Raw genomic sequence first — 1,114,143 nt, 5'->3', positions numbered from 1 at the left:
ATTTCCTTGTTTTAATTCCAGTGTAGTTCCACAGGATAATCCACAGAATCAGAGGTTATTCTGATAACCTCTGGGGGCGTGACTTTATTTATAATGAAACAAAAGTATATAATAAATTTCCTCTGTATTCATAGTTGCCATAAGTGCAAATCTTTCTGAAGTATGTTTTTTTTTTTAAAATTGTAGATAGACACAGTGCCTTTATTTATTTTTATGTGGTGCTGAGGTTTGAACCCAGTGCCTCACACATGCAAGGCAAGCACTCTACCACTGAACTACAACTCCAGTCCTGATGTATGTTTTTTTTTTTTTTAAGAATTTTAAAAAATGTTATTTAGTTGTAGATGGACATAATATCTTTATGTGGTTCCGGGGACCAAACCCAGTGCCTCACGCATGCTAGGCAAGCACCATACCACTGAGTCACAGTCCTGGCCCCTCTGAAGTATGTTTTCAAATTATTGTTGTTATCAGTTGAATTTCTGTATTCATACCACAGTGCTTTTTCTAGAAAAATGTAACATTATTATGGTGAAAAACTTTAAGGAGTTCTGTGAGATAAGTGTTTGAAGAGTTATAAATGTAGAAAAAAACCAAACCCAGTCTTTCCTATGCTCTTCCAGCATGCTTCTGACACCAGATGTGTGAACTCCCTGTTCTCCCATCCTCGCTGCAACAGCAGATGCCATCTGAGCATCCTGTGATTCAGTTCAGTTCTGACACTGCCTACCTGGAGATAGCGTGGGCTCCCACAGGTTGAAAGAAGGTTCTGTCCCTGAGACTGCCTTCCCCTCCTCAGGTTCCAGATTCACGTCCCAGGTTTTGTTTTACCTTTGCTTCTGACATACAAGGTATATATTAGAGTTCCCACAGCTCCCTCCTTATGTTTAATTAATTTGCTAGAGCTGCTCATAGAACTCAGGGTAGCACTTACATTTTCCAGTTTATTATAAAGGATATCACAAAGGATATAGATGAAGAAATGCATAGGATGAGGTATGGAGAAAGGGAAGCGGAGCTTTATACCCTCTCTAGGCACAGCATCCTTCAGGAACCTCCATGTGCTCAGTTATCCAAAAACTCTCTGAACCCTGTTCTTTGGGTTTTTTTGGATGCTTCATTTTGTAGGCACAGTTGATGAATCATTGATCACTGGTGATCAACTTAACCTTCATCTCTTCTCTAGAGCCCCCCCCCCTTTCAGATTAGAACCTTCTGATTCTGTCATGGTCTTTCCAATATTGACTAGTTCCCATCCTGAAGCTATCTAGAGGCTGCTAGCCATCAGTCAGCTCATTAATAAATACACATACCATTTTGAAGATTCCAAGGATTTTAGGAGCTGTATGCCAGGAAAATGTGGATTAAGGCCAAATTATATTGCACAATATCACAAGTTAGCAATGCCCAGAATAGATATCAGTATCTTTAGGCAAAAAATAGAAGTTTTATAACGTGGCTGATGATTATCCTGTCAAAGACTATTTTCTGGTTAACATACTCATATTGTTAGAATATTGTCTTCAATTTTGGTTTTTGGTCAGATTTTCCTTCAAATTGTTAAATTTCAAATATTATCAATTACACAGTGCCTCTTATGGTCTAGATATGAGGCGTTCCTCGAAGCTCAAGTGTTAGACAATACTAGAACAATTCAGAGGTGAAATGATTAGGTTATGAGAGCTTTAACCCAGTCAGTGCATTAATCCAATTGACTGCATTAACTAGGTGGGGACTATGGGTAAGTAGATCATTGGGGGCATGCCTTTTGGGTATATATTTTGTCCTTCTTGAGCAGAGTCCTGTGTCTGTCTTGCTCTCTGTTTCCTGGTATATCCTCAGCTGCTTTTCTCCACTATACTCTTCCGTCCCGATATTCTGCCTCATCTTTGGTCCCAAGGAATGGAGCCAACAGTCTGTTGACCGAGGCCTTTGAAACAATAAACTTTTCCACTTATAAATTGTTCTTTTCAGTTCTCTTGGTCAGATTAGTGAAAAAAATGTGTAAAATAATGCTTTAAATATTTCTATAAAAGGGAATGCTACATGTTAGTAATCTCACGACTGTAAGGAAGAATGCTTTGCATTGTTGCTGGGATGCTTTTATTAGAGTATATTCAGGAGACCCCAACTTGAGCAGTTAACAATCCATAAAAACTCTTCCTGATGAGAGCATAACTTGTATAGAACTGTATAGCATTTTGGCAGCGTTTGCTTTTTAGATGTGTATAATCTTTGATTTGTTAATTTTATTCCTGTTATGTCCTAAGAAAAAAATTGGTAAAAAATAAAGGTTCCTAACAAAAGATGTTTTTGACAGTGTGTGCAGACTTCCCCGAACTGGAAACAAAGGAATGGGTAAGTAATTTTGATAGATTTGTGTGATGAAGTAGCATATGCCTGTTAAAGTGATATTTTATGGAGTTTTTAATGACACTAGGATATGCTTATGAAAAGAAGTATTTCAAATTCTATAGAATATATCTGGGTAAAAGTTGTGAGGAAATACATGGAGATATTAGGACTTACCTCTGGAGACTAGGGTAAGTCTAGTTTATTTATAGCTTAGTTTATTAGTTTATTTATAGCTCTGTAGTTTATAGATTATTTTTCCCCGCTATGGTAGATTGAACCCAAGGGGGCAGGCTAACACTGAGACATACCCTTTAACCCTTTTTATTTTTTATTTTGAGACAAGGTCTTGCTAAGTTGCTGAGGCTGACTTTGAACTTGCCAGTCCTCTTGCTTCCTGAGTCACTGGGATTACAGATGTACACCACCACACCCGACTGGTTTACAGATTCTTAAGAAAAAAATCTGAAGAATAAAACTATTCATGCAGAAAAATCAGAGGCCATATCTCTATTTTGGAAAGTTGGCTCTCTTAAAGGAAGAAGGGTAGAATGGGAAAGGGGGATATTGCATAAGAGAAGATGACAAAGGATGGTACTTGGACTGCTCCAGGCAGAGGGAATGGACAAGGGATACACCACAAGGGAAGCAGCCTTGTGATTTAGGGGTTAGATGTTTAAGGAGTGATGTGGGAATGCTCTGTGATGTTCACCTTGATTGATAGGTATGGTTCCATAAGAGATAAATGGCCAGTCTTAATCAGTCATTTTTATCTGTCTTTGTCTATTTGTATTTACTTTCCTTTTTTGAATCTGGATCATAAGCATACTTTGGTAAATTGCCAGTAGACATTAGTGATAATGACAACTTAGAGTAATGGTGCATAATCATGGGTGTGTATCAGTAATCTGTTGACGTGTGCCCAGGCCACATACCAGACAGACCTGGGTCAGGATCTCCTGCTTTAGTTTCTGTATTTGGGGGTTGGGGTGGTGGTGGATTATGGTGTATAGTTCTCTTTAGAAACTGTTGTGTTATAGTGGCCAAAATTGTAGATTTAATTTTGTATTGCATTTTATTTTCTCCCAGATAAATTCCAAATTCTTCATTTAATGGTGTCAAACTATGGTTTCAACCTTTCTAGAATTTTTTCCAATATTATTCTTCGGGTTCCTTGAACAGCAGCAAAAAATAACAAGCCCTCTTCTTTTGCCATACCTCTGTTCATACATTGCCTCCTGCCAGGATTTGGCACCTACTTCTGTTGACACCTTTTTCTTCTTTGTATGTCTCTTTAATTCTTTCTCCTTTCTCAGAGCATTCCTAGAGATTCTGTCATCCAGAGAACATTTCTCCCTTCTTGAAATACTTTATTTTTGGTGTTGTATCTCCTGGACCTTAATACAGCACAGGAAACTTTATGCCTTGAGTATGTATTGAATTAATTAAATAAGTTATGTTATCAAGACATTTTCTGCCTTATTTTGTATTGTTATTTGTATACTTGTTTTATTGTTTGTATATGGTATGTTCCCCAAAAGCTCATGTGTGAAACAATGCAAGAAGGCTTAGAGGTGAAATGATTGGGTTATGAGAGCCTTTACCCAATCAGTGAATTCATCCCCTGATAAAATTAACTGAATGGTAACTCTGTTAAACGCCAATACGCATCTAGGTTGGTTTCATAGTGTGTAGCTAGGGTATGGGTAGAGGAGGTGGGTCAAAGGTGTGTGCCTTTTGGGGTATCTATTTTTTTTTTCTGGCCAGTGGAGTCTCTTTCTCTGCTTTCTGATCATCATATGATCTGCTTCCCTTCATCATACTCTTCCACCTTGATGTTCTGCCTCACCTTGAGCCCCAAGGAATGGATCTTCCACTGAGACCTCTGAAACTGTGAGCCCCTTTCTTCCTCTGAAATTGTTCTTGTCAAGTCTTTCAGTCACAGCAGCTAAAAAGCTGCCTTGTCTGATCTAATCTGTCAGGCGAATCCTGACTCTGAGAGAAGACTCATGTTGTACTCATTTTAGCAATAAAATAGTTTTATAAATATTGCATGAAGAAATAAATGAGAGATCTTCTCTACACTTTGGGTTATCAAGCAGAATTTGGAATGGTAAGAAAGAATCCCAAGATTCATGACATAAGGGAAAGAGAAGAATAGTTCTGAGATGATAGTTTCTGAGTTCTCATTGGTCATGTTCGTGGGATGCCCTGACTGGAGGGGCTTTGGTCCCGCACTGTCAATTGAATGCAGTTGATAGTTTTCAGTTGTTACACTCACATTGACATGGAACCATATCTTCTATGAATGCAAGGGAGAGAGATTTATAGTGCTTGGTTTCATGGGTGCCAGTCTCAGTACCACCTTATGTTTTGAATTTCTGTTCCATCTTAGGTAAGTTTCTTTTTAAGTTTAACTTTAAATCTTTTATTTTCTCATTATATACTGCTCTTGCAAGTTAATGAATGGTTTAAAATTAGGCAGTGAAAGTCAGGGCTGAGTTTCCCATGTGTTAATGTCAATGGCTGTGAGGGGTTTACAGGATTTTAAAGTATTGGCGTTTAACCAGTAAGAGTGTGATGGGAACATGTGTTATGATCAGCTTACAGTGAAGAATTTGCTCATGGTTATGGTGACCTTTTTTTTGGGGGGGTGGGGAGGAGTTGCATAGAATGTAAATTCATCAGTTTTAGGTGTACTATTCAATGAGTTGTGATAAATATACAAATATATGGTGAGGAAACATTTCAACACCCAGAGTTCCTTGAGCCCTTTTACAGTCAGTAAGCTCCCCTGCTCCCACTCCCTGGCTCTCAGCAACCCTGGATCTCCTTTCCCCTTGCTTTGAATTTTTAAAATGGCATCTTGGGTTCATGCTTTTGTAATCCCAGCGGCTAGAGAGGCTGAGGCCAGAAGAGTTCAAAACTTAGTGAGGCCCTAGGTAACATGGCAAGACCCTATCTCAAAATAAAAAGGTAAAAGGACTTGGGATGTGCCTCAGTTCAGTCCCTGATACCAAAACTAAACAAACAAACAAACAAACACAATGGCATCATATACCATGTGGTTATTTAATATTGACTTCTTTTGCTTAGCACAGTGCGTTTGAGTTCAAGTTGTTCTTTTTTTTTTTTGCTCATTGTGTGGTTCTTGCTGATTAATATTCCTTTAGTCACAATTTATCCTTTCTAGAGTGATTTCTTTTTTCTTTTAAAGGAGGAAATGTTTATTTTGGCCCATTGCTCTGGGCCCTGAGGTGAAGCAGCACATCTCAGTGATAAATATGTCTGAGGAAAGTTGCTCAGCTTGTGGCATCTGGGAAGCAGAGCAAGAGCCCTTTTTTGAGTGATTTTTTTTTCTAATTTGTTATATATAACAGCAGAGTGCATTACGATTCATATTATACATATAGAGCACAATTTTTCATATCTCTGGTTGTATATGAAGTATATTCACATCATGCCTGTCATCATACTTGTACTCATAGTAATGATATCATTTCATTCCACCATCTTTTTTCTCCCATGCCCTCTCCCACCCCTTTGCCCTATCTAGAGTTCGTCTAATACTCCCATATTCCTTCTCCCAACCCCACTATGAATCAGCCTCCTTATATCAGAGAAAGCATTTGGCATTTGTTTTTTTGGCATTGTCTGACTTCACTTAGCATTATCTTCTCCAACTTTATCTATTTACCTGCAAATGCCTTGATTTTGTTGTCTTTTACAGCTGAGTAATATTCCACATTTTTTAAATTTATTCATCTACTGAAACATCTAGGTTGATTTCATAGTTTAGCTACTGTGAATTGTGCTACTATAAACATTGATGTGGCTGTGTCCCTAGTATGCTGTTTTTATTTAAGTCCTTTAGGTATAGGCTGAGGAGTGGGATAGCTGAGTCAAATGGTAGTTACATTCCCAGCTTTCCAAGGAATCTCCATACTGTTTTCTATATTGGCTGCACCAATTTGAAGTCCAACCAGCAATGTATGAGTGTGCCTTTTCCCCCACATCCTTGCCAACACTTATTGTTGTTTGTGTTCTTAATAGCTGCCATTCTGACTGGAGTGAGGTGAAATCTTAGAGTAGTTTTGATTTGCATTTCTCTAATTGCTAGAGATGATCAACAATTTTTCACACATTTATTGATCGATTGTATAACATCTTCTGAGATGTCTGTTCAGTTCTTTGGCCCATTTATTGATTGGGATATTTGATTTTTGTTTTTTTTTTTTCTTCGTGGTGTTTAGCTTTTTGAGTTCTATGTACCCTAGAGATTAGTGCTGTATCTGATGTGCGTGTTGTAAAAATTCGCTCCCATTCTGTAGGCTCTCTTGTCACCTTACTGATTGTTTATTCTTTTGAGAAGCTTTTAGTTTGAATCCATCCCATTTATTGATTCTTGATTTTAATTCTTGTGCTATAGGAATCTGATTAAGGAAGTTGGGGTCTATTTGGCCTACTTTTTCTTCCAATAGGTGCAGTGTCTTTGAATTCCTAAGTCTTTGAACCACGTTGAGTTTTGTGCATGGTGAGGGATAGGGGTTTAATTTTTTTTTATTTTTTTGTTACATATGGATATCCAGTTTTCCCAGTACCATTTGTTGAAGAGGCTGCCTTTTCTATAGTGTATGTTTTGGTCGCCTTTGTCTAATGTAAGATAACTGTAATTGTGTGGTTAGTTTCTGTGTTCTCTATTCTGTACCATTTGTTTACCAGTCTATTTTGGTGCCAATACCATGCTGTTTTTGTTACTATTGCTCTGTAGTATGGTTTAAGGTCTGGTATAGTGATGCCTCCTGCTTCACTCTTCCTGCTAAGGATTGCTTTAGCTATTCTGGGTCTCTTCTTTTTCTAGATGATTTTCATGACTGCTTTTTCTATTTCTATGAGGAATGTCATTGGGATTTTGATCAGAATTGCATTAAATCTGTATAGTGCTTTTGGTAGTATGGTCATTTTGACAAGGGAAATCTTTCCATCTTCTAAGGTCTTCTTTAATTTCTTTCTTTAGTGTTCTGTAGTTTCTGTTGTAGATAGAGGTCTTTCAAATCTTTCGTTAGGTCGATTGCCCAGTAATTTATATTTTTTGAGGCTGTTGTAAATTGGGTAGTTTCTCTCTTTTCCTTTTCAGTGGGTTTGTCACTGATATGCAGAAATGCCTTTGATTTATGAGTGTTGATTTTGTAGAGTGATTTTCTTTGAAGATCTCAACACTGGCATGTTATATTTGATTAGTGATTTATTTGACCCCTAATGTCCAAGCTGAACACACAAATTTTTTAAGTGGGGGGAACCCTGCATTAAAGTAAAAAATTAGACTGAGGGCCTTGAATATAATAGTTATGATGGTAGCATATGTGGGTGATGACCTTTCTTATTGTGGCCCCTGAACCATCTGCATCAATATCTTCTGGTATGCCTATCAGATATGCAATTGTGCAGGCCTTCTCTTAGATTTAGTGATTAGGGATGTCCAAATGCCTGAAGTGGATGTCAGTACTAATGCTGGCTAATCTCATGGAAGTGAATGTGCTTCCTAAATGTTTCCTGTTCAGACTGTAGACATAGAAGCATTAAATTGAAAAAGTATGGAAGAAGTATTAACATCTTGAAAAGTAAAGCTTATTTACTTTTTTGTTAGTCACTGAATTGTTATTCCTGGTGTGATCCATTATTGTCTTGTTTCTTGTTGCTTCATCTAGTCATCTTGCTTTTTTTTTTTTTTTTTTTTTTTTTTTTAATGTGTGTGTGTGTGTGGTGCTGGGTTTTGAACCCAGGGACTTGTACATGCAAGACAAGCACTCTACCAACTGAGCTATATCTCCAGCCCTGAGTCATCTTGTTAATACACGGCACATGCTTTATATGTCTGTGTAAAATAAATGATACATGCCATCCACAATGCTCTGCACTTTTTCATTCATCTACAGCCTTTCCTTCATAATAGCACATATAGAACTACCACATTATTTTTGTATAATAGCTTTAAGAGATTATTCCCGTATCATGAAATCTACCCACTTAAAGTATACTATTCTGGGGTTTTTTTCAGTACACTGAGAGTTTTGCAACCATCATCCTGCCTATTTTAGGAGATTTTCGCCCCATCCCCCAAAGCCATATACTTCAACAGTCATCTTCTCCGTTTTCTCCACTATCCTATCTTCTGTTTTCACAAATCTCTCCATTTTAGACACTTATTATAAATGGAATCAAATATTGTTTTCAGTGACTGGCGTTTTTGATGGACCATATGTTTTTAAGGGTCATCCATGTGTTAGCATTTTTTAATACTTAATTTCTTTCTTTTCTTTTCTTTTCTTTTTTTTTTTTTTTTGGTCAAGTGATATTCTGTTGTATGGTTTTGCCATCCTTTTATTTATTCATTGGTTAGGTGACATTTTGGTCATTTCCTCTTTGGAGTGTTTGGAAAATTTTTTGAGTGACAATTTTCCAAAGTAGTTTCACCAGTTTCCACTTTGCTCAGCAGTGAGGATTCTGAATTTTGTACAACCTTGACATCATAGGATTACCTTTAAAAAAAATCACTGTTCTCATAGGTGTGAAGTAGTATCTCTTTGTGGTTTTGGTTTTTATTTTTCTCTTGGTGAAGGGTGTTGATCATATTTCCTAGTAGTTTTATAGTTTTAGCTTCTGTGTTTAAAACTTTTGATTCATTATGAACTAATTGCTTTTGTTTTGTTTTGTACTGGGGATTGAACTCAGGGGCACACTATCACTGAGCTATATCCCCAGCCCTATTTTATTTTATTTTGAGAATGGGGTCTTGTTAAATTGTTGTGGCTGGCCTCAAACTTGTTGGGATTGCAGGTGTGTGCCACTGTACTTGGCATGAATGAGTTTGTTGTATATGGTGGGGGTAGGAGTCCAACTTTATTTTTTTGCATGTGAATATTAAGTTGTTCCATCACCATTTATTTGTTGAATAGAGTGTTCTTTCCTGATTAAGTGTTCTTAGCATATTTGTTGAAAATCAGTTTATTGTAAATGTGAGGGCTTGTTTCTGGATGTGCAGTTCTATTCCATTGATTTATATGTCCTTATTTTAGTATCACACTCTCTTCATTACTGAAGCTTTGTAAGAAATTTTGAAATTGCAAAGTGTGAATCCTCCATTTTTGTTCTTCATTTTCAAGAAGAACTGTTGTCTATCCTGGAACTGTTTTTTTTTTTTTTTTTTCTTATGAATTCTGGGAATGACTGGGCAATTTCTGCAAAGAAAGCAGCTGGGATTTTGATGGAATTTGCATTGAATTTATAGATAATTGGGTCATTGCCATCTTAATTTTTTTTATAATATGAGATGGGCTCTTTCTGTTTGTTTAGGTCTTCTTTAATTTGTTTTAGCACTGTTATATAGTTTTATAATATGTTTTGGACATCTTTTATTATAATTATTTCTGAGTATTTTATTTGTTTTGATGTCCTTATGAATAGTGTTGTTACCTTAATTTCATTTGCCTCATTCTTTTTGGCAGTTACATTGTATAAATGTGCGATAATCTATCATAATGTTATTAATAAGTTTCTATTGAAGGACATTTAGATCCCAGTATGTTGCAATTTTCAGACATTGCCACATTGAATATATCATTAGGGTAAATGCCAGTAATAAAATGTGCTAAAGGTATTCAGACACTGGAATTCTCTCTCTAATTTAAAATGGTTATATTCTTTCTATTTATCTTTTTACTGCTTATTTTAAAACTTCCCATAAATCCTCTAAGTTCTATAGAAAAATGTTCTAAATTCATTTTAGCTCATCTTATTGTTAAAAATAATGATACACTGGAAGAGGGTTTGTTATTTAAAAATTTCCAAAATAACTGCTGTTAGTAAAACTTCTGTGGGGCTGGGTTGTGGCCCAGTGGTAGAGTGCTCATCTCACATGTGTGAAGCACTAGGTTTAATTCTCAGCACCACATAAAAATAAATAAATAAAAGTTGTAAAAAGAAAGAAAGAAACAAAGAAAACTTTCTCTGAGCATGAAAAATGTTCTATATTTGTACTGCCCATGCTTATCTGTCTGCTCTAGTGATATGTGACTTTAGCATTTGAAATAAGGGTAGAATGAGTGAAGATTTTTAAACTTTATTCAGTTCTAATTAATGTATAACACATGCCTAGGGATTTAATTTCTTTTCTGTTTGTGTTCTAAATTACCTTAGAGGATAGAGAGTTATCTATACTTGAATTTTGTTGATTCATTTCATATTAGTAATTGTAGATGTCTTTAGACTTGAAGCTTTCAAGTTTGCAGAAGTTTTGTTCACAGTGGTATATTTGCATAATTTCCTGAGTAGCGTGAGGCAATTGTTAGTGGTTACAGCAAATTTCACCAGTACAGGTCTTTTATTTATTTATTTTTTTTTGACTACAAGGATACTCTTTATTTCCACTTCTTTTTTTTAATTGGTTGTTCACAACATTACAAAGCTCTTGACATATCATATTTCATACATTAGATTCAAGTGGGTTATGAACTCCCATTTTTACCCCAAATACAGATTGCAGAATCACATCGGTTACACATCCACATTTTTACATAATGCCCTATTAGTAACTGTTGTATTCTGCTACCTTTCCTATCCTCTACTATCCCCCCTCCCCTCCCCTCCCATCTTCTCTCTCTACCCCATCTACTGTAATTCATTTCTCTCCTTGTTTATTTTCCCATTCCCCTCACAACCTCTTATATGTAATTTTGTATAACAGTGAGGGTCTCCCTCCATTTCCATGCAATTTCCCTTTTCTCTCCCTTTCCCCTCCCACCTCATGTCTCTGTTTAATGTTAATCTTCTCTTCCTGCTCTTCCTCCCTGCTCTGTTCTTAGTTGCTCTCATTATATCAAAGAAGACATTTGGTATTTGTTTTTTAGGGACTGGCTAGCTTCACTAAGCATAATCTGCTCTAGTGCCATCATTTCCCTGCAAATTCCATGATTTTGTCATTTTTTAGTGCTACGTAATACTCCATGGTGTATAAATGCCACATTTTTTTTTTTATCCATTCATCTATTTAAGGGCATCGGGGTTGGTTCCACAGTCTAGCTATTGTGAATTGTGCTGCTATGAACATCGATGTGGTAGTGTCCCTGTAGTACACTCTTTTAAGGTCTTCAGGGAATAGTCCAAGAAGGGCAATAGCTGGGTCAAATGGTGGTTCCATTCCCAGCTTTCCCAGGAATCTCCATACTGCTTTCCAAATTGGCCGCACCAATTTGCAGTCCCACCAGCAATGTACAAGAGTACCCCTTTCCCCACATCCTCGCCAGCACTTGTTGTTTGACTTCATAATGGCTGCCAATCTTACTGGAGTGAGATGGTATCTTAGGGTGGTTTTGATTTGCATTTCTCTGACTGCTAGCGATGGTGAGCATTTTTTCATGTACTTGTTGATTGATTGTATGTCCTCCTCTGAGAAGTGTCTGTTCAGGTCCTTGGCCCATTTGTTGATTGGGTTATTTGTTTTCTTATAATTTTTTGAGTTCTTTGTATATTCTGGATATTAGGGCTCTATCTGAAGTGTGAGGAGTAAAAATTTGTTCCCATGATGTAGGCTCCCTGCTTACCTCTCTTATTGTTTCTTTTGCTGAGAAAAAACTTTTTAGTTTGAGTAAGTCCCATTTGTTGATTCTAGTTATTAACTCTTGTGCTATGGGTGTCCTATTAAGGAATTTGGAGCCCGACCCCACAATCTGTAGATCGGAGCCAACTTTTTCTTCTATCAGACGCAGAGTCTCTGATTTGATATCAAGCTCCTTGATCCATTTTGAGTTAACTTTTGTGCATGGCGAGAGGAGGGGATTCAGTTTCGTTTGGTTGCATATGGATTTCCAGTTTTCCCAGCACCATTTGTTGAAGGTGCTATCCTTCCTCCATTGCATGCTTTTAGCCCCTTTATCAAATATAAGATAGTTGTAACTTTGTGGATTAGTCTCTGTGTCCTCTGTTTTGTACCATTGGTCCACCCGCCTGTTTTGGTACCAGTACCATGCTGTTTTTGTTACTATTGCTCTGTAATATATTTTGAAATATGGTATCGCTATACTGCCTGATTCACACTTCCTGCTTAGAATTGCTTTTGCTATTCTGGGTCTTTTATTTTTCCATATGAATTTCATGATTGCTTTATCTATTTCTACAAGAAATCCTCAATAAAATTCTAGCGAATCGGATACAAAGGCACATCAAAAAAATTGTGCACCACGATCAAGTAGGATTCATCCCTGGGATGCAAGGATGGTTCAATATACGGAAATCAATAAATGTTATTCACCACATCAATAGACTTAAAGATAAGAACCATATGATCATCTTGATAGACGCAGAAAAAGCATTCGACAAAGTACAGCATCCCTTTATGTTCAAAACATTAGAAAAACTAGGGATAACAGGAACTTACCTCGACATTGTAAAAGCTATCTATGCTAAGCCTCAGGCTAGCATCATTCTGAATGGAGAAAAATTGAAGGCATTCCCTCTAAAATCTGGAACAAGACAGGGATGCCCTATATCATCACTTCTATTCAATATGGTTCTCGAAACACTGGCCAGAGCAATTAGACAGACGAAAGAAATTAAAGGCATAAAAATAGGAAAAGAAGAACTTAAATTATCACTATTTGCGGATGACATGATTCTATACCTAGAAGACCCAAAAGGGTCTACAAAGAAACTACTAGAACTAATAAATGAATTCAGCAAAGTGGCAGGATATAAAATCAACATGCATAAATAAAAGGCATTTCTGTATATCAGCGACAAAACTTCTGAAATGGAAATGAGGAAAACCACCCCATTCACAATATCCTCAAAAAAAAAAAAATACTTGGGAATCAACCTAACAAAAGAGGTGAAAGATTTATACAATGAAAACTACAGAACCCTAAAGAGAGAAGTAGAAGAAGATCTTAGAAGATGGAAAAATATATCCTGTTCATGGATAAGCAGAACTAACATCATCAAAATGGCGATATTACCAAAAGTTCTCCATAGGTTTAATGCAATGCCAATCAAAATCCCAATGGCATTTCTACCAGTACAGGTCTTAACAGTTCATTTTAGTAGTGGTGTACCCTGAACATCACTGGCTTCTGGTTCCCTCCAAACAGAGCTTTTAGATAAAAAAGGAAATGGGCCCTTAGTTTGCTAGTTCCTAATATATGTACATATACATATATGTATGTATATATATCTTGATATAATGTAAAAACTGGTTTTTAAAAACTGCATTTTCATTATGATCCTGTATGGAGTCATGATTAGGATGTGTTTTATGTAGGGTACAATGTAGTTCTTTGTGAACAATTCAAGTGGCCAGTTAGAAGTTGGCTTTTTAAATTTTTTGGTCTTGTCACTGAAATATGGTGTATTTCTTATGTGAAAGTATGTTCTTAAATTAGCACTTTGTATAAATGTGGTTTGTGATACATGTGTTTTGCTGAGTAAAAGGTAGGCTTACTTGTACTTTGTACTTGTCTGTTTCTCTAAACTCTGTTTTATTTTGTTGCTGAGGATTGAACCAAGGGCCTCATGCATGCTTCGGCATGCCCTCTACCACTGAGCTATGCTCCCAGCTCTTTAAATCTGTATTTGAAACTTAAAAACTTAGATTGGTGCTGATGAGAGCTGGGAATTTGGCTCATTGATAGAGTGCTTACCTATCATGTGCAAGGCCCCTGGTTCAATCCTCAGCACTGCCCCACCTCCCAAAAATGTAGAAGAGGAAGATGGTGATGATACGGGTCATTAACTACAGATCATAGACCAGGAATCTAGACTTTGTGGCTTGATCCTGTGTTCTTTGCTCTAAACTGGGTTTTGTTAATCCTTAACCTGGCACTTTCACATGCTTGGAAAGCCTTCAGCTACCAGCTACATGCTCATGACATCTGCTTCTATTTGCAGCTAACACGTTATTTTTTTTTAGTTATCAATTCTGTGTCAAGCAGTCCTTACTGTATTCTGTGTTGATGGGTATTTCACTTGCCCCTAAAACTCAAATGGACTCAAACAGAAGTTATTTTTCTCTGAAACCCCCTTTGCCTCCTCCTCTTTAGTGTGTATATACATGAATGGAGCACTATTTTACTACCAGAAATGTAGGAGGCACATACCCCTAACAAATTAATTCTAAGTTCTGGTGTTTATTGTCTCTTCCTTGGATCACCAGTTACAATATTTGCTCACTAATTTCCTTCTTGCTTTCATTCTTTTTACCCTTTCTACACACTGATTCTTCAGCAAAAGCAATTCTCTAATGCTCATTCTCCTCACTGTTTGAATCCTGAGTGAGGTAAGAAAGTGCATGTATTGGTTGGTTTTTGTCTCTGCTTAGAAATACTATTTGGATATTTCTCAAGCTAACAGTTTATCACAGAGAGGGAGAATATGGAGGAGGGAGGGAGAAGAGTGAGTTTTAGATCTGGAGATGGATATGGGGAGGAAGGAAACTATTTTATGTGAACTTTCCTGAGGGAATTCTCCTAGAACACCTTTTGTGTGTTGATTAAAGATTAATTGGACAGCATTTCTCAAATTGTGTCCACTTAAACTGGTGACAAAGATTTTTTTTCTCTCTACCAATTGTATAGTTTGCTTGTTCTTTAGTTTGCTTTGTTCTTTAGTCTGTGTAAAAGAACAGCTGGAAGGAAATCCCACTCCCATCTAGTTGCCTTGGCAGTTTAGGGCAGATGATACATGTGTTTTTCTGGGATTGTTCAGTTTTTCCTTCCTTTTCTTATAAAGCAATTGGACATGCAAGATATACTATGAAGTTGATAAACATAGTAAGATAATTTTAGTATAATATTGAAAGAACAGATTTTGTTGATTTTTTTAAAACTGCATTTTTATTATGCTCCTGTATGGAGTCATGATTAGGATGTGTTTTATGTTGGACACAATGTAGTTCTTTGTGAACAATTCAAGTGGCCAGTTGGAAGTTGGCCTTTTAAATTTTTTGCTCTTGTCACTGAAATATGATGTATTTCTTATGTGAGAATATGTTCTTAAATTAGCACTTTGTATAAACTTCAGACTCTCTTGGCTTTTTTTTTTTTTTTAAATATTGGAGATTGAACCTAGAGGTGCTTTATCACTGAATTACAGCCCCATTTGTTTGTTTATTTTGAGACAGGGTTTCACTAGGTTCCTGAGGCTGACTTCAAACTTTGGATCCTCCTGTTTCAGCCTGCCAGTTTGCTGGGGTTACAGGCATTTGCCATTGCGCCCATCAGCCTGCTTTTTAAAGAAGTACATTATCCTTTCCACCCTGAATTTATGTGTTCATTTGTAAAAGAGACCATGCACACAGAGTACTGAAATCTGAATGTGGATATTTCTAATTTTTCTTGAAAGTATATACTTTATGAAGGCATAATTTTGCTCCAAAATATAACATAGCTGTATAGATTTTCTTTTGTATTATTAAAATAGCTTTTTGAGTTTTTATTCACATACTAAGCAGTTTACCCATTTAAATATTTAAAACATAACATATGTGTTTGCTGAATCATATAACCATAACCACATTAGAAAATTGTAGCATATACGAACACTTTTGTTACTTTTTATTATTGAATAATATTTCTTTATAAGGTTATATCACATTTTGTTTTTCCGTTTATCAGCTGATGGAGATTTGGGTTCTTTCTGCTTTTATTTATTATGAATAATAATAATACTGGGAACACTTGTGGACAAGATTTTGTGTGGAGATATATTTCGATTTCTCTTGAATATGATCTAGGATAGATATGTTGTGTCATATGTTGACTCCATATCAACTTTAAGAAGACCCTCCAGACTGTTTTTGTAAATGTGCCATTTACATTTTCAACAACACTGTATGAGAATTCTCATTTCTTCATCTTTCTTTTAACATTTATTATTGTATGGTTTTTTTATACTAATCTGGTGGTTGTGAGGTGGTATCTTAATGTGATTTTGATTTCCTTTTCCCTAATGACTAAGGATGATGAGCATTCTTTAATGTTTTAGTCATTTCGTATATCATCTTTCGAGAAATATCCATTATAATCCCCCACCCTGCAGTGGTGCTGTGAGTCAAACCCACAGCCATGTGTATGATAGGCAAGTTGCAAGTTGCTCCACCACTAAGCTACTCCCTGTCCTTTACTCATTTTTTAAAAATTTAATTCATTTTAACTTTTTTTTCCCTTAAATTTTTGGTGCTGGGAATTTCACTCAGGGTCTGTGCATGATAGGGAAGGGTCCTACCACCGATGTACGCTCCAGCCTCCTAAATTGTTGTCTTTAAAAAATATATTTTAGTTGTAGTGGACACAGTACCTTTATTTTATTTATTGATTTTTATGTGGTGCTGAGGATCGAACCCAGGTCCTCACACATGGTAGGCGAGCGCTTTACCCCTGAGCCACAACCCCTGCCCTTGTTTCGTCTTTTTATTGTTTAGTTTTATATTCTAGATACCAGCCCATTTTAATTATATGATTTGCAAATACTTTCTTTCCATTCAGGGGGCATGTTTTATTTTCTTGGTAATACCGTTTGAAGCATAAAGGTCTGAGTTGTAATGAAGTTCAGCTTATGTGTTTTTCCCCCCCTGCTATAAATGCTTATGCTTTTGGTGTTGTATGTAAGAAACATTGCATAACCCCCAAGATCATGAAAATTAACTCCTGTTTGCTCAACTGCTCCAGAGTTACATAGTCCTGGGTATGTAGGTATCTATTTGTCCAGTACTATCTGTTGGAAGGACTATTGTGTTTCATCATTTAATTGTCTTCATACCCTTGTTGAAATATTTCTGGATCCTCCCCAATCCCATGGCTATTTGTATGTGCTTCTAGTAACTCTCGTATAAAATAAATTCTTGAGGGGTTTCATTAGGATTAATGGGAGTTGTTTCTTTTCTGACCTTCGTGAGAATGTACTTGGTTAATCTGTCACCTCAATTTTTTTTTTTTTGAGATTTAACCAGCTTTTGCATTATTCTAGAAACCTCTTTTAGAGGTTTAGAAGGTGACTTGAAGATGGTGTGGCATGGCTTCTTTGTGTCTGCCTGAGGGAAACTTACCTATGTAAGTTTCTCCTGTATCGTAGGCAGTAGCAGGATGAATGGGTTGAAGAAGAATCAGTGATTGGAGCTACAGCATTTGGCTATTGAACCAGTACTTACTATTATGAGTTGAACGATTTGAGAGTCTGTGCTAATTGCTACATAGTAGGTCAGTAAGAGAAGCTTTTGAAAAAAGAATTACTGATATGAACAGGCATCTGTGAGCAGAGCTGCCACTGTGGTACAGGTTGAATCCAGAGTCTAGAATAGTACCATCCAGTAGAAATACATTTTGTGCCTTCCTGTAATATGAGATTCCAGTGGCCACATTAAAAAAAAGTAAAAGAATTAAGTGAAATTAATAATATACTTTAACTAATGTACAAAAATGATAACATGTAACAATTACTAATATAATATTTTACTTTTTTGTACAAAGTCTTAGAAATTTAGTGTGTATTTTATATTTACAGCAAATTTAATTTTGAACTAGACACATTTCAAATGCCTGTTATCCACCTGTGACCAGTGACTAATGTATTGGGTGTCCAGTTCTAGATATTTTGATAATACAGCCAGTTGAGCTGTTACATCAACATTACTCAGTGTTCTCTCTACTTCATGATATCCTGACTTCAGACTTTTAACTTAACTTAGTAGCACTGGCCTTTGAGGAGCATTCTCACTGGCAGAATGTAAAATGACTGCTCACTTAGACCAGAGGGTCTGAGAATTTTGTTAAGCTATTTTGGCAGCTCAGCATTTTCGTAAATGAGACACACTTTATGATGAATGTGCCTGAGTTTCTGATGTGAGAGGAAATGGACAATGAAAATTTTATTCTGTTCTCCCAGATACAGTCTGTTCCACTGAAGAAAATAGAAAATATCACTAGTGCAGTGGTTCTCAGTTGGAATGATCCCCCCACCTTCTAACACACTTGGGCATTTTTTTATATTTGGACATATTTTTGGTGGTCACAGTAGGGTGTGTGTATGTGCGCTACTGACATGTAGGGGCTAAAGGCCTGGAATAGTAATAGTAATAAGTATTCTACAATGCACCAAACAGTTCCCACAACAATTAATTACTTGGCCCAGGTGTGAATAGTGCTGAGCATAGTGGTGTGCTGCACTAGAACTCGATCTTTCTTTTGTTGTTAAATCATTTCTACAGTGAATACAATGTGCTTTACATTTAGAGAATCAACCCACTTTGTTTTCATATAAAATTTCTAAGTTAGGAAAAAGTAGCTTTCAAAATACATCTGATTGAGCCAATTTGTTAGGTAGATTTTGCCTATACCCCTGAAGCATGGGTCTGGAAGCAGCTTTCTGTCAAGCAGGGAACAGCAGTGTCCCTCGAAATTGTTTCTCATTCTTCCCTTAGTGGAAGTGGTAAGACTGTTGCAGTCCCTGCCTGCTTCCCCTTCTTTAGAACTCCCCTATGCCTAGGACTACTTTGAGCTCGGCTATATCTGTTAAAAAGAAAATGAGCTTTTATAAGACTGCCAGAAAGATGATTACACTTCCCTAACACCTATTAGAATTTCTGGATATATTGTGAAAGTCATGTGTGTGTATGTGTGACTGTTTCCTTTTAGTGCCCCATCATGACTGACAGGTAACTCAGAATGTTGTCACTGCCACACTTTTAATATCTATTACCTAGGGAGCTGTAACTTTAGGAGTCTTCATAAGATTAAGCAAGCAGAAATCAGTGCAGTCACATTTTACTTTCTCTAGCTGACCTGCCAAAGGTAATTCTACTTGCTAGCAAGTATGTGCTTCACTTTACCTGTTGTATATGATCCCTTCTCTTTCCTCATGATATTTGATGTTTCTGCTGCCTCTCATCCTTGTCCCTTTGTCTCAGTTGTGGCAGTTTGAGCTTTTGATGGCAAGCCACATGCATTAATAGCTATTGTTAGCTTGGGCAATGTAGTAGAGGAAGTGTGAGGACTTTCAGATTGGGGAAGGACATAACCCCAGCCCAGGGCAATGACTTTTTTAAAGAAAGAAAGAAAGAAAGATAGGGGCAGTGGTTAGGGCACTCCTGTATTTCTGATTTTTTAAATCAGCAGTTAAGGATGACCTTGGCTCCTGTGACACATCACCTTGTCAAGATCCAGTGCTGGAGAGTGAGCCTTGGCTTTATTAGGCTCTACTAAAGTGAGGAGGGAAAAGATCTGGAATCATCTTTCAGTCAGCAGCCCCAAAGAAAATCCAGGTGCCATTTTGATGCTACTGAGATTCCTCTTATTCCCCATAACTAGGGAAACCCCTCCCCCCATCATCCTACTGATAATGCCTCTGGGGAATACCCTCATTAGCCCAAGCTCTTGCACCTGCCACAAATATCTGCTCCCACCCTACTTTTCACCCACATCTCCAAGACTAGTTCAGGAGAGCAGTGGTGGCTCTATTAGGAGGGCAGCTTAAGAGACAGATGGGCTTCTGGCATCCAAGTAGAGACATTAGTGTTTTCCACATTGAGACATGATTAGAAATAGCAATTAACTTTCATATCAAGTACAAGTTTGATTTTATAGAATCCCATTATGAATGTTTTGCTTTAAGAAAATGTAATTAATATGTGTGTGTCTTTCTAGATTTTTCAAATTTTGCATTTTTAAGACCACAGACTTTTCTTGTTTTATAGGTTTTTGTATTCTTTGTAAAAGAGTATATTAAATATCATTGAACCTTTTTGGGACAATTACAAATGGCCTTTGCAAATCTTGTACCTCTAGGAACTGTATTTGTGTTTGACCAAGAGTAGATCTATTTTTTATTTTAGTTATTTAATTAATTATTTTTGGATCTGAAGATTGAACCCAGGGGCATTTACCACTGAGCTCTATCCCCAGCTTTTAAAATTCTTATTTTGAGACAGGGTCTTGCTAAGTTGTTTCAGACCGCACTAAGTTGCTGAATCTGGCCTCGAACTTATTAGATCCTCCTGCCTCAGCCTCCTGAGTTGCTGGAGATTTATTTATTTATTTATTTTTTATTGTTGGTCGTTCAAAACATTACATAGTTCTTGATATATCATATTTCACAGTTTGATTCAAGTGGGTTATGAACTCCCATTTTTACCCCGTATACAGATTGCTGAATCACATCATTTACACTTCCATTGATTTACACATTGCCATTCTAGTGTCTGTTGTATTCTGCTGCCTTTCCTATCCTCTACTATCCCCCTCCCCTCCCCTCCCCTCTTCTCTCTCTACCCCCTCTACTGTAAATCATTTCTTCCACTTGTATTATTCTTCCCTTACCCCTCACTTCCTCTTGTATGTAATTTTGTATAACCCTGAGGATCACCTTCCATTTCCATGCAATTTCCCTTCTCTCTCCCTTTCCCTCCCACCTCTCATCCCTGTTTAATGTTAATCTTCTTCTCATGCTCTTCGTCCCTACTCTGTCCTTAGTTACTCCCCTTATATCAAAGAAGACATTTGGCATTTGTTTTTTAGGGATTGGCTGGCTTCACTAAGCATAATCTGCTCTAATGCCATCCATTTCCCTCCAAATTCTATGATTTTGTCATTTTTTAATGCAGAGTAATACTCCATTGTGTATAAATGCCACATTTTTTTTTATCCATTCATCTATTGAAGGGCATCTAGGTTGGTTCCACAATCTTGCTATCGTGAATTGTGCTGCTATGAACATCGATGTAGCAGTGTCCCTGTAGCATGCTCTTATTAGGTCTTTAGGGAATAGACCGAGAAGGGGGAATAGGTGGGTCAAATGGTGGTTCCATTCCCAGCTTTCCAAGAAATCTCCATACTGCTTTCCAAATTGGCTGCACCAATTTGCAGTCCCACCAACAATGAACAAGTGTACCCTTTTCCCCACATCCTCGCCAGCACTTGTTGTTGTTTGACTTCATAATGGCTGCCAGTCTTACTGGAGTGAGATGGTATCTTAGGGTGGTTTTGATTTGCATTTCTCTGACTGCTAGCGATGGTGAGCATTTTTTCATGTACTTTTTGATTGATTGTATATCCTCCTCTGAGAAGTGTCTGTTCAGGTCCTTGGCCCATTTGTTGATTGGGTTATTTGTTATCTTATTGTCTAATTTTTGAGTTCTTTGTATATTCTGGATATTAGAGCTCTATCTGAAGTATGAGGAGTAACGATTTGTTCCCAGGATGTAGGCTCCCTATTTACCTCTCTTATTGTTTCTTTTGCTGAGAAAAAACTTTTTAGTTTGAGTAAGTCCCATTTGTTGATTCTAGTTATTAACTCTTGTGCTATGGGTGTCCTATTGAGGAATTTGGAGCCCGACCCCACAGTATGTAGATCATAGCCAACTTTTTCTTCTATCAGACGCCGTGTCTCTGATTTAATGGAGATTTATTTTTTAATTTCCAATTTGGGCCAATGTTCTTGATAAGTAAAGTTGATAGATAACTAAATTCTTAAGTGAAAATAACTGTAACTGTACTTTAGGTACAGTATGTGTTAATTACCTTTTATGAGTTATTCTAGAAACATAATTTCCTTCTACTTCTATGGGAAGGAAATTCTGATTTTCAAACAGGAGAAAACAAACTCCTTTATAAACTAGTGCTGCTTGCACCTCTTTTTATAGTTGCTGTGGCATGTTTTCTAACTAACTAAAGCTGTGTAGCATGGGATGCTCTTTCATTTCAATCAATTTCACAGCATTGTCAAGAAATATTGAAGTTCTGAGTGAAAAGATGCCTATAAAAATGCTCTTTAGTTAATATGAGTAGTCCCCCCCCATTTATATATTGAAATACTACTTGAATTCAATCAAAATGGATGAAGTGACATAAATCAGCATTTCTTCTTAGCATGTGACAAGTTTTCTTTTCCTATATTAAGAAACTCCCATATGTATCCATAATGCAAGATTTACTTCTGAGTAAATAGTTGTTTTCTTTCCACTGTTTCAGGCCGGAGCCTCAACAGAAAGCTCCTTTAGTTCCTCCTCCACCACCACCGCCACCTCCACCACCACCGCTGCCAGACCCCACACCCCCAGAGCCAGAGGAGGAGATCCTGGGATCAGATGATGAGGAACAAGAGGACCCTGCAGATTACTGCAAAGGTGATGTGTGGGCATGGCTGTGCAGACACAGCAGCCGGGCCTGTTTCCCCCACTCAGTCACCCAGTAACTTGGGGAGTGGATGTGGAGAGGCATACTGCTTGGGCTTAATTAAAATTAGCCTCCTTGTTCATTGACAGTAGAATGATACCAGATTAGAAAGCAAATTGTAAGTTATGAGAATATGTACATACATACTTTAGGTACTTTGGAAAGTTTTTAATTTGATACAATTAAAGAATGTAGTAAACCATCTAAGGATGAGCATATGGAGTTGAAGATAACCAGGCTCCTGAGATGAGATGATTATAATTTTTGAATTTGACTTTCAGTTTTCTGGCTGTTGGACTGAAAAGGGACCATTCCCTTCTCTATGGAGCATTGAATTACATAATATTCATTAGGTCTGCAGAAAGAAAGCATACACATTTGTTTACAGAGAGAGATTTTTTCCTGGCATTGTACTTAACGAAAAAGACATTTTGTGGAGTCTGCTATTGTGTGACACAGTAGATTTTGTTTTCAGCTATCATTTCACAGAAGACATAGAAACCATTCAAGTCAATCAATTGATGGTTTGTTAAGACCAAAAATATAAAATTGGATTCCCGAGGGCAAGCATGTTGTATGAGGAATACTGAAGACAGTGTGACCTAGACACCGTTCTTCACGGACTAGACTCTGAGAATCTAGGAGAAATGGAAGTTGCTGTGTCCATTCATCTGCTACTGTTTCTTAATTTACTCATTTGGATTTTAATTCCCTGGAATTCTGAGCTTCTGAGCAGTTCCTACTATGATAGTTTAGTTGCTGTAGATTTTTAAAAATTTAAATCAGATTCCATGTAACATAGTAGATGACAGAAGATGTACAAATGAACAGACCTTTAAAACATTAAGGAATTATAGGGACTGTAGTTTCTTAGTAATTTATGATATGATATTTCTGTGTTAGTTAAGAAACAATATACTTTTAGTTAATCTGCTAAGAAGAGGACAACATTTTTCTGCTATGAAAATATAAGAACTAAATTTCTACTGTAAACCTAATTCTTCCACAGGTGTAGGCATCTACACACAGAATCACTATTTCCTTTAGAAAAGAGAATGAGGATCTTACCATTTTATCTAAATATGGTCATGACCCCAAAGGTCTAGGTCCATGCTGTCTAATAAAAGAAAATAAATAGTTTGGAAAGGTGAGAAGTAGAAATTCCCTAACCTGTCTCTTAATCTGCATTTCTTGGCTTGGAAATTAGGTTGCTAAAAGAGGAAATGTGGACTACAAATTTTTAGTTTTACTGCTGAGGTAAAAGCCTTAGGCTTGTCCAATGGAACTATCCTTCAGGAGCTGTTCTCTTCAGTAATAGGCTCTACCATGCTGGAAAGAAAACTGCCTCTCTACACCTGACTGTCCTGTCTGTTGGTCAGGAGGTGGAGCCAGTATTCTCATTGCCCTCCATCTCTGAGGACCAGCACAGGGATATCCTGTCCTCAAATACAGAGCCAAGGATTAGAAAGTTCAGCAGTCAGGGATGATTTTAAGTAACACTCACTGAACTCTAAATATCTTAAAGAGTTTAGTCAGTCTCAACAAGGCCTGTTAGAGATGGCTAGATGTTCTCCCTATGTGCATGCATGCACATGCATTCCTATACACATGTACTGTTTTCCATTCTTAAATTTTGTAACTAGTGCCTCTAGTTTGCATTATATGTGCCAGATGCCATCCATACTCTGAATTTTGTGGTATAGATCATAACAATTTGTGTTAGATAACTGACATAAATATATTTAAGGAGTCTGTGTTAGATGTTTGTTGCTGTGGCAAAATACCTATAATCAAAAGGAGGAAAAGGCTCATTTTGTCCCAGTTTCACTTTTCAGTTCATGGTCCTATGAACCTGTGGTGAGGCAGAACATCTTGGCTTGAGGCCATAATAGAGAAAACTGCTCACCTCAAGAGGGCTGTAAAGCAAAGAGAGAACGGGATAGGAGGAAGGTGCAGGGTCCGAATGTCCCTCCCCTTCAAGGGCACAACCCCAGAGACCTAACTTTTTTCTACTAGGCCTTACTTCCTGAAGGTACCATTACTTCCCAGTAGAACCACAGGCTGGTGACCAAAGCCTTCAGTACATGACTTTTGGAAGACATGTTGAGTCCAAAGGAATAACAGAGTCCAAGGGATTGGAATGGAATGTCTAGTATAAGAACTGTGGACTTCAAATTTCTTTCTATATTATACTAGAACTGATTTAGGTCTCTTAAGTTAATAAAGATGCTTTATCGCCTCTAAGTATTTAGTGTATTAGCCTGCTATCAAGTACATTCTCCTATGAGCCACACTACAATGATCAGGATTAGGGAGTTAACATGTTAATATTATTTAACCATCAGGCACCATTTAGCATCTGACAGTTGCCCAGTATAAAGTAGTTCCATGGCAGAATCATACATTACATTTTGTTGTCTTGTTCCTTTCATCTCCTTTATTTGGAACAGTTTCTGAGTATTTTCTTGGCTTTCATGACCTTGACATTTGAAGATTGTAGGCCAATTATTTTATAACATTTCTCAATTTGGAATACCCCACAAGTGATGCTGTAAGGTCTCTTCAGTGCGTCCTATCCAGGTGGTAAACATTTTGATTCAGTGTCTTAGAGGTGGTGCCATCAATTTAGATTGTGACTATTAGATATCTCTACTGTACAGTTAATCTTTCCCCCCAATTAATAATTATTTTGTTGAGAGCTATTTTGAGACCATATCAATATCTCAGTCAACATATCCACCCCCTGTCCCAACTGTCTGAATTTCTGTTTCAGAAATGATGTTAATAGATTAACTCATCATAGACGTCTGTTTTATTCAGTGGGTTATAATCAGCTACCCTCAATTTATTATGATGGTTGGATTTACCCAGAATCCTTGGAGCCCAGAGGATTTTGCTCAGTTTTCTCCTCTTTGATCTGATTTATAAGAGGCCAGGCTCTCATTGTCGCATTACATTTACTTAGCTGATTTATTTCCTTGTGTGTGATGAGTCACCTGTTGCTATCATTGACATTTTGGTCACCTCTCCCTTCCCTCCTTACCTGGCATGGGCACTGACACCCTTTATGCCTTTCCCTGACTAATGGCTTTGGGACTAAATTGTTCAGGAAGGGTTAAGGGGAGGGCTTGCTCTCAAGAGTGGGAGGATATTTTACTTAGGCTGAGGTGTCTTGTTTGGATCCTGTCACTGTATTTGTTCCTCTTGTTGTCATTGCCTTCATTCCTAAAGCACTTCTGCTCTGTCAGCCACTTTTCATTTCTCCCCAATTACAACGAAGCATCAACAACAAAATATACCACATATCTTTTCTCTTCACAAAGGAATATTTATTCATCACAGGAAATACTACACTTTTAGTGGATGTCTCTTGGAACCTGTCACTTAGCAGCTGCTACCATGAGCCTTTGAATCCTTGCTGTTCTTAGTCTGGCCACATTGCACAACTGGCCACATTGCATTTGATCTTTAACTCCTTACTGCAGCATTTCTTCCCATATTCAAAACTTGTGAGTCCACTATCACTTACCAAAAGGCACTCTTTATAGTTCTGATGTTTCTAACCTATTATTCATTACTTCTGTCGTCTTGCATTGCCATCGTCTTTGGAGTGGGACTTTCTTTTTCCTTTCTTGGTAGCCAGCTTGTTTAATTTTAACTCCACAGGAGGATTGTGGACTGGTGCCCAAGAGATCTGGGTTCTGAATCTGACTCTGCTGCTCTCTGGCTCTGTATCCTTGCCTTTTTTTTTTTTTTTTAAATCTATGATGTAGAAATATATAATAATGTCTTCCTTGCTAAGATTTTTATGGGGATGAAAATGAGATAACATGTGAAGTGTGTGGCATAGTACATGATACTAGAAGATTTCTTAAGAAGTATGAATTTTATTTTCTATTTTGTGGTATTTGTTCCACAGTTCTTCCCTTGAGTGCATCCCCCTCTGTATTTTCCTGCTACTCCCATTGGTACTGGTTCCTTTAGTGCCCTGCCTGAGCTTTCTAGTGAGAGAGTGTTTTGTTAGCCTCTGGAGAGAGAGAGAGAGCTGTCAGTGCTGCCTGTCTTTTTCATGTGTCACCTGTTGTCAGTGGCATGGGCAGGAAAAGACCAGCAGGTTATGAAGTTTATTCAGATCCCACTTCCAGGGTAGTCTATAAAACAAGCACTGTGGGAGGCCTTGCGCAATATGTGCTCACTTCCTGTATGTCACAGGATTTTAGAGTCATTAGTGTACCTGGTAAGTATTCCTGGGCTTCACTGCAAGCTCCCAAATTGGAATCCTGGGGATTGGGTCTAGAACTTCTTCAGATGATTTTTCTACATGTTGAAAGTTGAAGTCTACTCATCTAAGACTTGTACCACACTTCTAAAACTCCAAAGCTTCAGCAGAGTGAAGTAACCCTTCACTCCACCCCATACTAACTCACAGAATAAGGGAGACAGTGCTTTGACCTACTTTATATTTCTTTTGGGGGGAACCCTCTGTACATACCTGCTGCAAGGACCTGATAAATGATGACAACAGCAACATTGCTTTCTTCTGTCAGGCTGCCTGCTCTGACAGACTTCTCAGGGATTCCATTTTGTAGCTCTCTTAAAGCATTCTTAGATCTAAGTTGGGGTCATTGTATTGTTTTATCACATTATCTCTGGAGACATTGATTTCAATGCAGTTGTGGTCTGACTGTGTATGAAAACATGTTATTTACTTGGAAATGCCTTCCTTTAACCCCTATTTAGATCTTAGGTCCCCATCCTCATTGCTCACAGTAGTTCCCTCTTGCATAGTACTTTTCACAGTATGTAATTACACATTTATTTTTGTGTTTGTTTATAATCTTCTTTCACTATTCTGAAAGTTCCTTGCAGTTAAGGACTCTATATTTTGTTACCCCTATGGCATTTGAGCCATCCATGACACATTTTTTTTTTTTTTTTTTTTTTTTTTTGTTCAGATGAGACGATTCCTTCTCTTATTAGACTACAAGAGACCTGATGCTGGCTGTGTGTCTGAGATGTATCAGCACAAACAGGATAACATGCCCTGCAGAACCCACAAATTGTAGTCCAGGGCCTTCATGTCTGCTGTCAATCTTAAATTCATCCACAATTCTCCAGATTCTTGTATATTACACACATCTGAGTGGTATACAGATTGTGTATGTAGAAACTTAGGGAAAGTGTCTTCTCCAAAACATAAGTAATATCAGTATTTACATAATTAGAAACATGTCTGATGACTTCCTTTCTATGTACAAGTTTTTATCCTTGTGTGTTTACTATCCATCTCTGGAAAGTTCAGTCTAGCCAAAATTTAATTAACTTTCATAAGTTAACTATGAAATTTAAGTTTTCAGTGACATTTTACTCTCCTTCTTTTCCCCCCTCTCCACAGTTCATGACTTAAAACACTTTTGTAGCTTCAATTTTATTTTTCCTTAAAAAAAAAAGCAATATACCTTTTATAACGTTGGCTTAGAAATGATATTGTATAAATCACATAACAGTAGCTGTCTCATCTTAGTGGTTCTTCAGTGGAGACAGTTTTGCCCCTAGAAGCATACTTGTGAATGGTGGGAGATGTTTTTGGTTCTATAACTGAGGTTGCTGCTATCATCTAGTGGGTACAACATCCTACAATGCATAGATAATTACCTGTAATAAAAATTATCCAGGTTCTAATGTTAGTAGTGTTAAGATCAGAAAATGCTCTACAAAATACCCGTTTTTCTTTATTTAAAATGGTGTCATACACCTCGACTATATTGTGGAGATGTAATCTTTTGTTTCTGTTCTTTTTGATATAAATAAGAATAACCTTTATTCATACGAAATTCTTTTAGTTAAAACACTAATGCTACACACAAACTTAATAGAGCTTTTGAACTTGTTACATAAGGGCTTATTACATTTTCTTTTATGGAGACTAAGGAGATTCTGACTCCTGGTAGACCTGTTGGTGCCAAGTAGACATGACAATGGAGTACTTACTTGTCAGATAGCAGGGAATTATACACTAGGTCTATGGCATTCATGATATGTAAATTTTACTTCAATTAATTAGCTATTAGCAAATAGCTAATTACAACTGGATTGTAGGATTTCTATTTTTATTTCTTTAACTTCTTTCTTTTGTTTTTCTTTTTCTGCATTTCTTTGTAAATTAGAAAAAAGACAAGTGAATTGGGCATGGTAGTGCTCTCCTGAAATCCCAGCAGCTCCGGAGACTAAGGCAGGAGGATTGCGAGTTCAAAGCCAGTCTCAGAAATTTAGTGAGGCACTTAGCAACTGAGGAGATCCTGTCTTTAATAAAATGTAAAAGAGGCTGGGGATGTTGCTCAGTGGTTAAACACCCCTGAGTTCAACTGACAGTACCAAAGAAAAGAAAAAATAAAAAGGATAAGTATTTAAAAAAGAAAAATTTAACAGTGAGGGACAAGAGGAAATTTTGTGTATGGAAGTCTTGTTGTAAGTAAGGAAGATTAATTTGAAATTTTGTGTTATTGATATTGGAGACAAAAGTTGTGTGTGTTAGTGTGTATTTATGATTATATATACACATTTGAAAAAATTAAGGAAAGGACTAAAGCAAACAAGTGCACTGAAATAGCATCTTTAGTTTGACAGGCTGTTGAACATGGAGGGCAATGGTGAAAAAACTACCAAGTTTTGCTGGGCTTGGTGGCCTATGTCTGTAATCCCAGTGACTCGGGAGGCTGAGGCAGAAGGATTAAAAGTTCGAGGTCATCCTCAGCAACTTAGTGAGAACTTGTCTCAAAATAAAAAGGGTTGAGCATGTGGCTCAGGGGTAAAGCACCCCTGGGTTCAATCCCTGGTACGGTCTTATGGACTGTTCCTAAATCTTAAACAGGTATTACAGATGTAATAGGTAAAAAGATCACATAAAGATGATCAATGGCCTCTGAGAAATTTCATGGAATCTAAGAAGAGAAAGAATTAGCAAAAGAAATAGACATTAGTAATTAGGAAGGTAAGAGAGCTACCTGGATTTGTGCTCAGCTTGGCATGGAGCAGACTGAGCAACTAAAGGTGGCAGCCATATAATTCTGAAGGAAAATTTTGTTCAGAACACATTGAATTGTGTAATTTAGATTTTCTGTTTTTTTGTTTTTTTAAATAGCAATCATTCTAAATGTCACTGGTTCTTGTCCCCACTACTGAGTCCCTGCAATCCCCAGAAAGGAACCACAGGATCTGGGTTGAAGTCACCATGTACAGTTTGTTGTGATCTTCCTGCTCCTCACTCCTACCATATTGCCAGTCTCCACTGTTCTCAGTGCCACAGCAGGGTTGCATGGCATAAGTAAGGGACCAGCCCAAGTGCCTCCCCAGCACCCCCTCTGTCACCCACCACATCTCAGCCTGCCTGCTGCCCTCGTCTGCACTGGCCTCTACTGCTGCTCCCTGGAGTTTGGTATTAGAGGTCCACAGTCAACACAGCAGCTACTGCTTTACTCATTCTGTCCTTTTCTCCTTTCACATCCACTGAAACATAATATTCCATCCTTGATCCTCCTGGCATTAAAACACTCTCAAAAATCACTTGTTGTATTTTGGGGCTATCTACTTTTTCTCTTGAAAGTTTCGGCCCTAGTTTATTTTTTTGGGTCCCAGGATTTCAAAAACTTTTTTTTTTTTTTGAGTTGACCCTCTCTTTTTAAATATCTTTATTTTTATGTGCTGCTGAAGACTTAACCCAGTTCCTCACACATGGTAGGCAAGCGGTCTACCACTGAGCCACAACCTCCAGCCTAGATTTTAAAAACATTTGTAAATAGAACCTAGTATGGGGTAAGTTTAAGAGTTATGTATTTTCTGTTTCCCACTTGGACTAATAGAAAAATGGACTATATCCTTAGAGTCTATCCAGATTTCTCTTCATGGATATTTTGCATTGGGTAGAATTGTGATGATTTTTCTCTGTACTACATCCTGTTTCAACCTGCAATTGGAAAAAGTTAAATGAAGAAAAGTTTCAGGGGGCCTGGGATTTGTAGCTCACTGGTAAAGCACTTGCCTAGCATTAGTGAGGCCCTGAGCCTCACTACTTTTTAATGATTAATTAATTTATTATTATTAATTTATTATATTATTTATTCATTATAATTATTAATTAATTTTATTATTATTTAATGTATTTGGTCCCCAGGACCACATAAAAAGAAATAAATTAAATAAGATAATTTGTCCATCTGCAACTTAAAAAAAGAAAAGTTTCGAATTTTTTTCTTGTGCTGGAGATTGAACTCAATCACTGAGCCACACCCCCAGCTCTATTTTATATTTTATTTAGAGACAGGGTCTCACTGAGTTGTTTTAGTGCCTTGCTTTTGCTGAGACTGGCTTTGACCTCTAGATCCTCCCTCCTCAGCCTCCTGAGCAACTGGGATCATAGGCATCCGCCACCGTACCCAGCTGATGTTTTTTTGTTTCTTGGTCTGTTTTATGTTGACTAGGAATCAGTAATTTTAAACTTGCTATTTTTTCCCCTCACACACTTTTTTTTTTTGAGATACAATCCATACATATAACATCCGCCACCCTTATTAAAAGCAAACAGTTTAGCTGTTTTCAATATATCCACAGAATTGTGTAACTATCTTCACTAGTTCTAGAATGTTTTTAGCACTCCCCAATGAACTTTGTTGTTAGAGGGGAGGGAAGAGAACTGCAGGTTAACAGTTACTTTCCTTGTGTCCCTTGACTTATCTACTCAGGATATTTCATACAAACAGAATTTTATAATGTGTATTCTATTGTGTCTGGCTTCTTTCACTTAACATAATATTTTCAAATTTAATCCATGTAGTATTATATAGGAAACTTCATTTTATGCTGAATAATGTTTCATTGTCTGAGTGTCACATTTTATTGATAGATATTTGAGTTGTTTTCACTTTTTGGCTGTTAGGAATATGCCGTGGCCTCTAGTAACTCCTGTTACAGTGGATATTGTTGCATTGCTTTTGCTGTATATCTAGAGATAGATCCTAGGCCATATAGTACCTCCATGTTCAGCTTTTCAAGGATCTGCTATATGGTTTCTCCAAGAAGCTGTCTCAATCTACATTCCCATCAGCGATTGTATCTTGATTATTATACATTACTCTCCTTCATCCTGTTATGTATTTTTTTCTTGTGATTTATTTGGTTATCTAATTCAATTCTAATTAGAATTTTACCTATTTTTTTTAACCTTTGAGCTTACACATAACCTCCTGACTTCTATTTACTGTTTCACCCACGCACACCATGAATCTTTAAACCTGAATATCTTTTTTTTTTTAATTTTTATTGGTTGTTCACAACATTACAAAGCTCTTGACATATCATACTTCATACATTAGATTGAAGTGGGTTATGAACCCCCAATTTTACCCCAAATGCAGATTGCAGAATCACGTCAGTTACACATCCACAATTTTACATAATGCCCTATTAGTAATTGTTGTATTCTGCTACCTTACCTATCCCCTACTATCCCCCCTCCCCTCCCCTCCCTTCTTCTCTCTCTACCCCATCTACTGTAATTCATTTCTCTCCTTGTTTATTTTCCCATTCCCCTCACAACCTCTTATATGTAATTTTGTATAGCAATGAGGGTCTCCCTTCATTTCCATGCAATTTTCCTCATCTCTCCCTTTCCCTCCCATCTCATGTCACTTATTAATGTTAATCTTTTCTTCCTGCTCTTCCTCCCTGCTCTGTTCATATTTGCTCTCATTATATCAAAGAAGACATTTGGTATTTGTTTTTTAGGGATTGGCTAGCTTCACTAAGCATAATCTGCTCTAGTGCCATCCATTTCCCTGAAAATTCTATGATTTTGTCATTTTTTATTGCTGCATAGTACTCCATTGTGTATAGATGCCACATTTTTTTTATCCATTCATCTATTGAGGGGCATCTGGGTTGGTTCCACAGTCTAGCAATTGTGAATTGTGCTGCTATGAACATCGATGTGGCAGTATCCCTGTAGCATGCTCTTTTAAACCTGAATATCTTATCAGATGCACCAAATTCTTTCTTGTTATGATAGTAATTTCACCTGTATTGGAGCACACTGAGATGGTGATGTTTTCTCCAAGATGGTCTGGAGTCATAAAGGGAGAGTTTTTAAGAAGGAAGGATTTAATAATAGCAGCATTCAGTTAATCCACAGTTTGATGGGGTGTAGGCTATGAGGCCAGTGGACTGCCTGTTGGGAGGATCTCTAGTGACCCTTTCTTTGGGGTTCGTGATGGATTGTGCAGATGTCAAGGTGAGGACATGCTAGAAGAGAGCATAGCAGATTCTTCAGTGAAATTTAGTAGTGAACTAATTGGAGTTTATAGGGAGTGGAGTCAAAGAGGGGCAAAGAAAAGTTGTTTTCAGGATGTAATATCTGAGTGTATTTCTAAGCAGAACAGAAGAAATCTCAGAAAAGATGGAAAGGCTAGCAAGAAGAGATTAAATGAATGATTTCTAAAGATAGTGGTTTAGTCTTTTAAAGATTAAGGGCACATTTCTTGCACATTTCTCTCTCTCTTTTAATTTAGTTGTACACAATGCCTTTATTTATTTATTTAGAATTTTAATATTTATTGATTTTTTTCTTAGTTCTCGGCGGACACAACATCTTTGTATGTGGTGCTGAGGATCGAACCCGGGCCGCACACACACTAGGCAAGCGCGCTACCGCTTGAGCCACATCCCCAGCCCTTTTATTTTTATTTATTTGTTTTTATGTGGTGCTGAGAATCGAACCCAGAGCCTTGCACGCACCAGGCGAGCGCTCTACCACTGAGCCACAACCCCAGCCCCAAGGGCACATCTTTATTAAAGATCAGTTGTGGAGGTTTTGCCCAGCTGTTATGGTGAACAGAGTAAGGGGACTATTCTGTTTGTTATTGTTGCTTAACAAATCCCTAAGCTTAGCTGCCTTAAACCTTCTTTTTTTATTTTGTTCATGATTGTATGTATCAGGGATTTAGAAAAAGCAAAGCTGAGATGGTTTGTTTTTCCTTCATAATAACTGAGACCTCAGCTGAGTATCTCAGTGGCTTGAGATGACTCAGTGACTTGGGACCAGAATCATCAAAGCTCCCATGTCTGGTCCCTGGGCTAAAGGGATGAAAAACCAACGCTGCCAAATGGTGTACCTATGTTTGTCTTCTGTATGTGGCTTGGGTTTCTAACAGCATGGCAGCTCCGGAGGAGTCAGATTTCTTAACCTGGGTACTCCAAGTTCCAGAAGCAAATTGCACACTTGCAAGGTGGAAACTATCTTCTTTTTATAACCTATCCATGGAAATTAATTACTCCTCTACATTCTGTTGCTTAGAAGCACATCAGAACCCTATTCAGGTTCACGCAGAGGGGACCTAGAGTCCATTTCTTGACAGAATGTCAGGGGTCAATGAAAAACAGGTAGTTTGGCAGTTACTATTTGGTCTTCTTTGGAGAAGAGAGTCTGTCAGAATGTAGCCACAAGAAATCAATGATGTGGAGTAGGAAACAATAATTTAACCACTTTTCCTAGGACATCAGTTCATGTAACACTGTATTCATCTGGTATAGATTATGAGCCCTAAGCCTAAAATCTATTAAGTATGACTAAATTCCTACATTGGGTGCCAAACACAAGAGTATGTACAAGTTGTTGCATGAGTTAGACTTTCTGATGATTATTAAACTGGAAAGCATTATTAATCTTAGATTATAAAACCAGGTAGGGACTTAGAATGAGGCACAAAGATCAGTTTTATTTTCTACATGTAGGTAGGTCATTTCTTTCTATGAACTAGATTCTTTTTCTCATTTTTAGAACAATTGATAATTTCTTTAGAATTAGTCACTATGTAGATTGAATTGTGTTTATATGTATTTTTTTTCCTTTTTTTTTCTTTTGTACAAGAGAATGTAACATATGCTCTGGAATATGTCTTCCATTGTATGTTTGAGTCAGACATTACTATGTGCTGTGATCCACTTAAAAACAGTAGGAGCCTTGAAAATAACAGTAAACCTTGACTTCTTGAAATAATTATTTGGTTACATTTTGATGTCTGGATGTGTGTAATTGTGGCTTTTAGTTTCAAATAGCCAAGGAGCTGTTTTCTGAGATCCTTTCATTTTAAAAGTGTTTAGTTACTGAAAGAATATTTTTTTAGTTGTAAAGAAAACCTTATTATTTCTCATGTAGATTCTGATTTCTGAAGTCTAGTTATTACCCACCTAAGACTTTCTTATTCTAAGATCAATATGTTTCCTCAGTTCATAATTCAATATATTATACTTTTATTTATCCAGAATATAGTGAAGAACCAAGAAATGTGCTGAAAGTCTTAAACTAGACCATTGTCCAAGATTGTCCAGAAATAACCTTATTGACTACAGTTAACACTTGCCTTGTATGGTCATGTTCTGGCAGCTTTCAGCCTCAGATTGGCTGAGACTTAGTTGCTTGGTTACAAGGATGTACTCTTATTTAGATTGCAGTTTATTTGCACATGATCTATTTTTTAACCTTTTTAAAATATGTATTCTTTTAGTTGTAGTTGGACACAATTCCTTTGTTTTATTTATTTTTATGTGGTGCTGAGGATCAAACCCTGTGCCTTACAACCTCAGCCTCTGCATATGTTCTTTATTATGGAGATTTTCATATAGTTAATTATATGATGATTAATGATCTCATATAATGCCTGTTAACGACTCCTTTGCCCATAGTGCAAGTAAGGAGAAGGGTCAGAACAAAATATAAAAACCACAAAGTGCCAGTAAACATTGCAACCTGCTGCTAGAGGCAGTGATAAAACTCTTAGGCAGAAAGACTGCACAATTTGCCAGGGAAGAATCAGATGTTTCTATGTTTTATTATACAGTAAAGCTTTAGCCCCCCCCCCCAATAATATATATAATAAACTCAAGGAAAAAAATTCGAACCCAAAATTTTACATCTAGCCAAAACTGACCTTCAGTTATCTGTTTTGTTTTGTTTTGTTTACTTGGAATTAAACCCAAAGGTACTTAACCACTGAACCCCATTCCCAGCCTTTTTTTGGTACTTTATTCAGAGACAGGGTCTCACTGAATTGCTTAGGGCCTTGCTTAGTTGCCAAGGCTGGCTTTGAACTCAGGATCCTTCTGTCTGTGCCTCCAATCCGCTGGAAATATCTTTATATATGTGTAAGCACTGTGAGAATCAGCACTCTGGAGAATGTCTTTTAAAAAACAAAACTGAGCTTATATGAAAGTAATCAGAATCAGAGAATCTGTATTTGGTTCTTATAGTCTGGGTTTTTGTTTTTTGTTTTTGTATCAGGAATTGAACCCAGGAGTACTTTACTACTGAGCTACATCCCCAGCCTTTTTATTTTTTATTTTGAGACAGAGCCTCACTAAGTTGCTTAGAGCCTCGCTGAGTTGCTAAAACTGGCCTTGAACTTGTGATCCTCCTATGTCAGCCTCCCTATTTGTGGAATTATAGGCATGCACCATTGTACCTGGTTACTGTTTTTTATTGTAAGGATAATTTTTTTCCATTTAAAAAAAAAAAAGCTTTTTTGGAGTTGTAGATGGACAGAATGCCTTTATTTTATTTGTTTATTTTTATGTGGTGCTGAGGATCGAACCCAGTGCCTCATGCATGCTAGGCAAGCGCTCTGCCAGTGAGCTACAGCCCCAGCCCCATTTTAAGGATAATTTTGTAACGACATATTTCATAGAGCAATGTTTTGGATTCTTCTGTCAAAGATACCCTGAACAGGGACTGGGATTGTGGTTCAGTGGTAGAGTGCTCGCCTAGCCCGGGCGCAGACCTGGGTTCGATCCTCAGCACCACATAAAAATAAAACGCATTGTGTTGTGTCCATCTACACCTAAAAAGTAAATATTAAAAAAAAAAGATACTCTGAACAGAGAAATCTGGCTTTATATAATTTAATAAATAATGGATAAATGTCAGGAATGGAAACAAAATATGCCATTAACTCTTTATCCTTGGTTAATATGAGATTTAGAGATATTAATATATTTATGGTGTGTTCAGTGAAGTTGGACACTTAATTGTGCATACGTGAGAATAAGCTTATGATACAAACTTCAGTGTTGAGAGAAAAAACTGAGCAGTTATATTTACAAAGTTTAATTGAGCAAGAGAAAGGTTCTAGAACCCAGCAGCATTGTAGACAAAAGATGGTTCAGAATGGCCCACCCTACAACACATCCAGGTTATATTTATAGCAAGAAAAAAAACAGAAATGACATACAGAAACAACCTTATTGACTGCAGTTAGCCCTTGCTTTGTATGATCATGTTTTGGCAGCTTTCAGCCTCTGATTGGCTGAGACTTAGTTGCTTGATTACAAGGATATACTCTTAGATTAGATTACACTTTATTTGCGCTACAAGCTAGGTTACATTTCACTCTATATGGAATCTTTTGGGGAATTATGGAGAGGCTGATTTAGTCCAAATTTATTTTGGTTAAATAAATCTCTAGGCATAGTATCTTAAAAACAACTACCAGCTGTTTATAATCTAACTATTTTATTTACAATTCCTATCTATACCCATGGTACATTTAAAATGTGTTCTAAAACACTCATGAGCTTGGGAAAAAGATATTGTCATGTTCTAGATTCTAGAGTGCAGATGAGGATTTTTGACACTGGCTTGCCTCAGAATGTGACTTGCATTTCCATTTTGGGCTCTTAATGTTTTTTTAGAATCTTCTCTAGAAAAATAGAAATGTTATTAGTATATATTAGAACAGTTTGCAGCTACAAAATTATAGCACTATAATGACAAGTAAGGTAGATTGTTGATCATAAAAGCAGAAGAAATTCTTATTTATTGTCTAGAATCTGATCCCAACTTTTATAAGTATAGAGAGCTAGTAGAGAACTTGAACCTTAAATGTCAGGGGTACCATGACAGTTTTGCTGAGGATATCATCAATATTGTCACAGCTTAGTATCTTTCTTACCTATTTCCCTAAGTACTATACATTTTAATTTTGTAGAATAATAATAAATGTAGTATTTCTACTATGTAATTTTCTTTACAGTATTATTATATGATATTACCTGTGATACATTTAGATTCTTGGTTTACTCCCTGCCCGCCCACACACCCAAAGCTGGTCATAAGATGAATAAAGGATATACTTTATTAATCCCTCTGCCCCCCTGACCCGGCCCCAATAGTAAAATCAACACTTTTTCACAACTCTAGGACTCAAATCTGATCCTAGTATACTATTTTTGTTTTCTTTCTTAACATCAAATAGAACTATTTATTTCACAGTGCATGTGTTTTCGTCTTTGTTTCTCAGGACTGTCCTCTTATTATAGTATAATATTATTTAAAATTGAATTTCAAACCAGGGGAGCCTGTTTCACTTTTCTTTTATGTCATGCCAGGGAACAAAATAACTCATGTTCCTCCCATCCATATCTGTCTTGTACTTCGGTTCTCATATATTGAGTATTTATTATGATGATGTGCTAGGTGCTGAGGATACTATCTCCAAAGAAAGCTCTCCCCAGAGTTTATAATCTCCTAGGGAAGATAAGTGAGGCAATAACTGAAATATCTGTTAGTTATTTTGTGTAACAGAATCTAAGGAGGCATTTTGGAGGTGAATAAGAGAAGGGCAGAACAGGGGCCCTTCTTGAGCAAGAAAAATCAGGAAATGCTTCCTAGGAGTGGGCTTTACTTGAGTTTATCCTGAAGGATAAGTGGCTGTTGTTTGTATCCTAATACTTCACATACAACTTGAGAAATTTTACAAATAGGTATGTGTACATAATACATTAGGCAAATAGATGAAGAAATTATACAGTGGAGAAATAATATAAAGTCAGGTTATAGTTATTATAAAGACTTATTAATCGAGATCTGTACAATTTGAAAATGTTACAAATTTGTCTTTGAGTTTCTTAGTTATCAAAGAAAGACTATGGTTCTAAGACTGACAGTTTTCATAAGATGAAAAACTAGTTAGCAATTTTTATAGGACAAAGAAAAAGAAATTTTTTTTCTGGTGCCAAAGATAAATTTATCAAGAAGTTTTATCCTATTTGCAAGTTAACAAGTTAACTTGCCACAGTTTGATGGGGTTTTGCAGAAGCCATGAGATTTCCTGGGTCAGAGACAAAGGACTTAATTATTCATAGCACTGCAAGCAGCTTGAACTTTACGTTGATATTTATTCCCATTGCATCCCAAATCTAACCAAGATGATGTGTACTCAGGCCCAGTTGGATACTGTGTGCCTTATGGGTTTGTTGTCCCATCTGAGGACTCCAATCTTAGGAAATCCCAGTGTTTTATAAGGGCCTACAACAATACCTGCCTGGGAGGACATGCTTATTTTTCTGGATAACAAATCATCCTTCCCTCTTCTTCATAGGAAGATAGTGTCTAGTGTCTCTATTTTACAAAGTTAACAGTATGATCCTTTGAAAGGTAGCCTAGATCAAAGGCCATCAAAATTTCTGTCCAATTAAATTAAATACAGAAGTACAATTATACTCTTGATATGTTTTTATTTATTTTCTGATTATACTAGCTAAAGCTAGTATAAAACTGCCAGTATAATGTTGAATACAATGGAGAGAGTAGGAATTCTTATTATGTTTCTAATCATAGGCGGGATGTCCGATGTTTTCTGTATTGTTTTCCTAGACATCCTTCTACTTCTGCTTTGTTCAGAATTGTGATCAGGAATGTTTAGTATTGTCACTTTTTTTCCTATGTCTGGTGAGCTAGTCATGAATTTCCTATTTTAGTTATGGTGAAGTATTTAAGTGAGTTTTGAGTGTTAAGTCATTTGTATTCCTGAAATAAACCCTATTTGATCATAACGTACATTGTCCTTTTTATATATTGCTTAATTTGATTTGTTGAAATTTTGTCTAAAATTTTTATATTTACATCATGGCCTGTGGTTTTCTTAATATGGCTTTGGAATCAAATAATGCTGGTTTCATAGGATGATACTGGGACTATTTTCCTCTATTTTCAGGAAGAATTTTTCTAGAATTGGTTGTATTTCTTTAGTAATGTTTGGGAGGACACTTTTTAAAAAAATTTTCAATGGACCTTTATTTTATGTGTGTATTTATATGCGGTGCTGATAATCGAACTCAGTACCATACACATTCTAGGCAAGTGCTCTACCACTTAAGCTATAACCCTAGCCCATTTTTTATGGGAAGGTTTTTAACAATAAATTCCATTTTTCAAATAAATACAAATTATTCAGGTATGTATTTCTTTTGTTGAAATTCATGTGGTGTGTATCTTTCAAGGTATTCATTCATTTCATGTATTTTTAAAATATGTATAGGTATAAATTGTAATCCTTGTTATCCTTTCAATGTCTGTAAAATATGTTCTGATGTCAGTTTTATTATTCTTCATGTTAGTAATTTGTTTCTTTCATTTCTTTCACCTGATAGCCTAGCCAGAAATTTATTATTTTTTTTTCTTTTGTCTCAACCAACTTTTGGTTTTACTGATTTTTTTTCCTATTGTTTTTATTTTTTTTCTTTCATTGATTCTGGCTTATATCATTATTTTCTTCAGGTTATATTTGCTCTTCTTTTTCTAGTTTCTCTTTCCTTTTCCCCTCCCTTCCTCCTCCCAGTGATTGAATCCAGCTGCACTCTACCACTGACCTACATCCCCAGCCCTTTTTATTTTTGAGACAAAATCTTGTGAAGTTTCTGAGGCTGACCTCAAACTTGTGACCCTCCTGCCTTAGCCTCCGGGGTCACTGGAATTACAGGTGTGTACCACCATGCCTGGCTTTTCTTTTCTGTTGTAGGCATTTAATGCTATAATTTTCCCTCTGAGTACTGCCTTAGCAGTGTTTCGCAGATTGACATATGTTGAGTTTTTATTGTCATTTTGTGAAAAAAATATTTTATGATTTTTTTCTTTAGCCCATGAATTATTTTGAATAAGTTTCCAAATTTTGGTTAATTTTCTCATTGCTTTCTAACTTAGTTCTATATGGACTGAGAACACTGTTTTTGTGAATTGTTTCATGGCCCAGTATGTTATCTGAATATTCTGTACGCACTCGAGAGAAGTGTTTGTTATTGAGTATAGTGTTCTATAAATGTCAGTTAGGTTCTGTAAATTTCAAGTTGGTTGGTAGTGTGTTCAAATCTTTCATATCCCTAATGGTTTTTTTGTATACTTTTGAGGAGGAATATTAAAATCTTAAGTGACACAGAATATGTCCATTACCTTACTATAAGCAAGTTTTTTTTCACCATCCCTTTTTAATAAGACTTGTGTGTTAGGGTTGATGTTTTTTTTTTTTTTTTAAAGAGAGAGAGAGAGAGAATTTTTTTAATATTTAATTTTTAGTTCTCGGCAGACACAACATCTTTGTATGTGGTGCTGAGGATCGAACCCGGGCCACACGCATGCCAAGTGAGTGCGCTACCGCTTGAGCCACATCCCTAGCCCCATAGGGTTGATTTTTGAAATCCTTCCTTAGCCCTTAGAAAGTTTTCAGTGGTTATATAAAGACACCCTACAATTGGAAGGCTGAGAAACTGTGTCAGCATAAAAATAAATAATATTTTTAGTAGAAAAATAGACTTCTGAAAATCCTTCCATACTACTGTCTATTATGGAATTCTAAACTTCTGATTTACTATTATAAATAGAATATATTTTTTTTGCAAGGAAAAGGGAGTTGTCTTTATCTTTGGCCAGCATGTCTCCCAAAATAGCTAAGAAGGTAAGTTTTAGAATTGTCGTCTTTGGAGTCTTATTACTATGTATATATAGGTAGAGCTTTAGTTATAGTTTTCTTGGGTGCACTGGAGGGATTAGATTAGAAAAAAACAAGAGCAATGAAATTAATGATACTTTTAACAGTGTATTTTGTTTTCTTTGTATTTATAATTCAAACTAAGATTTGTTTTTAAGAAGAGAAAAACGTGATAAATGTCACATTAAACAGTACAATAATGTAATACAGATGAATCAATCAAATCTTTGAGTCATGTAATCATCAAGTATTTGAGCATTTCTGGTACTCTGCTTCATGCCATTAGCAGGGTCTGTGTGTAGCACTGTTGTTTTCCTATATTCCTTTTCTGTCAGTTGATGAAACAGCAAAAGGAACCAAAGAGTGATTGGGGTCTTTGTCCAGTTTGACTGTTAAGATTCCTTATATGCTAGACAATGCAGTAGGCAATGACATGGCTGCTGGTGGCTGTTATAACACAGGGAACTGGAGGAGTTTCTGATGGAATTACTGGAGTGTCCATTTTCTTGAATTCCCCAGGTGTTGGTTGGGTTGGTGTGGGTCTGCTGGTGGGGACATACTTCCTCCCTTCTCATAGCATAGTTTTTGTTAGGTAGAATAGATGCCCTGTTGGCAAGATTATCATTCTGTGGGCTGGGGATGTGGCTCAAGCGGTAGCGAGCTCGCCTGGCATGCGTGCGGCCCGGGTTCGATCCTCAGCACCACATACAAACAAAGATGTTGTGTCCGCCGAGAACTAAAAAATAAATATTTTTTAAAAGTTCTCTCTCTCTCTCTCTCTCTCTCTCTCTCTCTCTCTCTCTATCTATCTATCTATCTATCTTTAAAAAAAAGATTATCATTCTGTGACAAGGGAGTGACAGTTGAATGGTCATGAGAGAGTCTTGATTTCTATAGAAATCAAGGAGTTGGATATGAGAATATATAATATATAGATCTGATAATATATATGTCATATTTTCAAAATTAAAAGTCAACTAAATGTTTTTGTACTTTCATTCATTTTTTATCTTTGTGTTTAAGAATTACTTTTGTGTTCTTCTTGTTTGGTTGGCCTATTTTTAGAGAGAGTATTTTAGCTGCCTGTGGGCTCCAGAAATACTGGACTGAACTAGTAATTTGTTTTTGTTCAACTTTGAGATCCCATAGAGAAAAGGAGCTGCTGCACTTCTGCAGTGATTACAGTGGACATGGTGCCTTTTCTGGGTTTTGTTTTTTTTTTCCTCACAAGAACACACTGGCTATTTGAGAACTTGAATCTGAAACATACTAGTGACGGAGCTTTCTTCTCTTTATGCACAATTAACTTATAAATTATATTTCATACATTTGATTCAGGTGGGTTATGAACTCCCATTTTTACCCCGTATACAGATTGCTGTATCACATCAGTTACACATCCACGTTTTTACATACTGCCATACTAGTGTCTGTTGTATTCTGTTGCCTTTCCTATCCTCTACTATATGTAATGTTTTGAACAACTAATAATAAAAATTAAAATAAATAAATAAAAGCCAGCATCAAAAAATAAATAAATAAATTACATTTGCATTGCTTTTAACTACTCAGTTCTGCTCAGCTCTACTACATAGAATTTATGTAATAAATTTAATTTGTGTCCAGAAAAAAATTATAAAATATAAATTATAAAATAATTAACTTATTTTCAAGTCTCGAGATGTTAATGTTAGCACTGTGTAGTTTTTTTATATTTATTTTTTTAGTTGGACACAATACCTTTACTTATTTATTTATTTTTAATGTGATGCTGAGGATCAAACTCAGGGCTCACACGTGCTAGATGAGTGCTCTACTGCTGAGCCACAACCCCAACCCATTACTGTGTGGTTTTTTAAGTAAGCCATTCAGTGTTCCCTGTGTATCAGGTCTAGAAAACAGTCATCCAGTTATTAAAACATGGAGTGCCTTTCTTACTAGGGGCAAAAAAAACCATGGGCTTTGGAATTGCCTTTTTTCCCTCCTTGTGTCCAACTTAGTGCTTAATATCTCTGACATTTGGTGCCTTCTGCAGCAATGTGGAAAGAATACCATCTAGTTTGCAGGGTGGATGTAAGGATTGAGTAAGATAGACATCACTGTTTCCTGCAATACTATGTTCCAAAAAGCTTGTTAACTGGAAGTCATTTCCTGAGCAAATATGTATGGGACATGTAGCATGTGCAATATGTGCCCTGTGCTCTTAGAGGTTCACAAAGTATGTTAAGACATTAGGCCTGTGGTGAAAAAAATCTGCTTTGCTTTGTTTAACTTTTCATTTCTCAACTCCTTCCTTCCTTCCTTTCCTTCCTTCCCTCCCTCCCCACCCCAGTCCTGTGTGGAATAGTTGTATATATCATAAATCACTTTTGTTTCTTGGAACACAGATTTCAAAATAAAGTGCCTAGTACAATGTTCCTTTTCTAATTGATACTTGATAAGCATTAACTTTCTTTTCTCCTTTTGAGTTGTTAATTTTAATGGTTTAAAAACTGTACTAGAAATCCAGAGACCATATCTTTCAATTACTTAGAGAATTAAACAAAAATTAAGTAATAAGCTATTTGATAATTTGCTCTATTTTATTCCTGACTTAATATCATAATTCATAGTTCTAGTTTACAGTGTTGTTACAGATTTTGATGTTAAAATCCAGGAAAAGCAAATACAATATTCATAGCAGTAAGAATCTTAGAAATTCAGTGTCTGTTCAAATTCCTGCTTGATTAATTTGCTACTTTTTAAATATTGATAGTATTTATTGAATTGTAACTCAGCCCTCTAGGAGTTCACAAATATTTATTGAAAAATGTGGTTTGCATACTTGCTGCACCTGTTTCGGCCTCTCAGCACTAGGTACGAACCATTCATATCTTTCTTGAGTGATTTGGGAATTCTGCATATTAAAAAAAAAAAATCACTGCCGGGGGTGTAGGTCAGTGATGGAATGCGTGCCTAGCATGCATAGGGCCCTGGGTTCTATCCCTAACACTGCCAAAAATAAAAGAAGAAAAGGTGTGGGAGAGAGGGAGGAGAGAATATGAATATGAGAACACTAATGTTTTCATAGTAAAAATCAAATTTAAGACTAAAAGAGCATTGTTTGTTTTAGAAACAAGATGATTAAACTGTAGATAAAGAGAATAAAATTAATTTTATATCAAGGGGGTAATGTTATAACAGGGGGTAATGTTAACATCCTCTTATATTGTTCTTTATATGTTTCGTGGAATTGATGCCATATTATAATTCGGTTTTATAGTCTACTTCCTATACTTCACAATTCAGAGTGAAGGACTTTCTATGCCAGATGTCAGTGAGGCACCCTTCCCTCCCCAAAAAGTTCACTGAAAATAGGGTACCAGTCTTGCTTTGCCAATTGATTTCCTCACTTCTAAAGAATGTTTTTCCATGCAAAAGTTTCAGGTTGGAGGAAAAGTGATAAGAGGAACAAGCCATTTGGAGGGTAAATTAAAATGTATGTTATACCATTACTTATTGGATATAGGAAAACGGTTGGTGTATACAAATTTATGCAGAGTAAACATCCTTTAATTTCCTGAACTTTGTACAGATGCAAAAATAATTGAGTGTGATTTATAACTTAGAAGAAAAGTCATTTATAAATGTCAAGAATTGGTGTGTACATGTACATACGTTGACTTAAAAACAAAACCTCAATAATTATTATTAGGGAGTACTGGATGATTTGTTGCCCTTCAAAATTCTTATTAAAATTAGCTAAAAGCCTAATGGGAATTCACAGGATACTTTTCTGATGATGGAAGATAATCCTGAAAAAAATGTATTTTAAACATTTTAATGATGCTGTTATTTCAGACCTGTCATTCTTGACATCCAGAATTGATGAAGAAATGAAAATAGTACTATTTTCCTGGAATTCTGAATTTTCTTTTCTTTTCTTTTCTTTTTTAAGGTGGCTATCATCCGGTGAAAATTGGAGACCTCTTCAATGGTCGGTATCATGTTATTAGAAAGCTAGGATGGGGGCACTTCTCCACTGTCTGGCTGTGCTGGGATATGCAGTAAGTGCTCTTTGTCATTTTTGCACTTGATTCCTGGTCTAGTTCAATATCCCTTTCCTAAGAAGATGTAGCTGACGTTATTCTTACTATGTTATAGCATGTAGCAGGCATGTAACTTCAGCTAGCTAGATTTTTTTTCTTATTATGAAGTTAAGTATTTGAAAATACCAGCTTTCTTCTCTATTTTTAAAGCTTTTTCCACAGAATTGCTTTTCACCAGGGGCATGTTACTTTTCTAGTAAATTATCCATATCAGAAAGCATTCAGATGTAAAATCAATAATGTAGGCTTTTCAAATTAGTTTTTGTGACATTGTTTAAAAGCCATGATCCAGCTGGGTGCTGTAGTACATACCCGTAATCCCAGCAACTCTGGAAGCTGAGGCAGGAGGATTTCAAGTTCAAGGCCAGTCTAGGCATCTTAGCAAAACCCTTTCTCAAAATAAAAATTAAAATGTTTGGGCACATAGCTTAGTGGTAAAGTGCCTCTGGATTCAATCCACAGTACGAGAGAGAGAGAATGAATGAATGAATGAATGAATGAATATGAATGCGTGCACGCCAGCCATGATCAATAGTAAGAAACTTAATTGCTGCTCAGGTCATATACACATGTATTTGTGTGTGTATATGAACTGAAACAAGAGTCACAGAAATAACTTTTCCTTATTGTGTGATAGATAACTCTGACGTTTTCCTAGTCTATTCAATTTTAGTTAAGAAAAAAACAACAAAAGCATGAAAGAAATTGTCTTTAATGCATGGATGCCCTATTAATTGTGGCCCCCAAATTTGCAAAATACCATTTTAGAAGAAAACTTATCAGAAGCCTCTCTATTGGATAGATCTTGTTGTAATCATCACCTTTTATGCTGATAATATAAATTACTATGCTTTTTTTTTTTTTTTAAGGGGGAAAAGATTTGTTGCAATGAAAGTTGTGAAAAGTGCCCAGCATTATACAGAGACAGCCTTGGATGAAATAAAATTGCTCAAATGTGTAAGTACTGGAAAACTGTGAATAATGTAAGAAAAATAAATGACAAATTTTCCATAAGGGATTCTTCTTGTTGATACTAAATTGAAGTAGAATCTGGTTTTTTTTTTTTTTTTGTTCCAATACCAAATCTTTTATTTGAAAAATATCACTTTGTTGGGTGGCCTAATGGAAAAAATTCTCCACTTCAAACTCCTGTTTTTGTGTCCATTTTTCTTTACATAGGTTCGAGAAAGTGATCCTAGTGACCCAAACAAAGACATGGTGGTCCAGCTCATTGATGACTTCAAGATATCAGGCATGAATGGGATACGTATCCTTTGCTTTTTCTGGGTGCGGGGATTGAACTCAGGAGCACTTGACCACTGAGTCACATCCACAACCCTATTTTGTTTTTTTATTTAGAGACAGGGTCTCACTGAATTGCTCAGCGCCTCACTTTTATACAGAGGCTAGATTTGAACTTGCAATCCTCCTGCCTTGGCCTCCTGAGCCACTGGGATTACAGGCATGTGCCACTGCTCCCAGCTCTATGCTTTGCTCCCCCCTCCACCCCCCAGTTGTAAAGAGACCTTTATTTTATTTATATGTGGTGCTGAGACTCAAACCCAGGGCCTCACACATGTTAGGCAACCGCTCTACCACTGAGCCACAACCCCAGCCCTATCCTATCCTTTTTTTTTTTTTTTAAATATTGTTTAGTTGTCAATGGATCTTTATTTTATTTATTTATATGTGGTTCTGAGAATCAAACCCAGTACCTCATACATGCTAGGCAATGCTCTACCACTGAGCCACAACCCCAACCCCCTATCCTTTGCTTTTTGTAGACTGAATTATAATGTACTTTTTTTCTTCTTACTTTAAAAAAAAAAAAGATTATTTCAAGTTTTTAGACTTTGTTTGTGCTGCAACCTTCCACATTAGGCCTCTAAAATTATTGCGAAGTCTAATAAGTAGTACATCTAGTGTGGTCTGTTAGTGGTTTTGGTATAGTAGTGTCTTTGGCAGTGAAAAAAAGAAATAGCAAAACTTGGCCTGGTTTTTTAACAGAATTTGTTTTGTTTTATTTCTTCTTCAGTAATTGTGTGAACTTTATTTTTGCAGTGGTTGGTGGAAGTGTGTGCCAGCACTTCTTTGTGCTTTAAACCTTTTAAAATCAGTGTACAGGGGCATGTATGTGTGCTCCAATAGCTACAAAGTACTGAATGAGGCTGAAATGTATTTGCTTACGCAGTAAGAGGAAAAATGCTATTTTAATGCTGATATCCCAAAGTTGCATTCAAGTGATATTGATATTGTATAGTCCTAATAACTCTGAATTCTGTTTCTAGAATGATACAGCTGAGACTTTCAGTTAGTTCTTCCTGCAGAGTATAATCTTCCTGCTGGTGAATGTGGAAGGTCTGATATTTTTTATTTTTGATGTGTGTATTTGGTTTTCAAGTTCTGGGGATTGAACTTTGGGCTTCCTGCATAGTAGGCAAGCACTCTAGCACTGAGCTACATCCTGAGCCCCTGATTTTCTTTCTTTTCCCTCCAGTTTGTCTGCTTTACAAAAGCCTGGTAAATGGAAAGTGATAACATTTTCTGTAGTAATTAGTAAATGGACTAGATCTCCAGTGTTTTTCTATTAAAGCTTTAATTATGAAGAGTTTTAAACATACATAAAAGCAGAGAGAGTAGTACAGTGAATTTCTGAAAATCCATTACACAGATTCAGTGTTTGTTAAGGTCTGGCCCTAATTTCTACATCTAGCCTTTCTCTCTTGTTGAATTATTTTAAAACAAATCCTAGAAGTCATGTTTTTTTTTTTTAACCTACATAAATGTCAGTGTGCAGTTTGTAAAAATATGTGGATTGGTTTTTTAAACATGACCATAAAACTCACTGAATAAAATTCATTCAAATTTTCTTGGTATGGCAAAAATTACTTTCTTTTTTTTTTTATACCTAGAGTTGAACCCAGGGGTGCTTACCCACTGAGCCACATCTTCAGCCTTTTTATTTTGAGACACAGTCTCTTTGAGTTGCTTAAATTCTCACTAAATTGCTATAGCTGACCTCAAACCTGCCATCCTTCTGCTTCTGTCTCCCGAGTTGCTAGGATTATAGGCATGCACCACCATGTGCAAAAATGACTTTTTTTTTTTAAGGTACCTGGGATTGAACTCAGGGGCACTCCACCATTGAGCCCCATGTCCAACTATATATTGCATTTTATCTAGAGACAGGTTCTCACTGAATTTGCTTAGTGCCTCACTTTTGCAGAGTCTGGCTTTGAATTCGTGATCCTCCTGCCTCAGCCTCAGCCTCAGCTTCCTGAGCCACTGGGATTACAGGCATGTGCCTGAAATGACTTTTTTTTTTCCTTAAACATCTATTTTTTAATTATAGGTGGACACAGTACCTTTATTTTATTTTTATGTGGTGCTGAGGATCGAATCCAGTGCTTCACGCATGCTAGGCAAATGCTCTACCTCTGAGTCACAACCCCAGCCCTCAAAAATGACTTTTTAAAAGACCTTCACTAGACCACACATAAAGTAAATACATTTTAAATTAAACATAGCAGTAGCAGGGGCTGGGGCTATAGTTCAGTTGGTAAGAGTGCTTGCCTAGCACATGTAAGTTCAATCCTCAGCACCATATAAATATAAAATAAAGGTATTGTGTCCATCTGCTACAAAAAAAATTTGTTTTTAAAGAGAGAGGAGAGAGAGAGAGAGAGAGGAGAGAGAGAGAGAGAGAGAGAGAGAGAAACTTTTGATATTTATTTTTCAGTTTTTGGTGGTCACAACATCTTTGTTTGTATGTGGTGCTGAGGATTGAACCCGGGCCGCACGCATGCCAGGCGAGTGCGCTACCGCTTGAGCCACATCCCCAGCCCCTACAAAAAATATTTTTTAAAAAAAGACTTGAATCACACTTCCAGAGACCAGGTTATTTTATCCTAAGTTATTGTTCTTTTAAGTTTTCACCCACTTACTTGAGTTGTGTAATTTAAGATTAACTTGTTTAATTTATAGTTCTTCTCTCTTTCTTGGAAAATACTACAAGAATATCTGCTTTCTCCAAAAGAAATTATCCTGGTAGAAAGTATTGTTCTTGAAAGATGAAATAGTTTCTTCTTTACCTCCTGATTAGATGTTCCTGTTGCCTTTTAGAAAGGATGGCCTTCATTCTCATTCTAGATCCTGTTAGAAAATAAATGTGTACATCCAGAAGACATAGCTAAGCCAAGCATGATTTCTCTTTCTCTTGTGAGAATGGCAGTTGTTCAAGTACCTGTTGGTTTTGAGGGATCTAGGATTAAGTGATTGGGATTGTGGAAAGGAGATGCTGGTTTATCTTCCCTCTCCCTTTGCCTGGTAATTTGGGAAAAAGGCAGCCCTGCGGGCAAATGACACAGAGCAAAGTTTCCCAAAGCATGTAGCTCAAAGATGAAGAGCACAATGGAGAGGAGATAATTCCTGTTGTTTCCAGAAGACTTAGTCCTTATTTTCATGTTGGATCCTCTGAGATGCCCTTTGCGTAATTGTGGTGGGTGATGCTTTCATTTCCTGATATTCAATTAGAGTACCAGCTGATGAGTCCTATAGGGTACATCAGAGCTAAGGTCTTCTCATGTCAGATCTTTTGCTCTTTCATTTACATTGTATTTGAACAGATCCGGTAATTGTTACTTGACCTTCTGAAGCTCCAGAAGTTTCAGGCACAGGTCATCTCCCTGCTTAAATCCCAGAATGACATTGGTGTCTGCATTTACTTAGTCATGATCCTGTAGGGAAGTACTTTGTCACTCTATATGCTGGAGTAAACCTTTGTTTATTTATAGAAACTGTATTCAGATACTGGAAAGTAGAAAAAACTGCTAGTAGCTCAGCCTTTGCCTCAAGACCATTTCTCCTAAATACTGAGCTTCTTTTTTTTCTAGTAAATAGGTGGGTAAGTAGTGCTGGATTTCTCTGTCCCTGCTGTAGCCTGTTTGTTTAAGGGCACGATAGCAGCTTACTCTGTGCCAGACCCATAAGGTTATTCCTGAGACCACAAACAGGGAGAGGGTTTCTTTGGAGAAACTACCTGATTTGTAGGTAAATAGAATTTTCCTTAAGAAAGGAAAATTGGCTATGTTTAGTGTAAATAAAATGCTAAGAAATCATTATGTATTACCAGTGCTTTGAGAAGACTTGGGTCATATGTCTGCTACTAACTTTAATTCTTAGTTTGTCATTTTTGTAATAAGACTGGGAACTAGTAAGAAATGCTGGCTTTAGATCATCTTTGCATATGTCTGTAGTGCATAAGTTCTTCAAGAGAAGAAAACATTTTTTCTTCTTTTCACTGAAAATAATTAATAGCTATTATGATCATGTGGTTGATCGTATAAAATATTAAATCAGCTTATCTTTTTTTTTTTTGTACCAGGGATTGAACTCAACTATTGAGCCACATCCCCAGCCCCATTTTGTATTTTATTTAGAGACAAGGTCTCACTTAGTGCCTCGCTTTTGCCTTGAACTTGGAATCCTCCTATCTTAGCCTTCTGAGCCTCTGGGATGACAGCGTATGCCTCCGTGCCCAGCTAACTTATTTTATTTTTTAAATAATGAAGCCTACTGTAAGCCTCCAATGATGATCAAAATATTCTCAAAGGGTTTTAGGGCAGTTTAAAACCTTCTCATGGAATGGCATAAAGATACTCTATGGGAAATTGGTGGGTGATAGTTTTGGAGGGTCAGTGGTTAGTAGAAACTCCTGATTTTCAAAATCCACTTGTTGGAGTGGTTGAGGAATGTTATGTTGTATGTGCCCTATCTTCTTTATCCAGTCATCCGTCATTGGACATGTAGGCTGTTCCATATCTTGGCTGTTGTGAGTGGTGCTGCAGTAGTCATAGGACTGCAGGTACCTGTGTGAGATCTTGATTTCATTACCTTTGTATACCTTTATTATCTTAGTGGTCATGTTTTCCTAGGTGTATACTGATGTGTAATCACATTAAGATGTGCATATTAAATATATACAACTTTTTATATGTCAGTCCTATCTCTGTTAAGTGGTTTTTAAAAAATTTGAAGGGCTTCTGATTTCTGAGTTTTCATTATTGCAGAATGGTCCTAATACTCTATCTTAAATTGTAATCATACATTCTTAACAGCTACCTATAGTTTTTAAATGGATCTGGTTATGCAATGAAAGATATTTTTGAAGAAAAATATTAAATAGCTCTCTCTCTCTCTCTCTCTTTGTTTTTAAATACTAGTGATTAAACCCAGGGGCACTTAACCACTGAACCACATCCCAGTCCCTTTTTTAGTATTTTATTTTGAGCCAGGGTCTCGCTATGTTGCTAAGGCTGGCTTTGAACTTTTCATCCTCCTGCCTCAGCCTCCCAAGCTCTGGTATTACAGGCATGTGCACTGCACCTGGTGTTTAGTAAATTTCTATTTGATAATGTATTATTTGTGGCCTCCTTCATTAGAGGTTTAGGCAGGCAATTAGGACTCTTAGGGCCCTGCAATTCTGTTTTTTCCACATCAGTTCTTGTGAGGTTTCAGTCTGACCCATTTTCTTCTTCCTCTGTACGTGCTGAGAGAATAGTGTGGGGACAGGAGAGTACCGTGAAGGTTGGGCTAGAATCTGCTTTGGCCACCTTTGTACTGAGACACATATCTTCATTTCCACAGTGGGGACAATTATATATTTCCTGAGGTGGTGTAAAGTACATATTGAATAATGTATGGCACATAATAAATATTACCATTTGTCTTTATTTAGGTAAGAAACCTCAACTGACCACTTTTGGTATTACAGATACTATTATTGTGTTTTATGAGCAAATAACTGTGTTGTAAATGACAGAATGCTGTTGCTTCTGCTTTTGCTTTTCACTAATTGCCATATTCCAGGAAATGCATCCACAAACAATCCTTAACCATGTCCCAGATGTCTGCATGGTCTTTGAAGTGCTTGGTCACCACCTCCTCAAGTGGATCATCAAGTCCAACTATCAAGGCCTCCCAGTGCGTTGTGTGAAGAGTATCATTCGACAGGTGAGGCCTCTGAGGATGCCTCCATCTCTAATCCCCACTTGTTTATCTGTTCCACACAGATTTTTGTTTTGAAAGAGTGAATGAATGAATAACATTTTGAAAACACTTGTGAAATCAGTTTTATATTTATTTAATGATATTTCATGCTGTGTTATAAAGAAAGCAGTATAAAAATATTGGGCACACATTTCTTATATATCAGTCCTCTTTTGAGGTAAGTGATACAATATAATCAGAGATTATTGTATGCAGTATACTTACTCAAAACATTCCATTTAAGTCCTTTCAAAATAATTTAGAACAAGTAATTTATTGGGTTCATGTACTATTTCTAACTATCCTTGGATGGAGTGAAAAATCAAAAATTAACTTGAGTAGTTTTCAGACTCAGAGTTATAAGGGGAATAAGTTTTGGGGATCTGATTTATAGTGGTGACTGTAATTAGCAATACTGTATTGTATACATGAAATTTATGTAAAGAATTTATGCTAAGTATTTTCTCCACACAGAAAGATAACTGAGAATAATGGATAAATAAGTTTATTAACTCATGTATAATTATTTATAACACAATATATACATGTGTGAAAACATGTATTACACAGCAAATGTATTCAATTTTCATTGTTAATTGTACCTCAACAGGAGTTCAAAAAGTTAGGGAAAAGAATATGTGGGTCATGAGAAGAGGGCCTGGAGAAAGGCTTTGCATTAACTTATTTCAGTTGTATTGAGATACTTTAATCCAACTGGGTTTAAGTCATATAGGAAATACAGCATAATGAAAGTGTGTAATAATCAGATGTCCTAATTAGCAGTGTTTACCTGATTCACTTTTTTGCATAGAATGTATAAGTCTGCTTTCTATTCATTGACCATACCTTATAAATTAGGAAAATTGCAGATGAGACTTATCCTGGATTAGCTGTTATGATGTAATGGAAATTTACCGTGAATGATTCTGCAGAGTAATATGTCAAGGAGATGCTTGTTTACTTGAGAAGGGGGCTATGTGTCTATCACCAGGCCCAGAGCTTGAGCTAGGCCTACCCATGGGTTCCAGACATAAAATACTTGCCTCAGTCCCAAATTCCTAAATAGGAAAAGAGTCATAATTATTCAGAAAGTTTTGTGAATTCAAGAGATGGGTACCTAAAACAGAACCTTCCTTAGATAGTTCATGTTTGCATTTAGGCTCATGAGTAGGTTTCTAAGCCTATTGTATAAAAATTTTGAAGCTTAAATTTGTATGTTAAAAACATCCTAGAGTTTGCTCTTGAATTGTGTGAAACATTTTGTTTACCCTGCCTCTGTATTTATCTCCCCACTTATCTTTAACTTTTGTGCTGAAGATTGGCAAGTTATTTTCTAGCATTACAGGTGTTATTTGAGAGGAGGAGGGGTTGGAGAGGGAAAGGTTTTTTGCATTAGCTTGTCTCAGTTGGGCTAAGATACTTCTACATAATATGCTAGGGGTATATGCATGGCTTTGTAAATTTTGTGACTTTTATTAAATAATATATCTATTCCCTTTTAGATTCCAGGTAGTATCATTTCATTCATTTAACATAGGCTAATATCTCAAATGAATGAATAATGTGGAGGAGGCTGTACAGTGAGAGTGAAATTAATGTTAATTAGAGTCATTCTATCCCTAAATGACACTCAGGCATTCATAACTTTTAGTGGCAATTCTTTTATTAAAAATTTACATTAAATCTTGGTAAGACTTTTTAAATTATTTCTGATTAAATCATTAAAGGTTAAAGGATTTACATATTCTAATAAACAATAAATAATTCCAGAAATGGCTTTCTGCATACATATCACACAGGTTCCATCATCTCCCAGAACCCTATACTTTCAAAAATGTTTGATACTACCATAGTGGTTGATCCCATCACCTCCAGCAGGCTTGGCAGTGTAGGAAGGGGAATCTGCAGGTGAATCATTCGTGTTCATTTTATATACCAGAATGGGAAAGCAAACCTGGTCATTCTTAGCAAGTGAAGAAGTCTGTAAGTCTATAGATGAAGTTCTGTGAGTTTCATGGAACTTTTGTGTATAATTGCTGTATAAACAGTTGATTTAATGACTGTTATCCTCACCAATCTCACATGTCCTTATCTTTGTAGCAACTGAGGAAGAGCTATTGTGGTGTTTGTCATTGATCCAGAAAAATTTTGATTTTGTCACATAGATTTCACTTTGTTTTATATGCCTTATTAATGGAATTCATCTGTTTTGGGGTGTGTGTGAACCCATCTTTATTTAAGAAAAATATTATGGAATCTGGATTTTTTTTTCTTAAAGCTTACTTAGAATTTTCAGTGTAATAAATTGTTACATCTCTTTGTTAGTACTCTGAATATCTGTGTTTCCCTTCGTTACCCCAATTCAGCTTCTGTTTTCAGTATTTCTGACTCCTGGTAGTAGTAGAAAGATCCTTTATTGATGAACCTCAAGAGTTTTTTTTTTTTTTTTAATTTCTCAGAAAAAGGCAAGTTAGGGCAATTTCTTAATATTCTTTCACTATTAACCTTTTTTACCTTAGAAGTCAGGTGTTTCTGACTATCTTTCAGTCACCCTTGTTGCTCTGTCAATTGGCATTGCATCACCAGGTACACAGCCATTGAACTCTGCTGTGCTCATGCCTTTTACTTTTGATGTTCTTTGTATTTTCAGTGCCATCATCATCAGTGAAAATTTATCACCTCCTGCCAATACCTTTTGTAGGCCTCTGCTCTCCCAGCATACAGCCCATCTTGTTCTAGATTGTTTTCCTTTCCATTGCCAGGACCTTCTGAAAAACAAGCCTTGCTTTAATAGTGTATATTCCCCAATTGTAAACCTTTCGTGGCTTCATTGCCTAAAGTTTGTTCAAACTTATGAAGCAGTATATAGTGATTAATAGCTTGGATTTGGAGTCAGATATATCTCACTTGAGCCAAAGAACTTTGTCCACAATGCTCCTCAAGCTGAAATTTGATGAATAAAGTGGGAATAATTCAGAAATAATGATACCTTCTTCCTTAGATTATTGTGAAGATGTAAAGAGACTCTACTATTAATATTAGCAAATATTTATTCATTTCTTAGTATGTGCTAGGCATAGTTGTGAGTACTTGATGTGATTTAATTTACTAAATCCTCACAATAGTGCTCAAAATATGTGTTATTTTCCTGATTTTATGGACGAGTAAACAAGTATAGAAAGGCAAAGTAATTTGTCCCTAGTTGGGATGTTATTTAAAAAGTAGCAGGTAGCAGAAATGGAAACCCAGAGAGTCCGGCACCAGAGCTCAAGTGTTCACCATTTTTTGCCAAGCAGTATATTATATGTTTGGAATTTTACCAGGCCTGTGTTGAATAGAAGTTGAACCATTTTTTCCAGAGAACCTGTTTAAAGGTTCTCTGCCATCTGGTGTCATCTCATATTTTCTCTCACAAACAGTAATTTATATCTTTCAGGTACACACTTTCCTTCCTGGAGCTTATGAATATTCAAAGATGTCCCAACAGAATTTTTATTCATAAGTTTTTGCTTGTTTCATTTTGTAGTTAGTTTATGAAAAGTACTTAATGATGATCATCTTGACCCCTTAATATATCTTGCTTTTTTTTTTTTTTTTTTTACTGGGGATTGAACTCGGGGCACTCAACCACTGATCTACATCCCCAGCCCTATTTTGTAGGGTCTCACTTGCTTAGGCCCTCGCTAATTTGCGGAGGCTAGCTTTGAATTCGGGATCTTCCTGCCTCACCTCAGCCTCTCAAGCTGCTGGGATTCAGGCATGAGCCCCCACACTGGGCACATGTTGCTATTTATTATCTCTGTATTTTTATTTCTCTTGTTCTAAGCTGCTTAAAGTACCATCCTTTTTGTTTTCTACACACATTCCTAAGGCTTAACCAAAATCCTCTGTGACAAACGCCTCTTACCACCCCAGGTAACAGTGTTATTTCTTCCCTCCCTGGGACACCTACAGCCCACACTGAGTCTTTTACCTTATTTCCAAGTCTTCTCAATCCTGGCACTATTGACATTTTGGACTGTATAATTCTTAGCTGGGTAGGCCTTTCCTGTACATTGCAGGGTATATAGCAGCGTCCTTGATGTCTATACCCTATATACCTCTGAATTTTGTCAAATCTTCCCTGGGGAGCTAAATTCCCTCTCATTGAGAATCATTTGGGTAGGGTAAAATACAAGGTGTAAATGCTGTAGCAACAAGATTTGATTTCAAATTCTAGCTTTGATATTCCTATTTTGTGACCCTGACCAAGTTATTTATCCTATATGAGTCTAGTTCATCATTTTTAAACTTTGGATAATAATGAACAGGTTGTAGCTTTAATGTGGAGATTAATAATAAAAGACTATTTATGAAGTATCCACCACAGTGAGCAGTACAAACTAGTCATTGTGTCTCCCCAGCTCCTCTGTGGTTGCCTTGAAATGAAGGATTGTATATTGTGAGTCACACATCTCTTGTTATCTTTTTTCATACATTGGAGTATCCAGAAGTATTGTGGGTAGGTTGTTTCACCTAAATGATGGAAGAAATATATACCCCCCTCCTTTTTTTAGTGGTTGACCTTTCTATGATTTAAAGGGCTCATTTGTTTACTTTCTAAAAGTAAGGACAAAATTGATTCAACTGTTCTTTTAGGATTTCCTGTGTTTTATAGTCAATCCTTTGATCAGTTCTTAGCTGTCCCTCTTTAGCCACGGTGTCCCTGTGCTGATACAAAAAAAGCACTATCCTGATGAATTGTGGGTATGGATGTGGGGGACACACTGTGCATCCCCATCCCCGGTCTTCTCAATTGATGATTCTATGGCCTCAAGCATGATGGAATCTTGTGCTGTTTGCCTCCAGTCTTTCATTTTTTTTTCATGTTAAATCAATTTATTAAATCAATCTACTATGTCTACCCACCCTTTTAAATTTATTTGGTTTTTTTTTTTTTTAGTTCTATATGACAGTGTAATGTATTCTGACATTATACGTACATGGAGTATGACTTCTCATTTTTGTGGTTGTACAAGATGTGGAGTTACACTGGTTGTGTATTCCCATACAAACATAGGAAAGTTATATCTGATTCATTATACTGTCTATCCTATTCCCATCCTCCCCTTTTCCCCATTTTTAAACTGAATAGAAAGGAACTTGTTTGGCATTAAAGGAACTTGTTTCTGGTACATTAAAAGATGTACCTTAGGTGACAATTTCTTTAAAATCCTTTGGTCCCATTAAAAATGGTTTTGACTTTCTTATGTAATTCAAATGAAGTTGGCCTTTTACTTTTCAGAGTTTTATAGTTTAACTCAGTGCTTTTTATAGAAATCCTTTAAGAAGGTGACTACTTGCCATTAGTTAAATGTGGTGTGCCCTTCTATAAAGGGCGAGACTGTGGTTTTGGTGACTTTATTGTAATGTTGTAACAACAAGCAGTTACAGTTTATAGCCCTGGAATTTTAAATTATTAGTAATCTATGATCATAATCCTGTGCTCAGTTTTCATGTTCCTTAAGGCATCTTTGCTTTATATGCTTTATTTATAGTATGCCAGCTATACACCAGTGAGAATAGTGGTGTTATTTATGCTCTATGTTCCACAGAAGATGCTGCACAGAGAGGACAAAATCTTCCCCAGCATTCCACAGTTACCCTGGTGGATTGGATACTTGATCCATGCATTAAACTGTGGGATAGTGTGAAGTATGTGTTTTCTCAGTCTCACTCTTTGTGGCAGACCCTGTGGCAGATTGTTTTTTTCTTTTTTCTTATCACTATCTAATTTTTTTTAATATACTTTTCATTCATTTACCATTTAAATTATTTCCCTTGTCCCAGTTATCAGTAAATTCATTGTGATTAAACTAGTATTGTTCAATTTTAGTACAGAAGCTTGATTTTAAATTATCAGACATTTCAGTATTAGATTTGTTTGGTGTGGTGTAGTCCTTGTGATTCTGCATAAACTTGCAATTCTCAGAATCCTGGGTCCTCAGCTCACAGTTTAGTTAGTGGCTCCCTTTGAATAGAAGTAAGCCTCCTTTGGACTCCCTGCAGGCTGAGTGCTGGGTGCAGCAGCAGCATCTTCCTTCTTCCTTTCAGCAGTATAGCTGCTGGATTTTCTTATTCATTCTCACAATTTAGAGATTTCAGAGCAAATACAGTGTCCATAGAATTTTTCTGTCTGAGCATGTGTCTCATTCTTGTACTCTCTTATTATAATAAGTATTTCCCATACTTATTCATTCAGGTTAACATGATGGTTTTCACAACCATTTTGCAGGATTTGCCTTATGTCTGTCTTATTGAGGAAGAGCTTTGCTAGTATGAAATTTTCTGGGCTTGTGGAAAGCCCTCTGGTGTTTTCCTGTACACCCACAAGTAATTAATATCTAAATTAACCTGCTTGGGGCCAGCCTCCTCTCCTCTGCCAGCCCATCTGGCTGCCTGTTGGGATTCCCTTGGAGCTTCATTAGCTTGTTACCAACAGGGTAGGAGCCAGGCAGTCTCATCTCCCAACGTCCTATGTTTAGGTGTGGTAGGAAGAAAGTTCTCACATTGTTACCAGAGTTGGAACACAGTTTGGAAAGGTGCTCTCATTCTTTACTCTTCACAGTTTACAGTTTGGAGGGAGGGGCGCTTCATTCTCTGGACACTGATGGGTCAGGAAGATAGCCTTCTAACATAGGCTCCACACTTGTTCCTCCTTTTATCTGCAAGATTACAGGACTTGTTTCAAGCAAGTCATGTTGGAGAGGGGTAGATTATGTTGTTAAAACCTGTGGCAATGGGCTGGGGATGTGGCTCAAGCGGTAGCGCGCTCGCCTGGCATGCGTGCGGCCTGGGTTCGATCCTCAGCACCACATACCAACAAAGATGTTGTGTCCGCCGAGAACTAAAAAATAAATATTAAAAATTCTCTCTCTCTCTCTCTCTCTCTCTCTCTCTCTCTCTCTCTCTTTAAAAAAAAAAAAAAAAAAACCTGTGGCAAATGATATCTAGAATGGCTGTTGGTGTATAGAAAGAAATCTAGTAGACCACCTTGTCCATGTTCCAGATTTTACAGGTGAATTTGAAGTTTAGGGACAGGAAGGGACTTTCTCTGAGCTTACAAGCTAGTTAATTCTGACATCGGAAACTGGATTTTTTTCCTGCCTTGGATTCTGCACTACTTCACATGGAGAAACCTGGCACCTACTCTTGAAGTATGTGATCTGGCTCCTTTCAATGGATGATTGATGACTGACCCTTCCCCTGGCCTATTTGTGGTTGGTTTGATCTTGGCTTTTCCAGCAAAGGGATCTCTACAGTTTTCTGCTGCCTCCTGCTGATGATACGCCAAATATGTTTTTTAGGCAATTGAGAAAAACATACATTAATTAGAAAAATGAAGAAAACAGAAAAATTAATAAATTAGGCATAGTGACACACACCTGTTATCTCAGGTACTCAGAAGGCTGAGGTAGGAGACTCACAAGTTCTAAATCAGCCAGGCAACTTAGGGAGATCCTGACTCTTAAAATAAAAAGGGGCAGGGAAAAAATACTAAAGGTTCTTGAATTTTAATCAGATTTTTCAGGGGGAGATCCATCCTTTGGCATGAAGCTTGATTCATTATTTTTATTTCTCCTCCGTCATGGTTATTCTGTGTAAATGGTTGTATTTCTCATCAATGTTGGTCTAGGATACTTTATTACTTTAAACACCACTGTTTACAAACAAAATGCTGCTTTTGAAAATTAAATTGTTGTTCTTAGCTATAACAAAATATTGGGTTTTTTAAGAAAAAGATAAATGTTCAGAATTTTAAAAAATTAAGGAATCAAATTTTTATTCATGGAATGTTACTTTAAAAAAAATCAACAAAGCTCTTTTAATATATTAGAGATCGAAATAGCTGAGACCAGAGAAGTTTAGTAAGTGACTTGGGAAATTATGGTTATGTAGTCAGTATAAATACAAGTCATCTAACTTAGTTCAGTTTTACCATTTGTTCCTAGTTCCTGTTTTGTAGACTATGTTTTTATGTCTGATTCTTACTATGTTTGTGTATGATTCATGTGTTTTTACCCTTTTGAGACATGAAAATGGAAGCTCACAGAGGTTAACCACCTGCCCTGGGTAAAGAATGTATGTGTAGCAGTTTAAGAGCAGGTCATATTTTAACACTGCTACACCTCCTAAATGATCTGCATTTATTAATCAACTTACTTATTTTGTCCCAGTGGTAGAGTCTTTCCCTGTGTAGCCTCCCACACAGTGAAACATCTTTAAAATGGAAAGAAACCAAGGTGGATAGATAAGGGCAACTTGTTCATGAAAGATGGTTAAAAAATATTTTAGGAAAGCAAAATATTAACTCCAAGTAAATTTGTAAATATTTCTACTTTGAGTTAATTTTTTTAAAAATATTTTATTTATTTATTTTTTTAGTTCTCAGCAGACACAACATCTTTGTTTGTATGTGGTGCTGAGGATTGAACCCGGGCCGCACGTATGCCAGGCGAGCGCGCTACCGCTTGAGGCACATCCCCAGCCCCTTGAGTTAATTTTTGATAACTGAAATTTAAGTTAAAATAAATATCAGCTGTTTAAAATTTTTCCAAAATTTTGTTCCTTGTGCCTGTTCATTAATATCTTGTAATTCTCAGAATCTCTCTTGTTTGGATTAAAAATTCCACATTATTACTCAGTTTGCACAAGGAAGATACATGAAATGTCAGTGAACCACATATAGATCCATTGGATTATGTTCCCTTCAGGTGTATACCCTGTACTTTTTGTATATACATAATGATGTCTGTCTGACTTTTGGTTTTTTGACATTCTAAACATAATTAAACATTTTAATTGAGGTATTATTTTAAACAGTAAGTATTCTAAATTTAAAAATCAGAAGCATTTCTTTAGGCTTTTTTAATTCCCCCATTTTACTGGTACTAACAACTTGTCAGTATTTTGGTATTGTGCCGTGATTCATCTTTTTTTTTTTTTTAATTAATCCCATTACTCCCAGCCACTACCAAGAATGTGTAAGCTCTATGAGGACAGGAGAACTGTTAAGGGCTTTGAAGTTACGGAACTCTGTTTACTGTTGTATTTAAAACACCTCAAATAGTTCATAGCCTGCGATCAGAGTTCAGATGATATCGTTTCAGTGAATTCATGTGAAAATGCTTCCTATGAAAAGTTATTTTAAGTGATCATAGATGGTTTAATACCTGTGTAATCCCTGTTCAAGAGACAGATAAACTGATTTTCTTTCAAAAAATTTGGTTCCTTCTCACTTTGTAATGTTTCATCCTTGAAGGTTATTTAGCCAGCTATTCATGGTAGGCAGACACACTGTGTGTTACCTAGTTTTGGATGATGCAGTGTATCTTTTGCTTATCTGTTTTACATTTCCAGTTTCTTGTGGACAAGATGCCCAAATGACTTAATATTTAAATGGTGATATTTGTATTTCTAATGTATGGAAAAGTATATTCTAAAAATTAATTTTTTATGTGGAAATAATTGCAGAGAAACATTGCCCTTGCATTGAGGTTGCTGGGACTCTGTAAGGTTTTGTTTGGTTTGAGGTGATATGCATGTATGTTTTGGTTTAATGTTTTCTTTTAATTTAAGGCTGTAGTGCTATTAGATATCAGAGCTATTTTTTGGTTAAATTATATCCTTCTTAGGGCTGGGGATATAGCTCAGTTGGTAGAGTGCTTGCCCAGCATGCACAAGGCCTGGGTTCAGTCCCCAGAACCACCAAACGGGAAAAAAAAAATTATGTCTTCCTTTTACTGAAATATTAAAAATGTATGTGCATCATTAACCACTAGCAATATAAAAATCAAAACAGAAAATGTAAGCTGGGGGCTGGGGTGGTGGCTCAGTGGTAGAGCGCTCGCCTAGCATGCATGAGGCACTGGGTTCGATCCTCGGCACCACATAAAAACAAACTAATGTATCCACCTAAAAAAACTAAAAGATAAATAAATAAATAAATATTAAAAAAAAAAAAAAAGAAAAATGCAAGTTGGGTTTGATGACATTCCTGGAGCCCTAGCTATTTGGCATGGTGACGCATGAGGATTGCTTGAGTCCAGGAAGTTAAGACCTGCCTGAGAAAGAGTGAGACCCTGTCTCAAAACAACAGCAGCTAAAATGAGATACCACTTCATACCCACTAGTGTTACTACAATAAAAAGATAGTTAATGTTGGTCAGGATGAAGAAATTGGAACTCTCATATGTTGCTGGTAAGAATGTAAAAGGAATAAGCACTATAGAAATCAGTGTGGGTACTTCATCAAATGGCTAAATGTATACTTGTCATATGTCCCAACATTTCCCTCTAAGTCAAGAAAATACAAAGTTAGGTCCCTACGAAAACTTGTACATGAATATACATAGCAGTATTATTTTCAATAGCCTAAAATGTGGACACAATCCAGATGTCTATCTAATGAATAGATAAACACAATGTTGTATTCCACACAGCAGAATATCATTTGGCAATGAAAGGAAATGAAATATGGATATACTTTACACAAGAGTGAGCCTTGAACATTATGCCAGTTGAAAAATCCCTCTGTATGATTCATTTTAAATATCATGTCCAGAATCAGCAAGCACATTAGTGATTGGTCAGGGCTGGTGGTGGTGGAGGGAGATAGGGAGTGACTACTAATGGTATGATGGATGTTTCTGGGGTGATGAAAACGTTCTAAATTAGGAAGGGGGGGTGATGGTTGCACATCTAAACAACATTGTGCTCTTAAAGTGATGAATTATACACGTGAATTCTTTTTCAGTAAAGTTGTTATTACAGGTGTATATATAGAAATTTGCTTCCACGAGCATAAATTATCTATGCAGTGTTACACATTGGTTGCTTATGGAAGGGAGAGCTGGATTGGGGGCAAAGGTGGGGAGGGTTTTGTTTTGTTTTGTTAACTAAATGCCCTTTTGTGTCTGTCAAATTTTGTGCTGTGTGATTGCATCACCTATCTTGCAAATGCATAAAAATTAAATAATAAAAGTATTGATAGCTCCTTTCCTCTTTCGATTTTACTATAACTAGGTTCTTCAAGGGTTAGATTATCTACACAGTAAGTGCAAGATTATTCATACTGACATAAAGCCGGAAAACATCTTGATGTGTGTGGATGATGCATATGTGAGAAGAATGGCAGCCGAAGCCACTGAGTGGCAGAAAGCAGGTGCTCCTCCTCCTTCAGGGTCTGCAGGTGAGAGAGCTGATTGAGCTGATCTTTCTTCATTTCAGTTGACTCGAGGGCATTTTGAACTTGCAGAGTTGTACACTGAAGGCAGTTGAGTCAAATATGTATATGCAAATTAGGAACTTTTTGTAAGAGCTTGGTTGCTGGAAATAACTGGAACATTTTCTTTAGACGATTTTCCAATTGCATTTTATTTTAATATTTGAATTATTTATCTTTGTGTCCTCCATTAAAAGACCACCTAAATTCTTAACTGTTGCTTCATCTGTCTGTATCTGCATTTTCTTGTGTTACCCACTTCTGTAGGGAGGAACATAGTCATGGGAATTTTTTTCTAGCTTAATTTGTTAGAATGCTTCCCTCTCTTCAGTTAACATACCTCTATCAGTCTGAATTTAATTAGAGACTTTGGAATTAGATATGAAAGACCTAAGGGTATAGAGGAAAGATGACCACATGACTTGAGCGTTGGCATATAAAGGTGGCTTCCCCCCACCCCCTCGAATTTCACAGAATTCAGTAATGGTAGTGTTGGCATGCTCTTTTTACATTATCTGTGCCCTGGTGTGTGGTCAGGCAGTTGTACAGGGCTAACACTCCTGTGACTAGGGCTCTGGGGCTCTTACTCCTTCTACTATGTACTCTAAGGGTGTTTCTTTAGATCATGGAACCAGCCTGTCAAGTTTTTGCTTCTGGTTAAGGGTCTAATGTGATTTGGAATAATTGTCGCAAATTACTGTGTAGTTACTAATAAAAAGTCTGTACTATTGAGCTCAGTTTTTTTTTGTATGAGATTTGCCAAGTGGATTTCAAAAATAAAATGTACATTTTCTCATCTAAATTGTTCATTATCTATAAACAAATTTGGTCTGATGACTATATGATTTGTGAACTCTTCTTCATTTTCTTAAACTGATAGTGGATGCTTGAGATTATTGACTCTCTTTGAAACTGATTGTCATTTAATTTTAAATAAATAATAGAAATGACTTAGTATGAACAGCTTTTACTCTGCCCTTTAAGGGTCAGTCATTTGAGTTGAATACATTTTCTTTAGATCCTTACAATAAAGAAGTTCTTGATTTTTAACAGTTTTTGAAGTTGGATAGCCATTAGAAGATTGTAATTAATTCATTTTGCCAGTTTGAATTACCCAAATGTATGTGTCAGTTTTCGTCTAACATCCATTTTGTTTTATATTGTTTTAGTGAGTACGGCTCCACAGCAAAAACCCGTAAGTATTTAAATATATACTTATATTCAGCATGTTAAAAGGAACTATTCACTAAGCTTTTCAAATGATAACAAATGTTCTAATATATATTAACTAAGAAGGTAGACATGTTTATAAATGCTCTGTATCCTTAAATATGTAAAATTCTTTAAGTGGAAGTGATTTTTGCATAGTTAGAGTCATCAAAGCTGTTGTAAGAGCTTCTTCCTAGGTACTGTTGGCAGAATCTCCTGAATTGTGAGGTGATGCTTAAGAGTTTGAAGTGTGATTATTCCAAAATCAGTTTATATTACTTTTCATTGGCTTCTCGGTTACTTATTTTTCCGACACTGATATTCTAATTTTTTTTTCTTAGACAGTTGTATAAGTACGAGAGAGTATTATCCATTTTGTGGTCCTGTCAGAAACACTGTGTTCAATGAAGCAGCCTTCCTTTTAGAAGGAAGTTTCAGTGTAAGGAGGAGCTGTGAGAATTTGGCTTCCTGGCCAGTTGGGGAGCCTGAGTCATTTCCACAGTGTTCTCTTGGTTTGCTGGCTTGAGTTCACTAATCCTGTGAAATATTGGAGGTTCTTAATGCCTGTGCTTTCCAAGTCAGGTGGCCAGAGCTGAAAGCAGGCAAAAACTTAGGGTTTTTGATTTTTCACCCTTTTACTTCATAGGCTCATTTCTTAAAGTTCATGTTGTTTTGTTTGCTGATAACAACTCAGTGTGAGGCAGACTCAGTCAGTGCTATTGTCTACCTGTTCCCCACCCCTGCACTCCATGGTGCGCATGCAAGGCAAAAGCACTCTATCAACTGAGCTATTTCCCCAGCACTGTTTTTTTTTTTTTTTTTTTTTGAGGTTTATTCTTTAGTTGTGGCCGGACTTATGTATTTATTTATTTATTTATTTATTTAGCCCAGGATCGAACCGAATGCTTTGCACATTCTAGGCGAGCGCTCTACCACTGAGCCACAACCCCAGCCCTTGTCTCCCTATTTTGGCATACATTTCTTTTTTGTCAATAAGGAGGTGAGAAGGATGTAACTTTGTATAAGGCAGCAACAAATAAAACTTTCAAGAGGAGCTTCCAAGTGTTTCAGTGATTCAATTCTCTTAGAATTGAAATGATGAGGAGGTATACTGCTCTGAGGGTAAGACCTGATATTAGCCAGCACTGATATTAGCCAGACTGTTTCTCTTTCACCATAATGCTTCTCTCTGGGTTTGTGAACTTAATTGAATATGACGTGAAAAAAATGGTTAGTGTTTGCCATACTGCTAGCACTTGCGCTATTATATGGTGCTTTAAAAAGGAGCCGACTGATCTATGGTATTTTCTTAACATGTTGTAGATAGGAAAAATATCTAAAAACAAGAAGAAAAAGCTGAAAAAGAAACAGAAGAGGCAGGCTGAGTTATTAGAAAAACGCCTTCAGGAGATAGAGGAATTGGAGCGAGAAGCCGAAAGAAAAATAATAGAGGAAAACATCACCTCCGCTGTACCTTCCAATGAGCAAGATGATGAGTACTGCCCAGAGGTGAAACTAAAAGCGGCAGGATTAGAGGAGGCAACCGAGGAAGAGACTGCGAAAGACGATGGTCAGTGGCACCCGGAGTCAGGGTTGATGGGGTCTTGGGAGCATCACAGAGGTGGGCTTTATGCTGCTGCTTTGGATACTAAGGAAGAGTTTCTCTGTCTTCTTAATGGACAGTACGGGAAGCAACCTGTTTAATCTGTAGTTCATTAATAAAAATGTATGACAGACATTAGTTAACACCGCAGAGTAGTTTTTAAAAATGGAAAACACCATGTTTCTATCCATGCTAATAATGGCCCCTTCTTTTTATTTTATGATTAAATTTTTGCCGATCTAACACATCACAGACCTTTTTCTGAAGGTTCGGGAGAGGGTAGAAATAGAAATCCAACTTTACTTATAAAATTATTTTCCCTCAATGCTAACTTCCTCTAAGGAGACTCGACTAATAAACAAATAAGTTAAATGAAAAATAAGATTTAGAAAGCTTACAGGGTTTACCCTGAAAGCCAAGAGGTGTTGACTGTGTGGTACATAAATTAAGCACATTAAGAAGTATATCTTGTCAAAGGACATAAGTACCTCATGCCACTGTGTCAAAGAGAGTACCAAGACCTAATTCTTAACCCCTGAACTTTTTAAGGTGAAGCTGAGGACCAAGAAGAGAAAGAAGACACTGAGAAAGAAAACATTGAGAAAGATGAAGATGATGTTGAACAGGAGCTTGCGAATATAGACCCTACATGGATTGAGTCACCCAAAACCAATGGCCACATTGAGAATGGTCCATTCTTACTGGAACAGCAGCTGGAGGATGAAGAGGATGATGAAGATGACTGCCCAAATCCTGAGGAATATAACCTTGATGAGCCCAATGCAGAAAGTGATTACACATATAGCAGCTCCTACGAACAATTCAATGGTGAATTGCCAAATGGACAACATAAGATTCCGGAGTCGCAGTTTCCAGAGTTTTCCACTTCATTGTTCTCTGGGCCCTTAGAACCTGTGGCCTGTGGCTCTGTGCTCTCTGAGGGATCTCCACTTACTGAGCAAGAGGAAAGCAGTCCATCGCATGACAGAAGCAGGACAGTTTCAGCCTCTAGTACTGGGGATTTGCCAAAAAGTAAGTGTCCTTTCCCATCCATTGTCTGCTTTCACTGGCTCCAGGGTCATGTCTTTGACAATCACTGTGAAAGGAGCTGATTGGTGGTGGTAAAGCCATGTCCATGTTTTAACCATTTTTGTTTTATTGCTTTTATACTCATGAACAAGAAATGTGCTTTAAAAATTTGTTCTGTGCCACTGGGCTTTCTCTTACTCTCTGCTTATGCAATCCCATTTCTGAGCTTTTCTTATTCTTTCTATATTTAGTCAGTGACACCTAACATTTGCAAAAACCTTGGGAGTTTAGCACCCTTATAGGTTCCTACAACACATTAATTTAGCTTATAATTTGTAACCTCTTTCATCTGATGGTGTTATATTTAGTTTTTTGGCTTGTTTCTATCTGAGAGAACATCTGCCTGCTCTTTTGCTATGTTGAGAAAGAAGTATCTTGACTTATTTTGATAGTTGTCCCTAATTATAGGACCCTGCTATCAATAACAGTCCCAAGATTATAATTTTGTAATTTTAAAGGAAGTGACATGATTTAAACATGAAAATAGATTGTAGGTATGTCTATGCAGGGCCCTGTCTTATTTCAAACCCTTATTTTGGGAGCAAATGCCATGTGACATATTGCTGAGTGACTTCAGTAAGTGAAAACTGGGCTCTCATTTGGTTTCCATTCTGGCTCACAGTGAAAAGCTCAGAAACCTCCTCTGCTCCCTCTGCTGATAGGACTGCTTAACACATGGTAGGTTATTGATGAACCAGCCCTACAGACAGCCCCAGAGATTCTGCAGCCCCTTTCACTCTAGCAGGCTGACAACTTATTCTCTGAGAAAGCCAGCCACCCTTGTTACTCAGCTGTAACTGATCATTCTAGCATGTGTTTTCTTAACTTGGTGGGACATGGTTAGCTCCTGGTCACCTTTTTCCTGGCCAGGGAGTATTCAAAAGCTTCACATGTAGATTCATTTCTAGGAAAAGGCAGCCATGGAAATATACCTTCTCTGCTTTTATTGTTGCTGTTGCTCAATTTTAACTTACAGATGCATATAGAAAGTAAATTTACAGAGTAGCTTTGTATTATTGTGCAAGCAACAGTTTGGGGCAGTGGCTTCAAATATATGAGATTAAGCTGGGTGTGTTAGTTCACACCTGAAATCCCAGCAACTCAGGCTGAGACAGGAGGATCCCAAGTTTGAGACCGGCCTCACCAACTTCGTGAGACCCCTCAAATAAAAACGGTCTGGCTGGGTATGTTGGCACGTGCCTGTAATCCTAGTGACTTGGGAGGTGAGGAGGGAGGATCACAAATTCAAGGCCAGCCTCAGCAACTTAGTGAGGTTCTAAGCAATTTAGTGAGATCCTGTCTCAAAATAAAAAGTAAAAAGGACTGGGAATGTGGCTCAGTGGTTAAGTGCCCCTGGCTTTAATCCCTGATACTAATAAGTAAAGCAAATAAAAATTAAAAAATTCTGGGGAATAGCTCAGTAGTAAAAGGCCACTGGGTTCAATCCCTAGTGCAACAAAACAAAACAAAAACCAAGATTAAATCCCAGCTCAAAACTTAATAGCTATGGAACTTTGATTTCTAAATCTCCCTGAGTCTCAGTTTCTTCCTCTATCAAAGGAAATCAGTGGCCACATCTAGTTTAGTTATTAGCATTGAATCAAATGCTACCTGTAAATGGTTTAGGTATATAAATAGTGCAGGTAAACAAATGATATATGATATATAATGACAATAATGTATAGAATATTTCTTAGTGAATGTACCTTCTTGTCACGAACCTGGTAGGTGCCAGGCTTGCTACTGCTATTGCCATGTTGTCAGTGTCTTTGAGACCCAAGTGAGTTGTAAGGCTCAGGACAGTTTCTCTTGCTAGTAACCAGTAGATTCTGAATGCAGGCCTCCTGTTTCCTGGTCCAGTTTTGTCCACCACATTATAATTCACATTCATAATAGGCAGATATATGTTTAGGCTTAAAAGAAAAACTTCCTATGAAAAAACAGAAGTAGAGGGAAATTCAAAATTGTGGTGAATGCATGAGTGAATGGGTGAGGAGAGGGAAACATCTGATTTAGACAAAATGTAAAATCCAGTTGGAGATATTATTTAACTCAGAGCACGTTGCTTGAATTTAAGGAATACTTGGGCACTCTATCAGAGAACTACGTCCATACATTTCGTGATTGACATCAGGTTGTGCTGCTCTCCCAGCCTGTGTTTAACAGTGGGGTGGGGGGTATATGACTCATACCTGAGCTGCACTCCACAGACCCTGCTGCCTGGCTCACCTAAGTCCTCTTCCTGCTTTGTGGGCTGCACTTTGTCCTGCTATTTCCTAGGGTAGTTCCCTAATCTTTTTCAGCAATCTTAAGCATGGGCGTTACCCTGATCTCTATTCTCAGCCCATTTTACTGACACTCCAGTCTGTCCCTAATTGACCCAAGCCTGTCCATGTAACCATGTAATCCATGATTACAGCTGCTGTCAATGTGGTGTTGCTGACCAAATCCCTGTTTATTCACTCAACTGTTGAGTCCCAGCAGTATGTTAGTTAGTCCCTGTTGTGGGTACTGAGGATAGTGGTCAACAAAACCAAGGATGTACCTGCCTTTCTTCTTGGATTACCATGGGGGTAGGTAACCAGTGAAAACCAGTTAGTGTTGTGAACTGCTGTGGGTAAATTAGGCAGTGGTGTGGAGGGCTGCTCTAGATCTTACTGAGAGAGATCACACCTCCCTGACAGGATAACCTTTGGTTAGAGACCTGAGGGAGTGACGAAGCAAGTGCAGGATCCAGGGACTTCTGGCATAAGAATCTCTTCCTCTACTTTCCTATGCTGGAGAGCCACTTATTCAACAGTGTTCAAGACAGCTTGATCTCTATGTCACAAGGGGACTTCAGACATGTAGAAACCAGAGCACAGTTTGCTCTCTCAATTGGCTAAACCTCCTGTATTCCCTTGATGGTCCTTGACATTCCCCGTTTTTTCTCTCATACCCAGTAGGTCACTTTGTCCTACCAGTCATACCTCCTTAAATGGGGGTCCTCCTTGCCTTGGCCCTAAAGAGCATGGATACTATCACAGAGGCTACCTTTTGATCTGGCTTTTTGTTCTTTCTTGTTGCCATCCCCACCTGTCTTTAAGTCATTGCTAGAGTGTTTTAGTGGGTTGTATGATCCATGAGTAACCAGCCCCATCCTCTGAGTTGCAGGAATTACTAGAACACCTACTCCTCCCTCCCTTCCTCCCCGCCTCCCCCCTCCCTCTTTCTGGTACTGAGGATTGAACTCTGGGATGCTTTACCACTGGGCTCTATCCCCAGCCCTTTTCATTTTTTTTTTTTTTTTTTTTTTGAGACAGGGTGTTGCCAAATTGCTGAAGCTGGCCTCAAACTTGAGATCCTCCTGCCTCAGCCTCCTGAGTTGCTCAGATTACATGTGTATACACCATACCTAGCACATCTCTGTATTTTAAAAAAAATGTATTTTGAAAGAATAGTACAATAACAATTGTATACCTTCAATATAAATTCATACTTAACATTTTGCCACAGTAGGTATATTTACATATATGTAAATAAAAACTGTGTTGTAGATATTAGGATTCTTCTAAATACTTAAGTATCGGGCTGGGGATATAGCTCAGTTGGTACAGTGCTTGCCTGGCATGGGTTCAGTCCTCAGCACCACCCAAAATAAAAAAGAAAACCAAACAAACTTCAGTATTTATCTCCTGAGAGATGAAAGGACATCTTTGTCATAATAATAATACCATTATCATAGTAAGAATATGAGTGATTTTATAATATCTATTATTCATTATATACTTGATTTCCTCAGTAGTTCTAAAATTTTCTTTTTTTAGTTTCCATGATCCAAAATATGACAAAATCCTCCTGGGTGGTTGCTTCTCTATTCCCTAGCAGGCCTCTGCAATCTTTCTTCTTGTCCTACTGATTGTACTTTACTTAATTGTATGGTCATTGCTCATTTGAATTATCTTCTCTTCAATGGAATGTAAACTCTTTGAGAGCATGGTATGTTTCTACCTTTGTATCCTTAGCACCTGAATGCTAAGGTAAATACTTTAATAAATGAAAAAATGAGTGCTTTCTAGTTATATTTTATTCTTTACTTTTTCCTTTTGCAATAAAAATTTTATTCTCTCCAACACACTACCATCCCTAGAAGCTCTGTCAGATAAAAATTGGTGGTCTTTTTTTCATTGTCCCTTTCTTCTTACAAGCAGAACTTTTCAGTGTTGTTAAATTCAGGGGAGGTTCCAGGCAGGATCTCCTGATGCAGTCATCGTGTAGAGGCACTCCATTTTGGTTTCCTGCTTCGTCATTTGATAGCCTCCCCATGGAGGGGGTGTTTTGTTTCCCAATGGTCTAGGGGCTTACAGTTGGGAACCAGTTACTATATGAACAAGAGGCAAAAGAAGCAGGCTTTGTTGAGAATTTGCACAGATCCTTCCCATTAGAGCACAGTACATGTACATGAGGAAGTAGTGTAAGAAAGGTTGGGGGCCAGATTGAGATGTTTAAAGAACATAAATACCAGGCTAAAGGATATGATATTTTTCCAGAGTAACTTGACAGCCATTCAAGGTTGTGAAAGGGGGAAGGGTTCCTCTTAGGTTATTAGCTGCCAGAACTACAACATAGATCTTGGCTCATGTTGTCTGAAGTACAAAGGCCATGGGGGTGGGGGCGTCATTGTTTGTGCATGTAGGGTCTACATGGAGTCCTTACACGTGTTCTAGTCACTGTCAGCTTTTGTCTAGACTGCTGCTGGACAGCCTCCACCTCTTGTTCCCCAGGCCATTCTTATCTAGTCCACAGACACCTTTTAAAAGTATATGTCCTTATCTTTTCTCCACATCCAAAATGACCTAGCATGCGTTTCCCACATAGAGCCATACCCTGAGGTACCTTTGGAAGTTGATGTCCCCTGCAGTGGTCTGACGTCACGTGCTTTGCACCACTCCTGCTGGCTTCTTCCTAAAGTATCTCAGAACTGTGAACTTCTTTCTGCTTCTGGCCTTTGCATTTCCACTGTCTTCTGCCTAGAACTTCTTCCTTCAGTTCAGTCCTCTTCTTGAATATCACCTTCCCAGGAATGACCTCTGCTAAACATTATCCTCCTTCTCTTTGATTAATAGCATATGTAGTTATCTGACATGCTGTGTGAATTACTTACTTTATTGTCTACATTTTAGGTAGTATGTGAATTTTCTAATTTGGGGTGTGTCTTCTTCATGCTGTGACCCTAGAGCCAAGATGGCACCTGGCACACAGAAGGGGCTTGGTAACCATTTTTTGAGTAAATGGGTTAGGTGTTTCAGTAAGTCTCCTAGTTCTACTGCTTCCTGTTCTGACCCATCTCCATATAGAGAGGATATTTATGTCTCCCTTGTAGAATGTTCTAAAATATGAAGAGGGAGTATCTGCCCACACGGTGCCTTGCCCAGGTGTGATGGCAGCTGAGGCACTGCTAACTACCTTCTTGCTAGGTTATTGGATAGACTTACCAGTGTTACCCAGAGATTGACTTATCAGAAGGTGACCTAAAGGACCCAGCCCTTCCTGAAGTGAAATCTTCTCCCTTATTCTCTATTTGGTGGAAGCAGAGAGCAATTGTAGCTTTTCAGTTTGTCATTTGGTTTAGCATTATCATTGAAAAGGAAGAGCTCTGACAGGTTGTCACAGTGGCCACTTAATCAGAGGGGGTGATCTGATTGCTTGCAACACAAAATTGTAATGATTATGCAGCAAGTGTGAGCGTCCCTGTATTATTTATGAGGCCTTTTGGAGTGTTGCATTCAGGTACCTTGACACAGGAGCTGTCACACTGAGAGAGGAAATGAGAAACACAAACAGAATCTCCTGTTGTGTTCTTAACACAATTAAATTTTTTCGATAAATTACCAAGTATCATTTAGCTCACATTCAACTCTTACTGTGAGCTGAATAACTATTTACAAACCTGAACCTGGAGAATACTAGCATGTACCCAAAGAGATTTTGTTTAGTGAACATAAAGGAGGAATAGTAAGTATAAAGAAATGGTATTTAGAGATGTGGCGATGGTATCTTCAAAGTGTATTTCTCTAGCGTATCTGAATTGTGCAGCTCCCGGGAAGTATCTTTAAAAACAAGAACTAGGAGTGGGTGGCAGATTACAAGTTGCCTCCTTCCATTTGAGCACCCTCAAATAAAAGCCAGCTCAATTACCTGTTCTTATGGAGAAAAGAAATCAAATATTCTGGGAAGTCACAGAATGTCAAACGAAGCTGCATCCTCTTCCCTCAGTAAACCTTGGGTCTTAATGTTTGGAAGTTGTTTAGAAAAGGGAGCTCACTCTTGGGCTCCACACACCTGCCTGCTCATTCTTCTTTCACTGACCCAAGAGGATGGCTCAGCTGGTTACAGCAGAATGAAGCTTCAGGATCTGTACATTCAGCCTAATGCTCTCCTGCATTTTTGTCTTTGGGAGGAAGTGATCTCTTCCATTTCCTCTTTTCCTGAAAACTGAGTCACAAAGAGTTTGACATATGCCAGTTTTAAAACTTGTAGGTGTTGAAAACTAAATTTGAATCCATTTCTGCAAACTTTAAAAATTCCTGTTGATTCTCCTTGATTAGATGATAGGAGGGATTCATCTGGTAGTTTCTAGTGTTGTCCATTTATCTGTTGGGTCAGCATTTTATGTTTATCACTCTTCTTACCCCTTTTACATTTTGCCTTCCCTTGTGGGTCTCTGCTGCTTGCTTTCTCATCATTTTCTGAGTTCCTGTGTTTCTTTTCCTCACTTCCTACTTGGTCTTTGGTATGCTCCATCATGGATAGCTTCCTTATAAAGTGGGGTGCAGAGCTGGGTGCAGTGGTGCACACCTGTAATCCCAGCAGCTGTGGAGGCTGAGGCAGGAGGATTGTGAGTTCAAAGCCAGCCTCAGCAATGGCAAGGCACTAAGCAACTCAGTGAGACCCTGTCTCTAAATAAAATAACAAAAAATAGGGCTGGGGATATGGCTTAGTCGTTGAGTGCCCCTGGGTTCAATCCCTGTAACCAAAAAAAGGGAGGGGGAGGGGTTGCAGGAGTAGGTTATATGCACCAGGAGAACCTCTGTGCCTGACTGGCCTGGGTTGATCCAAGAGCTGAGAATAGGTCTTGAGAGCTCAAACACTGGCCAGAATTCTCTCAGCATCATGTGGAACCCTCCTTGGGAGTCCTGTGGATGCTGTGAATCCTGGGGACCTTGCTATAGTCTACCCTGCTCACTATTAGCAAAGCTGGCCTTCTTCTCTTTCTCTGGTATTTGTCAAGGAATTGAACCTCCTTAAGCACCAAGGTTCCATAGTTCAGTGTAACCAAAAACTGATGTAGTTTATGTTAGCAGTGCCTACCTTGTGAGTGAGCAAAAAGACACTCTGGGGTGGGTGTTAAATGCCCTGCTTTGAGCAGACTTTAGATACTATTTCAAAATTATTTTATAATAAGTGAAAGCCCCAGTTACATTTTATTCTTACCAGAAATCTGAGCTTATAGGGCAGTTTGAGATTTGATGATGAAGATGCCGACTTACTTCAAGGTTTTCTCTCTGGGCCTCACCAAGTTCTTTTTCTATGTCACCTGCCCCTTGGTTGATGGTGCTTGACATATAGGCATGGTTTGGAATGATCTGAGAAACTGTTTTGGCCCCAGAACCACTGGCCTTGTGCCTGATGTGAAGGAAACCTCAGCATCACCCTGGAGTTGAGAGTGACCTAAGTGTGTGACAGGTTCATGTGTTGCCTTTATGGCCCAGGCCATATCAGGAGATATCTGTTTTGGAGTCTTCCTTGTCCATAATTAAACCAGAATAAAGTAGTTCCTCCTTTTAATCTATATTGTTAATTAACTACCAATCTAGTCCTATGTGTGTTCAGCCCAGGCAGCAGGAACTGTAGGAGACGCTGTGGGTGTTAAGGTAGAGGTACCAGGGGCCTGGTAGTCATTCCATGTCTGATGAACAGTGTGTCAGTAGGAAGTGACTGACTGCCATGGCAATATTCTGTTTACCTTTATGTTCCTTGTGGTAATGTACCAATGAGTTAGATATGGCCCATGAGGCAATAGCCTCTGATCAGATGAGAAGCAGCCACAGAAAAACAGGCAGGGAATGGAGCAAGGCCAGCATGTTCTAGGGCTGAGACAAAGGAATTAGGGATAAAGAAGTATCCTTGGGGGTCCTCTGTGTAGCTAAGTTTAATCGCCTTTGTGTAATATTTTCCAGAGATGGAAACAAAAATTTTTAATTCTCTTTAGTCCACCTAAATGATCACCATCTCCTTGTCCTTCTAAAACAGGAGGTGGTCTGTCTGGCCAACACTGTGTTCACACATGCAAACCCCTTGTCCCAGTCACTAACCTTGCTACTGTTTGCCCATGCCAGCAAAAACTCGGGCGGCTGACTTGTTGGTGAACCCCCTGGATCCACGGAATGCAGATAAAATTAGAGTAAAAATTGCTGACCTGGGAAATGCTTGTTGGGTGGTAAGTAGTTTTCTTTCTAAAATATTTTGGTCATGATTCTGAGAAGACACTTTTTATTTTTCCTTTTTCTGTCTCTGTTCCTCTGTGGTAATGCATCTGTTCCTTTCCAGCATAAACACTTCACAGAGGACATCCAAACACGTCAGTATAGATCCATAGAGGTTTTAATAGGAGCCGGCTACAGTACACCTGCAGACATTTGGAGTACAGCATGCATGGTAAGGATAGCCTTTGCCATTTTCTTCTTGTAAATTAATTTTTCCCTTTACTGCTTTTGATGGGGCAGTCTCCATGGGGCACAGATCTCAGTTTTTCTAAAAGTGAAAATTGTCAACCATGGGATGGATGAGAGCTAGGAGATTGCTGCCGTGGGTGTCTTAAGAATTGGAAGACGTTTACCTGGGTGTGGTAGCACACACTGTAATCCGAGTAACTCAGGAGCCTAGGGCAGGACGATTGCAAGTTTAAGGCCAGCTTCCCCAGTTTAGCAAGGTCCTAAACAATTTAGTGAACCCTATCTCAAAATAAAAAGGACTAGGGAATGTCGCTTAGTGCTGAAGCACCTGAGTTTAATCCCTAGTTACTACCCTGCCCCCCAAAATCTCCTCAGATCCTCAGATGTGTCTAAGATTTTTGTTCTGTTCTATAAGAGATGGTCTCTTCTTCAGGTCCTGTGCAGTCCATCGCCCCAAATATCATACTCATTTGGGGTGACACGGGGCTTTCAGTGTTGTGCAGAGCTCCCACTTCGCTCATGATGGATGGGGAGGTGGTGAGAATAGGCATCCCTCAGGGTAGGGGTGCTTGGGGCTGGAAGGTTGGAGCCCTGCCAGGTGCAGGGATGGAATATGTCAGCAGCTGCTTTTATGCCCCTGCTGGCAAGGGAAGGGATCTCTTCATATACTAGTGCATAATGTCTTTCTTCATAGAGCAAAGTCTAGAGACTGTTCTGACTTTTCTGGCTTATTGCTCTGGGGAGTACAGTCACTTCTGAGACAGCAGTAGTGGCATATACTCCCTTGGTCCAGGTCTTTTGCCTTGGAGAATATGGTGATGCTTTCCTGGGGCACTGGAGGTCATTCTTTTCACTTAGTGTCATGACATTAGTTGGGTCTAAACCTTCAAGCTCCACCAGTGTATTTTTTTTTTTTTTGTGTGTGTGTGTGTTTTTTTTTTTTGGGGGGGGTCATTTGCACCAATGACCTTCATCCATGAGCCAGTTTTAGTTCAGCATCTTCCAGTGGGTTTTATTTTGTCATTTCTCTGCTGAAAAGGTGGGATGTATGGAATGTCATGCTTGTCTTGTCTCATTATTTTTTATCCAAATTCTTCTCTGATTTAATTTTCAGTTATTTGAGGTTAATTTAATAATTCTTTTGTGTTTACTATATTTTATGCCCACTAATGCCAAGTAAAAGCAGTGTGTTAAGCAGATAGGACCAGAGAATGAGAAAAAGTACTTACTTTGTGTCTTTCAAGTTGGGATCATCTGAGGCCACATATATGGCAAGATACCTCTAAAACACCATGCATTTCTATTTCCTTGTTGCTCTGATAGATAATACCAAATAATAATTTTAATGTAACTAAAAATTTTAGTTTTTAGTGAGTTTCAAAAACCCAAGTCCTGTCTTAGTAAATTTTGGACCGGAATGGTTGAAAGAACTGGCAGTCATGTGGTGGTTGCTTTGAATTTAGAGCCTGCTGTGTGGAGAGGCCTTTGCCCGCTCTGTGTGACTGGAAGGCAGAACAAGGTGGAGGCTAGAAGCTGCAGGAGGCAGTCCAGGTCAGCGGGAAGGGAGTGCTTGGAACAGTTGGGCTGCAGGGAAGCAATGACCCATTTCAGGAGGTGGCGAACCAAGCTGCACTTGTCCCTAGCAACAGAAGGCCATGTATCAAGGCTGCCCTGAATTAGGCTCTGAGAACACTTTCAACTCTGAAGTCCTATGCTTCTAATTTGGGATATTAAAGTTTTGTGATATAACCAGAAAAATAGGACAAAAATCCCAGATACAGGGATAATGGTGGGCAATCTTATGCCAGTTTGTTTGACTTGCATCCTGTTCAAATTTGTCTCTGCACACCATACCCCTGTCCACTGTGTGAACTGTGTTCACATGTAGTAAACAAATCACAGGATCCTAACCCAAAACAGGCTGTGTCTCCTCTCACCTGCTTCCTTCCCAGGGACTGCATGTGGCTCCCACAGTGCTGCTAGGGCTGCTTCCAGGGGTTCTTTCTCACCAGGTGGTTGTCAGAGGATAGTTTTTCTGGGGCCAAGCCTTCATTCACTGCCTGAGGGATGCAGCTGAGAGATCCTTTTGTTTTTCCTAGAGAATGTGACCTGACAGAGGAGGCAGTGTTTCCTCACCTCTACACTTTCTCTGAAGCTTAGAAATACTGCTGCAGCATATGAAATTTGACCTCATAATACTAAGCATTACCACAGTTTATTCTTGGTGGTAAAGCCTATAGTCCTTCCAGTTCTATAAATAGTATCAACTATGGCAGGAGCTCCATCAGAACTAAGAGCTGGCAGATAGTGGCTGGTGCCCATGCTGTTGTCAGGGAAGAGAGTTTTGGGCTCGAAACTGGAGAAGCATAATCAAATGAGGCAGGCTAGCTGGAATGTCAGTTGCTGGATTTATTTTCCTTTCCTTGAACTTCAGGGCCCTTCCAGATTTAATTGTGTAGTGTATGACCTAAAAATTTGGTTTGGGCAGAGGTGCTGTTTTCTGCACTTGTGGGTCATAGTCCTGAGTAGGTAACTTTTGTGGGCTCTATGGTGAGTCTTGGTCAATGCCATGCAATAAAGAAAGGCGACTCTGAAAACCTCAAGTTTCCTCAGCACCGGGCACATCATGGAACAAAGAGGTGAGCTTCTTATTCAGAACTGTCACTTTGACACAGGAAGTCATGAGATGAGAGGCTATTCTGAAGAAAGCCCTCTGAGAAGACGAGGCCAAGACAGAAGGAAGAATCCAAAGTTCCCACGTGTTAAGAAGTAAAAATGATAATAATATGGTTTATATTGGGAGTAGCTTAGTGAGTTGGAAGTAGTACTGTTTCATATTTTCATAGTTGCCAACATGAAAGGCTTTTGTGAATCACAAAGGCTGATGTTTTATTGTAATGTATGTTTATCCTGTTGTGCTTATTGAATTTGTTTCAAAAACATAGTCAACGTCCAGAGAATCAGAACTAGACATCATTACTGGAGCACTGTCATCTTAAATCAAGAGTAAACCCAAGATTATGGAGGGGTAAAAGCAGAGCCAGAGTCCTGCTGGAGCTGCCATCCAGGCAGCTTCTCAGGCCCTCCTCCAATTAGGGAGTTCCCGTCTTCCTCCTGGCTTATAAAGTATTGAATTAATTGTTTGGCAGGCTACAGAGACTGTTTGGGCCTTATGTGATCTATATGTTCCACTCGAAATTGGAGACAAAAGGGAGGTGTTCCTTTCCTGATTGGGGATTGGCCCTGCTGTTATTCTTATTAGTGGAGAAGAGAGGCCCTGGGTGGGGACCTCCATGGACCCTTTCATACCTTAGTCCATCTGCAACTACTGAGATGGTTGGCTCTCCCTTTCCTGAGACTGACATGACTGTGTGCTGCTCAGACCCAGATCTCGTTGAAGGCAGGGATCCTGAGTTATGAACTGGTGCTCATCACAGGGTAAATGGCAACAGTCTTTTCAACCCTGTTTCTCTCCTGCAACTGATGCATAGGTCTTTTATTCTTTTAATAATTAAAAAATAAAAGGTGTGTGTTGGGAGGGTGGGATATAGTCCCATGCTTATTTTGCCCACTCTTAAGGACAGAGCTGTTATGATGGACCCTTACCCAGGTAGATGAGCCCTCCTTTGAGGGGCCGTCTACTCTGGTCATTGGTTGGCTAATGTCCTGCACACCTGGCTATGTTGGGGTCTCAGCAGGAGACTGGAGGGCCTCCTTGAGGAGGGCGTGGCCATTGATCCCCAGGCACCAGTGAAGAGGGGAGCTCTTTCAGAGTGGCAATAAGTATGGGAGATATTTGAAAGGGGATTTAATGTATTCTTGAATTTAAAAACATGGTATTTGGTCAGCAGAGTAATAGCAGTTGCTGTCTTTGTATATTGTTACCAGATTAAACCCATGATCCTGAGTTTTTTCTTTGATCAAGGAAAATGGAAACAAATGACCTGCTCCACACACTGACATGCTGAGGGGTAGCAGGTGGCAACCTGGGGAGCAGCTCTCCTGCATAACCTCAGCAGGGCTTGTAAGGTGATATGCTTCATTTGGTTCCAGGAACAGAGGAAGGTTTTTCTTGGTTCTAGGTTTTCTTTACCTTGAATCAGAGATGAAGGAAATGATGACAAGATGCTGGCAGATAATCATTAATTACTCATGTGTAAAGGTCTTTGCCTAAAGAAAGCAGCAACATCTGCTGTATAGGGACCACAGGTTAGCCTGATGGTGAGGAAAGGCCTTGGACTAGCCTGATTGAATCCTGGGTTGAGCCCTCTTTCTGCCATTTACAGAATTTGTGGCATGCTGCCACTGGGCCTGCACACAGGTGCTGCTGACTCATAAGTTTGTTTCTGCTTCCTACAACGAAGAGAATTCATGGCTTTTAAATCTTCCATTGGAAGAGCTGTAAAAATGTTCCTGAAGTTTCTTTGAACTTTCTGGAAGAAAGAAACAGAGATTTGAATAGTTTTAGGAGGTTCTTTTGTTTGATCGAGATCCTAATAAAATGTAGGTCTCTTCTGTAAGGAGAGAACTTAGAGCTGCTGGTGTCGGGGCCAGTCTCTGAAGTGCTCAGCATGTCGTCTGTTGTGTCCTAGGCATTTGAGCTGGCAACAGGAGATTATTTGTTCGAACCACATTCTGGAGAAGACTATTCCAGAGATGAAGGTGAGTGTTGCCTTCTGAAGACCTCAGTCTGGGTCTACCTCATCTACCTGTCCTGAACTTCTAGAAAGTATTGTGTTTTTACTAAAATAGAGCCATGTTTTGGTTTTCAAACACCAAATTCAGATGCTTTTCTTTGGGTTTACAGTCCCTCAGTTTCAGTGAATGGGCAGTGCCTGCCTGGCACAGGCAGCACTCTGCAGAGCCCTCGGGCCTCAGGATGCTCTGCTCCTGGCCTTCCTCAGTGCAGGCACCTTGTTGGTGGGAGAGGGCAGACTGAACAATCGCAGAGCCTCTCCGGAATCCTTTTGTCCACTGATCTGCTGCCCATCTTACTGTCCTGTTTGAGCGCTTGAGTTGAAAACCAGGGAATTCTGGCTTGAATTCCATCTGTAAGCCTGACCATCTCCATGCTTACTTGCTTGCAGTGCTGGGGTGGCCTGGGGTGAGCTGGCATCAGTCACTATGGACACTCCGGAGGGTGCCTGAGGCCTGCTAGTCCCACGAGCCTCTGCATGGATGTGCTGCAGACATTGTTGATTTGAGTCTATTTCTGATTTTTTACTAATTTTCGCTTTTTTCCCTCTTCTTTTATCCCATCCTTCCCCTTGCCCCTCCCATTCCCATATCCTTTTTTTCTCTCCTCCATAGACCACATAGCCCACATCATAGAGCTGCTAGGCAGTATCCCAAGGCACTTTGCTCTATCTGGAAAATATTCTCGGGAATTCTTCAATCGCAGAGGTAGTACCTCTTCTTTTTGAAAAGCGCCACGATGCAGACAGAAACGGAATAGCAGCTGCTGATTGCAGTGTTATGGTGACAAAGGCATTTCTTCTAAATTCCAAATGCAACCCAACAGAATTCCTGTGCTGATTTAAAAGTCAATGGGAAGACCGTGTTTGGCCTGTGCTGCGGTCGCCCTGTGTACTGGCCCCTCCTTGGGGCCCGGGACAGTTGGGTGCCCTCTAGTTCTGGGTCCTGAATCCAGCTGCATGGGGAAAGCCTATGCTTTTGATCATTCAGGTCGCGCTCTGTTTCTGTCTGCGCGGGCGGTGGTAGTGTCTGCATGCAGTGTACTGATTAAACTGTCGTGTGTTTCTGTTTTGCTGGCAATGTTTCCCAATGCAGATCACATAGCATTGATCATTGAACTGCTGGGGAAAGTCCCTCGAAAATACGCTATGTTGGGGAAATATTCCAAGGAGTTTTTCACCAGAAAAGGTAACGGTATTTATGCAACACTAATTTCCAGCATAATCTTCTCCTAAGAGGAGAAATTGTGCGTTCATGTTTGGGCAATGGAGAAAGACCTGGACTTTTACAGCTGGGGAATTCTGCTGAAGAAAGTTCTCAAGAAATAATCTGAACCATCTGATTCTGTGGAATAAGGATTTTGTAAGAAAACAACCTTCCTAAAATCCTTTCTCTGCTCCACTTCTTACCTCTCCTACCACAGGCACCAAAACTGTGTATTCAGATATTTATAAAAAGGATTTTAATGATTTTTAGGAAACAACCAGACTTATCTTTCCATTTCCTTTTTTCATAGACACTCTTTACTGCAACAGAGGCAGCCTAGAGTCTGGACTCAGTGAATGTCTGTGTGTGCTTTGTTGATCTGAGTTGTTTACAGAGGGGTCCAGAAATCCCATGTATATAAAATCTCATTTTCCTCAAGTGTTATGGCATGCTACCTTATAGATGATTTGTTTTAATGTTGTAGTTCTTGCTGACCTTCCCTTGGTGTGACTCTGAAACAGTTCTTTTTTGCCCTTTGTATTCTGCAGTTAGTGATCAGTTTTATAAAATACTATAAACCCCCTCTGCCCTGGGAATTTTGTTTCATTTTGGTACTGGGGATTGAACTCAGGGTGTGATGCATTCCAGACAAGCCTCTGCTATTGAGCTAGAACCCCAGCCCGGGGAATTTTTTTTTTAAACCCCTCCCAAGTGCTATATCATTTTGTGATGGACATAATCAGTGCTCTTATGTCTTCTTTTTGTGTCTTCAATTTGTTTTTGGTTGTAATATTCTTTAATAAAGATTTTTTGGAGGAGGGGGGTTGAGAGTACTGGGAATTGAACCCAGGGGCACTTAACCCCTAAGCCACATCCTGAGCCCTATTTTATATTTTATTTAGAGATAGGGTCTCATTGAGGTTTTGAACTTGTGATCCTCCTGCCTGAGCCCTCTGAGCCGCTGGGATTACAGGTTTGCACCACCATGCCTGGCTTCTAGCCCTTTTTATATTTTATTTAGAGGCAGGGTCTTACTGAGTTGCTTAGGGCCTCACTGAATTACTGAGACTGTTTTTGAAGCTTTAAACTCACAATTCTCTTGCCTAAGCCTTTCGAGCCACTGAGATATCAGGCGTATGTCACCTTGCTCGGCTTAATAAAAGAACTTTTAAAGTTGATTGAGTAGAACGTGGAGGTTCTAGAAATTTCTGAAATTCTCAGATACTTACCTTTTCTTTTTTAGCCAAATTTGAGGAACCAGCTTGACTTTTTATTTTTCTATGAAGAAAATTCTTACTGAGTAAAAAGTTCCCCTCCCTGATGCAGATAAAGTAGCTTTGCTATTAAACTGTTCAGTGACAGATTGTGAGACTGGGGCATGTCATGGACTCTTTTGATCTTAGGTTTCCTCATCTTTCAATGGTGGATTGTTTCATGTTACAGTGTTGTTGCAAGAAGGTGTAAAAGGATGCCTGTGTGACACATGGCACAGCCAGTAGCTGTTATTGATTAGCAGTAGTACTTAGAAAGTGAATGCAATTTTCAAAATGATTGAACCTAGGAAAAGCTCTGGGTTACTGTGGCCTGGGATTCAGTGTGACTTGGGGAATTGTGTTTATTTTACTGAAGGCAGACTCCTCCTTCCACAATTCAGAATGTTTGCAAGGCTGGTGGGATTTGGCCTGCCCCCAGACAGTGTGGCTGACTAGATTTCTCAATGGTCTCTCTCTCTGGTCAGATGGGAGCTGCATGAGAGAGTGGCTTACAACACATCATCCTGGTCTGCTGCAGTATTAGAGAGTGTTACAGCCCTGATAAGTCTCCAGAGAAGAAGGAGGAGACAGGACACTAGACTTAGCACCTGTTCCTCCCAACAGGCGGATGCGTGGGTTTTAGCACCAGGTCTTAGAAGCCACCTTGACCACCACAGGCATCTGGCACTGGTGTGGATTGATAGTGAAGGCATGCAGGGATTATTCTTTTGCAAGCAACAGGGATTGACTTGTTTGTTGTCAGGGGACAGTGTAGGAACCACATACTGTGTATAGGAGGGAAAGAGGGACAATAGAAAGGGACATAAATGATGAGAGAATGAAGTCTCATGAATTAAAGGGTCTCTCCTTGTAGCTGATGGTCATGGAATTGCTCATCAGGTGGCTGCTCTTAGGCTTTCATACTGTTAAATTCTGCCCTGGCCTGGAGCTATGAGTTCCAAGGGTCAGACCTGCTGAATGCCAGCACAGAACCAGCAGCAACAATCACACCATTTGGCAGGAGCCCTCTTCAGAGTGATACCTGGTAAATGGAGATCTGGTGGGTTGTAGGTTTCAAAGAGATCTGCCTGTCTGTGGCCCTTCATGTATGGAAGGCAGCGTTCACATTGGACTTTCCATTAGCACCCTTGTTCCTGTGCCTCCTTGTGAATGTGTAGTTATAGGTTACCATCATTGTCACATGTGCTTTTGGACTTGTATGCTTTGGTTCTTTTTGAGCAGTTTGTGTCAAGGTTACCTGCAGAGTTAAAATGGATTTGTCATCCTTTGATGACAGTCCAAAAACATTTGGACTTGCTGTTGACTGGTAATCAGAGTGAGTTTTCCTACCTTTGGATGTAAGGGAGAATTTCTCTGTAGGCCAGAAATCCCTGAAATGACTGGATTTGGGGCTTATGTTCTTTCCTGATAATTGTTTGTTTATAATGGCTGTGTAATGAGAAGGAATTTAGATTTTTGAAGTCACAGGAATAATATTATGATAAATGAGGAGTTATCATGGAAATAGATTTCACCACATCCCTGAGGATTAAGGAAATGGTTTATTGAAAGACATGTTTTGGCAAGTAGTGTGTGAATATATATTTTGGAAATAATGGGACCTGAATATATATCCATTTAAAATGTTTTCTAAAAAATAACTATTGTGTTAGAACTGATAAAAGACAAAAGCAAAATTTAAAGACTCCAAAGAAGTAATAGTACTCTTCCTTAGCCAGGAAATTAAAAATTGAACTGGATTTTTGAACAGGAAACATAATTAATGCTATCTTCCTATTATGGTACTGCTGATTCCTTTAGGTGTAAACATTGGTCACCAAAGATGGTTAAGAAATGAGGGTGTTGAGGTGTGGCCCATTAGAAATCAGCAGCTCTGTAGATTTTGTTCCTGTTCTGTCTCCAAGAAGTAGGTGGTCCCTAGAAGTGTCTCAGCCCCTAAGTGACAGTTTTGGAAAGTCAGTGCAGGTAAGTGCAGCCCTCTCTGGGCAATATTCTTCTGACCCATTAATAGATACTATTTTAGTAAACATTAGGGTGTTGAGAATGGAACAGTTTAGGTGGTATAATCTCAGCAATTTAGGAGGCCGAGGCAGGAGGATTACAAGTTTTAGACAAGCCTCAGCAACTTATCGAGGCCCTAAGCAACTTAGATCCTGTCTCAAAATAAAAAACAAAAAGGTACAGGGATGTGGCTTTGTGGTTAAGCATCCCTAGGTTCAATCCCTGGTACCCTTCCCTCCAAAATTTTTTTTAAAAAAAGAGAAGTGCAGAGTGGGAAGAAAGTAGTATGTTCTATTTAATATTTGAGCTAAAACTTGTTTGGAATGTTTTCCTTTTATTTGTTTAATTTATGTTGGTTCTGGAAATTGAAACCCCGGCCTTGGGCATGCTAGGCCAATGCCACTGAGCTATATCCCCAGCACCAGTTTGTTTTAGTTTATTTCCAGAATTACCTAAAAAGTAACAGATTCTCTTATTATTAGCTGTGAGGATCAGAGCTCCGTATGGGTGTTACCCACACAGGCTAGACAGACATTGTCAATTGCTCTAAAAGATTTTCACATCATCTCACTTTTATAGCTTCCATAGATAGATGCCAAGGGTGTGCATTAGAGCAATTCATGATTGTGTGGATATCCTGTGAGGACTTTGTTGCCTTTGGAAACCCTGCAAAAGACAGACATGACCTCTCTTGAGGCCTTTTGGGCTCTAGAAGGCTCATTTTAGGATTCTTTGTTTTCAGTGTGAGCTTGACTATAGAAATAGCTAAGAAAAAAGTTTCCTTACACTAGTTATTGTCTTAAAGTTTTCATTTCATGTACAAACTCCTTTTCACTACAATTTCATCTTAAAAACATCATTCTAAGTTTAGAAAAGCATTTTTTTCCTTGGCTGTAAAAAGACCTTAGCAAAAAATTAAAAAGAAGAAAAAGAATGCCGGGGGCGATGGCGCACGCCTGCAATCCCAGCAGCTCGTGAGGATTAGACAGGAGGATTGCAAGTTCACAGCCAACCTCAGCAACTGCGAGACACTAAGCAACTTAGTGAGACCCTGTCTCTAAATAAAATACAAAACAGGGCTAGGGATGTGGCTCAGTGGTTGAGTGCCCCTGAGTTCAATCCCTGGTACCAACAAAAAAAAAAAAAAAAAAGAGAGAAAAGAAAGAAAAGACATTAGAAGATAAGCTCTCTGAGAACTAAGATGCAGGAGCTTGCTCTGGTGTACAGCTGGATCTCTAGCCAAATTTAATGCCTGCAACAGAGTAGGTTCAGTAAATATTTGTTGATTAAATGTAAGCACCTTAACCTGTATGCATTCTTTGTTTTGGATAGAAACAGAGTGAGCATATGTTCCACTTTGCCTGGGCTAGTGCTAGCGTAAAGCCTGCTGTCCTGGCATAACTACTTACCCTTGCTCACACCAGGACCTGTGCGGAGAATGCATGATAAAGGCCCCCTTGACTGGAATTGTGATGAAAGACAGGGATGCCATGTCCACAATTCTGTGCCCTGGAGGCAGAATGCTGATAGAGAACATATAGCAAATCTATATGCGGTCCTGAGAATCAAACGCAGTGCCTCACACATGGTAGGCATGTGCTCTACTACTGAGCCACAACCCCAGCCCTTGAAGGTAGTTTTAATGCAGTAATTTTAGCATACACGTGTTTTGACCACAATTTATCATATGTGGGCAGATGTAGAATTTTCCACTTATGGTAGAAAATAAGTTTCAGATTTTTGGATTAAGGATGCTCAACCTATAATTCATCCCATTTAGTCACTCTAGTCTCTCCACCCTCAGCCTTCAGATTTGCCTGCTCTGCATATGTCATAGAATTAGAACCACATACTATGTGGTCTTTTGTATCTTGCTTTTTTCACTTAGCATAATATCTTTGGAGGCTTAGCCATGTGGTAGCATGAACTCCATAGGAATGTAGCACCTTTTGTTTATCCACCCACCACTGGATAGACATTTGTTTTGTTTCTCCATTTTGGCTATTGTGAATAATGCTGATATTATTAATTTTCAAGTTTTTGTTTGGACATATGTTTTCATTTCCCTTGAATGCACATGTGTGATGGTTGAAGTACAAAGGTTTTTAAAAATTTTTTTATTTGTTCTTTTTAGATATACATGACAGTAGATACATACATAGAGTATAACTTAATTCTAATTAGGTTCCCATTGTTGTGGTTGAATATGATGTGGAGTTACACGGGTCGTGTATTCATATATGAACATAGTAAAGTTATGTCTGATTAATTCTACTGTCTTTCCTATCTCCTGTCCCTTCTCTTCATTCCCCTTTGTCTACTCCAGTGAATGAAGTACAGAGGTCTTCATTTTGATGATTAGTTTATATACTTTTGCTTTATCTTTTTACTTGTGCTGTAGATAGCTTACTTAAGAAATCATTACCTACTTGAAGGCCATGAAGATTTACTTTTCTTTTCTAAAAATGTTCTAGTTTTATAGTTAGGTGTCTGATCCATTTTTAGTTAATTTTTTCTATGTGACATGAGGATTTTTTGAACTCAACTATTTGTGTTTTGTATACCTATGAAGGAATTTGTTCAGATTTCTTAAATTTTGTTTCTTGCTTCGTATCACTATATATTGGTAAATTTCCTTTCTATGTATAGAATACTGAAATTTAGCATAATCATTTTATAATTACCAATATTCACTGACATATAGTGTCATGGATTTGCCTTTTTACTCCTCCCATGTGGTATGAAACTTCATGCATCTGTTTAATTTTGGAATATTATAATTTTATGGACAAAGTAACATTTTCCTTGATAGCTCATTTAACATTCAAGAGAGATGTAAGTAATCTGGCACTGGCAAATACAGTTGCTGTCTCAAAGCCTCTGTTAGAGAAGGAACCCTGCTGCTTACTGTGGTTTTTTTTTTTTTTTTTTTTTTTTGGCTCTGTTAAGACATTTCTCAGCAAATTCAGAAGCCCGAGGGGCTCTAAATTATAGCACCTGATGGCAGTCGGTGCCACCTGGCTTATGGAGCTCTTATGTGCATGTGTATATGGAAGAGTGGGTATTGAGCTGATAACTTATAGTCACAGGAAAGGTTATGATGCTGAGTATTATTTTCCAGCACTAGGGATTGAACCCCCAGGTATGTTTTACCACTGAGCAACATACCCCTGCCTTAAAAATTTTTTTGGTCCCAGGGATTGAACCCCAGGGTGCTTAATCACTGAGCCACATTCCAAGCCCTTTTTATTTTGAGACAGGTTCTTGCTAAGTTGCTGGGGCTGGCCTCAAACTTGTGATCCTTCTGCCTCAGCCTCCTGAATTTCTGGGATTACAGGTTTGTTCCTCTGTGCCCAGCTGATGCTCAGTATTTTAAGAAGCAAAGGCTGAGTGCATAACGTAGTGACAAAGTGCTTGCCTACCATACATGTGTTTAATCATAGGTATACCTATATTTAATCCTTGGTACCACAAAAAAGGAGGAAAAAAAAAAAACTAGAAACCTGGATTTAAAAAGTAAAAGTCATCACAATTAAGCATCTAATTATCTCCAGATTTGTTTCAGTGACATCTTTGTATATATTCTTAAGAAAAAAATAAGGTAGAAGTTCTTTTTCTAAATTTTTATTATACTTTTACTAATTTACTTTTATGTGGTGCTGAGGATAGAATCCAGTGCCTCACATTTGGTAGGCAAGCGCTCCACCCCTGAGCAAAAACTCCAGCCCAAGGTAAAAATTCTTTAATTTGCTAGGGAGCTGATTGGACAGTTGGGAGAAAATAGGAACCTCATCCATGACTGATAGATAGCATTTCTTCGTATTATATCAAACATAATGATTTGTACATATACTCATAAGGCATCTATATTATCCATGTTTTTTAATTTTAGAAACAGTCCTGTGTTCTCTTAGGTTAGTAATCCTGTATATTCAGTGCTTGTAGGAGTTTAGGATTTTTTTTTTTTTGAGTATTGCATACTTTGCTGTTTTAAGTCATGTTTTTATATACAGTTTATTATATGAGATTACCTAGCCAAAAGTATGTTAGCTATTTTAGGCTGCTCTTAGCATATTTATTTTTTTTTGGGGGGGGGACAGGAGATTGAAGCAAGGGGTGCTTTGCTGATCTACCTCTCCCACACTTTTGTTTTTTATTTTGAGAAAGCGTCTCACTAAGTTGCTGAGACTGGCCTCAAACTTGTAATCCTTCTGCCTTAGCTACTCAAGTTGCTGGGATTACAGGTGTGCACCACCATGCTTAGCTGCTTTGAAAATATACATCAGTTTTTAGTATGGCTAGTTATGTGATTAAATACTTTTTCATAGCCTGTGTTCCTAGCACAGATATTGTGTACTGTGCAGTTGTTAAGGAATCTGTAGAGATACAACTTATCTTTTCATGGAAGATTGTATAGTCGATCCTTTGTATCCATGGATTCCATATTATATTTCAACCAACCACACTTCAGAAATATATTTTAGAATAGCTGTGTCTCTACTCAACACATATAGACCTTTGTTCTTGTTATTATCCACTAAGCAATATAACAACTGCAATAGAACATTTACATTGTATTAGGTGTATTCTAGAGATGATTTACAGTATACTGGAGAATGTGTAATATATATTGGTTAATGCAAATACTTTTTCTTCTCAGTGGTGTTTGTGTTGGGGAGGTGTTCTGCAACCAGTCCCTGTAGATACACAGAGATGATTATGCTTAGTTTGATATCCATTGAAGGATTTTAGTTTAGAAACTGGCACCCTCAAAAGCAGGTTCTTTTCCTATTCTGAGCAGAATGTTTCTCAGCATTTGTATTCACCTACAAACTTGTGGAGTATGTGTTCCAAGAAAGTTCTCCCCTTCCAGAAAACTTGTTTTTGCATATCATGTGTGAGCTGTCTTAGTTTTCTTTAGTATTTTCTGATGGGATCAATAGTCACTCTAAGCTAGTCACATTACTGAAAATAGGAAGATTCAGGGAAACAACCTGACAACTAAGAAAACTGACATTTTGGTGCATTTGCTTTCCATGTTCCTGGGTATTTAAAAATCAGTCTTGTGATTATCTGCAGAACATAGTTTTGAGCATGTTCTGTTACTACCTACATTGTCCCATATGATTTCCCCCTGTGTTATTTTTCAAGTGGATGTACCTTGGTGTTTTTTAAACCACCATTCTCCCATTATTGAGCATTTATGACTTTACAATTTTGTGGAGCATATTTGGGGGCAAAAGGTATGCTAGGGTTTTATCTTCTTAAGTTGGATTCCGAGAACTGGATTTTCTGGGTTAGAGGGATAAAAACCTTTAGTGATTCCTCAGACTTTTTTCTGAGACTGTTTCCTTCACAAGCAACCCCTTCCACCACTGAAATTACAGGTCTTCCTCATTAAACATAGACCTGACCTCCAGTTTAGAAGCAATGCTTAAATCAATCCCAGGGCTCACGTTGGAACCAGAATATTATTTGTCACCTCACCCTCTTCAATAAGAAACCCTCTTGAAAGTTTCCTTATACCAAATTCTGTGTCTAACATGATCACAAATCAGTAGACAAACCGGTCCAAAAGAGAGTGCAGCCAAAAGGAAGAGCTACTGGGAGGTAGGATTTAGGTGATTTCTGCTTTTGTTTTTTGTAATGTTCTTTTATTTTTGTTATGCTTTTAAAGGGGGGAGGGTGTTTCTAAATTGAGTTGAATAAGTGGATAAAACAAAACAGCCCAGGCCTCCTGAGAAGAGTTTCATGAGCGTAGTAGTGACTCTGTGGATACATGAGAAGAATTTACCTTGTAGGTTAGATTACAGCAGGTGAAAGGAAAGAGAAGACTCAGCCCTTACATGAGGTGCTGGGTGCTTGAATCCCTCTGTCTGCCCCACTGAGACCTGGCTGTGTGGCTGCAGGCCCTGTGGCTGGCTCTGGGGCGTGGGCACGGCACGGTGCGGTACTTCCTCTGTCTGCAGGAGCTGCTCAGGGGCCCACTCTGAGGGGCACCCAGGAGGCCTCTATATGGGCAGGGGTGGGGTGTCCTGTGAAATTTTTGAACAAAGAAAATGAGTTATTCATAATGCAATTTACCCTGACCTTTTGGCAGTTTGATTTAAAAATAACTTTTTTTTTTTTTATATATTACGAAAAAGACCATTTACTAGCTTGTTAGTCATCTGTTAGATCAGTCAGAGTCGTTTGCAACCCAGCTTTTTTGAGTAGCACTTTTTCTATTACTCCTAGCACATTTTGACAATTATAGGTTAAAGTTTATGAAGAGATGTCCTTGGACTCAGATTTTATAACAAATGAACTATTTGGTTTAGTCTCTAAAGCTGTGTTGCCCATTCCAATAGCCACTAGCTGTGTGTGGCTGGTCAAATTTAGACAAATTAAAATGTTATTTCTTCATTGCACTAGTCACATTTCATATGTTTATTAGCCACATGTGGCCAGAGGCTTTCAAATTGGATAGCACAGATAAAAAGTACATCTCTACCATCACAAAAAGTTCTCTTTGTGCTACTCTACAAGAAAAGACTCCTTTTTCTTTGCATGATAACATGAAGAGATAATTGTGCAAGGACTTCAAATGGTGTACATCTACAGCTTTTTCTAGGCAAGCTTGCAAATTACCAAAGATCCCAACTTGGAGGAAAGTGGCTTTGTCAGCTTTTGGAAATGAAAACATTCTGAGCATTATCAGTGTACCTATTTAACCTAGAACTGAGGTGAATGAACTATTAATTAATCCTTATTTACATCCACCAGACTTATTTGGTATATGACATGGTCACAATGATAATTGCTTAGGGTGGGAAGCCTAGTGTTCCTTGTTGTTGCCATAAAGTGTGGAGCAGGTAGGTTGTCTGCTTCAGTGAAAAGAACCCGGATGAACCAACTATGGGAAATGCAAATTTGGAGCTTTCTTGATATTGGTGTGGTTTTTTTCCTTCTTCCTCCCTGCAGGAGAACTGCGGCACATCACCAAGCTGAAGCCCTGGAGCCTCTTTGATGTACTTGTAGAAAAGTATGGCTGGCCCCATGAAGATGCTGCACAGTTTACAGATTTCCTGATCCCGATGTTAGAAATGGTTCCTGAAAAACGAGCCTCAGCTGGCGAATGCCTTCGACATCCTTGGTTGAATTCTTAGCAAATTCTACAAATATAGCATTCTGAGCTAGCAAATGTTTTCCAGTACATTGGACCCAAACGGTGACTCTCATTCTTTAACAGGATTACAAGTGAGCTGGCTTCATCCTCAGACCTTTATTTTGCTTTGAGGTACTGTTGTTTGACATTTTGCTTTTTGTGCACTGTGATCCTAGGGAAGGGTAGTCTTTGTCTTCAGCTAAGTAGTTTACTGACCATTTTCTTCTGGAAACAATAACATGTCTCTAAGCATTGTTTCTCGTGTTGTGTGACATTCAAATGTCATTTTTTTGAACGAAAAATACTTTCCCCTTTGTGTTTTGGCAGGTTTTGTAACTATTTATGAAGAAATATTTTAGCTGAGTACTATATAATTTACAATCTTAAGAAATTATCAAGTTGGAACCAAGAAATAGCAAGGAAATGTACAATTTTATCTTCTGGCAAAGGGACATCATTCCTGTATTATAGTGTATGTAAATGCACCCTTGTAAATGTTACTTTCCATTAAGTATGGGATGGGGACTCAATTTTTCAGAAAAGCTACCAAGTCCTTAGTGCTTTGTAGCCCAAGTTGCATGTAGCAGACTCACTGCTTCAAGGAGTTGTGCAAATTTTTCATTCCATAACAGTCCATTTACATTAGATTTTTAAATAAAATGGCTCTGGGTAACAAGATGTCATTCCCTATATGGCACTTTAAAAGAAGAAAAGACATGCTTCTCATTCTAAAATATACCTTATAATTGGGCAGTTCCATTTGTATTTTTGCATATTTTTTAAAGTACTTTAAAAGAAAAAAAGCGATTTCTCTTTGAAAATGTGATAGCCTGGTACCACGTTGTGTTGCCTTCTCCAAACACTGTAAGTTAAATACATGAAATTGGACAAGAGAAACATGTTCAGTGTGTGGAATGAAAAAATATATATATTTTTTGGAAAAGCATGATCGTGTTTGTCTAAACACAAGGTATGGTATATACAGTTTGCAGTGCGGTGGGAAGAATACTTTTCACAGCTCAAAGGTAACAATGATCACGTTCATTCCATAGGCAGCTTTATGTGTGGCTACCACAGCTTATTATACTAGCTTTTTCTTTGTCTTTCCATGAATGAGAAAATGATTTTCCCTTTGCAGGTTGCACACAGTTTTTGTTTATGCATTTCCTTAAAATTAATTGTAGAATCCAGGACACAAAATCCATTAGTAGGCAATACAATTTTAGAACGTTAATATATAGAGGTATATTTAGCCTCTTTTAGATGTCAGTGAAATGAATGTCTTTTATTTTAAATTTTACATTCATTAAGGTGCCTCTTTTTTCTTGACTTTGTCCATTAACATTTATTCATATGCCTTTGCAATAACTAGATTGTGAAAAGCTAACAAGTGTTGTAACAATAATCCATTGTTTGAGGTGCTTGCAGTTGTCTTAAAAATTAAAGTGTTTGGTTTTTTTCCAGACATTGCCTTGGTCATTGCCCTATATTTGAAGTGACAGGATCAACAAACATTTGCTTTCAGTGTCTTCCAAACTAAAAAGAATACCAACATTCCTGCTGCAGCATATGTAGTTGTAGAACATGCATTAAAGCTTATTATAAGGAAATCATTTATTTTTTGAGGGCAGAAAGTATTTAGGAAAGATGATAACAGTGTAGATTCATTACCTTCAACTTGTCATCTTTTTTATCCATGTTTCATCAAAAACATACTAACTGCATTTTAAACTTCTCAAATTTTCCTTAACAGCATTCACTCTGAGGGAGCAAGAGAGACAATCCTCTTAGGAACTGGCATTGTATCTTATGTTGCTGTGAGGTAGAATGAACCATTCATTGACGAAATCTTCATGCTAAGTTTTTCTAGTGAGGCTATAGGTTTCCATGTAGATTCTATGACCAGTGATGCTATTATTCACGAATTGCACTGGAAACATTTTTACAGGAGCCACAGAGTACATATGTGTCCTCTGGGTAAGAATTTTCTGGAAGGTTAGAGTATACTTGAATGAAATTTGTCTAATGCAGTTTTAGTTCATGTTAGGAAGGAAACTAATTTTAAGGTGGTATCCTTATGATAAAATAGCCTAAATACTAACTTGTTTTCTATGTAGAAACAGTTGTTCTAGAAGGAATTACATTTTATTAGGAACTATATGGTTTTAACAGATTCTTGGTGGCTTGTTGATAAAGAATGCATACAAGGCAAAGGAGAACCAATAGTTGTGCTAAATATTATAGCCTGTTTAGTGAACTTCATTGAATATCCTATCTTTTTTCCTGTGGTCCATGTGAAGTCTTCATGGAAAGTTGCAAGCAGTGGATCACATAGGGGATTATAGCCAGTTCAGAACCTGGCTGTCTGCACATTGGCCAACAGTACTGCTCAAGGGCCAAGAACAAATGGATATTAAGAACTTCAAAGGGGCATATACTTTCAGGTGAAAACTGATGTACTACTTGCTTCTTCCTGTACTTGGACCATACATAACTTATTAATGGGATAAAGTATGGGAACTTTCCATGGGCATAGAGAAACTGTTTATTTCTGTATATTATTTCCTAAAATTTCATATTTTTTCTCTTTTTTAAAATGAAAGTTTGGTAGAGGACAATGTTTGAAGAATGTGTGTGTCCATCAAAGAGTCAAAGAATTTATTTACTGTTTCACGGTTTTACACAGAAGCTTATGTATATATTAGTTTTGTAGTAGGCCAAAGTAGGAATAAAAATGCTTTAGGTGGGGGCCTTCTAAAGAGATGAATATTGATATTTCACATGCCAGTTAACTTTGCTGTGTTTGAAACTATCAAGAGGGACAGATGATGTAAACTCATTTCTTCTCAAATGTTTTTTTAGTCATTAACATAAGCAGCATTTTGTTTGAAGATCAATGATGGCAAAGTTGACCTTTGTTCTTAAAGCTCATTAGGATTGAACTCTAGATAAGCTGTATTGATGCACCATTGTCAGCTAATTTTCAAAGGAAATGGAAATTAAAATCATAAAACATGACTTAAATTACTACCAAATCTCATTCATTTTTTAAGTCTATTTACTTTTTTTCTCCTAATGCACAAAATATGTATAGTATATAGTGCCCAAATTATGTCAAAGTATTTGGATGATGAAAAATATGTTGATAAAAACAGTGTCATTGCTATTGTATACACTTAATTAGTGTATACCTAAGAGGTAGAAGGCAAAGGCTGGGAATTTTTATTTTCAAAATTGAACTAGCATTTTATATTTAGGCAATAAAAAATTCACTTGAGAGGCCATTTATTTATCTTAAATGATGCCATTTCCCTTTAGTTTTGTATACCCAAGCCAAATTTAAAGACACTTATCAATATTTCAGTCGTGTTCTAAAATGTGCAAATTAGATATTGCTGTTTTTTAGGCAGACTAATTTTTTTTTTAAATAACTTGTAAATTGCAGTCTGTAACTCTTTATCATGTGTAATTCTGTAGTGGTCTGGATTCATTGTGATGTCACATACTTAAGTAGACTTACACAGCATGACTATTTAATTTCCTGTGATTCTTGCTCCTGCAAAAATGGCAAGTAGAAACCATGATGGGACCAACCTCTTACTCCCTCTAGCTCTCCTCCTGAGGTAGTAGTCACTAAAGAAAATTTAAGTTTCTTTACAAATTGTATTTGAAAACTGTAACTCTCATAAAATCAGTCAAGCAGACCCCCATCTTAGAAGTTGTACAGGACAATTTGGTAAAACTGACATAATTGTGATTTATTAACATGAATTAAAATGCCCAACCAGTGCTTCAATGTGACAGTATATTTAAAATAAAAAAGAAATGAAAGGTCATATACTGTACTACTTTCACAAAGATCACACAGTTTTGCAAAAGACTTGTCATATGTACAATGCTATATATCAAATGAAAAAAGCTGTAAGCAATTATGTACGCAAAAGAAATGCAGTATTTACAGTTTGTCAGGAGACACTAGAAATCATCTATACATTAAATTACATTCTGCTTGCAAATAACTGATAAAACAAAATGAGCCATGTCCACACCAAACTATAAAAATCTGTATTGCATTTTATACCTAAGTTGCACTCACAGAACTGCTGACCAAAAAAAAAAAAAAAAACTTCATAGTGCCATTACTTAGCTGTGTACTTAATGCATATGTAGAAAATAATATAGAAAACATTCACTAAATGAATTCAACTGCAACAATAAAATTTAAAGATCATGTAGCATCAAATCTATTGCCAGAAAACAGCTGGAATGTTCACTTATAAAATAAAGATACCTAATACTGGCTTAGCACATTTTTTTTTTTAAGGAATTTTAAAAAGCAAAAATGGGAAAAATACAATGAAAGAGCACTGGTTTTTGTTTTTGTTTTTTTTTATACAAAGTTTCATGTACAAGCTTTAAAAAGTACCTTAATAGGTACATATGAAATATACAGTTTATCTTACAGAACATTTTAAAAAATGTTTTTGGAGTCCATTTTAATGCCACCCTGAACCATGGTAATTGTTCTGAAACGTTGGTGGCACCTGTGCTCTGTGAATTGGAATCTGTCCAGGCACTGGCGATGCCTGCTGAGGTCCTTGCACCCCATGTGGCAGGGCCACAGAGCCAGGATGAGGACAGAACCCTGAAGCAGTAGGTGTTGGAATACTGTTTGGTCCTTGGGGCTGGAGATGAGGACCTGCAACAGGTAATGGACAATGTGGCCCTGTTCCAGAAGGCTGGTGTTGGGGTCCCGGTCCCAAAGTGGTATGATGTGTAGCTTGTGAGGGATACGGTGGTACAGCTGGATGAGCACTTGAAGGAAAAAGTGGAGGTCCTTGATGAGGTGGGTGGTGTAAAGCTTGGCCTGATGTCGTATGATGCCCAGAAGCCAAAACACTGGACGGAGGAGGGGGAGGAGGAGGCGGGGGTGCTGAATTTACATGCTGGTGTTGTGCTTGTAGACCTTGGAGTCCTGTGGAAGGATGGGGTGGTGGATGGTGATGAGGGGCAGGACCAGGGGGTGGAGGGGGTGGTGGTAAATGGTGTCCAGCAGTTTGAGAATGCATATGTGACCCAGGAGTGACAGCATGAACTGCCCCTACTACATGTGCTACAGAGTGTTGCTGATGGGAATTCGGCTGTTGTACAAGGTGTGGTCCTGGAGCAGGTGGTGGAGGAGGAGGGGGTGGGACGACAGCAGCAGAAGTTTGATGGTGAATGGTGGGGTTCTGAGAGGACAAAAAATGCCCTGGAGTAACATGGTGTCCTGGAACTGATTGCTGGCTTGTGGTGCCAGGAAGTGCTTGATTTGGTCCTGATGTAAACACAGTTTGTTGGGCAAGACTACCTTTGAGCTGATTATAATTCTGAAAGTTTGCAGGGGGCTGCTGGTTTTGATAATAAGACGAAGAAGGAGGCGGTGGGGGTGGGGGTGGAGGTGCCGTGCTGTTCACACTTTGTTGGTTAAACTGACTGTATGTTGCTGAAGATTGTCCTGAGGGTGTCTGTGTAAATAATGCTCCAGAAGTTGCCTGCTGAGTATTGGCTTGAAGGTTCTGTGCTGCTGGATAAAAATTTCTCTGAGGCTCTCGCTGAGGGGTTCCAACTTGAGGTGACTGTGAATGATGAGGCCTGTAGGGAGATCCTAACTGTTGTGCTGGAGGCTTTGGTGAGAGATAACCATGCTGTACAGGTGTGTGAGGCGTAGATGGCTTAGGAGGGTTTTCTATGTGGGGTGATGGAGGACAGTGCAACTTCGTTGGTGCAGAAGGCAGCTTTTGTGAAAGTTGCTCAGATGAACTGCGAACATGTGGCTGAGGAGGATGGTTCTTTGAAAGTGCTTGGGTGTTATTTGATAGCTGTTTTTGTTGGAGCTCTGTTTTTAGGTGAACACTGTTCTCAGCTTCTGATACAATAACTGTTGTCTCCCAATGGGGATCTGGTTTTGTGAGTATTTTCCCATGTGGTTGAGCAGGAATTACAGGTCCCGGTGAACCAGGCTATGAAGAGAAAACAAATAAACTTGATATATTATATAAACTTAAGAAACATTTTATGAACCTTGAGTTTTATTCTTGTTGGTTTAATATGTTAAATTTTTAAAAGGGGGAAGGAAATGTAGGGTTGAGAAGTCAACAACAGAGGCTTGAGATGTTGCAAGGCCAGTTTCTGTGAGTGGTTTCAACAAATTCCAGTGAGTGTATAGTGAATTTTACTGAAGACAAGTTGAGGAAATTAGTCTGCATTTTTCTGTAAGGAGAAAGACGCATTTTGGAGTCTTACTTTAACCAACACTCTTCAGGATTAAGTTCCATAACTGAATACTCAATCCAGGGCATAGATTGGTTTGGGTAAATAAACTTGCTTTCTTGGACCATTTTGATTTTTAATACCTTTTCATTTTCCTTGTAAACTGTTCACACGTAAATAATCCAAAAGATCTTTTTGTTGTTAAGATACGAAAACCAATCTTAAGATTCCATATCATCTGTTCCCAGTGATTTACCTGACGCATCAGATTATCATTCCTCTACATGAATTTGTCACCTGACCTTTTGTTTTTAGAGAATTGACTAGGTATGTATTTCATGAAGTTATGAGTTTCCTAGATACCACTAGAATAGAGGTGAACTTTTTTAAAAATGTAAGTTTTAAAAGTTTGCCTAGAAAACTTGAGTGTTTGATCCAAATTGTCTGTCAATCTCAGTGACAGACCAAATAAAATATTAAACACAACTGAGTACGTTCAGAAGGAAGAATCCAGAAATCATAAACTGATACTTAACGCAGTAGAAAAAAAATTGCCTGCATATTACCATCAACTTTTCTGAATGGCCATGTTCAAAGTCTTTATTATTACCTTGCTCATTTTTGAAGGGCTTTTACAAGTGTTTTGAGAAGTATCTGGGGATGGACATTCATTTGTAGTTGTGGGTTCTGGATTTTCAGAGTCAGGGTCTGTAAAACAGAAGAAACTATGGTAAATGTAACATTATACGAAAAATACTGACTTTTATTGACACCACAAAACGATGTACCTTCTATTACTCAAAGCAACTTTTTTTCTGATTCAAAAAGGTGTTTAAAACAATATAGCCATGATAGGTCATCTGCTTACTGACCTTCCATGAGTTCACTGAAAGAAGGGGCTAGGCCTTTAGCTTGCAACTGGGAAATGTGATTTGAATGAGATGAAGGTGAAGACTGAACATGACTTGGTGAACATGAGACACAAGGTGATTCTCCCCCTAGAGATGAAGCAGAGCAGTAACCAAAGAGAATATTAGAGCTTACAAAGAACAAGGGTGCAGGGTGACTAGCTGTCTCCACTTTTTGGTGAAAGAACAAGCTTACTTACCACTGTCTTTATCTTTTCGGTGATCACTAAGAAGTAAAGCTCTCTGGTAACTCCTTTCTCTCACTTGTTCCACTGAAGTGGAGGCAGTCCTTTAAAATAAAATTAGTTCATCCTTAATTCAAAGAAGCTACCGCCAGTTAGATTATTCTTTGTCCCTTGAAGGTCCACATGTCCTCTCAGTTCAAGGATTTTGCTCTATTGGGAAAATACTTCCATGTTAAAGCTTTAAAAATAGCTAATCTTCTCTTATTTTGCTAATTGCTCCCCAAACTGAGACTTATTTGAATAACTAAGACTTAAATTTGAATAACTAAGACTTAATTCTTTTTGCCTCCACCAATTTGTTGATGAAAAGAAGAAGGGGGAAACTTTAATGTAGGAATATTCAGAAAGTCACTTTAGGTTACCAAAGGTACCAAAATATGCTTCAACCAAAAAAACAAACAAAAAACCGCCTTACACACTTTCAGGATTTGGAAAGGAACAAGAAGCAGAGTAACTGTGTCCTCTTGCCACTTTGCCAAGACCTCACCTTAAAAACAGCTGCTGCTAACACTCCTACCAAAGAAAACTCTAAACCTGTTTTTCTTTCAAGGTAATGGTAGGGGTTTTAAAGAAATGGTTGACTGTGACAAAAATTCTTTCAAGAGGAAAATTTGAATGAAAAATGTGGATAAATAAAGGAATGATTACAATACACCTTTAACAACTCGGGCAAATAAACAAACAGCTAGTTTAAAACACTATCAGCAAAGATGTTTCAAGTCACCATCCACTTAGCCTTGGGAGAACCACAGCAGGAATCTTTTTCTTGCCAGAGTAGCATATTTCAAAACAGGCTTACCACTGAACTTCAGGTTCATTCTTCTCACTGGCAGCTTCTTTAGCAGGACAATTATTGCTGGTTTCTTCAGAAGTAGCATCATAAACTGCAGCTGGTGTTGGTAAAGGCAGGCTAGCTGTGTTTTCTGCCTGTTCTCTGGTTTCATTACTTTGGACACACCCATCACTATTGTTGCTCAGGTTTCCACTTGCATGAGGTGATATACTAACCAGAGGAAAGTTTTCTGTCTTAGAGCCACTTTTCCTAGCTTCACGTTGTCTCTTACGGTATTCTAATAGAGAAACCTTAAGCAAGAAAGAAAAGGCAGATCTTTTATTCTTGTCTTTCATAACAGAATCAATTCATTCTTTTTCTAAAGAAAATTATTTTATTTATATTAAGAAAATTACATAAAAAAATTTGATTCTCAAGAAATAATTAACTATCAAATGCCCACTATATATTAGGCATTGTACTTAGATGATTCATATACATTATCTCATTTAATCCTCACAACAATCCTATGAAATAGGTATATTATCATCCCCATTTTACAGATGAGGAAATTGAGTAACTCACTCACTCAAGGTCACACAGCTGGTGAGTGTTGGAGCCGGGATTCGAACCTAGGTCTTACTTGAAAGCCCGTGCTCTTTCCACTATACTACATTGCTTCCCACAAAGTTGCCAACTGGACTCTGTTATAAAAATTAAAAGCACACATCACTAAAATTCTTTGACTTATAAAGCAATAAGCCTATTAACAAATTAAATAAGTGTTGTATGTAGTTTCTCCCATTCTTCTGAAATAAGGCATTCTAAATCGTCTCAACATGTCTGCCAAATAATGGTGGTAAATCATGGAACTTGCGTATCACAGTATAATATTATTAGTATCATACTTTACAAAATACTTATGTCCATGGTGTAAATAGTATTGGTATTATGGGATGCTGACAGGAACATGTATTCAATTACAAGAATGCTTGCTTAATATAAGGTTAAAAAGAATAAAATTATTCATCTCTTTTGAATGAGGGGGGTTACTTCTAAGTTACTCATATATTGAGATTTCTCTCAAACCCATATATCTTAACAAGGACAATTCATAGCACTAGAATTTTTCACTTTTCTGTAAACATTTGAATATTTACAAAGTGTTTTAAAATGTACAGATAATCTGGGGGGAAATGTACACATAAAAATTTTAACTCATTTAACTGAATTAGGAATGCCTTACATAATACATCTATCAATTACCCTCAATATTACTACTAAGAAACACTATGAAAGGACTATAAATTGTTAAATTTGTAACCTTTTTCTTTTGTGGTGGATTCTGGGGTGTGCAACTCCCGTCGATCAAATTGTCATTAACGGTCCGTCCAAAACCAGAGACAAGCCCATCTTCGGAAGTACAAAACAGAGCTGTTTCCATAAACATGCCTCTAGTATCATCCTGCATCAGGCACTTTGACTCACTTATTCGGAAGCCTCCTCCAACCTCCAATTGGTGTGAGGGTGTCAAGTCCCTCAGGTTGGAGTTCACTGAGAAGTTAACTCCTGTTCTGTCAGGACTCTTTACCCAGGAAGAATATATTGTGCCCCGTCCAGAGTGAGTTGAATCCAGTTGACTGTTAGGCTCAGTCCTGTCATGTGCAGGTGTTTCCACTGTTTTATGTAAAGCGCTTGACTCAACTGCATCTAGTCCCAGTTGAAGGTCTGACACAGGTTCCTTTTCTCCAGGGCACTGCCTGTTGACTTCAGTCCTACTCCTAGGGCTGGTATAACCAATGGTCTTTATTTCTTGCAGACCCAACTCAGTTAAACTGGAATTTCTAAAAGGCCCCAAAGTTAAGATGGTTGAAGATCTCTCATATCCCTGTTTACAGAATTTAAAAAAAAAAAAGTCATATAATGATATTGAGACTGTTTACTTCAAAATCTACCAGTAATTTAGGCAAAACAATGATATTACCCAAACAATCAGCAACTTTTTTTTTTTTTAAATAACAGCTCACCTCTTGGCTGTAAGTGCGTCTCTTTATTTCTGGAGAACTTTCTGGGGAAGAAATATTCTATATAAAAGGAATAATGGGAATTGAAAATTAAAATACATGAACTAAATATATGATGTTTTTATAAATGAAAACTTAAAATTAGAAACATTTTGGTTTTAGACTTTATTATTTTATTTCCATTCCTCAAGATATTTGCTTTCAGGTCAATTTGATACATTTAGTCTACTGTATATATTAAGAGGAAAGTTAAACATTGAATAAAAATGTTTAAATTCATATGAATATATGTTCCCAAATTTTATTTTATATTCTCAGCACACTAATTGTTAGAGGAAGTGTGGGGCAACTTCTTAATGAAACTCAAAACCAAGAGTTGAAAATTTTTTTTCATTGAAATTTCTCACCTCAAAGTGCATGGTATTTCCTGGTGTACCAGGAGTTACTGGAGTAACTGGTGAATATATAGGTTTATATCCATTTCTACAAGTTTCATCATCTGATTTTATCCGTGGAGGAGTGGCAAATGATGGGTCCATAGGAGTAATATCCGTATGAGTTGGTGTAGCATATGGTGAAGGAGTAGGTGTGGAGGTTTCTGAGTAAACAGAATTTAGCAACTGATAAAGTCTTCGTTTTTTTAGTGGTGTAGTTAAATCTGTTGGTGAGATAATAATCTGTTAGAATTACTATAAGTCTGTAATATATAATGTATTACATTCTGGGAAAGAAAATCTCATCAACAGTTAGTATGATGACTTTCACCACAAAACTAAACATTTATATAAAAAAAAAACAAATATGAAGTATTCCCCACCCCCAAATAAGTGAATTTCACTATTAGCAAGCATTGTCCTGCTGAATGCTTATAGGACTAGAAGTTTCAAAGAAATCATGTAAGTACTGATAGGTTTTTCTAAGAGTCCTTTTGAATCTGTTTGAAATCACCCAGCCCCAAAGCCATTAGAAATTCAACCGTAAACCCAAACACACACCATATTACATAGCAAGGTTTTTGTATCTATCTTCCTCTAAAAGGCTAGGAGAACAGAAATGAGAAAGGAGAACAGAAATGAGAAAGTTTATCAGAATGTGTTTCTCTGCTAAAGTACACAACAGTAAAGAGACTATGCCTGTTAGAAAGGTGTATATCCTGACACATTTCTCATGTTAAAATAATACTAAAAAGAAATTCTACCTGGAAGGGAACAGCTATCATTTAATAGTAGTGGACTTTTATTTTCACCATTGACTGTAGGACTTCTGGATCTTTCTTGAAAGGGTGAATTAAATCTGTGTAAAATTGCTGAATTTTCTTCTTCTAGAGCTTGTTTCAACCATCGCTGAATAAAATGGAGAGTAAAATGGAGAGATGGAGAAATAAATGAATAGGATTTGTACCTGTTCATATAGCCTATAAACGCAGAGCCAATTCCAAAAAATCATTTCACTACCAGGAATGGTAGCAAGGAATGAGAATAACATTTGGCTCATTCTAGATTTTTATATTGAAAGAAAAGTTTACCTTTTTGCACGAGCCAGAAATGTTTTCAGTAGGTTCTTTCCTTCTCCTTTTTTCTGAAAGGAATGGTGAAGTAAATCTAATATAATGCTTAGGTGTAGAGTATACATGGGGACTATAAGTGAGGCCTGGTAAAGAATTGAGCTGTGTAGCTAACACTTCTGGATCTGTAGTTATACGCAGAGGCCTTTCTGAAAGGCTGTCTGAAGGCTTTCCTGTCTTCTCATTCTTCTCACTTAACCATTCATTGACCAAGTGCTAGAGAAAAGGAAAATTGGGGTCACTATATATTTAATTGCACAGATTTTCCCGTAGAATATTCTAAGGCAAAGTAGAAACTGATATATACATGCAATGACCAAAAATCAGTATATCATTCTACATTTCATTTTATTCTTGAAATGTTTTACACAATTTTTTTGTGTGGTGCTGGAGATTGAATGCAGGGCATCTATCTGTATGTTCTACCACTGAGCTACCTGTAACACTGTTTTTTAATACTGTAAAATTTAGGAGACATCAGTACCACCAACACTAAGTTTAGGTTTGTTGCTGCCTTTATTATATGCTTAAAATGTTAAGTAGCATTTTTCTACCCAAGACGCTCCTCACAGTCTCCTAGAGATGAGGTCAGTTTATGTACTCAAGAACAAAACTCTTTTAATAGTACTTTGAGGTTGCATCCAGGGGCACTTTAGTGCTGAGCTACATTTTCAGCCCTTTTTATTTTGAGACAGGGTCTAAGTTGCCAGGCTGGCCTCCAAACTTTGAATCCTCCTGCCTCAGTCTCCTGAGTAGCTGGGATTATATGTGTGTGTTACTACCCCTGGCTTACCTAGTCCTTTTCTTAATTCTTGGTAATTTCTTTTTTTGCTTTCTGGGTATTCGTGTTTATCTGGTTATCAAATAAAATCCTTTGAATTTCATATTACAAATGTAGATTATAGAAAAGGCATGATGTGCATATATACATTTACACATACAATTATATAAACATACAGAAATATGCACATTTTAAAAAAATCTGTCATTGGTATATACCTATAGTACCAACAACTCAGAAGATTAAGACCAGAGGACCACAAGTTCAAGGCCAACGGCAGCAATTTAGCATGGCCCTAAGCAACTCAGTGGGACCCTGTCTTAAAAAGGGCTGGGGATGCCAGGTGCGCCAGCATATGCCTATAATCCCAAAGGCTGGGGATGTAGCTTAGTGCCCCTAAGTTCAATCTTGGGTACCCCCTGCCCCCAAAAAAAGGGCTGGGGATGTGGCTCAGTGGTAATGTTCCCCTGGGTTCAATCCCTAGTACATAGCTCCTATCTTTCAGAAGTATCCCTCTTTTTTGTGTGTGTATATAGCTCCTTTGTAGGACAAACAACAGAACATAGTGCTAAAACATATGAAGTCTAGAACCAGACTGCTAGGGAATGATCCTGTCTTTGCCACTTATACTGTGACTATGAGCAAGTTATGTAACTTTTCCACATTTCCAGATGTGTCTGTAAAAAAAGGGTCATAACAGAACTTAGCTCTACAAAAGTGTTGTGACAACTAAATGAGTTTTTAAGAAACACATATAAAGCTCTCAGAATGCTATGTGGCAAAGAATTATGTATTATTAAGTTGAAGAAGGTGTTTATGGGGAGTCATAATTTGGCACTGTTTGACAGATTTTTGAAGAGAATCATACAGGATTTAGAAGCTTACATTTCACACCAGAGAGATACAGTTAACTTCTGCTCTTAGACCAGAACAATTTAGTCATTTACTAATTAAAAGGCAGGGTTTATGTCATTTATAGTCTAGAAGGTAGTTTCACATGTTTTAAATCCCGAGTTGTTTTTTTATTTTCCTATTCTCATTACAAATAAGTTGAAATTATTTTTTGTCCTTCCAAGGTGGGCAAAAGTAACACTATTAAAGACAAGATTGGCTTACTGCCTTAGGTAGGTGTGCAATAAGGAAAGCACTGACTCTGAATCAGAAACACTTTGATCTCAAACCTTTGACTCTCTGGCAAGTAAATTAACATCTGTTATTGAAGTATAATCCCTGGTTCACAGTAGAATAAACTTTTCTTCATTTAGCAGCCTGCCTACAAACTCTACTGAATTATATAAAAACAAAACTAAATAAATGAAGTTTCAAAATATTTGGTGAAAGGAAGATGTATTTATGATCTATTCCCTCCCCAAAGAGCCTAAAAAATGACCACTTTGGTACCAGTGTTTTGTCCTTTAATCTCAGTGGGATAAAACAGCAGCTTCATTAAAGCTGTTCTGTTACGTTTCTGGCTGAAAAGCCCAGGTTGGTTTAATTTAGTGATTAGTTTCAAAATAATTAGTTTGTTAACTCTGACAGTGCATTTCCAAAGATTTTTATTAATAATTTGATATAAAACTACTTTCTTACTAAATTCTTACTACATTCACATTCTTACATTCTATTGAAATCAATAATTTCATCACATTTATTTCTTGTAATCTAAGCAATGGAATTTATAAAAAATACCATAAAAGATAGGGACTGGGGATGTAGCTCAGTGGTAGACTACTTGCTTACCAAATAGCCCTGGATTCAGTCCCCAGCACCAGGTAGGGCTGTACTGTAACACATCTAAAACTAGTTAGAGAAATATAAATTTTGTACATAGGGCAATGTAAAAGTCTTGATATAGTTTATCATCTTTACAATAATGCAAACATAGTATTTGATTTTACACTTCATTTTTCATTCTTACTCAAAAAGATCTGCATAAAAATGATGCTGCCTCTTGTGCAGTTCATTATGAGATAAGTTATAGACTGATTTCTAAACACCAATATAACCATTTAATAGCACAAACAGTTGGAAACAGTTCTTAAATTCATTAAGAGTCATACCTTCTTTGTTTTGGGGTACTTTGTAGGACATTTATTAAGTGCTGGGACTTCAGTTTCAGTAATTATTTCTGCTACTGCAGTTTCAGTTTCTGGTTCTATGGCCAGTACAGTATTTTCGATATCATTTTGTTGTGATGTAACTTCTATATCAGGAGAAGAGGGTTGGATATCTGAACACATGCTGACAGTTCTGTGTCTCCGACGCTGCTGTCCAATGTGAGTCCTACTTCGAGAAAAACTTTTTCTCTGTTTTGTTCTATTCACTTTGGCAGGGGTTGGCTTGTTAGCAGTTTCTTCCTTTGCTTGTTCCTAATTCAAAATACAATACAATGGAATTTTATGTTTATAGATACTTCTACTTCAGAAGCTAACTTGACAAAATTTATGAATTCACATAATAAATTCACATAATTAAAAATGTTATTACTCAAAAACAAAGTAGTATAGTGTTAAATTCCAAGTCTTAAGTTTCCCATCAGACCTAAAAACTGCACAATTAAAAATTTATTACAGATTTAACTCAATTGTGTATGTAAATTTGTTGGTTTGTATACCCAGGGGTACTGTGCTACTAAGCAACACTCCCTTTTTATTTTGAGACAGAGTCTCACGTTTAAAGCTGACCTTCAACGTGAGCTCCTCCTGCCTCAGCCTCCCAAGTCACTGGGATTATAGGCCTGTTCCACCATGCCCAAATGGAAATTTTATTTGAAATAGTTTAAATGGGAACATAAAACTAAACCTGAATAATACCTGAATAACTTCAGCATCACTGACAAGCTGTGCATCTTTACATTCAGTTTTAACTTCAGTTTTGGCTGTGCTGATCCGTTCCAAAGCTTGTTCTCGTCTTTTCTCTCTCTTTTCAAGTCTGGCAAAAGCTTGCAAAATTGCTTCCATTTTCCTTTCTTCTCTAGTCTACAAGATTTCAATTTTATTAGTCATTGCTCTGAAGTAAATATTCTAAAGTCCAGATCAGATGTACAGGCAAATTATAAAATTTTTTACTATGATACTGTTAGCAAACCAAGTCTGTTGTTATTAGATATGGGGGAAAAACAATTTATATTCATTCAAAATCTAAAAATCCCAAACATCATCTCAGTAAGCCTTATTATTACAAATATATTTCATGAAAAGAACACTTGATTGAGTGCTAATGATAAGGATAAAACAAAACAAAAAGTCTCAAAAATGACCATGCTTTACACTAACTTGAAAAAAATTTTTAAATACAGAAGCCAACCTTTAAAAAAATTCAAAATTCCTAAAGTAATGGTATGTGAAAAAGCAAAATTCCTATGCACTTAAGAAATCAGTCAATATATTTTTGCTATGTTTTAGCAGGATGTTGTGGGGGTACATTTAGTAAACATCTCCATAATTCTAAGCAAGTTAGTTAACCTTTCTGAGGCTATAAAATGTGGATAATAATACTTACACTTCACTGGATTATTATTTAGTTCAAACTGAAAATGTGAGGTTTTAAACAGTACTTAGAAATTGATAGGCATTCCATAAATATTTTTATTTCTACTTTAGCCCTCTTGCCCTCCATTTTAACTCTTGTAAGGCATTCCTCTACCTTCTGCTCTTCCTTTCTTAAACTGACACTTCAAGACAGGGACTGAGGGAACAGCAAGAGTTCCTTTGAGCATCAGTTCTCTTTGGATAGAGAACATTAAAACCAAGACCCAGAGCCTTGACCAGAGGGCCTGGCAAATGCTTCAGCTCTCAACCAGAACCAGGAAGCACGTCCATCAACTGTCCAGTTCTCCAAATGAAAGAACCAGGTCCTGAGGCTCAGATCCATTTGTCTTTCCTCCTTCATTGTCATCGATGTGGGGAAGAAAGAAAGAAAGATCAGAAACTCAAGATCTGGCTGCCAAAGTCTTGTCAATATTGGCGCTTCAGTAATCAGCAGAGATTCAAGCATTAAGACACCTACACTCTGAAAATTACTGCTTTTTCTGTGTTTTTTCTTTTTTGTTACACTTAGTAAGAAAACGAAAGTAGAATGTGTCAAACAAATCATCTGAGGATACTTTTACAGCGAATAGCCATACTGCAAATGTGACACAAAATATTTTGTCCTCAACTTTTTTTTTTTTCCTACAGGCAAGGAAATGGTCCAAAGAGGTAAGATTATTTGTTTATGGATAAATTTCTGCAACTCTCCATCTCATTAGCTCTTCTGGTCCAGGGTGGTAATCAAACACTCAAAAAACTATACAGGCAAAAGATGATTAATTTATTAGGTAATGGGGAATTCAACCCAGGGGTGCTTAACCACTGAGCCACATCCCCAGCCCTTTTTATTTTTTGAGATGGGGGTCTCACTAAGTTGCTTAGAGCCTTGCTAAATTACTGGCCTTGAACTTGCAATCATCCTACCTCAGCCTCCCAAGTGGCTGGGATTACAGGCCACCACCATGCTCAGCTCAAAAGATGACATTATGTGCTCATTGGAACTGCAAGTTTTAAAGCCAAATTCTTGCCTGAGGGAATTAATTTCAGGTTTCTGGTCCTTTAAATTAACTTACCTAACCTCTTTTTATATGGCTTTCTATAAAAATGCTGACTCTGTATATCAGGGCTTTTCCAAAACTCTAAATAGCTTCCACTTGTTGAACTGGAGGTTAATTACTATGGTTTCCTCTCTCAAAAATGTTTTAATATGTGCAAAAAGTATATTTTCCTAGAAAAAGAAACTTGTCTTAATAAATATTATATTTGTCAAAGAAAAAAATTATCAAAAGGGAGGCACCAAAGAAGATACTTTTTTTTCTTTTTTGTTGTACTGAGGATTGAACCCAGAGGCACTCTGCCACTGAGCTTCCCCAGCCCTTTTTTAATTTTTGAGATAGGATCTTGCTAAGTTGCCCAATCAGGCTTTAAAGTTGTGGTCTTGCTTTACCCTTCTCAGTAAGTGAATAGATGAATAACATGTATCATCATACCTGGCATGATAGTTGTGAATTTACACTATGGTTCTTTGACTTAGTTCAACATTCCCCTATAAGAGTGAGGGTCAGGGATGAAATTATGTAAAAGAAAACTGACCCAAACTTGTTCAAATAAATATGTAATTTCCATTTATACAGGTACAACTATTTGATCATTAAAGCAAAATCCCTGAGAGATGGTTTAATCTTTTAGAGCTGGACAGGATCTTTAAAAATGTAGTATTGTACTACAGAAGAAACCCAAATCCCTCTAGATTAAGTGACCCTGTCAAAGGTGGGACCTTTGCATAATTATTACGCAACTTTCCTAGCTTCTAATTTAACCTTTTGTTTTTCCAATTAACAACCACTTACATACTATGTAATGTAAAACAAAATACAGCATAAGTTTTCCTGCATTACAACAATTGCTGCGTTTGTAGAAATAAAGCTGAAAACACTAAACATTTCTTAATAACATTAACCTAGCTTTATCTTAAAATATTTACAAATATTGGGAGTGTAAACATGACTGGTTTTCTACATTGATAAAATTATTAGTACATGGATCTACTTTTAAATTCCTTAAGGTTCATATGTCATTCATCATTGCATCTAATATATTCTTTGACATAAAACTGGGTGTACTTAAAAATAAATAACTGGAAATTTGTCACCCATTTAAAAATCTGATTGAAAAATAACTTAAAAATAAGTTGTAAGTAATAAGCTGAGGTAGTTATAGGTGACTATAGATACTAGTCAACTGCCCATAGCTCCTAAAACCTGTGATAGATACAGTTCAGATTATATTAACCACATAGGGTTACTACTGTGATGCTATATTCTGTAACCATAATTCATTTCAAGCCATGGGAACTGATAGATCCTGAAACAGAATTAGATAGGGTTACTTTCGAAAAAAGAGGTGAGGGGTTACTTTCAGGAAACTGCTAACTTTTGACATATTGTTAATGCCAAGTGTTAGGTGTTACTGCTTAAAGTACATGGAATCTCCATGTGTTTCATCTGATCATGGTTTTTATTCATAACAGTAAATACGAGTATTATAATTTCTTATAAACAGAACAAAAAAGTCTGCTTCATAATATCCCTATTAGTTGAGGTGTGGGTATTGGGACTTTTTATTTCAATTATATACACTTTAAAGTATAAGCACATTGGAGTAAAAATGGAATGTAATTAATTTTTGTAACAGACATAATTTTTTTTTAGACATTGATGAACCTTTATTCATTTATTTGTGTATGGTGCTGAGAATTGAACCTAGTGCCTCACACATGCCAGCCAAGTGCTCCACCACTGAGCCACAACCCCAGCCCATGACGTATAATTCTTAATCTGAGTTTCCTGCTCAGTAGATAGGGAATGCCTAAAGTCCACATGACTGAAGACTATATAATAAAAAACAAGAATTAAAATGTACAGTATAGCAACTAAAAAAATTAACTTTACTGAATAAAGTATTATAATTAATTTTAAACACTTGTGAATGCTATTAAGTAGCCTTAGAGGGTAGTTGGGTCTAAGAACTAAGGAAAAAAAAAAAAAAAAAAGGAAGAAAGCCACCTAGGAACTCCTGATTGTTTTCTGAACTGCTAGTAAGAGGAAGTGGCTTTTCTTTAAAATAAAAAATTAAAACAGATGCTGGGCACTGAAAATAGTTCTCTGGGTTGGTGGCATCCAGAATGTAAGGCATGAGACCTGACCCTAGAGAAACTGCGTGGTGGAGTCTTCACAGTGGCTAGAAAGCAGTCTTACCATACCTCTGGTTTTGCTTTACTTAGTTTTTAGTATCCTTAGTCCACAGTGAAATGGAAAATTTCGAAATAAACAAGTTTTAAGTTAAAAGAAAAATGAAAGAAAAAAAAAGCTTTTCAAAGAAATGGAAAGACAGAGCCAACCTACCAAATTAACCTACTATGTGGTATTAAAATGAGACTCTTTACTCAGAAAAAAAACTCCCTACTTTCAAACAGCAACTGAGAGATTATGGCTTGTGTGGTATCTCCATTTGTTCTATCATGTGACAATTTACACTTGGTGCTGTTTCCTCTTTTGACAGTCATGATTAGTTGCACCCCATCCTCCATGAAAGCTTCTCCAGAGCAGTAACCTTGTCATTTTTGCTCAGCTAGTACCTTAAATGACACTTGGTGTATATAGCAATCAATTCACATTTTTATTAAACCACTAAGAAATGGGCATGTATATTCTATAAAATGTGTCACTTATGTGAAAACATAACTGGAAGCATTCAAAGGATTTTGAGAATTAAATTTATTATAAAGCAGCTAAAGCAAAAAACCCTCATTTTGTTTGTACAGAATACCTATAAAACAAATTGATCCTCTCTTACTATTTATTACTCATCTTGAGAAATACAATTCCTAATCGCTATGATGAGAAACTTAGAAAATTATTAATCAACATCACTTTATGCATGCTCTAAGAAGAAAACAGTGATTTAGATGATACCCACCACAGTGCTGTCATGAGATGACTTTTCTTGCAACAAATTACCTTCCTCTCACTATGTTTTACAAAGGCATTAGTAGTAAGAGCATACATTCTGAATAACAGTGTTTTCCCAGTGTGTGTGTGTGTGTGTATGTGTATTTATAAAAATCTGTGGGATGTCAGGTATCACCCACAAAAAATTCCAAGAGTATACAAGGAGAGTTTTGGAAAATACTATATATACTGGGAATCTTAAAGGTTAGACATAAGGTTTACTAAACCCAACTAGCTAAAAGCACTCTTTAACAAATTAGACTTTTATGGAATACTTTCTCCAGTGAAGGACAAGAGCTGAGAAAATTGTGGGGAATCCTTGACAAATCTTACAGGGCATCACCTAGGCTATAAGCTTCATGTAATTCACATTCATGAACCTATCTCTCTCTCCGTAAATGGCTGTCATGAACTTTTAGTTGGCCCATTTACTGAGCATCTATTTTTTAAAAAGCTAGGTACTTTTCCCTGTCTAGGAGTCAGGGCTATGACAATGAATAAAAGTACAAATTCTTTCCCTTGGGGTACACATGTTCTAGTGAAATACAATTAAATCTAGATGATCCTAGCTATATGATTATCCTTTAATAGTCTTACACTGTTTCTCAAATTTCTGTCCTTTTAATGTGAAGACCACCCTGAATAACTTCCATGAACTCCAGTTGAGGCAATCTCATTATAATAATCAAGTACTACCAAGACTAAACTCCAAAACATATTAAGAAGGTGCTTACAGAAAATTATTTCAGAAATATGTTTTATTGATATAATTAGAAATGAGGAAAAGCATCTTTGTTGTTTAAATTTTTCAAAAGGTTTGCCACTTTAAAAATGATTGCTTGGAATTAAAGGCATGTTTTCCTTCCCCTTTTACCTGCTCTCTCCATCTAATTATGGCCCCCTAATCCTACCTTAACATGTACCAAAAAGAGAGCCTACTCTGTAGTACTTCAGCTTTGGAATCAAGTGAGTGTTCTACTGTATTTTCCAGGGCCACAGCTTAAATGGGCTCAAAATTTCCCAAGCCATTTCAAACTCCCCATCAAAGAAGTCTCTGTCAAGGGCTGGTGATCTGGTTCAGTGGCAGAGCAAGCCTAGAATGTACTACCTCCTCCCAATATCTCTTGCCAGATATGAGGAAATGGACACTAACCATCCATTCAGTTCCATACAATTTAGGCACAAGTTTGCTTTGTTCAAAGGGGAAACACACAATGTAATGGATGAAAAAAGAAAAATGTTAATAAAAGAACATTACAAAATATCAAAGGAGATGTGAGGGGAAACAGAACTGAGAATGAAAAGGGTCATGTATCCTAACCACATAATGAAACCTTCATTGAACATTTTGTACCGTTTAGCCAACCCTATCTCCCTATAGCCCACTCCCAAAATTCAGCCTATGTTGATTCACCCAAACAGAATTATATAACTCTTCAGTTCCAACTACTAGTTGTAATCTAACCTTATAAATGTCAAAGACTAAAAAGGTTAGGTTGAATCATACCAAAATTTTCAAAACTAAATACACCCTGTAAGGAAAAACCATATTAATTGCTTGAGAACCTTAGAATGTGTGGTTCTATGTTATTTGATTAAATCCAAAAATTTATAATTCAAACAAATTTGAATTATACAGTAAGAAATAAGAGTGAATGACTTTGAGGACTGAAGATCCAAAGAAAAAAATTTAAGTTTTGTTTTATGTCCTTTTAGTTATAAACATACTTTTCAAGTTTTCTATCTTCACAGTCACCTTAAAGGCAGATGAATATGCTAACTCAAATTAATATAAAACCTTTGAAAAATTATTCTATATTAATTCAGCATGCTAATAAGCTAAATCAGAACCAAAAGGTAATCATGATTAAGCATATATTTTTTTCTCATTGAAGTTTAACATCAAAAGAATATCCAATTTTTTTCTGGGATCTGGAAATGTTCTAAGTTCCACTATTATTCTCAGCACTGATGGATAAGTTAACTTTTTAAAAATAGCTCCATAGTCAAATATTTCAGAGAATGTTATCTGAATAAAAATACTGTATGAACATAGAAAATTCAGATATTTTTCAAAATTATTAAGGCATTTGTAAAAAACGCTCTCTCTATGAAACACATGCCCTTTTAAGAAAATCATTGATACTCTAAATTGGTCTCCTAAAAGTTCCTACATGACTAATAGAAATACAAGCAATTGGGGAATGGACAAAACAATACTAAAAATCAATAGTCAAGAAAGGGCTTTAGAGAATTTGTGGCTCAGCAGTAGAGCACTCGCCTAGCACATGCCAGGCGCTGAGTTCAATCCTCAGTGCCACATAAAAATAAAGGTATTGTGTCCAACTACAACTAAAAAATATTTTTATTTTTAAAAGATTCAAAATAACCTTAGATATAGGAACTCCTCCTTTATAACCAGCCTCCAAATTTTCACCTGTATTTTTTTTCTATCTCTAATACTACCCAGTCTCAACAGACAAGTGATTCTAAAATTCCAAGGCTAGAAAACAGTTCTGTGTTGCTTTTACAATAGAAAGCACAGAATTAACACAGCATAGAAAGATGGCCACTGTGGTGACAGAATGCATGTGCAGTAAGCAAGTCTACAAAGACCTCATCCCAACATGTGACACCTGAGATTACGTGGAGAACAGTATTGAAAACCCCTAGAGCATTAAACAAGACAAGTAAATGGAATGGGGAAGATCATTAGTTGGTGTGTATAATTTCAAATCTTAAAAAGTATACAATGATAGAGTTAACTATTTACCACTAAAATTTTAGGATATTTCTTGTCCTAGTTTTTATGCTGACAAAATAACTGCAAATAAATAGTACAAAGGATATAAATCCTAAACTGATTTTAATGAAGACCTTATTTATGTTATTTTATAACAGTATAAAACAGAAATAGCTACCAAACCAGTGGTGGGTTTTTGTTTTAGCTCTGCATAAGCCATTTATTTGGTACTATTAAAAAGCTTAAAGATCTATTGTTAAACATCAAATCATTAAGATAAAGGATACATTAATGAAAGAAATTTTGGACAGTAATTGCAATATTAAAATTTATTAATAGTTATCAGACTCAAAAATATTAATGATTTCTAAAACATACAATTTCTAAAAGGCCATACATTTTAAAATGTCTAAGGAGCACCAGTAAAAATACAAAGAATTAGTGAAATTTACTTAAATGGTAATGACAAAGCCAAATAAAAATGCTCAATGGCATATCATGTGCCCCAAATTTGCTAACTTCAAAGAAAAGTGTGAGAGCCCCATGGAAAGGCAACAACAGAAAGAGTAGCTGTCACTAAGCCAATACCATAACATTAAGCAACTAATGGCTTCCCAACTTACCATCTTTCTTTTCCTTTCTGCAATCTGCTCCTCCGATTCCATTTCTACTTCATTGCTAATAGGAGTTTTTTCTTCTATATCATCAATAAAATCTGGTTCCTGGAAAGATGGAAATGACTTCTTATATAAAGAAACTGTTACTCCATCTATAAACTCTTGACATCAAACTGTTTAAAAGTCTTTTAACCACAACTAAATATAAAAATTATAAGCCATCTTAAAATTGCTTTCTTGAATGCCATCAAATAATTTTGCTTTCTAAAGTTCTATTCATAAATTCAACAGCATGGACTTTTGTTTATATTCTTCCCAAAACAAAATTTTCATAAAACCTGCAAATATGAAGCACTAGGTAAATTTTCGATTTAAAACTTAAGGGAAATTATTAGAATACAGGGCCCCTTAATGAGCAAAACATTTCTTAACCTAATCTCTATTTTGAGAGCCAATAACACATATTTCCTGATGGGGAAAAAGTATAAGCCCAAATTCTCATAAAGCACTAGCTGGATTCGCTTATTTTTTAGTCTGGGAAAAATCTTATCTTCAATTCTGCAGTGATTTGTTGGCTATTTCTTTTTTTAGTACCAGGGATTGAACCCAGGGGTGCTTAATCACTAAGCCACATCCCCAGTCCTTTTTATGTTTTAAGACAAGTTGTTCCGCCTGCCCTTGGTTCCTCCTGCATCATCCTCCTGAACGGCTGGGATCACATGACCAGCTCTTAATAATTTTTAACAAATGTTACATATATAGTAACAGAACTTGTATTTACACTTCACTAAACATCAAAATGGACTAAAAATTGTTAAGAAACTTTACATTTAAAAAGGGCAAAAATATGACAAATTAACTTCATTAAGAATCAGTAGAAAAAAAAAGAAATATATGAATAAAAAATAAACATTTGTAATTGGAAAAGGGAAAAAAAAAAAAGAATCAGTAGAGTTTGATACCTGATTATTTGATACTGATAATCTCAGGGGAGAAAGCTTTCTCTGTTTTGTTTCTGGACTCTTTATTTTGTTGACTGTTCCATCACAATCCAAAGTAATATTCTGATTTTGTGTATCTTTTTCTTTTGAAATATCTTTGTCTTTTTTTCCTTTTTTCCTTCTGGTCTCATAACCACTGTTGATATTTTCCGTAGATTCAGAACTACGTTTCAGAACAGGGCACTCTAGATTGTCTTTGAGGCAGGCACAATCCACCTTGTACTTACTGAAATGATATCCAAATAAATATTTATTCAAGATATTAAACAAAATTGGGAAATTTCCTATTCATTTTAAGATGCAACTTCACAAAATTATACATAATCATTGACTTTAATCTTAAACTTTTCAACTAATTTGTATTTCTGACTACTATCACAAAAGAAATATTATTTGCTCATAACAAATGTTGAATTTGGACTACCAACTGGGTCTTATAATATATAAAATGAAAAAAAAACCCCAATAAATTAAAATTCTTGAGTCTTTTAAAGTAAAATGATACTGTTAATTATACAAATTAACATTAAAGTAAAACCCATAATTTCTTCAGTAATCCCAGAGTGTTATAAAATACTGACTTGAAATTTGACCTAAATAAAAAACATGCCAGGTATAAAAACACTAAAACTTAACTAGTTTGTATATTCTAAAGAATTATTTCAATAACCAGGTTTCTTTAATGACAGCAACAGCTTTTATTTACTTATTTACATATGTATGTATATTTTTTTCCTATGGTACTGGGGATTGAATCCAGGGGTACTCTGTCACTACTAAGCTATATCCTCAGCCTGGGTTTTTGTTTTGGTTTTTTAATTTTGAGACATAGTCTTGCTAAATTGCTGCGGCTGATTTTGAACTTGAGATCCTCATGCCTCAAATTCCTAAATTATGGGGATTATAACATGCCCAACCAGATATGTTAATCAAGCAGTTACTTTGTGCCAGAAACTGTTGTTTACATGTGTTAGCTCATTAAATCTTCAAACATTCCTGTTAGGAGAGAATTATTATTCTCATACTTGAGATAATGGTGCACAGAGAGCTGAACACACTGGTCTAAGATCATAAATAACTGGGCTAGGATTTGAAAACAGATTTGGAAAATTTATATTCTTAATCTCAATGAGATGTACAATCTCCCAAATTGATATGGAAAGAGTCTTTATGTTAAATTTTCCACCTTCTAGGGGTAGAAAGGACTTAAAAAAGAAAAGCTGAAATTATTATGATAAGTCTGTTTCCAATAATTATTAGAGATGAATACTGAAGGAAAAGGAATTTCACATTGAGAGAAAACATAATGGACACTGTTTAAAAATCTGCATTTAAAAAGCACATAACACAGTTTTTTAAAAATACAGAAAAATGAACTGAGATGCTTATAACCCAAAAGGCTACAGAATAATATAAAGAACACAGAAAAAGTCTGCACAGCAGAGAAAGGGTCACATGATATGATTAGGCAATTAGCAAGAGGAAGTCCAAATGGTAACACATAAGAAGATAGTTGGGAGCTGGGTAGAGCTCGGTAGAAGAGTATGTGCTTAGTATGCACAAGACACGGAGTTAAATCCCCAGCAACACCAAAACAGAAAAGTGAAAGAAAAAAAAAAAAGAATGAAAGAAAAAGATATTTGGTCACAAATAATCAAAGAAAATGGTAAATAAAAATGTAAAGATACCATTTCACATGGATTAGTAAAAATTTTTAAAGTCCTAATACTAAAGAATTAGAAAGGAACTAAACTGCTTAGGAAAGTATTAAAAAAAAAAGTTTCTTTGGAAAGCAATTCACTAATTCACTTTTGGTTAAAAACTGCACATTCTAAAACATTCTATGCATTCTCCCTACCACAGAGAGAACATGTACAAATACATACATGTTCAAAAAGCCACAGAAACATATTGTGATAAATAAAAAGATCCATCAGTAATGGAAGAGAGAAAAGCCATTAGCAGTAAAAATAAATGAATTAGAGCCTACATACAACACTGTAGTTTTATCTCATGTAATAAAAGAGAAAAGATAGAATGCAGAAGTAGTAGGTTACAATGAACATAAAATTTAAAGATAACACAAAATTCTAAATACTATTTGATGACATAAAAATCACAAAATGTTAAAGAAATGTAAAGAAGGGTGATACAATCTGCTAAATCTAAGAGGCTTCAATGGATAGTGTTCTATTAGTCTGTGAAGTACATGGATTTGTATTCATATTTGTATATTAAAATTTTTAAATTTAAAGTTTTTATATTCAGAGCACGTTTCTTAGTGTTTCAGAACATGCTTCTTAGAGGTTCTTCTACAAATCCTTTCAATTTACCCCACAAAGAAAATTTGATGCATTTTTTTTTTTGTCTTGAGAGGCAAATTAGAAATTATTTATCTGCTTAACCAAGTAAATTGTAAAACTAAAATCGTACCCCCTAAAATACAAGAAAGTGAAGAAAAAAATTCTAACCTAATAAAGTCAATAGCATATTGCTGAAATTAGCATTAGTAATTATACATTGTAAATGTTTAAACAGCAATAATGTAAGCTAATACCAAAATGCTTATTTTCAAGTACTTTTTAACTGCCTCATGAGAAATAAGTTGTAAAAGCAATAATAATACCTAAATTATTACATGAACATTAAAGAACTACTTTGAAGCAACAGATGATTTATTTACCAACTTGAACTTACCAATTCCCATAATCAAAATCAAAGGCGATAGTAATTTCAGTACCCTTTGGAATACTTTGTATAGAATAAATGTAAAGATGTATGGTTCCATCTTCAATTTCATGCCTCACCTGTTAAAAGAATAATTTAACACATCTGTAAACAATTTTCTATCTTTAAAAGCACCTTCTCCTGCAAGTTACAAAGCTATTAGTAAAAGTACATTATAATCACAACTTGGGAAAGTACCATTAATTATTAAGACTTATTGATCATTGGTTACCAACTGCGAAGATTTTTCAAAAGTATATCAATGCCTTCAACCAATCCGCCCACCCCACAGACTACCATGTGGCATCCAAAACAAAAAATAAAACTATAACTATTTTCTAATGCATATTTTTTTCTCTTTTTAGCATGTCTGAAATTGGTAGTCTTACAAGTGATAGCATTTTAGTTTTGAGGAATTGCAATAATGGTACAGCTAACACTGTGTGACACACACTGTTCTAGATAATTTGTACAATAATTTTATTCCTTAATAATACATTTTGATAGATAAATATAAGGCATGGATAAAGTTGCAAAACTAATAAGCCACAGAGAAGGCAAGACTGGCTCCAAAACTTATAATGCTCCAGCTAAAAAAGTAATTATAAAATTAAAAATGTGTATTTTGGCATATAGAAAACAAAAGTATTTTATATTCCACCCTAAAATAGAGCATTAAAAATTTTATAGTAACATACAATCTGTTTTAGCTTTATCATCTAACGTGATAAAATCATAGCATATTTACCCATTAAATAGACTTTCTAGGATTTAAAAAGTCCAATATTCCCTCTTATAAGAAACATCACAATTTCTTCAATGTATAATTTGTTATCACCTAAATTTTTACAACAGGAAGACGCTGAGCAAAATACATCAAGAATTGAAGTATTCTAAGAACAGAACAGGAAGGAAGAGCATGAGGAAAAGACTGCAGTAAACAAAGACGAATGGGGGGAGAGAAACGGAGAGAGAAGGGAAAGCATCTGGAAATGGTAGGAGACCTTCAATGATACATAAAATTATAAGAGGTCATGAGGGGCAAGGGGGAGGGAAAAAAAAGGGAGAGAATTGAATAACAGCAGGGGAGGTAGAGAGGGAAGATGGGAGGGGAGGGGAGGGGAGGGGAGGGGGGATAGTAGGGGATAGGAAAGGTAGCAGAATACAACAGTCACTAATATGGCATTATGTAAAAATGTGAATATGTAACAGATGTGATTCTGCAATCTGTATTTGGGGTGAAAATGGGAGTTCAAAACACAATTTGAGTCAAATGTATGAAAGATGAGCTATGTAATGCTTTAAATAATCAATTAAAAAAAAAGAATTGAAGTATTCTAAACTATTAGACTTTTGTACTTAATGCTCAAATTCCACACAACACTTCCCAAAAGATTTCAGTAAGCTTACTTCTGCATTGGGTGTACAAGAACGCCTGATGAATCGAGCCTCATTCCCAAAAGTTCTTGCGTCAACACACATTTCTAGCCCATGAAATTTTGAGTAGAATAAAACAAAAGGGTATGGTCTACAAAGAAAGAAAATTTGTAAGGAATTAACATTTTTGTATATAACAATCTGAAGTTGCTACTCAGAGAAGAATGGATTTTTAGACAATAAGTATTATATTTTTATTTTAGTATTGAGGATAGAATCCAGGGATGCTCCATACTGAGTGACATCCCCAGCCCTTTTTGAGACAGGGTCTTGCTAAATTACTTAAGGCCTTGCTAAATTGCTGAGATTGGCCTTGATCTTGTGATCCTCCTGCCTCAGTCTTACAAGTCTCTGGGATTACAGGTGTGTGCCAAGGTACCTAGCTTAGTGAAAATTTTAAATAATTAGTCTTGACTACAGAACTTCCCTCCCCTTGTTACTTTATACTAATGAGATTTTCACCTGTCCCTATAACCTTACCTAAGTCAAAAGGCAATTAATTTGAGGTAGAAATTATTTACAAAGATAGAGTGACCACTGCCTTTACAGAAAGATTCTAATTCCATGCTTTTGTGGGGTTGGTACTGGTGACTGAACCCAGGGCCTTGAACACTCTACTACTGAGCCCCATCCTCACCTCCTAATTCCATGCTTTTAAAGTCCATATTTAAGTCCATATTTCTTGGTATATTTAAAACTATTCGAATTTCAGATAAAATCTGATATAATAGGGAAAGATTCTTAGGCTTCTTTTAAAACTCAAGTTCCAAACAAAAAATGAAGATTGTAAGACATGTATTGGCAATGTTATCCCCCTAAAGATAGGAACATACTTCTAAACTTCAAGGAAACGATGACTATTAAAAGATATTAATTCCACAAGAATCCCAAATGACATAAGAGGCCTCCAAAACCATTCCAATGCCACCAAAGCTAAAGTGGTGGCAAAAATATAGGAATCAAATCTAACACTGTCTAAAAAAAGGGGAAGGAGATTTGCCTGTGGTCACCATGGTATTTTCAGGTGCTAGTAATTATGTTACAAGGAATTAGCACAGGTCTACTATAGAAAGGATTCCTGGTACTATCAGGTAATCGATCCAAACTATTTTGGTCTTATCTTTTTAAAAAAAATATTTGTAGTTGTACATGAACACAATACCCTTTTTATTCATTTATTTTTATGTGGTGCTGAGGATAGAATCCAGCCCCTCTCATGCTAGGCAAGCACTCGACCACAGAGCTACAATCCCAGCCCCTTGATTTTTCTTTCAAGTGAACTATTTTAAAATTTTCAACAAGGCAAAGATTGGTAAGAAACTGAGAAACATCTTTGTGTTTTTCTTTGGTGAATGTTATCACAGTTCAAAAGTTATATTAGTCACACTAGTCAACCACACTACACTTTAATACTGAAATGATCATGTCAGGAAACAAAAAGTACATATAATCAGAGCATCTAAATATCCATAAATACAATATTTAACTACAAAAAAAGGAACAGGTGAGGAAAAAATAAAGATACCTTTTAAAGAAATATCCATTTGCTTCAAACTGTTCTCTCAACATAAACTTCCCTCTGTATTCAATGATAAGTGCATCAGGAGGCAAATCTTTGGCAGATTTCAGAATTTTTTTATTCTTTTGTATATGGCTCTAAAATCAGAGTATATGTTGACATGAATTACACTTGGTTGCTTTCAGTCTAACTGAAGATATATAGCATAAAAAGGGTTTTTATAATTTTTTGACAATATATTTACCTCTACAGGAGGTTTGAAGAGTAAATTGTTGGTGTTCAATTCTGATTTATTCATGTCTTTTTTATCATTTCCACTGCCTAATCTAAGAGCTATTCTTTGTGCCTCCCTCTGGACACCCTCACTATATTGGTTATTGTTTGCCTCTTCATATCGATCCATCCATGCTTTGATTTTTGTCTCCCATCCAAAATTTGAACCATCAGATGAAGGATCAATTTCTGGAGCTGAACCCTAAAATCACAGCAAAGTAAGTATTACTGTTTGAACTTAAGTAGTTACATACACAAACATACACAGAATTAATGGCAATATACATTAAAAATTAATATAAACTGGACTGGAAAATGTTTAGCTTTCTAAGTTGATCCAAGCAAAAAGACCAGAAATTATCCTACCACATTTGAACTTTATATATCTTGAACTTTATAAAGTTTACTACAGAATTATTTATTTGAATTGTAATGACTTTCAAACATGATCTTCAAGTTAAAATATATTTTCTAATATTCACAAAGAATTTGAAAAATTTTTGCATTCCTAACTCATCTCTTTATGTACTAAAGGAAAGTATTTCAGTAAAATAAAAAATGTTCCTTCCTCATGAAGCCTAGTACTGAGGTAATAAGATTTGCCAGTAACTAATCAAAAAACTTTTCAGATCTCTTTATTCTGTCAGAGAAAATTCCTAAAGTTCAAGTTAATAGAATAAAATATAAATCTTCAACTTTATCATATAAAGAATATTTTATGAAATGTGGGACTTGCATATGCTGAATGACACCATGTTGTAATATTCTTGAGATAAAAATTATAGTTTCATGATGTGTTTTCTAGAAACGTGACATAACGAATAATTATTATGCTTTATACCATGGAACAAAAAATATACTATAACAAACTCCCCACATCCTACTTAATGTTCAACTACTTAAGACACTTGTTATCCTGGGGCTGGGGTTGTGGCTCAGCGGTAGAGCACTCGTCTCGCATGCATGGGACTCTGTGTTCAATCCTCAGCACCACATAAAAATAAATAAGTGAAATAAAGGTATTGTGACCAACTACAACTAAAAAATAAATATTTTTTTAAAAAAGAAACTTGTTATCCTTTACTACCTAACCCAGAAAGCTTTAATAACACTATATAGTTACCTCTGTGACCTAACAAAAATCTAGATATCAGAAGCCAAAAGAAGAGAGTTTTGCTCTCAACAAGGGGACTGTGTTCTAATTAATTTAAGGTACATGTGACTAGTTTGTATTTACATAGTGAGACTCATGCTTTTATGGTACAGCTGACTTGTCTACCTTAAGAATCAAACTATGCAAAAGTAAAATCTCAATTTCCCAAATGTAATTCTGTATTCATGTGTATAGAAAACGAATATAAAGTACTATGGGAGACATAAAATGCAGTGATAAATAAAATTCTAATTACTCCAATTTTACTATTAGAAATTATGAATATACACTTGGAGGGGGTACTGAGGATCAAAACCACTAAGCTGCATCCTCAGTCTTTCTTCTTCTTATTTTGAAACAGGGTCTTACTAAGCTACCACAGTTGGCCTCCAATTTGCAATTCTCCTGCCTCAGCTTCCAGAGTTGCTGAAATTATAGGCTTGTACCACCCTACCCTGCCACCACCCCCTTTGATTCATGTTTCCATAGTATTAATAAACAACAACAGTGATTTATTAATTCAATTAGAATTCTAAGGTCCCACTTCTTGTAAGATAAGCGATGAAATGGTGCACAATGAAGAGAGCAAAAAGACAAGCAGCCACTTAAATAAACTCCTTAAATGTAATGTATTTACCTTAACTCTTGATGACTTTCTAGATCCTTCACGAAAGGCCTAAAATAAGCATGGAATTCTGGGTTAGTTGTTTTAAAAGCTGGATATAATTAAGAATCAACTGGTTCACTGAAGTATTATAGTTAAGGGAAAAAAACTGATAACCAGTAAAACTTGGAGAATTTGAAATAAATAAATGTACTAGAATGTTATTCTATCACAAATATAATGCAGAGTATTTAGAATATAAAAGTATGTATATATGATGATCAGATAAAACTTTCCAAATATTCTATGTTCTCAATATTATAACCATAACTCTTGCATAGTATGGTAACCACAGACTCAATTATTTAATGTACATTTCAAAAAGCTTGAAGAAGAGGTTTTGAAAGTTTTCACCACAAAGAAATGACAAATGTTGATTTAAACTTTACCATTACATGGTATACCATGAATATGTACGACTCTTATGTTTTTGTGTGGAAACTAAAAACTCAAAAAAAAATATGCTGGGTGCAGTAGCACATACTTGTAATTTCTAATTAAAAATAAATATTACAGGGGTTGGGGTTGTGGTTCAATGGTAGAGCACATGCCTCTTACGTGTGGGACCCTGGGTTCGATCCTCAGCACCACATAAAAATAAATAAAGATATTGTGCCCATGTATAACTAAAAAAATTTTTTTAATAAATAAATAAATATTACAGGGCTGGGGTTGTGGCTCAGTGGCAGAGTGCCTTCCTAGCATGTGTGAGGCACTTGGTTTGATTCTCAGCACCGAGTATCAATAAATAAAATAAAGGTCCAATGGCAACTATAAATACATAAATAAGTATTACAATTGTAAAGAAATTTTTGTGAAAAAATTGGTAAGATATTAGAAATGCTGTAATAATTTGGTTAAAATGATGAGATGTTTGGGAGGGAAATGTTATAATTTTAATTCTCTAAGGCAACTAGCTAGCAAGAAATATTTGAACCCTTAATTCGGCTTAAATAATAAGCTCTGTGGTAAACAGAAGTGCATTTATTCAATAAATATTTACTGAGGCCACACTAATTGCAAGATCTTGAGTTACTTAAGACTTAATTACTATCTTGTTAATTCTTCATCCCAAAGTGTAAAGTCTATCTAGAGAGACTAACAAAAATATACCTAGAGATAGCTAGATAAATCTAAACATAAATTTAAGTGTTAAATCTGTACGTAGGCAATATATTAGAAAAGAGCAACCTTGAAAAAGTTAGGTGGACTTTGAGAATGCATATATCCAGACAGATGAACAAATGAAAGAAATACAATCCTGGGAGTACAAAAAAACTAAGAATGCATGAAATAGGAAGAAATTGCCAAGTTCAAGGAAAAATTAATATACTATCACTCTTACCTATTGAAAAGTAGTGTGATAAAGGATTGGCTAAAATAATATCAAAGCAGGTCATGGAAGGCTTATTGAAAAAGACTTTATGATTCTGACTTAAATACTATATTTGCTCTTTACTATTAATGAAAATCCTTATTTCTGAGCATAGAAAGGATACAAAAGTGATATTTATAGGGAATCTGATATCCAAGTGCATAATGGATTGAAGGGGTAAAGATAAAAAAATTTTTAAAAATAAAAAGATAAAAAATTTAAAAAGATAATTATTGTACTACTATGAGATAATAGTAGCTTAGACTGGGTTTGTAGAAGTGAAAAGAGGAAAAAATACACCAAAGAGACATTTATACAGCTTTTGAAGATAAATCTGTATATCAAGACTAAAGGTGACTTAAAAGATTTTAGAGCTTGTGTATTTCGCTGTGCTGATACCAAAAAAAAAAAAAAAATGTAAACAAGGAGTAAGGAAGAGTCAACTTTGGTGTACAGAGGAAACAGTGAAAGAAAATGGTATAGGTTGAGTATCCCTTACTCAAAGTACTTAAGACCAGAAGATTTTCAGACTGGAATTTTGAAAAACATTTGCATTTATGTAATCTGAAAATTAGGCATCCCTAACCTGAAAATCTAAAACCTGAAATTTTTAAGTTCCATTTCAGATTTTGTAGCATTTCAAATTTCTAGATTTGGGATGCTCAATCTATAAGAGAAGTAAAAGCAGTGAATTGCTAAAATACCAAAAATATCTTACTAGGATTTTGTGAATATAAAATAAATCTGTCCAGAATATTTTTTGCTAAATCTATTCTTACTTTGAACAATTTGCCTTCAGAGTATGCTGAATGTAAAGCAAAATTATATCCTTTGCTATATACTTTATATTACATACTGCCCCCAAACTATAATTAAATCTTAGCAGAATAATAAACTAGTTAACTTTAGTGGCCAGTTCCTGGATTCTTTTTTTTTTTTAACACCCTGTTACTAACTTAAATGCCAGAGAAAAATCTCTTCCCTTTTAAATATACCACAATGTTTTAAAAGTAAATGAGACATAATCAAGACTCAGAGTTTACTTTTTTCAAATACCCAAGGCATTCCAGCCAGAGAAAATACAGAATCTATGCTGTATTAAACCAAAGATGTAGAACAGAAACATAAGAAATTTCCAAGTTAACTTTTATAAAATAAACAAAAAAGAAATCATAAGATTTGAAAGTAGTAGACAAAAAGGTGTGTTAACATCTTAACGTCTAGTGAATTGCTAAATGTTTAAAGATTGAAGTGGAATAGAAATTTTGCAAAGTGTTTGAAATTGTCACTCTAATGAGTAGTGATAAAGTACTGACCCTAAAATGCTAATTGCTAATAGGACTCTAAACTACAAAAACACCTAACAATCTCTCTTTGTATAAATTACAATCTAAGAGATGAGGAACATCGTAATGAAATAAGGGAAAATGTGGTTAAGTTCAAGAATAAAAGGTCCAAGTGCCATGACAGAATGCAAAGAAAGATTATATTTGATAGTAGAAGAGCAAATTTCATGGAAATAATAGTACTTGAGATGGGCCTTACTATATATAGTAGAATAAAAAGATCAAGATGGAGAGAAGAATATTCCAAATGGTGAAGCATGTTCAGCAAGTGTGGGTAGAATGTGCCAAAAATGAATTGTCCAGACTGGATAAAATATAAAAGAATAACAGAAAATGAGGGAGATATGTACATGAAAACTGCTAAGATAATCAAGCTGATTTTAAACAGGGAGAGGAAATTTGAAAATGAAAAATGTATTTAAAAGTACATGCTGCCTATTAAATAAGTGTATCATAAAATATTACTTAAGGAAACAAAAACCTTTATTTTGAAGTCCTGATTTCATAAAATTTCACTCTGTAACAAGATAGTCATTAGGAAAAATATTTTTTACAGTGTATGACAAAAACCTTTACTAGCAATTACAGTCACATATTGCTTAATGACAGGGATACATTCTGAGAAACGCATCACTGAGCTATTTTGTCCTTATTGCAAACACCACACAGTATACTTGCACAAACCTACAAAGAAGAGCAGAGCAGAGCCTACTTATTGATCATAGACTGCAATGTGTACAGCATGTTACTGTAGGCAACTGCAATATAATGAAGTATTTTTGTATTTAAACATAGAAAACATACAATGAAAATACTAGATGATGGAAGTTTTCCCTTTATAATCTTTTGGGATCATAATCATATATGTGATCTGTCACTAATAAAATTTTATTAACAAATTTAACGAAAACTTAGCTAATAGATACTCTTTTGCCTTCAGATCTTAGAATATTAAGTGGAAAAAAAACCTAAGTGGTAAGAAATTCAAACAGGAAGCCTTATTAAAATAATCAGATAGTATTCAAATAGAGAAGAGTAGGTATAAACAACCATCACATGCTTCCTTAACAGTTACAAGTTATTACAAATTTAAGACTGTAATTTGTTTTCTAAAATAGCAATCTTGTATTTTATGCTCAGACTTTATCAGAGTGACAATTTCAAGCAGTTTGCAAAATTTCTATTCCACTTCAATCTTCAAAACACACTAAATATATTAAATGTTTGTTTAGATTTTGCTATATCTGTTTAGCTATAATTCATTACTCTCCCTTTACTATAAAACTCATTCCCCTATATACTATTTTATCTACTCATTTTAAAAAGAAGCAAACGTACTTTTTTACATTTTGAAATGTTTTGTTCTTTCTCCCCACTTTTTTTCCTTCTTTTATCATTGACCTTGGAAACTCTTGAAGCAGTTAAAGTAATTGAAGTTGGAGTATGTTGAAATGCAGTGTATAATTCCACAGGAACTTCATCACCACTCTCAGTTGCACTGGTATCACCATCTTCAAATGCAAAATGAAATTATTGGACATTTAATACTTCTATTTCAAAGAGTAAAACATCATTCCACATGACACAGTATTATCTCTGTTTTTCTAAAGAATAAACATACTTTTTAATTTCTTTATTCACCTCACTCATAAGAAGATGGTACATTTAAATACAAACTACAAATGTCATTTCTTACACATTAACCTACAAAGGATCCAAAAGTCTGACAACAAAACTCTGGTTGTGTGAATGAGGAAAGAAACAGGCAATACCATACATTAGCAGTGGCAATTCAAAATTCCCTATGGAGAGGAATTTAGCCACACCTTGAAAAACTAAATACACTTATTCTTTGATCAGGACTTCTATTTCTAGGGATCTAGCCAAAAAAAGGGGGGTTTAAAAACAAAAATAATGAAAAAGAACCAAAATGTCCATCAAGGAGGAACTGCAAAATAAACTGTGAATATTCAAAACCAGTTGTACTGGTTTTAACCCAAACATATTTTAAACCAAAATGAAAGCATGGCAAATCTTATATAGAATTTAGGAAATTGTCTTTAAAAATGAAGGAGGGGCTGGGGATATAGCTTATTTGGTAGAATGCTTGTCTTGCATGCACAAAGCCCTGGGTTCAATTCCCCACAACACACACACACACACACACACACACACACACGCACATGCACACGCGCACACACACACACACACACACATGCGCACATGCGCGTGCGCAAAGAGATTCTATCTCACATGATAAACTAATGGATCGCCATCTCTCTGAAGAACAAATATGTTTCCTTAAATCAATATACAAAATCTATGAGCCATAAAAAGAATATTTAAAATCTATACCTGAGGTTGTAAATAATATATACAACCAAAATTCATCAATAGGGTATTTATATCTAACTAAAACCATACAAGTCATTTATTTTCTCTATCACACTAAAATTTTTTACGCACCTGACATATTTTCCCTTTTCCGGCGTTGTAGTAGCACCGCCCTCTCTTTATCCAAATTCCTACATTAAAATTTTAACATAATTATTGATCAGATTTTCATAAACCTACATATGCAGAATTTTTTAAATGTTTTTAGTAAAAGATCAACAATAAAAATACATGCAACTTCTCTTGCCTTTCAGTTTAGATATGATCTAATATTAAAGCAGTAGAGGCCAATTAACTGACTATTTCATTCTATTTAGAAAATACTATTTTACCTAAGAAAGGAGCACAATTTATTTCAAATTCAATATTCAGTGCAATAAAAAAAAAACTGAAAAAACACCCATAATGTTAACAATGTAATTAAAATCACAAATTAAACTTCTTAAGTTATGATACTGAATTAGTATCTACTGCATATTACCATATGCCTTAAATTATCTGCACTCTTGAAATAACAAACACTAAACGTTTTACAAAACACGTCATAAACTTTAAACAGCTTCTGTCCTTGACCTATATCATCCATGGAAATTAGTATTTTTCCCCAACTTTTTCACTGTATATACTTATTAGTGTAGAGACCAAATAATACAAGATTATTTTAAATGAAAGAATAAGGGCTGTGGACTGAAATGTCTATAACTCAGTAACAGACTTGCCTTTATGTCTACCAGGACACATAATTATTAGCATTACACATAACAATTCTACTTATCATAGAATGATAAGCAGATCTCTTTCAACTGCTTATCAGTTGCCCTCTTATTAGTCAGTTTTTAACCTACTCTTACTGAATTCATCAACAGACACTTATTCCATCAAAAGCTAGTAACTATCATAAAATAAAACAAAAACATAGAAAAGTCTCACTCACAATGAGAGAAATACAGCTATACTGAGATTACAATTTCTCAACTGTGAAAAAATCCAAGTCTGTCAAATACTCTATTGTAGACTTGAGAAAACAGGCATTACTGAGGGAATTCAAAACTGCATAGCTCTCACCAGAGGGGAATTTGGCAACAGCTGGCAAAATTTTATATACATTTACTCTTTTAAAAGTACAATCCCACTTTGATTTGCAATAACAAAAGCCTGAAAATAAATGTCTTCCCAGAAGGAGCTGGTTGAATAAATCATAGTACTTAAGTCTGTCCAGAAGCTAGGTAGTAGTATAGAAAAATACACTATATGAAGTGATCTTTTAGCACATTTTTTTGGTACTGGGGATTGAACCCAGAGGTGCTTAACCACTGAGCAACATCCCCAGCCCTTCAGCATATTTTTTTTAAGAGGAAAAAAAAAAAAAAAGAAATGTAAGGACTTTGTGTAATATGCTTCTGTTTATGTAAGGGGGAAAAATGCAAATATATAGGTACATATCTACATGTAAGAAAACAAGTAATGGGGGCTGGGGATGTGGCTCAAGTGGTAGCGCGCTCGCCTGGCATGTGTGCGGCCCGGGTTCGATCCTCAGCACCACATACAAAGATGTTGTGTCTGCCAAAAACTAAAAAAAATAAATATTAAAAAATTCTCTCTCTCTCTAAAAAAAAAAAAAAAAAAAGAAAAAAAAAAAGAAAACAAGTAATGGAGGAAAAAATCAATTTTTAAAAATAGTTACTTCTGGTGTAGAAGGAGCAAGGATAGAAATTAGACTTACTGGAATATATCTTGTTTTATATATTTGACTTTAGAATGATAGAAGCACATCTTACATAATTATAAAGTATATAATTATAAGAGTAAATAAAAATTTAAAAACAAGTTTAAAAAAATAACTGGATTACTCATACATTTCTGGTAAGACGTAAAATTAGATAGCCATTATGAAAAACAGTGTGACAAGTTCTTATAAAACTAAACATGTAAACTATTGTGTATGTGTAAACAAACAACTGTGTACACACATACACACACACCCCACATACATCCCACACACTAAAAAGGAATGAAACAGTAACACATGTAACAAATTGGATAGCTCTTCAGGGAATTCGGCTGAATGAAAAAGCCAATTCTAAGAGGTCACAAACTATATTATTTCATTTTTGGAACGTTCTTAAAATGACAAAAATTATAGAAATGGAGGTTATATATTATTATAGATTAGTGTGTGCAAAGGTCAGAGTTGGGACGGGTGGAGTAGAAATGGTTATAAAGCAGCATAAGGGAACCTTGAAGTGATGGAAATGCTCTGTACTTGACTCCATGACTGTATCAATGTCAAAATACTAATTATAATTTTCAATTAACAGTTTCACAAGATATTACCAATAGGGAAACTATGTAAGTAAACACAAGATTTCTGCATTATTTTCCAACTATATGTGATATCACCAATAACTGAAAACTAAACAGAAAAATAGAACTAATAATCTAAACTTAAGTATGCATAAATTGGGTTGTAATAACACACTGAAATTCTTTCAAAGGATTTTAAATACAATAAATGGACCCTACCTTCTTTAAGAACTATGCCCTATGAGGAAAAAAGTTTTATGTAATCTCACTAATGGTGCTAGTGTTGGTATTACTTTTGAGATTGTTCTATTCTTTTGTAGGACATTAAACAATTAAGTAATCATGTGATATTCTAATTATATTATTCCTGTGTTGTTGAAAACTATGATAAAAGGACATATGTCTAAACAATATAAAACATTAAATAAAAAATTGTATTCCTAAATTTAAACTGTAATTTTAACTATAAACTCTTGTATTTTATCTTTAAAGTAAAAATAACAGGCAAAACATAATTGTTGATAATTACTGAAGCAAGGTGGGGGAAATGAGCTCATTATACTACTTAAGTTTTATATAGGTCTAAATATCCATAAAATAAGAAATAAATGGGGTTAAGAAGAAAACCATATACTACAAACAGGAGTCATAACAGACCTATTAAATTCTGTATGTAATCAAGGAAGTGGTATTTCAGTGACTCTTGTATTTCAGTGAAAAAAGAAACCAACACGATAAAGTAAAATCCCTATAGAGTAAACTATACATCATATAGTAAATGACAAGATTCTTCCTCATTTTAGAGATTTGGGGATATAAAAATAATAATAAACAGAAAAAATGAAAATGTTCTCAAAAATCAGTAAAATACAATTATTAATTCTTTAATGTAGAATTCATAAATAAATTTGTTATTTTGCTCAGTGAAATTACTGGTAATCTTACCATGTATGTGCAACTTACCTAGGCTGACAACGTTCACATAGATAGGTATCAGGAATATGCTGTCTATCAATCCCCATGCAATCAATATGTTGCCAAACACTTAAAAAAAGGAAAACATATAAAATGTTAAAACCATCCTTAAATTAAGATTTTATATTCTATTTAAACCACCACTTAAGCAGGCCTACTTTGAGTATAGCATTCTAAAAGGTGCTAGGAGGAATTCACAGAAGTGTATCCTCACAGAAAATTTTGAGATGCAAAACAAGAGGGCAAAATAGGATATAAAAAATAAATTTCTAAAGCAAATACAATTTTAAAATGCTAAAAGTAAAGATTATGTATGTTATTAGAAATTACAATATGGAGATGTCCACACTAATTGAAGTTCATGGGGAAAGCACTATAGAGGATAATGGGTGTGAAAATAATCTCATTTTGGCAAATAGGAAGAAAAGGTGTCATTGTTGTATTTATCAATAAACAGATACAAGGAGAAGGTGGCCAGATGGTAGCCAATATAAATGAAGAGAATTATCATTTTGTGAAATCAGAGGAGGGGTTAAAAGTGAATTAATGAAGTACAGTCAGATTATATAGGACTTGGAATACTGGGATGTATGCAATTTTCTTCTGTCAACATTTAACAATTTCAGTGGCATATAGTATTAGTACAAAGTAGCTAAGAAAATGGAAGTAAAAAGACAAACTAGAGGCTTTCCCAACATTTCAGATTTAAGCTTTAAAAGGACAGAATTAGAATAATGACAAAGAAAAAGAAATCAAAGAACCCAAGAGGCATTCATTGGGGAGAGAAATTAAACCTAATTATTTTCAATGATGTATGGACCAGCCTGCAGCAAACTTCTCAATTTGTTATTATTATTTTATTGCCAAATTTTCAATTATCTGAAATAATGTGTATGTTTGTTTGCAAAAATAGTCTTAGCTATTCTTTACATAATAATTAACCACTTCTAATATAAAAGTAATAAACTAACTGCTTATTTTGTTGTTCTTAACTAAGAATCTTAAGACAAGAACTAGTAGATTTTGGAGGTATGTAATAGAATATATGTTTATAAAAGAAGTAAAAAAGAAACACAGGGCAAGACAGGTATAGTGCTGTACACCTGTAATCCCAGCAACCAGGAGGCTAAGGCAGGAAGATTACAAATTCCAGGCTAGCCTCAGCAATTTAGCAAAAACTTCAGCAACTTAATGAGACCCTGTCTCAAAAAATAAAAAGGGCTGGGAATGTAGCTTCATAGCAAAGCACCGTTGGGTTCAATCCACTGTACCCAAAGAAAGAAAAAGGAAAACAAAAGCAGTCAAATGATAATGAAGGTTAGAAAAATAGATTACATTAAATTTGAGGGTTAAATAATGATGCTATCCAGACAACAGAAGAAACAAAGACAGAAAATGAATAAATGAACAGAGTTCTAGATGTCAGGGTTGAAAGCAATGATAATGGGTAGCAGGAATATTGAAAAAATATAAAGAGGCAACATAAAAAAAGAATAAAGGGAAAAGATATAAAAAGATTAAGCCTTGGGATAGGGTTGTAGCTCAGTGGTAGAGAGCTCTTGCCTAGCATGTGTGAGGCACTGTGTTTGATCCTTAGCACCATATGAAAATAAAACAAAATAAAGATATTGTGTCTATCTACAACTAAAAAAAATTAAATAAAAAAGATTTGGGGTATAATCTGTAGGACATCAAAAAAGAAAAAAAAGAGTGAGAGAGATATTAAGATGTATGGTACATTACAGATTGAGCAATAAAGAGCAAAGAGAGAGAAGAAAAATAGAGAGCTGTCACTGAGAAGCAAATACCTTGAATAATCCAAACACTATAAAGTGGTCCTTCAAGAACATGTAGATGAGGCTGGGGTTGTGGCTCAATGGTAGAGCACTTGCCTAGCACATGTGAGGCACTGAGTTCAATCCCCAGCACCACATAAAAAGCTAAAGGTATTGTGTCCATCTACAACTAAAAATATTTTAAGAAAAGAATGTGTAGATGGATATAAAAAAAATTCTAAGAACAATTTCACCACTCTCTAATAGACATAACTGCATATCATACATAGATCACTGTAACTGGATCAAAAGAAAAACACTGCTGAGATTATACATTAATATAAAAACAATGCCACATGGTGGTACGTAATTTATCACAGTGGGTCAGTTAAGAGAAAACTTGTATGACTGGCTACAATAAGAATTGACAATAATATAAGAAAAACAATATGTCATTTTTTATATTTTCAATTTACCTCCTGAATAAATTTACCACATTTTTATTACTAAAAAGTATTCATATTACAACCTTTCAGAAATACAATACCAATTTCACATTCTACATATTAATTTACCATTTGGGGACAAAAATAAATTGAGCTTTTTAAAATATTACCTTTAACTGCAAGTTTATATTAATAATATGCAACTCTGAATCACTTAACTTACTGGGTGGGAACATTTTATAAATAATGCAGACTAATTTGTATTAGGGTCTAGGATGCATCTTTTAATGGGTATTACATTCAAATATGGATATAAGCCATGCTACTTCAAATCAAGTAAGCCATAAGGAGCAAACTCAGGAAATCCTATAAAGCTACCAAACTTTCTTGCCTTCTATTGCCTAAATTCTCTCTACTCCCCACCCTAAGTAGGGGATGGACTCAATAACTTTTAAGGCTGAAATCCTACTGTTCCCTCTCCATCCTCCCAAAGTCCCTCCCACAAAAAATAAATAAATAAATAACCCAAGTGAAACAAAACCCCACTTTCTGTCCCAATCACACCTTCTCTAGGGGAGGAGGCCTTTCTTGGTGGTTGAATCAGGGTTGGGGGAGGGGAGACTGTGGTTCTGGTACAAGAAGACTCCAGAGTGCTGCAAGGTTCAAGTCAAAAGGAGGTGAGAGAGTCAGGTCAAATAAACATCAATCAAAATGTTTAATTCCCCCAAAATGGAAAATCACAGTTGACTACACAGCACAAATAATTGCAAAGGAAACTCAAAGGACATAATTTCCCTCTCTGTCTTATCTACTCCTCTAAGTACTTATATTGCTACTGAACTAAGTGAAAAGAGATGATCCTATATAAATATAATTCAGAACTGATTATCTATTACTCAATTTACAATAGGGATTTCTCATAGATTGGGAGACAGCTTTTGTTGACATGAGCTTTTTCTAAAAACAAAATGAACTGCATCAATAATAGAAGTCCAACTTTAAAAAATGTAATCATAAATTCCTTCAAAAGTGGCTCTAGTCATCTCTTCCAAATTGGCAAAGGTTAGGAGCATTCAAAAAATAATAATGTTGTGAAATACTTTACCTGCATTTGTCACAACAGATCATGTATCCATCATCATGTGTAAAACCACATATGCACCTGGTTACATCAGTACCATAACTTCCATCCTCAGATGTGCTGATTGTAGTAGCACTGGAAGTTTCATCAAAATTAGGAGTGGTAAATATGCCTACTTCATTTTTGCTAATAAGAACTGATGGAGGAGGGGAAGCTGGAGGTGTTGGAGGAGGACGAGCACCATAATTATGGTCCTGGATAATGGAACACAAAAATAAAATGATATTATTTAATTTCAACAATATGCCCTAAGAAATTTAAACAAAATTTAACCCTTAATTTTATAACTCAAAAGAGATGTGAAACTGGCTCAACTCTTCCTGAATACCATTAAAAAAAAATAACTTGATTAAGCAATATATTAAAACAATGGTAAGTGAATATAGCTATCTACAAGGTTGGGGAGATCATCTTCACATCAATGTCACCCTGACCCCCAAATCAAAAGACATCATAATAGTCCTCTGGTCACACAGCTTTACCTTCAAGATGAAAGCAGGTGCAGGACATGAGAATAAAGGTGAAAAAAAATTAAAATTTCCAAGAATACAGAAACTAAGAATAATAGAAACAACAACAGAAGATATACTATCTCTAATTATATAACATAGGGTTTTTAAAAATTTGGTAATCTTTACTTTGGTTCAAGTAATAAAATTTCTCACAATTGTACCTTCATAATACCACAAATACTTCCAGTTCTGAAACTAGATCTAATCTCTGGCTCTTATTAGGTATGCAATACTGAATAAATTAACTTAGAGAAGGTTTCACTTTCTCAGATAAAAAATAGGGATGCAAACCAGATATCAAGAGGTTCTTTCTGAGGATTAAATGAGACACTGTATATACAAATGCTTAGCATAAAGCCTGGCACATAACAAGTGCTCAACAAATGAAAACTACATTTCATAAACATGTAAATTACTATATAATTTAGAATTAACAGCAAATAACACAATGTAACCTGACTCATGGGAAAGAAATGTAACATAAAGTACTATTAGCATAATTGCAAAATAATAATATTAAAATCTTTAGGAAGATTCCTCTTATAAAACTACATAGTATATATCTATATTCTTTAGATTATATGAAACAAATGTGCATTTAAAATATTCCATTTTAAGGGGCTGAGGATGTGGCTCAAGCAGTAGCGAGCCCCTGGCATGCGCAGGGCACTGGGTTCAATCCTCAACATCACATAAAAATAAAAAATAAAGACATTGTGTCCACCTAAAACTAAAAAAATAAATATTAAAAAAATAAATAAAATATTCCATTTTAAGCATAAGACCAGACCATTTTGTTTCAACCTCTAAATTTTAGAAATTCTTCCAGAGAAATGTTTGACACTTACCGCATAGGGCAAACCAATGTAACTGTGTGAATGATGTGAGCTGCTGGTATATAACTGGTGGGGATAACTGTTGGATTTCTCAACTACCACAGGGCTAGCTTCTACGGATTCTGGTCTGGGGGGAAAAAAAAAGTTTCATTAATGAGAATCCCATTCTTTTTCCCCCTTCTTTGAATTAATTTTATATGACAAATACTACTTAAACATTGGCAATACAAATAAAATGTCTATAAAGTAAGTAGATATCTTGTGGATAAGATACATCGTATGTATATTCCGTGTCATAGCAGAACTTTTATTTAAGTAAAATAAATTTCCTACTTCAAGTTCAAATATGCTTTTCCTATCATTAAAAAAGTTTACTACAGTCAGGCATAATGGCACATGCCTCTAATCACAGCTACTCAGGAGGATTACAAATTCAAAGCCAGCCTCAGCAACTCAGGAAACCCTATCTCAAAATTTTGGCCAGGCAGGCCTGGTTTCTCACATCCGTAATCTCAGCGACTCAGGAAGCTGAGGCAGGAGGATTGAAGTTCAAGGCCAGCCTCAGCTACTTAATGAGGCCAAAGGAAGATAGAAAGATAGTAATTTCTATAAAAAGAGCTGGGGATGTGAGTTAGTGGTAAAGCACTCCTGAGTTACATTACATCCCTGGTACCAAAAGAGAAATAAATTTTTAAAAATTGGAAAAATAAAGGTGGATGGGTGTAGGGCTGGCTCAGTGGTAAGCACACTTGAATTTAACCCCCAGCATCCTCCCCACCAAAAAAAATTACTAAAAACCAAATATTATTATTACTATATCCACTGGCAGTTAGGTGTAGTGGTACACACCTATATCCCAGCTATTCAGGCGTCTGAGGCAAACAGATCTCAAGTTCAAGGCCAGCTTGGGTGACTTACTGACTTCTCTCAAAATAAAAAATAAAAAGGGCTGGGGATATAGCTGAGTGGTAAAGTGACCCTGGGTAGCAAAACACATACACATAGAGTGACAGTGGGAACAACTAAGCATATGGGTGGAGAGGAGTGGTGGGAATAATTTAAGCATTACTAAGCACATGTTAAATCTATACAGACCTTGACCTGAATGTGAAGTAAGTGTTTCAATATGCTAAAAACTATGTATATTTTCAGTGTACTGAGACATAACTGAGAACATCAGGCCATATTAGGAAGTTAGGAAACCTCACAATGAACCAGGATTTATAGAAGAAAAAACATGAGCAGCAGCCTGCATCAGATGATCTGTAGTTTTAGCCTGGTAACAGTTTAGTGATAGTGACTTATCAACTAATGATAAAACTGGGAATAACAACTCCCAACTGTTGTTTACTTGTAAGGTCCCTGCCTTAGTATTTTACATACATCCCTTTCCTGTCTTCATTACTCATGCAAAATCTCCTAAGCCCTTCTTTGGCTAATTTTTGCTGATGAATGTGGGAGTTAATCTATGTCTTAAATTAATCTCTCCTCATATATACAAACTGTTTATGTGCCCATATTTTATAATACTATATCTGCTATAAACTGTTTCTGTGTCCATATTTTATAATACTTTGTCTACTACTTGACATGATTTTTTTCATGACAATCCTTATACTACTACTTATTCACAACTGTTCCTTAGAATTCAGTACTATTTGCACTATTTATAGTAACTTAATGGTCACAAGATCAACAGCATAAAAAAGAATATGTATAATCGACTGTTTAATATACTGTTCCTGTTTTAAAAAGTTTCGCTTTTGATCTAAGTAGCTGCTGTTGTGAGACCCAATGTGCCAGAAAGAGGCACAAACTGAGGTTATTCAATGGTACAGAAGATTACAAAAAGAAGAGTCTCCAATATTTTCTGAATACTTTTTTAGACTAATTCTACTCTAATATATATACTGTTAAATCTCTTAGTTTCAAAATGAATACCTGCTAATCAATATACGTGTGTGTGTGTGTGTGTGTGTGTGTGTGTGTGTGTACTGGGATTGAACCCAGGGAGGCTTTACAGCACACCTACATCCCCAGCCCTTTAAATTTTTATTTTGAGACTGAGTCTCAGTTAAATGGCTTAAGGCCTCATATTGCTAAGGCTGGTCTGGAACTTGACATCCTACTGCCTCAGCCTCCCCAGTTGCTAGGATTACTGTTATGGGACATCACACTCAATTACTACTATAAAATTTAAATACAGAAGTACATAAGAAAAGACTACCTGATCCCCAAACATTTCCACATTGATACTGCCATGTATCCCCCTCTAAATATTTCTATCCATAAATACCTATGTAATTTTTGTTTTTGAAAACTAGGACTATATGAACAAATTGCTTTAAATGACAATATGCATCTACCTACCTTATTCTTGGTAATAATTGCTTATTTCATGATATGAATGAACTACAACTTAACAACTATCCTAACAAATTATTTCCATTTCTTACAGTTAAAACTATCACTGCACTTGTACACCTCCTTCATATATCTTTTCTGCATATATAGTATTTAAACAACATAAATCCCTGGAGGCACAATGCTGAACAAAAAAGGGTAAATGCACATAAAACTGATACACATTGCCAAGCTGCCTTTGATTATTTCAATTGTGTCCTTTAAAAACTATACAGAAGTTGGGCATGGTGATGCTTGCCTACAGCTATGCAGAAGGTTCAGGCAAGAGGATCCCAAGTTCAAAGCCAGCCTGGCAATTTATTGAGATCTTATCTCAAAATAAAATAAAAAGGGCTGGGAAGTTTGGCACGGTGGTGCACACCTGTAATCCTAGTAACTCAGGAGGCTGAAGAAGAAGGCTCAAAAGTTCAAACCCAGCCTCAGGGGGCTAGGGTTGTGACTCAGTGGTAGAGCACTTGCCTAGCATGTGTGAGACACTGGGTTCGATTCTCAACACCACATAAAAATAAATAAATAAATGAAGGCTCATCCACAACTAAAAATATATATATTAAAAAAAATAAAGCCTCAGCAACTTGAGGCCCTAAAATAAATAAGTAAGTAAGTAAGTAAGTAAGTAAGTAAGGGCTGGGGATACAGCTCATTGATGGAGAGCATGCCTAGCATGTATGGAAGTCCTTGGTTCAACTCCTAGCAAAAAAATTAGAGAAATAAGTGGAGTTTAGCAATGATGCTTACCATGTATATAAGGTAAGCTTTTAGACCACAGTCACACACACACACACACACACCTGTGGAGGTGGGGGCGGGGGAGCAGTGGTTTGCCAGGAATTGAACCTAGGTACACTTACTGAGCCACATCCTCAGTCCATTTTTTTTGTTTGTTTTTCTTTTAATTTTTTGAGAGAGGATCTCACTAAGTTGTTGAGACTGGCTTTGAACTCATGATCCTCCTGCATCAGCCTCCCCAGTAGCAAGAATTATAGGCATGCACCATTCACACCTGGTTAGACCACAGATATTATAAAGAAAGACATATTCTCATAGAGTTTCTGACCTTGAGAGTAGAATCAGGAGCAGCAGAAATAAAGAGGTATACAAAAATTATCATACAATGCAAAAGCAGGGTAAAATACCACAAAATAGATATGGGTAAATATTTAACAAAACTCCTTCCTCTTCTATATGAGTTTTTGATCGTAATTTAACTTTCTATTTCTGTTCCCCATAAAACCTGATTCATTATTTTACAATACACCTGTTAGGCATTTGATTGGTAAATTGTTTCTGGACTAAAAGAACTATTCCTACTTAATATGAGGATGTTATGGATTTGAACTTCTCTTTCTTGTACCTGACCTGTCACCTGAGAAACCAAAGAAAATGGGTCCTGGATGGCTGACAATACTCCTACGTGAACTGCTGCATGCTTCTACACTGAAGAAAAACACTGATGCTAAACTCTGACAAGCTGTCATTCCTCTCCAATATATCATGCAGACAGGCATCAAGTAAATTTCAATGTTTGGTTTAAACCTAATAAAACTTCACTGGAGTTGCAAAAGATCAAATTTCTAGGGTATAGACTCTAAGGAGTTCAAGAGAAGAATAAGGCTACTTGAACAATAAGAAGAATAAAGAACATCATGAAGTTTCACTGAGATGGGAACATTTCTGAAAGATACACAGGGTTTTGACCAGATATATGTTCTATTGAAAAAAATCCTATAAAAACTGTAGTAACAATGGAGAAAGGCAATACCCCATGCATATGCAAGGAGATAGGAAAACAACTCTTCAAGGAGTATGGAGAGGTCAGTTAGACTTCAGAGTAGTGTTTATTCATTTAGCAGTTTCTCAAAATTAGGTAATATACAAACCTCCTATAATAGAGGGGAGCTGGGATGTGGCTCAGTGGCAGAACATTTGCCTGGGATGCATGAGGCCCTGGGTTTGATACCCAGCATCGCAGGGGGAAAATGGGGGATGGGCTCTAGCAGTCAGAGAAATGCAAATCAAAACCACCCTAAGATACCATCTCACTCCAGTAAGACTGGCAGCCATTACGAAGTCAAACAACAAGTGCTGGCGAGGATGTGGGGAAAAGGGTACTCTTGTACATTGCTGGTGGGACTGCAAATTGGTGCAGCCAATATGGAAAGCAGTATGGAGATTCCTGGGAAAGCTGGGAATGGAACCACCATTTGACCCAGCTATTGCCCTTCTCGGACTATTCCCTGAAGACCTTAAAAGAGCGTACTATGGGGATACTGCCACATCGATGTTCATAGCAGCACAATTCACAATAGCTAGACTGTGGAACCAACCCCGATGCCCCTCAATAGATGAATGGATAAAAAAAATGTGGCATTTATACACCATGGAGTACTACGTAGCACTAAAAAAATGACAAAATCATAGAATTTGCAGGGAAATGGATGGCATTAGAGCAGATTATGCTAAGTGAAGCTAGCCAATCCCTAAAAAACAAATGCCAAATGTCTTCTTTGATATAATGAGAGCAACCAAGAACAGAGCAGGGAGGAAGAGCAGGAGGAAAAGATTAACATTATATAGAGTCATGAGGTGGGAGGGAAAGGGAGAGAAAAGGGAAATTGCATGGAAATGGAAGGAGACCCTCATTGTTATACAAAATTACATAAGAGGTTGTGAGGGGAATGGGATAAACAAAATAAGGAGAGAAATGGATTACAGTAGATGGGTTAGAGAGAGAAGATGGGAGGGGAGGGGAGGGAGGATAGCAGAGGATAGGAAAGGTAGCAGAATACAACAGTTACTATTATGGCATTATGTAAAAATGTGAATGTGTAACCAATGTGATTCTGCAATCTTTGTAATGTTTTGAATAACCAATAAAAAAATAATAAATTTAAAAAAAAAGAAAATGGGGGATGGGGTTTCTTTGGAGACTCGGATTTTTAAAAAATTACTATGCTATTAGATGATCTGTGTATTATCCACATAGAACACAAATTTAAACACATGCACTAAAATATCACAGCAGTATTAGGTATGAAGTGGTTTTCATTGAGAATGATTACAAATTTTCCAAACTTGAAATTAAAAAACCACATTTTTAAAACCTCAGAGAGTTCACCAAGCCACTAGGAGACAGTATTCATAAAACCCAGTTTGATACGGCATGGATTAAATGAACATTGAAGGTCTAATGTTCACAATGAACTGCCATAGATACAAAGATAAGACACTCTGCCTTCAAGAAATTTTTTTGTGGTGGCAGAGGGAATGGGGATTGAATTCAGGGCCACTAGACCACTGAGCCACATCCCCAGCCCTATTTTGTACTTTATTTAGAGACAAGGTTTCACTGAGTTGTTAATTGCCTTTCTGTTGCTGAAGCTGGCTTTGAACTCACGATCCTCCTGCCTCTACCTCCCAAGCTGCTGGGATTATAGTCGAGCACCACAACACCCAGTTAGAGATTTAAAAAAAAAAAAAATGACTTATTCATGGACCTTTATTTATTTATTTGTTTATATGTGGTGCTGAGAAACCCAATGCCTCATACATGCTAGACAAACACTCTACCACTGAGCCACAACCCTAACCCCTAGGAATTTTTAATAATATATTTTTCATCCATTCAATAAACATTTGAGCACACAGTAAGTACCAAGCAGTAGGATACTATATCAAATGCCGGAAATCAAAAAAGAAATGGTCCTTCTTCTCAAGAAATTGATTTATAGTACAAATACACAAATGATTTCAGTGTTATCATCAAATGTATACATAGGGGCCTTCATGAGAGTAATTACATATAATTAAGTGTTAAAGAATGAGGACTAGTGGTAGAGTGCCTGCCTACCATGTGCAAGGCCCTGGGTTTGATCCCCAGCACTGCTACAGAGGGTGGGGGGGGAGTTTTAAAGAATGACGAAACAGAGAAGTAAAAATAATGGAGCAAGTATTCCAGACAGAAGGCACACATGCAATCAGAGACAGCAGGAGGATTCATTTAAGCATGTTTACTTTAAGCATGATCATCTCTTCAGTAGCACAATTACCTATAGTACAAGTTATAACTTTTTTACAGTTCTACTTAAAACTTAATGAATCAAAAGTTTTAAAGATCAGGCTCAGAAATCTCCTTTTTTGGGGGGGCGGGGGATAAGGTTACCAGGAATTGACCACTGAGCCACACAGATAGCCCTATTTTGTATTTTTATTTAGAGACAGGGTCTCACTGAGTTGCTTAGCACCTTGCTTTTGCTGAGGCTGGCTTTGAACTCTCAATCCTTCTGCCTCAGCCTCCTGAGCTGCTAGGATTACAGTTGAGCACCACTGCGCCTAGCAGAAATTTCCATTTTAATAAGTACTTTAAGTTTTATGTTCATTGAAGTTTATGAAACACAAAACCTACAAGATAAAACTCAGAGCAGATGAAGTTGGAAGTGTGCTGGAGGAGCTATAGATAAGAGCCAATCGGTCAAAGACTCTTCTATTTAACTACATAAATATCTTATATTTAATTATATAAATATTTTCCAGATAACTGTGTCTGGAAAAGTACTTCACCACTGAAAGACATTGTGATTTAAAAATTTCCTAGTAAAAGTACCATCACTTTAAAAACAAAAATCAGTTAATAAAACTTTTTTTAAAGAGAGAGTGAGAGAGAAAGAGAATTTTTTAATATTTATTTTTTAGTTATTGGCAGACACACATCTTTGTTTGTATATGGTGCTGAGGATCAAACCCGGGCCACACGCATGCCAGGCGAGTGCTCTACCGCCTGAACCACATCCCCAGCCCTATAAAACTTTTTTTTTAATAGAGGTGCTGAGGATTAAACTCAGTGCCTCAGGCATGCTACATTCACAGCCCCCATCCTTTTTTTAAAAAATCCCCAATTTTATACTGAAACAGAGCCTTGATAAATTGCCTAGGCTAGCCTTGAATTTCTGCTCCTCCTGTCTCAGTTTTCCAAGTAATCCCAAGTAATTATAGGTGTGTGACACCATACACAAGGTTAAAACTATACAGGAGAATTTGATATCCTTCCTCCTTCTATCTTCTAATGTATCCTATCATGGTCAGAACACAGTCACTCAGATAAGTATGCAGTCAATTTCAATCTCACTCTAGTGACTATTTTAATTCTGCTAGTTTCTTAACTCTGTTAAATATTTTCCAGCTTCCCAAAATAGGTACTGAGGAGAACTGCTACTTTTAGCAAGCTGTAGCATCCAGTATGTTGAAATCACCAGGTTATAAAATATTTCCAGCTTTAATTTTTCTCTTTTTTTTTGGGGGGGGGGGGGTACTGGGGATTGAACCCAGGTATGCTTACCCACTGAGCCACATCTCCAACCCTTTTTTATTTGAGATAGGGTTTTAGAGCTCGATAAATTGCTGAGGCTGCCTCTGAACTTGCAATTCTCCTGCATCCGCTCCCAACTCATGGGATTATAGGCATATGCAACCACACCCACTAGTTCTTTCTCAATAAGTAAAACAGAATTAGGCAGAACATGAATATCCAACAATCATTCTTTCTAGGGATGTATCTCAGTGGTGAAACATTTGCCTAGCATGAGCGAAACCCTGGATTCAAACTTCAGTACTGAAAACAAATAACAAAAAAGTAATGAACTTTAGGGTTAATCATGAGACCTTCAAGCAATATGATTCATGACTCAGTTACTATACGTTGATAGTCATGAAGCTTTTATTTTAGTAAACAGATAAAAGAAGCTATGAAGTAAGATTATTTTGGAGAAGTATTTCAGATACTACTTCCTATAACAATGAAGAATGACCTCACAGGAGGTAATACAGAAGTTTCATTAAAACTGTGAAAAGAACAAAAGAGGAATGATCCAGGCAAAGGGAATAGCAACTACAAAGGACCTGAGGTAGAAGCGAATTTATAATGATCAAAAGAACAAGGAAGGGGCTGGGGATGTGGCTCAAGCGGTAGCGTGCCCGTCTGGCATGCGTGCAACCCGGGTTTGATCCTCAGCACCACATACAAACAAGGATGTTGTGTCTGCCGAAAACTAAAAAATAAAATATTAAAATTCTCTCCAAAAAAAAAAAAAAATCAACATGGTAGTAAACTAGTCCAAGAGAAAAACTGGGAAGAAAAAGTAAGAATTTATGGGCAGCTAAAATTTCAAATGAAATAAAGTCTCGGGAAGGTTTTTAAATGTAAGAATTGTATCATCTGATTTATACTTCAGAAGAATCAAAGGAGCTTCAACATAGAGAATTAATTACAGAAACACAAAGACTACTGTACCCCAGTGTCTAGTCAAGAAATGAATGACAAATAGCCGGACTCAGTGCCACATGCCTGTAGTCTCAGCTACATAGAAGGCTGAAGCAGGAGGATTGTTTGAGCCAAGGAGTTTAGGGGCAACATAGTGAGAGGTCAGGGAAGAAGAGAGACAAAAGCTCATATTTAGACAAATGGAGAAACAGAAGTGTAAGGATTCAAAATGTACTTTGGAGGGGGACACAGGACTGACCAATGAATTAGATGTGGAAAATGAGGGGAAAAGACTAATCAGGAGTGACACCTGAGAGAGGGTAGAGAGGGAGCCATTTAAAAAATTAGGTTAAGCCTAAATAACAACAAAAAGGAGACTTGGAGGCAGAAGATCATCGGGAATTCCAAATGAAGGTGTCAATTTTAACAGTGAATAGAGTATGAGAGCCGAGCATGGGGATGACATGCCTTGTAATCCCAGTGGTTAGGGAGGCTGAGGCAGAAGGATCATGAGTTCAAAGCCAGCAATGGCGAGGCATTAAGCAACTCAGTGAGATTATTTCTCTAAATAAAATACAAAACAGGGCTGGGGATATAGCTCAGTGATTCCCTAGTACCCCCCCCCCAAAAAAAAAAGTCTGACAGGAAATAAAATACCAGCATAAAGATGTCATTTAAAGCAAGGCAATAACTTAACAAATAAGTTTTAAAAACAGGGAGAGGGTTGAAATTTTCACTCAAACATTTAGAAACTGCTGGGCGCAGTGGTGTACGCCTGTAATTCCAGAGGCTCGGGAGGTTGAGACAGAAGAATATGAGTTCAAAGCCAGCCTCAGCAATTATGAGGTACTAAGCAACTCAGTGAGATTCTGTCTCTAAATAAAATACAAAATAGGGCTGGGAATGTAGCTTAGTGGTCAAATACCCCTGAGATCAATCCCGAGTACTAAAAAAAAAAAAAAATTTAGAGACTTTCATTTTGACTGCCATGTCAGTGCTCAGAAGGTTTATGGTTTTGGGTTGGGATGCTCAATTAGAACAGTCTATGCAAATATTCCAAATGTGCTGCCCACCAAAAATAAAATGAAATCTGAAACATTTATGGGCTCAAGTATTTTTGATAAGGGACACTAAACTAATACTTAAGGCAGTGAAGTCAGAGAAAAATGGTATTACTTATTAGAAACCTTATGAAGATACTTTCTTTGAATAAGAAGTTGGCAAGTGGCTAGAGTTGTAGCTCAGTAGTAGGGTGCTTGCCTAGTATGTACGAGGCATTGGGATGGATCCTCAGTACCATATAAAAATAAATAAAGGTATTATGTCCATCTACAACTAAAAATACTTAAAAAAAATTAGGCAAATCTAAGATTCCTGAATCCAATCCAGTCTGTTGCTTGATTCTGTAAATAAAGTTTTTACTGGAACATAGCCATGTTCATTCCTTTTCACCCATTGTCTACTCTCCAGATCTGAGTAATTATGATGGAAACTCTGTCACTGCAAGTCTTAAATATTTACTTTCTGGCCCTTTACCAAAAATTTTTGCTGACTTCTACTCTAAGAGTAGTTAAAACTTAATTAAAACTTAATTAAGTTTAAAGTAGTTAAAACTTTAATTTTTAAAATAATTTGGGAAGTAAAAAAGAATTTCCTAGAACTTATACTTTTTTAAAAAGTATTTTTTAAGAAAAAAAATCACACACCAAATTAAGTTTAAAAATAAGAATGCATGGAGAGCTGGGGCTATGGCTCAGTGGTAGAGCACTTGACTAGTATGTGTGAGGCCCTGGGTTCAATCCTCAGCACCACATAAAAAATAAATTAATAAAGTAAGGTATTGTGTCCATCTACAACTAAAAGCAATTTTTAAAAAAATCACTCCTGATGATACCTTGATTTGGACTGAAGCCTTTAGAAATAAGAAAAAAATACATGTGTTATTAAAATTAAAAAAAAAGAAGAAGAATGCATGGAGAAGCTGGGCACAATGGCACACACCTATAATTCCAGCAACCTGGGAGGCTTAGGTGGGAGGATCACAAGTTTAAGGCCAACCTCAGCAATTTAGCAAGTCTCTAAGCAGCCTACTGAGATCTGGTTTCAAAGAAATCTAAAAGGGGCTGAGGATACAGCTTATGGAAAAGAACCCCAGGTTCAATCCCAAGTACAAAGAAAAGAAAGAATGCAGAGAGGAAGGAAATCAACTACCTATAAAATTCAGTATTAAATGTCATGTTGAGCCAGGTATGGTGATACACACCTGTAATCATAGTAATTTGGACTAACACAGGAAGATAGTAAGTTCAAGATCAGCTTGGATGATTTAGCAAGACCCTGTCTCAATATAAAAAATAAAAAGGGCTGAGGGAGATAGCTCAGTGGTAAAGTGCCCCTGAGGTCAATCCCTAGTACTAGGCAGGAGGTGGAGGAAGTCATATGCTGACCTAGGTTAAATTTTAAAAATTCTACTCTGTTAATTAATCAAGTTTAAGTATCACAATGAGGGTTTAAAAAAAACACTATTTAATACTATATTTAGCTAAATAAAATATCATGGAACTTTTGGGCATTAAAAAAGAGACTTTTATACAAATGCCTACTATAGCTTCCAAAACAGTATTTACATTTCATTTTCCTCTTCATGAGAGAACAGTGATTTTCAAAGTACCTATGGTGAGAAAAGGGGGAAAAGTGCTCTAAGTCCCTCACTTCCACATCCATCACTCTGATAAGTACAGACAGTAAATTAACCCACAATTGATATTCGGCATTGGTACAGTGAAAAAATGCATAATATTGATCTAAAATAGACACGTGGGACATTACATTGTTCTGATACTTTATAATCCATGACTTTAGGGGAATTACTTAACCTTTCTTACCATTTATTTTCACATCTGTACAATGAAATAATATTTGAATCATGCTACAAAATGAAATGCAACAAATGTAAAACAACTTACCTTGCACAGAGGCGTTCAACAAATTTTAATTCTTTCTTCCCTTACTATTAAGTTGAACAATATAAAATTACTATGGATATTAGACCAATTTTGATTTATAAAAATGGCATTCATGGCTGGGCGGTGTGGCACATGTCTGTAATCCCAGTGACTCAGAAGTCTGAAGCAGGAGAATCTCAAGTTCAAGGCCAGCCTCAGCAACTTAGCGAGACCCTGTCTCAAAATAAAATAAAAAAGGGCTGGGGGTGTAGCTCAGTGGTAGAGCACCCTTGGTTTCAATCCACAATATCACCAAAAAGGGGAGTGTGATAATTCATACAATTCAACTTAATACTGCAAGAATCAACAGTGTAGAAAAGAGTTATCACAGAAAGGCCTGCTTCCAAGGCTGGTCCTTTGCTGCTATTTGGGAACTTCTCTGGTAAACAGTTCCTTACACTGGAGGGGAGTGAGCGAGACAAAAAATAAACTTTCCTTAAATGATAAGGGTGTGATTCATTTCTCTCCTTGTTTATTTTCCCATTCCGGAACAACCAATAAAAAAAAAATGATAAGGGTGTGGTATTACTGTGTCTAAATGTTTGTATAAACTATATGATTTATGCTGAATACCTGCTTTCCTTCTGGGAGTGGAAATTTGGTACATGCTAGGCTGATGGAGACTATATGCCAATCTCCAGTGGACATTTCACATGTGTTGTCAAAATTCACTGCTATGGAATTAAGTGCATCCAATGTAAATCAACAGGGAAAGGTCTGCTTTTCTGCATTTCATCTCATATGCTTTTCTTCCTTTGATGACTTGTAGTCTTTTGCTGTAATAAATCTTAGCTATGAGTAAAACACATGCTGAGTTTTGTAAATCTCTGTAGCAAATTACTGAACATTGGTCTTAGAAACACCTAATAAATCAACTTTTTAAATGTAACTATTTTCTAAGACAATTTTGTTTAACTGCATTATTTATGACCTTGATGTCTCACAATACATTATATAAAATTTTGAACATTTTACATAAAATCATAATGTAATACCCTCAAGACTTAAATTCTAAAAATCTTTCTTCTACAGTGAATGTCCCAAACTGCCACTACATTTCTTTCTTCTGAATAGACACAAACTTTCAGGAATGCAATCTAGCAACATGTATCAGTAGACTTAAGATCATCTTGTACTCCATTTGACCTAGGAATTCAAGATCACATTTACTCTAAGGAAATCATTCAAGATATACATTAAAATTTTTATCCTGAATTGTTATTTTACTCTAACTTATATATTCTATAAAGGATTCATCAAGTTTTGATGTATACTATACTGGACTATGAAGAACTCATTCAAACAAGAGTCTGAACATTAGTATGAAAAACCTATTCAAGCCCAGCACAGTGGTGCATGCCCATAATCCCAGCAACTCAGGAGGCTGAAGCAGGAGTATTGCAAATTCAAGGCGAACCTCAGCAACTTAGCAAGACCAGTCTCTCAAAATTTTAAAAAATTGAGGTGGATTGCAGGGTGTAGCTCAGAGGTAAAATGTTCCTGGGTTCATCTCCCAGTAAAAAACAAAACAAAATAAAAAACACTCAAGACAACAACAAAAAAATCCAACACATTCTAATTTACTGTTAAAGGCAAATTATACTATAATATAGTCAATATGATACCACTTTGATTACCCTGTACTGTGTACTTGAATATACAGAGAAGGAAAAAAAATTCTAGTGGGTATATACCAAAATATCATTAGTGATTATCATTTCTGTATAGACAGATTAAGATGTTTACTTCCTTTAGGCAATGTTTTCAGAAATATGCACAATAACTACATTCTATTCATATTTTTAAAAGGTTAAGGGCTGGGAATGTAATTCAGTAAGTGCAGGTGCCTAGTAAGCATGAAGTCCTGGGTTCAATACCCAGTTTCATAAATAAATACTTTCTGTAAGCTTTTGAAAAATATATCAATCATTGACACAAGACAGTTAAGGAAAAACTCAGTTGTTGCATATAAAAGACTTCTAGCCCTCAAGTCCTTTAAAGCAGAAAAGGATAATATTCTTTCCATAGAAGGTGCATTAGGAATATAGACATAAATTAAGTAAAGTTCCTGCTGTATAGAAGCTCATAGTCTAGTGGGGAGTAAGAGAAAGTTAAACACTTTACACTGAGAGAAAAGAAATCCAATTTTGAAAAGAAAAATAGGAGGGAATAGAAATCAAGCTAGATCAATTGGCATGAATGAAGAGGGAGACCTGCAAAAAGGTTTATTAGAGTAATGATATGCATTTTGAAATACCTTGAGCATAAAATGAACCTATGCATGCCAACATACACATACATACAGAAGTGAGAGGCTGAAAAGAGTAATTACAATATATACAAAAAAATCTTTATACACAATTAGGAAGAATTTGAATTTACATTTAAAGGCAATAGAGAAATCAGTGATGGAAAAGAAAGAAAACTAAATGACTTATTTGCTTTTAGAAAGATCATGATTTGTACATGTTGTTGCCACTGGGTGAAAAATAATACAAGAGGGCTTTTTTGGTGTTCATTTTTTGAAGAGGGCAAAAAGGGAAAGAAGACACTAATAATGAGGATACTAATGATTTTACTGAGTTTGAACTTTTGAGGTGTTTAACTTAAAAGGTCTAGTAATACAGAGGGCTAGATGGGCAGAGCTCAAGAGACAGATGAGATTAAGAGTGATACAGACACCATGAGCATGTGAAAACAGTGAAAGTTACAGAAGTGAATGAAATCTCCAGAATAGTTTACAAAGAAAATTAAGTACACAAATACTTATGAAATAAGAAAAGAACAATTTTAAAAAGTCATAAAAAGAGAGCAAATGAAAAAGTTTGGCATTTCCTCAAAATGTTAAATATGGAATTACCTTATGACCCAGTAATTCCACTCCTATGTAAATGGAAGGTCTCTGACTTACGATGATTCAACTTATGATATTCAACATTATGATAGTGGGGAAAGCAAAATATATATCCAGTAGAAACTATACTTGGAACTCTGAATTTTGATATTTTTCCAGGCTACCTTGACTGGGCAACAGCAGCAAGCCCACAGTATTCAGTCAGTCTTGTAATCACATGGGTACATATTCTACAGTGTATTGTGGGCTAAGCTATCATAAAGATTAGATGTATCAAATGCATTTGACTTGAAATATTTTCAAATTGAAATTTTTCAACTTAATATGGGCTGACTGGAATTTAACCCAATTGCAAGTCATAAAACATCTGTATGCTCCCAAAGAAGTGAAACAGGAAGTTAAGGAGATAATTGCACACGAATGTTAATGTTAAAAAAGTATTATTCACAATAGTCAAAAGATGGGAACAACCCAAACATCCACCAACAAATAAATGAATAAACAAAATACAGTACATTTATACAAAATATTGTATAATTTATATTTATACAATAGAGTTATTATATAATAGAGCCATAAAAAAAGTTATCAAAAGGGCTGGGGCTCAGTGGTAGAGTGCTTGCCTGGCATGTGTGAGGCCCTGGGTTCGACCCTCAGCACTGTATATAAACAAATAAATAGATAAATAAATAAAAGGTCCATTGACAATTTTTTTTTTTTAGAAAAGGAATCAAATTCTGATACATGATATTACATGGATCAACTCTGAAAACATGCTAAGTGAAATAAGCTCAGCACACAAGAATAAGTATTTTCTTTTGTTTTAATTGTAGTTGGACACAATACCTTTATTTTATTTTTATGTGGTGCTGAGGATTAAACCCAGGGCCCTGCATGCACTAGAAGAGCACTCTACCACTGAGCCACATCCCCAGCCCCAAGAATAAATATTTTATGGTTCTATTTATAAGAGATACCCAGAATAGGCAAAGAGAAATCAGAAGAGGCTACAAAGTGCTGAAGGTAGAGGGAAGGAGGTACTATTTAATGAACAAAAAGGTTCTTTTTAGGGGGATTCAAGTGTAAAAACAAATGGGAGGCTATACAACATTGTGAATGTAATTTAATGCCACAGAACTGACACTTAAAAATGAATAACAAGGGCTGGGGATATAGCTCATTTGGTAGAGTGCTTGCCTAGCATGCACAAGACCCTGGGTTCAATCCCCAGCACTACAGGGAAAAAAAACAAGGCAAATATTATACATATATGTATCTTCCACAATCAAAGAAAAAAAAAAGAATATTTTCACTAATGCCAAAGGTATAGAAAGTTTTTATTTTAATTTTTTTTTTTTTAGTTGTCAATGGATCTTTATTTTACTTACTTATATGTGGTGCTAAGAATCGAACCCAGGGCTTCACTCATGCTAAGCAACCACTCTATCACTGAGCTACACCCCAAGCCGTAGAAAGTTAATAGAATCAAATCTTGCTGCAAGACTAGGCAATACAGGGCTGCAGGTGTAATAGTAGTAAAGCATGTGCTTATCATGTGCAAGGCCCTGCGCCAAACACACACACACACACACACACAGACCAAAAAAAAAAAAAAAAACAACAACAACAACAAGCAATACAATGCCTAAAAAAAAATATGTATTATGTGAAAACACAATTGTATGCAAGAGGTCAGAGAATAAAGGAAGAGCCAGCCAGTACACTGGCGCACACCTATGATCCCAGTAACTAGGGAGGGAAGCTGAGGCAGGAGTATCACAAATTCAAGACCAGCTTCAGCAACTTATTGAGATCCTGTCTGAAAATAAAAAAATTAAAAGGGCTGGGAATGCAGCTCAGTGGTAACAGAACCCATGGGTTTAATCCCTAGTACCATCCCAAAAGAGGACGATGCAAGGATTCTTCAAGTTATCTGAAAACAATTACAGAAATGAGAGGCACAGATAAAACAGAGAGGGTCAAGATTTAATCCAAACTAGCCAGACAGGACCTACTCCTGACCCTTTAAGGTGGTGTTTGTGAGCTGTAAAATGCTATTGCTAAGCCTTAAATAATTACAACAGGTACTAGTTTGCATCTGGCCCTAAGGGAGTTTCAGGGTGTGGTTTCCTTTCTCTCTGAAACATTAGAGACTGAGAGTAGCATTGTCCTGGACTAAAACTGGTGGTGGAGGCCACCATTCCCAAACACGCCACCTTGAAGCTATTCATGGAGGAAGTGGGTTAGGAATTGCTCAGGGTAATAGGGTCTCTTCTGATCCAAAGTAACATTCAGGTACTATCCTAGGAGGCATGTATAAAGATCATGCTGTCCAACTTTTGGTTTTACAGATCAGGAGATGACTAAGAGCCACACATTTGAGATTCAAGCCCTAATCCTACCACGAAAGTCACTGTGCTTCCTTCCTTGTGACATGCCACATAACCACTCTGGTTTCAATTTTCACATTTGTAAAATGAATTCTTAAGTAACAAGATATTTTAATAGAAAAGTGAATGTGCAAGCCCAGATCTCTTAAAGAGATCTAGCACTTTTCCCCATCAAACTGTACTGCCCAACTATTCCTGTGAAATTTTCTACAGTGATATTTATGCCTGTGGACTAGTGACTTAATTAAGTAGCCTGTATAACAAAATGATACTAAGCCTTAGAGTTACAAATTCTGATAATTTTGAATTTATACCACCTTAATTTTCATTACTTCACTAAAATTACAAATACGGAGAACACATTTGGTCATCAAAAGTAAAATTTTTAATGTAATATTCTTGAAAACGAGCTATTTTGAAATGTTATAGTTCTAAATTAACAACAAAAACTTTGAAGAACTACCACCTTTCTGTTTGCAGTAATCTATGTGATGTCTCCACATTTTCCCAAACCACTCTACAAATCTAAATTCTTTGTTTATAATAAAATGTCCTCATTCTTTTAAAGATATCACAAATTATCATCCAAGCCACATTATATATTCTTAGCATAGACATTTTAAAAAATTAGGTGAATTGAAAATCTAAGAGGAAAAAAAGCCAATCATTAAACCGAGAAGCAATTAGAAAAAACAAAACAAAAAAAAAGCCCCAGATAATGAATTTTTATGATTTTCTTCTACTTCAACAAAAATTTAATTTCCTCCTTATAGTCCTTTAAAATATAGGTAAATTCTGATGAAAAGTTAAAACCAGTGTTTTAGGTAAAACCTCTAATTCTCCCCCTTAATATTAAAACTTTCAATCACACACACTGGGTATCACTAATGGATAGAGTGTACTAATTGTCCTATATGCTGTATAGAAGATCTCCAGGAGTTCTCAATAGCTTCTACCAATCTGTAACCAAAATCTGTCCATTTCTTTCATCCCTCTGACATTTCTACTATTTAAAAATAGACATTAAAATTATAAGAAATTCTAAAATGGGAAGCAGGTTTGGTATGAAAATTGGTCTCAGTTTATCACATGTAGCATTTTACTTTAACTCTTCTATTAAGAAAAACTGGCTCTCCTGTCTTACGTGGTAGCACGGATCTGGAGCCATGCAACCTGGGTTCAAACTTAAGCCTCCATTTTATTAATTTTGTGGTCATGGGTAGGTCTGTTAATCTCCTTGAGTGTTGAGTGGTATTGCTTCCTAAAATGGGAATAAAGCCTGCCTGACTTTTTTGCTGGGATAATTAGGAGATCCTATATTAAAAAAAAAAAAAAAAGTTGCTCAAAGTTGGAGAGCTTCTTAACACCACATTATAGACAGTCGTATGGATTCAACTGAAAAAAACTATCAGAAAAATCTGCTTTTGATTAATATAAAACACATGAAAAACTCAGCATCATTCTAAGAACAGTTGTCCCCAGCTTCTGTCAGTACTGAGGATGAACCCAGTAGGGCTCCACCCTGAGCTACATTCCCAGGCCTTTTTATTTTTTTTGAGACAGACTAAGTTGCCCAGACTGGCCTCAAACTTACAATCCTCCTGCTTCAACCTCCCAAGGATTCTAGTATTCTATGTTAGAATAGAATTTTAAAACAGGGCTTTTAAATATTAAAGCCACATTTAAATGAAAGCACTTCCAAATAAAGATCTAAGCAAATTAATATCCACTTTTAGTTTCTTAATGGTGATTAAAGGTAAAGAAATAATAAGCAAAAAGCTAAGCACTACGGCTAAGGATTCAGTTCAGTGGTAAAGCACTTGCCCTAGCATCACAAGGATGGGGGTCAGTCTCTAACACACACAAAAAAACACTAGTGAAAATAGACAAATAAAAAGATATGAGAACATTTCAATATACATAATACATTTATCATCTTTGAGTACTAAAAGTACTCAAACACCAACAAATTAATGAATTCTGACAGTAGGTTGCTCTAGTGACAATGACATGACAATATCATATACTATAGCAAAATATGAGGTAAAAAATGTGTTGATTCTCAGAAATGTGGAGTAAAAAAATGTCATATCAATACTTCAATCCCAACCTCTTCCTTCAAATGAAGATACCCAAGTCTAGAATAATTAAGTGTCTTAAGGGCTCACTAGCATGTTCATGACAGAACAAAAGTGAAAGAATCTAGATATCTCTATTTGGTCCTCTCAATCCCCAGGCATAGTATAAGGAGTCTTCCTCCAAATAATTCATTTCTACTTACATGTAACATCTATTAATCTGTTCACTTTATCCAAAAAACATATAATGATTTCTAATGGTACTAAGGAAACTTAGTAACAATAATTCAAGCTTCCAATGCCAAGAAGGATTGGATTTTTTTCCCATTTATGCTTCTTTCTACTTTCCAGCTCCTCGGGAGTAGGTGGGGAGGGGGTATAACTAATTTAGAATTGAAATGTTAGAGCAGAAGAGGTAAAAAGTAAAAGAAGTTCTATTGTGATTAAAAACACATAATTCTAATAAACAGCTGAATTCTGGCTCAACTTTCCTAGTCATCAAGTGATAATGGGTTCTAGGCTCTTTACTTTCACAATTCCTTACTCTTAGCAAAACCTGGGGATTACATTTGTTGTATGCAGTCATATATTCCTGCTAGAACTGAAGCTACTACTATATGTCAAATCAAAGTAGTTCTTTGAAATAATATTACCAAAAGTGCTACAATAGAAAAAAACTAAATTCAACACATCATTAAGTTCTGCTTCTGCTGCTTATTTGCCGTGATCTCAGTTTCCTCAATCTATAAAATGAAAATGACAACAGCTAATTTATATCCTTATCCTTCTTGGTCAGAAAGAGCCTGTTATGTCTCACTTTCACAATTTTCGTAACAAACCTGTTCTTTTCTCCTCTGACATCCTTCTACCTTGTTATTTAGTCTCAGAGTTGCTTTATTCAATACAGTAGTCACTATATACATAGTCTAATGATTACTTGAAATGTGACTAGTTGGAACAGATAGGTGTGGAAGTGTAACACATAAACAGGATTTCAAGGACTAAGTGTGAAAAAAGGACATAAAACATCTCCATATTTTATCCTGATAATATGCTAAGATAATGCTTTAGGTATATTCACTTAAGTAAAATACATAACAACATTGATCTCATCTCTTTAAAAACATTTAATATGGCAACTAGAAAATTTTAATTACATATGTGACTCATTACATTTCTAAACTCTCTGGTCTTAAGAGTTTTGACTTTCCAACTGATTATAATTTCCTTAGGAATAGGGATAAAATTTTAAACTTTACTTTTTTAACCCCTACTCTCTAGCAAAACACTTTTTACATAGTAGGTGCTTATAAATGATGGTCCAAACTGTGCTTCCTCTTGACTTGCTAGTTTTCAAAATTATGCCATAACAAGAAGTCTATTTCTAACATTAGCCTACATTTATGGACATGGAGCTAATCAAAGGACTCCACAGACATAGTTTCCTGGTTTAAAAAATTTGTTAACCAGTTTTTTTCAAAATTATATTAATACCTTGCTCATTTTCCCTTTAATATTATTTTTCCATGTTCTTTTATTGTACCAATAATTATACCAGTCAGTTATCATGTTAACCTGTATGCTGTCATTGCTATTTTTCAAATCTAGGAACAAATGACTATGCTAAGATTCAAGAGTGGCTAGAAGGCAATTTCTTAGGGTTTTATACAAGAGTCTCCACTATAAGTAGCTTTTTTCAATTCCATTTTTATTCACTAGATGTACGTATTGGTTTTTGATTTTATGCATAAAGTTATTTTTAAATAAAGCACTTTTAGTTGAATTGGACTGTGGAAAGTTTACAATTGCTTTACGAAGAAATATAAGCCATGAAACAAAATTTTATTCTTCTTACAGAGCAGATATCCCTAATTCACAGTCTATCAATTCTTAGTAACCAGTTATTCCAAAAGTACTTTAAAATTATTCTTTTTAGTTCAAGGGTTTAGGAAGGTCCAACTCTAGTCAAGGCAATGGTTAAATATAAATAGAAAATATAAGGTCTCTATCCTCAAGGAAAGACAAAATGAAATCAAAATTGAAATTGCCAAAACTTACTGATGAGTGGAAAACAATTATATAATAAAGAAAATGGAGCTAGTGGGAATGAGTTTTATTTTAGAGATACAATTATCCCAAAATAAATGTTATTAGGAACTAAAACACTAGCATTTAGCAGACCCTTTCTTCATAGATCTTGAAGTAAACTTTCAATTTTCTACCCATAAAATACTAGTCTACTAGGGTAGACCAGATGAGCATAAGTGATCTAATAAGTTTTCTTTCATAGCCTTAGAAGTGAGTATAAATTTTGATCCAATACATTAACTTATTCAATATAAAAACATTGAGTACCTTCCAAATTTTAAATTAGTTTATTAGTGATACACTGTATTAGTACAATCTTTTTAAAAAATATGCAATAAAAACTATACGCCCATAATACAATAAAATATAATCCTTTTTAAAAACACTTTATTTTGAAATAATTATATATTCATAAAGAGGTTACAAAGGGAACATACAAGGGAATTCCATGCATCCTTTCCCCAATCTCTTGCTTTCAGTGTTTTTTTGCTTGTTTTTGTAGATAAGGTCTCACTATGTAGTCCAGGGTCACCTCAAATTCCTAGGTTCAAGTAATCCTCCTGCCTCGGCCTCCCAAGTACTGAGTACCTGGGACTATAAGCATGTGCCACCACACCCAACAAGCTCTTCCATCTTATATAACTTTAGTATCTTTTCATGATATATTGAAAGTAAAAAGAAAGACATATGATAGTTATATAAAATTTTCTCATGAAAACATTTCCAAAGTTTATATTTTCATGGAAAAGGGGGAAATGTGACTTAAGGGTCTTTCTGAGCTTACAGGTCTTACATAAAAAAGGAGAATTTAAAAATACAAAAATTCTGATGGTTGGTCTCATAACAAAATTTGGCACTCTGCCTTCTGAATTATGTCTGAGGGACATACACCTTTGCAAGAAACAAAAAAACTTTTCCAGAATCAGAAGTATTTAAGGATTTGACTCCATAATATAAGTCACAGTTATCCTATAATTATATATGTATCCTATGAATATATTTAACAAAAAAACAGGCAGCTATTTATTTACCCCCTCTACTACTCTCTTCCAGCAAGTTATTCATTCCTTTGTAACTGTATAATTAACACAAGGCTTTGTATATTGCCTCTGTAAATTGCCTTTTAGACACATAATAGTCACATGAACAAAGCAAAGATCTCTCTCTCACACATTGTATACTAGACTAATTATACATAAATATATTTATATAAATAAATAAATAAGGAATGTAGAGGTTAATATTTCTAGAGAGCAAATAATTTTTTATTATTACCCAAATGCCTATAACTCATTAGATTTGGATATGTATCTATTGGATACTTTTTTTTTTTAGGTTTTTTTTTAAAAGAGAGAGTGAGAGAGGGGAGAGAGAGAGAGAGAGAGAGAGAGAGAATTTTCATATGTATTTTTTAGTTATTGGCGGACACAACATCTTTGTTTGTATTTGGTGCTGAGGATCGAACCCAGGCCGCACGCATGCCAGGCGAGCGTGCTACTGCTTGAGCCACATCCCCAGCCCCATCTATTGGATACTTTATGTTTTTTTTTTAAAGTCCAGGGACTGGGCAATATTAATTCAGTGGTAAAGTACTACTTGCCTAGAATGCACAAGGCCTTGTGTTTAATCCTAAAACTGCAAATTAAAACACAACAAAAAAAGAAACAAAGGGGCTGGGGATGTGGCTCAAGCGGTAGCGCACTCGCCTGGCATGCGTGCGGCCCGGGTTCGATCCTCAGCACCACATACCAACAAAGATGTTGTGTCCGCCAAGAACTAAAAAATAAATATTAAAAAAATTCTCTCTCTCTCTCTCCCCCCCCCTCACAATCTCTCTTTAAAAAAAAAATTTAAAAAAAAAAAAAGAAACAAAGACTAAAATTTAATACTTTCAACCTGGTGCCTCTCAATTCTTGCTTCTGGATTTCCTTCCTTCATAGTATCCGTTTTGGCACAATGAGTGACAGTTAATTTTCCTAATAGGGCCTTGTTTGGGAATGTTTTTATTTACCAAAACCAAAACCAAAAGCAACTTATATGTAGTGCAGACAGAGAATCTATTTCATTTATTTTCATTGGAATTAAATTGTGTAATTTATAATGGTTTTTAAAAACCATGTAATAATCATACAGTTAAATGTACTGTGTAGCATAAGAGTACTAGAGAGCATCTATGTGTCTTTCCCAATGGCAGAACCAGGAGTAGTAAAAACAAAATGCTTCTAGACCACTAGAAATGCCAGCAAAAGGAGGAACAGTAAGTCTATTTTCTTGCGTTCCATGTGACAATTTCTGGAGTCCTAAAATAAAGAAAATTTTTCCTTTTTTTAAAATTTAAATTACATTTTATCTAGTATCCTGCAGTCAGTCCCATTAAGTAAGATACATCTATACACTCAACTAGATAATAAACATTTGAGCTTTCCATCCCTCAGCTCAATACTCACTTGAACTTAACAACTTTCATAGCAATAACTTAGAATTTAAGTAGCAAGTCACTCAAAACCAAAAAAGACATTTAAGTCTATGCAGACAAGTACCTATTTCCAAATAGTCTAGAGGCAAGGTAAGAATCTTTCATCGAATCCTTCAGAAATGGCGCCCATAAAAACAAAAGTTGTCAAAACAATAATCTAGCAGGAAGCACTCCCTTTATTCTATTTAAAAATGACTTAAGTTTATTTTTCAACTCAACTTTCTTTTTAAAAAATGAAAATCCTAAACTTAAATGGATAGCATAATATATGGATGTATTGTTAGTTAGGATTAAAATATAAAGCTTATGGCTGGGGTTATAGCTCAGAGATAGAATGCTTGCCTACTGTGTGAGGCCATGGGTTTATATCCCCAATATCTCAAGGTGAAAAAAGATTAAAATTTAAAAGCAAATTACTTTCCAATATATATATAAATAAAAAATCTTAACATTAAAACAACCTATTATCTTCTTTTTGGGGAAGAGTGAAAGTACTAAAGATTGAGTCCAAGGACACTTTACCAGTGAGCTATATTCCCAGCCCTTTTAAAATTTTTTATTTGGATACAGGGTCTCATTAAGTTGCCCAGGCTGGCCTTGAACTTGTGATCCTCCTGCTTCAGCCTACCGAGTAGCTGGGATTACAGGCATGTGCCACCACACCCATCTATCTTGAAGCTTGATGCTAACAATCAGTAAATGAAAAAGACAAAAAATAATTCTTAAAAAACACAGCATTTTGGCTCAAAAGTTATTAGCAGAAGTAATCTTAGCTAAAGAAATTTTGGCCCTTAAGCTTCTGATATTTCAGCTAAAAATACAAAAAGACAAAAAATATAAATACAGATTAAGCACTGGTTGGTTATACTAAAATGATTGTATAAAATATTTTCCCCTTCTCAATCCAAAAATACCTTGACTTAAATACTTACTCTGAGCCTGCAGCCATTTCCAAGTATGACGTTTCTGCTGTATCAACCCCCAATGGGATCACTATGCTCATGACGTTCGCCTCTGGTAAATTCGATTACTATGGAGTCCTATGCATTGGTATCCAAAACACTGGGGCATGCCAGCCACAGTGCTCATTGCAAACATCTAAGTGCATCCACAAACCCTGTTTAAAAGAAATGGGAACAAAACAGTTAAGAACTATCTTAACTAGCTACAATCACACTGTATAATAATAGTAAATAACAGGTAAAGAAAGCATTCTTTATTAAGATCTCAAATGGCAATATGCTCAGTGAAGTATCTATTTCATTTATTTCTCTGGAATTAAGTTGTGTAATCATGATCAAAATAAAAGCTTCTGGGGGTATATTTCAGTGGCAGGGCCCATGTTTAACATGTGCAAGGTTCCCAAAACAACAACAAAAGAAAACAAGTTTCTGAATCATAATCTTCCTTAGGGAATGAATTTAGGATGCTACAAAAAGGATTACTGCCAGGTGCATGCAGGGATGCAGGCCTGTAATCCCAGCAACTCTGGAGGGCTGAAGCAAGAGGATAGAAAAATCAAGGCCAGCTTCAGCAACTCAGTGAGACTCTCTCTCAAAAAGAGTTGGGGATTTAGCTAAGTGGTAGAGCACCCCTGGGTTCAATTCCTAGTACCAAAACAAAACAAGAAAAAAAAAAAAAAAAAGATTACCTAAGACATATTCTAAGGGATATTGTTCAGTAAACAGCCAACAAATATTATTCATTTTAAAAGATAAAATTGGAACTTATTAGTATTCAAAAACAAGTCTTCTTGGTTCAGTGAGTAATCTAACAATATATTAACAACTTATCTAAGCACCATACTAAGCCCTTTTGCATGAATTGTCTATTGAAGCCTCACAGTCCTGAGGTAGGTATATCCATTTTACCACCTAGGAACACATAAAAAAAGGCTAAATAATTGAACTAAGGTTGCTCAGCTTGAGATGATACCAGAATTTGAATCAATGCTATTATACTATTTATACATGTATACAAAGAAAACTATTTAAAGTAAAAATCAATTTATTTTCCATAATATATAAATCTATGAATATCAAGAAAGAACTCTAGAGTTCTCTAGAGTCATTAACTGCACAGTTACTAACTCTGATTAATACCAGTTAGTAGAGAAAACTAATAAACTTGGTGTCTTTTAAACAAACTTATGACAGTAACTAAAAGACATTCAGTTTCAACATCAAGTTTCCTAATCTAAATTCACTCTATAACACTTGCTAAATATGTTGTTTTTAAAATATCTACTCAAAGTCTTTTCAATAATGACATAATACAACTTGGGAACAAAATCAACAATTCCATAAACTAGAAAACAACAGTCAATATAGTCCCTATCTGTTAATGCTATACCTGAAGTAAAGAAGAACAGTATTTCTTCAAATAGCAGTCCTTGCATTTATATTTAATTTTTACATTTAAACTTGACAATACCTGTAAAGGTCAATTTCTATTTCACAAATGGTATAAATTATAAGTTCAGACCTTCTGAGGAAAAAAATTAACAAAATGGGAAAATGAGATGTTAAAAATGGTTTTAATTCTATAAGAAAACCAGTCTTTACTTTTAAACAACGTGTAACTAGAAGAACACTACTAGATTATAAATTATTATAGTATAAAAATATACAATAAGCTAGACACGGTAGCACATGTATGTAGTAGTTCCAGTTATTCTGGAGGCTGAGGCAGGAGGATGGCTTATGCCCAGGAGTTAAGACCAGCTTGGGAAACAGCAAGACCCCACCTCAGAACAAAACAAAAATCTCCACACACACATAAAATCCTTTTCAAAATACAATAAATAGAGATAGGAGGGTAGCTCAGCAGCACTTACTTAGCATGTGCAAGACCCTGGGTTCAATCCCCAGCATGTTTTTAACAAAAAAACACAACTATTACCAGGTTCCATATTTACAAAATGGGGATTTACCCTTATAGGATTTCTATGAAAAAAATGAAATTAATGTAAAGCAGAAAGAATGTTTCACATATATTTAAGGAATTGATATACAGTACAGTTTGCACACCCCCAATGTGAAATTCAAAATACTCTGAAATCCATTCATTCAGATTTCAGACTTTTGGACTGGGGATGCTCAACTTGGAAAGTTAATGCAAATATCCCAAAATCACACTTCCAGTCCCGAGCATTTCAGACAAGGGATACTCAACCTGTAGTCACCTAACAAGAATTCTTATTTCATAACAAAACAACGTGTAACTAGAAAAACTCTGTAGTTCTCATTTAAAGAGAATCTTCTAATAGCTTTTGAAAGTAAAATAATTAAGGTTCTTTACTTGCCTTTTTTTTTTTTTTTTTTTTGGAGGGGTGGTGCTGGGGATTGAACCCAGGGCCCTGTGCATGCAAGGCAAGCACTCCACCAACTGAACTATATCCCCAGCCCTACTTGCCATATTTTTATCTTCACTCCACAAATTAAAAGTCTCTTCCCAAAATAACTGAAGCAAAGTGAACAAAAGGAAATGTCTTACCTTCTTTTCTGTCGCCATAACCATAGAAGAATTACTTCATAAATCCCATATTTATTAACTAGCACAAGGCTATAAAATTATAAAATTTCTATGTGACAAATGCACACAATGTATAAAACTACAAGTTTGTTCTATCCAGACGTTATATTATTTTGTATTTCCTTAAGATGCTAAAGACTTGGACCTAATAACAGGTACCAACTGCAATTAAAAAAAAAATCTTGTTAATAGCATCTGGTTGGTAGAGGTTTTCTTCAACTTTTCATCTTTATATAATACTTATGAGAAGTCTTGTATTTTTAGGTATATGTACGTTCAGTTGTGCATTTGTTTACCAGAGGTAGGAACTAGAAAGTAAAAAGCATGTTCTTATGTATTTTTAAGTAAACCAATAATATGTTTAATCTAAAATGATTTACTAGCATACCTATATAATGGTGTTTTCATTCTTAGATATACAATCCTCAATAAACACTATTTTGAGCTATTTTTAAATAGCAGTGAAGAACTTGCTACAACTTGGACAGTGGCTTTTATCTGTGTTATTTTTGCCTCTCCCCCTAATCTTTATTGTGCCTGGAACACAACATTACAAAGGATTGGAAAATGAATTATAGCTTCTAGGACAAATCACACCTCTGGCCTCACTAACTAAATGAACTGCCAATCTATATATCAAATGCTCTAAAAACAACTAGATGACATCCCCAGAACTTCATCTCTCTATAAACACAAATGCTCATCCTCAGGATAAAGACACATCATCACATCTGAAACAGAACGTTACACTCTTGAGTTTGACCCAATAGAAAAGGATACCAGTAACTACTCAAAACTGATCAGAAGAGGTCCTATCTACTGAGACCATAAAATGGCAAATATTTCATTATTTCCAATAATATCAAAAGCACTATTGCCAAAAAAACCTCATATTGCTTAAAAATCTAGTTAATAATAAAATCCTATAGAGGTTCATGCTTGTAATTCCAACTACTTGGGAGGTTGAGGTAGGAGGTTTGCAACCTTGAGGCTAGCCTGGGCCAGAGAGAGAGAGAGACCCTGTCTCAAAATAAAAATTTAAAAGGGGCAGGAAATATAGCTTACAGATAGGGCACTTGCTAACATCAGGAGGCCTTGGGTTCAATTAACAATACTGCCCCCCACACACACACACAAAAATTGACTCTTAAAAATTTTTTAATGGTAAAGTCAATGTAGTAAGCAGAAAAAAAAGTGAGCTCATAACACAGGCATAAGGAGGGAAAATTAAAATAATCCAAACAATTATCACAAACTTTGATATATGTGAAGAATAAAAAAACTGTTCATCCAACTGTCAAATAAGATATATACAAAATATACTAAGAATAAATGGCAGCCATTAATGAAATAATATAAAAGGAAATACCATGAGATGTCTGGGAAATCTGAGGTCCAAGAAAGAATAAATGTCTTCACAAAACCTGCTATCCAGAATAGACCTAGAAACCAAGTGAACATAGGAGCATTGAGCTATTTTTAAATGGCACAGAATTCTAGGTACTTCTGATTAACATGGTACCTAAAACCAAAGGGACTCACACAAAAATAGCAGCAAATTCCTAAAGTGATATATTTAATCTTCAACTCTTTACACAAATGAACATAAACACAACAGAGGCAACAATTAAGTTAAATACCAAATCAAACTGAAGATACTGGAAAAATACAATATTAAAAAGACTTAACAAGCCAATGATAAAAATAATAAAAACAAAAGGTAAAAAAAGCAATTAAAGATGGAAAAAGCAATATCAGACAGAAAACAGTCTATCTGAAAAGCTAAAGACTGAAGCTAAAAAAGAAAACTGAAAAGATCACCCGAAGGACAAAAAAGAATGAAAATGGGAGGAAATTTTTTTTTCCTAAAATTACAATAAAATGCCTAATCTAACAATCTCTTTGAGGAAAGGGTCATCCATTATCTTTCTTTTCTTTATAAGACCTCACACCATGTTCAATAAATATTGACTATTTAATATTTATTGGATGTATGCCACTAAGAGGTGAATTTTTGGCCTAATTACTAATGGAAATTAATAAACTAGAAAAGAAATGGTGAGGGACCATGTATCTAAGATTTCCTATAATCAGAAATTAAAATCGGTCATCAATTTAATATTTTATTATTTATAGTAGCTAATACATAATAAAAAATGCTCAATCAAGATCCACTCCCCACCCCTCCCCCAAAAAAAACACCGGATCCATTCCAAGTTAATACCTATGAAACCTTAGGCAAGTCCTTTCAGTGCTCTTTGTTTCAAGTAAATATGGAGGTTGGTTGTGTCGATGATCTTATAGTTTACATCTTATAATCACAAATTTATTAGATTATTTCTGATAATCAAAACAACAGAATAAATGTAAGATTTTGAAAAGCTATAAATTACATACCTGATAAGACAATGAGTATGTATTTCTTTAGCTGGGCTTATCTTAGTACCTGATAGTACTCTGCAAGTTCTTATCTGATATTCAAACCTCCCCAACTAGTGGTTATAATAATGAACAAATACCAAGTATTTATAATGCTTAATCCTCACAACAAGCCTAAGGTACAGGTATAATTATTATCTTCATTTTACAGATGAGGCAGAGAGGATAAAATTGTCCAACGTTAATAGTCAATAAATAGTCAAATTAGGATTTGAAGTCAAGTGGTTTGCTTTTAGCCTATAGTTTGCCTGAAATTAACATTTGTCACATGACTGATAAAATTTTTTTTAAAAAACCCTATCATTTAAACAGGAAAAACTGACAGCTGTTTCTCCCTAAAAGAAAAATTAATTCTAGAAATATCTCACTCCAGAATACTGGTCTGCATTTACTCTGGTACATTAAACAAAATGGAAAAAAATTCATCTTATTCTTCTACCAAACCTGATCTAGTTAGCAAACTTACATTCATTCCACATAATGCATTAGAATAACAGAAAAGTGGAAAAGTACAGGCTCCAAGTCTAAAATCAGCATGAAATGTTTCAGGAAAAGTGCAAAGCATGTAATCAAAGGACAAAGATGAAATTGCCCATTATTTTCAGAAATAAGCACGTCTCACTAAAAAGCTGAAAGTAACTCTTAAGAATTAAGGGACCTAAAAGTCGAGGCAGAGCACACTCGGGTGGCTGAGGCAAGAGGATCTGAAGTTCAAAGGCAGCCTCAGCAACTTAGTGAGATGCTAAGCAATTCAATAAGACCTTGTCTCTTGAAGATCCCAAGTTCAAGGCCAGCCTCAGCAGTTTAGAGTGGCCCTAAGCAACTGAGTAAGACCCTGTCTCAAAATAAAAAGAGCAAGGGATGTGGCTCAGTGGTAAAGTACCCCTGGGTTAAATCCCCAGTACACATAAACAAATACACACACACACACACACACACACACACACACACACACACACAAAACAGTTTTCAGAGACAGGATTTCACCAATTCAACTTACACTATACTCCTGAGGCAAATAACATTCTATCTTTCTATTGAGAAATATCAGTCTTTAGTCATGGTTTTTGTTGGTGATTTACTTGAAAAACTAAAACACGTACACATAATTCAATGTTCAAAACACATTTTCTGAATAAGAGTTTTAGAGTTTCACTGTATCCCATTTAGTACAATTCCAATCATTACTATTAAACTCAATATCAGAGTAGCAATGCTTTCGCTTTCACGTCATGCCATTTAATAATGGTTATGTACTCTCCTTAAGGCTTAGTTTCCTCACATGTAGAGAGCAACCATAGAATATGTTTCTGAATTGTTTAAGGATTTGTATGGGGTACTCAGTAGTTATAATTAGGTAACATTTCCTGGAATTAAATACTTAAAGCTCTTTATAAATGAGTACTGAAGCGGACATGGTGGTGCACAGCTGTATTTCCAGCAGCCTCGGATGCTTAGACAGGAGGATCGCAAGTTCAAAGCCAGCCTTGGCAATTGTGAGGTTCTAAGCAACTCATTGAGACCCTGTCCCTAAATAAAATACAAAATAGGGCTGGGGATGTGGCTCAGTGGTTGAGTGTCCCCAGTATCTCCCAAACAAACGAACAAAAAAAATGAGTGCTAGAGAACAATTTCTGGGTATTATAAAAATTTAATAAGCTCTTATGAGATTCTCATCTGTTCCAGAACCCATTCTTTTCAGGAAAGAAGAAAGGATGCTTCTGTATTGTACTACAAATTTAGAGACTATGTTACAAGTAGTTTCATTTAAAAAAACCAACAGCCACACCACTTTATTATACACTCCAAACATACAGTTCCAATTATTTTCTTAAAGTGAAATTTTTAAATTTTTTGTAGCTACAGACAGACAAAATGCCTTCATTTTGTTTATTTTTATGTGGCACTAAGGATCGAACCCAGTGCATCACACATGCTAGGCAAATACTCTGACACTGGGCCACAAGCCCTAGCCCCTTAAACTAAAATTCTTTACACAGAGAAATGGCAAAATAAATAGGTTATCTGGACCCCCAAAGTACTTTTTATAGAATTTTTGCCAAAACAAGATTGGCTCTGATTAAGATTAGTATCTTAAAGAAAGAACCAATGGCAACACTCAGATTACTCAATGAGTAAAACCATCCCTATAAAGCCAAAGCAGAGACAAATAAGCCAGGTCTTTGGGGAACTCCATATAGCTTACCTAGCAATCCAATTTATTATATCATTAGCCCATTAGAGATGTGAATCAAAGTAAGCTAGAGAATCAAGAACAACTTTTTAAACTTTAAAAAGTTTAAAATATGTGTTTTAAAATAATACATGAACACAAAGAGTGAACCCTAATGTAAATTATGGACTTTGATAATGATGTGCTGGTTCATGAAATGTAACGAACCTACCACACTGATGAAAGATGTTGATGTATAGAGAGGCTGTGCCTGAGTTGGGGTAGACACACATGAGAATTGTTCTTTCTGTTCAATTTTGCTGTGAACCTAAGACTTCTCTAAAAAATAAAGTCTATTGATTTTTGTAAAAAAAAAATACATGTATGAATAAGACATAACAAAATATTTTGATGGGGGTGGTGTGGTGGATACTGAGGATCAAACCCAGAGGCACTTTAACATGGAACTACATCCCCACAGTTTTTTTTATTATGAGACAGAGTCTCACTAAGATGCTTAGGACCTCACAAAGTTGCTGAGGCTGCCCTTGCACTTGTGATCCTCCTTCCTCCACCTCCTGAGTCGCTGGGGTTACAGGCATGTGCCACTACATCCGGCCTAAACAGGCTTTTGGGAAGTTGTTCTCAACACCAATTTTGTAACCAGCTCAACTATTGTATATTTCTACATTCCAAACCCCCTCAACTTAGAATAAATTAAATTTTATCCAGTTTTTAAATTCCCCACTCTATTATTTTAAAATAATATTTGTTATTCCCAAAGTGCTGGAGATCCCTGAACTATAAAGTAAAAAGTAGTCAAATGTGACCTTCTATGCAAATTGCAACTCAGATATTGTTAGTATCTGATTAGGTTTGGGTTTCCAGGTATAAATATGTATGATTTCTATTTCTTACACACACAAAAAAAAGTGTGTGAGTGGTACACACCTTAATTCCAGAAACTGGGGAGGCTGAAGCAGGAGGATCACAAATTTGAGCCAGCCTGGGCAACTTATGAAACCCTGTCATGTTTGTTTTTTTTTTTTTTTCCCCTCAGAATTAAGCTTAACCTTGGTTTATTTTTTTTATTTTTTTTAAAGAAAACTCTTGTAAGTTATTTTATTATTTTTAAGAGAGAGAGAGAGAGAGAGAGAGAGAGAGAGAGAGAGAGAATTTCTTAATATTTATTTTTTAGTTCTCGGCGGACACAACATCTTTGTTGGTATGTGGTGCTGAGGATCGAACCCGGGCCGCACGCATGCCAGGCGAGCGCGCTACCGCTTGAGCCACATCCCCAGCCCTTAACCTTGGTTTATATTCTTCATAACTTTTAGGATGAAATGACCAAGTCATTTCATCCTAAAAAGTTATCTATGCCTGCTTTCTACTCACCATGTGTCCTGTAACTTTAGAATGCACGGTTCAATACACAAATACAGAAAAGAATTTTTACTTAAGAATAATCACCTCCCACCTATCACAGTAAAAGAAGCAAAAAGAATAATCACCTTCCCAAATTTCTTAAAACCTCATTCTTATGTACAGAAGTATTAAGTGAGTACTGCATAGCACAACACCATATAGCTCAATGAGTTATAAAATTTCTTCCATTTATAGAAAAGTAATTATTATCTACATAAGTCAATTTCCCCTCAGGGCTGGGGATCAATACTCAGGGCATCACACATCCTGGACAAATGCCCTATTGCTGGGTTATAGCCCAAGTCCTACATGAACACTTTTTTTTTTTTTTTTTTGGTGGTAGTACTGGGAATTGAACCCGGGGGCTGAGCATGTGCTCTACCCCTGAGCTATATCACCAGCCCCACATGAGTAATTTTTAAAACATGCTCCCTACAGTTTTATGGGACTTAGGGATTTGTGACAGTAGGAAAGCAGAAAAGCTAACAAAGGAAATATGAGGAACAACATTAAAATTCTGTAAATTTAAAAAGTTTAAAGTTGTATGTTCTATGTGTTAGCTAACCAACGTGAAAATAACATTAAATGGGACACTCTTAGCAAAGACTATTGATACATGCAACAATTTGGATTAATTTTAAAGGAATCATGCTGACTTTTTAAAAAGACAATCCCCAAAGTTACATACTGTAAAATTCTATTTACATAATATTCGTAAAATGATAAATTACAGAAATGAAAAACAGATTCACAGGGAGAAGAGAAAAGTGAATACAACTATATAAAGGGCAATACCAAGGATTTTTGCAATGATGGAACTGTTCTGTATCAATTGTGGTGGTGGACACAGGTAATCATGCATAGAACAAAATGTAAACAAGGAAGTACAAGTAAAACTGGGAAAAATCTGAATAAAATGGATGGATTGTATCAATGTCAATTTTTTGTTGTGACATTGTACTACAATTCTGCAAGATGTTACCATTCAAGGAAGCTGGTAAAGGACACACTGACTCTTTCTATTATTTCATAATATTGCACATGAATCTACAATTACCTCAAAAATTAAACTAAAAAAAATGACTTTGCAATTGTGGCCTTTAAGCTTTTTTAAACATTGGTAACAACTTTCCTAAAAATGAAATCTCACACAAAAATCTAAGCATCTATTTTGATTTTAAGATGAATAATGCTTTACTCTCCTATACTTTTCCCAAAGATGGATAGTATCAATGTGAAATATGGTGTTAAGGCTACTGCCAGATATAACAGAAAAAGCTACAAGTGATAGTAATATCTGCCAATAAGTACAGTAGGCATTTGTACCTCATATTTTTTATGTTCATGGTTAAAAAAAATGGTGGGAGAAATGTACAAGCCTGCATGTACTCAACTACCAGTTAAGCTACAGGAAAAGCCTAGGGCTTTCTGGAAAGCATTTTGAAAATCATTGGCTAAAAGAAATTATTACTGACTCAAAATGTGACATAAAAAACTTGTTTTACTGGTCTACTTTACTTGTCCTTGAAAAGAAATATTCTTTCAAAAAGTAGTGTCTATGCCATTCTTATAATTAGAAACCAAATTAATAGGCGGGGGTATAACTCAAATGGTAAAGTATGTGTTTAGCATGCATGAGGACCTGGGTTTGATCCCAGTACCACTAAATAAGTAAATAAATAAAATTTAAAGACAAAAAGTTCTGCAAACAGGGCTGGGGATGTGGCTCAAGCGGTAGCGCGCTCGCCTGGCATGCGTGCGGCCCGGGTTCGATCCTCAGCACCACATACCAACAAAGATGTTGTGTCTGCCGAGAACTAAAAAATAAATATTAAAAAAAAATTCTCTCTCTCTCACTCTCTCCTCTCTCACTCTCTCTTTAAAAAAAAAAAAAGTTCTGCAAACATATTTATCTTTTATTCATTTTACCTGTATAGATTATGAAATTTGTTTATTGTAACTCTACTAGCCTTTAAATAAGACCACCAGAGAAGGGCGAAATATTTTATTCTCTCATTCCTTAATCTCAAGTGGAATAATGTCTTCACTTTTCAGGGCTAAGTATGGCACCTATCTGTATTCTAATCTATTTTTTTCATACTAGAGAACTTGAATAAAAAAATGCACATTAAATCTAATTAATTGGATTTCGATGAATCTTTCTGATTCTACTGTCTTTAATAACAGAACTGTACAAGAATAATTTTCTAAGTGGTTTTTCTCCATGTTCTAACATGATGTTTGAATTAGTAGCTCCCAAATACAGATCCACAAACTACTAATTTTCATATAGTAGGTAAAAGTAGAAAATGACAGATTCCTAGACTTCACAATAGAGATTCTGATTTATTAAGTGTGGGACATGGCCTGGATAAGGCTGTGCAAACAATTGACTTCAGAGCTCCATTTTGTAACTAATGCTTACAACATTAGTCTATGTATCATACTTCAAAGGCTACTAGTTTCTTATCTTTGCCCTTTGCAAAAAAGTATAGTTCACAGTAATTAACAATCAAATTAAGTTCCTAATGCTGACATTTTATCAAGTTACCCTGTTCTATACCAACAACATTCCAATATAAAAATCCTTCAACTACGCAATTTTTTGGTACTGTTCTCACATCCCTAATTCTGAAAATTTTCTAAGTCATTCTCTTTATACTTTTTTTCCTTTCCCATTCAATAAAACCTTATCAAACTGTCAGACATTTAAGTACCATGCTTCCTTTAAGCCGTCCCAATTTTTCAACTTTATTATCTGTGCCACAACACTAGTTCTGGGATACCTAGAAGATCACCCAAAACACAATTTCGACTCTTGTTTCAAAACACTGTTCCAACTTTAAAACCTGTTCTACACCATCTTTTCCCTTCTTAGCTTCCCAAGAAGTAATACAAGATTGTATTACCTTTTTAAAGAATCCACTGGTTTATATTTTGACATATATTATTTTGAAGTGGCGATTAGAAGTACAGTTTCCACAATAAGACCATTAACCTCAAAGCAAGAACAGAGATATTTATATGTTAGCTCTCATAGTCTAGAATTCAGCAGCTAAGATACCCACCCAAGATTAAACTACAATTTCCCTGACACATTTAATTTTTCCTGCTCCTTTTAGATGAACATGAACTTTTTTTTAACTTTGTCTTAATTTTTATATCCATTAATATCACCAATTGTATTGAGCATGTAATGAAGTGCTTAAAAAGATAACCTAAGTCATTTGGGGCAAAATTTAGATAGGTTCAGAAGTAACAATAACAATTTCTTAGTTTATAAAAGATAATACAGAACTGAGCTGGCCCCTCCTTGCCTAAACCTCAAGCAAAACAGAGCTGGTTTAAAATACAGCAAGATGAGTTAGGAGCAAGGAAGAAAGAGCCTTTAAAAAAAGAGCTGTAAAATGACAGCTAAAGTGAACACAGCAGAAGAGAGGAATAAACTTAGAGAAACCCAGACACCTACTGCCACACATTCCTCCTTAACTGAAAGCCATGCCTTCAGACACCTTGTAGTGGACCATCTGATGAACATGAACTTTAAAAAAAAAAAAAAAAAAAGGCAAAATCTGCCACTAAATGTTACCAATATAGTTATATCCTAAGGCTCAGCCCTCCCCATTATTAGTCAAGCATCGATCCAACAATTCATTTGTTTTTCTGTTCCCAGCCATTTACAGAGTATATATCTACTCATTATCTACCATCATTTCAAAAATCAAACCTTCAAACAGAAACTTTTTCACATACCTTCTTTCAGTGCATTTTTTAATTAGTTATCTCATTCTTTCAATTCTATTTAAAACTTTTTTTTCTTCAGTCTCCTATTGTATTCACTCAATCTTTTGTGCCTCCCCAATGTTTAAAATTCATTCTTTTGGGGGGAGTAGGGGAGCGGGTAGCAGGGATTGAACTCAGTCCTATTTTGTATTTTATTTAGAGACAGGGTCTCAATGAATTACTTAGAGCCTCACCATTGCTGAGGCTAGCTTTGAACTCATGATCCTCCTGTCTCAGCCTCCTGAACCACTGGGATTACAGGCATGTGCCACCACGCCCTGCTAAAATTCATTCTTGAACTAGGAGTGTAGTTCAGTGGCAGAACACTTACCTAGCATACTCAAGGTCCTGGGTTCAATCTCCAGCACCACAAATAAAATTTATTCTTCCTCAGTCTCCATGGCCTCCACCACCATCTTCATCATTTGAGTAACTTTTAACAACCAACAATTCTTTCAGCTTGCTACCATCAAGGTCTAAGTATCTTGTCTCTAATAATGAGAGAAATCCTTAATGTTGTACAACTATTGCCCCCCTCCCACCAGATTACAGAAATTATTTTATCATTTCAAAATATAATAAAATCAATCACATTCATTCAATGTATTCACTGAACACATACTATGTTATGAATACTGCTCTAAGTGCTTGGGAATCAACAATGAACAAAATTAAGTTGTTATTAAGGAACTTGCAATGAGTTTGGGTAATTCAGTATAACTAAGGGTACCTCAAAAAGTAGTTCTCTCAAGTAACTACCTCTTTTTTTAAAACATCTCATTATTAGAGCAATGCTTTATTTTTTTATATTTAGTTGTAGATGGACAAATAAATAAATTTTATTTATTTATTTTTATGTGGTGCTGAGGATTGAACCCAGAGCCTCACATGTGCTAGGCAAGCACTCTACCACTGAGCTACAGCCCTAGCCCATCAAGTAACTATCTTCATTTTGATAAATCATTTATTAAAATCAAAGTTTTTTATTAATTTTTATTTATTCTCATTATCTGATCAAGAATTAGTATATTATGCTCAGATTAATAGAAAGCTATGAAGATTTTTAAATGATTAATTTGAATTTATCATTAGTCACTTTAGCTATGTAGCCCTCAGAAATATGTCTTGACAAGACTCTCATGAAACATGGGCAAAATATCTACCTTGAAAAGTTGCTGTGCAGAGCAAATAAGATATATAATACACTGTAGATACTTATGTTAATTGTCTTGCCTCTTAGTAGAAAATATGAAGATACTAATCAATCCAATGATACTCAAATGCCAAAAGGACAGCAACTCTATTACTATCAGAAAAGCTACCGTGACATTCAAAATGTATTTAAAATCTTAAGACTAAAGGGGCTAGAGATATATGGTTTAGTGGTAGCACACTAGCATGTTTGAGGTCCTGGGTTTAATCCCTAGCAACATAAAAGAAAAAAATCTTGCTGGGTGGGGTGGCACACACCTATAATCTCAGTGCTTAGAGAGGCTGAGGCAGAGGAATCAAAAGTGCAAGGCCAGCCTCCTCAACAGGGTGAAGCCCTCAGGAACTTAGAGACCCTGTTTCAAACTTTTTAAAAAAGAGTCTGGGATTGGGAATGTAGCTCAGTGGTAAAGCATCCCTGGGTTCAATTCTCAGTACCAAATTAAAAAAAAAAAACAAAAACCTGAGACTACAGTTTAATTTCTAAGTATTTAGCAACCTATAAAATCAGCAAAGGACAAATTAATTTTTAAAAAACCTACATGTAAATACTTATGTTTTAATAGTTGACTTTTATTGCATTTCTATTAGTTCTTTAATTCCAAGACTTATGGCATTCAAAGATCAACTTCTTCCTCTTCTATATTACTAGAAAAACAAAAACCTAGAAATGTAAAGACTAGCATATCGCAACTAGAAAGCTGAAGCTTGAGGGAAAATGTCTATGGACCTCACTCTCAAACATGAATTAAGAGCCAGGCACAGAGCTGGGATTGTGGCTCAGCAGTAGAGCACTCACCTAGCACGGGTGGGACCCGGGTTCGATCCTCAGCACCACATAAAAATAAAGGCATTATGTTGTGTCCATCTATGCCTAAAAAATAAATATTAAAAAAAAAAGAGCCAGGCACAGTGGTGCACATCTGTAATCTCAGTGACTCATGAGGTTGAGGCAGGACAGCCAGCTCAAAGCCAGCCTCAGCAAAAGTGAGGCCCTAAGCAATTCAGTGAGACCCTGTCTCTAAATAAAATACAAAATAGGGCTGGGGGTGTGGCTCAGTGGTTGAGTGCCCCAGATTTCAATCCCCTGTACCAAAAAAATAAAAATTAAAAAAATTGTTCATATTTTAAATTAAAAATTTACAGGCATGTGCCACTGTACTGGCCATGAACATCGATTTTTGGTGTCAAGTCCAAACATATTCTTTCTATATGGTTTCCTGACTGGAATTTTGGGTTCTCATCTCTTCATAAAACATAGACAGTCAATAATGTACTGTCAGTAGTTTTTGGTTTTAATTTACTTAAAGATAAGAAGAAATCACTTAGACTCTTGTCAAGTAATCTACATATGAACTTCCTTCTAGATTTTTATTATTTTTTTCCCTTTTAGTAATTTTAGTAAATTAACTTGACAAGTTTTTCTTCAGCAATTAACTTGCCTTTATCAAATTTCCAAAGCATTTGTTTTCATTTAAACAAAAATTCTCCTTACATCCATATATTTATCATTTATTTATGTAACATATGTAATATTTAATAAAATAACACAATGCTGGGATGGAAGTGTAGCTCAGTGGTAGAGCCCTTGCCTAGCATACATGAAGCACTGGGTTTGATCCCCAGCACCAAATACACACACACACAAAATAAAGTAACACAATCCAAGTACACTGAAATTAGCCAATCTGGAAATAAACTCAAGTGGCAGAAGCAACACAGAGTAGTTTATATTCATTCAACATGCATGGACATTAATATTTTTGAAAGAAGGAATATGAATCCTGCAAGTTGATTAAAAGAACACTAAGGAAACTCCTATAGTATCTATATAAAGCACTTTATGAAGCCAGGCACAGAAGTACACACCTATAGTTCCAGCACTTGGGAGACTGAGGCAGGAGGGTGGCCTGAGCCCAAGAGTTCAAGGCCAGCCTGGACAACATAGCAAACCCCATGTCAAAAAAATAAAAAATAAACACTTTAAGAAAAATAAACTATAGATAGTGACCGCCCTCAGCATGAGAGACCTTTGAGATGAGAATCAAAGGCTTTTTTTCCAAAAACTAAACTTGAAACAGTTAGAGCCTACAGAGGATTTTACCCATATTACCTTACTGAACTCTCAAAAAATGACCCTATGATCGACTCTTAATATCATCTGCTTTTTGCAGATTCAGAAAATACAGCACTAAAAGGTAAATAATTTGTCCAAATTATCGGTTGTACTGTTCACAACAGTACAATATGATTAGAGCGCAATCAAACCAAAGTGGTATGACTCTACAGTCTCTACTCTTAAGTTCTATGCAATATTGCCTCTAAAGAAGTGCTGTTGTAGGTTATTTAATGATTATATATATATAGTGATTATATATATATATATATAAATGATTATATACATAAATATAATATTATATTTTCACAATCTTAAAAATTGGAGGATATATATAAGCATGTAACATTATGTCATTTCCCAAAGAGAAACTTTCTGTAGCATTCCCACAAGAACACATACTTTTATCCTGACATTCAAGATTCACTACAACTTGATCCCAGTTTATTTTTATTTTTGGTACCAGGGATAGAACTCAGGGGCGAGCCACATCCCCAACCCTTTTTTTGTATTTTACTTAGAGACAGAGTCTCACTGAGTTGCTTAGCACCTTGCTAAGTTGCTGAGGCTGACTTTGAACTCATGATCCTCTTGCCTCAGCCTCCTAAACCGCTAGGATTACAGGCATGTGCCATCGATCCCAATTCATAATGATATAATTTTAATCCAAGATCTTTACTCAAATAAAACATGTTCTGGAAATCAATAAATCATCTTAAATTGGGATGTGAACACAGAGTTGGTCACATGACACTGCACAAAGACTAGCATTTCCTCTTTCAGTGACTCCAAAAATAGGGCCTGCCTACTGAAAAGGAAGGTGTCCAACACAATTTCTTGGAAAAGTATAAAGTACCAAGCATCAGAACCTATATTTTAATCCCCAATCAACCACAATCTAAACTGTATTATTTTAGGAAAATTATTTAACCTCTCTGGGGCTCATTCATCTTGTAAAATAAAAGCAAAGAGCTAGGATAATTGTTTGTTTTAATCAGCTAGAAAGTAATAAAATGCAGATGGCAGATGTATATGTCTAAAGACACGATTATGCAGCTCTGGAATGGGGCCCAGGAATGTTCACTTTTAGAAGCACTCCATGTAATTGATAGGAGATATCAGTGAGAAATACTTAATTGAAAGACCTCACACATATAACTAGTTTCTGCATTTCAGTCAATAGGATGTTACTTTACATGTTCAAGATGAAAGCTCTGGCATAAAAGAAAACCCTCTAGACTTGCTTCTGCACCTTTGACCATATGCTTTATATCAATACTGGGATAACATTTGGTAGTACTGAAAGCTATACTTTCATTCATTTCTTCAGACATATTTGGGTATAGTAGATTCAAATACATTTTTAAAAGCACCTACAAAATGCAAATTATCCCCTGTATAATTTCCTTACTCACTGTTGTGAAATATTATCTTAATTTTCTTGAAAGAATTTTAAGTTTTAGAGAATATAATCTATACTCTTAAGTATTTACAACTCTTAAATTTTTCCTTCTCCCACTATTTCAAAAGAAATTAATAATTTTCTTTTAATAAATTACCCAATGACTGAATCAATATAATATTCAAATTATCCCTCAAATTCACCACCAACATTTTGCTATCACCAAAAGGTAATATGCCAAATTGATGAGTATCATTATAACATAATGAAAAATCTAAGTGCTTTCCTGTTTCTTTTCCTTTGTCATCCTTCTACTCCTAACTTATTTCCATGAGCAGTACTTCATAAAATACAATGTTCAAAAAAGGATGTGCTGTTTTGTCCTACAATGACAGATGTTTTGTGCTCTGCTGTATTAAATGTACCATGTCACCAAATTCCTTTTTTTTGGCGGGGGGAGGGTACTGGGGATTGAATTTGGACACTCAGCCATTGAGCCTCATTCCCAGCCCTATTTTGTATTTTATTTAGAGACAGGGTCTCACTGAGTTGCTTACTGCCTCCCTGTTGCTGAGGCTGGCTTTGAACTCACTATCCTCTTGCCTCAGCCTCCAGAGTCGCTGGGATTACAGGCATGTGCCACCGTGCCTGGCACCAAACTCCTTTTAAAAAGTATTTTTAAAATGTGATTTCAGAAAATTTTTCTTTACTTCACAAAAAAACTTGTTTGAATGACTTTTTAATAGAAAATAGATGTTTTCGGCCCTGTATTTAAAAAAATTAAACTGTTAGGCCAGGCATGGTGGCTCACATCTGCAATCCCAATGACTTGGGAGGCTGAGGCAGGAGAATTCCAAGTTTGAGACCATCCTCAGCAAATTAGTGAGAATCTGTCTCAAAATAAAAAAAAGGCTGAGGATATAGCTCAGTGGTTAAACTCTCCTGGGTTAATTCCACAGTTAAAAAAAAAAAAAACTGATAGCACTAAAGCAAATCATAAACCTAAGCAATAAAACCTAAGACACATTTAACAATAATTCTGAATATTAAATGAGGAACTGGAATCACATAATTTTTAAATAAATTCTAAATATTTAATTTATGTGTTTTGGATTTTAAATTAAACAAACATCCAGGAAATTAAATCTCATTTATTTGGAAAACTGTGCAGGAATATTATCTTTATACTATCTAAATTATCTACACTTTGCTTCCCTAAAATATATTTATTGTGATTACATAAACAACCCATTTGCACTACAAAAATACTGGAAAAGCAAGAAAATGAAACTCCCATACATTTTCCCCATTACAGAAAAACAAATCACTATTAAAACTTTGATATATCTGCAATCAACATAGTAAAAATTTACTCAGGCAAGAATCAATAAATATTAAATCTAGAAGAGAGAAATCTGATAAGAGCAGGACATTATATAATCTCTGATGACGAACAGGATATTTATACACTCTCAATTGCTATAGATTAACTGATAATAGCAAAATGAAAAGCAGTAAGTATACATAGAGAAACAATTCAACACCCTAAACAAGTAATCAAAATGAAAAACATACTGGTAAAGGACAAATAAATATCATGTTTCTCCAGATGACTTCCAGTCAAAAACATGCAAAAGCTGAATCATGAAGAAACCTTGGACAAATCTAAATTAAGGGGCATTGTATAATAATTAGTCTGTTAATGTCATGAAAAAAAAAAAAAAGACTGAGTAACTGCTCCAGATAAAGGAGATTTAAGAAAGATACAAAATAACTAAATGCAATCTGTGATTTGGCTATTTGGGTGGAGGGGGTGCTAGTAAAGAACATAATTGGAATAATCAATGAAACTCTGAAGTATAGACTATTTAAAATTTAAAAGTCAGTGCTAAATTTCCAAATTTACTACTCTGGTTACATAGGAAAACATGCTTGTCTTTAGAAAATGAATATATACATATTAAAGGCTATAAAGGGACAGGATACACACAATCAAATGTTTCAGGAAAGTAATGTATATGTATGTAGAAAATAATAAAGCAAATATGGTAAATCTGTGTGAGCTGGGTATAAAAAATGTGAAGATGATACAAAGAAACCCACTATTTTCCCCAGTATCACCAAAAAAAAAAAAAAAAAAAGGCACACTCTCTATTTTGCAAAAATTATAAGTTGACTTGGGAGACCAAGGAAGGAGGATCACAAATTCAAAGCCAGCCTCGGAAACTTAGACCTTTGTCTCAAAATAAAAAGGGATAGGGATGTTGCTCAGTGGCAGAATACTTGCCCAGCACGTGTGAGACCCTGGGTTCAATCCTCAGCACAGGCTGGGGGTGGTGGGTAGTGGGATACAAGACAAGTTTGGGTGTCATTACCATACTTCTTTAACAAAATTCATTTAATTTCTTTTTAGAAGAGTATATGAAGTTCTATGTATAAGTTACATAAACATTTTGTAACTTCAAAATTATTTCAAAAATAAAAAGTTAAATGCCTTTTTAAAAACATTCCTCAACGTTTGATTTTAAGCTAAAAAATGAAGTCTTCAGTTTGATATAGCAATTATTTAGCTTTAGAGGCCCTCTTCTAAAGATTATAAACCAAAGAAAATTGCTTTTAGGTAAATGATAGGTATCTTTCTGTTGTTCATCCAAGGAAACGCCCCTCCACACACCATAAATACCTTCCCCACAAGCATCTCCTTAACCAGTAACAGCTAATTAGAGGGATCAAGATGGAGAATAGTTCTCTGACACCTTGCTAATTTCTGAGGCCTATTTGTACTTTCTTCAAATAAATTATGTGAGATTTCCCTAAAGCCTATGACAAATTATTTACTTAAGCTAGCTAGAGTTGATGTCTGTTCCTTGCATCAATACAAACCCTAAAATAGCAGACTTTTGAGAGGTGAAAATAAACTATGAGCTCCCTTAAGGCAGAAACAGTCTCATCACTCTCCATATCCTTAGTGCCAGGAAAATAGTAGCCACCCAAAATTCATTTTTTTGTCTAGCTTTTAAAAATATTGTTTCAGTAAAGACTTAACAATTTAAGGCTGTATCAATTCAACTAATGAAGCAGTTTCACTTGAAGAGAAGCAGCACAAAAGCAGATAATTTCAAATACAGCAATATTATTTTCTGGATGAGCTTTATAATATAGTAGACTAATGTCAGATTCCTATCAATTTATGGCTACTAGGACACAGTCCTAACAATTCAAATTGGTCACAGTCTCTTCTGATCTACCACTTCATTAAAGAAGACATAAGTTTCCAAATTCTTGAATCTTGTCTTTAAGTGATATATGAAGCAAAAAGATAAAAAGAAATCCAAGATGTGTTTCTGTAAACTCAGAATTTTTTTACATTTATTAATGTGTGAAATAAGAACACAAAAATATCAGGAGAGTGTTTTTCTCATATACATTCTCCTTATGTATAAGTTACATAAACTTTTTGTAACTTCAAAATCATTTTAAAATAAAAAGTTAAATGCCTTTTTAAAACATTCCTCAACATGGATGTGTGTTTGATTTTCTTAAACTAAAAAATGGAGTCCTCAGTTTGATACAGCAATTATTTAGCTTTGGAGGCCCTCTTCTAAAGATTAGAAACCAAAGAAAATTGCTTTTAGGTAAATGATAGGTATCTTTCTGTTGTTCTCTGTGAACATTTAAAAAAACCAAAGCTAATTTTCCATAATGTCTAAGTAGTAACCATTTTTCACCACAAACCTCCTTTTATTCTCCCCTGAAAACCACTGACACTTGTTCTTAGCCCAAACATAGGAAAACATTTAATCTTTCAACTTCATAATTTAATGATGCACAGCCAGGTGCAGTGGCGCATGCCTGTAATCCTACCAATTTGGGACGCTGAAGCAGGGGGATCTCAAGTTCAAAGATAGCTTCAGCAACTTAACAAGGACCTAAACAATTTAGTGAGATCCTGTCTCAAAATTTTTTAAAAAAGGGCTGGGGGTATAGCTCAGTTGTAAAGCACCCTGTATTAAATTCCCAGTACCTAAAATAAAATAATGGATAAGCAGTTGATTACCTACTCATTAAATTGCAGTAGGTTATTATTTACTCATTAAAAGACATAATGTCTGTTTCAATGACTTTTGGGGGGGGGGGGTGTACAGAGGACTGAACCTGAGGTCTCTGCATGCTAGGCAAGCACTCTTATTTCTAAGCTATATTCCCCAGCCCTTTATGTCACCTTAATGCAAAACATGAAAATACAATTCTTTGTCAGCTAATGCATTGCAAATGTCCAACATCTCAAAGAACTTAGTTTTGACAAAAACTAAATGAGATTTGCAATAAGCTTTAAAATTCACTTAATAATATAAAAATGATTTCTTAAACTAAAACTAAGATTTGATTAATGAACTGTTCAAGAGGGGAAAAAATAATTGATTTCATAAAATGATAATGTATTTCAAGTGAAATATAACAACTGTTTTCCAGACTTTAAGTAAAAAGCATCCTACTTGTAAAGATGAAACACTTTTCATATCCTTAAAGACAAAAATAAGATCTAATTAACTTAAGAGTGGGTCACCATCACTTGATTTTTATTGGGGCACTTTGCACAGATATTCACCATAATAAGTTTCGTTGCTAATCCTTAACTCTTTATAAAATACTCATTGTTTAGCAGCAATAGTTCTATTTTTAGTTAAATTCTATCTACCTCAAATTTAGTAGAAAGCAATTTTCAACCATAAATACCGCTCTTCTGTATTTAGTAAAATTTTAGCTAATAAAAAAGTAATCAGCTTAATATTAAGAAAAATAAAAAGCTCCTCCTAGCATTCCTATATTATAAAGCAGTCAATAAGTTTAAGCCACTCCAATTTTAAACTCGGTCCAAAAGCTAGAAACACTCATACATCAATATTTTAAATAGATCCCTCTTATTATTTGGCCAGTAACCCAAACAGAAATTTTATCATAAAGCAAAAAGAATATTATACTCAGTAGTAAAAAGTCTCAGAGACAAAGTATTCAGCAATTTATTCTAACACATAACAAGGTACAGACCCTGATCATTCAGAATATTTGAGATGGAAATATATTCATTTAAACAAAAGCTTTAAATTCACAAATAATTGAGCACCTATCATCTGTTAAGAATAAATCCTTTAGCAAGAAAATCTATTAAATTTTTTTCAAGTAACAAACGTAACATCTTCTAAGAAAATTACATACTAATATTCCCAAAGCAAGTTTTTTTTATGAAGGTTGAACCCAGGGGTGCTCAACCACTGAGTCACATCCCAGCTCTTTTTATTAATTTTTTTTATTTTGAGACAGGGCCTTACTAAATTAAATTGCTGAGGCTGGCCCCAAACTTGTGATCCTCCTACCTCAGCCTCCTAAGTTGTTGAAATTATAAGTGCGTACCACTATGCTCTGCTCCTCTAAGCGGTTTTGGTGGCTTTTCAATGTTCTGTTAGTTTTATACATTTTCAGCCCTTTTTTTAGTTTTTTTATTTTGAGACGGGTAAAGTTGCCAAGGCTGGCCTCAAACTCTCCAGCCTCACCCTCCCAATTTGCTAAAATTCTCAGTGTGCACCATACAACCACTCTGTTTTATACATTTAAATATAACTATGGCAGTATATACACATGTATGTCTCAGCAGTAACGTGCAGAAAGGCAGAGCTGTTAGGATTTACATAACACACCTATAAAAATAAACCTACAGGTTTATTTATGCATGAGCCAGGAGTGTTAGTGCAGGCCTGTAATCCCAGTGATTCAGGAGGCTGAGCAGGATCACAAGTTCAAGGCCAGCCTCAGCAACTTAGCAAGGTCTTGTCTAAAAAGAGGGAGCATGGGGGCAGGAAAGATGGTAGAATGAGATGGACATCATTACCCTAGGTACATGTATGACTGCACATATCGTGCGATGCTATACATGTACAGCCAGAGAAATGAAAAGTTGTGCTACCACTTGGTACAATGAATCAAAATGCATTCTGCTGTCATATATACCTAATTTTAAAAAGTAAATTGATTTTTAAAAATTAAAAATAAAAAGGTCTGGAGATGTTGCTCAGTGGTTAGAACACCCCTGGGCATAATCTTCAATAACCACTTACTATAACCGTTTCAGTAACTTAAAAATCCAATTTAATAACAGTTATAATTTTCCTGAAACTACTAAAATGTGTATTGAGGGGAGGAATTTCTCCTAATATTTTAAGCAGGTTTTCTCTCTACTTCCTTATTTTTAGATCCAAAAGTCCTAGAGTTTAATGTGGTATATATGTAGAAGATTCTCTGACTAGAAGCTATGAGAAGTCAGAAAAGCCAAAATTGTAGGAGAGTTATCAGAGTCCTATAGGGTTGAAATGTTGACCTGTAAAGGTTCTAAACTTAAGGATCAAAGAGATCCTTTACACTGACAACAAAAGCCAAGTATGATCAAAATGTAGTCTCTAAAAATAAAATTAACTCTCCAATTACATTATGGTTTTCTACAAATCCACTTAAACAGATAAGCAAATAATCCCTCAAACTCAGCTATCCTTAGCTATCCTAAGAACAAAAGCCATTATCCCCCTAGGGAACAAATGTTTCAAAACTTTCTGGGAACAAAAATTATACATAACCTTTTAATAAATTTACCTCCACAACCTTTATTATGTACAATCAATTGATTAAAATATTACTTATAAAGTATTTTAAATAAGGCACAATACTTTTTTTTTAAAAGTCTATTTTATAGGAGCAAAACAAAACTCAAAGCAATGAAGCAAGCAAGTATGAAGCTAGTAGATTTCAGGAGGCAGAAGATTTTATCATTTCTAACTATCATATTTTTAAAGCCAAGTGATTCAAGCTTCTTTGTATATCAAAGACCTGACCAAGTTCACTATCAAGAAAACCCTGGGCATAGGCAGTGTTACCTCCTTTGGCTACATAAATGTATAAGAATACATTGATTCTTACATTGGATAGTAAGTTTCAAGTACCAATCTTCTTCTGAATCATAGTTCTTAACTACAAAGCCCATAAAATAATTGTATAGCATTTAATATAGTAGTGAAGGATCTTACATACTCAAACAAGAGCATAATACAAATGAGTATTGATCCCAAATCACTATGCAAACTCTCCCATTACTGACCTACATTTCATTACATAATAAAATATTTCAAAGATTCAAAGTAAGGTTGTGTGCTCAACCTTCAAGGATGAAACTCGCTGGTATGCAGAAAATCCCTAAGCCAGTTATTTCAATAATTATTCTGTAGAATAGAACCTCATTATCAACCTCGTTCTCATATTCACCATGAAGTAAATTCTACTCTAAAATATTAAAAATGGATCAGAAAATCATTAAAAGGGTGTATATACTCCAGTCTTTTTAAGTACTATCATATTGAAAAGCACTCACTCATCTTTTAGTTGCTCCACAATCTGAATGGTCATTAAAAGCCATTAATGGCCCACTGATAACCTCCCGCTATGGAAATGACTCTAATTACTCACATTTTTAAAAATACAGATAAATGACACCTGACAGCATTTAATTTTCAGTCTCAGTCCATAAGATTCTGCATATGACAAAAAATGGATTCTGGACCCTATTATGGTAACACTTTTACTTAAGGTTTATTAGAGTGGACAATCTCTTAATGGGTAAATGATAATGTTTGGGGGGTGAAGGACCAAGAACCAAACCAAAGCCTTACTGTTTTTACTTACATAATGATGATAAGTATGCTACAAGACAAATTTAAAAGCAAGCAAAATATGGAGCTTCACTTCATCAAATATACAATTAACTTTGAAAATTCTTAAGGAAAGCTTCAAATACATGGGAAAAAACAGATGCAAAATATAACAGCATCTGAACACCTAGTGAAGTAACAGGTTTAGGCTTGTTTGTACAGCTCCCTAAAATTTACTCTGAAACAGAATACAAAACCCAAAATGTACAAAATTTGTCAAGAGTTGAATGGAAATGTTTTACTATAGATTAAAATGTCCAATCATATGAAAGAGATTACACTTACACACTTAGCAGAATATTTTAATATACTCTGACATATTGAATAAAAGATGGTTGAATTAAACCCAACATAAACTATTACTGGTACCTAAATAATATTTTTAATATTTAACTGCATCCATCCTGACCACTGAAATTTCCAAGACTACCTGAGTGTTTTTATTATTTTAGAAGTGGTATCAATTAATTTGCCTCTCAGGAAAAAAACAATAAAATTAATCTACTAAAATACAAGGATTGTAATTTGCAGTAAAATCAACACCTTTTTGTAAATGACTGGGGGGGGGGGGATCACAGTCTTTTCATGTAAACATAATAAGCCTGTAATATGCTGCAGACAAACGCACTGCATGGGGTGTGGAGGACCCGAGCTGATTAGATTACCACAACATCAGCCTGGGGCCGCCATTTTTAGAATCTGTAAAGGACAAAAGAGGGAAATTACAGTTTTTACTCCCCATCTCGAAAATTAAAGGGAAAAAAGGACTATTTTCCAACTAGGTATTGATGTTTCCTGTCTACAGCTGAATGCACCTCACCTAATTCTCTCCAAGGTCTTCAGAACTCCAAACACCTTAGTTATTCACATCTCTAAAAGGTGGAATAAAATAGGTAGCACGGGGTTTACTCTAGAGCTAAGATTTCTCTTTGACCTTAAATTGTATCATTCTCAAGAGACAGCTCAGCTAGGACGTATCTACACGGAACTAATGCTAGTGGAAGAGAGCACTCCGGATTGTTTTTTCTCTCCCTCCTCCCCCGTTTAGCACAGGGAACCGTTTGTTTCTCATCTGAGTCTGCTGCCACAGTGTTTGTGCCAATCCCTTGGTCAAAGTAAGCTTTTCTGAAATAAGCCATATTGTGGATTCTAAGGCTCCGGCACAGTAAAGGACGGCAGTAATGCAAGAGGGGTGGGGGGAGGAGACTGAGAAGGCTGGGTACTGGGGTGACCACCTCAGGGGCGGGTTTATCCTCTCCCAGAGAGGATGAGGAGCGGTCTCGTTTTCCCACAAAGAGGGATGCCCAGGGCGTTCTTTTAACCCCTTCATATTTACGAGAGCACTATGCCCGAGACTGCCAATCAAGAGATGGAAAAAGAAGAAAATGGGGCCTACACAGCTTTTCAACACCTGAACTAGACGCAGCTGAGAAAAGCGAGAGCCGGTAGCTCCTGGGACCTCTTGGACACAAACCCTACCAACAGTCACAAGCGTCCTCCTCACCCAAGCGGCCTTAACCCGCTGCCAGGGAGGAGTGTGCCCCCTCCCTAACTCCCACTCTCAAGGGGGTTTAACTGCCAGTTTCCCCTTCCACTACCCTAAAACCCGCCATAATGCTCCATTTCTAGGGACAAGCAAGAGAAAGGATACATTCGATTAAAATGAGCAAAGTCTTGCCCCAGCAAAGACACCTGAGAGTCAATGTCGACTGCCCCCTCCCGAAGGAAAAAGATGAGAAGCCCCCACAGCCTCGAAACACAGTGCCCCCACCCTGCAAACCCCACGAACTCCCACGGAGACGACAGGCACTGACCTGTGATGTTCACACACCAGACACCCGAACCCCGTTATTTGCTCGACCCCCAAGGAGTCTCTCCACACCTTCGTAATCAGACGAACCCCCGACAGCAGCCACTGCGGACACAGGACCGGGCTCCACACACCCCCTCCCCAAACAGCAGCGCGCAGCCTCTTCGCCAGGAGCCAAGGAGTAGGGGAGGGGGCACCCAGGCAGTCTACAAGAACGCAGAGGCGGCGGCGAGGTTGTTCGGTGTGTCTATGCCCCCTCTGTTGCCGCTCCCGAACTCAGGCACCGTCTCCGACTCGGCCCCCTGCGCCCGCTCAGTGTCACTGCTTCTCGCTCTGGGAAAATGGCGGCGACGGCGGCGGCGGCCGCGGCGGCGGCGGCGGCGGCGGCGGCGGCGGCAAGTGCACGGGGCCCGCCCGCCCCGCTCCGCAGGGGCAGGGGGGAGGGGACGAAGCTGTCTGCCGCCATTTTGCTTATGGGCTGCCGCCAGCCGTTGCCCCTCCACAGAGGCGCGAACGTAACTGAAGACAGTAAGATGGATAGAGTCTCAGTCTTTTTCACAACAGAGGCATTCAACAGTTCACCAAAGGTTTGGGGGAAGTTTCGGTATTTGACGGAATCGGTTCTTTACCCGTTTTCCCTGAGTAGCCCTCATGTCTTGTTATAAGTGAGCTTGGGCATGTCACTGTGGGGAAGGATGATGCCCGTAGGGCCTGGATAGACCCCTGTCTCCATTGCCCTCCTAGAGCGATGCACTTTCTTCCACCCGCAAAACAACCTCGGCCCCAGTCTCCCCCTCCCCCGCCCCAGTCTGGCCACCAGCGCTGGGCGAACCCGGCTGGGGTGTCACTCGACGCCCACTAGGGGCCGAGGAACTTCCAGTGCGCAGGCTCCGGGCACCGGATAAAAGCGGAGCTGGCGGGTCCAGCGCCGTCTCGATGGAGGAGCGAAACTGAAGAGTTCGGGGGGAGAAGCAACAGAAAACATGCAGTCACTGCCAGCGCCGCCTCCCTGCCACCGTGTATCGGGGTAAAAGCTGCCGTTGCCATCGGTGCAGTTGCCGTCGCTGCCTCCTATACTTCTTTTGGCCCCGGGAAAGGATTTCCCTGCCGCGGGACAATATGCGGGGAGGGGAGCGGTGATTCCTTTAAGTGGCGGTGATTAAACGAGGAAGGGGCAGAGAGACTGCTATATCTAAGACAAAAAGGGGAGGCCAAATAATAAAACAAGGATTCCCCCACTAAAGTGACACGGCAATTCCGGCTCTCCTTTTGGGGGGGTCTCTCCCCGAAATGGCGGTTTCCGTCTTCTTGCCCCACAGCGACCCGGAGCTCTCGGTAAGCTGAGTGGGGAGAGGCAGAGGCGGTCTCAGCAGCCAATCGGTGCCCGATGTGTTCTGTCGGGCGCGTTGTGATTGGGTAGCGATGACCTCATGCTGCAGCAGCGGGTGGGGCCAAGGCCGCCGGGGGAGGCTGTTGCAAAGGCAGAGAGGGAGAAGTGACGATGGTGATCGTTGCTGCCGCGGCCGATATGGAACCCAAGCAGTGGCGAAGGGAATCGCAAGGCTCCTCCCTGACCATTTTCTCCTGTCCCTGCGCGAGGTGAGGGCGCTGGCTCGGCCTCTGCGAGACTTTGGGGCGATGGCGCGGACGTGGAGACACGATTGCTCCTGTGACTTTTTAACTGCGTCAGGGCAAGATGGCGCTGGGTCTCCTTGGGGCGCGGGGGGAGAGGCACGTCCACCGCCGCCGCAGCGCATGTGACCGGCCGCATTCCTGTGGGGTTTGGCGCAGACCCAGGCTGGGGCGGGGGAGGGGACAGGGCTTGGGCGGAGGAGACTTTGGTGCGGTCGGCGTTGGCGGCCTGAAGAGGAAGAGATGACTTTCAAAGCTTCCCCTCCCCCACATCGCAGAGCAGCTGCGCCTCGCGGGAAAGCCCCGGGAGGGACACTCCTTTCGGGTGTGACTGCTGTTGGTGGAGGAGGTTTGGCGCCCTAATTTCTTATCAGCCTTTCTCCTTGCAAATAGTACTTACGTAAGGTGGCAAGTCCCTCCTCTGAAAATGGGAATCGATTATGAGTCTCTGAGGGCCACTTGGGTGGGTAGCCAGAGGCGAGGCTATCTCCTGGGTTCGGAGAGTGGGAACACAATGACAAGGAGTATCGACTGTTTTCTGGGAAAACGTGAAGTTTCTCAGATCTGAATAGAAAAATAGAGTAATACCAAAATTTAGAAACAGGTGTAAAACAGCCAAAGACTGTCATCTGAATTGTAGGGCACTTTTCAAATTCTCCTTCCATTTGTACCTTCTGTTCTTCCTTCCACTACCCTCCCTTGTCTGTAAATCCTGTAAGACTGTGTAATCGTATTGATGGGATTTGCCTTTCTATTTAAATATAGGCAGAATAAAAGCTGCCGGTGTCTGTATGAACTTATAAGGTGGTTTTCAATACTTTTAGTATGTTGCCTTTCGTCTTTCCTCTTGCGTTTAAAAATAAAAGATGGACTTGTAAGCACTTCTGATAAATAATATTCAATAAGGTCCCTGAATCATAAATATTAAAGCCTACCTCTTTAAATCAATTTTGTAGTCGTATGAACTAAGTTTTTGAAACCTTGAATAGGTGAAGATGTCCAGAAGCTCAAGACTTTTTAAAGACTATGCATTTATATATTTTTGTTATTGCCACTTGACCATTCTAGTTAATAGTAGCCAAAAACAAGAGAAGATTTAAAGGCGTTCTCTTCCTTTGGATGGTGTTGAGCGGGGGAATTGTTCAACAAAGATACTTGGAACTAAAATCTTGACGTCTTATTGACAATATGTGTATTAGATGTTAGGAGGAAGTGCTTCCTGGACATAAAAGGATGACTTTAACAGGGGTCAAGATTGTAAAGTTTCTTTAGTTGTAGGTTTTCTGTTGTTCGTAAACAAGATTGTGTTTTTAATTAATTTGCTTATTATTAAATTCTTACTAGTTTATGGGGATTTCTTTTTCAGTTATTAAGCATCCTAATGTGAGTGAACTGAAAAGCCAGTACTTAAAATGTAAATAGTTACTTAGTACAAAGATTTTAAAGTTCAAAGCTTTTTTTTTTTCTTTTGCCTACTCATGCTGTTAAAACAGGCATTTTGTATGAGAACCCTTGAATAAGTATTACTTTGTCTTGTGTAAATTCCTGGCTCCCTTTCTTTCCTCATAGGAACTTTTCAGAAAATCTGATACTAAATATGAAGCTAGTAGATTACATAAAATAATTTTCAGAATGTTCTCAGCTTCATTCTGCCTAAAAAAGAAAAAGAAGTCATTTTCTAAGCTAATAGAAACAAGTCTTTTGTAGTTTTGATCAATGTGTTCCTCATGTTTCCTAACTGCCAAATCCATTAAGCTCTTGATTTTTCTTGATTATTCTGTGATTTTTAAATGCTGGTTGGGATTACTTTCCTTTGACTGCTTTCTTGAATAACGTTCTCCCTGGACAAAATCATTTGTGCCTATTCTATGAACTTAGCAGTGTTCACCTCCATCTTAGTTCTAGCTTCAAATGCAAATCTTAAGGTTTAAAGGGGGCCACAGGCTTTCTGAGCCCATCAAATACTAGCTTGGTACTTGATTCTTAAGAACTTTCTTCACTTATCTCTTCAAAAACATTATTTTTATTCAAATCATTGTCTCTTATACAATTGCTGTAATCTTACTGGTTTCATGCATCACATTTTCTGATGTTCTAAAATGGCATTCCATCTCAAGAGGTTTGTACTTTATTATACTTTGTGCCTTTGCCCTCCAGTCTTGAGTGCTTCTTCCCACTTCTGGGTAAAACAGCTTTAGCCTTTTTCCTTATATTTCAAAAATCTTCCAAATACATCTCTTCTCCCAAATACTTTAAGCTGTTCTTAACATTGATGATCCACCAACCCAGCAATTGACATTTGGTTGGCATTTGGGTGTGCATGTTTCTTTAGAGATTGTTAAGATTAAACACTTTGCTTATAGACTGTATGGTCTTAAGCTAAAATAATTGGCTTTCAAACGTTTTCAGAAGAGCTCTTTACAGCACTATTGTTTGAATAAGAGGAAAAGATTACCCAAGGGAGAGTGAGGCAGAGAGCAGCTGATAGGCCATAGATAGTTCTGCAGAAAGGAAGAAGAAATAAAACTGCTGAGTATTTTTGGATATTCTTGTTTTTTAAGTCTAGAGGATGGTTTTCCTTACAAACTTCAACAGTATTAAACACTAGCAATTAAGTGGGTTTATGAAACCATGATGTGTTTGAGATTTATCAGGGTATGTGGCACTGCTTTCTCTGACATTAGAGGACCTAATTTGCTGTTACCTCAAGTTTAGTTTGTGTCACTGTATGAATCTCTAGAGGCTACATATTTTTTATATCAGGAGATTGGCATTCCAATAACAGGACTTATTAACATTGTATATTATATAAAGCCCTGAGATGACTCTTTGTGAGTAAAATTTAAACATTGATTACTATTGTCTGCTCTTAGACCTTTTTGGTATATTTTTGAATAGTCACTCATACTACTTTACCATTTTACATAACTACTGAAACTTATGTTCAACATAAGAAAACATTCTGATTCAACATGTTACTGGGTTTTGTTTTATATAATACAAATTTTCATCTGTGGCCTGCTACTACCCCAGGCATTTTAGTGACCTGTAAACATAGAAAAATGAAAAGTTCATATCTGAAAAAGGTTTGAACTGAAATAAGTAGATATACATAAAAAAAATGTGATTAAACATAACACAGCCCAACTAGTTTAACTTTTTGGTACAGGGATCGCTTAACCACTAAACCACATCCCCAGTCCTTTTTTTATGTTTATTCAGAAACAGGGTCTACCTAAGTTGCTTAGGACCTTGCCAAGTTGCTGGGCTGGCTTTGAACTCTCTACCCTCCTGCCTCAGCCTCCCGAACTGCTGGGATTACAGGTGTGCCTGGCTTTGAACCATTTAACTTGAAAAATGGATTCAGTGTTGTTATGTTAACACTAATTCTCAAGTCCATATTTGCAAATCGGGCTCTAAAACATTCAAGGGTTGTGGATACCTTGAATCGGCTTGATTGTTTTTCTTAAAGAGGTAATAAATTTATTTCTAGCTAGGCAGAGGTAATTCCAGCTACTTAGGGGGCTGAAGCAGAAGGATCACAAGTTAGAAGACAAATGTGGACAACTTAAACTCCATCTCAAATAAAATAAAAAGGCTGGGGATGTAGCTCAGTGATAGAGCACTTGCTTAGCAATTGCAAGACCCTGAGTTCAAACCCAAGTACCATATTGAAAATAAATTTAAAAAACAAAATTTATTCCTAAGTATCTAAAAAAAATTGAAAAGTTTTTTGCTCTCTACCAGCTAGTGTGATCCATAATCCCCTCTATGTTGTTTAATTCAAATTTGAAACATCTTTTATTATGGAATTTCATCTGGAAATGAAAAAAAACTAACAGTGTATTTTGTCTGCCTATGTGTTGCAAAAACTTAGATTCCAGAGCTCTTTGGGGTGGTTTTGAGGTGAACCGAACTATGCCTTTCCATATAGCATGTATTAACCATAGATATAGGAAAAAGGTGTTCTTTAATATTCACTGTAAACTTTTAATATACAGTGAAAAAAACAAGTTGTAAAATCTATTGGGGGCCCTTTGCTTGGAGAAGTGAATGAATTTGTTAAATCAAAATTTGTAAATGTCACCTGTTCCTTATTTAGAGCTTGGGATTGTGGTGTTGTTTTGTTTTCTAGGAAAAAGATGGCATTTTTTCCTTCAATGCTTATGTTTAATGTCATAAGCATTGAGGTATGCAGAGTTTATCTCTGTTTGTATTTCTTATTTTAAAAATGGAGTTTGGAGGGTTGTTTTTTTTTTCTCTCCTTTAGTGTAAGTACAATAAAAAGTTGTTTGAAGCATAGGATGCACCTTTAACAAACAACTCTCTTTTCTATATAACAGTTTTTTTGTATAATAAACTAAATTGGTTATCAATTACAATAAATGGTATTTCATATAACTCAGCCTTACTTGTGTTAAATGACCTGGAAACTTATCCCTGGAGATAATATCACTTAAAAGAGACTCTCTCACCCCCATATTAAGAATTGGACCCAGCTATGCTCCACCACTGAGCTGCATTCCTGTCCTTTTTATTTTGTCTTAATTTTTTTATTTTGTCTTAATTTGCTCAGGCTTGCCTCATACTTGTGATCTTCCTGCCTTAGTTTCCCCAGTTGCTGGGACTAAGGCGCCCCTTCTAAAGTATTGATTGATGTTTGTGTTGGTTTCCTCTGTCCGGTGCTTTGTTCCTGGGACAAATTAGAACTTTGGATCTAATCAGTATTCAATCGTATTTAAGACACACAACCTAATTCTTAGCCTTTACATTTTTAGTTAGGTCAATAAGGTGATTACTTGGTAATTAGAACTTACAAGCCTATCTAAATGTTTTATTGATATTTTTTTCCCATTCTTTATTCTACCTGTTTAAATTTAGCTCAATTTTCATGCCACTTCCATTTCCTTGTATGTAACGAAGTCTTAATTTTAAGCCAGACAAGAAATCCTTAATTACTAGTGTGACTCCTCCTACCATCAACACCAGATGTTAGGAGTACCCAGAACCATTTCATGCTATTGTATATATTTTATCCCATTTAAGTGATTATCTTACCTAAGGTGGCAGACCAGTCATTTCAATACCTGTCTCCCTCATTTCACCAAAGTTAATTATTTTGTCCTAGAGTATATCGTCTGAACAAAGACCTAATTTTTTCTTTTTTGGGTGTGTGTATTGGTTTCTGGGAATTCACACCAGGTCTTATGTATGCTGGCCAAGTTCTAAACAAAGTGCTAAACCCTTGGCCAAAGACTTAATTTGGAGATGTAGGGTGGAACAGGGAAGGACATGTTTTAAAATTTATCTACCTTTAACTTGGAAAGGATGGAACAGGAAAGAACATGTTTTAAAACTTACCTACCTTTAACTTGGGAAGTACTGATACTTAGAGCCCTCGTGGTAGTAGAATAAAGGAAGTATGTAACACATTATAAAAAACATCCATACTTGTTGCCTAGGTATGTAGAGAAAACAAATGGCTTTTAAGGAAAGTACTTGAGATTTGATAAGAAGTCTACAGAGATGAAAGTCAAAAGTAAATAGATGTGGGGCTGGGGTTGTGGCTTTGTGGCACAGCACTTGTCCAGCATGTGTGAGACACTGGGTTCAATTTCTCAGCACCACATGTAAATAAATGAATAGATGTGATCTAAATAGTAGACAGATCTATCAAGAAAGCCAACATCTTGGGTCTACAATTTAGTTCAAGGAAAGGAAACTGAGTTTATTTAGGTTTTGTTTGTTTTGGTACTGGGGATTGAACCCAGAGGTGCTTTACTACTAAGCCACATCCCCAGCCCTTTTTATTTTTTTATTTTAGATAGAGTCTCTAAGTTGTTGAAGCTGTCCCCAAACTTGCAATCCTGTCTAAGCCTTCTTAGTAGCTGAAATTACAAGCAGGCACCATGGCACCCAGCCCATTTAGTTTTTTAAATAGCTAAATCATATCCTGGTACATTCATCCTTACCAGAGTCTGATTCACTGTAGTAAAGATAAAAGTAAATTTGGTTTATAACTATCCCTAGCAGTACCTTTTGCTGTTAGTTTGTTCTATAATGCTTCAAAAATGATAGGCAGCTTTTTAAACGATTTAAAACAAATTATATGATTCTGAGTAGAAATTTGAAGCTTACCCTTTTATTTTAGAGAGTTTTTAAATTTTTTGTAAGTTTGTTTTAAAACCTACATTTTTAGTTATTTGTCTGCCCTAGTTTCCTTAAAAAATTAAAACAGTATAAATCAATTCTGTAAGTAGTGAAAACTATAGTTTAACTCTCAAGCCAAAGTGTGTTTCTACTACTACTACCACTACCACCACCACCACTACTGATGACTTCATTCCTAAGGGACAAAGTAACATGATTGGTGAATACATAGGGCATAGTTTTAGCAATATGTCAAACTCTGAATTGCTGAAAATTCTGATTTATTGAACATTTGAATTCTTGTATGCAGGGTCAGAAATTAGCAAACTAATCTTCTAGTAGAAATTGATGAACTTCTCCCTTTTGCATTTAAAATGAGTGGATTCCTTCTATAGCCTATTTGTATCTCTCCATCACACATAATTACCTATTTTGCTCATGCCTGGCCCCTGTTGTATTTCTGACTCTAGGGTGTAGCTCCATAGTTGAGCGCTTGCCTAGCATACAGAAGGCCCTGGTTCAATCCCTAGTACCACACAGAAAAAAAGAGAAAATCTGTTTCCCAAGATATTCTTATTTCTAGTACTTTTAAATTTTTCAAGAATTAGGACTATGCTAAGGTTAACACATCATTCCTAAGAAAAATGTACTTTGAATTAGGAAGAAACATCAATTCTTTTTTAGTTATAGGCGGACACAATATTTTTACATGGTGCTGAGGATTGAACCCAGTGCCCCATGCATGCTAGGCGAGTGCTCCACCTCTGAGCCACAATCCCACCAGCCCATCAGTTTTTTTATTCTATAACTGAAACATGAAAAGACAGCAGGAATTTTATTCTCAGGTTTGTATGGTGGCAAGAGTGTGGAAATCTAGGCATCTCTCTCATATCCTAGAAACAATTTGTATAACCATACTAAGCGCAATACACATTTTGTGGCAACCTTTTTTCACATGCTCCCATTTATGCCCAGTTAGAATGGCATTTCTCTGGGATCAAACCCAGGACCTTGCAAATGCTAGGATTGTGCTCTACCATTTAGCTACACATCCGTTCCCCAACGTTGAATTTTAGCTGGAAATGCTGTCATTGGCTTTTTCTTCTGATTCTTCTTTTAATATACAGAAACTTGTACTGGGTCAGTATGTGGTTTACCCTGGGCAAATTTCCATATTATATATTCTGGTTACTTTACCTCTGTTGCCCTTGAGGAATTTCAAAAATAACTGATTTAATTCTTGGGTAACTTTTTTTTTTTTTTGTACTGGAAATTGAGCCAAGGGGCACCTGGAGCTACATCAGCTCAGTCCCCCGCTTTTGAGACACAGAGTCTTGCTAAATTGATGGGGCTTCATAGAGTAAGCACCTAATTTTTAGTCCCCATTCTTTCCTACTCCCCCCACCTGTTTTGTACCCCTACATTCTACAGACTTCCTCAAGATTATGTGGTTTCTGCATGTTAACAGTGTATACTCATTTGCAAAGACGTGTGTATCAAAGTGCTCCTAATTTGTTGTCCTTAATTCTGCAGGCAAGAATGATCTTTGTTTCTAACACAAATCAAACTGGTACTGTAGGAATCCCTCAGCCACTGTAAAGTTGACTGGAGGTTAATAAAGACAAATTGAGGGAGAAATCCAGGTTTTCTTAAACCTTCCTCATATTAGGTTACAAAGTGAACCGACCTTAAGTTGTACTTTGGTAGTATACGTTGGTTTTTGTTTTTGTTTTTAAGTGTCGGTGGACCTTTTGATTTATTTATTTATATGTAGTGCTGAGAATCAAACCCAGTGCCTTACACATGCTAGGCAAGCATTCTACCACTGAGCCACAACCCCAGTCCAGTAGTATACTTGTTAATGCATAGCTTTTCATCCAAATAGCCTGATAAAATTAAAGTAGAAAGCATATTGAAGAAGATCTAAGAGTGAGGTTTTATGCAGTGGAAATTGTGATCACAGAGACCTTAATAACTGTGATATACAGATATTTCTGCATATCTCTACATTTTAGACAACCAAATGCAGACTTGAAATGGTTGTTATCTGCTAAATAGGAAAATTATGTTCCAAGGATAAGGATTAAACTCAGTAGTTTAATCAGAGGCCTAGGTCAATATTGGAGACATGCATTTTTTTTAAGATGAATGATTAAGTTGATTCTCTAGATGCTCAGTAAAATAAGTCATTTGTAGAAAAGAAGCAGCTACTTGGTTTTTGCATAAGCTGAAGATGTGTCTTTTTGGGGCTGGGGTTATATAGTTCAGCGGTAGAGCACTTGCTTCACACTTACGAGGTACTGGGTTCGATCATCAGCACCACATAAAAAATAAATAAGAAAGATATTGTGTCCATCTTAAAAAAAAAAAGTCTTTTCTCTGTCAGCCCTTGTCATAACATGTTCCTAGATAAATAAATCGATAGGACTTAGTTGCGCCTTCCATTTGTAAAATAATGAAATAAGTCAGGTGTTCATGGAATAAATTTGACATTAATAAATTGAAAGTTTCTCCTTGCCATGCATTTTTAATGAATAACTATAAATGATCGTTAAAGACTGCAGAAAGCATGGTGATGATAACCAAATTAAATTAAGTATCCAACCAGCACTTACTAAATTACTGTGATCATACATGTATGAACAAGGATGATTGTTGGCCCTTTTTCCTATTAAGGACTAGAAAAGGAATATGCCAATTACAGCAAGCACAGCCTGTGTTTTTTATAACCTGGAAATGAAAATTATTTGAAGGACTCATAAAAGGAAGAGGGAGACTTTGGGCTGCAAAGCCTAAGATATTTCCTTTGTAACCCTAAACAGGAAAAGGTTGTGAATTTAGGACAGGTGCAATTGAAAGAACTATTCTGAAAAGACATGTAAATAAATCATGCTCAAATAGCAACTAGTAAGCCATAGAAGAGGAAAGCCAGCTTACCCAGGAATAAGAATATAACTGTTCAGAGCTACTTAATGAATGGGCAAAAATTTATATATACCATGTCGCACCTGGTAGGTAAAATAATATTCTTAAAATAGTAAATATGCTTAAAATAATATTCTTAAAATAAACTTAGGTCTAGGGTGTAGCTCCCTGGTAGAGTGGTTGCTTGAGTAAAAACTGTGGTATATTTAAAGTTGATACAGGGCCTTACCCCCATATCTTAGTGATATATAGGGAAAAAATGTAATTAAAATACAGCATCACAGCAACCAGAATATAGAAGCATATCAACTTTGATTTAGTACATCTCTTTTTTTAAAAAAATATTTATTTATTTTTTTGTTTTCGGCGGACACAACATCTTTGTTTGTATGTGGTGCTGAGGATCGAACCTGGGCCGCACGCATGCCAGGCGAGCGCGCTACCGCTTGAGCCACATCCCCAGCCCCGATTTAGTACATCTCTAGTAGGAATCTTTAATTTTTTTTTGTTCTAAGTTATACATTTATGCAAACTAAAAATTTGTTAATAATTAGTAATAATACAAAGTGTATTATTTAGTTACATTTATGTAAACTCTTACCTAGTATTTTTAGGTGGTTGGTGAAGTGGTAACATTTTCTGAAGTATCCCATTGTCAATGTAATTTGAAAAACATAAGTTAATGAGTTAAGTAAATTGTGAAACAAGGCCTATGTTGTATTCACTATTTGCCTTCTTACTGGGAAAAGTTAACCTTCAAAGATGGTACTAAAAATTTAAAGTTTTAGTGCAGTATAGTCATTACTATGGATACTTTTTTGTTACTTGTAAGGTTTTCTTGTAAGATGATGGACTCTTCAGTGAGGTATGACCATTTTATAAAACAATTGTCAAAGCTGTATTGGATTTTAAAGTTGGTCATGTGTATGTATACATGCTAGCCCTTATTTAACTCCTATGCCAAAATTTTAAATGCAAGCTGGGTGTGTTGGTACACACTTAAAATTCCAGCAATTTGCGAGGCTAAGGCAGGATTGCAAATTCCGGGCCAGCCTGGGCAGCAACTTAGCTTGGCCCTGTCCTGTAAGATAAAATAAAAAGGGCTAGGGATGGAGCTCTGAGGTAGAGTGCTACTGGGTTCAATCCCCAGTACCACAAAACTAAAGTAAATAAAAAATACAGGCTGTGTATTTGTAACTACATTATCCAAAATGAGAATTTACTTCATTAGTATGAGTTTCATTTATTTTACTTATTTCACAGGAGACACTGAGGGAGGCCATAAGTTTAAATTATGGAAATACCTCATTTTCCTTCAAGTCTCTTAGCAGTTGTCTCCTAAGCTGCCTGCTTGTCTATGGGAGGAGAGTGGTTATTTTAAAAAAAAGAAAGAAAAAAAGAAAACATTTTTTGCAGTGCCAGGGATTAAATATAGGGCTTCCTATGTGCTAAGCAAGCACTCTACCACTGAGCCACATCCCAAGCTTCTAACATCTACTTTCTCAATTTTTTAGCATATAGTATAGTGTCCTTTCTCTTCAGCTACCCAGTCTTTCCTAAAAATTTCCTTCAAGTCTGATGCAGAACAATTTAGCAGTTGAGCACAGTGTAAAAATTTAGCAAGGGGGGAATGGTAACAGGAAAGATGGTAGAATGAATCAGACATAAGTTTCCTATGTTCATATATGAATACATGACCAGTGTAACTCCACATCATTCACAAGAACGGGACATTATACACCATGTATGTATAATATGTCAAAATACACTCTCTACCATCAAATATATCTAAAAAGAACAAATAAAAATGCACACTCCAAGGATGAAAAAATTATCAAGTTTGCTCTTATAGATGCTTAGGAAGTAGCAACTCTGATCAGGTTCTCTGTTTACCCATGTAGCATTGATTTGCAAGGTCTCACTGGGTACAGAACTGAAGTGGAATATCAGCCTCAAATCTTTAGGGAGTATCTCACTAGGTTTAGTCAACTAATTCTAATAGATATTTAGCAAGCTGTAACTGCAATACAGGGTCTTAGTCTTACATCTTGATTCCAGCCCTGCCTGAACCTGCTAACTTTAGTGCTTGCCCTCAACCTAAGGCCCTCTGGTCAACTTATCAAGGTAATAATTGTAAATTTTAATTGTCAATAGGTGGAGAACTTAAAGTGGTTTGATAAATTTGAAATACATTATTTTAGAGCCTCAGTGTCCTAACAACAAAGCATTTGTGAAGTAGGTAAGAATTCCAAAGCAAATTGTACTTTTGCATAAATTGTTCATTCTGAGCGTTATCATGCCACCATAGATCTCTTCCAGCTAATTCTGCAAAATCATTAAGTTACAGAATAACCTGGAACAAGCCAAAGAAATGGTTCCAAGCAAGCCTGATGTGGTTACTTTAAAAAAAAAAAAATGGCTTGGCTTTTTTTGTGATGATCTTAGGGATTGAACCCTAGGCCTCATGCATGCTAGGCAAATGCTCTCACATCGAGCTATATCCCAAGCTCTTTTTTTTTTTTAACTCATTTTTGTCAAAGTCAGTCTAAATTGCCCAGAATGGCCTCAAAACTTGTGATCCCCTCCCTTGGCCTCTGCAATAGTTAGGATTACAGGTATGTGCCACCACACCCAGCTGCTAGTGGTTCTGGGTCAGCCTACATCAGAATTACTGATTAAAGTGCATGTTGACAAACCTTACCAAATCAAGATGAAATCAGGCTCATTTTGGAAAAGGTAACTAAATGTTTCACTTTTGAAATTGAAACTACAGTGAAGAGGTTGTCTCCATTTCTAATAAAGAGGAGAAATGATACTGTAACATTAGGCTTCTCATTTATAGAATATTTTATGAAACAGGTCAGTATTTTAACATACCCTTCAGGAATGCAGATAATATAGTGTATAACATACATGGTAAAAGATAAGGGAAAAAAAAAAAACATTTGCTAGCCATGATTGATTTTTAGAGAGCTATTTATTTTTACTGCAGTCCAGCCAGGAGAGGGAAAAAAAGAACAGCACTATTTTGAGCTGCTGCATACAGAATTACATCACAACTGAGATTTGATAGTCCCTCTCTTCCCTATTCCTCTTGAACAGGAAAACTACATAAAGGTAACTTGATATTTTTTAAAATAGATAATATTAAATACCACCTCCAAAAATTAGTTGGCAATCACAAAAATTATATCTTAAAAAGGGGGGTACTTCTGCATAGTGAGGTCCAGTGTAAACTGACACTGCTTTAAAAAAAAAAAAAAAAGAAAAAGGTTTAGGACTGAGGATGTAGCTCTGTGGTAAAGCACTTGCCTAGCATGAAGAAGGCCCTGGATTTGGTCCCATCCCTGCAAAAAAAAAAAAAAAAAAGTACATGTTTCGGGGCTGGGCTAGGGTTTATTTCAGCAGTGGAGATTGTGCTTAGCCTGAATAAGACCCTGGGTTTGATCCTTAATATCAAACGCCCCCAAAAAAATGAAAGAAAGAAAAAAGTTTAAATAAATTTCATTAATATCTTGTGAACCCGGCCATAACTGGAAAATAATTTTGATTAAAAATTTAAAAAAATGGAAATAGAGAGGCCGGGCCGGTGGTGCAGGCCGATAATCCCAGCGCCCCAGGAGGCTGTGGCAGGAGGAACTCAAGTTCAAAGTCAGCCTCAGCAACTGCAAGGCACTAAACTCAGTGAGGCCCTGTCTCTAAATAAAATACAAAATAGGGCTGGGAATGTGGCTCAGTGGTCAAGTGCCCCTGAATTCAATCCCCAGAACCCACCCCCACCCCCCATGGGGGAATTCAGAATCAGATCAGATTCTTTGTACCTAAGAAATACATCCTCATGACATAGCCAAAATATGGATTAAAATAGTGATCAAAGTCTTTCCTTTTCTCATGTTTTCATAAAACTAAATTATTTGACTTGACAAACCAAACATCTGACTACCAGCAGGAGAGTATTTGTTCTTCCTGACCAAGACAATAATGTTGGTTCCAGATTTCCAAAAATGAGCTCAAGTGACCAGAGATGCTTCCCACTTTTCCCAAATTCGCTTGGATTCTATCTGCGAGCTTCTGTTAGGGATCCCTTGCAAGGTGTTAAGAAAATGAGAGACGCTGACAGTTAATGAGGCTTGGAAGTTATTTCTGCACCCTCTTCATATGGAGCGTTTGTTTAGTATAATTCCAGCTTCTAGCGTTATTTTAGTTTACAGCTAGAATGACTCCTCCCCTCAACTGATCTTGGAGAAATTAGCCTAAAGTGAGAGATTTTTCTTTTGTAGGATTCACTAAGGGGAAGAATTTCAGCCCTCTTGAAACAAGTCTGATGTGAGTTTCATAATCCCAGTTTTGACCTTTTGTGGAAACAGTTTTTACTGCATGTGGTCTAACTCCAGTATCCTAACTATGGACACTCCCAGGAGCCCCAGCAGGGCCTGCTAACCACTTTGCCCGAGTGAGGGGAAACCTTCAGTTGGTTCCCATCTCTAGTGGGATGGTATTCTGCCCCGTGAACCCAATTAAGCAGTCCAAACCTTCACTCCCTTGCGGAAGGGCGAGTTGTGGGTGGCTGTGCCGCTGAGGCAAACAAATGGCTTGGCAGCTGGCCCAAGCGAGTGGGAGCAACTCGCACAGACAGGGCGTAGCCCAGGCGGCCGCACCGGAAGCTGGGTCCCAGGGGAGCGCCGTGTGAGCCGCACCAGAGTCCAGAATATCCTAGGGTTTAGCCCTGGGGCGGCCAGAAGTAAACTGTAATCCGATCCTATCCTTGGGGTCGGAGGAAAGGAAAGCTGGTCTGGCCTGGCAGCTTTGTGGCAGGAGCTCCCCTACCACCTTCATTTTCTCTGAGGAATGCCAGAAACGCACTTCCGCAGCGCAGGGCTTCCTCATGGTGGTGCTTCCGCTTTCAGACCCAGGGCTTTATTTAGCCTTCGCGTTCCTAATTCCCTTTCTTCGTTTAACCCTTTCTGCACCTAGTACCCGCCCCCCCCCCCCGCCAAAAAAAATAGGCAATACAGTATCATTTCGAACATTCCCTGATCTTGAAGCAGTTGATTCACTCTCTTTAATACCCTGCCACAGCCACCATCTTCGGGACCTAGTGGTGTCCAGTCTGTGCTCATTGTCCATTGCTGAAGGGAAGTAGTCATTTACCAGGGCGAGGTGGCCTACATCTGTAATCCTAGCAACTCAGGAGGCTGACGCAGGGGGATCACAAGTTTGAGGCCTGCCTCAGTAATCTAGCAAGACCCTAAGCAATTTAGACCATCTCAATTAAAAAGGGGGAAGGGCTGAGCCTGTAATTCAATGGCAAGGCAGCCTTGGTTTCAATCCCCAGTACACTCCCCCCCTTCCGCCCCGTGGGCAACAGGAAAAAAAAGTTTTATGCTGCTTGGCTAAGAGAGGTAGAAGCAATAAGCTCTCCTATGGGAGTGACCGAAATACTTGAAATCCAGCTCCTCACCACTCCTTAACAGCTATGTACAAATTTGAAAAAGTTACTTTTCTGAGTTTCATTGTTCATTTTGTTAGATTTGTTGGATGGATTAAATGAATGTATGCAGAGTCTTTAGAAACTATATACCCAGTATCTGACCAAGTAAAAAGCTTAGATAAAATAAAGGGTCTAGGGGTGTAGCTTAGTGGTAAAGCATAAGTTTAACTTGCCGGATGCCCTGGGTTCAATCCCTAGCACCACAAAGAAAGAAAATGAAAAACTGTGGCAATATGTTCAAGTTTTTCTCGAATATATTAGGTATGAAAAGTGCTTTTGATTCACCGTGTCCATGGAAGAGAGCATGGGTGTGGTCTAATACTGGTAATTCAGGAGCAGGTGTTTTTTTCCACAGCTCTTTAGTATGTTTGGCAGCTCCCAGTTCCTAAGGAAATTTCCCTTTTTATTCAACTTATCCCTTTTTGCAGGGCTTTGTTTCTGAATGAATATCATCTGGGGGTGATGGAGAAGCCATAGTTTGGTAACATTCTCGTGGAGGTTTTTTGTTTTGTTTTGCTTTTTCCACAAGGAAAACAGATGAAGAGGTCTGTCCTCTTCCCACCTGCATTTTAGGCTTTTGCCTGGTAGCAAGCCATAATGTTTCCCAACTCTTACTATGCTGCAACCACCCTCTCCCCTTTTAATTTTTTGTTCATTGCTTCCTGAACAGCGAGCTGGGTTTAGCTAGGTACAGATTAGGGGATATTTTCTTTCTTTCTTTCTTTCTTTCTTTCTTTCTTTCTTTCTTTCTTTCTTTCTTTCTTTCTCTCTCTCTCTCTCTCTCTCTCTCTCTCTCTCTCTCTCTCTCTCTCTGTCTCCCCCCCCCCCCCTCTCTCTCTTTAAAGAGCAAACTGGGCATGGTGGCTCAGGCCTGTAATGCAGGCCACTCAGAAGCATGTGGCAGGAAGATCATTAGAGGCCTGCCTCAGAAATTTAGTGAGGCCCTAAGCAACTTAGTGTGAGACTCTGTTTTAAAATGCATAAAAGGACTGGGGGTATAGCTCAAAGATAAGTATCTTGGGGTTCAATCCCTAGTCCCCCCAAAATAAGAGAAATTCTAGTTTTAAGTTCCTTTCATGACAGTAGCTGTCTGTGCTTGTGATAATTTATAGAGCAGTGATAAAAAGTTAAACATATAAGATATTATTTCCCATGAGAAAGAAAAAACTACAAATTTGTGACTCCATGATCCACTGAGTCTTGAAATATTGAGGGATAGTTAGAACTTTTCCCTTCCCATTGTTTATTTTGTTTTCAGTTGCTTTCTACAAAACCCTGCAGGGCTCCAAATCCATGTTCCTTCAGACAATATTCTCAGTGACCCATAACTGAGTCTAAATGATACTATCAGTAACCACAATTTACATTAGGAGGTAGAATTATTGGATTTCCACACCAGCTACCTTTTTCTTTAACTCATCTTTTTGAGGTTGAATGGAAAAGTTTATATGAAATTTAGAAATATTATCTAAATATAATCTGTGATGATAAAGGTTAGAAGAGCATTTAGGTTTGAGGCTGCAGTGATTGAGAAAGGCATATGGAGTTACACATTTCTTGTAATATAAAAATTCTTAAGTTATATATCCCAATAAAAATGTTAAAGAATAATGAAATGACGGCTGGGAGTATGGTTCAGTGGTAGAGCACTTGCCTGGCATTTGAGAGGCCATGGGTTCACTCCCTAGCCCTGAACAAGGAAAAAAAAAATTAGTGATGTAGAAAGATGGACAAATAATATATACAAGATAATCCTGTTTTGCCAAAAAAAAGTTATTGTATGTACATAAAATAATTTCCTCTGGCAGGCTTGGTGCTACACACCTATAATCCCAGCAGTTCAGGAGGATCACAAGCTCAAGGCCAGCCTCAGCAACTTAGCAAGACCCTGAGCAACTTAGTGAGACCCTGTCTCAAAGTGGGCTGGAAATGTAGCTCAATGGTAAAACAGCCCTGGGTTAAATCCTCAATGCCAAAAAATATAAATAAATAATAATTTCCTCTGGATATTGAGAGCTATTGGAATAATGAATATTTTGTCATTGTTTTTCTATTTAGATGGGGACAGGAGTCTGGCTTTGTTTTCCCAGGCTGGCCTCTACTCACAATCCTCAACTTCTGTCTCCCAGCAACTGGCATTACAAACATGCCACCACACCCTAATGATAAATAAGAATTTTATTACTTTTTATTTTTAATACATTCTGGAGTAATAATGTATTACTTTGAAATAATGGAAACAATAAAAGTTACTTTGTAAATCTTTGTTACAAGAAATGAGTATTTTGTTAACTTCTCAATTTTTGTAGAGGAAAATAATGTAATTTTGTTAAATGAATAAATAGAAATCTTTAAAAACTGGAGTTACCTCTAAAAGATGTTGTCTTTGGAGTTTGAGGACAAGATATTGTTTCTTTCATTTTATTCTCTTGCATTGCATGTTTTACTTTGCTAAAATAAAAGATGAAACAAAATGTGTCTCAGTGTAGTATTTTAAAATTTATTTTCATCCTGGTTATCCTACCCTTTCCCTTTGCCACTCAGCAGGCAGATCAAAGAAAACACCTAGTGAAAGACAATTTGAATAACAGTCATATCAAGTAGAGACAAATTGTGAATTGCTCTATATAAAGCATGATGTTTTGTTTTTCTTCCCTTTCCTCTTTTTTTTTTTTTTTAATTGAGGAGTGGGTATATAGCTTCTCAGTTCATATAAACGACATTATACTCTTTACTCTTTTGAGGGCCTTTTAAATCAAAACAGTTGTCACAGTTTGTATATTCAGCGCCCTCTAGTGCATTATTTTTTGAATTACAAAAGCATAATTTATCCTTGCTAAGCTGGTAGGAAAAAATGTAAACTTCAGTCCATCTTTCCACTGTGATTTATTTTCCTAAGATACCTATCTACACCTACATGCCTTTTCTTAGCCAAGAGATGCAGTAGGCTGCAGTTTTTCTCAACTGTAAAGTAAGCATGATAATCCTAAGTACCAGAGTTCCTCTGAAGACTAAATGAGTAAATACATGAAATGAGGTTGCCTGGCACATAGTAGGGGCTCGATAAATGCAAACTTTTTTCGGGGGGGGGTGTAGTGCTGATAATGGAAACCAGGGTCTTGGTTATGCTAGGCAAATGCTCTAATCCCAAGACCCTGATTGTTTTTCCAAATATAAATTCAGTCAATTCTATGCATGATTGAAGCCAAATAAACTCATCTTGGTTCAGGTGTCCTAATTATAATCTAGTTGGGGAGTGTAAGGAACATTAAAGAGTAATCAGAAAGTAAAGAATAAAAGCCTAGAAATAGGGGCTGGGGTTATGATTCAGTGATAGAGCGCTCGCCTAGCATGTGTGAGGCACTGGGTTCGGTCCTCAGCACCACATAAACAAAATAAAGGTATTGTGTCCATCTACAACTAAAAAAGATTTATTTTTTAATTATTTTTGTTTAGGTGTAGATGGACACAACACAATGCCTTTATTATTTTTATGTGGTGCTGAGGATCGAACCTGGGTCCTGCCTGTGCTAGGCAAGCGCTCTACCACTGAGCCACAATCCCAGCCCCAAAAAAGAAATCTTTAGAATTATCTCTAGACTTTTTTTTTTTTTTTAAATCTAGTCCCATCTTACTGAGTCACTTCATGCCAATTCTGAAGTCAGGGATCATGTTAAATTTCTGTGTATTCTTCCTGGTGCATATAATTGTGCAACCTCAACAATATTTCTTGTTTTAATATTCAAGATCTAACTTTAGTCCAGAGGATTTTGCAATAGAGTAACTTCTGAACAGGATCTGTGTTATCAATGTGCAAGAATAAAAGAAATGTAAACCAAATTAATTTTCTCATAAACAGCTACCAATCTTTTATTGAGCTTTTATTAAGGTCTAGACACTACCAAGCAATTTGCATACGTGACTTCTTACTTTCACAAACATTCAATAAAAGAAAGGGACTATCCCTGTTTTTCCAAGGAGAAAGCTGTGCTGACACTGATAAAAGGAAGAACTTTTTAAGTTAAGCAGTTTTCAGAAGTGTATTCAGGAGAATCTTGGCACTCCTCAAGCACCACACCAACAGTTTTAAGCCTGCTTTTTCAAGAAAGCCCTCCTATCCATCCTTGCCATAATGATAATTATCACATTTATTTGGTATCTCAGTTTTCAAAGGTGGTATCTTATGTTTTCTAGAAACCCTTTGCATTTGTCATTACCTGAACCTCCAAGCTGGGAGCAAGTTCTTTTCTGGCAGAAGACTACAGCTGCTATTATTTACCCTTCAGGGGATAAAAAGCAAATCCCAAGCCTTAGAGCTGGGAACATGGAGCTCTGGCTGTGCAAGTATATAAAGAAATTTAGACAAAGGGGGAGGGGAGGCTCACATTCTGGCCATCCTGGTTGCATAGGGCCATAAGCTTTCCTGCTGGAAGCTGTACCACAGACCCAAAAGCTCCATCTGGGTTGGCAAAACTACGTTCACCAGTCCTTGAATCAGCCGTTCCTATCTATGTGCTCATTGCCTGTTCCAAATGTCATCTCCTTTCATTGCTTTTCCTCCAACTTTCCTTCCTGACCCCCATCCTCAACCCTAATCAGTTTTCCTCTTTAAAAGCTTCCTCCTGGTTTACACCTTAACCTCTTTGAAGGATTGCAGAACCAAAGCTTGTGTGGGCTGAAGGTTATAAATCAAAGGCATAGACAGGCAGTGTGGGGGAGGAGATTCCCAAGGAGTGGAGAGGCAGCAACCTCAAAACAAATGGACTTCTTTCATCCCATTACGATTTTGATTTTTAAGGTCTACTGTTGTGGAAGAGCATGTCACCATAAGCTAGGGTTTCTGGAACTTTGGAGAAAAGCAAAGCAGAAGTAGAGAGTTGCCCATATGTCTTCTGTAACAGTTTCAGCAAAACTGGCCTAAAGAAGCCTCAGTTTCTTCTTCAGCAGAATAGGTATCACATTTCAAAAGTGGCTTTAAAGCATAGTGGCATCAACCATCGATAGTTTATCCATAAATAGAAATTTCACCAAAGGACAGAAGAGGTCAGATTTTGAAAGAGCTGACTGAATGTCATTTAAGAAAAGTTGAAGTCTCCAGTTTTCCATTAACTGTGTTAATGGGGGAGATCCAAAAACAGAATTACACTGGGACTTTAATTTTCATTTGCATTTGGCATTATGAGGCATTTGAGTAATGGTGCCCCATGGTTCTGGAAATTTACAACTGTTTACAGCCAATAACAAAGCTACTCATTGAAGATGTTGACAAGCCTGGAATTCTGTCAAATGATTTTTCCAGCCTCCGGACCAACTCTGCTTATTGAGGCCTGGAAACAAAATGGGTTTTGGCTTTAGATAGAGGGAGGTTTAAATCCTGATACTGCTTTGCAAATTTTTAGATTTCTCACTTGAAAAATAAAATAAAATCTTATTTTGTTGTATTTATTTTTTTTAATTATTTGGGGTTTGTGTGTGTGTGTGTGTGTGTGTGTGTGTAGTCCTAGGGATTAAACCCCAGAGGTGCTCTGCTACTGAGCTAAATCCCCAGTCCTTTTCATTTTTTGTTTAGAGACAAGGTCTCACTAGTATCGGCCCAGGCTGGCCTCCAACTTGTGACCCTCCTGTTTCAGCCTCTGGAGTTACTGGTATTACAGGTGTGGAAAAATAGGGAAAATGAAATAATATCAAGTACCTTGACCATGGAATTAGAGAATGACCTCAGAAGTTGTGAGGGTATGCCCAAAGCCATGAAATATACGTAGAATTCAATCACCTAGTTCAACTTTCCCCCCACCCCAGTGATTGAACCTGGGGTGCTTAGCCACTGAGCCATCTCCTCAGCCCATTTTATATTTTGAGACAGGATCTCAGTCACTGAAGCTGGCTTTGAACTTGTGATCCTCAGTCTCCCAAGCCATATTATTTTAACTTCTAAGTAACTTGGATTGAGAACTTCTGTGAGTGGACCAGAGTTGCTAATTACTTGGGTTGGGAAAGCTATAGATCATAAAGGGGGCCCCAAAAGATCCAGGAAGATCACACCAGAATCACCTGCTAAAATCTCTGGCTGATGAGCAACCTCAACTCACATGGTAAACATACTTTGTGTTCCAAAGACCCATCCAAAAAAAAATAAAAAATAAGTTGCTACTTAGTAGAGGATCCATGGCTACATGAATGGACACTGAAGTTTCTTAATAGATCTAGTCTAACACCTTGATTACAACCTGGTAAGAGGGAGGCCCTGAATTACAGGCACCAGCAAACTATACCCCAGATTCGTGACTCAGAAACTGTGAGGTAAGTGTTTTAAGCTGGTTTACAAGAAGTTGCTGCTGTACGGTTTAGCCTTAGTTATTTTAACCTACCTTATGTGGTAATATATGAACAATTCTCGATTCTTTTATATTTATACCATATGGCAGATGTGGCCTTGAGTTTTCTACATTGCCTGAGAGGCCAGATGACAAGAAGACTCATTTGGGTAGTCTTCCTACATGAAACTATTTACACCACATGCACAAATTCTGAATTGTGGCTGTAGGAGAAGGGGTAATTAGAATCAGGCAGAAAGAACTGAACACTGCCCGAGCATCCATGATCTGAAAACACAAGCTGAAGTTCTACATTTTCCTTACCATCCCTGTGATAGCACTTGTCCTGAATTAAAGAGTCATTCTTGATCACTGAGTAGATTTGGGTTTTAAGACCATAAACAGAAAGTTTGGTTAACTAATCGTACATTCTTTCCAAAGAGCATGTTTGTTTTCAAGTCAGGGAAGTCTGAGCAATATTCTGCTAAATGTTTAGCTCTGGTATTATTTAGGATACAGATTCAACCATTGTAACAAACAGATGCCAACACAGGGGCCCAGTTCCTTCTCTTGTGCTACCATCCTCAACACATGATTTCCATGTCACATGCTCCCACTCTCAACTCTGCGCCCCAGCAGAAAGGGGGAAGGTAAAGACACACTCCTTTAAGAACAACAGTCTAGATGTTGCATACATTGCTTATCTTGTCTATGGCCTAGCTAGCTGGCTGGGAAACCCATAGTAATGTGTTGGGCTAACTTTCTATCTCTAGAAGGGACCAGGTGTAACAGTGCCCACCTGTAGTTCCAGCTGCTTAGGAGGTTGAAGCAGAAAGATCACTTGAGCCCAGAAGTTTAGAAGTTCAAGAAGTTGCTGCTTTATGGTTTATCCTTTCATTTTAATTTGTGCTATGTGCTAATGCATGAACAATTATAATTATCAATACTTCATTTGAATTCATACTATGGCTTGGCACAGTGGCACATGCCTGTAATCCCAGCAATTTAGGATGCTGAGGCAGGGCCTCAATAATTTAGCAAGGCCCTAAGCAACTTAGCAAGACCCATCTCAAAATAAAAATGGCTGGGGTTGTAGCTCAGTGGTAAAGTGCTCCTGAGTTTAAATTCCCTTTATCAAAATGGGTACCATGTGGCACATGTGGCCTCAAGTTCTCTACATTGTCTGAGAGATCAGATGGGCAATATAGCAATGCCCCATCATGAAAAGTGCATATTGAAGAATAACAGTTTCTGCCATGGTTCGGAAGGGAAGGCATGGTTTTGACTCCACACATACCTAATTAATAATTCAAAGTACTGAGCTAGAAGCCTACTGAGTTTATTATGTAAAGAAAATGTTAGCCAGGCCCATTGATACATACCTATAATCCCAGCTACTCAGGAGGCAGGAGGATTGCGCGTTTGAAGCTAACCTGCCCAACTTAATGAAAACCTGTCTCAAATTTTTAAAAAGGTTGGAGTTGTATCTCAGTAGTAGAGCACTTGCTTAGCATGTGGAAGGTCCTGGATTCAATCCCCACTACTGCAAAAAAGGAAAGAAGGAAGAAAAGAAAATGATAAAAACTAGAGACATGTTTATACTATTCATTATTGTTGGTTAGCAGAAAATATGAATCACTAAGAATTTAAGAATTACCATCATGAGACTCCATCACCCACTGATAATGATTTATGATTCTGATGCCTTTTCTAATAAAAATGTATACATCCATAACACAGAATCTCCTGCTGGTGATTCACATTAAATGACAAATGGCCTATAGTATTGCGTGTTGGATAGGGTGGGGAAAAGATTTTAACCTGTCATAACAATTAAAAGAATATAGAAATTGAGAGATTTTGGGCTGGGATCGTGGCTCAGCGGTAGAGCGCTCACCTAGCACGGGAGGGACCTGGGTTCGATCCTTAGAACCTCATAAAAATAAAGGCATTGTGTTGTATTCATCTACACCTAAAAAATAAATGTTAAAAAAAAAGAAAGAAATTGAGAGATCTGTTTGGATTTTAGTTCCACATTCTAAATGACTATAATGTGACCCTGAACAAATAACTAAAATTCTTTTTAAATTATTTTTATTTTTATTTTAATTTAACATTTACAGAACTGGAGATTGAACCCAGGGGAACTTTACCACTTGGCTACATCCCCAGCCCTTTTTATTTTGAGAAAGGGAGGGTCTCACTAAGTTTCTGAGGCTGGCTTCAAATTTGTGGTCCTCCTGCCTCAGCCTCTGGCATGCACCATGGCAACAGGCCAGTAACTAAAATTCTTAACGTTTCCATTTCCCATCTGTAAAATGGAAATTATTGTATTTGTCATAGGGGGCTAGACTACTGCAGTGTGCCACCATGCCCAGCTGAAAAATTATTTATATTTGGTGTTTCCAATCAAAATCCCCACTTTTAGATAATTATGAAAATCAATTATTCCTTCCTCTATCCCTTCAGGTATTCTTGGGCACCCACCATGTGGCCAGAATTGAGAAGGAAGGGCACACCAAAATATTCTGAGAAATGTCAGCTGCAATACATTCATGAAGAGCTACTAGCAAGGGGTAGGTGCCAGCTGGTTGCCGTGCACACCTGTAATGCCAGCGACTCTGGAGGCCGAGGCAAGAGGATCATGTTTGAAGCCAGCCCTGGCAACTTAGACCCTGTCTCAAAAAATAAAAAGGACTGGGAATGTTACTCAGAGGTAAAATAACCTTGGTTCAAGCCTCAGTACTGAAAAAGAAACGGAAAAATAAAGAAGAGACTGCCAACTGCCCAAGCATTCTTTTGCGGGGCAGAAGCAGTGGATATTGGGGAATGGACCTAGGGCCTCCTGCAGGTGCTCTACCTCTGAGCTATATTCCCAGCTCAAGATCTCCCTTCGTACCTCTTCCCCAGGGCCAAGAGGAGTCAAAGCAGTCTGCTGGAGGATGCTGCCATTTTACCCTGCACCAGCTCCTCAGCCCTATCAACCCGAACTCTACTAATGTACCAATCAGAATTTCCTGGTTTTATCTAATCTCTTCAATTTGCTCCACCCTCTGAGAAGGAAATAGGAAAACAGATTTGCAGAAGTTGGTAAAATCTAGTGTCAGAAGGCAGGGTTCCATTTCTAGATCCAAGAAAAACTTCCTGTTTTGTTAAGACTTTTCTTAAGAGCGGAAACTAGCTCTCTCAAATGAAAACCACAATTAATAATTCGCTAATGTGTACTGTGTATTTAGCAAGCCTAAAATACAAGAGGGGATTGGTGAAGAGAAACCATCAGCTGAACGCCCCCAACTGAGCAGAGTTCCTCCTCACTTCCCCACCACCACTGCCTGAAGGAACAGGGACAACTAGGGGAGTAGAAAAGCATTTGGGACAACCTGACAAAGTAACCCAGCAAAGCCTCAGTGGTCATTCAAGGACTATGTTACTCAGATTGCTCATCCTTTATCCAGATGGAATTAAATTTTTACAAAACAAAACAGAAAAGCTGCTGTGTTGGCCTACAAATTAACCCCAGGATTGGTTCAACACATGAAGTTTATGTCTTGCTTTCCTTATGTAACCAATACAGCTGGTGGTGGAGTAGGAAGTAGAGACAAGAGGATTCTATTCAAGAGCCCTGGATGACAGACATTTGGAGCTGTATTACTAGAGCTTAAGACCTCCACCATCCTGGCAATAGAAGAAGAAAATACATGGAGAATTCACACCTGCACTTCTGTGCTTCAGCCTGGAAGTGACAGTTTCTCAGTGGTTATAAAAACAAACAGGGGGCTGGATAGATGGGAAAGCATATAAATATTTGGTAAGTAATAAATACCTCTTCCCTAGCATCCTTTGGGTGTTGGGGAAAGTGCATACTGGGAACTGAACCCAGGAGCTTTCTACCACTAGGCTATAGCTCCAGCCCTTTTTGAGACAGGGTCTCACTAGGTTGCCTAGCCTGTCCCCAAATTTGTGATCCTCCTGCTTCAGCCTCTGGAGTTGCTGGAGTTTCAGGTGTGCACCAGTATGCCTGACTTCCTAGCAGCCTTTTAACGCTTCAAGCGTGCTACAACATGTTGTAGCAGCTCAGAATCCTAAAAGGATCACTTGTCTCATCTAAGGTTCTTTCTTATTTATTGAGCATCTTAACGTCTCTGGTCAAAAATAGCCTGCCCCGGGGCTGGGGATGTGGCTCAAGCGGTACCGCGCTGGCCTGGCATGCGTGCGGCCCGGGTTCGATCCTCAGCACCACATACCAACAAAGATGTTGTGTCCGCCGAGAACTAAAAAATAAATATTAAAAAAAAAATAGCCTGCCCCATTTAAGGGTGGATTCTACATAAGGACTTCACTCTCAAAAGTTTCTCTCTCTCTCTCAGTTCTCTCTCTCTCTCTCTCTCATTTTTTTTTTTTACCTAATTAACTAGTCCACAGGAACTAGCAGTTCAGCATGATCTCACAGAATGTTGTTGGGAGACTGACACAGCTTAGTATCCCTGGAAGCATGGATTGATCAGTCACTGGAATCAAAGCTAGTTTTTTTTTTTTTTAAATCATGGAATTGTAAGCCATCCACATGTAATTCAACTTAAATGACAACATAAAACTGAAGAATTGTTCTCTGAAGGATAGTTGACCAAAATTGTTTCAAATACATTATGATTCAAGCCTCCTCTTGCCAGAGTTGACTCATGTTTGACTCTAGGCCAGTGTCTTCATGCCCAGGGAGGATTCTCTGTACTCATAATAATTACTAATTAGTTATATACACAGTCATATACCTATGATGAAGTTCTCATGAACAAACTTGTATGCCCTTACCAGGAAGCAAAAAGATTCACTTTCTGTGTGTTAGCTCATCCAGTTCTTAAATTTATCTGCCTTCCCCTCTTGCTCCTTGCTTTGGGAACATTTTGTCATTCACCAAAAAGGCAGGAGAGAGCAAAGGAAATACAGATGAGTAGGAAGCTCACTGACTTCACAGGGCGGTTCTCAGTCATTTTGTTTTACTTGGCCTGCTTCAGAGCTGTTTGGGGACACATGAGGTTCTCCAACCATGAGGCCCTTTCCAGACCTGGTTTCTCCTTGGAATGACACATTACTTCCCTTCAAATGTGGCAATTGTAAATTCCTGCATGGGGAGCAGCAACTGCTTTGAATTACACACTATTTGAATAACCCAGTATGGAATTAACAAGGACTCATTGTTCTTCAGTACTTTATTGAAATCTGCTATAGTAATTTCTAGTGACATTATATTCCCCTGCCTTGCATTTGACTATGCAAAGGAACAGGTTTTTTTCCTCCATATTGTAATTGGTTATTTTTAATTTTATATGTAATAAAACTTCTTTTTACCATTTTATCAACACTGAACAGGAAGAAATAATAGTATCGGGGTTTTTCATTTCACTTTGTTCTTTCCATTTCCCTCTCTTTGGCATCTCTGATATGATCCCTCACCTTAAAAGTTTCTCAAATTTGGGGTGTCCAAAATAGTACTTCATGACTGCTATATACACACAGTATATCCACACAATTTAGGATTCTCCCCCCTTACAATTTGAGTATATGCTCTTTCTTAAATAGACCTCAGGAGCACCAAATCAATCAATAATCATCCCTGGCTCGTGACACACTACTCATCATTGGTCTAGAATGCTATCTTAAATGTGTTTTTATGACAACTCAAGGCAAACAATCTAGATTTACTCTTCAAATTAAAAACAATTATTTGGGTGAAGTGACACATGGCTAGTTACAGCGACTCCTGAGGCTGAAGCAGGAAAATCATTTGAGCCCCAAAATTGAGGAAGCCTGGGCAACAGTAAAATGCTATTTTTGTTTGTTTTGTTTTCTTTCTCCTAGTACTATGGATTGAACCCAGAGGCCCTCTACCACTGAGCTACATCCCCAAGTCCTTTTTAATTCTCTTTTTAATTTTGAGACAGGGTCTCAAAAATTTGCTAAGACTGGCCTCAAACTTGCAATCTGGCCACGCATGGTGGCACACACCTGTAATCTCAGCAGCTGGGGACAGGAAGATCGAAAATTCAAAGCCAGATGCAGTAATGGTGAGGCACTAATCAACTCAGTGAGACCCTGTCCCTAAATAAAATACAAAATAGGACTGGGGATGTGGCTCAGTAGTTGAGTGCCCCTAAATTCAATCCCGGGTACCCGCCCCCCCCAAAAAAGCAAAAAACTGGCAATCTTCCTGCCCTTCCCTCCCAAATCACTGGGATCATAGGCATACTACTATGCTCAACTAAGACCCCATTTCTTTAAATTAAAATTTTTTCAAAAAGTTTCTCACTTGTAAATTTTTTAATCATCTGCAGATAAAACTTAACAACCAATATTAAATCTATCGATATTTACTTCCTAACTAAAATTATTTGTAACAGAATCAAAATTGAATCTGTCTATAATGACAAAGTCTAAAAGTAAGATCAATAAAAATGTTGAAATCAAGATGTAACAAGACTTTAAGTAATCACATTTTGATTAGACTTTTATAAAGGTTAGAATAGACCCTTATAAAGGTTTCTGATTGAGAGAATGTGAATCAGTGTATTAGGGCCATCATGGAATCTTGTAGCCCAGTGAAGTCTGATAAAGGTCATGAAGATAAAAGCCAACTTGCAGCCAAAATAACTACTGAGAAAATTTCATACCCCATTAATGAAGTAATGAAGTAAAATCTATACACCACTGAATAAAAATATAAATTCTGCTTAATAATATAAAATTTTAGGCCTACATTGCTTTTACTCCCCCAGAAAATGTTTTTCAAATCTGAAAAGGAATAATCTTAACTCACTTGTCCCCAATAACTTCTCAGATCTTGTGCCTAGGTTGAAACTTTAGTGTCAGGAGAATTGGAAGATATTTTTGATACAGTTATACTATCAGAAGTATAATGATTTTTTTTTAATTTACTGAACCCAGAGGTGCTTTACTATTGAGACAACCTCAGCCCTTTTTTGTTTTTTACTTTGAAATAAGGTCTTACTAAGTTGCCTAGTGTAGCTTCCAACTTATGATCTTCCTGCTTCTACCTTCCATGTAGCTGGGAGTATAGGGATGTTCTCCTGTGCCTGCCTAATAATTTTTTTTTTTTTTAAATCTTGAGATGGTGGAAGATGGCTGTGCCGGGAAGAGTGGAATAAAGGTTATATCTTAAGCCCTAGCATGTTAGAGGAAGAACTGGGGAGAGGCACAGCTGTTGAGAAGAGAGTAATAGGGTCAAGATAGAAAACTATAAACCACATGATACTATCAAGGAAAATTCAGTTTTTGATATGATAGCCAGAAAAATTGAACAACTACTAGAAGCAGAAAGGAATCTACTTGAACATGGATCCACATACGTTGGACTTAATGCTGCTTTCTGTGGCCTAATAGCAAACAGTCCTTTCCAGCGCATCTTACACATAACACAGGCCGGAATAGCTGCTGGCTTACCAATAGCAGTTCTCCCATTTTGACAGTGAATGCATCTTTCAAAGGTTTTATAAGTTTACCTTCAAATACAGGTGATTTGAATTGTGAAAACTGTACCGTGACACAAGGTGGACTTGTTGGTTTTGTTTTAGGAGGTCTGTACCCTGTGTTCTTAGCTATGACTATAAATGGTGGCCTAGCAGCCAGGTATCAATCAGCCCTGCTACCAGACAAAGGAAACACCTTAATTTACTGGATTAAAATTTCTAAGCCTATCTTCAAAAAGATGTTATTTCCCATTTTACTTCAGACTATGTTGGCAGCATAGTCTAGGGTCTAGACCATATAAAGTACTTATAAAGGCCCTTCAGTTACCTCAACCTGGCCTAGAAATTCACTGATTTCAAGCAAATGTGTATACAAAAATAAAATTGTAAAGATAGCCTGTCTCCTAATGTTAAAAATAAACATAAACTTGTAATTTATCTTAAGAGTTATGATTCTGGGGCTGTGGCTGTGACTCAGTGGCAGAGCACTTGCCTAGCATGTATGAGGCACTGAGTTCAATCCTCAGCACCACATATAAATAAATAAAAAATAAAGGTACATCAACAACTAAAATATTAAAAAAAAGAGAGGTATAATTCTGGGACCTACAACAAAAGGCTACACACAGAGCAACAAAGGCTGGACTCCAGATGCCCACTTAATACATTAAGCATTGAATTTGGACTAACAAGAGAAAAAATACAGAAATTTTCCATGAAGACTTTACAAAGTCAAACAGTAAAATTAAAACAAAAATTGATATAGTAAAAAAAAAAATCTTTAGATGGTGACCATGAATGCTTAAAAAAAAAAAAGTCTGTAATCTGTACTGAAAGGATTTTATCCTATACAGTTGCATGCCAGCTTCTCCCATTTCCAAACCAGAGGCTTTCTTTGAAGAATTTTTTCCTATTAGAAAAAAATAAAAAGAAGTGGTCATGGCTGCTGTCAATAATTTCATTAGCAAGGAGATAGATTGAAACAAGTTCCCTAAAGGAATTAGCTCTAAATTGAGGTGTAGATGAAATCTAGTGGCACACAAATGAAGCTGGATGAGCCTTTTATAGACCCTTGATTCAAGGGTAACATAAACAAAAAACCCAGTAAGATTTAAAAACAACAACAACAAAAATAAATAAAAACCCAAGTCCAAAATCATGTAGTAATTTATAGGGGAGCAATACATATTTTAAATTATACCCCCAAAAGCTGTTAAATTAAAATCTTGGGAACAGGTAGAAGAATCACTACAAAATTTAGGAAAACTGCCATACCTCCCAGGTGTTGATTGATTTATTTTTTCTCATATGAGTGGTGCATGTCTCCAAACCAATGAGTGAGAAAAACATGATGAGAAATTTGAAACATAAACTTTCAGACCACTGCTGATGACGAATTTTAACAAATATTCAGAGCTGTATCTAAATTAAAAGAAGCAAGGGGGGTAAAAGTCCCAATTTGAGCCCAAAGTATTTCATATTTCATAAACTATTTGGGGAAATTCCACAAAATCTACAGGCCAAGTAACTTATTTACTCTAACACTCCAACCTTTCTATTTCATTTTGCTTCTGGAGTTCTCTTTTCCAAGAACAAACTACATATGTATCCTAGGCAGATAAGAAAAGTCTTTTTCTTCCAAGTGCAGGCTCTTGTCACTGTTGAGAAATGCTCTCCATGTACCTGTCTGCCTCAGATTGCCTTGTACTGACCAACCTCACCAGATTATCACGTTGTTAGGAGCTGTGCTTTGGCACAGGACAGCGCACGCTCTGAGTCATCCAGTGACCCTGACTGCTTATTTAAGACTTAGGAGGCTCAGCCCCACCAGGCTGGTGATTATCTACTGGGCACAGCAAAGCTCTGAGAAACTGAGGTCTCCCTCATCACAGCTTTTACTCCCTTTCCTTCCATTCCACCTTCCATCCTTCAGTGACCTAGTTAATCAGATGGCCTTTGTGCCTAAGTTTTCCCAATGAGGACTGGAGCCTTGCCCCTGACCTGGGGTTCAATTACATTGTCTTGCTCTTCGCCAGCTCCACACATTTCTCTCTGTTCTTCCACAGACCCAGTGCCTGGGGGTCTGATGAGAGTCAGTCAGTTGCTAAAGAGCCACTTCAGGACTTTAGTCCAGCATCTGGACTCCTACAGTCATCATTCCTGCTGCTTAATTTGCTCCCTGAAAATACTGATCCTAAACTAGATCCTATCTGGCCTTATCTACTCAACCCACTTGGTTATCTTTCCCAGAGCCAGTCTAGCCTGCTGGGTTAGTCTCCTTGCTCTCACTCACCCACCTGATCCTGTATCCTCTCTTCCCATCAGCAAATGCTGCTAGAATGTTGATGATAGCAGTAATTGATGTTAATTAAGAGCCTAGTCTGGTTCAGTGAGGTGGCACATGCCCAATCCCAGGGACTCAGGAGACTGTGGCAGGAGGATTGTAAATTTGAGGCCAGCCTCTCAGCACCTTAGCAAGATCCTGTCCCAAAATAAAAAAATAAAAAGGGATGGGGATATAGCTCAGTGGTAAGTAGCCCAGGGTTCAATCCCAAGGACTGTTGAGAAACAAAAGATAAAAAATGACTTAGTCTTTTGGAACTGTTCTGGGGGCTTGATGGACTTAAATTCATTTAATTATGACTACAATGGGTGGAGAAACTGAGGCTGGGAATATCACGGATTTGTTCAATGTCACCCAAAGAGTAAGTAGCACAGCTATAATTTGAAACTAGATTTTTCTGATACCAAGTAAATACTGATAACCACTAGGCCAAGCGTTCTCAGTATTCATTTTGTCTCCACATTTCCCCCCAATATGGTATGTTTGTTAAAGAACTAGGAATATGGATGCCTGAGATAACTGACCTTGACCCTCAGAGACTGTGCAGAATCTCAGCTATGCTGCCTCTCAGCAGGCCTTGGCTTTAGGTTCAGGCTTTGGACACAAACAATTAGAAAACGGATTCATGCTTCTATACTCCAGCTGACTTCACTCTCAGGTGTGTGCAGATTTCCCTGGGATCTAGGAAGCCTCAAACCACAAGGTTCTGGCTCAAGCCTTCGGTTTTACTGATTAGAATTAAAGCTCAGAGAAGATTAGAGACTTGTCCCATATCACACAGCTAGTTAATGGAAGGCCAGGACTCAGCCTCCTGAATCTAATCTTTGATGTGGACCAGTAAAGGAGTCCTAACTGCAAGGATAATAAATGTTTCCTATGAGGAACAAATTATTGCTACCACCCATCTTTGCCAGGGACCAGGGCCTTCTGAATGCATTTACCAGTTTAGAATCCAAAAAGGTGTTTGTAAATATATTCACATAATTGTGATCTAATTTACTCCACAAGACAAAATCAATTTCATGATAAGAAGCCGGGCACAATAGCACACACCTATAATCCCAGCAGTTTGGGAGGCTGAGGCAGGAGAATCACAGGTTCAAAGCCAGCCTCAGCAACTTGGTGAGGTTCTGAGCAACTTAGGAAGACTCTTTCTCAAAATAAAATATTAAAAAGGGCTGGAGTGTGGCTCAGCACCTGATACAAAAAAGAAAAAAAAAAGAAGAGGAGGAGCAACTTTAATCAAGTATTTACTACATACCAGAGACTGCTCTATGTATTAAATTTATTCAGTACACATAAACCCTAGGAAGTAGTGCTTTATAATTCCCATTTTACAGATAAGGAAACTGAGCTCAAGAGAGGTTAAGAAACTTGCCCTAGATTATGCAGCTGGGAAGAAGCAGACCAGGATCTGGATGAGAGAGTCTACCTCAAAGGTCCACATCCCTAACTCTTGTAACAGACTGACTTTCCTGGGGAAGAGGGAATGGAAGGGGTTTTGTTGCTGTTTGGTTGGTTGGGTTATTTTGTTGTTAATTTTGTTTTGCTTTCTTTTGTTTTTTGTTCTGGTACCGGGGATTGAATCCAGGGTCTTTACCATGAGCTACTGTCCTGTTCTTTCTTTTTCTATTTTAAGACAGGGTCCCACTACATTGCTGAGGCTGGCCTTAAACCTGTAATCCTCCTGCCTCAGCCTCCCAAGACACTGGGATTACAAGTACGTGAAGCCGAGTGCAGCAGGAATGAAAGTTTTTGAAGATGCTCAGAAAGACAAGGACCTGAAACTTTTTGTCTCAGATGAAGAGGAAACAACCGGTTATCTCAGGCATCCATATTCCTAGTTCTAAAGCTTACTTACCCATGGAGAGGGGGGACCATGTAGGACCTTGGTGGACTTTCCAGAGTTATCACTTTACTCTAGCAAACTGTTACCCTGACCCATGTGGTTTCTAGGCCACTCTCAGAGTGCTTTATAATTACTTCAGTTCCTAAGTTTAAAGCTTAAGCAGATAAGGTGCATGGAAACATAGAAAAGGAACAAAATAAAACTAACAATAAAACAAATTTTGGCAATTTTCAAATCTTATTGCACAACTCCTTGCTTGGGAAGAAATGCTCAAAAATCAACAAAAGAAGAGAAAAAACACAGGATGTTAAGAAGCATTTTTATTATTGTTTTTAGAAGTTTACTGCAAGACTCAGACTATTTCTGCCAAAAATAACATATCTCTTCCCTACAGCCTACACAATTTTGGGTTTGCTGGGAATTTGGTGGGATTTTTCAGGGTGAAACCATAAATTCCCACCAAGCACATTTTAAAAAAGAATGTCCCAGACATGAACAGACCTGCCCAAACAAAAGGAGCTATTGGTTCTGGAGTCCATTGACCATGAGCGATGTGTCCCACAAGGTTTTGGCTTGGAGACTGACATTTAACATGGGGTCTCTTCAGTGCACCCAGTTACTGTTTATCCATCTGAAGGTTTCTGTCCTGTGAGCAGGGAAGCAAACTAAAATGACACCAGATCGTTATGTGGGAAGGGCTTGGGACTGACAACAAAGCTGAGCTTCAATCCTGAATTTACCAATTCCTAGTGGTGTGAGCACCCCAACCTTCCGTTACCTCACTGCAAAATGAGAACTACAGTGCTACTCTGCAGGACTGTCACGGAGATTAAATGAAGTATTATTATATGTACATTACTCAGTCTAGTGTCTGAAAGTAGTAGCTTAAACTCCTCCACTTGGGAGAGACTGGATGTATGCAGATGACTGACAATTAAGAACAGAGAGAGGCCTAAGCAACTTACTGAGATCCTATCTAAAAATTAAAAAAATATAAAGGGCTTGGGGGGTGGCTCAGTGGTTAAACACTCCTGGATTCAATCTGCAGAAATTAATTAACTAATTAATTAATTAAAAACAGAGGGGAAGACACAAGACTGAGGAGCAGGCGTTTAGGACAGAAGGTTAAAATTTGAAAACCATTAGTCTTGGTTCTTAGTGTGCTGGAGGAGAGTATTGATTAGGTAAAAGATTTAGGTAAAAATATCAAAAGTAAAAGCAAAGCTCACTACCTAGGTTAGAAAAATATTCTCTGGGCTGAGGGCTAAGGGAAGAAAGAGTGGAAGTGATGAGGCAAAGAGGTGATGGGGATAAGAGAAAAGGGCTAGATTTGAGTGCCAGCCTATATCTGAGTAAACTCTAGACACCCTGTGCCAAGGGGCAATGCTAGTTGCCTCCTGGCAGGTGTCTGGTAAAGACTTACACTTGACAGCAGCCGGGACTTTATTGTCTGATGGGCAGAAGAAACTGTGGATTCTGAGTTTCCCTATTCAATATGAACAATCCTTCCGTGCAACATCAGCCCTTGAGATAGAAGGTGGGGTCCATAGTGCAGTGGGGAGGAGAGAGAGAATAAGCCCTCCCATTGATCCTGGATGGAGCTGATCAGACCACCACAAGATTACTCCTGAGCCAGCACAAGGATAACAATTATGATTGTCACTTGTGTTGGAAATGGGCTCGCACTCAGCATCCATTTCTACCTCTTCCTAGGGTACCCATCTGTGCTGCAGAGGTTGGAGAGTTTAAAACTACATTTCCCAGACTCTCTTGCAGTTGCAGATGTGCAGCTCACCCAACTGCATGAATTTCAGGAGGTAGTAGTAAGGCAGAGGTCACTGGCCATCTTTTCTTGGCTTGCTTAGTCAAGCTTTATGTCAGTGGCAATAAGTGGTGGCCCCAGATCAACTTGCACTTTTCTGTAGTATAGCAAATGTAGTGTGTTTATGAGCTGAATAGTTTCAGTGATAGCCTGATCCCCTACCTTCTATTCTTTGGCAGCAGAGGGATCAGTTCTATGGTATTAAGGTAGTCACTCCAGAAAATCCAAGTTTACATGCCTGCTCTTTCTGTACTTCAACTATTTTGTAGGCATTGGCTTTCCTATATTAATTCCTTTGTGCTTCAAAATCTAGTCTAGGTCCGGGGGCTGTAGCTCAGTGGGAAAGCACTTGCCTAGCATTTTGTAAGGCCCTGGATTCAATCCTTAACCTCAAAACAAACTAAAAAAACTTAGTTTGTTCTGTCTTCTTACATTAAGGATGTAGTACTTCAGAAGAAAAAGTTTGCCTTGAAATGTAACTGGAACATCAGGACAGTTGCACAGAAATGCTTACAATTTCAGAAAATCACGCAATGTGCCAGAGGAACAATGTGGACAGAACATGTGTCAGAGGCTCAAGGGTGATTGCACTCACCACCCTGGTTTTGGTTGGGCCCTGGGACAGGGTGGGACTGGAAGGAAATGTCGTCAAAAACCAAGCAGTGTGTTTTCTGAATAACTTTCCTGTTTCAGCTGACCCTGGCCTTTGCCTTGCTCCCTGCTTCCTCATTTGCACTGCCATATCATAAAACCCTGTTCACAGAGAGCTCCCATCCTTTCCTCCTAAGAAGTGAGAAAGCCCCCTTCGCCTCTCTTTTACCAGAGAGCTGGTCGGCCCTACCAGCCCAAGCACATGTCCAGACTGAAACTCTTATTTCAGAATATGCATGTCTATACTTTTCAAAGTATTTCATAGTTTGCAGTGAAAATGACCATGTGGGTATTATTTTTTATTTCATAAAGTGAGCCCTATTGACTGCCAAGCATCATCCTGTGTGTCTGAGGATTCTCAAGAATTATGTTCGCCAAGCATGGCAGTACATGCCTAAAATTCCAGGGATTTGGGAGGCTGAGTCAGGAGGATCACAAGTTCAAGGCTAGCCTCAGCAACTTAGCAGGACCCTGTCTCAAAATAAAAAAAATATAAAAGTGCCAGAGATGTAGCTCAGTGGTAAAGTGCCAAAAAAATAAGGTAAAATGAAATAGAATAATTATGATGTTATGTGTTAGGGGAGATTCAAGAACCAGCTTCCATTCATTGCTTAAGAAGCTAGATATGGAGGTGTCTGTTGGTGCCCTGCCTAAAGAGTGTTTGATTAGCTATCCACAATGGCCAGACATTTGATATGACCCTGCCTAGAAAGCTAACCTGGGTCTGACCCTCCTTGGAAAAAGCATTATCTACATTAACCTCAGACATGGCAGGACTTGGTCTATTCTTTTAGGAAACCCATGTTTCTCCAAGCCATCCCAGTCATGGACCTAACTGAGAAATATGGGTGTTTCTGTCCCCCTTTTCTAACACTACTCTCTTATCAGCTCTGGGTCCTGAATCACTGCACTGAGACCTCAGCTTCTGTCCCTGGATAACTTCTCTTCTGGTCTCCTTTTCCTGAGGTCAGAGCTCCCAGGCACAGTCCTCAGGAAGGTGAAATACAGCCTCTGTTCTTCAGAGAAACAGGACCAATAGGAAGTGTGTTTATATAGAGATATTGAGGAATTGGCTCACACTACTGTAGAGATTTGACAAGTCCAAAATCTGACGTGGGTAGGACAGGAGGCTGGAGACCCTGGAAGGAGTTATAGTTCAAGCCCAGAGGCAGTCTGCCAGGAAGAGCCGATGTTGCAGATGAAGTCCTAAGGTGATCTGCCGCCGAAGTCACTCTTGTGGGGTAGGAGTGGGATGTCAGCCTTTTGTTCTATTCAGGTCTTCAATCCACCAAATGAGGCCAGAACAACTGACCAAATGTCTGGGCACTGTGACCTAGCTGGGTTAATTTTGTGTTAACCCAGGGTTAACACAAAATTTACCATCACAGGCCCTTGTTACTGTGACAGGGGAGAATTGTCTCATGTTCTGGTGTACTTGGCCTCACCCCTTCTCCCATGTAGTCACTTCATCACAGGTCCCCCTCCAATATCCCCTCCCCTGACTTTAAGGGCCTGGTGTGCTTTGAGAATCAAGGGTGGGGAAGTGCCAAGTAGAAGGAGGTTGCCGAACTGGACACTAATTAGGGAAATGCTGGGCTCAAAACTGGCTCTCTTCACAAATTCCCAGCTGGTATCCATCTCCTGGCCAAGCCAGAGAACACTCTTTTCCCTCAGGGTTACTTCCACAGCAATGTTCCACCCCACAGTTCTGGGGAAGATATTTTCCTAGCCTTCACCAACATCTTAAGAGCCCTGGAGCTTAAGTTTAGCCAACCACCCTCTCTCCAGCTGGTCGGCCCTACCAGCTCAAGCACATGTCCAGAGCTTCCTGAGTCCACGTGTGTGGTTGAATTGAGCCATAGTGACATTAGTCATGTTTACTGTTGATTGAAAACAAGGGCAAGCTGTAACCAAGGCCTCAGTGTGGCTTTTGACTTAACAGTTGCTCACAAACTATAACAAGACTGTAAAAAGGACCAAAATAGAAACTGTGGATATGGGAAGAGTAGATAGGAGACCAGACTCTTCCCATTCAGTAGCACAAAGGAGGCTTTGTTACTGGAGCAAAGCCATGTATGTGTACTCCTCAATGTCGCTTGGTATTTCTTCTTCTTTTTCTTCTTTTTTAATAATACATTTTTTAAGAGAGAGAGAGAGAGAGAGAGAGAGAGAGAGAGAGAGAGAGAGACTTTTAATGTTTATTTTTAAGTTTTCGGTGGACACATCTTTGTTGGTATGTGGTGCTGAGGATCGAACCAGGGCCGCACGCATGCCAGGCCAGCGCGGTACCGCTTGAGCCACAACCCCAGCCCTAATAATACATTTTTATTGAGATACAGTTCACATTCCATCCAAATCATTCACTTAAAATGTAAAATTCAATGGGTTTAGCATGGTCACAGAGTTGTGCAACCATCATCACCAACAATTTTAGGACACTTTCATTACCCCCCAAGGAAACCCTATACCCAAAGCCATCACTCTCATTTCCCTCTAAACTCCCCAGGCCCTAGGCAACCACAGATTTATCCATTCCAGACATTGCATATGAATGGAATCACATAATATACGGTTCTGACAGATTTTCATAATGGTAAAATTAGATTTTGCCGCGACAGCAAGAAAATCAAATGAAACACTTCCCTGGGATAGTTGGTCACATTGTCATCTTCATGGAAAAGGCAGAAAAGCTTCTACGCATTAACAAATGGAGAAAATCTGGATTTACAGCAACACTCACAGGTAGAAATTGTGGATGCCATGTAAATTTGACTCACTATCAAAGAAAGTCCTAAGAGGATTTTAGTGACCAAAGCATTTGCAATCACATAAAGAGACCATTAAGGGGCTGGAGTTGTAGCTCAGCGGTAGAGCACTTGCCTTGTACGTGTGAGGCGCTGTGTTTGATTCCCAGCACCACATATAAATAAACAAATAAAATAAAGTTCCATCAACAACTAAAAAAATATTGAGAGAGAGAAAGAGAGAGAGAGAGAGAGAGAGAGAGAGAGAGAGACCATTAAACGGTTCAGTGTGGCAATCCAGATGGCAAATTTCCTGATGCCAACTGTATTTTTTTTTTTAAACTAGAGATTGAACCCAGGGGTGCTTAACAACCAAGGCACATCTCTAGCCCTTTTTATTTTTTATTTTGAGACAGGGTCTTACTAAGTTTCTTAGGTCCTTGCTAAGTTGCTGAGACTGTGAACTCCAAGAAGGGAGTATGCTTTGGAAGTCACTATGCTGCCCAGGCTGATCTGGAACTGTGGGCTCAAGCAATCCTCTTGCATCACTCTCCTGAGTAGCTGGGACTACCTGTGTGGGCCACCACCCCTGACTATCTATATTAGGTATACTCTTTTAAAATTGCAGTGCTGAAGGTTGAACCCAGGCCCTCACATTTGTTGGGCAACACTCTACCACTGAGCTGTAACCCCAGTCCTGTAGATTTTGAAACACAAAATTAGAACAGTAAAGTACCTCCCTTGCACATATCATCCTACTTAAAAAATAATCAACCCATGACCAACTTGTTGCATCTGTATCTCTCCAACTCTCTATCCACTCCTGTTCATCATTACAAAAACACATGAATTATTTAGACAAGAAACCCATACATTAAATATTTTCAGCCACATTCTTCAGCAATTATCTTTTTAAGATAAAGACTATAGCTGGGTGTGGTGGCACACACCTCTACTCCCAGCTACTTGGGTTGCTGAGGTAAGAGGATAGCAAGTTCAAGGACAGCCTCTGCAAGTAGCTCTTGAATCTCAAAAATTTTATGAAGGGTGTTAAGATTTTTGAATTCTTTATGTATCCTAGAGATTAATGCTCTATCTGATGTGTGTGTAGTGAAAATTCACTCCCATTCTGTAGGCTCTCTACTCACTGATTGTTTCTTTTACTGAGAAGAAGCTTTTTAGTTTGAATCCATCTTATTATCGATCCTTGATTTTATTTCTTGCACTATAGGAGTCTTGTTAAGGAAGTTGGTGCCTAATCTGACATGATGAAGATTTGGGCAAGGAACTGAACAAAACTTCCCAGAAGATGATATACAGTCAATTAACAAATGTATGAAAAAAATGCTCAACATCTCTAGAAATTAGAGAAATGCAAATCAAAACTACTCTTAAGATTTCATCTCACTCCAGTCAGAATGGCAACTATTAAGAATGCAAGCAACAATAAGTGTTGGTGAGGATGTGGGGGAAAAGGCACACTCATACATTGCTGGTGGGACTACAAATTGGTGCAACCAATCTGGAAAGCAGTATGGAGATTCCTTGGAAAACTTGGAATGGAACTACCATTTGACCCAGTTATCCTTCTCCTCAGCCTACACCCAAAGGACTTAAAAACAGCATACTACAGGGACACAGCCACATCAGTGTTTATAGCAACACAATTCACAATAGCTAAAATGTGGAACCAACCTAAATGCCCTTCATTAGATGAATGGATAGAGAAACTTTGGTATATATACACAATAGAATATTACTCAGCATTAAAAGAGAATAAAATCATGGCATTTACAGGTAAATGGATGGAAATGGAGAATATTTTGCTCAGTGAAATAAGCCAATCCCAAAAAACCAAATGCTGAATATTTTTTTCTGATATGTGGATGCTGATCCATAATGGGTATGGTGGGGGGAACACGGGAGGATGGAGGAACTTTAGATAAGGAAGGGAAGGGAGGGGACATGGGGGTAAGAATGACAGTGGAATGAGATGGACATGATTACCCTAAGTACATGTATGAAGACATGAATGCTGTGACTCTACTTTGTGTACAACCAGAGATATGAAAAATTGTGCTCTATATATGTACTTTGAATTGACATGCATTCTGCTGTCATGTATAACAAATTAGAATAAATAAATTTAAAAAAATAAAAAACAGCAATAAAACAAAAAAAAATTTTAAAGGGCTGGTGATATAGCTCAGTGGTAGGGCACTTGCCTAGCACATTCCAGGGCCTGAACTCAATCCCCAGCATGTGTGCACACGCACGCACACAAGTAAGGACTCTTTTTAAACAAATATAACCACAATAACATCCAACCTAGAAAGATTAGTCACAATTTTAATACCAGTAAATGTCCAGTCAGTGTTTAGATTTTCCCATCATAAACATTTTTGTTTTCATTTTTCTGAATCAGAATCCAAATAAAGCCTATGTATCATATTGACATTTGGTTATGTCTCTCAAGTCTATTTAACCTAAAAAGTTCCATTCTTTTTTCTTCTGGCAACTTTTACCGTTGTTATTGTGGTTAATGAAAAGGCTCAATCCTTTGTCCTGCAGAGATTTCCACATTCTGGAAATTGTTCTGATATTTTTTTTTCTGATTTTTATGTGGTATCAAGGTCCCCTAACATGTTCCCTAATCCTTCAAACTGGTAGTTAGAATTACATATAGAAGCAGATCCCCCTTTTTTTTTTTTTTTTTGGTGGGGGGTAGGGACAAAAATACTTCTGTCCTGGTTACTGTTCTTGCATAACTATTTATCCCAAAACTCAGCAGCTTAAGCAACTCTTATTTTGCTCTAAAAGTTATGGGTCAGGAATTTGAGAAGGGAGTCAGAGATGGTTGATCTCTGCTTTATGATGTCTAAGGCCTTAGCTGGAGCTAAAACTCAAACTGTACACATTAATATCAACATTATAACTATAACAAAATTAATTTCAGATTTCTTCAGAGAGTTTTGGGATGAATGGTGCTTCCTCCCCCAAATTGATTATGCTAAAGTATCTCAGAATGTGATTGTATTTGAAGATAGGGTCTTTCTTTCTTTTAATTTGAAGATAGGATCTTTACAGAGTCAAGTTAAATGAGATCATTAGGATGGGCCTATTCTAGTAGGACTGATGTCTTTGTGGGAAGAGGAGATAAACAGACAAGCGCAGAGGAAAGACCATATGAAGACACAGGGAGAAGATGGCCCTGTACGTGCCAGGGAGAGAGGCCTCGAAAGAAACCAACCCTGCCAACACCTTGATTTTGGATTTCCAGCTTCCAGAACTGTGAGGAAATAAATGTCTGGTTAAGCCTCCAAGTCTGTGGTCCTTTTTTTTAGGGCAGTCCTAGCAAACAAATCCAGTGTTCCTTTTCATCTTTAGGATGTGCTACAGAGGCTTATCGAGTCAGTTTATTGAAATTTACTCGAAATAATTCCTCTGTATATAACTAAATGATTAATTCACAGTGAGATTCATTTGCTTTCAACTTTTCAGAACTTTTTGCCCCTGCTGTTATTAAATTTTGTTTTATAGTTATGTAAAGCATATATTTCATTCCAAAGTCAAATATAGGAAATAAGGCAGATTCAGAGAGTCAAGCCTTAACTTCTATTTCTCTCCCCTCACCCTATTCCTCCATTCCTCCATCTTCTTAGATATAACCATTTTTCCGGGTGCGGTGGTCCACTCTTGTAATCCCAGCAGCTCAGGAGGCTGAGGCAGGAGGATAGCAAGTTCAAAGCCAACCTCAGCAATGTGGCAAGGCCCTAAGCAACTCAGTGAGACCTTGTCTCAAAATAAAACATAAAAAGGGCTGGAATTGTAGCTGGTTAAGCACCCCTAGGTTCAATTTCTGGTATCCAACAACAACAACAACAAAAAGATTCTTCCTCATCCTTGATGATTCCTCCTATATGGAAGAAGCTCCTCAGGCATATGATTTCTGATCTCTCTGTACTCTCTGACTCATTCCTCCCTAGGAGAGACAGTGGTGGTGAAGAGGGTGGGAGAAGATAGGAGAAGATGGTGATTTGGGGGTAGTAATGGAAATACAGAGCTTAGTCTCCCCATCCAGCAGCCTCCTCCTGAGCAAGTCTGGGCTCTGTTCTCCCATTGTCTGCTATTCACAAAGATAATTTCCAATTGCAAGGCTGGCCTGAGCCAGTGTGGATATCCTACTCTCAGGGCTTACTTACCCACAAATATAAATACCCACCGAGTCCAATGCAGAGTTTTATCAGTGAAAAAGTTGATATTTTGGCCCCAAATTTATTTTTATTTCTTCTTGCCCATTCCTAATTTTTCAGAACTTGGGAGGGAAAGGATATAGACTTTTGAATCTCAAAACTATTAACTCGTTTGATCCTACCAAGAATTCCATCAGAAAAATACTCTTATTTTCTTCCCAGAAGAGGAGGCTGAGCAGTCCTCATTTGACCTTTCTGTTAAAGAACTGTAAATATTTGCTCACAGCATCAGATGAAATTAAAACACATAAGAGTGTTTGCAAACTGTTAAAGCTATACATAGAGAAGACCAGAAGGGTGGTGATTCCGGCTTTGACGCCCACTGCAGTAGGACTCTGATCCTTTCCGGATTTCCAGTTCCTGCATCAGTAAACCAAGGGGTTGAACTGGCTGACCTTTGTAGATCTTTCCTGCTCTAATGTTCTGACTGCAAATCAATGATGACTAGCCATTGACTGTTTCCTCCGGGCTTCCTGTGCCTCACTGAGGGTTTCGGATGCTGACTTCTTCTCTGAGTGAGCTCTGCTCAGTCCCTGGGGACACAAACCCCTTAGAAACTCCCCGGTTGAATGGGCTCTGCTTGGCCTTCTGAAGTTTGGTTGCGTGGTTGCTTTTTGTTACACAACATAACACAATCCCACACTTCCGTTTCTGAGTACTGATGAATACCGATCCACCCAAGACTATTGTCGTAGGGGCTCTCCCAGGCCCAGCCGCTCTGTGGGTTATCACAAGGGCCAGATGAGGGGAAAGGAAACCCGCCAGTCAGTTGTAGGGAGTTGTGGGGACTGAAGCTAATACTCTCCCATCTCTATCAGGTCAGCCTTGGGCATAAGAAATCTCAGATTCAGGCTCAGTACTAAGAGACTGATTCAAAACCATGAGTTCATGGTTATTTGGGAACAGACATCGCTGCTGCTTGCTGATTCAGTTGGAAAAAACCTGTCCTTTGAAAATTACTGGCATCAGGAAGTTTAATTTAATTACCAGGTTATGGGGTTGACAAAGACCTAGGAGCGGGCCTTTGGCAAGTTTCAGCTGATTCTGAAACTGAGTGGTTTCACACCGGAACACAGCAAAATAGACAAGAACAGGAAGTGGAAAAAACATTTTGACCTAGTGGAAACTACCTTTTGTTCACCTGCATTCCTCCAAAACAGCAGTCAAATTAGCCCAGAAACCTACCCTTCTAGGGAGTCTCCCCAGATGGTGTGTCCCCCAAAGGGACTTTGTCGATGAATTTTATGCTCCAGTTACTCAGAAGAGAGTTCTAAAGGCACTGGTAGGGGAACTTGAGGTTGTTTCCCTGTCTTCACAACAAAATAGCTCACTCTTTCTTGCATGCCCTGAAAGAAAGAAACTGCATGGGGGTGGGGAAACAAGTCCAGACCCAGGGCAAAGTTCTGAACCAGTGCAAGAAAAATCTTCAAATGCAATTGCTGGAATAGCTTCTCCATATGGAGGGACAGAGAGGTGAGTTGGCTCTGGCCAAGGAGGGTCAGAGAGATAAATACATGTTTTGAAAGTGCAAAAGGGGGTGTGTGTGGCAGAGTGTACCAGAGGGGAAAGACAAGCAGCCAGGATAAGAACTCCTCTAGACTTATAACCCTTTGCCCTCACAGGACCTGCCCCACCAGCACCCACAGACACTTCCTCACTTAAGTGGGGGAGGGCTGCTATGCCCCTTGGTGGCTTTGTTCCCAGAATGGAAAATGTGGGTGTTGACAACCATATCAAAGGCCCTTTAGAAACCTTTACACCTCTGATCATCAGACCACAGAGTCCAAGGGCTGTTTCAGGCCGGTGGAAACTTAGGAACAAAATACTTGCCCGCCACCACACACACCCACCATTTGCCTGGCTTTCCTGAAGGAAAGCTATGTTATGCTTGAGACCAATCATCAATCTAAAAGTCTTCTTCAAGAGGTTCTCACACCTTAATGTCGATGCTGATGCCCCCACCAGTTAGAGATGGGAGCTGAAATTGCTGTACTCTGCTCTTTGGATACTAAGAGTAGAATAAGGTACAGGGTATTCAGTACTCAGTACTCAGTACTCAGAGCACAAGGTTTAAGACTCAGTAACCATGATAAATAATATTTTAATTCAATCGTTTTTAAAAGTAAAAAATCATGCAAAGTAATCTATGAGGAACCCAATATCAAAACTTTTTAAAGATTGCATTAAGCTATTATTTATCTTTCCTAAGTTTTGTTCCCCGATTACATTCTACACTCAGGGTAAGTACCTCATGGACTCACCCCCTATTGGTATGTTATGAAATGGTGTCAATCACAAATACTCAGAAATGACATGGAAAAGCCCGCGATGATTCACCAGAAGGTAAGGGGCCTCCAAAAGGGAAGTGTGGCCCAGATGACCTAGGGCTTGTTTCTTAGCTAGATGCTGAAGGAAAGCCACCTCCAGGAACCTCAGTACAGCCTTCATAAAACCTTCTGCAGGGGACTGGGCAGATATTAGGAGGAGTGGTTGCCCATATGTCAGGATTGAAAGAAAGGGCTCCTTTTCCCTTTGGGTTTCTTCCACATACGCCATCAGTAGATTAATCAATCCTTTGGCTCTAGTAGTTGTGTTGGTTTTAAAGAATCTTCCATTAAAAGATTTAACTACTATTGGTAGAAATCTTAGCAGGGACACACTTTTTCATTAATTCCACAAACACTGACAGACCATCACACATCAGGACTGTGGAACAGTAGCACCTACCCTGCCCAATTTGGTGGGGGTAACAGATGGAAATGTCAGCTTAGTATACTAAGGGCAGGATGGCAGAAGAGCTCCTCATTCATTTCAGACCTCCTTCAAACTATGACTGCAACTGAGGAAGAGCAGGATCAAAGCAAGATCCTGCCTGGGGTTACTTGAAAGAGAAGCAGGAAGAGATGGAGAGAGCTCTGAGAAGACTCTTCCCTCATTTCTCAGATCAGCCTGGCACCATAGGTCTAGAGGAGGCAGCCGCAATTGGTTTGGATTCACAGAGGTCTTATTGTACAACTCCAAGGGACGCCATTTTCACAGAATGCAATGCACCACTCAGAGGCATTGGACAGGATCAGGAAAGTTCTGTCTTGGTGAAGACAATCTCTGGGGGTAAAAGGGACCAGAGGGGAGCGTGGAGGTGTTTGTCCTTGAGGGTATGCAGCTGAGCACTTGGGGGTCTGTGGGTGGGACCCTGTCCCTTGCAGGGTGGGAAGGGAAGCCCAGTTGGATCTCACTTATGGACCTCTGCCCAGGGAAGGCCTGACATTAATAGAGTTGATTGAGTTTTGTAACCCCAGCCTAGCCTGTTCAATGACAGAAGCACTGTGACCCAAGAGAAGCAGCCTTCCTGGGAGAGATGAGCCATCCCGCTCAGTCTATCTTTGATCTGTTTACTAGGGGAGTTGGCCTGAGAGGTAATCATTAATTTAGTTCCTGGGAAATGAAAAAGAGAAGGAAGGACAAGAATGTTTCTAGATCCTGATACTTCTCCTTTTAAACAACTAAACATCTATGTAGCACTTCTATAAAATTATCCTATTTCCTTTTTCATTACAAATCTTTCTTTTTTCTTTTCTTTCTTTCTTTTTTTTTTTTTTTTTTTTTTGTACTGGGGATTAAATTCAGAGGCATTCAACCACTGAGCCACATCCCCAGCCCTTTTTATATTTTATTTAGAGACAAGGTCTCCCTGAGTTGCTTAGTGCCTCCCTAAGTTGCTGAGGCTGGCTTTGAACTCGAGATCCTCCCACCTCAGCCTCCCAAGTCGCTGGATTACAGGCATGCACCACCACGCCCAGCTTTCATTACAACTCTTTTATGAGAGTTTCCTGCTTTTCAGCTGAGGAAACTGAGTCCCAGCAGGTGACATAACTTCCAGTTCCACACTCAGAAAATGGAAAAGCTAGGATGGCACATCACATCTGTGCCCCTTTTCTGTGCTCCTAAGGTTCTGAGCACAGAATACACTGCACCTATGCCTCCTTCCAGACCCCCAGATTCACCCTTTCTTCCTCTTCCTCATGGTTCCTAACATACCAGAAGGAGAGCGCTTCTACCAGTGTGAGTCAGTTTTCCGTCTGGAATAAAATACCTGAGATAAATCAACTTATAAAGAAGAAAGTAATTTCCTGGCTCACAGTCTTAGAGGTTTTAGTCCACAGTTGCTTGAGTCTGTTTTGGGGCCTGTGGTGGCAAAGCACATCATGGCAAGGAGTGGGTGGTAGAGCCAAGCTGTTCACCTCATGGTGACAGGGAAGCAGAGAGAGAAAGCGGGAGGGGCCCTCTCATATCCCCTTCAAGGCTCCACTCCCAGTGACCCAACTTCCTTCTACTAGGCACCCCCTCTCCCACTAGCACCACAACCAAACCTTTGGCAACCAAGTTGTCAACCAAGCCTGTAACACCTGGACTTTTGGAGATCACTCAATATCCAAACCCCCTCACCACCTAAAAATAGATCTCAAATCTCTTCCTTTTACTCTTTTTTTGAGGGGGTGGGGGGTTACCAGGTATTGAACTCAGGGACACTTGACCACTGAGCCACATTCCCAGCCCTATTTTGTATTTTATTTAGAAACAGGATCTCACTGAGTTGCTTAGCTCCTTGCTTTTGCTGAGGTTGGCTTTGAACTTGAGACCCTCCTGTCTCAGCCTGTCAAGCCACTAGGATTATAGGCATGTAACACCTATGGTACATGCCTATAGTCCTTCCTTTTTGCCCGGCCATCTCTTCCTTTTTCTCTGTCTACAGCCATCATTCTATCCTCATCACTCACTTCCATGCAGATTTCTCTGTTATCACTTTTGCATCCTCTTGGATTTCTTCTTTTCTTTTTTACCTTGGGCAAATTTCTTAACTTCTCAGGGCCTGAGCGTATAATAGACAGGAGAAGAGCATCATTCCTCAGGTTGTATCAAGGGTTAGGATGCTGTGCCTAGAGCAGGGCCTCCCTAAACTGATCTAGAATAAACCACTGTGGCATAATAATAATTCTGAGCCAAAGACCTTTGAGTTCCTGAAATCCTTTAACTGCCTAGAAGCAGAGCCTCACAAAATAATTCAATTGTCATAAATCCCTCCCCTTAATCTCTGCTAGACAAAGAAGGAAGTTGGCACCACATCCAAACAGATATTGTCACAGAACTATCAGATCTCTTATCTGTTCTCCTGAGGGCCCATTTATCTTTCCAACAAGTAATTTTTTCCCATAAGTACCCCCCTCCCCATCTTCTAAGAAGTAATTTATTTTCCCAGAAATGCTCCCTACCCCTCCTTGCTTCATTAGGATAGTGTATAAGCCCTGAATTCTAACTGCATCTTTTTTTTTTTTTTTTTTTTTTTTTTTTTTTTTTTTTTTTTGCAATCCTGGGGATTGAACCCAGGGCTTCTCACATATTTACATACTATGCAAGGGCTTTGCCACTGAACTACACTGCCAACACTAACTGCCTCCTTGTGTGTTTTGTGCATGCACGGGTGTGTGTGGTGCTAGGGATTAAACCTAGGGGCACTCCACCAAAGAGCTACATTCCCAGTTTCTTTTCTTTCTTTCTTTCTTTTTTTTTTTTTTTTTTTTTTTTTTTTTTTTTTGAGACAGGATCTCACTGAGTTGTTGAGGTTGGCCTAGAACTTGTGTTCCTCCTGCCTCAGCCTTCCTAGTGGCTGGGATTAAAGCTGTGTTCCTTCAGCATGCCAGGCCTTAACTGCCTCCTTGAATCATTTTCTTTGTGAACTTCCATAAATAAGTAATTAAATCTGGGGTGGCTTTTTCCTTCCTCTTTCTAATCTGCCTATTGTTAGTTTAATTTGTACTTTGTCCCAAAAATACACAAAAGGCAAAACTTTCCTCACCTCAACAGTCTGAGAAACAAATTTGAAACACATATCATTTAAAATTTTCTAGGGAGGATGTGGCTCAGTGTTAGAGTGTTTGCCTGGCATGGGAGAGGTCCTGGGTTCAATCACCAGTACTGCAAAAAATACATAATTTTTTTAGGGCTGGGGTGTAGCTCAGTGATAGAGCACTTGCCTAGCATGGGTGAGGCCCTGGGTTCAATTCCAAAATATAAAGGAAGAAAATATAAATTTCTAGCAGCCATATTTAAAAACACAAGGAGGGCTGGGGATGTGGCTCAAGCGGTAGCGCGCTTGCCTGGCATGCATGTGGCCCGGGTTCGATCCTCAGCACCACATACCAACAAAGATGTTGTGTTTGCCGATAACTAAAAAAATAAATATTAAAAAATTCTCTCTCTCCTCTCTCACTCTCTCTTTAAAAAAAAAAAAACCTTTTAAAAAAAACACAAGGAGAGAAAGAAGTGAAGTTAATTTTCATACTCTAATCTACTTAACACAATGTAAATATTCAGTTAATATGCAATCAATATTTGAAAACTATTAATAAAAGGCTGGTGTGGGCAAGGTCGTGGATTTAATCCCTTGCTCCCTTTGCCATTAAAATTAATGAGATACTTTAGAGTTCTTTTTTTCATACTAAGTTTTCAAAATATGGTCTGTATTTTACACTTACACATCAACACATATCTCAATTTGTACTAGCCACATTTCAAATGTTCAAAAACCATTTTGGTCAGTGGTGACTGTACTGAGCAGCACAGGTTTAAAGTAAAGGTCTGACTCCCCATCCTATAGTGTGGGGGTTGTGGTTAGACCCTGGCCCTTCAGCCCCAGGCTGGTGGTTTCTCTTGAGCTCATTACCAATTTACACTCCTGCTTTTGCTCCTGTTGCCCTGTTTGCCTACGACCTTCACTATAAGAGGCCTAACACTGAATGAAGCCTTGGCTTCAAGTTCCTGCTAGCAGGCTGCCTTAACATAAAACCTGTCAAGCATTAGTTTTCCTGTCTCTACTGGGGACCCTTTACACTTAGCCAACCTATCAAATCAATCCTCCTAATATAATTTTCATATGTGTTGGGTCCTGGGGTGGGTAGACACATGGGTAAATAGGATTCAGGAAATGCTCCTTTGAGTCCAGAAGAGGATGTTCATTGAGGAGATGTTAGGTCCCAGGAGCTTCAGTGGAAAGTGATATTTAGGGAAGAGTTTCCAGGGTAGAGCTCCACAACTTTGCAAGCTTGATGACATCCTTCCATTTAATTAATTTTATTTATTTGTTTTTATGGTACAAGCTGCTAAGACTCGTCAGGAACTCGTGATCCTCCATGCTCAGCCTCCAGAGTTGCTGGGATTGCAGGAATGCACACTCCAACAGGCTACCCTCCATTAAAGAGTTTACTTGGAAGCACTTGGGGCCTGGAAGGAGGGTATAAACTTCAGCAGGGTTCCCTGACCTATCCCTTCTTCACCTCCCCCTGCCCAAATGCAGAAACAAAATTCCCTCTTCAAAGCATTATGTTGGGTGGTCAAAGACAGGCCCACAACCCTCAGGGGTGACCAGTCATTTCCATTCAGCTGTTGACTTTGTTAGTGGACAGATGTGAATGGGGGAAACATGAAGTTAAGAGAATAATTCTATAAAATGGGCACACTGTGCTGACCCTCACATGCTTTCTTTTCCAAGAAGCAGTTGACCCGCAGCTCTGACTGGCCTAAGTCGACAGGATATGTCACATTCCTCAGCAAACTATCTATTAACTGTAGGAGAAATGCAGGTCTGAGATAATGTCCATGGAAGGAACCCATGAGACTTTTGTGATCAGATCCTGAGACTCTTGGAGATAAGGATAGTTCCTTCTAACCATTTCTAACCATAAAATCTGTAAGAACCAGTCAGTATGAGCCAAGGTAAGCTAGATTTGCCATGACAGTGAAGACTTGAAAGTCTGATGTCATTTGTTGTCAGTCAGAAGTCAAATGGTGGACCTGGGTAGGACTCTCTGCAAACTTCTCTGCGATCCCCAATAAAACTGGAGTATAGGGGCTGGGGTTATGGCTGAGCGGTAGGGCGCTTGCCTAGCAGTATGAGAGATGCTGCGTTCGATCCTCAGCACCACATAAAAATAAATAAAATAAAGATATTGTGTCCAACCACAACTAAAAAAGTATTTTTAAAAAACTGAGTATAGGAGAGGCACATTGTCCCTCTCCTTTCTGAGGACACCCACTCTCTCCCTTAGGGTGTCCCCTTTTCCCTTTTCTATCCCTTCAATAAGCTCATTACCATTACTCTAAGCAACATGTTTGAAATCTTTCTGACTTGGTCCCAAGAATCAGGGTATGAAGGAGGAGGTCTCTAACAACCTGAGCTATTTGCAGCCTGGGGGCTGCTGCTACTCTTCTTCTCAGGGTATCCCCAGGACATTCTCATGCCCTCCCAAGGCCTTGGCCTCCGCCTTGAAACAGGCCTCACTTTGGAGGCCTGCATGTTTCTCAGGATTTCAGCTGTTGTGGTTTGCTGGGGCTGCCTGAAGCAAGTATCACAAGTTGGGATGGTGGTGTGGCCCCCGTTACTGAGGAGGCTAAGGCAAGAGGATCATTTGAGTCCAGGAGTTCAGGGCCTGCCTGAGCAATATAGTTAGATTCTGTCTCTTAAAAATAAAAGGAGGGGTGAGGAGCTGAGGAAGTGCCTCAGTGGTAGAGGGCTTGCCTAGCAGGCATGAAGGAGGCTCTGGGTTCAATCCCTCATGTTGCCAAAAACACAAAACAAACAAAAAAACACCAACCAAAGAGTTGGCAGGATTGATCCCTTATGAGAGCTATGATAATCTGTTCCTAACCTCTTTTTCAGTCAGCTATTTTGCTGCTATGGCTAAAAGACGTGAACAGAACAACTGCAGAGGAGGAAAAGTTTGAGGGCTCAGGGTTTCAGAGGTCTTAGTCCATAGAAGGGCAGCTCCATTCCTCAGGGCTTGAGGTGAGGCAGAACATCACGGCAGAAGAGTGCGGCGGAGGAAAGCAGCTGACACGGTGATCAGAAAGCAGAGAGAGAGGCTTCACTTGCCAGATACAAATATATACCCCAAAGCCACGCCCCCAATGCCCACCTCCTCCAGCTACACCCCATCTGCCTCAGTTACCACTCTATTAATCCCACCAGGTGATTATTAATTCATAGATTGGGTTAAGGCTCTCATAACCCAATCATTTCCCCGATGAGCTCTCTTGTATTGTCTCACATATGAGTTTTTTTGGGGACCCTCACTTCCAAACCATAACACCTTTCTTCTAGCTTCCGGTGGCCTCCTGCGCTCCTCTGCTTCTAGATGGCACCTAATGTGTGTGTTTTTATGTATACCTAGTTGTAAGTCCAAATGTCCCCTTTTTATATATATGCCAGTCAAATTGGATTTAGGATACACCATAATGACCTCAATTACTTTGGTATAGACCCTGTTTCCAAATAAGATCACATTTTGAGGTAATAGGGGTTAGGATTTCAACATAAGAATTTTCAAGGGAACGCAATTTGACCCATCACAACAACCTAAACTCCTATAGCACTTGTAGGTTTCTGTTCTCAGGCCTGGGAAACCAGGAGGTGTGTAAGCCTCTGAGCTTCCAGGGACCTGTCTTCAAGTATGTATCAGATTGAACTGCCAGAGTAATTATCAGGTAATTACGCAGCCGAGAGCTCCCATGAACTCAGAATTTCCTGGGGCTGCAGGCAGGACAATGACCAAGAAAACAGCCTCTGCCCTTCAGGAACTGTAATCCTGTAGGAGAGATAAGACATTAACCTTTATTAAAGATAATAATGTATAGGGCACTGAAAGGTGCAAAGAATAAAGTTAAAGAAGATAAAGTACTTTCTGGTTGGGAGATAAGCGACATATTGAAGGAAATTTGCTTTGAACAGTCTTTCTGGTTCTAAAGGTAAAAGTTAGAAAGGCTGGGCACCTCAGGGGTGAAATTCCAGGGAAAGCAGTGGGGGAAGGTTGGATCTCTTGGCGTGTTTGGGATGTGGACAGAAGCAGCTTAAGGTGAGAAAGGGGAGAGCAGGACAATGCCTAATTGTGGCAGGATTTTCTAAAGAAATTGGGCTTTATTCCATAGGCAAATGGAATTCCTTGGGACTTTTCTAGCAGGAAGGTAACATTATGCCACATCTCTTAGGGTCATAAATGGAGTAGGTGTTGGTAAGAATGGGCTAGGCGCAGTTAAGGAGGGTGGGGAAGTGAAACCAAATAGGAGGCACGGTTGTTCAACTGTGAGGGGGAAAGGCCTGAGTTAGGGACGTTGCTATGGAAATGCAGGGGGAGGGCTGGGAGTGGGAAAGCTTTGGGGAAGAAAGAGCTCGAAGAGCTTCACAACAGAGTAGTTGTTTAGGAGTGAGAGAAAAAGAAGACAAAGGAGGCTGCAGATTTTGAAGTCTGGGTGATTTGCTGAGGATGGGTACCCTTAAAAAAAGGGAACAGGGAAAGCCAGGATGTGGTTCACTCACTCCCTGCAGGGGAGCAGAAACCGGACCCTCCCCTACCTCCTGCCTCCCTTTAATTGCCAAGATCAGGAGTGGTCTCATCGCTTCCTCTCCCACTTCCCCTGGGGTCCTTTTTTCCTCTATCTGAATCATTTAAGGCACACTGTTGTCTCAAGAGTGTTCTTGATATCACACCGAGGAAATGAGAAAAAGGGAAGGACCTTAAAGTAATATCATTATTGTGAAAACTGGGGAAAATGAGGCAGTGGGAAAGGGAGCCCAAATTCTCATTTGGGGCCGGGAGTGTAGCTCAGCAGTAGATTGTTCACCTAGCATTCTCCATGCCCTGGCTTCCCTGGCTCCCATCCCCAGCACCACTCCCCACGCCCCACCCCCACCCTCCCAAAATGTTGTATCCAACAACTTAACCTCAGTCTCAAGCTGGCTCAGCACTCTCAGAACTCCCCTGACACTGGCATGTAGTGTCAAATAGTGTAAACCGATACTTGTATTCAGTCAATAGGTCCTAGCTTTTTTTTTTTCCCCTCTAGAATGCAGGAGATACAACTTTTGTCTCCTTATGAACGCTTTTCATCTCCCACCAGCATAGGCTCTGGTAAACTATAAGATAATGGAAAAAAGCTCTAGCCGGGAGCCACTTGTTTGACTTCAGCTATGATCTGTTACTTCCCAGGACTAAGAGGAGAAGCCCAACTAAGAGATGATGTTGTGGCCCCCTAACCAATGTTTACAGACAGAGCTCACACAAGAAGACAATTGGAAATTCCTGAGGTTGAGTGTAAGGGAATATGATATACAGAAATGTCGAGTAACCCGATTGGAGTTCTCAATCTGGTGGGTGGGTGAATGGATAGGGATAACAGAATTGAGGTCTATTAAATAGGCTGGGATATTATCTCCACTGGCCTCTGTTTGCTATTCATAAACAATTTAAATTTCCTCACAAGCTATGTAAATGCATAGCAATAGGGAACTGGCTTGAACCATTTTTTTTTTTATGCGTGTGGTGAAATACACAGTAGCCATTAAGAAGGGTGTGGATAGAATGGGTCTATTGACATGGAGAGATGTTTATGGTCTATAGTGGAGAATATGTATAATTTCCTCCCCACCTCTGGTACTGGGGATTGAACCCAGTAATGCTTTACCACTGAGACACAGCCCTAGCCCTTTTTAAAATTTTGAGACAGGTTCTCACTAAGTTGCCCAGGCTGGTCTCAAACTTGCCAGGTAAGAATATGGATAGTCTTCACTTGTTTTCTGGTGTGAAACTAGTATGTATATTGCTAGGCACAGTGGCACACACCTGTGATTCCAGCCATATGGGAGACTGAAGCCAGTTTGCACCATTTAGCAAGACCTTGTCACAAAATACAAAGGGTTGGGGGTGTAGGTCAGTGTTAGAGCATCCCTGGGTTCAATCCCCAGTACTGGGGTGGGGGTATGTATATGAAATGTTGAAAGTGATTAGGCCCTAGTTATAGGTGAGTTTTACTTATAAAATTTAAAAAGAATAAAATTATTTAATAATAACATATGTCCTCACAAATGTTTCTTTGGTGTTTAATTGGAGAGTGGAATTAGAGGAAGCTGTACTCTTGGCTGCCCTCGCCTGCTTTGTCCTCCTCGGCTTTCCCCTCCTTATTGCTTTCCATCTCAAAGCTCCTGTCAGCGGGGTTGCCCTTCTGAGCCCTGCAGGGAAGGGGGGTGGTAGTGGAGGAGATGTGATAAGCATGGCTGCCTTCATTAGGAGAGGGGCCTAGGGGGTTTTAGGCAGGTTGAGTGACTGGCTCTGAAATCCCCAGTTAATCAGGTCCTGTAGGAGGTAGAAACTGGCCTTCCTTTCTCTTGCCTTCTGTTTTTCAGCTGCCAGCTGCTTCTCTCATGAATAGGTTTTCTTCTGGTTTCAGTCCCATGACTTTGCTTTCCAAGTGCTATTGTGCCCAGGCCAGCTGGTTAGCAGGACTGGTTTTTAGGGTTATAGAGTCCTCAGGTCACACAGGGGTTAAGTGCCATGGGAAAGGCAAAGGCAAAGTCTGAAGGTCAGCAGGAAATCAGGGGCCAGGGCAAAGGTGAAATGAGGGTGCCTCCCTGCATGCACTCTGAGTAGGTGTCCAGTCAGTGGACAGCATTGGTAGGGAGGGACTGGGCTGTCAGGTTCCTGCAGCAACACTTTCAGAGGCTGGCGAGGAGTCAGGAGAGTGTCCAGGTGTTCCTCGGAAAGCTGTGCAGACTTTGGCCACTGCTTTGAAAGGTTAAAGTGGGTCATACTCTTGTGCTCAGTCCGGCTATGCCTCATGACTGCAGAAGAGGCCTCTTGAGTTCCCATAGTTTTCACCATTTAGTTTCATCTAGTTGCAGGACTGCTTGTCATTTGTGAGTTTTTACGACTTAGCACACTCTCCGCGTCTTCATCTTACCTAGAGAAAAAGGGGTCACCAAGCACACCCAGATGGCCCAGAACCCTGGGCCGCAGCCTCTGAACTCTTCACTGTATGGCTTTCTCCTCTCCTGGAGATAAAGGGATTCTGACCTAGCAATTCCAGGGGGTGAGGTGGAAAATAGTAGCAGTGATTAAAAACTTTGCTCCTTCCCAGTACTTGATCTTGGGCAAATGACTTTCTCTAAATCTCATTTCTTCCTAGGTAGTTTATGTTGTAGAGCTGCAGTGAGATAATGTGTCATAAAGACACATTATAATATTGTGTCATAAAGACACAGCCATGCAGGGAACACAGTAAGCAGGGAAGAATGTGAAAAGTATGCAACAACCAGTAAGGGCAGAGACCATGTCCCTCTTTTCAGAGTGGAGGTCAAGACTGTGCTGCAGCAGGTTCTGGAGGATTCTTGGGTTTCAGGCATTAACCAGTTAGCTGCTGGACTTGTGGGAGTTACCAGAGAAGGTCTAGGTGATGAGGAGGGGTGGTATTTTTCAACAATTCTGAAGTTATTTGAATATTTTAATAACTGAATATGGCTGCATACCACCTGAACCTTAATTTTATTTCTAAGTATTAGAAAATAATCATTGTCAGTTAGCATAAAGATGAACTTCAGGGCTGGGGTTGTGGCTCAGTGGTAGAGCGCTTGCCTGGCATGTGTGAGGCACTGGTTTTGATTCTCAGCACCACATAAAAATGAATAAAATAAAGGTCCATTGACAACTAAATTAAAAAAAAAGATTAACTTCAGGCTTTTATGGTTAGATTTCCTTCTCTCTCTCTCTCTCTCTCTCTCTCACACACACACACACACACACACACACACACACCTTATTAACCTTTTTTAAAAATAGTTTTTTTTAGTTGTGGATGGACACAATGCCTTTATTTTATTTATTTATTTTTATGCGGTGCTGAGGATTGAACCCAGGGCCTCACCTGTGCCAGGCAAGTGCTCTGCCATTGAACCCCAGCCCCACCACTTCCTTATTAACTTTTAATAAAGAAAAAAAAAAACAGAAAAGTAATTAAGAAGGGTAAAGGATCAACATGTGTCCAGACTTGAATTCCAGATGTTCAGACATGCAGTGTTCTGGGACCCAGGGGTGTGGTCCTGTTGGTGTGCCACAACCTGCTCGAGCAACTGTGTCAGATGAGCCGGATCTCTGTGTCCCAGGTTGGCTGGGCCTTGCAGGCATGTTCTACCCAGTGTGGACTCTGCAGTTACCAGACTGCAGTTTCTGGGGGACACAGCTGGGTGAGAGTATGGGGAAAGACCCCTGGGCTTTTTTGTGGCAAATCAAAAGGAATTCTGTATTAATTCACTAGCTATGGTCTGAAGGTTTGTGTTACTCGATTGCCTCTGTACACTAACCCCCGCCCCACCCCGCCAAGTCATAGGCTGGAACCTAATATCCAATATGACAGTATTTAATTATGCTTTTTTATTGTGCATTATAATTATACATAATAGTGGGGTTCATTGTGACATATTCATACATGCACATAACATAATTTACTCCATTTCATTCCTTGTGCTTCCTTTCCCCCTCCTCTCCTCCCTTTCCCTGATCTGCTTCCTCTACTGGTCTCCCTTCTATTTAATTTAATTTTTAATTGTTACATTATAATTATACATAAAATGGGGATTCATTGTGACACATTCACACATGCACACAGCATAGTTTGGTTAATTTCATTCCTAAGTATCTCTCCTTTCCCTCCTCTCCTCCCTCCCAATTCATTCCCTTCCCCACTGTTCTTCTTTCTATTTTTTGGTACCTGAGATTGAATCCAGGTATGCTTAACCATCAAGTTTTTTTTTTTTTTGTTTTTTTTTTTTTAGACAGGTCTTGCTAAGTTGCTTAGGCTGGCCTGGAACTTGTGATCCTCCCAGGTCACTGGCATTACAGGCATGTGCTACCACCTCCAGCTAGCTACATTATAAAGATCCTCTCTTCAAGCTGGGTGTAACGGCACATGCCTGCAGTCCCATCTATTTGGGAGACAGGGATAGAGGATCACTTGAACCCATGATACAAGGCTAGCGTGGGCAGCATATGGAGATCCCATCCAAAAGCAAAACAAAACAACCCTATTACTACATATGGTTACATTCTGAGGTTCTCAGAGTACTACAACATATGAATTTTGGGGAGCCACAGTTCATCCCATAACAAGTTAATTTCTCTCAGCCTGGTGTACTTGGGGTAATTTTGGGGCTTTTCTCTGGTACACATAAAGTACATATTCCTCTGAGAGTTTTTCCTAGTGTCTTCTTTTTCTAAGTACTTATTATAAAAATATTCAAACATACAATAGAATATATACCTGTCTGTGCAACTACCCTCACCTTAATTTTATACTCATTAATATTTGTCAAGTATCATTCATTTGTACATGTAAATGTAATTTTGGAACCATTTCAGAATTATCCCTACATACTTCAGGATGCAGCTTCAAAATTAATTAATAAATAAAAGGACATTCTTTTAAACATCTAAAAGACCACTATTACAGCCAATAATATTTCCCTAGTTTATCTAATAATTACCCATATTTGAATTTCTTATACTATCACAAAATGTCTTATAATGTTTTTTCTTCAGACCAAGAGCCAATCTAGATTCATGTATTACAACTGGCTATGTATTCACAATGTCTCTAGTATCTTTTAATCTTAAACACCTTTCCCCTTTTATTTTCATGAAATTATATCCCCTCCCCCCCATCTCAGATGGAGCTTTTACTGTGTTGCCCAGGCTGGCCTTGAACTAAAGATTCTCCTACTTCAACTTCCAGAGTAGCTGGGATCACAGATGTGCACCAGGATGCCCAGCTCCACTTGCTAGTTCTTAAGGTGATCCTGGCTCCCAGAGTACCTTTGCTACTTCCACATGTGCCTGCCACATCTATTGTTCATCAAACACTGTACCAGGAATGGTGAGAAATCCAAAGAAGCAGTTATGCCTTCTAACCTATAAGGATTGGGATGTTCAGATCTCTTCTTTATTTTCTTGAGGTCTGGACACTTCTAAAACATACCCCTCTAAGGAGGCTATTCATCTAAGTGGATAAATAGCCAGAAACACCTTGAGGTCTGATTTTTTTTTTTTTTTTTTTTTTTTTTTTTGCTCTGCAGTCTCTTTTATTTGCTAAAGTCAATCAAGGAAAACTGGTAATCAGTTTTACTATTATTACTATTATTACCATTATCATTATAAGAGAATCAATGCTAGTTTTTCCCTTCTTGGGTAGAAAATAAAGTAACATTGTATGAGCCATCCCTCATAGATTTTAAATGATTCAATCAGTATATTTCTAACTGTAATGTATTTAATTTTTTTTTTAATAGTGGGGATTGAACCTACGGGTGTTCTACCATTGAGCTAAATCCCTAGCCCTTTTTATTCTTTATTTTGAGACATGGTCTTGCTAAGTTGCTGGCTTTGAACCTGTGATCTCTTGCCTTAGTCTCCAGAGTCACTGGAATTAATCACCGTCGTGCTTAGTCTTTTTTTTTTTTTTCCCATGGGATCAAACATGATAGGTGCACAATAGGCAAGCACTTGACCAATGAGCTACACCCCCAGCCCTAATTTTTATTAAGTATTTATGTGTTAGGAACTAGTTATATTATCTTATTTAATCCTCACAATAATTTTGCAATATAAGCATAAATGTCCGCGTTTTCTAGGGCAGAAATCAGAGGTTAAGAGATATTAAGAGGGCTGGGGATGTGGCTCAAGCGGTAGCGCGCTCGCCTGGCAAGCGTGCGGCCCGGGTTCGATCCTCAGCACCACATACCAACAAAGATGTTGTGTCCGCCGAGAACTAAAAAATAAATATTAAAAATTCTCTCTCTCTCTCTCTCTCTCTCTCTCTCTCTCTCTCTCTCTCTCTCTCTCCCCCCTCTCTTTAAAAAAAAAAAAAAAGAGATATTAAGAAACTTGCCCACATTTTCCGAGTTAATAAATGGTGAAGCTAGGATTGAATTTATGTCTGGCTCCTAAACTTGTGTCTTAATATTATGCTTTATTACCTATGTGTTTTGTTCTTTGCTTAGCAGAAAATTAGAGAGGAGAAAAACATTGCTGCTAAATTCAGAATGAGGGGAAAGAAAACTATTGTGCTTTTGACATCTCCTAGTATACATGGGCCAGACTGTTTGGAGATAGGACTTGGGTTAGGCTAATTGCACGGTGTGTGTGTGTGTGTGTGTGTGTGTGTGTGTGTGTGTGTGTTTCCTTGGCCCCTAGGCTGGAAGTGACTTTTCAGCATCCCAGTGGCACCTGACTTTATGTGGTGCAGCAGCAACACCAGCTGGCCAGAGAGCCTTCCTCCAGAAGGTCCACCCACAGCTGGATCCTACTCAACTGGCAGAACAAATGAATCTGCATGCCCAGACCACGTGGCTCTGAAAGACTCAAAGCTTATTCAATGAAATATATATAGGCTTATGGGTAGAGCAGTTTCTGCACCAATACCTATCTGTGCTAATGGGGTGGGGATGAAGTGGGGGTCCTGGCTATAATCCCCAGGGTATTTGTACTAGAGGTGCCTTATCTGGCTCTGGAAATTGTGAGGTCAACAACTGATAACTTAGCAGGGTAGGGTAAAACTTGCCTGTAATCCCAGCTACTTGGAAGGCTGAGGCAGGAGGATCACAATTTTGAGGCCAGCTGGACAACTTAGAGATTCTGCCTCGAAACAAAAAATAAAAAGGGCTGTGGATGTAACCCAGTGGTAGAGTACCCCTCAATTCAATCCTCAATACCAAAAGACAAAGATACAAGCACAAACCTTGATAGACAATTATTATATAACTCAGTTATTTGGAAGGATGAGACAGAAGGTCATAAGTCTGAGGCCAACCTAGGCAAAAGTGGTAACTTGGAGCTTGGGGCATATAGCTCAGTGGTAGAGTGCTGCCTAGCACGCCCTAGGCTGAGTTTTATTTCCAGGAAATTCCTGCACTTCTATGCATGGTTATATTTGTGTGTATATGTACATCTTTCCAGGGAGAGGGACCCTAATTGTTATCAGATTTTCAAAGAGGAGAGTGACTCTTAAAGGTTAAGAATTGTTACTTTGGGATTTATTCAGTTAATGTTCTGTTAACTTCATATTAACTTTTAGTTTCAATTAGTTTACCTTTCCTAGGAGATTTCTGTTCAAGTGACTTGAGATTTGGTTAAATTGTGGGAAAATGTTAGTAGAGTGAAAAATGTGTTACTAATTAACCAGTGAAGTTTAATACAGCAGTTAAGAGCTCAGAGCCTAGAGCAAGAATGCTGGGGTTCAAGGCCCAGCTTTGCTGGTCACTAGCTACATGATCTTGGGCAATTTTTTAAAGCTCTCTGAACTTTGGTTTCCTCCTCTGTAGAATGGGTATGATAAGTAGAGCACTACTTTACAATGTTGTAAGGATGAAATGAGCTAATAAACATACAGCTTTGCCAGGTGTAGTAGGGCTCACCTGTAACCCCAGCTACCCAGGAGGCTGAGGCAGGAGGATCTCAAGCTGGCAACCAGCATGGGCAATATAGCAAGACCCTGTCTCAAAATAAAAAGTAAAATTAAAGAAGAGCTGGGGATATAGCTCAGAGGTAGAGTTCTCATGGGTGCAATCACCAGTACTACTAAAAAACAAACAAACCAAAAAACCGTAAAGTTTTCAGTGGAATATTGCCCACAGAGCACTGGTCTGTAGCTCCTACTACTCAGGCTGCTGAGCAGGTAGGGTCAACCACTGAGAAGTCTTAAACTATTCTTTTATAGACACTTAAGCAAAATGGAAATAAGTCTGATAGAAAATAAACACCATTTTCTAAAAAAAAAAAAAAAAAACAAAAGTCTTTAGCAATACATAAGGTGAGTCATTATTATTTGTTCTATCATTTCTTACTTAAGAGGGAGGAATTTTTATTGGCAACAGTACCTTTGAGGTAGGAAGATGGCAAGACTGTCCTTCTAATGCCCCAGGATATCAGAATAGGCTGGGTCTACCCATCTCAACCATTCATTGTCCTCCCAGACCATTGATGTTTTTGGAGGAGGGTGGATGGAACCTAGATCCTAGGCATTCTTAGGTGGCTGAGCCAGATGGCTAGCCTCCTCCTTTTTTTTTTTTTTTTTAGATAGGGGTTTTGGCTGTTTCCCAAGCTGGTCTTGAGTGTCTGAGGTCAAGTGAATTGTCGCCTCAGCCTCTAAAAAGCTGGATGTGTGCTACCATGCCTGATTGGCTTGGTTTTAAGTATGATTCAAGAACTACTTGAATCATACTACTTCTATACGCCAGTCCAGTTTTTCTATTACTTCTCAATAACCTATAACTTCCACATAAGCAAATACCTACACAAATCATATATATTAGAAGTGGAGGACTGGGGTTGTAGCTCAGTGGTAGAGTACTTATCTTGCATGTGTGAGGCACTGGGGTTGATCCTCAGCACTACATAACAATAAATTTAAAAAAAGCATTGTGTCCATCTACAATTAAAAAAAGAAAAAGAAATGGAGTGCTCTTCCTATATTAGGTACTATATATGTGTATATAAAATCATTTGGTTCTTATAACAACACTTTGAGGCATACCTTATCAAATTACACCTTATTAGACCAATTTTACAAGTATGGAAATTGAGGCACAGATAGGTTAGTGATTATGTCTAATCAACAAAGCTAGTAAACAGCAGATTTGAGATTCAGATCCACAATTATTCAGCTTGGTTTTTTTTTTTTTTTGTACCAGGATTGAAACAAGGGTACTTAACCAGTGAGCAATATACCCATCTCTTTTTATTTTATTTTTAAAAATTTGAGGCAGGGTCTCACTAAGCTGCTTAGGGCCTTGCTAAATTGCTGAGGCTGGCTTTGAACTTGTGATCCTCCTGCCTCAGCCTCCCAAGTTTCTGGGATTACAGGCATGTACTACTGTGACCTGTTTTGCTATTGAGTCATTTCCTTCTTTGCAACTTCACTTTTAGTATTGTAATATTTAGGTTTTTATGTTATTTTACCTGAAGGTCCATAAACTCTTTGAATACAGAGATGATTCCTTGGGCTAGTTTTCATACTTTATGGTATCTAGAATAATATCTTGGGGACATGGGGTATCCAATAAATAGTCTTTGGATTATTGACTGACTATATGTGTATGGTAGGAATATGTTCAGCATGTTTGTTTAATATATGTATATATATATTTTTGGTAGTGGGGATTGAACCCAGTGATGCTTTTTCACTAAGCTATATTCCCAGTTCTTTTGATTTTTTTAATTTGAGACAGGATCTCACCAAGTTTTCTGCGACTGGCCTTGAACTTGCAATCCTCCAGAGTTGCTGGGTTATAGGCGAATGGTACTACATCCAGCTATGTTTGTATAATAATTGAACTGCTTGCTTTTACAATAAAGTGCTATAGAAGTGCTATGAACTATCATACCTGTATAACAAAATTTAAACCTATATTTAAATCTAATATTCTACTATTAATGTTATAATCTTTCTAATGTGTTTGCTTATAGAAAGAATAAAAGTATAGCTGGAGGGGCCAGGATTGTGGCTCAGTGGTAGAGTACTTGCCTTGCAGTGTGAGGCACTGGGTTCCATCCCCGGCACCACATAAAAATAAAAATAAAAGTGTTGTGTTCATCTACAACTTAAAAAAATATTTAAAAAAAGATTTTAAAAAATTTGAATTCTGAATTTTTTTTAAAAGACAGAGTGAGAGAGGAGAGTGAGAGAGAGAGAGAGAGAATTTTTAATATTTATTTTTTAGTTCTCGGCGGACACAACATCTTTGTTGGTATGTGGTGCTGAGGATCGAACCCGGGCTGCACGCATGCCAGGCGAGCGCGCTACCACTTGAGCCACATCCCCAGCCCCCTTGAATTCTGAATTTAAAAAAAAAAGACTTGATATATTCAGGAAGAACTGAATGCAAACCAGGTATTAGATCTTTTTAAGAAGTTATTTTTAATTTTGTTGGTTGTGGTGATGATTTGTAGTCATACATTTTTTTCTAAAAAAAGAAATCTTTGTCTAAAAGAGATATTTACTAAAATATTTGAATGAAATAAATATATGATATTTGATATTTTTTAAATAGCAAAATGAACAAAAAGGAAGAAGAAGAATGGAACAGAATGGCAGAGCACTGTCAGTTATATCCAAGCTGGTTGATACTACATGGAGAATCACTACCCTAATTCGCTCTAAATTGGTACATATTGAAATTTTCCATAACAGTTTTTTATTTCATGTTGGCATCCATCCCGAAAGCATAATGTCAGGCCAAATCAACAGTCCATAAGCTGAATTAGGTCTCTGCAATGACTATTTGCCATTGTACAAAGAGAAGTTTAGGCTGGAGATAATCTAAACTCATCCTCTAGAAGTTAATTGCAAGGTTTTTTGTATTTTGGAAAACCCTTCTCTTTGTTCTCTTTGTGTGTGTGGCGGGGGGTGTCTCTTTCTCTTAAAACTGTAATGTCAAAATAAATTCTAATCAACTCTTTAAAAAAAAGTATAGCTGGAGTAAGAGTGGAGGAAGTTAGTACCTGAAATATAAGTATTTGGCACATTCTCTGATGTGTAATAAGAAATGAATACATCAGGGGCCAAATCTTTTCTTTGATAAAAGGATGTTAATCCATACGGTGGGGAGCATGGAATAGGTAGAGGAACTTTGGATGGGGCACAGTGGACAGGGGATGGGGCAAAGGGGCAGGAAAGATGGTGGAATGAGACGGATATCATTACCTTAGCTACATATATGATAGTCAAATGGTGTGACTCCACTTTGTGCACAACCAGAGAAATGAAAAATTCTGCTCCATTTTTTGTACAATGAATTGAAGAGCTTTCTACTGTCACGTATAACTGATTAGAATAAATAAATAAATAAATAAATAAATAGAAATGAGTAAATGTTGACTACATTATTATAATCATTACAGTGCAGGTTATGCAATTATTATTTTTATCAACAGAGCAAGTATGGAATTCTTAACCCCAGCTTTAAAATATTGAGAAGGAAGAAGAGAACTATTATCTATTCTCACCTCTTTCCTTTGAACCTCACAACCTTGACCCATTCATTCCCACTTTTACTTCTGAAGAAGGCATGCCTCAGAGAAGCCATGCAATCTACCCAGGGAGTGGTAGGATCCAGATTTAAACACAGTGCTTGTCTTCAAACCCTAGTTCTTCCATTCTTTCTACCACACTGGTAATTATTATTATTTTGGGAGCAACAAAACAAAACAAAACCCAATCCAATGATGAGCTACTTTGAGGGCTAGGAAACTGGGCGTGGCTTAGCTTAGTGGGTGGACGTGACAGTGTCTCTCCAGGTTGCAGTTAGGCCCTGCACTGCAGCTGGTCATCTCAAGGCTTCCCTGGGCTGGATAATCCACTTTTAAGCTCACTTATGGGTGTTGGAGGCCTCCCTTCCTTGCTGACTGTTGGCTAGAGGTCTCAGTTCCTTGCTGTGTAGGGTTTTCCACATGCTTCCTCAGTGTTTTCCCAATATAGTGGCTGGCTTCCCTTGTGAGCCATGAGAGGGAGAGGTAACCCATGAGAAAAGCCACAGTATTTTAAAACAAATATTGGAAGTGACATACCATCATTTATGCCATTTGCTGTTGGTCCTGTAAATCAGCCCTCGTGGAATGTGGGAGGAGTCACACAGAATGTGAATACCAGGAGGTGGGGAACATTGGAGGCCTCCTTGGAGGTTGGCTGCACCAAAATGTCAGACAGATTTTAGGGCCAACTGTACAATCTCCAAATGGTTTCAACTCCCGGCACCAAGTGCACCTGCCATTTTGTGGGGACTTGGGTTTATTCTTTTTAGTCTGGGTTGTGTGTACTTGGTCCTGTCCAGGCTAATATGATAGTTTTAGGTAGTTTGCTCCTGAAGCTTCCAACCTGCATAAAGGAGGAGCAGAGCAGCCAATGCTCCTATAATAAGAAATTATTTAAAGCTAATAATATCTATCTCATAGGGTTTTTAATTTTTTTAAATAGTTATGGGGTGAGAGTTAACTGAGATAAAGCAGAATTTGGCAAATTGTTCCATACCAAAATGGCTGAGCCAACATGTATATGTACACAATATCTTTTTTCTTCTCCTTCTCCTCCTCCTTTTTTTTTTTTTTTTTTTGCGAGGGGTTAGTGTGGGATATCAGGGATTGAACCCAGGGGTACATAACCACTGAGCCACATCCCCAGTCCTTTTATTTTTTGTTTAGAGACAGGGTCTTGCTAAGTTGCTTAGGGCCTTGCTAAATTGTGAAGCTGGCTTTGGACTTGTAATCTTCCTGCCTCAGGCTTCTGAGTTGCTGGGATTACAGATAGGTGCCACCATGCCTGGCTACATGACTTCTCATTGTGTCACTAGACACGGGATCTATGTTCCCTCTTCTTGGAAGACATTTAGGCAGATCTTTGAGCTTTACTAAGCAATAGAATATTGCATGATATTCGGGGGGGGGGGGGGTCATGACAGGCAATGTTTTTCACTTTGGTTGGGATGTCTGCCTTTTTATCCTAACCACCATCTTGTGAGGAAGCCCAGACCACATAGAGAAGCCACATGTGGGTGTTCCAACTAGCTAGCCCTTAGTTAAATAGCCAGTGCCAGCTGTCAGGCAAGTGATTAAACAGGCTTCAGATGATTTAAGATTCCATCCTTTAAGTTTTCCAGCTGAGGTCCCAGACATCCTGGAGCAGAGAGAGGTAAACCGTCCTCACTGTGCCCTCTTTGAATTCCTGGCCCACAGAAAATATGACTGATAATAAATGATAATTATCATTTTAAGTCAGGGAGCTTTGGGGTGACTTGCTATGTAGCAATAAGTATTATATACAATATTTCCCCCAGTATAGTATCTGAATATAGATGATCAATAAATTCTGGGTTATACATTTTTAAAAATGAATGCTTGGTTTTAAGATTTTTTTTTAAAAAGCTGGGATAATAATTTTTTCCAAGGTGACTATTTTCTGGTAGGTTTTGGGGGAAAGTACTTTTTCCCTGGCTTTTTTTTTTTTCCTTTTAACACATAAGATTACTTACTGTGGGTATTGAGCATGTAACAACAGGCTTTTGGTTCTCCATCTGCTGAGTTGTCTCATGGATTTTCAGTCCATTGCTGGAGGTTAGAGCCACAGCTGTTTTTGGATCTGGCTTATTTTTGGTCCACTGGTTCATTTAAAGCTGTTTCTTAGCATTAATCAATAGGCATTGAGAGTGTCCACATTCAGTCCTTGCTCTGCACACAAATGTAAATTAGAGTCATCTGTACTTTTCTGATATTTTCCTTCTTTTCAAAGCACAACCTTGATTTACCAGACCAAGACCGCCATAGGGGGAATTAAAGGCTCAGGTTGGAATCAAAGCACAATAGTTGTACAAGTCCTGACAGTTTTCCTGGATTCTAGGGCGTTGTCTCTTTCTGCTCCCTCTAACTTGTCAGAAGGTAATTCAAAAAAGGTCCCTGCATATGTGTGTGTGTGTGTGTGTGTGTGTGTGTGTGTGGTGTGTGCCCTTGTGTGCTCCCACGTGCCTGTATGGGGGCAAGAAGCTCAGAAGGCTGAGGAACTTCTCTAAGTTCCTTGTCCATCTTGGGTACTATCCCTGTCCCCTGGAGACACCCCTGTGCTACCCAGCCAGTACATGCATGTAACGAGAGTGAGGAAGAGTGGAGGAGGAATGTGTGTCCAGTGTATAGCTCAGTGGCAGAAAGTACATTACATTATCGCTTAACCATCATCCCTGTCCATTTCCAGAACTCTTCCCCTGTGCCAAATGGAAACTCCATGCACATTAAGTACTAACTCCCCATTTCCCCCTTTAATTACCCCTGGTAATGAATGTGTTTATGAATCTATTTTAGATGCCTCAGATTAGTATAATCATACAATAGTTGTTCTTTTGTATTGGGCTTACTTAGCCCAACACAATATTTCCAAGGTTCATCCATGTTGTAACATGTATCAGAATTTTGTCCCTTATTTTATTTTTTGGATACTGGGGGTTCAATCCAGGGGCATTCTACTACTGAGCTACATCCCAGCCCTTAAAATATATATATATATATATATATATATATATATATATATATATATATATATATGTGTGTGTGTGTGTGTGCGCGCGCGTGTGTGTGTGAGAGAGAGAGAGAGAGAGAGTGTGTGTGTGTATTAGTTGTAGCTGGATACAATATCTTTATTTTATTTTTTTTTATGTGGTGCTGAGGATTGAACCCAATGCCTCACGGCATGTGAGGCAAGTGCTCAACCACTGAGCTACAACCCCAGCCCCACATCTCAGCCCTTTTTATTTTGAGACAGGGTCTTGCTAAGTTGCTGAGGCTAGCCTTGAACTTGTGATCCCTCTGCTTCAGCCACTGGAGTAGCTTGAATTACAGGTGTGCACTACCTTGCCAGACCTCCTTTTAAAGACTTAATAGTATCTCATTGTATATATTTCACTTTGTTTTTTCATTCTCCTGTCAATGACTATTTGGATTGTTTCCACCTTTTAGCTATCATAAATAATACTACTATGAATATTGGTGTGTGAATATTTATTTGAGTTGTTTTCTATTCTTTTGGGTTTATATCTAGAAATGGAATTTCTGGGTCATAGGGTAATTTCAGTGTCCAGAGACCTGACCTTGGTTCTCATTGTGTCCAAGGATTTATTTGCCAGTGGAATGGGACACAGAGCTTCCTTGATATCCCAGCGTCCCAGAGGGTTATGCAAATTAGGTTTAGTGTGAACTATCTATATAATGGTACCTTGTGTTTCTATTTAACATTTACTTTGTGGTAGTCTCTGTGGTAAGAGTGTTTCTTTTAAATTATTTTGTGAGATAGGTTTGTTATCAACCTGGTTTTACAGATTAGCAAACTGAGGCATGGGGGTGTCACATAAGTAGCTTAAGGGCCAACAGATTGAATGCTCTGAGCTAGACCTTAAACCCACAGAACAACATGCTAGTTTCCATATATTTACACAATTCTCCCTTTCCAAACCATTAAATTCATCAGCCAGGATTGGATTTATTTATGTAGAACAAATAAGCTATTCGTGTGGGATAGTGAAGGCCAAAGATTTAAGTAAAGGACCTAATGTAAAAAGCAATGGTCCCTGTGGTTTATGAGGATCTCTGTTGGGAACCCCCTTCCATATTTATATTAAAAGTCTTTTTTCTTAGTCTATGAAATATATGAGGGACCTAGTCCTTTCTCTATATTTGCAAATATAAGCTATTTAAAATGTGATACTACATTGCTCTTATAGGTAACACAGTGGACCTTAAATATAAATGTAGTGTTGAAATTTTCAATGAAATTTATCACTAGATGGCAGTACAAATCAATTTTTTAAAATATTCAGTTGTTTTTGAAATTTATAGTAAATAAACTCTAGGAAAGAAACTTTGTCATTGTGTGTGTGTGTGTGTGTGTGTGTGTGTGTGTACTGGGGGATTGAACTCAGAGATGCTTTACCACTGACTTATATCCTCAACCGCCCTTTTTCTTTGTGATACTGGGGTTTGAATCCTTTGTCTTTTTTATTGTGACCCAAAGTCTCACTAAGCTGAAGCTGGCCTTCATCATTTTTTGATACAATAAAGGCAACTATATTTAATTCAGAATGGCTTTTAATGACCTAGAAGAATATTTTCAAATTTCACTAGGCAAAAGAACAGTAAATCGTAAAGGCTTTTGTAAGGAAAGCTGCTTCTAAGATTTCAGGAATTCCTGCTTTGGAGGAAGATGAAGTTTTAAGTAAACATATTGACTTGGGAAATTTTGCATCAGCAACATAACATCCTCATTTTAAAACCAGCTTGGGGCCAGGGTTGTGACTCAGTGGTAGAGTGCTTACCTAGCATGCATGAGGCACTGGGTTTGTTTCCTGGCATAAAAATAAAAACAAAATAAATGTATTGTTTCTATCTACAACTAACACACACACACACACACACACACACACACACAGAGAGAGCTTGGTTTAGCAAAGAGTCAGTCTTTAGTTTGAAATCACAAATATGGCTGCCAGTTTAGTCCTCAGGGGAAGTTTCTTTCAGTTAACACCGGAGAAAAATCTAATGCTTAAGTAATTTGTGAAGTTAGGATTGATTTTCAGGTTATTTTGACATCTGAATCCCTGGGCCTATTCACTTATGGTTGAGATAATGAAACAGATCCCACTTATTATAAGGGAACTTTTCTTTGAGAGGTTGGTTAGCAGGCAGTGAGAAGTGAGGTAAATTCATTTACTTATTTCAAGGTTTGACTTTCATAGGATGAATTGTAGTGGAATCCTGACTAGCTGAAATAATATTTCATTTCAGAGATGGTCATATACTTATACCTGGATGCTAAATGATTTCAAAGTGGAAAACTTAAAAACTGATTATTTTTGCTCTGGTTGTCATATGTAAATTATTAGTCTCTTGTAGAAGGATTGCAGGGGACAATTACAACTAATAAAAAAGTGGAAATCAGCCAATCCTGCCAAGAAGCTGAAGAGTGAGGACATTATTCCTGAAAGCAAAACATGGGCCAGCTCCTTTTCACATTGAATGCCAAGAGCCAAAATTATATCTGAATGCCATTGTCAAAGCAAAGAGTGAGAATGTTTGAGGTCAAGATCATTCCCTGTGACCTCTGGGCTCACGGAGATTCTCTGAGCCTGGGAGCCTTATTTGTAAAAAGGGCATAAAAGTCTCTCACAGGGTTTTTTGGTGGAGGAAGGGCAAGGAAGATAATGGTCATAAAAAGTACTTGTAGGCTATATGGTGCTACCCAAATATTGACTACTACCGTTTTTATCATGTGGGCCCACCCAACACTCTTGTCTCTTACCACTCTAGTAAATGTCTGCCCACCTGTACCAACTGCCTTCTAACCATGTGGACTGGAAACACAATCGTCATCCTTGTTCTCTCTAGCATCCCCCATAACCACTCAGTCTTCACCTTTTTTTTTTTCCTTTTGGTACAGTGGATTGAACCGACACTTAACCACTGAGCCACATCTCCAACCTTTTATTTTTGTACTTTATTTAGAGACAGTTGCTTAGGGCCTCCCTAAGTTGCTGAGGCTGGCTTTGAACTCATGATCCTCCTGTGTCAGTCTCCTGAGCTCCTAGGATTACAGGAATGTGCCACCATGCCCAGCTTCTATCTCTACTTTTTAGTCTCCACTTCCATTACTGGAAGAGTCTCCTATTTGTTTCTGTTTAACCTTGGTTGACTCCATCCTGCTTACCGTAAAAGAAATAATCCTCTTAAAATCACACTTGGATTATACCTGGTTCAAAAACATTCAATGTTTCCCAATGCCTGCAGAATAAAATCTAAATTTCCAAGTAGCTGGAATTAAGAACTACTAACTGAAACTGGGAAACCCTTCTTTGAGTTTTCTAAAGTTTTTTCTTCCTGTTTTATCACTGGTTTCAGTCATTTTAGAAGAAGTTTATTTTATTTAAAAATATTTTCCATTGCATCAGAACTTAGTCACAGCTGGTTAGAAACACACACACACACACACACACACACACACACACACACACGCACACATGTGTATGTGTGTGTGTGTGTGTCTGTGTGTGTGGTCTTTTTTTTTATTGCCCAAGGACTCCAGATCAGAGTGCAAGAAAACCAGTTCAAGAATATTGAATATTCCCATTTTTTTAAGTACTTGCAAGTTGAGGCACTGTAATCATCAAACATAAAACCAGCTGCTGTGCCCAATGGGGTTTTCCTCCAAACACTATCTCCTCCCTTGACTCTCTTTCCCATTTTAGTGGAGGTGCATCTTCTTCCAAAATTGCAACTTTCCCAACTAACTGGTGGACTTGTGACTTGTGATTTTAGACTAAAAGGGTCCCCAGGTTCAGTGGCACAGGCCAGTGATCTCAGTTACTTGGGAGGCTAAAACAGGAGGCTGGCAAGTTCGAGGATGGCCTGGGTAACTAAGTGAGACCCTGTCTCCAAATTAGGGGGGAAAAAAGGTTGGGGATATAGCTCAGTGGTAGAGTGTCCCTGGGGTCACTCCCCAGTACAGGGGGGCAAAAATCTTCAGAGCAACTAGAAAATCCAGCAGACATGATCTCTCAGATTTGAACTGCAACGATTGTCTTACAAAAGTTGTCTCGACCTCCTCAATCTCAACTCTCCTTCCCAAATCACTGCTTGTATTTCTATTTCTGTCAGACTGCTCTTGCCACCAGTAACCTCCACAGATTTTCTTTTTTTAATATATATATTTTTTTAGTTTTGGGTAGACACAATAACTTTATTTTGCATCTATGTGGTGCTGAGGATAGAACCCAGTACCTCATGCATGGTAGGCAAGTGTTCTACCACTGAGCCACAATCCCAGCCCTCTCCACAGATTTTCAAATCCAGTGGTCACTTCTCTGTTTTTCTTTTTTTAAAGAAAGAGAGAGAGAGAATTTTTAAATATTTATTGTTTAGTTTTCGGCGGACACAACATCTTTATTTTTTATTTGTATGTGGTGCTGAGGATCGAACCCAGCGCCCTGCACGCATGCCAGGCGAGCGTGCTACAACTTGAGCCACATCCCCAGCCCTACTCTGTTTTTGTCTTGACTTTTCAGCAGCATTTGACAATCACTGCACTTGAATTTTTTTCCCCACTCTGGTATTTCATGATATCCCAGTTTCCAGTCCTTCTTGATCTTCTGTCCTGTGTGTCACCTTGAAAAAGTGTTCTGGACTTGGTCTGGGTCCTAGTCTTTATTTGCATATTCTCCCTAAATAATTACATTCAGTTTCAAATATTTAAAAAAAGCCACCTATTTGCTGTGACTACTGAATGTGTGTTTCTATGCTCGACTTTTTCCTAGAACACAACACTTTTTTTTTTTTTTTGGCCGTGTTGGGGATCAACCCCTGGGTCTTGTGCATACTAGTAAGTGATCTACACTGAGCAACACCCCCAGCCCTTTACAGCTTTTTCTTTTTTTTCTTTTTAATTGGAGACAGGGTCTTGGTGAGTTGGCCTCAAACCTTCATCCTCTTGCCTCAGTTTGATGAATAACTGGGAACACAAGTGGGTGCCATCATGCCCAGCAGAATATGACATTTCTACATCTCAAACTTATCATGTCAGCCCATCCAATGTCACAAAAGAAATTTTGGATTTTATCTCTCAGATCAGCTCCTCCTTTCTCAGTCAATGTACCACCATCCAAAAAAAAAAAAAAAAGAAAAAAAGAAAAAAAATTAGGAGCTCTGTCTCATCTACCACATTCAATCCATCATCAATTTTATATTCCCAAAACACACATACCTGTAGCACATATTGTTTTGTGCTACCCAGGGCCCACTTGAGGACCTGAGTGGCTGGGAGTCCAACCGAACAGCCTCTGACCTTGCTGGAAATTGCCTTGAGCTGAAAAGAGCCTCACTCAAGGTCATACCCCCTTCCTGGGGGCAAGCAGCCCACATACAGTGACTGGGAAATGCTAACGTGTACAAGATGTAACCCTCACCACAAAGCAGGACAACTCTGAAAGGCTCCTCAGCTTCTGTGGCTGCCTGTGGGATCAGCCGAGGCCTGAGGCCCTCCCTGAGATTCCCTTTCTGTCTCTCTTATTTTCTCCGGTTCCCTATCTCAGGTGTTGGTCCTGAGAGCCCTGCATAATAAACATTCTGCACCAGTGTTAATTTCCTATCTTCCTATCATTGTGACAAAATACCTGAGATAATCAAATTAAAGAAGGAAAGATTGGCTTGTGGTTTCAGAGGTTTTATTCCATGGTTACTTAGCATGATGGCACTGTTCACCTAATGGAGTCTGGAAAAAGGAGGGAATGAGGGAAGCAGAGGGGTCCCAGATTCTCCTTTAAGGACATGCCCTCAATGATGTAACTTTTGTTCTTTAGGTTCCTAAAGGATTAATATTTTGGTGATACTGGAGATTGAATTCAGGGCCTCACACATGCCAGACAAGTGTTCTACCACTGAGCGAAATTCCCAGCACTTTCTTTCCTTATTTATTTATTTATTTTTAATTTTTTAATGTTTTGTTTTTAGGTGGACACAATATTTTTATTTTACATTTATGTGGTGCTGAGGATTGAACCCAGTGCCTCACACGTTCTAGGCAACTACACTACCACTGAGTCATAACCCCAGCCCCTCCTCTTTATTTTTTAAATCTTTCAGTACTGGGAATTGAGTCCGGGGTGCTTTACCACTGAGCTCCATCCCTAGCCCTTTTTATTTTTTTTAATTTTGAGACAGGGTTTCACTAAATTACCCACGTTGGCCTTGAACTTGTGTCAGCCTCCTTGCTGAGATTACAGGTGTGCACCATTGTGCCCAGCTCCTTCTTAAGATCTTCCAATGACTTCTCCTTACACTGAAATAATAATAATGCAAACTATCCTGGGCTATGAAGCCCAGAGATCCTTCCTGGCTCAGGACACATTGCTGTCTACCTGGCACCTTGCCTCAAGCATACTGAGTTCAGTCCTGGCTTTAAAACAGTGGCTCCCTGTCTCGAATACCTTCCCCACTATTTTTTTTCCCCACATGACTGACTCCTTCTTATCATTGGGGTTTCGCTTTAAATGTTACCTTCTCATAGAGGCCTATCCCTGTCCAGCCTCCCCATTTCTTTATAACATTATACTTCTCTCTAGGGACCTACTTTTAGCTGACATTAGCCTGTTTGTTGTCGGAATTCCCTACTACCATAAAAAATGACCAAGGACTCAGACCAAGGACTGAGTCTGTGCACCACTATCCTCTCATGGTTTAAAGCAGCTCTTGGCACATAGTAGGGATCAGTATATATTTGTTGAATGATTAGAACTTAGTGTTGGCTATTTACTTCCTTTATATAGGATCCAGTTCTTCAGTGCTTCATAGTTCTACCACTTCCTATTATCTCAGTCCAGCTTGCTTTGTTCATTTACTTATCTACATGGCTCTGTGTGCATTTGAATTTTCAATCCCTATTCATAAACGTCTCTGCAATTATCTTCAGCATTTTGAGAGAAGAGGCTTTTTTTTTTCTTCCTTCAATGTCATACAAAGGTAGGGAAAGGATTAGGAATTAACATTCATCGAATATCTCCAACCTGTCAAGCACAAAACTATAATCTATTTCCTCACAACAATGCTGTGTGGCTGGGTATTGTTATTTATAACCATTTTACAGATGAAGATGTTGAGGTTTAGAGTTACAATAAACAGAACATCTGGGATTGAAAATCATCTGGACAACCTATACTCAGTATGAATTATTGCACAAGAGTTACTCATGTCTGAGGAACAAGTGGCTATTTTCAATCTGTGGCACGGAGATTGAGCAGTTGGATACTTCAGGTCAAGTTTTGCTTGAACAGTCCAGCTATTTTCTTAGTTTTCAATTTCATTCTACTCAGTGTATAAAGAATTGGCTGGAGGTATGTCTATATTTGGCTAGAAGAGGCTTTGAAATGTTGGGCATGCCCTCTACATGAGGGTTCTGCATAGCTAATACATTAAATGTCTGTTGTTGGCAACTATTATGGAATGTAGCAGCAAGAAGATTTTCTGAAGATAGTTATGTGAATCAAGCCATTAGTTCACACTGGGCAAAGACAGAAACCAAATGTACCAAAACGTGTACCACATCACCAGGCATTCCTTTAAGTAACAAAATCTTATTTTTATTTTTTACAGAAATTCAGATATTCCAACAAATTTCTTTACATTTCCTGGACCTTAAAAAAATTACACACAACTTTTGGACATAATACAACAGAACAGAATGAGAAAGGGAGTCACTTTTCTTTTAAAAGATAAAAACATACTTCTTATACTTAATTAACATCTAGTGATTTACATGTGTATTATCTATGTACAATGGTACATCATCAATGACCCATCTTCATAGCACTGTGTGATGTTAAATTACACTTAGGTTTTATGGCAAAGATTTTTTAAAAAAACATTTGTATGTGGATAGGAAGTACTTTTTCATTTTTGTTAACACCACTATTGGTGATGTAGGACTCCTGATGGGATCTGTAATTTACATAGATTAGAGAAGGCGAATACCTTCTGCTTTTATTGTAGATAAAGTAGAGAGATATCTCCCTTTAAATAAAAGATGAATTCTTGAAAAGTTGTGTGTAATTAAATTTAGTAAGTAAGGTGTTCTGAATGCAACAGGACAGCTAATACTTAACGCAACAAATAACCCCCAGAATGACTAACACTTTAGTTACAGACACTAGTATTCCCTTAATTTGGTTCTTTAGGAAAACCATATCTCTGTGAATTGGGTTTCACCTACTTCAGTGTACCTATAATATACTTTTAGCCATTTGAGAGATGATCCTGTTTGTGGTGAAAAGATGACCAGTACCAGAGACATCTGGCTAAAATATGAATGTGGTCCTAGAGAGAGGGTAAGGAGGTCAATCCTGATCCACGTCAGTTCTGATGTTCCAGCAATGTATGCTGACTGGATCTTAGTTCTGAGCCCATGAGTGAAGGCATTCTATACATCTGTGTTTTCTGCTTAGGTATAGAACATTAGTTGGCTTCCACTGGGTAACCCTGCATGTGCTTGTGCTCTTTCTCAGGTAATTGGCTATTCCATTATTAAATATTTCTCTGTTGTTGAATAGTGGCAGGGTATGTCATGAGGGCAGTACGTTATGGTGGGGGGAACCTGGGATCAAAAGATTGTTGAAGACAACTGGTTAGCTATAACTACTTCCAAATCCCAGCCAACTAAAGAAAATTTGAGGATTTTTGAAGTCAACATTAATAAAAAGGTAACTTATTCCTACCAAGTTTCTTTGACCTGTGTAAGTATATAGTCATTTATTTCTAAGGCTATTAAATTATTATTTATTTTGTTAGTACCACTTACTATCATTTAGAAATAGATTTAATGAAATAATTAAAAGAAACAAAAATGAATACCTGTCAATAAAGGAAATAAAGGATATGGATTTCTGATGACATGAAGGGCAAAGAAATAGAAAAAAAATCAGATATTTTAGATATCTATTTATAAAGTATATTAAATTCCTATGCATATACTAGGGAGAATTAGAAAAAAGTGTTTATTTGATAGCAGCCTATATATTACACGTGAGCATCTAAGGTGAAAATGAGCTTTCTATGTTTTTCAGAGTTCCTTGATGCCATTTCCTGACAGTTTGGGAAACCTATGTTGCTTGGGAAACTATGATGTAAAGATGTACTTCCTGTAATATACAGCTCGACAGAGTAATAGTATATGTCAGAAACACTTTCTCAGTAATAACTTGTACAGACACATTAAACTGAACACAGACTTGGTAAAAAGTTTGAAGCGTTAAATCTCTTAGTAACTGAGTGGTTGTAACTAATTACACAGTGAAATAAAGGAAAAGTAGGGATGGAAAAACCAAAGGTCAGAGGCATTTCCTAAGATGCTTCCTCAATAAATGACACTTGATCAGCCTCGTGGCTATTGAGATAGGAATAATCTAGAACTAACTGCCCTTTTTTTATGGTATTGAAAGATTAAAGCTTTTTGTTTTCAGTTTGATTAAAAAAGGACAGTTTACAAACCTCAGTACATATGTATTTTACATGTTAATTCTAGCACATTTATATTCCTCCTCCTTAAAATATTTCCTGAATATGATTTTTCATGAATGTTATCTGATCTTATTCAATGACAGTTTTCCAATGAGCTGGTGTTTAATCCATGATCACGTCTCTCTCCAGAAAATCACTTCCATCTCTGCAGATCTAGATCCATATTCATCACTGGACTCTGATCTCTCCCAAGAGTCTTCCTTCTTGATGTTGATGTACAAAAGCTGTTATTCGATTTGTTTAGCTGTTATTTGATTTGTTTTGTGCTCATTCTAGAGAATATTGGCTTAGCAGAACTGCAGAAAGGGGAGGGAAAAGAGAGAAAGGATTAGAAGGAGAGAAAAGAAAATGTACCATTCTCTGTCAGCAAGATTTTTTTGCACAACATTCGTCATGAAAAAACACTAACAAATGGTTCAATGCACTTTAGAACTGTTACCAAAGAAGCTTTAAGTTTGAGAATTCTGTTCCATTAAATACACCGCACATCTGGGCCTGATGGTGTATGCCTATAATCCCAGAGGCTTGGGAAGCTGAGGAAGGAGGAGAGAGTTCAAAGCCAGCCTCAGCAAAAGCGAGGCGCTAAGCACCTCAATGAGACCCTGTCTCTAAAATATAAAATAGGGCTGTGAATGTGGTTCAGTGGTTGAGTGTCCCTGAGTTCAATCCCCAGTACCTCCAAAACAAAACAAAACAAAACAAAACCCCACTGCACAGTCTTTCCAACAAGGAATCTTCCCAAAAACCTACATATTACCTGTATTGGGTCAAAAGTCTGGCTGCTTTGAATGAGCAAAGAATGTAGAATGATCTGAAGCATCAAGATCCTCCTAATATGGAAGGTGTCTCATACATAACTTTATGTCCAAGTTATGTATGTGTGTATTTATTTTTGGTATCTGGGACTGAACCCAAGGGTATTTTACCACTGAGCTACAGCCCCAGTTCTTTTTATTGTATTTTGAGACCAAATTGCCTTCTGAGGTTGGCCTTGAACTTTGTTTTTCTTTTTTCAACCTATTTATTTATTTATTTATTTTTATGTGATGCTGAGGATTTAACCCAGTGCCCTACATGTGCTAGGTGAGCGCTCTACCGCTGAGCTACAACCCCAGTCCCTGGCCTTGGACTTTTGAACCTCCCAAATCACTGGAATTACAGGTGTGTGTCACTGTGTCCAGCCCAAATTTTATTTTATACTCAACATTTATAATAGCTACAAAAGAAATTATCGGGAGATCACAGTAATCATGACCTGGGCACAGTGGTGTAATCCTGTAATCCCAGAATCTTAGGGAATTGAGGCAGGAGTATCACAAGTTCCAGACCAGCATTAGCAGCTTAGTGAGATCTTGTGCAAAAATTTAAAAAAGGGACTGGGAAGGTGGCTCAGTGGTAAAGTACCCCTGGGTTCAATTCTTAGCACCAAAAGAAAAAGAGAAAGAAGAAAAGAAAAAGAAAATCACCCACAAGTCCAATCACCTAGACATATCAACTGTTTTCTTCCCATGTTTGTTTCTATTCCATATGTAAATGCAAACCTATTTTATCTAGTTGGAATCTTAGTATAGATGACATTTCTTTTTTTTTTTTTTAAAGAGAGAGAGAGAGAGAATTTTTAATATTTATTTTTTAGTTCTCGGCGGACACAACATCTTTGTTGGTATGTGGTGCTGAGGATCGAACCCGGGCCGCACGCATGCCAGGCGAGCGCGCTACCGCTTGAGCCACATCCCCAGCCCTAGATGACATTTCTTATGTGTGTGGTGCTAGGGATTGAATCTAGGGCCTCACACATACTAGGGAAGCACTCTACAACTGAGCTACACCCCAATCCCTACAGATTACACTTTAAACATTTTAATATTATATTTAAAATAATTTTATATACTTCCACTGTCTACATCATCAGCCTCAATTTCTAATGGCTGTATAATAATCCATCCTATTATCATTTCTTTCCATTCCATACTCAATATTCCGTTCTCAACTCTTTCACCCTTGTCAGATAGATGTAGGTTTTGATTGCTTCATTATTATAAATAATGAATATCTTTATTCTTTCTTTAAAAAAGTTTTTAGTTTATAGGTGGACACAATGTCTTTATTTTACTTTATGTGGTGCTGAGGATTGAACCCAGTGCCTCATGCATGCTAGGTGAGCGCTCTACCTCTGAGCCACAACCCCAGCCTAATCTATTCTTTTTTTTTTTGCTTTTAATATCTTTATTTGTTTTGTTTTAGAATTTTTTATTAGTTTTAATTAGCTACACATGACAGTACAATGATCTTGACAAATACACTAATCTGGGGCTGGGGATGTGGCTCAAGCGGTAGCGCGCTCGCCTGGCGTGCGTGCGGCCCGGGTTCGATCCTCAGCACCACATACAAACAAAGATGTTGTGTCCGCCGATAACTGAAAAATAAATATTAAAATTCTCTCTCTCTCCTCTCTCTCTCACTCTCTCTCTCTTAAAAAAAAAAAACAAATACACTAATCTATTCTTTTAATTTTTTTCTTTAGAACAAATTCTCAGGGGATTGTTGCTTTTCTGTTCTTTTTTTTCCCTCAACAGATTAGGGACTATGTCTGGGTCCACATGTCTAGATCATACCTATTCTTGGATGATTTTTAAAAAAATTTTATTTATATTTGACAACAGAATGCATTACAATTCTTATTACATATATAAAGCACAATTTTCTCATATCTCTGGTTGTATACACAGTATCTTGGATGATTTTTGTAGACTTCGGCGGTACTGATCTGGGCTTATGGCTATCTTATATATTTTGAGGATGGGCAAATGCATCTAGTTGGCCATGGTGTGGCAGATTTGGGCTGACAAGAAATAGGCTGTCTGGTTTGTATCATATAGCACTTTGAAATACAAGATAAAATTATGTTTTCTGAATGTGTGCTAGAGAAACCTCTGAAAGATTGTGTTGTTTTCAATATTCCCCCCAACCCCCGTTTTCCATCACACTTTAAAATATCTTATACACATTATGATCTTAATGAATTTGTCTCAGCAGGAGGACTCACAGTCACTTTAATGTACCCTGACTACACAGGGGATAATTGAGATATGATCATGTCATAATGATGATTGGTCTATAATGATTCTCTGAAATTGAGTCATGCTGGCAGAGGCCCTGTGGAAGGGAATGCTTCCTTCAGACAATATTAAAAGCAACATAAGCAATTCATGGATTTTACACAGTGCTATGGACAGTTCTCAACCTTGAGTGGTCTGTTCTGCTCTCATGGAGATGCTCCTGCCAGATGGAATCCAAAGTCAGATTTGTGGGTCCATGACACCTCCACTCTGAGTATTTTTCCACTGAAAACCTATACAGCTGAATGTCTGGATTTTCCAATAAGCTATTGAAAGTGCTAGCTAAGGATGGAGAAGAGGGAAGAATAGGAGGGGGTCATAAACACATGAACTAGAATATGAAATGGATATTGAATGTTGCTAGGAGATGGTGCTTATGGAAGTGCTCAGGGCTATGTATGTGTGTGATGAAGGGGAGAAGCCGGTAAGAGGGTAGTCTCCATTTTCTTGAGGTTCATACACTCCAGATTTCATGATAGAAAACCTTGCTTTGATGTGAATAATTGGTTGGCAACCATGAAACAGAGACTCCTGTTTCTCTTTACTCAGCTCTCAGCTGCCTGGGTTTGCTTTATGACATCACACAGTGAAGGGAAAGTACGAGACTGCCAGAAAAAAAAATTGTGTCTAATGCTGCACCCCAGATAGGGTGAGACCAGTCTTAGTGGGCTGGAGTGGGAGCAGCAGATGTTGGAAGGGCTTCACTGCCCCAAGAGCAGTGATGTCCATACCCGGGAGGAAAAGGGATTTTCCTGACGAGTAGCTGCCTCCTTGGAAAGATCCTGAGCCTGGGACTATACTCCCCTGTATCAGTGGTGGACAGGGAGCTGAGGAGCAAATATTTTTGAGAGCATGAAGCCAGAGAGCAGGGACTCGACTAGGGGGAAGCAGGGGAGGTGCCAAGGGCTTAAAGTTCAAGGAGGGTTACTCATATGGTCATGCAGGTACAGGTTGAGTGCTTCCTTACATTTTGCAGAATAGGCACCTGGCTTACCTCAGCCTGGCACTGGCCCTGGCCCTGGCCCTGCCCCTGAGAGCAGGCTGCTCATTGTGAGGTGTGCTGGGAATGTTTGCTTGAATTGAGTTACTTAGATACTGCTACCACTGGGTATTTTTTCTTCCTAGTGCACGACACCACCATGCAACAAGAACCCCAGGGCATGTGAGAGTTCTGCAGACTGCTAGGCTAAAAATAATCAGGATATTAGTTCCAGTGGTGCTCAGAACACAAACACTCCCCATATAATATCAGGAAGATACTTTACTGGGAGAGCAAAATTAGAATGCCATTACCATTATGGATGGCATGCGCAGTAGAAAGTTTTCCATCGGAAGGCTTGGCAAGGGCTAGCTCTTCCAACAGATTTGTGGAATGGGTGGAAGGAAACAAAAGGCAGGATTTTCCCCTCCAGATGTGGCCATCCCTCCTTTCGTCTTAAGGCCGTGAGACATCAGGGCAGTTTGCAGAACTGGGTGGAAGTCTCAGGGTGGCTGCCCTGTAACCACTGCCTTGTAAAGTAGTCTGTTCCTTTCAGAACTTTTGCTAACATTTTCCATGCACCACGGACATTGCTTATCAGGGGAGGCAATTTAAAAGATGTCACATTCTCTCAGGTTCATACAGAGCAGGGCTGAATAAATAAGTAATTCAGTGCTGCTTTGGATCTTTGTTCAGTTGAGTTTGACCTTGTAACATGTCATGGGCTCTCGGTTGCCCATGTTCCATTTCCAAGGGGCTCTCTGCAAATCCTTTTCGAAGCTGTCATTTGAATCACTGCTCCTGAAAGCAGCATTTATAATGGCCGCATTGTCCAGACTATCTAAGTGCTACTTTGTTGAATTTTCTATGTGTTTACTGATGTTGAAAGGTCTCCTGTGGTTGGTTTCTGCTGAATATTCCTATCTGACCTATCCAATTAGGGTCTGGAGCCCCCACGGGGAGGATAGCTGAGGGACCAGGCACTATTGAATGAGGAAAATGGCTTGATAAGGGCGGTCAGGCTTTTGGTAGAATGGCCAGGGAATCTTTGTTGTGAAAATAAGTAGGGGAGGAGTTTGGGCCATTTGTTCCTCATTGGCTACACTAGCTTCCCCATTTTCCTTGCTCGGCTGTGTCCAGCACCCACCTACAACAGGGGCTCTTGATATCCTTCATTTCTGGGAGATGGAACATAGTCCCCTGGAAAGAATCTTGCTGTCTAGGTCCTCAGGTGCTGCAGACATGATGTACCCCACCATGATGCAACAGATTAAAGATGGCTGAAGATTCTTTGTCATTCGTTTTTGTTTACTTATTATTATTATTGTTATTACTATTTTTTTTTTGTACTGGGGATGGAACGCAGGGGTGCTTAACCCCTGAGCTATATATCCCCAGATCCCCTTTAAAATTTTTTTTTTTTTAAATTTTGAGACAGGGTCTAAGTTGCTGAGGCTGGCCTTAAACTTGCATTTCTCCTGCCTCAGCCTTCCAAGTTGCTGGGATTGCAGGCAGGCATTACTGCAAGCAGCATGAATGGGCTCTTTGTCGTTCTTATTGACAGATAAAATTTATGTTCCCTTCCCCTTGAATCTGGGCTTTAAAAGTCCAGCAGTTGTGTGTGTGTGTGTGTATGTGTGTGTGTGTGTGTGGTTAAAAACCTCAAAACATAAAGCTTATCATCTTACCCATTTTTTTCTTTTTAAAATTTTTATTAGTTATTGACAGACCTCTATTTATTTAATTGCTTATATATGGTGCTGAGAATAGAACCCAGTGCCTCACACATGCTGGGCAAGTGCTCCACCACTGAGCCACAACCCCAGCCCCCATCTTGTCCATTTTTAAGTGTAGTACTACTATTCAATGGCATTCAGTATATTCACTATGCAATGGATTTCCTTATAAAACTGAAAATTTTGCCCATTGAACAACTCTGCATTCCCCTTTCTTCTAGCCCCTCATGGCCACTATTTTACCTTCCAAATCCTTATGAATTTAACCATTTTAGGTACCTCGTATTACTGCAATAACATAGTATTTATGTTTTTCTGATTGGTTTATTCATGCAGCCTAATGTCTTCAAGGCTCATTCATGTTGTAGTATATTATAGAATTTCCTTCTTTTTAAAAGCTATAGTATTCTATTGTATGTCTATAATGTATTTTGTTTATTCATTCATCTGTTGATGGAACTTTGGGTGGCTTCTATCCCTTGGCTATTATGGATGGTGCTGCTGCCCTGAACATAGGTTTGCAAATATAATAGACCCTGTTTTCAGTTCTCTGGGATATGTACTCAGAAGTGGGATCATTATATCCCATGGTAGTTTTTTTGAGGAATCTCCACACCATTTCCTATGGTGGGTGCAGAATTTTACAATCCCACCAACTGTGTACAGTGGTTCTTGGTTTCTTCTAATTTCACTAATACTTGTCATTTTATGTGTTTTAAGAAATAGTACCATAGTATCTGTGAGGGTATAAAGTGATATCTCATAATGGTCTTGATTTGCATTTCTCTGATGTTTAGTGATGTGGAGCATCTTTTGAGTATTGTGATACCTGATTGCCCTTCTGGAGTGACCACATGGAGAGGCCCTGGTGCTCTGTGGAGCAGGAGACAGACCCAGCTGAGTGAAGCTTTCCAGCTGTCCCCGCCAAGGAGCCTTCATGTCAGTGAAACCATCTCGACCTTCCAGTACCACCCAGCCACCAACCAAATGACACCAGATGATTCTAGTTGATGCTACATGGAGTAGAAGAATCGTCCAGCTGAACCCTTTCCAAATTGCTGACCCAAACAATTGTGAAATAAAATAAAAATGGTTATTGTTTTAAACTGCTAAGTTTTGGGGTACTTTGTTATACAGTTACAGACACTTGGAATAGTGGACAAATGCCCTCTTTGACAGTGTTTTAGGTTTGTTGTATTAAATAGATTGTAATGCCATATGTGGTTGGCACACTTCTCATAGGTCAGAAAGTGAGCTACTGCTCTTAACTCATTTTTCTTCCTGACATACAACTTCTAGAGGAGCAGTAGCTCAACCTGCAACCTCCACTTCTTGGTCTATCTACAGTCTCTCCTTGGGCCATCATTTGTCCCACAAGCAGACTAACTGCTCACAATATCCTGTTGGTATGCATTAAGGTATAATGCAGACTCTGATTTCAGATTGATCCACATTAGCTTTATAGATGGTTAGAGGTTCTGAATTTGTTGTAGTTGTTTGTCTTTCTGTAATTGATCAGTGGATTGGTGAAGACCTGGGTCCATTGTCATTGCTGGTCTTTACTTGCATGCCATGCCCACAGTCCCTCACTGCAATGAAGTCAGGAGGTAGCTGGAGAGGAAGCCATACTCCAATTACCAGCCTTTCTATATTTTCTAACACCTCTTACCTTAACCAAAGGGCCACACAGTATTTTTATTTTGAGACAGGGTCTCACTGGCTTAATCTTTCCATCTTTAGCCAAGCAGCTGGGATTCCAGGTGGGTGCCACCATGCCTGGCTTTTATCACTTGGTTTTAAAAGTAACTTTTTCCAGCATGAAATGGGTGAAAAGGTCCCACCTGAGACAGCTGGGGGACACTTTCTTTCCTCCTTTCTTCCCAAGGGGGTTCTTCTCCTTCTCTTTGTGTTTTCTACCTTTCTCACTGTGTCTCTTTTTTTCTTTCTCTGTCTCCTTCTAATGACTTTCTGATCTGATGGACTGATTTCAACACAGGAAGGATGGAGGATAAGTGGATAAGTGCTAAGACTGTTCTGACCACTTAGGTAGAGCTTCTTTGCTGGGAAGAAGCAAAAAATAGCCTGAGCACCAGGCCTCCACTATTTCATGCTCTTCCTGTAGGCAATGGAGTTTGACAACATACACGCTTCTTTGAAGTCATTCATGAGAAGGAATATTGATTAATTCATGAATATCTCTTCTTCCCCCTCTATTCCCCATGAAGGAATACTGTGGAACCTATGAAAAGCAAGAATACGTGGTAGGCCTCACCCATGCACTGTGAATAGGGTGTTGCTGCTGGTTTATGAATCCTAATAATTTTCACTGACATTCTTTACTTAAAGCCATTCCATTTTTTTCTATTGGCCAAAAGGTGTTCATTGCTGAAATCCAAGAGACAGGTGGAAGGCAGGGTGAGTATAGTATCCTCAGTGCAGGTCACAAGAACTAATAGACCAGGGGATCTGAAAGTGCCTTTCCTATCTCAGCAACTTCTGTGACCTCTCCTGAATTTTTCATTCCATAAAATAGATCATGCTCTGACACTTCACCACGTGGTCATAACAATCCATTAAAAACAGAAATAAAAGGAAAACTAAATGGGGTATTACTACACATGGAATTGTACATCACGAAATCCAAATATGAATTGGCTTCTCATATCAAAAATTCATCTGTTAGCAGAATACAACAATTACTAATAGGGCATTATGTAAAATTGTGGATGTGTAACCGACGTGATTCTGCAATCTGCATTTGGGGTAAAATTGGGGGTTCATAACCCACTTCAATCTAATGTATGAAATATGATATATCAAGAGCTTTGTAATGTTGTGAACAACCAATAAAAAAAAAAGAAAAAAAATTCATCTGTTGCCATTGAATATTCAGCCTCACACATTTTCCTCTTGAAATGTAAAAGAACCAGAGTAATGCCATTTTGTTCTGATCTGACTCCATTTTTGCTTGCTTAAAAGGTTTTCTTTACAGCCTCCTGTCAGCTGTATCTATGTTGACAGTACAGTAGGTCCTTCCTGAGTCCCTGACTGTGGCCCTGATGTATAACAAAAATGACTGTAAAATGTATACTCAAAATTCTCTCATGTAATCAAAATGTATAATCTCAACAAGGTCTTTTCTGACCTATACTCTTGTGGTTTTTGCTTTTATAAACTCTGTATTTCCAAAATTCAGGTGCTGAGAGTTCTTTGAGGCGCTAGCCCACTCCCAGTCACTTGCTCGGCTTGCTCATTAAAGGATCTTTTTCCCTCCCAATTTGGCTCATTATGCATTGTGGTGTGTAATTCTCCACTAACTCCATTAACACTCTCAGCTCCTCTCCTTTCTATGTGGGAGACCACCAACATTGAATTAGTTGGTTGTTCTGTATTCTGTCCCTCTCTCTCTTCCTGCCTGAGCTACTCTCTCTCAACAAGGTCTGTCTATCAGCTTTCTTCCCCTTTCCAACACCATCTTTTTTCTTTTTTAATATACATTTTTTAGTTGTAGATGGACACAAATTATTTTATTTGTTTATTTTTATGTGGTGCTGAGGATCAAATCCAGTGCCTCACATGGTAGGCAATCGCTGTACCACCGAACCACAACCCTAGCTCCCAACACCATCTTGAGAGTCAATCAGTCTCCTTGATGATAGGTTTTACACAGTTAATAGTTATGTGTGGATATTTGGAGCCATTCTCCCTTAAAACCCTAACTTTACCATTTATTGGCTGGGTAACTGCAGAGAATTTTTTTAAAAAATCTGTATGTCAATTTCCCTATTCAAAAGATAGGGAAGCCCCTTCTGAAGATTGATCAAAATTGATACTTATATTTGTGACTTTGTGTGCAAACCTGGCACATAGAAAGAGTGCAGTAAATGCTGGCAGTATTTTTTTTTAAATGCATACTGGTTTAAGCATCACTAACTCATTCTAGAAATGCTATACATATATGTTATCCAGCAAATCATGTATTTACTTTTTCCTGTGACAGGATGGCCCAATGGTTCAGATATGGAACAGTGGAGCCGGACTGTCTGGTTGTGGCTAGCTTGATTGCTCACCAGCTCTGTGTCCTTTGGCTCATACCTGGCCCAGTTTCTTCAATGCAGCTGTGTCTCACCTCCTGCATAGTGCTGCTGTGAGCATTATGTACGTTACTGCACATAGCAAGTCCATGATATATTAACTATGCCTGTCATTTGTGTGATTATTATCATTTGGAGTGGAATTTTTACCTTGATGTTGCAAAGACAAATAAAAATTTAAAACAAGAGGCTTAATTCTCCCTGTTGAAAGTAAAGGAAGAGAGGGCTGGGGTTGTGGCTCAGAGGTAGAGTGCTCGCCTACCATGCATGAGGCACTGGGTTTGGTCCTCAGCACCACATAAAAATAAAATAAAGATTTTGCATCCACCTATAACTAAAAGATATTTTTAAAAAAAGAAAATAAGGGAAGAGAGTTATGTTCCTTTTCTTAGAGCATTTACTTTAGAAAACTTGCAAGTTATTTCTCTGATTCTTAGAAATAAGTATAAATCTTCAGTGGAGTTTTATTCAGCCGTAAAGAAGAATGAAATTATGCCATTTTTCAGGAAAATGGATAAAGGTAGTAATGTTTTGAGAACATTGTGTTAAGCAAAATAAACCAGGAGTCCCATGTTTTCTCTCATATATGGAAGCTAGAGAGGAAAAAGGAAAAGAAAGGTGGTGGTAGGGATCTCATGGAAATTAAAGAGAGATTAGTAGAGTGGAGAAAGGGATCAGGGGAGTGAGGAGGGGAGGAAAAGGAGAAATGGAATTGGTCAAATTATACTGTCATATCATGTACATGTACGAATATGTCATAATGAATCCTACCATTATATATAGTTGTAATGCAAACAGGGGAAAAAACCACTTTGACAAGAAAAAAAAAGAAATAAAAGAAGAAGAAATAAAAACAAATATGTGAATCATTTAAGAAACTAAGACTGTTACCAGCTTTTTTTCCTTAAATATTTCTTTTTAAGTTTTAGGTGGACACAATATCTTTATTTTACATTTATGTGGTGCTGAGGATTGAACCCAGCACCTTGCACATGCTAGGTGAGCACTCTAACACTGAGCCACAACTCCAGCCCCCTTCTTGCCAGCTTTTGGATCCAGGAATGTCTGTCTTTCCTTTTGTGCAGTGCTGGAGATTAAACCCAGGGCATCACACTTGGTAGGCAAGCCCTCTCCCACTGAGCTACATCTCCAGCCCCAGGAATGTCTTTCTGAAGGAACCTGGAGACATCTCTTTTAACTGTAAACATCAAGGGAGCGAGTATTCCTGTTTCCCAGTGGAAAACCTTCCTAGTTACCCAGTGGCATCTTTTTGATACCCCTGGGATTAAAGCTAGGGGTGCTTTACCACTGAGCCATATCCCCAGCCCTTTCTATTTTCTATTTTGAGACAGGGTCTCGATAAATTGCTTAGGGCCTTCCCTAAAATGCTGAGGCTGACCTTGAACTTGTGATCCTCTTGCAGCAGCCTCCCCAGTCACTAGGATTACAGACAGGCATGTATCACTATGCCCAGCTAATTTTTTTTAATTTTGAGACAAGGTCTCTCTAAGTCGCTTAAGGTCTCTATAAGTTACCAAAGCTGGCCTCAAACTTTTGGTCCTGCTGCCTCAGGCTCCCAAGTCACTGGGATTATAGGTGTGTATCATCACACCTGAACTGGTTGAATTTTTATTCAATAATCAAATTATTTTCTTTGTTTACTATCTTTATGGATAATTTTTTTTTCTGGTTTGAGAGATTTTAATTATATTACCTGGAGAGTGTATATAGACATTTCTGTATTTGCACATTTAGTTGCTTTTTTAAATAGTTATCCTCTTTAAGCATAGAATTTATAATAGGAAAAGGACTACCTTTTGAAAATTTCTCAGAGAGAACTAGAATCAGCTCTATTAATAAGCAGATTACTAATAATTGCTTGTAAAGACCCAACTGATGTTTCCCTTTCTCCTTTCTAACTACTCCACAAGCCTCAGCAAGACACAACTCTTTAAAACAGAATCTCATTCTCTCCTCCAGGAAGCTGTGAGGCTTTTGTTCCTTAGTACACAGACCTATGGTTTTGAATGAGTCTTTAGTAGGAAGGGAGCTCTGGATCCGAAGGCTTACATGTCTTTATTATCACACATTCAATAGTCCTTGTCCTAATCACTGGAATGGGAGTCTGTTGTGATAAAATATGACATTCGAGTATGATGTATGCTTTTTCTCCAGACCAAAGAAAAGTGGACCACAGATTGCAGAAGGCAGTTTATAATCAAGATCTAGTGAGGCCTGCCCTCCCACCAGAGAAGTAACCAAGAATTAGAGCATTTAGTAGCTGTGTAAACCCATCACGAACATTGGAGAGCCACAGATTTGAGAAGTGGAAAGACAGAGATAGCCTGAACTGCAGAATTTTAGGACTTTCTAAAATCAGAAGTACACAGATATTTTAGAAGAGCCTCGTTATTAGTCAGTACTTCTGGTTGCTTTGCATAGTAGCCCATGAGGCCACCTATGGCTTTTTTTTTTTTTTTTTTTTTGGTGGTGCTAGGGATTAAATCCAGGATCTCGTGCATGTGAGGCAAACACTCTACCAACTGAGCTATATCCCCAGCCCTCCTGTGGCCTTCTTCTCTTTCTCTGCCAGCCCCTCAGACTGTTCTCTGGCCTCTGATTATAAATAGGCTGGGTGCAACTCTGGGCCTTTGCTCCTCCTGTGGGAAATACCCTTCCTCTAGTTTTCCAATGGACGAAGCCTGCTCAAAGTTTCACATCCCATCCTGATTTGCTTCCTGGGGAGATATTTCCTGAACTTCTCCCTTCCCTGTTTTTGGTTTCCATTTTGCCCTTTCACCCCTTATCAGACTGAATTTTGTCTCCCCCAATTCACATGTTGGATCCTGACTCCAATGTGACTGTATGTGGAAGTAGGGCCTTGAAGGAAGCAAATAAAGTTAAGTGAGGTCTTAAGCTGGGACCTTGATTCTATAGGACTGGTCTGTGTACAGGAAAAGGAAGAGACTCCTGGGGTGTGTGTGCACAGAGAAAAGGCCATGTGAGGACATAGCAAGAGGACCACCACCTGTAAGCCAAGAAAAGGCCTCAGTAGAATCCAACCCTGCCATTCCTCCATCTTGGACTTCCAGCCTCCAGAACTGTGAGAAAATAAATTTATGCTGTTTAAGTTACTCATTCTGTGGCATTTTGTTATGGTGATCCTAGCTTACTAAAACAAGCATTGACTATACTTACCTGATTTTTGCAAGTAAGTATCCTGAGACACAGAGAGATGAAACAATTTGCCCAAAGTCACCCAGTTAGTTAGCTGAAGAGCTGGGGTTAGGATCTAGTTCTTCTGACCTAGATTGGTGTTCAGTCCCTACTGGTTTTCAGGTTGTGTCTCCTTGTCCCCCACTAAAAACTTTTTCAAGTGAATCTTTTGGGAATCCCAGTTCTGAATGCAAAACAGACTTGGGTACATTGACTCCAACTAGGGGCTCAGATCTCCACCCTTCCAGGCCTTTCCCTCTGCCCCTCATCTGTGTTTCACCACCATAGCGAAACATTAGTTTGAAAACTACTCTTTATCCCTCTGCTTCCTCAATACAGTATCACAAATACAACATCACAAATCTTGCCAATTTGCCAGTTCTCTCACACTGACTGAAAGCATTAGAAACCTGTGGTGAGGTAGGAAGGCTAACTGCCACAGTTGAGGATAAGATCAGCTGGCCTGGGGGAGAGATGATTAGGATTTCAGAGAAGGAAAGGTCAACACCATGGAGTTGGCTCTATCCTGGGGTGATAATAAAGAAAGACTTCAACATTTACAGTGAATCTTCCAGAATCCAGGTGTTTCCCAACCCTGGCCTGGGATGTATTTTGTATGTTAGAACTATCCAAAATATGCAAATAGCTTCATCCTGAGGTGCATGAAAGTTTTTAGTAGGGTATCTTGGTGATAACCAGAAGCAAATCCTATGGCTTTAGGGAATCCTGCTTCAGAAACTGGACTTCATAAATGTTGTATGGCCAAGGACAATGTTTTTTATAATTGTTTTTCTCTTCTTTTTTTTTTTTTCATATAAGGGATTGAACAAACCCACAGGCACTTTATCACTAAGCTACAATCTTACTTTTTTATTTTTTATTTTGAGACAGGATCTCGCTAAGTTGCCTAGGACCTCACTAAGGTTGCTGAGGCTGGCTTTGAACTTGCAATCCTCCTGCCTTACCTTTCCAAATTGCTGGGCTTACAGGCCTGAGCCTCCATGCCTGGCTTCTAATTGTTTTTCTAATTGTGCCTTCTTGGATCTCAATTACCTGGGTATTTGGGAATGTGCAGACTTTAGGGTCCCTATGGAATCTGCAATATTTTTTTTTCATTCATATATATATATATATATATATATATAATATATATTTTACTAGAGACAGGGTCTTGCTGAGTTATTAAGTGCCTCACCAATTTGCTAAGACTGGCTTTGAACTCATGATTCTCCTGCCTCAGCCTCCCAAGCTGCTCAATCTTGATAGCACCTGAACTTTAGAAGCAGAGAAAAGCTTTAATCCTGGGTGGGCTACTTTCTAGCTATGGCTAATATATTTCACTTGCTCTGGCTTTGTTTCTCTCATCTGTAAAGTGGACATAACACATGTTTTACAAGGTGATATTGAGGAATGACACTCACCCTCCATGGGAAGGGGTAGGAAATGAAATAGAGTAGAAATGAGAAAAAAAAATGTTTCTAAGACCTTCCTATGAATTTTTGTTCTTATTTTAACAAAGAGTAAAACAAAATTTCCATGTAATTTCTTAGTGATTATTTGTAAGGATGCACTTGAGAATTTTACAAGTGCCAAAGACAATGTCCGAGTGCTGAACCTACAACTGTGTTTGGGATAAATCCCCTGGAGGATCATTTTCTGTTTGGTGGATGTTATCATACCCTGAGTTAAATCATGTCCCTGATAAGGACATCTTCCTTAGAAATCAGCTGTGTTCGTGTTCACTGAGAGATCTTTGGGACTTTAAGGATTCTCTAAGAGGACAAGAGCTACCCCTTTACTGAGCCCTAATTGGCAGCCAGGTACTGTGCTAAGTACTTAATGTACATTTGGCTATTCAATCTCTATAAATACCTCTAAGTGGCAAGTGATATAATTATTTCCATTTTATTTATTTGTGGTGCTGGAAATTGAACCCAAGGCTTTGCATACATGGTAGGCAAGTGCTCTGCCACTGAGCTGTAATCCTAGTCTATTAATTCCATTTCACCAATGAGAAAATGAATTCAATGATCATGACTCTGAGTAACAACCACATCATGGTAAGGATAAAAAGAGGCAGAGGCAGACAAGATTTAGCTCTGCTGGTTTCTTGAGCATTCTACTTTTGAGTCCTCCCCCAGACAATTCTGAGTCCTGAGATGGACTTGTCTACATTCTCTTTCTCTGTTCTGCACAGAGAGAGACTGGGGTCTTAATTAATATTGGGTTGTGAACTTGAAGTCCAAAGAATAGCATTTAATAAATATTTATAAAAATGCTCTGAATACACTATGATAACAATATGAAAAAGTTGTATGCATGAGATTGTTTATCACAGGAAAAAAAGTTATAAGTAACTTTAATGTCCTAATAAGAGACTGGTTAAATTAGTTGTGGCACTTTTATATTGCCATTTAAAATGAGTGCATAGATCTGTATTAAAGAGTGACATCTATGACATTAACAAAAAAAGCAGAATAAGAAATAGTGTGTATAATCTGATTCCATTTTTAAAAATCACATAATGGTAGTTCAGCTTTGAATGGTAGATTTAGGAGGTTTCTCACTTTTTGAAGAACATTCAGATATTCAGAAAAAAAAATCTGAATTTTCTTCTTTTTCTTTATGTAGTAAGCTGGCAAGTGTTACTTTTATAACTAGGGGGAAATGTGCTATTATTTTGAAAATTAAATGCGTTGGAAAGAAACTAAAGTGAAACATTCTACCATTTTCAGTGTCTTCATGGATTTGTACTTGCTTCCCTAAATGAGTGATTAGGAGATGGTCTGAACACTCTGAGCCTAACAAAGGGAAAACCAAACCATGTCTTCCTTCCTTCCTCCCTCCCTCCCTTCTTCCTACTTTTATATTTTTTATTTTCATATAAGGTCCTAAGCTGCAGAGGCTGTCCTCATACTTGCAATCTTCTTGCTTCAGCCTCCTGAGTCATAGGAGTGTACCATTGCACCCAGCAAACATTCTTTTTTTTTTTAAATTAATTATTAGTACTTTTGATTATACAAATTAATTGGTTTTACTGGGACATTTTCATATATGCATACAATGTCCTTTTCACAATGCATTCTTGTTGAATGAATGAATGGATACTGAAAAGAAAATCTTCCATCAATCTGCAGAGTATTATAAAATAACTCTTTCATAAGGACCGGAAGAAGTCATAACTTAGAAAAGTCATAACTTAGAAAAGAGTAACTTCTAATTTCTTTTTTCTCAAGACTCCTGGAAGCAGGATTAACTTGTGTTCAGTGATTCTATGAGTGTAATGAGATCCCAGGATCAAGGCAGAGCAGGGGCAGAGTTAAGTTACTGTAAGAGTTGTCCCCCACAGACATTTCCCATCAACCTGTCTACACCATATCTCTTTTCTTCATTATTCTTGCCTTTGGTGCCTGTCACAGATAGGGCTGAATAATGCTCCTGGCAGCACATACCATTTCTCTTTTTGTCCATTGCTTGTTCACTGTAATAGGACATTCTTCTTACACAGACAGGGAACAGATTTCTGGTTCTCAGGAAGGCTTCCAACTCAACCAATCCTTGATTTTATTTGTGTTTCAAGGGAATGACTCTGGGCCAGTGCACGTGAATATTAACTAAGATGGCACATGCCTGTAATCCTGGCTACTCAGGAGGGTGAGGCAGAAAGTTCAAGGCTAGCTTGAGCAATTTGATGAGACCCTGTCTCAAAATAAAAAATAAAAAGGGGCTGGGGATGTGGCTCAGTGATAGAGTACCCCTGGATTCAATCCCCAGTGCCATTACTAAAAACAAAAACAAAAACAAAAACAAAAAAACACAAGCATCATTCAAATTAGACCTGAATTTAGTAAGTAGATGACTCTTAGAGGATAGCTGAGGGCACATAGGCGAGGCACCCAGGTCGGCAGAGTGGCTCAGCAGCTTTCTCTTTATCCTACGATAGATGTGTCAGTAGCCATGGTAGAAATACTACTGTGGAAGAATAAAAAATCCAACCTTCAGTAACCACCTATTTTGTAGCAGGCCTGGGGCAAGGGACATGGGGACACAGCTGGTGGGCTTCCTGGTGCCTTGGTCCTGTCCTCCTTAGCCTGAGCAGGAGAGAACAAGCAATACTCACTGGATTTCCTCCCTTGACAGCACCTTCCCAGGAGCTGCATTCAGTCTATTTCAGGTAAAACGAATGCACAAAGCACAAGGGTGGTTCTCTCTGTGCTCCTAGACCTGGCCTCAGCGCAGCCCCCAGCAGGCCGGCTGTCAGATGAAGGCGGTTTCAGAAGAGCTTTCCTCCCATGATCTCTGGCCAGGAATCATTCCCTCCATGTTAGCAGTTTATCTTAGCTCTGGGCACTGAGGGTTTCCCAAGACAATTGTTCAGAATCCACAGAGGGCAAGACTCACTATTCTAAAGGGACACACACACAGCCACTTGGTCTCTGATGTAAACAGATGTAAACAGAGCCAGGTGTTCTGGGGCACGACTATTGTTCAAGGCAGTAACTGGGCATTTCCCTCCCTGAGCTGTACAGAGTTATAATGTGGGAGATGGAGATGGACCAAGGATTAGGACACCAGGGCTGGTGACTGATGACTCTAGCCTCTAGCCTGCTCTGCAGGGGTGGGACAGGGGAAGACTTCTCTTAGGTATTGCTTCATTCCAAGGCTAAATGAGAAGAGGGAAGAACACTTCTAGGAAATGCAATTAGGGTAACTTGCTAATAACTATTTGAACGTAATTTTTGAAATGGTGCAATTTATCAGGGAGTGTGTACCAGCTTGATTTAAAATTTTTTTTTTTAAACCAGGGATTGAACCCCAGGGAACTTAAACCACCGAGCCACACTCCCAGCTCTTTATTATTTTTAAAATTGGAGACAGGATCTTGCTCAGTTGCTGAGTCTGGCTTTTAACTTACTAAACTCCTACCTGCCTCAGCCTTCAGAGTTGCTGAAGTGCACCACTGAGCCCAGGACCAGCTTAAATTTTTAAATTTCTACTTTGTAAATTACAATTACTCTGTAATTTATACGTATAGTATTAAAAACCCAAACAGTACAAGTGCTCTTGTGATAAAGAGTCACTCCATTTCATTCCTTCTCATACCCAGTTCTATTTCCTTAGATGATCTTTTTCAACAGTTTCTAGTTTTATTATAGTAGTTACTTCGATAGTCTAGGTAATATCTTAATATTCCCCTATTTAATCATTAATCAATTTTAGATAATATCTGTTGAGTCTCCTCTAGAAAAGTAAGGATTTGCCTATTCCTCCTTGCCATTTTTCTCTTTCCATTTTATGATGTCAATGACCTGCATACCTGTACCTCTCTGGTTTCCTCTATGAATTTAGTCGGATGGGACTCAACTTGTCTCTATTTGAGGTGAAGACATCACATGACTGTTCCTTTATTTTCCACCTTTACCATTACAATTTGACATAAGCTTGACTTTTTAAAAGTCAAGATGGAGGGGGGAGGGGTTGGGTATGTAGTTCCATGGTGCCGCAGTCTGGCTGGGCAAAATAATGGGGAGGTGACAAACAACTTGAAGGTTGAAGCGGGAACTACTTTATTGCGAGTGAACTCAGCAGGAACTGAGCGAGAACTCAAAGTAGCGGGCACCTGAGGTAGCAGGAGCCACTTCTCTGCTGGACAGCAGAGGTATATATACTTAACTAATTACACACAGCTTGACTCAATTAACATCATCTAGATACAGCAGTCAGCCAATAAGGAATCCTCATCATCTTAACGGCTCGCTGGCGTTGCTTCACAAACCATTCCTCCTGGCAAAGTGCCAGGCACCATCTTGACTTGATTTGCATCCCCAACACCATGGTAGAGTGTTTGCTTTGCATGCATGAAGCCTTGGGTTCAATACCCAGTACCACAAATGCAAAAAAAAAAAAAAAAAAAAAAAAGAGTCAATACGGGACCTGGCATGGTGGTGCATACCTGTAATGCCAATGACTCAGCAGACTGAGGCAGGAGAATGACTTCAAGGCCAGCCTCAGCAACTAAATGAGACCATGTCTTAAAAAATTAAAAGGCTGGAGATGTGGGCTGGGGTTGTGGCTCAGTGGTAGAGCGCTTGCTTGCCTAGTACTCATGAGGCACTGGGTTTGATCCACAGTACCACATTAAAAAAACTAAATAAACAAAATAAAGGTATTGTGTCCATCTACTTAAAAAATAAACGAACAAACAAACAAATAAAAAGGCTGGAGATACATCCCAGTGGTAAAGTGCCCCAGGGTTTAATGCTCAGTATAGGAGGGGGAAAAAAAGTTAATATGGGTACTTACAGCAGATTAATCAATGAAAATAAGTTAGAAGGAAACCTCCCAACCTCCCTCTTCCTTTTCCTAGAAGACTTAGACAGTGGCTCTCTCTGAGTGCTTTCCAAACATTACAAAGGATAGTTTAAGTTCTCTGCCTTCTACACCCTACACATGATTGTTCATGCAATTCATATACGTAGCAATGACTCCAATGTTTTATAATGTATCTGCTTTCAAGATATCTTCCTTACTGACACTGGGCATGCCTCCATGACAAGCACTGGGCTCTTCATCTCTGTATCTCCATGACTTAGTAGAATGCCTTGCACACAGTGGGCCCTGTTTGCTGTGGAATATGTATACTTCTCTGTTTTTTTGGTGGGAGGTAACTGGGGATTAAACTCAGGCGCACTCAACCAGTGAGCCACATCCCCAGCCCTATTCTGTATTTTATTTATAGACAGGGTCTCACTGAGTTGCTTAGAGACTCACTAAGTTGCCGAGTCTAGCTTTGAACTTGTTATCCTCCTGCCTCTGAGCTGCTGGGATTACAGATGTGCACCACTGCACCTGGCTATATGTATACTTATCTATTATACATTTTTACTACTATTCGAGGGGGAGAGCTGTCTTAAAGATATGCCTGAACATGAAAACAACTAAATCAATGCTATGTCTCTAATGTCATGGTTCCCCAAGTGAACAAGTATGTATGTGTACATATATCCAAGGTGTTTGGTCTCAGAAAGAGTGGACAGAGTAGTTCTATGAAGAAGGGCTCTCCCACAGCAGATAGCTGTCCTTCTGATGGCAGCCACAGAGGAAGTGTCAGCTCCCAGGGTTGGTTTCTCCAGTCAGGGGTACTGGATCTGCTTTTCTTTTTTTTTCTTTTTTTCTTTTTTTTTAAAGAGAGAGAGAATTTTAATATTTATTTATTTTTAGTTATCGGCGGGCACAACATCTTTGTTTGTATGTGGTGCTGAGGATTGAACCCGGGCCCCACGCATGCCAGGCGAGCGCGCTACCGCTTGAGCCACATCCCCAGCCCCAATGATGCTTTTCTTTATAAGTTGTTGGACTCTCAAGCTGTTGAGAGTGTTATAAATAAAACGCAAAACCACTTTGAAATCATCAGTAGGTCCAGTCCACTCTGCCTGAACCAAGATGACCTGCTTCTGACATTTCAGTTCTCATAGAAATCTTTCCACAGTTGTCCCATTAAGTTTTGTTTATACACAAGACGACTTTATGGGAGAACACCCATGTTGAGGAAATGTTTTTTGGAAAAGGCAATGTTCACAGCAGAGGCTGTTGGCTCTCTGTTGTTTTCCCTCTGGGCTTTACCATTTCAGTGCCCACTGGGCCAATGTCTGACTGTCAGTCTCTTTGTTCATCTATTTGCAAGGCCACCAGACTTCTCTCTGTTTACCCATGGGGCAGACTGCAAGTGATGGGAAATCAACGTTCCTACCCCCAGCAGTCCTCAGGCTTCGACTGATGAGAATTAATGTATAATATCATTTCCTTTACTGACTTCCCCAGTGGGATTAAGTGTTCAAGTAATGACTTGCTTGATAACAGCAGTGGCTTTAATGTGTCCCCCAAAGTTTATATGTTGGAAACTTAATTTCCAAATTCAGATGTTAATGATATCTGGAGCCTTTGGGACTAGCTAGAATTAGATAACCATGAGGGTAGGTACTCCATGATGGCATTGGTGGCTTGGTAAGACAGTGAAGAGAGAGACCCAAGCTAGCATGCTAGCTCTGTCTCACCATATGGAGCCCTCCATAATGTTATGGTAAGAGCCAGAAGTTTCTTGCCAGATGCCAGTGCCATGTTCTTGGACTTTCCAGTGAGTTACATAAACCTCTACTCTTTATAAATCACACAGTCTCAAGTATTTTGTTATAGCAACAGAAAACAGACCAAGGGAATAACACACCCTTTGTTGACAGCCCTTCCATTCCCAGCTTAGTCTCTTACTCCCTCTCTTTGTTTTCTGGGTTCTCTTCCTAAACAAACTACTGACACTTGAGCCCTTGTTTTAAAGGTGGTGACAGGGAAACTCACACTCAGATAATGTTCTTACAAAACGAGTTATATAAGTCATCTGCCCTTCCCTGCAATTATTTCCTACAAGGGAGCCATTTTGCCTCTTGCTGTGTGCCATGGAGGTAATGCTGATGACCACTGGTGAAACTCAATGCTTATACTTGTGGGTAACATTTATGAGGAACTGACTGCCAACATGACAAACTTGGCATTAAAAGAGAAAACACTACGGACTTCTTTAAGACACAGGAAGAAAGTCACAAAGCAGATTCTCCCACATCCTCAGCTAAATGTAGATAGTAAGTGAGTTGCTTTGTAAAGCTACATCAGTCTTTCCCTTCTTTGACCTCAGAGACCCACGGAGGACTGAAAGAGTTTTAATGTGATTTCTGGTATGTGCTTAACTTTCAGAGAGAGCAGCTTAGCCCTTGGGAGACTCCATTAATATAATTTTTGCAATGGAAAAGCTTCCTATTGCCTAATCTCATTAGCTGTGTTTTATGTTCAGTAAATGGGTAAAAGCCAAGTTCGTGATTTGGTAATTGTGAATGCATAATTTTTGAGCACTTAGCATGTGGAATAAAGAAGAGTTTTTTTCCTATGTGTGCAAAAAGGAGGTCCAGAACTCCAGAAATGACCATTAATTGGAACAAAATAGGAGCATGGCTTTTCTTGGAGGAGCCCATAAAAAACACAAGGAGGTAAAAGAAAGGAACCAGTAACTTCATTCCTTCTTCTAGCTCCCCTAATAAGTAAGACTTAGATGCAAACTTTACAGTCAGGAACCATCCTTACTCACACGGCTGCTTTTTCTTAGATTTGTTCCATTTGTTCAACAAGTTGAGCAAGTCTCAAGACGATGTGTTGGCATGGAGATTCAGTGGTGGACAAAAGAGAATAGGTGGCAGCATTCATAAAGCTCATATTCAAATGGGCAGAAAGAGACTTTACAAATGTATCAGGTCGTTTTAAGTACTATGAAGAAAAGCAAATTGGAGAGAGGAGGACAGCTGATATTTAGGAGTAGGTGGTCAGGGAAGATTCTCCTGAATGAAGTGAGGAAGCAGGAGATCTAGGGGCTGTCCACCTTCCAGGTGGAAGCAGCAGCAAAGGCCAGGGCAGGAGGAAGGCAGGGAAGCCAGGGTGGCTGGGGATCAGAGATGGAGCCACTGTGGATGGTGCAATTTCTGTAGGACTCTTGGGCCATGGGAGGGCATTTTGTACTTACTCATAATGCCAAGGGTGGGACCCAGGGGAGGGAGGGGACAAGAATTATGATGCAGAATTATGATTGCAGTGTGGCAATCAGAGGTAAGGGGTAAGAGTGGAGGCAGAGAGGACAGTTAGGAGGCAATGAAGTGGTGTGGGTGAGAGGTGATGCTGGCTTGGATCAGAACAGTCCTGGTGGAGACAGAGGGAGGGGGGTCAGATTCAAGATGCATTTCTTTAATGTCAGGTAATTGATTACAGTGTTCAAGATGCAATTTTAAGGCATAGCCAGTAGGATTTGGTGATAGGTTAAGGAGCTCATTCATGTGTTTGTATGTTGTGTGCGGGGGAGGGGTATGTGTGTGGGGGGTGGAGGGAGGTTTACGATGATCCTCAAGTTTTTGGTTCTTTTGGGTGAGTGGGGTGTGATTTACTGAAATGGAAAACATTGGGGGAGAGACATTTTTTTGGGGGGGAAAAGTGAGATGTTCAAGCATGTATATAAATAGGCTATTAGACAAAGATCTGGAACTGAAGGGAGACCTGGAACTAGAAATAGATATTTGAGGATCATCAGTTGTAGAGATAGTATTTAAAACTACAAGATTGGAAGAATTCATGGAGAGGCTGTAGAATGAATCCACCTTCTGAGGGAGGAGAAATGGTCTGGGAACCGCAAGAAAGAGCAAAGGGATACTCTCCCTCCTCCACTCACTGGGCAGCTTCATATTAAAACTAATCCAAATAACAAATAAAATCAAAGTCTCAGTTGTGATCTTCTCAGGGGGAGAGTGAAAATGACCGCAGCCTGGACCTTTGTTCATCAGTCTGTGCTACATTTATACAAGCGATTACCACTGATGAGGAGCTGGGGACATTTGAGACGGTTTTCCTTCCTCTTCCCTCTCCCCTTTGCTGTCTTGTAACCTTTGCTGAATATCCCATTCTTCCTCATTTGTTTTCCATTCCATGCTTTCTTCTCCTGTTCACTACTCAGAATTCTTGGGGGGGGGATATCAGGTGGTTTTAGAGCAGGAGGAATGGCCTGCTAAGCTGAGGATCCCTTGCTTTTAACATGCATATAAAGGTTTCCCCTGAATCTTGGAGCACAGATTAGGTAGTTTTTCTTTAAATATCCATCCTACACATTTCACTAATTGGAAATTCATTAAGGCTTGCAAAATGTCAGCATGCAAATTTTCCTGAAAGGGGAGTTTATTTGTTCACAGTTCAGTGTGAATCACTTTAATCAGATAATCAGCTAATTTCCCTCCTAAACATCTGGTTGAGATCAGTCTCCACTATATTCTATTTAAAAAAAAAATTCTTACTAAGAATATATCAGATTTTCAAACTATATCAGATTTGCTTAGAAAATGCATTAAAATGCTGATTCCTAAGTCCTGTCCCCAGAAACTCCAACTTGGAAGGTTCAGGAGATTCTAATGTAGGCGAATTGTGAGCTGCACTGGAAAGCATTGAGGCTGAGAGGATTGGACAGCCCTGTGTGTGTGTGGGGGGGGGGTCACAGGGCATTCTTGAGGACATGCTGGCAAGCTGCCAAAATGAAGACTTTTGAACTAACAGAGATGGTCTCAGGGTGTCCTCAATGGAAGGAGAAAGAAAGGGGGAAGAGAGCCCAGAATAGAAGTGAATGGAAGCTAATGCCTTCTCTGTGGTGTTGTCAGCACCTGACCCACCACAACTCCAGGCTTGCGGGCTGTACTAAGGAACTGAGCACTTGTCATACACCAGATGTGGTATGAGGTTTAAAAAAAATATTGCAGGCACTAGCTCATTTAATGCTAACCACCTCCCTCCAAGGGAGGTCCTATTCTTGTTTGAATACTAAAGAGATCAGTCCTCTACTCAACCCAGTGTGGCAACAAAGTCAAGATAATGAAGCTGGGAGGGAAGGCTGTGTCTGGTCACCCAGGAGATGAGGGGTGGATTTCAATGACTCCAGCAGGCTCAGCTTCCCTCTGAGATGGACTGTTTGGGTGCCCCCAGGTGGCCACTCGTAGGATATGCAGGGAAGTCATGGAGAGAACAATGAACTGAGTCACAGCTCAAATTTCCCCAGGAGGGAAATATGAAAGATTCTTAGAATACCACGTTTTCCACCTGATCAAACAGGTAGATTTCATTCCCAGTATCTGAGCAATTGAGAAAACTCCGGTGACAGTGTGTCCCTCAGCTTCCTTTTGGATGACACATCATACAGTAATTTCGGAACCAATCACAGAGGCACACACCTCTTCCCTCCAAACTGTTGGAGGATCTGGTGAATCTGCTACATTTTCATTAATCAGTAGGGAAAAGCTCCAGGGCTTCTGAACTCTAGTACTAGGCCTGCTTCTGTTTTTAACAGCCAGTCGGCCAATGTACTAATGGTCTAAAAATATGATTACTTATAATACAATTCATCATCTACTCAGCTGCAGGGGGAGGCTTAATTTAAGCTTCATCCAGAAACAAATGATTTCATGTGACTATTGATATCAATTTTTAAAGAGTCCTCCTATATGAGCTCTTTGATGTATACCTTGGAAATGGAAGAACATTAGTTAGAATGTTGTGAAAAGAGATCTGGCCCAAACTGCCCAGTTACCATCTTGGATGAGTTTGGAAAATGCATGGGGAGTGCTTTTGCCTGACTTCAGACTTCCTTGGTCCCTCTTATCTTATCTTTAGTATTTTGTAACACTAAAGTATGTCTTTATCTGTAAGTACTTAGTACTAGATCATAGTGGTGATTAGTAAATATTTGAAATAAAGACTGAACTAGTATGTGACGGCATGGAACACTGCCTCTTTTTGTGGGTGTTATTTTGTCATGTAATTTAAAGAATTATAAAGGGCTGTTGAAGTCTGTAAAATCTTCTCTCTGCTTGTAGCAACTAATATTTTCCTCACCATTAAACATGTCTTAAGACTTGGAAGTTCTTGGTTAAGATGGAGCTGTACTGTCTGGGATTATCTGGGGGGAATGTAACAAGAGGCTATCAGTCAGCCAACATTTTACTGTGAATTAATTCACTCAGATGGATCTGCCAGATGGATCATCTTTTACCAAAGCCATCAAACTGCTGAGCTTGAATGTGTGGGGTTGGGATGATGAATGAACCAGGATGAAGAGGGACGTGTGGTGACCCTGACATCTTCTTGACACCCAACTCACTGAACGACCTTCATAGGAAAGGCTTCCTTAAGGCACAAAGCACTATCAGCAGAAAGACTTTCTTGAAAATCTCTCCCATCTCTTTTTATGTAAGTCAACTATTAATTAAAGCAAATAAATTAAATTGCAATTATATGCAATTGTGAATTGTATTATTAAGAGGAAATGTTCTTCAGACAGTTAATGGGCATCAATTATGATTTGCCCAAATTTAATTTAATATCCAGAGTGAGGTTAATATATTGAGCATTCTAATAACAAGGAGGATATAGGGAGTAAGATCAGAGCAGCTGGCAGGGTTTTTTTTTTTTTGTTTGTTTGTTTTGGTACCAGCTATTAAACCCACTGAGCTTAACCATGGAGCCACAAACCCAGCCTTTTTTATATTTTATTTAGAGTCAGGGCCTTGCTGAGTTGCTTAGTGCCTCCCTAAGTTGCTGAGGCTGGCTTTGAACTCGAGATTCTCCCGCCTCAGCCTCCCAAGTCACTGAATTACAGGCATGTACCACCGTGCCCAGCTTTCATTACAACCCTTTTATGAGAGTTTCCTGCTTTTCAGCTGGGGAAACTGAGTCCCGGGAGGTGACATAATTTCCAGATATGCACTCAGGAAATGGAAAAGCTAGGATGGCACATCACATCTGTGCCCCTTTTCTGTGCTGCTAAGGTTCCAAGTACAGAATCAACTGTGCCTATGCCTCCTGCCAGACCCCCAGATTCATCCTTTCTTCCTCTTCCTCACGGCTCCTCACAGACTAGAAAGAGATCACTTCTACCAGTGTGAGTCAGTTTTCCATCGCTGGAATAAAATACCTGAGATAAATCAACTTATAAAGAAGAAAGTCATTTCCTGGCTCACAATCTTAGAGGTTTTAGTCCACAGTTGCTTGAGTCTGTTTTGGGGCCTGTGATGACACAGTACATCATGGCAAGGAGTGGATGGTAGAGCCAAGCTGTTTACCTCGTGGTGGCAGGGAAGGAGAGAGAGAGAGAGAGAGAGAGAGAGAGAGAGAGAGAGAGAGAGAGAGAGAGAGAGAGAGAGAGAGACCCTCTCACACCCCCTTCAAGGTTCCACTCCCAGTGACCCAACTTCTACTAGGCACCCCCTCTCCTGCTAGCACCACAACCAAGCCTGTAACACCTGGACTTTTGGAGGACTCTCAAGATACAAACCCCCATACCACCTAAAAATAGATCTCAAATCTCTTCCTTTCTCTCTCTCTCTCTCTCTTTTTTTTTATTTTTTGTTGTTGAGCTCAGGGACCCTCGGCCACTAACAGTTACATGGTGCTAACTTTGTGCCAGGCAGTGTTCTAGGTACTTGAACATACATATCACGCAGATTCCAAGAGGAAGGTGCATAACTGCCCCTACTTTACAGGTGAAGAAGTGAAGGCATGAAGAAGTTATGGAGCCTACCTGAGCTCATACAGCCAGCAGCTGGTGAACCTGGGATTTAATCAAAGGCAGTTTGGCAGCTCCAAAGTTGTGATCCTGGCACTACACACACTACCTTTCTCGAATGAATGGAAACATATCCCAAATGTACCAATGAGACTTTTGCTTGTTTATAGACTTTATAGACTTTTGCTTGTTGGTATAAGGCGGGGGCTATTATGAATGAGGAAACCATTCTTGAGCACTTCCCTGACCTGTGAAGGCCTGGTTAGCTACTTTTCTCTCTTCATTCCAGGAATAATTTAAAGTTTCAAGATTGGTTTTCTTGTCTATCTCTCCTTGGCATGTGGTAGATACTTCATGTTAGGAGATTAGTTAGCTAAATTGAATGCTTCATCTTCTTTGACTAGGCAAAAAAATCATCCATAAGGGAAAAAGGGAAACTGAGAAATGATTTTAAAGATGCAGAGGATAAAGAATGAGAAGGATACAGAATGATAAAGGATGGGAGGAAAAATGGAGATGGGATTGTGGGAACAAGAAGAGTATGGCTAAAACTGAGAGTAAAACTAAGTTTAAAAAATGAACTAGATTTTCTTTTCGTGGGAAAATACATCTGCATCAGGATCAGACCTTCCCACCAAAATCTGAGAGAGAACTTCTCCAGGGCTGCTTGCTTTAGCCTACAGAGAATGACTAATCCCAATTTTATGGAGTTCAGTGCCTGATTCTTCCAGGGGTGAAAAATGGAGTGAGAAACATGAAGAAAAGAAGGAAAAATAGGCTGATTGAGTGCAAATGTCGGCTCAGCCAGTGGCTCTCTGGGTGAGCCTGATCCAGTGACTCTATGCCTTTGAGCCTGTGATGAGGGCGACTCATCCTGCTTGTAGGGTTATGTGCGAACTCAAGATGATACCCTGTGGGGGAATGCCTGGCACAGGGTAGGTATTGAATAAGTGGGAGTTGCCTTTTGGCTGCATCCCAGCATCCTGGTTACAGGCTGTTCCGAAGCAGCTCCTAAGTGAGCAGACGAGACCCCCCAAACACATCACTTGTATATTGGTTAGTCACTTGTGCTTTGGTTGATGTCTTGGTAAATGACACTGGAAGAAGCAGAGAACACAAGAGTTTTAACTGTGCTGCCATTTTCAATTGGTGGGTGACCACACCGGTCAGCAGATGTTCTTTAAAAATGGACAATAAGGGGCTGGGGTTGTGGCTCAGTGGCAGAGCACTTGCCTCAAACATCTGAGGCACTGGGTTTGATCCTCAGCACCATGTGAAAATAAATAAACAAAATAAAGATATTGTGTCCATGTGTAACTAAAAATAAATTAAAAGAAAATGGACAATAGGTACCAAAACACAGACAGAAGTTCTAGTGTTCTGCAGCATAATTCATAATAACCTATTGTATATTTTATGAAGAATTAGAAGAGAGGACCTTAAAGGTTCCATAAACAAAGTTAATAATAAGGAGATGGAAATATTAATTGCCTTGATTTGATCAGTATGTATTGTATATATGTGTTGAAATATCACATTGTACCTCATAAAAGTGTTTAATTATTACATGTTAATAAAAATTTTGAAAAAGTTTAAGGATGTGAAAACATTAACCTCCTTGATTCTATCATCATAAACTTGGATATATAAATTAAATTATCCATACTATACTCTTTAAATTTATAAAATTAAAATAATTAATAAAAAACCAACCAACAAACACAAATGGAAACAGATGAGTCAATTTTGTTTGTCCAGAATGAAATTCAAGATACACTTAAGTCTAAAATGTCTCCTTCAAAAGATCAACGCCCACTCATCACTTTAGCACAGTTCATTTTATAGGATTTTGAGATGAAGAGTGATAAGTCAAATGGAGATCAAGGAAAACAATAAAAAAAATGCTCTGGAATCAATACCACAAAGCCCCTGCTATTCTTAATTTGTGTGTGTGTGTGTGTGTGTGTGTGTGTGTTTGGAGGTTCAGCTCTATCACTAATTAGAAAATGTCCACTCTCCTAAACATGAAGGGCAGTAACCATCACTCCAGCTCTGCGTGACTGGACTCCGCTGTCCATATCCGAGGTAATGTAAGGTTGTTTACAGATGCAGCTTTGCAGTTACAAAGTCTCTTCCTACATATGCTGCGCTGGACTGTGTTGAACCACAGGACTGGAAAGTCCAGCTGGGCTCTTCTCCTATTTCTGACATGAACAGTTGGGGAGTATAGAGAACCATAGCTTTACCTCTTTGACTCTCCTAGAAAAGGAGTGCTAATTATCTGCTCTATTTTTCTGGTTATCTTCCCACCCCAACCCCCATTACTAGGGATTGAACTCTGGGGAGATTTACCGCTGAGCTACATCCCAGCCTTTATTTTCTTTTCCTTCTATTATTATTATTAATTAATTTATTTATTTTTTAAATTTTGAGACAGGGTCTTTCTAAGTTGCCAGGGTCCTTGCTAACTTGCTGAGCCTGGCCTTGAACCTGGGATCCTCCTGCCTCATCTGGGATTACAGAATTGCACCAGAGCACCAGGCCTTCTCTGGTTTTTATAAGGGCCAGGGAGTGGCGGAGAGGGATGGATGAAGCTGAAAAGCTGGTCCCAGGATCCAGCAGGTCCAGATCGATCTGTGTTTAGCATTGAGCTTTGCAGTGGTGAGGGGAAGTTGGATCCATATCCAGACAGGTCCTGCTTGGGGCCCAGCAGGCCCAGTAGCAGCCTCATTCACAGCCTGTCCCAGATCTACACTTCTCAAATCAGAAACCATCAGCAAGACTTCCTTTGCCTTAAGGGGCCTGGTGCTTGAGGTCAGAGAACTTGGAGTTGAAAGGGGACTTTATCAATGTGTCCCTGGGCCACTATTTATCATCTCAGAACCTCATTTTCTTATCTGAAAAATATAAAGGAGATAATACCACCTACCCAGAAGGTGAGTAGTGAAGATTAGAGGTACTGTTTTGAAAAGCCTGGAGGTAGCAAAGCTCCAGAGATTAGTTCCTTTCCAGTCTAGACTGAAGTGCATTTGTATCCCATTTCCCTTCATTATAATTCAGAGGATCTGGGAATCTAACTAGCCCTGGTATGTAGCTCCCGGCAAAAGGCCCGATTTTCCTTGCTGACAGGCGACTGCATTACCATGGCATTTTGGGGAAACTGTGTTTGAGGTACAGGCTCAACGGAGGGGACAGGTGGGGAGTGTTTTCTGACTCTGAATCAGTTTGTTTCCTTTAATTCTTCTATACCTGAAAATGTATCTCTGGAAATGTGGGAGAGAGGCACAGCGGTGACACTTGCTAGAAGGAGCTCTAACCTGGGTCCCTAGGGGTGAGCAGAGCAGTGGAGATGCTTTACTGCAGGCAGGTAACACAGCCCTGCCACACGTGGCTTGCCTTGGCCAGGTCCAAAGGATGGAGACATCGCTCCATCCATCAGTCATGTGGGACACTCACTCCAGACCTCGAAGGAGACAGTAATTTCCAGTGTCCATGCCAACCAAGAGCCAGCATGAATGCTGTTCAGGAATGATCCTGTAAGGGAAGGAGTCCTCCTCTTCCCTTGGTTGTTTTTTAATTTTTTTTCAAAAAATTTTAAAAATTTATTCTTTTTGGTTATATATGACAGTAGAAGATATTTTAATATCTTCATATTATACACACACGGAGTATAACTTCCCATTTTTGTGGTTGAACACGATGTGGAGTTACATTGGTCATGTATTCATAAATGAACGCAGGAAAGTTATGTCCAATTCATTTGACCGTCTTTCCTATTCCCATCTCCCCTCGCTTCCCTTAATTCCCCTTTGTCTAATCCAAAGTACTTCTATTCTCCCCTGCCTCCCATTATGTGTCAGCATCCACATATCAGAGAGAACATTCGGCCTTTGGTTTTTTGGGATTGCCTTATTTCACTTAGTCTCCAGTTCTATCCATTTACTGGCTAATGCCATAATTTCATTCTTCTTTATGGTTTAGTAATGTTCCTTTGTGTATATACACACCACATTTTCTTTATCCATTCATCTGTTTGAAGGGCACCTAGGTTGGCACCATAGCTTGTTCCTTGGGTTCTTGAAGGTCCTCCTTTGCCCCTTAGCTTCTCCCAGAATCACCTTCACTGAGATGTATGTACTTGCACATTAGCCCTGATTTCCAGAATTAGCCACAGAACAACATTTCTTTTTCTTAGTTATAAAACAGTTGTTAAGGACACTGTCCATTGTGTCACTCAATGTTCTATGTAAAGAGGAAGGCTTCACCATAAGATGTTTATTTTAGGAACATTTCTCTCATTTTTCCTTGATAAAATAGTACATTGCTTCTTTTCTGATAATGAGAATTGTGTAACTTACTAATGCCAAGAAGCTCAGAATCAAATTGGATGCTGCAGCGCTAGAGTAACTTTTATGATTAGTGCATTTGAAGTGTGTTCCATTCCTTGGTTTTGATTTTTCTGTTTCTTTTATTAACCATACATTTACCTTTTGTTGTCTTTAAGTGATATGTATGTAATCACTGAAGCACATATAACTATACATACACATCCTTGTTATCCCTGGAATCAGTCCTTTTTTGGAAGTGTAGTTTTCTATCTGCTGAAGGTATGTGGATGGTGATGATGTTTAAGATCCATTAGTTTCCTCAAAAGTTTCACCTTCAAAATAAGGTTTTCCAGCTTCCGTATCTCTGGAACATCTCATAAATCTGATGAATATGGGTTATGGTTTGAATCCTCTGTGGTCATTATAAAGTCATTTTATCTCTTAAGCCTCAGTATAATAATATACTTGCCCTATTTACCTAATAAAGGGCTATGGGATCAAATAAGATAACAAATGCCCTTTGAATCAAGACGTTTTTGAAAAGATATGCGTGGCAAAATAATTTCCAAATTATATAGATCAGCACTGCTTGATGAGGGAGATGCTGATGAGGAAGTTAACTAAAATTTATTACACACTTTGCTTGGTGTTTCTGATGACATTTGTGGATCCATTCTCTACCTTTTTCCACCTGGCTCTCTGCCTGAGAGGCTGGCGTCTTTAGACTGTGTCAGTTGGGCTCCTTTGCCCTTGGTTTTCAGTCAATAGGAAAACCACCAAGAGAATAGAGAATGGAAGGGAAAAGAGGCATGGGTATTTTCTCTCCTCAGGACCACAGACAAGTGATTGCATCTTTTGATGGAAAGTCCTGGCTCCTGTCAGATGATCTCTCTTGAAGTCAGAGTTAGAAAGAGAGTTTCAGCTTTCCTTCTTTCCAGTTTTGGTAACCACTCCCTTTAGGTAATGGCTCCCTGTTGTTGCTAACCCGGGACGTCTCATCATCCCTCAAGGGTCTCCTTTGTAGACAGCTGCTTCACTAAGCTCTTCTGGATTACCCTCTCTGAGGATGTCATCTGTTTCCTGCTGTGGTCTGACAGATACAGGTACAGTGCTCACAAAACCTCCTTGAGGTAGATACGATTGCTCAGTTTATACATAACAAATGTATATTAGAAATGTATCTGATTAATTTCCCCCCAGGTTGTATAAATTGTAAGCCAAAGAGCTAAATATCAGCTCTAGGTATGTCTTGTGCTCTTCTGACCTGTCTTTTTTGCTCTTACTTGGTGAAATGTTTTGGGTCCTATATCTGGTTACTCCTTTCTTTCTTGCTGAAACACAATCTAATACGACTGATATAAATTTAAAATATATAGTTTATATTATATTGAAATAAAGATTTTATCAACAATGTGATGTAGGACTCTCCTACTGTGCCCTGTTATCTTCCTTATGTCATACTTTTTAAAAAAATCGATAACAATAACAACAAAACTATAAATTGAACCTAATTACATGTGACAGTGGCAAGCATAAGATTGTCAGAGTAAAGTCAGAGATGGCATCACCTCTGGTAGTTGTGTTGATAAACATTGTCCAGAAAATGAAAAATGAAAATGAAGATTACATTTTCTAGATAGGGCAGAGGGGTGGGAGGGGAAGGGAGGGGGCAGGGGGTTAGCAGGATGGGGAAATGTGACAGACATCATTATCCAAAATACACGAATGAAGACATGAATTGGTGTCAACATACTTTATTATACAACCAGAGATATGAAAAGTTGTGCTGTATATGTGTAATAAGAATTGTAATGCATTCCACTGTCATTTATTTTTAAAAAATCAATTTAAAAAATTTAAAAAGATTACATTTTCTGTCTACTTCAGTCTGTGTTCTTAACATTGTTTATGTGCCTCTGTCAAAATTGGAGACAGAAGGAGATATAAATGTATTTAAATATTTGATTTAATTTTTCCAGATCTTAGCAAGAACAGAGAGGTGCCAGAAGACTGAGGCATTCACTGGCAGAGCTTGGAATTTCTTCTACAAATAATTTACATTCTAGGCATCAAGCATGCATCTTACTGCTGGTAGTTGTGGCTAGAATGAGCTCTTATTGCTAACTTCAAAGTGTGTGATCAAAAAACTCTGATGCTTTTTGCCAACAGGTTGCAAGAAGAGGGTGGTGAAGTGGAAGGCATGGGGTAGACCTTTCAGTTCCATCCCCAGGGCTGCCTTTAGGGAACCATCCTCGGGAACCTATAGGTCTTTTTAACTCTTTGCAATACTCTTTTATTAGTAGTAAAATTCTTGATTAGCTTCATATAAAAGGGGATTTAGCAAATCATTGGTTAGTACTCAATTATAACACATAGATAACTATGAGTAACCACATCTCACGGTCTACTCATTATTCAGCACTAGACTTTAAAAATCAGCCCTCCCTGCATTAGGTAAAAGTCTTATGTGTCCTGAAGTCCCCAAGTTTGAGTATCTTATTGGCCTTAGATTTCCTCTTGGGTAAATTTTTAAAATTTTTTTATACATTTTTTCTTTTTTAGTTGTAGATAAACACAACACCTTTATTTATTTTATTTGGTGCTGAGGATTGAACCTAGTGCCTCACACATGTGAGGCAAGCACTCCACCACTGAGCCACAACTCCAGCTCCTCTTTGGTGAATTTTCTATTCATTTTTATATTAATTTAAAAAAATTTATGAAAGTTATTTATATAAAGTCTGGGTACAATCCTTAGCTGATTAAATATCTTGAAAATATCTTCTCCAAGACTCTGGACTCTCTTTTAAGTCAGTTATGATATCTTTGGCTATGTAGAAATTTAAACTTTTAATGTGGTTAAATTTATCATGATTTCCTTTATGGTTTTCGGTTTTGTTGAGGGAAAAATATATACATATAAATACACACAGACCAAATATATTTACCATTATGGATATAACAATATCCATATTTCTGTATTTCTTCTAGGTTTACAGTTTTGCTCTTTACATATGCATATTTCATATTCAGATATTTGAATATGAAAGATGCATATGCATATAAATTTATGAAGTAGGTATATAATTTAACCTTCCTTATTTCATTTGGATAATAATTATTCATCAGGGATAATTAAGAAGGCATGGGGGTGGGGAAGATGGACATTATTACCCTATTACATGTATGATTGCATGAACGGTATGACTCTGTGTCACATACAACCAGAGATATGAGAAGTTGTGCTCCACTTGTGTACGATGAGTAGAAATGTATCCTGCTGTCATGTATAATTAATTAGAACAAATTAAAAAAAAGAATAAGTAAGAAGTTCACTTTTTTTAAACACAAATTTCTAATGCCATTTATGTCATATACCACATCACTAAATATGTATGATTTGGGATTGTGGTCTATTGGTCTATTCAAGTGCAAAAAAATGTTTTGGTTACTCTTGGTTCTGCATTCCTATTCATCAATTGTTTTTGTCAAGTTCTGAGAAAACCCTATAGAGATTTTGATTAGAATAGATTTTTCTCAACAGACTCATAATTTAGAGAGAATTGACACATTTAAGATTTGGAATCTTTTCACACATGAACATTTACTTAGATCTTTAATGCCCTTCAGGTTAGTAATTTTTCTAACAAACTCAGAGCATATTTAGCTACTTTGTAGTTTTTGTTGCTACTATGAATAGAATATTTAAAAAGTTCATTGTTAAAAAAATCCAATTTAAAAATGGGCAAATAATCTGAACAGATACTTCTCAAAGGAAGAAATGCAAATGCCCAGTAACTGTATCAAAGATGCTCTGTATCACTAACTATTAGGGAAATACAAATTAAAACTAGAATGAGATTCCATCTCACCCTAGTGAGAATTAATGTTATCAAAAAGACAAAAAAAAAATTTAAAAATGTGGGGAAAGATGTGATGCAAAAGGAATCTTATGCATTGTTGGTGGGAATGTACCTTAGGACAGTCACTATGGAAAACAGTATGGTGGTTTCTCAAAAACTAAAAATAGAACTATCTATGATCCAGCTATACAACTCATGGTTATACATCCAAAGGAAATGAAATCAGCATTCAAAAGAGATACCTGACAAGAGGAAGTGAGGGGAAAATAATACAAGGGGGAGAAATGAATTACAGTAGAGGGGGTAGAGAGAGAAGAGGGGAGAGGAGGGGAGGGGAGGGGGGATAGTAGAGGATAGGAAAGGCAGCAGAATACAACAGACACTAGTATGGCAATATGTAAATCAATGGAAGTGTGACTGATGTGATTCTGCAATCTGTATACGGGGTAAAAATGGGAGTTCATAACCCACTTGAATCAAAGTGTGAAATATGATATGTCAAGAACTATGTAAAAAAACAAAAAAAAATACTAAAATAGTAACTGCTAAATATATTAAAAAAAAGAGATACCTGCATGCCCATGTTTATTATGACACTATTCACAATAGCTAGGATATGAAATCAGCCTAGGTGTCTGTCAATAGATGAATTGATAAAGAAAATATGATATATATATATATATATATACACACACACACACACACAACAGAGTGTTTTCACCTAAAGAAGAATGAAATTCTGCCATTCACTGCAAAATGGATGGCAATGGAGAAAATCATGTTAAAGAAATAAGCCAGACAAAGAAAGACAAGTACAGTACTTTCTCTCAAATGTGGAAACTAAAGGAAGAAAAAAAAAGTGGTTGCAGTAGTGCAGGCACTAGTACGCTCGTACCCCAGTACCAAAAGAAAAAACTTCCTGTCTGCCAATGTTGTTTAGTGGGTTCCTTATAAAAGGTCAAGGAAGTTTTTCATTTCAAGTATGCTTAATTTAAAAATTCTTCTCTGAATGCTTTTTGTCTGTGGCTATAAGAATGAACATGGGTTTTTCATTTTTAAAGTCTTATATGGTGCATTCAGATTGGGGCATACATACATATAAGCAAGGATCTCAGTGATAGAAGAAGAGATTCAAAGAGAGGAAGCTGGAATTTCCTTCTCCATCTCCATTGACCATGGAAACCTTCCTCAGTTATCGGCCACCTCCCCAAATAGTACTTTCCACTTTCTGCTGCACAGATTTGAACAGTTCCTTTTTGGTCTGTGTTAGAGCCTGCTACTGGTGCTGTATAACATAGAGCCACAAAGAGCCTGTCTAATCTCTCTCTTTCTGATTGTATTGTTGGGTATTTACTTTTTTTGTGGTGCTGGGGATTGAACCAGAGTCTTATGTATTTCAGGTAATGCTTTACCACTGAGCTACATCCCCTGTCCTTTTAATTTAATTTTGAGTCAGGATCTCATTAAGTTGTTCAGGTTGCCCTTGAACTTGTGATCCTCCTGCCTCAGCCTTCCAAGTAGCTGGGATTACAGGTGTTCACCACCATACTTACAGGTGTTGACCATCATGGTCAGTTACTTATATTGATCTTTGATAAATCTCATCCTGTTAGATTCAACCTGCCAAAATATTTTCGATCCATATTCTGATATCCAATTATACAATTTTGACACAATTTTGTCCTTCACAAATTTGGTAAGCCCATATCTCCAATGGAGTCATTGTTGAGAATGTCAAAAAGAGCAGAATGTCAAATAAAGCCCTGAGGTTGGCCAATTTGAGGTGCTGGTAGGACAGCTTCATCTTTCTAGGATGAAGAAAAACAGATTTGGGGATGGAGCTTGGGTGTAGAATACTAGCTGAAGATTCAGATTTGGAGTCATTGAGATTTGGGAGTCAATGAAGGTAACAATAGAAATGGATATAATATGGGGAAGAGAGATAACAGGAGACAAAGTTCAGAAATAGAAGGGAGAAAAGAGTTAGAGAAAGTAGAGAAGAGGGAATCGTAAGATGTAGGATGAGAATGAGAAGAGTTCAGTGGCATAGTAACTAAGAAAGGAGATGGTTCTAAGGAAAAGAGTCAAGGAAAGTTGCAAAGAAGTCTGAGAAAAAAGCTTTTGTGTGTGTAGTTCTTGTGGAAGGATTAGGAAAAGAGTAAATCCCAATTCAACTCTGAGGCTATATTTCTTAAACCAAGTGGTGAGTAAACAGGTCACATCACTATTTATATTTAAAAATATTTATTTGGGCTGGGGATGTGGCTCAAGCGGTAGCGCGCTCGCCTGGCATGCGTGCGGCCCGGGTTCGATCCTCAGCACCACATACCAACAAAGATGTTGTGTCCGTCGAGAACTAAAAAATAAATATTAAAAATTCTCTCTCTCTCTCTCTCTCTCTCTCTCTCTCTCTCTCTCTCCTCCCTCTCTCACTCTCTCTTTAAAAAAAAATATTTATTTTAAGGCAATTTGAGTTGCACATAAAAATTGAGTAGAAAGTACAGAGAGTACCCATAAACCCTTTGTTGTTCCACCCCAGCTTTCTCCAGTATCTCTTACCAGTGATACATTTTTTTACAAAAGATGAACCTACATTGTCACATTTATTATCACCCTATGTCCATGTTTATATTAGAGTTCACTTTTTTTTAAAAAAAATTTTTGTAGTTGCAGATGGACACAATACTTTTATTTTATTTATTTATTTTTTAATGTGGTATGAAGGATCGAACCCAGTGCCTTACACATGCTAGGCAAGCACTCTACCACTGAGCCAAAACCCCAGCCCCTAGAGTTCACCTTTAGCAATGCAGATTTTATAGGTTTGGATACATTTATAATGACTTATTTCCACTATTGTACTATACTAAGTACCTTCACTGTACTAAAAATCTTCTGTGCTCTGCCTACGTCCCTCATTAACTATTTTGAATGTAGAAAATACAATATTTTCTTTCAAAAAGAATATATAGGTAGTTTGGAAATAATGATTTTTTTAAGAAGAAAAACTGGTAGTGAAAATGTGGGAAAAGAAAGAAAAGCTTAAGGTGTGGAAGGTGCATTTCTAGGGCGAGCGAACATGCCAATGAAGAGAAATCTCTTTGGTGTGGGGGAAAAGCAAGCAATGGAGGAACTCCAATCTCTGGAAGGTCTGGACTAAGAACTCAGGAGGAAGAGTGGGCCCTGTAATAGAAACAGGATAGAGATAGAGACGAAGGGGGAAAAGGTGAAACTAAAAAGATGGGAGATGAGAGAAGGAATTTGGAGAAGTTGCGAGTGAATGAGTTTTATACTGACAGAGCTGCTGGTGGGGTTCACAGAGGGTCAAAGTGTGTTGCAGGTTTGGGCGAAGAGAAGTTTGGAGCCATTTCTGGAAGGGACATGGGGGAGGGGAGGCAAGAAGGAGGGAGTGAAAGAAATGCCAAGTGACAGGGGGTGTACACGGAGGTTAGACTGTGAAGGGGTAGCAGATGTGTCACCGTGTTTAGAGTCTATCTCCAGAAATGCTCCACTGCACAGGAATGAAAGTGGAAAGCCCATAGGTTGGTGGTGGTGCTGGACTGAGGGCTTTCAAGATGGCAGGACACACCTTGAGGTGCTGACACAGTCCAAGCAGGGCAGGGCAGGGCAAGACACTGTCTCTATTAGTGTTTTTTGGGGGGATCTCCAGGGGAATCTCTGTTCTTGGGGACCAAAGAGTGAGGATTGGGGAGGCCTGAAAATTTTAGTTTGCTGTCAATCTGGGCCTGTGGTAGGTCCCACAGCCAGGAAGTGAGCCCCTAAAGCTGTATCGCCCCTAGGAAGTCCCTATCACTCCTGGAACACCTTTAATGTTCAAGGGATTGGGGAGAATTCTTACTTATTGATTGGTTTGGAGTCAAAGAAGTCTTCATTGCTGGCTTTCATCATGGAGAAACTCAAAGGGTCTTCAGAATAATTTTACACAGCTTTCATACGGACAGTGAGTATATTCTGGTATGGATTTAGCCTTCATGGCAGGAAGTGGCCTGGGACACAGCTGGAATTTGCCAGCTTTATTTCAACTTGACTTTGCTGCAGAAGCAGCTGTGTCGTGATGATTACAAACAACACACTCCATTTCTCTCCTGTGGAATTTTTCACTAGGAAGCACCCTGCTGCCTTTGTGCAGTGTTTCCCTCTTTATTTATTACAGATTATATTGAGGGTGGTGCCAGTTTTGGTAGCTCAGTAAATTTTACCAAAATTTTAAATTTTAAAATTTAAATTTTACCAGCATCCAGAAAAGAGGAAAAAGGCGCATTGGAAGGAGTTTAAAAATTATAATCCTCCAGATGTCGTGACAAAGGGGATTCAGTTCCAAATTCACTTCCCCCAGGAGAGGTTTTGCTTGAATAAAAACAGTGAGACTGACATCACAATAATGCAATGAAAAATTATCTTGGCAGTTTAAAAAAAACTTTTTTAAAGGAGGGTAAGCAGGCAGCTAACTAGCCTCAAAACAGGTAAGGAAGTTAGGAGGTCTGAGTTCAACTTCTGGACTACATGACCAAAGATCTTAGTAATTGGGAGCTTTTTGAGGTATAATTTGCTCATCTTGTATCCCCAGAGCCTGGCACAAGGCCTGGCGAGTATTATGTACTATATGGATTTAATATCAAATAGATTGCCATTGGAATAGAATTAGGAGGTTCCATGATACTACAAAATATTTAAATTTGATAGTTTCACCTTCTGATGCTGCCTTATTAGGAAAAGGAAAACTTCTGTGATAAGTTGGAATAGTGGTGAACAAGAGCCTGCACTGTGGAAGCAGACTTCCAGGAGGGAGGCCCTGCCCCATGTCTGACTAGTCAAATAGCCTCACTGAGCTATGGCATCTTCATCTGTAAATTGGGGACAATGTACCTGCACCCACTTCATAGGTTATTGTGAGGGTAAAATAAGAGACTATAGGAAAAGACTAGCATCTGTCAAAACCATAACAACACAAGGGAATTGGGAGTCTCCTAACTGCCATTATTACCTTGCTTCCTAATCCTCTCCAAGATTGACTTTGTATCACTTCAAAGCAGTGTGAGGTTTTCCAATGTATACCAAGCACATAGGGCCTCAATGTTCATAGAGAAGCTCTGAAGACTAATTCACAGAACTTATCACAGTGCCCTGGTCATACTGTATCCTCAATCCATGCTAACTGGAAAGAGGAATGTGAAAGACATTTGCTATCAACTTCTGGGAATTATAAGGCATACAAATTAGCCTTACTAAGGAAGTGATTTAAAGATTCTTACTTGTGCAATAAAATTTTTGGATCCTTAGATTAAGCAAATATAATAATTCACTGAAATTAATGAAAGTTCCAGGAGGTTTGTGGTTTTCGATTTGTGTTACGTAAGTGCCTCCTATTTATCTCAAAAATTCCTCAAGAGTCAGGATCAGAAGATCTGGGAAGGGATGTCAACATTTAAAACAATTCCCTAGATGGTTCTGATCCCATACTTTAGTAGCCTCCAGGCCTCTTTTGAGAAAGGTTAGAAGTTGCCTAAAAATGTGATGGGCATTCATCTAAATGTAAGAATCTTTTTGTTCTTTTACTTTTAGTTTTTCTTTTTTTTTTTTCCTCCCATGGGTGAAAGAATAAGAGGATAGAAATTACCTTTATCTATAAATAGGGCTGGGAGATTCTGGGCCCAGGCAAGTTCTAGTGTTGTACAAGCATGGTGCACTCAAAGGATTTGCCACAAAGATATGGAATTATTTGGACACCCATCCGACTGAAAACCATCCAGAAGGGCTGTTCTTGTGGATTGTTAAGCTAGGAGCCTATCTGGTTCTCATCTGACATTTCAGGGGGACTGTATTTTCTCCTTCAGGATTAAAGGAAGAAATATTCTGCAACGCCATCATAAATAATTCAAAATCCAAGAAAGCTTAACATGAACTGTAAGAATGTGACCTGAAGTCACACTCTAAGTACAAGAAGAATGCAACTAAGTCAGTGTAAAAGTATATTACTAGGAAATAAGTGGTAGGCCCACCAGTCTGTAGGAGAGCTGTTTCTGTGCATTTTTATAAAGGCTTTTTCTAAGGATTTAAGCTTCCCCAGAGTCTGGACTCTGTGCATTTAACCTCCAGTTGAGGTCATCAGTCTGTTCCATCATGACAGTGCTGCATGATACCACTCTCTTCTCCCCACTAATCTGTCGTAAATGTTGTCTTGAAAGGGTCTTAAGATTCAATTATTAATCAGAACCAATTTAACAGGCTGTTGATGCCTGGAATAAAATTTTTTCAATTTGCAAAGCTGGGATAAGCTGATCAAGGAGAATGGTACAATTTCACGGGAAATACATTAAGCCTCCCACGCCTGCCTAAAGAGCTTACTGAGGTTCACCAGAGTGCTGAGAAAGGTGTGTTTGGGTGGATACATTATGAGTCCATGGAGAGTAATTATGAGAAATTTATAAACCATAGCACACCTCACTTTATTATTATTTTTATTATTATTTCATTATAATTTTTTGCAGTATTGGGAATTGAACCTAGTGCCTCACACATGTTATGTAAGTACTCTACCACTGGGCTAGATTCCCTGCCCTTTCAATTTTATTTTAATAGAAGGTCTCAGTAAGTTGCCAAGGCTGGCTTTGAACTCTCAATCCTCCTGTCTCAGCCTTCTGAGTAGCTGGGATGACAGGTGTGTACCACTGTGCCTGGTGCCCACTTTATTATAAATTAAATTTTCTTGACTGGAAGGAAGAACCAAATTGCTTTCTCTTTTCAAAATCGAATTTAGAATGTAGCCCTAAACATTTTACTTAGATGAATGATGCTATGGAAATGGTATTTTCTGCACTTAATTCTGTTTTATTCCCTTTTTCCATATTCAAGTTATGAGACACCGTTAAGCTTATTAATTCTCTTTAAAAGGCGCCAGTCTTCAGACAGGAGGGTGTCTGCATTTCCAGCATATTGCAAATGACCTAAATCATTTGCAATATGCTGGAAATACAATCTATGTTGAGTGTAAGAATCCGTGTTGTTGAAAAGGTCTTCCATAGTTGATGAACTGATTTCCTCTGTACCCCCCCATGGATCTCTCACTGCCCTGGGCATAAGTGAGGTGACCCTAAAAATGTGATGGGTGCTATGGAAAACCAGAGTATGCCACTCCAAAATGTATCTCTTCAGCAGAAGGTAGGGTACCAGCTGATTATTTTGAGACACTGCAGACACTGGAGAAGCTCTAAAGAGTAGAAGTTACCCTTTTGTAAGGGAAATTTACATCTATAAAATAAATCTCCACTCATAGTATGTCTCTCTCCTCTCTGTAACAGGAAGAAATGGCTTTAAAGCACTAGAGACTTCTCAATGGAGACAATACTGATATAACTCTGCATAGCAAACTTACCCTTATTTACTGTATTTTTCTTTCCTATGACTCCACCACCCCAACACCTTTCTTTGTTTCATCTTAAAATGGTATTTAAGACTGAACTCACATCTACCTCTCTGAGATTTGCTCATATCTCTGGGTATCTCTCACATATGCATAAGGCATATGCATTAATAAATCCCTATTTATTTATTTTTTACTTGTCTATCTCTCTGTTTTTAAGGGGTCTATCCCAGCTAAGAACTTAGAGGGGTAAAGGGAAAATTATTTTTCTTCCCCTACAGTGATCCCAGGTGCAAGCACCTCTCAGTTTTTTAAATTTTATGTTTCCATCTTTTTGTCTTCTGTAGGTAAGACTGAAATTACCTACAGCTATAGACTTGGAAATGTTTTCCCTCTCTAAGTTAGAATCTCATCTCTAGCACTGCATAAGGACAAATGTGATCATCTCCCAGTCAAGGGCAACTGGGGTGCAGGCAGGCCCAGCTACACCATTTGCAGACTCAGTGCTAAATGAAAACTTCAAAAAGCAGAAAAATATGCCACTAAATGTACTGACATAGAAAACTTTTCCCATTTTATTGTCCTGTGGCTTTTCTCTCAAAAAATTTTAAAGTTCGCCATTTAATGTCATTCTAAGTAAATAAAAGATCTAAATTATCAGCACTAGTGTTACTGTTCCTTTTTACATTGCACAATGCCAGCTCTAAAAAATATAAAATGCCAGGCATCTAACTCCTTTGTGCAATCACAGACGTTGCACAACCTGTCTTTTGTCCCTAGAGGGTGCCTTGAGCTGGCCAGAAAAGACAAACACAGCCTCAGGAGGACTGGAAGAAGGAAGAGAGATTCCCCAGGCATTGAGCAGGCTGAGCAAGCTGGCATGGAGTACTTCCTCTGGCACAGGACCCTCAGGACCCTCAGGAGCTATTCACTCTGGTCTGATGTCTTCTCAGATCTCCCCTCCCACCAGCTGATGGACCAACACGTTAGCTCCTGACTTGGGGCAGGCCCTGGAAAATCTCCCTTTCCCACTGGTAGTGTCCCCAGTCCATGGCATGCAGGTACCCCCAAGGGCATTGCAACCTCCATACTAGGTAATGGACCAGGTGAGCCCCTCACTGTGTCGTGGCCTCCTGTCCACTATCCACTAGACACATTGCAACTGCCACACTTTGCCCTGAGATGCTGTAGGATGGGGTACCCAACTATGATCCTCCCCTCCTATGTCCAGACCCCTGCTTGTGCGGAGAGGATGGCAGTGATTACTGGGCTTACAAGGGAAGGAGGCCAGGTAGGACTGAGAGATCCATGGCGGGGGAGTAGGCTGTGAACCCACCCCCAGGGAGGTGGGGATGTGGGGAGGGGAGTGGGAAGATGGAGAGGGAAGAAGGCCACATGTATCCTCTTGAGGTGTCTTGGACCCCCATCCTCCAATGCCCCATTGTCTCCTCTGACTTCACTTATAAAACAAATGCAGATTCACTTGTCAGTAATTCCAAGACTGAGACTGCAGAACATTAAACCACAATTGTGGGCTCCCCCAACCCCGCTTGGTGCTCTGTGGACTACACTGGTGATGTGACCCTGGGTGCAAGAGCAAAGGACAAGCAAGGAGATGAAAGGGAGAACTTTCAACAGTACAGCCAGCTCTGCCAAGTTTTGACTCCTGAACAGGCTCTTTGGGAACCAGGGACAACTATGTGAACAGTAGGCCTGCTTGCTTTCTCTTCTATCCCTTTGCCCTACTTTCTCCATGACGATTTTTTAAAAATTTATTTTTTAGTTGTAGTTGGACACAACACCTTTATTTCACTTGTTTATTTTTGTATGTGGTGCTGAGGATCAAACCCAGGGTCTCGCATGTGCAAGGCGAGCGCTCTACCGCTGAGCCACAACCCCAGCCCTCCATGATGATTTTTTCTTCCTCCTCCACCCTTTCTTGCTGACTGATTTGAAGCACAGTGCCTGACCTCCGGTGCTGGGGGCAGCAGGGGACAGCTGTGGGCTGCTGTGGGCTTCCGTGGGCAGCAGGCTGCTCCTGTGCTTTTTCTGGACACAGAGTAAGTTTAAAATTTGACATTTTACATTCCATATTCTATGTTTGTGGCTTCGTTTGGGGGTTTCTTTTTCTGCTTTTCTCCTGTCTAGTTCCCCTTCTCTCTCCCTTTGTCTGAGTGAGGGGAGATCTGTCTCTTAATTATGTTTTACAGCTAATTAGGTGGCTTTCCCTGCTGACAGGATGCATGAACTTCCACGGTGAGTGCCGGCCAGGATCAAGGAGCTCCTGGTGTGTGGAGAGGGAGCACCTGCTTTTCAGCGTGGTGGGGACCCGACAGGAAGAAAGAAGAGAAAGGGAGGGAAAAGTCACAGAAACATGGAACAGGTGGAAAAGGGAGCGTGGGGAAATGGACCAGGGGAAGAAGAAGTAAGGCAGGAGGGAGGGAATGAAGTGTGGAAAGAAGAAAGGGAGAAGAAGGAAGAGGAGGGGAAGAAGGAAGGGCGAGGAAAGTAGGAAGGACAGACAGAAGGAAGGAAGCTAGAATTTTTTTTTTTGTTCTATTTATATAATTTGAAAAGAATGGAGGCTTGTGCCTACTGAAGCTTCTGCCCAGGCCGACAAAATCTTTGCAGTGCTGGTCTGGGGCAGAGTGTGAGCTTCCAGGTGGCAGGTGACAAGGAAGATCAGGGCCAAGTTTCTGATATCAGAGTATTTTTTTTAAGGTACTGGGGATTGAACTCAGGGGCACTCAACCACTGAGTCCCTATTTTGTATTTTATTTAGAGACAGGGTCTCACTGAGTTGAGTCTCCTTGATTTTGCTCAGGTTGGCTTTGAACTCCGACCCTCCTGCCTCAAGCTCCTGAGCCACTGGGATTATAGGTGTGCTGGAATTATAAACTGCTCCTGTCAGATTCTTGAAACTGTGATTCTGCATCTCAGTCCTCTTGGATACCTCCCAACAAATTAGTGCTCGGAGAAAGTGCAGTTGCCCTGGGCAGGAAGGGGGGTTCAGTGGTGGAGTGCATGGGGGGAAGAACAACAATGGCAGATCTCTTCTGGAGTTCCCAGAGCCCCAGGGTTGCATTGAGGAGGGTTGTAACTTTACATTCACAAGAATTCTCACAAATATGAACTTAAAAATTTCCAGGGTGACTAATGTACTGGCTGTAAAAGCCAAGTGTGCTTATAACTTCAAATTTTGAAAACCACGTTTTTCCCCCCTATCAGTATTACCATCAACTTGTTTTCTTGAGTCCTGCAGATAAACTACCACTTTGCCTCTAATCGTCTGAGGAGGGTGAAGACAGGGCAACTTGCTATCTGATGGACCCACAGCCTAAAGATGACTCACTGCTTCTTGGGGAAGCCCAGCTCACTAGTCCAGAGATCCAGACCCACAGAGAGTCTCATCACCATGCTCAGAAAACTCCCAGACTCAGGTTTCCTGATCTTTCCATTTTCTCAGTAATGCATATCTTTTTCAGAGAAATATTGCGTTTTGGGATTATGATGCCGACTTCACTGAGATTTTCCTTATAGGGACAGCAAAACCTAATTTGTCAAAAGAATAATACGATCCCACCCAAAGATCTAGAGAACCTGAGATATTATTGACTGAGATCTCTTTCAAGACTGGTGAGGTATGAGAACAATATTTATCTCTAACTCTCTCCTCCGTCTTGAGCAGGATTTGTTGGAATGGAGGCCCCTTATCAGAATTACACAGAATGATGGTAATAAAGCAGATTTCTGCACCCCAGTGCAGAATTACCGAATCTCTGCGTGCCTTGGGTCAGAAACTACATTTTAAATAAGTCAAGAATTATGATCTTATATTTACTGATTTTTAGGAATCAATGTTTGGAGCAGTGGTTCTCAAAACATAGGAGGCTTCAAAATCACCCAGAGGGCTTATAAAGCATAGAGCCTGGGCCTCACTCTCAAGAGTGCCTAATTCCTAAGTCTGGAGCCCAATACTTTGCATTTCTAACAAGCTCCTGGCTAGGCTGCTGCTGGTTTGGGGGCCACTTTTTGAGAACCACTGGTTTAGAACAATTAAATCAATTTATTTTCAGGTCAGTCAGGCATAACCCACTTAGTGTTTCGGGGAAGCCCTCAGGAACAGACTACTGGAGGTAGTAGTGGTGGTGGGTTTGTTTTCTGTATGTTTGGGAGAGGAAGGACAGGGGAAGCCTGCATCTCCCTTTTACACCCAGGAACCTGGCTGGCCTCCAAGTCTCCAGGGAGCCCATGGGATGGGTGTGAGCCTCTGTTGATGACCAGAATCTGTTGCTGGCTCTTCTAATCCTTGGGCACTCGGTCTGGCTTCAAGTCTCCTCTAGGGAAAATACATGATGGATTGTCCAAATCTAGAGCTTCCAGAAGATGCCAGTACTATGCTGGAAAATCACAGATACAAAAGGCAGAATCCTCATCATCATTGCTAACCAGGAAGAAATCATCTCTGAAATGACAGCTGGGCATATTCGTATGGCAACAGGTCACCAAGCCAATGGCTGATATTTCAGGGGTTTCAGGCCTCAGTGTTTGCATTCTTTGATCTAGGAAGAATTTCAGGTCTCCACAGACCATGGAGGTGCCTGGCTGTGGTTTAGAGGCTGGTTCCCACAGCTTCCTTTCATCCTTAGACACCTGCAGTTTCCAAGTTGGTCACTAGAGGTCTCAGCAGGCCAACAGTTATCTTAGGCCTTAAGGGACCAGGGCCCACCAGGAAGCCTGAAAAAACCATCCACCACTCCCAGCTGGTTGATTTGATCAGGGAGCTCTCTGACACAGGGAGAAGTAAGGTGAGGTGCTCTTGCCTCCACCTGCCTGCTCAGCATCCTCAGTGGGCCAACTGATTGGTCTTGCATGGTGGCGCATGGATGCCATTTTCTTCCCCAAACAGTGGTACAGCTGTCATGGGAGAAGGACTAGTAACACCAAAACAATGACAGTTGCCAACAAGGGGTCCACAGTCCCTTTCCATAATTTCCAATAGCTGATTCCTCCAGAGGCCATGGTGGATTGGCATTTCTCAATTTTAAGTCAAGTGTCATGCCCTTGCATAGTATTTCCCTGTTAGATTTGCCACTTCTAAGCCCCTTTTATGACAAAATTCCGGAACTGAAATTCTATCCTGGTAATACTGTCAGAGATAATGGCTCTTTGCAGTGCTAAATTTTGTCCAGCAGAACCTGAAAAGTACACACGAAATTATCCACCTCTGTGATGTTCCTCATCCTGTCACATCCTGTCCTGCTTCTCCCACTCAACTTTGAATCAGTGTCAGATCCAATATCCTGCTGCATACTAGGTGTGTGTGTGTGTGTGTGTGTGTGTGTGTGTGTGTGTGGTATTTTGGAAAAAGTTGCATTTTAAGCCAAAGGATATATGGAAAACTCAAATGGGCCAAAATATTAAATCCAGTGATGATTCTTTGCCCTATAAAGAAGATGTATCACAAAGATGTCATGCATGTCATAGGGGAAAAAGCTCTGCTAAAATGACATTGTATATTTGTTTAATATTGGTGTTTCCATAATTTTATGTAAAAAAGGGGGTTGATCTCAAAATGTTGCTGAAAACTTGCATGTGTGGGTTTCTATTCTTGCCTTATTGTTTTTCAAGTTAGTCTCTGACTGCTTTGGAGACTTCCCTAGCCTTGTTAATTTGGTTAGCAACACACTGAAAAAGAGAAAATGTACCCTTATTCACCTACTGAATCACCTTAAGTTTCAGAACTCTAATGAGTGGGCTCTTGGGGAGGAGAGAAGCAGATCCCATTCAGATACCACCAAACTGCAAAAACCACATATTTGAGATGACAAAACCTGGAGTTTGCCACCTCTACTGAGTTTGATGGGCTCATGTAAAGGGGACAGGCCACTTGCTTCTCATTTGCATCTTCTCCTTCCTGCCCTTGCTCTTCTTCAGTTAGTAACGCAGACTCACAGTGTTCTCGCTTCTGTAGGCTGTCTCTGTTTGCACAGACTGACTAGAACTTTTTCCATAATCTTACAGAAGAAAATGAATACTGGTGGGAGGAAAATGCAAGAAAAACAGCTCAAGGTTAGCAAGCAAATGTGGCAGGATGTACCTTTTGAAGCTGACTGTTCTGAAACTCATTTTACAAATGAGAAAACCATAGTCCAGAGAGGCACACTGACTTTCTCCAGCTCACCCTGGCAGACCCAGTGAATGGGACCTGGGATCCTTTCTTGGGATGTAGACTACTTCCCTTTCTTTCATTTATAAAAAGCTCTCCTGATGGTATGTGAAGGGTTCTATTTCAGAGAGAAAGAAGCTGGGATACAACTCCAGTAAATTGCTTTGATACAAAGAAGAGGATTGAGTTTTAATCCAGACAAGTTACTTTCTCTCTTGAGATCTTAGTTTTCTTCCATAAATTATGGGATTTGGAGTGAAGGATCCAAGCATAAGGACTTTGGGGCTCCAGAATTCCATGCATCTCTGAACAGCCGTTTGGGATCTTAATACAATAAGGCTTGGACAGGGCTCAGTCACATCTCATGAGAGTCCCTTCAATTTTAAATTTTTGTCATCTCTGACAGCTAACTTGGAACATTTCCTCCTAATTCCCATTCAACACACATTCAAAACCTCAGTGAGAGTGAGAACACAAGTCAGTTCCAACCCTCAAATCACAGCCAGGTGGAAGAAGGCTGTAGTGAGACAGGATGGCATTTTAAATGATCCAGGTATGCCCTAGGCACAAATATCTTTTCCCGAACTTTTTTGTTCAGTAGATCTAGTTTATCACATATTAAATTCGCTCATAGTGGAAATAGTTTGTGTAGAATCCAGGAATACCAAAAAGAAATTGTGTGTGTGTGTGTGTGTATGTGTCTGTGTGTATACAGTGAAAGGTCAAAATAGTCCATACCTGGCCTAAGGCCCATTATTATCCTTTCTTCTTCATAATACTGTTTTTTCCCCATATATGTTTGTATTTCCATCACATACATATGTACAGAGAGAAAATAATAAATGAGAAGATTACCACTTCTCTTCATGGCTCCTTTTAACCCTGTCCCTTGGCACAATGGTGTTTATATTCATAGCATCCAATTCTATGGAGAATGACAGAGCAGTAATCCATTTAGGACCGCAGCGGCAGAGAACACTAGCTAGGCGGTGGAGCCCACCCTGGCCCCCCGAGGAGAAGCCCACACGCGTGGTTCCCCACGTTGGAGTGTGCGCTGCAGTGAGAGCAGGGGCACGTGCCTGGAATGCTAAGAGCTGACAATCTGAGGGTGCATTGTCAGAGAACAATCACCAAACGCATCCCCCAGGACTCCCCAACTCCTTCCCGCGGAGCTGCCAGGCTTACAGCTGCACGTGCTCTGGCTCGTACCCCTGTGTTGGGGATTGCGTGGGTGAGAGAAGCACAAATAGAAAACCAGGAGCAAAGACATAGGATCTACAGCTTAAAAGTGAAGGTTCATGCGGCCCAAGCGCCAACTGCGGAAAGCGGGAGTCGGAGGAGAAGAGCAGAGAAGACATGCGGGAACGCAAGGCGGAAGCGCACAAAACACAGCTGAACCCACAAGGAGCCATGCTCACACTTACATGGTGTGGTCTCACACTACCTTAGTTTGCCTTAAGCATTTCCATCATCTGAGAGTGTCGGAGGGAAAAACAGAAGGGTTAAAGATAAATGAGAGCTCAGACTTTATTTTCAAAGATTAAAAATAACAATGTCATTTTCTAGCCATCCCATTCAGCATGTGATTGATTCACAGTGACAAAGAGACTCTTTTCGGAGCCAGACTGGCTGCGTTCAGACCTGGGTTCTGCCACCTACTAGCTGCAGGATCCTGGGCCAATGTCTTATCTTTGTGTGCCTCTGTTTCCTTACCTGTAAAATAGGTCTAATAGTAGCACTTACCTCATAAGGTTGCGGTGAGGATGGTATAAATTAATACATGCAAATATGTGGAACAAGCCTACTCAATACTCAGCATTATCCAGCAGTAGAGTTATATCCTTGTTATTTTTTTAATCTTTGTTTTCCTCAAGCAATACCCTTCAGACTAGAAGGAATAAAGATGTATAGAAACCCAAGAACTCAGAGAGACTTTTAACTATTCAGTAAGAAAAATTATTCAGAAGGAAACGACAAAGTAAGAAATGCATGGGTTGAGCATGCGCTCCATGTGTCACTGTAATTCTTTGAAGGCTTCATTTCAAATTCTGGATTATCCCAAAGCAATTCAGGGTAGCTTTTGAAGAAAGATAAGTAAAAATCAATTGTACACACACAGATCAATTATAACCCTTAAAGCCTGGTTCACATTGTGCAATTCAAGGCCATGCACACATCCTCAGGTATTGCCCTCTGGATGGATGTCATCTCGCATCTTCTCAATTGCTTCCATCTGGTGTCTCTCAGAATTGCTGAAAGGTGCCAGTGCAAGGGCAGGAGTGGGTGTGGGTACCTACTGGTTTGTCAAGCTACAAAGGAGGACAGCTTTCTTTCCTCCACTTTTTCCAGAACCACTTAATTAGTTTTGACCTCATTTGGCAGCATATTATGCCTCAACAATAAAGAATGGTACTTAGGAGGCCGAGGCAGGAGGATCATAAGTTTGAGGCTGGCCTCATCAACTTAGTGAGATCCTGTTCAAAAAATAAAAAATAAAAAGGGCTGGGATGTAGCTCAGTGGTAGAGCACTCCTGGGTTCAATCTCTAGTATGGAGAAAGAAAGCAAGGAAGGGAGGGAGGGAGGACATTTGGTGGGGGTATGACATCTTAGCCTAAAAGAAATCTGCAAGTGAAATTCCCCATGGATGACCTGGATATAAGTGTGCCTTTGATGACCACACTCTGTGCAGTATCAGTGCCTAGTTCCTCACTTTCCCTCAACACAGCTGCTGCTCTCTCTACCTCCTTGTGGTGCATTTGCATATGCAGAACAACCTCATTTAAAAACATGTGGTCTTAATTAAAAACATGTGATATTGCATGAATCTCAAAGTAATTAGCTGTCTTCTTCTTTGGCTCCATGGACACCCAATTCCTTCCTCCCCAATAATTCTAATCTGATTTTATAGCTTCTCATTTCCTGCTTCCCATTTGGTCCTCTTCTTGCTGATCTATTTTTGTTGTTACCTAGGTTGCTTCTTATATATCACTGGCCTGAGGAAGTTTTCAAGGTAGAGGATCTAGGCCTTTCCTCCATGTTTCTTGTCAAAGGCATGAACAACCACGTTGGCTTTTTTCAGGACATGACCAAATTTGCATAAAGCAACTTGATTATTTTAAGTTGGGTACCAGAAGTATCATTTCGAATGAAAAGTGAAAGGCAACATTGGAAGTTTTCAGCTAGTAGACTATAGAAGGGAAAAATTGTGAAGAACATGTCAGAGTTTGGTTAGTAACTCAAACTCCCTTTGGAGCACAGGCTGCCTCTGCAGGGAGTCCCTCTGCAGGGAGTGTATGTTCGATCCCTGGCTCCCTGAAATAGACATGGCAATGAAAGTGCATTCTTCCACAAAGCAGAGTACGTGTGAGTGTAAGCACATCCCGGTGACATTGTCATACTCTGAGAAGACCTCTGCTTTGAGCAGGCTTTTAACCAGGATCATTTTCTTACATGTGAACTCCTGAGTTGAGTTCCCTAGCTGAGAAGCTGCTAATTGGGCTGCAGGTTCATCAAGTCTGGGTTTGGGTTTTGCTCTCTCATGCAGCCTCTCACTATATAAAATGCAGTGTGCCCCACACTACGGGAAGGCGTTAGGGCTGCCAGTGATCACAGTTTCGTTTGGCAGGAAAGCTGGCTTTTAAAGACACAGTCTTAGATCTTTCCAATCACAGGTACTGTTTCAAGGACATAGATCACATCTCTCAGGCTCTGGAACACAGAGAAACACCTTGATCTGCTCAACACTTTTTTGAAGGGATGCTATTTATGTCATTAGAATGTTGTTCAGGCAAAAGTGCAAATGGGAGAAAGAGACAGAGGATACTGAGGAAAGCAAAGGGATTTCAACCAGAAAAAGTAGGTCTAATGAATTGATGTTTGCAGAAATGGTGACATTTAAACAAAATTATTAAGCAATTAGCCAAATTATAGCTAGGATGGGAAATACAAGATGATTTCAAAGGGAATCATTTCAAATAAGTCATTCTCTTGGTTTGGAGTTATTATCTTGCATTATCATCTTGCATTTGGTTCCACATCAAATGAAGAAGGTCATTATTTTGACAAGAGATAGAGGCAGCTATGCTTTTTTCATTGATGGGACAGGCAGTGCCACATCTCCTGGAGAGTCAATGAGCTCATCAGCCTGCAGGACCACATATGGACGGCTAGAACCCTGGGTGCAGTGAAGATGGCTGTGGCGCCATTATCCTGCACAGGATGACTTTGAGTTAAGAATTCAATGACAGTCACTTCCAAGTCCTGCTCTGGGTGCTAATCCTCTCTCTAGCCAGGTCAGTTATATCCCTAGGTTTCAATGGGTAGCCCATGGAGGAAAGGGCTGAAAGAATAGGTTCTGCCATCACAGGTGCTTGGATGCCTTGAGAGTATTTTGGTGCCCTGTTCTCAACTCATTAAACTGACTGACTTTTTAAGGAGTAGAAATGAGTGTATGGTGTGTGTGTGTGTGCGCACGTATGTGTTTGTGTAGTGTGATCAGAGCAGACTAATGGTTATTGTTAGTTGGAAACAGCTAAGGAAATAATTCCAATTCTTTGTAAGAGTGCACTCCAGGAGAGATGGAATGTTCATAGTGAGGGAAGGGAGGAGGAGAGAACGGGAGGAGGAGAGAAAGGGAGGATGAGGTTGGGAAGGGCAGGACAGGCAGTGGCTCCCTTCAGATATGCAGAATGATGGACGAAGCCTTGCCTGCAGTCTTTAACTTTCCTCTTGCTTTCTCAGGGATGGTGAAACTCTTTTCCATGTGATCTAATGATATCATGGGGGTGGAGGGATGAGGATCTCATTAACAAAGTCTAATTCTTTTGAAATGGTATAAAATACCCTCCTCACTTCCTTCTTGAATTAGAGGGAACATGAAACTTGAGTTAATTATTGCAAAAATTATGTTGAAGCTCCTTCCAATTCTATATTATAGCTAGTAAAAAGAGGCAGTTGAGAGAAGAGAGGTAGAGAGAGGGCCAACAGGCAGTGAGTTTCACGGAAGAGGCAAAGAAGAGATAAAATGAAAGATCTACACACAGAAAGACCCATGTGGGAAAGGAGACTAATGATAGCTTAGGGACAGCAATATGAAGTATCCCAGTACATACATACACACACACACACACACACACACACACACACACACACACACACACCATGCAACACATATTAGACTTCAATGAATCAGTATCATTGTTTGGTCTCATTCCATTTTCCACTCTTTCCTTTAAAATTCTCTGTTGCATATTTAGAAGAACGGGCCCAAAAAAGGATGCACTCTCTTCATTCATGTCCCTAGAATGGAGAGAGAGAGTTGAATAGAAGATAGGCTTTATGCAGAATGTGGACTGCAGGCCACCGAGGAAGTTTCTGTCTTAGCTATGTAGTCAGATCTCAAGACATACCTCTTCTAGTGCACTCCTGACACCTGAGAGTGGTCCTCAGACCACAGGTATCATACTCCAATCAAGGCTGAGGCAATGAGAGGATTTTTTAGGGAAATGGAATAGGATTACTTTTACCAAAGTTAGATGAGTCCTGCTGGTTCTATGTACATATACAAACAGCATATTTCTTCTTTGCTATGAGCCCACAGACAGGCCTTCTACCATCACTTCTTGAATTAGAGAACTTTATTCTGAGGACTTACTAAATGTAAGAATCACTCTTTCTGTAGTGGCTCAATCAACAGATTGAAGTTTCATTCATTAAGGAACATTATTTATAGTATTTAAAACATCAAAAAAGAGACGGTTGTTACATTTTTATCGATTTACTCAAACTTGAGTGAACAGCTGTCTCATTTATTTGAAACTTTAGAAAAACCACCAAACGTCCCTCTGAATAAGTATTTCTTTTATATCTGGGTGGTTTGCACTAAGGCCTGGGAGTTTGGGTTCTGTAGTTTAATTTCCCACTTCCTAGGTGGTAGTGTATAATAGGTGGGATGCTGAGTGTTGACAGGTTTTTCATTCAAAAAATTCATACAGTGCTCGGTGGTGGAGGGTAGCAATGAAAAGAACAGACAGGAAATAAAGTCCCAGTGAAAATGATTTTCAGTTAGAGGTCTTCAGGGAAGAAATACAAGATGGTACTGTGATTCACTGTTAGAATCAGAGAGACCTAGAGTTGGATGACATGACCTTGGTAACTAATTGTCCAATCAACTTGCCTCATTTTATAGATTAGGATACAAAAACTCTATAGAGAGGACAAGTGACATAGTCTGTCACCATCATTGTGTTTTGAGATGGTGTAAAATACTCTCCTCGCTTCATTCTTTTTTTTTTTTAAAGAGAGAGTAAGAGAGGAGAGAGAGAGAGAGAGAGAGAGAGAGAGAGAGAGAGAGAGAGAGAGAGAGGGAATTTTTTTAATATTTATTTTTTAGTTATTGGCAGACACAACATCTTTGTTTGTATGTGGTGCTGAGGACCGAACCCGGGCCGCACGCATGCCAGGCGAGCACGCTACCACTTGAGCCATATCCCCAGCCCCTCGCTTCATTCTTAAATCAGAGAGAACATGAAACTTGAGTTAATCGTTGCTTCCCATATTCTAGAGAAGAACAACATTTTTTAAAGCAGTGATATGCATTAGGCAACACAGGTTAAATATCCCTTATCATGAATGCTTGGAACCAGAAGGGTTTTGGATTTCAGACTTTTGTTTGGATATTACATATGTTTGCATTAATTTTATAAATGAGCTATCATCTTGAGGATGGGATCTAAGTCTAAACATGAAATACATTTATGTTTTGTATAACCCAGAGATAATTTTATACAGTATTTTTAGTTTGTCAGTATTGGTTGTAACTCCACATGAGGTCAGGGGTGGAATTTTCAATGTGTGGTAACATGTTAGCACTTAAAAAGTGTCAGATTTTGGAACATTTTGGGTTTTAGGTCTGCAAATTAAGGATGCTCAACCTGTATAATATGAATAATATGCGCAACCTGCCCTTTCAGTTTAGAGAGCTTTAATCTCTTCCTAAGTGGGCTGAGGGCAAAGTTAGGGGACCACTTTGACTCCTCTATTAGAATAAAACTCAAATGGCACTGTGTGGCCTACCTCCACCTAGGTTGCTAATCTTCCAATTTGAATAAACTATGGACACTTTTAGAGTATTCTAAGACTTTTTTTTTTTTTTAACCTATGTTGGAGAAGCTTTACTTCAGAAAGTTAAAATTTTATTCTTTGAACATGACTTTCAAATTGAGAATTCTCACTGAAAAAAAAAAAGACAAAATTTTATTTTTGTAATTGGGTAAAGTGAAAACACAAAATATTCTTATGAAACCTTCAAATTCCCCAAGAGTATGTCCTTGAAATCGAATTTTAGAAACATTGTCCTAGCTCAGAATTCAACCCTGTACTCTTCTCTGGGTCCATTAATCAATTTCTTCCTTAGTTTATGTCCCTATCCACCCTCGCCTCTTTACTTGCTACCTCTTTTGTATGGAATGGATTTTTTATTTTTTAAAGTACATGTTTTTGCAAAGAAGCCTGTTTCCTGCACTTCTGTTACCCCATGCCCCTCCATCCTGGAAACCTGGGTCACTTTGTGCTTTCCAGTACATTTTCTTTACATGAAAATTTGGCATGATCCTGCTTTGGGGAAATGGTATTTTTAATTAAAGTGTTAGTTTCATGAAATGAAAAAGATTCAGTTTTTTTTTTTTTTTTTTTTTTTGCCTGTCCTATAGCAGAGTCAGCCACCCTCTGGATTTTGGGAATGTTCTGTCAGCTGAAATGCACTTTAAACAGCTCACCTGGCCTTGTAGGTTAGTTAAGTTCCCTGTTTTACCATCTCACCAATTTAACACTGCCATCGTCCTCCCTCTGGGGTGACAGGTGGCTAAAAAACACATTTAGATTTTCCTCTGAGGGGGAATTTCTCTGTCCTTGTCCGTCTTGCTCTGTTATGTGTCTCACAGGTGGGGAGGAATTTGCCGAGGAGCTCCCTTAGGAGTGTCTCTTCCCTGCCTACCTGCTTTCATGTCCTCCTGGGTCAGAGTCTTCTTTTGCTTTAAGAATTCACTCCCTGGTGGCAATATTAAGTGTGCTAGAATTTCTTTTGGGCTTTTACAGAATTGTTGTTGTTTTTGTTTTTGGACCTCATGGAAAGTGATTTTTTAAAAATGGAATGGATCCTAGTGCTGTATGATTTTGGTTAAAGAACATGAAGGAATGGTTCTGTGTACCTGCACTTCCTGATATGGCAGGCAGTAGCCATGTGTGACTATTAAAATTTATTTAAAATTTAATTAAAATGAAAATCAACTCAGTCTCACTAGAAATATCATTTGCTTAAGATCTACTTGTGTCTAGACCCCCAACAGCAGACAGAGCAAATAAAGAACCTTTTCCTCGCTGTTCTGCAGGACAGTGCTGTCCTGTAATACTTATTGGACTTTAATAAAATTCGAATGCAGACTATCTACTGTTTCCTGCAAGTTGGAGTCCAAAAAGATACAAAGAAACACTAAATATGTCATTGAGGTTCAGACATAACCCATCTGGAAAACACAGAGGACAATTATTTTATAAACAGTGCAGTTGGAATTCTGGGTGTCTTTATGTTCAAGTTGGTCACATGGAGCCTTGCCACTTAATTTAGATTCTAAGAGATCAGGCTTTGTATAAATAAAAATAATTGATTTATACTAAAGCAGTGATTCCTCTTAAGGGAGATGTGTATTGTGGAAACATCTGAGAACTTGTGCCAACTATAGATCCTCCCCTACCCAGATAGGACTGGAATCCATTAGGAAAACAGGTGTTGCATGGGGAACGTCTGTAGCTTGTAAACAGCTCCTCTGGTGATTCCCATGTGTCTTCCCCACTCCCATCCTTCAGCTGAGAACTATAAAGATGACTAATTGCAGAATGAAAAGGACTATTTATGTAGGTTAAATACTTAAGTCCTTAAATAGGTTAAGCTCCGATTATTGAGGCTGGAGATAGAAGCTATTCTGTATCATATCCAAGCAGAATGGATAAGATTTTTGGTTAGCAAAGGTGTATTACTTCCCCAAAGCAACATGGGTAAATATTGATGGCAAGTTAGCATTAAATGTTCATTCATTCAATAACCACTTATTTAGTATTAAATAATGTCTGTTAAATACTGTGATACCCATTACAGAGTATGGTAGTTAAATTCCTGTAAGGGCTTCCTAGTTAGCCTGAATTTAAATTTGATACTTTCTATCTGTGTGTCCTTAGCCAAATTACTTACTATCTCCAAGATTTGATTTCCTGCATTAAATTGGGGATAATGTTAGTACTTACTTCATGAGATTATGAGTATTGAATGATAAAAGGTACATAGTAAAATTTAGTGACTGTAGTATTCTTGAAGGGTATATTAGGGACTGGGGATGTAGCTCAGTGATACAGTGTTTGTCTAGCATGAGCAAGGCTCTGGGTTCAATCCCCAGCAATGGTGAATAAAAAAGGAACATATAGTTTAGGAAGGAAGAGAAATCCCCTTAAGCTGTATAACTCCTCATTGCAGAGAGGGCTGGTTCAATTGATAATGAGACGGTACTACAGAAATCAAAAGCATAGGTGTGATCCCTGTGTGGTCCAATCAGCTCTGGGGTAGATCAGATGTCTCTGCCTTTAGCTCTGCTATCGATGAATGTGGGCCATGAGGAAATCAGGGTATTTGGATAATCAAATATGAGAGCTGATCAAGATCCAAGAAAAAGTCATCCAAGTTCTTTCCTTTAGAGACGAGCAGAACAAGCTGCAGAGCTGAGGTGCTTTGCCAAACTTTAAACACAACCTGTTGGTGGCAGAGCTGGGGCCAGAGCCTGGGGTTTCTGATTACCAACTTAGTGTCCATGGTGTACACGCTGAATGTTTCTTAATTGAACAGAAATCTTCATCCCTATGAAATATTAGGAAAGATGCTGATTATCACTGGGCTATGGAACTATCTCTAAACACATTTTCAGAACCCAAATACCAGACTGGGTGCAATTTTTGTTTGTTGTTAAAGGTAAATTGACATCCCAGAAGACATGGCTCCTGACAGGGACTCTATGCTGACTAACCAACTATCAGAGCCAGAATTCAGTTTGTTGTACATTCCAAAGATTAGCCTGTCTCATTACACTCAGCAGGGTAAATCCACTAACTCATCTTGTAATAGCAGGATGAACTAGGAACACAGTGAACTCATGATAGACTGAGTTCCGAATGTGGACACCCCCTTCATCAGTCTTGATACTGTTGTGCTTGGTCTCTAATTCTCTGGGTAGATGATCAACTCTTGTTTCTATCACTGCTTATACCCTGTCAGCTCTTAAAAGCATGAATAGGGGCTGGGATTGTGGCTCAGGGGTAGAGTGCTCATCTAGCACATGTCAGACACTGGGTTCGATCCTCAGTACTACATAAAAATGAAATGAAGGTATTGTGTCCACCTACAAGTAAATAATACATATAGTTTAAAAAAGCATGAATAGGGGCTGGGGTTGTGGCTCTGAGGTAGAATGCTTGCCTCACACATTTGAAGCACTGGGTTCAATTCTCAGCACCACATAAAAATAAACAAAATAAAGGGTATTGTGTTCATCTACAACTAAAAAAAAAATTTTATAAAAAAGCACGATAGTGGAAGAACGGTAGGTTTCACATTAGCATGTGAGTGCTTCTTGGATTTTTGATCACTTCTTTGTGTGTGGCTGTGTGGGACTGCCTGCTTCTAACGACAGTAAATACCTCAGCATATGGGGCTTGCCTGCTTAGTGCCAGCACAGACAGGGGCTAGACAGCCGGGGAATGCCTCTATAAACTTAGATCAGATGATCACTCCCTGTCCACAGACTTCTAATGGCTCCCAGCACGGGTAAAATCCAGACTCCTTTCCCAGGGTACACAGCCTACAGCATCTGGCCCTTGTCTGTCTCCAGCTGTACTTCCTACAGCTCTCCCTCCCCCTCACTTCCAGCCCCACTCAAACTCGCCTTCTTCCTGGTCTTCATCCCTGTCTAGGATCTTTGTACTTGCTCTTACCTGTGCTTGGAATTCCCCCTCTCTTGTTGCCAGGCCAATTTCTCCACATTTCAGCTGAATTTCAGGTCCTCAGAGGCTTTCCCTGAACATAACCTTGGGCAGTTACTTGGTCACTGTCTAGCATATTACCTGGTTTAAATTCTCTGCAGAGCATGGTTCACTCTCCGATGTTTTATTTTATTGAAATTTATGTCTTAATGGTGTGACTCTACTTTGTGTACAACCAGAGATATGAAAGATTGTGCTCTCTATGTGTAATATGAATTGTAATGCATTCTGCTGTCATATGTAACAAATTAGAATAAAAAATAAAAAAATGATTTCTTGTCTGCCTCTCCTTGTTAGAAAGCAAGTTTCAGAAAAAGAATTTCATCTACTTGGTTCACTAATTTATTCCTATTTCTTAAAATTGGCTTAAAACATTGTAGGTGCTCAATAAGTATTGACTTAAATGAATGAGTGAGTGACTGCCAGGGCAGGATCATAGCTCATCAATGTTTACCTTTGCTGGCTGTTTACTGATTTCCTAGGCTCTGAATGTTGCTGGCCTAGAGCAAAGTGTGGGGCACTATGGAGAGCAGACCTCATGGTCACTTTTTAAAAATTAAATGTTTATTTTTTAGTTGCAGTTGGATACAATACCTTTATTTTATTTATTTTTATGTGGTGCTGAGAATTGAACCCTGGTTGTTGAACGTGCTAGGTGAGCGCTCTATCGCTGAGCCACAACCTCAGCCCCCTAATAGTCACTTTTACTAGCAGAACACACAGGAAATATTGATTAATTAAGCAATACTTAATGAGTATTGTTTAATTACTCTGTGACTGATCATAAAGTCTTTTTGAGGATTAATTCACTGAATTTCAACAAGCCAATTGAGCAGGAACTAGTCTTATTCTCATTAGAGAGGATCAGTAAACTGAGGTCTAAGCGTTTAAATGTCTCACCCAAGGCTCACACAGCTGATGAGCTGAAAAGTCAGGATTTGAATCCAGCGCATCTGACTCCAGAGTCCTCACTGTTACCCACAATAGGAAATACTCATGGAACCTAAGCTAGTAAAGAGAATGCAAAGTAGGAAGAATGATAAAATAAAAATGCAGAAGAATGTGAAACTATAATTATTCAAGCTACAAGAATCTCCCATTTGGGGCTGGGGATGTGGCTCAAGCGGTAGCGTGCTCGCCTGGCATGCGTGTGGCCCAGGTTCGATCCTCAGCACCACATACAAAAAACGGTGTTGTGTCTGCTGAAAACTAGAAAATAAATATTAAAAAAGAATCTCCCATTTAATCAAAATAAAAGGTGTCTATCTCTATCTCTCTGAGGCTAAAATGGCCCTCAATGACTTGATAACATTAATGGAGATGAACAAACTTCTCAACATTATGAATTCTAGCACAGGAATTCTGTGGGTATGTTCCATCCAAACCATCATGATGACGTCAGAGCTGTCCTTTCTCCCTGTAAGGCCTGAGCTGAATGGCTTGTGCACGTGACTTGATTGACAGGTCCACGGAATGGTGGAAGCCTGTCACTGACTTTTGCTCCTAAGTCTTCCTTCTGCCCACCTCCCATTTGTGCAAGTATTTGTCTCCACTTGACAGTAGCAACTGCCACGCCTTATCTGGCAGCTGGACTTGCTATCTTGATCTCTTCTGCTCAGTTAGACTTTAGTGACATCTAATAGGCTCAAACAGATGATTTTATCAAGTAAATGGTGCTAGAGAAAATTGTCAGCAGGCAAAGGCACTGGTGATATCCAGTGAGTAGCCAGCAGACACAGAAGAGAAAAAAGTGGTGGTGATTTAGAAGGAGCTTGAGCCTGGTCTCTGATGGAATCCAGAAAAAGGAAAAGCCCTTTTGATTGAGTTATTCTAACTTTCTGGTTTGACCTTTTCATCAAGTTGAAATACTGAACAGAAAGATCCTAAGACAAGACGGTGAGCCATGGCAGGGAAAGAGCTTTGTGAGGTGGATGAAAGAGTACTCTAAATGAGAAATAACAGAATAAAAGAAATGCTTTAGGTCTCAATTGGCTAGGTTAAATAGGCTTTACAGGAGTGTTACACTGTGACACATTGGGACAGAATGAACATTGGTTATGAAGCAAACTCTCTCCTCTGATGTATGCACTCACGATCTGTAAATTAAAGTCACCGAGTGTGTATCTGTGAGCAAAATTTGGTCTTTCATCACCTGCTTTCTTTATGTTCAATGGAGGGTGTAATGCTATGGGTATTAATACAGTCTGATAGAATGATGGACAATACCACCAACATTATATTTTCCACAATGAAGAGCCAATGACAGTTATCTAGCCCATCTAAATCCCCCAGTATTCCAAATATTAACGTCTATCTTCTGCATCAAGCCCTTATACCAGTGCAGAAAATGACAAAGAGCAATGTTGATTTTGGTGACTTTTATTCCATTTCAAAGTTTTCTCACTGTTCCAGCTTGGCTTCACTAACACAAATTGAAATGGCAAAAGACAGGGAAACAGGAGCAAGGGGGCCAGAAAAATTTACAGGATGCTTATATCATTAGTCTCCATAAAACAGAAAGGTTAATCAGGGAGGGGGAGTGCAGAGTGACTACTGTATGCCAGGTATTTTCCTGACATTCTAGAAGGCAGGTATCATTAATCCTCCTTTGATAGATGAAAACATGAGACCAAAGGGTGTCAGCAATTAACCAAGGTCACCTGACTCAGAAGTAGCCATGCAGGTTTGATGGGAATTCAAATTCAGACCTACCCATTCCAGAGTCTAACTAGAATCCCACCTGTGTCATGCATTATTCCCTTTTTTAAAAAAAAGTTTTTATTTGTTCTTTTTAGTTATACATGACAGTAGAATGTATTTTGGCATATTATACATATATGAATTATAGTTTCCCATCCTGTGGTGGTACATGATGTGGAGTTACACTGGTGGCGTGTTCATATATGAACATAGGGAAGTTATGTTTGATTCATTCTACTGTCTTTCCTATTCCCAGCCCTTTCCCTTCCCTTCATTCCTTTGTCTAATCCAAAGTACTTCTATTCTTCCCACTCCCATCCTCTATTGTGTTAGCATCCACATATCAGAGAGAACATTTGGCTTTTGTTTTTTTTTGGGATTGGCTTATTTCACTTAGCATGATAGTCTCCAGTTCCATCCATTTACTGGCTAATGCCATAATTTCATTCTTCTTTATGGCTGAGTAATATTCCATTGTGTATACATACATTTTCTTTATCCATTCATCTGTTGAAGGGCATTTAGGTTGGTTCCACAGCTTAGCTATTGTATCACACAGTATTCTGAAGCATCTTTTTCTGATGTATTTAAGGTATTCTATGAGACATTACTCCATTAGTCTTCACAATCCATTTGTGAAGAAGGAAAATCTTCCCTGAGTCTGCTGCAAGGAGGCTTTTAGAGAATTTGGAAATTTATTGGGTGCCCAGTGATTTGGTATAATGAAGGTAGGTGTGGGGACTGTAAGTAAGGAAGGGGTTATCAGAGGTGTAAGGAGTGGGGGCTGCAGACCCCCCATGGACATGAATTACCTATTTTCTCTCCTGACACAGGATGTGGCTATGCCCAAGTTTTATAGTAGGTTCTAAATGTTGTTCATTGCTTGGTCTATTAAAATCTTTTGTTTTTCTTCAATAAAACAAGTTCTGTGTCCTCTATTCTGTATCATTGGTTTACAAGTCTATTTTGGTGCCAATACCATCTCATTTTTGCTACTCTAGCTCTGTAGTATAGTTTAAGGTCTGGTATTGTGATGCCTCCTGCTTCACTTTTCTTGCAAAGGATTGCTTTAGCTATTCTGGGTCTCTTGTTTTTCCAAATAAATTTCATGATTGCCTTTTCTATTTCTATGAAGAATGTCTTTGGGATTTTAATAGGAATTGCATTAAATCTGTATAACACTTTTGGTAGTATGGCCATTTTGATAATTTTCATTCTGCCTATCCAGGAGCATGGGAGATCTTTCCATCTTCTGAGGTTTTCTTCAGTTTCTTTCTTTAGTGTTCTGTAGTTTTCATTGTAGAGGTCTTTCATCTCTTTGTTAGATTGATTCCCAGGTTTTTTTTTTTTTTTGAGGCTATTGTGAATGGAGTAGTTTTCCTAATTCTTCTTTCAGTGGATTCATCACTGATGTATAGGAATGCATTTGATTTATGGGTGTTGATTTTATATCCTGCTACTTTGCTGAATTCATTTGCTAGTTCTAGAAGTTTTCTGGTGGAATATTTTGGATCCTCTAAATATAGAATCATGTCATAAGCAAATAGTGATATTTTGAGTTCTTTTTTTTACCTATTTGTATCCCTTTACTTTCTTTCTTTTGTCTAATTGCTCTGGCTAGAGTTTCAAGGATGATGTTCAGGGGCTGGGGATGTGGCTCAAGCAGTAGCGCGCTCGCCTGGCATGCGTGCGGCCCAGGTTCAATCCTCAGCACCACATACTAATAGGGATGTTGTGTCCGCTGAAAAACTAAAAAATAAATAAAATTCTCTCTCTCTCTCTCTCTCTTAAAAAAAAAGAAGGAAAAAAGGAAAAAAAACCTATTGACTGTAGACTTAAAAAAAAGGATGATGTTCAATAGAAGTGGTGAAAGAGAACATCCTTGTCTTGTTCCAGTTTTTAGTGGAAATGCTTTCAATTTTTCTCCATTTAGAATGATGCTGGTCTTAGGTTTAGCACATATAGCGTTTATAATGTTGAGGTATGTTCCTACTATCCCTCGTTTTTCTAGTGTTTTGAACATGAAGGTGTGCTGTACTTTGTCAAATGCTTTTTCTGTATCTATTGAGATGATCATATGATTCTTGTTTTTAAGTCTATTAATATGATGAATTATGTTTACTGATTTCTGTATGTTGAATCAACCTCATATCCCTGGGATAAATCACACTTGATCATGGTGCACTGTCTTTTTAATATGTTTTTGTATGTAATCTGCCAGAATTTTATGAGAATTTTTTCGTCTATGTTCATCAGGGATATTGGCCTGAAGTTTTCTTTCCTTGGTGTGTCTTTGTCTGGTTTTGGTATCAGGATGATATTAGCCTCATAGAACGAGTTTGGAAGGGTTCCCTCCTTTTTCTATTTCATGGAATACTTTGAGGAATATTGGTGTTAATTCTTCTTTGAAAGTCTCTCCTGTCATGTATAACTATTTAAAACAAATAAAGAAATTTTTTCAAAAAGCAAACAAGCTTAGTTTTTCTTAAGGAAAAAAATACTTTCAGGCACAGGGAAGTCTTGAGATCCTAACTGCTTTCTTTCCAAAGCTCTCTATATAAAAATTGGAACGCCTGAATTGAATTTTCCAGCAATCAGGGGGATGAAGAACTGCAAAGGCTGCATTTTCATCAAAAGCATCTCCGGTTAATTTCAGTATCACATTATGCATGGATAATATATATTTTTTTATTAAAAATAAAAGTATAACTTGATGACATACTACTTTGACTAAGACAGCTTGGATAAGAATATAATTTTAATTTATATTACAAGTTATAGAAGAAAAGATTTCAAAAACATTTTCATTCTTTGTAGTCCTTTTCCACGATAGAATTGCCATATCATTTATTGTTCAGTCAAGTCAATTTTGAGAGCGAAAGTGGGTGCTATTAATAATATATATATTTTTGCTACTAGGTATTGAACCCATGGATATTCTATAACTGGGTTATATCTCTATCCCTTTTTTAATTTTTTATTTTGATGCAGGGTCTTGCTAAACTGCTAAGGTTAGTCTTGAACTTGTAATCTTCCTGCCTCACCCTCCCCAGTTGCTATTAATGATCATAGCAGGTCATCAGATGTAAACTGGGACTGTCCCATGTGAACTAGGATGAAGACCCTAACTATCCAAAGGAAAACTACTTTTCCTTTTATATATTCCACAAGAAGCCCTGTAACCTACGACTTAAAAAGCACTGGGGCCTCTAACACTCTTCCCTGCAGAAATGGCTCCTTCTACTTTTTCTCTACTCTATTTTTCTATTTCCCCATTTCTGCCTGGATGGTGGGCAAGCCAGACTGTGGACCATTGGTGAGAATGGCACCCCTTGATAGGTTCTTTTTTTAAAAAATATTTTTTTAGTTGTAAATGGATCTTTTATTTTATTTATTTATTTATAGGCAGTGCTGAGGATTGAACCCAGGGCTTCATACATGCCAGGCAAGTGTTCTATCACTGAGCTAAAATTCCAGTCCCCTTTGAGAGGGTCTTTGTAAATTTTTTTTCCATTTAAAAAATTTGTTCTATTTAGTCATACATGCCATCAGAATGCATTTCAATTCATTTTACACAAATAGAGGACAATATTTCAATTCTTTGGTTGTACATGATGTAGAGTCACACCATTTGTGCAATCATATAATCATATAAGTCTGTCTCATTCCACCATCTTTCCTGCCCCTATTCCCCTCCCCTCCCCATTCTCCCCCTTTTCCCCCTTTTCCTAATTCTCCATTCCCCACCCCCCTGCCCTTATGGATCAGCATCTACTAATCAGAGAAAACATTTGGCCTTTGGATTTTGGGGATTGGCTTACTTTACTAAGCGTGATATGCTCCAACTCCATCCATTTACCTGCAAATGCCATAATTTTGTTCTCTTTTAATGCTGAGTAATATTCCATTGTGTATATATACCACAGTTTCTTTATCCATCCTTGAGAGGTTCTTGATAGTGATGTGCTATCTGCCTTGAGAGTAAGGTCTGGGTCCAATCCTGGGACGAGGATTGAGCCAAACCGCAGTGTGAACCTCGTATGTGTGGGCTTCGGGAGCCTGAACATTGTAAGTGTGGGTGTGTTTTGGGAACTCCTTCTTTCCTCTTACCTTTCCACTTATGTCATTTGTCTAGCTGACTTCTTCAGCTGCTCTGGACTGGGGAGGGGGAGTCTTCACCCAACACCCCTCTGATTAGAGAAGAGAAATGCCAGCTGTCTATTGAGGAACCCCGGTTGCCTCCCTTCTAGGAAGGGCTGTCAGGACAGTGTTTCCTGGGTACAAGTCCTGTACCCTTGAAAAGTGTTTCCTGCTCCTTTGCTGGAAGACTTTTGGACATCTTCATCTCTTGATTTCAGAGAAGGGCGGCGGGGGGGGGGGGGGCTAGATTGGAGTTTCTGAGTTCTCTGCTTGCTGGAGCAGGGCACTCCCCTTCCCGTCCTGTGAGCCTGTCCCATTGACTCTCCACCTGCTAATTCAGTGAGCAGATGGTACTCTCCTGCTGGTCTGGGAGAGTTTGAGGGTGGTAGGGACAGTGGCTCAGGAGACCTGCGTCTCTTTCCTGGGGGCACCGGAGTCCAAGAAGATCAACTAGGTCTTATAGACTGTAGAGGGAGCTGTGGGCCTGGCTTGGAGCCTTTGCTGTAAGAGTTCCCCAGGGCTGACTTTATGAAGCAGCTATGACTGGAGTGAACTGCAAGGACAGAGCCTGAAACTAGGGAACTGATGGGTCTTCTCTGTTTCTTCTAGGTCCTCATATCTGGACCGTTACGAACATTTTGGGAACCACAGCTGAAGAAGAATCTAGCCCAGAGAAGAATGTTCAGGACTTGTGACAATAGTGGACCTGTGGCCAATCTGTGGGGGCTGAGATGGTTTATAAGCACAGGGCAGCTGCTTTCAAATCTGCAAAGGACTGTTGACCTCCTTTGTGAGGTCTCCAAAAGTGGAGGCCTCTCATCTTTGCATGAGATGGGCCAGATATTTCCAAAACAGCTTTAAGAATAAATTAAATCACAACAGTTATTATTAAGTACCTTCTACTTTCTAGGTGCTTACATTATTGAAGAGACTGATAATTAATTACCCCATATTCATCCTCCCCTTTTGTATTAATCTTCTGTAGTGTTGGGTAGCAACACATCCAGCTAGAATCCTAACTTTTTAGCTTTCCTTGAGGATAGGTGTCCAGTGGGTTATAAATAAGTGTTGTTGGGTGGGGCATCTAGAAAAATACTTTAAAGGGTGCTCGCTCAACTAGAAGAATACTTCTTTTTTTCTTTCCCTCTTTGTCTTTCTGTTTGAAATGCAAATGTGATAGTTGGATCTGCTGCAACTATTTTATGATTATAAAATAATCTTGAAAGGGGGAGCCACACATTAAAGATAATATAGCAAAATAAAGAAGAAAACTCAGACATTCTGATGTTGTTGATCTTCCTTGCTATCCCTGAACTGTCACCATTAGATCTTATACTATATGACTGAAAATCAAGGTTTTGTTATTTGGATTTTTTTTTTGGTTATACACAGCTGACTCAATTACGAAATACACACATTGTTTCATTTAATATGATAATTCTGAATGGTAAGTCTTATTATACTCACTTTACAGATCAAGAAATGGGGCCTCCAATAGGTTAAATAACTTGTCCAAGGTCAAAGAACTAGAAAGTAATAAAGCTAATAAAGCTAAGCTTTGATCCCAGATCAGTCTGACCCTAAGTCCATGATCTTTCACAATGCCTTTTTTTTGTTTTGTTTTTTCAAGAGTAGATAATGTCTGTGGCACATTCTGTCCGAATCTATCGTAGACTATGTTTGCTGTCCAAACATGCTTTAGTCCATCTGCCCATATTGCCTTGCTGGGCCATCCTGAAGTGGAGTGATCATTTGCATCCTCTGACCTCAGCACCAGTTCCTTCTGTGGTTACTTCTTTCTCTCCCTCTCTTCATCTCCCTTTCTCTCTTTCTCCCTGTGTGACTCATTTATTCACTTTTATATGCCTCCTTCGGATGGATAATCTAGATGCCACCTAAGTCACATGAGCCTGAATATTTCAAAGGAGGCAAGTCACAAGCTAGGGCCCTGTGCTTTCCACACTCCTAGATCTTGTGTGAATAGTTTACCGATGCATGCTCTTTCTCTGTCTCCCTGTTTTTTATTTTTCCCTTCAGCTTAGTGGACACATCAGCAAATGTGGAGGTTGATTTACAGTTTGTACTTGTGTACTCTTTGAAATGGAGTGAAAAATTAAAAGGCTTATGTCAAGCCCATTCCCTTGCAGACACAGTCAAGATCAAATTAATTTTAAAGCACTTATGGGCTCTGTAATGTTTCTGAGTTCTGCTTTATAAATCTATAGTGATCTTTATGGCATAATATCTATTTCAAGCTAAAGCTATTACAAACTTGGAAACACATTTTTTTTTTAATATAAAACATTCTGGGATTAAATGTTATGGGATGATAAATGAAGCTCAGAATGGAGAGATGCTAAATTGATTGACACATTAAATGCAATCATCTCTAGGGAGCCTACATCCTGGGAACAAATTTTTACTCCTCACACTTCAGATAGAGCCCTAATATCCAGAGTATACAAAGAACTCAAAAAATTAGACAATAAGATAACAAATAACCCAATCAACAAATGGGCCAAGGACCTGAACAGACACTTCTCAGAGGAGGATATACAATCAATCAACAAGTACATGAAAAAATGCTCTCCATCTCTAGCAGTCAGAGAAATGCAAATCAAAACCACCCTAAGATACCATCTCACTCCAGTAAGATTGGCAGCCATTATGAAGTCAAACAACAACAAGTGCTGGCGAGGATGTGGAGAAAAGGGTACACTTGTACATTGCTGGTGGGACTGCAAATTGGTGCGGCCAATTTGGAAAGCAGTTTGGAGATTCCTGGGAAAGATGGGAATGGAAGCACCATTTGACCCTGCTATTGCCCTTCTCGGACTATTCCCTGAAGACTTTAAAAGAGCATGCTACAGGGATACTGCCACATCGATGTTCATAGCAGCACAATTCACAATAGCTAGACTGTGGAACCAACCCAGATGCCCTTCAATAGATGAATGGATAAAAAAATGTGGCATCTATACACAATGGAGTACTATGCAGCAATAAAAATGACAAAATCATGGAATTTGCAGGGAAATGGATGGCACTAGAGCAGATTATGCTTAGTGAAGCTAGCCAATCCCTAAAAAACAAATACCAAATGTCTTCTTTGATATAATGAGAGCAACTATGAACAGAGCAGGGAGGAAGAGTAGGAAGAAAAGATTAACATTAAACAGAGACATGAGATGGGAGGGAAAGGGAGAGAAAAGGGAAATTGCATGGAAATGAAGGGAGACCCTCATTGCTATACAAAATTACACATAAGAGGTTGTGAGGGGAATGGGAAAATAAACAAGGAGAGAAATGAATTACAGTAGATGGGGTAGAGAGAGAAGTTGGGAGGGGAGGGAAGGGGGGATAGTAGGGGATAGGAAAGGTAGCAGAATACAACAATTACTAATAGGGCATTATGTAAAATTGTGGATGTGTAACCGACGTGATTCTGCAATCTGCATTTGGGGTAAAATTGGGGGTTCATAACCCACTTCAATCTAATGTATGAAATATGATATGTCAAGAGCTTTGTAATGTTGTGAACAACCAATAAAAAAAATAAAAAAAAATAAATGCAATCATCTGGAGGCAATTCATCAAAAGACTCAGTCACAGAATGTTGCAGGTGGAAAGGCCTTAAGAGAGCACCTGATCTAGGTCTCTCATCATAGAGATGGAGAAACTGAGGCCTTCAGCAGTTAAGTGGCAATTATGGATCACACAACTGACGAGGACAGGACTGGGCCTAGATCCTGGGCCTTCCAAACTCTCAATCAGAAAAAAAAGGAACTTATAAAATTAAACATTTTATAATTAAACATTAAAAAAGTTTTGGGATGAACTCATTTTTTCTTTATCTGAAATTATTTATTAATCTTGGGAGTCATTTATTACAATCTCCATACTGTGCTGTAGGGCCTTCCCATGTCCCATAGAGTATATTATCATGCACCACTATCTCTGTGTATCACTTATTGCTATGGACTGACATTATACTGCTAGACATGTCTATGATCACTGCCTCATGTAGACTACATGGTTCTGGAGGCCTGGAACTCCATGTAACTTTGGTTTTTGCATTTTCTACAGAGTGTAGCCCAAGCCCATCACATGGTAGATGCTCAACAAACTCTTGTTGGTAGAATGAACATTGAAAATGAAGCAATCTATGGGTGTAAACCCATTTTTTTTTCTGATGACTGCCTTTAAATTTTGCTTCTAATCCTTCAACCCATGCCTTTTCTCTTTGTGTTAACTCTTTGCTGAAGATAATAGTTATTTTGAACCACTGATCCGCCTAGGGTTCCTCTAAGCTGATGTGGCTGATATCAGTGCATGGGCACCTTTGTGTGAATTAGAAAAACAAATTCCTTCCTTTGAGCTATAGTGGTTTTCAAATAGGGGTTTTAGCTCTCAGGAACGCTAGGCAATTACCAGATACATTTGAATTGTTACAACTGAGCCTTGAACTACTGACTTTTAGTGAGTAGAAGACCTGGGATGTTGGAAAACATCTTACAGTGCATAGGAAAGCCCCCTCCCCTGAAGAATTAGATGTGCCAAAATGTCCTTAGTTTTGAGGTTGAGAAACCCTGCTACAGATGGAAAACCTTCAGATTTAGGCTAGAATGAAATTTCAGGGGCTCTGTTAATACCTGAACATGTTAATACCGTTAGAAAGTTAGCATTTCCTGCATCAAATATCTACTTGGACCAAGAATAAATACTTCTAGATATCTGTAGTTAGAGATATCATGACTCACTAGAGTTGTCAATAGCTTTGTTTTCCACCTTTGAGAAAGACCCTTCAGACAAAATCACTCTGAAACACAGCGTGAGACCTGGGCTATTGAAATGAAGTTCAATCACTTAGTCTCACAGGAAATTGGCTTTTTTAAAGAGACAAAGCTCACTACACACTCTTTAGAATGTGAATCATTGAAGGACCCTAACCTTTACCCCTTTCCCTTCCTCTTTCTTTTCCTCCCCGTCTCCTCGTCCTTCTCCTCCTCCTCCTTTTTTACAATTTAGTTATTCTTTTTAGATATACATGACAGTGGACTGTATTTTGACATATGATGCATACTTGGAGTATAACTGTTTCTAATTAGGATCCTATTCTTGTGGTTGTACATGATGAGGAGTTTCACTGGTTGTGTATTCATATGTGAACACAGGAAAGTTATGTCCCACTCATCCCATGGTCTTTCCTATTCCCATTCCCTCCCTTCCCTTCATTCCCCTTTGTCTAACCCCCTGAACTTCTATTCTTCCCCTCCCCCCACTTACTGTGTGTTAGCATCCACATATCAGAGAGAACATTTGGCATTTAAAAAAAATATATTTGTAATTGTAGATGGACATGATAACTTTAATTAATTAATTAATTAATTTAATGTGGTGCTGAGGATCGAACCCAGTGCCTCACACGTGTTAGGCAAGTGCTCTACCCCTGAGCCATGACCCTAGCTCTGGCCTTTGCTTTTTGTACCCCTTTCTCCTTTCAGGTGAGCTGTCACCAAACTCCAGGTTGCAGCTTCACTAAATAACTCTTAGTTATTTAGTGTTGATGCTTCTTAATATACGCAGGCTGTAGATGTCTATCAACAAATGAATGGAAAAAGAAAATGTGGGGTATACATACACAATGGAGTTTCATTCAGTCATAAAGAAAAATGAAATGATATCATTTTCAGGAAAATGAGTGGAACTTGAGACCATTATGTTAAACAAAATAAGCCAAACTCAAAAAGTCAAGGGTTGTATGTTTTCTCTCATACGTGGAGGCTAGAGAGGAAAAAGGAAAATAGAAGTGGGGTGTGGGGTGTGGATCTCATAAAAATCAAAGAGAAATCAGTAGAGGAAAGGGACCAGGGGGTGCGAGGAGAGGAGGGAAGGGGAAGTGCTGGGGAGGGATATTGGCCAAATTATATTGTTATATTGTGTGCATGTACAAATATGTAATAACAAATCATTGTGTACACCTATAATGCACCAATAAAATGTGAAAAGAGAAGAAAAAGAAATAAAGAATATATATGTGTGTGTATATATATATATATATACTGTTATCATCTCTGCCCTACAATTGGGGCAGCCAAGTACTCTCTAAAACTCTTGGTAAACTTACCAATTTTTGATTACAGTACTTAATCTGTGTTTGCAGAAATGCTTCACCTATATTCCTATTTGTTCAGTTTATAGTATATAAATGAGGTTTCACTTGGAACTGGGTGATTTCATTTCTCTGTGAACTTCTGTTTTTTATTTTTTTAACCTCTAGAAACTCTGGCTCTGTTTCTTTGGGCCTTTAAAGATGGCAAAACCCCTTAGAAAGCAATATCTTGAGATGGTTAACTGTTGTTAAGTCAAATTTCCCCAATTCAGCATCCTAGCTTATATTGGGGTGCCTTTAAAAGGGTCCAATGTTTGCATTCCAGAACCTTTAGGCCCACTCAGTTCTATCTTCTGAGACTCAAAGATTTTGATTCTCTCTGAGGAGTAGGGGCAGGTAAATGTACTTGAGGGATAAATTAGGATTTCACTTCAGAATCAAGAGAATATTCCACACCTCAGCCTTCCCTTCAGAGTGAATCTCCATTAAATTGTCTCCTGCCCACAGCTGCAAGTGCTTCCGAATTGGAACTCTTCAAGGCTCTGCCTATTCTCCCCAGCAGAGGTGAAGGTTTTCAGTGGGGGTTTCTGTGCTGTTCCAGTGATCCACAGAGCCCCTACCCAGCCTCACTTTACCCATGTCCTCACCCCTTAGAGACTCACAGATTGGATTTTCTCCAGTCACATTTATGACAAAATTGAATACCACATGTCAGTATTTTTTTTTTTTTAAGGTAGAAAACATGCAATAAAGATTCATCTCATAGTGGAGATGCTTTGAAAAGTAAGTTAGCAGAACAGAGACAACAGAGAGAAGTAGGCACCTGGTAGGCATTTGAAGTTCCTAGGGGAAGGAAACATGTAGTACAAGTTTAATGGGGAACCCTTGGGGGTGTATTTCTAGGCTCCTGTCTGGGACCAGATCCTGGAGAAGCTTAAAATCAATGGAAGTTAGCTGTATTTGCTTTCCTTGGCTTATTACAAAGGAGAGCATTTCCCTTCTCTGGAGAGTATGCAGCCATGATCTTATAATCTGGAGTGTCTGCTTCTTCGCCCTGGGGGAGGAGTTAAGATGTCTCCCCTAGGTCTGTGCTTACCAAGGCAGTGAGGGTCAGACTTGCCGAGAGTGAGAGGAGCAGCTTGACCCGAAGGAGAAACGACTCTACCTACTACAGGGAGGACACCTGCTTGCAGGTTCACATGGGGTGGGCCTTTGGGCTCTGCTCAGAAACTGAACAAAGCCGGGCATGAAGTGAGCTGCTTGAGAGCCTTGGAAAGATCCCTGGATACACCGATATTCATCTGCATCCTGATTTTGCCAAGGCCTTCAGCCTGGCCTGCAACTCCTGCCAACATGATCTCTGTTCTGGTTTGACAAGGTGTGGTCGGCATATGAAACTGCATCCTGGGCATGCAGCTCACATCTCTTTGAGTATCTTCTTTTTCCTAATCAAAACCTGGAGGAGTATTTCAGCTGCTCAGAGGCTGAGCAGAAGCACTGACACTTTAATGTGGAGCCATGGTCCATTATTAGCACTCCGCTCACCCTTTCATTCATTTGCTTTTCTTGCAGAAGAAGCTGCCTGTACGATTTTTTTTTTCACTGAGAATGATAAATGGGCTTGGCTTTTTCGGCTCTCAGTTTTTGCATGGTCTGTGAATGCACTTTCATTTTCCAATTTTCAGATATATCATGTCCAGATGTGTATGAGTGAGAAGGTGCAAACGTCCTGATGAGCTCAATTTTCCTGGAGAGAATTGTACAATAATGTAAGTGTGGAGTCTAAATTGTGCAACATACAGGAAATAGAGCAGATACTGAGCCTTCCCTATCATTAAAAATAAGTCACAATCAGCTCATTTTGCACATTGCTTGCATCCTAGTTCCCCTTCTATCAGGGACCTGGTGACAATAGGAACTATTATGGCAGTCAAAGCTTCTCAATAACCATGTGTGTGTCTCTATAATTTTAAAAACTGTTTGTTCCTTGAGGAACTGTCTGTATGCTTTCAAAACTATGGCTGAGGTGATGGATTTGTAAACATGGCATGGAATCCCTATTAAAGTATGCAAATATCAGCAAGTGCCAATATAAGTCACTGGAACTCTGAATGGTTGTGGTTACTTTCCAGTGAAGGGCTTCCCTGTGAAGAGTATTTAAAGTGATCAGTCTGGCTGCTGTGATTTGGGGTATTAGTGATGATGAACATATATTATAAGAATAATATGACTGCCTTTTTTTTTTTAATAGGAGAGAAGGAAAGGCACAGACGTCCCTTCTGCAAAGACTTTTGTGTTGGGATATGGAGAAATCATTCAGAAGCCAGGGTGTGCAATTGCACAGGAGGATCCCATGCAAGGCTGAGTATACATGGTTGAGAGAGCAGTGTTTTCTTTTCCAGATCTAAATAGATAGTAGTATTCTTTTGGAGATGGATGAAGGGCAACAGAAGATGTTTGCATGAAACTGGACTGTGGTGAGCTTGGGTGATTCCTAGTGATGATATGTTAATTATGATGGTTGTAAATAGGGACCGTCTGTTTTAGAATTATTATTAGAAATGCAAGCACATTCCCTATCATTCATGTGATTTACTATTTTCTTAGCAGGATCAAGATGAAAGATTTTCAGTTGCCTTTATGGGATCAAATTAAGCCGATATTAAATCCATTTAGTAACGCTAGGAATGGTTTGGGGCTTTGCCTAATGCTTGAAGTCATGCAAAATAAACATTATGATTGTTGACAGGGGGGCTGTGTTATATTTTCTCTCCAAGTTCTATATAACTATAAATTGTACAGGCAGTTTTTTTCTGTGCAGCAGACGTGTGATGAGAGAAAAGAATTTTAGGTGGTGATGGCATTACCAGAGATTGAAAAAGAGCAGGAAGCCTAAAAATGAGCAGTTAAAGATGACACTCAAAAAACTTGAGTTTGCATAGGAGCGCCTTTCTTTTTTTAGCATTCGTGTATGTGTGTGTGCCTGTGTATGCACACATGAAAGGGGGGGAGAGGGAGGATGTACTACAACAAGCAAGCCAACACATTCTCTCAAACTTAACACTAACACACACACACACACACGCACACACACACACACACACACACACACATAAAGGAACCACATTATAGGAAAAGTAAAACATCTTCACATCTCTATTTTTATGGCTTTTCTCTACTTTTCCCTCTCTGAGTACTTTGAACATCTGAAATTTAGGTTATTGATTATTTTACTTATAAACTTGAGTCCATAATGATATGCTCACTTCAGGCTCAAGTACGAAAGCATTTCAGTGGAGTAATGCATAAATGGAAACTGTGATAACTGGCATGAAAAGATAAGATATTTAAAGATGCAAAGATCTTGGGGTACCCAGGTTAGCTAAGGAATTAGGTAAGGAATTCCATGACAAGTTAGATTTTAGGAACAACATCCTTCCCACATCAGTAGTGACAGTTGTGATAGGTTCCAGAGAATGGAGAAAAATCTCTTCTTGAAATTGGTACAAAACAAAATAGAACAGGAAAATGAGCCACTATGTTTTCCAGAGGACTTCAGCACATTCCTAAGAGCTGTGAAATGAATCATGTGGCCTCTGTTCGGTCAGTGAAACTTTCTGTTTCTCCTCATTTCCCTTGTTTCTGTATATTAGCACTGTTCAAGAACTTTCTGCGATGCTGGAAATGTTTTATATCTTTTAAAATTTAAAAAAATGTAATTGACCTGTAATAATTCCATGCTGTTAGTAAACATTAGCCACAGGTGTCTATGGAGAACCTGAAATGGGGTGAATGTGACTCTATTGGAAATTAATTATACTTTATTTTGATAAATTTAAAATCAAGTAACCAATTCCAGGGCTAAGTGCATTGGTGTTGGAATATAAAGACTTTATAATGAGTTGGCAATGGGAAGATTTCAAGGGACAGTGGATACCAGGGAGGGACTGTGTGGAAGGTGTAGTGATGTGGCCAAGGAGGTTCACATGGGATTGCAATGAGCAAAATGGTTCTGTCTGAGGTAGGAGGCTTCTGTGACTGTACCTAGTGAATAGGAAAGGCTCTTGAATTCCATGGGATGTAAGGGCCTTAGGGCTGTATAAGAAGGCACAGACGTTATTTTCATCCTCAGGGATCACCCAGTCTAATGAGGGAGATGAACAAGACAGTGAAGAGTGGATAACTCAACTGAACATAAGCACATACATACTGTAGAATATTGGGAAGAGCATGGATTCCAGAAATTGTATTGGCAGGCAAGGCTGTCAAGAAGGATGGTGTTCAATAAGGCCTGCTTATTTCTGATTTGTGGTAGGGCAGGGTCAAGGCAGCATTCAGAGAAGGTGAATCAGGTGAGGAGAAAAGGGGAGGCCCTGTGCTCTGTACAAAAATTATGGACCAAGATTGAAAAACAACAAAAACAACAAACAAATCTAGAGTTTTTGCTGAACTCATAAATATTAAGTGCCTTGCACTGTATAGACACTGTTCACACAAAGTCCTCAACCAGCCCCAGATAAGCCAGGATAAACAGCAATCTAGTAAAGGACTTGGAGAGACAGAGATGGAGATTTCCAACTTCAGAGCAGGGAGAGATTCTTGTGGATTGGGGTGGACAGGGTGCCATGGGGCTTGGGCTGGGCCTTGAAGGATTTGTTTGAGTGGAAAATGGAGGGGGGAGAAGAGAAAAGAGAATTCCAGAATGATTAGAGGAGCCAGCGGTTGGGTGATCATGGTCAAAAATGTGTGCCTGACTGAGGATGACAAGAAGGCAGGTGACACTCCTTGACTGTTTAAGAATTTTTTTTTTTTGTGTGTATGTATGTGTGTGTGTGAAGGAAGCAGGCTAGGAAAATGCATTTTCTTGACCAATAAACGGTGTTAAAACAATAAGCTGGTGGGCCAGCAGGGAGGAGACACCTGCAGCAAGGTGAAGTGTTTCCACACCTGGGCAAAGGCTCTTTGAGCATGAGTTGTCACATTGTCCTGAAAATGAAACTGCTCAGCTCTGATAACCGCTGTGCCTTTGAAAGCAGGCTCTGAGGTTCATTTTATAAGTGAGTTGCCACCCAGACTGTGCAGAAATTTCAGATGGGACTTAAGAGGTTAAATCCAACATCTTCTTTATGTAATCACACATAGTAATTGAAAGAAGGATTCTGAAACCATGGTTACCATACAGCACTAAAATTAAGACCAAAGGTCATGATTTCAAATCCAAGGAAACAGAATGGGTTTGAACTAGAGCTCACATTTATGCTTTGTGTAGATTATCTGCTTATCTTTGGCAAATGCATCCTTTCGTGGGGCAATCTCAGGAGACAGCATCGTGGTTCATGCAGTTCTGAAGCTTAGGGCAGAGCCCCCAAATCCTGGGTAGCAGGACAGATCCTGCTAGGTTGAAAAGAAACTAGGTTTGTAATAAGTGAGAGATTTTTAGATTTGATTCTCACCCAGGTTGGTGATTCTTATTGCTTCTGATGGGCTCTGTTGGTCGGGGGGCATCTTGGAATCTACTCTGCAAATGTAGTTGTATTTTTTTTCCCAAGAGGCTTAAGAATAAAGATTTCCATTTGAATCCATCCCATTTATTGATTATTGATTTTATTTCTTGTGTTATAGGAGTCTCATTAAAGAAGTTGGGGCCTAATCCAGCATGGTGAAGATTTGGGCCTACTTTTTCTCTTGGTTTAATTCCTAGGTTCTTGATCCACTTTGAGTTTTGTCTATGATGAGAGAGGCTTAATTTCATTTTGCTGCATATAGATTTCCAGTTTTCCCAGCACCATTTGTTGAAGAGGCTATCTTTTCTCCAATATATGTTTTTGGTACCTTTGTCTAGTATGAGATAACTGTATTTTGTGGGTTTGTCTTTGTGTCCTCTATTCTGTACCATTGGTCTATGAGTCTATTTTGGTACCAATACCATGGTGTTTTTGTTTCTATTGCTCTGTAGGATAGTTTAAGATCTGGTACAGTGATATCACCTGCTTTACTCTTCTTGCTAAGGATTGCTTTGGTTCTTCTGGGTCTCTTATTTTTCCAGATGAATTTCATGATTGCTTTTTCTATTTCTATGAGGAATGTCATTGGTATTTTGATTGGAATTGCATTAAATCTGTATAGTTCTTTTGGTAGTATGGTCATTTTGACAATATTAATTCTGCCTATCCAAGAACAAGGGAGATATTTCCATCTTCTAAAGTGGAAGGACCTAGGAATTAAACCAGAGACTCTGTGTCTAATAAAAGAAAAAGTAGGCCCAAATCTTCATCATGTTGGCTTAGGCCTCAACTTCCTTAATGAGACTCCTCTAGCACAAGAAATAGAATCAAGAATCAATAAATGGTATGGATTCAAACTGAACATCTTCTCAGTAAAAGAAACAATCAGTGAGGTGAATAGAGAGCCTAGAGAATGGGAACAAATCTTTACCACACACACATCAGATAGAGCACCAATCTCTAGGATATATAAAGAACTCAAAAAACTTAACACCAAAAAACCAAACAACTCAATCAGGGTCAAGGAACTGAACAGACACTTCTCAGAAGAGGATATAAATCAAACAACAAATATATGAAAAAAAAATGTTCAACATCTCTAGCAATTAGAGAAATGCAAATCAAAACTACTCTAAGATTTCATCTCATTCCAGTCAGAATGACAGCTATCAAGAATACAAACAACAATAACTGTTGGTGAGGATGTGAGGAAAAAGGCATACTCATACATTGCTGGTGGGACTGCAAATTGGTGCAGCCAATCTGGAAAGCGGTATGGAGATTCCTTAGAAAACTTGGAATGGCACCACCTTTTGACCCAGCTATCCCACTCCTTGGTCTAAACCCAAAGGAGTTAAAAACAGCATACTACAGTGATGTGACCACATCAATGTTTATAGAAGCACAATTCACAATAGCTAAACTGTGGAACCAATCTAGATGCCATCAAGTAGATGAATGGATAAAGAAAATGTGGTACATATCCACAATGGGATATTACTCAGCATTAAAAGAGAATAAAATCATGGCATTTGCAGGTAAATGGATGGAGTTGGAGAATATTATGCTCAGTGAAGTAAGCCAATCCCCAAATTCAAAGGCCAAATGTTTTCTCTGATATGTGAATGCTGATCCATAATGCGGATGGGGTGGGGAGCATGGGAGGATGGAGGAACTTTAGATAGGGCAAAGGGGAGGGAGGGGAAGGGAGGGGATATTACTATTAGTACATGTATGAAGGCATGAATGGTGTGGCGCTACTTTGTGAACAATGAGAGACGTGAAAAATTGTGCTCTATTTGTGTAATATGAATTGAAATGCATTCTGCTGTCATGTATAACAAATTAGAGTAAATAAAATTTTTTAAAAAATTTCCTACAATATCCGGTTCTTTAAGTTGCTCTTATGGGCAGAGATCTCTATTTTGTACTCACAATGAGGGCCAAGACTTATTAAGTGTCCTAGAATAGGTGATAGGAAGTAGGCAGGGGGCTAGTTCTCCTTGTGCATGGTGGTGTGGCCCTGGAAGGAATGTTGTGGTCAGTTACAGGAAGAAGGGGTTGGTATTTCCCTTCTGAAAGAGCAAAGCAGGTGCATGCAAGCAAGTCTTTGCTTTGTGGAGTGATGGAGGAGGAGATACATTGAAAATTCCCACCATTGAGCCTCTTTCCTGGATTCTGAGGCAGTGCCAGCTTTTCTATGCTCCCCTGCTAGCCAGTCCTGCAGCTTGCCATAGGGTGACCTCTCCTTGTGTAAGAAACCAGATCCAGGAGAGAAGGCAGGATTTGAAACTATGGTGGGTGAGCTGGGTTGGGTTCAGGAGTGAGCTGAGCTGAATTAAAAGGAAGAACCCTCTGAAAGGGAAGTGACATTGGAAAGGCTTTCAGAGAATATCTGAACATTAGGAGGAAAGGTAGAATGGGAAGAATTCTTTGTCTCCTTCAGATAAATCATTGTAATTAGGACTTTAAAATGTACACATTTAGTTTCTTCCATATCATTCTTCATGAGGTCTCCTTAGCTTTTAAAAATGTGTGTGTGTGTGTGTGTGTGTGTGTGTGTGTGTAGCACGCATGCTGAAAAGTGCAGAAAACACAAATGCACAGTCTAACAACTAGTTATAAAGTAAACACCTGTGTAACCATCAGCCAGATCAGAAATCAGGACATTGTCAGCTCCTAGAAACCCTGTGTCTCTTTCAGTCACAGGCCCTCTCTTCCCCTACTGGCAGGGTAGGAGGCAGACACTACCCTGTCTTTCATGATAATTACTCCATTTCCTTATGGGATTTCTAGCTATGTGTGCATCCCAACCATATGCTAAGGCCAATTTTGATCTTAGAATCATGCTGTATGTATTCTTTTATGTTTTCCTTCTTTCTCTTGACATTGTACATTATAAGGTTCATCCACGTTGATGTGAACAGCTGTGATTCTTCTATTTCCATTGCTGTATTTATGTCTTTACATGAATAGGCCATAGTTTTTTCACCTATCCTACAAGGTATGGCCTTTAGGGTTGCTTCTCTTTCCTTTTAAGATCATTGCTTTCTCAGCAGCTGCTGGCTGGCTGTCAGCAGTGGTCATGCCAACAAATTAATGAATTGCAGTTCAGATGGAGACTTTCTAGACTGTCACAGAGGTCAGTCAACGAGAAAGTGTTATCAACCACTCTCCAAGTAAGACAGCATATACAACAAACAGAAGGGCTCACGGTGGCTGAGACATGAAGAGCCGCCTGAGCAGTTCTGCTGGCCACTCTCGAATTCCACTTGTTGAAGTTCTATTGAGAAACATTTCTTTGCATTATTTCATTCAGGCTAACAAATTCCTGATCAGTAATTCAAACCTTTCCTGTTGGCGGGACATGTGAATTCTACACACTCACTGTACAAATCCTTCATTGTTGTATTTGTTCTCTGAAATAGCTTTCTCTCCTGGTGATATAATCAGCTAGGAGGTGACAGCAATAAATGTCTCCATGTTATTTCAGGTTTAGCTTTCAAAATGAGAATGAACTAAAAGTGGAAAGAACTTTAATATATGCATTCATTTATGCTAGCATTGACAAAGACTGATGCTGAGCATCAGTGTGGCATCTGTCACAATAATAATGATAATTGCTAATGATCATAACACCACAGCAACAGCGTGCTGTCATCTGGGTATAAAATGATGCCACTAATCCAGTCAGTAGACTCTCTTTTGAACTGTTTTCTGTTCAGGATTGGGGATACACATGTGCTTCTCAATCATTTCTCTAGTAGGCAAGCTGCCTTGGACCCGATTTATTCTGACTCTAACTTTGAGATGAAGATAGTTCTCTGGGGCACAACGAGGGGTATTCCTGGGCCACCTGGTATGAGACATGCTGTAAGGAAAGGATAGCTGTAATGAAATGGCTGCTGTCCATTTCAGCAAACTATAGTGAAAACAGTCACAAAATGTGACTTAATTAAACATCATAAAGCAATTGGAAAGGAACAATTTCCTTAGATGTTTTCCTGGTGGAAAGCACCTCAGTCAATAAATTCTCTCCAAGCTCAGACCCATATGTCCACCACCTACTTGTTATTTTCACTTGAATATATTATTAGTCCCTCCAGTTTCAATATACCTCCCCACTAGAATGACCACATGTCTGGTTTGCCAGGTACAGGCACAGTTTATGTTTTCCCCATAATACAAATAGTACCTCCTTTTATTTCTGATTGTGTGCCAGTTTTAGGGGGGGGTAGAACAAGAGAGAGAGTCACCCTCCATTCCTCTAAGGAACTTATGCCCTTCCTCCCTCAACTTCCTTCCACATCCCAAACTTACTACTCCACTGATGTTCTCTTTCTTGTTTAATGGCATCATTGTCTTTCCAGTGGCTGAAGGTAGAGCAGAAGAATGTCCTTCTCTCAGCAAGTCTTGAGGATTCGACCTCATATTCCTCTCTCCAGCCAGGTTCTTCTCTCCATTTCCTTGCCACTATCCTTCTCCATCCACCATCCTCTCTTGCCTGTTATGCAGCCTCTCACTGGTCATTTTGCCTCTAGTCTTGCTTCTCTGGAGCTTGATTTCCACCTTTCTGAGTCACAGTCTGATCATGCTGTCCCTGCCGAAATCCCTGCAGCAGCCTCTTATTGCCCCTGAATGGAGCCTTCTCCCACAGGGCCTGTCATGGCTAGCCTCTGGCTACTCCCTCATTTATGTTATGCTTTCCCTTCCGGGCATTCAGGACCTCAGGAAGCACTGTGCCCACTCTCTCTCTGAGTCACTGCACATAAAATTCCCCTCGTGTGACCCACTTCTCCCTTGAACTGGCTTGCTCCTTCCAACTTCAGCTTAATTGCTGTTTCCTCCAAAAGCTTCCTATGACTCTTCTAGATGAGATTCAGGTTCCTGCCAGCGACAGCCTGCACCTTCTTCTTCTCTTGTGGAGTGCTGACCACAATTCATTCTAATTCTCGTTGCTTTCTACTGGGCTGTATGTTGAGTGGGGAGGATTTATGTCCATCTGTTCATCACTGTACCCCCAGCACCTGGCTCAGGGCACAGCACATTGTTAGTGCTCAGAAAAGAATCATCACCTAGATAGCTTACACCCATCCAGGGTGTCTAGCCACAGGATAATGAGCTTCCTCTTGCTGTTTGGGTTGGATGCTTCTCTTGCCTTCCATAATCAATTCTCTAAGCTACTCATTTGGGATTATGTCATAAAATCTCATATGTTACATCAGATTATTTATAGTCAATACTGTTTGTTAATAATCTAGTGTTAAAGGCATTATTCTGAGAGTGCTATTAATATATTTTAAGAATAAAGATTAATCATGAATTTGAAAACTCAGTTGTCTGTGGATCAGGAGTTTCAGGATTTTTCTGAATGGAAAATAATTTCTGTATCCAGGCTCAGCCCTTCAAAGGCTTTAATCACAATGGTCCCTCTAATACCCATGGCACATGAACTAATCTGCTGCCCCAAGTAGAAGTTGGAAAGACCTTTTCACATTTTGTTCACTCTCCTCAGCACATTTACTAGGAAAAGAATCTCAAGGCATATGCACCTTTTCTGCCTGTCTCAGGGATCTGACATTGAGGAAAGGGGTATTAAATGATTTGTAAGCTTCTGGACATCTCAAGGTTGAATGGCTTATACTTTGTAATTGCTCTTCAACTCTTGCCAAGATGACCCAAGATCCATGAGGTTTGTATGAGAAGGCAGCAAATGACTAAATGGTGATTAATGAAAAAGTGCTTTGTAGGGATTAACCTAATATCGAGAGATATTCTTAATTATAATAATCTTTGTTTTATTATTTACCTGTTTTTGAGACTCACTGACCTTATGGGACCTAATAAACATTGCCTTGCATGGTGTATGGTTACCGCAAGTTGGTAGAATGAGTCATACATAGAATAAAAGGAATGAAAATTAATCTCTTAACATCTAGGCCCCTGCTACCCAGAGCTTTGGCCTCAAGTTTCTATCTTTATCTTTTCTCTTTCAGTTTCAGAGAATTTCTACCATGTAGTTGGAAGACTAGGGGCTTTGGAGTCATTCAGGTCACAAAATACTTATTGAGCACTTACTATGCACCAAGTCCCATCTAGGTGCTGAACTAGAAGCAGCCAGTCACAGGAATATATCCTAGCTTTCTCTGTTCCTCTCTAGCTGGATGACCTTGGGCAATCCAATCTCTCCAGTCACCCATGAGATGCATAGTGATTTTTGAAATGGTAATAGTAATAATAGCACTTCTTTCATAATGGGAGTGGGAGTTGGTGGGATCAACTGGAGAAATGAATACAAAGTAAGAGTCTGACAGTGTTTTGACACATCTAGCAGGTGCTTGATAAATGGTACCTTTAAAAATAGCCCAGGATCTCTGGTTCCTGCAGGTGGGAGACATAGTTGGCTGTTGTGTGCCTCCTCATCTTTACAGAGGAAGACTGTGGTTGAGTGGGAGGAAAGTTGCTGAGAGTCTGAACACATGGCCTTATATGAACATGTCCAACACCCTTTTCCTCTTTGTCTTGGTTGGAGTACAGTTCTGGCTAACAAGGCAGAGTGTGTGAATGCTTCACTGTAAATAAATTATTCTACTGAATACACAAAGGGGCCAGCAACTATGATTTTCTCTCGAGGGTGTCCATTTGTGATTAAATCCCAGTTGTCTACCATCGTGTTCTAGACAAACATTCAAAAGATTAAATAATGAGTCTGCATCAGACTTTCAGTGAGTGGGTGGGTGAAGGAAATGCAAAGACAGAAAAGACATCTAGCTTGCTGAGACTGTTTACATCTTTTGTATTTCATAGAGGGAAGCCAGGCCCAGTTAATTCATTCTCTTCTCCCTTTTGATTCTTTCGCTGCTCTCCCTCCCCTTTCTCCTGCTACTTCATAACCATCAGCATCGTTTTCATCATCATCAGAAGCAGCAGGAGCACCATTAAATTTTTTTCGCCCTCTTTGGTAGTGGAGATTGAATCCAGGGGCACTCTACCACTGAACTATCCCACAGGCCTTTTTAATTTATTTTTAGACAGGGTCTCACTAAATTGCCCAGGCTGGCCCTGAACTTGCCATTCTCTTGCCTCAGCCTCCAGAGTCTCTGGGATTACAGGTGTGCAGCCCTGAACCCTGGAAGCACCATGAACTCTCACTGAGAACATGTTATGGGCCAGGTATTGGGCTAAATAAAACCTTTACATGAGTTTAAAAAGCCAGTGTGCCTCTTGTCATTCAAGCAGTTTGGAAGATAATTTTGAACTGGAAATAATACTTTGAGCACTGGGGTCTGTAGTTTTTAAGGGCTGCCATAACAGAGAACTATATACCAAGAGGCTTAAATAACAGAAATTTATTGTCTCTGAGTAAAGAGAGGCTGGAAGTCCAGGAAAATGTTGGCAGGGCCAAGGTCTTCTGAGGACTGTGAGGAAGAGTCAGTTCTGGGCCTCCCCATGCAGTTTGTAGGCAATGGCTGACAATCTTTGTCTTCTAGAAGCATCATCCTTATCTCTCCCTTCAGCTTCACTTAGTGCTCTTCCCGTGTATGTTTGTCCCTCACTTTTTGGAACTACAGTCATATTAGATTAGAGCCAACCCTAATGGCCTCATTTTAGTTTGATCACCTTTGTAAAGACCTTGTTTGGAAACAAGGTCACATTCAAAGGAACTGGGAGTTAGGACCCCAACATGTCTTTTTCATGCAAGGCACAGTTTGATCCACAATGGGGTCATAGAATCAAATGAAATTATTAGGAGAAGGAGAGGATTGGACATGAGAAAAGGACATGATTTCCAGAAGTGCTGTTTAATGCCTGAGACATATTACGAGTAAAATGAGACCTGGTTCTGGCAGTTAGGGGAGTAGGAGCAAGTGCTTGATCTCAGGTGTGGTCCACAGCAACACGTTGCTAGGTGCCCTTTCAAGATTCCCTGGTCTAGCCCTAGAGGAACCTTGTGAATATTTTGTTCATAACTGGATGAAGGCAAATAGTCTTTCTTGCATTAACAAATAATGAATCTTCATTCTAGAAGTGTCAACAGAACTTAATCAACTTGGTTATTTCTTTTTCTTGTTGAAAACATTCAGATGATATTCAGATTTAAGAACACACTGGACATTCATCCTAAAAAGTTCTTAGGGCTCTTTAGTAGACACTCAATAGAAAATGTTCAGAGCCACTAAGAGAGCACATGTCATTACTATAAAGAGAAATAAAGAGAACTTGACTCTTTGTTTTTCAGAATCTCAATCTGTATTTTATATAACAAACACAACTTGGGGATCAATGCAGTTCTTTTATTGCTTTAGGAATCCATAGAGATCAAGAACACTTTGAGGATTCTTGGGATAAACTGGTAAAAGATTTTCCCCTAACAGAAGGAGTTTTACCTGGAATTAGTTATTCAAAAGATGTAATGCATCTCTAAACAGTCTATGAATAACTTAGCCCTGAACTGATTGAAACTTAAGTGTGAGCGAAATCATTATGCTTTGTGGCATATAGGTATCCAAAATGATCTAAATGTCAACTGGAAAAAAGTCAGTGAGCTTCCTCACAATCTTGTTCTCTGTCTCAAAGCTTGCAGGAGCAACAGCCACGTGACAGGCAGAGCTGTCTCTTCACCAAGGACTGCTGTAATTCCTGCACTGTCAGTCTTATGCATCTTAACACAGCCTACAGCAGGCTTTAATTACCCATAAATGTACCACCTGTCTCCTTTTTAGTGCTTAATCACGAAACACATCATGGTTTACTGTGCAATGTGATTGAAATACTACACCGAGTTGCAGAATCACAGAATCCGCAGAGGAAGACAGCCCAGGTTTCAGATAAAGCGATGGGACTAAGGTGAATCTGGTAAAGCCTATTCCCCGAGGGTTCTGTTGGAGGGATCCATTCTGAAAACTGGATTGGGCCAGAGGGCATGTGGGTGTAAGAAGAGGGGGTTTGGGGTTTGGATAGAAAACCCCAAAGGAATGAGAATATATAACTCTCATGTAGGGTTATTTGCTAAGAGCTGGAGCCTTGGAGGCTGACTGAGGGAAAGGCTCTGTGCTTTGGTGGCTGGAAGCCTCCTTCAGGGCAGCTGCAGCCTGGGCTCTGTGTGTCTGCAGCTGTGCATTCCTGGATGTAGTGAAACCAGCAGGGAAGAGGAAGGAACTGAAGACAGGAAGAAGGCTGGTGTGGGAACATGTAGGTTCACTCTGGTCATTCGTGGTGACTTTCAGATAGGAGACAACTTCAAAAAGAGTAACAGATGACAACCATCTACCTCAACACAGACAACTGTAACCTGACATTAAGAAGTGCTACATTTCCATAGGAGTCATTTCTCTGTCGAGGAGCAATTTACCCTTCAGCTCTGCCCCCTCATATTATGTGATCTGGCACGATGTATGTGAATTTAAGGGATGCCAGAAGGGGCCCAGATATCATCAGTGAAATAATGAGACCAAAGCCCTTTTCTTTGGGTTAAGACCCGAGGAATCTGTGCTAATCAGCCCAGATAGATGCTGTCTCTAAATGATAAACCTAGGTCAGCACATAGAGGAGTGAGGGGGAACACGTGGGAAGCAGGAGCGCTAGGCCTTATAAGTCTACTCAGGACCCTAAGGAGAACCTTCTGGTCATTTGATATTTGCACTAGGTGCTAGATGTGGGGGGGTGAAAGGAGGAGAGCATATTTGGGAGGGATTCTGAATGGGATGTAGGAGGGGAAAAGGAAGTGCTTTAGTTATTTATTACTGCATAGATTTATGAGGTTTACCATAAACCTAATACCTTATAACAGCACACATTTATTATCAGTTTCTTGGGTTTTGTCACGGTTTTCTTGGGTTCATTGTCTCAGGATGTCTTCCACAAAACTGCCATCAGTTATTGGCCAGGGCTGATTTCTCATCTGAAAACTCAACTGTCAAAAAAAAAAAAAAATCCCTTTCCAAGCTCATGTGCTTGTTAGCAAAATTCATTACTTTGAGGGCTAGTGGACAGAAGGCCTCAGTTCCTAGCCAGATGCCAGTCTCAGTTTCTCACCATACAAGCCTCTCCAACATGACAGTTGTTTTCATCAAACTTGCAAGTCAAGAAGTCTATGGTCTGTTAGCAGTAAAACTCACAATCTTAGGTAACCTCATCATGGAAGTTACATCCTATCATTTTTGCCATATTCTCTTGGCTAGAAGCAAGTCATAAGTCTCATCCATACTCCAAGGGGAGGACATTACAAAAGGGCAGAAAAACCAGGAGATGGGGATCACTGGGGATCACTTAGAGGCTGCTTGTCACAGGGAACTGAGAGGCATAGCAGATATCTATTGTTTTTGTCTGGTTGGAATCTGTTCATCCTTTCTGGCAATTAGACGTAGATTCTCCTTAGGGTGGTAGCCCCCTCCACCATTCCTAAAGTGTTTCTGGCAGTCCCAGCTCCAAAGGCAGAAATGTGACTCAATGGGCCAATCAGCGTATCACATGCCTGAGTTTATGGTGATTAGCTTAGAGATGAACACATGACCCAACAGAAGCCATCAAAAAATAATGAAAATTTTTAGGAGTCCTGTGAGGTTATGATCCCTTTTTCAGAACGACAGAATAAACAAACAACTAGAGAGAACCCAGGGCCTTGGAGCTGCTGCCTCTATCTGCTAGGATGGGAAGTCCAAGACTGAGGTAACAGGAGGAGAAACAAGAACAGATACTGAATCCTTATGTTGTTACTGAACAAATCCTGAATCCATCTGTGTTTTAAGTGAATTTTCACAAAGTTCTCAACACAGTTTAGGTTCAAGTTTCCTGCGATATGCCACAAAACAAAAAGGGTCCTAATTTAACAAAGAAAGAAACTAATATTTACTTGACATATTTTAGGATCACGAACACCCCATATCTCTTCTCATATGGGATCCTCCAAAAATTTGCATCCTCCAAAATTTAACTTAGTGTTGACTTAAATTATTTTACCTAGAGGGATAGACAACATATTTAACTCACAAAGAGTCTTTCTAAAATGAGGTATGTAAGGTCTGAGATACATTATCAAGCCTTACTTCAGTGGGGGACATTGCTTCTGTAATTGTCAGTTTCGTTTCATCTCTGACTTTATTTTTAGTAGCCTAGAGAAACACAGGGCCCCAAGATACCAAAACTTTAGTCATTCTCATAACCCACAGAGAAGTTGATAGCTTCTTTTAGAGCACATTTCTGACTAATACACTTAAAACAAGTTATATAATGCCTTCACTGATGTCCATTGTGTCCTTGGTAGATCCTAAATGCCTTGTGTACTTTCACTCTAGAAAGGAAGGGGCATATATTAACATTTCAACTTGTTTCAACTTTCACCAATATTTTGTTGACGTGGCTTGTGTTCTGTTAGTTTGGAGTCTGAATCTGTGAATAGGCCATGTGATGTGTGGCAGAACACACCAACTGGTTTGAGCATTAAACCTATTAGCAAGAAACAGATGTGGACTTTAATAAGTCACAGATCTTCTGTTAATGCTCAGGATATTGTTATTTTTATGACATAATTGGTATCTAAAATCTAATGTTTGAGTATAGTTTATTTATTTTTATTTATTTTTTAAAAATTTGTTTTTTAGTTGTATTTTATTTTATTTCTTTATTTTTATGTGGTGCTGAGGATCACACCAGGGCCTCACACGTGACAGATAAGCACTCTATTGCTCAGCTACAACCCCAGCCCCTAGTTTACTTATTTTTAAAGATGAGGGGAGATAATGGTTATACTGTAATTATTAAATGGATTGCAATACTATTTTAAATATTAATGTTCATTTTATGTAATAAACATGTATTGGGTACCTATGCTGAGTAATCTACAAAATGCTAAATAATTTTTTTATTGATGCTGCCAATATTATTGAATAGTAAGTTTCTGTGGCTTAACCTGACAGTAATTTATGAATAGAATGCTGAAGGACACTTCATGGCTATTGCATGTAACTGAACAGTTTGTGTACTGCATAAAGGCACCTACCCCAGAAGAGTCGGCCAACCCTTTGTCCCGATGTGTGAGTGGCAATGGTCTAGATGTTCTCCCGTTAAGCTGAACAGGCTAGAAGGAGTGAGCAGGACAGAAACATGTGGCTATAAGTAGGAATACAAGCATGAACTTTGTCCTTTAGGGGTTTAATTCTAGTGTGGGGATATATATGTAGACTAAAGATCAAGATAAAATGTAACAAGAGCTAATAATGACATTAGGACATATGGCCATGGACTGGAACTATAAGTTGAGTAATTTTGAGTAAGTCTACAAAATTTTCCTTTCTAATTTGTGAATATAATATTTGAAGCTGGTACTTGTGAATTTCTGGTTGCAAATAGGTTTATATGTAATATATAGGGAATAAAGGATTTGGTGATGAATATGACTTGGGAAATGGAGTTATAAAAGATGTCAAAGAAGAGGTATATTTGATCTTGAGTAGAAAAAGTAAGTGCAAAGTTTAGTGAAGTGGTTTCAGTAATCCACAGACTTGATCCATGATAGAAATGGTAAACTGTTGCTATGGATTGAGCTTGGAATGTGTGAGAGATGGCAGGGGAGAAGAAGGACTGAGGCTACAGTTGGACTAGATTAGGAAGAAGCTTGAAGGACAAACTTTGGACTTTGAACGTTACCTTTTATTCACAGAGAGTCAGCCAAGACTTTAAAGCCAGGGAAAAAACATATTTTAGAAAGATCCAGAAATGTGAATGAAGTTGGTTTAGAATGGAGCTGAAGGATGGAACACCACTCAGGGATATACCATCCAGGTAGAAATAGCCAGGATCCTACATTTCAGCATTAGCAGTGGGGATGAAAAGACTGGAATGTAGATGTGAAACAGTTCAGAGATATAGTCTAAAGACTAGTTTATTGTTAGATGAAGGTTGTCTTAATCCATAGGGCATGCTGTAACAAAGTACCTTAGACCAGGTAATTCATAAACAACAGAAAAAAAGTTCTCATAGTTCTGGAGGCTGACAAATCCAAGATCAAGGTACTGGCAGGTTCAGAGCCATTCCTCAGAAATAGCACATTCTCTGTGTCCTCACATGTTAGAAGGGGAGAATAGTTCCTTTCATGTCTTTTATAAGCATACTCATTCCATTCATAAAGGCAGAGCCTCATGGCTTAATCACCTCCCAGAGGTTCTACTTCTTAATACTGTTACATGGGAGATTAGGTTCCAACATGTACATTTTGGGGGAACACCAACATTCAGACCCTAGCAGGGGTAGACAAAGGAGCAGGGAAGAGAGGTTAACAATGATTTTTTTTTGGTATAGTATTGTCAAAAACTTATGACTGTGGGGCTGGGGATGTGGCTCAAGCGGTAGCGCGCTCGCCTGGCATGCGTGCGGCCTGGGTTCGATCCTCAGCACCACATACGAATAAAGATGTTGTGTCCGCCGAAAACTAAAAAATAAATATTAAAATTTCTCTCTCTCTCTTTAAAAAAAGTGACTGCAACTCAAACTGTAAGCAACAACAACAATAAAAACAAATCAATCATAGTTTTTTGTTGACTGTTCTTAATCATTTTGGATAGCTTTCAACCCAATGATAACAGAGAAGAAACATGATCTACAGAAAAACCGGAGCACCAACTAGAGAAACTGAATTCAAATCTTCTGAGTTAAAATAGTTCATCTCAGGTTAACTCAGCTGCTTCTGGTTACATTCATGTTTTCATGATCTTTCCTATTTACCTCAACCTCCCCTGGTGTGAGTGTAGAGGAAACTTATCTGTCCTCACAGTAATGGGGAGGGGTCTTTCAGGGTCTTGGCTGGTCCCCACTGTGGAAGCTCCAACTAGCTGGGCTGATCTTGGCCTGGGTGCTTTGTAATATGTCCTTGCAGTGTGCCCAGTCATGTCTCGTCCTTGAGGTTACTCTGCTTACATTCATCATTTTAGCCACATTCTTCCAGCTCAAAGTCCTCACATCCTGCCTCCTCTTTCTCCAAGGCTCTTCTGGACTGTGGGTATTCTGAGGACCTCTCTGTCCCCTCTTGGATCAGCAGAATATTCTGAAACTGTCTTATGCCTCTGAAGCCCTTGCAAAACTGGAAACATATTAGGCCCATTTGTCTAGTCACCTCTCTCAGCTATTTCTAATCTGTGGCTCAAGTGCCAGGTGGATGTGAGTTTCTCTGTGAGGCTAGTCATCTCAGAAAGGGAGCCAGGCCAAGGTCCTGTTTGCTTTTAGGGCTTCCAGAACTTATCTGGATATTCTGTTGCAGTCTGCCTTTAGTTTCCTCCTTGGTTTTGGCTCCAGAGTTGTATAGAAACTCCAGTATCTCAACTCCTGCCACTTTCTCCAGTCCAACGCTGTCTCTACAGTTAGCAAGGAAAGATTATATCACAAAGGAATACTCAGGGTGTTTGGGTTGTGGGTGAATGATGGTAGGAGAAGGCAAAGGTTTGGGTAGGAAAATAAAGGGGCAATTAGTTTAGACTGAGGCATTTGAAATATAATAGTCCTCCTGCATGTGTGAGGGATACATTCCAAGGACCCCTGTGGATGCTTAAAACTGAACCCTGGATAATACTGAACCCTGTAATTTATTCCCTTTTAACTAAGCACTTATCACACACTGTGGTCATAACTTTTGCAGTTTGAAGTGTGATGCAAAAACTAGCATGAACTTCTTTTTTCTTCCTCCCAATTTCAGAGAAGACTTGTTTATACCCTAAGTCTTAGTGACCTCAAACTACAATTTTTTTCTTCCTTGCTAAGTCAAGAATTTTCACTTTTTCATTGAAAGAAAACTTATGACAGCTTATTTTTGGAAGGTCCAAACGGCCAGCATCACTACTCTTGCACCTTGGGGCCATTACTAAGAACGTAAGGGTTTCTTGAACACAAGCACTGTGATATCATGGCAGTTAACCTGATAACCAAGAAGAGTACTAAGTGACTAATGGTGGGTATAGAAAATAATGAGGATATGCTGGGCAAGGGATTATCCATGTCCTGGACAGAGCAGAGAGAGGCAGAATGTACTCAGGTACAAATTTAGAATTTATGAATTGTTTATTTCTGGAGTTTTTCATTAATATTTTTGGACCTGGTTGGCAAAAAGTGGGGTTTTCAGATTGTGGAATTCCTGCCACCCCAGGCAGGGCCTGTAGGTCAGGGGAACTACTGTATTCCTGTTTGGCAGTTGGAAATAGAGTTTAGAGATCAAGATTGGCTATGGCCAGAGTTGCTTGCTTCTTGGAGATGCTTAAAACAATGGGAATGAATGAGTGTAATGAAGGCCCATGGGACAAGGAGAGAGAAGAGAGGCTAGAGGAAGAGGAGCTGGAAGAAGCCTGGTTTGGAGTGGCTAGAGAGATAGAAGGAGAACCACCTCCCAGGAATGAAACCTGAGTCTCAGTCATATGCAGACCCCACAGAGCTCAAGGTTTCCTGGAAAACTCACTTGAACAGAAATCCTTAAAGTTTATATTGCCTTTCAAACAAGAGAGAACTATATTAGGCAAGCCGAGATATAATTTCAGTTGTTGATGGAGTAGATTTTCAAAGGGAAAGCAATATTGCCCTTAGGTTTAAGGAAATCTTTGGTTTGGGGACAGCAAATCCTTCCATGATCTGCCCTTGTAACTATTTTAAGTTTCAGCTCACATAACAGCATCAAAGGACAGAGCCCAGCCCTAGCATCTTAGACTTGCAGAAAGGAAGGTCATCTGGAAGAGCAAAACAGGAGTCTCCAGTGCCCGATCACTTTGGTCAGAAGGAATAAGACTGCCAACACAGTTGCTGAGAAGGAGGATGGAAAACAACTCGCAGAGATCACACTGGGTGAATGCCTGAGCAGAGACTGCAGGATGAAGTTGTGAGAAGGCAAACTTATGAAGGACACTGGTCAAGGTAAAAGAAAAGGAAAATGAAGTGCTCCAGGGTGCAGTGTGTGGGAGGCAGCAGCAAGGTGGGAGTCATTAGGAGAGGTGCCCACCACAGGCCTGTACAGCAGGCCCTTTTGTCAGCAGGGTCTCTGCTTCCAGCTCCTCAGGGGAGCTCGGGTGACCCTGGAAAGTCTTCCCTTCCCTAACTGTCATGAGGTAGAAGGAGGTCAGGGTCGGGGACCTTTGGGATATTTTATCCCTGTGCTGACTGCCAGGAGAGGATTATGCAGAGCATAATTATGCACACGTAAATTATGTGGAATTTCTTGGTACAACTGAGATTGTGTTGATCAGACCCAGGAGGGTCATTTGTCAAAAGAAAGGGAATCTCTTCCTGATGTGAGGCAGATGGGGGTGCTCAGAGATAAATGTGCTGTCCCTTTCCCATTAGCAAGTATCTGAGACTCTACTCCTGTCTAGATGTCACTGGCCTAAGCATTCACCTGCCAGGACCGGAACCCAAAGCCCAGGTTTCCTGACTCTTCCTAAGTGCCTTTTCATAAGCCAGCACTCAACCTAGTAACAATTTATGTGCCTTTGTATTTTCATCTCTGAAAGGAGGATAGTTTTAAAATAGCACCCAAGTAGGGAATTATGATTGCATTGGAGAACAGGGCAAAAAAAAAAAAAAAAAACCTGAAAACTGAGCATCCTATCACCAAGCAATCATAACATGTTTTGAAGATTATGACCTAATCAAAATTATCCAGGTATTCTAGTTTGGAAGCACTCAACAACCAGATAGGATGTTTTTGAACACACTAGTAAAAATTATCTGTAGGAGAAAAACTCACTGAATTTTCAGCATTACTTGGGAGAGGGGGATCAACAGAATCAAGGACCAAAGCCTTATGATCCTTTCGATATATGCAGAAAAGCATTCCATAAGATTCAACATTCTTTCATGATAAAAACTCCCAACAAATTAGGTATAGAAAGAATATACCTGAAAATACTACAGTTTATATATGAAAAGCCCACAGCTGATATCATGCTGAATGGGAAATGCTGAAAGCACTTCCTTTAAGATGTCTACTTTTACTGCTCTCATTTAATATCGTACTGGAAGTCTTAGCAAAAGCAATTAGGAAATAGAAAGGAAGAAAGGACTTCCAAATTGGAGAGGATGAAGTTATATTGCCCATGGTTGCAGATGATATGATTCTATCATATAGAACAATTTAAATAATCCATCAAAAATTGTTAGAATTTATAAATAAATTCAGTAAAGTTGCAGATTACAAAACCAATGTATAAAAGCCAACATTTTATGCACCAGTAATTAACTTGCCCAAAACCAAAAAATAAATTAAGAAAGCAATCCCATTTACAATAGCTACAAATAATAAAATATTTAGGAATAAAGTTAACCAAGAAAGTGAAAGATATATACAATGCAAATTATAAGACACTGCTAGGGATGTAGCACAGTGGTAGAGTGCTTGCCTAGCAGGTACAAGGTAATGGGTTCAATCCCTAGTCCTGAAAAACAAAACAAAAGAAAAAGAAAAAGAAAATTATAAAACACTGATGGAAGCACACACATAAAATGGAATGTTATCCCATGTTCATGGATTGAATATTGTTAAAATGACCATATTACCCATAGTGATTTATAGATTCAGGGCAATTACCATCAAAATATTAATGACCTTCTTTACTAAAAAAAAGCAATCCTAAAATTCATATTGACCACAAAAGACCCAGAATAGTCAAAGCACTCCTGAGCAAGAAACAAAAACCAAAAACAAACAAAATCCCCCAAACAACAAAAGCAACAACAACAAAACAATACTGGAGGTATCACAATATTTGACTTCAAAACATACTACAGTTGGGCACAGTGGTGCTTGCCTAGTGCTTGACTTGGGAGATTGAGGAAATAGGATTACAAGTTTTGAGGTCAATCTCAGCAATTTAGCAAGGATCTAAGAGAGACACTGTCTCAAAATAAAAAATAAGAAGGGCTGGGATGTAGCTCCGTGGTAAAGTGCCCCTAGGTTCCATCTAGTACCAACAAGCAAACAAACAGACACCCCCCCCCACCCCAAATAATACAAAGCTTCAGTAACTAAAACAGCACAGTACTAGCATAAAAACAGGCACAGACAAATAGAACAGAATAGAGAACCCAGAAACTTCATGTTTGTACAGCCAACTGATTTTTTGACAAAAGTACCAAGAACACAGAGTAAAGACAATTTTTCTCAGTAAATGGTGCAGGCAAAACTGAATATACATATAATGAAACTAGATCCCTCCCTTTCACCATACACAAATGTAAATGCAAAACAGGTCAAAAACCCAAATGTTAAACCTTAAACTATAAAATTATTATAAGAAAACATAAGGGAAGCACTTCAAAACATTGGTGAGGGAATGATTTTTTGGATAGGACCTCAAAGACACAGACAACAAAAATAAAAATAGAAAAATAGGATTACATCAAACCAAGAAGCTTCTGCACAGCAAAAGAAGTAACAGAATTAAGAGACAACTTAAAGAATGGGGGAAAAAACCCGATTAATCAGTCAAGAGTTTGAATCTAGAATATAAAAGGAACTAAAAAGCTGATATCACTATCCCTACTACCACCAGACCAATCCAATTTAAAAATGGGCTAAAAGAACTAAATAGATACTAAACGAACTAAGCAGATAAGACATACAAATGGACAACAAGTACATGAGAAAATGCTCAATTTCACTATTCAGCTGAGAAATGCAAATTAAAACAACATGAGCTATCATCTCACCTCAGTTGAAATGGATATCATCAAAAAGATAACAAATGACAAGTATGTTGAGGATATGGAGAGAGGGACCTTTTATATATTGTTAGTAGGAATGTAAATTAGTATAGTTGTTGTGGAAAACAGTGTGGAGATCCCTCAAAAAACTAAAAGAGGATCCAGCAATTCCAGGACTGGGTATATCCAAAGGAGATAAAATCCTTATACCAGAAGATGCTTGCATTCTCATTTTTGTTATAGCACTATTCACAATAACAAAAATATGGAATCAATCCACAAGCTCTTCAGGAGGTGAATGGATGAAGAAAATGTGGTACACTTACACAATTGAATATCGTTCAGCAAACAAAAGAATGAAATCCTGTCATTTGTATCAATATTAATGGAACTGGAGGTCATTATGTAAATGAAATAAGCCAGACACATAAAGACAAATACAACACCTTCTCACCTATTTTGCAAACTAAACAATCTGTGTGTGTGTGTGTTTACTGGGATTGAACCCAGGGCCACACACATGCTAGACAAATGGTCTACCACTGAGCTACACCCTGAGTTCATAAGTCAACCTTACCAAAGAACAGAATAGAAGAGTGGTCACTAGAGGCTAGGAAGGGCAGAGGGGAAGGGGACTGGGAAGTTCAATGGGATACCAAAATACAGAGTGGAGAAATTATTTCTGGTTCTTCTTGGGAAACTATCAGTTAAAACAATCTACAATATATTTTAAAATGACTAGAAGAGTACAAAATTCCCAGCACATAAAAATGATTAGTGGCTGAAGAGATAAAAATACTTATCACTCTGATTTTATTATTGCACATTGTATACATGTGTACACATTGAATTGCCATAATGTATTCCATAGAGATATACAAATATGTCTCAACATTTTTTTTTTGTCTTTTACTTTTGGGTTATTTTTTTCTGTGGGTGCTTTTCTGTTCTTAAACAAGTTTTACATGAATTGAAATATTTTTTTGGGGTACCAGAAATTGAACTCAGAGGCCCTCAGCCACTGAGTCACTGCCCCAGCCCTATTTTGTATTTTATTTAGAGACAGAGTCTCACTGCGTTGCTTAGTGCATCATTTTTGCTGAGTCTGGCTTTGAACTTATGATCTTCCTGCCTCAGCCTCCTGAGTTGCTGGGATAATAGGCATGTGCTACTGCATCTGGCTCAAATATTCTTGATCTAGGTAAACCCCCCCCACACACAAATTTCTTGAGTAATTCGTTTAATTAAAACATTTAATAGAAAGTAGATTTCTTTTCATTTCTTTTCTTTTTGGGGGGTTGGGGTACTAAGGATTGAACTCAGGGGACTCAACTGCTGAGCCACATCATTTTATTTTATTTAGAGACAGGGTCTCACTGAGTTACTTAGCACCTTGCTTTTGCTGAGGCTGGCTTTGAACTCACAGTCCTCCTGCCTCAGCCTTCCAAGCTGCTGGGATTACAAGTGTATGCCACCAAGCCCAGCCTTTTTATTTCTTATATACCAGGAATGTGCCCTTATATCCATTAAATTATTAAAAAGGGACAATTTTAAGAATAATATTTTTCATTTGTTTCTCTTGAGGAAAAGAACTGTAGATGGTTCTGTCTGTCAGTGGGAATGCTCAGAAAAACTGGTCTTAGTATATGCTTGCTCGGGGGTGACACCTTATACCTAACCAGGTCACAAAGCATTTGCCACTGGTATCTACCTCACATAACTTCTTACCCAAGTCAAGATGCCAAGTGCTGACATCAGCTTCTGCCATGGATGTTATAGTTGGACTAAGGATTGACTAAGGTATGTTGGAGTAAAAAAAAAAAAAATCTCAAGTAGATGTTTAACAGCAAAAGTTTATTTTTTGCTCATATCTTCCATGGGTTGGCTCGGGGATCTGCTCCATGATTTCTAGTTCAGGATTCATACTGAAGGCACAGTTAACATCTTGAACATTAACTTATCTCCAAAGTAGAACTAAATACAGCTATTTGGAGGCCTCACATTGGCCAATGAAGTTTCTGGCCTGGTAGTAGCATGTATCCTTTCTTCTCACTACTCATTGGCTGCAACAAGTCCCACTTACTCCTTAGGAACCAGGAAGTATATCATGTGCCAGGAAGGTGGGCCAGAAACACTTGCTGAATAGCACCAATGATTGACAGTTCCCCATATACTACACAGCTCCTCTTTCTTCTTCCCAGGAGATTTTTTAAAAAATTTATCTAGTTATGTATTTCTCCCTCATGTTGTCCATCTATTTAGGAAAAACTGACCCCATTTTCTATTCCAGGAATGGACTTTGATGCATTTAAGAAAATAAAAGTAATCTTGGCCTGGTTGGGATTGGTTTATAAAGGGATATGAGGTTCAATTCAGACTAATGACATGCTATGAGAGATTTGCAAGGTTTTGGGGAAGGTTTCTATTCATTATTTTAGGACATCTTCTAGGAGTAACTCCCATGTATTCTGTGGATGCAAGTAAGAAAGCATGTCAATCTGATTGCTATGGGGCAGACATTTTCTGATTAAAGGAAACCAGTCACAGGATGGAGCTGACACCATGATAGTAGAGCAGCAGAAGAAAGAGACCTAGGTCCTTGATGAAATGATTGCCAACTGGACCAGTCAAACCTGAGACTGCCCACCTTTGGACTTCCAGTTCTCCTGAGCAAAAAAAGAAAAAAAAATGCCCTTACTGTTTCAGTCACTTTGAACTGGTTACCTGTTACTTGCAGCCCAAAGCATCCACATTGATATGCCCTTTTAACTAGATTTCCTGTCATGTCCTTCCTGCTTGATTTGTAGCTTCTACCTCTGCTTGGCCTCATTTTTCATACCTTACTGATGACCCTTTCTTCTTGTTAACAGTTCACTCAGATATAGGATGAGGATTTACTGCAGAGGGCCAGTCTCATATGAATTCTCCTTTACTTACTGATAATCATTTACTCTCTGACATGTTCTTCCTGGTCTGCTTTGATTGGCAAAAAGGAAGAGGGCTTCTTTAGGATATTTTTGCTTCTTGAAAACATGCCTTTTGTCTCACTGAGTTGAACCTTGCGTACACACTGGTTGAAACGAAAGCAGCCCATGTGGTCAAATGCTATAATGCTATAAAAAAGGTCAGTGGAGCAGACCCCTCAACTATGTTGGCTGTACATATTGTCACTGGAGTATGTGTGTTCTGATTTAATGAGATGCTTGCTTGAGTCCTAACTTGGATCTGTGCTACTGAGGCCTCAGAAAGCTGATTGAAAGCTGCCATTGAAACATCCCATCACATCCCATGCATGACCTGAAGGGTGACAGGTTAAGTCAATTTCTATGGCACTTGTCATAGCAAAAGGCAGAAGTCCTAGCACTAATGTGGCCAGGGGTGTGCTTTTTTAGATCCAGATTTTAATGGGTTTATCTTAGATGAATTCTAATAGGTATGAAGTTAACACATTTTTTTCTATGTCTCCCAGTCCAGCTCATTTACCATCATAAGTGTAAGAAGCTCTGCCAAGTTAACTTATCTCAAGTTGTTTGGAGGGAAGTCAGGGACAAGGCAGAATTATGAGTAATCTAGGAAAAAGAAATACGCTAGGAGCTATGTGGGGGTAGAAGGAGTGATGTTATTGATGTGACTGAATGCGTGGAGTTTGAACTGACCTTTTCTGAATTATTAATACTTTCTAAATCATACCATGGAAGACCTGGACCTTTAGATTTACTGTCCTTGTATCCAACAGGGATGACTCCAGAGAGATTTCTGGCAGCTTCTATGAAAATATTTTGAGATAGACAGTTGCTTTGGGGAATAAAAAGACAGCATGCATCTGCTTTTTTTCTTTCTTTCTCCTTTTCCTTTTCTTTAGCTCAGTTTATCAAGGCATGCAAAGCTTTCACTAACACAATCAAGGCTTACAAACTGTTAGAAGAATTGCTGTATCAATGAACATCATTTGAGGAAAAGAGGAAGACAGAAAGAGGTGAGGGATGGGGAGTGAGAACAGAGGGCTGTTATCTTCCTGGTTTGGCTTCCTCTCAGCCAGAAGGCTGACTTTCCGGCAATGGGAAGGAGGATGGGTCAAATTATGGTAATTAGGATCTTATGTGGCAGCTCATGATTTGCATTTCCTTCATTTCATTGTATCCCTTCATGTTTGCTGGAAGACTAAATAATACACTTCTATGTTTGTACCAAAGGATTATTCTTGGGGTTCAGAAGAGGTACTGCCTAGCTTTCACCAGAATCGTTTTCAGTGGAATGAAGGCAGGTGGCTGAGTGAGAATCAGGTGATTTGTTTCCGGGGGACTTTAGAGACTTCAGAAAAAGATCATATGATTTTTAAGAATTTCCTATGGAGCTATTATCCAGGTGCTAACTACCTAGTTTGTGCAGAGGATTACCAAAATCATTTATTTTCCCTTCTGTATCCTGTTAAACTTATTTTACCTTCCAAGAGACTCAGATTGTAGGGAAAACACACAGGGAGATAGATATAGCTCGTTTTCTTTTCAAATGGAGTTCATGATAATTTCTTCTACCACTCCTGCAAATACCCTGCAGCCCAGGCTCTGTTTTTTTCTTATTTATTGTGAGATGTGACTGGCAACTTCTCATTGATGATAGAGATGCTGATTTTCCTTAGCTGCCAATCTGTCACTATGCAGGTCACCTTTAAATTCACTTTATATTAAACAAGAAAGGAAAAGAACTGCTTGAAATACTAAACTATAGGATTGGTTGAAAGTTCTTACAGCCTGTTTTTAAGAGAAACATAATTCCCAGCAGCTATTTTTGAGAAGAAACTATTAGAGAAACATTGGCTCTTGAATTTAACACAATCGCACACATCACTAGCCGTGTGATGAACATCTGCTTTTAAAGTGGAGCCCACACTGACAGCCACCTTAATTCTACTTCTTTGCTATCAACATGAACCCTGCAGTTCCAATTATTCAATATCATTCCCTGTGTGGCAAATTTATACTGCCTTCAGTTCATTACCTTTTCTTGAAGTCCTCTGGCAACGTTGCCCCTGTTCTGATTATTATTCAAGTCTCTAATAGCAGGAATATCAATGCTATTCATCATGTGCCCATGAAGATAGCACTGAGAAGTTTCTGGACTGAGGTCATCTGGCCTATCTTCTCATTTGGTAAAAGAAATTAAGACTCAAGTGAATACCCCTAAATCTGTTGGCTACTTAGAGCAGATTTGACAGGAGAATGCAATGGCTTTATAATAGAAATGTTTTGTTGAAGTGCATTACATTTCTGTGGTGTACATGGAAGAGTTTGCAAATCATATATGTAAGCTCAATGAATTCACAAAATGGGAACACCTGTCTTGCAGCATCTAGCTCAAGAAACAGAGTTAGTAGCTTTGTGCTTCCTTCTCCTCTGCACCAAACCCCTCTAAGGGTGACCTCATGTTGACTTCTAATACTTTAGACTAATTTTGCCTGGGTTTGGACTTTTATATTAAGGAGTCCAAAAATCAAATGAATAAGTGGTCTTTCCACCACTACGGTTTCTTTAGGCTTCACATTTTCCTAACTGAAATAACAGAAAAATGTTGAGAAGTTTAAAAAAATAAGACTGGGGAGGAGAACCAAATTCAATCTTGAAGTCAGATTTTTATCATTTTCAAGGTGGCAGTTTTATAGTTTTCCACAGTTAGAGACAAGGCCACTTCACTAGAGTTAAGTTGCTAAAAAAAAAAAAAAATCAGAACTAAACCAAACCCAGCTCCTATCTGGTCAGCTGTGAGTGGGGGGTCTGCCTAGTTGCTGCTTTGTCAGTCTGATGGCAGTTATAATTCTATAAATGTGAGATCAAATCATTCTTTAGAGAAATGTATTGCCTTTTCATGCCTGCTATTGATTTTCACTCTGACATAGTACTATTCTTGACAATATTGCTTTTTCATCACTGACATCTTAGTAGATCCAGAGACAGAAATATCACTGGATTGCTTTCAAAATTTCTCCACAATGAATAGCCAGTATTCTGCATCTCATTCCCGAAGATGCAAAGCTGGTCCTTCTGTTTGTTTGCTTTCATTTTGATTTAATTATCTAATTTTCTATTACAAATATTTCTCACCTCTCTTCTGTCCCTCCCTTTCTCCAGTAGGTAATACAAATCTACATGCTTTATTTACCAGCCAGTTGTGCACTGGTTCTGCCTGTGTCTTATAAATGCTGCAAATAGCAGGGTCAGAGGCAGACCAATGGTCAGCTCACAGGATATCTGTCAGATTCACATCTTTTGGTTACATGTCTGTCTGCCAGTAAGATACTTCCAAAAGCAATTTTTTTCACTTATGTATTTAAATTATTTATTGGTTTATTTAACAATATTTTTGTTTCAAAAGATGGAGTCAAGCGAAACAACACAGGATGTTAATTTCAACAACAGAGTTTCCAAGGATTTTTCCTCTATATAATGTCCTCTGTGTTCCCATACATGCTGAACTCCCATTGATGGAGTCAAGGTTATACACAATTACCTGCATCCTAAGAATAACTGTACCTTCTTTGTACTCAAGAAAGCATATCACTCTTGCAAAAGAGAGGGAATAACATTATATGGACAACCTTGAGTTCCTCCTAATATTAAAAAACAAAGGAAATACTTTACCATTTTGAGTAATATGAACCATTATTTCAACTATTCATATTTATTTATATGTCATAGCTGATAATCAGAAGACTAGTGTGGCCCGCAGGGAAACAGAGATGATCTATTCAAATAGTAGAAGTTTCATTTTACTTTTTTGAATGTGAGCTGGAGCTGCTTTAAGATTTTTCTTTCAGGTTTTTCTAGTGCTTTTTAATTATATTATACTGAAGCAGTTTTTTTTTAAATGTGCTAAAAGTTACATGGTTTCAGGATTGATTTTACAAGCTGTTCAAACTGTTATGGCATATCTGAGGATCATCTCATTGTTCTGGTCCATAAATTACTGAACATGGGGAAACAGAATAAATCTTCCATGTCTAGTAAGTGAAGGGGTAAAGTTACAGTAGTAAAAACAAGGTACAGGAACAAAGTGCCTGAAGACTCTCCAGGGGACATTTTACATGGCCATGTACTTTCTTCCCCAGAGGCAGCAGGATTGGAGCTTTGAGGAGATTTAAGAGCCAATAGTGAAAAAGCTATTTAGTCATGGACGGTCCCATGTCAAAGTGAACTAAAATAAGTAGCTGTGACGGGGGTAATTAATTCATCTGTAATAGGGTTTGAACTCACAGAGAATTGTAGCAGTTTTTGGATTCCAGTGGAGAGAGACATGTTGTAGAGTGTCGAGTTCAGAAAGTGGCTAAAAAGGCATATTTACTTAGAATGTTGATTTTTATAGGCGATCAGCATTCTAGTGAGTGAGGAGACCAGAGGTATTTCTTTCTTTCTATTTTCCTCCTCAGGACAACTTCCTGAATGTCTTTCTATCCAGGGATGGTCATAGGCAGCAAGCCTCTGCCTTGAGGGTGAGGGAAAGAAAAAAATTGGGAAAGACATCAGGAGTGAGACTGATGGGGAAAGTCTACCTTCTGGACTTAGAAAGAGGAATATGATGTTTTCTTCCCATACTTGGTAATGAAATTTTAATATTTTGCACTTCGTAAAATCTTGTCTCTCTCCATCTCCCATGGTAATATTAGGAGCAGGAAATCTCTCAGGTATGTGGGAGCAAGGTACTTCAAGAAGGAACCACCTGACATCATCTTGCAGCCACGACTAAGAACTGTCAGTTGTATGCAGTTGTCCTGGTTTGACAGGCCACGTGAATCCAGACACAGTCCACCTTGGAATCTATGACTACAAAGACCCAGCACTGTTGGTGAATATGATTTGCAATTAGGAACTATATCCCTTAGGGCTTCTGAAAATTGGAATCTATCTTCTCAGATCAGTGGAAAGGGCAGTAACCCAAAAAATGCCAGCAATAACCCATAGTTCCAGTTACTCTTTCAGAGATTCAGAGAATAGGCTGGTAAAAAGACCCCTGGTCTGAAGACATCACATGGTTAGAGGCTAAAAATATCAAGAAGACTGCAATGCTAAAAGAGAATCAGCTTCTGATAGGGGACAAAGAATCTTAGCCTAAGAATGTAAGGCTGCCAGGAACCCTTTCTCTATACTTAACTCCCTGATTAATTAAACTCTTTTTAATTATGCCAGAATTAGCTCTGTCAATAGAAATGTTGCCCACAGGCTTGGTTCCCAGCCATTTGAATTTTCTTTTGTACTTTTGTGTTTGTTTTGTGAGCAATCAGAAAGTTTCTCCAAATCCAAGGAAGTCTGAGTCAATGACAACCCCCAACCTCTGTCCCCCATCCCCAGACCAGAGCACACAATGGTGACTGCTTGGTTATTGGAGTAAAATCAACATAGAAAAACAGTTCCAATTACACCAACAAGAAGCATGAAGGAAAAGGGAACAGGTTACAGAAATAATAGAATATTAACCATAAAAAATGGTAAAGTCTAAAATTTGTGGAAGATCTCCCACAAAGTTCAAGACTACTCATACTTTTTACTTATGGTAACAATGAGGAAAAAGACCAAACGACTTAATAATGTAAGCATACATTTGAATAGTATTTATAGCTATAAATTGCTTTTGCTTGTTCTAGCTTGTTTGATGTCCCTACTCAAAACTGGGAAATAGAAAGCTATATGATACATGTGTTTTTTTTTTTTTTTATTTATTTATTTATTTATTTATTTTTTATTGGTTGTTCATAACATTACAAAGCTCTTGACATATGATATTTCATACATTAGATTGAAGTGGGTTATGAACCCCCAATTTTACCCCAAATGCAGATAGCAGAATCACGTCGGTTACACATCCACAATTTTACATAATGCCCTAATAGTAATTGTTGTATTCTGCTACCTTTCCTATCCCCTACTATCCCCCCTCCCCTCCCCTCCCAACTTCTCTCTCTATCCCATCTACTGTAATTCATTTCTCTCTTTGTTTATTTTCCCATTCCCCTCACAACCTCTTATGTGTAATTTTGTTTAGCAATGAGGGTCTCCCTTCATTTCCATGCAATTTCCCTTTTCTCTCCCTTTCCCTCCCATCTCAAGTCTCTGTTTAATGTTAATTTTTTCTTCCTACTCTTCCTCACTGCTCTGTTCTTAGTTGCTCTCATTATATCAAAGAAGACATTTGGTATTTGTTTTTTAGGGTTTGGCTAGCTTCACTAAGCATAATCTGCTCTAGTACCAACCATTTCCCTGAAAATTCTATGATTTTGTCATTTTTTATTGCTGCATAGTACTCCATTGTGTATAGATGCCACATTTTTTTTATCCATTCATCTATTGAAGGGCATCTGGTTTGGTTCCACAGTCTAGCTATTGTGAATTGTGCTGCTATGAACATTGATGTGGCAGTATATGGAGCTCGAAAAGCTTATGTGACTAGAAAATTGGTCTTAGCTATTGGTCAGGTATAAATTTCAGTGCACTAAAATGCCCAAGTCTTTTCTATTTAACATATCATAGGAGGGTTGATTCTTGAAGATGGGCTTGGCATCCTGACATAAATCAAATAATTATTGAGAGTACCATTGCATGTTTTAGGCCCCACTGGTTTTAAAAAGAAAATTTGATGCTGTTGAAGGTGATATGCAATTTGGTTGGGGAGAGTGGTTGTGAACCAAGTTAATACAAAATTGGATGATGAAAGAAAAGGAGGAAGACAGAGAAGGAGGGAGAGAGGGAGGGAGGGAGAGAAAGAGGGAGGGAAGGAGGGAGGGGAGGGAGAGAGAGAGAGAGAGAGAGAGAGAGAGAGAGAGAGAGAGAGAGAGAGAGAGAGAGAGAGAACCCAAGGTAAATCACAAGAAAAATCCAAAAAGAGGCATAAGGATGGCCAAACAATACTGGGGGGAAATTTTCAGACAGGAGGAAGGCCCTGCATGCACTAGAAGAAGATTCTGTCCATGGGAAAAACAATGGAATGCATGAATTTTTCTTGGGGAGCAAAAAGGAAACTCCGGAAACATACATCTTGATGTTAGTTATCTATAAGGAGAATTTGGAATTAGTGGGAATTGTTTTGTGTGGTTAACAGAAGGACAGGCTATAAGGCCCCAAATCACTTGAATTTCAACACTTGGGATTGGATTTGGAAGCAACTAGTAGCCAGGCTAGAGGGTGGGGCCCTAGTGAATGACAAGGCTCAGCTGGTTTACATCATGCAGCAATGTGCCATTGCTGGCTTTCTTTTGTCTTGTAAGGCAGTTTTGCATATTTACTTAGCAGAAGCAATCAGAAAATCCAGAAACCCAGAGACAGATTTATTTGGCTGGCAAATTCTATAATTTCCATGTCAATTTATGCCTTCACTATTGAGTAACAGGCAAAAAATTTCTAGAAAACATTATGGTCCAAAAGCAATTAGTATTGAGAAGAGTCTTGTAAAATGAACTACCCACCCCTCCACTGAGATGGGAAGTCCAACCTAATTAATGATGGTGCCTTGGCATTTCTTGCAATTCCAAGAGTCTGTTGGAGTTATGAGTCCTTACAACTTACTTATTCTCTGATTTCTGTCCCCAGGTCTGGGTTAGGTTTTCTTCATGTACTTACCAAGAACACCAGGGAGAGAGAGAGACAGTGGGAGAGAGAAGGTAAGCTATTAGTGAGCATGTGATAGGAGCTAAGAATTCCACTTTTCACCCGGTTCTTCTTAGTTCTGCCATGCTTTCCAGAGTATGACTATCTTGCTGTGATATATGTTTTGGAGTTTAAAGGTATTTGTTTAATTAATTAAATTAATAGAAAACATAGTCCATAAATGCTAGAAGAATGTTCACTCAAGAAGCAGCAAGAAAAGTGTTGGACTTAGACAATGGTGGTGTCTTCTTAAAGAGACTTTCACATGTCATTGCAGCCATCTGCAATATTTGCCTTGCCTACTGATTTGAGACTCCTGCATACACACAGTCTTGTTGAAGAGTGAGAGAGGGAATGCTTGAAAGTACAGAGAAAGACTGAGCAAGTAGCCAGTTGGACTGCCACACCTTTCTTCCTGACACTCAGTGGTGACTGCAGCAGCATCCAGACTTCAGCAATTCACACAAGGAAAGCGGGGAGAAGACAGCTTTATCCTCATTAAAAAAGGCAGCCTTGGTACCGACTGGCCTGAGTTAGTGAGAGAACATGAGACTTTGAACTCCAGACACCTTTTGTCTTCTCACACATACAATTTAAGTATGATGTAGGCTGCTGCATACTTTCTCAAGAGTGAGAGAACAAAAGTAACAGAAAATACCATTTGACCAGCTATCCCACTCCTCAGTGAATACCCAAAGGACTTAAAATTAGCATACTATAGGGATGCAGCCACATTAATGTATATAGCAGCTTAATTCACAATAGCTTAGCTAATGGAACCAACCTCGGTACCCTTCAACAGATGAATGGATAAAGAAAATGTGGTATGGAATATTACTCAACCACAAAGAAGAATGAAATTATGGCATTTGCCAGTAAGTTGATGGAACTGGAGGCTATCATACTAAGTAAAATAAGCCAATCTCTTATTTGTAGAGACTAACACACAATAAGGGTGGGGGTTAGGGAGGAGTAGAAGTTCATTAGATTAGACAAAGGGGAAAGAAGGGAAAGGAGGGGGAATGGGAATAGGAAAGACAACAGATTGAATCAGACATAACCTTCCTATGCTCACATATGAATACACCATTGGTGAAACCCACACCATGTACAACCACAAGAATGGGTTAAAATTAAGTTATACTTCATGTATGTGTAATATGTCAAAATATACTCTACTGTCATGTTTATCCAAAAAGAACAAAGAAAAATAACAAAAAAGTTCATGGTTCTATTGGATGAAGCACCCCCACTAGAAGATATTGAGAAGATAAATATCTGAATATGAAATGGTGTATAAAGACAATGAGGTAAGTTAACAGAGGCATTAGTCTGAGAGGTTGTAGCTGGCAGGAGTCGGCATGGTACATCACTGATGGAGAACAGTCTATAATAGCTCACTCAGGTCCCTTGATACACGTGTGCTGTGCTCTCTAGTATTTACACTGTAGGTGATTCTGTTCTGCTTATTAAACTATAAATTAGTGGATCTATATTACATATCAGAGATATTAAAAAAAACCCAGAAATCTGCTGAGAATACTTTTCAGGAAGGAATTACATCCCCCTTCCCCCCATTGCATGTGTGAGCAGAAAGAAATGGTTCCTGCTCTTCCTATGGCACTATACACAATTGGTAGAAGCAAAACTAAGGAGAGGTTGTATTCACAGGCTTAAAAAAGTAATGAGAAAGAATTCGAGGAAGATAAATGCGATAGATTGAATATTTATTCCCCCCCAAATTTATTGGTTGAAATTCTAACCCCCAAGGTGATGATACTAGGAGGTGGAGACTTTGGGGGTGATGAGGTCAGGAGGAAAGAACCCTCATGGTTAGGATTAATGTTCTTATAAACTCCTTAGGGTTCTCTCACCCCTTCGGCTATGGAAGGATATCATGAGAAACTGGAAAGTGGGTCTTCAGCAGATACTTACTTTGTTGGCACCTCCATCTTCCCAGATTCCAGAATTGTGAGAAATAAATTTCTGTGTTTTATAAGCCACTCAGTCTGGTGTTCTATTATATCATCCCGAACTAAGACAATCACCACCCCAAATCTGTTGTTTTTGTACTTTCTATGGTCTTAGAACACCTGACTGCATTGGGAATGAGCTAACATTAATTTCCTGCCTCACAGCTGCTGTGTTTCCACAAGTCACCCAAATTATACTGAAAGCAATCGCAAGACTTTCCTATACTTGATGTGCAGAGAACATTAGCTGAATAGCATAGGGCTTCAGTGAGGATGCTGTTTTTCTGAGAGTTTTCCAATGCAACTGTGAGAACAGTTCATTTTAGAAGTAGAATAGCTGCTGCAATGCCCAGGGATGAAAACATTTTAAAACAACAAAACAGCACAAAACATCAAAGTAAGTGGCTTGCAATAGCAAAGACACGCCATAATAATTTCAGATTGCAAATAAGGCTAGTTATATACTAGTAAGAGAATTTCCTAGAACTGTCTTGTTGGTTCTAAACAATGCTGAGCTTTCAGTAAATATATCACTTTGTTTCTTTAAAAGTCATTTTCTCAGTAATGCAAATCCATTCCTATGGCTTAGGTAATTAAACTTAATTGTGTCATTTGAAAAATTTAGCAGAATTAGATTGCACTAACTATATTTAACTGCTATTAGTTATATATATATTTTTTCAAGTATTATATGAAACACACACACACACAAGAAACATGGTTCAGTCTTAAAACCATGACACTTTTATCTTATTGGGTTTAAGATGGCACCTATTATTTCCATCTCCAGTGGCACTGGAGATGCTAATGAGGCCTATTAGCGAGGAGAAATGCCTAAGTAGAAGACTGAGAAGGCTGATTCTATGTAATAGCAATATTTAATACCATTCATAAGCCATTACATTATGCTAGGTACTGAGTTAATTATGTCACATATCATCTCATCCAAAGTTTGACAACTCTGTGAGGTAGGTATTATTCTTCATTAGACAGATGTAGAAGCTGAGAAAATAGCCAACCCACCTACAGGTGCTTGAAAAGCTCTGGATGCTGGCCATTATGCTACTTTGATCCAATTGACTATTATACCTACTGCCAGTTAAAACCTCCACGTTCCATGTTTCATCTTTTTTTGTGGATAGCTAAATTTTGAGTGAATATTTCTGTCTACAACCAGTTGGTTATAGCTAAGCTGGTTGGAACACTTGCTGAGGAGGGAAATTTTCAAGATGAAATTGTTTCTGTCCTAGTTGTATGGCTTCTTGGTAAGTGTTTACTCAGCACTCATGAGAAACGGGTTGTTTCGAGGAAGAGAGGGTTGGGGGTGGTGGAGAGTCTGTTCACATAGAGGGTGTGTCATGGACCCAGTGTACAGGGAGTTACAGAAGGGCCTAGTGGAAGAGGGGAAATGTGTCTTTAAGGTGGGGGATTTGAGGGCAGAGAGGAAGGCCTGGAAGAACAAGTTGGGTTCAGAATATAGGGGCTTTGTAGGCCCTAACACATGTGGAATTAGCACTGTAAGAGACAGGAGCCTGGGGTGTTGCTAGTAGAGTAATGTAGCTACAAAATGAGATTTATCCTTTAGAAAGAAACACCTAGAAAAAGAGGATGATCTCCCTTTTTCCATATTTTTTTATTGGTGAAGTATAGTTGTATAGGATTTGTTACATATTCATATATGCATATAACAATATAATTTAGCCAATATCATTCCCCAGCATTTCCCCTTTCTCCCTCCCCTCTACTGATCTCCCTTCCGAGGATGAACTCCTTGGAGGAGCAAAAAGCAATAGGGAGAAAGTGACTGCAAATGTCTAAATGAGAAATGATGAGTCCTAGAGGAAGGAAGAAAGCGGTCAGATTCCCCAGACATTTCTAAGTTAAATAGGGTTTAGACAACTGGTCAAAACAGGTTGGGAGAATGATGAGGATAATATTAACTAAGACCAAGACCAGGAACTTTTTAATTTCCCCCAAGATAAGCTAAATAAATTAAGTTTTGGACCTGTTGAATTTGAGGGGCTATGGGATAACTGGTTGGAGGTATTCAGAAAGTAGTTGGATATATGGTTACAACTACTGGAGCTTGAATTGGGTAGGGGATAGAGATCTAGGTACTCATTTACTTAGCAGATATGCAGACTCTATTTTAGATTTGTGGTAGAACAGTCATAACAGTCACTTGCATGTAAATGGTTGGCAAAGCTGGAGAAATGGCTGAAATCCTTGGGGATGTGAGAGCATGAAGAAAGGATGGGCTAGTACAGGGGTGCACGCCTGTAATCCCAGACGCTCTGGAGGTGAGGCAGGAGGATCTCAAGTTCAAAGCCAGCCTTAGCAAAAGCAAGGCACTAAGCAACTCAGTGAGACCCTGTCTCTAAATAAAATACAAAACAGGGCTGTGGGTGTGGCTCAGTAGCTGAATGCCTCTGAGTTCAATGTCTGGTACTAAAACAAACAAACAAGCAACAACAACAAAAAAGAAGAACCAAGGGAACCTCAACAATCCAATGGTAGGTGGGAGGGTTAAAAGGTGGGAGCTAAGGGGGTTGAGACAAGAGTATCAAGGAAGGCAGGAGCACGTGGTATTAGAGGGAGCAAAGGGAATGAATTGGTCAACGTTTTTTTTTTTTTCAATTAAAAATTTTTCTTTGAATCATACTCAAATAAACCACATTTCCCCAAATTCACCATCTTACTCAATTTTAAAAAGTGAACAATTGAAGCTGGGTGTGATGGTGCATGTCTGTAATTCCCAGCAACTTGGAGGATCACAGGATTGCAAGTTTGAGGCCAGCCTCAGCGACTGAGCGAGACCCTACGCAACTTAATGAGACTCTGTCTCAAAGTAAAAAAATTAAGGACTGGGATATGGCTCAGTGGTAAAGTGCCCTAAGTTCAATTTCCAGTATAAAACAAAACAAAACAAAACAAAAAACAGTTCAGTAGTGTTAAGTATATTTACATTATGGTGCAATGGATTTTCAGAACTTTTTCAATCTTGTGAAACTGAAACTCTGTATCCATTAAACAACAGCTCCTCCTCCTCCTCCTCCTCCTCCTCCTCCTCTTCCACGGTAACTGCCATTCTACTCTCTGCTTCTGTGAATTTGATAGTTTTAGATACCTCATGTAAGTGATGCAGCATCTGTCTTGTTGTGACTGGCTTATTTCACTCAGAAAATAACCTTAAGTTTCATCCATGATGAATCATATGACCCTATTTCTTTTTTAAAAGGCTGAATAATATTCTGTTGTACATATATACCACATTTTATTTATCCATTCATCTGTTGATGGACATTTGGGCTACTTTTAGGTAAAAGTAGCTAAGTTGGCTATTGTGAATAATGCTGTGGGCAACATTGTATGCAAATATTTCTTCAAGATACTACTTTGAATTCCTCTGATTTACACTCAGGATTGCTGAATCAAATGGCAATTCTATTTTTCAATTGTTTACGGAACTACCATACTGTTTTCTATAGTCCATTTGGTTTCTGATGTCACTAATTCTGCCTGGGAAGAATAGAAAGGAGAACTATTAGCTGTGTGCAGATTAGCATATATGCAGTATCTTATTTAATTCTCAAAACAATATTCTGGAGGGGTATTATTACCCTATTTTAGAGTCAAGGTCCAGAAATGTTAAGTAGGCCACAATAATAGGTAAAATCTGGGACTTGAATACAGGTTTCTCCTGATTTTGAGATGTAGCCATTTTTACATTTTATCCCTACACAAGGAGTCATTCCCCTCACTGCCACCCCTGAGTTCCACAGCAATTAATGAGATGTTTTCCATAATTTGGAGAGTATTTTGTGAATAATAAAGTTATATTTAAAAGCATTGAGGGTCAGTAATTATATTGCCACTCTTGATAACTCTAGTTCCAAATACTTAAATAGTCATGTCTTTCTAAGCAGAAAATAGAAGCAATTCATTCCTATGTACCACTAACCCAACTTTGGGTTAGCACTATACTGAGCCTCTCATCTTTAGCTTGGTTTCTGCATTGTACCCAGTTGCTGTTATTGTGCAGATTAATGAATAGTTTGCAAACTAGTATCACTTCTGTGAAAGCTGATGGGCATGTTAATTATACCTTATTCAGATTTCACAGTTGCATGACCCAGATTCTTCTTTTCTGCCAAATTTCTAAAGATTCAGTGGCATTTTAGAAACTCCAGTAAACATAGTTAGTGTATTAAAATGCAAGCAATGGAGGAACTGGTCATGCAGAAATGGGAATATGAATAGCTTGGTTTATCTCACTTCAGGGCTAGGGTCAGGTGGTTCATTTTCAGGGCTTTAACTAGATTCAACAGTGCATATCTTTTCCCTCTTTAGTAGTTAGATATTTTGTACATACACAGTGTCTCCTTTCTCTTATGCAAAGGTTAATAAAATAAAATAAATAGTAACACCCCCCCAAAAAAAGACCCCTGAAATCTAAACCCAGCTGCTAATTACAATTATCCCCAGTGAATGAAATCTCTGTGGTGTTTGTATTGTACCTTTGTAAAAGTTTGGTATGTGCACTTTCAGTTTGACTCTTGACTTTACAACTTCTTAACTAACTACTACTGTGGTGTTCATGATACAGAGAGTGGGGACACATCAGTAAACAAGATAGAGTCCTATTTATGGGAGCTCAGGAAGATAACACTGAGTTCAATAAGAAGGCAATTCTACTACTCTATGATAAGGGCTAAGATCAGGTTAAGGATGGAGGACTGTGGACATGCACAAGAGATCTCTATCCCCTGTTGGATGAAGAGTTAGGTTGGAGAAAGCTACCCAGAAGAAGAGTTAGCTAGCCAGTGATTCTTAGACTTTAGAGTGCACTAGAATTGGAGTATGTGCACTATCTTATGGATCCTCTATACAGCATTCTGAAGAGATATCATTGTCATGTTTATAGTCATGGTCCAGAAATGTTAAGTAAGGGGAATGTTAAAATGGTGATTTCTAGAACCCATCTGTAAAGTTTCTCACTCAGTAAGTCTAGAATCAGGCCTGAGAATTTACATTTCCAACAAGTTCCTAGGTGATGCTGATGCTGCCTGGTTGGAGACCACACAAGTGTTTTGAGAATAACTTGTCCATGCCAAGATCTGAAGGATGTTGATAGTGACAAAGAATGTGATGATCATTATTATCCAAAGTACAGATATGAAGACACGAATTGGTTTGAATACACTTTGTATACAACCAGAGATATGAAAACTTGTGCTCTATATGTGTAATAAGAATTGCAATGCATTCTGCTGTCATATATAAATAAACAAAGGGATAGTGTATGTGTGTGTGTGTGTGTGTGTGTGTGTGTGTAAGAGGGAGGGAGGGAGGGAGAGAGAGAGAGAGAGAGAGAGAGAGAGAGAGAGAGAGAGAACACACTAACACACTTGTCCATGTGCACTGGGTCCTGGAGTGCTGGGTAGGATAATATTCCCAAGCGTACAAAACATACATAGGCTTGGAGAAGAAGAAAGCGCATGGTGTGTGTGGAAATATCAATACTGCAGAGTACTGAGAATAAAGAAGAATAAAGCAGGAGGTGAAGGTAGAGGTCTCAGCAGTGACAAATCACAAAGGGTCTCATTGATTGTGCTGTGATATTTGGGCTTCTCCCTAAGGGCAATGGGAAGCTGTTGAAGTGCTTCAAGCAGGAGAGTGCTATGATGCAATATGCATTACAGAGAGGCTTCTCTGGCTTCCTTGTGGTCATGGGATGGAAGGGGCAGCATGGCCAGGGAGGGAGGTCAGTAAGGAAGGCAGTGCAGTGGTCCAGGAGAGGGAGGACAGTGATGGTGCAGACTGGTCCTTTCCCTCCCTCCCTTCCTCCCTCCATTCCTTCCTTTCTTTCCAGAAGGTGGCTGTGGTGGTTTACAGATGGCTGCAGCCCCCACCTGCCTGCCATTGATGATCTCTCTCCTCCCCTTGAATCTGGAAAGGCTCATCACTAGTTGGCCAGCAGAATAATGCAGGGGTAAAGCAGCACCAGATTCCAGGCTCTGGCAGCCTCCTCTTTCTATCTCTTGGATGACTTGTTCTTGGCTCCTTGAATTGCTTTTTGAGAACACTGGCAATCTTGCTGGAGAGACCACATGGAGAAGTTAGACAGGAGTAGATTCCCAACTTTTTGGTCATGCCTGCCAAAGTGCCAGGCATGTGATGAACATTCTTAGACCCTCCAGCCTAGCCCAGCCACTAGCTGAATTTATGTATGAGTCTAGTGATGCCACATAGAACAGAAGAATTGCCCCACAGAACCCTGCCTAAATTCCTGGTCCTTGATATTTTGAGCATTATAAGCTAATATTACTTTAAGTTGCTAAGTTTGAGGGTAGTTTGTTCTATGATAATAAGTAGCTGGAAGGAATTTCAATAACTGAATCAAAATAAACATTAATATTTAAGTGGCAGACAGAGGAAGCAAGGCCTTCAAAGCAGAGTAAGTGGTAAGGAAGGAGGAAAACAAGGAGAATATGGTGTCATGGAAGCCAAAAGAAGAGAGTACTTCCAAGTAGGGAGGAGTAGTTATCAATGTCGAATTCTGCAGGAAAGAAGAAAAGATAAAGACTGAATAGTGTCTTTTGAATTCAATGGTACAGCTCTCACTGGAGATACTGGCAAAAGTATGGTAATTTCAGAGAGAGATTTCAGTAAGGAAGTGGAAGAGAATGTGAAAATCATCTCATCAAGAAACTTCATGACAGGTGCAGTGGTGCATGCCTATAGTCCCAGGTACTTGGGAGGCTGAGGCAGCAGGATCCCAAGTTGGAGGCCAGCCTGGGCAACATACAAGATCCTGTCCCAAAATAAAATACTGATGTAGCTCAGTGGTAGTGTATCCCTGAGTTCAATACCTATTACTGCAAAAAAAAAAATTACTTTTGTTTTTAGGCAAGCATATTTCATTGCTGATGGGGAAAGTACAAATTGCAGGAAAGGGTCAGAAGAGGTACAAATATTATAAGATTTAATATTATAAGATTCTGCAGAAGTCAGAGGGCACATATGTTAGTGGGCAAGCAGAGGGATTTGGCTGATGCAGAAGGAAGGATTCCTCCTCCCTTGTGATAGGAGAGAGAGGGAAACTGATGATGTAGAAGAGATAAATGTGCAGATGTGTAGCGGCTGGAAGGAGAGGAGATACTTTATCTGATGTTGCCTATTTCTCTTGTGAAGCAGGAAGAAAAAAGGCTGTGTGCTGAGACTGCTGGGAGAGTCGTTAAGATAGGACTTTTAGAAGAATGAAGAAAACTTGAAATATCCAGGGGATAGCTGGGGACCAAGCAGAGGGACAGAATTTCATCATTGGAAATAGTACTGATGTTTTACCCCTTTAGAATTCCTTAACGTCCAGATGTAGAAATGCAGAAGGCAGAAAGTCGGATGAATTTGACCAAGGCAATCGGTGAAGAAATAAAGGATTTCCAGCAAGAAAATGGTTGAGGTGAAGGTGCATTGGTCAGAAAGCAAGTAATGACAGGGAAAGAAAGTCTAGTTTGAGGGATCGAGGTCTTGATCAGTTTGAAGGACCAAGAATGGATATCTAGTTTTGGTGTTTTGGAGGTTCTAGGGAATGGCAGAGTCCAAAGGCTAGAGGAGGTGTCTGTAGTGGAGAGGGATGCATTGACACAAGGAAATGAAAGAACTGAGAGTTTATATTCATGTGGATGGCTGCTGATGTGAATAAAAGAGATGCATGGGAAGATGGCAGAGTTTGAAGATAGAGGAAGACTAGGGACCAGCTGCCAGTATGTTCAGGAAGCCAGCAGGGCTGGGAGACTGACACAAATCTCCAAGAAGGTATATTTTTTTTCTTGTTTGTTTTTAAAGTGCCAGGAATGACCTGGAAGAAGCATTGGAGGACAAAAGCATACTCTCATCACTGCCTTACAAAGCTATAGCAGAATGAGTCACTTTCTTTGCACAGGGGTACAAAAGGGAATTCTCCAGGGCAGGGCTGGATTTTAGTTGAGACAGGGAAGTACTGGGAACATTCAGGAAGGAGAGAAGACCATAGAAGGGGGTTGCCAGGGACTTGCCAAAGATGCAAATGGGTCCCCTGCCTGAGTTTTTGCTCTGGTTCTTTTCCTTCTAGGGATTCTCGGTTCCCATGAAGGAAAATGAGCTTTCACATCAGCACTTACTCAAGAGTGGGTATTGCCACCAGTGTGTGGCATGGGGCCCCGTCCTTATGAATGAGGGAGCTCTGACCATGATGGCACCTCATCTATATAGATTTGCACCAGAGAGGGTCAACTGGCAAGCTAGGGGCTGGTTTTCAGGAAGCCTGTGGAAGGAGAGATAGTAAGTTGTTGACTATCTTGTCATGTACTTATAAAATTCAAAATTCTTCCCTTCACTTATGGCACAATTATGAGCTATGCCATAGAATGAAGGTTACTTTAAAAAAAAATTAAGCTGTTTGGAAGAGTTCCAGTTAACGGTTTTAGGCATGGGGTGTTGCAGGGATGGCTTCCTAGAGATCAGCCCCAGTTGTGACAAGAAGGCTGTAGGGTTTGCGTTCTACATCATGAAGCCACCATGTAATGATAATATATGTGTTAATAGCTACAGAAGGCTCATGTTCAGGGAACAAAAGTGGGAGGGAAGAGATCCGAGAGTGCATGGTGGCATTTGAACCTAGTCTCGAAGAGTAATAATAGCCAGGCATTATGGCAAGAATCCTACATAATATAATTTTGTTTAATTGAACCCTTCTAGTGTTTCTCTGATATTAACTCTGTTATCATCATTCCCATTTTAGAAAAGTGCATGCCGAAACACAGAAGTTCAGCACATTCCAAATATGACTGGGGGTGTAAGTATTTGAGCATGGATTTAAACCATGGCAGCTTGTTTCAGAGCTAGACCATCCACTCCTCGGCCTAGGAGTTCTAGGGATGGAGAGGTGGCAAGTGATGGTGGGAGGAGAAAGGGGTCCTTGAGACAGAGGGATACATGTGGTCAAGACAGGAGGAGGTCATGTGGGGATGAAGTAGACGTTAGTAGGCTCACGAAGTTTCTGTGTGCACATAATTGCTGGAAAACCAGCAATTATGTGCACACAGAATGAAGGGTTTTAATCCCTCTTGGGAATCAGGTAATTATTCCTTCCATGAGAGCAGGTGTTGCACAGGCTGTTTCTAGGTAAATGTGTGGAATGGTCAAGTCTGTGGTTAGTGGGTTCCTGCTTCTCCTCTCCCCATGCCAGGCACATACCCCAAACTCCACACTGCTCACTCATTCCAAGAGTCAGTGGTTCTGGATGAGTGAGACAAGGACTGATCAAAGCACTCAAGACTGAGGTGGATATAGTCATTTCTGCATGAAGTTGTGGGAGAATGAGCCAGTTCATAGTAGAGATGGGCTTTCATTGACTTAAGGAGGTTGGGGACCATTGGGAGCCCATGACAATGACAAATCTAAATCTCAACTGAACCTTCTTGTTCCAAAACCATATAAAGGATACCATGAGGAATATTTGGAACGGAGGTTCTCTCTGGTTGTAGAACCTACAGGTCCCCCCGGATAGAGCCAACTTCTCTCATCTTTCTCCTTCCTTCAAAGCAGGGCTCTAGTTCCAGGACTGTCATGGGAAGAGCTTGGGTTTGCACTCTTTTGGGGAGGAGAACAGATTAAAGACATCCCAGATATCTCTTCTAAATATCAAATCCTGCACATAGCAATAAGCAGCTGGTGGAAGTAGAGGCCAAAATGATGTACTTAAATTATAAGGGATCCCTATTCTTCCTTTGCCCTTCACTTGGAGGAATTTCTCAAAAGGACATATTTTTGCTGTGCTTCCATTTCAGTTCTGTCTTTGGGTCAGGACAAGAGAGAGGGTGAAATGGTCTCCCTTGTTTTTGTCAGAGTAATTAAATAAGAAGTGATTTTCTCTGAAGTGCTGGCAATCAGGAAGGGTTTTCTGGGAAGGATGCCTTGGAGGTTTTGGATCAGGCCGAGGGAATATTAGTTGCAAAGGGAAAAGAGAAACTGCAGACACAGCAACCAAAAGCTATTCTCGGGAAACAGCTGCATGGCTGTTTATTCCCATCAGACTCCAGGCAGGCAGCACTGCCCGCTGCTGGGTACCCCAGCAGCATCAGAGTCAGGGCTAATAGGGCACCAGAGGGGCCCCTGCCAAATGTCTTCAGAGATTATTAAAGTGCCATTCCCTGCTAACTTCTTAAACCCCGTTTTCTAGTAGCCTTGGGAAATTAAAAGCCAGTGTTCAAACCTGAGGGCTCATCTTTAAACCTATCAAAGAATGTGCAGGTACCCATTAAAACCTGTACAGAGGATACCATCCTCTGAGAAATTGTTGGAGGGCTAAGAAAATAGCAGAAAACGAAGACAATGGAGGTGACTTCTTTCTCTAAGGCCACATGATGGTTCATGAGATGATATTCTAGCTCCCTGAATTTCTTTCCTATGACCCAGACTTCCTGAGATTCCCAGAAGTCACAATACCCCCAAACAGAAGACTGTGCGCTCCAGATGACACTGAATGAAACATAATGTTTCTTTTGAGTGAGCAAGTCTCAGGAGAGGGTTCACTAAATTGAGCACGATTTTCACTGTTGAATCAAAGGTGATGGGTTTTCAGCCATAAGTAGGTATGTTTGTTCTTCTCTTTGTAAAAGCCTGTCAATGTTTTTTTTAACAATATGGAAATGGTTACCCATCAGTATAGCAGTCTGGCCATCCAATCTGGATCTTCATAGTCCTATGTGTGTAAGGTAGGAGTTCAAATACAGGAGAAAAATGGCACAAAATAAACTATCTAAGTAATTATTTTGGTTATTAAAATGGCATATTTTTGTTTGTTGAAGACCAAAGTTTCTAAGTGTGATCTAGAGACCAGCAGGTTCACATCAGCTAGGAATTTATTAGAAATGCACATTCTTGGGCCCCACCCCAGACCTGAAGAATTAGAAACATTGGGAGGGCACTCAGTTGAGGTGGGGACTTCCCAGCTCCAGTGATTCTGATGCACAGGAATGTGTGGAAACCACGGGTTTAGACAGACCTGAGAGAAGAAGGAGCAGTCAAGTGGCCTTGCACCTAATTAGGGTTTTAGTGTGTTACAGATATAGGGTACCTTCTACAGAGATCAAGAGCATGGCATCTGGATTTTTGGTGTGATTTTTAAAAAAGGTTCTATTTGGCATTATAATCATGCAATGGGCTGGAGCATAATATTTCCAAATATACTTTTCTATCAGTATGAGCATATAATTTTAGTTATAGCCTAGATAACTGTGGATTCTCCGTTATTTGCTTCCTAGTCCTTTCTATCTAGATTAAAACCTGCTGGATGTATACCCCTCATTTAAAAACTTTATTTTTATTTGGGCTTTTTTATTTGTTCTTTTTTTTTTTTTTTTTAGAAATACATGATAGTAGAGTGTATTTTGACATATTATACACACACGGAGTATAACTTATAATTAGCATCTCATTCTTGTGGTTGTACGTGATGTGGAGTTATACTGGTTGTATGTTCATATATGAACATAGGAAAGTGAGGTCTGATTCATTCTACTGTCTTTCTGGTTCCCATCCTTGCTCCCTTCCCTTTACACCCCTCTTTTGCTTTGGTCTGGTACCAACCACTTTACATGTTATACCCAAACTAGAAAATATGGACATAAGACTATTTTTGGAATTAGAGTCTTCTTTTCTAAACAATGCATTTCAAGATTCTAATTTAAATCAGATGCATTTTCGAGTACACATGGAAAATCATGATTAAAGAAGAATGTGAGAATGCATTTTTAATGTTCTGATAGACTAAGGGGGAAAAAAAGATGTAAAATTTCAGAGAATCTAGAATAAGGAAATTTGAAGGATAAACCTTTTAACCGGAAGAAAGATTGTTATATTCAGAAGATTTACATTTTTAAATTTAGCGACTAATGTAACAGAAGGTTTCAGTTAAATTATTACAGTGGTTGCTTGCTTCAGGGCAAGAAAAAAATCTTTGAGGTTTTAAATCACATTCTTCAGCCTGGCATGAGAGGGTATTTTAAGTTCCTGCAACCTTTTTTCTATATTCTGTATAACTTTCTTCTATCTGTCCTTTAATTCTTATACACCTAGAAGGAAAAAAATTGGGGGGGGTGTTACAAAATAAAGTTAATATTTAGGCATAAATGGGTGACATTAAGGGAGTGCTGAGGCTTCTTTGGAAATATTATTTGGCTAACAGCCTACCTAAAATTAATAATTAAATTGCCTAGAATATACAATATCATGGTTACCCTATTTTTGAGCATTGCTGTGATTCAGACTCTGGTATGTGCATTGGCAATGGGGCAGGACCCTTGAAATCAAACCTGCCCAGAAAAGCCAGTGACTGTGTAACCATATCACCAGTGCTGGAGGCTCAGCATGTCTCGCATTAAAGGGGAGGCCAAGTGGAAATTTTACGGAATGGATCTGCTCTAATGTATAAAGATGCTAAGGCTCATATATTTTGCTTCCTGAATGAAGCCTTTAATCCAGCCTGCTCCTTATACTGCAAACAGAAATCCTCAGAGCAAAGCTTCATAAAAGGAACACGATCAGAAAGAACCAAATATATAAAAGTACTTGAATAAAATGGACCATATCTTGATGCCCAGAATATAAGTAATCAAAGTACTCTTTTTCTAAAAAGCTCACATTCTGGAGAAACACTGGGACACAGTGATAAGCATTTCTTTAGAGGCTTTACTGGGGTTTAACTATTGGACAAGTTGAGTGGCTTTATTTGACCTCCCATTGCAAAGACTTTTTTCTGTCTGCATTACCTGAGTGAAAGCCCAGAGGTAGAGAGCAAAGTAGTTAGAATTGGCAGTATCTAACTTGCTGTTAGGGTTAGATGCCATGTGTAAAATGCTTAAAACTGTGCTGGTCACATAGCAAGCACTCAAATTTAGCTATCATTACCAGTATAACTTTCACTTTCATTACTGAGGGCCCTGTAAGTAAAAAAAGAGAAGCAGGAGTATTATTTTCTGTTCTGCTTTTCTTCTCTCTTCCCATTCGATTTCTTTGCCACAGGCCATAGGACCTGAAGCACTGGAATGAACACGGAGCATGTTCCGTGTGCTGTGCTGGATGGAACAGTTTCCCCAGACCAGGAGGCCTGCATTCTCTCTCTGGCTTTCCCATTAATTATCTGTGTGACTGCAGGGAAATTGTCCTATGTTCTAGTGTTCTAGGGCCGTTGGAACAAAGTGCCACAAACCCCAGTGGCTTAAGCAAATAACAGGAACTAATGATCACAAAGTTCTGGAGTTTAGAAGTCTAAGGTATCTGGGGCTGGACTGGATCCTTCTGAAGGCTGCCTTGGAGAATCTATTCTGTACTGATCCCTTAGCCTCTGGTAGTTTGCTGGCAATCTTTGGAGTTCCTCAGCTTGTAGAAGTATCACTCTGATCTCTGCCTTCAGGTTTACAGAGTGTTTTCCCTGTGCGGATACCTCTGTCCATATGTTCCATTTTTATGAAGACTGGATTAAAAGCCCACCCAATTTCAATGCAATCTCATCTTAAATTAATTTCATATTCAGCAGCCCTATTTCAGATAAGGTCAGGCTCTGAGATACTAGGGATTTGGACTTCAACATTTGAGTTTTGCAGGGAGATACAATTGAACCCTCAATACCAAGGGACAGAATCTTTTGGATTCTGAGATGTTAGGCTTTTGGATGTTGCCATGCTTTGCAATTCCCCAAGGGGAGGGGGCATAAAGCATTCATGGTGTTTTTTAAATTCATCTAATTAAAGAACACATATGCTCAACTTTGGAGAATCATGAGGGTCTCATGGTAAAATTATGTTCTTTTGGGGAATGCTGATGGGACCAATTCTTCCCCATCATAATAAGGACAATCAGGCTGACTGTAACCTGGCACCAGAAGTCCTTCTTCCATCTCAGGGCAGAAGCTGTCATTGGTTAGTGACAAGATGGTGGGTGAAGTCAAGCCAGTGGGCTCTCACTGGTCTGTCAGTTCCTGGGTGGGTGATAAGACCTGTAGGGGGTTTCTCTGGCTCAGAGGCAGCTGGTGTGGATGACAGGGAGGCTGGGCCATTGCATTTATATGCAAACAGCTGTGATTCCATACAAACTACAAGGGAAAGCCCACAAGGGAGAAAATGACTTACTCATACAATTTTAATAAATAGGCTAAAAGAAAAACCTGCCTCAGCTTCTCTTTGTTTTGCTGTCAGCAAGCACATCTCTTGTAGCAAGCTGACATTCTTGTCGACAGTGCTGTTAACAGCCCTCTGAAAGAGGTAATTACCTAATAAAGTTAATGTTAGCCCAATTGCACAGAACTTGGATTAAAAACATATCCCGTTGCAAGATTGAAGCCTGAGTCATGTGTGTGACCCACTGACTGTGTGGTTTGTCTGCCTGAAGAATGGGAAACATCATGGGAAGGATGCTGCCATTTATATTCTAGAGATGAGCCCGCTCTCAGATGGAGGAGCCCCAAGGATGCTTTCTTCTCTTCCTGAGGCAGCAGTGGAATGAGATTTCTGCTTTCTTCTTTATCTCTGTGTGATGTTTCCATTCACTTTGTAGGGCAGCTGCACAGTCTGGGACAGTCTGCCCTTTCCTGATGGAAAGTGAGCTGATGACGCGTTGGAATGAGAAAGCGCTTTGCAGTGTAGGACCCAGTGTCCTTGCGGGGGTTGGTGTGAGGAGCTCATTGTCTGAGCAGGCCCCGAGGGCTCTGTGGCTAGAAGACAGCTCACACACAGCCCATTAGTTTTGAGCAGAAAGAATGCAGGATCCCGGGTCAAGAGAACTGGGTTCTGATAGTCACTGCATCATTAACTAATTGAATGATTTTGGGCAAGTCAGTTCCCTATTTGATGCCTCATGGTTTTTTTTTTTTTTTTTTTTTTTTTTTTTTTTTTTTACATTTTCAAATGTAGGTAACAAAATTTGCTCCATCCCCCTGAGTACAGGTAATCAGAATAATAATAGATAGAGGAAGTGCTGTAAAAATTATATTCCCATACCTAAATGAAGCCAGGATTGGCCAACAGGGATATTAAAAAACACAGACAAAACAAAAACTAATAAATATTGAAAATAAAACCAGGGGTAAATTCTGGGCTCCTGGGGAAAGAATTCACAATCATGCAGGATGAGTGCTATGAGTGGTATGAATAGTATTAATTAGTAACTATAAAATAGGGCCCAAAATCATAATTAGTGGGCTGAAAAACTAAAGTTTTTTTTTTTAAAAAGCTCTGTTTTAAAAACCATCTAGTGAAATACTCAAAATGTAACTTACATTAAAATTTGAAAGTATAATAAAGCTACTAGAATAAAAAATATAAAATGTGTAACTTATAACTATAAAACAAGTATATTATTTCTAAAACCCATAGAATTAAAGAATATGATGTATTCTCAATTGAGGCAAATAATACATCAAATGGCAGCATTATCTAGTGAAAAGAGCATGGTGCCCTGAGCAGATGATGGTTGCCTTTGCCATTAGCAAAGCATGAGAAGATTGCTTCTGCACCTTTGTTCTCTTGCCTATAAAATTGAGGTGATAATCCCTATCTAACTCATATCAGAAAAAGTGAAAGTGCCGCACACTTGTGAGGCACTGTTATTTCAGCTTTTTGATCAGATCTCTGTTCTTATTTTAAGTCCATTTAACAAACACTGATTGAGGTAGAGCATGGTAAGTTGGGTAAAAAAGTTACCCACACTGTGTGGCTACTGAAGCAAGAAGAGAAAGAGGGGCCTTCTGATAGGAAGGTCTGGGAAAGGTTCAGTACACAGGGAATGAGCCAGCTGCCCCTGAAAAATCTGTACAACTAAAATACTGAAAACAATACTGCATAAAAATATTTTTTAATTCCATAAATATTTGTTGAGCTCTAACCTTGTGCCAAGCACTGTTTTATAACTGTTGGTGAATTAAGAATAATTTGAAATAGGCTAAAAGAAAAACCTGCCTCAGCTGAACTTAAGATGCATATGTGCTAGTGGTGGTGGTGGGGGGGGGGATGAAAGCAAGGTGGGGCAGAAGACATAGGTTGCAGGGGCAGGGGAGAGATCACTGAGGAGGAGATAGAAGTGCTAACACAGACATACACAGGGAGCTCATAAGCAGCTATGGAAAATAGGCATCATCTCTGGTTTCATTTCAGATTTCTTGAAATTAGCTGGAATCTGTATTGAAGATGATGCTGAGACTTCCTTCTGGTTCAGGTGGAAGGCTGCTAGGATTGATGAATGTTGTCTGCAGTGGATGTGGGAGAGGAAAATTGGAGGGTGTGCTAGATATTTTCCATTCCTATGGAGGTCCAATGTGACTGGATTATATCTGTGCCATTATGGTCTATTCTCTTCTAGTTTTCTGAGACTGTTTTGAAGCTCAGTAAGCAAGTATTTATTAAGTCTAGCATTTATGTGTACATAAAGTCTTATTTGGGTATTCTAAGTGCCAGTGTTATTGACCTATTTATTCAATCTTTTATTTTCTCTATTTTAACTACAAGTAATCAAGTAACTGAGCTATGTTTTAAGAGCCCGTTTCTTTCTGATTTGTGGCTCTACTTCTTTTCTGGATGGCAAACTTAAAGTCAGTACCAGCCTCCGAGATTTTGCAGTTGCTTGTCTGCTGTTCTTGTTTTCTTTCTGGAGTCATCTAATACCCCCCACCTCCAGCATTCTAGAAAGACAGTTATTAACCCTTTTCCTTTAAGTCTCCTGAGGGACTATGCAGCTTTCCTCGTGAACTCATCTTCTTTGCCTCATGTCTTCTACAGTATAGTAAAGTTCTAGATTATCTCATACAAGGATGACTCCAGATTTTTGCCTGAGCCTTAAAGACAGACGGCTGGCCGGCAGGGAGGTTGAGAGAAGCCATTTTATTTATCTCTTGATATAGCTAATGAATAAGTTTAGAAAAGTCCTTCTTTGTTAAGATAGTTTTGTTTTCAAGCCATTGTCTTGGTGCAAAATTACTTTTGTACATCAAAAATAAAATATTATTATTTTTTCTATCAGACCAAACCACATGAAATTGCCATTTATTGAGGTCAGTAAAGGTTGACTGTTGGTCATTTCCTGTGGTTCAACGTAATATTTGGATACCTTCTTTAGCATTCCTAATCTTGAAGATTTGGGATTTAGGCTGCTTAAGGAGAATATCTTGTTAGAAAGGCAAAAGAGAAATGAACATTCTTGTGTCCTAATTAGTCCTTCTATCTTCAAAGCTTGACCTTTCTGGTCCCTCCTTAATGACAGTAAAGATAGCTGCTTATGGACTTCTCTTTCCAAACTTGAAGAGCACTCTTGGATACTCTTCAACTTGGCTTTTATAGGTAACATAAAACCAGAAAGTGACTTGTCCCATATTGTATTCACTTTTTGGGTAGAAAAATGAGCATTTAATGAGAACCTCCTGGGATGTTTGAAAAGATATCCACATCTCTATTTCTTTCCCAAATGACTGAGGCAATCTGGTTTCCAGATTAACTCTTGAATAGCAGTTGCACTTAATAGTTGGTGGAAACTTTTCTGAAGAGTAGGTTAGGGTTAGAGAAGTTTTGTCCAGGGCACTCCATTTTATTTCCCTCCTGGACTTCAATTGCTGTGGGTGCATGTGGGTATTGAAGCACCAAAATGTTCTGATTAACATTTATATGAAGGACAGCAGTCTGAACTAAAGAATGCAACAGACTGGAGTATTTGGAGAGAGGACTATTTCAGATTGATAGAAGTTGGCAAACCAACTTATCTTCTAAAAAGAGGGTGCTGGGAGTGGTGTTCTGTTCCTGGAAATGAAAAAAGTGAAACTCAAACTAATCTCTTTGTGTCAGGGACTTTGCCCACTGGGCTTATTTCTCATTGTCTGAAAACTGTCAGTCATAAAAATAATGCAACCAGCTGGCTAATTAACAAAGATTCTGCTGCCAGGAAGAGAGCATATATAGATGACTCAGGGACACTAAAGGTCACTAGGAATTCCCTGTATTGTCATCTCATACTGCTTAGTTCCACAGAACTTCTAGCTGTGTGAATGAAGAAGGCACAAGTCCCACTGCCCTGATTCCCCTAATGAAATGAGAGATGCTGAGACTGATTTTCACTCTCCAGAGACTGGAGTGTGAAGTTCACAAAAGGTCAATGAGATGTTGCTCTCTGGTGTCAGCTTTTCTCACAGAGCCAAGAAAAGTGTTCCCAGCAACTTCTAAGAGTGTCTCAGCCCACTAACCAGGTCTCTGCACTTAATGACGATAGAGAAAATGAAGATCAAAAGTGGAAATCTGAGATATTTCTGGTGAGAAGAAGGAAGGGAGAGGCAATAAGTTTTTCCTTTTTATTTCACTAGAGGATCATAGGGTGTTTTGATGTTCACTTCAGGTTTCCATGAGTAGTTTCCTTGGAAGCTGATGGGGGGAGAAGTTGGTAGCTTCTTTTTCTTTACTGAAAGAGTCATTATCTTGGAGATGTAGGGATTAGAAAATGGAATGCTACCTAGTGAGGATGAGAGGACAGAAAACAATCTGGGAGCATCTTCCTACAGGCACAGCCAAAATCACCAGGCTGACTTCATTTACTTGTTCTACTGTTTCTTTAAAGGTCCAGTTACATGATGGTAATGTACATAAGAATTATTTGAGGGGAGGGAGAAAGGAAAAGGAATCAAGTGTGATGGTGTGATTGTTAGGTGAGGGAGTTGGGGGCCATCAAACACCTCAGTTTCATTTTGAAGTCAACCCCTGGATTTGGCAGGATACTTTTGTCATTCTCTTCAATTTCTATGTCTTTTTCAACAACAACACTCCACACTTCAAGAGGAAGTTGCAGGGTTGGTGGAATTAGTGCTTGTATTTTGAGAGGCTCAAAGGAAAGTATTCAGAAATACGAGCTCGTATAGCAAAGTAAGCTGAGAACATTTTATAAAACAAGATAAAAAAAATATACATGGGGTACCCAAAACTCATTTTGGAGAAGCTGAAACACACACTTTATCCAAAGACTACATAAATACCATCCAAAGAGAATCAGATCAGTGTCCCCAGATCTTATAATGTCAGAGAGTGGGTGATTCTGTTAATCCTGTGTCTCTGGGTATTATCTGAATTTTCAGACCTTCTCTCTAGGTACTTTCCAAGATGGAAGCAATCTGCCAGAAGTACCTCTGGGTTTTCAGATCCTCCTGCATCCACACTTTGTCTTTCAGAGTTCACTCCCTGACTGCAGGGCCAAATGACCTGCCTCAGCTCCATCTCACTTCCAGCTGCTCCAGTTCTGACAGTTTCTATTTGACCTCTGCTAGTCTCCTCACTGAGGGCCCTAAATAGAAGACTGCAGAATCTGTACAGGATGGTTACCTTGACAAATATCATCTTCATCTCACCCCATTTGATCAAAACTTTAACCTGTATTGTCAGTTTGTGATTATAGCTTCACACAAAATTTGGAGATGCTCATTTTAGCTTTATTTTAAAAGCTAGGTTTCTTAAGATAAAGACAGTGCTTCTTGTGATTATAAACTCCGCTAAATGCAAACAACAATGGAAATAAAATGAATAATCTTGGTGGGCAAACCAGGGCTAATCAGATGCTAACCAGAGATATTGACTAAAAACATTTGAAGTGGGTTTTCTTTCCTAAAATTTCATCTTATGCATCTGAGTATGATTTTCTAAGACCTCGGGTATGGTTTCCAAACCCTCATTTTGAATTTTGCCATAGTCTGGTAGAGTAATAGAAGAGTAAAATTGAGGAACAAAGGAAATTAGAAGGAAAAATGGGAGTAAGAGGTATAGGAGAAAATGCAAGCAAAAAGCAACATTTCATCGCCTTTGCATCCATTGTCAAGATTTTGCTCAGATTTTGAGGGGGTCAGAATTGAAAAGTCATCCTAAATCTCAGGTAATAATGCCAAGAGTTAATAAATGAGATGACATCAAATTAAAAAGCTTCTGCACAGTAAAGAAAGCAAATGGGAATGTGAAGAGATGACCTACAGAATGGGTCAAATCTTTGTTAGCTACTCTTTTGACAGAGGATTAATATCCAGAATTTAAAACAAAATTTAAAAACTTTACACAAAAAATCAAATAACCCAATTAATAAATGGGCAAATGAATGAAACAGACACTTCTCAAAATAAGAAATATAGATGTCCAGTAAATATATGAGAAAATGTTTGACATTATTAGCAATTAGGGAAATGCAAATTAAAACTACAGAGATTTAATCTCATACCAGTCAGAATGGCAGTTATCAAGAATATAAATAATAATAATAAATGGAGAGGATGTGAAGAAAAAGTAACACTTTTACAATGTTGGTAGGATTGTAAATTAGTACAACTGCTATGGAAATCAGTATTGAGGTTCCTCAAAAGGCTAGGCATGGTAACGTCATCATAGTACAGTGATAAATACATACCCATGTTTTTAGTAGCACCATTCACAATGGCCAAACTATGGAACCAGTTTAGGTTGTCTATCACTGGATGAATGGATAAAGGAAATGTGGCATATACACACAATGGAGTTTTATTCCACCATAAAGAAAAATGAAAATTTGTCATTTGTAGGAAAATTGATGTAACTTGAGACTAATTTTTTCCTATGAGGCAGGTACTAATATTTATTTATTATTTTGATTTGTTACATATGACAGCAGAATGCATTACAATTCATATTACACATATAGAGCACAATTTTTCATATCTCTGGTTGTACACAAAGTAGAGTCATATCCTTCTTGTCATCTTACATGTACTTAGGGTAATGATGACCATCACATTACACCATCTTTCCTAACCCTATGCCCCTCCCTTCCCTTTACCCCTTTGCCCTACCTAGAGTTTGTTTAATCCTCCCATCCCCCTCCCCCCAGCATATTATGGATCAGTATCTTTAAATCAGAGAAATCATTTGGCATTTGTTTTTTTTTGGGATTGGTTAATTTCACTTAGCATTATCTTTTCCAGCTTCATTCATTCATGTACCAGCAAATGCTATGATTTTATCCTCTTTTAATGCTGAATAATATTCCTATATATATATCCTTTTCTTTATCCATTCATCTACTGAAGGGCATCCAGGTTGGTTCCACAGTTTAGCTATTGTGAATTGTGCTGCTAGAAACATTGATGTGGCTATATTCCTGTAGTATACTATTTTTAAGTCCTTTGGGTATAGGCTGAGGAGTGGGATAGCTGGGTCAATGATGGTGCCATTCCAAATTTTCCAAGGAGTCTCTATACTGCTTTCCAGATTGGGTGCACAAATTTGCAGTCCCACCAGCAATGTATGAGTGTGCCTATATCTTCACATCTTCACCAACATTTATTGTTGTTTGTATTTTTGATAGCTGCCATCCTGACTGGAGTGAGATGAAATCTTAGAGTAGTTTTGATTTACATTTCTCTAATTGCTAGAGGTGTTGAACATTTTTTCATATATTTGTTGATTGATTGTATATCCTTTTCTGAGAAGTATCTATTCAGTTCCTTGGCCAATTTATTGACTGGGTTATTTGTTTATGGTATTAAGGTTTTTGAGTGCTTTACTTATCCTAGAGATTAGTGGTCTATCTGATGTGCTTGTGGTAAAGATTTGTTCCCATTCTGTAGGCTCTCTATTCACTTCACTGATTGTTTCTTTCACTGAGAAGAAACTTTTTAGTTTGGATCCATCACATTTATTGATTCTTGGTTTTAATTCTTGTGCTATAGGAGTCTGATTAAAGAAGTTGTGGCCTAAACTGACAGGATGGAGATTTGGGCCTACTTTTTCTTCCATTAGGTACAAGATCTCTGGTTTAATTCCTAGGTACTTGATTCATTTTGAGTTGAGTTTTGTGCATGGTTCTCACATGGTTCTCTCATAGGGGCTTAATTTCATTTTGTTGCACATAGATTTCCAATTTTCCTAGCACCATTTGTTGAAGAGGCCATCTTTTCTCCAATGTACGTTTTTGGTACCTTTGTCAACTGGCAAGTTAGTCTCTGTGTCCTCTATTTTGTACCATCGATCTACAAGTCTATTTTGATGCCAATACCATGCTGTTTTTGTTATTATTGCTCTGTAGTACAGTTTAAGGTCTGGTATAGTGATGCCGCCTGCTTCACTTTTCTTACTAAGGGTTGCTTTAGCTATTCTGGGTCTCTTATTTTTCCAGGAATGTCATTGGTATTTTGATTGGAATTGCATTAAATCTGTATAGTGCTTTTGGTGGTGTGGTCATTTTGACAATATTAATTCTGCCTATCCAAGAGCAAGGTAGATCTTTCCATCTTCTAAGGTCTTCTTTAATTTCTTTCTTTCGTGGTCTGTGGTTTTCATTGTAGAGGACTTTCACCTCTTTCGTTAAGTTGATTCCCAAGTATTTTATTTTTTTCTTTGAGGCTATTGTAAATGGGGTAGTTTTCCTAGTTTCTCTTTCAGAGGATTTGTCAGATATACAGGAATGCCTTTGATTTATGGGTGTTGATTTTGTATCCTGCTACTTTGTTGAATTAACTTACTAGTTCTAGAAGTTTTCTGGTGGAACTTTTTGGGTCTTCTAGGTATAGAATCATATTATCAGCAAATAGTGCTAATTTGAGTTCTTCTTTATCTATCAGTATCCCTTTAATTTCTTTCATCTAATTGCTCTGGCTAGAGTTTCAAGAACTATGTTAAATAGAAGTGGTAAAAGAGGACATCCCTGTCTTGTTCCAGTTTTTAGATGAAATGCTTTCAATTTTTCTCCATTTAGAATGATGTTGGTCTGGGCTTAGCATAGAGAGCTTTTACGGTGTTGAGATATGTTCCTGTTATCCCTAGTTTTTCTAGTGTTTTGAACATGTTGGGGTGCTGTATTTTGTTGAATGCTTTTTCTGCATCTATTGAGATGATCACATGATTCTTATGTTTAAATCTATTGATGTGATGAATTATATTTATTGATTTCCATATGTTGAACCAACCTTCCATCCCTGGAATGAACCCCACTTGATTGGGGTGTACTATCTTTTTGATATGTTTTTGTATTTGACTTGCCAGAATTTTATTGAGAATTTTGCATCTATGTTCATTAGATATATTGGTCTGAAGTTTTCTTTTTTTGATGTGTCTTTGTCTGGTTTTGGAATCGGGGTGGCCTCATAGAATGAGTTTGGAAGTGCTCCCTCTTTTTCTATTTCCTGAAATAAATTGAAGAGTATTGGTATTAGTTCTTCTTTAAAGGTCTTGTAGAATTTGGCTGTGTATCCATCCAGTCCTGGGCTTTTCTTGGTTGGTAGGCTTCTGATGGCATCTTCTATTTCGTCACTTGAAATTGATCTATTAAAATTGTGTATATCATCCTAATTCAATTTGGGCAAATCATATGACTATAAAAATTTTTCTATGCCTTCAATATTTTCTATTTTACTGGAGTATAAGTTTTCAAAATAATTTCTAATTATCTTCTGTATTTCTGTAGTGTCTGTTGTGATATTTCCTTTTTCATCATGTATGTTAGTATTTTGAGTTTTCTCTGTCCTCTTCATTAGCATGGCTAAGAGTGTCAATTTTATTTATTTTTTCAAAGAACCAACTTTTTGTTTTGTCAATTTTTTCAGTTGTTTCTTTTGTTTCAATTTTATTGATCTCAGCTCTGATTTTATTTATTTCCTGTCTTCTACTGCTTTTGGTGTAGATTTGTTCTTTTTCTAGGGCTTTGAGACGTAATGTTAAGTCATTTATTTGTTTGCTTTTTCTTCTTTTAAGGAATGAACTCCATGTAATGAACTTTCCTCTTAGAATTGCTTTCATAGTTTCCCAGAGATTTCAATATGTTGTATCAGTGTTCTCATTTGCCTCTAAAATTTTTTTAATCTCCTCCTTGATGTCTTCAGGTGTTGGAGTAGCTTTTATTTCTTATTTTATCATTGATTTCTAATTTCATTCCATTATGATTTGATAGAATGCAGGGTAGTATCTCTACTTTTTTATATTTCTAAGAGTTACTTTATGGCATAAAATATGGTCTATTTTAGAGAAAGATCCATGTACTGCTGAGAAGAAAGTGTATTCGATCACTGAAGAATAAAATATTCTATATATGTCAGTTAAGTCTAAGTTATTGATTGTGTTTTTGAGTTCTATATTTTCTTTGTTCAGCTTTTGTTTGAAGATCTATCTAGTGATGAAAGAGGTGTGTTAAAGTCACCCAAAATTATTGTGTTGTGGTCTATTTGGCTATTGACCTTGAGAGTTTGTTTGATGAATGTAGATGCTCTATTGTTTGGGGCATATATATTTATAATTGTTAAGTCTTGATGGTGTATGGTTCCCTTGAGCAGTATGTAGTGTCCTTCTTTATCCCTTTTGATTAGCTTTAAGTTAAAGTCTACTTTATTTGATATGAGGATGGAACCCCCTGCTTGCTTCCACAGTCCATGTGAGTGGTATGATTTTTCCCAACCTTTTACCTTCAGTCTGTGGATGTCTTTTTCTATGAGATGATTCTCTTGGAGGCAGCATATTGTTGGGTTTTTTCTTTTTTTAATCCAATCTGCTAGTATATGTCTTTTGATTAGTGAGTTTAGGCCATTAAATTCAGGGTTATTATTAAGACTTGATTTGTATTCCCAGCCATTTTTGTTTATATTTGGTATTTGACTTGGTTTCTCCACTGATTATTTTTTCCTTTAGTGTTACACCTCCCTCTGCTGGTTTTCATCATTGTTTTTCATTTCCTCTTCTTGGAATATTTTTGCCAAGGATGTTCTGTAGTGCAGGCTTTTTAGTTGTAAATTCATTTAACTTTTGTTTATCAGGAAAGGTTTTTATTTCATCATCAAATCTAAAACTTAATTTTGCTGGGTGTAAGATTCTTGGTTGGTGTCCATTTTCTTTCAGAGCTTGGTATATGTTGTTCCATGATCTACTGGTTTTGAAGGTCTGGGTTGAAAAATCTGCTGAGATACAAATTAGTCTCCCTCTATACATAATCTGTTTCCTCTCTCTTTTGGCTTTTAAGATTCTATCTTTATTCTGTATGCTAGGTATTTTCATTATAATGTGCCTTGGTGTAGATCTGTTGTGATTTTGTACATTTGGTGTCCTGTAAGCCTCTGGTATTTGGTTTTCCAATTTGTTCTTCATGCTTGGGAAATTTTCTGATATTATCTAATTGAAGAGATTGTGCGTGCCTTCCTCTATCCCAAAAACTCTTAGATATGGTCTTTTAATGCTGTCCCATAATTCTTGAATGTTCTGTTCATGGTTTCTTACTGTCTTCACTGTGTGGTCAACTTTTTTTTTTCCAGATTGTATACTTTGTCTTTCTTTGACATTTTTTCTTCCAAGTGATCTGGTCTGTTGGTTATGCTTTCTATTGAGTTTTTTATTTGGTTTATTGTTTCTTTCATTTCAAGGATTTCTGACTGTTTTTGAAAATTCAGTCTGTATCTCTTCCTTAAAGTAATCTTTTGCTACTTGTGTTTGCTCTCTTATCTCTTTGTTGGAGTGATCAATTTTTTTTGCTTGTATTTGCTCACTTAGGTCATTCTTTAATTCACAGATCATTTTAATTATGAACCTTCTGGACTCCTTCTCTTGTTAGAGTCTGTAAACAAGTCAGGATGGCACCTGGCATTTTGCCAGAGGGAGTGGTTTGTGAAGTAATGCCAGTGAGCCATTAGGTGTGGAGATTCCTTATTGGTTGACTGCTGTATCTAGTTTATGTTAATTAAGATAAGTTGTGTGGAATGTATAAATACCTCTGTGGTCCTATAATAAACAGCTCCTACTCCTGCTGTATCAATGTACACAAGTTGTTTGTCACCCACCGGTTATTTTGCTGCAGCCAGACTGTGGCATTTGGCGGCCCGTGCGGGGAACGTCTGAGGTAAGTGAAATTTCTTGCCCCTGAGGGAAGGCGAGAGAATGGGTGACCATTTCAAAAAACAATGTGTTCTTGTTTTGATTTATTTTGTTTTTGTTTCAAGCTGCCTATCCCTAGAACTTTCTCAGGCAAACTGGGAAAAATGGTTGGCTCAAGGTTTGAAGTTTGTTGGCCCTGAGGAAGAGAAAATTGATACAGCGATTTTTTATTCCGTTTTTGTTTCATTCAGTTTCGGTTTTGTTTTGTGTTATCTTATTGGGTTGCGTTATCTTTATAGTAGATTAGAAATTAGTAAAAAACAAACCGAAAGAGTGTTAAGTAAATTGTTAGAGGTTCAGACCATGGAGAAAGACATTTTAGATCAAGCAAAAGAGAAGGTCTCTCGAGCTAGTCAGACAGAGGAAGAAAATTTAAAGGAAAAGGGGCTATTAGGAAAAAGGCTACAACAGAAGGCTGCTACTAACTCCGTTCTATCACCAGAGGGTGTAATTCAACCAACAGCTCCACCTATGGAGACAGCTGAGTGGCCCTCAACCCCCGTAGTTGATAAATGGGATCCTGAGACAGGACCTCAAAGATTAGCATGCCCTGTACTTGAGCAGGCAGGAGGGCAGCGAATTCACCATGCTTTAGATTTCAAAACAGTGAAGCAGTTAAAGGAGGCTGTAACAACCTATGGTCCCCAAGCACCCTTCACGGTAAGCATGGTCGAATCCATTACCAACTTGGACATGACGCCAGCAGATTGGGCTAGCATGTGTAAATCTGTGCTAAATGGAGGACAATATTTGTTATGGAAGGTTGCCAATGAGGAATTTTGCACGGAGACAGCTAGGTGAAATGCAGCAGCCGGTTACCCTCAAAGAAATCTAGATATGTTGTTAGGAAAAGGACCTTATGAGGGTCAACGGCAACAAATTGAATATGATCCTGCTGTATATGCACAAATTGCTGCAGACGCAGTTAGGGCATGGAAGACTTTACAAGGACATGGAGATTTACAAGGTCAGCTATCTAAGGTAATACAGAGAGCTAATGAGCCTTTCGCTAAATTTGTAGATAGGCTTATTCAAACAGCTTCCAGAATTTTTGGGGATACAGAACAAGCAATGCCATTAATAAAACAACTGGCTTATGACCAAGCAAATCGTTGCTGCAGAGAGGTTATTAGACCATGGAAACATGAAGATTTAAACACATATATTAAATTATGTAGAGACATTAATGACCAAGGGCATGTCTTGGCAGCTGCAGTACAACAGGCTTTAGATGCCAGGCCAAAAACATGCTACAATTGTGAACAAACAGGACATTTTAAAAGGAATTGCGCCATAGGAAAAGGGTTTAACAAAACTAGGTATCAAAGGAATAGAATACCGGGTATTTGTCCACGATGCCATAGAGGAAGACATTGGGCTAATGAATGCCATTCTCAAACCACCATAGAGGGTACTCCCTTATCAAAAAACGGACAAGGACCAGGTATTTACCCACAATATCATGGAGAAAGGCATCAGGCCCCATTGCCAAAAAACGGACTGGGGGGCCCAATGCTCTGGGGCCCACAACCACAAATATACAGGGCAGTGGAGGAACCCAGCAACACCATCAGGGTACTGCCCAGGACACATTGTCCACTAAATCCCTCATCAGACAAACCAGAGGGAGTGCAGGGTTGGACATCTGCACCTCTGCCCGAGCAGTACTAACTCCAGAGATGGGAGTTCAAATCATTCTCACAGGAGTAAAAGGACCTCTTCCCCAAGGAACAGTAGGCTTATTATTGGGACACAGTTCTTCTACACTAAAAGGACTTATGATAAGTCCTGGGGTAATTGATCCCAATTATGTAGGTGAAATAAAAATTATAGCTAGTTCTCCAAGAGGTATATCAGTAATTTCACCAGGAGATAGAATAGCACAGTTGTTAATAATACCCAGCCTACATGATAAATTTTCTAGTCATAGTGTAGAAAGAGGTTCCAGGGGATTAGGCTCCACAGGTATAGATTGGGCTATGCTGTCTTTAAATTTAGATTCTCGCCCAATGCTAAAACTAAATATTCAAGGATATGAATTTAATGGGCTACTGGACACAGGTGCTGACCTTAGCATCATATCTCATCAAGAATGGCCAAAACATTGGCCATTACAACAAGCCACTCAAACGCTTCGAGGCCTAGGAGTGGCGACTAATCCCCATAGAAGTGCAATGGTATTAGATTGGAAGGATCCTGAAGGATGTGAAGGAACTATACAGCCATATGTATTGGATCATCTTCCTATAAATTTATGGGACAAGATGTCCTAGATCAATTAGGTTTGACGTTAACAAATAACATCAATCCTAATGCACCCACTACTAGGGATAGACAAGGTTTTAGGAAAGAAAAAAGATTAGGAGAACAAAAACAAGGTATAGCAGCACCAATTCAAATAGATCAAGGAATAAATAGACATGGATTGGGTTTTCAGAAGGGGCCACTGAGACAATCAAAATTACTTGGAAATCAGAAAGACCAGTATGGGTTCCTCAGTGGCCCCAGACTAAAGAAAAGATACAAGTAGCCCATGACCTGGTCAAACAACAATTAGCGGAAGGACATATACAACCTTCCGTATCTCCCCATAATACTCCCATTTTTGTCATCAAAAAGAAATCTGGTAAATGGATATTATTGCAAGATTTAAGAGCCATTAATAATGAGATGGTTATTATGGGACCTGCTCAATCAGGGATTCCTCAATTGTCTGCTTTGCCAAAAACCTGGCATGTTTTAGCTATAGATATTAAATATTGTTTTTTTCAATTCCAATTCATCCCGAGGATAGTCCACGTTTTGCATTTACTATCCCTGCATTAAATCATGAAGGTCCTGATCAGAGATATGAATGGAAAGTACTCCCTCAAGGGATGGCTAACAGTCCAACTATGTGTCAAATTTATGTTAACAAAGCAATCCAGCCACTTAGAAATCAAAATCCTGAACTACAAATATTTCACTATATGGATGATGTATTATTAGCACATAAAGATAAAAACACATTGCTGGAATGTTATGCCACACTTACAAACTTATTAAAAAATTATAATCTAGAGATAGCAATAGATAAAGTACAATTAAATTTTCCAATTAATTATTTAGGAGTTCTATTATCCTCAACCATGGTCCGTCCACCAAAAATTCAAATACGAGTAGATGAACTCAAATCACTTAACGACTTTCAAAAGTTATTGGGAGACATAAATTGGATAAGGCCTTATCTAGGCATACCAACAGGAGAGTTGGGACCTTTATTTGATATCCTAAAAGGTCCATCAGATCCAAATTCACCCCGCATGTTAACTCCTAAAGCAAGAAAGGCATTAAAAATTATTGAAACATATGAAAAATACACATTTGGATAGAATTGATATAAGTTTGCCTTTATTATTTATTGTACTACCAACAAAAAATATTCCTACAGGAGTATTTTGGAAAGAAGGTCCATTATTGTGGATACATTTATCTTATTCTCCTAACACTATTCTTACTAGGTATCCTGAGGCTGTAGGACAATTAATACTCAAAGGAATAAAAGCAGCGAAGGGAGTGTTTGGAATTTCTCCCAATAAAATTATTACTCCATATACTATGAATCAGATTGATGAATTAGCTAATGAGTTAAATACTTGGGCAATAATCATGTGTAAATCTAATGTTTCATTTGATAATCACTTACCATCTAATCCTTTGTTGTCTTTTTGGTCTAAGCATCCTGTAGTTTTTCCAAAAATGACAAGAAAAACCCCTATCATGAATGCTTCAAATATATTCACTGATGGGTCAAATAATGGTACAACAGCAATAGTTACACCTGATCAAACTTTTACATTTTTAGTACCCAAACAATCAGCTCAAAAGGTAGAGCTTAATGCAGTATTACAAGCTTTTGTGATGTTTAAAGATTCTGTATTTAATTTATTTTCTGATAGTCAGTATGTAGTTAATGCTATAGTATCCCTTGAAGATACTGGTAGGATTTTCCCTTCCTCTACTGTTTTCTCTTTGTTTTCCATTATACAAAGTCTAATCTGGGACAGAAAAGATCCATTCTTTGTAGGACATATCAGGGCACATACAGGATTGCCTGGAGCCCTTAGTTTGGGCAATGATTTAGCAGCTAAAACTACACATGACATACATATTTTCTCTACACTAGAAGAAGCTACAAATTTTCATAAAAGGTTTCATGTCAATGCTAATACTTTACAAAAGCGGTTTAAAATAACTAAGGAACAAGCCAGACATATAATAAAACAATGTCAAAATTGTGTGACCTTTTTACCACAAGTTAATCTTGGAGTCAATCCTAGAGGACTGATACCTAACCATATTTGGCAGATGGATGTCACATACTTGCCAGAATTTGGAAAATTAAAATATTTGCATGTTACAGTTGATACTTCTTCCGGATTTTTGATGGGCTCCCTTCATGCTGGAGAAAAAACTAAAGATGTTATAGCTTATTGTTTACAAAATTTTGCCAGTGTGGGCGTTCCAAAACAGTTAAAAACAGATAATGGTCCTGGCTATACCTCTACCTCTTTTAAACAATTTTGCTCATCATTTGGCATTACTTATATAACAGGAATCCCATACAATCCACAGGGACAAGGCATAGTTGAAAGAGCTCCTCAAACTATTAAAACGTACTTATTAAAGCAAAAAGAGGGAATTGGAAAGGGGTATATATCCCCCAAAGATAAACTTAAAATAACCCTTTTTACTCTAAACTTTTAAAATTTGGATTCATCAGGGCTTAGTACTGCGGAAAGACATATGTATCCAAAAAATGTACATAAGCCCAAGGTACTTTGGAAAGATATTCTAACAGGACAATGGAAAGGTCCTGACCCAGTGATTGTCTGGAGTCGGGGTTCTGTTTGTGTGTTTCCACAGGGAGAATAGCAGCTGATTTGGATTCCAGAGAGACTAACCATAGCAATTTCTACAGACCAAAAAGAAGGTGATTTGACTCAAATCCATAACAGCTAATATCCAGAGCTCCAGCTTAGCTATTCTTACATCTGTGACAGTGATTAACCAGGATGCTTTTTTCAATATCTATTTTATTATTGCCTTTTCCCACATCATAAAGTTCTATTTTGTTTTTGAGCTAATATAGACCTAAGTTAATGTTTTTCTGATCAGTTTTATTTTTTGACTGTGGAGTTTTTAAACATTGCAATGGAGATTTCACCTGTGTATAGCTACAAGGCCTTTACTATTGTCTTATGTGTTGTACATTTGTGTGCACTCTTGTGTTTTGTGTTGTATGTCTGTATGTGCGTATGTCCATATTTCATATATGAGGAGCGCTCATGAAAAAATGGATCCGAATTTTTTTTTATTCACATGATTTAAATGGTTTAATTTAAATTAGGTAAACAGCTGTTAAGGATTGTTTTTAAAGGTGGTTAACAGATCTGTTTGTTTACTAATTTAAATTAGGTAAACAGCTGTTAAGGATTGTTTTTAAAGGAGGTTAACAGATCTGTTTGTTTACTTTCACCTTTCCTTTTCATTATATTTAATAATTCTGTTCAGGATAATGTAAATTGTTCAGAAAATTGTTTTCTTAGTACCTGTTTGAATGTTACATAATTTCTTTTTAGCATCATTGCCAGAATTCCTATCTTCATCCCAGTGCTGGTGAAGACAAAGATAAAACCAAACTACAGCTTCTATGATAGCTATCACAGTAAACTGTATAAACTGATACATCAATGAATAATAACTCAACAAGTTATGCTCAGTCAAGGAGTCGATTTACTTTGGGAGGAAATGGACATATTGATAGATTCCTCTGCTTTGAACTGCTTGCAGAACTTGCCTGGACTATGTATCACTTGTATGCATTGTGAACTATCTGTTGGTGCAGCCAATTGTGGTAGTGCTGGCATATTTTTGCTGATGGTGTCACCGGTGATATAATTTTTCCAAAAGAGCCGTCAATTGGCTTGGTGTCATGGCATTTCTGTATCCTCCTCCCTTCTGCTAGTGATGGTCTAAAATTTGGGGGCCAACAGAGGTGAGGCAAAGAACCTCACCCCCCAACTGGCACCAAGGCCAAATTTGGGGGCCAACAGAGGTGAGGCAAGAACCTCACCCCCCCCCCCCCCCGACTGGTGCATAGGCCTATCCACAAGTATGGCTGTATGCTGGACCGGTAGTCAGTGACGGGTATGATCCAATTGCAGTGGTACCAACATAAGACAGGAGGCTGACGCCTAGAAGTCAGTTCATCCGATGATGGGTAAGGACCGTATGTTGAATTGGACAACCTAACAGGCACGGTCCCTAAGCCACATTGCTTGTTGTTTAATTAATCAGAAGGGGGGAGATGCTGAGAGCCATAGCCAAGTAGTAATGACGCATGGCAATTTCCTTGTTAGCCTACCCAATGTTGCTTAGAGGGAGGACTTGGACCCAGGTCATTTGCAGTGACATTGCATGAATATTTGAGAGTTATGGTTTGAAAGGTGACCTTGCTCAGGGATTAGGGTGGCTCCGGGTTTAGGGTGGATCCTGCTGGATTAGGGTGGCTCCACGTTTAGGGTGGATCCTGCTGGGAATAGGGCATATCCTGCTGCCTCAGGCGCCGGCTCCTTGAGTTCCCGTTGAGTTCCCGCGGGATTCAGAGGGTATTTGGTCCGCAGAGCCCGGTGGAGGGTGTATTTTTCCCCAGAACGTGCAGGTAGAGTGCCGGTGAGAGTTTGGGAATAAAGAGTTGCTGTTGGAATCTACAAGTTTTTGTGGTGGCTCGGTTATTTTGTGCCCAGCCAGACTGCATTTTATCAACTTTGCTGTCCATGGGTTATGTTATTATAGTGTCCTGGTTTGTTTGGGGGTACTTTTCTCCCTTGTATTTTCATGTTGTCTATGTGTCTTCCTTTCTTGCAGAGTGGATCTGAGATATTACAGTTTCTACCCTATATTCTTGTAGTATCCATGCATATTGTCTGTACCTCACTTTGATATTGGGCTTGCAGACCCTGCTGGTGTCCCTCAATGTATGGTACTGCAACTAAAGATCATGGTGGCAATAGCCAAGGTAACTCGAGATAATAGTGGAGGTGCCCCAAGATGGATGCAGTGTCTTACAGAGATGGGGCTGAAAGTTTGGGCCTTACACAGTCTTTGGGATGCCTGCTCAGAGATGCAGCTGCTTCTAGGCTCTGTCTGTTGTCAAAAAAGTAGGGGCTACTGTGAGGGAAAGGCTATGGGGATGTTTGCTGTGTCCTAAGATGGAAGTGGGTTGGGCTTGGGTTCAGGTTGGGTGGGGAAGTGGCAAACTCAGACCTACCCTGGGCCTGGGTCCTGCGTATGTTGGTGTGGGCAGATCTGGGCCAGGCTTGGGCTCCCGTGGTGGTCTGCTGGCCTGAGGAGGCAGTCCTGTACCAGAGTCTGAGCTCTGGTGGGTGTCTGCCAGTGGCAGGGTTGACCCGGGCCTACCGTGAGCCTGGGTCCCTGCACAGGTTGGTGTGGGTGGATCTGGGTCAGGCATGGGCTACCGTGGTGGTCTGATAGCCTGAAGAGGGTGTCCCTGTTCCAGAGCCTGAGCTCTGGCAGGTGTCTGCCTGTGGTGGGATGGACCCAAGCCTACTGTTCAAGACTATTATGTTAAGAGAAAACAGTCAAACTCAGAAGTTTAAGGGTCATATGTTTTCTCTCATATGTGGAAACTAGAGAGGAAAAAGGACCTTGGCAGATCTCATGAAGATCAAAGGGAGATCAATAGAGGAAAGGGGCCAAGGAGTGGGAAGTAGGGATAGAGAGGGTTGGGGAGTACTGGGGTGTGATATTGGACAAATTGTATTGTTATATTGTATGCATGTATGGATATGTAACAAGAATCCCACCATTATGTACAACTATAATGCTCCGACAAAATGTGGAGAAATAAAAGAATTGTTGTCACATATAACTAAAAAGAACAATTAAAAAAAAGAATTGAAAACAGTGTTTTCTGCATCAAAGATGATGCAGAGAACAGTGGAATCCTAGATGTTCTTTCCTTATAGATGGGGACGAGGGCAAAATGGAATCACAATGAGAGAACAAATGATAGTTTTTCAGGTGAAATTTAATCCATTTAGCATTTTAAGTTTAAAGTTAAGATTATATAAAATGCAGAAGGCAGAGAAAGTCAGCATAGGTCAGAAATAATCCTCTAGTGACTGGACCTTATGAGAGGATCTAAGGGTCTTGTCAGAGAGGGAGCTCCTCACATCAGCCTCTGCCAAGGCCTTGGTCCTGTGACATTCAGACTGTCAAGTCAGTACAGTTTAGATTTTGATTATACCACTCCCACTCTGCAAATTGTCTCCCATATCTCCTAAGTTTCTTTTATCCTTTCAAAAGTCAAGATAGCAACAAAACTTAAGTTCTACCATTCACAGAAATTATTTGAGAGTCATTCCAGAGAATCATTATGGATTTTGTGTCAACTCAACAACAAAGAATTTTGTTATACAATGATGATACAGCAGAAAAGGTATTGAAACAAGCCACAGAGTGGGTTGAGTGATTGTAAGAGCTGATTAAAAAATAGGGAAGAACAAGCTGGCATTTCAAAACAATGCCCTAGTAATGATCAGGGTGCAGTGGTTGATGGGTTTGATGATGACCATGAAGGGGCTTCCAGAACTTGTTCAGGAGATAGGCAGGACGACTGTATAAGATTTGAAGCCTGGACTTCCTTCATTGTGCCAAAGAGTAATCATACATCTGTGTTGCACATAAACAATGGGGAGTGGAAATACCTGCTGAAAATCCTCCTGGGTCAGAATTAGAATAAGAGAGCCTTCCATCACAGAGCTCTGCCCTCTGCTGCCACAAGGTCATCAGTTTGTGAGAAGTTAGAGGCATTTGATCTTTTGCACAGTTGGTATTGTGCTTTGTACATGATAACAGTTCAATAGCTGTTAGTTAAAGATGATGCAGAAAATACCTTTGCAATTTCTCTAGGGAAATGGCTTTCTTTGCAAAAGTTAGGTTGAAGGGGAAAGCATAACTACTTCTAAAACATGGAAACAAGAGGCAAGGATGAGTCCTTCATGCTAATGCTATCCCTATCCAACCGAAGTAATTCCAAAGAATACTAAAATTGGGAGATCATCTTGGTATCTGTAGATTAACAAGACTCTATTGCATAGTCTTTGGCCAAATACTGAGCCCAACAGAGTTGTGCAGTCTACATTGGCCTTTAAATGCTAAAGGAAGTAATGTAGTTCCTATTTCAGATGTGTTTTATCAGCTTCTGAGAGTCATCCTTGTCTCTAGGGAGGTGCTCTCTCACTACCATGCATTTATCAGAATTTAAGTGTCCAACAGAATTTTTGCCAACAACTTCATCAAAACCAGCACAAAACCAAACCAGAATGTCACCTGCTGTTTGCTTCTCTTAGAAACATTATAAGAATTGATAATCATTATAAGAAATGATATCCTATCATTTTTATATTGTGTGCTATCCTGATATTTAGCTTCATTTACATTTTGGCTTCCCCAACTCTCACCCCAACAAGAATTCCTCTAAGACCTAGAAGTTGGAGATTTGGACCTTAGCATGAGCTCTAATGGACTATATGACCTCAACAAGTCATCTAACTTCTGTGAACATCAAATTTCTTATCTGTAAATAGATATAAAAATAATAATGGGACTGTTGGAAGGATCAAATGAGACAGAGGATATAAAAACACATTGTAAATTATAAAGTGTTCAAAAGATATAAAATTATAAATACTAAAAAGGCATGATGATATAATGAAATGAGTATTGAATTTGAGGTCAGAAGACAGGGGTATAAATCCTGAATTGTCTGCTTAAATAGTTGTCTGGTTTAAGAAAAGTCATGTAAACTGTATAAAACCTAGTTTCCTTAATTATAAATGTGGATTATTAAGCTACTAAAAACTTCACAGGTTTTTATAATTTAAGTGATTTATAATTTTTATAACTTTATAATTAAAATAATAGACAATTGACCCAGAGTTGACACCTAGCTCAAACTATGCCAATCAGATCCTTTTCTTTTGGGAATTTTGAATTAGGACTAAAGGACTATATGTGTATCATCTCAGGGCAAGTGTATGTCAGGGAGTAAGAGGATTAAAAATTCATTGTATAAAGGACCAGTTGGTGGAAAAAGCAGGTGTTCCTTCTCAGAAGGAAGAATAAAATAGGTTAAAGGTACACACACACACACACACACACACACACACACACACAGAATAAGAAATGCACTAATTTATTTATTTATTATTCCACTTTTAGGTGATATTCCCATGGATCCTTATTGAAAATTCCTTTTGAATTAATCAGGGTTCAGTTGCAGAATCCACTGCAGCTAGGTTAGGCAGAAAGGTATTTAATGCAGGAATGAGGTACTTACCAAGTCCTTGCTAGGGAGAGGAGAAGGCTTGAGGTCAAGCTTTTGGGTAACTACCCTAACAACTAAACAGCTCCACGGAAATGGCCCAATGAGGGAGTTACTGCCCTTTCCAGGAAGCTGGAGAGCCAAGAAGCTGCTCCATCAGCTTTAGAATCACACTGCCTTTGAGAAACTCCACACTAAAGGGCTGATTTCCTGTGACCACTGGGCCTTCTGCTACTACTACCCTCACCTTGCCGTATCCTCATCAACTACTGGGTATGGCCTCCACCTCCTGCAGTGCAAGGAGTCTGAGTATTGTGGTTTCTTGGGTTGCAGCCTGCAGCAGGCAGTAAGCTGAGTATGAAGTCCAGTAAGGTAATCTGCATATTCCTGCCATATCTAACTTACTTGCTTTATTCTTAAACCAAATATGGGCAATTTTTGTTCATTGCAAATGGAGTACACCCTAACACACCCATGGCAGTCTCTGGATATACTGTAATGGAGCCATTATGTTACTTAGAATGAAATGTCCACCTTAGAGACCAACACAAAGAAATAAGCACAAGTTATGAATAAGGTTGGGATGTTATGATGTTGCAATGTCTCTTCTGCTCTCTTTAACTTTTTTTTGTGCCAATTATATGTTGATAAGGTATGGGCATAGGGTATGGGAAATTCCTATACAAAATGAACTAGCTATAGAATAGCTAACACAGAGACTGGGTTATTTTTGTCATAATCACAATTCTGGATTGTAGCTTTTTAAAAAAATTATTTATTTATTCGAATTTGTTATACATGACAGCAGAATGCATTTCAATTCATAGTACACCTATAGAGAACAATTTTTCGTGTCTCTGGTTGTACACAAAGTAGAGTCATATCATTTGTGTCTTCATACACGTTCTTAGGTAACAATGTTCATTTCATTCCACCATCTTTCCTACCCCCTCTCTTCCCTCCTTCCACTTTGCCCTATCTAAAGTTCCTCCATTCCTCCCATGCCTGCCCCCCATTATGGATCAGCATCCACATATCAAAGAAAACATTTGGCCTTTGGTTTTCTAGGCTTGGCTTACTTCACTTAGCATAATATTCTCCAACTCCATCCATTTACCTGCAAGTGCCATGATTTTATTCTCTTTTAATGCTGAGTAATATTCCATTGTGTGTGTGTGTGTGTGTGTGTGTGTGTGTGTGTGTGTGTATAGTTTCTTTATCCATTCATCTACTAAAGGGCATCTAGGTTAGTTCCACAATTTAGTTATTGTCAATTGTGCTGCTATAAATATTGAAGTGGCTACGTCATTATAGTATGCTGTTTTTAAGTTCTTTTGGTATAAACCCAAGAGTGGGACAGCTGGGTCAAATGGTGGTTCCATTCCAAGTTTTCCAAGAAATCTCCATACTGCTTTCCTGATTGGTTGCACAAATTTGCAATCCCACCAGCAATGTATGAATGTACCTTTTCCCTCACATCCTCGCCAACACATATTGTTGTTTGTATTCTTAATAGCTACTATTCTGACTGCAGTGAGATAAAATCTTAGAGTAGTTTTGATTTGCATTTCTCTAATGGCTAGAGATATTGAACATTTTTTCATATATTTGTTGATTGATTGTATATTTTCTTCTGAGAAGTGTCTGCTCATTTCCTTGGCCCATTTATTGATTGGGTTATTTGTTTTTTTGGTGTTAAGGTTTTTGAGTTCTTTATATATCCTAGGGATCAGTGCAGAGCAATTAGATGAAAAAAATTGAAGGGATACAGAGAGGAAAAGAAGAACTCAAACTATCACTATTTGCCAATGACATGATTCTATACCTAGAGGATTCAAAAAATTCCACCAGAAAACTTCTAGAACTAATAAATAAATTCAGCAAAGTAGCAGGACATAAAATTAACACTCATAAATCAAAGGCATTTCTGTACCTCAGTGACAAATCCTCTGAAAGAGAAACTAGGAAAACTACCCCATTTATAATAGCCTCAAAAAAATAAAATATATGGGAATCAACTTAACAAAAGAGGTGAAAGACCTCTAAAATGAAAACTACAGAACACCAAAGAAAGAAGTTAAAGAAGATCTTAGAAGATGGAAAGATCTCCCTTGTCCTTGGATAGGCAGAATTAATATTGTCAAAATGGCCACACTATCAAAAGCAGCAGATTTAATGCAATTCCAATCAAAATACCAATAACATTCCTAATAGAAATAGAAAAAGCAATCATGAAATTCATCTGGAAAAATAAGCAACCCAGAAGAGCCAAAGCAATCCTTAGCAAGAAGAGTGCAGCAGGTGGCATCACCATACCAGACCTTAAACTATACTACAGAGCAATAGTAACAAAAACAGCATAGTTTTGGCACCAAAATAGACTTGTAGAACAATGGTACAGAATAGAGGACACAGAGACAAACAGAAACAAACTCATAAATACAGTTATCTCATACTTGACAAAGGTGCCAAAAACATATATTGGAGAAAAAAATAGCCTCTTTAACAAATGGTGCTGGAAAACTTGAAATCTATATGCAGCAAAATGAAATTAAGCCCCTATCTCTCACCATGCACAAAACTCAACTCAAAGTAAATCAAATCAAGGACCTAGGAATTAGACTAGAGACCCTGCGCCAAACAGAAAAAAAAAAAAACGTAGGTCCAAATCTTCATCATGTTGGATTAGGCCCCACTTCCTTAACAAGACTCCTATAGTGCAAGAAATAAAATCAAGAATCAATAAATGAGGTGAATTCAAACTGAAAAGCTTCTCTCAGCAAAAGAAACAGTGAGTTGATGAGAGAGCCTACAGATGGGAGCAAATTTTTACCATACACACATCAGATAGAATACTAACCTCTTGGATTTTAGCTTTAGTAAACAGCTGGTCTTTACCATGTCACACAATGCCAGGCACCCTTCCCTTCCTGCCCACTTTCATCTTCAGTTCAGACCTTTTGTGCCATTGAAGGTTCACCCCCTTGCTTGGTTCTGGTGCAGATTGCAGGAGCCCTGGGCTAAGGTCTAGGTAACTCCATCCATGTGCTCTTAGACCTTCCTGGGGTTGTGAAGAGAGTATACAATATGGACCATTTGTTTTGCTACTTATTAGTGAGGGACTTTAGGCTAAATATAAAATCTTTCTAAACCTCAGATATTTCTTTAAAATGGAATAATAATGACTGACATATAAATTTGGAGAATTAGGTGAGATAATGAATATAAACAGTACTTGGCAGGACAGATCATACATATTGAATGTGAGCTTCTTTAGGGATGAGTTTCCATATCTCTGGGCTCAACCATGTTTCTGAAGCCTCACTTTTGGTAAGTAAATTGTTATCTGATTGCCCTTGGTTTGAATGTGTGCCTCAGTACTCCACCATTGTCTTGTTCTCACCAGGATCCGTATCTCCTTTCCCTCTCTTCTCCTTCTATTCTTGGTCTTCTCTTTTGCATTCAGTTCTATGGTTAGGTAACCATGACGCAGAGGCAGAGTTCCCAGCTGCCTGCTGGCACAGCAATATAATTTTTGAGATTCCCTTTCAGTGACTACAGTGTCCTAATTTCTACTGCTTTCCAAGGCCACCACCCGATATTTGTCACATTATTCTGCAGATGCTGAGTTCTGCTGCTTTACCCTTGTCACCTGTGTTTGGATCCTAACTTTTCCTTCCTGTTATCTGCAGCCCCCATCTTCTCCCACTGTAGTGACTGTATCAAGTCTCAGGCCCTGAATCCTAACCCTCTCATACCAGGTAGTGTTTTCAGATAAGAAACAAAATCCTCCAGGTCCTTGCTACTTAAAGTATGATGTGCTGGCACCCCTGGGAGTTTATTAGACATGAAGACTCTACTGAATCAGAATCTGCATTTTAATAAGATTTCAAGGTGATTAACAGGCACATGAAATTTTGAGAAACACTTCACAGCAAGCAAGGAGATTTGGCAAGGTCAGAAAGTAGTTTGGTGGTGTTTGGCAAAATTTCTTGACCTTTCTCTTGTGATGCTATAGAGACAAATGGCTGCTTTCTAATATGGATCGCTGGTACTTCCATCCAGAGGCATGGGTATTCTGTGTCTTTTCATCTGGGGGATGGGTTTTGTGCTCTAAGGATTAAATCCACGTTTGTGTCAAGATGAAATTGAATTAAAATTCTGATAGGCTAGGTATTTGAGGAAATATACTCTATGACTCTTCTACCTGGTGGCATTTTTTAAAATCAAATGATAGTCATTGCACATTCATCACAGTTTAGAAAGATCCTGCCTCACATCAAATGAAGGGATTCTGTATTTATGAATTGCACAACAGAGGAAAAGCTCCTGAAGTTCATTTTTAAAAAAATCTATAGTGTTTCCCTTTTCCTACTACAGCCTTCCCAAACCCTCCTTCCTCCAGTTCCTCTGGAACTAGCACCTGAGTACAGAGACTAGCATGGTGGTGATGGGGAATGTCATGGAGAGAAGCTTTGAGAAATGACATAAATTTTGGGGAACATGACTGAGTTTGTGACCCTTTCTCCTAATATTTAAAAATAATTTTTTGTAGTTGTAAATGGATAGAATGCCTTTGTCTATTTTTATGTGGTCCTGAGGATCAAACCCAGTGCCCCCCACATGCTAGGCAAGTGCTCTACCACTGAGCTACAGCCCAAACCCCTAATATTTTTACTCAAATCATATCTTTGTAATATAAGGGTACTGTGATTCTTATTTTGTTTTATTTATTTAAATACACTCAAAACATGCTCTTCTGTTCTTAAAAGCCATGGGTGCTTTAAGAATTAATTATTGTGAAAATGTTAATCCCCCTTCATACAAATCAATCAATCAACATGCACACAAAGAAACAGGTTTAGAGCATCTGTTATGAATGGCAGACCCAGAGCTGAGTGAGGCTGAAAGGCCAAGGTGGCCCCTGTAGCCTACCTGCCCACACCACTGCACTTTCATTCATCTTGCCATTAAATGACTGAGGAAAAACCCGAAAGGCACAGGCTGCCTCTCTTTCCAGCTTCAAACACACAGATGTTCCTCATATTTCTGATGGAGCATCTAATGAAGATGACTTCTATTCTGTGTGTGGATATCAGTTTGAACTGATGCCATCCCAGCAGCACACCTGGGACTGCTGTCATCTCATGAAAGTGATGAGCTCCCTGATATGCACAAGGTAATCTGCTGTTTTTCTTCAGATATGACAGGGCTTGGGAGTTGGGGTAGAAAAAAGGGCTTAAAGGCATTAAAAATAAATACGAGGAATGGAAAGAGTTCTCTCTTGCAAAAATGAAAAGGGATAGAGGTCAATGACTAGGAAGATTGAAAGTGTCCCCAAGCCACTTAATAAATCAAGAGGTGGTAGAATTTACAGTTAGGTAGAAAGGTAGGTAATTTCTTGCTTCTTGGACAGTAGTGGTGGTTAAAATACAAAAAGTTAAAATTCAGAGTGAGGCAGGATCTTTCTAAACTGTGATGAATGTGCAATGACTATCATTTGATTTTAAAAAATGTCACCAGGAAATGTGACCACTCCCTAAAAAAATGCAATGTGCAAATTTCAAAAGTAAACAGTGTACTTTGGAAAAGACTACCCTTGTTTACATGATATAAGACGTCCACATGTATCATTTCTTCTTCTCTGCAGAAACTGAGGGAAGGGGTGAATGCTTCCCTATTGCAACGAAGTACTTATATTCTATAGTTAATTGAATATAATGGGTGGACCTATCTCAGGACTAGTATGCAGCAGCCAACTTTAGCTGACTAAGGGAACAACAATTGGACAAATTCACAGATCAAAGTATAGTTTATGGAAGAATAGGTAATTATCATTATTAGCTAAAGACAGTTTCCTATGAAAGGCATCAAATCCAGTCTATACAGCAAAAATTCTCAAAGTGTGGTCCCTGGCCTATTAGCATCCGCTTCTCCTGGGAACTTGTTATAAATGCAAAATTTTCTGCTCCCTCTCCCCTGACTTGCTAAATCAGAAACTGGGACCAGTGCTTCATTAATAATTTAATAATAATCTCTTCCAGTAATTAGGATGTCTACTAGTTTGAGGACCACAGCTACCAGAGTTGTCTGAGGAGGGAACATTATACAATGGAAAGCACCTAGCCTCTGGAGGCAGGCCCGAGTTCCTTCCCAGCTTTGCCATCATTAGTTGTGTGATGATGGCAAGTGCATGGCTTCCCTGAACTTTAATTTCTCATTCTGCCTAGATCTGTTGTGGGTCAAGTGAGAAGATCTGTAGATCTGTTGTGGGTCAAGTGAGAAAGATGATGTAAGTTCTTTTTTTTACACACCAGGACACATTGGTGCTTTCCCTCTTCCCTGGAGCTGGATTCCTGCTGAAAAAAATCTAGGAGATAAGAGTCGCCAATATTTGTAGAAAATTAAGAGTACTTTCAGATATTCATGGACATGACTCCATGAAAATCAGATGTCTTATATTAGGTGGGCTGACTGTAGCTCCTTCCTGGGCTGTCCTTTACTAGAGTCACTGGCCACATCTGAATTGAGATGAACCCAAGTATAAAATACACATTGGATTTTTAAGACAATATAAACATGGCCATTACAATTTGAAATAAAATTTTGGATATAGTGGGTTAAATATATTACTGAAATTAATTTCACCTTCATGTAACTTTAAAAAAATGTTACAGGAAATGTTAAGGCACATATGTGGCTCACAGATGTTCCTGTTGGACAGCCCTGGTCTAAGCATCCTTGGGGTCACTGCATTTTTCTAAAAGCCTACTGATAAAAATTTCTAGTTTCTTGGCTACAATTTTTATACTCTCTGTGGAGTTCCTCATTATCATCTTTGTAGTTGCAAAGGATTCCACAATCTTTTCATCAGTTCTTCACAACACAGTCTGTGAGGCAGGTCACTGCTGAATTATGAGGCTCATTAAAGTGATTGTCATCATTCAAAGGCCAGTGAATGCCTCCATATACATGTATACCTTCAAAAGCAGGGAATTTAGATCACAAGGGGGATAAAAATATCTATGAAAAGGAACTACAAAGCAGAGGCTGGGTAGGGAGCAAATGCAAACATGGCAGTAACCTTGAGTACCTAGGGCTTGCTAATAGTGTCCACTCCTAAGTAAAGTTCACCAAGTGACAAACTTCCAATACATCTTGCATCACTCTTTCTCCCTCCCAATGGTGTTTTCTTACAGTCAGAATCTAGAGACTTGATTAACCCCTCAGACATTTAGAAAAGTCAGTTTTCAGGAGATAAGAGTTCTTTAAGCACCACCACCCCATTCTATCTTTTCTTGCTTAACAAAAGACAAGTGAAAGGCTACTCCCTCAGATGTCTATTTGTCCTAGACTTGACTTAAAAATTGGCTCTTGGAATCATCTGTCAATCAAATGTATTACTGAGAGAAACATTTATGGAATTACCTGAGATGAGATGTTTCAGATGACAATTTCTTATTTGCACTTCTTTTAAATTATTCAAGACAACACAAACCTGCTCTGATCTTTAAAAAGATTTTAGCACTATGGGAACTTGCACTCTGTGTTTTAAATACTTAGTCTTATTTAAAAAAAAAAACAACTCTTATGGGAGACTCAGAGAGCATTCTAATAACAGAAAGAAGCCCCTCAACCTGAGGGTGTGGGACTGATCACATGCTCTAATCTCATAGCTTGCTTGGGTGATGCTGCCCTGTGAAAAAGCAACCAGCTACATGAGCTGGGGGCCAGATGGTAAAGACAGATGACTCCATGCCTGGAAAAGTGCATGAGAAATATCTTACCACTCTTTTATTTCAGTTTTTTTGGGGTGTAGAAAGATCCCAGTTAGTTAAGTTCAAATAAATATAGGGCACCTGCTTGATGCCAGGCACTAGGCCAAGCACAGTGGGTACAGGACTGAAAGAGACACAGCCCAATTCCAGCTTGGTCTAAAATAGAAATAAATGTCAGTCCTTTCTACACGGCCATGATTATGACTTTATTGATTTTCACGTATAGGGCTCACTGCTTTCTTCTTTCCTATTTGCAGGGCACCATTCTAAATACCAGGCCCTGGAGACAACAATGCCACATTTTGGGAGTATAAAAGGCATATTTAAATTACATTTTAGCTGCAGAGATATGTTACATACAGTAGAGAACAAAAAGTCATTAGAATCTGGACTTGGCATTCGAACCAAGGACGACATACATAAAATATAAACACAAATTGTCAACTACTAGTGAGATGAGTGAGACCTGCTTAAATAATCTGAACATATTTCAGACTATTTAAGAAGGTTGTCCCCTACCCTGAGACAAAAGATTCTTTTTTTTTTCTGAAAGAGATTTTTGAATACTCATTCAATTCACTGCAAGTTTTATATTTTATATATGCCAGACTGTAGCTGTTGATATTGGTGTGAACATCAACATCAGGCCATGAGAGTAAGGCTATCAAAGGTTCAGAGTAAGGTGTGAGTTAGTTAAAGGTTAGGTACAAACTTCATGAATACTTGTAACCTCACCTTAGCCCTGAGTTCATTTCTCCACATGTGTTTTGGAGTCCAGATTTTTTTTTTTGGTTCTTGTTGTTTCTTTTCTTTCTATCTTCTAAAATAGCACTATTCGCCTAGTTGTCTACTTCTTTAAGCAGCGATCTCCATCCCCACCCCAACCCTTGGCCACACAGCAAGACTTATCTGTCTTTAGTTACCAACTGTCTTATCAAGGCTGATACTACACTAATCACAGGGGCTGCTGTCATAATCTTTCTCTTTTGTATTTTGTAATGTCTGACTCTCAAAGAATCTTCCTATTTCCCACCTGGGCTGTCCCCCCTTTCTCTCGTTACTTCTAAGAAGGAGGCAGCTCCCTGTGTGGACTGCTTGAATGGTCCCAGTTCTACACCCTTCCCTGTGCCTATATCCTCTGCTATGTCATTTTGTGGGCCCTTGCCCCCCTGAGGGAGGAGTGCAGGGACATATGACTTACTTCGACCAATGGGATGTCTGTAGATGCGACACAACAGAGACTTTACCAGTCCGTGTGCTATTGTGCTTAATTATCCTGTGTTGTCTCCAGGAGGGCACTCTAACCCATGAGTTCCAGGAAGAAGATGAGACACACATGGGCAGAACCACCCCCAGAGAAGTCTAGCCCAGATGCTTCAAACCCCAGGTGAAGACTTGTGAGGAACAACAAGTGGTTGTCTTCATAAGCCACTAGTGTCAGGATGGTTCATACCCAGCAGTAGCCAGCTGATGCTCTCTTCCCCAAATCACCACAGATTCCAGGTTCTCCCCTCCTCGACTTCTTAGATTTCTTTCTCATCTAACTTCATTCGGCCCTAGCACCTGGTGGCAAAAAGTGAGACCTTCTGTAGCTCTAGGGAATTGAAAATAAGGGGAGGAAGTCAGGGCAAAGGAGGGAAGACCATGCTGATGCCAACTAGGCCATCTCCCTAGAGATCACCGATGTCCACCCTCTCCTGTCCTTTCTCTCCCCAGCTCTTACTTCTTACCCTTAATTCTTTATGTTCCAACTATCTCTCTGCACAGTAAGGCTGGGGTTCTATTATAACTATTGCTAATATTTATTGAATGCTAAGCACGGAGTTAAGTGTTTTACTTGGTAAAACATTATCTTTTCACCCTTACTCTGATGCCTGTTTGTCCTAGACTTGGTCATATGATCTACATCTTGCACATGAAGAAGCTTGAGACATCAAGCAATTTGCCCAAGATCTGCTGCTAGGAAGTGCCCAAGTCAAGGTTCTAATCCAGGAAATCTGATGTCGAAGCCTGTGCTTTCTAACCCAGGCCACACTGCCCCTTCTTGTTAATTCCTCTTCATCCTACTTTCCACTGTCATTCTTCTCCCCTTCCACAGGCAGGGGAAGAAAAAAAAATATATTTTTATTTGAATATATTTTTGTAAAATGTGGACAGTTTGATATAAGTTACTTTCAATTTATCTGAATTATATTTTATTTCCTATCTTATTCTGTTAATTTTTTCACTAAGTGTTTTTAAGAACATTCTATGTTACTATGTGTTCATCTAATGTGTTGTCCCTTCACTGTTACATCATTTCCACTCACCCCAAATTTCCTGTGCCTTCTTCAGTAATGAACAACCTGTACACTCCAACTTCTGACCACAAGTAACGCCTGCATGAAAATCCTCAGACGTGGTTCCTTATGGCCCTGGTGAGAAATTGCTGAACACAAGGAGCAGAATCACTGGGCCATAGGGAATGTTTTATCCACTGGACTAAATTGCTTTCCACCATGGTTTACGCTATTCCAGCAGGACTCGAAGGCACAGCTCTACCTATTGTCCTGTCTCAATTCTGCCAGCCCAATAAGTGCAAATTGATGACTCGTTTTAATTTGCATTTCTCTAATTATGAATGATTTGGGATGTTTCTCCATTTGCTGGTTTCTGTTTTCGAGTTTCCTCTTTTATAAATTACCCCTTCATAACCTGCTCATTTTTAAAAGTTATTTATCTATTCTAATTTGTTATATATGATGGCAGAATGCAATTCATTTCATATTACACATATAGAGTACAATTTTTCAAGTCACTGGTTGTACACAAAGTATTTTCACACCACTCGTGTCTTTATACAGATACTTAGGGTAATGATGTCTAACTCATTCCATCATTTTTCCTACCCCCATGCCCCCTACCTTTCTCTCCCTCCACTTTGCCCTAACCCTCTGTACTTTCTGCTCAAACTTGCTGGACACCTAAAACGAATCTAAAAAATAAATCTTATTAATTAAAAAAAAGATTCCAGAATTGTTCCTTGGACCTACTGAAGCCAGAATAGACCTACTGAAGCCAGAATTTGCATTTTAAAGTAGGTAGTCTAGTAAATGTTATGCTTATAAAAGTTTGATAACTACTACTTGAAATCTATAATAGTAATAATAATAATAGTAATAATAATAATAATTTGCTGTAGTTGTTACCAGTGCATATAAATTGCTGGTGAGGGGAGGAATCACTTTACATTGTATCCCAAGTGACAGCCAGAGAGATATAGGTTTCAAATGGGGAAGAGCCCCCCAGGATTTATTTTAACTTCTAATAAAAATTTTATTACTTATATTTGTTTTATGTGGCTTTTATTTGCTATGTTTATGGTGAGGAAAATAAAGATGTGTTCTGACCAAAATCACAGAGACCTACTAGCCTAGTAGGCACTAAATTTTTATCACCCTGTGGATGAACTAAAGTGATTGTATTCTCCTACATACTCGGGATTCTTGACTTTATTGCTTCTTCTGCCTGGACAGAATCTCTTCCATCTATTACGTAAGAAGGACACCTCTCATGATATTTTTAAGGCTTGAATTTGTTCCTCATCTGTCTAGCAATACAGTGAAGAAATTCTCAGCCATGTAAAAAATGGGTAACTCCTGGCTAAAGAGCCACATCTCCATCAGGGGAACAAGCCCCTCTTTGGTGACTGTCATTGAACTTGTAGAAATAGGTGTACAGTTTGAGCTCTGTGGATGGAAAATACTATAGAGGAATAAATATTATAAAGAAATACCTTTTAATCCTTCCCCTTAAGATATAGGCATACATGAGAAGATTCTAACAAAACAAAACCCCTAACCAATGAAAAAAACACACCCTCATCAGTCTTAATTTTAAAAAGATCCACAAAGCTACCGGAAGAAAGTAAAAAGCATCTTTAAGCATGTGGAGAAAGGCATCTCCAGTTCTTAATGAGGACTCCATTATGATTGAGTGTAGCTGGGAACAAAGAGAAACAGCAGGTCAAGGTAGTTAGAGACATGGGCTCTGCCCCACATGAATCAAGCACTGCACAAGTGTTTGCAAAATACAATCGAAATTCAAAAAATAACATCAGTAACTACGTGTCAGTCATTGTGACAGACAGTGTACATGCATTATCTCATTTTGTTTTCACAATATCTCCATGAAGCAGGTTCTGCTAATGTCCTTACAGAGGAGGACAGTTAGGTCTGTTCAAGTTCACAGAGCTACTGGGTGGCACAAATCAGTTTCCCAGGGCTGGCAGAGAGCTCTGTTTTTCCAAAAGACAGCAATGGAACTATATCAGAGCTGAACATTTTGCCTATTATTAAAGGAAACTTAACTAGATGTCAAAGATCACCTATGATTCTCTAATTAAAATAATTCATACTGGTGAGCTGTTCTGTCTTTCCTCTCTCTATGCCTCAGCATCTTCATCTATAAAGCGAGGGAGTGGGATGAACTCACTGGTCTTCAACCCAGGCTGCACATTAGCCTCTCCTGGGGAGTTTTAATATCTTCATCTACTTGTATGTATGCCAGCTGAATTAGAATCTGTGGGTCCCAGCACTGGTATATTTTTTAAAGCTCAGGTGATTGTAAAGAACCCCAAGGGCTTCCTGCCCTTAAATGTCCTCACTTTGTCATCAGATTTCAATATTCCTTTAACTTGATCCATAATAGAGATGAGAGGAGAGGGTTGGATTTACCACACCACATCTGAAGGGCTATTAAACCTACCATGGAGACTCCCTGCTAGGCTGACCAAAAGAATTACAGCTTTTCATGCTTTTAGAACATTCTCCTAAAAAAGGGAAAAAAAGACAGCTTCATTTGCTAAATGTGTCAGTCTACATAGTATCTTTGAGTCCCACTAACTAAGCTCAGGAAAGATTGTCAACCTAATCTCTCCTATCTGGGTAGTCAGAGAACACTGGTTTGTTTTGTACATTGGAACCCAAAGGTCAGCTGTTGGTGAGAACCATCAGGCCAGCAGATAGACTGTGTTTATGTAACTTCTTCTGGGCTTGCCACTTTCTCAAGGACAAGGGGCAGTTGTTTTAGGCTTTCTTTGGACAAGATTCCCCCTTAGGAGGGCTCTGGGCCATGGCCCTCCTTTCAGCAAGTACCCATCTGGGCTTCTTTACAGTGACCTGCCTGTCTAGTGGCTCTGTCAGGACATACATTGGGACAGCTGACACATACACCACAGCTTTTTTTTTTTTTTTTTTTTTTTTTTGCCCAGGCCCCTGGCTGAATTCTACTCTCCAGATCTCCTGACAATGTTGTCACTCTCGCCTTTGTGGGCTTTGACAGCACATCAACTTACAGACGGTATCACATGGTAGTTACCAGAATTCTCATTTCACCTCCTGATTATCCCAGGCACATCACTGACGGTGATATGGTCAAGTTAGGGACAGGATAGCTACTCAGACCAAACTGATTTGTCTCCCCACCAAATGTGAGGCCCTGACTGCGTGTACAGTGAAGCAGGAAGAAAGTCAGTGAAATGCATGAGTAGAGCGTCTGCCAGGTATCAGCTGCCAACTGTCTGCAAAGTCCTGGTCAAGAGTGATCATTTTGGTAGTTACAAGTGATTTTTATCCAGTGAAGTTTCTGGAGTTTACATTTTGAGTAGACTGCTCTGAAATGAAAGCTTTAAATGATAAGAGACCATTCCTCATCTTCCCTATCATTCTTACTTGTCTCTACTTGTCCCTGTTTCATGACACATCTATCACATTTTTCATTTCTTCATAGCTGTGTCCTCCTTTGTTTTATTTAATACTAATAGACTCCCTGATATTTTTCCATAAGCTGACTTTTTAAAGCCTCCCAGCAGATGAAAGCTTATGTGTCCAATTGTCCTTGAGAAGCAGTCTCTGCTTATTATAGCATCATCTTTCACTGGTGCTGGAGTAAGTCAGCTGTCAGGGACGGGTGTTCACTCATTTTCTACAGAGATGACACCAACGAGGTGCCCTTGTGGAGCCATGGATGTCATAGCAAGATTGGAGCTCAGAAAAACAACCTAGTACCTATAACACTAAAGATACTTAGGGTAAGCCCTGTCTTGCTCAATTTTGAAGCCCCAGTCTCTATCACTAGATGTGTATTAACCCACAAGAAATATTTGGCAAGTTCAACTGAATGCTGTGATTCTGCACAGTGCTCAAGGCACAGGAGATGCATAGTGCATTTTTTGGAACAGTTGAAATGGGGTTTTCAGAGGTGAGGTGACTTCCCCAAAGTGGCAGAGTTACAGTTTATTGTTCTAATATACCACTCCTGGATTCCTTTAATATATGCATCTTTTAAAATGTGTGCAGTGTGCAGGCAAATTTGTTTCCTCTGCAATCAATGAAGTAAGGGAAAAACTGCTTAATGTATAGAAGAAACATTAAGTGAAGATAGTAACTATTTCCACAATGTTTTTCATTAAACTTATTTAATAAAAACACTTATTTAATACAAACTCTAACACGGGAGATTACAGATAAACAAGACATAGAGGTCCTAAGCAACTTCGTGAGACCCTGTCTCAAAATGAAAAATAAAAAAAGGGCTGGAGTCAGACATTATTACCCTATGTACGTGTATGATTGCACGGCTGGTGTGATTCTGCATTGTATACAGCCAGAGGAATGAGAAGTTGTACTCCATTTGTGTTCAAGATGTCAAAATGCATTCTGCCAGCATGTATAACTAATTAGAACAACAACAACAACAAAGGGTGGGGAGGTGGGTGCTGGAGATGTGGCTCAGTGATTGGGTGCCGCTGGGTTCAATCCCTGGTACCCAAAAAAAAAAAAAAAAAAGCCTAAGACTGAAAAGTGAAATTTTCAGATTTTTTTTGAGAGTCATATTTTGTGAAGTATTATTGGACACAACACATGTTTATAGAAATAGCCTCAACATTTATTTATCTCAGTATTCTTCTGCTTGACACTATGTCCTTAGCCACCTACCAGATGAGAAGAATAACTATGTTCTTCCCTTGCAGGGAGAAGTGACAAGTTATACTTCCACTGTATTCTTTGACCTCACAGTGGAATCAATGAACATGTAAGCAAGAATGGATAAATACCTCTTCTGCCAAAAGAGTTTTCTGTACCTTAAAAATAAAATTTAAGTAAGGAGGCTGAGGCCCCAGGAGAGCTGACTAGCATTAAACTCAAGAGGACTAACATTACACATCCTATCTGTTCTTCTCTTCACAGGACACTTGGGGATAAAACCAGACTCCAGGATGGGTGACAGAAGCTAGCATGAGAAATCAACTAGTTCAAACAGCAAGAAAATAAACTTCCACATACGTCTGGGATATTTATGGGGCAGAAAAAAATTTAAGTGGTATATTTGTGGTCTAGAATGATTCTGTAATTCTGAAAGATTAGAAGTAATTATGTCTTGACATAAAAGCAACTCCTTTAATGAAAGAGTTTGTATTACATGTTAAAAATCAAAACAGAAAATAGAGAAAGAAAAGTGACCACATACCAAAGTTATGCAGAACTTTATCTTATAAGAGAAAAAAGAATTGGCTACAGATCTGTAATGTAAAAATAAATATAATTTATGCACCTCGGTTATGTCTCATGAGGGTCAGTGATAGTCACTGTTTTCACCTTTCACGACCATACTGCCAAATGGAAGCTGGTAAGTTTCAACCTAATTGAAAGATTTCATTTAAAAGTTATAATGGAAAGCTGATTGTACATTCAGTGGTAGGGCTACCTCCTGTATATCCTGTTCATTTCTCTCTGTCCCTCTCTTTCTCTTGACTCCCCCTTTTTTTTTTTCTAGCTGGTTTGATATTTACCTAGAGATCCTTGACTCTGCAGTCTTTATCTCAGGGACTAAAAAGATCATTGAAATGTCAAATTATTTTGCCTATGGAAGTAGAGTGGATAATGATGGAGCATATAACAGCCACCCAGCCATCCAAAGCCAGCTCTCCGCTTACAGTCATATTCCTCAATTGCTTCTCACTGGAAGCCAACTAGTTAGGGAAGCCTGGAAGAAAAATTATCCCTGCTTTGGGGGAACAGTTGGAGTCCACCTCCCAAATTCATATGTCTTCCAAGTTACCTATAAGAATGGACAAGTGTGGAGGTAATTGGGGGAGACAATCTCCAGTGGCACACCTTCGAGTGGCTCCTGTGAAGTTCTCTTCCTCTCATGACCAGTGGTGATGCTCTCCCTGGCTCCTTGCGTGGGGTGGGGGTCAAGTGGGGATTAGACAGTACTGACAACAGGATGCCCCCAAAGCCATGGAAACCACTTGGTGAATGTGTAGTCGTAATTGTAACCATAACGAACACAAAAACGATTCCTAAAAAAAGCCAACAGCTTAAAATAGAAGGAGTAGCAATGGGTGGATATTACAAAGAGGCACATTATAACTTAACCAAAACAAACACTTTCTAAGATTAAGATCTGCACAACAGAAAAGACACATTTCTTCATTCAATAATTCATTCACTCAACACACAATTATTGAGTGCCTACATATGGCAGATGTTATTAAAGTAGTGGGGATACGGTAGTGAGCAAAAGAGACAAAAAATTTCTGCTCCTGTCTTCCCTGGGGAGACAGACAACTAATAAGAAAAATAGGTGAAATATGTAGTGCATTTCTCAAAGAGAAGGTAAAACCCAAGAGAGGGAGTGAGTGAGCCATGTGGTTTTGGGGGAGACTATTTCAGGCAGCAGAAAGAACAAATGCAAAGATCCTGAAATGGGACTGTCCCTCATGTGTTTGGGGAACAATAAGGAAAACAGGTTATCTAAAGTAGAAGGAGTGATGGGGCAAATAACTGATGGAAGGTCCAAGTGGCAAAGATGGAGGCATGTTTGCATGGCCTCGTTAACCATGGTAGGTGACTTTGACTTTTCCTCTGAGTGAGATCATCTGAAGCCATTGGAGTGTCTTGAGCTGAGGGATGACATGATCTGACTTACCTTTTAGCAGGATCACACTGCTGCAGAGATTAGACTGAAAGGGCTCAAGGGCAGAGCTAGTAGAACCAAGCAGGAGTCTCTTGCAATAATGACAGGGGCAGAGGCTGATGACCTGGACCAGGATAACAGCAATAATGGGAGAAATGAGAAGATTATGGGCATGTTTTGATGGTAGAACTAACAAGATTTCCTTTTAAATTGTTAAATGTAAGTTATGAGTGGAAGAGAAAAGACTGAAGTTTTGGCCTGAAAATTGGAGAGATCTTGTTGACATTAACTGGGACAAGGAAGAATGTAGGAGGAGGAGGCTTTGTGGAAGTGTTTCAGTTTTGTAAGTGTTAAAGTTTGAGATGTTGATCACACGCTCAAGTAAGAAGCGGATCTATGAAATCAGACTTACTGGAGAGGAGGGAGGGGGTCAAACCTGGGAGTTGTCATGATAATAGATGTTATTTAAAGTGATGGTGCCAAATGAGATAACCAGGAAGTTGAGTATAGCTAGAAACGATACTCCAGTTAAAAAGAAGAGTGGAGAGATGGGGGAAAATCAGAAAAAGAGACTAAATGAGCAGGAAGAGTGCCAGAGAGGCAGAAGGAAAATTAGGTAAGTTCAGCTACAGGAAGCCAGCTGAAGAAAGAGTTTCAAGATGGGACCAGTAGAGTCCACTAGGAAAAGGCTGCTGATGGATCAATATAAATATAAAAACTGAAACTTGACCATGAAATTTAGCAATTAGGAAGTTGGAGTAAACTTGACAGGATAATGTCTGTGAAATGCTAGTTGTAAAATCATGAATAGAGTGAGTTCATGAAAGAGTGAGGGAGAGGAATTAGAAGCAGCAAGGATATAAAACAATGCTATGAGAATCTCTAAGGTCTGCTCCAACTCTCAAAAAAAAAAAGTCCCAGGATGTGTGCAGTTTTTTTTTTTGGAGGCACATTCCAAGATTCTTTGAAGACCATAGCACTTTGTTCAACACAAATCCCATTGGGAAACAGACAATTCACTACGGCTTGATTAAAGTTTTAATTCAAAGCACTTGAAGATGCTTTCTTCTGGGCTTCCTGATCTTACTTCACTGGATATTTTTATAAAATTTTATAGCTAAGTAAGCGCGTGGGTTTTAGAGGCTATTCTCAAGTGTATCAAAGTTTTGCTTAAATAACATCTAAAGGCTACCAAATGAAAGCAAGACTAAACTCTATGTTTACAGGGTTGACTGGTCAGGTTGAACCAATGACAGCAACATCTCTTAAGAATTGATTAAAAGTATTGTGCAAAAGAAAGAACTTATAATTTTGAGTAAAATGATTGGTGTTTGAATGGCAGTCCATTCCTTCCTAGCTTTGAAAACTCAGACAAAATATTGAAGTTATTTGCACCTTAGTTTCTGATGTGTAGAACTAGGATGATGATAAATATCTCACAGTGTTATTTCAAAGACCAAATAAAATTTTATATGGGGAAGGTGCTTAGTAATAAATAAAAGTCTGTGTAGATATTGGGGATTATAAATTGCTTCCATCCACATGCTTTTGGTGAAGTCTCCCAATCCATAGAGGAGGTGTGACTGGGTATAGGTGTTCCCATATTTAAAAGGTACAGCCAAGACTCTGAGATGTTCAGGGGGTGTCCAAGGCCTGCTGGAATTCAGATCAGCAACTAGTATTCTGTCTCTGTCCACACAGACACCACATGGCTTTAGAACCTAGTTAGGCAAGGACGTTCCTCTTTCATGAGTCCAAATTTCTAAATCTAATTCATTCCACTCTGGGTGGTATGAGGGCTCGGTCTGCATCAGTGCGTGTCAGCAGGTGGTGTACAATAAGGAGGAAACAGCAGTACGCTAGAATCTCTTCTCCTTGACCTTTATATTTCCCTCCTCTCCATCACCCTTACATGCTATTGAGCCCCTAGAAGTATTTAATGTGTTCACTGCTCTGAGTGCAAGAGTTCTCAGCACCCTCAGATCCTCTGTTTAAAGGACACCTCTGAAGGTGTACCCTGAATTGGAATATTTTCGAGTTGGAAGGAACCTCAGTTGCCGTTTGAACAAACCCTGCATTTTATAGACCAGAAAACTTAATTCTTGAACTTTTAAGATGTTGGTGTCAGCTAGTATCAGGGACAGTACTAGCAATGGGCAGCTTGAATTCAAGTGTGTCCTCTTTCCACTACCCCACACTGCCACTCACAATGTGGCCATAGCATGGTGTGATCGCTAAAATCAAAATTTCAAAAGAGTTCTCAATTAGTTAAGCAAAATGAATTTATTCTAACTCCACCTATTATAGCATTAAAAAATGTTTAAGCCACTTAATAAATAAATGGTAGCTTGGGTCACCTCTTGATGGATCAATCATGTTTTCTCATTTGCAGTTTAAGTGCTAGAAGACAAAGTGACTTTAAAACTGCTCACCCAATTATCTGATAAGCAATTCCAAAGACTATACACACAAATGTAGAAACAGACCTCTTTATAAATGATGTCTGACAAGGAAAGAGATATTTGTGGCATAGGAGCTCTGGCAAATGTAATTATTTATCCTTTCACAATTAATGAAAGAAATGGAAATTGAAGCTTTCATTTCAAATCCTTTTTATCTGGATGAAACTTTAATTTTACATAATTAAATTGACTTCACAGTTCAGTGTGTTAAAATATGCAATTAAACAGCATATCAAGGTTAAATGCCTACTGTTGTTGGCTCATTTAGAAATCATGCTGCTGAACTCCTAAACAAGAAGGAACACCTGCCCATCCACTATTGTCCCCAGAGCCAGGGGCACACAGCCTGCAGGATTGGCTTCCCAGTTCATAGCAGAGGGCTGAGTTTTCTTGCATGTGCCAAATCCTGTATAAAGTCAATTGGATTCCATACAGTGGGGTATTTTTTTTTTTGCATGAAAAAAAAAATCCTGGCACTTTGATGGAACTCCATAGATGATTAACCTTATCTTTAGAGAGATTTTCTCTAAGATAACACTTGCATCTTCAATGTCACTTTCAGTTTACTGAAAACACGTTAAATGTCCCTCCTTTCAATTTTTCCATTTCATACTTTATGATAGATTCAGCTAAGACTTTTTAAAAATGACCTTTGCACTCTTGGGAAAGGAGAGGCTTAAGAAGCATTGGGGAGGTGTAGAGAGGCTGCTGAAATGAGATTGTGGTGAGTTCACGGGAAATATATCTTGAGGTGGAGCCTTTTATTTGTGTACCTCCTCCTTGTTTTCTCTTTGAATAGCATCTCTTTGTGATGATTGATTTATGGCTCAGGAGCATTTTAAATTCCCTTTCATCTTGGCTCTGTGAGTGAAGCATAGTTCAACAATTAGAATTGAGTTCCCTTCCCTTCCCTGATATATGCTAGAATTCATGAAACAATCATTTTAGTTTATCCACAGGGGTAGTTGTTGAGAAGCACTCATGGATCTAAGCAATATCTTTACTATAAAAATACATGGAAAACGTGACTCTATATAGTGGCTTTTCCAGATAAATGAGGAGGCATGTTGTTGGATTAATTATAAAAACTAAAAAAAGAATATGTGCCCATACTAGGTGATTTACTCCTTTAGGCAGAACTTCTTCAATCTGGGGGTGTATGGTACAATTGCAAGATTATTCCCTCTATGATACTCCTACTACTTATAGAAGTAGGTTGATATGGTGATTGGTAGAGCACAGAACTGGAAGACGATGGTGGAAGATAATGCAGTGTGTATGGTGATGTAACTGATAGAGGAATGTATGAAGGATTTATTCTCTGGAGCCAAGGTCTGAGATATGGCATTGCTGCTTCTATGACATCAGAGGGCACCACGGGCTAACAAATTCTTCTAAAACTCTGAGCTAGAACTGGATTTGCCTTTGACTCATGGCATCACTCTGGAACCAACACAAGGCCTTGGCTACCAAGGGATATCTTAGTAGCTTTATCAGAAAAAACTAATAGTGAAAAAAATGTTTTTAATAATGAAAAAGTTATGTTAATACATTCATACAAATTGCAAATTTATCCATTTATACATAATAAATTTCATAATAAGAAGTTATTCTAATATTTTAATTTAACCCAATCTGTCTTTCCTTAGGATACTGATGACACTTAGTTTTGGTTATTGCATCTGCTTAAAAGCTATCAAACTATTAAACTGCTACTAATAAACTACTATTTAGTGAAACTATGCTCCCACACACAATATAAAAAAAAATCACTGATTGGATCATTGATTGGTCTTTTGTCAAACAAGCTGACTTTGGAAGTTTCAACATTGAACAAATGTTTAAATGATAAACAATAAAGTCTGCTTTGTAAAGCAACTGTAGACCTTGTACCATTTCTTAGAAACAGGCAGGTTTGATTAGATTTTGTGTGAGGCTTAGAAATCTTGGTCTGATTTTATACAGACCGTATAGCATGAGGGCCTGACATGCCTTCATAAGAGAGCTATTTGCATCTTACATCTTACATAATGTAAGAGTCTTACATTAAGGACTGTGGATTGAGAAATGAAAAGGCAGTGTCATTGAAAATGTTTCATCAGCATGGCCTGATGCTCTCTGTTGCTTTATTGGTTCTATTTGATCTAATGTGGATGAACTGCTACTGATTTTAGACCTTCAGAACACACTGGAAGAAATATGCAAAATGGAGGAGATGGAGAAAATAGAAAAATCATACAGTGATAATCCCTAAATCTTACATCAGTCTCTTTTTTCTTTCCCAACCAAACATTTACCCACATGTTCCCTCCTAATGATAGTTTCCTTAATGAAGATTCAGATGGGATCAGACATCAATATTTAACTGAATCAACCAGGAGAACAGACCCATTTTGAAAACTGTAGAGTATGTATTCTATAATCCTGGCTGCTCCTTTCTGAAGCATGAATTGGAATTCTTAATGACCAAGTAAAAATGTTCCTGCTTTTGTTATTTCTCCCTCTTTTTCTGAATTTTCTTGTATTTGTGGCCAAGGATATCTAGGTCATTAAAGGTTCTCAATATAACTTTGAACTTAGGGAACAAATGCACTCTGGTCCATTACTGGGTGGCAATGGAAACCAAGTATTTGCAGAACATGATGGTCTTTTATTTAATTCATTGTGTCAGGAAACGTGATTTGTTGTAAGTTTGAGGTCTCCTTGCCATTAAATCTGAAGTAAACTAGACAGAGAACTGTATACATTCAACAAGCCACAAAGACAACAAGAAAACCACATTAGTGAGTGCGTGTGAATGTGCTAAATGCATAACATAAATTAAAGTGTAATGATTATCTTCATATTGTCTTTTTTTTTAATATACAAAGGGCAACTCTGAGAGGGAGGTAGTTTTGTTTATAGGAAGTTGTAGAATGACTCCCCTGTGAAGAAGTTGCTTTTGTGTTTGGAATATTTTTGATAGGACTAAGTAAACTCACACACGTTCTGTCTGTACCCCAGGTTTGTGGATGCTGCTGTTCTCCTGAACTGCTCCATTTTACCTCTTCACACTTTACAAGCATAAAACAGTGATGGTCTGAATATGAAGCCTGCCACGCCATCATTACATGTGACATTTATGTAGAAATTAATATTGGCTTACATTGGTGACCTGTTAAAGCGATTTTTGAAATTAGCAACTTCTTGAAAAATAAACAAAATTTCACAATTCAAGGATGGATTTAGTTTCCAGTTAGGAAAAATGCTAGTAGAAGGAGCCACTCAGTTGAAGGTGCTGATATAAGTTCAAAGTTTTAAAGTTTAGAGATAACATAAAGAAAACAGGCACATGGACTTAAGTCTGTAACAAAACCTTGACATAAAAATTCTGTTCTAAAAACTGGAAAATCAAGAGTCATCTTGAATAATGACTTGCTACCTCTTATTCACCCACTGTAACATATTTATGCATTTACTCACCAGTCTTGCTCTTGTGCTAGTTTCTTTGTGTTTCAATGGGCAATTCCTTTTGAAAAGATATCTGAGGACATTTGATTATCCAGATAACAAGTTTAAAATCCAGCTAACTTAACTACTGTAAACTCTAACTGCAACTATTTGTCACTGCTTGTCTCTGAGATGATGAGTTTGAATTCAAATAAAGTGATTGTGATGACTTCAGAGATTTCCCAGACATTCATTGCACCCTGGAAAATAACTGAACACACCGAAACACTTCCCATTCAACTAAATGGACTCCCCCACAATGTTTCATCTTAGTCATTAACTGATGGCAAACCTGAACTCAGAGAACAAGAGAACAAGAAACTGGAAAAATGCATTTAAATAATAACAGACTTAGGCAGCCACAGAGAGATGCCTCAGAAAGTTAAGTGCTTGTGCAAATTTCTATAGTTAAGTCTGAGGGAAAGTCTGGTAATTAGACAGTATTAACAGAACAGCAAATGAGAACCAGAGGGAAGCACTAGTAACTTTATGGGAAAGAATGAGAGTACCATATTTTTTTTTGTGTGTGTGCATACAGTGAGAGCTCCCTAACGCCATCTTACCTTTGTTTTCTGCCTTCAGTTCCTCTGCCATCAAGCTGTCTTGTCGGTTACCAAGCACAAATGCTAGAAACGAGAGGATCAGCGCATCCAAAATTCCAATAATAGCCAGGATGTATGCCCAGCGGACTGAACAAGCCCCAAGAGTGTACTTGTCTGTTTTGTCTCCACACATCCGCTTTACTTCATCTGAATCCCAGCCATCAGGGAAAATCATACAGCCGAGCACAAGGCAGGCAGCTTGAAGAGAGAGAGAGAGAGGGGAAAAAACAAACAACAAAAAGTTAGCATTTTATTTTAGCAAATATTTCCATTGTTGGTCAAACCATTATTTAAAATCCATCTGGAGGTAGACAGCAACAAACCTCATCACTGTTCCACTCTGAGCCCTTGGGGGCACATGTGTGTGTATGTGTGTGTGTGTGTGTGTGTGTGTGTGTGTGTGTGTGTGTATGTGTGTGTGTGTGTGTGTGTGTGTGTGTGTGTGTATGTGTGTCTTCCTGGTAAACTTGAAAGCAGCCCAGCCTCTGCAGCAGAGAGGACTCTGGGAATGTACTTTAGGGTAAGTCCATGCATTCTGAGAGGCTAAGATAGATTGATATATGAGAAAATATTAAGAAATTGGATTTTCGGGTACATTTTTGGGGAGGCTTCTATTGCAAATAGACCATTAGGAATTCTAACACTGCAGAACGGCAATTCAAGGCTGGCTTTGAAGAGCTATGACAGTAGCCAGATAAGGGATTAGGATAACATGGAAAGTACCAGGGTGTGTATTGACTTTGAATCACTGTGAAAAGTACATTGACTTGTGATCTGCCCCTACTCCTACAGAAAAGTTTCTTGAAACTATTCTGAACTTGTGCAATACACGCTGATACTTTCTATTCTACTCGCCATTCTAGTTAATTTTTTTTGAGAGCCGAAAAACACTGTAACTTGATGTGGCACCACAGAGCTTTTACGGAAATTAAGAAACTCAAAAGAATATTTACATTCTATTTCCCAAACATCACTGCTGGAAACATGATTTTTTTTATAGAAATATGTTACTTTGAAAATTAAAGAAGATTAGTAGTTATTGTTGCTTCTTTTTATATTTAATTGAATTATTTAGGGGCATATGACTGTATATTTAGATTAGAGCTTTCTGAAGAGGGTGTTTCTTCATTCATTCACTCATCCATTCATTAGCATCTCCTATGGAGTACTAGGCACTGTTCTTGGAACTAGAGATACAGTGATCAAGAAAAGAGACGTGGTTTATCTTTTCATAGAGCTCATGTGATATCAGAAAAACAATCAAATGAAAGACTAAGCATGAAAATAAAATAATTGCAAGTTGTAGTAAGTACTAAGTAGGAAAGACACTAAGAGCTCAGAGAGAAATAAAGGGTAGAAACTTCTTTAGAAAAGGTGGTCAGGTAAGGCCTCTCAAGGGGATGACTTACTGTGTTTGAAAGGCTATAAGGAAATCAGTTACTGCACTGGGCAAAGGATCATGTTGGGGTTACAAGGCAGGTGGGTCTATACATCATGGCTGGTTATTGTTTCCAAGGTATGTAACTTAAATGCTACACCATGTTGGAGCTCTGTGACTATAAGGGACAAACAATTTCTGAAGCTAGCAAGAGGGGTTGCCACATTACTGTTGCCTTACTGCAACTTAATGAAGAAGACAAACATGGACCCTCCTTTTCTTTTTAAAAACAGGCACATGGACCTACAGGGCAGAGCTGGAGGAAACGGAGACAAGAAGCATGGAAAGTAGAAAGACTTCCTGGGGAAACTGCTTCAGTGTTCCACGCTATCTTACAGTGGGTAGTCCAAAACTTCGAGTCACACTCGATTCCTCTCTTTTGCCACACATCCCAAGTGTCACCAAGCTTCCCATCTCTACCTGTGCAGTATCTGTGCATAGACAGGCACTAATGACACTTTCCTACTTCAACCTTCCTTCCCCCTCCTAGCAAACCCTAACTGCTCCCTGCTTGGAGTTCACCATCATGCTAATCCAGATTCCAAGGGACTGATTAGACTGTTAGACTCAAAACGTTTTGCTGCTGTCCCTTGGGCATTGAAAAATATCCAGGTATTTTAGGAGTTCAAAAGCTCCACAACCCAGCCCCCACTTACTTTTCCAACCTCCCCTTTAGACTCTCCACTTCACTGGGGTTGAACCACACATAACCCCAAGTTTTTGGATTTCTCCGTTTTCTCTTTTGCCTGGGGTGTTTACTAGGATTGTCCCTAAAATTCCACTCTTAAATATTTTTTTTAATACTCAAGCCAAACACACCATTCTCTGCAAAGCAAACCCTCTCAAATTCTTCTTGACCTATAAAACTGTTTCTTCCCTGAGAGCTAGATCTTACCTAGAGTATTTGTTGCTTTTCATATTTTTGTAGTTTTTAAATTTATAATGAATAGTCTTTAAGCTTTCTGAGGAAAGACTCTTTGGTCAGTTACCATATCATAGCATCTAAAACAGTTTCCTGCACAAAGTAGGCATTAAAATGGGAAAATGAATAAATAAGTAAATGAGTTGCAATACTTAGACAATACACTCTAAAATATAGTTCATGGAAGTTAATACTATAGTTACCCAAGGTCACCAATCTGATTAAAGATGGATTCATATTTAGGTGACATTTAACAGAAACAACTTGGTAATGACCAGACAACAGATTAAAAATACTTGAGATGATTTAAATAAATAATTTAAATGAAGTGAAATTGGTGATTTTAAAATATTTTTAAAAATTTCAGCACTGAGAACCCAACATGCTCTCCAAGGCATTGCCTAAGGAAAATGACCTGTGTATTTTGAAAGCATGTGATTTCCACAAGCAAGATTCACTTTATTTGGGGCAGTGCAGAAGATCTTTGAATCTAAACTATACTTTGGAGAAACACTTCTAAATTAGTTTCAGTATTTTAAATGTTTTTTTTTTACATAGTAAATACTTTTTGTTTTTGATGATACTGGACATCAAACATAGGGTTTCTTGTATGCTAGCAAGTGCACTACCACTGAGCCACATCCTCAGTCCTTTTTATTTTTTGAGATAGGGTCTCACTAAGTTGCTGAGGCTGGGCTGGAATTTGTGATCATCTTGCCTCAGCTATTGCTGGGATTACAGGTGTGTAATCCACACCCAGCTAGTAAATACATTTTTATCTGCAAGACAATACTTTCTTATATATATAAAAAATGGGGATTACCTGAAGAATAACGTAGGTCACAGTAGAGCTAAAATTAATAGAAATCAAGAAATGACCCAAGCTCAGAAAGGTTATTGGGCCTAATAGGACAACTTCACCACAGCAGGGTGTTTGTAGAATGGTGACATTAATGAAGACACCTTTGCTCAAGGTCTTTCTGTCCTCAGGGTAGACTATCTTAAAATTTCCATTCCTGGGAACTCTGAGTTTTAAACTGAAATGAAAAGAGCTGAGGTAGAATTAACACTCAGAAACTAAAACCAGAGGAAAATATGAATGACAATCCATGGTTCCCTATTTTCAAAGTATATGGCTTGTTCAATAAAATTTTAAGTGAAGAATATGGGAAGATAGATAAAATAATTTCTAACTATATCTTATGCAAAAGGTATTTTGCTGAAAGTTGTAAATACAGGGATTGAACCCAGGGGCACTCAACTACTAAGCCATATACCCTGCTGGTTTTTGATATTTTATTTAGAGACAGGGTCTTGCTGAGTTGCTTAGGATCTCACTAAATTGCTGAGGCTGGCTTTGAACTTGCGATCCTCCTGCCTCAGCCTCCCAAGCCACTGGGATTACAGATATATGCCACCTTGCCTGGCTAAACACAGACTTTTTGAAACACAATATTTATTTTTCACAATCTAAGGAAACTGGATGTTTAAAGACATCTTAAAACTTCACTAACAATGCCAGGATTTTGGGTTCCTGCAGAAAAATATTTAGGTCCATTTAGCAAGGGTAGCCCAAGTCTCCTTTAGGCTACAGGACACTGTAAAATGTCCAGGTTGTCCATGTGTTTCTTGTCAACTTTTCCTTATCATGAGGGATTTGAGCCCTAATTTATCTGATTAGAAAATCTACATAGTTATCTCGTAGGATCAAAACATCCTCACAAATGCATGAAAAACTTCAAAAATGTTATGGCTCTGGCATGAGTTTTCTCTTTTTGATGATGTTCATCAAACATACATTTTCTTCTCCCGATCCTTCTACTGGACTGTTTTGTTTTGTCTTTGAAAGCAAGTCTCCCAAACTTTAGTATGTTTGACTTAAGCCATTAAAATAGTTCAGACTCTGTTGCTTTCTTCAGAATGGCATGACTAGTATCTTCTGCATTAATGCTTGAGTGCTATAATAATTCTGTTTTCTGGCATTCTATTAACCAGCACCTTTTTTAACCTGCATGATTTGCATAGCCACTAGAATCTAACAGCTGCTCCCAATCCTGAGAAGTACCTGCAAGATTCCTAGGCTGTCTTAGTCAATGAAAGATTAAATAATATTCCTTTTGGCCTCATAATTATTTCAATTCTTTACAAATTGATCCACTCTCAGAGTTAGCACCAACACTGAACAGTAGAGTAATATGTTTTAGTCAGTCTTTTCACTGCTGTGACTAAAGGATCTGACCAGAACAATTTTAGGGGAGAAAAGTTTACTTGAAGGCTCAAGGTTTCAGAGCTCTTAGTCCATAGAAGGCCTGCTCCATTCTGGGATCAAGGTGAGGCAGAACATCATGGCGGAAGAGTGTGGCAAAGCAGATCACATGATGATCAGAGAGCAGAGACTCTATTTTCCAGATACCAAATATATACCCCCAAAGGTATGCCCCCAATGCTCCACCTCCTCCAGCCATACCCTACCAGCCTTCAATTACCACTCAGTTAATCCTTATCAGGGGATTAATTCACTGATTGGGTTAAGGCTCTCAAAACCCAATCATTTCTCCTCTGAACCTCCTTGCGTTGTCTCGAAGGTGAGCTTTTGGGGGACACCTCACATCCAAACCATAACAGTATACAAGGCACCAGAACATTTGATTAATTCACACAGGCTATTTCTTGACCACAAGGGATAATGGAAAATTAGTTCCAATTGAGCTATTATCCCCAAATGGGTTTCTTATTATAATGCCACCTAGGAAATGACTATCTTCCTTGCAGTTATATATATTCCTTCATCTTGGCAGCAGGTTTCCTGAAAGTATATCAGAGAACATTCTTGAATGCTGAGGAGACATGATCCCTCACAAGCTGGAGGTGAACAGAGAGTGATGAACAGATGGGCTTCCTGTATGCTGCCATGATATCTTCTAATCTAGAATATATAACAAAGGTGTCCTTGTGAGGGTGTCACTGTTGATTTTCATTTCAAGCATGTTCCAAATGGTTAAGAAGCGTTCACTTTCTAAAAGGAAGCCCTGTGCAGAGCCTGCCCATCCCACAATGGGCTCTTCTGAAAGAGTGCACAAATGGCTAATGGTTCCCCAGAGCCACTAATTGCCCTGGCATTTTTCTTGCTAAAGAGCTGAATGTAATCTCTGTGGAAAAATCCGCAAACCTTGGTAATTGGGTCTTTCTCCAAAAGAAAATGAAGTAAGATGAAAAAAAGCAACAGGGGGTCTATGACTTGAGTTACTTGGGCCAGCTAATATTGCTGGTCCAACTATCCCAATCAGGGCTTTTAGTGTCGTGAACCTGAGAACTGCTTATTTTTTTGAACAGGAAGAGAAAGTCTAAATTTGTTCTTTATAAAGTCTATGCACTGTTGCACAAAAAGCATGATAAATTGCCTCATGTTGCTGAAGCACTCAAGGGGAACTTGGTGAAAAAAGGAACCTGCATTCACTTGACTCTATCAATTATTCAAGCATACAGTAGTTGAAGAAATTGATGCCAGCAAACGCTGCCAGGCTATGGAGGGGGAACTTTCACACAAGGATTGTTACTCTAAACACCTGGTAAAAGAGATAGACAACTCATCCTCCAGCTTCTTCATCAGCTCATGGCTGACAAAATGGAGCAATACATGTTTTCTGGAAAAAGGTACAATATTTTTGCCTTAGTTTACTTCTAGAAAAATGGAGTCCCTAGATAATCTGGGACATGACCTTCTATCCGTTAGTGTGTGGTAGAGGAAAATTGTGTCTTGAAAAATTTTGGTTTTAAAACCAATATAATTTTATGGGCATTTAACTTGGGGTCATATCATGAAATATATAACATCCCTTAGATTGATGGGGGCGGGTATTAAGAGAAAATATAAATAAACACTGAACTCTCCAAAGAGTTAGAAAGTTGTGTTTGGTGATGAGAAAGTCTCTCTATTCTGCCAAGCTACTCATTTGCCTAAAGAAGCACAGAATGCTGAGTTAGCTGTGAAAACCTGGATCATGGTGGTAAGCAGATGATTAAAAGTCCATCCAGACATGCATGGATGAGCCACATAGTAAGTGAAGAAATATATTTTACGGAATATGATACCAAACAAGTGGGAAAATGCTTACTTGCATAATATCACTTGCTAATCTGCCCAAGTTTGAGGGTTAATAGCCAAATATAACGAAAATCAGAATTTAGGATGTAAAAAGTTAAATGTAGCTCTGGTCTCTAAGCACTGCTAGATGACCTTTGATATAGACTAGGGTCCAAATTCCTTGAAATACTGACAGTCTGGGGTCAGGCTCTGCCTTTTAAATGACTTACTTTTGGGAAGACTCACTCTAGGAGACCAGTACTCCCTTTCTAGGGCAGGTCCCCCACTAACCCTAGGCCTTTCCCTAGGCCCCATCTCTTAAAAAGTTCTACTCTGACATCACCACACTGGGGGCCAAGCTTCCTCTAGCACTGACCAAGACTAGGAAGATAAGCATGCCTAATTCTGAGATACAGATGAGGAAGTTCTTTTGGACAAAGGATTTTATAATCTAGCCTTTCTTATAATAAAGGAACTAGTTTGATTTCCATCTGCCAGCTCCTCACTATCTCTCAGCTGGCTCATACCTCAGGAAGAGGGATAGAGGATTGGCCATTCTTTGTTTCTTTGCCAACATTGATTTTATTTATTACTATTATTTTTACATATGAATAAACGAAGATGCAGAAATTTTAAATAGCTTACTCAATACAAAGCCCCCTTGTTGTAGAACCAGGATTTGAACTTGACTATGCTATAATCCTCCACATGTACACAATAACGGTGCATGTGAAGTCACTTTAGACTGTTGATTTTGGTACTCAGAACAGATAGAATCTTGGCAGGCTTAACATTGCTTTGGATATTTATAATTAGAAATTTATTTGAGTGTGACAACTACTAAAATGAAAGTGACACTTAAAAGCTGTTAGTTTTTAATGTATAAATATTTCTTTTGTTTGCACTAGTATTTCACCTAGTCAGAATTTCATCTTATATGTAATGCTGAGAACATTAAATTCATTATAAATTCTAAACATATGAACTGGGAATTAAAGAGTTTTTGTTATATAAATGTATAAATAGAGTGTATTTGGTTTTGTACACATTTTACAAGAAAACACATCTCTTTTTTTTTTTGGCTTGATTTTTTGGCTTGATATTTTAAGTTGGCTATGCATAAGCCAAATATTTTTTTTCCACCTACCATAGGCATGTTTTTATTTTACTTCTAAAAAATTGGTTCTTCTTACTTATATGTGTCAGTAGAATCCATTTTGATAAAATTATACAAGCATGGAACATATATTATTTTAATTAGGCCCTCACTCTTGTAGGGGGGCATGATGGTGGGGTTTACTTAGGTATTTTCATATGTGTAAGAGGTATATATTCCTGTTAAGATTGCACATGCTTGTCTGTCTATGTGTGCATGTGTGTACTTTATTAACATATATATATATATATATATAATATGTGTATATATATATATATACATATATATGCTTACTTGAATGTGTGTGCGTATATATATTTATACACACACACTTACTTGAAAGTAGAATAATTTCTGCTTTGGATAAAAATAGACACAAATCAATAAGGTTCTTGTTTTGTTTTAATGAAGCTATTTCTTTGAACTATTCTTTTAACTAGTTTCTTTGGATGATAATTAACATAGTTTTAATGAAAATTTCAATAATTACAATACTGAACATATTGGCAGGTCACAAACGTGTCTGAAATTTGTAGGAGAGGTCTTGGCCTAGGTGTATTTCCATGTGCTTAAATCTGTACTGCATCCCAGACATAATATTTTTTAAAAATAAATATCATTATGTATATTTAAGGCATACAACATGATACTTTAAGATACATGCATATGGTAAAGTTGTTGCTACAGTGGAATAAATGAACAGATCCATCATCTCACTTCTATAGTTATTTTTCCTCTTTGTGGCAAGAACAGCAGGGGCAGAAATCACTCATTTAGCAAAAATCCCCCAAATGGTATTATTAACTATAATCCTAGTGTCTCTTGACTTGTTTATCCTACATATTTTCTATTTTGTATACTTTCACCTGCATATTCCCATTTTTCTCCTTCCTTCCACCCCCAATTCAGGTAAATACTGTTTTATTCTCTAGATTCCACATAAAAGTGAGATTATGCAATATTTTTCTTTCTGTGTCTGGATTATTTCACTTAGCATAATATCCTTTGGCTCCATCTGTGTTGCACTCAATGGCAGGATTCCTTTCTTTTTAAGAAGCTGAGTAATATTCCACTGTTTAACACACTACGGTTTCTTCATCCATTCATCCACTAATGGACAACTAGGTTGTTTCTCCATCTTGGTTACTGTGACTAATGCTGCATTTAACATGGGAATTCAGGGGTCTTTACAATGTGGTGATTTCATTTCTTTTGAGTGTATACCCAGAAAAGGGGTTACTGTGCCACAAGGAAGTTCTGCTTTTAATTTCTTTAGGAACCTCCATGGTGTTTTCCATATGGCTGCACCAAGCTACATTCCCACTAATACTGTACAAGGGTTCTTTTTTTTCTCCACACTCTCACCAACACTTGTTATCTCTGGTGTTTCTGATAATCGCTATCCTCAAAGGTGTAAGGCAGGATGTCATGATGGTTTTGATTTTCATTTCCCTGATAATTAATGATGTTGAGCACCTTTTCATGTATCTGTTGGCCATTTTTATGTCATCTTTGAAAAAATGTCTATTTAAATCTTTTGCCTATTTTTAAATTGGGTTACCCGTTTTCTGGCTATTGAGTTGCATGAGTTCTTCATAAATCATAGATATCAACTCTGTATTTGATGTTTTTTGCAAATATTTTTTCCCACTCTGTGAATTTGCCTTTTCATTTTGTTGATTGTTTCCATTACTCTACAGAAGCTTTTGATGTAATTCTATTTTTAAACTTACTTTGGTTATATAAGCTTTTGGTATGACATCCAAGAAATCATTGCCAAAGCCAATGTCAGGCTTTTCCTTCTAAGAGTTTTATGGTTTCAGATCTTACATTTAGGTCTTTTATCTATTTTGAGTTGGTTTTTTTTTTTTTGTGTGTGTGTGTGAGATAAAGATCCAATTTCGTGCTTTTGCATGTGGAAATCCAGTTTTCCCAGCATCATTTATTAAAGAGACTAGCCTTTCCCCTTTGTGTTCTTTTGATGCTCCTGGTGAAAATTAATTGACCATCTATGTTTAGTTTTATTTCTGGGCTCTCTATTCTGTTCTACTGGGCTTATGAGGACACAGGATGTCAAGAGAAGAAAAGACCATTTTCCTCCAAGGCCATACATACAGGACCCTGGGTGGTGCACCTGTCACCATTCTCCTAACAATATCTGCTTCAGCCAGGATAATACCCAAAGTAAAGGAGTTCTTCATGAGCCTCTAGACCACCCCTGTGTGCCATAACCATAACTTTATTTGTAAACCGGGGAGCCCAGTTCCAGACTATTGAGTGGATACCCCTAATTTACCTTATGTTATTCATATTTAGTAGTAAATTTGATTTCAATTGATGTTCCATACACATGTTATGAGAAAATAATTGCACTTATAAAAATAATTCATGAGCTAACTAAATGTTTTTCTGCACGGGAGGTACAAAAAGAGTGGCAAATTCACTCTCTGCCTTGACTAACCACAGGACATAAGGAAAGTCACTGTAGGATGAAGTTAGGTAAGGTCAAAAATCTTGTACCAATCTGGCTACCAGCATTTCAATTCTTAGTATGGGTGCTGACCACAGGAGAAATATAATTCCTTCTCTCAAGCCCCAAAGAATCCCTGAAAACAGCATACCCATATCTAGTCACTTTCCTAAAATAGAATGTGATCCTTAATACAGCATTTTCCACCTTAATTCTATTTTGTTGTGGTGAGAACATTTAACATTAGATCTACACCCTAAACAAAATTAAAAAAAAATTTTAGTTGTAAATGGACACAATACCTTTTCATTTATTTATTTGTTTTTATGCAGTGCTAAGGATCCAACCTAATGCCTCACATGTACTAGGCAAGCGCTGTACCACTGAGTTACAACCCAGCCCTAAACTAATTTTTAAATGGTTAACTAAGCACAATATTGTTCTGTGGATCTCTGAATTTTCCCTCTTGTGTAAATGGAATTTTATGCCCATTGGTTAGTAATTTCCTCATTTCTCCTCCCCGCTCGGCCCCTGGCAGTTATCATTGCCCTCTAATCTTATGAGTTTGACTAGTTTAGACGTCTCAGGTAAGTGGGATTATGCAGTATTTGTCATTGTTTGACTGGATTATTTCACTTAGTGTAATGTCCTCAAATTTCACACATATGGTAAATTGTAGAATTTTCTTTTTTTAAGGATAGATAATATTCCATGGTATGTATATATTACATTTTCTTTATCCACTCATCAGTCCATGGGAATTTAGGTTGTTTTTATATCTTGGTTATTGTGAATAGTGCTGTGCTGAACATAGGAGTGCTAATATCTCTTTGGGATCTTCATTTCAATTATTTTGGATAAATCCAAGGAATGGGATTGCTAGATCATATGATAATTCTTGTTTTCATATTTTGAGAAACCTCCATACTGTTTTCCACAGTGGATGCACCATTTTACAATCCTCACTAACACCTTTCCCCCTCTTTTTTTTTTTTTTTTTGGTACTGGGGATTGAACTCAGGGATACTCAACCACTGAGTCACATTTCCAGCCCTTTTTGTATTCTTATTTAGAGACAGGGTCTCACTAAGTTGCCTAGTGCCTTGCTTTTGCTCAGTCTAGCTTTGAACTTGTGATCCTCTTGCCTTAACCTCCTGAGCCTCTGTGATCACACATGTGTACCACCACACCCTGCACCCCCTCTTTTTTAACAGTAGCTATTCTAATGTATATGAGGTAGCATCTTATTGTAGTTTTGATTTGCATTTTCATGATGATTAGTAACATTCAGAATATTTTCATATACCTATTGGTTAGCTGCATGTCTTCCTTTGAGAAATGTATATTTAATGTTTTTAGCCCATTTTAAAATCAGTTTGTTTTTGTTTTTGTTTTGTTTTTGCTATCAGGTAGTAGGAGATTCTTAGACTTTTTGGAAATTAACCTAGTGTTAGATATATGCTTGGAAAATATTTTCTGCTATTATATAGGTTGCCTTTTCATTCTGTTGATTGTTTTTCTTTACTGTGCAGAAGCTCTTTAGTTTGATTTGTCTCTTTTGTCTATTTTGAGTTTTATTTTTGCCTATGTTTTTGGTGTTTTTAATTGACCATAGAGGTATAGATTTATTTGGGGGCTCTCTATTCTCTTGCATTGGCCTATATGTCTAGTACTATTATTTTTTAAGTTATTTGGTTTTGTAATATGTTTTGAAATCAGGAAGTATGATGCATTAATTTCTTTCTTCAGACTGATTTGGCTATTTGGGGTCCTTTGTGATTCCATATGAATTGTTTCACCCTCTTCTATTTCTGTAAAAAATGCCATTGGGATTTTGATAGGAATGGCATTGAATCTGCAGCTTACTTTGGATAGTGTGAACTTTCTTACAATATGAAGTCTTCTAATTCATGAACATGGGCTATCTTTCCATTTGTTTTTATTTTTCTTAATTTCATCAATAATTTATGGTATTTAATGTAAGTCTTTTACCTCCTTAGTTAAGTTTATTCCTAAGAATAACCTTTTTGGTGCTATTATAAATAAGGTGGTTTTCCTTATCTTCTTTCCAAACAGTTCATTGTTAGTGTACATAAACATAATTGATTTTTGTATGTTGATTTAGTATCCTATAACTTTACTGAATTTAATAGTTTTAACAATTTTTTTTTTGTTTTGGTGGAGTCATTAGGATTTTCTATCTATAAGAGAATGTCATCTGCAAAAAGGACAATTTTACTGTTTCCTTTCTAATTCAGATACATTTTTATTTTTTCTTCTTTCCTAACTGCTTGGGCTAGGACTTCCAGTACACTGGTGAATTTTAGCAAACATTTAAAGAAAATTAATGTCTAATCCTTCTCAACTTATTTTAAAAATCAAAGAAGAGGGGATACTTCCAAACTCATTTTGTAAGAACAGTGTTACCTTGATGTTAAAGCCAAACAAAAACACTACAAAAAATAGAAATTTGAAGCCAATATCCCTGATGAATATAGATGAAAAAATCCTCAACAAAATTCTGACAAACTAAATTCAAAAGCATATTAAAGGGACTATATACATTGCCACATAGGATTTATCTGTGAGGCAAGGATGATTCAACACAAAAAAAATCAATTAATGTGGGCTGGGGCTATATAGCTCAGTGGCAAATGTAAAAATAGCACCATGTAAAAATAAATAAAGGCATTCTGTTCATCTATATGTACAAAAATTTTTAAAAAATTAAAAAATCAATTAACATGAAATACTACAATAACAAATAATGTTTAAAATGGCATGATGAAAGAAAATATATTTGAAGAAAATATATTTGAAGAAATATATGAAGAAAATATATGAAGAAATATATGAAGAAAATATATTTGACAAAATTAAACACCCTTTAATGATAAAAGTATATATATATATATATATATATATATACATAAATATATATACTTATATATATATATATATATATGAATATAGATGCAAAAATTCTCAACAATTGAGAAATAGAGCAAGATTGCCCCAACATGATAAAGGTCACAGGTGAAAAGTTCACGGCAGACATCACACTCAATGCAGTAAAGCTGAAAGCTTTACTTCCAAGATCAGGAACAAGGTGAGGATACCCATTCTTGCTTTAAATTCCACATATACTTAAAAGTAATATTAATATTAAAAGTAATATTTTAATGCTTTCAAAACTTCAAATGGCAAAAACTGTTTAAGAAAAACACAGAGCAAAATAAATGTTGCATACTATAGACATTGGAAGTGGAACTAAGCTTCAGGAAAATGAATCCTTGCTTACAATACACTCATAAAGGAAAGACTTCTCAAGAGAACCCCAGACTCACACATTTACACATTTTAACAGGCACCTAAGTTTCCACACAATTTAGTCTCTCTCTTTGTCTCCTCCTGTGTGTGTATGCCCCCATTCTGATCCTCATACAGTTTTAAGAACAGTTGTATAAGCAATGGAGTTGCAGTTGCAATTTTTTTTGCAGAGGAGGGTTGTAGTATCACTCAGGGCAGCCATGATCTAGCCTAGGCACTGAATTTTATTTATTTTTTTACTTGGTTGTTTGTTTTACAATATTGAAAGTGCAGAACAGCGGCTTTGGTTTAGGATTACAAAATCTCGAAGCTGAAAGTTCTTATGTTTGTTCCTTTCCTCTTTGGTGTCATTTCCTCTCTCCAATCTCCTCACCTCTTAGATGTTTCAGATCAAGGTTATAAGGACCCCCATGTGACTTAGTTATTGCATACAAAACAACTGCTAAAGGAAAAGATTGCCAAGGAAAATTATTTGATTTTTTAAAAAAAATTGTTGCTCCCTTTTCTCATCAGACGTGTCTTACAATTGTTTAAGGCCTCCACGCTTTTTGCTGCTCCTTAAAAAAATTATCCAGACTTTAAAAATTTGAGATGGACTATGGCTGATCTATGGTAAGATCTTCCAGTAACATGTGTTTGTTGAGAATGCTGGTGTATTAGCATGAGGCACTAGTTCAATTCAGAGAAACTGAATTGGAAGAGGCAATAGGTTTTTAAAAAAGGTTTGGACAAAAATCACATCAAGAGAGGGTAAAAGGAGTCAGCATGCTAAATGTTCTGTCAAAAGATTTTCACACATCTTTCAACTTCAAATTCTAACAGCAGTAGCCCAAAGTTTATAGATAAAGCCTCGACCAGTATGACATTCAAAGAACAATGCCTCAGTCGGTACAATGTGTTCCTTTGACTAAAACGAAATTCCATCCAGTCTTAACAAGCCAGTGAAATGTCCAGAAGGTGATTTTGCTTTGAAAATGGGACCCAGAGTTGTCTCAGCCTGACAGGACTGACAGAGGCTTTGGAAACTAAGCAGGGAGCTCGAATTTGTCTTCTGTGTGTGGTGGGCTTTCCTTCTCTTGGGGCTCTATGTTTTCATCCTTTTAACTATGGGCCCAGGTTCCTTCTTGGCATTTATAAGTCTATTGTGATTCATTCACCACTTTACAACAGAGACTGGGGTATGTTGATGGAAAGATAGACTGGGATGATCTAAAGCATTTTAAATTCCAAGATGTTGCTCATTTGAATTACTGATAAATTCAGAGGATCTTAATTCTTGTTGGAGAGCAATGTATAACAATGAGCAGAGCTTAGAGTTTCTAAATGGAAATCGAGGGCATCTAGAGCAGCCATGATCTGGGCTTTGGTCTGGATTACTTAACTTGGCCACAGCTCTGGGGAATAAAAAGAATATGATATTCATTGTTCATCCTCCAACCTGCCTGCTCCCCCTCTCTGACAAGTTGGTTTTTACATACAAAAGAACTATCATTTGTGAAAACTGTGGTTTTGTTGATTTTAAAAAGTCAAACACAATCTAGATTAAAATTTTCCTCAATTGTTCACAACAACTGTGGAAGCAACCTAGATGACCTTCAATAGATAATGGATAAAGAAACTGTGGTATATATACAAAATGGAATATTACTCAGTATTAAAAGAGAATAAAATTTTGGCATTTGCAGGTAAACGGATGGAGTTGGAGAATGTCATGCTAAGTAAAATAAGCCAATCCCAAAAAACCAAAGGCCAAATGTTTTCTCTGATAAGTGGATGCTGATCCATAATGGGACGGAGTGGGAGGGGAATGGGAAAAATGGAGGAACTTTGATTGGGCAAAGGGAAGGGAGGGGTGGAGAAGGGGCATGGTGGCAGGAAAGACAGTGGAACAAAATGGATATCATTACCCCAGGTACATGTATGACTACACATATGGTGTGACGCTATTGTGTACAACCAGAGAAATGAAAAGTTGTGCTGCAATTATGTACAATGAATCAAAATGTATTCTGCTGTCATATATACCTAATTGAAATCAATAAATTAATTAATAAAAAAATTCCCAGAATGGAGGTTTCAGATACAGATATGATGAAGAAGGAAAATGGAAATACACATGCAAATGTAAAGATACATTGATGATGTAAAAGAATGGCTCATTAGTGATGCTATTTTTTAAAAAAATTTTTTAGATGTTTATGAACCTTTCTTTTATTCATTTATTTATATGTGATACTGAGACTTGAACCCAGTGTCTCACACATGCTAGGCAAGCGCTCTACCACTGAGCCACCACCCCAGCCCTGATGCTATTTTTTAAAAAAAATAAAACTAAAGAATAAACAAACAAAAGAATTTTTTCCTCAATTGTAATGTGTATTCATTTTTTATTACTGCTGAAAAAAATCACCACAAATTTAGTAGCTTTAAACAAACATGTAATATCTTATTGTTCTGTAGATTGGAACTATAACATGGGTCTCAGGCAGCTAAAAATCAAGGTGCTGGCAGGACTACTTTCTGGAAGCTCAAGGGAACAATCTATTTTCTTGTCTTTCCTGAGTTTTAGAGGCTGCTTGTATTCCTTACATGGCTCCTTTCTATCTTCAAAGCTAGAGATGGTGGATATTATGGGCTGAATGTTTTTATCTCTCCAAAATCCATACATTGAAATCTAACCCCAGTGTTTTGGTATTTGGGATGCAAAATTTGGCAGGCAGTTAGGTCCGAGGGTAAAGCCCTTATGAATGGGATTAATGCCTTTGTAAAAAGAAGCCAGAAAGTAAGTTTCTGTTCTCTGTCATACAATGAGAAGACAGCCATCCTCAAACCAGGAAGTGGACCCTCAACAGACACTGGACCTTCTGACAAGGTGATTTCAGACTTTCCAGCCTCCAGAAATATGAGAAATAAATGTATGTAGGTTAAGTACCCAACCTAAGGTACTGTTATAGAAGCCCAGTTGGACTAAGATAATGAGTAGAGTTCTCTTCACATATCCTCTCTATTCTCTCTTCTGTCTCTGTGCCTTTCAGGTATTTCTGCTGGGTCTTCTCAGCTTGCATCATAATTCTTTCCTAATTTCCTGATTAGCTGCATGGTTTATTATTGGGACCAACATTTGATCTTATTTGGAGCCTGCTTGTTATGTGTCTTGATATTTTGCCTCTGGTTGTGTTATGGGAGCCTTAACCCAATCAGTGAATTAATCCCCTGATAGGGATTAATTGAGTGACTAAGGGTTGGTAGGGTGTGGCTAGTAGTGTCTCTGCTTTCTGATCATCATGTGAGATGCTTCCTTCTACTACACTCTTCCACCATGATGTTCTGCCTCACCTCAAGCCACAAGGAATGGAAGTGGCTGTCTTGAGCCCAGAAATAAACGTTTTCCATCTCTAAAATTGTTCTGGTGAGTCTTTTAGTCACAGCAGTGGAAAAGCTAATACAGCCTCATTCTGGCTGTGTAAATTGCTTTTGCTAAACTCTTAAAGGCATGTTTGAGTCATGTTTCAAGAGAATGGGTCACTTTGATGGAAAGTAAGTGATATGAGGAAAGTAAGTGGCTGGGGCCTTCTTTTTGCAGACTTAATCCACTGCTTGGCCACCACTCTCCCTTGGTATTGCTTTCAGCTGGAATCCAGATTAATTTTGGAATCCTTTGGGCTACTGACTATTCCCATTAGTGACTCTGTTTAAGTTCAGTCTTGCTGGACCCAGCATTTTCCCTTTTGACATCCATCTGAGTTGCAGCTCACAGCTCCAGTCCTATAGAGAATATCACCAAAGACTATTTGGATCCAGTCTCTCTTGAAATATGGGTGATCACAACATGAATCCTCCGATGTTTGTAGAGCACTGATGCTAAATCCATTTTCTGACCCTTGCCATTTGATTAGTTTGGAACTTTGAACAAGGGTATGTATGGGTCCTCTGTCCTTATCTCTAGGAACTAACGCACTCAACCTGTGGTCCAACTTTTGCACTTCTAAATATACCATAATGAAGACAAGCAATGTATTGGGAGGTCCAGATGTACATGCTTTATGTTAGCTATGGGTCTAGTATGTAGGATGAACTCAATATCTTGTTCTTACTATTTTCATATTATCCATGCTCATGCCTAGACAATAATGACCTTGTCATTTTATATAAAGTTAGACTCATCATTTAGGTGTCCTAGAGTCTGGAAACCCTAGTGAGATTATTAGTTTGAACAAATGTTGAAGAAAACAAAAAATATTGTGATGGAAATTAATAAAACTAGTAGTACCTTCATTTTCCTAAAATATATTAATAATGCAAAGCTAATAGCAAACATTTATTGAGAATTTACTATGTGCTAGGCACTCTTCTAAATGTCTTATATGAATCAACTGGTTTAAACCTCATTACAACCTTATAAGATGGATATTATTATTATTATTATTACCCTATTTTATAGAAAATGAAATAAGTACCCTGCTTGTTAGTAGGTAAGTTGCTATGGATAGTCACTGCTCTCCCTTCTGTTAACCATTATATAATTATATAAAATAATTTTTACTATCTAAGAACCAATGAGACTGATGTAGATAATCTGAGGCAAAGGACTGGTTTATGATTTTATTAACCATGGTCAATAATTAAGATCAAAAAAGGCTGGAAAAATGCAAAAACTAGTCTCACCAACAAATATTTGTATTACAGGACATGGCTAGAAGCCTATTACTGAGAAATAGTCTTGTGAATACTGGAGTTCCCACAAACTTTAAGAAATGGGCCAACTTATCTTAAAGTATTGGCATTCTGAGTTGTCAAAATGACACCTCTAGAAATAACTGGCAGCAAAATCCCAGTAAACTGAAATGCAGAAACTTCATCGATTTCTGTTGTTGTTGTTGAACTTTAGAGTTATATATTCCCAGTTAAGGGAATTCTTGTCAGCGACTGATGAGAGTCTTAAGAGGTGCATTGTTTTTGAATGGTCAGATATAAAATGATTTTACATATCTTTGGAAAATAGCCTCTTCAGGCAGGCAACTATTATTTATGCCCAGGTCCTGGGGTGATAGTGATTAAGACAAATCTAATTCCTTCTCTCAAGGGTCTTATAGTCTGAAAAGGTACCCAGAATAACTGCTGCAATGAATAACAACATGGGGAAAACAGGGAGAAAAAGGCAATTGTGTGCAAGTGAACATATAATCTTAAATGTCCAATCTATGCTGCAGAACCCAACATTTTACTCCAAGGGAATATTTAACCTTTTCAGCCCCAGAACATTATTCTTTCAACCAGATCCAAGAACTGGAAGAGATCTGGGGCTGACAGTTGGATAATAGAAGTAAATAAATAGTATGTATGTTTGTATGGGTATGATTATTTATTTATAGTACATACATAATAAAATATAAGTGTGACTCTGTTAAGAATAGGAAGGTAACTGGTATCAACAAAAAACATGGAGTAGAACTTAAAACTGCTGTGAAGAACCAAAGGTATTTCTTTTTAAAGCTAAAAATTCATTGGAGCTTGGTTTATAGTCTCAAACTGAAGAGGTCTGGGGATGTCTCTTTTATCTTAATAGGATTCAAACTCAAGCCCTCTACATCATCAATAGTGTTTAATTCATCTCTTCTATTGGACGTACAGTAAATATCAGGATTGAATGTTTCCAGTCACAGTGAAAGATATTTTTACTTTATAGGGACCTCTGTATAACAGGAAGAATGATTTATCATTCCCATATTTTGAATGAGGATACATATATTTTTCCAATGCCAGATCCTAGAAGGCTGCCTAGAACCCTGAAGTGAGCTATAGATTGCAAAAAGCGTCACTGAGCTTGGGCCTTTCTATATGGTGGTGGGTGTCTGGTTTTTTTTTTTAAACCAGTTCTCAAGGATTGACCTTTAGAGCAAGGGGGAAAAGCGTCTAGGCAATCAGACTCCTGCTCTCTCCTCACCTTTGCTACTTCTGACATATTCTAAGTCTTTGGCCTTTGTTATCATCTCTGGATTTCTCTCTTAGCATTTTGTAATGAAGCTCTGCTTTGTGGGTTAGAGTACTCTTTCTTCTCAGCCTTGACTAGACCTGTCTGGGTTTGTAATATCATGGTGAACACTGGGATCTGACCTCCTTTATGCCTACTTCTTCCTCCAGTGGGTAGGGAATCATATGGATTCTTCACATTCTGCAGGAAATAGTCTTACTCCTTTAGATATACAATCAGTGCAGAACTGAACATGGCTTTTGTAACCCAGAATGGAGCCAAAATATAGGGGGGAACTGCTAGAGAAAATGGAAAAGCTTCTCACGTGTCAGAGGGAGAAAAGAAACATCCACCCTCCTTGTGGTGAGGTCAGGGGTGTCCCAGCAGGGTTTCTATCAGAAACAGTTGAACTCTTTAATATAACCAAGACTCCTTGAGGTTTCAGTTGAAATATGGCCATTGTAGACTGGTCATTTCAGGACACAAGGTGCTGCAATATTACAAATTATTCTCATCAGGTTTATAGCCAGTGCATTCTGATGGTTCCTAAAAGATTTCAATTTTGCAGGTCAAACTTGACCAGGGGTTTCTAAACCCAATTTAGGATGCGGATATTTATTGCATTCATCCTCACCTGATGGTCCTAAATTTGACAAAATATTTATTTCAGTGAACTGTCTGAAACTTAAGCTTCTGGACTCTCCCCTGTGTGAACACTATGTGCTCTGGGAAATGATGAGTCCTGGAGTGAAGTAAGCCTAATGGAGTGTGAACCTAGGTCTCCATTTATTTGATATCAGGCACATTCATATATTGGGTTTGACTTGAGGTGGTGCTTTAGATGTGGTTGAGTGATAATGCAACTGCTCTTTTGGATGTTGGTTGGCAGCATGCACTATTCTAGCTGGGCATCAGATCTTGTTGACATCATCTCCCCACTCCAACCTGGAGTGTCAAAATTGTAGCTACTCATGTTTACAACTAGAAAAGTTGCCAAGAATGAGAAATGTGGCTGGGCTGCTTCATCTGCAATGATATTAACATTAGTGCTGACCACTAAAATGCAATCACAGAGACAGATCTCACCCACACAGCTGATCAGTGAAGACTTTTTCCCCATTGATGGCTGATAACATCACTGATGATGACACCATGGGGTATATTGTAAAATATGCTCCCTCAACCTGAAAACTGTCTTCTAGGGAATAGTTCATACCTGTAACTTTTACCAACCTAATCCAGTAAATTCTGATATCTGAGGGAAGAGGAATAGGACAAGCATCTTCAAAAAATGTGATTCTGGGATGTGATCTTTTTTCCCCATATTTTTAATTGGTACACTATAGGTTTTACATGATGGTGGGATTTGTTGTTATACATTCCTACATGAACACAATGTAACAATATAATTTGGCCAATATCATTTTCCAGTAATTCCTCTTTCCCTTCACTCTTCCCTCCCTGTTTCCTTTTGTCTACTCTAATGATATCCATTCAATTTTCATAAGACTCCTCCAACTTTCTTTTTCCTTGCTAGCTTCCACATGTGAGAGAAAACTTATGACTCTTGACCCTCTGAGTTTGTCTTATTTCACTTAACATAATATTCACAAGTTCCCTGGGATAAAATATTTTCTGACTTAAATTTTGGCTTTGTGGCAACTGGGATATATTATGGTTTGGATATAAGATGTCCCCCCAGAGGCTCACATTAGGGAATGCAGGAAAGTTTAGAGGTAAAATGGTTAGTTTCTGAGAGCTGTAGCCTAATCAGTGGATGGATTAATAATCAGAATGGATTACTTGATGCTCTATGTAGGAAGGTAGGGTGTGGCTGGAAGAAGTAGGGAATTGGGAGTGTCCCCTTGAGGATTATATTTTGTCCTTGGCTTGTAGTATGCTCTTTCTGTTTCCTGGCTGCCATGAACCTCGCAGCTTTCCTCTGCCATGCCCATCTTCCATGATATTCTGTCTCACATCAGACCCAGAGAAATGGATTTGGATGACCATGGACTGAGACCTTTGAAATCATGAACCCAAAATAAAGTTTGCCTCCTCTAAGATGCTTTTGTCAGGTATTTTGATTACAAAGACAAAAAGCTGACAATACAGCATGAAATCTACATCATGGATGATTACTGTCTTGCATAGGAGACCTCGATAGCCAGGAAGTTGAGAATACTCCTCCTTTGGCCAGACTTTTCCAGCTCTGACAACCTATGGAAGTGCTGGTGATTCTCTTGCCCTGTGTTCTCCTGAGATGCTGACTACCTGGCCGGAGCTAGTCATCATAGAGTCAGTGTCCTTGTCAGAGGCCTGTTTGTGAGTGATTTATCTATCTGGTTCACCTGTCATTGGTATTGCTGGCCAGCAGCAGGTGACGCCCTGAAGTTTTTGAGGTGATGGTAATTTCCATGCCTGTCATTGCTTTGGTCTGAAGACATTGTGTGGCCACCATAACCATAGAACAGCACCAGACTGTGGGAGCCTGACATAATCAATTGCTTTTCCATAAAAACTTTGGGTTAGAAGAGGGAGGCCTGAGTACTCATTCCTCTAGTTTCCTACTCTGAAAACACAATGAAAAAATGATGCTCTTGGCAGAGCCCGAAGGGCATGTGCAACCTGCGAGTAAGGTCTTTTCTCTCTGTGGTTTAGGGAAGAGTGGACAGGACTAAGGGTGGAGACTCCAAATTTCCTGTTCCTTGAGGGGGCCAGACAGGCAGAGGTAGATTTGCAAGTGGGGTATATGCTCATGGGAGTGGCTGCCAGACTTCATTGGCCTGGAGGAGAGATACTTTGGCAGGCTAACCTGTTTCCTGTTACCAACCTAATCCAGTAAATTCTGTAGTCAGAGACGAGTGCAACTTGTTCCCAGACAGGTCCCCCCCTTCTGTATTGGCATAGGCATTGCCAGCTCAGTTACTCACAAATTGATATAAACAGAAAGTATCATGATAATATCATGGCCTGGGGGACCAAAGTCCTATCTCAACTGGGACCGAAGGTAACAGAACTCTGAGGAAGCAAAGAAATGACAACTCCTTTAGAGAATTATAGGAATCAAGAGCCCAAGGGAAGAAGGAAAGATGTACTGAGCCTGGAAGCTCTTGATGCAGTAGAACTGAGAAATAAAAAGGGGAGAAAACTCTAACAAAGCATCGCATTTTCTCAAGACGATGCAGTTAGAATGCACAAAACATCTAGAGCAAACATCTAGAGCAAAGCATCATCTTTAATTAAAAAAATCTTTAAGACGGCTGCCGCAGAGAACTGAAATAATAGTTTGGAAGACATGATAGAACAAATGCAAAAAGGAATAAAATCCCAAGGATATGAGGGAAGAGACAAGAAGTTTGGAGGTTAGAGACTTAGAATGTAAACATAAGAGCTCTGGGAAGAGAAAAAGAAACAAGTGGAGAAATGATTTTTTTTTAAAGAAAATTTCTCTAGAGACAGACTTAAATTTTTGTATTCATAATAGTTACCAAGACCCAGATGGTATTAATGAAAAAAAATTGTATGCCTAGTAATATCTTGATTAAAATGTGTAAATTCTGGGCTGGGGATGTGGCTCAAGCGGTAGCACGCTCGCCTGGCATGTGTGCGGCCCGGGTTCGATCCTCAGCACCACATACCAACAAAGATGTTGTGTCCGCCGAGAACTAAAAAATAAATATTAAAAATTCTCTCTCTCTCTCTCTCTCCCTCCTCTCTTACTCTCTCTTTAAAAAAAAATGTGTAAATTCCTTGGATGAAGAAAGACGTCCTCTAAATTCCCACATAGAAAATGACAACCACCACCACCACAATAAAACAAATTAAAGGAGAAGAAATGTGATCAACCTCAGCCCATGCATTTGTGATGTTCAAAAGGAGAAGAAACAACATTATCAATAAATTGTAGAGAGGGGATTTTAAGAAGCCTGGCTAAAGAGTCATTGCATAGGTCATTTGTGTTAAAATATGTCCCAAATAGCTGATGTTGTCAATTAAAGCAAATGAAAATATATGTATTCATTTTCTTCACCACTCACAACCAAAACTATAATTAGGAATGTTTGTCAGTCCAAAAAGAGATGCAACTGAAAAAGCATTTATTAAACTGCAATAGAACGTCATGTTGCAATAAAGGGGGAAGAAAAGGAAAGTCTTTATGTCCTGATATGGGCAGAGTGTTGAGTTCCACAGTTATGTGAGAAAGCCAGAGGTGGAGCAGTGTATTGTGCTTCCTCTTGCGCAGAATGGAGAGGCATGAGACTGTCTATTTGATGTGCATGAAGCATGATGGTCATTTACCTGCAAGCACCTGGAGGAGTGAAGCATGGGACCTGGTCAAAGAGCAGTGGAGGTTGTAAGGAGATTTCCCATCGTGTGCCTATTTTCATTTTTATGTTTTACTTTTCAAACACTATGAATATATTTCCTATTCAAAATATTAGATTATAAAAAGACATTTATTTAATTAAAAAAAGAATTCTGGCTAAAATACCTACTTACCAGCGCAAGGAAGATATTTTTGCATATGTAAGGATCATTCTTGTATTATTTATGAAGGAAACACTAAAATGTACTGTATTCTAATAAAAATGGAATAAAAAGAGATATTAAAGTACAGAAAAACAATGGTATAATTAATTTGTCATGAATACTAAATCTTTTAACATTTATGGTCAGGAGGATGTGAATAAGTTATATGCAAATACTATGTCATTTTATGTAATGGAGTTCAGCATCTGTGGATTTTGGTATCCATGGGGGTGCTAGAACCAATCCCCATGGATACTAAGGCCCAATTATATTCTTTCATATACTTATGCCATCAAAAGGCTCTTGATTCTGAATGTTAGGACATGACGGTCTATCTTCATGCAGTTGGTACCATTAGTTGGACATTATTGCTTCTAACATGTTTCTTCCTGATCATATTGCTGCCCTGAGCTGTACTTTACATTCTATCCAAATGAAGTCCTTATCTTCACCAAACCCGCCTTTGCTTATGCATTTCCCTTGGCCTGAAACGACCTTACCTAATCACATTAAACAGTTTATTTCTGACTTGAAACTAAACACTGACACCTGTGAAGAAAATATAAAACTCAAAATATTCATGAAATAACTTATCAACAATATGCTAGTAAAGTCAATTCAAACAGTATTTAAAATTATCTACTTCAGCTAAAAAAACATTGAAGTGCCCTGAAATCCTGTAGCATATTATTGAAGAAACTGGCAGAGGTTTTACAAAATTTGACAATCCCCAAAATGTATATGATATTATCAATGAGTTATGAAGTTAAAAAACTTTTCTCAATTAAAAGTAATACAAATAAATTTCAATCAACTATGCTAGAGGAAAAAAAGAATGATTTTTCTATTCTCTATGGAAATCATAATGTAAAGTCATTATAAAATCTAGAGCCAATCAGAGTAGAAAGCCAAAAAATTTAGAAAAAAGCGTTAAAATTATTTGTAAATACTATTTTATTTTGTGAACTCTGTGGTATGTGTCAGCTTTGTTATATCTATAATTTGTTTTATTTTATATAAATATTTACTTTCATAAAAAATAAAATTTATAGTTAAATCTGAATGGGTCCTTGTGACTAGGAAAAACTAATATTTATAGGGTTTTGAAAAACCTTTTAAAACGAATATAATAGTTTGGAACTGAAATTTTTAAGAAGTCTAGAAAAACCCACAAATTCCAGTGGAAGTAGAAAACTTGCCAGTAAATGATTATAACTGACTTTATGGAAAAAACAATTTTAAAATCCCTACTTTTAGTGTTTGCTGATTTCCATTCCTACCATGGTCAATTTCAAGCTACCAAGATGTTATAACTGAACACAGAATTGGGAAAAGATGAATTAATATAAACCAGTTGCACCTCACTGCTGTAGAGAGGGATAATGTAGATAAGAGTTATAATAGCCTAAAAATGTCCCATAGGTAGAATGGTGGATGAGTAGATAAATACAATATTTTGATGGGAGGACACTGCTAGTGTTTATACATTGTTAGAGAAACAGAGGATCATCTGTAAGGGCAAAAAAGTAAACTTTGAAAAAACTGAAAGCAATTAATTAGAGCTTGCAATTATGCCATAAAAAGAGAGCTGACCATGCCACAAAAGAAAGGGAAGTAGCAGCCAGACCCCCACCTGTGCCAGACCAGGAGCCAGATCCTGCCTTGTCCCCGCAGAGCCTGATGCAGGCAGGCTCCCCATCAACCAATGCGGTGCTCCCCTGGCTGCCTCCATCTTGGGGCACTGCTACTACAGTCATAGTCCTCTCCACGTGGTAACCTGCACCTGGGGACACTGAACAGGGTCTGGAGGTAGTCGCCCACTGAATGCTACAGCGCTGCATCTCTGAAAGCACCACACAATGCCACCACACCACCCACCTTTGAGGCCCCATCTCCAAAAGTGATTGCTTCCATCGATACCTTCATCACCATCCACTGCTGACATCACCATCTTTAGTTGGGTCAACTTACATCTTGTGACACTGGCTGGGGCCTATAAGCAATATCAAGGTACCCCCATAACCCCCCCCCCCCCCACTGCCCCACTCCCAGCCACTAACCCGGCAGAGTGCCTGTAGTTATGTGGCCTGTCTGTAGCTCTAAAAGCCTGGTCTTGATCTGCCTGATACAGAACAGCTTTTGCAACAGGTATACAGGCCCCAGAGTTCAGCCCACAGGACCTCCAGAGAGAGAGATTCCTGAATGGGAAGTAGAAAGGGAGGGGTGTGTGAGAGATACAGTTTAGAGACTAAATTATAGACCAGGAATTGTGGGGTCTACAGGCAATCAAAGGGGCTAAGGCCAGGTGCTCATATCTCATGAGTGGGCCCCAAAAGAGATCCTTGGGATACAGTCTTCCAATGGGGGCAGGAAGTGCTATACCCCTCCTTCAGGAGCTCCATCTCCAAGACTAACCTTCCCAGGCTAATAACCTTCACCACTGGGTGGGTGGAAGCACCAGCAAACAACAACCTCGCCTACTGGATGAGAAGGTCCAACAGAAACAATCATTGAATTTTCCTTCAAGATTTTTTTCTTTTTTTTCCTCTTTCTTCCTCCCTCTTTTCCTGCCCTCACATCCCCAACATTTGTGAAACCAAGTACTTTCCGTGCAATCAGCTACTAAGGACTGGGATGTCTGAATAGTATATAGTACAGTTTTGTCACATATTCTTTTATCTTTTTTGTTACATTTTTTCTTTTCTAACTGATTTTTTTTTGTTTTTATGGGTTTTTTTTGTACTCTCTCTATTCTCTTCCCACTTTTCTCTTACTGGAGAACCTCTTTCTCTCTTTTCTCCTGCTACTAGCCAACTTCTTCTGATCACTCATACACACTTCTCAAGATCTAATACCTCTAAAGCCTCACCTCCTACCTCCTTAACATCTCATCCCTCCCCCCCCCCATTCCCTTTGTCCACCACTAGAAACTGTAGACCCTTTCACAAACATATTGTTTATATTGTAGATAATAATTGAGCACATCATTTCTGTCTATTGCAACAGAACTGTAAATGTCTTAATAGGACCTATTTGGTTTAAGGCTGCATACTGTTTGCATTGATTCCTCTTAATATTGATCTCCCCCTTAAAGGAGAAGTATTGGAAACCTGCAGGGACACTATAAGTCTATAGGGTAGAAACTGTAAAACTTTCAGTCCAGGGGGCTGGGGATGTGGCTCAAGTGGTAGCGCGCTCGCCTGGCATGCGTGCGGCCCGGGTTCGATCCTCAGCACCACATACCAACAAAGATGCTGTGTCCGCCGAGAACTAAAAAATAAATATTAAAAAAACAAACAAACAAAAAACCTTTCAGTCCACACTGCTAGAAGGGAAAATTCAGGAACAACATGGAAAAACAAGGAAGGAAAGTACCCCAAAGAAGCCAAGATAATACAATACTAGAATTCATGACCAGCACAGTAGAAGAAATTTCAGAGAAGGAGTTCAGGATGTACATGATTAAAATGTTCTGCAAACTAAAGGGTGATATAAGAAAGAAAACACAGGAAACACAAGATCACTTCGATAATGAGATAGAGGTTCTGAAAAAAAAGGGAGGGGGAGCATGGGTGGAACAGATAAACTCTAGATAGGGCAGAGGGGTAGGAGAAGGGAGGGGGCAGGGGGTTAGCAATGATGGTGAAATGTGATGGACATCATTATCCAAAGTACATGTATGAAGACATGAATTGGTGTGAACGTACTTTATATACAAAGAGATATGAAAATTTGTGCTTTATATGTGTAATAAGAATTATAATGCAAAAAAGAAATAAGGCAGTAATAATATTATAAGTATAGCAATTAACATTTATTAAGGTTATGTGTTAATTACTGTGCCAAACACTTTTTTAGCATTTCCTGATTTAAATACTGTCAGACTCTACAAAGGATAGTATTCTTTTCCTCTGTTCAAATAAAATGAAAAAGGAACAACAACAACAACAACAACAAAAAAAAACACCAAAAACAAAACCAAAAACAAAACACAAACAAACAAACAAAAAAACAAATGGAAATCCTTGAAATGAAGGAAACAATAAACCAAATTAAAAACTCAATAGCCAGCATCAACAACAGACTAGATTGCCTGGAAGACAGAACCTCAGACAATGAAGATATATAAGCTTGAAAATAAAGTTGACCAATCATTAAAGATGATAAGAAACCATGAATAGAATATCTAAGAATTATGGAAAAACTTAGAAAGACCAAATTTAAGAATTATTAGGATAGAGGAAGGCATAGATATACAAACCAAAGGAATGAACAATGTATTCAATGAAATAATTACAGAAAATTTCCCAAACCTAAAGAATGAGTTGGACAATCAAATACAAGAGACTTACAGGACACCAAATGTACAATTCACAACAGACCTATACCAAGGCACATTATAATGAAAATGCTTAGCATTCAGAATAAGGAGAGAATTTTAAAGGCCACAGAGAAAGAAATCAGATTACAAATGGGGGAGACCAATTAGGATCTAAATGGATTTTTCAACCAGACCCTCAAAGTCAGGAGATTGTGGAACAACATATACTAAGCTCTGAAAGAAAATGGATGCCAACCAAGAATCTTATATCCAGCAAAATTAAGCTTTAGATTTGATGATGAAATAAAAACCTTCCATGATAAGCAAAAGATAAACCTTTGGCCATGCTAATGAAGAAAAGGAGAGAAAAAACTCAAATTACTAAAATTCATGATAAAAAGGAAATATCACAATGGACACTATTGAAATACAGAAGATAATTAGAAACTACTTTGAAAATTTATAGTCTAATAAAATAGAAAATCTGGTGGAAGACATTGACAAATTTCTGGAGTCTTATGATCTACCCAAACTGAATCAGGAGGATATACACAAATTAAACAGAACAAATTCAAGCAATGAAACAGAAGATGCCATCAAAAGCCTACCAACAAAGAAAAGTCCAGTACCAGATGGATTCACAGCTGAATTCTACAAGACCTTCAAAGAAGAGCTAATACCAATACTCTTCAAATTATTCCATGAAATTGAAATGAGGGAACCCTTCCAAATTCATTCTATGAGGCCAATATCACCCTGATACCAAAGCCAGACAAAGACACATCAAGGAAAAAAACCCTTCAGAACAATCTCTCTAAAGAACATAGATGCAAAAATTCTTAATAAAATTCTGGCAAAGGGCTGGGGTTGTGGCTCAGCAGTAGAGTGCTTGTCTAGCATGTGCGAGGCCCTAGGTTCAATCCTCAGCACCACATAAAAATAAATATTAAAATAAAGGTATTGTGTACAACCAAAAAAGTTGATATTTAAAAAAATTTTTGGCAAATCAAATACAAAAAGCATATTAAAAATATAGTATACCACAATCAAGTGGTGTTCATCCCAGGGATGCAAGGTTGGTTTAACATAGACTTAAAGAATCACATGATCATCTCAATAGATGCAGAAAAAGCACTCAACAAAATACAGCACCCTTCATGTTTAAAACACTAGAAAAACTAGAGATAACAGGAACATATCTCAACATTGTAAAAGCTCTCTATGCTAAGCCTAAGGCCAACATCATTTTAAATGGAGAAAAATTGAAAGCATTCCCTCTAAAAACTGGAACAAGACAGGGATGCCCTCTTTCACCACTTCTATTCAACATAGTCCTGGAAACTCTATCCAGCACAGTTAGACAACTGAAAGAAATTAAAGGGATATGAATACGAAAAGAAGAACTCAAAATATCACTATTTGCTGATGACATGATTGTATACTTAGAGGATCCAAAAAATTCCACCAGAAAACTTATAGAACTAATAAATGAATTTAACAAAGTAACAGGTTATAAAATCAACACCCATAAATCAAATGCATTTCTGTACAACATTGAATAATCTTCCAAAAGGGAAATTAGGAAATCTACCCCATTTACAATATCCAAAAACAAAACAAAACTTGAGAATTAACCTAATAAAAGAGGTGAAAACTTCTACAATGAAAAGTACAGAACAGGGCTGGGGATGTGGCTCAAGCGGTAGTGCGCTCGCCTGGCATGCGTGTGGCCCGGGTTCGATCCTCAGCACCACATACAAAGATGTTGTGTCCGCTGATAACTAAAAAATAAAATATTAAAAAATTCTCTCTCTCTATCTCTCTCTATCTCTCTCACTCTCTCTTTAAAAAAAAAGAAAACTACAGAACAATAAAGAAAAAAATTGAAGAAGACCTTAGAAGATGGAAAGGTATCCCTTGTACTTGGATAGGCAGAATTAATATTGTCAAAATGGTCATACTAGAAAAGCATTATACAAATTTAATGCAATCCCAATCAAAATACCAATGACATTCCTCACATAAAAAGAAAAAGCAATCATGAAATTCATCTGGAAAAATAAGAGGCCCAGAGGAGCCAAAGCAATCTTAGCAAGAAGAGTGAAGCAGGAGGCATCACATTACCAGAGCTTGAACTTTTTACTACAGAGTTATAGTAATAAAAACAGCATTGTATTGGCACCAAAATAGACATGTAGACCAATGGTATAGAATAGAGGACACAGAGACAAACTCACATAATTACAGTTATCTCATAGTAGACAAAGATGCAAAAACAACATTGGAGAAAAGATAGTCTCTTCAATAAATGGTGCTTGGAAAACTGGAAATACATATGCAGCAAAATGAAATTGAACCTCTATCTCTCACCATGCACAAAACTCAACTTAAAGTGGATTAAGAATTTAGGAAATCGGCCAGAGACTTTGCACCCCAATAGAAAAGAAAGCAGGCCCAAATCTTCATCATGTTGGATTAGGACCTGACTTCCTTAACAAGACCCCTAAAGCACAAGAAGTAAAATAAAGAATCAATAAATGGGGTCTGGGGTTGTGGCTCAGCGGTAGAGCACTTGTCTCCCACGTGCGAGACCTGGGTTCCATCCTCAGCACCACATAAAAATAAATGAATACAATAAAGGTTAAAAAAAGGTCATTGCTTTAAAAATACAGAATCAATAAATGGGATGGATTCAAACTTAAAAGCTTTTTCTCAGCAAAGGAAACAATGAAGTGAAGAGAGAGCCTATAGAATGGGAGCATATTTCTACCACACACACACATCAGATAGAGCACTAATCTCCAGGATATATAAAGAACTCAAAAAGCTTAACACCAAAACCCCCAAATAATCCGATCAATAAATGGGCTAAGAAAATGAGCAGACACTTCACAGAAGAAGATATACAATTCATCAACAAATATATGAAAAAATGTTCAACATCTCTAGCAATTAGAGAAATGCAAATCAGAACTATTCTAAGATTTCATCTCAGCAACAATAAGTACTGGTGAGGGTGTGGGGAAAAATTGATTCATTGCTGGTGGGATGGCAATGGTACAACCACTTTAAAAAGGAGTATGGAGATACTTTAGAAAACCTGGAATGGAACCACCATTTGATCCAACTATTCCATTCCAAGGGCTATACACAAAGGATTTGAAAGCAGCACACTACATCGATGCAGCTACTTCAATGTTTATAGCAGCTCAATTCACAAGAGCTAAACTGTGGAAAATGCCTAGATGCCCTTCAACAGATAAAGAAACTGTGGTATATATACAGAATGGAATATTACTCAGCCTTTAAGAAGAATGAAATCATGGCATTTACAGGTAAATGGACAGAGTTGGAGAATATCATGCTAAGCGAAGTAAGCCAATCCCAAAATACCAAAGGCCAACCTCTTATATGTAATTTTGTATAGCAATGAGGGTCTCCCTTCATTTCCATGCAATTTCCCTTTTCTCTCCCTTTCCCTCCCATCTCATGTCTCTGTTTAATGTTAATCTTTTCTTCCTGCTCTTCCTCCCTGCTCTGTTCATAGTTGCTCTCATTATATCAAAGAAGACATTAGAGGTTGTGAGGGGAATGGGAAAATAAACAAGGAGAGAAATGAATTACAGTAGATGGGGTAGAGAGAGAAGATGGGAGGGGAGGGGAGGGGGGATAGTAGGGGATAGGAAAGGTAGCAGAATACAACAATTACTAATAGGGCATTATGTAAAATTGTGGATGTGTAACCGACGTGATTCTGCAATCTGCATTTGGGGTAAAATTGGGGGTTCATAACCCACTTCAATCTAATGTATGAAATATGATATGTCAAGAGCTTTGTAATGTTGTGGCCAAATGGTTTCTCTGATAAGTGGATGTTAATCTGTAAGGGGTAGGGAATGGGAAGGTGTGGGGGAGGAAAAATGGAGCAGAGGGGAGGGTTAGGGATAGGGAGCAGAGGGGGGAGATGGTGGAATGCGATGGACATTATTACCCTTATGCATGGGTATGATTGCATGAATGGTGTGACTCTACATCATGTCCAACCAGAAAAATGAAAAGTGGTGCTCCATTTGTGTAAAAAAATAAATCAAAAAAATAGGAAGAGTTAATTTATAAAACATTCCATATGTAAAATCACAAGTTTATTTGTAGAATTGATTCTACATAAAAAAGCCATGTTGAATTTTAAGAAAAAGAAAAGAGAAGTAAAAAGAAAAAAATAAAGTATGTTAAAAGCAAACCTAAAATAAATGGAAGACATAACAATCCACCTATATGTTAAATAAGAAAGTGACAAAGTAAGATGGAAAATGAGGGCACAGCAAAGATAAACTTACTAATGCAAACAAAGGAAGCAAGCGTGGCAGAATTCAGAGTCAACAGCATCAATGGGATGAAGCAGTGTAGGTACTGACAAAAGATGATATCCAGGAGAGAAATAGACAACAAACTTTTAGGCAAGAGATGATGATGCACAAACATGGCAGATGAACACATAAGGTAAAAGTGGCTAAAAATTTGAGGAGAAACTGCTAAAATCACAGTAGGAAATTTTAATAAACTTTTTCAGAATTTTCGTGATAGTCTAAAAATAAACATGTCAAGGATTTGAATAGCATAGTCAATAAGGTCAAATTAATTTACACTTATAGAATTGGTATCCTACAAACCAAATAGATGATCTGAGTCCAGAGAACACTCACAAACATCAATTTGTTGATAAATAGCCTAAATAAATTCATCACAGTTGGGATTTAAAAAGCTATATTTTGATTTGAAAAGATTAGAAACCAACAATAAAAAGATGACCAAAAACTGGCTTGGAAATTAAATAGATACTTGAAGTTAAAACGAAATAGAAGAAATGGAAATGTTTTATTTCAATGTTCTTCTGAGACTAATTGAATTGACAATACCAGAAAAAAAGATAGACTCTCACAATAAACGTGACAGTAGATGAGAGAGGAGGGTTGTTATTGGCAGCTGAGACCTTCCAGAATTTTCTGAAAGCATGGAAGCAGATGTAGTAGTGGTGAGTGATAGAACCATGAAGAAGAGACCACAGCTTTGAATATGAGATGGAGATCCAGGGATGAGGAGAGACCCTATGTGAGGGCATCAGTAGAAAATAGGGCTTAATGAAAGATTCTATGTAGAGAATTGGCCCTATTCCCTTACTGCGTACATAATCCCAATGGGTCAGGTAAAATCATTAGAGAACTTCCACTTAGGAAACTGAACAAAACATTTGGGAAGGACAAAGGTGACCAGTGGGGACACTGACCTTGAAGAGAAAAGGGTCTTCCTGTTCTGGCATTTTTGTTTCTTAGTCTGAACATAAACATATTTCTATATATGAATATCCAGTTTCCCCAGCAACATTTGTTAAAAGTCTTTTTTTTCCCCCAATGTGTCTCTGCCTGCTCATCCAAAAGTGAAGGCCATCAATTAATAATGATATTCTGATAGGCAGGGTTCACCGTGAACTTATTTTTGACTGATTCTGAATTGTGAATGGAAAAATTAAGAATTAGTACATTTTTGAGGGAAGCTTAAGACATGAGCAAGAATAAGAAAAATAAGCAGAAAAAATGACACTGAAATAGTTAGAAATAATGCAAGGAATAGAAGAAAATCGAAAAACAAATCATAATCCTACCTATCCATCATGAAACCCAGAAATTCCCTATTAATATCCACCAAAGAGCCAAAGATATCATAATAAGAGAGCAAAAAGGAACTTCTAGAAATACAGAATTTCCCAAAGCTGAAAGATATGAATATATGGGAATCATAAAATTCAGGAGATGCTGAACAAGTTGAGTAGAAATGGCAACACATAATATGTCATTATAAAAATTATAGAACGCTAATGGTAAGAAGGTAATGTCAACATCGACAGGCTTATCATGCTTGGTACCCATGCAGCCATTCCTTAAAAGTTCTAAGGAAAAGCTATTTTCATTAAAAAATTTTATACCCAGACAAATTATTCATCAAGTGGGAGGCAGAGTAAAGACACAGGCATACAAGACTCTTAGGACATACTGTAGAGAAATGGTACTGTAGGTAAAGAAAGAGGAAAGCATGAAATCTGAGACTGTAGATCCTAACTGGAGAGATGAAGGGAGGTCCCTGCTTACAGAATTAGCAACAGGCCTGGAGACACTGACACAGGCTGGACAGGAGAATGAAAGGTTCTAGGGGAAAAAAAAGGAACTGGACAGAATAGATAACTGATGGCTATTTGGAAAAATGAACAACATAACACATTAAATAATGTAAGCCCAACAGGCCATTAAAACTAGAAGAATCAAAACTGCAAACTAAAAATACGGCACAAATTCAAACAACTGATGGAATAAGAGAAAAGTGAATCCATTAACCCCAATGCTAAGAATACTCTTCTTTGAGTCACCCATACAGAAGGAAATATAATCAAATATACTATGTGACCCAACACAAAATCACACTTACAAGTCCTAGTAATGTAAAGGCAGTTCAGACATTTTCAACTTTTAGTTCAACCAAATAAATAAACAAACAAATAAATAAATAAATAAAATAGTATAGATGACTTGATTTTGCTTGCAGGACACATTTTATAGGAAGTCACATACTTCTTGCCTTCTAGGGAAAGAGTGGAGGGCCTTTCATGGTGGTGGAATTAGGAGAGGGAGAGATCCTGGCAATGAATGAAGAAGAGTGAAGACCCTGACCCGGACCCTCGGATTGGCTCCACCAGTCTGGATCTTGGCCTTGGTGGTTGGGTGAGTGGACAGAATGTGAAAACTCAGGCTGAGCCAAAAGCACAAAGCACAGGATCAGTGCTCTGCTTTCCAGTCACCTTTAAGGTAACACCTGGAAGGGGCAGGAGAAAAGGAAACAGTGGTATGACATGCTGATTGAAGAGGGGGCTTGAGGCAGCTAGTAACTTACATCCTATAGATCCCGCTCGGTTCTCACACATGAAGGATTGTGGAAGATGCCTAAAGATACTGATTGGTGGGCTTCCCAGAGGGCTCCCTGCAGCAAGGACTGAAATGACCTTATAACCAAGGACTGAAGGGTAGACTCCTAGACTAGGGAAGGAATAGAGAATGCAGCTGACCCCAGGGGATCTGCAAGGCCTGATGGTGGCTGTGGGGGCTGACTCATCAGAGGCACAAGGCAAGCTCCCTGGGAGCAATCCCCAAAAGAATGGATTAAGAGGTTGTAATGCTGGAGGCGCTGTGGACGAAAGTTGCTGAGGTCAAGATGCTCCAACCAAAGCTAGACTGAGGGTCTGGCATCGGTGCTATGAGGACACGCAAGTGCTCTCCTGCAAGGGGTTGCTAGGGAGAAGAATCAGAGGAGAGGTCCAAAAAGAGGGAAAAACTTCTTTTATAGAGTTGTTTCTGAGGTAAAAATGGACATACTAAAATTTAGCTTTTAAACCATTTTCAGTATTCAGTTCTGTAGCAAGAAGTACATTCACGTTATTGTGTAGTCATCACTACCATTCACTCCAGATCCGTCTCATCTTTCCCAATGAAATTCTATACCTATTAAACACTAACTTCTATTTACCTTCCTCCCCAGCCCTTGACGACCACCATTTTACTTTCTGTTTCTATGAATCTGACCACTCTAGGAACCTAATATTACAGGTATTATTTAGTAAGTGCCCTTTTGTGACTAGTTTATTTCACTTAGCATAAAACCTTCAAGGTTATGGTTCATACCAAAGCATGTTTCCTTCCTTTTTGAGGCTGAATAATATTCCACTGTGTGTGTGTGTGTGTGTGTGTGTGTGTGTGTGTATCACATTTGTTTACTCATCCATCAGTGGATATTTGGGTTGCTTCTACCTTTTGGGTATTATGGATAATGCTGCTGTAAACACGGGTGTTTAAGTCCCTGATTTCACTTCTTTTGACTATGTGGCCAGAAGTTAGATTGCCTAATCATATGGTAATTCTGCTTACTTTCATGAGGAGTCTCCATCCTTTTTCAGAGTGGATGCACCATTTTACAATTCTACCAGTAATGCACAGAGTTATAATTTCTGTATATCATTGCCGGCACTTGTTATTTTTCTGTTTTGATAACAGCCATCCTACTGAATAAGAAGTGGCATCTTATTATAGTTTTGATTTGTAATTTTCTAATGAGTAGTGATGTTGAGTATCTTTTTATGTGCTTATTGGGCAAGTGCATGCTTTGGACAAATATCTATTCAAATCCTTTCCCATTTAAAAAAAAAGCAGGTTTTTTGAATCGTAAGAATTATTACACATTCTGGACACGAATCCCTTATCAGATATAGTCGTAAGCATTAAGTTTCCTGAATGTCTTTTCATGGCTTCATAAAGCTCATTTCTTTTTAGTGCTGAATAATATTCCATTGTCTGGATGTACTAGAGTATATTTATACATGAACCTATTAGGGAACATCTTAGATGCTTCTAAATTTTGGTAATTATGAGTAAAACCACTGTAAAAGCCACATGCAGGTTTTTGTACAGACATAAGTTTTCAAATCCCTTATTATATACATGGTTTGCAAATATACCCTCCCATCCCATGGTTTGCTTTTTCAGACTGTTCATAGTGTCTTTGATGCACAAAAGTTTTTAATTTTGATGTTGTCTAACTTACCTAGTTTTTTTTTTTTTTTTTTTTTTTTTTTTTTTTTTTTTTTTTTTGCTGCCTGTGCTTTTGGTCCTTACAGGCCTTAAACTTTGGATTGACTAGACAGACCCAAAGACGTTCAGGACAAATCCTCTACAGCTTAATAAAGAGAAAGACACATGTTGAACTTTAACTGGTAAGTTGATGACTTGTTTTTGTTTTTTGCTAAGTGGGAATAGGAGGTCTAACGTAAGATGAGATTAGTTATAGAAAATAAAAGCTATCATTTTGTTGTTTTTGCATGGTTGAATTTTAATGTACATGTTTTGGCTTTTACTCAAAAGGATGTCAAAAGATTCAAAAGGAAAATGTAAAAAAAAAAACAACAAAACAAAACAGAAAAGCTTTTCTGGGACCCTGCTGCCCACTAAGGACTTGCCCGGAACGAGGCCTGACCAGTGAGCACAGGCCCCAGCCTGTTAGATAGAGAGACGAAGGCCCTGTGATGTTGGGTGAGGATTTGGGACTTATTTAGGTTAGTTGAAACCCGTAATGCAATCATAGTAAAGAAGGGAATTTAAATTGAAAGTCCTAAAAGGCCAGAGTTTCAGAAGGAATAAACGTGCTATTGAATCAGTTGCTTTCCCACCAGATCCCTTGGAGGCTAGTTCATTAACTGAGTGTTTTCTAAGAAGCTGATATTCCTTGAGACCATGCTAAAGCAAACTGGCAAACTGGCTTTCCCCTCCTTGTATTTAAGAGTGTAAATATTACATCAGTACTAGGGTAAAACTCAATTATAAAGACAAGTTAGATGGAAAGCTCAAAATAAAAACTTTGCCCTATGGTTTTGTCATGCTTCTGAAATCAAATATGGAACAGCTGTTCCAATCTCCAAAGCATTGTACTTTTTATTTTTGAAAAGTCAAATGAATTATTATACTTACATTTTTTGACCCAATATATAGTAAATATGATTTCTGTTCTATTGGTGCATCTAAGAAGGCTATAAACTTCCTTTGGCAGGAAATGTCACTCTATATTTTACTTATTTTTAAATCATGTACTATTAATACACTCAGACAGCATATTGCTCAATCCTTGTTTGTGAGAGCTTGTGACACATACATTTTGTGATGCTCCTTACATATCTGTCAATTTAGAATAGATTGTAGGCTCTTGCAAAGATTCTTAAAGCACTCACATTGTTTAATAAGTCTTTGCTCAGAAGCTGCCTCTTATAATTTGCTAATTCTTGTTTTTATTTTTAGAGAGGGGCTATAGGCTGAATGTTTGTGCTCTCCAAATTCAAATGTTGGAATCCCTAATGTGATAGTATTAGGAGCTGAGACTTTTGGTAGGCTCTGTCCTCATGGTTGGGATTAGTGTCCTTGCAAAAAAGACCCCAGAGACTCCCTCACCTCTTTTAACATAGAAGGACACCCTTAAAAGACGGCTGTGGGCCCTCACCAGCCACCAAATCTGCTGATGCATTGATCCTGAACTTTCCAGCCTTAAGAACTATAATAAATAAATTATTATTGTTTATAAATAATAATAAATAGTAGCCCAGGCAAAGATATATAATAGTTTACATTCATTTATTTATTTTTTAAATAAAGCAGTTCAAATATATGAACTTCCAAAAGAAATTCCTGGTTTAGAACTGTGTAGGGACACTTATTTTCCAGGTGCTAAAAGTATCCTCAGAACTCTGGGTTCCTTTCATCTCTTCTAGTGTGATCTTGAAAAATATTTTTAAGTTTTTGCTGGAAGTTGTCTTGTTTAGTGATGGTCAGGTAGGATCTTATTTCTTTCTTTATATCTGACACAGTTTCTCCCCATCTCCTTAGCTAAGTTCACCTGTATTTCCTATAATCTTTATAAGGTGAACTGTGATTAAAATAAACACACACACACACACACACACACACACACACACAATCTCTAGTGATATTTTATCTTTATCTGCTTCATCCTCTTAAACTTTCCCCCATCTGTTTATTTAAATCTACATTTGTCAAGCTCACATATTGGATGCTGGTTCTTTGCAGTTCACTTATTCTTATTTAATTCTCAAAACAAGCTTGCAAGTAGTGAGTAATCCTGGCTTACAATGAGAGACCTGAAGCTCAGAATTCCAATTGTCTGGCAAAGGGAATACACATTTAGAAATGGGGGGTGGGTGCAAGGATATACACCCAAGTCTACTTTCTTTATCTACTAAGGCCCATTGCTTTTGGATCTGGTGTTTGGTACAGTTTCCAGACCTTCTACTAAGGCTCCTTGTCCTTGTTTATCTAAGCTAGGTACATGCTATATTTAGTAAATTTATTGCTATTGCTTGTAGGTCCCTTGGGTATGTGGTAATTTTCCTCTGGATACTTTCCATTTCTCCTTGTCACCTTATTTCATCTGCATGGACCTCACCCAGCAGCAATAATGTATAAATCTTCCTGGTCTGAAACACTCAGATGCAAAGCCCTTGGTTTTCTTAGTCTTAGCAGCTTCATGGTCTTGTTTACAAATTAGAATGCTTGTTCCTGCTCATCAGCATCTCTCACCTGTTCTTACTAGAATATTGAGATTCCAAAAAACTAGGAGACCCAGCAAATCAGGTTATGCCCTCTTGATAAGTGTCTCATCTGTCTTCCTGCTTTTTTATTGCTTTGCATCTTATTATAGCACTCTTAGTTCTGGTTCTAGTTTTGGCTTATTTGCAGCAATTTATATTGAGTTAACATAGTTCATTTACTTATTTGAGTAAAAACCTGTCTTTTTGTTTTTGGAAAGTGGTGGTATTGGTAGCATCCTACAACTCTGAATTTTTCTCTCTGTTTTGACATCATGTCCACAAACCTTTGTATAGAATTCTATTACCACTCCTTCCAGTTCCAGAAAAGAGAAAATAAAAAGCTGTGGGGGGGTGATGTTTTAAGTGAATTAATTATGTTAATTATATGTAATTGCCATAGTCCCTTTAATAATTGGTCTTTTTTGAGTATTTTAAGGTTAATACTACTAAACTAGGTTCCCAAGGCCTCCTCTGAATAAACCCAGCATTTCTCAACCTTTGTTCATTATTTCTCTCCAGGAGCATTTTTAGATATTTTTCCTAATTGTCCCCCTAAAATTTTTCATATTCAATTTACTGTGCCTTTCTTGGTGAGGGTCATAAACCACTGTGAATTGATGCTGCACTCACTGACAACACTTGTATAGACCATCAATGTGAATTCTTTGACACTCTGGTTAGATTTTGAAAAACTCTGGGCTCTTGATCCTTATACTTTCTATACAGGAAAGGAGAGGTAAACACTCATTATTTCTCTTTGCATTCCAAGACCCTATGAGGATACCTAACTACATCCTAGCTTATGTAGAAAATAAACTAATTTCCTAGTTTCATGTGGAAACTAAACTAATTTCCTAGTTTATTAGGAATCTAAGACATTAATTCAGACCTAATTTTCTGCATTTTCTATAATGGAACATTATTTCTAACTCTTATTCTGCTGGATGATAGAAATTTAGTATCACACAGTTAATGGTTCTCATTGCCCTTTCCTCTAGAGATTTGCTTAAACTTCAGGCAGGACTGTAGAGCTTCTGGTCCTTTGAATTTCCTATCAATATCATGTCTGTGGAGATGTCCTAGCTTCCAGCTACTGATTCACTGTCATATTCTCCTTACACCCAACCTATGATAATGTGAAATATATATTTGGTTTTCAGCAACATACTGGTTTATAGAAACTAAAATCTTTAGACTCTCCTGTTTTTTTTTTTTTTTTTTTTGTTTGTTTATTGTACTGGGGATTGAACCTAGGGGCACTATACCACTGAGCTACATCCACAGTTCTTTTCATTTTATTTAAGACAGTGTCTCAGTTGCTGAGACTGACCTTGAAGCTGTAATCCTGCCTTAGGCTCCTAAATTACTGGATTGCAGGTGTGTGCCATCATGCCTAGCCTGAGTGTCTTTTGTATGCTGGTGAGGTGAATGGTGGCTGGGGGCCTCTAGATAGCTGTAGATTGGGGGTCAGTCACTAGAAAGACTAAGGCATGATGAGAGGGTTGGAACTTTCAGCCCCACCTCCCAACCTCAGTGAGGGGAGAAGGTTGAAGGTTAAGTTTGATCATCAATGGCCAATGATTTCACTAGCCACGTCTATATAACGAAGCCTCTGTAAAAATAGAAAAGAATTCAGTTAAATTTTGAGGACTCACAATTTTGAGGACTCACAAAAAAGACAGCTGGGCACGTGAAGGTAAATGGAGGGTAGTATGCCAGAGAGGGCACAATGCTCTACACTCCTTCCTCTGACTTTACCCTATGCATCTCTGCCATCTGTTTGTATCCTTTGCCATATCCTTTATAATGAATGGATAAGTGTAAACTGACATTATGTTTGAAAGAAATGATATCAAATACCCTTTGCTCAGTAATTTCATTTTTGGGGCATCAGTACTAAGAAATCAACAACTGTGGACAAAGACTTATAAAGAAGGTTCATCATAACATGATTTAAAAAGCAAACAAAATTAGAAACTGTATATTTTTTCAATTGGAGATGGTTAAATTTTGAGGACTCACAAAAAAGAATAATAGACATTCGTCTAATTATCTTCAAATTACAGAATGTGGGAAAGTGATCAGACAAGTAAAAAAGTCAAGTTAACAAGATTCACCACTATAATTTCACTTTTGCTTGAAAAAAGACTAGTGAGAAATATACCAATGTTAACAGCAGTAGTTCATATTTTCTAACTTGTCTATAATAAGCATGTATTACTTTCATAGTCAGATACAAATAAGCATCATACAAAGAAAATAATCCATCTGAATCAAATATAGACTTGAATCCAAACTGTTGCATATTAAAACTAATGTCAAAACACATGGCACAATCGAATCCTAACAATGGCTCAGCCGTTGAAAGGATAAAAATAAACTTGAAATTACACAGTAGAGCAGGCGAAGGGGCCACATTTTTCTCTGAAGTTGTTATTCCAGTTGGCACAGTCCCATTCCCGAGCCCTCCAAGGCTAGACCCTGGAGCTGGTTGTGTAGCACCAGAACGCTCTGTTCTTCCCCAGAGGACTAGAGGGGATGGGAGGAGGCATAAAAAGCAATGCTTTGCTGATCCTCCTCAGGTACTATGTTGGGCATCAGAGAAGGCAGTTGAGGCTTAGAGCTGTGCTTCTCAAAATTCAATATGTCTGTGAGTCTCCTGGGCTTCTTAAAATGCAGGTTCAAATCAGTGGGTCTGGGGTGGGTCTCGGGTTCTGCATTTCTAACAAGCTCCCAGGTGAAGCCTGTGCTGCTGGTTCACAGATGACATTTTGAATAGCAAGAGCTTACAGAGGGAAGGTCTCTTGTCCAAAGGCACACAGCTTATAGAAATAAATGGGCGTGGAAGTTGCTAGGTTTTTTTTTTAACTGTTGTTAAATAAAACAAAACGACTTAGAAAGAGGTAAATGAGAGACATTAGCTCTCCCAGGATGCCTACATGAAGCATTTTCCACAACTAGTTAAGCTGCTAATAACAATGCTTGGCAATTATGTAGTTCATTATACATTCAAGGCTTTTTTGTAACTATTAATTTGCTAATCTACAAATTTCTCTGGAAGAGGGGTTACTATTATCATCTGTGCATTATGGTACTGATAATTTTACACAGTATCTCCAAATCTTTTACAACATGTTGGGGGAAGAATCTGGATTTAACTTGAAGTGTCTGAGTATCATGCACAAGTCACATAGACATGTATCAGAATCCAAACCAGGACCCTGTGTCTCAAATCTGGCCCATACACACCCGAATGTTGTCTCTTCAAGGTTAGGAGAATAATGCTTGCTGAATAAGTATATGTCTTTTGTTAGCTATGTGGGTTAGGCAGTTACCTAACCTCTCTAAGCCTTAATATCCTTATTTATTCACCCTCTATGCTGTCCTCTTTTACTTTCCTTTATATTGTCCCTGATTTTGTGTCAAGTTCACTATGCTCATCTCATTGTTTTTCTTCTTTCCACGACTAGAGGCAATATTCTGCCTTGGACATGTTAGGTTAGAGAAGCCAATTAATCATCCTAGTGGACATGGTGAGCAGGCATCATACAAGTCTGAGGATTTGAACCTCCTTGAACTACACAAGATCACTCAGTGAAAGACTGCAGACAGGGAAAGCAGAGCAGCCAGGAGTTAGTCCATGCAGAATGCTTTTATTTGTTAGAGCAAAGAAGCAGAGCACCCCCTATTACACTTTTCTGACTCTTTCCTTCAGAGTTGAGAGACGTGAATATTCTTGAGCTCTTCTCTCACTAAGAATCTAGTAAAATCTTGGAATACAAAGGATAGCATGAATTTTTTGACTTTTAATTTCATAAAGGCACATTATTATTAGTGGGAGAAAAAAGAGTCAGATGCCTAATTACAATTATGGTCTAAAGAATTCCAAGAAACATGAAAAAAAGTGTGTCTTCAATGTGATACTTGCCTTGAATCTTGGAATGTAAGTTCTATTCAAGTCCTAATTATGACTTGGCCCTTGTCAGTTTGATTGCAGTATAATAAACACTGACCCATCAAGATAGTTTAAAGCCATTTCATGTGCTATGTGCATTTTGGTTTAAAGCAAGTACATGTGCTTTAATACAACCCTTAAGAAATGGAGTCTAATTCTTTACCTACAATACATACTAGACTAGTGATTCCCTGTTAATAATAGCATAGAACAGAAGTATAGTGGGTATAGTGGGTTTTCTTTGTTTTTGCAGTATAGGAGATAAACCCAAGGCTTTGCATATGCTAGGCAAGTGCTCTACTACTAAGTTACATCCCTAGCCCTTAAAAAAATATTTTGAGACAGGTCTTGCTATGTTGTCCAAGCTGGTATCAAACTTTCCCTCCTACAGCCTCAGCCTCACAATAGCTGGGATTATAGGTGTGTGCCGCCACGTCTGGCATTATGTGTGTTTTATAACAAGATTGGGTCAGAGAAAACACTGAGGCTTCAGGTTCTTTGTTGGTTTACAAACTCTGAGGTAAGCCAACTGCCATGAAGTGAGCCAAGAAGCCCTGTGGAGAGGCCCATGGATGGAGATCTGTTTCTGCCAACAGCTAGTAGGAATAGTCTTCTTGCCAACAGCTACATTTGAAGTGGATCCTCCACTTGGGGACTGAAGGTGAGTCTTCCATGATAGTGGCTCTGGCTGATGGCCTGACACAACCTCATGAGAGACCCTGAGACCCATGAGAGGCCCACTAAACTGTCCCAACATTCCTTACCTTCAGAAACTATGTGGCCACTGACTCAAGCAATGAAGTTTTGGATTTATCTGTCACACAGCAATAGGTCATTAATACAATGGACAATTAAGAGTTACAATGATTTGAAGAACACTTCTTTTAAAAAAATGTTTTGTTCATCTTTTAGAAAACACTGAGATTTTAATTTAATTTTCTAGGTGCCTTCTCAGGCTACAGTGAACAAAAGGAAAAAATAATTTCATGTTATTTTTAAAAAGAAAGAAACAAATAAAACCTATGGAGGATTCCAACATGGCGGCGGGCGCGGAGAGATCAAGTCTCTGACCTCTTCAGCTGTGCAGGCATAGGGAGTCGTAAACAACCTAAATCTGTTTGCTCAGGATCACTAGGCAATGCTGAGCTGACGTGGATCTGGGGCGAACAGTCTGGGCCTCTCAGAACACACACTGAGGCCGGATCGGCTGAATTCAAGCTCCCGTTCGCCTGCTTCCCGCAGACAAACAGCTGTGACTCAGCACTAATCCATCCGGCTGAAACAACTGGTCAGCCCTTCTGATCCTACGGAGGTAAATGCCAACTGAGCCTTCATAGGTAGTGGCCACAGGTTTGAAACAGGGCTTGGGAGAGACAGTAAGGACCCACCCGTTGCATTGGTCACCCGGCAAAGGGAAACAAACTGTCGCCATTTGCAAGAGACACCACCATGGCAGAGAACTGACGTCATCAGACTGCGGCGGAGGAGATAACTTCATTGAAACCTGCGCCTACAGGTGTGTAATTCCCTAGCCTTCCCTCTCCACACATTGGGGAAACCTTAAGGGCCCATCCCAGCTCTCCCGTAAGGGCCCCTCCCAGCTGTCCCGTGAGCGCGATAGCCAGCCCGAGGGAATCAGACGTGGCGCAGAACTACCGCTCCCACCAGTGCTGACTGCTGAGGTCTCTTGCACCAGCTACCGGGGGCGTGGCTACCGGAGGGCAAGTAAAATTCGCTGAGGATTCTCAGCCCCAAGCTCTACAAACTTAGGGTCTGAGGAAATGGCAAACTGGAAGAGTGTGCCCAGTCGTTCATGAAAACAGGGCTCCCGGGAGCAGCAGACCTGGCGTGTAGCCAGTATTGTGGTGAGCGGCACCCGTGAGAGGGGCCTGGCTAGAGGAAAAGTGGGAAGTGACTAGACACAAGAGGAGGCCCTAGGCACTCAGGATTGGAGACTCGCCCAGTCTGAGAGGAGCTGCTGCACAGTGATTGGTTCCCGTTATTGACAGGAGAAACTTGGCCTGGTGGGCACAGCGCCACCTACTGGAAGAGAGGATAATCAAACTCTAAGACTGCATTTATTAGTTTTTTTTTCTTTTTTCTTTTCTCTTTTTTTTTTGATTTGGGTTTTTCTTTCATTTTCATTTTTCTTTCTTGCTGTTTTTTAAATTTTTTTTTACAATTTTTTTTAAATTTTTTTTCTTCTAATTTTAATTTAATTTTATTTTTATTTTTAATTTTTTAAATTTTTTTTTCTTTTTTTATTTCCTACTTTTTTTCTTCTTTTGTCTTTTCATTTCTTTTCAATTTTCTTATCCCCCCTTCCTTAAATTCTACCTGCTTACTCTCATTCTCTTTAGTGACTTCTTCCCTTCCCTTCTAATACCTTTCCTCCCAAGCATCAAATAAATTTATAGGAGTAAACAGTAACTCATCAGTCAAACAGAACAAGAAGTAACATGAGCAGCTTCAAAAAGCAAGGAAGAAAAGGAGTACAAACAATGCAGGACAGCCTAAATATTCAGGAGGACCTAGAGTCATCAGAAAAATGGTCATATAAAGAACTCAAGGAACACCTTAGACAGATGGAATGGAACCTTAAAGAGGATACAAGACAGCAAATTCAAGCAGCGAAAGAACACATTGAGAATGAATTACATAAACAGATAAAAGAAGAAGTTAAGCATCTTTATAAGGAGATAGAGATTATAAAAAATAATCAAACAATAATTCTAGAAATGAAGGCAACGATAAACCAAATTAAAAACTCAATTGAGAGTATCACTAACAGAGTGGAGCAAGTAGAAGCCAGAACGTCAGATAATGAAGACAAAATATATCATCTTGAAAAGAGTCTAGCCAACTCAGAAAGGCTGGTAAAAAATCACGAGAAAAACATCGAGAGTTATGGGATAACATAAAAAAACCAAACTTACGAGTCATCGGGATAGAAGAAGGTACAGAGATTCAAACCAAGGGAATGAGTAACCTGCTGAATGAAATAATTACAGAAAACTTTCCAGAAATAAAAAAGGAAACAGATATACAAATTGAAGATGCATACAGGACACCGAGCACACAAAATCACAGTAGACCAATGCCAAGACACATTGTTATGAAGATATCCAATATACAGAACAAAGAGAAAATATTAAAAGCTACAAGAGAAAGGAGACAGATTACATTCAGAGGTAAACCAATAAGGTTAACAACGGATTTTTCATCACAGACACTGAAAGCAAGAAGGTCATGGAACAATGTATTTCAAACACTGAAAGACAATGGATGCCAACCAAGAATTCTGTATCCAGCAAAACTAAGCTTCAGGTATGACAACGAAATAAAAATCTTTCATGATAAACAAAAGTTAAAAGAATTTGCAGCCAGAAAACCAGCATTGCAAAGCATTTTGAGCAAAACACTACACGAGGAAGAAATGAAAAACAATAACCAAAACCATCAGTGGGAAGTGCCTTGGTAAAGACAGAGGGCGAGGGGAAAGATAATCATGGAGAAACAAACTAAATTTTTTTAAAAAAGGATAAATAATCAAACATGGATGGAAGTACAAACCATATATCAATAGTAACTCTGAATGTGAATGGCTTAAACTCTCCAATAAAGCGACATAGGCTGGTATCATGGATTAAAAAAACAAATCCAACAATATGCTGCCTCCAGGAGACACATCTGATTGGAAAAGACATACACAGGCTGAAGGTGAAAGGATGGGAAAAAATATACCACGCCCACAGTCCTCATAAGCAAGCAGGGGTGGCCATCCTCATATCGAATAAAATCGACTTCAAGACTAAGTTAATCAAAAGGGATAAAGAAGGACATTATGTACTGTTAAAAGGAACCATTCACCAACAAGACATAACAATTATCAATATTTATGCACCAAATAATGGTGCTGCGACATTTATAAAACAAATTCTCCTCAAGTTCAAGAATCAAATAGACCACAACACAATAATTATGGGTGACTTCAACACACCTCTCTCACCATTGGACAGATCCTCGAAACAAAAGTTGAATAAAGAAACTATAGAACTCAATATCACAATCAATAACCTAGACTTAACTGACATATATAGAATATATCAACCATCATCAAATGGATATACTTTTTTCTCAGCAGCACATGGATCCTTCTCAAAAATAGACCATATATTATGCCATAGGACAACCCTCAGTAAATATAAAGGGGTGGAGATAATACCATGCATTTTATCTGATCATAATGGAATGAAACTGGAAATCACTGATAAAAGAAGGAAGGAAAAATCCTACATCACATGGAAAATGAACAATATGTTACTGAATGATCAATGGGTTACAGAAGACATAAAGGAGAAAATAAAAAAATTCTTAGAGATAAATGAAAATACAGACACAACATATCGGAATCTATGGGACACAATGAAAGCAGTTTTAAGAGGAAAATTCATTGCCTGGTGGTCATTCCTCAAAAAAAGAAAAAACCAACAAATAAATGAGCTCACACTTCATCTCAAAGCCCTATAAAAGGAAGAGCAAAACAACAGCAAATGTAGCAGAAGGCAAGAAATAATTAAAATCAGAGTGGAAATCAATGAAATTGAAACAAAAGAAACTATTGAAAAAATTAACAAAACTAAAAGTTGGTTCTTCGAAAAAATAAATATCACAACACCATGCTACAGAAATACAGAAGACAATTAGAAATTATTTTGAAAACCTATATTCCAATAAAATAGAAGATAGTGAAGACATCGATAAATTTCTTAAGTCATATGATTTGCCCAGACTGAGTCAGGAGGATACACACAACTTGAACAGACCAATATCAATGGGTGTAATTGAAGAAGCAATCAAAGACTACCAACCAAGAAAAGCCCAGGACCGGATGGGTATACAGCGGAGTTTTACAAAATCTTTAAAGAAGAATTAATACCAATACTTTTCAAGCTATTTCAGGAAATAGAAAAAGAGGGAGCTCTTCCAAATTCATTCTATGAGGCCAACATCACCCTGATTCCGAAACCAGACAAAGACACCTCAAAGAAAGAAAACTACAGACCAATATCTCTAATGAACCTAGATGCAAAAATCCTCAATAAAATTCTGGCGAATCGAATACAAAAACACATCAAAAAAATTGTGCACCATGATCAAGTAGGATTCATCCCTGGGATGCAAGGATGGTTCAATATACGGAAATCAATAAATGTTATTCACCACATCAATAGACTTAAAGATAAGAACCATATGATCATCTCGATAGACACCGAGAAAGCATTCGACAAAGTACAGCATCCCTTTATGTTCAAAACATTAGAAAAACTAGGGATAACAGGAACTTACCTTGACATTGTAAAAGCTATCTATGCTAAGCCTCAGGCTAGCATCATTCTGAATGGACAAGAGTTAAAGGCATTCCCTCTAAAATCTGGAACAAGACAGGGATGCCCTCTATCACCACTTCTATTCAATATAGTTCTCGAAACACTGGCCAGAGCAATTAGACAGACGAAAGAAATTAAAGGCATAAAAATAGGAAAAGAAGAACTTAAATTATCACTATTTGCAGATGACATGATTCTATACCTAGAAGACCCAAAAGAGTCTACAAAGAAACTACTAGAACTAATAAATGAATTCAGCAAAGTGGCAGGATATAAAATCAACACGCATAAATCAAAGGCATTTCTGTATATCAGCGACAAAACTTCTGAAACGGAAATGAGGAAAAACACTCCATTCACAATATCCCCCCCAAAAATAAAATACTTGGGAATCAACCTAACAAAAGAGGTGAAAGATTTATACAACAAATTTTTACTCCTCACACTTCAGATAGAGCCCTAATATCCAGAGTATACAAAGAACTCAAAAAATTAGACAATAAGATAACAAATAACCCAATCAACAAATGGGCCAAGGACCTGAACAGACACTTCTCAGAGGAGGATATACAATCAATCAACAAGTACATGAAAAAATGCTCACCATCTCTAGCAGTCAGAGAAATGCAAATCAAAACCACCCTAAGATACCATCTCACTCCAGTAAGATTGGCAGCCACTATGAAGTCAAACAACAATAAGTGTTGGCGGGGATGTGGAGAAAAGGGTACACTTGTACATTGCTGGTGGGACTGCAAATTGGTGCGGCCAATTTGGAAAGCAGTTTGGAGATTCCTGGGAAAGCTGGGAATGGAACCACCATTTGACCCTGCTATTGCCCTTCTCGGACTATTCCCTGAAGACCTTAAAAGAGCATGCTACAGGGATACTGCCACATCGATGTTCATAGCAGCACAATTCACAATAGCTAGACTGTGGAACCAACCCAGATGCCCTTCAATAGATGAATGGATAAAAAAATGTGGCATCTATACACAATGGAGTACTATGCAGCAATAAAAAATGACAAAATCATAGAATTTGCAGGGAAATGGATGGCACTAGAGCAGATTATGCTTAGTGAAGCTAGCCAATCCCTAAAAAACAAATACCAAATGTCTTCTTTGATATAATGAGAGCATCTATGAACAGAGCAGGGAGGAAGAGCAGGAAGAAAAGATTAACATTAAACAGAGACATGAGATGGGAGGGAAAGGGAGAGAAAAGGGAAATTGCATGGAAATGAAGGGAGACCCTCATTGCTATACAAAATTACACATAAGAGGTTGTGAGGGGAATGGGAAAATAAACAAGGAGAGAAATGAATTACAGTACATGGGGTAGATAGAGAAGATGGGAGGGGAGGGGAGAGGGGATAGTAGGGGATAGGAAAGGTAGCAGAATACAACAATTACTAATAGGGCATTATGTAAAATTGTGGATGTGTAACCGACGTGATTCTGCAATCTGCATTTGGGGTAAAATTGGGAGTTCATAACCCACTTCAATCTAATGTATGAAATATGATATGTCAAGAGCTTTGTAATGTTGTGAACAACCAATAAAAAAATAAAATTAAAAAAAGGATAAAAAAATAAAAATAAAACCTATGGCTACACTAATGTTAGTATTCCAATGCAGAGTTAATTGGAATGTAATGAAAGCCTAATTGAAAATTTTATTATGGCCATATAATTATATCTAAATGCTTCTGCCATAATTTCATTATTTTAAAAACATTATTCTCCCATTAGAGTATAATAGTTACATTACCTTAAGTGCTATAAAATTTAATAATCCTGGTTAAGAAAAATTAAGAATTGTGCCTTTTTCTTCTAGTAAAGAAAAGATAGCAAGTTCTTTTTGAAGCTTTTAAACATGTTACATTTGACCTGGAAAAAATAGCTCTTAAAACATTAGTCACAAAACAGGGTACCAGGAAAGAAGGAGCATTTTTCTTTCCTCCTATTTAAGGGGTTATGCTAGCGTAGCTCTTCACATGTAACTAATGATCAGCACATGCAGACAGAAAAGAACTATTTAAAAAGCAACTTTAGATAAGGGTGCTGGTCATCTACACAGTGCATCAGAACCTTGCTTTCTCATATTCAAATAACAGAATTCTCTTCTTATCAGGACTTGGAAGAATTCTTTAACTATAAAATTTATGAAAATAATCAAATATATATATATATATATATATATATATATATATATATATATATATATATATCAAGAAAAAAATGCACACCACAAAATCAAAACTCTATATAGTTCATTTCATTGTTAATCTTTACTGGAGTTTGGAAATAAACTTTCAGCTTCTGCTAAGGATCCTAAATGCAGTGGGGTTTGTAGTCTCAGATCTTGTTTAATCCAGAATTCTAATATTAAACAATATCTGTTGATGCTTTCCTCTAGACTCCAGGCCAATCCTACCACAGTATGGCAATGTCCAATAGAGCTGCTATTTTCTTCATGTAGTTCTAAGAATTTAACTCAATGAAAATTAAAAGACTTTTTCTATAAAGCAAGAACAATATTCATTACAGTTCTTTTATGTAACAGGCATGGGAGTCCACATTAATCTTCAGAAATAAAGGGAGTTTTTGTGCTTGCTTATAAAAATTCAATTTCTCGGTTGAACTAACTAGATTTCAAGTGCTCACTAGCCACATGCAGGTAGTGTCAATGGCACCCGACAATACAGATAGAACATTTCCATTATTTCATAGCATTCTAGTGGGAATGGCTACCCTAAAATATTGCTTCTATGTTGCCTTTGTAAAAAAATCCTGGTCTCTTCTGTAATTGCTCCATGTGCCAATGTAATTAGTAAATATATGGTCAAAAATTTGAAACAGTTAAATATAATAAAATTAAAACCAGCGACCTCCTACTATCCAGAGATGAGTATAACATTTGGTTTATTTTCTTCCAATTTACATTCTAGGCAGATGTAAGCAAAAATAAGTCATATACTTTCAGTATACTGAGAACATTTTTCTGTCATTACTTCTATAACATTGTTTTAATTGCTGTATATTATTCTTTCACACAGGCATGCTACAGTTATAGTCATTTTTTTTTTTAATTTTTTATTGATTATTTAAAGCATTACATAGCTCATGATATATCATCTTTCATACATTAGACTCAAATTGTGTTTTGAACTCCCATTTTCACCCCAAATATAGATTGCAGAATCACATCTGTTACATATTCACATTTTTACATAATGCCATATTCGTGTCTGTTGTATTCTGCTACCTTTCCTAACCCCTACTATCACCCCTCCCCTCCCCTCCCCTCCCATCTTCCCTCTCTATCTCCCCTGCTGTTGTTCAATTCTCTCCCTTTTTTTCCCTCCCCCTTGCCCCTCATAGCCTCTTGTAATTTTATGTATCCTTGAAGGTCTCCTACCATTTCCATATGCTTTCCCTTCTCTCTCCGTTTCTCTCCCCCCATTCGTCTTTGTTATCTGTAGTCTTTTCCACATGCTCTTCCTTCCTGTTCTGTTCTTAGTTGTTCTCTTTATATCAAAGCAGACATTTGGCATTTGTTTTTTAGGGCTTGGCTAGCTTCACTTAGCATAATCTGCTCTAATGCCATCCATTTCCCTGCAAATTCTATGATTTTGTCATTTCTTAGTGCTGCATAATATTCCATTGTGTATAGATGCCACATTTTCTTTATCCATTCATCTATTGAAGGGCATCTAGGTTGGTTCCACAGTCTAGCTATTGTGAATTGTGCCGCTATAATCATTGATGCAGCCGTATCCCTATAGTGCGCTCTTTTAAGGTCCTCAGGGAATAGTCCGAGAAGTGCAATAGCTGGGTCAAATGGTGGTTCCATTCCCAGCTTTCCCAGGAATCTCCATACTGCTTTCCAAATTGGCCTCACCATTTTGCAGCCCCACCAGCAGTGTACAAGTGTACCTTTTTCCCCACATCCCCGCCAACACTTGTTGTTGTTTGACTTCATAATGGCTGCCAATCTTACTGGAGTGAGATGGTATCTTAGGGTGGTTTTGATTTGCATTTCTCTGATTGCTAGAGATGGTGAGCATTTTTTCATGAACTTGTTGATTGATTGTATGTCCTCCTCTGAGAAGTGTCTGTTGAGGTCCTTGGCCCATTTGTTAATTGGGTTATTTGTTATCTTATTATTTAATTTTTTGAGTTCTTTGTACATTCTGGATATTAGGGCTCTATCAGAGGTGTGGGGGGTAAAGATTTGTTCCCAGGATGTAGGCTCTCTATTTACCTCTTTTATTGTTTCTCTTGCTGAGAAAAAACTTTTTAGTTTAAGTAAGTCCCATTTGTTTATTCTGGTTGTTAACTCTTGGGCTATGGGTGTCCTATTAAGGAATTTGGAGCCCGACCCCACAATTTGTAGATCGTAGCCAACTTTTTCTTCTATCAGACGCAGTGTCTCTGATTTGATATCTAGCTCCCTGATCCATTTTGAGTTAATTTTTGTGGATGGCGAGAGAAAGGGATTCAATTTCATTTTGTTGCATATGGATTTCCAATTTTCCCAGCACCATTTGTTGAAGATGCTATCCTTCCTCCATTGCATGCTTTTAGCCCCTTTATCAAATATAAGATAGTTGTAACTTTGTGGATTAGTCTCTGTGTCTTCTATTCTGTACCATTGGTCCACCCGCCTGTTTTGGTACCAGTACCATGCTGTTTTTGTTACTATTGCTTTGTAGTACAGTTTGACCTCTGGTATCGCTATACCTCCAGATTCACACTTCCTGCTTAGAATTGCTTTTGCTATTCTGGGTCTTTTGTTTTTCCATATGAATTTCATGATTGCTTTGTCTATTTCTACAAGAAATGCCGTTGGTATTTTGATTGGCATCACATTAAACCTATAGAGAACTTTGGGTAATATCGCCATTTTGATGATGTTAGTTCTGCCTATCCATGAACAGGGTACATTTTTCCATCTTCTGAGATCTTCTTCTATCTCTCTCTTTAGGGTTCTGTAGTTTTCATTGTATAAATCTTTCACCTCTTTTGTTAGGTTGATACCCAAGTATCTTATTTTCTTTGAGGATATTGTGAATGGAGTGGTTTTCCTTATTTCCATTTCAGAAGTTTTGTTGCTGATATATAGGAATGCCTTTGATTTATGCGTGTTGATTTTATAACCTGCCACTTTGCTGAATTCATTTATTAACTCTAGCAGCTTCTTTGTAGACTCTTTTGGGTCTGTTAAGTATATTATCATGTCATCCGCAAATAGCGATAGTTTAATTTCTTCTTTTCCTATTTTTATGCCTTTAATTTCTTTTGTCTGTCTAATTGCTCTGGCTAGTACTTCGAGAACTAAATTGAATAGAAGTGGTGATAGAGGGCATCCCTGTCTTGTTCCAGATTTTAGAGGGAATGCCTTCAATTTTTCTCCATTCAGAATGATGCTAGCCTGAGGCTTAGCATAGATAGCTTTTACAATGTTGAGGTAAGTTCCTGTTATCCCTAGTTTTTCTAGTGTTTTGAACATAAAGGGATGCTGTACTTTGTCAAATGCTTTTTCTGCATCCATCGAGATGATCATGTGGTTCTTGTCTTTAAGTCTATTGATGTGGTGGATAGCATTTATTGATTTCCGTATATTGAACCATCCTTGCATCCCAGGAATGAATCCTACTTGATCATGGTGCACAAGTTTTCTGATATGTTTTTGTATTCGATTCGCCAGAATTTTATTGAGACTTTTTGCATCCAAGTTCATTAGGGATATTGGTCTGTAGTTTTCTTTCTTTGAAGTATCTTTGTCTGGTTTTGGGATCAAAGTGATGTTGGCCTCATAGAATGAATTTGGAAGAGCTCCTTCTTTTTCTATTTCTTGAAATAGCTTGAAAAGTATTGGTATTAATTCTTCTTTGAAGGTTTTGTAGAACTCCGCTGTATACCCATCTGGTCCAGGGCTTTTCTTAGTTGGTAGTCTTTTGATGGCTTCTTCTATTTCTTCTTTTGTTATTGGTCTGTTTAAATTGTGTGTGTCTTCCTGTCTCAATCTGGGCAATTCATATGCCTTAAGAAATTTATCGATATCTTCGTTATCTTCTATTTTATTAGAATATAGGGTTTCAAAATACTTTCTAATTATCTTCTGTATTTCTGTAGTGTCTGTTGTGATATTGCCTTTTTCATCCCGTATGTTAGTAATTTGAGTTCTCTCTCTTCTTCTTTTCGTTAGCGTGGCTAAGGGCTTGTCTATCTTATTTATTTTTTCAAAGAACCAACTTTTAGTTTTATCTATTTTTTCAATGGTTTCTTTTGTTTCAATTTCATTGATTTCTGCTCTAATTTTAATTATTTCTTGTCTTCTACTACATTTACTGTTGTCTTGCTCTTCCTTTTCTAGATTTTTGAGGTGTTGTGTGAGTTCATTTATTTGTTGGTTTTTTCTTTTTTTGAGGTAAGAACTCCAAGAAATGAATTTCCCTCTTAAAACTGCTTTCATTGTGTCCCATAAATTCCGGTATGTTGTGTCTGTGTTATCATTTGACTCTAAGAATTTTTTCATCTCCTCCTTTATGTCTTCTATAACCCATTGATCATTCAATAACATATTGTTCATTTTCCATGTGATGTAGGATTTTTCCTTCCTTCTCTTATCATTGATTTCCAATTTCATTCCATTATGGTCAGATATGGTGCATGGTATTATCTCCACGCCTTTATATTTACTAAGAGTTGTCTTATGGCATAATATATGGTCTATCTTTGAGTAGGATCCATGTGCTGCTGAGAAGAACGTGTATCCACTTGATGATGGTTGATATATTCTATATATGTCGGTTAAGTCTAGATTATTGATTGTGCTGTTGAGTTTTATAGTTTCTTTATTCAGTTTTTGTCTAGAGGATCTGTCTAATGGCGAGAGCGGTGTGTTGAAGTCACCCATAATTATTGTGTTGTGGTCTATTTGACTCTTGAACTTGAGGAGAGTTTGTTTTATGAACGTTGCAGCTCCATTGTTGGGTGCATACAAATTGATGATTGTTATGTCTTGTTGGTGGATGGTTCCTTTTAACAGTATATAGTGACCTTCTTTGTCCTTCTTGATTAACTTAGGTTTGAAGTTGATTTTATTCGATATGAGTATGGCCACTCCTGCTTGCTTCCGAGGGCCATGTGAGTGGTATGATTTTTCCCAACCTTTTACCTTCAGCCTGTGTATGTCTTTTCCTATCATATGAGTCTCTTGAAGGCAGCATATTGTTGGATTTGTTTTTTTGATCCAGTTTACTAGCCTATGTCTCTTGATTGGTGAGTTTAGGCCATTAACATTTAAGGTTACAATTGAGATATGATTTGTATTTCCAGTCATGCTTCTTTATTTATTTATTTTAGTTTGGTTAGTTTTGCTTTTTGGTTATTTTCCTCCCCCTTTACTGAGATACTTCCTGCTGTTAGTTTTGGGCACTATTTTTCACATCCTCTTCTTGTAGTGTTTTGTTCAAAATGCTTTGCAGAGCTGGTTTTCTTGCTGCAAATTCTTTTAGCTTTTGTTTATCGTGAAAGATTTTAATTTCATTGTCAAATTTGAAGCTCAATTTTGCTGGATATAGTATTCTTGGTTGGAATCCATTATTTTTCAGCGTTTGAAATACGTTATTCCAGGATCTTCTCGCTTTCAAAGTTTGTGATGAGAAATCTGTCGTTAACCTAATTGGTTTACCCCTGAAAGTAATCTGCCTCTTTTCTCTCGTAGCTTTTAATATTCTCTCCTTGTTCTGTACGTTGGCTATCTTCATAATTATATGTCTTGGGGTTGGTCTATTATGGTTTTGAATGTTTGGGGTCCTGTAGGCTTCCAGGATTTGGCAATCCATTCCATCTTTCATCTCTGGGAAGTTTTCTAGAATTATTTCATTTAATATGCTGTCCATTCCTTTGGTTTGAATCTCTGTGCCTTCTTCTATCCCTATGACTCTCAGATTTGGTTTTTTTATGACATCCCATATCTCTTGAATAGATTGCTCGTGGGAATTAAGCATCTTTTCTGTGTTGACTATATTCTTTTCAAGTTGATAAACTTTGTCTTCATTATCTGATGTTCTGACTTCTACTTGATCAAGTCTATTTGTAATATTCTCGTTTGAGTTTTTAATTTGGTTTATAGTTTCCTGGAATTCTAGGATTATTGTTTGATTTTTTTTTAATATCTCTATCTCCTGGTAGAGCTCGTTCTTTGCCATTTGAATTTGTTTGTTTAATTCATTTTCAAAATATATTTTTATTTCTTGGACTTGCTGTCTCATGTCTTCTCTAATATTCCTTTCCATTCGAGTTAGGTATGCCTTGAGTTCTTTCCCTATACCTGTTTCTGAAGTTTCTATGTCCTCCTGTAGAATTGAGTAGTCTTGCATTGTTTGTAATCCTTTTTTCCCTTGTTTTCTCATGTTGTCCACGTTACTTTCCAGCTCTTTTTGATTGTCGTGTTTCTGCTCTCCTCTATAGATTTGTTTTGTTTCTGTATTACTCTGATGTCTCTCCTTTGTGTTGTTGAAGTATGACTGCTAACGTGGATTCCGCTGGGAAGGAATTCCGACGTTCGAGCTCCAGTGACGACACTACTCTGCTATGACGGGCCCCAGTCTCCTTGCTGGGGTGCCCTAATGGGGGGGTGTGACTGGACTGTCTCTGTGTGGTTTCAGCTCCCGGTCGTGGCAGGCGGGTAGACTCCAGCCGCCCAGTATCACAGGCCGCGGGCAGGTGATCCGTCACCAACGGGAGGGCGTTCTCCTACCGCCAAGTTACGCGGGCAGTGGGTGAACTGTCGCCGGTGGGCCTGCAGTTTACAGCTGCCCAGTCGCGAGGGCCTTGCCTCTAGGCTCCTGGTTTCTCCTGCTAGCCTTGGTTTCTCCTGCTAGACCAGATTTCCCCTCAGTGATGATTCTCGGCAGTTCAAACTGTACTCTGTGCCTGTTTTGTTGTTGCAATCTGTCGGACAGTGGCGGTGGATACTTCAGCTGTCCAAGATGGTGGCCGCTGGTTACCTTAGTGGAGTGTCCCTTGTGGGGGGTGGGGCTGTACCGCTTCCGTCCCCGCCAACAATCCCGAACTCAGCCCGGGGGTCAGAGCGGGCTTGGGCTTAGCTGGTGGGATACCACCGTGTCTCAGCCACTTAATTCCCTGCTGACTCGTTAACCCCTTCTCTGGGGCGCCACGCCTTCTGTAGCCTCGGGGCAGGCCGCGCGAATCAGACAGCCTGGATCTCCGGGGTCACACCGTTGGCTTTTGGGATCCCCAGCACTCTATGGTTTTGATTTTTTCTGCTTGCCCCTCCCCAGCGCTGGCTAGACAGGTTTTCTTTTGGCCGCTGATGGGAGGGGGGGGGGTTGAGGGTCAGGTGCCTCTAGCTCTCCTTTAGTCTTTATGCAGGCTCACTCTGATAGTCCCTCCCCCTGAAAGTCTAGGAGAGATTTTAAGCGAAATCCCCCTATGTATGGGGGCTGAGCTGGGTGATACACACCTGTTTGTTGTTGCAATCTGTCGGCGAGTGGCGGTGGTTACTTCCGCTGTCCAAGATGGTGGCCGCTGGTTACCTTAGTGGAGTGTCCCTTGTGGGGGGTGGGGCTGTACCGCTTCCGTCCCCGCCAACAATCCCGAACTCAGCCCGGGGGTCAGTGCGGGCTTGGGCTTGGCTGGTGGGATACCACCGTGTCGCAGTCACTTAATTCCCTGCTGACTATTTAACCCCTTCTCTGGGGCGCCACGCCTTCTGTAGCCTCGGGGCAGGCCGCGCGAATCAGACAGCCTGGATCTCCGGGGTCACACCGTTGGCTTTTGGGATCCCCAGCACTCTATGGTTTTGATTTTTTCTGCTTGCCCCTCCCCAGCGCTGGCTAGACAGGTTTTGTTTTGGCCGCTGATGGGAGGGGGGCGGGTTGAGGGTCAGGTGCCTCTAGCTCTCCTTTAGTCTTTATGCAGGCTCACTCTGATAGTCCCTCCCCCTGAAAGTCTAGGAGAGATTTTAAGCGAAATCCCCCTATGTATGGGGGCTGAGCTGGGTGACACACACCTGTTTGTTGTTGCAATCTGTCGGCGAGTGGCGGTGTTTACTTCCGCTGTCCAAGATGGTGGCCGCTGGTTACCTTAGTGGAGTGTCCCTTGTGGGGGGTGGGGCTGTACCGCTTCCGTCCCCGCCAACGCAGTTATAGTCATTCAGTTATCATTTTGTTGTTCCAAAATTGTCACCATTACCATCCACCATGGCTGTTTATGAACATCTTTGTAGGTAAAACTTGTCCTCATACATGATTGTTTTCTTTGGATATGCTGCAAGAATCAGAATTTCTAATCAAGTCAGAATTTGACTGTTAAGTCAAAGAACATGCCAGACTTCAGGTTTCTCATGAAAATCCACATATTTACCCAGAAAATGATGCCAATTTTCATAATCACTAGGGCTGTTTTAGAAAGGCCATTTCTACATTTTGTAGCCAACTCTGGAATTTTTCTCTTTTTTGTCATTTTGAGATGAATTTATTTATTAATGAGGCTAAAGATTTCCAAGTCTTTATCAGTGATATTTCTAGGATGGTTTGCTTCATCCAAAATGGTTTCCAGGTCACTTAAAAATGCTTTTATTAGTGCATTATAGTTATACTGGTGTTCATTTTGACATCATCATACATGCATGGAATTTAATTTGCTCCATTTTAGTCTCCAATACTTCCTCTTTCCTTTTCCTTGCCTCTCCTGCTATTCTCCTTCCTTCACTCTACTGGTCTTTTTTTCTATTTATTTATTTATTTTTAAATTGATGCTTTATAGATACACATAAAAGTGGAATTCATTGTGGCATATTCATGTATATACATAGTGTAATTTTGTCAAATTCATTCCACATTTCCTCTCTTTTCCCTTACCTCCTCTGCCCTCCCTCAATCTTCTTCCTCCACTCCACTAATCTTTCCTCTATTTTTGTGATGTCTGGTGATTTTGAAAACAAACAAAACAAAACATATATGTGTGCATCATAGAGGAAGGTTACTGGTGAGATTTTCATTACATCTTTGCTTTTACATTTGATTAAGCATTTTAAAAGCATGTGTTTTTAAGTACCAACTATTCTGGTACTTCCTGCTTTGAAAATACTAAGTATGCTCTGCCTCAAAGCATTTGCTCTTCCTTCTAGAAAACTCTTCTCTTTGCTATGTACCTGGCAAGTATCATTTCTTCCTTCTGCTCAAATGTCATTTCTTAGATAAGTACACAACTTCCTAACCCTGGGCTTCCTGCTTTGCTTTATTTTCCTCCAAACTATCACCATCTGACACTATATATATATATATATATATATATATATATATATATATATATATATAAAATTTTCTCGTTGCCTGTCTTTTCATATCCAAATATCTTTCCCACGGAGGGAGGAATGAGTCTTCTCTTGACTGAAGTATACCATGACCTCGAGCATTTCCTTGCAGCACAGTCAGAGTTTGCCTAATGAATACTTCTGTATATCTTCTGTGAATTGCTCAGATCTTCCTTATATTTTTCTTTTGAGTTTGTAGTATTTCTCTTATTGATAAATAGGAGTGATTTATATTTTGAATTAATTGATTCTATGTTGGAACTCTTTGTTGGCTAACTCTTTGTTTGGAAGTTTTAGTTTAGATTTTAAATGTCCACCAAAGATCCAAGTATTAAAAAGCCTTGGTTCCCAAGGTGGCACTATCAAGAGGCAGAATTTTAAGGGGTTGGTCCTAGTAGGGGGTCTTTAGGTCTTGAGGGCATGCCCCCAAGGGACCTGAGGTACCCTGGCCTCTTCCTTGCTCTTTCACTTTTTGCTTTTTGGCTCCTGATGTGAGTAGACCATTTGCTCCTGCCGTGATACACTGCCTTGCCATAAGCCCAAAGCAAGGAGGCCAGCCAGTTATGGACTAGAACTTCCAAAACTGTGAGCCAAAGTAAAATGTTTTTCTTTATAAGTTTCTCATTTCATTTTTTAAATATAGTGATGGAAAGAAAATTAGCACATAAATATTTTCTCCTAATTTTGATTTTCACTCAAATCTTATTTTCCATGTTCTCTGAAGTATGAAATATTAAAATTTTATGTGGCTAAGTGGGTCAGCCATACTCCCCATAATTTATTCCATGACTTTTATGCCTTACAAAGTCCTTTTCTTATTTCAAATTTAATTAATTGAATAATTACATATAAACTTGGGGGGTGTTTTTAAATTTTTGAACTTTTTAATCTATTTGGGATCTCTTTTGCTATATGGTGTGATTGGAAGTAAGACCGTGGTATATGAGAATTGACCACAGTAGGATGGAGAAGTCAGATCTTCTAGAACATATGATTGGTTCTGAAATTACATTCAGCATGTATCCTGAGCTTTTCCTAATCATGAACAAGGCAAAAGCTGTCCTTAGTCTCTGCTCTCAGGGTTCTTCTGCCTCTAAAGAGATCCTGGAAAAGCCTGAGTATGGCCCAAAAGGCCCTGCTAGAAAACCAAGTGTGTCCAGTGGTCTTTTCTCACCAGGGATCTGGCAGTCCGGAAGAGGGCCTCTTCAGAAGTCCAGTTTCTTCTTAAATGGGTTGAATAGTATTGTTTGATGAATTACACAGACCAGCAAGAAGCACATAGATACAGTTCTAACACAGATCGGCAAAAGGCGCTGTGCTTTTGTTTCATTTCCTGGTCCAACTGAAGCTCTAACTTGAAAATAAAAATATTTGTCTTTATTATTATCATTCAGCTCTGAGCTCTTGCTACTAATTATGCCAGCACTGGCTTCAACCCAGAAGACCAATAGCTTTTTGTGGGAAATGTCTTCTAGACTCATGTGGCACTCAGTCTGTGGCAGGTACACATGAGTCTAGAAGACATTTCTCACAAAAAGCTATTTTTGGACTAGTGTTCCATTGTTCCACATGAACATGCCTGTTTCCCTAAAGAAAAGCAGAAGTTTACCCATGCCCCTGTAATCTAATGCATGCTGCTTTGGGAAAACATCAGAAAGTATCACATCTGGCTCAATTTGAGCTTGGATTTCATGTAGAGGATGTGGCAAAGGTGCAAACATGGGTAGTAATTACTAGCCAGAAGGTTTCCTGTGTGTTACCTTTGATTACAAAGATCTCTGATCATACACTAGCCATTCTGATCACAAGATCACATAAAATCAATACCCCTTCAAAAAGTGTTAGGTGAGAATACATGGTATAGATAAAAGCAAATTATTTTATATTTAACATTCTATCTTGTGAACTTAAGCCAAATAAAACCATGCTAATTTTGGGTTCCCAAGAACTTTATACAATGTGTGAAGTCACTTGGACTTGTGTAAAAAATTTTGTGAGAGTTTAAAAAAATTAAATTCTAATTTACTTTGCAGTTCCAGGCGTTCCCAGCTCTTTAAAATATATAGCCTACATGGAGGGCAGGCTATGAACTTTCAGAGTGTGTCTGGGATGTCATAATGGGATTTATACATAAATGGAAATTAATTACTAAGTGAGCTGTAGCTGCAAAGAACAAACATCAAAGGTTAAGTGAAGGGTGGGATGACATTATTTCATTCAGATTAGAAGTAAAGAACAGTCTTGGGAGAGACATGCTGAGAAATGACCATATTTTTTCTCTTATTGATTGGGTAGAGAAAAATGCGGGAATCCTGGGTGCCTGGTTGCTCTCAAGAGCATTGCAGCAATACGCATCCATTCCCGGGATCAAGATGATGGAAGACGGAGAAAGATGTAGGTGAAAGAAAACTGCAGGAACCAGAGTGTTCAGGATGAAGTGGCAAGGTGTCCACAAATGCCAAGGCTAGATTAAGTTGTGATTTAAAAATAAAGGTTCAGGACCGAGGTGCCTAACTACACTTGGGAAGAGAAGGAGAAGAAACAAACTTTTGAGTTCCCATCATGTGCTAGGCATAGTCATGATTTTATGATGCTAATTCCATTACCAACTGTAGAAGAGGCAGGAGAGAGCCTGGGGTGGCTTTGAAGAGATTATTCATTTCTAGAAGGTAACTTTAAAAAGATCATTTATTTTTCTGAGTTTTATTTATTTCACTCACTCTTTCATCACTTATTCATTCATTTCATTTATTTATGAAACATTCCCTGTGCTAGGAGTGGGGAATACCAAAATGAAGTAGGATATGAACTCTGGCCCTAAGAACTCTCCAGTCTAGTCACAGACTACCTGGTGGATTGATTATAAAACAAGATGGCTAGTGTAACCAACACAAGAGGGACTGTGTGAGACCAGATCATTTATCCTGGGATGATATTAAATATATCTGACACCTCAGACAGCATGGTACTAGTGAGTCAGAGAGATGCAGCCATAAAAAGCCAAACTGTCCACCTACCCATTTGGCACTTCCTTTGCTACTTGCATGGCTGAATGTCAGTCCTGCATAAGTCCTATGATGGGAAATTCACAGAAGCAACTATTGTACCTTGTCCCCAATAACAACAGTTGGACATTAAAAAAGGGAAAATAAAAGATATTTTAAAAAGGTTCCCACTTTCTTGCACTAACAGTTCTTTGGTATTCCTATAATAATCTATACAAGTAATGGAAGGAAAAAATAATTCTTTCAAATGAAATAGGACATTGACACTTATAGAGAAAAATAAATTCAAACACCAATTTTCCAACTAAATTATAAAATGAGTATAATCATATCTTTCTGGGTTGTTAGAAAAAAATTCAATAGTGAATGGAGAGAAGCTACTTCAGAGCTTAGCTCCTAGAAGGTTCTCAATAAATAGGGAATATTAATGTCTTTGTTAGATGAGAAAGAAGAGGTTAAATAATTTGTTCAAGTTTTCACAACTAGTTAGTGTTAGAGTCAGATTTTAAAATCACTATATGATCATATAGTGAAACAACATATAATTTCATATAGTGGAACAATACATAATTTCATGTAGTGGAACAATACATAATAGATAATATATTTCTTTAAGTACTACTATAAATTGTAAATTGTGAATATAATGGCATGTTAACCTTAGTTACTATTTACCCTTGGCTGTTTTGACAAGTTCAGTGTTGTTCCCTAAATTGATAACAAATATCAGTTATGCCAACAGTTGACCCAATTATGGAGGCTTTACAGGAGGACCACCTATCCTGACCACAAGTTCATCACCCAGATGACATTGATCCTGCTGGGGCAGCTAATCTAAATTACAGGCATAAACACCCAGGAGAATGAAAGCAGCCACTGGGATATGAGCCTTGAAAAGTCAAATCTATAAAGTGACAGCAATGGCCCATAGCATGTGATGCTTAATGCAGTCAGGGAGCGTGAAAGTGATTTGTGATGACAAAAACGTGGGCATAGCCACCATAAAACACCTTTATGCACTCATTTGTAACAGGTGCCATGCAGGCCAATTAAGAAAATTTTCCCCTGTGAAATGGATAATTATTAAAAGGGATCTATGATTGGGAATTTTCACCTTTGAGCAAGTTTCATCAGAAATTATTTAAAAGCTTTTAATAAGATTTGTAAAGGTAAAGCAAGGAACACTTGCAATGAATTTGGAGTCTGCAGTTTTACGCCTGCGGGAGTCTGAGTCAGAGACAGAAGACATGAGCAGCAGGAAAAATCACCATCTCACAATGTCTGAGTAAGGTAGTCTTTGCTGCTGGTTAAAGGAATATGAAGACACCTGTCAACCCAGGCACTGGAAAAAGTAGGAAAGAGCAGATAATTTTTTTCTCATCCACAAGTCCATGAGAGATAGGTCATTATTTTCTCATGCATCTGAAATAACTCATATTTGAGTAGAAATAAAACACATGCAAATTTCACTGAAAGATCACATTTTCTTTCAAACAAGTTATGAACAAGGGAGACATGTGAATTAGGGTGTCTGTAATTATAGCTGTTGCTGCCTTGTCTTGATGTAGTGCTTTATAGCCATGCAAAGCAGGATTTACTCACAGTAACTCAAAGTTACGGTGGAAACTACAGCTTACAAATACAAGATATTTTTAACAGTAAAAAGACAAAAAAATAAAAATAAAATAAAATAAAAAACTTAATAAGGGGGTATTTTTAGTTGAATGGATTATTATTAGAATCTGATGTTAAACATCTCTGAATCACATCTCCTTTCAAAGAAAGCACTTCAATCAAGGAAGTCATTTGATGTATGATCTTCATGGATGGAGCCAACTGCTGAATGTTCTGGTAAAAACTACACAGGAAAGCCAGCAAGAAATTACAGATACACAATCCACTACTTTCCATTAGATGCTACATTTCTAGATAACAACGGTGTTTCAATAAAATCATGACCTACTATTTCCAACATGAAATAATAGTTGTTTTACATGTCTTGGCCAAGAACTTCAAAACCAGTAGAATAGTAATTAAGTGCTAAAATTTATGCCTTTGAATATGGTTTAGCTGTTAATAAATCTGAAATTCAATGTGCATTCCTTTTACAGGATCAGCAGGATTGTTGCTAGGTATGAGATATGCCTATGGCTGAGATGGCCAAATGTCTTTCAAGGACTTGGGTTTCTCTTCTCTGATGCAGAGTTGTTGCTGGGAGGTGGCTTTCCATCCAGGGACTACGTATCCTGGACACCAGTGCATCTGGGTGAAGCCATGAGGCCATTGTACACCAATGGAAGCCACATGAGGCACTTTCAGGGCAAGGTGGTTCAGAAGATAGCATATGTCCTCTATCCTCTCTTCTCATGTCAGGCAGAAGACTCAGAGACATAAGAACAGGGATCGGCAAACGACAGCCCGAGGGACAAATCTCTATCACTACTGTTGTTGTAAATAAAATTTTATTGGAACACAGCTATGCTTAGTCATTGTCTACGGCTGTTTCTGGACTAAAAGTATAAGAATTGGGGCTGGGGATGTGGCTCAAGCAGTAGCACGCTTGCCTGGCATGTGCAGGGCACTGGGTTCTATCCTCAGCACCACATAAAAATAAAATAAACATGTTGTGTCCACCGAAAACTAAAAAAAAATAAATATTAAAAATTCCCCCCGCCTCTCTCTTAAAACAAATATAAGAATTGAGAAGTTGCAATGAAACATATGGCCTGCAGAGCCTAAAATATTTACTCTCTGGACCTTTAAAGAAACAGATAGCAACCCCCGCCTAAGGGATAGTGGGACAGAGTAGAGGAGCCAAATGTAGGAACCTATAGGAGTCTAGTGTCCTTGAATCCTCGTGTTGCAGAAAGGTGCCTGACCAGGAACCCAGATTTTGGACCTAAAAAGGGGGAAAGAAATTCCTACTGTATTTGAGACATCTTAAAAGTTTTTTATTTTAAAAATTTGTATTGTTTTTAGTATGTATTCAAAGAGAATTGGAGGCTCAAAGTTTTTTTAGTGGCAGAAAGAAAGAATGCTTTAATAAAATTACTGTTGGTATAAAACTAGTTACTGCCTCCAGGACAATAAAAATGTGACCTTTGGTTTACATTTTCTATGGGACAGAAATTATTGCCATCTCTATTGGATAAAATCCATTGCAATGTTATATTAGACGAGAATCATTTTTGTCACAATCGGTTTTCTAGATGCCATTATCTGTCTGCTAATCAACAGTAAATAGCAGGTCAAACAAAGGAGTATAAAGAGAAGGAGATAATTCCCTGAGGACATTTGCCAGCTATTACTATTGCCAAACACTGAAAACATATGCAATAAAGTCTTTTATCTAATTCAAAGTTCTGATGATCTCATGGATAAGATGAACAAAAATGGTATAAGTGACCAAATATTGAGCCCCCAACTCCAAAGACCTGTTTACATGGGCCTGATTCTAGAATCATGGGGATTCTGTGATACTAAATGTAATTTGTCTTCATAATATACTATAGAGTCCCAAATCTTGAAGTTTTCAGGTTTTCCTTTTTCCATGAGATATGCAGGGAGAATGAAAGATTTTGGATATTTTCACCATAAAGAGATGATAATGGTTTGAGGAGACAGGTATGTTTAAACTGATTTAAACATTATACCTTGTAAACATGTGAAGTATCAACATGGCATCCCATTAATATATATATAATTTCTATCTATCAGTTAAAAATTACTTTATATAAAAATAAATACATGCATTATGTTGTTTCTTAAACTTACTTTCCCACATGGTAATCTGGAAAATTCTGGCATGAACTTTAACTCTATTTGGCTTGCCAATGACAGTAAGGCTGCTAGCAGGACATATTCCTCTTCATAGCTCTGCATGTAGCATATGAAGTCTTCAACCAGCTGGTACAGCTCATCTGTCATTAGTGGCCTGGATCAATGCCTAATGGAGGGTGAGTGAAGCATGGTTCCTTCTGGATGTGGCATTCCACTCAGAACTGGGCGGTCTTCACCTGCATCCCTCAAGAGCAAAGCTCAGTTCTTCCTGGGTTGCATTGCTAACACTGCTTGCTCAAGACATTGAGGAAGAAGGAGAAGTCCACACTGATTCTCTTTAATATGTTGGCTATTTGTTATTTCTGATGTTTGCATTTTATTTGTGTATGAGTGGGTCTTTCATATAGCACATGGTGAAACTGATTACTTTAAAACAATTCATAAAGCATTTCAGATTCCAGTTCACATGTACTCTAACCAAGTTCACAAAGAAACTCATGAGGATGAAGTAGAAAACTTTTAAGTTCTTGAGTTCATGGTCAAGGTTATTATTTTATTTTATACCCTGAAATTAACATTGGCAGAATAAGCATTCATATTAACACTATTTTTTAAAAAGTGCAAATGATGGTTAAATTTGAGATGAGAGACTGCTTGAGGAGTTCAGTCTTAAGTAAACCACGGAAAAGAGGAAAGTATTTTTAAACACAGACAGTCAAGGCATTTGAGACAACTTGTGAGAATACCATCAGTTCCATATGTCTTGAGTGTTTCTGGAAAATGACACATTTTAATTTAAAAATTAGTGATCTAATAGAAACCATACAGATATTTTTGCCTTTCATAAATTAATTTGAGCCAACATTTGGGAAGATTCTGTTTCCCAAATTCGGGAGGTGTGAATTAAAAGACGCCAAGGAGCAAACATAGGTCTATCATCAACAATGACCCCAAACATTCCTTTTCATTTTCTGCAAATTGGTTCACTGTTCAATCATTTGTATGTTCGCTGTTTGTATCATACATCCAACAAACATTCTATCAAGCCTAGACATTGCTCTGGGTGCCAAGTAGAGTCCACCACATCTCGTGAGTCACATAGCTCAGAGAGAGTTGGCTTGAAAGCCAAGATATCTGAATTTGACTCTAGGCACTTCCATTTATTAGCTGTGTAACCCCAGAAAAGTTATCAAGGGTCAGTGTGCTCAGTATCCTCACTGGAAAAGTGGAAATTAATGAGAGAACCTACATCACTGAATCTTCTGGAAGAGTAATTGAGAGAATTTTTGAAAAATTCCTGAACAGTGAAGGCATGCCGTAAGTCCTAATGTACTTCTTCCACAACTATTATCTGCAAGATGATTGATTGGCCAGGACTGAACCATACAGAACAACCAAAAGTTGCTTCCAGAGTTATGTGCCTTTATGTTATGAAGGAAAAACATTTGGAATTATCAATTATTATTCCTTGTCTTCATCTCAAAATAACAGAAATATCTTTTCCTCTCTTTTCAACCAAAGAACTAGGACAAGAGTCAGGACATAGGTAGTTTTACTTCTTGATTTAATTGCTTGTGATTCAGAGCAGCAGTACATGTAAGGACAGTCTATCTTTCTGCCTAAGGACAGATCCTCCCTCAAGTGCTGGTATAATGAGTCAGGACTATTTGTTAGCAATATGGCCATGGATGTTGTAACTATTTGGGGAAATGACTCCAGGAAAGAGGATGCATGGATGGAATGTGTAGGGCAGGTGCATTCCTACCCCTCAGCCAGTGAATGACACCCCAGAGACTGTGTTTCTCTGTGTAATTTACATTCATATCTCTAGCTGCCATCACCACCTCACTGGAAGCTGACATCCTCCTCCCTTGGCATCATATTTACGCTCACTGTACCATGGGTCTAGGAACCTCATGGACCATCACCACATTGTATCTCTAAGCCTTTCTGATATTAGTGCTCAAGCACTCCAGGTACTGAGACATCCATCCTATTAAGAAAGTTAGCTGTGCCTCGAATAGAAATGTGATATATACACAATCACATTGCCAACAAGCAGTAGCAGTTTTAAGATTTAAGCCATCTGAGTTTATATTCTTTGGTGTACTAGGAAGATGTGTGACACCCACTTTTAGGGAAAGTGGTCTAAATGTGATAAAAAGAGAGCCAGACACAATGGTATACAATGGAGTCTGTAACTGGGAAAATCATTTGCCTTCTGTGCTTCATGCAAAATGAGATGAATATGGATGCCTAAAGGGCTACGTTGTGAGGCTGAATGTGGAAGTTTTTGAAAAAAGAAAAAAAAAAGCTATGCAAATGTGGCTATAAATATAACCTGAAAGGCAAAGAGGAAAGTCTTCAAGGATGATTTAATTGACACTGACTAGAGAGTAACCTATTTCCTTTTGCTTCACCTACAACAGAAGTTCACACTGGGTTGTTTATATAGCAACTTTCTAACCCACTCTGACACACAAATCATGTACCTTCTGCTAAATTTGCATCCAGTAGATGGAAACAGACAACTTGGCATAGTACAAACAGGCAGCATGGCATGACTAATATTCTCCCTCACACTGACAGAGGGAAATAAATCCATTATTTGTTTAAGCCAAGATTGATTGGGAAGAGATCTTAGCCTGGAATTAGAGATGGGCAAAACCTAGGCTGATTGTGCTGACGAAGCAGATGGTGACCTGATCACTTGCTGTATATCAGTTTCAATTAAACAAAAAGGATAGGAAACTAGAAGGCTAGAATGGAATCAATTTGAAGCATCTTGTAATGATCAGGAAGAAAGTGACAATGAGGTCCTACTTTAAGGGTAGGTGCCAGCAGGCACATTAGGGCACAGCTTCTAAACCTTTCCTTCTAACATTCGTGTTAATTGGTTCAGAAAGGGAGGGTTTGTGGCCAAGCCAGATCAAAGCAAGATAGCTTTCTATCAGCCCAGCTTTCTCCCTGATTGCACCACCTCATGTTTTCAGAAGCAGCCAATATGAAGGGCTTCCACCATTCATTTCAGTTGCATATTTAGAGCATTACACTAGGTTAATGGTTTTAATTTTTGTGTTGAGAAGTAGGCTCTTCGGTCTGTTTTGGCACCTCAAATCATTGCCCCAATCCTACTACTGTGTGTGTAGGTCACCAGAGCATATAGAAGAAGCATGTGGCTACACAGTGTGTCAGAGTCTTACTGTCAGGCATCTAAAACTTCATGCCTTGCTGGGGCAGCCTGGAATTTTCTGATGTGAAGGAAGGAACACCAGATGACTGAAAAGATGATGGTCATCCAGATCCTGGCTCTACAACCTGTGAGACATATGTTTGAGGTACATCCTAAGTTCTAGGGCCTTCTGGGGAGACACAGGGTATGTGAGATACAGCCTGCCACACAAGAGCCAATGTGGTCTGTGTGGGCACAAACATGGGTAGAACATGCCCTCTCTTTCATGTGGCATATGCCAAGTATCAGAGCAATCTAAGGTGGTTTGAGTGAGAAGAGGATGGTGTGCTCTGCCTACCCTGAGCTGGCCCTGAGGATGTGTATGGGGTTCCATCAGGCAGAAAAGAGGAGAAGGGGGTTCCAGACATAGGAGGGCCATGTGCAAAGGCAAAGAACTATGGGAAAGCATGGAGTGCTCAGGGAACTCGATGGTGTAGGAAGTGGGACTTCACTGGATCTCAGTAAATCTGTACCTCATGTACCTGACTTGATCCAATAAGGTATATCTTTAGTGATCGCTCTTTCACCTCTTCCAGCTTTTTTGAAAGTAGATTTTATAATGGTACAAAACAGAAGATAGAGAGACAAACCCACATAAATACAGTTATCTCATACTAGACAAAGGCGCTAAACACATACATTGGAGAAAAAAATAGCCTCTTCAACAAATGGTGCTGGAAAAACTGGAAATCCATATGTAGCAAAATGAAATTAAACTTCTATCTCTCACCTTGCATAAAACTCAGCTCAAAGTAGATCGAGGACTTAGGCACTGGAACAGAGACCCTGCATCTAACAGAAGAAAAAGTAGGTACAAATCTTCACAATGATGGCTTAGGAACTGACTTCCTTAACAAGACTCCTAAAGCCTAAGAAGTAAAATCAAGAATCAATAAATGGGATGGAATCAAACTAAAAAGCTTCTTCACACATTCTTCACAATAAAGAATGTGAAGAGAGAGCCTACAGAATGGGAGAAAAATTATCACACACACATCAGATACAGCACTAATCTCCAGAATATATAAAGAACTCAAAACACTTAATACCCAAAACAAAACAAAACAAAACAAAAAAAACCAAAAACCCCTAAAACACTCAATCAATAAATGGGCTAAGGAACTGAACAGTTACTTCACAAAAGAAGAATACAATCGATCAACTATAAAAAAATGTTCATATCAAAAATCTCTAACCATTAGAGAAATGAAAGTCAAAACTACACTGAGATTCCATCTCACTCTAGTCAGAATGACAATTATCAAAAATACAAGTAACAATAAATGTAAGTGAGGATGTGGGGGGAAAGGTTTTTTTTATACATTGCTTGTGGGAATGCAAATTGGTGCAACCACTCTGGAAAGCAGTATAGAGATTCCTCAGAAAACTTGGAATGGAAGCACTATTTGACCCAGCTATCCCATTCCTCATTTATACCCAGAGTGCTTAAAATCAACATACTGCAATGACATAGCCACATCAATTTTTATAGCAGTTCAATTCACAATAGCTAAGCTATGGAACCAACCTAGATGCCTTTCAATATATGAATGGATAAAGAAATTATAGTATATATACACAATGGAATATTACTCAGCCTTAAAGAAGAAGAAAATTATGGCATTTGCTGGTAAATGGATGGAGCTGGAGAATATCATGTAAAGCAAAATAAGCCAATCCAAAAGAACAACAGGCCAAATGTTTTCTCTGATATGTGGATGCTAATTCACAATAAGTTGGGTGGGGCTAGGGAAGAATAGAGATACTTAAGATTAGTAAGAGGGGAGTGAAGAGAGAGAAGGGTGTCTGGGGGTAGGAATGATAGTAGAATGAACCAGACATTATTACCCTATATGCATATATGATTACATGACCAGTGTAACTCTACATCATGCACAAACAGAAGAATGAGAAGTTATACTCCATTTATGTACGATGTATCAAAATGCATTCTACTGACATGTATGACTAATTAGAACCAAAAAAAAAAGATAGTAGGGTCTGGGGATCACCTGTGTCAAAATTATCTGGGGTACTTATCAAAACTCCAGATTCATGGACTTTAACTTGGACACCTTGAATTTGAATCTGGGAGAGATTCAAGGAGATGAATTTAAAATGGGTACTCCAGGTGTTGAAGATGAACGACCAATGAGGCCATCCATCCTGATTCTGGGCAATTCAGAGATGCGCTAAACTGATTTAAAGATTTACTGTGTAAGTCTTGAGAGGACTTGTAAAGGACTGGGTCAGCATGTTTTCAAAGTTGTGCTAGAGTAAAAAAAAATACTGAAAGATGTATGTGTATAATATTGGGAAAAGATATTTCCCCTGAGTCCTTCTTCTTGGTCTATCTAAAAACGCACTTTATATTTAAAAGAAGACAGAACTCTCTCTATATACATGTACATATATTTAATGGTGCATAAAATATAATATGAATATTATTTGACCAAGTCAGCATTAAATACCAAGGAGTTCTAACTGCAAGGCAGTAAGAAATTTGAAAGCTCTCCATAATTTTACTGAAATCATCTATTATTTTCTTCCAATGAGCACTTTATGATTTAATATTATGGCCTCATTTTTTTTTCCTGCTGAAGTCTTAGCATTGAAAATAACTGTACTAGTATCTCTGCAAAAATACTTGATTAAGTGGGCCCACATATCACCATAATTGCTTTCTACTTGCAAGTTAGTAGCCAAATAAAATGGAATATTATTCAATTGTTGAAACTGAGGATTTACTATTGTAAGAACATTCAATTTGAACGTGATTATGGAAGTTTTCAACACAGTAGGAAGAGAGAGTTTTAAAGCTATGACCTCTGAGCTGAGCCAGGAAAGGAGATTTGTAGCAGGTTGGAGAGGAAGCTTCAGAGTAGGAAAGAGAAGGACAGGGTGGACAGGAATTAAATGGGGGAGGGATATATATATATATATATATATATATATATATATATATATATATATCTCCCAGTTTTACCCTCAATGACTGTCACTTCAACCTGAATACCATATATATATATATAATATATGTATACATACATATATTCCATATATCCCTCCCCCATTTAACTGCATTGGAAAGACTTATATGTAATAAATTTTCAATATGTACATTTACAAATAATGTACTTTATCTTATCTATATTATACCTAAATAAAAATATTTGAAGAGCCTCCCCAAAACATGATTGCAGATGGTCTTATAATCACAGGATATTTTTGGTCAACTCAGGGAGTCCAAGAGAGGCCTGGGGAGGTGAGAGGAGAATGCTATGGGGAGGGCGATCCCAGTAACCTTGTGGTCACTGTGGTCACTATAGATTCCTTGGATTCCTTGCAGCAGGGCCTTTGTGGGCTGATTAATATCCACAGGGCCACCCTTTTAGATCCTTTTCAGAAAGCACCGAGGAAAAGGATGCTCATGTATGTCGCTCATCCCCCCACTCCCTCAGAGTCATACATCAGTCTCTGTTGGGAGGTCTGGTCAGCAGGTTTCAGGTACATTGAGGGAAACTGAGAAGCTGGGGCGGAGAGTAGTGAGTTGGCAGTGTGCAGTGTCACACCTCTAAAAGCAGTCCCCCAACACCAAAGAATTTATTTCCCAGCAAGAGCCATTCCAGTTCCTGTTTCCCTACTCTCTGGCCCACACCAGGACTCAAGAGGCTAATAGATTCACTTGGGTTAAGCTCATTTAAACTCACTGTTGCGTACAACAGTATTTAGAAATCATGCAAGAGTAAACTGCCTCTGAGGAGCAAGGTTTTCATCTTCCCTCCCTCATTCCCATCTTACCTATTTTCCCTGGAATCATATAAAGCACATTTAGCCCATTCAGGGATATTGGATGAAACCAAATAAAAAATTAGCTGCCGTAATCTTGTTTGTTTTATTGAGGCAGAGAAGCTCAAATTATTTTTTGAATGACCAGATTGATTATATATAGTTTTAAATCAAATGTCAAAATTCTGAAATCAGCAACAAGAGAAACAAAACCTCTCCAGTAAAGAAAACCCCTAAGTCTTTTTCTCTTCTTTTGTTACTGGAGTAATTTTATTGGAAAAACAAAATGCGGTGCTTTTCTGGAGACAAAAGCACAATCACTAGTACCAACCTTTATCAATGCCACACAAAAGCAGAGGTATTTTGTTTAACACCAGAAACCTACAAATGAAAAACTGAAAGTCATTGGTAACCAAGGAAACTAACAGTGAATGGTTGAGTGTAGCTGGAATTCGTTCAAAGGGAGATAAGAAGAGGCAGGAGAAAGATAATGCAACATAGGTTAAAATCCCACTGCAGGAAAAGCTGCACTGTGGCGAAATACTTTGTATGTGTCACCACTATCAGCAGTGCCCTAATTTTGTAACAAAATTCCCTGCTACAAAAAATTCAACCCAAGGAATATGTATTTTAACTTTAGTCCCCAGAGGAGTTAGTTATGTTTTATAATAAGGGCAATTTGATATTTCATTTTGTTTGTGACCCTTTATGCATCCTCAGTTTTGCCCTCAATGACTGTCACTTCAACCTGAATACCAAATGCTACTTTCTGCCAAAATATTTATATGCTTCTCTGATGACCAAATCATCATTCCTAGAATAGAACATCGTCAGTCCCAGCTAGTCATGATGCAAACCCAGATACCTGTCTACCCAATTACCGTTCTCCATTTTTAATCACCAGCCCAAAGCATTCACAAATGCCTGCTGAATGCTGAGTGGAAAGACAGAGGAAGCAATATGTGGAACCCTAGGGCAAGAAAAAGAGAACCTCAGAGATAGAACAAACATGGAGTAAAAAAATCAAAGACATCCAATGGGAAAAAAAGAGCAAGAGAAAACAGGAATGGTACTTAGCTATACAGTACTGTACCTAAGGGTGGACAGATGGAGTGAGCAGAACAAGGGTTGACATCACTTAGGGAACTCTTCCTGGACTAGCTCAAGGAGGAAGGGAAGAAAGCATGAGGAGAAGGACCCATAAGAAGTTCCTGAGCTAGTATTATGTCACAGTGTGAATGCTCAGAGGCAGGACTGAACAATATGTACTTGGATAAGGGAATGAGTGTGCAAGTGTGCACAGAGATAGGTGTGTATGTGTGTGTGTGTGTGAGAGAGAGAAAGGTTTGCTTAGTCTTCACATGTCATATAACCTGCACTATTGGAAAGCGGGTAAAGAAAAGTATGTGATTAGGAATTTGGAGATGGTAGGATCAGAACTTGAAAGAGACTAAAAAATCACACTGTTCAGCCCGTCATTTTCAGGCACATGAATATTCAAACCATTGGGTGTATATAGCACCTCATTTCTTTTTATGGTTTCTGAAATGAGACTCAATGACCTTACAAATATTATCATTACAACCATTTACTGAGTGCTTTCTGCATGCCAGATGCCTCACTCAGAAGACTATGCATAGTATGTCTAATCTTCCTACTGTTCTTACAAGGTAAGTACAATTATCCTTATCTAACAGATGAGAAATCAGTGGTACAGAGAAGTTAGGTAGCGTGCCCAAGGTCACACAGGGAGGAATCTGGACTGCAGATCCAAGTCTGATTGCCAAGTTGGAACATTTGCAGCATAACATCCTGCTTCAGAGGGTACTGGATCCAGGAAATTGTTTACTTCTGACAGTCCATCTACATCCATTTGATCCTAGAACATGTCTGAATATGCAACACAAATAAAACTTTCAGACATCATCATAATCTGAAGGGAACTGATTCCTCTGGTCAGTCCTTAGAGTTTCTGCCAGGGATACAGGGCAGAAAAGCAGTCTGATGCTGTGGACAGATATCACGTCTGCTTTCCTGCCTCTGTTCTTAGATGAATGCAGCTGACTCAGAAACCCATTAATTATACTGCGTGTGGAGTTGCAATCCGAGGGGACCTACTTGTGGTTTTTCTTTGGATGAGAGTCAGGATTCCTTGGCATGAAATGAATGGGCAAACCTTAGGTGCCATCCGAAGATATTTTTAATGTGAGCGTTGTCATGCAGGAAGTTGCTCCCAATTAAGCTTAAGTAGTGGGCAAAAAAATGCTGTCTCTAGGGAAGCAACATCACCTGGCTCTGAATGGAGGCTGCTGGCACGCGGCTTGACAGAATGAGTCGGGCATGTGGATTTGGGGGTATGCCAAACAACAAATTAGTCCTGCATCTAGTAGATGAGGCTGTAATTTCTTTTCCTGGCTGGGAGGAGGGGTGAACTTTTGCAGGTGAACACTCTGAGAAATCCCCATAGGCAGGTGGAATATCACAGCCTTCCGGGCAAATCTGAAGGATGGAAAGGGTGAGCCCCACATGGATGTGGACTGAACCAGTTTAGAAAAGGGATTCACCAATGGTGGATGTTAAATACAGCTTGTGGTCTGTTATGGTATGACCCATGAGGAAGAATGACTTTTATATTTTCAAAGGGCTAGAAAAAGAAGAAAAATATATGACAAGAGACTAAATATGGACTACAAAGCCTAAAACACTTGCTATCTGGCCTTCTACAGAGAAACCTGGCTGACCCTGACTTTGGACATTGTCTTTCTGGGGTCCCTCATGGTTCTACTCTGGATATCTGATCACCTGTGCACTTGTGTTTTTTAACCCGACCTCAATTTTGGATTCAATCTTTCTTTTCTCCTGGATCTTTCCACTTGGCTTAAAAATACATTTGCATTTCCATAACCCTGACCACTGTGACACAGACTCTCTCTTTGACCAAATTCAAGCTCCTCTGAGCCCTCTTCTCCACCAGGCCTGACCCTGGGCCCTTCAGGACCACAGACTCTCAGCACAAATGACTTCATTCACCACTCTCTATGGTAACTTTGGAACTCTACCATGGTTTAATGGTGTAAGGCAGGGTCCCTGGAATGACCCAGCCCCCTAAGTTCATGTATGGGAAAGCTGCAGGCTCAAAAAGAAGTTATGATTTGGTCCAGTCAAAACCTGAAGACAGGAGCCTGTTCCCCTGGCTCTGTGGGAGGTAGGAACCTAACTCTGGGAAGCCCCTGCTCATTCCTGACACCGGCTTCCTCATTCTCCTTTTCAAATGCTCAGTCATCTCTGTACAGATTGAAACTGAGCTCACTTTTTGCTGGACTGCCTATATACTTAGTGAAATCTGTCATTAGTGCCGTAACCAGGGTGGCTTCGTTTCTCACTGACTCAACACTTGCAGCTTTGGTCCCTCGTTCAACACCTCCAAGTGCTTTCCTCCACTCACTCTTCGCTTTCCAGCAATCAGTGCTGTCTCCAGAAAGTGTGATCTCCTGCAGCAGAGGTGTGGGAGGCATTTGGCCCCATGCTCAGACCTTTTCTAAAATTCCCCCCAAGTGTCCAGGACAGTGCCGTCAGCTCGTTTGACTCCTATCTCTCTGAGGAATTTGCTCTCTTTCCTCCAATCCACCCTTCAACCTTGGTGCTGTCTGCTTGGTTCTGCTTTCCCATGCCCCCTTCTCCACCCTCTCCACACCCTCACTGATGGCCTCAACCAACACCACCTACTGCCTCAGGCTAAAACTCAATGTTTCAAGTGGCTTTGGACTTCTCATCCTCTCAGATTCAGATGTGCCAAACCAAACACCCTCTTGTCCCACAATCTACGCCTCTTGTCTCTCCCTTCTTCATTGAAAGCATCTCCATTAACCTAGTGGCCAAGCTTGGACACTCAGACACCTGTCTTTCCCTCCTCAGATGATTTGTGCACTTCATCACAAAACCTCTGGATTCTCTGGGGGACATAAGTAACTAACATTTATTGATCATCTGTTATATAATCAGGAAAACATGCAAAACACCCCACATAGGTGATATCATTTAAATCCTCACAATAATTTGTGTGTTTGGAATTATTGAGGCTCAGAAAGGCTACTAATTTTCCCATAGTCTCACCACTAATGAGATGCAGAGACTGAGTCCACAGCACATGTTCCCATGTGCTTCAAGGGCAAGATCAAAGCAGTGACATATGCTGGAGGCATAGAAGAAATCAGAAACCTATCACTGTAACACTTACTCAGAGACAGATGTGAAAATACTAGGCTCAAGTCATTTTTGCTTCTTTTGTATGCTTCTATGAAATAATCATGATGTTGGATCCCTTGTATCCAAGTCAGTCCTGCCTGCATGAGAAACAAAGGGAGGTACACTGCCTCCCTTGTCTACATACTACAAGGCTGAGGGCATATGCTAGGGTGAGCATTTGATCCAGTGCCAGGCATAGAGGCACCACGGAGCAGGTGCCAAGGCCCCGGGGCACCAGGCTGCACACAGTCGTGTTTCCCCAGAGATAGTTAATCCTTTGAACATCTTGGGTTCACACAGCTCACAATGCCTTCCAGCCAGTTATCCTAGGCTTTCAAATCTTCATTTCAGAATACTGGCAATAAGCAGTACAGACAATCTAGCCTTTGTTCAAATTTCTACCAGTGTTAGAGCTTGAGGAGGTTTGGATTTTTTAGGTCATGGCAGAGAAACTGTACTGCTAGGGAAAGTGCTTCTCGGTGTGGTCCATTAAACGGTAGCCTGGTTCCTACTTATTCAAAGATCTGATAAACTTCCCTGGGTGGCTTGGCTCAAATTCACTTGCTGCACACCCCCTGCAGTGCTATGTAGTCTGACTGATTCTTGTGGTGGCTGCTCCTTCACCCCATGGCGGCACTCAGAGGTGACCCTGCTGACACATGAAGATGGTTAGTTAGACTCTTAAAAGTCCTTTGAGATGAAGACAGATTCATGCTGAAGCAAGACACTGATGAGCCTGATTTTTTTTTAACCAAACTCTCTGACAACATGAATCATTCATTTGATAAGTTCCACTGTGATGCTCCACAGGAATTTTGAATCATGTTAAGTGGTTGTCCACTTTGCTTTCTACAGTGCTGTCCCCTTGTCCTGCCATTAACTTCTTTTCTACCTCCCTCTGTGCCTAGCACAACATCCCTTCTTACACACTGTGGACTGTCTGCCCACCACACTGCGTCTTTGATCCAAGCAAAGGGTAGCCAGCAGCTCGTAGCAGGAAGACGCTCAACTTCCTGAAGCCGAAAAGCTTTCTGGAGGTCACAGACTCTAAGGCTGAGGTGTAATGAAAACAATGCCTTCAGGAAGGAATTTACCAATCTGAATGGGCTGATTTAATTTTGCTCATGTGCAGCTACGCACTGTTATTGTGAGCTTTGTATGAAACGTTTCCCTCATATTCCCTACTCACTAAGGAGGGGGAGCAGCAGGGAGAAACGATTTCTACCATCGCCCCTATTTCGTGGGAATTGTCTACCAAAGCGCCTCCTCCCTGCCCCACGTTGTGGGTTCTCCAGCATCTTCTAAGGCTCTTGGGGATGTGCGCATCCCTCCCGCGAGCCCTGCTCAGTCTGTCCCTGGGGAAACATCCTCATTTATGGTGGCCTAATAGTAGCCTCTTGCTATATACCACTTCTACAGTTCACCTCACCAGAGCATGGGGCATCCAGCTGGCTGATGTCTTTCCACTGTGTAAGTCACTATGGATCTTACTACAAGGGGATTTAAAACAGGCCCCTGGAGACACTTGTGCCATTAGAAACTAAATGTTGTGTATGTTTGTAACAACTTTGCTAATGTTTCTGAAGTCTTAAATCGTCTCCACTCACAAATTAATGGCATTTGGGACCCCATGATAAACTTTAAAAAAAAATTTTTAGTTGTAGATGGACTCAATACCTTTACTTTATTTATTTATGTGATGCTGAGGATTGAACCCAGTGCCCCATACATGCTAGGTAAGTGCTCTACCACTGAGCCACAACCCCAGCCCCACTGTAAGCTTTTTTTTTTTTTGATTGATTTCATTTTTTTAAATACACAACAGTGGAATGCATTACAATTCTTATTACAATATAGAGCACAATTTTTCATATCTTTGTATATAAGTATGTTCGCCAATTCATGTCTTTATACATGTACCTTTTTTTTTTCCCACCATAAGCTTTAATGAGTTACCATCTTCATGGTTTTCAGAGACTGGCTGAAATACTAATGGCTTTTGTGCCAATTGTTTACAAAAAAAATAATGCTTTGCTGTTGTGTTTATTGTTGTCCTAGAATGAGCTGCCCTGTGTATGCCTGGTCCGGTCACCTGATGACTGCCACCATGGACCTCTGGACTGCCCTGATGCTGAATATCCTTAATGGTTCACGTCCCACCTGACAGAGAACAAGGACATGGAGTCACTTCCCCTAGCTTTGCCTTCTCTCAGCAGGAAGCAGCTTGGAGATGTCATTGCCTGTTTTCCCATAGAAATGAAATGTAAAAATTGACAGTGGGGAAATATCACATTGGTCCACTTTGTGCTTTGAAGGTAGCCCTTGCTGCTCTGCCAATAAAACCCCCCAAACCAAAGACCAAACCAAACCAAAACAACAGAAAATGGGTTCTTTGATAAGGTTTCCTGTTGTCTGTATCCTAGAGTAGTGCTTCTCAAACTTATTGAAGTTAGTGAAAGATTCTTGGTCAACGGATCATAGAAGAGATTTGAGATATGACAAGCACCTAGGTGCTGGCCATGTGCACTGCTGCCCCCATTTCTTTGGATGTATGGTCCTGGATTCAATGGTTCTGTGACAGCATATTTAGTGGACCACTCCAAGAAAGCCCATGTTCCAGTTTGGGACACAGAGTTACTTTCCCTGCTCCTGCTGCTCCCCTTAACCTATCTAAATTTACATGACAGTGCAGTGGCCTTGTAACAGGAGGCTGTATCCAGTTTGTCAAAAATCCAAATGCAATAAATGCTATAGTTTGGTCCCCTCCACATTTTTGGACTCATCTTCTGCCCTCCTTCCTCATCTCATTCACCTTCCCAGAACTCATATTTGCTGAAAGGTCACTATGGGCCAGGTTCTATCACTTGATCCCTAAAAATTTCCTATGCTCTTTCATTCCTCAGGGCTTCCTCAAACACCACCCCTTCACCAGGAGTCCCCTCTGCTCTCCCCTCTGCTGTTGAGTGGTAAGAGCCACTTCTTCTACTGGGAAGTGTTCCTGCACCTTCCCAGGTGGGTTGGTTAAACCCTTCTCTTTCCTGGACAGATGTTTTATTTTGTTAATTTTCCTGTCTCTTTCCATTACATGTACTGTGCAGGCTATGAGTTCTTTAGGGACCTTAAAAGTGTCTTGTCATTCATTACTAGTGTCCATCCCAGTACCTTTTGTGATCTTAGAATTAATGCAATAAAGTGAATTCTGCTTGTAAATGTATTTACTCTTCAGAGCAGTCAAACCCTCTCTCAACTCCTTGGCTGTGAGGTTGGGAAAGTAGTATACAAATGATACGGTCCATCAACCCAATTTACTGGAAGACACAGTGAGGAAAAATGGGAAGGAGAAGGAACTTGAAAAGACTGAGGCCAGGTAGGATGTGTCTACAGAGCTTCCATGGTTTATGTTGGACAATCAGCAAGACTTGCTGAACACAGCAGAATTAAATATCCCTGTGTGGTACTCTGAGAGGCAGAATCTGGTGAAGAGCATGGTGCCCTGGATCAGATGACCTGCCCTTAATCTGAGCAAGCAATGTTCCTTTTAGAGCCCTGTTTTCCTGATAGGACCAGAACTCACTGCATAGGCAGAAGTTATAGGATATGAATGGGTTTATCCATTACCAGTACTTATCTCAGTGCCTGGCACAAAACAAGCACCATCTGCATACATCATAGTTACCATGTTACATATTATCACATTTATCTGAGGGAAACTAAAAATATAAGCTTGGTCCCCAGCTGGGTGACACTGGGCAAGTTACCAAATCTTACCTAATTTTTACAAACTTCCAAATATTCAAGTGGAAATAATGCTATAATGGTCTTGATTCTGTGATTAACACCCATGGAAAGCCATTTCATTGGTTTAATGACAGATTTTTTTTTTGTAGGAGTCTGGAGAAAGAAAACATTAATGTACATATAATCAGAGAGTTTCATCCTAGAATTGAGGAAATGTGACTGGTTGGAGGGCTTGGAGAGAATCTCTGGGAACTCCTGAGCACAGTGCTTGGCGGGAAGCTCCCAGTACACACATCTATTATTGTCAACATTATGAATAGAAGCAGACCATGAATTGCAACAGCAATTACTTCAGGACTTGTGCTCTTGTCTATAGCTTCTTACACAGGAGAGGTTCTTCAAGAATAATTTTCTCCATGCTTTGATTATGAGATGGAAATGGCCCAACCCCATCAGTAAAGAAGCTCAGAACATATATCTAAATATCTTACAGAAATTAATCTCCAATCAGTTCACTAGAAGCCTTCTTCAGAAGACAGATATCACTGCTGAGGTGAGTCAATATATTTTAATTAGCAAGCATATGAGGCCAATTATCCACTTATTTCAATGCCATCTATTGCACCCGTGGAGTACAGCAGACTCTGGTGGTTGGCTGACCAAGCTTCTTCCTGACTCCCTTCCTCCTGCCACTTTTCCAAGGGATGGTCAGTGGGGGTCTGCTATAGGCTTTCTAGGGAACTTCTGCTTTCCTGATAAAATGCTATCTATTCCTCTCCTTCCTTTTTCCTAAAGGAACACACAAAAGATGGTAGGAACTTCAGCAATCATTGAACAATGCAAGGAAAAGAAGAGAACCATGGAGATTTCTGCACTAGGTTTTTAGAGTTGTTGAATAAATTCTAGGGATTTTATATGAGAAAAATAGAATTCCATTTATTTTAGTCACTCTAATTGAATATGTGCTACTTGGAGCTGAATTCATTCTTAATTAATAGTATATAGCACAAAAATGAATATTTGTTTTGATGAAACACTGTAAATGGTGCTAAGAACCAATGCAACAACAGGAAGAGAGACAGGTTACTAACAACTCTTTATAGATAATTCTAGATGTAGAACTAAAATCAATAATTCCAGTCCCATTCTTTACATTTTCTTAGAGACTGGATGAATATTTTCCTCAGGAAGGAATCACTAGCTCAAGGCAAATTCAGCTACCAGAGATCCAGAGGCACCCTGAGTTGGAATATGTGGGCCTGCATTAGTTCAGATTATTTCACGTGGGGTACTGAATGCCATGAACCTTTCTTTCCCTTCCTTCCTTCCTTCCTTCCTTCCTTCCTTCCGAATGCCATGAGCCTACCTACCTTTCTCTTCTCTCTCTCTTTCTCTCTCTCTTTCTTCACCACTGAGCCACATCCTTAGTCCTTTTTAGGTTTTATTTTGAGACAGATTCTCACTAAGCTGCTTAGGGCTTCACTAGATTGATGAAGCTGGCTTTGAACTTGTGATCCTCTTGCCTCAGCCTCCCAGCTTGCTGGGATTACAGGCTTGTGTCACTGTGCCTGGCTAATGCCATGAAACTTTCTGAACAAAAGACTTCTAGAATTGGTCAATTTATTGAAAAACAGAGGTCAAAAATCCATATGCATCAGCTAGAATGGTGCTTTTATTAGGTTAAATGAAAATGAGTAATTAAGAATGCCTTGATGGGATGCAAGGATGGTTCAACATACGGAAATCAATAAATGTTATTCACCACATCAATAGACTTAAAGATAAGAACCATATGATCATCTCGATAGACGCAGAGAAAGCATTCGACAAACTACAGCATCCCTTTATGTTCAAAACATTAGAAAAACTAGGGATAACAGGAACTTACCTTGACATTGTAAAAGCTATCTATGCTAAGCCTCAGGCTAGCATCATTCTGAATGGACAAAAGTTGAAGGCATTCCCTCTAAAATCCGGAACAAGACAGGGATGCCCTCTATCTCCACTTCTATTCAATATAGTTCTCGAAACACTGGCCAGAGCAATTAGACAGATGAAAGAAATTAAAGGCATAAAAATTGGAAAAGAAGAACTTAAATTATCACTATTTGCAGATGACATGATTCTATACCTAGAAGACCCAAAAGGGTCTACAAAGAAATACTAGAACTAATAAATGAATTCAGCAAAGTGGCAGGATATAAAATCAACACGCATAAATGAAAGGCATTTCTGTATATCAGCGACAAAACTTCTGAAATGGAAATGAGGAAAAACACTCCATTCACAATATCCTCAAAAAAAATAAAATACTTGGGATTCAACCTAACAAAAGAGGTGAAAGATTTATACAATGAAAACTACAGAACCCTAAAGAGAGAAGTAGAAGAAGATCTTAGAAGATGGAAAAATATACCCTGTTCATGGATAGGCAGAACTAACATCATCAAAATGGCGATATTACCAAAAGTTCTCTATAGATTTAATGCAATGCCAATCAAAATCCCAACGGCATTTCTTGTAGAAATAGAGAAAGCAATCATGAAATTCATATGGAAAAATAAAAGACCCAGAATAGCAAAAGCAACTCTAAGCAGAAAGGGTGAATCAGGCGGTATAGCGATACCAGATTTCAAACTATATTACAGAGCAATAGTGACAAAAACTGCATGGTACTGGTACCAAAACAGGCAGGTGGACCAATGGTATAGAATAGAGGACACAGAGACTAATCCACAAAGTTACAACTATCTTATATTTGATAAGGGGGCTATAAGCATGCAATGGAGGAAGAATAGCATCTTCAACAAATGGTGCTGGGAAAACTGGAAATCCATATGCAACAAAATGAAACTGAATCCCTTTCTCTCGCCATGCACAAAAGTTAACTCAAAATGGATCAAGGAGCTTGATATCAAATCAGAAACTCTGCGTCTGATAGAAGAAAAAGTTGGCTCCGATCTACAGATTGTGGGGTCGGGCTCCAAATTCCTTAATAGGACACCCATAGCACAAGAGTTAACAACTAGAATCAACAAATGGGACTTAATTAAGCTTAAAAGTTTTTTCTCAGCAAAAGAAACAATAAGAGAGGTAAATAGGGAGCCTACATCCTGGGAACAAATTTTTACTCCTCACACTTCAGATAGAGCCCTAATATCCAGAGTATACAAAGAACTCAAAAAATTAGACAATAAGATAACAAATAACCCAATCGACAAATGGGCCAAGGACCTGAACAGACACTTCTCAGAGGAGGATATACAATCAATCAACAAGTACATGAAAAAATGCTCTCCATCTCTAGCAGTCAGAGAAATGCAAATCAAAACCACTCTAAGATACCATCTCACTCCAGTAAGATTGGCAGCCACTATGAAGTCAAACAACAAGTGCTGGCGAGGATGTGGAGAAAAGGGTACACTTGTACATTGCTGGTGGGACTGCAAATTGGTGCGGCCAATTTGGAAAGCAGTTTGGAGATTCCTGGGAAAGCTGGGAATGGAACCACCATTTGACCCTGCTATTGCCCTTCTCGGACTATTCCCTGAAGACCTTAAAAGAGCATGCTACAGGGATACTGCCACATCGATGTTCATAGCAGCACAATTCACAATAGCTAGACTGTGGAACCAACCCAGATGCCCTTCAATAGATGAATGGATAAAAAAATGTGGCATCTATACACAATGGAGTACTATGCAGCAATAAAAAATGACAAAATCATAGAATTTGCAGGGAAATGGATGGCACTAGAGCAGATTATGCTTAGTGAAGCTAGCCAATCCCTAAAAAACAAATACCAAATGTCTTCTTTGATATAATGAGAGCAACTATGAACAGAGCAGGGAGGAAGAGTAGGAAGAAAAGATTAACATTAAACAGAGACATGAGATGGGAGGGAAAGGGAGAGAAAAGGGAAATTGCATGGAAATGAAGGGAGACCCTCATTGCTAAACAAAATTACATGTAAGAGGTTGTGAGGGGAATGGGAAAATAAACAAAGAGAGAAATGAACTACAGTAGATGGGGTAGAGAGAGAAGTTGGGAGGGGAGGGGAGGGGGGATAGTAGGGGTTAGGAAAGGTAGCAGAATAGAACAATTACTAATAGCGCATTATGTAAAATTGTGGATGTGTAACCGACATGATTCTGCAATCTGCATTTGGGGTAAAATTGGGGGTTCATAACCCACTTCAATCTAATGTATGAAATATGATATGTCAAGAGCTTTGTAATGTTGTGAACAACCAATAAAAAAATTAAAAAAAAAAGAATGCCTTGAAATTTTAATACTGTACAGGGGTAACGAAGGTATTTCTGACACCTTTCATTGGACATAGGACAAGAGCCATGATTCTGGGATAAAATATATTTATAACAGTACTCTGGAGACAAAATTGAGATACTCATTTTGATGGCTCCCTGAGAGCCCAGCGGTGAAGGATGGGCCAGGCACTGTGCTTATCCATCTTTGTATTCTAGCACCTACACACAGAATCTGGTATTCAACAGAAGTTTGCTAAATAATGAATAAATGAAACCATTTCTATTAATAGTGAGTTGGTAATTCAAGTTTCATTGCTGTACTCTAAGTACATTACATTTGTGGAAAACCAACTTAGTGACTAATGATTTAGGTTATATAAACATTTAATAGCATAGTCCCCTATAATTATGTTTGTATTTGATTAGGACAACTATAATTTGTGCCTTCCCATTTAATTTGTTTTAGTATAACTCACTTTACAAGTTTAACTGGGATAGTCTTGCCAGTTAAAACAATTTTCTAATTGAGTTTAGAATCTATTTTCCCACTGAAAATCAGGTAATGCAACCAGAAAAGTTTCAGATCTCTCTTCCCTCCACTTGCCAATTCTTATATTCTATTTTATAGAAATAAAACTCTGAGTCATATTTCCTCTTTGTGGCTGGGTTTGGTGGCACATGCCTGTAATTCCAGTGACTCAGGAGGCTGAGGCAGGAGGATTAAAGGTTCAAAGCCAGTCTCAGCCAGTTTTCGTGAGGCTCTAAGCAACTTAGTGAGACCTTGTCTCAAAGACTAAAAATGGGCTGGGATCTGGCTCAGTGGTTAAGTACCGCTGGGTTCGATTCCTAGTACCAAAAAGAAGAAAAAAAAGGCCTCATTATTCATACTTATAGTGCTATTTTTCTTTACTTATAATGATGTTAGTGAAAAAAAAAAACGTTAATATGGTGCACTATAGAAAAGAAAACTTGGAGTCCTTGGTGAGCAGCTGGTGATCCAAGTGGAAGTGAAGAAATTGTTTAAAATATATGTTTGTAACCCGATTTACTGACCCACTTACAATATAACTGGCATTTGGGTTGTTGCTGTACATAATTTACTTAATCTTTATGTAACCAGGAAATGAGGATCAGAGAGGGTGAGTATCTTATCCTTGGTTACTCACCAAGTATCTTATACTTGGTGCCTAGAGTCAAACCCAAGTGTGCCTGAGAGTAAAGCTTCATGTGCTTCTCACTAGGCCCACTGCCTGGAGAGGTATGGGGAGGTCTCTCCATAAAGATTAAAATCCTGATTCCAAAGAGCATCACTATAGGTATATTCTACCTTAAGAAAACTTCCGGTTTTAGCTTATTTTTGCTGCTGTGACTAAAAGACCTGATCAGAACAATTGTAGAGGAGGAAAAGTTTATTTAGGGGTTCATGGTTTCAGAGGTCTCAGTCCATAGACAGCTGGCTCCAATCCTCCGGGGCTCCAGGTAAGGTAGAAGGAGGGAAGCAGCTCACATGATGATCAGGAAGCATTAAGACTCCACTTGTGAGATACAAAATGTACACCCCAATAGCACACCCCCAGGGACCCACCTCCTCCAGCCACACCCTACCCAACTCCAGTCACCACCCAGTTAATCCAATCAGGGGGTTGATTCACTGCTTGGGTTAAGACTCTCACAACCCAATAATTTCTTCTCTAAACCTTCTTGCATTGTCTCACACACGAGCTTCTGGAGGACACCTAATATCGAAACCATAACACTTCTCACCAGGATATAGGTACGTACCTGAAGGAACATTTTGCTGTATTTCTAAGTGATATCTTTCACAGAATTATTTTGCATTCTCTTTTTATCAGGAAAACAACTATTGTGAGGCATTCTTAAGGGACACAGTATTCATCAAGGAATTTTTTAAAAGTTCTTTTCAATTATGTTCCTTATGATAAGGCCAGATGTCACTCACTCTAATTTCTTAATTTTAAATATAATCAAGTGAAAGATGAATTTATTTGAAAAGATTCTAAAGAGGACTGGGGCTGGGGAGGGCTTACATTGTCCAAAGGTGTCAAAGCCACTACTATTAAATTAAAAAAAACAAAACAAAACAACAAAGTAAAATAACTTCAGCTTTATTTTAAAAATTTGGACAAATTTTGTGTTTTAGGTCAAAATATGGTCATTTTGTTATTTTTAAAATTTTTTTTAACATTTATTTTTTAGTTGTAGTTGGATACAATATCTTTAATTAATTTATTTATTTGTATTTGGTGCTGAGGATCGAACCTAGGGCCTTGCCTGTGCTAGGCGAGCACTCTACTGCTGAGCCACAACCCCAGCCCTGGTTATTTTGTTCTTTAGAAACAAAAGATGCATTGAAAGTTTTGAGTAGGTTATGATATATTTGTATGGCCCAGAAATAAAAAAAGCCTGAAAAGGTTAATATGAATGTCTCCTCCACCACTCTCCTCCACTCTCCATTGATTTTCCTCTCATTAATTAGGTATAGCAATTTTGGATCAGCCTTTCAAAGATGTTTTAGAGCAAAACTAAGTAAACACAAATGCATGCACACATATACATTCTGTAACTCAATTTAAAAAATAAATATTAACATACAATAAACTCTCTTTTGCACTTTACTTTTTTGTACAATTGCACTTTAATCTACTATATAGGTGCACCATAATTTAACTGCCCCTCATTTGATGAAAATAAAGTTTCTAATGTTTTTACTGTAAGTGACTAACCTTGTACACACATGTTCAGGTGTTAGAGTCTGTAAACAAGTCAAGATGGCACCTGGCATTTTGCAGAGGGAGTGGTTTGTGAAGTAACGCCAGCGAGCCATTAAGTGTGGAGATTCCTTATTGGTTGACTGCTGTATCTAGCTTATGTTAATTAAGATAAGCTGTGTGGAATGTATAAATATCCCTCCGGTCCTACAATAAACGGCTCCCACTCCTGCTGTATCAATCTACACTAGTTGCTCGTCACCCCCGCCCCCCCCCCGCCCCCGTTATTTTGCTGCAGCCGGACTGCGGCATTCAGGTATATCTGTAGGAAAAATCCTAGAACACCAATTGCTTGGCCAAAGCATGTGTGCATTTACAATCTGATAGATAACACCATATCATCCATTGGAATTGAGCCAAGTTATTCTGCACAAGCTATATATGGAAATATGTTTCTTCATGGCTCCACCAACACAATGAGTTATCAAGTTTTTGAAGTTTTGCTAATCTGAGAGATGAAAATGTTATCTCAGTAAAATTTGAATTTATACTTTTCTTACTATGAGTTAAAATGAATATTTTTCACATGTTTGAGCCATTTGCAATCCCTTTTTTGTGACCTGTTTTTCATATATAGTACTTTGCTTGTTTTTCTCCTACTTCATGTTTTTATTACTGATTTCCAGGAGCTCTTTATATAATTGATAAGTTCACGACTTTGTGATATGAGTTTCACAGTCTGCATTCCCATCTTCGATTTCTCTTAAATATCTTTGTTGTCTCTATGATAATTCAAGCAGCTCCAGTGAGCTGGGGTTGATTTTTGATTCTGCAATCAAAAGTGAATTAATATAGGCAATTAATGCTTCCTTGGAAGTGCTTTATATTAATTCTATAATATGGGAGAAAGAAACTGAAAAAAAGTTTACGAATTTAGAAATGCTCTAGGATACTTAGCAATAACAATATCGAACACTTATTGTATGTTTACCAAGTACTTCGTTGAAGCACTGAACATACACTTTCATTCAATCCCTACAAGAAGTCAGTTTTATTTTATAGCACAGGTAGATTAAATAAATTGCCTGCTCATCCTGCTTATTGCTTTAAGAAATTCAAGATTCAGACCCAGAGTTTGAGGTATGGCCTGGGAGCTACACTCTCTGACACTGACTTTACCTCACAAGAAGGAAAGGTTAGGCAACTAACTGCCGAGGCTGGCCCAGGCTTTCCTAGATGGGGGCTACCAGGCCTGGCTGGGCAGGTCTCAGTGCTATCTCTGCTCTGATGGAAGTGTTGAGGGCAGAGAAGTGGGCCTGGCTACAACTAACATGTGGTTCCAGAGGATGGAGGATGTAAGAGACATTCTACTTTTCCTTTTGTGTAGATGAGAAGTCCAGATTAGAAATGTGCCCTGAACCTGGATAGGAAGTACCAAGTTTCATGGGAGATCCACCTATTAGAAATTGGTTTAAGTCCTGAGAGATGGAGCCATATGAAAGAAAAAAAAAAATTCTAGACTTAAATTAAATATGGACTTAAATTTAAATATAAATTTAATTTATAGCATGGGTATAACTGTTAAAATTATGAAGAGAGTTTTTGGGGATCTATTCTCCATTCAAATAAGTATCTGATTCAATTTTTCAGATGTACACACAAGATTTAGCATAAAATAAAATAGAATTAATATCTAAAACATATGTAAATTCTTTTGAAAAATAAGGATTTTTGGAAGAGGATATTTTGCTGCATCTTTGGGACATCTCAGCCATAGAGCTCTCTGACACATTGCCTCTACTGAGTACCTCTAGTTGAGGGGTGTTTCTGTTCCATTATTCTTGTTTCAGATGCTAATTCCATCCACTAAGGTCTGGATTATATACACACTATACACCTTTGCCTGAGTTTTGTTCATAATCACTTTTGTTCTACTTTCCCTCTTGAAAACAATAAAAAGTAGGGGAACAGTGAACTAATCAAGAGATTGATTGCTGAGCAAAATTAATCCTTATAAATCAAAATAAAGCAGTGTAGAAAAACAAGAGTTGGACCAATGAATCAGGATGGAGAGCTGTTCCCTGTTGCCAGCTTGTCAGGAAGACCTGGGCTCAGCTGATGAGGAGCACCTGGGCTGCTCTGCAGCTGTAGAGTGGACAAAGCCTAGGCCGTGTCTCCCAGGGAAAGCAATATGGAGAATCTAGATAATCATGCATATAAGTCAATTAAAAAAAAAACTGTGTGGCTGCCTCTTTGGTATGGTGGAAATATCACATTCAAGCAGAGACAAGGTTTGAGAACTTTAGATGGCACGTGGTATGGGGTTTTGGAGAAGAAACCCATGTTAGTGATCCTCAACACTATTTTTCAAAACCACATGGGAGCTTTTTAAGAAAATGCCAATAGCAGGAGTTTTTATTTTTCACTCGATTGCTTTGGCATGAAGCTTGGCTTCCTGTAGTTTAAAAGCTCCTCCAGGTGATGCTTATGTTCGGCTGGTGCCAGGAAACCACTGGGATAGATGATAGACACACTAGTGGCAGGAAGTGGGTGAAGAAGTGTCCCAAGAGGAAACAGCAGGCACTGACAGGGTCTGCCCCAGGCCTCCCTGACAGCTCTTAGCAGGACTCCAAAAGCTATTACTCCTGATGTATATCACATACTGCTAGATATTGGGTCTTTCTACCAAGGAAATTCAGCCTTGGTTATCACAAAGTGCTCAGCTTGGCACATGAAAAAGTTACTAACCTAGTGTATTAGGACAAATTCTAGACATTGCTTTCCCAAGTGTGGGCATGAATGCTGTCAATTAATCCTTGCTTTTTTCTGTGTCAGCTTTCTTATATTAACCATCCAATATCACGTATGTGACTGTTACTGGCAATGTGCAAAACTGGACTCTCTTTGACAACTGTTGAGTTGAAGAAAGCTAGCGAAGAACTTTCACAGTGGTTTGCACTTGGGTTAGTCTGGGTGAGAGGATGTGGAAAGAACATAAGCTTTTGTACCCATAGCCACAGGACTGATCTTTCTCAGAGTCTGTTAGAAAGACTCAGGAACTGCAATTGTAATTTATGACTGCACCAGTGAAATATTTGTCTGGTGGTGAAGGAGAAACTTGATAATTAGTATTTTGACTAATGTGTGAATCAATGACAAGCTATTTTGACTACTGTCAATTCAGAAATGGGAAATGTTTTATCAGTGGCTACAGGTAACACTCAGCAAAGAACTAGTAGATGACATCCACTAATGATGCTTGGATTTGAACTAAGTTAGCTTTTCAGATCACCAACAGATTTCTCAGGATTTCTTATGGATAAGATTATGATTCAATAGTTACACAAGAAAACTCTGCAACATTTACCACAAAGGAGAAGGGATTCCTCTGTGAACTCATTGTGCAGTGGTATTTTTAGAACTTAACTCCATTTTTAGAACTTGTACACTAAAGACAGAGCCCCTTGCTGGATTTTGCTCAGGTGGCCTGAATCTAAATTTAATTGGAAACAGCAGTTTTCAGCTGTGGTATCATCTGAAGAGCTTTCAAAAGGCCCAGGCTGCATCCCAGACTGAATAATTCAACACCTCTGGGGGTGGAGTCCAGATGTCAATAACTTGTCACATTCTCCAGGAGATGCAACGTGCAGCCAGGGTGTTAAGCTTTGGATCTGAGGTGTCCCCCAAAAGTTCATGTGTGAGAAATGTGAGAGGATTTAGAGGGGAAAGGATTGGGTTGTGAGAGCCTTAACCAAATCAGTGAATTAATCACCTGATGGGATTGAGGGGTAATTTAGGCAGGTAGGATATGGCTGGAGGAGGTAAAGCACTGGGGTCATAGCTTTGGGGTATATATTTTGTATCTGGCAAGTGGAGCTCTCTCTCTCTCTCTCCCTCTCTCTGCTGCCTGATCGTCATGTGAATTGCTTCCTTATGCCACACTCTTCCACCATGATGTACTGCCTCACCTTGAGCCCTGAGAAACAGTGGATTGAGACCTCTGAAAGTGTGAGCCCCCTAAATAAACTTTTCCTCCTCTATAGTTGTTCTCATTGGGTCCTTTCATCATAGCGGAGAAGAAGCTGGCTAAAACACAGTTAAGCTATACTGACCTACAGCCCCCTGTGGAGTACTCAATATCTTTACTGCTCTAGTTTTACTCATGAGGTTACAAGATAAATGTAGAAATTTCAAGGAACTCTTTAAGAAAATCTATATGAAAAAAATCATAATGCAGTTGTCTATGTATAACGATACTACTATATTAACAGTAGAAGTAATAGTCAAAAGCAGCAAAAAATAATAACTAGCATTATAGATTATTTTATTCATGATAAAAAATAAGAAGTAGGCATTATTATTATCCTCTGTTTAATAAATGAAAAAACTGAATTGGATGCTACAGGATTCTATGGTAAGGCTCAAAGAAGTCTCTCTACCATATTCCTTTTAAAATTCCTACATCAGAGAAGGGCAGAAGAAGACAAGACCAGAAAGGCTGCCCTTCTGCAGAGATTCAAAGGAACAAGTTAGATTTACCAACAAAAGAGATTTAGAGAGATTTGGTGGGTCAGTGCCTTCTTTTCTCACTCAGAAAATTTTAATCCAAAGTTTAGACTTTAGATTTTTGCAGGCATTCACACCTCCTCTGTAGAATAGAAAAAAAAAATTGAAGCTATTTGAAAAATTTTAAACAAAGGAACTACTAAGTAAATGAACAAAATGCTCCTTTACTAAATATCACTGAAGTTAGACTCACAATGAGGTAAACTTCATAAAACTTGAGAAAAATAAGAAAAGTCTGTAAATTGCAAGATTAAAAATCAACAACTAAACAACAGCTCCAGAAGCAGGTGTGGGGTTATAGTTCCATAATCTTTTAGTATTCAGAATGCCAGCTGGTAAAGGGGAGTCCTTGAGGGACTAAGACTTCTAGCAGATGTCTTATCATCAGATCTGTAGCAGATGGAGGCAGGGTGCTCTCCAATCCTCTCTTACCATGCCTTGTATGGGAGTGGGAGCCCAGGCTATTGGAAGGAATGGGAGGGAAGTGTTCTTAGTGTACTTTATTTCTACATTGAAGGAAAAAAAAATCCTCTACCTTTTATTAAGGAGAAGAAAGAAGAAAGAAATTGCAAGTGAGAGGCATGATTTTGTACACATGAGATATAATGGGCTCTGGAAGTTGAAGGGGGTAGTAAAACAAAAATTTTTGATTGGAAACATTTTTACTTATATTTATTCTCTGTCATATTTGTTTCAGAACAGCTAGAATACTGTAAGGAAGGAATAGAAAATAGACCAGTTTATGAAACTTGGAAGTTATGGGCCAGAAAATCTCAGTGCAAAGCATTTTTTAAATATTGCTCTCAAGAACTCTTGAAGAGTCACAGCCAAAAGAATTATTATTTTTAGCATCTATTTTCTTTATGTCTGGGTATAAAATTTGGGTTGATTTTTGTCACTTATGTATTACTTCAAAAACACTGGCTAATGTAATGAGGGGTGGAGAATAGACACCCATCAAATTCACAAGGATGTCTTTTTTTGTTTGTTTCCAAAATATAAAAGAAAGTTCTGATAAAACCTAATCTTCAGAGGATGGGAATGTGTAGTCTGTTAAACATTTTAACATAGAACTTTACAATCTCTACCATTTATTTCTCCTTTTATTCCAGGCTTTCCCCACTCAATTGAAGAAGGAATTGGCCAGAGGCCAGAGGACATCAGCAAAGAATGATTAGCTACCAGGGAAACCCTCTTATTTCTCACTTAAAGGAACTTGCCCAGAAAGAGAAGCATCTACTCAGATATTACCCTTTCTCCAGGAGAAATAATTTCTTCTTCTTGTTTACCTCAAATGATAATGGAACAAGTGAAAATCTCTCAAACTTATTGAGAAATAATTTTTCCAAAAGCAATTGGTTATATCCTTTTTAATAATCAACTCAGCTCATTCATATAGCATTCATATTTATTGAATGTTGTGTTTTTCATGGTGCATTTAAGCCAAGGGATGGAGGTGCCTAGTCCTGTTGAGAAGCTACTCATGATTCTAACATGACTCAGGTTAAATTTGACTTTAGTTAATGGTTAAGTTTGAACTTGGTCAGCTTTCTATATCAAATGTGTTGCTGGTGATGCAAAAGTAATGCCTGATCTATTTGGACATTCAAACTTTAATTACATTTGATTGTTCACAAGTTATTTGGCATACCACTTGGAAAGAAGATGGACTGTCTAGGGAATACTGTGGAACCAAAACACCTAGACACATACTTACACCCTGCGATACTTCCAACCTAGCCTGCGCCACTCGCCACTCATGCCCTTTCACCTATGGGGCATGTTCACTTTGGAAATGAAAATTTGTCTTTAATATGAGTCAACCTAAGGAAACATCATATATCAGATCATTTTTTTAAGGATTAAAGTACCATCATGTCAGGGGCAAATATACTTCCAAAATTATGTAATATGGCCCCAAACCGAATATAAATATTTTTCATTCAGTGTTTCAGATTATCTTTGTAAATATCTCCTTTATCAGAGTGAATCAAGAGTTAACTGTCAAATGCCTAAGATGATTGCTTAAATTATTCTTATTTAGGGGATAAGGACATACTTTTCTCTGGAACTAATGTAAAAATCCTAAAAATCACAGTTCTTAAGAACTTTGATTCCATAGAAAGCCCTATGTCATTTATAAATGTCAGGCTTCCATCTGTGCTGGAGAAAAAGAATGCTCTGTACAACAGGTACTGGGACTAGGTATTCTGAAGGAGCATCATTTTGCCATCAGTCTGATTATAATATAAAATATTTCCCCCAACACCTTAAAACTGCAAACATGATCATAATTAAGTAGTTCTGATATACAGAAAATTCAAGTATATTTCCAAATGTACAGTTTAGAGTAATCATTTCACATCAGTGGTTTTACATAAGTTAATTTAAGTGATTCAACCCACACAAATATGGCATACACATAGGTAAATATTAATCACTGATGTATGTGGCTTTTGGTATAGGTGGCTTTTGGAAATAATCAGCATTTCATTGCTTTTGAAACATTCCTATATCTGCCCCCACCAAAAAAAAAAAACTTTCCTGAAAATAAAATAAGGATTCTATCCACATATTTTTTTAAAAAATCAAGTGTCACTTAAAAGCATTACATAGACAAATAGTTAAGAGAGCAAATAGTCCTAAAAGTCTTACAATAAAAAATAATAGTCTCTTCTTGTTTCCTGCCTCATCTTTCTCCACCCCCCATAAATAGTAACCCCTTCTAACTCTTTGAATGGCTCTTTCTGGTATTAGTTTCCATATTTCTATGTAACATACACAACTGCTTCCTTTGGATGTATCTGATTTAGACAATGATTATTTAAAAAGGCTTGAAACTGTCTTTACAGTAGGAGAGTATGTTTTCCCTCCGCCCAATATAATTATGCTTTAACTTATGGTTAAGTCCATACATATTCAGTGTTTTCATTATAATGACTATGTAAAGATTGTTCACTGCTGAACTAGAAAGTTAATAGAATTCCATTTCCTGTCTTGAATTACATTTCATTGTTCCTAGAGTTAATTGCCTTTTTTTATTTACTCAATTTTTTTGAATATCTGATTAAGTCTTTCTAACAACCTCCAATACTTTAGAGAATGTTCTCAGTATGATTTCTACATGGTCAAATCTGTCATTTAATTTATTGGTCTGCTTTGCCCCTGAAGATAGCCATCCCAGAGTCTTCTAGTTTTTCTGCTATAACTTGGGCAGGCTATTCTTAGCCAGGGGCTGAGCTATCCTTTGGAACTCTCTTTCTGGAAGTTTTTCTATCCCACTCCTGAGTTTGGTCCCCATTTGTCTTCCTCTTTTTTGGTTCACTCCCTTTGGTTTTGTAGAACACATTCTTCAGTAACTTCTTGAGAAATGGTACACACAGGTACATTTGTTGACTATGTATGTCTGAAAATGTCTTTTAAAAAAAAATCTTCATGTTTGCATAATAGTCTAGGTTAAAGGTCATTTTCTTTTAGTATCTGAAAGACATAGTCCTTCAAGAGTTGTCTTCCCACCATATGACCCACCGATACCATTCCTCAGTATTTATCCTAAAGAATAATAGCATATTATACTGATATATGCATACCTATGTTTATAGTAGGACAATTCAAATAACCAAATTATAGAACCACCCAAGGTGACGGTCTACAAATGGATTAAGAAAGTGTGGTATACTTACACAATGGAGTTTTATTCAGCCATAAAGAAAGAAATTATGTCATTTGCAGGAAAACAGATGGAACTCCAGAGCATTATGTTAAGCAAATTAACCAGAAAGTCAAGGATCATATTTTTCTATGTGGAAGCTAGAGAGAAAAAAATGGCAGGTGGGGGGGATCTCATGAAAATAGATGGGAGACCAGTGGAATAGGTAAGGGGACCACAGGGAGGAAAGGGGGGAAGGAAAGAGGAGATACCAGGGAACAAAACTGACCAAATTATACCTTTATATTGTGTGCATGCATGAGTATGTAATAATGAACCCTACTGTTATAAATCAATAAAATTTTTTAAAGAAGGGGCTAAGGTTGTGGCTCAGTGGTAGAGTATTTGCCTGGCATGTGTGAGGCCCTGGGTTCAATTCTCAGCCCCACATACAAATAAATAAATTAAATAAAGGTCCGTGAATGACTAAAAACATTTAAAAAATTTTTAAAGAAGATTTATCTTCTAGTTTCCAGTGTTTCTGTTGACAAGTCCAATATTATTTTTATTCCTTTTTATGTACATTTTGCCCATCTGTTTTTTACAGAAGCTCTGAGATTCTTCTCTTTCTAGCATTAATATTTCATAGTGATGTGCTCGGGAGTAGACCTTTTTATATTCCTTGTGCTGATGACTTGGAAGCCTTCTCAAAATGGAAATTTATGTCATCCAGTTCTAGGAATTCTCTTTTATTTCTTTAAAAATTTCTTCCTCGCTGTCTTTAAATTTCTTTTTTTTTCTATTACACCTATTAGTTGTGATGTTGGGCATTCTGAATTGATACTCTTTTCTTACATTTTCCCCCTATATTATCTATTTCCTTTTTATTCTACATTCCAGGAGATCCTCCTATTAAAAAAATATTTGGCTATAGCAGTTTAAATGTTTGAGTGCTCTAACTTATTCTTTAATTGGTATACACACACACACCCACACACTATCTTATTTCACATTTCTTCTCTTTGCTTTCTGAGCATTTTAATTATAGCCTCTTTGATATTTGATTTTCTTCCATGTACTATTTCTGTTTCCCCTTGGCTATGTTTTTTTTTTCTGTTTGTGTTAGTTTCTGTATTTCACATGGGAGTCTTATCATATGATCCATTTTTGTTCATTTATATTTATTAGGCTCCCAAAAGATGATTGGAACTTCTTTGGGTCTAGGTAGGGCTGTCATACTAAAGGGCATCACTGTAGGGCAATTGGATGGTCAGTTGGAGCTCTAATGGGAATACCCAAATTTTAGTATCTGTAGTTCTTTGGTGTGGCTCATTTTTTTTTTCTCAGCGAAGAACCCTACAGGGAGATATGAGTCTGAATACTAGCCTACTAGAGCTGGAGGAGGGAGGAAAACTGAAAGAGTCTCACTGTTTATTCTGTAGAATTTGACTTAATCCCCCATTTTAACTCTAACACTCTTTTCACTTTGGTGCCTAGTGTCCTTGAGCCCCCAAATCCATATATTTCAGGCAAAACACTTGATGTGACTGCATTTGGAGATAGGGCCTTTGAGGAAGTAATTCAAGTTTGATCATGAGGTCCTAAGAATGGAGTCCTAATCCAATAGTATTGGTACCTCTAGAAGAAAAGGAAAGTCACCAGAAGTCTATTTCTGCCATGTGAGGATACAGTAAGAAGGGGCTGCCTACAAGCCAGGAAGAAAGCCCTCACCAGGAACAAAAGCCATGATGCTCACCCCTGAGTTTAGACTTCTAGCCTCCAGAAATGTGAGAAAACAAATTTCTGTTTTTTAAATCACCCAGCCTATGCTATGTGTTATGATAGTCTGAACTAGCTAATATAAATAGTAACCTTATATTTTATGAATAAATGTTCATTAGTTATTGGATTTTACACACTTATAAGATGAAGAAGACTTTAGTGAGAAATAGATATGATTTTAAAAGTTAAGGATAATAGTGGCTTATAACCACTACACCATTAAAATTACTGAAATATGTAGAGGAATAGAGAGGGGTAATTGACACTGCCAAAATAGTCTTCATAACCAAGACCAGCTGCTGGGTGTCATAAGCAGGATGGACCCACAAGGTTGGGGCTAGAGAAACAGGATAGAGAATAGGTAGGAAGAAAAAGTAGATACTCCACTAATGTATTTATGTAACATAACAACAAGTTGCACATACCCAAGAATAACTCCTCACTGTCATAAAATAATGAACAAGTAGACATTCCATCCAATATCAAGGGATATTGGAAGGGATCTGGAAAAGATGACAAAACTTTAGGTGGTTCCTAACCTCACAGGAATGAAGTTATTCCTGGGTTCATTATGGCTATTAACATACAGCTAAACTGGTGGGGATCAAAGTACACTTAGCCATTGACTATAGAAAACCTCCAAGTAGACTTGTTGAATGCTAAGTTATGGTTACATGTAGTTTATCAGCAATTTTTCTAGCCACTTGAGTAGAAACAGTCAAACAAAATATCTGTCATCAGGTAGGTGCTCAATTACTGGTTGTGGCCAGGATGAATGTTCTCTTCCTAGAAAGTTATATTTACTGAATATAATCTAGGAACTCAGAATGAAAGATAAATCACTAAATTATGCTTTCAAATGTTTAACTGGCACTCAGGATTGACTGATGTTTTCCAGAGGGTATCTGACATTGAGAAATTGAATAACATAGTGACAACAAAAATAGAAGTCTTAGCTAGGATTGGGAAGGTTTCAGAAGTCTCTCATAGCACGAGAAATTACTTCTAGACTTCCTTATCACCATTGTCATTATCATCATCATTCTTTTTTACTTATTAGAAAAAATATTTATTCTGTGGTCCTCAAAGTATTATTGAGGTTAACCAATTACTCCCATAGTATTCATAGTTTTCATATCTGTACCCTTCTCATTTAGCATTGAATTGGGTGCTCTGAACTATATATAGCTGTGACTCATTTTAAAAGGGTTATCTGTATGGAAAAGTAGAGGGAGCAAATTACGTTTCTTAGGAAACATTTAAAATAGTCATTGTTCACCTTTTAAAATGTAATCAGGTTATTTCATAAGAGTTACGTATTAGAAGTTGCTTCACATTATAGGACTAAAATAGTCTTTAGGCTAAAAATTCACATAATAGTTTAAAATGAACCATCGAATCTACTCCTTTTATTATAATAAAATATCTATACCCTGAAGGGCATATTCAAATAGTGGCATTAGTAATGGTCCTATGCAATTTAATTATGTGCTAGAATTTAATTATTTGGATCTCTGGAACAGGGATGATTGCAAGTATTGTTGCTGCCTAAATACAAATGCTGATTTTGAAGGTCTCTTCATTATTTTCTTCCTAAAAGGGATGTGGCTTGCCAGGCACAAATAATATAGAAGACAGGTTAAATATGAGGTTTGAGCCTTGTCTCTTTGCAGTAATATTGAGATAAGCAGGACTACCTTGGCCTGTTCATAGAATCTCATAGAGGACCAGAGAAAGAAGAAAACTTAAGGTAATTTGTCCCACCTCTATTCAAGAGAGGTGACTTACTGCCTCCCCAAGAAGTCCTTGATGTTTCCAGCCCTGCTGAAGTTGAAAACCTCCTTCTTAGTTTTGATTTCAGTTTTCTTTCCCATAACTTATTCCTGATGATTCCTTATTTACCTTCTAAGGTGATAAGGAGTATGTTAAAATTATCTGCCAATATTAAATGCAGAAGTTGTAACCATGTCTTGCCTATCCCTTCTTTTGCTTAGGCGAATACTGTCAGGTTCTTTCAATGTTCTCAGCCTTTTCATCATGCTGTTTTGGAAGTGCTACAGTTCTTCATTGTCTTTCATTACAAGAAGGAGCCTAGAATTGAATGCAAGGTTTAGGACACAGCAAAAGTTCTGCAGATAAAAACTAGGCCAACATCTCTTATTATGAGCCCCACAAGAAGATCTCATTTGCTTTTTTAAGAGCCACACCAAATTGTGAGCTCATAGTTGACTCAGACAAAATTCACTGCCACCATCTCCAACTCAATCTTTTTCATAAACACTGACAAATACATTCTTCTACTGTCCTTTGTATGTAGAGATGATCAATAGTCTTAAAGACTGTAATCATGTTAGTTTAGACCACCAATTCTCAATCATGAGTCACACTCCTTCCAAAGGCCAATCAGGATTTCTGGAGGGGGTGAAGTTGGGTGGGTGGAACAAAGCTGAGTAGTTTAAAAAACATCATATTCAATATGGTTTTACACTTGAAAATGAAAGAGGACATTGGTAAACTTAGGAAAAGAGAGGGCAAGCTATGAATTTATTACCTCAGCAGCAAATTTATACTTCATTGCCCATTCTGCAAAAATTTATCTGGGCTCTTTAAATACTTTCCCTTTGTCAGCTAGTATGATAGTAAGCTTTGTCAAGGGTATTGCAGAGACATTGCAGAAGATGATATGCTTCCTTGTTAACAGCTTTTCTTGGCACTGGGGGAAGATTTCCAGCAAACCTGGAGGGCAGATTTCTAGCAAGTTCCACCAGTATTGTACCACATGCTTTTCAATAAATCATGGCTTCTTCCTCTTCAACAAGGTCTGGATCTCAGTCCTGGGAGGTGGAGCCTCTTCCTTGGATATGTGAAGCTCTATAGGAGAGGCTATTCCTTATTTCTGATATTCTTATATTCTTCAGAACTTTTAAATTTTTTACTAGTCTCTTTTTGTTCCAATTACCTTATAATACATGTAATAATATATGCATATTATATAGGCATATATTATACATATATATGTACATATGTGTGTGTGTGTGTATATATATATATATATATATATATATATATATTTTTTTTTTTTTTTTTTTTTGTGATGGATATCGAACCCAGGGCTTTGCATATTCTAGGCAAGTTCTCTACCACTAGCTACACCCCCAGCCCTAATAATAATCCTTTATATGAAACTTTCCCTGTACAAGTGATTGTGGTTTTTCATATCTACTTGGACCTTGAAATAATATATACAGGCCATGAGAAAGAGCTGGTATAGATTGTAAAAAGCAGGCAAGTAAATATCTCCATGATAATAGAAAAACAAAACAATGGAGATATTCCCTGCCTTGGACCATCTGGTGCTATTACTAGTCAATTCCTGTGCCTGATATTCTAGGACTACCATCAAAATGGGCTCCATGTTGCTATACCATCTCCATTATTGTATTTTTTCCTGCCAGCATTTTTATTCTAACCAAATCTGCATGCTACACTCCATAAAGTGACCTATATCCTCACATATACTATTCATTCATTTTTTTGTGTACATTTTTCTCTCTTAATTGACTGCTTGTTTCCTCTTCTGAACAAATTCTATCTCCTTATAAACCAAGGCTCTCCACTCAATTTCTCTAAAAAAAAAAACAAAAACTCTCCAGATGGAACCTTATCATACACAATTTTCTCACTCGCCCTGTATGTTTGGCCGGCACTTCTATGGCCTAAATGGACACATGTGTGATGGTTAATTTTGGTTGTCACCTTGACTAGGTTGAGGGTTACCTAGATAATTGGTAAAGCTATACTTCTGGGTATGTCTGTGAGAGTGTTTCCAGGGAAGACTGGTGTGTGGGTCATTGAGCAGCGCAGACCTGCCCTGAATGTGGGTGGCACCATCTAAAAGTCTAGGGGCATAGATGGAACAAAAAGTGAGAAGGGGAGAAGCTAGCTCCTGCTCCTGCTTTCCTTCCCGAGTGTGTGTGCTTCTCTGTTGCTGTTGTCATGGACATGACACGCCACATTCTTTACCCTCTGAATGCAGACTTGAACCAGTGACTCTCCAGGGGGCTTGTAGGTCTTTAGACTGAAAGGGGTTGCATCATTGGCCTCTTTTCTTCTTCTGAGGCTTTTAGTTCCTTGGACTGAGCAGCTACCAGTTTTCTTGGCTCTCCAGCCTGCAAACAACCATGTGAACCAACCTAATAAATTCCCTCTTATAATTATATATTCTATTGGTTCCATTTCTTTGGAGAATCCTGACTAATACAATATGCAATATAACCAATTCATATACGCTTTTACACATGTTTTATACATCTATTGAGACTGCCAGGAATTTACAAACTTTACAAAAGCAGGGACTTTGTCTTTTATTTCTCCTATAGCTCTTCCTTGAAGGAGCTGGTGCTATGGTCAGTCACTGGAGATTTCTTGCTGAATTGGAGCTAAATAAATGACTAAAGCTGGAACCTTTATTTCTTTGTCAGTTCTTTCACAAATGATGTGCTGACAATTGCTGCAGGAGAAGGAAAATGTACAAAGTATCCATCCCTTGAGGCATATGTGACATTAAAACACATTCATGGTCCATTTGATGAATTTCCTACTTAAGTGTAATATACTGGTTAGAAGGGAAACTTATTCAATGTGTAATCGACATGTGTCAAGCTGAGGAGTCAACTAAAGGTTGATGGTATAGGGGCCATTTTTAAGGGCAAATATGGCTGGGAAATACACTGGCCAAAGTTAACTGTAAGCAGATTTTTAAATAGTTTTTTTAAACACCTTTTATGCATCAGTCGGCAAGTCTGAGTCATGAGCAGTGAGCTGGAACACAGCCACTCCATCAGCACTGAAGCCAGAATTGGGGTTGCATTAGCTCTGCAGGGTTGGAAATGTATAAATGACAGATAGCAGAAGGTCTGCTAACCAGCTTGCATGTGGGGGTGGAAAGGGTGGGCAAGAGAAATGTGGTGAAGACTTCTTAAAGAAGGTGCTGCTATCTATAAATACTGCAAGCTGATCAACACTGGATTGTAGCCTTCAGAAATGATGTAAATAATTTTGAACCATAGGACCACAAAATCTGGAGATTAAAGAAATAGAATTATGAACGGTGAACCAGCCAGAAGCTAGCTGTCTATAGATGCAATGAACAAAGAGCCACTCATTCCTCACCAGGCTTTCCACAATGCCAAAACATGTGAACATCAGTGATAACAGCAGTAGCTTTCTATGAACACAAAGGGCAATGAGGGAGAGGGGTCAGTATGTCAGAAGAAATAAGGAAGAACACTGAAACTGAAAGGAAGAGGAGGACTTTTCCAGTCACCATCTCATAACACATATAAGATATTTTTGGTTACTTAAGTGGCTGTATTACACTTATACAAAAGGAATAAAACCAAACAAAAGGCAAGACGGTATTTTTAGAGCGACAGTTTTCAGACACTTAGGTAAAGAATGCTTCAGATTATCTTCAGTTAATGTTTGATATGACCAAGGCTAAGAATAATCATTGAGCTCTTGGATTTGAGAAGCCTAGTTCATATCTAATATCAGAAAACATTCCTGCTTAAGGTATGGCTTCCAAAAATTATGACCTAAATGTTCAAAAGTAACATTACTAATCAATGAGAATAGAATTAGAGTCAGTGCTTGGTTTCTTTCAAAAGAAAATTAACCTTTAGTTAAAATTACATAGAAAAACCTATGGAAATGGCTCTGGAAAAGCCTAAGGTTAGCTCTAGGAATCTCAAATCAATCCTCCCCCCTCCCCCATATAGGATTGTTGCTTACTTGCATTGCTCAGAAAATACTGCTACAGGTTGCAAATAATCTAGCATTTCTGTGCATACAATGAGCTCCTTGACAAATTTACCTGATGGGACTAAAGGGGAAGATTTTTTAACCAAATTTAGAATTCAAACAACACAGGCTCAAGGTAATATTATTTATGTCATCACTGGTATCTCCCCAAGAGATATTTGATAAATACTGCAGGATCCTTGTTACATCACCATACTAAAATCATTGAACATTTGATTTTTGTCACTTGTCAAATTCTACAACTTGATTTGCCAGTATCCAAGGATTATATATGCCACAACAGTGCTGTGTTTTTATTCCTGGTACTTTATCTTAGCTGAAAAAGACAGTGATTTAGGGAAGGCTTAGTCTAGGGTAGTATCTGCAGCAATATAATACTGTTCTACTTAAGGCTCACTTTGTAATGTTCTGAATACAATATTGTGCCCTATGAGATTCCATATTCACACACACAATTCTCAACACTGATGTGGAGCAGGAATGGGTCATGTGTATCTGACTTTAAGTGAACCTGAGAAAAGCTATCCATGTCATACTTCTGAAACTTATATTTCCCTTCTGCCTGCTTTCCAAGCCCTTCCATTGAAGGCACTCGGGAGTTACCAATGGGCACAGCTTCCATGATCTCAGAGGAATGTTAGATACCCCACCTTCCTTGGGGCTTTCAGATGAGAAGGGCCATACATTTACCACCTTAAATGAATTGTAGGTAACTTGTTTGAAAAATTCAGTTATAGTTATTTCATCATTTCCTGTAGTGTTAGCACCTCAATGGCAGAATGAGACTGTTAGATTTTAATAGCTCTCTATTTTTTGCTACAGCATCACACAATATGAACAAAGTGCTTTCTTTGGATTCTACCTTAGAGGAAGTATAACCTGGCAATTGGATCACAGAAAAACTTTAGAAAGTATGAGTTATAATCTCACATTCTTAGCACAGAGCAGCCCTGCAGGTGTGCAAAGAACTGTCCCAGGTGCTGAACTCTTCCTAGTTATTTGGATGATTGTTGAGGATGGTAACTTCACGAGAACATTAAAATTAGGAAGACTGTTGAGTTGGATGAACATCTTAGTAGGACACCTAGTTTTCATTTCTAACTAAGAATTATTTTTAGTGGTTGTGAGCAGAGAGATATGCATTGAACTAGTAATCAATTAGAAATTGTATTATTTTCCCTGAGGTAAGACTTATTACCATAACTGATAAAACCTCTGAGAGTTAAGGTAATAGTTAAAAATAAACATCAGTTCATTTAAAAGGACAACAGATAATTTCAATAGGCAAGATATGGGATGAATTTAAGTGTCCATCAATGGATGAATTAATAAATAAAATGTGGTATACACAGGCAGGAACACTACTTAACCTAAAATAAAAAGGAATTCTGTCATTTAGAGTGCAACACGGACTTGGAAGACATCAAGTAAAATGAAATAAGCCAGAAACAGAAGAACAAATACTCCATGATCTTACTTACATGTGCTATCTAAAAAAGATGAAGTCTTAGAAGCAAAGAGTAGAAAGGTGGTTACTAGGGGCTAAGAGATTTTCTCAAAGGATACAAAACCTAATAGACTTACGTTGAAACAATACATTCAAGAGATCTGTTTTAAACATGGTTACTGTAGTTACTAATCATGTGTTTCACACTTTAAATTCCTAAGAGAGTAGATTTGAAGTGTTTTAACCTTTAGAAAATGATAAATAAGATAATGGATATATTAATTAGCTTCATTTAGCCATCCCATAATATATACATATATTAAAACACTGTGAAAATAAAATATATTCATTTTTTTATTTGTCAGAATAAAAGAATAAAAAGAATGTGTCTTGATTTCAAGATACATACCAACAGAATGTGGGAGTACAATAGGCCCTTGTCTAAATTGATTCAAGTAAGGAAATTTCCACACAAATTTTGTGGGTGAGCCTAATCACCACAACTCTGCACAATATTACTACATCTTCTACTTCTCCCTGAAGATGTTCCATCTATAACAACCCACACCCCATATCTTGGTTACCAAAGCAGATGGAATGGTTCTCCATCAATTGAGTAATCTGGCTTCTGGATGTCCCCAACCAAGGCATCCAAGTACCTCACCGTATCTGAAATTCTTTTATGTTTCCATGAAGTCCAGATGTCAAAAATCCCAAATTATATAGATTTGTGTACTGGATTGGGGACTCCAGCTTATTATGAAGAGTGAGGACCACAAAAGTGAAGAATGAGAAAAGGTAAGTATTCTAAAGGGCTTAAGGGAGAGAAAAATAGTAAAATGAAAGACATGCCAATGAGAGCAATACAGCTTATTTGTAGACTTCTATTTGAGAAACGAAAAATATAGAAAGCAAGCTTGAAACCTTCTTTCTCTGATTTACACTTGTAACTGTGAACAGCTGGACTCTAGAGGCAGGAAGTCTGATGCTCAGAGCCCTGCCACTGAGTATCTTTGGGGTTGACAATGAGTCACACACATCACCCTATCTGGTATGGAATCTTGTAAGAAAGAAGGCACTTATGTCCAAAATGTTAAGCCCTGGAGCTAATACATATTTTCAATAAAATGAAAAAATTACATGGGCACAGTAGATGTTTTCTCCACAATATTACTGTCTTATTTATATGAAAGAAATGACTGCAGTATATTGTGCTGTTTATTCCTTTTGAACATATGCCAAGTGTGACAGTGGAGCCTATTAAAGCCTGTTGGGCAAATTGGCCCTGTCAGGGCCATGAGAGGGAAGATGACAGCTGTCTGGAGGGGGTGTTGTTTTGGAACTTTGAAGAAGTTTCACCATGTGAGTACCATGTGAACACTGCCATCTTTGTGTGGGTAACTCGATTGTATTTGGTTGATGAGTCACATTCAGTAAATGAAAAGCCCCAGGGAAAAACTGAAAAATTGGTACAGATTTATCCTTGAACTTCCAACTTGACCCGATAGTGATTTGGAGGTGGAAGATAGCCAGTGAGAAAAGGGGGCTGGCATTGGCTTCACAAGTGACTGGTGATGTTAGTCTCAACAAAGAGACGAGTGATACAAAGAATAATGTGGTTTTATCAGGGCTAAAATATAAAGGTAAAAAACTAAAGGAAAGTTTGAAAGACACTTTGAAGATAGAAATTCCAACTTTCAACTCCTTCCTCTATTCTGTGCCATGCTTATTATTCCTGCTGGGTCTGTGCCCACAAATGGGAGGATTTTTTAAAAACTCAAATTCATTATATATGACAGCAGAATGCATTATAATTCATATTACACACGTACAGCATAATGTTTCATATCTCTGGTTGTACACAAAGTAGAGTCACACCATTGTGTTTTCATACATGTATTTAGGGTAATGATGTCCGTCTCATTCCACCGTCTCTTCTACCCAAATGGGAGGAGTTTTGTCTCCAGTACTGTGGAACTGAGACATGTAGTATTTTACATGGAAAAAAAAAAGCAAAACTGTTTGTTGCTTAATTAAGCTGGCTGTTTTCTGTGATAGGCCCCCCCAAATGCCAAATGTAATTACAGTCATTGTTTTCAAGTGAATGTCATAATTAATTCAGAATGAAAGGACACCTTCTTTTTACACATTCTGCTCCATGAATGAGGACAAAGTATTCAGTGTAATTAATGTCTTTTCAATAAATGCATGACACTTAAAACTATCCAGGTGAAGACTTAATGAATGGATAATGTTAGTGAAGAGTTCAGTTTTTTTTAAAATAATGAGAAGGATGAATGGGTGGGTGTATGGATAGATGAATGGAGGAAGGAAGTCTAATTTTCTTTGGGGGATCATTTAGGGGTTATATAGGCTTTGCAAAGATGTTTTAATAAATTAAAGTGGGAAGGACCCTCTATGGATAATCTATAAGGTCATATTCTTTAAAAAGGTGAAAAGATAATATTTATTATTCATAAACTAGCTCAGTGATTAATATCCACATGACCAGAAAATTCATCTTAAAACCTGAACTTAGATTTACTCTCCTTTTGCTCTTTGATGAATTCTCTGAATGTAAATATATCTTATACACAATAAGTGAAAGGCACATCCCAGGTTTTCTACTAGGGAAAGAAAGAAGAAAAGGTCATTCTTCATAAATCTCACCCTGCCACTTTCTATAGTACCTTGTTCTTTTTAAAATTGAAAGCATACCACTAAATGATCCCTCAAAGAGAATTAGTCTTCCTCCTTCCCTATTCATATACCCACCCATCCATCCTTCTCTTAATTCAAAATGATTATTCAAAATAATGATCTCTTTTTTCCTAATACACAAATTGTAAGGGAGCAAAGCATCTATGGCTGCAGGGGTGGTGGTGAGGAGGCCCACTACTGGCTTCCTCCTTTTTTCCCAACCTTAATCCTCCCTGGAGGTGTAGCTGAAGCACCTCCGAACTCCCTTGAGTCTTTGTGGAGCTCAGGAAGAAAAGGAATTCTAAGGAGAGGAAATGACTTGTCCCTGAGTGACAAATTATTAGAATAGCTAAAATTGTATAAGAATTTCCTAATTCTCAACAGGTCCTCTTATATTAAAGCACAAAGGAATTAGAGAAAACTTCTGATTCTCAATACTTGTAAATCATATCCCTGATTTGTATTTACAACATAAAAAGAATTCTGAAAACTCAATAAAAAAACAAATGAAACATTTTAAAAGGAAGAAGGAAATTAATTAGGTATTTATCCAAAGAAGATAGATAAATGATCAATAAATGCATGAAAAGATGATAACCTTTATTACACAATAGGGAAAGACAAAACAAAACCACAAGGAGATAACCTTTCATATCCTCCAGGAAGGTTATAATAATAATAATAATAATAATAATAATAATAAAAACATGTTGGTGGAGATGTGAAGAAACTGGAATTTTCATTCATTCACTGCCTATGGAAATGTGAAATGGTACAGTTGCTGTGGAAAATGGTCTAGCCGTTCTTCAAAAGTTTAAACAGAAGAGTTACCATAAATGTGATTACTCAACAATTGTAATCCTAGATATATACCTAAGAGAAAACAAATATCCACACAAAAACTTGTTCACAGTAGCATTACTCCTAATATCTCCAAAGAGGAAACAACCTAAATGTCCATCAGCTGATGAGTGGATAAACAAAATATGCTACATCTGTATGATGGGATCTTCTTTGGAAATAAAAATGAACAAAATATTGATAATGCTATAATGTGGATGATCCTTGAAAATATACTATATCCATCACTTTAAACACTTATCATTTCTTGGTATAAGAACATTCAAAATCTTCTCTTCTAATGGTTTTTAAATATACAATAAATTATTGTTAACTTTAATTATTCTGCTGTGGTTAATGTTAGAACTCATTCTTCCTAACTTTAATTTTGTCCTTATTAGCCAATGTCTCCAAATCCCCCCACCCCGCCATGTGTTGGTGAAGATGTGAAGAAACTGGAATCTTCATTCATTCACTGCATTTTCCATAGCAACTGCACCACTTTACATTTCCATAGGCAGTAAATGAATGAAGATTCCAGTTTCTTCACATCTTCACCAATGCCTGGGTGAAGGGTACTTCTCAACCACTTACCTTTTACTTCTGTAAGATCAACTTTTTTAGCTTCCACATTTGAGTGAGATCATGCAGTACTGTGACTGGCTTTATTTCACTTAATGTAATCTCTTCCAGATTCATCCATTTTGGTGAAAATAATAGGACTTCATTCTTTTTATAGATAAATGATATTCCATTGTGGGTATATATCCATTCATCCATCAATGAACTCTTAGGTTGATTATCTTAGCTGTTGTGAATAGTACTTCAATGAACACCAGAGTGCAGACAAACAAACAACAATAAAACAGAAGAAAGAAAATATCATGCTAAGTAAAAGAAGACAGACACAAAAGACTACATATTTTATTATTCAATTAACATGAAATGTTCAGAATAGAGAAATCTATAGAGACATAAAGTGGATCAGTGGTTTCCGAGGCTTGTGGGGTGAGGAGGATGGAGGGGAAAGGTAGAATGACTGCTAATGGATATGAGGATTTTTTGGGGGTAGGGCAGGTGATAAAAATGTTCCAAATGAAAACCAATGTGGTGGTGACTGTACAACCTATGAATAGATTAAAGACCATCGAACTACATACTTCAAAAAGGTGCATCTTGTGGTATGTGAATTATAGCTCAATAAAGCTGTTATTTAAGAAACAGAAAAGGTGGGGTGGGAAATATCATTACAACCACATCTGGAAAATAAACCTACTATATATACTCAAAGAGATTGGAATGAATATGACATAATTTTCCCATGTGCATATATGAAAACGTCACCGTGAATTCCATTATCATGTACATCCATAAGAATGGGATCCTAACTAGAATTAGATATATTCCATGCTTGTAGAATTATATCAAAATGAATTCTGCTGTCATGTGTAACTAAAAAGAACCAATCAAAAAATCTTTTAAAAAAATTCATGTTTTGAGCATGCTAAGTAGAAATTCAGGGACTTAGTGACAAACACGTCTGCTCTGTCTTTGGAGAGGGAAAAGAGTATCTTTTGGTGGTTGGAAGAGGTTTGTTTCTGTGTCAGTGTGAGTTACTAAAAGGTGAGAAGACAGGGCACGAGAGGTCTATTTTTCACTTCTTTGAGGACTTTAAGATCAAAGTTGCTACAAAGTTAGGATTGTGTGACATCTATTTATCAGTGAAGGAGTCATTTTTTGCTGCCCCTCTTCCTTTTAACAATGATGTGATAAAATAAAAGGACTGAAGTTGTAGTGTGCAACCTGCCAACTCCTTTAGTAGTTCCAGTACAACTAAAAAGCCAACTACAACCCCCTTGTGAGACAGATAACAATTCCCTAGTATGTTATTATCTCCACAGATGGCAATAAGATTAAGTGATCTGCCAACTCCCTGGAGGGAGAGGTGTCAATGTCAGCAGCTCTGTTTGGAAGCTCTGGTGGAAGTTCTGAACTCTCCACCTGCCCAGCAAACTCTTTAGTGATCTTTGTCAGTTATTCCAGTACCAGCTGCTTCTTTCATTGTAAGTCCAGTCAAGTGGGCAGCAATTCAGTTTGCAAGTGTGTTAACTCTGGGATATCACATATTAGCATTGTGCATTTAGGAAAGGGCATGCTGGCAACACCATGGGCATGCTTGCTTCTAGAGTGGCAAACTCATTGAAACTTCTCTCATAGAATGTTTAGTTTTCCACTAATCCATAAAGGACAGCAACCCTCAAGAGCCACATTGTTAATTATCAGGACAAGATATCATTCAGCTTTTGGATTGGCAACAGAGATTTCAAAGGATGATGGGTAGGACTGGAGACTGAAAATTGGGACATCTGAGAATAGGTGCACAGAGTTGGGAGACAAAGAAACTCAAGTCCTTGTTTTTCCCCATAAGTTGCCAGAGAATAAGGAGACGGGTAAGAAAAAAAAATGCCTCAAAGAAGCCAACTTCTGTGAGTAGAACAGAAGTGGGTGGTTTTCCTAAAGCTGGTAGAGATTTATATTGTATAGGTATAAAAAATGGGCTGTCTTGACAAGGATGGAAACAAGACAGATTCGTGGCATCACAGGCCAGCCTTAGTCATGGTCTCATGACATCTGTGTCTGCAGTACCACCGGCTATCAATACAGTGGCCAAAAAAGAATCTGGGTACTTCCTTTAGCCTTCTGTTTGAATGTTAATTCCCTGAACTGGGCCCCTACACTAGGAATTATCACTATTTCAAGATTCTCAAAAATGAATTAGAGAGTTCTGGGCCATTATGTACCTAATCGTGGGAATCACTGGAGGGAAAAAGTGCTCAGTAAAACATTTGAAACAATTTCTACTTGGCTATAGGTGCTGTTGTAACCAAGGACCAAGTTGGAGGCTAGACAAGGCCATGAAGCAGGTCAAAACTGATAAGAAGTACTTGCAAGAATGAAATGAACATTGATTTATGGAAGTACTTAAAGAAACACAGACTTGAAGGGAGAAAGAGGAGACTGTCATGCATTGATAAATGGTCAGAATAGAAGCAAAAGCACAATTTGACAATGAAGCAAGAGGTAAGGTAGAAGCAAAAAATATGTAACACAATCTATATAGACAAAAGGGTTTATTCATCATTGTGCCATCTAAAACTCTTAAAAACCTTTATAAATCTACAGCAAACAATTTCTAATGACAAGTCTACAGTACTATTAGACCTCCAAGTGCCCCCTGAATTGTCCAATATCAAATTATACATAGCAAGACTTGCCTGTTTCTCTGATGTCCCAAGAAGGGGGTCAAAGCTTATCAGCAGGTACCCTAAGTGCTGTATTCTCCCTCTTATCACATGAGCATTGCATGTTGTATAATTTTTTTCTAAGTACCCAAGTACACCATAAACTCCTTATGAATGCCAAGTATATGTCAACATTATTCCCCATCATCTAGGACATTGCCCGAGTTAGCTAATAAATAATTTCTGATTAAAGGAATAAATTAAAGAGCATTAAATGATGAATATATTAAATTTATTTGAATTATTTATAAATTGATACCTTAGTGTACTGATTTAATACATATGTTGTTTAATATTTAATACATATTCTGTTTTGTAGAAAACAGAATAAATATGGTACTATTCTATTGACCAGAATATTGTTCACTGCCATCATTCTGGACAATAAGAACTTTAACTGAATTTCATAAAAGAAATATGATAAGCACTGGAAAAGATCATTGCAAGCCAATATGTAACATCAAAGTACCAGTGACATTATATTAGAAGGAATATGTGAAAAATAACAAATACAGAGATGGGATTAAAAATCAAAGAAATTAATGAGAAAATAATTTTTACACTGTGGCCTAAAAATGGTATCATAAGTAAATGTAATTAACTGCAAATAAATGAGACTGGGACTGTAAGTTGTGATTATGGAATTATATATAAATAGGCAAAACAGCATATTATTCTCACTACAGTCATTCACATCTTTAAAAAAGTCCATTTGCACCATCTTAAAAAACCTCACCAGCTCCCCACTCTTCAGAGTACAGGCAGCATGCTGTCTCATTTCTCATGGAGCCCAAAGGGAAGGTGCTAAGCCTGAGCAATGTTCCTGATATAATTACAACTAATGGTTTTATTTGATCACTGAGTAAAAAGTTATTAGGTGGAGAAGAAACTGAGAAGCTACCAATAGATCTGTTCTTCAGCTGTCCTGTATTTGAGCGTTTGACTCTATCCATGCAGAGGGTATTACACATCATTTTCAATTTGCTAAAATATATGGCAGCATATGTGAATCCTAGTTCCTGTGGTACCATTAAGGAACTGGGGGGGGGGCATCTTCGCTAAGTCACGTGACCTTTCTGGATCTTATACTTTCCTCATTTGAATGAAACAATTTGAATCTAATGGATCCTACATTACCTTTCCTTTTCAGAATTCTAGCACAGGGCTTCTCGCTCTGAAAATAAGAACTGGTGTTTTTAAAGGACCAATATATTTTTCAGATTATTTAGGTCTATATAACAGCCCAAGTAAGTTTTATTTTATCAAGAAATGGAAAGAAACATAAAGTTGACATGATCAAACAATGAATAATGTGTTGTAAGACATAAAGCTTTAAAACTGAGCTAACTGCAGTCAGCAAAACATGGTGTTTAGGAACTGGACTCCAGAGCCAGACCACCTGGTCTTGAATCTTGGTTCTGGCACTTACCAGGCATGAAACTTTGGGCAAGGCTTCCTATGTCCCAAGCTACTCATCTATTAAAGGAGGACAATAAAATTGGTACGTTCCCTATAGGGTTGTGCTAAGCACTGCATAAGTCACCATGTGAGGTGCAGGTAATGCCCATGTAAGGTGGTGGTCAAACAAGCAACTGTGAGTTAAGCTTTGACAAAATGATTTGTTATAGAATCTCTCTATTATGCATTTTCCCATGGTTATAAAATATATTCTTTACCAAAGTATAGCAATGGGTATTGTATATTGAGTTAGAGTGAAAAATGTCATTTCTTTTGTGTTGTATTGACACACAAAATCAGAGCTGGTCACTAATTTTTGGTCCTGAGGACAAAGCAGACATCTGGAAGACTACAGAATGGGAATAGTGGGTGGTGAGGATATCTCGAGGAGCCATACTCAACTTTGCCAGTAAGTTCTTGTGCAGTGTGACAATTAGACTCCTTATGGTTTAAACTTATGATTTAAGTTATTTTGAGTTTGTTTTCTACTACTTGACAACCACAATCACCATAATTGGTATAGCATGTATAGATTAAATTTTTCCTCTAGATATACTGACATTGGCTCAGATTTTGTCTTTAACAAATTAAAGAATACTATTGTCATGAATATGTTAAGGAAAACCTTAAAAATCGAAAATCCTGCTATTAAAGTAACAGGGTAGTGAGCTTTAAAGCTACAGGTAGCTAGTACATTTGGATGAAAGGGAGGCCATTCATCTAACTTTTTGTTGACAATTGCATGTCTCTGTGATCAGGCATCTGGACAGATCTGAACATGAAGGCTATTGATTAGGTTTTCCTTTTTGTATCCAGATTTTTTTTTAATCATCATGTAGGTCTGAATTATATCTAGGAAAGACAAAAGAAAAGTAAGATGCCGTTATTAGAACTCTTCCAATTCTGGACAAATTGAATACAGAAAGGGCAATGTTGCCTTTACTGTATGAACACAGGCTGGTCCTGGCAGATATGAAGACTATGTTGTGTTTAAGAGCATTGTTCCACACCATATACAAAAAGCCTTGCATGATTCTTGGTGGCTAGAAGAAGCTTAAATATGGTTGATAAGGTCTATTTCCCTGGACTTCACATTCATTTCTATTTTACTTTAAAGGTGGCTGAATCACTGAATTTAGGAAAATTGTCTTTATTGAAGTGCTTGTGTTCCAGGTTCTGCAAATATTTTAATTCTTAGAACTATTTTTCTTATCGAAGGGTAGACTTGAGTGATTTAAAATGTTCATAGAAATCAATAACTATTTCTGAAAAACAATGATCAACAGAGTGATTGTTAACACTTTTACTTGGTATGGGAAAGTATTTTTTGAAAGGAAAAAATGACATTAGTACAAATATTTCCAAATAACTTTTTAATGAGATATATTTCATTCATTTCTCCTAAATCATCTCTGTAAATTTGGGAAGGGTGTGCTAAGGTTTTTCACTTTGGTTAGAGCTAATATATCAGTTTGAATCAGCTCATGTATATGAAAAAATGTTTTCTACATATTGTGCACAGACTTTTGGTATATTGCATTTACTTGACCTATCAAGGGGAAAAACTATGTGAAAGACATGCTACTTGACAGGATAGAGTAAGTTTATAGTATAAATATTTATTCAGTGATGGATGAAGTCCTTCATTTTCCCAATAGCCTCATGAATCTTTAACTCTCTAATTCCAAAGAAAGAGGGAAGGAATTCTTAAGAAATTGAGTTCTTTCAAAACTGTCTTCTCATTCCACAGATACTTAAGGAGTGCCTACCATGTGCCAGGTACTCTGTATAGACTCTGTACTAAGGACACAGTGAATAAAATAAAGATATTCTCACTGCCCACATGGATAGATGTCCATCCAACAAATCAGTTACAATGCTCAATACGGACATCTCTGACACTCTAACCAAACCTCTTCTTGGGATTGTAAATTCATAAACCCAAACAAATAATTACACAGTTGGAATACAGCCAGATGCTCCCCCTCAACCTGACTAAACTTGAGATGGGTTTCTTAGAGACCTCCCTTTTCTTACATGATTTACTTTAGGAAACTTTTAAGTTCTTTCTCCACTGCTTTGAGATATGAACCTCCCAGCATCTTGCTAGTTTTACAACACAGCAATGTCTTTCTCAAGAACTTGGGGGCCATCCCTTTGAAATCATCAAGAAAGATAGGGCTCCTATGCCAGTTAGAAAACACAGATGGCCTTATCACATTGGCCAACCTCTCCAATGATGTCCTCCTGTATTTTTCTACTAGCTCAATCCACTGATTAAAAACTCTCCTGCCTTTTGTTTCAATGGAGTTGAGTTCAGTCTCCTTGCTTTATCACAATAGACCTGAATAAAGTCTTCCTCATCCATTTAACTTCTCTGGTGCAGTTTTTTCCTTGACAATCTTCATCTACTGAGTAGGGCCATGGTAGGGCAGGATGGTTGGAGATACTTCACAGAGAAAGTGAGGATTAAACAAGGTCTGAAAGATGAAGTTATTTAGACAAATTCTGATTGGGAATAAGTGGGTAGTATTGTGTTGGGGATGGAATGAGGTTGCAAAACAAGAAGGGATAAACCAGATAATTCTTTTTCATCTTTCATCATTCATTTTAGCTTTCCTAGTGATTCTGAGGAGGTAATTTCAATAGACCTATCATTTTCTAAGCCTTGGGTCTCTTTTCTTGTGGAAGCTATGAAAAGTTATTGAGGGCTCTTTGCACAGGAAAGGAATTCTAGGATTCAAGGCAATGAAGTTCTGGGTAGTCTTAAAATTCTTAAATAGCTCAAGTTGCTTTTAAACCAGATATGCCCTAAACTTAACTGTAGTTTCCATCTGGGCATTGAGCTTTAAAAAAGTTCTAAGGCTCTGATATCATTTAAAACTGATTCCTTTAAAGCAGCCAGGATGTTATCTTTGAAGGTGCCACCAAAGGAGCAGGCAATGCTTTGGCAGTAAATGCCTTTGCTGATCACTTTTGCTTCCCAAGAAAAAGTAAGAACATCCTTTTGAAGATGCTAAAAACATACCCAATACACAAAAGTTAATTTATCTAGCCCTACTTGCATTCAAGAGGAACTTTCATTCCAAGTGCTGTGATTTTTAAATAGAATTCTTTGCATATCTATTTCCAAACGAATTACTCCAATTCTAACGTTCAGTCACAAATGTGAGAACTGAGTATAGGATGGGAAAACCCTGATATGAAAAGTTCTAGAATAAGCAAACTATGATTAATGCCACAGGTTAATTCATAGCTTTTGGATTCTCAAAAATAGTCTATGTAGGAAGAGAAAAAGAATCATTTGGCAAAATAGGTAGCAAAATAAAATGTCAATGTCCCTCTAGGCTAAGCAGTGTCATTTTCCTTCACAGCCATCCACTTCCTTATATTGGACCACAATTATACAACTAATCATTTGAGACATGTGAGAGTTTTAAATATCAGAACAGATGCCCACCGAGTTTTCCTTGAGAGCTCTTTGAAGCTTTTTAATTCAGAAGAAGCCAAACAAATCACGTGGACATTCAAATACTTCTAAAACCACTAGCAGCTATCACAAAGGAGGTGGTAGCCTCTAAAAATTCACGTGACATCTATTTATTCCCACATTGGGTGTTCCTAAATCCATTCACTTCTCTTTGAGGGGTTTGTTTTCCACCCATCCATATGTACATTTACATGAGGAATCAGGATAATAACTGACTCATTTCATTCAATTCTCACTCCAGTCTAGAAGGTGGCTATAAAAAGGACTAGTTTACAGATATGGAAACTGAGGTTCAGAGAATTTGAAAAACATGTTCAAAGTTCTAGAGCTAGTATGGGAAGGAGCTGGGATTAAAGACCAGAGAGTATGGTTTGACTCCCTACCCTCCATATTCCTAAACTCTTTTCTTGAATTTCCATGCACACTTAAGTATCAAATCCTTGAGTGTTCTCATACTATGTAACTCTGAAAGAAGAAAAATGAAACTCTGGGTTAGTAATAGAAGAGTAGTTGTGATAATCATTCAATTTAATGTTGAATAATGACATTTTATCAAGCACTCATTTAATAGGCAAATGCTGGGTCTGAATGGGTTTCACAGAAGTATATGTCCACAGAGCCTACATGTCAGCCTTGTGTGTGAGGAAGCTTGGGGTGGTGTCATTTATTATCCAAAGTGAAGCATTTCTGTGTTCTTTCTTTCAAATTAACTAAACTGGAATTTAATTCATACAATTGTAACTACTCTAATTCTGTTATTATCCCTACATGGAAACCCATCTAATTTTTTTTCTGTTATCATTTTCTGCCTTTTAATTAGCTGTCTTATTTTTTGATGCTATGTTTCTTTTTTTCCTCCTCTATAATTAATTACAACAGTGGGAATAAGAAGATTGAACAAAAAGGATTTATTTCTCTTTTGCCATTTCCCTTTTCTTCATTTGCTGCATCAACTGTCCTTACTGCCAACTGTTCTGAGTTGAACTGAACACTGGGGACTAGTCTCCCTTGTTTGCCCTTTGATTCTGACACTTTCAAGTGTTCTAACAAACAAATCTTGCCTCTAATTAGCTAAGGCAAAGTTGTGCAGCACATGAGGTGTTTCCTGCCTGGATTCTTCCCCTTGCAGCCTGGGCCACATGGTATGGCTGTTCCCTTCCAGGAATATCACAGAGCAGACTGGAAATTCATCTGTGTAACTGATCAATACTGTGTGACTTTGGATATGACTTACACAAGTCTCATTTTTATTATATGGAAACTGGGGATAATAATATTGTATGCTTCAAATGGTTGCTCTGATGATTAAAGGTAGCGTTATTGCCATGCCTGCCTAACTCCTTATGACCATTTTATAAATTTTATTGGCTCTCACCACCACTACCACTAAGCATTTATCATCATCATCTTCAGGGTTTACTCTGACTCCTTTGTCAGTGTAGTCCTGCCATTCCTGATCCAGACATCTCAGAGATGCTTAATTTTCTTACCTTACCTGTGTCACCATGTTTTAAAATTACCAGCATCTGATGGCTTCAAAGGACTCAGCTGATTCATGCTACTGTGCAAATGAAAAGTAGGTTGCTCCAGACAACCTGACAAGCTGAGTATTTCAACTGAGCTTGTCTTCAAGAAAGCCACTCTACTTTTTCCTATCTACCCTTTGACAGTTTTATGTCAATTTTACTGGTCATAGGAAGCCCAGATATTATTTCTGGGTGTGTCTTGAAAGTGTTGATGGATGAGATTACTCAGTCTGGATCAGTGGATTGAGTAACGCATATTGCTTTCCTCAATGAGCATAGACCTCATCTAATTCATCCAAGGCCTGAAGGAATAAGAAACTAAGGAAAAATTCTCTCCTTTGTCTGACTGTCCTTGAGCACAGACATCAGACTTCTTCTGCCTTCAGACTTGGGCTTGGACTGGAACTGATCACTGGCTCTCCTGGTTCTAAGGCCTTTGGACACAGACTGGAACTATACCATTGGTTCTCTTGGGGGCTCTGGCTCACCAACTACACATTTTGGATTTCTCTGCTTCCACAACTGTGCAAAGCCAGTCCCTTATAGTAAGTTAATCTCTCTCCCTCTCCCCACCCCCAATTTCTCTGAAGAACCCAGACTCATATAAGCCCCACAGGAGTGAGTTGTGATTAAAATTCTAGTTAATGGGGAAGATATTATTGAATAAATAGGTCTCTAAGGTGCTTTAAATCACAACACCTAACTAAAGGGTTGATTTTGTCAATTAAAGAAAAACTGACTAATTAAATCAAAGATGCCTAGATACTTAGTGAGTCTCTTAGAAAATTCAGGCTACAGAGGTGATTTTCCAAATTTACAGCACAGAATCCATTTTCTTTCAACTTTTCATTTATTGTATTGGATCATCATTTACAGAAAAATAGTTATACAACAACTGGAATTAATACTAACACGACCATTGAATATAATTTGGCTTTTAGTAATAACTGTGAATAAAGCAAAATATCTATGTCTACTTAATCATTTTATCTTATTCTAATTAGGATCCCAGTCTTGTAGTTGTACATGATGTGGAGACTTACTGTTGCTAAATTCACATATGTACATAGGAAGTTATGTCAGATTCATTCCGCTGTCTATTTAATCTTAGTGGTGGGAAAAAGATGTCATGTTATTTTTGGTACTTTTTCTAGTTTGAATAGTTTTTATTTAAAAATTAAATAAGAAATAATTATGCTTTCCCTTATAAGACTCCAATGTCTCCCCTGGAATTGTCTGAGATTGCAATATTGTGTCTTCCCCCAAATAGTTGCTTCCTTTTATCCCCTCAGAATTGCATTATTTAATTACTGTACTTTTTAACCAAAATATTTTTAAACTAATTAGACACTGTTTTGTTTTAACTATTTTTTTCCAGATGCCATCCTTGCTTACCAGCCAAATTTAGGAAGCGATGGCAAACAAGCTTGGCAGGAGCTGTATGTGTGGCTGTTTTATGGGCACTGTGTGATACTCACATTGCCATTTTAAATGTGCTTTACTGTGCTCCTGGGTTTTACATTCTCAGCACCATTTTCATTCCTGGGGAAGCCTGTTTTTTCCTCCTCATTGATGCAGAGGCTTCACAGTGTCCAGTCTTTTAAACCAGAAAGAATGCTCCTCATGATCATTATTTGCTTGAAAACAAATATTTACATATATCTCAAAATCAAGCTGAGATACAGAAAAAAAAATTTCTCCCATTCCAGGAAGTGGATTGTAAGTTACATTTTTATTATAGATGGGCAAATAGAGGTATAGTTGTTTAAGATAATAAAAGATAATAAAAATTAAACTAATTATAGCTAACATTTACTGAGTGCTTACTCACAGGGCAAGCATTTTTTCATGTTTTATTATGGCACTTAATCCTTTTAACAACCCCATTAGATGTGAGTCATTACTACTCCACATTTACAGATAAGACCTAGGCACAGAGAGGTTATCTAACTTGTCCACACAGGTGGATGAAGTGGGACCAAGACTTTAAGCTCGGTACTCTACTGACTTAATCACCAACATCATTTACTCCTGCTTCTCATCTCAAGGAAACAAAGGTGTGCAGCTAATTGCCAGGTGCAGCACCTGGGGTCTCAGGCATGGCACCAGTGGATTGTTGCTCTGTGAACCTTATGTCCTCACTCTGTGTTGAACTTAGCCAGGGTGATGTTTTATAGAGGGAATATCATACAGGGAGTTTTACAAAATCTTTGGCAGACGTATATGTGACTCTGATCTGAACACATGGCCCTGCCTGGAGTTAGGGTTTCAGGATTTCTTGATGTGTCCTTAGGCAGACAACTTTTCTGAGACCATCTGAATGAAACTGCACATTTGTGCAGTGCTTTGTGGTTTTCAAAGCCCCTCATCATATAGGATCTCACTTGACCTTCTTCAAAATCCTTTGAGGCAGGCAGAAATGACATTATCATTATCTCCACTTTTTACATTTTTATAGAAACCTAAGGTTCAAGGAGTAATTTCCAATCTCACAAGAGATGAAGTATTTCAAATAGAGTCAGCCCTGGACCCCTGGCAGTTTTTTCAAAACAACAAAGCTAGTTGTTGTTTGTAGACATGACCAAATGATGAACTTCCAGAAAAATGACAAGAGTAATAATGCCTTTTGATATCTCAGTTCGTTTTTTGACTTCTAAATCTCACTCACAGTTGTCTGGCAAATACAGGTGGATAACATTGACAGGGTGTGGCTGATGCTTTAAGACTTTATCAGCTTCCAAATTCTGCCATCTGAATAGGTCTCCTTAGTCGGTGCTAACCAGTGCTTTCATATTGAATGACAAATGCCTGTCAAAATCTGCAATAGCTTTTCAATATAGTTGTTTCTTCTTTTAAAAATTGTTATTTTCATTTTTTCTAACTTCACTTAGGACTTGAATTTTCTGGTGTCTTAATGTGAGAGTAAATGTGGTAGTTTTTTTCTCCCTGTAGTTACATCAACAGTAGTAAATTTTGCTTTAGACTGTTTTTAAAGTTATTTGTAAACTAAACTACCCCCAAATGTGATTCAAGGCTCATAAACAATGAATGTTTTTATTAGAAATTATCACTTGCCCATCTTTATGGGTTTATAATTTTATAGTTAGATTTATCAAACCAGAGTATGCCTTGGAATTTTTGTGTGTATGTGAGTATGTGTGTGCACATGTGTGGGTGTGATTTGTAAGAACATATTAAAAAATATTTCACTCATTACTCTGTGGCTGTCATTCTTAAGTTATTGTACTACTATAGAAGTTATAATAACTGAGTATGATTCTGAAACACTTAACCAAAGACAGCTATTCAAAACTATTTTTTTGTTTTCTTTTTTTTTATTGGTTGTTCACAACATTACAAAGCTCTTGACATATCATATTTCAAACATTAGATTGAAGTGGGTTATAAACCCCCAATTTTACCCCAAATGCAGATTGCAGAATCACGTCGGTTACACATCCACAATTTTACGTAATGCCCTATTAGTAATTGTTGTATTCTGCTACTATTAAGAAAATTAATCCACATGGCTATCGCTGTGACTGGAGAGCAGAGGAAATGACCATTTTCTTCACCTGCTTTAATATAAGAAAACTTTTCATTTCTTTCTATTCTACTAGTAAAAAGATAATTCTTTAAAAAATCAAACTATTGGAAAAAAGAGGCCATTATAGGACCATCCTTATTGAAAGAGTGTGATCCATTATTTTGACTGAGAACTATCAGTCAAAGACTTAAGACCCTTATTTGATAATGTAGATTTTTTTTTAAAGATGTATGTTGGGTTTACACTGCTCAAACCTAGGTTATTTGAGTATTTAGTTACAGATATCTGGTATAATGTGTTGAAAATAACAGATTTGTGTTTATTAAATGTCATTTCAGAAACTTGAAGGCAGAAGGATATGGCTGGCAAATCCCAGTAGACAAATGATTATTTTCCCTCAATGAAATACATTTAATTCTGATGGCCCTTGGTGGCCACTTAGAAACAATTCCCAGACCAATTCCCAGAGAATGACAGCCTGATAGCTTCATCTAGCAGTGAAGCAATCCTGAAACCTGCATGGTCTGCATGGTCTAACAGCTTCGACAGTTGAATAATTGAGTGGAAAATCCATTATTGGAGTAATTTGATCTTCCTGCTATTTGTTTTCCCCCAAAGTTGAAAAAATAATAATATCATAGTGAAAGACACAGTTTATTCTGTTATCCTGGAAGACCTAATTTCAGAGTTTCTGCCAACTTGGGTAGATTTAAATGAGAGAGTCAAATATTTTAAGTCATAGAAGCCTCAAAATCAAATCATAAGATGGATAAAGAAACTGTGCTATAGATACACAACAGAATATTACTTGGCATTAAAAGGATTAAAATTATGGCATTTGCAGGTAAATGGATGGAGTTGGAGACTATCATGCTAAGCGAAGTAAGCCAATCCCCCAAATCCAAAGGCTAAATATTCTCTGCTGATCTATAATGGAGTGGGGTTGCATGGGAAAAATGGAGGAACTTTGATTGGGCTAAGGGGAGAGAAGCGGGGGAGTCCTGCCCTGGGAACAGGAAAGATGGTAAAATGAGATGGACATCATTATCCCAGGTACATTTATGATTGCATATATGGTGTGACTCTATATCATGTACAACCAGAGAAATGAAAAGTTGTTCTCCATTTGTGTACAATGAATCAAAATGTGTTCTGCTGTCATGTTTTAACTAATTAGAACAAATTAAAAAAAATAAATGCCAAAAAATCAAATCATCAGGACTTACATGGATTTCAAAAGTAGTAACTGTTAGTTTTTAAACATGCATTTAAAATTTATAATATGTAATCTAATCAATATACTTACATGCTAATGCATACTTGCTGAAGCAATGAATAAACTGACTGATAGTCCAGCTTCTACCAGAGAAGCTTATCTAAAGAAATTCAGAATTTTGTCATTATTGCAAAAAAATAGTAAATATCTATAGGCCTGAAAACTGCACAGTTTTATGCAATCATTGCAAAAAAAATAGGAAATATCTATAGGTCTGAAAACTGCACAGTTTTATGCAATCTTGATATCAGCCAGATAGTTTTCTTTTTTTCCATATTCTTAGATGTTTATTACAGAGGAATAATTAATATATATTTTTATAAAATGCAAATGAAATATTTGCAAGTGAATATTCATAGTAGCTTTACTTTTTTTGTTTTGTTTTTATTTTTTTATTGGTTGTTCACAACATTACAAAGCTCTTGACATATTATATTTCATACATTAGATTGAAGTAGGTTATGAACTCCCAATTTTTACCCCAAATGCAGATTGCAGAATCACATTGGTTACACATCCACAATTTTACATAATGCCCTATTAGTAACTGTTGTATTCTGCTACCTTTCCTATCCCCTACTATCCCCCCTCCCCTTCCCTCACATCTTCTCTCTCTACCCCATCTACTGTAATTCATTTCTCTCCTTTTTTATTTTCCCATTCCCCTCATAACCTCTTATATGTAATTTTGTATAGCAATGAGGGTCTCCCTTCATTTCCATGCAATTTCCCTTTTCTCTCCCTTTCCCTCCCATCTCATGTCTCTGTTTAATGTTAATCTTTTCTTCCTGCTCTTCCTCCCTGCTCTGTTCATAGTTGCTCTCATTATATCAAAGAAGACATTTGGTATTTGTTTTGTAGGGATTGACTAGCTTCACTAAGCATAATCTGCTCTAGTGCCATCCATTTCCCTGCAAATTCCATGATTTTGTCATTTTTTAGTGCTGCGTAACACTTCATGGTGTATAAATGCCACATTTTTTAATCCATTCATCTATTGAAGGGCATCTGGGTTGGTTCCACAGTCTAGCTATTGTGAATTGTGCTGCTATGAACATCGATGTGGCAGTATCCCTGTAGTGTGCTCTTTTAAGGTCTTCAGGGAATAGTCCGAGAAGGGCAATAGCTGGGTCAAATGGTGGTTCCATTCCCAGCTTTCCCAGGAATCTCCATATAAATTATAGTTTTATTTAGAATTTGACTTTGTGAAAAACTAGTGAAAAACAGGATCTAAAACTCTCTTCCAGTAGATTAAAGAATTTTCTTTCTGCTCCATCATAGACCATGAGTAGCAGAGCTGACTATAATGACTTTTGTCAAAGGGGTTATATCCTCAGGGTAGTTATCATAGTATTTTACAGGGAGAGAACGGAATGTTAATTTAAAAAATCTCCCAGGGGCCATATGGCTCCTTTCCCCTATCAATGATCTTTGGAAGAGTGTTTGAAGTTTATTTTTTTACTTTTATAGAAACACAAACTTGGTTCCCATTCCCTGTAAGTTCCAGACAGAGGCTATTTCAGTGATTGGTTTGTATGTAACACTTCTACTGACACAATACTGAAGCACCATTGATTCTGTGTCCTTGAGGTTTAATTATGGGGAACTTTACCATGTAGTCTCTTTTTGTAATCAATACTGAATAGAAACCTGGTTGCCAGTCACATTATATGCAAAAGTTACTAGGACATGGGGCATACACACACCAAGTAAGGAATATCGAACCAAGCTACTTTCTGGAATCTTCTAGTTCCCATCCTCTCTACAAACTGCCTTATCTCCTGCTTATGTTTTATGTTCTACTTTAAGAGGACGGAGAAAGAAAAGGATCTGGGTCCCTAACAAAGAATTTTTTATAAAAAAATAAATCTGTAATGAAGTGTTTATTTTGAAAAAAAACCTGACATTTTGAAAGTCAATGTGTGTGTGTGTGTGTGTGTGTGTGTGTGTGTGTGTGTGTGAAATAGAGGGGAAGACAGAGAGTGTCAGAGGCTATCTCAGAGTAGGACCTACCATTGCTGAAGGTGTAGTGAGTATATTTGAAGATTTGAAGAGCTTAGGATCAAAGCCTAGGTAGAACTGGCTTATACTTCCAGGTCACATGGATCAGAGCCAGCTCCGGGCTTTGGCATAAAATGGATTGGTGAGGACCAGACCTGGCTGGTACTTTCATCATTGAACCAAGCACCTAAGGTGGGAGTTGAGCAAGTTGAGTTCATGTGGATACCTCTGTAGAGCAAGGAAGAACAGGTCCAGAGACAGCTGTGGCCAAAAAGATGTCCAAGACCTGATTCCAACTCTCTGCATGGCTTGCTGCTCTTGCCCTCTAGGTCTTGACCCCAATGCATTCCTCAGGGAGAGCTTCTCTGACTACCCTGTCTGGCAGCCACCCTCCTCTATGTCTGTCTCATCTTAAATGAGCATTTATCACTACCTAGATTGTATGCTTCATAAATGTAGAGACCTCACAAATTCCATTCACTGTTATGTCTCTAGTACCTAGAACATACTTGGCTCATGTAGGTACTCAACAAATTTTGTTTAAAGAATAAAGGAGATATAAAGTTGCATCCTCCCTAAAAGAGTTAGATGATTCATTTCAGTCAATAAAGGGAAAGGAGAAGGGAAAAGAGTGTTAATTTAAATTACCTTTTCTCTTCAGAACCCTTTTCTCATTCCCATTCCTTTCTCTCTCAGAAGACTCTGATGTACCTTCTGAAGGAACAAACCCTTTCTGAAGCATCTTGGAGGTGTGAAGAGAGAATGAATTGGAGGAAAAAAAGGCTGAAAACCTCCAACTTAATGGAATAACATTAGAAAGGAATTTAAGAACTGACTCCACTGCTATTAAATAGACACCATGGTCAATTAACTGGTTTACTCTTCCATCAAATAGGGATAATGGTACCTCACTCACAGACTGTTAAGAGATTAAATGAAACATTATGCATGAACATACTCAGCCCAGTGGCTGGTCCAAAGTAGCTGCTTATAACACCTTATGAAGATGTGACTATTCAAGACCATGGGTAGCTATACTACCTCTGTGAACTTCTGTCTCCTTATCTGTAAAAAGTGGTCATTCCAACTCCAAGAGGGGGACACTGTGAAGAGCAAATGAGAAAACATGGTACATCCTCCTATGGACTATATGGTGCTAGTCAAGCATGAGGATTTCTATTCCTGATTTTGCCATGAGCTAAGGGACTCAGTCAGTCTGTGGTACCTCTATATTTTTGCCAGTTAAAAGAGGATTTATCTGCATTATCTACTTCTTCACTCTGAGGAAAGAATGAGATAATAGTTCAGAAAATGTTTTTTAAAAATGAAAAGCATTATAAAACACGAGACTTCTTGTCATCAGCATCACCAGCTTCAAAATGAGGGCTCTGGTGACAGCTCAGTTGAGCAGTGAATATCCTAGGAGAACCTGCATGATAATAATCTTCCAGTCACAGAGATTAGCTTAGTGATATGGAAAGTCTATAGAATTAATGCCAGCTCCTTTTGCTCCTGAAGGTTTGCTTCTCTGCAGAGCAGAGCTCGGGTATCTCAATACATGTTTACAGAATGGAAAAGATGAAAGATTAACTCTTCAAAAAGTAGCCAGCTCAGAAAGTATCCAATAAAGTCTACTTAGAAAGTCTACTGCAGGTATATGAAAGTCTACTCATATACTATCTCCATCCCTCACATGCCAATGTGAAGGTGGAGTTTCCCAGGTTACACTTCCAAAGCTTAAACAGGGGGGAAAAAGTGTGTTAAGGAAGACTGGATAGTTAGTATACACTATCAGGTCTAGGGCAATTATTCTTCTAAGGCTCTGGTATAAGATGGAGTGTCTACAAGGCAGGCATAGAAACTGCAATGTTAGACACCCTCTGTGGTGTCTAGGGCTCTTGTAAAGTTTTATACTAGTGCAGTTCAGTATGGTCTGCCTTTCAGGTTCTTAGTTATCAAGAAGATTCACATTAGCCATTGCTGATGTTCACCTGGTATAGGTACTCTGATTGACTGGACGAGAAGACAAGGGAGACAAGGTCCTTGGTCCCTTTGTGCCACTAAGGCCAGGAAGAGAAGCCTGGTTGAGGTCACTCAGTGATATTTCCTTAACACTTGCTATATATCTGTATCATAGACCTTCCCCATTGCATTGAAGTATGAAATTTCTGATGTCGGCCCCTTCAGATGGTGATTCATGACCAGTGCTATGCAGTCTCTGGCATGTCAAAGCAGCTCAGCAAATGCTGGCTGAATAAAGTAGGAAGGAATGGACAAGTGTGTGAATTTTTTCCACTGTCAAAGTGTAATATTACCCTATTTATAAAGAGAAGACAAAAGGTTCCCTGACTAATTGAGGACCATTTAACATTACTATTATTTTACATTACTTCTACCTCAATTAAAGCCAGTCTAAGAACCTCAACTACACTTAAGAGAAAAACTGTTTCTAAAATGGGACTTGAAAGGCAAATTAAATTACAACTACAATGAAAATGAAAAGAAACTATAAAACAGAGTATCAATGATGATAATAGTTATTTGACATGTTTATGTTTATAAATCACAAAAAGTAGTAATAATAATTACTAGTTTTCAGGTCACTAATCCTTAACTTGTGATCATTCAGATGAGAGCCAGAGTAAAGTTTTCTTTTCTCTTACTGTAAATAACAAGTTGACATAGTTAGGAGAATGTTTACCTATTTAAGAAAAGCCCAACTTTCATTTCTTTGTAAGGATTCACATATATGAAAGGGGGGTAATTACAGTGTTAGTGGAAGCCAATTTCCTATATAAGGAAACTTCAATGTTGATGGAAACAGGATAAATCTAGTCAGAATTCTAGTGAGAATTCTGGCAATAATAGTTCAAGCTCCTTAAAAATACATTCTATTTTAGAGATTAATTATTAAGATTATATTTTCCTTATTACGCTAAATGAAGTAAGCCAATCTCTAAAAACTAAAGGCCAAATGTTTTCTCTGATTAGTGGATGCTGATCTATGATTGTGGGGTGGGGCATGAGAAGAATGGAAGAACTTTGGATTGGGTATAGGGGAAGGTGGGGAGGGGTTATAGAAGTAGGAAAGATGGTAGAATGAGATGGACATCATTACCCTAGATGCACATATAATTGCACGAATGGTGCGTCTCTACATCATATACAACTAGAGAATTGAAATGTTGTGCTCCACTTGTGTACGATAAATTGAAATGCCTTCTGCTGTAATGTTCAATTAAGTAGAACAAATAAAAATAATAATAAAAATTATATTTTGTTGGAATGAATGAGAGTAAGTAACCATGTTTCCCTAGACCCTATATCTCAACATAGACAGGCTCCACTTGTCTATTTGGTGTGGTACAGCTGAGTATTCTAATAAGAACAACAAGCATTTAGTTCTTCCTGGTCTCACTACATTATCAGAAGCCTATAAACTACTTTTAATCAAGGGGAATCAATTTAAAGACACATCTGCTAGTCTTAACTAACACACTTAACAATTCAGTTGTATCAAAGCCTGAAATGTAAACAGTGAACACAGAAACTTTATTTTGTAGTTAACTCTAAAGGCAGCTTTAAATTAAATATTAACAAAAAAGAATGAGTGGCACAAAAGTAGAATACAAAAGGCAAAAATAAAGAACATATTCCCAAAAGAACTCTGTATGGAAAGAAATGCTTTAACAAGCTACATATACAATCGAATAGAATAACGTTACCCCATTCAGTAAATTATTATTGTTGTTATATCTTTTTTTTTAAAGAGAGAGGGAGAGAAAGAGAGAGAGAGAGAGAGAGAGAGAGAGAGAGAGAGAGAGAGAGAGAGAGAATTTTAATATTTATTTATTTTTTTTAGTTATCGGCAGACACAACATCTTTGTTTTGTATGTGGTGCTGAGGATCGAACCCGGGCCGCACGCATGCCAGGTGAGCGCGCTACCGCTTGAGCCACATCCCCAGCCCTGTTGTTATATCTTATACATCCATTTATTGTGCTAAAGTATATGACTCAGAAATGGACACAACATAAATTCATCTGAAGGAGAGACTATTACAGCTGTTACAGTGGAAAAGAACAGAAGTGAGAGTGTTTGTGAGTTCCTGTAGCTCAAAAACACTTAATCACCACCCAGATACATGTCAGATGTTGGAATTGATGTTTGAGATAAAATAAATGAACTTGGGGAGAATGGGCAAGTAAACAGATAATGATGTCGAGCTCATTAGTCACTGCCACAAGAGTGCAAAGGCCTAGCCACATATCATCTGGCAAAGAACATGGGATGCTAGTAGGAAGAAAGCTGGCCATGCCTAGAAGTGTAAATCTTAAGTTGTAATTTTAGGTATTTCAATATAACTTCCACTCTACATCAGTAGATCTTATGACTACTAAGGCAGGTATGAAGTATATGGAAGAGTCTTCTGTCACTAGCTACGTTTTGTTATTCATGTGTTTTAATCTGTTTTAAAGCAAACAGATTAATGTGACATGAAAAGAGTGGTTTTAATTTCCTAGCCACATAGATAAGACCCAACAAGATGCAGGAATGCAATTCATATCTATTTCATTTGGATGCGGAGAGCTGTATGGGGGCTCATTTATATTTGTAGCCATCCATACATCATAGTGAAATATTTAAATCTCAAATGGAGGAACATACTTCATGAAGATGTTGCTGTTTCTGGAAGAACTTGTGTGATCTGTCTCAATGAAATACTTCTACTTATCCAATGTATCTTGGGCTTGCCTTAGAATTGCAGTTCATGGTGACATTCTTCATTGGCACCTCTTCACTAAACACACCTATACGGGCCATGAAAAGGTCTGAGGCAGGGGACTGCAGCCCATGCGACAAACATTAAAGGAATGTTGTAAAGTATAGGCCCTTCCACCATGGCTGGATGGAGAATTCTTGCCTGCAGCCACGGGGAAACTAGGAGAGACTTGCTCTGGACCATCTGTGGAGCTATCAGATAAACAGTCCTTTTCTTGGTTTGAAGTTATCTTCACATGGGTTTGAAAGGGTTTGAGGTAGATTCCACAAGAGGAAGGGGTACTTGGAGTGCATATTTTATTCAAAAGCTATTAGAAAATGTCAACTTTTGACCCAAAAGTTCATATTACCTGGCATTCAAGGATTTTGTTTACATGTTTGAGAGTTTGTATGACATAACTCAGAAGACTCTGGTGCTTATCACAATATTACACATGTACTATGTTACTTGCACAATAAAGTTCTGTCTTCACTTTTTACATTTCATTATTACTGCTCGTATCCGAACAGGTTCTGTACTGGTAACTATAAAAAGAGACAAATGATCCTGATCAATACAAAGCTTACAGCCTGGTGGGGAAGACAGACTTTACTCTTTCAAATTAGAGTAATAATTAGGAAATGTTACTTGGGCTAAATGTTTTAAGGGGAGGTGAAGAGGGTTAGGACAGCACCTGTCAGGGAACTGACTCTGGTTTGAGAGGATCCAGGGATGTCTGCCTTCGGGTTTAGGTATGGACCTGAAGAATGATGAGGTGGGGTGCGGTGATGAGAGTGTCAAGCACAGAAAACAGCACATGGAATAGAGCCTGCCACATACAAGGCTCTCAGTAAACATTTGTTCAGTTAATGATGCAACTGCACATGCTGCTTGGCCCTCTGCTAAAGTCAACAAGGTTGCCATGCAGCCTTCAAGATTACCATTACAATGATTTTGTTGCTGGAAGCTCTGCTGTGAGCTCTATGGTATCTTCAAAGTGATGGTTCCACTTATTATAAGGGGCAGCATGGAAGCCTTTTAGAATTGCTTCACACTGCTAAGAATCAATGTCTAAGGGACCGCACACAAGCACAATTCAACCTCAGGAAGATGGCATAAGATTTATGAAGGTGTTCTCCAGAAACTGAGAGCTTACAAGGAGAATTTAATCATATCTAATGCAGAAAACAGGTCCCCAGCAGCCAAAGGCTGTGGTCAACGTTCCATATTGAATGTAACTCCAAATGCAAGCCCCCTTTCTCCACGCAGATATCACATCTTCCTTTCTAGCTTAATTTATAAAAAGTGATTATGAAATATTTGTCAGAAAGTCATGGGACTTCTGCACTAGTTTTCTATATTACATACAATAAGTCTTGAAATAGAAGAGCATGATAAAATAACATTTATTGGGGTTAAATGACTCTCTTACCTTCAAACTCTACAAATTTTATCTTTCCTGAATAGTAAGTGAGGCAGTAGTTTGTTAAGAAAGTCTGTGCTCTGAGGTATGCTTGAAAGGGCAGTTTTTCAAATTATAAAAATGATGGTCAACACGTTAACCTAAGAGTTCATGTTGGCATTTGAAGGTTTTGATTCCTTGAGTGACAGTCTAATATATAGAACCTTTTACCAATTTATACAGCAAACTTGTGAAAAGCAAAGTCACCTTCTTAAACTTTTTAAATTGACATATGATGTGATGACTCACTAGCAGACCATCAGGGGTCCTTTTACCAACCCTCTCACTTCCCCATCCTAGCAACTCTCAAAAACGGAACTGATGCTGTTGCTAGGCCTAGTGTTATCTCCTGACCCTCCAAACTACACACAATTGTGATGAGTGGCTCCAGTGAGATATCCGGGGATGACTCTGGGGAACACTTTGAGGGCAGGGACCATGAATTATTTACTTAAAATTTTTGTTTTATAGTTGTAGATGGACAGCATGCCTTTATTTATTTATTTATTTCCATGGTGATGAGGATGAAACCCAGTGCCTCACCTGCTAGGCAAGTGCTCTGCCACTGAGCTATAGCCCCAACCCCATGATTTATTTTTTATCTCACTGTCTCTGGGACCCAGGATAGCACAGGGCACATGGGCACCCACTGAAAAAAGGAAGACATCTGTTGGGCAGGGATGTGGAGAAGCATCAGGAGCTCAAGGGAAAGGTGGCCCAATCGGCAGGAAAAAGTATCTGTTCCTAGTGTTGGTATAACTGCCACCCATGTCACCCAGATGACTTTCTGGATGATGATTGCTAAATGTTTAATTTCTGGTAAAGGTAAAGTATGTTTAGAGACTTTAACTTTCGAGTCCTCCTGCTATCAGGCCTGTTTTTATTTATCCTCTGATCAATACCTGTAGGAATTCCAAATGCTCACTGGATAAGGTACTCCTTGATAGTAAGAGAGCTCCCATAATCCAGACCCCAGCTCTCCAACTTGTCATTCTTCCAGTGGCTTGGCTCTTCACCTACACTTAGCCCCTTGCAGTATCCATATTAAACCATTTCTTATGCCCTAGGATGCCTTTGTACCTGTCTCCTCTGCCTTTTTCCCTTTGCCCACCAGTTGAACATTCACTTTTGTTGTAAGACTCTGAAATGTCTACAGTCTACAGTCTCATCTTTTTTGTACATTCTTCTTACATAGCACCCATAACACATCAATGCATTTGTTGGTTTACAAAAATACCTTTTTTTTTTTTTTCTGGTGGTACTACATATTGAACCCAGGGCCTCATATGTGGTAGGCAAGTGCTCTACCACTGAGCTACATCTTCAGTCCTTTTTTTTTTCTTTTTCTTTCTTTCTTTCTTTCTTTTTTATTTTTTTGAGACAGGATATTGCTAACTTGCCCAGACTAGCCTCAAACTTGCAATCTTCCTGCCTCAGCCTCAGGGATTATAGGCAAACACTACCATGCCCAGTAAATATCTCTGCTTTCCAGAGAGGGCCTCTCTGACAGCAGGAATCACAGCTTTACATTCATTTCTGTATCCTGAACTTCTATCACAGTACCTGTAATACTGTAAACATGCAATAAAAACAGGCTAAATTAATGAATGAATAACTTGATGAACATTCACCTCTTGATTATATTCGGTATCACAACATGGGCAATTTCTATCTCTGTTTTTTCACATGCACACATGCAAAACTTTTAATTTCATGTCTCTAAAATACAGAATAATGACACACAATTTTCAATTGATTCCTCTGAAAGGAGGGCCTTTTCAACACTTCACATGTTCTCAGAAATGCCTATGCTTTCCCCCTACAGTTCTCAAGTAGTTGATTTGCTGGAGGCCTATAGTTACATTAATGTGCTTGGATAAAAAGGGGTTTTATAAAACACTTGCCTGGCATATCACACAGGAGACACACATCTGTTTATTGAGCCAATTGGTTTTTAAAAAGTTACTACACCATGGTTGTGGCGCTTTCTATAAAAATGCAGTGAATAGGCAATGCTGCTTCTGAAATATGAAAGTTGTTTTCATCCACTGGGAATCTTAAAAGAATAGATATTTAAAAAAACCATGTCTTTATAACTTTAAGGGAAACTGAATAAAGTGAGAGATAATAGAAAAAAATGTATTTTACTTTAAGTAACTTCAACTTTTTATTTTATATTGTTTTGTAGAATTATTTTTTGAGCAAGAGAAGTAATTTATAGATTATATTATTTCTTCTTTCAAAAATACTTGGGAAAAAATTAAAGGTGTGCATACAGATAACATCAGAGAGAAGAAACTTGTGGGTGGAAGCAGTAGGCGAATTATAATGGGTGCTTTCAGCTCCCAAAAAACTGAGAAGCAAAAGTAAGAAGAAACATGCTATCCTCTCTAATTTGCTTTCCCAACCACCCTTATCTCCTCTTCTCTTTTTCTACTACAATTGTTCAATCCTAAATTTTTCTGAGGCTCAAATTCCAATACACTTTCTATCACTTCCTCCTTCTGAATGAACATAAATGAATTTTATTTTCATGGTTCACTTTCCTCCATGCATATTCTGATATCTTAATTCAGATTTTCATTCTATTTACTTTTCACATTAATTCTCGACTGACTGACCCTCTTCATCTTTAATTATTACCATGAAAGTTCTGAATATCATTAAACTCTTCTCACCAACCACACCAACTTTAAGGTGATTTGATTAACTCTGCAAAATACTGGTAGATGCCGATTAACTCTGTGAAGAAATCAGTGCATTGTCAGTATTTTATAGCAACTTGATGTAAAAGATGTATGAAACCCTTGGGGATGAGATTTTTTTTTTAAGAGCCTGGTTGTTTCTCTGTAAGATTTTTAAGTAATTTTGTTAAATTTCAAAAGTGCATCTAAATTGTTTTCCCTAGAAGTACACACAGAGAATTCCTCTGCATTTCCTTGCAGTGTTGACTTAATAAGAGGAGCAGGTATATTTCCAAGGCTGAGCCTTCTTCATTTGGAAAAACACAATGACTTAGAGGTAGGAAGTTATCAATTGATAAATTGTAGAACAATAGAGACTGCCCAAACTCTCAGCATGCAAAGCTTCTGTTCTTTTCATCACTTATTAGGAACAAAGCCATATTGGGGAGGGAGAGGGAGGGGGAGGGGAGAAAAGAGGAGGGGAGAGGAGAGGGAGTTGGTTCAGTTCCTTATTCCACATCATTGTTAGTTGCATCATATTCAAATAAAGTGGATGTCAATAAAAATGATGGGGGTGATGATGGGCTATTCTGAGTATCCCTGTGCAGATCTTTACAAAAATAACACTTGCCTTTGGTAGACAAGGTTTTCATTTGGAGGATCAAATTGATGAGGATGTGGGGGAAAAGGTACACTCATACATTGCTGGTGGGACTGCAAATTGGTACAAACAATATGCAGTATGGAGATTCCTCAGAAAACTTGGAATGGAACCACTATTTGACCTAGTTGTCCCACTCCTAGGTTTATATCCAAAGGACTTAAAATCAGCATACTACAGTGACACAGCCATATCAATGTTTATAGCGGCTCCATTCACAATAGCTAAACTATGGAACCAACCTAGGTGTCCTTCAACAGATGAATGGATAAAGACACTGTGGCATATATACACAATGGAATATTACTCAGCCTTAAAGAAGAATTATGGCATTTGCTGGTAAATGGATAGAACTGGAGAATATTATGATAAGCAAAATAAGCTAATCCCAAAGAATCAAAGGTTGAACGTTTTCTCTGATATGCAGATGCTAATTCACAATAAGGGGGTGGATGAGGAATAGAGGTATTTTGTAATAGATAGAAGGGGGTGAAGGGAGGGAAGGGGGCATGGGGTAGGAATGATGATAGAATGAATATATATGATTACATGACCTGTGTAACTCTACATCATGTACAAGCAGATGAACAAGAAGTTACACTCCTTTTATGTATGCTGTGTCAAAATGCATTCTACTGTTATGTAATAACTAATTAGAACAAATAAAAAATAATTGGTTAAAAAGAGATTTTAATGGATATACTTCTTTTAGCATGGCTTACTTCCAAGGTAAGTGGACCCTGTGGGAGTCACCAGATACCACAAAAATCTGTGAGAGGCCAAGCACAGGGAATAGAGGGCATATAATAGAAGGAGAAAAGGAAGGAAAGAAGCAGAAGACAAGTGAAAGATAAAAATACTAATTATATTAGCGAACCTGAGGCTCAGGTGCACTGAGGGACCACAGTGTAGTAGAAGAGTTACCTGTCATGTATGTGTGTGAGGATTTTAAACATAAAACATAATCATATATAAAGCAAAATATCCAACAGATGCCACATGTCTTGGTAAATGTACTCAACACTTCTTATTTGATGGACATTCTTGATACAACTAAGTTACTTAGACAAATGACTGACTATATCTACTGATGTGACCATCTATCAATTCTCTTTTCAGGGCCACACCTAGAGTACAGAGTGAGAAAGGTGTAGAGTGGTCATTGATTGGGGTAGGTGGTTACTATCGCAGCAGCCATTATCCCTAGGTGGTCAGGCTCCTCCAGTGCTGAGGAATAGGTACCAGAAAAGCTGAAGCAGGTCAGGAGTAAAACAGAAGATCAGAATATTACATGTGCGAATATAACATGATATACTAAAATATAAAATCAAACATTTTCATGCTTGAAGATATTTTCTGATGCCTTATTTGATCCTCAGGATACTCTTGCCTGGTTTCTTCATGGCCTGGATCCTATAGGTGAAGGCAGGAGCTCTGACTGAGGAGTGGAATATAGGTGTGACAGCCAAGTGCAGAATCTGCTCTGCTGACTAGGAAATTCCAAACAGTGTTCAAAGCCTCATGAGGAGGGATGGAGAGTGACAAGGATCATAAATGAATCAGGCCTGTCATAGGGCAGCTAGGCAGGGAGCTCACTAGGAGCTACCTGTGCCTGCAGGAAGCCTTTTCAGAACAAGTCTATAATACTGTGAATCCTAAAACATAAATCACAGTGACTCCTTCTGAAACTTCTTTCCTGGGAAATCTAACTGCCTATAACTTTTTCCTGACACATGAAACAAAACCAGCCAATATAAGTAACTTAGAAAAATGCCTTAAATGATTGTCCTCTGTTGCATTTCTTTATCCGCCATGCCATTCTCCCTGACACTCTATATATGCTGCAATAAAAGTTGATAAATCTGCAGAATTTATTTCTGGAATTTCTCTTTGCTCTTCCGCCAATAGAGAGATTCAAATATATTTTTACCATTTCCATGTGGTCGAGGGGGAAAGGAGGGTGTGTATTATTGTGTAAATGATTTAAGCATTTATTTAAGATGTCAGAATGCATTAGCAGCCTTGGGCAGAATGGGCACAATAATGGTTTTCTAGAAATACAAGATGGTAATGAAAGTGACCACTTATAGAAACCACAACTCAATATGAACCACATTACGGAGAATAAACTCCATCTTCTATTTCACCGTTAGCATTTACATATAGAAGGCATAGTTTGTGAAACCAGAGGAGAATTTCTGGTAGAACAGTAAATATCCCAGGAATCCTAGGGTAAACCATTTACAGGTTTAAAAACCCTTATAGGAAATAAGTATTCATTCTGTTCAGGGGAACACACACACATATGCACAGGTGCACACACACCACATACACATATACATATATAAATACTATATATGCATTTATATATAAAATATATTTAATCTACTTACACTTACATTTACATATTGCTAAACTGAATCCTCCCAAGTGTGGAATATTTTCTGTTTAGAAGCAGAAACTCTAATTGACTAGATCTAAAGAATTACCCCAACCTAAATAAAATCTTGAGCAATTTTTTTTGGGGGGTGGGTAACTGGGGATTGAACTCAGGGGCACCCCACCATTAAGCCACATCCCCAGCCCTATTTTTTTTATTTTTTTGAGACAGGGTCTCACTGAGTTGTTTTGTGTCTCACTCTTGCTGAGGCTGGTTTTAAACTTGAGATCCTCCTGCCTCAGCCTACGGAGCCACTGGGATTACAGATAAGAAAACACACAGATTTAAATAGGATGGAAACCTATTTAACTGATGACCCAGGAAGAACTCTGCCTGTGTTCTACCTACTATCCCAAAATACTTCTCTGGAATTATGGTGTGATTACTGATGTAATGTGTATCTTTGGGGGGCACTTACATTATTTTCACCTTAGGCTCTGTCATGTCAGCTATCATTTCTATTTTCTACCTTCACAAAATATGTTCAAATCTCTCATCAATGGAACTAGGTCTCTTTATTTTTTGAGGGGACAGGTGAGTGATTTGTAGTAGTTTGGATATAAGGGGTCTCCCCAAAGCTCCTGTTACCACAGGAGTGTTCAGAGGTGGAATGATTGAATTGTGAAAGCTATAACCTAAACAGTCCATCCTAGGTGGAAAGGACTAACTAGGTAATGGTAACTCTAGGCAGGTGAGGTATGGCTGGAGGAGGTGGGTCACTGGGGGTGTGTTCTGGAAGGGTGCATCTCCCCAGGGCCCATACCCTCACCTCTCTCTGCTTCCCAGCCATTATGAGGTGAGTAGCCTCCTCCACGGCTGCCTCTCTGCCCTGGTGTTCTGCCTCACTTTGGGCCCAAAGTGATGAAGTTGACCAGCCATGGACTGAGCCCCAAATAATTGCTTCCTCCTCTAAATTGTTCTTGTTAAGTATTTTGGTCAATGACAAAAAGCAGACCAACACAGAATCATACTATTTTATTTCTTCATTATAACTTTATTGGGGTTTCAGGAGGGAATTCCATATCTAACTGGCTTTCTAAGTAAGTTTTTATAGGAAACCCAGAGTTAATTTTGATTTCCATTATAGTGTGAACCTAAGTTTTTTTTGTTTGGTTTTATTTTTTACTTTTAGTTATTTTGTACCTGTTTTTACAAAGTATTATTATATTTATCCTAATGTATTTAATGAAATTTAAGAGTATAAGATTATAAAACAACATTACCTTCTAAACTACTAAGGAAGAAAAAGCTACTACCAATTAACCTATGCTAAGATCTGTTGGTTTTAAGAAGCATATTGATTTCAAAGAGATAAAAACTAGAAAAATATGTATTCTTAGAATTGTTGAAATTTGAAATATAATATCTGTCTTATAGGGTTTGCTCTTCAGATCCTACTTGGAGACAGGTGGAACATTTATAATAAACAAGTGAATGAACCTTTACAGTGATTACAGATGTAGCAAATGATTAATTTCTAAGGAATTTCAATGATAAGCTTATAGAAGAAATGCTTGTTGCAAACTTTCATTTGCTATCTTTTAAAGATGGCGAGTTAAACCATCAATTAAATTTAAGGTATGTCCTGATATTATTTAATGAGATGTGGAATTAGTAGTAGAAATTTTTATTATAAACCTCTCAGCTAATCACCATTCTGTGTGTACCTCTACATGACCAGGATACCAGCACCTGTGCCAGAGGTGAAGTTACCTGATCTTTTTGTCAACAGCACATCCACCAAAGTAGAAAGCTCACATTGTGGAGGCTCACAGTGGACCATGGGGATGAAGAGGGCACCTTTCACATGAGGGTCTTTTGATCTGCTTCATGGGAAGGTCAGAGAGTCCTTCCTGAACTTTCCTGTTTCTCAAATTCAACTTAAAACATTTGATGTGTCAAGATGCCATATTTTGGGGATATGTGTTCTGAATCCCATCGAATGTTATTTAACTAATAATAAGAATTGGGTTTAAAGTCAAACAACATCATGTGATTGGTGGCATTACATAACCACACATCTGACCTCTGAATCTCCCTAATGGAACTTTTCAGCAGTTTGCAGATAAGTAAAGCTGTTGTTTCTCTGATATGACAGCCTGTTTTCCATTCCTTTAAACACTTCATATGGATACATTCATGTGGAAAATACCTGAATTGCCTATTACTAACCACAATATATTAAGAGCAGAAAGTAGATTTTCACTAATAAAGCAATATAGTTTAAAAATGTGAAAATAAATTTCTCTGACACAGCCAAAGGCGAGTAAAATCCCTTAATTTAAATTTCTGATAATTTACCATCCAACAGGAGCTTAATGTCACACTGGAAAGTACTAGTTTATAAGGCAGGAGGGTCTGGATAGTTTAATTTGCAGTTATTGAACACAGAGAGAGAATCCTTAGAAAAGGTTAAAATATTTGAGAGCATGGGTAGAAAACAAATCACATGTGGTCTTATAATGAAATGCAATGGCCAAAATTTAAGACTCTATAAACAAAATGGTTAAAGTACACAGCAGAAGGAAATGATCATTTTCCTCGCATACAACAGATTGACTCTAAGTAGAAGATGGAGATTTCAATGTCAATAGGAGGTTAAAAACAAAAAACAAACAACTTGGTGTGAATTCAAAGCACTGCAGCATCAGGTGATGAATTCAAGGAGGCTGAGTTATGAGACAAGATTCAGGGGATTTGGATGTGTAGGCAGGCCCATGTCACTTGCCACAGAGGAGACAGGCAGGGAGAGGATGCAATCTGGGATGCGAAAGGGGCAGTACTACTGTTGCTTCATATTTATATGTTAGAGAAACTGAGGCATGTGAAGATTACAGGACTGACCCGAGAAAGTCAATCAATGGTGTGCTAAAAATAAAATTGTTTCCAGATTATCTGAGTAGTCTATAAGTTGAAGCAATCCAAGAAAATCTAGTTCATATAAGCAGTTCTCTCACTAAATTGCAAGGCATCTTGGAATCTTGAACTTGTTTTTGTTGCTGTTTCCGGACTGCAGGCAATGCTAAATTGTGCCTGGAGAGTTATGAGCCAAGTGTTGAGTCTTGCTCCTGAACTGTGTAAACCCCAACCAAGCATGAATGAACTTTCTGAAACAGAATGCTGAGGGTGGCACTGTCACCTCTTTCCCTTGCCACCTAGTCTGATTCACGTGAAATCCTCTGATAGCTGGTACCACACAGAGGTGCAGGGCTGGGGCACATTCGGTTTCTGGCTCAGTTTTGTATCCCTTGCCTCCAGCACACAGTTGGACACATGCTAGGTGCTCATAAGAGTTTGTGGGATGATAAAACCCACAGTCTTTTCAAAGAGTGTATCTGAAGGAGTTTACCTACTTAACTGAAGGAAATACAGTCTGAATGTATGTGTTCCAAAAGTGAAACTCCCTCCCAAGGTCTTTGATGGAATCCCATTCTTTTATTTCCAGAAGTTTATAATGGTGAGCAGTCCTGGACAGAGCCAAGATAGCCAAGAAAACATTTTAACTCTGACTTAAAGAAACCTTCTCTGCAGGAATCTGTCCTTGATCCTTACAAGTGGAAAACTACAGACTCAACAGGACTGGCAGTTCTAGATTCTTGAAATATTCTTGGAAAGATAAATGTTTAAACCAAATGGCCTTACTCATTCCTTCTATGCTGGAACCAGATCCACTAAGTTAAAAGGGTCTCTTCCCTTTGTCTCTGACACCCTAGATTTTGAATGGTGAAAAATAAGGCCATTTCACACAGGAGGAAAGTCCTGTGTTGCTGCTCCAAGTCAGCAGCCAACTGCAGACGTACACCAGAGTCTTCACTATTAGAGCTAATAGATAATTTTTTGATAACAAATATTCTTCTTTAGCAGCAGTGAAAATACAATTGGAATTAGAACAACAACAACAACAAACTTAAACTCTTATTTTCCCATCACTGAAAATTAATAATCACAGAACAAATCTATAACTCAAAGCAGGGGACTCATGAGAAGCTTGGAAAAGTTGGGGTCTGAATTCAGAGACAAACAAGGGATTCAAATATCAGACTCCACTGCTGGCTCTTCACAGATACAGGCACACACAAACCAGTGACCACTCAGAGCAGGGCTTTGAAAACATCAATATGAACATACATCTAACTTGCTCACTGCCAGTTTGAACCAAATTATCCTCTCTTGGGATAACCTTCCTTTCAGAGAAAAGGGCAGAGAGACTGTGTCTTTCCTTCTTTGCCTCTGCACCTCATCCCCTCCCGACAAAGCCACTCTGCTCTCACACCTGCTGAGACAACCTGAGGAGTGCTTCCCATCAGTCCCTTCTGCAGTCTTTGGTCAGCTCTGTCCCTTTCCCCTCAATGGAGTCTCAGCCTCACTTCACAGGGGACACTAGACACAATCTCATGCAACTTGCTGCTTCTGGCCTCCCTATCTCCCCGCAAATGTACTTATATTCAACCCATCTTCATATACATCCTCCAATTTCAGAGAATTCAATGGGTCAAGTCCACTACTCCACCTGTGCCCTTGGCCATACCTTCTCCACTAAACTGTATTTTATCTGCCATTACCAACTGCCTGTATCTTAAATCATTACTACTTCTGTGACTCTTTCCTCTCCATTGGCTCTGTTCAGCTCAGGTATGATTCATCTTTTCTCTTTTCATCCACACCCTCAAACGCACCCTTACCTCTCTCTTCCGTCCACTTCTGCAGATTCTGTGGATTGCAATCTGGCTTTTACCTGTTCCTCCTTCCCCATTCTACAAAAGCACTTCTGCATTGCCTTGAAAAGTCTAATGGACATCCTTCCATCCTGAAAATACTGAACACCCCTGTCGAACTTCAAACTGGTAATGATGCTTTTCTTCCTGAAACTCTTTATTTCCTTGGCTTGCTTACTCCCATGGCCTCCTGGTTCTCCTGCCCTACTCTAAACATTCCTTTTTCCCTCCCCCTCCCTCCCTCCCTCCTTCCTCCCTCTCCCTTCCCTTTCTTCCTTCCTTCCTTTTCTTTATATCTCTCTCTCCCCTCTCTCTTTCCTGGATCTTTTCCTTTTGCCTGTTCTTAAAATGTGTATTTCCCCAGAGTTTCATTCTCATGTTACTCTTTATTTTGTAAAATCTCACTGGGACCTCATCCAGTCAAATGTTTTCAACTAGTACTAGTACACTAGTACTTGTGTATTTCTAATTCTGTGTTTCACTTCCACATTTGAACATCCCCCTTTAAAGTCAGACCCTCACAGTCAAAACCAAACTCATTACCTTTCCTCTAAATCTGCTTTCCCTCCCTTAAAGTCTGCTTCAGTCAGAGATGTCACCATCTACCTAGTCCTCACACTCGAAGCCTAGTCCTAATTTGACTCCTGCCTGTCTCACATACTTGAAGGCCTGTTGATCACATAGTCTCATTTATTTTGATTTTATGTAGTGCTCAAATTTCTTTTCGCCTTGGTCTAGTTCAGACCTCTGAAAAATCTTTTAAATTATTTATATTTTTAGATTATAGCTTCTTCACATCTCCTTTTTTTGGGGGGAGGAGGGTACCAAGGATTGAATTCAGGGGCACTTAACCACTGAGATAGATATATCCCTAACACTTTTTATGTTTTATTTTGAGATGGGGCCTCACTAAGTTGCTGAGGCTGGCTTTGAACTTGTAATTTTCCTGCCTCAGCCTCCTGAGTCCCTGGGGTTACAGGCATGTGCCACCATGCCTGACTCACATCTCCTTACCTTTAGCTTTCCATGTTTCCATTCTTTGGGTAGAGCAATTTTTCAAGACCATATGTCTATTGTTACTTCCATGCTTAAAACTCTTCAGTTCCTATTTAGCCATTCACTTCTTCCTAACACTTTATGCCCCAAACACAGAGCTATTTGAAATTCCCTATATACCCAATGCTGATTCTTACACCCAGGCCTTTATTAATGCTGCTCCTTCTACCTGGATACCATTCTCCAAAATCACTGTTTCATATCTACTTATTATTTAAGAGTGGGAGTGACTTTGTCAGGAAGCTTCCACTGACATTCCCCCTTGCTCTCACCTGCTTCTCTCCACACATCCATATCCAAGAATTATATCTTTCCTTGAACACCTTGGCTTTAATTACCTATTTAAAATGGCTAGCTTTCCCATCTGTTTATTCCCTCCACCCCCAATATACTCATATCTTTATTTCCTTAGAATTACAGTACCTGGTTCTGTAAAAGTGTATTAAATAAACAAATAAATAGAATGCTGGATGCTTCTCATGGAATATAAAAAAGTTGAGGCTACTTGGATTCTATTGGTTTCAAAGTACTTCATAATGGTGAGAGACATTAGAAAGTAATTGATGAAACAGAGGAATAGCCCAAGACCCAAAGGAAGGTAAGAACAGAACCCCTGAGCACAGACTCTTTGTGGATAAGGACCCCATGAGAGACTGTCAGGAAGACAGTCACATCAGGAAGTGATGGCAGATAAAACTGATGGCTTTTGGAATTTGGGCATTAGTCCCTCTCCTTTTAAACCATAGCCAGGGTTTGTTAATAGCTATATTTTGTTTGGTTTCCCCACAGATCTGGAGGTCAACGTATCAGACCACTGAATGAAGGGCATGGGGGTGGGGGACTCCATAATCCATGAAACAGAGGAAATTATGGCAAAAAGGATCACTCTTTCCAAAAGGACAGTGGATCAGTAGGTCTTCCCTGGAGGATAAGGCCTGCATTCACCATGTTACTGGGGTAGGAAAATCTATACTTTCTTTGGATAAGAAGGCTAAGAACTAATAGCAATGCTAAGCAGTGCCCTGGAGGGGTATTAAAGATACTCAGGTTCACCTATAGTCACCATCAGTTCCTTCTCTCAAACCAGTCAAATGAACCTACAGTAATATAAACAGTGTTTGCAATCTTAGCTGTAAGATAAATTCCTTAAATACCATTTCCAAAAAGATTGCCTCCCTCAGTCCTTACTACACAGAAATTCTGGAGACACTGCTTTCAAGAACACCAGTTGGGGTGGGAGGAAAGCAGGTTTCCTATTTGCATTTGAAGGGTAAAGAAAGAAGCCCACTGTGAGAACTCTCTGGTAAGGCTGTTGACTTTTCTATTTTTTGGAGCCATGTATATGACAGCATGTATTAAATGTAAACATAATATAATCTATCTGTATATTTTTGCAATTTAAAATTATATGTAAATATAAATTTAAAATAAAAAAATAAAATTATTTTAAAAAAGGATTAGGAATTCTGAAAACTGCTATTTGCTTTGAGCAGTCTTTCATAGATTTAGCTTTTGCCAAAAATCTAACTTCAAAAATGTAAAGGGGCTTTAAGGGGCTCTCTGAATAAAAAGATGCTGGTTCTATTTTCAGTATAATTTTATGTTGAGTGCATTTTTCTCTAATTTTATAAAAAAATCATAATCCATTAATGATGTCAAAGGACTTTTATATTCCTTATCCAGTACAGCTTGTTCTTTTCCTTGTTCCTGCTCCTTAATGGAACTTACTGCATGAGGGTGAGCGCTGGTGGACTGACATGAGGTGTTTATTCTCAGTTGGAGCTGAAGTAGTGGCATTCCAAAGAGACAAGTAAACCATCTCTCTTAGTTGGACTTTTTTTAGTGACAATTTTGAGTGGAGAATATAATTAGAAAACTCACTCTTTGGGGCACTTGGAATATTGCGAATCTCCATAATTTCATTTTACTGGGATTTTTTCATAGTCACCTATTTCTTGAGCCACTTGAATTGCTTAGAGACAATGAAGAGATTTGATTTACCAGTAAATATTTTCAAGTGGCTGCACAATAATTTTTCATTCCAAATGTCAATCATTCCACTTTCTGTCTCTTCCAATACATGTTCTTTTGTGGACATATGTCATCTACACTGACACCAAGATTAAAGTCTTTTTTAAAAAGATAAAGGAGAAAACTTGGATGGGAAACTCATAAAGGGAAGAGAACATATACAGCATGCAGTTGTGCAAAGCAAAGCACAACTTAAGAGGAGACCGTCTGCCCAAATCCACCCTCTTATCAGAAAGAGTCACTACTGAGGCCGAGGTTGTTAAAGAAAGGCCAACACAGTAACAGACTTTTCTCAGTCTTTGCTCTGACCCTTGTTGTTGGGAGGAAGGGGCATTTTAGCACTGAGATAGTTGAAAATGTAACTGTAAACAAGAAGGACAAAAATATTCCAGAGAGTGAACACCTAAATCGGAAAATGGTCTCCTCCTAGATGGTATTTCATTTATATATCAGTATCCTAAATCCATTTATAAACTATTTTTTAAAAAAATATTTCTTAGTTGTAGGTGGATACAATACATTTATTTTATTTATATGTGGTGCTGAGGATCAAACCCAGTGTCTCACATGTGCTAGGCAAGCGGCCCACCACTGAGTACAAACCCAGCCCCCCATTCATATACCATTGAATGGCTGTTCAATCATTCCCTATGGATTTATCTATTTAACGTTTTTTTTTTTTCTTTAAATCACTTCAGTTTTATCCTCCAAATGAATTGCTTTAAAGGAAAATTCTTACTGGGCATGATGTTGCATGCCTATAATCTCAGCTGCTGGGGAAGCTGACGCAGGAGGATCATGAGTTCAAAGCCAGCCTCAGTAACTTAGCTAGGACCTAAGCAACTTAGCAAGACCCTGTCTTAAATTAAAATATAAAAAAGGGCTGGGGATATGGCTCAGTGGTTAAGCATCCCTGGTTCAATCCCAGTACCCAAAACAAATAAACTTCTACCATGTTTAATGGAAAGTGATTTTCAAATTCCATGACTATAAGAAGATTGTTCATGTAAATGTAATAAAAATTAAACAATTCCAACTAAATCATATGACTTGCTAAAAGTTGTGCTTGAATAGATCTGATCTTTCTGTTTATAAGAGAATTGGTTAGAGATGTTTTTAAGACATAAATATGGGGCTATTTTTAATAACAGAACTTAAAGAAAATTGAAGAGGTAGTACCTTTCTCACTAAGGATTCCATGTTAGTCAATGTAGGTCATAAAATGCCTATTCAGTGGTGAAGTTCCAGACTTAGGAAAACACTGATCTACTTTAATCCCTATAGAAGATTAAGCCTGAAAAGCAGAGCACCACTAGGAAACATGTGCAATTAGGAGATAACTAATTAATAGAGGAGAACTCTTTTTTTCTCCTTTTCAAAATCATCAAGCAGGTATATAACACAGTAGATCACATTTTTCAGAAAAATAGAAAATGTAATTTTATGAAATTAGGTTATATAAAATTGGGGGGCATTATTATGAATGTTCCTAATGTTTGAAGACAAGAAAATCTCCCCAAATGGCTTGATTTTAGTACACTCAATTCTATGATTTGGAAGAATCTCCTAAAGGTCTATGTGTTAAAGGCTTGGTCACCAGCTTGTGGAACTACTAGGGAGATGTGCAACCTTTAGGAGATGAGGCCTATTAGAGGAAGTTAGGCCATTGGGGGCTACCCTTGAAGCAGATATTAGGACCTTGGTCCTTTTGTCTCTTTGTTTCCTGGCCACTATGAGGTGAGTGAGTTGAGACCTTCTCTGACATGTGCTCCTGCCATGATGTTCTGTGAGGCTACAGGTCCAAAACAACAAGGCTAAGTGAGCATAAACCAAAGCCTTTGAAACCATGAACCAAAATAAACCTCTTATGTTGATTATCTCAGCTATTTCATTGCAATAATAGGAAGTTGACTAATACATCCAATTAAGTTCATTTACCTATAAAATTCTTCCTCTTCTAAAACAGAATATTATTTTGGACTAAAACATACTTGATAATTTGCCTAACCTAAATTGATACTTACATTTTTGCTCCAAAAGCCACATTTTCAAAAAGCTGACCATAGATGAGCTTAAAATTATAATCCATGTTATTTTAAAAAATTTAAGCACTACCACACTTTTTGATCTGGAAAATTTGTTTTTTTTTTCAAAATAAGTGTCACATATTTTGAAGGAAATAGAATTATTCACTTAAAATCTGCACTTTAAGACAGACTAATAGCCAGAAAAATATCAATCAAATTTCTCAGAATGGTTTATTATGGAGTGAGGAGTAGTATGATTTTAAAAGTTTTTATTTTCTATTTTGCATGTTGAAAAATGAGAAAAAGTATGTGTGTATACATACATAAGTTAAAAAAAGTTTTTTGAGGGGGGGCAAAGTTGAGTACATCCAGAAAATCATCAGGATGATAAATATTCTAAATATCATTCTTCTGTCTTCTGATGGATGTCTGCAAATGTGAGTTAGAGTATGTTTAACCTTGAGAAGACTTAGTTGTCTACAAATACCTACCCTCAAATGTGCTGAGTCAGTTGTTCCAGTGGACCCTGAATTTGAAAAAATTGAAAATTCTTCCAGGTCGGGGGTGAGGGGAAGAGATGAAATATATATGGCATTTCTTCTGAGGGCAGAGTTCATATTACTTGGACATAATGGGGAAGAAGATTTTTGTCTCCATTCAAAGAGTATCTCTCTTATAACCTAAGCCACCCATCAGTGAATTTGGCTTCCTTCAACAGGAATGGAGCTCCTTTTCACTAATGTGCTCATGAAAAGGCTTGGGAACCACTTGCCAGGGGCTTCAGGGATGAGATGGCTGCATGGTAGGGAAAAGAAGGATGGAGAAAGGTGAAGCTGTAGGGCTCCTTCCTAATGGAAGATTCTCTGAAATGGGCTGAAAAACAGAACTTCATTCCATACCACATCCTTTGCCACTGACTGAAGATTGAAAAAACACAGGAAAGAGTTTGGGTAATAGAAGAATCATTTATGAGTCTCTTGACTGGATGAAATAAGAAATTAAAATTTTTTTCATGCCCTTTTTATTATATAATCTGAAGTAGACACTTCAGGGCATCATATAAAAATGAGAAGGATTGAGAAGTCTGAATTACTGACATCATAAACCATTTAGGGTGAAGTTGCTAAAAAGGTTCATAAGAGCTTTTTAACATTGAGGCAAGAGGAATTTAAGCAGAGTGTGAAACATAATCAAATTAACATTTTAATTTGGATGCTACTCTTACTTACATTTTCTGGGTTCTCCAAAAGAGCTCTTTTTACCAGGTGAACACTAAGGACAGGATGTCTGCCTGATGTGAAAATGTCTGAATCTTTATAAGATAAGAACAACCAATGTTCCAGAATGATTATTAGATGGAAAAGCAGCATAATTTAGGTGTGGTGTGGATTCATGTATATGAATGTATAAGAAGGCAACATGGAGCTTATTAGGAATACAGCAATTGGTAGAGAAAACTGATAGGCATTTGTTCTGAGATAGACAAGGATAGGTACTAAAAATACATTTCAGATAGAGCATCTGCCAATTTCTCAGGAAGACTGAAATTCAAGAAAACTACTCCCCTCTTTATTTATTATAAAGGAAAATATAAATTATACCATTAAGTCCAAATTCTGATTGAATCTAGGTCTACCTGTTGGCTTAGTGAACCATGGTGTCACTGAGAACATACCTAGCTGATTTCCTTAAATTCCACTATAGAAAGTTGTTCATAAGTACCAAGATTCAAGTAATCTTCAAGAACCTCACTGTTTTGTGAGGAAGATGAGCAAAATGTAAGTGCAAGAAGAAAAGTGGGACATGATATTAGATGCTTAACAGGGCCTGCACATCAGAACCACCTTGGGAGTTCTACCTTCAAATGTGCCAAGTCAGTTGTTCCCAATGGAGACTGAATTTGAAAAATTTGAAGAATCTTCCAGGTAATTCTCAAGTACATACCTGTTAAGAATCCTGTTAGATTTCCAGGGCCCTCAAGTGACTTCTGGGAAGGGAATCAGAATGAAGCTGCAGGCCCAGGTCAAAGACTTCTCCACATCTATCCGTTTTAGTAATATGAGATGTCTCTGGCTTTTACCTGCAAGCCCATCACTTCTCCTTCTTAATATTAAAAAAAAAATCCAGAAAGCTCTTGTATAAACATTTATTTTTCACAACTCGATTTCTAAACATGAATAAAGTGATTTGTCTTGAGAAGTCAGAGTATTTTTATTCCCACACATGGACAACAAGGATAAGTGGAAAGTATTGGAGAAGCTGAGATCCGAATTACAAAATATTAGGAGCTATCCTACTAATTCCTACCTGCAAGCTGAAAACACCATTTCCCTCTGGTGAATGGGTGGCTGTGGGCCTTAATAGTGTACTGTGCTCACTGGCTCTGTCATATGTAGTCACAAACTGTCATCCCTCAACAATGGTTGCTCTAGTATGGGATCCCAGAATGTTTGTTGACTGAAACTATAAAGGTTACTAAACAAGAAGAGTTTCAAAAGTTCTCTGTACCTGTACAGACACAGTCTTTGTATAAAATCCTCTGATTATCATATTTTCTGATTATATTTTCAGCCAAAGTGCAGCATGGGATATACCTGTGATTACACTTGCCCTAGACTTGATCCTTTGGATAGACAGGTCATATGGCAAGATTATTTAGAAATCTATAGAGATAGTTAGGAAGATAAAGTGTGGAACAAGTTATGCAAATGGAAGGAAACTTGAAAAATAAAAGTAAAGTAACTGTTATCCAGTTAGATGAAGTGCCTGTATATGTTGAATGGCTTTCATTAAAGTGCCAAGCCACAAGTAATCTCTATTTCCAATCAATATTTTCCTAGGATTTAAACCTTTAGGTAGCTTTCATTTCCTATGAATTCTTCCTCTTTCTCTCAATACAACTTCCACTCATGTCTACTGAAAAAAAAAAACACCCTGTTTTGGACAAGTTGAACCAGTTTAACTAATAGTACAGTTTGGTCCTGCTTCTTAAACAGTGTTCTTTTAGAGAGTACTCAATAAACAGCAACATTTTTATCTTATGCATCAATCTTTTAAATGTATTATTTAAAGCACAGAACCTTCTTAATAGGAGGTAGACTCAAATTTGTGATTTTTCTGGAGGGCTTTGATTTCTTTAAAAATAACTATGACCCACAGCACTGAATAAATTGTCTCCACAGGACTTAATGCTTTTCAATACATCTGTCATCTCATCTGTTTGAAAGCTTAAGTGATTTCAAACACTTGTACTTTTCTAAAGACTACTGGTCAACTATAATTTTAACTCATTAATAGCATTTTTTGTTGATGATAAATTAAGCCATTTGCATAATGACTTTGTATATCAATGCAGACCACAGCAGTTAGTTAATTTTCCAGATTCCCAAGACTCCATCGCTGACTTCTTTCACCTTTTATTTCATTACCAGAGTGGAGAGTCATTGCAAATGGGAGCAGTGAGCATGGGGAATTCAATTCACACAGCCGACATCTGAGCTTCTACTCCAGTTCCATAAAGAAGATTGCACCCTCTATAGTCTTCTCCTCCACATGGGATCCTGGCACACATTCTCCCACACATCACCAAGGCAAGTATCCTGGAGTAGCACTCCTGGGCTTCAGAAGCAGGGAGCCCAGAAGTGGTTATTTCAAGATTAACCTTTCCATCCTCAATTCTTTCCTCCTGCCTTCAAAGCTGACCGGATGCATTCTCATTTCCAGTTGCCTGGGTCATAAGGCATGAGTAGCTAAGAGAGCCTGAGAACATGGTTCCCTACATCCAAATTTGCTTGTTTTGCTTCTTTCCTATCATTATTCAAAATACATGTATGAAGATGTGAATTTGGTGTCAACATACCTTATATAAAAACAGAGATATGATAAATTGTGGTATAAAGGTATATTAAGAATTGTAATGAAAAAAATAAGAGAGCTCATGTATAATGGCATAATTTGCCGTGAACATACTTTATATACAGAGCTATGAAAAATTGTGCTGTGAATGGATAATTATGACTGTAATGCATTCCACTATTGTCATGTATGTAAGAAATAAAAATTAAAAAAGAAAAAACAGAAAAAACTTTAATATATTGAAAATTTAATTTTGTATATTATTCAGATATCTTCATGTTATAACTGAAATAACCACTTTTAGATCTTACTCACCAAAGACCCTCAATAAATAGTTGTTGAACTGAATGAAATAAGAGTTAAATGTCACCATTTTTGATTGTTGGCTGTTTTACTTATGAGAGTGACACATTTTATTACTCAGGAGGGGATTTTTCTAAAAGTGGTACCAGTACAACAAGAATTATTAAATCTATAATATGACAGGTAAAACTGTGGTCCTAGCTCAGCCCTCTGCATCCATCAGTAGAAGTAGTGGCAATATAACCTACAACATGAGGTTATGGACATAGGTTTTAAGTCAGACAAATTTAGATTCTATCAGGTATGTGATCTTGGATAGGTTACTTAATCTCCATTCTTCAGTTTTTTCTTTTATTAAATAATTGTAGCCATATTATAGGGTTGTTTAGAAAATCAAATAAGATATTATATATTAAGTGTTTAGCATAATGCCTGGCACCTAATAAACACACAGGAAATGGTAGCTATTGCTATTGCTATTGCTATTGGGTATTCTACTGCAGAATACAACTCTATTTGCCTAACACTCAATTATTAAGTCCTTGACTGAATGCCAATTTTAATAATTTTGTTTATTCAGCTGTCCTAGTCTGTTCAGTCTGCTAAAACAGAACACTACAGACAGGGTCACTTATATAAATAACAGACATTTATTTCTCAGAGTTCTGGAATCTGGGTAGTCTAAGATCAAGGTGCTGGAAGATTTGGTGTTTGGTAAGGACATACTTCCTGATTCATAGATAGGAGGAAACAACAAGAAGATTCCTATGATAGAAGGCCATAGGAACTCTGTGGGGGATCTTTTATAAGGCCACTAATACTATTCATGACAGCTTCACTGATAACCCAGTCACATTCTGGGGTAGTCAACTTTTAGGTGTCAATTTGACTGGATAGTTTATAAGCACACTGGGTGTGCTTATGAACATATTTCCGGAGGAGCTAGAGTGTGAATTGATAGACTGAATGGGGAACATCTGTCCTCAAAGGTAGCCATGTACCATCATCTCAGCCAAAGTCCTGGTTAGAACAAAAAGAAAGGTGAATTTTCTCCTCCTCCAGAGCTGGAAAACCCTTACTCTCTTTCCCCCAAACATTAGAACTATAGGTTCTCTGGACTTTGGTTTCTGAATCTTGTACCAGCAATACCCTGGATTCTCAGGTTTTTGGCTTCAGACTGCATCACACCATCTGCTTCCCTAGTTCTGAGAACTTTAGTACCAAATTTCCTGGTTCTCCATCTTGTAGACAGCCTGCTGTGGGACTTCTCTGCCTCCACAGTCCCCTAATAAATCCCTCTCATCCATCTATCTATCTATCTATCTATCTATCTATCTATCTATCTATCTACCTACCTATCTACATTTATACATACATCCTGTTGGTTCTATCTCTGTGAAGATCCCTAAAACCATCATATTAGGGGTTAAGATTTTAACATATGAGTTTAGGGGCACACAAACATTCAGTCTCCAACACCAGCTGATAAATTCATTTATATTTATTTGGTTTTTTATATACAATGCTATATTTGAAGGGGATAAAATATATCCCAAGGATCTTCCAATTAGGTTGTTGGCTAGACATCTGGTTGGTTTACTTGCAAGATGGGGAATTCAATAGCAAATAAGCTTTGTAAATCATCCAGAATGCATGAAAAGAAAAATAAATATTAATAAAAATAATTACATTATTGTTATAATCTCTTTCCTAGATGAAGTAAGAATGCCAAATCAACTGAGATGACAGGAGCATGACAAAAACAAACAAAAAAGTGGACAAAACAAACAAAATCAGCCCTGTCTCCAAGAATTTTGATCTATTCATTAAAATAAATGGGACAAGGATGAGTCACTGTAAGATTGATAAGCAATATAGAGCAACATGAAAGAGATCAGAAATTTGTTACTTGCAAATTGTCATTAGTCAGAAAAAGTCACATCATGAGGAATCTTGAATATCATCTGGAAAAAGCTTAGAGACAGAAGCATCATGAGTGAACACCAAAAGAGAGAGAAATAACAAGAATTAATGCACAATCCACAATAATTCACACCAACACACCAACACCTGAGCCTCTAACCTGTAGTCTAACCAGATAACAGTTGCTAAGACAGGAGGATTCCTCTAGGCCCCGATTAATTAAGTTCTGGTGTTTACTTCTCAACACTGAATTGTCAATAACAGCTGGATGGTGGTATGGTAACTGAGAGGGACTTGCTTACTTGTAGGGTGTGAAGTGGTCTCAATATTCTGTGGTTTTAATTTGTAAATTGACTTAAGGCTCCTGCAGGGTATAATGTAAATTAGTAGGGTACAGCAAATGAAAAGTTCAACTAAAAACAGAAATGAGAACTAGGTGAGTTTAAACTGATAGCATTTTAGGTTCTTAATCCTAAACTCAGTGACCCTAAAGGCAGTTTCATATCCAACCAAAAGAGTTGGAGTTACATGATTTTCTGAAGGAGTGCTTAGAGATTATGGAGGTGGCAAGCAGTCTTGATGTTAGGGGACAAAAGAATGACCTAATTTGATCTAGGTAAGATGTTTGATATATTATGCTTTTAATCAGAATAGAACGGTGGCAAAGCAGCAAAGAAGAGTGTATTTTTGTGTCTTATAGCGATTTCTGTGAGCTGTCTTTTGCCTTGAGTTTATTAATCTGAAGGCCAAACTCTGGCTTTAATGCAAAGGCTGTGAACTCTAAGACTGTGAAATGTTGTTTCTCTTGGGCAAGGATATTGAAAAACATCCATAAAACAAGATCTGGATACTTATTGTAGATTCAGTATAAAAATAACAAGGTAGAAAGCTGCAGTGTACTGAGCCGGAGGAGTACAGAGGTACCTTCCAACAAAGAAACATCTAAATAATCATAGTCATAATGCAGATTAACATTTAATGAGGCAGCAGTCTAAGCTCTATGAATATTAACCCATCTCATCCAGTCGTCAAAGTAACACTATAAAACAGATACCATTCACATCTCCATTTACAGAGGGAAAGCTGAGACATGAAGTTAAGTACCATGGCAGTCACACAGTGATAAAAGGCAAAGTGAGGAACTGAACCCAGGAGCTTGATCCCTGCTTTATATTTCCAGATTATAAAAGTCCCAATTGACCAGGTGTGGTGGCACACACCTATAATCTCAGCAGTTTGGGAGGCTGAGGCAGGAAGATCACAGGTTTGAAGCCAGCCTCAGCAGTTTAGCAAGGCTCTAAGCAACTTAGTGAGGCCCTGTCTCAAAATTTAAAATAAAAAGGGTTGGGATGTGGCTCCTGGGTTCAATCCTCGGTACAAAAAAAAAAAAAAGTCCCAATTAAAAAAGAGGAAAATTAGAGCCAGGCATGGTGGTGTATACCGATAATCCCAGCCGCTTGGGAGGCAGAAGAAGGAGGATTGCAAGTTCAAAGATAGCCTCAGCAAAAGTGAGGAGCTAGGCAACTTCTTCTGAGACCCTGTCTCTAAATAAAAAAAGAAGAAAAAACCCAGTATGCAGTATGACTGGGGATGTGGCTCAGTGATTGAGTGTCCCTGAGTTCAATCCTTAATACCAAAAAAAAAAAAAAAAAAAAAAGGAAAATTAGGAGTAGGGTTTTTTTTGGTAATTTTTGTTATTTTTAGATATACATGACAGTGACAGTAGGGTGTAATTTGACATATTATGCATAAATGGGGTGCAACCCATTACAATTTTGATCATATTCTTGTGGTTGAACATAATATGGAGTTACACTGGTTGTGTATTCAGATTTAAGTATAAGAAAGTTATGTCTGTCTGACTCATGCTACTGTCTTTCTATTCCATCCCCTCTCTTCCCTTCATCCCTCTTGTCTAATCCAATGAACTTCTATACTTTCCCTCCCTACATTCCCTTGTTATGGGTTAACATCCACATATCAGGAATTTTCTTCATTGTGTTTATTGCAATTGGCAAGTTTACAAATATGCTGCACCTAAAATATTTCAATTATAAAATCTACTATAAAATCTACAACTTTCACAATGGGCTAATTACAGGTAGCATATGCACTTAGAAATGACCAAAAATTGAATTTGTTTCCTTTAAGTTTCCAACCTTAACAGGTTCAGACTCTATTCCTTAATTTAAAAGAAACGTGAATCCCAAAGATGATTATTCTTAGTGGAGGAAAGAGAGGCTTCCCCATTTCTAGGAATCCTAAACCTTCCTCCCAGGACCCTCAGTGATGTCTCTGTCAGGTTAGAAGATCTCAAACAGACCAACCACTCACAGGGTGACACTGGTCCTTTTAAAAATCCAATGAGTCCTAGGGGATTCCCAGGAAAACTGCTACAGTAGCAGGAGGTCTACCACCAGGCTTGTATGGAGCTGTCCATGGTTCTGACCTTTGTATGAACCTGGCCCCTGGGGCAGCGTTTATTCTCATGCATCTTGATTACTGGGTTAAAACTTGTTCGCTGGTTGCTGCCTGATGCCTCTTTCATGCTGCTGTGGAGTACCTTAAGCCCTGTGGCACTTATAATCTAGGGCTCTGATCTAGATAGTTTTACAAATTAGGAAATTGAGGCACAGGGAGATTATATAACTTGCCCAAGGCTTAGAGCTAGTAAGTTCTGAAGTGGAGATTCTTACCCACCCATGCCACCTCCCTGAACCAGTGAGGTTTAAGGTAGTACTCCACAGAAGCAAGCAGGAGGCACCAAGCAATAAAATTGAGCAGTTCTGGGGAGCAGAAGGTGGCTGATAAGCAGAGTGCATCATGAGAGAAGCAAGTGGCCTGCTGGATAAATCACTGAAAAGAATCTCTTCTTGGAGATCAATATAATTCAAAGGAAACTGCCAGTTCTCATACTTCTCCCCTGGGGGAACTACCTAGCATTTTTCCTGATTATTCAGTTTTCCTTTATTTCTACTTCTGAGAATCACTTTCAATTTAAATAGGATTGCTGTGATTGGGTTAGTATTTTTGAGTGATGGAGTTGCCAAGGGCTGGGAGACTAAGCCTAATTTCCCCATCATCAACAAGGTAACTAGTATTACTATTATCACTATGATAAATAATATAGTAGACTCTGCATTAAAAGTACTTCAACAGCACAACTGAAGCTTCCCTAAGCGAAATAAATCCACAAGATCAGGTGCAGGTGAGTGGGAGGCAAAAAGAGGAGAGGGTCCATGTTCCTAAGAAGAGCAGGTCCATCTTTGTACACAAATACTGCTGAGAACCAAGCCACATCTGAGAAAGACCCATAGAGAGCTACTCAAGGTTGGATTTACGGCAACTGGAAGCAGGCCAATGCTGTGCAAATAGAAAGAAAAATTTCCGAAGAAAGGAGGAAATGCAAATTAATGCTTTCCCTAAACTCAAAGAATTAAAATCTCTTTAAAACTCATTTTGTTTGCAAAATTGCAAAACATCTCTCTTCCTCTGGACTAACTAAATAGTTGTTTTCCAAAATGTTCTCCAACAGGAGTGTGTGTGTGTGTGTGTGTGTGTGTGTGTAAGGCCAGGGTCAGGGCCACTAACCTCATTCAAGTCTATTAAGAAATGTTCCGATTAGTGCATCATGTCGTGCAGTCTATTGAAAAGGTCAAGGTCTATAGCTGAGCTAAATATAACCCAGTGAGGGAGACAGCAAGGAGAGCTCTGGAAAATTTTGAGAGGCTTTCATACCATTTGGAAGATAAGAACATTTTTTGAAGGGATTTTATTCTTCTTTATGAAGTGTGACTGAAAAAAAGAGGTATCAAGGACAACTATAACTTCTAATACAAATGGCTTTACAGGGAAATCTAGAATAATTTTTCAGTGTTTAAAAAAATCATAAAACTGATGCTGTGTTTCTTCCTTCTCTCTTTTCTGTAAGAAACTCAAATAATTTTCACAGGTTTCAATAGAGCTGGCAATTTTCTGCTGTTTTGTGAGAACAGAGGTCAGCATGACCTTCCTAATACACACATCTGACCATGGATATTTGCTGTTGAAAACCCCAATGACTCATTGTGGTCTTTGGGAGAAAGTCCAAAACCCCTTTATTGCGCAATCAAGTCTCTTCATTTTCTGTCTGATGATTATGTTTCCAGCTCGTCTTCCACCATTTTCCTCACACTTATTCTAGGTCCTTCAAGTGACCCGTGATGTAACTATGTCTTTGGACACAGTGTCCTTTCCTACATTGCCTGTAGACTCTTTCTCAACCTTGAGCTCTTTTCTTTTCTAATCACACCATCACCTGGAAGCCCTCTCCCACCTTTTGTTCCTCTTGATAGGGCAAAAATAATTGCTGTGATGGTTAATTTTAATGTGTCAACTTACTGGGCTATGGTCCTCAGATATTTGGTAAACATGATTCTCAACGTTTCAGTGAGGGTCTTTTTTTGGATGAAATTAAGATTTAGCTCAATGGACTTTGAGAAAGGAGATTGTTCTTCATAATGTGGGTAGCCTCATCTAGCCAGCTGAAGGCTTCAATAGAATAAAAACTAGCCTCCTCTGAGCAGGAAAGAATTCTGCTGGCAGGCTGCATTTGGACTCAAACTGCAATGCTCTTCCTTGGGGTTCTAGCCTGCCAGTGTATCCCGCAGAGTTTGGACTAGCCAAAACCACAGGGACCAATACCTTAAGATAAATCAATCTATTTATGCACATCCTATTTGTTTTGTTTCTCTGAAATATTAATACAATTGTGCCTTTCCTTTGGTACCTTTTATAGGTCTATAACATAATACCTGGTATATTTATCCATATTTCTTGGTTAAATCCTCTTTTGTAAGCTCCAGGAAAACAGGATTCATGTCACTTATAAATACATCCCCCATGTACACCCAGTATAGTGCCCAAACTATATAGAAAGTTGAATTACAAAGACTTAAGGACCACAGATAGATACAGGAATACAGAAGTCAAGCAAACCTTTCCCATCTTCACAAGATAACTCAAAGCTGTTAAAATTTTTGTTCTCTAATTTCATCTCTTCTTTCCCATTATTTGCCAATTACAAATATAAAACACTGGGAGCAATGCTCCTTGTGGATTCCCACCACCCCAACACATATTTGGGGAGAAGAAGTGCACAGTGAATTATATTGCATTGTATATGTAAGTATAAGTAAAAGTACTCTCTGGAACTGACTGCCTAGGTTTAAATCCTAACTCCATTGCATGTTAGCTGTTCAAATCAGGGCAGTTAACTTCTCTGTGTTTGAATGTTTTCATCTGTAAAATGGGGAACATCACAGTACCCACTTCATAGGACTATAGTAAGTAATAAATAAAATATTTATGTAAAGCATATGCCCAAAAGGGTGTACTTTGAAAAAAAAAGTGCTAGGCTGGTGATTCCACTAGCCCTATTTTAATCAATTATTTGTGCCAAGCAATAATATTTACCATGTACTTAGCACTGATGAATGTTAAAACCATATTCAGCTATGTTTTACGTGGCAGGAGACTCATTTGCACAAAATCATTCTTATCAAGAATGCTCCTCAGGTCTCCTGTACCGATTTTCTACTCATTCCCCTACACCAAGCTGAATACATTTAATGTTCCTTATAGCACTTTCTTTCAAGAGCTCTATAACATAGTTGTTAAAAGTACTCTCTGGAACTGACTGCCTAGGTTTCAATCCTCGCTCCATCACATGTTAGCTGTACAAACCTGGGAAGTTTCCTTAAACTTCTCTGTTTGAATGTCTTCATCTGTGAAATGGGGAAGGAACATCATAGTATCCACCTCATAGGATTATAGTAAGGAATAAATGAGACATTTATTTATATCTATCTATCTCTAGAGAAGAACAAGGACTAAAAAGTGTGTGCTATTAGTTTCTCTTTATCCAAAATCTTCAGCAGTCCACCTGGATTACTGTACCAAGTATGGATTTTCTTATTACTTTTTTTCTTTTTTTAGTACCAGGGATTGAACCCATGGATGCTTAACCACTGAACTATATCCCCAGCCCATTTAATTTTTTTGTTAAATTTTGAGCCAGGTTCTATGTGGCTTAGCCTAAGTTGCTGAGGCTGACCTCAAACTTGCAATCCTCCTGCCTCAGTCTCCTGAGCTACTGGGATTACAACCACTGCACCCAGCTTCACATTACTTTTACAGTCGTATTTTCTATTTCTTTCTCTACCAATGTAACAGGTTCCCTCACTTCCTTATTAATATCTTATTAATTACCATCTCAACCTACAATGGTCCCTTCTCACAAGTCCAAATACTGAATTTTTCAAAGGTGAAGTACAACTCTCTCAAATGTTTCTTGACTAAAATTCTGCTCTAAGAATCCCTTAAGCACTGCACAATTCCATCAGACATGTAAAATGAAGGTACTGAGTTGTGGCCTCATTGTTTTGTGTAGGCAGCCAGAGAGTCCTTCCTGGCAGCTCCCTTAACTACTCTCTGGGCTGGGTCACAGTTGGCTCTTAGCCCTGTGTGCTGATTGACCAAGAACTGTGGTTTTTGAGTCTCTCTCATGGAAGGACACATAAAAGCAAGTGTGTGCTTTCTTCACCCTGCTTCTCACCTATGCAGACTTGGCCCAACAATCTCACCTGCCAGGAATTTCTATTGGAGCACTTAAAGAAGGAATTTTTCTCTAGCAAAGAGTTACGGATGGAATACTAAAATAGAATTTTCCTTAATTTTAAAAATCACAAGTTTGTTTATTTTTATACTTAAAAATGATTTGGTATGTATGTGGATTAACATGCTGCTTTTACTTGAACCCTCTGCTGCTTTTCCTTTCTTTCATTTTATTTAACACAGCAATTTATGTGCTCACACATGCAACTGGAGAATAAATGTTTAAAATAAAGCAAGAAGTCAAGTCTGAGGAAAACTGCTTTAATTATCTGAAAGAAAACATTTTATGGTTAAAGAATGTTGGTATCAGACATTTTGCTTCATATTTAAATAAAATAACATTTTAAAGTTGTGTTGAGATTTTAATCTTTAAGCATTAATTGTATATGTTGTTATACACCTTAAAATCATGTTATATCATCTTTTCCAGACATGGAATAGCTGAGATTTAATTTGTACTCCCTAATATTTTCTGTGAGAACAAATGCAAAGATTATTTTTTTTAAAAATTGAAAGTATAGCTGGTTGTCACATTACTATTTGTTAGACACATTTTATATACATAAAGGCTGAAGAGGGCTGGCCCAAATATTCCTTTTGGAAACTTCTCTGGCCCATGGAGGTTGGAAGGGTATAAATTTCTATTTTACTCTTGTACTTTTTCTCATGTTTTGTGCTATGAGAAAGTGCCAAAGGAATCCGGTTGATGTGCTTGCTGTCTGGAGGTTTTCTGAACATGCAGATGGTGTGTAGAAATATGGCCCTTTGAACAGCTGGAAAACCCTGTTTACCTTTATCATCATCAGAAATCATGATTTAAATACACAGGATTCACATGCATGAAAGCTGCTTTTAAATTAAAGAGATAACCTTGAAGAATCACCCCAGAATCACATTGCTATTGATTATTCATACTCTACAATTCTCATGCTCTAAAGCCCAGATTCCAACCACTAAAACTAACTATTGCAGAGAATATGCATTATATCCCTTGAGTATACTGAAGTACCAAAGGACATTTCTATACTGAAAGGTGAATAAATAAATTCCACCTGGATGCAAAGAGATTAACTAGTATAGATACTATATATTCAAAACCACCTTTCTTGAACTCTTGTTAACATATGTGCCAGAAACCTTACAGTTTCTCATCAAACCCCCTCAATAACTGAGAGAGGTACAGATTATCACTGTAATCCTAAAGAAGACAAAACTAAGACTGAGTAATGACCAAGTCACACAGACACCTGAGAGCAAGCCACGGAGAGGACATCTGAACCCAGGTCTCCAATACTCAAATAGAACTCTCCTAACTCAGTTGTGCAATCTCTGTAACTCTGTAGGATCCAAAAATTTATTGCAGGTGATGATCTCTCTATATGATTAGCTACAGTGACTCTTTAATTCAATGTGTGGTTACAAACATTATCCTAGTAACAATTTGTACTACAATGAAGGAAATTGTCATTACAGTGAGGACATTTTGGGTAACAATAATCCTTCATATCAATTATTGGTTTCATTATCTGATTTTCTCTTGAGTGCTTTTGGTCTCCCCTGCCAAAGTTACTTTTATTATCTAGTGCCTTAATAGGAAACCAGTAATCAGTCCTGGCTATCTATCAAGGGAATTTCAAAGATAAATTAGTTTATGATCTAAAGGTGCTAGATTAAATATTTTGTTAAGGATTCATGTATTTTCATTAGAATATGCAATTAAATACAAACAGCAAATGAGGTGTTAAATCAAATTCTATGGTTGGTTCCTTGGGATATTTCTTTCAAAGTCAGGCTGCAAACTGTGTGCATCCATAAAAGATCCATTAAATATATTCCTGTCAGAAAGTTAGTTCAAAGATTTATGTCATTACATCACGTGGATCAATGGCTCAGAACTAGCTTCTGAAACTAAAATGCTAATATCAGGCCAAAATTTTCTCCTTTTTTAAAAAACTATTCTTTGTAAATTTTTTAGCTCACTATGGCTTGTAGGCAGCCAATAATGATTCCAATGTTAGTGTCTGAAGTTTTTCACACAGGCTAAGAAAGAAAGCAAAAATACTTCTCTGTCTCATGCAGAAGGAAGATTCTTGGTTGATGGGCACTTTTCAGTTTGCCATGCCCTGTCTGGGAAGCAGGCTTTGTGGAGACATGAAGCTGATCCATGAAGACTGATGGAACAATTTTCTTGCTTTTCAACTTTTCAAATAGATTTGCTGAAGCAGCAAGCTCCAATTATAGGGGCCTCTGAAGGGTGCTATGAAGGAGCTGCTGGTTGGAAGGATGCAAACGGCTAAATCAAGTCCCTGTCCTCAGCACAGGAGCATCTCAAAGAACTGCCCACAGCAACCTGGGGGGAGGGGGGTGGGTTGCACAGTATACTACAGAGACAACAAGGAAAACTCACCTTGGGGAAAGCCTGCAGGGGATCAGAACCCCCATTCATAATCTGCTTAGAGCTGGCAGCAAAAAAGCAGATGAGCTGACTGCTAACAAGATTTTGACATTCCCTGGAGGACAGTACTAGTTGAATCCAAGAATCTGGGAGCGATTCTAGGGGATGGAGTTGGCAGCGATGAACATTAGAGAGCAAGTTCAGAGCAGGCCATGCAGAGGCAATAAACCTGGAAGCTGCCCTGGGCTGATGCCATTTGGGAAGACTCATTTGGTATTCAGTCTTCTCTATTCTGTGGCAAATAAAGCCAGAGCAAAATGAGGATAAAAAGGTAATGATTACAGAGAAGGATTTTTTTTTACAGGAATAATGTAAGTAGGAATGATTTTCATATTACTCACTGCCTCTAATCAACTAAAGAAAGAATTGGACAACTTTCAAAGGTAAAAATGATTGGAGAGCTTATTAAGGGAGACAAAGACACAAAGCCTTGAATTCAAGAGATGAGATGAGGCAGTATCCATTTTGGTCTAAATCCCGATGGACAAACTGTCAGGTTTTATTTAATGCACCTAATCTAGAAATCCTAAATTTGGGACTCACATGATGATGTCCTCTATTAATCGAGATACCTTTCCAAAGAAGCAAAGAGATATTTCTTTGTTTCTGTAGTCTTCTTCTTAACAGCTCCCCTTTTGGAGAAGGGCAGGAAGAGGACTTGTGATTTTAAAGAAGTCTACAGTTAATTGCATCTCTCCTTTCTCACAAATCACTTTTCACTTTTTGTATAAAAATGCATCACATTTCTTTAGAACTTATTTTTTTTTCCAGATGCACTGGGAAGAACTGAGTGGAGGGGAACCAATCTATGATGGACTACCTCTGTCTTTGTCAATATTCCCCATCACTGATGCTAAGTGGTGCTCACCCATCACTTCTCAGCTGAAAGTCCTCGTTGTCCTAGAAAGAACTGAGAGAAAAATGACTTCAGGGCTTGAGGTTAATGGGAAAAGAAAATGTTACATTTCTGAGGGAGAGGACAACAGATGTCCCATCAAAATGTATGTGACCCTGAATGCTCTGAATTTTTGTCTTTGTGAAGGCAAATGATAATCTTATGGTCGTTTGCTTAATCACCATCGGTTACACGAAGTGTCAAGTGCGACATGGCTAGCTGATATCCTGAGATGGCCATGGGACCATACAAATTTCACCTCAATACTAATTTAAATTAACTTTCATTCTCTAAAAATAGGGTCTAAATTTCACTGGAATAATTACTGAAAGGGACAGAAACTTCAGTCATTAGTGATGTTATATGACCATAAACACTTGAATTATATTACATTGATTTCCATTTTTTCCAAATGGCACCTAGCTAGTTTTACTAGAAGAATTAAAACCAGGCACTTAGTTTTGTGAGCTTAATGAACTTCAAACTGTTAATACCAGGTAATTTTTAAAGGGCCCTTACACTGGGCAAAGTAAATGGAAAAGGAAGCAACATCAATTGTTTTCTCACTGTGCCCATGCCCATGCACCAGGTGGACCCAACAGCCTTCCTGGGAGGGGCATGTCTGAGGAAGGGATAATTCCCTTAGAAATAGGGTGATTCCTCATGGAGAACCTTGGTCTCCTAGGCAAGATTACGTTTGGGAAAGATGAGAAATAGACTCAGGTATCCCAATATGTTCTGTAGAGGACTAATTTGGCAAGTCTCAAAGAGCAGCCCCAGTCTGTAATGGGCTCTCAGGTTTTCCTAGCAGATCCTTACATGCTTATTATTGTCTGAAGATGGGGCCATTCCTCACTGGCCTTTAAGGTTGTTAGCTAAACCATTATCTGGCTCTTTAAGACCACTCAGACAAGTGGAGGACTTCAAACTTCAATAGTTGTATTGCCTTACCTTGCTTAGGGAAACAAAGTCAAAGTGATAGAAGGAATGGGAACCATGACCAGGTCTTGGAACTGAAGACGAAAGAAAGGAAGGAAGGAAGGAAGGAAGGAAGGAAGGAAGGAAGGAAGGAAGGAAGGAAGGAAGGAAGGAAGGAAGGAAAGAAAAACAACAACAAAAAGACGAAGCTTCCTACTGCTTTAGCAGTCACCTCTGCCTCTCTCCTGGTACTTCTGTTTGCCAGACAGAAAAGCTCTGGATCCTTCTCTGCCCTCATCTTGCTCAGTCTCTCAGTAGCATGACACTGAGACACCCACTTCTTCATGCTTCCAATAGTCTCTTCTCCTGGTTTTCATAGCCCTCACTTTTCTGGTTTTCCTTTGTCCCCTTCCCTGGCTCTCTCCCTCCTCTTTTAATGTCCTATACTTGTTGGTGTTCCCTGGGTTGGGTCTTGGGCTCCTTTCTGTTCCTTGCTAGGCTTTTCCCCTAGGGGATCCAGTTAATTCCTATGGTTTTAAATATTATCCATGTTTTATTTAGATGAATCAAATTTACAAAAATACCATTCAAATTTATTCATTCAACATTTTCTGAGAATTTGCAGTACTGAAGCATTCTTCTTTATTATCATTTATGACAACCTTAGCATCTTGGTTCTAACACTTATTCACCTAAGGATCCCTTTTAGTATTCGTGTTCCATCCTCTAATATTGTCAGTCTTTCCAAGTCTATAGAGTCCTATAGACTTGTTTCTGCAGTACATTTCACATTTTCTATTTATTTCTCCATGGTCAAAACCCTACTCATAATCATCATTCCTTGTGCCTCAAAGAGAAATAGCCTTAAACTTGGCTCCCCTGTCGCTGCAGAATACTGAATCCAACTCATTGATCAGACAGACAAAAGTGGTATTTACTCAACACATATCATTTGGTGCCTACCATGTGCCTAATGCTGAGAAAATAGATTGGAACCAACTTGCTCTCAAATTGTTGATATTTATTTCCATGGAAGAGACAAACAAGTAAGTGAACCAATGACGCAATGAGAGGGAAAGGCAATGATGCCTGGGTGCCACAGGAGCACCCGGGAGGGGGACTAACTCAGCCTGGGCATCAGAGAAGCTCTCCCTCTGGAAGAAGGTCTGATGGAGATGGAGGGGTTAGCCAGAAGTGTGTGTGTGTGTGTGTGTGTGTGTGTGTGTGTGTGTGTGTGTAGACCTACATATGTGAAAACTAGCACATACATAATGAAGTAGGAAAACTACCAGTGCATCACCTGGATTGCCCTGGACTTAAAGCATAAGTGACAGGGCAGTAGCACTCTTTGGAATGCTCCTTGTAAGCAGTCTTGGGTTCAGCAACTGAGGCAACAGACAATGGTGCTTTGGACCTCAGAGGGCAGCAGTGGGGATGGACAGAAGTGGAGTGATCTGTAATTGTTCTTGGAGAGTGACGAAATGGAACAGGGTTAAGTTCAAATCTGGTCTTGGTCCTAATTTCAGGACAATCACAACCTTCCCTAGTCTCAGTTTGCTCATTTGTAAGAGAGAGAGAACAATAACCAATGCTAAGGACTGTTGTGATAGGAATTTCTGGAAGTGAGAATAATGCTTGACATAGAAAATTGTTACAAATGTTATTTTTAAGTACCATATTGATCTTCACAGTTCTCTACCTCAGAGCACACAGAAATTACCTTTTGTTTTGTTATATTAAAACTTCCTGTTGACCAGTATTTATCCACTGTGACATTAATGACATTTGAGGCCAGTCAATTCTCTGGAACGGAGAGTTGATCTTTCATTGTGGGCCTCTACTCACTAGATACTGGTAGCACTCCCAGCCCCAGTCATGATAACCACATGTCTTCAGTCATTGTCAAATGTCCCTGTAACTTGGGGGGCAAAATCAGCCTGGCTTAAGAATCATTTTTCTAGGGCTGGGGATGTGGCTCAAGCGGTAGCACATATCCATGCGTGCGGCCCGGGTTCGATCCTCAGCACCACATACAAACAAAGATGTTGTGTCCGCCGAAAACTAAAAAATAAATATTAAAATTCTCTCTCTCTCTCTCTCTCTCTGTCTGTCTCTCTCTCTCTTAAAAAAGAAGCATTTTTCTAGACTTTTCTATCCCTCTGCCAGCCACACTTTCAATACTACCTTTCATCCTCAAAAATACAGTTTTTTATTACTTTTCTCCATAGACTCTAGCCAAGGAAGGGTTTTTTTTTTTTTTTTTACAATCTTACTATCCTATTACACCACATAATTTCCCTATATTTTACACAATGCTTAGAACACATCACTAAGAGGCACTGAATACCACTAAATGAATTTTCAAATGTATTCATCGACTCTTTAATGTTAAGAAATTAAAGCTCAAATTCCTAGTAAGGCAGTCAACACTGCATAAATTTATCCCCCTTTACATTCAAGCTGGATCTCATTATATCCTATTACGCCTCCTTAATTTGTCCTTTGCTATAATACTCTGACTTCCAGACTTCTACATTTTTCTGAATCAGGGAACACCTACACCACCACAACTGTGCAAAGATTCCCAACACAGAGTTGCCATTATTTCTTTTTGCCAGACAAGAATGTTCCAACAATAATAGCAACTCCACACACCATCATTTTGTTAATCAAAGAGAATTTTAATACCAAAAAGTAGAAAAAAAACCTCCCATAATCTCAGTATAAAAGAAAGCAATTTAAATGGAACAAATTTGGCTTTTTTTTCTTTATTTCTGAGAAAGTAGCCATAAAGGCTTCATTATGGACCAGCATTTGAGATCTACTGATCCTATTTTCCACTCAACCAGACCTGGCAAGGTTATTTTCTTCCTTGACCTGAACCTCTTGGCCCTGCATACTCACCCTGAACACCCTCTTCCTACTACCTGTCTTCTACTCCTTCAAAGTCAGCATTTAAAAACAAGTTGTGCATCCCAAACCAAAAACAATCCCTTTTCCCACTAAACTTACCTCTTATTCTATCTATTGGTATCGTTTTGTTTGTTGATGTTGTTTTTCAGGCCACAACAAGTAGCATCTCCCACCTTTGTAGAAAGGGGCCTTGTAAGTAAATAGTCAGCACCCAATAAAGGTTTGCTGAATTACATGGTTGAATTGACTATGATTTTGGGTTTTCTACTCCCTTGTTTTGAAATATCTATCTACTTTCTTAGTTTTCTATTGCTGTCATAGAAAATTACCAGACATATAGTTGCTTAAAACAACACAAACTGATCATTACGCAGTTCTGTAGGTCAGATATCTGACACAGGCCTCACTGGGCTAAAATCAAAGTGTTGGTAGGTCTGTTTTGCTTTTTGGATGCTCTAGGGGAAAATCTGTTTCTTTGCTTTTCCAGCTTGCAGAAGCCATCTGAATTCCTTGGCTTATGGCCCATTCCCTTCATTGTAAAATCCAGTGATGTAGCATTTCTCTGACCATCTTTCCTTAGTCATCTCTCTTTGGATATGAACTCAGGAAAGTTCAGTGATTTTAAGAACCCACAATATTAGATTGAGTCCACTTCAATAATTCAGGATAATCATCTCTCCATCTTAAATTCCCCAAGTTAATCATACCTGCAAAGTTACTTTTGCCATGTAAGGCAACATCACAGCTGTGGGGATCAGACTCTGGACATGTTTGAGGACCATTGTGCTGCCTACCATACCCTCTCACTTTCTTCATCAACATCATATACATCCCTCAGCTCCATCAACATCCCTTTATTCACTATCTGAAACTTGCTCAAGATCACAAAAATAGTAAGTGAAAAAGTCAGAATTTGAAGCACATCTAATACAGGCACAAAACTACCACCAGCAACTTTGTGGTAAAGAAAACAGTGGTGAACCAGGTAAATCAGAAGTTCAAGGCTAGTCTCAGCAACTTGGCAAGACCCTGTCTCCAAAACATAAAACAAGGCAGATGGAGGAGGAAGGAGACTGGGGATATAGCTCAGAGGTAGAGGGTTCAGTCTTCAGTATGAGAGAGAGAGAGAGAGAGAGAGAGAGAGAGAGAGAGAGAGAGAGGAAGAAGGAGGAGGAGGAGGAGGGAAAAGGAGGAGGAGGGAAGAGGAGGAAGAAGAAGGAGGAAAAGGAAGAGGAAGATGAAGGAGGAGGGGGAGGAGGAGGAGGAGGAGGAGGAGGAGGAGGAGGAGGAGGAGAAAGAAGACAAAGAAAAAAATAGTAGCAAAACTTTTGCCCTGTGCAGTGGATGGCCATCATGTAGCAGGAATAATGAGGCAGTGAAACATTTTACTCTGAGATACTTTTCAGATGGAATTTGAAAAGGCACTGATGCTTTCCCAAACACACAGTGTATATAGGGTTGGTTGTGTGTTCACAGGCAAACGTTCATGGGTGCATAAGACATCTGAAAGGCAGAATATGCTAAATTGGGCTCTGGCTTTTTATAAATCAGCTCTGCAAAGTTGGGCAATGCTCATCCCTAAGTGTCAGAGTATATTTAGCACCTTGGGACCTTCACAGTCAGGCTTCCTATGCTATGATCTAAGTACACATTTCTCACAACTTCTCCTTTAGCGATCACACTTCAGATTTGTAAAGTCAATGTGGATTAGAGAGGACTATTTTTGTTTAAAATTTCAGCACTGATGATACAGTGGTGCCTCGTGGCTTGGGTACTTCAAGGCTTACTACACTTTCCACACAGTCATGGTTGCAGACCCTTCCACAACAATTGGAAAGTAAGATATTTGTGGCAGAATTCATCACTAGTTACCACTGAACTGAAACCTGAAGTTTGGAGTTCTACTTTTTCTAGCAGGGTTCAGAAGAAACTCTTTCATGCAGAAGAAATTTTGCTTTGACTTCTTCTCACTATGTTCTAGTCTGTTGAGGTGGTTAGACAATGCCTGAAACTTGCCCTGGTTTCAGAAAACCTTTATCTACCCAAGGAGGACCTTGAAGGAAGGGAATATCAAGGAATCATTTGTCTATAGGCAGAACTGGGTATAAATTCTCCTAGATGAGTCTTTCCCTTCATCCATTTGCACTGGAGGCCGCTAGAGAAAATGCTCTCCCTGATGTAAGTTAGCATATGTACAATTGCAGATGAAAAGCCTTCATCTACATGACCATCTGAGCTACACAGTGTTTACAAGCATGAAGCAGAGAATATCACAATTTTATTCATGTTAGTCAAAGTTGATAGGTACATCATAGATTTACATGCACTACTCTTCATCAATCACCAGGCATATAAAACATGGAGAGAAGTTGCGTCATGAGTCAGACTCAGACTTAGGGAGCTCACCTCAGCTTTATCACACGTGCTTCAGATTGGGGCAGTATTCATCAGAATATAAAACATTTGGGGCAGGAACCCACAACAATTGAGTAGGAGAGATAAAATTAACACACCGGCAAACATACCAAAATCAGGATTGCCGAAACCAAGGAATTTTAGCAAAAGAACATCTTACTTAATATAAATTGTCTAAAGATTCTACCAATAACTTCATTTTCTAAAAGTCTTCTGTGGGAAATAGAAGTGTCAGAAGGAGGAGGAAATGTGAAATAAGCTGAGAGCTTTTAGAAATAATTACTGTTAACTGGAAATGTCACTCTCCCCCACATCCCCAAGTCTCTTTTTAGATTACTGAGCAGCAGTGACCAGATGGAGGCTGTGTGTTGAAATGCCTTTTATGACGAGAGCCAACCATTTGCAGGAGTCAAGCTCCTCTTGAACAGATGGGCCACCGATTTCTTGGGTTAAAGATCATCCAGGCTCATTAGAGAAGCTGCAAAGGTTCAACAGTTAAAATTCCTTTTTATCTTTACATCCTGAGTGACAGAAGCATCTTCTGCTACCTTCAAAAAGGTTAACCTGGAGTGTGGGGAGGTATTGAATAGTCCGATATTGCTATATAAGGACAGCAGGAAAGAACAGAGGAGGAGGAGCAGAAGGATGAAATCAGTGGTCATTTAAGCCTTATGCTATTACCTGTCATCGACATTATTTGGTACTTTTTGTTGTGTTCTGCTATAGAGGTATTGGCTTGAAAGCAGTTGTGGGAGAATTTTTGTGTAGATAGGAAATATAAGCTTAATTTGTTACTGTTCTGAAATAAAGAGTATAGGCTGTAAAGAGGAAGTAAACAGCAGGAGAATCTTATCATCATTGTAAAAGGATTAAATTAAAGTAGAAAATGTGAGGCTGGCACTTTAGGAGAAATGTGGGGAGCCAGAAGTCAAAAGATGTATTTCCTGTTGCCTAAGCAAGATCAAGTCACAGAAAACTGGGTCAATAGCTTCCCCTAACAGAATTATAACTTTAATTGATATTGAGAAAGAGTCAATCACTATTCCTATTTTAAAGGAAGATTTGATATAATGGCTTGAGAAAACTATACTTGGGAAAAATTTTTTAATTGGCTTGGATATAAAATAACAGGTATTAAAATAGAGGCAAGATATTCCGGACATGTGGGCTGAGTTAAACATTAAAAAAATTATATGAAAGAATCCTCTCACATGCATCTATTTCCCATTTTCAGTACTTTTTTTTGTAGCTTGGGTTGCATCAGAGGCTTTGTGTGTTTCTATTTTCCTTGTTAAGAGTCTATCTAAATCACAAATTTGTGAAGTGTAACATACATTTCCATGTCTTCTTCAACAGAGAAAATGTCAGGCCATCTTATCATGATGGAGTCAGGCCCCTCATATAATTATGAAAGATTTACTACACTTTCCACACAGTCATGGTTGCAGACCCACATGGAGATGACAAGGGCCACTGGCAGATGATGTAGCTTCTTTTGGTCCTGTGGCATAGCTGAACTAAATGTGCTAATGGGCACTCACAGTTGTCTCCAAGGATGGTTGGGGTATGTGCTGTTACCATTTGTTGCCCACTTTTCCATGACATAGCTATTCTCTTCTTTCATAGCTCCCATCCTATCCATGCCAAGCTTTTGAATTCCTATGGTTTGTTTTCCCTGTTCATTTTCATATTCACCATTCTCTTATCTCCACTTTCCCTTCTTGTCTCTCCCGGTGTCCATGTTTCTCCCATGTTCTTTGGCTCTCAAATGATAGAGCCTGGTCTTTACATACATCCTCCAGTGGCACAAGGCCTTTTTTTCCCCTAGTATGCTAAACAACTAATCACAGTTTTGTGTCTGAAATTTAGGAGTTCTGTGACTTTTAATGTTGCTGGACTCAAGGATTACTCCCTTGCTGACAAAAACTCCTTTTTCACTTACACCTGGTTTTAGAAGAGAATTGGCTGCTAGTGGGGGTTGACAGAGGAGGGGAGGATATGAAATATCAAGGGATTTATTGAAGTGGGTCCTGGGTTTTTCATTTGATTATAGTAACTGAATGAATATTATTTTCCAGCTTCTACATGGGCATGCAACAGAATCAAATGAAAGGCACAGTTCTGAATGCCTTGGAAATTGCATTTTGATACATTTCATTGGATTGTAGCCAAATACCACTTCTTGTAATAGAGATCCAGAATGGCATCTTACATGGCTTGATAGAAGTATCATTTGAATTTTTAAATTTCTTTTGGCCATTTCTCATCAAATTATATGATGCGGGCAAACCTTTTCTGGAGATATAAAAACAATACAAAGTATTCCATTTCTTCCTAAGTTTTTTTCCTTAATGCATATTAAATAAGCTTATTTGCAGTTCAATCAGAAAAATATAAATACCTAAAACACCTGGCATATCAGTAAGGAACACCTTAAACATGGATTAACAGAATGAGGTGGGGTGAAGGAGTGAGTACTTACAGTCCCTACATCTTCTAGGTAAGCACAATTTTCCTCCCCTTGCCCAGGTCTATGTCAAGCATGGTAGAGGTAGCAGTAAAGCCAAAGTCATAATTGCCAATTAAAACTGTTATCTTCAAAAGGTTTACAATCTATTATTTGCAGCAGAAAAAAACACAAATTGAGAACTATAAAAGGAATGAAATAATTTAGGAGAAGTTATCACCTTATGAAAGTATGAATTTCTAAAGTAATAGCGTAGAAATTCATACTGCTTAGTTAAGTGATGACTAAGTGAGAATATAAAGGCAATCTATAAATACTTTAAAGGTGTAAATACCAAGTATGGTGAGGAATTATTTTGTCTAGTACTTTACAGAAATAGCACTGAACAGGAAATTAAGGAAAGGAATACTTTGAATTAAAGCATGAACATTTTCAAAGGAATTCTTTAAACTACAGCTTCAGGGTCCTTAAGGACCTCAAAAACATCTTTGGCTCTTTGATAACACTTGTGTCATCCTGCAGTTGTCCATTCATGTCAATGAACATCAAGCCCTGTAATAGGCCCAAAGGATATAGAAAGGTAATGATAGCCTCCAGCTGTCTTGCAGCAGGAGATGAGATAGAAATTTGGGTAGAGGAAGGCCATGATAGAACTGGGGGCTGTGCTAGGTAAGCTGAATGTCAGTTATAAGGTGCTCTTTCACACAATGATGCCATATCCCTATCTCAGAGCCACTAAGTTGCCATCTCTGGGTTAAAATAAAAATCTATGTCTTTAAACACTTCATGGATTTTGCTTCCTGATATCAGTAAGCAAACCCATATTTGCCAATGGGTTTTAAGCAAAATAATGATCAGTACTATGTTTTAGAATAACCATTCTGGCCCCATATAGAACAAAATAGGAGACTAGAGACCATTTGGAAGCTGTTTAAATAATCTAGGGAAGAGAAAATGAAGGTTCAACTAAGGTTATGTACAGGGGTGTAAAGAAGAATGCAGGACAGGTTCAATGTGGCTCAGCTGTTAACTTGATGTGAGAAGGTAAAGGAAATTGAGGAGTCAAGCTGTCTGGAAGTTGGCAGTCTATCTCAATTGTCATCAGAGGGAGCAACCTAGAAATCCCAGGTGGTCAAGAACATTTTATTCCAAATTTTATGAGAACATACAATCAGAGATAGGACAGAGTCAAGTACTGAAAATAAAGTTGAAGTCCAAGAAGTGAAAAGTGAGACCAATGATTGACAAACTGGCAGGATCATAAATGATCTGTGCAGTCAAATCTGGATTTTCAGAGACAGTTGGATTAAGGCAATAACAAAAGGCATAGTGTAAATCTGGAGCAGATATAGCAACTACTTAGAATAGGTATCGATTTTGTGTGCCTAAATGGGTTGGCAAAAATTTAAGAAGGAGGAATGGGAATTACACCTATGTGGCTGATAAAAGGAACCAAAAGGAGGGGTACAGGTTAGTGGCATAGAAATTAAGGCTTTCTTCTTTGGGGATGTTAAGTTTGAGTTGTTATGGAACATTCAAATGGAGGTGTTCAACATGTTTTTGGATATAAAGATACAAACTTCAGGAGCTGGGAAAGGATGAGTCATGAACACATTGTTGGTGGTTAAAACTCCCAGAGTAGGTGAGATCATCCCAGAGGACACAGAATCAAAGCCTGGAATTGCACATGGATGAATATTCATATGTGGATAAAGGAAAAAATCCTCATGAGGAATTTCAAGGAGGAAAGATCAGGAAGGCAGGAGAACTATGTAAGAGAGCTTCTGTGGAATCTAGGAGAGAAGAGAGTTTCAAAAAGAGTGGCCCCTCATGTCTTAATGAAGACAGAAGTCAAAATAACATTTGTTAGTTCTGTGATTTCTGTTAATAAATATGGGTCTATACAAAAGCAATATAATGCAGAAGGTTGGCTAATGTTAAGGGATAAAAGATGACTACAAAAATCCTATAATCATATATGTAAGGTACAATTTGGGAATAGAAGTATGATGGTTATAGAGTCCTTGAATGATTTCTGGGAAACTGATCTCCTCTTCACTCTCTCTCCTTAACATATTAAAGTAAACTTCATACAGTTTTTTTTTATTTTGGACACAGGACAAATTAATAAATTGCTCAGTGCATAAGATGTGCTGGTCCTTTGGTCTAGTGTTATTTTTCCCCAGTGAAAAAATGAACCAAGCAGCCATCTGGCTTTCAGAATGTATGTATATGTCTATGCAAGGATATTTGTTGAAATAGTGATTTATGATTTTTAACCTATATTATCTATTTTCTTTTCCGCTTCAGAGAAAGGAAAGAGAGATTACTTAAAGAAACTGCCCTTCTTGGCTTTTGTTTACAGTAGAAAATCCCATAGAGCAATGGCATATAAGAAGATAAAAGTACTTATGAGGAAAACATGGAGAGGAAAAGGATTTCCCCAAGATAAAAATAGATTCCCCAGGGTAGAGGAAGAAAGAGAAGTCTATGTACATTTTTTTAATGATGGGAATAAAGAGAAAAGGAAAAGATTTGCAAGGTTGAAAACAGATTATCTAAGCAGGGCAGGAGAGAGAGAGGTGGTTCTTGAGCATTAGAATCTATGAATTAGTCACTGGAAGCACCACCTAGGAGTAGCAGAACCTAGGAGGAATGAAGGCCCAGGACCTCCAGCCTTGACATAGTTTCTAGTGTGTCCAGTGGTTTTTAAACCAAAGCCAACAATCTGTGCATGATGACATGGGATGGGATGATATAGGAAGAGATACCTGAGGGCCAGGGGAGCCCCTGCTGACTCCCACAACTTTGGAAAAACCCATAGGAAGAGCACTAGTGGGTGTGGAGGTTACACTCACCAAAATGTCATTCAGTTCAAAGCCAGAATGAAATTGTTCGTAGAAAAATAAATAAATGTTTTCTGCATGCTTAAGTTTGTGGTCTCCTACTTGCATCCACTACATAAATGTTTTCCTACATGGATTCCTTTGTCATACACCTAGATATAACCCTTAGGGAAATCCTTATAAAGGACCTGGTTGCAGACAACAAGTGGGCCAGGCTGTCTTTGTGGGGGTCTCAGGTTTCAGGAGAAGTTAAATAATGGCCTTTTAAGGTATCTCTGACCAGAACTGTCCCATTTCACAGCCAATGACATAATTATGTAAATAGCAAACCAGTATCCTGAGTGTGTTAATTAGCATAAGTTTAACCCTCCCAGTAGGAAAATAATCGGTTCAGGCCCAGTGACACTTGTCAACTGGTATTTTTTTTTTCCAGTGGTGACAGAAGTTGAGGTTGTTATCTCGTGACAGCAGCTATGCCTTCACTGGAGTCCTACTCCTCCCTGAAGTTCTTAGCTGACCAAGTGAGCTAATCTGTCTGGACACCTTTGGGGAGAGGAAAGAGTTGTGGAGGACAAAAAAGAACACTCATTACTGATAGAAATAAAATCAAATGAAAAGAGATACAATAATTATCATAAATATGTACATCAGTGGCATTTAGCACAAATGTTAAGTGGGCATCCTTTGGTGATAACTTAGACTTTGTAACTCAGACCTATTCCAATTCCTCTTCCAACTTTCAGAACTTTATTTATTTTTTAAATACAGGCAATATTTTTTGTTTCAGACATGAGATAATTGTAAAGCACTTTCCACAAGAACAACCAAAGACCATTAAATACTCCTGCCATTGAGAGAAAGTATAAATGTAAATCGATATCCTGTGTCATAAATTACTGTTTATTACCAGACAAGTAAATGAATGCTTCTGAAAGTGAACTTGCTTGCATGGTGAAGGATTAAAAGAATGTTTATTGTTGCAATCTAAACCTTTAAAATAAACCCCTTGGAGGTGGAAAGACAGATTTTAGTGCTTCTATTACTACTACACAATCCGCTGTTAAATCAGTCCTGTTTCTTAAAGCAGCTAGTGATTTATTGCTTAAAATATGTTGCAGTTGTCATCTGTGAATTCAGAGTCACCCGACTGTTAAATTTAACGAACTATGGTTAAGAAATGAATGAATAGTTATGAGCTTCACAAATCAAATTCTCTAATCTATGCTTTGCTTTTCTTGAATTCTAAATGTGTTGACAACAGGCACAGCTCCACCCCTCATTGGCTTGTCACGCTCAATTTTACAAGGACAAGCAAACTACCAGTTGCAGCTGTGGCTGTGCCAGTCCTGGGTGTACTGGGAATATAACTGCTGGGAGGCAAGCACTCTTAGGCATTATGCTTGTTGTTCATGGTCATAAAGAGCCACCCAGCCTCCAGTGCAAAGTGACTCCAGCTGTATTCAAGTCACTGGAGAGTAGAACCCATATCTCATCTTCTGGAAGTCTATAGGAATTACCTTGCTTTTCTTTCGGTGGAATGTACAAGGACATAGATCTAGAATTAAGACCCCAAGTTTAAATCTCTGAGTTGCAATCATATTGATGATTACTCAATTATATCATCTTTTATTTCCAAAATATCTCAGAGTCCCCTTCAGACATTACACTGCTGTTAGCACCCCACCAGAAGCTGTGCCAAGGACTGTTTAGGAGATAAAAACACAACATAGGCACATTCTTGGGTGAAAGCAGTTAAAGTGATCCGCTTTGTTTGTCTAGTTTTATCTGGGCCTTGGTACCTGCATCTCCATATCCTCTATCATGGTCACACTCCATTCAGAACCTGACTCAGTTTACCTGAGTCTCATTCTCAAGACTTTCTCTGGTTAGTTCATCCAAGCCCAGCCTGTTTGTCTCTGCACTTGAATCCACTTCTCCACTCTCTGTGCTGATTCAACCTTTTCTGTCATAGTTTGATAGCCAGACTAATTGGGGAGTGGAAGGCAAGGGTCAAGCCTAGAGAGGGGCATGAACAAGTCAGATCATAAGTGGGCAGTACTCATGAGCAAAAAGGAGAACCACTCCTGGACTGGTTATATAAGCTAAAGAATTTCCTATTCTGCTCAGGCTGGTTTGAATTGGGTTTCCTACGTCTTCCATGGGGTTGGGGTGGGCAGAGGGGAAGGCTGTAGCTATGCATCTTGGATGTCAAGTGTTTGGACTTAATTCTCTAGAAAATAAAAAGATGTGGTTTGGAGACATAGGATCTACATAATTATGCCTATTTTAATTACAACTAAAGCCATATTGACTTTTGATAGGCCTGAAAGAGGTCTTCTGTTTTCAGGGAATAGTACATAATTCTACATGGTTGGAACATTCTTTAACAATTCTGTTGCACATGGTTTTAACGCTTAGTTGTATCTTACTCTGGGTTGTTTATTAATGAGTCTCAAGTGCTTCTCTTTCTCACTCAACTGGCTATTCCCTTGATGATACTAGGGTCCACCATTCTGTATGCACCACACAACCCTGACATACAGGAGGTATTTTAACTGTGAATCTGCCTGAGCATGAGAATGAGAAAGGGAAGGAAAAATCCTTTTACTGGAGTCTATAACTACTTCTTATCAAATTTAATGTCAATCTCTTTATTACAACATTGCTTATACTCCAAGAAGCTAAATGACTCTATTTACATAACTCCAGAATGCTCTAGCTCATGTATGTCTCTTCCAGTCATGACAACTCACCCAATTACTTTGAAATATGTTGATAAAACCCCTGGTGACTGCTGTACCCAAAGAAAAACAGAAACCCATTCAAAACAATCAAAACAAGAGAACTTCAGATGCAAAACAACCTACTTCTGTTTCCTTTGTGAGAAATGGATCACAGAGCCTAAGAAGCTATTAATTGAATTATCCTCCTTCTATATGAATGCTGTGCTCTCATAAGAGTTTAATTAATTTGGAACCGCCATTTTTAAGAAATGGAGAAGACTAGAGATCAATGTTCCTAATGAAAGCCATGCATAAACTTTGATTTGTGATTTACATTTAAATAAACGCAGACACACTCTTTGAATATTAAAAGTTCAGTATCTGCCCTGGTTAAAATCTTTTGACCCCTATCCTGTATCAGGTGGGGATGTGGTAGTACATGAATATTCCTGAAAGAAGAGAAGCAATTCTCCCTCTGTATTCAGACCAATCACTGAAGGCCAAGTGGACTGCATGGCCACCCTGAGGCCAGGACCTTCAATGGGGTGGTATTGGGTCTGTTGCCTGACTTTCCCCACTACCCACTCCCTTCTGCTCCTCTCATGTCCAGCTTCCTTCTCAACAGTCTGCCTTCACCTTTCTCAAAGATAATGCTGATATTCTTTCTATTTAAAAGAGTAAAAACTGACCAACTGACTAATTCAAGGACTTCTCCTCTGTCCTGACTCTTCCTATTCTGGCGGATTAACATTAGTCCCTACCTTCTTCATATTGAAACTTTAGAACTGATCTCATCACAGTCACCTACCAGATCTGCCAGTGGCTTCTCACCACATTTAGAATATAGCTCCAACAACTGCCCATGGACTGTAAGGTCCAATATTATCTGGTCCATGCCCACCTCTATAGTGTTGTCACCAGCACCTACTGCTGCAGCCACAGTGCTATGAACAGGCTCTGCCTTTGTGCTTGTCTCCCACACTCCCTCTATGTGGCTGCTATTTCCCCTTTTATTGCAGAATCTATCCTTGGAATGTCCTTCCCTGATCTTTCATCCACAGAGCACCTCCTTTTTACTCCTTTTACCCAGCTTCATTATCCTCATTGCACTGTGGCTATTTGACATTTCACTGTGTAGGTACATGTTTATTTATCATCTGCCTCCCCACTAGAGTGAAGGCCCCATGAGGGCAGGGACTTTAATCCTCCTCACTACTGGAATGGTGCCTTTCATTTCATAGGTACCTCATACCATTGCTGGGTACCTATGAGTGGCTCTCCATCTTCATTGATAATAATTTCATGTTATTAATACTGGGACCACAGTACTAAACTCATTTCTGAGACACTAAAATCACTTTCTCTGCTGTTACTGTACTAAAAAGAGTCCTAATTGCAATTTTAACAAGAGTCTGAATAACATTTCTCAAGTAGGTCAATATAATTGTTCATCATTGTTTTGAGGAAATGCCTAAGCAATGTCATAGAGGGGTGTGTTTCTCCAATTGAGATTGTTGTGGACTTTTAAAAATTCATTTTCAAGTTGACACTGTCCATTATTTACCTATGTAGACAAGGCATAAGGCACTTAAGTAGTTAATGAATTTGTCATTTGTAACTAGACAGCTAAGGATTGCTGTGATATTTTCCTACAAAATGCTTCATCTTCTCTCTCTCTCTCTCTCTCTCTCTCTCTCTCTCTCTCTCTCCACACACACACACACACACACACACACACGTGTGTGTGTGTGTGTGTGTGTGTGTGTGTGTAATAGCAGTGATGCTTATGGAAGTACAAATCCTAAATGAAATAAAATATGGACTCATTTTTTGTTTGGCTAATGTCTCTTTGTTTTGGAATATCATATTATCCCCATTCCATATGCTTTTCCTAACTAACAAATTAGAATTTATGGTAGTGGTACCTAGGAATCAGAGTTTTCAAAAGCACTAGAGGTACTTTGTCGCCTTTTTTGTTTTTGAATTTTTTTTATTGTTAATAAAATTTTTAAAAAATGTTGATGAACTTTTATACAGTGCTGAGAATCGAACCTAGTGCTCACACATGCTAGGCAAGTGCTCTACCACTGAGCGACAACCCTAGCCCTAGAGGTACTTACGCACAGTGAGGTCTGAAAAACTCTGATGGAAGGGATGGGGATATGGCTCAAGTGGGACCAATCCAAGTCTTTTTTTCCTAGATTGATATATGGGAAAATAGGCTTTCTTCTACTGAGGTTGCCAAGTAGAAATAGTGTGAATCTGGGTTTTCCAGCAACACTGTTCTCCTATAAGTGGAGAGATCTTGCCTGTCTACATGATAAAGCCAAGGAGAGACAGAAAAAGTCACGGGAAGATAAAGACCTGAAGGTAACTCCACTGCACTAGTCCTTGAGGCCTTATTCTTTAAGTTCTTAGTTCAATGTTATGAATTACCTCAGTAACCTTCTCTGCTACTGAGCCAACACATTATCCTTTTGCTTAAGTAAACTGATTTGCGTTTCTGTCTCTTGCAACCCAAAGGAGATTCACTACCTACTAAATAATATAAACAAAAAATACCTATGAAAATAAAATAATTCCTATGAAAATAATAAGTTCAGGAGGCTGCTTGAATTCTTTATCACACATATATTGATGCTCTTTTGGCCTTTATACTTCTAATGACTGATGTCATTCTGATTCCTTATGACTGGAAGAATCACATATAGAAATGGTAAGATGAGCAGTTTAAGAAGGGGAGGTATTGCTTTTCATGGGACAATTTGAATTTGGTGGCTTTTGGAGCTAAAATCGTGAGAACCATATTGAGATTTAAGATGTGTGATACACATTGAGGAGCTCAACTCTTAAGTGGGAAACAAACACACCCACTACTGCTTTAAGGGAACTGTAACACCAGCACAAGCTGAAGGAGCTGTTAAATCAGCACCACCTTCTCAGATTTCCACTATGATGCATATGTCCACAGCATATTCTGCTTCTCTAGCAAGCCAACTTACAACTGGAATGCTAGGTGTATATAATTTATCAGTCATTTGAAGTACTGCAAATGTCAAACTGGGGAAAAAATGAGACCCCCTTCCTAAAGCAAACTACTGAGACTAGAAAAGAACAAGTAGTTTGAGATTTGTTTAGGGCTGAATTAACACTGTAGGGAAGGCATAGAATCTACATATTTTGGAATAAATGTGAAGGATTATGTGTCAAATACAATTCAGCCTTAAAGTATTCCCATTATTACTGATCTTTATTCAAAGTAGCATTGGTCAGGGTTGGTGGCACACATCTGTAATCCCAGTGGCTCAGGAGGCTGAGGCAGGAGGATTGCAAGTTTAAAGCCAGCCTCAGCAACAGTGAGGTGCTAAGCAACTCAGTGAGACCCTGTCTCTAAATAAAATACAAAATAAGGCTGGGGATAGGGCTTAGAGATTGAGTGCCCCTGAGTTCAATCCCTGGGACCAAAAAAAAGTAGCATTGTAATTAGGGTTCCAAAGTTAAAACACTTCTTTCTTGTGGATAAGTCTTTATAAGATTCTTGAGCAATACTGTGGGTCAGTCTCCCAGGACTCTTTGAGTCAGTCTAATTCAATTCAATAAGCACTGACAAACACCAGGTTGGACCTGAGAACATAGGGAGAAATGTACACAAGGTTTGCCCTGGCTGGGTGAAAGATATAGATCCCTAAATGGATAATTTCATTGATGTTAGTATCAGAGGGGCCACTTCTGGTTCACACAGAAGCAGGTAGAAAAGTGGCCCTCCTCTGAGAGGCAGGCTCTAAGTCTCAGCTTCATGATCCCCTTGACGCTGATACTATTTGTCCTTCTTTGTCTTCTTGTGAGCTTGAGTCCTGGTAATGGCGGGGGCAGTGCTTCAGTGCCAACGTTTTGTGTTTGGTAGGTCTTCCTGTCCCCTAGCTTGCCATTAACTTTGCTTCTTGACCTACCATTGTCACTGCCTTGCCTAGCTTCTATCCTCATTCTACCATCTACATCTGTGCTAAATTCCACGACTAGATTCCACAGAGAGATACACATATTGTAGGTGCACAGGGCAAAGGAAAAAGGCAATCCTGTTAAATTTTTCAAGATTCTGTTATATTCATTGATATAAATGTTTCCTGGACACTCAATTTGTAGATTAACTGACTGCATTAGAATTTCCTGAAGAACTTTTTAAAATAATTGATTCCGGGAATGAATTGAGAGACATATACTAAGTTTGGAATAAGTACAATGGACCTGAATGCTTTAAGCTCTCTCCAGGAGTATAGTCAGTAGAGGCTGCTACTCTATTACCAAAACAAATGAAGGGAGCAAGATCCTGGGTTTCCTTGGGCTTTGTTGTTGTTGCAGTTATCCACTGAACAATGATCATCTGTTTCCATGATAGAGGATAAAGCAATGCGGCCAGTGAAACATGTGCATGCATCATATATTTTATATAGCTCAGTGGCCATGTGTGTATTAAGCATTCAAGAATTTTTATGGCAGAGATTAAAAAGATGCCCAGACTTCAGACTAGGAAAAGAAAGTGGAAGGAAGAGAGGCAACATGTATGTGTCCCCTGTTCACCTTTGGTTAATGAGTCATGAGACAAACTGTATTTCACTTCATGTATTTGTCAATGTTAACACATACATTATAAAGTCAACTTTTATTTTAATGAACTCTTCCCCAGACCTTGATAAGGTCTATTTTATTCTCAAAAGAATTGGAAAACACTCATTTTAGATTTTCCAGCATATGTGTGTTTTAAATGGTCCAGAGACAAACTGGCCACATGAGATCATGAATGAATTAGGAAAAATGTATTTACTTAAAGTATCTATTATGATGTTTGACATATGGTAGGAGTTAAAGAGTGATGAAGATCATTATTACTCAGAATGCTTATATAAACTAGGATTGATTTTAAAAGTAAAATTCATATAGTTGTGAGTGAACAATTAGTAAGTTCATGTATGTATGTATACACACGTGTGCATGTTCCTACTGCTTGGCAGGTCCTGTTGAGTTTCAAAGTCTTACCCTTATTTCAAGGCTCCAGTGAAGTCTTGTACCACGCCATAGATCTTCTTCAGTGGGCCTAGCTTCAGATAAAACCTCTTCACAGAAACTACAGCATAGGACAAATGGTAATAAAAATGATTCTTTATTGACTCTCATTTCTTTAAGAACAAATTCTGTCTATCCAGCTGGGTTTTCGATTTGATGAGGAACTACATCTTATGTCATAAAATTCCTTATTCTTGGCACTTAACAGGCATTCACAATTTTTTTTTTCTCAGTGAAGGGATATCTTCACATTTAGTGAGGCCTTGACAATTGCAGAAATCCTGCAGTAATAGGCAGGATAAATTATACTTGTGCCGAGGACAACCATGTTTGTAAATTACACTTCTTTGTTTATAAAAATGATGCTTCTGGGGGCTGGGGTTGTGGCTCAGTGGTAGAGTGCTCGTCTAACATGCATGAGGCACTAGGTTTGATCCTCAGTACCACATAAAAATAAAATAAAGATATTGTGACCACATAAAACTAAAAAATAAATATTTTTTAAATGATGCTTCTGATCATTCCCCAATATGACATCTACAAGTATCTCCCCAGAATCATACAGTATCTGTGCACAGCTGGCATACCTCTTGACCACCCACATGTGGCACAGCAGTGCATGCCTATAATCCCAGCAACTCAGGAGGCTAAGACAGGAGGATGGTAAGTTCAAAGCCAACCTCAGTAGCTTGGAAAGGCTCTCAGCAACTTAGTGAGACCCTGTGTCAAAATAAGAAATAATAATAAAGGGCTGGGATGTGGCTCAGTGATTAAGCACCCCTGGATTCAATCCTTGGTACAAAAAAAATGACCATCCGTGGCTCCCAGGCAACAGTGTGAAGAGTCCATGCAATTCCATGCTTGTATGATTATATCAAAATGATTTTTACTGTCATGTAAACCTAAAAAGAACCAGTTTTTTAAAAGGCAGTCATTGAGCCATGACCTTGACCTGCTTAGTAGATTTTTTTCTTTTTTTTTTTTTGTGATGGGAGAAAAAAATCCATAGTGTTTTCACACAAATAAGTTGGGCAAGTCAATGCAATGTAAAACAGCAATAACAACAACAAAAAAAACACCCCAAATGCAAATGACTAGTTTCTTTTTTAAAGTGTTGGTTTTCCTCTTCTTTACTCCTAAACTTGTTTCTCCTGATCATAGTTTGGGTGTGTATGCACACCTATCAAACTACTGGAGTTGGCATTGTTAGTAATATCACTAAAATAGAAAAAGCAACACATACTTACTCAGTTTCATTTCCTCAGTCATAAATTTAAGTGAAATTCTATTTGATCCACAAAGTTCAGTGCCTCCCTCTCTCTGTATGGGCTTTCCCCACAGTCCTGTTACCTCAGTCAGGGCCTGCCCAGCAAATCTTGATACTCTCAGTGTAAGTCCTGGGAACCATTCCTCTTCCACCAAATGTCTCTGTTCCTGACTGAAAATTTTCATTCTAACATTATTCTTTAGGTTGCATTATTATTTCCAAGAAATTCTTGTACAGCACAAATGCCCTTTGGGAAGAATAAGTGATTAACAGTCACCTGCACCAAAGTGAGCTTTAGAATGTTTAGGATGGAACAGTGAGAATCCTGAGGGTTTTGTTGGAAGAAAACACACAAAACAATCTACTCTATTCAAACTACAGTTACAAAGGAAATATATCAATGTTTAAACTGAAACTCTTACATTACTCTTAAATGTGTCCAGTGGAATTTAAATGCCATATAGATTGGATACCCATCATCATTCATTTAAAAAACTAGCCTCAAGCTCCTCTTAGAATTTTCACACCATTCCCTTCTTCTGTAACATAGTCTTTGCCTTCTGCTTCCCTGTTACTGTTCAAACATGATATATTTTATCCTGGAAAACTTTTTACTGATTACCCTGTCATCGATCTCTGAAACAAACAAAAAAGTACATAAATAGGAATTTTTAAAACAATCCCGTTGCCAGAAGGTTGCAAATAAGTTTAGAATTTTTCTCCTAAATTGAGAAAGTATAATTATTAGTACTAATATATAATTAGCACTAATAATATACAAATAATAAAAACCACATGTGTAGGTTAGAAATTTTTATAAATGATCAAAGTAAAATGTTATTAAAAATGCAGTTCTTATAGAGGAATTTTGGATAAGTCAAAGGGGTATGTGGGGAGTAGAGGGGGTAGGAAAGATGGTGGAATGAGACAGACATCATTACCCTAAGCACATGTATGATTGCGTGAATGGTGTGACTCTACATCATGTACAACCAGAGAAATGAAAAGCTGTGCTCCATGAGTATACAATGAACCTAAATTCATTCTACTGTCATGTATAACTACTTGGAACAATTTTAAAAAAACAGAAAAAATGAATTTCTTAATGTTTTTTATATTCTTTTTGTTGATCTAGTTCATATAAACCTTGACTAATATTACTTATTACTAGAGTTAAGCAACAATTTGATTCCTATTTTTTACTTTTATAGATGTGTACTGAAAATAGAACTGTGTAACACAAATAGAACCTGTTAAAATAATGTCAATGGATTATCTGAAAAACTATTGAGTGATATGACAAAAATCATAGGGTGATCTATTATTTAATATTACATATCAAATATTTATACTTAATTATATACCAAATATATGTACTATTACATACTAAAATGTATTAACCTAATTATTAATATAATGTTATTATATATTAATAAAACTATACATTAATATATACATTTAATAATTTAATATGATTAATTTTTATTTTGTCAAATACATTTAATTAGCCAATTAAATTTAATATTAGTGATTAATTTTAAAGATTAGATCTTGTAATTCATTTTGGAAATAGAAATTTGTTGTTCAAAAGCACTTGATACTCACTAATTAAAGTCATTTACTTTATCAGGTTCTAGGGATTGAATCAAAAAGATTTCACCATGACATTTCAAATAATTATTTACATTACACCTGTGTTTTTCACTTAAAGGCATTTATTTAACTGTGTACTCAAATGGTTAGAAAAATAAAAATATTAGTAATTTTAGTATTTATTTGCTAATACAAATTTTTTATAACATGACCTACATTTTTTGTCGGAACTTTGGAGTTGCAGATCCAGCTGATTCAATTTATGGAAGAGGTTTTTGATATAATATAATTAATAAGTAAGGGCCTACTATCAAACAATTGATTTGACAGGCTTACTATTTGTTAGAAACAGTTTGGATTCAGGTTTCAATTCTAATAAATGTGTTAATATACATCTTTGTGACAGCCCCCGCAATTTGGATTTTTAAACCTGAGAGAGAGGGCATGGACCTCTGCCAAGAGTTTTTTGCAAGGATGAAATAAAGTGCTGCTACCTTCGATATTCGCTTTTATGCTTTGTTTGCTTTGTTCACAAAGAGCTCCTCCTCAAAAGCAACACATTTGTTGACAATCAAAGGGGGCTGTGAAAAATGAAATCATTAAACAAAAATCGCCATCACTCTGGAATATCGCAACAAGGACCTGCACACTTGCTTTATGACACTATGCAGGACCTGCGTCTGAGATAGGGAAGACACATGCCCTGCTTAAGTGCTTTGCTTAAAGGAGTATTCCCCAACTTTATTATTTCCAATTGTCCCTTTGATTAGTGCTCTGGAGGTTGTCATGGTTAGGGGTCAAGGAAGGGTAATAAAAAGAGGTGATGAAAAAGTTCATATAAATCTTGTTAAAGGTTTATATAAACCTTTGATAAAGCAGCAGAAGGGTGACTGTCAAAGGAGAGGTAAGAAAAAAGAACCTCTTAGCCAACTGAACATGTTGGGCAGGAAACTGACTCCCTTTCCCTCATACACACACACACACACACACACACACACACACACACACATATATACATGAGTTATTGGTGGATGAAATTCAGAGCTTTACTTGTATGGGGTAAAAGTAAAGAGTGGGGGAACTTCCCTCTTATTGTCCTTTCCCCAAAAGAGAAGAAGAGAGAGCAACTCACCTTCCTGTCCATATTCCCTAAATAAAAGATTTCTACATCTACTAAAAGTATATTCAGAATATTCAAATATACTATTTGATAATAGTGTAGTAGTACCTGAATTAGGTACTCAAGGTGATGCCATAGAAGTGACTGAATGATTATACATGGTTTCATATAGCACCCTGTTGACTTCAAGGAGTGGAAGGATTACAGGCACTCATCTGAGAATCAGAGTAACTCAAGTAGAGGAGGAAGCTTGTTTGTATCTGTCCATATTGTTCAAGGATGAAGAGTTGCCTTCTTCATCCTTGAGTAATGTTCTTGCCATCTAATATCTTAAATTGTCCTGGCATTATTCACACACAGTTCTCATATAGTCTACAAATGGGCTACTATATAAGTGTACTTTCATCTCGAGGGCTACATGGGGGTAGAAAAAAATTCTTTCTTTTCATATTGCTTTTGTTTATTATCCCAATGAACTTTTCTAATTAGGATGAAACATACTATTTCCAAGCACCATTCTTTAAAATTCCAGTCATTCTGTTAATAAACTGAGATTTATGTCACAGCCCAAGTAAACAATAGTAAAAAAAAAAATTATACAGCTCAGAGGAGCTGGAGAAAGCTTTACTGGCTTTTTACTTCTGGAACACATCCCATAGGCCTGGGTAATAAGCTTTCTTCTTATTTGCATTTTGTGACCCTAGTTCTTTGAACAAGTGCACTGTTCTGTTATGAATAAAAGTCATGAATCTGATGAGTTCTTTTAGATCTTAGAGTCAATTACTGCTAAAAAGTGACAACAAATGAAATTTGGCACCAGATTTTATTTTTAGTGCAGAATATTAAAAATGAAGCCAGGAGACTGTTGAAGAGTGAAACATCTCAGGGAATTAATCTTTAATGCAGATTAACCTTCTGTGCACTTAGATGGAAAGATGAGTTTTTAAATTTCTATTTTGAAAATGAGAAAGTTAACAGTCAAAAAAGTGAATTTTTGTTTTGTTTTTATGTTAATAATTTTTTCCCAATTTATCTGTACCTCACAGAGCACCATCTCACAATCTCACTTTATAGAATGCCAGGAGGCCAAGTCTGGAGAGATGTGGCAGTGCAGGTAATGTGACTGTTCAAAGTAAAAGAAAGGGAAAAACATGATACAGAATTATTAAAAGGCTAAATTCTCTCTGAGGTTGCCATCGTTTTATATATATATCTGTTCTCTAGTTATCTGTTCTCAAGTTACCATAGGCTTGGGCTCCTTTGAGTAAAGATAATCCTAACAGAAAGGGTAGGGAGTTCAAAGGACATGCGTTGCTCGATAAAATCCTAAAAGTACATAGTTTTTGCCTGATTTTAGACATCATTAAGTCTAGATCAGTGGTTCTCAACCTCAACCATATATTCAACTGCCCTGGAGAATTAGTAAATGACTAATACCTGGATCCAACCTCAAACCAGTTACATGAGAACATCTGGATGAAGTCCTAGCCTTTTGGTTTCCCAAGTGGTTCTAATTTGCAATCAAGTTCAACAATCTATTTCACATATTTAGGACTTAAATTCTTCTTGCCTTTGAATCTAAAGTACATAATATTTTCCCCTTTATTTATAAAATATACTAAGAGCACTAAGCATTTACCAGTGTGCTTCATTGACTATTAAATTTGCACGCTGAAGAAAGCAACTAAGCCACAGAAACAGCACTAAGATACCACATCCACAACTGAGAGCCAGGTAGGCAAAACTCAGGGAAGAATGAAAAGAAAGAAATGATTGTTGATTCATGGGGAAAAAAAAGAATCTATTTCATAGATAGTTACACTAAGTACCAGGAAGACTTAGTACTTGCACACATCACATTAACTAGTTTTCATCAGAACCATCCTAGGCAACTGCTTTTATGACATCCTTTGTCTCTAGCTATGTCTCTAAATATTCCCCAAATTTCTAAATAGAGACAGGCTAGTTCATTCAGGCAACAAATTATCTATTGAGCACATACTATTTGCCAAGCACTGGGATGGTGGGGGATACAATTGTGAGCAAAAGCAGATGAGATTTCTGCCCTCGGGGCTCACAGTCTAGTAGGAGAGGCAAACACTAATGGAATGATGATGAAACAATCAGAGAAGAGAAGACTACTAGGGACAAGGAGGGGCACCAGGATGAGGAGGGTGAGGGCTGAAGTATAGATTGACATTACCAATGCCTGGTACATGCACGTATGGAAATATTACAGTGAATCCCATTAATTTGTACAATTAGATATATTCATAATTATGCTAAAGTGACTATTGAAGTAGTTGGATGAATATGAAAAATCATAACTGATAAGTACAGGGAAGGAGAAGTTCATGTTAGCATAGAAGGTTGATTTCTGAGGACATGAAGCCTGAAGGAGATCTGAAGGTTATATAGATTCAGTAGGTAAAAGAGGAAGGGAGGATTGGGGGAGAGAGGAGGAAGGGAAGAGAGTGGGGGTAGAGGGAAATCCTTCTTGATCTGTTTAGGAAGATGGTATATGTCAAAAAGCTCTGTGGCAGGAAAAACCTTATTATGTAGAGGAGCTGGAAAAGCCATGAGGCAAGGAAGTCTCAGGGAGTGAACATCCAAAAATGCTAATTTCATTTATTAGTGTAACTTCTATGTTGAAACCATTATGTATTTAATAACCTCATCAATAGAGTCACAGTGAAATGATTTACAAACATCTCGACCTTCCTCACTTTCTATTTGGAAAAAAAAAAAACATGATGCACAAGCACACATAAGATTCAAACAGGTTGTGGACCTCTATCTGGCCAGAGGTTCTCAACCAGGGCTGCACGTTGTAGTTACTTGAAAATTCAAGAAATGCTGGTGCCCTAAAGATACCCCAGGCCCATTTAATCAGAATCTTTGGGAGTGGCGTCCAGGCACTGGTATTTTCTTAAAGCTGCCCTGATGTATAGCCAAGATTGAGAACTCCTGTTCTAGGTTGAGGATTTGATCAGTGAGAATACTTAGAAGACAGAGCTAAATTGTGTTTGAAGTTGCCATTCTCTATCTTTAAATATCGCCTCCATTTGATGCATTAGGATTTACCATATAATCTCCTCTGTGTTATAGCTTCTTCATAAACAGAGGAATTGAAATTAAAACTGCAGCATACTAGGGAGAGCTCCTAAATGAAAAGCAAAAACTCCCCGTTCTTGTTTCTCCCTCCCTTGTAAGGACTCTTACTTCTCTTTTTCAATTTTCCCCTTTCTACTGGTTCTCTGTGTTCTTTTTAATTAAAAAAATATTTTATTTTGAGATCATGGAAGATCATATACAGTTAGAAGAAATGACTCAGAAATCCCTTGTGCCCTGTTTCTCCCAATGGTAATTTTTTTGTAAAACTATAGTACAATTTTACAACCTGGGTATTGACATCAATATACGCAAGATATAAAACATTTCCAATACCACAAGGATACCTCTCATGGTCCTTTAATGACCTTAACCCCTCCAATCCCCCTCTGCTGACACTTCTATACCCAGAAATCTCTAATCTGTGCTCTAGTTCTATCATTTGACATTTAAAGGATACTGTGTAAATACAGTCATACAGAATATAACCTTCTGGGATTGGCATATTTTTCATTCAGCATAATCTCTGAAATTAAGCTAGGATGCTGCCTATAGCAGTAGTTTATTCTTGTTAAGTGCTGAACAGTATCCCATAATAAGAATGTGCCACAGTTGGCTTTAACCACTCAACCACTGAAAGACATCTGGGGCAACTTTGAGCAAATACACACACAAAAAAAAATCAATATAACTCCCTGCTTATCAGATAATATTGGAACGATATGAAAAATCAATACTAAGAAAAACTCAGAAACTATATAAACACGTGCTTATATAACTATATAAACACAATATACTTTTGAACAATGAATAAGAAATGGAAGAAAATGGGAGAAATTTAAAAATTCTTAGAATTAAACAAAAATAGTAATGGAACATACCAGAACCTGGGACACTATGAAAGTGGCTCTAAGAGGAGAGTTTAACAGATATGAGTGCCTACGTTAAAAAAAAAAAAAAAATCAGGGGCTGGGATTGTGGCTCAGCGGTAGAGGGCTAACCTAGCACGGGTGGACCCGGGTTCAATCCTCAGCACCACATAAAAATAAAGGCATTGTGCTGCGTCCATCTACACCTAAAAAATAAATATATATTTTAAAAAATCAGAAAGATCCCAAACAATGATGCATCTCAAGGCCCTTAAAAAACAAGAACAAATGAATTCCAAGGAAGGAAATAATTAAAATCAGAACTGAAATCAATGAAAAAGAGGGTTAAAAAAAAAGAATATGAAGGCTCGATAAAACAAAGGTTGTTTGAAAAGGTTTAAAAAATTGATGAATACTAGGAAAATAACCGAAAGAAAGAGAGAAGACCCAAATTAATAAAATTAAAGATGAAAAAGGAGTTACCACCTACATCATAGAAATTCAGAGGATCATTAGGAACTAGTTTGAAAACTTATACTCCAATAAATTGGAAAACCCAGAAGAAACAGATTCACATATGATCTCCCAATATTGAATCAAAGGATATGGAAAACATAAATGAACAAATAACAAACAATGAAATTGAAGCAGTGATAAAAATCCTTTAAACAAAGAAAAGCCTTGGACCAGACAGATTCTCAGCTGACTTCTTTAAAAAAGAACTAACGTCAATGCTTCTCAAATTACATGAATTGAAAGGGGCAGAACACTTCCAAATTGATTCTATGAAGCCACAATCACCTCATACAAAAACCAGATAAAGACATAACAAGGAAAGGTAACTTCAACATCCCTGATTAATGTAGATGCAAAAATCATTAACAAAATACTAGCAAATAACATTCAGCAACATATTAAGAAGATTTTACATCCTAACCAAGTTGGTTTTATTCCAGGGTTACAAGGATGATTTAACATACACAAATCAGTAAAGGTAATTCATCACATAAATAAAATTAAGGACAACAATCACATAGTCATCTTAGTAGATGCAGAGAAAGTTTTTGACAAAATGCAGCACCCGTTCATGCTAAAAACATTGAAGAAACTAGGAATGGAAGAAACTTAGCTTAACATAATGAAGGCTCTATGTAACAAATCCAAAGCCAACATCCTAGCAAATGGAGAAAAATGAAAAGCATCTGCTTTAAAATCAGGAATATGACAATGATGTTCATTCTCACCACTCCTATTCAATATAGTACTAAAAGTTCTAGCCAGAGCAATTAGGAAAGAGAAGAAAATAAAAGGGACAAAATTAGGAAAGGAATAAGTCAAATTATCACTGTTTGCAGATGATATAATACAAAAACAATAAAAACAACACTCCAACAGAACACTGCAAGAGCTAATAAAAAAAATTCAGCAGGATACAAAATAAACATAAAAAAATCAATAGCTTTCCTATGCACCAATAATGAAGTTTTGAGACAGAAATCAAGAAAATTATTCCATTCACAAAAACCTTTAAAAAAGACCTAGGAATAAACAAATCTCATCAAGAAGGTGAACAATCTCTACAATGAAAATTATAGAACACTGAAAAAAAAGGAATTAAAGAAAATACTAGATGGAAAGACCTTCCATGCTCATGGATAGGGAGAATATTAATATTGTTAAAACAGACATATTACCAATAGCAATATATAGATTCAATGAAATCCCCATGAAAATACCAATGACATTATTCATAGAATTAGAAAAATATCCTAAAATTCATACAGAAGAATAACCAAAGCAATTATAAGCAAAACAAAACATACAAAAAACAATGCTAGAGGTATTACAATACTCAAGATATAGACATCTGGCCTTGTAAAAGGGGCCAAAACATAAGTTGGAGAAAAGACAGTCCTTTAAACAAATGATGCTGGGAAAACTAGATATCCACATGTAGAAACTAGATCCTTACATCCCTAGGAATTAGATAAGAAACTATGCAACTGTGTTAACACTCCAACCTATTATAGGTACAAGCAACAATTTTCACAACAGGATTCCTAAAGCTTAGAAAATAATACCAAGAATAAATGGGATGGCATCAAATTAAAAAGTTTCTGCCTGTGTACATATATAACTATGCAACCAGCGAGATTCTACATCATGTATGACCAGAAGAATTGGAAATTATACTTTATTATAAATGATGTATTAAAGTTTACTCTACTGTCATGTATAAAATAAAAAATTTAAAGTTAAAAAGCTTCTTCAGAACAAAGAAAACAATTAAGAATATAAACAGGTAACCTATAGAATTAGAGGCAAATCTTTGTTAGGTACTCTTCTGACAGAGGATTAATATCTAAAGAACTCAGAAAACTTACCACCAAAATTTTAAAATCAATACATGGGCAATAAAATCCCCATCAATCAATACATGGGCAAATGAACTAAACAGTTGCTTCTCAAAAGAGGAACTACAAATTGTCAATTAATATATGAAAAAAGTTCAAAATCATTAGCAATTAGGTAAGTGCAAATCAAAATTATACTGAAATTTCATCTCACTCTAGTTAGAATGGCAGCCATGAAGAATACAAACAATAAGTGCTGAACAGGATCTTGGGAGAAAGGAACAATTTTGAACTGTTGGTAAATTAGTACAAACTGTTGTAAATTAGTACAATCACTACAGGAATCAAGTCTGGAGGTTCCTCAAAAGAATAGGAATGGAGTCACCATATGAGCCAGCTATAACATTCTTTGGTTTTTACCATAAAGAATTGAAGTCTTACTATAGTGATACACATGTACACATGTTTATAGTAGTACAATTTACAACAGCCAAATTTTGGAACCAACCTAGATATTTGGCAATGGATGAATGGACGAAGAAAATGTGGTATATACACACAATGGAGTTTTATTCAATGATAAAGAATGAAATTAATATCATTTGCAGGAAAATGGATGAAACATGAGAACATTGGTAAATGAAATAAGACAAAGTGAGAAGGTCAAGGGTAATGTGTTTTCTATTATATGTGGAAGCTAGAGAGAAAAAAGGTAAAAGGTTGTGTGGGTGCTCCGTAAATATGTACAAATGTTGTGTGTCAACTTAGAAATAAAAACAATAAATGTTTGCTACAGGAAAAACTACATCTGTTTTTTTTCTAATGGCCTATTAGTATGGAACTGCTGTGAATACTTGTGCAGAGTGTTTTTTGGTGTGAACTTAAGTCTTCATTTCTCTGGGATAAATGTCCAGGAATGCAAGTGCTGGATCTTATGGTAGTTGCATATTTATTGTTTTTTTTTTAATTGTCAAACTTTCCCAGTGTGCCTATACCACTTTACATTCCTACCAGCAATGTATAAGTGATCTGGTTGTCCACATTCTTGCAAGAATTTGATGATATCAGTGATTTTTGCTTTTGGTCATTCTGAAGGTTGTGGAGTAATTTTTCATTGTAGTTTTAATTTGCAAATCACTAATAGCTTATGCTATTGGACATTTTCTGTGTCCATCTGCCAGTTGTATGTCTCTTTCACTGAAATGTCTTTTCATGTCTTTTGTCCATTTTCTAATTGGATTCTTCATATTTTTACTGTTGAGTCTTTTCTTTATATATTCTATATTTTAGTCCTTTGTCAAATATGTGGTTTGCAAACAGATTCTTCTTTTCATAACTTGCATTTTCATTCTCTCAATGATTTTCACAGAGTAAGAACTTTACATTTTGATATAATCAAATTTGTTACTTTTTCTTTTTATGAATTGTGTTTTTGATATCAAGTCTAAGAACTCTTTGCCTACCCATAGATCACAAGGGTTTTATACTATGATTTTTCCCTAAAGGTTTTTATAGTTGTAGATTTAAGAATATAATCCATTTTCAGTTCTTTTTTGTAATTACATATAACTTTTGTGAGACTTAGGTCAAGATTCACCCTTATGCCTGGATGGATGTGCAATTGCTCAAGCACTGTTTGTTGCTGAAAAAGCTATCCATTAAAATGTTTTTGCAATTTGGTCTATTTTGGGGTTATTAATTTTGTTCTATTGATTTATGTGTTTTATGTGTTTATCCTCCTTACAAAATTAAAATTTAAAATCAAAATGAGGCTTGAAGTAGAATAGATGAAGTTTACCCATTTTATTCTTTTCTCAAAATTATTGCAGTTATTCCAATATCTTTGCCTTTCAGTATAAATTTTAGAATAATTACTTTATATCTACAAAAAAATCTTGCTGATATTTTAATAGGAATTGTGCTGATTCTGTAATCAATTTAAGGAAAATCGACATCTTTACTATGATGAGACTTCCAACTCATGAAGATGGTATGTCTTTCATTTACCTAGTTCTGAGATCCCTTTCATTAGTATTGTATGGTTTTTCAGCAAACAGGTCCTGAGAATGTGTTAGTTTTACACCAAAGTAATTCATTCTATTTCATACTTCTTAGTAATATAAGTAGTATTATAACTTTGATGTCCTCAAGTTTATTCCCAGTTTATAGAAATACAACTGATTTTAAACTATTTATATTGTATCTTAAATTGTTCATTAGTTCTAGAAGTATTTTTGAAGAATCTTTAAATTTTCCACATAGATTTAATGTCATCTGAAATTAGGAAAAGTTTTAGTTTTATTCCCCAAGGTTCCTTCCTTTATTATTCCCATTCTGTATAGAGAACTTGAACAGCCATTCTTCTAGGACAAATTCTCTTAGTTTCCCTTATCTGAGAATGTCTTAATTTTCCTTTCATTCTTGAAAGATATTTTTACATAATACAGAATTCTGGGTGACAGTTTTTTTTTTATTTCAAAACTTGAAAAATGTGTTTCAGTTCATTCTTTCTTCCACAAGTTCTTTCTTTCTTTTTTTAAGATTTGGAGAATTAAAAATTAAAGTCAAATTTATGCTTTCTGAAGTTTGATTTTAAATTTTATTTCTGCAAATATAGTATATTCTTTTTTATTAGATCTTTATGGTTATACATTGGGTCTTTCATGGTTTTTTTGTGAGAATACCACTGTCATTCAAAAGAACTTTTTTTTCTTTTCTTTTAGTTTCAGAAGTAAAATTATCAGGCATCTTTTGTGTATGTATATCTTTAATTTTATCCTGATCAGCTTCTTGAATAAGTAGTTTTATGTCTCAAGAAATTTTCAGTCAATGTTCTTTGAGTACTTTTTTAGTCCAATGACCGATCTTATTCCTCTGTTCCTTCCCACATAACATGAATGTTAGATTTAAAAAAAAAATCTATATATCCATAGTCTCTGAAGCTTCATTTTCTTTTCTCTTTTCTCAGTTTCTCAGATTAGGTAATTTCCATTGTTCTACATTTTATTTCATTGATTTTCCCCTTGAGCCCTCGATTTTGTTATTGTTCCCATCCTCTGAACTTTAATTTCAGCTATTGTGCTTTTCGGTTCTAAAATTTCCATCTGTTTTATCTTTATATTACTTTTCTGTTTGCTGAGACTTTCTACTTCCTTTCCGAGGCTTTTTAGTTTTTCATTCATTTCAAGTACATTTATTATTACTCACTGACCTATTTTATCAAAATACACCAAAATCCTTGTCAGAAAATTCCAACATCCCTATAATCTTGGTGTTGGCATTGACTGATTATCCTTTTACTCTTTGGTTTGAATTTTTCCTGGTTTTCTGTACAACAGTGATTCATTATTAAAACTTGGACATTTTCATATCATGCTATGTTTTGAGACTCTATGTCTTATTTAATCCTTCTATTTCAGCAGGTTTTCTCGGACACCACTCTACATTGCCTCATTACAGGTAAAATTCCATGTTCCCTACTTTTTTAGCTTCAAATCTGGGGGAAATCCCAGGGAATTTACTTCCATTTTGTTCTCTGAGGACTGCATTCCTCATTCTGTTGCTTTTTTCTCTTCATCTACTCCAGCTTCCCAGTAGAACTTGGCTCAGTGTTATGGACGTACACCAAATTTCCCTTCTGAAAAAGAATTTCATTAATATATCTTCTTAGTAAACATCCACATTTTTGTGGCTTCCAATGGAATACTTTGTGAATTATTCAACTATTTCTATTTTATGGCATTTTTTTTCTCTAAATGACCTAGGTTTATATTTCCATTCCTCTTCTGCTGAGACTGCTCTCAAAGACTATCAGTTCTTCCAAATCCTTTTTGTTAAATTAAATACAAATATCTGCTGTATTTGGAATTGTTTGAATAATCCTGTTAAAGCTCTATTTTCCTTGGTTTCTAAGACCAAATGTTTGAATCACAATTATTCACTAACCATTTATATGATCTTGAACAAATCACAGAAGCTCTGAAAGCCTAATCTTTTTCATATCAAAATTGGGATTTTAATTCCAACCTGTACTTATTAGTCTACAACAGTCTGTATAATATAATCTTGAGGATTTGACCACAGTCTAGTGGCAGAGACAAATAAGTGGATAGACTTTGGGACAAGTGGTAGGGAACATGATATGCACAGCAATGTGACAGGAACACTTAGGAGCCTTGGGGCTCAGGCAAAGCTTCCCAAAGAAAGTGTATCTAAGCTGTATCCTGAAAGGAATAGGAGTTTAGTGATGGAATAGTATATGAGATACTCCATACTCTGAGGTGTTGCAAGAAAAAAATCTTTATAAAGTCAGTTTTCATGTTATTCTAGTGAGTTGATTGCATTCACTTTCAAAGAGATGCCTGAGTATTACCTGTAATCAAGTCCATTTAAGGCTTGGAGGAAGAAATGACCTTTAGGTGTATAACTTCCGGTGTATAACTACAATATTTGAAAATGGATAACAGTAATTTTTTTCAAGACTTTTCATTAATTTACTCGATAGAGATTAGCTTTTATATTACAACGACAGGCTTTGGTAATTTTAACAGTGACTAATTTCATTAATTGCATTTATTCATATTTAAACACTCGATTGGGTTTATAATTCTACTATATTCATTAGTTCATCAACTTGTGCTTATCTTTTTTGGACATAATATATATAATAATTAACTGATTGTGATATTTCCAAAGACTTTGAGTTTTTTTCTCTTGCAAACCAAACAACTCAGTCATCCATGCTCAGACATTTCCCCCATGCAAACCAGCACTATTGATGCGCTATTATACCTGTTCATCTGGAACTCTCTGACAGACAGCTCACCATTCTCCATCTTTACCACCTCCAACTTTTACCCTCTGCTTTCTCATTACCTTTAGGCATACACCAGAGAATACAAGCCTGAACTTTGTAATTACCATCATTTACTTATAATTTGCTCTTCAGCATCAGCGACATGAAAGCTTTTCATTTCCATATATCATTTGAATGAGATGGCTTTAAAAATAAACATAGCCCAGGTAAAATGTTTTCCCCTGTTCATGACCGAAGATAATTGTGGAGTTAGAAGACAAAAATTCTACTGGTTATATGATTTATGCCCAATAGAACAGAAAAGTAACATACATTTCCTTTAATGTTTGCTTTCTGAATATTGTTTGGGGAACCAGTATTACTCTGAAATAATTGTAAATATTGAATAGCTCTGCTTTGATGCACTTCTGTGTGTGTGTGTGTATGTGTGTACATACACACATATATGTACATATCCACATGTGGATATATATATATGTATATACACATATATGTATGTGTATATACATATATATATATATATTCTGTATATACAGTTTATAAATGTGTGCATTTAGTGACACACACACACATACTTGTATTTAAGTAACAGTGTGACTTCAGAGTCCTTGAAGGCTAGAAAAAGTTAATCAGCCTAATTGCTCCATTGCTGATGATTAACTAACAAAAAGCCTCCACAGAAAGTATATGTAGAATAAAGCATGCTGAACTTGAGTTTCTTTGTATGCTATTGCCACACAATAAAAACAAAGGGATATTGACCCAAGTAATTCATCATAAATTCTGCAATTGTTTTCATGCCATATACACTGTGTCTCACCAATAAGGTGCTTATTGCCCTATTATAATGTGAGCAGATAATTGAGTCAAGGATAGTTGAGTCAAGTCACTTCTTCCTAGAGGAAGAGGTGATACCAATGTATGTTGGAATCGACCCCAAGGCCACTATATTTGTATTCAACATTCATGACCCAGAATCAAGAATGTACTTGTCAGATCTGTGGAGAATTCTCAACCAGGAGGGGTTAGTATTGCTTGTAACATCACTGAATGAATTCAAAATGACCTTGATATTTTTGAGAAATTTTCCTATCAAAAATGCAATTTAATGCTCTAAGGATAAGCATATAAATGAGAACACATTTAGGACAAAAAATCTAACGGTAGAGATTTAAGTTGAAAATAAAACATAAAAAGAAAATGCAGCCATAAAATAGAAAACCTTGAAAAATATTAACTGTGTATAAATAAAAGGTGAATACACAATTGATGGTAACTTAAAAAAAGAAAACATACCATGCTTTTCAATGGCTAAAGGTTAAATACAACTCCTTCCATTTTAGTCTGTCTTGCTCACATTTTTCTGTTACTGTCTTTAGATTGGCCACTGCATTTTAAATTCCACATGAAGAAAGTAGAGACTGTTCAGAGATGAACAACAAATAAAGATGAAAGGAATAGAAAATAGGCTCATGAAGAAAGATGAAAGGAATGGGGTCTATTTGGCTCAGAGAGGAAAAAAATGAGTAAGAGATGATTTGATTATTATCTTCAAATACAGAACGGATCAGGTGAGTGTGTTGAGTAGTTATTTTTCACTATCAACCAAATAAAAACAAAAATAAGAAATACAAAAGAAGAGCATAATGGGGCTAGGGCTATAGCTCAGTGGCAAAGCACTTACCTAGCATACGTGAAGCACTGGGTTCGATCCCCAGCACCACATAAAAATTAAGAAATAAAATAAAGGCATTCTGTCCATCTACAAGTACAATTTTTTTTTTTACAAAAGAGGAGCATAATGAAAAGAAATGAGCATACATGAATGCTAAAGAAATGTTGGGTGGACTTAAGCAAATAACTATGGAAATGATCAAAATATGAAATAGAACACTCAAAAATATTTTGGAAATCATTGTCTTGAGCAAAAGAAATGCTTCTTTGTTTCTTATAAAAAAACAAAAACCATTATGGAAAGTGTTAAAAACATAGGTGAACTAAGAAAAAATATTAAAAGTATTTATAATCAATTCATATATCAGGGAATTATATTTATTATCTTTTCTATACACACACACTCATGTATGTACATACATGTATGTGTTTTAATTAAATGGTATCATGTGCATTTTATTTTTTAACTGAATCTTTTTGCTTCAAATTATACATGAATATTTTGTCATAGTTTCATACTACTGTCTTATAAAGCTTAATTTACTTAACCAGTTCCCTATAAGGAAACATTTAAATTTTTTCTAGTTTTTCTTTTTACAAACATTCAATGAGGAGTTGTATAATTAAATATTTGCAAATATATTTCATTATATCTCCAATATAAGTTTTTATAAACCAATTGCTGGGTCAAGGGTTCATAAAATTTTAAGGCTGTTAGTAAATATTTTTTAATTATCTTCTAGAAAATTTGAAATGATTATATTATCATTGATAAAGCAAAAGAGTGCCCTTTCCTAAGGACTCAGAAATTACTAAGTATTATCATTTTAAAAGATAATGCCCTGAAAACTAGACCTTCCAGAACCATGCTATAACTCAGTTAGTATGGAATAAAGATATTGGAAAAAATAAATGTTATTAAAAACCCTCTGCATTGTAAGGGTTGGAAAAGCACTGTAGGCAACTTACAGTACTAAATGCATTTTATCTTCCTTGCAAGGAGCATGTGCAAATACATGTGCAATGTAGGTAGGTGGAAAGCAGCATCCCAGATCCACCCTGGACAAGTGTGATTGTCTGCAGTTTTAATACGTTTTGAGAATTGTAACCTGGAGCAGTCATAATTCATGTGGTCATATTCCAGATGGCTTAGCCAACATGTGGACATTATTTCTGTGCTCACCATTTTCCTGCAGTTCTTTTTTCTTAAGAAGAGAGTAAAAGCAGTCCCCTATCCCCACAATTTGGTTGTAAGCCTGATAAGCTTAAGAACTGAAGCACTGAACAGTGCCTTCATTACTCTGGAAGAGAGGAATTTATTTCCAACTCCTAAACCACAGGACAAAGAAAAAACATTTTTAATCACTTCTGGTGTTAGCAACTAAATTGCATTTTGCACCATTATATAATATGGAAAGTAATATGACATATAGTTAAAAAAATTAGACGTGTAGTTTTTGTTGACATAAATAACTCTGAACTAATTTTCAACATCCACAAAATCTCAATAATGGCATGTGAATGTTTGATGATTAATGTCTATTTTCACTAAATCATTTTTCTTATAGGTATCTTCAATAATTTGTTTTCCATTTCTCTCTCCAAATGCATTTACAATAAGTGGACTACAATTTGATTATTTTGAAGTTTCTTTCAGTTAATTTGATTCCCAACATAGTAAAATTGATCAAATTCATTGTTCAGAAATCCATTTATTAAAGCCAGAAAAGAAAACAGACAACAACCATCATATCAACTATGCTACAGTTAATTCAATAGTAGAATCTAAAGGTATCTGCAGAAATATATTTGGTTTCTTTTCAAGTTTTTCCCTTTCTCCCTATTTAAAATTGGAACTTACCGGTTCTATAATTCTCTTTCATTTTTCTTAACATATCTGAGCCTCAGGCTGGATCAGGTCTTGTGACCCAAAATTTCTGAATCCAGGGTATTTTATGGTGGATTTCAGAGAAGAGCAGGGCCTGGGAAATATAAGCCCCAACCTCCAGAAGAGGTGTGAGCAGCCTGTCAGTATAATGCACTACTGTGTGTGGGGAATACAGGTATATCCAGTTTTTCAGTTCACAACTGTAAAAACACACGTGAAGAATGTGTTTGGATGGATTTCAGCTTTTATTAACAGACTATTTACTCTTAACTTCAAAACGACAAAAGATTTTCCTTCAGTTTAAATCATATTAGCAATTGTACAGAGCACTAACTGCTCCCAAGTGACTGCACCAGTTCAGTTTTGAAAGTTTTGAAGGCTTCAACTTACTTAATAGCTTTTAAATTAGTAGAACAAATGTTGAAAGGAAATCAGCAGCAAAGTGGTATATGGTATGAGTTTATTATGTTGTAAAGAGTTTGTTAAAATATACCTGTGATTAACCTAGGAATAATATTTGAATTTCAAAAGGACACACCAAACAATTCAGCTAGTTCCTTCCCTTATTTTTTCCTTCCTTCAATCAATAAACATTGATTGAGCATTTTTGCCAAGCACTGTGATAAACCCTGGGGATATAGTCATGGTAAAGACGAGGAAGCAAGAAATAAATTCAATGTTGCAATATAAAGTGATAAATGTACATACTTGTATAATTATATGCACATTAAACTAGACGGCTAAACCATCCAGGAGTTCAAGGAGATGAGGCAGGGTTGAGAGAGCATCTCTGAGACACTTAACTCTTAAAGGATGACAAGGCATTTGAAGGGTCCAATTGGGATGTTTCTGGAAGAAGACACTGCAAGACATGAAGAAAGTGCATGCAGTCACATCTGAACAGAAGAGAGGGTTTGCTCCAAGAGCAAGGACTTACCTATAAAAGAGTTTTAGGCTGATGAATGATCTGATTTGTGTGGGGAGGGAAGTCATGGGCATGGAAACATTAAGGCAGGGAACCAAGGGTGCTGTTAGGTACAATGGTCCATGTGAGAGAGATGAAACCCTGAAGTATCCCAGAGTAAGAGGAAGAATGAGGAGGCAGGTGAATTTAAGAGACAGCACAAAGCACACAAAACACAGGGATCACATACTTGTAAAAACAAAAATTCTTCAGTACTAAAATTGTGGTTCTCTCTCTCTTCTCCTCTGTTTCATTACTTATCTTATTTTCATAACGGTGAAATATTAGCACTTTCAACTTTGTGAAGCAAAATTTAGTAAGCAATACTTGGTAAAATGACAAATTAAGTTCTAATAAATGCTTTCAATTTTGTTTTTAAGGTATTGATTTCTAGTTAATTAGAAAGTTTCATAAGACTATTGATGAAATCAGCAGGTTGTTCAAATAGGTTCTCAGAAGCCATCTAATCCCCTCAACCCATCTCTGAGAAGGAATGTCCTCAAATGAACTATGTCACTGTCAAAGCAAAAGGCTTGATACCTGTGAACCTTTGAGGCTTCAATATCTACCCACAGCCCCATTTCTTCTTGGACTGAATCATCCTGGAAACAGCCATCCAGTCAGTATGATGCAAAGTCAATGTAAACACAAATCCACCATCATTTTTTTTAAAGAAGATGAGAAGTTTATATATATATAAATATATATATATATTATTATATATATAATATATATATATATATTATTATATATATAAATATATATATATTATTATATATATAAATATATATATATAAATATATATATTATTATATATATAAATATATATATATATATATGATTTTTTAGTTGTAGTTGAACACAATACCTTTATTTTATTTATTTATTTTTATTTTATTTATTTTTATTTTATTTATTTTTATGTGGTGCTGAGGATCAAACCCAGTGCCTCAAACATGCTAGGCTAGCCACAATCCCAGCCCAAAACCATCATCTTTATGATCCAATCTTTTCTTAAAGAATAGTACATTTACTGCATTTGGGAAAAATAAAAATTCTAAAACATCTTCTTAATCTGTTGGTTCATTTTGTTATTTTTTAAAAAATTTAGCAGCATTTTTCTTTTTCTACTGATAAGAAAACACTACTCAAATATAATGGAATCTTTTAAAGCAATTTACCAAGTTCTAAATAGTTTTTGGGTTAAATGTGATTATAACTGCATGCACTTTATTAACTTGCTTCAAAATATGGATTAGATCATTACTTTAATGATTTAAATCTCCCAATAAAAAGAAATTAACGTAACAGATTGAGCTAATTCATCTTATTAGTAACCACCAGGCCTCTTTGGGGAAGAAAAACACTCTGTAATTAATGAGACAATACTGGTGCACCAGAAACACAAAAAGTCCCTCATTCTCTTGAATTCCTTTCTCCAAAGGCCTGGGGGTTACTGAACCAGATATCAGTGGTAGAACTTTACAGGATGGTCTGGTTTCCACAAGGATGATGCCAGGGGACTGACCTTAACAGGTAAAAGCTGAGTTATGCTTCACTGCAGCAACTATTTCTTCCTTTAAGAGTAAATACTATGGGCTGGGGATGTGGCTCAAGCGGTAGTGCGCTCGTCTGGCATGCGTGTGGCCTGGGTTGGATCCTCAGCACCACATACCAACAAAGATGTTGTGTCTGCCGAGAACTAAAAAATAAATATTGAAAAAAAAATTCTCTCTCTCTCTCTCTCTAAAAAAAAAAAAAAAAAGAGTAAATACTATGTCAGGTGCCATGGTGCATGCCTGTAAACCCAGCTGAGGAAGGCAAGTTCAACCAGTCTCAGCAACTTAGCAAGCGCGCAGGAACTTAGTGAGACCCTATCTCAAAATAAAAAATACAAAAGGGGTTGGGAATGTATCTCAGTGGTAAAGCACCCCTTGGCAGTGGTAAAGCACCCATTGGTTAGATCCCCAGTATCCCCCCACCAAAAAAAAAAAAAGAAAGAAAGAATAAATACTAACAAAAATGTAAGTAATACAGTTTTGAGATAGTATTAAATTCTTTTCATTTTCAAAGCACATTGACACCATTCATTTCATTTTATAGCAAGAATGCTGGCAAAATAAACAAGGAAAGTGCAATCCATTTTGCAAATAAGGAAACAGGTGAACAAAGGTTACCTGGTTTTCCTAACATTAGTCATCAAGCTGATGGCAAAGTGAAGACTAGATTCAAAGTCTCCCAATTGTTATCCCTATATGCTTCTTTTTGTCATAACATAGTTAAGATGACACCATTTCCCTAAGGAATTAAGGCAATGTACTATGCCATGACTTTTGGAGCAAAACCAGTGACTTTCAATCATGCTGCACTTTTGTTAATTTGAGCCAAAGTGAGTAGCTATACCTGGAAATGTTCATGCCCAAAACTTAGACTCTTGGTCCTCATGCAGGAAAATTCTTTGAACATTTTTGGAGTTCTTTACAAATGAGAAATAGTTGAATACATCTTTCTATTTTTAAATTTATTTAAATGTACCAGTTTTAGCTTAGAATTCATTGTGGACCCATTTGAGTCCTAAGAGTCAGCATTTCTAATTGTTTTTATTGCCAAGGGAAAAGAAAGTTTTATTAAAAACTGTTTCCATGGGCAGAAAGTGATGCATAAGTGAATGCAACAAATTAGGGTTGAAATACATTTGGGATTAAAAGATATGTGCTCAGTTATCTTCTTCTAGTACAAAGATAAGATGTCTATAATGAGGCACATAAATGAGTGACAAGGGAAGCCTCAGTGCCTTGTGCTTTGCTAGAACTCATGGGGATTTCTTCTGGTTGTAGTAGCAGTGGTTGATTTCGCTGTCATAGTAATAATCATAACCACAATCATTAGAAACTGCATTTTTTAGCACTATGAGTTCCCTAAATATATTTGCAGTGATTATCAGACTTAACCTCACTATAGTCCTGTGAAGAGGACAGTACTGTTTTGACATCATGCGAGAGATTAGTAAACTGAGGTTCAAAGATAGGTCTGCTTGCAGGAAGACACTCGACAAAAATCTCTTGGGACCAGGGGAACTATTCCTGCCCCATGGCCATGACCATCCCACTTCCCTAAATCCCAGGCCTTTGAACCTGGCCTCTCAGTGTATTACAGGTTAGAACTCTGACTCTGTGATCACAGTGGGCCATGTATGGTCCAGCCTCTTCCCCAACTCTAGGTATCTGCTGCTTTTTTTCAGCAGCATTGGAAATGGATATCAGTGTCAAAAGATTTCTGACCAGGCTCCAGGCTGCAGCCCGTCTAGCTTGGAAGGGGTGTGGGGTGTGTTAATATTTAAATTTGTGTTTGTGCTCTCCTTTCCTTTTTTCTTTACTTTTTTTTTCTTTTGGTGTGTGCAGGGATTCTGTAGGATGGTAACCATGGTAACAGTAGAACAAGAGAAATGAGATTTCACCCCCATAATGCATATCATATACTGTTTACTAAAAGTGGCAGATTTGCCAGCTCTCAAAAATGAAGACAAAAGCATCTGATGTGCTTCCTGTTGGCTTTATTGTTTTCTAATTTTAATACGTACATCCTCATATCACATATGTGTGCGTGCTTTTTTAATTAATAATTTTATTTTGGGGGATTAAAACCTAAGAAACTTCTTTATCAGGTAAGTTAGGGATGCTTTTCTCTTCACATTATTTTTATGTATGTTTGTGTACTCATTCTTATTTACATTAATAATGTTCAAATGGATATTTCACTTTGGGACTTGAAACCTAAAAATCTTCTTCATCACGTAAATTAGTAACGTTTTGTTCTGACACATAAGTAAACCTTGCAAATGCAAAGAACATGCCTTGGGAAGAATGTTTTTGTTTTTTGCTTTGTCAATCATACTTCATGACAATAATGGTAATCAGATAATTTACTCCTCCATTGTAGCATCGCTAGCATCTCAGTTACCCTGCAAATCACCTATAAGAATCAGGGTCTCTAACAGCAAAAGAAAGCCTAGGAATGATTTCTCCAGGTGCTAAGGAGATTGGGGCTGTTCAGGGCAGGAATGATAAATTGAGCAAGAGACACTATGTTCTTCACTTGGACCTTTAATTTTACATCATAAAGAGGTAGAAATGACATTTCAAAAATAATTTGGGGGCTCTGGAGAGTTTCTAAGAGTTGAGATTAAATTTTCCCCCAAGTTTTCCCCCTCTTCTTTCACTAATACTTTCATTCACATCCTATATATACTACTCTATCTAGGCACAGAATGAACAGTGCTCCTAGCACCTAGTAACTCTGATGAGATATATATTCAGGGGTTTATCCATTACATTTAAGCTAAAGCAACCCAGGATATGATTAAATACAGAGTCAGGAACCAGCAAGACTGTGTTTAAAAATCTTGGTTCCTCTGTTTGCTTGCTGTGTGACCTTAGGCAAGTGGCTTATCTTCTCCAATAAAGTAATATATAAGTGAGGATTAAATGAGAGGACGTGCACAGTGTCCAGAATGTATTGAGAGCAAAACTAAGTGAGTTAATGCTCTAATAAAGATGATGGTGGGAAGTAGAAGGGGAAAGTGCTGAACCATCTCTGAAGATGAGCCAGATGTTGGAACCACAGGAACATCTTAAGAGAAATGGAAATATAGAGGAAAGAGGGAAACATTAGGAGCTAGAATAGGAGCTGCCAGAACTGCCCAAACCATGTCTTTTTCTATTTCCCCAAGACACAGGAGCCCTGAGGCTCTTCTCTGCACCCAAAGTGGAGTGAGAGCAAAGTAGGGAGATGAAACTTTCTACCAAGCCTGTGGGAAAGAGTTCAGGCTTCACTTGAAAGGATGGATGAATAAATGAATAATTGAGAAAACATAATCTTCTGGGGACTGTGGAATAATTTGCACACACTAAAGTGTTAAGGGAGTTGGGGGGGATGAGGAGTATTTTTATGGCATGGAAGAAGCAGGGAAAATTTTATTAAAAATAATGAAGGAGGGAAATAAATGTGAAAATGAGTTCTAAGCAGAAGGGACTTTATAAACAAAGATAAAATGTGATGAATGAAAAGGTATGGATGGGAAATATGTAGCTGACAAAGTTTAGAGGCATGTGGAGTATAAACAATGGAAGAGAGAAAGATAATGGATATGTGTTGAATGAGTGAATGAATGGAAAAATAGGTTGGTCCTATTTTGGTTCAGGGTATGGAGTGGTTCAGGGTATGGAGTGCTGAACTAATAGATTTGTATTTGGGACTAAAGGAAGCACATATTGAAAGCATTTTGTAAAATAGTATGTTAACTGTTACTTCCATTGTCAATATTATATCATGGTAATGAGAAGCCCTTAAAGTTGTTGAGGAGAAACATAAGATAAGCCTCACTTTGCTCTGTAGCAGTGCTACCAAATAGAAATATATTTAAAGCCATGCATGTAATTTTAAATTCTCTGGTCCCTACCAAAATGAAGATAATTTTTACACATGTACTATTATTTCAACATGTAATCAACATAAAATTATCAATGAGATATTTCAAATTATTTTTAGTATTGAGTATATAATGCCTGGTGTGCATTTTATATTTACTGAACATCTCAGTTGGAACTAGCACATTTCAAGTACTCAGTAGCCACATGTGATCAGTATTTCCTTATTGGATAGCATGGATCTATAGACTGCTATAGAGAAGTAAGAGACCAGTGGTGATTTTCACAGCTCAGGAGAGAAGAAGTAATGAGGGCCTGACTTTGGATACTGCTGGTGAGAGCAAAGAACAACAACAAGAGAGAGAGAGAGAGAGAGAGAGAGATAAGAATTATTGCACAACTAAACCAAAGAGCATCTGAAATTTAATTGACGTTGGCTGAAGGAAAAGAATCAATGATGATTCTACTGACTCCAAGATTAGGAAGATGGGGCCATCAAGAGGATTAAAACAAAGCAGGGGAGGGTGACTTGGATGGGGAATGAGTTGGTGGGTTCAATTTTGAAAGCGTCTGGAGGACCTCTAGGTGAAAATGTCCAGCAGGCTCAAGAGATGCAAGAGCTCTAGAGAAGATGGGCACGGAAATTTAGATCAGGAGGTCATCACCCAGAGAAAATGCTGATACTCTGATGCTAGGTGACACTCCAGGGAGGGAGTATTGAGGGGAAAGAAAAAGGATCGAAGAATCAAAATGTGTACCTACACTTGAAGGTAGGGTGGAGGAAGAGGAGGAGATGGAACAGGAGCAATGAAAGAAGGAGGAAGAGAACCATAAAAGACCTACATCCAAGGTAGAGCACATTTCAAGAAAGTAAGGGGTCAGATTCTGTAGACTAGAGGAAGCTTATATTGAAAGCATTTTGTAAAATAGTATGTAGTATGAAGAGAAGGAGGAGGGGGGAGGGATTTTAAATAAGTATTAGTCAATTTAAGATTTTAGGGCACAGTGGGAACATTAGCTAAATAACAGGGTTGAAGAATGTGGTTAATGAAGTTAAACAGTGCATAAATATTATTGCTTTCAGAAATTTGAAGATTAAGTAAATAAGAAATATAGAACTGCATGAAGGATAAAGTGAAAAGTTTTAGGATCAGAGAGACTTGTCTCTTGTCTGTTTACATATTCAGGAGACTGGTAGAAAAGGAGGGATGTAATAAGAAGTGGTGATGGATGACTGAAGGGTCCCAAAGAGGCAGGAACAAAGGGGATCAAAGAGGCCATGGAAAGGAACAAGGTGGGCATCAACATCCTCCTCTAAGAAAGAAAGGGAAGGAGAGAGGGTAGGTTAAAATATAGATATTTTAAATTGGAAAAGAAGAAATTTGAAGATTCTTATAAATCAAATATCTTTGAAATTAGTAGACATAGAAATTATAAATGAATGTGAAAGCACAATAAATTTTCATAGAACTTCCATTAAAATCTTGAACCACATTATTGAATATTTATTATTATGTAATATTTATTAAGCTCTCTTCCACTAAATGTGTAAGGTTCCAAATGGAAAACACAGCCTGAAAAACAAATTAGGATATGCCCATCAAAGCCTGAAGGAAGATAGGGTCATTTCCCAGTGGTACCTCATAAGATACCAGTACCCCTATGAATTTACTTGGTTTGATGTTGAACCTAAGCCAAGACATGCTCTGAATGGATCTGTTTTAGAGACAACTAACTTGAAACTCAACCATTTTCCCTACAACTACTCAGTAAGCAATTTAAGGAGATTACATCTCCTCTTTACCCTGATGGCCTAATGTTTTAAGAGTGCTAATGTCCTGTTTCTATTATAGGATTTTTATATTGTTTCCTGTTGACTTCTGATAAATAGGAAAAGGTGGACAATCTTTAATGGAATCTCAAATGGCAAAAAATTTCACAATAAAATCCAACTCATGATAGTAGTGTTATTCTATAGTTCTTACTATTGTTGAAATTTTATCCTATAACAGAAAAACCTTCAGTAATTTAAAAAGAATTAACCCCTGGTAAATCAGCACATAGTAAAGGAAAGAAACAGTCAACCCCAAATTAACTTTTCAACATAGACAATCCAAGACTGGTATAGAAATGAACATGCATGCACGTACATACACATTTCTTTGGAACATAAACCTAATTTTTGCATGATTTTTGGATGAAATATTTGTGTCAGTAAAGTGATGGGAGCAGACCACTGTGGCACATGCCTGTAATCCCAGCAACTCAGAAGGCAGAAGCAGGAGGACTTGTGAGTTCAGCAATTTAGAAAGACCCTAAGTAACTTAGTGAGACCCTGTCTCAAAATAAAATATAAAAAGGGCTAGGAATGCGGCTTAGGGATTAAGCACCCCTGGTTCAATCTCTGGTGCAAAAAAAAGTGATGGGAATGAAATTGGGGGTTGTAAATGAAGCAGTATAAAAAACAATTCTAATTGGAAAATCTTGTGTTCTGTGTTGGTCATTTTAATTGGGGTAGGAAAACTTTTTGCTTTGATTCATTAATATAAACAAAGCCTATAACATAAATCACTCTGAAATGTAAAAGGATTATCATTTTATCATTTTTAATGTTTGTTTTATGCTGCTGTCTTCCCACCCCATTGCTTTGCATTTACAGTGTGAAGCAGGAGGGAAGGAGGAGGACCCTGCCTTGCAGGCCAATCAGCCCTCACCTGCCGGGATCTGATTTACTCCCCAGCAGGTATCCAGTACTGCTTTGAATTTCCCTGCCCACTCTGAGGCAGTATGGGCTGTTATTTTATGTTCAGGGCCCACCCCCATCCATAATTTGCTTTCTACATGGAAAAATTCTTGCTGTTTCACCAAAGGTGACAGAGTCATTTTATTATTTATAATATTAAACAAAGACCTAGAAAGGAATAGAAATGAAGAACTTCAGGTGGAAACTGTCAGAGAGATATATATCTACACACACATTAAAATTTCCTAAAGCTTGACCAAAAGTGCCCATTTTTCATTCCATCTCCCTGGTTGGTCTATATTCTGTGGGTCAGTACTTCCGGAAATCCTGTTTATCTGATTGCTGATAAATGTATGACTCCACATACTCCAAATGCTGTGGAGTCAGGAAAGAAATGAACAAGAACAAGTGGTCCAATCAGAATCCTAAGTCATTTCCCAGAGCCATGGTTAGAGTGACATTCATGGCTCCTGTTCTCTGATCTGATCTTCTGGACCTGAGTACCCCTAGAGTAAATCCAGTGCCCCTGAGATCTAGAATGGAATGCTTACAGAAACTTCCACTAAGGTCTTCCCAGACCTTAGTAATTTTAGGTCTTTAGATCTTTTGTGGTTCAGAGCTTTTTTTTTTTTTTTTTAATTTTATGTGTTTGATTGACTAATCTGAAGGGGGAATTCCAGGAACTGGTACTAAGTAGTTGATTTTCAGATATTTTCCTGCAGATAGAGAAGAATTAGTGTCCCATGAATTTGCTATATCTTCTGGTTTCTCTGGAGCAAAGTCATTATTCACTGGTAGATCTCTTATGAATTAGAAGTTTTTTTTTTTTAAAGTACGTTATAGTTATATGTATCAGTAGGGGTTCATTTTGACATATTCATAAATACATGGGACATAGTTTTCTCCATTTCAATCCCCAGTGCCTCCCCTTTCCCTCCTTCTCTCCCTCCCTCTGATTGAACTAGGAAGAGATTTTATTCTACTGAGGATTACTTGAGGTGCTTCTATGTAAAAGTCACTTAATAGTATAAGAACAAAAGGAAAATATTCAAAAGGATGAGGGATGTTGGTCACTCATTTAGAGGCCATTTTATCTTATTCAGTAAAACAATTAGTAAAGGAGGTCTTTAACCTCCTTGGTTTATTCCTAGGTCAGCTTTTTGCTTACTGAGTTGTTTTTGTTGCCATTGTGTATGGGATGGCTTTCATGGTTTCTTCCTCAGAAACATTGCTATGGGTGTATAGAGAGGCTACTGATTTTTGTATACTGATTTTGTATTCTGCAACCTTACTGAATTCATTGATCTGTTCTAAGTCTTTTGGTGGAGTCTTTATATATTGAATCATATCATTCACAAACAGGAATAATTTGACTTCCTGTTTGCATTTGTTAGAGTTCTCTCTTTTGCCTAATTGCTCTAAGACTTCCAGTACTATTCTGAATGAGAGTGGCAAGAATGGACAACCTTATCTTGTTCCACATCTTACAAGAAAAGCTTTTAGTTTTTCCACATTCACTGTGATGTTGACTGTGCATCTGCTACATATAGCCTTTATTATATTGAGGTATGCTCCTTCTATACTGAATTTGTTTAGAGTTTTTATCATGAAGGATGTTGAATATTGTCAAATGTTTTTGTACATCTATTGAGATAATCATGATTTTGGCCCTTCATTTTGTTGGTGTGATGTTTTACATTTATTGACTTGCCTGTGTTGAACTATCCCTGCATTTCTGGAGTAAATCTTATTTGATCATATGAATGACCTTTTTGATGTGCTGTTGGATTTGATTTATTAATACTTTGCTGATAATTTTTGCATCTATGTACATTAGAGAAAGTGATCTATAAGATTTTGTTCTTGCTATGTGATTATCTGGTTTCAGTATCAGGGTAATGCTAGCCTTGGATTAGACAAGAATGTTCATTATTTAATGAAAAAATATTGGAATGCTAGGAAAGTTAAAAGTGAAAACAACATTAAAATTCCAGGAACTACTCAAAAATTAACCACAAATTACCTAGTAAGGGCATGATGAAGACACAGGCACAGGGCCCTTGGTGCAAGTCCCTCTTCAGTCCTTTCATTGTCCTGTAGGATGGTTGGCATGTAAAAGAAGGCTACCTTGATAAGCATGTATCAGTTAGACCCACAGTGGGCCACAGTTAGAGGGTTAGGAATTAAAAAGTCTTAGGGTATCAGCAGTGAGGAGGCTGTAAAACCTGCATAGATGTTTGTACCCAGTCAAAGAGTAAGTTAAAGTCAACTGATCTTCCACAAAATTTCCTTGTCTGAAACTATTCCAGTCAACCAGAAGGCGATGTCTCCCTGGGTTCAGGGTGGGTGGTAAGGGTTGTGGTTATGTTACTGGTATCATCCATGTATGGTCTTTCATGGGCCAATACTCTGTCCTTACATGTTTCAATACTTAGAGTTGAGTGGTCCAGGGTACACCCTACTCAAACTGTGGTTTGATCTCATTCCTGACAAGGGAGAACTGAAAGAGCTCAAGGTTGATTATTTGGACATTGTGTTCCCCTTCTGGTAACCAATACATTAACTTATTAACTAAATATTTATTTTGGGGGAAATAAAGAAAAGAAAGAGTATTTGAGCGTTTGATCTGAAATTTAAAGGATGAATCAGACTTCCTTAGGCTGAGTTATACACAACATCTGTAACATGATTTGCATGTTGAAAGTGCAAAATGAAATGGTAGGATCCCTTGCTTAAAAATTGTTACTATTTTGAGATAGTGACAGAGTGGTAAACCAGGTGAAAACCCATTCTGAGCACAGGACATGATTTAACTGCATAGGTCACATGTTGTGTAGCTAGCCTTGGTGACTAACTTTGTTCTCCTTGCCTAAAATCCCAGTTTTCCAAGGACTCATAACCTGCTTTCTTTTTACCACTTTCTGTTCATCTTCAGTAGCAAAGTCTGGATCCTACTAAATGATGGTAGACTTTTCTGTCTGCCTTCAATATTGTCCCATGCTCTGGACTCTGCATATGCTATGCCACTGCAGCTGTGACCCTTTGATGCCACAGTAATACCCGACTTGTACCTGTAGTCTGCTGCTGTATGTTAGTGTGTTCTACGCTGCCCTGTCATCTGGACCCTCTCTCATCAACGGCTGGACTTTCTCTTACCTCTTGACTCAAAGAAGGGGTGAAAAACTGGGTACAATTCTTGTCCTAGACTTTTAAATTCTTAGGCTCTGGAGATAAAGGTAAGAAAGTGAGAGAAACAAGAAGGGAGGGGAGGAGGGCAGGAGGAGTGAGAGATGGAAACTGAGATTATACAATCATACCCCTAGAAAAGCAATGTCCTAAGATTATCAACTCAAGTGGACTAGATGAAAAGAGGTGTGATTGCCTTTTGGGACTTTTATCTTAAAGATCTTACCACTCTCCAAAGAAAAGTGAATGAATGAAAAGATAATTGCTCCCTAAAGATAGAACAGGAATTTTGATATGCACATGGTTTTATAACTCAGTATTTTCTTTTCTCCTCTTGGAAACCACCCAAAAGTGCACTCAATTTTTGGCAAAACTGAGAGAGAAACTCCAAAATATTTGTAAGCACTTCCAAAAGCAATCAAGTTCACTCAGGAGCTGCATGGGAAAAACTGGAGAGGAGCCAAGCAGAGATCTCCAATGTAAGAAATCAGCTGTAGGAGGTCTCAGAAAGTAATGATAAAAATACACTTTCTGAAGTTAAGAGGCCCATGAAATGGGCAAGACCTTGCCTGCAACAGTGCGGGTGGAAATGGAAGCAAGCGGACTAGTTTAATTCAGAGAAGCAGAGAGGAACTAGACAGGAACTATGTGACCAATCATAGAGACAAGCCATATCTTCAGAAAGTAGTCTATCTTGGTTGCAGACTAGAAAAAAAAGGGCCTCCAAATGGTGAATCCCAGGTAACACGCATATTATCCTTGTCCTTCCTTGCATATAGGAGCCAGGATGTACAGAAAAATGTTACCAGGAAGTGTGCAAAAATTGTAAAAAAAAATTATATAAGAAATAAATGCAAAACAGAAATGCAAGAATTCAGGACATGATGGAAAGAAAATAGATATAAATAATTCCGGATCAAATTGGAAAGGAAGTAGAAGAAAAAAATAAAACCTAAATTACAGACACGAAAATGAAACTGAAAAAAAACACAAGGCCAAACAGATAATGCAGGAGAAGCAAAAATAATAAGGAACACAGTAGATAAAAAACAAAAAGAAGAAATAAAACACATACAAACAATATTAGAGAAAATGAGAGAGTTAAAGCAATGCTAAAGTGGAAAATTATAGGCATATTTATAGCTATAAATAAGAAAATTTAAAAACAAATGAAGTGAGAAAAAGGAATAAGATAAACTTAAAGAAAGCATGGAGAGAAAAGAATAACTTAATAAGTACTAAAATAGTGGGACTTAAATAAAATCAAGTTCGTTCCTTAAAACAAATAATCAATTGCTTATTAACCACAATGTCTGAATGTTTATATCTACACCACACTCCCTCAGCAAGATGTTTTTTTTCCGTATATTGAGATCCTAATCCCAAGGTGACAATGTTTAGATAATGGGTCTGTAAAGGGATTAACATCCTTAAAAATGAAGACTGAAAGAGATCCCTTGCCCATTTCATCGTGTAAGGGCACAGATAGCAGTCAAGTATGTATCAGAAAGCAGCCCCTCTCCTGACATGGAGTCTGCTGGCACCTTGACCTTGGACTTCTCAGATTCCAGAACTGTGAGAAAATTATTCTATCATTTATAAGCTATCCAGTTTATGGTATTTCTATTCTAGAAACCAAAATGGACTAAGACATCAACCCAATAAGGAAAAAATAAAAATAAGTAAAAGTTTTAAAAAGAGATAACCACAGAATCGTAGACACTTAAAAAAAGAGAAAGATTCTTCAACTCCATGTAAATAAAATTTAAAACTCTGATAGACTGAATGTTTTTAGGAATATATAAATTATCAGAGTTGGCTCCAAAAGTGATAGAGAACCTTGTGCCACTCTTGCTATGTCTGCTCAAACTGTGGTCTAATCCAGAAATATGGCCTCAACATGAGCTGTAATAATTCTGTCAGAGCTTAACAGATGTAGGCTTCATCAAGTTGGACTGTCATCAGCCTTGAAGGGATTATGGAAAGCTTCCACCTGACCAAAGAAATAATGCATCGTTTGTTCATTACAATAAACAGACAACCCTTAATTTAAAAAGTGTACACTAAAAAAAGTGTATACTTCCCAAAGATGAAATACAGAGTTATTAAGTGGATCTCCTGTACCTCAAAAGATGTTTCCACAGAAAAATTCTACCAAACCTTTAAAGGGAACATATTTACAATGTTGTTTAAAAGTATCTAGAACATCAGGGGAAAATACAAAAAGGAACACTTCAAAATTCTTTTTATGTAGTAAGCATAATTCTAATACCAAGTGATGATACATAACTCACAAGAAAATCTCAAAATTACAGAAAATCCCAATATATCTAATGGCAAAAATCCTAAATAACAACACTAGTACATGGAATCCAACAGCACATTAAAAAATAATGACCAAAACACACTCCAATATTTAGAATTAAATATAATTTACCATGTTGATAGTATGTGAGCATTGCTATTTTAGTTTTTTTCTCTATTTTAGATTTTTCAAAAAGAATACTTCCTATGCATGAGAAAATATATATTTTGTGCTGAAAAAATCAACAGCCTGCCTAGGAACTGAAAGGATGGAAAATAAGATGAAGGAGACAGTTTTTTCACTGTGTATTTTGAAATATTTGTGATGTTTAAATCACATCCACGAATTACCAATCAAATGTTTTACAAAAGAAAGCATCATCTCCTCAGAGCTTTCTTCTACCCTCCACTCCAGTGGCACTGGTAGAGAACCCCTCCCTACTCTGGGTGAGATACCCATAGGTCCCTTTCTTCATCTGACTTGAGAGAAATGAGAGACTTCAAATCCAAAAGATGCCAGAAGAAGCCAAGAGAACAACAGGAACACACACCCATCGATCTTAGAGCTTTTAACCTTCTCCCTTCTTCTCTGTCCCTCATTTACCATCCTCAGAACTTTGGCCCAGGAATGTCCTGAGAGGTGGGCTGAAGGAGAGAAAGGAGATGGAGGGTGCTCCTATGTGAAGGTGGGGTAAGGCAGAGAGTGAACTTTGAGAGCCCCCAAGGGTTGGGTATGTCCTTAGTATCCGTCTGCTCGGTCTTGCTTCCCTTGATCATTCAAAGCTAATGGTAAAAAAATCTGAAGGTTGAAGAAGTGGGACCAGTTATAGCACTAACAGACAAGTTTTCTTCATGGAGAAAGAACATGAAAAGCTTAAAAAAGAGAGCCTCAAATCATTAAAGGGAAGGAGTCGAAAAGGAATTAAAAATTCTCTTCCCCAGGCCTATCATAATTGGTTTGAGAAATCTCAAGGATACTGTACAAAAACATATTCAAAGATGCCACATAAGTCAACTCTGTTCATTTACTTGAATCAATCTTATGTAAAATGACTACATGTCTAAAATACAAGTTTAAGAATTATTCTAAATTATCTGGAAGAAATACAAACATTTCAAAATGTGTCAAGAGTATTTCGCCTACATGTTTACTTTTACACCTCCTTTACATGAATTTACCTTTTTTTTCCCCTTGAGACAAATGGTAAAAATAAATATGAAGTTCTAAGTCTCTGAATGATCAATTTAAAAACTTTGATCTTTAGTTAAGAAAGGGAATAAAATTACAACTGAACATAAAATCAATAAAATTGTGAATTTGAATAGCAGTCATAGTGATTTATACCTTTTCTGTTTAATCTCAGTGCCCCCCAAATAGTTCATCTGCAATTATTTAAGCACCATTACTTCCATCTCAATTTTTTTTTAGGATCAAAAGTGCATCTTAGGGAACAGAATTGACACTACAAAACAAATCAGGAGTGAGAACAAATACCTGGCTCTTGTTCTTCGATTAGTTGGTGCTGTGGTTCCCAAATCTTGTGTGTGTTTAAATCACACTGAGCATATTTTCATGGAATTTGATAACTTTCATCTATTTTGGAGTCCATGCCTCAATTCTTCAATTGCTTTAATCTCTCTGCAAACCAAGGTTTTGAGTGTTCATATGGTCCCACAGGTGTCCACATCTTGAGGGCACAAAGTTTATCCAACATCCTTCCTGTAATCCCATGTACATTTCCATATGGGTAGATGATAAACACTATGCTACAAACTTAAACCCAGATGGAGACTTGGCCTCATGAAGAATTATGCTGAGCGTATCTTCCCAGATCTTCTCTCTCTCTCAGACTGGACCACAGCCAGCCTGGGAGCTGCCAGTCAAGAGAGAGAACACCTGCAGTTGGAAAATGCGACATATGGCACACTGGGCAATGTGCCAGCTGCCTTTTGGATTCTAAATCTGTCCATTTTTTTATGAGATGCAAGCAATTGCTGTTTTAGAGTTTGAGGAGGTGGCAGGGAGAAGGAACAACAAGAAAAGCAACCCGTATCTTTTTTTAGCTCCATTGGTGACAAATGACTGACTCACTGTCTACTATGCACGGTGAAGTAAGAAGAGATCATAAGAAGTATAAACACCAGAGTCCTAAAAGATAGACCCAACTTTGAAAAGGACCTTTGTAACTCCACCACTGATGGGACCTCTAGTCAGGGTGAAAGTGATGGCTCGAAAGAATCTGCATCTGGGGAAATACATGATTGGCAGCAACTTTCTCAAACACCTTAATAGGAAGGTCCATCTCCCATAATATAGTTTCCAGATCACCCACGGGTCTTGGGTTGAGTTCCCTAGATGGAGAGCCCAGGCCATGTGATTTTGCAAGTGATCTATTGATAAAGAGACAAGCTTGTAAGGAACTGGGGGAGGGGCAGGCAAAAGCTAAGCCAGGATGTAGTTAACTGAAGTCTGATCTCAGCATGGTTGCCTAGGGAGCTCTAGCGTGTGAATAGCAAGCACCACAGAGTTATTTCACCTTGTGGAAAAGGTGCCCCCACATTAGTCATTTGCTAGTCACAGGCCACCCCTAAGGGAAGGAAAGGGTGTAATCACTCAGGCAAGGCAATTCAGCTTCAAAAGGTCATTCCCCAGTGAGAAGTACAGCTGTGAGCCATTAGAAGGCAGCACTCATGGCATAAAAGGGGTAGGAGGGTGCATTATCATAGAAGTAGGCAGGACACCAGTAGCCACTACCACATAGTGGTATTTCCTAGACTAAAGATCAACCACTTAGCCCTTAAGCCTATATCCTTTCTTTTAATTTATTTAGATGAAATGTTTGGAGTAGAGTGCCTTACAGCTTGTGTTTAAAAATTTCAACTTCTCGTTATGCACAGTGTACTCTTCTTCAAAATATTTTCATGGACACACTGGGCTCCTCACCAGCTCCCAACACCACATCCTCTTTTCTGATTGCCAATCTCCAACCATATTTCCTTTTCCTAATACTTCTGTACTCCTGAGGCTTCCCATGCCCTATCCCTAGAGCTCCTCAATGATGGCAACTACTGCTTTATAGAAGGAAGCAGAAGAAACAAAGGTCCAGAATTTTTTCCTCAGAAAACAAGAATCCCCCTAGGACGAGCCTCCTTTCTGCACAAGTGATCTTCACAAAATCAACCACGTTTGGCCTCTGAGTTCTCAATTGCCAATTATACTAGAGGCAGGACTAGCTTTTTGTGTGAGTAGCCTATGGCTGTAATTTAAAGAACTCTGAAAGTAAAATACCCTTTTGACTGCTTAATCTTCAATCGGAAACATCCTTATTCATTCATTCATTCATTGTTTCTCTCAGGAAATATTAGGTCTTGCTACATGTTAGACACAGCACCAAGCACAGTGTTCCTATGCTCCAGGGATTTACAGTTTATTCTAGGGACACATGCACATAGGAGAGCACTGCAAGCAGAGAGAGCAGCATTAGCGAAGGTGCAGAGGCAGGAAGTACCTAGCTGTGTTGGAGACCCGCAAGGTATTCTGTGTGGCTGGAACCCAGGATGAGGGCAAGGGAGAGAAGAGGCAGGAAAGACAATGAAAAATCTTGAATGCTTTATCCTGAGACTCATGAGAAGACACTGAAGACCTGAAAGTAGAGTGTGACCCGATAAGCTTTGCATCTTTGAGTATTCTAAATACTATTTATTTCTAAAAGCAATATGGTGGGTGGATTTTAGGGAGTAGGACTGAAGGCAGGGAACTCAATCTGGGTAAGAAATGACACATTCATGAACTAAGAAGGAGTAGGGGGTCACACAATGAAGTACAGAAGGCTTTTTGGTTGTTAAGGAGCATCCTTCTTCCTAAAAGTGTAGGATGTATGTGATAGAGCAGTTCAGCATTTAATAGGCACAGACATGTCACTCAGCAAGGCTAAGTGACATAACTGACCAGTGGTAGATGAGCCTTGAATGCTGGTCTCCTTGTTTCATCCTGGTGTTCCCATAAATGTTGCAGTCTAAATGCAGTAAAGACTCAATAGTTGAGTCTCACATTTTGCTAAATAAATCAGATAATCTATCACCCACCCTCAGGCACTCCAGTTTAAATGTCAGCTACAAATACTTACTGCTACAAATTCCTGATTTTGCCCATGCGTTATTCAAGATTTCATCACCATAAGCTTATTTGCATACGGAATGCCTGTTTTATGCATGGCCCTGTTCTGGTCATAATTTCCACTCTGGGACACTGTAAAACAATAGTAGGATATGTTCCATAATTTGCTATTTTTTCAGACACTTAACTTTCTAATGAAGTGATTCAAAGTAGCTCACAATGGAGAGCTGTACAAAGAAGAAACCCTGAACTCTGGCAATTGGGCATAAATAACTAATATTCAAGCTGCACAATCACATATCCTTGAAATATTCTGAGGATAGTCTACTCCAAGTATACAAGTAGAGTGGTTGTTTATTCTCTCTTATATTCAAAAACACAGTTTCTATCTCATGGAAGGGCATTCTCTGTACAGTTTTTCATCTATAGTTGAGCAGGGCTTTCTGTATCTGGCCCCTTATGGTCAGGTGCTGGGTATCAGTACATTTTATGCCTTCAGGAAACAAGGGGGGTTTGTCATTTATTGGGTATCTTCTAATCCAAGTACTGAGCTAGATGATTTGCATATGTGACTTCATTCAATCTTCTCCACAAGTCTGTAAGGCAATGTAATTTCTCCTTTTTTACAATTAAGAAGAGTGTTAGATAAGTTAAACAATTCATCACAGGTCACACGGCACCAGGATTCACATTGGGATGTCTGTCCAAGATTCCGACTTACCTACTGTGCAACACCTGTATCCATGATGGAATGTTCCAAATGTTTGATCTGGTATAAAACTGTGACATATTAAATTATCACATTTTAAATGGGATAAACTTCATCCCGAAATTTCAATTTTCTGTTTTGCTAAAAATAATAAAATCTATTTTACCAGTCTCACATACAAATTGTGAGGAACAAATTAAATGATTCATGAGAAAGCTCTAGAAAAGAAGAAACCAAGCCACAAAATATTAATATATATGTGGTATTCGGTAAGCACCATGTATTAGTCCATTTTCATTGCTATAATAAAGTACTTGAGGCTGAGTAACTTTACAAAGAAAAGAGATTAATTTAGCTCACGGTTGTAGAGATTCACAGGCAAGATGCTAGCATTGGAGATGACTTCATGGTAGGTGGAAGGGGTGGATGGCAAGAGGAAGAGATCACAAAGCAAAACAGGAAGCTAGAGATGCTGAGTCCCACAATCCTTTCTGAGGCCTCGCCTCCAAATGACCTGGGGATCTCCCCCAAAGCCCCACATCTTAAGGGTCCTACTACCATCCAGCCTGTGGAAGTCTAGGGACTGAACACATTTCCCCTTTGGGGCTATTTAATGTTAGCGGAAAGGAAGAAGTGCCCTATAGTCACCCCAACATTTCAAGGTAGTTCAGAGTGTGGTTCAGAATTGGCAGGGCCAAGGGCCTCTATGAAATCCCTCAAAATGGTCTTGAAAGAGTTAAGTGTCAGAGGAAAACAATAACTCCTTAATAAAAATGATTAGTGTTACATGTTAGTGCTTACTGCAAAGGAGACGTGGTGACTAGATTTAAGTAAACTAAGCCCATTCTTTTCTCCCTTCTCAGATAAGGGAGGGTCCTATGGACTGGGAGATTTCTCCAGGCATGAAGTCCCCTCCCACCATGTAAGCCAGAGACAACAGCCAATCCAGTCCCTACCAAGCCCAGCACTCCAGACTTCAGTCAAGGCTGGTTTTGGTGGGGAGTGGTTCTACTAGAGAGCAAGGGGAATCTCCCACTGTGGCATACATATAGCATTTGACCAGTCATTTTGCACAGCTCTGAAAAAGACCATTGGACCAGATAATAGTCCTCGAAATTGCATTCTGCTACCACCCCACCCTCAGTCAGAGCTCACTGTCTTTGCAGGTCATTCTTGCTACCCTCAGGGCTACTGTAACTTAACACTAGAGTTAAGACCTAAGAGTTGGGAGCTAAATGTGCAACAACATATCTATGAGTGCCTGAAACTGTTTAAGGTGTTTGACTAGTGGCTTTAAAGTATTTATCTGAACTTCTCTAAGAGAAAGGTTTCAGATGAAGCAACAGAATACAGAAAGTACATTTGTAAGTATCAGAGGACAACAAATACTCCCAGGAAGCTCACAACTGTGACAAGGGTGATGTAAAAACAAAGGGATGAACTACTGACCAGAAATGCATCAAGATGAGATGATGTGCCTTGATTGCTCCCAGCCACACCTGGCTGCCTTTTCACGTGGAGAACTCTATGCCCAATTAAGGGTTTCTGTGTCCAAGTGTCACAAGGGAGACAAGAAGAGAAAGAAAAAAGAAGCAGACACCAAAAGTTCCCCTAAGAGCCCCAGAGTCTATGACCGTGTCTCCCACTCATTCAGGAGCTACAGCTTCTAGGAATCCCTGCTGACTGAGACACCAGGAACCAGCAGACCACACTGTCCAGGCAATCTGATGAAAGCGGAAACAAATTCCTCAACCAGTCAGGAGTTTTATTAAGACAATGGAGACTCATAAAAGGGTTTCTGTGAAACTATCTATCTAATAAAAGTCACATTTAACTCAGGGAGATATTTATTATATTTTAACTTTTAAAATATTTTCTCTTCACTGTACAAAATTTCAAGGACAGGAACATAAAAGTTTTTTTTTTAAGTACAAAGCACTAACATTTAACATTACTATGCTTACTCTTTTAATATTTTCTTCATGAGAAATAGAGAGTGTGCTTTGGCTATTTCAGCAAATTCTCCCCCGGGATAGGATTCAGCATCAATCAGTCCTTATCATAAGCTGTCCATGTGTATGCATGGCTCCCCCCCCCCATTCTTGTTCATCTTTCCTCAGTTAAGTGCCACTTCCTCAGTGAAGTCCTCCTGATGTATCAGGTTACTTGGTTAACACTTGCCCGAGATGGTACTCCTATCTTTGAATCACCTTACTATGTGCCTCATCTGCTCATTTCTGACCTTATTTGATTGATGTCTCTCTTTCCCTCATAATGGCAGGCTGCTTTAGAGCAGAGAACGCCCTGGCTTTGCTTACCAGTTCATGCACACTGTCACAGTGGCTGGTATGTGACAAACCCTTGAGAAGTTTATTTATTGAAGGAGTGAACAGAAGAATGAAGCTGACTACGAGGAATCATGTTCTGTAGCGACTGGCATCACAATGAAATGTTCAACACAGATCAGCAGTTATCAAACAATTGTGCGACTATCTTCAAGTAGTTGATACTCCTTCAGATGTGTACTCCTACGAAGGATACTCCTAAAGGGGTATGAGTTTCTAGTTTATCTAGTAAGACCTTAGTTACCATTTGCTCTAAATCATTTCATTCCCCCCCCCCCCATTTAGCAATAAAAAAAGGAGAGAGACTCTAAGGAGCATTGGTTCCTTGGAACTCTGTCATTTTAGTAGAAGCCATTTATATACTCCTGTTTCCTCCAATGTCTAGATCTTATATACTGAAAGTGTGACAAGAATCGTGAACAATATAACAACTGATATCTGAAATATTGTTTCTTAATATTTTTATATTATTTTGCTATTTTACATCTCTTGAGTGGTGTGTGCAAGTTGGAAAACCTTTGATGGAATTTTTGTGTTTGTTTTATTTTTCTCTAATGACTGTCAAAGACGATCCTTTTGCTTTCACTCATTTTAGATAGAAGCAAATAGACATATGTCAATAAGAAATGCAGGGATAAGATCTGATAAGTCTTGTCAACAATAAGCAAATGCTACCACTCCAGTTTCTCTAAGCTCAGCAAACACAGACTCAACATATTCTGCATCTGGGCAAGAAGAGAAAACTTTTATTTCTGCAATAGGTCAGGTCAGTAGCAATATCTTTTAAAGAGTTTTTCTCAAAATTAAAAGGCTAAAACAATGCTAGAAAAAAATAACGGCGTGTTGGATATCGTGTTATTTCATTAGAGAAAGAATAAAAAACAGATTATCCACCATTTTCATACAGTCTGGATAAGCATTTCCTAAAATAGTTTTGAGAAAAAACTAGTGTGCCTTAATTTGTTACTACTACATTTGGGAATCTAGCTCTAGGCAAAGTTAAATGATTTCCTTCACTGTGGGACTTCTCAGAGTTTATGTGAACTATAAAAGTCACCCAAAATGGATTTATAAGCATGAACGTTTCAAAAACATACTTGGCCAAACAGTCTTTTCTGTAAAACATAATTTTTTTGAAAATTATTTTTTTATTCTGGTAAAAATCTACAAAATTTACCATCATAGCCATTTTTTAAGTATATGGCTCACTAGTGTTTAGTATATTCACTTATTGTGCAAAAGGCCTCCAGAATTTTTTGTCTTATAGATCTGAAACTCTATACCCCTTAAATAACAACTCCCCATTGCGCCATCCCCTGCTTCTGGAAATCATCTTTTTATTTTGTAAGACATGATTTTAATGCACCAAAGAAACAGAATATTTGAGCAATATGCTGAGGACTCCTGGTTCTGTTAAAAGATTAAAACCACCAGGATAGAAGTAAGAGATAGTTTATAAAACCACTGTAAAGGTTTGCTGTTTCATAGAACATGTCTAAACCACTTGTTTAAACTCACTGGTTTTCTCTGAGGATAAAGGGTCACATCTTTGTGAATCTCCACTTGTACCATTACTTATATCTCTTTCCTGATTTTATCTTGGAATATGATTCCTCCAATTTCTCCACTAAGAAGAACCTATCTTCTCTCTTTGCAACAGAAATCAAAGTGTCTCAGGAACACCTCCTTCTATATCTTCAATATTTATTTCATTCTGCTCTCTATATCCCCATTCTGGAGCCTCAGGGTCTTTGAGGCCAAAGATAATTTCTTAATCTTTTTATTCACCGTAGGCTCAGCATACTGCTTTTTCATAATAAACATTCAAATATTTGTCCAACTGAATTGAACTGGATTCCTGAACAGACCTTCTTTGAAGTTCTTTAGAAGCAAATCAAAATTTAATTATTCAGGGAGGACTTGGATCTGGGCCTTCCAGCAGGCAGAGGATGAGCTAAACAGGACTGGAATAATTTTTCTTATATCATAGAAAAATTGGGTAGAAGCAAAAGGTTTTCAAGTCCATTCACATAATTCCGCACAGTGGACCACACATGGCTCCTGGTTGGAGACATTTTCCTGCTCCATGAGATTGGGAAGTCTGAGGGCAGAGTAGGGAGTTTGTGGGTAAACAGTATACACTGAGCACCTGAAAATAAACTTTTTCTAGAAGACAGTGTGAGGATAGGAGTGGGCTAGACTCAAAATGGAAGATGCATATGTCATAAAGCTTTATAAATGTTTTCCCCAAGTAGATGATTTACTTTTTATGTTTATTATTGCATACAGTGAATAGGAATATCAAGGATAATTTTTTAGAGCAGTGTCTTCAGATTTTCTTTGTCAAACTCAATTTTTAAAACAAATTTACTGAAAGATTTATTTAATGTTTGCTATATGAAAGTTGCTATTCTAAATGCTTTAAATTGTGTCTAACTCCCTCAACAACCTCATGAGATAGAAACTGTTCTAATCTAATTCTTATAGCCAGGTAAAATGACGAACAGAGTACTTATGAACTTGTCCAAGGTCACACAGTAAAGAAGGGATTTAAAATCAAATTGCTCTGACTTCAGAGCTTAAGTTCTTCACCACATCTCAGGAATAGATGGGCATAAAGTGAACAGTGAATAAATATGTGTTTTCCTGGCACATAATGGAAGAAAGTCATAAGATAAAAGAGGATTATAAAAGCTTTTATGAAATTAGATTCTTTGCCTTCCATTTGCTATCCATTCTTATACCAGATAAAAGTAAATAATTGCAGGATATTTAGGTGTTCCACTGAGAAGTCCTACTGGGGAGAATCTTTGTTAAAAAAAAAAAAAAAGGTCTTTATCATCATTAACCATAAATTGCACAAGAAAACATATTAATGATGGAAAACTTATACTTGAAAGAAGCATTTACTCCCTTCAGAGTTCTGGTAGTTATTCTCACCACTGATACATAATATGTTGGTAGGATTGCTATTTCATAGAACATGTCTAAACCACTTGTTTAAAAACAGTTCTCCATTTCATTGCCTCTAGTTTCAAAAAGAATAAAATCTTAACTTCATTAAAATTAGGGTTATTTGAAAATTGGAAACTCTTTTCTTAGTTTATTATTAAATTAGTACTTGACATCAGTCTCCTAGAGGGTTTAATGAAGTTTTCTGTGATATTACATCAAATTTTGATCAGGTTTGAAATTTTCAATCACAGACTGAATTAAAGCAGTTTATAATGAAATTGCATTTCACACAAGACAGTGTCATTTAGCAAAGGACTGAATTCAATGAAAAGAGACTTATAGGATAATAACCACATGTAATGATACTAATGTAACACACCAAATGCACAGAAAAATACTGGGTCAACTGGGTAAATGTGAATATGGACTTGATTTCAGATGAGATAAAATTTTACTTTAAAGGAAAGGAAACTAATGGTTTAGAAAACAGGTTACATAACAATGGGTGCAAAAGAATAGCATTTTTGTTAATTAAAAAATGTAAGTATTTGAAAATACTTATGCATTGATATGCATAAAGGACCCAAAATACTCTTCAGGAGAGTCTGACAGTAGTGATCTCAGAATGGTAGGATGGGATGTTTTGATTTTTGTGTGCCTTTATTTTTAGTATTCTACAAAGCATATGTGTTATTTAAAGATTACTAAAAATTGAATCCTCTGAAAACAGTACTTCATTTGATATCCATTTGATAAATAGTGAGGCTGGATTCTCTCTACTTCTCATCTTAAAACTGTAAAATTCATCAGTGGCAGGAGGGTGTCATATAGAGTTTGCTCAATCATGGTAAGATAGTATATTTTTGCTAACCTTAAGTAATAAAAGTTTTACCTTAGGTTAATATATTCATGATCCAACTTTACTATAAAGTTTCTTAATCACAGCATTTATACACATTTGTTAAGATAACTCACTTTCAAGGCATAAATTCAAACAGAAAGTTGTATATATGAAACTTCATTATACATCTTTCTGGTTCTATGAATTAAAATAAAATATATCTAGGGAAAATGAGGCACAGAAGTTGTGTTCTATATGTGTAATATGAATCGTAATGCATTCTGCTGTCATATAACAAATTAGAATAAATAAACAAACAAAAAACGAGGCACAGAATGGTTATGGAACTTGCTTAAGGTCAAAGAATAGTGGATCTTTTATCTGAGGTTTGCCAAGGTTTCCCATAAGAATAACAATAATTGTTAACACCCGAGCTTGATGTCATCATCCTGGTTTTGAATCCCAGTATTGCCATATATGAGCTAGGTGAGGTTACTGAAACATTTTCTCCTCACGTATAACATGAGAACAATGATAGCCTTTTAATATTGGTGAGGAGCCTTAAATAAAATAATGTACATTCTGAAGGGGGCTGGGAGAAGGAGAAGACAACACTGAGGAAGCCATTGGCTTTGTTTCAACAGGGCCAACAAAATATCACAACTGAGTACTGTCATCACTGGTGACTATTATCACCACCAAAGCATTTAGTAAGAACATTTCATGGAATGCTTTGAACTGGATTTCAAGTATGGTTCCGACTTCCAAAATCTAAAACAATATGAACACAACACACAGAACTATACTAAAAGCAAATAAATGAGCATATCCTATGGAAAGAAGCAAGTGTCTTTTTCATGCACTTAAAATATGATGAATGAGAAAACCATAGGAATTCCATGTTTATAGAGAGAAAATTCTTTTTTTTTTTTCTTACAGATCAAGGATGTCTTTATACAAAAGCTGTGATTTCTTGGATTCACTGGAAACTTAGGCAGTTTCAACAAGGAAAGAGGGGGAACAGCCATTCAGTGAGCTGGGTTGGGAACTGGTGGGAAGTCAGTGTCCTCGTTGTGAGGTGTAGGTTGCCCAGAAAAGGTCCCATATGTATTATGAAAAATTAGATTATCGAAATGAGAGTTGTGATAAAATAAAAGAGATGGAAAAGCTAGAGGAACTTGTGCAAAGATAAAACATCAGTTTAAAAAAAAAGTGACCTGACATGTGGTTGTGACGGGGCTGCAGGGTGGTTAAGGAAACGAACTTGGAAGCCAGTGTGCCTGGGTTCAGATGTGTATTTGGTAGTCACTAGCTCTGTTGCTTACAGTTTCCTCATTTGTACAACAAGGAACAAGAGTGTTATTATCAGAGTCAGTGAATGTATATTTGTAGAGCCATTTGTGCTTGCAGTGTGAGCACTCAAAAGGTTGGTTACATAAGCTGGTACTGATCCTGGGCCAGGCAGGGAGATGGACATGGTCTTGCTTCTCCTAGCCAGTTTAGTTTGAGTTGGAGTACTACAATTTTTAAAAAAACATATTATAACCAATATGTTACATGAATTGGTCCATGTGGAAAACAGGCTCACAAAGAATGAGCAGTTATTAAAAATAAGAGGATGAATATGGATTAATCTCTGCTTGTGAAATAAGTCATTTCTCTACATTCAGAATTATCCTGCCAGAGAGACATGAAATTGAATCATCAATAAAACGCAATTCTGGCTAAAGCCGTTTATCTCATCTTCCTTCTCTTCGTTTTGAAAATATGAAACCAAATACTAAAAACATAGATAAAAGAACCCCCAACAACATCCATTTCCTTCCCTCATATCTCCCAGCTGGTTTAATCTGTCTCTCATGGCTACCTGTACTCTATTTCAGAATGAAGTACTAGACAAGGTGTGGTCTAACCAAACTCCTGAACATAACCTATCTGGGATTATGCATTCTCAGAGTGTAGCATTCAAATGTCAGTGACCACTTTCCTACATTTTCTATTTCTATTATATCATAATTGTGCAACAATTGTGCTCAGAGAGAATGTTAGATGAGGTATAGGTATCACTACATAATTCATATTTCTTTTAGGACAGTAATTTTATTTCATTAATGCTCTGGAAGTTAGGAAATGTCACCTTGGTCTAGCCAACACACACAAAAATGCTACATTAATTCATGTTAATTCAAGTTTCTCTGATAAAGATTTTTCATAGACTTCCAGAAAACTAGAAACAAAGCTTAAGATTTGTCTCAGGAAATAGAATTCTGCCACTGCTAATGGTAATTTAGAAGGAGGAATCATCATGAATCCCGAAGATTCCAAAAGCTGAATTTGAGTGGGATAAGCAGAAAACTAATGAGAAATGCAAATTTTTAGTTATCTACCTCAGTCACATGACCACCCATTGGATTAGATTTATACCAAGTTTTATGAATTAGCTTCCTGGTAAATGATATTAAGAATAGCTTAATAGGCTATTTATTTTAGGAGGAAACTTTCATTAAAAGAAAAAAACAGAAGTAAATAAACAGAATGCAGTTTGAGACTACTGCAAATTAATATCTACCAGGAAGCAGTCATACAATGGGTCCCCGACCAGTACTTTAAAGCCACACTGTAAAATAAGCTGATCTTATGGGTGATATACACAAAACATGGTAGGGGGTTTAAAAGAGCCTATCCTTTTCTTGTTTATACACAATATACCACCAATAAACTGGAAATAGAACAAAAGTCTGTTTCTTAAAAAATACATATATTACTTCTTTTTACTTATACATGACAATAGGATTCATTTTGACATAATTATAAAAGCATGGAATATAATTTTTTCTAATTCAGTCCCCAGTACTTCCCCTTCCCTTCCCCTCCTCTCCTCCCCTTCCCTTCCCTGTACTCTACTGGTCATTCTGTTATTTACTTTTTGTTTTTAGTTAGTGTATTATGGATGTACAAGATGGTGAGATTCACTGTGGTGTATTCATGTACGTATGAAAGAAAGTTAGGTCAGATTCATCCCCTATCTTTCTCCATTCCATGCCTCCTCCCTTCCCTTCATTCCTCTTGTCTACTCCACTGATCTTTCATTCTTTTTCTCTCTGAATCCATTATTTTGAATTAGCTTCTGCATATCAGAGAAAACATTTGACTGCTGCTTTTGGTGGGACAGGCTTATTTCACTTAGCATGAGGCACAGGCTGGTTATGGAACTTGCCCAAGGCCATAGAGGAGAGAGAACCTTTTATCTGAGGTTTTCCAGGGTTCCATATATTTACCAGCAAATGCCATAAAGTCATTCTTATTTATAGCTGAGTAATATTCCATTGTGTATATATACCACATTTTCTTTATCCATTCATCTGTTGAAGAGCACTTAGTTTGGCCCCATGGGCTTGGCTATTGTGAGCTGCTATAAACATTGATGTGGCTCCATCACTGTGATATGCTGATTTTAACCCCTTTGGATATATACAAAGGAATGGGATAACTGGGTCATATAGTGGTTTCATTCCAGGTTTTCTGAGGAATCTGCATACTGCTTTCCAGAGTGGTTACACTAATTTGCAGTTCCGGTGACAATGTATGACTGTACTTCCCCCCCCCAACATCCTTACCGACATTTATTGTTACTTGTATTCTTGACAATTGCCATTCTGACTGGAGTGAGATAGAATCTCAGTATATTTTAATTTGCATTTCTCTAATTGCTAGAGATATTGAACTCAAAAGTCTGCTTTTAGTGCTGAGGGTGTAGCTCACTGGTGGAATGCTTGTCAAGCATTCAAAAAGCCTTGGGTTCAATCCCCCTGGTTTTAGCTTTCAGACAATGCTTTTCTGTTTCTAGACAAGACTTGTCTAAATATGCAGCAGCCATTTCAGAAGTATATCAGCGAGTTCCTAAGCTATCAGTGCACACTTTATTTACTCCAGTGACAGGGGCTGGATCAAATCATCCGTATGTCCACAGGGCAAAGTTTTGATGTGAGCATGTTAAATTGGAGCCAACTATGGAATGAATGGTACTAGAACTGAGGGAATCAAACTCTCTTCTCTGGGAAGCACCTCAATTTTTAAAGGTAGGAAATGTTTCTGAATGTCCTTCATACTTTGGGAAATCTATCATTCTCCATGGAAACTGCTCCACACTGAAACATGCCTATACAACTCTCATTCTGGGAGCAGATCTGCATGTCCTTGCTCCCACTCACGAGGGCACAAGTGATGCTTGAATTTTCATGGTTTTCTATAACCCCAAACAATTGTTTTTTCCCTTTGTTTCTAAAACCTTTAGGATGATCTAGCAATATAAGCCATCTAGACTCCAAAGCTGAAGCTACTAGATCTTGGAGGGACTAGTTTCCATTCTTACCCCATTCTTGTAAAGAACAGAAAGTTAAAAATGGCATTCTAAGCCCCGTAGCAGCTAGAATTCTGGGTGTTGTGTATATTTTCTGCCAATGAGACAGCCTCATGTAAGTTTTGGCTAAAAAGACAGGTAGTTATGATTTCAGTATCTGGATTCCATATTCCAGTGTCCAGTGGAAGTGGAATTGAGGAATTCCACAGTGGAAGCCAATTGAGGCAGGGGGAAGGCATGAAAGTAGCAGCTTCCTGACTTTCATTTACACTAATTGGGGTTTGACTTAGAAACCAACAGTCCAGATGATATCATTTGTATCATTCATTTGTATACTTCTGTATATTAAATCTTCTTGTTTAAAATATCTACAGTGTAATGAACAGTGACAGATATATATTTTCTGAGTTACATTTGGATAAAGATAACCCACATTGCCAATGTCATAGGAAGACAAAAAATCCTCAACATTAAGGAAATTCATGGATCATTCCATGAGAGAGAAAACCATTTGGTAAGAGAAAATGGGAAGAAACAGGATAGAGAGGTGGAGAAAAGGAAGAAGTCAAATGACTTGATGTCCAAGTTAACAATTTGCTTGACATAAATCCTCAATTACTGACTATTCATGTTTTCAATCTGTGTCTTCCCAAACATGGTCCTGTTTAAATGTACCTAATTTCTTGATTGGAAGAGGAGAAATCAACCCAAGAAAGATTATTAAGTTGGATATGCATCTATTTGCAGTTTGCCAAATAACAAAATATTGCCTATTTGTCATACAATGCAGCCTAATGCACAGATAACAAAATGAGTTAATCCCCCAGAGTCAATTGGCTACTGTTTTCCTGAACAGAGAAATTACTGTATAATGTGTACTTCCCAGAACTTTATAGTGTATACAAGCTATATTTATATACCACATCTCATTTCCAATTCAACACACTGAGAAATTGATGGGCAGGAATTATTACTATTCCTGCTTTAGAGTTGAAGAAACTAACACTCAAAAAGATCCTATGTAATGGAGCTGCAGAAATGTGAGCTAAACTCAATTCTTCTTTCTCCAGCCTAGGTCCTTTCCACTGCCCAATACTGCCTTTTGTCAACTGTCACACTGGCCAAGTGAAATAGGCAGGGCAATCACTGCTCCCCTCCTATTTTACCTTGAATGTTTAAATGGTTTTATTAGTGCATTATAGTTATACATAATAGTGAAGTTCGTTTTGACATATTCATACATTCATGGGATATAATTTGCTCCATTTCAGTTCTACTACTTCCTCTTTCTCTCTCTCTCCAGGTTTCCTTTCCTCTATTGGTCTTTCTTCTATTTATGGTTTTGTTGATACATAAAGGTGAAATTCACTATGGTATTTTTAGATAGGTACATAGAATAATTTGATCAATTTCATTTTATATTGAATTTTACTTCAATCACCAGACTACAATGAACTCCTTGATCTGCCTTAGAACCACCCTTAGGTACTACTATGGGACTTCATTAGATAAAAGTAAAAGAATAAAAACATTCTTTAAGAAAAACATTGGGAAAAATCCAACATGGCGACAGGCGGGGAGGCAGCGCTTTCAATACCTCCACAATAACAGGGTCAGAGAGATGCATTAATACGATTAGATTCTACCTGCTGAGAAACTTCTAGCAAAATTCCACTGAAGAGAGACCAGCCGGGAATTAGTAAGTTTTTTTGGAGGAGACAGTTTGCCCCAGAAGAGTGAATCTCCACTACGCAGCACGGAGGTCCAGATCCGCCGGCCGCCAGCCCGCGCAGAGGCCCTGGCCCTCGTGACCTGGCAACCAGCCTCTGAGGCGCAGGGACTCTAGGAAGAAGTCTCTAGCTAAGCCTTCATGAAATAGCGAACCGGGAACTGAAACCAACCAGAGACAGACCAATCCCACCCCTCCCTTGGGACACTCCGGCAAGGAGCCTGGGGCCCGCCATAGCAGAGAGGTGACGTCACCGGAGTACGGCCGACAGAATTCCTTCCCAGCGGAATCCACTTTAGCAGGTGTGTGACTCTCATCCCCTCCAGATACAAGCAGCCAGGAAACCTCGAGAATCTCTCCTGGGGTGTGTCTGTAGGGAAGCAGAGGGGATTCCCGATCCCCAACTCCCCTTACCACCAGCGGCGACACCCAAGGTCTTAGCCACCAGTTTCCGGGGGCATGCCCACCAAAGGGGTCCGGAAAAATTAAACTGTTGGTTCCCAGATCACTGCACCACAGCACTGGGACTTAGATGAATGACAGAGAGAGTGCTCAGTCGTTCAGGAAATAGGACATGCGGTGGGACTACAAGTGTAACCAGATCCTTGGGGAACCGCCTTTGGTGAACAGGACCTGGCTGGCTGGCTGGCAGGAGGAAGAGGGGAGGGGCCGGAGAAATGATACGGCTCTGGACTAACAGGATTGAGAGACTCCCAGAAGCCACCTTACAGGGATTGCAGTTGGCACATAGAGGGCAGAAGCTTGGCTCGGAGGGCACAGTTCCGCCTACTGGAAGAGAAGAAAATGGATCTCTAAGACTTCAATTTTTTTTTCTTTTTCTCTCTTTGTTCTTTTCTCCCCTTTTCCTTCTTTCTTTCTTTCCCGTTTCAAGTTTTATTGTTCTTTCCATTCTCCTCTAACCTATCTATCTCTCTCTCCTTCTTTCTTTTAAAGAGCACCCTCCTTCCCCTACCCCCCCAACTTTCATCCCAAGCATTACGTCTTCCATTACGTGTAATTGTCTAAATGCAAATAGGTGAAGGTTTCGAGGTTGTATATAGGGCTCCTAAATACCTAGCTACTACCAAACACCCTGATCCAATCGCCTGTAAGTATCCCCCTTCAGTAGAGCAATCTTCAAAAGTAGCCAAGACATACTAACCCTCATACCATCATAGCAAATAACCTAAACATAAAGTCCTAAGAACAAACAACAAATCACTATATGCATACAGAATCTGAAGCCTTTTATGAATTGAATGAATCAGCTTCAAAATACAATAAAGCCCAACATTTCTAGGCATAGTCTCCCACCACAAAGGAGAGACAACAGAGATATACAAAACCAAAACAAATTTATAGGAGAAAGCAGAAACACAACAGTCAAACAGAGCGGGAAAGTAACGTGAACAACATGAAAAAACAAGGGAAAAAAGGATTACAAACAATGCAGGACAATTTAAATCTACAGGAGGACCTAGAAGCATCAAAAACATGGACAGGGAAAGAACTCAAGGCATACCTAACTCATATGGAATGGAATATTAGAGAAGACATGAGGCAGCAAGTCCAAGCAATGAAAGTATATTTTGAAAACGAATTAAAAAACAAATCCAAATGGCAAAGAATGAGCTTTACCACGAGATACAGATTTTAAAAAAAATCAAACAGTAATCCTAGAAATGCAGGAAACTATAAACCAAATTAAAAACTCAAACGAGAATATTACAAATAGACTAGATCAAGTAGAAGTCATAACATCAGATAATGAAGACAAAGTTTATCAACTTGAAAAGAATATAGTCAACACAGAAAGGATGCTTAAATCTCATGAGCAATCTATCCAAGAGATATGGGATGTCATAAAAAAACCAAACTTGAGAGTCACTGAGATAGAAGAAGAGGTTCAAACCAAAGGAATGGACAACCTATTAAATGAAATAATCCTAGAAAACTTCCTAGATATGAAAGATGGAATGGATTGCCAAATCCTGGAAGCCTACAGGACCCCAAACATTCAAAACCGTAATAGACCAACTCCAAGACACATAATTATGAAGATATCCAACATACAGAACAAGGAGAGAATATTAAAAGCTACAAGAGAAAGGAGGCAGATTACATTCAGGGGTAAACCAAATAGGTTAACGGCTGATTTTGCATCACAGACATTGAAAGCGAGAAGATCCTGGAACAACGTATTTCAAACGCTGAAAAATAATGGATTCCAACCAAGAATACTGTATCCAGCAAAATTAAGCTTCAGATTTGACAATGAAATTAAAATATTTCATGATAAACAAAAGTTAAAAGAATTGGCAGCCAGAAAACCAGCACTGCAAGGCATTTTGAGCAAAATACTACAAGAAGTGGAATTGAAAAATAGCACCCAAAACAAACAGTGGGAAGTATCTCAGTAAAGGGGGAGAAAAATAGCCAAAGAGGAAAAATTAGCCAAACTAAAATAAATAAATAAATGAACATGACTGGAAGTACAAACCATATTTCAATAGTAACCTTAAATGTTAATGGCTTAAATTCACCAATCAAGAGACATAGGCTAGTAACCTGGATTAAAAAAATAGATCCAACAATATGCTACCTTCAGGAGACTCATATGATAGGAAAAGACTTACACAGGCTGAAGGTGAAAGGTTGGGAAAAATCATACCACTCACATGGCCCTCAGAAGCAAGCAGGAGTGGCCATACTCATATCGAATAAAATCAACTTCAACCCTAAGTTAATCAAAAGGGATAAAGAAGGACACTATATACTGTTAAAAGGAACCATCCACCAACAAGACATAACAATTATCAATATGTATGCACCAAACAATGGTGCTGCAACGTACATAAAACAAACTCTCCTCAAGTTCAAGAGTCAAATAGACCACAACACAATAATTATGGGTGACTTCAACACACCGCTCTCTCCATTAGACAGATCCTCCAAACAAAAGCTGAATAAAGAAACTATGGAACTCAATGACACAATCAATAACCTAGACTTAACCAACATATATAGAATATATCAACCATCATCAAGTGGATACACGTTCTTTTCAGCAGCACATGGATACTACTCAAAGATAGACCATATATTATGCCATAAGGCAACTCTTAGTAAATATAAAGGTGTGGAGATAATACCATGCACCTTATCTGGTCATAATGGAAAGAAACTGGAAATCAATGATAAAAGAAGGAAGGAAAAATCCTGCATCACCTGGAAAATTAACAATATGTTACTGAAAGATCAATGGGTTACAGAAGACATAAAGGAGGAAATTAAAAAATTCTTAGAGATAAACAACAATACAGACACAACATATAGGAATCTATGGGACACAATGAAAGCAGTTTTAAGAGGGAAATTAATTTCCTGGGGTTCATTCCTCAAAAAAAGGAAAAACCAACAAATAAATGAACTCACACTTCATCTCAAAACCCTAGAAAAGGAAGAGAAAAACAACAGCAAAAGTAGAAGACAAGAAAAAATTAAAATCAGAGTGGAAATCAATGAAATTGAAACAAAAAAACCATTGAAAAAATTGATAAAACTAAAAGTTGGTTCTTCAAAAAAATAAATAAGATCAATAGACCCTCATCCATGCTAACCAAGAGAAGAGAGAGAACTCAAATTACTAACATACGGGATGAAAAAGGCAACATCACAACGGACACTACAGAAATACAGAAGATAATTAGAAAGTATTTTGAAACCCTATATTCCAATAAAATGGAAGATAGTGAAGATATCGATAAATTTCTTAAGTCATATGATCTGCCCAGATTGAGTCAGGAAGACACACACAATCTAAACAGACCAATAACAAAAGAAGAAATAGAAGAAGCCATCAAAAGACTACCAACCAAGAAAAGCCCTGGACCGGATCGGTATACAGCGGAGTTTTACAAAACCTTCAAAGAAGAATTAACACCAATACTTTTCAAGCTATTTCAAAAAACAGAAAAAGAAGGAGCTCTTCCAAATTCATTCTATGAGGCCAACATCACCCTGATCCCGAAACCAGACAAAGACACTTCAAAGAAAGAAAACTGCAGACCAATATCTCTAATGAACTTAGATGCAAAAATCCTCAATAAAATCCTGGCGAATCGACTACAAAAGCATATCAAAAAAATTGTGCACCATGATCAAGTAGGATTCATCCCTGGGATGCAAGGATGGTTCAATATACGGAAATCAATAAATGTTATTCACCACATCAATAGACTTAAAGACAAGAACCATATGATCATCTCGATAGATGCAGAAAAAGCATTCTACAAAGTACAGCATCCCTTTATGTTCAAAACACTAGAAAAACTAGGGATAACAGGAACTTACCTCAACATTGTAAAAGCTACATATGCTAAGCCACAGGCTAGCATCATTCTAAATGGAGAAAAACTGAAGGCATTCCCTCTAAAATCTGGAACAAGACAGGGATGCCCTCTCTCATCACTTCTATTCAATTTAGTTCTTGAAATACTAGTCAGAGCAATTAGACAGACAAAAGAAATTAAAGGCATATAAATAGGAAAAGAAGAACTTAAATTATCACTATTTGCAGATGATATGATTCTATACCTAGAAGACCCAAAGGGTCTACAAAGAAACTATTAGAACTAATAAATGAACTCAGCAAAGTGGCAGGATATAAAATCAACACGCATAAATCAAGGGCATTCATGTATATCAGCAACAAAACTTCTGAAATGGAAATGAAGAAAAACACTCCATTCACAATATCCTCAAAAAAAATAAAATACTTGGGAATCAACCTAACAAAAGAGGTGAAAGATTTATACAATCAAAACTACAGAACCCTAAAGAGAGCAATAGAAGAAGATCTTAGAAGATGGAAAAATATACCCTGTTCATGGATAGGCAGAACTAACATCATCAAAGTGGCGATATTACCCAAAGTTCTCTACAGGTTTAATGCAATGCCAATCAAAATCCCAATGGCATTTCTTGTAGAAATAGATAAAGCAATCATGAAATTCATATGGAAAAACAAAAGACCCAGAATAGCAAAAGCAATTCTATGCAGGAAGTGTGAATCAGGAGGTATAGCGATACCAGATTTCAAACTGTATTACAGAGCAATAGTACCAAAAACAGCATGGTATTGGTACCAAAACAGGCTGGTGAACCAATGGTACAGAATAGAGGACACAGAGACCAATCCACAAAATTACAACTTTCTTATATTTGATAAAGGAGGTAAAAGCATGCAATGGAGGAACGATAGCATCTTCAACAAATGGTGCTGGGAAAACTGGAAATCCATATGCAACAAAATGAAACTGAATCCCTTTCTCTCACCATGCACAAAAGTTAACTCAAAATGGATCAAGGAGCTTGATATCAAATCAGAGACTCTGCGTCTGATAGAAGAAAAAGTTGGCTCCGATCTACATATTGTGGGGTCGGGCTCCAAATTCCTTAATAGGACACCCATAGCACAAGAGTTAATAACAAGAATCAACAAATGGGACTTACTTAAACTAAAAAGTTTTTTCTCAGCAAGAGAAACAATAAGAGAGGTAAACAGGGAGCCTACATCCTGGGAACAAATTTTTACTCCTCACACTTCAGATAGAGCCCTAATATCCAGAATATACAAAGAACTCAAAAAATTAAACAATAAGATAACAAATAACCCAATCAACAAATGGGCCAAGGACCTGAACAGACACTTTTCAGAGGAGGACATACAATCAATCAACAAGTACATGAAAAAATGCTCACCATCTCTAGCAGTCAGAGAAATGTAAATCAAAACCACCCTACGATAACATCTCACTCCAGTAAGATTGGCAGCCATTATGAAGTCAAACAACAATAAGTGCTGGAGAGGATGTGGGGAAAAGGGTACACTTGTACATTGTTGGTGGGACTGCAAATTGGTGTGGCCAATTTGGAAAGCAGTATGGAGATTCCTGGGAAAGCTGGGAATGGAACCACCATTTGACCCAGCAATCACCCTTCTCGGACTATTCCCTTAGGACCTTAAAAGAGCGTACTATAGGGATATTGCCACATCAATGATCATAGCAGCACAATTCACAATAGCTAGACTGTGGAACCAACCTAGATGCCCTTCAATAGATGAATGGATAAAAAAAGTGGCATTTATACACAATGGAGTATTATGCAGCACTAAAAAATGACAAAATCATGGAATTTGCAGGGAAATGGATGGCATTAGAGCAGATTATGCTACGTGAAGCTAGCCAATCCTTAAAAAAAATGCCAAACGTCTTCTTTGATATAAGGAGAGCAACTAAGAACAGAGCTGGGAGGAAGTGCATGAGGAAAAGATTAACATTAAACAGAGACGAGTGGTAGGAGGGAAATGGAGAGAGAAGGGAAATTGTATGGAAATGGAAGGAGACCCTCATTATTACACAAAATTACATATAAGAGGTTGTGAGGGGAAAGGGGGGTAAACAAGGAGAGAATTGAACAACAGTAGATGGGGTAGAGAGGGAAGATGGGAGGGGAGGGGAGTGGGGATAGTAGGGTATAGGAAAGGTAGCAGAATACAACTGTCACTAATATGGCATTATGTAAAAATGTGGATGTATAACCGATGTGATTCTGCACTTTGTATTTGGGGTAAAAATGGGAGTTCATACATAATCCACTTGAATCAAATGTATGAAAGATGATATGTCATGAGCTTTGTAATGTTTTGAACAACCATTAAAAAAAAAAGAAAAAACACTGGGAAATTTGGGCAATGTGAAGTTAAGAGAAAGCTGACATTAACAAGGGAGTTGACCATTGAAGAATCATTAGTATGAGTTTGTTCCTAGCAGGGATAAGCACTTTGGAAATAGGTGGACAATTGTGGGAGAAAGAAAAATTAAAATGAAGAGTCAGAAAATAAGGTTCCTGGAGGAAAACAATGAAAATCAAAACCAAAGCTGTTATTACAGATGCCGTTTCTGGGCAAATGCCATGTTGTTGGAATATGTGAAGTCCTACAACATGGTTTCATTTGATCATCATCAAAAGGTTTCAACTCCAGCTAAAATCCCTTTTAATCCATAGGCAGAGAGTATAGCTCAGTCAGGCTCCCAGTTCTGTTTATCCATAAAGTCTTGGTCCAACAACAACAAAAATAAATAAATAAAAGCCAGCTTGTTTCAGTTGGGTAGAGCTGGTTAAAATATTGGCATGGTTGAGTCTGAAAAAGGCTAACAACAAAATAGGCAGTAGAATTTAAAAATGCAACTGCCACTTTTCAGTAGTAAAAGAGCAGATTATTCCCAAATTACCCAGATATTTTTAGTAGTAGCATAAATATATACATTTTGTGATATTTGACATTAGATCTTATGATATTTGACATTTCCTGCTTTCCCAAGGAAGGGCAAAAATTGAAGTATTGCCTACAAACACATTTACATGATGAACTTTCACAGTTCACCCTTACAGTTTAGATGTATTCCTAGTCTCTAGGATTTCTTCAAAAATTGTAATTTTAGAAGACTAAAATCAGAAACATTCCCACTCGGACCACTAATATTGTTTTTTTTTAATTTATTTTTTACACATTCTCAACATCAATAGTTAAAGACATGTAAAATTTCAGATATGTAAATTATATGTAAAAGATTTCACAAATCTGTTGAAGCAATAAAGATAGATTTCTTTTTTAATTAAGGCTAACACTGCCCTGGAAAAAAAATCAAATGCAAAAAAGAGTATACCTTGCTCAAAAGTTAGATTCCATTATTAATTCAGGAACAAAAAGATAAATAAAAAGCCCTCTAGCTACTTATTTCTTTTCTAGTATTCGTTATTAAGACACCCTTCTTCAGCCAGTTTTGCAGGCTTATAGCTTCAGGGATATCTGATACAACTATAAACCAAATGGAATAGAGCTAGACATAAACCACTTGGGTCCCTATTCTTGCCTTCCATATCCTCCATATCCAAATATTAAATAAAGTATATTTTGGATTGTCAAGGGTGGCAGTTTGTGCCATGAGTTTTGATCTCCTCAGACAATATTTCTGCCCACCTTCTGCAATTCTTGTTGTATTGGTTTCTCTGAAGAAGACACAAAATGAAGTACAAAGCCCAAGGCTATAGTTTCATTTGGGATTTAAATCTGTTACAATTTGTGGAGTACACTGGCATACTGGGATCAGGACACAGTTTTACAGCTTGGATATGAGGATATGAGCCCCCAAAGCTCCTGTGTTGATGCTGGAATGTTCAGGAGTGAAATTATTTGATTATGAGTGCTCTAATATATTCAGTGTATTCATATACTTGATGGATTAATCATTTTAAAGGACTACTGTACTGGGTAGTAACTGTAGACAGGTGGGGCATGGCTAGAAGAAGTCTCTGGGGGCATCCCTTGAGGATTTTATCTTGTCACTCTGGCTTTTCCTGCTCCCTCTCTGCTTGCTGACTGTCAAGAGGTGAGCAGTTGTTATGGTGTGGATGTGAGGTATCCGTAAAAGCTCATGTGTGAGACAATGCAAGAAGGTTTAGAGGAGAAATGACTGGGTTATAACAGTCTTAATCTAATCAGTGAGTTAATCACTTGATGGGACTTACTGAGCGGTAACTGAAGGCAGTGGGTGTGGCTGGAGGAGGTGGGACATTGGGGGTGTGCCTTTGGAGTACATATTTGTATCTGGCAAGTGAAGTCTCTCTCTGCTCCTGATCATCATGTGAGCTGCTTCCCTCCACCACACTCTTCCACCATGATGTTCTGCTTCACCTCAAGCCCCTAGAGGAATGGAGCTGGCCAGCTATGGACTGAGACCACTGAAACTGTGAGCCCTCAAATAAACTTTTCCTCCCCTATAATTATTCTGGAATTATGCCAGTTGTGTCTTTTAGTCACAGCAGCAAAAAAAATCTGACTAAATCGGCAGTTTTTGTCTGCTATGCCCTTGTGCCTTGATATTCTACCTCATCTCAGACTCAGACTGACAGACTAAGCTGATCATGGACTGAACCTCTGAAATCATGAGCTCAAAATAAACTTTTCCTCCTCTAAGTTGTTGCTAACAGGTACTTTGGTGACAGCAATGAAAATCTGACCAACAGACATATTAATAGGTAACTTAATTGTGGAGTCAAATTCATTGATTTAGGAATGTATCAGAAAAAGGAACCACCCCAGGTATGCCAAAAAGAAGAAAGTTAATAAAGGAACTAGTTACATGGATGTTGGAAATTCGTAAGAAGCCAAAAAGAACAAAGTCACTTAAAGATCAGTAACTGTAGGAAACTGCCACAGTCCTCAGCCAGAGGAGCAGAAGCACAACTTGGAAGTTATGTGCAATGCTGCAAATTTCCAGCTGTACGTCACAGCCTAGCTGGGTGAGGTGTCACTCAGGATCCTGCTACTGAAAGCTCTGCTTCCAGACCATTCCCTGTCTCCATGTCCAAGGCCAGTAACGCTGTTATCATTACTGCATTGTTGAACATCCTCTAGAAACTGGGTGCTTCCCATCTCCTCACAAACAGAAAATAAGAGTATTCCTGGTGCACAGGAGCTCTATGCTGTGATAAACAACATTTGAAAAAGAAGTAAAGAAAGAAAAGAAAAACTCAACTCATCATCAGCTAAATAAATAATCCATTGTGAATACTTAAATATAAAATAATTATCATTGAATAATTGCATGCAGTGATTTATAAAAATAGAGATTGCTCTGACATTTTGAATATTTTTTCTTACAAATAATCTTAATATTTGTACAATCTTATAAGGAATATAATTTGTCGCTGTCTTGAGCAACTAATTCTTAGCAATTTGAGAGGAATAACTATTCAATATATGGAATTGAAAGTCTAAAGACCTCTTTTCGATGACTTGGATTTTAGATTTTTTTTAAGGGCTTGCCATATAGACATTATCCACATTTGATAATCAGAAACTTTTCAATTAGTTGTGAAACAACTAATTTGCACATTATGGACCCAAGATAAGCATTTTATGACTCAATTAATGTGCCTCATCACCAATAACTCATTAAAAGCAAAATTCTAATTAATGTGCATTTTTAAGTCACAAGATCCACTTTTGGTGAATAGGGCTGTCCATAAATCAATGTGATATTGGTGATGAAGTGAAAAGTTGCAATCCACACCTCGCTCACGCATCAAGATTAAATGAATCTATAAAGGAAAAATGCTGAGGAGGCTCTGCAGCAAAATGACAGAGGCATGATGAGGAGACTGGCTCATTGATCACAGCTAATAAGACAAGATCAAAGAAGCAGGTTATAACCTCTCTTCCTTTCCATTTAGTATTCCTATGCTATAGCCTAGATCATGAAGACAAAGAATAGGATTTTCAAGTAATTTCTACTTTATGAAGTAAATTTGTAATATAGGATAATATAGAATAGACTTGGCAGTTAGGCAATTATGGCTCTTATGTCTTTTAATCAAAACAGGAGCAATATTTATGCAAGATGGAGGAGAAGTAAACAAACATTAATTGAGCTCATTCTACATGAGGGACTTGGGCCAGGTACTTTGCATACAGAACCTCACTGAATTGCCCTAATAATAATCTTAAATAGAGTTCCTATTCCATTTTATAGGTGAGGACACAGTCTCATACAAATTAAATTTCTTGTTTACAGGCTACTAATAAATAGAAGAGCTGGGATTAGAACTCTTAGGACTTTTCTCTTCCTTATAGACTTTAATTCTAGGCACTCTTGATAGCAATAATTTGTGGTAGTTGAGGATATAATAACTCAAGTATGAACTGGCAGAATCCCAATTCTAAGTGACCAACAACACTTACATTTATCCTCATTGCTCATGGGTGAGGACCAATATAGCATATATTGTGGCTCTCTGTTTATTTACCACAACTTAACCTGATGGGAGATTTCAAGGTACAAGAATACTAACTGTGAATCTGCACTAAGGCTGTAAACAACCTACATGTCTCTCAATAAAGCAATGGCACAATAAAACTCATCCACAGGGTGAGATACAGCACAGCCATTAAAATTGATGTCTGATATAAGAAGTCAATAAGCAGATTCTATTCATGTAAAAATCACACAAATCAATCTAGACATTTATATGCATAGAGATCACCCTAAAGAAAGAAGATGTTAGAGTGGCTATTTCTGAGTGATATTTTTGGGGAAGTTTTTACTTTATTCGTACTTGGCTAAATTACTTGAAAGTTTTAAACAATGAATATGTCATTTTTGACGAAGCAATAAAAATAGTTTAAAAAGAGAATATATACTTTTAAACCAATTTTGTCAGGTATGTAATATATATATAATAAATACATCATACATTTTTTAACCAAAATGTTGACAGTTGTTATCAATGTGAAGTAGGATTACCATTTTTCTTTCTTCATACTATTCTGTATTATTTGATGTCTTTGTATATGTTACTTTTAGAATCAGAAAAAAAGCTATAGCTCTAGAAAACAGAGGGGTAAGGCTCTTATGCCCAGCTTCATGGCATTCCTCCTCCCCCAATATTCCCATGCTTTGTAGATTAGATATGTTGAATCAGTTTGCCCTTGATTGGTTTACCTTATTGATTCCAATCCCTTTGGTTGTCTTAACCTTGAAAATGGCAGCCAAGTTTACTTTCCAACCTTAGCAGCTTATCACCATGAAGACATTCTTACAGCAGTAATTTGTATTAGCAGTGTCCCTTCTTCTCTGTCAACACCTTCTAAGACACTCTTCATGAAGAAATGAATCAGCTATTGCATACGTAGTATTATCAACCAGAAAAAAAAATCTAGATCTATAGTCCCACTTCCATTTTCAGTTCTCTCCCCCTTGATTTTTAGGAGGGGTTAGAATCTCCCTGCTCAGAGCTCTGGTCCACCCTGAACCTCCCACTTCCGAAGATCATCACCCTATGGAGGGGTGAGGAGGTGTGGAAGAATATTTCTAGTAGCTATATTCATTCATTTCTACTCTGCTTTGTCTTTTTAGTGAGAGACGGAGAACTAAAAAGTTCACTGCACACTGGGGAAAGGAATTCATAAGCAAACCATGAAGGCAAACAGTTCTCTTTTTCTTTTTCTTTCCATTCATCAAGGTAATCTCATTTTTCATAACTACTTTTTAAAAGGCATTACTTATAATTGAGAAGTTAAGTAGGATCTTTTGATGCTAAGATTAGTGCCCTTTATGCCAAGCTCCATAAATAAACGTTTTGTTCTCTCCCTACCTCTTCAAATCTCCAGGTTTCTCTGATGGGTTCAGGAAATCCTTTTTCCCAAGAGTCCTCAGGAAAACTCAGAGGACCACAGATACTTCAGAGAGGGACAGAGAAAAGCATAAAAAATGAATTGCCATATAATATCTTTCATGAAGTGTTTTTTTTCCACCCTGGCTGTTTTCCTTAAATATTTCAATTAAAATGAGGAGTGAAAGCGTAAAAACACCCCCAGAAAGTTGTCTGAGCTGAGAGACGCACGTGAAGTGCAAAGGAACTAGCCTCCTTATGTGTCACCAAATAAGACAATCTAGGCAGACCTCTCTGGCTGCTCATCCAGATGGAAAACTTTATTACCATGTCAGCATTTTTAGGGAGGACAACCTTAGGCACCAGCTGCAGAAAAGGAAGAGCTTGAGGCTATCATCACCACAAAAGATGATGGAAAAGTACCACAGAGAAATGCTTATGCTTTCCAACTCAGTTTTCTGCCCTGATCGAATTGCACGTAGATTAGCAAAATGGACAGCAAGAATTATTTAGGAGATGTCAGTGGATCTGAGGCGAACTTTCTTGCTAAAGTTTAAAAAGATACAATATGAGCCTCTATTAATTCATATGTAAGGAGCAGTAGAAGTTTTATTCTCTGACCTGTCCTCAAAGAGATATTAAATGTAGCAAGAGCCTGATGTAGTTTGTGGGACTGAAGTCCTTATGTGATACCATTCTAATTTCCCACTTCTGTGCTCTGCAGAGATTTGCTAAATATACTTAGATCATCACTCCTGTTCTCAATACATATCATGCCGTTGGGGGAAGAAACAAGAAACAGCATGACATTTTCCATCAAGGCCCAGTAGCACTGTGACACGGCAGCTATTTTTGTCTTTTAAAGAAAAAGAAAATCATTACAGAAGGTAGGGACTCCATCTATATCCTAATGCATTGCTTTGTTAGAAATCCTTGGGTGACACATCACTACAAAAACAAATAAGCACAGAGTCTCAGCACTGTCTCCATGGAATTCTATCTTTGAGTGTGGAAGTCAACTTCTTGGCTCTTGTCCCTTAGGGGGCCATACCAAACACCCACACTGGAATATTACCTTGAAGTAAATGAATTCTTTTAGAAGATAAGACATCAACTTAATTTTAATCCAAAAGGCAACTTAGTTTATGAAACTGACTCTATTAGTACTGAAATGTTGTAACCAGTATATACATGTTTTCATATAGCCCCAACAGACACTACAGCATATCTTCTTAAATGGATTTTACAATTCTGTCATTAAATTATTCCACACTTAAATGATCAAGTAAAAATAAAGCCAAGACCTAAATATAAAATCATTTCTTCTTTCTATTATTTAAAGACAAGCCATTTTCATTTCTATCAAAGCAATTCAAGTTAATAGTCTGGATACTGTGTCTTGTTATCTTGAATACCGAGAGACTTTATAATAGAAATATCTATAAAATATCACACTGATTTTTACATTGAAATAGAGCATTGAACAGTTTTCATACAGTACAGTAATGGTTTTCAAAAAGAGGTTCCAAAATACTCATAAAAGGGGATAGGGAATTAGCTGAATGCTGTGGATTGACAGGCTATCAACAAAATAACACACATTTTTCATGAAAATGGCTAAATCACTATTTACTTGATGAACTGCAATGTAATGGCTCTGAAGGAGCCATTTTGCTGTATTGGCTAAATAATGTGTGTTTACCAAAACTGGGTAATTATAGAGTCATCATATAAAGCACTGTCTGTGCCTGCCAAGGAACGAGATGAACCTGCTGCTGGGTAAGACCTTGAAATTTGGCTACAGTTATTTCTAACTCTGGAACTGCAGATAGGAGTGAATAAACAATACACTAAAGAAGAGCAAAAGAAGAAATGGGATTTCCCACTACTTTCCCCTGTTCAATACTCCTTAAGACAAAAAATGTCTACCAGCTAAATATGTGATTCAAATAAATTATTGATATTAATGACAATAGAAGTTACACACATGACTTTGAAGAAAAAACTATAACCTCAAAATATACCAATTTAGTTGAAAATGATAATTTTTCATTAAAATGTATTTGGAAATCTAAAGAAAATCATATTTCAATTTATACAGCAAAAGATGATTCTCTCCATAGTAGGGAAGAAAGCTAATAAAACACAAGGGGGGAAAAAAGTGAACTTCAAATATTTGGTCATGTTGGACCTATAATAATAGTGACCTATAATAACAGTAGTTCAGCTTAATATAGTTCATAAAATCTGAAAATCTACTTTCAGATAAATGGATGTTTCCTTGTGTTTAAATTTATTTGTACAAAGATATACAACATGTAATGTAACATTTTTGAAGTTTTTTAATTAACAAAAGTGTTTCAAACAGAATAGGGAATGTTCAAATGCCTAGGATACGAACATAGTGAGGTTTCTCTTGGGGGAATACAGAGATCAAAAAGGCCAGAGGAGCAGCAGCCCACGGTTCCCAGGCTGGTATCAGCCTAGGGTATCGTCACTGGTGTTAAACTGAGAGCTTTTATAAAAAAGCCAAGAAAATGCCAGTGGACTTGAAGATTTAAAGACCATTGGTGGCATCCATTGATAACAAAACTGACCAACTTTTTGACTTGTATCACCAACTAGATGAAAAATTTCTTTAAGGTAAGAAACTTGTAACTCTGAATCCTCCATTTGGTTCAATAGTTTGCATTCGTAGACTCATTAGAAAACTATTCTTTTTAAAATTCACAATTTAGTAAATGAATCACAAAACCACTAGGGAAGTACATTTACAACTTTCATTTTACTTTGGATTAAAGTGATTATCATCAGACATTTAAGAAAAAGAGCCCAGCTTCTTCTTAGTGTCTCTGAGCATAGCCAAGTACCCACATTATACATACAATCTGAGCTCCTGCTGAATATAGTTTGATATAAAATCATATAATAAGGTAGAAAACAGAGGAACTTATAAATGGAAAAAAGGTACTAGAAAGTTGTAATCAGGACCCAACAGCAAAATAACAGCTACAGATTTCAACAATGTTCCTAATGTGACATTATTTTCCCATCTATGTTTCTGAAAATTCTCCTAAAAATATGAATTAATCACAGCAAGGATGTTATTTTGTAACTGCAGCTGAAACACTACCAGGTGATAAAATCTGAGGAAAAAAATTCAAAGATTCTAAAGGTGCTATGACCTAGATGTGATATGAATAAAACTATCTACAAAATGGCTCTGATGAAGAATCTTCCTACCCAGAGGATTTGTAGATACCGAATGAACACACACAGCTCTGCATAATCCAGTGGCCACATCTTCAGTGACTGTGTTTTCATCTTTGTTATTTCACATGCCCCCTTCCTTCTGTGATACCATTGCCTCCCATAAGATCAAAGGGCAGAAGACACACAAAACTTACAAAAGTCAATTTGTACTAAAAATTATTTCTCAAGTCCCAAGATTTGTTGTTGTTGTTGTTCATTTTGGGGACAATTCCAAGGCCTCTTGAGGAAAGATTCACAGAAACTAACCTATGAGGCAATTTTTCAAATAAATATCCTGCTTAGCACAAAAATAGTTTATTAGTGCCCCTCTGAGAAGGCACTAATAAACCTTCCTGGTGATAAGAACAATGTCTTGTACACTTGACTTTCATTAGCAACTTCTGCAGAGATTAAATATCCTGCTCTATGCATCTGGGTCAAGAGACTCAGATTAAATCAAGGGGCAGAGACGTGATTCTGGTTCTCTTTTTGCTTTGCTGCTACCCACATGCAGGAGCGATAGTTAAAGAGGTAGGATCTGAAAAGTTGGTGGTTTTGCATTGTGTGAAGCCCCTTTTGTAAAAGACACATGAAAGAGTGAAATCAACTTCCCATGTCTTGTATCCTCACCTTTCTCTGGACACAAGCTTCACTGTTATGAATGAAAGAAATACCTACATAAAAATGAGGCACCTGCCTATAAGTCTATCCATTTTGTGTCTCATTTCCTCATCTGTCCTTAAAATAAATTCAATTACCAGACAACAGAGAATTAACCACAGGGACAGATACCATTTCTCAGATCTGTAAGAACATCAATAGATGAGATGATAAATGTTTATTGAACATTTACTTTGTGCCAGGCCCTTGTTAAGTGGATTGCTTCATTTAATCTTCACAACAGCCTTGTAAAGAAGATACTTGTACTAACCCTCATTTAACAATTAAGAAAGCAAGGATTAATGGCTTACCCAAAGATCTAGTAAAAGGGAAGCTAGCCAGGTGCGGTGGCACATGCCTGTAATCCCAGGAGGCTGAGACCAGGAGGATCATGAGTTCAAAGCCAGTCTCAGCAAAAGCGAAGTTCTAAGCAACTCAGTGAGACTTTGTCTCTAAATAAAATACAAAATAGGGCTGGGGATGTGGCTCAGTGGCAGAGTGCTCCTGAGTTCAATCCCCCTCATACCCCACCAACACACACACACATACACACACAAAAAAAGAGGGAAGATATAGTTGGACCCAGGAACTCTGATTCCATAACTCACATCCTTAACTATTATGTTTACCATATTTCTATACACTGAAGTGAGGAAACTCAATTTTTTAATTCCATGAAACACCAACCTGTGTTTTAAAAATGTAAAGCACTTTAGTATTGCTAAGAATAAAACATACACAATGTACATGCAGTCATCTTGGCCAGATGACCAATGTGGTACTAAAGATATTGTTTCAGTCAGCTTTTTCACTGCTGTGGCAAAAAATCTAACCAGAACAATTTTAAAGGAGGAAAAGTTTATTTGAGAGCTCACAGTTTCAGAGTTCTTAGTCCATAGAAGGTAGGCTCCATTCCTAAGGGCTCCAGGTAAGGCAGGACATCATGGTGGAAGAGTGTGGTAGAGGGAAACAGCTCACATGGTGATCAGGAAGCAGAGAGAGACTCCACTAGCCAGATGCAAATATATACCCAAAGCCATTCCCCAATTCCCACCTCCTCCAGCCACAACCTACCACTTCAGTTACCACTCAGTTAATCTGCATCAGGGGATTTAATCACTGATTGGTTAAGACTCTTACAACCCAATCATTTCTCCTCTAAACCTTCTTGCATTGTCTCACATATGAGCTTTTGGGGGACAGCTCACATCCAAACCATAACAAATAACAACAACAACAAAAAAAGCCCTAAACAAACAAATAATTGCTCAGGCTATGCAAAACTTCAGGAAAATCATACAGCATGTTAAAGTTAATACATGTCATAAAGTTTACCATGCCTACGATAAATATTCTTTCAAAAAGTTTCAAAGCTATCCCAAACGGGGAGTACTTTATGCTAGATCCTGCCAGTACATATTTATGGTTTGATCCAGATGGTACTGTTAAGGAAAACAATAACAACAGTGCTAGGTTGACAAAAGGTGTTCTGTGTCCAATGCAGTGAAAGCACACAACACCTTCAATGGAGCAGTCTAAAATTCCTTGAAATCTAATCCACATGCAGAACTCTCTAAAAATAGAGGAGAAGCCTGTAACACATGGACAAGGTAGGTGTCAGATAAACTAACACTCAATTCAAGGAATTTCAGAGCAATCCGCAGCCTCACACTTGCTTAACTGACATAGATATTATTTTCCTGACAACACACAAAAAAACCCAAAGCTGTTATTTGCTTTTTACAAGGATGTGCACCTGGTCAGAGTCTTCATGCTTGGATTTCTTTAATGAAGGGTGAAGTCGCTCTGTAGGCATGTTACGGCTGCTCTGATGGTTACAAATGGCCCCTGGCTGGTTTCTGTCTCTCTACTCTCTTCCTAAACCATGTCTCAGAAGGGAAATTCACAGAAGGAATTCAGTTTTAGAGTATTTAATTGTATGTAGATAGTTTTCTTACATTCTATAAAGTGTCTGAAGATTTTGGAAACTGAAAGTACTAGAAGAAAAAAATTATAAAGTTATTAATTAGCAAACAACCCAAATTACATGGTGATGATCAGCTGACTTTTAGAAGATGAATACTACATTAGTCTGCATCTCAGTTTAATAAGTTGTTATGGTTTAGATATTAGGTATCCCCCCAAAGTTCATGTGTGAGACAATGCAAGAAGATTTAGAGTTGAAATGAGTGGGTTATGAGTGTTTTAACCAAACAGTGCATTAACCCCCCGAATAGGGATAAACTGAGTGGTCACTGTAGGCAGGTAGGGTATAGCTGGAAGAGGTGGGTCAATGGGGGCATGCCTTTGGGGTTTATATTTTGTCCTGGTGAGGAAGAGTCTCTCTGTCTCTCTCTCTCTCCCCTTCCTGATCATGATGCAAACCACCCCTCACTTTCCACCATGATATTCTGCCTCATCTCAGGCCACAAGGAATGGAGTTGGCCCTCTATGGACTGAGACCTCTGAAACTATAAGCCCCCAAATAAACTTTCCCTCCTCTAATTGTTCTTGTCAGGTCTTTTAGTCACAGCAACAAAAAGCTGACTAAAACATAAGTCTATTAAGATGCTAGATTTTGAAGAATCATCTTATTATCATCACTATACTTTCTATTATAGGCTCTTCTATTACTTCAGTTTTTAAAAGGAATATGCCCATGTTGCTTTTTCTGACCACTGAAGAACATCCTTCTGCTCACTTTCATGAGCAACAGTGCAGGAAGCTTAGGCCCACCATCACCAGAGAATACAGTTAGGGCACCCTTAATCTGAAATGGGAGCAGAGGTTCCAGGCTTCTTACTTCATTCTCGTACTCAGAACTGCTCTGGGATTAAGGGATTTTACAGCTACATGTCCTTCTTGGTTACACAGAAGCACCTGGGGCTAACTTCTATTACTTTTATCTTCAATGCTTCTGATTTTTCTTCTGGTTGATATGGAAGTCTTTTTAATTCTAGACATTCCTGAAGAATGTGCCTACACTATGAGTGGCAAACATGTGGCAGAGCAGGGAGTCAGGCCAAGAATTTAAAGACTTGATGGCCAATAACAAACATGTTCAGAGTTCATAGAAGAACACAGACTCCAGAGGCCAAACATCCTTGCGCTGGAAATAATAATGGTCGTGGACTCATATCTTCTGACGATTCATCCTCCCAACCAGTAGTATCCATGGTGGATGTTCCTAGTATGTTAGGTGGTATTGGGGATGGGAATTCTGTTTAATGTTCTGATGTTCACTTTGAAGATAGGCTTAGGATTCCATCTTGTCTGTCTTCTATCTTCTTTGGTAGCTACACAGGAACACAAAATCTCCCAACTTTCTACTAGCCATGTTGTTCTTTATATCTTTAAGTTATTCTAGATATGCTTTCTGAAAATGAGTTCTGACATGATTACCAACTGTCAGGCATAAACTATTGGTACTCACCATAACCCAAGTCAATGTGGGATCCAGAATTCAATCACTGATCATGAAATAACTATTGGTCATTACTCCAAAAATACTTCTTGATATTGCAAAAAATTAAGAATCGGGCTTAAAAATCAAAACGTATGGTAGGGTTACAGTGTGGTCCAAAGTTATGAAGCCCTTTCTTTGACATTCTAGAACTAGGAGAGGAAATAGTGATCTCTGGCAGCTCTAGTGACACTTTAAAAAAGTAATTACCCCCCCCCAAACTCAGCAGTTAGTCAAGAAGACAACTTAAAAGGTATACTATGATGTCAGAAAGAGCAAGCTTTAATAAACAGAATTAAATAATCTAACTAAACATTGTTTGGCCAGATTGCACCCAGCCTGTAGAACCATCTGGCTGAAGAAATATTCAGAAAATCATCAACCTAAAAACCCAGATTCTACACAGTAGGCCACAAATCTAGGTTCTTAGGTTCTTAGAAACTGCTTCAGAAAAGATGATGGTTACAAAAATTTCAGAAATTTACTCTTTCAGCAATATTTTTCCTAGGTTTTACACATGTTTTTCCTCAGCCTCTAGAAGTTTTCTGTTCTTTTTGATTAAACCTATTATGGGCCATTCTGCCTCAAAGCACTATTAGCCAGGCATGGTAGCATACATTTGTAGATCTAGCTCCCAGCTACTCAGAAGGCTGAAGCAGGATCACTTGAGCCCCCAGAGTTTGAGATATATATATATATATATATATATATATATATATATATATATATATATATATATATTTGATATTATATATTTGATATTATATATTAAATAATTGAAATAGATAATATGTTAATATAAAAAAACACATAAAGAACTTCTATGATTCAATAAGAAAAAAGTCCATAAATTTCCAGGTTTAAAATGGGCAAAGGACTTGAATAGATATTTCTCTAAGGAACATACACACAGGGCTGGGGTTGTAGCTCAGTGGCAGTAGTTGGAAAACATACCAACTACTTGCCTCACATGTGTGAGGCCCTGGGATCAATCTTCAGCACCACATAAAAATAAATAAATAAAAATAAAGATATTGTGTCTATCTAAGGCTAAAATATATTAAAAATAGAACATATACACAATGGAATATTACTCAGCCTTTAATAATAATGAAATTATGGCATTTTCAGGTAAATGTATGGAGCTGGAGAATATTGTGCTAAGTGAAATAAGGCAGATACCCCCCAAAAACCAAAGGCCAAATGCTTTCTCTGGTAAGTGGATGCTGATCCAGGTTGGGGGGTGGGGGTAGAAGAACAGAAGAACTCTGGATTGGGCAGAGAAGAGTGGGGGTGGGTGGGAAGGATGGTGGAATGAGATAGATATTATTAGTGATATTATACATATATGTTTACACCACCAGTGTGACTGTACCATGTACAGCCAGTCGAATGAAAAGTTGTGCTCCATTTGTGCACAATGTGTCAAAATGCATTCTACTGTCATGTATAACTAATTAGAACAAATTAAAAAATAAAAAGGAAGCAACAACAACAAAAAAAGAAAAGAACATATACAAATAGCCAAGTATGTGAAAAGGTGTTCATCATCACCAATAATCAGGAAAATGTAAACCAAAAGCATAGTGATACATCTCTTCACACTTTTTCAGCTGGTTATTATTTAAACCCACAACAAAATAAAACAAAAGATGAGGGTAAGTTACTATGTACATTTGGTGGGAAGGCAAAATGTAGTAGTTGGTATGGAAAACAGTGGGTTTTTTTTAAATTAAAAATAGAGCTACCATACAATCCAGCAATCCTGTTTGGATATATGTCCAAAAGAACTGAAATTAGGGTCTTCAAAAGATAGCTATATTTCTATGTTCATTGCACCACTATTTACAGTACCTAAGATATTGAAACAATATGAATGTTCATCAGCATTTGAATGAATAAAGAAAATATATACATGTAATATTATTCAGCTTTGAAAAATAAGGAAATTCTTCCATATGTAAGAAGGTAGGTGAACACCTCTATTATGAAAACTACAGAACACTAAAGAAAGAAATTGAAGAAGACCTTAGAAAATGGAAACATCTCCCAAGCTCTTGGATAGGCAGAATTAATATTGTCAAAATGGCCATACTACCAAAAGTGCTACACAGATTTAACACAATTCCTATTAAAATTCCAATGACATTCTTCATAGAAATAGAAAAAGCAGTCATGAAATTAATTTGGAAAACTAAGATGCCCAGAATGACCAAATCAATCCTTAGCAAGAAAAGAGAAGCAGGAGGCATCACAATACCAGACCTTAAATTATACTGCAAAGCTATACTAACAAAAACAGCATGGTATTGGCACCAAAACAGACATGTAGACCAATGGGACAGAATAGAAGACACAGAGAGAAACCCACATAAATATAATTATCTCATACTAGAAAAAGGCACCATAAACATATATTAGAGGAAAGAGCCTCTACAACAGGTGGTAATGGGGAAACTGGAAATCCATATGTAGCAGTATGAAAATAAACCCCCTCTCTCACCATGCACAAAACTCAACTTAATGTGGATCAAGGACCTAGGCATTAGACCAGAGACTATGCACCTACCAGAACAAAAAGTAGGCCCAACTCTCCATCATATCAGCTCAGGAACCAAATTCCTTAATAAAACTTCAAAAGTACAAGAAATGCAATCAAGAATCAAACAATGGGATGAAATCAAACTAAAAAGCTTCTTTATAGCAAAGGAAACAATCAAGAACATGAAAAGAGAGCCAATAGAATGGGAGAAAATCTTTGCCACCTGCACCTCAGATAGAGCATTCATCTCCAGGATATATAAAGAACTCAAAATACATCGATGTTCATAGCAGCATACATCGATGTTCATAGCAGCACAATTCACAATAGCAAGACTGTGGAAGCAACCTAGATGCCCTTCAATAGACGAATGGATAAAAAAAATGTGGCATTTATACACAATGGAGTATTACTCTGCATTAAAAAATGACAAAATTATAGAATTTGGAGGGAAATGGATGGCATTAGAGCAGATTATGCTAAGTGAAGCTAGCCAATCCCTAAAAAACAAATGCCAAATGTCTTCTTTGATATAAGGAGAGTAACTAAGAACAGAGTAGGGAAGAAGAGCATGAGAAGATGACTAACATTAAACAGGGATGAGAGGTGGGAGGGAAAGGGAGAGAGAAGGGAAATTGCTTGGAAATGGAAGGAGACCCTCAGGGTTATACAAAATTACATACAAGAGGAAGTGAGGGGAAAGGGAAAAATAATACAAGGGGGAGAAATGAATTACAATAGAGGGGGTAGAGAGAGAAGAGGGGAGAGGAGGGGAGGGGAGGGGGGATAGTAGAGGATAGGAAAGGCAGAATACAACAGACACTAGTATGGCAATATGTAAATCAGTGGAAGTGTAACTGATGTGACTCTGCAATCTATATACGGGGTAAAAATGGGAGTTCATAACCCACTTGAATCAAAGTGTGAAATATGATATGTCAAGAACTATGTAATGTTTTGAACAACCAATAAAAAAAAGAACTCAAAAGACTTAACACCAATAAAACAAATAACCAATCAATAAATGGGCAAAGGAATCAAAGACACTTTACAGAAGAAATACAAATGGTCAAATAATATATGAAAAAAGGTTCAGCATCTCTAGCAATTAGAGAAATGCAAATGGGTTAACTTGCTAATCTTTTTATACCTTCTTAAGAAAAAATTTAATATGTGCATTTGAAGCTACAAATTACAAATTTCTCTGAAGTACTTGCATTACTTGCATTCCCAAATTTTGACATGTTGTATTTTCATTATCTGTTTTAAATCTTTTTTCACTTCTCTTATACACAAATCACACCTCAATAATGAAACTCATGATGAATTACTTGTGTAGCCTCTGGAATATAAAGATAATACTAGAGAATCGATATGCTCAGTGTATCAATTACTTGATGAGAATGATATTTTATGAAAAAGCTGTGCAAACATAACCATTGGTGAACAACTTTCTTAAATTAGGATTTTTTAAAAGTATTTCTAAGTTTACAAAGAGAGTACCACATGTGAAATTCATTCACTGCAGTCAAACTGATTCAGCAAACAAGAGAAGCCAAAAGTGCATGGTGTAACAAAATGTCATTGTGATATTGAGATATAATAAGAAATATATATTTGCTCTCTGCCCTCAGTTCCTGGCACAGAACTGCTAAAATGGTTGTAATTCCCTGAGTGACAGGAGTGCTAGGTACATCATTTGCTCTAATACTTAGTCTTTGACCCTTGTTCCTGACACAGAGCTCCTAATCCTTGGGCATTTCCTAAGTGACCTTAGTGTTTTTTGTTCTAATGAGGTAACTCTTGGTGAGCTCCTGCACGTGGGCTGGTTGCCAAAAGAACCAATCTATTAAAAACTTGCAATTTTCAGCTCCATCCCCCATCCTCTGGAAAGGGGAAAGGGACTAGCTATTGAGTTTATAACCACCATGCCTATGTGATAAAGCTTCCATAAAAATCTTTGAACTACGGGGTCTGGAGAGCTTCAGGATTGCTAATCATGTGAAGGTGCTAGGTGGGTGGTGTCTCCAAAGAGGATATGAAGCCCTGAGTCCCTTCCCCCATACTTTTCCCTATCTATCTTTTCCATCTGGCTACTCCTGAGTTGTATCTTTTTATAATAGATGGATAACAGTAAGTAAAGCACTTTTCTGAAATGTGGGAGCAATGAATTATAGGATACTTTGTCAGTGTCTGCCACAGAATTGATATGTGGGGGAAACATATATATACCTGGTACTCAAAGAGTTCTGTGTTGTATTGAGAATACAGCAGGAGAAAACTGTTTATTGGTTGTTTTCTTACATACAGTCATCAAAGTAGTTAATTTTGTACCAATATTTTTTTTTAAAGCAGAACCTGGTAGACTCTCCATAATACTTCAAAATAAGATCGTTGCTAAACATAAAAATTATTTTTAGTACCTTGTGACAAACTATAAAAGTTTGTGAAAGTTTCTTAAAGATGTTGTGAACTAGAAACTTTTGGCAAAGGACAAGTGTTATAAATTAGCTGAACTTCTCTGTGATAACAAGGGGTTGACAACAGTATAAACAGGGCAAACATTTTGAAAAAATACAATCATACTTCAAGGTAAAAGTATCATTTTTAGCAATGAGAGCAGAAAGCATTTTGAAGATAAATATATGGAAAACTTTTCATTTTTTTCTTCATTAAATGTGTCACCTCTAAAAAGTCACAACATTTTAAAGCTGTTTGAAAATATTTCAAATAAAGAATGTTAGTAGGAACCACTTGATAAAATATTCAAAGGCAATATCATCCAATTAGTTTGCCAAAAAAACTTAATAACATCAGGAGACACAGAAATCTACTAGTTGAATTTCAATAAAAATCCTTTGCATAAGAGGAAAAAGGAAAACAAAGGTGGGGGTGAATATCCTAAAAATCAAAGGGAGGTCAGTAGAGAAAAGGGACTAAGGGGTTGGAGGTGTGGGTGGAGTGTGCTGGGGAATGACACTGTTCAAATTATGTTATTATCCTGTGTGCATGTATGAATATGTAACAATAAATCCCATCATTATGTATGACAATAATTCACCAATAAAACGTTTTGGGGGCTGGGGGGGGTGGCTCAGTGGTGGAGTGCTCACCTAGCATGCATGAGGCACTGGGTTCGATCCTCAGCACCACATAAAAATGTAAAATAAAGATATTGTGTCCACCAAAGACTTAAAAAAATATTTAAAGAAAAAAGGTTTGGAAAAAAATCCTTTGCATAATTAATGCATGGGTAAAAAATTTGAGCCTCATGATTTACTAAATGTAGTCAATGACACTCTTGCTCATGTGGATGTACACATCTTTGGGAGTTATATATTTCATCTATCCGATCCATTAAATGCATGCATTTAAAAATGAAGGAGATCTTCATATTGCTATATTACAAAGTAAGAAACCAAAATGTAAAAAAATAAAGAAGCATATTCAATAACATTACTGTCTTTGGTGACAAAAACAACTGATTGGGTATCCTCTCAAAAAGACTAGAGAGTACAGATTAAGGGTATGAGCTGGGGCTAAGTCCTGGCTCTACCGTGGACAACCCTGGAACAATTATTTAATCTCCATGATTATTAGTTTCTATGAAAAATGAGAATATTAAAGATATATGCTTAGTAGGGTTCTTGTGAGCACTGAGATTAAAGTGCATGCAAAGCGCCTAGACACTACATCCCTCTTTTATAACTTTAAAATATTCAAGTAGCCTTGTTTTGAAAAAAGATAAAACCAATTTTAATAGTATATTTTAATCATATATTCAAAATATTACCATCCTTTCAACATGTGGCACTGATCAAGTGCTCAGTAGCTACACGTGGCTATCATATTGGCCAGTCCAGGAGTATAATATAATAAATATGTAGAGTAGATATCATTTTAAATATTTTTATTATTACTACAGTGCTACCATAATTCTCATAACAACAGACATCTTCACATTCAATGCAATTTTAAAATATCAGATTAAATATAGTGGTTTTACCATTGCCATTTCTCTTTCAGAATCTGGGAAATGGCCTTATTTCTGTTGTTTGAAAATAAACGGAATAAGCTGACTATTAGGTTGAATTATAAACCAGGAGACCAGTCTATAAATAAGTCATTTTATAGTTACCTAAACCTTAAAACAAATGTTGGAGATGAAGTACATTTTGACAGGAATTCAATAAGAAACAGACTTTCTGGAGGTAAACTTTCAAAATAGAGAAAAAGAAAAAAGATAACAATCCAAGCAAGGGGCTGGGGGGGGGGGCACTGATTGAAGACCTTTATGTTCTAATAAATCCAGAAAATACCCTACCACAAAGAGTGTGTATTTCTTAGGTATGGAGAGGTGATAAAAATAAATATAGATATCTAATCGGAAAAGAAATTCTAATGACTTTTAATAAATGAATATTAATATTATGAAGAAGGTAGTTAATCCATTTTTCCTTTTTCCTTTTTAAAGTTTTCTCCTTAATGTTTTTGTGTTACCAAGAGGGTCATGATTTTCAGAAAAAGATACACCCCAGATGTAAGCAAAACACTTAAGTATACTTAATAAGTAATTAATATTGTATTAATTAATCAATACGAATATAATAAAATTAATCATATTGTTAATGTATTTCTAAGTGAAAATGTTGCTATTAATATTTATAATTTTAAAAAATTATTTGTTTATAGAATCTATCAGCAATCAAAATTAAATCTTACAAAATATCTTTCTGAACATAAGGCTTTCTGGAATGTGATTTAATAGAGTTAGCTTGAAAATTTATGTCTAAATTTGCCTATAATCACTTTCAAGTCTGCTTGCAGAGTAGCTGTGTAATTTAGAAAGATTCACATCCTCAGAAGTTGTTACACAAAGAACTACAAGTTGAATAAAAAAGCCAATGTCACCATCAGAATAGCAATGCCATTGTAAAATGAACCTGGGACACTGATTGATCTTGCACCTAAGTTTACTTCTTTTTTAAAAAATATATTTATTTATATATTTTTATATATACTTATATATATATATTTATAAATATATAATTACTTATGTTTATAACTATAAATATTTACTTATCTAGCATCCACAGCTGATATTTTTAATGCTTTTGAGTTGGAATTTTATAACATAAGGGATAAATTAATACACATGATATACAAAACTATAACTCCAATTCACTCAGCATTTAAAGGAAAATATGCAAGTCAATTATAAATACCTCATATTATAACACTTACATTTTTTCATCCATTGATTCAATAATACTATTCAGACCACTGTGTGCATCAAGCATAGTTCAGACATCACAGGAAATGAATTTAGCTAGATGGATAGAAGTGGATCATTAAGGGTCTTTATTCAATTTCGTCCTAGGAGACCATGGCAAGGAATTAAAGTGATTGCAGTGGAAGCAAAGGGTTCAGAAAGATCAGAGCAGTGGTTCTTCAAGTGGAGTCCATGGAGCTCTGGGAGTTTTCAATCACCTTCAGAGCATCTGTGAGGTCAAAAGTATTTTTATAACATCACTTAGACATTGCTTAGCTTTTTCACTTTCATTCTTTTAAACATGTGTACTGAAGTTTCCAAAGGCTACAAAATGAGTGATGACATAATTGATCTGATAGCTCTTAGAATATGTGCTTGTGTTGTTTTGCATGTTAGATTTTTAATGTTTTAATTTCTAGCAAGGGGAACATCTATATCTAACCCACATAAACAAAGTTCTTTGGGCCCTCAAAAATTTTTAAAGAGTGTAAAGGTTTCCTGAGATCAAAATGTTTGAGAACTATAGAATTCAAGGTTTCATTATAACTATACTGAATCGAACAGGGAGGGTGGGAGAGGGCAATGGTCTGTTTGGAGGGTCATCCCATCTAAGGTTAATGAAGCTGGTGGCCTGGATTAAGACTAAAAACTAGAAATGGAGAAAAGAGGGTAAGGCTAAGATATGTTGAGGGTGTAGAATTAGCAGAATTTGGTAATTAATTAGGAGAGATGAGAGAAGTAAAGAAGGATGCTCAGATTCCGGCTTTAAAAGTTAGGTTGAGGTCTTGCAGATAGAAGCAATCCAGGAGGAGCCATAAGGAGAAGGAAGAGGTTAGATATGGATGCATTTTGCATCTAAGTGGTACTGTCCAAAAGTGAGTTGGCTCTCTTGAGTGGTGGCAATTGAGGTCTTTAAAGGAGATGAGATCATCTCCAGAGAATGCGGAGGATGAAAAAAAAAAAAAGGCAAGACTTTGAAGAGAATAGGAGTAGGCAGAAGAGGAGGATTTTTCCAAAGGATAAGAGAAAGATGGCATTTCATAAATGTATTATGAGAAAGTCAAGGTTAGAGCATCAGAGGAAGAAAGCACAAGTCAACGGTGTTAAACATTGATGAGATGGAGTCTTCTAGGTCTTGGCAAGATGGAGAACCAACGCTGGCTTTTGGCTTCCTTTCCCAAATCAACCCTGGAGAAACTACAGAAGCTAGAGTCTGCACAGACAGAAAGTACAGAAACTCCTGGGGAGATCAAAGGCTATCATAAGTTGGTGGGGTAAAGTGCTTCTGGTGCAACACACAGAGACAGCAATGGGAGAACAGGCAAAGGAAGAGCTTTTAAATTCTACTCTATTCTTCATTACAATGCTTTGAAAGATCACAGAAACCAGCAGCTGTAGTCCTTTCCCATGATACCATATTAGGCTGGCAGCCGAAAACCCAGTGAGGCAGGAGGCTCGAGTATACTAAGACTGATTAGCTCCTTGGACATCCCTCCACCTCCCCTCCCTTTCAAGACTCCAGAAACAGCAGATCACAAACTGAGGAGATCAACATGATAGTAAAAGAGAAATGGAGTACTATGCAGCAATAAAAAATGACAAAATCATAGAATTTGCAGGGAAATGGATGGCACTAGAGCAGATTATGCTTAGTGAAGCTAGCCAATCCCTAAAAAACAAATACCAAATGTCTTCTTTGATATAATGAGAGCAACTATGAACAGAGCAGGGAGGAAGAGCAGGAAGAAAAGATTAACATTAAACAGAGACATGAGATGGGAGGGAAAGGGAGAGAAAAGGGAAATTGCATGGAAATGAAGGGAGACCCTCATTGCTATACAAAATTACATATAAGAGGTTGTGAGGGGAATGGGAAAATAAACAAGGAGAGAAATGAATTACAGTAGATGGGGTAGAGAGAGAAGATGGGAGGGGAGGGGAGGGGGGATAGTAGGGGCTAGGAAAGGTAGCAGAATACAACAATTACTAATAGGGCATTATGTAAAATTGTGGATGTGTAACCGACGTGATTCTGCAATCTGCATTTGGGGTAAAATTGGGGGTTCATAACCCACTTCAATCTAATGTATGAAATATGATATGTCAAGAGCTTTGTAATGTTGTGAACAACCAATAAAAAAATAAAATAAAAAAAAGAGAAAACCTTAAAGCTATCTAGAAAGAAAACGCTTATGATCCTCAAAGGGAAAAAAATTCAATGAAATGGTATCTCTCCATAGAAAAACTGGATGCCAAGAAATAAGACAGTGGTATTTTAAAATACCAACAGTAGACATTTTGAACCTATTCTCTGATAATCAACAAATAATTATATAAATGTGGTGGTGAAATAAGTACACTGTCAGGCTTATAAGATCCAGAAAGTTTGCCATACAAAGACCTACTTTGGAAACATTTTTAGAGGAAATACTTTAAAAAGATGAAAAATAAATTCAGGAGAGTCCTGCAAAGGATACATGAAATAGTAACGATCAAATAAATGAAAAAAGTGTCATGCCCTCTAAAAAGGAATGGCCAAACAAGAGAAACAAAAAGTATGGCTCCAAACCAATCTAATTCCAAGTACCAGAAAGTATCAACATGGTGTTGGTGTGTAAGAGGATGAAGGAGTCTTATTGGGGCAACACGCAGGCTATGCTAAAGCGAGATTTCAATAACAATGAATAAAATGAGAATGGTACAAATATGACAGAGAGGCCAAGAGAAAGCCTAAGAAGTGTCCCCTGGATGATGATGTTCTTGACTGTTGTAAAAATCAATTTAAGAAAAGTAGTAGAGGCAAAAGCAGAGATCAGGGGATTGGGGAATGAATGAAAGATAAGGAAACACACAGCAAATTCAGAAAACTCTTCTAAAACCTGTGGCTCACAGAAAATAGATAGAAAATAATAGATGAAGTATTGGGGTCATGGGATATCATTCTAAATAATTGAGTATTTTTATTTATTTTATCATCATGAAATAGATTTGGGGTGGTTTTAAAATGCACACAGAACCCATGAGCAAATTAAGATAAAGAGGAAATGAACATTGGAAAATAAAAGCCATTGGTATACAAAATGCATGTCTTCTAGACTTACAAAGCTGGATAGAGAACAGTGTTGGACTTTCTAGCAGTCAATTCAAAGACAGAGAATTCCACTCAAAAGTAATCACACATAAATGTGAATTTCAATTAAAACACCACAAAGGATGGTGCAACAGGTTCTAGAAGAGGTGGCTTAGTCCTTGCTTTGATCCAAAAATTTTTAGTTTAATATCCCCATTGTCTTCCACAGAGAACAGATGCCTGCTAGATAAAGAATCAATTACTCCAACACGAAAATAGACAAGACAAAGACTAGGATGTTTTCTGCACACCGGAGTTTCAAAAGATGTTTTTGCATCTTGTTTCTGTTGTCTCTTTTTTCCTTAATGACTGTTGTCCTCACATTCAGTTGATGTTGAAGCCTTGCCAGGAATAATGGCTAGAACAGTCCAAGGATCCATTGAGCCATTTCTCCTTGATTATGTCTTTTCCATATCTCAAGTAGAAGAGGTTTGTCTTTCAAGAACAGTTCAAACATCAGCAGGCAGGCACACTGTATTTAATAAATCACACGTTCACCTCACTCACTCTTCTTTCTTGGATTGTACTTAAATGTCTATTTGCATTATTCTTGGTTGATTTGTCCCAGGCACATCTCAAATTTGTATGCAAATATAATTTCATTTAAGCCTCAAAACAATCATGCTATGTATTATTATACTGCCTTCATAGATAAAGAAAAATAAAATCAGAGAAACTTGCTTGAATTTCACTGTTGTAACCTAAGGTCTGGTGCTAACAGTCTACAGATTCTATAAGAAATAATTAAGGAATAATATACATAAACCCCTAAATGTGCATCTCTGGATCTTTACCAGCTCTATTCTGGTATTTTCTATATTGTGTTGCTTTTGTTGTTTATTTGCTTGTTTGTTTTTGATTTAAGTAACATCAGGGATGGTTAACATATAGGCTCCTGCATGAGGAAACAAATCTATTTCAGTGTCTAACTTGTTTTTTTGCTTCAGAAAGCTAAGAGAACACCCTGGGAACATATTAATAGAGACTGACAACAATTTCTGTAGAAGAGAGTAAAACTTTCTTGGAGAAAATTAAAAATGAAGTCTCTGAACACATGGCACTTCTGTATTAAAAAAAAAAAAATTCAACCCTGATTTTGAAAAATAGAACTATTGTGATCACAGTTAAGTTTTTGGTTCATTTTGAAATGTTTGGACACCAACACTTTTATCAACAAAAAATATACATCTCCAAGTAAAATGAAAAATACCTATGAACAAAACCAATAGAAGATGTCACTGTAGTTACTACTTTCATTATGTTTCCTCAGATTCTAAAAGGAATGCTAGGTTTTGTTTGTTTTTGTTTGGTACAAGCTTTTGGAATCCAGACTGGTTTTTTTGGTCTGTGTTTTGTGTCAAATTCTTAATCTAACCCTGACACTAGGGTTTAATTCCCAGAGGCTAGTAAGTGCATGCAAGGAAGCTTCCACAGATATCTTCTTACTTAGGTTGTTTCAAATAATAGACTATTACCCTGCCAAAGAAAACCATACTGACACCATATTAAATCCAGGCATTTGGATGGGGAATCACAATGTCTTATTCATTTCTAAACAAGGAAAAATGAGAATATAAAAATAATCACAAATTAAAATAGTTTCTAGAGTTTCAAAGTTATTTTATAAATTCCAAGCCACTAATTCCAATAGTTCCACAAAAAATAGGACATAACTCACAATCCAGAAGCCATGACTTGGGCCTGAAGTAGACATATTAGTATGATAAGAAGCTCTGTGCATATTTGATTAAGCAAAAATTCTAGATTCAATATTATGCAGAAAATTACCAAAGCTGGCAACAGATAACATGCCAACTCCACATAGTTATTATATATTGGAGGCAGATATGCTAAATTGTCAAACCTGAAAATAAATGCCTCTCCTAAGTCATCAGGAAGATTTAATTGTTCTCATCTCTGGAAAAAAAAAGGATATTAACTGCAAAAAAAATGTACTTGGAAAATAGCATGCATTCTTGGGTATAGTGAAACAATTTAGTTAATGGGTATTTTATGATCATATTTCCGTACATGAATTATTCTGTGGTTTCTTTCTAAGAGGAGGAGAATTTAGCATTATGGATCCATACAGCCATGTTTTATATGTAAATTTTTAACACACTTATAGATAGACGTTGCAAAATGTCTGTATTTAGGTGGTTATTAGGCAAAGGTGCCTAATATGACAGTGCTTCTAAGGAATTGAATTACATGTAAAAACTAAGTTAGCAAGGTGAAATGTTACATTTCCTACCTGATGCATTGTGACACAGGCATTATCTGATTTATAGGGATACCATTTTCAATCCATTTTAATTAGGCAAGTTCTATCCTGGTCTTTGCTATGTAATCTCAGCTTTGATATTTTGAAGAAGCAGGGACTGTATATAGTATTTCTAATTTCTGATGTTTATCACTAGCAAAAACTGATGCATGAGGTGTTCTGAATCATGGTTGCTTGAACTGAACTCTTCAAGGATTTTTTATCCATGCTTACAAGAATATTGAGTACTTGAAGACCTATATGATATGAATATGAAATAGGGTCCACAATACTGATTCCACACCAACCACTGGTATGCTTACAATCAGAGAGAGAGAAAGAAGAGGAAAGGAGAGAAGAGGAGAGAAGGAAAGAGAGTAAATTCTTTCAACAAACTGTAAAGAAAAAGAACAACTAAGAACAGAGCAGGAAGGAAGAGCATGAGAAGAAGATTAACATTAAACAGGGACGAGAGGTGGGAGGGAAAGGGAGAGCGAAGGGAAATTGCATGGAAATGGAAGGAGACCCTCATTGTTATACAAAATTACATATAAGAGGAAGTGACGGGAAAGGGAAAAAAACAAGGGGGAGAAATGAATAACAGTAGATGGGGTAGAGAAAGAAGACGGGAGGGGAGGGGAGGAGAGGGGGGAAAGGAAAGGCAACAGAACACAACAGACACTAGTATGGCAATATGTAAAAAAGTGGATGTGTAACCGATGTGATTCTGCAATCTGTATACGGGGTAAAAATGGGAGTTCATAACCCACTTGAGTCAAACGTATGAAATATGATATGTCAAGAACTATGTAATGTTTTGAACAACTAATAATAAAAAAAAAAACATGAAAAAAAAAAAAACAGTAAAGAAAAGCCCTAATGCGGACCAAATCCACCAGGGAATAAGCCAGGCTCTGGCAATACACACGGCCTAATGGTAGACTGTTCTTTAAGGTATTTGCACTTTTCAAATTCACATAGCAATTCAAACTACATGTTGACAAAATATTTTCAGGCAAGCACCCTATCAAGAGTGCTTAATAAATGATCTAATACTAGCACCATCCATTTTAGATAAACAAATAATAATTTAAAGGAATAATCTGCATCTTTTGAGAAGTAAAAGGGAAGTTCTATGATTATATTACCTGTTAACTTCTTAAGAGACCTTTTTTACTTAGTTTAGCACAGTCTAGATTATCATAAAGTTCAAATTAAATTTAGGAATAATGAAACTTCACTAGTCCAGACAGCCATCTTTACAAGTTCACAGAGGTTTCATTTGAGAACTGGAGTAGTCTCCTTGAAGCTATTAAAGAACATTGTGTGCTTTTTTCCCTTCCTTCCTCCCTTCTGTCAGTTGCTTCCATGATCCTTAAACATCACTGAATGTCGACAATGGGCCCATCTCTCCTGATTTGATGACCTCCTGACCTAGACAGACAATGACACCTTAAGACACCCATCTTTGAACCCCTAGAACTCAGTTGATAACTAGAGCACAATAGGTACTCTAGCAAGGTTTATTAGTTGCTCATTAATTTCATTATAATCTTTAAGCATTTTCGGAATGTTTATTCTGTGCCCTATGCTTTGTTGTGTGGGGATGGCAATTAGAGTATGAACAAGTTCCTCCTCTTTCAAGGAACTGCATCTAATAAAAGAGAAATAACCATAGTCAACAAGTAAGGAGCAATGGATATTCAATGCCAAGACATATGTCAAACAAGCATTTTATAACCCACATTAGAAATGAAATTGGGAGGTTGATTCAAAGAGTAAGTATTCTCTGAGGGAAAGAGAATTCTTCACAAAATGTGTATAAGGTAGAGAACTGTCAGGGCAAAGCTTCCCCTGACACATATCTATTTTCAAATTCTCTTATCTGCTCTTAATTTGGTCCCTTTTATAACACGGAATTTATTTTCCCTAAAAAGCTTCATTATGTTTTGGAACACAGTGCAAAACACTAGAATCTAAATTTCACCTGTGAGCCAATCTATGAAATAGCAAATGTTAACAAGAAAGAAAGTTAAAATTAAAATCTCACTATAAACCAGAATCAAATGCTTTAATAAAATGCTTAAAAGACAGTATAGATAAGATTAACATTGAAAGTAACTGGTGATTTGCCTTTGAAAGTTCACATGCATATTTTAGCCCTTGTTCTCTATATATTTCTACCAAGGAAGGGTAAGTATTATTCACTTAATATTTATTATTGTTGCTATTTATTTATGATTATTATTTTGATGCACTTTGATGCATTTTATGATTTATCTCCTATGTTCTAAAAGTGAAATTATGAAGTGTTGCTAGCAATGTTGTTATAATGCCCTATAACTTTACAAACTCATTCAGCAGCTGGAAGCAATTGACATGGGGTAGCATTTGACTTGACTAACAACTTTAGAAAGTCAACTTGAATCTTAATTGAAATACTCTAAATTTCACATTGGCTATATAATCCAATTCTAATCTTTTATTTCCTTTTAGAAAGCAAAGGCAGTGATGTATTATGCTATTTATCAAGTTGTTTATTATTACCAAGCAGCAATCTTCAACAAATCTTTTAAAAATCAACTATGACACATACTTCTATCTTATCTATAAAATAAATTACTAATATATAACTGATGATTATATCTTTCCTTCTATATTTAATTGGTAATATTTTTACATATTTAGTACAGGTGCTGAATTCTTTTTGTTTTGCTTTTACTTATAGGTGATTTTCTTGAAAAAATAATGGCAACATTATTGCATTTCAAAACCAAGAAACATGACAATTTTGATTCATGCTGTTGTCATTTCAATGAAATCTCACTGAATCTTATATGTATGGAATGAAGAAATAAAATAATAACACCTTCAAGTGGTTAATACCCATACTGCCTTGGTAAATTCTTCAGGTCAAAAGAAAAATTAAATGATATTTTGAAGTAAAAAAAAAAAGTCAGTGTAGACAATGTCATGCCAACAAATTAATAGGGGAATAGTAATGTTTTACACTGTTCAATGGGTGTGAAGCTACAATTTTGCCATTGTGAACAGATAATAAGTAATGTTGATGGAGAATAGTTCAAATGACACAGAAGCTTCCTGAAATTTATCTTTCACGTAGGGTTTATTTTAAGGATACTCAGGCCAATATAAATGAGAACCAGGAAAAGTTAAGAATGTATGTATTTTGTAAGTGAAAGATTAAAAATAAGAAAAATGGAAGAAATACCTCATTTAGTCCTTATTAAAAGGCTTCAGAAAACGTTAATTTCATCAAATCTTCTCCTCCTATAGTTAAGAGCATCCCTCAGACATCCCCTACTATGAAAATAAAAATCCAATTGCATTATCAAAAACAGAAATTAATATAATTAATCACAGACATGATATTAGAGCTCAAAGGAAAGCTGAATCTTCAAGCAAAGCTTTCTCCCTTTTTTCATTTCTCATCCCTCCTTTTCCCCTTAGGTGACAATGTAGCAAATTACCACAACTATCCATCTAATCAACATCCTAAGGGTGGTAGTAACATCTAATATTTGTTCATCAAGTATTGAGTAATGTGTACCAAGCAGTACCACATTTAGATCTTACACACACTGTCTCTTTCAATCTTTCTAACAAGGCATATGAGGAAAATATTCAGTTTTTTTTTTTTCCAGGGGGAAAAAAAACAGGCTTAGAAACGTTAACTAAAGTTACAGAGCTACTACATATTGGAATAATCATTCAAGTACATGTCCCTGTGTTTGTGCCATAAAACCATCCTTTGTCCATAGCAATAACTGAAACACCTCCATGCCCTCCAAAATTCCAATTCCAAACATCCTCTCTCTCCAGACCTAAATTTGCTTTCTTTCTCTTTACTACTCAGGTTTCCAAACTCTTTTCCCCTTACAGAGCCCTGTGATCTAGTGATAGTACCATTTTTCACTGTCCCTCACCTACCTCATGTTCTTGTCCCCCCTTTCTCAGCTACAATTCCACACACCACCACAGGGTTTTGCAACCTCAGCACAATGGTCAATTCTTTGTGGTAGGGGCTGTCCTGTGCATTGCAGGCTTGCTTAGCACCATTGCCCCACAAGATAGTGTCTACCCACCAGGTGTCAGTAGCCCCTCCTCCAACCAGCTGTGACAAACAAAAATGTCTGTAGGCCTGCCTGGTTGATTGACCTTTATAGATAAAGCAATATTTGGATTTATTTGTGTGGGAGCTACAATGCATTTATTCAGTTAGTCTACACTTCTCTTTCTGTGGTCTTACATAACCTTCTCTGTGATGGAAAGCTGGGAGCATTTTGAAATGAATTGAAAGGCTGTCTAGTTGCGGAGCAGATCCCATAAGAGCTCCTCTGTGTCTTGGTGGAAGCGCTTCTTCTTTCTGTACCTTCATACAGAAGCACTTCTGTGAATTACAACAGGCAGCCCTCTGATTCCCCAGCAAAAGCACCTCCAGCCAAGTGGGGCCCTGCCACCTCTTGCACAGCAAGTGCCTATCAAGAGACAGCTCAATCAGAAAACCAATTTCTTTATCATAATACTGGTACATCACACCCTTGGCAAAGTAGCCATAGTTTTAAGAAATTTGATATGAAAAGCACTGTCAACCATAGTCCCTTTTTTAAAGGAGTAACGCATTTATAGGATAATTTCCTGTCTAAAACATTAGTTGAGTGGATTTTTAGTTTTTAGGTTTTTTGCCTTTAAAAAAAATCTAGGTTTTGTTTCAGGAGCAAACAGTAGGGTACATTTGAATCCCTCTTTAATAAAACAAGGATAAAGCCCTACTTTGGCTATCCTCACCATGTGCCAGTCCTCTACTGGTCTTTGTGACTGTGATTGGCCCTTTCTAGTCCCAACGTCACTTAGTTTGGGAACTTTTCCTGAATGATCCTGTCACCTCCCATGGCAAGGCCAAATTGGGTGACCTACCTCTGCTTCCAAAGCCCCCCATCTGATGAATTCACTGAATATGATGCCCATCACAGCCCCCAGCATCTTGCTTAATCGGGCATAATAACCACTCTATTCAGCTTGCGCCCCCACCACCTCTCCCACTCTGGCCTCCATTACCACTAGCTCATTCTCCTCTCATAATACACATAACTTCCTGAAAGACAATACTCATTGATTTTATTTTGTCTCTCCCCTTACTAGAATGCAAGCTCCATGAGGACAGGGAATCTCAGCACATTTGCTTCACCAATGTGTTCCCAGCACCCAAGACACTGTATGAGGCTCAATAACTATTTGTTCAATTAGTCAACTAATTTTATTATAAGTGTTGATTTTTCTGAACATGTTAATATATTTATTGATAGTATCTGAGCTCCTTGAGGACAGGTATTCTATTTTATTTATTTCTGAACTTATTATATATCACCATCAACAACATCATTGTCAAGGTAATAGGGAATATAAAACAAATGTGTACTAGTTACCAACCTGCAACCCTTTTGAGTGTAATATATTTAATCTTTTGTGTGTGTGTGTGTGTGTGTTTTTTTATTGTTGGTCGTTCAAAACATTACCTAGTTCTTAATATATCATATTTCACAGTTTGATTCAAGTGGGTTATGAACTCCCATTTTTACCCCATATACAGATTGCTGTAGCACATCAGTTACACTTCCATTGATTTACATATTGCCATTCTAGTGTCTGATGTATTCTGCTGTCTATCCTATTCTCTACTATCCCCCTTCCCCTCCCCTCCCCTCCCCTCCCCTCCCCTCCCCTTTTCTCTCTCTACCCCCTCTACTGTAAATCATTTCTTCCACTTGTATTATTTTTCTCTTACCCCTCCTTTCCTCTTATATGTAATTATGTATAACCCTGAGGATCACCTTCCATTTCCATGGGATTTCCCTTCTCACTCCCTTTCCCTCCCACCTCTCATCCCTGTTTAATGTTAATCTTCTTCTCAAGCTCTTCGTCCCTACCCTGACCTTGGTTACTCCCCTTATATCAAAGCAGTCATTTGGCATTTGTTTTTTAAGGATTGGCTAGCTTCACTTAGCATAATCTGCTCTAATGCCATCCATTTCCCTCCAAATTCTATGATTTTGTCATTTTTTAAAGCAGAGTAATACTCCATTGTGTATAAATGCCACATTTTTTTATCCATTCATCTATTGAAGGGCATCTAGGTTGGTTCCACAATCTTGCTATCGTGAATTGTGCTGCTATGAACATCGATGTAGCAGTGTCCCTGTAGTATGCTCTTATTAGGTCTTTAGGGAATAGACCGAGAAGGGGAATAGCTGGGTCAAATGGTGGTTCCATTCCCAGCTTTCCAAGAAATCTCCATACTGCTTTCCAAATTGGCTCCACCAATTTGCAGTCCCACCAACAATGAACAAGTGTACCCTTTTCCCCGCATCCTCGCCAGCACTTGTTGTTGTTGGACTTCATAATGGCTGCCAATCTTATTGGAGTGAGATGATATCTTAGGGTGGTTTTGATTTGCATTTCTCTGACTGCTAGCGATGGTGAGCATTTTTTCATGTACTTATTGATTGATTGTATGTCCTCCTCTGAGAAGTGTCCACTTATGAGATAGTTATTGTATTATTATCTCTTTTGTTCAGAAGAGGTATCTGAAACTTAGAATAAGAGTAACTTGGTATTTGTCACATACATAGTGCATAGAAGATATGGGATTTAAGCCCAGGCAGTTTAACTCCAGAACTCATGCTTAACCATCTTACAATAAAAGTGAAGTGAAGTCAGTTAGTCTTCATAAGCCTCACACCCTGACCTAATTTATTTGGGGGTGGGGAGGGGTATTAGAGTAAGAGTTGGTGGACTGAGGCAATTATCTTACTACAGGCTGTTATAAAAAACAAAGTACCATAGACTGGGAGGGTTATAAACAATAGAAATTTACTTGTACTTGTTTTAGGGGCTGGAAGTCTGAGATCCAAGTGACCGCATGGTAAGTTTCTGGTGATGAATTCTAGATAGGGCAGAAGGGTGGGAGGGGAAGGGAAGGGGCAGGGGATTAGCAAGGATGGTGGAATGTGATGGACATCATTATACCAAGTACATGTATGAAGACACGAATTGGTGTCAACAAACTTTATATACAACCAGAGATATGAAAAATTGTGCTGTATACATGTAATAAGAATTGTGATGCATTTCGTTGTTATTTTTTAAAAAAAATCAATCAAAAAATGAAAAAAAAATAAGTTTCTGGTGATGGCCCTCTTCTAGGTTGCAGACTACCTTTGTCATCTTACCTTTGCATAACAGAAAGATAGCTAGAGAGGTTTCTGGATTCTCTTTTATAATGGCATGAATCCCATTTGTGAGGGCTCCACCTTTGTGAGCTAATTACCTCCCAAAGGCCTCACTTCCTAATACCTCCAAAGCGGGGGTTAGGATTTCAACATAGGAATCTGCAGGTTTACAGGGGCACACAAACATTCAGACCATAAGAGCAATCTTCTCTTTCTGGATATGAACAATTTCCAAACCCACTTTTTCCTCTTCTAGTCTTAGAAAATTACCTCCCTTTTTTCTGCAGAGTTTCCCCTACCCCCAGTGCTCTGTGCAATTTCCAGTGCTAACGGCCTTACTCTCTCTCTGACTTCCCTGGTCAAGGCTCTCCAGCACTCATGCAGGACTTTATTTCCTCTCATTCAAGATTGCTGCAACACTAAGAAATGACAAAATCATAGAATTTGCAGGGAAATGGATGGCATTAGAGCAGATTATGCTAAGCGAAGCTAGCCAAGCCCTAAAAAACAAATGCCAAATGTCTGCTTTGATATAAAGAGAACAACTAAGAACAGAACAGGAAGGAAGAGCATGCGGAAAAGACTGCAGTAAACAAAGACGAATGGGGGGAGAGAAACGGAGAGAGAAGGGAAAGCACATGGAAATAGTAGGAGACCTTCAATGATACATAAAATTATAAGAGGTTATGAGGGGCAAGGGGGAGGGAAAAAAGGGAGAGAATTGAACAACAGCAGGGGAGGTAGAGAGGGAAGATGGGAGGGGAGGGGAGGGGAGGGGGGATAGTAGGGGATAGGAAAGGTAGCAGAATACAACAGTCACTAATATGGCATTATGTAAAAATGTGAATATGTAACAGATGTGATTCTGCAATCTGTATTTGGGGTGAAAATGGGAGTTCAAAACACAATTTGAGTCAAATGTATGAAAGATGATATATCATGAGCTATGTAATGCTTTAAATAATCAATAAAAAAAAAAGATTGCTGCAAGAAAAAATCATCTTCCTAAGGAGATTTGTCAGCGACTTTCTCCAGTAACATCTGATATTCTTCCACCATAGCTCACATTCTCAACCTATTTCCTTCCAGTGAGCTCATTTGAGCCTTTCCCTTCTGACCCCTAATTTTCAAATACCATTCCCCCTAAATCAGCTGCTAACATGTAGCTATTTGTCATAAAGCATTTTGCCTGTTCAGAATTCGCTTCCACCATTCTTCTTCTACCTTCACCTGATTTTGCCTTATACCTTCTTTTTTCCCCTTAAGCCTGTAGAAGCAAAATTGTCCTTGGCTCACTTAGTTTTTATAGAGTGTATATTTAAAATTTTTTGAGCATTTTTCTTTTTTGAAAAAATTGAGCAATGGATTTTTTCAAAATTCAACCCTTTATCAGGTCTTTTAGGTTCTTTTTTCATTAAGTGTGTACTTTTCTCTTTTGCATAGTTAATCATACTACCTTGGCCATGTCCTTCCCTCTGCCAGTCTCTATACCTTTCAGTCAATAAATAGCAACAACTACAGTCTTCTTAGCCTGACTATGCTCTTGAGTTGTTGGACCATCTCTCTGATTCCTTTCCACTCAAATTATCACAAAGTTTGGTCCATATTAATCCTTCCTGTTTTCCCATTTGCTTCATCTTCAGTCCTATCAATTTGGGTTAAATCTACTCTCTCTCCTAAAGGTCAACAGTAACCATATAAAATTTAACTGGAATCATCCTTCTCCTATTTCACATTTTTTCTGCCTTTATGTCAAACTTAACACTTACAGCCACCTCTCTTTCTCTGAGCTCTTTTCTAACAGGCCTCGTGACAACCCTCATGTCCACCTATCCTGTTTCTTTGTTAAACACAAGGCAGTGGACAGTTATAGGGGTTCTCTCAGTTTCCCACTCCACCTACAAGGAGAAGGAAGACTACTGTGGACATGTTATCAAACATCATCCCAGTGGGAAGGGCCTCACTCTTAAAGTGGTCCTCTGTTTCTCTCTCTTCTGCGCATCAAAGGCTAGAAGGTCACATCTAAAGAAGGCCTAGAAAATGTCTTCCATCCTGCATTGGTTCTGGTGCCCTGAGGCTTACCTGGCCCAGGTATGTGGGGTGCTCTATGTGGCCAGTACTACCCGCTGGAATTCTCCATGGGTCTGGAGCCAAAGCTCTTCAATAGTGAAGTGCTCCTCTGCCTTGTGTTGCCTCTTTTGTATATTATTTCACACTTGGAGTCAACTTGTCAAGGATAGAATTGGGTATCTGGATGCCTTCATCCACTCCAAACATCTGCAATCCAGGGGAACTCAAGAGAATTCTCACCACTTCTTCTTTGTTTTCTTCCCTCCCCGTTTCTCCCTGCCTCCCCTTCAGGGTGACATTCCTGAGCATCCCTCCATCTCATCCTTTTTCCCCTCAGACATAGCATGAGGCCAAGACTTCAGCTGTTAAACCTACTCAGAGGAACCTCAAGTCTACAACTTCATCTTCATCTTCTCCCAAGTTCTAGTTCTGCTTTCTCCAGCCATCTGATTTCCACCTCAAAGTCAACATGTTTAAAGTCAAAGTTATGCTTTTCCTCTTTAAATCTACTCTCTTATAATATCTTTGTGGTTCTAATGACATCATAACCTTCTAGTCACCTAGCTCTGAAACATGCATTCACCTTTGATTTCTTGCTTTTATTTCCTTCTTTCCATATTCCACAGCCACTAAGTCCTGTTCACTTATCTTTAAAGTGTTTCTCAAATTCACAACTGCTCTATTTCAATCTCTTGACTAAATTTCAGGCTCTCACTACCTTACCACTGGTAATTAAGGAGATTCCAGGACCTTTTTTTTTCCCACTAATCCTATACACCACCACCAGATCTTTCTTCCACAGCAACACCTATCACGGTGCTGCTCAGAACACCAAAGCACTCTTGTTCCTCCTAAATTAAGTTCAAACTTCCTCACTTGACAAATACCTTCCACAGCTTTTCATCAATATACCTTTTTATTTTCCTAATTTAATATCCAACTTGCATTCTAAACTATAACCAACTGCTAGTTTCAAGATGTGAGACAATTTCCCCACATCTGTTTAAGAACAGATTCAAGCTATAACCTCTACCACTTCTAGCTGTGTGACCCCAGGTAACGTATATAACTTCTCCAAGCTAATTTTCTCATCAATGAAACAGCAACAATAATAGTTCTTGTCTCATAGGATTGTTCTCAGCATTTAATTAGATAATGCAAGTGCACTACAGGGTTAGCATGTGCTCGGCAACAGAAGGATTCACTCTTTTAACTAGAATACTAATAATGATTACTTCTCATTCTTGGAACATGGTTTATACTTTCCAATCAATATCTTTCTCAAGCTATTTCTGCTTCCTGGAATGCTTCCACTCCATCTCTGCTTATTGCAATCACCCTTCCTTAAAGGCTAAGGTGAAATCCATTCTTTCTGTGGTATTTTCTGGATTCATTAAATGCAGAAGTGACTTCTCCCTTCTCCCAAGTCTTAAAGAAAACAACAACAACAAAAAAAAACCTTTGTAGCAGTTTTGGGAAGATTATCATATTATAATCACAGTTTTCTGTAAGTCTTCTCATTTTTTTCACTTGTTGAAACAATGAATGAAGTTTTGATGTCACTTTCCTTAAGTACAACAGAATATACCAATAACATAAAATAAACAGTGGAGGTAACATTTATTGGCTTTTATGAGCATATCAATGTACATATCATAGGCCAGACACTGCTAAGCATTTTACTGCATTTTAGGAAGGCCATAAGAATAAAGCTTCCTCATATATTTTATTAATTAATCTAACTTGGAAAAATATTTTCTTTAGAAAAATGCCTCCCATAAGGATTACTTTCTTGATGTTTTACATACTATTTATTGATCCTTGGTAAAAACAATGGCAGTGATTTAATGCATCTGAAGACTCATATTTAAAAAGTACTTATTTAAATATTTTTGTAAAATAGCAAAGCTCCACACAAAAGAAAAAAATAAAAGACCAGAAGAAATTGGAAAGTTAAACTACATGTGAAAAAAAATTTGATCTAAAGATCAAATAACGTAAATGAAATAAACCTTAAGGCATTTTAAAGAACTATTTAAGCAGTCAAATTACAAAGAATGTTTTTGCAATTTATTTTTTAAAATTTTAATTTGTTATATATGACAAAATGCATTACAATTCATATTACACATAATGAGCACAACTTTTCATATCTCTGGTTGTACACAAAGTAGAGTCACACCATTCGTGTCTTCAAACATGTACTTAGGGTAATGATGTCCAACTCATTCCACTGTCTTTCCTACCCCAATCCCCCCTCCTTTCCCTTCGATCCCCTTTGCCCTGTCTAGAGTTCATTTAATCCTCCCATTCCCCACTACCACCACATTATGAATCAGCATCCTTAAATCAGAGAAAACATTTGACAGTTGTTTTTTTTGGGATTGGCTAACTTCATTTAGCATTATATTCTCTCAACTCCACCCATCTACTGCAAAGGCCATAATTTTATTCTCTTTTAATACTGAATAATATTCCATTGGGTATATATACCACATTTTCTCTATCCATTCAACTACTGAAGGGGCATCTAGGTTGGTTCCACAGTTTAGCTATTGTGAATTGTGCTGTTAGAAACATCCATGTGGCTGTGTCCCTGTATTGTGCTGTTTTTAAGTACTTTGGGTATAGACCAAGGAGAGGGATAGCTGGATCAAATGGTGGTTCCATTCCCAGTTTTCTAAGGAATCTCCATACTGCTTTCCATATTGGCTGCACCAATTTGCAGTTCCACCAGCAATGTATGAGTGTGCCTTTTCCCCGACATCCTAACACTTATTGTTGTTTGTGTTCTTAATAGCTGCCATTCTGACTGGAGTGAGATGAAATCTTAGAGTAGTTTTGATTTGCATTTCTCTAATTGCTAGCAATGATGAACATTTTTTCATATATTTGTTGAATGATTATATATCTTCTTCTGAAAAGTGTCTGTTCAGTTCCTTGGCCCATTTATTGATTGGGTTATTTGTTTGTTTTTTTTGGGGGGGTGTGGGGTTGGTGTTAAAGATTTTTGAGTTCTTTATATATCCTAGATATTAGTGCTCTTTCTGATGGGTGTGTGGTAAGAATTTGTTCCCAATTAGTAGGCTCTCTATTCACCTCACTGATTGTTTTCGTTTGCTGAGAAGAAGCTTTTTAGTTTGAATCCATCCCATTTATTGATTCTTGATTTTAATTATTGTACTATAGGAGTCTTATTAAGGAAGTCAGGGCCTAATCAACATGATAGAGATTTGGGCCTATTTTTTCTTCTAATAGATGCAGTGTCTCTGGTTTAATTCTCAGGTCCTTGATCTACTTTGAGTTGAGTTTTATGCATGGTGAGATAGGGGTTTAATTTCATTTTTTGAATATGGATTTCCAGTTTTCTCAGAACCATTTGTTGAAGAGGCTATCTTTTCTCTAGTGTACATTTTTGGCATCTTTGTCAAACATAAGATAACTGTAATTATGTGGGTTAGTTTCTGTGTTCCTCTGTTCTTTGCCATTGGTCTACCAGTCTATTTTGGTGCCAATACCATGCTGTTTTATTACTATTGCTCTGTAGTATAGTTTAAGGTCTGATATAGTGATGCCACCTGCTTCACTCTTCTTGATAAGGATTGCTTTAGCTATTCTGATTCTCTTATTTTTCCAGATGAATTTCATGACTACTTTTTATATTTCTATGAGGAATGTCATTGGGATTTTGATTAGAATTACATTAAATCTGTGTAATGTATGTATGTAATCTATATAATGTAAGGTCATTTTGACAATATTAATTCTGCCTATCCAAGAACAAAGTAGATCTTTCTATCTTCTAAGGTCTTCTTTAATTCCTTTCTTTAGGGTTCTGTAGTTTTCATTGTAGAGATCTTTCACCTCTTTTGTTAAGTTGATTCCCAAGTACTATTTTTTTAGGCTATTGTAAATGAGGTAGTTTTCCTCATTTCCCTTTCAGAGGATTTGTCACTGATGTACAGAAATGCCTTTGATTTAAAAAAAATCACTCAATACTGGGATTATGGTGAATCAGGTACAACCTGCATGCTAACTGTAAATTCATGAACTAAGAAAATGCTTTGAAAAGTAATCTGTAACTATGAAGTCAGAAACATAAAAGCTATAATATTCTGCTTTAGATATGAAATGCAGATCAATGAAGCAAAAATTTACAGACACATATATGTCACATGTAAAATAACAGCAATCTAGAAATTACATGTCCAATAAAAACAGAAAATGCTTTTTAGTCATGGCACCAACTTAATGGCATATTATGGCTCCCTTAATATTCATAGCTTTAAAGTCTACTTCATTGGACATGTGTCACTCCTTTTTGAATCTCTCCTATGCTCTGAGAGTTCCATGGCTTATTAGCTTTGCTGAAAGGTTTCAGAAACTGAAAATGTCAGATCCCCATTTCCCCATCCTACCCTACAGCTAAAGGGCTAGCACAATGCCCTGTGGTTCACTGTTCAGATGTTCTAGACATGCTTTAAAGGGCTGCTGGTGACTCTAGAAAAGAGGACAGGGAAGGTTTCTCTCTGGTGATGGTGAGGATGCCAATGAGTAGGTGATAGGGTAGTGGGTGGTATATTGGTTTCCTAGGGCTGCTGTAACAAAGTACCACAAAATAGGTGACTTAAAACAACATAGATTTGTTGGCTTAAAGTTCTGGAGCCTATAAATCCAAAATCAAGATGTGGCAGGATTATGTTCCCTCTGATACCTACATGGAAGTATGATTTCTTATCTCTTCTAGCTTCTGGTGTTTACCAACAATCTTTGAAAAGTTTTTGGCTTACCGGGACCTCTCTCCACTGATTCTAATGTCATGTGGTCATCTTTCCCCTGTGTGTCCCTCTCTACTTCTTAAAATGATACAAGTCATATTGATCAAGAGCCCACCCTACTCCAGTATAAACTTAATGAGTTTCATCTGCTATTATTCCTAAGTGAAGTCACATTCTGAAGTATTGCAAGTTAGGACTTCAACATATCCTTTTTGGGGGGGTGGAGGCACAACGCAACCCTTAAAAGGTAGTATCTATTGACTTGTGCCAGTGTGTTTCCGTGCATGCCGCAATGCCTACTGCTTGGTCTTGGTGGCAGTGGTGGAATGTCCTCACTTTCCATGCTCTGTGACCTGATAGGACTTTTTCTGGGTTCTATAGACAACCACAGCTCTCCTGAATGTACTAGAAGCTATTCTTATGTCCTTAAACAATTTTTTCTACTTAAATTGTATACATTGTCTTTGTTTTCAACCAATAATTCTATATAACTATTTCAAAAAATTGAAATATCTACATCACATTAAATGAGAAAGCAGACTAGAAATTGGAATGTGTTTCATGATTGCAAGCCTGTGAAAATATGTACTTAGATAGCCAAGAACTGACAACTAATATCAGAAAAAAAATAATATGTTGGGGTTAGTATGAGGGAATAGCTATGCTTTATTAATTTTTCACAATTGTTTTTCATATTTTTATGTATTATATTCTTCATTTTCAGAAAATTCCAGAAGAGGTGGGAAGGAAAGATACAATGACCCAAAGCCTATCTCCAATATGATACTAAAATTCATTATATTCTTAAAAAGAATGTGGAAACTAGTATTTGGGAGAAGTAAGACTTTGATATAAGAAAATAATTAAAAATATCAAACATCATTCATACTATCATTCATACTATGGTTAAGAGTGATAGCATTCTGCCTTTAGGCAGAAATATTGTTTTATCTTAACTATTTTATTGTTACACCTAACACAGGCATCACAAACAGAACATACTCCACAAATACCTGATGAACAGTTAAATTATTAACAATTGTTTCAGTAAGCAGGTATCCTTGATATAGGCTTAAGAGTTTATCTCCTCATTTTTCTGTATCTATTTCCAATTTCTTGGCTCTGCTCAGATGAACATCAGTTGCTGATTTAAAAAAAAAAGTAATGCTCTTAAATCAATTTCTGCACTCATTGTTCTTCAGCATGATTTCAATTATATGCTAATAGGAGTTAATGTTTACTGGTAGTGTAACTATATAGGGTAATTTGTTTTCTTCTCAGGCTGACCCGTGAATGAATGCTAACTAGCATTAAATCCAAACACATCCCAAGTAATGCCATTATTAAACATTGAAACCACACTCATTTGGAATGGTACCTCAAATTTTTAGATGACAACCTGATCTGTATTTGTTAAAGCTCTTTTTAAGTCAGTAAGAGAATTCGACCCTCAAAACCGAAATGTTAAGACTGCTGGTTGGCAGCATGAAATTGAATGCAATGAGCCTGTTTTGGATCACTGCTTAGCTGCTAAGGTCAATAAGACCTTGTTTGTGCCATCTACAGTTTATGCATAAATCTAACCACATAAACAGATACTCTAGCCAATTTACATTCTCAACATCAACTCTGCATTTACAAATTGTTTTTGTCCTCTGAAATGGAAAAAAGAAAAAAAAGAACAATCTAATTGATTGCACATAGTGTCTCCCTAACAATTTTCTTAAAAATATCAGGACAGCTGTGTTTCATTTCAGAGTTCCCTGTCCTCAGATCTGGGCACAATCATATGTTGCTCAGAATATAGAGGATCCTAAGAAACTCTAGGAAGAGCCTACAATATTCTCCTTTTGTAGGATGCTTTTAAAAATCTTCACAGAAATTGCTCTCCTAGGGATCCTGAAAAACTCATCAGCTGCAATTTTCGCTTCTTATTCCCAAAACTGGGTGTTTGTTAAAAAGCAAAAGGGAAATTCTAATTAAGAGCATATTTCTTACATGGATAAAATGTGAAAGTCACTGTGACTGATGGTTAATCATTTTCAGCATAAACTTGATTCTCCATCTACTATTCACACTAAATGCCAATGAATAGGCTTTAAAGGGGGGTAAAAACCTTTTGTGTGATATAGTCCTCTTTCATTGAAATAACAGGAAATACAGAGCCACACTTAGAAGAGATGAAGGGACTAAAATTAAATGTTCTGTCCCTACTGTAATATAATACTTATTTAAAGTCTATCTCTTCTAATAAATGAGAGATCTTTATATTTTTAAATCATCTTTCCTGAGGAAAATAAGCTGGCCAGGGGGTCAAATGGAAAGTAGAAACAGGTTTCATGGCAAAGAAATAACAACAACAACAACAACAAAAAAGCCCGGGTGATCCCAGCCATAGGAAGCTTTGCCTGGTGTTTGACCCTCATGAGAATAGAGGGGGGCCATAAGGAATGACCCTGGAATACTAAAAACAATGTGAGAAAGTATTCCTAGGAGTAAACACTAAAGTTTACAATGCAAAACAGACTGTTCACCTCATGGTTGAGAGTGGGGATGAGAGGGAGGAAGGAAGGGGCTGAGGTCCCCAATTCCCTTCAAGGGCCAGCCCAAATGACCTCAATATCTCCCACTAGGCCCCATCTCCTAAAGGTTCTGCCATCTCCCAATAGTGCCACCAAGCCTTTAACACACAGGACTTTGAGGAACATTCAAGATCTAAATTATAGGAGGATTATTCTGAGGACTGAATTTTAAAGAGCTGGGTGAGGTGGTACATACCTGTAATCCCAGCACCTGGGAAGGCTAAGGCAGGAGGATGGTGAGTTCAAAGTCAGCCTCAGCATCTTAGCAAAGCCCTAAGAAACTCAGTGAGACCCTGTCTCAAAACAACAAAAAGGACTGGAGATATGACTCAGTGTTAAGTGCCCCTGGGTTCAATCCCAGTTACCAATAAAATAAAATAAAATAAAATAAAGAGAGAGAGAGAGAGAACCTGACAAATGAGTTCTTTATAAGTGTGTCAATCAGCTTTTTGTCACTGTGTCACTGTGACCAACCTATCTGGTGAGAACAATTTAGAGTTGGACTCAAGTTTATTTAGTTTATTCTGGGCTCATGATCTCAGAGGAGAGATCTCAGTCCGTGACCAAATGACTCCATTAAACTGGGCTGGAAGTCAGGCAGAACATCATGACAGAAGGGTGTGGCAAAGGAAGGCTGCTTGGTTTATGCAGCCAGGAAGCAAAGACAGCACACAGGGAGCCAGATATAAAATCCCTAAGGCATACCCCCCAGTGACCATTTCCTCCAGCCATGCCCAACCTGCTTATAGTTACCACCAACAATTCATTCAAATTTTTAATCTACCAAATGGATTAATCCACCGATTAAGTTACAGCTTTCATAATCTGATCATTTTACCTCTGAACATTCCTGTATTATATAACATGAGCTTTTGGGTTGGGGTACCTTACATCCAAACCAGAATGATAAACCTTAGTCAATAAAATTGTTTGTAAAAGATGAGGTTTCAGAGAAGCAGAGTTAGAAGGTGAGGACCTTCGCTTATTTTTTTTTTTTGAGAGAGAGAGATAATTTTTTTAATATCTATTTTTTAGTTTTCGGTGAACACAACATCTTTATTTTACTTTTACGTGGTGCTGAGGATCGAACCCAGTGCCCTGAGCATACCAGGTGAGCGTGCTACCACTTGAGCCACATCCCCAGCCCACCCACACTTTTTTATAGGAAAGGAACTGACAGGTAGTAATAAGCTAGACTGTCTCTTCCCTTCTGTTTGCCTGACCTATTTCCAAGTAGTACTTGACTTTGAAAAGAGACAAACGGCTATCATCCTTCCTCAAAGTTTGCAGAGAATATATAAAGCGTATGCTTGCAACTCATTCTCTTTATTAAATGTGTGGAAGGAGGTAGATGAAGAACTTCAAAGAAGGAAGCAAGCAGGTGATCAGTTTATGTCTATATGTAAATATGTCAATGATCTCTGGCAAACAAAGAATCCTTACATATTGTACGTTTTTATTAGGATGCATCTGGTCTGTTTTGGACAGATTATGATGAATAAACTTGGTATTTATAGATTTCTGAGACACAATAGAAAATGTCACATAAGTAATAGAAATTGTAACAGAAGGTTTTTTCCTTTTGAAATCTGTTCAATAGTAAATAGTAGATAATCAAATTTATGCTGAAAATGATGAACCACCAGTCACAGTAACTCACATTTTATCCACATAAGAAATATGCTCTTAATTAGAATTTCCCTTTTGCTTTTTAACAAACATGTAGAGTTTCAGAAATAAGTAGAGAAAATTGCAGTTGATGAGTTTTTCATGATCCCTAGGAGAGCAATTTCTGTGTAGATTTTTAAAGCATCTTACAAGAATCTCTAGTATTAAATAGAGATTCTCTTTCCGTGTACGTAATGTGAATCACACACATCACTGCTACACCTCCTGCGTTAGTCTTGGTCCAGAATAGAGCCTGATTCAATAAGAAAAGCCCTGGTGTGCTGCACTGCAGGTCCTAGACCACCCCTTACTTTGCCTGGGCCCTGCGATTACTTATGTCATTATTAGTGAAGTCTGATACTGGATACAGTCTCTATAATGTGAGCATGATTTCATTAACTGGCACTTTGTGTTATCTAGGCTTATTTTTAGTAATTAATGGATCATTTTAGTTTTCACTTACTCTCCCTCCGTGACAATCTTCACAAGATAACAAGGTGACCCCACAGGGGAGGCAATGGAGTGGAGGCATTTGGTAAAGAATGGGGGCTTGGTTGTCTCCCACCTCTTACTGGCTTTGAGCAAGTTCATTAATCTGTCTTTACCTTAGCCTCCTGGCCTGGGAATGTAGATGGCCACCCTCCTCAAGAGATTGTTACAAGGACTAAATAAACAGTATGGTATACATAAAGGATATCACACGTGCTTGAAACTATGGTAAACACTTTCTAAATCATAATTCTTGTTACTATTTCAGGGATCCTACATTGCTGGCTTGTTAGGGAAGGGAGAGAGAGTAGAAGGAGAAAGTGCTTGTTTTTTTTCACCTGAATTTTATGTCAATGTTCTCTTTGTTCTGTTCTTTTTAAACTTGGCTACATTATTCAAAAGAAGATTTGCACAGAGAACTTTAGTCACACCTTCTGAAACAGATTTAGAAAAACACTGTATTTCTCCTTGCTTTGCATGTGTTTTCTGGAGTTAGCAAATTCAGTTCTACAGATTGCCAATTTAAATAAATGTTTTTATTTTTAAATCTGAATTACAGCACAACAATATATTTCTTTGGCTTATTTTTAATATTACCCTTGTTGCAAAGCCTCTTTTTATGTGTACTGTGTGTCCTGCTGATATGCTGATAGACTTCAAAATGGTAACAGAACAAACCCACAACCATTACAGTTGTTGAAAAGAGCAATTTTGTTTTCTGAGGACATCTTCTGGCAGACTTTTCTCCATTGTTCTAAAACTGCTACTTCTCAGCTTCAATTAGATCTATGATGGCTTATTTCAGGAGGAAAGTAGGTAGGTCACTGAAGGAAATGTTACCTATATGTTTCACAGAGTTAAGACAAAGGAATTTTCAAACTACACAAAAGCTGTATAAACTATCTTTCCTCTTCTACCATCTTTTGTTAAACATTTATGTCAATAATAAATAGTTACACACTTCAGGTTGTTCTGTAATGTAGAACATATCCAGCCAAAATAATCTGACATTCTGAGAAAGGACTTGGAGATGCTGTAGTCATTGGTACTGAAGCTATCATCTTCTTCATCCTTTCACATATAATGTTAAGTAATCAACATTATCATCAATCAAAAAACTACTAGAACCTAGAATGAACTTATAAGTCAAAAATCAAGATGTTAACACATTCAAAAACAATTGATTCCAGCAAGCATGGGAACAGTTATATTCCACATAATTAAGCCCATACTACCTATTATTTAAATACCCTTACTGAACCTAATCCAGTAGAAAGAGTGTACTTTCATGAGGGCATTGTCAAAATGCTTTTCTCTGTGATGTTTAAATCATAGGAGGACCTATTTCTCATTAAAATAATTTCTGATTGGAACCTAATAATCCAGTTTTCCTAAGTAACTGAGGAAGTGAATTGCATGCCTGAAAATCACTCCACAAAAAAACAAAAAAAAAAACAAAACATCAAGCCATTTGCAATATGTCAATACTAGACATTTAGCTTTGCCAATCCATCCTTCAAATGTTTTAATTTACATGTTACTAATATCCTTCTTAACTACTTAGTTGTTGAGTGATTGAGACTGGTTAGTGATTATCTTTGCAGGACCTGTTATTAATCCACACGATGTTAAGTGAATTGTTGTGCATATTTTCCTCATTATTGCAAACAATACACTGTCCTTGGCATGACCTTGTTTGAATCTTTAATGAGATGTACTATAACTCATAAATGGTTTAGGGGGCAGTTTAATTGTGAAAATATTTTTATTGGTGAATTATTACTCCTTTTCATCATTAAAGAGTTACATATTTATGTTAATTTCTAATTTGTTTTCACTATCATGATTTTGTGTTATCCAGGCCAGTTCAGAAGATCAAACTTAATAAACTCACTACAGAAAATGTATACCAGGTTCTGCTTGACAAAGCATGTGGCTAGCCATCTCTGACTCAACCTCTTTCAATGTTCTTCTGAGACAGACAGACAGACAGACACACACACACACACACACACACACACAGTGACTAAATCATTTTAAAAAAATCCTTCAAGGAGCCAGGCAAGGTGGCCTACTCCTATAATCTCAGCAGCTTGAGAGGCTGAGGCAGAAGATCACTAATTCAAAGCCAGCCTCGACAAAGACAAGGCACTAAGCAACTCAGTGAGACCCTATCTCTAAATAAAAAATAAAAAAAATATGGCTGGGGATGTGACTCAATGGTCAAGTGTCCTTGAGTTTAATCCCTAGTACCTATGGCCCAAAAAACCCTTCAAGTAACTGTCATGGAATGTGGAGGACACTCTAGGGCCAGTACAATTAAATGGAGACTTAAGCTGGAGTCTGTCCCATAGTTTGCATCAAAATAACACTGACAACTTTGAGAAAACACAGAGATGTTCTCCTCACCATTAAACCCCACCCAGTCAACCTCCCACCTCAGACTATCAACTATCTTGGGACCTTTGCCTCGAAAATCAAGTACAAGAACCAATTTAAGATCTTTGCACCATCTTTCTGCAGTATTTTTGCTGTGTATTGTCATTGAATATCAGCTCTACCTTCCCTCTCTAGACACCTCCCTCTACACTAATTCTGAAACTCACACCCAGAAAAGCTCAGGAACATACCCAAGAAGTGCTGAGGGTGATGGATGTGGAAAAAAGATGCCAACAATGCATTGCTTTCTGAGAGGTGTAACTCCCAACAAAGCCGGCAGGTCAGAAAATTGATACAGCTTCCTTAAAATAAATCAATTCATCTATAACTGGAGCCTGTTCATTTTAAGTGCTCTACTAATTCCATTTCTAGAAGGCTAGAGAACTGTCAGAATATAAGCGTTGAGTTCTCGTGCGATTCAGAGAGCACTTTGGGAAGAAAGCCTCGTGGAGTAGGTGAATTGGGTGGCAGCAGAACTGGGATTGCCCCAGAATGTGTGTGGAGGCCGGTGTGAGTTCGGGAATAAAGAATTGCTGCTTGAATCTACAAAGCTGTGTGGTGGCTCGTGATTCTGTGCCCAGCCGAGACATTGGCATTTGGTGGTCCGTACTCGGGATGTCTGAAGCTTGGGGGTAAGTGAATTTGCTCGCTCCTGAAGGAGAGCAAAAAAATAAAAAATAAATAAAAGGGTGACCATTTCAAAAAACAATGTGTTCTTGTTTTGATTTATTTTGTTTTTATTTCAAGTTGCCTGTTCCTAGAACTTTCTCAGGCAAACTGGGGAAAATGGTTGACTCCAGGTTTGAAGTTGTTCGCCTCCGAGGAAGAGAAATTGTTAGAGGAAGGAGGCACCCCAGTAAGACCAAGAACAGTTAGGACATGTGTTGACACAATACAAAAATGTAGCCCATGGCTTTTTAAAGACGAGTTATTAAGTCTATCAATGGGACCATCATGGTATCCTGTAGAAGGATTTTTCTTCAACAAGAAAGAGATGCCTAGTTCTGTTTACTATACTTGTCTAAGATCTTGGTTTTTACAGACATCTGATTAATTTACAAAGCTAACGTGTTAAAATATCAACCACTAAATATGAAATCAAGTACTCTTTACTTATTAAGTGCCATAAGGTAATATATTTAAACATTATGTGTGTTTTCATAAATTGGTAAATGGAAAAAAAGTTTAATATTGCTTTGGTCTGTGTCTTTGCTGAAACAAGGTTACTAAGTCTTAAGATTCTATCATGTGTAATTTATATACAAAGAGTATAAGAAGTTTCAGTTGGGTTTCAATTACAATATTATAGTACCTTAAAAAACATGAAAGTATTTCATCTTATTAAAGTGGAGTAATTTGTCTAAATTCAAAAATTTTATAAGGGTTGTTTCAGAATGTGAATTTATAAAAAGGGTTAATGGTTAAAAAAGAGATAAAAAGATTCAAGATGTGGAAATATATTTTAATATAAAAGGTTAAAGGAAAAAGAAATGTTTCTAGATGAGATAATCTCTGTGTGGTAAAGTAAAAAGTTGTAAAATGCCATTTAAAAAGATTTTGAGGAAACTAGACTTAATTTAAAAGCTTGAGAAAGGAAGAAAGAAGAAAAAGGTATTTGTACATGGCAGATTGAGACAAAGCTTCTTAATGGAGAAAAAAAAAAAAGCCTTTGAAGGGCAGCCATGTAAACTAACATTAAGCGATTTAAACAGAATCTAAGCCTCGTTTAAAAGAGTAAAGCTGTAGGTGGTGAAAAAGTACATTTAAAAGTACAGTATAGATGATAACTGGAAGGATTTAAAAGGTTAAATTGAAGGTGGTCGAGATACCTTCATGGCGGAAAAAAGATTGCTTTACTCATCAAACTATTAAAATGTACTTATTAAACCAAAAAGAGGGAGATGAGATAATCTTTGTGTGGTAAAGTAAAAAGTTGTAAAATGTCTAAATAAGTTGCAAAAGGCTTTAAAAGGTTAAATTGAAGGTGGTTAAGATGCCTTCATGATGGATGGAAAAAAAAAAACCCATGAAAATGGGAAGATAATAAGATAAAAGATATTTAGATAAAGAAGATTAAAAATTTGAAGTGAAAAACTTTAAAAACAGAAGTACAGAAAGGTAAAAAAAGAGAGAAGATGTAGAAAGATAAAAAAAGATATAGGAAGATAAAAAAGATGTAGAAAGACAAGAATTTTAAACGCACAAAATAGGAAACAAAAGATAACTAGGAGAGAAAAGCAACTGAGGGTAAATATAAAAACCTTAGAAGAAAACTAGAAGATAGAAATAAGATAGAAAATGGTTGAAAATGTCAAGTAAAGGTATTTCAGATAGAAAATGCAAGAGGCTAAGACAACTATGGTTTAAAACCACATCAAAAAATTAAAAGGACTAAAGTAATTCTAAAAACTAAGGCAGAATGCTTTTGAATGACTTAAATTTAAAAGGATCTTATAGGGGTATATATCCCCCAAAGATAAACTTAAAATAACCCTTTTTACTCTAAACTTTTTAAATTTGGATTCATCAGGACTTAGTGCTGCGGAAAGACATATGTACCCGAAAAATGTACATAAGCCTAAGGTACTTTGGAAAGATATTCTAACAGGACAATGGAAAGGCCCTGATCCAGTTATTGTCTGGAATCGGGGTTCCCTTTGTGTTTTTCCACAGGGAGAACAGCAGCCGATTTGGATTCCAGAGAGATTAACTAAAGCAATTTCTACAGAAGAAAAAGATGATTTGACTCAAATCCATAACAGCTGATATCCAGAGCTCCAGCTTGGCTATTCTTACATCTGCGACAGTGATTAACCACGGTGCTTTTTTCAATATCTATTTTATTATTGCATTTTTCCCACATCGTAAAGTTCTATTTTATTTTTTGAGCTCATACAAACCTAGGTTAATGTTTTTCTGATCAGTTTTATTTTTTGACTGTGTTTTATTTTTTGACTGTGGAGTTCTTAAACATTGCAATGGAGATTTCACCTAGGTATAGCTACAAGGCCTTTATTTACTATTGTCTTATGTGTTGTATGTTGTGTGCACATTTCTGTTTTGTGTTGTATGTCTGTATGTGTGTATGTCCATATTTCATTTATGAGGAGCACTCATGAAAAAATGGATCCGAATTTTTTTTTTATTCACGTGATTTAAATGGTTTAATTTAAATTAGGTAAACAGCTGTTAATGATTGTTTTTAAAGGTGGTTAACGGATCTGTTTGCTTACTAATTTAAATTAGGTAAACAGCTGTTAAGGATTGTTTTTTAAGGAGGTTAACAGATCTGTTTGTTTACTTTCACCTTTCCTTTTCATTATATTTAATGATTCTGTTCAGGATAATGTCTCTTTAGCATCATTGCCAGAATTCCCATCTCCATCCCAGTGCCGGTGAAGACTAAGATAAAACCAAACTACAACTTCTATCATAGATGCATCAATGAATATAACTCAACAAGTAATGCTCAATCAAGGACTTGATTTTCTTTGGGAGGAAATGGACATATTGATAGACTCTTCCAATTTGAACTGCTTGCAGAACTTGCCTGGACTATATATCAGTTGCATACATTGTGAAATATCATCTGGTGCACCGAATTGTGGTACTGCTGGCATATCTTTGCTGATGGTGTCACCAGTGATGCAATTTCCTTGCCAGCTCACCCCATGTTAATTGTGGTAATACTGGCATATCTTTGCTGATGGTGTCACCAGTGATACAATTTTTCCAAAGAAGCCATCAATTGGCTTGGTGTCGTGGCATTTCTGTATCCTCCTCCCTTCTACTAGTGATGGTCTAAAATTTGGGGGCCAACAGAGGTGAGGCAAAGAACCTCACCCCCCCACTGGCACCAAGGCTAAATTTGGGGGCCAACAGAGGTGAGGCAAGAACCTCACCCCCCCCACTGGTGCATAGACCTATCCACAAGCATGGCTGTATGCTGGACCGGTAGTCAGTGACAGGTTGATCTGATTGCAGTGGATTCAACCTAAGACAGGAGGCTGACGCCTAAAGGTCAGTTTTCCCATGACGGGTAAGAACCATATGTTGAATTGGACAACCTACCAGGCACGGTCCTTAAGCCACACTGCTTGTTGTTTAATTAATCAGAAGGGGGGAGATGCTGAGGGCCATTACCAAGTAGGAATGACCATCGAAATTTCCTTGCCAGCGTACCCCATGTTAAATTCGCTGTTGACCTTGCATGTGTGTTTGAGAAAGGTGACCCTGCTCAACGACCAGGGAGGATCCAGGATTAGGGTGTGTCCTGCAGTTTGAGGAAGTATCCCGCTCCTTGGGTTAAGGGCGTTCCCAGTTTAAGACCTTGGATTTTAGGGAAGTTTGATGTTGAGGATTATTGCTGCTGGAATTAGGGCGTTCCTGCTGCCTGAGCTCCCGTTGAGTTCTCGTGCGATTCAGAGAGCACTTTGGGAAGAAAGCCTCGTGGAGTAGGTGAATTGAGTGGCAGCAGAACTGGGATTGCCCCAGAACGTGTGTGGAGGCCGGTGTGAGTTTGGGAATAAAGAATTGCTGCTTGAATCTACAAAGCTGTGTGGTGGCTCGTGATTCTGTGCCCAGCCAAGACTGCGGCACAAGGATATTTGCCACATTCTTTGTAATTGAAGATAGGTTGGACTTCTGAAAGAGAAGAATATTTAAATTGGCTTTAACCATTTAAGTACAGTGAAATACTATGCATTCATTTCACTTTCAAGGCTTCAAAACAATGAGAAAATGTCTATAATTCACCATGGGATAATATCTGCTAGTGTTTATCCTTGATAGTGAGATTGTGAATGATTTTGAAATTTTCTTAACTTTTAAGTATTTTCTAAGATTTTTTTTTAAAAGTCTATTCTGAGACAGGCACAGTGGCCCATGCCTGTAATCCCAGCAGCTCAGGAGGCTGAGACAGGAGGATCTCCAGTTCAAAGCCAGCCTCAGCAATTCAGCAAGGACCTAAGCAACTCAGCAAGACCCTATCTCTAAATAAAATATGAAAAAAAGGGCTGGGGATGTTGCTCAGTGGTTAAGCACCTCTGGGTTCAATCCCTGGTACAAAAGGAAGGAAGGAAGGAAGGAAGGAAGGAAGGAAGGAAGGAAGGAAGGAAGGAAGGAAGGAAGGAAGGAAGGAAGAAAGTCTATTCTGTAATAGAAATGAGTCCTTTGAGAATCAGAGCAATACTAAGGGCTTACTCAATATACTTTCATATATTTTCATAGTTGTAACATTTGATAACTCTCACATATACAGACAGACAGATAGACACATATGCACACATGCAAGTTTTAAACTTTCCAAGATGTAGGAAGGCAACTTTCCTGGTTCTTGGAACAAGGGGCAGTAAGTGAGCATTTTTCTCCTCCCTCTTGTTCTTGCCCTCTTCCTCCAACCCAGAACAAAAGGCAGACACTGCCAGCCTTTCACAGTACTCTTTCCAATGATCAAGAATATGTTTCAGATGTCTGCCAATATCCAGACAGCTGCCATCCATTTGTTCAGGACTGACATGTAGAGTATAGCCTGTTTTCATTTTTGAGATAAGACTTCACCTACTAGTAATGTCACAAATTTGTACGGATAAATGAATTTGGTTTTACAGCTGTCTTTTTGGTTGAAGGGCTTAGGTCTTGTAAAGATGATCTGCTCAATTCACATAAAACCACAGCAGACCACCAGAGTTGTACATATCATCCAATATTGATCAATATTTGGGAGATGCAGAAAATGATCAAATTTATTCCAGTTACCTAAATAAAGATCTGGTGAGCAAATTACTAGCTGGTATATATAAACACTACAAACTCAAATGTGAAAGTCAGACCCAATCTTGGAGAAAAAAAAAAAAAATGGTTCCATGATTGTTCCCAGGTAGTTCAAGAATTAACCCTTGCTAATAGTTGAAACTGAATAACAATGGGAATCTTAACAGAAATGAGAAAAAATGTGTCAAATGACAGCTTTTCTATATATTAGAAATATGTTAAAGCCAGAAAAGAACCTTTAGAGATCTAAATTATTGCCATAATCATTGCAAACTCTGCTGGATAATGATATCAAAGTACGAGTAGGTCCACTTATGCATCTCTGGTCTAGCTGGGTCAAGAAGATAGTTCGATTACATGAATCAGGGAATTTCTGTTTTTCCTAGTCCATTCTGTCAGGATGAAGACTCAGAAGAAGGAGCAAGAGGTGGTCAATATAGTTCTATAGGCCAAAAGAGTGAAATCAAATGAGAGCAAGTATGTTAAAGTTGCAATCATTGGATTTAAACTTATAACACAAGCGTTCAAATCCAGACTATGCCACTTACTATTCAGCTTTTACTTAAAATTTTTAGATAGCTTCCTTGAAAGACAGTCTGATAAGTTAAATAATATTATTTTAAACCTAATATGAAATGAGACATAAAGGACTTAGTTGCTCTCTATTGATAATCTTCCTACTACTTCCCAGGTTGAGATGTTGACCAGCCCTCAAGCCCCAGATCACATTCCAGTAGCACCAACGAGATTTCCCCATTCTGAAGCTCTTTTGCTTCATAGAACTCACACAGCATTTTTTAAAATTTTCTTTAAGAACTTACCTTATTCCTATTAGAACCATTGTTTTATGTTCTAAACTATCTCCTCTAAAATTTTAAAAAAACTTAAGAGAAGGGATTATATTTTATAATCCTCAACCAACCACAGAATCTAGCTGAATGACTTTTATATTATCATCTAGGTGAGAACAACCTAGAATATGGAGGAGGACTTCCTATATCAATAAGCAGGCCAGATGTGGTTACATGTGATGTCCATAAATCCTCATTTTAACCCTATGGGGTAAGTACTAGAATCCCCACATTATAGACAGGGCAAGTGTGGCTCTGCAGTTTCTTAAAGGTGCCCAAGATCAGACAGCTGGTAAGTGATAGGCATGAATCCAACTCGCATCTTGGATTCCAAAGTCCAAGGATTTTTCTTTTTACAATATCAGAGTTCTTTATTTTTTAACTAAATGGTGTTATTGACACAAGAGTAGAACTCTCAAGCCAACCTAGGTGTCCTTCAACAGATGAATGTGTGAAGAAACTGTGGGGCTGGGGTTGTGGCTATGTGGTAGAGTGCTCACCTAGCACACGAGAGGCTCTGGGCTCCATCCTCAGCACCACATAAAAATAAATAAATAAATCAAAGGTATTGTGTCTAACTTCAACAAAAAATAAAATATTTTTAAAAAGATAAATAAAGGTATTGTATCCAACTACAACTAAAAAAATAAATGAATATTTTTAAAAAGAAAAACTGTGGTACATACATATACACACAATGGAATATTACTCACCATAAAGAAAAATGACTTTATTATATTTGCTAATAAATGGATGGATTTGGAGATTATCATACTAAATGAAATAAGTCAACCCAAAAAAAACAAAGGTCAAATGTTTTATCTGATATGCAGAATTTGGGGGAATGGAAGTTTAGTGGATTAGACAAAGGGGAATGAAGGAAAGGGAGGGAGAATAGAAAAAGTCCAAGATATTTCTACCTCATGATTAAAGAGGTATAAGTTAACAAACACAAGTTTTCAAAAAAGGGACTGTACAAGTACCCTGTATATATTTCATCATAGCTTGGTATATTTCTTATATTTTTTAATCCCACTGGTTTGGGGCCACTGCGTTTGGTCACAAGAAGAGATCAATAAGAGCCTATTGTCTCAATTGCATTTCCCAATCACCAGAGGCATCTGGCAGGGCTTGGTTGTTGTGTTTTCTTCCTGCACACCTACTTGTTTCTTCCAACAAAAGAGAAAGAATTTTGTTCAATGGAAAGATCATATAGACTTTGGAGCCCAGAATACCCGAGTTTGAAATTTGACTACACAACTATGGGCATATTATTCATTTTATCTGCCATTAATTCATATGTCAACAGAATGGGGGTAGTTATAATGTCTTAAAGTGATTTTTGAGGAATGAATGATATAAAGTGTCTGAATTCCCAACACATAGTAGATAGACAAGATCTAATAGTTATCTTGAACATTTTTTTGACAACTACCACTAGAGTGATCTCCCAAAACTGTTCTCTTAATATTTCCAGCTCAGCCTGCATTCCACAGGTAAAAGGCTTGCTCTTTCTCCTGCCTGCAAAGATGTTTTGCTGGTTTAAGTTTGTGATTTTTAGACTCAGTCTTTCCAGAAAAATAGGAATATACCTGTAGCACAATTGTATCTCCATTCATCTGGGTTGCTCACCAAGAATCAGGTGGACAGTGGGTAGGTTATTAATGGAGAGACTTAAATTAGAGCAAGTGACTACAATTTGATAGCATGCTTGTGAAAAGTTATGAGGCACTGTCTAGAGGATAACAGCAAAAAAGACTCTTAGCCAGATACACTCAGAAGTGAGTTATGCTGTGTTTGAATTCTAGCTGTTACTTATGACCTGTTTTATTCAGGGAAATTTGCTAATCTCTTTAAGTTTCCATTTCCTATTTTATAAAACAGGAATAATGGAGCCTACATTCAACACTTTTGTGAGGATAAAAGGGAATTACAGAAACTAAATGCTGCTGGCTTAGGGTCTAACCTACAAAAAACAATCAATCAATTCATGTTAAATCCAAATCTTCAATATATTCATGCTTTAACTGCTCTGGTTTGCCCAAAATTCTTAAAACAAAATTTATAATTTAATGGTTTCCAGAAGATAATGACTGGGAGGCAGTATAGTGTAATGGATACAATCATGGACTTTGACCGTGAACCCATCTCAATTCAAATCCTGAATCTACCATTACTACATAATGTTGTACAACTCACTCTTTCTTTCTTTGCCACAGTTTATAAAATAAGGATAATCATAGACCCTACTTCATAAGAATTTTGACAGGATTAAAAAAGAAAATTTATATAAAGCATTTATGAAAATGCCAAACACATAATGATTCCCTAGTAAATGTTACCTATCATATCTCAGGAATATTTGGATTTTATTTATTCTTTGCCAGTCATCTGATAAATTAAGCATTACATGTACCACTAAAGTCAGCAATGAAAAAATCTTATTTCTAGTCAGTTCTACAGTATTAATAAATAAAAGTACATGGAAGAGAATAATAGTTTTATAGTATAAAATATTAATTAGAAAATGTCTCAAATGTCATTTTTTTACTTTATCATAGATTCTGCAGACTTAATTTTTTTGGCTAGGCTCAAAAATCTAATCATTAGACTGACAAACACCATAATGATTTTTACCTCAAGTAAAATATAATATCTTGGAAATAAAATTAATGCTATCCTGAAAAACTACCTATCTCTAATTATTAGAAACAAACTACACACATATACACACCCGGACGTGTAGTCCTAAAAATCCAAGTAACTAAAATAGATAATAATAATTTTTTCAATAGATTTTATAGACTTTATTAGTCAATTGCCAAATATCAGCAATAGAGGAGGGTGAAAACACAAATTTGAAAACAATTTATTTTTCACCTCCTGTATATAGTAAGTCTACAAAATTTGTTTGTTCATTTTTTTTTTAACTACATGGATAATGAGCTTTGAAATCAGGGCATGTATAATCCCTACAAAGTAGCACAGGATGAAAGCATAAAAGATTCAATAATATTGAGCTAACTTGGTAGGTTGCTGGTTATCAGGAAGAAAGTTAACCACCTACTCACCTAAGATTTTCAGGTAAAAAGCAAGGAATTCAGCTGCTCTGCTTCCTGAAAAGTCTCCTACTGGACATAGAGGCAGGAGAAGAGACCAAGAAGATAGAACTACTACTTTGAATGGGTGTAATTTGTCTTCTACTTTAATGGCTCAATTCTGATTTCTTTTTATTTGGAGGAGGTTCCAGGGACGGAACTCAGGGCACTGGACCACTAAGCCACATCCTCAGGCCTATTTTTATTTAGAGACAGGGTCTCACTGAATTGCTTAGCACCTTGCTTTTACTGAGACTGGCTTTGAACTCACAATCCTCCTGTCTCAACCTCCAGAGCTGCTGGGATTACAGACATGCACCACCACGCCCAACTCTGATTTCTTTTATGAGTGGAGAAGTGACCACTATGATTCAGTGCTACTTTTGACTAGAGTTAAAAGTCAGTAACTTTGCTTCTCAAGCCAGACTTAACCTCTTAATATATCCTCTCCAAAATGTAGCATGAATTTCTCAATTTTACTTCATTCAAATCATTATTGGTCACTAATGAATTACTTAAGCATTGGAAAAAATCTCTGCTTCAAATACATTTAAATAAGTGTAATTAGATTTTGAACAGGAAAACATATTTAGTTTCAAATTTTAAATAATGGCTATTTTATGATATATATTATAAAATATAGGAAAAATGGAAAAATATTATGTGTAATTTCTTCCCCTTCTTTCATTTGTCTATTCATTCATGTTGCAGAACTTTGGGGGGAAGTCTACTGTGCACAGTGCCTTGAGAAGTGCTGGGGATATACACAGGAGTAAGGCACACTGTCTTTGCCCAAAGGAGCCAGGGCCTAGCAGGGGAAACACAAGAAAATGGGATTTCATTGTACCGTGCCCCGTGCTAGGGGACAAGAATCCTCAGGCAGCCTCTGTAGGACAGGTCAAATGCCAAACCCTTGCCTGGGTGGCAAAGGCTTCTTGAATGTGGTATCTAAACTGAGTCTCAAGCAAATAGGCATTTGTCAGACAAGAGAGGGACCTAAAACAGCATAATAAAATCTATTGGCAAAAGCCACTGGCTAATAAATCAGACTCAATTTCCTAATTTAAACTCATGTTAACTAGGTTGTAGGATCTCTCCCACCTCCCTTGAATTTAGATCTCAGAATTTGGGGAGTCTAAGGAAATGATTAGTAAGTAACAACAAAGAGGATATTTTGTGTTTTGTTTCCCTGAAAATCTCCACACTGAAAATCTACTATATATACTATATATTTCAGTAGAAGTATATAGTCTTCCAAAGTATCCACTGGTTGGAAGTTTTTTTTTTTTTTTTTCCCGAACAGCCTTTTGAATTTATCTTTTTATTTCTGATTATACTCACGTGGCATCATACTAAATAATTCCTTTTTCTTCTCAATGTTTTATACCTTTTAAATGTTTGTAGACTGTTATTATGACTCCCTTGAGTTGCTTCTAAGCAAAGCTAGACATTTTTTGCTACTTTAATCTTTCCTCATAAATTAATTCCATTGCTCCCTTAATAATTTATATTATTTTTCCCCTCCACTGGATTCTTCCTTTAATTTTCTGTATCTTTCTCTTAATAACTCCATAGCTGAACCACCCACTCAAATACCAACAGCAAAATCAGAGACTGAAAAAGTTACTCGCTTGCTGTTTTTAGAATAAATCTAGCTTGACTTGACTAATATTTTTTAAACAGTGTCTTTCCCAAAATGAATTTCCAAAAACTATGCGGAACTTGATATTTTCCCCCTTAAACAAAATCCGAGTTTAGGATTTCTGCTTTTGTTTTTCAAATTTCCAGTCATCCATAAAGGTTATGCTCATTTTTTTTTTCTTCTCTACTGGTCTCTGTCCTTTTTTATTTGGTAAATACAAATTATTTTCTGGTCTTCTGAACACTGCTGAAATTGGCTTTGCTGTTTTTATTTAATTAAAACATTGGCTTAAATATGATGCTAAATAAATGTTTAAATTTTCACCCAATGGATATGGGACTATTTCTAGATGGTTGGCTACAGCCTTTGAATAGTGGAGAAAATAATATTTTTTTCCCCTCAGGCTTTACTTTCCTCCAAGGATATCATAGTCTTTATAAGCTAATTTTGGATAAATATTAGAAATGAATCTCGAATAATCCTGTTCTACTGTGTGGAGAGCTTGTGGCTCAGAATCTTCATTTTTTCCACACATTCATTACTTGTGTTATTTCTCATTACTATACTGGGAAGGAGGGTCATTGCCACTGACCAAGGGAGTAGTGAAGTAACATGACAGCCATCTCCAGGGCCAGGGCTCATCCCTCAGGCTAGAATTTGTCTTAGGGCTTCCTCTCTACATGATAAATTTTATACACACACACACACACACACACACACACACACACACTTCAATAGGAGGCATAGGAGTAAAAATAAAACCACACACACAACTTTAAATTATTTCCAGCAATGTAATGAGGCATACACTGAGAGTTCACTAAGCCTGGACAGATGGTGGCTGCTTGCATCAAGAAGGAATATTTATACAAATAATTCCAAAGAATGAATAATGGAAAAGCCATAACCATTTCTTATGAAATGTTTGAAAAGGGGAAGGTTGAAAATTTGAGGGGAAAAAAATATATTGATAAAATTTTTGAAATACTTGTGGCTTGCACACACACTATAGAGTAGGCCAATTAAGATGGTGTTAAGCCAGGCACAGCGGCGCAGGCCTGTAATCCCAGCAGTTCAGGAAGCAGAGACAAGAGGACCTGGAGTTCAAACTCAGTTTAATCAAAAGTGAGGTTCTAAGCAGTTCACTGAGGCCCTGTCACTAAATAAAATCGAAACAGGGCTGGGCATGTGGCTCAATGTTTGAGTGCCCCTGGGTTCAATCCCTAGTACACCCCCCCCAAAAAAAAAATGATGTTAAGGGGTATTTGAACTTACTACTTTGCCTGAATAGAAAGGGTATTATCTTTGGAGTTGAATTTCTAGATTTGTTTTCATTTATCATTTATGCAACCTGGTAAAAATCAACTTATGGGTAAGAAAAAATGGGAATACTAGGCAGAAATTACTAATAAACTAAAGAACCTCAGAAAATGTGACTTTTTTCCTAGTAAAATGCCAATCAAAGGCTCCTCATCCTGGATACCTGAAGAATGTCTCTAGATAGCTGAAAGAACTGACCTATCAGATAGGGTTATTACTGTTCATATTACATGTTAGACAAAGTCTACCAAATACAGATTTAGCTGCAGTATAATTCATGCCAAACTATTTTCTAACAATAGTCACTTAGTAGTTTTGGACATTCTTATGTCCATGATCATAAGAAGAGAATAGTTGTCTTCTCCTCTGAACTTGATCCTGGATGACACAAATCTGTAAAAATCCATGGCAGGTCAAGTTCTGACTCTTTCATTCAACATGACCCTATGGAGCCACCCAGGGCAACATATTTACCTTAAGAACAAAAGAATACACTGTGTTTCTAGGTAATTTACCCTGATTTTATCCAGTTTCATTAGAGCAATAGTAAATTATAAATCAATATCTTAAATTACCCAGTGAAATTAAAATTGTACAAAGCACTAAAACTCACTGTAGTCTTAAACAATTGTACAACTAAATGCTTATTCTTTTTTTTTTTTAGAGAGAGGAGAGGGAGAGGGAGAGGGAGAGGGAGAGGGAGAGAGAGAGAGAGAGAGAGAGAGAGAGAGAGAGAGAGAGAATTTATTTATTTATTTAGTTAGTTTTTTGGCGGACACAATTTCTTTGTTTGTATGTGGTGCTGAGGATCGAACCCTGGCCGCACGCATGCCAGGCGAGTGCGCTACCGCTTGAGCCACATCCCCAGCCCTAAATGCTTATTCTTGCATCCTCAATCTACTCCAGGGCTTATTCACCTAGGGACCAAGGATGTCAAGGAAAATAAGAGGGGGTCATGGTAGAAATTTTCAGGATGGAAACCCTTCCATCCTCCAGAAACCTCCCACAGGAAGCAAAATACCTCCACTATTTCACCACCTTTCAGCAGCACACAGAAGCTCTGGAAACCAGTATTCATACACCAACCTTAAAGGTTGTCATTAGGGAACCATTTTTAAGCATGTAATAGACCCAATGACAGGCTCTGGGGATATGAAAACCAATAAGACCTCATTCCTGTCCTCAAAAAGCTGTGGCCAGCAAGGGAGAAAAACAGACAAGGTATAGCAAAACAGTGTGATAGGAGTTGTGATTTAGGGACACAGAGTACCCGGGGCAGAGGACTGTTAGGGAACGTTTCCTAAAGGAGGTAGCAAAAGAAGTTGGCCAGTGAAGAGTAAAAATGAGGAGTGGGTGATGGCTGCTGCTGAGGTAGCTCAGCACTGCAGGACCATCACAGTGAAAAAGTCAGGAAATGTGGAACTGAGCTCCTTGTTTATGTCTGAGAGATACTGGCAAGTTACCTTCTCTCTATGTGTCTCACTTTTCTTTCCTGCAAAAATGGAATAATAAACCCAAGATGGATGTGAGAACTAAATGGGACAGTACATGTAGAAATGCTTTGTAAACTCTAAAGCATTAAAAAAAAAAATTTAGTTACTGCTCGTACTGGAACAGTTTTTTGTCTGTTCCCTACTTTGTCCTAGTTTTACCGTAAAGTGACAAAAAAGATTCCACAAGTAACTGGAAGAAAACGATCCAGAAAGAACAGCGACAGTTACTGACTCTGACTGGATTGACTTAGCTTGTACAATAGCTGTGTTTTCTCACTCTGGAAATGATATTTGAAAACAGGGACTCATCTTTGAAGTTGTGTCTTTCCTTGTCCTCTTTTTTCACATGGAATATAATACAGGGTTGCTTCCCGTGGGAAGGAACCCAACACTTAACAAGGGGAAAGAGTTCTGTGAACTTTTCACAAGGTGACAATGACTCATTTACTTGAACAGTTCACCATAGACCCCAGAGTTGGTAAAATACCCGAGGATTTTGTATAGTCATATTTTTTTGTGTTAAAAGAAAGTTGAGGGATGGGAGGGAAAGGGAGAGATGAGGAAAATTGCATGGAAATGAAGGGAGACCCTCATTGCTATACAAAATTACATATAAGAGGTTGTGAGGGGAATGGGAAAATAAACAAGGAGAGAAATGAATTACAGCAGATGGGGTAGAGAGAGAAGATGGGAGGGGAGGGGAGGGGGGATAGTAGGGGATAGGAAAGGTAGCAGAATACAACAATTACTAATAGGGCATTATGTAAAATTGTGGATGTGTAACCGACGTGATTCTGCAATCTGCATTTGGGGTAAAATTGGGGGTTCATAACCCACTTCAATCTAATGTATGAAATATGATATGTCAAGAGCTTTGTAATGTTGTGAACAACCAATAAAAAAAAAAAAAAGAAAGTTGAGGAAATGCTGGACAGGCTTACCAGGAAAAAAAAAAAACAAAAACAGTTCATTTGGTTTCTTATCCTAAAAAATAAGGACTCACACTATTTATGTTGAGAAACTGCATGTGGAAGCAATTTTGTTTTTTCTAGCTCCACAAAACTCAAGGAGACTTTGCTTGTGTTGTATATATAACATGGAATGTCCAGTCTGTGCTCATAGATTGTTTCTGAAGATAAAAAATATTATATGATATGAAATTATAGCCTATAATTTCCACTTTAATTTGTAAAATTTTGTTAGCAAATTCCTGACACTAATTATTTTATTTTTATTTTTTTTTTGAATTAAATATTTTTTTTAAGCACAAAATAATATTTATTAACTCAGATATCTGAGAAATTCAGATATTACATTTAGCCTCAGTTACAGATTGATTTTTTTTCTTATCCTATTTTTTACTTAAATATTTAAAATTCAATTTTTTTTTAATTTTTTATTGATTATTTAAAGCATTACATAGCTCATGATATATCATCTTTCATACATTAGACTCAAATTGTGTTTTGAACTCCCATTTTCACCCCAAATATAGATTGCAGAATCACATCTGTTACATATTCACATTTTTACATAATGCCATATTAGTGTCTGTTGTATTCTGCTACCTTTCCTATCCCCTACTATCCCCCCTCCCCTCCCCTCCCCTCCCCTCTTCCCTCTCTATCTCCCCTGCTGTTGTTCAATTCTCTCCCTTTTTTTTCCCTCCCCCTTGCCCCTCATAGCCTCTTATAATTTTATGTATCATTGAAGGTCTCCTACCATTTCCATATGCTTTCCCTTCTCCGTTTCTCTCCCCCCATTCGTCTTTGTTTACTGTAGTCTTTTCCACATGCTCTTCCTTCCTGTTCTGTTCTTAGTTGTTCTCTTTATATCAAAGCAGACATTTGGCATTTGTTTTTTAGGGCTTGGCTAGCTTCACTTAGCATAATCTGCTCTAATGCCATCCATTTCCCTGCAAATTCTATGATTTTGTCATTTCTTAGTGCTGCATAGTATTCCATTGTGTATAGATGCCACATTTTTTTTATCCATTCATCTATTGAAGGGCATCTAGGTTGGTTCCACAGTCTAGCTATTGTGAATTGTGCCGCTATAATCATTGATGCAGCCATATCCCTATAGTGCGCTCTTTTAAGGTCCTCAGGGAATAGTCCGAGAAGTGCAATAGCTGGGTCAAATGGTGGTTCCATTCCCAGCTTTCCCAGGAATCTCCATACTGCTTTCCAAATTGGCCTCACCATTTTGCAGCCCCACCAGCAGTGTACAAGTGTACCTTTTTCCCCACATCCCCGCCAACACTTGTTGTTGTTTGACTTCATAATGGCTGCCAATCTTACTGGAGTGAGATGGTATCTTAGGGTGGTTTTGATTTGCATTTCTCTGATTGCTAGAGATGGTGAGCATTTTTTCATGAACTTGTTGATTGATTGTATGTCCTCCTCTGAGAAGTGTCTGTTGAGGTCCTTGGCCCATTTGTTAATTGGGTTATTTGTTATCTTATTGTTTAATTTTTTGAGTTCTTTGTACATTCTGGATATTAGGGCTCCATCGGAGGTGTGGGGGGTAAAGATTTGTTCCCAGGATGTAGGCTCTCTATTTACCTCTTTTATTGTTTCTCTTGCTGAGAAAAAACTTTTTAGTTTAAGTAAGTCCCATTTGTTTATTCTGGTTGTTAACTCTTGGGCTATGGGTGTCCTATTAAGGAATTTGGAGCCCGACCCCACAATTTGTAGATCGTAGCCAACTTTTTCTTCTATCAGACGCAGTGTCTCTGATTTGATATCTAGCTCCCTGATCCATTTTGAGTTAATTTTTGTGGATGGCGAGAGAAAGGGATTCAATTTCATTTTGTTGCATATGGATTTCCAATTTTCCCAGCACCATTTGTTGAAGATGCTATCCTTCCTCCATTGCATGCTTTTAGCCCCTTTATCAAATATAAGATAGTTGTAATATTGTGGATTAGTCTCTGTGTCTTCTATTCTGTACCATTGGTCCACCCGCCTGTTTTGGTACCAGTACCATGCTGTTTTTGTTACTATTCCTTTGTAGTACAGTTTGACCTCTGGTATCGCTATACCTCCAGATTCACACTTCCTGCTTAGAATTGCTTTTGCTATTCTGGGTCTTTTGTTTTTCCATATGAATTTCATGATTGCTTTGTCTATTTCTACAAGAAATGCCGTTGGTATTTTGATTGGCATCACATTAAACCTATAGAGAACTTTGGGTAATATCGCCATTTTGATGATGTTAGTTCTGCCTATCCATGAACAGGGTACATTTTTCCATCTTCTGAGATCTTCTTCTATCTCTCTCTTTAGGGTTCTGTAGTTTTCATTGTATAAATCTTTCACCTCTTTTGTTAGGTTGATACCCAAGTATCTTATTTTCTTTGAGGATATTGTGAATGGAGTGGTTTTCCTTATTTCCATTTCAGAAGTTTTGTTGCTGATATATAGGAATGCCTTTGATTTATGCGTGTTGATTTTATAACCTGCCACTTTGCTGAATTCATTTATTAACTCTAGCAGCTTCTTTGTAGACTCTTTTGGGTCTGTTAAGTATATTATCATGTCATCCGCAAATAGCGATAGTTTAATTTCTTCTTTTCCTATTTTTATGCCTTTAATTTCTTTTGTCTGTCTAATTGCTCTGGCTAGTACTTCGAGAACTATATTGAATAGAAGTGGTGATAAAGGGCATCCCTGTCTTGTTCCAGATTTTAGAGGGAATGCCTTCAATTTTTCTCCATTCAGAATGATGCTAGCCTGAGGCTTAGCATAGATAGCTTTTACAATGTTGAGGTAAGTTCCTGTTATCCCTAGTTTTTCTAGTGTTTTGAACATAAAGGGATGCTGTACTTTGTCAAATGCTTTTTCTGCATCCATCGAGATGATCATGTGGTTCTTGTCTTTAAGTCTATTGATGTGGTGGATAGCATTTATTGATTTCCGTATATTGAACCATCCTTGCATCCCAGGAATGAATCCTACTTGATCATGGTGCACAAGTTTTCTGATATGTTTTTGTATTCGATTCGCCAGAATTTTATTGAGAATTTTTGCATCCAAGTTCATTAGAGATATTGGTCTGTAGTTTTCTTTCTTTGAAGTATCTTTGTCTGGTTTTGGGATCAAAGTGATGTTGGCCTCATAGAATGAATTTGGAAGAGCTCCTTCTTTTTCTATTTCTTGAAATAGCTTGAAAAGTATTGGTATTAATTCTTCTTTGAAGGTTTTGTAGAACTCCGCTGTATACCCATCTGGTCCAGGGCTTTTCTTAGTTGGTAGTCTTTTGATGGCTTCTTCTATTTCTTCTTTTGTTATTGGTCTGTTTAAATTGTGTGTGTCTTCCTGTCTCAATCTGGGCAATTCATATGCCTTAAGAAATTTATCGATATCTTCGTTATCTTCTATTTTATTGGAATATAGGGTTTCAAAATACTTTCTAATTATCTTCTGTATTTCTGTAGTGTCTGTTGTGATATTGCCTTTTTCATCCCGTATGTTAGTAATTTGAGTTCTCTCTCTTCTTCTTTTCGTTAGCGTGGCTAAGGGCTTGTCTATCTTATTTATTTTTTCAAAGAACCAACTTTTAGTTTTATCTATTTTTTCAATGGTTTCTTTTGTTTCATTTTCATTGATTTCTGCTCTAATTTTAATTATTTCTTGTCTTCTACTACATTTGCTGTTGTTTTGCTCTTCCTTTTCTAGATTTTTGAGGTGTTGTGTGAGTTCATTTATTTGTTGGTTTTTTCTTTTTTTGAGGTAAGAACTCCAAGAAATGAATTTCCCTCTTAAAACTGCTTTCATTGTGTCCCATAAATTCCGGTATGTTGTGTCTGTGTTATCATTTGACTCTAAGAATTTTTTCATCTCCTCCTTTATGTCTTCTATAACCCATTGATCATTCAATAACATATTGTTCATTTTCCATGTGATGTAGGATTTTTCCTTCCTTCTTTTATCATTGATTTCCAATTTCATTCCATTATGGTCAGATATGGTGCATGGTATTATCTCCACGCCTTTATATTTACTAAGAGTTGTCTTATGGCATAATATATGGTCTATCTTTGAGTAGGATCCATGTGCTGCTGAGAAGAACGTGTATCCGCTTGATGATGGTTGATATATTCTATATATGTCGGTTAAGTCTAGATTATTGATTGTGCTGTTGAGTTTTATAGTTTCTTTATTCAGTTTTTGTCTAGAGGATCTGTCTAATGGCGAGAGCGGTGTGTTGAAGTCACCCATAATTATTGTGTTGTGGTCTATTTGACTCATGAACTTGAGGAGAGTTTGTTTTATGAACGTTGCAGCTCCATTGTTGGGTGCATACAAATTGATGATTGTTATGTCTTGTTGGTGGATGGTTCCTTTTAACAGTATATAGTGACCTTCTTTGTCCTTCTTGATTAACTCAGGTTTGAAGTTGATTTTATTCGATATGAGTATGGCCACTCCTGCTTGCTTCCGAGGGCCATGTGAGTGGTATGATTTTTCCCAACCTTTTACCTTCAGCCTGTGTATGTCTTTTCCTATCATATGAGTCTCCTGAAGGCAGCATATTGTTGGATTTGTTTTTTTGATCCAGTTTACTAGCCTATGTCTCTTGATTGGTGAGTTTAGGCCATTAACATTTAAGGTTACAATTGAGATATGATTTGTATTTCCAGTCATGCTTCTTTATTTATTTATTTTAGTTTGGTTAGTTTTGCTTTTTGGTTATTTTCCTCCCCCTTTACTGAGATACTTCCTGCTGTTAGTTTTGGGCACTATTTTTCACATCCTCTTCTTGTAGTGTTTTGTTCAAAATGCTTTGCAGAGCTGGTTTTCTTGCTGCAAATTCTTTTAGCTTTTGTTTATCGTGAAAGATTTTAATTTCATTGTCAAATTTGAAGCTCAATTTTGCTGGATATAGTATTCTTGGTTGGAATCCATTATTTTTCAGCGTTTGAAATACGTTATTCCAGGATCTTCTCGCTTTCAAAGTTTGTGATGAGAAATCTGTCGTTAACCTAATTGGTTTACCCCTGAAAGTAATCTGCCTCTTTTCTCTCGTAGCTTTTAATATTCTCTCCTTGTTCTGTACGTTGGCTATCTTCATAATTATATGTCTTGGGGTTGGTCTATTATGGTTTTGAATGTTTGGGGTCCTGTAGGCTTCCAGGATTTGGCAATCCATTCCATCTTTCATCTCTGGGAAGTTTTCTAGAATTATTTCATTTAATATGCTGTCCATTCCTTTGGTTTGAATCTCTGTGCCTTCTTCTATCCCTATGACTCTCAGATTTGGTTTTTTTATGACATCCCATATCTCTTGAATAGATTGCTCATGGGAATTAAGCATCTTTTCTGTGTTGACTATATTCTTTTCAAGTTGATAAACCTTGTCTTCATTATCTGATGTTCTGACTTCTACTTGATCAAGTCTATTTGTAATATTCTCGTTTGAGTTTTTAATTTGGTTTATAGTTTCCTGTAATTCTAGGATTATTGTTTGATTTTTTTTTTAATATCTCAATCTCCTGGTAGAGCTCGTTCTTTGCCATTTGAATTTGTTTGTTTAATTCATTTTCAAAATATATTTTTATTTCTTGGACTTGCTGTCTCATGTCTTCTCTAATATTCCTTTCCATTCGAGTTAGGTATGCCTTGAGTTCTTTCCCTATACCTGTTTCTGAAGTTTCTATGTCCTCCTGTAGAATTGAGTAGTCTTGCATTGTTTGTAATCCTTTTTTCCCTTGTTTTCTCATGTTGTCCACGTTACTTTCCAGCTCTTTTTGATTGTCGTGTTTCTGCTCTCCTCTATAGATTTGTTTTGTTTCTGTATTACTCTGATGTCTCTCCTTTGTGTTGTTGAAGTATGACTGCTAACGTGGATTCCGCTGGGAAGGAATTCCGACGTTTGAGCTCCAGTGACGACACTACTCTGCTATGACGGGCCCCAGTCTCCTTGCCGGGGTGCCCTAATGGGGGGGTGTGACTGGACTGTCTCTGTGTGGTTTCAGCTCCCGGTCGTGGCAGGCGGGTAGACTCCAGCCGCCCAGTATCACAGGCCGCGGGCAGGTGATCCGTCACCAACGGGAGGGCGTTCTCCTACCGCCCAGTTACGCGGGCAGTGGGTGAACTGTCGCCGGTGGGCCTGCAGTTTACAGCTGCCCAGTCGCGAGGGCCTTGCCTCTAGGCTCCTGGTTTCTCCTGCTAGCCTTGGTTTCTCCTGCTAGACCAGATTTCCCCTCAGTGATGATTCTCGGCAGTTCAAACTGTACTCTGTGCCTGTTTTGTTGTTGCAATCTGTCGGACAGTGGCGGTGGATACTTCAGCTGTCCAAGATGGTGGCCGCTGGTTACCTTAGTGGAGTGTCCCTTGTGGGGGGTGGGGCTGTACCGCTTCCGTCCCCGTCAGCAATCCCGAACTCAGCCCGGGGGTCAGTGCGGGCTTGGGCTTGGCTGGTGGGATACCACCGTGTCGCAGCCACTTAATTCCCTGCTGACTAGTTAACCCCTTCTCTGGGGCGCCACGCCTTCTGTAGCCTCGGGGCAGGCCGCGCGAATCAGACAGCCTGGATCTCCGGGGTCACACCGTTGGCTTTTGGGATCCCCGGCACTCTATGGTTTTGATTTTTTCTGCTTGCCCCTCCCCCAGCGCTGGCTAGACAGGTTTTGTTTTGGCCGCTGATGGGAGGGGGGGGTTGGGGGTCAGGTGCCTCTAGCTCTCCTTTAGTCTTTATGCAGGCTCACTCTGATAGTCCCTCCTCCTGAATGTCTAGGAGAGATTTTATGCGAAATCCCCCTATGTATGGGGGCTGAGCTGGGTGACACACACCTGTTTGTTGTTGCAATCTGTCGGAGAGTGGCGGTGGATAATTCAGCTGTCCAAGATGGTGGCCGCTGGTTACCTTAGTGGAGTGTCCCTTGTGGGGGGTGGGGCTGTACTGCTTCCGTCCCCGTCAGCAATCCCGAACTCAGCCCGGGGGTCAGTGCGGGCTTGGGCTTGGCTGGTGGGATACCACCGTGTCGCAGCCACTTAATTCCCTGCTGACTAGTTAACCCCTTCTCTGGGGCGCCACGCCTTCTGTAGCCTCGGGGCAGGCCGCGCGAATCAGACAGCCTGGATCTCCGGGGTCACACCGTTGGCTTTTGGGATCCCCGGCACTCTATGGTTTTGATTTTTTCTGCTTGCCCCTCCCCCAGCGCTGGCTAGACAGGTTTTGTTTTGGCCGCTGATGGGAGGGGGGGGTTGGGGGTCAGGTGCCTCTAGCTCTCCTTTAGTCTTTATGCAGGCTCACTCTGATAGTCCCTCCTCCTGAATGTCTAGGAGAGATTTTATGCGAAATCCCCCTATGTATGGGGGCTGAGCTGGGTGACACACACCTGTTTGTTGTTGCAATCTGTCGGAGAGTGGCGGTGGATAATTCAGCTGTCCAAGATGGTGGCCGCTGGTTACCTTAGTGGAGTGTCCCTTGTGGGGGGTGGGGCTGTACTGCTTCCGTCCCCGTCAGCAATCCCGAACTCAGCCCGGGGGTCAGTGCGGGCTTGGGCTTGGCTGGTGGGATACCACCGTGTCGCAGCCACTTAATTCCCTGCTGACTAGTTAACCCCTTCTCTGGGGCGCCATGCCTTCTGTAGCCTCGGGGCAGGCCGCGCGAATCAGACAGCCTGGATCTCCGGGGTCACACCGTTGGCTTTTGGGATCCCCGGCACTCTATGGTTTTGATTTTTTCTGCTTGCCCCTCCCCAGCGCTGGCTAGACAGGTTTTGTTTTGGCCGCTGATGGGAGGGGGGGGTTGAGGGTCAGGTGCCTCTAGCTCTCCTTTAGTCTTTATGCAGGCTCACTCTGATAGTCTCTCCCCCTGAAAGTCTAGGAGAGATTTTAAGCGAAATCCCCCTATGTATGGGGGCTGAGATGGGTGACACACACCTGTTTGTTGTTGCAATCTGTCGGAGAGTGGCGGTGGTTACTTCAGCTGTCCAAGATGGTGGCCGCTGGTTACCTTAGTGGAGTGTCCCTTGTGGGGGGTGGCGCTGTACCGCTTCCATCCCCGTCAGCAATCCCGAACTCAGCCCGGGGGTCAGTGCGGGCTTGGGCTTGGCTGGTGGGATACCACCGTGTCGCAGCCACTTAATTCCCTGCTGACTAGTTAACCCCTTCTCTGGGGCGCCACGCCTTCTGTAGCCTCGGGGCAGGCCGCGCGAATCAGACAGCCTGGATCTCCGGGGTCACACCGTTGGCTTTTGGGATCCCCGGCACTCTATGGTTTTGATTTTTTCTGCTTGCCCCTCCCCCAGTGCTGGCTAGACAGGTTTTGTTTTGGCCGCTGATGGGAGGGGGGGGTTGGGGGTCAGGTGCCTCTAGCTCTCCTTTAGTCTTTATGCAGGCTCACTCTGATAGTCCCTCCCCCTGAAAGTCTAGGAGAGATTTTAAGCGAAATCCCCCTATGTATGGGGGCTGAGCTGGGTGACACACACCTGTTTGTTGTTGCAATCTGTCGGAGAGTGGCGGTGGTTACTTCAGCTGTCCAAGATGGTGGCCGCTGGTTACCTTAGTGGAGTGTCCCTTGTGGGGGGTGGGGCTGTACTGCTTCCGTCCCCGTCAGCAATCCCGAACTCAGCCCGGGGGTCAGTGCGGGCTTGGGCTTGGCTGGTGGGATACCACCGTGTCGCAGCCACTTAATTCCCTGCTGACTAGTTAACCCCTTCTCTGGGGCGCCACGCCTTCTGTAGCCTCGGGGCAGGCCGCGCGAATCAGACAGCCTGGATCTCCGGGGTCACACCGTTGGCTTTTGGGATCCCCGGCACTCTATGGTTTTGATTTTTTCTCGACACTAATTATTTTAAATGAATTCTGTCTCAAGTTCTATAAGAATGTTTTAATATACTAGCATATTTTTCCATTTGATTTTATTTTCACTCTTCTCTGATTTCCAGATATTCACTGGAAACTCTCAGGTATATTAATAATGGTTTTTAGCCCAATCAAGCAAAATACTATAGCAAAAACAAAATAAAATCTCTGTGCATCTTGCATTTTTCTTTTTCTTTTCTAAACTATCATTGTTGACTTTTTATACTGTATTTCATGGCAAAAAAATGCAAAAGTGAAAGGTATGGGTTGGAGAAAAGAAGACACTAATTTCCCTATATTAAGCTTTGATGAATCTTTTTTTTTCATATGACAAAAACTCTCCTTTATTCCTGATATTAAAAATTGAATGCAATAATTTAAAATATTTTATATAATATATTTAGAATCATGTGGTTTACAGTGATTAGAATTTAGTCATCTCTCCAAAGGAAGAGAAGACGTTGACTGAGAAGTACCAGCCTTATAAGAGACATCTAAGTACCATACTTAGGATGACTAATATTAAGAATTTGTACATAATACAGTTTTCCTCAAAGGAAACAATTTTACTTTCTAAGGAATATTCACTTCTGACATCTCAATTCCTGATTTCAGTGGCTGTACACTATGTACCTCTATGCCACACTTAGGACAAGTAAAGTACATGTCAAATAAGAAACTACTCTTAACACAGTAATAACAGAAGATATGTTCACATCCTATGGTGTGAGGCATGGTGGGCCACTCTCCACACAAAGAACATTCTTTGCCATTGGTGGCTAATGTACTGTCACTATTAGAAGTACCAGTAAGAGGGATACACCATGAGGATAACTTGGCTTTCAATTTCTGGATATTGATAAGTGGTAAGAGAAAAATTAGAAACTCAGCAAAACCATGCCTGAGAAGTTCCCTATTCATGTACTCAAAACCAACTTCTCGGACATTTTGGGGCCTGCAAAATACAGAATGAATGCCTAGAAGACGTTCTGTCAAAGTTGCAAACTTTCCCCGTTGAAGGAAAATCAAAAAATTAATTAACCCACCTAATTTCAAAAGTCCAACCACAAAATTCGCACACTGTTTAAGTTTCCCAAAGGATGCTAAATGATGGTTTCGAAACAAATCGTAGCATCGTTCTTCTAACCACCTCCCACCAATGGTACAGACAGCGTACCAGATTTTCTGGTTTTTACTTGGTGGCTGATATCTCAGGCTCGGGGAAAAATTGTCTTTGTACTGAATATTCAAAACTGACTGTCCCACAGTAGCATTTTTAGAGTAGATAGTGAATCTCCACAAGAAAAGCCACAAGAACGCTTTCACTTCTGGTTCAAAGCGAGCAAACAGGCCTGGCTTAAATCCATGAAAACACTGAGTAAACTGGGACCAAACCAGCTGCTCCAGGGCCTTGTTTAGTTCCAGCGCATCCAACTGACTTATTCTGAGTACTCTGCCTGTACTCTTTGTATTCTCTTCTCTGGGTGCCATGTCCTCTCTGAAGGTCTTTGGAACTTCTTTCTCTCTCTTTTCTCTCTTCTTTCTTCCTTTCTTTAGTTCTCCCTTTTCTTTTCTATTACTTTTTGTTTTCTTTTTGGCCCTCCTCATGAAAGGAATGACAGCTTTTCCCCTTTCCTGCAGCTCCTTCAAGACTTGACAGCCCTCTACTATGGCAATGGAGACTTTTTCCACAAGTTCCTCTGTGAAATCCTTGCCTCATACTTGCTGGGACCTTAGGAGTCTGCGAAAAGCCCACGCTCCACGTAACTTTTTCTCTTGATGAATCTTCAAAATTATAATCCCGTTACTACTCCTGTTGGGGAACCAGAGTTTTAACCCTCATCTCATGAAATGCACACTAACTTTTAGCCAGTTGATCTCTTATCAACTTTCTCTAGTATCTTATCATAATTACTGTTCCAGAGACCTTCATTTCTGGACTTTTATTTCTCTTATATCAGTATTATCATTTTATTCCCTCTCCATATGACCTCCTTCCTGCCCCAACATGGCAGAGAGTCTTTGACAGCCATTTTATACTATTTGATCCCAACATAAGGTTGGCAACTGATTAGAACTGGGTCAATTCCCTTTCATGGGGATCTAGAATAGGTCCAAGAGAGAGTTATCCCCTCTTTGTTTGGCTAATCCTACAATACAAACCCTCAGAAACAATGGAATGGCCATGTTTTCCACCATGTGGATCCAAGGGCAGGGAAAACCCTGTACAGAGAAAGAAGACTGAAAAAGAGGAGTCTTGGTGGGCTTCCAATATATCCTCCCTTCATTTCTACCTGCCATCATGCTATGGGGGACAGTGAGGAAACACTCGCTATTCCCTTTGGAGCTTAGATTGCTTGCCTATTGCTATCATTTATAACGAAAACATTTTACTAATAAATGCACATTCATATATTTTTAAGAGAAATTTTTAAGAGAATGTCATAAAATCTAAAACTAGTTGAATATCACAGACATTAGGAAATTAAGAATAAATGTCATCATGATAATCCATTATATGAAATCTTCTGGTATTCTGGAAAAATCTACTCTGAGAAAGTTTATCTGTATTAGGTAGTGAATGTTTGGGACAGAGCAGAAATTGAGAGGAAAAAATGCAGAAGAAAGTATCTCAGTGGCAGGTAATTTATTTCTTCCACCTGTTGCACAATTACTCCCACCATTCCTACCTACTGCTTCTCCCATCAGTCATCAGGTCCTTCTGATAACTAAGAAGATAAGAACTTTGGAGAGCATCTTTGGGGTAGGAGTGTAGGAGGAAGTTTGAGAGTAGGTGGCAAAGAAACTGGCTGCTGGTTTCAGGAAAAAATTACAGCTTATAATGATACAAGTGACACTAAGTGGCAGTCTGACTGGAGTGAACAGGTGAGTCCATGAATATACTAAGAATGTGGAAAACATGTGGGCAGACAGGATGATCTGGCTACTGCAAGGACAATCAAAGAATTCTGGGCTGGTAAACCACAGATCAGCTTTTTAAACTAGCTATGGATATAAAAATTTAGGGAAAATTTACATTTAGTTAAAACTTTTCCTTGTTTGTTAATCATGTTAAAATGATTCCTGTTATTGGGTAAGTTATCCAATATCTAATAAAATAATTCAAACGTTTTTGTAAAAGAGATCTTTAGAATCCCCCCCCTTCTGTGTCATTCATCAAAGTGAGGCATATAAATGATGAGTAATTGTGGTATTAAAATTGGCTCATTGGGCAAGAACAACTTACAGCAGATGGCAGCACTGGTCCCTAAAAAATGATGATTAGTAATTATAACTAATTAATCTTAAAAGCCTCATAATGCTCAGAATGTTCAAAAAGGAAGTATGAAATCCATAATGTTAATATAGATACTTAGATTTTTATCCATAATTTCTTTCCAAAAATTAATTCTAATGAATGTAGGTGTTTTAATCAGCTTTTTCACTGCTGCAACTAAAGAACCTGACCAGAACAACTGTAAAGGAGGAAAGGTTTATTGAGGGGCTCACAGTTTCAAAGGTCTTAGTTCATAGAAGGCCAGCTCCATTCCTCAGGGCTGGAGATGAGGTGGAAGACTGTGGAGGAGGGAAGAGGCTCACAGGCTGATCAGGAAGCGGAGCAAGAGAGACTCCACTCTCCAGATACAAAATATATACCCCATAGCCACATCCCCAATGAACCACTTCCTCCAGCCACATTCCACCTGCCTTCGATTGAGGGATTAATTCACTGATTAGGTTAAAGCTATAGAGCAATCATCATTTCTCCTCCAAACCTTCTTACATTATCTCACATGTGAGCTTTAGGAACACCACATTTAAACCATTCCAGTAGGCTAGAAAACTAACATGTCTAAAATTATATAACATGCATGTGGAAGACATCTTTTCCCTTTACACAGTTACTTACTTCTTTATGATTACTAGAAAAAAGTTTCAAAGAATCAGAAAACTTAAAAGGACATTAAAAAAAAAAAAAAGAAAATTAAGCTGGGCATGGTAGTATATACACACTTGTAATCCCAATTACCGTGGTGCTGAGGCAGCAGGATAGCAAGTTTGAGGCCAGTCTCAACAATTTATGAAGAGCCTGTTTCAAAGTAAAATTTACAAAGAGATAGGGATGTAGTTAAGGGGTAGAGTGTTTGCCTTACATGAACAAGGCTCTGGGTATTGGAAAAAAAGAACAAAAATTAAATTTACCTAAATTATATCACCAAGCTCACTAGTTGATAATATTTTGGGGTTTATTTTTCTAGATTTTTTTTCAGGTCTAACAGCTTGAGAAGCATAGACATTATTGTCTGGGATTCTAGATTTTTTTTTCAGGTCTAATAGCCTAGATGCATAGATATTATTATCTGAGACCTTTTTAGGAAAGTTGAATTAGGAATTACCCCAGAACTACTAAATATAAATATGCACTTTAATAAGATTCTTCCAAGTCATTTCATGTACACTGAAGTTGAGAATCACTATACTAAGTATCTTTTAGTTTGTCTGACCAAAATGTTGAATCCGAATTTTTAGAACAATTTTATTGAGGTATAATTCAAATACAATACAATTCATGTTTTAAAGTGTGCAAATCAATAATTTTAGTATAGTCATTAGTTGTAAGGCCATGACTACTATAGTCTACATTGCAATATTCCTCTTAGAACATTGTTATCAGCTGGGTGTGGTGGCTCACACCTGTAATCCCAGAGACTTGGGAGGCTCAGGAAGGTGGACCGAGACTGGCCTCAGCAACTTGGCAAGGCCCTAAGCCACTTGGTGAGACCCTGTCTCAAATTAAAAAATAAAAAGGGGCAGGGATGTGGCTCAGTGGTAAAGTTCCTCTGGATTCAATCTCCAGTACCAAAAAAAAAAAAAAATGGCATCAAACTTCCCCCCAAACCCACACCCATTAGCAGTCATGCCTGATTCCTCCTACCCCCCAATCCCCTGTTAACCATTCATCTATTTTCTTTCTCCAAGAATTTGCCTATTTTGGAAATTTGATATAAATAGAATCATATAATGTGTAACCTTTTGTGACTGGTTTCTTTCACTCTGCTTGTTTTCAACATCCATTCATGTTGTGCATATACCAATACTTCATTCTTTTTTATTGCTGGTAATATATGACATTTAATATTCCTGTCATTTGATCAACATTATTTAATCACTTTTGGGTTATTGTGAATCTTCATGTACAACTTTTTGTATGGACATAAATTTTCATCTATCTTTGGTATGTACCTCGGAGTGGAATTTTTAGGTGGTACATTAATTCTACATTTTTTTGTTTGAGGAAAATATCAGACTATTTTACAAACTGGCTGCACCATCTTACATCACCTACAGCGGTGTGTAAGGACTCTAATTCTCCACATCCTTGACATCACTTGTTATTATCTACTTTTTTTTAAAAAAATTACAACCATCCTAGTGATATTCTATAAATGAAAATCATTTCATCTGCAAATAGTTTTACCTCTTTCCTTGATTCTTATCTTGTTCCTGATACTAAGAGTAAAGGATTCAGTCTTTTTTGTTTTTTCATCAAATTTGGAAAAATTGTGGCTAACATTTCTTCAAATATTCTTGCTGTCCCTTTTCCCCCTCTTCCCTAACTCCTTTCATTCTGAAATAACCATTATGTATATATTGATATGCTTGATGATATTTATAGATCTCTAAGATTGATAAAATGTTTTCCTTTCAATTCTTCATATTAGTTTAATCTCACTTAAGCTTTCCTCAGTGTTTTTGGTTCTGTCTTTAGTTCTTTAAACATATCTGTTATAGCTAATTTAAAGTATTTGTCTAATAAATCTAACATCTTGGCTTTCTTTTTTTTTTCCTTCAACATTTGTTTTTTCAGTTGTAGTTGGACACAATACCTTTAGCTAATTTAAAGTATTTGTCTAATAAATCTAACATCTTGGCTTTCTTTTTTTTTTCCTTCAACATTTGTTTTTTCAATTGTAGTTGGACACAATACCTTCATTTTATTTTTATGTGGTACTGAGATCAAACCCAGCACCCCGCATGTGCCAGGAAAGCGCTGTACTGATGAGCCACAACCCAGCCCCTAACATCTTGGCTTTCTTGAGGATAGTTTCCATTTAGTGATATTTTTTTTCCTGTGTATGGGCCATACTTACAGCTTTCTTTTTATGTCTTTTAATTTTTCTATCAAAAAAACCAGAAAATTTGGGTAATAAAGTGTGGAGACTTGAAATCATACCCTCCCATTCCCACCCATTTTTTGTGGTTGTTGTTGCTCTTTTTTGTTTGTTGTTGTTGTTGTTATTTGCTTGTTTAATGACATTCTGAAATAAATCTGTAAAATTCTAGGTTATGTGCCGCCATGTTCATTTAGCTTACTTGTCAACTAATGATTGGACAGCAATTGTCGTAACCGCCTTGAAACGACAGTCTCCCTCTATTTGCCAAGGGACTCTGCATGTGTATTGTGGCACATTTGCAATGTTCCAGCAGTTTTCAACTCTGCCTTAGTGCCTTCACTTCCTTGTACAAAGAATCAAAGTCAGTTGGAGGTGAGAAATTAGGTTATTTTCTGGTGTTTCCCGGGCACCATCATAGCCTTGCACATGTACATGACTTCCCAGATCCCCAGGAATATAGAATAGATTTTTAGAAACCCTTATGGACATCTTACTCTTCATACCTTCCTAGAAAGACTTTTGCCAGGCTCTTTTTTGTCCCAGTTGTTACTGCATTCTCAGACAACTGTGATATTAAACAATTGCCAATGATTATTGTCAACAAACTCCCTGGGTACAGTGCTTTCCTACAGAGTGAGCACCAAGTCTGGTCAAATAATGACAATGCCATGTGAATGGAGATTTTCCAGGGATCTGTGAGACATATCAAAAAAATGGCAATGCTCTGAAGAGGGGACTTTTTGAAGAGTTCCAAAACTGTGATGTTCACTCCAGTGGCTGATATGCTGCTGTTTTACACAATTCCATGGTTGTGAGTCTACTAGTATTCAGAGGCTACCATGGAACTAGGGAGAGAGAAAAGGGAGAACAACAACAACAACAAAAAACCTTTGTAAAGCTCACTGTCTCACTGATATTCAGCTTTTTCTCTTGAGTAAATGCTTTTAGAGCTTATCCAAGCCTTTGGTTATTTCCAGAGCTCTGAAAAAGCTTATTTTGACCATTTTCTTCCAGCATTTTCATTGCTTATGGAGGAACAATTTTTGGAGGTTCTTGATTCACCATTATGAAAATGTTTCCCTCCTTTCAGACTTTTAAAAATAAGTATTTAAAAAATGTACTTCTATACAAATCAAACAAAATGTGGCATATGACTAATTTATCTTCCATATAGAACCACTTATAGTCCATGAAATATTATATTGTAAGTGAATTGGAACTAACAAACATCTATAGATATTTTATCCAGGAATAGCTGAAGTTACTTTCTTCTTAGCAGCTCATAGTGCCTCTTCAAAAGAGACCATATCTTAGGTTACAAAGCAAGTCTTAGCAAATAAAAAAAAACAAACAATATTATTCCATGCATCTTCTCAGATTTTAATGGAAAAAAATTAGAAGTCAACAGTAAGAAAAAATGTAGAAACTACATAAACACCTGGAAATTGAACAATATTCTTAAAAAAAAAAAACAAGGAATGAATCATAGAAGAAATGAGAGGAGAAATTTAAAAATTTCTAGAATCAAATAAAAAAAATGATGCAACATATCAAAATCTCAAGAACACTATGAAGGTGGTTCTAAGAGGAAAATTTATAGCATTAAGTACCAACATTAAAAAAAGAGCCCAAATAAATAATCTAATGCTATATCTTGAGGCCCTAGAAAAGCAGGAACAAACTGATTTCAAAACCAGTAGAAGACAGGAGATAATTAAGATCAGAGCTGAATTTTAAAAGTAGAGAATAAAAAAAAAATTACAAAGTACAACGCAACAAAGACTTGGTTCTTTTGAAAGATAAATAAAATTGACAACCCCTTAAACAAACTAACCAAAATAAAAGAGAGAGAAGACCCAGATCAATAGAATTACAGAGAGAAAGAAGATATTACTACAGACACTTCTGAAATCTGGAGGATCATTAGGAATCATTTTGAAAACTTAAACTCTAACATATTGGAAAATCTAAAAAAATAATGAAATATGACCTACCACAAATTGAAGCAAGACGATATACAAGACTTATCAGACCAATACCAAGCAACAAAACTGAAGCAGTAATAAAATGCCTTCCAACAAAGAAAAGTCCAGGATCAGATGGATTCTCAGCTGTGTCCAGACCCTTAGAAAAGAACTAATGCCCTATCTATTCCTCTCATGCTCCCGCTCCCTAACCCATTATTAATCAGCCTCCTTATGTCAAACAAAACATTCAGCGTTTGTTTTTTGGGGATTGGTTAACTTCACTTAGCATTATCTTCTCTAACTCCATCCATTTACCTGCAAAGCCATGATTTCATTCTTTTTTATTGCTGAGTAATATTCCATTTTGTATATATGCCACTTTTTTTTTTTTAACCCATTCATCTATTGAAGGACATCTAGGTTGGTTCTACGGTTTAGCTATTGTGAATTGTGTTGCTATAACTCTAGATAGGGCAGAGGGGTTGCAGGGAAAGGGAGGCATATGTGGTAATTAATGATAGTGGAATGTGATGATCATTACTATCCAAAGTACATGTATGAAGACACAAATTGGTGTGAATATAGTATGTATATAACCAGAGATATGAAAAATTGTGCTCTATATATGTAATAAGAATTGTAATGCATTCTGCTGTTATGTATAAATAAAAAATACATTAAAAAAACTAATGCCACTACTCCTGAAATTTTTCCATGAAATATAAAGAAGGGAACACGCCCAAATTCATTCTATGAAACCAGTATCACCCTGATACCAAAATCAGACAAGGACACATCCAGGAAAGAAAAACACAGACCAATATCCATTATGTACACAGATGTAAAAGTCCTTAATGAAATATTAACAATCACCTTCAAAAGTAATTAAGAAGATTGCACACCATGATCAAGTTGGCTTCATCCCAGGGATGCAAGGTTGGTTCAATATACATAAATTGATCAATGAAGTCTATCAGATAAGTAGAATCAAGGACAAAAATTACATTATGATCTCATTAGACTCAGAAAAAGTCTTTGATAAAATCAAGTACCCATTCATGTTAAAAATACTGAATAAAGTAAGTATAAAAGGAACTTATCTTGACATCATAAAGACTGTATAATGACCAACCCAAAGCCAAATCATACTGAATGAAGAAAAACTAAAAGCATTTCCTCTAAAATCAGCAATAAGACAAGGATGTCTACCCTCACCACTCCCCTTCAATATAATAATTAAAATTCTAGCCAGAACAATCAGGCAAGAGAAGGAAACTAAAGGGATACAAATAGAAAAAGAAGAAGTCAATTGTCTTCTGTTTTCTGATGATATGATTTTATATTTAGAAGAAAAAAACTCTACCAGAAGACTTCTAGAACTGATAAAAAAAATTCAACAAAGTTGCAACATATAAGATCAACACATGAAAATCAATAGCTTTCCTATACTCAAATAATGTATTGGCTAAGAAAGAAATCAAGAAAACTATTCCACATTTATAAAAGTCTCAAAAATTTGGGAATAATTCTAACCAAGGAGGTAAAAGACCTCCACAATGAAAACCATAGAATGCTGATGAATGAAATCAAAAAAGACTTGAGAAGATAAAAACACCTCCATGTTCATGGATAGGCAGCATTAGTATTGTCAAAATAGCCTTATTGCCAAAAGCAATCTTCTTATTCAATGTAATCCCCATCAAAATACCAATGACATTCTTCACAGAACTAGAAAAAAAGTCATAAAATTCATATTAAAGAATAAAAAGCCCAGAATAACCAATGCGATCCTGAGCTAGTAGTAATCGAAATGCTGGAGGCATCATAATACCTGATCTCAAATTATACAACAGAGCTCAGTAACAAAAAGAGCTTGGTATTGGTATAAAAGCAGACATGAAGACCAATAGAATGCAGTAGAAGACACAGAAACAAATACACATAAATGCAATCGTGTGCCAAAAACATATTTTAGAGAAAATATAGCCTTTTAAATAAGTGGTACTAGGAAAACTAGACATCCATAGGTAGAAGAATGGAACTAGGTCCCTATCTCTCTCTCTCTCTGCACAAAAATCACTTCAAAGTGAATCAAAGACCTGGGAATTAGATCAGAAACACTGAAACTGCTAGAAGAAAACACAGGAGCAACACTCCAACTTATTGGTGCAGGCACTGACTTTCTTAATAAAACTCTAAAGCTCAAGAAATAAAATCAAGAATCAATAAAGTGAGATGGCATCAAATTTATAAGGTTTTTCACTGCAAAGGAAACTATCAAGAATGTGAAGAGAGATCCTACAGAATAGGAGAAAATCTTTACCATCTGCTCTTCCAACAGCAGGTTAATATCCAGACTATATAAAGAACTTTAAAAAAGCCAACACCAGAAAACTAATAACCCAATTAATAAATGCTCAAAGGATCTAAATAGACATTTTTCAAAAGACACACAAATGGCAAAAAAAAATATATGAAAAATATTCAACATCTTTAGCAGCCAGGAAAATGCAAATCAAAACTACACTGGAATTTCACTTCACTCCAGTCAGAATGGCAATTATCAAGAATACAAATAACAATAATTGCTTGTGAGAATTTGGAGAAAAGGGTACACTTACACATTATTAGTGGAACTGTAAATTAGTACAATCTCCTTGGAAAGCAGTATGGGTATTCCTCAAAAGACCAGGAATTGAACCACCATATGACTCAGTGTGTTAGCGTTTCATTGTTGTACCAATATACCTGACATATCAACTTAGGGGAGAATAGTTTATTTTGGCTCACATTTTCAGATATTTCATCCATGGTAGATCTACTCTATTGCTCTGGGCTCAAGATGAAACAGAATATCATGGAGAAAGGTGTGGTGAAGAGAACCTGCTCAGGACACAATGGCCGGGAAGAAGAGAGAAGGGAGTAAGGAAACTAGCTGCAGGGAAGATGAACCCTTCCACTGCATGTCCCTAGTGACCCACTCCTCTAGCCTAACCCCACCTCACTACAGTTACCACCCGTTTATTCAAACTTGGAGGGATTAGGTTACAGCTCTTACAATCTAATCACTTCACTTCCAAATATTCCTGCATTAACATAGGAGCTTTGGGGGGACACCTCATATGTAGACCATAAAATCCATCTATCCCACTTCTTGGTCTTTACCCCCCAAAATCTAAAGTCAGTTTACTATAGAGATAAATGCGTAACAATATTTATAGCAGAATGATTCACAATAGCCAAGTTGTGGAACCAGCCTAGGGATTGGTCAACAGATAAATGGATAAAGAAAATGTCACACACACACACACACACACACACACACACACACACACACACTGGAGTATTACTCAGCCAAAAATAAGAATGAAATTATGTCATCTGCAGGTAAATGAATGAAACTAGAGTATATCATGCCAAGTAAACTATGCCAAACCAAAATCGAGGGACAAATGTTTTCTCTCATGTGTAGAAGTTAGGGAGAGAAAGATGGAAAGAAAGGAATACAAAAATAATAGGATCTCATGAAAACCAATAGAGTAGAGGAAGGGAATAGAGAGGGAGAGAAAAGGGGAAGGCATAGGGAATTACTGAGGAATAAAATCTACCAAATTCTGCTATGGCTACATCTATGTGCAAATATACCACAACGGATAATATGAAAAAAAATGTAAAAACTCCCTTTTGGTATATATTGATAACATATATATGAATATATATACATACATATATATATGATTACTCTATATCACTTATTAAAATAATAATATTTAATATTACTTATTAAAATAATAATGATAGGAAGATCAATAGATGAGGGATGGAGGAGGGGAAGAAAAGAGAAGGTACTAGGGATTAAGATTGATCAAATCATGTTATGTACATGTATGAATATGGCATAATGAATCTCACTATTATGTATAACTAGAATACATCAATAAAAAATAAAAATACATTATAAATAAGAAATTACAGTTACCTTCATGCATCATAACATTAAAGTAAAATTCACTCTATTTCTTGAATAAATGAGTAAGTTGTCATATAAGTAAGTAAGCAAATACATGTATAAATGGTGAATGTCCATGCTTTCAGGGAACTCAGGTGTCACCAGAAGAGGCAGGCTGGCTGCCTACCAAGATTCTTTCTAAAGAGGCAATCATTATCTTGGTGATTTTACTCTGGTGCCAAGCTTTGCAGACTCAGCTTAAAATCAGTCTGTCAGCATGAAAGTGGGGCCATATCTCTGGGAAGGCTTCTCATTATCCAGCTCATAGAGATCAGAATGCCAACTTATTAATTTACAATAAGAACTATAAATGCCATAAGGAGCATAATCATTGTATCAGCAGGTCTAGTGCATTTTTTCCCTGTAGTTAATCTTTTGAGACAAATCCTTTTGAGAAGTTCGCAGGGCAAGTACAGAAACAGAACAAGAAGAATTGTTTTAAAATTTAAATATTCAGTGGCATTTTGGTAGGCTCTTAACTTCTACCACATTCCCATTGAGACTGGAAACAATAAAAAGATAACCTAACCATGTAAGATCTAAGGCTTTTCCTACCTAGAAGAAGAAGGGAAGGTGAAAGATAGGGAAAGAATGGGCACCTTCTTTGTGCTTTTTTTTGTGCCACCCCAGGCCTTTCTTTGGAAGGTCAAGCCTTGCTAGAAGCTAACCTGGCATGGCTCCAACTGTGAAGCGGGGAGGCTGATGCTTACTAAGAAGAGAAAGCAGCTTGACCTGAGGTTGAGAAGGAGGGAGAGGAAGAGGACAGGGTTTTAGAGTGGTTCCATAGAAGGCACAGCCTACAGACTCCCTTTCAGAAAGCAGAACACGTAGTACCTGTCTGCTCATGGGTGCCAGCTTTTCCAATGGACCATTCCAGCTATGAGAGTGAAGGTAAAAGCAGACTAAAGTCTGTGTATGTCTTTTTCTATGAGATGAGTCTCTTGGAGGCAGCATATTGTTGGGTTTTTTTTTTTTTTTTTTTTTTTTTTTTGATCTGCTAGTCTATGTCTTTTGATTGGTGAGTTTAGGGCATTAACATTCAGGGTTATTATTATTGAGATATGATTTGTATTCCCAGCCATTTTTAGTATTTAACATGACTTGGTTTCTCCTCTGATTAGATTCCTTAAGTGTAATACCTCTCTCTGCTGATATTCATCATTGTTTTTCATTTCCTCTTCTTGGAAAAAAAAAATGCTGAATGTTTTCTCTGAAATAAGGAGCCTGATTCATAGTAAGATAGGGAGAGGGAGCATGGAAGGTATAGATGAACTATAGATAGGGCAAAGGGGTTGGAGGGGCATGGAGTTATTAATAATGGTGGAAGGTGATGGACATTATTATCCAAAGTACATGTATGAAGACATGAATTGGTGTGCATATACTTTGTATACAACCAGAGTTATGAAAAATCATGTTCTATATGTGTAATAAGAATTGTAATACATTCATTCCACTGTCATATATAAATAAAAACAATATTTTTTTTTTTAAAAAAAAGCAGACTAAAAACCAGAGGCTCAATTTCTCTGAATTAGAGAATCTCACTGCAAAACAAAACTAAGATTTCATTTCCCAACTGCCCTTTAACTTCTGGTGCCAAAGACTTCTCTTCCTTGGGTAAGATTTGGATAGTTCTTGTCAAGGTTCTCCTTGCTGATGCCCCTATTTATATGTGCCTTTTCTGGACAACCTTCTTTTGATACATTCATTCTTTTTTTTTTTTTAAGAGAGAGTGAGAGAGAGAGAGAGAGAGAGAGAGAGAGAGAGAGAGAGAGAATTTTTAATATTTATTTTTTAGTTCTCGGCGGACACAACATCTTTGTTGGTATGTGGTGCTGAGGCTCGAACCCGGGCCGCACGCATGCCAGGCGAGCGCGCTACCGCTTGAGCCACACCCCCAGCCCTTGATACATTCATTCTTTAGTCTTTGGCTTTATCCAAACCCCTTAAATCATCTTTACAGATAGTTATTTGGACTCAGTTTCATAAAGGCATCTCAGTATTGCTACCACCTCTTCCTCTATCACCTTCTTTTGTATTTATCCTACCTGGGTTGAACATATTATGTGACATTTGTGTCCACATAACTGCTAAAAAGACTCCTGATCCTTCTCTTTTTTAACTTTCCCTTTAAATAGTCTTCTAACTCCCTTTCACTCTTAAATCTTTTATTCTTTCTCTCTCAATTTATGGAATTAATAATATTTTCTGATATCCTTATTCACTAGCTCTTTCTATTTCTCCCACTCTCAACACTCCTTAGTTGTTGATGTCATTTCATTTCCTCAGTCAACATTATTGAATTAATTATTTTTAACTAATTCTTTTTCCTACTCACTGTGCTTCAATTATTCAAAATTTCTCATTTCCATTTCTTCTACCTATATAAGTTGCAGATAAAAAATATATAAAGTCAGGAAACAATACTCAGGTGCAGCAAGCTTCCAGGACTCACAAAATATTCACATGAAAGCCGAAAGAAGACCATTGCTAGAGGTCAGACAACTAGACAATGGATAATTTACTTCAGAAAAATTCCACAAGGCATACAAGAAGCAAGTTCATAAGGGTTCATAAGACCTTCTCCACTCCCTCTGACAACAGACAAAGGGGGGGGGGGGACCACACCACTACTTTCTTACTAATTTGTAGCTTTTCCCTCCCCCCTTCTTTTCAAGAAAGGACAATCGATTCCTGCAATCTTAACCTTTGGACTTTAAATACTGTTAAAAACAGTAACAGGCTTGCAGCAAGGTCCTTACCAAAAGCAACCTTTTTCTACCTAGAAATCAAATGAATTAAAAATGATGCTCCCCAGGAGAGAAGACCAGCTCCTTTATAGCAACACCTTGCAAGAGAAGTCAGGTGTTAGGTATTCAATCAGTAAATGCTAATGAAATGCTAATATCTTGAGACAAAAGTTGTTAGGCTGAAGATCTTGAAATGCTAGTTCATCCAAATATCTGGTTATAGGAAATATATTCATAGGGGCCAATTAACACAGACCTTATTTGAAACTCAGTTTAATGATGATCAAAATGGCCAGTCTATGTTTAAGCAAAGGAGAAAGCTGTTAATTTGTGAGGGGTACTGACATTCTTGCAGCCCAAGACCCTAGCTGTAGTTTTTACCTATAGTCCCTAAAATCTCCCTATCAGAGTAAGGGTATTACACAGGAGCCTTCTTATGAACTGATAATAAAACAAGAATAATTCACCAGTAGGAAAAAATATAGATGTTAAACAACTACTAAGAATTTTCACATGATTCAAAAGTCTCTCATAAAGTCTTATCATTTAGTATCAGTATGAAAATACATTATGACTGGGGTCAGGAACGTGGGCTATAGGATACACAACCTAGACCTGAATCCTGGCTCATCATATACTAGCACCTCACTATGCCTCAGTTTCCTCATCCATTAAAGGAAGCAAATAGGGTACTTAAAAGAATACAGATGCTCTTCAACTTGGGACAGGGTTACATCCAGATAAGCCCATCACAAGTTCTAAATAGACTAACCTATCAAACATAGATTAGCCTAGCCTACTTTAAATGTGCTCAGAACACTCACATTAGCTTATGGCTGGGCAAAGTCATCTAACACAAAGTCTATTTTATAATGAAGGGCTGGATGTTTCATGTAATTTATTGACTACTAAAAGAGAAAAACACAATGGTTGTATAAACATACTTCTACACTATCATTAATTGAAAAAATTGTGAGTTGAACCATGGTAAGTCAAGGACTGTAAATTAGTTAATGTAGAGAAGATGCCTTTGAGACTGATTAGCACATAGTAAGTTTGCAACATGTATTTTGATTATTAGTTTGTAGATGATAAAACTGATTATGAGGAGGTGAAATGACCTGCTGACGATCACAGAGCAAAGTACCAGAGACCTGAACAGTGATCAGAGACATTCAGGTCAGAAGCCCAGCATCCACAGAGGGACTAGGGAACAAAGCATCCTTCTATCTTCCTCACAAGTTTTTTATAAATCTAATTCAAATAATGGATGAGGGTATGCATTTCTGAGCTATTATTTGACAGCTTCAAATCAAATTAGTGTTTCTCATCATTCCTACGCATTTGTTCAAATGTAAGCTGTAATATTTCACCCCAAATTAAGTTTTCAATGAAAAAGAATTTTTTTAAAGTCAAAACTGACTTACCATTATTAATTTACAAAAATGTTTTATGTAAAATGCAAATGTATGATCAGAGATTCATCAGGTAAATAATGAAAACAGGAGTCACAACCCTAATTTGCCAGTTGATTTTACGTTCCATGAAAGCAGGGATCATATCTGTTTTACTTACAACTTTATATTCAGAACAAGAGCAGGGCCTGATAGTGAACATTCAAAACTGCTTTTGGGGGAAAGAGAAAAAGAAGGCAGCCTGAGTACTGAGACTAGGTCTCATGCCTGACACCCATTTAACTTCAATTGACCCTTTTCTCTCACTATAGTCAGGAAAAGTATGTTTTCTTTCATTACTGTGAGTTTGATGATTAGCAAGAGGGCCTTACAGCAGCTGCCCCCCTCTACTCTGTCCATTGTGTAATAGTTCAGGAACTGCACTGAGCAACTAATCAGTGATTAAAAAAAAAAAAAAAAAAAAAAAAAACAGCCCAAGGAAATAATGACCTTTTTTGTTGAGCGAACTGAAAAGCATCTGGTGACTAGGCAATTAGGATCAGATGCTGTCACTTGGCTACAAAACTCTACCTGTGAAAAGGTGCCCACCAGACTACAACTGCCCATCTCCTGTGCAAACCAGTCTTAAATCAACCTCTGGGAAATGTGGCCCTTTAGGATGAGATTCTGCCATCTTCCAGTCAGCTAGCTCAAGGAAATAAAATTCTTTCTCCACCAATGCCTTGCCTCTGGGCTAACTGGCTTCCTTCAGGTGGCAGATCTCAAGCCTGTGCACGGCAACAGAAGGAATCAGACCAGAACACAGGTGGAGGCGGGAGACAATAAATGTGGCAAAAAGGATTACTTATATTATAAAGGGTTGTGTTCACAATAAAGAAATAATATTTATGGATCATTACATTTTGAAAACATGACATGGAAATATGAAAAAGAAAAACTTTTAAGTATATAAGGTGAAAATGCCAGAAGCTCCACAATAAGAGACCTTTTGAGTCACCCTATTTAATATCTGCTCAAATTCACATCATCCTTCTGCACTGTCATTAATCTACTTGGTTTGTAAGTTGTGGTTAGTACATAGAGGAACAGCACCCTCCTTAATTTATAATTCTAAGTGAAACAGTAGTAAGTGAAAAAGTCACAGCGAACATCAGTTTTTTATTTTGTCATTGGGTTTTATGCTTTCTATTTTGATATTTCCTTTGCAGTCTATCTTTTGCAACATGAGTTATATTTTAACCTTTGATATTTTAAGAAAATACTTTTATTAAGGTATAATTTATATTCCTTAAAAGCCACCCATTAGACACGCTCATCTACCATCTCCATTCAATTTGGAAGATATAGTTCTACTTCAAATTCTACTTATACTTCTCAACTTAAAAAAACAAAAACAAAGCAAAAGAAAAATGATATTGAGCCTATGACAATAATTATCAGCGGGAGAGTGGAACAGTACTTATTAACTCCCTGTCATGAGGTTAAAAAATTAATGTATTTACTATTTTGCTTCCTGCCCCTCTTCCACTTGCTATTTTTAAAAATAATCCAGAATTTTCTACCAAGTTTATAAAAACTAAACTAGTATTATCTTCTCTCTTAAGAATTACTTATTATGATTACATTCTACTTTGGTAAACAAATTTTCAAGTTAAGGATTAAATCTACTCCACTGATTTCATCATTCACAACAATTCCTTTTATACCTTAAATTTCAATTCACTGCTTTATTTTGCTTTCATTCCTTTCAGTCTTGAGAATATCTGTAACTAAAGTTTTCAGTACTGGATATGAATGACATATTTTCTAAGTCCCTCCAAATCTGAGAAGGTCTGATTCCTTCAGGCATTTATGGTTTAGGATTTTTTTCCCGTATCAATTGTTTCACCTAAAATTCTGTTCACTCCTGATCTTCATCTTGTGGAAATGTCTAAGACTAACTTGACTCATTCTTTATAGGAACTTTTTTCCCGCATACTGAATGTTCGCCAGAATTTTTCTTTACCCTTGAAATTCAAAAATATCACATAGGATATATTTAGATTATAGCTATTTTTATTAATGTTTACTAAAACATGGTAAATTCTTGCCATCTGCAGGTTCAGGTTTTTAGTGAGCCCTGAATTTTTTTTTTCTATTTATATTTATGAATACTGTTTGTCCACCATTCATTCTGTGTCTTCTACAAAAACACCAGTTACTAGGAGGTGCTGAATTACTGAAGTACACACACACACACACACACACACACACACACACACACACATATATATATTCATGTATATATACACACATATATATCTCTAGATATTAAGTGTTTTTAATTAAAATAATATTTAATATCTATTAAGGCACAGGCACATAGATTATCTCAGTGAACCTTCATAGGATGACTCTAGGAGATAGGTTGTGTTATATCTCCACTTTGCAGCTTAGAAACTTGAAGCGCATAAAAGATACAATTAAATGTTCAAGGTTGCACAGCTATAAGTGGTGAAGTCATAATGGAAACAGTTTGATTTTAGATCCTGTGCTCTTAACCACTATACTTACTAATAAGAACATGATAAATAGCATACTGGAACAGATGAGACTTCACAACATAAACAGGTCAAATCAGGTCTACACATTTCCATTAAACTTTATGACTTCCTCTCAGATAGTATGGGGGCTATGGCTTCTTTAGATCTTGCCTAGAAGAATTAAATGATATACCTACAAAAAAAACTCCATTGGTCAATGTCTATAATACCACCTTGCTCCTGAGATATCCTGGTTCTTTACTGTCACATTGGAACAGTTAAAATAAATAACTTGCCCAAGATGGGTTTAAAAGAAGCACTTTATTATTTTAAGACATTGCTTTTCTCAGATGCACCATTATCCTTAAGAAATAGCCTCTCTTGATAAAGGAAAAAATTCCACTTTTTGTGTTCAAAAATTCACTAGAAACAAAGAGACAGACTTAGAAACTTAACAAGGAAGCTCCCCATATCATCAGTTATTTAGTCTGGTTAAGCTCACCTGCACTGAGCAAGGTCCAGGAAATGTGGACTCTTCCCCCTAATTACCTCTAATTCCTTGGGAAGCTAATTTGTAGATTTGACTCTGTCCAGGGATCTGCCAATCTAGATTTCCAAACCTGCCCTAGAAGTGGGCCTTATTGGACTGACATTGGCAGAAAACAGCCAGGTTTGTATATCAGGCCAATTGGCACTACTTCTTTCAAAACTTCTGTGTCACTTATAAAATGAAAGCACTCTTACCCTATATGATTGGTTCCTGGTTTCAGAATGTAGAAGCAATATTTCAGGTGATATGTTAGGAGACTTAAGAATAAAGTGAACCCAGAGAACAAAAGAAAAAAAATGATAAACTGAATTTTTTGAAAGCCTTCACTTAGAAAAAAATTAAAAAAGAAAGGAACATTGACTAGGAGAAAATATTCCACATCTACATATATATCAAAAGACAGGTATCAAAGACACATAAAAAACTCTTACAACAACCTCTTATAAAATATTTTAAAGGACACTTCACTGAAGAAGATATACTAGTGTCAATAAGCATATGAAAAGATGTTCAACATTATCACTAGTCATTAATAAATGTGAATTAAAACAATGAGATACTAGTATAAACCCACTGAATAGCTAACATCAAAAGACAGACTATACCAAGCATGTTAAAAAGTGCAGAGAAAGTGGAATCTCAGACATTGCTAGTAGGGATGTTAAAAGGCTACATCTACTTTAGAAAACAGCCTGGCAGTTTCTTCAAAGCTAAACATGTACTTACCATATGGCCAGAAAATTCTACTTCTACATATTTACCCAAGAAAAGTGAAAACATGTGTCAACTCAAAGATTTGCGCAATGCACGTTCACAGCAGCTTTATTCATAATAACTTAAATCTGGAAATAACAAAAATGTCCATCACAAGACTGAATATGGTACATCCACATAATGGAATACTATTCAGCAAAGAAGATAAATAAACTACTAATAAACACAATAATAAATCTGAAAAGCATGATCTATAAAAGAAGCTTGAGACTATATACTGCATATTCCATTTCTATGAAATTCTAGAAAAGGCAAATTAATCTATGACAAGAAGTAGATTGGTAACTGCCTGGCATCAATGGTGAGGGATAACTGCAAAGGGGCAGGAGGGAAGTTTTGGGAGTGCTACAAATATTCTGTATTTTTATTGTGATGGTGTTTATGCAGGTGGTATAGGTCTGTTAAAATTCTCTAACTATATACTTGAAATGGGTGCATCTTCATGAGTCAAATTATATACCTCAATAGTGCTGATTTTTTAAAAATAGGCTGAAAGGAAATGTTAATTGGGATAGCTTCAAATTCTAGTGCAGTGCTACTACTACTTCATTTTCACAAAGTGAAATTTTTGCAAGAATTGAAGAAACCGCAGGCAAGTGAACTCCAGGTTTCTAGTTTAAAGGCAAATAAAAACTTAGGTGTTATTGAGAAGACAAAGGAAAATTTAGGAAGAATTATTCGTTTTTATAATATGCAGCTTTGTCCTTCCCAGGAGCTGTGTAATGCTGATAAGTTACCTTGATTTGAGGTTGGGGTGGGGGTGAAAAGTGAAGCAGTTACTCTTTTTCTAACAGCTACAGAAAATGGTGAGAGTCCTCTTATGTTAATTGACCCAGGCTTTCACAGATGCAAATAGATTCTTATCTGTTCTAGATGGTCTTAAGTACTCTAGGCAGTGAAGGTTCTGTCATTTACTTAAAAGTGGATTCTAAAGAATAGAGAGATATTATAATGAAGATGTTTTCCCCAAGCATTCTATTTGAAATGCTCCTTTCCTTAGGAAATGCTCCTCTTCCTTTTTCTTTGGCTGATGTGGGTTTTTGTGACACATCAAAACCTTAACAAGGAGAGAAATGAATTACAGTAGATGGGGTAGAGAGAGAAGATGGGAGGGGAGGGGAGGGAGGATAGTAGGGGATAGGAAAGGTAGCAGAATACAACAATTACTAATAGGGCATTATGTAAAATTGTGGATGTGTAACCGACGTGATTCTGCAATCTGCATTTGGGGTAAAATTGGGGGTTCATAACCCACTTCAATCTAATGTATGAAATATGATATGTCAAGAGCTTTGTAATGTTGTGAACAACCAATAAAAAAAAAATAAAATTAAAATAAGTAAATAAATAATAATAATAAAAAAAGAAATTGTATGAGACAAAAAAAAAAAAAAAACACAACCCAGTTTCCCTCCTTTCCCTATAGAGAACAGAGGTATACCTCCGTAATTAACAAACAGGGAAATAAAACATTTTAACAGGGAAGTGTATTTTGCAAGAGGAATTCAGTGTTTTAGAGCATCCTGATGATCTCTCTGTCACCTTTCCTAGGAATGGTTTAAACCAAGCACTTGAGAGGATGACAAGTGAATCAGCAAATTCTTTCCTTCTACTTGTGATTAAACAAGGCATGGAACTTTACAGGATGTCAGAATGCATCTAGTCCCCTGCCACCCACATGGGGCTGGTTTTGACCTTCTTGCAGTCATAACAGGGTTAGTTGGGAACTGGAAACTGTCCAGATCTTTGGGAAAACATATCCAATTTGTGATGTTACCTTTTTGTCCTTACCAAGCACATTTTTTTTTTCAAAAGAAAACTAAGCTTCATAGTATATTGTGCATCAAAATTTTAAAGTCATAACCCAGGAACATCACATACCAACAACAATGCCAGCTTGCTTTGCAAGACTGCTAGTTAACTTTCAACAAAAAGCTTTATATTGTCAATTTTAGATGTATAAATATTATTGCTAATGTCATTTATCAACGTATTCTGGCAAGGATGAGGAAAGTGTAGCCAGGATTTCCCTCCCAGCACAGAGCCTACAAACACTTCACCAGCTTTATTGGTTTCTTGGTGTCCACACAAGGAATATATTTTGACAAAAGCTTTCATAAAGCAAAATTCCCTTTCACAATGCAACTTTTCCTAACCTCCTGCTGAAGCCAGATTTAAAGTTAGGCAGTCAGTGTAGTTAGGTAAATCGGGTCTAATATCGAGTGAAATCTAAAATGGAGGCCATGCTGAGAATGACTCAGGGAAACGCAGGACAACTCATGGAATGTTAATGAAGTCCTTGAAAAGGCCCTAGGCCAAAGTCCATCCCAAAGAAGTGATAATGAAGTCCTTCCTGACCAAATTACTTCTTTGGCCCACTTGTGTCCCACCCCTCGGGCCTTTCAACCCACATTCCATCACCAAAACTATAAAAAGGGGAAACAACCGCACTTCCACGGATTCCACCTCTTGGGTCCCCTTCTTCCTCCGGGAGAAGTCTTTTCTGCTGTCCTTTAATAAACTTCTAATTTCTACTCTGACCTTGCCTCGGCGTGCTTCTTTGGTGTTATTCTTCAACATCGGGGAAGCAAGGACTGGTCACCAGTCAACAGCGGTAACACTGCCATCATGAAAACCAACACAGCATGAAAAGTAGCAGAAATGTTATCAGGAGAATAGAAAGGAGAAAGTCTGCAATGACACCCTTGCCCCATTGAGAGGAATGACCTGAGAGATCTCCTCTAGTATCTCCCTTATTTGGGGCTCTTGGCATTTTATGATGCACTGAAAAGTTGTATGTAAAAATTTCCTTAAATTTTGCTATCAAAGTTATTACCTGAAAATATATAATTTTTACTTGTTTTTAGTGAGTCACCATTAAATGTAAACATAATGAGGACAGGCTCTTGATCTTGATCATATCACCATATACTCCAGTCCCTAGGACAGAACCTGGCATATTAAAATGCCCACAAAGTGAATTAAATGATTAGATGAATGAATTGATTAATAACAATGTATTATTCTGACATCCTGCCACCAATGATATTGTTCATGTTCTTCCCCACATCTAATATCAGTAGATCATATAAGATTATATTTTAGCAGGTATGAATACCATATATTAACCAGTAGTTCCCAAACCTAACCTGCATGAGGATAACTTGACATGCTTTAAGGATGTACATGCCTACCTCCCAACTTATAGATTAAAATTTAGTAGCATAAGAGTAGCACTCAGGAACCTAGATTTTTAGCAAGTATTCTAGATGATGTTGAAGTACTTTAGAAAAACAGTGAAATGGGAAAAATGTGAAGGTGAAACAGTTTAATATAGAAGTTAAAAGAAGGCAGCTATGATGAGCAGATAAGGCAATACATGATGCAAGAGAGCTATAATTATGCCTTCCCTAGGAAATAAAGGCAGAGAAACACTAATTCATATGGGATTGTCTTCAGAAACCCATTATTTAAGTAGAAGATCATGTAAGGATAGTATCTGAGGTTTTCTTTGCAGCCATTGTTTTTATCAAATTCATTTATTTTTCTAGGGTCAAAATTTACAAATCTAAATGCTGCCACGATTTTATTCTTCCATAAGCTAAGACTTCAAGCTTCCATAAGGCCGATAAGAGATTTACTATGAGGAAATTTGATCTTTGTGAGTATTGTGCTATTTTGATTACTTTTTATGTAGTCCAATTTTCCCAGATCCATTTTTACAGATTTCAATATTACCAAAGAGATTCAATTTTACAACTAGCTTGCCAAACATACCAAATTTTACCACATGTAGTTGTTATTTTCATTTCTTTGCATTCTTATTTCTACAGATAAAACAAAGAAATAATCTGAATGACAGATGAGTTTAAAACAACCTACTTGCAATTCTTCTAGTTCACTGAACATTCAAAAAATATTTTCTTGCTTACCATGTGCTTAGTACTATGTTAGGTTCCATAGATGCAAAAACTACATGAAGTCCACCTTAAGAGGCTTAGAGTCTGATGGAGGAACCAAAATTATTCAGAAATAAATTGGTCCCTCTGATGCTATCCATAGGGAATTTGTTTCTAAAACTATTCCATTAGTTCAAGGTAGGCTTCTCTGTTTTTCTATGCAACCCCCCAAGTATTATTTCAACTTTTTATGTGTGTTTCCCAATGATGCCTCATTCCTAGCCTCCATTCATAGATAACAGAATTTTGTTCCAAATCAGTCTGGAAGTTGAAGAAATGGCAGGCTGTAACACATGGCCATCAATAAAAAGAAAGTAAAATTAACTTTAAAATAGTTAAAGCATAATATTTTGAATCAAATATGTTCCAAGTTCATCCTACTAAAAATGTATTTATTGTGTTACTTCTTGGAACCTTAATATGTTTATATGCTTTATGAATCATTTTCCTTTACTCAGAAGTATGTCAAAAACAGACACCATGCTTTATTTGGATTAATTTGTGATTCAACCATTCACTGGACAATGCATAATAAAATCAAAAGAATTTTCCAAGAGTAAAGCAACAAAGAATGCAGCAACTGTGTATTGCCCTTTACCCTAACATTTATAAATCACCATGCAAAGATATTTATACCTACATCCTATGTCGTTCTTCAGAATTTATATCCTACTGTCAGGTTATTTCACTTGGATCTCAAAAAATTGTATTATCATTCCTGTTTTACAAATGAGGAATCTGAAACTCTATGACATGAAGTTACTTGCCCAAGATCAGGCACTGAACACACAAAGCTGGAACATTAATCACTAGATCTCAGTCTCCAAATCCAAAATTTTCTCCAAAGCACATTGCCACTTCAGTGTATCAAAAAAAAAAAAAAAATTCCTCCAAGTTTGTAGAGCAACAACTGCCTCAATACCAATCACAACAGGTTGATCCTAGATATAATAGGATGTAAATAGCATTCTGGAAGCAGAAGTCACAGATGAATCAAGAACTATGCTAATATGTAAAAGCAAGAATTATATTTATTGCGCCCTCTTGGTCCAAAATCAACATCATATATTTAGAACCGTAACCTTGAATTTCCATTCTACAAGCTCCCTTACCAGAAAAAGGACAAGAGTCTAAAAGTCAAAGTACATGTGAGAAAGTAGCTTCTTCACCACCATCCAGGCTGCTAGAGCCCAGATTTTTATGCCGTGGGTAGACATGCAAGATAAAAGTCATGTTTAGGTTCTGACCAGTCTGACTGCATTTATGCTGTTTTATTTTTATTGGCACATGAAAACTGTGTATATTTATAAGGTACCTATGCTGGTTTAATGGCTGTTTGGAACAGCAACAAATTTTCACCAAAGAGGCACAGGTTCAGAAAGGATTGGGTTATTCTTGAATGAACTATAGCTTTCACTGAAAAGAAATACTAATTAATAGGTTGTTAACAATTCATCTACCAAAAAAAGTTTTATCCTCTGTGATATTCTCATTTGCAGTAAGATAATTTTGGTCCAGACTGTTGGACTGGATACATCTGTTGGGGATACATATCTCATGTGTGTGTGTATTTGCAGAATGGAAGAACACTCCAATGCTCCATGCAAAATTCTGTACTATGCTGTTATAAGTATTCTAAAATGTCACTTTCAAATTCTAAGCATAAGAGTACCACACAGCCTCCTGAATGTAGCATTGTTACTGTGACTCATCTGAAAAGAAGAAAATTTGCCTGATTTTTTAGTTGTGGAAAGTGATGGTAATGTCACTATACCAGAATTTGCAAGTTAAGCTATAAAAGCATCAAGTTCAAGTCCAAAGTGAAAACAGTGAACTATTCGGAAACTCAGAGAACTAGAAAGCAACCAAATAAAGACATAATTAACTAGAAAAAACAGAATCACATGATTGCATGTGAATTAGCCTCTTACGCTAATAGAGAACCATATGCAAAGGATTCCTTTTTAATGCCAACTGCTTGCAGTCCCCCATGGGAAACACTGGGAGAAAAAAAATTATGCCCTTGTCAGCAAACAATTTTAATGTAGGAAATGGAGAGATGAAAATGGGAAACAGTTATGAAAAAACAAAAACAGATTAAACCAGCTTGGTTGACTCTTTTTGAAGACTTGTGCTAAAACTCACAGTTTGAGATCTCTCTAAATAGGGTTTAGAATTCTACACTTCCCCCATGCACTCAAGAAATCCAAAAAACAAACAAACAAACAAAAAATCAGAACAACAGAAGATTTTCCTTATTTAATAAGACTACAGGACGGACATCCAAAAGTTAAGAGCAAGAAAAAGTATTATTTGCAAATTATGTTTTATTAAATATATGTTGAATTAGAGAGGCAGAATGATGTAGAAGTTAAGAAAATGGGCTCTAGAGCCAAGCATAAATGTTCAGATCTCAGCTCTGTTACTTTCTAGCTTCAATGTCTTGGAAAAGTTGCATAACTTTGCTGTGCCTCAATTTCCTCATCTTTAAAATGGGAAAAGTAGTAGCACCTACCAGTGCTGTTATTAAGTTCTGTCTCTCACTTCATAAACCACTCTTCTATACTCCATTTTTCAATGCTAGAGCTGGGGCCGAAAGCCATATTTCTGCTTTGCCATTCTGCTTCCTGTAAAACTTTGCCAACAGGGATTGGGAGAAGAAGCCTGAAAGGCTGGGAAAGGAAAAAAGAACTCCTTGATCTTTTGCATCAGTCACCCTAGCCTCTCTTCTTTGTGCCACCAGTGGTAGTTAATGCCAGAAGCAGCAGCTGATTTCAGTTCTCAGCTCTTCCTGAGTTCCCAGAACCAGACTCACTGCCCACCCCGATACCAGCGCCAGCTGGGCAGTGTCTTCAAGGGACTGTTAGCTCCTTCTCTAGCCTTCTGAGTTTTGTAATTTCAATCTCTTCCCTCTGTTCCTCCATCCTTAAAATGTGTTAGCTATCTCCTGTAGTGGTTACCTCCCTGACATTTTGGGTTCTTTTCTGGCCTTTCAGTTCTTCAATACATGATTAGCATGTATATCATCATGGTTAATACTTCTTCATACTGAATTCTCTCTATTAAAATAATCAATGAAGAATGGCATGGTGGCGCACGCCTGTAATCCCAGCAGCTTGGGAGGCTGAGACAGGAGGATTGCGATTTCAAAGCCAGCTTCAGCAATGGTGAAGCACTAAGCAACTCAGTGAGACCCTGTCTCTAAATAAAATATAAAATAGGCTGGGGATGTGGCTCAGCAGTGGTCAAGTGCACCCGAGTTTAATCTCTGGTATACCCCCCAAAAAATAATAATCAAGGAAAAGAATAGCTACAATTTGGGAGAAATCTTTTGTAAATTATATTTCTGATAAAGAACTTGTATCCAGAATACATAAAGAACACTAATAACTCATATAATTATATTATAATAAGAAAATGCCTAGCATAGACAATTTATCAAATGAGGCATATGATAATTACTAAATTAATGATATGAAAATGTGCTCTATATTATTATTCACTTGATGTTTGCAAATTACAATCACAATAAGATATTTTTACATACTTATTAGCATGACTACAATCAAAAGAACAGATGACACACCAAGTGTGAGCAAGAGTATAGAGAAACTGAACTCTCATACATTGCTCATGGGAATGTAAAATGGTATATCCACTCTGGAAAACAGTATGGCAGTTTCTTTAAAAGTTAAACATAAAGCCAGGCCTATACATAACCATAATCCCAGCTACTTAGAAGGCTGAGGCAGAAGATTCCAAGTCCAAATCCAGCCTGAGCAAATTAGCAAGAAGACCCTGTCTCAAAATAAAATGGTTTGGGGTTACAGAGTATATCTGGCTTCCATCCCTAGTACCCCCCCAAAAAAGTTTTTTTAAACATAAACTTATCATACAATCCAGTGATTCTAATCCTAAAAAATACAAAAGAAATGAAAAAATATGTCAAAGCTTTATTGATAACAACCAAAACTGGAAAAAATTCACATGTCCACCAACTGGAATATTCATAAATGCAATGTGGTATATCTATACAATAAAATTATATTCAGCAATAAAAATAAATGAACTTCAGATACATGTAACAAGATGCATGATGATCAAAGCATTAAGGTAGTGAAAGACACCAAATGCAAAAGACCACATATAATGTATCGTTACATTTATATGAAATGCCCCAAATATGTGAATTCATAGGGATATAAACCAGGTCAGTAGTTACGTGAGTCTTAGAGGTGGAAGAAAATAAGGACTGTGAATAGGCTCAAGGAAGTTGGGGTTTTTTTTTCTTTTTTTAAGGGAGTATTTTGTTTTTATGGTGATGGACATAGTCTAAAAATCATGGTCATGACTGCACAACTCTAAATTTATTAAAAGTTATTGTTGGGCTGGGGATGTAGCTCAAGTGGTAATGTGCTCGCCTGGGGCACTGGGTTCAATCCTAAGCACCACATAAAAATAAAAAAATAAAGATGTTGTGTCCACCGAAAACTAAAAAATAAATATTAAAAAATTCTCTCTTTCTCTCTCTCTCTCTCTCTCTCTCTCTCTCTCTCTCTCAAAAAAAAATAAAAATAAAAGTTATTGTTATCTACCTGCAATGAAAAAATTTGTGGCATATAAATTAAACTTCAAGAAAGTAGCAAGACAAAAAAATGATGTGGTTTCTGTGTTCTGTAGGGACCCTGACTAAGACAAGCCTTATAGAGTTTCTCTGAATGTAAAAGAATACACAGCAAGTGTGTAAAACATTCCCTGGCATATAGTAAGTGCTATATGTGTTCTTATTATTACTTTGTCCTACCACAAATTGAATATTATGTTATGTTATACTTGGCACAATAGTTAGCACTTAAAAGGTGCTTGAAAACAATCAGTACTAGTATAGAACAAGCTGGCCATGGCTTTGTAGGAGGCTGGTACATCCATAATGAGGTATAAGAGCCATAGTTCTACGCATGGTATAGAAACCATAGTTCTATGCTGATGTTCTGTGAGAATGTTATGTCAAAACAAAACAAAACAAACACATACCCACATGCACACCATATCCATGTATACCATGCCCAGAAATCAGACAGACATGCTGGGATTGGCAATGAGGGGCATAAAGGAGAGGAAAACTTACTTAGAGTCAGAAACAAAGAAAGAAATGAGTTAAGAAGTACTTGGGAACATAAAGGAACAGATCACAAGCTAGAGAAGTAGACTTAAATCAACCAATGAATCAGATGGTGGATGTTCATGACCATTCTGCCTTGACCTAAGTCCTAGATTTTCTTTTTTTCCCTTTTTATTAATATTTTTTATTTATATACATTATAATTTTTTATTTATATATAATATATATTATTTATATATATTATATATGACAGTGGAATGCATTACAATTCATATTACACATATAGAGCACAAATTTTTCGTATCTCTGGTTATATACAAAGTATATTCACACCAATTCGTGTCTTCATACTTTGGATAATGATGTCCATCATATTCCACCATCATTAATAACCCCATATCCCCTCCTTTCCCCTCTCACCCCTCTGCCCTATCTAGAATTCCTCTATTCCTCCAGTGCTCCCCCTCCCTATCCCACTATGAATCAGGCTCCTTATATCAGAGAAAACATTCAGCATTCGTTTTTTTGAGGATTGGCTAACTTCACTTAGTATTATCTTCTCCAACACCAACTGTTTACCTGTAGATGCCATGATTTTATTCTCTTTTACTGCTGAGTAATATTCCATTGTGTATATATGTCACATTGTTTTTTAACCATTCATCTACTGAAGGGCATCTAGGTTGGTTCCACAGTTTAGGCATTGTGAATTGTGCTGCTATAAACATTGATGTGGCTGTGTCCCTGTAGTAGATTTTCTTACTAAACTAAAATCAGTCTTAAAAGTCCCAGACTGGGGCTGGGGATGTGGCTCAAGCGGTAGTGCACTTGCCTGGCATGTGTGCAGCCCAGGTTCGATCCTAAGCACCACATACAAACAAAGATGTTGTGTCCGCCGAAAACTAAAAAATAAATATTAAAATTCCCCCCCCCATCTCTCTATCTCTATCTCTATCTCTCTCTTAAAAGAAAAAAGTCCAGACTGAACCTCCCCTATTCTCTCACTCCTCCTTTCAAAAAATTTGTTAAGAAGGTAGATCTCATGCTCCTGTTCAAACCACAAAAACAACATAACAGAGATTGGACAGAAGGTTTTAACCACAAGGAAAGTGTTATTCAAATCCAAACTGTCCTGCTGGGAAAATAAAGTGCAGGATCCATAGCAAAGACTGCCTGGTGAGGGCTTCTAATTGAGCCCTCCTGAATTCCAGGTACACCTATCAAGTTTAAATCACACACACCACTGCTAATGAGCTGACAGCTTCACTCAATACTATTCTTTATGGATAAACAACTAGCAAGAGCTCTGAATGTCCAATGAGAGCAGAGCTGAGTTTATGCGCAAGAAGTGATAGCCAAAGAATTATAATGACAAATTTCTAAGTGTTTCTGGGCTAAAGGTTTAAAGTTCAAGGGGGAAAGGTAGCCTGGGAAAAATAGCTAACTCTGGGAAATGAACCAGTACAGAGATGAAATTTTCTCCTTGTGTCTTCAGATGAAATAATTTTTGAAAATTTACTGTGAACTACTGCTCCCTTCTAAATTCCCAGCAAATCTTTAGCAATAGCCATTTTTATCCACAAGGCATGAAAACTCAAAATTTTGTCTGGGCAGCCAAAACTAAAACCAAACAAACCAAAACACACATGCATTCCCCCACCTCACAGCACTGTGTGAATAGCTCCAGAGTTTCTGAGTTGGAAAACACATCCATTATGCTGAAACTTTCCAAATTCAGTCTTTTCAGCTGCGGTCATCAACAAGGCAGCAGTCTCTCCATTCCATTTACTTAACATCTGATAATATGCATCCTAAAGTAGTAAACACTCCATTTTATTTGACTAACAGTAATATCAGCTAATGGATAAAGCTAAAATCCTCTTTGTGAGTATACCACATACCAATTTTCTAATGGAACATGCTGATTTTCTAATTTTGAAATTGGAGAACAAAAAAAGAAGGTTACAAGTTAAACACAGAACATTAGATTCCCAGTCTGGAAATAGAAGGCTGCCCTGGAATTTATGGTCCATAAAGTTTTCAGAACTCAATCCCTAAGTGGGATTGAGTTTTGGATCATCAGTTCTCTCTGATGATCAAATGCATTATTCATATGCATGCAGTGATGGTAGATACTTTATAGAACCTCTCCAAAGTTAGGAATATCTCCCTAGTATTTTAGTCATCAGAACCTTGCTAAATAACCCTAATATAATTCATCTGCAACCTTCCATAGCAAACTAAATCATATCTCAGATAAGACTTAGTGGCAGGATAATGGAGCAAGAGGGGCCCCATGAAGTCTAGACTTCATTATGCTTAGGAAAGATGCTTCAGGACATTCATAAGCAAGCTCTGGAGTATTTGCATAAATATGTAATTAACAACCATCTACACTGGCAAAATAAATGGGGGGAAAACCTACATTCAGCCATGCTGGCTGGCTGATATTTGTTTTTTACTGTCTATCATTCAAAATTCAGCAATCCACACACAAATGGAATACCCCTTCTCTCATACAAATTAGCTGGTTCCTCATTTCTGTTTCATTTTCTCCATATTTTATTTAACCTCTAAGAATGACCCTTTATCAAGAAAATAGTCAAAGCCATGACCATAAAATTTATTCATGCAGGCAAGCAGGAGGACAGAATTTTGTGTTAGGATAATGGAAGAAGCCCCTTCCTGGAGAAGTAGGAAGCGCAGCTGGCTATTACTTGGGAAATTACCCCTTATTTGTGGAGTTGGACATTGACAAAAGGAGGGGATGCCCTTGATATAGTGCTCAGCAAAAGAAAATAAGGTCTCCTGCTCTGATTTAGACAAGACTTTGCACATACTAAACTTGTTTACAGCCTGATCATTTCAGAGTTTTCTTCCTGACTCTCTTTTGCCATCAACCTGGATAATGTTCAGTTTAATTTGCAGGAGTTGTTCAACATCCACTCTGTGCCACATGCTAATGGCTGGAATACCAAAAACAAAGGGGATGTTGGCTCTGTCCTTAAGGTGCCCACAATTTAGCACTTTGTTGCCTTCTTCAACTTCCTTAAAAAGCAAAAGTTAATTTCTGCTTCATTTCAAGTCTTAGCAGCTCTGGGGCTACATCTTTATTGAGCACATTTTTGCTTTCAGTGTTCCCTGGATGCCCCAAAGTTCCTTTCCTTCCAGCTTTCCCATGCCCTTATACCAAGGGAACCTTTTCTGTTCCTTCACAAAAATCACAGAGCACCTCAAACTCTTCTGTTTTCCTCCCAAGCCAAGTTGCCAAGGAAGAGGAAGAGCAAAATTACTCCAAGAGGGCTTGGTTTTATATTTTGTCTCCCTCATTCCCAATTCTGGTGTGTCAAATTATAAAAATGTGCCATGCCAAATATTCCACTACAATCCCTATCCCTGCTGTTCAATTTCATATGAGTCCTCACTGGGCTCAAAAAAAAAAAAATGTTTGTATTCCCCTTGGGTAACCAAATCCTTTTATCACGCTCTACAAACGCTGGCTCTAAATCTTTCCTCCATCCCTTGATATGCCCTCCCTGCCCACACATGCTAGGCAGATGACCAAGCTATGCGAAGCTTTTCATCTTCTTGACATTACATCCTCCTTCTCACTACCTTAAAAGTATCTCTAACCCTGTGTCCTCATTTTACTCTGTCCTAGAAGGAAAAGCATCCCCGCCCTTTAGGATGGTGTCTTCCACATGGTCTCCTCATGCCCTACCTCTGTCTCAACCTTGTTATATCAGAAACCCTTTCTCCTGCACCTTTAGTGTCTTTCACAAATGACTCCTTCTCTCAAAGTCCAAATATTCTGAAGTCTCTTATAGTCTAAAAAAGAAATTTTCCATCCTGCTATTTGGCAACCCTTTCCTTTTTTTCCTTTCATCACCATTTTGAAAAATTTTTTTTCAGTTGTAGATAGACACAATGCCTTTATTTTGTTTATTTATTTTTATGTGGTGCTGAGAGTTGAACCCAGGGTCTGACACATGCTAGGCAAGCACTCTACTGCTGAGCCATAACCCCAGCCCTCATCACCATTTTAATAGCTAAAATCTCCAGGTTCATCTTACTTCAGGTAAAGAAAGTAAAGTTAAATGCCCTCATCATGGTTGCACACTTGGTTCGTGGCAGAGTGGACAAAAACACAAGGATGCAGCAGGTTTTCACCCCAGTATACTGCCCTTCCTCCTAACAACCTGTCATTTTCTCCAACACCTAAATCTAATCCGGACTATTCCACACCAATCCTCCACACTTCAAACTTGCTTCCAAGGCAAGAGTAGAATTTTGGTAGAAGAGCTGGGTTCTTTGAACTTATGAACAGGGTAAGCAGACATGAAAGTCTATTATCTACTTCCAGCTTTGTGGCTATTTGATCAAAGCCATTTTTCTTCTCAAAGTACCTTTTTCAAATGTATGTGTACGTGCACGTGCTAATGGTCGATGTTCCTTTTATATTTTTTCACAGCTGTGTTTTCAGCTCATGGAGAAAATGTAACTACAACCAAAAAAAAAAAAAAAAAAGTTGCTGGAGCACATGCTCAAAAGGAGAACTACTTATATACAAGTCCCCCTCCACAACCACTGCAATGTCTTCAAACTGTGCCCATAGCCAAAGGGCCAAAGGTTCCCATTATATGTTCAAGATGAAATCTTAGGGTAATAACTGTATATTTTTTCTCCTCTCTCATGCCATCTAGGAAATGGCTAAATCAAAAGAATAACTTTGAATAGCTGATTATGGGGTGGGAATTTTTACTGTACACCCTCCATATTATTCCCTTTCTAATATTCAAATATAGGAAGGTGCAGTTGCAGCACTTAGCCACTCTGTTTTCATGAGGCCACATAAGAAAGTCAACATTTGAATTAAATATATTCCAAGCCATAGTGATCTGCTTAATAGCTTAAACTTGTTAACCTATTAACAAGAAAAGGAGGAAGCTTGTAAAAAATGAATTAAATCAAGCCTATTTTGGGAGACTCTATTACTATTCACCAATATTCAGTGTCCTTCCTGCTTTTTCAATGAAATGTGAACAGAAATAGCAATTCATCCCTGGGCAAAGGTTTTGCTAGGCCTTCTTCACTCTGCCATGTCAAGTTACAATGCTCCAGATGATAAGGCTTGAACTAGCGTAAGTGACGTATTCACTCCCAAGGTCATGTAAATTCAAGATTGGCTTTTACACAACACTAAGAATAATGCCAAAGGTTCCTTACTTATCTCAACCTGAAGCCAGCACCACCAGACTGTGTTTGTGCCATTAGCCTAGATCTCCAGGTGAGCATCATACTTACACAGAGCCACTCTGTCAATCACATGGCCCCTACATGGAGAGAAGTTATGATTAAACCACTAAGACCTGATGGGTTACTTGTTACTGCAACAGAATCTCCTGACATATACCTATATTCCCAACATTAAAAATTAGTTACAATTTAAAAATGTAGAAACCACTGACTGAGAAAGAGGTATTCTTACATAGCACAGCATGGCCTTTGCTGTCAGGTGGATCTGGATCTACAGCTGAGGCCCAACACTTACTAGCTAAGTTACTTTATATAATTTATACTCAAATCCTCAGACTCCTGTCTGTACAATGTAACTAAAGATACCTTTCTTGATTGCTTTCAGAATTAAATGCAAGTACTTAGGCAGAGTACCTGGCACAATGAGTGATCTCAAAACCTGTCAGTGGCTATTTTTGTTATATAATGAGTTAACTAACTCCAGCCTCCTTAGCAAGGACCATCTGAGACTTATTCCACGCAGTGCCTCATAGGTTCCCAGCAGATGGAGCCCTAGTTACCCTCAGGTTACCCAGCCCGGGAATATGCCCTTTCCTGGTGTTTCCTCTTTGCTCTTCTACTCTGCCTACTTTCTCACTTCTGGTTCTGCAGAGCACCCCCTAAATAAACTACCTGCACTCAAGTCCTTGTCTCAGCCTCTATTCTGAGCGACACCTACAATGGAACCCAATAGCATCTCTGGGAATAAGAAAACTTGACAAGACAGAGGGCAAAGCTCAGGGCCATTCCTGCATCACTTATGTTCGTACTCCTCAATTCCTGGACACCCCAGGTGTTGGTCTGGTTGTGTGGCATAAAGCCAGTCCTTTAAAAGAGAGGGTCCCAAAGTTATTTCTGACCAATGATCATAGTTATTCTTGCAGCATCAAATCTTAAGAAAAAAGAAAATTTCCCTTTTTTAATAGAGACAGATTTACATATCTTGAATCACAATGGTCTCTCCTTTATTCCTCAATTACCTTGTTCCTAACCTCTTATTGCTTTGGCCCCATTACAAACATGCACTTAACCATCAAGTCTAAATCATTTTTATATAAACCTGTTATTTTGTGAGAGATCAAAGATGTATTATTAATACTAATGTCTTATATTTATGTAATGCCCTTCCTGAAGAAACATAAAATGCTGCCTATACATTATCTTGCTAATCCTCGGAGCAGTCTTTGCGGTAACACAGAAGTAAGAGCTGATAGCACCTACCCCACCTTTCCCCTTCACTCCCACTCTGAGATGGAAGAGTTCAAAAGCAATTTAAAAATTAAAGCTTCTTTACCAAAATCAATCATGAGAGATTTTCCAGATGCTTTTTAGAATGTACCTTCACAGTGTACAAGAATTATTCCAGGCCCTGCACACCAACATGGATTAAAGTAAAAACAAAAATCGATAGGAATCTATAAATATAATCAATATACCTTGCTTGGAGGCTCCTGAAACAATGTTATTCTGTTTTCTCACCAGTCTTAAAAGGGGATGACACTACCATGGCTTAGAGCAGTGGTTGGCAAACTTTTTCTGCACAGAATGAGATAGTAAATATTTTAGGCTTTGTGGGCATAAAGTTCTTGAGGCAAACATAGGACTCTGTCCTTGTAACACAAAATCAGTCAAAGACAAATGCATAAATGAATGGGTGTGGCTGAGTCCAATGAAACTTTATTTATGAACACTAAATTTGAAGTTTATATCATTTTAATATGCTATGAATTATTCTTATGCATTTTGACCATTAAGTATGTAAAAATCATTCTTAGCTCAGTTTTTATAGACTCATACAAAAGAGGTCAAAAAGGTATCTAGCCTATCAGCTATAGTTTGCTGATCGCTGGTGTAGAGACCACACTGGGGATTTTTATTCTTCAGAGTAGCAATCTCCCTATTTTACTCTCCTTGTAAGTCTTCCTCCAAATTCTCGAGCGCGCGCGCACACACACACACACACACACACACACGAAGCACTTACTTAGAAAAGTGGAACACCAAAAACTAACCCATCACTGTTGAAATCAACACCTCCCTAAGCTAGAGATAATGGCTAGAGAGCCTGGGGTTTTTCATCAATATGTCTGTCTCTCCATGTATATTTCAGGTGCTGGCTGGCTCACCCCAAGGCAAACACAGAAATAGGAAACTCATCTTCAAGTGCAGTCAGCTCCTCCTTGGCCTCTTATTTCACCTGCCCAGACTTCTCCCTCTGGTCCTCTGATTCTCTAAGATGTACCTAGATGTCTTTACCCAATTAATTCATTAAGGACTCATTAAAGTCTTACTCTATGCCTGTGATCAGGCATAATAAAGCACAGCAAGGCTGACCACAGACATAAGGGCAGATGCACAGCATCACAGGGGAAGTATAGGCAACTGCAGAACCTGGTAAGCTGGAATGCAAAGTTCCAAACAGGAGGTTTTCAGAGAACATGGGAGCTCTCCAGGAGAACTACTTTCTATTGACCAGCTTCCCAGGATCACTCACCCAGTCCCTTTAAAATTTTAGGTGTCCTATGGCCCACTTTCTGGTGACTAACCCTGTGGCTAACCATTCTGCAAGTTCTTGTCAGTGTGTTACAGTGAAAATCAGCAGGGTTTGAGGATCAGATTGTCATGGGTTTAAAGCCACTCTGCCACTTACTGTTTGGAAAGTTGCTCTCCCTTCTCAGTGTTTGGCTTTATGATATGACACATACTGCACAAAATTGTTGGAAAAAAATAAGATCATATATATGGAGTTCCTGGCATATCTTATATATTCAACATACTATATCATTCTCATAAATAATTATTTTTCAATATGTGTCCCTAAAACACAATCCAACCTGAATTGAAGGCTCTAAAGGTGGCCTTTTAATACTCTGCTAGGCCACTAGTAGATGAAGCTGAGCAGAATTCTTCTTCCCCTACAAAAATTAAGGCTTCTCATGGGCCCCTATGTAGAATTCAAGGATATGAATAAGCCAAAGGATACCCAAGATGATGAGCTGACTGAGTCAGCTTTGTGGAAAGGACTACACTAAATTGTATTTAGCATTCTACATTTTAATTAACTCTTTTGGGATTGGAACATTCATGCCTTCAAAAACACTAATTTTATTAGATCCTGTTTTTTAATGGCTGAAATCAGCTAACAAGGACATACATGATGATTAATAATAATTTTTAAGTTTAATTTTTAACTTGGAAAGTGACATAGATGAAGCCCAACTAGGACATTCTGAAAGTTCTTTCTGTTGCCTAAAGTTCCACTTATGCCAGTAAACAAAGTTCTGCTTAGTGGCTTCAAATATTTAGCATGGCTTCTAAAAGAGACAAAAATATTCCCAAGGATAAATCTCTGTACTGAAGGCATTAAATGTGCAATGTGTTGTTTCCAGTTGGAAAAAGGAAGAATTGGCACAAACAGGACATTCAGAGACTGCCTCTCTCCGTGCAGCTCTGCACATCTGCCCTGTGCAGCCTTTTCCAGGGTTAGGTCCATTACATTCCCTGCCTCCAGGGCACTGTCAGAACCTGTTTTCTTGGTGATCCATAACTCTACCTGGGAATTCATCTATGTGTGTCAGTAGCAACAAATTTGAAAAACATTTCTCCAAACTGTCACCATTGCAAAAGGATCATTGTGCCGACATCACCATATGCAGAGCAAGAGCTTGTGCTATCCACAAAGGAAAGGATCCACATATCACAGCTCTCAATAAAGAGCAAGACTGAAAAAGAATTTATTGCGAAGAAAACAGACATGCCAGTAAAATATTCCCAGGAACCCAAGTACAACAGCCAGCTAAATCTTAGTTTCCTTTCTGACAGGCAAGAGATTCATGATCATCCTCCCAATTGACATGCTTTGAACAAAAGCCTCTTATATCTGAAGATCTCTATCACCAGCTCTGTGGAAGCCATCCGGTCCTGCCTTACCCTTATTACTTGATATGCTGTCAAGTTGCTTAAGTCAAACTTGCCTGTGGCCTCACATTATAAGCTGGACATTCAGAACAACAGGCTTGAACAATGCCCATCTCAATTATGAAAGGGACTGAGGTGGATACTTGTCAAGAAGCAGCAGGAAAAAAAAAGTAAACATGCTAATTTGGCAGTTTTAAATTATACCCTACCTACCCGCAATGAGAAATGTGCTCCATTTTGGGACCCACTACAGTCAAACCAAATAAAAATGTGATTCTTTCATTGTGACAAAAATAGACATCACATAAAAATTTATATTTTAACCATTTTAAAGTGTGCAATTAGATGGCATTAACTACATTCATAATATTGTGCAGTCATAAACACTATCCAGTTTCAGAACTTTTTTATCATCCTTAAATAGAAACCTTATGCTCATTAAATGGTCACTTTGTTTTCTCCCTTCCCCAACCCCTGGAAACCACAAATCTGCTGTGGGTTTGTCTATTCTAGATTTTTTCATATAAATAGATTCCTACAACTTTTGGCTTTTTGTGTCTTTGATTAATTCTCCTACGTCATTGTTAAGAGTTGCTTAGTCCCATTGCATGTATTACCTGCCTTTGCTCTCTCAACACAGGAGCTGTCTATGGGCACGTGAAGGTCTATTTTGTGTGTCAACATAGCTAGGCAATAGCCTCAGTTGTTCAATCAAACATTAATCCAGGTGGTGTATGTAATTCATAGATATTATTCAAGTCTATAATCAGTTTAGAGTCTCAAAGCAGAACCAAGGCTCCACAAAAGATGAACAAGAAATTCTGCCTGTGGACAGTAGCTTCTGCTCATGTCTGAGAGTGCCAGTATGCCTTTCTGACAGCCTGCTCTATGGATTTCAGACTTTTATAGCCTGTCTCCACAATAGTGTAAGCTGATTCCTTGGACTACATCTCCTCATATATATCTTCTGTTGGTATTCTTTCTCTGGTTGAACACTGACTGATAAAGAAAGGAAAGAGAGGCTTACATATCTCAATTTTTCTAGCCTATTGAAGTTGTCTACCCCCAAAATTATTGCTTACAGGGTGTAAAAATGTTCTAGTCTTAAACTGATACTTTAAATAGTCATTTTCCCAGATACTCCAAGTAAACTATAAGCTGCCATTAAGAGTAGGAAAATGACTTGGCTGTGTCCTGGATTTGGCCATATTTGCTAACCTGCGGGGGCTGCCAATACCACACAGGACATGTCAAGGAGGCAAGGGCCCTCTCACAACTCTGAGGCTACTCTGAGTTATCTTCACAATGCTATCAGACCCTGGAGCAAGATATGGATATGAATTTACTATTTATCCCTTTATGCTTAGTTCCGTACACAAGGAATTGTCTGTATAAAGCCACTTGGGACTTCCCCCTGAAGGAATAGCCTAGCATAATTTTTTTCCTGGTCATTTATGCCTGTGGAAAGCCAACTCATCCTTAAAAGTTCAGCTCAAAGACTTTTTACTCAGTAGTTCACCCCAAGTTCCCAATTAAGTGTGAAGGCCTCCCATGAACTATAACACTGTGTTTTTTATACTCTCCTGTTTCCAGAGCTATTAAAGCTAAGGGAAAATACTTGCATACTGTAGCTGCCATGGTCAGGATAAACTATTCCTGGACATGACATAAAATGGAGAAATTCAGAAGGTGAAATAAGGATGACTCCAGGACTGCATGTCTTACCTTTCCAGAGTCTAGATTATTCCTCTCTGTTATGTATTTCTCAAACTGTTCCTCACCTCATCTAAAGGTCCTCACCTCATCTAAATTTAAGGGCAACCCCTTTACCTGGTCATACATTCAGGGGCAGCCTATAGTGAACACCAAGGAGTGGAGAAAACAAGGAAGAAGTTTCTTTCATCTAGTCTCCTAGTTGCCTGGAGTCCAAATTCTGTTCCTTTTTTATTACCTCCCCTGGGCTGAGCAATCCTGGAAATGTGACTGTAAGTGGCAAGCAACACATTTTTCATGTGTTTGTTACAGCATGTTTCCTTCTCTTACAAAAGCTATACCCTAACATCATCATTTTACTGGTGCTACACTTGTTCTGCAATCTTTCACCCTATCTTTGTTATTACTACATACCATACTTAATATCATCATCTCACAATTTGGTACATTTGTCTAATGTACTATTTAGATAATATCAAGATGAAAATTTACTTTCCTATATCTTACACTTTCCAAAATGAGAGTGTAGGCTAACTTTTCCTTTCCAGTAAAATACAATAATTAATTCTTATGTCAGAGTATCAACAGATTCAGATTGTTTTACCAATTTGTCTTAGGTAGATGCTACCAAAGAAAGAGGCTTTGCTACTAATGTCAGGCCCAAGAAATGTCTTACACTTATTTAAAACATACTACAGGTGTTTCTGAGGATGAGTCAGTAGAAGGCTTTTATGGGCAGGGGGTGGGGCAGGGTTTACAAGGGAGGGAGCTTAATTTTTAAAACAGATAATCTTATCTTTTAAAAGCTTGATTCCCCTTGTTTAGAAATTGCTGCAAATAGGAAGATGACCTATACTGTCATAGATACACTAAACATAAAGTGGGCACTTAAAAGCATCAACAGATGAATAACCAGACAGTAAGTGTTCATTAACTGAGTCTATATGTGACTGCTGAAAGCTAACAGTTTCGACTTACTCTGGTGGTAGCAAAGGGTCTGGGTCAGAGGAAGCCAGAATTCATCTGGGCACTTCCCCATTCATTGACTACAGCTACAGAACCATGCTGGTTCTCATATCCCATTTTAAGGGAGACACAGATAATCTGAAATGCATAAAACCCAAGAGCCCAGCACAAAAAAGTGAAAGAATATGTCACATGACCACAGAAAATGGGAATATTGAGGACAAAGAAGAGAAGACATTAGGGGATAGAGAAACTTAAGAACTCAAGAATCCAAGGCTTTTCGGAATGACTACTCATAAAGACAGATCACTTCCTTAATCTGTGGCCATGGAAAGCAGTACAATGATGAGTAGGAAATTACAGATAGATTTTGGCTCAATATAAGAAGAGATTTCAAATAATCAAGAACATTCAAAGTTTTATAAACAATGTAAAATATTTTTCTGTCAAACAAAATTTCACTTGTATAAAGTAACTCTATTTCACAAAAACTTTATACTCTAATGATACAGCATGATATTGGCATATGTAGAAATACAGACCAATGAAACAGAATGGAGACGCCAAAAGTAAATGCATGAATCTATAGCCAGCTGATCTTCCACAGAGGTGATATGAATAAGCATTAAAGAAAGGACAATCTCTTCAATAAACAATGATAATTAAAATGGATATCCACATGCAGAAGGATGAAACTGCTCTCTCTCACCAGTTATAAAAATTAACTGGAAATGAAGTAAAGACTTAAATGTAAGATGTAGATGTAAATGTAAGATGTGAGACTATTAGAAATAAAAACATAGGGTGAATGATTCAGGACATTGAAATGGGCAAGGATTTTGTTTGGACAAGATCCCCAAAGCATAGGAAACAAAAGCAAAAATTGACAAGTGGAATTACATCAAACTAAAAAGTTTCTGCACAGCAAAAGAAACAATAGAGTGAAAATACAGCCAACAAATTGGGAAAAAAAATATTTGCAAGCTATGCATCTGAAAAGGAGTTAATATTGAGAATATATATGAGACTAAAAATAAGGCAAAACCCCAATAACCTGATGAAATACAAGCAATAGCTATAAATACACATTTTTCAAAAGAAGACATAAAGATGGCCAGCAGGTATATGAAAAATGTTCAACTAGTGATCAGGAACATATAAATCAAAACCACAATGAGATATTACCATACTCCAGTAAGAATGGCTATCATCAAAAAGATAAAAGATAACAAATGCTGGTGAGTATGTAGAGAAAAGGAAATCTTTGCTCACCGTTGGTAGGAATGAAAATTAGTATAATCATTGTAATATAATCCACTGATTAGAATAATCATGGAAAACCGTATGGTGGGTCCTCAAAAAATTAAAAATAGAATAACCATATGGTCCAACAATTCCACTGAGGGGTATATTTCCAAAGGAAATGAAATCAGTATGTCAAAGAGACGTGTGTACTCCCATGTTTATTGAAGCAGGATTCATGGTAGCCAAGAAATGGAAACAACATAATGTTCATCAATTGATGAACAGATAAAGAAAATCATACACATATAAAAAGAAACACTAGTAAGTCATTAAAGGATGAAATCCCATCACTTGAATCAATACAGATGGAACTGGAGGTCAATATGTTAAGTGAAATAAGCCAAGTACAGAAAGGCAAGTGCCACATGATCTTACTCATCTGTGGATTTTAAAAAGTTGACCTCATTGAGCATATAAAGGTGGTTATCAGAGGCAAGGGAAAATAGAGAAAGGGAGAGATGGGAAAGGTTGATAGATAGGCATTAAGTTATAGTTAGGTGGGAGAAATAAGTTCTAGTGTTATATTGCCCAATAGAGTACTTATGATAATGTACTGTACATTTCAAAAAAATCTAGAAGAAATGATTTTTAATGCTTTTACCATAAGTAAATGAAAAATGTATGAGGATATATATATATATATATATATATATATATATATATTCACCCTCGTTTGAACAATTAATATACATACCAAAATATTACACTGTACTCCATGAACATGTATAATTTTATGTATCAAATTTTAAAAAACAATTTAGAGTTGAAATGAGCTTTCATTTCTTACTTAATATTTAAGAGTATTATTAATATTAATTTTACTTATCTTTTTAAATCTTTTTAAAAAGTAACCATAAGAAATTCTGAATTTGTACACATGACTTATATTCTATTCAGTTGGAAATACATCAGACAATATTTTCAAACTGAAATATATCAAATACATCAAAAGTGCTGGTCTAGAGAGATGGGCAGGGCCTGTTCATGAATTTAATCCCCTGAACTGGGGATCTGAGTAGCAATGGAAAAGTTCAGTTAATAAGCATATAAAGAGGTGAGTTATAAAAACTATTAATAATTTTTGAAAAATTCAAATTAAAACAAACTTACACATTAAATTGGCCAAAATTAGGAAAATTAGAAGTGCCAGTGGAGATGAAGGGATATAAAAGTACTTGTGCGCTGTTGGTGAATGTGTGGACTGGACCAACCAGGCTGGACAACAGCAAACAGGCCCAACACAGTCCAAGTTAGCATATGTATGCCCTATGAGCTAGCAATTTCCAAACAGTCCCACACAGATTCATCAAAGGATGTGTACAGGATGTTCACTGGGTGTAGTGGAGATCCAGAGGCAATCTAGGCATCTCTACCAGATGGTGGACAGATGAAATGTGGTAGATGTAACCTTGGAGTACTGTGCAGCCATCAGCAACTACAGATCACAGGGACATACAGCCATATCAATGGATCTTCAAAACCCAGTGCTGCATGGAGAAATTTTTAAAAAATAAGTAGATAACAAAATTTTTTTAAAAATCTATAACAGAATACCATATATTAAAATACAAAATAACCCGAAAGCTTTTTTTTTTTACAAGAATCCATATAAACAGAAGGATACACAATGGTTTGACAGTAGGTGAGGAAGCCAATGAAACAGAAATGAGAAGATAAGGATAAAATGGAACAAGTAGGGGGAAAAAACATAAAAGGAGAGAAACACAGAATCAAGTCTTGCTTTTCCATTTACTGGGTAGGTGGCTCTCATACCAAGTTTCACACCATCTCTGAGCTACAGTTACATCATTAGCAAATGGCAACACTGAAGGAGTGTTAAGAAAACTAAAGGTGCTATGTATAAAGTAACCAACACTCTGCTGGTATATTCCAGGATTCCTAAAACAGAAATAGCTAATAGCACTTGGGGTTAATGCAGGTTTGCTCATCCTTTGAAGCATATCCTTTCTGCCCTATTAGGCACTGATGCTCAAAGCTTATTTAACTCCAGGTTAATAGGGCATTGATGAAGGTAGTTACAAAGCATTACCCTCTTATACAAATTATTCTCACTGCAAATGCTTCTTCCATCCAGAATCTGCTGTCTTTATTTATATACAAATGAAGATCAGTACATCTTTCAGGAACGCAGACCAAACTAAAGGCTGAGGAAACATAAGTTAAAAAGACTTATGTGATTCAATAACAGAATATTAATAAGTTTGAGAAATGTGATCCCTTGCATACATTACCCTCATTCACGTTTGGTCTCATCTGACATCACACCATGGCAGCACAGTGCACCTAATTTATTCCTGTTCTGTGCAGCTGCCTATAAGCACAGGGAGTGTTGAAATGTAAATTTGTCCAACATTAGTTGCTGATAAATTTCTTACACTTCCCCAGAAGCTAGTCCATAGCATACTGGCTGTTTTTTTGTTTTGTTTTGTTTTGTTTTGTTTTTTAATAGCCAGTCAGGGACTTAATGTTCCCTCACAAATACATTGCAAACAAAAATCAGTAAATTTCAACCTCTTTGGAGCTTCTGTGAGCCATCCAGACCTGCAGAGGGAAAATAGCCTTTCTGGGTAGCCATCATAGGCTCCCCACTGAAATCAGGCACTTACCCAGTGCAGTTGGAAACTCACTCAATCTCAGCTGCCAACTTCTGAATTTTTCTGGACTGTTTTAAATGGAGTTGAGATGCCCTGACTGTTACTGGAAGAGTGGCCAAAAACTCATGGCTGGATCTACCTGGATCCTACCCATACTCACTGGCCAGAACATTTGACTGGAGACTTGGGGCTAGGGCCACATAATCTGTCCCACCCTAAGGGAAAGTTATGGTGAAACTTCTACCCTGGGAGAAACAGGCTTATTGTGTGATCTCAACAATGTCCAGTACAGTGTTCTAAGAGGTTTTCAGGGGTCAAGAACTCCATTTGCAAGACAAATTATAAGCACTAAAGGAAGGAGCAGGGCTCACCAAAGGAGATGTGGTAAGCTATCTAAGATACAGGGGTGGGGCTGGAAAACAGAGGCAGCTTGCAGTAAGGCAGAATACAAGGCAATGAGAAAAGACATGCTTAGGTAAAGCATGTTGAGAATAATAAGAACTAATATGTACAGAGTTCTTATCAAGTACTTGGTTCTATTCTAAAATATTTATATGTAGAAGTACTTTATGTGTAAAATGTTTGGAATATGAATATAAAAGCAATACTTTACATGTATTAAATCATTTTCTCCTTGCAATTAAGAGAAGGGAATAGTCATCTAGTTGCACTATATCTTAAGAGAGAGATGCATACTTAACAGGATGTAAAGACAAGAGAGGGACAGTGTGACGGTGATCAGAAAGGGAGGGTGTCATAAAAATTTCTGGGTATTGCCATAAGAAACAAATCTTTCCTAATACTTTGCAAATGAGAAGCTGAAATCATCCTTATAGAATGTCAATGTATTGTGCCCTCTTGAAAATTTTAAATTTGCTCAAAGACTTGAGATTCTATATTTAGCCAAACTGTTAATAATCAAAAATTAAATTCATAAGAATGACTCGAGAGGCAAAAGTTTAGACAGTGCTATGTGGTTTATTTTATATTAATTTTCTTCTAAAAATTTATCAGCTTGGCTTTACATCTAGTAACTTCTGACCTGGTAGGTTCACTTTTTATTAGGTGGGGGATGGAAGAACCATGAAGGACAGAAAGAATTTTCAAACAAATACGATCCTCTAATTTATTCAAGTCAAGGGTGATCACCAAAGCATGCTAAGATTTCCTCTGTGTTCCCAAGTTTGCAAACTAAGAAATCCAATATATATTATATAAATGAATGAAATGGGCTCTGATGACTCAAAGGAAGATGCATCAGAATTGGAAAGAAAGTTGACATTAGACCAAGGGTGACGAAGACTACACAGATGAAGTCTGACAATCAGAAAGAGAGGGGATTTCTTCAGATGTCTGTCATTTATGGGGTACTAAAAGTTAACTAAACCCACTGATATCTGCTTTAGAGCCTTTGTACTTTGGGTTTCCGTTGCCTGGCATGCTCATCTCTTCTCTTTGTCTTTCCTTGGGTCTCTTCTTAACTGGTGTTTTATCAAAGAGATCTTTTCATCCGTACCCCCATCACCATCCTTACCCTGACCACTTCTCTTCATGGCACTTATCATCATCTGATAGGTTATGTAGTTAGTTATTCGCCTGTGTCTGTCTGCTCCAGATAAAATATAAACTCTGTGGGGTAAGAAAATCCATCTGTTTGGTTTGCAGCTATACCAACAGCATCCAGAATAGTACCTGTCATTCAATGGATTTATTTGTGGAAAGAAAAAAAAATCTCCCATTTTAGTGTCTATTCAACTGTCTTGTCCTTTATCCTAAAGGTTAACATCAACTCACAGACTTTCCATACTAGTACCTTTATTATTGTTAGTAGAGGGAATTCAAGGCAGTAGTTCCAAGTCTGGACCATGAAGTCACCACACCACCTGGGTTCAACACTGGATTCATTGCTTCTTTGATAACAATATCTAGTGGAACTTTCAGCAAATACAGAGATTTTTCTATTCTACATTGTTTAATACCAGCCATATGGACCATTTGAGGACATGAGTATGGATAGTGTAGCTGAGGAACTGAATTTCTAACATAATTGCATATAAATTTAAGCAGCCACATATGGCTACAGCCTACTTTATTGGATAGCACAGTTCTATCTATACGATCCTAGGCAACATTTCTTCATCTCTGTATGCCTCCATTTTCACATCAGTGAAACGGGAATCATAATTAACACCTGATAGTATTGTTATGGAGGTTAGAGAAGATAATATGCAGAACACTAGAACAGTCTTTGGCATAAGGTGAGCTCTCGGAAAATAGTACTATGGTGGGCAAAAGGAGCTAATTTGCAATAACACTAAAGCCTGACTCAGACATGGGAATAATATTAAGGTAATATATAAAGAAACAGGGAAATACAAGCATTTCAAAAAGTGAGATTACATCAAATATGTGATAAGTTGAATGATAGGATAAATAGAAGGGGAGTTTAGAGTGGTATGTTAACAAGGTAAAAATTTCAGTTGACTATAAATGCCACTCTTCAATACAATAGCAGTTACCATAGCACCCAGACATCACAAAGGCATTTCAAAATCAAATACAATAAGCATCTTCTTGAAGAAACTTTGTAAAAGGTATTTGTGTGATACCATGAAAGGCTCCCTTGTATGTCTCTGGTATATCACAGAGGATTCATTTCCCCCTCACCCATTTCTCTAGCCTTCAGTATCTACTTCACACCCAGGAGTCTACACATTTTCTTACTTTCTATGGATTTATTTATGTGTTTCTTAAAAAAGCTCACAACAAGGAAAAAGGTAAAATAATTATTTTATAATAAAAAAATGATTATGAAGTATCTCTTATGACTTGCCTTTATTATTGCCCTGGGAAGCAACAAACTGATGTTATTATACTTTGAAGGTGTCTTGAGGGTTTTATTATTTTCCATTGTCTTTTTGTTAGCTTTCAAATAAAATGTTCTTTCTTTACCTATAGGTTTTTTCTTTCATTGATAACTTTATGTGTCTTTGGTTTTTGTTTGTTTTGTTTATTTATTTATTTATTTATTTATTTATTTTGTTTTTGCAGAGTATTTGAAATTCAAGCCAAATTTGTGAAAAACAGAAGTAGAAGAACAAGAAAGGTGAGGTGGGGAAGAAGGGGAAGGAAGGAAGGAAGGGAAAAGGAGAGAGGAGAGGAAGGAGAAGGGGGGAAGGAAGAGAAAAAGGATGAAAAGGAAAGGAAGGGGAAGGAAGAAGAAGGAGAAAAAGATTCTTTGGCTCCAGTTAGACTATCCCTGACCAGTCCTCCTCTTGTATTTATATCGATGTCTGTAAATGGAGCAGAGATGGTGGGAACTGCACAAGATCACTGCAGTTTCTGTCACATGCCAGTCCCATCTGTTTAGTGCCTCCAACTGTCCTGCTCTTTTTCCTTTGTCCTCTAGATCTTCTCACCTTGCTCCCAGATTTTATGATTGTTACCCTGAAAGCTGAGAATGAAAAGGATTTCTTTTGGAAAATAATCTGTTTGAAAACAATGTTTGTACTCAAATGTGATAGTGTTTCCATAATGCTTTTCTTCTTTCTGTTAAGGCCAAAAGTTACAGACAACAGGACCCACATATCTGATTTAAATAAAATGTTTTTCAGTGCCAAATTTTTTTCTGGCCAAGGTGAGCTATTTGACATATGTGTCATTCCAAAATATTTATATACAAGTAAAGCATAACTGAGTTTGCTTGATAGCCCATCACTTTGAAAACTGAAATAAAAATAGGACATGTTTTCCTATATCAAACTGAACTCATATAGAAATGATGAGACCTCTGGATCTGAGACCACAGGAAAAAGCTCAGAGATAACCCTTTCTTTGAAAAGAGCTGAGAAATTATCTGTATAGCAGTTCTTGGGGTAGAGCTTAGAGTTGTGGCATCAGTTCAGTACACAGGAAGATAAAGTAAATTTTCAACTCTAACAAGCATCCTGGGTACTAAATGCTAAGATGGTGAATAAAACAGCCAAGCCAGGCATGGTGGTGCACACCTATAATCCCAGCATCTCAGAAGGCTGAAGCAGGAGGATCATGAGTTCCAAACCAACTTCAGCAATTTAGCAAGGCCCTGAGTAACTCAGTGAAACCCTTCTAAATAAAATTAAAAAGGAGGTGGGGGTGGGGATTTGGTTAAGTTCCCCTGAGTTCAATCCCTGATAAGGAGGGGAAAAAAAAAACCAGCCAGGATCCCTGTCCTCAGGAGGTATGAAGTCACAAGGAGCTGCAGATGCTAATTCCCATATTCCCTGCCTGAGCCCCAGTGATACTGTTCTACAGATACCTACTCCAGAGAGAATGACAAAAGGGCACCACCACAGGAAAGCTCTATCCCTTCTTCTATTCTATCTCCAAATCCCCACTTAAGACTAGAATGACCTCACTCATTAACAAAATGGAGTAGCAATGAATAGATAGGGCCAAAAGGCACAACTCATTTCCTAGATTAAAAAGAAAGAAAATATTGAGGTAATCTGGAATTTTTACAGAACAGCAACCTACCAGGTCCTACCTGGACTGCCTTTCTAGAGCAGTGATGAAGATGATAGTGATAATGCTGATCCTAGGGTCTAACACTTATGAATGTTTTCTATGTACCAGGAATGAGACAGACACTGTTTTGCAGATGAAGAAACTGATGTACAGATAAAGAACTGGTCCAAGGACATATAATGACCTTGTAAATGAAGCAGTCACTACATATGACTCTGGTACCATATCATATGCTCTGGTACCAGAGTTTGTGTACTTATCTAGTATGGTATTGATGCCTCCACATTTTTCTTCTTAGTAATGCAAAACCATTTCCAATAACAGGAAGAAAACTAAACACGAAGACATTGCCAACCTTAGTGTTTTAATCTTCAAATCTTTCCTAATGACACATAGGAGGCATACAATAGGGAAGGATAAATAAATGAATAATAGAACTGAGAACCCAATTAGAGTATTTTTGTGATTTCATTTGTTATATTTTAATAAAGAGATTTTAATTTTTTACAATAGCATGCAAATGTCATTTGAAATAGAGACCTTCACTCCTTTGTTCCTAATATATAGTTTATCTTTAAAAAGATGATGCTAATTCAGTGGGAGTTTCACAGATTTTAAGTAGATAGTTCAAAATTATAATTAGTTTATATACTTTACTCCACACTTCTCTGATCCTCTCCCGCTGTAAGCAATGGCACAAATTAGTAAGTTGGTACTTTGATGTTTGGAAGCCATGTAGCCACAGAACTAAGCAAAGTCAACTGAATGGTACTCATTGAACTTAAATTTGGGGCAGCATGGCAGGCCAGATGACCTAAAATGCCCAGTCAAATGCAACACCTAAAATTGCTAGATGAAAAAGTTTTTAAAGTATAAACTATTTTTTTAAAATATGTGTGGCTGAGTTGATGTCAAAATATGAGAAATACTTGGGGGTAAGAAAAAAAGACAGTAAAAATTCAGAGATGTAATCAAGCAGGAAAGCTGACATGAACTTTAGGGGCATTAACTCATTGTTAAGAGTTTGTTCTCATCCATATGTAACCTCATAAAAACATTCATTTTATTAATTTCATGACATAAGAAAATATATTAAACATTAAATATATTGAATATAAACTAAATATTAAATATACTTAATTTGTATAAATCATACCATTAAATACTTGTAAATATTTTTTACAGTATCATAAGCTTTCTTTCAAGAACATTTTTTCCTTTAATGTTTGAGATGGCTGCATGTAATTCCTGATCAAAACTTCTAATAATGCCCTCTTCAAAAGTCTTACCATGATAATAAGTAGGGTTTTTTCCCATAAAAGTTCATAGTAATAAAAAGTTAATCAGGTTGCTAAAAATTATAAGAGAAAATATGGAAAGAAAATAGAAGGAAAGGTTTTATATATATTGATACAGAACAGAAGAATATTGTAATGGAAAAGAACAATAAAGTTGAATTTGCTTAAGAAGGCTAATACAGCTAACAAATCTTTGGAAACATTGAATTGAAAAAATAGAGAAGACAGAACTCATACTTTTAGAGGGTATTGTGAACAACTTTAGGCCAATAAATTTGAAAATAGAGATGTCATGGAAAAATTCTAGAAAAATATCTTTACAAACTGACTCAAGGTGAAATGAAAAACAGAATGATGTTTAATAAATATATATATATATATATATATATATATATATATGTTTGTTTGTTTATTTATTTATTTATTTATTTATTTATTTATTTATTTATTTATTTTGGATAGTAACCCTCTATTGAAAGAGTAGCTGGCAAAGATTTTCTCCTATTCTGTAGGTTGTCTATTCACTCCATCAACTTCTCTTGCTGTGGAGAAGCTTTTTATTTTGATGCCTTCCCATCTATTGATTATTTCTCTTATTTCCTGAGTTATAAGGTGTAATTCAGGAAATCTTTGCCTATACCTCTGTTGATGTGTTTCCCTTATTTTTTCCAAATAGTTGCAAAGTTTATGTTCTTATACTTAGATCTTTTATGCATTTTGCATTGTACAGGGTGAGATATAGGGATCTGGTTTCATTCTTCTACATGCGGATATCCAGGGTCCCCACACCAATTATCAAAGAGGTTCTCTTATCTCCAGTATATATTTTTAGTACTTTTTAGCAAGAATCAGATGTATGTAGCTGTGTATAGCTGTGTAAGTTTGTCTTTGTGTATTCTATTCTATTCCATTGGTCTACATGTCTGTTTTTATGCCAGCACCATGCTGTTTGTCTTATTCTGACTTTGTAGTATAATTTGAAACCAGTTATTGTGAAGCCTCCCGCATTGTTTTTTGTTTTTGTGGGGTTTTTTTTGTTTTTGTTTTTGTTTTTGTTTTTGTTTTTTTTTTGCTCAGGATTGCTTTGGCTATTCTGAGTCTTTCGTTCTTCCATATGAATTTTGGGATTGTTTCCTCTATCTGAATAAACACTTCTAGAGGAAAGACGTACAAATGGCCAAGAATTATGTGAAAAATGTTCAACATCTTTATCAATGGGGGAAATGCAAAACAAAATTACACTGAGATTGCACCTAACTCTACTTAGAATGGCAATCATCAAGAATGCAGATAACAATAAATACTTGTGAGGGTGCAAGGGAAAAAGAACTCTTATGCACGGTTGGTGGGAAAGTAAGTTGGTACAACCACTGTGGAAATCAGTATGGAGGTTCTTTAAAAAGCTAAAAATAGAATTGCCTTATAATCCACCTATGGCATTCCTTGGTATTTATCCAAAGGAATTAAAGTTGGCATACTTTAGAGATACATGAATGCCCACATTTATTGCAGCACAATCCACAAGAGCCAAGTTATGGAATCGGCCTAGGTATCTCAACAGAATGGATAAGGAAAAAGTAATACACACTCACACACATAATGGAGTTTTATATAGCCATAAAGAAGAAAGAAATTATGTCATTTGAAGGAAAATGAATGGAACTGGAGATCATAATGTTGAATGAAATGAATCAGAGTCAGATAGAAAAATACCATATAATGCTTTTTCTCATATGTGGAAGCTAGAGAGGAAAAAGGGGGACACCTAAAAATAGAAGACCATTAGGGCAGAGGAAGGGGATGGGGAATGGAGGAGAGGAAGGTGTAAGAGGTACTCGTGGGTGAAATTGATCAAATTATATTTTTATGTATGTGTGAATATGCCACAATGAAACCCACAATTTTGTATAATTTATATGCACCAAGAAAAAAAGAAAAAATTGAATGATTCAGTTACAATGAAAGAAATATAATCAGTCATTTAAAATCTTTCTACACAGAAACAGAGACTCAGACAGTTTTACAAGATAACTCTATTAAACATTCAAGGAACAGATCATTCCAATCACACACAAATCCTTTCAAAGAACAGGAAAAGAGAGAGACATCTCAACTTTTATGAATCTTACATAACCATGATACCCAAACTCAATAAAGACAGTATGACAAATGGGAAAGGAAAGAAAAGTAAAAGACCAACCTTGCCCTTTGAAAATACTTTTAAAAATAATAAAATATTAGCATCTGAGTCTCATAACAGATGGCAAGGTTGGTATTATCTTTTAAGTACATGATAACTTCAGCATTAAAAAATGCAGTATTATAATTAATCTCATCAGCATATATTAATTCAGAAAAGTAATTTGATCATCTCACCAGAAGTAGAAAATGCATCCAATAAAATTCAGCATACATTAGGAATTTTAAAACTTCTTGTCAATGGAAGAAATATAAAGGAACTTCTTTAACTTAATAAACAGTATTTATAAACAATAAAAATCTACAGCATATGTCAAACTAAGTGCTAAAATATTAAAAACATTTTCTTTAAAAATGGGAACAGACAATAATGTGTTAGGAATATATACATTAGGATAAAACTAAAGAAATGTAAAATAACACAAAACTCAAGAAAGTGACTACTTCTGGATGGGAGGAAGATATAATCAAGACAGGTAGCAAGCACACAAATGGTCACTTTATTATTCTTTAAAACACACATACAAACACATATACATGGGCACATACACACAAATGCAAAATGCATGAATAACATGTTTACAGGTAAGCTAAAATGATTTATTTTACAAGTGTTAAACAAAACCAAAATAATAGCTAAACTATATAATAACTACAATGGAAATTTTAAAAACACATTTATACACTAAGGTAATACTTTAACACATTTGGGGAATAACTTCCAAATAAATTGTTCATATAATCATGAGACTAACAGTAGAATTATATGTGAGACTCATCTCATTGTATTTCCTGAATAAATCTATCATAATTAAATTTTAGTGTTTAGGGACCACCCCTCACAATCATGATTGTTTTTTAAGAGATCTTTTATTTAAAAAGAAAAAAAAAACCAATTCTTTAGTAGTAAGTGAAGGAAGGGGGAAGCCTTTGTCAAATAAACTCATTTGATCACAGAACTTTCTCCCTCTTAGTTCCATGCACAGGGAAAAAAAAAAATTCTAAGTGGTCCTCCAGTGATGCTAGTGTTGTACACTGAGCAGCAGTGTCATTAGTTTCAGATTTTGTGATGGCCTTGTTCAGGCACAAGCCCTGATATTACTTTGTATGATAACATTTTACGGGAGCGTGGGTGGAGGATAAATTATGAAGACTGGACCCTAGTAGGGCATTGGGGCTAATCCAGGAAAATTCTGGTGAAAATCAAACAGAATTCTGAGTATGCGATGAAAAAAAAAAAGGCTTGATATTGCACAGAAAGAGTGTTTTTATTTGTTTTGCATTGAGGACTGGACTCAGCGGCACTCAACCACTGAGCCACATCTCCAGCCCTATTTTGTATTTTATTTAGAGACGGGTTCTCACTGAGTTGCTTAGTGCCTTGCTGTTGCTGAGGCTGGCTTTGAACTCAAGATCCTTCTGCCCCAGCCTCCCCAAGCTGCTGGGATTACAGGCCTGCACCACCACACCCAGCAAGGGTGCTTTTTGATAGTTTTCCTCTAAAGAAGTCTCTGCATTTTGGGTTCCAAAAAATATATAGGAACCAGATTAGTTCATGTCCATCTGGGAGGGTGTTATAGAAATGGAATTTGTGTATCCTCTGTGTGGCATCCAGCAGAGAAAGCAGGCACTAGTTCCTTAATTTTAAGAAAATGGAGACTGGAATATGTAGGAAGGAGCTGGTAATTAAATTAGGTGCCCATTTTCAGTTTTTAACTCTAAATATGAAGCATTATTTGCCTATATCAATTGTTCATGTTCTGAGTTACCTTAAATATTATTCTTAAATTTTAAAAAGTCCCTAAATCTTCCCAAGAAATGGAATTTCCCATCCTGTTTTGTTTTGGTTTTAGTTCTTAAAACATGGTCAAGGGTACTAAAGAGACCAAACCATAATGCATACTGTGCCACCAAGACCAAAAGGCCATTTAGAATCGTGAGGTCCTGACTTCCTCAACTTCTTTTCAAATCTCCAATGACCTGCCCAAGTATTACCAATAGTCAAAAATATCCTGATTGAGGAAGACCATGCCAATCGGTCCTCTAAAAAAGAAGACCACTAGAAGTCACAACAGCTTCTTCAAAGTTAAGATAAATTTTAGAAAGTGATTTCAAAGACTTTTATATCAAGACAAGAGAGTGCAGAAATACCCAGAGAGAGACAGCTTTTTCTTGTAGGGAAAGGAACTTTCCTTACTACCACGTGCATTCTGATGAATCATTTTTCTTATTCTTTCTCAGTCTTCATAATTTATCCTCCACCCACCCTCCCTCCCCTAAAATGTTATTATACAAAGTAATATCAGTGAGAAAATGACTCTGGACCTGACCCTGTAAAAGGCTAGGTTCTGAGAAGTACCAGATGACAGGACTGGAGCTCCCTCTAGAGCCCATCCTGCCACCAATGGAGGGGTCTTCAGTAAAGTGAATGAAGGCTGGGTGGATCCTGCCCTTTTCCCCAGTCCAGCTCATTTCACTGGAGAAAACCATTTCCAAAAGACAAAGAGGTCAGGAAGAACAGAGCTATTGACTATGATCTACAGGACTGCTCAGCAGTGCTCATCAAGTCTCCAGAAACAGAGTCTGATCAGGCACGCTTATCCAATAAGTTCTCTTGTCAACATCAACACTGGACATTCACCACAAAGGGGATCTTGATAACATGTAGAGCAGAGAATGTTCATTTGCTCATCGTTCAATCCAGTGGTTTGGATCACAGTCATAGATACAGTCATTGCAAATTGATACTGTAATATTATAACAACCTGATGACTCTAAACATAAAATGAAAACAGTAATATAAACAATTTTTAACTTATTTTAGAAATGAAAGAAATGCAAAGAATCAACGTGTCAATGAAAAACTGAGCAATGCAATCATAATTTCAGCATATTTCCTTCTGTGCCTAGGGAGAAAAGGATTCACAAATAAAATATTGAGAAACCTAGTTTTTAATCTATTCTAACTACATTCAAAATAGCATGGAAAAAAGGCTACTTCTAAATTGTTGCATGATGTTAAAAGAGATCAGAAATATTCATTTTTGTTTTGATAACTGTGAAGAAGAAATAATTTAGATCAACCTTGATAATTTTTCTCTATATTGGGGGGGGGACTTAAAACTATCTAAGTGCTTGAGTCTTGACACCATCAAAAAACTGGTCCACACAGTTTTCAAAATGTGGCTTGCTTTTTTCAAACTGGTTCAGATGAAGTTAAAAAACAGTTTAAAAATAATCTTCAAAATATATTCCTGTTACTTTGAGTCACTACTCCACATAAATAAAATGGAAAGGGCAAGAACTATTAACACAAAATTAAAATCTTAATTGAATATGGCAATTTGTTAGTAAGGTACAAAATCCATTATAGGAATCACAATGGCAATTTTGTAACACTGCAGTTTATAAAAGGTATTCACAGCCATTTCCTTCCTTGTCCTCAGAGCAAGGTAGATCAGTTATGATACTCAACTATCTTTCATTAGGTTGTACGTTGTGAGTTCAATTTTTCTGCCTTCTAAAATGTTGTGAATACTAGCCACTCTTTCAACTCCGATTCCTTCAGTGTAGCTGTAACAATAGTGATTACAGCTAATATATTATGAGTGCTAACTATGTGGTAGCTTCAGTTTTAAGTGTTTTATGTGCATTAATTCAATAATCCTAAGAATACAGAAGATAGATACTTCTATTTAGAGTCTTATTGGATTGAGAAAATCTAACTCTGAACACATATTTGTCTAGGATTGTTCCCTGTTTTCTTTCTGCTTTAATTTCATACTACCTTTGATGATTCCCTAATATTTGTTCACTTGGTAAATGCACAGCAATACTTGGTTAGCAGATGATATAGGGGGCAGTGTCTTTTCTTGCTTTGTTTTGCTTTTTTTGAGATGGGGTCCTACTATGTTGCCCAGGTTGGTCTTGAATTTGTGAACTCAAACAATTCTCTCCCCTCAGCCTCCCTAGTATCTGGGACTAGAGGTGTGTGCCACCACTCCTGGCTAAATGATATAGTTTTATTGCCCATGTTTTGCCCATTCTCCCCACCCCTCTCCTTCTCTTCCCCGCTTCTCTCATAAAATTATATTTATTATATAGTCAAATAAAAAGGAAAGTCAGAAATAGTTAGATGACTTTCCCCAAGTCATCCAGCCAATAAATTGCCAAGTCAAGATGTAAATATACTGACCATACTCTCAATTCCCTTTCCCCACCCTGACGCCTTCAGAAGTGCCCAATTTCTATGAAATTGTCTTTGTGACTTAGCAATCCTGTTATCCTTCTCCACTTTCACTACAACTTTCAATAAGCAACTCTACTGGAAACATTTCTGCATTTTGCAGGGAAGATATGGATGACCCACAGCCAGTAATCTGGAATTATTCACAGTCTTAAGATTAATGCCAATGATATCAGAGTTGTAGCCATGGAGATACTATGGGAGAACCACCACCATAGGCTATAATTTAGAGAAATGAAGAGGATGCCATGAGGGATACCTCATCACACCTGAGAAAAGGGAAGTTTAGTAAACAGGTAAATAATCATTTTCTTGTAAGTAGTAGCTCCTTCCCTTCATGATAACACAGAACAGTGAAAATGCATATTAAAGATTTGTACCAGAAATGTACATTGGGTTGGGAGGCAAAAGAAAGTGGAAGACATGGCACTGCACTGAGAATTAGATATATGTTAATCTTAGCTTAACCAAAGTGTTATTTTGGCAAGATTCTTAACTTCTCTTACTGTAGGGAAGGGAGTTCCAATTTTGCCTCAGACCACTTATTAGCTCTGTGACCTTGAACAATTTTTAAGCTTCAATTTCTTCATTTGCAAAGTAGGCATAATTCTTACCTTATAGGTGGTTATAAGAGCTAAATAAAATAAAGATTTCCCAAATGTTAGTTGCTGAATAGTTGTTATCTACCATTATTATTTCTTCATCAAGAAAATAGGAGATGGGGCTGGGGATGTGGCTCAAGCAGTAGCGCGCTCGCCTGGCATGCGTGCGGCCCGGGTTCGATCCTCAGCGCCACATACCAACAAAGATGTTGTGTCCGCCGAGAACTAAAAAATAAATATTAAAAATTCTCTCCTCCCTCTCTCTCTCTCTCTCTCTCTCTCTCTCTCTCTCTCTCTCTCTCTCTCTCTCTCTCTCTCCCCCACACACACTCTCTCTTTTAAAAAAAAGAAAGGAAGAAAATAGGAGATTGTATTAAATGATTTTTAGTAGCTCTCCAACTTCCAAATGCCTATGAATCTTATTTGGCACTAAGTGAAGTATATTTGTTCAAATGGGGGTTTTGTTTTTAGCTATTGTTTCTCATAGGTGAACCATGTCATTTTTTATAGCACAGAGGATCAATCAAATCACATATAATAATTCTAATTTTCAGTTTCACAATCTAATTGATACACATTAGCAATAAAAGTAATATATGAGGCAAGGAAAAAAACCCAAAGGAAATGTTTCAAATTGCTTAGGTCAAGTATATTTTATCTACCTTCTAATACAAAATTACTTATGAATGGTATAAATCTTTTAAAAATTTCCAAGAAGAGATAATTACTTTTCTTAATTTATACTAAATCATCTTTTCTCTGGAAGAATTTTTCAAACATTTTGATTAGGCCAACATTAAGTAATACATTTCACATTACAAGCTAGTATATGCAAACATATGTGCAAGTATGTAAAAATAAGTTTATAAAATCCTTATTATCTGCATTGCATTCCTATTTTCTATTCTATTTTAATCCAAATTCTAATGTTCATTATTATCTACTAAGCTAATATCATAACCATTAAACGGTCACAAACTACAGCTTTTAAAACACTACATTACAATTCCCTTCCCTGTGAAGGTTTTTGTAACATACCAGGTGATCAGTACTAGCCATGTCCAATCAATTGATTAAAATGTAGATATTCTGTTAACTAATATTTGGCATCAATCAAGTCCACAATATCACTGATTATTAACAATCTAAAATTTAGATGAATTAATCTAGTGTGGCTCTCTATGTTCTTAAAATGCTCTGTAAATATATTCACCCAAACGTTCATTGTAAATCTCCTTTCCCCAATGAAGGCATTATAGAAATCAATTTAGTCTCTCGGTCTGCAACTACATTTTTTAAAGAGAAACTGTACAACAATTCTTCTTCAAATTTTACAATGACATTTTCTTTCTTAGGTTGGCTTATTTTAGTTCTTCTCAATATTTTTATCTGTCATACAAGAAGTTTGATCATCTCTGCCTTTGAATAACTTGATCTTAGAGTCTATATTAATTTTCTGAATGGAGGTCAGAGCCAGTTTTTCTTTCTTGGTAACAGGTTTTCACATACTGTGCACCATAAACACATATTCCCATTCACTACTTTTCCTGTGTCAATATGCTTTAAGACATTGATGATGTCAAATTCAACAGGCTTTTGATGTTATCAAATTCCACAGGCTTTTCAACCTTGAATTTCATTGTCTATTTTCTATTTATATTTCATTTATTTTTGATGTCACTATTCTATGTCCCTGTCATTCTTCACAGCTGGATCTGTTTTCCTGTTTATCAAATACCAAGCTTTCAATCAGTGATGATACACATTTCCCATTTCAATTCTGTAGCATATCACTTTTTTTTAATTTGTTTGTTCCTTCATTCCTGGGGATTGATTCTAGGGGTGCTTTACCACTGAGGTATACCCCCAGCCCTTTCAATTTTTTATTTTGAGACAGAGTCTTGCTAAGATGCTGAAGTTGGTCTCAAACTTCCCATCCTCCTGCCTCAGCCTCCTGAAATGATAGTGATTACAGGCATGTGCCACTGTGCCCAGCAGCACCTCACTCTTGATCTTCACTGAAACTACCCAAGGACCTTGCAAAACATTCCTTCCTCCCTACCCCCAGTATTTCCAAAATCAGTCTCCACACACTTAAATGAATTGCCCTATGATGCCCTGCTTACTAAATCTAATGTTGAGTTCTCTTCAAAATCATCTCTTCCATTGTTTTCTAACAAAACATGGTCTGGCAAAGACCATAAAGAATGCTGATTGGTTATGTTCTGCATGTCTGCTTCCAAATTAAGGCTGCTTTTCAGATCTACAACTATTTACTATTCATTTCCATTACCTTTTATTACTCTTCCACTAGGTCTTTCATTGATAGGTCCTAATCTCAATATTTTGGATAGTCAGAAAAGTTAACTTCACTCAGATTATCATTTAAGATCTTTCCTCTTGTTGACCACACAAAAGTAGCCCCTACCATGCTGCAGACCTTGGTTTAGTTAGGCTGGGAAAGATTTCAAAACTCAGATATTGCAATTCCATGCCAGCAAATCTACTTCAGAAGGTTTTGATTTCTTCTTTCACTCTTTCCAATAGTAGTCAAACATGGTTCATATCTATATTAATCAAAAAAATATGTCTCTTCCTCTTACAAGCTTCTCATTTTTCTACTTTAACAGAGGAGATGACAAAGATGCTCACTCACAATTACATTTAGGACAATTGAAATTTAAACATAGTCATAATTTGAGAGCTTATGTCTTTAATTATGATGTTAATTGTGTCAACATTCAGGGTGCTGAGAGAGGTTGTTTATTTCTTTCTTTGCAATGCTCCAGTGACTTTTCATAATAGCACTATATTTAAGTAATCAAATAATTTATCTACTATGCTATATGAAGGAGTCTCTTACTGTCATTAATATCTTGTTATTATTAAGAATAAAGGTCAGCTTCTTCGTCTTTCCCTATATTAAATAAAAATGCCAGTCGATTCATTATAAGTAAAATTCCCATTAATTAAATCTGGTGCTGACCCCCAAAGTTCAAATATATTATGAAAATTACATTTTAAAACTAGCTCAGCTGTCATGCTATTAAGCCTCCAAATTAGAATTCTTCTGGAATTCTTTGTTTCACGCCAGGGTGAGCCAAAATTCTCTCTACTTCTCTCCCACAGTTTATCTCCTCACACCACACAGGGAAGTGCACTGAGCCACACATTGCAACTCTAACTATATGCTCGGCTGTTTCCCCCCACCCCACCCCCATTTAAAATTTTGCTCACTTTGAAAGGTTTCTGAGGTAAGTGCAATATATGACCTGGCCATCTGCACTCTTTGCTGGGTCATAGCATCAATCCAGAGAAAAGCAATAATTAACAAATAGGTGTTTTCCTGTTAAGCATTTGATATTCCTCACTTTGGGTAGGCTTTTATTATATTTATTATCTATTTACAGACAAGTAAGCATCTTGTTAACATTTTTACAGTGAAAAGAGGCTTCTATTCAGATCTACAACTAGGGAAAACACTCCTAATAATGTATCATATGGGTTATATGGGACCTGTTATTTTTCACAGATCTTCACTTAAAATTTAGCTGTTATCAAAATTGTTTGTTTTGACATTCACATTTATATATTTTCCAACATTTCCTCAATTGGCAAATTCCTTGTCACACAACATATAAGAAAAAGAAACAGTTTCTAAAATTATTTCAACTCATTTGCTTGCAAGTTTGTCTTGGTAAAGAGAAAGTTATTATTTAAATTAAAATTTAAATCAACAGATAAAATTATATACACCAAAGTGGAATGTGTTGTTAGATAATAAAAACTTCCCTCGATAGCAGAATACATTCTTCCCTCTGTACCTGAGAAAATGTTTACAATGTTCTTGCAAGGTAAAAAGTTTCTTTCAGGACATTCTACAGCACTGAATTCAGGATAGATTAGCAGCTTTCTGAGGTAAGAATTTACTTCTCACACTGCTCAGCACTAGTCAGATGGTAAGGCCTGGGGCTTGACCTGAACACTGAGTCCTCACTTGAGTAAATCCCAAGCTTGTACCCTCTTCAGAGCACCTCCATCAGCTCTCCTCACATAGCACACTCCATCTGAGCAGCTGGGGCAGGCTCCCTGCTACTCCAAGAGCACATCCGAACTAATGTTCAGTAAAAAGAAATAAGAAAGTGAAGAAAAGACACACTCTTCTCCGGTTCTGATTGCTCCTGAAGTGCATAAGGAAATCCAACCTGGAACAGGTTCCTGCTCTGCATGAAAGAAAGCCTAATCTCTTGGTTCTTACATAAAACCACCATTTTGAATGCTGTAATTTTTTTCATGAGAAACTAAGTGATAAGGGAAATTTGTCTAAAGTCTGAGATTTGATTATCTTTCAATATTATAATAAAGGTTATTACCTATACATAAGGAAAGCCTCTATTTGGGGAAAAGCTCCTCATAAATTAGGCTCTCATGTCACACCCATTGCCAATAAAGAATAGGGAAGAGTTCTTTCACTGCGGTCATTGCTTATGCCACTGTAAAAGATAAGTATCATGGTTTTCAAGGTATACAGCACTGTCTTCTCACTATAGTATGTAGGAAATTTAAGATCACTCCTTCCTACCTTTTTTCTTTGTCCCATTAGTCATTCTCTTTTTAATTCATTAACTCAACAAAAGTGTACTGGATATCTAGTGTGTGCCAGACAAACACATACACTATGATGTGCCAGGATACAGCAATAATAACAAGACTACAGCAACCATACCTACATTCACACAGAGCTTGCTTGCTATGAGCCAGGCACTAAGTATACACATTAGCTCACTTAATCCTTGCACTAATCTCCTGAAGTAGGTAAAGTTACAAGCCTATTTTCAGATGAACAACATACATACAGAAAGATTAATTCCCAGGTTGCGTAGTCAGTGTCAGATCCAGGCTTCAAACCTGTATCTTTTAACACCATTGTCTATGCTCTTGACCTCGATGCCATATAAAGAAAAATGAGGACTTAGGGAACTTTCGGGGTACTGGGTAAGAAAGACATTAAACAAACACACAAACAGCCTATAATTTCAAATGTTGATGAGATCAATAAGAGGAGGGTACTATGTGTGAGGATGGCATAACACTGCTGAGGCTCTTATTGCAGGCTAAGAAACGCAGTGATGATCTTTAGTGACTCTCACTTCACCTAAATGACAATGTTATAAATTTAAGAAAGTAAACTAGCTAAAAAAAATTGGGGGAAACAAAGACTGGGAGGAATTTACTAAACAATTTGGCCCTTAAGCCTTGCTATAAAGCCCTGCCATCTTGATGTTCCTTTTTTTGATATACTCAGAATGATGAGGAATCTGGAAAACGGAACCCATTTCTGTTCTTATCTCTCTGAGAAAATCTATTCTTCATAAATGAGAGTAACTATCTCCTCATCTGCTGCCTTCCACCAGGAAATCCATGGTGTATTCAAAACCTTTAAAGTCTACTTGAATATTATCATATAAAATATACGATGGTATCATACATATGTATATATGTATATATAGAGAGAGGGAGGTGGAGGGATTTCTTTGGTCTAAAATCTTGAATATACAGGCTCCTCAAAACAATTCAAGGTATTGCTTACTGTTAGAAAAACAAACAAAACATCTCCGTTATTTGGCAATGAATAGACTTGAAACAGACTGAAATATGGTTTTAAAGAAATCAGGAGCATAGAAACAAAGGACCAAGTTCCCAGAAGGATAAAATTCTCTCTTTATCTTGATTTAACAATAACACTCCCCACCACCAAAATAACCCTAGACGTTACTACTTCACTTGACTAATTACAGATCTACTTCTTTCTTACAGTGTCAAATCATGCAGAAAACAAAAACAAAAACAAAAGTTTTTCTTAAGAATTATCTGACCATCTATCTGATAGACTTGGGATAGTTCTGTATCTCTGATTGTCATCATTTATTTCATGTATTATTTTTATGTCTTCTGTCCTTAAATCAGGCATGGTCTCAAAGGATAGGATTTTACCCAAAGGTAGTGTGACATATTTGCTCTTAGTTCTGTGTTTCCAAGCTTCTCTCTTCTGAGGTTGATAATGATTTAAAGAGGCAAGGGAGAGGGCAATGTGTTCTTAATGGTGGCAATAATTATTTTTGTATCACGTATCTAGATAAGCAACATCAAGTGGGTTATGAACTCCAAATTTTTACCCCAAATGCAGATTGCAGAATCACGTCAGTTACACATCCACAATTTTACATGATGCCCTATTAGTAACTGTTGTATTCTGCTACCTTTCCTATAACCCACTTGAATCTAATGTATGAAATATGATATGTCAAGAGCTGTGTAATGTTGTGAACAACCAATTAAAAACAAACAAATAAATAAATAAATAAATAAATAAATAAATTGAATAAAATAAATAATTAAAAAATAGATAAGCAACATCACTTCCAGGTCCAATAAATTAAGTAATTTTTCTGTTTCATCAGAGTCATAAAAAAGAATAACTTTTGATGCTATATTGTCATAAGAAGGTCTCTGCAGCATTTAAATGTATCATTTCCTATAGGATTTTATATTTTACTTGACTCTGATTTATTATATTACCACATTAAAATGCTTAGGTAACTAAATATATAATCCTCTAATGAGGATTCAATAGTCTCTAGTAAGAACATGGTACATTAGGTCTCATCTTTCATATGTAGCAAATTAACTTGAGATTAGCCTAGGTAAACTATAAGCATGAGAAGACTATATAATATTAAAGAGATATAGTCTAAAGGTTAGAGGCTCAATTTTCAAAGAAACTTCAGGACACTATTTCAAGTTTATTATTAGTGTTATGACATGAAAAATTTTAAAAACTGAAATCATATTAAACATGAAATTCTTCAGAAATGTCACATATACCTCATTCTTTAAAAATCTGTGCATATAATTGACTTTGATTTGCATTTGACCCATTATCATAATACATTCTTCTTTTATTAATGTACTTCATTAATAAATAACTACAAGTAAACACTAAATAAATTGCAAATAAACATTTTTAAGAAGTATGCTACTTAAAGATATGGACTTTTCAAAAAGTAAGTGAATATCCTTATATCTTCTGTGATACAAAGCCTCTCATCATGTTTTACATGACATGGAAACTAGAATAGCATATTGATTTCAAGTATCTGAAAACAAGACATTATATTTCAGTATCCAGCATAAATGATTTTTATATGCACTATTTCAGGAGAAGGAAAGAAAAAATGATAATGGTTACAGTTTGTACTAATTTCATTCCCAAAGGCCATCTTCTTTCTTTCCTTTTATTTAAATATATGGGTTTAGAATATTAAGCCTCATAAAAATAAAATACTTAATAATGTATTATTGGGAAATCACCTACAAATTACTTTCAGAGTAATTTGAAAACAATCTAATTTGAATCACCAGTCTAAATAGGTCATTTACTTAGAAAAATTAAAATTAGCTGTGCAGGGTCAATTCTTTTCCTAAAACATCTGCATCCTGTTTGTCCTATTCAAAGTCAAACCAGAACTGTCAAGAACAACCATAATATACAAATTTATTCCAAATCTCAGAGTTAATCTGCTCCTGAAATATCTATAAAAGTTAATATTATATATAGGGGGGAACCAAAATGAGGGAGTTCTTCAAGAAGTTGGGGTAGAGGGACAGAAGGAGAAGGTGAACTCTTGTATTTCAGGAAGGTGATAGCATGTGGGAGGGGGATAGGCCTCAGCTGGTGCTCATTTCTTGTTTTCCACATATATACTTTCATAGGAAATGCAAGTCAAAATCAGTCAAGACACATATAAAACAAAACAAACATTTCCATGCAAGTTTAGTCTTCCACAAGCTTTTCTTATATCAAAAGATTGATATATGATCATGAAATTTAATGTTATCCACCACCTTTAAGAATTTAATCAACTTATGACATTCTGATAAACTCGGGAATTAAATTCCCTACTTCCCAGAAAATCTTCTCAGAAATAAACAACAAAATATTGAACTAAGATCCTTAAAGAATTAGAACATAAAATAAAACTAAAAACAAATGAGAAACTTTGGCTGCCTGAGGCGTTCAATATTCCTTCATAACCAAATCACTCATAAAAACAAAAGGACCTCAACAATGTCGGAACACTAAGGTGTCAAGGATCCAAGGACCCTTGACTTTAGAAGGAAGGGCACGCAAGGTAGCTGACAGAGAGAGAATGGCATCAGGGGAACTACAATAGCAGTCAGTTTTGTTTCAGGACTCTTCAAAGCCACCAGGAAATTCATTTCTCCTTCTCTCTGGTTTAAAAGTAACTTTGATGCTCAGATGCAAAAAAAAAAAAAAAAAAAAAAAAAAAAAAAAAAAAAAAAAAAAAAAGTACTTTCATATTCACCAGCTGGCAACAACCTATCTACAAGCAGAGTGATCAGAGATGCTAATGAAACAGGTTTTCTATTTGCCCACTTCCCTAACACCACTTTCTCAAAATGAGATTTTGAGAAATCTTGATTCCCGCAAGACGTCTGTTTAAAGATGAAATGGAAGGACCTTTGCTCTGACAAGGAGGCAAACTGAAGACTTAGCATTGGGGAATTGCTAAGGAACACTCTAAGCCACATTTTTCTTAAAAGGATGAAGCCCAAAACAATTAGGATTTACTCATCTCCAGATGGATGATAAAATATTTATAATTGCCCAGGACAGAAAACAATTTCACTCCAACTCCCCACAAAACACACACACACACACACACACACACACACACACTGAAGCACAAATAGTCACAGAGAGGGTCAGAGCTTGCTCCTTCCTCTACAAGGTCTCCAGAGCCGCTTTTCACCTCCCTGTGCCAGTTCCTCCGCGCGCCCCACCACCACCATCTAGCCCAACCTCTCTAAGCTGCCACTTCGACGCACCCCCTCTCCCCCGCTGTCCCGTAATCTTTAGTTCTGAGCCTACTCAGCCCAGCAACCACACTGCCTCCAGCGCGCCCCTCTGGGTGGCGTCCCTCGCACTTGGGAGGTTCTCGAAAGCCTCCGGACTGGTGCTAGTGCCCGGGCTGGGGAACCACGGGGGTTCCGGCCTTTTAGGGCTCCTTCCCCACACTCCTCAGCCCGAGAGGATTAAGTTGTCTAGTATCCCACGGCGCGCACAGCCCCCACCCCTCCCAGTCCAGCCCCTCCCGGGCTTGAACGCCCAGGGGTCCCTTGCCTCCGCGGAGGTGAGCGTGCACTCACCAGAGGTGAGCTGCATCCAGGCACATATCTTGTACACGGTGGCCGTGTTGCAGAAGAAGAAGAGGGTAAAGCAAACGATGCATGCGATGATGAGCATCATGGAGAGGCCGATGAAGAAGGAGGCGGCTTTGAAGGCGCCCGAGGGCAACGTGGAGAAGTCTGTGAAGCTGCCCCTGCAGGTCAGCTCCCGGGAGAAGCCGTTGCCGATGCAGTAGTGGAAGAGCCCGAAATAGCCGGCTTGCGGGGTGTCCACGCCGTCACCGATCCAGTAGGGCTGGATGAAGCACACCACGTTGACGATGGCAAAGCAGATGGTGAAGATGGCCCACAGCACGCCGATGGCCCGCGAGTTCCGCACATAGTTGGTGTGGTACAGCTTGGCAGCCTCCTGAGCCGGGAGCATCGCGGCGGCGGCGGCGGCAGCGGCAGCGGCTCCGGGCATTCTCCCCCTCCTCCTCCTCCGCCTCCCGGTCCTCCGCCTCCCCCCGCCTCTCGGCGCGCAGGAGACACACTCACGGAGCCGCGCGCGCTGCAACTCCCCTGCCTCCGCCTCAGCCCAACAGCACCAGTTCCAGAGTCTGCATCCTCGCTCCCGGAAGGAGGGCGGGGGAGCTCGGAGCACCCCTCCGGCTCGCCTGGCACAGCCTCCCGGCCCCCCTCCCTCCCTTCCTCCTGGCCCGGGCTCCAGCCCTCCTCACCACTCTCCACCCTTCTTCCCGCCGCTGCCGCTGCAGCTGCAGCAGCTGAAGGCGGCAAATCCCGCACGCCCCCCCCCCCACGCTTGGTTCCCAGTCTCTGGCTGGGCCCACGCTGCCAGTGCCCAGGGCGCAGAGAACCGCGGGGACCCTGGAACGCCCCTTAAGTGGCGGGCGCAAACCAGAGAAGTGGGCCTGGAGTTTGGGGAGCGGGCGTAATCTAATGATGGGGACCGGAGCACCCACGGGAATCCCAGAGACACCTCCGGGATCCCGGCTGGTGTTAGGGGCTGGGCTCAAGAGACTGATTCTGGGAACATTTCATAGCCGCACAGCAACGTGCTTAGACCTCTGCTTCTTTTAGCGAGGGGCAACGCGGCAGGTGCAAGCGAGAAATGCCAAGGGAAAGGAGACATACTGCCCCCCAGAGACCTCCCTGTTACTACCACAGAACTGCCCACACTACTCCCCCACCCGAGCTAACTCTCAGTACTTCAGATAGACAGGTAGAGACAGAAGTTGAGCAGGAGTCCGATAATCAATCACGTAAAAAGACAAACCTCAAGGTGGTATCCTTATCTTATGCAGCCAAATGAACTATGGCCAATTGATGATATAGATTGTCTTTACCTCAAAACCTTCCCGTAGATGGGGCTTGTGTGGGCACCGAAGTGAAAACATCCGGTAGTTTGGCCAGTGTTCCATTTATTACCCAAACATTCATTGACAGTTGCCATGTGCTAAGGATACAATAAGGATGGCCAACAGATGATGTTTTAATTGTCTAGGTATTCCCATTTCCCCCACAACCCAAAGCTTCAGTTAACCAGAGAGTTGTTTTTCAGGGCACTTTCCCCTGAATTATCCATATATGACTTTACATCCATGGAGCATTGCTGTTTTATGTCTGTGCCTTGTGCTGTTTCCTTTGCTTATTTCAGGCCCCCTGCCTTTTCCATGCTTTCAATTGCTCTTTTTAGTCCCTTCACTTCTCTATTTTTTTTTGGGGGGGGGCTATTTTTTTGTTCCTTCTGACTCTGATATAAAGAAGCATGTAACCTCCCTTTAAGCAGTAAAGCCAGATTCCTCAATAGTAGGAACAGATTTTGGCAATAAACCATTTTGAACCATATGACCACTAAATACTCTAAGTAAAAATGTGAGAACTCTGATAGAATTTGATCTCTAATTCTATACTCAGTTGGTTATGTAAATGACTACTCAGTGGAAGAAGAGTCATACCGTAAATGATCAAGTTTCGTCATGCTCTTCATTTGAGAACCTGAAGATTTGAGATTGCATGGGGAGACAGAGGCAGAGGGTGAAACTTGGGATATGGGACACACAAAAGATAATAAAGGGCCTACTGCTGCAACTGGGAAAAATTTGAAACTGTAAGTGTGCAAAACTTATTCAACTTTTCCTGGGCAAGGAATTCAGGTATCACAATTCAAGTCCATCAGACAGAATGAGCATGGAACATGTAAGTTTAGCCCAATAAGAATTTCTAGGAAGTGTGGTTGTAGATGCTCAGAAAATCTTTTAAAATATCAGAGGCATTTGGGGGAGGTAAGGAAGACGACCTAAATTTGGCCAGCCCAATATAACACTTGCAGTCTTTAAAAATATAATTTGTGATGCTGCATCATCAATGCATTGGTGACAGTGGCGGGTCAAAACTTCTGTTAGGTTTAATTTTTGTTAACTCCCCTAAGGCTGTTGGAAAATCAGAAAATTTTTAACATAGGTGGGGGAAGAGAAAAGGTTAGGGTAATCAGATTTATGGGTCCATTTGGCAGGCCATATGTCCCAGGGGCAGAGAAGGTTTTAAGGCGAGAACTAGCGGTAATTTCTAATGACTCTCCCAAGCCCTCAAATTCCCTGAACCTCCTTGTATAAAGTAGATCTTCTTTAAAATCAATGCCTTAAAAATTCTTATTGTTCCTAGGGGGGTTGGTTGAGATGGGAGGTTGCTGAGAAGGGAAGGCTGAGAATCAAAATGCTTGGTTTAGACCTCAATGCTTAAATTGCCTTCACAGGACAAAGAAAAGACTGGTGAGTGACTCAGATTCAAAGGTTGTGATTCAAAGAGCTTTTCTATTTAAGTCATTCCCAAGAAGAGTCCTATTCTTATTCCAGGATTGGAATTGCCTCTGGTTTTGTGCTCAGAATCATTATACCAAGGGGTATATTCAAGGAGTCCACTCTTGTCAATAGCAACTAGGAACAGTCTAGTGTCCAGTGCTTTGCTGATCTAAAGTGCTCATATGGATTTTCCTAGAAATTTGTCGTTGCTCTGCCAATGGCCTTTCTCTCCACATCCACCCTGCCTGCACCACAACAGATTTGCAGGTTGAAGGAGGAACTAGGGGTGAGTTTCCTTCATTATTGAGGAACTAGGGGTGAGATTCAATGCCTGCAAACTCTTGACTTGCCATCAAGAAGTACAGATTTTCCACATCTTTCAAATTCTTCTGTCACCATCCAAACTTTGTCCTTAGCAACCGTGAGTCCGAGAGGTAAGACTACTTCCACCTTAAATATAAAACTTTTGCCTTGTACCGTGTAGACTTTAGAATTCAGACAGCTGAGCTTCTGGGTAACATTCATCAAAACTATGTGACCAGGAAAGCTGTTTGGGGGAGGAGGAAATAATAAAACTAGACTGATTCATGCTAAGAAGTTGCTATTGATAGAAGAGTATTTTGAAACTATACCATGATTCATATGTGCTAAATAACTAATAGAAGTCAGTGTCATTGACAGCATGGAATTAGAAACACTGAACACTCAAATCTCAAGCTTTACTGTTGACAACGATTTTCTCTTGCTGCCACCATGGGTCAGTAATGAGATCTACTCTTTCACAAACTGTGTCTTGCAGATTGTTAAGTTAGGACTATAAAAGAGAAACAGAAGAATAGTTGGACTATGTAACGTGCTTAAAAAAGAAAAGAAAGATGCTGGGTGAGAAAAGAGATTAATGTTTAATCCCAAACTAATCTGAGACAGTATGGGAGGATGCAAAAGCCTTGGAGAGCAAGAGACTTGGGATTCAGACCCAGTACCATTTTTACCTGACCATTTTTACCAAGACCTAAAGGAGATATATAAGACTATGGCAAACAGACTTTTATTTAATATTGAAAACCTTTTCTGAAATTGCATAGGTATAATTTTGCAATCGATGGATGCTTAGAATTTTCAGATGAGTCATTGCTGTGACCTTGATAACAGAAAGAGGATTTCTAAACTCTGTTACTTAACTGATGTTTAGGGGTATTACCAAGGTCACTATTAGATCTCACTCAAGAATACAAAGATTCTTCATGTCTTTCTTTAATTGAGGAAATTTTCAGTCATTCTGTCTTCAAATATTGACCTTTATTATTCTATCTGCCCTCTTTTTTACCCTGCTCTGCATTTAGGGTTAATTCTTTTTTATATATATCTTTGATTTTTATAAGTTCTTTCTTTGAATGTGTTCCTAAGAATATTTAACCTATTACAATTTTAGAATTTAATCTGCTAAATGTAATTGTAATATTAATAAACACAGTATTTTATTTGCATGATAAAAAAGAATACAATGATTCTAATAATGAAGATTTTTCACTCACTAAGGGTTTCCCTTTGCTCCCCTTTCCCCTTAGTTTTCTTTCCAGGCTTTTCAGAAATCAGAAATCACCTCTTAGTAAATCAATCACTGAATTAGCAGAGGTAATCAGATGGCTTGAGTGTTTCAACACTCCATGCAAATCAAGATTGAATTGATCAAAAGACTTTGAATTCATTGCCCTTTGGTCTATATCACTTTACAATGACATGTAAAGCTCCAAACAGAGAGGGATATTGGAAATAGGAATGTCAGTCATTCTCCTTCTCTTTTCTCCCCCTTTGAATTGGATTCTCTGTGACTAATCCATTTTATAAGTGTTTTTCATTTTTCCACAACCCAATTAAGAGCAAAAGTTGTTTTCTCATAAGACTGAACACCTCCATAGCTTATACTAAATGAACCATTTCACCTTAATGTTTTTAAGCCCTTGATTTCATTATGATTCTGTCTGAAGATAGGTAATGGCTTCTATTAAATAAAATAATATAGAATATCTTGAAACCTGATTTTTCTAAAACAAAGTCTGTCATGGAGCCATATTGCATTACAACTTAAATTTGGGTTAGGATTTTCTATTCTCTTTTAATCTAGCATGATTTGGTCTTTCTGATCTTAAAAAAAAATCTATAACTTATTCTGAAAATGCTTCATGGAGTTTCCCACTGAAGGTACAACTTGATTGAAAATCAATACATTTGATTTGGAACATCTACACTTAGACCTTCAATTGGGGCTTCATATAGGCATTATTTAGATTCTCTGCTAAGGGCATCTTTTTCTACAAAACTTGTCTTTCCTACTTGGCAATCTCTTGTGTCTCTCAAATTTCAGGTTCAGCCTTTTTGAGAATATACCCAACTCACATAGCTATGTGTTATGTTTTATAATCCTAACATCCTCTAAATGTAGAAACACTATCCAGATGTTTTTGCTTATTGCCATACCAAAATATATTGCTGATAATTCAGTGTTTTTGTTGTGCAAGAACATTTTCATGACTACATCAGTCAGATCTTGCTGCAGAAGCAACTCAGACTATATCATTGGCTTATAACATCAATGATTCACTTTTATCTATCCAATATGATGGTTGCTGGTTGGCTATGGTCCTCTACTCCAGGCAGTAGATCTGACTGCAGATCTTGTCTTCTCATTCTGAGGTCCAAGATGAAGAAGTTCCTATTTGGGTCATAATGTTTAATGGCAAAGAACAGATGTGTAAAAGGCTCAGAAAACTTATAAAATTATGTAAAACTTTGGTTGAAATATAGTATATAGCATGGTATATCATTTTACATTGGCCAAAGCATATCATATGAAGAAGCTAAAAGTAAATGTGATGGGGTTGTATAATCCTCTTACAGGAAAGAACTGAAGGAAAAATTAAGAAATGACTTTTAAAAATTCACCTTCCTCCTTGATAAAATTATAATATCAACTTACTTTACAAATATTTCCTAAAATCTATATGCATTTTTTTTTGTTTAAGGCTATGTTTTGAATAACTATTATATACCACTGATTCTTTTATTGAAGAATGTGTTCCTTTTTAATGTAAAAATTCACAGCATTGGGTGGGGAGGGAAGTTAAGTTCATAATGCATTTCTTCACTCTAAAATATTCAAACTTGATTCTTCCTGTTAAAGTGTAAATTATTTTTTAAATGGCATTTAATTTCAAAATGGAGAAAAAAATGTCATATTGAAAATTTTTAGCACTAACCTACAGTGTGTTCCAAACATAAGCATAAATAATTTTAAAGAAAAAAATCTAGTGAACCTATAGTAATGACCTACAAAATTATTATTGTAATGCTACTTAAATGTATGGGCTAAAAATTAAAAGCATAAAACTTAATTTAATCAACCTTCAGTCATGGCAGCATGAAGAACTAAGTGAATCATCTCCCCTAAAATGAGTTAAAATGAATGAAATTGACAAAACTTGTCATTTTCAGGTTCCAAAGAATAACTAAAAATAAACAACAAATTGAGAGCTGTTTATTTATGAAGAATTATTGGAGTTTAGATAAGAAAAGTAGGACTCTATGGTTTTTTGCCTTCAGTGACTCCCTTTATATCTACCCTAATCTCAAACAGCATATTAGTTTTAGTTGGGCAGCAGTGAAAACCAGAACTTCTGTCAGAAAGGGAAAACTTAGATTGGTTCAACCCCGAAAACATTCTCAATGAAAGTAACAAGCTCATGGCAAATTGGCATGGAAAATCCAAAGTTTTGCTATCCTGAGTTCTCAGATAAGACAAGTAATAACTAGTCAGAAATGTAATGGGGATGCACTGGAAATGATAAAACCATAAAAATGCAAGATAAGAGACAACATGGCGGCAGGCACAGAGAGATCAAGTCTCTGACCTCTTCAGCTGTGCAGGCATAGGGAGTTGTAAACAACCTAAATCTGTTTGCTCAGAATCACTAGGCAATGCTGAGCTGACGTGGATCTGGGGCGAACAGTCAGGGCCTCTCAGAACACACACTGAGCCCGGATAGGCTGAATTCCAGCTCCCGTTCACCTGCTTCCCGCAGACAAACAGCTGTGACTCAGCACTAATCCATCCGGCTGAAACAACTGGTCAGCCCTTCTGATCCTACGGAGGTAAATGCCTACCGAGCCTTCATAGGTAGTGGCCACAGGTTTGAAACGGGGCTTGGGAGAGACAGTAAGGACCCACCCGTTGCATTGGTCGCCCGGCAAAGGGAAACGAACTGTCGCCATTTGCAAGAGACACCACCATGGCAGAGAACTGACGTCATCAGACTGCGGCGGAGGAGATAACTTCATTGAAACCTGCGGCTACAGGTGTGTAACTCCCTGGCCTTCCCTCTCCACACATCGGGGAAACCTTAAGGGCCCCTCCCAGCTGTCCCGTGAGCGCAATAGCCAGCCCGATGGAATCAGACGTGGCGCGGAACTACCGCTCCCACCAGTGCTGACAGCTGAGGTCTCTTGCACCAGCTACCGGGGGCGTGGCTACCGCAGGGCAAGTAAAATTCACTGAGGATTCTCAGCCCCAAGCTCTACAAACTTAGGGTCTGAGGGAATGGCAAACTGGAAGAGTGTGCCCAGTCGTTCATGAAAACAAGGCTCCCAGGAGCAGCAGACCTGCCGTGTAGCCAGTATTGTGGTGAGCGGCACCCGTGAGAGGGGCCTGGCTAGAGGAAAAATGGGAAGTGACTAGACACAAGAGGAGGCCCTAGGCACTCAGGATTGGAGACTCGCCCAGTCTGGGAGGAGCTGCTACACAGTGATTGGTTCCCACGTATTGACAGGAGAAACTTGGCCTGGTGGGCACAGCGCCACCTCCTGGAACAGAACTTAATCAAACTCTAAGACTGCATTTGTTAGTTTTTTTTTTCTTTTTTCTTTTCTCTTTTTTTTTGATTTGGGTTTTTCTTTCATTTTCATTTTTCTTTCTTGTTGTTTTTTTAAATTTTTTTTACAACTTTTTAAAAATTTTTTTTTCTTCTAATTTTAATTTTAATTTTTTAATTTTTTTAAATTTCTTTTTCTTTTTTTATTTCCTATTTTTTTTCTTGTCTTTTCATTTCTTTTCAATTATCTTATCCCCCCTTCCTTGAATTCTACCTGCTTACTCTCATTCTCTTTAGTGACTTCTTCCCTTCCCTTCTAATACCTTTCCTCCCAAGCATCAAATAAATTTATAGGAGTAAACAGTAACTCAGCAGTCAAACAGAACAAGAAGTAACATGAGCAGCTTCAAAAAGCAAGGAAGAAAAGCAGTACAAACAATGCAGGACACCCTAAATATTCAGGAGGACCTAGAGTCATCAGAAAAATGGTCATATAAAGAACTCAAGGAACACCTTAGACAGATGGAATGGAACCTTAAAGAGGATACAAGACAGCAAATTCAAGCAACGAAAGAACATATTGAGAATGAATTACATAAACAGATAAAAGAAGAAGTTAAGCATCTTTATCAGGAGATAGAGATTATAAAAAATAATCAAACAATAATTCTAGAAATGAAGGAAACGATAAACCAAATTAAAAACTCAATTGAGAGTATCACTAACAGAGTGGAGCAAGTAGAAGCCAGAACGTCAGATAATGAAGACAAAATGTATCATCTTGAAAAGAGTCTAGCCAACTCAGAAAGGCTGGTAAAAAATCACGAGAAAAACATCCAAGAGTTATGGGATAACATAAAAAAACCAAACTTACGAGTCATCGGGATAGAAGAAGGTACAGAGATTCAAACCAAGGGAATGAGTAACCTGCTAAATGAAATAATTACAGAAAACTTTCCAGAAATTAAAAAGGAAACAGATATACAAATTGAAGATGCATACAGGACACCGAGCACACAAAAACACAGTAGACCAATGCCAAGACACATTGTTATGAAGATATCCAATATACAGAACAAAGACAAAATATTAAAAGCTACAAGAGAAAGGAGACAGATTACATTCAGGGGTAAACCAAAAAGGTTAACAATGGATTTTTCATCACAGATGCTGAAAGCAAGAAGGTCATGGAACAATGTATTTCAAACATTGAAAGACAATGGATGCCAACCAAGAATTCTGTATCCAGCAAAATTAAGCTTCAGGTATGACAACGAAATAAAAATCTTTCATGATAAACAAAAGTTAAAAGAATTTGCAGCCAGAAAACCAGCATTGCAAAGCATTTTGAGCAAAACACTACACGAGGAAGAAATGAAAAACAATAACCAAAACCATCAGTGGGAAGTGCCTTGGTAAAGACAGAGGGCGAGGGGAAAGATAATCATGGAGAAACAAACTAAATTTTTTTAAAAAAGGATAAATAATCAAACATGGATGGAAGCACAAACCATATATCAATAGTAACTCTGAATGTGAATGGCTTAAACTCTCCAATAAAGCGACATAGGCTGGTATCATGGATTTAAAAAACAAATCCAACAATATGCTGCCTCCAGGAGACACATCTGATTGGAAAAGACATACACAGGCTGAAGGTGAAAGGATGGGAAAAAATATACCACGCACACGGTCCTCGTAAGCAAGCAGGGGTGGCCATCCTCATATCGAATAAAATCGACTTCAAGACTAAGTTAATCAAAAGGGATAAAGAAGGACATTATATACTGTTAAAAGGAACCATTCACCAACAAGACATAACAATTATCAATATTTATGCACCAAATAATGGTGCTGCGACATTCATAAAACAAATTCTCCTCAAGTTCAAGAATCAAATAGACCACAACACAATAATTATGGGTGACTTCAACACACCTCTATCACCATTGGACAGATCCTCCAAACAAAAGTTGAACAAAGAAACTATAGAACTCAATACCACAATCAATAACCTAGACTTAACTGACATATATAGAATATATCAACCATCATCAAATGGATATACTTTTTTCTCAGCAGCACATGGATCCTTCTCAAAAATAGACCATATATTATGCCATAGGGCAACCCTCAGTAAATATAAAGGGGTGGAGATAATACCATGCATTTTATCTGATCATAATGGAATGAAACTGGAAATCAATGATAAAAGAAGGAAGGAAAAATCTTACATCACATGGAAAATGAACAATATGTTACTGAATGATCAATGGGTTACAGAAGACATAAAGGAGGAAATAAAAAAAATTCTTAGAGATAAATGAAAATACAGACACAACATATCAGAATCTATGGGACACAATGAAAGCAGTTTTAAGAAGAAAATTCATCGCCTGGTGGTCATTCCTCAAAAAAAGGAAAAACCAACAAATAAATGAGCTCACACTTCATCTCAAAGCCCTAGAAAAGGAAGAACAAAACAACAGCAAATGTAGTAGAAGGCAAGAAATAATTAAAATCAGAGTGGAAATCAATGAACTTGAAACAAAAGAAACTTTTGAAAAAATTAACAAAACTAAAAGTTGGTTCTTCGAAAAAATAAATAAGATCGACAGACCTTTAGCCATGCTAACGAAGAGGAGAGAGAACTCAAATTACTAACATATGGGATGAAAAAGGCAATATCACAACAGATGCTACAGAAATACAGAAGACAATTAGAAATTATTTTGAAAACCTATATTCCAATAAAATAGAAGATAGTGAAGACATCGATAAATTTCTTAAGTCATATGATTTGCCCAGACTGAGTCAGGAGGCTAAACACAATTTGAACAGACCAATATCAATGGATGAAATTGAAGAAGCCATCAAAAGACTACCAACCAAGAAAAGCCCAGGACCGGATGGGTATACAGCGGAGTTTTACAAAACCTTGAAAGAAGAATTAATACCAATACTTTTCAAGTTATTTCAGGAAATAGAAAAAGAGGGAGCTCTTCCAAATTCATTCTATGAGGCCAACATCACCCTGATTCCGAAACCAGACAAAGACACCTCAAAGAAAGAAAACTACCGACCAATATCTCTAATGAACCTAGATGCAAAAATCCTCAATAAAATTATGGCGAATCGAATACAAAAACACATCAAAAAAAATTGTGCACCATGATCAAGTAGGATTCATTCCTGCGATGCAAGGATGGTTCAACATACGGAAATCAATAAATGTTAGACGCAGAGAAAGCATTCGACAAAGTACAGCATCCCTTTATGTTCAAAACATTAGAAAAACTAGGGATAACAGGAACTTACCTTGACATTGTAAAAGCTATCTATGCTAAGCCTCAGGCTAGCATCATTCGGAATGGACAAAAGTTGAAGGCATTCCCTCTAAAATCCGGAACAAGACAGGGATGCCCTCTATCTCCACTTCTATTCAATATAGTTCTCGAAACACTGGCCAGAGCAATTAGACAGACGAAAGAAATTAAAGGCATAAAAATTGGAAAAGAAGAACTTAAATTATCACTATTTGCAGATGACATGATTCTATACCTAGAAGACCCAAAAGGGTCTACAAAGAAACTACTAGAACTAATAAATGAATTCAGCAAAGTGGCAGGATATAAAATCAACACGCATAAATCAAAGGCATTTCTGTATATCAGCGACAAAACTTCTGAAACAGAAATGAGGAAAAACACTCCATTCACAATATCCCCCCCAAAAATAAAATACTTGGGAATCAACCTAACAAAAGAGGTGAAAGATTTATACAATGAAAACTACAGAACCCTAAAGAGAGAAGTAGAAGAAGATCTTAGAAGATGGAAAAGTATACCCTGTTCATGGATAGGCAGAACTAACATTATCAAAATGGCGATATTACCAAAAGTTCTCTATAGGTTTAATGCAATGCCAATCAAAATCCTAACGGCATTTCTTGTAGAAATAGATAAAGCAATCATGAAATTCATCTGGAAAAATAAAAGCCCCAGAATAGCAAAAGCAATTCTAAGCAGGAAGTGTGAATCAGGCGGTATAGCGATACCAGATTTCAAACTATATTACAGAGCAATAGTGACAAAAACAGCATGGTACTGGTACCAAAACAGGCGGGTGGACCAATGGTATAGAATAGAGGACACAGAGACTAATCCACAAAGTTACAACTATCTTATATTTGATAAAGGTGCTAAAAGCATGCAATGGAGGAAGGATAGCATCTTCAACAAATGGTGCTGGGAAAACTGGAAATCCATATGCAACAAAATGAATCTGAATCCCTTTCTCTCGCCATGCAGAAAAGTTAACTCAAAATGGATCAAGGAGCTTGATATCAAACCAGAGACAAGGCATCTGATAGAAGAAAAAGTTGGCTCCGATCTACATATTGTGGGGTCGGGCTCCAAATTCCTTAATAGGACACCCATAGCACAAGAGTTAATAACAAGAATCAACAAATGGGACTTACTTAAACTAAAAAGTTTTTTCTCAGCAAGAGAAACAATAAGAGAGGTAAATAGGGAGCCTACATCCTGGGAACATACTTTTACTCCTCACACTTCAGATAGAGCCCTAATATCCAGAGTATACAAAGAACTCAAAAAATTAGACAATAAGATAACAAATAACCCAATCAACAAATGGGCCAAGGACCTGAACAGACACTTCTCAGAGGAGGATATACAATCAATCAACAAGTACATGAAAAAATGCTCACCATCTCTAGCAGTCAGAGAAATGCAAATCAAAACCACCCTAAGATACCATCTCACTCCAGTAAGATTGGCAGCCACTATGAAGTCAAACAACAACAAGTGCTGGTGAGGATGTGGAGAAAAGGGTACACTTGTACATTGCTGGTGGGACTGCAAATTGGTGTGGCCAATTTGGAAAGCAGTTTGGAGATTCCTGGGAAAGCTGGGAATGGAACCACCATTTGACCCTGCTATTGCCCTTCTTGGACTATTCCCTGAAGACCTTAAAAGAGCATGCTACAGGGATACTGCCACATCGATGTTCACAGCAGCACAATTCACAATAGCTAGACTGTGGAACCAACCCAGATGCCCTTCAATAGATGAATGGATAAAAAAAATGTGGCATCTATACACAATTGGAGTACTATGCAGCAATAAAAAATGACAAAATCATAGAATTTGCAGGGAAATGGATGGCACTAGAGCAGATCATGCTTAGTGAAGTAGCCAATCCCTACAAAACAAATACCAAATGTCTTCTTTGATATAATGAGAGCAACTATGAACAGAGCAGGGAGGAAGAGTAGGAAGAAAAGAGTAACATTAAACAGAGACATGAGATGGGAGGGAAAGGGAGAGAAAAGGGAAATTGCATGGAAATGAAGGGAGACCCTCATTGCTATACAAAATTACATATAAGAGGTTGTGCGGGGAATGGGAAAATAAACAAGGAGAGAAATGAATTACAGTAGATGGGGTAGAGAGAGAAGATGGGAGGGGAGGGGAGGGGGATAGTAGGGGATAGGAAAGATAGCAGAATACAACAATTACTAATAGGGCATTATGTAAAATTGTGGATGTGTAACCGACGTGATTCTGCAATCTGCATTTGGGGTAAAATTGGGAGTTCATAACCCACTTCAATCTAATGTATGAAATATGATATGTCAAGAGCTTTGTAATGTTGTGAACAACCAATAAAAAAATAAAATTAAAAAAAAATGCAAGATAAGCTTTCCACGTATCTCTGAACAACTGAGAATTAACAATGCATATTCAGGAGACAAAAAGAAGGATTGAGTAGTGCAAAGTAAATCCTGAGGAAGATGAGAAATGCCTGTATCCATTGTCAAAGAATGAAAGCTTTACAGGTTTGATGTATTTAGCAAAATCTCTACCTAAGTCATTATCTGACCTCTATACTATGCAGACTCAGGGAAAACCATTAGGAAACCAGGCTATACATATAAATGTAATAGTAATAACTCAAAAAATAAACTTGAGAAGAGATATTAGCAGCCACATATAAGAAGGAAGGTAGAATCTATAGATAAAGCTTATGAAAATTACTGAAAAATTCTTCAAAAGAGAAAATCAGAATCTACATTTGCTATCATTTATTATCTAAAATTTTCAGTTTTCAACAAGAATTTATGAGACATGCAAATATGAAACCAAACCAAAAAAAAAAATGAAAACAGAAAATTGTCACCCTTACTCAGGAAAAAAAAAAATGATTCAATGGATATTGATTCTGCATTGGCCCAGTCATTCATCTTAGTAGACAAAACTTTGAAGCAATATTTAAAATATATTTTCAAAATGAAAGAAAACTATGTTAAAGACTTGAAAGAAAGCATGAAAACTGTTACTCCCACAGATAGAGAATCTCAATAGAGGAAATTCAAAATAAAACCAAATGGAAACTCTAGAGTTGAAAAGTATAATAGCTGAAATGAAAAATGAACCAGATGGGCTTAATAGAAAATTCTATATGATAAAATAAAGCACTAGTGAACTTGAAGATAAATAATTGAATTTTCCAATTAGTAAAACAGTTAAGTAAAAAAAAAAAAAACAGTCTTCTAGACCCATTATACAATACCAACAATCAATGAACACATAATGAGAGTCCCATAAAGTTTAACTCAAGAAATAATGGCTGAAACTTTCCACATTTGATAAAAATCATTAATCTACAAACACAAGAAAGTCAACAAATCCCATGTAGGATATGCAAAAGAGATTCACACTTAGATATATCATAGTTAAACCCCTACAGCCAAAGATGAGGAGAAAAAAACTTGAAGGCAGGGATAAAAAACAAATCCAATTTATAGAAATACAGAACACCAACATGATTATCAGCTAACTTCTTATTACAAACAGTGTAGCCCAGAAGGCATTGGGATGACATATTCATAGTGCTGAAAGGAAAACTATAAACTAAAAATTCTATATCCAGGAAAATTATCTTTCAAAACTGAATATCAATTAGCCAATTTTAAAAAGGAACAATCTATATTGACAAGGAAGAACCTGGATGGATCTCTAGATGATTTTGCTAAGTGAGAAAAAAATCCTGGATGGTTATATATTGTAGGATATTTTTATAAAACATTGTTTAAATGACAGAATTATAAGAAATGGGAAATGAATTAACAGCTATCAAGAGTTAAGAAGTGGGTGAGGACAGGAGGGTATGATTATAAAAGGATAAAATGTAAGATGTCCTTGTTTTGATGGAAATACTTAGTATCTTGATTGTATCAATGTCAGTATTCTACATATCAATGCTATGATAGTATAGTTCTGTAGAGTGTTAATAATTGGGGGAAACTGGGTAAATAATACACAGGAAGCTGGGTAAAAAATACACAGGAATCTTTCCATAAATAATTACATGCAAATCTATAATTATATCAAGACAGAAAATTTAGTGATTGAATTATATGTAAAAAACAAGCATTGTAACATTAGAAAAGTATTAATGGACTGAACACACCAATTAAAATACAGAGATTGTTAGAGAATCCAGAGACTGGCATTAAAACAATCTAAATATCCATCTAGTGGTAATAGATTTAAAAATGTGTTTAATTTGTACAATGAAATTTCTCTAATATCAGTAATGAAAAAGTGATACAAAGCATTATGCTAAGTGAAAGATGCCAGACATTCCATTTATAAGAAATTTCTAAAAAAGGAAAAAATGTCTGTAGAGACAGTGAGTCAATGTATGCCTGCAGCTGAAAGTTGGAGCACAGATTAAATTCCAGTGAGCACAACAGAACTTTTAGGGGAAATGAAAATGTCCTAAAATTGGTTTGTGATGATGGTTGCACAATTGTGTATATTTGCTAAGAAATCATTGAGCTGAACTATAAAGGTTAAATTTTATGTCATATAAGTTATACATCAATGAAACTATTTACAATATTAAATTTAACTAAAGTTTATATGGCTTATAAAACTTATTTGTAAAATTGTCAACCCAAAGAAAGTTAAAAATTAAGTACAAATTACTAAACTAATAAGATTCAAGTTAACACTTCCAGAGTATAACTGAGAAAGTTAAAGATATCATCTAATGAAAATCTTTCTATTGCCTATTACTTTTTCATTTATATTAATGGTGCAAGTTAATATTGTAAAGACAAGACCAACTAAATAAATCTTTTCTTTCTGTTAATTTGTCATTAGATGATCTGACACAGAATTTTTTAGAGGCTGCAATGTCTAGACCACAATGTACTCCTTGATAACTTAATTCTCTCACCATTTTTTTTTCCTTCAAACTACCAGAAAACTTTGCTTTGCACAGTTGCACCATAATATGCTTTGATTTTTACTTTTACTTTGGCTTTTAGAAGAATGTAACCTCCATAGCAATAGAGCTTTTTCTTATTCGGTCTATAAGCCCAAAGCATAGAATACTGCTTGACACCTTTAAAAAAAAAACAGTGAATTTATGTACAAAGACCACATGTGTTATTGCTTCACAATATCACTCTGACCCACTAAATTATGGAATCATAGTCACTGAATGAGAAATTAACAACTTATTCCATAAAAAATGATTTTCAATAGCAAATTATTACTGCAAAAAAACAAAGAGGTTTTTTTGTTTTCTTTGTCTTTGAAATTACTAAGAGTTGCATAATAGTAGTTGTGGGAGGAGTGTTATCATTTTGTCATTAGGATGTGTAGTGGAGCTGGATATGCTTATTACTGACACATTAAACTCTGGTGGATCACTCAGTGTTAATGCAATCATAAATATGGTGCCCTCCTGTGCTCTAAAACTCTTTGTCAGTACTGTTTTCCAGTCTGTTTCCCCACCAGACATGAGTGTATCTGATAATTTAAAATATACTTATATTAATTTTAAATTAGCATTTAATTAAAAATTCAAATTTTAAATTCTCCTAGAGAATTCATAAGTGCTGAGGAATGTATCATGTAGATCTTAATTTAAGAAGCATTGGCCTAAATCCTTATGCATTTCACCTGGTAATGTTTCTCAGTTTTATTAGTAATTATTTTCATCACTATTCTTGTTAAAAGCATGACATAGTGCTTCAACTAATTATTCAACTGGGGAAGGTTATTCTATTTATTAATTTTTTTTGTTGAAAACACCTGCTTTGAAGTATTTTTCAAACCTAATTCATTTCTACTGAATCTCATGATAGAAAACTGAAATTTCAGCAAGGTACTTCTTTAAATGCTGAAGCTGATTCTTCTATTTAGGGGTGCTGTGTACTGAGGAGGTAGAGAAGGAAATGAAGGTAGCTTACTGGTAACCTTTTGGCCCACCCCAGGCAGAGTTGATGGCAGCCCTTTAGGGAAGAAAGACTAGCTACTGTTGAGAGCCACAGCCAAAGGGGCCCCAGCAAACTTCCAGCTGCCGGCTGATGATTGGTTCACAGCGGCCCCAGCAGCATCTAGCTGATTGGCTCCTCTGCGGTGATGTTCATTGGGCTGTTTCCCCGCCCTTCAGACTGCCAGCTGATGATTGGTTCACAGCGGCCCCAGCAACATCTAGCTGATTGGCTCCTCCACGGAGCTGCTCATTGGGGGACTTCTTTGGCTCCGCCCACGCAACCCAGCCAATCAGCCTCAAGAGCAGGAGGATTGTGGGAGGTGGAGAGGTTTGTGTAGGTGAGAGAGGCTTGGGGAAGCCGGTGGTGGCAGTTGGGCTCTGAGGGTTTTTTCCTGAGGAGCTGTTTTGTTTGGCGTTTGTAGTTCTAAAAATAAAGTTAGTTTCTTTTGACAAGTGGCTCCTGAATTGTGCCCAGCCAGACTGCGGCAAGCTACATTCCTAAATTTCTTCCTCAGAAAGTTTGCTCTGAATTTGGGGATCTTGCACACACAGAATTTGGATTAATCAACAATACAGAATAGGTTTACCTTGTTATTGAAAAATTTCCAGGGAATTATGCAAACATTTTATTCTAAGAATCTCACTTTAAAAATATGCTGGTGGCAAACACCTGTAATCTCTGACAGAAGGATCTCAAGTTCAAAGCCAGTCTGGGAAACTTAACAAGATTCTGCCTGAAAAAATTTAAAAGGGCTAGGAATGTAGTTTAGCGATAAAGCACCCCTTCATTCATTGACATAAATAATTACAAACTAGAACCTAGTCTATGTAGGCTGTATAATGTGCTAATTGCTGGAGTCACAGATGTGAATGAGATCAAGTCTCTGCCTGAAGGAGCTCACAGTCAGGTAATTGAGACAGAGGAATCAAGTGTTGCAATGCAATGTGGTTAAGTTCTTACATCCAATTGAGATGTCCCCTGAGGGTACAGGCTGGGAAGCATATAACTCCTGTGATCAAAAAAGTTCCCTTGATGAGGGACAGATTGGTAAGGGCGAGGATAGAGATGAAAGGAGTGAAGAGATTAGTGCTCTATCTGATGTGCCTGTGGTAAAAATTTGCTCCCACTCTGTAGGCTCTCTCTTCTCTCTTCACCTGATTGTTTCTTTTGCTGAGAAGATTTTTCAATTTGAATCCATCCCATTTATTGATTCTTAATTTTATTTCTTGTGTGGAGTCTTGTTAATGAAGTCAGAGCCTAATCCAACATGATGAAGATTTGGGCCTACTTTTTCTTCCAGTAGACACAGAGTCTCTGGTCTAATGCCTATGTCCTTGATACACTTTGAGTTGACATTTGTGCATGGTGAGAGAGAGGGGCTTAACTTCATTTTGCTGCATATGGATTTCCAGTTTTCCTAACACCATTTGTTGAAGAGGCTATCCTTTCTCCAACATATGTTTTTGGCACCTTTGTCTAATATGAGATAACTATATTTATGTGGGTTTGTCTCTGTGCCCTCTATTCTGTACCATTGGTCTACAAGCCATTTTGGTGTCTATACAATGCCATTTTTGTTACTATTGCTCTGTAGTATAGTTTAAGGTCTGGTATTGTGATGCCACTTGCTTCACTCTTCTTGCTAAGATTGCTTTGACTATTCTGGGTCTCTCATTTTTCCAGATGAATTTCATGATTGCTCATTCTGTTTTTATGAAGAATGTCATTAGGATTTTGATTGAAATTGCATTAAATCTGTATAGTGCTTTTGATACTATGATCATTTTGACAATATTAATTCTGCCTATCCAAGAACAAGGGAGATCTTTCCATCTTCTGAACAGGCACTTCTCAGAAGAGGATATACATTTGATTAACAAATACATGAAAAAATATCCAATGTCTCTAGCAATTAGGGAAATGTAAATCAAAACTACTCTAAGATTTCATCTCACTCTAGTCAGAATGGTAATTATTAAGAATATAAACAACAATAAGTGTTAGCAAGGATGTGGGGAAAAAGTCACACTCATAATTGCTGGTGGGACTGCAAAATTGGTGCGGCCAATATGGAAAGCAGTATGGAGATTCCTTAGAAAACTTGGAATGGAACCACCATTTGACCCAGCTATCCCATTCCTCAGTTTATATCCAATGGACTTAAAAACAGCATACTACAGTCATGCAGCCACATCAATGTTTATAGTAGCACAATTCATAATAGCTAAATTGTGGGATCAACCTCAATGCCCTTCAACAGATGAATGGATAAAGAGACTGTGGTATATATACACAATGGAATATTACTCAGCATTAAAAGAGAATAAAATCATGGCATTTGCAGGTAAATGGATCGAGTTGAAGAATATCATGCTAAGCCAATCCCCCCAAAAAATCAAAAGCTGAATGTTTTCTCTGATAAGTGGATGCTGATCCATAATGGTGGGGGCATGGGAGGAATGGAAGAACTTTGGATAGGCAAAGGAGAGGGAGGGGAAGGGAGGGAGTATGGAGGTAGGAAAGATGGTAGAATGAGATGGACATCATTACCCTAGGTACATGTGTAAAGACATGAATGGTATGACAACCTTGTGTACAACCAGAGAAATGAAAAATTGTGCTCCATTTGTGTACTATGAATCAAAATCATTCTGTCATGTATAACAAATTAGAACTAATTAATTAATTTTTTAAAAAAGAAAGAGCAAAATGAATGTTTCAAGAAAAGGGAGAAAAACTACCAAAGGCACTAAGGTAAGAGAGAACTAGAGAACTTGGAATTGAGACAAGGCGTGTGTCTCTTCTCATCCATTTGCCCTGTCTATCCATCATCAGACACTCATTAATTATCTGTTACATGTCAGATGTTTGTCTAAGTTATATGAATTCAAAGCTTAAGATTTGACCTCCTATTACTCTAGAGAAACCAAAATTCAATGTATCAGGAAAAACCTAAATAATGCAAGACATCTATTTTTCCTTCCTTTCTATTGTATTTTTAAAACATATAATGTTTAATTCATCATTTTAATCATTTTAAAGTCAATAGTTCAGTACATTAATAACAGTCACAATGTTGTGAAACCAATTTCTAGAGCATTTTTGGGGTGGCAAAACTGAAACTCTACACCCATTACATACTCATCTCCCTTTCCCTTCTCCTTGGTCCTTGACAACCATCATTTACTTCCTGTTTCTATGAGTTTGACAGATTCAGATAGCTCACGTGATTGGAGTAGTTCAGTATTTGCCCTCTTGTAACTGACTGCTGTGGGAGTTTTCAGCCTCCGATCATGAGTCAGATTAATAAATCCTTTCCTACATAGATTATACTGGTTCTGTTTTTCTGAAAACCCTTACTAATGCTTTCATCCTTCAGTTTAAATCTCAGTTTAATTCTATTTTTCCCTGAAAATTAATCTTTATTGACCTTTTAGACATCCTTATACTCCCTCATGGTACCGTGGATCTCTCATTTGCCACACTTAATACTAATATAATCATTTATCTATTTATGTGACTATTTGTATCATGCCTCTTTCCCTCTATTTATATCAGTAAGTATATATAGTTTCTCACCAATGAAAACTTGGTACTAATTAAGTGCAAAATATTTGTTGAATGAATAGATGAAGGAACATATATGGCATGGCAGATTGATTTTTCCACTACCTCCTGCTCAGCATGCTTTTCTTAATGGATGATGACTTCACTGACCCTCTTTTTGGGAGGTGGGGACTGTATTTCCTCCCCTTGAGTGTAGGTAGGCTTGTGAACACAGTGATGTTATGTCACTTTGGGACTGATCTATAAAAACCAACTGTTTATGTGTGGTTCTTTGAGATCATGTCTCTTAGAGCTCAGCTACTATGTCATGGGGGATGTCTGAGAGAAGCCTATGAGATGAGAAACTGAGAACCCCATTTCACAGCCCTACTCAATTCTCAGATAATAACAGCACCATCTTGCCTCAATGTCTATGAGCCATCTTTTTTAAAGATAGTTTTTAGTTGTAGATGGATGCAATACCTTTATTTTATTTATTTATTTTTATGTGATGCTGAGGATTGAATCCAGAGCCTCACACGTGCTAGGCAAGCTCTTCATCACTAAGCTGCAACCCCAGTTCTTCTATGAGCCATCTTAAAAGCAGATCTTCCAGACCTCAACTGAGTCACTCCAACTAGTACTGTATACAGCAGTCATGCACTGTCTCAGTTAAGCCCCGTCCCCAAATAAGTTATTATTAGTGTTTTAAGCATGAAGTTTGGGGGGTGGTTTGTTATATAACAAGAAGGAACTAGAACATATAGCGAAAGAGATTAATCCTTAACTGATGAAATATCCAGATCAGGTTGTCAGGATCACCGTATCACATTGAATATTTGTTCACTCTCAAAGAGCTCTTTAATCAACGATTTCAGTAGTTAGAGGGAACGTAACCTTCAAAACGGTGCATCAAAGAATCGCCAATAAATCTGATTAACATAAAAGATTTAGGCATTTCACCCAGTCTAAATCATAACTCTATTCTTTACTTCTGCCCAATTCTTTCTTCTTCAGGCTGTCCTTTCCTATCTTCATTTGTCACTCTTCAGCTACTTAAATCTACTAAATTGTCTCCTTCTGATCTTTGTGATGAAGGTATGGGCTCATGATAATTTTGTGATTGGTAAAGAAGCAGCTTAAAGGACTGTTACAAGGATAATCCTGATCAAAGGAATTTTTAGTAACATCTCTTCTGAACAAAAATATCTGTATGGTTTAGGTTCTTGATTTTACTTTCTCATGCTTTGCAGCATGTGTCTTGTTGGATGCATGTAAATTGAGGAACTTTCTGAATTGACTGAAACATGGCTGCTGATTAAGCTGGTAAAGCTTCTGTGACAGGGAGTTATACCACTAATCTTTCCCTGGAGTACAGCTTGATAAATGTCATTCCAGTCTCCCTACAAAAGCTAAGTGTCTGCTGATGGGATGCAAACAGAAGCATAGTATGTTGTAGATAAAGAATGCCAAAATCTTGAGTATGGCTGCTTGGGTTTAAATTGTAGTTTATCATTATTTTAATTGTGACATTTTGGCCAAATTACTTATTCTTCCCAAAGTTCAATTTCCTTTTTAAATTTTTTATTGGTGCATTATAATTACATATAATAGTGAAATTCACTATTACATATCTGTATGCTCATACAAGATAACAATATAATTGAGTTGGTTTTGTTCCACACACCTCCCCTTTCCCAAGGGTCAGTTTCTTTAACTGTACAATGTGTATAAAATTGTACCACATCTTGCGGACTATTGGGGAGAGTAAAATAAATAATCTACATGAAGTACTGAACAGATATGTGGCCACAGAAAATGCTCAATAAATAATGACTTATACAGCATCCATCTTGTAATCCACTGCTCCCAATTTCATTCATGGGGCCAAATTTCTTCATGACCTTTATAAAAAAGTACACATGTAAGACAATGTCAAAAGAAGTAAGCAAGTTTATAATTTTAAGTCTCTCTCAATATTTTAAGTCTACCATTCCCCTTTCTACTTCTGTCCTATCTTCATGTTCATTGCAGCTTTATTACAAATTCAACAGGCTCAGGTTAACTCAGTTCATTCTAATAACTTGGGGAACCATAATGTCATTTAGAAAATTAGGAAAATATTACACTGAATAATACCATAATATTTTCAACAAATTATCAGAAATTCATGCCTTAGTTCCAGGGGATTGTTTAATAAGGCTTCAGGTAAGTCTACATGAACAAGTATTCAAATGTGATCATAAGAGTGATTTCCCAGTGAGGTGAAAGGGATAAAAATGTAGGGTTTCCGTGGGGCTGGGCATGTGGCTCAAGCCGTAGCGCACTTGCCTGGCATGCGTGCGGCCCCGGGTTTGATCCTCAGCACCACATACAAACAAAGATGTTGTGTCCGCCAAAAACTAAAAAATAAATATTAAAATTCTCTCTCTCTCTCTCTCTTAAAAAAATGTAGGGTTTCCTTTTTCAAAGACTTTGTCTACTTAGCACAGTGGAATTTCACTATGTTAGGATGTAGCTGCTATAACTAAGTGTAAAAATATTTTCAGACCACTGAAGATCAAAATCAACTCTGCTGACAAATCAAATACTTGCCAGTCACCTAGATTCTGGTCACAGAAGAAGTTCTCTTCAACTCAATTCCCTGATCCAGGCTTTCAACATGATCTCAAATAGTGTTAGAAAAGCATTTTTCTATAGTAAATTTAATATGAACAGATTAATTATTTTTACCCCATGTTGTGAACCTATTAAAACTGTAGTTTTATCACACATATATTTTAACATGGGAATAAATGAGTAATACTTTGATGATTCTGCAGAGTAGTATAATAATAGTTTGAGTACCTCATAATGTTCTGATGGCTTCATGCAAATGATCCTATTTAAACTTCATAGCAGGACCACGAAAGAGAAGATATTAATATTCCCATTTTGTAGATGAGAAAGCCTTGACTTAGAGAGGTAAAATAATTCTGTTCTTCAAAAGGCACTATTGAGAAAGTATAAACTAAAATTCAATGTTTTAGAGAAGATAATTGGAATACCTTTATCTGACAAAAGAATCATATCCAGGAGATTTTTATTTATATAGTTTTACATATTCTTACCAATTGTTTTAGTAAGCTTTTTCATTGCCATGACCAAAAGACAAGAACAATTAGAGGATGAAAAGTTTATTTGGGGCTTATGGTTTCTGAGGACTCAGTCCATAGGAGGCCAATTCCATAGCTCTGGACCCACAGTGAAGCAGAGCATCATGGCAGAGGAGAGCAGCTCAGGACATGGCAAACAGGAAGCACAATCCTGATTGTGATTGCCATGTGGGGCCTGGTGGAGAGAAGCAGAAAGAGAGCTCTGCTCACCAGGGGCAAATTATAAGCTCTAAAGGCACAATCCCAGTGACCAACTTCTTCAGTCACACCCTACCCATCTACAGTTAACCCATATCGGTTAATCCATATTAGCGGATTAATGCATTGATTAAGTTAAATCTCTCATAACCCAATCATTTCACCTCTAAACTTTCTTGCACTGTCCCACATGAAATTTGTGGGAATACCTCATTTCTAAATCAACACCAATCAACAAGAAAGACATTACATAAAAGGTTTAGACAGGTATTTCATAAGAGGATAACCAAATGGTCAATAAATATATGAAGATCTTCTGAACCTCATTATTCATCAAAAAAATCAAAATAATAATGATACTACTACACACCCACCAGAAATGCTAAAACTAAAAGGACAGGTATACCAAGTTTTGGTAATAATGTGAAGCATCTGGAAATCTCATATACTGCTGGTGGAGGTGCAGTATGGTAGAACCACTTTGGAGAAGTGGAGATACTGGTTTGCCACAGTCTAGGAAAGCTAAATATTTGCATACTCTATGATCTGGCGTTTTCACTTGTACATTTACACACTAACAAAAATGCATTGAATTCTGCATAAATGTACACAAAAAGGCAGGTGTGAGAATGTTTATTGCATTTGTAAAAACCCCAAAGTAGAAACAACCCAACTGTCTATAAACAGAAAATACATTTAAGAAAAACTGTAATATATTCATACAATGGAGTACTATTTAGCAACAAGAATAAACAAGCCACAACTATGTACAACATAGGGAAACTCTCACAAGCATATTGTTGACAAAAAGAAATCAAATACAGGTATCATAGTTACAATCAAATATAATAATGATTCTTTTAATAAAGTTAAAAATTGGCAAAACTAACTAGTAATGATAAAGAGGAAAGGGATTCACACTGAAGGGCAATGGTAACTTGGAAAGGATCTTCTGTCATATTGATAATATTCTGTCTTTTAATCCAGATAGCAGGTATTTGAGTGTGTTCGCTTATTGAAAATCCAATAAGATGTTCACAAAAGATTTGTACTTCTCTGTATATGTTATACTTCAACTTAGTGGGGAATAGGGAATAGCCTGGCTCAAGTCTATGTTTCTAACCCAGCATTCTTAGCCAAGAGGGAAGGTTTTTATTTTAGGGTCAAGAAAATCACCCTTGGTTTTCCAAATCTTTCTCTATTGGACTCCCAGAAACTAGGGACCAAAGGTAGCTCCAAGAGACTGGTATTGGCCTTTCTTTGCTTTCTGGAGCAGGCCTTACTATAGTCCTACTCCTACTCAATAGATCTTTCTAGCTTTGCATGCCCTTTTGACATATTCTTGCTCTAGGACTGCCATCTCAGTCCTTTATGCCAACTCTTACCCAACCTTATATTTTTAAAAATATTCCCAGACATAAAGTACTTACACCCTTTATTTGTCCCACTTATCAAACTATAGACAGAATAGAGATTAAGCTGAGCTTTGTCTCTCAGAACTTTCCATTCCTGATTGTGATTGCCATGTGGGGCCACGTGGAAGCATGATAAAGCAGTGAGAGCAATAAAGGCAGGCTGGTAGAGTGGTATTTGAATAGAGCTTCCAGTATTAACTGAGCAATAAAAAGAAATAAAGCACACTAAATCAAGAACAGAAACAAAGTAGAATAAAGTAGCTGAGAATTGATAATTCTGAGAACTCTAATTTTTCTGTGATTTTCAAAAATTCTTTGAAATATCTATTACCACAGGCCAAGGAGAGTATGTTATTTATAATAATAATAACATTGGGAGTGTTTAAGATGTGGTAGGCACTATGACAGTATCTCATTCCCTCATACCCACTCTATAAATGGTACTAAAATTATAGTTATTTTCATTTTACAGGCAAGAAATTTAAAGTTTGGAAATATTAAGTAACTTACCCAAGATTTCCCAGCAAAGGAATGGCCATGCTGGACTCTGAACTTAGGTATATCTGGTGGCGAACTCCACTACTTTAACTAGTACATTGGACTACCCAATTATTGTACAATAGTTAAGAGAATGCTGATTAGAGATCATGGATGAGATGAGGTATATTTTAGTAAAGTGTCATAACTGGTACAATAGAAATGAAACTACATATGATACTATTCAGGTTTCATATGGAAAGACCTCAGTAAAACCAACCATATGCCATATTATTTTATTTTTATGGGATCTGGATGCATTGTACATTCATCAAAGATGTCTCTACCCTCTTAACATTCATCAGTATGTTATTTGTTTAGAAACTCAAGGTTGTTGTATGTGTTAACTGAGACTAATTTATAAACATTATGGGTTTTACACATCATCTGGGACAGTTCTTTACTATTTAGTGCCAAGACTAGGAAAGAGAAAAAAAGGAGACTTGGAGGCTAGAGGCTCATTTTCCTTATTACTGTTGCCATGACAACTCCAGGCTTTTCTCTGTGAGCTGTAACTATCATTCAAAAAAAAATAGTAAGTTTTTCATTTTTACTTTCTATCATTGACTTTTTTCAGTGTGTTTTGTTGCTTATTTTTTATGACCTATGGTTCAACAAGCTACATGGCATGAATAATCATCTTAGCTGCTCTGGAGTTATGTTCATTTACACAATTCAGATTTTTTTTAAGACATAAAAATAATTACTGTGCTTTCAATTTAATTTATGATGCATATGGTTGAAGAATCATAATGTTGGTTGGTTCTAAAATATTAGAGCAAAATCAATAGATTGCATATAAATGACCAGGATCAAGCTTTCTTAAGTAGCAAGGTAGTTTGTGGAGGGCCAGTTGCCAATCTGAGTAGCAGAGTAAACAGTTGGGTATATAGAGTGGTTGAAAGTACCCATTGTTTTAGTCAGCTTTTTCACTTCAGGGAATTAAAGGATCTGACAGGAACAACTGTAAGGAGGAAAAGTTCATTTGACGGCTCACAGTTTCAAAGGTCTTAGTCTATAGAAGGCCAGCTCCATTCCTCAGGGCTTGAAGTGAGGCAGAACATCATGGCAGAGTGTATGAATATATGCCCAAAGCCATGCCCCAATTCACACCTCCAGCCACACCCTACCACTTCACTTACCAATCAGTTAATCCCTATCAGGGGATTAATTCGATGATTGGGTTAAGACTCTCACAACCCAATCATTTTTCCTCTGACCATCTTGCATTGTCTCACCTGTGAGCTTTTGGGGGACACCTCACATTCAAACCACAACATCCACCTTTCCCAGAGATATCTCTCTTGCTTCTTTAAGACTTGGTGCCTGAGATACCACTACTTGAGCTTTATTTCTATGACTTCTGAAAGGTTTGCTTAAAATTGTTTCAGATGTGATATATAAGAAACAAATTTACAAGTGCACAACCATAACAATATTTAACAATTACAGTAATTATTAAGTAAACACCTAAGTTACCACCACTCACATGAAGAAATAATACATGGGCAGCACCCTCAAAAACCTTCCATCCAATTCACAGCCCCTTCCCTCTTTCCTTGAGATAACATCATTCCAGATGTTTACAGTAATAATTGCCTTTCTTTTCTGTATGGTTTTTCCAGCTATAATATGAGTTCTTAAACAATATAATTATACTTTGTCTATTTTTAAAAAACTTTATATAAATTAAATCATGCTATAGGAATTCTTTTCATTCTTGTTTAATTTGGTTCAACATTATATTTGTAAGCTTCATTGATTTTGTGGCATTTAACTACAGTTAATCACAGATGTTGAGTATTCCACTTTGAACTTGTGATCCTCCTGCCTCAGCCTCCCAAACTGCTGGCATTACAGGGATGTGCCACTGTGCCTGGCTTGTATTCTACTACTGATAGAAATTTTCACTCTAATTTTCTTCATCTTTTGAATTGACCATAATTTCTCTATTTTTGTTGTAATGAGTTACATTTTGACTGATTCTTAATTCTAACTCAATCACACATTCCTGTATTTTTGCAAATATTTTCTTATATTGAGATTAGCCTCAATAATAATTATATTATCCTTATTGAATTTTGGAACAAAAGATATACTAAACTCATAATAAGTAGTTGGGAAATAGTCCGTTTTTTATTCTCTGAAAGAATTTGTACCAGCTTAATTTTATCACTGAATTTTTCCAACATTGAATGCTTGGTGGACTTAAGGTAAAGGACTCAGTTTCTGCCCTCCTTCCTCTGAGGCTACTGAGCAAAGCTCAGGTTTCCTGTTACCTGGTCCAACCTTGGCAAACGCCTCTGGCCAACATTGCTGCTCAGTTCCCTTTCTTACCTCTCTGGGATCAGGCTTTCTCTCAGAATTTGGCCTGGCAGTTCTCCACTGTTTTGTCAATTGTTTAATGTTTAAAGATACATTTTTAGTATTTCTTAATTGGTTTTTTGTTTGTATTCAAGTCTGAATTTTTATTTATTTTCAAGTCTTAGAATAGTGAGTCTGAATCAATGTTTAATTCTATAAAGAGTCTACTATAAAATGCAAATAGGCTTGGAAGGGAGAGCTCTTTGAATACTTAAATTGTTCTGTTTGATTTCTTTGTGTTCCTGGTATGTTCTAAAACTAAGCTAGGTAGGGTAGCTGGGACAAAGGTAAAGAATAGAAACCTTTTGCCCCATTTAAAAAAAAAAAAAAAGACCAAGAGAGTGATTCTTACCTCCCATGCCAGACCAGCTCTCACTTCCACTGGACAGGTACTATGCTGTCCAGTGACCTTCTTACATCATCTTTTCGGTCATGACTCCAGCATAACTTTAGTCTCTTAAGCCACCTGCTGACCCCACCTCTAGCTCTACTTCTGCTCTGGTACCAGAACCACCAACCAGTATTGTTCCCGGCTTTTCTACACTTTTAGTGTCTAGTTCATCACAGTTAATTGGGCTTTAAGAAACATGAAGCCACCCAGTCTTTGAACCTTAGAGATTTCACTTCAAAAGAAATAAGTCCTTGAAGGGATTCAGGTGTCACAGCTTGAAGAATCATCACATGGTGCCATGGATATAGCAGACCACCCCAGAAACAATTCTGTACTTTGAAGGAGGACACAGGCTGCCTGGATCAGATGGATTTCCTACATTATGAAGGCCACTTTCTCCCGTCGCATTTTCATTGTCCCCCATCGCCTCTTCCTTTTGATTGTGTTTTACTCAGAAAGTAAGCAACCTGATCTTTAGCCTCAAGCCCTCTCTAGAGGTTCTTCCCCTGAAACTTGAAGAAAAGTAGGTAATAGAGAAGTAAAGAGGGACACGAAATAATTAAAAGCAACTTTTTGCGGGGAATGTGTTAGACATCGAGAGTCAACTCTTTTGGACATGAATCTTGACTACTCTGGGAACAAAGACAAATGTTCCTTATTCACAACCTATTACTGGCAAGTCTGCCTATGGCAAACCTTCTAGGAGTTTCAATCTCCCTGAAATATATGAACTGTCCTTGTCCCTGTTGCTTAATATGTATTGAAGTCTTGGCTACTGCCTGAAATAAACTTATAATTAAGAATATCTATATACTTGCATTATCTTGCATTGCCCTTTCTGTTAATCGCTAGTATCAAATAGAAAAATATTTTGAAAATCTATACTTAGAATTGAGATGTTCTGGTGAGTGAGAAAGTTTGATTGTCCTCAGATCCAAGCCGTAGCCTGGGTGTTCTTAAACTTGTTTAAACTTGGGGCAGCCATTTAATTTGGATTTCAGTTTTCTTATTTACTAAATTATGTTATTTTACTGGGGTAATATTAAGAATGTTTTAATTCTTTGTGCAATTGGGATAACAAATCTACTTATTAAAGCAAATAAATAAATGAATAAATGGGTGGACAATTGCCATCTGGGCAAGGCATTGGGTTTGGAGCTATCAGTCTTGTGTGGCATAGTTGTCTTCTCACCTTAAGAAAAAGGGTGCCTTATTCAGTTGTCTTCTTGCACTTCCAACCTGTCCACTTGAGATCATTACGCCTCCAGGCAGCGGAGAGTTCAAATGGCCCCAGCAATGCCTGGTTACTCTAGCTGCTGAAGAAGCTCCTAAATGTCTTCTTTTCCAGCAGTCAACTTTGCAGTGTCATTTCAGATATCTCCTGCATAAACTTAAATACCACATATGAACTTTTTAGTCAGTCACTGTAGCTACTTCCTTCTATTTCAACCAGTCTTCTTTTGCCTTCTAGCCCACTCCAGTATTGGCATGGATATGTGTGCACAGTAGAGCTTCGTGTGATATACATTTCATAACTAACAGGGCAAGATGATCTGAACTTGTATACATCATAAAAATCAGGCCACAAAATCAAGTATGCAAGAAATATCACTCTTCCTCCCACCTCTCTTAAAATTTTAAATTTTAATTCTAAGCCCCTATACCACCATACAATCAGGAAATTCCAAAGTTATTTTGAAGTTCTTCCCTAATCCATCCTCCACCCTCATTGTCAAGTGATGCCAAGACCTTAGAAGCTATCACAATGCTTGGTCATGGGTTTCAGAAGTATAGTTATATTCTTCAGATATTTTCTGATTTACCCACTGTGTCCTCAAGGTTCAAAATCTCTCTGCTGCTTTGTCATTTATGGTTGACGCCAGGAAACTCAAAGCCTATGGTTTACCTAGGCAAGTGTTTTCTCAACTGGAACAATCTTGTCCCCCAGGGACATATAGCAATATCTTAAGACAATTTTGACTGACATAACTGTAAGTGAGGGGAAGCTACTAGAATCTAGTGGATAGAAGCCAGAAATGCTGCTAAAATTCTACAATAGAAAAAGCAATACTCCCCCCACAACAAAGAATTAGCCATCCAAAATATTAATAGTTCTGAGGTTGAGAAAGTCGGACTTAGTCCAGTGAATATGACTGCCCATAAGAGAATCATCTAGAGAGGTTTTGGAAAATAAATATTCCTGGTCCCAAACCAGACCATTTAAATCAAACTCTTTGAAGGTAGACTTCAACATTGGTATGAAAAAAAAACAATCTCCAGATCATCTAATGTGCAGAAATGGTCAAGTACCACTGCTTTGGACAATCCCTGAGGCTATTTTCTCTAAGGTTTTTAATAGTCCTCATGTGCTATCAGGAAACAAAGCACAAATTTCTACTGTCTCTGGATATCTCATCTCCTATGAGGGTCTCTGAGGGAACTTCTGTGTCCTTTTAGCTTCTTCCAGTTCGTTGTTTCTTCCTTAAACTTCTTCCAATGGGTTTGTGCTTTAGAGACATTAGGTTCTAAAGACACTTTTAGACTCTTTACTTGTCCTTTACTCTCTCTTAAGCAATGAAGCACAGAATCTACTGCTGAGTTAATAGAAGGAAATGGACAGGAAAATGCTTTGGGGAAAGATATGAGCTAACATCTCCAAATATTATTCAGCCGTAAACTTCACAAACACTCTACAACTTCTTAAAAATCCACCACTGTCATCCTCCACTGAAGCACCTGAACAAGTTCTAATTGGTCCCTTAAAAGGCTTCCTTTCCAGGTTTAAATTTTTATAGTTTTGTTGAATGTTCATCTGGGTCTGTAATTCCACATTTTACAATTGTTAAGGGACAATTCCAATATGCTATTCTATCATGGCTCACATTCAATGTGGCCAAACCAAATTCAAAATCCTCTACATTTCCTTTTCTTCTCCACATCCTCCTCCCAATTCTGAATTACCTGAAAGAGAATAGCATTCTTCCATCACTCAACAGTGAAAAAGTTATAGAATCACCTTTGACAGATATCTCTTTTCCATCCCCTGATTCTAATCATGTTAACAAGGTCTTTTGAATCCACTCTTAGTCCACTATTTCAGTGAGGTCATGCTAATCAGACTGGTTGAACAAGAAATTATAAGTATATTGGAGGCATTAACAAGATATACAGACTCCAGAAAGTAAGAGTTTAATGATAAAGAACCAAGTTCTGACTTCCTTTCATCAAAAGGGGACAACACTGAAGGAACATCCCAACTTCAACATTCCTATGGGCTGAGCTGAGGCCTCAGATCAGATAGTAGTTTTTCCTCAATCCAATCCTGCTTTCTTCACTGCCATACAGGTGTTATTTCATAGTATACTCCTCAATAAGCCTGCATGCAAATACACCACATGATCTGTTTCATGGGTCTAAGGTAACATCATCAGATAATGAGAGGGTGTCAGAAGGTAATATCAGCTAGGAGAGGTAGTGGGTGACAGATTCTGATGACTCAGAGCCTAAACTGGTATTTTGTGGGAGGAAGGAAAGATGAAGAATGATCTACAAGTGGCAGTGAGAAGCAAGGATTATTTCCAATTCCATTTGAACGGGAACATGGGAGAGAAAACAGCCTTTGTTTGGGAGTCCTGAGGGGTTTTCTACTGTTTACTGAGGGCAAGAAGGTAGAAAAAAGTTCAGAGAAAGTTGAGGAAATTTTTCTGATGGTAGAATATGAGTTTCTGAGAACCAATGAAAGGGAAGGGATTAAATACTGCTCAGAAGGTTATGCAGAACTCTTTGGGGATTAGACTAATGAACAAAAGAGATGACCTGGCATTATGGGCTTCTGCTGGTGACTAAAGCAAGCAGGGATAAAAATCATAATAAAATTAGTCCTGAAATTGTCAAGGCAGAGCAGGCTGGAGAAGCTATACCCGAAGATCAGGGGACAGGTGAGCTCATTGCCAGGAAGATTCAAAGTGTTGGGGGTCTCATTTCCTTTTGCCAAAGTTAGTTGAAAACTGGGATAAGTGGTCTTATACTGAGCACCAGAAATCTTAGCTCTGAAGCTCCCTCTTCAATCTTGTGTAGGAAAGAAGCAGCCTTTGCTTAACTTAAAACTGCCAGCATATTTCCAAGACCAAGTGAATTCTTTCATTCTCTTTCTTACAATGATAGTAGTCAGTGACTTTGAAAATAATGCTGTTTATTATAAAAAATGGTCCTTTCCTAATCACTGATACAGGATCAAGTTAAAGATGTTTGGTTGTAATAAGAAGCTTTGGAAATTGAAAGTTTGGAATTGGAATCATCTCAGTTCTATTAAACATATACACAAAGAAAAAACGATTATCTGCCAAGTAGAAAGTTTAAAATCATCAAGAAATTAAAATATGCTTACACTTATAAGAAGCTGAGGTGAAGAATAGATATAGGAAAAAAATGACTGGAATTTTTAAAATAACTCTCATGTTTCATTCTGTGATAAAAGTGTTTGTTTTTGGTATTTGGAAAAACATTTCTTCTGGCAATTTCAATGAGTGCTGAACAGAGCCTTTCCATTTTGTCCAGAGTATTGATCAAATGTCTACAAAGACCTTACTTCTTAAGCCTATCTTTGCCCTGAGCAACCAGGTGAAAAAAATAATTGATTTATTCATAAAACAAATACTTGTCTTGTGTCTACTCTATGCACTGGTAATTTGCATGCATATGGTACTGGGGATTGAACCCATGGCTTCACACACACTAGGTGAGTGCTCTATCACAGAGCTACATCCTCAGTCCTCAATTTGATCTCTAGAATAAGGCTATGGAAAAGATAGAGATGGTCCTTCCCCTCACAGAATTGGGGTAAGTAGCTGGATATGAGAAATAGCACAATGTAGTATATGGTTGGAACTAATGCAGAAAGGGCAGTAGTTCTCTATGAGCACATAGCGGGGACTTTCCTTAAGGAAAGTAGGAATTAAAATTTTAATTAAAATTAAAATTTCTAAGGTGAAAAACCTCAGAAAAAGGTTTCAGGCAGAATCAGCAGATCCTGAGAAAACCAAGGTGGAGGAGATTTTCTCAAAACAGAAAACTTGAATTATCAATGCTTGCCAGCTGAGAGAAGCATTAACTTAAGGCAGGTAAATATGTTTAGTCCTTACCTTGAGGGGCCATGAGTCAATGATCACATAGTCACATTTGCATTTTGATGTGATCACTCTGACTACTATGTGACCAAAAAAAAAAAAGATTGTGAAGAAGACTTGATGGGCTTGAATCAGGTGCTTTTTAAAACTTTTCCTCCCCGGCACAAACATTCCATAACTGATTAAGCAAATCACAGAGAACTTTCATAAATAATCATTAGGTCCTTTGGAACCGCCATATTATAACAATAAGGGCTAACCCTTATGACAGACCTACTTCTGGTGCTATTCTAAGCACTTTGTCAATGCATTTGAAAAGAACACCAACTCTACTACACACACTCTATTTGAATTGTCATAATTCCCACCTTACAGAGAAGGAAAATGAGACCCACATAATTAGAGAAGGAAAATGAGACCCACATAATTAGTCAGTGACAAATGAATTTGCACCCAGGAGGTTTCCATTCCGGGTCCAGGATCTAACACTTTGGGGTATAAATAGACTGACTATTCTCATTTCCATTATTTGGAAGTCTCATGTCCTACAGGAAGGAAGCATTTCCTTGATAAAATGAGAAGGGATCTTCCTTCATGCCCAGAGGTGACAATTCTGTAATCTGTACCCAAATTTTGGGATAGATTCCAGTGAGAAAGTAGGAAAATACCCAAGTCAATTTCCTTTCGAGTCTGTGCTCATAGATCAACTTGTTTTGTCACAACAGTAAAGGTTTATAGATTGGGTTAAGTAGAGCTTTCGTAAAATCTCTCAACCCCACCCCTCCATTGGCTTTTAATTGATTAACCAAATACATTATCTTTTAAAATAATAAAATTAAAAAAGGAAAATTGTAAGAGGCAATGTGAGCCTATGATCGTGTTCTTTATAAATAATTGGAGTTTTTTTTTTCTTAAGTGTAATTATTCCAGATTTTCAACAGAATTAAAGTGGCTTAAGTAAATGAGTTAAATGCACAACAGATGGGAAGTCAGGCTTTGATATTTCAAATCTGGTAGCTGAAAATGCCGTAGTGATTGTCTAAAATTGCTATTAATAACAGTTTAAGAAAACGACTAGTTTTTAGGGAGCCTGGTGATTGCAACAAATAAACTCCTGTTTTTGTGATTTTCAGAGAAGAAATGGTCCCTGGAAATTGGAAGCTATTAATATCCTATCCAATCATAAAAACCACCTGTGTTTTAACCTAAGAGCAATGTTTCTAACATATTCAGTAGTTTAAATTCTTCCGTGTGGGTTCAGTATGGGGAAATATCTGCTTGATCTAGACAGGAAATGCCTCTTATTTTATTAATTACTCTGGTAAAACAGTATTTAAAAATCTCAGCATCCATGTGCTCTTCCCTTCTTTGTCACTTGTCTCTCTCCACCACTCTCCATTCTTCCACTATTTTATCTCTCCAAAGGGAATAAAGTGTTAGAGGTTTATACATACAAAAACATACTTACCACACCATATTATATTTAGTTTAGGAAACTTCATATTTCACACTGTGGCTCTCTAAACTCTGTTCCATGTGTTTTGTATAAGTCAAATTATTTTCTTTTTTAAAAAATATTTCTTTTAGTTGTCAATGGACCTTTTTATTTATTTATATGTGGTGCTGAGAATCGAACCCAGTGCCTCACACATGCTAGGCAAAGGCTCTACCACTGAGCCACAACCTCAGCCCCAGGTCAAATTATTTTCACTGTTTGATTCTAGGAACTGATTTTAATTGACCGCCCATGTAATGCTTAACAAACTGTTACTTGGTGAGAGAAGTTTTAATAGTTCATCCATATATTTGTTTCAAAATTTTGATTGAGTGTACATTGCTATGTGTCACAAAACATATTAGGCCTTGAAAATACAAAATTAAGATAGGATTTTAAAAGGTATCACCATAAAGAAGTGATAGATATTTGGGGACATATATATGTTTAACTTCATTTAAAAATTATACAATGGAAGGCAGTATGGAGATTCCTGGGAAAGCTGGGAATGGAACCACCATTTGACCCAGCTATTGCCCTTCCCGGACTATTCCCTGAAGACCTTAAAAGAGCGTACTATAGGGATACTGCCACATCGATGTTCATAGCAGCACAATTCACACTAGCTAGACTGTGGAACCAACCTAGATGCCCTTCAATAGATGAATGGATAAAAAAATGTGGCATTTATACACAATAGAGTATTACTCTGCACTAAAATATGACAAAATCATGACATTTGCAGGGAAATGGATGACATTAGAGCAGATTATGCTAAGTGAAGCTAGCCAATCCCTAAAAAACAAATGCCAAATGTCTCCTTTGATATAAGGAGAGCAACTAAGAATAGAGCAGGGAGGAAGAGCATGAGGAAAAGATTAACATTAAACAGGGATGAGAGGTGGGAGGGAAAGGGAGAGAGAAGGGAAATTGCATGGGAATGGAAGGAGACCCTCATTGCTATACAAAATTACATATAAGAGGATGTGAGGGGAAGAGGAAAAAAACAAGGGAGAGAATTGAATTACAGCAGATGGGGTAGAGAGAGAAGATGGGAGGGGAGGGGAGCGGGGATAGTAGAGGATAGGAAAGGTAGCAGAATACAACAGTCAATAGTATGGCATTATGTAAAAACGTGGATGTGTAACGGATGTGATTCCGCAATCTGTATACGGGGTAAAAATGGGAGTTCATAACCCATTTGAATCAAATGTATGAAATATGATATGTCAAGAGATTTGTAATGTTTCGAACAACCAATAAAAAAATTATACAATGGATACATGTATCAAAACTTTGGCAAAAGGGAATGAGAATCCAACATTCTGAATCTTCCTGGCAGTACCCTCACCTGTCCCCCCATCTTCAGGTATAGCTTTTCTAACCTGCTCTGCCTTGTCAATCTCAGGACTGATTTTGTTATGATTTCTTTCCCTGCTTGCTTTAGTCACCAGTAGATGCCCCCAAATGACAGGTCATCTCTTCATTAATCTAATTCCTAAGAAGTTCTGCATATCCTCTGAGCATTATTTAATTCCCTCCCTTTTTGTTGGTTTTCAGAAATTCATATTCCACTATCAGAATAAAATTTCCTCTGAACATTCTCCCTCTTCTTCTAAGAATGGAATCCTAGGGAAGGATGATACCCAAGAGGTGGGTGGAGAAAGAAGTGGACCCTGGATGAGTAGTCTGAGAGAGAGGACATTAGAAGGAGTTGTGCCATAGGAAATGGAAAGGGAGACATTCAAGGTGAAGGAACCACTGCTTCAGAATCACTGCTATACCAGGATGAATAGCAGACGGTTGGTCCTTACTGATTTTAGTAGCCATCTCAATAGTGTGATGCTAAACTGCCAGTGCTCAATTAACACTTAGAAAAATAAATAGAGGTAATGAGTGCAGACAACTCCTTCCCAAAGTTTAGCTGTGAAGGAAAAGAAAAAGATAGATGCAGGATGCTGAGGGCTCAGGTAAGATTTTGCTTGTGTATGACTATATGGGATATAAGGAAGTTGATCCCATTTCTGGGCTGAGAAGAACTCAGTGGCTAGGGAGAGGTGTTAGACACAGGAGAGGGAGACTATTGATGGAGTAAAATTTGTCAGGTGACAGAAGAAAACTAAATTTGGTAAGAGATGAGAGCTTCTGCCTCATTCTCCAAATTTAGTATCTTCTCTATGTGACCAATAATGATTCTTCCTTTGCTGTCTTGAAGGTGACCTCCTTGTTTCCCTTATTCTTTGTGTCCTTGAAAAGAGAATCGGAGATCCCTAAAACCAATTCAAAACTCTGCCTCTAAAGGAGTAGCATGAGACCACAAAAAAGAGCTCTAATATTCATAATTTCTGGCTCTGCCCTAAACATACTGTGTGACCCTTGTTCTTAGTTTTTGTTCCTTCTTATCTCTTTAGCTCCTGGAGATACTGCAAGAATCCAAGAGGTCACTGTGTTTATTATATATATATCTGCCTACCACTCAGCCATTTTGTTCATATAGTGGGTATGTAATAAATGTGTTGATTTGCATCTGCTTGATCCTGAAAAAATCAGGTCAATATAATCCTCTTGAGGAAATTCTCTATTTTTCTTACAGAGGAGGAAAATATCTATGTCAGTATTTAATCTCTGTAATCCATGTGCTAGCAGTGAGGCCATAAAATATCCACACAGCCTTTGTTATGTTTCTTATTAGGTGAAATGGTTTAAACAACATATAAATAGACTGTGATTTAGAGGTAAATGATGTCTTTACCAGAAATCTCTTGCTCCTCATTCAGGTCGTGGATATGTCCTTTTATAGCATGCAAGTACAGAATCATTGCTAATTCTACATGTATCAGTAAGTTGTTTATGAGTGGCCATTACCAAAGAGAATAAATTGAATAGTAGCATTGTGATGGCAAGCTGATGAAGAAATTTGACCCAGAGATAAATCCATTAATGTGTTTCTGCTTGTTTCTAATTTTAGAATTCTATTAGACTAAAGCAAAATGAGTCAAAACATCATTCAGTTCAACATAAACTGTAGTCAAGAAGTTTTCTTTTAAATTTCTACCTGGAAACCTGGTCTATCCAACACTTAAATCAAAAGCAATCTAGTAGGCATTAAGTTGATACCTACAGGATGATCAAGCCAGTTTGTGGATATGAGACAAACTCACATGCAGAAGCAAGGGAGACTCAGTTCTCCACCCAGATGATTTTCAGTATAATGACATAATTATTTTATTTATTTATTTTTAACTCTTGGTAAGAATGCTTTTATATGGTATAGTTACTATTTTCAAATCACATCTGTACACTTAGAGAAAACCCTGAGTCACCACAATATCCCTTAGTCTTTGATAGCAATGAGCATAAAAATCCCAGAGTGAGATGGGAAGAATGTTTTCCACTCCATTTGGACTCAGGATTGGATTAAATACCAGTAAAATCTCTACTACACAAGAAACAAGATACCCTGTGACTATGTTATTTACACTGCATTCTTCTTGTGTCATTTAGTAAACAGTCTGACGGTCAAGCCCTCCATGAGCCCAGGGTCAGGGAATAAGGAATAAAGGACTACCTTTTTGAAGTTCTAGGAGCATCCCTTGCTTTGTTGTGAATTTTCACTGCTGGAGCATTTGGAGGCTGTGTGCCTACAGGGCTGTCCATCAACAGAGACATAAAGCAGTATTCTTGGCTGCATGTAATCAATAAATATCCCTTGGCCCTTCTGTGAAAAGCGGAGATGGTGACCTCAGTGTCACAGAAAATTTCTAATTTGGATAATTACATTCTGCTTCTCTCTGTTGTTCCTGTAGCTTAAATAGAAAATGGAATTCTTCATTTTCATTCGTCAACTGCTGCTTAAGTTGCACTGCTGTGAGGTGTTGCTGTGAGCTGTTAAACATCTGCTGCGTCCTACTTTGGAGGTGGTTGCTTTTTAATTGAATTTTACTTTAATTGACTTCAACACACTATATAGGTAATAAATCTGTTTGCAAAATGCTTTCAAGTCTATTTAGATAAAAAAGATTCACATAAATATTAAAACATGATAATTACCTTCTTAAAAGTTATTTTGGGGATACATTTTTCTTAAAAGATATCTTGTGAAATAAAGTCAACAATGGAGAGCTTTTCAAAATGTACAACAAAACATACATTAGTTTTTTCCTTATAAACTTAAGAGTTTTCAATTAACAAATCAGTTAATCAATGGGTTCTCTATATCTGCTTAGCAAAGCACTGGGCTCTATCTCTTGTAAACAGATGCTAAACAGAGCTAAGAACAAGTTGCTTCCATTAGAGGTCAGGCCTATTCCACTAACATAAGCTTTGGGAGATAAATACCAGGGAATGGAGAAAGGGTGGGAACATCAGTATGTTCTCCTATCCCAAACCACTTCAGTCTCCCATAAATACCAAAAGTCTCACTATTAAATTTCTGTTGAAGATCCCTTGAAATGCAAAATTGTGTCTTGAAAGGACTACCAAAAGTGCACTCTAAATTAAGAAATGGATGGAGAAGAATGCACATAATGTATGCCAAGAAATTGGAGTGAAGAAAAGAAAAATTAGTTAAAAAAGAAAATTTTCTAGGAGAGTCATCATTAGTATGTCTGCAGACAGGGAGAAAGAAGAATCTAGAGAGAAGAGTGAGCATACAAAGAAAACTATTGGTAGGATCCTTCAAGTCCATGGAGAGAGCTTGGCTTTTAAAAATAACAATGGTGGAAGTAGAATCGGCTATTTCAACATTTTTAGGTGGAAGGGACAGACTTCGGTGAGATAGGAGGCAAGGCTGTCTGGTGAATTGGGGGTGTTGAGAGTTGGGTACCGGTTAGGTAAGGAGAATGAAGAACAGCTAAGGGGAATCAATGAAGCAAGAAAACTAAACAGTTCTCTATCCTAAACAGTTTAGGATAGATTAATTTATCCCATTAGCTAGCAGGGGCTTTGAAAGCACAGATCAAGGCTTTGCAGAGATCTAAGTCACTTTTAAGAACAGAAGATAGTTTAGAACAATTTCCCTGAGAGGTGGGAAAAGTAAAAACAAATAATACGTGAGGCCTTAACCAAAGGTAGTAGGATAGGGATCCCGACAGAACAGCAAAACTACACTGAGCCCTTAGAAGGGTGGAAAGGTTTACTTTTATTATAAGTGAGGTATTCTGATATTTTCTATACAGCTTTACCCTATTTCATATAATTTTATTTTTTTAAAAAATCCCGAATACAACCTACTAAATTAATTTTACAAACCACAAATGGATTTTGATCCATAAGATTTTGTTTATTTGTCTGTTTTATGGTACTTAAATTGAATGCAGAGGTGCTCTATTACTACATTTAGCTACATCTCCCAGCCTTTTTTATTGGTTTTATTTTGATACAAGGTCTTGCTATATTGCAATATATATACATATATGTATATATACATATATATGTATATATATGAAGTTTGAAGAGGAGATGGTACAGATGTTCTTAGAATGACATAATCTTGAGTTGAATAGGAATTTATAGGCCATTAAATCAAAACTAATTGTGAGAAATTTAGTAAACACCATGATCTTGGTAGCATCAAGCATTTGTATGTGTAACCTTGTAATGGTTCTTAGATTAATATGATTTTCTCTTCTGCTTTCCTGGGGACTTAACCTTCATTCCATTGACCAGGGTATTCAAATATAGGCAGAGGGTTTGTCTAAGAGGTTAGGAACATTGTTCAGAGAGGGTGGAATAAGAACATGGTAACACTGTGAGATTTAGCTTCTGACATATAAATTAAGATTAGGCAACAAGACAATGGCTTTGCTAGCCAAGTTATTATCTTGAAAAAAACATTTTGCCATTCTCCACTTTGGCACCTCTGTTACTAAGCTTGAAGGACTCAATTCACAATGTTGTCCATCACATGGATGATTTAGCCCATCTAAACAAGGCCAAAGGCTAGGTGGAGAATGTGGCACACTCTGCTATTCTCAAGCAGTGCAAGATGAGAAGAGATTATGTCAATCATTCATCTCCACTGGGTCTTGACCTAGTCAAAGAGAACAGATGATGAATTACACATTACTGAAATAAAACTTTTGTTTATAAAAGTTTTATTTTTATTATAAGTGAGGTATTCTGATATTTTCTATTCAGTTCCACCCTATTCCATATAATTTTATTTTTAAAAAATCCTGAATACAACCTACTAAATTAATTTTACAAACCCCAAAATGGGTTTTGATCCATAATATTTTGTTTATTTGTTTGTCTGTTTTATGGTACTTAAATTAAATGCAGAGGTGCTCTATCACTTAGCTACATCTCCAGCCTTTTTTTTTTATTGGTTTTACTTTGAGACAAGGTCTTGCTGTATTGCCAAGAATGGCCTTGAGCTTGTGATCTTCCTACCTCAGACTCCCGAGTTGCTGGAATTACAGCTATGCATCACCATACCCCGCTTGATCTATAGTTTAAGGAACATTACTTTAGGGTTCACAGTATATTTATAAATTCTTAGTTTTCAATATGATGAAGTGTTACCATATTCTAATGCTACTAAAAAACATACTGGATGGCAAAGAGTCTGATGAAGAAAAGGAAGATAAAAGTCAACTTAGAAATTAACAAAAAACAATGTCTCTGGATAAAGAGACTCATATCAGGTTTCTATACATCAAACCACAAGTCTATAGGATGAGAAAAGTGAGTATGAAATTGGGAGCTGAAGGAATTTGAAGAACAAAAAGATACAGGAGAGAAGGTAGGAAAGGAGAATGCTTTGAAGGGACATATCTTGGCATTCACCCCAGTGGATTCCAGAAAATTCCTAATGTGAAATCTTCTATCTAAATCTGACTGGTGAACAATTGCTGGAGAGAAATAGGCAGGAATAATTTCTGAAAGCACCAGGGATATGCAGAACTCTCTGGTGGTGTGCCAGGTGCTTATTTGAATTGCTGATGGTTAATGATGAACTTCTGATTTGAATTGCTGATGAGTTAAGATCCAATTTTGGTCAAGGTTCAGAAGTATAAGGAAGTCCAATCTTAGGGAAAAAGGGAACTGCTACCTAAAATGTTAAATATTTGTTACTAAGAACCTTGTTCATCTCTTTACCTGTCCTTACCATATTCTCCTGAAGAATTTCCACTTAGCAGTCCACTCAACCAAGAGACGAGTAGAAATTGTGAGGAGAGTAGAAAAAATGGAGATTGACCTTGGTGACAGGTATTCCAAAGAGAAAATCTCTATGGGATGAGAGGCATAACTCAGGTATTGGGGGGGGCCTTTGAAAGCAAGAGAAAATATATCTAGGGCCTCTGAAAGCAAGAGAAAATATATCTAATTTAATCAGGGAAAGAACAATATTGTATTGACTTGCAAATTCAAATAAGCGAGTATGCAGTTAGGAGAGGGTCCAGAGAAGTCTGGGTACCCAAACCTAAGTAGAACCAATAGACAATTTCTTCAAAGGGCTAGCACTGGAATGAGTCAGGCTTTTTTTTTTAATATCTTGGTTCAAGAGTCAAATCCCCAGAAGATAATCTCTGATGTCCTAGATCAACTCCCACTAGGCTAAGGAATGGAAGGACACTTCCTTCGGCTAAAAGATTACAGGATATTTTGACTATTCTACCCATCAAGCCTGTATCCAGAGAGGGAAAGTGGGATGATTCTCCAGAGCAAAACTGAGACACCACTGACAGAATAATGCCTAGATGCCAGAAAGGGAAATGCATGGTATATGCAGCAGTGGCTACCTTCTGGGTATCATGCTGATAAAGAAGGCAGCCTCGGGAAGCCTTATTGGGTCCAAAGGAATCAGCTGACAGGGATTTTCACATGGCTCATGTCTAAGGAAAATGCACCTGACTATCTGCATTCCTTTTCATGACTGAATTTGGAATTCAAATCAGACATTATTTGGATAGAAAAAAATGACGTTACTGGGCTGTTTTAAAGAGAACATCAAAGAAGCTCTTTGTAAATAAATCATACGGCTGTGTTACATAAATCTTGAAGGACTGTAACCACTCTTCAATATGCAACTGGGTTAAGTTACAATTAATGGCAAATGCCCAGACATTGCTGAAAAAAAATGTATAATATTATATATATATATATATATATATATATATATATGTATATATGTGTGTGTGTGTGTGTGTGTGTGTGTGTGTGTGTGTATATATATATATAAAATCTTTTCCTTTTCCTTCTAAGAGGTAAAAATGTTGATTTCCATGCCTTCAGGAGTTATGGATCAACTCAGTCCCTTCTTTTGCTCAACTTGCCATGTTGTTCCATTTATACTGCCCCAATGCAAAATTGACTTTTTTTACCCCCAGGAAAATATAGTTCTTTACTGAGAACACCAGAATATTCTAAAATCAGGAGATCACAGAATATTGAAAGATAAAACATGCCTATAATGCCACTTTCTTAAATGAATAAGCCTCACACACAACTTGAGATCTATCTCTTCAATAAATTTAAATAATGTAACAGGCAGAAACCAGCATATAAACCTACACATTTATATTAGTGCCACTGCTACTGCTGCTGTTACTGCTACCTCCCTCCTGAATGCATGAGCCCAACTGGGATTGTAAATGTTCACTTGTGATCAGCTCTTCTTTCCCCACAGGACAAATGTACACCCCAGGGAAAACTATGTTTGCAGAACTTGGATCATACAAAATATGTTGCTCCTTGCTCCTTCATGGTCTGCCTTTACTAAAACTTTCCACACATTTCTATCCACTTGTGGTCCATGATGCTGCTGTTTCCCAAAAAGTCACAGCTTTCACGTAAATATAACATAAATTCTTAAGCAAAATCAGCAGTATCTGATCTTGATGCTACTATGTTAGGGATGCCAAACATGAAGAAAATTCCCATGAAGTTTAGGATTCAACTATCTCCAATACAGAAAAAAGCTAATACCAGAACAGCAGAAACCACTTACAAAGTCTACCATCTTTCAATCTGTGGATATTAATCCCAGCTGGGGAGGAGGAGGGTGGCTGAGGTGTAACAAAGAACCTGATAAGGTCATCTGCTTTATGAAAGTAGAATTAGATATTTCAGCAAGTTATTCATTCACTTGCATTTGGTCACTAGACAGTCTCCTGACAGAATACCAATTTCACTAAAAACTAGATTTGTATATTTACATAATGGATTTCATACCTTTTCCTCATTTCAATTTCCTTGAAAATATGCCAATGTGAATGAATGAAGATAAATATATCTATGTGTGTTGTGCCTTCCTGCCATTCTAGGGAAAATATATATTTCAAAAGTTATTTGCTTGAAATGTCTGAGCAGAAAAATTTTGTGAGAACCACAGCAATTCCACCATCTACCATTTATTTCATTACCAAGAATAAATCAACCAAACAAAAATAAAATTCCCAGTTATTCCTATCTCATAAGAATGTAATTACTTCAAGTTGCTAGCCTTACTCATGCATTGTATGTAATAACAGTGGAATCTCACTTTATATGGCCTTCTTGTCTTCATTTTTACATCTGAGAGACAGAGAAACAGAAAAGTAATTCTGCTTCCTCCAATGTCAATCTTACTCATATACCACCCCTTGAACATGTTGAATGTAGAAGGTTCAAATTTGACTTTTCCAGATGAAATACTACATTTTTTTCATGACTTGAATTAACTGTATGGGTAGCCTCTTTTTTATTAGAAAAGAAAGATTACTTTCATACTTCCTGGACTTTTCCTTTCCTGAATAAGATTGGTCGTGCATGGAGAATTATCAGTAGTTTTTCATTATACAAAGTGCTACAGTGGAACTCCAATTCTGGGCTGAAAGTATCATCTCTTGATCTCCAACATGGCCACTTATCAGAGACTAATATTTTCCTGTCTCAACAAACTTCTCTAAGAGCCATGATAATAATTTTATCAGAAATTACAATTGATCTCATGCAGGACTTGTTCTTTCATCAACTTTAGTCAACTACTACTTATCATGTCACTCAATACTCATTACAAACCATGAGGCTTATAAAGCAAAAATAGCATTTCAAAACAGTTGTTAAGGAATGGGGAGCTCTAAAATTGTGAGAGAGATATTTGTTGTTTGATTCTCTTCTGGTTATTCCAAGGCTGAATAGTTTTGACTATCCTAGAGTTTTGACTATCCTAGAGAACATTTATGATTCCTTGTGTTAAATCTCTCTGCAGATTAGGATAACTGTCAACCCAAGAATTACATAACCAATCAAATTAATTTCTACATATGGTAGAAGTGGAGAAGAGAGAATGATTTTATTTTTTCTCCTCAATTTTCTCTGCAGTTTTCTTAAATAGCTGCCTAAATGGACTGGCAATCTCTACCACCCATTTTGAGCAAGCTTTCCTTTATCTCAGACACACTAATAAAGTAACTAAGGGATATTTGCTTTCAGGGCCAGCATTGTCATTATCTGATTCAGGAGCAAGAAGATAACTCCCCACCAAAAGCAAAAATTTCTTCTACTGGCTGACTACAATCTAAAATTCTTTTCACAGGAATGAAAGTATCTCATTTCGCAACTAGAAATCAAGGGCAAACACCTGGAGATTTACACTTCAGTATTTTATCTTTAGAGATTTTATCTAACTGCAAATGCTGCTTATGGATGTTGATTATATAATCATGAATGCAGTAATGAAGATGGGATGCTGTCAATGTTGAAGGGCAAGAGACAGTAAAGAAACCCAAGGGAAATGCAGCCCAGTGATAGGTGGTAGGAGACTGAGAGAGCAGTTAAGAGGGTTTTTTTTTTATCTTTCTGAATAAGAACCTATTGAGCAATAGAGTAAAAGAGGTCAAAAAGAGGTAAAATTGAAAGGTGGTGGCATTTGTACTAGTAGATTTGCTTGGCTAAGATGTTTTTGGAAAGGTGTGAAAAGCTCAAAGAAAGAATCCACAAGTTTTAATTTTGAGGCAATGTTTTAGAACGTGGAAAATAATCTTGAGGCTAAGCATTTATACTCCAATCAAAGTGTTTGGAATGTTGTAACAGAGTGTGATACAAACCCATAATATAACTAATCAGAGTTTCCTAAAATATGCTGTGTTCATGTCTCTGGGTTTAAAATACCAAAGGCAAATTGCACTCCAAACCTCACTATCCTACTTGGTAGACTCTGATATTCAAAGGACAATAAAAACATAGTTTTAGAAAATATTTTGGGGGACACTTGCATGACGTAGTGGTAAGACTTACTCAAGAGGAGGAATCCATATTAGTCAGGTTATGGGTATTTTCTCATCACTGTAATGAGCCATGCTGCAGAATTGGTTTAGCAAAATATCATAGAACAATGAAGTGATTCCTAACAAAGGAAATCTCTCTGATTTTTCACCTGGTATAACCATTAAGACAAGTATACAGGGCTGGGGATGTGGCTCAAGCGGTAATGTGCTCGCCTGGCATGCACAGGGTGCTGGGTTGGATCCTCAGCACCACATAAAGATGTTGTGTTCACCGAAAACTGAAAAATAAATATTTAAAAAATTCTCTCTCTCTTAAAAAAAAGAAAGACAAGTATACAAAGGAGAAAACAAAGAGAAAGATAAATTGCAAAATAAAATCAAGATAAAGGAAATAGTTTCAGACATATGATAAAACTAAGAATTTGGTGGAAAACATAATGCTCATTAGCTACAAAAAGAGTTCAGTACTAACAGTTTTATTAAAGTAATGCATACAGTTAATTCATCTTTTTTGTTTTTGAATAAGATTTATGGTTTGGTAGAGCATGCAAACAGTGTAGACATATGATGTGTCTTGATTTTTATTCAATATTTGGTGATTTTTCATGATAGTACCATGGCTGGATTGTTGACATGACAACATTGTTGGTGAGTCAAGGGAGCTTGTACAGCCACAGTTGGTGCTATGAGTGATATTATATAGGTCAGTCCACTTCCTGAGTGAGTCTTGAATAAAACACACAAGCACTGCAATAGGACAGCATTTTCTATAATATGAGAGGGGCACTTACTTAACTTCATCCTGTTCAGCAATGTCAGTGACTTGGTAAAATCCCAGAAAGCAAGATTACCCAAATCTCAGAGATCGAAATTAGGAATGGTGACTTGTGCAGTAGAAAGACATTGTGCAGTATTTTGGATGTTTCCACCATAAATGTCATACATTACACAATTGCAATTCAATACTTCAATATGAGCTATAATACTGGATTAAAATCTATAGTATAAAATTTAACAGAAGTAAATGATAATCCCTGTATTAGTCATTCAAAATTTTAAAACTGTACCTTGAACATGTGACTTGGAAACAGGTTTTTTTATTGTGAGAAAAATTTTCATGTGAGCCAGCCTTAAGCAGGGTGAATATGCTCCAAAACACATTTTAAAAATGAGATTGACAAATACTGAAGTATCCCGTGGTGACTGGAGTGGCCTATAGATCATAGTAACTGAAGAGCAATAGATGATAGGTAACCCACTGCTAAGGATGGAGAAGAGAAAACTAGGAAAGTCCATGATAGAGACTGAAAAATACATATTTGAAGAATTTCCCTGGAGAAATGAGAGACTAGACTTGTTTTATATTTCTACAAATGACAAGAAAGAGAGAATCAATAAGGGTCAAACTTCAATTCTATCTGAGAAAAATATTTAAATAACCTGGTCCATGATTCAGTTTCCCTTTGCATCATGGAAGATCTGAGAAATGCCTACTACAGTACATACTCAGTCATTTAAGGCTTGGGAGTGACTTGAGGGAGAAGACAAATTAAAAAGAGATGATTATTTAGAATGGAATCCTGACATTTGGGACACTGAAGAAACAATCTAAAGGTAACCAAGAAGGAGAAACTCTAGAGTTAAGAGGAAAGTGAAGCCAGAAAGGGAAACCAAGAAAGAATAAAATGGCAAACAGCATCGGACCCTATGGTCAAGTTAAAATAAGAACTGAAAAGCAGTCCATGGACTTGACAAACACAATATCCATTGGTGATCTTAGCGATTTTAGGAACACTGTGGGGATAGAAACAAAATGGTGGAGGGTTGTAGGGAAATAGGAGGTGAAAAATGGAAGCAAAAGTGAAGATTTTTCTTTTCCAAAATACCATCTGAAAATATCCAGAGGAAGGAAAACAGAGGCAATGTTATGAATTAAATGTGTCCCTTTCCAATCCAAATTCATATGTGGAAGCCTAATCTCCAAATATGATGGTATTCAGAGATAGGGTCTTTGGGAGAAAATTAGAATTAGATTAGGTCATGAGGGTGGGGTGAGATTAGTGGCTTTATAAGGAAAGAAAGAGACTGCTGGCTCTGTCTACCCCAGAAAAACCATGGGTACTAAGTCACAGTTAAGAGTAAGAAGTTCTGGTGTGCTGCTGCACAACAAGGTGATCATAAACAGTGATTATGAACTATATATCTCAAAAATCTACAAGAAAGTATTTTGGATATTTCCACCATAAAGAAGTGATCACAATGTTTGAGGAGACAGATGTTTAACCTGAATACACAATATCAATATGTGTGTGTGTGTGTGTGTGTGAACATCACATGGTATCCTGTTAATATGCATGATTTTTATGTTTTGATGTATCATTTTAAATTTAAAAATAAAAAAGAAGAAGGTGGCCATACACAAATCAGGAATAGAGCCCTCATCAGGAATCAGTTATGCTGTAACCCAATCTTAGAATACAAACTACCAGATCTGAGAAAGAAAAAAACAAAAAAACAAAATCAATTATATTGTTTTAGCCCCTAGTCTAGGGTGTTTTGTTATAGTAGTCCAAGTTAGATATTAATATAGTCAGTAACCCAAGTGAGAATATGAATCAAGGGAAAGTTTTAATTTTAATTATTATTTTAGAATGGGCAAGAGTGAACATATTTACAAGCTAAGATGTAGAAGCCAATCAACAAAGAAAGGTTGAGAGATAAAGATATGAGGAATAACAGCAAAACTCCCCAAAAAGCAGCAGGAAATGGGACCAACAGCATGACACAAGAATTGACCTTAAATACAAAAAAAACACAATATGAGTGTGAATTAAGCAGTTTCCAGAATCACCACTCATGACTTGACATTAAAATGTTTAGTATTTTGCATGCAGGCAATATTAGAGAGAACAAAACTCCGGGTTAGAGAAATGGATTCTACAAAATACCTAATTGAGAGTGATACTGATTTAGTATGAGCCCTCCAGAAATTATTTTCCTCCAAATATAGGGAGCTAATTTATAGGAATAATCAAGAAAATTTTGTTTTTATTGTACCTATAGGATAAAAAGACACAAAGAAGAAAACAAAACAAACAAAAAAGAGAATCTTAAATAACTACTTCTAGATGGAAATGGCAAAAACCAGGGACACACATGTCTGTAATAGTCAATGAAAAAAATAGCATATTGATGATGGTGTACAATATTCAGTCAAAAGCATATGATAAAGATTTTCAATGTAAATCTGAGTGTCAGGAATGTTTTTCAATGAAAAGAATAATTTCATTTTTGCTGAGGTTATTAAATGTCTGGTATTTGTGTGAAATATAAACCTTTATTTGTCAGTTTTGGGTTCTTTTTAAACACATTTAATATCATCTAGGCTCTATTGGTCTCTGTTCATGGCCATTATTGGCACAATTGAACCCTGATTTTTCCTGCTACCAAGTCTCAGGAAATGTCATATACTCCCCAAGAATCATCTGGCAACTCCTCAGTACACAGATAGTTTGAACTCAAGTTTCATTGCCTTTCACTATTTGCACAGGAAGTAATAAATGCAAGAATCAAAGCATGACTTTTTTGTATAGATTGATCTGTATATAAGTAGCCCAATTAGAGATAGTCATTCAACTACTCTATTTGCAAATGAAGGAAGTTTTAAAACACTGCCATCTACTGCAACAGCCATGAATTGCACACGCATTTTATGAACTGTGAAAGGAAAATAGATGTCTTACCCTGTAATACCTTGCTGTATAAATATACTTTTGAAGGTGATTTAAAATAGTAATTAAGTAGTAATTGTTCTGATACATTGTACCATGAAGGTTAAATTTGTATTAATATTGCTACAACTTTTGGAATAGTCCAACTTATTCAAAGGCTGGATTGAGGAGTACTTGTGGGTTCTGACATGGGAAACTAGGTAAAAGCCAGTGTGTTTAGTGTACCACTTCTAATACTTGCCAAGAACTTGTTGTGAGTCACTAAGTAATAATCATCTTGAGCATTGAATCTATGCTTGGTGTAAAGGGTCCACTTATAAAGCCTTCAGTAAAACTAAATAGTTTTTTTTGTTCAGTTTTCCTAGACCTTGAAATTCTCAGTTCAAAGGAGGTCAAATAATTATATCATAATGCATATAGTTAATTCATCCTTTTCTGCAGATTTTTATTTTAATACAGTTGCTTTCAACAGAATAATTTAATTCACTGATTCCTTCTATATCTCACTTGAGTGTATATATATTTGGCAAATAAATTTTTATAAGAATATTATCTATAGTATAACATCATGTTATATCACTATAACATCATGAAAAAGTAACCTTGACTGAATTAAATTTAAAGATTATGCTTCCATTGTTAAATCGCCATTTGTCTAGAGGAAAATATGTTCTCTAAATCTCAATCATTTTCTTCTGCTTGCCTCTCACTGAAGCATATTATCTATTCTTTGATTTCACAATTATTATCTAGTAATACACACTAAAGTGGCATATCTTATGGCTTCTAATGGTAAGACAAATATAAACAAGCAAGATCAATAGCCTGATGACTCCATGGATCAGAACTTTCAAGTTCTAATGTTTACCCATTATTTTTTCACAAGCTTCTATTTATATCTGTGCCATGAATTACTCTCTTGGAATCTCTGAATAAAAAACATATTGACTGAGAAAAAAAGAATTATGAATAAGCATGATAGGCTGGTGCTCTTCTATTAACCATTAAAACAAGCAATTTTTAAAATGTGTAGTAGGGAATTCTGTAGCACTTAAATTCAGTATTTTAAATTGAACTCAAGTTACGAAGTCCTAGTCATTCACTTTTTGGATACCTTATAAAAAGAACATAGTTATCTATAGAAATAATTATTAATTTATAATGCTGATTCACAGAAGTCTTCTTGTAAAGGCTTTACTTATCTGCTATGATGGTTAATTTTATATTTAAATTTGTGTGGGCCATGGTGCCAAAATTTGTGGCTAAACATTATTCTGAATGTTGCTTTGAAGATGTGTTTGGACTACATTAATTTAAAGTGGTGGACTTTGAGTAAAATAGATTGGCCTTCATAATGTGAGTGGGCCCTATCTAATTAATTGAAGGTCTAAATAGAACAAAAGACTGACCTGTCTCAAGAAAAGAGAACCCTGCAACAAACAGCTTTTGGAGTTGAAATGAAGCACTGGCTTTTCCTGGGTCTCTAATCTCCCAGCCCACCCAGCCAATTTTGAATTTGATTCTATCATACATGAGTCAAATACCTTAAAATCATCTCCTTTTTTTACATATACACATACATCCTAATGGTTGTTTTCCTGGAGAACTCTGAAATTAAAAATACACATTGTATTAGCAAGAGTTCTCAGTTTCAAACAATGGAATCTAGCTCTGGCTGAGTTGTGTTTTCCATCAGCCCACCGAGTAAGACATCTTGTCTACCTGCAAATCCAGGGCTCATAAGAGGGGCATTTGGTAAACATTCATAGCAAGTTTTAGTCAACCAACCAACCAAACAATATCAACCTAACTTTCCTAAACACTGATCAAGAAACTAGTAAATATGCTCACATAGATAAATTTAGGTCACTGTAAAATTATATAATCTCCTCTCATCTCTTTTAGAATCTATTACTATACATATTCTCTCCATCCTTCCTCCCTTCAGTCAACACAAGTTAGCAAAATCTTGCAATTTGTTGGGTGTGTGAGGTTTGGTTCTTGACTTTATATTTGCCTGCCTTGGATTTTCTGTGATCTGATTGCAGATAGAAGTCTGGAGACAATGGAAGATGGTACAAGTATGGCAGAATAAGAATTGCCTTCTCTTGGTAAGGTAACTTGTGTGGGAAGATACTCACAGGGTTGCTATCTTACCTCAAGGCAGGAGAAGCCTTTTCATAGAGAGGACCAGGTGATGCTTATTCTGGAGAGAGACTCGGGAAGCTTGTGAGTTTGGGGTACTCAGTCACTAAATCCTTTCATAGGTTCCCATGCCAGTTCTTGGGGTCCCAATCTTTCCCCTAACTTCATTATGAGTGAGGCACAGCTGTGAATTCAACTGATGTAAGGAAGCTGCCAGAGAATCAACTTTTGCATTTGCTTTTGTGTTATCTTACACTGCAATTAACTTTTTTAAATATATATTTTTTAGTTGTCAATGGACCTTTATTTTATTCATTTATATGCGGTGCTGAGAATTGAACCCAGTGCCTCACACTTGCTAGGCAAGCACTCTACAACTGAGCCACAACCTCAGCCCCCTGCAATTAACTTTTGATAAGAGATATTTATTATCATAGTATCCGGTTTTTTGTTTTCTATAAGCTGAGATTTTAGAAGGTTGAATCTTCGATTCTCTTTCTTAAGCTATCAGTCCAGCTAGAAGCAACCAACTCATCCCAACGCCCTTACATTTTTCACAATTTTTATATTTTTTTCCTGTGGTTGTAACCACTTGATCACTCAAAGTCTTACCTTCAATGGACACTGTATTCCAAGTGGCTCTAGGTGTTAATTGTATCACCTAATGGAATTAGCTCTTTTGCCCCTGTGTATGTACCATGTAATACCATGATCCATCTTTTAGGAGTAGCTGAATTTTAGAAGTCACCAGCCCTAGTTAATTCAGATAATATATTCCAGCTTTTCTCCATTTTTCTGAGATTTGGTTGCTTATGACCACTTTTGTAATTGATTTTTGTATAAAACATTTTTAGTCATAAGGAAGAAAAATTTATTTTGACAGATTAATCACAAACTCTACTTATATTAGGACACAAAAAAATATCATGGAGGTGTAGAGAATGCTAGAAAATCAGTTTTGAGGCTAAGCTTCTAGGGAAATGTCCCAATCCATACTTTAGAACTTCCCAGCTATTCTCCATCTCTCCTTGGAAGTAGATTGCATTCTCCCTTCAATGTGTATCTGCTTTCCTAAATAAGTCTGTGTCTCTGAAATTTAAAAAAAAAAAAAAAAGGAAAAAAGAAAAAAAAACCCCGTCCCTGTTAAGGAATCATCTACTACAGCTCTCATCAATCACTGATACCAGGGCCTTAAATTTCTGCAAATGTTGCTACTTTGGTACCAGAGACTAAACCATGCACCTACTGCCTTCCCTCAAAGCTGAACACTTCTTGTTAATATAGGTTCTCTAGAAGCAGACACAATGGTAGAATTAAACATGCAAGGATTTTATTAGGATAAGTGTGTGTGTGTGTGTGTGTGTGTGTGTGTGTGTGTGTGTAAAAGAAAATGGGAGTGTGATGAAATAGCAAGGAGTGCCATCATCTCCACCAGGTCTAACTCTGAATAAAGGGGAAAGGGAGGGATAGTGAATGAAGATGTGCTAGATTGGTAAGCAGTCTATGGAAGTTCTGAAATCAGTCAGTGGAGGACAGGAATAGGCATTCATTGAGTGGTTGTGTGGGAAGTTGGCCTGAGTGCAAATGCTGCATGCCTTTCAGAGGGCAGCAACTGGAGCCCTGTTGTCAGTTATATTCCTCATAGTTGGAAGTCAAGTGTATATTCTTTTGGGGACCACACTTATATCACCTTGTCAGCATGCTGATGTTCCTTCAAACTGCTCTCTTGCAAATCTGAACCTCATGTGAGTGAGTTCCATTTGCAATCCATATGCCTGTGATGGCTGCAAAGGCAGGTGTGGAGGAAACATTGAATTAAAAAGCTTGCAAATCCATTAAATATAGCAAAAAGTTTTTAAAAATAGGTTGGGTAGATAGAAAACATGACAGATACCCATCACAATTAATGACGATAAAGTAACATTAATGAAAGACCTGACACTGTAAATAGCTGTTCTGTTAACATTTGGTGAATAGTTAAAAAAAAGCATAATTCATGAATGCCTTTCAGAAACAGAAAAAAAAAAGAAGATTGAGCAATGATTGGGAGAAAGAAGGAAAAAACATGGAGGGCAAAGGTAGAGGGGAGCAGGAGGGAGAGGGAAGAAGCAAGGAGGACAATAGTCATTAAATTGTGAAGGAGGGGAAAAGAACCAGGGGAAAAAGAAATGGAGAAAATTTAAATCCAGGAACCAACCTCCAGCACCCACACTTTCAACCATAATAATCCACCCAAGATTATGTAACTGATAAGTGGTAGTTGGACATAAATGTGATCTCATTTAACTCCTTGTTTTGAGGGGCTTTATTTCATCAAAATACTCCCTGAAGAATTAAAAAATTCAGAAAGAGCTTTTTTCACAATAAGTTTTTTTTTTTTTCATTTGATTGGGTGCATAGAAAAACTACAAAATTAAATCTAAATGCACAGAAGTTCATTAATTGACATGAACACTTTACTCAACATACAAATAGCTCTTTCAATTCCATATTTTCCTTTTGAGACCTAGTTCCTACATGTCTTATATCCCATAAAGTTGCTTATAGGTTTTTTCTTAATAACCAACAGTTTTCAACAGTACTAGCCTTTGAATATTCTGTAACAACCTCTAGGTGGCGCCTGAGTTGGTGCTCCCATTTTCTTGTAAATTTGCACAATTCTGATAAGACTATGTGATGTATGATTTAGATAGGAGGCATTTGAGTTAAGTCAAATGCAAAATGGAAGTGAACGGATTAATATTTTCTGGCACAAATTCTCATTTTATTTAGGCCAGCATGATTACAGTTTTATAACATGATTTTCAGACTGTAATGATATTACTGTACTAATCCTGAGGAAGTCAATTGGATTTTATATACTAGCTATAACAATCAGTAATATTTTATAGCTGTATGATGGTTGTTATGAATATTAATTGCCACTATCAACTGTTCCTGGACTACCACCATTTATTCTCTATTCTTTTGGCTTTTCAATGAAGCTGTATAGAAAAATCTGCTTGTTATCTATGCAAAGGAATGTTTAAGATATTTTGGATTGCTCTAATTTTTTCTATTTTTAATGAACAACAATAGTAGAAATAGACTATTTTGGAGTTGGAGACTTAATTTTACCCTCTTATTACTTATGTAATTTCAGCTAGCAATTATCCATCCACAAAGCATATTATTTTCTAGCTATTTTAAAGGAAGAAAAAAAAATTAAACTATAGTGGGGCCAGGCACAGTGGTGCATGCTTCTAATCCCAATGACTCAGGAGTCTGAGGCAAGAAGATCACAAGTTCAAGGCTAGCCTGGGCAATTTAGCAAGATCCTCTCTCAGAAAAAAATAATTAAAAAAGATTGAGGATATAGCTCAGGTAGATTGCCAGTGGGTTCAATTCCCAGTAGTGGAGGTGGGGATAAAAGAATTAACACAAAAAAGAAATTAGCCAGAAAAAGCTGGACAATTATACAATAATTGTGTATAAAATTAATACCTAGGTATGATCTAATAGATGTAGACCTAGTTGACAATGTTTACTGAGTACTCCATGGAGTATTATTGTATTTAAAAATATACAAAAATAAAAATAAAAATATACATCCCAGAGACGACTATATCTTTTTGGTTTTTTTCCAGAAATTTCATTACAAGAGTAGACATAAAAGATGAGGTAGATGAATATATTCTTGAATGTAAGACAATAAATTAAGCTTATTTAAAAATATCAAAGTGATAACAAATATACAAGAAACATGGAACACAAAAGAATAGGAGGAAACATTGGTTTATGAATTGATGGAGAATATAGGATAGTGGCCTAAACTGTGTTCAATCTGAAAAGAGAGAAGACCAGGAACAGGGGAAGTTATCAAACAAAAGGCCAATGTAGCAGACCTATTTTAAGATGGCTCTAAAATTAACAATAATTAGACAGGGAGACTTCCTGTTTCAGCTCCAACTTGCAAAGAATTGAAAATTAACAACTTTTTCTGGACTCATCAGATAATTGAGGTCACAGGGCAAACTAATAGCCTGAAATATGGAAAGGGGCAATACAAGGACTTACAACCAAGATCAGCCTGTGAGGGGTAGAATGAACTGGTGCGAATATTTAAACGCCATTTTGATAAATTTCTGGAAACCAAGCATGAATTAGCTTCATTGTGAGAAACTCCTGAAAGTCAGTATGAGAGGAGCACCCATACTTCTGTAAATGCATACGTCCAGGAACCCCACAAGGTTAACAATGTAAAGTGCTGAAAGAAACCTCTTCCTGTCTCAGCAGGGGGTGAGAGCCAAAATAGCCATTTTCTAGGATGCTCAAAACATTCTCCCAAAAAAGTCCTGCTGATCCAAAGGAGTAAATTCTACCAGAGTCTTATCTACCTGAAGGAATAGTAATTAGTCAGCTGCAGTTCCTTCTAGCCTTTCAGTCTCACCTATAAGGAGAACAAAAACAGGAGTGGGGGGAAGGGGGGATGAGGATGACACTTCTGAATGTCACAGTCCAGGGACTCGGACTCACTAAAAGACTGAGATTTGAGATTATAAGATTTATTTGAGATTATAAGGTTATAGACTACTTCCCCACACTTTGCCACCAAACCAACGGGGCTCCAAAGTAACAACAGTGAATTACAACTGAAAAAAATGCAAGATGTGCATTCTATTTAAAATGTAGTTCTTAGAAAAGACAACAGGGGAGGAAAACAACAACAAAAAAAATAAAAATAAAAAAATAAAGCAAGAAGAAACTGAAGGCTTTGAAAACAGTTACAGAAAATATAACCCAGAATTAGAGGCTGCTTTTGCTAAAAGTACTGATCTTCAAGTCAACCTGCAGATGCCTGGTAGGTGATTTAAGGCAGAAGAAAGCTTGGCATTTCTGCCTTCATTTTGTCTCTGTCTTCTTTATTATCTTAAATTACCTTAAATTTGGGGTCAGATTCCTGCTCATCTCAGTCTATGGTAGGCATGTTAATCACTTAAGGAGTGTCTATGTAAAAACTAGTCCCTAAAATTACCTATCTTATCCCTCTTCAAGATCAATTCACCTGCCGCAGCCTGGCTGCAGCAAAATAACGGGGGGGGGGGGGGGTGACGAGGAACTTGTGTAGATTGATACAGCAGGAGTAGGAGCCGTTTATTGTAGGACAGGAGGGGTATATATACATTCCACACAGCTTATCTTAATTAACATAAACTAGATACAGCAGTCAACCAATAAGAAATCTCCACACTTAATGGCTCGCTGGCTTCACAAACCACTCCCTCTGGCATTTTGCCAGGCGCCATCCAGACTTGTTTACAGACTCTAATATTCCCCTGGCAAAATGCCAGGTGCCATCCTGACTTGTTTACAGACTCTAACATTTCCTCCTTTTGTTTAATTTAAATAACGACCATAGTGGTTTTTACACAAACACCATAAATAATCTGCTACAAACAGAAAGGGAGGATACAAAATGCCACAATACCAAGCCAATTGATGGCTCCATGCAAGAAGCCCTTGGAAAAATTATACCAGCAATGACACCGTTAGCAAAGATACCCAGTTACAATTTGTTGTAGATTACAGTTTGTTGTCTCAGTCCAGGTAAAGCAGTGACTCAATAGATTAACTCACAGTCCAGGTAAATCACAGTCCAGGTAAATTCTGCAGGCAGCTAGCTTAAATCATAGTCCAGGTAAGTTCTGCAGGCAGCTAGCTTGATCCGAAGTCTCATCCATTTCTCAGCCGAAGTCTCGTCTGGTTTTCAGCAACACTGGAAATTCTTCCACCTTCCTCTTCACTGGCACTGGAACGAAGGCAGGAACTCCAGCAATGATGTTAAAGAAAATCCTGTAGTATTCCAGCAGGCACTAAGAAAACAAACTTCTGGAAAATTTAGTACATTATCTCAAGGTTTTTTACATTTGAAATAAGCCTTAATGGTGCTCATTACTCATTAGCTTCCAGGTGTGGGAGAACCATTGTAGTTACTGGCCTTAGAAATGATCAAACTTCAGGGACGCCATGTGCGTCCTCCACCCAGCTGCAGCGTCCTCGGGCAGCCCCAGACGGGGAGCGTTCCAGACTCAAACTGCCACCGGGCACAGGGAGCAAGAGCCTGTGAGACCGTGCCTCCGGGTCAGGTTTGGATTTGGGCTCTCGCAGTGGCCTCCCGCTCCCCGGGCAGGGGGCGGGGAAGAGCCGGTTGCCGTTGGTTGGAAAGCCCTTGCTGCGCCATGGCTCGCGCACGTGGCAGCCGCTGCTGAGCCGATTGATGCACCCTCCGGTAAGGAAAAGTATTTAGTAATAGCCTTTTGCAATTCCTTTCTTGATAATCCTTCCTCCTCTGAACTTTTTTCTTCTTTCTGACTAGAGTTCCTGGGCTTCTATGAACACATGCCCTAACTATTCTTGGTTCCACTGGGGTGCCTCCTTCCCTTAGTAATTTACTTCTCACCCCTTCCATATTTTCGTCACAAAGACAATACAACATTTCAAGACAAAACAAGACACAAACATACTGAATCAATCTTCTACATTTTCTCAAAATGGCCATTTTTCTTCTCGCCCTATTGATACCGCTGTTGACCGGTGACGAGTCCTTGCTTCCCCGATGTTGAAGAATAACACCAAAGAAGCCCGCCGAGGCAAGGTCAGAGTAGAAATTAGAAGTTTATTATTAAAGGACAGCAGAAAAGACTTCTCCCGGAGGAAGAAGGGGACCCAAGAGGTGGAATCGGAGGAAGGGCTGTTGTCTCCCCTTTTTATAGTTTTGGTGATGGAATGTAGGTTGAAAGGCCCAGGGGTGGGACACTTCTTTGTGATGGGCTATCTTTAAGTTTGCTGGGGGCTGTTCATTAACACTTCTTTGAGGTGGACTTTGGCCTAGGGCCTTTTTGGGACTTCGTCATCATTCCATGAATTGTCCTGTGTTTTCCCTGAGTCATTCCCAGCATGGCCTCCATTTTAGATTTCACTCGGTATTAGACCCGATTTACCTAACTACACTGACTACCTAACTTTAAATCTGGCTTCATTATCTGCCTAGGGATGAGCAAATTTGCTCCCATCCTATCTATGGACAGGCAGCTTTTTTTCATCACTTACCCCCAAGTGTCCCGGGGCTCCCGGTATGGGCCACCATCTGCCCTAGTCCGGCTGCAGCAGAATAACTGGGGGGGGGGGGGACAAACAATTTGTGTAAGTTGATACAGCAGGAGTAGGAGCCGTTTATTGTAGGACAGGAGCGGTATTTATACATTCCACACAGCTTATCTTAATTAGCATAAACTAGATACATCAGTCAACCAATAGGAAATCTCCACACTTAATGGCTCACTGGCTTTACTTCACAAACCACTCCCTCTGGCATTTTTGCCAGGAGCCATCTAGACTTGTTTACAGACTCTAATATTCCCCTGACAAAATGCCAGGCACCATCCTGACTTGTTTACAGACTCTAACATTCAGCAAAATAAGAGTGACCAAGGTATTTCCAAGATTTGCATGGATATCTAACTTGTAGGCCTTACAACCTCCTGTTCCAGACCTCCCAGAGTAGAAATCTCCAGTTACTTCCCTAAACCTGCAGTTACTTTGGATTCCAGGAATAGTGAGACTAACAGAAAGTTCATCACATGATAAGGTAACAGGGAATAATCCCCCTATGACAAGAACAGAAGCTGTCTCCCTAAGCAGAGTAAACCTTTCATGAGAACCAGATTGTCCCTGAGGTGATAAGAACTTCCCCAAGCTACCTCAAAGATCCAGAACTGAGATAATGATCAGCCATACCACAGTTTGACTAATACTGCTCAGTTACACATACCTCTTGCCTGTGCTCCAATTTTTCCTCTCTTTAAACCTAAAGGTCATATCATTATCCCCAAAGATAAAGCTGAGACACTTGACCTCACTTGACTTCCCTATATGGCCATATAGATTAAAGTTCCTTTCCTGCTTTGTACCATTACTTTTTCCATTTGGTTTTGGGGTTAGTGACTGATTTGTGGGACTCCAGAGTTACCTCTGGCCTAGGGCCTGGTAACAAAAACATTAAAAACAGCTCAACTCCTGGAAAATTAACATAAAATTTCACACTAAAGGCATATGTGTAATTAATATATCATGTTTGGATTTCAACAAAAATTTGCAAAGTATGGTAAAAGGCAAGGGGAAAAAACACACAATCTAAAAAGATAAAAAAAGAAAAGCATCAGAACCAGACTCATATATGATTCATTTGGAATTATGAGACAGGGAATTTAAAGTAACTATTGTTAATATGTTAAAGGCTCTAATGGAAAAAGTATACAGAGTGCAAATATAGATGGGTAATATATACATAGAGAAATGGAAATGCTAGTAAAGAATAAAAAGAATCAAGAGCATTGTAACCAAAATGAAGAAATGATGATTTCATCAAGAGACTTGACATGTGTAAAGAAAGGATCAGTAAGCTTGAAGATATGCCTATCAACACCTCCTAAACTGTAGTACAAGGAGAAAAAAATGAATAGAAAAAAAACAGAATATACAAGAACCAAGGAATTCTAGAAGGAAAAGGAACGTAATAGAGCAACTCTCTAGCTAGATGTTTTTAACAGAATTGTGTTCACCTCCCCTCCATAATTTTGTAACCTGTCCCTTTCACATGGTATTCTAAACTCTAACAGGAATGCTCATTCACTGTTGATAGGAATGCAAAATGGTACAATTTTGGAAGACGGTTTGGCAATTCCTTACAAAGTTAAACATAGTCTTACCATTTGAGTCACAGTTGTGTTTCTAGGTATTTAACCAACTAAGTTGAAAAATTATGCCCATGAAAAAATCTGTTCAGGAATGTTTATAGAGGTTTTATTAATAATTGCCAAATCTGGAAACAATTAAGATATCCTCCAATATGAGATGAATAAACAAACTGTAGTATATCCCAATGAAGTATTTTTCTGTAATAAAAAGAAGTGAGCTATGAAGCCATAGAAAAATATGGAGGAACCTCAAATGCATATTGCTAAGTGAAAGAAGTCAGTCTGAAAAGACTATATACTACATGATACCAAATATATGCCATTCTGAAAAAAATGTAAAAGTATAGTGACAAAAAAATGATCAGTGATCATAAGACGTTTAGGGGAGAGCAGGAGGGATGCATTGGTGAGTCATAAAAGATATTTACAGAAGTGAAATTATTCTATATGATACTGTAATGGTAGATACATGGTATGTTAAGGCTCAGAATTCTGTAACACAGAGTGACTTCTGATGTACAAAAACTTTTAACATAAAACCAAAATCAGGAACTGCACAGAAATACTGTACTCTGGTCAATAAAGTTGTTTCCCATGGAAGTATAGGTTAACAATTCAACTGCTGCCATATTTGTTTACTGCAATTGGATAATTAAGTAAATGGATGGCAGATGGTGAGAGTCAGTTTTGTTACTATTAGAGTGGAAATTTATAGATAAGCAAGGGGAGGAAGCTAGAATGATGCCTGTAGTAATGAGGAACAGGAACCTTTGAAAAAACTGGTTGGTTCTATGTCTGAAGCAGGAAATACATGATGATACTGGAGGATTTTGCAGTACTTCATCTCTAGAAAGTCAGGAATAAATTTAAAAACCCATATTGATGGAGGTATGTTAAAGGGGGATAGGATCCAATTAAAACAGGTTCCAATGGCCAAAGATGAAGCAAGGTATTATAACCCAAAGTACAAAATAAGTACCCATGTATTACTTATATCTATGATATAATTATTGAATAAATCAATAAGAAACAAATCTCCCATGCAGAAGTTTAAATAACATATTTAAAGGAAAGGAAGACTAACTTCCCACCTCTTAAGTGTGAGCTGCACTTAGTGACTTTGTTCCAAAGAATACAGTATGGAAAGCGGGGGAAAGGCATAACTTCACATTAGAGAAAACTTACTTTAACGAGGTGATCAAGGCCAACATCAACAGTCATAAATCATGTTGATAGCATTTACCCTTGATATACTATGATGAAAATGGCAATTGACCTCTGTGCTCTTCTGTCCCCAAACCCATTACCCAAGACTGGTCTTTAGAAAAATATCAGACCAATTCAAATAACAGGGCATGGTACAATATACCATGGTACAATATAACATGGTACAAGATGTTCCTTATTTTTACAAGGAACATCTGAGAAATTATGACAGCCAAGAGGAGCCTAAGGAAACATGACCACTAAATATAATTTAGAGTTCTGGGTAGGATCCTAGAATAGAAAAGGAACATTAGCTAAATTTAAGGAAACATGAATAAATAATGTATTGGGGTTAAAAATATATCAATATTTGCTCATTAATTATTAAAATGCACTGTAGTAATATAGTCAATAATAGGGGAATTAATCTATAAGGAATATCTAGGAATGCTCTATAAAATCTGCTTAATTTTTCTGTATATCTAAAACTATTCTTTTTTTAAGAGAGAGAGAGAGAGAATTTTTTAATATTTATTTTTCAGTTTTCGGTGGACACAACATCTTTATTTTATTTTATGTAGTGCTGAGGATTGAACCCAGCACCCTGCGCATGCCAGGTGAGCGTGTTACCGCTTGAGCCATATCCCCAGCCCCATCTAAAACTATTCTGAAAAGCAAAGTCTATTCATAAAAAAAGAAAAAAAAATAGATGTGTGTTATTTGCAAGGCACCATACTTGGATTATTTTTAGTTATTTTATCTTATCTTCACAACCAACCTGCAAGAAATACACTACAAGTAAATAAAAGAACAGGGATTTAATATATGTTAGTTTGGCTCCAAAGCCCATAGTCTATTAGATCAGCTTTAAAGTCAAAATATGTCCTATGGAACACTAAACCCATTATAAACTTTTGGGGGGAAAAGATCTTTAAAATTTATTTACATGTTAATATGTTTGAGCAATTTGTCCTAGAGCTTCCCTGGCACTCCTTGGTGATTGCTAATGGACATAAGCAAATATAATCAGCCCTCCATATTTACAGTTTCCACATCCCCAGATTCAATGAACCACAACTTGAAAACTTTGAAAACAAATATTTTTCATCTGTATAAAGGTGTATAGACTTTCCTCTAGCCTGGGGCCTTGTCATTATTTCCTAAACAATACAGTATAACAACTATTTACATAGCATTTACATTCATTAGGTGTGAAAAAGAATCTAGAGAGGATTTAAAATAAATAAGAGGATATGCACAGGTTATATGCAAATATTATACCATTTTAAATAGGTGACTTGAGCATCAAGGGTTTCTATGTGGGGGTGGTGGTTCTAGAATTAATCTCCTGAGGTCATCAAGGCGGGTAAGTATGTAGGATTATAAGAAATATTTAAAAAAAGAAACCTGTTTAACTTTGTAACGTAGTTTTCACGAAATTTATTTTATAGAGAATCTACTTCAGATACTATTAACTCCACCAGTGATGCTCTACCCAGTTGCCAAATGGTAGATTGGGATGGGGTCTTCAGACAACATGTGTTCATATCCAGCTTAGATGACAATCTGGAGCAGATATTGTTGTTGGTCGCCTCCCAATATCCATTTGCTCATTCATTCTTAGTAGTAAACTCAGTATTTAGCTTAAAAGTTTTTAGTCAATCAAAGCCTATGTTTCTTGTCATATTCTCTGACCATGTTATTAAATTCTGGTCAATGAAATATAAACTGAACTATTTGGAACTTTTGGAAGTATTTTTGAAAGTGAGAGAGAGTTCTCCTTCCCCCTTCCCTTCCTTCTTCCTGCTGACAAAAGAGTATATACAATAGCTAGAACTCAGACAGCTATCATGAACCATGAAGCAACATACTAAGGATAATAAGCAGCAAAACATAAGAAACCAAGACTCTGAGACAACCAAGAAAGTACCATATCAGCCTTACCCTTTCTACTTCCAGACTTCTTTTATACGAGAAGTGAAAGAAATATACTCCCATCATGTTTAAGCCACCATTATGACTTTTAAATTTGATGCTGCTTGATTTGGTTTGGTTGTTATTTGCAGCTAAAAGTGAATCTTAATTGATACACACACTTATTTAAAATGAAACAGTCTAAAAATTAACACATGAACAAAAGAAATTCATTAAAATATTGACTATATGGTATTATTTAGATCCTGGGATGGTTATTCCTTGCTAACAATTGGTGCAGTTTCAAGTAGATCAAGCCTTTGGGAAGTCAGAGATGTCAACCTCTTTTTTTTTTTTTATTGGTTGTTCACAACATTACAAAGCTCTTGACATATCATATTTCATACATTAGATTGAAGTGGGTTATGAACCCCCAATTTTACCCCAAATGCAGATTGCAGAATCACGTCGGTTACACATCCACAATTTTACATAATGCCCTATTAGTAATTGTTGTATTCTGCTACCTTTCCTATCCCCTACTATCCCCCCTCCCCTCAACCTCCCAACTTCTCTCTCTACCCCATCTACTGTAATTCATTTCTCTCCTTGTTTATTTTCCCATTCCCCTCACAACCTCTTATATGTAATTTAGTATAGCAATGAGGGTCTCCCTTCATTTCCATGCAATTTCCCTTTTCTCTCCCTTTCCCTCCCATCTCATGTCTCTGTTTAATGTTAATCTTTTCTTCCTGCTCTTCCTCCCTGCTCTGTTCATAGTTGCTCTCATTATATCAAAGAAGACATTTGGTATTTGTTTTGTAGGGATTGGCTAGCTTCACTAAGCATAATCTGCTCTAGTGCCATCCATTTCCCTGCAAATTCTACGATTTTGTCATTTTTTATTGCTGCATAGTACTCCATTGTGTATAGATGCCACATTTTTTATCCATGCATCTATTGAAGGGCATCTGGGTTGGTTCCACAGTCTAGCTATTGTGAATTGTGCTGCTATGAACATTGATGTGGCAGTATCCCTGTAGCATGCTCTTTTAAGGTCTTCAGGGAATAGTCCGAGAAGGGCAATAGCAGGGTCAAATGGTGGTTCCATTCCCAGCTTTCCCAGGAATCTCCAAACTGATTTCCAAATTGGCCACACCAATTTGCAGTCCCACCAGCAATGTATAAGTGTACCCTTTTCTCTACATCCTCGCCAGCACTTGTTGTTGTTTGACTTCATAGTGGCTGCCAATCTTACTGGAGTGAGATGGTATCTTAGGGTGGTTTTGATTTGCATTTCTCTGACTGCTAGAGATGGTGAGCATTTTTTCATGTACTTGTTGATTGATTGTATATCCTCCTCTGAGAAGTGTCTGTTCAGGTCCTTGGCCCATTTGTTGATTGGGTTATTTGTTATCTTATTGTCTAATTTTTTGAGTTCTTTGTATACTCTGGATATTAGGGCTCTATCTGAAGTGTGAGGAGTAAAAATTTGTTCCCAGGATGTAGGCTCCCTATTTACCTCTCTTATTGTTTCTCTTGCTGAGAAAAAACTTTTTAGTTTAAGTAAGTCCCATTTGTTGATTCTTGTTATTAACTCTTGTGCTATGGGTGTCCTATTAAGGAATTTGGAGCCCGACCCCACAATATGTAGATCGGAGCCAACTTTTTCTTCTATCAGACGTAGAGTCTCTGATTTGATATCAAGCTCCTTGATCCATTTTGAGATAACTTTTGTGGATGGCGAGAGAAAGGGATTCAGTTTCATTTTGTTGCATATGGATTTCCAGTTTTCCCAACACCATTTGTTGAAGATGCTATCCTTCCTCCATTGCATGTTTTTTTTTATCAAATATGAGATAGTTGTAACTTTGTGGATTAGTCTCTGTGTCCTCTATTCTATACCATTGGTCCACCCGCCTGTTTTGGTACCAGTACCATGCTGTTTTTGTCACTATTGCTCTGTAATATAGTTTGAAATCTGGTATCGCTATACCGCCTGATTCACACTTCCTGCTTAGAATTGCTTTTGCTATTCTGGGTCTTTTATTTTTCCATATGAATTTCAGGATTGCTTTATCTATTTCTACAAGAAATGCCGTTGGGATTTTGATTGGCATCACATTAAACCTATAGAGAACTTTTGGTAATATCGCCATTTTGATGATGTTAGTTCTGCCTATCCATGAACTGGGTATATTTTTCCATCTTCTAAGATCTTCTTTTACTTCTCTCTTTAGGGTTCTGTAGTTTTCATTGTATAAATCTTTCACCTCTTTTGTTAGGTTGATTCCCAAGTATTTTATTTTTTTTTTGAGGATATTGTGAATGGAGTGTTTTTCCTCATTTCCGTCTCAGAAGTTTTGTCACTGACATACAGAAATGCCTTTGATTTATGTGTGTTGATTTTATATCCTGCCACTTTGCTGAATTCATTTATTAGTTCTAGTAGTTTCTTTGTAGACCCTTTTGGGTCTTCTAGGTATAGAATCGTGTCATCTGCAAATAGTGATAATTTAAGTTCTTCTTTTCCAATTTTTATGCCTTTAATTTCTTTCGTCTGTCTAATTGCTCTGGCCAGTGTTTCGAGAACTATATTGAATAGAAGTGGTGATAGAGGGCATCCCTGTCTTGTTCCAGATTTTAGAGGGAATGCCTTCAACTTTTGTCCATTCAGAATGATGCTAGCCTGAGGCTTAGCATAGATAGCTTTTACAATGTCAAGGTAAGTTCCTGTTATCCCTAGTTTTTCTAATGTTTTGAACATAAAGGGATGCTGTACTTTGTCGAATGCTTTCTCTGCATCTATCAAGATGATCATATGGTTCTTATCTTTAAGTCTATTGATGTGGTGAATAACATTTATTGATTTCCGTATATTGAAACATCCTTGCATCCCAGGGATGAATTCTACTTGATCATGGTGCACAATTTTTTTGATGTGTTTTTGTATTCGATTCGCCAGAATTTTATTGAGGATTTTTGCATCTAGGTTCATTAGAGATATTGGTCTGTAGTTTTCTTTCTTTGAGGTGTCTTTGTCTGGTTTCGGAATCAGGGTGATGTTGGCCTCATAGAATGAATTTGGAAGAGCTTCCTCTTTTTCTATTTCCTGAAATAACTTGAAAAGTATTGGTATTAATTCTTCTTTAAAGGTTTTGTAAAACTCCGTTGTATACCCATCCGGTCCTGGGCTTTTCTTGGTTGGTAGTCTTTTGATGGCTTCTTCAATTTCATCCATTGATATTGGTCTGTTCAAATTGTGTGTATCCTCCTGACTCAGTGTGGGCAAATCATATGACTTAAGAAATTTATCGATGTCTTCACTATCTTCTATTTTATTGGAATATAGGTTTTCAAAATAATTTCTAATTGTCTTCTGTATTTCTGTAGCATCTGTTGTGATATTGCTTTTTTCATCCCGTATGATAGTAATTTGAGTTCTCTCTCTTCTTCTCTTCGTTAGCATGGCTAAAGGTCTGTCGATCTTATTTATTTTTTCGAAGAACCAACTTTTAGTTTTGTTAATTTTTTCAATAGTTTCTTTTGTTTCAATTTCATTGATTTCCGCTCTGATTTTAATTATTTCTTGCCTTCTGCTACATTTGCTGTTGTTTTGCTCTTCCTTTTCTAGGGCTTTGAGTTGGAGTGTGAGCTCATTTATTTGTTGGTTTTTTCTTTTTTTGAGGAATGACTACCAGGCGATGAATTTTCCTCTTAAAACTGCTTTCATTGTGTCCCACAGATTCCGATATGTTGTGTCTGTATTTTCGTTTATCTCTAAGAATTTTTTGATTTCCTCCTTTATGTCTTCTGTAACCCACTGATCATTCAGTAACATATTGTTCATTTTCCATGTGATGTAGGATTTTTCCTTCCTTCTTTTATCATTGATTTCCAGTTTCATTCCATTATGATCAGATAAAATGCATGGTATTATCTCCACCCCTTTATATTTACTGAGGGTTGCCCTATGGCATAATATATGGTCTATTTTTGAGAAGGATCCATGTGCTGCTGAGAAAAAAGTATATCCATTTGATGATGGTTGATATATTCTATATATGTCAGTTAAGTCTAGGTTATTGATTGTGGTATTGAGTTCTATAGTTTCTTTATTCAACTTTTGTTTGGAGGATCTGTCCAATGGTGAGAGAGGTGTGTTGAAGTCACCCATAATTATTGTGTTGTGGTCTATTTGATTCTTGAACTTGAGGAGAATTTGTTTTATGAATGTTGCAGCACCATTATTTGGTGCGTAAATATTGATAATTGTGATGTCTTGTTGGTGAATGATTCCTTTTAACAGTATATAATGACCTTCTTTATCCCTTTTGATTAACTTAGTCTTGGAGTCGATTTTATTCGATATGAGGATGGCCACCCCTGCTTGCTTACGAGGACCGTGTGCGTGGTATATTTTTTCCCATCCTTTCACCTTCAGCCTGTGTATGTCTTTTCCAATCAGATGTGTCTCCTGGAGGCAGCATATTGTTGGATTTGTTTTTTTAATCCATGATACCAGCCTATGTCGCTTTATTGGAGAGTTTAAGCCATTCACATTCAGAGTTACTATTGATATATGGTTTGAACTTCCATCCATGTTTGATTGTTTATCCTTTTTTTAAAAAATTTTAGTTTGTTTATCCATGATTGTCTTTCCCCTCGCCCTCTGTCTTTACTGAGGCACTTCCCACTGATGGTTTTGATTATTGTTTTTCATTTCTTCCTCGTGTAGCGTTTTGCTCAAAATGCTTTGCAATGCTGGTTTTCTGGCTGCAAATTCTTTTAACTTTTGTTTATCATGAAAGATTTTTATTTTGTTGTCATACCTGAAGCTTAATTTTGCTGGATACAGAATTCTTGGTTGGCATCCATTGTCTTTCAATGTTTGAAATACATTGTTCCATGACCTTCTTGCTTTCAGTGTCTGTGATGAAAAATCAGTTGTTAACCTTATTGGTTCACCCCTGAATGTAATCTGTCTCCTTTCTCTTGTAGCTTTTAATATTTTTCTTTGTTCTGTATATTGGATATCTTCATAACTATGTGTCTTGGCGTTGGTCTACTGTGATTTTGTGTGCTCGGTGTCCTGTATGCATCTTAAATTTGTATATCTGTTTCCTTTTTTATTTCTGGAAAGTTTTCTGTAATTATTTCATTCAGCAGGTTACTCATTCCCTTGGTTTGAATCTCTGTACCTTCTTCTATCCCTATGACTCGTAAGTTTGGTTTTTTTATGTTATCCCATAACTCTTGGATGTTTTTCTCATGATTTTTTACCAGCCTTTCTGAGTTGGCTAGACTCTTTTCAAGATGATATATTTTGTCTTCATTATCTGACGTTCTGGCTTCTACTTGCTCCACTCTGTTAGTGATACTCTCAATTGAGTTTTTAATTTGGTTTGTCATTTCCTTCATTTCTAGAATTATTGTTTGATTATTTTTTATAATCTCTATCTCCTGATAAAGATGCTTAACTTCTTCTTTTATCTGTTTATGTAATTCATTCTCAATGTGTTCTTTCGCTGCTTGAATTTGCTGTCTTGTATCCTCTTTAAGGTTCCATTCCATCTGTCTAAGGTGTTCCTTGAGTTCTTTATATGACCATTTTTCTGATGACTCTAGGTCCTCCTGAATATTTAGGCTGTCCTGCATTGTTTGTACTCCTTTTCTTCCTTGCTTTTTGAAGCTGCTCATGTTACTTCTTGTTCTGTTTGACTGCTGAGATACTGTTTACTCCTATAAATTAATTTGATGCTTAGGAGGAAAGGTATTTGAAGGGAAGGGAAGAAGTCACTAAAGAGAATGAGAGTAGGCAGGTAGAATTCAAGGAAAGGGGGATAAGAAAAGTGAAAAGACTAAAGAAGAAAAAAATAGGAACTAAAAATGAAAAAATTTTTTTAGATAATAATAATAATAATTAAAAAAATTAAAATTAAAATTAGTAGAAAAAATTAAAAAATATATTTTGTAAAAAAAAATTAATAAAACAACAAGAAAGAAAAATGATAATGAAAGAAAACCCAAATCAAAAAAAAGAGAAAAGAAAAAAAGAAAAATAAAACAGAAAAGAAAAAAAAAAACCTAATAAATGCCGTCTTAGAGTTTGATTAACTTCTCTTCCAGTAGGTGGCGCTGTGCCCACCAGGTCAAGTTTTTCCTGTCAATACGCGGGAACCAATCACTGTGCAGCAGCTCCTCCCAGACTGGGCGAGTCTCCAATCCTGAGTGTCTAGGGCCTCCTCTTGTGTCTAGTCACTTCCCACTTTTTCTCTAGCCAGGCCCCTCTCACCACAATACTGGCTACACACCAGGTCTGCTGCTCCCAGGAGCCCTGTTTTCATGAACGACTGGGCACACTCTTCCAGTTTGCCATTCCCTCAGTCCCTAAGTTTGTAGAGCTTGGGGCTGAGAATCCTCAGTGGATTTTACTTGCCCTCCGGTATCCACTTCCCCGTAGCTGGTGCAAGAGACCTCAGCAGTCAGCCCTGGTGGGAGCGGTAGTTCCGCGCCGCGGGTCCCGCACCACCTCTGATTCCCTCGGGCTAGCTGTAGCACTCATGGGAGAGCTGGGAGGGGCCCTTACGGGAGAGCTGGGAGGGGCCCTTAAGGTTTCCCCGATGTGTGGAGAGGGAAGGCTAGGGGATCACACACCTGTAGCTGCAGGTTTCAATGACGTTATCTCCTCCGCAGCAGTCTGATGACGTCAGTTCTCTGCCATAGTGGTGTCTCTTGCAAATGGCGACAGTTCGTTTCCGTTTGCCGGGCGACCAATGCAACGGGTGGGTCCTTACTGTCTCTCCCAAGCCCCATTTCAAACCTGTGGCCACTACTTATGAAGGCTTGGTAGGCATTTACCTTCGTAGGATGAGAAGGGCTGACCAGTTGTTTCAGCCGGATGGATTAATGCTGAGTCATAGCTGTTTGTCTGCGGGAAGCAGGTGAACGGGAGTTTGAATTCAGCCGATCAGGGCTCAGTGCGTGTTCTCGGATCACTTGGATTTTAAATTGTCGCTCATCTTATCAGCTGTTTCATTTAACTCGGCAGCTCACTCGCGCGGTGAAGAGTCTGCTCTATGGTGCTCCGCAGGAGGTGGCGGCGGCGGCGGCAGCGGCCTTCGGGACCCCCGGGGAGGGGGTGCGGGTTGGGGGAGGGGAGGCGGCGCCTCGGGGCCGCGCAGGCCAGGTACCGGACACGCGTGAGAGCGGGCTTGGTGGGGGAAAGAAATTGAGATCTAGATTTAGAGACTGAGCTTGGGAGGAGAGACAGCTGGGGAGAAGCAAAGCGGAGAGGCGGAGAGGAGAAGGAGAAGGGGCCGATAGAGCCGTGCAGCTGGGGCTGCAGCCTTACTGCCAGATGTCATCCTCTTTTCAGTATTGTCATCATTATTTGCTGTAGCTTCCATCATTTCCCAATCAGATTTTGATATTTCTTTTAACTCTCCTCACATCTTTATTTGTTCTTTTTAGATATGTGACAATAGAGTGTATTTTGACATATTATACATACATGGATTTTGACTTCCTATTTTTGTAGTTGCACATGATGTGGAGTTTCATTGGTCATGTATTCATATATGAACATTGGAAAGTCATGTCTGATTCATTCTACTGACTTTCCTATTCCCACCCCCACTCCTTTCCCTTCATTCCCCCTTGTCTAATTGAAAGTACTTCTTTTCTTCTCTCACCTACCCTCATTATTTGTTAGCATCTATATTCAGAGAGAACATTTAGCCTTTGGTTTTGGGGGACTGGATTATTTCACTTAGTATTATAGTCTCAGATTCCACCCATTTGTCAGTAAATACCATAATTTCAGTCTTCTTTATGGCTGAAAAATATTCCATTGTGTATGTGTGTGTGTGTGTATACATACATACATATATCTGTGCATACAGGTATATACACACATATACTTTTCTTTATCCATTCATCTATTGAAGGGCACTTTGGTTGCCCTTCACCATAACTTAGTTATTATGAATCATGCTGCTGTAAACATTGATGTGGATGCATCACTGTACTATGCTGATTTTAGGTCCCTTGGGTACAGACTGAGAAGTGGGATAACTGGTTCCATTCCAAGTTTTCTGAGGAATCTCCTTACTGCTTTCTAGAGTGGTTGTACCAACTTTCATTCCCACCAGCAATGTATGAGTGAATATTTTTCCCCAAATCCTCGCCAACATTTATTGTTATTTGTATTTTTGATAATTGCCATTCTGACTAGAGTGAGATGGAATCTCAGTGTAGTTTCAATTTGTGTTTCTCTAATTGCTAGAGATGTTGAACATTTTTCATATATTTGTTAACCATATGTATTTTTCCTCTGTGAAGTGCCTGTTTAGTTCCTTTGCCCATTTTTAACTGGGTTATTTTGTTTTTAGTGTTAAGAGTTTTTTATTGATTTTATTTTTTTTAATATGATAGCGGAATGCATTACAATTCTTATTATACATATAGAGCACAATTTTTGGTGTTAAGTGTTTTGAGTTCTTTGTATATCCTGAAGATAAATGGTCTATCTGAGATTCAGATAGCAAAGATTTTCTTCCATTCTGTAGGCTCTCCCTCTATGTTCTTGATTGTTTCCTTTCTATGAAGAAGGTGTTTTGTTTGAGGGGATGGGGTTATGGCTCAGCAGTAGAGTGCTCGCCTAGCATGTGTGAGGCCCTGGGTTCAATCCTCAGCACCACATAAAAATAAATAAATAAAATAAAGGTATAAAAAAAGAAGGTGTTTTGTTTGATACCATCCCATTTATTGATTCTTGATTTTACTTCTTACACTTTTGGAGTCTTATTGAGGAAGTCAGTTCCTAAGCCAACATGATGGAGAGTTGGGCCTACTTTTTCTTCTAGTAGGAGCAGGTTCTCTGGTCTAATGCCTATGTCCTTGATCCACTCTGAGTTGAATTTTGTACAAGGTGAGGGATAGAGGAGTCTAATTTCATTTTGTTGCATATGGATTTCCAGTTTTCCCAGCACCATTTTTTGAAGAAGCTATCTTTTCTCCAATATATGTTTATGGTGCCTTTGTCTAGTATGAGATAACTGTATTTATGTGGGTTTATCTCTTGTCTTCTATTCTGTTCCATTGATCTTCATATCTGTTTTGTGCCAATACCATACCATTTTTGTTACTATTACTGGTAGTATAATTTAAGATCTGGTATCGTGATGCTTCCTGCTTCTCTTTTCTTGCTAAGGATTGCTTTTGCTATTCTGGGCCTCTTTATTTTTCCAAATGAATTTCATCTTATTACATCCTGAGGTACTCAATAATATCATGATTGCACTCGCTATATGATAACTGTCAGACTACCATCTAGATTTTCACCAACTAAAGTGAAAAGTTTAGACACTCTCTCATCTTATTTCCCAACCACAAGTTGTTGAAGTTCAACCAATACTTACTGGATGAGTAAGTGAATAAACGGACTTGCCCAAGCGTTCCAAGCAAACAAATAACCTTGACCCATTGTGACTGGGTCCATGAGAGGTGTGACTCAGGACCCCATGAAAAATGAGCAATTTCATGTTCACATTGGTCTCAGTTTCCTAAGCACAGATTGTAGAAAGTTGGTTGGAGTTGTAGGGTAGGCAGATGTAGACCAGATATGGAAGTTTCAGGGGCCTAGAGACTTCAGTGGTAGAGCTCTCCAGTCAGTTCAGGTTCTCAGATAGAACATGTTTTGACCTTTGTAGAATGCAGAATCCTGGGCATCTTCATGACTGAATTTTTTTTAAAAAAAATCCTTCATTTTAATTTATTATTCTGTATATGTATAGACTTCTTCACTTTCCAGTATAAAATATTGTAAGTGAGATTGGAAGGTCCTATTTTTCTCATTGTTTATCTGAAAGGAAAGGGAGAATTATAACCCTTTGAATTTGAGTGCCTTTAGGAAGAGCAGGCTCCTCTGCTTTACCATAGACCCCCCCACCACCACCACCATAGTCATTTGGCATTTTCCTTGCTATGTTACTTCCTAACCCTACAAATATTTGTACCTGGGACCTCTGGAAATAAACATTTAGTTTCAGAACCCTCAATATTTAAAACTCTGGTGGAAATTTCTAACTGTTAAGCACTCATTTTATACATACCATCTAAATGAGGAAAGGATGGATTATTTTTAAAATGGTGTTAGGTCTGGGGCAGAGGTTCTTATCATTCTGGAGTCATGGAGTATCCATTGTTCTTAGGATCTAATGAAGGCTTAAGACCCTCTCCCCAGAAAAATGTACCCCTGCTTGCTTACACACAGTTCAGTTTCCAAAGCCTTTTAACGATAGAATCTCAGGCTTGGATTAATTGACTCCTGAGGCAGTCACAAAGACAGGATAGACCATCCTGTATTGAAAAGTGTATGTGTGTGTGTGTGTGTGTGTGTGTGTGTGTGTGAGAGAGAGAGAGAGAGAGAGAGAGAGAGAGAGAGAGAGAGAGGAATTCAAGAGAAGAAATGGAATGGCACTCTCTCTCTTCAGTGTGCATTTTAATTTGATTGCCATTAATTCGTACATGTGATATAGTAGACCTGTTTGAAAATATAAACATTTTAGGAGAATCAAACCATTAACATTTTAGTGTAAGTAAGTTCAATCAGATTGCTTTCCTTCTCACATGTAGACAAGATCAGATGCATTATTGGAGGAAGGAGAGTTTTAATTATTCTACAGCTGGAGTACTTTGCAAAATGAGATATACCTGGAAAATGATTTAGGTCACTGAGCTCTGGGGGAGAAGGGATTACTAGAGGAGAAAAAGCAATGCAGAAAGGAAGGAGAGATTTCGAATATAAACTTCACCAATGTCTATGAAAAGGGCAACTCATTTTTTTGAATTATCTATTATGTGCCCAAAATAGTGGAAATCAGCTTGTTACATTATCACATTATTCCAACAACACTTCTGTTATTTTTTCTCACTTAAAAGATTAAACAATAAAAATATCAACCAACTAGAAGCTAGACAATAGAGAGTAACTTGCCCAAGTTATCTGACTAGTAACATAGTCATAATTCATTGAACCTGTTTCATTTTTCTCCTAAAACCTTTCCCCTACAATAATTCGTTTGAATTAGACTCTTAACCTCGCCTCATAAGACTTTCTGTGAAGAAATGTAGGTCAAAGTCTTTCCTTATAAATGGCATTCTGAAGCATAGTCTTTTTTTTATTTAATGGAGGCTGGCTGCATTCATTAATCTTGATCACAGTGTTGCTCCTTGTTCTGGGGTGGGATGGGGTACTGAAAACACACAGAGCTGGCCTGGTGGGCTCCTTTCCTCAATGCCTGCTGTTTAGATGATCTTGCTGCAAATCTGTTGGCATTCTCCAAACAAACATATGCCTGGGTGTTATTTAATTAACCATGGAGCTATGAACATTGTGAAATTCAAGTTTACATATGTTTCCAAACAACATATTTTAAATAAAATTATTTGCAACCAGAAGAGGAAGCTCATTTATTCAGCATACATTTGACTAGTATCTGTTGAACATCTCCTCTGTGCCAAGCCTTGCAGTAGGACAGAGGCTGTAGACATGAACCATAGTTACTTCCTGCAGAGTGGATAGATCTTCTTAAAACCTCTCAACAAAGTTTGAGGTATATTTATTATAGTGCCCTTGTGGAGTAAAACTTAGAAAACAAAACAAAACAGTGTACAGAGAAAAAATAAAGACATGGAAATAGCCTTTCCATCATATAAAATATAAATCATTCTAGATTTTGCTGCTCATCTGGTGCACTTAAAAATGTTTCTTGGATGAATGCCTGTCATTCAATCAGAAATTTAATGTTTTCTCTATATGGAATGTGTTTTACTAGTTTCAGTGGGAAAAATATGCACATGACCTTAAGTCTAATGGATGAGAACAGGCAAGCTAAAATAAACAAGAAAACTTTAGGTCAGGTATTAGCAAATGTTTTCTGTAAAGGGCTTGACATTGAATTTTAATTTTAGGCTTTCTGGCCCATATGGTCTCTTCTGCAGCTATTCAATACTGCTGTCATAGCATGAAAGCAACCATAAAAACATGTAAACAGATGAGTATGGCTGTGTTCAATTTAAACTTCATTTACCAAAACAGACAGCAGGCTGGATTTGACCTGGAGTAGTTGGCTGGCCCCTGCTCCAGGGAGGAAGCAATTCTGTTGACGGTCAACATGGTGATATATGTAAGCATCCCTTTCTTCCTCATCATAAGACGTCTGTTCTTCCTGAAGTGATGAGGTCATTTTTCCAGATAAAAAGCTATGCTTGGGTCAATGACTTTTTGAGCCACTCTATTCCTACACCAGTACTTCCTGAAGACCACACATAAGCCCAACTTTCAAAACCAAAATAGTAAACTAAAATTGCAAATGGTTGATAAGAAAAGAGGGGAGGTCCTTGCAAGTAGAAAACAGAATAAGTCCAGACAGGTTGCAGGGAAAACAGCCTGCTGGCAGAAAGATTATGCACAGGCGCGGATGCAGAGGGAGGTTTCCTGGGGAGGACAGGATGAATCCTTGGAATTGAAATCTTAATTCAATTTGAAAAACAAATCCCTAAAAACAAGGGACAAATACAATGTGGTAAGAGTTGAGGTGGGAAGGAGTTGGAGTCTGGAAGCCCAAAGAGTTCTAGATCAGTAGTGAAGGCATGGGGAGCAGAAAGTCTATATTCCAGTCAAGGTCATGACTTACTGTTGAGGGAGATCAAACAGCCCTGGTGCGTTACAGATGTGAAAGCTGAAGGAAAGAGAAAGTCTGGAGGTTGATAAACACTGACCAGGCTGCCTAGGCTGCCAGGAGCAGGACAGACCAGACTGGGTGACATAATCCCAGCTTGGGAACTTTTGCTTACAGAACAGAAACTGGCTGAACATCATCATCTTGAGAAAGGCATCTCACATCAGCAGAGGGAGCTGATGTCATAATTCTAAATTAGGCACCCCACATCCTCCAGCAGGCAGGTCTAGCTAACCCAATGTTTTTTTATGTGACAATTCCAGATATGATTTGCCCATCAGTAACACTCAGAGGTTTTGCTTTCCTTATATGGGGCCATACAATTCTGGCTTTTTTTTTGGGGGGGGGGTCTTTAAAAGACCTATTCTATTTTCTGTTTCCCAAACCTCATGCCCTGGAGTCTAGGCAGTCCTGGATATTTACCTGTGTCCACTTGAGTTCAGTCTTTGGTGTTTTAGTATTTTTCTTTTCTCTTTAATAAGTTTAAGTCCAGGTTCTATTTGGTCACTTTTTTCCCTCACTTGTTTATGTTAGTTGGGCAACTTCATGCCCTGCTCTTCCTTAATATCTACCCTTATAATGTGACCTATTTTCCTTTCCAATTGGTTCAATTAGGTCCAAAAAGTACTTTCTGAACATTCACAATGTCCCAGATATTGACTTAGGCTTTGGAGATATAATAATGAAGAAGACACTCAGTGAGTTCACTGACAAATGGGATACCTTTTGTCAATATTTGAAGAGATTTATCTCTGATTTATTAGACATCATTTAATGATGAGTATACCATTGTGAGAGTTTCTTTGGAAGTATTGATAATATTTCACATTTGCTTAAGCAAGATTATAAATTCAGAAGTCTCCAGGGTCAAGCAACCTATGTAAATTATTCCGGCAGGTGTAAACCTGATAGGGATTATCTTTCATTTGAGGGCACTCAAATTTAAAACATAGTTCTATCAAAATAAAACATGTCTTTGGGCTATGTGATTAAGATCATTGTTTTAATGCTTCAGTTTTTATCAAGTGAACTCATTTTCTTTTACTTTATCAGCAAAAGAAACTGTAAGGCAGGCTGTCCAGGTATTAGTGTACTTATTTACCAACAAGTAAACAAGTCATAATACCCCTCCTATCCACCTGGGTGAAGTTGTAATTAGTATTCTAGTAAAATAAGCTAAGATGTATATCAGTATAGCAGCTGGCCTCTGGGGAAGGCTCCCTATGGGTTTTATTTGACCTTTTAGGGTATCATGTGTGCAATATTGTATGATGCTGAACGTACCTCATTTATCTACAGCCAGAATTCTGAGCCCTGACTTCCTTAATTATACCATGCTTAGATATAGGGCATCCAAGACAGCCTCTTAGTGCTACTCATCCTTAAAGAACTATTTAGCATACAGAATGTGGCTCAGTGACCAGAACTTGTCCTTGAATGCCCTGGTTGACATAAAATATAACCATTCTCATCCACTACTCCGTGAGAATAAACCAGGAGATAATAAATTGTGGTGTTCAGTTGTTCCTGGACTCAGGTATGAAGCCCAGGTGTGAAGGAAACTGCGCTGGATGCTTCCTCCTGTGTTTGGGAAGAGGAAGGGCATATAGGCTGGGACGTGTTCAGTCACTTTTTCTGAATGTTGCTTTGGAAGCTCACAGCAGTAACTGGACTCCAAAAGCAAAGAAACATGTAATATGTGAAAAGCTAGGAAGCTCTGCTGCTTCTATAGGGAAATTGCTAGTCTAGCACATTTTTCTAAGTTCTTCAGAGAAAAGACTTAATTTATCTCTGTAAACTTCCAGATGGTAGCTGATGTTTTTGCCGCAGTAGGTGTTCAATAAACATGAGTTTGAAATGCATTTCTTTTTCTGTATATTCTGAAAGAAATATAACCCTTGTATGGAGGAATAGAGAGTTCTGAGGTTCCACTTCCTAATAGCAGTAATGCCAGGCAAAATGTGGATGGTGAGGATTGGCTGGAGATAATGACAGGTCCAATGTACCTCCACTCAGAAGAGGATTCCATGACCAAAAGACTCCATGTGCTGACACCAACAGCTTGACCTCCCTAAGGAACACACTGATCCTACTTTTAGTAACTGATAAACAGTGAGTGAAGGGAATTCTAATTCAGGAATAAGGACATGATTAGGTATTAGGGAAGTACCATCTGTTGCTCCCCAAGGAGCAGAATCTGTCCGTAGCGTGCAGGATGCTTTCTAAAAAGAATCCTTAAGATAAGTACCTTTGGGAGAGGAAGGAAGCATGATCAGAAAGAAGAATAAGTGGGGTTCTGATGCAGGCCTCATGTCAACCTTGGGTGACCCTGAGGGGAACGCTAGAACTAGAACAGACCTTCAAAGTTATCCCCAGTTGGGCCAGGATGCCCAGGTTGTTATACTTTTATGTCAATCAATTATCAGGCATGAACTACCTTGGGAAGTAGCATGACGTTCAATGAAGCCCCTCGGGGGAGCTGAGGCAATCCCTGGAATTAATAAAAGCCAAAAGCTGACTGCAAACCACACTCTTAGCAACTGAGGCAATGAGTCCTTCATCAAAGAGGGATCCTGGCAATGACTCACTGCACATGCTCCAGTGAAGGACTTGTTCTACTTGGGTCTACTTCCTCAAATATATTCTGAAAGCAGCCCTTCCAGGATTCTAGTGGATTACACCTCATGGGGGAATTTAGCAGACGTCAGTGGAATGAATTATGGCTCTGAGACTCCAGCTGGTCTCAGAGCTACAACTGATACCATCATTTCCCTTCCCTACTATCTGTTCTCGATTCTCCTCAGGTATCACCTCTGATGGTTTCAGTGTTATATCAGTCAGGGTGAGGTTTCTATGCCTTTCCATCCATTGTAAGAATTAGGCATAGAAGTATTAAGTAATATCCCAGTGGGTCACCCAAATTTCAAACAGAAGCTCTGCCTCTTCTTGATAATCAGGGTCAATTCCCACTGCCAGGATGGTGACTCCCCCTCTTCCTTGCCACAAATTCCCTTAAGTGCCCAAATGGCAGTCATAGTTTATAACTGAAAGGAATTTTTCATTTATTCCCAGGTTGACATATTCTACCTCTCAAAATCAAAACCTCAAACCTGAGAGATTAGGGTTGCAAGGAAAGAGAGCACTGAGCCCTCACCTGGAAAGTGATGGCAGTCATTGGGGTGATGCCGAGCTAGCCACTTCTTCTTGTAACCTGTGGTTCTTAAACCCATCTATACTTCCTGTTGGAACACAATACCTGATTAAGTTCCTTGAATTATTTGTTAAGTATCATCTTCAAGTTTACACGTCAGCTATCCCAGTAACAAGATGTTTCCATGTTCTATCAGGCCATTAACTTCTGAGTGATGCAGTATGATAAGAAGAGTGAATCTCATGGTAAAAGGCCTACACCCACTCTTCTTCTACAAAGAAAATCCCTGATCTAAAATGATAATATATGGTCTCCTATGTCTGTGGACCATTCTGTAAGCCTTGGTTAGTGGTTTTGGGTGAGACCTTTCAGGTAGTAAAGGCAAACCTGTCCCAGGATATAGTCTATTCCTGTCAGAATGATTTTCTGGCTCCTTTAAAGTAGAAGTCCAGTGTATTCAACTTAACATCAAATGACCAGTGGCCCTTTTCAGGAAATGGTAATATACACAGTGCTCAGTGCTGAATTCTATTGATAGTAGGTTGGATATTTGGTAATGGCTATAATTAGAGTGGTCTTGGTAGGTGGGATCCCATGCTGCTGGGCCCTCCATTTCCTCTATCCCTAACACAATGATCACCTCACTCATGGACACTTCTGTCTAAAGTGTTTCCTTGCTTGACTTCTAAGATAAAATGATCTGTTGGTTTATTTTTGCCTCTTTACTCCTTCTCAGTAACTTCCCCTGATTCTCTTTTCTCTACTAAATTTTAAGCACTGTTGACATCCCAAAGTTCTGTTCTCTATTTTTTTAAAAATTTTTTAGTTGATTTAAAAAAAATGACTGCAGATGCTGGGCGCTCTGGCACACGCCTGTAATCCCAGCTGCTGGGGAGGCTGAAGCAGGAGGATCACGAGTTCAAAGCCAGCCTCAGCAAAAGCGAGGCACTAAGCAACTCAGTGAGACCCTGTCTCTAAATAAAAAATACAAAATGGGCTTGGGGACATGACTCAGCAGTCGAATGCCCCTGAGTTCAATCATTTGGCATTTGTTTTTTGGGGATTGGCTAACTTCACTTAGCATTATCTTCTTCAACACCATCAATTTACCTGCAAATGCCATGATTTTATTCTCTTTTATTGCTGAGTAATATTCCATTGTGTATATATGCCACATTTTTTTATCCATTTATCCACTAAGGGCATCTAAGTTGGCTCCACAGTTTAGCTATTGTGAATTGTGCTGCTATAGACATTGATGTGGCTGTGTTCCTGTAGTATGCTGTTTTTAAGTCCTTTGGGTATAGACCGAGGAGAAGGATTGCTGGGTCAAATGATGGTTCCATTCCTAGTTTTCCAAGGAATCTCCATATGCTTTCCATATTGGCTGCATTTCTTTTCTTCTCTAGTCACAAATTCTCCATGAGTGAAATCACCCATTGACAAGCCTCCAAACATCAATTCTATACTAATGAGTCTCTGCTTCAGACCATGATCCTGAACTCCAGGCTCATATTTACATCTTAGAAAAAGAACTGTTGAGGCATTATGGAAGGTGGATTCACTCAAACTTAATTCATTTATTCAATGAATATTCATTGAGTTCCTATTATCCAGCTGTTTTAAGGAGATAATAGAAGCAGATAGACCAGAATATAGGCAAGTGGTGGTTGAAGCTATGAGAATGGATGAGATCATACAGAGTCAATGCGCAAGGGCAAGACAAAGCAAGCAAGAATCAAATCCTAGGATACGTCAACAATCACTAGACAGGAAGAACATGTCCTATTCAGCCTTATAAATTGAAGAAGGTTTAAAATAAGGAGGTCTAAAATAAACTTATTTCCCATTCAGTGAACTTGCCTTCCTTTTCCTTTTCATCTTTTTGTTAAGTATCTTAGTTTCTCAAGTTGAAAACCTGAAAGTCATCAATGCCTCAGCATTTTCATCTTGATCCTCTGCATCCAGTTGGTGGCAAAGTTCTATTATTTCTACCTGTAATGTATCTTTATTTCCAGTATCCCTATTTTTGTTTAGTCTGTGTTAGCTTCCATCCAGAAGTGACATTAGCCTCCTTACTGTCTTAAACTACCTCAAAGGACTAAAGGAAATTTGGTTTGAGCAGCCTGAGAGAAGAACATTTGATTGAAAGATCCCAAAGCTGTGCCCAAATGGGGTTTGTAACTAATTATTACTGTGAGATTTCCTGCCAAATGAGATCTCTCAATCAGAACAGCAGTGGATCAAAAGGTCATGAGTTAGGAAGAAAGTCAATTAGTGTGACAGGTAAGAGAAGCTGGGCTGGAAACCAGAGACACATGCATGTCACTTATAGGCTAAAATGTTCCTCTCTTGTGTTTTGATTACCTATGAGAATGAGAGCCAGATTTTAAAGTAAATGAGCTGGATAAGATGTCATGGATCTTGAAGCCTCTAGTCAGTTCTTCTTCAAATCTGATACATGAGACGTTACCAAGTAGCATTCCTCATGCTGCTCTAAGAACAGTCTTTCTGAAACAAACATTTAGTTGTGTTTAAGCCAGTCCCTGGCTTGAAATACCTCAGTAGTCCCCACAACATTTAGAAGTTTAGTAGTTCTTAAGCTGAAGACTTTGGTAAAGGGTAGAAATGTGGAGGGAATCTACAAATTATTAAATTTCTTCTGGTATGATATATGTGCATGTAATGAGGTCAAGATCACTAGTCAGTTCATCTGACCTTCATTTATCTTTCTCCTCTCCTCTTTTTGAGTTACCCTCTAATCCTCAATTCCCTTTCCAGCCAAATTAAACTACTTGCTGCTCTCAAACACTCATGTCTTTGCACAGGAGCTTTGCTTTTAGAATGCTCTTACCTTTTTGTGCAAATTTTAATCATCCCTCACAATTCAACTCAAACATCAAATACTCTCTGAAGCTCTCTTTGGACTTTTTCTGGCAGAATTAGACTCTAAGCATTTACATATATTTCGGTGTCTGAATCTAACATATATGTATTTGTAAATGTCCTTTTTGGCTAAATTTGGAGCTTCCTGATGAGAGAGATTGTATCTCCTTCATCTTAATTTTCTCAGCATCTCTCTGCCATTATCTCAATTAATATTTGAGGAATGAAAGCAGTGCCAACATGTTTGCAGATGAGGGTCCTTGAAATTATATTGAGCTATCTATAGAGATAATTTCCCAGCTTCTGGGTAGGAGGTCAATTCAACAGAAATGGTACATATCAAAGGTATTTTATTCTAAGAGCCTTTCAAATAAAAGATTATAATTATGAAGAACACCATTGTCCGCTTCCTACCCCCCCCTTTTTTATCAGTAATTAACATTTCTATTTGAACTAGAAATGTTAAACTTAATCAACCCACAAGGCCACAACTGTTTAAACTCTAGCTACTTCTTTTTAAAAAACCACAGCCACAATCATTGTTTTATCTTCAGTACTGCTTTAACTTGTTCTCCCTGGACTTACCAGCAGGTAACACAATCCTTGAAATAAGTTGAGTACTGGCTGTGATATCATTGGCTCAAACAGAGATTAAAAAGTGGACATTGTTACACCAAATATAAAATGAGAATGAAAGAAGTTATATATGGGGTCAAATGCTTTTGGTCTAGTCAACTAAAATCTTAATAATTTCATTTCCTCTTTAAATCTGACTTCTAAAATTATTTTTTTTTACACACAGACTAAGATATGGTGTTAATACTTAAAGATCACATCTATTTGTGGCTGATGAATAAAGCTTTCCATAACAAAAATTTAGCCTAATTTTCACATAGTTCTCACATTTTGCTTAGAGAGACTTTATATTCTGACGATAAAATGCAAAAGAAAAGAAAGAAGCGAAAGGAAGGAAGATAAAGAAGGAGTGAGACAATGTTTCCTGGCTTTATAGGAAATTTAAACTTCCTTGGATTTATCTAATATTATGAAAATCATTTTAAGTATATGATTACATAAAAAGCTAAAGATATGTGTCTTTGTAAAGCTTCTATTATTGGTGTGGCAAGAATAAGAGAGACATTTCTAAATCAATAAACAAAACAAAAATCCCACACATCATGACTGTGTATGAAATCAGTTATTCTGACCATGTGCCTTTATTAGAATTCAGAAATTTTATATGGGCACCCATACATCTGGACCAGATGCCTGAAGGCAGTTGCATCCACTACTTTTATTTATAAAATAAATGATTATTATATCCCTCCAAGTAGCACCTTAGCTCATATGCATTTGCTTTCTACGTGCTTTAATGGAGGAAAAGTTCCCTGTTTTTTCAAACTGTGAGGTTGTGAAGATTTTTACTCCACCCTTACTAAAACATTGACTGCTTAGACAGGGAGCTGCCTTGCTTAAGCCATTTCATAAGATCTCCACATGAGTGAAAATTCATTCTAACTGTAATATGGGTCTAAAGAAAGAATCTTGCTTCTCCCTGCCAAAAGTATTTTTATTCCCTTAAGAAAGTAAATAGGATTTTATAGAGCTGGGGATGTGGCTCAGTGGTAGAGGGCTTGCTTAGCATGTGTGAGGCACTGGGTTCAATTCTCAGGAGCACATATAAATAAATGAACAAAATAAAGACCCATCAATGTCTTAAAAATATTAAAAAAAAAAAGAAATGTGACTAGTGAATACATGGGGCCTTGGTTAGGTTTTTCCTCTCCGCCCACCCCATCCGTGTTACTGCAGAATTCAGAACAATTTCTCCTTCCAGATGTTTTTTCCTAGATTTTCTTTTAAAGATCTTGTGCTTTAAAGGAGACAGAATATCCTCCTATCATGGATATTTGCTACTGTCTTTAGCTTCACCATCGTCTGACTATTCTGACTTTATTAACCTTTTCTAAGTGATGGCTGCGTCAGCAGCTCTATTTGAGATGCCTCTAAGTGAGACATATTTTGTGTTTCTCTAATTACAGAACTATCTTGACAATGACAGTTACTGCCTGTAATTACTCACCCTGGTTTCCTGGGAATCTGGGGCAAAAAAAATTCAAGGCTGACAAGTTACCCTAATATTTCAAAAATAGTTATTTCCTTAGGTACAAAAATGTTTTGTATTTTCTTCTCCTATTTTGCTTACTTCATTATCCCCAATGCATCCTACTCTCCCCTCCCAAAGATCTTCATCAGTCATTTAAGAATAGACACTATATCTTCTTATACCTTCTTCTCCCCTCTATGGCCACAGCCCTGGAGACCCCAGGACACTAACTAATAGGTATGTGCCCTTGATGTCTGTGTATACAAGGCTACAGCTACACCATATCTCACTCACTGCATTTTCCACCAAAGGGAAGGAGTGAGAGAAGCATAATGAAAATTCACCAAGATACCAGTCTCCTAGACAAAAGATTTCAAGCCCACCTGTCTCGTTAAAATTCCTGTGAAAAACAATGAACAGACTAACAAATTATCTTGAAGCATATTAAAGAGGAAAATAGACACAAGTCTGTAAGAGTAATGAGACTTATGTCTATGGAGTTTTTTTATTAATGACAGAAATATGTATTTTCTTATACAGAATGAAATTTGGGGGCAAGAGAAAATTACTTAAGATCACCAAAGGCTTTGCATTATCACTTGTCTAACATGTCTAATTTACATTTGTGCTCTGACATAGGAAATATGACACTTCTGGATACCAGAAATCTTTGTAATGACACAAAGCAAATTTAATCATCTAACTTACTTGTACATTTTTTTCTTTAACTATTTACACTATTCCCCTTGAACTCCTATTTTTTCAGGAAAAAAGAGAGATTTGTAATGATGGCAGATCATCCTATGAATGCACTAAGAGATTTTAATAAATGTATCAGTGTTACTTTTCTATAAGGCTAACTAACTAGGAATAGTGATAGTACATATTTATTAGTCATTATTACCATTTACATTACATCATTTATCTTAAGACAGTCAACAAAAACAAAGTGAGCCCAAATTCTATATTTGTTACTATGTTAACTGCTAATAATTCAATCAGACTTTTTAGTCTCTGAGGACTCACAGATCACTAAATATTGGGGCAGAAATATCTACTCTAGTTCAGTACTCTCCACCTTGGCTGTTCGTCAGAATCATCTAAGATCATCTTACAAATTACAAGTGCCTACCTGAGCTATACTCCTATATATTTTGATTCAGAAAATCTAGTATGGAGCTCAAGCACTTGTATTTTTTAAAGCTCCACAGAGGATGCTGATATGAATTACCAATTTGGTCTATTTCTCTTATTTCCATGAGCATAAAGCTTAAAGCTATAGAGCTTTTGAGATTTTCCAAGAGTCGTACATCCAGTATGACATTGTTAGGCCTAAATACAGATTTCCCCAGTTCTCAATCTGCGCTTTTTTATATTGGCCAGGATTCTCTTAGTTGTGAAGGTAAAAAAAAAATCCAGTTTAAACTACTTTAAGCCAAAAATGAAATGCATTGCCTCAAGTAATAGAAAGTTCAGGGGTAACAACACTTGGGACCAGTGATATATCCCTGCCCCTCTCTCTCTCCAAGTCTTTCAATATGTCCATTGATAGCTTTAATATTCTATCAATTTAGCAACTCCAGGGGAAAGAAAAGCTTGTGTCTAATACTGGTGCACAAATGCACACACACACACACACACACACACCAGACAGGTCACTGATTGGACTGGCTTGTGTCACACATCTCTTCCTCAGTCAATCACTATGGCTAGGACTTGGAGCTCTTAAATGACAAGGCCTGGGAATTGGGTTTGGGGCGAGGTAATTGCTATCCAAGAAGCATAAAATAGAGTAGTTCTGTTGCTAGAAATATGGCTGAAAAAGGAGCTACATGTAAAAAAGACCACAAATGTCTAGTTCATCTACCTAACCCACTCTGGAATTTAATTTATAGCATTCAAAAGTTTTTAACCCTAACCTATAATATTAATATCTTTATGCTGTGACTCCCAACTTTTGTGAGACACAAGTTTCACAAAACAATCCTATTGCATAATGCATTCTGATATTTTCCATTCTATCCCATTCTACTTTATTTTGTAAAAAAAAAAAAAAAAAAAAAAATCACGATCCTGACTCACTAAGTGTATTTTCAGGAGCGCAACTGGTTGTAAACAGTGTGAAAACTAGTTTGATATCCAATTTGACAAATATTCAATGAGTAATTAAATGTTTATAAGCAATTAATTTTCTGTTGGGTATTATGCAGAATTTACATATTTGGAAATCTCTGATCTCTAAATATGTAAATAATCAAGAGGAGACTGGATAAGGTAGTGTGGTGTGGAAAAAAGAGGCTAATCAGAGAGAAAAAAATAGCACAGAATCTCTCAGGAAGAGGGCCAAGTGGATGAGATATACTGAATCTAGTCAGAGATGATCCTGGATGAGAACCAGGAAAGTAAGATAGATGATATTCCAAAGCCAAGGAATAAAATACAGACCAAGGGTGAACAGAAGGTATTCTCAGGAGGCAGCCAAGAAAAAGTGAGAAAACAGTCAAACTGAAAGTGAAGACAATTATCAAGATGCTGGAAGTAATGTCAGATGAGAGCCAGCAGCATGTGAAAATAGGTCAAGGGCCCCTTCTACAGCTTGTACTGGAAACCTTCCAATGGGCCTCTGGAGAGGTATTGAGGTAGAAGTATGACTATTACATTTGCGTCCTTGATAGAAAATTGGCACCATTACTTAGATCATACTCTGGTCTATAAAATAAATAAGGCTATAGCAATTACACCACTTCCTCAGCCTCCTTCATGAGTATGTGCACCATGGAACAAATATTACTCCAATATATATGGTTAACAGAGATTTCCCGGTGGCAAATGGTGATGAAAGACTCTGGCAACTCCTGTGGTGAATTTCTTAAAGCTCACAGTAAAGGCATTACATAAGAAACATGCTGAATATCTCCAAGATAAGTATGTTTCATACATGCTATGTTTCATACATGGCTTTAAATAATACTTGTTTACTCGTTTCTACCTTCTTTGTTCACTGAAGCATCTGAACCACCTTGCATTAAAACTTTTCTATAAAATAATGTCTTAACATTATAGGTGCTTCCCCAAGCTGTGAAAATAACCCCCCAGATGTCTTATCATTTATTTAGTCTTTTTTTTTAATGTGGTGCTGGGGATCGAACCCAGTGCCTCATGCATGCTAGGCAAGTGCTCTACCACTGAGCCACAACCACAGCACCCCCCCCCAGATGTCTTTTCACATTGTGAAATAGCTGCAAGGACTTCCTCTTGATTTTCTTGGATTCTTGTCTGCAACTTTACCTCTTGGAGCATTTCCTCTCTGAGTATTAGCTCTGGTCTTCTCATATAAAGAAATAAACTATTTCTGATTGAAGTGCATCACTATTCCATTTTCTTCACTGCTTTCTTTTTCCAAACTATATATTTCTTCTTCATATACAACCAGTATCTAATAAAGTCTGTGGTCTTTTCCCTGAAAAACCCTTTGGTAAGCAGCAGGACCTAGATTTATGTTCCAGGACAAGCTCTGAAAGATTACTTTTTTTTTGTATCAAGGATTGAATACAGGGGTGCTTAAACTCTGAGCCACATCCCTGGCCCTTTTTATTTTTTATTTTGACACAGGATCTTGATAAGTTGCTTAGGACCTCACTAAATTTCTGAGTCTGGCTTTGAAGTTGCAATCCTCCTGCCTCAGCCTACCAAGCTGCTGGGATTACAGGCATGTGCTACCATGCCTGGCCTTAAAGATTACTTTCTGCTAATAAGCCAAAGCTGTGTGATAACAATTGCAAACTCCCTTTCCTTTCCTACTCCTCACTTAAATCTCAGAAGAGAGCCTCAGCTTTCCTTTTAGTTCCCTAAGTTAAAACCCATCCAGAAGAGAGCTACCTCTATCCTGAATTTATTGTTTCCTTGGCCAACAGGTTTAAGACACCATACAGAAAGTCAGAAAGCACCAGATACATTCTACCTCTCCTCATAATTCATTACTTCCTGATTGCTCTTAGGAGAGACCAACCCTCCAAGTTAATTAACCTCAAGAGTGATTACCCTGCACCTTCTGCTTGGATGTTATATTTCCCTGTCATTGGAAATAGTGACTTACGGAGAGTATCTGGAACAGTTATATACGTGAGCCAGTAAAGTCAAAGTATGGTTCCAGAATCACTTCCCCAAAACCTTATGGTTAAGTCTTTTGGAATTCATAAATATTCTGATTTTGTGAAGAAAATATGGCATATAAACCATACATTTAACATCCCCAGCAAGTCTGGGACAATACCTTATTACCAAACACATTGATCTTTCTCTAGCAAGACATAAAACTACTCACAAAATATAAGAAAAATAAAGAATATAAATAGCTTCAAGTCAGATTGGGCTAGATATTGCTTCCAAATTGTCAAAAAGCTTTAAGTTTTCAGAGTTTACTATATTTTTGAGCCATGGACCTTCATTATAGATAGTGGCTAATAATGAGTTATTGCTGGGTGCCATTAACAGTGCTTGGTTATTGAATTGGGATTGGCCAGTCTCACTTGCTGAGGTTATTGCATTGTTAGCCCTGGAATCAGGGAATTTTCAACCAAAGCCTTCACTCATACTGCCCTGTTGTTTATTTTGGGAAGTATAAGCACCCAGTCCTGTATGATCTGTCTGTAGCCTAATCATTGTGCTGAGCCTGGCTGAGTTTATGCAAGGTTTTTTTTTTTTTACTTCAATGCAAAATGATAATTTTTGACATTATAATTTCTAATTTTTCTCAGAGTTTTTCCCAATCCCACACTTCTAAGAAGATAGTCAGGCTCCATATGCTCTTTTTTTCTGTGTAGGAAACTTCTGACATTTGTTTTCCAAAAGTCTGAAATCCTTGAGGGGGTTAAATTAGGAAGAAATAAAGAGAAGAGAATGATTTTGAGAACACAGAGAGAAGGGAAGGTGTATTTTTCAAAGTCTGGGAAGAATTTGGAGGTCAACAGATATTAGGATTGTAAGATTGGTTCAGGGAAGGTAACAGAACTTCAGAGGGAGATTGGCTGTATGATCACCTAGCTTTGGCAGAAATTCTAAAGTCCAGAGAAATAAAAGAGTCCTTCAACAGTCCATCAAGGACAATAGAGATGTCACTAGTAACCAGGGTAGACTAGAAGATAGGCAGTTCTACACATGCTATTTTGTAACTTCCTTAGCATATTTCATGGAATGAGTATGGAAGAGGGTGCGGGGGTTCCAATAAGACTGAGATTAAAATGTCAACTAAGGTATGGGAATCAGGGCTTAAGTTATATTTAGAATAGATTTTTAAAAATAAAGAGAGGTGATGATTTTGTACACGTGTGTAGATTTGTAATTGCCATCATTAATTTTCCAACCTCTATATCTGTTTCTTTAAAAAAGAATTCTTGGCTGCTATTTTAATATAATGTCTTTCCACTTCTGATACCTACATTTTTTTTTTTGGTATTAGGGATTGAACTCAGGGATGCTCAACCACTGAGCCACATCCCAGCCCTATTTTGTATTTTATTTAGAGACAGGGTCTCAGTGAGTTGCTTAGTGCCTCACAGTTGCTGAGGCTGGCTTTGAACTGTCTCAGCCTCCCAAGCCGCTGCCTGGCAATTTGATGTATTTTTTATATTTACATGTTTTCACTTCTTTACATTTCTTTCTTAGCACTCTTTTTTACTATCCATTTTTTTCTCCATAAGGAAGAACTCTTCTCATAAGGGTTTGAGATGATCCAGTAGGACAAGAGTAGAGGTCATTTGTGTGAAGCTTGAGAGTTACTGTATATAATATGAAACACCAAAATAACAAACCAAGGAAAGAGTTAAATTACATTTGAGGCTGAGGCAGGTGGATTGCAAGTTCAAAGTCAGCCTAAGCAACTTAGTGAGACTCTGTCTCAAAATAAAAAATAAAACAGGCTGGGGATGTAGCTCAGTGGTAAAGCACCTCTGTGTTAAATCCCTTGTATGTATGTGTGTATGTATGTATAAATAAATAATTAAGTTTGTTTCTACTTGAGAACTTTGACTTATCTGTTTCCTCTCTAGGGTTCTGGCTTGTGCTGGGAACAGGGATTGAGTGTGAGAATGGTACTTACTACATCTATGCCCTTTGCTGCTGGTCTGACAACAAATGACAGCATGCAAGTGTAAGTACGTGTGAAATGCCTTCAACAAATCCACAACTGAAACAATACTCCATGTCTGACATCACTTGTCTTTGAGAACAAAATAGATAAAGGATGAAAATGGTAATTGTGTATCAAGGGGGTTAGGAGGCAGGAAGGCATTCCCAAGACATCACAGAATACTGCCTAGGAAGAAGCCAGCAGTAGACTTTTCAGCTATCATTCCACTTCCCTAATGGGCCATAGTTGTGTGAGGTAAGTATTATGAAAGAGGAGCGGTGCCTGGTTGGGACTTCCCTGGTGAGACTGAAACCCAGATTTATATTAGACCTTCTCAGCACCCTGTTTTCACACCTCTAGTTGCTCCTTCCTGCAAATGATCTTGAGGGTTTTGTGAGTATTACTTCCAGGTGGCTGCAGATCCGCCAAATAGCTCAATGTTTTCACACAGGTATTTATTTTTAGATGAGCTCATGGTTTCTTAAAATCCTTGCTTATTTCTTGTAAGATTTATTGCTGGAAACTTATTTTATTGGTATTGCTACTTTGGCAACAATTTCTTTTAAATTATATTTTATACTGTTACTGCTGTGTAAAAATGCTATTGACTTTCACCTTTTGTGCTTTCAATGCTGTGAAGTATCTGAGTGCAAGGTAGATTAGAAGAAATAAAAATAGGTAGAAAGGAGACATAAAGGAAGGACAAGGAAAAAAAGACTTTAATTCAGAAGTTCCACATACTTTTCTAGGTCCATCATTCCTAAATTCCTGGGAAATCTGAAAATCTACATATTTATGGTAAATTAAACCTCCAATAAATTGATTAAGTAAAGAGATATAATATATTGAGAAACAGATAATTTAGGAGAATTTTCAGTGGTACTACTGATCAGACACTGAGGACCATGTCAGTTTGGGGATCCTGAGACTGACTGACCATCATAAACCATTTTGAGATTTCCATACTGATGTCATTTCTACATATCTTTCCATACCCACCCTTCACCAAATTTCCTTTAAAAGAAGAGCCAGCAACCCCCAGAATGCATCTCTCACTCTTGAGATGGCCCACATTCTCCTTTGAATATGTATTTCTGGCTTTATCCCCGAAAGCATCTCTGCCTTGAGATTGTTCATATTCTCCCTTGAATGTGCATCTATTTTCTTAAATAAACCTCTGTCTATGCCTCTGACTGGAACATACTAAAATCCTTTTCCATCACATAAACTAAGGACCCTCCTTGTCTTGAGTTGAGTCCCTCCTTCTCTCTGGGAACTCCTAGAGACCTTTAGAGACCTCTTTGCCCATGACAAGTGTACGTTTAAGGAAAAGGTTTTTGCCAGTGCACTACTTCTGGGATAATTTCATCTTCTTCATCATCCTTTCCTTATTTACGTCCATAAATTCACCTTCATGAAGTTCCTCTGGATGCATGTCTAGAGTTTCTTGAATGGTGGCAGTGTCCACATTATTTCTTTTGTAACCCCATTAACTGGTGATTAAAAATTCACTGCCAACCTCATGGTTTTTCATTTCTTTGCTACTCTTTCACTTTTGGTGTCCAATTTCCTTTTTTTTGAGCATCCATTTTTGTAAAATATCATGTGGGATATTATCAGGAAGGCAAGGAGGCAATACAACGATGCTGCTGTCTATAGGTGAACTTAATAATAAATGTACAATGATCAGTTACTGAGACTTTGAAGAAGTAATGTGATTGGTCACCAATCATGATGCTAATCTATTCTTTATGCACTAATTTTCAGACTTTATACAGTTACACACAATTAACATCCCATGTAACTGAAATTTAAACCAAATTTGTGTCTTTTTTTAAAACTAAAGCATGTAACTAAAATTTGTGCATATTGGAACTGTGCAAAGTAAGGACTGACTATGTTGAACTGATATAGTATTCCTTATGCCTGTAAAATCCAGAGCAGCAATAAACAAATATACATTATAATCCAATTAGAAAATTTATAAAAAAGAAAAAATACCATTCATAATAAGTACCTCAAACTTTTTATTCTCACAAACAAACTAAAAAATAATGGGTAAAACTTATATTAAAAAAGAAAACTAAGGGGCTGGGCTGTAGCTCAGTGGTAGAGTGCTGGCCTTGCACATGTAGGGCACTGAGTTTGATCCTCAGCACCACATAAAAATAAATAAATGTAGATATTGTGTTCATCTACAAATAAAAATATTTAAAAACAACAACAAGAGAAAACTAAAACCTTAGTGAAAGACATAAAGGAAGATATGAACAAATGAAGAAATACATAGTCCTGGATGACGAGAGTCAACATTCAAAAGATATAAATTCCCTCCTAACTCTACCTATAAATTTAATGTAATGCCAATTAAAAATAGTGCCAGGAACTCAGGAGGCTGAGGCAGGAGGATTGTATGTTCCAGAGCAGCCTGGGCAACTTAGAAAGATCCTGTCTCAAAAGAAAATTAAAAGAGCTGGGGATGTTGCTCAGGAGTAGAGCACTTGTTCAGTATGCATGAGGTTTTGGATTCAATGTTAACACTGCAAAAAAAAATGGGCTAGGAAGTTCTTGACTATTTTTATAACTCTGAAAAGAGGAAGGCTTTTTAATTATGAATCTAAACATAAGGATCAGGTCATAAAGCAAAGTGCTAATAGAGAACACAACAAAAACTTTAATTTCTTGTAATGAAAAAGACTACCTACAAAATAAGTTACAGACAATATCTTTCTACTATATATAACAGAAAAGGACTAATATTTATAATATAGAAAGAACTCTTTAAAGCAACAACATGGATAAATCTCAAAATAATTATGCTAAATAAAAAACAGACAAAAAGAGAAAAAAGTGACTATATAGTGCATGAATGCATTCATGTGAAATTCTAAAAAACAAAAACTAATCTATAGTAACAGAAAGCAGATGAATGGTAGCCTTGAGTCAGGGTAGGGTACAGAAGGATGGAATGATGAAGAGTCATTATGAACTCTTTTGGAGTGAAGGGTGTGTTTATTATGTAGATTGTGGTGATGATTTCCCAAATATTTTCTGTCAAAATTATCAAGTTGTAAACTTTATGTCAATTGTACCCCAGAAAACTTAAAAAAATCAACTCAAACAACATTTACAAAACTATTAAAATAACAAAGATTCATGTGCAGCCAATTTACAAAAGAAAGCCCATTACTGATAAAATTATAAGCAGATGTTTTCATTAACAAGGTAATGAAATTTAAAATGATAAATTTTTTAAAAGCACTTTTGCTTATCAAATGGGAAAATTTCAAGATCTATAATATCCAGTGTTGAGGAGGGTGGTGGACATTGACATTCTCATATATTGCTGTAGGGCTGTGTATTTGAGAGTAATTTGGCTGTACCCATCAAGATTAGAGTTGTATATATCCTTTGATACATTTCTAGAAATCTGCTCTATTGAAAAAAATCACACAAATTGGTACATCTAAGTATAACAATATCTATTGTAACATTATTTGAAATAATGGTAACAACAATAAAACCACCTGAAACCACCTGGAAAAATATTCCTCCTGGTGAGAATAAATGGCAGAGGAGAGATTTTCACTTTTTGCTTTACTTCTAAAAATTTATACTTTCTTTTTCTCTTATGAAAGAAGTTCATATAAGATTTTATTTATGCTCACATATACTCAGCAATATATGTGTTTAAAAAAACAAACTAAAGTCTAAAGTTGATGACTTTATTCTCCTGTGGAAATGGTCTTTGGAACACTTAACTCTCTTAGTTTCCTGCCATCTTGCTTGCCATCTGAGTCCCATATTTTAGTTTTGCCTTTTTAAAAGCCCCTAAGAATAGACATCACTCCTTCAATTATCATCCTCACTTTTTTTCAGACAATGTTTTAGATCTATCTGTGTTGATCACTTTCTTTCCTTACCATGGTTTCTTGGATTTTGGACCTTCCTTCTGCTATTTTTCTTATTGAAGTACAACTTTTACATGTTCCTTATGTATAGATCTGTTGGTGTCACACTCATCTATTTCTATTCATCAAAATTCAGGAAAATTAATTTTGCTCTTACCCTTAGAATGTCTTCTGGGTACACAATCTGAGATAGACATTTTCTCTCAGCATCTTGTTGCTATTCTTCTTTTCCTGGTGTTCACTGTTTACGGAAGAATTCTACTGGTGGTCAATTTGTGGTTTTCTGTTAGATATCCGACTTATTTCTTGTTTTTATGTTCTTCTGGGTTTTTTTTTTGGTATTCTGTAGTGTAGTGAGGTGGATAAAAGTTAGTTCTACCATATCATATGGCATTGGTAAGTAATCAGCTGTACTGAGGAACATTGATAAGCCAAGGACTCAAACCAAGAACTTTAGTGTTCCAATTCTTCTTCCACCTCATAGAGAGCTACACCATGTGGGACACACAATTAAGTTCAAGTGAAGAGACGCTTCCTTCCTCATGTCTCTTTTTTATTGGGCAAGTAAGGAATTTTATCAATGGGGCAACCATAGATTACTTGACATCTAAGGAATGCCAACTTATATGTTAGCTGTTTATAGGAGTTTTCTGGGAAACTCAACTGCCTAGCACTTTAGGCATTGTGAGGCCAGTAAGAAATTACAGGTTTTCCTGTTGGGGGCAGGAGGTAGTTCCTGGCCCAAACTAATTCATTGTATGACAGAGACTCCCAGAGTCTCTTGCAGATAATTCAATTACTCTACCTTATTTCCAACCTCTAACTACCTTTCTTATCACATATCCAACATAGAAAGAGACCAGTTATTTGTCTCCACTACCACATTCGAAGCCCTTTATTTTGGGGGTCAGATATCTCTAAGATTAACTAACTAGGGTTTGTCATTTCTCTTGAGGGACAAGTTTTTGAGTCCCTATCTTGAGGGAGGAACACAGAGGAGTCAGAAATGATTCTAGATGTCCAAGGGTGACATCTAGAGGCAGAAAGAATCATAGCTACAGTGCTACCTCCAGTAGGTGAATTTCCAGTAAGTCTTTCCAGCTATCTGCTTAGGTCCTCTTTGGGGGGGGGCGGGGGGGTGTCAGGGACTGAAGCTTCTTCCTCAATCTCTGACCCTCCTGCACACTTTGGATGGCTGATCAGGGATTTGTGATAAGCTATCACAGTTTAGCCAAAAAGACTTACAACAAAGTCTGTTGTACAGAATTCTCACCACTTTGAGTATCAGCAACTCTCCTGCCCCCTGGGTGCAGGGTGCAAGAAGAGAGGATGAGCAAAATCAAGCCCTACCCTTGTCATCCCACCAGGGTGGTGAGTTCTGCTGGCCCTGGTTGTGATGCCAGTGGGTGGGGCCCAGAGAGAGGCATCAGTGAAACACTCTAACCTCTGGGACTTGTAGGGCAAAGCCAGTTCTATTCTGAAGGGAATGGAATTTCCCCGCCTCCAGCATCTCCTTTCCCATGGTCTTCTCATGGCTTTCTTCCTTTCTCGTTGACCTTCCAAAAGGTTTCTTTTCCATAAAAATGGCTCTGACTTTTCTCCTACCTACTTTCCCAGCCCGAGCAACTTCTGTGGCTCTGGGGAAAGTTTTTGTCAGGTCTCTCATTTTTTATTTCTCTTCACTACAGCTGAAGGCTGCCTACAAACACCAAAGGAATTTGGCCAAGAGTCAAAACTCATCACTCTCCTTGATAACCCCTCCATTCAATTGAGAGACTTTCCTAGCTTGGCAAACTGTCTCCAAATGATGCAGCCTTGGGTTCAGAAAACCTCCTCTGCTCCTACCTATACTTTTTAAGAATGGGGAGCATGGCACCTTTCCTGCTGCCCTTCATTGGTCAGTCCAACAAATTATCATGCAATTAGAGTCTCTGTCATAAATGTTTTTATCTAGAAAGGATGTCCATTTGCTTCTTCCCAGAATCCAGAGGCTTATTGTTTTGTGACCACCCATCCCTCTTCCAGCCTTCCAGGTTCAGCTAACTGGAATGTTGATGTGTTTGTTTCCATACTCCCATTCTGTCTTCTCCTTCTATTCACTCTCCTTGTGTGACTTCACTTATTACATGAAGTTAACAACCATCTAAATCTTAATGACTCTTAAATCTGAGTGTTTAGCTCAAATGGCTTTCAAAGCTCCAGAACCATTAAGCCAACTGAGCATCACCATTTGGATGTTTTCCAGGCCTCTCAAATTATGCCTTTATGAAACAGAACTCATTTCCCTCTCCCAGATTTGTTCCTCCGAATATTCTCAATGATGGCCACCGCTCAGCATCCTGACAGTCATTCTTGTCTTCTCCCTCTGTCAGTTCAACTACCTAAACAGCTCTGCAACCTGCATTTTCCTCTTCAAATTTCCTTTTCCTGGTGTTGGGTTATCTAAAAGACATGATCAGGACATTAGCAGAGTGCTGGGTTGCAGGGAACCCTCAGAAACTCCTAACGTACTGACCAACACTCTAGGCCGTTTGCCATGTAAGAATTCCACCTTCAGTTGATAAAAAGATGAACTTGATAAATGGATGCCAGAAGACTGTAATACAAATATGTACTTCTTGTTCCCAAGAAATAATTAATACATTAATGTAAGCAGAAAAAAGAAATTAAAACAGAGTCTTTAAAATATTTTTATATTGCTTGGTCAAGGGAATTATTGCATACTTGTTGCTTTGTCATATTTCTGATAAATAGTAGAGGAAGCCCACCTCTGAGTGCCCCAAATAAGAAAGAAAAAATTGTACTTAGACATTCTCACTGTTAATCATCTCAGATATAAAAATGTAAAAGAGAGGCAATAATTTGTACCACCACCACACCCTTCCCTTCTTGGGAAGTAGTGACTAGATCATTTCCACGGAGTTTAACTGTAAATAGACATCATTTTATCAGCTACTCATGACAGGAAAGGCATTCCCTATTAGAATTATGAAACTGTTCCAAAAATGAAAATTTACCAATAAAGAATTGAGAAGAAAGCAGTGTATATATAATATCTGACTATTACTGAATTAAAATATCATGTAAGGTTCTGAGTCTTCCAGACCAGATAATTAAGTTAAACCCTATCAAGCAGGAGAAAGTATCCTTTGATCTTTGAGCAACAATTTATATAAAACAATAGGAATCAAACAAACAAGAAAAATTTAGAAATACTTTAATATTTGATTTACTGAAAAAAGGATCATATCCAATATAAGAAAATATAAGAATATAATTGAATTATTTTACAATTATTTTTGTGGCCAATGTAATTTGTATTTGATATATACATGTGGGAGAGTTGAATATATCATAATCTTTGTAATATTTGAGTGTTTGACCCTGCTTCTGCCATTCTCTGTTTGAATTCCTTATAAATTCTAGACCAGTTTACTGAGCAAGTTAAAAGATCTGTTTCCAATTCTTCCTGTTTCAGTGTTGTCAAAACTACCACCATTGTAATCTTTCTAAAATGCAAATATTTAAGCTTATAATCCCTCAATGACTCCCCATGATCTTCAAGATCATGTCTAACTCTGTCCTAACACACATGACCTTTAATGCCTAGGAAGTACTTACCTCTCAATTTTTTCCTCCCTCTTCCCCAGCTGTCTTCCATTTGTTCCCATCTTGTACCCAATACTTGGGCTTCACAAAACACCTACAGCTTTTCTAATGTTTTCATGCTCTTTCTAGTATTGGATCTTTCTAATTTCTTTTCTCTTTTTTTAAATTTGATAACATCATTTTATTTTTTAAAAAGACAAAATAGCTTATCTTAAGGTTCATATCAGACTATCTTACCTTTAATGTTTGGATTTAGTGTCTGAAGGAAAAGAAGCAGTTTACAGAAATGCATTCAATAAATTCACAGAGTAGAATCTAGTCCAAAAGAGGTTTTTTCCTATAACCAATTTTTCCAAAAAAGAAATGAACAAAAGTATACTTATGTCAATGCTGAACAATCTACTCTTTCTAAAACATACTTTTGAATTATAATTTGTGTCAAATGCAATATGAAGAAAGTTAAAATGCCAATTTACTAAGAATAAAAATGTTCTCTATCCTTAGTTGATTTTATTTCAAGACAGGGTCTCAAGATCCTCCTGCCTCAGCCTCCTGAGAAGCTTGGATTATAGGTGTGAACCATCACATGCTCTGTTGTAAACATTCTTGAGACTTGATCTCCAGATTCCTTAAAGTGAGAAATTCCTTCAAGTAAGATTTTCTTTTTTTTTAAATTTTATTATTTTTTTTATTAGTTGTTCACAACATTACAAAGCTCTTGACATATAATATTTCATACATTAGATTGAAGGGGGTTATGAACTCCCAATTTTACCCCAAATGCAGATTGCAGAATCACATTGGTTACACATCCACAGTTTTACAGAATGCCCTATTAGTAATTGTTGTTTTCTGCTACCTTTCCTATCCCCTACTATCCCCCCTCCCCTCCCCTCCCATCTTCTCTCTCTATCCCATCTACTGTAATTCATTTCTCTCCTTGTTTATTTCCCCTCACAACCTCTTATATGTAATTTTGTATAGCAATGAGGGTCTCCCTTCATTTCCATGCAATTTCCCTTTTCTCTCCCTTTCCCTCCCATCTCATGTCTCTGTTTAATGTTAATCTTTTCTTCCTGCTCTTCCTCTCTGCTCTGTTCATAGTTGCTCTCATTATATCAAAGAAGACATTTGGTATTTGTTTTTTAGGGATTGGCTAGGTAAACTAAGCATAATCTGCTCTAGTGCCATCCATTTCCCTGCAAATTCTATGATTTTGTCATTTTTTATTGCTGCATAGTACTCCATTGTGTATAGATGCCACATTTTTTTTATCCATTCATCTATTGAAGGGCATCTGGGTTGGTTCCACAGTCTAGCTATTGTGAATTGTGCGGCTATGAACATCGATGTGGCATTATCACTGTAGCATGCTCTTTTAAGGTCTTCAGGGAATAGTCCGAGAAGGGCAATAGCAGGGTCAAATGGTGGTTCCATTCCCAGCTTTCCCAGGAATCTCCAAACTGCTTTCCAAATTGGCCACACCAATTTGCAGTCCCACCAGCAATGTACAAGTGTACCCTTTTCTCCACATCCTCGCCAGCACTTGTTGTTGTTTGACTTCATAGTGGCTGCCAATCTTACTGGAGTGAGATGGTATCTTAGGGTGGTTTTGATTTGCATTTCTCTGACTGCTAGAGATGGTGAGCATTTTTTCATGTACTTGTTGATTGATTGTATGTCCTCCTCTGAGAAGTGTCTGTTCAGGTCCTTGGCCCATTTGTTGATTGGGTTATTTGTTATCTTATTGTCTAATTTTTTGAGTTCTTTGTATACTCCTGATATTAGGGCTCTATCTGAAGTGTGAGGAGTAAAAATTTGTTCCCAGGATGTAGGTTCCCTATTTACCTCTCTTATTGTTTCTCTTGCTGAGAAAAAACTTTTTAGTTTAAGTAAGTCCCATTTGTTGATTCTTGTTATTAACTCTTGTGCTATGGGTGTCCTATTAAGGAATTTGGAGCCCGACCCCACAATATGTAGATCGGAGCCAACTTTTTCTTCTATCAGACGTAGAGTCTCTGATTTGATATCAAGCTCCTTGATCCATTTTGAGTTAACTTTTGTGGATGGCGAGAGAAAGGGATTCAGTTTCATTTTGTTGCATATGGATTTCCAGTTTTTCCAACACCATTTGTTGAAGATGCTATCCTTCCTCCATTGCATGTTTTTAGCCCCTTTATCAAATATAAGATAGTTGTAACTTTGTGGATTAGTCTCTGTGTCCTCTATTCTATACCATTGGTCCACCCGCCTGTTTTGGTACCAGTACATGCTGTTTTTGTCACTATTGCTCTGTAATATAGTTTGAAATCTGGGATCGCTATACCGCCTGATTCACACTTCCTGCTTAGAATTGCTTTTGCTATTCTGGGTCTTTTATTTTACCATATGAATTTCATGATTGCTTTATCTATTTCTACAAGAAATGCCGTTGGGATTTTGATTGGCATCACATTAAACCTATAGAGAACTTTTGGTAATATCGCCATTTTGATGATGTTAGTTCTGCCTATCCATGAACTGGGTATATTTTTCCATCTTCTAAGATCTTCATTTACTTCTCTCTTTAGGGTTCTGTAGTTTTCATTGTATAAATCTTTCACCTCTTTTGTTAGGTTGATTCCCAAGTATTTTATTTTTTTTGAGGATATTGTGAATGGAGTGTTTTTCCTCATTTCCGTCTCAGAAGTTTTGTCACTGATATACAGAAATGCCTTTGATTTATGCGTGTTGATTTTATATTCTGCCACTTTGCTAAATTCATTTATTAGTTCTAGTAGTTTCTTTGTAGACCCTTTTGGGTCTTCTAGGTATAGAATCATGTCATCTGCAAATAGTGATAATTTAAGTTCTTCTTTTCCTATTTTTATGCCTTTAATTTCTTTCATCTGTCTAATTGCTCTGGCCAGTGTTTCGAGAACTATATTGAATAGAAGTGGTGATAGAGGGCATCCCTGTCTTGTTCCAGATTTTAGAGGGAATGCCTTTAACTTTTGTCCATTCAGAATGATGCTAGCCTGAGGCTTAGCATAGATAGCTTTTACAATGTCAAGGTAAGTTCCTGTTATCCCTAGTTTTTCTAATGTTTTGAACATAAAGGGATGCTGTACTTTGTCGAATGCTTTCTCTGCGTCTATCGAGATCATCATATGGTTCTTATCTTTAAGTCTATTGATGTGGTGAATAACATTTATTGATTTCCGTATATTGAAACATCCTTGCATCCCAGGGATGAATTCTACTTGATCATGGTGCACAATTTTTTTGATGTGTTTTTGTATTCGATTACCAGAATTTTATTGAGGATTTTTGCATCTAGGTTCATTAGAGATATTGGTCTGTAGTTTTCTTTCTTTGAGGTGTCTTTGTCTGGTTTCGGAATCAGGGTGATGTTGGCCTCATAGAATGAATTTGGAAGAGCTCCCTCTTTTTCTATTTCCTGAAATAACTTGAAAAGTATTGGTATTAATTCTTCTTTAAAGGTTTTATAAAACTCCGCTGTATACCCATCCGGTCCTGGGCTTTTCTTGGTTGGTAGTCTTTTGATGGCTTCTTCAATTTCATCCATTGATATTGGTCTGTTCAAATTGTGTGTATCCTCCTGACTCAGTCTGGGCAAATCATATGACTTAAGAAATTTATCGATGTCTTCACTATCTTCTATTTTATTGGAATATAGGTTTTCAAAATAATTTCTAATTGTCTTCTGTATTTCTGTAGCATCTGTTGTGATATTGCCTTTTTCATCCCATATGTTAGTAATTTGAGTTCTCTCTCTTCTTCTCTTCGTTAGCATGGCTAAAGGTCTGTCGATCTTATTTATTTTTTCGAAGAACCAACTTTTAGTTTTGTTAATTTTTTCAATAGTTTCTTTTGTTTCAATTTCATTGATTTCCGCTCTGATTTTAATTATTTCTTGCCTTCTGCTACATTTGCTGTTGTTTTGCTCTTCCTTTTCTAGGGCTTTGAGATGAAGTGTGAGCTCATTTATTTGTTGGTTTTTTCTTTTTTTGAGGAATGACCACCAGGCGATGAATTTTCTTCTTAAAACTGCTTTCATTGTGTCCCATAGATTCCGATATATTGTGTCTGTATTTTCATTTATCTCTAAGAATTTTTTGATTTCCTCCTTTATGTCTTCTGTAACCCATTGATCATTCAGTAACATATTGTTCATTTTCCATGTGATGTAGGATTTTTCCTTCCTTCTTTTATCATTGATTTCCAGTTTCATTCCATTATGATCAGATAAAATGCATGGTATTATCTCCACCCCTTTATATTTACTGAGGGTTGCCCTATGGCATAATATATGGTCTATTTTTGAGAAGGATCCATGTGCTGCTGAGAAAAAAGTATATCCATTTGATGATGGTTGATATATTCTATATATGTCAGGTAAGTCTAGGTTATTGATTGTGGTATTGAGTTCTATAGTTCTTTATTCAACTTTTGTTTGGAGGATCTGTCCAATGGTGAGAGAGGTGTGTTGAAGTCACCCATAATTATTGTGTTGTGGTCTATTTGATTCTTGAACTTGAGGAGAATTTGTTTTACGAATGTCGCAGCACCATTATTTGGTGCATAAATATTGATAATTGTTATGTCTTGTTGGTGAATGGTTCCTTTTAACAGTATATAATGTCCTTCTGTATCCCTTTTGATTAACTTAGTCTTGAAGTCAATTTTATTCGATATGAGGATGGCCACCCCTGCTTGCTTACGAGGACCATGTGCGTGGTATATTTTTTCCCATCCTTTCACCTCCAGCCTGTGTATGTCTTTTCCAATCAGATGTGTCTCCTGGAGGCAGCATATTGTTGGATTTGTTTTTTTAATCCATGATACCAGCCTATGTCGCTTTATTGGAGAGTTTAAGCCATTCACATTCAGAGTTACTATTGATATATGGTTTGTACTTCCATCCATGTTTGATTATTTATCCTTTTTTAAAAAAATTTAGTTTGTTTCTCCATGATTATCTTTCCCCTCGCCCTCTGTCTTTACCGAGGCACTTCCCAGTGATGGTTTTGGTTATTGTTTTTCATTTCTTCCTCGTGTAGTGTTTTGCTCAAAATGCTTTGCAATGCTGGTTTTCTGGCTGCAAATTCTTTTAACTTTTGTTTATCATGAAAGATTTTTATTTCGTTGTCATACCTGAAGCTTAATTTTGCTGGATACAGAATTCTTGGTTGGCATCCATTGTCTTTCAGTGTTTGAAATACATTGTTCCATGACCTTCTTGCTTTCAGTGTCTGTGATGAAAAATCCGTTGTTAACCTTATAGGTTTACCCCTGAATGTAATCTGTCTCCTTTCTCTTGTAGCTTTTAATATTTTCTCTTTGTTCTGTATATTGGATATCTTCATAAATATGTGTCTTGGCATTGGTCTACTGTGATTTTGTGTGCTCGGTGTCCTGTATGCATCTTCAATTTGTATATCTGTTTCCTTTTTTATTTCTGGAAAGTTTTCTGTAATTATTTCATTCAGCAGGTTACTCATTCCCTTGGTTTGAATCTCTGTACCTTCTTCTATCCCGATGACTCGTAAGTTTGGTTTTTTTATGTTATCCCATAACTCTTGGATGTTTTTCTCGTGATTTTTTACCAGCCTTTCTGAGTTGGCTAGACTCTTTTCAAGATGATACATTTTGTCTTCATTATCTGACGTTCTGGTTTCTACTTGCTCCACTCTGCTAGTGATACTCTCAATTGAGTTTTTAATTTGGTTTATCGTTTCCTTCATTTCTAGAATTATTGTTTGATTATTTTTTATAATCTCTATCTCCTGATAAAGATGCTTAACTTCTTCTTTTATCTGTTTATGTAATTCATTCTCAATGTGTTCTTTCGCTGCTTGAATTTGCTGTCTTGTATCCTCTTTAAGGTTCCATTCCATCTGTCTAAGGTGTTCCTTGAGTTCTTTATATGACCATTTTTCTGATGACTCTAGGTCCTCCTGAATATTTAGGCTGTCCTGCATTGTTTGTACTCCTTTTCTTCCTTGCTTTTTGAAGCTGCTCATGTTACTTCTTGTTCTGTTTGACTGCTGAGTTACTGTTTACTCCTATAAATTTATTTGATGCTTGGGAGGAAAGGTATTAGAAGGGAAGGGAAGAAGTCACTAAAGAGAATGAGAGTAAGCAGGTAGAATTCAAGGAAGGGGGGATAAGAGAATTGAAAAGAAATGAAGAGACAAAAGAAGAAAAAAAATAGGAAATAAAAAAAGGAAAAAAATTAAAAAAAATAATAAAAAAATTAAAATTAAAATTATAAAAAAAAAATTTAAAAAATTGTAAAAAAAATTTTAAAAAAACAACAAGAAAGAAAAATGAAAATGAAAGAAAAACCCAAATCAAAAAAAAAGAGAAAAGAAAAAAGAAAAAAAAAACTAATAAATGCAGTCTTAGAGTTTGATTAACTTCTCTTCCAGTAGGTGGCGCTGTGCCCACCAGGCCAAGTTTCTCCTGTCAATACGCGGGAACCAATCACTGTGCAGCAGCTCCTCCCAGACTGGGCGAGTCTCCAATCCTGAGTGCCTAGAGCCTCCTCTTGTGTCTAGTCACTTCCCAATTTTCCTCTAGCCAGGCCCCTCTCCCGGGTGCTGCTCACCACAATACTGGCTACACGCCAGGTCTGCTGCTCCCAGGAGCCCTGTTTTCATGAACGACTGGGCACACTCTTCCAGTTTGCCATTCCCTCAGACCCTAAGTTTGTAGAGCTTGGGGCTGAGAATCCTCAGCGAATTTTACTTGCCCTCCGGTAGCCACGCCCCCTGTAGCTGGTGCAAGAGACCTCAGCTGTCAGCTCTGGTGGGAGCGGTAGTTCCGCGCCGCAAGTCCCGCGCCACCTCTTATTCCCTCGGTCTGGCTATTGCGCTCACGGGAGAGCTGGGAGGGGCCCTTACGGGAGAGCTGGGAGGGGCCCTTAAGGTTTCCCCGATGTGTGGAGAGGGAAGGCTAGGGAATTACACACCTGTAGCCGCAGGTTTCAATGAAGGTATCTCCTCCGCCACAGTCTGATGATGTCAGTTCTCTGCCATGGTGGTGTCTCTTGCAAATGGCGACAGTTCGTTTCCCTTTGCCGGGCGACCAATGCAACGGGTGGGTCCTTACTGTCTCTCCCAAGCCCCGTTTCAAACCTGTGGCCACTACCTATGAAGGCTCGGTAGGCATTTACCTCCGTAGGATCAGAAGGGCTGACCAGTTGTTTCAGCCGGATGGATTAGTGCTGAGTCACAGCTGTTTGTCTAAAGGCAGAAGGCTAGTCGCCCGCGCGCGGATTATGATGGAGCCGAACAACCCTCACCCCCGCCACGGCTCCGGCCCCAGCGTCTCCCGGCCACCCTCTAATTTCTTTTCTCATTCACCTAATGCCTACTTGTATTTCAGTATTCACAACTGACATTCTTTCCTCTAGGAAGACTTCTGTAATCGGTACACTTGATTCCATGTCCTGATATGTTTTAGGCAGCTTTTTTGCTGCTGTGACTAACGGACACGAACAGCACCATCATAGAGGAGGAAGAGTTTATTTGAGGACTCATGGTCTCAGAAGTCTTAGTCCAAAGAAGGCCAGCTCCATTCCTCGGAGCACAAGGTGAGACTGAACATTGTGGTGGGAAAGGGTGGTGGAGGGAAACAGCTCACATCCTGATGATCAGGAAACAGAAAGACTCCACTTGCCAGAAACAAATATATACACCAAAGCCACACCTCAAGTCCTACCTCCTTCAGTCACACCTTACCACTTCAATTACCACTCAGTTAATGTGGATTAAATCACTGATTGGGTTAAAGCTCTCACAACTCAATCATTTCTTCTCTGAACCTTCTTGCATTGTCTCACATGTGAGCTTTTGGGAGCCACCAAATCTAATCCATAACACCATATGAGCATTTTGTGTCACTTCCCTGCGTTTCAATTCCCAGCACAACAAAACAGAGACCAGATGACACCTGCACATGCAGTGGGTTTTGGTTTAAGAAAGAAAACAATGAACTTGGGAAACCCTAATCTTTAATATGTGCAGTAAACATGCCCACTCTTTATTTCTGAGACATTGTTTTTATTATACTGGACAGAATTGCCTGTCCCTTTGCTCCAAAGAGAGACACTATTTCTATTTTCCCAAAACATAAACATCCTGGCAAACATAGTCCTGAAAGAAAGGCAGCGAGTGCCTCATTCACAAGACATGCAGAAATCTGAAAGACCGCAAGAACAATGTCTTGCAATAATATTTTGAAAGTAGAATCAGGACTTATGGTGGATTTGTGAGGTATTAAACAAAAAAGAAATAAATAAAAGACTTAAAAATTTTGGCAGGTGTCAACTTAATAAGATGGGAGCAGGAAGGCAAGAATTAAAACTTTGGTTTTGGTCAGATTAATTGATACAATAATAACAATCATATTTATTGTGTATCTGTCATGTGCTATCTACTGTTTCAAGCACATCATATACTGTGATTCACTCACTAAATATTAACTAAGCACGTTAGGTGCTAGTTACCATTCCAGGAAGTGGAGATTCAGTATTGAACAAAATCAACACAAATCCCTACCTTTATTGCAGTGCTTGCATTCTAATGAAGAAGAGCCAAGCTGTTGAGAAAGTTCAATGTGAGTGAAGATCTCTTCCTGGAGATACAGAGATATCAACCTTGTGAGACTGGTATTGTTTTAATTTGTGTGCGCATACACACACACACACACACACACACACACACACACACACAACAAATGAGGAAACCAAGGCTAGGAAAATAAACATGTCTAAAGTCACAGTTAACAAGTGTCAGAAACAAGATTGTAACCCAGAATTGTTGAAGTCCAGAGGCAGTGCTTTATTATTTAATCTTTTGAATAATTTACTATAAATAAGTATATCTATTTTAAAAAGTGTTAAATTAGCCTGTTTCATATATTTTCTTTAGACATGCCATATTCAAAATCTAAAAAGAAGTTATGTTAAAATAGTTGATCTTGTTATTACGGTGGAAAAGTTAACTGGATCGCTTTTCCAACTTCATAATGATTTAATCTTACTCTGATATTGAATTTTCTTATCTTCTCACTACATAAATATTTCACTTTTAAATATAATTTTATTACATTCCCTTATTACTTTCTCTTTTGTTGTTTAGTTTTAAAAGTCTATTTCATTGAAACAAATGAATTAAATTTGAGTTGAGATGAACTTCACAGGTCTATCCTATTCAATGTAATATTACACAAGATTTCTAATATATGTTAGTAGTGCTCAGGGAGTATTAAGCACTAAAAACTGTGATCTTGCAATAAAGATCCAACACTTGGAGCTACTTCTAAATCATTTATCCAACAAAGAAAACATTTTAAAAAATGTTTCTTGGGACTATATGCAGTGAAATTCTAAAATAATGTTGTAGGGAATATAAGAAACACTATATTTTAGGCTAAATATAAAGAAGAGAGAAATAATTGTGTAAAAGGAATTATTCATACATTTATTCAGCTATTCATACAGTTAGTACAAACACTAGTTCTTTAAGTGTATTAATTACCATTTACTGAAATTTGGCAACTATGCAGCTCAATAAATCTCTAATTATAGATTTTAAGTTTCATGAGGACAATTACAATGTCACTCTTGGTCACATTGCACTGTGGCACTTCTGCATGATAGGTGCTCAATAAATGCTATATTAATAAATGAGGGAATTAATAAACAAATCTGAGTAATTTAACCCAGTTGATGCCCCAATAAATAAACATATAATGCAGGATTGAGATTTTAGGTGCAACATAAAATGTAAATATTTTTATTAGACTTGAGAGAATTTTGTTAGAAAATTGAGAGAGTTTTCATGGCATTAGGGCTCAGATGGAAGTCTTAGGTTAGGCTTTGTAGAAGATTCAGTCTATGTCAATGATGAAATACTTTTTTCCATATTTTTATTGGTGCATTATAATTGTACACATTGATGGAATTTTTGTTACATATCTGTATGCACACATATAATAATATAATTTGGCAGATACCATTATGATGAAAGTACTTTCAATGGAAGGTTCCAACTGAGTGCAGCAGAATGAGTAAAAGAGAAACAAGAAATATATGAGCTTAGATTTTAAAATAGCTAGTTGAGTTCTATTACTATTTAGAGTGTAAAAATCTGCAAAGAGCATCATTCCTCCTTTTCCCAACAAGAAAAAAAAAATGACTAAGCTAAAAAATCATTATTGTTCTTTAACCTATCAAAGAATGGGGAATCACCTAAAATCCAAAGGTAGGCTGGCTCCTCCAAACAGAGATGTGATATGAGCACAGATTTACTTGTGGCAGAATAAGAAAGGGAAAAAAAGATAGGTGCCATACAAGCAAGTTAAAACATTCAGCTCAATTTTTAAATTATTTAGTAGAGGCCAACTGTGGCTAATGTGGTGTTGCAGACACAAAGGAAGTTCACATTTACTCACAGTTCATCTCCATGGGTCTCCACTGGGTGTTCACAAGAAAGGTGGAGGACAGAGTGGAAAAAAAAAAAAACTCCCTCAGAGAGACTCTGAAGGAAATTTTGGAAAATGAATTTTAGAAAGTGGTAGAATTTGGGAAATGAACAAAGTCGCACTTGGACTCTTAACCTGCATAAAATTAAAGTCTTAAGACTTTGGCAGAAAAGCAACAAAAACTCTCATCACCCATATGCCAATATAAGCATAGGGATATATTTGAGCAATTTTGAAGCTGAAAGTAACCATTGCAACAACCAAATCCTGATTATATCAACTTGATCTTTAACATCAATAATCTAACATAAGAGGCATTTTCACCTAGCATGTGCCAGGACCTGGGTTCAATCCCTAGCACCACAAAAAAGAGGTATTTTCAGTCATAAATACTAATTACCCCAATTTCTATTGTTCCAAACATGATATATAGTATTCAATGAAAGCTATGAGATATACAATTTCTATGAAGTAAGAATACACAAGTTACTATTAAAGGCAAAAGCTATTAACAAAATTGCTCAGATGACTAGGGAGCTAGAGGCATCAGGCATGGAATTTAAAACAAGTTATTAATAAGCTAAAGAATCTGTATAAAAGCTAGAAAACAGATGAACAGATTGGGAATTTTAATGGAGGTACAAACTAAAGAAATGAGTGAAACATAAATACTAGAAAGTGAGGTGTGGTGGTGCATACCTGTAATCCCACCAACTTGGATGACTGAGGCAGGAGGATAGCAAGTTCAAAGTTAGCTTGGGCAACTTAGTGAGATCCTATCTCAAAATGGTTCAGTGGTAGAGAACCCCTGGGTTTAATCTGTACTACTGCAAAAGTAATGCAAAAGAAATGCTAGAAACATATGTGTGTGTATAAATATATAAAATCATATGCGTATATATGATTGTAGCAGAGATAGTTCAACAGATTTGACAAAACTGAAGGAAAAAATTGTCCAATAGAAATATGAATATAGGTCAATAGAAATTGCCCAAACTAAAAAGCAAAGAATAGAGAACATGATGGTGGGATTGAGGGAACCGAAACAGAAGAACACACAAATACCATGAAACAGCATCAAGTATAATTGAAATTCCCGAAGAGAGAGAAAAAGGCAGAAAAACTATTTGTTGAGATAATAGCTATGAAAATTTTAAGTATTCTATAGAACAGTATTTTATAAAATTATAGATCCAAGAAACTCAGAGAACCCTATGCAGTAAAATAGGGCAAATTAAAAAATGTATGCTTCTGTTAGTTGGTTTTTCTTCGCTGTGGCCAAAATATCCAAGAGGAACAACTTAGAGGAGGAAATGTTTCTTTGGGGCTCACGGTTTCGGAGTTTCAGTCTATGGTTGGCCAACTCCACTGCTCTGGGTCCAATGTGAAGCAAAATCATGGTGAAAGAGCTTAGTGGAGGAAAGCTGCTCAGCTTATGGCATCTGGGAAGCAGAGAAAAAGGGAGAGAGGTTATAGGATGGGGCCATGGACAGATATAGTTCAGGTCTCACTCCCAGAGACCTACTTTCTCTAGCTATGTCCCAACTGCATAGAGTTATCACCAAGAAGTCCATTCAAATTATTAATCCATGTTATTTATTATAGCTCTCATGATTTAATCATTTCATGTCTGAACATTCCTGCATTGCCTAACACTTAAGCTTTTCAGGGGACATTAAAGATCCAAACCATAACAATACCCTGTGGTAAAACCATAACATAAAGTAAACAAAATTTTCTTACCCTGATGAATGGATAAACTGAGTACAACTGTGCAGTGGGTTTTTACTCACTAACAAAAAGAAATAAACTAGTGAAAGATACAACCACATGAATAAATTTCAAATGTTTAATGCTGAATGAAGGAAAGTAAATTTAAAAATCCACATATTTATGATTCTATTTGTATAGCATTTTGGAAAAGACAAAACCATAAGGAAAGAGATAAGATCAGTGTTAGGTCCTGGAGATAGAGATTTTTTACAGAGAATCATAGAGGAATTTGGAGATCAATGCAATTGTTCTACATCATGATTTTGTAATAGTGACATGACTGTTTGTTTACTGAAGATCATATAACTGTACACTAGAAAGGGAGAATTTACGTTATGCATCAATAAATTTGAATTTAAAAAGAATGGTGTATTAGGGTTCTCCAGCAAAAAAGAAACAATAGGATACATAGAAAAATATGAGAGAATTTATTGTGTGAATTGGCTCATACAATTACAAAGGCAGAGGAGCTCCATGACTAAAAGGTGGAGAAAGGACAATGCTGTAATTCAGAGTCCGAAGGCCTCAGAACCAGGAAGTCAAAGGTATAGTAAGTCTTAGTCCAAGGCTAAAGACCTGAGAATCTAGGGGTCACTGGTGTAAGTCTTGGAGTTTGAAACTAGATTTCTGATGTCTGTGGACAGCTCCAGCAGAAAAAATAATTGCCTTCCCTCTGCTTTTTTGTTCTATCAAAGCCCTCAATAGACTGGATGGAGCCAACCCATGTTGGTGAAGGTCAATTTTCTTTACTCAGTCTATTAATTCAAATGCTAAAGTCTTCCAGAAACCTTCTCTCAGACACATCCAGAAATAATGTTTTACCAACTGAGTATTTTTTAACTGAGACAAGTTGACATATAAATTTAACCACTGCAAAAGATGAGAAATTGTCTTTGCTTGTACTCATTAGGAAATTGAGCATAATGTAAGCATGGACATGTTGATATTTTCAGATGAAAAGTTCAAACCAGTGATAGCAAGCATGAGGAAAAATACACGGAAAGTATGATGTAAGCTGAAGTGCCACTGATCCACAAAGGGCCATAAATATTCATGGATCAGCTTGTCATGAGGCACATCCTCAGATTTCTGCAAGAATATCCCAGATCAGTCCATAGGAAAACATGCAAGACATATATCCATCTCATTGTGTGGATTTAAGGAGAAGAAATGTGTTTGTCTCCTTAATGTCCTGTTTCCCACTGATTAAATTTGCTACCAGAAGGAATTAATGCCTTAGGAAGTTACCTTCTCTCGCTTCTGGGCTGTCTTCCTCAGTAGCTGCTTAGGATGCAAGAGCCCATGACCTGAAGTGCAGCATTTCATCCAACTGTTCACCTGGCAGGAGGATCAGCATCCTCAGATGGAGAATGCACTGCTCAGCTTAGCTTCATGGTGATTACAAAAGGGGAAGGCCCAGCACTCTCCCACACATTTGTCTTGGGGTTTAGAGGTAGAACTGGGCAGGTTCAAATTGAATCTAAAAGAATAGGTAGACAAGAATATAAGCCTCACAATGACCCATTTATTAATTGAGGAAGGAATTCAATTCACTTGATGAATAAATAACATTAAATTTGGGTGCAGGTGCTATAAGGAAGAGTGATCCTAAGTGAGAAAGCATAGCCATGTATGGGAGTAAGTAAGGCTATTAAAGATAAATCACTGTTTTCTGTTTGCTAAATGAATCTCAATGAAATAGAATTGGATTAATCAGTAATAGATGACACCATCATCATTACTCTATGCATAACCCTTTTTAATTAAATTTGAAGTTTTTCTGAGGTGTAATTGGTAAACAATTAACTGTACATATTTGAAGTATAAATTTTGATGTCCTAATTTCATTTTGTTACATGTGGATTTCCCAGCATCACTTGTTGAAGAGGCCAACTTTTCTCCAATGTATGTTTTTGGCACCTTTGTCTAATATAAGATAAAGGAAGTTATGTGGGTTAGACTCTGTGTCCTCTATTCTGTACCATTGTTCTATAGGTCTATTTTGGTGCTAATACCATGCTGTTTTTGTTACTATTGCTCTGTAGTATAGTTTTAGGTCTGAATTATAATGCCAGCAGCTTCACTCTTCTTGCTAAGGATTGCTTTGGCTATTCTGGGTCTCTTGTTTTTACAGATGAATTTCATGATTGCATTTTCTATTCCTATAAGGAATGTTATTGGGATATTGATTGGAATTGCATTGAATCTGTATGGTGCTTTTGGTAGTATAGTAATTTTGACAATATTAAGTTTGCCTATCCAAGAGCAAGGTAGATCTTTCCATCTTCTAAGGTATTCTTCAATTTCTTTCTTTAGCTTGTTGTAGTTTTCATTATAGAGGTCTTTCACCTCTTTCACTAAATTTATTCTCAAGTATTTTATGTTTTTATTAATTTTTAAATTAATAACAGCAGAATGCATTATAATTAATATAACACATATAGAGCATAATTTTTCATATCTCTGGTTGTATATAAAGTATATTTACACCAATTTGTGTCTTCATACATGTACTTTGGATAATGATGTCCATCACATTCCACCATCATTGCTAACCCCCTGCCCCCACCCTCCCCCTCCCGCCCCTCTGTCCTATCCAGAGTTCATCTATTCCTCCCATGCTCCCCCTCCCTACTCCATTATGAATCAGTTGCCTTATATCTGAGAAAACCTTCAGCATTTGTTTTTTGGGACTGGCTAACTTCAATTAGCATTATCTTCTCTAACTCCATCCATTTACCTGCAAATGCCATGATTTTATTCTTTTTATTGCTGAGTAATATTCCATCATGTATATATGCCACATCCATTAATCTACTGAAGGGTACTAATCTCTAGGGTATATAAAGAACTCAAAAAGCTAAAAACAGGAGGTGGAAGATGGTGGCGAAGGGAGTGCAGCACACCAGTACGCTGCGCCACTGTGCGGGAGAAACACGAGGTGAAATGGCTGAAGGCTACCTTGGTGGGAATCCCCAGTGAAATTGAGGTGCTCCAGAATCTAGAGGACAGAATTCCAGCGCGCGGGATTCGGCTGCAGGGGCTTGGTCGCGGGCGATTTCTCCGCACGGAGGGAAGCAGTACCTGGTCGGCGGACCGCCCCGTGGATGGAGTCTGGGACGCGCCCGAGTTAATTAGCCGCGAGGTACCAGAGCGGGATTACAGCGAAGCGGATTCTGCAGGCTCCTGCCAGTGGCACACTGGCCGCGCTGAGTGCTGAGTTCCAGCTTTGAAATAGAGGAGAGAATCGGTCCAGTTCGATTCCCGACACCGGTTGGAACACGGAGGAGGACAGCAGCCGCCATCATGGAGAGCTGATGCAATCATCCCTGTTTTCTACTGATCTCAGCTCATTCAACTACAGAACAGATGATTCCAGGCTGGTATTTGCCTGTGTCGCGCAGACAGATCGCTCAGGCTCGGGACTGGAAACTCTGAGAATACTCTTCAGGCCTCACCCCTGGCAAGGCGGGCGCCGGGCTTTGAGCGGCCAGATTCTAGTTCCCCGGGTTGCTTTGGCCCAGGGCGGGAGATCCTTCGGGGACTCCGGACGGAGGCCAGTTACAAGTGGATTGTGCACTCAGGGGCAGCGTGGCTCTAACTCCCGGAACAGTTTTGGCCCGGGGCTAGGGAACCCGCGGCGACTGCGTCTTTGACCCTGCCCCTGTCTGAGCGTACACTGAGCTGGGAGAGGTTGGAGCTGCCAGGCTCGGGCTCCCGGGGCTGCCTGGGCCTGAGGCTGGGGTACCCCTGTGGAGCCTGCTCCGAGCAGAGTGTGGCAGGGATCGGAGAGGCTGGGTTCTGGCTCTCGTGGCTGCTTGAGCCCAGGGCCGCGGAGCCTGCGGGGACCGGGAGCTGAGGCCAGCCACAAGTGAAACTTGCGACAAGGGGCAGCGGGACTCTGTCTCCTGGAACAGTTTTGGCCCGGAGCTGGGGAGCCCGCGGGAAGTGCGTCTTAGACTCTGCTCCCAGCGGAGCGTGCACCGAGCAGGGAGAGTCTGGTGCGGCCAGGCTTGGGCACCAAGCAGGGAGAGTCTAGTGCGGCCAGGCATGGGCTCCCGGGGCGGCTTTGGCCTGGGATTGGGGAACCCGCGACGGTTGCCCTGAGGAGCCTGCTCCTAGCAGAACGTGGCGGGGATCGGAGAGACCGGCTCCTGGCTCCCGAAGCGGCTCTGGCTCAGGGTTGGGGATCCTACAGGGACTGCTTCTTGGTCCGGGTCCTGCTGGGTGCTGCGGGGGCCTGGGGGGCAGAGTGGAGCTGCCTCCTGTGCCCAGAGCAGGCTAAGGGTCCCGCCGGTGTGGTATCGCGACACCCCAACTGCAGCTGGGGCCGAGGAGAGTAGCCGCCCACGCCTGGAACAGGACCAGCGACCCGACGGCAGGGTAGCCAAGTCAACCCACTTGGAGTGGAGGCCGTGAAGAGCTGCCGTCTGACCCTGCAAGGTAGGCAGTCCTGCGTCCCACTGGCAGGACAGGCTCGGCAGCCTGCCAGTGTGGTGGACGAGTAGCATCGAGGCAGTCACGTCACACTGGTTGGAATGGGGGTTGAACAGAGCCGCCGCCAGCGTCCGGAAGGAGCCCAGAGACCCGTTGGAGAGGCAGTTAGGTACCCCCACTGGGAGTGGGGGTTGAGCAGAACTGCCGCCCGGGCCCGCAGGGTGGGCAGATCTGAGACCCACCGGCGGAACAGGCTTGGAGGCCGACCAGCGTGGTAGACACGTCACATCAATTGGAGTAGGGGTGGAGAAGAGCTGCTGCCCACATCCGGATCAGGACCAACGATCCGAGGACGTGGTAGGAACGTCACCGCAATTGGAGTGGGGGCAGAGTAGAGCAGCCACCTGTGCCCGCAGGGCGGGCAGACCTACGACCAACCAGCGTAGTGGATAGATCACCCTGATTAGAGGAGGATCACAGCCACTACCCGCCCTACAAGAGAGATATCCCAAATATACAAGAGCAACATAAATAAACAGGGGGAAAAATTTCAAAAACACAACAGTTTCACGAAGCAGAAAGAAACGCAAGCAACATGAAAAGACAAGGAAAGAAAGGACCACAAGCAATGCAGGTCAACTCAACTCTAGAAGAGGTAATAGCTGCAACAGATGGAATGTCAGATAAAGAGTTCAGGATATACATGCTTCAGATGATCTGGACTCTCAAGGAAGACATGAGACAGCAAAATCAGACAATGAAAGATCACATTGACAAGGAACTACAGAAACAAATCCAGGAAGTAAAAGATCAATTTCACAGGGAGTTAGAAGTGATAAAAAACAAACAAATAGAAATCCTAGAAATGCAGGAAGCAATAAACCAACTTAAAACCTCAATTGACAATACTACCAGCAGAATAGATCACTTAGAAGATAGAACATCAGACAATGAAGACAAAGTATTTCAACTTGAGAAGAACATAGACAGTTCAGCAAGACTGCTAAGAAACCATGAGCAGAACATCCAAGAAATATGGGATAACATTAAAAGACCAAACTTAAGAGTCATTGGGATACAGGAGGGCACAGAGCTCCAAACCAGAGGAATGAACAATCTATTCAATGAAGTAATACGAGAAAACTTCCCAGACTTGAAGAATGAAACAGAATCCCATATCCTAGAAGCCTACAGGACGCCAAAAGTGCAAAATCATAAGAGATCCACACCTAGACACACTATAATGAAGATGCCCAACATACAGAATAAGGAGAGAATTTTAAAAGCTACAAGAGAAAGAAAGCAGATTACATTTAGGGGAAAACCAATCAGGATAACAGCTGATCTCTCAACACAGACTCTGAAAGCTAGAAGATCCTGGAATAACATTTTTCAAACACTGAAAGAAAATGGGCTCCAACCAAGAATCGTGTATCTGGCAAAATTAAGCTTCAGGATGGAAGATGAAATTAAAACCTTTCACGATAAACAAAAGTTAAAAGAATTCGCAGCTAGAAAACCATCTCTTCAAAAAATCCTTGGCAAAACATTACAGGAAGAGGAAACTGAAAATAACATTGAAAACCATCAGTGGGAGGTAGGACAGTAAAGGGGGGAAAGTAATCAAAGAGGAAAACTAATCAGGTTTAGTAACATAAATAAACAAATATGACTGGAGGAACAAACCAAATCTCAATAATAACCCTAAATGTTAATGGCTTAAACTCACCAATTAAGAGACACAGGCTAGTCGAATGGATCACAAAACAAGATCCAACAATATGTTGCCTACAGGAGACGCATTTGATAGGAAAAGATATACATAGACTGAAGGTGAAACGCTGGGAAAAATCATTCCACTCATATGGACTGCGGAAACAAGCAGGAGTGTCCATACTCATATCAAACAAAATAGATTTCAAGCCAAAGTTAATCAAAAAGGATAAAGAGGGACACTGCATACTGCTCAAGGGAACCATACACCAACAAGACATAACAATCATAAATATATATGCCCCAAACAATGGTGCAGCTACATTCATCAAGCAAACTCTTCTCAAGTACAAGAGTCTAATAGACCACCATACAAAAATCATGGGAGACTTCAACACACCTCTCTCACCACTGGACAGATCTTCCAAACAAAAGTTAAATAAGGAAACTATAGAACTCAACAACACAATTAACAACCTAGACTTAATTGACATATATAGAATATACCACCCAACATCAAGTAGTTACACTTTTTTCTCAGCAGCACATGGATCCTTCACAAAAATAGATCATATATTATGTCACAGGACAACTCTTAGACAATATAAAGGAGTAGAAATAATACCATGCATCTTATCTGATCATAATGGAATGAAACTGAAAATCAACGATAAAAGAAGGAAGGAAAAATCATGCATCACGTGGAGAATGAACAATAGGTTACTGAATGATCAATGGGTCATAGAAGACATCAAGGAGGAAATTAAAAAATTCTTAGAGATAAATGAAAACACTGACACAACATATCGGAATCTATGGGACACATTGAAAGCAGTTTTAAGAGGAAAATTCATTGCTTGGAGCGCATTCCTTAAAAAAAGAAAAAACCAACAAATAAACGATCTCATATATCATCTCAAAATCCTAGAAAAAGAAGAGCAAAATAACAGCAAAAGAAGTAAAAGGCAAGAAATAATTAAAATCAGAGCTGAAATTAATGAAATCAAAACAAAAGAAACAATTGAAAAAATTGACAAAACCAAAAGTTGGTTCTTTGAAAAAATAAATAAAATTGACAGACCCTTAGCCATGCTAACGAAGAGAAGAAGAGAGAGAACCGAAATTACTAGCATACGGGATGAAAAAGGCAATATCACAACAGACACTTCAGAAATACAGAAGATAATCAGAAATTACTTTGAATCCTTATACTCCAATAAAATAGAAGATAGTGAAGGCATCGATAAATTTCTTAAGTCATATGATCTGCCCAGATTGAGTCAGGAAGATATAGACAGCCTAAACAGACCAATAACAATAGAGGAAATAGAAGAAACCATCAAAAGACTACCAACTAAGAAAAGCCCAGGACCGGACGGGTATACAGCAGAGTTTTACAAAACCTTTAAAGAGGAACTAACACCAATACTTTTCAAGCTATTTCAGGAAATAGAAAAAGAGGGAGAACTTCCAAAGACATTCTACGAGGCCAACATCACCCTGATACCTAAACCAGACAGAGACACTTCAAAGAAAGAAAACTACAGACCAATATCTCTAATGAACCTAGATGCAAAAATCCTCAATAAAATCCTGGCGAATCGGATTCAAAATTGTATCAAAAAAATTATACACCATGATCAAGTAGGATTCATCCCTGGGATGCAAGGCTGGTTCAATATACGGAAATCAATAAATCTTATTCACCACATCAATAGACTTAAAAATAAGAACCATATGATCATCTCGATAGATGCAGAAAAGGCATTCGACAAAGTACAGCATCCCTTTATGTTCAAAACTCTAGAAAAATTAGGGATAACAGGATCATACCTCAACATTGTTAAAGCAATCTATGATAAGCCACAGGCCAGCATCATTCTGAATGGAGAAAAATTGAAGGCATTCCCTCTAAGATCTGGTACAAGACAGGGATGCCCTCTCTCACCACTTCTGTTCAACATAGTCCTCGAAACACTGGCCAGAGCAATTAGACAGACGAAAGAAATTAAAGGCATAAAAATAGGAAAAGAAGAACTTAAATTATCACTATTTGCAGACGATATGATTCTATACCTAACAGACCCAAAAGGGTCTACAAAGAAATTATTAGAGTTAATAAATGAATTCAGCAAAGTGGCAGGATATAAAATCAACACGCATAAATCAAATGCATTCCTGTATATCAGCGACAAATCCTCTGAAACGGAAATGAGGACAACTACTCCATTCACAATATCCCCCCAAAAAATAAAATACCTGGGAATCAACCTAACAAAAGAGGTGAAAGACCTATACAATGAAAACTACAGAACCCTAAAAAGAGACATAGAAGAAGACCTCAGAAGATGGAAAAATATACCCTGTTCATGGATAGGCAGAACTAACATCATCAAAATGGCGATATTACCAAAAGTTCTCTATAAGTTCAATGCTATCCCAATCAAAATCCCAACAGCATTTCTTGTAGAAATAGATAAAACAATCAGGAAATTCATATGGAATAATAAAAGACCCAGAATAGCAAAAACAATGCTAAGCAGGAAGTGTGAATCAGGCGGTATAGTGATACCAGACTTCAAACTATACTACAGAGCAATAGTAACAAAAACAGCATGGTACTGGTACCAAAACAGGCGAGTGGACCAATGGTACAGAATAGAAGACACAGTAACCAATCCGCAAAACTACAACTTTCTTATATTTGATAAAGGGGCTAAAAACATGCAATGGAGGAAGGATAGCATCTTCAACAAATGGTGCTGGGAAAATTGGAAATCCATATGCAACAAAATGAAACTGAATCCCTTTCTCTCGCCATGCACAAATGTTAACTCAAAATGGATCAAGGAGCTCGATATTAAATCAGAGACACGGCGTCTGATAGAAGAAAAAGTCGGCTATGATCTACATACTGTGGGGTCAGGCTCCAAATTCCTCAATAGGACACCCTTAGCGCAAGAGTTAACAACCAGAATCAACAAATGGGACTTACTCAAACTAAAAAGTTTTCTCTCAACAAAAGAAACAATAAGAGAGATAAACAGGGAGCCTACATCCTGGGAACAAATCTTTACCCCACACACTTCAGATAGAGCCCTAATATCCAGAGTATACAAAGAACTCAAAAAATTAGATAATAAGATAACAAATAACCCAATCAACAAATGGGCCAAGGACCTGAACAGACACTTCTCAGAGGAGGACATACAATCAATCAACAAGTACATGAAAAAATGCTCAACATCGCTAGCAGTCAGAGAAATGCAAATCAAAACCACCCTAAGATACCATCTCACTCCAGTAAGATTGGCAGCCATTAAGAAGTCCAACAACAACAAGTGCTGGCGAGGATGCGGGGAAATGGGTATACTTGTTCATTGTTGGTGGGACTGCAAAATGGTGCAGCCAATTTGGAAAGCAGTATGGAGATTTCTTGGAAAGCTGGGAATGGAACCACCATTTGACCCAGCTATTCCCCTTCTCGGTCTATTCCCTAAAGACCTAACAAGAGCATGCTACAGGGATACTGCTATATCGATGTTCATAGCAGCACAATTCACGATAGCAAGATTGTGGAACCAACCTAGAAGCCCTTCAATAGATGAATGGATTAAAAAATGTGGCATTTATACACAATGGAGTATTACTCTGCAATAAGAAATGACAAAATCATAGAATTTGGAGGGAAATGGATGGCATTAGAGCAGATTATGCTAAGTGAAGCTAGCCAATCCTTAAAAAACAAATGTCAAATGTCTTCTTTGATATAAGGGGAGTAACCAAGGACAGGGTAGAGACGAAGAGCTGGAGAAGAAGATTAACATTAAACAGGGATGATAGGCGGGAGGGAAAGTGAGAGTTAAGGGAAATTGCATGGAATTGGAAGGTGAGCCTCAGGGTTATACACAATTACATATAAGAGGAAAGGAGGAGTAGGAGAAAAATTATATAAGTGGAAGAAACAATTTATAGTAGAGGGGATGGAGAGAGAGAAGGGAAGGGGAGGGGAGAGGAGGGGAGGGGGGACAGTGGAGAATGGGATAGACAGCAGAATACATCAGTCACTAGAAAGGCAATTTGTAAATCAATGGAAATGTAACTGATGTGACACAGCAATCTGTATACGGGGTAAAAATGGGAGTTCATAACCCACTTGAATCAATCTGTGAAATATGGTATATTAAGAACTATGTAATGTTTTGAACAACCAACAATAAAATAATTATAAAAAAAAAGCTAAAAACACACACAAAAAATAACTTAATCCATAAATGGACCAAGGACCTGAACAGACACTTCTCAGAAGAGGATGTACAATCAATTAGCAAATATATGAAAAAATGTTCATCATTGTTAGCAATTAGCAAAATGCAAATCAAAATTACTCTAAGATTTCATTTCACTCCACTGAGAATGGCAGCTATCATGAAGACAAACAACAATATGTTTTAGCAAGGATGTGGGGGGAAAGGTACACTCATATATTGCTGTGGGACTGCAAATTGGTGCAGCCAATATGGAAAGCAGTATGGAGATTCTTTGGAAAACTGGGAATGGAACCACCATTTGACCCAGCTATCCCTCTCTTTGGTCTCTACCCAAAGGACTTTAAAACAGCATACTACAGGGACACAGTCACATCAATGTTTATAGCAGCACAATTCACAACAGCTAAACTGTGGAACCAAGTATTTTATTTATTTTATTTTTGAGGCTATTGTAAATGCAGTGGTTTTCCTAGTTTTACTTTCAGTGGATTTGTCACTGAGGTATAGAAATGCCTTTGATTTATGGGTATTGATTCATATGGAAAAACAAAACACCCAGAATAGCAAAAACAATTCTAAGCAGGAAGTGTGAATCAGACAGTATAGCGATACCAGATTTCAAACTATATTACAGAGCAATAGTAACAAAAACAGCATGGTACTGGTACCAAAACAGGCGGGTGGACCAATGGTACAGAATAGAGGACACAGAGACCAATCCACAAAACTACAACTTTCTTATATTTGATAAAGGGGCTAAAAGCATGCAATGGAGGAAGGATAGCATCTTCAACAAATAGTGCTAGGAAAATTGGAAATCCATATGCAACAAGACGAAACTGAATCCCTTTCTCTCGCCATGCACAATAGTTAACTCAAAATGGATCAAGGAGCTTGATATCAAATCAGAGACTCTGTGCCTGATAGAAGAAAAAGTTGGCTCCGATCTACATATTGTGGGGTCGGGCTCCAAATTCCTTAATAGGACGCCCATAGCACAAGAGTTAATAACTAGAATCAATAAATGGGACTTACTCAAACTAAAAAGTTTTTTTCTCGGCAAAAGAAACAATAAGAGAGGTAAATAGGGAGCCTACATCCTGGGAACAAATTTTTACTCCTCACACTTCAGATAGAGCCCTAATATCCAGAGTATACAAAGAACTCAAAAAATTAGATAAGATAACAAATAACCCAATCAACAAATGGACCAAAGACCTGAACAGACACTTCTCAGAGGAGGACATACAATCAATCAACAAGTACATGAAAAAATGCTCACCATCTCTAGCAGTCAAGGAAATGCAAATCAAAACCACCCTAAGATACCATCTCACTTCAGTAAGATTAGCAGCCATTATGAAGTCAAACAACAACAAGTGCTGGCGAGGATGTGGGGAAAGGGGTACTCTTGTACATTCCTGGTGGGACTGCAAATTGGTGTGGCCAATGTGGAAAGCAGTATGGAGATTCCTGGGAAAGCTGGGAATGGAACCACCATTTGACCCAGCTTTTGCCCTTCTCGGACTATTCCCTGAAGACCTTAAAAGAGCGTACTACAGGGATACTGCCACATCGATGTTCATAGCAGCACAATTCACAATAGCTAAACTGTGGAACCAACCCAGATGCCCTTCAATAGATGAATGGATAAAAAAAAATGTGGCATCTATACACAATGGAGTACTATGCAGCAATAAAAAATGACAAAATCATAGAATTTGCAGGGAAATGGATGGCACTAGAGCAGATTATGCTTAGTGAAGCTAGCCAATCCCTAAAGAACAAATGCAAAATGTCTTCTTTGATATAATGAGAGCAACTAAGAACAGAGCAGGGAGGAAGAGCAGGAAGAAAAGATTAACATTGAACTGAGACATGAGGTGTGAGGGAAAGGGAGAGAAAAGGGAAATTGCATGGAAATGGAAGAAGACCCTCATTGTTATACAAAATTACATATAAGAGGTTGTGAGAGGAAAGGGAAAAAAAAACAAGGGAGAGAATTAAATTACAGCAGATGGGATAGAGAGAGAAGATGGGAGGGGAGGGGAGGGGGGATAGTAGAGGATAGGAAAGGTAGCAGAATACAACAGTCAATAGTATGGCATTATGTAAAAACGTGGATGTGTAACGGATGTGATTCTGCAATCTGTATACGGGGTAAAAATGGGAGTTCATAACCCACTTGAATCTAAAGTATGAAATATGATATGTCAAGAGCTATGTAATGTTTGAACAACCAATAAAAAAAGAGAATAAAATCATGACATTTGCAGGTAAATCGATGAAGTTGGAGAATATAATGCCAAGTGAAGCCAATCCCCATAAAACAAATATTTTCTTTGATATGAAGATGCTGACTCATAATGGCGACTGGCAGGGGAGGAGCATGGGAGAAATGGAGGAACTGTAGATAAAAGCAAAGGGAAGGGATGGAAAAGGAGGAGGCAAGGGTGGAGAAGTGATGGAATGAGTTACACATCATTATCCTAAGTACATGTATAAGATATGAATGGTATGAAAATACTTTGTGTACAATCAGTGTCTTGAAAAATTATACTCTATATGTGTAATATGAAATAAATTGCATTCTGCCATCATGTATAACAAATCAGAATAAATTTTTTTAAAAAGTTTGATGTTTTAAAATATGTATATGTCCATGAATCCATCACAATATTAAGGTACTTAATATATCCATTATTTTAGATTCCTAAGGCTACTAAAGAGAGTCTCACAAACTGGATGGCTTAGAACAACAGAAATTTATTTTTCAACAGCTGTAGGGGCTAGAAGTCCAAAATCAGGAGTGTCAGCAACATTAATTTCTTTTGAGGGACTGAGGGAGTACCTGCTCTGAGCTTCTGAATTAACTTCTGGTGAGGACCTGAATTGATTGGCATTCCTTTGCCTGTAGATGTATCCTGCAAACTCCACCTACATCTTCACTTGGCATTCACCTTTTGTCTATGTATTGACAAGGCCTCTTAAAATATTAATATTTGTATAAGGCTCATACTAATAATCTGGTCAAAAGTTTGCAAAGACCCTATTTCCTATAATATCCACCATTTCCTCAAATGTCCTTAGGCTTCATTATATTCTTTTCTGACTTCATTATATTCCTTTCTGACTTCCCACTTCTCCATCACAAGACAACCAACATTTGCTTTAATTATAGTTTTCTAGAATTTAAAAAAATGTAAACATACAACATATAGTCATCTTTTAATATCTGTGAGGACTGCTTCCAGGATATCCCTCCACCCAAAATCACAGATGCCCAAATCTGTGGACTCATGGCCCTTATATAAAATGGCATAATATTTGCATATAACCTACACATACCCTTTTGTATACTTTAAATTATCTCTAGATTACTTATACTATCCAATTTAATACAAATGGTACATAACTAGTTGTTGTACTATATTGTTTAGGGAATAATGACAAGGAAAAAAGTATATATTTGTTTAGTACAGACTTTTTACATGGGGTTCAAGGGATTAAACCCAGGGCTTCATGCATGCTGTAACTATTGAGCTGTCCCCCAACCCCCTCCAAATATTTTTTGTCCAAGGTTGATGGAATGCACAAATGTGGAGCCCACAGATATGGAGTGACAACAGTATTCTCTTTTGGGAAGAGAGGGATCTGGTTTTTTTCATGTAGCATAATTATTTGTAAGATTAATTCATGTTGTTACTTTGATTCATTCCTTATTATTGCTGAAAAGTATTTGAGTGCACAAATATACCACAATTTATCCATTTACTTCTTGATGGAATTTGGGTTTCCAGATTTGGGCTATTTCAAATGAAACTACTATGGACAGTAGTGTCAAGTCTTTTTATAAACATGTATCATTTTCTTAGTTAAGCATCTCGGAGTGGACTGGCTGAGTCATATTCTAGGTGTCAAGTACTTAAGTTTTAAGAAACTTTCACAGTTTTTTAACTGTAGTTGTACCATTTGGCATTCACCAATGATATATGAAAGTTGCAGCTGCTCTATATTCTGGCCAATTCCTGGAGAGACCAATTTTTTGAGTTTTACATTACGAGATGTGTGCATTTTGTTATGAATTTTCCTAATAACAAAGATGTTAAATAACTTTTCATGCACTTCATTGTGTTTGGTGTACCTTGTCATTAAGTATCTGTTCAAATATTAACATATTTTATTTTTTAAAAGTATTTATTTTTTAGTTGTAGTTGTCAATACCTCTATTTTTTATTTTTATGTGGTGCTGAGGATGTAACCCAGGGCCTCAAATGCGCTAGGCGAGTGCTCTACCGCTGAGCTACAACCCACCCCCAGACATATTTTAAATTAATATCTATCCCCTTAAAAAAAGCATGCTAAGATTTTCATTGGGAATTTGTTGAGTTTTTTAACTCACAAACATAATATATCTGTTTTTAAAATATCTAATTTCTTTCAGTAATTTTATTTTGTAGTTTTTAGTGTGCAGCTTTTACATCTTTTGTCAAATTTATTCCTAAGTATTTTGTAATTTTTATTCTATTAAGATCATGTTGATATTTTAAGTTCCAGTTCCTAAATATCTATTGCTAGTATATAGAAATTCAGTTGATTTCTTTCCTATATTGACCTTGCATTTTAAAGCCTTGCAAAGAACCTATGAGTCCTGGTAACTTTCTGTAGAATTCATCAACTTTCTAAATAGATAATTGTATTGTCCATTAATAAATTCAGTTTACTTCTTTATTTCCAATCTGGATGCATTTCTTTTTCATGCTTTACTGCACTGGTTATAAAATCTATGTGTGGCAGGTATCATATATAATCTTTTACTCCAAGCAATAACCAATTATTATCATCATCCCTATTTTACAAGTAAAGAGGTTCAAAATGAACTGTTCAACCTTTCTTCCAAGGTCTCCTGGTTCAGAAGTAGTTGTCATTGGTCTCAAACCACAATTCTGAGAACCCAAGGCTTCCTTTTAGCACGCATTTTCTATTTTGTATTTCTAGAATCTTTTAGCGTCTGGTTTCTAGTGGGTGTTTCATGAATAAGTAACATGAAAATCTTATGCTAAAGATAGAATTATTATTTCTACACAAGCACCTGAAACTCCTCTCCTTAGGAGAGGCACATCCGAGTCTGTTTTTAGGCTTGCACGAAGAATAGTCATTCCAAGTTTATTAAATTCTGTTTCGCTCTTTTGCACTGGACGCCACGAATTTTTAACCTTTTCGTCAGAGAAATGCCTCATTTTTTGAGAATGCTGGATACCGGAGTCCGCCTTCCACAGGTCCCAGTAAGGCGAGAACCCGTGTTTCCCGGTGCTCAAGACTTTCAAATTTGGGGCTCCAGGCGGGAATACTGAAGCTGTCGGCTAGCGAGTCATGGGGATCCCATAGGACCTCTTAGCTTCTTCCACTCCTTCTCCACCCGTCCCTACCTACTCTTCTCGGGTCTTGGGTGGAAAACGCTGCGTCCTAAGAGAATCACCACACAGCAACCTCCCCAATAGCCCCCAAGAGGCAAAAGACAAACGGAGAAGTAAGCTGTTTCAGCGTGAAAGACTAGAGCGGTGGAAACGCCTCACGTACGTGTTGACGTCACGCCGACGCCTGGCCGCACCGGTCCCGCCCACAGCGCGGCGGTGCGGTTTCCGGCGGGAGCCTGGACCACCGGGCGGAAGGGAAGCTGTTGCCGGTGATACCTGAGCTGCCCTTTGCGGTGGTACCCGCCAAAATGCCTCACTTAGAGAATATGGTCCTTTGTCGCGAGTCCCAAGTCTCCACCTTGCAGTCCCTGTTTGGAGAGGTATTGTGGTGAAACTGTTGAATAACTCCTTAGGCAAAACATTTCCCTGGTCTTGCCACTCGTTCCTGTTTTTTGGCGGAGTGAGGGATGGCGGGGTGCGGAGTGGGGGTGGGGTGGGGAATGGTGTTTCGGGGGTTATTGACGGTCTCGAATGTTGCGATAGGAGGTGTTGTAGATATGTCTTGCACTTTCACCCGAAGTATCTTGTCATTAATCCCTGTCAGAGAATACTGCAGAGGGAGGGTCGGCCTGTGTTAAAGGAGGTTGGCCAGTAAATGTTCTTTTTTACACATGCCATGCTTTTTAGATGATGTTAGCTGGAAGTAGCTACTAGAAGTTGCGTGTGATCTTACCCCAGCAGAACAGAACCTTGTATGACAGATGAGTTTGCAGAATACTATTGAAATATATTTTCACAGGTTTAAGTGAAGTAACGCTAGAGGAGAGGTGGTTTTTCTGGATGAACACAGCTAAAGAGTCCTTTCCATAGGCAGGAGGTAGCATTAACCAATTAACAACTTAATCTGTTTTTTATTGTTTTCTGTGTGCCTTTTGCTTCAAACTCACTAATTAGGCTTAGAATTAATCAGACTTGGACCTTATCTGTGAAGAGAGTCAATAAAAGTAACCATATTTTAGTTTGCTTTTTAAAATATACTTTGATCCACCTAGAAATGTTGGATGCCAGAAGAGGCCTGTGAAGTGTTAGTGGAAAAGTCCCACCCTCTATCTAAAGGGGCACTGTTAATTAGGGAAGTGAGAGGTCAACAGCTACATTCTTAGGCAGTTTTCTAGTTATAATGCTTTCATTTGTACTTATCCATGTTATTACTGAAACATTTTTTGCTGATTCCTTCTCTGGATATGATAAAACCCAGATCACTGCAACCAAGAGTGCTTCCCCTGAAAAATAATATTGGCAAATAGTGATTAGTAGTATTGATTTAGTAATGGATTATAGAAAGGGTTTTGATTTTTGCTGTTAACAGATCATGTTTAACCATTACTTTTCTGCAAGGTACTGTTCACGTGAGAAATCCAAAGAACTGCTGTAACAAAGAACTACAACAACAACAACAACAATCAGTTTATGTTTCTTAACAGAATTCATTTATTGATTCAGTTAAATATTTACTGAGCCAAGCACTATGCCAGATTCTGGCTTATTACAGTTATTAGGCAGGTTTATAAAGGTGAAATGTTAAGTAACCATGTAAAAGTTTGCTATAATTCTGGATAATAATAGAAAAAGATGTTAAAAGGTGGGATTTTACTAGGCATTTAATAGTGGATGTAGACAAGTGTGGTAGGATTCCAGAAAATGAGATTTAGTGTAGCTTGGGGAAAACTCCTAAAGCATGGTCTTAAGCTTCTTTTTAAAGGTGATATATATTATTTGGATAGCGGAGGTGCTCAGTAATATTCATTTAATTTTTGAGCCAGTTAACTTAAGAGATTATTACAAACAAACTTAAGGATTCATATATTTAGAAATGCATTTTGTAACTTTTAAGTCTGAGTTTAGCACTTAATCTGCTTTTATCGTAGGTATATGCCATATAGAAAGTGCTTTTTTTTTTTTTTTGGTATAAATCTGAGTTCTTAAATTGTCTTGTAAAAGGTAATGTTTAACTTAGTGATTAGAATGTAATAAGTGTTTGCAACTAGTAGTCATATCATCTACTAGATAGAAATGATCAAGATTCAACTTTCTTATGAAAGTTGCATCATCCAATTTTCTTGTAATTATTTTTAAAATATATATCTACCCACTAGACTATAAAAACTTTTAAAGTAGATGTTGCATTTTACTGATGCTTGCAATTTTCAATGTGTTATGGTTTTCAGCATTTGGTAATTATCTCATAAATGTTCATTGAATGAATGAAGTATGTTTGTAGTATTGATTAGACCAATAAAGTGGCCTTTGATCATTTTTATTTTTTGTAGGCTGCTGACTTAATGTACTGTAGGAGGATCTTGCAATTTAATTAATTTTTTTTTTTTTTTGAAGTGCTGGGGATCAAATCCAGGGCCTTACACATGTTATGCAAGTGCTTACCACCTACTCCCCTAGTCCCAAAATGTATTTTGAAATATATACTATACAGATTTTATGAATGTTTGACTAGATGAAATGTATACACTCATGCTAGAGTCAGTGAGTATGCATAACTCAGAAGTATTCTATATGTTTTCCTAAGAATGATAACTTTTGAAATGTATTCCAACCCAGTGGTTATCTATGCTTCTTTTCAAACATTAAAACGTACAGTGAAGTTGCAGCTTGCAAGGGCATTAGATTGCTTAAAAGGATTAAGATTAAAATGGAGCACAGACAAAATTATCCTTGTAATAGTCCCTTAAGCCTCTTAGAAAGTTGAGAATACCAGAATGTATATTGTAAACTTGTACAATAACAAAAGCATAAGCATATAATGTATAGCATATAAGAAAATATGCCAAATATAATTTTACAAATAATTTTATAACAGAAGAAATACTGAGAGTTGAATTTAAGTTTAAAATGAGAGGATGAATCTACTGTATGTTCACTATTAAAGTAATTTGGACTGAGTATTTTACTATGCCACATAAAACTTTTTCATAAATTGATAAATGTTCACTTTCTGTGTATGTGTAGGCTAATGTTTGTCTTTTCTTCCCTAGAGACATCATTTCAGCTTTCCATCCATTTTTATTTATGGACATACTGCCAGTGGAAAGACCTATGTAACGCAAAATTTGTTGAAAACATTAGAGGTAAGAATAACCCTAAAGTCGATGTTGATTTTTTACTTATAGACTCCTAAAAATAGAAGGGATCTGAGAGATTATTTAGTCCAGTTTACCTTTCTCTGAAGGAATGTCTTCTGCATAAAACATTTCTGTCCAAGTTTTGTTTGAATACCTTCGATTAGTGTAAACTTCAAAATTCCTTAATTTCTAGATAAGTTGAATCTTGACATTAGAAAGTTATCTTTAAGTTGATACAGATTTTCTTCTCTCTTTCTTTGGCTGATATTGGGGAAATACAGACATATCAGTAAGTTCTTTTACAAATATTAAAATCTGCTTCTTTCATACTATAATGGTTAAGACCTTGGGGTTTAGAATCTGGCAGACTTGTGTTGCTCATGTGAACTCACCACTTAGTGCCTTCCCTATCTGCAAACTAGGAAAAATTATGACAACCTTTGGGATTATTATGAGAACTAAATGTTAATACATGAAAAATGCTTGCCACAGTAGTTAGTGTATAGTAAAACTGGTAAAGGGTAGCTGCTATTATTTATGAGTATTGCCACACCCTCTTTCATATCCTAAGCTGGGGATGGGCAGTACTTATCTAATGGACATAGCTATGTTTCACAGCAACTATATATACAAAAACATGTGGCCAGCCCTCAGGCTTTGGTTTGCTAACCTCAATCCTACTCTACCTCTGAGGATGCAGCCTCAATGCTCTAAATTCTGTGGTAATATTTACCCACCTCAGCTGTGATTTTTGTGTTGTTTTTTCTTGGCTTTAGACCGAGTTTCTTGAGCTCATTCCCAAGCACCAAACAGTGCTTGGCACATTTCAGCTTGTGGTCTTTAGCCTTTGACCCAAAGATCTTCTGTGCATTTTTAAAACACAACTGTTGGGCTCCATACTCAACTTGCCAACTTTAGAATCCAAGTGTACAAGGTCCTGACTGAGACATTTGCATTTAACAACCTGTGTATGAAGTGTCCAGAAAATACATGTTGAATAAAAAGCTTGAAAGTCAAATAAGGAAGTTTCATATTTAAGATGTATTTCATTTTTTTAATTGTCAATGGACCTTTATTTTATTTATTTATATGTGGTGCTGAGAATCAAACCCAATGCCTCACACATTCTAAGCAAGTGCTCTACAACAGCCACAACCCCAGCCCTGAATTCCATTTTTTAACACTGTAATTTTTGCTCCTACTTAATCAGTTTAATCTCTTTTGATTCTCACTGCTTCAGGAATAGGTACAGAAGTATGTACTTAGAATAGGTTGCTATGAAAGGTCTTAGAAAGCACAAATGCAGTTAAGCAAGAAACCTAAATTAGAGACATTGTAACTCTTATACATAAGGGAATGAGCTTGAAAGGGGTTAGCAAATGTTGATACAACTGCCCAAGATAAATATTAAGTAGCCTTTTACACAGAGAGGAAAAAAGCCTCCTTATTGGTAATGAGGTTTAAAGAACGTCACTAAACATAGTTATAGCTTTCATTCTTTGTGCCAAATGCCACAAATTACCTTCCTCTGAATGATCAGTATTGCTTTTGTGATTTCATTTTAAGAACAGATTATATTTCCTTATTACTTGTGGAATTACCTCATTTTGATAGTTTAAACATACATCAAGTTCTTATAATTCTCATTGGAAGATTATTTTGGCTTCTAACTCTTAAAATTCTTTTTTTAACCTGAGTTCTTTCATCATGAAAAATATTTTCTTTAAATTATAAATATGAAATTCCCTCTAAGGAGTTTACCATTCAAATGTACTTGAGTTTCTTTATAAGAATTGTTCAGAGGAGGGGCTGGGGTTGTAGCTCAGTGGTAAGGTGCCTAGCAATGTGAGGCACTAGTTTTGATCTCAGCAGCATAAAAAAAAAAAATAAAGTTAAAAAAATAATTGTTTAGAAAAAAACTACAAGTTTGCTTTGAATCCTTGTAGAAAACAAATGGCAAGCTCAAAAGAAAAAATCAAAGTGAGTTTAATGAAGACACTGTTTTCTAAAAGTTAAGAGTTTTTAAGGGAGCCAAGAGGAATAGTGACGCACCAGGGCCTTTACTACCCCTAGACTTGAAGGGACTCTAGATAGGACCTGTTATAAGAATCCAGCAAGAATTGTAGCCTTAGAAAGAAGATGGGCTGCCCAATTGGAATTTGCTTTTTGATAGAAGAATGTAGCCAGACTGGGTCGCTGGATGTGGGGAGGAGGTTCACGGGAATAAGAGTAGCTCCTGCTACTCTTCTTCAGTCTCCTGATGCTTTTTCCCATTGGTTTCTCTAAACAGCTAGAAAATAAAAGAATCTGGGAGATTTAGCCTATAGTGGTTAGGTTCCTGGGGCACAGGGAAACTTGGAGAATGGTAGTGCATAGATTTAGAAAGGGAGCCAGATGTGGTGGCTCACGCCTGCAATCCCAGCAGCTTGAGAGGCTGAGATAGGAGGATTGCTGGTTCAAAGCCAGCCTCAGTAACAGTGAGGCACTAAACAACTTAGTGAGACCTTGTCTTTGAATAAAACAAAATAGGGCTGGAGATGTGGCTCAGTGGTTGAGTTGTCCCTAAGTTCAATCCCTGCTACCCCTCCCCCCCCCAATAGAAAGACAAACGTATATTGCATTTATATTTTCTATTTATACTTTTTGGTTTTCCTTTTCAGCTCCCGCATGTCTTTGTGAATTGTGTCGAATGCTTTACCTTGAGGCTACTTTTGGAAAAGATTTTAAACAAGTTGAGTCATCTTAGTTCTTCAGAGGAGGGATGTTCTACTGAAATAACCTGTGAAACATTTAATGACTTTGTTCGCTTGTTTAAACAAGTAACCAAAGCTGAAAGTCTCAAGGATCAAACTGTATACATTGTAAGTAATTTGATTATGTCATCTCTTATGTGAAAACTGTTTATTAGATCAGTTCCCCAATAGCTACTATACAAGGTGCTTTGGAGATACAAAAATGTTGGTACTATTCTTTATCTAAAAGGAACTTTGTTTATCAGAAGAATTAAAATTAATATTCACATATGACTGACTGCATGCAGAATGTATTAAGTGATAATCACTGCCTAGTACTGACTAAATCCCTCTGGTATGCTTCTTGAGGTGGTAGCATTTCAAGCACTAATAGAATAATTAGGGTAATTTAGGAAGAAACTAAAGAAGAAAAATTTCAGATGGAGGGAATTGTGTAGCCAAAGGCATGGAATGGATTCCAGGGAATGCCACATAGTCTAGTTGTAGTGTGTTACAAAGCTTGAAAAGAGAAAGTGAAGTCTAGAATGATAGGTGGCATCAAATAATGAAGGGTCTTGAAAACTATACAAAAGCACTTTATTTCATTTCTTAGGCAGTGAAAAGGCAAGAGTGAAGGTTTTAAGAGTAACAAATATGGCTTAGGAAGATTACTCTGAACATGTGTTAAATATGAATTGGAGAAGGATGAAAAATTTGAATGCTAGAAGAATGGTTTTGAGGCTATTAAGACTATGGATATGAGAGGAAATTTGGGCCTATGCTAGAGTTGAAAAATGAAATAAATGGAAAAAGACAGAAAAGGTTAGACTTGTCACTTGTGTATGGGTTAGGTTTGGGGTGAAAAGCAAATTGTTTGATTTTAAGGTGATCTAAGTTTGAATTGTCATTATGTCAATGTGAAAATGACCAACAGACAATTGAAAATATGTACAGTAGTCCCCCATCTGTGGTGTATGTATACATTCCCAAAACCCCACTTTCAATAAAGCTTTTCTTGGTCTCATACAAATTGCCAGCATAAATACTTTTGCACTTTTGAATAATCGCTAAGTAAAATAAGAATGGTTTTGAACACAAGTATTTTGACATTAATCAGTCTAATAACTGAGATAGCTATTAAATGACTAGCAGGTGGAGGTAATGTGGATCCACTTGCTAAAAGGATGATTCACATCCCTGCTAGGATAGTGGGGCAGCGGAGAAATTTCATCAGCTAGTTAGAATGGCATGCCATTTAAAACTTATGAATTATTTCTGGAATTTTCCATTTAATAATTTTGGACTATGGTTGATCATGAGTAACTGAAACCATGGAAAGCAAGTCTACAGATAAGGTAGACTATTGTAATGTGTTTTACATTAGTGAATTTTTCAAAATACTCTTTTTTTTTAACCTTTATTTTTTATTTACTTCTTTATTTTTGTGTGGTGCTGAGGATTGAACCCAGTGCTTCACATGTGCTATCCAGCACTCTACCACTAAGCTATAACCCCAGCCCACCCCTCTAATCTTTTTAAGAGGAATAATTATCACTGGATTTGGAATTAAATTTTAATATCATAACAACTAAATTATAAATTCACAGAAGGGACCAAATTTTAAGCATCCTTGCATCTCCTAAAATATATAGAATATTTTTATATATTTTCTTCTACATTTTAGTTTTGTTCATTTATATATTCAGCAAAATATTGAGGACTCTATTACTAGGGACACTATTCTAGTTATTAGAGATAGAACAGACCTTATTTTTCCCTCTTCTAGTTGAGAAAAATAACAAACAAGTTAACATACAGTATGTCAGGTATAATGCATTCATGACATTGAAGAAGAGAACCAAGGGAGATAGGGGACAGTACAATAGTTGTCTTCCTAAATAGGGGACATCTTACTGAGATTATGATACCTGAGTAAAATGTAAAAGAAGTTTGAAGCAAGCCATGAACAAACATTTGTAAAAAGAGTATTCTAGGGAAAGAGATTAAATGAAAGTGCAAAGGAAATTGGGGCATGCCAAGGATGCCTTTGTGGTTGGAATACTGTAAATAGGGTGGGGAGAGGTGGTATTGAGAATCAACTGAAGCGTGCAAAGGTAAAGGCAAGCATGCTAGTGTTGTGGATTGAATTGTTTTCTCCCAAAATTCGTATGTTGAACTTTGAGTGCCTGTTACTTTAGAACATGATCTTATTTGAAAATAAGGTAATTGCCATTCTACTCTGTTAAATGAAGTCACACTGGAGAAGGATAGGCCTCTCATCTAATATGATTTGCAAAAGGAGGAAATTTGGAGATGGACACACATAGGCAGTATGCCATGTAAAGATAGGAGTTGTGCTGCCACAAGTCAAAGAACTACCAGCAATTAGAAGAGAAGTCTGAAATAGATCTCTCTGCAGCACCTTCAGAGGGAATAAGGTGCTTTCAATACTTCTATTTTAGACAGTAAGTGTAGGCTTCAGCCACCTATTTGTGGTGCTTTATTGTAAGGGTCCGGCGAAAAGTCGGAGGAAGAGACCACCAAGAGACTGACTCATGCAATTGCAGAAGGGGATTTATTGAGGATCCAATTCAGCGTGCTGAGGCTCCAGGCTCACTCAAGAAGGGAGAGCAGCCCAGAGCCCAGAGCAGAGGTTAAGCAGTGCTTAAGTACACTTTTTGGGGAGGGCAGAGGCTTTGCATACATCAGGACAAATCATCATGAGGCGCGGGAAAATCAAACAACAATTCTTAAACTTGATTAGTACATTCATTGGCGGGAACAGGTCGGGCGGGGGTGATTGGTCACTCCTAAGCGGGGTACACATTCAAACTGATTGGTTCGGGCCCTGTATGCCTATGTGACAAGCTGCACAGGGTCTTGAATGCTTACATGACAAGCTACACAGGGTCCTAGGCTATAAATCAACTAAATGGCCAGTAGGGCATTGTCTTAACTGCCTCAGGAATCTAACCCAGGCTTTGCAGTTTAGAAGCAGGTTTACAATGCCTGGTCCTTTACATTTTAACTCAGGCTTTGCAGCTTAGAAACTTTACCCTTTCATTATTATGGTAGCCTTTGATTATGATGTAATAAGAAATATATATTTGGTATTCTTTCCATTTCCTGACATACTCCTAAAATCCTTGGCATCTCAAAGTGATATGTTTTTTTGTTTTAATTTTTGTTTTTTAACTCATGAGTTGTCTGGTGGCTGTGGGCTCCTCAATAACCTCATGATGAAGACTGGTTATTAGGGAAATTAATCATGTAGGTTGGAACTTTCAGGCCCACAACCTGACCTATTGGGAGGGAGGAAGGACTAGAGATTGACTAATTCACTGGTGACCTATCGTTTTTGTTTTTGTTTTTTTAATTTTTGTAGTTGTGGGTAGACAGCATGTCTTTATTAAATTATTTGTTTATTTTCATGTGGTGCTAAGGATCGAACCCAGTGCCTCTCATGCTAGGCAAGCACTCTGCCACTGAGCTGTAGACCCAGCCCCTGGCCTATTGTTTAATCACTTGTACATACATAATGAAGCCTCCGTAAAAATCCCCCAAAGTAAGGAGTTCAGAAAGCTTTCAGGTTGCTGAATACTTAGAGGTACTGGAAGGTTGGTGTACCTGAAAAAGGCATGGAAGTGCTGTTCCCCTCTCCCATACTTTGTGCTATGGAACCTTCAAATAGGCTATTCTTGAGTGGTATCCCTTTTAATAAACAGGTAGATATCTAAAAAAATGTTTCCCTGCATTTTGTGAGGTGTTCAAGCAAATTATCAAACTCAAGGGTGCGGGGAACCCTCCCTTAACTTGTGGAATCTGATTCTAACTCCAGGTAGATAGTGTCAGAATTGAATCCAATTGTAGGATACCCAGTTGATGTCCACAGAGAACTGAAAATTGTTTGGTGTGTGAAAAACCCACACATTTGGAAGTTTTATGAGAGTGAAGAAAGTTATTTATTTATTTATTTACCCCTCAGACAGCCCTGGGAAATTAATAGAACTTGCTTCGAGACTTTTGTAATATTCTAGGCAAAACGTTGTGTTGACTAGGACCTGTTAGTAGCAGTGCAGGTGGTTAAAAATGGTCTGGATGGATATGAAAGGTGGGTTGACAGAATTTCCTGATGTATCAATGAAGGGAGAGGGGGAGAAAAAAAAGAAAGAAGTCAAAGATGACTCAAAAGTATTTGAGTTGTCAGGCACAGTGGTGCACACCTGTAATCTCAGTGACTCAGGAGGCTAAGGCAGGAGGCTCACAAGCTCAAAGTCAGCATCAGCAATTTAGCAAGGTCCTAAGCAACTTAGCAAGATCCTCTCTCAAAATACAAAAGGGCTAGGAATGTGGCTCAATGGTTAAGCATCACTGGGTTCAATCCTGGTATTAAAAAAAGTACTTGAGCACCTAAAAAGCTGGCGTAATCATTATCTGAATTAATACTACAATAGGTGTGCATTGCTAGGAAGGAAGGAGTGATCAGGAATTTGATGTGGACTATTAAGTCCAAGTGGAAGATATTGTAGTTGCACATGTGAATCTGGAGTTCAAGAGAGGTCCAATGTGGGGAAATTATTTAGAAGCAGTGAACATGTAAATTGTATATAAATCTTTGAGACTGGATTAGATTAGCAAGAGAGGCTGAATTTGGAAAGAAATGAGTCCAATGACTGAGACTAGGGGATGAGGAAAAACAAACAAGGACACTGAGAGGAAATCAGCAATGCAAAGACAACTTGGGAGTGTGGTGTCTTGGAAGTCTTGCTGGGTTGTCCCTTTCATGGTTTTTCATCTAGAGAGAGTAGTTTTCTGTTGGGGCTTTTTGGTCTATACCTAATGGTCTTTGTGTATTGCTGGCTTCTTTAACTCCACATCTGGGATATGTGAAGCAAAATGACCAGGTGATGCAAACATTGAAGTCATTCTTCTGCGCCCAAGGTCCCTAGCCATTCTGCCTTCTGCTTTCCACTTTTCAGAGCTTTGTTTTATTTATAATATTCAGCGTTCTTGGCTTTATGTAGCAGAAGGATTGGGAAAAAGCTCATCTTTTATATCTTCTCAAAAGAGCATAGTGAAGAATATAATGATTACTAGTGCAGCTTGCAGCCTTTCTGTTGGTTTATGCTAAGATGACAATAGTTTAAACCACCATTGTTTTTTGCACCATTAGTGCAAATGTTAACATGGTGAAAAAGGCAAAAAATATTTTAGTATTATGACAGTAGTTTCATAAGGTAAGGAACTAAGAATCCAGTGTATCCATAGAGGGTCAGCTATTCAAAACATAGAAGTTGTCTTAGAGAAATGGTAATCAAAAACTGTAATTCTTAAGGAACAAAGAGGAATGATACCAGAATACGTGGCTGACCCCAAAAAAATAGAATTTCAAAAACGAGTGACTTTATTAAGGAAGGAGAGTCAATGATTTAGAAATAACCACGAGGAATAAGTTATGGGCCTGACTTATTTTTTAGACCATTTTTTAGACCTAGTAGATCAAAGTACTTTTCAGTAAGTTAGTTGTTAGCTGCCCAGGGATAGAAAGATGTACAGGTGTTTAATATAGAATATTTTTTTAGAGTAACCTTATAGATTACTAAGCTGTCCAAAATATGAATGTAAGCTTCAGTACTGAGGAAGTAATATAGAAAAGTTGCTAAGAATTTTTTTCTAGTCAGTAAACTAGCTTACAAATCAAGAATCTAGTAGAATGATTTTGTGTAAATTATGAAGGAAAATATTTGGATCTAAGTTATATTTTTACTTCTGAATATATTAGTTATTTGATAATGGCTTTTGAAAAAGGACTATTAATTAGAATATCAAAAATATTAAGTATACTGGTTAATTATTGTCAAATCAGAAGAACTATTTACTGGTTAAGCTTTGTGTTTTTCATTAAAATAAGCATAAAGATTGACCAATTTATTTGAATTAATTTGTGTTCTTCATTTATTTAAATGGAGATTAATGGAAATTTTTCATTATGGGAATGTATGGTGGAGAAACTGTATCTTTATAGCAATAAATGATTTTAGCTTTATCTTATCCAAACAAATTAGGAATAAAACATTTTTTAACTTTATTTTATGTATTTATTATTATTATTTTTAATGTGCTGAGGATTGAACCCAGTTCGTAACATGTGCTAGGCAAGCACTGTACCACTGAGCTATAATACCAGCCCAGAAATAAAACATTTTAAGTATGATCATTTTCACACATTGTTTCAATCTGTCTATTAAATAAAATAGATATAAACAACTTGGATTATTTGGGGAAACTTGTATTTCCTGCATCTTAATCTTATTCCTAATTTTATGATTATAATTTGCAATAAGGTTTATTAATGAAATGTAAATGTTTAGGAAATAAAAATAGGTTTCTTTGGAGAAAGAATGATTTTAGTTCTGGACAGAAAATGCGCAAGGTGTTCCTAGGACTTTTTACCATTCTAGAAATCTAGGAACTATCAATGACTATTAGGGTCATTTAAAGAAAGACACAAAAGCCAATTTGAAAGGGAGCTTGCTGGCAAAAAATTGGACAAAAATATAATGAATTAATGGGTGGAAATATTTAAGTATCTTAAACTATAAACTCATAGTGACACTAAACAAATACATATAAAGCACAAAAGTCCAACTCATTGGTTACATTGGGAGTTTAACTTAGTGGGGCACTATAGTAGACCTAATAATGGTCCCTGGAGGTATCAACTCCTAATCTCAGGACCCTGTAAATGCTATCTTATTTTGAAAAAGTATCTTTTTTCACATGCAATTGAGTGAAGGGTCTTGAGATGGACAGATGTACCTAGATTATCTGGGAAGGCCTAGAATACAATCATAAGTCTAGGAATAAAGCAAAAGTAGACAGTTAACTACACAGAGGATACTTTGAAGACAAATAATCCAAATGTAATAAAATATAGCGTGTGGACCTTTTTGGGTCTTGAATCAAACAAGCTAACAGTAAAATGTTTATGGGACAAGTGGGGAAATTTCTTCAATGTATGTTGATACTGTGGTTATGTTTTCATAAAGAGTCCTTATTTTAAAGCTGCATGCTGACATTTATGGATAGAATGATACAGTATCTGGGATTTGTTTTAAATAATACAGCAAGGGAAGTTTAAAGGGGGGTATAGAAGAAACAAAATTGAAGTTAGGTACAATCAAGAGAATAGTGTGATGAACCATCACCCAGTTTGAATAATTATTAGCCTTTGGCCAAACTTGTATAATCTGTACGCATCCTGTTGTCCCCTGTATGGTATCATGATACTTATAAATGCCTCATTGTATATCTCTAAAAGATAAATGCTTCTGAAAAGTCACAGTAGCATTATCATAACACTGGACAAAATTTAATCTTTTTTTAACATGATCCGTTATCTAGTTAGGTAAAGAGGAACTTTTGTACCATGCTATTACAAAGTTCAAGCAAGAGAAGTTTTGTTTGATGAAATTCAGAGCTATTTCTGTTTTTCATGGGTCATAGAGTTGTGTAATTTTTGGTTCATGGTAGGTATTTATCTTTTATCAAGTGTAATGAAAAATGCACATGGTTGTATTATATATCTAAGAAAATGCCCTCAGAGCGCCTTATACCATTATCTTTTTTTGGTATTAAATAATTTTAATGTAGCTATAATTAATTTTCTATTTAGATATTAAAATGTGATACAAGTCTATTTTAAGAATGTAAATAACATTTTAAAAGTTAATTCATAATTGGTTTTTGACAGTGCTTTTTTTTTTTTTTTTTTGAGGTTCTAGATAAAGCAGAATATCTAAGAGATATGGAAGCAAATCTTTTGCCAGGATTTCTTAGGTTACAAGAATTGGTAAGTAATGTGTGAGAGTATTTTCCCTTACAGTACATCAACAGATGTTTTCCTCAGTTGATAGATTATGTTGTCACTTTTTTTTTCACTTTGCTGTGTCATAGGTGAGAATTGGTCTCTTAGTATCAATATCAATGTTGATATTGAATTGATAACATTTACTCTTCAGTTATTTTAGGTTTTTATTTCTAATTATAAATTAATCATTCTGTTAAAGAATTTTAGGTGTTTGCTAGAGTACATGACAAGGGGGAAGACTGAACTCTTCAAGAATTTTATGTTTTTCTTTTTATTTAGTAATCTAAAAGAGAAGGAAATGGCTATTCTGGGTCATCTGAATGGCTATCTTATGGCCACTCCATGTCAGAACTCAGCTTTGTATTTCTGTTTACTGTTGTGTATTACTATTTTGTCATGGCCCAATGAGAAGAGACGGGTGGATTTAATATGGATGATTGTCAGATGAATGATAGTACTATGGAGAAGGCAGGGTTTGGAGTCTTTGAATAAAGAAAGTTGGTGAGAAAATTTATTCTTCACTAATATCAGTGAATATAGGAATGCTCAATTCAAAAGAGTTATAGCTTTTTTCTGTTTAGGTTCATATTCATAAAGGAAGCAAAGAGCTAGTTTGAACCAAACTGTACCATTCATTATTTTTAGTTAATATAAATTTTGTTGATTTTGTAGTTCATATTTAATAATACATTTATTTTGGTTTTATAATTTTCTAAGTGCTTTGAGCATAAGTAGTTTATACCTACCTAGTTTTATATATTAAAGTACTAAGCAATATTATAATAAAAATTAAGTGAATACTTGGAGATAAATGTTAGAGCATATTCCTTTTTTCAAAGTATATCAAAAAACTATTATAAATTTAAGAGTCCTTCTTGGTGTCACTGAAGTCATTGTGTTCCTAAGGTAGACTCTCAAAAGTTCTCATTTAGTCAGAGTAGAGGGAGGGAAAATTTAGAGAGGACAGGAGAGAAGTGTAGCTGCTGGCAGGAGAGAAGTATAACTTCCAGGGTCTATCAGGAAGTTAATGCCACAGAAATCTATTCTTTCCCAGTTGTCCCCGCCTTCCTTTCCTTTTGTTTGGTTTTTATATGGGAGGGTTATTATTGTTGCCAGGATTTTCTTTTTTTTGCATAACCTCCTCCACTCTTTCCCACTGCTTTATTCTAAGACTCCCCATCAGATACCCAGAGGGCATGTTTGTCCCCTTGCCCTTTCAGTGTAGATTGACATCTTTTCCTCCACATCCCTGGTGATGGTGATCATATGTCCCTTCACATTAGTTAGGCCTTCCACTGTTTTAGTTTTAATTATTGAAACTGTTCAAATAAAATTAAAAGTTTACAGTAATCTTAACTCTACCAGAACAGAGAATTAAGCTTTTGACATTTCTAAAACATGCTTGATTTTTAAAAGTGTATTTCATTTAAGAGAACTCTAATGAAAGCATTTTTATTATTTATCTGAGGAAAACTAAATTTAAGAGTATACCATAGTAAATCTCAACATCATGTACATTCACATAACACTAATTAAAAAAAAAAAAAAAAGTAAATAGAAGAAAGATTACCAGCAGAGTAGAAGAAGGGAACAGAGAGGAGGAGGAGGGGAGGGAAAAGGTAAATACTGGGTACTGAACTAGAACAAATTATATTCCATGCTTTTATAATTACGTCAAAATGATTCCTATTTTATGTACAACTAAAAAGAACTCATACAAATCATTATATACTGAAAGTACTTTGAGAAGAACAGTTGAGAACATCACTAATTTAAAATTTAAGATCTTTTCAGACTTGAAAAATTTTCTTTTTTTTTTTTTTTTTTTTACCCTGTACTGGGGGTTGAGCCCAGGGATACCCTATCACTGACGTATATCCCCAGCCCTTTTTGAAGTTATTTATTTTGATACAGAATCTAAGTTGCCCAGGCTGACCTAAAACTTTCAGTCCTCCTGCCTCAGCCTCCCAAATACCTGGAATTATAGGCATGCACCACTGCATCCAGCTTCTCTTGTATTTCTAACTGATTTTATAGAATACTTTTGCATGTGCTTTGTAATCAGGATTGTGGTTAGAACATACTTTCCTAACTAGAGAAATAATTTCAGAGATTCTTAAAAATTGATGAGTTTATAAAACAAAAAGTGTACTCTTTTCCTCTCTTTTATAAAGAAGATATATTTTCAATGGAATTATTCATTTATTGAACTCAGCTATCTTTGTTAACCAATAGAATGCTTTTCTAAGTAGTGAAAATTGGTATATAAGACGCATACGAGTAGCTGGGCACAGTGGCACTTTCCTATAATCCCAGCAGCTTGGGAGGCTGAGGCAGGAGGATTGAGAGTATAAAGCGCAGCCTCAGCAGTTTAGCAAGGCATTAAGCAACCCAGTGAGAGTCTGTCTCTAAGTAAAATATAAAATTTTTAAAAAGAAAGAAACACACAAGTAAGGAATCAATAACTAGTAAAACACCACAACAGTATGGTGTGATTTATCTATGAGATTAGACCCTAAGAATACTTGCAGACAAAAACAGCTAACATTTGCTTTGTTGGCCTAGAAGATATCTAAAAGAATATGGGGAAAATTTAAATTATGTGGAAAATGAAGAAGTGTGTACAGATAAATTCTAGCTAGTATATAACAGACATTTGTGGCCACTCTGTAGAAGGATAACAGACACATTGAGCTTTTTCTTTTCATGTTACTTTTGTATACTAATTGTAATTTGTAAGTATACAATTAGCATGGGTTATTTTAGATGCTAAGATTCATCATTACTTGTATAGCCTTTGAGAAAAACCTTAAGTTTTCCTAGTTTTATGAATTAAATAGAATGGCATATCTGCTCTTCTTCAATTCCATATTTCTTTTTCTTTGAGTTACTCTGGCTATTTTAATGAGAAGTGCTGGGTTTTGCCTTATTTGTTTATGGATTAAAAACTTGTGGTTTTTAAAAAATTGTCATGAAAGGTTTGTCTTAGTTTTTCAAGTGACAGTGCTTCTTAATTTCTATGAAATGAGTCCTGTGTGACTGTCCTAGCATTCATGTGTAACTTGAAATGTTGATTAACCTACAAATTTTATGGAAATTCCAAGTAATTTTGTCTGAAAATATGTAAATGGTTGAGCTCCTTGATTAGGTTTTTCTAAACATGGTTTATTAATATGCAGATAATTTGTTATATGTTAGAGCTTTGCTATATTTATTTGAAGAAAAATCCAAATGGAATTACCTCTCTGATTAACATTTTTAAATTCAAAGTTATTTTATTTCTCTTTCTTTTACAGACGGACAGAAATGTGACTGTTATCTTTCTCAGTGAAATTATTTGGGAAAAGTTTCGTCCAGATACTGGATGCTTTGAGCCATTTGTCTTGTATTTCCCTGATTATAGCATAGGTAAATTTTAAAACATTGTTTTGAATAATGATATTCAGGAAAATGTTTTGTTTGACATATTCAGTTATAATCTTCAGATTGGAATAGTTTGATGTCTTAAACTTAAGCTGCCAGTCTCAAATAAAATTCTTACATTTTATTTCTGCACTTACATTAAGTTTTATTCTGAAGCTGTGAGGGACTGTTCTTGTATAATTATTATTTTTGAATGAGTAGCTTTCCTATAGTTGTGCTAATGGTATATTTTCATCATTTTTTTGGTGCTTTAAGATGTCTATATATTGTGATTATAACATACACACAAATAGGAATCAGTTTGGTACAGCATATTAAATTGTATTGGAATCTAAATTTGTCATGTACCTTGTGTTCAGTACACATATAGAATATATCTTGATTATATAAATCTCATTTTGCATTACTGTGATACCATACCAGTTGCTAGCCCTGTGTTTCTACTTTCTTGGGGGTAATATGTAATCTTCAATTTTATAGGTCTTGATGATATTTGTCTTTAGAAGAAAACAATGACTTTTTGTGCTGGATATCTTTGCAGCTTAATATTGGGCTATCATGATGCAAAAGTGGTACTTACAGTTCAGAGGTTATAACTGTGAAGTATAATGTGGTTAGCAGTTATGAGAAAAAAGCATTCTATGACCTTGGCCTCATTAACACTGTCCCTCTAAACTAATCAGCTGTAAACGTTCATTATTAAGATCAACACTTTTTTGCCTGTTGTCATAAGAATGGCAGCCAGATAACACCTCCTGCTTTAGCTTATTAATTAAAAAATAATTTTTAAAGGAACCCAAAATAGATGGAGTCCTTATTCATGAAAATCACAAAATAAGGAAAAGAGAAAATGGATAAATCAAAATATTTCATTTAAACTTTTCTTTTTAACTATGTTATAACTGTTTGTAGTTAATTTTTTTCATGTCCTATTTTAAGTATTGAAAAGTTGCTTAGAATTTAAGTGAATTACTAAAAATGTTGACTTTCTACATCTTAGTGAAGTTAAAGTCTGATGTAATTAATTTTAGACTTGGGTTAAGAATTTTAAGCTACAAAGCAGCATAGATACAGTTTGAGGACAAAATTAAATATAGTGATCTTTTTAATTTTGTTGAGAATAGGATAATATTTTGAAAGTATATAGTAATGGATCCACGTTAAATTTGATTATTACCTTTTACATCTCAAGTCTTGTTTAAAGCATAGGCATGATAATCAGATAAAAAGTAACAAAGAATAAAACATTAATTGATAAACCAAATTATGATTAAATTAGTTGGAACCAGGGCAAAGAGATGAAATTAGTGGTTAATATCATCCAATAATGCTAACTTGATTCCTGTGTCATCTTTAGGAATGTGGTGTCTAATGTTAAGGCCATTTCTCAGCATTTATGGCTAGTGACTCAATTTAGAAGTCTTATTTTTTGATCTTTTATCAAATGCAAACTATGTCTTTTGGGAATGTGTTTTGCTTCAGATAGATTATAGTGCTTTGATGAGGTTTTGGTTATTGTGTCAGTCAGGATAGGTATTATGTTCAGGTAACAATCTAAAAATTTTAATGACTTCTTATTTCCCACCTTTGTGCTAATGCTGTCTTACATTTTACTCCTACCTTTATTATAAACTTCATATTATTGTTTAAATGTCAGTGAAATAAAAAAGTCAGAAAAGAAAATACCTTTTATTCATCTGCTTGGAGCTTTTTGTGCTTCTCAAATCTATGAATGTAGTTTCCTCCAACTGAGGAAAAGTTGTAGCCACTTTTCTTGGTAGTCCCCTGCTGACTTTTCTGTTTTTTGGCGATTGCATTATATTTAAGTTAGGTCATTTGCTATTTTCCCACTGAAAGTCCTTTTTTATGTATTTAAATTTGAAATCTTCTTTTCTCTCTGTTTTACTAGGTAAAGCTTTTGTTTCTACATCTGTAAATTCACTGTTTTTTTCCTGTGAGTATGTAACCTGAAGTTAATCTCATCCAATGGGATTTTTCATTATAGATTTTATCGTGCTTTTGTTTTCCTTTATATCCTTGAGTTTGTGAGCATATTTTAAATAGTTGTTTCAGAGTTCTTGTCTATTAATCTCATTTTTTTCTTCATTTTGTGTTTGTTTCTGCTAATTTTTTCTCCATTTTGCTTATCCCTTATGCTTTTTTGTGTAGCTATTAGTTTTTATTTTATTATAGGCAGTGTTTTTTGTTGTGCATTGGGTTTTCCTCATGATAAGCGTTTATAATTATTTAAAAATATATTTGACCATTTTGAGGCAATTTTTAAACTTTTTTGGATAAGGGATCTGGAATAGCTTTTATTTCAGGGTTAATTTTATTTCCACTTCTAAGACATCATCCTTCTGGAATCTCTACTAAATGCTCTATTTATTCAGCATGGTCCCTGTATTCTGACTGGTAGTAACAGGAATAGTTCACAGCCCTGTGTGAGCAGTGGAATTGTTTGACTTATAATTTTCCAGTAATTGTTTTTTCCCAGAACTTGTTCTTGTTTAGCATTATGGGGTTTTACTCTAGGCATACACAAATCAATATTCAGCAAAGACTTGAGGAGAACTGCTTTGCATATTTCTGTTGCTCTTTTTCTGTTAACTTCTTCCTCTTAGGTACTTTGCCCTGCAAATTCAGTCCTTAAGTCCGTCACCACAGCCTCTGTATCCTCAATGAAGTTTGTGAGTTCCTTTTGTGACTTTCCTTATACCACAGTGTTAAAATGACCCTTGGTTAGAAAGACTGGACAATGGTATGACTCAACTCATTTCTTTCTATTTTCAGATATCACAGTCTTTTAGTGTCTGTTCGGTGTTTTAAAATATTCTTTTTCTGTATTGGGTCCAGCTTTTTTTTTTTTTTTAATCACAGGAGAATATTTCTGGATCCTCTTATTCACAATTGGAAGCTAAAGTTTCTCTTTAAGTTAAGAATAGATTTTCTTTGTGTGTTAGACAATATTTTGAAAGTGAAATTTTAAGATACCAGGAGAAAAATCAAAGCTTTTCTTCTCCTTTATTTACTATTTGGTGATGCAGTTTTCAGCGTTCTGATAGAAATATTTTTTTTCCCTTCATGACTTTGAATAGTCCTAAACTATTAGATCTGACACAACTTGCTAAATGTAAACTTGTACTCTAAAATTTCATCTGTAGTCTGTAACTAAGCAGCTAAACTACTTTTACAACAATGCATTTAGGGTTCTGATTCTTAGGAGACGTTCATTGGGATTGACATTGACTAGTGGTAATACCTAAATTAATTTTCTTATGGGATATTGAAGATTACCTAAATTGGGTATCTAGACAGAGATGTTTACAGGGCACTCAGGAATGTAGTCTGAGCTTTTAAAGTTCATCTGTCTGACCATCTACTTTTTCTTCTTTTTCTCTTTCTTCCATCCATCCAGTTATTTGGCATCTTTTATATCTATTTTTATTTCTAAGTTTTAAGGTACCTTTTAGAAATTTTAAGTGTAACAGATAATTTCCCATGCATAATTTAAAAAATTATATTTAAAGTTTGCTATCAGAGGGAAAGTACCTAAGATCCAAAGTCAAATTTTGACATTTTGTGAAAAAATTTTCAGGGTTTTGATAGGAAAATGCAAATCCAATAAGTCTTCCATTTAGTATAATATTCGAAGTATAATATTTTAAGCGTGAAACTAGGCTTTGAAAGTGTTTTTTTGGTCAACTATCCTAGGAGAGTTTTTATCTGAAGTTATTGCAAAAGACCTTTACATTCTGGAACTGGTTTTAAAGTACTAGTCATAGTCAGAGTTCTTAACCGAGAGGACTAAGGAGACCATTGCACCAAGAAGCAGACAACATTACAATAAGGAATGAATGAATAATTGATTCATGCACCATAACTGGAAAGTTTTGGGTAATAGGTAATTATTTCTCTTTATTTTAATTGTCCTATAACATGATAGTTTCAGCAAAATAAAATATAAGTTTAGGACCATAAACATATAATTTATATATAGAACTTGAGATAAAAGAGAAGTAGAACAAAGATACCAAATTTGTAGGAAGAAAACACTTGGTAAAAGGGGAAATGACAAAATAAGGATTGGCATCAGACAATGATAATCATAAAAACATTTATGAATTCTTTTCATTTTATAACAAATGAAGAGCATAGTGTAGTGTGGTCATAATTTGTGTATTACCCCTTCTTTTTTTTTTCCTAGTTGATTTACTTAGTAGGCAGAATAATAAGCTAGAATCCATATTATTATTCACCCTTTATTGATTTTGCCAACAAGAAATTCTTGAGATTTTTTTATGTCATTGTTTCACATTTGTCTTAAGTAGTATTTAATAATTCTTTTTAGAACATCAAAGTTGATAGCACAACTAAAGTTTCCAAAAATTCAAGTTTAAATATACATATTTATATTTCTATAAAAAGACCAATAATAGCAGTATGTTATGCATCAATAGCAGCAACAGCTTTTCCAGGTTCTACAGTCATCTGAACAAAATTATAGAGACATCCAGCACATTCCATTAAAAAAAGGGGAGGGGGAGTAAAAAAATAAAACAAAACCCGAGAAAACAGTGATTCAATTTTGACACTAATTACCAGGAATCAGGCTAAGGGTCTCACAAGACTGCACCCACTTTAAATGCCTATTGAGTCTCAAATTTCTACTTGTACTTCTGAAAACTGGATGTAAATTGAGGATTCTCATGATCCCCTTCTCGAGTTCAGTAATTTGCCAGAATGACTCACAAAACTTAGGAAAACATTTTATTTACTTTTACTATTATCCATTTGTTATGAAGGATATTATAAAGGACACAAATGAATAGCCAGATGAAGAGGTAAGGTCTGGAAGGTTCCAAGCACAGGAACTTCTCTCCCTGTGGAGTTAGGATGTACTATCCTTTCGGCTCTCTGAAAGGGGTTTTGATGGATGCTCCATTATATAGTCATGGTTAATTAAATCATTGGCCATTGGTGATGAACTCAATCTCCAGACTTTATCTTTACCCTGGAGGCCAAGGGGTGGAGCCCTTGGCAGCAAGTCTAATTCTGATGCTGTCTGGGGGCCCACTAGTGTGAACTTGTGAATTAATAAGGTGCTCCTGTCGCCTGTCATTCAGGAAACCCCAAGGATTTTAGACCAAGAACTGGGTACATGTGTGTGTTTGTATCACAATATATGTATGTCACATTTGGGATTATATTTATTCACAAAACCGTACTTTTCAATTCTAATCTTGTAACAGTTTTATTATTCCTTAATTATTGCTGAGACTGAGGGGTTTTCTTTCTTTTTTTTTTTTTAACCTTTATGAAATGCTAGAAGATCTGATTAGGTGCTGTCTTAATCATTCTAAGTTAATTTATGTTCTGTGAACAGGGCACCTTCAAAAGATCTTATCCCATGATCGTCCTCCAGAATATTCACCTGATTTTTATGCTGCCTACATTAATATTCTTCTTGGAGTTTTCTATACTGTTTGTCGGGATTTGAAAGAGCTTAGACATCTGGTGAGTGAGCATATTACTTTTAAAAAAAATACATATGTTTTAATCTTTTTCCATATAGAAATAGTGTAAGTTATGCTGAAAGCTGAAAATGTATTCTGGAAATTTGGTCATGGCTTTTTGAGGCTGATGTGTGAGGTTAGTACACACTGTGACCAGATTAGAAAACTTACACATTCATCATTACTTAGAAAAGTGACATTTTTTTTTTTCTTCATTTTCTTTCTTCCTCTTTTCTCTAATTGCAAAAAATGTAGGAGTCCATTAAAATAAATATGAAGGATATCAGGAAGTTGTTAAAACTTAAGCAGTTTTACATTTTTTTTCAAGAGAGAGAATTTTTTTTTTGAGGATGGACACAACACAATGCCTTTATTTTATTTTATTTTTTTAATGTGGTGCTGAGAATCGAACCTAGGTCACACACATGCTAGGCGAGCGCTCTACTGCTGAGCCACAATCCCAGCCCTTAGATTTCTTTATTACTTTTTTGAAATGCATTTTTTTCCGGATTTTATGTGTATGGCTATTGGCCTATAATGTAGATAGATGTGAGGATAGTAAGAAACCTTAATTACAGGTATTTCATTAACTACCAACCTTGAGTTAGTAATTTTTATATAAACGATTCTTTTAATATTTTTGAAAATTTAGAAGTTATTTTTGTAATCCAGAAGCGGTCTGGAAAAGTATAATGTTTGATTTTTTCTTTGACTCTCTTACTTTAATTGTAGAATTGTGTTTATTTTCTCTCTTTGTTTTTTGGTTCTCTCTTTATCTTTCTGTTTTTTTTTTTTTTATTTTGTGTGTGTGTATGTGTATCTTTTTCTTTTAAATTAATTAACTTATTTATTTACTTTTTATTTTGTCTTTTTTTTTTTTTTCCTGTTTCCCTCTTAGAAACTTTCAATTAACGCTTAAGATCTTATTCTCCAGTTAACAAAAGTCAGTAATATATCTAAGGCTGGACAACAATTACTTTCAAAGTAAAGATTTTATCCTTCTTGGGATATTTTCTTTGCTTTTCCTTTCTTTGCTGTGAAAGGTAGTACTTAAATATTTATTTAAATAGTATTTTTTAATATGTGTTGGAATGTGTGTTTGAGACAGAACATAGAAAAAGATGACTATTTAAAATTATATTCACATTTAGATTTCAGGTGTCTTCACATTTGCTTGTATATTTCAGGCATTTTCTCAGTTGAGATTAAAAAAAAAAATAGCTATTCTAGTTCAATCTTAGCACTAACAAACACAACCTTCCAGAAGTAAGATGCCTTTTGGGACCTCTGGCACCCAGTGGAAATGACAGACAATAGAAGGAATTTACAGAGAGGAGACAGGGAAAGTGAAAGATTCCTGGAGTCAGGGGCAGATACTCCTCCTTTGTCTTTCCTGGTGAATAACTTGCAGTTAACACTCCTTTGTATTTGACTTTTGTAGGATTCTGTGCTATCAGCCACTTTAAAATAGATTATAAAGTATAAGGAAAATTCAAAATATTTTTAGGAAAAGAATGTAAAGGGAGAAAATACATATATTTAGGTGTGGTATTTTTTTAAAAGTCCTTTGGGATTCACTGAAGAGTACTTTTACATATAGATTTACTTATACTTTTACTTATAGGTTAGAGTGTGTTTTAACATATTCATAAGCTTGAAATATAGTTTAAGTCTTTATAATATAATATTAAAAACATAAAAAAAATCTTTTGAGCATTGGAGGGAAAATTGCGTATTTGTTTTCATCAGCTTTTTTGCCACTGTGACCAAAAGACCTGACAAGAACAATTTTAGAAGTGGAAAAATTTATTTGGTGCTTACAGTTTCAGAGATCTCAGTCCATAGATCTTCAGCGCCATCGCTCTGATTCCTCGGTGAGACAGAACATTATGGCAGAAGTGTGTGCAGGAAAGTAGCTCAGCATTGTACCAGGAAGCAGATAGAGAAAGACTGCAGACCAGAGACACATTATATGCCCCAGAGGCTTGCGTCCAATGACTGCCTCCTCCAGCTACACCCTACCTGCCTATAGTTGCCATCCAGTTGATCCCTATTAGTGGTATAACTGATTAGGTTAATACTAATCATTTCACTTCTAAACTTTCTTGCCTAGGGGCTTGGGATGTGGCTCAAGCGGTAGCTCGCTCGCCTGGCTTGCGAGCGGCCCGGATTTGATCCTCAGCACCACATACAAACAAAGATGTTGTGTCCGCCGAAAACTAAAAAATAAATATTAAAAATTCTCTCTCTCTCTCTTTAAAAATAAATAAATAAATAAATAAACTTTCTTGCCTGTCTCACCTCAAATCTAAACAATGACATTATTTTTTTCTTCTTTTTTACATATGTAGAACATAGGAGAATAAAGGCATTTATTTTCCTGTTTCCCTTTAATTGCATAATATTATTTCAAAGTACATAAGTGGCATATAGCTTGATTGTATATTCATAAATCACCTGCAAAAGATTCTTTTCAGTCATCTTTTTGTGTGTGTGCTTTTAAATTTGTTTTAGAAATTGTTTTTTCTTCTAGTATTTTTAGAGGCTAGGTCTGTAGATAGTACAGAACAGGAGAAAATAAAGTACTACTTTGAATACATTTTGATTTATCTTCTCTAACAATACTCAATATAGTCCTAAAAATAGTTAGAATTTTTAGAAAGTTCAATCAAAGAATTTGTTTTTATACTCTTATAAATACCAAACACTATATAATGAATTTACTTACCTTTAGTTTTGCCTAATTTTTTAAACATCTATTACACATTTAAATCTTTTTATTTTCCTCCGAAATATCAAAGTTCTTAGAAATTACTCAGAGATGAATGAATGACTTAGCTTAACATCCTTTTAAAATACAATGCCAGGTTTCTAATGTTTACTTTTTATTGTCATTTTATTTGTCCCCATGGCTAGTTTTAGTAGTGTAGCTTAGTGACTAAGAAGAGGGTACCAGAGTAATTGAAGTATAAATGGTAGGATAAGGAGAGGACTTAATACTAAAATAGCTCACTACCATATTTCATTGGTACTGATATGTTAATAGTTTATTCTAATTGTTCTGTTAAGCTATAGTATTTATAATATAATGAAAGTATTGAATGATGTTTCAATTTATATTAAAATTATAATTTCTAATTTACAAAGAAATGGTAAGTTCAGTTAAGATTAATCCCTTTCCCCCAAACCATTTGGAAGTAAGCTTGTACCTGGTACTCTAGTATCCCTGAATACTTCAGTGTGCATTTCTTATATAGACATTCTCCTACATAATCACAGTACCATGATCAAAATTAGAAAATTGATTTTTTTTTACTACAACCTGATATTCAAACCCTATTCAAGATTGTTAGTTGTCTCAATGAATACCTTTTAGAGCAAAAAGAATCTACTTCAGATCACTGACTTAGAAGTCAAGTTTCTTGAACATACTTTCATCTGAAACAGTTCCTGTCTTTTGACTTTCATGACTGTGAGACCTTTGAAAATTATAAGCTAGTTGTTTTATAGACTCCTTCGAAATCTGCATCTGTTTAATGTTTCCTCATGAATAGATTCAGGTTACATATCTAAGGAATATGGCAGAAATGTGCTGTGTTGTCTTATTGCATCCTATCAGGTGGCACAGGATTTTAGTTTAACCCGTTATCGATTGTTATTTATTGTTTTTGTGGTATTGGCAATCAAACCCAAGGCCAGTATGGTTCACTTTGATCATTTGATTAAAGTGATATCTCTCTTTCTTTGTAAGTAATATGTATTTGGGGGAAAAGTGTTTTTAAACTTCATAAATACCTTCTGCTTCTTCAGAATTTCAACTTCTTATTATTTATTTATTTTTTTACCAGCTTAGCTTTAGGGTATCTCTTATTTTAAAACAGGGTGTTTATCAGGGCGAGTCTGACTTTGAGGTTGAGCATAGTTTGCTAGATTTCATCCTCAGAGATTCTCATTTAGTATGCCTTTGATGGTACCCAAAACTTGAACTGGTAACAGTCTCAGCTAATGCTGTTAGTCCAAATACTTTCACTCATACTAAACTAGATGATGTTGAATTAATGACAGGGTTCAGACCTTGGAAAATAATAGTTAAAAAAAATTTCTTTGTGCAAAAATATCATTATGACCTGTAAATACAAATTGTATTTTTTTTATTTTATACGTAGAGCCTATTAGACAAGATTTAGCCAACTGAAGAATATTTTGTATGTTGTTTTACTCTCATTATTTATAACTTTGCTGTTTTACTGTACTGGTAAGCTCTAATTACATTTTACTGTAACAGTTAAATGAAATTGCTTGAATTATAATAAAATTCTACTTGAAAAATAAATTCCTAATTGTGATAATTCTATTCTTTTTGTCTTTTTCTCTTAATTTATAGGCAGTACTTAATTTTCCTAAATATTGTGAACCTGTGGTTAAAGGAGAAGGTATCTATGTAATTTTACTTATTCATATTTATTTTGAAAAACATTTTTTATAAGATCTAAATGATTGAAATTTTTTCCTCTGTGGGATAGCAAATGAACGTGATACTCGCAAACTGTGGAGAAATATTGAACCTCATTTGAAGAAAGCCATGCAGACTGTTTATCTCAGGGAAGTCTCAAGGTAATTACTATCTATTTAGTGTGTGTCCTGCAGGTTGAATATCCTTTATACTATAGGCTGTTATCCCTTATCCAAAATGCTTGGGCCAGATGTATTCAGATTTGGGATTTTTTTTCAGATTTTGGAATATTTGCATAGACTTCACTGGTTGACCATCCCCAATCCAAAAATCTGAATTCTAAATTCAAAAACTGTTTTATATGTCATATTAGACTTTTAAAAGTTTCTGGTTTTGGAACATTTAGGATTTTAGATTATCAGATTAGGGATGTCACAGAATGAAAAGTTTCACTCTTCTAAAGGTAGAAAAACTTGTGTACTTGTTAAAATAATTTTTACATAATAATGAAAGTATTTCTAATTCCTCATGGGATAATTATGCCCACCTAAATACATTTTTCTCTATAAAATCAATGAGAATAATCAACAAAACTACTCATAACTCATGCTTGCATTGCAACTGGTAATTGAGAAGTACTGCACACTTCAGTTTATACGTAAATAGTGAACAGAAACCACAAAACCAGTTCATGCTCTAGTGAGAAGTCAAGCAACGACAACTAGAAAGAGGAGATTACAGTGGAAGCTGGGAATGAGTTGACTAGTAGTGGTGTCATATGAAGGAAATCACTTCTAGAAAGAGTCCATCTTGAGTGAGAAAATATCACAATAAGTTCTGAGGTCCAAAGGATAGAGCACTGGCTTCTGGAGAACCAAAAAGACATGTCAAGAGTATGTAGGACTGGGGCTGGAGTAGTGGCTCAGTGGTAGAGCATTTGCCTGGCATGTGTGAGACACTGGGTTCGATTCTCGGCACCACATATAAGTAAATAAAATAAAGGTCCATTGACAACTAAAAAATATTTTAAAAAGCAGTATGTAGGACCAGTGTCAGCACAATAGTCTTGGGAAAGAACTGTTTCCAGAAGAGGTAGGTCAATTTGCAAGAGCATGGTATCTTTTAGAGACTTGGTAATAGAAGACAGAGGTAGGAAGGAGTGGAAATTGAGGATTTCCTTCCCCACAGACAGAAACAAAATCAAGATAATCCCTTCCCCTCAAAATGGCACTATATATATTTTTTAAAACTCACTTTGTTATTTATAGAAGAGAGTATTTTAGAATTAGATCTACTGAGTTACTCCAAAACCTCTCACCTACATTAATACCTGTCATTCCTGTCTAGGCCAATATTAGTCATTTAAAAAGAGAATATAAACTGGGCACTGGGCATATACCTGTAATCCCAAGAATGAGGGTGGAGGGGCTGACACTGGAGGATCTTAAGTTCAAGGCTAGCTTCAGCAATTTAGTAAGATCTTCAGTAACTTAGTGAGATTCTGTCTTAAAATGTTAAAAATTTTACAGAAGGACTGAGACTGTATCTTAGTCATAAAGCACCTGGTATTAAAAAAAAGAAAAAGCCATATAAAGGTATCAGAAAAAGTAACAAAATATTCTTTTATTTTGTAAGAATACAGGTTCAATACCCCATCCTGATTTAAATTTTTAAGAAATATAATCTTTATATATGAAAGAGTATTTTTAATTAGAAATTCAACAACCTAGAATAAATGCACAAAAGTAAAACAGAATATGTGAAACAAAAGTGATCAAACTTAGGAATGAAATTCAAGCAAAAGTAATCATCTCAGAAATGGAAATGAAATTATAAGGTATCCAAGGAAGACTGTATTAGGCACATCAAAGAGGAATAAAAGCAACCAAGAGAACAAAACTGAAGAGATAAAATTAATCAAGTAGGATATGATAAACATGACAAGATTCAACATAAGTAATGGGAGTTCCTACAGAGAGAAGAATAGATTGGAATCCAAGAAAACTTTACAGAAATAAAAGAAGGCCTGGCTTTATGCTTCAAAAGGGTTTATCTTCCCAATTAATCCAGAATAGTAAGTTCTGAGACTGTATTAGTCTATTGACTGTAGGAAATTACCACAAATTTAGTGACTTTAAATAACACACATTTAATGTCTTAAAGAAGAATGTTAGAAGTCTAAGATGTTTCCACAGGATTGTTTTCCTTCTGAAGGCTCTTCAGGAGCATCTGTTTTGTCTTTTCCAACTTCCAGGGGCTGCCAGCATTCTTTGTCTTGTGGCTTTTTTCATCTTTTAAAACAGCAGTGTAGCATTTTCTTTTTTCTCTGATCTCATGTCTCCTTTAAAAAGATCCTTGTGATTACATTAAGTCTACTTGGTTATTCACCCATATCTAAGTCCCTTTATTTGCATAAAGTAACATTGGATGATGACATCTTTGCTAAGAGCATTATTCAGCCTGCTTCCGACTTCCTTATGAAACTTTCAAAATAAAAGAAAAAATCTGATCTTCCAGACAAAAAGATAAAAGCAAAGTGAATTAGTAATACAGGAAGACAACATATTGAACAACATTTTCAAGAAACTAAAGAAGAAAGGAAGTATTTTGTGTCTGTTCAAACTGTTTCCAAAATCAAAACTTAGAAAACAATTTAAACATGTGATAACCCAGGGACCACTGTATGCAAAAGGCAGTTCTGAGTAATCTGGTGGCAGCCTTGATATAACAATGATGATTGGGAAAACTTTAATCAAATGATTGATGGCAACTCAAAACTAAAATAAAAGTAGAAATGAGGGTAGAAGAGTATTGTATAAGTGTATTCCAACAAGATGGAAATATCACAACTTTAAAAATGGTAAGAGAAAGGAAAGAGAAAAGGGAATATATTGCTGCACAAGTAAGAGATGAGAGGCAAAGAAACTTCAAAAGATAAAAGTAGCTGGGCGTGGAGGCACCCGCCTATCATCCCAGCTAATCAGAAGACTGAGGCAGGAGAATTGCAAGTTTGAGCCAGTTTGGACAACAGGGCAAAAGACCCAGTGTCAAAACAAACAGAACCAAATAAGCAAACAAATAGAAAATTAAACCCATTATCCTACCCTCCAAAAAAATTAAAAGTATACTCAAATAAGCCTCATATCCATCTTTATCCTTCTGCGCTGTTCCTAACCACATATGTAGTTCCTGGTTTGTCTTCAATAACTTTTTTTGTTTTCAGAATTATACATTCATGTGTATCTGGATACATCTTCTTCCCTTTGCAATTAATATGTAATCTGTAATATGTTTCTTCCACCGAGGTGATAGATAACAAAATATAAGCATTGCTAATCTGACTTCCTGCCTCTCTGAGGCATTTTGAAAAGTTTTCTTTAATGAGTGTGTTATGCTCATGTGTTTTTATTGATGTAGAGGATATATGTTTTATTAACTCTGCCATATTATTTTGCTGAATTTCTCATCCACCACCCCCCCCCCCCAATCTTTTGGGGGATTAAAAAAGATGCAGTTTTGTTCAATTTGTTACCTTTATAATAATATCATATATTGTGCCCTTAGTTTCCATTTTTCTCAATGTGGCACAAAGGACAAGTTAGATTCTTTGGTAGTAGAGAAATGTTCTTTGGTGTTGACTTCTGCTTCATTTGTAAGTACTTGAATTGCTTCATAGGAAATGACTTACCCATTTTTCCCCAATAGTGTAACTCCTCCCCCACTTACCCATGTACAATAATGTTTTAAGAGAATTTTAGAATTGAAGGGGTTCCTTAGAGATCATTATATCTAACTGCCTTATATTTTGATGAGAAAAGATTTATACAGATACAAGCTAAAACCTCTGTCTTCTTGGGGCAGTCTTTTTTCATTTTTACCATAGTGTATTTCCTTATGAATTTGATTTCCCATATCATAGTCACTGCACTTTCTTAATATTTTGGCTGTAATTGTTTTAATTGCAAGTAAGGGCAGGGTGGAGCAGTTAAAATAGCATGAAGGAGCAGTTAAAATAGCATGTGCAAGAATTCTGCTCTTAGCTCCACTATTGACTGAGTGGGTATTTTTGAACAACTTAACTTTTAGGCCTCAGTGTTCTAATGTAATTATACGTACTCTCTTTATAATTATACGTACTCTCTTTACGTATAATTACATTAGAACATTGAGGCCTAAAGGTTAAGTTGTTCAAAAATACCCACTCAGTTGTTATAGAGTTCAGAAATAGTGCATAATGATTGTGTCTAATATAACTAGAACACTGGTTGTTTTACTAAGTGGTAGGTATTTACTTGGTGCTCTTTGATAGCTATTTATAGTTTTGATCAGAGTAAAAGATTATTAAAAAATAATACCTGGATATTGCTTTATAAGTTTATATTGATATAATATATGTCAAGTTATTTATATTGTTGTAATATTTACCAAACTGTCTTTCTTGTTTTCTGTTTCGTCAATAAATACACATTTTTAGCTCGTTTTAGGGCTCTGTTTTAAGTATAGCTTATTTATTTCTTCTATTTTAATCCATTTTTGCTCCTCTTTTTTTCTTTCAGTTCCCAGTGGGAGAAGCTACAGAAAGATGATTCAGATTCTGGACAACTAAAAGGTATCTTAGAAAGTATTGAAGCACTTATCAGAAGTACATCTTTAATTATTGATACTAAAGTTAATACTAAAGAGCATTCAGCCAGTAAACAGTATTATAAAAGAGAATTTACTTTTTAAGTCATAATGGTATTTTGATAAATAATTTTCATTTAATGGAATATGAATTTTCTCTTCTCTAAAATTTAGATAATAACATGTGAAAGTCAAGCAATTTATGTTTCTTTCAGTGTTTTTATTGAAACAACCCAAATATATGACAAGATTTTATCTCAGTACATATATATATTTTGAGAGTTTTATGGAATAAAATTCAATTTTATCTTAACTCAGTTTAGGGGTATACTTCAGTGGCTGTGTTTTAAAAGCACTGTTTTTTGTTTTTTTTTTGTTGTTGTTGTTTTGTTTTTAAGAAAAAATTTACTTGGGATTTACTTCCAAAAGAACTGGTTTTACTTTTAAAATATGAATGAATATCCAGAATTTCTTATTTAAAAAAAAATGTTAGTGACTGATGGTTGGGAAAATGGTATGAAATCATGCTATTGATTGTTCAGTCTGCTCTGCTTTTTAAATGTTTTGGATGATTTACAAGTGATTTCTAGTTGTGCTCTATTAATGGAAGAATGTAAATGACTCAAGTTTAAAAAGTCTATAGTAATTGTTCAGCACTACTTTCTAATGATGATCTTGAACCCAGTTCAGTTTCTTCATCTATAAAATGGGAAGAATATCTAGCTTTAAATTACCACAAAGATTTAAAGTGGTCTTTAAGTAAAACCCCTAGCATGGTGTCTGACACATAGTAGATATTTAGTAAAGAGCAGATTCCTTTTCTTCCTTTAAGAATCATTGCTGCTTATCTATGTTTTATTTATTCATTGTTTTATTTATTTTCTATGTGCATACCATTGTAGGAATACAAAAAAAAAGTACTAGATATGGCTCCTTCACAAAACTCTACAGCTTAGTAAGGGATATAATTTATATATATATAATTTTTGTTAACACAAAGCATAATATTATATGGGATATGTGTGAAATATTCAAAGTAGAAATTCATAGTAGAGATAAAAGTTTTCTATCTTTGTGTGATGGGGAGCATCAGGGAAAATTTAAGAGAATAGCCTTGAAGGGAATAGTGGGTAGAATTTAGACTTTAGGATGTGAGGAGCCAAGCAAAAATAATAGAATGAATAAAGCATATCATTAATAATTTTTGGTGCAACTATTACCATCAACAGCTCAGTTTATAAGTGTCACCATGACTAGAGGTCACCATATGTTTAACAGTCTAGGGTGACCTTTTTTATCAGCTAAGTCATAAAAACACTGTTGATTCAGTTTTGTCTCCATAAAAAACCAGAGACTATGAGAACATTCTATGAATGTCAAAAGATAAATGAGAAGAGATACTTAAAACCTAATGGTAGCCTGATAAATATCTTCATGAAAGTATTTTCTGTATAGGTCTCTCAGCATATACTCATGTGGAACTCCCATATTACTCTAAGTTTATTCTAATTGCTGCATACCTTGCGTCATACAATCCAGCAAGAACTGACAAGAGATTCTTCCTTAAGGTAATAGCAACATACTTGTTTTCACTTTCTTATTGGAGCTCCCAGGATCCATGGGTTCCACATCTGGAGGTTTAACCATCAGAGAATAGTAAAACCATTTTTTTTTTCAATCTGTACTGAACATTTACAAACTATTTTCTTGTCATTATTTCCTAAAAACTATTTTTATAGCATCTACTTTGTATTAGGTATTATAGATAATGTAGAGATGATTTAAAGTATGTAGTAGGTTATATTCAACTAGTACACTATTTTATATAAGGGACTTTTGGATTTTGGTATCAGGTTGGGAGGTTCTCAATCCCCCTATGGATATTAGGAATTAACTAAGTTTTGAAATTTCTCAATACCTATAAGTTTCTATGGGCTAGAATCTAGAATAAGAAATTGTTAAATATGTGTTTAAGACTCTTTTTCTAAAGGCTTTAAATTAAGATTTCAACCTGAAATTTAGGAGAAGATAGTTTTTCAGAAGAAAGGAGTCAGGCATACGTTGTAAATTTGAAGCCTTTTCATTCCTTAGAATATTGTAATCTCTTAAGGTCTTTGAACATGTTGCTTCTTTCTGAAAAGCCCCTTCTCTAATACTTACCTTTCAGGTTTCAATTTATTTATTTATTTTTTTGATAAGGTTCGTCTTTTTTTTTTTTATTTTATTGTTGGTTGTTCAAAACATTACATAGTTCTTAATATACCATATTTCACAGATTGATTCAAGTGGGTTTCAATTTAAATCCTGCTTTCTCAGAGTGTTCTCGCTCTACAGTCTATTTTAGCAGGACTTCTTTATTGTTTCTGGTTTCACACAATATTTGCTTTCTTCTTTAGATTTGTAACAATTTGTAATAAATTTCTTTTTTGTGTCCCCTGTTCCACTATTCTGTAGTCTCAAGAGGGCAGGGGTCACCCTCCTTCATTTACCTTTGAAAATTCTGTTTTTACAGCAATAAATATGGAGTGCTAAATCAATTTATTAAATTCTTTTAGGAAGTATTACCATTTAATTTAAAAACCATTTTGTTTGCATGCAGAAGTAATCTTCCATCTAATCCAAGTCAAACCTAAAACATATTGAGGTATAATATATACAGTGTGATAAGTAGGATAAAAAATTTTAAAAGTCTGTCACATAAATTATTATGTGTGCGTTGTTTTAAACAAATTACTTTTGTTTTGTTTTGTGGAGTGTTTTTTTTTTTTTTAAATCTTAAAAAACTTGTTTTTCTTGGGGCTTGGGATATGGCTCAAGTGGTAGCGTGCTTGCCTGGCATGCCTGAGCCACTGAGTTAGATCCTCAGCACCACATAAAAGAAAATAAAGATATTGTGTCCACTTAAAACTAAAAAATAAATATAACAATTTTTTTTTTCTTAATTGCAGCATCATGGAAAGATCAAGAAAATCAACTTTCTAAAGAAACATGAAAAGGTATTTACATTTTGAATTTTCTGATGGTAGATATTTGTGAATTTTTAAAATATAGCAACTGGATGTGTATTTGTATTTGTCATTTGCATGTGAGAAGTTATTTGTATTGATATACTAAAATGTAATGTTGTAATAGTATTTTGTTATTGGATACAATGATTGAAAACACATTTCAGTTGAGCTGGTGCTGGAGATAAAACTGAATTGACAGTGTTTTTATGACCTAGTTAATGAAAAAGTTCACCTTGGATTGTTAGTTAAATTCAGCTGATTGATTATGGGCGTTTTCCTCTTTTGCACTTTGAAACACCTTCAAAATGACACGGAAAAAAACTAAAAAGAGAAATTCAAAGGACTAAGCAGGTGAGAGGCTCCCAAATTTGGAATTCCATAGTAGATAAATATTCAGGTCATTAAGCAGATAAGAGGAGGCTAAAACCAGAACTCCAACCAAGATAGATGATTTGGCCTAAGGAATCTGGAAAAGCTTAAAAAGTAGAAGCACAAGTAATTTTGAACGTAGGAATATGAGGTGAGTTTGAAATTGGTAAAAGAGCATTTAGACTACCGAGATTCCTTGTTTCACTGGGTATGTCCAAACCTTTGCTGCTTCTCTTGGCAAAAGAGAGAATTTTGAACTGTTGAGTTTATCCTGTAGAGACTGGGAGTTATTTTTAACTCTCATTTTTAAAAGCAGTTTTGTTCAGTAGGTATTTCTAAATTGATAGTGTTTTCTTAGGACTTTGAAGATATTATCTTACTGGCTTTTAGTCTTCATTGATGCTGCTGACTAGTCTCTTCCTTTTTTGTTATCTGTGTATTATTTAGCTGCTTTTCTTTTCCTTTGTTATTTTTACCATTTCACTATAATATATCTGAGATTGAATTTCTTTTTATTTGGAGTTAGGTTTTTTCCCTGAAGTTGAATATTGATATTCAACTTCTAATAAATTCTTATTCAATTCTAATAAATTCTTAGTCATTAACTTTTCACATATTGCCTCTTTACCATTCATTCTAATTTGTTTTCCTAAGATGTTGAATAGACATGTTAGACCTTCTTCTCTCTGTCCTTGTATCTAAGTCATTTACATTATTCATTCCCTTTGGTGTCTGTGTGCTATGTTCCAAGGATAATTTGTTTAGATCTGTGTTCTGATATTCTCTTCAGCTTTGAGTATTAAAGAGAAATTAACCGACTTTCCCAAGGTTATTTGGTTAATATGTGGTAGAGCCTGGATTCAGTTCCAGGATTGATGGACTCCAACTTCTTCAGTGATGTTTACAACTGTCCTTGAATTTATACAACAAATAATCCAAGTTTTTAAAGACTACAAACCAGTAAGGAAAAGACAAACACCTAATGAGAAAATGTACAAAAAAAAAAAAAAAAGTTGAATGCTTAATAAACATAACGTGATTATTTAGCTTCATTCACTAATGAGAGATGCAAATTTTAGCAACAGAGACGGTCACACTCTTAGATTGACAGAACTAAAAAAAAAAATCTGATGATTCCAATTGCTAATAATAATGTAGTATAATTAAGAGCCTCCCTACTCTGTGCACTGGTAATATCCAATCAAGTTAAGTACGAATGAACTGTGTTTTAGTCATAATAGGGCTTGCAGAGTATAAAATAAAAAGCCCCAAACTCTCAGTGGCTTAACATAACAAAAGTTTATATATTGCTCACAACATAATTAAATATGAGTTGGGTGGCTTCCTTCATTTTACAATGACATCAAGTGAAACCTGGCATAGTTTGAAGTTGCTACCAAAGGGAAAGAGGATAAAAGGATGTTGTTGAAAGACCAGGCCTGGAAGTAGTTTACATCACTTTTAGTCACAGTCCAGTGGCCACCAATAAGTTATATAGCATCTGTCTAATTACAGGAAAGACTAAGAAAAGAAGTCTTATATACCCAAGAAAAAATGGTAAACACACAGCATTGTTTTTGCCTCATATTTTCACCCAGCAATCCCACTTAGAGAAATTTACATATGTGCACAAGGAGAAATATACAAGATAAGTCAGTCACAGTAATAATGATGAATTTTTAAACTGGATATTGTATACAGTCATAAAATGGAATTCTAGAGAGTAGTTTAAAATGAGCTAGAACTACTTGTACTTTGTCAATAATTGTGAACAACAATGAGATATTTCCAAAATGAAATCATTTATATAAAGTTTTAAATGATGCAAATAGTGCTACTTATTGTTTGTGGCTACATAACGTTCAGTAGTACAAAGACCTTCATTAGAGGAAGGAAAGGGAAAAAGGGATGAGGGAAAAAGCATTCAAAAAGTCTTCAACTTCTCTATAATGTATTCCAGTTTTTTTATTGTTTGTGCATATTGCACATTAGGATTTGATAAAATTGGCCTAGTGTTTATTAACCTTGGTGTTTATTAACCTCTGTACTTTTGTAAATGTTCAAAGTTTTTAACAACTTTAAAAAAAGTTTTAAAGTTTTAACAACTTTAAAACAACTTTCCTCTTTTATTGAGGACAACATACAAAAGTTAAAAAATAAATGATTTCTGAACAGTCTCTATATATATAAATAGCTGAAGTAAATACTGAATTTTGTAATTCTGAACAGTTGTTTTTCTTTATAGTCATTCTTCTTTTAAATAGTTATTCCCATGCGTATAAAGATGGTTTCCCATTTTATTTGTCATTGCTAATATAAAGTAATTAAATTGCTACTAAAAACATATGCTAATAGGATAGAATTGGAACACTGTAGTTTTCTAATGACATAATTGTCCCATATGAATTTGTATGCAGCTATGAACATTTTATAATCTTTTAAAATTATTTATAAATCTTATATTGTTTCAGTCTGATAGCTTATTTACAAATTATAAAATGTTTTATTAGTTTTCTAATTATATTTGATTTTTTAGAACTGTTAATGTGGAACAAGTACATTTTCTAGAAATGATCTAGAGAGGCTGAAAGTAATAAATGCTACTGTAGGAGTAAGAACCTGGTGTTGTTCACCTCAGTCATCTAACAACTGCTTACAGCAGCAAAATAGCAATGTTTACGACTGCAGATGTCTGTGAGCTCTCATTTGTTGATACTAGGACTATCTTGAGGCATAAGGTAAAAAATAAATCATAATATTTTAAAAGTATTTTATTTGTTAGTATCTTCAGACTAAGTTAACAAGTATAAATATATTGCTTTTGGGAATTTATAGTCCAGAAAGTGAGTGCTCTGTTATAAAAAGAAAATCCATGTTTCCTTCCTTCCTTTCTTTTCTTCTTCTTCCCCCCCCACCAGACAAGCAATCATCTACTTGGACCAAAACCATTTCCATTAGACAGATTATTAGCAATATTATATAGCATTGTGGACAGCAGAGTTGCTCCAACAGCAAATATCTTTTCCCAGGTAAGCATTATTATAGATTACTGCCTATCGTATTTATGGACTTCTTTAATATATTATAGTTGATAAAGTTCTAGGTATTGAGATTATTTGTCAATATGTATTACTATATATTAACTGTATAATCAGCACTGTTCTTGATAAGTATAGTTGGTCCTCTGTATTCATGTGTTAGGAATCCGTGGATTCAACCAATCACAAGATAAAAATATTTGGGGGAAAAAATGCTTTTTTACTGAACATCTACAGATTTTTTTCTTCATTTCTCTGAACATATAGAATCACAACTGTTAGCATTTACATTTTATTAGGTATTATAAGTAATCTAGAAATGACTTAAGGTATGTGGGAGGATTATGTAATTTTGTGCAAGTACTACTTGAGGATCCTTAGATTTGGGTATCTGTGAGGGTTCTGGAATCAATACTTGTATTTAATTTCTGAGGAATGACTAAAACTGAAAATTCCAAATATAGAATCTTTGGGAATAATATCAAATTCATGTGTATTGTTAAGTATAACCTGATGACAAAAACAATTTAATATTTCTGGCTCTTATTTCTTCAGTAAAGGAATTTTTAAAAATTATCTTGTTGATTAAATAAAGAAGAGCTTGATGATTAAATTCATGAATTATGTAATTTTAATTAAAATAACACATAAAAATGTTTTTATAAGAAAGTATTTCACAGTGTCCTTCCTTACTTTCCAGGTTGACATTATGCTTTTTTTCCCCCAATTAATCTGTTTTCCAGAATACTTTCTCAAAATTCACTAGGTGGCAGCAGAATCACATAAATAGAAATAAGATCTTTTTCTCCCTTCCTATTTTTTGCAGTATTGGGGAATGAGCTCAGGGTTGTTCTACCTTTGAATCACATTCTTCCCTTTATATTTTTTATTTTGAGATAGGGTCTCACCAACTTGACCAGGCAGAATCTCCTGCATTGGCTTCCAGAGTAGCGGGGATTATGGACATGTGCCACTGTTATGCACTTTAATTAAAAAAAAAAAAAAATGTTTAAGGGTCTATTTTACTTGACATTTTAAGAAAAATCTATTCAAAGTATCACAATAGATTTCTTAAATGATTCAGAAAGGCATTAGTTGGCAAAGTGATGCATTATTTATTGACATGTAGGTCATATCATAGCAGTGAGAATTTTGGTCTTTTCTGTGTATTTTTGTTTAAGAAATATATGATAATGTACATTTTAGTTCATTCACTATGAATAAATTTGGTCCCAGAATAGTTGTCAGACTTTGTAATCTATTGTGATATAGCTTTTGTGATATAGCTTTTAATTCTTCATTAAAAGCTTCATTAAAATTAAAATTTTTGTTAAATAGGTTAGTCTCAATTTTCTCAGTACTGAATGTAGACAATTTTTATGTAAGTCAGTATTTACAGGAAATATCTGCATTTATTGTGTTCTTGAAGAAAGATTGTCCAGTCAGTTTTTATGCTTCATAAATAGATATTTAGATCCTTAATGCTGATGATTTTTTAAATTTTAATTCAGATTTTTTTAAAAAATGCTTTGCCTGAAATTAGTTTTTAGTTAAAATTTAACAATTAGTAGCTTTCTGCATATAATATGTAGTAAAGTGTGTTGTTGTTGTTTAGTTCTGCTCTGAAATACACAGCAGATATTATGATCTTTATTATGAATAATTGAGCCTTTAATCTTCAAACAGATTAAATGACTTTCACAGTACGATACAATTATATCTTTGAGAATTGAAGCCTAAGGAAGTGAGGTAGAGTGTACTTATAAGCAGGGTAGATAAAAGTGGAGCTTGGGGGCTGGGGATATAGCTCAGTTGGTAGAGTGCTTGCCTCGCATGCACAAGGCCCTGGGTTCAATCCCCAGCACCACACACACACACACACAAAAAAAATGGAGCTTGGCTTTTGAGAATGAGTAGGATTTTTGTTATTTAAATATTGTCTGTTTATATAAGTGATACTTGTTTACTATATAAAAATGAAAAACAGGCTGGAGTTGTGGCTCAGCGGCAGAGCACTTGCCTAGCACAGGTAAGTCCCTGAGTTTGATCCTCAGCACCACATAAAAATAAATAAGGAAAATAAAGGTATTGTGTCCACCTACAACTAAAAAATATATGTATTTTAAAAAATGAAAAAAGGTAAATAAAAAGTGAAAATAATATTTAAAATCAGCTGACATATATTTCAAATGTATAGAGTTTAGTTGGAAATTGAGAAAGAGGATAATAGTACCACAGATATGGAACAGGATTTATTTGTGAACTGCCACTATAGTTTGGTTGGAAATGGATGGGTTTTGTTGTAGTAGTGATAGTCATCATAGCTGTGACTGTATTGGTGGTACTGGTGTTAGTAGTCATAGTACTACTACCCCACCACCCATCACACTTTGCTCTTGGTACCTTATATACTATACCTTGGATTGGTAGGGATTTAACCTTTTTTTTTTTTTTTTTTTTTTTTTTTTTTTTTTTTTTTTTTTGGTACTGAGGTTTAAACCCAGGGGTGCTTTACCCCTGAGCTATATCCCCAGAACTTTTTATTTATTTATTTATTTTTGGTCTCACCAAGTTGCTGAGGCTGGCCTTGTACTTGTTGAGTCTCCTACCTCAGCCTCCTGAGTCACTGAGCTACACTGTTCCCAGCTGGGATTTTGGTTTTTTAGAAATGAACTCTTCAGCAGTTTTATCCTCTGGAGGGGCGGGTGGAATAAAGCACTTAAAAACAATGGCATTTAGAGATTTACTAACTGCTCTAGGGTTTTGACTATGATGAACAATGTCACCAGTCTTTATAGTTTCAGCAATGCCAGTAATATAATTAAAATACTGTGGCCCCAAATGTTTTTTTTTTTTTTTATCAGTTAATGAAGTTAAATTCTTTTCAGTTTTGGCAATTGAAGTTGATCTTTTTATTCTTTATCTCTTGTCATTAATACTTAGTAATTAAAATTGTTTGTATATTTAAAACACTGCTATACATGAATTTCCTTATGTTCATTTAATAAGTTTATGTCCTTGATCTTGGTCATTCTCATTTGGAATATGAAGGCTTAATGAGTAGGCAGGAATTGATACAAGTAGCCCTATGGAGTTGACCTTTACTGTTGCTTGGTTGATAATATATTCAAGAAAATCAAATAACATATATACTGTGTTCAGAAACAAAATGTAAGTCAGGTGTAATGATGCACACCTGTAATCTCAGCTACTACGAGAGGTTGAGGCAAGAGGATCACAAGTTTGATCACAAGCTAACCTGGGGATCATAGTGAGACATTGTCTCAAAAATAAAAAGGTTGGGGGACTCAAGATGTAACTTAGTGGTAGAGCAGTTGCTTAGCAAGCATGAGACCAAGAATTCTGTTTGCAGTACTTCAAAAAGAAAGTATCCAGAATCGCATCTGAAAGAAGGGTATTGCTCACTAAATGCTTTGTTTTTAATTCCCACTAACTCCCAATGATGAATTTTTCTATTTTTATTCTTTCTCCTTTTATTCATTTGTCAAAACTATACTCTTACCCATGAAAATCACAATTTATATTTAACCTAAATACTTAATTTTTAAAATGAACAGCAAAAATATGACCTCATTTGTATTGGAAGTGCTTATTTGATAGAAACACTAGATGGCAATATTATTGCATTCTAGTTTTAAGTTGAACTAAGAAAATAACTTCAACTTGTTAAAATCCTGTTTGATATTTAGAGAGTTTTTTAATTTCACATTTTGATTTATTTAAATAGAAGTAAAATTGCCTGAATCTGTTTGTGTGTGTGTGTGTGTGTGTGTACACACTTTCATGAAAATATAAAATCAATAAGTAACTATTTCACATGAATATTTTGTACCAGGAAGTGAAATTATTTTTTATTGGTTGTGATGTACCTATATGAGATAATAATGTATTTTTCTATTCGTTTAATCTACATGAAACTATTTGAAGTGTTTATTTTATAGTAATGTGTTATTTTTGGAGATTGATTTACCGCTTATAATTATTTAAAAATTCTGCACATACAACAAAGTGATATATGATATATATGTTCAAAATTATCATAAAGCAAAAGTTTTTTTATATATTTTTTTGTTTTAGTTTTTTGGTGGATACAATATCTTTATTTTACTTTATGTGGTGCTGAAGATCGAACCCAGTGCCTCATGAATGCTAGACGAGCACTCTACCACTGAGCCACAACCCCAGCCCCAAGCAAAAGTTTATTATACTTTATTTAAATCAATTAAATCTGTTCTGTAATGAGCTTATGAAATAATAGCTTAGGTAAGCATTTAAATTTATTAAAACTTTAATTGAAAATTGTGATAGTAATATTAGTTATATTAGAGTTGGTATTCTTCTGAATTTCTTTCTTGAATTTTGGATATATTTTACTCATTAATTAGTGTCATAAATAAGTAAATAAGAATTGCACATTTAACATGTAAATTATGTTTATACTCAGAATTATGGAACTTACCAAAAATATGGTTTTAAATTTTTTACAATTTTTTAAGATTATTTTATTCCTACCTGGTTTTTCAGTATGATTTTGATATCATCGTTATGAATAATTTTTGAAAATTTTCCTTCAAATAAGATAAATGTAGCCTTTGAACATATGCCTGAACACGTGGGAAACAAATATTAAGGGGGTGTTTTATTTTTTCTCCCTAGATAAACTATACAGTTTAAATGCAGTAAATGGGTAAAATTTATAAGTATTACAATCTTAGTTATCCTTGCCCTCATTGTAGTTACATGAAGGCAACAGAAAGAGAAGTAGTTCTTTAAGACTGTTAGATATATCAGTTAAATTAAAATGTCATACTGCCTTATTTTTTTTCCGGAGGATAAAATTGCTGAAGAATTTATTTCTAAAATCATTTCCCTTAGAAACCCATACCAGATTCTAACTTTAAAAGGAAAATTGATTTTCAAATAATAGGGACATTTAATTACACATATTTTGTTTCACATTTTTTATTTTTAAGTTCATTTTTTTATCAGTTGTCAATGATAATTGATCTTAGGATCAGTTAACATTTTGAAAAATAATTTTGAAGAGAATTCCTATAATTCTGTCATTTAAAGTAATAGTTATTTTGTTACTTTTATTAAAAATCATTCTGAATTAATATAAAAAAACAACCAAAAGAAAAGAAACATAGTTCTTTTAAAACAGTTTTATGTACCATACTGACAAAATTTTCAGTATTAATATGTAATTTCTACGTGGTTTCTTATTTAGTTTTATAGAATTTAATAAGTAAAAATTAAAATTAAATGTCCTTATAATAAATTTATTTTTATTTATATGAGCATGAATTAAAAGCATTTTGAGGGGCTGGGGCTGTAGCTCAGCAGCAGAGCACTTGCCTAGCATGTGTGAGGCCCTGGGTTTTATCCTCAGCACCACATAAAAAAATAATAATAATAAACAAAATAAAGGCATTCTAATGTCTATCTACAAGTACAAAAAACATTTTAAAAGGCATTTTGAAGCATAGATTTACATACTAATATGTATTTTAAAAATAATACATTTCCATTTCTGCTTTCTCTGCTTTTGAGCTTATATTAAGACATAATTGGACTTATTTAATGTATCAGTTTGTCTATCATGAATCAACATAATCTTTTCGTACAGAGGTTGCATTAATTGTAGTAGCATTTAGCTAACCTTATGGTTTCTACTTATCTAGTTATTGTTTTATGAGCTAAATTGGATAAATTTAAAGTATTTTTTTCCAAATGAATTTATCTTCAGTCAGAAAGCAGAGTAATCTCATTATTTTATGTATGAGAGGTTTTGGAAGCAAATACTTCATCTCTAATTCACCATAACTATAGGAAGATATTTTATTATACTTTACCATTATATGTTTATTATACTTAAGGTAGCTAATATTTTATTCAATTGAAGCCAGAACTTTGGCATGTTTTTCAAACACAGATATATAGTATATTTGTTTAGTTTTCTTTTTTCAAATGTAAGGAAAGGATTTTATAAATAGTCATTTATTCCAAAACATTTAAGATTGAAATATTTTATCTTCAAATTGAAAGTCAGTATTTATCTTCTGCCATTAGCTGGAATTATATTTTTCTTTCTTTACTTACAATTGCATGCAGGTATTTGTTAAGTGTGTACTATATTCTGGGCACTGTGTTGGATAAAGAGAATACAAAGGGGAAGAAAATGTGTCTGGCTATCACAGACTTCCATTTGTGTTGGTGCAGTTACCAGATTACCAGAGTCTAGCATGTGTTAGACTTAATGGTGTACATGTGTATTTACTCTGAGGACAGATAGTGTGCTGAGGGAACTAATACCTAACCACTTAAAGTAAATACTAACTACTGAATAGTTAAATACTTAGAGTAAATAAATAAAAACAAGTTGTTTTTTTTTTAACTTTGATCATCCCTAATATTTGAAAACTTAAGTATTTAAGTGTCTTCTAAGTGATAACAAATCTGTTGAATGTTTCTTCTGATATGCCTTGAATTTAGTATTTAGAGCAATGATTGTTTGATACCTCTGTGTCAAACTAAGTTCTGTTAATAACAATTGCATTTAATGACACTTGGAACTTGTTATGTAATGGACAAATAAGCAGTGTATTGTGCATGATGTATTATAAACCATCTGAATGACTTTCCCTAAAAGGTTATACTGCTATATTTCAAATACTTTATTATGAAAAATTATACTCATTATGATATTGCTTGTATATAGATTTTTTAACCAGAAGTACTTTACCCAAATAAATTGATTTTTTAAAGACGTTACTTAATGATTATAAAACTTCTTTTCCTGAAAAAACAACTTGCATAATACACAGTATTATGGTTTTATTAGTATTTCCGCAAAAAGTAATTCAGTTTGTTAAAAGCTGGTCACATAACATTAGAAATCATAGTTGATAAAAATGCAAATACATATGTTGATTAAATAAGGATTTGAACTTATAAATAAAAACCAGCATCCTAAATCTAGCTCTAAAATATGCATATAAATTGATTTGAATCTAAGCATTGTCTTTATGGACATTAAACTTGGTGACTAAAAGGGACAGTTTTTCTTTTAAATATTCTGTGGATACTAGAGTATTAGAAATGTATGAAATAACTATGCTTTTGCAATTTCTCTGTACTTTATCTATCTTGTTACCAGCATTGCAGTTTCTCAGTAATATTCAACTAAAATCCTTTATGCTATTAAAGTAAATTATGTAAATCACAGAAAATATCTTGAATGCCAACATTTTCTAATAATCTTAGGTTTTGTTTTTTTGTTTTTTTTTTTAAACCACAACTGAGATTGAGAGTCATTCCATTCCAAATTGGTAAAGTCTTACTTAATGCCTACTTCACTGATGAATAGGTCAGCAGGGATGTTGGTTGAAAGAAGCCAGCTCTTCTCTAGCAGCTAAGAGCATCACGGCCATGATGCTCAGCCTCCACTGGTGCAGTAAATGAGATTCTCAAATCTCCTCCTACCCCTGGTGTGGATATATTACTGTTCTGCCATCACACTACTCTGCAGTAGGTGCCTATTTCAGGAGATTTTTAGAAAGCCTTTTATAGATGTTTCATGATTTAAAAAGAGTAAAGTTGATTTATGATTTTCACTAGCTCACTATTGTAAAGAATACTAATATTACCACAGATAATAAAAAAGTACAGTATATTTTATTCTACTGCCCCAGGGTAAAATGATGTTTTCTTATTTGCATTTGTAAAAGAACAGTTTTCTCCTACTCTTTTCCCTAAGTCTGGTGTTAAATTTCTTCAGTGTAGCCACGGTCAGTGCAGCAGTAAGGCATTTTTACTAAACCCTAGAAAACTGGAACCATGGCTTAAGGATGATATACTGCCTAAGAGATTAAAAAAAAATAAGTTATGCTTTCTACTTTTGTATAAAATAATACATTGATACCTTGTTTTTGTAGGCAATATTTTATAACTGCCTTTCTCAAAACCTATTACTGCTTCCAATAACTATGCCAAATACACTTAACACCAATAAATTTGATTTTATTTAGTACATTTTGGGCTAAAAACACACTAAAAAAGTTTGTATAGATACATGCTTGCAAATGCATATATAGTGCCTATGTAGGCAAATCCATATTGTATTGAGCTTTTGTGATTAGACTGTTTTAATGAGAAAAGTTGTTTAATAAGAATAGTTTAGGGGAAAGAATTTGGAAAAATTCTTCATTATGGAAATTTGTGCTACATTTTAAATTTTTTCTATAAAACAATGATCAAAAAATGGTGATGATTAAGGGAGTTTCCAGTGACAGCTTGTTAGTCCACAACTAATTAGTTTTTTGCAAGAGACTTGGCCATACCTTTCCATTTATAGGCATACCATCCCTACCCATTCATAGATACACTACTGCAAAAAGAAAAAAAAACTCTTGTTCTTTCCGTTGGGCCCAAGTCACCTTTAGAACCTGATTGCTCCCTTACCTTCAGGCACTCTGAATGGTGGTTAGAGAGTTAAATACATAGAATAGAAAGTAATCATGTTCCTATACTTTGAAATAAGAAATGGAACTAGGTTTACCCAAAACTGTCGTATCTATTCCCCTGGCACAAAATGCTGTATACATGTTGATGGCTTTTGAATTCTGTATTTGATCCTTTATCCCTTATTTCATCCAAAATGCAACTGAACCTGAATTGTACCTCAGTGTCCCAGTATCATGCATTGGTATGGTAATGCAAATCATTCCTAAACCTTTCCTATGAGTTTCAGCCTTAAATTTTAAAACTAACCAGTTATTCATTATCCTTTACTAATTATATACTATACGGTGTACATGTAGTATATTTCAGTTGTGGTTTTTATTTTACCTAAATGGAGAAATTATCTCCAAAATCTCTTTTCCTCCCCTCCATTTAGCTGGTTAATAATCCTTGTCTGTTTTTCCTCCTAATTGTCTTTTGAACATGTTTTCTTATTTTCATCTCCATCACCATTGACTTAAATCCATAGGTTTAATCATCTCTTAGACTACTGAACTAGCTTCCTATCTGATCTTCCTTTGTAGATCATCTTCCTTATAGGCATCAGAATAAACCTTAAAAAATAAATTTGGTCTTATTTTTTCTGCTTACACTTATTTAATGAGTTCTGTTATCTGCAGAACCAGGTCTGCATTCCATAACCTTTCTTGTAAGACCCATCTCATTCTGGCCCAATTTCTGTCACTTCCTTTGTGTACCCTACACACAATTTATAATAAGCTCTTTTCTCTGGAAGCATACTGATTTTTTTATTGTTGTTTTTGTATTCTTACAATGTACAGGTCTCCTATAATTGTTGAGCTCTTTTTGACTTCATGGTTCACCCTCAAATGCTATTTCACAATGAATCCACATTTTGCCTCCCTATTAACTCATTCCCTTCTCTGCAATCAGATAATTCTGTTTACTCATATTACTAGCATTCAAAGTGTGTCATCATTTTATTACAAGTTTTTTTCCTTCTATCTTGAGTTCTTTGAGGGCATAGGCCTGGTCTTTTCATTTTTGTATCTTGTGTACAGTACCATGAACATAAGATTCACTCATTGAATGACTTCCCATTCTGCTAATATGCACTTTAGGTCTTTGTGGCTACTTAATATTCGTGACATGTGCTTAAAAGTTTCAGAGATTAAAGATACTATCTTTAGTCCCTTTATGTATAAAAATGTAGCTGCTTTTTGTTTACCTGAGCATGTTTGAAGACTTAACCTACCTTTCTTCTTTTTGGGGAGCAGGGAGTAAAAATTCATGATGATGATTTTAAGTTGACAATCTTTGACAATTTTTGCCCAACTCTTCCATACTCACCTCTTTTGCCCATACTCACCTCTTATTTTTGTGTATAAAAATGTCAGTTGAACTATTGATAGGTGCCATGAACCATCATCACATCAGTCGATAACAGATCAAATGTAGTGCTTGTTGGATTATATGGAATTTATCCATTGACATTTCATATATTAAGTTCATTTTTTAAAATAATTTAACATATTTTAGATTGTAAAGCTCCTCCAGGATAAGCAAGATAGGATAGTTTATAAATCAATTGACATATGTACCAACCTATAAAAATAATGAGCATGTTAAAAATTAATTACAGTTGTAAATTGATTTTCTTTTGTTGGCAGAAAGAACGGTTTATTAGCCCAGGAACAGGTTCACACTGTTTTTACATCAAGCATTTCCAGCTGAAGCTTGTTAGTGACTGCCTCTCAGATTAAGGGGGGAAAAAATCCTCACTGTGATACATGAACTCCTATTGTTAAGACATAAATAATCAGCTCATCCCCTACATGGATAAGAACAAAGAACACAATAATACACAAAGCAAAGATTAACTAAGCAAATATCGTACAACTCCATTTAAGATGTAAATCTAAAAAATATTGTGTCTAAAAGGTGATTTTCATTTTTTATTTTTCAATGTGACTGTCTCAGTCATAACAGGAGCTAGGCAAAAGAAGAATGTATATACTTTGTCTTTTGAATCAAATTATTTAAGTTAAGGTAAACTATTTCATAAACTATCAAAATGGTGCTAATATATGAAAGCCAGGAAAATACAGTTCTTTCTGAATAGCAAGCTTTAGATTTGTAGGGATTTTGTTTGTTTGCTGTTAAACTGAGAACTGAAACAACCAGAATTTTTTGTTTTGTTTTGTTTTTTAGACAAAACCCATAAACTTTGTGTTTTCTTAAATCTAAATTCTGACTTTGAAAAAGAAAATCTACTCCCTAGGCTACTTTTCAGTTTATTAAAATTTCATTCATTCAACTTTGAGCTTAAAAAAATATACAAGAAAAGCAGCTGTGGAAAACAGTATATCTCCCCTAAAATTAGAACATTATTTGCAAAAGAATATGTCTTTATAGGTTATGGAAGACCAGAAAGGGTTTAATAATTTTCTTACAAATTGGTAAATTTACCTTTCTTAAAAATGTTTCCTGTGTTTCAGGAAAGATCTTTTCATGATTACTTCTTAAAAAGATTTTAATGTTTATCATATAACTTTTAGTACATTCAGCTGCTATATACATGATTGATAGTCATGATTTTTTGGGGGGGTAAATGATCCCTAATTCACAAATTATAATTTTGGGATACCGTTTCATTGTTGCCTAATAATTTCGGATTTTAAAAAATCATGCCCCCCAAATTAAATTATTTATCTTTTAAAAATTAAGCCTTAAAAACAGTAAGTTTATTTCAAATATACAGTCTAGTTTATGGAAGGTTTCCATGTCACTAGGTTAAATAAATTCTACATTAATATTGTATCCTACTCATCTATTTTGCTCACAGGATTGTTGATTATTACTGTTCGAGACTATTATGTATTCATGGGACAGGACATTTGCCTGCATTTGAACATGTTTCTTTGTCTTTATTGCTGGTTTCATTTAAGAATTTTTTTCTGTTATATCAGCAGTGCCTGCTCTCCTGGATTTCTAACCTCAAGTGCTCCCTTTTAGTGTGGAATACTGACAGAGTTGCATTTTACTTACTTTTCCTTCTTCTATGAAATTTCCCTTATCGTATCCCAACAAAGTTCTCTCTTACCTGTGTTCTGCAGTTTCCTGTTTGAAGTAATATAAAGAATGTGGGTTTTGGATTCAGATAGCATTCAATTCTATTCGTAAACGCTGTTAGTTCAGTGACCTTGAGTAATTTACTAACCTTTCTGAGGTTGTTTCTTCATCTGAAAAAAAAAAAAAAAAGATTTATTTATAGGACCTAATGATGAGGGATTGTGAGGCTTAAAGAAATTAAAAGTGTCTAGCACAATGCCTACCATAGAACCTAGACAAAATAAATGGATTCTAGTCTTTACACCACTAATTTCCCATATTTGCTAATATTATTAATTAGTTCTGATAGCTCTCTTTTCCCCACTCTTCTAGGTTTGTCCTCTGCTAGACCCTGAGAGGAGTGAATACCAATTTATATGTATGTCATTGTCCAGAATTTTGAGAGACAGTAGGAGAAAAATAAAAGCACACAGACAAATTCTGAGGTCTTTTTTTCATGGTAGTAATTAGTCTTGGCAAACGGTTTTCTAATATTCATCAACACCCAAAAGAAGGCATTGTTCTGACTGACCATTCTTAAGTGCTTAAATTTAAAAGTAGTTGTTAGAACTTTAAAATGTTTTCTAGTAAACCTCTAGCATGTCATATATGTTATATTTTTTACTGGGTCTTTCACATTAAATAATTGTGAAATGTATTTGTTTGGGGTGCCTGACTAGGAACTCATAATTCCAATCGACCTTTTATGATGTGTGTTTTCTCATCCGTTAAATGAGGCATTGATTTTCCGGTTTCTGTCTTGATGGGCTAGTCAGAATTTTATTTTGCAGTTATTTTTACATTGGAAAATTTTACTTTTTAGTAAATTTATAATAGTTCTAATAACCCTGAAATAAACACAAATAGAATTGTCTTGTAAAAAAATAGAAATAAAAATAATTTAGGAAAATAGAACACTCAGGTTAGGATTTTGATACAATTACAGTTTTGCTATAATCCTCCAATATAAGAAATAATAAGTTTTACTAGCCCCAGGTTTGTGGCAACTAAGAATCTTTATGGGCACACAGCATGAAATCATTGGATAAGAATCTTCCTTGAGACTGAACTACAAGTCATAACTAATCATGTACCTATAAGTAGGATAAAATGTAAAATCTGTAAACATTTAAAAACCTATCCCAGTTGCATATCAATATTGAAAAATTAACTTTCTCTAATATTCCCATTTAAAGTCCTGTTTTTTGGATGGCACTAGAGCAGATTATGCTTAGTGAAGCTAGCCAATCCCTAAAAAACAAATACCAAATGTCTTCTTTGATATAATGAGAGCAACTAAGAACAGAACAGGGAGGAAGAGCAGGAAGAAAAGATTAACATTAAACAGAGACATGAGGTGGGAGGGAAAGGGAAAAAAAAAAAGGGAAATCAAATGGAAATGGAGGGAGACCCTCATTGTTATACAAAATTACATATAAGAGGTTATGAGGGGAATGGGATAACAAACATGGAGGGAAATGAATTACAGTAGATGGGGTAGAGAGAGAAGATGGGAGGGGAGGGGAGGGGGGATAGTAGAGGATAGGAAAGGTAGCAGAATACAACAGTCACTAATATGGCAGTATGTAAAAATGTGATGTGTAACCGATGTGATTCTGCAATCTGTATTTGGGGTAAAAATGGGAGTTCATAACCCACTTGATTCTAATGTATGAAATATGATTTGTCAAGAGCTTTGTAATGTTGTGAACATCCAATAAAAAAAAAAAGAAATGCAGAACAGTAGAAAAATTAATAAATAAATGAATACTTTTTTTAAAAAAAATAAAGGCCTGTTTTATCAAATGGCCTTTGAAAAATATTCTGGGTCTGGGGTTGTGGCTCAGTGATAGAACACTTACTAGCACATGTGAGGCACTGGATTTGATCCTCAGCACCACATAGTGAATAAATAAAAGAATTGTGTCCATGTATAACTAAAAATATTTTTGAAAAAACCTTGTAAATATGGGTCATATATTTTATAAGTCAATTTTGGTAGATACTTAAACATTTTAAAAATTAACTCCAAACCCCCTATGTATTTTGAATACTTTATCATTTTAATTTTTTAATTATACTTTTTTTTTTAGATCATTATAGATTCATCTACAGCTGTAAAAAATAGTATGGGCTGTTTCTTCCTGTGTATCCTTTGCTAGTTTCCTTCAGTTTCACAAAACTATAGTAAAATCACAGCCAGGAAATTGACATTAATGCATTTTCCTGATCCTATTCAGATTTTTCTCACTTCTACATAAATTTATTTTTGTTGTTTGATTTTATGATTTTTCTTTTTTTTTCCTTTGGTTTTGGGTATTGAACAGAGTCCTTCACTTGCTAAGCATATCCTCTACTATTGAGCTACACTCTCAGCCATTACATGTTTTCATTTTTATGTATGTCTCTGTGTCTTTGGTTATATGAAATTTTATCTTGTGTGTGGATTTGCAAATCAACCACAATAATCCAGATACTGGCCAGTTCCATCATCACAAGGAGACTTCCTGTTGACCATTGATAACCATACCTCTTCTTCTCCCTCCCTTTTCCCAACCAGAATCATATAACATAACATTTGAGAATTGGCTTTTTATTCAGCATGATTAATTCAGTAGTTTGAGATTTATCCAAATTTTGATCATATTAGTGGTTCTTGTTTATTGCCAAGTAGTGTTCCATGGTATGGATGTACCAAAGTCTGTTTAACCATTAACCCATTGAAGAACATCCGAGTTCTTGGACGTTTTTCAGCTTTTTCAAATAGAGCTACTATATAAACATTCATGAATGAGTTTTCATGTAATATATAGTTCTCTGGGATAAATGCCTAAGGTTGAAATTTCTGGGTTAGATGGTGATGATTGTATGTTTATTTAGTTTTATAAGTGGTATCAATGTTTTACTACTTTAAGCATGGAAACCTTACTTCCATTTTGTTCCTTTTACTTTTCCACTCTTTCTATATCATTGTCTTGAGTATCAGATGATATTTATAATTTTTAATCATATAATGATTTAGAAAACTCAGAAGAACACATGCTGTTGTGTTTATCAAAATATATGCTATTTCTATTGTTCTTTTTTCCTTCTCATTGTTTTACTACTTCTATATTTTCTTTTTGTTGAAGAACTTCCTTTAGCCATTCTTTAGAGGTAGGTCTGCCAGTGACAAATTCTTTAGTTTTCTCTTGTTTAAGAATGTCTTTATTTCCGCTTTATTTGCAAATGATAGTTTTACCAGATACAGAATTGCCAGTTCTTTTGGGCAGTACTCTCTTCAATCCAGAATAGAGATGAATCTCTCTGGGTAACCTTCTTGTGCTGGGTTGCAGATCAGGAAATGCAGGGCCTGACTCACTTTCTGCTGTTTGGTGATTCCCTATGTTATTCCTCCAGGCCTGGGGTCCCTGAATGGTCCACCATCTCTTTCCGCCTTTCAGAGTCCTTCTTTGGTTGCCTCATATTATTTCCAGGGTTTATGGTTGTATTTAGCAGGGAAGGGTAATAAATATGAATCTGTGCTATCCTGTTTGAACTAGAAGTTCTTTAGTTTATGTCTTTTTTCTCTCTCATCTAGCTTCTTTGTTAGTGTTTGATTATAAAATATATTTCAGGGTCATTCAAAACTCAATTGAATGAGAAGCCTTTTATAAATTAGTGCTGAAAAAGATTACATGATATTGTAGTGCATTTTACTATTAAGAGAGGTTTTTTCCCATTAAAGATTAAATCATTCCAAGATGTTAATTTATTGGCTGTAAAATATTCTAATTTATTCTTTCCTTAAACTAGAGACTATATAAATCACTTTCTATATTTGGGAACCTGACAACAGCAACAACTTCTGTGTATCTCTTTGCTTTGAGTGATTTGTCATTGAACCTTCAGCAGCTGGATGGGAAAGACCTGCTCTACCTCTAGAATTGGTTATACTAGCCAATGCATACACATTAAACAGAGATTGAGTCTGTGTTCCTTTACTGTCTAGAGACTTCTATCCTATACACACTGACCGTACCAGACTACTTAGATCTCAGTGCTAGTCTGAAGATCTGGGCCCATTATATTGTCATGAACAATTAAAGTTCAAGAAAGTAAATAAGCATTTTCTGTGATTCTGTTTATCTTTGAGTACACATTACCTAGAGTAAGTTCTCAAGAGTTTCATGAATATACAATTGGAAATAAAAATTAAATAATGTGAGGATTAGATAATGGAAAGGAAGGTGAATTTTTTTTTCTTATGGTGCTGATGATTGAACCCATGGTCTCATGCATGCTAGGCAAGCACTTGACACGGATCAACATCCCCAACCTGAATATTCTTGTGTTTATTCAGGCATAGAAAAAGCTTTACAAAGGCTTCATATGTGTTTTTCCAAAAGTGTTCATTTAGTATAGTTATAAATGAGTATGAGATTCAAAACATTACTCTGAAGTAATCCTTGTTCATTATTTATTCCAATTTACTTTGTAAATATTTTAATAAACTAGGCAAGTATTTTTAAATTGTTGGTGTATTTTCACATTACTTTATATAATATTTGTTCTCCTCAGCTATGTACTTGTATGTTGAGTTTTTGATTAATTTTTATACGATAAGGTCAAGTAATGAAAAACCCCTGAAGTGAGGCTTACATTTTTTTAATGTGAAAACTTGAATTCTAACTTAATTACTTTCTTTAAGTTTAGATTTTAGTATATTATTTTTTCCTAAATTCCCTCTCCTCCCAAAATTGATCAGTCATCTTATTAATATCTTGGAGTACTTTTGACTGCTGTCTTGAAGTGATACTGTATGCTTTTTTTGCACAATTTATATGATCAGTTTATTCATGAAATGCTGATAAAATGAAAGTGACTTCAAGGGACTATTGGTTCCAACATTTTGCTTTTGAATATTTATTATAACTAATGGAGTAAAAGTCATAAAATAGGGTATCTGAAATATTTCTGAATATTCAAACTTAAGTAGATAAAAGACAGATTTTGTGTTTTTCTGTGAAAATTGTGGAAGAGTTATTTTACTACACAGTTTAAAGAATGTAATTAAATGTGTAAGAATATTTGAATCATAGGAAAGTAGAAGTTATAAGAAATGTAAGGAAATGCCAGTGGCAAAGTAAAAGGTAATTGATGTTTTCTTCTATATTAAAAGAAAAAGTACTAGGGAGACTTGCTGTTAATAATAAAGTGAATTTAGTGTATGATTTTCAAATGACTATTACTAACCTATTATAGTAAATGAATCCCTTTGGAAAGGGTTGAAGTTAATGTAGTTTGCCATAAAGAGACCATGTTAACTCTTTTCTATATATCTTCCCATTCATTACAATTTCAGGGCTCATCATGGATTTCTACCTGTTTCTGATCTGGGAAGGATATAGTTTGTCTCATCTTGGCTTACAGCACTATACAACCCTCCCCCAAAGACCATTTTATTCCTTGTTTGCCCATCATATTATGTCTCATACCTTCATAGTGAAGGTCTTAAGGACCTGAATTTTTTCATTATTAAGTGAACCTTCCTTTAAATTTTGGGACACCTTCACTGTTTTTCTTTTTAGTTAATGTAGTTATCCCCCAGTATCAGCAGGGGATTGATTTCAGGACCCCTGTGGATACCAGAATCCTTGGATGCTCAAATCTCTTCTATAAAATGGTGTAATAAATTTGCATATAACTTATGTATCCTGCTGGATACTTTGAATCATATCTAGATTACTTATAATACCTAATACAAATGCCAAATAGATAATTGTCCTGTATTGTTATAGATGACGACAAAAAAATGCCTATCACGTTCAGTACAGATATAATTCCCCCCTAAAAAAACATTTTAAGCTTTGCAGGTAAGAGGAAAAAGGAAGATATTATATACATACATGTATGAGAGAAAACGTGTCACACCCCACATTATTTGCCCCTATGAGATATCCCAGATGGTAGGCATGTTTTGTGTTCAGTTGTCATTAGCTGGTGACATTCTATCCAAACAGGGGCAGACATCTTGTGGGCAGAAGAGGCAGACAGGGTAGCCACCATGATCACTTTCACTTTCTGTTACAGTGATACCCATGTCCCTGTACAGCCTTTTCCCCTCCCAGAAAACCCAACTGCCTCAACAAATTTCAAAGGATAGCTGGTATTCAGACCACATTCTGCATCCCCTCCCCGCAAATCATCATCATCATCATCTAGAAAAACTTAAGTTAGCAATTAAGAAACATTTCTCAAATAGTTTGGGAACTAAGAAAAAATTCAAAATGGAAGTTGGAATTTAGATAGAATGTAAAACAATTTCCAGAGTGCTAGAGTAAAAACAATAGAATGAGAACATATAATTCAGTACACTAAAAGGCAACCAAGGAATGAGAAGAACATGTAGTAAAGGAGAGACAAGTAGAAATGTTGACATGATAGAAATAAAATTATAGAAAATCATTATACTTAATAAAAGCAAATGGAGTATATGGTCCAACTGAAAGATCCACCTGAGACACCCTGCATGCTCTTTGCATGCAAATTATCTAAAGTTAAGAAAACAGGCTGGGGATGTAGGTCAGTAGTAGAACACTTGCCTAGCATGTACAAGGCTCTGGGTTCAATCCCCAGTACCTCAGTAAATAAACTGTTAAGAAAACATAAAACTTGAAAGTAAAATCATAAGTAGTAATATATAAAATAGGCATAGCACAGAAAAGAATTCTGATATAGTTATATCAATATGAGGAAGTATACACTGCAACCCAAACACATTACTGAAGAAGAAAAGGATTATATAATAGTGAAAAAGTTTCACTGTTCTACAAGTATAGTAATTTTAGATCTTTATGCACTTAATAACATAGTTGCAAAACTACAATGCAAAATTAACAGGATTACAAGAAGAAAAAGAGACCCCCCCCTTATAGTGGGAGAATTTACTCCTCAGGTTTGATAGATCAAGTATGTTTTTTAAAACAGTATATGTAGGATTTGAACAACACAAATAACAAGCTTGATCTAATAGACATGTAGAATAGAGCACCCAGCAGCTGTAAAACATACTTTTTTCAACACCTAGAGCATTTCTAAAAACTATTTCAAGGTATACCCTGATGGGTGATATTGAATTAGAAATTAAAGCCAACATTTTTAATGCAGAGCTCCACATTTTGATGTATTGATACGACCTATTTTTTTAAAATATTGCTTCATATTTGCTAACTAACTGTAGTATTTTCTATGTAAAATACTGATATCTACCATCTGTTTGCCCTTTAATTTGTTAATAAATAATGACAGCTAAGTAAATACTAAATAACTAAATTAAAATCATAATAGGAAATGTAGTGGAATTCATAAAAGTGTAGTATAGTAGTAGGAAGAGCATGGATTTTAGGTTTTTCTTTCTTAACTACCCACTAATTCTAGGATCTGGGAGAGATATGTAATATCTCTGAGAGTCTTGTATAAAATGAGTATAATAATATCCCCTTGGTAGGTTCATGAAGACTAAATGAGATTATGTATATATGGTACTTAAAACCAAGCAAAGCACTATTGCTGTTATTGTTTTTCTTATTCACAGAATATTATTATCTGCAAAGCATTATACACAAATTATGGCTCAGCAGTAGAGTGTTTGCGTATCATGTAAGAAGCCCTGGGTTTAATCCTCAGTACTGCAAGGAAGGAGAAAATTAGTCACAAATTGAGCATTTGAATTCCCAGAAAGTTATTTAAACTTTTATCTCTTGCCAGTCATGGTGGTGTATACCTGTAATCCCAGCTACTCTGGAGACCAAGGCAAGAGAATTGCAAGTTCAAGGCCAATCTGGGCAACTTAGCCAGACCACATCTCAAAATACTAAAAAGAGGGCTGGGTTTGTGACTCAGTGGTAGAGTGCTCGCCTGGCATGCAAGAGGCACTGGGTTTGATCCTCAGTACCGCATAAAAATAAAATAAAGATATTGTGACCACCTAAAACTAAAAAATAAATTTAAAAAATACCAAAAGGATTTGGGATACAGCTCAGTGATAAAGCATCCCTGGATTCAATCCCCAGTATCTAAATAAATGAATAAATAAAACTCTTTTATATTGTCCTAAAGGAGTTACATGTTACCAAGTCTCCAGATTTTGTCATTGCTGATTGTTTGTTTCTGCTGGCTTATAAGAGACAAAAATAAGATTGGGCTGTTCCGAGTTTCAGCTCTTGGATTAACTTACTTTCTTAGATTTCAGAGCACTTATAAATGTGAGGTTATTTCATACTTCATTTTGACCTATTAAAATACACTTTGGTTTTTGCCATTATTAATCATTCTAGTGTTTCCCTGACTGCCTGATTAGTAGCAAGTTATAAAGTAAGACTAAGCCTGAGTCAGAAGAATGCATTTATCTCTCTTCTAACCAACTACAAAACTCTGAAAAAAAAAACCCAAATCCCCATTTTAATTGATTACCAAGTTAGTATACATTTGATATTCTATATTTAGATAGAAACTCCATAAAATGCTTATTATGTAGAGAAGGAATGTGGGTAGCTTATTTGTAACTTTTAAAGATTTATGTCTGAGTCATTAATGAAGCAAAACTGTGTTTAATGGAATCCTTAAGGGGTGACTGTTAGTTTGAATCAGAGGTTAAATTATGACTTTTTTTTTAAACAATGCTTAGTATAAAACTAGGATTTTAAACATATATACAAGTTTGTGCGTACAAATTTCAAAGTAGTCATATTCTTTGCAGATATTTCTGTGGGCTCAATTATGTCTTTATCAAAGGTACCATAAACTGTTTTAGAAAAGGATATCATGTAATCTCATTAAAGCAGTTTCTCATAAAAAAAATTCTCTTTTGTTTTTAGATTACTTCTCTAGTGACCCTTCAGCTGTTAACCCTGGTTGGCCATGATGATCAGCTTGAAGGACCAAAATACAAATGCACAGTTTCGTTAGACTTCATCAGAGCTGTAGCAAGGTAAGAGTAGAATGATAGTTAATATAAAATATCTTGGATTATATAAATGATATATTAAATATAAAAGTTAATGTTCTTCCTAATATAATATCATTAGTCATTTAAACAAGAAAAGATCATTTAAGTTCCAATAATGAGCAAGCTTTACTGTAGAATGATAGCTCTCTTTAAACTTACCAATGACATAAATTTAGGAGCAGTAGCTAATATGTTAGATGGCAAAAGTTAAGGTTCTGAAAGACCTTAGCCTGGAATAATGGTCATAGCAAGGTGAGATTTAATGGATAGTTAGCTATAAAAATCCTGACTTAGATAACACTAATAACAATATAGTGTATTTTTCCAAAGATATAATTCTTTGTTGCCAAAGACACATCAAATCTGGTGTGTTGGGCTGCCTTTAGAGTTTTAAGAGGAGCATTGACAAATGGGTACATGTTGAAGAGACACGAGGAGGAGAGTGGTGAATTGAGGAACTGTTGGATCTCACTGACTGAAGTATGAGGCATAAGAGGAAAGCCTTAGGAAGGACATGTTAATTGTCTCAAGTATTTCCAAGTCTATCATTTGCAAAATGGGTCATCTGAGTAATTCTAGAGCATTAGAAGTTTAGGGAGGAAAGTGTTTGTGAAAATGAGAGTTGTCTAAAAACATAACGAGCTTCCTCACTGTAATGGCCATTTATGTAAATGTGATTTCATCCCTTGGTCACAGTTGGATAATGATCTGTCAGGACTACAGTAGAAGAGGTATTGTATATGTAGACTAGGAGGTTGAACATGACAGTCCATAAAACAGTGTTCCCAATCTTTTTGGATAGATAGTTCGATTCCAGTGTCACTTTTAAATTAATCATCAAAGTATTTACATGTATTCAAAATTTAAAATATGTAGGTTTGAGTCATTATTTATTAAGCCTAAAAACAGTGCTCGACCTGGGTCTGGATTTGTGGAGTTCTTCCAGTGAATTTTACAACCTATTGAGGTTCTGAAATCCACCGGTTGGCTACGTCCCTTCTGAATTATAAGTTTTGTGATACTGCCAGTACAGCTTGCATGCCTATAATCCCAGCTACTTGGGAAACCCTGCCTCAAAATAAAAAAAATAAATGGGGCTGGAGATGTGGCTCAGTGATAGAGGTCTCCTGTGTGTAACTTCTAGTACTGAAGAAAAAAATATTTCTGTGATATAGTTATTTGCCACATTTTGATGGAATATAAACCCTAAAACATGAAGTAAGGACTTTAGTGTTCTGAGAAGACTTTTACACAGAGAAGATTAAGCAGAAATTTCTTCTGGATGTTATTGAAATCTCTATATCTAAGAGCTTCTACTAAAGACATAACTTTGGAATAGCACATCTTTATTTCAGAGAAAAGGTTTGTGGGTCCTTATCATAGAGAATATACTTGAAACAAACTGAATATATGTTATTTAATCATAGCATCACAGTGATTTTAAACCACATCCAGAGATTTGCACTTTTTGTTTGCCACCTCAGGAAGGAGCAGGAACCATAGGCCTGCTATTTTGCCATGGAAGTCTGTAACTTCTTTTCTTAGTTGTGTTTTCTTTTTCTTTTTTTTTTTTTTTCCAATTTCCCATGGGCGATATCCAAAGTGTAAGCACCTCCTTCATCCCACATCTACCCTCTTTCACTCTCACATCCTCATAACATTTTGCATTTTCCTGCTGATTTAGCCTCCCATTCTTTTCCTGTCTTCCATATCCTTACCTTTTCTTATTTTCTTCCTTATTGCCTTAAGTAAAACCTGATTCTTTCCTGAGGATACTACTTCCCCTTGAATTATCCCTTGTGGCTGGCTGCTCTTTATTTTCCCAAACCCCAGTCCTTCAAGCTTGAAAGTTATTTCAGTGACATTCTTCCTTCTTGTTGCCGCTTCCAGAATGTTACTGCCTTCAACTTCTTTAAGACCTTCGATCTGTTTCTAGTGCATTATTGTCCTTGTGATTATCTTCTACCAACCTCCCAGCTATTTCAGCTTATGTATTGAAGAATATAAGCATGTGGTTCACAGACTTCTTTTCTGCTATAAGATTCTTGACTCTTCAAATGAGAAGTCCAAACATCTGTATTTACTCTATTCAGCCTCCACTGTTTAATAAAGAAAAAAAATTGAAACCTTTAGTTGAGAATTCCGTGAATTCTAGTGAGATGCCCCAGCTTCCCGCTTCTCTTTCCTTTTTTCTCTCTAACATGAATTTTTCCACCCGTGCTCAGAATTCCATATACCCCATTTCTCCAGAACCTCTGTTCATCCTCAGGCTGTTCGTACTTGCAGTATCACCTAACACTGTTGACCACTCTTTTTAATAAAGCTCTCTTCTCTTATGTTTCACAATTCCACAGTATTGTGTTTTCCTCTTTATTCTTTCACTGTTTTTCCTAAGATTCGTCTATTTGCCAGTTTACCCTCTCCACCTGACCTTTAAATAGAACTGTTCTTTGAAGCTTGAGCCTGAGCACTTTTCTCATATAGTACTCTTTCCCTAAGCAATTTTAGCAACACCCATGACTTCAACCACCTATATATTAGTAACTCCTCTATTGTTAAAGGCTAGACCTCTTTTATAAAATATTTTACCTTTATTGGATATTTCCCAGCTCTATTAATACATTAAAAAAAACATGTACTTAGAAATTCTAACCTCTGCTTCCACTACCAACAAAAAAAGAAAGATCCAGCTATTCTTTAGTGCTCCTTAACCTGTGATCAGCACTGCAGTCCACCATGTTACACAGGCCTGAAACTTGGGAATCATCTTGACATTTTTTCCTCCCGTATATCTCACATTCATTCACTTTTTATCATTTGTACTTTGCCACTCTAGACAAAGCCATCATCATCTGTTCTCTGGTAACTTCCTAATTAATCTTCTATCTACTTTATTGTCGACACGATAACCAGAATGATCTTATAAAAATGTAATGTCGTTTTCCTTTTTAAAAATTTTCTGTAGTTTCCCATAGCTCTTGGAATAAAAACCAGAATTTTTAAAATAGCCTGTAAGACTCAAACACTGTGGCCCTTGTCCCTGCCATAGCCCTTGTGCCTGCCATATCTGACATATGCTTTCTTCTTTTGGTATCTGTAATTTAACCACTTTGCCTTTTTTTAGTTTTTCATATTCACCATTCTTCTTCCCATTCTTGCATATGCACATTTTCCAACTTCTCCTTCATCTGGCTAACTGCTACATAACCTTTAGATTTCAGTTTAAATGTGTTTCTTAAAGAAACCTTCTGAAACAAATGACCATTCCTTTCCCAACCCAGACACACCCAATTAGGAAGGTCCCGTTTGTTTTAATTAAATAAATAATTGAATAACTAGAATTGATCTTTATTTCTGTAAAATAAGTCCACGAAACTCAGAGCATAGACTGTATTTGTGTGTCTCACTCTCTTATGCTCAAACCTAATACAATGCTTTAAACGTAATAAGTGCTAAATAGATAATTATTGCATATTTTCCTCTATTTACCTATAACAGTAAAACTTCAGATGGAAGGAAATCATGTGGGCCTGTTTGGGGGGGGGGGCAGCAGGAAGAAACTAAAGAAATAGTCACATTCCAAATTGAGGTTTTATGGAGAATCAAGGGTAGGTATCAAAGAAGAGGTAGGTAAGCCTACTTTCAGACATCTGTGGCAGAAAACAGATTTTTAGGCCTCAAGATACAATCTAAATGTCTAAAATAAGGGAATCAGTCAGTAATTTCTTACATAGCCTTAAGGAAAAAAAAAAGAGAGAGACTATATAATTACTGAAAATTCTACTTCTGAAGGATAAAAACAAAGGAAAGTTTTCCTGATATGAGCTTGAGTAGATAATATATGTATGTATGTGTGTGTGTATACATATATATATATAGTTGTATATACAAGAAAACTAGGAAAACCTAAGGGAAAAGACTAGTAATTAAAAGTCAGTTGCTGCCAAGATGGAATGATAAAGCAGTCATTTGTAACTTTAGCAGGAACACTAATGTGGTAGAAATCAAATTATAGTACATTTAAATAGTATTTATGAAAAAAGTAAATGCAGCAAGTACATATAATGCTTTTTCATTTCTTAATTCATTTAACTTTTATAGTGTTGCCCATTTTAAACTCAACACTGTGCTAGTCTTTGGGAAGATACACCAACAAGTATAGCTATATCCTATCCTCATTAGCCTATATTCTAGGACTTTCTTCTTCTTTTTTTTTTTTTTTAAATATTTGAGCATATTTAAATGTTGGTAGGGCAAACCATAGTGGCAGAAAATTAATGTTGCAAAGCAGAAAAAGATTAATTTAATTCACAAAGTCTTTGAAATGTTATCTAACTATGTGATTTGGAACATGAGATGAAAGAGTCCTGGATGAGATAGGGGAATCCTCTTGCATTATAACAAGAAGAAAAGGTAGGTGTGGATGGAGCTGAGTTTGAAGGTTTGGTAGCAAAAAGTTGAAGTTCTATTCTGATGGCTTCTATTTTCTCTGACATAGAGGCAAAATTATGACTAAAGGCAGAAGTAGTAGCAGTTTGAGAGAAATATGTAGTATTTGAAATAGCCACCATGGGGAATGGAAGAAAATGCTGACAAGGAAAGTAGCTTGCTGGGAGGGTTGAAGTTCTTGACCTTGAATTTACAGTGGCACCAATCTGTGAGACTTGTGATCTTTTTCCAACAGCATTCCATATGCTAGATACTAGGACAGCAAAGAATTGTAATTGAAATCACATGGTATTGGGGTTTTGCCAGGTGAGTTCAGTGGATGTTAGCACGTGAACACTTGAAGTGATGAAGTATGGAGTCTAAGTTGAGCAGGAAGGAAGTAAATCAGTCAGGGGCTGATAGTTCAATGACTGGCACACATTCGGTATTTAGAGGTCAGGAAAAGTGAAGGAGTTTGTGACCTGATTTTCCTAAGGTGTTAACCGAGATCTTAAATGGAACAAAATGGGGTTTGGGGAAGAATGTCTGAATTTGTTTTTAGAGAAAGAACATTTCTGACTGTAATAGTGAGAGTAAAAAAGTCAGTGGAGATGAGAAAGACAAATGTGCAATAAAGTTGCTAAGCTGCTGCAGGTCTCAGGATGGATAGAAGAACTGAACTGGATGCTAGTTGTTCACTGACTAAGCAGTAATGGCAAGGTGGGTAGTAGATGGTGCATGGTATGGTCTGGATCTGAGAGGAGCAGGGGTTTTTGCACAAGGATACCATTCCTATTTTACAGAACTATTTGGGTTACAATAGAATATTGAATCTTTGTTTGAAAGTTCCTCAGGGAGAGCAAAGTTTCATTTAAGCCCCCAAAGGGGGAAATAATTCATTGAAGAGGATATGGACAACTTTGTTGACCAGTGAACCATGGGAAAGTGTGAACACAGCAGCAGTAGGAATCTGGTTCCAGAAAATGAACATGATATGGAAATAGAATATGGGAGATGACAGATGACTGAAAAGCTTATTAAATATTATCCTTGGAATGTTCTCAATGTGGATGGAAGTTACAAGTTTACAATTGTTTTTCCTCTGCAGTCAATGGGAAGACACAACAAGATAACTGAAGGTTGCAATTTAATGTTGTAGTATTGCAAGTCATCAGAAGAAACAAATTTTTAAAAAGAACCTAAACTCAAATTGCCCATAAATGTAAAAGGAGGGCTGCAATTGTGGTTCAGTGGCAGAGCACTTGCCTAGCATGCATGAGGCACTGGGTTCAATCCTCATAAAAATAAATAAAATAAAGGTTGTGTCCGTCTCCAACTAAAAAAAAAATTTTTTTGAAAAAAGGAAATAAAATAGTGTCCCTATGGGGAAAAAAGTATTTCAATACAGGGTAAAATAATTGAACAAATGAAATAAAAAGATATAGACAAAATTAAATTCTTAAATGTATTTTATATAATGAACTTATCACTCCAAATTCTGATTTAAGAATTTCTCCTCATAAATTGCCACTAACTTTTTTGTGTTTATCCTATTTCTTTCTAGCTGCTTACTTTAAATAACAATTGATTTGTGTTCCATTGGAGATGGAATATCCTGTACTATGTTGTAATCCAAAATCTTAAAATGGTATTTATGTGAATCTAATACACATCTGAACGCAAGAAAAGCAAGAGAAAGTAAATGCAAATGTATACACTTTTTAATAAGCTAAAACTTTTTAAAAAGTTTTTAAAAAGATTTAAAGTAGATTAGCACAAAGTTATCTTTGTTATGTGTGGTAATTTTTGATGCTGCCTTGTGTTTTTCCTATCAGATTCTGACTTTTTTTAGAAAAGTATATGTTATGAATTGGCAAGTCACTTGTGTATATTGAGGGCAGCAGGAATGATGGAGAATGTTGTTGTAAAAGAACAATCTTACATATTTGCTTCCTGATTCATTTAATTGTTTACAAGTCTAAAAATTATACTGTTCAATTTGAGGACTTCACAGTAACAAAGCAACTTGAGAACTTCACAGTAACAAAGCAAAGAAATAGAATGTAGTAAAATTTTTATAAATAAATACATTTAAGTTTCTTACAGTTTAAAATCAGTCCTTTTATTAAAGAAAACTGTATTGCATAAACTATGCTATAGTAACACAAATAGATTACTAAAAAAATTAAGGAATCCTACCATAAATGAATTTTGGAGTATTTTCATTTGTTTATGCCCTCTTCTAGTACGGTCTGGTCCATTGGACAAACATTTCTCTATAGCTATCACAACATAGTTTCAATTCTTTGTTCTCCTTTTCACCTTAATATTATATTTAAATACTTTTGCATCTCTAATATGCATGGCTTCATATTGATTATTTTGTATATGTAACATTCTATTGAATTGTAAAATTTAAAGGTTCCACTACTGTTGGAATTTAGTTGTTTCATCTTAGCTTTTTCTGAACTTCTTGTTTTCACCCAAGTCAAAAAAAAAAAAATTCACCAATAAACAACATTAAGTCCATTTTACTTTGTTGCTTTAGGTTTATCACCTAAATACCTAAACTCATTGATGGCAATGTGCCTGGAGAGAGATACAAATGCCACTTCCCTTCTTTATCAGTAATTAAAAGTAATCTACTATATTTGTTTCCTTTCTTAATCCTCTTTAAAAAAGATCTTTTCAACTAAAGCTATTTAGAAATAATGTTTATAAAAATTATTTTTATAGGTACTTTATTGCCTGTAAATTTAGGAGTTTAATAAGAGTTGGATAAAAGAAAACACAAAAATACAATAGTATTATGATTTAATAACCATACCTTTTGTGTCTTTTTGCATGAGACAAAAAGTTTTTTTTTATTTAACTATTTTTAGTTGTCTTATCACTATTAATGATAGCAGGATTATTTTGGCAGCATTTTTATGCAATTTGGAAAGGTTTGGTATTCTTCAGAGAGGTACTGTTACACTGGAACAATTAATTTTTAGTCCAATATGAGGTACCACAGCAGCCATACAATCTCATTTGAGCTATTTTTAAATGTATTTCATAAGCAGTATCTGTAGTTCCCTGTCCAATTTTTTAAAATAATTATTTGATATGTCAGTCATTTGCTTAGAAACTTTTTTAGAAAGTGTATTACAAAATGATAGGCAAAAACATTAATTGGTGATGGTCTAATAAATAAGAGCATGCAATTACTGAATCTTGAAAAGGCTGTTCTTGCATGGATGATTATTTTTGCAGAATTGAATATTTAAGGCTTTAATTTTATACTTATTGCTAGATCATTATATCTAATTATTTTGACCATTTATTCAAATAATAAACCTCCAGTCTGAATATTTATAGTGAAAAATGAGTTTGAAGAAAGGAAAATAATTATATGTCTCTCTCTCTCTGCTATTTTATTCTGCCTGCCATCAGAGTATAAAAATATACATCCACATCGTCTGTTGAATCGTATTCTTGGATCATACAGATTTAGTTACAATACACTTACAGGTCAACCACTGCTAAAAGACTGAAAAGAATGAAAACTACAAATGAGGACAGATGAGCTCTGCGTTTATGTAATGATAGAACAGGTGTTTGGAAGATAAACAATGTTCAGAAGCAAAGAAGATTTAAATACTTTTGCATCTCTAATTACTTTATTCTGATTATTAGACAAAAAGCAAATAGCTTTCAAATGAAATCTAAACTTTCTGTAGTGTAATTGAAATACAGCATGTTGATTAGCTCTAACTTTGTTTCTTTTCTTTTTTCTTTCATTTTTTTTTAGAAAAGTAAACTTTATGGAAAAATAAGAAAACAAGTTTTTAATGAAATGTGTTCTTAGCATCATTTTTGAAAAGCTAGTGTCAAGGATAGCATGATACATTTGATAGCACTATAAGATTATTTAGTGTTAGGTGTGTATTATTTTGCATGTGCTTCCCAGAATCATACAAAGCTGAGCAATCCAGAGGTAAGAATGCTGACATGTTGTCTGTTTTTGTTTATAGGACGGTGAACTTTGACATAATAAAATACTTGTATGATTTCTTGTGAAAACAAGCTTCAAAGCCATATGGACACTGTGACAATGACTAAGCCAAGCTGTGTTCATCCAACTACTTAGCGGGCCAGGGAAAGGAGTTCTTTGGCTCTATTGGATTTGTCCAAACAGGTGCTGGCCCAGCATGGAATCTGATGAAAATATTCTGATTGGTCTGGGTGAATATGAGCAGAAGACTATTTACCAGGGACCCTGGAGTATTTGGAAGCAACGTGTTAATTATAAACAGCAGGGTTTGAGCACAATCTGTTCTACTCTTAATGATGTTATCTTAACACTGAAATTGCCTGAAACCCATTTACTTAGGACTACGTTTTGCTCTGTGAACTATCCCCTGCGCTTTGAATGTGCCAGCAGCCCTTGTTTATATGCCCAGTCTTTTCACTTCCTCTCCACAGGAGCCTCTGCAGTTGCTTGCCAAAGCAGATTTCCTAAGGCCACTGTTTTAAAAGATCATAGTTGCAAAATAAAATAAATACAAGTTCTTTTTAAAAATCCATGCTTGTATTCTCTTTTCACAATGATACTCTCAAACATCAAGGTAGTGTGATCAGATGTAGTAGACCAGTTTTCCATCCTCAAGCCTACTAAGTATCTTCACTCTACTTGTATAATGTTTATCTGGTCACTCTGTTTAATTAACCACCCAACCTAGCTTTTTATCAGCATATGGTTTTCTTCTTTTTTCTTCTTCCTTTTTAATCATTGGTTTTTAAGAGTTCCACAGTATTTTTTTTTTCACATTTTATCAGTTGTGAACCTTGGTTCTGATTTTCTTATCTGTTCATGTTTTTGAAGAAGTTTTCTCTTAGCATTTGAATGCTTGAAAATTGTTTTAAGCTGATTTAAACTGCTCAATTATAGAGTCTAGTTTAAATTTCAGTGGTATTTTATTCCTGCATTTCTTTTTGGAAGAAAAATTCTCGTAGTGGGTGTTCCTTGATAGAAGCCTTTTTATGTAGTGCTTATCTGACAGACTCTGGTTAAAAGAAAGAAGCACTTTTGTATCCACTTAGAGGTAATGAATAGCGAGAAAAGGAATGGAATTCCTTTTTGCCTCCCTATGTAATGTAGCAAGGGAATACTTTTCAGCCGAAGAGTGGCATCCACAACTAGTGGATAAGAGCATCCTCACTCAGAGTCTTTCTTCCACAGAAAATGGTAATGTTAGGAACCAGAACCATATGTAGTGGGGCTTCAGGTTTAGGTTTCCCCCATTTTGACACTTGTATCTCATCAAAGTAGCAGTGATGTTTTTAGCCGACTCAAGGAAGAACAGTGCCACTGGGACAGTTCTTGTCCCTCATATTTTGCTATGCAGATACATGTTTGCTGTGAAGCCTGTCATGGGCTTATCTGAATTTTGAGAAAAAACTCTGAGTGGGGGAGAGTATCAATAGAAAACTGGGGATACCGACAGAAAGGAGGCAAAATTTCCCCAAAGTGACTGTCATTTTACGGTTTCATTGCTGATTGCCTGTTTCCTGCCCAAAGTATTTTCTTTCCTATACCACCCCTCCCATGATGCCAGTCCCAGTTGTGGCTTCCCTTCACAATACCCTGTAACTACATTTTCCTTGCTCTGATTAGACCATCAGAACTTTGCTGTTTGGCTTAATTTACTTTCTGATGACTTGCTAGGTGACTCACTAATTCAGTTAATTTATTTAAATTATGACTAATAGAGCTTAAAATGGATATCAGCATTTTAACAAGGGTCATCTGCAAATGGAAATTTTTAATTGGAAGATATGCATCTCCAATTACAGAGAGAAATCTAATGATGAGAATTATGTTGACTGGTGGGTCAGATGTTTCTGTTAAGGCAGATATTTTTGTTAAGGCACTTAAATTCTCAGTATCTACTCTGCCTAGGCCTAAAAGTGATTTGGGCATTAGAAAATAAATGTTTTCTTACTTCAAATCATTTTCAAACCCTGGAGCAATCCTCACAGATGAGCAATCTTTTTCAAGTTCCAGAAAGGATTCTGATCCATCAAGCCTCATCTCATTAAACCTTAAATGACAAAGGAATCAAGTCAGGACAGAAGTTAGTTCTGGAGTCAGACTATCTTGGATCAAATACAGCTGTATCACTACCGCCTATGTGGCCTTAGACAAGTTATTTACCTTGTCTGTGTCTCAGTATTCTCACCTGTTATGATTTGGATAAGTATTCCCCCAAGGCTCATGTGTTTAAGACTTGGTCACAGCCTGTGACACTATTGGGGGGTTGGCTTTAAAGGGTAGAGTACAAAATATATAGATTCAATGCAATTCCCATCAAAATACCAATGACATTCTTTACAATGTTAAGAAAACACAGCCCTAAAATTTATTTAGAAGAATAAAAGATCCCCCTCCTACCCCTTGCCCCCCAAAAGGCATAAAATACCCAGAATAGCCAAAGCAATTTTAAGCCAAAATAACGTTAGAAGCATCATTATACTATGATATCATTATAGTTCAAATTATACTATACAACTATGATAACAAAAACTACATTCTACTGGCATGAAAACAGAGACCAATGGGACAGAATAGAAGACAGAGATTTAACAGTCATCTGATCTTTAGCAAAGGTGCCCAAAACACTTTGGGATAAAAGACAATTCTCAAATGCAAGTGGCCAAAAAACACATGAAAAAATGTTCAACATCTTTGGAAGTTAGTGAAATTCAAATCAAAATTACTCAAACTTTCATATCGGGGCATACGCCTGTAATCCCAGTAGCTTGGGAGGCTAAGGCAGGAGAAATGCAAGTTCAAAGTCAGCCTCAGCAAAATTGAGGTGCCAAGCAACTCAGAGAAACACTGTCTCTAAGTAAAATACAAAGTAGGGCCGGGGATATAGCTCAGTGGTTGAGTGCCCCTGAGTTCAATCGCTGGTACCGATCCTGCCAAAAAAAATTTCGCATCTCTCCAGTTAGAATGGCTGCCATCAGGAATACAAACAAAGGTTGGGCTTATAGCTCAGTGGCAGAGCACTTGCCTAGCACAGGTGAGGCATTGGGTTCGATCTTTAGCACCACATAAAAATAAACAAAGGCATTCTGTCTATCTACAGCTACAAAATAAGAATTTAAACAATAAGAAATGCTGGTGAGAATATGGATAAAATGAACACTTTTACACCCTTGGTGGGATTGTAAATTAGTAAAACCACTATGGAAATCAATATGGAGTTTCCTCAAAAGACTAGGAATTGAACCACCTTATAACCCCCAACCCCCATATCTCTCCTCAATATTTATCCTAAAAGAGTTAAAGTCATAAGAACTGGGGATGTAGCTCAGTAGTAAAGCACTTTGCCTAGCATGTGCTAGACCTTGGGTTCAACCCTTAGCTCCACAAAACATCAAAAAAGAAAGCATACTATAGTGATACATACATATCCATGTTTATAGCAGCACAATTCACAATAGCCAATCTATGGAAACAGCCACGGTGTCTGTCCGTGGATGAATGGATCAAGAAAAAATGGTATATGTAAACAATGGAATTTTATTCATCCATAAAGAAGAATGAAATGTAATTTTCAAGAAAATGGATGGCACTTGAGAACATTATGTTAGAGGAAGTAAGCCAAACTTATTAGTTATGGGTTGTGCTGCGTGCAGTGGCCCACACCTGTAATCCCAGTTACTTGGGAGCTTTTGGCAAGAGGATTGCAAGTTCGAGGTCTTCCTCAGCACCTTAGCAAGGTCCTAAGCAACTTAGCAAAACCTTGTCTCACAAAAAAGACTGGAGATGTCAGTGGTAAAGCGCCCCTGGGTTCAGTCTTCAGAACCAAGAAAAAGTCAAGGGTCATGTGTTTTCTCTTTTGTGAATGAGGAAAAAGGAAAAGAAAGGGGCGGGGGTCTCATGAAAATTGAAGTGAGACAAATAGAATAGGGGTGGGAGAACACTGGAAATGCCATTGACCAAATTATATTGTGTGTACATATGAATATGTAACAACACTATGTATAATTAGGAGCAATAAAAAATATGGGGAGAAAAAGGAGGGGCATTATGGGAGAAACTTAGATCACTAAGGATGTGCCCTTGAATAAAATAGGACTCTAACCTCTGACTTCCTGGCTGCTATGATGTAAGCAGCTCAGTTCTGCGGCCATATGCTCGAATGATTACTGACTGGCCACAGTCCAATTGCCAATGGAATGAAAAATCCAAAATTGTAAGCCCAAATAAACCTTTCCTTTTTAAAAAAATTGATTATTTTGGGTATTTTGTTATAGTGATGCAAAGCTTATATACCTGTACATTGAAGAATAGGATTTACCTCATAGTTGTTCTCAAAATGGAATAAATTGATAAATCTAAGGCAGTAGTTCTCAAGTGGGTGCGGTTTTGCCTTCCAGGGAACATTTAGCAATTTCTGGAAACATTTTTGATTGTCCCTACTGAGTGTGGGGTGAGGGAGGATAGAGGCCAAGAATGCTACTAAATATACTAAAACATACAACCCATAACAGAGTTATTTGGTCTAAAATGTTAATTGTACCAAGGTTGAAATCTAAGTCAGATACCTGCTACATAGTAAAGATCAATAAATGTTAGCTATTATCATGAAATATATACTTTTCACCTAGAAATGAATGCTATGCCTAGAGAAATTATTTCTTGCTTAAAACCTTGGAGTTACTCAGTTGGTCATAATATATTTTATTTTTTTAGAATTGAGGGGCTATCCACTGGATTTTAATCTGCATGCAGATTTTATTATTTATTATTTATTTTTCAGGGTCCTATGGGATAGGCAGAAGTATAGCTGAGAATGATCAGATCAGAGAGCAGGTGACTGAGGACTTACATTGTTTGCGCTTAGGGTTGCTGAACAATCAGTATACCTCCAACAGATTCTGTTAACCAACAACTAATTAATGTAATTAATATTTTCTGGAGCATGGAAAACTCAGTAAGAAACCAACTTGATCTCTACAAAGAAATCACCATTCTGCTTGTGCTATGCAAAGAAAACTAAAGTTATGGACTAAACCCAGTAATAATACATTCCCTATCACATTAAGTACTCAGCCTCCAATAGAGTAGATGAAGTACTGCCCTGTGTGTGTACTCAAATCTCTAAGAGGATCCTCCATTGCTACCTGAAGTCTCACATTGTTATATGCCATAATTGTTTGCACTGTATGTCTTTAGCCATGGACAGAGATGGATTGGAAGTAGTTAGAACAAAAGTTGATATTATTCAGCTTCATCTCCTACATTTTTAAAGTCTCTACAACAAAATGTGACTGCCTATCATATATGAATACTTTAGATAATTTTGCATGTAATTTCAGTCTGCTGACACAATTTGCTTTCAAAAATGCTTAGTAGAACTCAAAAGAAATCTTTCCTATCAAGATAGCAACATTTCACTCAAATCTGCTGTTAAATGCCCTGAATACACAGTGAGTGCTCATTTTCCAGCAGTGACACACATTCATGAGACGCAGTATGAGAAGTAGAAATTTGGTAGAGCAGAGAAAATTATAATCAATTCATTCATTTAACTACATGTTGATGCACAGTAATGATGAGAATTTTAGAAGGCATTCCAACTGTTTGAGTAAATAGTGGTAGCTTTGGCATGGTGGAAAAAGCCTGAGTTTTTGATGTATTAAAGATTTGCCTGTGTTTCAGATAAACCATAATCCATTTCACTGATGTTTGAAGAAGACAAAGTTCTGATTTAATGGCTTTTTCCATTAAAGTATTCAATATTGAATCCACAAATACTAATTACCTGCTATATGTTAGACATAAGGGTTATAGCAGTGAACAAAGGAGACAGGTTTCTGGCCTAAACAACACATGTTTGTGTAGGTATTGCCATTCCCTGAAATTGGCAGATCTGGTGGACAACTAGGTCTGGAGTTGAGCATATCATGAGTTCAGTCTGGGAAATGGCCATTGAACTGATTGTGGAATCCAAGTGGTAATGTGAAGTAGATAGTTGGATGTTGGTTGTAGATCAGAGTTACTACATACATAAATATATACATCATCAGGATAGAGGAAGTTATTCTGAGATTTAGATATATTGTCCTTAAAGCAGTGTCCATGACACAGTGAGCGAGAAACGATTTTGAAGTGAGTTACAGATAATATATTAGGAGGTTGTCATCACCATGCTCTTCAGGATCTGCAAGTTAATTATATTTTTTCAAATAACACACCTCCACTGTTTATACAACCATCTTCCCTTCAGTGCTTGGAGTGGCAATAAAAACATAGCTAATTCCTATTTAGTATATGATCCAAAAGGAAAAACCCAAGCCCAGAGCCTAAGTTCTATGGAGAATATTTGGTCACATGTTCTCTCCATATGTTCTAATCCATTTCCTTCTGACTTGGTGTGTAGTCCTAGAGAGCCAGCATCCACAGGAAATAGCACATGCTGAATGTCCTTTCTAATGTAGCCTCAGAAGTCATGTAGCATCACTTCTGCAGCATTTCATTTGTCAAGGCAGTGATAAAGGCCTACCTACATTTAAAATAAAGGAACTAGACTCTCCTCTTGATGAAAAGAATCTAAAAGAATTTACAGACATGCTTTAAATCATCATAAGAATATAATACACTGAAAATGTTACTATAAAATGCATAAAATATGTCAATTCAAAATTTGAATTTGTATGGCAGAGGCTTCAGGTACACCAAGCACCTGTCCTTTTTGCTTCCAAAACACAGGATCCATGGCTTCAAGAAGGCCAGTATAGTTAGAACACAGAAAGCAAGGGCAATTGACAAAAGAGAAAGAGTTAGAGAGGTGGTGGGGCCTAGGTCATGTGTGGCCTTGCAGGGTACCTTGAGGTACACTGGTTCTTATTCTGTGTGCATTGAGGACCACTGGAGATTGTGGGGCAGAGGAGTCATATGATCTTGCATAGGTTTTGAAAAGGTTCTCTGTGGGCTATATTGAGAATAGGCTGTAGGCAGCTGAAGGGGCCAGTTAGGAAGATAAGTTAGAAGGCTATTAAAATAATGCTGGAGAGAAATAATGGTGGCTCAGATAAAAGTGTTAGCAGTGAAGTGGTGAGAAGTTGTCAGATTCAGGATATAATTTGAAAGAAACTTGTATAGCACTTGCTAAGTAATTGGATGTCAGTTGTGAAAGAGTAAGAATGACTTCAAAGTTTTTTAAAATATTTTTTTAGTTATACATGGACACAATATCTTTATTTTGTTTATTTATTTTTATGTGGTGCTGAGGATTGAACCCAGGGTCTCTCACGTGCGAAGCAAATGCTCTGTGACACCAAAGTTTTTGACCTGGTCCTCTAAGCTCACCCTACCTGAGGTGAGGAAGACTGGAGGAGCAATTTGGTGGCAGGTAGTTTAGGACTAGGTGAACAGGGATGGGCATGGTAGGTTGGAAATTTCTATTAGATATCTACAATGGTTTAAATGTATGGGTCCCTCCAAAATTCATATGTTGAAACTTAACCACCAATGTGATGGTATTAAGAGGTAGAGCATTTAGAAACTGATTAGGTCATCAGAGTTCTGTTCTCATAAATGGATTAGTGATGTTACAGAAAAGGAATAATGGAGCTCTTCACCCCGTTTTGCCCTCTATCTCATGTGCCACATGGGGACATAACATTGTGTCATTTCTACCATGTGGGGATATAAAATTCCTTTCCTCCAGAGGATGCAGCAGTAAGGCACCATCCTGGAAGCAGAGACATCCCTCCAGAGACCAAATCTGTTGGTACCTTTGTCTCGGATTTCCCAGTCTCCAGAACTATGAGAAATAATTTTTTAAATTTATAATTGCCCAGTCACTAATTTATTTTTTTGTTGCAGCACAAATGAGTGAAGGCAGCTAAGTGGAACTGTCAAGGAGGCAGTTAGATAAGTCTGAGTCTGGGGGAAAATCCTGGCTGGAGATATAAACGTGGGGATTTTTGGTATTAAAATAGAAATATCTGAGAGAATTGTATATATAAATGTCCAATACAGCTGGGTTAGAAAACTTCATGTATTCACTGGCAAGGGCTGCACTCTTGCACAAGAGTACCTAGAGCCACTTTAAGAGCCCCTCCAAAACCTGCTTCTAGTCTATAAGAACCTTTTGGTCATTCTTTTGCATGGAAAGGTGAGGCTCATGATACAGTTGAAATTTTAAGTACTAAAATTTCAAGTACAAAATTATTTAATTGTAATAATTATAAAATTTCAAATGGCCCTTGCAGGATTGAGAAAAAGGAAAATGGCAGGAAACAAGTGAATGGCTCACAGATTTAGATATGTCAGTGCATACCATGCCCCGCCCAGGCAAAATGTCTCCAAATACTGAGTTCACAGATTAAATATGCTAATTAATCCCAAACCTATTGTTTGAAAACTATTCTTATTACTAAGCATCTACTTTTCTCTCCATTCCTGAAGTATATAAAAATATATGCTAAATTTCTTCATTAAATATAAAATTTCCCTGTAAGTAAATTTCAGTATGTAATATTTGGTTATTAGCACTGAATTTCATTACCCTCCACACCATAAACAGCCATCTTTTGTTGTTGGTGGTTTGGTTTTGTTTGTTGTTGGGTTTTGTGTTCCCACCCTATTCATGATAAATTCACCATTGAATCACATTCAGTAGAGTACTTGCTTCAAGTTATGGCTCTAGGTGTTGGATTGATTCACACGGATTTTTTTTTTCCCTCTCTCTTTCTCTTTTTGTACCCAGAACCTAGGGGTACTTAACCACTGAGCTAGTCCTTTTTTATATTTTATTTAGAGACAGTGTCTTGCTGAGCTGCTTAGGGCCTCGATAAGTTTCTGAGGCAGGCTTTGAACTACAATCCTTCGGTCTCAGCCTCCTTAGCTGCCAACATGCCCAACCTGATTCTTTCTTAAAGCCAATTGTAACCAGTGGCACTCACGAAGCAGAAAAGAGTGATACTGAGAGGCCTATGTAATGTTAATACAATAAAAAATGACATAGCTGGAAACCCAAGGAAAGATAGATGACTTAAAATCAAAGAAAGACAGGATGTAATAAGCATTTGTTTACGTGGGACAGATGTTAGATGTCTCACAAACTGGTAAGAAGGATTTAACTAAAAAGTATTTGGTAGATCTGAATAATTATTGAATATGTAAATATTGGACAATATACTTCTAATAACTCATTGACCAAAGAGGTGTCCTCAATGGAAAATTAAAAATACTTTAAATGAAAATGAAAATTCAACATACTGAAATTTGTGAACATTTGCTAAAGCAACACTCAGGTGAGAAATTTGTAAATTATATATATATATAAGAAAAGTCAGTAATCTAAGTTTCTACCTTAAAGGTACAGAGAAGGAAGGGCAAAATTCTTTTAAAAAAATTTATTTAGACATTGATAGACCTTTATTTTATTCATTTATTTATATGTGGTGCTGAGAATTGAACCCAGTGCCTCACACATGCTAAGTTAGTGCTTTACCACTGAGCCACAACCCCAGCCCAGGAAGGGCAAAGTTTATCCAAAACAAGTAGAAGGAAGAAATAACTATTTGAGTAGATATTAATTAAATTAAAACAAAAACAGGAAGGAAATTCAATGAAATTAAAAGCTGATTCTTTAAAATTAACAATACAATTGATAATTCTGATCAGACTAACCAAGGAAAACAGAGAAGACAAATTACCAGTATCAGGAATAACAGAATAGATATAGACCGACCTTAGACATTGAGGGCGTAAAAGGGAGTATTAAAAACAGTCCCTCTTCTCAGCCTATACCCAAAGGATTTAAAATCAGCATACTATAGTAACGCAGCCATATCAGTGTTTACAGCAGCTCAATTCATAATAGCTATACTGTGGAGGCAACCTAGATGCCCTTCAATAGATGAATGGATTAAGAAAATGTGGTATAAGTACACAATGGAATATTACTCAGCATTAAAAGAGAATAAAATCATGGCATTTGCAAGTAAGTGGATGGAGTTGGAGAATATCATGCTAAGTGAAGTTAGCCAATTCCAAAAAGCCAAAAGCTGAATGTTCTCTCTAAGTGGATGCTGATTCATAATGGGGGCAGGGTAAGGGGGATATGGGAAAAATGGAGGAACTTTGATGAGGCAAAGGGGAAGGAAGGGTGGGGAGGAGGCATGCGGGTAGGAAAGATGGTGGAATGAGATGGACATCATTCCCCTAGGTACATGTCTGACCACATATGGTGTGATGCTACATCATGTACAACCATAGAAATGTAGAGTTGTGCTACAGTTGTGTACAATGAATCAAAATGCATTCTGCTATCATGTATACCTAATTAAAATAAATAAATTTTAAAAAGAAAAAAACCTACCGAATGAGTCTTCATGTATTAGTTTTAATAAAATCTACCCAAAGATTGGCAAAAAAATAATAATTTAAGTGAAAATAACTAAATTTTTATAAGATACAAAAAGCATAAAACCATATTCTAAAAAAATAAATTCATCAAAATTAAGCTTTTCTTCTTCAAATGACACTGTTAAAAAAAATGAAAAGCCAACTGAGTTTTGGACTGGGTTAGTAGAATGCTTGCCTCACATGAACATAAGCCCTTGGTTCAATCCCCAGCACCACAAAAAGAAAGAAAAGAAAAAAAAAAAAGAAGGCACAGACTGGGAGAGAACATAGTGGCAAATTTTGTTAGGTTAAAATCTAGGGGAAAGAGCTGGGGTTGTGGCTCAGTGGTAGAGTGCTCACCTAGCACGTGCAGGGTGCTGGGTTCAATCCTCAGCAACACATAAAAATAAAATAAAGGTACTGAGTCCAACTACAAATAAAAATATTTTTTTAAAAAATCTGGGGAGGAAAAAGATTTAACAGACACTTTATCAGGGAAGATATAAAGTTGGAAGATAAATACAAGAAAGTTAATGAGCATTGATGATACCATGTGCTGGCAAAGAGAAGGAATATTTTTGTGAGGATTGAATGTTTTGTTTGTGGTGAAAATTAAAGGACAACCAGAACTCTTAACGTTGTTGATGTTGGTGGGGATGCCAAATGGTACAGTGCTTTGGAAAACAGTTTGCCAGTGTTTTAAAAAGTTAAACATATATGGCTCAGAAAATTTATTCTCATGTTTTTTTATCCAAGAAAAACGTGTGTCCACAAAAAGAAAACTGCACTTGCATGTTTTTAGTATTTTTAGTCATAATAGCAAAAATCTGGAAACAACTCATTAACTGGTAAGTAGATAAACTGGGGGACATTCACATGAAGGAACATTACTAAGCAATAAAAAGAAACAAACTATCCATACATGTAACAACATAGATGAACTCAAATACCTTTTGCTGTGTGGAAGAAAAACATGTGCATGCTGTGTAATTCCATTTATGTAACATTTTGAAAAAGGAAAAGTCATAGGAACAGGAAACAGGTCAGTTGTTGCCAAGTCCTAGGGATGGAGCAAATGACTACAAAGGATCAAGAAGGAACATTTTTGTGAGGATTGAATGTTTTATTTGTGGTGAAAATTAAAGGACTCTGGGTCTATTAAATTCCAAAGAATTATACACCTAAAATGATGAACTTTATTGTATATAAATTATATCTCATTATAAGTAGACTTTTTTTGAGACTAGGTCTCACTAAGTTGCTTAGGACCTAGCTAAGTTGTTGAGGCTGGCTTTGAACTTGCAATCATACTGTTTAAGCCTCCCAAATTGCTGGGATTACAGATTTCATGCGCTGCAGTGTTGGGTTTAAGACTGATTTTTAAAGGAATGCTCAACTATACGCTGTTTATAAGACGTAACATTTAAATATAAAAGCACAGGTAGATAGAAGGGTGTTGGCAAAAGATGTATCATGAAAACATTAACCCAAAAAAAGAAGAAAAAAAGATTGTCTGACTATAGTAACATCAAGGTAGACTTTCTTTAAACTGAGAGTTTAAAAGGGAAACTTTCAAAATGAGTAAAGGAGAATGATACAATAGATATATACAATAATGGTCAACAAGCATGCACACATGTGTACACACAAATCAGTAAATTTATGGATGATTTGAACACAATATGATCTAATTGAAATGTATATGACATTGTGTTCAACAGCTGAAGACTGCAAAGAGGAAATATTCACCCCCAAAATACAATAGAGTACTGCAGTCAGTGTATTTTCTGCAGGCTGAAGGATTAAACTAAGAAGCACTAATAGAAAGGTAACCAGAAAACCCCAAGTGATTGGATATTAATCAAAACTTTTTTTTAAGGTACTGGGGTTTGAACCCATGGGCACTCTACCACTGAACTACATCCCCAGCCATTTTTGTTATTTATTTTGAGACTAGGTCTCAGTACGTTTCCCAGACTGGCTTCGAATCTGCAATCTTTCTGCCTCAGCCTCCTGAGCTGCTGGGTTTATAGCCATGTAAATCCAAACATTTTAAATAATCTGTAAATAAAAAATGATATCATGGTAGAAATCAGAAAATACTTTATAACCTAACTACAATTAAAATATGGCATAAAGAGAGCCTGGTGTGGTGGCACATACCTGTAATCCCAGCTATTCAGGAGGCTGAAGCAGGAGGATTTCAAGTTCCCCAGCAGCCTGTGTGATCTAGAGAGACCCTGTCTCACAATAAAAAGGGCTGGGAATATAGCCCAGTGGTAAAGCACTCCTGGTGTCAATACCCAGTAAAAAAAAAAACAAAAAAAACCTGTGTGTGTGTATGTGTGTGTGTGTGTGTGTGTGTGTGTGTGTGTGAGAGAGAGAGAGAGAGAGAGAGAGAGAGAGAGAGAGAGAGAGAGAGAAAATTCTATGCCAGACGCAGTACACGCCTGTAATCCCAGCAGTTTAGGAGACTGAGGTAGGAGGATCACAAGTTCAAAGCCAGCCTCAGCAACCTAACAAGGTTCTAAGCAACTTGATAAGATGCTGTCTCTAAATAAAATATGAAAAGAGCTCGGGCCTGGGATTGTAGCTCATCGGTAGAGCACTTGCCTAGCATGCGTAAGGCACTGCATTGGATCCTGAGCACTACCTAAAAATAAATAAAATAAAGGTCTAAAAAAGTGGGGAGCTGGGGATATGGCTCAGTGGTTAAGTGCCCCTGGGTTCAATCCCTGATACCAAAAAATTAAAATAAAATTCAAAGGGTCTGACTAAAGTAGTACTTAGAGAAAGATTAATATCTAAATGCATTCAGTTAAAAAAATTTTAAATTGATGATATAAACTTTCATCTCATAAAGATAGAATGGTAATTGAAGCCAAGTAAGTAGAAAAACATGATAAAGAGTAGAGATAAATAGAGAACAAATGAGAAATAGAGAAAAATATGATCTTTGAAGAGATTAAGGAAATTGATAATCCCTTAGCAAAACTCATGAAGGAAATAAGACGAATCACAAATCACTGATATCAGAAATGAAAACAGGGACAGCACTACAGACAGTGTGCATTAAAAAGATAACAGTAGCATATCATGAACAAAACTTACTGCCAATAAATTTGACAATTTAGATAAGTATACACTTTTAAAAAATCATTGAAACTGAAAAATAATAATAATACAATTACTCCAATGCTTGTTGAACAAAGCAATTGCATAAATATCCTCCCTACCAAGTACATTCCAAGATCAAATGACTTAACTAGCATATTCTGTAAACACTTAGGGAAGAAATAATACCCATTTCACATAGTAAAACAGGGAGAAGAGATGAAAGATATAAAGATTCAAAATGAAGAGTAAAGTCTTTTTTGTTTCTGTGTGTATCCAGGAAACCCCAAAGACTATACAAACAAAATGTTAGAACAAATATTGCGTTTTCATCTGGTAGTAATAATTAGAAAATGAAATAACACCATTTTACACAGGCATAAAAATGAACATAGGTATCAAAGGATGTGCAATATATCGTACTTTTAAAAATTACAAAACATTCCTGAAAGATATTTTAGTAGACCTAAATAAATATTTGCAAATTTGAAGATTCAATATTGTTGAGATCAGTTATTCTCTAACTAGTTTGTATAGTCAATACCATCCCATTCAAAAATTCCAATTTTTGCAATTGGCAAATTGATTCAGAAATTTATTTATAAAGCAAAGGATCATCAGGGAGCAAAATGATTGTGAAATAGAACAATTGTGGAAGACTCACACTGCCTAATTCCAAAGCTTACTGTAAAGCCACAGTACTCAAGGTAGTGTGACTGATGTAAGGATAAACATAAAGATTAAGAGAATGAAAGAGTCCTGTAATAAATATGAATATTCATAGCCACTGGATTGGTGACAGAGACACTAATGCAATCCATGGGGAAAGAATGACCTTTCAATGAAGAACTTGAGTGCCTCTCAGCTAGGACCAATAAAAAAATTAGTTCTAGGACTGGGAACGTAGCTTAATAGTAGAGCTACATGTGTGAAGCCCTATTTGATCCCCAGCTGCATACATAAAAAAATTATTCTAGATGTATCATAGGTCTCAATGAGAAAGGTAAAATAATAAAGATTCTAAGGAGAAAGGAGGGAAAATGTCTTTCTGACTCAAGTAGGAAAAATTTTCTTTCTACAAGCAATAACCACAAAGGAAAAGGCTTATAAATTGGACAAAATTCAATTTAGTAACTCCTATTTAGCAAAGAGGTATCATTAAGAGAGTGAAGTGGTGAACCATAGACTGGGAGAAGACTTTCACATTTTGTATATCTGACAATGAACTAGTATCCACAATATACAAGGCCTAGAATTGATAATAAAAAAAATCAACCCAATTTGTAAAATGGCCAAGAACGTTGAGACACTTCATACAAAAGAATTTCTAAATGGACAATTACCATATGAAAAGATGCCCAACATTATTATTCATCAAGGAAGGCAAATCAAAACCACAATGAGACTACGATATACTTTCTCCAGGATATCAACAATTAAAATGCCAAGTAAGGATATGAAGCAACTGCAACTCCCATACATAGTTGATGAGAATGTGGTAAAACTATTTCAGGAAACTGGCATTTTCCTTTGAAGATAAATATATACCTGTCTTCTGACCAAGCAGTTCCACTCCTAGCTTTTGTTTAAGAGTGAAGAGTGTATTTGCCCTCTGAAAGATGTGTATATAAGAATATTCACAGCAAATTTATTTATATAGTCAAACCTGAAAACAACCAAATATTAACAATAGAAAGGATTTAAAATTTTTGTGTTCTTACAATGAAAGGCTATATGAAAACGTGGATAAGCCTCACAGACAATATGTTGAGTCAAATAAGCTAGAAACAAGAATCCATTCAGGATCATTCCAATAGTGGTTACCTTGAAGTGTAGTTGTGATGGTGATATTATTGACTGGAATGGGATGTAATAGAACTTTCTGGAATGAAAAAAAAATATCCTATATCTTGATGGTGATAATACTGTGTATATGAAAATTTCAGAGTTTTCAATTTATGTATTTTACTACATTTGGTTTTTAGACCTCAGAAAACCAACAAAGAAACAAACCCCTTAAATATAGTAATGATTCTGATTTCTAGACCCCATATAACATCCCCCATGAGTCTGTATCACTGGTCAGAGATTTACAAAAAATCTTTTAAATTATTTTTTAATGTAAAACAAAGAAAAGACAAATTTATTTAAATTTTAATAATCCTGCTACATTTTTAACAGCCCTGAAGGGAGACTACTATTCCTATTTATGAATGAGAAAATAAGCTTGTTGGGGTTAGAGGTATTTCCAGGGCCAGCCAAGCAACAGGTTGAGTCAATATTAAAGCCCAAGCTATACCTTACTGCATTTTATCAAACCTGCAATTTTGGTAGTCAATCAGTTTATTTTCAAAAGTTTTATTTAGCAACAACATATATTTTAGATCAATACCTTGAGAAAAACTTTGGAATCCTATTGTAGAAATGTGTACACCACAAACACAAGAGTTCTTGAACTCAAGATCTCTTAGTTAACTTTTGCCAAATGGGCAGTCAGCAGATTTGCATGATACAGTATTCCAAGAGGCCTCAAAGTATTTGTGATGAGGAGTAGGTCTGTTCCTCATTTGAAGCTTTGCCTTGATTTGCCTGGAGGGAGAGTCCCATCAAGTAAGTTCACATGTACTGAAAGGTGTAAGCAAGGCGTATGTCTTTCCCCACTGGAAATATTCTTGTGTTGTGGTGAGGGGCTATAGTTAAAGCTTGTAACCCTGCGATCAATCTCAGCTGAGCTTTTAGTCTTTCAGTAAGTCATGAGCAGCCCAGTGGGGACCCCATAGATTCCCAGTTGTCCTGGGAATCTGACTGTTTTAAATGCCAACAGAGGAAGAAAGTATATTGAGCATAACTATTACTTTAAAAATCTATAATTTGTAATGCTGACAACAGTGTAATGGACTTATTAAGAACACAGCAAGAGTTTGAAAATTTTTTCTAGAATATCACAGCCTAATGTATGGAGATTCATAAATTTCAAAAGCAAGAAGAATTGTTAGATGTATGTGTGTGTATATATATGACCACCTGAAAAAAAAAGACTACCTTAAACTAATTCTTCTAAATTAATACATCTGAAAGTATATTGACTAAAATGTTAAGCCATAAAAGGGCAATTCAGCAACATCATACTGAATGGTAAGGGAGGGCTCATTATTATTCATCAAGGAAACTGAGATTTAGGTTAGTACTCATATGTGAAGTAGGTTTATTAATATCTTCCATTGGATAAATAGTGTATTAATGACTTCTTTGAATATTTATTTAGTTGTAGGTGGGTACAATATTTTATTTGTTTATTTTCATATGGTGCTGAGGATTGAACCCCAGTGCCTCATAAGTGCAAAGCAAGAGCTTTACCACTGAGCTACAGCCCCAGACCGCATCAATGATTTTTGATTTTTATTCTAATTGCCAATGAGTATTAGCAGCAGTAAAAATAAGTTATAAATGAACAGGAGAGAAGAGTATCTATAGAGGTAGAAAATAGCTAATACAAACAAATAACAACCAACATGATCATTAAAAACAAAAACAATAAACAATAAACAAAAAAAGGATGGCACTCATCAGAGAGTGTTTTTGCATTTGAAGGTCACTTCCTTAAGGATCATCCAGCCCTATCCTTGATGAATTCAGGGATGTCACTTACAGACAGTGTCTCTGTACCCAAGTTCTACTGAATATCTGTTTGTGAATAAAAGATTCCCCAGAATGAAAGAACTGTAATGCCAAAATATGTGCTGGGTGATGGAGAACAGGCAATTGGCCTTACCAACATCCAGTGGAGCACTAGCTATCTAAGGTTACAGTGCGGGTAAGGGGCTTAGAATTTTGTGTGGAGGGCAGGTCATCATTCCAGTTGATTCTATTCCTTCAGGATTTTCCACACCCCTTCTCATATCAGGTGAAGAGGTTATTATATTTCTAGCTCACTGTTTGATGAAGGATTTTTTAAATTAGCATGCTTACTTATAGTTTTGGGTTGTACCAACAGAAGCCTAACCAAGATATAGAATTAGAACAAGCAATTTCAGTGAAAAAACTGGTGATATTTTGTTAAGTAACAAGGCCAGAAAACCATCTGACTTCATCAGATAATTTAAGGATCTCATGATTTATTATTTTGTATTGTTCAAGATTGTTTTACCTAGCTGGGCACAGTGACACATGCCTGTAGTCTGAGCTGCTCGGGAGGCTGAGGCAGGAGGATTGCAAGTTCAAGGCCACCCTGAGCAACTTAAGGAGATCCTGTCTCAAAATAAAAATCAAGAAAATAAAAAAGACGTTGGGGGATATAACTGGGTGTGGTGTTGGAGCACCCCTGGGTTAAAATAAATAAATAACTAATTTTATCTATGGTAGGCTTGTCTCTTTGACAGTCAGTCATCTTATAAGATGTTGAGTATTTCTGGAAAAATTCTGTGCTAGGCGTAGGTAGGGGAGTCATCAATTTATCGGTAGTAATCAAACACTGGCCATGGATGAGATACTGTTCAAAGGAAAGTGAAAAAGTGGCCAAGGTACCCATGAGAGAAGTTTGAGTCATGGATGCCAAAGTAGAGTTTCAACGGGAAAGAGTATGAATTTTTGTCAGATTACAAAGATTAATCAAGTAGATAAGGACAAAAATGTATCTATCGAAATTGAAAATTAGTAAACTTTATTGAAAGTCAATCTGTTGGGATTTCAGTCGGATAAAAAGCAGATAAAAATGACATGAAGGGTGAATCCCAGACAAAGGAATTGATAATACATGTTGGTTTCATATTCTAGAATCTTAACTCTAATACAAAGTAACTAATATGGGCTAAAATGTGTCCCCCCCTCTCAAAAAAATACTCATACATTGAAATCTAAGCCTGGTACATCAGAATGTGACATTGTCTGCAAATAGTCATTGCAAATATAATTAGTTAAGATGAGGTCATTAAGATGGGTCTTAATCCAATATGACTAGCATCTCTATAAAAGGGAAATACATGCATCCAGGGTTACTATCTTGTGAGCATGAAGATGACTGTGTACAAGCCATGTGGAGAAGCCTGGAATACATTCTTCCTCAGAGCCTTCAGAAGGGAACCAACCTTGTTGACACCTCAATTTCAGACTTCTGCCTTCCACAACTGCAGGACAATAAATTTCTGTTGTCTAAACCTATGATTTGTAGTACTTTGTTATAGCAGCCCTAGGAAATAAATACAGTACTGTAGAAGCTATATAGAAAAAAATGCAAGGTTGAGGTAAGCTAATTAATCTCTTCAAAGGTGGGCAAAATTGTATTACATGCTTAGAAGAAGTTAGAGAAAGATAAACAGGGCAAGATACTGAAGAAGGTGGGCTTTAGCCAGGTGTTTTCAAACTTATAGGCAGCAACCTGAAGTAAAGAAATGCATTTGACAGCATAACTCAGCATTAATCAATACACACATGTACACATAATTTGAACAAAGTTTCATTTACTACTTTTGACAATAATAAAGTAAAAACCCAAAGTTAGTGACAATATTACTATTTAACATGATATGGAACATACAAAATCAAAACATGAAAATGCTGGCTATAACAACTATATTTGTTAACTATATTTGTAACACTATATTTTTTAACAACTATATTTGTTAATGTATAGACGCATTGCTGGCTTATCAATATATGAAATAAAAACTATTCATTCTCAAGTATTGGGTTTCCTGAAATGGTGCCTTTCTCCATGAGCAAAGCCTTAATGCCTTTGCTGGTAGGTGACAGGTAGCCTCTGCCTCTGTGGAAACATTTTTTAAAAAGGACTAAAAACATCCTTTGTTGCTTAGAAAACAATGCAGATATTCCAGATAGTGTTCCTAGAGGCTGTCCTGGCCCATGGGGCTTAGAATAGAGAATCCTACAGCTGAAGAGCAGATAGAGTACATTAGTTTTCTATTGCTTCTGTAACAAATTACTACAAAGTTAGTGACTTAAAATGACAAATATCTGTTTCATTTTGTTTTGTGCTCTTCTGTTTTGTTTTTGGTATTGAAGATTGAACTCAGAGGCACTCTACCACTAAACTGTATTCCTAGTTCTTTTTTTATTTTCATTTGAGACAGGGTCTCACCATGTTGCTGAGCATCTTGCTAAATTGCCATGGCTGACTTCAAACTTGGAATCCTCCTGCCTCAGCCTCCTGAATTGCTGGGATTACAGGTGTGCACCACTGTGCTCTACTGATATCTGTTACTTTGTAATTCTGGAAGTCAGGAATTCAAAAATGAGTTTCACAAGGCTAAAATCAACATGTCCTTAATCCAAATCCTTCCTGGAGGCTCTAAGAGAGAATCCATTCCTTTGCCTTTTCCTGCTTCAGAAGGCACCTGCGTTTATTGCTTGGGCACTCTTCTTTTGTCTTCAAAAACAGCAGCACAGTATCTCCAAATCTCTTGATTGTTACCTCTTTTGTCATCACATCTTCTCTGCCTCTTCTGACTCTCCCTTTCCCTTATAAGAACCCTTGAGATTACCTCAAATCCATCTGGGTAATCCAGGATAATCTCCCTAACTCATGATCCTTAATTTAGTTATATGTGTACAGTCCCTTCTGCAATATAAGGCAACATGCACAAGTATCGAGGAATAGGGTGTGGATGTCTTTGGGGATCTGCTATTATGCTACCACTTGAGAAGTCTTTTCTTGTAAAAGAGAAAAGTAACTAGATTACAGTACACTGATGTTCATCAAAGACCCCCCCACCCCCGCCCGCCCAGTCAGGCACCATATAGAGGATACACAGATGGGTAAGACCCTGTCTTGCCTGCAAAAGCTTCATTTAGTGAAGGAGATAGGACCAGGAAGCAGATTCCCATGCTGTATCATTATAAAGAAAAGTGCTGAGGGGATTAAGAGGGGAAAGTCACATCCCTAGGGGGTCAAGGAAGGCGTCCTTATACTTGTTCGGGATAAATGCTGATAGAAGCACATGAGAGAGAAATAGGAAGGTCTGTGGGGTATATAGTGACCTGTGGTCTGGGGAAATTGTGAGCAAGACTGGGAAAGGCAAGGAATATTTTCTTCTTCAGGAAGAGTAAGGGAGGGGGTCTGGTTGGCAGGAGAGCCTCACTTAACAGGGATTCCACCACTTGGTTCACACCTCCTTTGGCAGATAACTTTGAAACTCCGGTTATACCCCTGTTCTACTCTATCCTGAAAGCTTCTCTTAATCTGCAACAGGTTAAGATATTCCTACTTTCTTTCTTGACTTAACCCTCTCTTAACTGTCCCTAATATTTCTTCTCCCATTCTCGGTCCTACATACAGGCAAGAGGCACTTCTGCCTCCAGACATTCTGTTTACTGGGTGACTGCACCACCTCACTGCTAATGGAGTATTTGGTAAGAGGCACTGAGTATTAGCAAGTTAAAGGTTCATTTATAGGTGTAAGCCAAGCATAGGGAATCCAGGGATATCTCCATTATTTATTGTTTAGCCCTTAAGTGTTGGTACAGTGCTCCAAGTCCAACTTTTCCAAGGAGTGAGTTCTTCAAATGTGGCTAAATCAACAGGATCAAAAAGAAATGAAAGTAAAATACAACAGTTACTAATATGGCATTATGTAAAAATGTGGATGTGTAACCGATGTGATTCTGCAATCTGTATTTGGGGTAAAAATGGGAGTTCATAACCCACTTGAATATAATGTATGAAATATGATATGTCAAGAGCTTTGTAATGTTTTGAACAACCAATTTAAAAAAAAGAAACCTCCAAAGGTTTCCCATTAAATGAGCCAAAAAAAAAGAAAAATAAAAAAATAATAGAATATTACTGCACATGATATTATTCTCTTTTATTGCTGAGTAATATTCCATTGATGTGGTGATTATTATTATCCAAAGTACAGGTATGAAGACAAGAATTGGTGGGAATATACGATGTAATATGCTAATAACCTTGAATTGGATCATTATGCAATGTATAAGTGTATTGAGACATTCCATTGTATCCCATAAATATGTACAATTATTATGTGTCAATCAAAACCAAATATGAAAAATTGTGCTCTACATGTGTAATAAGAATTGTAATGCATTCTGCTGTCATATATAAAATAAATAAATAAATAAATAAAATACTACTGCAAAAAAAAAGAAAAAAGAAATAAAAATAAAGAAAGTAAAATGGAGGGGGAAGCAACTGCAAGAGAAGAAAAGGGCATAGGAATCTATGTTTATAGACTATATATTTATAGCTGTACTGTTCCACATGGCAGCCATTAGCTAATTGTGGCTGCCTAAAACTTAAGTAAGTTGAAATTAAATTAAAATTCATTCCCTCAGTTTCAATAGGCACATTTAAAGTGCTTAATAGAAACCTGTTTCTAGTGCTGACATTATTGAACAGGGTTGATATAAAACATCTTCATTATCACATTATGTTCTATAGGACAGGACTGATCAATAGTGATGCTCAAAGCTTCCAAACACCCCATAAAACCTCATAAAAGCCTCTGTCATGATCATGTCCAAACACCAGGGTGGTACACAAAGATAAAACTGTCTGCTAGGAGCCTGTGGGAAATTTTGGAGGTGCTATGGTCATTTAGTGACCCACCCGAATGCCAACTGTGGCACTATGTTCAGAACAGTATCACACATTGCAAAATTGTCCTGTGTCTGACAAAACCTTTGAAGGCCCTCCTGAAATCTATTAATCATGACTTGAGCCTAAATTCTAATTCCATTTCACACATAAACATAAACTAATTTTTACAGGGTTTTACTGTACACCATCTAAGAATCTACTGTGTGCCTAAAGGGATTTTTATTCAAAACTCTTCAAGTGCTAGTCACAATTTCAGAACACTTGAACACAGACAGCAGTGTTACACTGATTTAATTGCCAATACAACTGTATCAGTTCACTGTCACAATCACGGTGATTTTATGTTGAGAGGCAAGCATCCTACTAGTTCATTGTATTTTTTGGTATGGCTGAGAAATACTTATTTTATTGTAGGCCTTCTATTTCTTCTGGAGTGACAATATTATATTAATATTTCTAAACTGTCTGTGAAGGTTATATTATCAACAGATTTTATTGCAAGAGAATAAAAGGGCCATTAGAAAATATTTGTGATAGAACAGGAGCTTGTTTCATAGAATTGAGAGCCTCTCAGAGGCCCTCCTTCACTCCCCTCCTGCTACAGTTCACCTGTTCCCTCTGGCCCACCACACTGGCCTTTTGCTCTTTCTCAAGCTCAGCAAATAGGCTTCTGCTTCAGCCCTTTGTATTCATTTTCCCCTGGCTTGGAACACTTTCTTCCTGGAAGGCTTATTCCCTTCCTTCACTTGAGTCCCAGCTTGAACACCAGGGAGGGCTTCCCCAATCCCATTCTGTAATGGCACCCCCATTTCATTCTCTAGGCTGCAGTGCTTAATTACCAACCCCCAGTCTTTCTCATCACCCACCTATTTTGTATCTGACGATTTGCTTATTGTCTGTCCCTTGGCTCACCCCACGGCAACAGGGAGTTTGTCTTACTTACCATTGTACCCAGCCAGTACAGACTTGGGCTCAGTAAATCGCCCTCAAAGAAAGGAAAGAATCTTGAATTCTTCAAGCGAAGTGCACAGGGCATTGAGAACACTTATAACTTAGGTAAGGACTAAGATTTAATTTTTTTCTAAGAAACCATTTTCTAGAAATCTGAAATGCATTAAATATTACAACTTCTGCCATTATAAACTTTCTTTTTGTTAGACTAAACAACCCAATTTTTAGTTGCTTTTTCTCCTTGGAATTTATCTCCAGTGATGCTACAAAGAAAGATTTGGGTTTGATATGTTGGATCCCAGTAACAATTTGACAGTTTCCTTACTGCTTATAACCTGCAGTTCCCTACAGAGGCCTCCCCTCCACTGTAGTCTCTGCCAAGCGGTTGTCACAGCATTAATTAAACTGGAAGAATAAAGGCATTGCATGTCATTTTCTATATTGGATGCCTTCATGTTATGGACGGATCTCCATGGAGAATCCCGTACATAAACTGAAAACAAATGCCTAGTAACATTACAAAAGCTCAATTGGGATATTGTTAAAGAGAAATTGTAGCACACTAAAATGTGAATCTGTTGTTTGTATCATATTTTTAAACATCTACAGAAATATATGAGTTTACCACTTTTTATTTTCCAAATTATATTTCAGCTCCCTCCTCCAAAATATTAAATGGCCACATTTTTTTTTTTTTTTTTTTTTTGCGTGTGTGGGTGCAATCCTTACAGTTACTCTATCCAGGCAATACATTCAACTGTGATATAAGAGATATATTTTCTACTATATTCATACATATTAATGAAATTTTAGATTTAGTCTTGTATATTCCCAGGTATCATACATACAAACTCCACTAGGCATGTGGCATTTTAAGAAATATATTTTTAATAACGGTGAGCATAATAAAATATAAAATAAGCTAAAAACAGTGACCTTGCTTTTCCCCCCACACAGAAGACTCTAGAAAAAAAAGGCTTTATTCCTACATTCCAAAGGTCAACTCACTGGGCTTCTGTACAACTGGAATTTGCAGATTCCACAAGTAGCCTCTGGAGGCCTTCTTCAGAAAGATATTATGGTCAGCACAATTTGTAAAGCCATAGGCCAACCTGGCTAAGTGAAGGCATGACTGAGAAGGAACTGTGAGAGTCATTAAGAGCCAAAAAGGAGAGAGAACTCCAAAGCCAGGTGCAGACTGGTACTCCTCTCAGTGTGTTTTGACCATAGAAATAGAAATTTAAAGTAAGTGTTCCAAATTTTTATAGCAAGTTGACAGAATAGGTATATTCCTATTAAACCTAATCATTATATTATTCATTTAATTATTATTTTTGTTTATGTACTTTTAAATTTATTTTCGTAATGAATCACTTTGGAATATATAAGAGTTTTGGTTCACTGCAGATTGCAGGTTGGAATTTTTTTTTTGAGTCTTTCACCACAAATAATTTTAGAAACATTGTTTGAAACTATGTAAATAAACTGACTTCCAAAGAATGCACTCTTAGCACACTTGAATTTAGAGAGCAGAAGTAAAGATTGTCCTCAGTTTGTACGTTAAAAACATCCCTCCTGGGGCTGGAGATGTGGCTCAAGCAGTAGTGTGCTCGCCTGGCGTGCGTGTGGCCTGGGTTCGATCATACAAATAAAGATGTTGTGTCTGCCGAAAACTAAAAAAAAAAAAAAATTTATATATATATATATATATATATATATATATATATATATATATATATATTAAAATTCTCTCTCTCTCTCTCTTTAAAAAAAAAATCCCTCCTCCAAACTTTGAAATATGACATTGGAGGTCAGATTATTTCTAAGGTATCTTTCCATCTTGGTTATTTGATTAATTCATTCATTTAATAAATATGTAGTGCTAAATGTACCATTCACTTAGACTAGACAAGTGAATGAAGTTGCAAAATTAGAGTTCATATTCTACTGTGAGGAAGCAAAAAATAAATGATAAACAAGCAAGTAAATTACACAAACGTAGAGCAGTACGTACATCAATGACAGAAATGCAAAAGAAGGGCCAGAGTTATGTATAGTGTGTGTGTATAAGAGAGATGATATAAAATGCTGTGATTAGGGTAAGTCTCACGGAGAAAGGCTAGTCACATGAATTTATGGGAAAATTGGTATAGACTGAGCACAGATACAGTGAAAAGGCCCTGAGGCAGCACAGCTAGAAAAATGAGGGCCAATGAGCAAAAAGGAGACCCATGTAGTAGAGCAGAGTAGTCAAGAGGAAGTGAATGGAGATGGGTCAAAGATGGAATAGGAACCCTAATGTCTTGGGGCCTCTTATTGTAAGGACTTTGGCTTTTACTGTAAGCAAAGTAGTAAACTATAGAGCAGAGACCCTGAGTATAGGGGTGAACTCTTTCAAATGGTCCCTTGGACTTCTGTGTTTACAATTGAGTACAGTGGGGGATCAGTGGGAGGAGGACGTGATCTGGGGTAGTTGCAGGAGAAATTGTGAGAAGTGGGTTGAGTTTAGTTATTTTTTCACAATAGGGCTAACAGGATTTCCTGACCCATTATAAGTATTATGCAAAAAGAAGAGAAATCAGTTACTTTGGTCTTAACTCTCATTTTCTACCATGAAAATTTCAGAGATGTGTTTCCTCAGAGAAACTTTTCTATCATGTCTGAGAAGCCCAGGATTCAAACAATTGATTGCAGCCTCCTTTAAGACAGGGCCTGTCTTTTCCCATCTCTGACTCCAGCCCAAGTCATGACTCCAGGTGAAAACACGCTCCAAATAGATATTTGTTGGCATAAAAATGTATTATAATTTCATTCATTTATACACAAGACACATGCATGTGATTCTGCTATACATCCTTTTTGTTAACCAGCAAGTGACACCAGTACCTTCCCATCACTTACCATCTGTTAAACATCTATGTTAATACCTACTTGATGTTGATTATTATTCAGTGGTTTCACCTGAGTGGGAAGATATTTGAGCTGCTATATTGGTTGTGATTTCTGCTTTTATTGGAATTCAGAGCTCAAAGAAGCACAAGGACTTACTTCTTGAGGAGTTTCCAGACAACATGAAACAAGCTTTTCTTGTATTTAATAATAAACACCTTAAGCCTCTAAATGACCTTCCAGCCAGTCCCTTATCATTCAGGTTGGACCCTGGTGACAGATCATTGATACAAGAGCATCCTCATATAGTTACTACCTTTTGATGAGTCAGTGGAACCCATAAGTCTTCATCCTGGCACTGTATAAGATCTGTTCATCAGACATTGCAAACCAGAGAGCTATATTTTTGTTTGTTTGTTTGTTTCAACTACACCCCTTCTGAAGTTTGAGCTCCAAAATACTTCTTATCACATCAGCAATGAATGACATCAGCAATCTCCTGCAATTTGTACCAAAGGATCCTCCAGTTTTAAAACAAACTTCCATCTAGAAGCCACAAAGATACAACTTACAAGGGAGCCCTTCCCAGCCCACTTGACCCCTGAGACCTGCACTGCCATCCCAAAGGTGGAGAGATTTCAGGTTTAAGCAATTTGCCTAAGGTCACTGGTCTAGTTATTGCAACCAGGATTTAAACTCAGATCGTTGGACTCAAGGCTCTTGGATGTTCAGCCTCTCACTACTGTGCCTCTTAATACCATCTGACATTTACCCAATGATAGTCACATTCTGTCCTCTGAAACTACAACACCCCATTTGTGTAAAATCCCGTGAAAGGGGGGATGGGGACTATCTCTTCCAACTTCTGTAGTTTACCAACCCTGGGCATTCATCTTGTCTGAATTGAACTTCAGCCAGTTCATTTTCAGCCAACTCTCCAGTTTAAACAGCCAATGGATAAGATACAAAACCACCCTGTCAGCATCAGATGAAAAAGAAATACAGGCTGGGGATTCTTGGCATAATGCTGAAGCAGGAGGTCCAGGTCCCTTGCTGGTGCTTTAAGTGGACTCCTATTGACACTGAACAGAGAGTATCCTCCTGGCAAGAGACACCAGAGCCGTGTCCTCGCAGCAATCACCACAAACCACCTTTTGGGTTTTCAGAGAGAAGGATGAATTTGCAGAAGCCAAAACAAAACAGAACTACATCCACTCCACCTCAACATCCAGAATTTAATAGTGCTTGGCCATGGTACAAGGAGCACAATAAATATTAAATCAACCAAACTCGATTTGATTGACTGCAGGACTCAAAGTGAGACACCAAAAAGAATTGGTTGAAATGGTTTTTCTCACTCCCTCTGTTCATTCTCCAGTCACAGCCATGGTTCCTTTTATCTGTCCTTTCTGCCTGCTCAGCCCCAACCCCCCACAGTGCTGGAGCCCACTAAGAAAACTTAGGTGGAAGGGTGAATGGGAAGGGTGTGGGGGCCGGCCTGGAGCTCCATTTCTTCTTACTCTGGAAGTAAGGGCCCTTCAGAGAGAAGGATCCAGAGGGAATTGGAGGAAGAACCTGAAGCTTCTGAAGAGAGGGAGACCAAGAAAGAGAGGAGAGGGAAAAGAGAATTAAGAGGAAAGTGATATAGAGGAGAATGAGAGGTTGGAACAAGTAAAAAGGGAGGAATAGAAATGAGCTGAAAGAGAAAAAAAGAGGTTCCCACCATCAACCCAGGAATAATTTGATCCAAACAATTCTCTCCTTTTCTCAAGTCCCTAGAGAATTTTAAGGTATGTAGACAATAGGCATCAAGATGAATGTCTGCCTTTGTATCGACCTACTCAGCCATCGTGGGACTGAGCCTCCCATCTCCTTGAATTCCATTGTCATATTTCACAGAACCACTAACCTGACCACATCTGTTTATATTTCTGTCTTCCCCCCAGACTGAAGGATTATTAAGAATGGAGACTGACCACCATTTGACCCACTTATCCCACTCCTTGTTATATACCCAGAGAACTTAAAATCAACATACTGTAGTGACTTGGCCACATCCAGGTTTATGGCAGCTCAATTCACAATAGCTAAATTATGGAACCAGTCTAGGTGTCCTTCAACAGATGAATAAAATTTTATATATATATATATATATATATATATATATATATATATATATATATATAAATACATATGTATTTCACACATACACACATACATATAATGGAATATTACTCAACCATAAAGAAAAATAAAATTTTGGCATTTGCTGGTAAATGAATGGAACTAGAGTCTATCATGCTAAGTGAAATAAGAAAATCCCCCAAAACCAAAGGCCAAATGTTCTCTCTGATATGTGAATGCTAACATACAATAAGGGGCCAGAGGGGAAGAATAGAAATACTTTGGATTAGACAAAGGGGAATGAAGGGGAAGGAAGAGGGATGGGAATACAAAGACAGTAGAATGAATTGGGCATAGCTTTCCTGTGTTCGTGTATGAATATAAGACCAGTGTAACTCCATATCATGTATAACCACAAGAATGGGAAGTTATACTCGATGTATATATGTCAAAATACACTCTACTGTCATGTAAAACTTAAAAAAAACTAATAAAAAAAATTGAAAGAAAGAGTGGAGACTGTCTTATAGCTCTTTTTAGTCCTTGTTTTTAATGATTCCTGCCTCATAGCAAGAAACTTAAATATAACAGAAAACCTAAGTATCATAAAAAACAAATCATTGGGCAAAACAAAGGAACACATCCTATGGGACTGAGTGTATAGAAAATTACAAAACAGACAAAAGAAATGTGGAGATAGCGATCAGGATTACTTCTGAGTGGGGTGGTAAGTGGATGGTGGTAGAGGGGTCATCTGAAGACTGGTGATGCTCTGTTGCTTGATCTGTGTGGTCATTTTTTTGTGATTATGAAAATTATTGAGCTGTACAATTACAGTTGTGCTCTTGTCTGTATGTATATTGTGTGTGTATATGTCTTGATATCTCTCTATGTATACATATGTGTGTATATATGTATTGTATATATATGTATATATACATATATGTGTGTATATATATGTGTGTATGTGTGTGTACAGTGTGGAGATGGTGATAAATGTGTACATACATATATCAATAAGAAGTTTGCTAAGAGGAGGAAACAGGAAAGAATTAGCTACTTCAGACAGAGGACCTGTCAAAAGAAATTGGGGTGGAGATTGTAATTATACAAGGAGCTGCTTCTCTCTGTCTTTTGCTGAGTGTGAATTAAAATTGCTTGCAAATTGTACAACAACCTCACTATCACTCTTGGAACACAATTACTCAGTAGCATATTTTATTTCACTGCTCATCAATCATTGATCCTTAACAGGTCAACACATCTGTATGTATGTAGAAATTGCAATCAAATTAAATCTATAGTGTCTTGCTCAATAATCTTTATTCTGAAAAATGTCATTGCTCTTGTGGTGAACAAAAAGGCTTTTCTGTATGAGTAAGTCTTTGGGATGTCAGACGCTGAAGAGTGAATTGTGCCTCTGATTAATTGACTTTAATAATAATAATTTTATTTATATAGAGGCCTTGCCAAGGCTTTCAGGGAGCTGTAAAGTAACCCATGGTCCATGATTAAAGCATTATACAAGCAATATATAACAAGCCTCCCTCCCAAGTAAAACAAAGGAAGGAGATGGATGGAGCCGAGATATGAAGGTGCGGAAGAGGGAATAGGCTGTAGATTCAGCGTGGAGATGGTGATAAATGCTTCATTAGGGAGAGGGGAGTTTCCTGGGATAGGCGAAGGAGTGTAATTTAACAGAGTTGCACTGAAATAGTAGTCTATGGGGAGTCAGTGCTAGCCCTGCAGAGATGTGTGCACTTCCTCCTTTAGTGCCTGATGGCGGAAACGCAGATAATAACCACATCTTTCCTGACAGCCACATTCTAGGTATGAGTGGGATTTTTCATAGTGATTCAAACAGCCGAAGTTAAAGAAATACTTATAAATTATTCCTCACTTCTTTTCATTGGCAAAAGATGTAAGTCAATTTTGTTGTTGTGTGTGTTTGTTTGTTTTTTATCAGCTCTTTGTGAAGTCCTGGAAAATATAAGCATATATTTGAAAGTGATCATGAAGGTGCATCCAGGTGTGAAAGTTCTGAGTACAGCAGGAAGTGAGAATTATACACCATTAATTGAAACTTCTTCTTCTGTAGATGCCTGCCCACCTCACCTGCACTCCTTCCTCCCAGCACCCTACCTATCCCACCATCCATCAGCCCTGCCAGCCAAAGAACCTCTTTCCTCACCTTGGCTTCTTGCTTATTAGTCTTTTGTGGTTTTGACTTTCTTTTATTATGGCTTGCAACCATAAACATTATTTAAAATGTGTAAAGCAGAGAAAGATGTAAGGAAGTAGTAAAAAAAAATTCCTCACTCCAACCACCCAAAGGCTATGTTGCTTTTTAAATTTTCTAAAATATTGAATGCACATACACTCTTTTATGAAAAAAATATATCCATAAATAAAAACTGAGGTACTTTCAGTGGTTATTTCTAGGTAGTGGAATAATAGTTGATCTCCACTTTTATCCTTATATCTTTATATAATATTGAAAATATCAAATATTGATACAACTATTTAAAATTATGGAAAAAGTTAAGCAAAAAGTCAAGCAAGTTATTCTTCTATGTGAGCATTGTCCATCTGATATGACATTACCTAATCAATTTTTAAAACATTTTTAATCTTAAATTATTTTTTATTTTTGCAGTACTGGGGATTGTACTCTGGGGTGCTCTACCACTGAGCTATGTCTCCAGCCCTTTCTATTTTGAATTTTGAGACAGGGTCTTACTAAATTACTGAGGCTAGGCTCAAACTTGTGATTCTCCTGCCTCAGCCTCCTGAGTTGCTGGGATTATAGGCATGCACCACATCACCTGACTAGCCAAATTTTTTAGATGAAATGATATGAAAAAATATGGCAAAGGCTGAAACCTAGTTTGAACTGATGACATAGGTCTACTCCATGCTATTTCCTGTATTTAGTTTCAGGCAACTGAATCACAAAGAAAGAAAGATGCACTGTGGGAAAAGTAAAAGTAATTAACAAAAACCTGTCAGCAAAAGATGGAAGGTTAAAAGTGATACAACCTGTCAGGTGCCTGTAATCCCAGCAACTCTGGGTGTAACCTAAAGCTCAGTCCTTGTTCCCAATGCCAATTAACGCCAATTTAATAATGAGGACACAGTTTGGAGAAAAAGGAGAAAGTTGTTTTATTGCTTTGCTAGCAAAGGAGAAACACAGGGGACTCCTGTCCCTGCTGCTGTGAGTCTACCCAACAGGAGGAACTGGGATTTTAAAGGAACTCTTCAAAGGTTGCATTCCAGGTGTGCTCTGGTAGGGGTCCTAGAGCACCCTGAAGGTGTGTTAGGATTCACTTGTTAATTTGGGAGATGTCCACCTCCTAGATCCTCTGGCAGACATCTCCTTCCTGTGGAGCACAGATAACTCAAGGAAATCTTGTTCCCCACTCCTAGGTCAGGGAGGGGGAGAGGGAGAAGAGGAAAAGAAAAACAGGTCCCTTTTAAAATTAAGCCTCAGAGGTATATTCAAAAGGTGAAGTGGACCACTGTTACATAGAGGCTGAGACAGAAGGATCACAAGTTGAGGCCAGCCTCAGCAACTTGGTGAGGCCCTCAACAACTTAGTGAGACCCTATCTCAAAATAAGAAATTAAAAGTGTTGGGGATGTAGCTTAGTGGTAAAGCACTCCTGGTTCAATCCTCAGTACCAAAAAAATAGTCAAACAACTTCACTAGCAAAGTCCATATAGGTAGAGCTAAAGAGAAAGCCCAAGACTACTAAAGAGAATTTTCCTGTAGCTAGACCAGGAGCAGGGAGTTCTCTATTGCTCAATTAATTTCACCTGATCTCTGGTTAAATCAAATAATCAAATAAAATCTTTATCTTATGCTGGTTAGATACAATGAGTAATATTTTTACCTAATAAAATCCGGTGCTGACTGAATCGAGGTCTGCATTTCTTTAAAACCCCGTCTTGTTATGCTGTACTCCTGTCTAGGTTGGCTATGTAATCACGAGCCTTTGTTTGATGAAAGCTGAAAAGATGTTCTGGCAGGAGAGGAAGGGGAGCCAGAGTTTCCTGGGAATCCTTGGGCAATGAGTGATTGATTAGTGGGTGAGGAGTCAAGAGAGAGCTAGTGCCCTGGACTGAATAAAAGAGCTTCCATTCTTCAGAGTGCAAGAGAAGGATGGGGAGAGACTGTGCGGAAGGCTGCCATGAGTCTAAGAGAAAAGCAGCTTTCTGGGAATGAAAGCAGACATTAAGGCAAAGAAGGCAACCGTATTCTCCCCACCAAGCCAAATATTTGACATCAGGGAGGACAAGGAATGAAAAACAAGCCTAGAGAGAGGGAGACTGGCAAATGTTAACACCACACGTATTTTGCTATTGTGGGACTATTTTGCCTTCAATATTTGCCCTGTTCTTGATTGCTGATTATGTACATAATTTCCAATTTTATAGATTGTTAAGTTTAAGATGAGGATTTTTTTAAGAGCCTAGGACTTATGCTACAGGATTGCTGTTTTATCTTTTTGCGTGTTTGTATTTACCTACAGTAGATGGCGTCTAAGGTTATTACAAAAGAAAGAAAACTGGAAAGAATACAGACTTAGAGGTCACTCACAATGGGGTAGCAGTTGAATCAAAGCTAGGGTTATCAGGTGACAAAATGAAGGCCTATGCTTACATGGCTCTGATGTGATAAAACTGTCTTTCTCCGAACAGTGTTTATTTGACTGCAGGCTGAATAAACCATTCCAGAGTTGTGACATAATTTGTGTGGAATACACAGCAGTTTTACAAAATGAAAGAAATGGAATACCATGGAAAATATCAGATGGAATACATTGCATGTAGTAGGTATTGTTTCATAAAACTTGTGTTGTTTTGCACGTACAGGTAGGTGTGCTGAGTTGTAAGATAAAATGTACTTTTTATGTGGATCAGAATCAAAATGAGTTTCAAAGCTACTATTATATAGAGTACAGTATACTCTTATGCAAGCAAATCACAAATTTAAAAATATGGAAGCCTCAAAAATCCTAACTTTGGAAAAGTATATTTTATTATAAAAATTTTGCAAAAGGGTTTTCTGGCAAAGAGAGCCCAGTTGTTTCAACCCAGACTAACCAAGGATATTCTCAGAAACTGCACCTAACTAGTAGTTTGAATCTTTCAGTACCACCAGTGAAAGTGAATATATCTGTGTGGTGTTGTGTTTGATTTAACATGTTTACCTTTTCAAAAAGCCCAAACATGTTAAGTCTGCATATGTTAAACTTTTAGTAATTTAGAGTAAACACAGGAGGTCAGTGGATCCAGGGATTCAAAATAATAGATATGAAAAATGAATCACTTAACATTTGTTTTGGAAAATGCGACTTGGTTTTTCTTAGGGTTACCTCCCTATTTACATTTCATATACAGCTGTATCAAAATGGGGTCCCTTCTATGAACAGAGATTATCTGAGAGTAGAAGAAGATGTATCATTCACAAACAAACCAGGGAATTGAATTTTGCCACAGTGGTCAACAGAGTGGTTATTATAATTTATAATTGATTTTGCAACTGACAAAATTCCCATCGATGACATACTTATTTGAGTATTTTTTCCTTTATTACATAGTATTTGCCATAGAGCAAAATTTAGTTTATCCACTCAATCTTGAATCCTATTGAAATGAATTTGTCTTAGGAATACCACATTTTTTAATTAGGATATTTTACACTTAGGTCAGGTCCCTGTCAGTTTTTCAGGGTATAAATTAAGACCTTGATATACTATGGTTGGCAATGACCTGTATGTAAGAAAATCAAGTATTTAAATAATAGTGTATTTTAAATTTATTTTAAGATACCTTTTGACATCCAAATGTGAAATTCAAAAACAGGAACAAAAAAAGAAAGTATCCAGTGAGGAGGAAGTAGAGGTAAGTGATCTGAAGAAAAAGCAGTGGAACAAAACATCATTTGCAAGGGCTAAGCATGCAAACTCATAAGGAAAACATTTTGAAATATTTTTGTCAGTAAGTGACACTAATTCAAATCCCAAGCCAATCAGACTTCTCCAAGGGAGCATCTTAAGAGCTTACACCAACAGATAGAAGCATGGTTGTTGCTTTTTGAATTTTCATTCCCTGAAAATTCATCTTTCAGTCTCTTCCTCACATTCTCACTTATTGGAGCTCTGCAGTTCTCATTTTTATTAATTAGCAATCAGGTTTCTTCAAAAGGAAAAAAAATCCCTTGCAAATTTATTTTTTTTTAATTTTCTGATTAAAGAGAACTGGTTCTTGGTAAGAGTGTTGTAAATTACTTGGAAGCACACATCTTTATTCATGAACACTCTTTGAAATTCATTTTTGCATGTATTCAATGTAATTTTTCTTCAAAGTGAATGAAGTTATTTAAAAATGATAATAAAGAGCCCACATTTAGTCCTTTGGAACAATTAAAATACTTAAAAGTGTTTGTCCTTGATAACCTATTTACTTAGAAAAGCTTATTGGCTATCATCTAAAAGTCACTTTATAACTATAAAAAATATTAAACATAATACTATCAAAATTCTAGCTATTTGTTTTGCAGAAATCAATAAGTGGTCTTAAAATTCATATGAAAATACAGGAAACCCAAAGTAACCGAAACAATCTCAAAAAACGAAGTTGGAGGATGCATACTTCCCAATTTCAAAACTTACTACAAAGCTACAATTGAGAATCCACATATAAACCTGCACATTTATGTCCAACTGATTTTGGAAAGGGTACCAAGAGAATTCAATTGGGAAAAATAATTTCTTCAAAAAATTGTACTGGTATAACTTGAGTATTCATGTGTAAAAGAATGTATTTGAACCCCTACTTCACTCTCTATAAAAAATTGACCCCAAATTATCCCACACTTAAATGTAAGGGCTAAAACTATAAAATTTATGAGAATTTTGCCTTGGATCGAGGAATCACTCTTAAATATGATATAAAATGAACAAATACCAAAAGAACAGGTGGATTAATTGAATGTATCAAAATTAAAAATTTTGTTTGTTTGGTTTGGTTTGCTTTGTTGTTGTTGTTGTTTTCCATTGCCAGGGATTGAATCCAGGTCCTCACACATCCTAAACATGTACTCTATGGTTTAACCACACTCCAACCCAAGCTCCTTCTATTTTATATACCACACTATCCCACCAGACATATAGCAGATGCTCAATTAATACTGGCGAAATGAATGGCTGTTATTGAGTGCCAGCAATGTACCATACCCTGTGTCAGTTATTGGGGTTACTAGGATGAATAAGACATGATCATACTTGAGCAACTTGCAAACTCTTGAGGAAAATAGCCACAAACATACTATTATAATATCACAAGTACAATGGGAGTGGGATACTGGTTATCAGGAAATCAAAGAGGAAGGTAGGTTTAGAAAAACTTTCCAGAGCTGCAATCCATAGTTTCATTAGTGCTTTTAGTGACAGCAGGAATGGCTTGTTTCATTGAACAACCTTCTGTAATAGGGTAATTGAGATCCATGTAACTAATGTCTACCCTCATATGTACATATTAAGTAGTTACGAACAACAAGACAAAATAGAAACAAACCAAAAAGCCCTCCTGGGAATGGCCTCTCTTCTGCTGACTTAGCTGACATTAGCTTCTGGTGAAGCTCAGCTCTCTTCTGAAGAAAGTGTTCTCTTATCAACCCTGCTCAGATTCAACCTGCACTTAGACATTCTGTTTTACTAATTTGTATAACAGACTTGTTGCTCTGCATTGTTACTTGTTTTTTGTTGGCTCATGACCTACTTAGTTGTTACCAACCACAATGTCCCTGGTCTCTCCCCTTCCTTCTGTTGACTTGAAGCCCACTTTCTTTTTATGATACAAGTCCCATTTCCTCCTGTGATTCCCCTTGACTTGGGTGACTGAATAGTCCAGCAACAGACTTATGAGACAGAGATAGGCACAGAGAGGCAGGACTTGGACAACTTGGATTTGTTCTAAGCTCCTGCTGGTCATCTTTCTTTGCTGGATTGTTCCCATTCCTAAAGCACACTCCAGGATAGGATCTGGTACTCACTCACAAGACGATACAAACAATTGATTCTATTTAAAATGTCTCCTTCCCTTAGTTGATTATAATTCAATAATCTAGGAGTCTTAAACTAAGGAATGAAACTCAAATCATGGAATTTTAGATACTGTCCTACATGATGGAAGAGGAAGTATTCGGGCCAGCTTGGTCTGTCACCCATCTCAGCACCTACTTAACTCATACCTAAAGCCAGCTTGCTCCCTGGGCGTCACCAGATCATATCTGATGTTGGCACTGGTTCTTACCTACTTAGTGACTGCTTGATATTTATGTGAAATGAAGTGATAATTTCATTTCCTGTTCTTTGTACAAAGATTCCCAATGCACCGACCCCATCTAACAGGTTTTCATCAATAATTAGCACTCCGTGGGAAATCAAACACAGGCGCCTGAAGAGCCCAGAGAACAAGCTCTCTCCTATAGGTGACTTTTTGTGTGTGTTTGTTCATTTGTTTGTTTGTTGTGGTGCTAGGGATCAAACCCAGGGCCACTTGTGTGCTAGGCAAACACTCTACCACTGAGCTACATCTCCAGCCCCTGAATGTTTCTTTCAACAAAACGTTGATCCATCCTTCAGCAGGGAAGGCTGAGAGGAAGGACAGGAAAGGCTTAATGTACAACTTATCAACCTCTGCTGGAGATAAATTGGGTAAGCCTTGAGATTCACCAGAATCCGATTTTCTAGTCTTCTCAAGAAAGCAACTTATAAGTTTTACATGAATTTAGCGATCCTCTTTCAAGGAGAACCAGGCAGCATAAGTGCCTTTCTGATTTACAGCTGCGATAGCTTACCCTATGTGCATTTCAGATGATGGGATCATAGTCTGTCAACTCAACAGCTCTAGTGTGAACTCTGTAGATCATTTACTGACTCTCCTGGTAATAAAAACATCAGGTTATGGACATTTCTTTCTTTAGGAACCTAAGAGACACTGTATGTGGCTCTGTCATAGTATAGGCTGAAATACTTATTTCAATCATCCATGGTAACTGAGACCGCTTATATTAATTTATATGAGTTCATTTGGATTCAGGTAATAAGTACAAGTACTTAAAGGCAGGAAACTGAAATTATAGGTAAAAGTACCAAATGTCATGAATAGTTTCTATGTAATTATAATTCTATATAATCTTAAAAGTTTCTATATAATTCTTATAGTTTCTATATAATAAATTTTTAGATAATTGCTTTTTAAAGGAAACCCACATCTCAGAATAGTTATTTAATCATTCTAACATGGAAACTTCCTGTGTCAGTTTCTTCCAAATAATAGTGCTTTACATATATATATGATATTTTACCCTATAGGAAGCAACATAGTACAGTGATTATATAAATAGTGACATTGCTAATTCTGACGTTGAGAACTTATTCAAGCTCTGTGAACTTGAAGAAGTTTCTAAGGCTTTCTATGCTTCAGTTTCTTCAAAAACCATTTCCAACAGACTAAGTTCTCCACAAATATTAGCTCTTAGATCTTTTTTCCTTTTCATTTTTGATCAACAGTAAACTTTACCATATAGTTTACTTTGCCATAAACTATAATATACTATACATAGTAAAGTGTATCAGTGTGATCACCGGTAATAGACGAAGAGGCATGGGACCTAAGGAATGGTTGAAAAACCAACTTTTGGGGAAGATGCCAATACATCTGGTGACCAGGACCTCTGGAATCAGGACTCAGATGATCCCAAGACATGTTCTTTGTTTTCCATTCCTGCCTCTTTCTGAGATCAGCCTAATTTACCTCTCTGCAGACTGGCTTGTAATGAAGGATTAACTGCTGCTTTATCTGTTCCCAAGTTTGAAATCCTGGAAAGTGATCCTGACATAGGGATTTATAGGGAACAATAGATGGAGGCCAGGAAGGAGGGTTTTATAAAAACATAACTGTCCAGGCTGGGGATGTGGCTCAAGCGGTAGCGCGCTCGCCTGGTGTGCGTGCAGCCCGGGTTCGATTCTCAGCACCACATACCAACAAAGATGTTGTGTCCGCGAAAAACTAAAAATAAATAAATAAATAAATAAAATTCTCTCTCTCTCTCTCTCTCTCTCTCTCTCTCTCTCTCTCTCTCTCTCTCTCTCCTCTCTTTAAAAAAAACATAACTGTCCAATTGGATATTCCATGATGGGGGTGGTAAAGGATGGGAGGGGAAGAATGAGGAAGGTTGGATAACCCTAGAATTGGTGGGAGTGGGAATTTAATATGCATTACAACAGGAAAGATATTTAAAAATATTGTGGTAACTCAGATTTCATAAAATCACCCTTTTAACATACATAATTCAGTGGATTTTAGTATATTCACAAGGTTGTATATCTAAATCACTGCTATCTAAATATGGAACATTTTCTTACTCCCCAAAGAAACCTTTTACCAGTTAGTAGTCACTTTCCATTCTCCCCTCCATGAGTCCCTAACAAACATTAATCTGTCTTCTGTTGGTATGGATTTGCCTATTCTGGACATATTATACAAATGGAAACATGCAATGTACAATTTTTTGTGTTTGCCTGTTCTTAGCATAAATTTTTAAGGTTCATCTATGTTTTAGTATGGTTTGGGACTTTTTCAGTTTTTATAGTTGAATAATATTCTATTTATCAGATATACTACATTTTGTTTATTCTTTGATAAGTTGATAGATATTTGGGTTGATTTCATTTTTTACTTTTATGAGTAATGCTACTGTGAACATTCATATGTAAATTTCTATATGAACATATGTTTTCAACTCATGAATATATTTCTAGGAATAAAATTGCTGGAATATATATTAACCATGTTTAACTTTGAGGAATTATTTTTCCCAAGCAGGTGACATTTATACTAGCAAAATAGAAGGGTGCCAATTTCACATCACCAATACTGGTAATTGCCATCTTTTTCATTAGAGCCATCCTAATGTGCATGAAGTGGTATCTCATTGTGGTTTTTGACATGCATTTCCCTAATGACTAGTGAAGCTGAGAATCTTTTCATGTGTACATGGGCCACTTATATATTTTCTTATATTGTTCATGCCCAATTCTTTTTAGATATGTGATTTGCAAATATTTTCTGCCATTCTGGGAGTTGTAACTTCACTTTGTTGATGATATCCTTTGAAACAAAAAAATTATTTTGATAACAACCAATCTTTTGTGATTTGTTCTTTTAGTGTCATATCTAAGAAATATTTGCCTGATGCTAGATCACTAAGATTTACTTTTTTTTACTTCTGTTTTATTTTTGAGAAAAATAATTGACCATTAATGTGTGAATTAATGTCCAGCTCTATTCTGCTGATCCACATGTCTACCTAGACCTGTACCACATTCTTGATGACTCTAGTCTTATAATAAGGTTTGTTTTGTATGTTTTTGTTTTTGTTTTGGTACTGGGGATTGAACCCAGAAATACTTAAGCACTGAGCCACATCCCCACCCTCACCCCCTTTTTAAAATTTTGAGATATGGTCTTGCTAAGTTGCTTAGGGCTTCGATAAGTTGCTGAGGCTGGCTTTGAACTTGTGATCCTCCTGCCTCAGCCTCCCAAGTTGCTTGGATTACAAGCATGTGTCACTGTACCTTGCTTTTCATAATAAGGTTTGAAATAGTTATTTTTACACTCTTCCATTTCTCTACATGACATACGATATAAAATGAGATACTTTTATAATCTGAGTGCTTTTTATTTCTTTTTTGCCTCATTTCCATAGAAGGACAGATTACAGACTACATTTTAAAAATGGGTAAACTGGGAAATTATGTAATTTCTAAAGGTTTTTATGTACTTAGGTAGCTTGTGTTTTAATTCTGTTTCTGATAATTACTTTCTGAATGTCGAGTTACTTCCCTAGACCTCATTTTCCTGTCTGAAAACTTTAGGCATTGAACAAAAAAGTCAATAAATGTATCATAATAAACATTGTGATGTGTACTATGAAAGACATGAACAGGGCACTATGATAAGAGCATGGTGCAGTGTAAGGGGACATCTACTTCTGACAAACTTGTTAGGACAGGCCTCTATGATGTAACCTTTAAATACAACCTAAAGTTTGAGAAAGGGGCTTTCATCCAAAGATCCTTCCAGACATTTATGGAGAAAAAAAAAATTAGTTTTTGTGTAAGTTCAAAAGTCAGAAAGGAGCTTGTTTATTTCCACCTCTAGACTGAAACTCCATCTGTTTTGATTCTCAGTGGGTCCCTAGAACATTATAGAAGTTCAGGACATAGTTGTGGAATGAATGGGTGACTAAATGGCTCCTTTGAGCTCTGACAATTTGTTTTTTTCAGTTGGTAGAGCCAAATTTTTTACTTCATTTTTTTTTTATTTTGCCTAATAAGTTCATTCTGGTTTGTTTTCTTTCACACATGGCCCTGTAGTTATGATTTTCATATTTAGGATTCTAACCAACTTGGAGCTCAGCTTTTTGTAGTCAGTCCTATTAGTTATTTCTTAGTACTCATTCTCTTCTTGTTCTGTAGGCACAGAAACAACCATAATAAAGACCACATTTCCCAGACTCCTTTACAGTTGGGTGGGGCTATTTGACTTAGTTTTCATCAACTAGATATAAACAAGAGAATGAGAGAATACTGGAAGACTCTTTAAATGTAGAAGGTAAATCCCTCTTTTTTTCCCCCTTGATTTGTTCTAATACTAACCTTGACTGATATAGTGATGTCTGGAGCATCAGTATCCATCTTGGGCCATGGAAGAATTTTGGGGATGGATACTGTATGTTGAGGATGGCAGAGCAGCAGGATAGGAATACTTCAATGATAACTATAGAGTTGCAATTATAGCCCTGCATCCCACCTCTAGACTTCTCCTTCAGGAGAAATAAACTTCTACCTGTTTAAAACACGGTGACTTTATTTTTTTTGTGAATATGTATATGCATATCTCGACCTAATATTAATTACTTTAGTTAAACAGAGATCCAGTCTTACTTTTCTTCTTATACGGAAAGCCCATCTATCAAATTATTCTTTGGCCATTCTTATTTTTCTCTATATATTCTAGCAACATCTACTAAATAATTCTTCCTTTTCCTGTTATCGCTATTATATATCAAATTCTTTTTTTTACATTTATTTTTTAGGTGTAGATGGACACAACACAATGCCTTTATTTTTATGCGTTGCTGAGGATCAAACCCGGGTCCTGATTGTGCTAGGCGAGCACTCTACCACTGAGCCACAATCCCAGCCCCTGTTATTGCTATTATGTATCAAATTCTTAAGTGTTCATGGCTATATTGCTAGAATCCCCACACTCTCCTATTTCATTTGTGTTGCCCCTGCATCAGAAAATAGATGTAAGCTTTGTTAGTTGCTTTTTCTTTATTTATTAAAATGATCATATCATTTTTTCTCATTTAACCATATCTGTGAGGTCATTTTAATAGGTTGGTTGTAACAATTTATTAGTAGATTTTACCCCAAAGTCTAATCTAAAAGTCTGCAGTGAGTTTCTTCCTTTGCATTGATTTTGATTTTTTAAAAGTCTCTCTTCCTGTTATTTGTTTCCTGTTTTCCACTGGATAGATTACAATTTTCTTCTTATGTTTGAACATTAAAAATCTATCTATTCTTAGGATAGTTAATGCTAATGTTTTAAGTCCTCACTTATCCCTTTTCTTCTTCCATCAATATCTTTAGATAGTCAGAAACTGTATTTTCCCCCAAAGGTGTCAAGAACTTGAGCACACTCTCATTTCCTTTTCTTGATACTTCTACACAAAACCTTCATTCCCAACTATGTGGGCGTGAGCTAAAATTTTATTTCCGGATTGTTATGTATATAAGGCTTGTTGTTTGTCTTGGCTAAGGCTTAACTCAACAAAAATAAATTTTACTATGTTCTTTAATTATACTTTCTTTTCATATTTTGTTGCATCCCCCTGTATTTATTTCCCTTCTTGCTGGAGTACATATTCTAATTATTCTTTCAAAGAGAGTATTAAGGGATGAGGAGATAGCTCAGTTGGTAGAATACTTGCCTCACATGCAGAAGACCCTGGGTTCAATCTCCAGCACTGCCAAAAAATAGAGAGTGAGTATTAATATAGCAAATTCTCTGAAATATGCATCCCTAAGAATATTATAAAATTCAACATGGAAAGTTCTCTTTTCATTTCTTTAATGATATGTGTCTTCTTTTATATAGATATGCTATTAAGAAATGTGATTTTTCTTTGCTGTAAAATTTTACTCTAATGTTTAGGATAGATTTTTTTCTTTTAAAATTCTTTTATTTTGGAGTCTTAGGTATTTTTTCATTTATGGGAGGCTCTTTATCATTATATTTATGTTCTTGTTTTCACTTGTATTTACCTATATCTGGGCTTCCAACCAGATGGATACTGATCTTTCTTTCAAATCTTCTAACTTCTCTTTCACTCTCAGCATCTCTTTATCCTTACCCAGAGTCTTCTGGGAGAGCTCCTTAACATAAATCTTGTATTTCACTCTTGGTTTTTTGACTGTATCCATTCTGCTGTTAAACCCTTTTGTGATGTCATTATCCACTGTGAATGTCCTACTGGCTATTTTTCAGAATTGTTTTTCTCTGATTCTTGTTTCTAATATTCTTTCTAATATCTGAGGTTTATTTATTTATTTATCTATTATCTACTTACTGAAAGTTTCGGTTTCTTTAACCCTGCGCTCTTTCTCTTTTTGTGTGTATGTGTGTGTGTGTGCACGCACAAGTTTTCCCTTCTTTTCATTTTATAATCTTTATACCCACGTCTCATTATTCATCCCTTGGGATTCTCAGCTAACTTAGTATTCAAGAGGTCTTCTGTTTGCCCCTGCAGATCCAATCTCTACCCTTCCCCACCTTGCTCAGTGCCCCTGGAAGCTGACCTGTACAAACAATAAACTCCCCTGCCCTCTGGCTTCCGGTTGGGTTTCATCACTGGAGAACGCCAGGTGGAGAATATTGGAAAGGATGTGGGGTCAAGAGTATTTATTCTCTTCCTTCTCTCCTATGCTGTCAGGTATGTCTGTGACTGAAAATTGGCATCCACATCAAGACAGCCCTCTCTAAATGACTTTCTCCTTGTGATTTGCATATCACCTACCTTCCCTGCTCATTTAGATACTGTGATATGTTGCCTACATAACTGAAAACAGTGTTATCAAAGTCTTCTTAAATTATCAGTTTGAGAATGCCACTATTCCCACTAGGACTCTGTTATAACATTTAGCAACATCTTCATGAAGTAAAGGTCAGAAGATTAGTGGGCTCTGACTAGTGCTTCTTCGGATGCATTAGAAGATGGAGCCTACCTCCTAAGTGATTTGGGGGAAGTGCCTTATGGTGGGGAAGCCCTTGTTTTCAAGTCTAAGATTGAGCCTCTCTTTATTCCTCCTCTCCATACTGGAGTTCAGTAATGGCTGGGGAGAAGGATATCAAGGATGTTGACATTGCTCAACTGTGGGATGCTTAGAAGACTGCTAGTCCATCTGAACTTTTGCTATCTGTTCTTTACCTGTGCAATTTCCAAAACATTATCCCACTGGTCCTGTGATTGTAACAGAGAAGGCAATGATTTGCCAAGAAGAGAAAAGAATGCAACTAAAAAATTTCCTGCTAGCCTATCCCCATTTAGGGCTTTATAGCATATCTCACCATATCCTCTGCCTAGAATCAATCATCTCCTGCTTCTCAAAGAATTTATTACAGGTTAATTTTTTTAAGTTGAAAAGCCACCTCTTAACTCTTCTTCAGCTTCTCTTGGGTTTGGTTGGGCAAAAGGAACTATCACTGGGATTCTTTAGATCCATAATTGAATGTGGTTGCTCAAATAGACATTTATCTTTTGTTAATATTGATGTTCTGATTTACTTTGACAATAATTGTTTACCTAAGGAAGCCTCCCAACTGTCATTGATTCATGGGCTGGTAATAGACAAGTTCAACTTTTAGAAGTCATTCAATCTATCCCCCTAATAATGTCTGCATTCAACACTTTCACAAAGGAATAGATAGGAAATCTCTGCCCAAGTGCAGGAAGGTCTTGGTATACCTTCTGTGCCTACTACTAACTTGAATATTACAGTGGTGGTGCTCTAATGCTACAACCAGGAACTCTCTAGGAATGAAGAATTTATCTGTTTGGAGTGCTGCCAATAAATAGCCTTTAGCTGTCACCCTTCTAGGGGAATTGCTTTAGCTGAACAGATTAATTATTATTATTAATTTTATCATCTTCTTCATCATCATCATCATTGGGAAGGAGTCAAAGAACTATTATACAAAGTTTCCACCTTTGGAAACCAATGAGCTCACAGTCTCATTAGGAATATAATCATAAATGAAAATAAGGGTAATTGAGAATACAAAACAGTATGTGTTTGGCTACAAGAGTGAGTCAAGCTGCAGTTATGGTATTCTGGGGAATTTGTAGAAATATACATCATATCCTGTTGGTCAAAGCTAGTCATGCAGATTCTACTTGAAAGAGGTATCTGTAAAACATTTGGAATCTGGAAGAAATTAGGTAGGATATATTGCATATATAGTTTAATCTAGAGATTTCTTTACTATATATTGTCTATCCTATTTCAAACAGATTGATACATATTGGGGAGAATTCATTCTGTAAAATAATAGTTAAATTTTATTTTTAAAAATTCCTATTAACCCTCACAGCAGTCCTACAGAGAGAGAAAGAGAGATAAGAAATTGAGGCTACGGATGGTTAAATGACTTATCCAAGATTACACATCTAGTAGGTGGTTAGGTTGGGATCCAAAGCCAAGGGGCTGAAGCATGAGCACATATATTCCTATTTCCTAGGCAGGGACTGCTTTCCTCTAAAACATCAAAAGATGAGAATTGGATTGAATCTATGAAGTGATAGGTATGGATAAGCTACTATGCCTCTGGGAAGAGGAGCTTGTTTATCATTTCTCATCTTTTCTGCAAAAGCAATTCTTGCAGCAGCTCAGATCATATCATGAGTAAATGAAACAGGTGCTCATTAGGCCTCCAGGCTGGTGTAACTCTCATTTGGCAGTTGCTGTAAGGGGCAGAGAAGATGAACAACTCTAAATGTTCACTCTGGAAACCTGGACATCATTTGTATTCATGTAGAGTTCATTAGCCCAAATTTCTTTAACTAAGTTTTTATGAAACAGGCAGATGCTTCTGGGTATGGAGGGGCTAAGAGGAAAATAGTACACTTAAAAAACACCTCCACCAAAAGTAATAGAAAAATATCCCCTGCTCTTTCTTTTTTTATGGTAGTTTCTAATGCACACATGCATAGACTGCCTTAGTGTTTTTAGGGAAAGTTAATAAAAAGACATTTAGTATGGAGATGGAATAATACCTGGTAGCTAACTATCTGGAATTCAGCCTTTGTGCCTTTAATGAGCAGAGGATGTTGGGTATTGTGAGATGCCTGAACAGAACCCATCCAGTTTGCACAAAGACAAAATGAGCTTTTACAAATATAGGGAGAACTGTGTATTAATCCCAAGGATTCCTGAAGTCACTGATTTGTTTTAATGACCTCCTTGGTTGTGTGTCTGCTGTCATTCACCTGAGGGTAAACAAGGGATCAAAGTTCTGATTCCCCCAGGATTAATCATTTTCTTCTTTATCTGCCTCAAAGTTCTTTGATATAGAAAAACTTCCTTTCTCAGTTGGATCTACTGTATGTTTAGATTTAAATCAATCATAGTAAATATTGACTCAAAAGGTCATTGCTTACCTGAAGGAAAAGGGTTATCATGAAAAAACTTCTCATTTGCAAAATTTTTACTCTACTTCTTTCCCCAAAAAAGAGATTTATTTTTTAAATCTTGTTAATGTGAGAAAATAACATTTGTCCAAATTTTCTTAACTGTTTCACTTTCTTATTTCAAAATGTCTTTAAATAAGTATTTCCTTATTCTAAATGGATTTTGTAGAGCACAGTTAATGTGAGCACAGTTTGGAATCACAAAAACCTGAGCTTATTAGTGGCTCTAACACCTTTTTTTTCCCCTAACATTGGGCAGATACCAACCTCTATAAAAGGTGATAATGACAAGACCTACATTTTATGGTAGTTTTGAGTTTCAAAAGATATAATGAATATAAAGAATTTAGTTCTGTGCCTGGCATAAAAATCTCAGTAAGCATTAATTTATGCTATTATAATATCTTAAAATACATATACATATGCAAATTATGGCATTGTGTTTGCATAATCTAAAAATCTTGCTACAGTTTACAGAATCCAGCTGTAAATGGACTCAGCAATTTTCTTAAAAGATCAATACATCTTTAAAATTCTTTAACAGAAATGTCATTTGTATATAAATACTAACATTATTTTTTTTAATTAGGCATTCACACCAAGTCAGTTTGACTTTATACCTTAAAATTGGTAAAGGTTCACTTTAGAATTCGAATTCATAGGTTCATAATGCCTCATGTAGTTCAAGTAACATGTATATAAATATTCAATAACCAAAATAACATGCTGAATATACACACAGCCAGTGTGTGTGTGTGTGTGTGTGTGTGTGTGTGTGTGTGTATGACAAATCAGTATTGCAAATAGGGAACAGCAGGTGTCACTTGGTGGGACTAGTCTCATTTTATTTACAAGCAACTAGGGAAGTGCATTGCAGAATCACCTTTACATATGTATTCAGAATGCTGATGCCTGGGCCTCACTTTTGACTTAATGAATCAGAATTTCCAGCAATAGATTCCAACTATTTGTATGTTTAATATTTCTGTATTGCTATAAAAAAAACCCTGAAAAACTATATCAAATTATGGTTTTCAGACACTGGCTAACAAGTTGCTCAAGACTGTGATCCATGAAAGAAGGCTAATAAGTGAAGTTAGTACTTCAGTTGTTCCAGCTTATTCCCTGGGGGCTGTTTGAGGCCTCAACTCACAAAGGTGGATCCCACCCAAGTGTCTATTCTTGGATAATTTACAAACAATAAGAATTTATTTCTCACAGTTCTGTAGGTTGAGAGGTCCGAGATCAAGGCATTGACAGATTGAATATCTAGTGAGGGACAGTGGCCTCTTGCCGGATCTTCATATGGCAGATGGGGCCAAGGGACTCCCTCAAACCTCTTTAATATGGGAAGTAATCCCACTCATGAAGGGATTATCTAATTAGAGCTAACCTAATCACCTCTGAAGGCCCCATCTCTTAGTACCATCACCTTGGGGGTTAGGTGTCAGCATTAGAATCTGGGGGTGCTGCAAACATTTGGTCCCATTGTGGGATTCCTAGAAGCAAATGTGGATAAAATTTGTGGAATCGAATATCAGAGAGGAAGAAATTGCACTGGGGAAGTCACTGGAGGTTAGCACTCATTATTGAATATTATATAAAGAGAATCAGTTAATATGTATATTAAATGTATGTCATATATGTATGTGCATATAGATAGATATTTGGAAGGTTGACCTATTTTGCTCAACATCATGTGTATGATGTTCATTCATAATGTATGGCATAGCACATTCATTGTCATTGCTAATACATTCTTCTATTATGTGATTATGCTTCACAGTATTTTATCAAGTTGATGGAACTTTGGTTTTTATCATATTTAATTTTTAGCTATTCTAAATAGTGTTGTTGTGAATAATTTTGTACACATCTTGTGGTTTATATACATATTTGTCTTCAGAATAAACCTGGGAAAGCATTAGTTGGGTCATAAGACACATGTACATGAAACATGTATGTAACTTTCATTTATACTGACAAGCGTTGTTCTAGAATAGTTGACTAATTTCATTCTCACCAGCAGTGCATGAGTTCCATTTGTTCCATGTTCTTACCAACACTTGGTATGATCATCCTTTTTGTTTTTAACCTTTCCGGTGTACTTTGTGGCATCTATGGTTTCAGTTTGCATGTCTTCCTGTATAAGTAATAACACACAGCATTTTTCATGTTGATTGTCATAAATATAAGATTGTCTATAGGACTGTCTAAATGTTTCTTACACATATATAGAAATTATTTTTATCTATTCTTAATACAAACTTTTGCCTGCTTCATGTGTTTCAAATATCCTCTCCCATTCTGTGGTTTTCCCTTTATTCTTTCATTGATATCTTTTGATTTAGGAACAAGAGTTCCTAAAATTAATATTTATAATGTGATGCTAGGGATTGAACTCCATTACTGATCCACACCTAACCCTTTTTATTTTATTTTGAGACAAGGTCTCATTCATTTGCCCAGGCTGGTCTCAAACTTGTGATCCTCCTGCCTCAGACTCCTGAGTTTCCAGGATTAAAGGCATGCGTCACCATGCCTGTCTCCTAAAATTAATTTATTCATTTTTCTTTTATAATTAGTGCTTTTTGTGTCCCATTTAAGAAGTCTTTGCCAGTTTCACTTTATGAGGATATTCTATTTTTTTCTTTATTTTTCTTCCCACCCTCTTTTTTTGTTTGTTTTTAAAGAGTTTCTTTCCTACCACAACCTTAGGAGCAGTTAAATATTTGTAAAATTTTATTTTCAGTTCTCTTTTTATATGGCTATCTAATGGATCCAGCATCACTGGATGCAAGACTACCTCCTCACTTCTCTGCTGTGTCACCTTTCACCTGAATCAAACATCCATATGTGGCTAAGTCTTTTTCTGGATCCTGTTTTTTTCCCATTCCTCCATTAGCCTATCCTTATGTCACTATCACCCTCTGGGTTGTGATTGTCTTATAACAGGTTTTAATATTCAGTAGTGTAGCCCCTCCAAGTCTGCTTCTTTTTCTTCAAGATTATCTCAGCTTTTATTAGCCCTTCCTATTTCCATATAAATTTAAGAATCACTTGATCAATTGCTACCTTTTGGTGTCAATTGTTAATAAGTGTATTCTGGAATTTCTCCGTTTCACCTAAAATTTCAAATCTTTCATCATAATTATAATAACCTCATATTATATGGTAATAGACATTTTTTACTTCTAATGGTTTTTTGTGACTTTTCCCCCCATCAATCATTCTTAGAAATCTTTTCAAAGCATCAAATTTTGCCTTCCCCTCCACCTTTCTCCTCTGTGTTTGTTTTCTTTTTAAGTAAGTCTTGTTCATGCAGTTATTATTTCTGTCTTTCTACTCACTTTAGGTAGTTGACTTTTATTTTTGTAACTTCTTGAGATGAATACTTAGATTACTACCTTTACTCTTCTAATGTGTACATGTGAAAGTCTATGTACTTCCCTGTAAGCATTGCTTTTGTTTCATCACACAAAATTTATTATGTACTGTTTTCATTATAATTCAGTGCAAGTTTATGCTAATTTCCATTATCTTTTCTTCTGGATCACATAGGTTATTTAGAAGAGGGAAAACAGATGGGAATTTTCTAGTTTTGCAGGATGGTTGTTATTGATGTCTAGCTTAATTCCACTGTGGACAGAAAATATTCCAATTTTAATCTTATGAAATTTGCTACAGCAGCATATGGACTAGCGTATGTTCAGGTTTTCTAAATGGTGTTTCTGTGGTTGGGTGCACTGTTCTACTTATGACAATTAGGTCAAGTGTGTTCATTATTGAGTACTTAACATCAATTGGTATTAATATTAGGATTTACCAGTTGAAGTTTCTTTCTTCTTTTAAAATTTTCATTTTTTGGATGAAATTCTCTAGTTAGTTCTTTTAGTTCCTTAAGTTTATTTTAAAGTTCATATCTGATAATCACCACACAGAATAATAAACATCAACCATATGTTTTACTACCTTACTTTTCAGTTAAGTCTCAAATACCCAAATGTTTTTGATTGGATACCGGGCACTTCATATGAAAAATGGAAAGAAAATTAGGGATCTAGGTAATGTTATCCACCTTCAGAGAGAATTCTTTTTCTTCTGGAGTTTGGCATTGAGCTAGAGACACCAGGTACCTTACAATCAGGAACTAAAATGACTTGAAGTTTTAATTTCAGTGTGTGGGAAAGCTGATCTAGTAAAAGTTTACCAGCTCACCTCTAGACCTAGATTCTTTTATCAAGCATCGAACCTTAGCATTTTTCCTCCAGACTTGTGTCTGCTAATAGTTCTGCCTATGCTGACTGGTTCTAATTGGATTCTTGATGATAAATTCTCACAGATTTTACAGTTAGGGGGAATTGTGTATGTTTCCAGGTTTTTTAGTTCTAAGTGGAGATTTTGGTCTAAATGTTACAGAGCTGGGGACTTCTGGGAGACTGATGTAAAGACCTGCCCCCCCACCCCCACCACACACACACACACACACACACACACACACACACACTTCAAACCCCCATTCTTGCAATAAAATCAGAAATATTTCAGACATCTTGTTCAGAGTAAGAGGCATGAGTTTATTGAAGGGATAGGAAAAGGGGACACTCTCAGGGCAGAGAGTGGTCCTCTCTGAGAGAAGGACAGTGTGACTTTCTGCATTCCAGTTTTATTGGGGATCACAGAGAGATTTCCAGAGTGTCCTGCCCAGGACCACCTCTTGATTTTTGACTAACAGTAAGATGACATCAGACTTTCAAATCCCCACTGCCATGAAAACTCTAGGTCACCTTGGCCCATACCGACTGGTTCTAATTGGTCTCTTGACCATAAATTCCTACAGATTTTATGGTTAGGGGAAATTTTCCTTAGTTCCCTGAGTTTCAGGATCTGGTCTATTAAAAGGGTCACAAAAATCTCCCCCTTCGGGGTAACTTAGGTTTTTCCTATTGATATTATTTTAGGCTTGCATGTCTTGCACACTTGACCTAATTGTCATATGTAGGACAGTGCACCCAACAACTGAAACACCACTCAGAAAAACTGAACATATGCTAGTCCATATGCTGTTCTAACAAATTTCATAAGATTAAAATTAGATATTTTCAGACCACAGTGGTTAACAGGTAGTTTGCTGAGGAATATAACATATCCTGTCCACTTAAGCCAGAAGGGCTGCAGGTAAATTGTTTCTTGGAAAAGAAAGCATATAGGGGTCAGTACAGTGGGCCCAATTAATATAGAATTATTCCCATAACCTCAAGTTCCCATTCATTCTTGTCTGTCTTTCCCTTATAACTAACAACTAATTTTCCATGGCTAAAAAGAAAAACTCATAGCCCAGAGAAGGTTAAACTCATGAAACAATCTCATCTTCTAATCAGAGTAATTGGTTCAGCAAATAAAGATCTATGCCTGGAATTCTGCCAGATATGTGAACCAAAAAAAAAAAAAAAAAAAAAAAAAGATTGTTATTTATTTATTTATTTTGAGATACTAGTTTCAGAATTGTTTGCTGAGCTACTGTGGAGAACTGATGTGCATTTTGGTACTTAGGCCTGGTTTGGGTACAGCTGCCATGAGAAAAACCTAAACTGTATCTTTGGCTTTGAGTCCAGTGGTTGGTGGAAGCTGGAAGACACACAGGAGAATGATAATAAAAACCTAAAGAACCTTGAGAATTGTGTTAACTGAAGCTTCTAGGAAAGACCTAAAGGAAGGTATTATGGGAAGCTGGAGAAAAGTGGGCCCTTGTTATATGGTAACAGAGCAGAAAATATGCTAAATGATGGTCTAGTTTCCATGCAGAACACTGATGTTGCTACCCTAGTAGCTGTAATAAAATGGAAGAGAGATGAACCAAGAAGGAAGCATGAAAGGCAGAATACTAAGATGGCCACTGTGACTTCTGCTCTGACATCTTACCCATGATTAGGTTGTTTTATATGGCAGAAGAAATTTTATAGTTATAAAGACCCAATAAGTTAATTTTGGTTTAATCAAAAGAGATTATCCTAGGTGGGCTTGACCCTGTCAGGTGAGTCCTTAAAAAGGACTGATCACATTTTGTGAAGGGCACAGGGCCTATATGGAGGAATCATCTGGCAAGGACCCAAGAGTATCCTCTTAAAACTGAGAACAGCAAAAAAGAGCAACCTCAGTTATATAATCCATAGCAATAACCACTGCCATCAACCTGAGGGAACTCAAAATCATGTCTTTTCCCAGTTGAGCCTCCAGATGAGGCTGTAGCCAGCTACCACATTGCTTTCATCCTTCTGAGACCCTGAGCAGATAAAACATGCTGTACTTCTTCTTTTTTGATTTTATAAATAATTTTTCATGGTATTTATTTTTTCTTGACATTCCTTTCCTTTTCTTTTTCACATAATTTTGTTTTTTAAAAATTTTTTTAAATTTTAATTTGTTATATATGACAACAGAATGCATTATAATTCATATTACACATATAAAGAACAATTTTTTATATCTCTTGTTGTATACAAAGAAGAGTTACATCCTTCGTGTCTTCATACATGTACTTAGGGTACTGATGACCATCGTATTCCACCATCTTTCCTACTTCTATGCCTCCTCCTTACCCCTCCCTCCCCTTTCCCCCTTTGTCCTATCTAGAGTTCATTTGATACTCCCATACCCCCCCCAAAGCATATTACAAATCAGCATCCATAAATCAGAAATCATTTGGCATTTTGTTTTTTGGGATTGGCTAACTTCACTTAGCATTATATTCTCCAGCTCCATCCATTTACCTGCAAATGCCATGATTTTATTCTCTTTTAATGCTCAATAATATTCCATATATACCACATTTTCTTTATCCATTCATCTACTGAAGGGGCATCTGGGTTGGTTCCACAGTTTAGCTATTATGAATTGTGCTACTATAAGCACTAATGTGGCTGTGTCCCTGTAGTATGCTGTTTTTAAGTCCTTTGGGTATAGACTGAGGAATGGGATAGCTGGGTCAAATGGTGATTCCATTCCTGGTTTCCAAGGATTCTCCATACTGCTTTCCATACTGGCTGCACCCTCATATCAAAGAAAACATTTGGCCTTTGTTTTTTGGGGATTGGCTTTCTTCAGTTACCATTATATTCTCCAACTACATCTATTTACGTGTGAATGCCATGATTTTATTGTCTTTTAATGCTGAGTAAAGTTCCATTGTGTATATATACCAAAGATTCCCTAACCATTCATCTACTGAAGGGCATCTGGGTTGGTTCCACAATTTAGCTATTGTGAATTGTGCTGCTATAAATATTGATATGGTTGTGTCCCTGTAATATGTTGTTTTTAGGTCCTTTGGGTATAAACCAAGGAGTGGAATAGCTGGGTCAAATGGTGGTTCCATTCCAAGTTTTCCAAGGAATCTCCATACTGCTTTCCAGAGTGGTTGCACCAATTTGCAGTCCCACCAGCAATGTATGAGTGTACCTTTCCCCCAACATCCTCACCAACACTTACTGTTGTATGTATTCTTGATAGCTGCCATTCTGACTGGAGTGAGAAAAAATATTAATAGTAGTTTTGATTTGCATTTCTTTAATTGATAGAGATGTTGAACATTTTTTCATGTTTGTTAATTGATTGTATATCCTCTTCTGAGAAGTGTCTGTTCAGTTTCTTGGTCCATTGATTGGTTGAGTTATTTGTTCTTTTGGTGTTAAGTTTTTTGAGTGCTTTATATATCCTAGAGATTAGTGATCTATCTGATGTGCTGTGGTAAAAATTTGCTCCCATTCTTTTGGGTCTCTATTCACTTCACTGATTGTTTCTTTTGCTATGAAGAAACTTTTAAATTTGATTCTCTCCCACTTATTAATTCTTGATATTAATTCTTGCACTGTAGGAGTCTTATTAAGGAAGTTGGGGCCTAATACAACATGATGGAGATTGGGACCTACTTTTTCTTCTAATAGATGCAGTGTCTCCGGTTTAATTCCTAAGTCTTTGATCCACTTTGAGTTGAGTTTTGTGCATGGTGAGAGACAGGGGTTTAATTTCATTTTTTTTTTTTTTTTGCATATGGATTTCTAGTTTTCCCAGCACAATTTGTTGAAGAGGCTATCTCTTCTCCAATGTATGTTTTTGGTGCCTTTGTCTAGTATAAGATAACTGTAATTATGTGGGTTAGTCTCTGTATCCTCTATTCTGTACCATTGGTCTACATGTCTGTTTTGGTGCCAATACCATGCTGTTTTTGTTACTATTGCTCTGTAGTATAGTGATGCCACGTGCTTTACTCTTCTTGCTAAGGGCTGCTTTACCTATTCTGGGTCTCTTATTTTTCCAGATGAATTTCATGACTGCTTTTTCTATTTCTATGAGGAATACCATTGGGATTTTGTTTGGAATTTCATTATATCTATATAATGCTTTTGTTAGTATGGTCGTTTTGACAATATTAATTCTGCCTATCCAAGAACAAGGTAGATCTTTCCATCTTCTAAGGTCTTCTTTAATTTCTTTCTTTAGCATTCTATAGTTTTTGTTATAAAGGTCTTTCACCTCTTTTGTTAAGTTGATGCCCAAGTATTTTTTTTATTTATTTGAGGCTATTTCCTCATTTCCCTTTCGGAGGATTTGTCACTGATATACAGAAATGCCTTTGATTTATGGGTGTTCATTTTGTATCCTGCTACTTTGCTGAATTCATTTACTAGTTCTAAGAGTTTTGTGGTGGAACTTTTAGGGTCTTCCAGGTATAGAATTATATCCATCAGGAAATAGTGCCAAATTGAGTTCTTCTTTTCCTATGTGTATCCCTTTAATTTCTTTCATCTAATTGCTCTGGCCAGTGTTTCAAGAACTATGTTAAATAGAAGTGATGAAAGAGGGCATCCCTGTCTTGTTCCAGTTTTTAGAGGGAATGCCTTCAATTTTTCTCCATTTAGAATGATGTTGGCCTGGGGCTTAGCATAGATAGCCCTTATGAAGTTTAGATATGTTCCTGTTACCCCAAGTTTTTCCAGTGTTCTGAACAAAAAGGGGTGCTGTATTTTGTCAAATGCTTTTTCTGCATCTATTGAGATGATCATATGATTCTTATCTTTAAGTCTATTGATGTGATGAATTACATTTATTGTTTTCCGTATGTTGAATCAACCTTGCATCCCTAGAATGAACCCCAGTTGATTGTAGTGTACTATCTTTTTGTATTCAATTTGCCAGAATTTTATTGAGAATTTTTTAAAAGTATATTTACTTTATTTATTTTTATGTGGTGCTGAGGATTGAACTTAGTGCCTCACATGTGCAAGACAAGTACTCTACCGCTGAGCCACAACTCCAGCCCCAAGAATTTTTACATCTATTGTTCTGAAGTTTTCCTTTTTTGATGTGTTTGCCTGGTTTTGGAATCAGGGTGATATTGGCCTAATAGAATGAGTTTGTAAGTGGTCCCTCTTGTTCTATTTCCTGAAATAAATTGAAGAGTATTGGTATTAGTTCTTCTTTAAAGGTCTTGTAGAACTCAGCTGTGTATCCATCTGGTCCTGGGATTTTCATGGTTGGTAGGCTTCTGATGGTGTCTTCTATTTCATTGCTTGAAATTGATCTGTTTAAATTGTATATTTAATCCTGATTCAATTTGGGCAAATCATATGACTCTAGAAATTTGTTGATACCTTCAATATTCTCTATTTTTTTGGAGTACAAGTTTTCAAAATAATTTCTAATATCTTCTGTATTTCTTTATTTCATCATGTATGTTAGTAATTTGAGTTTTCTCTCTCCTTCTTTTCCTTAGCATGGCTAAGGGTCTGTCAATTTTATTTATTTTTTCAAAGAACCAACTTTTTGTTTTGTCATTTTTTTCAATTGTTTTTTGTTTGTTTGTTTCAATTTAATTGATTTCAGCTCTGATTTTTAAATTATTTTGGTATTGATTTTTTTCTTTTTTTTTTTCTAGAGCTTTGAGATGTAATGTTAAGTCATTTATTTGTTGACTTTTTCTTCTTTTAAGGAATGAACTCCATGCAATGAACTTTCCTTTTAGAACTGCCTTCATAGGGTTCCAGAGATTTGATATGTTGTATCTGTGTTCTCATTCACCTCTACAGATTTTTAAATCTCCTCCTTGAAGTCTTCTGAAACCCATTGTTCTTTTAGTAGCATATTATTTGATCTGCAGGTGTTGGAGTGGATTTTATTTCTTATTTTATCATTGATTTCTATTTCATTCCATTATGATCTGATAGAATGCAGGGTAGTATCTCTACTTTTTTATATTTGTTAAGAGTTGCTTTATGGCATAATATATGGTCTATTTTAGAGAATCATCCATATGCTGCTGAGAAGAAAGTGTATTCTCTTGTTGAAGGATGAAATATTCTATATATGTCAGTTAAGTCTAAGTTATTGATTGTATTATTGAGTTCTATGGGTTTTTTGTTCAGCTTTTGTTTGGAAGATCTATCCAGTGATGAAAGAGGTGTCTTAAAGTCACCCAAAATTATTGTGTTGTGGCCTATTAGACTCTTGAACTTGAGCAGAGTTTGTTTGATGAATGTAGATGTTCCACTGTTTGGAGCATATATATGTATAATTGTTAAATCTTGTTGGTGTATGGTTCCCTTAAGCAGTATATAGTGTCCTTCTTTATTTCTTTTGATTGACTTTAATTTGAAGTCTACTTTATTTTATATGAGGATTGAAATCCCTGCTTGTTTCCGCAGTCCATATGAGTGGTATGATTTTTCCCAACCCTTCACCTTCAGTCTGTGGGTGTCTTTTCCTATGAGATGAGTGTCTTGGAGGCAGCATATTGTTGGGTCTTTTTGTTTAATCCTATCTGCTAGTCTATATCTTTCATTGATGAGTTAGGCCACTAACATTCAGGGCTATTATTGAGACATTATTTGAATTCCCAGCCATTTTTTTGGGGGGGTGGGGGTATTTAACTTGACTTTGTTTCTCCTCTGATTAGTTTTTCCTTTAGTGTAATATCTTGCTCTGCTGATTTTCATCATTGTTTTTCATTTCCTCTTCATGGAATATTTTGCCAAGGATGTTCTGTAGTGCAGGCTTTCTAGTTGTAATTTTTTTTAACTTTTGTTTATCATGGAAGATTTTTATTTCATCATCAAATCTAAAGCTTAACTTTGCTGGGTGTAAGATTCTTGGTTGGCATCCTTTTTTTTTTTTTTTTTTAGAACTTAGTATATGTTGTTCCATGATCTCCTGGCTTTGAGGGTCTGAGTTGAAAAATCTGCTGAGATACAAATTAGTCTCCCCCTATATGTGATCTGATTCCTCTCTCTTACAGCTTTTAAAATTCTATACTTATTCTGTAAGCTTGGCATTTTCATTATAATGTGCCTTGGTGTATATCTGTTGTAATTTTGTACATTTGGTGTCCTGTAAGCTTCTTGTATTTGGTTTTCCAATTTATTCTTCATGCTTGGGAAATTTTCTGATATTATCTCTTTGAAGAGATTGTGCATTCCTTGGGTTTGAAACTCTGTGCCTTCCTCTATCCCATTAACTCTTAGATTTGGTCTTTTGATGCTGTCCCATAATTTTTGATTTTCTGTTAATGGTTTCTTACTATCTTCACTGTGTGGTCAACTTTTTTCCAGATTGTATACTTTGTCTTCATTATCTGGTGTTCTTTCTTCCAAATGATCTAGTCTATTGATTATGCTTTCTATTGAGTTTTTTATTTGGTTTATTGTTTCCTTCATTTCAAGGATTTCTGACTGTTCTTTTTTTTCAGAGTCTCTATCTCTTCCTTGAAGTAATGTATAATTGTTAAATCTTGTTGCTATCTGTATTTGCTCTCTTATCTCATTGTTGGAGTGATCAATTTTTGCCTATGTTTGCTCATTTAGGTCATTCTTTAATTCACAGATTAGTTTAATTATGAACCTCCTGAACTCCTTTTCTGGCATTTCATCAACTTCTCTGTCCCTGGGTTCTGTTATCGCATTTTCCTCCCTTGTTTTTTCACGTTGTCTATGTGTCTTCCTCTTTTGCAGTGTGGATCTGTGCTATTACAGTTTCTACCCTATATTCTTGTAGTATCCATGCAGATTGTCTGTACGTCACCTTGATATTGGGCTTCCAGACCCTGCTGGTGTCCCTCAATGTATGGTACTGCAACTAAATATCATGGTGGCAATAGCTGAGGTGACTCAAGATAATAGTGGAGGTGTCCCAAGATGGATGCAATGTCTTACAGAGATGGGGCTGAAAGTGGGCCTTACACTGTCTTTGGCATGCCTGCTCAGAAATGCAGTAACTTCTAGGCCCTGTCTGTTGTTGCAAGGTGGAATCTACTGCCTGGGGAAGGCTCTGGTAATGTCTGCAGTGTCCCAAGATGGAAGTGGGTTAGGTTCCCTCTCATAAAAGCTGTTCATACCCCTGAATACCCCAAAAATGAAGACTGGAGACAGAAAAGGTCTCCTTTGTCTTCCTCAAGGCTGACTTTGAACAAACCTTTTTTTTTTTTTTTTTTTTTTTTAACCAAATAGTGGAGCCAAGTGCTGAAATTTTCATTGTCAGTAACATGAGGGGGAAGGGAGCTTATCTTTAAAAGATTTGAGGTTGTGACTTTCTTAAAACTTCTTTTGTAAAAGGATTGGACTTTTAGCACAATTAACTGAAAATCTATAAACTATTTAAAAGAACTGTTCTGGTGAAAGTATTGTTAACTTTAACAACTGAGAGCAGCTGGGTCTATTGGCCACACCTGTAATCTCAGTGGCTCAGGAGACTGAGGCAGGAGAATCACGAGTTCAATGCCAGCCTCAGCAACTTAGTGAGGCCCTAAGCAACTCAGTGAGACTCTGTATCTAAATAAAAAATAAAAAGGCCTGTGATGTGGCTCAGTGGTTAAGTGCCCCTGAGTTCAATCCCTGGTACCAAACAAACAACAAAAACCCAAGAACAATAAAGCATCATCGCTAAGGAGAAGTAGTGAGCCTTCATGAAGAAATTTACACGTTCCTTGACATTTTCCAGAATTGCTGTGGACCAGTGAATACTGTATGGCACCACATGGGTTTCCCCCCTTTTTCAGCTTCAACCTTTCAGTTCTCTCTCTCCTGTATGATGGTCAGTGATAAAAATAAGACAGAGTACCTTATGTTTTGCATCAAGGTCCATGGTCTATGAGGGATTCATGCTACTGTAGGAGTAAGACATTTTGGAGGTAAGCCTTTGTACTTCAGACCTATTTTCTGACTCAGGTGTTCTTGGGGCCTCCATAGATTTTTCCAAATGTAAAGAGAAAGAGGAGAGAAAGATTGAGAGGGAAGTGATCAACCAGCAGGATTCTCATTTTTTGGCTTTAGTATTCCCTGTCCTCATCTTTGAGCATTTATATGTCAGAATGAGCATTTTTGTAAGTGGATCACTCATAATTTTTTTTGCATAAATGTTTTTGATGTTTGCTTTTTTCCTTGTGGTGCTAGAGAATAAACCTAGGACCTTGTGCATGCTAGGCAAGTGTTCTACTACTGAGCTACATCCCCAGTCTTTAAAAATATTTTATTTATTTTTGCAATCCCCCTGCCTCAGTATCCTGAGTAGCTGAAACTACCAGTGTGAACCACCACCCTGGCCACATAAGTTTTATAATGGGATTAAATGCCTCCAAGTAATCAAGCACCTAAGTAGACAGTTCCTTGTTGTGCCCTTAGCATGGCCTCTCCCTGGGTCACTCTTTATTCATGACTTCCAGGCATTCTTCATGTCCTCATTAGTATAGGTACAACCTCTGTGCAGATCAGAGAAAAAGCAGGAAAAATTTAAAAAAAAACCCACTACTCAGGTTCATTTCTCTCAGAGATGGTTTATAGAAGAAAATGTGGACTCACCAAATTGCATAATCACCCCTCCACCCACCCCAACAAAAGTGTGTACTTTCTAAGTAAAAGAACCCAAGAAAAGAGTTGTCTACAATATGCCACATGTGGTTTTTTTTCCCCCTTTCCTGAGGGAAAACCTGTTCGACTTTGGGTTTCACCGCTCATAAATTATCAGGTTATTTCTCACTTATGGCATAAATATCATTCTGGTTGGAATATGCACCCGCACATCAGCTGAGATTGAAGAGAGCTAAATTTACAAAACATTAAATCAATAAGCATGTGTGAATGGGTAAACAGCGTGATATCCCTCAACTTAATAAGGCCACAGCATTACTGTTAATCATCTGTTTTGCAACTTCTGAAGATTTTTTCTTCTAATTTTATAGTGTTGCTAGAAGCTAGATGAGTGAAGTTCTTTCTATCAGAAGAAGAAAACAGTGTACCTCAAAATAGAAAATGAGAAATTATCCCAGGGAGATAACGCCATGATAATTTCAAAGTGCTGCAATCATTGAAAGATGCTGTATGCGTAAGGAAGACATAATTGTAGTTCATTTTCCTTGTTTCTATCAATGAGAAATCCTGGAACAGACAAGGATGCCAGATGTACCTCATGAAAATAACAGTCCTCCAGATGGGAAGTGGGGGGATATGTGTAGGAACAAATTAATAAAAATAGCATTTCTTCACTCTCCCGAATCTTAGGGCTCCAAAAACATGTCTCCAAACCTATGAAGACAGATTGATAATCCTCTTCCATTAAAGAATATATTTCTTTGGAGAAGTACCCATCCCCAACATGTCATATCATTTTACATTAATCACTAAACAAATGTCCTTAACAGGATAGTATGGAGTATTTGTCTTAGATCATTTGCCAACACCCAGAAACTTTTCCAAGAACGATGTACTAGAGAAAACCACCAGCAAATGAGAAATATTAATGACTACTAAGAATTCATGGAAGCTAGGTCCTGAAAACTCCTGTGTAAAGGCAAAGAAGGACTAGAATGGGAGAGAGCCAAGATGCCAGACTAAACCCAGAGGGCCTCTAGACTTGGACTTGGCAGGGGTGGAATATGGGAGAGAGTAAGGAGATGGAAAACATGGCATTAATTGGAACTGGAAGACAAAACAAACTGCTGAAGAGGACTGGGTGTGTTCTGCTCAACATATAGACCAAATTTCCACTGCCTAGTCTTAAATTAACACTATCTGTTGATACCCTCCACTGTTTCTTTACTGCAATGACCACAGGAAACTTCAGGGTAGCTTTTCTACCCAGGGGTGAGAATGGGCAAGAAAATATACTAATGCATACCACACAAGGAAATCCAGACTTGATACCTAGAAAAATCAGTCTAGTCCATTTTTACATAGAAATGGACAATAAATCATATGCATAAGGCCAGAAATATGAAATGGAAAGTCCAAGATCAGGAAAAATCTGATCCCCAATAAACATGAAATAACTTAGGAAAGACAAAGAGAAATAGAAAAACAAAATTGAAATCATATTTTCAAAGAGGCTCGAGAATGTATTTTTAAGTGTGTGTATGTTTTTAAAATTTATGAAATATCTGTGGAAGAATACATCAGAAAGTAATAACTGGCTTATCTCTAGGACTGGGGACCAAGGGAGAGAGAATTTACTTGTCACTATCCATTTCTTTACCAGAGTTTGTCTGAAGAGCATTTATTAGAATTTGATTTAATATTAAATTAATAAAATATGCCATAAATTAAGAACAGGCTATTATGTAAAAGGAATAATAACTGAAAAAAGAGATCTTTGAAGTTAAAAATAGAGATAAAACAATAGAAATTTTGGATAACAGAGCAAATACACAAGGACACAGAAAATCTTAATAGTATGAGCTTCATAAACAAACAGAACAACAACAACAAAGGAGAGGAGGCAAAAAAAAGATACCATCTGATTAAGATTGTCCTATGGACAATATTATGCTTCTAGCATAACAAATTGAAGAGTCTTATTAAAGAAGGCAGGCAAGAAAGAGTTGCCTGAATCACCCCTTCCCCAACTCCAAACTACCTAGCATGAAAGGAGATGAGTCCTATTTAGGGGAGCAAGAGTGAAGTCCAGGCCTTAGACCTGAAACCCAGTGCCAGGCCCCACCCCAGTGAAATGCTCTCCTGGGCTCTACTGCCAGACTGATCCATGAAAAGCTAGAACTGCATTAGGTAGGTGACTGAAGGCTTCTACCACCTCTTCCCCAACCTTGGGCAACAGATTAGGGAGGAGGACTCCACCCCCTAGGGAGCAGGGCACAAAACCTAGTGTAGGGCTTTATCTTGAAGCCCTAGTTCCAGGCTCACCACACTGAGACCCAGCACATGGTAGAAACTAAAGATTCCATATATAGGCAAGTTCATGATGAAGCTTCTTAAATGTCCCTGGTATCAGCCAAAGAACTGTATGTTGGTGGGATAGACTCCAGTTTCAACTTCACATTCCCAGAATTATAGTGGGCCCAGGACACACCTGCTCTCCTCCTGAGACTGTGAAGGCTTCTAAGTCTATAAGGCTCAGATGTGACCCAACTTAGTGTCAGTCTTGGTGACTGAGGGACTGTCTTTACCACTCAGCCCCTAAACTCAAATAGCATGGCTGTTGCCGGCCAGTGTCACAGATGGGGTTTGAGAACTGCCCCAGTCTCAGGCAGAGACCTGTACCCCAGTTGGATGGATTGGTCTTTGGCCTGTATCCCTGACGGCTACAGTGTGGGCCCTGTGTACCCCTGAGGCTGTGTACGTCCTTGCATCTGTGAGAATTAGAAGTGACCCAGGTTAGCCTCAGTCTACGTGGCCAAGGGGCTATCTTGACCAATACTACCCTAACCTCAGGCAGCATAGTATGGTACAAGAATCCTTTCACTATGGTAGGACAAGATAGTAAGTATAAGACAATTGTCCTAAAACTTAGGGCCAGGCTGGTGAAACCTAACACTGGAAAGATTCCAGTGCCCCCCCCCCCCTCTCTAGTCCTGCCTGTGGATGGAGGTTTTGGAATAGCTCCATTGTCGGGGGAAAACTTGTGGTCTCGTCCTGTCAGACTTCCATTCCAGCTACTATCCCCTGTGGTTGGTTGCAACATTCTTGGGTCGAGAGTCTACCTTAGCATGAAGCAGCTCACAGCAGAATTGGCCTTGGTTCTACCCCAGTGTGGTGCTGGCCTTGGTGGGCTGTGGGCTCAGGGTATTGATACCAGTCTTGGGGATCAGGAATGGGTCCTCAGTCCCTTGGTGTTGAAAATTAAACATCAGAGAAATGCGAAGACAAACATAGAAAGCAAGTTTTATTTAAGAGAAGGACAGAGGTAGCAAGCAGACTTCTCTGGAGAGAAAAGGTTCCAGAACTGGGGGCCTGTGGGATTGGGTGTGTCTTGCTTTTTTTTTTTATAGACCCCAGAATCTCCTACCTTCTCTTTCTTCTCCATGTACATGCCTAAGGGCAGGAAGGAGCAGCACAGTGGGTAATCATTAGCAGCTCCTTGTGATGGGAAGGATTTCACAGGTTAGCTGTTTTCTTTGATAACTAGCCCTCATCATCTCAACCCCCATCATTCATTATCTACATTGATTGCCAGACCTTTCACCCCCATCTCAGTTGGTGACATTTCCTGGCCCCTCACACCCGGTGGGGCTGCAGGCAGATTGCATTTTTTGGCAAAAAAAAAAAAAAAAAGCATGTGGGGAGTCAGCACAGTGGGCTAAGTTTTTAGAATTACTCTCTTAACCTTGTGTTCCCAACATCCTTATCTATTTGACCCCCTTACAGTGTGACACAGCTTAGTGGCATTAGTTACGTGGGTGTTAGTTACACAGGAGTCTGGGGCTGGTCCATCTATAGTGACTCCACCCAGAGCTGAGCAGAATCTGGTGCCTGGCCACAGGCCCATAACTGTGACAGGCATTTGGGCCTATCCCAGCCCCAGGGAGAGAGGCTTGTGGGGATAGATTTCTTTTTCTAGGTACTCTCTTGGTTCTTTTTGAATAGTACTCCTATATATTTGGAACAAATATGTGCTTAGATTACCCTTTAGTACTGAAACAGTGGTAACACACCAACAGCAGACTTCCAGCAATCTGGATCTGAGTGCCATCCAGTTTTGAAACAGTGGAAGTGATTACAGGCATGGAGAAGATAAGCAGACTGTGATTCAAGATGGCAGATAAGAGGAAGGCGGCATTTCCCGTTGCTCTGTGGCTCAGGATTCAAGCAGCAAGAATACTGCTTCTCAGAAAGGTGGGTGACAGAGGAATTTCACTAAAATTCAATATTGGACAGTCAGAATTTGGGTACAATGAACAAAGAGCAAGGGAGAGTTTGTTAGAGCCAAGCTGGTTGGTTGACAGCAGCAGTGGTGCTGATTTGCCAGAGAGGAAAAAGGGTAATGTATAGAGAGAAACACATTGGACAAATTTGGCACAGAAAAATCCTGTAGATCGGAAAGGAGCCTGAACTTAGTTGATTGAGATGCTATACTGCAAACTGGTGTTTGAAAAGTGCTCTGTTTCTCAACCAGCAAATGAAGAGCTGAGTGGGAGCCATCTTGAGGAGGCCATGTTGCAGCTGGCTGCTAAGGGAGCCCAGGAGATTACAGCAACCATTGCCATACTGCCCTGGCAAGCACCTATCATGTGGTCCAGGCTGTACCTAGCAGAACATGAGCAAAACAGGCATAAAAAAAAGATTGAACCCCAGGGAGATTTAAGTCAGAAAAACAAAGAGACTTCAACTTGCTTTCGCTTTGAGTCTGGTGCTTCATGACCAGCTGAGGAGGGTCAGGAAACTGAATGGTAGGTGTGAAAACACTCAGAGATTAAGCCTGAGAAAGGCATATTCATGGGCAGCAGAATGTGAAGGTTTGGGCTCCCCTGTCCTGCAATAGAATTCTTGGGAGGCTCCTGATATCTAAATTCCCAGCAGAAATGGGCATCTGCCTGATCCTAAGGATGCGTTGGTCAAATCTCTCTAGAGCAGATACCACCCAACAAAGCCTCTAAGGCCTCATTAGACCTCAGCCCCAGCCACCAGAACTCCCCTTGTAGAACTCCGCAGCAGCCCTACTCTGGGAAAGCATCAATCTGGACTGTCTGGAGAAAACTCCAATTGAAAGTACTTCCCATTCCATCTACCTTATACTGAGAGCTATTTCAATCAGCTTCAATTTTAGCCACTCCAACTGATGGCTTGATGGGCCACACCAAAATAGGAAGGGGTTAAGAGTCCCCAGTATTTGCTCTCTATCTCTCTCTCAACATAGCCCAAGAAGAATTGGAAAAAAGAACAGTTGGGCATAAACAATGACTATCCATTCTTGTCAACTGTTTTGACCACCTCAGTGGGGATCATTTTTTTCATTAAGATTTTTTTTCTTTTTCTTGTGTGTGTGTGTGTGTGTGTGTGTGTGTGTGTGTGTGTGTTTTCTTGCTGTGTGGGTTGGTTTATGGATACACACACACACACACACACACACACACTTGTTTATTTTTTTCTCATTTTTTAGTTTGTTTGTTTATTTATTTATTTATATTCTTTGGTACCAAGGATTGAACTCAGCGGCATTTAGCCACTGAACCACATTTCCATCCCTTTTATTTATTTTTTTATTTTGAAACCAGGTCTCACTAATTAGTATTTTTATGGTAGTTACTTTTCCTTGTCTTGTCTTTTGAGGGTTAGGCAAGGGTTTTTGGTTTGTTTACTTTTGTTTTGCTTTTGTTGGTTTCTCTTGCTCTCCTTTCTTCTGCTAACAAATTCTTTTGTTCTCTCTTTTTCTCTCCCTTGACTTTGTTTTTCCTATTTTTCTATTTTATAGCAATCACTTGCTACATCTCGTATGCATTCATTCTGTTCAGATTTTAAACATTTTAAACTTTCTTCTCCTTTCAATCACTTTTTATTTTTTCTTAATGAGCTGTATTTTTTGCCATGTTTTAGAACCATTTTAGATGGAGTCTAAACTAAAACTATTCTAAAGCTCTGTAGGGTCCTGCAATAAAGAAACCTGCCCAATGTTAAATGTTGTATGTTGAATACAATTTGCTTTAAAAATTTATTTGAGTGTGCAACTTTATTTTTTTTTAGTTTTTAGTTGTAGGATGAGCACAATACCTTTATTTTATTTATTTTTGTGTGGTGCTGAGGATCAAACCCAGGCTTTACATGTGTGAGGCAAGAGCTCCACCACTGGGCTACAACCCCAGCCTCTATTTTGGTTTTTGATATAAAATTTGTTATCATTATTTGAAAAAAAATGCTAGTACAAAGAGTAATGTTCTTTATGTTGTCAAGTAGTTAAAACACGGACCTGGGTCTCATCAAGGACTGTTCATAAAAATGATTAGCTGGGGCATTACTACTGCCAGTTAGGATGTCCAAACACCAGGTACTGACAGAGAACCATTGTTTTAGACAGGAATTTGTACAATGCCTGTCTCCGTCATTCATTTTGTTGCAATTATTAGTGCTGTGAACAACATAGTTAACTTCTGCTGTTTACTTTAGAGTGAGATCTAGTTCATAGTTATATATTGTTTTTGCTCTTGGTAATTGCTGAACCCACCATCCCTGTTTTCATGATAATTAGTGTTGTGGATGTCGTAGTAGGCACTGGGTATTTATTTTAATGCTGCATAATGTTTGCATTGGTTGTTGTTGCCATTCTTTATTTGTCCCTTTTCTGGGAGATGCTGGGAATCTGCAGGGACACTCATAGGGTAGAAACTCCGCTGATAAACTAACATCCACTCCTACAGCAAAAATAGAATTAACACAAAGGCTGTGGATACCACACCTATGAGAGGGGACCAATTTAGATCACTCTTGGCAAGGGAAAGCTACTCCTTTAAAAAGGTCTACACATAAGAATGGCATAAATACCAACACAGCAATATAAGAAAAAACATGGCAACATGATGCCTCCTTAAGTTCATATTGACTGGCAACTGACTCCAAAGATATCAAAGTGGGTGAAATAAAATAATTCAAAAGAATGATTATAAAAATGATCAGCAAATTCCAAGAGAACACAGAAAAACAACTGAATGAATTAAGGAAGTCAATATAGGGTATGAATGAGAAATTCAATAAGGAGATAGAAATACTGAAAGAATCAAACAGAAATCTTGGAAATGAAAGACACAATGAATCAAATAAAATGTTCAGGTGAAAGTCTCTCTAATAAAGTGGACCATGCTAAAGATAGAATCTCAGAGCTAGAAAAGAAGTTCATTCTATCACTATTATACTCATAACAAACCAGATAAAGACACGTCAAAGAAAACAACAAACTTTATCCCTGAACTTTGATGCAAACATCCTTGATAAAATGTTAGCAAATCATATCCAACAATGTAATAATAAGATTGTACACCATGGCCAAATTGATTTTATCCCATGGTACAAAGACTTTTTTTTAGAAAGTCACTTCTTTAGTTTTTTTAATTGTCTATTTATATGTGGTGCCAAGAATCAAATCCAGTGCTTCATACAGGATAGGCAAGTGCTTTATCACTGAACTACAACCCCATCCCCTACAAGGATATTTTAAAATACGCAGATCAACAAATGTCATTCATCACATAAATAGAGTAAGGATAAAAAAAAAAACTTAGTTGTCTCAATAGATGCAGAGAAAGCCTTGAACAAAATTCAGCACCCATTCATGATAAAAACACTGAAGAAACTAGGGATAGAAGGAACCTACCTCAAAATCATAAAGGCTATAACCAGAAAGCCCCAAACCAACATAATAGAGAATGTGGAAAAACTGAAAGCATTTTCTTTAAAGTCTGGAACAAGACATGAATGTCCACTACCACCATGTTTTACTTAATATGGTACTAGAAACTGTAGCCAGAACAAATAGGCAACAGAAAAAAATTAAAGTGATAAAAATAGGAAAGGAAAGAAATATTACTCTTTGCAGATGATGTGATCCTATACTTATAAGATTCAAAAACGTTCACCAAAAGACTGCTAGGGCTAATAAACAAATCGAGCATCATAGCAGGTTACACAATCAATATACAAAAATAATAACCTTTCTATAAACCAATAATAATATGCTGAGAAAGAAATCATGGTAACAATCCTATTCACAATAGCCTCAAAAAAAAAAAAAAAGAAAAGAAAAATAGACAACAACAACAAACTAAGAATAAATTTCACCAGGGAAATGAAAGATCTCTGCAAAGAAAACTGTAGAACATTAAGGAAAGAAATTGAATAAGACACAAGAAGATGGAAAGGCCTTCCATGTTCATGATTAGACAGAATTAATATTATAAAAATGTCCATACTGCCATGGATAAAAAAAAAATGTGGCATTTATACACCATGGAATATTACGCAGCACTAAAAAATGACAAAATCATGGAATTTGCAGGGAAATGGATGGCACTAGAGCAGATTATGCTTAGTGAAGCTAGCCAATCCCTAAAAAACAAATACCAAATGTCTTCTTTGGTATAATGAGAACAACTATGAACAGAGTAGGGAGGAAGAGCAGGAAGAAAAGATTAACTTTAAACAGAGACATGAGATGGGAGGGAAAGGGAGAGAAAAGGGAAATTGCGTGGAAATGAAGGGAGAACCTCATTGCTATACAAAATTACATATAAGAGGTTGTGAGGGGAATGGGAAAATAAACAAGGAGAGAAATGAATTACAGTAGATGGGGTAGAGAGAGAAGATGGGAGGGAAGGGGAGGGGGGATAGTAGGGGCTAGGAAAGGTAGCAGAATACAACAATTACTAATAGGGCATTATGTAAAATTGTGGATGTGTAACCGACGTGATTCTGCAATCTGCATTTAGGGTAAAACTGGGAGTTCATAACCCACTTCAATCTAATGTATGAAATATGATATGTCAAGAGCTTTGTAATGTTGTGAACAACCAATAAAAAAAATGTCCATACTGCCAAAAGCAATATACCAATTTAATGCAATCCCCATCAAAATACTAATGACACTCTTCCCAGAGTGATAAAAAAAGTATTAAAATTCATTTGGAAGAATAAAAGACCCAGAATAGCCAAAGCAATTCTAAGCCAGAAAAAGCAATGCTGAAAGCATCAAATACCTGACTTAAAATTATACTACAGAGCTATAGTAACAAAAACGGCATGGTACTGGCATAAAAACAGACACAAAGACCAGAAAAGGCATTTGATAAAATTTAACAAAAGTAAAAATGGCCCAAAGAAGTGTTGGTGATTTAGAAACAGAATCTTATAGCTTGTTGGTGGGAAGGTAAATTAATACTGCCATATGGAAAACCCTATTTTGGTTCCTCCAAAAATTAAAAAATAGAACTACCATATGGTCTAGCAATGCTACTGGTGGGTATATATCCAAAAGGAAATAAAATCAGTATGTTAAAGACCATCTGCACTCCTGGGTTGAAGCACTATTCACAATGAGCAAGAAATAGAGACAACTGATGAATGAACACAGTGGAAAACTATTGAGCTATAAAGAGAATGAAATTCTGTTGTTTGAGGCAACATGAATGGGAGTGGAGATCATTATATTAAGTGCAATAAGTCAGGCACAGACAGACAAATACTGCATAGTCTCATTCATATGATTTAGCTCCTGGGAAATCTAAAAAGGTTGATTTCACAGAAGACAAGAATAGAATAGAATGAGGACAGGGAGAATAGGGATCACTGAAGGATGGGAAATGTTTATCAGTGTGTACCAAGTTACAGTTAAATTGGAGCAGAAAATTCTGGTGGTGTGCTCTTGCATTGTAGGGTGAGTATAGATAACAATAATTTTCTATACATTTCAAAAAACTACAAGAAAATTTGGATTTTTTTCACCATAAAGAAGTGGTAAGTTTTTGAAGAAATAATTATACTTAACCTGATTTCAACATTATGCAATATATTCATGGGAATCATAACAGTACCCCATTAATATGTATTATTTTTGTTTTTAATGTATCATTAATAAATAAAAAAGAGCAAAAAGGGGATATCATTAAATAAATAATAAAAAATTCAAAAGCTAAAGAGAGACATAAATCTTTAAATTGAAATTACCCATTTCCTATCACTTTTCTTCTGTTTTAAAAGATAACTGCATGAAACTATAATTATAAAATTACTTTGATTGTCTTGTAACATGTAAAGATATAAATTTTGACAGTAGCACAAGGGAGGAAAGGACATTTATCATCCTGAAATTATTAAACATCAATCTGAACCAGATTATTTTAAATTAAAATTGCATTTATTCACCAAATTCTGAGAGACTGAGTGAAAAATATCCACAAAAAGATACATTATTGTGAAATTTCAGTACTCCATGGGCAGAGAAAAATCCTAAGTAATTCCTTGGAAGAAAAAGCCATGACTTTATAAAGGAATGAGAATTGAACTGGTGTGAAATGATGCCTCCAAAATTTCAAGGAAAACAATTTAATCTAGAGTTCTGTATAGCACTATGTGGCCTGGAGAAGCAGAGGAAAAATGCAAAAAAAAAAAAAAGAGCAGAATGAAGATAACGTACAGAGACTTAAAGAGAGGGGAGGTGGAGAGACTCCAGCTGGCCTCACATTTTCTGGTCCTGCTTCCTCATGTGGTCCAGAAGTTTTGCCCTGAGTTCGATGAAGTATCACTGCATTCTCATGTGAAACACCATTCTCCCTCCCTCTCTTTTTTTCCTCCCTGCCCATTTGGTTGCAATACACTGTCAGAAGCTACCCGTGAAATGTGCGGGGACCAGATAGGCATGGTAGCCACTGAATAGGAAAATCTGGTATCTGGGAACTCCCAGAGGCATTCCTGCTGGTGACACTGCTCAGATACATGTGAGCTCCTATTCAGCCCTGCCAGGTTCCACACAGCACTGGTGATGGAGTGACCCTGCTGCAGCCACATAGCCACACAAACTCCCAACGTGTGACTTGTCAAGATGCCAGTCAACCTGTTGACTGCAAGACACCTTGAAGCAAGACTCCACCAGCTGCAATCTCATCCCTGCCTTTAATGTACCCTCTTAAATAAATGACTGGCTGTTCTGTTCCAGGTCCTATGTGGACTGGAGGAAAATATCAGATGCTCCCTTAATGTTATTTTTCTGACTTTGTCTCTTATTTCTTCACTGATTACTTCAGACTTTTATTTTCTCAGGTGGCTTATCCTTTTCTGAGCAGGAAAGATTACCCTGGTGAGGTGCTCACTGTCTCGATATAATACCCTAACACGGAGCTGGGCATCATGGTGTATCCCTGCCTGTAATTCCAGCTACTTAGGAAGTTGAGGCAGGAGGAATGTAAAATTGAGGGCAGCCTGGGCAATTTAGTGAAACCCTGTCTCAAAAACATGATAAAAGAGCTGGGGGTGTAGTTTAGTGGTAGAGCAACACTGGATTCAATCCCAGTATGGGGGTAGGACACAACTAACACAGTGAACCTGAATACTATGTGGCCCTATTTGTCTGCTGAAAAAATTCCCATAGTTGGGACGTTGAGCTTTCTGGCCCAAGTTGCCTTACCCTTCACACAATACAGAATTCTGAACTGAGAGATAAAGGAGTCAGCAAATGAAGGTAGAAGTATCAGCCTTATTGCTGATTAATGTTAAATTGGAGAATGTGTATTTGTGTGATAAAGAGAATTTTCTAATGTTGAATTTCAGAAGTTGACCAATTTATCTACCTGTCACAGGCCTCACAAGAAAGTTGTGGCCTCCACCTGAAAAGGCAGAGCCTTTATCACTAAGCTTACCTTGAGTCTAAGAGTGGACCAAAGCACAGCTCTCTACAACCAGACAATTCTCAGAGAGAAAAGAGGAGAAGGCCCTAAGGTACACAATCACAGTCCCTACTTCTGCAGTCATTCATCAGATAAGACTGTCCTCCTTTCCTTGGGATAAGGAAGGGATGAGAGAGTGCAGGAATTTTATACTACTAGACAACCCTCTGCAAGGACTGAAACCAGTGGAGGGAGATATACACCCATGCAGCCTCTTGGAGCCTGGTAAAATTGCTAATTCTCTATTCATTATTGTGTCCGCCATGCACACAAAAGCAGAAATATCCTTTTGTCTACCCTAATACAGCAGTAAGGCTGTTACCATGAAGAAAAGAAGACACACAAAAATTCATCTGATGATGGAAAAAGATTTTGAAACATCTTTTCAAATAGATTTTTCTCCATTTAGAGTAGGTATAGGAAGTTGATATAAATAACTTTTGTTATGTCTTTTTGATGAGTTACTGGCATAATTTTATATACACCATAGTCTTTTACCACCCTTACAATACTGCAATCAGTTTGAGGTCACCAAATGCAGCCTATGACCAAGGACTGTTCCTTCATTGTACTTCATTTACTGTGACTGAGATAATGTGACAGATATTATTCTGTAATAACAATGATATTTTCCATAGAAGTCATTCTTCATTGGCAGATAGCTCATGATGGAAGCTTGTTAAAAGTTTGGTTTCCTCTTCTCTTCTTTCTTGGCTACACTCTTCACAAGCATTTGAAGGCAGTTAATATGATGTACACAACCAGAAAAATGGATCAAGGAAGTTCAGCACCCACCAACCATAAAAATACTTCAGTTAACAGTGGATCAGCAATTTATGGTGGTGCATGCTTGTAATCCCAGATACCAGGGAGACTGAGACAGGAGTATTGCAATTTTGAGACCAACCTGGGAAATTTAGGAAGACCCTTTCTCAAAATTAAAAAAAAAAAACACAAACAGTGAGGACATAGCTTAGTTGTAGAGTGCCCCTGGGTTCAATCCCTAGGTGAGAGAGATAGTGATAGAGATAGAGATAGAGAGAGAGAAGAAAAAGTTAAATATACATGGTCCCATAAGAGTATATTGCTTAGTGATGTCATAGCCATCTTAGTTTGTGCAAATATACTCTGTGATGATCCCACAATGATGAAACTGTGTAATGATGCATTTTTCAGGATGTATTCCTGTTGTTAATCAATGCATGACTGTTTTTGATATTGTAGCTCTTGCAGAAAAGCTGGTGCTTGTCATAGTCTGGGTGTTATTGAGACAGTTAGCCCAGGGTAGAATTAGATGTTGTTCTTCCAGTCTATTAATAAAACTAGGCAGAAAGTTTTATTTTCCATGTCCATCAATATAATTAAGATGTAGGTAAACCTTTTTAAAAAAATCCCAGGAATCTTGTAAGCATCATTTTAAGAGGCAATACAGTAGACTAAGTGCAGAATTCTTTTCCTCCTTTGATAAAAGATAAACTTCTTTCCTGACATGCCCAATTTTATAGTGAAAATGAGATTTGTCATTAGTGGTGAGAAATCACAATTCCATCTGATAATTGTGGCTATATTACTCAGAATAATTAATTATGACAGACAACTCTGACACCTCCAGGGTTTAACACAACAAAAGTTTATTTTTCACTCTTAACACAGTCCAATATTGGCCAGGCAAACCTCCATCTTCTTCGACATCTCAAATGCTCTCCAAGTTTGCCTCCATTGAGAAACAGTGATAAGGAAAGCATACCAGCTCCTACTTGCCTCCACCTGAAAGGGAGATATTTGGAGGCCATTGGTAAATCTAGTCTAACCTAACCATGAAGGGCAATGGGAAATGCATAATGAAACTGTAAGCTGGTCTCAGAAGAAAGTACTCTAATAGTAAAGTGTCCAGCATAATTTTTAAAGCGCTGCTATGGAGAGCTAAGAGGGGTATTTGTTAAATACAGTTTGTCATTGTAGCCAACCACAGCTCTCAGGCCATACTTTAAATATGTTTATGTTAGTAGTTTATGTCAGCAAGGCAGCCCTAATGCATTCAGATTCTATATTTTAAATTCTTAAAACCTATAATCAGAAAAGTATCGGCAGGTCTAAATTAATCTTCAGAAACTATGGAGTTTTTTTTTCTCTTTGCTAAACATATTAGGGAAAAAAGTCTTATTTTTGTGCATAGGACATTTATTTCTAATGAATTCTTTAATTTCTGAGACTCTCTGGCTAGCACTCTCATATCTATTTTGCTTCAGTTAAAAAGCATTAAAAAGCTATTGACAATGCCTTTTAAAAAACCATCGTACGGGCTGGGGTTGTGGCTCAGTGGTAAAGTGCTCGCCTAGCATGTGTGAGGCACTGGGTTTGATCCTCAGCACCACATTAAAAAAAAGGGGGGGAGGTATTGTGTCCACCTACATCTAGAAAACAAATAATTTTTTAAAAATCCTGTGACATTATTTAAGAAATCTTTAAGATTTCTGTGTGGAGATAGATGGTGCCACTCTGCAGTAAAATGATTAGCATACACCAGACTGTTGATCTTACATGTGGAGCATAAATCTCCAGATGATGGATGACTGATAGTGCTTGGGAACATTTTCTCAGGAACTTGTCAGATGTGTTCATCTTAGAGTACACAGAGAACTAAGTGACCCTATTATGGTAATTGTGTACATACAGGCAAAAGCAGCACAATATACACTGTTCAATTTGCTTTAAGATGAGTAAGTTTCTCAGCATAAGAATGCCAACAAGTGGCCTGTCTTCAGATAGTTTAATTTGTTTTAGTACTAAGATTTCCTGCTTGAGTTGTAGTCATTTGCAGTAATTCCTGAAGGTGGATTTGTACTGTTAGTTTTAACTATTCTTAGAAAATGTTGTTACAGGAAAATTTGAGTTTGTTGAAAGAAAAGAGCAATAAAAGATGTGTACACCTTCAGCAAGACTATTCTCAATTGTTTTATAACTATTCTAGCTGCCAGATGTTTGTTTTCAAGAAACTCAATGGAACAAAAACCACAATAGTGAACTATATAAATGTACATAATGTTACATATGTACACAAAATTCAGAAACACATAGCTTGAACAACTTTCAAACATTTTTTACTCCATTTTACACGTTATAGATAATTAAGTATGGTATTTTGAATTTAAATTATATTTTAAAAGAGAAAAGTTGATAATTTCATACTGTGCCTATTGAAGAGTATTATTGTACCATAAAATTTATATAGATAATTGCATTTTTAGGAACTACTCATATGTTTGAACATTGTCAGTGACTTTTAAGGTTGTCTCAGTTCACCACAAGTTATAACTTGATGTCTTCTCAGCAAGTCCATGAAAATGCTGCTATCTCTGAGGATGGGTACAGGATGTGAGAGTATTTATAGAAAGAAGGGACTTAGGTAGAAGAAAGCTATTTTGGATTTTCTTTTCCTCTGCAGTAAATTATCTTAAATCAACCAATTAACAGATGTAAGTACACAAACTTATTTTTAAATAAATTCAGTCAGGCTACATACAAGTGAAGCATCATTTTGACTAAATTGAAGTGGTAACCCTGAAAAACTGCTTCACCTATGTTTTATGATGGCATTTATTATCACCAAAACAACTAGCCATTTAAGTAGACAATTGCTGTGGCTTGATTTGTAGGCTTCCAATGTGTTATCTTAATCAACTATTTAATATCATTTTGGACACATATTGCTTTTTAAATAAAACTTATAACAACATCTTCATCAATGAGTTTGTCTTCTGATTATGTTAAATAAACTACAAATGCAGATTTCTCTGCTAATGGGCATATATTGAGGGAGGTAAGGTTAGTCACATATATATAACTGACAAAGTGATTTTTACATATATAATCCACTTTTCAGGAAAGAAGGAGAATACAGTGGCTAAACATTGGCTTGGAATAAAATTTTCTGGGTCTAAATTCCATCTTAATCATGTATATGCTATGTAACTTTTTGTCTCTGAGCTCCAGCTTCTTCAACTATAAAGGGAGGAAAATACTACTATGTACTTCACAGTGTTGTTTTAATGAATAATTAGATTATCTTTATGAGAATTTAAAATAATTTTGAAATTAAAGTCAATATTCATTTTGCATGTACTAAATGAGCACACTTAACCAGGTGCTGTCCATGGTCCTGAGATGAGCTCTGAATCTTAGACTATATGCCATAATACAAGCAATACAAATGACTTGCCTCTGTCTATCAAATAGATGACTTTCCATTCAGTCAGGCTATATACAAGAGAGCCATCATTTTGACTAAATTGAAGTGGTAACCCTGAAAAACTGCTTCACCTATGTTTTATGATGGCATTTATTATCACCAAAACAACTAGCCATTTAAGTAGACAGTTGCTGTGGCATGATTTGTAGGCTTTCCAATATGTTGTCTTAATCAACCATTTAATATAGTTTTGGACACACTTATATTTTTAAATAAAATATATGAAAATTTCTTCAATAATGAGTTTGTCTTCTGATGATAAAAGTTTATTAAAGGTCCAAATGGCCAACTGATGCATTACTGTTAATTTCTATTTATCATCAATATAGACTACTAGCCTAGCTGTTAGTAAAATACAAAAGACACGTAAGCAGAACCTTTCTTATAACAAAATATACAAAAGACATGGATGTTATGTTTCATTTGGAACATTTCTGAATTACAAGGTGAAACAACAGTAAGTCTCTTTGTGTGATGTGGGAATCATGACAATAATATAAAATTTAACTATACTGTGTAAAATTATTTATGTCAGCATTTCATACTGATAATTTGATGATTTAAAGTAAAGGGAATGAATGGTCAACAAGACAATAAATCAGAAACAAGAATCCAAACAAGTCCTCAAAACAGGTAGTGGCTGAAGAATATGAAGTCAAAGTGTCAAGTTTAAGAATTAAGATAAGTCTGGAGATATAGCTCAGTGGTACAGCATGTGCCGACGTGCTCAAAGCTCTGTGTTTGATCTCTAGCAACACACACACACACACACACACACACACACACACACACACAAATCAAGATAAGATAAATTTGGTATGATGGCAAATGCCCATAATCCTAGCTATCCAAGAGGCTGAGGCAGAAGGATCACAAACTCAAGTCTATCTGGACAACTTAGGGAGACCCTATCTCAAAGTAAAAATATTTTTAAAAGAGGTGGAGATGTAACTCAGTAGAAAAGTGCATTTGATCCCTATTACTACAAAAAATAAAAAAAGATAGGGTGATAAAGACATGAAGCAGAGTGATAATGGGGAAGAAAAGAAAGCCAGTGAGTAGGCAAAAGAAGAGCATCCAGGAAAAATATATGAGAAGGAGGTTTAACCCTGATTGTTTGAGCTTCCTTTGATGGAATATACAAATAGGCTTGCTTCATTTAAAGAGCCAGGGATGGAAATAAACACTGCATAACCTTCTATTTATTATTCATTTAATCTCTCTGAACCCAAGTGTTTCCTCATATGTCTATGAGGACAGTAAATTACAACTTGTGCTAATATTAGAAGAATAAAATGCAATAACATATGTAACTCATTGTTTTGTTTGTAATGTAGTAAGTACTTGATATTCAATGCTGGCTTCATGTTTGACTCACAGGGGAACTCTTACACTTTTGCCTAGGCTTCATCCCAGACCCAATTAAATCAGAAGTTCTAGGGGAAAGTCAGCCATTGGATATTGCAAAACTTTCCCCTATGTCCTTAATGTACAGCCAACATTAAAGTCACAAAATTAAACCAATATCTACTGCCTCATCTCTCTTTAAACACTCTCAGATACAAATATTTAAATATGTATGAAAGGAGACTCATTAGTAGAATCTGTTTAACCTGATAGGCGTCCTACCTATGGTTGTATTTATGTGTTAACTTAGTATGAAAGACTATAATATGCAACAGGTTGTTAAAGTACCATCTATTAAGCTATATTTAAGACTCTTCCAAATATCATATTACATATTGTATAATTTTTATGATGAATTATATCTTCCTCTTATATGAGAAGGTGAGTGCTATAAGGGCAAGATATTGTCTTTTTGCTTACCCTTTTTTTCTAGAGACTGGAACTGAGCATGGAATGTAGAAGAGATTAAATAAAATGTTTGTTGGGAGGGAGAGCAAGGGAAGAAGATTACCTCTAGATAGGGAATGGGGTGGGAGGAAAAGGGAGAGAGAAGGGGAATAGCATGGATGGTGGAAGGAGATCCTCATAATTATACAAAATACATGTATGAAGATATGAATTTGGTGTCAACATAACTCAATCAGAGATATGATAAATTGTGGTATAAAGGTGTATTAAGAATTGTAATGCAAAAAAAATAAGAGAGCTCATGTATAATGGCATAATTTGGCACGAACATACTTTATATAGAGAGTTATGAAAATTGGTGTTGTGAATGGATAATTATGATTTTAATGCATTCCACTATTGTCATCTATGTAAGAAATAAATAAATAAAACATCATGACCACTCAAAAAATGTTTGTTGAATGAATGAATAAATGAACAATTTTTAACCAAGAAAATGACCACCTTCATACTGTAATCTTATATTCTTTATTTGCCTGAAATAATTGTTACCCCAATAGATCAGTAAGTACCTCCATGATGTCAAATATGAATTAAGGTAACAATTGTTTGACAACAAATTAGATAACCTACATGAAATAGACAAATTCCTAGAAAGACACAAACTATCAAAACTTACTCAAGAAGAAATGGAAAATCTGAACAGACATATAACAAAACATGGAATTAGTAATTTTAAGACTTCACACGGGAAAATCCCAGGTCCAGTTTGTTACATTGGTCAGTTTTATCAGATATTTAAGGAAATATTCACACCATCCACAAATTCTTCCAACAAATAGAAGGAGAAAGCACACATTAGTAAGTGTACTAACCTATTCCATGAAGCTAGTATTATCATGTAGCAAAACTAGACAGTCACAAGAAAACTGCAGAGCAATACCTCTTAGAAACAAAGATCTAAAAATCCTCAACAAAATAACAGCAAGCCAATTTCATATGAAAAAACTATACAATACAACCAAGAGGGATTTATTCCAGCAAAGCAAGATGGTTCAACTTATAAAAATAAATTAATATAATACAGCAAATTATAAAGTAAAGGACAAAAGCCACATTTTGTCCTAACAGAGGCAGAAAAAACTTTTGGAATAGTCTAGCTCTTTCACAATAAATTCATATGTAATTTCCACATATTGGGGGGATCTGTTGAACAGCTTGTCTTAGGTAAGTGATCTTTGCTTATGTTAGCAAACAGATTTAGGAAAAAGATGAATATGGTGTCAAATTAGAATAAGGGAAAGGAATTTAATTTGTAATTAATATCTTTACCAATAGGAAAGGAAAAATATTCAAAATTTTATTAAAATGTCTTAATGCCATCTCTACTGGACAAATACCCAGGAAAACAGAGAAAACTAAGGATTCATGAATCTGGCATCATCCCTTCCTGCTAATAGAATATATTTGCTACAGCCATCTAGTGGGAATTGTGCAGTAGTAAGACACACAATTACAAAGTTCAAAATTGTTCCCAAATAAAGGAAGAAAGAAACAAAAGGAAGGAGAGAAGAAAAGAGGCAGGAATTCACTGCCCTGGCTTTAGAATATATAAAAGTTTCATTCTCAATTATTCAGATATTTCAGAAATTCAAGTGTGTCTAATAACCAAACTCATGCCTAGTTTTATGTGAAAAAATGAGTCACTTATGGACAAAATGATTCTTGTGCCAAAATAACTTAGTATTGGAAGGAGCCTGCTGGAAGTGGTCTTTCATTGTTCTTATTTTAATGCCTCAAAAATCCTTTGTTCAGAGCATACTGCAGGACAAATACATCTTTTGAGTGTCAGATTTCATATGCCTGCATCTTCTCCCAGTCCCTTACCTGTCATTATATGAAACTTTTATGACTAACTTGCAGACAAAGGCCAGGAACACAAAGAGAGACAAAAAAGAGACAAGTTCGGTAAACAACAGATCAGCAATTTAAGCTCCACTGAGAAATTCAGTCAGACCCCAGACTGCTGAAGAGGCTAGATTCGGGTGTCATTGAAACTGTTGAGTCAGAAATATGATCTTTAATCTCCCTCATGTCCTGCTGTTAGAGGTGCTAACCCTGCTTCAACTACTAAGCAAATTACAGAATCTCACACCAATTGCTTAATCCCTTTGTCTCTGTTTCTTTACCCCAAAAAATGAATCTGCTAACAATGAATTCTCCTTTGATATACAATAAAAATATTGCAATGAAAAATAATTAGCAAATCAAGTGACATCTATACACTGCAATTTATTCTACAATAAAGATGTTGTACTGCAAGTATAGAAAGGAGAACTTTGATTTCTCAATAGCAATAAAACCTACTTTGTGTAGGGTTTTACTATGTGCAAGGAATTGTTTTAAATACTTTACTAGCTTAACCACTTACACAATCCTTTTTAGAATCCCCAGGAATTCCATATTCCATCCATAAAATGCAAAGAATAATAATTCTACATCAAAGAATTGTTGGAAAAATTCCAGACATAGGGAAGGGGAAACACTCAATAAATATTAGCTTTATTGTTTGGTTCACAGTCTACTCTTTTGCATGCCTTAAAAATTGACAGATTTGTTTTTCTACTATTTTTGGCTCCTCTTTCCTCTCTCGGGACAGCACAAAGTCATAGACAGTTGCATATACAGATTCTTTCCATGCCCCATGATACAATTTCTAGAACCTGAAAATTTGGAGATGCATTTAAAACATCAAAGTACATTCTTACTTGGTAGCTTCTCTCCTTTCCTATCATTCCCCTTTTGTTGAGATTTGTGCTATGCTCACTTTAATAACAGTTCTAATATTTGAATCATATGTTTAAATTTACAGAGTATTTCATATGTACTCTCCCTAGGCAGTAGTCCGTAGAACTGAACTTTAGAATGAACTTTGGAGTTAGTTGTCTTGAATCCTGGCTCAGCATTTACTGATTGTGTAATTTGAAGTAATTCACCAACAATAGCATCAATTTCCTCATGTGTAACATGAAACTAATAAAAATATATACCTTCTGTATTTGTTTGTGTTTTTATATTTACTTGATTGTTTAAGTACTGATGATTGAACCCAGGGGCACTCTGCCACTGAACTATATTCCCAGTGCTTTTAATTTTTTATTTTGAGACAGGATCTTGCTGAGTTGCCCAAGCTGGCCTCAAACTTGAAATCCTCTTGCTTTAGTCTCCCCAAATTGTTGGCATTATTGGCGTGTACCGCTGCATCTGGCTGGGTATATTTTTAAGTGATATAACACTTGGCCTTGTCCCTGAAACAGTAGGAAGTACACGTAGTAAATGTTAGTGGAGGCTCTTATTTTCAGTAATAATAGTGGTTGAGTTTCCAACATCTATTCCATCCTGTAGAGTTAGTCTTAGTTACTCTCGCACACTTCCTCTTAGAGTGACTGATTCGGAATTGGCAATATCTCATCTGTGAGGCAGTAGGGAAGTCTTCTGGGAAACTTCTAGGAAAAATTTTCTTGTTCCTAAGGAATAACTGTAAAAAAGAACTATGATTCTTAGAAGACAAGAATTGTGTGGGTTTATGTCCCACAATCCCATTGTATAATGGAAGTTAAATAAATATTTGAGGAAATTTTAACCTAAAAGTCTTCTTTTCGGCTTGATGATCCTTAATAAAGAACTGGTAAGGAATGAGGCTGTGCTGAGAGAGGGCAGCTGCAGAGAGGCAGAGCCAAGCCTTCTTTATATTGTTTAGATGGTTTAGTTAATTATATTATGCTCTGTCTTTCGCTGTCTAGAATTTCTATAGGACTTTCCCATACCTTTTGTTGTTTATTTGTTGTTAACCAAATTGCCTAACAACTTAATAAATGTGATTAATTAAAAAAAACACTCCTAATTTGTAAATGAGGGGTGGAACTAAAATTAATAATTATAGGTCTTAAGATAATTTAAAAAGGATAAACACCCTTGTGTGTCTTAGTTTGAGCTGCTAATGCAAAGTACTGTAGATGGGTGGCTTATAAATAACAGAAATTTCTTACAGTTCTGGAGGCTGAAGTCAGGCTGCCAGCATGACTGGGTTCTAGAAAGGGGTCACTTCTGAGTCACATAGTGCCATCTTTTCATTGTATTCTCACGAGGTGGAAAGAGGGCTAGGGTGTCTCCAACTTCTGCTTTAGAAGGACACTAATTCCATTCATGAGGGCTCCATTCTGAAGATATAAATGATATCCCCAAATCCCCATATCCTGACCCACCATATTGAGGGTTAGGATTTCGCCTTCTGCATTATGAAAAGACATGCACATTCAGTCCATAGCAGTGTAATGAGAGATTCAATGTAGAGAGAAGTAAAGGTGTTTCTGGCGTACACATTTCTCTGTGAATTATGTTTGCTGTTCCACTCCTGGATTACCTTTCTTTAATTCCTTCTAAGCCTTGCCTCTGGCATCAGCTCTCCAGAGAACTTCCCTGATCCTCAGGCTGAGTTGAGCACCTCTGTGTGTCCATGGCATCTGGGCAAGCTTTTTCCCAACTCCACATTTTGCTGAAATTATCTGATTATATATCAGGATATCTCTCTGGGATCTGAACTCATTGTTGCAAAGACCTTGGCCTCATCTCTACATCCATGGAGTGAAGCACAGTACCAGGACCATGCAAGCACTTGCTAGATGTTTAATTTAATGGAATAAGACTGGTAAATCCAAGGAATAATAAAATGTAAGTAACCAAAAAGGGAGCCACATGTGGTTGGGGAATGATGATTGGCTTTAATTTTATCAAATTTGAAATAATGAGTAGGATGTTCATGACTGTAAAAATGCAGAGTCAAATGTCAGGGATGGAAATGGTAACGTTTTCTTCAGAGAGGTTCAAGATCATGGGTCTTGGAAGCTGTTTAGGCCTGTATCCAAACCTGCCATCTGCCAGCTGTGTAAACTTGGGGCAGTCACTCAACGTCTTCAGTCCTCCTGCCTCAGTCTCCTGATTGTCTGCAGTTACAGGCATGTGCTGTCCCTGGCCTGAGATCCTTTTCTAAGCATATTTAGGTTGTTGAAAGAATTGGATCCTTGCAGTTTGAGGACTATAGTAATTTGCTTCTTCAAGGTGAACATCTCTGCCACTTCGATTTCTTCTGCTTCAAATCTTCACCTTTAGGAAAGGCCTGGACATCCTTTAAATAGACTACCCAGTAAGGTCAGGCTCACCAGGATAATATCAAAGTCAGTATTAACTCAAAGTCAACTGATTTAATTATAGGACTGAAATCCCATTATATTCAGAGTCCTACAAACACAAAGTAGCATCATAAGGGTGCAAATATTGGTAGGTGGAACTCTATAGAGCCATTCTAAAATTCTGCCTACTGTAACATTTGGAGACTTGTTATAAATGCACAGCCTGAGGCTTTACCCCAGATTTTCTGAATCAGAATCTCAATTATGGGGTTTAGTGATTCATGGCCTTCACCGGGTGATTCTAATGCAAGTTAACATTGAGAACCACTAAAGAAAATGGTGCAAAGGCCTGAGATGTACTGTGTGATCATGGGAAATCAAATAACTTATCCAGGCCTCATTGGACTTATCTGTAAAGTGGTTTGGGGATTCATCCTTTTATTGGCTTTACTATAACTGCAGATGGTGACATATTGATTGTTGTGGAGTCAGGCCTTACTCCAAGCTTCCACTAACACTTGTGCTGAAGCCTGCTCTTACCGGCTTGGAAGAGCTGTATGTTAAATGTCCAGAACTTTTACAAACTGGTTGTAAACCTTGATTGCTTGAAATTGGTTGCAGTGGGAGTATTTACACCAGGAAACTTGCAAATGCCACAAATCAGGGAGTTGGTGCTTGGTTCATCATTGCTGGCAGGTAAAGCCAGCTCTTCTTCCTCAGCCAGGCTAGAAAAATACTCTGCACTAATTTGGAAAATACTTATCCTTTTTGTGTACTTCTAAAATTTTAAGGAACACAATGTTACAGTGTGAACTAAAGAAGAATAAGAATGTCTTGGAAAATGCATTTGGGAACTTGAAACATAAAGACCTTCTTAGTTTTAAGAAAGTGCAAATTTGTTCAAAGAAGTTGACCAAAATGGACTGTTTGGTTTGCAAGAAATACTATGTGAAGCAGAAAACTACACTTAGCTACCTTCTTACAGAGTGGGATGGGACAGAGCAACATACACACACTCACACCTGGGGAGGGAAGGAGCCCTACTCATCCACATCCGGAATTAAAACTTCCCTTCTGGTTTCTGAGGAGCCCTTCCTCCACCACATCCCAGTATCTCACAAGTATGCACTTGGACGTGCAGACCCACATTCTCCCCTTCTTAATTTCCCCTCTTTCCTCTCAGCTATTTTGCATATTTCCCCTTGCTTCTTTTTTTTTCTTTATCTTTTCTTCTTTTTCTCCTTCTGTACACTGGATGGCAAGTTGGAGCAGGCAGATGGCCAACAGAGCCCACCCCTGCAAGCAAACTTCAGGCCATTTTCAAGGTAAAGCACCTTATTGATTGTAATGATTATGTATTTCTTTATACATGTTATGTATCCATATGTATAAAAAACTGCATTACCATTTTTATCTTTTAAAAACATATGGCTCTGAAGGGGCTGGGACTGCATGTCGCTCAGTGGCAGAGCGCTTCCTTGCATGTGTGAGGCTCTGGGTTCTATCCTCAGCACCACATAAAGATGAATAAATAAATATTGTGTCTATCTATAACTAACTAAGGCAGTGGCACCAATCTGCACTGGTAGTTGTATTCTTCACCATTATGCACTTGTAGTTAAACAAATAAGATCTAGTTGCACTTAAGAATGTTCCTGGTGGGGTAGGGGGGCGGGGGGAGGGAGGAGAATATCCCTGGTGGAATAGTAAAAACTACAAACTATATGAAATCTCAATCTTTGAGAATATGTCATTTTAATCTGTGTGAGAAGGAGGAAGTACTTATAAAATACCAGAATCCAGTGGTTTTCTCAAAGTAAAGCAATAGTGCAATTGTTTGAGCTGTAAGTCAAGCTAGCTACTTTTTGTTTTCCTGAAACAATTCTAATTTGAAAGAACTACTGGCATATGAAATGTGCCTTTTGGGGCCTCTTAAAAATGAGCCATTGCAGACATGGTGGTGCACGCCTATAATCCCAATGACTCTGGAGGCTGAGGCGGGGAGGATCACAGGTTCAAAACCAGCCTCAGCAACTTAGCGAGGCTCTAAGAAACTTAGACCCTGCTTCAAAATAAAAAATAAATAAAAATAAAAATGAGCCAATTAAGTCCATCACAATAAAAAACTATAATTATTTGTTGTCAGTGAAGAAATTCCAGCTTTCAAGTGAAAATTAGAATTTTGGAAGTTTCCTATTTATAAGAGTTGGACAGCTCTTGATAGTTAGGGCCTTCTTTGGTGATATGAGTAAGTATGATTTCTTAACTATTGTGAGTAAAAAATGCCCCAAAATTGATGACCTGAATAACTCAGTGAAACATTGTTTTTTAAATGATTAATTTATGATGTCACAAAATCAGAATAGGTAAAAGATCATGTAAAATAGAAGACCAATGAATTTTCTAGTAACTAAGTGTAAAAAGTTCATTGTTAAGGTTTCAGATTTTACATTGTGATCAATCTTGCTATAGTATTCGAAAATACCCACAATTAAATAAGAAAATTATTAAATTAGTCTCTCCTTTTCCAACTAATATCTGTATGAGACCATTTTCCCCATATACTTCTACCCAAAGTGGCACATGCAATTGAATACTGATTGAATACAGAAGTAGATAAGAGAACTCTTCTCTTCTGTATTAACCAAGAATTTAAAGAGATTTAAAAAAAAAAAAAGAAAGAAAAGATTCCACTAAAGTTTAAGTGGTTTCTAAAATTAAAAAGACTCATTGACTTAGAGTTCTAAACTGGTTTTAAGATGTAGTTTTTTCACAGAGTGGTCCATGAACCACTTGCCTCAGAATTATTTTAAAAATTTATGTATGATAGTCACCCCTTATTTACTAATTTACAGTTTCCCTTTCTATTATTTATTTTATTTTATTTATTTATTTTTTTTCTGGCAGTACTGGAGATTGAATCTCAGTGTGTTGCTAAGGGTGGCCTGGAACTTGCAATCCTCCTGCCTCAGCCTCCCCAGGCATGTGCCACTGTGTCCAGCTTGTGGTTTTCTCTTTTTGTGGTGTCAGTTCCCTGCAGCCAGTCATGACCCAAAAATATGAAATGGAAAATTCCAGAAATAAATAACTCATAAGTTTTAAATTGCCTGCCATCCTGAGAAGCATGATGAAACCTCGAACTGACTCACTCCGCCCACCTGAGATGCCCAGCCTTTCTTCGCTGCATACACTGCCCACTTAGGAGCTACCTTGGTTATGAGAATGACTGTTGGAGTGTCATAGGGCTTTTATATTGGGTCCAGTACTATTCATGGTTTCAGACATTCATTTGAAATCTTGGAACATATCCCCAAATGAATATTCCTAGATATCTCTAGTTATTCCATCCCACATTCCTGAAGTGGACTCTAACATCATAGGGGTAGGAAAACCTCTATGTCTGAAAAAAATTCTCATTCTGATGCCCATATAGGATCCTGCAGTGACTCTATGTCTAGATTGCCTACAATGTGTTAAAGACCTTGGGTGATTCTGTTACTATCCTGGAACCTCAGTTTCCCCCATAATAATTTGTTTCTGTGATCTTTCCACAATAAAAGTTTATTCAGAGAACCTCAGATTTAAAAAAAAAGGTTTTAAAAATATTCTATAAGAACTGGGGTTGTGGATCAAGTGTAGAGCACTTGTATAGCATGTGTGAGGCTCTGGGTTTAATTCTTAGCACCTCATAAAAATAAACAAAATAAAGGTACTGAATAAAAACATTTCACATGTGGTCATTTCTTAAATTACATTCGTTAAATGTCCAAAATACATGTTGTAAAGCAGTATCTTTAACATTTGAAAATATTTTTAGAAATAGTCTTTTAAAGGACATTTAGAAATAGACTGGTGATGTATTATCCACCAGTCTCAAGAATTTACAGCAGTTTTGTCCTTAATGCATATTAAATGAGTTTTAAACCCAAAGTGCATTCCTGCAAAAATAATACCTGAAAAGAGAGACTAAAGAGAAGGGAAAGTATAAAAAAGATAAATGTAGACTGCCCACCCAAATAAACAAACAGAAGTATGAAACTCAAATATAAAATGGATCTGAGGAGCCATGGGCCCCTGAAAAATGAAAGCTCTTTAAAATGAGAGATGATCCTCCCCGCCTGGGGGCTGCGTAAGGAGAGAGATGTGAGATCCCTTTAATGTTCTACTAAGCCCCAAAGTCCGAAGCTCCCTTCCCTCAAAACCCTGAAGGCAAGGGCCAGCCCACAGCTCCTAAAGCTCACTTGGAAGCAGTCCTTCAAGAGCTTTAAAAGTTAAAAGCAAAAACCTTAATCTGTGGTTCTCACAAACATCCATTTCAAGCAATTGCAGCTGTGGGAAAACTGTGTCCTCTCTGCCCTTATTGGGGAAATGGAGCTGTCATTTTCTATCTTCACTTCCAGTAAGATTTAAGTCATCCAGCAATTCCTGATAGGGGCCCATTGTATGTCTTTCCTTTGCATCTCCAATGCTGGTGTATCATTTTAAGGCAAGGCGATTGCTCTGTCAAAAGGGAATATGCTGGGGCTGGGGATGTAGCTCAGTTGGTAGAGTGCTTGCCTCACATGCCAAAGCCCTGGGTTCAAACCCCAGCACCAAAAAAAAAAAAAAAAAAAAAAAAAAAAAGGAATATACTTATTATTGATGGGTGGCACTTATCGAATGTTTACATGCCAAATACTTGGTTCAACAATACTCCCAGCAATTCTACCAGGCAGGTACTAACATATTTATTTACCTTGTGGAAACTGAGGCATGGAGAAGTTGAGGAATTAATCACCACCCAATTATAAGCATTTGTACTTGGAGTCAATCTCATGACTGTATGAGTCCAGGATTTGAGTTCTTAACAGCTACCCTCTTCTGAATCCTTATCTGAAGAATTGAAAGGTGTAACAACCACCCTGGGTGTGAAGGGAGAGAGAAGAGGGAGCCCCTCAGTGAAATCTTTAAAGCCCAATTATAGTCTTCAGAGAATCATTCTAATATATAATAAAATATCTAGCTTTTACTAGATATTTTACTTGCATTTTAACACTTGATTTTTTAAAATTGCAATTTAATTTGTTGACCACTTCATTTGTGAGTGGTAGAAAAGCTGCCACTTTCAGGGACGTGGTACCAAAGCTTTCTGATTCCTCCTTTTGTCTTTGTCCTCTTTAGCATAGGTCAGGATTGAGGGAAAGGTTATGGGTAGGGATTTTGTATGGCCCAGAGCTATATGGAAGACAATATTGATCTTTGAGCTCACTCTATAGTTATTCATGGTTCTTTGGCACCATAGTAGCTCTTGTAGACAATATTTGATTAATACTTTCTTGTATGGCGCCTAAGAGGTGTGGAGGTTTGAAGACACCTCTGTATCTGACAAAACACTGCTTTTAGGATTTATTGTAGGGACAGTTGCTAGGAGCTCTAAAATGGTGGCATCTCTGAATTTTTGTATTCCCTCCAACCCTCAAACTTCCATGCTCAGACTGAAACCATAGTTGTTAGCTACCCCTATCATTCTTTTGTGTGTGTGCGTGCTCCAGTTCTTCCCCCAGTGGAATCCTTTCTGGTGTTTTATATTCTTAACATTGTCGTTGTTTTCAGTCTAAAATTTACTTAAGACATTTGGGAGTTATATGGCCATTGACTTGCTCTGTACAGAGTGGATACGAGGCAGAAGTCCAATGAAATAAATAGTTGTTTCTTTGCCCAAAGGAATGTCAACAGCTAAGGGAAATGGGGAGAGGACACTGCTATCTAGAAAGCAGGTATTAGTTTCTCAACTTCTTTTTGGGGGGGGGCGGGCGTGCAACTTTTCATTATCATCATACTTTATTTCAGGGGAAAGAAGGAATCTTTTGAGGATTGCCAGTCTGAATTTTTTACAAGACATGGATTATAGAATATCTTAGGAGAGGTCTTTTGCTTAAAATCAAATACTCAGTGTAAATGATTAATGTCTGTCTTGTTGACAGACAAAGGTGCTCAACAGCATTCCTGCTAAAATCTTTGCAGAGTTGTAACTTAATTTACTTAATAAAATAAATACTATTGTTATAGTGTTTTGTATCCATAATTATGTTTAATCTTCACAGCTATGCTTTTTATTAAGTATTACTGATAATACTCAGGATATTAAAGAACTTAAAGTCATGAATAAAAAAGAAGAGCTGCCATTCAACAACCATTTACCATACACAATCTTCAATTAATTTAAATCACTAAAGAAGTTTTCTTAAGAGATGATAGGATCTCCGTCCTGAAATTCCCTACTGAGAACCTTAAACCAGTGTCAGTGTAACATGTAATCAAAAGAAAATGGGGATGTAGCTCTGTGGAAGAGCATTTGCCTAGAATGCACAGAGCCTTGGGTTTAATCCCTAGAACCATTAAGAAAAAAAAAAAAAAAGAAAGAAAGATGGGACTTCAGAATGTGTGTTGAATGCTATTTAAAGCTGTTTCACGGTATGCTGCTAAGAATTGTATTTTCATGTGGATAGACATACTCTGGTTTGTTTTTTTACCAGATGACCTTGAACAATACTGAATTTGTTCAAACTCCAAAGATAATTCATATTTTAAAATATCTTTCTTACATCATTAAAGTATAGAAGAAAAAGGAATATATTACTTAATCCTTTTCCAAGGTAGAACAATTCCAAGTGAGTTGGATACTAAGAGCTTTTTAAGAAAACTCAAAATTTGGCTATTCCTAAATAAAAGTCCTGTAAAATATTACCCACAGGGCAATATATAAAAATATCTTTCACATGTTACTTGGCTTAGTCACTATCTTTGCTAATCAACTCCTGAAGTTTCATCTTCTATATTTGGGCTGGAAGCAGATCTGTTTCAGCAATTAATCTAGCATAAAGTAACCTCCTTAGGTTATTGCAACACCTTCTCTCAGGTCACCCTTTTATAGACTGAAGTCAATTCTGAATGCTGTTAGACTTTCTTTGTTAGGTTCTTAAGAAGATTAAATAAGGCAAATGTATAAAGCACCCAGCACAGTGTCTGGAACATTTTAGAAAACCAGCACATGTTAGTTGTATTCTTATCTCCTACATTAAGTCTCTCATTACCAACTTATTCAGACTCCAACCTCAGTTATCAGCACACTAGGCCTACAGTCCGCCTTCTATCCTCCCCCATCCCCACAGCATTCCCAGAGACACCAGCCTGCTTAGCCTTCTGTGTCCACAGGAGCCTACATATCTGAAATATCTTCCCTCCATCTTGTCTCTAATTCAGAGTCTAGCTCATCCAAGTAGTCTTCCTGATTAAATCAATATTTGGCCAATTTATTAGCTTATCTTTCTCCTGAGTTTAGTGTTTTGTAAAGAAAGAATTCACAGAACATGGAGTGAAGACATAGAAGTATCCTTTGCCTAGGTGTGGTGGGGCATGCCTGTAATCCCAGTGACTCGAGGTGCAGAGGCAGGAGGATCCAGGTTTGAGGCCCACCTCAGCAACTTAGTGAGGCCCTGTTTCAAAATAAAAAATAGAAAGGGCTGGGGATGTAGTTCAGTGGTAAAGCGCCCCTGGGTTCAATCCCGAGTACCAAAAAAAGACAGACAAACAAAAAGATACATCTTTTGCCTGTTCACCCATTTTATAGCACACAGCAGGCAGTTGGATGCTAAGAAAAAAATGTTAATTGAATACATGAATTGTTCTTACTAACTCAAACCATTCTGTGAGTGAAATCGAAGGTACAGAAAGACCTGATAGTGAAATACGGAGAAAAGAAACTAGTCATTTTTTATTTGCACTGGATTCTAAGCAGCTGTGATTTTAATTAGTGAAAATAACTGTTATGGTTTATATGATTTATTTATAGTAAATGATGTTTGGCCCTTAAAAATATAAACATTGTCTAAGAACAGTGTCCCTAAGTACATCATAGCAGAGTTTCACTGAGTATGGAGGTACTATTGGTCCTTGTATCCTATCCACGATATATCAGCACATAATACAAAATAGTTAGCCTTAATATGCTCAGGAAAACATTTTTTTTTTTTTTTGGTGTTGGAAATTGAACCCAGGGCCTTGACCTGCTAAGCATGTGTTCTACTACTACACTATATCCCCAGTCCCAACACTTTTATTGCTATAGGATCTGTTGATTGTCTGCCCCATTTCCACATTCACAGTGAAGCTTGGATTTTATGGAGATATTCACCAAGTTCAGCCCACGGGACGGAGGGGAAGGTTACTCCAGCCTCATCCTGAATGGGCTTTAACTAGACTGTGGCAATAGTAGTGATCTCATATCTCTTGCCTGGATTGGAGAAAGTTACCTGGTTTAAGCCATCATCAGCTCATGCTACTCTGTGGGCAATGGGATCTGTTTAGCCAATCAGATTAAAAGAAAGGCATTTTCTCTTTTTCCCCCCTTCTTTTTTTGGTGTGTGTGTGTGTGTGTGTGTGTGTGTGTGTGTGTGTGTGTGTATGAGTAATAGTACACTTTATTGAAAGTTTGAAGGGGAACCTGAAGAAGGTGAAGAACAGGTTTACATCACGCAAACACAATTTAAAATTGAACATCCAAACAGTTTTGTTAAGCAAGTTTTTGAATAATTGGGGAAGAAACTAATTTGCTCTCTGCTGGGTATAAATGAGGACACTGTGCCTTGTTATTACTGGTAATGATGATTCTGTGTGCTGGGGAAACTTGTAGAAAGAAATCCATGCTGTGAAAGGCAAACAGTGAGATGGGACTAATTTGAGTTGTTAAATCAGCCAACCCAGTAGCCTTTTATTATATGACATAATGCATTTTATTATCACTTAAGTCAGTTCAAAAGCATCCTAACTGGTAGCACTACCAGTGGAAACAAATGGAAATAACAATGAAATTTTAAGATCTTTCTAAGCTAGTGGACATTATGTAAATATACATTACTGGATCACATACTTCCTAAGATTATTCCCATCTGTGAGTAGAGTGTAGTGTTTCTGTTCAGGTTCATGTTCTTAGGAGGCTCTTTAGCTTTCTATACGAGTTTTCTGATATTGAAGACCATGGACCTTGTTGAAGCCCTGTAGCCACAACATATAATTGATGAATTCAGGTATGTGAACAAACTCCTTTCTCCAGAATGTGACTTCTCTTTACTTAAAAATATACTTTCAAATAAGTGCTGGGGTGAGCCTTGGGGGTAGAGTGCTTGCCTAGCATGTGCAAGTCCTGAGTTTGAGCATCAGCACTTAAAAAAGAATAACCTCAATAAAACCAGAACCTCAGGACTATTTTTACTTAAATAACTGTTGGTGTGACATTGTAGTTATATTTTCAGGATCATTGTCTTTTTTCATAGAAGAGTTTCCAAAACCATTTTTAGTTGAATTCCATACTGTCCTCTATATTGGCCCCCATTGCCTGAAAAATAAACAGCTTTCAGTATGAAGATTAACAACACCTGAGCAGTCTATTTTTGAAATGAAGAATATTATCAAATTCTCCAAGAAAAGTGTATTTCCCTCAAAGGGTGACTTGAGTGATTCATAAGAATAAACTCTGTTTTTATTTACATGACATTCTAGAAAATAAATTAATATAAGCATACTTTGGATCATTTGCATCTTGTAATTAAAACTGGTCCACAGCTTCTCTGCCTGAGATCATGTTTGTGCCTCCAGTAGAGTTGATGCCAAGTGATACTTCTTGAATTGTTGCCAAGTGCTGAGAAAACACTGGTGGGTTTGATACACTAAGGGTGTTTTTCTCACCAAACGAAGGCCAAACACACTCTCGACAGGCCATGTGAGCTAGGTGTCCCAGTAGTCCAATTAGAGGGAAATGGAAAATTGAGTCATCAAACATTAGCATGCCAAACTTAAATGAACTTTCATCTCAGCACTCAATTCCATATTAACGTTGCAAGCAGGACTTAGTTTCAAACAGCAAGATTTGTCATATAAAATCAAAGTTGTTAGCTTGGCTTGCTTTAATAGCTTTTGTTTGTATTTAATTGAATTGGTTTGAGATAGGTGAACATACAAAAGCTATAAGCATATAGTTTTTATATCCTATTTATCTAAGTACATATTTCATAACATCTCAGTTTATTAGGAGCAAGCTACATCTATCTTTGTTCCTCAGTTTCCTAATCTTTAAAAGCTGGTACTTGTATTATCTACTTATATTTTTTGAGGATTAAATTATTAAATATACGTGATATACTCAAGAGTATGTGGAATTACAGTAAACACTCTGAGTTAAGTCTACTCTAACTGCTACTGATACCTTGACTACTATTAAAAATAAAACAACTTAAGCCCACACTTAAGGTTCACCATGAGTTTTTCCATTTACAGGGATATACTAGAGTTTGATATCTTCATTTTCTCAGTTCCTGCTAGAAATGTAGCATCAAATCTGTGGCCCACCAATAGCAAAAGTGAGGTTATTGCAATAGGTCTTTTTGGGACTTATTTTTTTCTGTTCCTATCCATATTTTTCTTTCTTGTTTACTCACACTTAATTTATGAGGTCTTGTAGTTTATATTCTTTTAAAGCCATCTTAAGTCCATTTTGGGACAGAAGATGTGGTACTAAAAAATCCACATTCACTCTTAGATTGTGGGAAGTAGGGCGTTTAATAGACAATAAAGCTCACTGGGACATACTACCACACACAGGAAGGATCTCAGAACTCATTTCCTGGACTGTGAGATATTTTCTCAGGAGTAGGAGTATAATATAATTGACCACAATTATCTTCTGTCCATTTTGTGAATGTTGCAAGTGTTTATTCCAGTTCCATAAAAAATCCCTCATGTAGTATTCTTTTCATGTTTTTTTTTTTTTTAACTCTCTCACAATGAGTTTATTTAGGAGACTTAATGTTTGTCTACTTTTTATTTGGACATCTGATTTTTTGATAATTTATTTTTTCTTCAGAAGAAACTATAGGTGTTTATGGTAAAAATGCTGTTTTTCAGGTCCACAAGAACAGAATATTATTCATGATGACAGTTAAATAATTTCCGTTTCCTGATCTTTCTGCTCCATTTTCTGGGCCAGATTTCAAGCTCAAACATTTTGTACTGAGATAAATGAATACCCTGCAGGAGATTTTTTGCTGCCTATTAGAATTTGTTAAGTGAGATGAGAAATAACATGATTCATCAGGTGTTGAAATTTTCTACTTATAGTCCTTGGGAAAAAAAAATATCTATCAGTGTATTCAGAACTATTTTGCTTTAAAGCAATTATCACTTCGTGTTAGGAGGTGAGATGGAAGAGAGGAAGGAAGTGAAAAACTTCACTTGTAAGCGTCATCCATATCTGTAAGAATGATTATTCCCCAATTAAAATTTCCTACTCAACCTCACATTCAGCTTGTATCTAATCTTTTTTTTTACCTCCAACTGTATTTATTTGATGAGTGACTTATAAGTCAATATGAAGTGAAAAAAAAATGGAACTTTAGGATTTCTAAAGGATAAACTTTGTTTCTTTGTGCTCCCCCACATCCAACCAGTTCATATATAGTAAATTATTATTCTTTTATTAATACCATAATTTCTGCCTGCCGGACTTACCTATAGCCTAAGAGCAGAACATTTATTCTTGCCATGTTACTTCCTTTTGCTTTATATGATCAAGGTCAACCTTTTGCTAGCAAAACAAAGTTAGCTAGCTACGAAAGGCTTTTCATAGTATCTTTTATAACTCAATCACCAATTTTAAATATCCTTGAGATTGAAACACAGCAAATAATTTTGATACATAGAGGTTTGATCTATGAATCAGTCTAATACAAAAATAACATATGGTAAAATGATATGATTAGTATTAATAGAGGTATCTGATGTGTTTACCAATCTCTTCCCTTCACATCTCATGGATTATTACCCTAAGAATAAATGTGTCCCTCCCACTTCCATCGAATCCTGACAGCAAAGCTTTTAAATTCAAGAACTGAAGCTCTGTAAGTGAGACAGGAAATATTTGAAGACTTAGGCAGACCTAGTCAGTGGGTCTCTATGGCATGTCTTGAGAAAATCCTCTTATTGGCACTGATGTTCTATTTGAATAGATGGATTTTTCTCAGATAAAAAGTTCAGAATTGTTCATGAGAATTTAAATGCTCCTTGAAAGGTTACATTAAAGCTTTTAATCATTGAAATTTATTTAGCAATATTTTTAAAAAAATGAATACATGTTCCTTGTTCAAAAAGCAAATTAAAGCAGGTCAAAACAAAGGGGTATAGAAAAAAAAAGTTTCTTTCCCTACCCATACTCAATTCCAACCCATGTTTTTGTGTCTTCCAAAGATGTTCTTTGCATATATGACCATCTACTTTCAGATTAATTTTTTTTCCAATGGAACAATCTATATATGTCTGACTATCTAGAGAAAGAGAGAAGAAAGGATAAGAGTATTTTCCTCTATATACTTTTATTTCATGCCAAGAGAAAATCAATATTAATGACATTAATAGCCTTTAATCAGTGCAAAAACTATGTTTGTTTGTTTTTGAACCAGGGTCTGAACCTAGGGCAATTTACCATGAGCTATATCCCCAGCCCTTTTAATTTTTTTAAATTTTGAGGCAGGGTCTCACTAAGCTGCATAGGGTCTCACTAAAAAGCTGAAGCTGCACTTGCACTTGTGCTCCTCTTGACTCAGCTTCCTATTTGCTGGGATTACAGGCATGTGCCACTACACCTGGATGTTTGATTATTTAAAATGAGGAGATAGTCTATACATTATTTGTCAAATGTCTTCTTGCTAAACAATACATGATTGATTCTCTAAAGAAACACAAAACAAATTAAAATACTATAAATCTTACTTTTTTCTTTTTAATAACTATATATAATGTTCCTTGGAATGGATATACCATTACTAATTGCCAGTGAAACAATATAATATTTATTAAAGTGTTGTAATAAAAATTCTTACACAGTAGTCTTACATTCACATGTGTTTACTTTGATATCTTGATATCAAAGATGTTATTATTTACTATTTAGATTCTTAAAAGTGAGATTGCTGGGTGAAAGGATATGTGTACACTATGTCTTCAGCAATATGCCCAGATTTTAAAGTGTGACAATTCATCCTCAAATGTCTACCAACAGTGTTTGAGTTCGACTATTTTTCCACATCTTTGAAAGCAATAGAGTTTGTTTTTCTTTGTCATTTGCCTGCTTCTGTTATTTTTATTTGCCCAGTAGGTTGAATATTTTATCATTATTGGCCACAATAATTTCTTCTTTTGGGAATTAACAATTCATATCCTTTATGAATGTTTTATTGGCTGCTTGTGTTTTGTTATCATCACAAATACTATTATTATCATTAATATAGAATTCATTATGTATTGGTGGTATAATTGGTGGCCATATAGTTTGCAAAGATATGTTTCTTGCCGGGTGTGGTGACACACACCTGTAATCCCAAAAGCTCAGGAGGCTGAGGGAGGAAGATTGTGAGTTCAAAGCAAGCCTCAGCAACTTAGTGAGGCCCTTAGTGGCTCAGCAAGACCCTGTCTCTAAATAAAATATAAAATTGTGCTGGGGATGTGTCTCAGTGATTAAGCACCCTGGATTTAATCCCTGGTACAAAAATAACAACAACAAAAAAGATATTTTCCTCATCATTGAATGACATGAGAGCAATTGAGTATAATGCCCAATTCCTGGAACCAGACTATCTAGGTTCAGATTCAGATTCCAAGTTTATTATTTAGTGGTGTTTAATCTGGAGCACTGTGTCATAATAATATTCATTTTTCACCTCAAGTTTTTGGTGTAATGAATCATCTTGGAAAGACTAACAATGAAATGTCCTTGCGTATCTAGGATAAGCTCAAATTATTGCTCTTTTCATGTATTTCTGGATTAACTAGTAGCTTATTTGTAATTTTGTATCTATGTTGATAGGCAAGACTGACATATATTTCTTGTTTGAACTCTATTGGGTTTTGGGTTTTGTCCGTAGGGTGTTACTCACCACATAAAATGGAGATTAATACATTTTTATGAGCAAAAGTACACTAAATAACATGGTTTATCAGTATTTTAAGACTAACTCTATCTGTAAAACCATCTGGGCCTATTGTTTTCTAGAAGGTATATCTTTTGTTATCTTGTATGATTATTGGTCTGTTTTGGTTTTCATTGTTAGGCTAACTTTTCTAATTATATTTTGCTGGAAAATTACCACTTCTCTAAGGATTTTATAATTTTATAATTATAAATAAGGTTTTATAATTATAAATAAATTTATAATTTTATTCCCACAAAGTTGCCCATACTTCCTCAACAGCTTCTATACCCTTTTTCTTTCTTTCTTTCTTTCTTTCTTTTTTGTTAAATTTTTTTTAGTTGTAGATAGACACAATATCCTTGTTTTATTTATTTATTTTTGTGTGTGGTGCTGAGGATTGAACCCAGTGCCTCAGGCATGTGAGGCAAGTGCTCAGCCACTGAGCCCCAGCCCCAGCCCTCTATACCCTTTTTCATATCTATAGTTTATCTTTTTAAAAATGTATATATTTTACTTTCATGTTTTTTTTCCTAATCAGGCTTAACCCTGCTTTTTGAGTTTGTTTTTCTTTTAAGAATGAGCTTCTGTTTCAGATTGCTTTTCCAATAGGAGTGAGTTAGTAGAAGGGAAGAGGGTGGAAGTCACGCAGAGAAGAGAGCCAGTACAGAGGAAGGCCCCACCGTGGGTGGGAGGGAGGGGAGTAACCACCGCTCTGTTCTGCTCATAATTTTGCCCATAATGAGTACTTCAGGGTTTAGATAAAGTCTTTGCTTTCTAGCTAACAGATTGTCAAGGGCAGCTTGGCACGGTGCTGGGATGGCAGAGATTTCAACTAGCATGGCAACTCTGATAGGAAACTGCTCCCTGCTTCTTTGTGCTGAGAAAGATACTGAAACCATGTTTTGGACAATAAATTTAGTTATTAGATTTGAGTTCAAGGTTTGGCTGTTATTTACTAGCTGTCTCTGGCATATTCCAGGCCTCAAACAACAATTTCTTGAATAACTCTCTACTGAGTGCTCTTAAACTCGCTGAGCCTCTCCATCTGCATCTGTAGAATGAAATGGTAGTAACAACAGCATGAGTTTATTGTGAAGATTAAATAAATGAGTGTTTTTGCATGCAAGTGTTTTCTGAATTACAGAATACTATGCAAATGTAAACTATATAGTCTGAAAGTATATGAATTAGACTATTGGACTATTAAGCCATCTATTGAACACTTACTGTGGTTTTGTTTCCCTCGTCCTTGTTTAACAGTTTATCATTCAATAAAAAGTTATTTAGAAAATAAGTTTCAGCAGCAACAGGCTGTTCATTGGGATTTGAAGCAGCATATACAGTTTACCTGATGGACCCCAGGGCTTCCTCAGTCCCTGAATGTTAACTTTGTATATTTTTTTTCTAATTTAGTAATTAGGTCAAACAACATTTCTGACCATAAAACCACACATTGATCTAATTTAACATATTCCACTCATTTGAGCTCTTACAATTTCATCTGCTTGGATAATAAGGAAGATTATTCTGATTATTAAATCTCTGAAATATGATTTTCTCCTTCCCTAAATTTAGATTTCCTTGTTTGTATCTAATTTGGCCAAGAAAAAATATCCCATCATTTTGATTTCAAGCTCTCCCAAGACTACCAGCAATTGGATGCCTAAAATAACTGTAACAAAATAAACAGCTCCAAGTCAACAAGTCATGCCTGGTGTAATCAGAAGTAAACATGGGGAGATGTGGTCATTAAGCCAAGGCCTTCAAAACTTTGAGATTTATGTCTGATTTTCCTAGAGAATCATTCATGTGTTCATTTTAAACCCTAGTAACTCACTCAGTTGCTTTATACATAGTTTAGGACAACAGTTGTCCTAATCAAGAATAGCCATCTACATCAAATATTACCAAAAACCAAAGTGGTAAAAAAAACTTTAGCAGATATGTAGGTTGAATAAGTCTAGATAAAGATCTAATATACAACATGGACACTACAGATAATAAAATTGTACTAGATGCTGTGTAGGATTCATGCTAATGAGTAGATCTTAGCTTCTTTTGCCACAAAACAACAGTAATAGGTAACTATGTAAGAGTATGTATATAATTTAAAATCTTAAATTTACATATATAAATTCATATATATAATCTTAAATTTTTATATATATGCATGAATTTGCCCCACTATAATGACCATTTTACTATCTGTATGTATCCCATAACATAATGTTGTACATCTTAAACATATTCTATATTAAATATATTTAAAAATAAAACTATACTTAAGAACAATAAAATGTGTTTATTTTCAAAAAAAGAGCTCCATTTTAGTTTTAACATGTTAAACCTTAGCCTACACTCAGTTTATCCTCAAAGCAGAAACACTATTATAGTGAAGGTCATTTTGAGGTCAGCATTATTTTTCAACAGTAACACTGTTCACAGGCCTCTCTTAAATTGGCAGTTGTTGTCATTTTCCCCTCTTTTTTCTTTTCCTTTGACCTGAAAATCACAGGGCAAGGCCATTGATGCCTAAGCTTTATCAGGCTGCCCTAGAGTTACAGCCATGACTCAGTCTCAAATTCAGAAAAGGAAAGCTCAATGATTAACGGAATCGGGGAGAAGGGCTGTCTTGGAAGCCTGTTACCCGGTTCCCAGAAAGTGCCGCTTATTCACTTGAAAAGTTTAGGGTTTTCGTATCGGCATGCAAAGCTCTTGACTCCACATAACTCACTAGCTTGTCACTCCTGGGTATGAGATCAGCTTGTCCATCCGGGTCAGAGGGCATGGAACCCGTAGACAGAGGCGGTGTCGTCCTCACTGGGACATCCTGCTCCCTGGACCTTCTAACTGGAGAGCATTTCTCACTTCACCTCACGGGGAGTCTCCAAACTATCCTGTTTTTGGAGAAAAAAAATCCTCTTTCAGGAACTTTAAGTGACTCTTGGAAGAACCATGGCTTACTTACTGGAGGGACTTCTGTGAAATAATGCAAAGTGCCTAGATTGTATTTTCAAGAAAGGAAAGTTAGAGCATCAGCTTGTTCATGTATCACATTTGATAATCAATCTCAAATGTATTTATATTTAACTTTGGGAGTATTTCAGTGCAATATTTTAGAACCATACATTATAAGGGCATAAAACGGGCTGGAGATGTGGTTCAATCGGTAGCGCGCTCGCCTGGCATGCGTGTGGCCCGGGTTCGATCCTCAGCACCACATACCAACAAAGATGTTGTGTCCTCCAAACACTGAAAAATAAATATCAAAAAGTTCTCATTCTCTCTCTCTCTCTCTCTCTCTCTCTCTCTCTCTCTCTCTCTCTCTCTCTCTCACACACACACACACACACACACACACACCTCTTTCTTTAAAAAAAAAATATAAGGGCATAAAACCAATTCCCTTTTCCTGTCTTCTCATTTATGACCCCCAAAAGTGTAAAATAACTCATACTGAACCCAGAAAGCAATTATAAATATCTTTGACTTGGATTCCACCTTGACTGGAAAGATAAGCAGTTAGCAATTTATTATTATTTGTGCCTTAATTATAAGCTTTTAAAAAATTGAAGGAGATATTTGTGATCATCAGTGTATATTTCAAAACGACTTATAATTGAGGTGATTTATAATAAACATATACAGTTAAAATTAAAAGTCTTAATTTTTAAAATAAAAAAAAATTTAAGTTCATCTCATGGGCAGTAGTTTTATGAACTAAATTAGAAGGTTTGCCAGAAAGGAGAAACAGTGCTAATTTGTTAGTCTTAGTAAAAAGAATTTTATGTTAAAAAACATTAACAAAATCTGCCTTATGCTGGAGAAATCTAACACTTTAGAAGTTATAAAGTTGGTCAATACAGTTCCAAGCATTTGCTACTCATGCTGCAGATCCTAGTGCAAAATAATAATGGTGATAATTTTAAAGACATCGGTTTAGCCAAACTATCATTTATATAACTCATAAAAGTGTTAAAATTATATTTAAAATCAATTTAAACTACCATCTCTAATAATTGAGCATATAACTTACAGTTATTAGAGTTATAACTTAGTTAGGCCTGTATTATTTGATTTTTAGGTTTGTGGGTTTTCATAAAACATGACACAAAGCCCTTTAGAATAATCAGAACTACTGAGGGCTAGCAGTGCATACAAAGGACTGGGGTTTTGTTAGAGACAGTTAAATACAACCCAGAAATTCAATGCTGCAATCATACCATTTGTACCACTCAATTATTTACAAAACATCTGGATCTGAGCACATTTAGTCACGGACCCAAATTCATTAACATATCTTAATTCTGAGGCTACACTACTGGTCTGGTTATAAACATTTTCTTCTCCATATTGGTGTTATACTGGTGATATTTCACCATATGATAAAAAATTTGGCTAAGTTGAGGCTTTAAAAATTATTCTTACTTTTTTTGCAATCCTACCTGTGGAATTGACAGCAAGTGTGTGCAACCACATCTTAACCATTGACCAATTTTCCAGTTTTACAAATTCTCAAGTGTTAGATTTTTCAGTTAAAAGACAAATTTAGTGAGTGGCCTTTCTCTTATTAAATCCTTTAATATTAATGAACAAGGAAGTATTCATTAATCTATTTAGAAGAAAAGATGTATAATACCAGACTGTATAGTGCTTAGAAGTTTTTGTCTTTTAACAGAATTGCTAGACCTGTGCATGATTTCAGGCAATGTTCATATTATAGTCATTAACCGAAAAATAAAAACAAAAATATGCCATTGTATTCACCATGTGAAAAATAAAACCTCGTAATATCATAGGCATGGAAGTTGCTTATCATTTCACATTTAGTGCTTTGTTTGAAACTGACCCATGACCCATTTGAGATCAAAGTTCATGCAACTGGCAAGTAATGGTTGCATTATTGTGTGTCTCTGACATGTGAAATACACAAAAAAGGAATTCATAGAGATAAATTGTTTGGAATGAACAAGTACTCTCTAATCTTTAAAGACTTTCTCAAATTCAAATGAGGATAAAGAAAGAGAAATTATTAAAAGTATCCAGTTTTATTCTTTCTTTTCCCTCCCCAAACACTTGGGATTCCTAGTTCTTAAATATTTTTATGCCTTTCAGAGTGAGTTTCATGGTCCAAGACGCACACATTCACTAGACATGACAGAACTTTTCGTAGTGGACTACTGCTATATTTCAGCTATATGATGTGTTAGGAGGCTTTTATGTCTAGGCTTCAATCTCAACTATGATTTACCATATTTGGTGGAGAATGTGAAGGGAGGCAAATAAATTCAGAATTGGAAAACAGTGTTCCTTGTAACCTGCACATGGCCAAAGTTACTTCCATGTACACCTCTGTGCCATGCACAGGCCAATATGGCAAGGAGGGGGAAATCTCATGTTTCACCAGAAAATCCACAGCTGTGTAGGGTTCCTTATTGCTGCCTTTCCAAGCCATAGGATGAATCAAGCAGGAATGGGAAGGTTTTTTTTTTTTTTTTCTCTTTTCACCATTTTCTAAAGGAAGAAGAGCTTCTTATAGGCTTTTGGGAGAAGGGGTAACAGCTTCCAGGAAGATATTCCACATTTGAGAGGTTGGTTGTTGGGCTCAGTATGCCTAGGAAGGGGCATTATTTTGGGCTTAATTCACATCTCTGTGCTTAGTAGATATCTTGGAAAAGTCACCTGTTTTGTGATTCAAATTATATTAGAACAGCCATACCATTTGCCTGTGGCTGCTTTCACTGTAGAGTTGAGGAGTTGTAACGGACTGCCTTATGCTATCGTCCAGGTGTTTTTATTACCTCCAAATTCATATGTCAGAGAATTAATCCCCATTGCAGCAGCACTGGGAGGTGGGTCCTGATGGGAAGTGTTCAGGTTATGATGGAGTCCTCATTTTGCTCTTACTGTCCTTACAAAAAGGGTGTGTGGAAGTAGGTTTGCTTTCTCCTGCTGTGTGAGGACTAGCATTCCTCCCCTCCAGAGGATGTAGGCACCATCTTGCAAGACCCTCATCAAACACCAGATGCCAGTGCCTTGATCTTGGACTTCTCAGCCTTCAGAAATGTGACAAATAAATTTTTGTTCTTTTTAAGTTACCTAGTCTTAGGTATTCTATTAAAGCTATACAAAACAGACTTAATCTTATTCTATCACCATCCCCAAGGACATCAACCTATTAAAATGTTTCTGAGACAAAATTAATTATAATTTACATGAAAAAAATCTCAGCAGATAAGTGACAGATGTTTTTTAGTAGGTACTTTCTCCAACCCTACTGGAAAATGCCCATATCTTTAGCTTCATACAGCCTTTGTTTAAGCCCATTTTTAATAAACTGAAGATAGTATGCTTGCTTATTTTTCTATTTACTATTTGGGTTGTCTTTTCCTTTCCTAGACCACCCCTTGTACCTGGGAAATTCCTACTGTCCTTAGGACTTAGCCCAAGTTTCCCCCAAGATGTTTATTCACTATTGAAGCATTTTCCAGCATACTGCCATCTCATCCCATTATTTTTCTTGTGGATACTTAATTCTGAGTATCACAGTATATACTATTCACTTTATATTAAAGTATTTATTACACTATAAATATTGATCACACTATATTATAATTATATTTCCTCCATTAAGATTTATACTTTGAGAGTGTAAATCATCTTTCCTCACTCTTACATCACCAGGGCCTAGCATGGTGCTTGGCATGTAGTAGGTGAATAATGTGTAATGAATCAATATTTATTAACCTTCTTTAGTCTAACCTCTCATAAGCAAAATTCTGGATACCTATTTCATATCCACACATAGAGAATTTCTTTAGAAAATTTCTTTGAATACAGTGAAAGGAAAGTGGGTGAGTATCTACAATTTTACCCTTGTCTGTTAAAACCTCATGTTCTGAACATTGCTAATAGTCATCAAATTTCAAGATAATTTTTTTCCTGTGGTGAAAAGTCACCAACAAGGTCATGTGCTTAGAAAGTATGTACTGTAGTTTTTATAAGCTCAGGTGTGCCAAGGCATTGATAATGTGGGTAGTATTTTTCAAGAATGAAATGTTTCTGAATAATTTTCCCATTACATCAGTATACAGAGCATTGAATCCTACAATATTAAACAAATCCTTCTTTTTTATTTAACTATACCGGAAAGCTTTATAGAATTATATATTATTCATGCAGGACTTTATCATGGAAGTAGCAAGTTGAGGACTCAAATACAAAACACTATTAATGTTACTAAGTTTTGGAGAACAGGGGTATCCTGATCTCTATTTCACCATGGGCTAGACTTTTCTCAATCAAGTTAAAACTTAGTGGGTTGGGGATGTAGCTCTGTGACAGAGCACCTGCTTAGGATGTGTGAGGTCCTGGTTCAACCTCCAGCACACCAAAAACAAACAAACAAAAAGCCCCAAGTTAAAATTCACATTACTGTTAATG

At 37.3% G+C, this 1,114,143-nt stretch overlaps 5 protein-coding genes, 1 long non-coding RNA gene and 1 pseudogene across 22 annotated transcripts in view; 4 read left to right on the top strand and 3 right to left on the bottom strand.

Moving 5' to 3' along the window:
• The window catches only part of SRPK2 (SRSF protein kinase 2), a gene marked incomplete at its 5' end in the record, with an annotated part of 239,643 nt that extends 142,543 nt beyond the window's left edge, over nucleotides 1-97,100 (top strand). For 5 of the 10 annotated variants that reach the window (XM_081286031.1, XM_081286032.1, XM_081286028.1 and 2 more), the window contains 14 exons: nucleotides 22,359-22,513; nucleotides 45,303-45,411; nucleotides 46,323-46,410; nucleotides 46,633-46,720; nucleotides 52,358-52,464; nucleotides 63,565-63,730; nucleotides 64,933-64,958; nucleotides 66,296-66,542; nucleotides 67,125-67,607; nucleotides 76,043-76,143; nucleotides 76,254-76,361; nucleotides 80,971-81,040; nucleotides 81,689-81,781; nucleotides 92,518-97,100. In XM_081286031.1, the coding sequence (XP_081142157.1) occupies nucleotides 22,359-22,513; nucleotides 45,303-45,411; nucleotides 46,323-46,410; nucleotides 46,633-46,720; nucleotides 52,358-52,464; nucleotides 63,565-63,730; nucleotides 64,933-64,958; nucleotides 66,296-66,542; nucleotides 67,125-67,607; nucleotides 76,043-76,143; nucleotides 76,254-76,361; nucleotides 80,971-81,040; nucleotides 81,689-81,781; nucleotides 92,518-92,702 (2,026 nt within the window). In that variant the 3' untranslated portion in view covers nucleotides 92,703-97,100. Of the gene's footprint in view, nucleotides 1-22,358; nucleotides 22,514-45,302; nucleotides 45,412-46,322; nucleotides 46,411-46,632; nucleotides 46,721-52,357; nucleotides 52,465-63,564; nucleotides 63,731-64,932; nucleotides 64,959-66,295; nucleotides 66,543-67,124; nucleotides 67,608-76,042; nucleotides 76,144-76,253; nucleotides 76,362-80,266; nucleotides 80,927-80,970; nucleotides 81,041-81,688; nucleotides 81,782-82,168; nucleotides 82,262-92,517 lie in introns of those variants that run through there. The other 5 variants (XM_081286029.1, XM_081286037.1, XM_081286033.1 and 2 more) reach the window with 3 other exon arrangements.
• On the bottom strand, nucleotides 97,073-189,581 carry KMT2E (lysine methyltransferase 2E (inactive)). Of its 6 annotated transcripts, none has more exons than XM_081286023.1 (27): nucleotides 189,243-189,581; nucleotides 166,500-166,572; nucleotides 162,529-162,713; nucleotides 138,038-138,152; nucleotides 136,642-136,871; nucleotides 133,304-133,384; nucleotides 130,109-130,167; nucleotides 128,981-129,153; nucleotides 124,895-124,933; nucleotides 123,076-123,306; nucleotides 122,838-122,968; nucleotides 121,286-121,403; nucleotides 119,846-119,955; nucleotides 117,110-117,374; nucleotides 116,154-116,252; nucleotides 108,061-108,225; nucleotides 107,308-107,616; nucleotides 104,428-104,682; nucleotides 104,101-104,245; nucleotides 103,310-103,560; nucleotides 102,906-102,962; nucleotides 102,203-102,766; nucleotides 100,906-101,189; nucleotides 100,062-100,150; nucleotides 99,826-99,951; nucleotides 99,564-99,661; nucleotides 97,073-98,703 (listed from the first exon to the last, which is right to left on the bottom strand). In XM_081286023.1, the coding sequence occupies exons 3-27, from the start codon at nucleotides 162,597-162,599 to the stop codon at nucleotides 97,198-97,200; spliced, it is 5,571 nt and encodes a 1,856-aa protein (XP_081142149.1). In that variant the 5' UTR covers nucleotides 162,600-162,713; nucleotides 166,500-166,572; nucleotides 189,243-189,581; the 3' UTR covers nucleotides 97,073-97,197. The 6 variants fall into 6 exon arrangements, with proteins under 6 accessions (XP_081142149.1, XP_081142150.1, XP_081142151.1 ...); XM_081286024.1 differs by having other exon boundaries at nucleotides 189,311-189,581; XM_081286025.1 differs by lacking the exon at nucleotides 166,500-166,572 and having other exon boundaries at nucleotides 189,311-189,581.
• A 1,132-nt stretch (nucleotides 189,582-190,713) lies between these two features.
• Nucleotides 190,714-207,713, top strand: LOC308644643. The gene is made up of 2 exons (XR_014021065.1): nucleotides 190,714-190,837; nucleotides 207,495-207,713. It is a non-coding gene; the product is annotated as an uncharacterized lncRNA (long non-coding RNA).
• An 8,492-nt stretch (nucleotides 207,714-216,205) lies between these two features.
• Nucleotides 216,206-220,804, top strand: LOC308644641 (transmembrane protein 126A-like; annotated as a pseudogene). The gene has a single exon. The product of its transcript is annotated as a transmembrane protein 126A-like (transcript).
• A 46,655-nt stretch (nucleotides 220,805-267,459) lies between these two features.
• Nucleotides 267,460-816,470, bottom strand: LHFPL3 (LHFPL tetraspan subfamily member 3). The gene is made up of 3 exons (XM_081286047.1): nucleotides 815,947-816,470; nucleotides 436,739-436,975; nucleotides 267,460-267,644 (listed from the first exon to the last, which is right to left on the bottom strand). The coding sequence occupies exons 1-3, from the start codon at nucleotides 816,386-816,388 to the stop codon at nucleotides 267,616-267,618; spliced, it is 708 nt and encodes a 235-aa protein (XP_081142173.1). The 5' UTR covers nucleotides 816,389-816,470; the 3' UTR covers nucleotides 267,460-267,615.
• LOC308644638 (peroxisome biogenesis factor 2-like) lies at nucleotides 749,137-750,574 on the bottom strand. The gene has a single exon (XM_081286046.1). It carries the CDS (start codon nucleotides 750,411-750,413, stop codon nucleotides 749,379-749,381), a length of 1,035 nt encoding a protein of 344 aa, XP_081142172.1. The 5' UTR covers nucleotides 750,414-750,574; the 3' UTR covers nucleotides 749,137-749,378.
• A 126,455-nt stretch (nucleotides 816,471-942,925) lies between the features above and the next one.
• Nucleotides 942,926-1,010,482, top strand: ORC5 (origin recognition complex subunit 5). 2 transcript variants are annotated; one of them, XM_081285696.1, is made up of 15 exons: nucleotides 942,926-943,100; nucleotides 945,771-945,863; nucleotides 948,518-948,718; nucleotides 956,367-956,441; nucleotides 959,756-959,867; nucleotides 961,792-961,836; nucleotides 965,269-965,399; nucleotides 969,783-969,831; nucleotides 969,922-970,012; nucleotides 974,408-974,460; nucleotides 975,930-976,042; nucleotides 977,423-977,470; nucleotides 980,770-980,880; nucleotides 1,001,364-1,001,476; nucleotides 1,009,939-1,010,482. In XM_081285696.1, exons 1-15 carry the CDS (start codon nucleotides 943,029-943,031, stop codon nucleotides 1,009,982-1,009,984), a joined length of 1,353 nt encoding a protein of 450 aa, XP_081141822.1. In that variant the 5' UTR covers nucleotides 942,926-943,028; the 3' UTR covers nucleotides 1,009,985-1,010,482. The 2 variants fall into 2 exon arrangements, with proteins under 2 accessions (XP_081141822.1, XP_081141823.1); XM_081285697.1 differs by lacking the exon at nucleotides 961,792-961,836.
• Nucleotides 1,010,483-1,114,143: the final 103,661 nt, after the last annotated feature.

The sequence above is a fragment of the Spermophilus citellus genome (genome assembly GCF_964194105.1).
Source record: "Spermophilus citellus genome assembly, chromosome: 3".
Lineage (NCBI taxonomy): Eukaryota > Metazoa > Chordata > Mammalia > Rodentia > Sciuridae > Spermophilus > Spermophilus citellus.
The sequence above is the reverse complement of the archived record's forward strand: the minus strand, read 5'-3'. Positions and strand labels throughout refer to the sequence as shown.

What these genes read in the sequence shown, in the direction of transcription:
- LOC308644638 (XM_081286046.1), bottom strand. Translation starts at nt 750,413, where the DNA reads ATGAGGAGGGCCAAAAAGAAAACAAAAAGTAATAGAAAAGAAAAGGGA.
- KMT2E (XM_081286023.1), bottom strand. Translation starts at nt 162,599, where the DNA reads ATGAGCATAGTGATCCCATTGGGGGTTGATACAGCAGAAACGTCATAC. An exon ending in GACGCACTTACAGCCAAGAG is followed by an intron (nt 102,767 to 102,905) that starts GTGAGCTGTTAT and finishes TTCTGTAAACAG; the next exon opens with GGATATGAGAGATCTTCAAC. An exon ending in TTTCAGTGAACTCATGGAAG is followed by an intron (nt 99,662 to 99,825) that starts GTCAGTAAGCAG and finishes TCTGTTTTACAG; the next exon opens with ACCCTGACTCTGAAAATCCA.
- LHFPL3 (XM_081286047.1), bottom strand. Translation starts at nt 816,388, where the DNA reads ATGCCCGGAGCCGCTGCCGCTGCCGCCGCCGCCGCCGCGATGCTCCCG. An exon ending in CTGGATGCAGCTCACCTCTG is followed by an intron (nt 436,976 to 815,946) that starts GTGAGTGCACGC and finishes TCTCTCTTCAAG; the next exon opens with CTGCCTGCCTTGTGCTCGGC. An exon ending in ACTGAAGGCAGAAAACAAAG is followed by an intron (nt 267,645 to 436,738) that starts GTAAGATGGCGT and finishes CCCTTTCTGCAG; the next exon opens with TTCTGCTAAGCCAATATTCT.
- ORC5 (XM_081285696.1), top strand. Translation starts at nt 943,029, where the DNA reads ATGCCTCACTTAGAGAATATGGTCCTTTGTCGCGAGTCCCAAGTCTCC. An exon ending in TGCAGTCCCTGTTTGGAGAG is followed by an intron (nt 943,101 to 945,770) that starts GTATTGTGGTGA and finishes TTTCTTCCCTAG; the next exon opens with AGACATCATTTCAGCTTTCC. An exon ending in TGAAAGAGCTTAGACATCTG is followed by an intron (nt 965,400 to 969,782) that starts GTGAGTGAGCAT and finishes CTTAATTTATAG; the next exon opens with GCAGTACTTAATTTTCCTAA.